Source organism: Homo sapiens, chromosome 11 (assembly GCF_000001405.40).
Source record: "Homo sapiens chromosome 11, GRCh38.p14 Primary Assembly".
In the NCBI taxonomy this organism is placed as follows: Eukaryota; Metazoa; Chordata; class Mammalia; order Primates; family Hominidae; genus Homo; species Homo sapiens.
In genome coordinates this window covers 67,524,516-68,633,031 of record NC_000011.10, presented here as the reverse complement: position 1 = coordinate 68,633,031, position 1,108,516 = coordinate 67,524,516, and the positions used below count along the sequence as shown (strand labels likewise).

The window sequence follows — 1,108,516 nt, the reverse complement described above, 5'->3', positions numbered from 1 at the left end:
GATACCACGTCTGGTGCAACAGCGCCACCAGGGCTATGAGCTAGTTAAGTCGGCTCTAAACTCTAGTTAAATTCAGTGTCATCTGGCTTCTGCAGGCCAGACCGGAGAATTAAATGGAGACGTGATAGGAACCACCCATCCTTTAGATCTTTAAGTGTGGCCATTATTTCTGCCCTCCTTTCTGCCACCCACTCACTCCTCTGTAATGCAATATGTTTTTCAAATGTGGTAAATTTCACGTGCATCCGTGTGAAGAGACTACTAAACAGGCTTTGTGTGAGCAGTAAAGCTTTTAATCACCTGGGTGCAGGCGGGCTGCGTCTGAAAAGAGAGTCAGCGAAGGGAGATAGGGGTGGGGCTGTTTTATAGGATTTGGGTAGGTAAAGGAAAATTACAGTCAAAGGGGGTTTGTTCTCTGGCAGGCAGGAGTGGGGATCTCAAGGCGCTCAGTGGGGGAGATTTTGAGTCAGGATGAGCCAGGAAAAGGACTTTCACAAGGTAATGTCATCACTTAAGGCAAGGACCAGCCATTTTCACTTCTTTTTGGTGGAATGTCATCAGTTAAGGCGGGGCAGGGCATATTCACTTCTTTTGTGATTCTTCAGTTACTTCAGGCCACCTGGGCGTATACGTGCAAGTCACAGGGGATGCGATGGCTTGGCTTGGGCTCAGAGGCCTGACATTCCTGCCTTCTTATATTAACAAGAAAAATAAAACAAAATAGTGTTGGGGCGGCAAAAATTTTTGGGGGGTGGAATGGAGAGAGAGAACGGGCGATGTTTCTCAGGGCTGCTTCAAGCAGGATTAGGGGCGGCGTGGGAACTTAGAGTGGGAGAGATTAAGCTGAAGGGAGATCTCATGGTAAGGGGTGATATTGTGGGGTTGTTAGAAGAAACATTTGTCGCATAGAATGATTGGTGATGGCCTGGATACGGTTTTGGATGAATTGAGAAACTAAACGGAAGATACAAGGTCCGAATAAAAGAAGGAGAAAAATGGGTATTAAAGGACTAAGAATTGGGAGGACTTAGGACATCTAATTAGAGAGTGCCCAAGGGGGTTCAGCGTAATTACTTGCTTGGTTGGCAAGTTTTTGGGCTCGATCCTTGAGTTTTTTTATGTTGTCATACACTAGGCTAGATTGATTTAGGTAAAAACAACACTTTTCATTTAAGAATATACAGAGTCTTCCTTTTCCAGCAGTGAGTAAGTCAAGGCCTCGGTGGTTTTGGAGGACAACTGCAGCTAAAGAGTCATCTTGGGCCTGGAGGACTGATAAAGTTTGTGATATGTCTGATGCTAGCAGAGAAGTCATTAGACAGGCTACGGAAGGTCATGACAGAGGTTGAAATGCCTGCTATTCTAATACTGAGAGCAATAGTGAAGGCAGAAAGTCTTTTTTTTTGTCATGTCGGTGTCATGAGGGGAACAGGGAGCTTTTTGGTGCTATTTACAAATTGAATTTTGGGAGTAAGGAAAACTAGTGTGCATGTGCCTGTCTAATTAGCAGGTAGACACATGTAGGTAGAGGATCTACAGAGGAAGAAGAGACCTTGTGCGAGGCAAAACTGGAGATGTAAAAAGGTGAGAAGGAGTGCTGAGAGGGGTGTGTTGTACTTAGACTCCTAGGGATCCAGCTGGGGCGGCAGCTGTCAGAGGTTGTAATGGGGACTGATGGGGTAACTGCGTAGAGGAGGAGGTTCAATTTTCATGTTGTATGAGAAAACGTTGAGTATCTACGAGAAACCTTTCACTGTTATTTTTGGGGCTGAGTATAAGTAAACAAGAAGAGGGCCTGGGAGGAGAGTCTGATGAGCAAGGGGAAGGTAGCCAAGGATGGAGTGAAATACAGGGTAAGTGTCTTCCTAAGCAATAATTACTGCTAACGTTTTTAAGTTTGTCAGTATTGATAGAGGGCTTGTCTGTAATACAGAGCTGGAAGGCTTTAATTGTTTCAGTGATGTGTGTAGTTGGGCTTCGGAGATGAAGAGTAAAGGAACATCGAGAAGGTGAAAGATTACCTAGGGGAATTCCGGTAGGTCTTTGCCAAGAGATACATAAAGGAGCGGCCACAGGAATAGTAGTTTGTGTTGTAAGAGGTCCAAATATGAGGGGAGTAGAGTTAATATAAGGAGAAATGTTTTTTAAATAAGTGCGGAGGAGGGCGGCATCTTGCTGATGTGAAATGTCTGGGGAAGTTTTGCTGGACTTGTCTAGAAAGTAAATGAGTTCTTCAGGAGGGTAAAGGTGAGGGCTGTTAAAGGAAGTTTGGAGGTGTAAGGAGACAGGAGATGTTGCCTAGTCTGTCTGTAAGGTGGGGACAGCTGTGTAGGCACTGGAAGAAAGGGAAATGCAAAGCCAGCAGTTGTTCACTAAGGAGGGATTAGAGGTGGCTAGGAGGGAATGGGTAAGGTTGATAGTGTGGTGGAGATAGCTGGGGAGAGGTAAAGGGTGGCATAAGAATGAGAATGAGAATAAGAGTGAGTATAAAAGTAAAGAATAGAACTTCATCAGGGTGGAAGTATTGGAGGGTGCCCTGCCAGCAAAGATCATCTACTTACTTTAAGAGGGAATTAAGAGTGGCAGTTTGGGGATAGCACCAAGGGATATCAGCTGTGATGGCTTGAAGAAACAGTGTAAACTGGCAGTGTAAACAAGAGTAGGGCATTTATAAGTAGTTGAAAACGGAGAATAGGAGTATGACTAGACAGAAAATAGTATGGATGACAAGTTTTTTGGGGCTCGGCCTAAGTGGTGGGGGTAACTTCTTTGTTGCAAAAAGTAGGGTAAGGACGAACAGACCTAATAGAATGAAGGGATGTATTAGGCTCATAAGGGTTATTACTGTTCTTCAGAAATAGGAGTGAGTTTAAGGGAAGTAGGGGAGAGTACTTGCAACTTCCAGGAGGAAGAGGAGGGATTAGGCTGGCTGTCCGATGGACACAGCTTTATTCTGGAATGGTGAACCTAGTGGGGAGGATCCTGCAGGCGGACGGCAGTCAGGGTACTATAGATGACTAAGTAGGGTCCGGTCCATCGAGGTTGTAGAGTTTGAGGGGTCAGATTTTTAACAAGAACTGATCGTTTAGCTAGGGTGTCTTCTTATGGCTGGGGATCTGGAGTAGGCAAGAGAGGATTACAGCTTGGTGAATTTCCTGTCTAGCCTGCTGGAGGACTGGAAGATAGTCGCCTAGAGGGCTGGTGTCTGGGATGAGGTTGGGGCTAAGCAAGAAAGTGCGTCTATATAAAAGTTCAAATGGACTGTACCTTGTAGCATCTTGAGGACAGGCTCTAATTCTGAGAAGGGCAAGAGGTAAAAGTACTAACTAATCTTTTTGAAGTTGGTGGCTGAGCTTGGTGAGGTGTGTCTTTAAAAGACTATTAGTCCTTTCTACTTTTCCTGAAGATTGAGGACTGTAAGGGATATGAAGGTTCTACTGAATACCAAGAGCCTGAGAAACTGCTTGGGTGATTTGACTAGTAAAGGCTGGTCTGCTATCAGACTGTATAGAGGTGGGAAGGCCAAACTGAGGAATTATGTCTGACAGAAGGGAAGAAATGACTGCGGTGGCCTTCTCAGACCCTGTGGGGAAGGCCTCTACTTATCTAGTGAAAGTGTCTACCTAGACTAAGATATTTTAGTTTTCTGACTTGAGGCATGTGAGTAAAGTCAATTTGCCAGTCCTGGGCGGGGGCAAATCTTTGAGCTTGATGTGTAGGGAAGGGAGGGGTCTGAACAATCCTTGAGGGGTAGTAGAATAGCAGATGGAACACTGAGAAGTGATCTCCTTGAGGATAGATTTCTATGATGGAAAGGAAATGAGAGGTTCTAAGAGACGGGCTAGTGGCTTGTAACTTACATGGAAGAGGTTATGAAATGACGACAGAATAGAATGGGCTTGTGAGGCTGGAAGGAGATATTTTCCTTGGTCTAAGAACTATTTGCCTTGTGTGGGAAGAGATTGACAGGTGGAAGTTTCAGCGGGGGAGTAGGTGGGAGTGACTGATGTGAAGGAGAAAAACTGGCCGTGAGGGACAGAAGTTGCAGAGCTAGCTGCTTGTCTAGCTACTTTATCAGCATAAGTGTTGCTGTGAGAGACAGAATTTGGAAAGCTAGCTGCTTGTCTAGCTACTTTATCAGCATAAGTGTTGCTTAGAGCAATGGGATCTGACGCCTTTTGATGCCTCTTGCAGTGAATGACTCCAGCTTCCTTTGGAAGTAAAGCGGCCTTGAGTAGAGTTTTTATTAAAGAGGCATTAATGATGGAGGACCCTTGTGTAGTGAGGAAACCTCTTTCAGCCCATATGACCGCATGGTGGTGCAGAATATGAAAGGCATATTTAGAATCAGTATAGATATTGACGTGTAGTCTTTTTGCAAGAGTGAGGGCTTCAGTTAAGGCAACTAGTTCGGCTTGCTGAGAGGTAGTGGAGGCGTGCAGAGCGGTAGCCTTAATGATAGATGTGGAAGATAGTATAGCATAGCCTGCCTTTGCTGGTGAGTGGTGATTAGGCCTGGTGGAACTGCCATCAGTAAACTAAGTGTGATCAGGGTGAGAAATAGGGAAGAAGGCAATGTGGGGAAATGGGGTGAACGTCAGGTGGATCAGAGAGATGCAGTCATGAGGGTCAGGTGTGGTATCTGGAATAATGTGGGAGGCTGGATTGAAGTCTGGGCCAGGAACAATGGTAATTGTGGGACTTAACAAAGAGTGAGTACAGCTGAAGGAGCCAGGGAGCAGAAAGTATATGTGTCAGGTGTGAGGAAGAAAATAGATTTTGGAAATCATGAGAGCTGTAGAGAGTGAGTTGAGCATAGTTTGTGATTTTGAGGGCCTCTAAAAGTATTAGGGCTGCAGCAGCCGCTGCACAGAGACATGATGGCCAGCCTAAAACAGTGAGGTCAAGTTGTTTGGACAAAAAGGCTACAGGATGCGATCCTGGTCCTTGTGTAAGAATTCTGACTGCACAGCGCTGCACTGCGGCTGTGTGTAATGAAAAGAGTGGGGATGAGTCAGGGAGAGCCTGGGTGGGGGCAGTCTCTAAAGCTGTCTTCAAGGAACAGAAAGAGGAGTGGGGAAAGGATTTAGGATCTATGGGGTCAACTAGGGTTTTTTTTGTGAGTTTATATAATGGTTTTGTTAGGATGGCAAAACTAGGTATCTGAAGGCGAAAGTATCCAACCATGCCCAGGAAGGAAAGGAGTTGTTGTTTTGTAGAAGGGGTTGGGGTTTGAGAGATCAGTCGGACACGATCAGCAGGGAGAGCACATGTGTTTTTATGAAGAATTATGCCGAGGTAGGTAACAGGTGGGGAAGAAATTTGAACTTTGAAGGGGGATACCTGATATCTTTTGGAGAATAAATGCTGAAGAAGCAGAAGTGTGTCTTGTTGAGAAGATTCAAAGGAGGGGCTACAAAGAAGAAGATCATCAATATATTGAATAAGGTGAGAAGCGGAGGTGTGGAAAGAAAGTAAATCATGAGAAAGAGCTTGGCTGAAGTAATGAGGGCTGTCCTTGAAACCTTGTGGCAGCACAGCCCAGGTAAGCCGCTGGGACTGATGGGTGTCAGGGTCAGTCCAGGTGAAAGCAAAGAGAGGCTGGGACGAGGGGTGCAGGGGAATAGTGAAAAGGGCATCTTTAAGATCAAGAATGGAAGAGTGAGTTGTGGAGGAAGGTATTGAGGACAAAAGAGTGTACGGGTTGGGCAGCACAGGGTGGATAGGCAAAACAATTTGGTTGATAAGGCACAGATCCTGAACTAATCTGTAAGACTTGTCTGGTTTTTGGACAGGTAAAATGGGGGAATTGTAAGGAGAGTTTATAGGTTTTAGAAGCCCATGCTGTACCAGGCGAGTGATAACAGGCTTTAATCCTTTTAAAGCGTGCTATGGGATGGGATATTGGCGTTGAGCGGGGTAAGGGTGGTTAGGTTTTAATGGGATGGTAATGGGCATGTGATCGGTTGCCAGGGAAGGAGTAGAGATGTCCCATACTTGTGGGTTAAGGTGGGGGGATACGAGAGGAAGACGCGAAGGAGGGTTTGGGTTAGAAGGGCGGCAATGAGATGCGGCTGTAGTCCAGGAATAGTCAGGGAAGCAGATAATTTGGTTAAAATATCTCAGCCTAATAAGGGAACTGGGCAGGTGGGGATAACTAAAAAAGAGTGCATAAAAGAGTGTTGTCTAAGTTGGCACCAGAGTAGGGGAGTTTTCAGGGGTTTTGAAGCTTGGCCGTCAATACTTACAACAGTTATGGGGGCAAAGGAAACAGGCCCTTGGAAAGAAGGTAATGTGGAGTGGGTAGCCCCCGTATCGATTAAACGGGATGGACGTACCCTCCACTGTGAGAGTTACCTGAAGCTTGGCATCCGTGATGGTCCAGGGGGCTTCTGAGGCGATCAGGCAGTGTCAATCTTCAGTCACTAAGCCGAGCAGATCTGGGAAGGAGTCAGTCAGAGAGCCTTGGGCTAGAGCTTTAGGGGCTCTAGGAGTGGCTGCCGGGTGAGCTGGGCAGTCTGCCTTCCAGTGGGTCCCTGCACAGATAGGACATGGCTTGGAAGGAATCCTGGGCTGCGGGCATTCCTTGGCCCAGTGGCCAGATTTCTGGCACTTGAAGCAAGATCGTGATGGAGGAAGTCTTGTAGGAATGCTTGACTGCTGAGCTTAGGTGTGTGCGGCTTAGGCATTCTGAAGTTCTTGAATGCTGGAGGTGTGGCTGGTTTTTTTCTCACAGCAGAGGCAAGTAATTGTAACTTAGAAATGTGTTGCCGTCTGGCTGCTTCCTCTCTATTATTATACACCTTGAAGGCGAGGTCGATTAATTCCTGTTGTGGGGTTTGAGGGCCAGATTCTAATTTTTGAAGTTTTTTCCTAATGTCAGGAGTGGATTGGGTGATAAGATGCATATTAAGAATAAGGCGGCCTTCTGGCCTTCCTGGGTCTAGGGCGGTTTAGCGTCTAAGGGTTGGCTGCTAAGTGGGCCATGAACGGGGCTGGGTTTCCGTCTTTACTTTGGGTAGTTTCTTTCTTTTTTTTTTTTTTTTTGAGGAATATACTTTATTTATTTATTTTTCATTATGATTATTATACTTTAAGTTTTAGGGTACCTGTGCACAACGTGCAGGTTTGTTACATATGTATACATGTGCCATGCTGGTGTGCTGCACCCATTAACTCGTCATTTAGCATTAGGTATATCTCCCAATGCTATCCCTCCCCCCTCCCCTCACCCCACAACAGTCCCCGGTGTGTGATGTTCCCCTTCCTGTGTCCATGTGTTCTCATTGTTCAATTCCCGCCTATAAGTGAGAACACGCGGTGTTTGGTTTTTTGTCCTTGTGATAGTTTGCTGAGAATGATGGTTTCCAGTTTCATCCATGTCCCTACAAAGGACGTGAACTCATCATTTTTTATGGCTGCATAGTATTCCATGGTGTGTATGTGCCACATTTTCTTAATCCAGTCTATGGTTGTTGGACATTCAGGTTGGTTCCAAGTCTTTGCTGTTGTGAATAGTGCCGCAATAAACATACGTGTGCATGTGTCTTTATAGCAGCATGATTTATAATACTTTGGGTATATACCCAGTAATGGGATGGCGGGGTCAAATGGTATTGCTAGTTCTACATCCCTGAGGAATCGCCACACTGTCTTCCACAATGGTTGAACTAGTTTACAGTCCCACCAACAGTGTAAAAGTGTTCCTATTTCTCCACATCCTCTCCAGCACCTGTTGTTTCCTGACTTTCTAATGATCGCCATTCTAACTGGTGTGAGATGCAATCTCATTGTTGTTTTGATTTGCATTTCTCTGATGGCCAGTGATGATGAGCATTTTTTCATGGGTTTTTTGGCTGCATAAATGTCGTCTTTTGAGAAGTGTCTGTTCATATCCTTTGCCCACTTACTTTGGGTAATTTCTTTAAGCTTGTCATAATTAACAGCTTTGTAAGCTGCCTTTTTAAGCCCTTCAACTAGGCAGGAAATCACGTAATCTCGCCTAGCTATACCTGGGGAATTTGCCTGGTAGTTCCATTGGGGATCCTCTCAGGAAACTGCTCTAATGCCTTCCTGGAGGCCTGGCTCGTGAAGCCAGCGGTTATCAGCGTGAGATTGGACTTGAGAAAATCTCTTTCCCGTTCATCTGGGGAGAGGGTAGAAGTCAGGGTGACATTTTAGTCACTTTAGGTTAAATTGTAGGACAGAGTTAAATATTGGAATTCCTGTATATATTTAGTGGGGTCTGATGAGAAAGAGCCTAAACGCTGACTGATCTGAGAGAGGTCTGATAGAGAAAAAGGTAAATGTACTTTGACTATGCCTTCAGCTCCAGCCACCTCTCTAAGAGGAAATTGTTGGGCAGGTGGGGAAGAACTAGTCACAGAACTAAACTGTAAGCCGGACAGGGTGTGAGGAGGGGAGGTGGTAGAAGGATTACAGGGTGGAGGAGAGGAGGCTGAGGAGGAATTGGGACTTGTCTTGGCAACGAGCAGCCTGGGGAGGAGGGGAAAAGTCAGATGGGTCTGTAGAAAAGGAAGACTGGAAAGACTCAGCAACGCTTGGGGTTGGGACTAAGGGGACAGGCGGGAGGGAAAGAAGGAGGATTTGGGAGGAATCGCATTGGGAACAGAGACTAGGGAGGGAACGAAGCGTGAAAAATGCCTGGACGTAAGGCACCTCAGACCATTTGCCTATTTTTCGACAAAAATTATTTAGGTCTTGTAGGATGGAGAAATCGAAAGTGCCGTTTTCTGGCCATTTAGAGCCATTGTCAAGTTTGTATTGGGGCCAAGCGGTGTTGCAGAAGAAGATAAGGCATTTAGGTTTTAGGTCAGGTGTGAGTTGAAGAGGTTTTAGGTTTTTAAGAACACAGGCTAAGGGAGAAGAAGGAGGAATGGAGGGTGGAAGTTTGCCTATAGTGAAGGAGGCAAGTTTAAAGAAAAGGGAGAGTAGAGACACGGAGGGAAGGGGTTCGGGGGTTCTTACCTTCCAGAAAAGCAGGAAAGGGGTCAGGGCATGGAAATAAGGGGTTGGGGCACAGAGATAAGAGGTCAGGGCGCAGAAATAAGGGGTTGGGGTGCAGAGATAAGAGGTCGGGGCATGGAAATAAGGGATCAGGGTGCAGAGATAAGAGGTCGGGGCATGGAAATAAGGGATCAGGGTGCAGAGATAAGAGGTCGGGGCATGGAAGTAAGGGATCAGGGCACAGAAATAAGAGGTCAGGGCACGGAAATAAAGGATTGGGGCACAGAGATAAGAGGTCAGGGCGTGGAAATAAGGGATCGGGGGATTCTTGCCCCCCAAAAAAGCAGAGAAGGGGTAGAGACACAGAAAGGGTTGGGATACTTGCCCCTCCCCCAGAAAAGTGGGACTTGCCGCTAAGGGTGAAGGACTAAGGCAGGCATCCCCGCGTGGTCTGACACCTCTGAAACGTGGGTGAATAATCAGAGAGGCGTCCCTGCAATGATTAAACACCAAGGGAAAGCTGCCTTCCTAGTCCATGACCAGCGCTGGAGTTTTGGGTCCATGGGTAAAACATGTCTCCTTTGTCTCTACTAGAAAATGAAAGGAATTGAAATTAAGAGAAGGGAGAGATTGAAGTGTGGCACCAAGATTGAAAGGAGAAAGAGGTTGAGGGATAGTGAGGGAGGTTGGAGAAGAGAGTAAAAAGAGGCCGCTTACCAGATTTGAAATTGGTGAGATGTTTCTTGGGCTGGTTGGTCTGAGGACCTGAGGTCATAGGTGGATCTTTCTCACGGAGCAAAGAACAGGAGGACAGGGGATTGATCTCCCAAGGGAGGTCCCCCGATCCGAGTCACGGCACCAAATTGCATGCGCGTCCATGTGAAGAGACTACTAAACAGGCTTTGTGTGAGCAATAAAGCTGTTTATTTCACCTGGGTGCAGGCGGGCTGAGTCCAAAAAGAGTCAGCAAAGGGAGATGGGGTGGGGCCATTTTATAAGATTTGTGTAGGTAAAGGAAAATTACAAAGGGGGTTTGTTCTCTGGCGAGCAGGAGTGGGGGTCTCAAGGTGCTCAGTGGGGGAGGCTTTTGAGCCAGGATGAGCCAGGAAAAGGACTTTCACAAGGTAACGTCATCACTTAAGGCAAGGACTGGCCATTTACACTTCTTTTGTGGTGGAATGTCATCAGTTAAAGCAAGGACCAGCCATTTTCATTTCTTTTGTGGTGGAGTGTCATCAGTTAAGGTGGGGCAGGGCATAATCACTTCTTTTGTGATTCTTCAGTTACTTCAGGCCATCTGGGTGTATATGTGCAAGTCACAGGGGATGTGATGGCTTGGCTTGGTCTCAGAGGCCTGACAGTAAAATATACATAACATAAAATATACCATCTTAACCATTTTTTAAAGTTACAGTTCACCTGGGTGCCGTGGCTCACACCTGTAATCCCAATACTTTGGGAGGCCAAGGCAGGCAGATCACCTGAGGTCAAGAGTGCGAGACCAGCCTGGCCAACATGGTGAAACCCGTTTCTACTAAAAATACAAAAATTAGCTGAGCGTGGTGGCTTGTGCCTGTAATTCCAGCTACTCGGGAGGCTGAGGCAAGAGAATTGCTTGAAACTGGGAGGCAGAAGTTGCAGTGAGCCGAGATTGCACCACTGCACTCCAGCCTGGGTGAAAAGAGCAAAACTCCATCTCAAAAAAAAAAAAAAAGTTACAGTTTAATGGTATTAAATTCCCCTAATGATGTTGTATAACCACAACAATCATCCGTCTCCAGCACTCTTTTCACCCGTAAAACTTCATCTCTATATCCATTAAGCATTAAACACTAACTCCTCATCCCCTGGCACCCACCCCTCTATTGTCTGTCTCTATAGATTTGACAACTCTAGGCACCTCAAATAAATGGAATTCTGTGGTATTTGCCTTTCTGTCACTGGCTTATTTCACTGAGCCTAATGTCCTCAAGTTTCATCCATGTTGTAGCATGTTGTACCATTTCCTTCTTTTTTAAGGCTGAATAATATTCCACTTTTTGTATACACAGCATTTTGCTTAGTCATTCATCTGTCAGTGGATACTTGAGTTGTCTCCACTTTGCAGGTATTGAGGATAATGCTGGCATGAACGTGAGTGTCCAAATATCTCTTCAAGACCCCGCTTTTAATTATTTCATATATATACCCAGAAGTGAAATTGTTGCATTATATGGAAATTCTATTTTTAACTTTTTGAAGAACCTCCATACTGTTTTCCACAGCAACTATACCGTTCTACATTCCCAAAGCACACAAGGGTTCTGATTTCTCCACATCCTTGCCAACATTTATTTGTGTGAGTGTGCATGTGTTACAGTAGCCATCCTAACGGATGTGAGGTGGTAGTTTGGATTTGCATTTCTCTAATGATTAGTGATGAGCACCTTTACATGTGTTTGTCCTTTGTATATCTTCTTCAGAGAAATGTCTATTCACGTCCTTTGCCCATTTTTGAATCACGTTGTTTCTTTGTTCTTGAGTTTTAGGAGTTCTAAATATTCTGGATATTAATCACTTATCAGACGTGATTTGTAAATATTTTCTGTTCTGTGAATTGCCTTCTTACTCTGTTGACAGTATTTTTTTTTAATTATTATTTGTAGAGATGGGGTCTCCCTATGTTGCCTAGGCTTGTCTCCATTTCCTGGACTCAAGGGATCTTCCCACTTTGGCCTCCCCAAGTGCTGGGATTACAGGCATGGGCCACTGCACCTGGCTTATTGACAGTATCTTTTGATGAACCACATTTCAAATTTTTCATGAAGTCCAATTTGTCTATTTTTTTCCTTTGTTGCCTGTGCCTTTGGTGTCATATCCAAGTAATCACTGCCACATCCAGTGCTGTGAAGCTCTTGCCCTATGTTTTCTTCTAGGAATTTGTTTTAGGTCTTAGATCCAGTTTGATTTTTGTATATAGTGTTACGTAAGGGTCAAATTCTGTTCTTTTGCATGTGGATATCCAGTTTTCCCAGCACCATTTGTTGAAAACACTGTCCTTTCCCCACTGAACGGTCTTGGCACCCTTGTCAAAAATCATTTGACCATAGGCCAGGCATGGTGGTTCACGCCTGTAATCCCAGTACTTTGGGAGGCCAAGGCAAGTGGCCACTTGAGGTCAGGAGTTCGAGACCAGCCTGGCCAACATGGCAAAACCCCATCTCTACTAAAAATACAAAAAGAATTAGCCAGGTGTTCTGGTGCACACCTGTAATCCCAGCTACTCAGAAGGCTGAGGCAGGAGAATCGCTTGAACCCAGGGAGTGGAGGTTGCGGTGAGCTGCACTGCACTCCAGCCTGGGCAACAGAGGGATATGTCTCAAAAAAAAATCATTTGACCATAAATGCCAGGGTTTATTCCTGGGCTTCTATTCTATTCCACTGGTTTATATGTCTCTCTTTATGCCAGTACCATAATGTTTTGACTACTGTAGCTTTGTAGTAAATTTTGAAATAAGGAAGTATGCGTTCTCTAGCTTTGTTCTTTTTCAAGATTGTTTGTCTATTTACGGTCCCTTGAGGTTCTCTATTAATTTTAGAATAGATTTTTCTATTTCTGCAAGAACATATCATTGGGATTTGGATAGGGATTACATTGAATCTGTAGATGCTTTGTGTAGTATTAACATTTTAGCAATGTTATGTCTTCCAATTCATATACAGGGAATGTGTTTCCATATCTTAATGTTTTCTTTAATTTCTTTCAGCCGTGTCTCGTAGTTTCTATTGTACACACCTTTCACTTCTTTGGTTAATTCCTAAGTATTTTATTCTTTTTATGCTATTGTAAAACGGATTATTTTTATAATTTCCTTTTTTAGATTCTTCATTGGTATCATATAGAAACACCACTGATGTGTGTGCATGTGTGTTCTGAGCAGGGTCTCACAATATTGCCCAGGCTGGAGTGCAGGATGTGATCATAGCTGACTGCAGCCTCAACCTCCCAGGCTCAAGTGACCCTCCTTCCTCAGCTTCCCAAAGTGCTGGGATTAGAGGTGTGAGCCACCGCACTCAGCTGATTTGTGTGTGTTGACTTTGTATCCTGCTACTTTGCTGAATTCATTTATTAGTTCTAATAGTTTGTGTGTGTGTGTGTGTGTGTGTGTGTGTGTGTGTGTGGACACTTTAGGGCTTTCTACATTTTCAAATCATATTATCTGCAAACAGAGATAATTTTACTTCTTCATTTCCAAATTGAATGCCCTGTATTTCTTTTTCTTCTTAATTTCTCTGGCTAGAACTTTTAGTGCTCTGAATAGAAGTGGCGAAAGAGGGCATCCCTGCCCTGTTCTTGCTCTTAGAGGATAATCTTTGTCTTTCACTAATGAGTAAAATGTTTGCTGTGGGTTTTTACGTATGGCTTTTACGTTGACGTAGTTTCCTTCTGTTCCTAGTTCGTTTGTGTGTGTGTTTTTTTTTTTTTTTTTGACAGGGTCTTGCTCTGTCACGCAGGCTGGAGTGCAGTGGCATGATCACAGCTCACTGCTGCCTTGACCTCCCTGGCTCAAGCAATCCTCCCACCTCAGCCTCCCGAGTAGGTGGGACCACAGGTACGCACAACCACGCCTGGCTAATTAAAAAAAAATTGTTTTGGCAGAGACAGGGTCTTGCCACATTCCCCAGGCTGGTCTTGGACTCCTGGGCTCAAGTAATCTAGTTGTAAAAAGTTTAAAGCTGGTTTTTAAAAAGCCCAACTTTCATCATTGGCAGGATGTGCGTTCTGATAAAATTACTCTTACAGCTAGAAACAAGACCCTTTCCTTGCATTTCTAATTGTTTTGTTCCACTGCGGTATTTATAGTTTGATGAAGAGCATCTTACCCCTGCACAGTGCTTTTAAACTCTGCTGTGCCTGATATGAATACTCTTATTTTCTGCTTGTACCCTATTTTTCTATCCACTTATTTTCAGCCTGTCACTTTTATGATTATTACATCAACAGCATATTCCTGGGTTCTAGTTTCAACCCCAATCTGACCACCTGTCTTCTAAAGAGAAAAAACAGATTTAGTGTAACAATGTATTTCTTGGTTTGTTTAGGAAAGGACACCAAGGTTCAGAAACAAGTGAGAATTAGGACTTGAAAGACAAATGGGCGGGGGGAACTTCTTAGTTTGTCTTTTGAATTTTTATTACTTTTTCAGAGATGAGGTCTCACTGTGTTGCCCCGGCTGGTCTCAAACTCCTGGGCTCAAGCAATCCTCCCGTCTTGGCCTCCCAAAGCACTGGGATTACAGGCGTGAGCCACCCTGCCCAGCCTAGAAAGCATTTTTGACTGAACCAAAAATGCAAATCCTCACCAAAATCTCTCAGTGAAGTCACTAAGCTCCCATTAGAGTGGAGTGTGGAGAGGCCAAGGGCACTCACCTAGTGCCAAGATCCCACAGAGAAACATGAGGCCAGGGCATGGGCACCTCCTCCCAACAGGACCCCGTGACTGGGCCTTTGAACCATTAGATGCAGCCCTGGAGCCGCGGTCAGAGCGTGGCTGTCCCCGAGAAGGGAAGCAGCAGCCGGCACGGCCTGTTCTCCCATCTTCACATCACTCCCTCCATACAAACCACTGCTTCCCACCGCCTCCTGTGACAATGCCTGGCGAGGTGGTCATGCCCCCTTCAGCCCTCCTGAAGTGCCCTCTGGGAAATAAGGCACGACGGACAAATGGATTCAACATCCTTTTCTTTTTAAAACTAAACCTTGCTTGAGGGGCATGGTTTGGATGAGTTCTCTGACTTCATCCCTGGATTAGACAAATGTCCCCCCCTGGTCACGGGCAGAGGACTCCATGAGACGTGTCTAACCCAGGGATGCAGACTTCTCCCTTCGGCAGGACAGAGTCTACTGTGTGGAAGAGGACGATCCGGAACGTGTCCTCTCCATGGGCGGGCAAATCCAGGCTGGAGCCCAGAGCATGCCCTGCTCCTCGGTCTCTCCTCCTTGGCGGGGTAGGAAAGGCAGTCCCGGGGCCACGGTGCATGCCATGGGGGGTGTTCTCCCTCACAATGCTTTCTATGCTGCACTTTTAACTTCTCCTTTTCCTTAGTTCTAAAAGATTAAGGTGCAAATCACATACAATCAAATGCATAGGTCTTAAGTGTAGGTTTTGATGAGTTTGGACACATGTATACGTTCACATAACCACCATCACCAACAAGCTGCGGAAGACTTCCCTCACCCCAGAAGGTGTCCCTGTGCTCTTTTCAGCCAATCCTTCTCTCTTCCCTGCCAGGAGAAAACACTATTCGAATTTCTCCCATCAATTCGTTTGGTCGGTTTTAGAGCTTCGTATAGATGCTTACATATCTTACTTCTTTTGCTTAACGCATTTATTTATTTATGAGACAGGTTCTCACTCTTGTCACCCAGGCTGGAGTGCAGTGGCACGATCTCAGCTCACGGCAACCTCCACCTCCCGGATTCAAGTGATTCTCGTGCCTCATCCTCCTGAGTAGCTAGGATTACAGGTGTGCACCGCCACTCTGGGCTAATTTTTGTTAAAATTTTAGTAGGGACGGGTTTTCGCCATGTTGACCAGGCTAGTCTTCAACTCCTGGCCTCAGGTGATCTGCCTGCCTTGACTTCCCAAAGTGCTGGGATTACAGGCGTGAGCCACTGTGTCCAGCCTTCAACGTTTTTGAGACGTATACACATGGCTGCATTCATCACGGTTCACCCCCGTTGGTTACTAAGTAGAAGTCCATCGTATGACTACACCAGAATCTGCTTATCCACCCTCCTGTTGTTAGACATATTACGAATAAAGTGACAATAAATATCCTTGTACAAATCACCTGTGGACATGTATTTGCACTGAGTATCTAGGAGAGTCTGCAGGAGTATGTCTAATTTTTTAAAACCTCCAAACCAAAAAAAGAATTTGCCCACTAGTTTCCTAAACTGGAAGTATTATTTTAGACAGTAATAGGTGAGTTCTAGCAGCTGCACATTCTCCTATCTGGTGATGTCTTTTTCATTTGAACACTAATAGATGGAAAATGGGACCTTTTTGTGATTCTAACTTGCCCTCCCCAGGAAGTGATGATGTTAAACAACTTTTCATGTTCTTATTGGCCACTCATGTATACACAGGTCCCTGACTTAAGACGGTTCAATTTCAGGTTTTTGGACTTTACGATGGCGTTTCGGAAGCATTAAGCTCTCAGCAGAAGCCACACTCTGAATTCCGATCTTTTCCTGGGCTGGTGATGGATGCGCAGCACAGTGCCCTCCTGCAGTACTGAGCGGTGGCAGGGAGCAGCAGTCCCAGCCAGCTGTGCCATCGCGAGGGGAAGTGGCCGGCATGGATCGTTAAGTCAGGGAACATCTGTCCCTTCTTCGTGAATATCTGTGTTCAAGTCTCTTGCTCATTTGTTAAATTGGGCTTTTCATCTTAATTTTGGTTTGCAGTTTTCTCCCCTATATCCGAGGTCTGAGTCCTTTGTCAGGACACACAGTGTGATTTCTTGCCTGGCATTCCGTTCCTTGCTTGTCCATTTTCAAGAGCAGAACATTTTCACGTTGATGGAAGCCCGATGTCTTTCTTCTACGGTATGTGCTCTGCATCCAAAGCAGCCTTCGCCCATCCCACATTTTAGATAATTTTTTCTTCTAAAAACTTCACTGTTTAAGCGCTCATGTTTGGATCTGCAATCTATTTTGGATGAATTCTTGTGTATGACGTGCAGTAGGAATAAAGGCTCATGTCTTTCCATACGGATAGCCAGTTTTATTCACAGACACAGGTGGTGGCCAGACCTGGCACACGGATGCAGCTGACCCTGGAAGCTGAAGGGCAGTGAAACCCATCTGATTAAGATGCTCAACTTTTCTGAAGGTAAAGGTTTTAAATAATAGGTGGGATTGAAGTGGAAATTTAGAAAGGCTAGCAGGTGACATTATGGGGTTAAGTGAGTAAAAGTTAGCTAATGTTTGTTAAACATTTACCGTAAGTAAAAAGCTATTCAAGTCTTTGAACTTGTTCCTATTGTTTCCCCACCCAACAGAAAAAGCTGACACCAAGACCTGCCTAAGGTCACACCATCATGAGTGGCTGAGTTGGGCTGTGATGAGCCACCCGGCTGGAGAGCTTGTGCCCTGGTTACACGATTGCCAGTGAGATGCCTATGGACTCGCATGTAGAGGTGGGTACCCAGACAGCTCAGAGTGAGCTGCCTGCGGGCCCAGCATGCAGAGGTGTGTACTCAGTGCTGTGTGAGATGCCTGTGGGCCCAGGCACGGAGGGATGCATGCGTGCCCAGAAAGCAAAAGGCTGTGCAGAGGACCTGCTAGGAGGTAATGACTAGAGAACATGTTTTTAAGCAAACAGGTGAAGGGAAAATGCAAAATAAGGAGCTACATAAGCATCACATCTTAAGAATCATTATGGAGCACCTAACTGTGACTTGTTGGGCTGGGAGCCAAACAACATAGGTGGGACACGCTGCACATAAAAGTAACAAGCTGGAGGTCCAGAGGAACCCTTGGAGCCGTCCCAAGACTGAGAGCCGGTGTCAGGCACCACCTCTTCTGGGCACCTGGGCTATGGCAGTGGGGAGGATGAGCCCCTGATCCCAGAGGCCACTCTCTCACACAGTGCAGTGCAGTCTTTCTCACACAGGACCTAGTGTAACACGGGACCTAATGGCAGGACACATCAACCCATTAAAAATCCAAGCAAGGTACAAGAGATTTCTAGAAACAAAGAATCAGGCTTTATTTTTGTTATTTTGAATACAGGTATTGTATTGTAGACATCTGTTAGTCTCATAATTCAGTATGGCCAACACACAGAAATTAAAAGTAGAAACAAAATGAGGGCACACTTGCTCCTGTCCTTGGCTTGGCCCCTCCAACCTCCAAAAGAACTGTCCTCCCCATTGTCATATCCTTTCCCTGCTACGAAAGACAAAACAAAATGATGCCCCAAAGAAAAGTCCCAGAGGCTCTCTCCCAGCAGTCAGTGGGATGAAGCAAGACACTGTTACCTTGGGTAGGATGGAGAAGCCACCAGGTCCATACCACAGAGGCCACAGTGGGATGGAGAAGCCACCAGGTCCATACCACGGAGGCCACGTGTGCCACCAGTGGAGCCAAACCCTGGCCATGGCTGGCAAAACTCACCACCAGGCGAGACCAGAGCATATTATCTACCAGTAATCCCCGAGGTCCAACGCCATTCAAGTCAGGCAGCCCTGAGGCAAGCAGGAGGAGCCCTGTCCTCTGGGGGTGCTGCTTCCAGAGGAGGCCCAAGGACAGTCTCTTCAGAGAGGGGCTCACCCGGGAAAGGGGGTTCCTGAGGAGGCGTGCAAAGGTCAAGGGACCCACCCTTGCCACCTGTCCCAGGGCTTACTGCTGACTCCACTGTCCTGGGAGTGCTGGAATCTCCACACCACTTAAAATGAAAAAGGAAATCAGAAATAATAAGGCATTAGACGTTTGATTCTTTTATTTCCATATGCAATGTAATGTTTAGGCACGCTGCTTGGGATGCTACTTCTAAAAAAATTGTTGGCCATTTTTCAGAATATCCTTTTGGTTTTAAATACTGGTCAGGAAAAACAAATGATGTAAAAATACGTGAATAATTTTCTATTACAGAAATGAAAAACTGATTTGCATCTAAAAGTGCAAGAGGTGAAGTAATTTAACCCTTTCACCAGACGATATGGCAATATACAATATATTGCTTGAGCTGTTTGAGAAGGCTGTGATGTATTTTTGTATTGACATAGAAAATTATAAATTACATTGAATTAGTATCCATAATCACTATATATATACACAAACCAGTTCTAAAAAAATACACTGGTTTAAATTTATGAGTGAAAACCTCACAAGGTACAGTAAACAATTAGCATGCTTCGGTGCCAGATTTTGATTTCTACTTTTAAAATACTAGCCTGTAAAATGAACGCACTCTAATTCCATTAGCAGCACGAGCATTTTCAACTGACTTGCCTAATAGGATTTATTTTAGGTCTGTTAAATATGCAGATTGCTCTGAAATGTTCATTGGTGATGCTTGTTAACAAGGTAAATTTTGGTGAATGGGTTAAAAGGCAGATGAACTACCAAATGAAACAAAAAAACAAACAAAAACAAAAGCCAAAAAAAAAAAAAAAAAATCCCAAAACACAAGCCATATACACTCCAAATAGTCTAGTGTTTCACTTGTAGGAATAATCATTTCAAGCAAACAAGACTTGAACAGAACATATGGCTTTACGATAACATCAATTTATCAACTATGATGTAGCAATAAATACTTTACTTAATCTCTACCAATAGACTTACATTTTTGATCCGTTTTAAACAATACAGAAAACAATTACCAATCAAAAACTGGTTATAAAAAGAACACCAAATATTTCTTATTCAAAATCACTTTTGTAAGTTAGAACAACCAAAATAACACTTAGAGGGCATTTTCATTCTACAACTCCTTGTCGGCCTGGAGGAAAAATGAATTCATAATTTTGTACAAGGTGAAAAATGTATGAAAACCGCCTAATACTTTGGTCACACTAATAATTGTCAAAGTTATGTTTCAAATACAATAGATCTGTGTATTCACTTTTATAAAACTATTCTTACAGCCATTTTAACTATAGTATTACTACTATTATTACATGGGTGGCAAGATCTTATTTCACAGGCTACCCATTATTTAGAACAATACAATATAAACATACGCAAAAATTCTTGGTATTTGTCAATGTGCAATATTTTTACACTTCTGAATTTCTCTGTACAATGTCTTAGAATCTAGAATATAAAGGTTGCTGGTCCTGATCCCTTGCAGAGTGAGTGCAGCAGTGACAGCTTGGTGGGCTCCAGCTGACCCCTCCAGAGCCCCTGAGTGGTGGCGGTCTGCAGTCCTCAGTCAGCAGCAGCAGACGTCACCCGTCATACAGGGCCATTCACTGAAGTGTCACCTGGTGCGCTTGGTTGGCCAGTCCTAAGGAGCAACAGACAGGCATCGGAGGCACTTGCAGCAGAAATATGAAAAACAAAACCTACTTAGCTGAGCTCCCCAAGGGCAGGGACAACTTATTTTAACATTGTTTTGAACTTAGTAAGTTTTTAATAAAATGATATGTAAATGAATGGAGCAAAAGCTCTAGAAAAATCTGAGTGAGTGCATCTAAGCTTCATCACCGGGTGAGCAGGCATTCAGCAAGGGCAGCAGCAGAGCAAATGCTCTGGGAGAACCGCCCCACCGCGGCCTCCAAGAAGCACAGGGAGTGACTAGGTCAGTGGGGTATAAACTGTGGCTTCCAGAGCCTTCAGGAGCTATGTGTTCACCGCTCCTTCAAGAAAGCTTTTATGTGACCCACAGATTGGAATCCACATACTATTTCACTTGGAAACAGGATTCTGCTACTAGGAAAGGGGGGAAAAAAGGAAAGGAAAGGAGGTTTGCAAATAAACTACTGGAAAAAAAAAAAAAGGTGTCCACTTGAAGAACATGTCCCACAAAGCAAATGTTAGGCTCAAAACTGGGAGGGAATAACAGGTGGGACAGTATATAACAAAGTGTCCAGGTTTTGCCTTCCTGCCAAAATTACAACCTGAATATATAACCTATTCGGGAAGGCTTGACCAAAATTGTATCAAGCAGACTTGGGAAAGGGTGCTTAGGGCCGTAACTGGGATGCCCACAAGCACTTTTCCACTAGCATTCACAATTTACAGCTAGAATGCTACTCATGCCTTATACCTGCTGGTTATACAGTGAGCCAAAAAGTCAGCTCTGCACACACAATCCACTCTGCTCACTTACTTACATCTGATGGTGGCTCCGTGTATGAGAGACATAGGAATCGAGACTTCTGGAACTAGACATAACTGGTATATAACTAACTTGCCTTCACTTAAACAAGCTGAGTGATCTTATAAGTAGATTTCTTAGCCCCTCTCAGTTCTGTTTTCTCCTCTGTAAAATGGGAAAAGAACCCTCCCCACGCCCCACAGGGCTTCACTAGTATACATATGAAATAAGTACATAATGTGTGCAGCATGCTCAGCACATCAGAAGCACAAAGGACATGCTTGATAAAACAGCTGTGAAAAGTGAGATCATGTGGCAATGCAGATCTTTAAGTGTGACAGGAAACAGCGCGCCTGCCAATCCAAGGAACTGTGGTATCTGGCTGGGACGGGAACCACACAGGAAAGACGGGTGAGCTTCAATATCCCATGCTGTCATACGTCACTTTAGAACACGTGCAATCTAGGACGCACTCTAGGTCTGCCCTAATGCCCACTCCAACGTCACCTCAGAGATCCTCTCCCCCGCACCCCAGCTCACATGGACCCCTGTCCCTTCTTCGTGGCTTCTTGATGAATGTGCCTCTAGTATGCCCCGAGACCACTGGGTGTCCGTGTGCTGCAGCTTTATGACCCGGCCTAGACCAGTGGCCACCACACACAAACGTGTGTCAGAGGAAAGAAGGACAGATGGATAAAGGCATGGACCCAAGTGATGCCCCTCTTCTTCCACTGGCTGACCCCATCTTTTCCTCCATCCCTTGGCCCGGCAGGTTAGGGCAGGGCTCTTCAGAGCAGGCATTCCCAGCCACAGAGGAGAGCAAGTGGCTTCCCCTTATGCAAACAATTCTTCTGTGCTCAGAAAGCCAAGGAAATGACTCCAGAGCCTTGTGCATCCTTATGACAGAGAAACCAAGAATATTCCCCTGAAGCAACTGCCCCAAACTGGGATAGACCTGGACGATCCTGCCTAGGCAGCCCTCAATATAAAGGAAATTTATAGGTAGAAATCAGAGAGCTGAAATAATTGATTGGGAATGAGACCTATAAAGGACCATTAAAAAATACATTGAAACCCCAAGAAAGAGAGTGACTTGCCCAATCCGTAGAAGCAGAGTTGAGGCAGCTTCCCAGTGCTAGAGGGCCACCCTGCCTCTTCCCCCAAAAGCCTTCACTAGAGCCAACATGCTCAAATAGTTCTTAATTTGTTTGTTTTATATGCAAAAAAAATATTTCTAATCACAAAAACAAAGGCTTTATTTTGGCTACAATTTCCACAGGAGGAACACAAACAGCTTGCTACACTGTGAATACAGGATTTTGGACCAACAAAGAGTGCTCCCTGCTGGTTCCCACTGGTTATGCTCTCATACAATGCTGGCAAGATTTGGGGGAGGATGGGGTGGGGGTGGGGGGTTAAAACTTCTCTGAAATAGCTTTAAAGGTCATTTTATTCCTTATGGAAGGAATATACAATCTTAGCTACATTTGTTCACAGAAGTTGATTGTGGGAAGTGCTGAACAAAGCTTCCTGTGGCCCAGGGGTGCAGCCTCATCTTTGGGCCATGCTCAGTCTTGCTAAGGGCCTGGCATGGGCTCCGGGTGGCTGAGACTTAGACTGGCCCATCCCTTCAGACCACTGGCTCAGGCTAAGCAAAAAGTGACTAGAAACAAAACATCACATTCTAAGTCACACAGCTCTGGGAGTGGGCATTTCATACTTAAGATTACAGGGAGTCACTTAAGCACTAAGAATTATTTAGCTACATGTATGAAAGGGCTCCAGCAAGTTCTCCTTGTGTCACACAGGGCAGGAATGTGGGCAAATAGGCACCACGATCTGCTCGTGCCTGGCGGCTGGATGACTTTAGTGGGGCCAATGAGAACTCAAGTCCTGGAGGGGCTCAATGCCACCCTCAGCTCAGTACCTCAACAACAAGGGTGAGGAGACCCCTCTGTTCGGAGCCACTTCTAAAAGAGCGAGTGATGTTAAAGAGTCTCTAAAAACTGGTTTTCAGTTTCTGCGCTAAGGAGAGGAACTGCTGTTTCTAAGTTCTCAGCTCAGTCGGACTCAGCTCATTAAGGACTGAGAAAACCCTGTCCTGCCAGGTCAGCGGCCTAAGACTTGAGCACAGCTGTAAACGATCCCTATAGTCCCCTCCCAACTCCCAGGAAGCAACAGGCAAGGTCAGGGCAGGGCCTGGGTGGGTTTGAGGAGGCGGGTGGTTACCTCTGCTCGGGACTGCTGCTGGGAGGCCTGGGCGCCGCGCACTTCGCCTCTGCAGTCTCGGGACACTCCTCTGCGTCTTTACAAGCAGCATCTTGAGAGGTAGACAGTTTCCCTTCCTCACTGCAGTAAAGAGGATGACAGGCACATCAAACACCCTAGGGACCAGCACCTAGGCACCAGAGGATGAGGTCACATGCAGATGGCTCTGGAGTCATGACTGCCGCGGAGGCAAAGCATCCTGGGACTGAGCATGCGCAGGGTGCACGATCACACAACCACAGACAGTGACTGGGGAATCACAAAAGGAAAGGGTCGCACACAGGTGGGAACCAAAACAGGGACAATGTAATGTGGCTGGCGTCTGATAAAGAACGGTCCCATAACACTGTACATACCGATAGGATTTCAACACTCTGAAGCCCAGTGTGCAAAACAGAAAAAGAAATGTACAAGAGTTTCAGAATACTCCTAGAAATGAGGAATTTGGGGGAATAATATGTCCACGACTGCACGTAAGCAAAACTGCAGACTCGGTGAAGGTGTCAAAGAACCTGTTTGAAGGAATGAGTCTTTAGTTAAAGCACTTTGCTTTTGGGGCCAAGCCCACCATTAAAGCAGCAAGACAGACCCCATCAGCTTGCTGGCTGGAAGCCTCAGTCACATGAGGTCACCGTGTTGACTGCATCGGATTTCACGGCTCCTCGAGTTGCCCTCGAACAATGTGTGAGAAGCACAAACGCCAGAGGGAGAAGAGGGGGCCAAGAGCTGATCCTAAGGACACAGAGGATTTGGGTAAAATGAGACCCAGAAGGACTGTTTTTCCCCCTTAGATGGTTCTTGGTGGAGAAAGACACAAGAGACACTCTCCTCAGCTCTGTGGGCTAGAAATTTAGACTCTGCCTATTCAGTCTGGGATTCCCCTTTTTACATAATCACAATGGCACTAATAAGAGTGAAAGGTCCATCACTCAGAGCTGATTCTGTCCTGGATTTTGCTTATGAAAAATCTCATATTAGGATGCATTCTTGGGTCGTTTCCAGATAGTTCCAAGCAATTTATAAGTAGGAAAATGAGTTAAAATCATATGATTTAGTGATCATCTGAATTACCTGGTTCCTTCTTTGTAAAGTTACTCTTCTTCATCCCCATTCTCCACTCCTTTCCCTTCAAAGCAACTAATGTGTTTCTAATTCTAATTCTTTAAAAAATAGTCATAACACAATGTGTATTCTGAGTCGCTAACTGGGATGGATTCAACTCTACATCTCATTGTATTTACCTCTTAACTCAGCAAGTCGGGGAGACCCACTGTCCCCACTGACTGTGGCACAGCACCCGTGGCGTGCACCTACCACTCTACATGGCTTCTCCCAACCAAAGCTGCCCTCCACCTCACACTTCCATGCAGGGTGCTGTGACGACCATCACTGTCCACGGCCCCTGGCAGACCTGTCTGGGCGTTTCTCAGTACTTGACACCCAGGAGTGAAGAGTTGTAGGCCATTTTTCTACCTACAAAGAAGCCCACGCTACTACCCAGAATGACTGCCCTGGTCTGTATTCCTCACCAGCAGGCCACCAGGGCCCCGCAGGCTGCAGCCCACCGCCACTCAACATCATCCACCTTTAACTGCTGCTCGTGTAAGAAGAGTATCAAGTCCTATATTGTTATCGTTTATAATTCTCTGATGAGTTTTGAGCATTTTTGTTTGTTTGTTTGTTTTAGCTTTTAAGGCTTGTCTATAAACTTATCTTTTGCCAATTTTCTAATTTGGGTTTTCTTCTTCTTACTAGTTTATAGGAAGTCCTTGAATATATAATGTCAGTCTCTTGTTGATTTAGCTACTACAGATGTTTTTTTCAGTTTGCCATCAGCCTCTTAATTTTGTCTGCAGCATTTTATCAACCAGAAATTCTTAACTTTAATATAATCTAACTCAACTCTTTGCATTATAGTTTCTGTTTTTGAAGGCTTTTTTTTTTTTTTTTAAAGAAGTCCTGCCGAGGAAGGAGGCTCACTTGAAGCCAGGAGTTTGAGATCAGCCTGGGCCACAAAAATAAAAAAGTAAACAAACAAAAAAATTAAGCCAGGAGTGGTGGCACACAACTGTAGTTCCAGCTACTTGGGATACTGAGGTGGGAGGACTGCTGGAGCTCAGGAGTTGGAAGTTACAGTGAGCTATGATTGTGCCACTGCATTCCAGCCTGGGCAACAGAGCGAGACCTCGTGTTAAAAAAAAAAAAATCTAGATTAGATATAGACTGACAGATGATAGATTAGATAGGCAGACAGACAGATAGATAGATAGATGACAGACAGATGAGATAGATACAGAAGTCCCTTTCTGCACACAGGTTAAAAAGACATTCTGTATTTCTTTTATTAACCATCATGAGACTCTGGCCTCCGGCCTCATCACTTAACTCTAGTGCCTCAGTTTCCTCACCTGAAAAGCAGGGATAATAATCCCAGTACCTATCTTATAGGGTTCCTAAGAATAATCCATGAGCTACCACACATGGAGAGTGTAGAGAGCAGGGCCTGGTCCACAGAAAGCACTGCACATGTTTTTCTTATTGTCTTTTAATCCAGCTGGAGTTGTTTTAGAATGTAGATTAGGGAGGATCTTGCCTGACTTTTCCTTTTGGTGAACCAGCCCTTCCTCTCCCTTCCCCATTATTAATCCCTCTATTTCATCACACTGACACCTGTACCTGTTTGGACACTAATATCAAAACTGTTCCAATCACTGTGACTTTGCAGCGTGACTATCTGGCAGGGCAAGTCCCTTTTTCAATCTTCCCTTTTGGTTACCTCTAAGCAATTTGGGAACCTTCATTTTTCCATATAAATTTTAGAGTATTAAGTTACTTCTAAAAATCCAACTGAAATTTGGATTGAGACTGCGTTAAACACTAACTTCAGGATGGCAGATGTCTCTGCAGCACTAAGCTATGCCATGGTCTCCACTTGTCCAGATTTCTCTATAGAGACTTGGGTTAAGATCATTCCTGAATAATTTATATTTTGATGTATTTTGGAATAATACCTTGCTTTTTATGTTCTGGTTGCTTACTACTGATGAAGAAAAAGACTACTGATTTTTTAAACTGATTTCTTACTCAATAGCTTTACTGAATTCTTATTAGTTACAAGTTTGCTACTGACTTGGTTGTAGGTAATCATTACCACCTGCAAAGAACAACAGTTTTATCACTTCCTCCTGATCTTTACCTATAACTCTATTTCCTTTTCCTTCCAGGACTGCCTAACACTGGCAATGAAAATGGACATCCTTTAAGGCTTCATCTTAAAGTGAATGCATCTAAACTTTCCTCATTAGGTGTTAGTTTTGCTGTAGCATTTTGGTATTGGTATTTAACTTATACCAAGTTAATGAAATTCATTGCCAGGCGCGGTGGCTCACATCTGTAATCCCAGCACTTTGGGAGGTGGAGGCAGGTGGATTGCTTGAGCTCAGGAGTTTGAGACCAGCCTGGGCAACATGGTGAAACCCCATCACTACAAAAAAAAAAAAAAAAAACTACATAAATTTGCTGAGCATGGTGGCGTGTGCCTGTAGTCCTAGTCCCAGTTACTTGGGAGGTTGAGGTGGGAGGATGGCTTAAGCCCAGGAGACAGAGATTGCAGTGAGCCGAGATCCACATCACTGCACTCATCTTGAAGAAGAAAGAAGAAAGAAGAAGAAAGAAGGAGGAAGGAGGGAGGAGGAAGAGGAGGAAAGAAGAAAAATAAATTCACTTCTGTTACTGGTTTTCTCAGAGTTTTAATCATATATAGCTATGGAACCTTATAAAAAAAATCAAATGACTGACTTTCTGTCTAACACCATATATGGAGATTAAACTGACAGATTTCTCTGACTTTGAGCCATCCTTGCCTTCCAGGATAAACCCTAACTAATCATTATAAATTATTTTTAATACACTGTTGGATCCAGTCAGCAAATACCTTACACAGGATTTTTGCATTCAGTAGCCTGTAAGTGGCATGAACTGATCATTTTCTGTAATTATCTTTATCTGGTTTTGGAATTCAAATTTCACTGCCCTCATAAAAAGAGCTGGGCAGGTTTTGTACTTTTTCTATCTTCTCTAACAACTTAAGATAGGAATTAGTAGACTGGTGAGCACGAAATAGCATTTACTTACTACTGTAACTGACAGGTCCCATTTACTCTGGATTTGGTTTGCTCCTTGTTTTCCTCCACAGACAGTTGCTTGTTTGCATCCTTTGTCCATTTAAAAAAATTAGACTATCTCTCATTGATATAAGGTTATTTCTAATATCCTGGCTACTGGTTCTTTACTGGTTGTGGCTTGTCTTTTCATTTTATGTCTTCTGGGATATTAGAAATTAAAGTCAAACTTACCAAGATTTTCCTTTATGGTTTGGCTTTTTATGGTTAAAAAAATGCCTTACACCCAAACTGTAAAGATACTCTCTTTTGTTGTCTTCTAAAAGCTGTACAGTTCATGCTTTTCATATTTATGTTGAGACAAAATATCTAATTTTATTTTTCTACTATGTGGATAATCACTATTTACTAGTCCACTCTTTCCTCATTGAATTATAATGGCATTCTAACATGTAACAAGTTCATGTAGTGGAGGGGGTCTCTTTGTATAATTCTTTGCCAAAGCCACACCATCTCAGTAGCTTTACTAAGTTTTGTTTTCGCTTTTGTTTGAGACAGGGTCTCATTTTGTCCCCCAGGCTGGAGTGCAGTGGGGGACACAGCTCACTGCAGCCTCGACTTCAGCACCCCCAAGTAGCTGGGACCACAGGCACACACCACCACACTCAGCTAATTTTTGTATTTTTTGCAGAGACAGGATTTTGCCACGTTGCCTAGGCTGGTCTCAAACTCCTGGGCTCAAGCAATCTGTCTGCCTAATCCTCCCAAAGTGCTGGGATTACAGGTGCAAGCCACCACACTCGGCCAGCTTTACTAAGTCTTGATATCTAATATGGTGAAGCCCCTCACTTTTTTCTTTAAAATGTTTTTGGCTATTCCTGGCTCTCTTTGGTCTTATGACTATTACAATCAGTTTCTCAATTTCCATGAAAATCTCTATTGGGATTTTGATGGAAATTTCATTAATTTCATAGACTAACTTGTTCAGAAATGCTAAAAATATCTTCACATTGATAAACATGGCAAATCTTGGTATTTATATTCAGGTCTTCAATATATTCCATGAGATTTTAAACTGTTTTCCCATAAAGGTCATATTCCTAGTTATAGATAAGGTTTTACATTTTTATTAAAAACAGGCACATTTGGAATATCTTATATTGATTTATAGGATGCAAGTGATTTTGTATGTCTCCAGTAAACCTGCTAAACTTTTCTATTAATCCTTATCTACAGATTCCATTGGAATTTTTATGTATAAATCATAGCCTATCAACAGCGACTATTTATTTATTTGGAATGCTGCATTTGCTAAGGCCACCAGCACAGTGCTGAAGACAAATAGCAACTGTAGGTCCCACTTTCTGGTTCTTGTCTTTAAAGGGAATACTTCTAATGCCTCACTGAAGAATCAAGTCTACTCTAGATTTTCTAGAGATACTTACCAGTTTCACCTATTTACTTTCTATTCCTAGGCTGCAAAGAAAATCATGAACAGCTTTAATTTGTAATCAAATGCTTTTCTCCTTTTGTCTGGGAATTACTCTGAATAATTTTTACCATGTACACACTGGTGTTTACATTGTGTCACTGGAGCACATATCCTTGGTCATGACTTTAAAATACATTGCTACATTTGGTTTGCTAGCTTTTAACTTAAGTTTTGAGAATAATTGCTCATGTATGAAATCAGTCTACAGTCAGTTTTCTTCTTTCACTCCTTGTTTTGTAGTGACCTCGCAATAAGCAGGGAGGCATTCCTTCTTGTAATGGCTGGAATGGTCTCTAAGACTAAAGCTCTAAGCACAGGCTTAGCTTCAGTCCTTAAGTTTTGACAGACATTTTTCCCATTATTCTCTCAGTTTTAGGTTTTTAATATCCATTACAATTCCTTTTTTGAGTTTAGAAGTGAATTTCTAAGGGTCACGTTCTTTTAAAGCTATCATTTTGCTACTGAATTTTCATGACTGCATTATGTCCTGAGATAATCATCTGTATGTTACTGAAAATAAGTAAAGGTTTTTGTAAAACCAGTCGACCTGAAACCGGTTTTCATGGGCCATGCTCTGTAGCCTGTTACACAAGCCAATTTCTATTGTGATTAAAGATTTATCAATTCTCATAGTTCTATCAAACTGCTAGATGTAAAATACAGTCTTCTGAACACATTTATGGGGGAAAAGGCACTTAGGGGCCTAAACTCTCCATCTCTTCATTAAGATTTATTGTGTTTAATGGAGACAACAGAAAGACATCAAGCTAGTATCTGAACATTCATTTGAATCAAATTAAAAATTTTAATGTTTGAGGTTTCTGCCCCACCATCCTCCCAATAACCTGAAGCTACCAGCAGGATCTCACCCCTGGTTACCTTTTGAAGACCGCAGTCTCTGTCTTGGCATCTACAGTGAGGCTGAGCGTTTCCTTCATGCCGCCATTCATCACTGTCTCAGTTACCTTGTCTGTACTTTCTGCATCCTCCTCTCCGTCAGAGCTGGCTTCCATGGCCACACTGCCTGCCGCTGAAAAGAACACAGCTGATGGTCACACACAGCAAGCCCGAAAAGGAACTGGCACCCCACCACTGTACAAACCCATCTACCCAACGTGACATCTACTGCTTGAAGAAAAAAAAGAGTGAGATGGCTTCTGCCTGCTGTTGTCTGGGCCACATTCTTGATGGGGAGAGACTTCTTAAAGATGCCCACTAAAGAGGGGTTTCATGGGTTTTCTTTACTAGAGACTAGCAAGTCGCCTACATCCCTCCCAGCTCAGCGTCCACCTCCATACCCAGCTTCTCCCAGCAGACACTTGTGCTCCTAACTGTTCCAGTGTGGGGCAGAGCAGGCAGTTACACACTCTACCCTCTACTCACTTGTTTTCCTCAGTTGGGCTCTATTTGCTTTGCTTTGTTTTAAAAATTACTTTCTTGTGGTGTTGCTGGTGGATCGTTTCTTTGTTCTCTAATGGGAAGCCAACATAGGTGATGAGCCTGGCTGAGGTGAGGCTTCCTGGATTCAAACATCGACATCACCACTTCCTAGCTGTAGACTACTTGGACAAGGAACCTCATCTATAACCTGAGTTTCCTCATCCAGGAAAGGGGATCAGTGCACCCACTTACAGAACCACTGAGGAGTCAAATGCGGGAATCTGTATCAAATGTTCAGGAGGATGATGAAACCAGCATTAGTTATTGGTTTTATTCCTTTCCCTTGCCCCTGGGAAGGAGGGTTCTCACACCCTCTACCAAAACCTCATTTCATTTTCTAAGAACTCACTCCTTAAGCCCACCTCATGATTCGTGCCCTCCACATCCTTTTGGTTCCCATCACACTCCCTTTGCTAGCATCCCCCTCCTCCCAAAGCCCCGTCCATCAAGGTGAAAACAGTTCAGGGCCGTGCAAGGAACACATTTGACTAGGTAGAGTAATAGGAAAACCCACTGGAACTTTAGAGATTCCCAGGACTATTCAATCTGCTTACAATGGCGAAGTGAAAATAACCAGCCCCATAGCTCTAAACAAACCCAGATACACCTACATGCTTGAGCAAAGCAAACTCCAAGGGACAACTACACACAGGCTTGGCTGCACACGTCTAATTCCAGTTTTATTCACCCTGGGTACTATGGGCTTAGGCCTTCTTCCCTCTAGACCTCAGTTTCCTAATCTGCACACTGCATGCCTGGTAACTTAGAGCCCTTACTCTTTCCAGAGTCAGCATGCTGTGGTTCTAGAAGGACAGGCACAATTTCTTTCATCAGCTGCCCTGTGGACATCAGACCCACCATCTCACTCCCGGGCTCCACTAGCCCCTGAGCCTGAGAATCAGGTCTGGTTTGACAAAGCAGCCACGTGACCCTGGCGTGTACCCAGGCCTCTCTGCACGCACCTTCTGGCTGCACTGCCAGGGCAGCCGCACTGGGAGTCAGAGGGTCCATGGGTTCAGTGCTGGTTTCCATTTCCACTGGAGAATTACTCCTTAAAGAATCTTTTGTGCTTTCAAAAAAGAGAAAATTCAGATATTAGCAGCAGGGAATGGTCCTCAGTTACCCCAAGATTCACAATAAGCCTTTACAAGTAAGTTTTTGTTAGGAGACATTAGCATCTGTGTAAGAGTCACTGGGTTACAAACTCCAGTGACACATGGATCTAAGTGCCAGTAGCTGTTTGAAGAAGGACATGAGTGCGGGCAGGCAAATGTTCTGTTAAGCCAGCAAGGCAGTAAGACAGGGACTTTGTAAAGCATTCTAGACAGGCTCATCATGTCCCAACTTCTCATCCCACCATAGTCACTAGGAGGCTCCCAGAGCTTGAACAGCAAAGACGTACATTGTGCAATGGCAACGGTATTTATCAGGTTGACTGGTTTTACAAAAACCTTTACTTATTTTCAGCCACACTGCCTGGGAGAGACTGGCCCTCTTAATGATATTTGTTGTTGGAACTGTGGAAACATAGTAAAAAAACACCAAATGCCTGAGCAGTAAGGGGTAGGGGTGAGGGAGATCATTACACTTCCTCTTTTATCCCTCATTCCCACAAACTCAGAGACGTGCACACAGAGGGTAAAGAGAAGCAAGCTGCTTCAATCACACCCTCAAGTAACCAAAGGCTCTTATCCTCGGGTTATAAACAGACCAAAAAAAGGAGTAGGCGGAAATGTATGTCCTGTACTGAAAAGCGGGGTAGACGAAATAACTCATTATTTTGGAGACATTTTTCACAAATCTCACTTGTACCTCTGAGTAGTAACTTAATGCTATTACTATGGTTACTACAAAGCAACATGGGTTTCAGCCTATTCTTTGGTTTGTCTAAGACACTAACTGTCAGCCCAAAACAGCTTGTCTTCCTATCTTCCGAGTTACCAATGATTGGGAGCCCTTAATTGACAGCACTGGACTAGCTGCAAGTGAACTGTAAGTTCATATTATCTACTGAATTCAAGATCCATTTTGTTTGCCTGCCACACCCCACACAGAGGTGCTGTGCCTGTCAGGATTTCTTGGCTTCACCTCATTCCTCTTCTCCTCAATTCTGTCCTGACAGCTCTATGAAGCCAGAAAAGCTCACGGAGATGCATCTTCTGCTGCGTCCTGCTAACTCCCTGGGACCGCATCCTCACAAGCTACTTTGTTCAAGAACTACTCCCATTTCCAATTAATCCAGGAGGAAAGGAAAGGAAGATGGTGATTGTTCTTCTTACAACACAGAGCTGTGTTAGTATGCTGATGTTTAATCTTTTTCAGGGCAGTATATTCAACTTGGAAGTCAGTCAAGGTGAAGAACACACGTTAACAGCAAACACCTGACCATTCCCAGGTCCCCCGTGGAAGGGTGTAGAGACAGCACATGTTCGCTCACCTCAGGGAAGACGTGAACTCTGAAAAAGAAGCCCAGCCCGTCTCTTTAGTTGGCATCGGCTCCTCTGTGCTCCAGACATCAGATCCCACAGAATCCAATGGAGCACCGTGGGTTGTTTCCATTGGGACATCAAAGTTAGCTGACCAGTTGGGTGCTAAAAAGAGGGGAGAAATTCTATTTGGAAAACACTTCAGTCGTTTCATGTACCACAAGGTATTTATCAAAAACACATTAGCAAAAGAGACTGGAGCTGTGGGAGAAAGACACTCTCACCAATGAGGGCAGGAGCGGACAGGGCACAGCCACCTGGAGGGCACTCTAACAATGATCCCACATTCTCAAACCTCCCATTTCTTTTTATTATTATTTTTTTGAGATGGAGTCTCGCTCTGTCGCCCAGGCTGGAGTGCAGTGGCACGATCTCCGCTCACTGCAAGCTCCGCCTCCCGGGTTCACGCCATTCTCCTGCCTCAGCCTCCTGAGTAGCTGGGATTACTGGCACCCGCCATCACGCCTGGCTAATTTTTTGTATTTTTAGTAGAGACAGGTTTCACTGTGTTAGCCAGGATGGTCTCAATATCCCGACCTCGTGAACCGCCCGCCTTGGCCTCCCAAAGTGCTGGGATTACAGGCGTGAGCCACCGCGCCTGGCCTCAAACCTCCCATTTCTAACAACTGTTCCAAAAGAAATACTACACAGAGATTCAAAGCTACATGCACAAAGAGGGATTAATGTTAATTTCTTAGTTTTGACAAATGTACCATGGCTGTATTCATACTTGGGGAAGCTAAGTGAAGGATATATGGAGACTTACTATCTTGGCAATGTTTCTATAAATCTAAATTATTCAAAAGTAAAAAGGTTATTTTTCTAAAAAAAGAACATGTTGATTATTCAACTCCAATAAACTAGAAATAACCTTAATGCTTCCCAGTCCGGGTCTGACTGCACTTCGCCCATTCTGCGGGCTCCCTGCAGTGCACTGCAGTTAGGCTTCCTAAGTCCTGCAGAACCAGGTCTGGCCTCAGAGGCTGAAGCGGCAGGACTTGCTTGAGCACACTTACGGTCTGTGGGGCTCTTCTTACTATGCTGCCTGCTGGCCAAGTTTGGGTCTAATCTGCAGGTCTCTCCTTAAATGTCACCTCCTCAGACATGTGTCCCTTCTGATGAAGTCAGGTCACTGTGGATCTGCTCTAACTGCACACCATGCTTTTCCTTCACAGAGTGCTGAATCCTCAATTCTTTGCTGGGGACAAGCCAGATGTGGGAACCACTGCATTCCATCAGGGATATTATCATAATTAGGAATCTCTAGGTTGCAGGAAGGAATGCTAGGGAAACTGGTATAAGTTATTTAAGGGCTTAACCCAGACACAAGTGACTAAGATTAAGAAGTACCCGTGTAGAATAGAAATGTTCTGAGTTTAAAGACAGACTTGACTGTGACTTTCCCCAAGATATCTGACTTCATCTGTTTGATTTCATAATGACTATTCACTTAGCAAAGATCACAGGAGGGCCTGCACAGAGTAGGCATTTAATTAGGGTGCGCTCCATGCTTCTTGCCCACCTACCTGTGTGAGTGTCACAGGGCTCCACTGACACCAAGAAGGAATAAATGCTTGAATGTTTGAAAATCTCACCTGAAACCTCCAAAAAGTCAACTTGACAGTTATTTTTGCCTGCCCACTCTATGCAAAGCTCTGGAATCATTCTATCTGAGTTCTACTCTACAACTAAATTATATTACACACAAATGACTTTTCTGTTATCTCTTTGAGATAGTCTTTCCCAGATGAGCTCCTCAGAGTCCGTGTAACATTTTAAATGATTCTGAATGTCCACAAAACCTCCAACAGAAGCCACAGAGACTGGTGGAATGGCAGAGGCTCTCTGGGGCAACCCTGTAGCCCTGAAGCCCTGAGAGAGAATCTTCCCCAACCCTACCCACTTGTGTCTCCAGAGATCTGAAGATGCAAAAGCTGTCTTTCCCAAGGAACAGAGAAGCAGGAGGCCTGGTTCCCTGCCACACTTAACCCCGGGAGGTAGGTAAACGCGAACCTCATCCAGGGTGCTCGCCTCCTCGCTGCTTATCCCTACACCCAGGCCCACAGTCACAGCAGCAGCGGCACGCAGTCCAGCCAAGTGTGTTTCCCTCCCTGTCACTTAACCATACCCAGCCTGCTAAAAGAACCAAAGATTCCAGAATGTCATTCGGCCTTCGAACAAAAGGAAATCCTGTATACACCACAGCAGGGATGAACTCTGAAGACATTATGCTAAGGGAAACAAGCCAGTCACAAAGATAAATACTGTATGATTCCATTTATATGAGATCCCTAGACTAGTCAACCCCAGAGAAACAGAGAGTAGAATGGAGGCTGCTAGGGACTGGGGAAGTAGAAATGAGGAATTGTTTAATGGGTACAGAGTTTTAGTTTAGGATGAAAAAGTTTTAAAGACCTGTTACACAACAGTGTGAATATACTACTGAACTGTACTTTTTTTTTTTCCCCAGATGGAGTCTCACTCTGTCGCCCAGGCTGGAGTGCACAGCATGATCTTGGCTCACTGTAAGCTCCATCTCCCAGGTTCAAGCGATTCTCCTGCTTCAGCCTCCCGAGTAGCTGGGACTATGGGTGTATGCCACCATGCCCAGCTTTTTTTTTTTTTTTTCAGTAGAGACAGGGTTTCACCCTGTTGGCCAGGGTGGTCTCGAACTCCTGGCCTCAAGTGATCCGCCTGACTCGGCCTCCAGAAAGTGCTGGGATTACAGGCCTGAGCCACTGCACCCAACCTTGAACTGTACATTAAAAAAACCAACAACAACAACAACAAACCCTACAGATTCCAGAGCCAACAGATCAGGGCATCTGCCCTGTCTCCTCCTCACACCTCCCTGCTGCCTGGAGCCCATCTTGCAGTTCTCATTATTTCTCATGTGTAACAGTTCAATGTCTTCATGGTTCTCCTGTCTCTACCATGCGTTTTCTCGTCCATTTTTCACTGTTGCCATGAATGTCTTGAAACAGAACCAATAATGATCTTCTTAGTCAAATCCTCAAGGGCTCCCTACAACCTTCAGAATACAACTCCTGATCTGGCCTCTGGCCTTCGCTCCCGCCACCTCATCCCCGAGCCATGCAAAACAGCACGTTCTGGGCATTTGGATTAGCTGTTTTCTCTCTCGCACGGGCAAATCCCTACGGGTCCTTCAGCCTCATACCCACCTGCCTCTACAAAGAGGCCTAATGGAAGGCTCCCCTCTTCTAGCACCCTGTACCCATTCCCCTGCACTGCCCATCTGCTTCCCCAGCCGACCCCAAGCCCCTGGAGGCAGAGTCTGTGGCCCGTTCACAGTTACAGGCCTAACACCTGGCATACAGTAGGAACTTGACAAAGGCATGTTGACTGAAACTGAATTACGGACAGAAAAGTCCACTTCCTCCTCCTGAGGGTGGGCTGGAAAACAGGCAGCAGAAAGAAGATCTCTCTTCTTCTCCCATCCCGTTTCCTTATCTGCAACATGTGGCAGTTTGCTGGATGACTGATCTGGTCCCATCTAGCTCTGAAGTCACCACAAGGTCCACCCTAGCTGGGCTTCAGCCTCTGGGATGAACATAAAAAAGGCCTTGCAGGGCAATCAGAGACTGGCCAGGCTTGGGGCAAGCCTCGCTATCAGCCCATATGGCTCCTTCACATGAACGTTTGTTTCCCAAACCTTTAGAAGTTTTTGAAGTATTTTTAAAAGGCCAGCTAACTCAAGTCTTCCTAGCAAGGAGCAGGGCACAAGCAAGCACTCAGCTGGACAAGTTTCAAGGCTGTGAGCTTCTGAAATCAACTACGAAGAACGCACTGAAATGCTTGTTAAGCTAAGGCTGCGTCCCCTGGCTGATTCCACTCACGAAGCCACACAACACAACCATGTCCTCCTCTTCCCACCAACACAGGGCCTTTTCCTTCTGCAAGAGCACACAGGGTACACAGCCAGAAGACTGACCTAGCAGTGGGCTCTGTCCTCCAGCCAGACCCACACAGCTGACGTTCATTTCCTACCAGGAAGGGGAGGTACCTTATCCACAAATGCATTCTGTGCTCCTTCCCTGAAGCTGTCTCTGAAACTTAAACCTCCAAGAGGAATTCACTTGACAACACGCTTCAACCCAACCTTTCCTTCAGATATCATCTCAGATGCTGTGAACTGCTCCTTTGCCAATTGTTCACAATACCTAATTCCAACACAGGGCAGCTGATCTGAAGAATGAATCCACTTACGTTCACTCAGGTCCACCTCCATTTTATCCTCCGTGTTGGCACTGCTGGGTTCAAACAAGTCTTGCTTTGCTCCATCTTCTTCTTCAGAGTCTGTACTTTCCTCACTGTCTGTACTCCCCGAGCTAAGGAAAAACAAGACCCAAGTATTTAACACTGCTTATCAGCCACCAGCTAAATCCAGAAAATTCTAACAGTCATCCAGCAACAAAAGGTCCTGTGGTGCTTCAGCAGGATCACATCTGTCTGAGCACCACGTGGTCAGGATGCCCGGGAAGACTCAGCTTTGCGTGCGTGCTGCCCAACCTCACACTAAGCCTCCACCACAGGAACACATGGGCTCTGCTTAAAGTGGAGGCCACAATCTAAGAACCACCTTCTCGAAGGGGTGGAGGTGTTCATTTCACTGTGGTGTTCATTTGTACTTTCCTAATGACCAAGGAGGTTGAGCATCTTTTTAAATGCTTATTTGCCATCTTATATCTTAACTGTCTTTTCACACTTTTGTGCTTTTTAAAAACTGAATTGTCTTTTTCTTGAGTAAAGAGATTTCTTAACTCTATACACAAGTCTTTTATCTAATGTGTCATTTGCAAATGTTTTCTCCCAGTGCATGGTTTGTCGTTTCATTCTATTAAAAGTGTCATTTGAAGAGTGAAAATTTTAAATTTTGATGATGTTCGGCTTACTAAAATCATTCTTTTATGGATGGGCATGGTGGCTCACGCCTGTAATCCCAGCACTTTGGGAGGCTGAGGCGGGCAGACCACCTGAGGTCAGGAGTTTGAGACCAGCCTGGCCAACATGGCAAAACCCCATCTCTACTAAAAATACAAAAATTAGCTGGGTGTGGTGGCGGGCACCTGTAATTCCAGCTACTCCAGAGGCTGAGGCAGGAGAATCACCTGAACCTGGGAGGCAGAGGCTGCAGTGAGCTGAGATCACGCCACTGCACTCCAGCCTGGACAAGAAGAACAAAACTCCGTCTCCAAAAAAAAAAAAAAAAAAAAAAAAAAAAAAATTATTTTTATGTATTGTGTTTTTGGTGATACATCTAAGAAATCTTTGTCTAACTCAAGGTCACAATGATTTTCTAAGTTTTCTTGTAGAAGTTTTATAGTTTAATGTTTCACATTTGGGTCTAAGATCCATTTTGAGTTAATGTATTATATAGTAAGAGGTACGAATCAGTTCACTTTTTTGAATATGGATGCCTGATGGTTCCAGCACCATTTGTTGAAAAGACTATCCTTTCTTCACTGAATTGCCTTTCGCCTCTATCAAAAGTCAGTTGTCCATATATGCGTAGGCCTGTATTTATGGGCTCTCTATTCTGTTCCACTGATCTATGCCCTACCTTCTTGCCCATATCATACTGTTTTAACTATTGAATTTTAAAATAAGGTAGTGTTTGTCCTCCAATTTTGTTGTTCTCTATAAGAGTTGCTTTGGCTATTCTAGATCCTTTTCATTTCCATATGAATTTAAGAAGCAGCTTGTTAATAGCTACAAAAAAGGCTGGAAGGATTTTGTTTGTGTTGAATCTATAGATTCAACCTGGGGAGGAGAGCTGGCAGCTTAGTATTATAATACTGAGTCTTCCTACTTATAAACATTTACCAAGTTGTCTTTATCTCAGCTATGCTTTAGGCTTTTCAGCATACAGGTCTTGGACATGTTTTGTGAGATTTGTCCCTACATATTTAAATTTTTTCTTTTTTTAAAAAAATAGAGATGGGGTCTCCCTATGTTCCTCGAGCTGGTCTCGAACTCCTGGGCTCAAGAGAGCCTCCTGCCTTGGCCTCCCAAAGTGCTGGGATTGTAGGCATGAGCCACCATGCCCAGTCATATTTAACTCACTCTCTCTCTCTCTCACTCTCTCTCTCACTCTCTCTCTCTTTTTCTCTCTCTCTCTCTCTCTCCTCTCTCCTCTCTCTCTCTCTCTCTCTCTCTCTCCCCCTTTTTTAAGAGACGGGGGTCTATATCGCTTAGGCTAGAATGCAGTTATTAGGTTGTGTAAACATTTAAAGTTGCTATGTCCTCTTAATGAATTGACCCCTTTATCATTATATCACTTTCTTTATCCCTTTCCTTTGAAATCTTTTGAGATTAATACAGACCTTCTGGCTTTTTCTTAGTGTTAACATATCTTGTTCTTTTTTGTGTTTTCATATATACTTGTTTCTTTGTATTTAAATCATTTCCCATAGGCAGCATTAATTAGGCCTCATTTTTTATCCAAACTGACCATCTTTGTTTTTTGTTTTTTTATCTTGGCTCCCTGTAGCCTCGACTTCCCAGCAATCCTCCTGCTTCGCCTCACAGCAGGCACACGCCACCATGCCCAGCTAATTTTTGTATTTTTTGTAGAGACAGGGTTTTGCCATGTTGCCTAGGCTGGTCTCAAACTCCTGGGCTCAAGCAACCCATCTGCCTTGGCCAACCAAAGTGCTGGGATTCTAGGTGTGAACCACTGTGCCCAGCCAATCTCTGTCTTTTAAATGAGGGTGTCTGCATCGTTTGTTTCACATGGTTATTTAGGACTAACTCTATCATTCTGCTGCTCAGTAGTTTTGTTTGTCCAGGCTGCCCTTTGTTCTTTTTCTGCTTTCTTTTGTATTTTATGATTTGATTTTATTTCCTTTGTTGGCTTATTAACAATAACTTTTCGTTTTGTTATTTTAGTGACTATTTTAGGGTTTACAGTATGCACCTTTAACATCACAATCTATCTTCAAGTGACATTATAGGCCTCAAACCAGAAACAACCAAAACATCCATGAATAGGAAAATGAATAAACAAACTGTAGTGTATCCTCTTAATGGAATACTACCCAGCCCCTGCCCAACCCCACAAAAATAGAAATGGACTACTAATACATTAGACAACATGGACAGCTCTCACATTAATTATGCTGAGTGAAAGAAGCTAGACAAAAAAAGTATAATGTATTGATTTCATTTATATAAAACTCTAGAAAATGCAAACTAATAGAACAAAAAAACAGACGGTTGTGGGGGACGGGACAGGAAAGAGGAAGGTATTACAAAAGATCATGAGAAGACTTTTTGGGGTGATGGTTAAATTCATGATGTTGATTGGGATAATGGTTTCACGGATGTATATACATGTTGAAATTTCCACACTGTACAACTGAAATAAATGCAGTTTACGTCAAGTATGCCTCAATAGAGTTGTTAAATAATAAAAGCTGCCTTCTGTCATCAGTGTTCCCTCTGGGTATCAGGTGCCATCTCCCCCAGGACACAGTCTTCCCTGACACACTAAATTCTCTGTGCCTTCCACACGTGGTGCTCTGTGAAGATATACTGTATTACTGTCCTCATACATATTAGTCATGCTGTGGGCAAGCATCATTTAGTGAATCCATTCAACATAAGAAACAAAATCTCAGTAAATGATGGCAAACAAGTCTGAGTGTGACTTTATCCAAACAAACAAACAAAAATGCCATGAAGGTATTTTTCTTTTGCTGTCTGGCTCTGGAGCTATAGCAGCTATCTTGTGATCATAGGAGATAACTCAACATGCAGAAGACGAGAGCAGGAATAAATAAAAGATGCCCGGTCTAACAGCCTTATTCAACTCCCTTATCAACTCTGGACTGTAGAGACAAACACAGCTTTACTTGCTCAAGCCACCGCTGAGTCTGCTATAACCTGTGGCAACAAGCATTCCCACAAGAGGCAACATAACTGGCAGCGAGAGGTGATGCTGAGGGACTCCCCGGCAAGAGGACTGGACGGCTGGAAGAAGGGATGAGACAGTTTTACTTTTCATTGCATACTCTTTGATTCCCTTTGAATTCTAGGCCACGTGAAAACATTACTTATTATAAGTAAATGAATAAAATGAGTAACAATAAATGAAATAAAAATGAAAGTTCAGCTGTTGTTCAAATATTCCTCTCTTAAGCTGCTGATCAAATATTCCTCTCTCTTAAATATGAAGATTCTGACAATGAATGCTCATATAACAAGATTTGTCTGTGTACAGAAGCATCATTTATTTAGGTTCCTGTGATACGGATGATTTAAAAAAAAAAAGGACTGGATTGACCCAGATATATTAATTGACATGGCCCTATCTTCCCCAAATAGATTAACTTTTAAATACAATTTCCCCTTCCTTTGGGAAGTTTTCCATCTTTTACAAGAAACAACACATAACTGCTGTTGTAATTACTGATGACGGAACATTTATTTAGTAAAAGGCACTATGTGACTACGCTTGTCTGCAACATTTCCCCTTTGGAAGACGCTGGGCCCCAACACCTCACGAACTGTGTCTAAACACCTGCAGCATTTCCCAGCAGATCACTGTCACACTGGAAGCACCAACTCCCGCCAACAAGGGCATTTCTGGCCATGACAAAAAAAAACACTGGTTTCTGGGTTAACATGTATGTTTGGTGATGACACAATGTATGTCTCATGATAATCATTTTCTTTACAGGTTGGCTATAATTACAACTATAACCAACTATCTTTCACCTGGATCGTCTTTGGGATTCTGGTGTGAATGCGATGTGCTTTTCCTCCCATATATCTTCCTCATCAGAGCCACCATCATCAAACTGTTGTATTCTTTCCTTACAACATGCTTCAAACAAGGCAATATTTCCCTAAATAAAAATGAGAGGAAAAAAACAACAAAATAAATTTAAAGTCAAGTTATCTTCTCTTAAGCATTACCAATGTAAATTGCATTTTTTCACTGCTTTACAATATGGTGCCTATCACATACACCAAAATAAAATATAAACACCTAACATTAGTTTCTGTGTCCGTAACAAGAATTCCCCTAAAAAAAGACTGGGTTTCCCTAAAAAGACTAGCAAAAAGAAGCATAGACCATATCCTCTTTCATCTCATCAAAGCATCATTGTAATCCCAGGAGCCTCCCCTGTCCTGGAGATGCGGTCCCAGGTCTGTCCTAGCAAGGAAAAGCAACCGTACTTATTTGCTTTTACTAGTCCAGCTGAGCAGTGATAACCTTCAATGGCTCAAATCAGCAGTTCCTACCTTACTCCATCAGCAAATAAGCCAGTGGTCTCTCATGCTAGTCAACATAAAATCAATAAACTGTCTCCATTCAGGTGACACGACTGTCTCGGTGTTTCCACAGAAATGCCTAGTAACGAGGGGCTTGCCCTGACCCAGTCCACATTTCTCTCCTGGCAATACAAAGGAGTCAAAGGCAGTGGGTTGGTGTCAAACTGCAGCCTTCTCTTTGAAGTCAAGTGTCTACGCTGCAATCACAAGTGACCCTGGTCTTATTAGCTCCACCAAGTCATAAACCAGGGCTGCAAAAATCACATGCCCACGGGTGCCAGGTAGGCCGTGGGACAGAGTGAAGTATGTAACACCAATTTAGGATTAGGGCTCTAGAGCACAGGGGTCCCAGCATGTGGCATCCACACAGGGACTCACCCAATTTTTAACCTCTCATGTGCCACACTGCTCACAACAGAGTTTATACTTACACTTTCATTTGTATTGAGAGTAAAGTTGATGTCTGATACTCGATCAAAAGAAACACTGTAAAAAAACAAAATAAAAGTGTAGGAAGCATTAATTACTATCAGCTCACAGAAACCGTATTTATGAAAGTTTCCAAATTTAAGATATTTACACTATCATCAAAATCTCTATAAATAAAAAACAAACAGAAACAACCTTCTTATATTAAATGATGCCAGCTCCCTTGGTATTAATGAATTTATGTAGGATAGGAGGGCTGCAATAGAAGCCTTCTGAGACATAAAGCCTTTGGGACACCCTTGAATCCTTCCTATAAAAGATTTTTAACATCTATGGTAACAACCATAGTTCCATGGGCCATACTAATATAACCAAGAAAAAGGTTATTTGCAAAGAACCAAGTCAAAACATGAAGTATACAAAAGCTGTCAGACACTTGAGTTTTCTCCAGGGATAGTCAAACTCATACACAAAATACATAGACACCCATGAAATCTTATGCTGTTAACAAGATATCATCTAGAAAAGCAAGGAGGGAGTAAAAGAATTCATTGCTTATTAAACATAAGTTTGAAGAGGAGGGGCTATCTTATGATTCTTAAAATATTTGTTCCACTCAATCACTAGTCCAAGCATGCAATACAGACTGTAAAGAGATTACAGATCCTAACTAGGAAGATGAAGCAAGAGTCCAGGCACGTGAATGTCGAGACACCAAACAGGGACCTGCAGGGTCTGGTGTGAGGTGGTGGATCCTAGCCTGAGTAGAATGCTCCTGGGGTATGGACAGAATATCTTGTGTTCTTGCTCTTTTTGAGTTAAAATGAGCCAATTCTCAAGGCACGTAACAGCCTTCAACTCTTGCTGTTTACAGCGGCACCTCCATTCCACTGTGCCCATACGGCATGTTTATAGCACAATTAAGAGCGTGCTGTAAAAATATTTTAGCTTCTCACATACTGCAAACTGCAACCTGTGACAAACAACAGGCTCCACTGGCTGTGGTTCAACAAATTATTGAGAATTTACTGCTTCCAAAGACCACAGCAGATACTGGGTGTCTGTGGCATAACCGTGTCTCCTGTGAGAATCATCATCCAATATTCAAATACCAGCTGCCTTCATTTTTTTTCTTAAACTCTGTGTCAATGAGCTATAATATCTACCTCAAAATATTTTGTTTATAAATCTCTTCTATCCCAATGTCAGATGCTAGACCACCTGTTTTCATTTCTATTAACTACCTACACATTTTCTACTCGTTAATTCTGTACAGTATCAATAATTCTCATTTCTCTGCTTCTTACCCTGACTGCAAAATGAGTGGTTAGTGTGTCTGGCTCTTGCAAAAAACCCAAATCTACCTTCTGATGAGTCACCTAGAGATGAGAATACATGTAGGGCAGAGCTTTTCCTGCCAACCTGGTCATCTGCTGGAACGTGATGCCCCAGTCAACAACACAGGGATTAATAATTTTATTATTATTATTATTGTTATTGTTATTATTGAGACAGGGTCTCCCTGTGTTGCCCAGGGTGGAGTGCAGTGGTGCAATCCTGGCTCACTGCAACCTCTGCCTCCCAAGTTCAAGTGATTCTCCCACCTCAGCCTCCTCAGAAGTTCGGACTACAGGCACACACCACCCAGCCTGGCTATTGTTTTTGTATTTTTAGTAGAGACAGGGTTTTGCCACGTTGGCCGGGCTGGTCTCGAACCCCTAACCTCAAGTGATCCGCCCGGCTCGGCCTCCCAAAGTGCTGGGATTATAGGTGTGAGCCACTATGCCAGGCCAGGATTAAGGACTTTATAGATAATACTATTTAACGTTAAGAGCTAGAATTAAGAACAGTGACTTGAATTCCTAAAAGTGTAATCTAATAACAATAGGCTTCTGTGAAAGAGGTCAAACCCTATAGGTGAATGCTTCTTTCCTTGCAGTGATTTTTTTTTTTTTTTTAAAGACCGAGTCTTGGCCAGGCGCAGTGACTCACGCCTGTAATCCCAGCACTATGGGAAGCCGAGGCAGGCGGATCACGAGGTCAGGAGATTGAGACCATGGTGAAATCCCGTCTCTACTAAAAATACAACAAATTAGCCAGGTGCGGTGGCGGGTACCTGTAGTCCCAGCTACTAAGGAGGCTGAGGCAGGAGAATGGCGTGAACCCAGGAGGTGGAGCTTGCAGTGAGCCAAGATAGCGCCACTGCACTCCAGCCGGGGCAACAGAATGAGACTCTGTCTCCAAAAAAAAGGGACCACGTCATGCTCTGTCACTGAGGCAGGAGTACAATAGCACATCTCAGCTCACTACAACCTCCGCCTCCTGAGTAGCTGGGATTACAGGTGCCTGCCACCACAACTGGCTAATTTTTTATATTTTTGGTAGAGACGGGGTTTCACCATGTTGGCCAGGCTGGTCTCGAACTCCTGACCTCAAGTGATCCGCCTGCCTCAGCCCCCCAAAGTGCTGGGATTACAGGCATGAGCCACCGCACCCGGCCACTGCAGTGTTATTTTAAGTCCTAATTATCCAGTCCCAGGGCCAATCTGCTGGAACTAGAGGAACACCGTGGAAAGAGCAGGTTCCTCCCACTCACGAATGCTCAAGACTAAGAATCCCGCAGAATCACACATACATCTACCAAGAGCAAGGGTGTGCAAGAGCAACAGCGGAAACAGAAAAACATACTCACTTGCCAATGTCATCTTGATCTGCAAACTTCTCATCGTTGAAGCCAAACTGGTCAATAAAATTGGACGTCATTTGTTGCATCTGATAATCAGAAAAGGCCTGGCAACCCCAGGACCAGTGACAGTGATATAATGATTCTAATGATATTCTACATACTATTTGCCCATTTGTGTTCCAGAAATCATCTTATTTACATAGCCATAGGGCTATAAAAGTTGGTGTGTTTTTCTAAAAGAAAAATCAAATAATTTCAGACACAATTTGCCAAAAAAGGAAACGTTTGAAATTTGGTCTACAAATCATTCTAATGCACATGTCACTGTAAGAAACACTATGTGACCACTCTGTCCTCTATTGTGAATTATCTTTAGAGAGAGGTTTGGATTAAGCCTAGTTTAAAGTGATCACATGACATGGAACAGTCTGAAATTATAAGGTGTATCAGTCACCTCTGGACACAACCAACTTTATCCTAAGATCCAACAAGTGGTGACCACCCCCTCCCTCCTTGCCACCTCCTCCACCCCCAATCTACTACAGCAAAATCACACCAGAGGAAAACCGACTGATGAACACAAGCATAATCCTAGAAACAAAATGTTCAGGGACATTTCATTTCTTTTTTTAAAAAAATTAAGTCTTAGAGGCTGGGAAGAATATAAAACGAAAATAATTTCTACCCTACCTACCTTATGAAGAGAGTAAACGTTTGACTATTTATCCAAAATCACTCTGAAAAGTCTCTAACACTAGAAGACCCACAGAGGAGCCAGTTCTGTTTCCTTAACACCAAATCTAGAGAGTACCAGACTTGTTCGGGTTTTTAGTTGAAAATGTGGGGGGGGGGGGTGTTATAATGGACCCCAGGAAAATGTTGATATTCTAATTTAAAACAAGCAGGCCCAAAGAAGCAAGTGAAATCAGCAAGTATGTTCTTACGTATTAATCAGGAGTAAAGAACATATGAAGACAAACTAGTGCCACCTCCTCATTCTAACCCAAACAATAAATACAGTGACCAGAGCTGCATACAGATGAGACTGCCGTTTTCTGTGGGTGAGCCCATGAGGGGCAGGGAGGCGGCTGTTGGCTCAACTGAAGGCATCACTCCCACTGGCATTTGCTGGGAAGGAGGCAGCTGTAACTGTATTAAACCACCTTCTCCTTGGTTCCACATATGGGCAGAGCCTCCAGATTCCACCTTGCAGATGTACACTGCAGAAATGCCTCTACCATTAATTCCTGATTACTCATTCTGGTGGCAGGGAATTATGGCATGGATAATTATTGCAGATAATTTAAAAATAAACCTTATATTAGGCTTTGGAAGGTATCTATACTGCTTAGGTCTGAAGAAAAGCTCTATATGTCTAGTTTGACTAGACAGAGAGAACCCAAAACCTCCCTTGTCGCTCATGCAAGACAACAGCACACCCACTGCCCCTCTGCTCACTCCCACTTTTGTGCTGCCCCCTTTCTTGCCCCCAGAGGTGATATTAGATGAGCACATGGGGGCAGGGAGCAGGGGGCAGCAAGCGACTGGCTGTGGAATGGCCACTTGGTAAGGCATGGAGTGTAAACCAAGGCTGAGCACGGGGGTCTGGCTGAAAGCAGAAGGGTAGGGACAAGTCCTGGGCTGCTGAGCTGAGTTCTGGACCTATGAATGGACAATGACAGCCAGCATTAATATTAATTACATCAAAAAGAAATCAGTTCTTCTGAACTGCAGCTTTATCTTTTATGAGGCAAAACAGATGCTCAGTACCTCAAAGATCTGGTAAAGAACCATGAAGTGATTCTGTTGAGTAAGCAGCATGAACCACGCTCTGAGTTTATCTACAGATCAGAAATGTGGTCACGTGAGGGAAAAGTTCCCTCCCAATTGTTTTATTTTTCCCCTCCAAAAAAAAATTTTTTTTAAGAGACAGGGTCTTGCCATGTTGTCCAGGCTAGACTCAAACTCCTAGACTCCTACCTCCTAGTAATCCTCCTACCTCAGCCTCCAGAGCAGCCAGACTACAGGTGCATGCCATCGCAGCCAGCTCTCTCAAAACTGTTATACCTCTAGTGATCCTAATGTGATTCTCCTGGGTGTAAAGGGGAAGAAATATTCCCCAAAATGTTGTTATATTTTAAATGCTTCAAAAATAGAATGCAAATACTAAATATGAATGTATACATACATACATGTACATACAGAATACATATACAGATATATATTTATCTATTCATCCATCTGGAGAGATACATAGCAACTGACACAGACACTAGTAACTTCCATGCAATAATGCACAGAAAAAAGGAAAATGATCAGATGTAATCCTCATTAGTTCTAAGTCAATTACAGCTTCTAGCAAAGAACTTCACATTTCAAATCTCATTTTTACTAATAAAGCTACCAAAACTTACAAATATATGTAAGTGAAGACTGTTATTGTATCCTATTTAAAGGTATATAAAAAGTGCTTTGAACTCTGAGAAACCTATATCTGGAAAGCACAATATAGCTGTATAATTATTTTTAAAAAGCACACTTTCCTAGTACTGTCATCCTGGCCAAAGTCAGAAACTGTTCAAGTCACTGAGAAGTGAGCCAACCACTTTAAGCAAATCTCTTAACAGTAATGCCACCCAGGCAACAGAAACTACTGGTCAACTAAATGTGGCCTAATTGCCTACCAGCAAGCCCGTATGTGATGTGAGGTAGTGGGAAATGATGAGTCAGTGTTTCAGAGCCCATATGCGGCAGTCAGTCTGAATTCTCCAGACCTCCATGGGGGCCTCACCCTCCAAACTCTATAAGGCAGAATCAGGGAGGTGGGGAGTCAAACACCAGACTTTAGGAGACCAGACAAGGCTAAAGGGAGAAGCAAATGGGCAGGGCACAAACGCCTGGAGGCACTCCCCACTGGTGACGTGGCTGGGTTACCTGGTTAAATTATCTGCCCTGAGCTCTCTACATTCGGGGACTTTATCAACATGATGCCCAACCTCAAACGTGAATGAGAACTTGAAGTTCAAGTCTACAAACTAATATTCTGATCTTAATGGAGGCTATGATGAAACTCTAATAAATTAACCAAGACCTTTTTTGCATTCTCAAAATTTTAAGAAGTGCTTTGGAGTGTATTTATTTTCAAAATGATCCATGATTGGTTTAAACATGCAAAGAAAAATGTACTGGAAGCTTGTCAATCAGAAAAGAGTAATTATTCTTCCACTTTGAAAAGTTCATATGAAGTGGGTAAATTCTGCAAGCTAAGAGCTTGGCAAGGGCTGTTGTAAGTTAGTTTTGTGAATGAAATGGCTTCGTACGCACGTGAGCTGTCGGTCAAACAAACAAAATAATGTAAGAAAACTCTCCCCAGAACAGGTATGACCCTGGAACCAGATATCATGAGAAATAAAGGAATCCACTTTCCAAATGCCTAAATTTAACCAAATCTAGACTAAATTGACAGCCGAAGTTCCAAGTTTATCATTATTACTAGTAAGGTGTTCTTTTTCTTAAAGCTGTATTTCAACAGGTACAAAATTACCTTGATAATTTACATTTGATATCATCAAGCTTCATTCTAGGGGTGGACCAATGTACAGCACTCAGGTTCATGGCCAACTGGGTGGACTATTTCAGTACTCTACAGGTGCCTCAGTGGAGGGAGAGCCCATTGTCCAGGTGCTTCCTGGGACAATACCAGAGCGCTCTGGGAAAAGGGCTGCTTGCAGGCACGAGGGCTCACAATGAGCCATGGTGGGCCACCGCCACGGCCCGTGCAGCCTAATAGCAAGCCAAGGCAGGAAGCTGTGAGAGCTGCTCAACAGTGCCCCCTAGGGACTGGCTACTTCCTGACCCTAACCTCCGGAAATCTGCTGTCAAAGGCAGAAGTGTCAAGAATCAACAGAGAAGTCAGCCAAATGCTGAAATGCTACTTCAGACCTATTTGGGAAAGGTAAACTCTAAACTGTCTGAGTATTAAAATCAAACAATTGCTTAGCTCAACCAATACTGGAATATGACAGGTGTAAGACTTACAAGCCAAAAGACAGGGCCAGCATAAGCATGTGAAGCTTCATCTAAGACGAAGCTTAGAGACTAAAAAAAAGAAGCCAAGCAACAACATTCTGTGCTGGGTGGGAAGGTGTCCCCGTTAATTCTATTGCTGCACCAAAGCAACATGTAAGCCAAGGCATTCTGGTCCTGGCTAAGGACAACTTCTCCATATGAAAAGCTGATAGCCTGCAAAAGGGCTTCTGTTTTTCACTCCCATACCTAGTAGAGAAGTGAAATCATTTGTCACTTCTCCAAGAACTAACAATGGATGATAAATCAGTACATTTATTATTCATATCGAGGCTTTCCCCCACAAAGATTATAAGCAGGTGGTAAAGGGAGATGATAAATTCAGGGGCAGGCAGAGAGGGGTTGCAATGAATTACTTCAACTAAAAATTTACTTTAGATGTAACTATAATAGAACTTACATCAGGGGTATTCGTGAGAGTTTACTTTTACTTACATTTTAAACGTCTTATTTCTATTATTTTTACCAGCAGATCTCTACTACACAAATCTTTAAGCAACAACTCAACTATTGTAAAGGTCTGTGTAACAAGCATGTGTGAGATGCCTTCTTAACTATTCAGTTCATTCAAATCTTCTGAAAATGTACTTGACTCATCACTGTTATCAGGGATGGAACAATCCCTTGAAACATAACCAATACAAATCTATCTTTCATTTACCCAGCACTTCCTATTTTAAATGCTTTGGTCTAACTAATAAGTAACCCCAAATCACATTCTAATACATAATCTGACTCTGAAGCTGATTCATAAAAGGCAACTAAACTAAGCATTTAAAATAAAAACAAAAAGCAAAGCTTTAGGCGTGACTCACTTGCTGCAAAGAAGAATCCTGTGAGAAACCCGTTTCTTTAAAGTCAATTTCATCATCACTGGATGAATGAATATGGCAGGTTGTAACCTATATGCATAAAAATGTAAAAGACTATTTAACATAGAAAAGTTTTGGACATTTGTATCAGCATTTTTATGGAAAAATCACATTTAGTTTTTTTCTCAACGTGTAACAGAAAAAAATGAAAGTCAGTCACAGTTAAGCTGCCAAACCCGCCCAATGTGTCAAGGGCACCCTTCCTTCCCTCGGGCCAGGCTGCTGCCCTGCCACTCCCTTCTAGTTATTCCACTCCTCACTACTGACATCGCCAGAAAACAGACAAGAAGAAAGGTGAGTTACTCCATTTAAGTGATTTTGATAATCACCTCCAATTAAATGTTTACAAAAAGAAAGACAGAGGTAATGGCACAGATGAAACACAGAAACCCTTTCTATGTACGGGGCCTGCAGGGTCCAACTGCAATCCCCAGGGATTACCAGTGCGCCAGTGCGCCACTCAAAAGGTCAGGTTTAAATATAACCATTTCAAATTCTTGGACTTCCTGCCCACACTAAGAAAACCACTGTCTAGTAGTACTAAATGTGACTTGAGTCGACAGCTTCCCACTCACAAAAGACCCCAAATCATCTACCCTTGAAAATGTGCACCCTGCCCCCAGAACTTACAACCAACTTTCAGTAATTAAGCAAAAACACAAACATGAACTGCTCACCAATTCATCGTTAAGTGATTTTTATTAATTACAAATGTCACACAATATTTGGGGGAAGCATTAACAATTAGAAATCAGATAAACAAATAATTAAGTACAGCACTAATAGTAGTGATTGCTATATGGCAAGGGATAAACATGGACAGTTTGTAAACTTCTAGAAAGAAGTACTATATTTCTGCGGGTAACTTACACTGTATTCTCTGAGCTGTTTATTCTGTACTTTTCACAGAAGTGTTTTGGGCAGGGAATGTCATCTTAGGGAAGACACGGGCTGCTGCTACCTGCCAACTCATGAGGCTGTACCTAACTGGCCTGGTCTGTTTTGCGAAGTTGTTCCAACACTGGTTCAATAAACCCACAGTAGAATTCAAATAGGTCTGTATAGGGTATGTCTTGTAAAATTCTGAGCAAATCACTGCCTGAACAAGATGAATCTCCCTTCCTTTCCCCAACCATCTTTGGTAAAGACACCAAGCCTGGATGAAATTAAGCTGTGATAACCCAGTGTTTCCAGTTATTTCACTCTCCATCCTCTCAAAGGTATAGATAAAGCACTCCCATTCTGTTTGTGAATCTGGCCTGATGAAATCAAAGGTAGATTCCGTGATCAAGGAACGGCACCTGCTTGAGTCAAGAGTGGCTTTAGTGAGTTACTGGGTAAAGATGTGGGCATGGGGATGTTCCAGGAAAGCCTTGCCAGAGTGTAGAGGAGGAGTGGGAATACTGCTTGGTCATGGCAGCTGGCATCTCACAGGACTATGTTAAAGAGCAAGTCAAGTGGTTGTACTGCAGTGCACTCAAGAGGAGCTTCGGGCCACTTGGCTGGCAAGCCAGCACACATATCATGCTGGGCCAGTGTGTTTTAGGGGTGTAACCCCATGGTGGGGCACAGAAATAGAAGGCCATGCAAAGAACTGAGCAAAATAGGACAAAACAGAGTTGGCGACTCTTAGCCAAGTCTTGCTGTCTAAGTTAAAATAGGATTCGATGTATCCTCATTCACACTTTCGCTTTTTCCTACAAAATAAGATTTTAACACTCTTTAATTAAAGATGAGAAAGAAACTAACTTTTATTGAACTACTATGTGCCAGACATTGTGACCTCCCCTTCGCATGTTCTACTTAAACTGGATCCTCAAAGCAATACTAGAAGATATTTAAAAAAGCTTTCTCCAAAATGAAACTAGTTTTAGCAACTTATTAGTAACACAATGCACACACATCTTCATAATTACATTAATGGAAGATGTGAGTCTGATTCTACCTACACCATCTGAGTCTGAAATCATTAACAAAATGAGCTAAAAAGATGATCTACCTAGGCTGGGCGCAGTGGCTCACGCCTGCAATCCCAGCACTTTGGGAGGCCGAGGCGGGCGGATCACGAGGTCAGGAGATCGAGACCATCCTGGCTAACATGGTGAAACCCCGTCTCTACTAAAAATACAAAAAATTAGCCGGGCACGGTGGCGGGTGCCTGTAGTCCCAGCTACTCAGGAGGCTGAGGCAGGAGAATGGTGTGAACCCAGGAGGCGGAGCTTGCAGTGAGCCGAGATCGTGCCACTGCACTCCAGCCTGGGTGACAGAGCAAGACTCTGTCTCAAAAAAAAAAAAAAAAAAAAAAAAAAAAAAAAAAAAAAAAAAAGATTATTTACCCATGGGGGAAACTTGCTAATCAGAATCCCATTGGTTCATTATTCAGATGTATACAAAACTGAATTCCTGATCTACACTTCCAAACACACTCCTTTTGAGGCATCTTCAGCTCAGTCACTGCCACCTTCACTCTTCTTCAACTAGAAACCTCGGTCATCTTGTTTCCTCCAGCCCACCCACCATGTCCACTCTACCTTCAAAATGGAGCCAAAATCCCTCTCCAGACCCATCGCCCTTCACCAAGTCTGTTATCAGCTCCCCAGTGCAAGCCAGCACTCCCCTCACCTGGACTAATGTCACAGCTGGCAGTTCCCCAGTCTCCCTCCTCCTAGCTCTTGCCCCACCTAGCAGTCTGTTCTCAACCCAATAGCCACAGCCATCTTTTAAAAATATACATCAAGGTATGGCACTTTTTAGTTCAAAACCTAACAAATTCTCATTAGATCAAAATTACCATAGACTAAAAAGCTGTAGAAAATCTGGCTGTTTGGCGCCTTTCTGGCCTCAAGTCCTTCTGTTCTCTCCTTTGCTTACTGTTACATCCACACGGGACAACATGCAAGTCCCTGCACACACTAGGAACAACCCAAATTCGAGTCCTCTGCATTTTGCTCTTCCCTCTCCACTCCACAAATGCACCTTCCCAGTGAGATTTTCCTTGACACCAGATTTTAAACTGTACACCTGCCCCAAAGACTCCCTAACTCCCTCCCATGCGTTGGCTCCTTAGCACTTACCATCTGAAACACGCGCAGTCATGCATTGTTTCATGACAAGGATACATTGTGACAAAGGCAATTCTGTCATCATGCGAACATCATAGAGTTCACATGGTAGAGCCTACTGCAGACCTGGGCTATCTGCTACAACCAATTGCTCCTAGGCTACACACCTGCACAGCACAGTACTGCACTGAATACTGAGGCAACTGGAGCATGGTGATAAGTATTTGTGTATCTACAAATAAAAAACGTGCAGTAAAATCGAGTATTCTAATCTTATGGGACTACTGTCATATATGCGGTCTATTGCTGACCGAAACATTATGCAGTGCATGACTGTATATTACACATATTGTGTGTGCACACGTGTCTCTTACTCATTTGTTTATCCATCTCCACTGAAGCAGAAATTTTTGCCAATCTTGTCTAGTACTGTATCTTCAGTGTCTGGCACATTGTAGGCACTCAAATATTTACTGAATTAATGAATACTAATAATCACTGAATATAAACAAATACAGCAAAAAGCAACAAGTATATAACACTCTTGCCAAGCTAGATATACCGTAAGTAAAGTGCACTCTTGTTGTAGTGCACACAGTTTCGGAGATATTATCTTCTTTCGAAATAAAATTTTCGTTTTGTTAACTGTTGTTACAGGAAAAAGCAAATTGGTGTTTACTTTGGATGATTAGGTTCCCAAGGGAAATCAGAAGTGTGAAATGACTGTTAAACTCTGAGGCCCGTATTAGTGACAAGTGAAAGCTAGAGACTTATTCCTTGATCCTCAAAGTATGGTCCCACTGAGGACCCCCAGCATCAACATAACCTAGGATTAGTTAGAAACACCCACTTTCAGGTTTCACCCCAACCTGCGGAAACTCCTGGTGATTAATACAGGCACACATTCAGATCATTCTACATCTCTTCTTCTACACACTGTCTTGTCAATGATGGGAAAGAAGCATCAACAATTTTAAATACATTTTCCCCCTTGGGGAAGAGGGCAAAAAATGAAACAAACTCAAATTTTTCAAAGTCAGTACAAAAACATGTCCTATGTTCTCTAAATTCACTCTACCTAAATCCTTGCCAATTTTTAGTTTGGGGACTTGGTCAAAACACAGAGGTCTTTGGATATAATTAAAACACCAACTTTTGTTCATCATAAACTCCAAACATAAAAACACAGGGAGTATATGAATCTGCTGTGCACGTATTTGGGTATGATGGAGCCAAAAGATTAAAGCACTTCGAGTATCTCAGAGAGAATTTAACTAAAATGTTACAGAAGTGATAGGAGCCTGGGGCTGGGCACAGCTTATCCAAAAGAAGTGAGCAAGTCCTCAGGTACACAGCCAATAGGACAGGAAAGTGTTCAGTGTATAAATGAATGTATCCTTGCTGTAAACAGAAAAATAACATGTCAGGTTAACAATGCACTAACTTAAGCACGTGGTGCTGAACTGGGCTGACTCCACTTCTATGAATATACCTGAAATGACTTCCAGAGAGGTAGCCAAGCTATTCTAAAATCAAGGAAGTCAAGGCAGTGTATCTAATCTTATCTATTTGGGAAAGGGAACAGGGCATAAGCAAGCTATTATTTAACTACCAATTCCAGTGACAAGCATGTTAAGAAGGCAAGTGTAACTACCACATTTCAAACATGGGCACTCTTTTTCTATGTCACTTTTGCAAGGGTAAGGCCCACTGCATTTACCAAGTTGTGTTTATAATAATATTTACAATTGCGTATTTTCCTGAAACATGGTACCCAACCCCACTGAGATACAGCTTGAACACATTCTGGACAGGAAAATGAATGGCCTGGAGGATACGATTAAAATCTCCTTGGTGCCTAGACCTACTATATAAGCATATTAAACACTTGGAATAGCTGTAGCCCTCACAATACTACAAAGCAAAACTCCCTATCAGAAGGACTTAAGACTAAACGGAAGTGGTATTTAAGAAAGGGCTCGGGAATAAAGAATTGAAGAAGTATTTAGATCCACCTGAAAGTCTCAACAGACAGCAAAATTCTGGAGTGGGGCTAACTCAACAGGGGATATAGGTAATGTTAAAGGGCCCTATCAATCTAACCACTTTTGCTTTATAAGCCAACTTATGATTTTGTTTGACTTTAGATTATGCAGTCCGAGTATGATGGCAGAAAAGCAGAGCAAGCAAAGAAGAACCGAGACGCAATCTGAGTGACAGATGGAGCCCAAAATAATTTTTTTCTAACACAGTCTACCAGGGGCTGAACGTTTTATTTTTGCGGGATGACCACACCCTTCTATGGGGATATATGTAGTAACATTTACACACAATCCCAGAGCAGATCTGCTGACAGCATACTATACAGTAAGTGAGCATTATCTGAATTGTAATGAAGTCCTTCTTTATTACAGAACTGCTCACAAAAGAAATATGCTTGAGTTACCTAAGATAAAAACAATTGTTTAAAAGTCTGGTAACAAGCTTAATTGGACATTTTTGACTTCTAACTTTTAAGCCAATCAAAGGATAATTTTAAAAGAAGTTTCCCAAACAAAATCAGATTACTAAATATTCCTTTATAAGACAAGACAATAGTCCCCTTAAAAGAGACTATATTGCCTGCAAAGGAATCAACGTGGGAACCTCCAAAATTAAGCAGTATGATTTAACAGTATGGGAGAGGACAATTCCATTCTACAAAAAAAACCCTGATTATCCAGAACACTCAAGTTAAACGATAGTCCGAGTATCTATCTACAATGGGTAAAATATTCATTAAAAATGACTTAACCCTTCCTTGATGACCCAGGGCTGTCAATACTAATGTCATTTTCTCTGCTGGGCTGTGGTACACAGAGACACTCGGGCTATTAGGCCTTAGGTCTATTTTAATTAAATGGCCCCACATAGCTTCCTTTTAATAGTTACCTCAACTTCATAATTCTTCCAACTCTTAATACTTCCTAATTCTATCATTATTCCCCGCTTAAAAAGTGTGACTCTGTCAGGAGTCTGGAAAAAGATGACCATATTTTTAGGCAATCTACAAAGTAGGGGGCACAGCCCTCCAGGGAGTGACACAGGAGGACCAAGTGGCTGCTCTCTGGCTTTCAGAGCCTGCTTCCCTGTTGCTTCAGGCTGCCAGATCATTGAATTCCTAACAGTCAAGGTGTTACTGCATATTAGAAATTCAAGACTGCCACTGCCAAATTTGAAATATAGAATTAAACGCCAAACATAAACACTTCAATGTCGAGTCACGTGCTGCTTCTGTCTAAGCAAAGGCCACCCCTCGACTATCAGCTGGCATGTACTTGTAAAAGGAAATGCTTTCCCCATCTTTAAAAGCAGAAAAAAGCAATACTTACCTTAAAACTTAAATGTGTTTAAAAACCAAAAAATACATTCCAAAGTCCAATATAATTTTTAAAAAAATTATCAATGCCATTATTCCCTGGCTCAAAGTCCCAATTCTGGTAAAAAAATTTTAAAGCTGGGGTTTCAAAGTCATCTACAAAATATTCCCCCATTGGGAATGATGTAAAACGAGGGTATACTCAACTCAATAATATCAGAAAAATATCCAACTGAATCTTTCGCTTTCCTAAGCACCCAGGGTTATCAGTGGCATGTGGCCACAAACCCAGCAGAATGAAAGGAAGGCAAGAGGCTGTTGAGGTGCTCGGCAGCAGGGCATGGAGGGAAATGGACACTAAGTAGGATGTGGAGCAGAAATCAGTGACTTCTCAATATCCTTCTGTCATCCCAGGCAGGTAATTAGGAGTGGACTAGACAAATGGGCAAGAATATTGTGAATACTGACCTCTCTCCCTGGTAAAGAGATAAGAATTTATCTTTGGCTCACAGTTACTGAGGTAAATGGAAGATCTTTTACATCTTTCTGAATAAATGGGCAAAGGCTAAGAGCACTGAAAGAATAAAAATGTAACCTTGTAAAACCTACTAGATCTACCGTGTTCCTCTTGTTAGTTTCTCCTAAGGAGCTTGTGCAGAACGTCTCCCATCGTTCCCTGACTTCGTCGGGAAGATCTTCAGAGTGAGAAAAGCAAAAAAGCATTATCACCACAATGACCTCCACGGAGACAAATAAAGTAAGCAGGTAATATAAAAGTGGGCCTACTCACCTGGTTCATCAATGGTGAGCAGGCCCTATCAGCTGAGAAACTGGGTGACAGCCAGCCCAGTGCTCTTAGAGAAATGGAATTATTAAACCTTCCATAGGCCCAAATCCCATGGACTTTCAGGAACCAGAATCCCCCTACCCAATGGTATAGGCTTGATGAGGCCAAGAGCCCTAAGGTAGCTTGTGAACTTAACAAGTTTCTGAAAATGCTCTGGTAGAAGCTTAACCTGGAAAGTGTGTTTCCAACAAGCTTTTCTGAGAAAGGTGGTAGGTGTTTAACGTGTCGGGGGTAGGGGGATCTTTTTCCATGGTCAAGTTAAGTCTAGAAAATGCTGCAAATGACAGCTCCTGCACACTTTCTTGAAATGCTCTCATTGGCAGCTGGCCAATGAATGTTCCACAGAACCTAGTATGGCTTTTCAAATTGCTCTAAGATCATGTTTCCTAAATATTTGTGTCATGGGCCAACGTGGATACACAGGTAATAGTGAAATTCTACCTTCTAGAGAAATGTTAAAGAAAAGGATAAACAACTGCTTTTCTGAGAAAATCAAACCATGACGTAATTTTAGAGGCCTAACTAGTCATCTGATAATTCTGGTTTAAAACAGCCATGCATGTGTGCACACTCACAGAAGTGTACACATGTACCACCTGGCAAGCAGCTTCCATAAAGGAAAGTCTGATCTAAAAACTCAGTCATATCACATGGCCATTTCTTCTTAGTTAGGACATAAAGATAAACTGTGTGGTGAAATGGCCCAAGGAAGAGGCTTATACCTCTTATGCCTCTCTCAAGAAGCAAAATTAGAAGTGGGCACACACCACTTTTTCCATCCCTGGTGACAACTGTGGTTTTAGTGCACATTCAACAGGGAATAGCCTCTTGAACAAACAAACATTCTTAAGAAAAAATGGAAGACCCACTGGGAAATGATTTTAACTGAACAAATTCTGTACCATGGATGTTAAAGACTGTTCACATTCAGAATAGGTCTCAGGATTGGTAATCCTGTTGGTACAAAAACCCAGAGTACACAGTTCTCTCATTTTAGAAGAAGGCTCATGGCTTGGGGCCAGTGTAAAAAAGCATCCATATAGTTTCTTCCAAATAAGCTTGGGCTGATTAAACTGAAATGCTATACAGAAAGAGTCCTTTAGAAGCCAATACCCCTCATTTTAGTGACAGCGACATCAAAGAAATGCTGATAAATGCCCTAATATTCCAGTTAAAGAAACTTAATTCAGAGGCTATATAGAGGCCTTCAGAAAATAAAAGGCAAAATTATAGCTGAAGTGGCTCAACTGCTAGCATATGAGTACTTCACACTCACAATACTCAAAAGCATGATTCACCAAGCAATGCTCTTTAAGAATGACAATAGGTGACTCTTATATGCTGAATCCAGCCAAGCCTGCCAATGCTTATGGAATGGTCTGTAACTACATGAACATAAATACAACCAAAAAACAACACTGTTCAAACACATTCTCAAGAACCTCATTCAAATACATAATTTGCCAAATATAAAGAAGTCCCACAAATCACTATTAAAAATGCTACATGCATTTCTACTTGACCCTTAAATCCTTCCTGCAACCCAACAAAAATGTAATTCAAATTTCACAAATAACTTACCTTTGATAAGCTGCTGCACTAATGCACTGTTGGGGCCCTTGTCAGTGCTGTGCACGATACAGTTAGCTATCCTCGTTAGGTGTCCCATGTAACCATGCCGTCTTCCTCCCTCAGCCCTGACAAGAGGTAAAGGACAAATACTCAGATTCCTGATAGGATGAAGTGATGAAACACTCGGTAAATACTGCGGACTTTTAAACAATCATTTTAAACCCTGAAGGCACTGAAGAAAATGACGATGGACAGAAAAGAAAAGAAAAACAAAGGAATGGAAGGTGCCAGAATATGACCATGCAGCATGGTCAGGGAGGGGTGTGAAATTGTAAAAGATTATATGGCAGCCTCAGTCAACAGGCCACAGTTTATTCGAATCTCAAAAATCATCACTCACTGTCAATAACACATTATTTTTTAAAAGATCAAATAAACCTTCTCTGATGCCTAATGTTATTGTGATTTTATTTTACATCTTTTTAATGAAACTTTTTCAAACCTTAATCAGATTATAAGGAACTGAGGTAAGAATTCTGCTGGTTCATTTTCTTAAAAGATAGCAAATTTTTATTATATCAATGAATAGAAATAATTATCTACCAATGACATGTCTCAAGTTAAGATATTAGCTGATGTGAGACTTGGCCAAGATAGGAGACAGTCAACTAGTACTTGACCATACACCATTCTGAACACATGCAAACAAACAGTCTTTGTCCTTTTCCCATTTAAGGTCTCATCTTCCCAACCATGATCAATCTTTACACTTAATTCGTATCAGGCCAGGCACAGTGGCTCACGCCTGTAATCCCAACACTTTGGGAGGCCAACACAGGTGGATCACTTGAGGTCAGGAGTTTGAGACCATCCTGGGCAACATGGCAAAACCCCATCTCTACTAAAAATACAAAAATTAGCCAGGCGTGGTGGTGCACACTTGAAATCCTAGCTACTCAGGAGGCTGAGGCAGGAAAATTTCTTGAACCCGGTAGGCAGAGACTGCAGTGAGCCAGGATTGTGCTACTGCACTCCAACCTGGGTGACAAAATAAGACTCCGTCTCAAAAAAAAAAAAATTATATATATATATATATATATATATATATATATATATATAAAATAAGTAAACTCATATTAATCTGATTTCTCTACCTATTTACAAAGTGCCAAGATTTTAAGCTCTATCAAACGAAAGATTTTTGACTGCAGATAGCAGGGAACAAACACTGCAGAGATTTTTGCTTAGAGAGAGAAAAGCCTTTCAGGAGCAATAAGAAAAAAAAAACATCCTATGCTTGAAGGCTTGCTTGGAAAATAAAGTATCTGCTAGAGAATCTTAGAGGGCTTGGGGGTGCCTAAGGGTAAGAAGTACAGGGTTGATTATTTAGGTAGAGACAAGGTCTTGCTTGTCATCCAGGCTGGAGTGCAGTGGTGCAATCACAGCTCATTGCAGCTTCAAACTCCTGGGCTCAGGCAATTCTCTCACTTCGGCCTCTTGAGTAGCTGGGACTATAGGCAAGTACCACCACATCCGGCTAATTTTTTGTAGAGCCAGGATCTCCCTATGTTGTCCAGACTGGTCTCGAACCCCTGGCCTCAACCAATCCTCCCATCTCAGCCTCCCAAAGCAGTGGGATTACAGGCATCTCCCACCGTGCCTGGCCAGAGTCAATCTTCACTGAGTTGCTCAGAGTCTCTTTTAGTTCTTCAGTAAGATCCAGAGAGCCAGGTGTTACCTACAGGCAACTGAGTCACTCTTCTGCACACCCTCAAGTACACAAGTGAAAGAAAACAAAGGCCCATCTCTAAGGTGACCCACAGCTTCAAACTGCTTCAGGCTGTTGTGCAAGGAAACAAGGAAAGTTCTTTCGGGATCCCCCTAGACAGAGGGAATGGTATTCACCAGGCCTCCAGAAAACGGGACTCACCAGGAGAGCAGGGCACAAAGGATATCTGAGCCCTGGCCAGATGAGGAGGCAGCAAGAAGACTGGAGGTTGGGAAGGACACAGAGAAGCCAAGACGGAGTCAGACATATAACCAGAGATGTCAACTGGGCCACAAACAGCATCTCCAAAGAGCTCCATTTGGAAGAATGTATCTGAGGTCTACCAATACTAGCCCCTTGCCACAAACAAACAAACAAAATGCCAATTTCCCACATGAAGCCAAATCAAAACCCTAGTAGCAGTGCTTATTAAACGATTTAAAAAAAAAAAATCAAACCTCACAAAGTAAGGCTGACTCCCAAGAGTCATCTAGCTTTCCTGGAGACACAGAGACACATAACAAGAATGCTGGGAAATGATCAACTACAAAGGACCATGAGAGAAATTTTGGGGGTGACAGAAATGTCTTGATTGTGGTGATGGTGACTTCAGGCATCAGTCAGAATTCCTAGGAATGTACACCTAAAATGAGCTTTACCATATGAGAATTATATCTCAATAAACCTGTCTTAAAAACAAACACAGAAGCATGCCTTCAGAGTGTTTCCCAAACACGCCCTTATGCCACCATGCTTCAGAATCTACGGGGTGACATAAAGGCTTCCAGGGCACTAGAGAGGAATGCTGTTACAGACAACACCTGTAAGAAAACGTTTTGTGTAACAAAGCTACTTACATGTATCAACTAATACTTCACATAACCTTGCCAATCAGCTAACAAACATTTTCTAAAAAGAAAACACTGAGCAATTTTTTTCCTCTAGGTCCCTGTACAAAGCAACTCTTCTCTACAATGAAAATATGTACGTGATACCTTCTGTTCTGAGCATAAGGTGACCAGGACAAATACACTAAGTCACATCATCAAGGACTTAACTTTAACCTTATAACTCTTAGAACAGTAGCCATTCAAAAAGGACCAGGAAGTTTCAAAGGCAGCACAGAGGTGGGGAACACTCCGAACTCACTTGTTTTGCCCCAAAAACAAGAGGACCTAACAAGAAATTATTAGTATTATAAAAACAACTGTTACAATGAAATAATCTGGGGAAAAGTTTAAATTGTAAAATGGCCAGTATCATGTAATTATTTCCATTTTTTTCTGACTAGGGCAAGGAGGTATTATTTTCCTCATATTACCAACCAAACTGAATTCCTTTCAAAAAAACAATTTACTTACTGTTTCTTCTCATTCATTTCCCAGGCTTCAAGTATTCGTTCTATTAATTGACATTTTTGGAAAAGCTGAAAAAAAAAAAAAGAATATTCCAGTTAATACTTCAAAGCATCAAAACTTTAAAGTGAAACAGAACTCTAGGTTAAAGAGAATAGTAGTATGCATAATCTAGCAAGCTAAATGTTACTAAGCCAAATGCAATGTGATCATCAATCTACTGCAGACACCCACAACACTACAGAGATTCAAATCAGGATCCACACCCTCCACAGAACATCTACAGGAAACTCAGTATTATAGGTAGTGCAGTTAACTACCTATAGTTAACTATAAAGGAAAGCCAGGTTTTATTAGCTGTGAAAATTCAGAACAGAAATATAAAACCTGAGCTAAATTAAAATGGAATAAAGAAAACTATGCCTTGGCAAAAATTTAACTTAGAATCCAAAGTAATGCTTGTACTTTTAAAATGTGAGCACGTCTTACTTCCAGATGAACTAACATTACTGCATTAATATTAAAAACAGGTGGGTTTTGCCCAAAGTCTGCAAGTCAGTGACAACTGCTGTAGGCTGCAATACTGGAATGTGCAGGGCTAGTTCTTCTCAGGTGTCATTTGTCTTTCCCATCAACTTGGCTGTTCCAAGCTAGCCTTTTCTACATTTTAGGTTTGCGAGTAAACCAAGTGTGGGCTAGAAATTTTAAAAGTACCATAGAACTACCAAGCAAGAAAAAATCTGAAGACTGACTTAGTAAAATTATCTCATATTTGACAGAAGAGAAAAAGAGACCCCAGGAAGACTCTCAACATCACAAAGAACTCAGTTCTCCTGACTTTCAGTCACGTATTCAGCAAAGAAACTACACTCTGGTCAGCCAAATAATAGTGCAAATGTTTTCCATAGTATTTAAATTTCTATGATTCTTCAAATCATCAAAGAATTTATATATCTTCAAACCTATTAATTTTACCAAATAAGGAGGCCACTTAGCTTTTTTCTTACAAGACTGTTCATTTAATAGTTATTTGTCCAGTACTTGATTTATATAATGATTTATATGTTAAAAGTGAAACGAACACATGATTGTCAAATATTTAGACTCTGAAATCTAACCTCAAGCCCTTTAAACCTCAATTCACATCACAGTCAAGTGGAAAACTGCTATAACCAGGAGAGAGTGGGAGAAAAACGAGACCAAATAAGCTTACATGTTTTAATAACAAATTATCACCAGTGGAGTCTTGATCGGTAATTGTGGCATTTTCTGTGTTTTCAAAAGGACTTGCAAGAATCAGTGCAATACAAATTTCCACTTGTGTATGCAAAAAGTTATTCCATGTATACTTGAAGAACATGTTCTACAAAAAAGAAAAACCATGTTTTATTCGGTTACCTCAATGTTTAAGCCAATACTTAAATACATTTACAGAACAGTGATTTAATAAAGTAAAAATGATGTGCTCTCAGTCCAAAAGGACCAATTAAAAGGAACCTGAGTTCACATTAGTACTTGCATAACCACAGTTTCATTTTCTGTGGTTTCAGTTACCCACAGTCAACCATGATCTGAAAATAGGTGAGTATAATACAGTAAGACATGCTAATCCAAGAGATGACATTCACATAACATTCATTACAGTATAGATTTATAATTGTTCTACTTTATTATTAGTTATTATTAATCTCTTCCTGTGCTTAATTTATAAATTAAACTTTGTCACAGGTATGTATAGGAAAAACACATAGTATATATAGGGTTCGATAGCTGTGGTTTCAGGCATCCAAAGGAGTCTTGGAAGGTATCCCTCATAAATAACGAGGACTAAATGGGGATGTGAAGTATTGCTTTAGAGCCTAAATGGCGTGCTATCTGCTTATCTGACATGCCAGAACTGGTATGGAATCTAGTAAAAAACCAACAACAAACATACAAAGACAAGAGTACGTTTCTCCAAGAGAAAGGGAGTATCTTTTTTCTCTTCAAAGCAACTAACACAAATAGTTAGCGTGGTAAATTTTCTATAATTTTCAAAAAAATTTATAAGAGGCCAGGCGTGGTGGCTCATGCCTGTAATCTCTGCACTCTGGGAGGCCGAGGCGGGCGGATCACGAGGTCAGGAGATCAAGACCATCCTAACACGGTGAAACCCCGTCTCTACTAAAAATACAAAAAAATCGCTGGGTGTGGTGGCGGGCGCCTGTGGCCCCAGCTACTCAGGAGGCTGAGGCAGGAGAATGGCGTGAACCCAGGAGGCGGAGCTTGCAGTGAGCCAAGATCACTGCACTCCAGCCTGGGCGACTGAGCCAGACTCCATCTCAAAAAAAAAAAAAAATTGTAAGAATTTCATTTTGATGCAACAAATATTTACTGATGGTTTTTGTGCAGGGTATTGTATGAGATGCAACATGGCAGACAGAGATACACAAAAATACGGTCCACAGTCTTGAGGTGCTCATGACTCAACTCCAGCATACAAAAACTAGAGCTATCAGCAAAAACAAATGAGGATACGAGAGGCAGTAACGTGAATCTCCTGGAAGTACAAGGGTTTTCAAATTACTTGAAAAGGTAATAGCATTACAAAAGGGAAAGAATTTCTAAAAGTACAAAATGCCATATTTTGGAAGTCAATTTAGTATGTCATATTTAGGAAATGGTTGGGTCTGGTTATCTAATCTCAAAATGAAGAAGTAATGAGTAACTCCTCCAGTAGTCTCATCAAATTTAGTCTCATCAGAAGTAGTCCTAAAGATTAACAGAATAAATTAACAATAACTGTATATTGTTATTAGTAAAATTAAAGACCAGTGATCAATGACTTAGGAACGTTATATTCCCGGAGTTTTATACACTAGAAGGTAGGACAAAAACTACGTCCCCAGAAGGCAATGACCATGCTAGCTATCAAAGAAACTGTAATTCTTTAAATCTTCATCTCTTTTTCCAAATTGCTCCTGTTTTCTGTGCTCTATACTGATTTAACCCAAAGCTGAAACCTAACAAAAATATCTCGGTGACGCTAGGAAGCACAATGATGTGGTTGATAAAGCACGTATGGGTTTGAAATTGGGTGAATTCAAATCTTGGCTTCACCGCTCACTAGCCATGGAATGTATCCTCTCTCTGGGCATGATCTGAAAAACACATCCTCTCTCTCACTGTAATGTTCACCCGAGGGTCCTGGAGATCACCCAGGATCACATGAATAGTGTACATAAGATGAACATTACAATGCCTGTCATACAGTGAACAAACACCTCCTTTGAAACACCCCCACATCTCCCCCAAATATATGATGTGACCAGATGTCTTGTGAAACCTGCTAAAGTGTTAACCCTCGCGCTTTCTGTGCTGTGGGTGGCAGCACACAGAGAAGAAGCATGGGCTCCAGAGCTGGGCCTATGGATTCTAAGCACAGACTCTGAAACTGGGGAATTCAGGGGTCAGGGAGACCTAAATCATCCCTGGGCTTTTCCTTCTCCTTCCATCAGTAAGCAGGCTAATAACTGTGTCTCAAGGAAGAGTCAATCCAGACTCAAATCAATTAAGACCATATGGCGTCAGGTACGTTATACAGATACCTCCCAGTGGCAAGAAGATAAAGGTTTGTCCCCTCACTAAATATGAACAGAAAACAATGCTGCACCCAGCAGTCATTGTCCACGAGACGGAGCACGAGGGAAAAGCCGATGTCTCTTAATCATCTTCAAAATCCTATGTTACAATTCTTTATATAAAGCAACAGTAGATGCCTAGTGAACAATTATAAGCATTCGAAATTTATAATAAACTCAAGGCAAAAACTACATAAAACACCATTTATGCTCAGACCAAGAAAAGTCACTGACATAATGTAAATTTGTAAGGTTGTAACTTGGTTAAATATCCATGAAATATCAATGGCAAATTAAAATGTCTGTGAGCAGGGAAAATCTCACCAATATGACTCCAATGCTATTCAGCTCCATAAGGTCCCCATTTATACTGCTGGTATTGGTTTGAAGCAGGCTGGATATCAACCTAATGACATTCAACCGGGTATTCCCCACAGGAGGATCCAGCACACCCCATGTGGTCTTCATCACACTTTTCTGAAGAAGAAAAAGCTTTCCAATTAAATTCAGTTAAATGAACAAAGCAAATGGTGTATTTGCTAAGACATGACACTAGTTTAAACCCTGCAAACAACATGGCCTGAATTTTACACCTGAAACAACATCTAAAGCTGCTCTTGATATCTTTAAGATACAATGAAATAACCAAGCAGGAAAAAGGAAAAAAAAGCAAGGAATTTCCCTGGATCATAAATTTTATAAGAAATCAAGTGTCTCCCTGCCTCAACATTCCAAGCTGTTATGAGAAGAAAGCAGAAGGCTACAGAATATCCTAGGAAAAAGTACAATATTTCAAAATCTGACCAGAAATCTAAACTAAAAGAAGTTATGGCCGGGCACAGTAGCTCATGCCTATAATCCCAGCACTTTGAGAGGCCGAGGTGGGTGGATCGCTTGAACCCAGGAGTTTGAGACCAGCCTGGGCAATATGGTGAGACCCTGTCTCTACAAAAAATACAAAAATTAGCCAGGCATGGTGATGCACACCTGTAGTACCAGTTACTCAGGAAGATGAGGTGGGAGAATCACCTGGGCCTGCGGAAGTTGAGGCTGCAGTGAGCTGTGATTGTGCCATTGTACTCCAGCCTGAGCAAGAGTGAGACACTGTCTCAAAAAAACAAAAAAAGGAAGAAGGAAGAAAAAAGGAGGAGGAGGAGGAGGAAAGAGAAGGAGGAAGGAGGAGGAGGAAGGAAGAATAAAGAAGAAGAAGAAGTGGTAGTAGTAGCAACAGCAGCAGCAGCAGCAGCAGCAGCCGTGGTGGTGGTGGTGGTAGTAGTTGCTACAAGTGGTTTTGGAATACAATCCTCAGTCTGAGCCAAATCTGTGATAAAAATGCAAATTCAGACGTTGCCTCTGGATCACAAACCTGAAATGTGATCAATCTAAACCTGTTCTTGTCCATCAACAGGAGTTTCTATAGCCTGAAATCACAAAAGTAGAAGCAGAACATTTCCTAACTTTAGAAGTCTGAGAGGCAAGGGTGGCACGTAACAGCCTAGGGCAGGCTGCCCTTTCTGCCCCTCCCCATCCACATCAGTAGCCTCACTCCCTCTGGCTCCCATCCTCCCGAGGACTCACAGAGCTGTAAGGCCCACAGTTCTGCTCTCTATGGAAAACAGCTCTAATTGGCAGGCTTTGTAAAAAACTTCATGGATCTACTTACAGACACATCATACAGTAAAACCAGGTGCAAACGGTACTCCGAGACAGACATATCATACAGTAAAACCAGGTGCAAACGGAACTCACTCAGTTCTCGGAGTAACAGAGAAGTCCAAACAAGACACTGCCTTACTTTTGAATCGGGGCCCAGAACCAGATGCCACCTGTTTGTCCACCCAGAAAGAAGATGGGTGGGCCACCTAAGACACAGGTCAGGCCCTTCCTCACACACCTTCTTCCCTGTCAGATCCTTCTCCCACCTCCGTCTTCCACTTGTGATGTTCTCTCCTCTTCTAAATCTTTTCTTTTTCTTTCCTTACTCTGTTTTTCTTCCCAGGACTGGCATGAAGGATGCCACTGACCATCATTGTCAAACACCAACAGAGGCACTTTCCCTAAGGGCAAGCACCAACACTATGGTCCACATCCAACACAGGCTGAATGCAGATAAGATGTGGCTGGAATGGAACCAGCAGAGTAACGCAAACTGTGAGCACAGTGATGGAACCACGACCTGCTCACCAATGGCATCAGGTATCTGAAAAGATGATCTGGAGCTGAACTAGACTCCCTTGGTTATATAAGTTATCCTGTGCTCCCCCAACTCCAAATAGTTAAATAAACAGAAAACATCTAATTTACAAGTGAGAAACTAGTATTCTAAATTCCCAATAACTCGCACAGTAGATAACCACCGAGATACACCAGATTCAATGATATAGGGCAGGAAAAAAAAGGAAACTTAAGAACTGTTGCTGGGAACAGAACTCACATGGAACTGAATCTTCCACCCTAGACTCCAAAAGCAAGTGATTATCACCCTAATCTAAATCTGTATCAATCCAAGGGGCGAAAGAACACCATTTATAGACTGCTGACAAAACTCTTGTGGGTCTTCACTGAGGAAACAGTCATTTAAAATTAGCACATGGGAGGCTCTGTACTGAAAAACCCCCAAATCATATTCTCTCCAAATTGTATACTAACTTCAACCTACTCTTTCTTAAATAAGGTCGACTATACATCAGACATACACTGCTCCAACTCTGAGTAAGAAAACATAATTTCAAAGATCCGTTTCTGAAAGATTAGCTTTTCCTGAAACATTCAAAAATAATATGCTACAAGAAGAAAATTCTTTTTTCTTTACTGGCATGTAAGTACCCAAGAATTTACAGAAGAATGAAAAGGTAAACTTCCTAAACTGATGAATATTTTGTTTAATTCTCCATTCTCCACTCAAAAGCAGTAAAAATCACTGGCAGTGTTATCTTTTCACTCATTTTGTACATGCAGACCACAGCCAGTTCTGCCACTCCTAAGGCCCGTACACATTCGAATGACTGTTTCAACCAAATTACTCGCTGGGCAGCCATGCTTAACATAGCTCCCCTACCTTGGGTGGCTCCAGCAGGAGTTCATGAAAAGATCCAAGTCTTCCTCTGATGGCTTCTAGAACACTCTTGTTTACTGAACAAGCTGAATGGCTCATGCCTGGTGGGCAGATCTCTATATGGCCTTCAAATCTTGAAACAAAGCAAGGAATTTTAGTTATTATAATTTCAGAACAAATCATTCAAGGTTATCGACCATGTATGTCTTTACTTAATGATTATATCAACTTTTCTGGCTGCGGGAAAAAAGGCTAGGAAAAAAGCATAATGAGGCAGAAGAGGGTTAATGAAACCTCCATGAGGCTCAGACTCTATAACCTGCAACCCAAACAGCTACAGTATCAGGTAAGAAATTACATGTGATTTCTTCCCATTCTAAACCTTCTAAGTCTTCATAACTATTATACAGTAACAAGTCTCTAAGTGACCAGGAAATTTGGAAAGCGAAAGGGATCCAACCTCTGGATTATAGGGCACCCCAAATTGCCTGCCAGTTTGGGGTGTTATTAATGAACAGGCCTATACTTGTTCCATACAGTTTTTCTTAGATAATCAACATTATTTCCTATTTAAAAGGTTTAAAATTATTCTACATAAAGTTCAATCTATACTCATTATAACCTACTTCTTGCAGGAAAACAATTACAGGTAGAATGAGAACTGGGTAAATACTCAAGGATAAGAATTCTGGGTGACATTATGAATGTTTAACTTTCTAAGAACTGACAAACATTTCTATGAAGTGGCTGTATCACTTTCCATTCCCAACAGTAATGTGTGTGACTTCCAGTTGCCCTGCATACTGCACTGAGTACTGTCTATTCTGTCTGTCTGGTTTAGCTAAGTAGTGGGCTGAATGATGCTCTCCTACCCAAAACATACGTCCACATTCTAATACGTAGGGCCTGCAAATGTCACCTTCTTTGGAAAAAAGATCTCTGAAGATGAAATTAATTAAAGATCTTGAGATGAAAGATTATCCTAGATTACCCAGGGGGGCCTTAAATGCCATCATAACTATGCTTCGAAGAGAGAAGAGGCAAGACAGACACACAGAGGGGAAGGCAATGTAAAGAGGATGCAGAGGGGTCACAAGCCAAGGAATGCCAAGAACTACTAGAAGCTGGAAGAGGAATGCCTTAGTATCTCTGAAAGGAATCTAGCACCACCAACACCTTGATCTTAGACTTCTAGGACTCAGAACTGTGAGAGGATAAATTACTGCTTTGTTTTTGTTGTTTCCTGGGCTCAAGTGATCCTCCTCCCTCAGCGTCCTATGTAGCTGGGACTACAGGCACATGTCACCATGCCTGGCTTTTTTTTTTTTTTTCGGTAGAGATGGGGCCTTCTCAAGTGATCCTCCCCCCTCAGCCTCCCAAAGTGCTAGGCATGAGCCACCATATCCAGCCTAGGTATTCTTCATATACCTGGATGTAAGTCTTTTCTCACACGTTATCAATATTTTCTGGCAGTCTGTGACCTATCTTTTAATTTTCTTAACAGAGTCTCGGAGCAGAATTTTAAAATTTTAGTGTAGTCTGAGTTATCAACTTCTGTTTTATGAATTGGGTTTTGGCAATGTATCTAAACAATCTGTACATGACTCTGAGACAAAGATTTTCTCCTGTTTGCTTCTAGAACTACTAGTTTTATGTCTAGTTCTATCATCCATTTTGAGTTAATTTTTGCATAATCTGCAAAATATATATCAAAGTCCAACGTTCTGCATAGAATACCTAACCATTCAGGACGATTTACTGAAAACGCTGTCCTTTCTCCGCTGAACTGCCCCCATGCCTCTGTTAAAAACCGCCTGATCATGGGGATGGGTCTACTTCTGGACTCTGCTCTGTCCCAGTGATCTGTATGTCTATTCTTTCACCACACTGTCCTGATTGCTGTCGCTTTGTATTAAGTCTCAAAATCAGAGTGTGAGTCCTTTTCTCTTGCAAAATTGTTTTGGCTACTGTACTTTGATTCTTGTGCAAGTTTTAGAATTCACTTGATTTCTAAAAAATCCTGCTTAGATTTTGTTCGGAATTGCATTGAATCTGCAGGTCCATTTGGGGAGAAGTGACATCTTAACAATACTGAGTCTTCTAATCCATGAACAGAGTATTTCTCTCCATTTATGTAGGTCATCTTTGATTTCATCAATATTCTATAGTTTTGGGGCATTAAGCCTTGCACACATTTTGTTAGGTTTGTATCTTAGTATTTTCTTTTCTCTATGCTATAAAAAATAATACTTCGAAAAAATTTCAAATTCCAATTGCTCATTCCTAGTACATAGAAATGCAATTAACTTTTGAGTGCTGACTTCATACTTGCAATCTTGCTAAATGTATTTGTTAGTTCTAGGAGTATGCGTTTTTTTTTTTCTTTAATGTTCTTTAGGATATTCTACAAAGACAATCCTGTCATCTGTAAACAGATGCAGTCTCACATCGCCCCCTCCCCTCTGAATGTAGCAACACAGACTCCATCGCTACAAAACATAAAAAAAATTTGGCTGGACATGATGGCTTGTGCCTGTAGTCCTAGCTACTTCAGGAGGCTAAAGTGGGAAGATCACTTAGGCCCAGGAGATCAAGTCAATAGTAAGCTATGATTGTGCCACTGCACTCCAGTCTGAATGGCAGGCCTTATCTCAAAAAATATAAATAAAATGAAAGAGGGCTTTATCAGTTTTCATCCAAGTTCCCTTCTAATACTAATCTGCTGAGATGTTTTATCATAAAGGAATTTAACAAAATGATGATATGTTTTTTCTTCATTGATCTGATGTGATCAGATCTGCTGTCTGTTGATGTGAAGATTTTGAAGGATGAATGAGCCTTGCATTCCCAAGACAAACCATACTTTGTTATGATATATATTATCCTTACAATATACTGTTAGACTTGATTCACTCATATTTTCTTGAGGAATTTTACATTTCAGCTCTTGTGGCATTTTGTTACTTGCAGTCGGCCCTCTGTATCCACAGGTTCTATGTCCACTGACTCAATTAACTGGAAATCAAAAATATTCAGAGAAAGCTGGGCGAGGTGGTTCACCTAGTCCCAATGACTTAAGAGGCTGAGGCGGAAGGATCATTAGAGCCCAGGTGTTCAAGGCCAGCCTGGGCAACATAGTGAGACTGCATCTCTAAAAAAAGGTGGAAAAAAATGCCAAACAAAAAATAATACTATTTAAAATAATGAAACAGCTTAACATATATCATTTACATTGTATAAGGTATAAGTGGCCGGGCGTGGTGGCTCACGCCTGTAATCCCAGCACTTTGGGAGGCCGAGGGGGGTGGATCACAAGGTCAGGAGATCGAGACCACGGTGAAACCCCGTCTCTACTAAAAAATACAAAAAAAGTTAGCTGGGCGTAGTGGCGGGCGCCTGTAGTCCCAGCTACTCGGGAGACTGAGGCAGGAGAATGGTGTGAACCCAGGAGGCGGAGCTTGCAGTGAGCCGAGATCGCACCACTGCACTCCAGCCTGGGTGACAGAACGAGACTCTGTCTTAAAAAAAAAAAAAAAAAAAAGGTATAAGGAAACCAGAGATGATTTAAAGTACACAGGAGGATATGTGTAGGTTACATGCAAATACTATGCCATTTATACGAGACTTGAGCAACCGCAGATTTTGGTATGCATGGGAGTCCTAGAACCAATCCTCAGCAGATACAGAGGAACAAATATAGCTTTTGTTCCCATGATTTTGTGTAGTTCACTATAGTTTCAAAGTGATGCTGGCTACATAAAATGAGTTGGAAAGAGTTCCCTCTACTGTATTCTGACAGAGTTCTTCCATCTTTGGTAGACTTCACCAATTGAGCCTATCTAGGCCAGGAGTTTTCTTTGTTAAAGGTTTTCAATATAAGTTCAATTTCTTCAACTGATATGGGGCTGCTCATGCTACCTATTTCTTCTTGAGTGATCTTTGGCAATTATTTCCTCTAAGGAAGTTGTCCATCACATATAAACTGCTGAATCTGTTTAATGCATTGTTTGTAGTAGTCTCTTATTATTCATCTGAACTCCACAGGAAACAGTGTTAAAGTCCATAGCACACAGTCATTCCTATTATTTGTAATTTGTCTCTTTTCTACTTTTTTCCTAATTGGGATGGAAGTTTATCAATTTTATTGATTTTTTCAAAGAACGAGCTTTTGGCTTCACTGATATTCTGTATTATTTTTCTCATCTCAAGTCCACTGACTTCTGCTCTGAATTTTATTATTTCTTTCCTTCTGTTTGCCTTGGGTTTAATTTGTCCTGCCTTTACCTTTAATTTGTAAGGTAGGAGCTTAAATCATTGACACACATTCTTTCTTCTTTTCTAATATAACCACTTAATGTTATAAATTTCCTTCTACTGCTTTAACAGCATTCCATAATGCAATGATGGCCTTGTAGCATGAGTAGCAAGAGGGTACTGTACTGCTGGGGTGGGAAGAGGGCACCGTACCGCTGGGGTGGGAAGAGGGCACCGTACCGCTGGGGTGAGAAGAGGGCACCGTACCGCTGGGGTGGGAAGAGGGCACCGTACCGCTGGGGTGGGAAGAGGGCACCGTACCGCTGGGGTGGGAAGAGGGCACCGTACCGCTGGGGTGGGAAGAGGGTACTGTACCGCTGGGGTGGGAAGAGGGTACTGTACCCCTGGGGTGGGAAGAGGGCACTGTATCCCTGGGGTAGGAAGATGGTACTGATTTTCCTAGAAAGAGACAGGTAGGCAAACAACCCCCAAACTACAACATACTTGAAGCAGTGCCATCACACTGCCCTTCCATTAGTATTGACCAAAGATTAGGCAAAGCAGCAACAGAGATCAGGAATTGGGGAAGCAGGGGTTGGTTGGTAAGGTTATCTTCACTATTTTGCTAGAAACCAAAATTACACCGCTAAAAGTAAATCCAGAAACCCTGAATGGCTGAAGTTTCATATGCTAAGGATGCACTCTATCCCTTGCTTAATGAATGAATTTTGGGGTAAAAAATACAAAATTCCAACCTCTACATCACACAATCCCGGAAAACTTATACATACCTCTTCAGATTCTCATGCTCTAAGAGCAGTTAGAAAACTCTGATAATGAGTAAATCTGCACTGGACATAAATTATAAAGAATAACATGACACACATGAAATGGCTGGTCCAGGGGCGAAGGCCACACATGTGAAAAGCAAGACTTTATTTTTGATTATAAAACATGTAGAAGAAATTTGTCCTCAAAGCTCAAGCCACCTGCCCATGCATTTTAAGACAGCCTCTGCTCAAGTGCCCTCAAATGTGAAACCCAGGAAAACACCACCTGAAGGCCTAAGTATCTGCAGAAAGGAATGAAAGGAATCACAAGACAGAGAGACGTTCTGAATGGCCAGGAGAGCTACCCACTGACCAGGAACACCTATTTTTAATTATCATGAGCAAGAAATAAGCTTCTCTGTTTTTCAGCCATTATACATGTTTTTGATTATAGCATTTATTATAGTAAGCATTTTCCTAACTACCACTACCAAAAAAATATATGACTAGAGTCTAAATACTGCCAATAAATAGTGTCACCAAAACATAATTTTCAACTGCATCCCAATATGTGGTATTCATATAAAATTAGGCTATGGTTTATATAGCAGAAGAAGAATCAGCAACTGCAATTCAAAGGTACGCTATTACAGCTTATCCACTAAGAATTTAACTCTTAAATCTGAAAGCAAAACAACATGGTTCATTTTGTAAGATATAAGAAAAGCTTACGTTGGTCGTCGTGTCTCAAGTAAAGTCAGCAATATCTGGATTGCACTGACTATGGCTGACTCATTTTTCTCCTTGTGGAAAATATTTGATAGAAGCTGCTCTATAATTTCTTGCCTAGGGAAACAAATCAATAATCACTAACTGCAGTATCACTTATCACCAACAACCTCAGAAAAAAAGACGACGGTACAAGACAAGCATCACTGAAGAGTTCATACTTGGGCATATTTGTTTTACTATTTTATTTCTATATACTTATTAAAGTAGGCAATTGATCCTATTTATAAATTACACACATGCACCCGCACACAAACACACTCACTCACTCACCCTTCTATCTCTTTCCCTCAGCAAAATAACCTGGGCCATGCTTGTCTTTGCCAATTTTGTCGAGAGCCAACAGAATCTCAAGACCAAGTCACCTCCTACTCAAACCAAGACTCTGATGATGATGATGACTGGGGCTGGGGGTGGCAAGAAGACATAGAACCTTTCACCCTCACTAAAGAAGGGAAAACGTTCAGAAAGGCTAATTAGAACCCATGAATGTTTTCCTACAAAAGCATAAATGTGTAATTAGCAAAGATCTAAAACAGAAAAAAGAAAACATCAGTTGTTGCATTTTACTCTACAAATAAAATTTGAAAAAGCAAAATAAAATGGCAGCAATGAAATAAATGTGACTAAATTAAATGTCCAAAAAGCATTATCTGCAGGCTCTTTCCATTACACTTCTCTCATACATAGTAAGATAACAATTAACATAAACCAGTTCATTGAATTTATATGAACATTCTCAAGGAAAACTTTAGTTTCTTAGCCTCTCAGTAATTTTCGAAATCCATGTGAATTAAGAAATGGACGCCAGGTGCAGTGGCTCACGCCTGTAATCCCCACACTTTGGGAGGCCGAGGCAGGCGGATCACAAGGTCAGGAGTTCGAGACCAGCCTGACCAACATGGTGAAACCCCATTTCTACTAAAAAACACAAAAATTAGCCGGGCCTCGTGGTGCACGCCTGTCATCCCAGCTAATCAGAAGGCTGAGGCAGGAGAATCGCTTGAACCCAGCAGGCAGAGGTTGCGGTAAGCTGAGATCGCGCCACTGCACTCCAGCCTGGGTGACAGAACGAGACTCCACCTCAAAAAAAGAAAAAAGAAAAAAAAGAAAAAGAAAAGAAAAAGAAATGGAATCTCCCTTACAGTGTGACATGCAGCTGGGTTGTCCTTGGTTGCTCACCTGACACCTCATCCCAAGGTATAGCTGTGTTCAGTGTACTGTACACCAGTTCCTTGATCACCTCTTGCCAACGTAGGGCAGGAAATAGGAGAGAATCTCTTTCTATTTTGGGGAAACAAAACTAGTATCTAACCTAACTTGAGAAGGTCCCCTTGCAAGAAGAGGTTTTTCAAGTACTCTCAGACCAGCAATAATTGCTTGTGAGATCTCTCACCAAAAGAGTACTATAAAAGTCACTTAACACACAGCAGTCTATACACTAACTATTAGGTCTGGAACCAAGCTCTGGAAAACAAACTATCTTTTAAAATAAATATGTTTTTCTTTCAACAGCAGCCTCACCCCAGGTGGAGGGGTACTGACAGCATGTGACTGTGGAGGTCCACACTCTCTTCATTCAACCATAGCGCTCTTACTCATCAGAGGGCACTGTCACTTTCGTCAATACAGATGCCTGAAGATGGCTAACAGAGGCCCTAGCCATTTCACCGCTGTGTCAAATTGGAAGTCTACTGTATCCATGAAAGAATTCTACTAATGGACAAGAAAAACATAATAACCAGCGAAAACTTGACAGTCAAAATACAATACCACAATAGCTACGCCATCTTCTGAGTTTTACCTAAACACGCAAGTATCACCAAACCCAGAAGAAATAATAAACCAAAGGACTGAAGCTTATCAAACAAAATAAAAGGAATGCCTTCACATTCTTTCAATAAAAAGATATTTAATTACATGCGAGAAAATATATTCATTTTCACATTTTAAAAAATAGCAGTTTCTGGATAGACATCACTAAAACTCATGATATGAGCTGTTTCCTGCATGAAGCCATCCAGGTTCTTTATCCCTGCCTTTGGGACAATGGCTCATTGTTTTTTTTTTTCGTTTTTTTTTTTTTTAATGAGAAATTCACTTACAAAAAACCAACTGGCTCAAGTGAATGGGATCAAACCCAACTTGTTATAAGGTCATTAGTATCAAGAATTCAGATACAGAGTCTATTCTAACATAACTGTTTTTAAAAAATTTTTGAACTTCAAAAATTTCCAGTCACTAAATAAAATGCATTCAATTTAAGCCCAGATTGCTTCCCAAGCCAAACATTCTTTATTTAACACTTCAGTCCGCTTTCTGAGATTTCTTGGTACCTGCTCTTTAGCATCTTCTTTAACCTTAGCTCATTTCAAATTTTTCCATATGTGCTATCTGTGCTTAACATTTATGCATGTGATGTTCATATATACAGTGGAGTCCACACTGTGGGTTACCTGGCATCATAATATAGAGCTCGGCAAGCTATGTGTACATTATGTATTGCCAGTACAGTGATTTAATATGTAATATCATCATTATTAAATAACTATGATTTATCAAATAGATATTACATATTATCACATAATATATCAAATATATACAGATGCTATTATGATTAATAAGTTTACTAAAATGGAAGTCTTTTCTCACTGTGTATTGTCTGAATCAACAGACACTAAAAAGATGTGCAGTGTGTCAAATATTAGAAGTGGTTGGTTCTTATTCTCAAACAGACTGTGGGAAGCACTATGACAGATTTTCTTTCCACTGTTAAATGCAATGGAGGTTTTACTTGGCAACAGGGCCATTGATTCATCAGGTCCATGTATTTGAACACATTTACTCCAACTAATTTAATGATGTAAATTCTAGGCATTTACCTATCTTCATCCAGAAATTAGCTACCTGATCTAGGACTAAAACACAGCTTGAAATATAAAAGCTAGTGCGCACATGGGCTCTGGTGGCTAGGTTACACATTGGGTCCAAATAAAGCTGTGTGGACGGAAGGCTTGGAGTGGCACGAAGAACTTAGCAATGACTACTAAGCAGTCTGATATTCAGGCAGAACCTGCACTGTCTACTATGGGAGCCATTCACTACATGTGGCTATCAAGCACCCAAAATTTAACTCGTCTGACCGGCATGTTCTAAGTGTAAAATACACATTGGATTTCCAAGACTTTGGGCAAAAACATTTTAAATTACATGTGGCTTTGATTCTATTTCCACTGGGCAGCACTGTAGTGAGCCATATGAAACTGCTGATATTCAACATTTCTAACCTACTGAAATGGCAATTTTACAAGGTTCAACCTAATTAATATCACAATTAGTATTTGAATGTGGGGTGTCTTATATGTTTTAAAGGACTATATATGCCATAGTGCAAGAATTACTAAAATGGGACAGGTAAGATGCCATTTTACTCAGAAGCCGGCAATCTTTTGTAGTTTTGCTACTTCAGAGAACTCAACCCCTTCGTATTCTACATGCTAGGAAAACACAATTCCACTTCGCAAAGACAGGGTTGAAGACACATTAACTTGTCTGTAATGTATTCCCTGCCTGTCTTACATATGTCCAGGAAATAATACATTTTATTTTAATAAAACGGCATTATAGGTAGTTAAGCCAAAGATGCAAAACAGCCTCAATATACAGCAGGAATAAAAAGGATTGACAAAAGCATTAAAAACAACAATAGAAGTAAACCGAAGCAAGATTGCCATTAGTACTTAACAATGCTAGCTGTATGCATACTTCCCAATTATTCTCCCATAGTGAGGAGTGGCCTGATTATTCTCTATTAAAATAACGTTCAGCTGTTTGAATGCAGGTCAAATATACATGCCCATGTTGACAGTAAACATTCTTTTTAAAAACATGTGAATCTAGAAAAAACAGCACCCCATCCCCAAGCTGTCTTCAACCTAAACATGAGATAACTGTCCCTAATCGGCTGCAAAGATACAATGAATCCTTAAACATCATCTGACAAAAGCTGCTGAATAAAATGCACAACATTCGTACTTACACAAGACTATTCTTCATCAAAAGACCCTTGGAAGCTGTGACTACAGTTATTTCTAAATGACTACCACATCTTAGGATGGCTCTACAGAATTCCATTTTACAAATAATTGGAAAACTCAAAGTCTAGATATAAATGTCATTTATCTTCTTACCCTGCCAAACTTCTACTGAGATAAAAGAAGCAGGTTTCCCTACCTTCTCACCCACCCAAGGTTATTTTCAAGGCACATGATTCCCACATAAGGAACACTTACCAATCACTCACAATGGTAACACATGGAACAGCATCAATATGAAAGAAGAACAAGAACAGAGTTTTACACATACTTTTCTAGAGTGGCAAGCAGGGGGTCGGGCTCTGTACTGTTCTGAATTTGTAACATCTGGTCTCTGCTCAGGCGAACAATTTCACAAAGTGATTGTGATGCATTTGAATGTCGCTAAAGGAAAAAAGTACAATTTTAACCATAAAACATGTTAGAAGTTAAATTTATAATTTAAAAATGAAAGGGAAAGTTATTTAAGAAATAACAAATTAACACTGGCCATAAGCTTCAGTGCGCAAAAGGTCAAGGCCAAGAGAGATCACATCACAAGTATTGTATTTTGTCAGGTGAATGAGCTTTATAATAGTGCACAGTACATTACTGCTATGTGCAGGGAGATGTCGTCAAGGTTCTGATGAGGAAAAATTTCTAAAATAGTTGGGAAAAAATACAGATTGAGCATCCCAAATCGAAAATGCTCCAAAATTTAAAACATGACACTCAAAGGAAATACTCACTGGAACATTTCAGATTTCTAGGTCCAGGATGCCCAACCAGTATAATGCAAATACAGGTATTCCAAAATCTGAAAAAAACTGAAATCCAAAATACCTCTGGTTCCAAGCATTTCAGATAAGGGATACTCAACGTGTATCCCCAAAATACACTCTTATCAGCATAGAAGGATGCACATACTTTTTTTGAATTAAAAAAAAGTGAAAGTACAGCTGGGTGCAGTGGCTCACACCTGTAATCCCAGCACTTTGGGAGACTGAGGCAGGCAGATCACCTGAGGTCAGGAGTTCGAGCCCAGTGTGACCAACATGGAGAAACCCCATCTCTACTAAAAACACAAAATTAGCCAGGCGTGGTGGCGCATGCCTGTAATCCCAGCTACTCGGGAGGCTGAGGCAGGAGAATCGCTTGAACCTGGGAGGCAGAGGTGGCGGTGAGCCGAGATGGCACCATTGCACTCCAGCCTGGGCAACAAAAGCGAAACTCCGTCTCAAAAAAAAAAAAAAAAAGTAAAAGCAAATACAGTTTTCTGGAAAATGCCAATGGATAAGAAATATTAAGCCTTCTCTCAGTGTATTGACCTTACAGAAAAGCTCTAAAATCTCAGCACCCAAACACATTTTATTCTCTGGATTAAGAAACTGAGCATAACTCAAAGACTGAGCAATGTGCTCCCAATACAGGCAGAACACTCATATTCTAGAAGAGAGGAGAGCACAGATTAGGATATCCAAACCCACTGACTGGAATCAGGAGCCTAGCATTTCCTTGGTAACTATCAACTGGCCAGTATAATTTTAACATGGAATTCATCACTTAATACAAAACAGAAGTGTCAACAGGACTGTCCAAAAACCAAAATTAACTTTCTTCTAAGTCATGCAGAGAAGGTACTCATGTCCACAATGCAGTGTCCTTCTCAAAAAACTTGTTGCAGAATTGGACTTCTCCATTATCAATTTCTCCTGGGCCCTTCAGACAGCCCCTACTGAGCAATCCTCTTCCTAGCCCATTGAGCAATCAAGTTCCTCTGCTCAAGAACATGAACCTAGCAAGGAGTAAGCCTCATTCATGGAAACTCCTCCCTGTCAACGGGGCAGGCCACACTCCTGTCATGGCTCTCCACGGCCTGCACAGGCCACACTGTCATCACAGGGAAACCTGCTCCTAGAACCACACTCCCCTGCCCACAGGAGGAGGGCTTATCACCCCAGCTAGGTTGAGAGCACCTTCTAAGCAGGGGCTCCCACATTCCCAATCCATGTCTGCACTGGATGTGTCCACAATGTCAACTCTGCTAACAGTAACAACTACTGCAAAGGAGCATACCTTGCATTCTCCCAAAGAGGGATAATGGGGAAGTGACAGTCCCTTTAATAAAGTCCAGGTATGAAAAGTTTCTGAATGGATCAGAGTGAAAGGGTTTCGCTCTACTATCACAGAAAATGTATTTCTGTGAGAGAGAGGAGCCTCCATTGCATGTCTCTTCCTGCACAGCTCCTCTGCTGTGCTCGCTCTCCCATCTAACCTGCAACCTAGAGACACACAAGGAGATTCTCCCAGCTTCAGGACAAACTTTGAATTGCCCTTAAACCAACTCCTTTGTAGATATTAGGCTGAACCATAGAGAACTATCATGTCTGTAGGTAAAAATGGATGACTACTGCCAATTTTATACGGCTTGGCCAAGATACTTAAGGTGGTAACCTTATAGATCTCTTCTAGAGACACACACACCCACTGGTCCCAACAGGCATTCCCTCAGCACAGAGTTCAATCTGCAAACTCCAAATCTAGCTTCAATCCTGTAACCAAGTCAACCTTTAGCACCTAGGACTAAGGCCAAACCTGTCAGAGCTTAACAGCCACGGCTAGGAAGTATAACAAAGTTACTGTAGGGGCTCAATGGTGACCAACATCCCACTTCACTGCCTGCAAAGCTGTAAACAGACTGGATAAAACAAATGCAAATGTGGCCACATCAACTGCTACAGATGGGTATAAAAATAAAAAGGAGGCCGGGCACAGTGGCTCACGGCTGTAATCCCAGCACTTTGGGAGGCCGAGGCTGGTGGATCACAAGGTCAGGAGTTCAAGACCAGCCTGTCCAAGATGGTGAAACCCCGGTCTCTACTAACAATACAAAAATTAGCCAGGGTGGTGGCGGGCACCTGTAATCCCAGCTACTCGGGAAGCTGAGGCAGAGAACTGCTTGAACCTGGGAGGTGGAGGTTGCAGTGAGCTAAGATCGCGCCACTGCATTCCAGCCTAGGCGACAGAGGGAGACTCCGTCTCAAAGGGGAAAAAAAAAGTAAAAAGGAGCATAAACAAAGGAGGTTTGTACAAAAACCAGCTGGTTCAGCATGAAATACCGGCTCTAGAAAGGAGATGGTGCTATAACAAGGGCCTGCTGTTGTACACTTCTGGAAATTTTCTGAGTATTGGCAAAATGTAATATTGTTTAGAAAAGTATCAACTTTAAGAACACTAGATCGCTGCTATTCTCCCTGTATGCTCTGATCATGTTCACATTTAATATAAGTATGCTCTGTGCCCAATAAACAGTTTTTTGTTTTTTTTTTCTAATCAAGTTTACAGTCACACAAGTGAACTTACATCTTCTTCTTGCGATGGATGAACTATTTCCACAAGCCTCTGGATAATTTTCTCCTCATTTAACCACTGTAAAACACATTGTAGAAGTAATCATAGCAATGAGTGGCTCTTGTTCAAGCCCCAATGTAGATTAACATACTTGGAAATATCCATCACATTTTAAGTAGAATGTTACAGGTTTCTCTGGACTTTGAACACTACAGAAAATTAAAAGTCCCCCAAGGAAAATGCCAGTGAATATATTGTTTTAACAATGGCCAACAGTACCAACAACTCCCCAAATTACAATACCCACACACTAAAATTCTATATATCAGCTTCTTAGCCATGAGGTCACCTCCAGACATTTAGGACTAAAAGGGTTTGTAGGTTAGTTCTTAAGAAGAGAGGGCTGGGAGATTAAGAAGGATGGAATTTATACATTTTCTGTAAGAGCACGTTCATTCCAAGCTTCAGAAAGATTGAGAAGAGCAATATTTAGCACCAAGTCTCTGGGTTAAGAAAAACACAGGATGAACAAATGGGACTTTTAGATTACAAAACCAAACCCACTGCAGGAAACGTGGGGGCTGGAGGAAGCACAGAGGCAGAGTTTTTCCGCCCTGTCATGTGCTGGCAAAGAGCTATGGCCATCTCCTTTTAATCCATGTATGAAATGCTACAGTGAATGAAAACATAAAAGGAATCCGAATTCAGAAAAAATAAAGGAAAAATCATCTGGCTTAACATTAATGCCATAAGAAGCCCAAAACACCATCATCAACAAGGCAGCTCACTACCTAGAAAGGACACCACCCCTCCTCTGCTCATAAAAAGCCCGGAAAGCTAAAGGAGACTAGGGCGGGCAGCGGGGGCAGAAATCAAACACAATTTGCTTAAGGAACAGAGAAGAAACCCTGACACTCTCTGGCTGCTCAACGAAAACACCAAACAAAGGAAAATGTGAAGCTATTAGGTAGGCACCACAGAGGTAGAGGCCCAACTTCATATTTTAATATCTGTTTTAAAATGTGCACACAAATTCTCCGAGAATCTTGTTCAAATGTATATTCTGATTCAGTAGGCCAAGGAAGAGACCTGAGATTACAGATCTCTAACAAGCTCACAAGTGATGTCTAGGACCATTCTTTGAGTAATAATGTCCCGAAACAGAGGAGAGTAAACATCTATGTGAGGGGCGGGGCATTCCTGACCACTACAGGAGAAACCAGGAAACTTTCCAGGCGGCGAACTAATCAATCCCAGACTCCTGCTGTCTCCACAGCTATTCACAGGCACCTACATTCCAAGCCCACTTCTGTAGTCATCTCCGACTGTGGATCCACAAAATCAAAAGACATTTAGGGGTTTCTAACTAACCTTTCCCCAACCTACACCTTTATCAACCTCCTATCGCTCTCTCTCTCCAGAAACACACTGATTCCTTTGGAAACCAGACAGGTCCTAAACTTGAACCCAGAAGCAACCAAAGGAATAAACTGGTTCCAGTAAACCATCCTGAATAAATCTCTCCCTATGATAATTCCAATATAAAGGTGATAACCCCCTCCCTGTCCTCAGTCTTCCCCAGAATCCTCAACCTCTTTTGGGAAAAGATACATCTACAAAGACACACCCAAAAGGAAACAGGTGTCCCAATTTAAGGTCCCTGCCAACAGACAAGTCCCAGGACACCCACTAGATACACCCAGCTGTTTACTCACAGTGATCACAGTGCCTGGGTCACCAACAAATCCAGCCCTGACACCATCACATAAATGCACACCTGGCACACCTCCCTACCTCACTGGAACATGCCCTGCCCTGGGCACCACCTGAAAGACCTTCCTCCTCATAGGCCCTCCTAGTCCTTGAGGTCTTAAATAACAATTAGCATTCTCAACAAAACTCATTTCCAAAGAAATGAGTAAGTTCTAAGGTTGCAGGTTAGTATTAAAGACGGATAGACTGAAGCATGGTTCTGCAAAGCTTCTGAGAAAGGGAAGAAAGGGAGGGGGACCGGGAGCAGTGGCTCACGCCTGTAATCCCAGCACTTTGGGAGGCCCAGGCGGGCGGATCACCTGAGGTCAGGAGTTCGAGACCAGCCTGGCCAACATGGTGAAACCCTGTCTCTACTAAAAACACAAAAATTAGCCAGGTGTGGTGGCGGACACCTATAATCCCAGCTACTCAGGAGACTGAGACAAGAGAGTTGCTTGAACCTGGGAGGCAGAGGTTGCAGTGAGCCGAGATCACGCCACTGCACTCCAGCCTGGGCGACAGAGTGAGACTCCCAACTCAAAAAAGAAAGGAAGAGGGAAAGACACAAAAGACAAGAAGAGAAGGCAGAGATGGGAGCCTGGGAGAAACCTTATTTTCAAGTTACTCACACCCTCCCCTCTTCCCACCCAAATTCTACCTGAGACATCTATTCAAGAGGCACACATCCTAAAAATCACCATCTGTCTACATTTTAAAATATGTCCTTCTCAAAGTAAACTCTGTTCTCCTTATCCTTTGCTCCTCTGTACCCATGAGAAGAGAATTACTTCTGAAGCCTGAATCCCTGGATACATCAACACCTCTCCGTTTTGACCTTCAGAGGTGGCCCTGAAGAGCGTGGCCTCATAACATACTCAAATGGGACTTAGAGCTCCCAACCCTCTCATTTCTGCTTTTACCATCAGAACCAGCTTCAAGACAAATGCTCAACCCATAAAGTCTCACCACCCCCATAAAAAGCAAACCAGCAAAAGGAAAAAATACTCACAACAAAACATCCTACATACCTAGGGATGTGCCCATCTGAAATTCTAGTTCTGCAAAATCTGGATCTCTTCCTATCTTGGAACAACCTTTCTTCCCCACCCTGTTACCGGCTCCCCAGACAACCCTCTGCTACCAACCCTAATCCCATGCATTCCTTCCCAGCACACAGCAGCCTGGTGGGCTCACATGCCAGCACCCTAACCCCAGTCAACAGCAGGTCAGAATTCTACTCACATTCAGCACATCTTGCCTGGGCTGTGGAGGTTCGATACACGTCAGGAGCCTGAGCAACAAATCCATGATAGCAGAAGTTCCTATGTGCTTTATAATAAGGTCTACAAAATCATGCTTCTTCTTTAAGAAATCCACAATCTAGAGAAGAACAGATCAGAAACTGAAAGACATGTAACTTGGAAACTATAAACTTTACCTTTTAAGTCCCAACCCCGACTCCTCCAAATTCTACCACTACTTTAGGTTGAGAAATGGCAAATGCTGAATTAGCAACAAGGTATCAAATTGGAAAGCCTGGCTAATAGTTACAATACTCAAAATACCCCTTGGAAAAAAATCCCCTAAATTAGCACGTCCATTAATACAAATACAACTTAACAGAATCTTTTATTTCTATTCACTTTCATTATTCATTCTCAAAGAATGGTGATCAAAAATTTAATATGCCTATAAAGAGCAAGAGAATATACCATTTTACAGTTTATGAACATAAAGCATGTCTGTTAGATTTTGCACTAAAATAAGTAATATTCAAAATCCTAACTGGACTCTAACAAGCATGAGAAAAAAATTTCAAAACAAAGATTTCTACTCTAGTCAAAATAACTAACTCACCTGGCTACACAAACATCGCCTTTGATTTTGACTTCACCAATTTACTCCAATAGCTTAGCACAAGAAGGGCAGCTGGTGGAGAGGCAGAGAGCTACCCTGAAGGAACGTGAGAATGGCCACGGAAATCAGGCCCCTGCTGCTGGTCTCTTCTGCTCTGGGAGACCAGGGAGATGACTCTGTCCCATGCATCCCTGTGTCCCATACAGCCTTGTTGCCTCTGCCTCTGTCCATGCGCACGTGTCATCTATTCCCAAACCCTCTGCGAGTCCCAGGGGGAGTGTCGCAGCTGCTATATAACAGGATCTCACTGAAATTTCTCAAAAGCTCTGGGGCGTGGGGGGTTGGATAACTCACCCCCACCGCCACACCCCATTAGAGATGAGGAAACCAAGGCTCAGAAACTATCTTCCAGAGCTAAAAGGTGGCTGCCTGGGATTTAAAATTGGATATGTATGCCACAAAAGCCACAATCTTTCCATTATGCCACATGAAGTCTAATAGCCAGAAATGACAACTAAAACTGCTTCATACAATTAGGTATAAATACAGGATTAACCAACACACATTGCTTCTCTAGACAATGAGGTCAAGCATTATGATATAAAACTTCAAGAAATGATATGACACATAAATAATTCACTCACAATTGGATCCCACAAGTTTTTAAAAGGACAGTAGAGGAGAAAGGACGAAAAAAGTCACATGTGTCCCAAGTATTCCGTAATTCAGTGCCAGAAACACCAAACCTGGAGCCCAAAGGAATAAATCCCAGCTAGTGTGGTGGACAGTACAGCACTGTCAACAGGGACCTGTGGCACAGATGACCCCGCTGGGGTGCTGACTCATGCAGCACTGAAGATGCCCCACCATCCGACTTCCTGTTCCATGAGCTAACAAATGCCTTTATTGGTTAAGCCAGTTGAGTCTCAATTTTTGTCCTTACAGTTGCATACACCCCTACTAATACTATCACATAACAGAAAACCTTTATTTACACTCCTAATTGGCAAAGGATAAAGAAATGCCAAGTTTGATCTTAACTCACAGCCACTGAATCCTCTTGCTATCATTCATACAGTCCTGACAGGGAAGTGTAACAAGCAAAAGGCCGAAGGGCTCTTGTCTCAGAACATAACTGGCAAGGTTTTAAGTGTATTCTCTCTCTTTATGTGTACACTGAAAATCGGGGCTCGCCAACTTGGATTCCAACAGCACAGAAGTGAGGAGAAAAAGCACAATGAAGCATAATGTCTGGATAATGGCTACAACAACCATCCCTGAGAACTGCCTGGTAATATCAGGGTGATAGGATGGCTTCCACTCTCCTAAAACAGCCAGCAGTTCTTGTATTTCTAACTAGAAGGCAGAAAAAAAGAGACAATCTACATTAATCATGATTTGGGGATTATTACCAAAGTGAAAAGAATCTCATTTCCAATCAACTTAGAAAGCTTATCCTACTCCATTAAGTGAAAGAAAGAAATATCTCTTTCTAAAATAAAGCATGTATCCACTTTGCCTTGGCATAGGACAGGACACACTGGGCCCAAAATAGCTCCAGTCCTTCCACAAGTGCTGATAGCAACAATGGGTCACCCAGAGCCATTTTCTATCATGAAGGATGGCAGGACCAACTGGTTTGACCACTTTTGCCCCGTATCATCACACCTATACTTGCAATTCTGGCAAATCTGCTATAGTTTATACTTGAATATCTGAGGCTCTAGTTGTTCCCTGAGTGCCTATTTCCATAAAATGACTAAAATCTCCAGATAAGCAGATCCTTTTTCACAACAATATCCACTAAAGCGGTGGTTCTCAAATGTTAGCATGCATCAGAGTTAGCTGGAAGGCTTGCTAAAACCCAGACTGCTGGGCCCATCTCTCAGAGTTTCTGATTCAGCAGGTCTGGAATAGGACTCAAGAACTTACATTTCTAACAAATTCTCAGGTAATACTGAGGGGCTGCTGGTTCAGGGACCACACTTAGAGAACCAAGTGAAGTTTCTGTCAAACCACACTGGATAGGAACAGCACAGCTGCAAATGTACACAGCAGTCTATACACTCAGATGTCTCAAGCCTGACACTGGAGAAGTTTTGAGTAGAATCAAAACAGAATCACCATTAGTACAAACCAATCACCAATTACATTTGTGGGAAAGGTTTTTGGTTTAAGCTTCATCTCTGATCATCAATGGGGGAAAAACAAAACAAAGCAATTGTTTGGTGACATATTCAACTGCTTAGTTATTATACTTGCCATCTTAGTTAAGCCCTGTCTTCACAAATGGGTACCCAATATTCTCATCTTCTACCCACTTCTCAAAAGAGGAAACTAAAGTATGCTAACAAATTAAGTGAAATTTGAGATTATGCCATATTAGAAATATTCATTAACATACAAATAGTATGTGAGTGCTTAGAATGTTTAAGGTTTAAAATACATTCTCTTATACAACCTGAACTTAAGGCAAAGTTAGAACTCTTAAAGCAACAAGTACTGGGGGATCACCTCAAGGGGATGATCAGCCCTAATACTTACCTTTTGGAAAATCATATTTACCTGTTCTGGTTTTCTGCTGATAAGAATACTTAGCACCTTGCTGAAGAAACTGGCAAGTAGTGGATTCAAAGGGGAATCGTTTAGGAGGAAGCTATATAATTTCATTAGCAAGGATTCATCTTCTCCCAGTCTATCATTCATCTGGGAGACATCAGAAGTGAGCAACTCACAAGATATATTTGGATACCTAGAAGAACAGGATATTTACATCATCATCTTTATTAACAGTTTAATTACATAAAGATAAACACAAATCAGAAAGGCTTCCCAAGATTTTGTGAAAAAAATAAAATCGTTTACTGGAAATCAGGAAATCATTTCAATCCATTCTGTTCAACCTACCTCCAGACTAAAATAAATTTTCTACTATCTAAAAAATTGTTTTTAAACCAAGCTTTAACAAGAATACATTTTCCCTGAAGAAACTAGAGCGCACCTAGTACTCAGAAGCCCAGAGAGGTCATGCTGCAGGGCCCGGGCCTTCTCCACGATCAGCGAGGAAAGCGGCTGGACGTACGAGCCATCAGGCTACAGCCTCCTCTGGCATGGGAAGCAGCAAAGCTTGCGGACAACTGTGGAGGACACTGGTTTCCAGGAAACTGCACTGCATGCAGCACCTTGTAATGACTTAAGGCACTCTGTAGGGACCTGGACCAGCCTTTATCTTTAGATGGGTTGTAAATGGTACTAAGTCTATATTACATCTTAAGAGAGTAAGCATCCTACTATAATGAAGGGGGGAACAGGACATCAGCCTGGGCTACCAAGGCAGGAAGCAGTATACAAAAAAAATGTTGTCCTAGCTATTTAGGAGGCTGAGATTAGAGGATCACTTGAGCCCACAAGTTTGAGGCTACAAAGAGCTATGACTGTTGCACTCCAGCCTGGGCAAGAGTGAGACCTTGTGTCAAAACCAAAACAAAACAAAACTAGTGCTCTCCACATCAGCCTTCCAGTATCTGGATATCAGCACAGACACAAAGTCAGCCCACCATGAGTCTTCACCATGCTGTCTCTCCTGTAGAAGGCCCACGGCTAAGAACATGACACCTGCTCTATATGGACCCACACAGGCTCTTCTACAGACCCCATGGCTTTAGAAATGCTTGCCTCTGACAACCAGACCACTGACCCTCTGCAAACAGGCAGCAGGTCCATTTCCTCCACTTACTCCTACTATGACAATCTCGTGTCTGTTTTCACTAGCAACAACAGAGACGTTGAGCCTATCCAGACGATACTCTAGCTGACCCAGAATTACTCTGCTCTTACACTCCTCCCTGCTGGACAGCCAGGACCCAGCGCCCCAACAAGTCATCAGGAGTGGCAAGCTCAAAAGCTGAGCAAGACAGAGAGATGGCAAAATAGCCAAACGTGGCTGCATGACAAAAGAAACCAGGGAAGACTGGGGCAGGAGGGACACGTATACGACACACCTGGGGCATCCAAGGCAAGCAAGTGCTGCCTGCAGCAAGACCCTGGCACAAAAAGACCACTGGTGACGAACCAGAAAGCCACGGCACTTGACAGGCTCTGGTGTGAGGCCTAAAGACAGAAGAGTATGAGAAGGTCCCAAAATGAGTCTTTGTATAAAGAAAACAGAAAAGGAAAAAAAAAAAAACAGACCTGGCAGATGTATGGGTCTTTGGGAAGTAAAGTCTCCTCCCTCAATTTACGTAGCATGGGCTTCAAGATGCCAGAATATAAACCCCTGTAAAGTACCCATTATCCCAGGAGTGGGCTGATGCAGCGGTTACAGGTGCAGCTACTAGAGTCACACTAGCTAAGTTCAAAACCGGCCTCTACCACTTACATGCTGTATAACCTTGGACAAGTTACTTAACCTCTCTGGGCCTCAGTTTCCAAGTTAGTAAGATTAAGACAATAGTCCTTATCTTATGGAGGAGGGGAGTAAAAAAGGCTGGGAAGAGGGCCTGGCATAAAGTAAATAAGTGTTTAATAAATGACAGCTGTTTTCATTCCTCTTTATTTTCACTATAAAATGGCAGAATGCTGCTAGAGTGGGTTGGGGAGATGCACTCACTCAACTGTCTTAATGTGGAAACTGCTGACAAACAGAAGATCAGTAAAAGGCAAGCGGACTCCTGGCTGTGAATCAAATGCATGAGTGTTTTCTCCAAACTCTGACAGAGAAAGTCCAGATGAGCAACTTTAAAATTTGTTCACTTTTTCTAGGTGACTGGGTGGTATGACCTAACTCAAGAAGCATGCATAATGTTAGCCATTACACAAAAAGCTCAGAGTTCTGGTTCCAGACAGGCTGGGGCTACTCTCCTTCCCTCCCTCCTTAACATTCAAGAAGCTTCTCAAGGCCGAGCGCGGTGGCGCACACCAATAGTCCCAGCACTTTGGGAGGCCAAGATGGATGGATCACCAGAGGTCAGGAGTTCATGACCAGCCTGGCCAATGTGGCAAAACCCCATCTCTACTAAAAACACAAAAATTAGCCAGGTGTGGTGGCACACACCTGTAGTCTCAGCTATTCAGGAGGCTGAGGCACAGGAATCACTTGAACCTGGGAGGCAGAGGTTGCAGCCAGCTGTGACTGCGCCACTGCACTCCAGCCTGGATGACAGAGCAAGACTCTGTCTTAAAAAAAAAAAAAAAAAAAAAACAGCAGCTTCTCAAGCACCCAAAGATGCCTCCACTCCACCCTCGGCAAGACCCCTCCTCCTCCATAGGCTCTGACCTCGCTTCCTTTGCCTGAGAACACAGAGAAGGCAATCAGAAGGGAACCCAGCCCTATCACATCCCCACCTACAGCTGGGCACTTCCTCCTCGCTCCAGGGGAGTGGCCCTTGCTCCTGAGGTCATCTCCTGCATGTATGCTCTGGACCACATGCCCCCACCCCCGCCCACTCCAGCACAATGCATCACTCGGCGGCCTGCTCCCTCACACTGGCTGTGTTTCCTCTGTGCTGCAACGTTCTCACAGGTCATCACTTCCATTTAGGAAAAAACAAAACCCCACACCACCCCTGACTCCAAATCTGCCTCGACCTACCACTTCCTCTCTGCTCCTGTTACAAGAAATCACTTCAAAGAGTTGTCTCTGCTTGCCTCCAGGCTTTCACCTGGGCCCCTCCAAAGAACCTGTACTGATGGGGCCCATGATCTCCATGTTACAAACTGAGTGGTTTCTTATGAGCAGTACCGCTAACCCACTGTCCCCCCTCCTTCCTGAAGCCAGACTTCCCTTGGTTTCCAGGGTAGCAGCCCCCAGGTTCTCCTCTTGCATCCAATCACTCCTCCATCCCTCAGTGGAACCCAGGCCAGCCCACACTACCCATCTCCAGTTTCAGAAGCTTTCTTCTAGCTCCATCAGCTCTGCAGGCGATCTCATTCAGCCTTGTGGCTTTACATGTCCTCTGTCCACCTACCACTAGGCCTCATCTCCACCTCATGTCTAACAGGCATTTCAAATGTGACAGGGCCAGACCCAAACTCCTGCCCTTTCCCTCTGCAATCTTATTTCACTGCCATAAAGCCACTCCATCCTCTTAACTGCCCAGGCCAAAATCCTCATAGTCACTCTTGACACTTTATCTCCCATTCCATACCTAGAGGAAACCCCTTCAGTTCTAACTTCATCTAGTGCCTCTGGAAATCTGACCGCTTCTCAACAATCAGGTCCACTAAGATCTTGTTTTTCTCTGCTGATCACTGCAGCCAACTGTACTTCCACTTCTGTCCTCCTACAGTCCCTAACCACAGAGCAGGCAGAGCACTCCTAAGGAACAAAGTCAGACTATGGCACAGGTTGCAGGAAGTCAGGGACCCCAAACAGAGGGACCAGCTGAAGCCATGGCAGAAGAACGTAGATTGTGAAGATTTCATAGACATTTATTAGTTCCCCAAATTAATACTTTTGTGATTTCTTATGTCTGTCTTTACTGCAATCTCTAAATATAAATTGTAAAGATTTCATGGACACTTATCACCTCCCCAAATCAATACCCTTGTGCTTTCCTATGCCTGTCTTTACTTTAATCTCTTAATCCTGTCAGTTGAGGAGGATGTATGTCACTTCAGGACCATGTGATAATTGCCTTAACTGCACAAATTGTACAGCATGTGTGTTTGAGCAATATGAAATCTGAGCATCTTAAAAAAAGAACAGGATAGCAGCGATGTTCAGGGAACAAGACAGATAACCTTAAACTCTGACCGCAGGTGAGCCAGGCGGAACAGAGCCATATTTCTCTTCTTTCAAAAGCAAATGGGAGAAATATCGCTCAATTCTTTTTCTCAGCATGGAACATCCCTGAGAAAGAGAATGCGCACCTGGGGGTAGGTCTCTAAACTGGCCCCCCTGGGTGTGGTCATCTCTTATGGTCAGTGCAGAGGTGAGACAGACTCCAGTCTCCCATAATGCTCCCAGGCTTATTAGGAAGAGGAACTTCCCGCCTAACAAATTTTGGTCAGACGGGTTGATCTCAAAACCCTGTCTCCTGATAAGATGTTATCAATGACAATGGTGCCCAAAACTTCATTAGCAATTTTAATTTTGCCCCGGTCCTGTGATCTCGCCCTGCCTCCACTTGCCTTGTGATATTCTATTACCCTGTTAAGTACTTGATGTCTGTCACCCACACCTATTTGCACACTCCCTCCCCTTTTGAAAACTTCTAATAAAAACTTGCTGGTTTTTGTGGCTTGTGGGGCATCACGGAACCTACTGACATGTGATGTCTCCCCCGGACGCCCAGCTTTTAAAATCTCTCTTCTGAACTCTGTCCCTTTATTTCTCAAGCCGACTGACGCTTAGGGAAAACAGAAAAGAACCTATGTGAATATCGGGGCAGATTCCCCAACATGCACACATTTGCTCAAAACCCTCTGGTGGCTTCCCATCTCATCCCAAGTATAGCAAGCATCCTGGCTGAGCCTACCAGGCCTTGCATGGCCTGTCTCCAGAGGTGCTCCACCTTCACTCCAACCCTCCCTCCTTCCATTTTCCCTCATTCACAATGCTGCCCCTTCTCTGGCTGCCCAGATGTTCTTGGGGCACACCAAGCACATGAGCACATTAGTGCTTCCACACTTGCTGTTCCCCCTGCCTGGATGTTCCTGGTTGTAAGTGCCCACCTGGCAACCCCCTTAATTCCTGCATGGCTCTGACCAGATGGCACCATCTTAATTAGGCCTTTCCTGAGCTCCTCTGCCCACCCCACCACCTTCAGCAGTCCCTGTCTCGTCATGCTTCATTTTTCTCCAGAGGTCTTATCTGAAAAATTATTGGGGGACTTTTTAGTCTGGTTTACCCCAATACAGCAATTACTCCATCATCCCAAAACTACACAATCCCAGTCTAAACTTCCTTAAATGACTGTAGTCAACCATAACCCTAAAGCACTTTCAGATCCCAGCTGAAAAACCCCTCTATGCTAATCTAGCTGTGGCATCATCCAAGATATGTTACACACAGGTGGTGACTCTGCTCAGGGCAGAAGCATGGCAGAGTACTGCCCTATCCAACTCAAGTGGTGCTCCTTCAAAATGGTACCATGCAGAAGGCTGTGTCCAGAGGAGGTGCATTTGCTCTTGCAACCTCAAAGGCAAAAACACTGACGAAGCAATATAATACAAGTGCCACACTGTTATAACGGCGGGGGGTGCGCAGTACTTTTGTGGAAAGTAAGCCCTTCATAGAAGGCATGCCTACTCTTCAATGATTAAAACATTACTAGCCTCATTCAGCATATGAGGAAACAGACCCAAGAAGGGTAAGCTCCCTGCCCAAGCTCTCAGAGATTGGAAGAGAAGAGGGTCATACTCTTCTGAGGAGGCTGATCCAAAATCTGTGCTCTCTGATGCATACCACACTCCTCCATCAGGGATAAGCCCCAATTCAAGTAGCACCACCCACATGCTAGTTCACTGTGAAGGGAATTCCAAGTAGCAAAGTGTCTATCATTTGGGGGATGACAGCACACTAGTAGGTCTGTCACGGCCTCCCGGGCTCAAGTGATTCTCCTGCCTCAGCCTCCCGAGTAGCTGGGATTACAGGTGCCTGCCACCAGGCACAGCTAATTTTTGTATTTTTAGTAGACTCGGGGTTTCACCATGTTGGCCAGGTTGGTCTCGAACTACTGACCTCAGGTGATCCACCTGCCTCAGCTTCCCACAGTGCTGGGATTACAGGCATGAGCCACCGCGCCCAGCCTTTCCTCCTCTTTTATTAAGACACTAATCTCTGAGTGAAGGCTTTCACTAAATGCAAAGTGTCAATGTTAATGGTTGGCAGAGAACATGACATCTCTGAAGACCTAAGCCACTAGCAACTTGAAAGCATTAACAAGTATTATTTCCCTAACAGCACATTTCTCCCCAAGACGAAAGGAAAAGATGTCTGAAAAGAAAGGTAAACTGAGGGACAAATGGCAAGAGAGACACTACTAAAAGCCTAATTCTTCCTGTTCCATTAAGTTTATGTAATGCATCAATTTTTGTTTCTGAAGTTGCTCTATTTTCTGGGGGGAAAAGAGCCAAATATTTCAATAGAGTTGGATATGGAGAAATAATTAACTGAAACCCCAATACTTTACATACCTATGGAGAGTTTCCAGGGGTTTGTAGAAAAAGTGTTACAGTGATGGTAATAAAGGATTCTTACTGTACTGTCGTTCTCTTTGTAAGCAGATTAAACTAGCAGACAAAATCCACTGTAGTTACCCATGGTACCCATTCCTTTACTTTCAGTGAATGAAAGGTCAGAATGTATTGTATAAGCAATGCTCTTCACAACCCCAAGCTCTGACTTAGATCTGCTGTGCGATTCTGCATAGTCACATCATGTCCATCTTCCTATTTGCAAAGTAAATATTTTAATCATCTTACTATTTTGAGATATTTATCATCATTGTTTACAAAGCACGCTGCCTTTCCAGAAAACCTTTGAATGAAATTCAGAACGCTCATTTTTAAACTCTTGTGATTCCCTGGACTTACTGCTAGAATGGATTTTGCGCTCCACCGAGCCTGTCATTCTTGACTATCTTACCCTTCTGTAAATGGCAACAGTCACACTGGAGAATCCTTGAACAAGAGCTGTATATTCTACCCCCACTTCACTTTAGTCCCACTCTACAGAGAAGATTGAATTGTCTTACTTGTATCTGATCTTTTCATCCATGTCTTGAGGTGGTTCTTCTATAATGAATGAGACTAAATCTTCGAGACATTCTGCTTTTAACAGAAACTCTATAAGTTTGCGGTTCTGAGCTTTACATTCCTGTAAAACATCTTCCTCATCCATTAACTCCTTCAGTGTTACATCTTCTCTTTCTAGAAGTGTGTCTATGTGGGATGATGAGTGAAGATCAAATTTCCAAAACATGCTGGTCTAAACAAAATGCAGAAAGTATTTCATAAAATTTCAACTTTACAAATTAATTTTCCATAATTCATATTTCAGTTCAGTTTTACAATCTAAAATGCCAACTTGGCTCACATAAGTTAAATAAGCTTCACACTGAACCTATAAAATACTTTTTAATGCGTTACTGGCAGGATTTTTTCCTTCTCAGAAAAGAAAATATTTTAATAGATAAAAAATTTTGACTTGAAAATGCTCAAAGCTAAAACTTGGGATGATTTTAACCTGCAAAAGTAATTCATCCATACTATTAAGAAGTGATGCTGGGAAAGGAGAAAAGTCACCCTTTTCTTAAGGGTGAAAAACAGAATATCTTCAGCAACAAGTGATAAGCAGTGAGGCCTAAATATCTAGAAGGCTTCAGAAGACTAAAGAACTAAATGATCACTGCAAACCAGTACTTTCATAGTCAAAAGCCTGAAGCAATAAACTGGTAAAATCTGTGCCATTCTTAATATACTACTAAAAACTGAAAACTAATTCTTGAGGAGTTAGAGAAACTGATTCTCCTCTGTTTACTAGGAAAACATGACAATGAAACCTAATCACTACGCCACATACATATTCATTCCTCAGCTTCATGCCCATCCTTCCTCAACAAGGAAAACAGAGTTTGTTACTTCAAATTATAGAGCTAAAAAAAGTACTTATTTGTTACAAATGGAAATATAAAACAGAGGGTTCACTACATGATCTACAGGCTGCCATTCATGATGGGATGATCTCAAATGCCACTTTTGAGACACATGACAGGATGATAGCATCACAGGAAAAGACCTCAGTAGAGACCATTCAAAGACCTTTCCTATCTGTCTAAATGCTCACTGCAGAATTCCTAAACCAGAGTTTGTTAATACATACTGACTCTCTGTAACCCCCAAACGAAAACCTACATATAAGCTGGAGCTTCACTACCCACTTAGTGAGGTGTACCATTATCATTATCTCCAAAAAAGCATGAATATCCACATGCTATTTAAAAGAGCCTAGGTAAAAGGAAGGAGGCTGCAAAGGATGGTAATCCATGTATAGCACACATTTTTAGAAGTATGTATTTGGGCCGGGCACACAGTGGCTCACACCTGTAATCCTGGCACTTTGGCAGGCACAAGGCGGGAGCATCACTTGAGGTCAGGAGTTCAAGAACGGCCTACACAACATAGTGAGACCTCATCTCTATAAGACAAAAAAAAATTCAAAAAATTAGCCAGGCATTGTGGCACACTCCTGTAGTACCAGCTACTAAGGAGGCTGAGGCTGTTGTAAGCCATGATTGTTCTCCTACACTCCAGCAGGGCAACAGGGTGAGGACCCTGTTTCCACAAAAAAACAAAAAACAAAGAAAAAAACAAAACAAAAAAAACCCACCCACTTTAGGAGATCAGACAGGAATACATCCTGATTTTATGCTTTTATGAACATCTGCCTCAAAAAAAAAATGTTTTTTAAATAGAGATCATAGAGAGCAAAATCATTTACACTGCTAGTATAAACACTGATCAATCCAGGAATAACAGAAGGAAAACAAACTCTGTACCATGGTTACTCAAGGCTCTGTAAAAAGTAGATCCACTTCACAGGATAGGCAATGAGATCACTGAACATTTTATATGAGCATATAATTTAAAATATAGGCAGAGTTTTTTGTTTGTTTTTTGCGAGACAGAGTCTTGCTCTGTCACCCAGGCTGGAGTGCAGTGGCATGATCTCAGCTCACTGCAACCTCTGCCTCCCAGGTTCAAGTAATCCCTACCTCAGCCTCCCAAGTAGCTAGGATTACACCATGCCATCACACCCGGCTGATTTTTTTTTTTTTTTTTTTTTTTAGTAGAGACGGGGTTTCACAATGTTGGCCAAGCTGGTCTAAACTCCTAACCTCAAGTGATCCACCTGCCTCAGCCTCCCCAAGTGCTGGCATTACAGGCATGAGTTACCGTGCCCGGCCAAGCAGAGTTTTAAAGAAGCTTCCAAAAGCTCCTTAAGGAGCAAGTTTTAAATAGGAATATTATAAAATGTGAAGGGTGTTATAAAAGTCTTCCTTGTTTCTAAAAAAAACTTTAAATGCTTTAAAGGACACATGGCGACAAGCTCACATCAATTAGCAGCAACAGGACCAAGACATATTTAAGGATGGCAGCCACTGTGATGATCCACCTGGACACAACATCTTACAAGAGGAGTCGATGTGGAGGACTGATGTTCAGCACAAAGCTCTGTGGGATGACACAAAGCGGGGGCCCACAGTCGCAGGCAGGGCTGTCTTGTTCCTCTATTCGATTAGTCTAATAATTATGTCCAGATGACATCACAGACCATGCTAGAGAAGCACAACTCCTCGCACTGACAGCAGCCACTATGCTGCTAGGCTAACAGGACTTCTCTGCTCCAGACGAGGGGTGGGTAGGGGCATCCGCAGAAGCCACCCAGTGGGCAATGTAACACATTTGCCGTGAAGGAAACAAGAGCAAGCTAATTCTAATACAAATATTAAAGAAATAAGGGCAAAGATGAAATACAAGTAACAGGAAAATAACTTTGGGGAAAAGGTCAGTGGATATAAATCTTAGAAATAAATGCTTTTTGTGATTTTCAGATGAGTGGGAAATGGCAAACAAAGTAACTTTATTATGCCATTTGATACTAATACAACTAACAAGTAGAAAAAAAGACAAAAGTATACCAAAAGATAACTTCAATGGAAGAGGGAAAAAGTTGGGTTTCCATTCATTCCCCAGAGGAAGAGAAGTGGTTCGCTGTCTGAGGGCACAGAATAACAATGCCAGTGCCACCCACCATGCTTCTGGTGGAATAATACAGCTCATGCACCTCTACGTTCTTAAAAATCACAAAACCTTTTTTTAAAATATATTTTTACTACTCTTCCCCACACTTAGTATTAAAGGCAAAGTATGAAAAATACTAAGAAATAAATCAGAAAAAAAGTGAATCTGGCATCAAGCACTTATTTTTAGCTAATAATAAACAGGGTATACGTTCACCAATCAGGTGAGAAGCTATGCCTAAAACCTAGATAAAATGACACTTCTGAATTATGAATCAAGATACAACTTTTTTGCCTCAAGTAAAAACTGACTTCCCAAATCTCAACCTTATTATAAAGGAAACTCATTAAACACTGGATTTCTAAAGAAGAGTGGTAATTAGTTGTGATGAAATAAGAAGGTGTTGGCAAACCAAATCCAGCTCACAGCCTGCCAGTTATGAATGATTTTGACATTTTTTAAGGGTTGTTTTAAGAAAAAAAAGGAATATATGACAGAGGCCATCTGCGGCCCACAAAGCCTAAAATATTTACTACTTGGTCTTTTGCAGAAAAGTGTAGTGTCCTTTGTTCCACAGGAAATAAAAGTCCCATTAACACCCACTTTGCTTTCTGCAGTCTCCTGAATCCACCCAACGTCTACCCCACAGCCCTTGCGCCCTGCCCAGTGAGGTGCTGACAGTCACCCGTCTCTACTCTCCCCTTCCTGGGGCACTCACCGTGTAGGTGTGGCCACATGACAGAGTTTCCTCCATTGTGCCAGGAACCATCAAACCTCCCATGGTCCTTCACCTGTATCTAGCTAAATGCTGAGGACCAAAAGAACCTGAGGGATGGCAGAACCAAAACATGGAACGTGCCGTGGTCCCCAAATCACTATATGGAAGAAAGCCACCTACTGCTGTAAGTTCCTGCCCATGCTGTTCCAGTGAGCCAGAAGCAACATTCCTGTAGCAGAGCCCGTGTGCTCCAGCAGCGTGGCCTAACTGATGAATGAGGTCCTCCAATTCCCCAGCCATCACTTTGTGGGTTTACTACGCTGATTTTAAACTTGAGATTTAAACACAAGAAAAGGAATTCTTTAGCAATTATCTGTTGTAAAGTGATTAATTCCTTTTTTTTTTTTTTTTTTTTTTTTTGAGACAAGGTCTTGCTCTGTCACCCAGGCTGGTGTGCAGTGGCATGACCCTGGCTCACTACAACCTCTGCCTCCAGGACTCAGGTGATCCTCCCACCTCAGCCTCCAGAGTAGCTGAGACTACAGACCCGTGCCACCACACCTGGCTAATTTTTTTGTACTTCTGTAGAGACAGGTTCTCACTATGTTGCTCAGGATGGTCTCAAACTCAAGCAATCGACCACCTCTGCCTCTCAAAGTGCTGGGATTACAGGTTTGAGCCACCACACTCAGCCAGCTAATTCCTTTTGCTCCCCACTATTCGGAGTTAGAATAGCATTTTTCAAATAAGAACACCTTGAAATACATTTTAATGGTGAGTTTTCTTTGTATTGGACATACTACAAACTCAAAACCAAAATATATCCACAGCTAATTCCTTACACAAAAATTATGTATTTTACCTTTTAGCCAAACAGCAAGCTGACTGGAAACAAATGGCACTGGTAAATTAGTCACCCCTGCTGGGCCTTCGCTTCTATGTGTACTCTTTCAAGTAGAAAGAAACCAGGTATGAAATAACAGTTACAAAGTTCAACTGGCCAGAGCCCTGAGGTAAAATGGAGTCCTTTAAAAAATATAACTACTCTAAACTACACAGAAAAACCAAAAAGTCAGAACTTCAACAACTTGTTTTTAGTAAACATAACTATCCTTTAAAATTCACAACCCAGACTACACAGTCACACAACAAATAATGACAGGGATACAGACTGAGAAATCCTTCGTCAGGTGACTTCGTCGTTGTGCAAACATCATAGAGTGACTTACACAAACCTATACAGTCTAGCCTACTACACACCTAGGCTATCTGGTATAGCCTATTGCTGCTAGGCTACAAACCTGCACAGCATGTTACTGTGTACTGAAATACAGACGCAGTAGTGACAATGCTAAGTACTTGTGTATCTGAACAGACACTACCATGTTAAGATGTTGTTTAGCTGAAGTAGCAAAATCACCTTAAAGAATCCCCCCAAACTAATCATTCATATCAGTCATTAGGTAACAGGAATTTTCATTCGTATCAGTCATTAGGTGACGGGAATTTTTCAGCCCCATTATAATCTTATGGGAGCACTGTAATATATGCAGCATATGACTGTTCTTAAAATTAGGGATAATTTCTTCCAACAAACCAGTCAGTGGAGCAAAGGGTTTAGTAAAGCCAAACTACCCTCTAATCTTTCTTCAAAATCCTAGAGTTTTTTGTAAGTTGGATTAAGTAGTTTGAAAATGGAGTTTCCTCCAAAAGGGCTAAGATTAAGAAAGCAGGTCACTGGGGAGTCATTTGTTACTTGATGTCACAGATGACAATGTCTGCTGTTCCCCACCTTCCTGTAACGTAAGACAAGTGAAAACTGCCATCTTATATACACAAAATAGGATCAAAGGATCCATTTGTTGAGTAAATCTATTCATCGAAGATCAACTGCTTTACTTAATGACCCTCTAAAATTATTTTAAAACCTTCATGATATCAAAGCCTTTCAAAATCTGAGGCCAAGTACCTTGAATTCAAGGCATTCAAGCAGTGACACTCTCTGGAAAAAGGTGCCACCCTGTCTCTGACACAGGAACTAGGAACTGGTAAAGTGGCTAAATTATTTATAAGAGGTAGAACAAGAACATCAGTCTATCTGTAAAATTTGCCAAGGCACTGCTAGTCGAATGCTAGCATATTCAATAGGGGTCCAACTATAATTTATGTGAACCACCTACAACCCTTTGTTTTCATCAAATATACAAATCCTCTCAACCTCTTCTAGGACTACTAAGAATCTTACAGACCTGGATTCTAACACCAGCTCCACTATTGGCTAGCCCTGAGGCCTCAGGAAAGCTACTTCATCTCTAAGCCTCAGGATCCTTAGCAAAACAGGTTGTAGAGAGTCAATAAGAAAGATCCGCAATAGCAGCTAGAACATACAGGCACCAACATACACACACTCAGGCAAACAGAAGCTGCTAAGGCAATGAATATATCCAACAATGAAATCAGTGAGCTTTAAAGCTTCCCAAACTTTCAAAGGCACAGGAATGAATAGTCTAGGGCCTTGTCAAAATGCAGTCTTGGCTGGGCATGGTGGCTCACGTCTGTAATCCCAGCATTTTGGAAGGCCAAAATGGGCAGATCGCTTGAGCCCAGGAGTTTGAGACCAGCCTGGGCAACAGGTGGCACACACCTGTAGTCCCAGCTACTCGGGAGGCTGAGGTGGGAGAATCACCTGAGCCTGGGAGGTTGAGGCTGTAGTGAGCTATGATCATACCACTGCAAACCGGCCTGAACAAGAGTGAGACCCTGTCCTAAAATTTAAATAAATAAATAAATAAATAAATAAATAAATAAATAAATAAAACACAGTCTCAGATTCTGACTCAATAAACAGGGCTCAGGCCTGAGATTCTGCATCTCTAGTTCCCAGATGCTGCTGATGCCTGATTTTAAACCACTGCTGACAGCTTGTAATTCATAAATGGAGGATCATTTTAATCTACATCTTCACAAATTTAAATACATATATTCAAAATAACTATACAGCCATGAAAAACATAGGAAAAGCATACTAGTGCAAACAGTACTGTGTTATTTCAGAAACTACCTCTGAAAAAGTTGATATCAGTGGGTTTTCATTCAACAAGACAGAGGCAGAACATACCATACCATAAACATGACAAAAGATAAACTATTAGAACCCTGAAGAAAGAAACTACTGGTGATCCTACCCACAAACAAGCAGTCAACTGTGGGGATGACAAGATCGTCAATGAATTTCAAATTCAAAATCTCCTATTCATATGAACTCACTATGCTTAAATTTGGCAACTTTATATCTAAGTACAATAAACTGTATACTATCAACTGCGAAATAACTGTACCCAGGACTAGCTGGGCCCAGAGCAAAATGTTCAGAGATTTCAAAGAAGATTCAAAGATTATGATGGCTTTCAAGACAGAACCCAAACAGGAGAGCATTAATCCAAGTGTTTCTGAGCATGCGAGACTGCACAGGTCACACACCCATCAAACCAGCTCTGTCTATACCTTTTAATAACTGGCCCCATTGGAATCCTCAAGATAGCAACACCGAAGTGAATATCTGATATCATATGCCAGACTGGCAATAAACACACATAAGATATTTCTAGTAGAAGTTGCCGCTACCTAAACATACGGAGCACAAACAGAACAAAATAGGAGAAGCAGCTGCTTCCACCCAAGAAAACACACAAGAAAGACTTAAGACAACAAAATGTGTTATTGACTTTTAATACTATATATTTAACAGAACACTACAAAGAAAATATTTGACACACAAATTTCACACAATCTTATACAAAGACATGCAAGCACACGCTGCCCAAGTTCTAATTCCTATACACCCCAAGTCTCCCTTCAGCACTCCCTTCTCTCACCACTATTAAAACTACTAGAACTACACAAGCTCTATCTGTCATCCAAGTCAGACCCGTCTAACAGAAATAAGAAATAAACTTTTGAGCCACACATTAAATGTTCTAGTAGCCACATCAAAAAAGTAAAAAACAACTAATGACATTAAATTTAAAAGTATCTAACAGAATATATCCAACAGGGCTATATTATTTCTTTTGGTACTAAGTCTTCCAAATCTGATGTGTATTTTATGCTCACAGTACCTCTCAATTTCAACCAGCTACATTTCAGATGTTCAAGAGTTACACATGGCCAGTGGTTGCTGTACTAGACAGCCCCACTCTAATGACATTATGATTCAGTCTCTCTCCGCACTGAAATGGCCCCCATCTCCTTCCACAGCTACAATCACTAACGATGTTTTCCACACAAGGGCCAATGTGGGGTAGGTAAGAAGAGGTTATAGGCCATGTTTTTCCTCTTTTTTAAAATAGAAATATACAGGAGATATCATGTATATTCTTGAAATGTAACAACTTGGGCAGATATTCTTCAACTCAAAAAAGTAGATCACAAGAAAACGAGAACTGTTTTGTAGCCTCTAATACCTAGAAACATTTATAGCAATAACAAGAAAGTTTTCAAATCCTTCATCTTGAAATAATGCAAAGAGCTAGATCTTGCATCAAGAGGCACAGGTGGGTCATCACTGGTTTAGACTTAAGGAGCCAAATTTAAAAACAGATGCATGCCGGCTGGGCGCGGTGGCTCACACCTGTAATCCCAGCACTTTGGGCAGCTGAGGTGGGTGGATCATGAGGTCAGGAGTTCAAGACCAGCCTGGCCAAGATGGTGAAACTCCATCTCTACTAAAAATACAAAAATTAGCCGGGCACAATGGCAGTCGCCTGTAATCCCAGCTACTTGGGAGGTTGAGGCAGGAGAATCACTTGAACCCGGTTGGCAGAGGTTGCAGTGAGCCGAGATTGTGCCACTGCACTCCAGCCTGGGAGACAGAGTGAGACTCCATCTGGAAAAACACACACACACACACCCAAAAACAGGTACATATCTCTGAGAATTGATTTCATTTTATAAGCTAATTCAAAATATATTTTCAGAAGAAGGAACAATGCCTAGGCCACTCGAAAATGTTGGGAAACAAAGATACTTGATTAATGTGGACAAAAAACTAGAATTCTCACTCAACCTCTAGAAAACAGACCTCACAGCATCCCTTGATTATTCCATAAGCGGCAGACGTGTTTACACCGAACCTCTGGCCGAGTTTATAAGCAGGCTGGGGAACAGGATGTACTCAACCACCAAGCTGAGGCAAGGCTGTTCATACTGGCTCATCTACTGATGCAGTGTCCAGACACCTGGAGGCTGAGGACTTCCTTCTAGGCTTGGATTCACCCATGCAGGAAGCTTAGTTGAACAGTGCCTGACAAGACCCAAATGTGAAACTATGGGCTCCAGGAGGGTCTGGTGACTGCTTCCAGGCATGCTGAAAGCTGCATGCCACTAAGAAGGGGCCAGGGAGGAAAGTGTCTATTAACAGGAAAAAGCAGAGTCACTCCCACGGAAGTTATCTCTTAGTGTTGTAAGTTAATGAGAAACTCTTCCCCCTGACAGCAAAGCTCAATGCCCAGGGAAATTTTCACAAGAAGGGGCAGAAACATGGAACACAAAGGAGTAAAAGCAGCTGGTCTTTAAAAGCAGCTCTCAATAACTTCTAAGGAAAAAGACCACAAAACACAGAAAGTTCACGCAGTAGCTGTTTCTCCATTCTTAGTGAAGTGTCAATTTCATAAAGGTGCAGCCCCCCCCCCCACACACACAAATTAAATCAAATATCAGGTGCCTACTAGAGTCAATATATTTCTTTAGAGAAGAGGGTAATACAAACTCAAACCCAGTTTTATCGTATCTCTGCAACTGCTTCTTCCAAAGAAGGTGTCAAAAGCAATCAGCTTTCTACCACCCAGGTATTCCAGAATCTTTTCCAGTTTCAACTTGAAACTGCTTTGATATTTCAAGCATTTCTTTGAGAATAAAGGAATCAAATCCATTTAATATGCTATATTAATCAACAGGTATTAAAGTATTAATATGAATTATGCTAAGGAATACAGGAGTAATATGACAGATGGTCCCTAAAGCCTTGAAAAATACAATAAAATTGAGAACAGAGAAAACAGAGACAGGCAGGCATACATTTCAACCTTGTTCCACAGAAAGGTAGCTCAAGGGAGGACAACCTGGCCAAAAATGCCTCATTATATATCAAGCCTAAGTTGAGCCTCAAAATACAGGGAGCATTTAGGAGGTGATGAATGGAGCTGCATAACATATTCCAGGCCAGGCGACGCCTCCCTGAAAGCAGTGGACAGGAAGACCCAGTAGCTTCAGGAGTCACAGCAGTGAGAAGGCCCTGAGGACAACAGGAAGGAGGAGCCTTTGGGTAGGTGGTAGGATTAGGTTGGCAACACAAGGCCAGACCACAAAGGGCTGTGTGTGAATGCACGGCACTGTGCAGGCTTGCTGCAGAAGCAGACAGATCCAGTGAGTTTTAACTGAGGAAAGTATGCATTAAAATATCTACAGCAGAGATTCAACAAAGTATTTTAATAACATAGAACAATTCTGAACAAAAGCAGACATTGGAAGTGACGTGGAGATGACACTGATGCTGTGGTTAGTACACTCTCAACAGAGTTCGTATTTCCTACAAAGGTGAAGGACAGAGGGAAGAGGACAAACCTCTTTTGGGTCTGGCCAGGTGTGAATATGACTTAAATATGGGACAGGAAAGAAGGGGATGAAGGTAAGACGCCTGAGGTGGGGCACTGTAGAGACTGGTCACGGTGCTAAGACAGACACTGGAGTCTGCAAGAGCAGATCTGGAGTGTGAATGCGTTAACTGTCAACAATGTGAAAGACAGATTGGAGAGGGGTGAGCCTAATGAAGAGGGGCCCACCGGAGCAGAAAATGATGCCTTGCAATGGCCTCTACGTTCAAAGCCAAGGTATCCGCTACAAGATTTCACACTAAATGACCATTACTTCTCCAATGTCACCAGCATTCTGCCTCCTCCAAGTCTAATTTCCACTTTTTCTTCATTCTGGAGCTGTACTTTGGTGTCAAATGATACAAATTTATACTTGCCTTTAGAATTCTAAGCTGTCTGGGAAATACACAACCCTCAGAAGGCAAATGTCTATATATACACCCTGTACTAACTCCAAATACACTGCTAAGATGCTAACAGCAAGACAAGATGTACAACCTTATCATTCACTTCACTTTTTTAAAGTCAACCACCAACCAAAAAATCCAGCCTTACTTTTGTCAACTAGTTCAAATTAAAGCAACTACAGTAACGTGTTCCTCTACAAATTCTCATTATGAAACCTTGAATGTACAGGAATTTCTGTGCCTATTTTCCACAATTTCAAAAACTTCAGTCCAAGTATATGCAAAGCATGGGTTATTTCTACTACGAACAAGTTTCATTGAAGTGAGACTGAGGGGTTGTGTGGGGAAAGGCAAGTAATAAGGATGGCACAATGGTAGTCGAGTTTTTGCCAGTTGTCTTCTTAAGAGATGAAGGAAACCGAGGAGAGGCAAGGAACACCCAGCTGGTTCCAGATGCACGTGTGCATGCTGGAGGTGAGGGTGTGTGAATAGAGGTAAGATGGTATGATAAAAGCCAACGTTAGCCAGGCCCAGTGGCTCACATCTGTAATCTCAGCACTTTGGAGGGGACAGTGGTAGGTGGATCACTTTAGTCCAGGAGTTCAAGATCAGCCTAGGCAACAAAGGGAGATCTTGTCTCCACCACAGAAAGTACAAAAAATCAGTCGGGCATGGTGGTGCACACCTGTAGTCCTAGCTACTCAGGAGGCTGAGGTGGGAGGATCACTTGAGCCTGGGAAGCAGAGATCACGCCACTGCACTCCAGCCTGGCTGACAGAGTAAGACCCTGTCTCAAAATTTAAAAAAAAAAAAATGTAAGTCAAAGTAAAATCAGTAAATTCTCATAGGCCCTAGAAAGGTTTCCCATCTGAAGCATCCAAGATTCTTGGAATTTCTGAAACTGGGCAGGATTCCAAGAGCGAACAAATGAGTCAAACATCAGAAAGGAAGCAACAGGTAACTGGAGGAGAGTAGGAAACATGGTTATGACTGGCATGGCTATTTGCAACAACACAAAAAGTTTCTAAGTCTCCAAAACTGAAGAGATACGAGGTGGTCCTCAGCAAATGAAAAATGGTGAAACTGCTTGGCTAGAAAGGGAATTCTATACTAACGTGGTGAAGGCAAAGCTTGGAAAATCCAAGTCAGTGTGGTTTGTATTAAGTGAAACCCAGTTATGTGCCATTTATAACTCACCCAACTTGAGGTAAGTGACAATGGTCATTTATTATTCAAATATCTTACAGACAAGGTACCCAAAGAAAATGGCCTTTCCTAATCAAGTAGAAATTCAGGAGCACACTGAGATGCTTTTGGCAAATGGTCAAAAAGAAGCAGTCTTCAGATTAAGAGCTATCAAATTCTATAATGAAAGACAGATTGGCAACTTAGTCACAAAAAAATCTTTCAAAAGCCCGTTTTTTTAAAGTTTTAGCTATTATCGTCAATCTTCCTTCCCTAGCAAACTTTGATCAGACTGTATATAACCCTGAAGTATTCAGGGCTATCTCAACAGCTTCAGGCTAGCAGCAATAAACTGTTAACCTTCAGGAAGTTCTTTCTTTTGTAAATGTTTTACAGTATGCAACCTAACGTGCAAGAAAAATTAAAGTAGATTCATAGACTACTGAGACTGCTCAGGAATAAAAGCTCAACAGAGAATGGTCTTTATAGCTCCTTATGAAAAACAATCTTCAATCTCTCCTAGCTATTCCACAATCACATTAACTGTCTGGACACTGCAACTTTATATAAAGGTGGAAACATAATTTTTAACAGCAGCTACCAATTATTAGGTGCCTACCATACTGCCAGACTCTGGGCTTCATGCTTTTAGATACAAGATACTTCATACCTTCAAGGTTTTGTTCTCATTTTGCAGATGGAAAAAAACTAAAATTCTGAGAGTTCAAATGACTTACTACTGAAGACCAGAGCTAGTAAACATGCTAGCAGAAATGGGACACAAACCCAGGTCTGACTAGCTCCAAAGTGTGCACTTTTCCTAGTCAAAGAAGCAGTCATCAAGAGCATGACCCCAGCCCAGCCAGCTGTGTGTGGCCTCAGCTTGTAGAAGGCAGCAACGGCAGGTCAGCCTTGCAATCCAATGGCTCTCAGGACAAGTTCAGGAAGAGGAACCATGTGCCTCTGTGCACAGGGTGGAGAATCACTTCCCAGACAAGACAACTGGGCATTCAGCCTGAAGAGCTCTGGACAAGCTCAGCTCTTGTGGCCAGGGGCTCTGATGGCATGGATTCACAGGATGCCACAGGCTTGTCAAAATGCACAGAAAACACAAAGCTAAGAGGAAGAGCTAATAATGGGTAAGTCAGCAGTCACACTGTTTGACACAACGAAACAAGAAAAATTTATTTAACATGAATGAATATAAAGTCCTTTTCAGACAAAAACTGAAAAACAAGATAGGAAGAATGCCAGGGAGAAGAAAACTGCTGAAGTGAAGAAAAGAAACAAAAAAGTCCAAAGATTTCAGTTCATTATAAGTCCAATAGAAAGTTCTAATATTACGATGTAACTAATAAGCAAAGAAATCCCAGAATATAGTAACAGATAAATAATGTCTAGGACCAGAGGAGAAATTAATCCCACTGTGGACTGCCCTGAGCACATCACGTCACACCAGGAAATAGCATATCCTGTTCTGAAGGAAAACAAAGAGTCTGGCAACCACATGGCATCCAAAGAGATGGCCAGGACAGCAGAAAGGCTCACTACCTGGAGGGATAAAGTAACTACCTTTGAATATATTTAAAAGCTTAGAAGAGAAGACCTGTCTTGTACTGTACCCAAGGATGAAATAAGAACCAGTAAGTAAAAAGTGCAAATTATCTACAAGCAATAGAAGCAAAACTTGCTAAAGATGAGGTCTGTGGCTTCATGAGAGGCCCCTCAATTGGAGGCGCCCTGGCAAAGCCTGAATGATTTTCTATAGGAACAGAAGGAGTTCCTGTTCTGGACAGGAAGGTTGTACTAAATGATTAACATGCTGTTTTATAAATCTCAAAATCCATTGGATATAAAAGGTACAATACATGGCTACATTTGGGCTGACATGGAGCTCCAGTAAGAAAATAGAAAAGATTATGTAACCTTCCAGATGCTTAGTGGGTTGAACCCCACGCATTCTCCACTGCTCTGGAAACTCTAGTAACACAACAAAATAAAGGACAAAGGAGAAAAAAGGAAACTACAGCCAAGAACGCCAACAATTCATGAAAAGACAAAAAACTTAAACGATTTAGGAAGTCCAATATTCAAATAAAAGAAGTTTTAGAATAACATATTATAATCTATCACCCACCTCTTGGCCAAGAGAAAAAAAAAAGGGGGGGGGGGGGGCAGGGGGGCATGGGTAGGAAATAGAAGAAAGCAATTCTCCCAGAGCTTAACAAATGTGGCTCTCCTTAGGGCCTGCACAGGCCATCACAATGAGTGGTGCGACAGATCCCCCCAAGGTACTGAGTGTAGTTCCATGGTAGCAGAGATGAAGTATCTAAACCTTCTAGTGGTGGGTGGGGAGGAGGGGGACTCACAAAAACAACACAAAAAAAGGACCATAACTTAGGATCAATTCTTGAAACCAACGTTTTCAGACATGGAAGGTCTGACGGATCTATTCACACATTTTCAGGCAGCTACTGCAGAATGTTCTTCACCAAAACATGACAATACATAAAACCAGAAATACGAGACATCAAGAGATAGACGACTCCCAGAAGAAAGGTGAGGAGAAACACCAGCAGTTACGGAGAAGGTCAAGTGCAACCAGTACAGAGGAAGGCATGAGGCAGAGGGTTTGGAAAAAGTGAGTCCAAGAAAGAGACACAGCTGACTGCCAGATGTATCTGACCACACTGAAGAGAATTTTGCAAATTTTGTTAGGGATTCCGGGAATAATTAACCAAAATATACATACCTTTAATACTGACTTTATCCAAAAGGTGAAGGAGGGAAGGAGCTATCCATGTAAGAACTAAAACCTCCTCTTCATAATTAGAAGCCAAGTAGATTACAAACAGCTACATATAGGCAAATTATTTAGAAATGTGGAAATAAGGGAAAACAGCTATGTGATGAAGGTAGCAGTCCCAAGTGAGTAATTCAGAGATAAGAAAGATGGAACAATTGTTATTTTTTGCTATAAACCTTGTGATATACCTCTGACTTTTTAGCCTCCATGAACAGTCTTCATGAAAGAACTACAGGCAGAATATTTTCAAAGAAGTTGAGAAAAGACAACCTACAGTAGAATCTGATAGGATATGCTACAACTGATTCCGGTGGTGTATAGAACAGAAAAGGGCTTAGTTCAACAAACTTAGAAAACCTATAAAAATGTAAGGTGTTTAAAGCTTACAGTTATTCTTTGATTATTCGCCAGCAGGCATCTGGAGACTTTTGAAATCCATCACCTGTTACTGAACCAGTAGCACCAACAGTAAACTTCATGCACTCATGGACTTAACCATCCCGGTTTGCCCTATCCCACAGCAGCTTGATGTGGTGAAGTTTTATTGTGATCTTCTGAGCACAGGGCAAAGAACGAAATTTTTCTGAACAAGAAGAACAGTTGTAAACGACCATTACTGAACACTGGATAGCTGTAGAAATCTGCCTTTGCTGAAGTCTCAATGGCTGACATGTGAATCATCTACTACATTAATGTCATTTAAACAACTTTCTCTGGTTGATAAGGAAGGTCAAGCTGCTTCATACACTTCCTGTAGGAGATGAGCTCTCCATTCTCATACAGATTGGCAGTGGACATGTTTTCTGAGCTGAAACTACAGTTACATAGCATTTTGCAGATCTTGATGCAAAGGCAAAGGCAATCTCCATATTTCAAAATCCATTCAGTTGTGCAAGTAAGGAGCTATCGCCTAAACTATAATTAGAAATGATTAATTTACTATGTAATGACATGCTAAAAAGCAAGTATCAAGAGAAGAATCCAAGAGAATTCTACATATGCCTTCCAAATAATGAATATACTCAACTGAAGTAATATGCTTGGGGACTGATAGAGAATGTGGGAGTACCTACCTGTGTAAAAAGACATTTCCAAAGATGAAAAATGTAAAACCTTGCTGCAGATCAATATTAATAGATTACATGTACCTTTGCAATAGATTTTGATGGGAGCAACTCTGACTTTAAAGACCAATTAGGTGAAATATTATCCCCCTAGAATAAAGAATTCCAGTCTTCTCACTAGTAAGAGAGAGCTGTATTACAGAAAATTGAACTAAATTATTACATTATGAATCTCACCAATAACAAAGCCTGTAAAAAATTGTTGTGTCTCTTGGTATATAAATACCTTCATAAAATCCTCTTTTTTGCCTCTTGGCCCGCAAAACCTAAAATATTTATTAACTGGCCTTTGCAATAAATGCTTTGTTTGCCAGCCCCTGGTCTAAAGTGCCCTATACCTACAGTGCTGTTCCTCTCCAGGAACCCTCCTAACCACCTGGCATTGATTCTAGGACTCCTGGAGACTTTGAAGGGTTCACTCTAGTGTAGGACAGCATGCTGACGAGCAGAGATGTGTAAAAGGAGGAGGAGGAGGAATAACTAAAGGTAAGAAATTGTTCCACAAGCTGCCAAAGCTAAGAATCTCTATCAGCAAAGAAAAACAAAATAAACAAGGAGAGAGAAGGAAAGTCTCAAATATTATCCTGAGAAATGCCTCTGACATTTTAGCTCCTACCACCAAACAATTAATGATACCTTATTTTGTGAAAAGTACTAAAGATACAAAGAAGTTACAGCTGTTTGCTCACAAAATACTTAAAATGTAGTTAAGAGAAAAAAATAATCCTAAAATAACTTAATGAGATGCTCTGAGAGTTCACAAAGGAGTGATCACAAGGGAACTGGAACAATCCAAGGTGGTTTGACAAAAAAGGCAGGAAGAAAGCTGAGCCCCAGAAGACGTGAATTCAAATACAAAGAACAATAATAAAACTCTGTGAGGCCGGACGCGGTGGCTCACGCCTGTAATACCAGCACTTTGGGAGGCCTAGGCAGGTGGATCACTTGAGGCCAGGAGTTCAAGACCAGCCTGGCCGACATAGTGAGACACCGTCTCTACAAAAAATACAAAAATTAGCCGGGCGTGGTGGTGCACGCCTGTAATCCCAGCTACTCAGGAGGCCAAGACCGGATAATCGCTTGAACCCGGGAGGTGGAGATTGCAGTCAGCCGAGATCGCACCACTACACTCTGGCCTGGGCAACAGAGCAAGACCCTATCTCAGAAAACAAACAAACAAACAAAAAAACTCTATGAGACAAGGGGCCACAAGGGGAATGAATACTTGCAGAGAATTCTCCACATGGGATTCATCCGGAAGAATATTGAGGTAAAGCTGAGGAAATCCTAAGTCGTGTACGAGAATCTGAATATCGGGGGCAAGAATTGGACATCACTGTTTAAGCTCAAGGGGAACCTGCAAGGGTTGAGTAGGACTGTTCTTCAGGAGCTGGGGCTGAGGAGACATCATATGCAAAGTAGTATTTCAGATGCCTAGGAAACATCCACCTGCCAGTTAGAAGCAGAGACCCCTCACAGCAAAACCACCATAGTATCTCTCCAGGCAACAAAGTCTGACCTAGCTTTGCAGCCGTGGTAACAAAAAGAAAAAGACAGTTGCAAGAGTCAACAGTAGAACCAATAGGCCCTGGTAAATCACTGCTCATCAGGATAAAAAGAAAGCCAAGTAAAAAGTGACTAAAATTTCAAGTCTTAGAGCTAGCACCAGTTCAGGAAGGTAGATGATTAAATGATTTTTGTCTACCTTCTAGAGATACAATGGGGACAAGTGAAATTTGATTAACTATGTTTGCATGTCCCCCAAAAGGACCTACTGCGCCACTTCTACCACTTCCTAGTAAATGCCAACTGAGCCAAAAGTCAAATATGCAAATTCAATCTCTAATCTTTAATAAAAACTTCTAAAGTGATGGAGATTAGGACTCAGAAAGACAAAAGTGGCTGACCAGAAGTCAAACGTCCTTTCGCTGGTATAAAACAAAAACAAACACACAGACAGAGTCCCGGTGCCCTGGAAGCAGTGGCCTGGGCGGCGAGTCTTTCTCTGCATGCTACTACTTCAGCTTACTAGGCCTGGCTGGTCATTGGCGCCCCTCTCAATAACCCCCTATAAGCTTAGAATCCCTTGAGTTCTGCAGATTTAAGATATACCAAAGCAGACTGAAGAGGCTGTCATTTAACTTCCTAAAAATACCACAGTACCACAGAATCATATTGTACCTAGCTCAGAGAGACTGGTCTCCACCTGGTTTGCTAAGACTCCAGGGTCTCACAATAGAACCACAGCTTTCCTTGATGTCATTAATGGAAGGAAACTCCTGCTAATCGTAATGGTCTTACCTTTCAAACCAAGTTTAAAAATTAAAAGAAATGTTTTCTTCTTTGTGGCTCCTTGCCCATTACAGGTTATCCTGGTAACAGTTTTCCTCCAATTTACTGCATTAGCAGATTAGCAGGAATACAGTGGGATATGGATATGAAACAAGCTCTCCTGTAAAAGAAAAAAAAAAGCAGATAATCACATATGTTCTCTTTTGGTGTGATGATAGCTGCCATTAAAGCATACTGGGTCAGGGTCTTGGGCCACACAGAACTATACCACAGGGAATTAAAAAGTTCTAGTTAATCACTAAAATTTTTCTATATGAACATAAGAAAAAAAGCACTGTCATCTCTCTACCTTAGCTTTTATCCTACCCTAAACAGTATCTCAGAAGTAAATACAGATGTCATAATAGCACTATCAATGAGTGAAGAAGAAAAATACATATTCTTACCTTTGTCTTCTGAAAACATCAATTCTATTCTTATCCAACATAGGGTCCACTATAAAGGCACCACACTTTTACTAAAAAATACTAAAATTTTACAATTTCCTTCCTTTAAATGCCCCCTGGCAGTCCACTTAATACGTTTTATCAGGAAGCGTGAGTAGAACATTAAGATCACTGAAGTTCTAGCTGTACTCAAATTCAGTCTCTAGTGTCAATTAACCAAACACTGCACATGAAAAGAATAGAAATTATCTTTCAAGGTATGCACTTCATATATAGCTTAATACTGTGGAAAATGACTTAAACTGTGGACATTGAACTAATTAGAATTCCTCTAAGTAGTGAAGCCTGACAGGGCCAAAAAAAAAGAAATCCTCTAAGAATGCAATCTACAAGGCATTTCCAAAACAATGCTGTTCATCTAATGCCTTTCCCCCATAAAACTCATACTACATTGTGATAGCAACATTTTCCCTCAAGTAAGATAATAAATAATGTTAAACATTTGTTAAAATCAATCAACAAAAATAACAGTAACAGGCCTCGGTGCAAATTAAAACGAGTATATTTAATTTTAAAAATAAAATATTTTACCAGTTAGGTGGTTTTTGACTATACACTGCAAAAAGTATAATCATCCAAATTTTTGCTTAAAATGAGAACAGACCATGTGGCTGTGCTGCTGGAGTCCTTAGACAAAACAGAAAGGTCCTGTATGGCAAATCCCTCTTCCCTCCAATTTAGGATCATGTATCACATCTAAAGTCCTATTTCCTTAATTTCCTCTCATCTGAAACAGTTCAACGTTTTTTTCCATTCATTTCACTGACATCTTTGAAGAATATGGGTTATGTGCTTCTGGCAGTAGTACTACATAAATGAAGCTTTGTTTCTCCTGGAGCATCACAGAAAGAGACAAGATGATGTCAATTTGCCCCATTATTGGTGATAATTTCAATCACTTGGTTAAAATTATATTTGCCAGATTTCTTCACTATAAACTGAGGATTTTCCTTTGTAATTAATTCATAATATGTAGAACAATACTTAAGAGACTATGTTCTTACAACGTTCATCCAGTAGTTTTAGTGCCAACTGGCAATTCTTGTCTGAATCAATTGATATTCAGTTATGAAAATGATGAGGTTTTTGAGGCTCTACTGTTCCTCCTGACATTCAAACTTCAGTGAGGGATGCTCCCTTCTCCCCACTTATTCTTTCCTTATGTCATCAGTATGGACTCATAGATTCGTATTTTATTAACTTTTTTTTTTTTTTTGAAGACAGGGTCTTGCTCTCTCGCCCAGGCTGGAGTGCAGTGGTGCAATCTCAGCTCACTGCAACCTCCACCTCCTGGGCTCAAGTGATCCTCCTGCCTCAGCCTCCTGAGTAGCTGGGATTAGAAGCAACCGCCAACATGCCTGCTTAATTTTTATATTTTTTGTAGAGACGGGATTTCACCATGTTGGCCAGGCTGGTCTCAAACTCCTGACCTCAAGTGATCCGTCCGCCTTGGCCTCCCAAAGTTCTGGGATTATAGGTGTGAGCCACTGTGCCTGGCCAATTAACATCATTATTCATTCTGATGTTCAAATTGTCCCACATTTGGCCAGTGGGAGCCCCTTCCTGCATGCTCTTGTGTGCTTTTCATAGTTCTCAAGCACTTCCTTATTTCCTCATGTAACATGTTCTGGATTTGTCTTATGCATTCTCTGTTCGGCTTTGAAATCTGCCATTTCTCCAAGGAGTCTTGGTTCCTTTTAGTGGGGGATGTAATTTAAAATGAAGGTCTTAGAGCAAAGTACGTTCATAGATACTGAGGCTGTCACTTCCTCTGTCCTTTTATAGCAAACAAAGCTGGGAAGGAATGTCAATTTCATATGCTCCAACTCTGTTGTGTATCCCTGACTTTTAAATATGAATGAAAACCAAGGATTACCAGACACCTCCAGAAAGCCTCTACCATAAAAAGCAGCAAAACAAACAGAAAAATGCAAGTTAGAGGAAAAGACCATCAGAAAACAGGAAAGAAAATTGAAAGCCTAAAATGGAACATTTTAGCAACGTTTTCCAACATCCAACCAACAGGGGTTCTAAAAAAAAAAAAAGAAAGAACAAAAAAACAGAAGAGAGGAAATCAGATAAATAATTCTCAAAACCGTTACTTAAAACAGACCCATACCAAGGAACATCACTGTTAAACGGCATGACCCTGGCACAAAGAAGAGCCTAGGTCTTCCATAACCAAAAATCTGAATAGTTTCAGATTTCTCAAGAACAGAAAACAAAAAAGTGAAGTAACACATCACATCCATTAGGATGGCTACTATAGGAAAAGAAGAAAAAAAAACAGGAAATAAGTGTCAATAAGGATGTGGAGAAACTGGAACTCTTGCGCACTATTGGTGGGAATGCAAAATGGTACAGCAGCTGTGGAAAAACCGTTAACATTCATTCCTCAAAAAATTAAAAATAGAATTACTATATGACCCAGCAAGTCCACTTATGGTTCTACACTCAAAAGAACTGAAGGCAGGGTCTTGAAAAGATATTTGTGTACCTGTGTTCATGGCAGCATTACTCACAACAGCTAAAACATGGAAGCAACCCAAGTGTCCATCAACAGATGAATGGGCAAGTGAAGTATGGTAGAGACGGAGTATCCCCTGTCCAAAATGCTTGAGACCAGAAGTATTTCAGATTTCAATTTTTTTGCATTTTTAAATATCTGCATATACATAATGAGATATCTTGGGATAGGGCCCAAATCTAAACATATAATTCAGTTGTGTTTAAAGTATACTTTATACATATATCCTAAAGGTAATTTTACACAATATTTTAAATTAACTGTGTATTGTGTGTCCATATTGTGACTGCAACCAGTCACATGAGGTCACATGTGTTGTATGAGGTCAGGTGTGGAAACTTCCACTTGTGGCATCGTGTTGGCACTCAAAAAGTTTCAGATTTTGAAGCATTTCGAAATTTCCAATTAGGGATGCTTTAACCTGTATATACATACAATGGAATATTATTCAGTCTTGAACAGGAAATTCTGATATACGCTACAATGTAGATGAACCATAAAGACGTGCCAAGTCAAATAAGCCAGTCACAAAAATGACAAAAATGTATTTTGAATAAAGGCAGAAGACTATGTAATTCCAACTTATTGGAGGTACTCAGAATAGTCAAAATCAGAGCCAGAAAGCAGAACAGGAGATGGAGGACGGTGCTGATTGCACAATGTTATGAAGGTATACTATTAACTGTACACTTAAAAAGGCTAAGATGGTAAATTTTTTAATATGTATTTTATTACAATAAAAAAATGATAATGGGGCAATGTCTAAAGAATTCTGAAGAGATCCGTTCTGGCTGAATGTCTGTCCTCCCTCTCTTCCACTCATATGTTGAAGTCCTAACTCCCAGCATGGTTATATTTGGAGAAAGGAAGTAATTACAGTTAAATGGAGTCACAAGGGTGGGACCCTGAATTGACAGGATTAGTGTCCTTATGAGACACCACGTGCACATGAACCCAAGGAAAGGCCATGTTGAGAAAGTCTGGGTCATAATCTCGAAAGACACAATCCTGAATGCCACAATCCCGAATGCTGAATGCTCATGTGCAGTGGATTCTAATTATTGACTGGATAACTTTGTGAACATTAGAATTCTGGGCGTGTTTTGGAACATCGGTTTGCAAGCTCTTCCGAGCTGGTATGACTTTTCTTTCTCTTCTCTATGTTCTCATTGTTTCAGGATTGCTGCCCCCCTACCGCCTCACCCCTCCAGCTCCTGGTTCTTTGTCCCAGCCATCTCCTGTGGTACTGTGCTGTGTCTGCCTTGTGGAGACCCTGAGGATGTTCTGGATGGAGTTACCAAGCCCCCGACAGGCTGGTCCAGTTCCTGGCCTCAACAAAGTATGTGTCCTTTTGCCTCAGGAGACCAGCTGCTCCCTAAAGGCTGCAGCCCCCAGCAGAGTTTGGCCTGTTTTTCTGCCTGTTTCACAAGAGAGTGAGCCCCCCTGGCTCCAGCTGCCCACCTGCACGAAGCTCTGTTAATGGCTGGGACCCCCGAAGCACCTGGGCCCCCAGCCTGTTGCTGGGCCTGGGCTTCAGCTTCTCTCCAACTCCCATCTACTCCACATCTGGTCCTGGGAGATGTTTTCTTTCCTTCTGAGCCTGAAAGATCAAAAGCCCTAAAGTCTAAAATCCTGAAAATTACAATCCCAAAAGATCAAAATCCCAAAAATATAATTCTGGAAAAAAATAATTTAAAAAAACTTTCAGAAGACATGTATTTCTATTTTCAAAGGGGGATTTCAGGCCAGGCATGGTGGCTCACTCCTGTAATCCCAGCACTTTGGGAGGCCAAGGCAGGTGGATCGCCTGAGGTCAGGAGTTCAAGACCAGCCTGGCCAACATGGCGAAACCCCGTCTCTACTAAAAATACAAAAATTAGCTGGGCGTGGCGGTGCACACCTGTAATCCCAGCTACTTGGGAGCCTGAGGCAGGAGAATCACTTGAACCTGGGAGACAGAAGTTGCAGTGAGCCGAGATCACACCACTGTACTCCAGCCTGGGCGTCAGAGCAAGACTCCGTCTCAAAAAATAAAAAATAAAGGGGGATTTGAGAAACATAAAAAAAATGAGAGAATACGTCATAGGTCACTTTACACAATAAAATAGGCAATAATCACATGCATATTTTTGCAAGGATACAAGGTATAATTCAAGTCTAATAATGACAGTCACATGGGTAGACTAACAGTCATGAGCAGACAAACTACATTCATAAAGAAATAGGTTAAAAAAAAAAGCAAAATGCATAAATGCATATAACAGCCAGCATGGTGGCTCAGGCTTGAGATCCCAGAGCTTTGGGAGGCTCTGACGGGTGGAATGCTTAAGGCCAGTTCAAGACCAGCTGGGCAACACAGTGAGATCCCACCCCTACAAAAAAAAAAGTTTTTTTCATTAGCTGGACTTTGGAGCAAGCACCTGCAGTCCTAGCTACTCAACAGGCTAAGGCAGGAGGGTCACTTAAGGCCCAGGAGTTTGAGGTTACAGAGAGATATGATCACGCCACTGCACTCCAGCCTGGGTGACAAAGCAAGACCTTGTTTCATTCATTCATTCGTACATACATTAAAATGCGTATAACTACGGGTGGTAATTGTATGCAATCAGCTTTACAACTGCAGTCATCTACAACCTATGTCTTTTGATGAGATCTACCAAAAACCACGATGGATCAACATCACATATGCAGTTGCTCAGAGAGCTAAGATCTTTAATTTTATCTTTCACAAATGCAGATATACAAAAAAGGACATCTCTTCATTTACTGAGGAAGTTTCAACTGTTTTACACATATGTACAACGCTTACACACAAAGTCAACACTAAAAATGTACTTTTGTGGAGTCAAATGTGCAAAAAACGCATAAAACAAAAACAATATATACAACTTATACCACCAGTATTGAATATGATGTGAAGACTAAATATATAGCATAGCAAACTGGCGCTATGTGTGAATGGGCAGAAGTCTTATAGGACTGAATAATTTGGCAGAAGAGATTTCTTGTAGTTTTTGTCTGTCTTCACTACGTCTATGATCTTCGAAACACCTGTTGCACTTGTATTTGAAGAGTGGTTGTGGTCTTCAAACTCTTTAAGTACATGCTGTCTGTTTCAAAGTCTGTTATGTCCAGCTGTTGCAATTAAGCAATTTTCTGCTTTCATAGCCCCAATAATAATTAACTTTAACATTTTTATCTTTCACCATTACGTAGCCTCATACACTTATCACAGCCTTTTTGCAAGGGAACAATTTCACAGATCTGTTCCATTGTGTTTTAAGAAACACAGTAAGAAGGAATATTTGACTTCCCCAATACCAGATTTGTATTAAGCTTCTCCAGCAAGACAGAACTGGTAAGATATGTATACAGATACATGAGAGGGGATTTATGCGGGGAATGAGCTCACACGATTATGGTGCTGGGAAGTCCCATGACAGGCAAGCTGAAGACCCCCGGGATGCCGGTAACGAGGTTCAATCCAAGTCCAAAGGGCCTGAGAACCAGGGACGCCAGTGGTCTCTAACTCAGTCCACAAAAGCCTCAGGACCCAAGGGGGCTGCTGGTGTATATCGTGGAGTCCAAAGGCTGGCAACCCTGGATTTCTCACATCCAAGGCAGCAGAAGAGTCTGGACCCTGGTTGATTGGATGGTACCTGCCAACACTGAGGGCAGATCTTCCCCGCAGCCCACTCAGACTCACGCATTAGTGAGTGAGGTATTATCAATTACAAAATAGGGATAATAACTAATAACAGGAATGGACAAGCACTTGTACAATGCCAGCACAAAAGGTTTGTAAGGGCAGACATTCATACCTGACGTTTTGTGATTAAGCAAGTGCGTTTAGATGCTGTTTGAGAATTTTTCCATCTCCTCTGAAAACACTCTCACAGACACACCCAAAACCTAATGTTTCACCAGGTTTCTAGGTACTCCTTAGTTAAGGTGTCATCTAAAACTGAGTCCACAAGTCCACCTATTGTCAACCTGGCACCCACACGCATCTCCTTAAACCATACTTAATTTACGAATAAAGACAATAACAAGGTAATAGTTCCGTCTAACGTGATGCAACTATCCTACGCACAACCAAAAACATACTGTCCCTTCCCCGGTAATTGGCTTTCAGGGCTTCAACACTCAGGATTTTAATCTTTTGTGATTTTCAGGATTTTAGAGATTATGATCTTTAAGGATTTTGATCTTCAGGGATTCTGATCTTTAGGTATTCCAACATTTGGGATTATGGTGCTCCAGACTGTGTCATCTGGTATGATGATTGGCACCACATGTGAGAAGAGATGGTGTCTCTAAACCAGAAAGAGGCCACTCTCTAGAAACCAAATTGTCAAGAAGCTTGATCTTGAACTTCTAGCTTACAGAATGTGAGAAAATAAATTTCTGTTGTTTAAGCCACCCAGCCTATGATATTTTGTTATGGCAACCCTGAGCAGACTAATATAGAAGGAAAACTATTTCCAATCCAAAAGCATATACACAGTCAAACTTTATCAACCACGAGTACACAGAAAGACACACAGTCTCAACAGGTCTAGCTCCTATACACCTTTCTCACTGAAAACTACTGGCAACTATGCTCCACTAAAACTAAGGAGAGCAACAAGGTAACACAGAACACAGGAATAGGAGATCCAATGGGGAGAAAGAGGTAAAAAGAACCCCCAAGGTCACAGAATGGGAGAGCCAGCAGTCCAAACTAGAAAGATTCCTTCAAAAGGATAAAGATGAGGGAAGATCTGAATATGTAACTGGCTAAAAGTCTGAGGCTAAATTAGTGATAAGTACATTTAAAAAACACACACACACACACACACACACACGGCTGGGCGCAGTGGCTCATGCCTGTAATCCCAGCACTTTGGGAGGCCGAGGCGGGTGGATCATCTGAAGTCAGGAGTTTAAGACCAGCCTGGCAAACATGGCGAAACCCCGTCTCTGCTAAAAATACAAAAATTAGCCAGGTGTGGTGGCACACACCTGTAATCCCAGCTACTCAGGAAGCTGAGGCAGGGGAATCACTTGAACCCAGGAGGCAGAGGTTGCCATGAGCTGAGATCGCGACACTGCACTCCAGCCTGGGCAACAGGGTGAGACTCCAACTCAAAACACACACACACACACACACACACACACACACTCTAACACAGTAACACATTTCCAGAGGAAACCAAAAGTTGTTTAGGAAAGGAAAGTATTTGTAATTTATACCATTTAACAGCTATAAATAGTATACATGGGCCGGGCGCGGTGGCTCATGCCTGTAATCCCAGCACTTTGGGAGGCCAAGGCGGGCGGATCACAAGGTCAGGAGTTTGAGACCAGCCTTACCAACATGGCGAAACCCCGTCTCTACTAAAAATACAAAAATTAGCCGGACGTGGTGGCGCGTGCCTTAATCCCAGCTACTCAGGAGGCTAAGGCAGGAGATTCGCTTGAACCCGGGAGGCAGAGGTTGCAGTGAGCTGAGATCACACCATTGCACTCCAGCCTGGGCGACAGAGCGAGACTCCGCCTCAAAAAAAAAAAAAAAGTATGCATGGTCGTAATGTAGTATACGTGGTTGTAATGAAAAAACTAAATAGTGATTTAACCAAAATGTTAACAAACCTCTATTGGGTGGATAGGGAAGAGAGAAAACAGGGATGAAGGTGCAGTAAAGGAGAGAAGAGAGAGCCAATCCTTATCTTCCATGTCAGAAAATCAATAGACACTGGTTAGAACTAAAAAAATCAGAAAGTATACACACAAGTATGAACCCTTCAAATACAGTCTTCAGACATATGGAGGTAAATAAGTATTTTTAACTGGTTAAAACAGTCCAAAGTATTACACTATCTCCAGGAAAGGGAAAAAAAGAGAGTGGGATACTTAAGGACTCCTGTTTGTCTTACCCAATCTAGAATAGTTGACTCCAAAATATGGACATATAAAGCTTTAGTTTAAAGAAAAACCTAGAAGTTTTTAAGAAAAAATGCTGGGGCTCATGCCTATAATCACAACATTTTGAGAGACCAAGGCAGGAGGATCACCTGAGCCCAGGAGTTCGAGACCAGCCTGGGTAACATGGCAAGACCCCATTCTCTACAAAAATTTTAAAAATCAGCCAAGCATGGTAGCACACGCCTGTGGTCCCAGCTACTCGAGAGGCTGAGACAGGAAGATCACTTGCCCAGGAGGTTGAGGCTACGGTAAACTGTGTCGCGCCACAGCACTCCAGCCTGGGCTACCTAACAAAACCCTGTTTCAAAAAAAACAAAGAAGAATGTTGGACTGGGAAGAGGTATTAAATGTTGAGAGACCAGAGAGCTGTAATATCAGGTCACACAGGTAATGAGAAGCTAAGACAAATCACTTAACCTGAGTATCGATTTCTTCATCTATAAAATAAAATAGGCCAGGTGTAGTAGGGGCTCATGCCTGTAATCCCAGCACTGTGGGAGGCCAAGGTGGGCCAATCACTTGAGCTCAGGAGTTAGAGGACACCATGAGCAACATGGTGAGACCCCCACCTCTACAAAACTTATCAAAAAAAAAAAAAAAAAAAAAGGCCGAGCACAGTAGCTCACACCTGTAATCCCAGCACTTTGGGAGGTGCCAAATCAGGTGGATCACCTCAGGTCAATAGTTTGAGACCAGCCTGGCCAAGAAGGTGAAAACCTGTCTCTACTTAAAAAAAAAAAAAAATTTGCCGAGTGTGGTGGCAGGCACCTGTAATCCCAGCTACTCGGGAGGCAGAGGCAGGAGAATCGCTTGAACCCAGGTGGCAAGGGTTGCAGTGGGCCGAGATTGTGCCATTGCACTCCAAACTGGGCAACGAGAGCGAAGCTCCGTCTCAAAAAAAAAAAAAAAAAAAAAATTAGCCACATGCAGTGGCTTATGTCTAGTCCCAGCTACTCAAGGGGCGGATGTTTCAATGAGCCAAGATTGTGCCATAGCACTCCAACCTGGGTGATAGGAGTGACACCCTGTCTCAAAAATAAAAATAAGAGAGGTGGGGTAAATTAACTCTAAATTTTCTTGTTGCTTCAACAATTTATGAATCTAATATAAAAATAATCAAAGCTTTAAACATGGTACCAGTGGCTACAGAAAAAATTAAGCAGGACTTGGTAAAAAAAAAAAAAAAAAAATAGAGAAGTAAAATAAAAAAATAAAATCTGCTTTAAGCCCAGAGGGACTGAGAACGTACTGATGGTGAAGGAGAAGTCAGACAAGCACGGTTGAAGAAATCAAGATCCAAGGTTTCCTATCCTCACAGGGAAAGAATTTAACTGACAGTATCCAGACATACTACAGCACAACACCACTAAAAAAAGCTAAGCCACAAAGAGATGCTTTGAAAGTTAAACACAAACAGATGAGGGTGGAATCCATAAGGATGATGAAAGGTTCTCCCTAAAGAACACTAAAGGTGAAAACGGGGGAATTCTCCAAGTATTTAATTTCTATTTACATCATAATCAAAGGACAGGGTGAGAAAAGGACACGGTTAGAGTAAGACTACTCTGAAACACTGGGAGCTGCTGCACAGCATCATGGAAGCTAACGAGGAAGACTATGGTTTTAATCATCAATAATATCAGATGTGGTTCAGTAGTTGACAGCATTAGACTATTCTCTTAGAGGAAATGAATCCAAAGCCCTCTCTCCAAAAAAGAAATCAAGACAGGAAAAGAAAATAGTATACTTTTATTTGCAGCCAATCATTCCTTCAATACACTGCATTTTTCTCAACAGTCATACAACCTAACCCTGTCACACAACCTAACCCTGTCACACAACCTAACCCTGTCACACAACCTAACCCTGTCACACAACCTAACCCTGTCAAAAGATTTCTCTTCTTTTCAGTACTGCTGACTCTGATAACACCAATAAAGAGAATGCAAGTGTAACATAATATAAAAATAACATTTAAGAATGAGGACTGCTTTGGACTAAAACACCAAAACCACAAATTCTCAACTAAACAGCATCTAAGTGAACTTGCTTAATCACAAAATTTGAGAGCAGCAGGAATGAAAACTATCCTTACAAACCTTTTGCGCTGGCACTGTGCAAGTACTTTTCCATCCTATTATTATCATCCCTGTTTTATAGTCTAGGAAAATAAAGGATTTACCCCAAATCACTCTTATATGGACACTAAATTTATTTAAAAACAAAAAGCCGGCCAGGCACGGTGGCTCACGCCTGTAATCCCAGCACTGTGAGAGGTGGAGGTGGGTGGATCACGAGGTCAGGAGTTCCAGACCAGCCTGGCCAACGTGGTGAAACCCCGTCTCTACTAAAAATACAAAAAAAATAAGCCGGGCTTGGTGGCTGGTGCCTGTAATCCCAGATACTCGGGAGACTGAGGCAGGAGAATTGCTTGAACACAGGAGGCAGAGGCTGCAGTGAGCCAAGACTGTGCCACTGCACTCCAGCCTGGGTGATGGATCAAGACTCCATCTCAAAAAAAAAAAAAAAAAAAAAAAAAGGCCAAAAAACTCACTTAGGCCGGGGAAAAAAAGCAGTAGTAATCTGCTCCCTATCCTCTCATATAAATTTTTTTTTTTTTACACATGAGGTGTTGCTATGTTGCCCAGGCTGGTCTCAAACACTTAGGCTCAAGCAATCCTCCCACCTCAGCCTCCCAAAGTGCTAGGATTACAGGTGTTAGCCACCTCACCCAGCCTCATATAAATTTCTAATATAAATACCATGATATTCCTGATGTAAACTCATAAGAGGAAATCATAGCTATTGCATAACATGCAAGAAAGCATTTTCTCCTGAGAGCACATATCATACACAACTAAAGATGCACTCTCCATTAGACAGACAGGTGGTATATCACAAAGCTTGGATACACAAAAGCAAGAAACACTAGTTTTTAACTGGCATCAGGAAGTCCCAGGACAGGCCACCTCAGAATGCCCTCCTAATGCAAATCTCAAAAATCCCATTGCTGCAAGTACCCTCACACGTTTTCTAAAGCACCCAAGTTTGAAGAGATGAAGGTAATGAGATGGGAAGATAATTCATCTCTACAAGGACTTGTTCACCATTTTTACCTTCAATGCCTAGCACACCGTAAATTTAAAAATCATCCACAAAATTTTGAATACAAAAATCATCAAAAATAACTGCATAAATGCCCATAATCAGGCAACAACCAACTTCCATGACTGTTGATAAATAACCTAATTCCCATGTCTTCAGAGGCATCTTCCAACAAAAATAACTATAGACAGGCAACTCAATCAGCCAATTTCAGAAACACCAACCATTTTAGTACAGCCCGAGGTAGGAACACCAAGACTTCTAAGCCGTTAATCAATAATCACTATACCAAAAAAAAAAAAAAAAAAATGCAAAAAGACTACTGTGAAAAGTACAAAACACCCAAAGTAAATCCATACTATCACCTCCTAAAAGCAAAATCATGTATGTAAAGTACTTGAAGTAAAGACTTTGGCACCTAATTGGACTACATCATTGTTTGGCTATGCACCCTAATGGACACTCAAATCACTGCAGGCATATATGAAGCCAACACAATCTAAGCTGCTATTAAAACAGAGCCAAGTCATAAATTAGTACATCAACATCTAGAATAAGGCCCAAAGAACTACCTCTGCCTGTTGTAACAACAGTGGGCAGGGACGCACAGCAAAGGTACAAATGACTACATGATCCCAATCACCGAGCTACATTTAGTGGGCTCAGCCAAGGTATACAATCAAGCTTAATTTGATGTAAAAGCTGAAACTTCCATAATCCATAGTACAAAGGTAAAAAAGACCAAAACTTCTTATATGGAATCTTGGCAATCAAATGGTTATTATCTGAGATAAGTGTACAAAGATTGCTGAAAGGTGAGAGGAATGGGGAAGATGATGGTCAGGGGAGACAAAGCCTTAATTAGGAGGAAAAAGGGTTTTTTTTCTTTGAGATATAGTGCATAGCATGGTGAATGTAGTAAATACTCATCCCACTGTGCATTTCAAAATCACAAAGAGAATTTCCAATTTTCTTCCCACAAAAAAGTGTTTGTGGTGATGAATGTTAATTAACTTGATTTAATTATTCTGCATTGTATACATGAATCATAACATCACTTTGTACCCTATAAATAACAGCTATAATTTATCAATTTACAGTTAGGAATTTTTTTTTTTTTTTTTTTTTTTTTTTTTTTTTTGAGTATAAAGGGCTGGGTGCAGCAGTTCATGCCCATAATCCCAACACCTTGGGGACTGAAACAGGAAGATCACTTGAGGCCAGGACTTAGAGATCAGCCTGTGCAAAATAGCAAGACCCCGTCTCTACTAAAAATATAAAAATTAGCCAGGCGTGGTGGTGCATGCCTATAGTCCCAGCTATTCAGGAAGCCAAGGTAAGAAAATTGCTTGAGCACAGGAGAACTCAAGCCTAAGGGTGGGATTTTTATTAGGTTGGTGCAAAAGTAATTGTGGTTTTTGCAATTAAAAGTAATGGCAAAAACCACAATTACTTTTGCACCAACCTAATAAACTGGCAAAACAAGATACCTACAACGCGGGGGGAAAAAAGGAAACAATCTCATACAGGTTCTTATCAGTGTCCAAAAATAAAGAAAAAAAGGATAAAACATGAATGAAGAAAAGGCTCAGGCCAGGACTAGTTGTAGCACTATCCCAAGCTCCAAGAGTTAAGTCTTTACTCCCAGTTTTGAACCTAAACCTTCTAATGTGTAGCTGGCAATTCTAGTCATACTTGTATGCCTTAGTCTCCACCGTTAGCATTTCTAAAAAAAGATTAACAAGAAAGGGAAACACTCTACGGCTGAGCTGTCCAGTTCCACAGCCACACACAGTTACTGAGCATCTGAAACATGGCTAGGAAGGCAAAGGAGCTGGTTTTTTGTTGTTGTTCCACCCCACTCCCCTGGGAGCTGAATTTTAAATTAATTTTAACTACTTATATTAGGTTGGTGAAAAGTAATCAGGTTTTTGCCATTACTTTTTATTGCAAAAACTGGAATTACTTTTGTACCAACCTAATACAAAGTTCTACTAGACAGCACTGCTCTGACTCACGTTAAAACTAAGCACACACATACCAAGACCCTATCTCTCTAAATAAATAAAAAACAATAATTCAATTTTTAAAAATCTAGGCACAGAATAAATGTTTATGGCCTGTAATCTTAGATGAATAAATTCTCATCTTCTAGGTCTTAACTTTCTCAACCAAAAAATGTAAGAGTTCAACTCGATTGTGTCCACGATTCTAAATGAACTAGTGCAGCATATAAATTAATATTCTTCATTCAAACAGTAGTAATGTAATTAAAGCCACATACCCCTTAAAATTATGGGAGGTACCTCAAACTGAAGACACAAGGGTATTATATGACCCCTCCATATGGCCGAGGAAGTTCTGTCACTATTTGAGCAAGTCACCACATCTCTCTGAGCTTGTTTTCTTATCTGTAAATGAGAGGTTTAGACTAAATGATTACTTAAGACACTTCAAATCCTAAAATTCTTCATTCCTTTAGATCTAAGAAGACATAGAAAAGAACAAATAAGTGAAACCAAGATACTCAAAGAAATAAGGAAAAATTATAAAAACCAGTTTAAACTCTTAAGAAATGAAGTAAATTGAAACCAGACCCCAATGACAGAGGCTGTAAAGTTGTACAATGTCAATGTGCTCTGCTAGGAGGCTGATTTGGTCTACTGGCACGTGCCTAGTTTTTCATTTTTGCTTTAGTCCACACGTAAAAACACACTGCTATCTCCAAAGAAGGCCAAACTGCAAAAAGTTCTATACAGTCAGGTGCGTGTAGCTGGGATGAGAACACACAGCTCACAAAGGTTTGGACTGTTCTTTCCCCCAACAAAAACTTGACCAAGAAAATCTTCCTACACTAGACAGCTATAGTAGAATCCCCATTGCTGCTTTCAGGGCTCTCAAATTGTACCAGGAGCTTGCTTACTTTGTCAATGAGCCAAACCAAGTAAAACGGGATGCTCTCTTGACAGGGGGTACACTTACTTTTAGCTGCAATAAGGTAAACTGAAGTGTGCATTCATCCATAAAGATATTGTAAGATATCCTTTCCTATGGCGTATAACTCAGTACATATATGAAATAGGAAAGAATCCACTCGAAAGAATCCTAACAGGTATCTGGAGAAAGGAATATAGCCTACTGACTTAAGTGAAACGTGAAAAAGTAGAGGGTCAGGGCAGAAGGACAAGCTCTACACAGCTCTTTTCAAAGGCACCTTTCTATATACATTGTGTGGCCTATACCAGACCCACCTGTATATTTCTCAATCTTGAAAAATTTTAATGAAAAAAAGTAACTCTCAAAGAACCTGACTTAGAGCATAGTAAGAAAAAAAAAACAATTTCTACTTTCTTCAAGAATATAATGCTTTACCTGATATAGACATTCCTTTGTTTTACTGCTGATTTAACCAGGCCACCACTGATGACCATTTAGTTTTCACTTTTTGCTATTACAAAATATGCCAGTATTTCCAGAAGTGGATCTGCTGGATCAAAGAATGTGCGCTTCTAATTAGGCACGTGGCCAAGTGGCTCTCCAATGAGGTACATGGCCAAGTGGCTCTCCACGGAGGTCAGCCCTACCCATATTCCCCCAGTGATGTGTGAAAGCCTGTTTCCACACACCTGGTCAACAATGCATTTGCTTTTCTCTTCAGTGAGGATGGGCACTGTTCATATATTGAAGAACCATTTATACTTCACTTTTCTGCCAACTGTCTGTTTATATCCTTTGTCTACTTTTCTACTGGGTTGGTCTTCTCAATGATTTGTAGGGGTTATTTTAAAAAAAGAAAAAGTTATTTGTCTGATAGCATTCCCTCTTCACCTCATTCCAATCTGCGATCTCTCTACCACTCAGCTCAAACTGCTCTTTCAGGTCACTGACAACCTCCAGACAAGGCTAAATCCAAATGAAACTCTTCTGTCCTCACGTACACCTCACTCTCAGCAGCATGCAAGGCAGTCCCCCAGAAGACGCTCCTCATTAGAACATTCTCCTCGCCTGGCTTCTCTGATGTCACACACTCGTTGTTTTCTCACTGGCCATTTCTCAGTCTCCCTAGTTGGAGGGCTGCTCCTCTCCTTCCTTCCTTCCTTCTTCTGTCCCACTGATAACACAGAGGCTCCCACAGAGGTCAGGCTGTGGACCTAGCACACTTCCCTGAGTGCAGCACATTTGCTCGAAGTAAATTCACATTTGTTTTATTTGTGCTGTTTCCCCAGCAACTAAAACAAAGCGCTGGGAGATTCAAGACAAGTTCTGTTGAATAAACGAAGCCGTTTCCGTGGGTTTTTAAAATATTCTTCTCCAGGCCGGGCACGGTGGCTCACGCCTGTAATCCCAGCACTTTGGGAGGCTGAGGCAGGCGGATCACGAGGTCAGGAGTTTGAGACCAGCCTGTCCAATATGGTGAAACCTGTCTCTACTAAAAAATACAAAAATTAGCCAGGCGTGGTGGTGTGCGCCTGTAGTCCCAGGTACTCGGGAGGCTGAGGCAGGAGAATCACTTCAACCTGGGAGGCGGAGGTTGTAGTGAGCCAGTATCACACCACTGCACTCCAGCCTGGGCAACAGAGTGAGACTCCGTCTCAAAAACAAACAAACAAAAATTCCTCTCCATAAACACAACTAAGGTCCAAATTTATAAAACCAAAACAACCATCATGGCATTTCAAACACAGGTAACCCAATGACTAGTAGACATTTCCCTTTGGTTATCTCACAAGCACATGGTATTTAATCTCCAAAATGGAGCTTTTGCTCTCCATCACAAGCTGCCCATCCAACCAAACCTCCTCTTCACCATGCCCTCCCCATCTCAGTAAAAGGCACACCCTAGTTGTGAAAGGCAGCCTGGAAAACAGCCCTGGCTCCTCTTTTCCCTTCCAATCCAATTCACCAAAACATTGTCAGTTCCGCCTTACACTTTCCCTTCTCTGCATCTTTTGCCACAACCTGGAATAAGGTAAACTGGAGTGTGCATTCATCCATAAAGATCTTTTAAGATACCCTTTGGACACAGCTTCCTAATTCATCTCCCAGTCTCCTCTGGCCCCTCCAACCCACTGTTTACTTGGGTTCTTGGTTAGCGCCCCCTGCAACTCCCATGTGAGCATGAACAATAATGATAATAATTCTGATATATGCTCTGTACTATGGTGGCCACATACGGCTTTTGAGCACTTGAAATATGACTAGTTTCATCTAAGAGGTACTAAGAGTATAAAATATGCAATGGATTTCAAAGATTTAGTATAAAAATGTGAAAACATCTCAATTTTCCTACTGATTATATGTTGAAATAATATTTTGGACATAATGGGTTGTATAAAACATATTAAAATTAATTTTATGCGTTTTTTACTTTCTTCATGTGGCTATTAGAAAATTTAAGATTACATACATAGCCTGCATTGTCTTTCGTAGAAACACTGTCCTGAGCATTTCATGAGGGTACCAGCACCATGTCCATCATCTTTAACCATGTACACAGTAAATCCTCACTTAATAGTGTCAACACGTTTTTTCAAACTGCGACTTTAAGCAAAACAACATACAGCAGGTTCTTGAATAACACCATTCCATTATAACACTGATGAGGCAGACAAAACTGGTTCAGTTCTATGTCATTTTGCTTAAGTTTGCAGCTTCCAAGAACCTGTTAATGGTGTTAAGTGAGGACTTACTGTATGACCAAAGCACAGGAAGCGCTAGGACTGGCACCGGGTAGGCACCCAAGGTATCTGCTGAATGAATTAGTGGCCAAAAATTGGTATCATTTACATACATTCACTTATAAACAAAACATGAAAAATTTAATTATTACTTGAAGTTGAATGATACTTTAAAAATACAGTTGGAATTAAGAAAACAACTCTTTCAGTTTAAACTCTGGATACACACGCATTTTAAGAAATAATTTGAAGGCTGGGCACAGTGGCTCACGCCTGTAATCCCAGCACTTTGTGAGGCCAAGGCGGGCAGATCACTTGAGGCCAGGAGTTCAAGACCAGCCTGGCCAACATGGTGAAACCCCATCTCTACTAAAATTACAAAAATCAGCCAGGTGTGGTGGTGCGTGCTTGTAATCTCAGCTACTCAGGGGGCTGAGGCACGAGAATCATTTGAACCTGGGAAGCAGAGGTTGCACTGGCCGAGATCCCGCCACTGCCCTCCAGCTTACATGACAGAGTGAGACCCTGTCTCAAAATAATACTAATAATTTGTCTACTTCTTCAATGTGCAGGGTTAATCACATTGTAATTTATTCTTCTAACTTTTCATCATGAAAGTTTCTGTTAGAAAAGAAAGAGACTGGAGAACACTACAAATTCAATGTTAACCCACAAAGAACTTAAGAATTTTGAGTTATCAACCCTTAACATATTGTTCATCACAACTCCAAAACTGGCAACAAGAGAAGGAAAGCCAGCAGACAGCACGAGGAGAAAACAAGTAGACAATAAACATGAAAAAACTAACAACAGCAAAATCCATGCTAACGATGCCCTGCAACATTCTGAACTGCCAGTGAGGGCGTGATGCACTCAAGATGACCAGACTGCCACTGGCCTCCCGTACACACAGAAAAGGAAGGCGGCGGAAGTGCCTTCCAAAATGAACCCTCACCCTTCAAGTATTGAACAGCTCTGGTCTAAATGAATTTCAATGTGATTTAGGTTAGAAGCCCTTAAAAATTTCAGTTTAGCTCCACATTCAACCTCCAGAGACAGATCACAACCAAAGAAACAGCACCATTTTCAGATAAAAGTTTTAGGCTGAGCACAGTGGCTCACGCCTGTAATCCCAGCACTTTGGGTGGCCAAGGCAGGCAGATCACGAGGTCAGGAGTTCAAGACCAGCCTGGCCAAGATGGTGAAACCCTGTCTCTACTAAAAATACAAAAATTAGCCGGGCGTGGTGGCACGTACCTGCAGTCCCAGCTACTTGGGAGGGTGAGGTAGGAGAATTGCTTGAACCCAGGTGGTGGAGGTTGCAGTGAGCTAAGATCACACCACTGCACTCCGGCTTGGGCAACAGACTGAGACTTCGTCTCAAAAAAATAAAAAAGTTTTAAAGTGAAAGTCCAACAAAGTGTATTCTCCAAGAGAAACTTCCTCAAGATCCAACTACCAGTGCACATAAAACAGAGGCTACACAACACTGTGGGGAATACCACAAAACAAAAGAGCCCAGTCCTCCCACAAATGGAAGGCATGGTGGGAGAAGAGCAAAAAATGAGGAACCCATATACAAAAAAAAAAAGGTAGGTCTTATTTGGATCCTGATTTGCCACTGCCAAAATTAGAAAATCACACAAAAAAGTTATCACATGAAACTAGAACTTTCAAGTCTAAGTATTGAATAATATCAAGCAAATGTGTGTTCATTTTATTTTTAAGATGTGAGGCTTTGTGGTTGTTACGGTTAAGAGTCCTTATTCTCTGAGAACATATACTAACATATTTATAGAAGAAGCAATAATTATTTGAATATCTTCAAAATATAATGGACAAAATTGACAATAAAGAAAAAAAGATTTAATAGAACTCCTTCACCTCAAAAGACAGAATGAGGACCCACAGAATAGGTAAAGATATTCACGATATATACATCTGACAAGAGATGCCTGTCCAAAATACAAAAATCCTACTAACTGTTGTTTTAAAATACATCTCAGCTGGGCACAGTGGCTCTTGCCTATAATCCCTAGCACTTTGGAGGGCCGAGGTGGGAGGAATGCTCAAACCCAGGAGTTTGAGACCAGCCTGGGAAACATGGCAAAACTCCAACTACAAAATATACAAAACTGAGCCGGGTGTGGTGGTGCGCGCAACTGTGGGCCCAGCTAGCTACTCAGGAGGCTGAAGTGGGGGGATCCCTTGAGCCAGGAAGGTCAAGGCTGCAGTGAGCTATGATCGCACCACTGCACTCCAGCCTGGGTGACAGAATAAGACCCTGTCACTTTTTTAGAAGTCCACAATGTGCCTCTCTTCTAACAAACAGAACATGGCAAAGCTAGATGCTACGTGACTTCCAAGACTAGGTCACAAAAATGATAGCTTCCACTTAGGGGCTCTTTCTCTTGAATCACTCTCTCAGTGGGAAGTTATCACCATGTCCTGAGAACAGGAAACTCAGACATCCCTGGCAAAAGCCGATGTGAAAACGACCTGAGGTCTCCCACCAACAGCCAGAACCAGAACCTACTTGCCAGGCATGTAAATGAGCCACCTTAGAACAGATCCTCCAGCGGATCCATGAAGGCTTCAGAGGGCTAATCACACCCAAGCCAGAAGCAGACAACCATGCCACTCCCAAGTTTCTGACTCCCAGAAACTGCAAGATAATGTTTATTGCTGTTTTAATCCACTACGTTTGGGGATAATTTATTATGCAGCAAAAAATAGAAAGGTAATAAAAACAGAAAAAAGATAATAGAAAAAAAAAGGCTTAAACATATGTTTCATAAAAAAGGATATCCAAATGACCAATAAACGTATGACCTCACTACTGTAAATTAAAATTGCCCTAAGTAAGACATCTCTACACAGCTACCAGCATGGCTAAAATGAAAAGGATGAAATACTGGAGAGGATCCAGAGTAAGTGGAACTTTCACACACTGCTGATGGAAGCCTAATTTGGTACAATAGCTTTAGTAGATGCCACTACTATACATATACCTCTATGCCCTAGCAATTTCACCCTTAGGTATACTGAACAACAGAAATGCATACGTATGTTGTTGACCAAAAGATACAAACTGAATGTTCAGAGCAGCAATATCTGTAACAGCCCAAAACTACCATCTATCCAATGTCCATCAACAACAGAACAATTTCATATGACAAAATTTTGTGAAGCAACAGTAACAAATAATCAACTGTATGCAATGACTTCAGTAATTTTACAAACAATGCCAAGAGAAAGACACAAGAGTACCTACTGTAAGACTCTATTTAATAGAAACAAAACTGGGCAAAACTAATCAGTGCTGTTAGCTGTTAGAATACCGGCTGCCCCTAGAGAGGGTGTGACTGGAAGTGGACACAAGGAGACATGTGATGGCTGCTTGCCCAGGTGGATTTCAGCTTATGAAAATCTGCTTATTGTATGTACTTTTCCGTATTTCTATTGTGATTCAATAGAGTTTTTAAATAGTAATAATATAGAAGAGAAGTGGGAAATGGGGAAGTTAAGTGGGACAAGACTGGCCTTGAGTGTATGGTTGTTAGAGCTGGGTAACTGATAGTTTCATTATACTGTTCAATTTCTGCATGTCCAAATTTACCCCTAATAAAACAAGTTTTAAAATGTATTAACATAAAACTGACTGGAACTGCTGGTAAAATAGCAACTGGGGTAATTTTTCTGGCCACTGATAACAAAAAGGTGTTAAAATCTATATACCCCTTGGTCCAATTATTCTTTTATTCTAAGGTGTTTATACTGAGCACAAAGTCATATATAATAATGTCCAAAGAGCTTATAATAGAAAAAGAAATGTCTAAATATAGAGGAAGATGACACTGTGGGGAAAACCACAGAACAAACTATCCAGGTCATCCACAAATACATGGTTCCTAAATATCCAACAATAAACAACAATGATCTCATCTGAACCAAGGTTCTTTTATCTATCCAGTGAAATAGTCATTAAAAATGAGGCAATCAAAACTCAGAAAAAAACACAGGAGTTAATCTTTGTGGCCACGGATTAGGCAAAACTTTCTTAGATATGACACCAAAAACACGAGATAAAAGAAAAATAAGATAAATTGCACTTCAAATTAAAAGTTTTCATCCTTCAGTAATAACACCATCAAGAAGTGAAAAGAAAACCCAAAGAATGGAATATTGACAAATCATATTTCTGATAAAAGATTTATGTACAAGGTTGGGCGCAGTGGCTCATGCCTGTAGTCCCAGCATTTTGGGAGGCCGAGGCAGGCAGACCATTTGAGCCCAGGAGTTTGAGACCAGCATGGGCAACGTGGTAAATCCCCGTTTCTACAAAAAATACAAAAAAATCAGTCAGGCGTGGTAGCATACGTCTGTAGTCCCAGCTACTCAGGAGGCTGAGGTGGGAAGATCACCTGAGCCCACGAAGTCGAGGCTGCAGTGAGCAGTGATCGCAGCACTGCACTCCAGCCAGGTGACAGAGTGAAACCCTGTCTCAAAAGACAGGAATACAGAGGCCGGACGTGGTGGCTCATGCCTGTAATCCCAGCACTTTGGGAGGCCGAGATGGGCGGATCACGAGGTCAGGAGATCGAGACCATCCTGGCTAACACGGTGAAACCCCATCTCTACTAAAAATACAAAAAAAAAAAAAATTAGCCGGGCGTGGTGGCGGGCACCTGTAGTCCCAGCTACTCGGGAGGCTGAGGCAGGAGAATGGCGTGAACCCGGGAGGCGGAGCTTGCAGTGAGCCGAGATCGCACCACTGCACTCCCGCCTGGGTGAAAGAGCGAGACTCCGTCTCAAAAAACAAAACAAAACAAACAAACAAACAAAAAAATTAGCCGGGCGTGGAGGTGGGCACCTGTAGTCCCAGCTACTCGCGAGGTTGAAGCAAGAGAACGGCGTGAACCTGGGAGGCGGAGTTTGCAGTGAGCCGAGATTGCACCACTGCACTCCAGCCTGGGCAACAGAGCAAGACTCTGTCTCAAAAAAAAAAAAAAAAAAAAAAAAAAGACAAGAATATGGAATAATTAAGAAACTCCTACAACTTAGTAATAAAGACAAACAACACAATTTTAAAATGGGCAAGCGAGGCCAGGCACAGTAGACTGCTGTAATTGTAATCCCAGTACTTTAGGAAGCCGAGGTGTGTGAAGTGCTTGAGGCCGAGTTTGAGACCAGCCTGGCCAACATGGCAAAACCCCGACTCTACTAAAAATACAAAAATTAGCCAGATGCGGTGGCACACACCTGTAATCCCAGCTACTCAGGAGGCTGAGGCACAAGAATTGCTTGAACCCAGGTGGCAGAGGTTGCAGCGAGCTGAGATTGCACTACTGCACTCCAGCCTGGGTGACAGAGTAAGACTGTCTCCAAAAAAAAACCAAATGAGGCAAGCGCAGTGGCACACATCTACAGTCCCAGCCACTAGAGAGGCTAAGGCAGGAGGACTGCTTGAATCCATGAGTCCCCGTCCAGCCTGGACAATACAGAGAGACCCCGTCTCAAAAAGGAAGGAGGGATGGGAAGGGATGGGAAAGGCTGGGCATGGTGGCTCACACCTGTAATCCCAACAACTTTGGGAAGCCAAGGCGAGAGGAGAGAATCACTTGAGCCCAGGAGTTCAAGACCAGCCTGGACAACGTAGTGAAACCTTGTCTTAACAACAACAAAAAAAAAAAAAGAAAAGAAAAGAAAAACACAAAAAAATTAGCCAGAGATGGTGGCATATGCCTGTGGTCCCAGCAACTTGGGGGGCGGAGGTGGGAGGATCACTTCAGCCCAGGAGGTCAAGGCTATCATGCAGTGAGCTGTGACTGCACCACTGCACTCCAGCCTGGGCAACAGAGTGAGACGCTGTCTCAAAAAACAAAAGTGCTGGCATGGATATGACAAAATCAGAATCCTTACACATTGCTGGTGGGAATGTAAAATGGTGTAGACACTTTGGAGAATAGTCTCACAGTTTCTCAAAAGGATAAACACAGAGCTCCATATGACCCAACAATTCTACTCCTAGGTATGTATCCAAGAGAATTGAAACATACTTTCACAGAATAATTTGTACATAAATGTCTACAGCAGCATTATTCATAAAAGCCAAAACTCAGAAACATCCAAGTATCTATCAACTGATGAATGAATAAATAAAAGGTAATATTCCCCACATAATGAGTATTATTTGACAAAAGAAAGAAATGAAGTACTCATACATGTTACACAGATAAATCTTGAAAACATGGCTAAGAGGGAAAAAGCTAGTCCCAAAAAAGGACCACGTTTGTATGATTCCATTTATATGCCCAGAATAGGCACATCTATAGGAACAGAAAGTACAGTAGTGGTTGCCTAGGTCTAGCGGGATGAGAGAAAAATGAGAAGTGATTACTAACAGGTATAGGGTTTCCTGTGGAATAATGAAAATATTCTAAGTGATTGTGATGACAGTTGTACAACTCCATGAATATACTAAAAAACATTAACTTGTATGCGTTAAGTGGGTGAGTTATGTCTCAATAAAGCTGTTACAAAACAATAATGCAATCTATATTTGCAAAGGAAGGTGCTAAGAAAAGATTGTTTTTTAAGGGTTTTAGCATCTGTACTTTGCTTTACCAAATGTATTCACACATTTGCATTTGACCCTCACAATCTTGTATTGTAAGTTATATCATCTTTTACAAATAATCTGAGCTGGAGAGACAGTAACTGATCCAGGTAACACAGTAGGGAAGTGGCTAGGGAAGAACACACAAATGCCACCCTATTTCCATCATGCTACTGCCTCCCAAATTATGAAAAGTAAACTTTATGGTACATCACAATGGCTACTACTTTTACAGAGGATCTCATATGTGCCAGGCAGTTCTTAAACATTTTTGAGCCTGGCACTTCACAGGCACTGAAATATTTATTGAACAATTTTCACTTATTTCTCATAACTCCATTTATAGCTGATGACACTAAGAAATTAACTGTATATTGTAAAAACAAACATAAAATTTGTTTTTAAGGGGCTTGCTGTAAATACAGTTCTCAATAATGGGGCTGGGGGGCCGTTAAGATCCAGACAATAGAGGAGCAATGACATGAAGTACAGAGATTAAAACAAAAAGTCCTTTCAAAAGGGGGAGTAAACTCAAAATACCAGAGGATAATTTTTAAGCTTATACAATACCTAGTGGGAACCAAAGAAATAGAAACCCAGTGATCAAGCAATCAGTCAAGAAGAAACCAAAATGCAAGCCAATATTTAATATTTAGCTTTTTATTAATTTTTCATTAATTTTCTTAATGAAAATCCATAAGGTATTCCTTTATATCCAGTGAACCACCAAACAAATCACAAATAATTAAAACTAACACTAGAAGGGGAATATAGGGAAACAGGTCCACTCATCTATTGCTGATACACTTGCGTATAGGTACCAGCTTTTTTTTTTTTTTTTTTTTTTTTTGAGATTACAGGCGTGTCCCACCGCACCTAGCTAATTTTTGTATTTTTAGTAGAGATGGGCTTTCACCATGTGGGACAGGATGGTCTCGATCTCCTGACCTCGTGATCCGCCCGCCTCGGCCTCCCAAAGTGCTGGGATTACAGGCGTGAGCCACCGTGCCCGGCCATGATGTTTTGATACAGGCATGTAATGTATAATAATCACATCAGGGTAAATGATGTAACCATCACATCAAGCATTCATCCTTTCTTCGTGTTACAAAAAAAATCTAATTATCTTTTTTATTTATTCTTTTTTTTTTTTTTTGAGATGGAGTCTCGCTCAGCTGCCCAGGCTGGAGTACAGTGGCGCAATCTCGGCCCACTGCAAGCTCCTCCTCCCGGGTTCACGCCATTCTCCTGCCTCAGCCTCCAGAGTAGCTGGGACTACAGGCTCCCGCCACCACGCCCAGCTAATTTTTTTGTATTTTTAGTAGAGAGGGGGTTATACCGTGTTAGCCAAATTGGTCTTGATCTCCTTACCTTGTGATCCACCCGCCTCAGCCTCCCAAAGTGCTGAGATTACAGGCAGGAGCCACAGTGCCTGGCCGGGTACTAGCGTTTTAAAAGAGTACTATAATGACATACAAGATTAATAAAAATAACAGTACCTTGGCCAGGTGCAGTGGCTCACGCCTGTAATCCAGTACTTTGGGAGGTCTGGAGTTTGAGACCACCCTGGGCATCTCTACTCTGTCTCTGTGTGTGTGTGTATTTTTTTGTATATATATTTTATATATATATATATATATATGGTTTTGTTTTTTTTTTTTACCCCAAGCATGATGGCTCACACCTATTGTCCTAGCTACTGGGAGGCTGTAGCAGGAGGATCACTTTGAACCCAGGGCTGAAAATTGCAACAAGCTATGATCGTACCATTGCACACCAGCCTGGGTGACAAAGCAAGACTCTGTCTCTAAAAAATTAAAAATTAAAAATGGCAGCACCTTTTGATTACATAATCTCATGACAATTTTTAAAAATTTATGAAATAGAGGGAGAAATTATTTATACAAAGAATAATAGTGATAATGGCTAGACATGTTAACTACCACCAATGTATACTGTAATATAAACATTACATGAACTATCATTTAATCCTTAAAATAACTGTTATCCTTCCCATATGTAAGCGAGGAAACTGAAGCTCAGAGAGCAAATAACTAGTCTTTGGAAGTATCAGGATTCAGGCTCATTAGCACTTAGACCCTACATATCCAGGGTCATAACTGCTTTGAGGGCAGAATGAGCACAAGTGGAAATGCCCAGTAAGCACCGGAACTCAACAGAAAATCAGGGTTAGAAGTAGGTATGAGCATCATTAGCACATACCTGGTAAGTTCAGCCATGAAAGTGGAGACCACCCAAGAAACAGTGTGGAAAATAAGAAAGGCTGGAGAACAAAATGTGAAAGTGGCCCAGAAGAAAATTAAGAGAGGCCAAGAATGGTAGGAAGAAAACCAGGAAAATATAGTAACACAGACCTTGTAAATTCTATAAAGAAAACCTCCCTGGATTTTGCTGCCAGAAAGATTTAAGCAACCAACAATGCTTTGAAAACCACTGTACAGCTCATGTCTATAAACACTCAAAAAGAGGTGCTAGCTAATGTGGGCAAAGTGGAACCCTCATGTGCCACTGGGGAAATGTAAAATGGTACAGTCATGGAAAACAGTATGGCAGCTCCTCAAAAAAGTAGAATGAGAACTGCCATATGATCTAGCCATTCCACTTCTTGGTATATACCCTAAAGACCTGAGAGCAGAGACTTGAACAGATATTTATACACCCATGTTCATGGCAGCATCACTCTCAATGGCCAAAAGGCAGAGGCACTGTAGTGTCCATTGATGGATAAATGGATAACCAATGTTGTATATACATAAAATGAAATATAACTCAGCCTTAAAGGAAATTCTAGTCAGGCGCAGTGGCTTACGCCTGAAATCCCAGCATTCTGGGAGGCCAAGGTGGGAGGATCACTTGAAGCCAGGCAAGACCAGCCTGGGCAACATAGCAAGACCTCAAAAAATAAAAATAAAACTTAGCCAGGCATGGTGATGCACACCTATGGTTCCAACTACTAGGGAGGTTGAGGTGGGAAGATCCCTTGAGCCCAGGAGTATGAGGTTGCAGTGAGCTATGATCATGCCACTGTAGTCCAGCAACAGAGCAAGACTCTGCCTCTAAAAAATTTAAAAATAAAAAAAGAAAGGAAATTCGGACACATCCTACAACATGAGTAAACCTTGAAGACACTGTGCTTGAAGCCAGTGATAAAAGGACAAATACTGTATGATGCAATTTACACAAGGTACTTAGAATAGTCGAATTCATGGAGACAGTAGAACGGCAGTTGCCAGGGTCTGGGCGGGAGCAGGAGTTAGTGTTTAATGCAAGCTGGTCCAACCTGTGGCCCAGGACAGCTCTGAATGAGGCTCAACACAAATTCATAAACTTTATTAAAACGTTGAGTTTTTTGTGTGGTTTTTTTTTTAAGCTCATCAGCTATCGTTAGTGTTACTGTAACTTATGTTTGGCCCAAGGCAACTCTTCTTCCAATGTGGCCCAGGGAAGCCAAAAGATGATTTAATGGCTACTGTGTTTCAGTATGGGAAGATGAAAACCATTCAGGAGATGGATGGTGGTGATGATGGTTGATCAACAATGTGGATGTATTTAATGCCACTGAACGGTACACTCCAAACAGTTAAAATGGGCTGGGACTGGTGGCTCACACCTATAATCCCGACACTTTAGGAGGCTGAAGTAGGAGGACTGCTTGAGCCCAGAAGTTCAGGACCAGCCTGGGCAACACAGCAACACCCATCTCTACAAAAAATAAATTTTTAAAAAAATAGCTGGGCACAGTGGTGTCTGACTGTAGTCCTAGCTACTCAGGAGGCTGAGGTGGGAGGATCCTTGCACCTAGAAGATGATTGCACCACTGCACTCCAGCCTGGGCAACAGAGCAAGACTCTGTCTCAAACACACACACACACACACACACACACACACACACACACACACACACACACAGCTGAAGACACTTAACAACCTTCTGGTTTAAACACTGAGACTCTGAAAAAAAAATTTTTAATAAAGACACTGAACAAGCATCAGAACCAGAGTCAAATATGGCTGCAATGGCAGAATTACCAAACCAGCAATTTTTTTTTTGGAGACAGGATCTCGCTTTGTCACCCAGGCTGGAGTGCAGTGACACAAACAAGGCTCACTGCAGCCTCAACTTCCTAGGCTCAAGTGATCCTCCTGCCTCAGCCCCAAAAAGTAGCTGGGACTACAGGTGTGTGCCACCACGCCCAGCTAATTTTTGTACTTTTTGTAGAGATGGGGTTTCATCAAGTTGACCAGGTTGGTCTCAAATTCCTGAGTCAAGCAACCTGCCTGCCTCAGCCTCCCAAAGTGCTAAGATTACAGGCCATGCCCGGCCACTAGCAATTTTGTAAAAAACACGATTAATATGCTAAAGGCTTTAGTGAAAAAGGCAGACAACAAGCAAGAACAGAAAGATAACATAAGCAGAGAGATGGAAATTCTAAGAAATAACCAATTAGAAATGCTAGAGAAAAAGACACTGTAACAGAAATGAAGAATCCCTCTGTGGATCTATCAGTAGGCTAAACACGGCTGAAGAAAGAATCTGAGCATTAGGATATGACAATAGAAACTTCCGTAACTGAAAAGGAAAGAGAAAAAAATACAAAAGAAAAAAAAAACAGAAAATATCCAAGAACTATGGGACAACTACAAAAGGTATAACATATGTGATGGTAATATCTGGAAAAAAGAGGAAAGAAGCAATATTTGAAGTAATAACGACGGAGATTTTTCCAAATTGTTGTCAGGCACCAAACCATAGATCCAGAAAGTTCAGGAAACAATGCCAATAAAAAGCCAAGCAATGACCTCCCCACTTACCCCCCACCAAAAAAAAACACCACTGAGCAATATCATAGTCAAATGTCAGAAAATCAAAAACAAAAAAAAATCTTAAAAGAAATCAAGGTGGGAGGGAACCTTACCTACAGGGTAGCAAAGGCAAGAATTACATCTAACTTCTTAGAAACCATGCAAGCAGGAAAGAGTAGAATGAAATATTTATAGCACTGAGAGGGGGAAAAATAACACCAACCTAGAATTCTGCACCCTGAAAAAGTATCCTTCAAAGTGAAAGAGACAAACAAAATTGAGGGGATTTGTTTCCAGGAAACCTATGTTGCCAAAATTATTTCAGAAAGAAGGAAAATGATCCAGGTAGGAAACACAGATTAGAGGACTGGAGAGGGAATTAAGTGAAGATTCAAAAAAAATTGATTTTTCTTATTCTTAATTAAAAGTAGTTTGTTCAAAATAATAACAATAACAATGTACTCGATTAAGTATGCTTCCTTATGTATTTATGCGTGCTTATAAGTAAAATGAATGGCAACAATGAGACAGGAAGGCGGAATCAGAAATATTTGTTATTACTGGTAAAGGCATACCTTGGAGATATTACAGGTTCAGTTCCAGACTATCGCAAAAAAGCAAATGTCACAATAAAGTAAGTCACACGAATATATTGGTTTCCCATATGCAAACATTATTTTTACACTATTAAGTGTGCAATACCATTATGTCTTAAAAAAAAAAAAGCACAGACTTTAATTATAAGTATTTTACCAATAAAAAAATGCTAATGAAGTGAGCACATGCAACTGGAAAAATGGCGCTGATACCCTGGCAAATACGGGGTTGCCATAAACCTTCAATTTGTTCATTAAAACACACACACACACACACACACACACAAACACACAGTATCTGCAAAGTGAAAGAAAGTGAGCCACAATAAAACGAGGTATAATACCTGTATGTGCACTACCTCTGTAGTGTTATTTGAAAGTGGACATGGATTAACTGCAAATATATGTTGCAAACTCCAGTGTAACCCTTTAAAAGCTAAAAAAAGTTTAACAAATATGCTAAGAAAGAAGATAAAAATGGAAATCATATAAAATGATCAATTAAAACCAAAAAAGGCAGAAAAAGTGTATGTGACAAAAGCACAAACAAAAAAATATTTGGGAGGCCGAGGCGGGCGGATCATGAGGTCAGGAGATCGAGACCATCCTGGCTAACATGGTGAAACCCCGTCTCTACTAAAAATACAAAAAAATTAGCCGGGCGTGGTGGCAGACACCTGTAGTCCCAGCTGCTCTGGAGTCTGAGGCAGGAGAATGGCATGAACCCAGGAGGCAGAGCTTGTAGTGAGCCGAGATCACACCATTGCATTCCAGCCTGTGCAACAGAGGCAGACTCTGCCTCAAAAAAAAAAAAAGGCAAAACCTGGAAAACAGCAATAAATATCACAGATATTAATACAACTATATCAATAATCACATTAAAGGTCAATGGTCTAAATACACCTATTAAAAGAGCAATTTTCAGAATGTATCAAAAAATAAGACCCAACTATATGTTGTCTACAAGGAACCTAGCTGTTGCCACCTTCAAGATCAAGATGGCAGCGAGACTTGTTGCATTCCTCAAGAATGCCTGAGCCAATGTGTCCTTAACCATCACCAGCTTCTGTGATTCTGCCCCTACTCAGCCCCTACACCAAGTAGGCCATCATGATCAATCAGGACACACCCTACAACTACCCAGTGCCCCTTCTACATGATGAGAACATGCCTGATGTGTCCAGCCACCATCAGGACCCCCCAGGTGCTCTAGGGCCCAAGCTTGGAGTGGCTGAGAAAATTGTGAGCACCTCCGTTGACAGGGAAGAAGCCGTTCCCCTGTAGCTCCCAATAAAAATACAAAAACCAAAAATAAGAAAACAAAGCCACTTTAAATATAAAGACACACGTAGATCAAAAGTAAAGGAATGGGGGGCTGGGCTCACACCTATAATCCCAACTCTTTGGGAGGCCGAGATAGGAGGACTGCTTGAGCCCAGGAGCTCAAGACCAGGCTGGGAAACACAGCGAGACACCATCTCTACAAAAAAGAAATTTTTTTTAATTAGCTGGGTGTGGTGGCACACACTTGGAGGTTACACTGAGCTATGACTGTGCCACTGCACTGCAGCCTGGGCTATAGAGCAAGTCCCTGTTTAAAAAAAAAAGAAAGGGATGGAAAAAGATATATCATGTTAACTCTAATCAAAAGTTAACAAGAGTAGCTGTATTAATTGCAGATAGAGCAGGCTTCATAACAAGAAAAGTTATCAAGGCTAAAGAGAGGTATTACATAATGATAAAGGAAGAAATATTCCAAGAAGACATAACAATCCTTAATGTGTATTTGCCTAATAACAGTGTCAAAATACATGAGGCAAAAACTGATAGAACTGCAAGGGAGAATAGATGAATCTACTATTATAGTTGGAAACTTCAACACCCCTCCATCAGAAATGGTGAAATCCAGCAGGTAGAAAATCAGTAAGGACATGATGGAACTCAATAGCACCATCAATCAACTGGGTATAATTGACATCTATACATTATTTCAACAACAGCAGATTACAGTTCTCAAGTTCATACAGAACATTCACCAAGAGAGCCCACACTATGAGCCTTAAAACACATAACAGAAATCATACAATGTACTCTCAGACCACAATGAAATTAAACTAGAAATCAATAACAGAAAGATAACTGAAAAATCCCCAAATACCAGAAGATTAAATAATATACTTCTAAATAACATGGGAGTCAAAAAAGAAATCTCAAGAGAAAGTTGAAAGTATTTTTAACTAAATAAAAAAAAATACAATTTTTTTTTTTTTTGAGGCAGTCTTGCTGTGTTGCCCAGGCTGGAGTGCAGTGGTGCAATCTACATTCACTGCAACCTCTGCCTCCCAGGTTCAGGCAATTCTCATGCCTCAGCCTCCCGAGTAGCTGGGATTACAGGCATGTGCCACCATGCCCCGGCTAATTTTTGTATTTTTAGTGGAGATAGAGTTTTGCCATGTTGGCCAGGCTGATCATAGCTCACTGCAACCTCATACTCCTGGGCTCAAGGGATCCGCCCGCCTCAGCTTCCCAAAGTGCTGGGATTACAGGTATGAGCCATTGCACCTGGCCTTGAAAAATACAATTTATCAAAACTTGTGGGATACAGCAAAAACAGTGTCTAGAAGGAAATTTATAGCATTGAGTAATACACTAAAAAAGAAGATCCAAAACCAATAATCTGATCTTCTATCTTAGGAAACCAGAAAAAGTAGAGCAAATTAATTCCAAAGTAAGCATAAGAAAAGAAGAATTAGAGCAGAAATCAATGAAACTGAAAACAGGAAATCAAGAGAGAAAAAGACAAAAGGTGGTTTTCAGGAAACAACAATAAAATCAGCGCAACTCTAGCCAGGCTGAGGAGAAAGAGAAATGAGAGAAGACACAAATTTCCAATACCAAAAATGAAAAATGACATTACTACAGATACCATGGGCATTAGAAGAATAAGGAAATATTATCAACTATTCTATGCTCAAAATGTTAATAACCTAAATGAAATGGAACAATTCCTTGAAAGAAACAATCTGCCAAAATGTACACAAAAAGAGATAATCTTAAGGGCCTATAAATTTAAAATTTGAATAATAACCTTCTAAAATAGAAAGCACTAGGCGCACATGGGTTCACTGGTGAATTCTACTGAATATTTAAGGAAAAAATAATACCAATTCTCTAAAATTGCTTCCAGAAAATAGAAAGCAGCAGACGGAATTTTTTTTTTTTTTTTTTTTTTTTTAAGACAGAGTCTTGCTCTGTCGCCCAGGCTGGAGTGCAGGGCGTGATCTCAGCTCACTGCAAGCTCCGCCTCCCGGGTTCACGCCATTCTCCTGCCTCAGCCTCCCAAGTAGCTGGGACTACAGGCGCCCGCCACCACACCCAGCTAATTTTTTGTATTTTTAAGAGAGATGGGGTTTCACCGTGTTAGCCAGGATGGTCTTGATCTCCTGAACTTGTGATCCACCCGCCTCGGCCTCCCAAAGTGCTGGGATTACAAGTGTGAGCCACTGCACCCGGCAGTCGCAGACAGAATACTTTCTAATTCATTCTATGAGGTCAGCATAACCATAATACCAAAATCAGACAAGGACACTACAAGGCAAGTACAAATCAGTATCTCTCATGAACACAGATATAAAAATCCTCAACAAAATATGGGAAAACTGAATCAATACATAAAAATAATTATACATAAAAAGCATTATATATAAAAAATTATATACCACAACCAAATATTTATCCCGTATTTAAGGCTGCTTTAATTTTTTTCTTTTTGAGACTCTTTTTGAGTCTCAAAAAATTAGGTGTAGCTTTTTTTTTTTTCTTGTATTTTTAGTTAAGAAAGTGGTTTCACTGTGTCACTCAGGCTGGTCTCAAACTCCTGGCCTCAAGTGATCTGTCTGCCTTGGCCTCCCAAAGTGTTGAGATTACAGGTGTGAGCCACTGTGCCCAGCCAAGGCTGCTTTAATAATCAAAAATCTGTCGCCGGGCATGATGGCACACACCTGTAGTCCCTGCTACTTGGGAGACTAAGACAGGAGGATTGCTTAAGCCCAGGAGGCCAAGGCTGCAGTGAGCCAAGATCATCCCACTGCACTCCAGCCTATGTGACAAAGTGAGACTCTTGTCTCAAAATAAATAATTTTTTAAATCAATTAATTAACATGACCCATCACATCAGTAGGTTCAAGAAGACTCACCTGATCACATCAACAGATGCAGAAAAGGCATTTAATAAAATCCAACACCTGTTCATTTCAAAAAACACTCAGAAAACTAGGAACAGTAAGAAGCTTCCTCAACTTGATAAACAACATATATCAAAAACCTACAACTATCATCATAATTGATGGTCAGAAATTAAAGCTTTCCCACTAAGATCAGGAAGCGGGCAAAGATGTTCCCTCTCATCATCCTTTTCCATCATATCATACTGGAAGTCCTAGCTAATTCAATAAGAAAAGGAAATAAAAAGTATACAGATTGGAAAGCATAAAATAAAACTGTCTTTGTTGACAGACAACATGATGGAGAAAATGTGAAGGAATTGAAAAAAAAAAAAAAAAAAAGTCCCAGAACTTATAAGCCATTATACCAAGGTTACAGGCTACAAGGTTAATATACAAACATCAACTGCTTTCCTATATACCTGCAAGGAACAAGTGGAATTTGAAAATAAAAAAAAAATTATTTATATTAACATATCCAAAAAATGAAATACTTAGGTATAAAACAAAATATGTACAAGATCTATATAAGGAAAACTATAAAACTCTGATGACAGACCCCAAAGAAGAACTAAACAAATGAAGAGATATTCCATGTTCATGGATAAGAAGGTTCAATATTGTCATGATATCAGTTCTGCCTAACTTGATCTACAGATTCAATGCAATCCTGATCAAAATCTGACAACACATTTGATAATCAACTATTATCCAAAAATATATAAAGAAGGCTGGGCGCTGTGGCTCATGCCTGTAATCTCAGCACATTGGGAGGCCGAGGTGGGTGGACCACCTGAGGTCAGGAGTTTGGGACCAGCCTGACCAACATGGTGAAACCCCATCTCTACTAAAACACAAAAATTAGCTGGGCGTGGTGGCGGGCACCTGTAATCTCAGCTACTCCGGAGGCTGAGGCAGGAAAATCACTTGAACTCAGGAGGCAGAGGTTGCAGTGAGCCAAGACTGTGCCATTACACTCCACCCTGGGCAACAAGAGCGAAACTCCGTCTCAAAATATGTATCTTATATTATATATATATAAAAATATATATAGACACTTAAAACTCAAAAAAATGAACAACCTGATTAAAAAATGGACAAAAGACCTGAGCAAACATTACAGACAGCAAGTAAGCATTTGAAAACATGTTCAACATCATACATCATTAGGGAACTGCAAATTAAAGCAACAATGAGATAGCACAACACATCTATTAAAATGGCCAAACTCAAGACACATCACCAAACACTGTCAACAATGTGGGGCAAGAGGAACTCTCATTCATTGCTGGTGCGAATATAAAATGGTACAGCCACTGTGGGCAGTTTCTTCCAAACAGCAAACATACTCTTTCTGTACAATACAGTAATCATACTCCTTGGTATCTGCCGAAGTAAAGTGAAAAAACTTACGTCCACACAAAAACCTGCACACGGATATTTACAGCATCTTTATCCACAATTGCCAAAATTGGGAAGCAACCAAGCTATCTTTCAGTAGGTGAATGAATAAATTTGGGCACATCCAGACAATGGAATATTATTCAGCACTAAAAAGGAATGAGCTATCAAGCCATGAAAAGACATGAAGAAAACTTAATGCATATTATTACGTGAAAGAAGCCAATATGAAAAGGCTACATAAACAATGTATGACATTCTGGAAAAGACAAAGCTATGCAGACAGTAAAAGGATTAGTGGTCGCCAGAGGTTGCAGGGAGGTAAGGATGAATAGATGAGGCACAGAGGATCTGTAGGGCAGTGAAACCATTCTGTATGATACTACAATGGTGGCTACATGTCCTTATACATTTTTCAAAACTTTTAGAATATGACTGGGCACAGTGGCTCACGCCTGTAATCCCAGCACTTTGGGAGACCAAAGAAGGCGGATCACCTGAAGTCAGGAGTTTGAGACCAGCCTGGCCAACATGGTGAAACCCTGTCTCTACTAAAAACACAAAAGTTAGCCAGTCTGGTGGCAAATGCCTGTAATTCCAGCTACTCAGGAGGCTGAGGCAGGGGAATAACTCGAACCTGAGAGGCGGAGGTTACAATGAGCCGAGATCACACCACTGCACTCCAGTCTAAAAAACTTATAGAATGTGTAACACCAAGAGTACACCCTAAAGTATGGACTTTGGATGATAATGTGTTGGTGTAGGTTCATCAACTCTAACAAATGCACCATTCTCCTGAGGGATGTTATCACAGAAGTGTGGGGACAGGAGTATATGGGAACTCTCCTCCATATTTTTTGCTCAATTTTGCTGGGAACTTTTTTAAAAATGGTGAAAATGCAAACTTTATGTTATGTATTTTCCCACAATTTTAAAAGATTTGCTAAATAATTGGTCATTTATAGAATTTAAAAGCAATGTCGTATCTCATTTTGAAAGGAGGTAAACAAAATACTTTTCTAAGAAAAGTTTTCTTCCCTTTGCTTAAACATTTGTACTTTACTTGCAAAGACAAAAAAGCAAAATAACTCAGCTTGTAGTGTTTTATTTCTGCACTAAACAATATAATTCTAAAGGCTTCTAAGAACAAAGAACTTTATTACATTGAACTAAAAGCCAGCTGAATTGTTTGTGATAATAACAACAAAATCTAAAGACCCTTGATATGGGAAATGGCTATAAAGTATACCCTTAGTATGCAGCTATTAAAAAGAAAGAGGTAGACCTATTAGTACTACATGGGACTCAGTGAAAAGAGATGAATGAAAAAAGAACGGCACAATAGTATGGTGCTATTATATTTATATAAAACACACATACCCAGCATATATATGCAAATATACAGAAAAAAAATCAAGAAAGGAGACACAAAACCAGTAACAACAGAAGATGGAAAAGGATTTGGAAAAGGTGATCAGAATGGATTTTAGCCTTCTCTATAATTTTTTTCAAAATAAATATCACATATTAATTTTTTTTAAAAAACTAAGACTTTCTATCCCAAACCAAAAAAACAAAGTCAGTTGAATAAAAAAGTTTACAATATCCTACCTCTACAGTCAAGACTTCAAAACCAAGCCAGAGTCCATAAAATAGGCTACTATTCATTAACATTTAACCACTTATTCTGTGTAAGTTTAGGACTTCTACACTAGAAAACTTGCAAAAACAAAACACTCCACAATTTCAAATTACCCAAAGTCATTTTCTATGGGAAAGAGAGGAAATTTTTTTTTTTTTTTTTTGGCAGTCTCACTTTGTTGCCCAGGCTGGAATGCACTGGCATGATCTTGGCTCACTGCAACCTCTGCCTCCCGGGTTCAAGCGGTTTTCCTGCCTCAGCCTCCTGAGTAGCTGGGATTACAGGCGCCCGCCACCACGTTCAGCTAATTTTTGTTTTTCAGGTTTTTTTGGTTTTTTTTTTTTTTTTTTGGAGAGATGGGGTTTCACCATGTTGGCAAGGCTGGTCTTGAACTCCTGACCTCAGGTGATCTGCTTGCCTCGGCCTCCCAAAGTGATAAATGCTGGGACTACAGGCATGAGCCACTGCACCCGGCCGGGATAATTTTAGTATGATTCTCATTTTACATGTGAAGAAACTGGAGCTTAGAAAGGTGAGATAATTTGCCCAAGGTCAGACAGGTAGTCAGTGGTCAAACCAAGGTTCTATCCCACTTCTGACCACCTTAATGACCCTCTTCCTAACCGCTATGGCCAGACTGCCTCCCTGCTTCCCAGCTGCTTCATCTCAAGATGACTACCTCACACTCATCTAGAAGGAATAAAGAGTTAAAAGTAACACATATAAAGAACCAAGCGCAAGTGACAATTTAATAGCAGGGACTCAGCAAGCAAAATAAAGACACACCTGCCTCCTGCAAGTGGAGGTGAGTAAGCACGGCAGGCTGCTGAAGGTTTACACTAACCATGAGGCACTTTACTAGTAACTGATACCAAAAAGTGAAAAATGTTAGTTAGGCCTGACAATATGGTAAACAGAGAATGGACTCTAGTTTCTTCTAGAGATAGATACAAACATGCCCACCAATATTTATCTTTAATCCTCACAACAATTCTGCTAAACCAGCTCGCTCTCTCTAACCCATGTCCTCTACAATCCTTTCTCATCCTTTTCTCACAACCCTGAAAGATTATCAAGCTTGGCTCTTTGAAGTTTGATGAAGTTACATTGCCTATGCATTTCAAACTCCTTGGCTCCACTGAAAATCACTAAGATCGTATTCAAGGCAGTTAGTTCTTAACCCTATGCTTCTGGGATCAGCAGTGTGCTCCTGCTGCCACCAAATCCCCTAACCCTCCTCAATGAAGGCCATGGCAGAGGCAGAGACAGGACCAGAACTGACAGGATTTGCCACCAGAGTGTCACAAAATGAACTCCAGTACTAGCCCCAGCCTATGTGTCATTATGTCCCTCCACGGCTCTTGTTTCTGATGGCCTCTTTTTAATTTATTGGTCAAAGTAAGGCTTTTAATATTTTTTTATGTATAAAATAGTCCCTCCCCTCTCTTGGGATAGGCCATGTATTATAAATGCTAAACTCTACTCTCTTCCTTCCTCGAGACAGATTTGGCTCATAATCTATTTTGATCCACACCCCTTTTTCCAGATTGTTTTTAATGTTCTGTACTTGGCTGGAGTCAATGTTAACATTTTCTAGCAAGCAAATGATCCCATTTCAAAATGGTAATTATCCTTGAAATCATTCCCATTTCTGGATATAAAAAATGAGCTACCTAATGTAAAAGAGTTGAAAATCTCTAAGAAATTCCTGAAATTGACACATGAACACTCCATATTGAAGGAGGGGGAAAAAATCATATATTTGCTAACTCTTAGCAAAATGAAACTCCCCTATTGTAATTTTTAAAATATTTTGAATACTAGCTGACGCTTATTCAAAACACATATCTGGTACTTGGTTATTTGGACGTATCAAGACACCAAAAGAATAATCCAAAATAGCAGATAATACCAGCAACCTAAAAATAAAACAAAACAAACATTTGCTGGACTGGCCAACATGAGGAGCACTTTAAGCCCAGAATATGTAAAAATCCTGGACACGATATTAAAGCACCTCTTTAAATGCAAAGCTAGGCTGATAAAAACAAGAAAATTCTCACAGCTACCTCCATCCCTACCCTAGAAGTTTGTTTCACTGGATGCTAAGTTCCGCCAAGGTGCAGAATATTATCCATTCTGTTCTTTGGTAAATACCAAGTGCCCAGACAGTGTCTGGTACAGAAGAGCTCAATAAATATTTGCTGAACATTGACTACAAATGTACTGAGGGCATTTGGCCATTCTCATCAAATTAGAGCATGGCAGACAAAGATTGGTTGCCACAAAATCAAAAACAGCAAACACAAGAGGAAATAAGTTTTCAGAAAGAAACATCAAAAGATCAGAGCAGAAAAGCATGCAACCACTGGTATTACCTACAGAATATATGGTCCGTATAGCTGAAACAACACATTATAGAAAATATACTAAATATAAGATCTAAACAGAGTACTAGAAAGAGACAACTGAAAAAGCAGGTGAGAAATATCAAAGCAAAAATGGCTGAGAATTTTTTTTTTTAATTGAAGAAATATACCAGGCCAGGCGCGATAATTCACACCTGTAATCCCAGCACTTTGGGAGGGCAAGGCAGGATAATCACTTGAGCCCAAGAGAACAGCCTGGTCAACATAGCAAAACCCTGTTCATAAAAAAATACAAAAATTAGCCAGGTGTGGTGGCTTGCACCTGTAGTTCCAGCTACTCGGGAGGCTGAGGTGGGAGGATCACATGAGTCCAGGTGTCCGAGGCTACAGTGAGCCAGGATAGCACCACTGCACTCCAGCCTGGGTGACAGAGCAAGGACCTGTCTCAAAAAAAAAGAAAGAAACCAACCCTCAGGCAGAGAAAGGATAAGAAATAAGAACTCTACATAAATAATTCTTAGTGAAATTGAAGAACAAGGAGAAAAAAAGACTTTAAAAAATGAAAGAAAGAGGTTAGAAGCTAGAGATGACCTGCAGAGAAACGACTGACATCTAACTTCTTATCACTCTCAATACCAGCAATGGAAAAAGAAGATGAAAGTGCTGTCAAAGTGCTAAGGGAAAACAATCATCGAGCCAGAACTGGGTATTAGGCAAAACAACCTTTTAAGAATGACAATATAAAAGTATAGGTTGAGCGTCCCTCATCAAACAATCCAAAATCAGAAATGCTCCAAAATCCAAACATTTTTAATACCACAAGTAAAAAATTCCACCTTGACCTCATGTGACAGACCACAGTCAAAATGCAGGCACACAACACAGTTTATTCCGCGTCTCCAAGGGGAAAAAGACCCTCCCAGCCCCCTGCATCTGCTGCTGTTTAATAGCGGTTACAGGTATTCCAGTGATACAACTATGCTGCTTAGTTACCCTCCACGCATTATTTTTTAATTGTATTAATGGTACGCCATATCCCTTACTGTTAAGTACTTACATGTGAATAATCGTAAGAATATGATTGCTTATTGATAGCCTATAAATTCATGTCAGGAACAATAGTGATGTCTAGCAACCGCAGACTGTCAACATGGATGGCTGAGATGGTGACACCTTTGCTTTCTGATGGTTCAATGTATACACACTTCTTTCATATATGAAAATATTGTATAAAATTACGTTCAGACTGGCCGGGCATGGTGGCTCATGCCTGTAATCCCAGCACTCTGGGAGGCTGAGGCAGGTGGATCACGATGTCAGGAGATGGAGACCATCCTGGCCAACATGGTGAAACCCCCTCTCTACTGAAGACATAAAACTTAACTGGGCATGGTGGCGCATGCCTGTAGTCCCAGCTACTCAGGAGGCTGAGGCAGGAGAATCACTTGAACCCGGGAGGCGGAGGTTGCAGTAAGCTGAGGTGACACCACTGCACTACAGCCTGGGCGACAAAGCGAGACTCCATCTTCTCAAAAAAAAAAAAAAAAAAAAAAAAACTTACCAAGTGCACTAACTCATCAGTTGAGAGTCAAATTATAAACTATAATTTAGCTATGTGTGGCTTTCAAAAGGCACGCCTAAAACGTTAAGGCCACAAAAGAGCTTGAAAGTAAAAGGGCAGAAAAAGATATATAAGGCAAATAGTAACCAAAAGTCACTTGTCATAGTTACATAACACCTTGACAAAAGATACTTAAGTTTTCGGCCTATATATATACTTTAGTGGGAAAATATTCACAGAAATGAAGATTTACAGAATGACAAATTGTGCAAGTCACAGGAAGGTTTAAAATTCTTAACTTGCTTGGGCAACGGGGCTCACACCTCTAAATCTCAACACTTTGGGAGGCCAAAGTGGGAGGATTGCTTGAGCCCAGGAGTTAAAAGACCAGCCTGGGCCGGGCGCGGCAGCTCACGCCTGTAATCCCAGAACTTTGGAAGGCTGAGGCAGGTGTATCACGAGATCAGGAGTTCGAGACCAGCCTGGCCAACATGGTAAAACCCCATCTCTACTAAAAGTACAAAAATTAGCCAGGCATGGTGGCGGGTGCCTGTAATCCCAGCTACTTGGGAGGCTGAGGCAGGACAATCGCTTGAAACCGGAAGGCAGAGGTTGCAGTGAGCCAAGATCACGCCACTGCACTCCAGCCTGGGCAAAAGAGCAAAACTGTCTCAAGAAGAAAAAAAAAAGACCAGCCTGGGCAACACAGTGAGCCTGTCTCTACACACACAAAAAAATCTAAACTTTACAGATGAAAAGCAAAAACTGAGTGCTACAGAATCTGACAAATCCCATCATAGAAGGTACAGAACCTCCTCAACTTACCATGGGGTTGGTTATGTCCCAAAAAATCGACTGTAAGTTGGAAATTATATATATATATATATATATATATATATATTTTTTTTTTTTTTAAGAGACAATGTCTCTCTCTGTCTCTCAGGCTGGAGTGCAGTGGCGCAATCACAGCTTACTGCAGCCTCGACCTCTTGGGCTCAAGCAGATCTTCCCACCTCAGTCTCCTGAGTAGCTGGGACTCCAGACACACGCTGCCATACCAACCTAATTTTTTAAATTTTGTGTAGAGATGGGGTCTCCCTATGTTGCACAGGCTGGTCTCAAACTCCTAGACTCAAGCAATTGATCCTCCCACCTCAGACTCCCAAAGTGTCGGGATAACAGGCATAAGTCACTGCACCTGGATGAAAATGAATTTAATACCCTGATAAACTCATCACAGAGCTGAAAAAGCATAAATTGAGCCATCATGAAGTCCAGATGCTCCTCAACTTACAATGGGGTTATGTCCCAATAAGTCTATCATAAAGTGGAAAAATCCTAAGTCAGACTATGGCAAGTCAGGGACATCCGGTGTTGTATTCTAACACCCACCCCCATCCCCCACCAACTAACAGAACAAGCAGAAAAAAATTAAGGATACTAGTTTGAACAGAGATGGAAAAGCCTCACCTTATAATCTGGAAATACACATTCTTTTAAACACACATAGAATAGTGATGAAAATCTGCACAAACTAAAACTAGCCTCAACACATTTCAAAGAATCAAAATCGCATTAGACCACATTTTATTAACACTTTTTTTTTTTTTTAAAGAAACAGGGTCTTACTCTGTCATCTAGGCTGGAGTACAGTGGTGCAATCATAGCTTACTACTGCAGCCTCGAACTCCTGGGCTCAAGCAATCCTGCCACCTCAGCCACCTGAGTAGCTGTGACTACAGGCACAAACCACCACGCCCAGCTAAATAAAAAAATATATATATGTAGAGCTGGGGTCTCACTATGTTGTCCAGGCTGGTCTCAAACTCCTGGGCTCAAGCATCCTCCTGCCTAGGTTTTCCAAAGTGCTGGGAATACAGGTGTGAGCCATCACACCAGCCCTATTAACACAATTTAAGTTTGTCATCAATAACAAAGATTTTAAAAAGATATATATGCCAAGATTTGAAATCATAATGAAAATCTGAATATATTCAGAATTAAAGATAAAAATTATACATAGCAAAACTTATAGCATATAGCTAAAGTGGTGCTTAAAAGGAAATTACTACTTTATTTAGATATGTATGTACATATAAGTATATAAAAAGGTTGAAAATTAATGACCTAAACATACTGTTTAAGAAGTTAAATAGCCCTCCCCCTCCCCCTCCCCCTCCCCCCTCTCCCCACGGTCTCCCTCTGATGCCCAGCCGAAGCTGGACTGTACTGCTGCCATCTCGGCTTACTGCAACCTCCCTGCCTGATTCTCCTGCCTCAGCCTGCCCAGTGCCTGCGATTGCAGGCGTGCGCCGCCACGCCTGACTGGTTTTCGTATTTTTTTGGTGGAGACGGGGTTTCGCTGTGTTGGCCGGGCTGGTCTCCAGCTCCTAACCGCGAGTGATCCGCCAGCCTCGGCCTCCCGAGGTGCCGGAATTGCAGACGGAATCTCGTTCTCTCAGTGCTCAATGTTGCCCAGGCTGGAGTGCAGTGGCGTGATCTCGGCTAGCTACAACCTCCACCTCCCAGCCGCCTGCCTTGGCCTCCCAAAGTGCCGAGATTGCAGCCTCTGCCCGGCCGCCACCCCGTCTGGGAAGTGAGGAGCGTCTCTGCCTGGCCGCCCATCGTCTGGGATGAGAAGAGCCCCTCTGCCCGGCTGCCCAGTCTGGGAAGTGAGGAGCGCCTCTTCCCGGCCGCCATCCCGTCTAGGAAGTGAGGAGCGTCTCTGCCCGGCCGCCCATCGTCTGAGATGTGGAGAGCGCCTCTGCCCGTCCGCGATCCCATCTGGGAGGTGAGGAGCGTCTCTGCCCGGCCACCCCGTCTGAGAAGTGAGGAGCCCCTCCTCCCGGCAGCCACCCCGTCTGAGAAGTGAGGAGCCCCTCCGCCCGGCAGCCGCCCCGTCTGAGAAGTGAGGAGCGTCTCCGCCCGGCAGCCACCCCGTCCGGGAGGGAGGTGGGGGGCAGCCCCCGCCCGGCCAGCCGCCCCGTCCGGGAGGGAGGTGGGGGGCAGCCCCCACCCGGCCAGCCGCCCCGTCCGGGAGGGAGGTGGGGGGCAGCCCCCGCCCGGCCAGCCGCCCCGTCCGGGAGGGAGGTGGGGGGCCAGCCCCCGCCCGGCCGCTGCCCCGTCCGGGAGGTGGCGGGCACCTCTGCTCGGCCGCCCCTTCTGGGAAGTGAGAAGCCCCTCTGCCCAGCCACCACCCCGTCTGGGAGGTGTACCCAACAGCTCATTGAGAATGGGCCATGATGACGATGGCGGTTTTGTGGAATAGAAAAGGGGGAAAGGTGGGGAAAAGACAGAGAAATCAGATTGTTGCTGTCTCTGTGTAGAAAGAAGTAGACATGGGAGACTTCATTTTGTTCTGTACTAAGAAAAATTCTTCTGCCTTGGGATGCTGTTGATCTATGACCTTACCCCCAACCCTGTGCTCTCTGAAACATGTGCTGTGTCCACTCAGGGTTAAATGGATTAAGGGCGGTGCAAGATGTGCTTTGTTAAACAGATACTTGAAGGCAGCATGCTCCTTAAGAGTCATCACCACTCCCTAATCTCAAGTACCCAGGGACACAAACACTGCAGAGGGCCGCAGGGTCCTCTGCCTAGGAAAACCAGAGACCTTTGTTCACTTGTTTGTATGTTGACCTTCCCTCCACTGTTGTCCTGTGACCCTGCCAAATCCCCCTCTGCGAGAAACACCCAAGAATGATCAATGAAAAAAATAAAAATAAAAAAAATAAAAAAAAGGAAGTTAAATATTAGTGATTACAAATATGATAGAGATGCAAAAGATAGTAAGTCAGAATTTTATGCCAATATATTTGAAAATACAGACAAGAATAAACAAACTTTTTAACATAAACTACCAAATGTGACTCAGGAAAAAACAAAGATTTTAATAATCCTATAAATATTAAAACATCCAAATAAGTAATTTAAAAATCTGAGACAGAAAACACTAGGCCCCAATGGTCTTACCAGCAAGGCTTACCAAACCTTCAAGGAACAGATAATTCCCTTTTACATAAACTCTCAAGAGACAAATGAGGAAATACTACAATTTGTTTTATTGGACTAGAATAATCTTGATAATAAAACTCATCAAGGTTGATATAAAAAAAGGAAAATTACAGGCCAATCTCACCATGAACATGGACACATAAATCATAAGGCATTAGGTAAGTTAAAAACAGGAAAAATACAGCATTTCTTTTTTGAAAAAAAAGCAAGGACAAAAGATTTAAGTGAGCTTTCCTCTAAATAAGATATACAAATAGCCAATATGATATTTAAAAGATAATCAGGCTGGACGCAGTGGCACATGCCTGTAATCCCAACACTTTGAGAGGCCAAGGTGGGTGGACTGCTTGAAGCCAGAAGTTCGAGACCAGCCTAGGCAACAAAGCAAGACCCCTGTCTCTACAAAAATTGTAAAAATTAGCCAGGCATGGTGGTGTGTGCTTGTAGTCCCAGCTACTCGGGAGGCTGAAGCGAGAGGATTCCTTGAGCCCAGGAGTTTGAAGCTGTAGTAAGCTATGATCATGCCACAGTGCACTTCAACCTAGGTGACAGAGCAAGACCTTGTCTCAAAAAAAAAAAAAAAAAGGTAATTGCTTTTTAACATGCAAATAGCCAACAAGCTATGTAAAAAGACACTCATCAGCATTAGCCATAAGGAAAAGGCAAATCTTCAAAATGTTAAAGTTACCACATTATCCAACAATTCCACTCCTACGTATACACCAAGAGAAATAAAACCATGTCTACCCAAAGACTTGTATGCAAATATTCACAGAAGTATTACTCACAACAGCCAAAAAGTAGAAATCCAGTAATAAAGAGACAAAAATAACAAAGCAGAGTGTTTTTCCTATTCTTTCCCTTAACAATCAACACAGGATACTTATGTGACCACACATCATGCAATCAGTTCTGCAGCAGACACCAGGTGGGTGTCCTCCAATTCAATTCCAACACCATCTACCTGGAGATAGAGTCAGATCCCACAGGGTGAGGACTCAGTCCCACAAGACTGCCCTCGACTTCTGACGCCAATCACAAGCTCCAGGTTGTTTTACCTGTGCTTCCCCCGCAACAGCTATAAACTGGGGTTCCCATAACCCACTTCTTGGGTTTGATTAATTTGCTAGAGTGGCTTACAGAACTTAGGGAAACAAGTTTACCAGTTTATCATAAACAATATTACAAAGGATACAGATGGAGAGATACGCATGGCAAGGTAAGAGGGGAGGGGCTCAGAGCTTCCATGCCCTCTATGGGCACACCACCCTCCAGGAACCTCCATGTGTTCTAGAAGTTTCTAGAACCCAGTCTTTCCAGATTTTTATGGCAGTGACATTACTTGGGCACAACTGATTATATCATTGGCAGTTGATCAATTCAATGTTCAGCAAATCTCCTCTCACTGAAGGCTGGAGGTGGAGCTGAAAGTCCCAACCCTCTAATCATGGTCTTTCCAGTGACCAGCCCCTAACCTGAAGCTACCTAGGTCAGCTAGCCATCAGTCAACTCATTCGCATACAAAAAGACACTTATCATTTTGGAAAGTCCAAAGATTTTAGGAGCTGTATGCCCGGAAACTATGCCAAGGATGAAAATCAACTATATATTTCAAAGGAAACAAATGTCCATCAACTGATGAATGGATAAATAAAATGTGGTATATCCATACAATTGAACACTATTCAGCAACTAAAAAGAATGAAGGACTGATACTGATACATGCTAAAACATGGATGAAACTTGAAAACATGCTAAGTTGAAAGAAGCTGGTCCCAAAAGACCACCTATTGTATGATTCTATTAATAAGCAATGTCCAGAATAGTCCAATGGGTACAAGGTGGTTTTGTTGTCGTTGAGGGGGTGACAAAAATGTTACAAAGTTAGATTGTGGTGATAACTGCACAGTTCTGTGAATATATTAAAATCCATCAGTTGTACACTTTAAATTGATCAATTGAATAGTCTGTGAATTACTTCTCAATAATGTTGTCATTAAAAAAAAAAAAACCCCGAGATATAAGTTTACATCCACCAAACCTGCAAATATTAAAGTCTGACAATACCAAGGGCTAGCAAGGATGTAGGACGGTGCTGGTAGTGAGGTAAAGAGGTACAATCATTTTGGAAAACAATTTGCACCATCTAGTAAAGTTGAAGATGTACATGTCGCACTACCCTGCAATTCTCTACATGGGTGGTACCCTGGAGAAATGCATCTGCACTTGTTTAAGGCAGCGTTCCTTCTTACTAGAAACACTTATATTCTCCAATGGCAGGACAAAGAAGAAAATGAGACATATTCAGTCTGCAATGTAACAGAGAAGTGAAGAAGGATAAACCACAACCACACGCACCAATGTGGGCAAACCTCTCCGTCTGCACGCCTTCCCTTCCCGGCTTTACCACCACGTCCCACCAACATCATCACTTCCTGGCCTCTCTCTTGCTTTGCTATTTCTGATTAGGGAAACCACAACCCCAGTTAAATGAAGCAATGCCTACTCTCCTTCCAGGAAAAATAACAAATCGTGCTGTCTTCACTGCAACTCAGGACTGCTACCCTCAGGTAGGCCATTCCATTCACACACATTCTTACTTTCCCACAGAGTATGTCATACTTCCTCCTCTCTCCTCACACCCCGCCAGCCCTGACACCCCCTCATTCTCACTGACTGCTGAGAACTCTTCCATTTCACCAAGAAAAAAAAAAGCCAACGTCCACATGCTCCCACTATCCCATCTCCCCTAGTCTGCTCTCCCTCCTCCTACCAGGGAGGAGCCCATGGATGCCAACTCTCCACATGGGCACCCACCCACTTCCTGCTGCCTTCCCAAGAATGTGGCTCCAGCAAGGGTCACCTCTTCTGATTCATCATGTCATTCATCCTCTGGAGAATTACTTCACCAACACTGCAAAAATGGTGTGGTTTCTCCCACCTCAACACCTCAGGATCCCAAATATCCCTTCATCACTGTGGCAAATCCCATGACGGAGCTCTACTTGCCTTTCTCTTCTCTCAATCCTTGTGAATGCTCCCTTCCAGGCTTTTCCTGCACCACCATGTGGGAACAGCTCTCAAGATCGTCGATGAATTCCACGCTGCCAGAGCCATGAGACGAGTCTTGGTCCTTATCTCAGGTGACCTCACGGCAGCAGCACTGGCAGAGGTCCCCGCTCCATCCTCCGTGACAACACTTTCCTAAGGCCTCAAAGCTGCTCCTTCCACCTTCTAGGCTGCCGTAGAGCCTCATTCCTTCAGTGCCTCACTCAACCTCGGGACTGTTAAATGCCACCTAAATATTGAAGACTCCTATTTCTTTTTCTTTTTTTTTTTTTTTTTTGAGACAGAATCTCGCTCTGTCACCCAGGCTGGAGTGCAGGGCGCGATCTCAGCTCACTGCAAACTCCACCTCCCGGGTTCATGCCACTCTCCTGCCTCAGCTTCCAGAGTAGCTGGAACTACAGGCACCCACCACTAAGCCGGCTAATTTTTTTGTATTTTTTTTAGTAGAGACGGGGTTTCACCATGTTAGCCAGGATGGTCTCATCTCCTGACCTTGTGATCCGCCCGTCTCAGCCTCCCAAAGTGCTGGGATTACAGGAGTGAGCCACCGCGCCCGGCCCAAAGACTCCTATTTCTATCTGCAGCCTAGATCTCTCCCTTGAGCAGTGAACACCCCAATCCAGCATATCTCCAATCTGCTCTCCAAAAGCTTCAGAAACTGAACATGCACAAAACCCAACTCCTGATCTTACTTCCACACGCTGTTCTTCCCAAGTCTTCCCTTTCCTTATACATGGCAACGCCCACCAGCTACAAAAATCCCTGGTATCATCCTTTACTCCTCTCTCACACCCACTCCAATCTGCCAGCAAATCCTGTCTGCTCTTCCTTTTCAAGAAGGATCCAGCAGCCAACCTCTTCTCACTCCCACCCCTGCTCCCCTTCAGTCCCAGCTGCCATTACTGCTCTCCTGGATCACTGCCAGAGCGTCCAACCTCCCTCCAGCAGCACAGGACAGTGGGACCTTTAGAAACCACATCATGTGACACCTCTGCTCAAAACACCAAATGACTTACCCATCTCACTCAGAGAAAAAGACAAAATCTTAACAATGGCCAGTGTGACCTACGCCCTCCCCCCATCTCCCCCATCCATCTGGCCTACCCTCCTCCCACTCTCCCTCAGGCTCCTCACTCCAGCCACACTGGCCTCCGCTGCCCCTCCAACACAGCAGACATGCCTCCTTCTTAGCACCTTGTCCTGCTGACCCTCCGCCTATAATGCTGCCCCTACCCCACTGCCACCCACAGCCTTGTGGCTGGGTCCCTCCACTCCTTCTGTTGACTGCTGTATTTCAATCTGCAGACAAGCACTCCCCCACACCCCACCTCTCCTGGTTTACTTTTCTCCCTGTTTGTATTACCATATGGCTACTGTATCTTTCATTTATCTGTTAACTGTCTTTCCCCTACCAAAATGTAAGCTCCATGAAAACAAGGACTTTTCATCTGCTTTGCTTACTGTTAACATGCCCAGCAGTAGAACAGTGTTTAAGACATGGTAAGTACTCAAACATCTGAATAAAAGGATCACAGAAACAATGTTGAGTGGGGGCAAAAAAAGAACAAAGTGACTCCATTTACATTGTCTAAAGGAATGCAAAAATGAAGTCACATTATATAAGGATACATTTATACTTTGCAACACCATAAAGTAAAGCAGAAAAATGATACATACAAGGTATTTGCCTTGGGGAGGTCAGAAAGAGGGAAGTGGTGAGACGAGGACACAGGGAGCCAAAGGTATGGCAACCTTCTATTTCCTAAGCTGGTTAGTGGGTACACAAGTGTCAGTTCTAATGTTTAATATCTGGGCACATGCTGATATATACTCTTTGAATTCATAGTCCAATTACAAGTTAAAATAAAAAAACAGATTAGAGGCCAGGCATGGTAGTTCACACCTGTTATCTCAGCACTTTGGGAAAACAAGGTGGGAGGACTGCTTGAGCCCAGGAGTTCAAGACCAGCCTGGGCAACATCGGAAGATCTTGTCTCTACAAGAAAAAAAAAAAAAAAATTACCTGGGTGTAGTAGCATGTGCCTACAGTCCCAGCTACTCGGGAGGCTGAGGTGAGAGAATCGTTTCAGCCAGGGAGGTCAGTCAAGGCTGCAGTGAGCTATACTGCACTCCAGCCTGGGACTCTATCTCAAAAAAATAAACAAAAACCACTGCACTCTAGCCTGGGATTACACCACTGCACTCCAGATTACACCACTGCACTCTAGCCTGGGACTCTATCTCAAAAAGATAAACAAAGACAAAACAGATTAGAGCAGGCATTGACAAACTACAACCCACAGGCCAAATCCAACTCTCTGTCTGCTTTTATAAGTAAAGTCCTATTGGAAGACAGCCACCTTCATTTGTTTACAGATTGGCTATGGCTGCTTTCACACTACAAAAGCAGAGATGAGTCCTTGCAGAGACCATTTAGCCTCCAATGCCTAAAATATTTACTAACTGGTCCTTTACAGAAAAAATCTGCAAACCCTCAATAGAGCTGTCTGGTTATAATGCAGAATTTGTAAAGAAATTAAGTGCAAAATCAAAAAGATCCAATCATCTGTTAACATATATTGATCCTTCAAGGCGTATGTGATTATCCACACTATGTTGAAAAAATGATTCTATATAAAATGTGAGACTCCACAGCAAAGTTACCCTACAACGTCCTGTGTGCCAGAAAAGAATAAACTTAAAAGATGTTTTAGAAAGCAAACTGCAAACCTCAAATTTATGATCTCTACTCCACCAGCAGAAATTATGTTATATATGTTCTAATGTTATATTCATATTCACAGTTATATACATTAAAACATATATAACATACTCCAAATTTGGAGGAAGAAAATTTGCATATCAACACTAACTCTGTAACCTCCCCAACACTGAAACCACCATCACCCTGACTTCCGCAGAGCAGCTGGTTAGACCTCGAGGCCTCTCTATGATCCTATAATACTCCATTTCTCTCCTTGAGATCATTCACTGCACCTTGGAGGTGTTTCTGTACTTTTGTTACAAAATACCATACCTATGATGGGAGGATCTCATAGCTGCTGAGTCCATCTAAGGGTGTAATAACAAGAAGTCCACAGTGAAAAGGGACAGTCATTCACAGAGTGTTGTTTACTCAGAAGGGGCAGGGTCTCACTTGCAGACAAAAGAGACAGATGAGACCTGTCCATTGTCCAAAGGCAATACAAACCCTGTGTATCTCTATGTCAACAAAAAAGAACTCCTCAACTACTATACAGTGACAAAAAACTGACACATACTACTACCAAAAATAAAATTCCAGACGTTAACCACTTATTCTGAATTCTAAGTAAAATCCAGCTGTGATGTCACTCTTGAAACAAATAGCACTTAAAACTGTGGTCTGGAACATCACAATCCTATGGAATCACCGGGGCTGAGATTTCTCTGCTCCTTCTGGTTCCATTCTTCTGCATGGCCTCCATTTTTCTGTAAGAATAAATGCGCTGGGCGTGGTGGCTCATGCCTGTAATTTCAACACTTTGGGAGGCCAAGACGGGCGGATCACTAGAGGTCAGGAGTTTGAGACCAGCCTGGCCAACATGGTGAAACTCCATCTCTACTAAAAATAAAAAATTAGCTGGGTGTGATGGCACACGCCTGTAGTCCCAGCTACTCGGGAGGCTGAGGCAGGAGAATCGCTTCAACCTGTAAGGCGGAGGTTGCAGTGAGCCGAGATCGCGCCACTACACTCCAGCCTGGGCGACAGACTGAGAGTCCATCTCAAAAAAATAAATAAATAGAAAATAAATGACGTCTAAGTGTTGTTGCAGCCCAAAACCATGATTCTCACGAATGGAAGCCTCAGTCAATTGTCAAGACTAGTCAGTGTTCCTCCCGCTACGCCCATCTGAGGACCAAAGCCCAACCAATCTGACCAGCCAACCATGGAGCAGGCAGTGTGAACTGCCCTGATTAGGGTCTCAGTGTGACATGTGTTCTCAGGCAAGCTCTTTTTTCTCAAAGTGTGTCTCTGCCACCAGAATTTTTGTTCAGATTTACATGTAGGTATAGGAAACCCAAGGCTCCAACTAACAGTCCCACACAGCTTTCTCCAAGTCTGTCTGACTCAACATCAGTCTGCAGCCGTTTTAGTCCTGCTCTCTAATGTTCCTAAAAACAATCTTTCATTCATCTTTTCTTGGGCCATCAGATTTCACGGTAGTCAATCTCTGGGGAATTCAAATCACTTCAAGTCACTATGTATTTCCACTGTAAGAAATTCTGGAACTAATAATCCCGTGGTTTTCCCCAGAGTTACTGTGAAGTACAAAATCAGAGCCTCCTTATATCTGTAAAAAGATGTTCAGAACCTATCGAACTTTAATTGCATAAGTTCAGTCAACTGTATAGTCTTCACTAATGCATCTAAAACAGGTCAACTCTAGCCAGCCGTAAGTGACAATTAGTAAATAGCCTCTACTCAGGGTAAAGCCAGCTCTTTGCCCAGTCTGTGACATGACAATGTCCTAGCTAGGGCCGGGTGCAGCGGCTCACGCCTGTAATCCCAGCACTTTGGGAGGCCAAGGCGGGCGGCTCACTAAGAGATCGAGACCATCCTGGCTAACACGGTGAAACCCCGTCTCTACTAAAAATACAAAAAATGGCCAGGCGCGGTGGCTCACGCCTGTAATCCCAGCACTTTGGGAGGCCAAGGCGGGCGGATCACAAGGTCAGGAGATGGAGACCATCCTGGCTAACACGGAGAAACCCCATCTCTATAAAAATACAAAAAAAATTAGCCGGGCGTGGTGGCAGGCACCTGTAGTCCCAGCTACTCGGGAGGCTGAGGCAGGAGAATGGTGTGAACCTGGGAGGCGGAGCTTGCAGTGAGCCGAGATAGCGCCACTGCACTCCAGCCCGGGCGACAGTGTGAGACTCCGTCTCAAAATAAATAAATAAATACAAAAAATTAGCCGGGCATGGTGGCCGGCCCCTGTAGTCCCAGCTACTGGGGAGGCTGAGGCAGGAGAATGGCGTGAACCCGGGAGGCAGAGCTGGCAGTGAGCCGAGACCACGCCACTGCACTCCAGCCTGGGTGACAGAGCGAGACTCCGTCTCAACAAAAAAAAAAAAAAAAAAAAGAAAATGTCCTAGCTAGGCATAGAGATAAGATACCTTTCCACATACTGTCAAATGCCCTTTTACTTGCTTCTTTACCACGTAGCCAACCTACCTGGTATCCAAATGTCAGTCTGTAATCTTTCAATACCTGAAATAAACTGAGTATTGATCTAACTAGCAACTATCTCCCTCCTCATAAAACTAAAGGGGGTGAGAAGTAGGAAAGGGGGCTTCCATGACAAATAAATCTAAGCCAAAGTCAAAAGGCCAAAACAAAATCTCCAGTCAACCTAGATCCATAATGCAGCAGGAGAAACACCCCCTCCCACTTGAAGTAGCATCTATTTCAAGAATGCCGGAAACATTTTGCAAAAACCTACAGCAAGCTTCGGACGGGTCTGGAACCAGAGAGTCAGTGTCTGAGGTTTGGTCAAAGGATAACTGTTGTGTAGGGAGCTATAAACAGCTATCTGTCATTACAAAACGGCTTCAGTATGGGAAGAATGGCACTGCTTTTTAAGACTCCTCAAACTAAGGAGGCAAGTCGAAGTAATCATTTCTTATAAATGAGTAACAAAGTGTAACTATCTTATTCTTTTGCAAAACTTCTGGCAATCTCAACCACCCAAAGTTTAAACAAATCAACCAACTGACCAGCAAACAGAAGCTCTTTCCTCCCAGGCCCCATTGACACCATGTACAATTCTTAACAGCTTTGTCGTCTCTTGTTTGCCTCTTCCTCTAGACTGCAGGTCCTTAAGGGCCTGTTCATCAGTGAATCCCTAATACAGTTCCTAGCAGAGTAAGGACTCAATTAATGTATTTGCTGATGAAATAAATGGATATTAGAAGTAGATGGTGGTCACTGGTAGTTCTCAACATAGGCACAGGCCGAATTTCAGGATGAAGAATAAGAAAATGCCTCCATGACCTTTTGTAACTTCAGATATTAACATTTAGCTGCTAAAAATTTATAGTTTTCCTAATATTCTTCCATTCCATAAACTAGATAATCTAAATTTTAATATGAGCAAAAAAGATCTACCCTTCTCTCTACCACTGCATCTCATCTCCCCAGGAGAAAAGAACACTTCTCTGCTGGGATCAGAGTCTAGGGCACAGAAGAGTCCAACTTACCAGTGGGCAGGATCACTGTGTTAAAGGCTGAGCATACTGTATGCCTATCTGTGCCCTCAATGGGCAGAACTGGTAAACTGATCCAGGGCTAATTCTCTGGGAATAGGTCTTTATTAAAACAAAAACAAAAACAAAAAACAGGCATGGTGGCTCACGCCTGTAATCCCAGCACTTTGGGAGGCCGAGGCGGGCGGATCACTTGAGGTCAGGAGATCGGGACCAGCCTGGCCCACATGGTGAAACCCCATCTCTACTAAAAATACAAAAATGAGCCAGGTGTGGTGGCACGCACCTGTAATCCTAGCTACTCAGGAGGCTAAGGCAGGAGAATCACTTGAACCCAGGAGGCGGAGGTTGCAGTGAGCCAAGATCATGCCACTGCACTCCAGCCTGGGTGACATAGTGAGACTGTCTCCGAAAAAAAAAAAAAAAAGTTGAAGCTGGCATCTAAAACCAGACCTGACCACTGACTGACAAAAGGAGGGCAAAAGATACTAACTCAAAAATTACAGTAGTGTAAGATTATTCAGCACAGAAGCAAACTCTAAATATCTAAGAATTTTGCTTAGTTTCAGCACAGTATGGTAATGTATTTTCATGAGGTTAAGAAAAAAAAGTCCTAAGATATTTTATAAAATCAATTAACAAATGCTTCTAAAGTTCAGTCTTCAGGCATCTGAAAAATGGTTAAGTATACCATCTAAATAATCCCCACTACTAAATAATCTCCAAGGCAGGATCTAGGTACTGCAAAGACCAAGTTCACAGATCACCGAAAGGAACCCTTAACTCACAAACAGTCCCTAAACCTGTGGTGTAAAACAGTGGTTCCAAAATTCAGCTGCATTTCAGTATTGTCTGAGAAGCTTCTAAAAAATAGATTCTCGTGGCCGGGCATGGTAGCTCACACCTGTAATCCCAGCACTTTGGGAGGCCGAGGCGGGTAGATCACGAGGTCAGGAGTTCAAGACCACCCTGGCCAAGATGTGAAACTCCATCTCTACTAAAAATACAAAAAACAGCCGGGCATGGTGGCGGGTGCCTGTAATCCCCGCCACTAGGGAGGCTGAGGCAGAGAACTGCTTGAACCCAGGAGGCAGAGGTTGCAGTGAGCCGAGATGGCACCACCACACTCCAGCCTGGGCGACAGAGCTAGACTCATCTCAAAAAAAATTAATAAGATTCTCAATCCCACCATTTCCAGAGGTGGAGTCCAACATCCATGGTCTTAAAAAATTTCTAATTATTCTAATGCAGGCTTATTCTAATGTAGGCCAGTCTCACATCTATCTAAGTGCAGGATTTCTCAACCTCAGCAGTGTTGCTATTTGGGACTGGATACTTTTGCTGGCGGGCAGGGAGGAGGCTATGCTGGACACTGTAGGATGTTTAGCAGTATCCTTGGCCTCTACCCTCCAGAAGCACACTGCCCACTCCCAGAGGTGTAACAAGCAAAAATATGTCCAGACACTGCCAAATGTTTCCTGGGGGGTGAGGGGGGAACCACCCCCAACTGAGAACTCTTGAACTAGAGTAAATCAAAAGACAATCATTTGAAGTTAAGAAAGGAAAGAAATATGAAAGCTGTTTAAAGCCAAGAGGCCAGATCTTTTTTTCAGTACATTAGAAAAAGTAGCAGCCAATACTGGGGTGCAGACCATAACTTCTAAGGACCAAGTCAATGCTGAGTTTTAGTTGAGCAGATAGAAGAGCTTTATTTTCACTATCATTTACTCTTATTTAGTAAAATACTGTAAAATTTTAGACCAAAACACACACACACACAAACACACACAGAGGCTGCCTCTCAAATACTGAAAATATAGAACTAGACAATGGAAGTTGTCATAGAAATAAAATACCGATCGTGACACTTGTTTTAAAGAGATGTTTATTTGTAACAAGCACATAATCTACCAAATAGGTGCAAAGCCCTATCTTTTTTTTTTTTTTTTTTTTTTCTGAGACTGAGTCTCGCTCTGTCTCCTAGGCTGGACTTGGCTCACTGCAACCTCCGCCTCCCAGGTTTAAGCGATTCTCCTGCCTCAGCCTCCCAAATAACTGGGATTACAGTCACACGCCACCATGACCGACTAATTTTTGTATTTTTAATAGAGACAAGGTTTCACATGTTGGCCTGGTCTCGAACTCCTGACCTTAAGTGATCCGCCAGCCTCGGCCTCCCAAAGTGCTGGGATTACAGGCGTGAGCCACTGCGCCCGGCCAAAGCTTTATCTTAAAAAGCTAGGCAACCTCATCCTGTCAATGTTACTTCTATTCATTTTCTGCTCAGCTATGGTCTGATTCTCAAATTCTCAATTAGTTCATTGAAACTAACAACTTTTTGCTTGTTGACTTTGCTTTGCTATACTTTACACAAAGGCTAGAGTTCTAAACCGAAAACAATCTTCTTCCTGTCCTTAAGTTCCACCAGCAAGATACTCATCTCTACTTAAGACTGAGTCCATCAAAACACACATCTCCAATACAGCAAACCAAGTCCCAAGTAAACACAACAATACCAGGGGAAGGTGCACGCAAGGTTTCGAGCACCATGGAGGAGAGTATCGGGCAAGCGGTAAAGGATTGTGAGTTTATTTCTGACTGAGTGCAGGCATTTTGTTCAATGTTCTAGACTCCCTGACCAGACATGCTGAAGTGGAGAATACCTTCCAAAGTATCCCTCCAGGACAAAAGCTATTTCCCAAACTATCTTTGCTGAAGAATACTGCAATCCACGGCACCCTTACAGTTTTCAGTAACAAGGAGGACTTACACTAAGAAACCCTAGTTACTGATTCGGGTGGCAGTCACCCAGAAACTAGTATCCAAAAGCACATGAGGAACAAAGCCCGACTTAAGCTTGTGATGGGCTTTTCTGTATTTAACCATCTCTTTAAACATTATGAGGCGCTACTACTCATTAATTACTCCGGTAAATGTTCCTAATTTAAGGAATGGTCAAAAACCCTGTCCTGAAAAAATTAAAATAACTTATAGTTTTACTTTTTCAGCCCAACTGAGTCTTACACAGAGCTTTCTAAAGGCAGTCACCAAGAGTCGGGACTCAAATGCTCATCTGACTTCCCAATAGTACCTAAACATTTAAAAATCAAATTTAAATTAAACAATAATAGCCATTAACTAGCCTAACCACTAATCAGCCACTGAGGTGACTGTATGTGCCAGGCACAGCTCTAGCTGTTTTACATGTATTAGGGCAATTATCCTGACAAACTTATGGCTGGGACACTTATTATTATTCCCATACTACAGAGAAAAAAAAAGAGAAGCTGGGTAACTTGCCCAAGGTCACAGAGCTAAAAAGTGGTCACTGACTCCACTCCACAGTGAGGAAAACCCAACCACCACCATAACTGGGTCTCATACACTTGCTACTTGAGGCACAGTTCGGTGGTTGGAAACCTGGAGTCCCTGTCCCCCTTGAAGCCTATCTGCAACATGACCTTGAGGACAAAATCAAAGTAAACGTCCCACGAATAAAGGACACCACCCCGTCAACAAGTGCTGCGAGGATGAAAGGGAACGCCTGTCAAGCACCCCCTCCCATAAAAGCAAAACAGACCCAAAGCCCCACAGAGAAAACGTGAAGTACCAGGAAAATGACATTAAGTCACGCGGTTGAAACGTCAGGGCACGGAGGTACATCCAAAGACCCATCCCGTTCACCTATAATTAAAAAGTCTAAATTGTGATCACAGCCAGCAGGACCTCAACAGGAAACACCTCCAAGTAAACAGTGAATGGGCTTCTTTAAGAGGGAGGGACTTCAAGCCACAAGAAGGACCACCCACCCCCCCCACCCCCGGCTCAAATACACCAGGGAGGCATTCGAGACAGTTTACATACAAGCCACCTCACAGGAGTTAAAAAGCCACTGGGAAGGGTACTGGGAGCCTCGGAACTGGCTGGTGTGGATCCCGATGACTCTGCGGCGAATTAACAGAAACCCACAAAACTTGTTTCCCGAAGAGCAGAGTCCAACAATGGTCTTCGCGACTCTTGACGGCGAGTTGCTGCCTCAACTTGACGCGCTCCCCGAGGCCCCCGGGAGGCCCAGCGGGAGCGGAGACCGGGCGCGGGCCGGGCGGGGGGCGAGACTGCGGGCCGCGGCCGGCGGGCGGGAAGGCTGGAGCCAGAGCCGGGTCAGGGGCGCGCCTCGCCCGCCCGCCGCGCCAGGCCGCGAACGTCAACGAGGCACAAAGTCGCCGCCCCGACCGCGTCCCGCTCCCGGCGCCCGTCCTGGCGGGGCCCCCGGCTAACAGGAGCGGACGGGGAGCGGCCGGGAAGGACTCGGCGCCGCGCCTCCCGGGCCCGCGGAGCGACGAATTCCGGGGGGGGAGGGGAGAGGGGCCGGGACGTTCCCTCCCTGAGCCGCTGAGGCCAGGTGGAGGGGCCCCGCGCCTGCCCGCGCGCCTCGCACACCCCGCGCCGCGGCCTGCTCCGGCGCCTCCCCTACCCCCATTACCTGGAGGTGCCCACGACCCGCCGCTAGTTGCGCTCAGGCGGGAAACGCGCTCACCGACACCATCAGCGAAGCGCCCAAAATGGCGGACGTATCAAGCAGGCCTTGAGTTCCCCCCCGCCCGCCCTCTGGCCGCCTCTCAGCCAATCGCGGCCCTGCCCCCGCCCCCAGCTCCAGGCTCATTGGCCCCTCTCTCCCGCCCCCTACTACCTATTGGATCGCCTAGCGGCTCCTTTGACTACATTCCGATTGGCCCGCAAGCCTCGTCAGTCAAGCGCGAGGGGCGCATTCTTTTCCCATGGACTTGACGGATCCGGAACCTCTAGGACCCCGGAGCCTGAGAAACAAATCAGAAACGGGGAGAAACCTGGCTGGGACCCCCTACGCCGTAGCAACAGCAGGTCCTCCGCTTGACGGACGCTTCGGACCACCAATCCGAGTGGCCAATGCTTTTTAAAACTAAATTGAGCCAAGCCCATCATGGCCGTGGAGCCGGAGCCGTGAGGGATCCAATAGGGTGGCGAGCTGGCCGGGCGGGGCGGGGGCGGCGGGGGACACCGGTGGTGACGTGAGCCACAATATGCGCCGGCTGCAAAGGTTAGGCCGGGCTAGGGAATCAGCTTAAGTGGAGGAGCGTTCGTTTAGTATGTGAGAGGTAACGGGATCGATGCCTGCATTCTCCACAGGGGAATTTTTATCAGAATGATTTCCCATTGCGATCTCTTTACCTGAAAGAGGTGGCTGTCCTCGTAGCGGGGTCAAGGTGAGGGATCGCGGAATATCCCTACCTGTGACGCACCGCCAAGAGATAAGTGCCCTTGTCCTGGGAGAAGGACTTAGACGAGAACTTTTGGGGTTTGGTTTTGTTTGAGACGGAGTTTCCCTGTTGTCCCCCAGGCTGGAGTGCAGTGGTGCGACCTCAGCTCATTGCAACCTCCGCCTCCCAGGTTCAAGCAGTTCTGTCTCAGCCTCCCGTGTAGCTGGGATTACAAGTGCACGCCACCATGCCCGGCTAATTTTTGTATTTTTAGAAGAGACGGGTGTTTCACCATGTTGGCCAGGCTGGTCTCGAACTCCTGACCTCAGGTGATCCGCCCACCTCAGCCTCCCAAAGTGCAGGGGTTATAGGGGTGAGCCACCGCGCCTGGCCTGGGGTCTTTTTTGAGACAAGGTCTTGCTCTGTTGTCCAGGCTGGAGTGCAGTGGGGTGATCATGACTCACTGCAGCCTCCACCTCCTGGGCTCAAGCAGTCCCCCCACCTCAGCCTCCCGAGTAGCTGGGACCATAGGCACGCACCACTGGGCCCCGCTAATTTAATTTTTTTGTAGAGACAGGGTTTCCCTGTGCACACGAGCTTCTAAATGCTCCCCCGGGCTTCCCGTTCCCCGCCATATCTGTGCCTCCCAGGTAGGACCGAGGTCCCGGACATCAGGACCCCCGCCCCAAGAGCCAGCCCAGGACACCGAGACAGCCCACGGTTAGACCCCATGCTAATAACCTGCCTTATTCCAAAATGGATTTGAGGCGCCTCTCAGAGTCCCATGAAAATCCACAGGAGGTCACGGCGCGGTCACGCCTGTAATCCCAGCACTTTGGGAGGCGGAGGCGGGTGGATCACGAGGTCAGGAGATCGAGACCATCCTGGCTAACACGGTGAAACCCCGTCTCTACTAAAAATACAAAAAGAAAAAAAAAATAGCCGGGCGCAGTGGCGGGCGCCTGTAGTCCCAGCTACTCAGGAGGCTGAGGCAGGAGAATGGCGTGAACCCGGAAGGCGGAGCTTGCAGTGAGCCGAGATTGCACCACTGAACTCTAGACTCGACGACAGAGCGAAACTCTGTCTCAAAAAATAAATAAATAAATAAAAACAAAAAAGACTGGTCTCATAAGATTATGATATTGTAGTTGTACTGGACTTTTTTTTTTTTTTTTTTTGAGATGGAGTCTTGCTCTGTCGCCCAGGCTGGAGTACAATGGGGCGATCTCAGCTCACTGCAACCTCTGCCTCCTGGGTTCAAGCAATTCTCCCTGCCTCAGCCTCCCCAGTAGCTGTAATTACAGGTGCATGCCACCATGTCCCACTAATTTTTGTATTTTTAGTAGAGATGGGGGTTTCACCATGTTGACCAGGCTGGTCTTGAACTCCTGACCTCAGGTGATCCACCCACCTTAGCCTCCCAAAGTGCTGGGATTACAGGCGTAAGCCACCGCGCCCAGCTGTACTGGATCTTTTCTATGTTTAGATACACAAATATTTACCATTGTGTTACAGCTGCTTTCAGTATTCAGCACAGTAACATGCTGTATGGATGTGTAGTCTAGGAGCGATAGGCTATCCCATATAGCCCAGGTGTGTAGTAGGCTAGACCATCTGGGTTTGTGCTAAGTATACCTGTGATGTTTGCAAAGGACAAAATTGCCTAACGATGCATTTCTCAGAACACGTCTCTGTTGTTAACTGTACTAAGCCATTTTATATATGGGACTTGAGAATCCTTGGGGGTCCCAGAAGCAATCTCCCACGGATACAGAGGGACAACTGTATCTACCAGCCCGTGTACGCGCCACGAAAAGTACTGTGCTTCTGGGGAGGCTGCAGACAGGGCAGACCTTTCTCACATTGATCCTGCTACTCAGAGAGGCATGGAGGAACATAGTCAAGCCGGAAGCCAGCCTGGGAGGTGTGCTCTGTGTGGGGGTTAGGGAGGGGATTCACAGGCTGATCACCTGGGCAGGGCGGGAGCGGCCATGCCAGGGAAAGAGGCCGAGGCAGCAAGGTGGAAGGAGCACACCCCGTGGAAGGCAGGGTGGGGCTGATCTCAGGTCTGGGGCAACAGCTCGAGAAGCAGGTGCAGAAGGGACCATGGAGGCTTTGGAAGCCAGGCGGAGGAACCTGGGTTTATGCTCAGACCATGGGAGCCAAGGAAAGCTTCCGGGCAGAAGAAGGGCTGGCCATACTCTAGAGAAGATGGCTGGAAGCGAGAGCAGGGAGCACCAGGTGTAGCACAGGGCCAGAGGGGCAGCTTGGAGCTGGACTAAGGAGCCCAGGAAAGGTTTCAGAGAGTCCTGGGACTGGCTGGTGCCTGAGAGGGAGGCTGGGCCATGGGCAGGAGGGGGCAGCCAGGGCTGGGCTCCCGTCCGTCCTTCCGTGCTGGGGAGCCCAGGGAGGACCCAACACCCCCACCGACCCTTGCATCCCTATACTCACTCATCATCAAAGGATTTGCCAGTATCTGCACCAGGCTCCTCCATCCCTGACTCTGAGGTGGGTCACAGGGCCATATACATTATAATGAAATCATATAGTACCTTGCCCAACGTAAGTGGGCCCCTAAGGTCTCCACTTATGGTTTGCTTCTAACCTAACCAGAAGGTTGAAGTCAGGGAGGACTTCCTGGAGGAGGAGGTATCTGAGCTCAGCCTGGGTCCTGAGAGCCATGGGGAGCTACTGACAGGCTTTAAGCAGAGGAATGACTTAGAAGCTTTGCATTCTACACAGATTGACGTCTCTACCCTAAAACTTCTAGATTTCAGGGATCACCACCTTCTGTCTTTCCTCCTGATCCTTTTGTAGTTTAATGTTTCATATTAATATTAAACTTTTCAATCCATCTAGACTTTAAAAAAAACCCCATAAATATATGTACCTGCTATGTACCCGCAAAAATTAATAACAAATTATTAAAAAAACACACATGTAACTGAATAGTTTCAAACATATTCAAAAGCAGAGAGAAGAGCAGGCTGCATGCTCAAGCACCCATCACCTGGCTATCATGACTTAAATTTTGGGAACAGACTCAGAGCTGCCAAATTTTAATTTTTTTTTTTTTTTTTTTGAGATGGAGTCTTGCTTTGTTGCCCAGGCTGGAGTGCATTGGCACAATCTTGGCTCACTGCAACCTCTGCCTCCCAGGTTCCAGCGACTCTCCTTCCTCTGCCTTCTGAGTAGCTGGGATTACAGGCACACACCACCACGCCCAGCTAATTTTGTGTTTTAAGTAGAGACAGGGTTTCACCACGTTGGCCAGGCTGGTCTTGAACTCCTGACCTCCAGTGATCCGCTTGCCTTGGCCTCCCAAAGTGCTAGGATTACAGGAATGAGCCACCACACCCGGCCCCCAATTTTAATTCTGTAATGATTTTTTTTAAGTATTTACTATTATCATAATTTCATAAAAGAAAGGACATGCTAACACACACATACACTAACACAGGAAAAACTAGCTCTGAATAAAGAAGAGCTTAAATTGAAGAAGTTCAGGCCGGGTGTGTGGCTCACACCTGTAATTCCTGCACTTTGGGAGGCCAAGGTGGGCGGATCACCTGAGGTCTGGAGTTTGAGGCCAACATGGAGAAACCCCATCTCTACTAAAAATACAAATATTAGCTGGGCGTGGTGGCGGGCGCCTGTAATCCCAGCTACTCGGGAGGCTGAGGCAGGACAATCACTTGAACCTGGGGGCGGAGGTTGCAGTGAGCCGAGATTCTGCCACTGTACTCCAGCCTGGGTGGAAGAGCGGAACTCTGTCTGAAAAAAAAAAAAAAAACAAGAAGTTCAACTTGAAGGGAAAAATGCCGTATTGTCTTTCCCTTTGTTATGTCACCAGGGCACAGTCCATCCCAGGCTGGCGCTGATCCACGGGCTGGAGAGGGGCTGCCCCAGAAGAGGACATGCCAGGAAGGGCTTGGCTGGTGTTCAGGAGCCCAGGCCAGGTCAGGTCAAGAGGTGTTGAGGCTGGACGGGAGAGGCCAGCTAGGGGCTCATGTAGGATATGAGGGGTCGGCCCATTTCAACGTGGAAACTGAGCTCTTCTGCTTCTCTTTCTTCTTCACTGCATTAAGATTCAATACCGCTTGGGAAGCAGGTATTTCCCTTCCTATAAAGGATGGTTGGGAGCCTGAGTGTTGGGAGAAAGTGTAGCCGCTGAGTTACTAACAACTAGGGCTGCCGTCAAGCCTATGGGGAAAGAGAGAAGAGGACATTTGGAAGGAGAGAGATCAAGCTGTGGCACCCTGGGAGAGGACCACAGAAAAGAGGCCAGTGAGGGGGTTCCCCGGTGGCATCTGAAGGTGTGGCCCAACCAGGAGGTCCAGAGGCTGCCAGCCGAGTGGCCCAGGAGAGGGAACCTCACAGGGGCTGAGTGGGACCCAAGCCCTAGCCACCGTCCTAACCACCCACATTTCTCGGGAACAAGACCTCCCACAGTGGCCTCCCCGGCAGTGGAAATAGCCAAACTGGCAACATGGACTTTCTTCAACTGCCCGGGCGATGCTGCCTCAGTGCCCCAGGGCAGGCAGGAAGCTCCCACACCCATTCTGGAATGAGGGGTTGGAGGAAGGCTGAGCTGAGCAAAGGACCCATCTCTGCTCTGGTTGGTGGGGAGGGAGCCCATTATACAAGAGACCCCTCAGGGCTCAGTGAGGGGTGACAGAGACTTGGGGAGTAGTGGCTGTCACTGCAGAGGTGAGAGGGTTTGGAGAGAAGGTACATGCCTTTTTGGCCACATTGAGTAGCACCTGGTAGCCAGTTAGTAACGTGTATTGGATAAACAAAAGATTAAACGGATGCAAAAAAAAATGTTGGCTTTGCTTCTTTTTACCCAAACCTCAGTTCCCTCAAGTAGATTCTGGGAACACCCCCTACCTGGCTGGACTGTTGTGAAGTTTAAATAAGCCAGGTTAACTTCACCTCCTCCTTTAAGACACAGCTCAGACACTGCCTCCTCCAAGAAGCCCCCTCTGGCTTCCTGTGTGAATATGACGGCCCTCTGGGCTCTAGGGTATCTTAGAACAATGCTTCCTTATGGCTTTGGAACCCCGCTGTCTCCTGGATTGGGAGCAAATGCAGGGGAGGAGCCACACCTGACTAATCTCTGGGTCTCCCAGCACATAAGTGGCATAAGGGCAGGGCTGTGCCCGCTTCAGGCACTTACTGAAGGATGTACTTGGCAGAGGGTAGGCAGCCGGCGGATGAGCCCCTCACTCTCCCCAGCTGACTGCGTGGGCGGGAAAGGCGGGTTCAGGAGACCCAGCCTCCCTGGGCTGTCACCACCTCTGCACATCCAGCCCCATTGATCAAGGGTTCAATTTTTGGGGTCCTGTTGGGAGGCCAGGAGACTCTCTCCAGGCACTTCTTCCAGGTCTTTGTGTTAGGGTGTGTGTGTGTGTGTGTGTGTGTGTGTGTGTGTTGTTTGTTTTATTTTATTTATTTATTTATTTATTTATTTATTTATTTATTTATTTATTTTGAGACGCAGTCTCGCTCTGTTGCCCAGGCTGGAGGGTGGTGGCATGATCTCGGCTCACTGCAAGCTCCGCCTCCCGGGTTCACGCCATTCTCCTGCCTCAGTCTTCCTGAGTAGCCGGATTACAGGCGCACGCACCATGCCTGGCTAATTATTTTGTTTTTTTAGTAGAGACAGGGTTTCGCCACGTTGCCCAGGCTGGTCTTGAATCCCTGGCCTCAAGCGATCCGCCCGCCTCAGCCTCCCAAAGTGCTGGGATTACAGGCGTGAGCCACCGTGCCCGCCCAGCCTAGGGGTACATGAAACTTTTTTTTTTTTTTTTTTGAGACAGAGTTTCACTCTGTCCTCAGGCTGGAGTGCAGTGGCGTGATCTCGGCGTACTGCAATCTCCGCCTCCCGGTTCAAGCGATTCTCCTGCCTCAGCCTCCCGAGTAGCTGGGATTGCAGGCACGCGCCACCACACCCAGCTAATTTTTGTATTTTTAGTAGAGACGGGCTTTCACCATGTGGGACAGGATGGTCTCGATCTCCTGACCTCGTGATCCGCCCGCCTCAGCCTCCGAAAGTGCTGGGATTACAGGCCTGAGCCACCGTGCCCAGCCATGATGTTTTGATACAGGCATATAACGTATAATAATCACATCAGGGTAAATGATGTAACCATCACATCAAGCATTTATCCTTTGTGTTACAAAAAAAAATCTAATTATACTTTCCTACTTATTCTTTTTTTTTTTTTTTGTTGAGACGGAGTCTCCCTCAGTCGCCCAGGCTGGAGTGCAGTGGCATGATCTCAGTTCACTGCAAGCTCTGCCTCCTAGCTCTGCCTCCTGGGTTCATGCCATTCTCCTGTCTCAGCCTCGCGAGTAGCTGGGACTACAGGCGCCTGCCACCGTGCCCGGCTAATTTTTTTTTTTGTATTTTTGGTAGAGACAGGGTTTCACCGTGTTAGCCAGGATGGTCTCGATCTCCTGACCTCATAATCCGCCCGTCTCGGCCTCCCAAAGTGCTGGGATTACAGGCATGAGCCACCGCCCCCAGCCTATTTATTCTTAAATGTACAATAAATTATTGTTGACTCCAGTCACCCTGCTGTGCTACCAAATACGGATCTTCTTCATTCTATCTAACTGTATTTCTGTACCTGTTAACCATCTCTCCTCCACCTCACCCCCCAAACCCACTACCCTTCTCAGCCTCTGGTAACCATCCTTCTACTCTCTATCTCTATGAGTTCAATTGTATTAATTTTTAGCTCCCCGGCCGGGCATGGTGGCTCACGCCTGTAATCCCAGCACTTCAGGAGGCTGAGGCAGGTGGATCACGAGGTCAGGAGTTTGAGACCAGCCTGGCCAACATGGTGGAACCCCATCTCTACTAAAAACACAAAAATTAGCTGGGCGTGGTGGTGGGCGCTTGTAGTCCCAGCTACTTGGGAGGCTGAGGCAGGAGAATCGCTTGAAACTGGGAGGCAGAGGTTGCAGTGAGCCAAGATTGCGCCACTGCACTCCAGTCTGGGTGACAGAGTAAGATTCCATCCCGAAAAAAAAAAAGTTTAGCTCCCACAAATAAGTGAGAACACGTGAAGTTTCTCTTTCTGTGCCTCGCTTGTTTCACTTAACATAATGACCTCCAGTTCCATCCACGTTGTTGCTTTGTTATAAATGACAGGATCTTGGTCAGGCGCAGTGGCTCATGCCTGTAATCCCAGCACTTTGGGAGGCTGAGGTGGACTGATCATGAGGTCAAGAGATCGAGACCATCCTGGCTAACACAGTGAAACCCCGTCTCTACTAAAAATACAAGAAATTAGCCGGGCGTGGTGGTGGGCACCTGTAGTCCCAGCTACTCAGGAGGCTGAGGCAGGAGAATGACATGAACCCGGGAGGAGGAGCTTGCAGTGAACTGAGATTGCGCCACTGCACTCCAGCCTGGGCGACAGAGCGAGACTCCGTCTCAAAAAAAAAAAAATGTTTGGTAAAATTCAGCAGTGAAGCCATTTGTTCCTGGGCTTTCTTTGTTGGGAAACATTTTATTACAGTTTTCATCGCATTACTTGTTATTGGTCTGTTCAGGTTTTTGTTATTTTAATTTTTTTGAGATGGAGTCTGGCTCTGTCGCCAAGGCTGGAGTGCAGTGGTGCAACCTCGGCTCGCTGCAACCTATGCCTCCCAGGTTCAAGTGATTTTCCTGCCTCAGCCTCCCGAGTGGCTGACATTAGAGGCACCCGCCACCACGCCCGGCTAATTTTTATATTTTTTCAGTAGAGATGGGGTTTCACCATGTTGGCCAGGCTGGTCTCGAACTCCTGATCTCAGGCCTTCCAAAGTGCTGGGATTACAGGCGTAAGCCACCGTGCCCGGCCTGTTCAGGTTTTGGATTTCTTCATGGTTCAATCTTGATAGGTTGTATGTGTCTAGAAATTTACCCAGTTCTTCTAGGTTTTCCAGTTCATTAGCATATAGTTGCACATAGTTGCCTCTAATGATCCTTTGAATTTCTGTGGTATCAGTGGTAATGTCTCCTTTTTAATCTCGGATTTTATTTATTTGGGTCTTCTCTCTTTTTTTCTTAATCTGGCTAAAGGTTTGTTGATTTTGTTTATCTTTTCGAAAAAACTTTTTGTATCATTTTGCATTGTTTCCTTCATTTCCATTTCATTTATTTCTGCTCTGGTCTTTGCTTTTTTGAGACAGAATCTCACTCCAGTTACCCAGCTAGAGTGCAGGGTGCATTCATGACTCGCTGCAGCCTCCACTTCCTGGGCTCAAGTGATTCTCCCACCTCAGCCTCCCAAGTAGCTGGGGCTACAGGCACACACACATCACCACATCCAGCCTATTTTTTTTTTTTCATATTTTTAGGAGAGATGGGGTTTTGCCATGTTGGCCAGACTGGTCTCAAACTCCTGAGCAGGTAGGAGTTGAGCCACTGTGCCCATGAGCCTGGCCTGTTCTGATCTTTATTATTTCTTTTCTTCTACTAATTTTGTGTTTGTTTTTCTCGTTTTTCTTTTCTTTTCTTTTTTTTTTTATGACAGGGTCTCGCTCTGTCACCCAGGCTGGAGTGCAGTGGCACCATCCTGGCTCACTGCAACCTCCACTTCCCGGATTCAAGCAATTCTCCTGCCTCAGCCTCCCAAGTAGCTGGGGCTACAGGCACACATCACTACTTCCAGCCTTTTTCTTTTTTTTGTTTTTTTGTATTTTTAGGAGAGATGGGGTTTTGCCATGTCGGTCAAGCTGGTCTGAAACTCCTGGCCTCAGGTGATCTGCCAGTCAGGCCTCCCAAAGGGCTGGGATTACAGGTGTGAGCCACCACACCTGGCCTAGTGTGTTTTTATAGGTAAAGTGTGTTTCTTGTATGCAAGAGATGGTTGGGTCTTGTTTTTTGATCCATTCATCCACTCTTTTTTTTCTTAAGACAGGATCTCACTCTGTCGCCCAGGTGGGAGTGCAGTGGCTCCATCTTGGCTCACAGCAACCTCCGCTTCCCAGCCTCCAGTGATTCTCCTGCCTCAGCCTCACAAGTAGCTGGGATTACAGGTGCGTGCCACTACCGCCTGGCTAATTTTTGTATTTTTAGTACAGATGGGGTTTCACCTTGTTGGCCAGGCTGGTCTTAAAACTCGTGACATCAAATGATCCATCCGCCTCAGCCTCCCAAAGCGTTGGAATTACAGGCGTGAGCCACCGCTCCTGGCCCACTCTTTTGATTGCAGAGCTTAGCCTATTTACAGTCAATGTTATTATTGATAAGTGGGGACTTACTCCTGCCATTTTGTTGTTTTCTGTTTGTTTTGGGTCTTCCATCCCTTCTTTTAGTGAAAGTGATATTTGTATTTTGTATTGCTTTTTTTTTTTTTTTTTTTGAGACAGAGTCTTGCTCTGTTGCCCAGGCTGGAGTGCAGTGGCACAATCTCGGCTCACTGCAGCCTCCGCCTCCCAGGTTCAAGCAATTCTCCTGCCTCAGCCTCCCAAGTAGCTGGGATTACAGGCGTGCACCACCACGCCCGGCTAGTTTTTGTATTTTAGTAGTTGAGGTTTTGCCATGTTGGCCAGGCCGGTCTCAAACTCCTGGCCTCAAGTGATCCACCTGCCTCAGCCTCCCAAAGTGCTGGGATTACAGGCATGAGCCACCGTACCCAGCCTATATTTTGATTATTAAATGCACTGTCACCCAGCAACAAGCTTGACTGTTTTCTGACCTCCCTCCACCATGCTGAGGGAAGTCAGGCCCTTCTCCACTGATGCGATGTGCATTTTCTCCCTTCCCTCTGAAGACGGCTGTTCCCGCCTGGCCTTCAGGACACGAGAACAGCTCAGCTTCCCCACCGAAAATGCCTAGATTACTGTCTCCTTCCACGGACTGGGGACCCTGCAGAGGCAGTGACCAGGCCTTGTCTGTCTTCTCCAGCACCGCAGGGATGGGCCCACAGCAGGCGTCAGGTGTGGCTTGCTGACTGTTCCTGTGAGGACCCAGGGATTCCCTCCCTGCCAGGGGCACGTGGTGTGGCAGAGTGGGCTCAGCAGCCCCATCCAGCGAGTCAACACGCAGTCATGGGGCTCCTTGCCCTCAGGAAGAGCAGCAGCCTTGGGCTGGCACAGAGAGGTCAGATGGAAGCCAACACAGGTTCAGAAGAGCCCAGAGCCCAGGCATATATTCTGCAGGGCCCAGTGAAAAATGAAGGCACAGTCCCCTTCTTAAAAGTGACTAAGAGTCAGCTGGGTACAGTGGCTCATGCCTATAATCCCAGCACTTTGGGAGGCCGAGGTGGGCGGATCACGAGGTCAAGAGATCGAGATCATCCTGGCCAACATGGTGAAACCCCATCTCTACTAAAAATACAAAAATTAGCTGGGCGGGTGTGGTGGCGCGCACCTGTAGTCCCAGCTACTCGGGAGGCTGAGGCAGGAGACTCACTTGAACCTGGGAGTCGGAGCTTGCAGTGAGCTGAGATTGTACCACTGCACTCCAGCCTGGATGACAGAGAAAGACTCCGTCTCAAAAAAAAAAAAAAAAAAAAAAAGACTAAGAATCTGAGGAAGACGAACAGCAACAGCGTGATGAAGCCCAGGGCCCTTTCTGACGGCACAGGCCACACGCACATAAAGCCGGCCCGGCCTGCAGCTCAGGGATGCATCCCAGGGGAGATATCCACCTCTGCCCAAGGCCCCAGCCCTTCCCTGCAGGAGCCGGACAGAGGGACGCCCGGGTGCAGGAGGACTCTCATGGTGGTCCGGGGGTCGGCATTCCCTCCACGGGGACACACAACTCAAATGCACACAGGGCACGAAAGAATGGCAGTTCTGTTTTACAAAATTAAGTTTATAAATATTTCTCCACTGTACAAAGTTCTCCCAGCCCTGCCCACCCCATCACAGTTCACATTTCTCATGTTTTTAAAATCCCAATTATATTTATTTTTTAAATCATAAAATATATTTTTTTCTTTGTTCATATTTAAAACTATTTACAGGGGCACAGAGAAGCCAGAGTGGCCCGGCCGAGGTCAGGATGAGTCCGTGCAGGGGGACGGAGGGGGCGGGAAGAGATGGAAGTAGCTCCTCTCGGTGGCGGGCGAGGGCGGGCAGCTGTCCTCCGCCGACAGGTACTGGCTGTGGGGCGTGGGTGGGGGTGGATAGGGGTCTGAGTCCGAGTTCAAATCCAGGTAGTACTTGCTGGCCTTCCAGCGGCTGGCGCTGTAGTCGCTGTCACACACGTCGGTGCTGCAGGGCGTCGTCGGGGGCGCCATTCCTCGAATGATGTAGGGCCTGAAAGGGACACACACAGAGGAGTGGGATTCGGTAGGCACATCCGCCCTGGTGGGCACAGCAGCCCCGGGGCTGTGAACGGGAAAGGCCTGTCCACTGGCCAGCTCCAGAAGATGCAGGCCGGACTCTGGACCCACCCCGCTGTGTCGCCAGGGCTCATCACTTACCCTCTCTGAGCCTCAATGGTCCCACCTCTACCATGGGCATGCCCGCACCTGCCCTGCAGCCTGCCAAGCCTGGGCCCTGGCAAGGCTGCCTCTAAGGAGAACGAGGCCTCTAGAGCCTGCTAGCTGACCTTGGCCAGGAACTTACTTGACCTCTTCGAGCTTTAGTTTCTCATTGATAAAAGTGGGGATGAAATAGTACCCATTTCGAAAGTGAAGGATACATGAGATTCTGCCTGGAAGGTGCTAGAAACAGTGTCCGACAAAACAGGAGACTGGACAACTGTTCACCTAACACTGTTACTGTAAATGTTGGCAACCGATAGGGTTTGGCTGTGTCCCCACCCAAATCTCATCTTGAATTGTACTCCCATAATTCCCACGTGCTGTGGGAGGGACCCAGTGGGAGATGATTGAATCATGGGGGTGGTTCCCCCCATACTGTTCTCGTGGTAGTGAATAAATCTCACTAGACTTGATGGTTTTACAAGGGGAAACCCCTTTCGCTTGGTTCTCATGCTGTCTGTTCCCTGAAGCCATGTAAGATGTGACTTGCTCCTCCTTGTCTTCTACCATGATTGTGAGGCCACCCCAGGCAGGTGGAACTGTGAGTCCGTTAAACCTCTTTCCTTTACAATTACCCAGTCTTGGGTATGTCTTTATTAGCAGCGTGAGAACAGGCTAATACAGCAACCAATGGGCCCGGAACACTTCCATCCTGAGTTCAAGCAACCTGACTCGCAAGATGGCTCCTGACCTCCCATCCTCCCAGAGGCTACCTGCACCCAACTGTGGCCCAGAAACGCCGCATCCCACTGTGTGAGTTCAGACTCGGAACTGTGGTGTGTTTAGGAGCCCCCGTCCTGTCACAGAGGGGCCTGCAATGGGTGGGAAGGTGCAGCCAACACCGGGTGTTGAGAAAAGTGCAGCAGGACAGGATACTCCTCTTGGGGCCCAGCTGCTGTGAGGTCAGACGGCGGGCGGGGGGAAGATGTGTCCGCGGTGGGCCCAGAGCAGGACGGGCATGAGCAAAGGCAGGAGGTGGGACGAGGAACTAGCGAGACTGGGCTGCCCAGTGTGGATGTGACCATTCTGGAGACAGTGGTCTGTAAGGCTGTGGGACAGACTGTGACAGTTTGATATAATACTGAGGCATCAGGGAGGTGGCCCGACCCGGAGTGGGGTGGAAATGGAGGCTGCAGTTCCGGCTCCCCAGCCAGGCCTGGGAGTTCGTGGAAATGGCCACTAGGTGGCAGGCGGCACCACACTCGGGAGGCCCTGCTGCTCCAGGGACCCAAGCAATGAGGAATGCGTGGTCCAGAGGTGTCCTGGCCCAGGCCCAGCCTATCCCACCCCTTCACCTGCGGGGGTGGGGCCTGGTGCGGCTGGCGGGTGGGCCACGTTGCCTGACACCACTGGGTTAAAGGTCAGGAGGCTCACCCTGCCCATCCCAGGCTCTGATCCAGCCCCTGCGGAGACCAGCACACCTGGGTCCCACCTCTCCACACTCTCAGTTGCCCCTCCCCAACCAGGGAGGTGGGGCCTGTGACCCCAACATGGGCAGCTCGGGGGGCTGGTGTCCAGCTGAGCAGCCCCGTTGGCTTCCCGGGCTCAAACAGGCCACTGTGGCAAGTGAGCAGCCCGGACCATCCTGGTGACGTCACACGATTAGGGGTCTACGGTGGGTGCTGCAGCAGCCTTCACAGACTTGTCCCATCCTAAGAGGACAGAGCCACCAAGAGGGGGCATCTCAATGGCTAGGTTTCCACAGCCGGACTCAAACACACAGTCAGACTCTGGAGCCCAAGCCCCCGGCCCCTCGACGCCACAGCCATTTCCCAGCTTAAAAGTAACCCCCATAGGAGCAACTTGAAGAGCAGCTCAGAACGTGGAGTTCTGCTGATTTCTGAACCCAACATGCAGTGCCCGCTGAGCTTGTCTGGGGAGGCAGCCTAGTGTGGTTGGCAGAGCAGAGGGAGGCAGGGCTGGGCCCGGCACCTGCCCACTAGCACCCAGAATACCTCCCCTCATCAGTGGCATGGGGATTAGGCCCCTCCACCACGGGCTGGCGGGAACCCAATGGCCATGGAGGGCTGCAGGGGATGTCCTACCTGTACGGTCTCGCAGTGGCCGGAATGTTTGAAGAGTAGAACATGTCCATGTTGTACAGGGAGGGGTCCGTGGCCGGGGAGGGCGGCGGGTTCAGGATCTGAGGAGAGCCAAGCCAGGGTGACTTAGAGCCTCGCCAGCCTGGGCATTCCTTCCTTCCTCCCACACCCCTCGGGCTTTCCTTGCAGAGAGGGCTTCTGGCCCCCCTGCTTCCCAGGACCCCTTCCTCTGGCCAGTTGGCAAAACCTGGGGACAGGAGGGGAGGCAGCAGCCACCTGCCCCGAAGGTCATCTCAGTGAAAGGCAAAGGGAACCCAGGCACTTTTGGCCCAGGTGCCCGCGCCCTTCCAAGTACCTGCCTTGTGACCAGATGCTGGGCTGTGAAGGCGGGGACAGGACTTCGGCCAGTTCCCTTTGTGGCTGGCCCCCAGCAGTAGGAGATGTCCCCACAGGCCCTGAGTGTCCTCCACACCAGTTAGCACCTCACCAGGCTCCTCAGGGACCTTCCCAGGAACTCTCCTTCTGACCTTTCCTCCTGCCCCTCCTCCCTCCATCACACACAGTCTAACTCCTGCAATGACGCCCTTGTTCCGAACACTCAGGGGCTCTGCGTCCCTGCTGAAGCCCTGACACAGAAGTCACCACGCTGAGGGAGGGGCCACAGTCCCACTCCAGACAAAGGCACCCCCTTCACAAGGGCCTGTGCTGGCACCAGCCCCAAAGCGGGGATAGTAAATAGACAAATTCACCACGTGAACGTGCCCCCCAGGTCCAGGCAGCACACAACCAGCCCTACAAAGGGAGGAAGGGACCAGGGGCCCTGGGCCCACACACCCACACAGGTCTGCACCTTCCACAAGTGCCACTGACGGCACCCCAACCCAACATGCAGCTTCCCAAAGGGTGTAGGGCTTATGTGGGTCTCCAAGGCCATCCTGGAAAGCATACAGCCAGATCCGAGCCCCTGCGGAATAATGGGAACAGAACTGTCAGTTATGCCCGAGGGACTCAGTTCTCTCAGGCCCCCTAGGGTGGTACAAGAACACTGCCTTTCACGCCAGACAGACCCGGGTGAAGTCCTGTTTTACCACCTTCTGGCTGCAGCAGGATCCCTGGGGAGGGAATTTACCTCAGCCTCAGTTTCTTCAACTTTAAAATGGGCTTGACCTAGCACTTTGGGAGGCCGAGGCGGGCGGATCACTTGAGGTCAGGAGTTCGAGACCAGCCTGGCCAACATGGTGAAACCTCATCTCTACTAAAAATATGAAAATTAGCCGGGTGTGGTGGCGGGCACCTGTAATCCCAGCTACTTGGGAGGCTGAGGTGGGAGAATCCCTTGAACCCTGGAGGCAGAGGCTGCAGTGGGTTGAGATCGCACCACTGCACTCCAGCCTGGGCAACAGAGTGAGACTCTGTCTCAAAAAATAAATTTAAAATTAAATAAAATAATAAAATAAAGTAATAAAATGGGCTCGAGAAGGCCTGCTTCCTGGGGCTATCCTGATGGCTGGTGAGTAGCCTCTGGGGAGTGGCCAGGCCCTTCCCCTGCCCTTTAGGAAGCCGCACTGGGCCCTGCTCTTTCTGGAGAGGGTCCTCTTTGGCCCAGAGAGCCAGTCTGGGTATTCCTCAGGATTTGACCCCAACGTTGAGAGGGCATGAGACTGGGGGCACTGGGGAAGATGCTTCAAAGCAGAGAGCAGGCAGGGAGGCAGCAGAGAGGGCTTCCTACAGCTGCCCAAGCCCCAGCCTATGGGGTCTGTTTCCACCTCTTCCCATGAACTTGACCAGGCCTGGTTTCTCTCCTACATCCCAAGGCAGTTTGAGATTCTGCCCAAATCTGCACTGGGCAGACTTCTGGCAAGATCCACCAGTGCAGCGCCTCGGCAATGTCTCAGATGTCCCGTGAACCACGGCCAGGCCCTATTCAAAGAGGACTGGATCTCGGCCCAGGGTGGGGGGTGGGGGGTGGGGGCTGGGGAGGCCACTCGGCTCATCTGCTATTCCTGCGTTGTTGTTGTTTTGACTGAGTCTCGCTCTTGTTGCCCAGGCTGGAGTACAATGGCATGATCTCGGCTCACTACAACCTCTGCCTCCCAGGTTCAAGTGATTCTCCAGCCTCAGACTCCCGAGAAGCTGGGATTACAGGCATGCGCCACCACACCCAGCTAATTTTTTTGTATTTTTAGTAGAGATGGGGTTTCACTATGTTGGCCAGGCTGGTCTCGAACTCCTGACCTCAGGTGATCCACCCGCCTTGGTCTCCCAAAGTGCTGGGATGACAGGTGTGAGCCACCATGCCTGGCCTATTCCTGCATTCTTAGAGTTCTCTGTACATCTCACTGTTCAATTTCTGCTATTCCAGTCCCTGGTAATAAGCCTGTAGACGGAACTTTCTCTGTTCAAATTCTCATAGAGTTTCTGCCTCCTGATAGACCCCGACTAATTCACGCCACCCATAAGCCATCAGCCAAGAAACAAGCTGGATGCCCACCTTGCTCATCAAATCTAATTACATCCCAGAAGAATTAAAGATGTGAACGTAAAACGAAAGGAGGAGGACGTTAAGAAAGAGAGTGTGGGCTGGGCATGGTGGCTCACGTCTGTAATCCCAGCACTTTGGGAGGCCGAGGTGGGTGGATCACCTGAGGTCGCGAGTTCGAGACCAGCCTGACCAACATGGAGAAACCCCCGTCTCTACTAAAAGTACAAAATTAGCCAGGCATGGTGGTGCATGCCTATAATCCCAGCTACTCGGGAAGGTAAGGCAGGAGAATCACTCCAACCCGGGAGGCGGAGGTTACAGTGAGCTGAGATTGCGCCACTGCACTCCAGCCTGGGCAACAGGAGCAAAACTCTGTCTCAAAAAAAAAAGAGAGAGAGTGTGAAAATAAGTTGTTTTTTATGATCAGAGCAGGGAAGGCCTTTCTGAACATAACCAAAAAAAAAAAAAATATATATATATATATATATATATATATATATATATATATATGCCATAAAAGAGGAGATTGATAATTTCTTTTCTTTTCTTTTTTTTTTTTTTTTTTGAGACAGAGTCTCGCTCTGTCGCCCAGGCTGGAGTGCAATGGCGCGATCTCGGCTCACTGCAACCTCCGCCTCCCATGTTCAAGCAATTCTCATGCTTCAGACTCCCAAGTAGCTGGGATCACCATACCCGGCTAATTTTTAAATTTTTACTAGAGACGGGGTTTCTCCATGTTGGCCAGGCTGGTCTCAAACTCCCGGCCTCAAGTGATCCGCTCATCTCAGCCTCCTAAAGTGCTGAGATTACAGCTGCAAGCCATCACGCTGGGCCCAAAGGTTCTTAAACACACAAAATGATGCTTACATCATTCATGATAAAATAAATATAAATGAAGATCTTAACATGATACCATTTTTACTCTATATTAGACAGGTGGAGAGAAAGGGTGCCAGGGACCGTTTTGCCAGTGTGGCCCTCTGCTGAGAAAAGATGGACTGTCCCTTTCAGAGGGCCACTTGGCAGGAGTGGTTGAAACAGCCAAGGTTCAACCGCAGCAGGAGAGAGGACCATGATGCCCTCCAGTGGGGGCCCAGCCACGCCTGACAAGGAGTGCTGTTCAGCCACCAAGAATGTGACGGCTGTGTCCTCAAAACAGAACAAACTTCAGGGTGCGGGGGAAGCAGAGTAGAAGGTGGTTGTGAGTTGGATGGCCTGGCCCCACTGCCTACCAACCGAACGACCCAGGCCAGTGGTTCATGCTCAGTTCTTCAGCCTCCTTGTTGCAAAATGAGGAAAACAATAGCACCTCCTCCCGGAGATGGGTTACGGTAGAGCTCTAGGCAGGGTGCACACGGCAGCTGGGAGCCTCCGAAATGCTCAGAACAGCAGCTTTTATACATCGTTAGCAGCAAAAGGCAAGGCTCAATGTTGACTCTTCAGATGCTATCTTTCGGGCTTACGAAAACACATATGTCAGCCCAGGCGCAGTGGCTCATGCCTGTAATCCTACCACTTTGGGAGGCTGAGGCAGGAGGATCACTTTAGCTCAGGAGTTCAAGACTAGCCCAGGAAATTTAGTGAGGCCTCACCTCCACAAAAAATTTAAAAATTAGCCTGGCATGATGGTGCACACCTGCCATCTGAGCTACTTGAGGGGACTGAGGCAGGAGAATCGCTTGAGCCCAGGAGTTTGAGGCTGCAGTGAGCTGTGATTGTGCCACTGCACTCCCACTGGGTGACAGAGGAAGTTTGTCTCAAGAACAAACAAAAAACACTTATGTCAATCTGAATAAGGTGAAAGAATCGTTATCAGTGTCTTGCTTATGATAGGAATGGAAGTCATGCAAGATGGCAGGCAGCACTGGGGGAAACCAGGCAGAGGATAAATGGGTCTGTGCTCTTTCTCACAACTGCACATAAATCTACAATTATCTTCTGGCTTGGAAAACAAAGTCCACGCTCTTGTATGCTTGCATATGTACAGATGACCCCTGGGGGGACATAGAAGAAACACACTGCAGGAGGCCATGCCTCCCAGGGAGTCCTGCTTGGCGTCATGGGGGCGGAGTCTCTTTGGACTGCAGACTCTTCTGTATCTTTTGAATTTTGTACCATGAACATATATTTAAAGGATGCAAAATAACTTTGCTAATTTAAAAACAGCTGGCTTCATGCAGAGTTTCTTTTAGGGGCAGGAAAATGTTCTAAAATTAACTGTGGTGAGGGTTGCACACATCTGTGAATACACTAAAACCCACTGAACTGTACCCTTTTTTAAGTGGGTGAGTCATATGGTTAAACAATAAAGTGATTTAAAAAATTAGCTGGCTGCTCAGTGCCATCTCTTATTGCCTGATTAAGATCCTCCCAGCTCCCAAGGGAGAACAGGAAAAGAGAATTCGTGAGCTGCCTGCTGTGTGCTCGGGGGCCCTGCTTGGGTTCCTAGCACTCCTGGCTGGTTAAGCTGGGTTGCAGCAGCAGGAGCAGGGAAGAAGGGCAGTGGGTGTTTAAACTCTCGGCTTCTGGTTACCAGTTCCCTTTGTCCCTAAACAAAGCCAGGCCCTGGGGCCTCCAGAACACTCAGTTACTGTCCAGGAAACCAAGAAGAACCCTCTTCTGCTACTTCCTTCCCAGGGCCCACCACAGTCAGGTGCCATAAGAAGACAATACCCCAGGCCAGGCACGGTGGCTCACGCCTGTAATCCCAGCACCTGGGGAGGCCGAGGCAGGAGGATCGCTCGAGTCCAGGAGTTGGAGACCAGCCTGGGCAATATAGTGAAACTTCATCTCTACAAAAAATGTAAATATTAGCTGGGCATGGGGATGCATGCGTGCAGTCCTAGCTACTTAGGGGCTGAGATGGGAGGATTGCTTGAGCCTAGAAGGTAGAGGCTGCAGTTAGCCATGATGACACCATTGCACTCCAGCCTGGGTGACAGAGCGAGACCCTGTCTCAGAAAAAAGAAAAGAAAAGAAAAGAAAAAGGCCAGGTGCGGTGGCTCACGCCTGTAATCCCAGCACTTTGGGAGGCCAAGGTGGGCGGATCACCTGAGGTAGGGAGTTCAAGATCAGCCTGACCAACATGGAGAAACCCCATCTCTACTAAAAATACAAAATTAGCTGGGCGTGGTGGCACATGCCTGTAATCCCAGCTACTAGGGAGGCTGAGGCAGGGGAACTGCTTGAACCTGGGAGGCAGAGGTTGCGGTGAGCCTAGAGATCACACCATTGCACTGAAGCCTGGGCAACAAAAGTGAAACTCCGTCTCAAAAAAAAAAGAAAAAGAAAACAAGAAGACAAGACCCCAGATGTGAGGGATACCCAGAAGGGCAGGAGGAACCAGCCCCAGCAAGGTGGGGCTCACTGGCGAGGCCCCAGAGGAAGCAGAAGGGGGCTGGACTCACCTTAGGGGCATACAGCTGCAGGAACAAATGAAAAGCATACAAAGCATGTCAAGTCAGCCCCCGCTGTTTACACTCAGGAGTTCACATCTCGGCACCAAGCTCGCCTTGGCATCCTGGGACTGTGCTCCCAGAAACGGGGGTTCTCCCCAGCCAGCCCCAGTGATCCTGGAGGGCAGCGGCAGTTTATTCTCCTCACAGTCATTTCACTCAAGGCGTGGCTCAGCTGGAGCCAGCCCCTCACCCTGCCAAAAGCTCCAGGGAGTATTTTAGCCACGAAAATCACCCTGTGTTTGTCTGTCATGCACAAAACCATCCAGCTGTTTTCCAGGAAGCAGCCAGCCCTGGGTGGGAGAACAGGGTGTTTGTGGAGGGAACCCTGTGGGGAGGCTCACAGAGGGCAGACAGGCCTGGTGCAGGCGGCTATCGATGGGCTGGGCCGTGCGGAACACAGACGGCCGCCTGGATGCTGACGGAGCCCAACAGCCACTCTAGGAGGTGGATTTGGGTGAGATTTTGGCTCTTTATATTTTTGTGTAGTTTTCAGATTATCCACAATCAACAATGTCATTAAAGAAGGAAGCAGAAGGGTTTGAAAAGGGAAGAAAGCAAGCATGCCTCAGAGGCGGTGGCACAGCCCCCAGGAACCCGGGAAGCCTCCGGTGGCCAGCACTGACGGTGGGAGGGGCCCACAGCCCCATCCCGCCCCGCCCCTCCCCGGCCCCGCCCCTCACCGGCGGGTACAGCGTGGCCTTCGTGCTGGACGAGCTGCTGGACGAGGCCCCTGTGACGTGGTTCCGGTCGTAGAGGGGCACCCCGCCCCGGCCCCCCATCAGGCTCACGGAGCTCATCATGGACTTTCCGCATGCGATGCCTGGCAGGGAAGGGACGGGGGAGGTCAGGTGGCTTCCAGGCTCAGCCAAGCCGCCCCACAGACATAGGGCGCTCTCCTCTGCTCCCACTACCCACGAGACTCAGACCAGGGCGGTGTGTCCTGTTGGAAATGTGCCCCGCTCCCTGAGCCGCAGGCCTCTCTGGCCACTACTAGAGTGAGCTCCCCGGGGCTCATCTGTGAAACGGGAGACACATGGTACCTCCTCCAAGGGGCCTGCGACTGGGGCAGGGAACCCAGGCGGGGCAGCACAGAGCACGCCAGGAACAGACAGGGCCGCGTTCTCTGGGGGCTGCTGCGACTGTGATGGTGCCACCACTGTGGGCTCCTAGGAGCTCTTGAGAAGCCAGATAACCCCGCTCCCCAGAGAGAATCAGGTTACATCTATACCCTGCCATCCAACAGGCTCCCAATGAGGCCGGCTTGGGGTGACAGTGGGACAGGACAGGGGAGAGGGAACTCAGGGCTGGGCAGGCAGAGGCAATCCTCAAGGTGGCCTGGAGCTGTGGGGGCACCTGCAGACCTCACAGGGACTCCACCTTCTTAGACATACCATGGTCACCCATGTGATACAAACCAGCATGGTGCAGCTCTGCGGTGCGGCTGCCCAGCCATCTACAAACACAGCCTGCGTTCCTGGTGCCTGGGCCACGTAGGAATTGTAACTGCTCAGCCACAAATCCCAGCTGCACTCAAGACAAAGCTGCTGTATGGTACAGAGTGATTCCTTCAGCTCTGGAGAGAGCCCAGCCGCCCCCACATTCATTTCTAGGGTACATGAGGATTTGTGGACAACACAGCACATGTCCTACTAGAATATGAAGGTCAAGTCCAAGGAGCTTTCTCCACACCTACAGTGCCAAAGGGTGGGTTGCTACAGCCATGCAGGCCTCTGTGTTGAAGGATTCTGATGCCAAGCACAGGCTCAGTGGGAAAGGCTGAATGCTGTGATCGATTAGCAATGTCTGCCACATGTGCAAGAGGGCCTGGGGTAGCACATCCCTGCTCCACTCCCCAAAGCTGCCCAGACTACTCTCCTGCCTCCTCCAGATCATTCCATATCTCAGGCTCCTTACCTGTGAAGGGGCCATGCTGGGAACCGCCCGGGGCTATGAAATTGAGGGGCACGTGCGGGGTCCCGCTGACATACTCGTGCGGGAAGGGCCCGTTGGCCCCCGCATAGCGCTGGCACACCACGCGCTGGCACACAAAATAGACACCACCCATGACGAAGAGAGAGAGGATGATGCCAATGACGGGCCCGATGGCACTGCTGTGGGCCGGGCTGTCGTCTGAGGGCGGCTTGGTGATTTCTGCCAGAGACAAACAGAAAGAGGTGGCCAACATTAACCCCAACGGAATGGGCCCTCCTTGGGGGCAGACACCGTGCGCCCTGAAGGGGCTGGCTTTGCCACTGGTGGAGGGTGGGGAGAAAGTGGGGGAGCTGGGAGGCTAGGCCTGGGGAGCCTGGCCAACCTCAGGGTAACGTGGCCCTTCAGCCTGCACGGTGCACCCTCCTCCTCCTCTGACCCCCGCCGCTGTCCGACTCCCCACAGCCCTCAACACATCCCTGCCAAGGCAGCCTGGTATTCACTCCTTCGCCCAGGGCCCTCGGTGGTGGCAGAAGTGAGCGCGCCCTGGCCAGCCCAGGTGATGTTGGTGAACGAGCAAAGCCAGGCAGCCCCTGGTGCCGCCCACCAGCCACGGGAGGGGCAGGGTCGGCTGGGTGGGCTCCTTGGGCCACTCCACTATCAAGGCTGCCCATAGGGAAGTTTCCAGGCTCCAGACTCAACTTTGGCAAAAGCCACATTCACTCTCCCACAGGGCCGGCCCAGCGATCCTGAGGGCGTCGATGAAGTCAGCGGAATGGAAGCGTGCGGGCTCTGGCGGCGAGGCCTGGCTGCGCATCAACAGCGCCCCCACAGCTGGGGCCCACGGCACAGGCCCGTCAGACTGGGAACTTGCCCAGCAGAGGAGGCGACCCTTGGTGGCCCCCACCACTGCCTTCAGGCCTCAAGCCTGACCTGGCACGAAGGTGCCAAAGGGCACAGGGAGTCCCTTGAGGAAGCCCCCTTCTCCCCCCAACAGACTTCTCTCCCGACTGCAGCCATAAGAGAGGAGCTCTCAGCCCAGGTCCCTCTGCAGCGAAGGAGTGGCCATGTCCCCAGACACAATGACTCATTGCTACTTCCTATCTGAACTCAGCTCCCTTCCTGCCTGAATCAGACAGCCTTTCAGGAGCCACTGCCTCTGGAAAGTCTTCCCTGACTGTCTTGGCCTCCTATCCCCTAGGCCCTATATCCGTGACTGTACAGGTCATGCTATTTGAGGAGCATGTGGGATGTTGTCATGTACATGTGTGTGCACATGACATGTGTGCATATGTGAACATCACTCCTCCTCAGCCAGACAGTAAGCTGCCAGGGAACAGGACCACTGCAGCCCTCGGGTAATCTTGCTGCCTGACAGACGCTGCTCAGCAAGGTCCCGTGGGTGGGTGCGTGCTGCAGGCACCTGGACACCATCAGCCCCGCCCACTGAGGCAGACTCTGTAGCCGCCGAGCCCACAGCTCACAGTCTGTCCTCCTGGCCGCTGCCCTGGGAAAGGCTTCCCTGCCTCCCGCAAGGAGCCTCCCAGCCGCCTGAGTCTCCCACACAGCCCCCAGCCCCGCTGGAAAGGCACGTCTCCTCCCCTAAACTCCACGTTCCTGGGGGAACCCAGCCCGGACGCCCCTTCCCCGTGCCAGAAGCTGGCTCACCACACATGAGCTCGTCGGAGCCGTCGATACAGTCGGGGAAGGAGTCGCACTGCTGTTTGATGAGGACACACTGGCCGCTCGCACACCGGAACTGGTTGGGCAGGCAGATGGCTGCAAGGAGAGGCCATGCACTCAGAGAGGCTGGAGGGTGCCCCCCAGCCCACCATGCAGGGCACAGCAACCAAGGTCTGGACTCCAAACAGAGAGCAGACAGATGGGACCCTTTCTAGGACCAGCGGGGAGTGGTCTAGTACAGTCTCCACCCACCCTCGATGACCCTGTGGCGAGGCCTATGCCACGCAGGGGAGGGACTGCCAGGGCTGAGACCTCAACGCACCTCCTGCCTGCCCCCCAGGAGGTATGTGTCAGGTGCCTACTGTGGGGAGGTCTACGCCATGCAAGGAGTAACAGACCCCGCCCAAGGCTCTACCAGGTTGGTGGGGGGGTGGGTGCCAAGGACAGGAATGGCCACGAGGAGCCTCGCCTCCCGAGAGTGGGGGCTGTGGAAGGCAGTGGTGCTCAGCAGAGCTTGAGGGGAGGGGAGGGGAGGGAGCACAACCCACTGGAGGTGCAGGCAGCCCACACGGGAGCAGCACAAGGCCACAGTCTCTGGCCAGGGAGGAAGAGCAAGCCAGGGCGCTGACGGCTGCCTCCACCCCTCCCCAGACGCCCACCCAGAGGGAGCCATAGCCACGCCTGCCCCCAGAGAACTTGCTCAGTTCCCCACCTGCCCTGCCCCCGGTGTCCTGCCCTGGGAATGGGAGATAAGGGGACCCTGTCCTTGTAATGGATGGGATGATTTTCTGGTAACCAAGCAGGGAAGAAAGCTTCTGGAACAGAGCATGCAGCCAGAACCGGCGTAAGGGCCTGCCACCAGCACCGCGGGGCACACGGGAGGAGAAGCTAGAGCGGGACGAGGGGGCTCAGATGGCTCCAACGTCTGCCCCTCCAAATCTCAACGGAAATGTGACCCTCACTGGGCGCAGTGACTCACATCTGTAATCATGGCACTTTGGGAGGCCGAGGTAGGTGGATCACTTGAGGCCAGGAGTTTGAGACCAGCCTGGCCAACATGGTGAAACCCCATCTCTATTGAAAATACAAAAATTAGCCGGGTGTGGTGGTGTGTGCCTGTAATCCCAGCTACTCGGGAGGCTGATACAGGAGAATCGCTTGAACCTGGGAGGTGGAGGTTGCAGTGAGCCAAGATCATGCCACTGCACTCCAGCCTGGGCAACAGAGCGAGATTCTGTCTCAAATAATAGAATAGGAATAGCATGGCATGGCATGGCATGGCATAGCATAGCATAGCATAGAACAGAATAAAATATGACCCCAAGGTTGGAGGTAGGGCCTGGTGGGCAGTGTTTGGGTCATGGGAGCAGATGCCTGGTGCCCTCTCCGCAGTAGCAAATGGGCTCTCACTGTGAGTTCACATGGGAGCTGGTTACTTAAAGGAGCCTGGCATCTCCTCTCAAGGTGAGGGCAAGAGGGAGAGGCGCTCTCTCTCTCTCTCCGTTGCTCCCTCTCTCACCATGTGATGCACCTGCTCCCGCTTCGACTTTCACCATGAGTCAAAGCTTCCTGAGACCTCACTAGAAGCTGAGCAGATGCGGGTGCCATACTGGTGCTGCCTACAGAACCATGAGCCAGACAGACCTCTTTCCTTCATAATCTACCCGGCCTCAGGTGCTCCTTCATAGCAATGCAAAATGGACCAACACAGGGACAATTCCTAACCACGGCTCCTGCAAGCTGAAATCACACACACAGCACATGCTGGGCCAGGATGCGCAGCAGGGCTGGGGAAGCTCTGTCTGTCAAGGGCCAGACGTGAGGTCTGGGGCTTTGAAGGCCGTAGGTCTCCAGCATAACCACTCAGTTCTCTTGCTTTTGGCATGAAAGCAGCCACAGACATTGTGCAAATGAATGAATGGGCATGGCTGTGCACCAAGAAAACTTTATTTACAAAAGTAGGTGGCAGGCTGGATTTGGCCCCTGGGCCCTTAGTTTACCAGCCCCTAGTCTACAGCCTCCATAAAATTCTCCAATGGTCAATGAGCTGGAAGGACTTAACCACTATGCCTTTATAGAAAAACATGCAGGGAGGTTACTCCCAGGCCCTCATCTTCTACGAAATGTCTGCTCTTTGTGAATGAGGACGTAGGACAGTGGCCAGACTGCATGTGAATTATCTAACAGAGCCGGTGGCTCTGGGAGAGCGAGGGCATCAACAGCTCCTCAGCAGTCCTGGGCCCATGGTGCTGACAACATGTGGCAGGCAACCAACCAAGCAGGTCCTTCATAAAAGGAAAACTCAGGCCGGGCGCGGTGGCTCATGCCTGTAATCCCAGCACTTTGGGAGGCTGAGGCGGGCGGATCACCTGAGGTCAGGAGTTCGAGACCAGCCTGGCCAACATGGTGAAACCCTGTCTCTACTAAAAATACAAAAATTAGCCAGGCATGGTGGTGCGCACCTGTCATCCCAGCTACTCGGGAGGCTGAGGCAGGAGAATCGATTGAACCCTGGAGGCAGAGGTTGCAGTGAGCCGAGATTACACCAGGGCACTCCAGCCTGGGTGACAGAGCAAGACTCTGTCTCGAATGAATGAATGAATGAATGAATGAATGAATGAATGAATGAATGAAAGAAAACTCACAGGGGGCACAGAAGAGATGTGTTTCACTGTCAAGATCTAAAGGAAGATCCTGCTGGTCAGAGAGGGCCCAGGATGCCTGAGCAAATCTCTTTATACCTCCTGATTCTACATGTTGATAGAAACCACTCAGGCTTAAGCACTATCCCACAGACTGGTCAGTGGAGACAGCACTGTCTTTTGGGGGCGGATTTTCCAGGGTGTGAGCCATGGACCTCTGCAGCCCACCCCTGAATGTGCCTCAGGTTTCTGTGAAACTCCTGACCTAATGCAGGAAGGTGAGATAGACCCTCACAGTCTGCCTTCAAGCCACACTACCTGGTGGGACAGGATGGGTGGAACTGCAGAGTTTTCCTTGTTGGGCCTAAAAGACAGACTTGGCAATCTCCCTGCAAGCAAAGGTTTTCAGAGCCCCTACTCCTGTGAGGCCGGAGGCAGCCCCAAGCTCGTATCCCGGAGGGCAGGGCCAGGGTCTTGGCAGAGCCTTGACGGGGAGGGCCTCACCGTCACAGTCCGCCTCGTCTGAGCGGTCCTGACAGTCTGCCTCGCCGTCGCAGCGCAGGCGCAGGTCCACACACTGACCCCGCGCGCAGGGGAACTGGGCGGCGGAGCACACGGGGCAGCCCTCCTCGTCGCTCTGGTCATCGCACTCGGGAAAGCCGTCACAGCGCCAGGCCCCGGGGATACAGTCGATCTCCCCTGTGGCACATGCAAACTGGTCCGGGGAGCAGGTGGGCGGCTCTGGGGGAGGGACAGAGGAGAACATCACACGCAGCCCCGCCCAGCAAAACCCAGGCAATGGCGTGACTGGGCTTCAAAGCAGAAGTTGAGAGGGACTCAGCGCGGGTTTGGCATCCCTGCTGTACGGGGTGCTGCACCCGCACATCCTCCATCGCTGCGGCTCCTGTGTGCCGCTCCACCTCCAGCCCCAACCCAGAAGAGAGGCTGGGAGAATACACATTCACTGCAAGAAGACATGCATCCGTATGTTTTTCAATGCAGAAGGGAAAGGGTGCCAACTGGGAATCAGAGCTTTAAGCAGCAGGCGCTACACCAAATACAGCAGAAATGCTCCGGGTGGGAAATTCAGCCCTGACTGGAGCAGTCCTTCCTCCTCCCGGCAACACACATCTGCTCAGCCACGCCTGAGTGCCCACTGCGCCCTCCTCAGGACCAGAGGGGCAGAAAGCAGGTGGTCAGCAGCCACACCTGTTGCGGGTGTGGGACTGCTACAGAAGAAGGGCCAGGCCTCTGTGGTGACCAGCGTGCGCATAGCAAGGCAGGAGCCGGCAGAGGACCTGTCAGCACGTCCCAGGCGCCTGCAGAAGACGGGACAAAGCACAGGCAGGAGGGCTGAGGACACCCCCGGGGAGGGCGCTGAAAGGGAGGAGGGAGAGGATCATCGGAGGGTGGAGGCCACTTCCTACGTGTGACCATGGAGGCCATCCTGCCCCTCGGGGCTCCACGTCCTCAGTGCGGGCTGGGCATGCGGCAGCACTCAGGGAATAGCAGAGTCCCATGGGCTGGGGACACAGACACAAAGCGTGGGGGCACTGGCACAGAGAAGCCAGAGGAGGCCTAGGCTTCGAGGTGGCCCCCCATTTCCTAGGACTCCTCCCTCCCACTTTGTGCAGAAAATCACAGGAAACAGAGGCTGGCCTCAGGAGGGGATGCTGGGAAATCGGCCCAGGCCTCACTGAAAGCTGAGCAAAGCCCCCGCCAAGCTGAAATCTGATCAAGGTAAAAAACATCGGTTTCAAGCTGTCATGCTGCACGCAAGCCTTTGGATGTTTGGAACCCGCAGGCCTTCCCCATGACTACTGGGCTCACCCGAGTGACAGGGACTGTGTGGCATAGGGGAGGGGGCCTGATCAAAGACGAGAGTTCTAGGGTAATAAAAGGAAGCAGCTGTCCCCACTGGGCTCAGCCACAGGAGGACGTGCCAGGGTCAGCCCACGACGGCTGAGAGGAGCCAACGACAGATGTCTGCAAGCCGTGCCTGGCCATGGGGGACACGGAGGACCGGTGGCTGGAGGTTGAGGGCGACATGGGGCAGACCTGAGATGGAGCCCAAGTCTCCCTCAGCAGTTGTGAAACCGAGCAGCCTCTCAGCCTCCCAAAGCCTCCGACCTCGACTCTCAATCAGAAGCAGCCGCTGGGCACCACAAGCTCCTGTGAGCTGTAACTGGGACACTGGGGCCAGAGCCAGGGGCGCGCCCGGCTCAGGGAAGGGCTGAATGGCGGTGGTGATGGCACTGCTGAGGTGACTGTGGCCGCCTCTTGCCCAGCCTGGCTCCTGCCACTATCAAAGGGTCCATGTCCGAGACCTCAGTGAGGCCCTGTCCTTCTGTGATCTCCCTGGAGAAGAGGCCACAAGAGAATGACAAGCACCTGTGCGGTAAATACACGTCTCTCGAGCCGTGAGGAAGGGGCCTGGAGTTCCCGAGCCAGGAGGGCCAGGGCCCAGGCCAGGGGGTGGTGGATGGAAGGGCATGGCCTCTGGCATGGAGGCCCAAGGCTGCAGTTAGTGCAGCGTTCTGACGGCCCCGTTTCTTGGCCAGGGCAGTTCGGGCATCAGTGGGAGGTGCACAGACACCGTTGGGTTGCAAATCCACCTGAGCTTTTGGGCTGTAACTTGGAGAAAAGCTGCTGGGAAGCTCAGGAGGGGGACAGTCACAAAATGTCCCCTCTGCTTACGGCCAAACTCGAGGTGTGAGGCAGCACCCCGCGGCCCTACTCCCCGAGCTCCTGGGCAGGAGCCAGTCTCTCCAGGAACAAGACAAACTGCTAAAAACAACCGGCACTCCGGGTGTGGTGGCTCACGCCTGTAATCCCTGCACTTTGGGAGGCTGAGGTGGGCGGATCACCTGAGGTCAGGAGTTCAAGACCATCCTGGCCAACATGGTGAAACACCATCTCTACTGAAAATACAAAAATTAGCCGGGCGTGGTGGTGGGAGCCTGTAATCCCAGCTACTTGGGAGGGTGAGGCAGGAAAATCACTTGAACCCAGGAGGTAGAGGTTGCAGTGAGCCAAGATCACACCACTGCACTTCAGCCTGCGCGAAAAAAGCGAGACTCCATCTCAAAAAAAAAAAAAAAAAAAAAAAAAGGGTGCACAGCCAGTGTGTGCTGCTGTCTGTAGGATGAAGCTGAACCCCCAGGAACTCCCACGGGAGAAAGGTCGCTGAGCAGAGCACAGAACCAACAGGATCCAAGGCCACCTGGAGGCATGGGGGCATAGGAGAGAAAGCCCTGGACAGGCTTCACTGTGGTGAGGATACAGATGGTCACTTTATTACTACTGCCACACCCATGGCATAGCAGCTGGCATTCCTGTGCATCACGTGTCAGGGTCCAGGTGGAGTGCCCTGTTACTTGATGCCCATGACAGCCTGCCAGGTAAGTGCTCTCAATTTCACAGAGGAGGAAGTGGAGGCTCACAGAGATTCAGGCACCAGCCAGGGTCACTCAACTGGGAAGTGACAGAGCCAGGATTTGAACCCTGGCCTCTTTGGCCCTAAAGTCCAGGTTCTTCACTACCCCACTCTCCCACCACTAACACCAGGAAGCCCTAGGGGGAGAAGAGGATCAAGGGTAGAAGGAGAGAAAAAGATAGAACTACTAGGAGAAATAAACAAATCCACCATTAGAGTTGGAGACTCCACACCCCTGTCAATAACTGACAGCTCAAGCAGGCAGTCAGGAAGGAAGGATAGAGACAACCTGATGAGCACTATTAACCAACTGGATCTAATTGATGTTTCTGGAACACTCCACCCAACAACAGCAGAATCCACATTCTTTTCAAGAGTACACAGAACATTCACCAAGATAAACTGCATGATGCTGGGTGATAAAACACACCTAATGGCCAGGCACAGTGGCTCACGCCTATAATCCCAGCACTTTGGGAGGCCGAGGTGGGCGGATCACGAGGTCAGGAGTTCGAGACCAGCCTGACCAACATGGTGAAACCCCGTCTCTACTAAAAATACAAAAATTAGCTGGGTATGGTGGCGTGCACCTGTAATCCCAGCTACTCAGGAGGCTGAGGCAAGAGGATCACTTGAACCCGGGAGGCAGAGGTTGCGGTGAGCTGAGATCGCGCCATTGCACTCCAGCCTGAGTGACAGAGCAAGACACTGTCTCAAAAACAAAACAAACGAAGCAAAACAAAACAAAAAGACACAAAAACAATAACAACAAAAACACCACACCCAACACATTTAAAATAACAGAAATCATATAAAATAAGCTCTCAGACTACAGTAGAATTAAATTAGAAATCAGTTGCAGAGAGACAGCTGGAAAAGCCCCAACTCTTTAGAAACTAAGCAACACTTCTAAATAACACATGAGCCAAAGATGTCATCTCAGGAGAAGTGTAAAAATATTCAAACTACCTGAAAATGAAAATGTAACAAAATTTGTGAGATGCAGGAAACGCAGTACTTAGAGGAAAATTCATAGCACCGAATGCACATAGTAGAAAAGAAAGGAGGGCAAAGGAAGACACAATCAGCTTTGGAAACTGGATGCCACAGGGACTGTGATTTTAAAAGGATGCCAGGCAGCAGCCTAGCAGGCAGAGAATCAGGTACCTGTCCATCACCCCAAAGGAGCACCTAGGTCACACCTACCTCCACAGGTCAGCAGGTTCTGCAGGAGCACGAGGTGGACTGGGCATGAGCACCGTGGTGTCCCATCACCCTTGGCAATACAGATGTGGGAGCAGCCACCATTGTCACGGGCACATGGGTGGGCTGCTGCAAAGACAAAACAAGACAAACAGAGGTCAGGCTCTGTCTCCCACCTCAGAACCACAGCCTGGAGGGTAGGGGCCAAATGAGAACTCATGAGAACTGGCCCTCCTGCAGGCCCGGCCTCTCTGGGAGGATCCTCCCACTTATTCCTCTTGGCAGCCTACAGAGTCTTCCTACTGACACGGAAATTGACACACAAATGGATGCCGGAAACAATTACAGAAGTTGCTTGACATCACAGGCCAGCCTGTCTGCACCAGTCTCTACTGTGCCCATACCATCAGTCTGAACTGCCCACTTGTCTCTCCTCCTATTTACTTACTTTGAGACAGGGTCACACTCTGTCACCCAGGCTGGAGGGCAGTGGTGCGATCATGGCTCACTGTAGCCTTGATCTCCGTGGGTCGAACAACCCTCCTGCCTCAGCCTCTTGAGTAGCTGGGACTACAGGCATGCACCACCATGCCTGGCTTTTTTTTTTGAGACAGAGTCTTGCTCTATCGCCCAGGCTGGAGCGCAGTGGCATGATCTCGGCTCACTGCAAACTCCACCTCCCGGGTTCATGCCATTCTCCTGCCTTAGCCTCCCAAGTAGCTGGGACAATAGGCACCTGCCACTGTGCCTGGCTAATTTTTTTTTTTTTTTTTTTTTTTCACTTTTTGTAGAAATGGGGTCTCATCATGTTGCCTAGCTACTTGTAAACTCCTGGGCTCAAGTGATCCTCCCGCTTCAGCTTCCTAAAGTGCTGAGATTACAGGCGTGAACTACCACACCTGGCCCTCTTCCCGTCTTTCATTGTATAAGGGGTTGGATAGTGCCCCCCAGAAAGATACACCCATGTCTTAAGGCCTAGAATCTGTGAGCATAACCTTTTTTTGGAAAAAGGGTCTTTGCAGGTTAAGGATCTCAAGACGAGGTCATCTCGGATGATTTGGGTGGGCCCTAAACCCAATGACAAACGTCCTTATAAGAGGCAACACAGACAAGAAGAAGAGGTAAAGACGCAGACACAAAGGAGATGGACACATGAAGATGGGCAGAGGTTGAGGCGGCGCATCCACAAGTGTGGAACGCTGGCACCCACAGCACTGGAAGGGCCAACAAATAGATCCTCCCTGGAGCCCCCAGAGGAAGCACAGCCCTCCCAACAGTTTGGTCGCAGGCTTCTGGTCTCCAGCACATTGGGGGAATCCATTTCTGTTGCTTTAAGCCATCCAGTTTGTGGTCATTTGTTACAGCAGCCGTGGGACACTAATACACATGGGAATTAAAATAGCAAATGGTGCCAGGCGTGGTGGCTCATGCCTGTAATCCCAGCACTTTGGGAGGCCGAGGTGCGTGGATCACCTGAGGCTAGGAGTTGAAGACCAGCCTGGGCAAAATGGCGAAAACCCGTCTCTACTAAAAATACAAAAAAATTAGCCTGGTATGGTGGTGGGTGCCTGTAATCCCAGTTACTTGGAAGGCTGAGGTAGGAGAATCACTTGAACCTGGGAGGCAGAGGTTGCAGTGAACCGAGATCGCGCCACTGCACTCCAGCCTGGGCGACAAAAACGAAACTCCATCTCAATAAATAAATAAATAAATAAATAAATAAATAAAAAAAATAAAATAAAATAAAATAAAATAAAATAGCAAATGGACCAAGTCCCTGGGAACTCGCGTTATTCTATCCAGTTAACCAAATGTGTCCAACACCCGGACAATGAGAAGAAGAGGAGGCAGCTTGGAGGGAGAGCTGACCACACCCAGGTGGAAGAAATGACAGAAGACGCTCTGTTCCCTGCCCCACCCAGAAAAATTTCACAGTGTCCTTACTCAGTCTCAAGGATTCAGTGTTCGGTTTTTTTGGGATAGGGTCTCTTTGTCACTACCACCCCTGGCCCTTTTTTTTTTTTGAGACGGAGTCTCACTCTATTGCCTAGGCTGGAGTGCAGTGGCGTAATTTTGGCTCACTGCAACTTCCGCCTCCCAGGTTCAAGTAATTCTCCCACCTCAGCCTCCCCAGTAGCTGGGAATACAGGCGCCTGCCACCACACCCAGCTAATTTTTGTATTTTTAGTAGAGACGGGATTTCACTATGTTGGGCAGGCTGGTCTCGAACTCCCAACCTCAAGTGATCAGCCCACCTTGGTCTCCCAAAGTGCTGGGATTATAGGCATGAGCCACCAAGCCCAGCCTGGTCCCTTTTTGTTTGTATTTTTTGTAGGGATGGGTTCTCACCATGTTGCCCAGGCTGGTCTCAAGTAATCCTCAGATGGTTACCATGGAGGGGAGGAAGGACTGTGGTCCCAGCTGTGGAGGCCCCTCCCCCAAGCCCTGGGACACAGCAAGGCAGTGGCAGGCAGAATCCTAAATGACCCCGTAATTTCCCACCCCAGTCCCCAGCACGGCGTCATGACCTTATGTGGCAGAAGGGATTCTGCAGATGTGATTAAGGTTATTAATCAGCCGACTTGGAGTCTATCAAAGGGGAGGCTAACCTAATCTAAAGGTGGCTGAGCCGAATCACAGGGCCCTTTAGAAGCAAATCAGAGAGACTCAAGGTGTGGGAGGGACTGACGCAGGGAGCCCCCACTGCTGAGGCAGAGAGGGCCACGGGGCAAGGACCTGTGGTGGCCTCTAGGAGCTGAGAGTGGTCCCCGACCAATAACCAGAGAGAAAACAGAACCTCGATCCCACAACTGCTACCTGCTGAGTGAGCAAGGAAGCTAATTTCTCCACAGAGCCTCCGCTGAGGGCCCAGCGTTCCTGACACCTTGATTCTGGCCCCGTGAGACCCTGAGCAGAGAACCCAGGTGAGCCACGCTGTGCCTGGACTTTGCCTTACAGAACTGAGAGACAATCCGTGGGTGTTGTCAGGCCAGTGGCTCACACCTATAATCCTAGCACTTTGGGAGGCCACAGCAGGCAGATAGCTTGTGCCCAGGAGTTGCAGACCAGCCTGGGCAACATGGGGAAACCCCGTCTCTACAAAAAAAAATTAGCCAGGTGTGGTGGTGCCCACCTGTAGTCCCAGCTACCTGGGAGGCTGAGGCAAGGTGTTCACTTAATTAAGCCCAGAGGTCGAGGCTGCAGTGAACTGTGTTTGCACCAGGGCACCCCAGCCTGGGCAACAGAGCAAGATCCTGACTCAAAAAAAAAAAAAAAAAAAGAGTTGGTGTTGTCTTAAAACGCTGTTCGTGGTGATTTGTTCTGCGGCAAAAGAAAACAACCTCAGAGGCCTCGGGACATTCGGACATGTCGCTGAACCCCAGCGGGCAACAGTTGGCATCTGGCAGAGACCACCGCCTGGCTGAGGCCACACAGGATCTTGCACTGGCCTCCAGCCTCCTCCAGGGGTCGGGTTTAGAGGCCACCCTGCCCACCCCACTGCCAGCCCCCACGTACAGAACTCCTCCAGGCTGACTTCCTCCACTGCATGGATGCCAGTGAGGTGGGCGACACGGCCCTGGATGCGAGTCCGCTTGTCCCCGGTGGTCTTCTCCACACGCTCGATCATCTGCTGCTGGCGGTCGATCCAGTAGAGATGCTTGCCAAGGATGGTCAGGCCCAGAGGCTGCACGATGTTGGCGTCCTCCAGGGTCAGGCGGTTGGCCCCTGCAAGCAGCCCGTGGGCCCCCCTGAGCAGTGCTGACCTCCAGAACTTGCCCCACACTCAGCTTGGGAGGACAGAGGTTGACAGGACTGCCAGGGAGCCTGGGGGATTCCATGCTTTGGACAGGGGTGGGAGCTGCAGCAGAGTCCCTGGAAGCAGGCCGACCCAAGACAAGCCCTCGGAAAGCCCTGCTCCCACCTGGGCTGGGCTCGGGATGAAGGCCATCAGTTCCAACGGCGGGCCTCGGTCACTGGCCCCTGCAAGCATGGCCCCTCCCTTCACCCATCTACCTCATCATAAGAGGAAAAGCCATGGGGACCTGCGCCCCCTCTCTAAGCACCAACTCTCATTTCTCTCCAGCCCTCGCAGCCTAACACAGTCCAGAGCAGAGCAGCTTCTTGCGCAGGTGCTGGGGGCAGAGGCTAGGCTGCAGTCCTGCTCCATCTCCTGCTGTGGGGCCCCAAGCAGCTCGCTCACCCTCTCTGAGACTCATTTTCTGCCTCTGCCCTGTGGGGCTCACTCAGAACCCCAGCCTACAGCTGTCAGTGTGAGGACAAAACACGCTACACACAAAGCCCCTGGCGCGGCACTGGGCTCACGGCAGGTCTCGGACAATGTGGCAGCTGCTGCCATTACTGACAATGAAGGCCGGGTGTCTGCGGTTAGGGCAGGCCCCGGGGCGCGTACCTGACAGGTCACAGCTCTCAATGCGCTTCAGGTCCGCGTCCACCCAGAACAGCTTGCCCAGTGTGTTGTCCACCACCAGGGCCACAGGGCGGATGAGGCCGGTGGTGAAGAGGACCTCGCGCTCGGTGCCGTCCAGGGCTGCGCGTTCGATCTTGGCTGCCCGGTCCTGCATGTTGGTGAAGTACAGGTACCTGCGGGAGGGTGGCGGGTGAAGGACGGGTGTGGGGATGGCGTCTCCTCGGACAGCACGGAGCCCAGGGCACCCAGCTGGGCTGTGGAAAGCCCCTGCCTCTCAGGGCTGCCCGAGGCTGACAGGTCACATTCTATACTAGTTGAACAATGCTCTCCAAATTCCCGCTCACCCCAGAACCTCAGAATGTGAGCTTATTTGGAAGCAGGGTCTTTACAAATGTCATGAAGGATCAAGATACGACCACAATGGGTGAGGGTAGGCCCTAAATCCAACTGAAGTGTCCTTCAATGGTACAGAAGAGGCCACGCCATGTGCAGCCAGACAGAGAGACTGGAGTGACAGGACCACAAGTCAAGGGGTGCCTGGAGCCACCAGAAGCCCAAAGGTTCCCTCAGAGCCTTCAGAGGGCGCAGGGCCCTGCCCACACCTCGATCTCGGGCTTCAGCCCTCAGGAACTGTGAGAGAACAAGTGTCCATTACTCTCAGCCACCTGGCTTCTGGTAATTTCTGACAGCAGCCATGGGAAACAGGTGCAGGCCCCCCACAGCTGCTAAGGACCCCGGAGCCCTGGCTGTTGGGAGACCAGCTCGGCTGGCTCCTGCACAGCCGCCTTATAGACCCGGGGCTTCCGCCCACCGAGCCCCCCGTGTGCTGCAGAGGCCGCACCACTGTGGCCGTCACTCCTACCAATGAGGAAACTGAGTCTCCAAGAGGCTATGCCACCCGCCCAAGGTCACGTGGCCAGTAAGTGACAGAGTCAGGGCTCAATCTCTGGGCTCCCGGCCCAGGACCTGTGCTGGCTGTAGCTCCCGTCTTCATGCCAGCCCCCCAGCTATCTGAGGAAGGCCATCGCGCTCCTGTCCCCAAACGTTCCCGTGCTCAGTTTGGAGCCTGAGTTTCATGTCACATGGGTTTCGGTCTCCCTCTTTCCCTGGCTTTTCTCTCTGGAGACCTCAAGGTCCTGGGTGCCTTCCCACCAACCAGAAGCTCTGACGACCAACAGGTGGGAGCGTCGGGGGCCTCTGGGAGGAAGAAGCCCAGGAGCTCCCTGTGGTGGAACAGGAGCGAGTCAACAGGCAGCCCCCATGCCGTGGAAGGGATTTCTGCACAGGGTTCAAGTTTAACAAGGATGATACAAAACCTATCAACTGCAACTCCCGTCGGCCAGCGCTGCCTTGTAACCTCTCAGCAGAGCTCCCCCTTCCCTTCCAGCCCTTGGGGCTTTCTGCTTTCCTGGAGGGGCTGTGAAAGAGCCTGTGTTTGCTTTTGGGACCCTGGAAAGCCACCCATTGGATCCCCAGGGTGGAAAGTCTCCCCAGCCTGTGAGAGGCTGGCATTCGGCAGAAGACACGGCGGGCACGCCTGGACGGGCAGCACCCCCACCCACCCGTTGGCCTCCTACCCTCGCTCCGCGTTGACGACGATGGCCCTGGGCTTGTCGCGGTCCCCACGCAGCACCACCCCCATGGCTTCCCCGCTCAGCCTGTGGACGTTGATGGTATTGGTGGCCTCGCACGTCCAGAACAGTGTCCGGCTGTAGATGTCGATGCTGAGGTCGTGGGGCTGCCTGTCTGGGTTTTGGCCTTGGCTCAGAGAGGTCAAAACAAAGGGCTGTAAGACAAAGAAACCAAGACTCCTGAGCACTGGCGGAGACCCCTGGGCACTGGCGGAGACCCCTGGCACTGGCGGAGACCCCCGGGCACTGGTGGAGACCCCCGGGCACTGGCTGGAGAGCCCTGGGCACTGGCTGGAGAGCTCTGGCAGGACAGCAGAGGCCACACTTCTCAAGTTTAGCCTGAAAGTCAAATCCCAGTATTGGTGTGGGGGTCTCTCCTCTCCAATCAGCTCCTAACTACGTGCCCGCCTGAGTATGCCAGAGCGATTAGGACAACAGCCTCTGGAAGAGCTCTTGCCGCCTCGGACTTTAGGCCTCCTCAGCCACCCGCCGGGCACCCAGCTGTGCATCACTAGACTGGCGCTCCCATGAAGGCCCCATTGACAGTCGAGAAGGGATCCAAGACCATGGGGCCCTTCCCAACACATCCCTGTCTCCTCCACCTTCCAGGACTCAAGCTTTTGGACTGCGGCCCTCACGTACTGTTTTCTCTGCAGGGCACCAGGACAGACAGTTTGGGGGCCGCCCCTTACAACCCCTTCCCCAACGGAAGGAGGCCAGGTGAGGGGAGGGCAGGTGAGGGTGGGGGTTAGGTGAAGGTGGGGGACAGGTGAGGGTGCAGGGGCGGGTGAGTGGGGGAGGTGAAGGTACAGGGGAGGTGAGGGTGGGTAGGGAAGGTGCGGGTAAAGGGATCGGTACAGATGTGGGGGTAGGTGAGGCTGGGGGCCAGGTGAGGGTGGGTAGGGGCAGGTGAGTGTGGGGAATGACTCAGAGCCCCTCTTGGGAAGGCAGGGCAGCCACGTCTCTCAGTGACTCTCAAGGACTCTCCGTCTCCACACTCTCTGGGGTCACCGTCCAGGAGATGCTCGAGCGCTGCCTAAGCCCAGCCCACCCTGTGCATCTCAGGGATGAGCCTGGGCTTTTGGGGCCTCCGACACAGCATCCCTTCGAAGGGCTCTTACTGAGCTGACGTAGGAGGAGAGGACAGCCCAGAAGCCTACTGCCTGCGGGGATCTGGTTCCTTTGGGTTACCCTGAAAGACAGCTGCATCCAAGTTCCCGAGTGATTTGGCCTGGGGCAAATGGGGCCTGGAGCACCTGGGCTCCTGCCACCCAGGCCTGAAGGAAAAGCTCCCCTCCCTCTCCATTGAGTCAGAGGGAATCATCTTAGGATGGTGCTCTGATAGTAAGTCTTTTCAGACTTTCTTTATCTAGGTCTTTCAGCAGTTAATAAAACAGGGAGACAGCAGTGGCTCACACCTGTGATCCCAGAATGTCGGGAAACTGAGGTGGGAGAATCACTTGAGTTCAGGAGTTTGAGACTAGTCTGGGCAACATAGCAAGACTCCATCTGTATCAAAAAAAATTAAACCAACCAAACAAAAAAAACAATAGCTCAGTATGGTGACGCACGCCTACAGTCCCAGCTATTCAGAAGGCTGAGGTGGGAGGATCGCTTCAGCCTGGGAGGCCGAGGCTGCAGTGAGCTATGCTCATATCACCATACCCCAGCCTGGGTGACAGAGTGAGACCCTGTCTCAAAAAAATACAAATAAAACAAAGTCTCTAAGTAGATAAAAAGAAGCGTCTTCCCCAGGCCCAGTCTCTTGGACCCAGATGGAAAGGGTGCCTCCCCCATACACACACACACACCACACACCACACACACGCGCACACACACACACACACCCCACACACACACACCCCCAGATGGAAAGGGTGCCTCCCTCCCCCATACACACACACACACCACACACACACCACACACACACACACACACACACACACACACACACACAGCCTTGCTGGGCAGCTGCAAAGACATCATCACTTTCATCTGGACACGAAGGATCATGTGTCTTTGTAGATAACAACATCCACATCACTACAGAGCTGTGGACCCTAGGGGGCCATGTGTCAAAGCCAACTGAACAAATTCCTTCCTAAAAGCCACTAGCTGTGGACCCTGGACTGGTACAGCTGCCGGGCTGAAAGACAAGCAAGATTCCAGCTACCCTGGCCAAAATCAGGCTCACCGTGGAGGGTGGGTCTGTGGGAACCAGATGCAAAAACAGACTTTGGGACAGCAGTCTGGAGAACCACCATCTGAGAAACGTGTACTGTGTGACGTGACACCCTGGCCACACTCCTCCCGGGCACAAAAACAACACAGCAAACTTTACGCGGCTGGCCAGTTTCATAAACCCTGAACTCTTTTTTTTTTTGAGACGGAGTCTTGCGTGAGACAGAGTTTTGCGTGAGACGGAGTCTTGCTCTGTTGCCCAGGCTCGAGTGCAGTGAAGCGATCTCGGCTCACCGCAAGCTCCGCCTCCCGGGTTCACGCCATTCTCCTGCCTCAGCCTCCCAAGTAGCTGGGACTACAGGTGCCCGCCACCACACCTGGCTAGTTTTTTGGTATTTTTAGTAGAGACGGGGTTTCACCATGTTGGCCAGGATGGTCTTGATCTCCTGACCTCATGATCCGCCCGCCCTGGCCTCCCAAAGTGCTGGGATTACAGGCGTGAGCCACCGCGCCCGGCCCCTGAGCTTTCATTTTAATGTAGTACAAATACTTATGGTTAGTGCAAACTTTCTTACCAGAATCCTATGCAACACCACAAACACGCCTTTTCCTCACTAGTACAAAACCTTCACCACGGAAGGAAATGTTCATAGTGGCCTTATTCACGACAACCAAAGGTGGAAGAAACCTAGCACCCGTGGATGGATAAATAACAAGAAGTGGTCCGTCCATCCATCCGATGATTTTTTTTTTTTTTGAGACAGGAAGTCTCACTCTGTTACCCAGGCTGGACTGCAGAGGCACAATCTTGGTTCACTGCAACCTCTGCCTCCCGGGTACAAGCGATTCTCCTGCCTCAGCCTCCTGAGTAACTGGGATTACAGGTGCGCGCCACCACACCCAGCTAATTTTGTACTTTTAGTAGAGCCAGGGTTTCACTATGTTGGCCAGGCTGGTCTCAAACTCCTGACCTCAAGTGATCTGCCCACCTCGGACTCCCAAAATGCTGGGATTAGAGGGTGTGAGCCACCGCGCCCAGCCTTTACAACGGGTTATTATTCAGGCTTTAAGGAAGGAAATTCTGACACAGGCTATAACACAGATGAACCTTGAGGACACCATGTCACATGAAAGAAGCCAGTCACACAAGGGCAAATATTGGTATAATTCCACTTACATGAGGTACCTAGAGAAGGCAGAGAGAGATACAAAGTAGAATGGTGGCTGTCAGAGGGAGATGAGGAGTGTGTTCAATGCGGACAGTTTCGGACATCTGCCGAGAAGGTGAAGTAGTCTGGAGATGAATGGCAGTGATGGTTACCTCGTGAACTGACTGAATGCCACTGAACTGTCAACTGCAGAATAGGTAAAATGGGCTGGGTGCGGTGGCTCGCGCCTGTAATCTCAGCACTTTGGGAGGCTGAGGTGGGTGGACTGCTTGAGTCCATTTCAAGCCCAGCCTGGGCAACATGGTGAAATCTGTCTCTACATAAAATACAGTTAGCCAGGTGTGGAGGTGCACAACTTGAGCCTGGGAGGCGGAGGCTGCAGTGAGCCAAGAGCCCACCATTGCACTCCAGTCTGGGTGACAGGGCAAGACCCTGTCTCAAAAACAAAAAAAGGCCGGGCACGGTGGCTCACACCTGTAATCTCAGCATTTTGGGAGGCCGAGGCGGGCGGATCACCAGGTTAGGAGTTCAAGACCAGCCTGGCCAACATGGTGAAACCCCGTCTCTGCTAAAAAATACAAAAATTAGCCAGGCATAGTGATGGGCACCTGTAATCCCAGCTACTCGGGAGGAGGCTGAGGCAGGAGAGTCGCTTGAACCTGGGAGGCAGAGGTTGCAGTGAGTTGATACCACGCCACTGCACTCCAGCCTGGGCGATAGAGTGAGACTCCATCTCAAAAAAAAAAAAAAAAATTAAAATGGCTGGGTGTTGTGGCTCATGCCTGTAATCCCAGCACTTTGGGAGGGTGAGGTGGGAGGATGGCTTGAGTCCAGGAGTTGAGACCAGCCTGGGCAACATAGCGGGTCTCTACAATAAAAAAAAAATACAAAAAATCAGCCAGATGTGGTAGTGTATGCCTGTAGTCCCGGCTACTAGAGAGGCTGAGGTGAGAGGATCACTGGAGCCCTGGAGGCTGAGGCTGCAGTGAGCCATGATCGCACCACTGCACTCCAGCCTGGGCACTGGGGTGAGACCCTGTCTCAAAAACAACAATAACAAAACAATTAAAATGGCAAATTTTATGTTATATATATTTACCACAATAAAAAATAAAAACAATTAATAGAAAACAAAACCTCGGCCAATTGGATGATAATTTAGACACCATCTTTTGGGGGAGCAGGGGGACTCCTAATAAAGAATCAAAGCCAGAGTCCACAGAGCGGGGAGGCTGCAGGAGGCTGGACCTTAGCAAAAGACACAGGAGGGGAAAAGCACATTTTCCAAATTAAGTGGAAAACCTTCTGGGTTTTCTTCCAAGTCTTCATCACTTCTGCCTAGCAGACACCATAAAAGAACGCAGCTCCAGTGAAACTCTAAGGCAATGTACGCCCAGGAGCTTTCTCAGCATGGGAGCCACATCCATCAATTAACACGTCCCTCTCTCCAAAGGACTCCACGTGACAGTCACCTGTAGCAAGCAAGATGAAAGGAATCCATTTCCACCACCCACACCACAGCAGAGGCAATGATCACAGCTGCCCAGGAGAGAAGCTCCAGGGAGCCAGGCATGGCTCTGAATTTCAATTCGGCTGACTTTTGCCATCAACCAAGGACACAGACCTCACAGTACAACGTAACTAGAAACTGCTGCGGGAGGAAGGATCTGGTGGAAAGGGGCGTCCAGCCTGTCTGGACGGCACCAGCCTTCAGATGGGGAGCACAACAGCGAAACCGACGGCGGACATGGCGACCCATGTGAAAGTCTCTCCAGGCGCTCAGCCTCTCTCTGCCTCAAGAAAGTACCAAGATTTCACCACAATAACACAAGCTCCCACACCAACACTCGGTGGAGAAAGAGGCCGTGTGGCTCTGTAGGTTTTTTTTTTTTGAGATGGCGTCTCGCTCTGTTGCCCAGGCTGGAGTGCAATGACATGGTCTCAGATCCCTGCAACCTCCACCTCCCAGGTTCAAGCAATTCTGCCTCAGCCTCCCGAGTAGCTGGGACTACAGGCGCGTGCCACCACACCCAGCTAATTTTCGTATATTTAGTAGAGATGGGGTTTCACCATGTTGGCCAGGCTGGTCTTGAACTCCTGACCTCGTGATCCACCCACTTCGGCCTCCCAAAGTGCTAGGATACAAGCGGGCTCTGCAGTTTTTGTAAAAGAAGGCTGCTTAGGAGCCAGGCCTGTCCTGGAATTCTACACTAATGAACCTGTTGTGCCCCATGCTGCAGACTCCAGGTGGGCCTGAGGCCGCCGTGAGCACATCATTTGTGGAACAGGCCACACAAGCCTGACTCCGCAAAGTGCTCACTTCCGCTACAGCACTTGTTTTTCTATTTTTTATTTTTTGAGATGGAGTTTTGCTCTTGTTGCCCAGGCTGGAGTGCAATGGTGTGATCTCGGCTCACCGCAACCTCTGCCTCCTGGGTTCAAGCAATTCTCCTGCCTCAGCCTCCTGAGTAGCTGGGATTACAGGCACCCGCCACCACACCCAGCTGATTTTTGTATATTCAGTAGAGACGGGGTTTCACCATGTTGGCCAGGCTGGTCTCGAACCCCTGACCTCAGGTGATCCACCTGCCTCGGCCTCCCACAGTGCTGGGATTACAGGTGTGAGCCACCGCGCCCAGCCTAGCAGTTGTTTCAAAAATGCAAATCTGGCCGGCCGCGGTGGCTCATGCCTGTAATCCCAGTTACTCAGGAGGCTGAGGCAGGAAAATCACTTGAACATAGGAGGCAAAGGTTGCAGTGAGCCAAGATCATGCCACTGCACTCCAGGCTGGTGACAGAGTGAGACTCCATCTCAAAAAAAAAAAAAAAAAAAAAAAAAAAAAAGCCAATCTGTTCCAATGCAATGATGTATTAGGACAATTTGAGCACAGCACGGTTTCACATTTGCTCATGCACAATTTCCTCCACGAGAAACATTAAGTGAATGCAAAAAACTACAGCCGGCAGGGAACTGCGCAGGGTCACACCCACACACACACCTCCGTCTCTGACCTCCCTGGGCTCACTGCTGGGGCCATGACCCACTCTTCTCCACGCCTGGGGTGAGAACTTTCCATTTGATTTCCCACAATCCTCCTTCCAGTGTTTCACAAAAACTCATGCGCTACACCCTTCCACACTCATAAGCCAACTCCAGATCTTCCCAAGGTGAAGTGCCGTATTTATTGCAGCATTAACGTTTACGAATGCACAGTATTGTGGGATATAGCTAACCATTTAATGTGCAAAAGGCACTTTGCTATTTCCCAGGTTCCTCTCTTTTCTTACATGTCATTGATGGAGATTTTGAGGGCTGTGCCCTGGCCCCGCTTTCCCTATGAGTTGTGTCATTTTTACTGTGCGATTTTGCATAGGTGTCTTTCAGAAGAGCATATACAGCATTGTAGCAGAAATGACTGTACAGTTCCCACAAAATAAAGGATAAACCTGGATTAACCAGTACCAACTACCCCTGCATGACACACGACCATTTTCTTTCTTGAAAAGACAAAAGTCCTGTGGGGTCTGACCCCACCATGACTACTTAAACAACGGGGAAACCCAGTTTCTACATATAATCACAGTCTCGGGGTTCCACGCATCTCAGGGTCATACCCTGTGACTACATAATCGAAGCCCAAGTCATCATTCACCCAGAGCCATCCTCTGTTTCCTCCCTCTGCTAAGGACAGGGGCAGCAGCCTGGAAACCAGCAAGAGGAGCGCCTTGGGAAGCACACCCCGCACCCTTCCCACAGGGCACCTGCCTGGGTCCCGTCGTCCTTGGCTCGCTTGATGTTCTGGCGCCCATCCACCCAGTAGATGAACTTGTCCAGTGGGTCATAGTCGATGGCTTTGACGTTCCTCAGTCCATGCAGGGGCAGGATGAGATCCGGGCTGTGCTGGTCGTCCGGGATCATCCGACTGATGGCAGATTTCTGGCTGAACAGCAAGAAGGTGGTGGGCGCTAGAGGAGGCAAAGACAGGGCTGCAGGTGGGTGTCTGTAAGCCACAGAGGAGCTGGAGGACGGGATAGCACGCCACTCGACAACAGGCGGCTCAGCATCTGCCCCGCTGGAGGTCCACGGGAAAGACGGGGGGACCAGGGCTGTCTCTTGGGGGTGCGCTATGGGGAATTTCATTCTCCGTGTCATATGTGTCTCTGCTGTTTCAAAGTACATGTGTTATTTTTGAAATAGATCATAAATTTATTTTTCTTTTATTTATTTATTTTTTTTTTGAGATGGAGTCTCGCACTGTTGCCCACGCTGGACTGCAGTGGTGCTATCTGGGCTCACTGTAAGCTCTGCCTCTCGGGTTCACGCCATTCTCCTGCCTCAGCCTCCTGAGTAGCTGGGACTACAGGCGCCCGTCACCACGCCTGGCTCATTTTTTGTATTTTTAGTAGAGACGGGTTTCACCGTGTTAGCCAGGATGGTCTCGATCTCCTGACCTTGTCATCCGCCCGCCTTGGCCTCCCAAAGTGCTGGGATTACAGGTGTGAGCCACTACGCCCTGCCATTCATTCATTCATTCATTCATTCATTCGAGATGGAGTTTCGCTCTTGTTGCCCAGGCTGGAGTGCAGTGGCACAAAATGAGCTCACTTGAAACTTCCACCTCCCAAGTTCAAGCGATTCTCCTCTCTCAGCCTCCCAAGTAGCTGGGATTATAGGCATGCCCCACCATGCCCGGCTAATTTTGTATTTTTAGTAGAGATGGAGTTTCACCATATTGGCCAGGCTGGTCTTGAACTCCTGACCTCAGGTGATCTGCCCGCCTCAGCCTCCCAAAGTGCTGGGATAACAGTCATGAGCCACCGTGTCCAGCCCAATAAATTTATTTTTAAATGATGAACACTTAAGACGGAAGGCAGGTAATGGTAGTGAACACTGGTGGTGGAATGTAGTGAAACTCATACCCACGACTGTGTGTGCGGTTTGCTATGTGCCTATGTGTGCACCAGTGAACTGCGGAAAACCGGGCACAGTCAACAAGCCCGAGAGAAGACACTCCTCGAGGGTGTCAGTGAGCAGCACATGCCACCACAAGGCAGCCCCAGAATCAAGCTGGGCCTCCTCTCAGTGCACTGGTACCAGGATCCGAAGAACCAGCTCTCTAGCAGAACCAGAACATCCGTTGGCCTCTCCCTCTCAACAGCTAACAGAGTCTCCTGGCCTGAGTCCTGCCTGGCTTCAGAAGCTGTGGCACTTCGAGCGCACCGTCAGCGGGCTACAGTGGCTGGTCTGAAATCCAAGTCGTTGCACCAGGTACTGCCGGCCACAGGACGGGGACTCTGAGTCATGGCAACCCCTCCTTGCCGTGGGTTACCTGCACCTCCATTTGGCTCTCTAAGGTCATGGCCCCAGGGAGGGATGGTGAGCAACAGGACCAAAGACAGCCCAGGCATGGGAAGTCCCAGACTCTGGCCCAGGCCCATCTCCTGCCAGCCTGGGCCTCGAACAGCCCCTTAACCTTTGCAAGCCTCAAGTTCCCCATCCATGCAGCTGGGACAGGCAAGACCAGCCCCGCCTGCGACCAGGTCTGCGTGAGACTCCAACGGGGCCTGGATGACAAAGAGCTTTATAAACTATCAAGTTCTGCGTAGGGAATCATAACCAGCTCGCTGCTGATGTCATGGGGGAAGAGCCCGCCAACAGGAAACACCTGTACTCCAGAGGGGCCATAGGAAAGTCACTCTTCTCATCACTGACATGAGAACAAAGAGGCCCACCTGCTTCCAAGGGTCAGGGCAAAAATTCCCCGAGCTGATGCCAGGCTGCCTGGCAAGGGTTCAGGAGCAGGGACTCTTGAGCCAGCCTGCCACAGTCAACCCCGGCTCAACCCACCCCAGTTGTATGGCCTTGGATGGGTTGCCACACCTCTCTGTGCATCGGGTTCCTTGTACGTGAAATGGGACCATGCTACTCCCCACCCTCCAGGCTTGAGGAGTAAACGAGCGCTATGGAAAGCACTCAGCACTGTGCTGGCAGTATGAGCAAGCACCCTTCCCCTGTGACTGGTTTTCACACCCAAAGATCCTGCCCAGGACCTTCCAGCTGAGGAGTTTTGGCCATTTATCTATGTCCTGATGAAGCAACAAGTCCATCCAGCCTGGACCTGGACCCCCAGGTAGCATCATGCAGCTTGTGCAGTGCACAACCTACCCAACCATCTATGTACACCCAGGAACCCCAGATGAGAAGCTCCTTTCAGCGTCAGCTCCCAGAACCAGCCTGATCTAACGAGGGAGTGAGGTGCGGGGGACCATGAGGCACTTACGGCTGCAGTTGCGGCTGCTGGGGTCCAGGGTGTAGTGTGAGGCGCAGCCGCAGCGGTGGCCGCCGGGGATGGCAAGGCACAGCTGCCCACACTGCCCGTTGTTGTGCATACAGTCATTGAGGCCATCCTGGCGGGAGGAGTGGAACACCAGGATGTCCATCACGAAGTCCAGGTGGCCCTGGATGAGGGTGCGGTTCCGGCCGCTAGTCTTGTCGGCCCGCTCAATGCTGTGCAGATTCCAGTCTGTCCAGTAGATATAATCGCTGTACTGCGTCAGACCGAACGGGTGCGGGAGATCGTCGGCAATCACGACCCGCTCCTGACCTGCATGAACACACACGGGCACGGTGTCAGCAAAGGCACAGCCAGGCCACAGAGCACACGGCGCCCTGCGGGGTGAGCCAGGGTTCAACCCTGCAGCCTAGCGACCACATGAATGCCTTAAAGTGTTTGGCCACCTTGGAAAACCAGCAAGATCCACTGAAGCGCAGGCAGGATCTAGCAAAATTAAGTGACCTGGCTACAGTCACACAGTTGCTAAGTGGCAGGGCCAGGATTACCACCCAGGCAGCGAGACTCCAGGTTCTTGTTCTCATCATGTCAGGCCTGGCTGTGCATCCTTCACTCCCACAGCAATGAGACCAGGCCTTCCATGTTATTAATCAAGCACTCAGTAAACATCCGGAGCGTTTAAGTCCAAAACACGTACCGAGGAGTGACGGCCAGGCTGCAATGCACATGGCCGCCCTCATTGGCAGGGTCACATGAGTTTCCAGGGCTTTTGCTGGTTTTCATCTGAGTCTGTCCTCACTCCGGGGTGATTAATGAGCTTAATCATTTCAGGCAACCACAGCTGTGCGGTGACTGGTTTCTCGCCTGGCAACAGGTTTGCATGCGGCCTGGATGAGCTGGGTCACGGGATGTGCTGCAGAGCTGGGTGACGGTCACGAAGTCACGTGCAAACCTTGCTACTGGCCTCACAAGTCAGGGTGCAGCCCACCCCCAGCGACAACCAGGACACGGGGTTCAACTGCCAGCTCTGCCTACGCAGTACCTGGGACAAGGCATTCAGCTGGTCGATGCCCCAGCCTCCTCATCTGTAAAATGGGCACAACCACACCCAGTGCAGATGGCGAGTAGGAGAGGCAGAGGTCAGAAGCCAAATTCTTGCTGCCCTTCCTGAGCGGTTCGACATGGCTGACGTGCTCAGAGGCTCTCCTAGGGCCAAGGTCACTGAAGGTCCCTTTGCCAGGGGACAAAAGTCAGGGCTGCCCAGGTGACCCTCTCCTCCCTTGTCTGCCCTCAAGCCAAGGGGTGCCTGGGGACTTGGAGCCTCAGAGCTTCTTTTTCTTCTTCTTTTTTTTTTTTTGGAGACGGTCTCACTCTATTGCCCAGGCTGGAGTGCAGTGGCATGATCACAGCTCACCACAACCTCAACCTCCTGGGCTCAAGCAATCCTCCCACCTGAGCCTCCCAAGTAGCTTGGACTACAGGCATGAACCACCATGCCCAGCTAATTTTTAAAAAATTTTTTTGTAGAGATGGCGTCTCACTACATTACCCAGGCTGATCTTGAACTCCTGGGCTCAAATCATCTGCCCGCCTTGGCCTCACAAAGTGCTGGGATTAGAGGTGTCAGCCACTGCACCTGGCCCTTCAGAGCTTCTGCCCCTGACCTTCTAGTCTCCCAACTTGGCAGGGGGGATGGGGGTTCCTTTGTTAAGCACAGTTGCCCCTGTCACCTGCCATATCACCCAGGACAGCTAACTACTCTAGCAGAACAGAGTGTGCGGTCCCCTTTTCTGGGTTCAAATCCTGCTCCTGTTGCTGTGTGACTTGGGATAGGTTTTTTTCAAACTTCCCTGAGCCTCATTCTCATGATCTGGAAAAAGGAGATGAGAGCACCAGCCCTGGGGTCCCGGGCGTGTGGACACTCCCAGCACAATCCCAGCACATGGTGGGGTTCAGGGCTGGGTGGGGATCGAGTGCTGGCCCTGGTATCTCTGGGGGATCCTGAACTCACCAGCTATGTGACCTAAGGCAAGTCATGTGCTCAGGCCTCAGCTTCCCCAGCAATGAAAACCACCATGTGTGTTAGGGTGAAATTAGAGTCCTGGCACAGGGATTAGCTGGGACCTAGTGCCCAGCAGGTGCACAGGAAACAGCTGTCACCAGAGCCTCTCCCGACATAACTGCAGCAAAGGCACCCAGGGGTGGACGGGGACAACTCCCACAGCAGAGGGTGAGGCTGCTGGGCAGTCGTGGGTGTGGCCACAGCTCCTGCCAGGTTGGGGAACTTGCAGGCCACAGGGTATGTGCGGCGAGGCTGGGAGGTGGCCAACGCCCGGCTGCCCCGCCCTCCATGACCAGAAGGCCCCAGCCCGGCCCTCACCCAGCATGTTGGACGACTCGATCATGTTGGTGTCCAGGTCGGTCCAGTAGAGGCGCTGGTCAGCGTAGTCAATGGTGAGGTCGTTGGCCCGGCCCACCTTGTCCACCAGCGTCATGCAGTTGGTCCCGTCCATGAAGGCCCGCACGATCCTCGGCTTGCCGCCCCACTCGGTCCAGTAGATGTAGCTGGAAGGCACAAGGGAGAAGGGCAGGCTCAGTGAGTCTGCTCTCACCGCAGGACAGTGGGTGGCGGGGGGACGCAACTGTCCCCACCTCTTCAGCTCAGCCCTCCCCGTCCTGGAGAAAGCCACGCGCAGGAAGCAGGGAAGGGCGAGACCCTCGACCCCTGCCACACACATATCCCTCCAGGGGTGGTCACTGCGCCACCTCCCTGAATTCCCACAGTGGCTCACTCGTAAGGCGAGTAAATACCCACTTACGGACACAAAAACAGATGCACAGACAGGGTGAGTGTGTGCTGGAACATCCACCTAAGCTTGGCCGGATGTTGGGGACACGGCAGAAACCAGGATGGACACAAGCACATCACAAAACAAGACCTCAGGGCAGGGGAGGCCTTGCGGGATCCGGATGTAAACTCGGCTCTGGGCTCCTCCCCCAGCAGCCCCTCCTTCCCTCTTCTTTTAGCAGATCCAGAAGAGGAAATGCACATCCTCATTCCAGAATTTTCTAAGTTTGACCTGCCCTTGCTCTAAAACCTGGACCTCTTTCTGTTGTCCTGCCATCCTGAAGTCTTCCTTCCTTCCCTAGCAGAACAGGCGACAGGCAGGGATTGGGCTGCTGCACACATCACAGGTGCTTTAAGGGGTGAGCACTGTGTCCACCACACAGAAAAGAAAACTCAAGTCCAGAAAGACGCCCCACACATCTGGGGCCTGTCTGAACCCCGTGCCCAAGGCAGGGCCCCCAGGACGCCTGGCAGCTCAAAGCACATTTGCCTCTCGAGGTGGGTCCTAAGCTGTGGCTCAGCAGCCTCCAAGAGGCCATTTCGGAGGAGCCTGAGGTCCGGGGACCTCAAAGTCAGTTCTGGATCATGGTTTTGGCAAGAGTGCAAAGCAAGGAGACCTGGTCAGGAGCCTGAGACAGCACTTCCTGGCCCAGCTCTGCTCTAACTGGGTATGTGACCTTAGGGAAGTCACTCGGTTTCTCTGAGCCTGTTTCTGCATCTGTAAAATCGACACAGATACCCACCCTACGCAGGCTCCATGGACACTTCGGTGAGACGGCCCAGGTGAAAGCAGCCAGCACTGTGCCTGATACAGCCTCAGCACCCGCTCCACGAAGGAACTCCATGACCTCTGAGGGCCCTACCAGTCCTGGCCACCATCAAGGCTAATGACGTCAGTACAGCTCTAATCACCGAGGGCCACACGGACAGCCTGCCACCTTGCCCAGTTGGCACCCCCGCACTGTCTCATACGAGGTGAACACAAGGACGCACGGGACAGGCAAACACTTACCCCTTGGTGGGATCCAGGGCCAGCGACCTCGGGTTGTCCAAGTCCCTCCACACGAGGACTTGCCGGAACTGCCCGTCCAGCCGCGCCACTTCGATTCTGTTGGTCCCAGTGTCGGCCCAGTAGAGGTTCTTGCCCATCCAGTCAACGGCCATGCCCTCGGGGTAGTCAAGGCCAAACTCCACCACGTGCTCCACCGAGCTCCCGTTCATGAAGGCGCGGCTGATGGTCTGGCAGCAGGTGAGGAGGAAAAGGGCCACATTTTAGGAACCAGCATCTTTTTTTTTTTTTTTGAGACGGAGTTTCGCTCTTCTTGCCCAGCCTGGAGTGCAATGGTGCGATCTCGGCTCACTGCAACCTCTGCCCCCTGGGTTCAAGCGATTCTCCAGCCTTAGCCTCCCAAGTAGGTGGGGATTACAGGCACATGCCACCACGCCTGGCTAATTTTTTTGTATTCTTAGTAGAGATGGGGTTTCACCAAGCTGGCAAGGCTGGTCTCGAAATCCAGACCTCAGTTGATCCACCTGCCTCAGCCTCCCAAAGTGCTGAGATTACAGGCGTGAGCCACCACGCCAGGCCAGAACCAGCGTGTTTTGTAGACATCTCCCGAGATGCTTGGCCACTGGCAGCAGCTACTGAACACATTCTGGACCAGATCACCAGCATTCAAGTTTTTAAATGAATGTTTGAAATGCAGCAAGACACCTTTTTGGAAAAAGCAACTTGGAGATTTTATATATATTTTATATAAAATAATATAAATGTGTATTTATAAATGTATATTATATATCATACATTAAAAAATATACATTACATATATTTTAAATATATACTTATAAGTATGTATTATATATTATTTATAAATATATATTTTTATATTATATATTTTATTATATATTATATAATATATATTTTATATTATATATTATATATTTACTTATAAATATAATTTATAAATTTTATTTATAAATATATATTTTTATATTATATATTATATATTTATAAATATATATTTTTATATTATGTGTGTGTGCGTGTATGTGTGTGTATATATATATATATATATATATTTTTTTTTTTTTTTTTTTTTTTCCCCAGATAAGTCTTGCTCTGTCGCTCAGGTTGGAGTACAGTGGAGTAATCTCAGGTCACTGCAGCATCAACCTCCTGGGGCTCAAGCAATCCTCCCAACTCAGCCTCCTTGGTGGCTGGGACTACAGCTATGCACCACTACGCCCGACTTATTAAAAAAGTTTTTTGTAGAGATGGGGTCTCACTATGTTGCCCAGGCCGGTCTCAAACTTCTGGGCTCAAGTGATCCTCCTGCCTCACCCTCTCAAAGTGTTGTGATTACAGGCATGAGCCACTGTGCCCGGCTGTAACCAGCACACGCAAAATAAAAGAACAGTTAAGCCTAAAAGCAAACATCTGTGCAGTGGAGTATTTCATACATTTAAAAGATTGTGCCAAAGAGTTTGTCACAGCGCCATCAAATACCTGTTGTAATGTCAAGTGAAAAAATCAGGATACAGAATTCTGCGTAGCATATGACTGTGATGAAGAGAAATGCTATCTTAGAGAAAAAAGACTTAAAGGCAATATGCTGAGGTGTCAGCAACGGTCGTCTCTGGCTGGAGAGGTTATGGACAATTTTTACTTTCTTTTTATACTTTCCTATATATATTTTTTTTTCTACAAAGAACCCTTGTGACTTAAAGTCATAAAAAATCTTTTAAAGCTATGTAATACAAACAGTAGAATAGGCTGGGCATGGTGGCTCACGCCTGTAATCCCAGCACTTTGGGAGGCTGAGGTGGGTGTTTGAGCCTAGGAGTTTGAAACCAGCCTGGGCAACATGCGGAAACCCTGTCTCCCCAAAAAAAAAAAAAAAAAAAAAAAAATCAGCCAGGAGTGGTGGTGTGTGCCTGTAGTCCCAGCTACTAGGGAGGCTGAGATGAGAGGATCACTAGAGCCCAGGAGGTCGAGGCTGCAGTGAGCTGAGATTACACCACTGCACTCCAGCCTGAGTGACAGAGGGAAACCCTATCTCAACAACAACAACAACAACAAAAAGCAGAAAACAAATCATAGAATAATAAATGAGCAAACATTGTAGTTGTCCAATACTTTAGAACAGAGGTCAGCACACTTTTTCTGTAAAGGGGCGGATGGCACATGTTTTAGGCTTTAGAGCCCATACAGATCTGTCACAACTCATCTCGGCAGAACAAAAGCTGCCACAGACAATCCATAAACAGATGCGCTTTGGTTACACCAATCAAACTTTTTTTTTTCTGAGACGGAGTTTCACTTTGGTTGCCCAGGCTGGAGTGCAATGGTGCCATCTCAGCTCACCACAACCTCCGCCTCCCAGGTTCAAGCAATTCTCCTGCTTCAGCCTCCTGAGTAGCTGCGATTACAGGCAGGCGCCGCCATGCCCGGTTAATTTTTTTTTTTGTATTTTTAGTAGAGACGGGGTTTCTCCACGTGGGTGAGGCTGGTCTCGAACTCCCGACCTCAGGTGATCTGCCCACCTCGGCCTCCCAAAGTGCTGGGATTACAGGTGTGAGCCACCGCACCCAGCCACCAATCAAACTTTCTTTACAGAATCAGAAGGCCAGCCCACAGACTAGTTTGCTAAACTCTTCTTTAGAAGGCAAAAAGTTTTCCTAGGCCGGGAACGGTGGCTCACACCTGTTATCTCAGCACTTTGGGAGGCCGAGGCGGGCAGATCACCTGAGGTCAGGAGTTCAAGACCAGCCTGGCCAACATGATGAAACCCTGTCTCTACTAAAAATATAAAAAAAATTAGCTGGGTGTGGTGGTGCATGTCTGTAGTCCCAGCTACTCAGGAGGCTGAGGCAGAAGAATCGCTTGAACCTGGGAGGCGGAGGTTGCAGTGAGCTGAGCTCACGCTACGGTACTCCAGCCTGGGCAACAGAGTAAGACTCTGTCTCAAAAAAAAAAAAAAAAAGTCTTCCTGTATTTGTCCTGGATGTTTACATTTGCACTATAAATGAAGAAAGAGTCTGCTGAGCAAACGGGCACCGACAAGGGAGTGGGTGGGGTGTCTGAAGTCAAGCTCAACGGACAACAAATATTTCACATTCACACAAGCATTTCACAAAAGCCCTTATGTGTGTCTACCGGACTTGCTCATTATAATCATCTTTTTTTTTTTAAATAGGCTTGCTCATATTTGATTAGCTTGAACTGCGTTACAATAAATACGATAGTGCTTTAAGAAAAGTGTCTGAAGCCTTTGAGGCAGGAACAGAGGCAAGGTTTTCCCATAAAGGCTGCCTGTGTGCACGTTCTGGCCCACGCTACCTTCAGGCTGACGTCTGTCCAGTAGATGTGGTTGTTGGACACATCAAAGTCCAGGGCTGAGGCCTCCTTGACGCCCGTGAGCGGGATGGCCACGTCGTTGTTATTGGTCTCGAGGGAGATCCTGTGGATGGCGGCTCTGCTGGTGAAGACCAAGAAGGCCTCAGGCACGATGCAGGTCTTCATGTCACTCAGCAGCTCCAGGCCGATGGGGCAGCCACACCGGGTTGCGTGGGGTGTGAAGAAGCACAGGTGGCTGCACCCCCCGTTCCTGTCCGCACACGGGTTGGTTCCTGGAAGCGAACACAGAGGCTCCAGTCTAAACATCAACAGCCCAGCAGGGAAAGGGGTGCGGCCAAGCCACACAATGAATGCTGCCGTGAGCCACACAGCTCAGGGGTGCCGAGCTCAGGACTCACCCCCGGGTCAGGTCCGACCTCATGGCTGGGTTGGCCAGGCTAAACCCTCAAACACACACGCACCTTTCACCTGAAAGCCAGGATGTGCCAAAAGCTCCAATGTGCACAGCTTTATTCCCGCCACACATCAAACAGGGACAGTAGTGGGGGTGGTGGGAGAACACCTGGCAATGGCAACCAAGTTCTCCCCTGGTACAGCCAAGGGTATCAGTAACAGCAGTGCGGGCTCTGACTGGACCTTGTCAGGCGCCAGGCACTGGTCCCAGGGAGTCACCTGTCCGAACTCACTCCATTCACCTTGGAGGTAGGAGCTATTCTCATCCCCATTTTTCATTCAAGGAAACTAAAGTGCAGCAAGGCTGCTGAAAGGAGCATGGTCAGGAAGTCAGGGAGCAGCTCGGCAAGAGTGCCAGCCCAGTGGTCCAGCCTCCGGGCCTGCGATCTGGCCCAGGAAGAAAGCAGTGAACGCCTCAGGGCAGGGACCAGGCAAGTTGCCCCTCAGGGCCTTGGCTCCTGAGAGTCCCAGCTAGGCCCTTCCTCCGATTCACAGACATTCCCAGCAACCCTGAAAACTCACATTGGCCCAGCATGGCCAAAGCTGCCTCTTTTTCACATAGTACAGACCGTTCGTTTATTTTTGGCCAGTCTGTTAATTTCACTCATCAACCAAAGTGCTGTTAAAATTGGCTTTAATTTAGTGTTAAATATTTCAGCCAAAAAAAGAATCCTTTTTCCCATCTCCTTTAGCAAACCACGGGGTGAGAGGGGAGGGGGAAGAAGCCCAATTTCTCAGCTTTAAATCACACCCCCATGGAGGCACCCTTTTGTCTTATCTCTGGGGTTTATTTTTTGTTCTTTGAACAATCACTCACAGGTCAGTCTCACCTTCCATGGTGGATAGTAAATGCTTTTTTTTTTTTTTTTTTTTGAGACAGGGTCTCTGTCTGTCACCCAGGCTGGAGTGCAGTGGCATGATCTCAGCTCACTTCAACCTCTGCCTCCAGACTCAGGTGATCCTGCCACGTCAGCCCCCTAAGTAGCTGGGACCACAGGGATATGCCACCATGCCGGGCTAATTTTTTTTTTTCTGGTAGAGATGAGGTCTCTCTATGTTGCCCAGGGAAGACACTCTCAAATTTCTGGGCTCAAGTGATCCTCCTGCCTCAGTCTTCCAAAGTTCTGGGATTTCAGGCATGAGCCACCACACCTGGCATAAATGTTCTTTTTTTTTTTTTCTTTTTGAGACAGAGTCTCGCTCTATTGCCCAGGTGGAGGGCAGTGGTACGATACGGGCTCACTACAACCTCTACCTCCTGGGTTCAAGCAATTCTCCGCCTCAGCCTCTCGAGTAGTGAGATTATAGGCGCGTGATACCACACCCAGACTAATTTTTTTTTTTTTGGACTTTTTTTTTTTTTTTTGAGACGGAGTCTCGCTCTGTCGCCCAGGCCGGACTGCGGACTGCAGTGGCGCAATCTCGGCTCACTGCAAGCTCCGCTTCCCGGGTTCACGCCATTCTCCTGCCTCAGCCTCCCGAGTAGCTGGGACTACAGGCGCCTGCCACCGCACCCGGCTAATTTTTTGTATTTTTAGTAGAGACGGGGTTTCACCTTGTTAGCCAGGATGGTCTCGATCTCCTGACCTCATGATCCACCCGCCTCGGCCTCCCAAAGTGGTGGGATTTCAGATGTGAGCCACTGCACTGCCCCGGCCCCAGCATGAACGCGTTTTTAAAGGAGGCTGGGAAAACTAAATTCATGGATTGCATCCCCTACATGAGGACTGCAGGGTGCGATGAAGGCCATGAAGGAAGCACTCACTGCTCCAGGGGTCGCCCACACTGCCTCAGCTCCAGGCTTCCACGGGGCTGTGCTTTCTGCCCCAACCTGCTCCCTCAATTCCCAGCTCCCTCGTATTTTAAAGCCGGGGATCTGACATCACATCCACCCGACGGGCAGCAGAGTCAACCCGGGCATCTCACCCAGGACTGCAGGCAATGCAGCAGCAAGCATCACGTCCTCTGTCCTCTCATCCTTCATCAGCAAAGATTGACTGAGTGCCTCTGACAAGCAGGTGCAGTGTGGGACCCCGGCAGGACACAGAGTCCCTGCCCGCGAGCCCCAGGCCTGTCCCTGCCGCACCTGGATGCTGCTCTCTCCAGTGTAACTCTGTCACCTTTTCAGGAAGAGACAAATCATTGTGCCAGACAACGACCTCCTCGGGGAGCGTCCTGAAGATCCTGGCTTTCAGGTGGAAGGTGCACATGCGTGGGCCACAGGGGCAACAAGCACAGCCCAGCCCAGGCAGACCCAGGAGGGAGTCCTGAGCTTGGCACCTGTGAGTTGCACGGCTCTGCGTCCTGCTCCCCAGTGCGAGTAGGGCAAGGAACTACATTTGCAGACGGGGTCACTGTGGGCACGAAGGCTCCCGGCCAGGGCCGGGCACACAGCAGGTGCTCAACAAATGTTAGTCACTTTCTAACCATTGTTACCGACATTCCTAGTCCATAACCACTCCCTAATCAGCTCCCTTGGTCCCTTCCCATCTGTCCTTGGCCAGATACTGTCACCTTTCCTGTCCTGCCCTTCCCCAGGTCGGGGCACCTGAGCTCAACACTTATGCCCAGGCATGGACCCGTCACTTCCTCCTCATGCAAGTCTGCATGGCTGAGCCATGGCTTGGGACCCCCCGGACTCACCGACGACCTTGGCCACATTCACAGCTTTGAGCCCCATCAGGTCGGGCAGCTGGTCAATGATGACGTCCCGGCTGGCCTTGACCTTGTGCACCCGCTCGATGCTGCGGCGCTGCCAGTCAGTCCAGTAGATGAAGTCCCCCAGCAGCGTGAACCCAAAAATGTGCGGGAGCTTGTCCTCCAGGAGGGTCCGCCTCTTCGTCCCATCAACATTGATCACCTGCAGGACGGCAGAAATATAGGTCTGGATGGGCCAGGGCCACACCAACGAGAGCCAACCCGGACCCTGCCTGGGGCCTGAGCTGCCCCAAACAAGACGGGTTCAATGCCCAAGAGCCGCAACTTTACCTGCACCTTGCCAGGTACCATAAAACACCAGGTAGCATGGTTCCCCAGGGGTGCTGGATAAATGACGCTTTGTTTGTTTGTTTTTTGTTTGTTTGTTTGTTTGAGATTTTGAGACAGCGTCTCACTCTGTTGCCCAGGCTGGAGTGCAGTGGCAAGATCTCGGCTCACTGCAAGCTCCACCTCCCAGGTTCAAGCGATTCTCCTGCCTCAGCCTCCCGAGTAGCTCGGATTACAGGTACCCGCCACCACACCTGGCGAATTTTTGTATTTTTAGTAGAGATGGGTTTCACCATGTTGACCAGGCTGGTCTCGAACTTCTGACCTCAAGTGATCCACCCTCCTCAGCCTCCCAAAGTGCTGGGATTCCAGGCGTGAGCCACCGCGCCCGGCCATGATGTTTTCACTAGGATGCCACGTCCCCAGCTGATAGAGCAGTGACAGGGCCAGCTGAGGATCCCTTTCCCATAGCACCCCCTACCTGTGCTGGGATGAGAAGCAAGATTTGGAACAGACCAGGCAAGCAGGTGTCCTCTCCCGAACCACTGCAGGCTGACAGGCAGCGGCTGCCTGGAGAACCAGGGCGTGCTCCGCAGGAAGGAGTCCTGGGATCAATTAGCAATGCCTGCCCCAGGTGCAGCAATGGGCGGAGGGCTCCAGATCACACCCACCACACAGAGCAACTGCAGGACCTGGGGCAGGACCTGGAGCAAATATAAGGACCTGGGGCAGTTATGAGCAACTGCAGGGCCTGGGGCAGGACCTGGAGCAAATGTAAGGACCTGGGGCAGTTATGAGCAACGGCAGGGCCTGGGGCAAAGTTCTCCCGCTTCTCTGTGAACTCATTTCCCGCTGGGTCAGGGCCGGATGAACTCTGAGGGCACTTCTGGTTCTAAGTCTGAGCCTGCAGGTCTCAGATGCTTTCCACCCTGTCTCCTCTGAGATGTAGCAGCTAAATATTTTTCTTGAAGAGTCAATGCTGATTAAAAGCAACCACCGCAAAAGCCACCGAGGAGAAAATACTGTCAAGGTAAAAACACCTGAACCAACGGAAGCATACAGCCGCGTGAGATAGGACGTGGTTCTGATGATCCATGAGCCTGCAGAACTGTATGTTAACAGGAAGGTTGAGTTAGGCGCAACATCCAAGTTCTCCGGCTCTCAGGACAGGATGAAAGAGACACAAGGCCATTAAAGGCAAGCTTCCACAGGCCTCCTGCTACCAGATTACATTTCCAGCTTACCAGAAAAGCGACAAGTCCTCTGTTTTGCAGGTGGCAAAACTGTAAGGCAGATGGAATGCATGTTAAGAAACAAAGACTTCGGTCATCTGTTGTTGGATGGCACAGGACAAAGCTGCTAGGGCCAGGCACAGTGTGATCCCAGCCTGTAATCCTAGCACTTTGGGAGGCCGAGGCAGGCGGATCATTTGAGGTCAGGAGTTCGAGATCAGCCTGGCCAACATGGTGAAACCCTATCTCTACTAAAAGTACAAAAAAAAACGAGCTGGGCATGGCGGCACACACCTGTAATCCCAGCTGCTCGGGAGGCTGAGGCAGGAGAATCGCTGGAACGCAGCTAGCGAAGATTGCAGTGAGCCGAGATCATGCCATTGCACTCCAGCCTGGGTGACAGGGTGAGATCTTGTCTCAAAAAAAAAAGCTGTTAGGAGAGCGGGAAGGGGACTGGAAGCTCTGGGACCCAAAGCCAGGCCCCGCCTCAGCTCTGCCCCCAAGGGGCTCTGGGTCCTCGGCAAGTCCTTGCACCCCCATGGGTCTCAGTTTCTCCACCTGTAACTGAGGGGCTCAGATTAGCCCAGTGGCTAACGTCACAGAAGAAACAACAAAACAGCAAACAACGGCCTGGCCCCAACCTGGAGCAATTAAGTCAGAATCGGATAGCCCAGGGCCCAGGTATGGTATCATGATAACAGCTCCCAACAGGCGGTTCTGATGAGCAGGCGGGCGGGAACATGGTTAGACCAGCCCCTGCGACCGTGCCTGGAAGTCTGAGCTCTCCACCCATGCCTGGATGCTCCGGTGTGCAATGAACAGCAGGTGATGGAGCCCTGGTCCCAAAATCATCTAGGGTTCTTCACATTTTTGCCTCCACAACAGGAAGACACGCAAAGGCCATGAATGCACACACCTGTGTGTGACACTCAGAAAACATCTGAGGGGTTGGCCCCATCCCAGCAGCACAGAACCACTCCAGGGAGGGACCCAGCCCTGGCGTACAATGAAGAAGTGCAGGCTTCTCCAAGGACACCCAGCGTGAGAGGAGGGGCTCACAGTAGCGGGCGAACCCTTTCCCCTTCTTCCACTCACAATAACAGGGCTGGGGGAGGGACATCGGCACAGAACACAAACACCACAAAGAAAAGAATCAGCATTTAGAAAAAGAAAGCAATCCAGGTTTCGATCTACCAAAAGGTCACTATTACCTCTTAAATTTTATTCTATTTTTGTAGAGATGGGGTTCCACCATGTTGGCCAGGCTGGTCTCAAACTCCTGTGCTAAAGCAATCTGCCCATCTCGGCCTTCCTTCCAAAGTGCTGGGATTACGGGTATGAGCTGCCACACCTGGCCAGAGGTCATTATTTTTATTTTTTATTTATTTATTTTTTTTGAGACGGAGTTTCACTCTTGTTGCCCAGACTAGAGTGCAATGGCGTGATCTTGGCTCACTGCAACCTTTGCCTCCCAGGTTCAAGCGATTCTCCTGCCTTAGCTGGGATTATAGGCAGGCGCCACCATGCCTGGCTAATTTTGTATTTATTTATTTATTTATTTATTTTTAGTAGAGACGGGGTTTCTCCATCTTGGTCAGGCCGGTCACAAACTCCCGACCTCAGGTGATCTGCCCGCCTCAGCCTCCCAAAGTACTGGGATTTACAGGCGTGAGCCACCGCGCCCAGCTCAGAGGTCACTATTATCTCTTGGAGAGATTTTTCTCTTCTTGCTCTATTTCCACACTTTCTTAATTTTAATACCAAACTTCCAGACATGTTGAACTGAAGTGAGGCAAGGAAGTCCATTTCCCTGGCTTCATTGAAGAGCAATAAAAAGGAGCCCACAGAGGGCCCAAGGCAAACAAGGGTGCTGGGCAGCGGCCGGCAGCCACTTCCTCCCTCTCTACCCTTGCTCCACACTCCCAGGTGGCCCCAAAACAAAGTGAGAGGAGGCGACGGGCTGTTCCACCCGGCTGGGGCTGGCTGTAGCCTCGGCAAGCGCAAGACGCTGGCTCTGGGCCGGCAGGGCCTGCGGAATCTCCTGGATGGGCAGAGCCTCCCACAGAGACCCCTATGGTGGCTCAGAAGCCACTCCCTGAACCTCACCACTTGCCACCTGGATTCCAGAACCCAGGACACTCCCCCAAGCCCCCTACTTTCCACCCAGATCGCAGAATCCCAGGGCACCCGGTGGACCCGGCCAACTGGGAAAACATCAGGCTTGCAATGAGCAGCTCTCAGTTGCTCTAATACTGGAGGAAGGAATCCCAAAGTGGCCTTCTGAGGACAACTTTCAGCACATCTTGACCGGCCCAACCCATCGGCAAAAGCCACTCTGCTGGGTCAGGCCTCCCCCAGACCTGGGGCAGGTTCCCTCTGGGCCGACTCAGGAGGCCTCTGCCTTTCCTGGAGCCAGATATTTCCAAGAATGCCTGAGCCGAGCCAAGCCTCTGGGCGTCAGGGGACAAGATGCAGAGAACGTGCCTGTCCTGGCTCCTGGGAGGGAACAGAGCCAAAACAGAGTTCAGAAATAACAGGGGCCAAATTTAGGACACCCAGGAACGCCAGTGCCGGAAGAGAACTTGGGAGATGAATTTTCCAGGACAGAGGTCAGCAAACTTTTTTGTAAAGGATAGAAAATATTTTCAGCTTTCAGGCCATAAGGGTCTCTGGAGCAGAAAGCAGCATGGAGAGCACGTGACTGAACAGGCATGGCTGTGTTCCAATACATGTTTTTTGGTTTTTTTTTTTAAAGAGGCAGGGTCTGGGCTCTGTCACCCAGGCTAGAGTGTAGTGACACGATCTTGGCTCGCTGCAACCTCAAACTCCTGGGCTCAAGCCATCCTCCCACCTCAGATGCCTAAGTAGCTGGGACCACAGGCGTGAGCCACCACACCCAATACTTTTTAAATATATATTTTTAAGAGATAGGTTCTTGCTCTGTCACCCAGGCTGGAATGCAATGACATGATCATAGTTCACCTCCTGATCACTTGAGCCCAGCCTCAAACTCCTGGGCTTAAGCGATCCTCCCACCTCAGCCTCCCAAATCGCTAGAGGCACACACTACCACACCCGGCAAAACTTTATCAGTGAAAAAACAAAAACAGGCTGGGCTCCGTGGCTCGAGCCTGTAATCCCAGCACTTTGGGAGGCCAAGATGGAGTTCCAGAAAAGCCTGGGCAACATAGAAAGACCCTGTCTTTACTAAAATTAAAAAAAAATTAGCCGGGCTTGGTGGCACACACCCGTAGTCCCCGCTACTCAGGAGGCTGAGACAGGAGGATCGCTTGAGCCTGGGAGGTCAAGGGTACAGCGAGCCATGCCATAGCACTGCACTCCAGCCTGGGTGACAGAGCGAGACCCTGTCTCAAGAAATTATTTATGGACACTGAAATTTGAATTCCATATAATTTTTTTTTTTTGAATTCCATATAATTTTCATGGGTCATGAAACCTCCTTTGGCTTTTTTTTTTTCAAGTAATTAAAAAATGTAAAACCCACTCAGCTTGAGCATGGTGTGAAAACAGGTGGCAGGGCTGGATCTGGCCCGGGGGCCGTAGCTCTCGACTCCTGCTCTAGTTCTGTGCACTTGTTTTTCAGGAAATGAAACTAGACCCGAGAGGCTGTGTCTGAGGACAATGAGATGGTCCAGCCAGAGGCCACCCAAGGGTCCAGCCCTGTCCTCTCCGAGCTGCCAGCTTCTGTCCCATTCCCAGGGTGAGCAGAGCAGGCGCACGCCCCCCTGACCAGCACACCAAGGAATGGGCCGGCCGCCGGCTGCCAGCTGGGAGGGAATGACGGGAGATCCCAAAGCAGCCCACCCTAGCTGTGCTCTGAGGGGCAGGGCTGCTGCCGTCCTGCAGGCTGACTCTGGACAGTCGCCTGCTGTGCAGTGTTTTTATGAAGAACCCTGTGTTTCCTCTGACTCGGCTGTGCAAACAGACATGAGCCCAAGACCCACCCTCTGACAGCACGTGTTTAAAGGGGAGAGTTCTGTTGTCTGAGGGAAGAAGTACCCCACTCTGTTGAACACAAAACCCAAAAGGAAACAGCAACAGTTATCTTGCTTCATGTAATAAAAAAAGATCTTATACACATGTGCGCGCACGCAAACACACACACACACACACACACACACACACACACACAAACACACACAGCTCTGCAGTGCCAAAGCCCAGGGATATAGCCTCTCCCCAGATCCCTGGGAGCACAGTGCAGCCAACAGACCCTGTCCCATCACTCCCGCTGTAAGTGATGTCACCTCCACCCACTTAGCAAAAGTCAGGGGTGCCTGTCAAAGGGCACGAGGTTTGGGGGTCACTCCTGACCCAGACCTGGTACGTCCTGAGTCCCCGTCAGGGGTCAGCACGGAGACCCCAACTCAGGCTGGACCTCAGAGGGTCTCTGCTCTGGGAGACCAGGCCGGCTCACAGACAAGCGAAATGACAATGATGATGGTGATGATGACGACGGTGATGGGAACTCGGGCCAACCGAGCGCACAGACCCTGGAGGGGCATACAAGGGCCACAGCTTCCAGCCTCCAGGCAGGGACCAGGTGTCGCCATTTGGAAAGAGGACCTTCCCTGGAAGGCCAAGGAAGCAGGATGTCCCCACCATGGCATACGGCTGGAGTGACCCCGGCTTCCAGGGGAGAGGGCCGGGGGCAGCTGGGCACATGGGGCTGGGGTTCGGGAGAGGGCTGGGCTGTCCCTCCAGCATGAGGGCACGGCCAGCGGGTGGGAAGAGTGGCACTGGAGCGTGGGCCTCAGAGACCCACAGAGATGCCAGACCCTGCCACTTTCACACACAGCCATGTCTTGTGGCACAGGATATAAAAGCCATGGCGGGGCAGAGGAGAGAAGGGCAGGGTAGAGGGGAGAAGGGCAGGGCAGAGGGGAGACGCTCCCAGCCAGGCCTTCCCCTGGCTGAGCCCAGGTGGGCGGGGAGGCAAGAACGTGAGGGCTTGGTCCTGAGGGGACATGCTGGAGGCTCACAGGAGAAGCTGAGTGTGGCTGCAGGTGTCCCAGGGGCCAGAACTTCCAACCCCCGGGGCTCTAGACTCAGGAAGAGGGCTAAGGAGGTGTCCTGGGGCAAAGCCAGCACAACACTGGAATTCCTAGCCCAGGAGGCTGGAAAAACGGTGAGAAGAGGCAGCTATGTGAAGCAGAAGGGAAGTGGGGATGCAATCAGGGGACCTCAGCCCACGACCACTCGGGCTTCACACGTGGTGGGGCAGGACTCGGATGCGGCTCCAAGCAACCTGTAGGTGTCAGGACTGCCCTGGGTGGGCCCCAGCAGGTGGGGAGGGTGCCCAGGGCTGGAACCACCGCCACTCCCAGCTGTCACTGATGATGGCAACAGCTGGTCGCAGGATGGGGCTAAAACCCTGTGTGTGTCAGTCAGGCTGCTGGGGCGGCCTGGAAGCTGATTCCCAGGACAGCTGTCACAGTCAAGGCCAGCAGGAGGGGCCTCCCAGACCCATCCGCCGTCTCCGCTCCACTCTGTAAATCTGTTGTGGGCGTCTCTAATGCCATCTACATGAAACCTCATTTCATAGACCTTTGTTCTTCTCCCAATTCATCAAGGGATCAGCCACAGCTGCCCGTGAAGTCCTCTCATGCACTGGATGCTGAAAACCTGGAGCCTGATTGTGTTCAAAGGCAGAGCCCGGCTAGCCCCGCAGAAAGCACCTTCCTCCTAGCGCCCAGCTCCACACAGCCCAGCTGCGCACACCACCACGTGGAACGGAATCCTCTCTCCCACCACTCCCCAGCAAAGGTGAGCGGCAAAACACGTCCAGGGCTGGTGTGGGCTCCTCAGCACCTGGGTTGGCCACCTTGTTGCCTCCCGACATAGCATCTTAAAAATGTTCCCATTGTTCCAAATGTGTCTCCTCCCTGACCCCATTTATACCTCCCCCAACCATCCCTTCCACCTGGAGTCCAACTGCATCCTCAAGGAGCCGTGGCTCCTTGCACCTCAGCTGTCCCCAGAGTCCCCAGAAGCCACCACAACCCCAGCAGCAGCCACTGTCCCCGCCATTGCCTGGGACACAGCTGGCACACACTGCGTACTCAGCGGGTGTTTCCTGAACGAGCCTGCAGGCCCAAGACCCTCATGTGAGATGGGGGTCCACAGCAGGAACACTGGCGCATCCACCCCTGAACAAAGTGCCAGGAGGGTTTGCTCCTGGCGCTGGGCAAGGACCTGAGAAGCAGCCATGACTCGCAGAAGCCTGAGGACATACCCAAGAGCGGTGGCCACTTGCAGGAGGAAAAGACGCACCAAACTCCAGCAGAAAACACAGAGCCAGCATCTCCACGGGCACATCCGAGGTGTCCCGGGGCAGGAGGTGCCAGCAGCAATCTCGAGGCTAAGTCAGCTCTGGACGTGCAGGTGGATGGCAGGGCGGGTCTGGGCATCCACCTGCACCTTCCCAGAGAGTGCGCCACCAGGGCCACAGAGGGTAAAGAAAGGGACCCATGATGAGGTAGTCTGAAAACGCTTATGCAATGTATCCCCCTCTTAGAAACAGCCTGTGTAAGCATATAAAGGGCGCTGAGAAGGCCTGCAGTGAGGCACCCCAGCAGTCCCCAAGTTCTGGCCACCAAAGACACCCGTGCCCTGCGCCATCACTCCTCATCCTTCAGTATCTATTCTCCTTAGGCCCCCAGTGATGAGCTCCAAATCGTCAGGTAATGAGCTTCCAGTGCATGACCACAGGGTGGCCTGCTCCACGATCCCCCTTCTGCTACTGTGACGCCCCCCCACTTCAATTCCTCGGTTGGTCTTTTTATCTTTTTTTTTTTTTTTTTTGAGATGGAGTCTCACTCTGTGGCCCAGGCTGGAGTGCAGTGGCGGGATCTCGGCTCACTGCAACCTCCGCCTCCCAGGTTTAAGCAATTCTCCTGCCTCAGCCTCCCAAGCAGCTGGGATTACAGGTATGCACCATCACGCCTGGCTAATTTTTGTATATTTAGTAGAGACGGGGTCTCACCATGTTGGCCAGGCTGGTCTTGAACTCCTGGCCTCAAGCAATCCACCCACCTCAGCTTTCCAAAGTGTTGGGATTACAGGCGTAAGCCACCACGCCCAGCCACCTCGGTTGCTCTCAATGTGTTCCAATCTTGCTTTCCTGTCCTACCATGCTCAGAGGGTGTCTCTCCCTGGCCCATTTTGAAAGCCAAGGATGTGACCTCCGCCTGTTCCCTCTCTCCGCCCTTCTACCTCCTGACCTCCGTCCCTTCTGTGTGTCCAGCACCATGGCCTGTAAGCCTCATATTCCCTATAGCAACCCAGCACTGTGTATAGGGCTTTGAGGATGTACAGACAGATTCTTAAAGTGGGAAATCGGGCCGGGCGCGGTGGCTCACGCCTGTAATCCCAGCACTTTGGGAGGCCGAGACGGGCGGATCATGAGGTCAGGAGATCGAGACCATCCTGGCTAATGTAGTGAAATCCCATCTCTACTAAAAATACAAAAATTAGCCGGGCGCGGTGGCAGGCGCCTGTAGTCCCAGCTACGCGGGAGGCTGAGGCAGGAGAATGGCATGAACCCGGGAGGCAGAGCTTGCAGTGAGCCGAGATCGTGCCACTGCACTCCAGACTGGGCAAGAGAGCGAGACTCCACCTCAAAAAAAAAAAAAAAGTGGGTAATCAACACGCAGTGCTCACGTCATTGTGACACGAAGGCCCCAGCAAGTGTAGTTCCTGGGGGTGAGCTCCTGCGACCCCCCTGTTCCTGGACAGCTCCGCTTCCTCCTGACTGCATTTCTCTTGCTTTGTCTGACTTTGCCAGACCCTCTGAGTCTTCTAACTTCCCAAGGACAGTATGGAGAATCTGGAATTCCTTCCTTTCACCTGAGACACCTTCCCCATTCCCCAGAACCCCCTGTCCTACTCCAGTCTGGACCACTGAGATATAAAGTGACTTCAGGACCAAACCACAGACATCGTGTATCCAATGTGGACAAAACGCTCCTGTTTTGAGCTTCGGTGTTCTCATCTGAAAAATGTGGGAGCACCCTGGGCTACATCCACAACACTAGGAGGCGGTAAGGATTGGAGCTTGGTCGGCTGTGGGGTCAGACGGCTCAGAGACCCCCTGCTCGCTGTGTGACATGACACAGCTGCTGTTCCCTAAACCTCATTTCTCGTTCGCAAATGGGGACTGTGCGACGTATCTCAAAGTGCTGAGGTGTGGCAAGCCTGGGACAAGACGCTCAGCATCCTAGTTATCAGGGAAATGCGAGGCAAAGCCACATGGGACACCCACTAGGCTGGCTGTGATGAATGTTTTAATAAATTTTTATTTATTTTTATTTTTGTTTTATTTTAGATGGAGTTTCACTCTTGTCACCCAGGCTGGAGTGTAGTGGCGCGATCTTGGCTCACTGCAACCTCTGCCTCCCGGGTTCAAGTGATTCTCCTGCCTCAGCCTCCCAAGTAGCTGGGATTACAGGCGCCCGCTGCCACACCCGGCTAATTTTTATATTTTTGGTAGAGATGGGGTTACACCATGTTGGCCAGGCTCGTCTCGAACTCCTGACCTCAGGTGATCCGCCCGCCACGGCCTCCCAAAGTGCTGGGATTACAGGCGTGAGCCAGAGCACCTGGCTGAATATTTTTTTAAATGGAAAAGAAGCGTTTGTGAGGAGGTAAAGTCAGAACCCTCACACACTGCCGGTGGGGATGCAGAACGGCGCAGCCACTGTTGAAAACAGTTTAATGGTTCCTCAGTAAGTCAAACCTAACATTACCATAGGACTCAGCAATCCTACCCCTACACATATATCCAAATAATTCACAACAGGTGTTCAAACAAAAACTTGAATTCAAATGTTCACAGCAGCATTATTCACAGGAGACAAAAGGTGGAAACCACTGCCCACCACCCGATAAACAGACAAACAAAATGTGCTGTGGCCATACAATGGGATGTCATCCAGCCACAAAAAGAAAGGAACTTTTTTTTTTGTTTTTTTTTTCAGACAGGGTCTTGCTCTGTTGTCCAGGCTGGAGTGCAGTGGTGCGATCATAGCTCACTGCAGCCTTGACCTCCTGGGCTTAAGCGATCCTCCCACCTCAGCCTCCCAGGTAGCTGGGAACCACAAGTGCCCACCACCACCACGTTCAGTTAACTTTTAAAATTTTTTGGTAGCTGGGGTCTTGCTAGGCTGGCCAGGCTGGTCTCAAACTCCTGCCTCAAGTGATCGTCCCGCCTTGGCCTCCCAGAATGTTAGGATTACAGGCCTAACCCACTGCACCCAGTCAGGAATGAGGTTCTGATAACGTGCGACAATGTGTGGGTGAATCTGGAAAACACAATGCTATGGAAAGAAGCCACACGCAGGGACCACATATTGCAGGATTCCAGTCACACAAAACGTCCAGAAGAAGTGAACCCCCAGAGACAGAAAGTAGATTAGTGGTTGACAGAGGCTGGGAGAGAGGGGAGAATGGGCGTGAGTGCCGGTGGGCATGGGGTTTCCTTCAGGGCAGAAGAAAGTGTTCTAGAAGTAGATAGTAGCAGAGATACCTGCACCACATTGTCCTCATACTAAATGCCCTGAATTGTTCACTTTTTAAAATTTTTTTTATTTATTTATTTTTCAAGACAGAGTCTTGCTCTGTCACACAGATTGGAGTGCAGTGGCATGATCTCAGATCACTGCAACCTCCACCTCCCGGGCTCAAGCGATTCTCCTGCCTCAGCCTCCCGAGTAGCTGGGATTACAGGCACCTGCCACCATGCCCGGCTAATTTTTGTATTTTTAGTAGAGACTGGATTTCATCATGTTGGCCAGGCTGGTCTCAAACTCCTGACCTCAGGTGATCTGCCCACCTCAGCCTCTCAAAGTACTGGGATTACAAGCATAAGCCACCACGCCCAGCCTGAACTGTTCACTTTAAAATGGTTAAAATCATCAATTTTGTGCTATGTTTATTTTACCACAATAAAATCATTGAGCTGCGTGTGACGGCTGATGCCTGTCATCCCAGCACTTTGGGAGGCCGAGGCAGGTGGATCGCTTGTGCCTCAGGAGTTTGAGATCAGCTTGGGCACCACAGCGAAACCCCATCTCCCCCCACAAAAAATACACAAAAACTAGCTGGGTGTGGTGGTATGTGTCTGTAGTCCCAGCTACTCAGAGGGTGAGGCAGGAGGATCACCTGAGCCCAGGGAGATTGAGGCTACAGCGAGCCGTGATTGCGCCACTGCACTCTCGCCTGGGTGAGCGAGCGAGACCCTGTCTCAAGAAAACCACTGCTGAGACAGTACATGGAACAACGCCTGTCACAGGCCTGGTGTGCCACAGACACGCGAGTCCCTGACCTGCTCCCACGGGTAGCGGGGATGCGTGAAGGCAAATCATCCTCAGCGGCCCGCAAACATGGGCCTTGCCAAAAACAAAACATTTACAAGGAGCTCCAGCAGGAAATGGCCACACCTGCAGCTCCTAGGGTTTTCGTGGGAAGGGCGTCCACTCAGCCTCCCCCATCCCTGGGTTCCCCACCCTGAAGGTGCTGAGACTCCTCCCGCTCAGAAGCAGGGTCTGAAATCCTGCAACACAGACACACACTCGTGTTCTCCATCCTGCCCTGCCCTGCAAGCTGCCTGATTCGGGCCTCCCCTGGGAGCCCTGAGGAGAGCAAAGGTGACCCCGATGGTGACGTCAACAAGGACTGATGCAGCTCAGGAAAATCCTTCAGAAGTTGCTGGAAACAGAGGGAGGCATCCACCCCGAGGAGAGGCACCAATGTCACCTCAATGGGTGACGATGGTGCGATGGGGACACATGTAACATATCACTGGCACCAAGAGAACCTCAAAATATGCTCAACAGAGGCTGGGCGCGGTGGCTCACGCCTGTAATCCCAACACTTTGGGAGGCCGAGGCAGGTGGATCATGTGAGACCAGGAGTTCCAGACCAGCCTGACCAACATGGTGAAACCCCCTGTCTACTAAAAATACAAAATTTAGCCAGGCGTGGTGGCGGGCACTTGTAATCCCAGCTATGTGGGAGGCTGAGGCAGGAGAATGGCATGAACCCAAGGAGGCAGAGGTTTCAGTGAGCTGAGATCGCGCCACTGCACTCCAGCCTGGGCAACAACAACGACAACAAAAACAAACAATCAAACAAAATCAAACAAAAACAAACAACAAACAAAAAAGCTCAAGAGAGGCTCCACAGGTGAGCAAAAAGCTGCCAAAGCACGCCCATGGGACGAGGCCACTGAAACCCGACCACAGCGGCAGGGCGAGGCTGCGTCCACAGGACGAGGCCACTGAAACCCGACCACAGCGGCAGGGCGAGGCTGCGTCCACGGGACGAGGCCACTGAAACCCGACCACAGCGGCAGGGCGAGGCTGCGTCCACAGGACGAGGCCACTGAAACCCGACCACAGCGGCAGGGCGAGGCTGCGTCCACGGGACGAGGCCACTGAAACCCGACCACAGCGGCAGGGCGAGGCTGCGTCCACGGGACGAGGCCACTGAAACCCGACCACAGCAGCAGGGCGAGGCTGCACCCAGCAAAGGGAGAACAGACATCTATGGAAAAACAAAACTGCCTTCAACTGCTTAGGAACCAATCACCAAACTCAGGCCAGCAGCTGCCTCTGGCTTCAACAACACCCATGTTTTCTGTCTTAAGCAGGGCAGTGGATATGTGATTAACTTTTTGTCTTAATTTTGTATTGTGAAATAATTTAAATCTCACAGTAAGTGGCAAAAGCAGTGCAGAGGATTCCTGTGTCCCCTTTGCCCGGGCTGGCCTCAAACTCTTGGACTCCAGCGATCCTCCCACCTCAGTCTCCAAGTAGCTGTGTCTACAGGCACCTGGCCGAATGATAACATCTTACGTAACCACAGGACGTTGTATAGCGCTACCCTCTCAAGGCGTTTTTGTCAGAAAGTATTGTAACTATTTTCTCAAGCATTCCATGTGGCCAAATAGCAGAGCACAGGCACCCATCGGTGCCTCGCCAATACGTACATCTGGCTGCAGGGGGTGGCTGGGCCTGGCCTCCTGGATCAAACATGTCCACAGGAGCCTCACCTCGATCTTGTCTGTCTTGGCGTCTCCCCAGTAGAGCTTCCCCTCCTGCAGGTCCAGGGCCAGGCCGTTGGGCCACCCGAGGGAGGCATTGACCAGCACACGCCGCTCCTGCCCATCCAAGTTGGCACACTCGATTTTAGGGTTCTCTCCCCAGTCTGTCCAGTACATGAGGCTGGAGAAGAAGCAGAAGTCCATGACCCCATGAGTCTGTCTGGTCTCTGCAGCATCCCCAGTGCCAAGAGCAAGGCCTGCCCCCAAGCCGGCCCCCATCACATGGCTAAATGTTGATGTCAGTAAATATTGGTGTCAGTAAATGTCGGTGCTCGTAAATGTCGGTGTTGGTAAACATCAGTGTCAGTAGATGCTGGCGTTGGTAAATATCAGTGTCGGTAGATGCCAGTATCAGTAGATGTCAGTGTCAGTAAATGTCAGTGTCGGTAAATGTCGGTGTCGGTAAATGTCAGTGTTGGTAGATGCTGGCGTCGGTAAACGTCGGCGTTGGTAAACATCGGTGTTGGTAAATGCTGGTGTTGGTAAATGTCGGTGTTGGTAGATGCTGGTGTTGGTAAATGTTGGTGTCAGTAGATGCCAGTGTCAGTAGATATCAGTGTCAGTAAATGTCAGTGTTGGTAAATGTCGGTGTTGGTAGATGCTGGTGTTGGTAAATGTCAGTGTCAGTAGATGCTAGTGTCGGTAAACATCAGTGTCAGTAGATGCCAGTGTCAGTAGATGTCAGTGTCAGTAAATGTCAATGTCGGTAAATGTCAGTGTTGGTAAATGTCAGTGTTGGTAAATGTCGGTGTTGGTAGATGCTGGCATCGGTGTCAGTAGATGCCAGCGTCAGTAGATGTCAGTGTTGGTAAATATCAGTGTCGGTAAATGTCGGTGTCGGTAAATTTCAGTGTTGGTAAATGTTGGTGTCGGTAAATGTTGGTGTTGGTAGATGCCAATGTCAGTAGATGTCAGTGTTGGTAAATAGTGTTGGTAAATGTCAGTGTCGGTAAATGTCAGTGTTGGTAGATGCCAGTGTCAGTAGATGTCAGTGTTGGTAAACAGTGTTGGTAAATGTCAGTGTCGGTAAATGTCGGTGTCGGTCAATGTCGGTGTTTGTAAATGTTGGTGTCAGTAGATGCTGGTGTCAGTAAGTGCTGGAGGACTGAGCATGCCAGCGGCAAGCCCAGTGACCAGAGTCCCTGGGGGCTCCCCTGGGACAGGGATGCCCACTTCCACCCTGTGCGGGTTTCACCACACCAGCCCTTGGACTCTCAGGGGCCAAGAGCTCATCTCCCATCCCAAAGGTCAGTGGACAGAAATGACCCTGCCCAGGGTCTGGGGCAGCCTCACATCTGACTAGTGGGCTGGAGGAGCTGAGCACCTAGAGGGAGGAAGGGGCAGAGCAGAACCTTCTGCACATAGCTGAAGGGCTCCCCTATGCAAAGGACAGGTGACTTGTTCCCTGGGGCCCCCCAAGGAGGGAACCCAGATCCTGGGGTGGCAGCTCAGGGGTGAAGGTTCTGAGGCCCCAAGTCACAGCCTCTGCTTCAGCTGTGTCTGACCCAGCCGGCCAGCCCCTCTGCCTCCCGCTTCCAGCTCGGTGCCCCTCCCTGGACCCCACGACCTCACAGGTCAGACTGCCAAGCCCATGTCCCTGGGATCCTCAGACTCATGAAACCAGGGCTAGGAGGGGCCTTGGAGTCAGCTTCCCCATCCCTTCCTTTTTCACAGATGAGGACACCGAGGCCCATGTAGACAGTGACTTGACCAAGCTCCTGACCTCAGGGCCGTGTTCCCTTCACTGTAGCTGGCAACCAGTTCCTGGGCCTCCTCTTGCTAAAGCCCCTGGGGACCCCACTTCTTACCCTCATCCACCCTCCTCGGGGCACAACCCAGCCCTTCAGCCACTGCCATGGAGCAGCCCTCTCCCACATGCCTCCGTGCCCCAGGGTCCACGGATGGCTGCTCGAGCCCCGCCCTCTGCCTGCTGTGCTCCCGCTGCCTGCTGCACTCCCGCTGCCTGCTGCCTGACATGCTGGCTCCTAGACACCAGTCCACTTGCAGGAAAAGCTCCCCGGCCAGCACACTCACAACCCCCAGGGCTGGGCCACGAGCACAGGCTCCACAGCCCACAAATCCTCTGCCCGCCGCTGCCCGACGGGTGCCCTGGGCAAGTTACTTCACCTTCTGAGCTTCAGGTCCCAGGGCCATGAACCTGGAAACACACCTGGTGCCCACTAAGTGCTCCACAGAGGGCAGCACCGCTACTGACCTCCCAGCTCCTCTGGGACTTCCCATCGGCACCCACAGCTCCACTGCGCCTCCTCCATCAGGGTTTTCCCATTCAGTGTTCTGGGTTATGAGCCCCCAGGAAGGCCCCTGGCTACTACCCTCTGAGCCGCTGGGGCGGGTCTCAGAAAGTCTCCCCTACCGACCGACAAACTATCTGCTTTCACAGATTTCTATGCTGGAAAGCTGGAGCCACGCTGCCAGGCCCAGCCCCACACCTGCCACATCCTGCTGTGTGACCCTGGGCAAGTCCCTGAGCCTCTCTGGGCTTCAGTGTCCTCAACTGTACAACTGTACCTACCCCCCTGGATGAAAAGACCCATGGTGTGCAAAGTGTTCAAAAGAGGCCTGGCCTGACCGGGCGTGGTGGCTCATGCCTGTAATCCCAGCACTTTGGGAGGCTGAGGCAGGTGGATCACCTGAGGTCAGGAGTTTGCGACCAGCCTGGCCAAGACGGTGAAACCCCATCTCTACCAAAAATACAAACATTAGCCAAGCACAGTGGCAGGCACCTGTAATCCCAGCTACTCAGGAGGCTGAGGCAGGAGAATCACTTGAGCCCAGGAGGCAGAGGTTGTAGTGAGCTGAGATCACACCACTGCACTCCAGCCTGGGCGACAGAGTGAGACTCCATCTCAAAAAAAAAAAAAGAAAAAAAGAGGCCTGGCCTGTACTGTGGTCAGTGTCACAGAGGCTGCCCTTACTGTCACTACTGTCATCCTGGAAATCACCCAGATGGACCGTTCCATTCTACAGATGAGGAAACTGAAGCCAGGGGAACAAAGGGCTCCCTCCAGGTCTCCAGGGCTTTCTACGCATGGACCCAGCAGCAGCACCGGACCACTGGGGTGCTTGTTAGAAACCCAAGTCTTCAGCCCCGCCCTGGAGCTCCTGAATCACCGCTCTGGGGGTGGGGCCCAGCTGCCGGTGTTTTAACAAGCCCTCCTCCGGGTTCTGATGCAAGACAGTGTCCCAGAATGACAGGTCCAGGTCAATCTCCCTCTCGCCTGTGCTTGGCCTGGCCCTGGCTCCAGGCCCCAGCCCCCGCCCGTCTTACCCCATCACGGGGTGCAGTGCGATGGCTCGGGGCTCGTCCAGGTCCTCCGACACCAGGATCTTGCGGGAGGTGCCGTTGAGGCGCGTCACCTCGATGCGGTCCGTGCCCGTGTCGGTCCAGTAGAGGTTTCGGGCCACCCAGTCGACCGCGATGCCATCGGGGTCGTTGATCTCGGTGTTGACCAGCGTCTGCGCCCCAGACCCGTCCAGGTACGCCCTGCGGATGGCCCGCACCTCGTCATCTGTCCAGTAGACATAGCCCTCTAGCGGGTCGTAGTCGATGGCAATGGCGTGCCGGATGTCGTCCACCTGCAGCACGATGTCGGTGAAGTCCGGCGTGTCCAGCGAGATCCTCCGTAGGTCCGTCCGCCGGGCCAGCAGCAGCACCTCCTCGGCTCCTGTGGAGACAGGTGCAATGGGGTCAGGGGTCAAGGGCCTGCAGCAGGCACAAGTCTAGGCCTGGGGTGGGCCGGGCAAGGGAAATACTCAGCCAGGCCCCCAGGGCTCTCCTTGCAAAGGCTGGTGATGTTAGGTGACACGCACCCAGCCCATGCTACATGGTCACTCGTTCATCCTCATGACACCTCTGGGAGGCTGGCACTGTTTGTTTCCTCATTTTACAAATGAGAGAACTGAAGCACTGAGAGGTTATGCACGCAGCTGAGAGCCACACAGCCAGGCCATTGGGCTTCAGCTGCTGGGTGGGAGCTGCCTCACAGTCCCCCTTGTCTCCTGCCAGCCCCTCTCCTGGCCACAAACCAGCCCCAACCACAAGTCCCGCCGGGTACCAGGCTGCAGACCCAGCTGCTGGCCATGCTGCTCAGCGTCCCCAGCATGCCCACCTTGCAGGGGCTCACCCTTCCTGCCCAGCTCGACGCCACTTCATCGCTCCCTCCTCTCCACCACCCGAGGGCGGCTTCAGGCCCCAGCACCGTGCCGGGGGGCTCCTAGGCAGGGCCAGACACACCCTTCAAGTGAATCGCCCTCTTTGCTCAACTGCCCAGATGCTCCCAGGCCACCGAGATGAAGGGAAACCCTGGTTCTGAGGCCTGAGACCCGGGGGCACTTTCAGGAACACCAAGAGCTAACACAGAGTTTCACGACCACTTGACACACCAGGCAACACAGGTGCGAGATGAGAAACACCTCCGGGGCATGCATTCTGGTCACGGCTAGACCCAGGGCCCTGGCTCCTTGGATGGGGCTGCACCGCGGCCTCCACACAGCTGGGCCATCAGAACACAGTGATGACCCCCAGTAACTCAGACCTCGTTTCTAAATAGGGTCCCACAGAGAACAGGCAAGGCACTGTCCACACACTTCCAACGAAGTTTCAGAACCACGCCACGAAGCACCCACCCCACAGCCACCTGGGTCTCTGCTGCCCCCCAGGGCCAAGCCTGCTGCTGGCTGAGCAGCTTGAGGTCACGCCCCTCCACGGCACAGGTGGACAGGGTTCAGAGTGGCACTTAGGCAGGTGGATGAGGGGAGAGCCTGGTCCTCTCAGGATGTCCCTGCAGACAGGCTGGACACAGCTGGGGACAGGAGGATGCTCAGGTGATTCTGGTCTCAAATAAAAGCCCCCTCTCTAGCTGAGGGCAGGATTTGCCAGCCCCTAAGACTTGCACGTGTTGAATCCCCAAGGAAAGTTCCCTCTGCTCTGGGCATCTGTGCCCTGCCTAACTCACCAGTGTGACCTGACAGCGTACAACCGGCACAAGAGAAGCTTAACTCAGGCTCCCTCCGTGGCCACAGCAACACTCTGAGAGCATCTGAGCAACAGGGCCCAGGGATCCGCTGTGGACGGGGTCCCGCCGCTCAGGCCCAGAGGCGTGCAAACCCAAGGACTCCTCACCACCCACTCCACAGGACGCACGGAGACCCCCCAACCTTTCAGCCATGGCCCTCAAGTGGGCTTCAGTTTGGGGGGTGGGGGGTTACAGGATTCTCTTCTGAACCCCCGTGGCCCACCCTCCACATGCTCCTGACCCCCAGGGCCCGAGGCTCCACACACAACGGTATCAGCATTTCTGACTGTGTCCTAGGACCCCCAGTTTGGATTTATCAGAGCTTCCTACAGAAATTGCAAGTGGAGACCCATGCAGACTTGGGGCCCCCAGGGTGCCCCATAATCCTGACAGATCCTTCCTGAGGTTGCTGGGATCAGGATGTGGCTCCCTCCCCAGGTTAGGGCATCGTCTACTCATTTGTTCCAGACCTTTCTGGTCTCAAGGATGCACAGAGCCAAGAAGGTCAGGGTCAGAGACCCCTCCCAGCATCCTGTGGCCATGCCCCTGCACAGGGGCCCAGGTCACAATCTGCAAAGGGGCCCGGGGCTGAACCAGCCCAGAGCCTCCCTGATGCCCTGGCCCCTAGACCTGGCCCTGCAGCCAACTGCCAGATCTCCTGAGTGCCCTGCCAGGCTGCAGCCTTCAAACAACAGATGGTCCCCTGTGCCCAGGCTCTGGCTCTCGCCAGGAGGAATGCAGAGACTGTTCCAGGATCCCGGCATCCAACGTTTCAAGGAAAGACAGGAGCCCCTCCTGACTCCTGCTCCAAGCCCCGGAGTGCATAATCTGATTCCTCCACTAGAGGGCGCCCACGTGATGGCAACAGCGACACGGGCCCAGGGCTGGGGAAACTGAGGCAGGCAGGCTGGGGAGAGGCAGAGGCAGCACTTAGAAGGTTCCCCAAGTGCCCAGCTACAATGGAAATCTCTGAGAGCCAAATTTAGATCTGGTCAGGGGCATCTGATTTGGTGTGTATTGGTAGGGGGAGGGGAATCTGAATTTCAACAAATTTTCTCCCTCTAGGCTCCACTCCCAAAATGTTCTGTTGACAATGGACCTGTCCTTCAAGGCCCAGGTCACACAGCACCGCCACCTCCTCCTCAGGGAAGCTGTTCCTCCCGCCACCTCCTCCTCAGGAAAGCTGTTCCTCCCCACACCCCAGTGGATGGCCGCCCCATACCAACAGTCGGCCTCATGGCGAGGGCGCCACCCTCACTGGGGTCCTGGCACAAGCCCCCTGCTCTCCACAGCCCCCAGCACAGAACCACATCCACAGCAGCACTACATCCAGGGATGAGCAGGGAGAATCCGAGACCGAAACCTCTGGGGCCTGCTGGGTGACCTCGGGCAGGTTCCTGCCCCTCTCTGGGCCTGTCTCCTCATCCAGTGAATAATCAGCCAGGCTTGGCGATGCCCGAGTCCCTGTCTAGCTATGACTTGGAGGGGACCAGAGACTCCACTTCACGAAAGGTCCCTGCTTAACAGCCACTGTGGGGAGATCACAGTCCTGGAAGGTCCCCAAGGGCTTGGCCGGGAAGAGCCCCATCCACACGATGTCTACAGAACTTTCCAATGAGACTGCCAGGCACAGCGCAAGACGAATCACGCTTGACCTCAGCAGTGTGTCCATCATGGCCCCACAGAGAACGCCAGTGCCAGACAGAAACCGGCACTTGATCCCAAAACACATTCCAAGCCTGTCTTGCCAGCCCGTTCCCTCTGTCCTCCTAAGAAATCACTAAAGTAGGCCGGGCGCGGTGGCTCATGCTTGTAATCCCAGCACTTTGGGAGGCCGAGGCAGGTGGATCACCTGAGGTCAGGAGTTCAAGACCAGCCTAGCCAACATGGTAAAACCCCCTCTCTACTAAAAATAGAAAAATATGCCAGGCCTGGTGGCGCACTCCTGTAATTCCAGCTACTTGGGAGGCTGAGGCAGGAGAATCACTTGAACCCAGGAGGCAGAGGTTGCAATGAGCTGAGATCGCGCCACTGCACTCCAGCCTGCGCGTTGGGGTGAGACTTTGTCTCGAAAAAAAAAAAAATCATTAAAGTAACACAATAGCACAATTTTCACACACCACCCCTTGAGCTATGAGGATGCCCCATTCTACTGACAAGGACCCCAACGCTCAGAGAGGGTAGGCTCCCGGCCCAAGGACACACAGCCGCAAGAGGAAAGCTCACTTCACTTTGCTTCCTCAAACACTTCAATCCCAGGAGCCAGCACATGCAGGAAGTGCGTTTTTCACTTGCCGCCTGGCTGCCTTCATCATCCCACCAGTATCTCTGTGGGAAGCTAGTTCAGGCCAGGCCCTGGACCCGCTGCTAGGGAAGGAGGGGTGGACGAAACAGACTTGGAATCTGCCCTCAGGACGCCCTTGGGGTCACAGGGCAGAGACCTTAGGTGAACGACACCATCCGTGAACACATAGCCACGAACTGTACTGTGAAGGCAGACTAGGGTTATGGGGTCTGTGTGGGGGGCCTGCTGAGATTGAGAGGTCTGCTCTCCAGCTCAAGAGCCTCTGGGATTTAGGTAGCTGTCACCACATGGCAGGTTGTGGCAGGTTCTGGCGGGGTGTCCCAAATGGGCCTAGAACCTTCAGGGGCTGAGCACACCCAGCCCTAGCCCTCTGGTAACTAGGTCAGCAGAGGGCCTCTAGTCCCACCATGAGGAACCTATTCTCGGCATCCCTTCCAATTACTTAGGAGTAAATCAAACCTCTGTGGCGAAGCAGTCCTTTCACTGCTGGGGTGAATCTGTAGGTGTTTACTGACTCGAAGGAGGTGTCTCTGACACCCCTCAGGCTGCAAGGCCTCTGAGGTTTTTGAGTTTTGCAGAGACTGAGACACCTGGGAGAGAGGCAGGATCCAACCCATTTGCCTGAAGGTCTGAGTGAGCTGTGACCAGCACAGAGGTGACCCCAGTGGTGGTGGGGACTCTGTCCAGCCAGGCCAGCAGGGAGCAGCTGCAGAGAGAGTACCAGCAGCCTGGGCTCCGCCACAGCCCTGCCAAGGCTGGTGCCCACAGCTGGCCTCCAGGAGGTTCTGTGTGTAGAGAGGTCCGGGCAGCAGCCATGGCCACGGGGAAGCAGGCCTGGGGTTGGGAGGGGCAGGTGCAGGGGACTGACTGTGCCGGGCTATAAAGAAGAGAGGCCAACTCCTTCCCTGGGACCAGCTACAGAGTCTTGGTAGGAATTTATTTAAACACCAAGGAAGTAAAATGTTTGGAAACTAACAGTTTGGCCAAATGGTTTTCTTTGGGGTTGTTTAAACAGCCCCACAACATTGCCTGAAAGTGAAACCTTCCCCTCGCCCGAGCCTCCTCCAGGCGGGCTGCTGACCTCTCCCCTTCCTCCCTGCACGCATGCAGGAGAGAAGGGCGACATCCCTTCCGCGAGGCCAAGCACAGGCCAGGGGCTTGGGGCAAGGGCCAGGCAGGGCACAGCTTCCTGGCAGGCAGCCTTATCCTCAAAACAAAAAAGCCATCCCAAGGGATGGCCGACGTCATGGACATGTCCAGCTCGACACCGTCCGTCCCTGCCCACCTCTGTCCCCGACCACATGGACACGCAGAACCTGCAGAGGGCTCCCGTGACACATCGCCACCAACCAGGTGGCTTCTAACATCAGAAATGCACCCCCCCACACACCCTAAGACATGCATCCCTGCAATCAAAAGTCAAGACGTCTGCAGGGACAGACTCCCTCCGAAGGCTCCAGGGCAGGATCCTTCCTGGCATCTTCCAGCTTCTGGTGTTGCAGGAAATACTTGGAGTTCCTTGGCTTGTGGCCGCCATCGCACTAAGCCCTGTTCTGACTCCATGCAGCCTTCACCCCTGAGTGTCAGTGTCTGCTCACCTGCTCTCATGAGGACACCAGCACCGTGGATATAGGCCCCCTACTCTAGGGTGACCTCATCCTCGCTTGATTACATCTGCCAAGACCCTGTTTCCAAATTAGATCACATACACAGGTTCCTGGGGTTAGACCTTTAGCATATCTCCTTGAGGGACACAATTCAACGTACCCAGCCGGGAGCAGAGGGTAAGAGGAGCGCTTCAGTGGAAGGACAGAGGCAAGTGTGCCAGGCAGAGCAGACGGCCTGGGCCACTGCACAGAGGCCAGAGAGAGGGTGGCCCAAACCTGTCGCCGGGGCTGATCTGAGCGTGGAGGCCTGGCACCCACCAGCATTGGCACTGCCCCGCCCACCACAGCTCTCTTCTGAGGCCCCACTGCATGCAGGACACGCCCCACTGCGTGCAGCTCCGAGCCCAGCCCTATCCTCCAGGAAGCCTCATGCAAACAGCCCGCCGTGCGTGCAGCAGATCCCGACCACAAAAGCAAACAGACTGCCACTCTCACACAAAAGCCGGGAAGGAAACGCGCTCAAATGTCAACAGTGGTTATCGTCGGACGGGTCCTATCCTTCCTTCTAGCTGTCGGACAGAGGTCGGCAAGCACTCTGGGAAGGGCCAGAGAGCAAATATTTTCGGTGCTGCGGCCTGCACGGTCTCCTTCCCGCCTCCTCAGCTCTGCCGCAGCTGTAGGAAGCCAGCCTGCCTCAGTCAACACAGCTGGGAGCAAACAAAACTTCATTTATGGACACTAAAATGCAAATTCCATGTCATTTTCCCATGTCCCAAAACATTATTCTCCTGATTTTCTTCTCAACCATGTAAATATGTAAAAAGCATTCCGAGCTCATGGCCTGTCCCAACTAGATGGTGAGCCATCTGGCCCCTCGGCCAAATGACCCTCGTACAAGAAGCGTGTGTGACTTTGTTTTTGAGACGAAGCTTCACTCTTATTGCCCAGGCTGGAGTGCAGTGGCGCGATCTCGACTCACTGTAACCTCTGCCTCCCAGGTTCACGCCATTCTCCTGCCTCAGCCTCCTGAGTAGCTGGGATTACAGGTGCCCGCCACCACGCCTGGCTAACTTTTTGTGTTTTTAGTAGAGACGGGGTTTCACCATGTTGGCCAGGCTGGTCTGGAACTCCTGACCTCAGGTGATCTGCCTGCCTCTGCCTCCCAACGTGCTGGGATTACAGGCGTGAGCCACCACGCCCAGCCATGAGTGACTTTTATAATATCAGAAAGAAAGTTACAATAGGGGAAGGAGGGAAGGTGGGGAGGAGGAGAGGAGGACAGCAGGTGGAAGGAACTCTCTGTACTTGTCCCTTAATTTTCCTGTAAACTTAAAACTGCTCTAAAAAAATGAAGTCTATTAATGTTGTTTAAAAAATTAAAAGGCATACAAGTCAATAGGGACAACACCAAAACCCTAGCAATAAATTAGCGAAGACTATAAATACAAATTAACAGGAGAAACAGCAGTCAGTAAACGTGGAAATTGGTAACTTCTCAGTCATCTGCAAATAGAAGGGAGCCGCTCAGAGCTGCCAGTGAGGTGGAAAGGCCTGTCTGACACTTAAGTGGGGGCATCTCCCGCTTCTGGAAGGGCCGTAAAGCACCGCAGGCTTCCTGGTCAGCAGCCCGGGAACCGCGGACCCCAGCATTTCCTCTCTAAGAACACAGGCAGAAGCAGCAGCTGGAACGCATGGAGGTTCCTGCAACCAGACACCACCATGGCTCCACAAGAACAGCAAAACTCAAGACCAAGAACCTGGAGACAACCCAAATGTCCTCAAATATTTTTGAATAAAATGTACTTATTTTACCTAAACGAGGGCATTCAAGGTGACGGGTGATGACACAGGCAGGAAAACAGCACACTCTGGAGAAGAGTGAATGATGTCGGAATTTGCATGAACGATAAATGAAAAACACTCAGACACAACATTACACACATTGTTTGAACCAATCTCCTAAAAGTCAATTTATGTATTTATTTATTTTATTTTTATTTTTTTTTTTGAGACAGAGTCTCGCTCTGTTGCCAGGCTGGAGTGCAGTGGCGTGATCCTGGCTCACTGCAACCTCTGTCTCCTGGGTTCAAGCGATTCTCCTGCCTCAGCCTCCGGAGTAGCTGGGATTAGAGGCACCCACCACCACGCCTGGCTAATCTTTTATTTTTAGTAGAGATGGAGTTTCGCCATGTTGGCCAGGCTGGTCTCAAACTCCTGATCTTCAGTGATCCACCCCCCAACCCCAACTCCAGCCTCCCAAAGTGTTGGGATTACAGGTGTGAGCCACCGCGCCTGACCCTAAAAGTCGATTTTGATCCGTAAACAGAAAAAAGGTGCACAAGATACATGGACACAACTAAGTCTGTGTGGCAAAATTATGGGTAATTTCTATTTTCTTCACTATTTTTTATAATGTTTTCCTTGCTACAGCGAACGTATAAATGTTATTTTATAAGAGGAAAAAAAAGCCTCTGAAACACGGGTGAATGGGTTTATCCTTAGAGGCTCTCGGTCTCTAAGGGAGGTGGGAGGTGGGTCAGGATGCCGGGGACAGGGTCCTCTTCCTGGGGCAACGTGGGGGAACGAGCCACCTACCCCTCCACTGAATTGCCCTGGGGTGTGGGTACCGACGGCTCATTCGGTGTCCAGGGTCTGAGATGTGTTGACAGGAAGAATGAAAGGGGATGGGAGGGATGGGGCGAAAGAAGCCACCTGCAGCCCCAGGAACTATCTGGCCAGCACACCGTCGCCCAGCGGCCTGAGCCACCCCTGCCAGAGCCAGGAGGAGACCCTGCCAATGGGTCACCAGTGTGCAGGAACTCAGAAGGTCATCACAGTTAATACCCTCCATGCCCCAATGTGGGAAAACAGGTTTTTTCACAAACAAACAAGATAATTTTTGTTATTTTGGCAAAAGGAGGCAGGGCAGCCCCGGACACCTCCATCCCACCTCATCACCCAGCCGCAGGGCCCCGGCCATCCCTGCAGACAGAGTGGATGTCACAACCTCCCTGCACCGAACCAAGTGCAGCTCCCAGGCCACAGGCCACCCAGGAAAGGTCCAGTGGCCCCCGGAGGCTCCCACCGCAGGCCTCCCACCACAGCCGGCACCAACCCAGGATAGCTGTGTTCTCCTGGCTTCTTTTCACACGGGTAGCAGAAAGCTGAGATCCGGGGAAAGCTGAGATCCGGGGAAAGCTGAGATCCAGGGAAAGCTGAGAATCGGCCTCTGCTGCCCGGACGCCCACCCCCAGCTCTGCTCCCAGCTCCAGGGCCTCCTTCTCAGGTGCCCTTACAGGAGGCAGAGGGCTTGAGCCACCTCCTGGGCCTGGGGCACGCAGGATGAACGGGGTCACGGTGCAGGCCACTGTCCACTGCGCAGATCCCAAGGCCATAAACAGCCTGGCCACAGTGGCTTCCCAGCTGGCAGGCGGCCAGATTATTTTTGTTGTTTAGCAATTGATTAAGTTTCTCCGCTGCCCCCAGGGGTAAGTGGTGGGGCAAATGCCGCAACCGCAGCATTTGACCCGGGATCCTGTGCCAAGTGACCATAGGGTCACAAAGCACAAGGGAAGTGGCTGGGCCCGATGCTGGCTCTGCTGGAACCTGAGGCCGGCCACTGTCACCTGCACGGTGCCTGGGACCTTCCAGCAAGCACAGAGAGGCTATGGCCCTCCAGGAGCAGCTGGCAGGCACCTTGGCCTGCAGTCAGGGGCTCTGTCTGCTCAGCTCTAAAACAGGAAAGTCGCTGCTCTGCCTGGGGTCAGGGCAGCCAGAGAGTGACCAAGTCAGTGCCGGCCTCAGGAAGGGACCTGCAGGCGGGTCCCTTCCTCTCCCATCCCTCGGTGCCAGCCAGCCCCTCCTGTGGCCCCCCACTGCCTGCCTCTGCCCCCATGCCCCACCACAACCTCAGGCCCATGGCTGCATGGCCACTCCCCAGGCAGGCAGTGGGGATGGGATTTCACCATGTTGGCCAGGCTGGTCTCGAACTCCTGACCTCAGGTGAGGAGTTCCTAAAGTGCTGGGATTACAGGCGTGAGCCACCGCGCCAGCCCTCCCTGTGGTACTAAACACTCACACCCCCTTGCTGGGGACCCTGGTGAGGGAACACAGCCTCACAAGTGAAGTGTGGTTTTGTTGAGCAAATGACGCCTGGGCAGCCCTCTCATCTTTGCCTAAAACTGAAGAATTTAGGGGCGTGGATGTATAAAACAGTTGGTGACTTAAATGAAAAAGAAGGCCACACTCCCCCCTTTAGGCAGGCGGCCTAATTCTTTAAAAGCCAGCACAGGGTGCCTTTCTGAACCCAGGCACACAGTAGGTGTTCAATGGACAGCAGCGGTTACTTGTACTGCTCATGACACCCTGTCTGTGGCCTCTGCAGCTGGCTCCAGCCTGACGCATGGCTGCGCCCCTCCGCAAGGCCACCCCGGTATACATGGAAACTCTGTGGAGAAGGCCTTGGGGGCCGGCCAGGACGCCAGGCCCAGATCCCATCTGCGCCCTTCCTCCATAGACCTCAGCGAGCTCTCGGCACCGTGTGCCTCAGGCCCATTTAAGAAGTAGGGCCGGCCAGGCATGGTGGCTCATGCCTGTAATCCCAGCACTTTGGGAGGCCAAGGTGGGTGGATCACGAGATGGTCAGGAGATCGAGACCATCCTGGCTAACACGGTGAAACCCCATCTCTACTAAAAATACAAAAAATAAGCCGAGTGTGGTGGCGGGTGCCTATAGTCCAAGCTACTCGGGAGGCTGAGGCAGGATAATCGCTTGAGCTCAGCAGGCAGAGGTTGCAGTTAGCGGAGATCGCGCCATTGCACTCCAGCCTAGGTGACAGAGAGAGACTCTGTCTCAATTAAAAAAAAAAAAAAAAAAAAAAAAGAAGCAGGGCCAGCCACGGACGACCCCTCACACAGCTCCCAGGACGCGTGCCTGGGTATAGGGCTCAGGACCATGACCGCTGCAGTGGCCCCCAAGAAACGTTACTTTTGTCACCCACCCCGCCTCAGTGGCAGTAGCCAAAATAACGGATTAGAATGGAACCATGTGACAATGCCACTGCCCCAACTGACAGAAGATGGCTATCAGCAGTTCACGCGGCCCCACCTATCACAAGTGCAGGGCACTCTACAACTTATGCATCCTTCCCCAGACACCGTCCTTTCGACCCTCCCAGGTCAGCAAGGCACACAGGGCCTACATTTCACAGCCACACAGCAGAGGGCTGAGGCTGGAACTCGGATGCTCTGATTTCCGTTCAATCAGATCCCCAGAGGTGGCACAGAGACGGGGGGCTTCTCTTGACAAAGTCAAGAAAGTCACTGCCAGCTCCACTGAAGACCAAAGAACCTCAGCTCTCAAACCCTCTTGAAGGTGTTACCGAACTCTCCCAGCCTGTTTCCTGGGTCCCGATGTTGGTCCCGTGGGACACAGGAAGAGGAAGAAGCTCCCTAGAGCAGAGCCTGGTGCACCTGCCACACTCTCAGAGGGCTGCGCACGGGCGGAGGAGCCGTGTGCAGGAGTGGGGTCTGGATGGAGGGGCGCTGTGGCCGGGGGCAGGGGGCAGGGGAAGGGTGCTCCAGGTGGTGGGCACAGCACGAGCAGGGGCAGGGAGGTCCACACTCAGATGTGCACAGGGAGAAACAAATCGTGCATTTCCATTGGAATAGGCGGTAAAAGGTAGAAAAACAGAGTGGGGGCCAGGAAGGGAGTCGGAGCCTTCTAGTGTCTCTCTGCAGGTGAGCGGCAGCCCGAGGTGTCAGCTCAGCAGACTTGGGGCCCAGGGGCCGTGTCTTCTATCACTGACCCCAGGGCACACGGAACTGGGGAGGGAGAGCAGAGGCACAGGGCACGGTCAGTGAAACGAAACAAGGAGTCATCACCAAATGCGGAAAGGGCAAGGAGTGCCCGCAGCCGCACAAGGGTTCTGTCTGGGCAACGTGGGCGTCCCACCAGGCCCCGCACCCTGCAAGCGCAAAGCTCGCCACTGAAGATAAAGGGAAGCTGTTGGAGCTGCGGAGCTGGTCTGGGGTCCGCATGGAGCTGGGCTTATGCTGCAGTCACAAGGGGGACATGGAAGAGGCTGCAGGGGACAAAACCAGTGACCACAGTCTAACTCTGAGCCTGTGGAAAGGCGCCCACAGCATTCACCCATCCCAGAGATGCCATTCCCCCTGTGCCCCCGCTCCACGGTGACAGCGTTCTCCAGGAATATGATGCGCCCCTCTCCTCTTGCATCAGCCCTGACAGTGAGTATTCAGGCCAAAAAGCAGAAGAGCACAGCTGCGTGGTTCCATTTCCATGTAGTTCTGGAACAGGCAACGCTAATCCAAGGTGATAGAAGTCAGGAGAGTGGTGGAGGGGGCGGGGGTTGAGGATGGCAAAGGGGCACCGGGAACTTTCCCAGTGGTAGAAATGTTCTCTGTCTGGACCGTGTGGTAGTTATGCAGACATATGCAGCTGTCAAAGTTAATCCAAATGTACACGTTAAAATGTGTGCGTTTTATTGCCTGCAAGTTATACCTCAATTAAAAAAATAAAGTTAGCACTCAGGCTTCTTCCACAACTTCCTGAACCGTGTGAGCTGATTTTCTTGCTATTAAAAATTCACGGTCCATGGCTGAGAACAGCAGCTGCCTTCTGTTTGCAAAGTCAACGCCAATCACTGCCCGGCCGCGGCAGACTCGGCCCCACAGGACCTCCTTTCTTTTTTCCCTTTGACCTACTTCCCTGATAAGTGACAAGACAGCCAGACTCTGGGAACAAACGCCCGTTATTCGGCCCCGAGCTGAGCGGGCCCTGCTTCCTGAGCTAATCCGCCCGGACAGACGGAGGGACGTGAGGGGCTTTGCCGTCGGCTCCAGCTGTCAGTCTGCCCGTCAGACTCGACAGTGGCCCCCTCTGTTCCTCCCGCTGCCCCCACTCCATCCCCGACTTCTTTTTGTTTCCTGTCCCTGACAGACGAACATCTGTTAAAACTCTGTCTGGGTGAGCTGTGGCCAGCGGCCCACAAATCCCCAAGCCGCACCCCAGCCTCATCTGGGCGCTGCCGGGAGCACTGCCTGGCCACCCTCTGGACATAGCTCTGAGAGCCACCGGCCAGGGCACGTGTGGCCCGAGTGGCATGGTGCACGCCGCTAAGCCCACTGCCCAAAGGCCCCCAAGCAGGAGGGATGTGCAGGAGACAAAAGTCAAAAGAACAGGGGCACGTTCCACAGAGGATGGGGCTGGAGGGGTGGCAGTGAGGAACAGCAGCTTCCGAGGATGGCGGTGGCAACTCCCAAATAAGGCCTCACTCCTGCTGTTTTTAGCTCATTCCACATAATTGGAAAAACATGGCAGAAACCGAAGCCAGCTGCCGCCTTGGTCCTGGGGCTGTGTGGAGGGGGTGGGGAGGCCGGAGGCCCAGGCTCTGCACTCGACTGCTGGGGATGAGAGTGACTCTGAGCTGCAGAGAGCAGCATCGCAGCCGCCATGGTCCCACTGAGCCCCGGCCACGCTGGGCGGCAGAGGCTCGTGGGATATACCTGCCCTGTCTCATGGGGGTCACTTCAGGAGGGGCGGGGGAGCCAGGACACAGCCCAGGGCTAGCGGTCACCCTGCAGCTCAGGGGCCACGTAAATAGTGCCACCTTGAAGGCACACAGCAGTGCGGGGCCCCCCCCGCCACCAACGCATCCCTACCTCTAGGAGGCCGCCTGTGTGCCCCTGGGAACGCTGCTCCCTGTCCCTTGGGGTCCCGGTGTGACCACCCTCTCAGCCCCTTCCTTGGGGAAGGCACCTGACTCCCTACACCCAGCTGGCTTTCATTTGCTCAAAATCAGGAAAAAGCAGAATTCAAGACATCACAGAAATGTCTTCGCCTGTAACTCCATGAAAGATAAACGGTCAGACACCCAGGAGGGAGTCCCAGGGACCCTTGAGTCTCACCTGAGGCTCTGGCTTCAAACCTCGAGATGTTTCCAGCCATGCTAGCGCCGCCCCCCACAACCTGCCCCACACAGTCCTCCCTTGGGAACTCACAGATTTGGCCCCCACCTGCCCCGTTTCTTCTGGTGGAGTGGGTGCGTTGGGTTGGGGTGGGGCTGGGGACTCTGGATGTGTCTTAAGAGTCTGAGTGATTCTGACACAGCCAGGCCCTGCCCCCCTCCTGACCTTCGCCCCACAGGAAAGGGAGCCACACGCCTGAAGCGCCCAGCACACCCCCCTCCGTCCTCCCCAGGTCACCCGCTGGCCGTGTGAGCCGTGCTCCCCACTGCCCCTTCACCCACCCCAGCTCCTCCTGGCAGCACCCAGCCTTGGAAGCTACTTCTGATTACAACCGCCGAAGGAAGACTCGCTCCCTCGGCACTGACCCAGACAGCCTGCACCATCACGCTGCTCAGCACAACCCACACAGCCTTCCTCCAAACCCCATGGAGCGGGGAGTATAATCACCCCCTTTCTACCAACGGACAAACTGAAGCACAGAGAGGTTAAGTCACTTTCCTAAGCTCCCAACACGATGACAAAAAATAGAAGGTCAGCCCGCAAGTGGAACTAGGTGCTCCAAGTCCCCGGTCTGCCTGACACTGCACCTCCTCGCCGCCACGGTCCCGGGTCCGCCTGACGCTGCACCTCCTCGCCGCCACGGTCCCGGGTCTGCCTGACACTGCACCTCCTCAACACCACCACGGTCCCGGGTCTGCCTGACACTGCACCTCCTCACCACCACCACAGTCCCGGGTCTGCCTGACACTGCATTTCCTCATCACCACAGTCCCGGGTCTGCCTGACACTGCATTTCCTCATCACCACGGTCCCGGGTCTGCCTGACACTGCACCTCCTCACCGCCACGGTCCCGGGTCTGCCTGACACTGCACTTTCTCAACACCACTCCTTGGCCGGCTCCCAACTACAAACCAAGCCATGTCTTCCATCCTGAATCCTCTTGGCCTAAACATCACTCACAATGCCTCCCTCGGGAACAGGCACAAGTCCCACCAGCACAGCCTCCTTCGTTACCTGCGTTTCCGCTAGCCCAGGGCCAGCTCCAGAGCCCTCACCACAGAGCCTCTATCCTTCACCCCCGGACACTGGACCTCACCAACCCATAGCCTGGAGGAGATCCCTGTGTGACCCCAGGGCCTCCTCTGCCCGACTCTGAATTTCACTGCCCAACGTGACACCTCGGAAGGCTCTCTGGGCACTGGCAGCCCTCCATGGGCACCGCTCCTTCTGGCCAGCTCTGACATCCCGGCTGGTGAGGTGCCCTGCACGAGGCCTCTGCCCACTGGGACCTCACAGCCGTGCTGTCAGCTGCAACAAGCGACAGAATTTCACGTTTTCTTCACGTTGCCCCTGGGTGAGCAGCTCCAGGTAGTTTTCAGTCGAGGCGAGGCGTCCCGTCAGCAGCCAGGCGGCACAGCTAATTCATGCCCGCCGGGCGCACGGCCGCAATACCAATGGGCACCTGCAGCCTGGAAAGCCACAGAGGAACCGAGAACAGCGACTGTGCTCAGGTGACAGGACTGTGGTCTTTTAACAAAACATTTTCCTTTAACGTGATATTTTACGGCAAGGAATGAAACCTGGAGGGCAGGACATTTGGATACTAAAGCCCCAGGCTGCCGCGTGGTCTGCTTTGTGAAGTCTGAAGCCCGCGCCCCATTCTGGCCCCGCTCACAGGTCCGGCTCTGACTCACCAGCTTCAATGCTAGGCCGTGCCTGTCCTCCAACCAGAACATGACTTCCTTAAGGACAAAGCCGTTTCTCGCCCATCCCCATCTCCCTCTGGATTAAGAAATATGGGAAGATCTTCTAGAACCACCTCAAATTTGCAGAGAGCCATCCTGGTGACAAACCCTTGAAATGCTTCTAAGAAGAGTTTAGGTTTCTTCTCAACTCTAAAACCTCTAGAAAACTCTATTTCCACACCAGCTGCCCCTGGAACACTTCAGCTTCAAAAGGGCCCAGGGCAGGGAGACGGAGGAGCCAGCATCCACACCGAGCACCAGCCTGTTAATTAACGGGAAGCGGGTGGGGCCCATCTCCAGGCAGCTCTGAGGTCAGACTGGGGAACCATGCTTACAAAAAAAAGTGAACTGAAACGCTCACGTCCTCATGCAAAACCAGACTCCCAGTTGCATCTTTCTGTCTCATTGAGGAGCTTTTTCCTCCCTTTGACAGAACACCCTACACACGGCATCTGGAACCAAAGCAGAAAGATTCAGGCTCAGAGTAAAACAGTCCCCACACTGGCTGCATGTGGACGTTCCCGGCCCAGAGTCTCGCCCAAGCAGGGCCTATAAATGACACAAAATGTTTTTCTCCTGCGTGCCAGTCATGCTCCAACTGAGTTATGTGTAAAAGTGCCTCTCACGGCTGAGGGCAAAAACAGTTCCCACAAGACTAGAGAAAGGTGACCCCTGACGGCTGAGTCTCTAGGGAGCGTGGAGCTGCGTGCTCAGCCCTGCGGCCCTGACGGCTCTGGAATGGAAAAGCTATCCAACTGGAAGGGCAGGGCTCGCTGCTAGTCCAGCGGTCCAACCCCACAGGTGTCTGTGGTGTCAGCTCCATGCCACAGAGCCCAGGGCTGGGGCCAGAGCCACCAGGCCCCCTGCCAGCCTGCAGGGGCCTCCTCCTCTGGGTAGCCTAACCACCCCCTGTGAGCGCAGGCAGCCTCCTCTAATCACCACAGGGCCTGTCCCCCCCTCTCCCCCGCTTGCAGGAAAATGAGCCCTGAGGACTCCCCAGGGCTGCTCTGGGCCTGGACATGGAGACTGGGAATTACATTTGCAGAAGGAGCGCAATGCCCTTGAAGGGCTCAGCCACGAGCAGCCAGTCCCCAGGGCTCAGAAGGCCCAGCTGTTAGAACCCTGGGAGCCAGCAAAGAGCCAGGGGCTCCACCTAAGTCTATAGCCCCTGCCTCTTCTGGTTGGGAAAGAAATCAACGCCCCTTTACTGGCTCCCACTGACAGCCCACTCCCCCAGGTATGGGAGGATTCTGGGACGATGCAGGCAAACCTGGACCCTGAGTGAACCTGCCCCAGCTCTCACGGGCCTGGCACCAGCCACAGCACCTAAGGCGCCGGTCATGGTGACAACATGAAGGTGATAAGGGCATGGACAGTGGACATGGCAGCTGGACACTGGGCACCCACTGGATGCCAGGCACCCAGCACGGCTCCGTCACCCCTGGATGAGCAGTGGCCCTTTGCAAGCCAGGGTAGCCTGGGCAAGTTATTTGGGGGTCTCCAAGCTTGTCCAGCTGTGCGACTTCACTGAGCCATGAGTCTGGGATTTTATCAGGGCCCACACCCGTTCCTGGAACTCTGATACGTGAGGGAGCCACACAGGGACCCTTAACAAAAGCTCCCAGGGCAACATGTTCTCTTGCCTCAGTCTCCCAAATAGCTGGGATTACAGGCGCACGACTACCGCCCGGCTAATTTTTGTATTTTTAGTAGAGACAGGGTTTCACCATGTTGGCCAGGCTGGTCTTGAACCCCTGACCTCAAATGATCCTTCCACTGTTAGGGCAAGGCACCTGACAGGCACGACTGCACGATCTGCTTGTTGGGGGCTGTGTCCATTCCCCACTCCTTCGACAAATGTCCACACCCAGCCTTGCTTTGACACCCCAAGAACAGAGATGGTGACACCTGCTTCCTACATGCCCATTGCTCTCCCAAGGCAGACATCCCCAGCAGATGCAACACAGTGTTTAGGCAGACATCACCAATCGATGGTGGCAACAGACACCAGGCCCTGCTCCCTCTAACTCCAGTGGCCAGGCCCCAAGCCAGCTCTCACCTGCCCACTCCCAACCCACAGCAGCAAGACTCAGAAATGGCAAAAACACAAAGAGAACAGAAACGCCCCATAGCGGGAGGATGACTAAAAGACATGTCTTGATAAGATATTGTTCAGGCATAGGCCAGGCACAGTGGCTCATGCCTGTGATCCTAGAACTTTAGGAGGCTGAGGTAGGTGGATCACCTGAGGTTAGGAGTTCAAGACCAGCCTAGCCAACATGGTGAAACCCCATCTCTACTAAACATACAAAAATTAGCCAGACATAGTAGCGGGCGCCTGTAATCCCAGCTGCTTGGGAGGCTGAGGCAGGAGAATTGCTTGAACCTGGGAGGTGGAAGCTGCTGTGAGCCACTGTACTCCAACCTGGACAACAGAGCAAGACTCTGTCTCAAAAAAAAAAAAAAAAAAAGATATCCTTCACTAAAACTCATGTCTTTGATACATATTTACCTCCTGCAATCGCAAATGCTTCTGCAGTGCATAAAGTGAAATAAATAGCAGGAAGCCTTACGGTTCGATCACCCACACAGACACACAGTCACATACAGGAAAAACGCAGGGAGGGCTGGGGAACAAAAAAACAGAAGATAAAATGTGGAGACAGACACACCAAGAGAGTAAGAGACCACCTCCAGACCTCCCTTCAGCTTCTCAAACACACGAGCCGGGCCCGTTACAGAATTTGCGGGGACCGCTGCAAAATGGAAGTGCAGACAGCCCCTTACTCAAAAGGTAGGAATTTCAGGTCAACAACAGAGCTCACCTCATATGACTACACAGGTCACACAGCCCGTGAAGTCGGTCCCAACACCAGCATGCTCCTGCCTCAAAGCCGCTGCACGTGCTGTTCCTTCTCGCCTTTCCCTCTTTTAGTCCTTCAGATCTCAGGCCTCCTGAGAGAGACCTCTGACCTGCCGGCTCAGGCGGCCACACCCCCAGTACAGGAGTCTCCGGCTCAGCCCCTGCTGTGTTCCGTACCCGATCCAGGTCTGTCCTATGTCCATCTGTGTGCCGGCTTGCTTCCTGACATGGCCCCCACCACACGTGTGCCTCGGGGCAGGGGAACAGGCCCGTCTCATTAACTGCTTTCTTCTCAGATATTTTCTGGAATATTTGTGGATATTGGGCAACATATATGCTCCACCTTTTTCAGACTAGCCAGGACGAGCTGCATTTTTTTTTTTTTTTTTTTGAGACAGGGTCTCACTCTGTTGCCCAGGCTGGAGTATAGCGGCATGATCTTGGCTCAGTGCAACCTCCGCCTCCTAGGCTCAAGCAATTCTCCTGCCTCAGTCTCCCAAGTAGCTGGGATTACAGGCCCGTGCCACTACTGCCCAGCTAATTTTTATATTTTTAGTAGAGATGGAGTTTCACCATGTTGGCCAGGCTGGTCTTGAACTCCTGACCTCAAATGATCCACCTGCCTTGGACTCCCAAATTGTTGGGATTACAGGCGTGAGCCACTGCGCCCGGCCCGAGCTGCCTGTTTTACACCTTTGCCATATTCCGGTGATTCTCTCTCCCCTCCGTCCCCCGGCCCTGACTGTGGTGGCCACTCCCTGCCGTCATGAGCCCGTATGTCCTCACTCTTTCCCTTTCCGCCAGGACTTCAACCAACACTGCAGAGCGCAGGGTCCAGCTCCAGCACTGAGTTCAGCCTCTTCTCACCAACAGACAGGCAGGAAAGAAAACAAACTCTGAGAAGGCCAAGGTTCCCGGGCAGCCAGCAAGCCAAGCATCCTTCTCCGCTGAGGCTTGTGCAGCCGAGGCACCCCCTCCTCCAGGGAGCAGGCAGCGTCCTGGGGCAGTCTGCGAGGGAGACCAGGGCCTTGCTCCACCAGGGCCCAGGTATGGGGCAGCAGCAAACTCATGGCTCTGGGAGCCAGACCCCACCTGCTAGAACCTACTATGCCACCTGCTGTGGGCAACCCCAGGCTGGTGACTTGCCCTGGCCTCCTCTGTAAACAAAGGGCTCATCCAACCTGGTCAAACCACTCCTCCCCTTCAAGGGTCTATAATCCTCCCTTAACCTGCTTGGTCCAAACCCCTGGTGTCGCCAGGTCACTCAGGAGGCAGCTCATCTGGACTCCTTCCCTGGGTCCAGTTTCTCTCTCAACATTGCCTTTGAGGCCGAGGTGAACGGTCAACAGCGAAGGGCCCCAGAGGTGATGGAGGAGCGGGTGTCCAAGACACTCACCCTTTCTAATGCACTGACTCCCTCGTGGACTCACTTGTGCCGTCTCCCCCACCCACCCAGCCCCAGAGCCCAGAGTGCGAGCGCCAGAGGCCCGGGATTCTGTCTGCACCGCGGGGTCCCCAGTGCCTCGGAGCAATGCCAGCACCCGGCAAGTGTTCGACAAATGCCTGCTGAATGAGCAAATGGATGGATGAACGAATGAATGAGCAAGCAGATGAATGAATGGGGTGCTGTCCAGAGCCGTGAGGACTAGGCCGCCCAAGTCCCCATTTCTCAAATTCTCCTTCTCCCGACTTGGGAAACAAGATGCTTGGTCGGGGAGGCTCTCCAACCATCCCCTGCAGCAGCCGGCACAGCGGACAGACCCTTTGATGTAACAGCCATGTCTTCATTAAAGATGCCCTGCTCTCAGAAAGAGAAAGACAAATACAAACCTGGAAAATCCTCACCAAACGCAGGACCCCTGCCAGGGAGCAGAGAAAAGACCCACACGCCACGGGCGCCACGACCACACACACACCCCAGCCGCTGCACACAAACACAGACCCTAGCCAGCAAGAACAGGGGGACCAGGAAACTGTTCCTAAAGTCAGGACCCCCATGTGCTCAGACAGCAGTGAGAGCAAGGACACTTCTCCATCCACCGGATGCCAGGAGAGTCCTTCTAGGGGGCCCCACACCGAGACTCTGCCCTTAGGACTGTTCCTGAGTGTGGAAGCCAGCCCACTTGGAAGCCCCCTGCCCTCCCGAGTGGGACACCGGCACAGGAAGCAGGCCCTGTCCCCCACCACCTTCTGCAAGCTGGGCCCCATCACGCTACAGAAACGGGGAGGACTGGTCCCAGGGATGGCGCTTTCCTGACACCTCTCGTTACCCCCTCGCTTGCCAGGCCCCAGGGTCAGCCCCAGAGGCCAGACTGGCTATCCCAGGCCCGGGAGCATCCCCGAAGGCGAGCTGCATCCTGAACGTGTGTGATTTCCCGAAGGGCCCGCCCCGAACCGACACCTGGAAAGAAAGATCCTCAGCCGGTGCCCCAGAGGAGAAGAGCCATGCCTCACTGCAACACAGTCCCAGGAAGCACCAAGTGCCTGAGGACCAAGGCGGAGAGTAAAAAAGTGGAAAATATCTGGGGCAAAAATAAAACAAAACAAAACAGGATTGACCTCCTGGGCTCAAGCAATCCTCCCAACTCAGCTTCCCGAGTAGCTGGGACCACAGACTTGAATCACCACACCCGCCAAGTGGATCATTTCGAACGGGTTTGCCGAGGTTCCTTCTGGGGCACCCCCGGCGGCCGCAACCCATTCCCGCCAGGCCCCGCCCCGCCCGCCCGCCCCGTCCCGTCCCACCGCCTCACCTGCCTTACACGTCCTGCCGTTGTCCTGCAGCTGCACACCCGTGGGGCAGGCGCATGTGTAGAAAGGCTCGCTTGGGGACAGCAGGCACAGGTGGGAGCAGCCGCCATTGTCCTCCTCACAGCGAGTGTGGACTGAGAAAACCAGGACAGAGTGAGAGAAGGTTCCAGAAGAGGACCGTCACTTGTTTCTGAATGAGTCACATCCTGCCTCGTCCCCCGTGACAGCCTCCAGTGTGTCCCTCTGCCCAAACATCGGCCTCAAGTGGCATCAGGGACCTCCCCGCTGGCACCATTCCACCTGCCTCATCGCTGGCCCGTCCACATGGGGCCCTCAGCCTGGCCAGACGGCCTGCAATTTCCCCAAAACCAGCCGTGACCTTCCTGGCCACCCTCACACCCAGATGTGACCTGCCCATGGAGTGACATCTCCCCATCTGCTTCCTCCCACCAAGCTCCTATGACTAGAACACCCTCCCCAGCTCCTCGGAGCCCCCAAAGGACACCCCTCTGCAAAGGCTGCCCCCCACGCTCCAATGGCCGGGGTCAGGACCTGCCTGTGTGGTAGTGACGGGAACCCCAGAGACAATGGGCTCCTGGGCAAAAGGCTTGTCTTGTCTTTGTGCTATGTGTGGACCCAGCAGCTTCCATAGGAACACTGTCCCTCTTGCTGGGATGGCCAAGCTTGTCACTCTCCCAAGCCCTTCTATGACCAACAGCAATTGAACGGAACTCGATAAATGCTTCCAGCACCTCATTCAAACCAGGGGAAAGCTGGGTGTAGCAGCCCCAAAATACGGATATAACTGGAACAACAAACTCATCAAAATGAACCTCTCCCTCCCTCATGCTGCCCCAAGTGTAGATGGGTTTTGTGACCACGACTTTCTCACCAGGAAACAGCTCCAGAGAGCCCCACCCTCCTGTGTCCTGCTCTGGGAACAGCTGGCACCCCTAGGCCCCACATTTCAATTCAAAGTCCAAACCTTCCATAATGGCCTGGCCAGAAATCTCCATCCCTGGTCCCTGTGGGAGTGGGCCACTGTCCCCAGAGCCGCAGCCCCACTGTCACAGAAGCTGGTGCATTTCCCCATCAGGGACCTCTGTCACAACCCAGCGTGGCCCCCAGGCTGAGAACTGCTGATTCTGGGCAGATTATTCATTGATAAATACGCGACTTGCAGGGCCAAGCATGGTGGCTCATACCTGTGACCCCAGCACTTTGGGAAGTCAAGGTGTGAGGATCACTGGAGCCCAGGAGTTTGAGACAAGCCTGGGCAACGTGGCAAAATCTCTCATCTCTATTAAAAATACATACACACACACACACACACACACACACACACATATATATGTATATATAAATAACCATATATATATATACACACATACGTGTATGTGTATATAAATACATATACACACACACACAGACAACTTCTTCTGGGCCTTGAAAACGAGGCAACCTTCCTTGGAAATCCCCTTGCCACTGCTGAGCCTGAAATAGCCCCCATGAGCTCTGCAGAGGGGTCCTCTGCAGGCCCGTGTCCCCCAGCCAGCCACACACCTCCCTCCATTGCAGCAGGTACCCCTTTAGAGAGGGGGCCCCCCAGAGCATGGGCTTCTGCAGGGAGGGGTCACCTGCCCCCCCACCCCACCCACGCCCGCGCACCCCCACGCCCCCGCATCCTCCCACTCCCCTGCCCCGCGCCCCCGCTCCCCCCAGCCCCCGCACCCTCGCCCCCGCGCCCCAGCCGGCACTCACAGAAAGGCTGCCGCTCCTGGCTCAGCACCTGGATGTCCATGGGTGAGTAGAGGGCACTCAGGATCTCCTTCCTCTTCCCCCCAGTGCGCTTGTTGCAGGCATGGATGGAGCGGGTCTGCCAGTCTGTCCAGTACAGAGTGTCCCCGGAGAGCGTCAGGGCGAAGGGGTGCGTCAGGCTGCCCTCCACCACCTTCTGCCTGCAGTCAGGGAAGCGGGGTGGAGGAGCCATCAGGAGGGTCCCCCGACAGTCATTGCTGCTGACCCAATTAATTTCTTTTTTTTTTTTTGAGATGGAGTCTCGGTCTGTCGCCCAGGCTGGAGTGCAGTGATGTAATCTCAGCTCACTGCAACCTCCGCCTCCCGGGTTCAAGCAATTATCCTGCCTCAGCCTCCCGAGTAGCTGGGATCACTGATGCCCACCACTACGCCCAGATGATTTTTGTATTTTTAGTAGAGACAGGGTTTCATCATGTTGGCAAGGCTGGTCTCGAACTCCTGACCTCAGGTGATCCACCCACCTCAGCCTCTCAAAGCGCTGGGATTACAGGCGTGCGCCACCATGCCAGGCTTCCCATTTGCTTTCAACCAGACAAGTGAGGCCAGGTCAAGAGCCCCAGGAGCTGGCGCCCTCGTACATTTCTCCCGGCGTGCACAGGGCACCTCCCAAACACAGCCTGTGATGGTGACACACGGGCTCCCCCAGGTCAAGTGGCAAAGTCTCCCCCAGGGAAGAAAGGAGGAAGCCATGCCTGGCAAAAAGCACACCTCTCCTGCCCAACGCTTTAACCTCTGTATACAAATCAGGCCATGTGCACTCGCTCCTTCTTACAATGCTCATAATTTATACTTTCAGAGTAAATGAAACTTGGCATCAACCCGAGAAACAGCTATTCTTTTCTAGATGCTTACAGTGCCCAGCAAATGAGGACTCGGGTGTAATGAGATTATGGACACTGGAAACAGGATCATAATGTGACGTGGTCGGTAATGTGCAGTTTTATTTGCTTAATGACCCTCGCCCCGTGACAGGCTCCCTGAGGGTGGGCCTGGGGGCAGAGGGTCCCCGCCACGTCCCCAGCCCTCAGCACAGTTGCCAGGAGAGGGTGACACTCATGAAGTGGCACAGGGAAGATGGGAGCTGTGGGCTCTGCAGATCCACCACCTCTTCTGTTCATTTTTGTTGATGCTGTTTTTTAAGAAAATTATTGAAGTAAAATTCACAGGACATACGTTTACTTTTTTTTTTTTTTTTGGAGATGGGGTCTCACTCTGTCACCCAGGTTGGAGTGCAGTGGTGTGATCTCAGCTCACTGCAACCTCTGCCTCCCAGGTTCAAGCGATTCTCCCACCTCCGCCTCCAGAGTAGCTGGGACCACAGGCGTGCACCACCACACCCAGCTAATTTTTGGGGGGTATCTTTTTGGTAGAGACAGGGTTTCGCCATGTTGCCCAAGGCTGGTCTTGAAGCCCTGAGCTCAGGCGATCCACCCGCCTTGGCCTCTCAAAGTGCTGGGATTACAGGCATAAGCCACTGCACCCAGCCTAAATTTACCACTTTAAAGTGAATAGTGTTACCTAGTGCATTCGCAAGGCGGTGCAGCCTCCACTTCTGTCTAGTTCCAAAGCACTTCCATTGCCCCACAGGCAAACCCCACACCCGGCAGCAGTCACTCCCCAGTCCCCGCCCCCAGCCCCGGCAAACACTTTTGATGGACTTAACTACACACATTCTCAACATCTCATATAAACGGAATCACAATATACAGCCTCTGATGTCTGTCTTCTTTGACTTGGCACCATGTTTTCGAGGTTCATCCAGGCTGTAGCATGTCAGTGCTTCATCCCGTTTTAGGGGTGAACCATATTCCAGTGTGCAGACAGAACCCAATCTGTGCATCCATTCACCCACTGGGGGACCTTTGTGTCATTTCCACCCTCGGCTGTTGTGCACAGTGCTGCTACGGACATTACTGTCCATTCACATTTTGTGTGAAGACCTGTTTTCGATTCTTAAGAGTATACAGCTAGGAGCGGAATTGCTGGGTCATACGTAAATCAATGTTTACGTCTCAAGGAATCAACAAACTGTTTTCCACAATGTTGTCTTTTTTGTTTGTTTTCTGAGACAGGGTCTTGCTCTGTCACCCAGGCTGGAGTGCGGTGGTGTGATCATGGCTCACTGCAGCCTCAATCTCCTAAGCTCAATCCATCCTCCTGCCTCAGCCTCCTGAGTAGCTGGGAACACAGGTATGTACCACCATGGCCAGCTAATTTTCTAATTTTATTTTTTTTTGTTTTTGTTTTTTTGAGACAGAGTCTCGCTCTGTCGCCCAGGCTGGAGTGCAGTGGTGCCATCTCAGCTCACTGCAAGCTCTGCCTCCCGGGTTCACACCATTCTCCTGCCTCAGCCTCCCGAGTGGCTGGGACTATAGTCACCGGCCACCACGCCTGGCTAATTTTTTTGTATTTTTAGTAGAGATGGGGTTTCACCGTGTTACCCAGGATGGTCTCGATCTCCTAACTTCATGATCCACCTGCCTTGGCCTCCCAAAGTTCTGGGATTACAGGCGTGAGCCACCACGCCCGGCCTTACTTTTAATTTTTTAATTTTATTATTTTATTTTATTATTTTTTTTTTTGAGACAGAGTCTCGCTCTGTAGCCCAGGCTGGAGTGCAGTGGCGGGATCTCAGCTCACTGCAAGCTCCACCTCCCAGGTTCACGCCATTCTCCTGCCTCAGCCTCCCGAGTAGCTGGGACTACAGGTGCCCACCACGATGCCCGGCTAATTTTTTGTATTTTTAGTAGAGACAGGGTTTCACTGTGTTAGCCAGGATGATCTCAATCTCCTGACCTCGTGATCCGCCCGTCTCAGCCTCCCAAAGTGCTGGGATTACAGGCGTGAGCCACCGCGCCCAGCCTTTTTTTTTTTTTTTTTTTTTTTTTTTGAGATAGAGTCTTGCTCTGTCGCCCAGGCTGGAGTGCAGTGGCGGGATCTCAGCTCACTGCAAGCTCCGCCTCCCAGGTTCACGCCATTCTCCTGCCTCAGCCTCCCGAGTAGCTGGGACTACAGGCACCCACCACCACACCTGGCTAATGTTTTGTATTTTTAGTAGAGACGAGGTTTCACCGTGTTAGCCAGGATGGTCTCGATCTCCTGACCTCGTAATCCGCCCGCCTCGGCCTCCCAAAGTGCTGGGATTACACGCGTAAGCCATGGCGCCCAGCCCATGTGGCCATTTTTCAGTGAGAGAAGCCAGAGGCCCATCACTCTCGGTTGCTCCCTGGGCCATGCTCTGCCTCAGCCAGAAGCACTGAGGGAAGGTCAGCCTCGGCCCTTGCCCCAGCCACAGTCACAGATAAAGGGGCCTGCACAGGTCTGTGTGGCTCCAGAGCTCGTCACCCAACACACGACGCTTCCATGTGAATAGCCCCAGGTGCATCATGAAGAGCGATGGCCGCTGCAGAGGCAGAAGAATCCCGCGGGGAAGCAGGTGGGAGAGAGGCTGAGAACAGACCAGACCTGGAGCTACAGACCCTATGTTCCAACCCTGGCTGGGACTAGCTGTGTGGCTCTGGGCAAATTCACATGCTTCTCTGTGCACAGGGGATCAAAATAGCAAACACAGGCTAGGCACAGTGGTTCACACCTATAATCCCAGTGCTTTGAGAGGCCGAGGTGGACACATGGCTTAAGCTCAGGAGTTTGAGACCAGCCTGGGCAACATGGTGAAACCTCGTCTCTACAAAAAAAATACCAAATAAATTAGCCAGGCGTGGTGGTACGTGCCTGTGGTCTCAGCTACTTGGAAGGCTGAGGCGGGAGGAACACTTGAGCCCAAGAAGTCAAGGCTGTGGCCGCGTGTGGTGGCTCACGCCTGTAATCCCAGCACTTTGAGAGGCTCAGGTGGGTGGATCACTTGTGATCAGGAGTTCAAGACCAGCCTGGCCAACATGGTGAAACCCCGTCCCTACTAAAAAAATACAACAATTTGCCAGGCGTGGTGGCGGGCACCTGTAATCCCAGCTACTTGGGAGGCTGAGGCAGGAGAATCGCTAGAACCTGGGAGGTGGAGGTTGTAGTTAGCCAAGATGGTGCCGCTGCACTCCAGCCAGGGGGACAGAGCAAGACTCCATCCCAAAAAAAAAAAAAACAAACAAACAAACAAAAAAAGAGGTCAAGGCTGCAGTGAACCATGATTGTGCCAATGCACTCCAGCCTGGGTGACAAAGTGAGACCCTGCCTCAAAACAATAAAAATATAAATAAAAATAAAACATAATAGCAAACGTTTCATAGAGGTGGTATGAGCATTAAATGAACTGATAAACGTCCCTGGAAAACAGTAAGTGCTATGGAAGGATTCGCTGCCGCCACCGCCACCACCATTAGCATGTTTCAACCTCCATCACCCTCACTGTCCCCTGTCACCATCCTTTGACCAGGGCACTCCCAGCTGCAGCCTTTCTATCCTCTTGTCCACCCTTCATAACTGTAAGATCACTCAGCTCCCAAGAACCACAGTCTACAGGGTAACCACATTTCCAAATCTCAAACCAGACCCGCTGGTCTGCACTTCCAGGGACAACAGGATATTTTCAAACCAGCCCAAAAGAGATGTGTGGCTCAGCATAAGAGGAACAGGAGAAACTGAGGCCTCTTGCCCTGAGAATGAGCTTGGAAGTGGATGTCCCGGCCTCACTCAAACCTTCAGATGACTGAGGCCCAGCCAGGAGCTTGAGTGTACCCTCAGGTCATACCCTGAGCCAGAAGCACCCAGCTAATCCACTCCTCATCACTGACTCCCTCCCCATAAAAAACCTGTTTGCTGTTTCAGGCTGTTAAGTTGTGGGCTGTTTTGTTACACAGCAATGGATAACTAACACACGAGGCCTGGCAAGTGTGGAGCAAAGCTGCCCAAGCCCTCAAGTCTGTTCATGTGGGTGTTGGCCTGTGTTTGCAGAAATCCAGCCACTGAGTCCTCCCATGCAGTCACTACTGCCCTCTGCACAGACACCTGCCACATCCCTGCCTGGGCCAGGAGCTCCACTAGTGCAGGAATGGGGTCTGCCGTCCCAGGAGGATCCCTGACACCTAGCACAGGGCTAGCAGCAGGCAGCACTTGGTTAGTGAATAAACTGCCCTTCACCTGTACACAGAAGGGATGTTTCTATAAGGGGTAATTAAGTACAGAGCTGGGAAGCTATGCTGACCAGAAGGCTCTAAAAGCAATTAACCAACGAGGGGAAAACCCTTCCTACTCATTCTCGGCCCATTTTATTGAGCACTGACCATGTGGAAGGCCCCCTGGTGAGACTGGGGAATGCACCAATAACTGAGACAGCTTCCGGCTGTTGCCCTCAGGATGCCTGAGCTGGGATAGGGCCAGGGTGGGGGTGGTGCGTGTGACAGGGTTACTGTTCACAACCCTGCCGGGCCATAAGCCCTCCCCAACAATTCCAAAATCCAAAACGCTCTGAAGATGGAAAGCTTTTGTTGCTCATCTGGTGACAAAACCTCATTTGGTGCATGGGCCGGGTGCGGTGGCTCACGCCTGTAATCCCAGCACTCTGGGAGCCGAGGGGAAGGATCCCTTGAGCTTAGGAGTTTGAGACCAGCCTGAGCAACATGTGAGACCCCGTCTCTACCAAAAATACAAAAATTAGCCAGGTGTGGTGGCGCACTCCTGTAGTCCCAGCTACTCGGGAGGCTGAGGCGGGAGGATCGCTTGAGCCTGGGAGGTGGGGGCTGCAGTGAGCTGAGATTATGACATTGCACTCCAGCCTGGGTGAAAGAGTGAGACTCTGTCTCAAAAAAACAAAGTTAAAAAAAAAAAAACTGTGCATGGGTGTGGGCTACAGATAGTCTTTTCTGCCCTACTTAGAATGAACGTGCCACATTTGCTATAGAAATATTCAAGGGCTGGTGGCAAATGCCACACAGACCCTGACGCTGTTCCAAGTTCTGAGAAGTCCTGCATTCCTCAGGGCCCCAGAGTTTCAGAGAAGAGTCTGTAGGCCTGAGTTAAGAAGGAACGCCTTCAAAAGCCCTGGGGACAAAGGGGAAAGGGGTGCCCCAGGACTGCGTGGGTACCTACCGGAACGAGCCGTCCAGGTTGGCACGGTGGATGAAGCTGAGCTTGGCGTCAGCCCAGTAGAGCTTCTGCTCCTCCAGGTCGATGGTCAGTCCATTGGGCCAGTAAATGTCCGAGTCCACAATGATCTTCCGGGTGCTGCCATCCATCCCTGCCCGCTCAATCCGGGGCGTCTCACCCCAGTCTGTCCAGTACATGTACCTGTGACGGGGGCAGGGCAAGAGAAGCAGCTAACACAGATCTGTTTTTTGTTTTTGTCTGCATAGATGCAGACATGAAACAACAGACAGTGAACTTGCCCTAAAATCTCACCCATCGGAAATAACCAACAGGTATGGTTTCAGGTATTCCTGCCTTAAGCTGGGCAATCAAAATATACTATTTCCAACTTGTTCTCAGTTAACAGTAAATTCTGGGCACCTTCCCTTCTTGTGGATAGAAAGATTCCTTGTTCTTTTGATGATTGCCTAGTGTACTCTGCTGTAAGTTTTTTAAAGAACTTCAGGTTATTTCTGATTTTTTTGCTACCATGAAAATGCTGTAAATGAACCTCTAAAAGGCAATTCAAAACACTCAGGATGGAATATTATTTAGTGGTATAAAGAAATGAGCTATCGGCTGGGCCCAGTGGCTCACACCTCTAATCCCAGCACTTTGGGAGGCCAAGGCGGGTGGATCACGAGGTCGGGAGATCAAGACCATCCTGGCTAACACAGTGAAACCCCGTCCCTACTAAAAATACAAAACATTAGCCAGGCGTGGTAGTGAGCACCTGTAGTCCCAGCTACTTAGGAGGCTGAGGCAGGAGAATCATTTGAACCCGGGAGGGGGAGGTTGCAGTGAGCAGAAATCGCACCATTGCACTCCATCCTGGGCGACAGAGCGAGACTCCATCTCAAAAAAAAAAAAAAGAAAAGAAAAGAAATGATCTATCAAGCCATGAAAAGACATGGAGGAAACTTAAATGCATGTTAGTAGGTGAAAGAGCCAATCTGTATGAGTCCAGTTCTAAACACTCTGGAAAAAGCAAATACACAGAGACAGTAAAGCATCAGTGGTTGCCAGGAGTTGGAGAGGAGAGGGATGAATGAGTGGAGCACAGAAAATCAGGGCAGTGGAACTATCCTGTATGACATGGAATGGTGGGTGCATGTCCTTACTCATCTGTCTAAACCAAGAATGTACAAATCAAGGGCGAACCCTCGTGTAAACGTGGATTTTGGGTGATGGTGCGTCAGCCAGCTTTCATCAGTTGTAACAAATGTACCACCCTGCACAGGATGCTGACAGTTGGGAAGGCTGTGTGGGTGTGAGGACAGGGATGTATAGGAACTCAGTACCTGCTGCTCATCAATTTTGCTGTGAACCTACAACTGTTTGAAAAAATTAAGTCTATTTAAAAACAACAAAACATGGCCAGGCACGATGGCTTGCACCTGTAATTCCAGTACTTCGGGAGGCTGAGGTGGGTGGGTCACTTGAGCCACCCTGGGCAACATGGCAAAATCCCACCTCTACAAAAAATAAAAATTAAAAAAAAGTTAGCTGGGCATGGTGGCACACTCTTGTAGTCCCAGCTACTTGGGAGGCTGACGTGGGAGGATCCCTTCAGCCCTGGGAGGTCGAGGCTGCAGTGAGCTGTGACTGTACCACTGCACTCCAGCCTGGATGACAGAGTGAGACCCTGCCTAAAAAAAAAAAAAAAAAGGCTGGGTGCGGTGGCTCATGCCTGTAATTCCAGCGCTTTGGGAGGCCGAGATGGGCGGATCACGAGGTCAGGAGATCGAGACCATCCTGGCTAACACGGTGAAACCCCGTCTCTACTAAAAGTACAAAAAAAAAAATTAGCCGGGCATGGTGGCGGACACCTGTAGTCACAGCTACTCGGGAGGCTGAGGCAGGAGAATGGCGTGAACCCGGGAGGCGGAGCTTGCAGTGAGCCAAGATCACACCACTGCACTCTCAGCCTGGGAGACAGCAACACTCCGTCTCAAAAAAAAAAGAATAAAACCCATGGCTGGGATGGACCCTGAACCTGCAGCTGCAGCTGTTCCTGGGTAGGTCTGTGGGCGACGTGGCTTTGCTTCTCCATGTTCCCAAGAGACAAGCATCACCCATCCATGAGAAACAAGCACATCCTCAGGGCGCCCTTACGTGATCTCTGGCCAATGAACCAAGACAAAGTGAGCAGACACCAGGTCTGGGATGGCAGGTCCCACCCCCACCAGTGCCCAGTGTGCCCTGTTTGGAGGTGACCACAGGGTGTGTGCCCAGAGGCTGGGCGTGACTCTCAGCGGAGACCAGAGGGGAACCACACCAGCTTGGAGGACTCAGTTCCCATCCCAGCCAGCTGGGATGAGCCACAGGACACAAGGGCTGGCAGACCTATTGTGTTTTGTCCACCCTTCACAGCAGAGAAAGGGGACAGTGCCCAGAATGTCCTCTGAGGAGCCTCCTCCCACTCTTGGTCCTTGTAAAATGGTGCTGACTCCCTTGCTCCCTTCTTCCTGGGGTGGGCGGCAAACCCCATTCCCCTCAGCCTTAGCAAGTGATTTAGAAACAGGCAGCTCGCCCAAGCCAGGCATGAGAGTGATCCCGGGACACAGGGAGAACAAGCCCCGCTTTGCCCTCTGGGGGTCTCCATTCAGCAGAAGAGGCAAATGACAGACACACAGCCGCCTCCTCCCCCACCATGGTGCTCTGCAGCCTCAGGAGCCTCAGGTGCACCAAGGGCCACCCCATCCAGGGGGCCATGCTTCCTTGAGTGGTATCGTTCCTGAGCGAGTACCATCTCCACCTTCCAGAGGGGCTGTGACAAGATCAACAAGAATGAGGGCATAGGAGCCTCGAACCAAACATGCCCTCTTCCCTGCAGAGGCTGACTGCGCCCAGCTGCTATCACCAAGCCCCTGCTCCTCCGGCCCCGTGGGGACAGGGTAAGAGGGGTGTCACATGGAACAGCTCTCCAAACAGTCCCTCTCAAGCTGCTGTCTCCTGTGCATCTAGTGAGAACCCAACCAACAAAGGGAAGGTGGGAATTGCTATTCCCATTAGGCAGATGAGAAAACTGAGGCCCCGAAAGGCTGGCCTGTTCCAGGTTACAGGCGCTGAGCGGCTGCTCTGGGAACACACTTGGTGTCTGCTGAGGGCCCGAGCCCGGCCATCATATGACTCACCCTTCGCCAGCAAAGCCCGGGTGTGGGTGAACTTTTCCTGGCAGCCTGGGACTCCAAGGTGCTGGCAGCCAGCCCAGGGAAGGCTCCCGCGTGCCTGCGGCAGACGCCTTGCTTTACCTGCACGTCCCCACCCCTAGGAGCCTGGACAGAGCCCAGACCCTCCGCCACCTCCTGAGAAGGTATCAGGGGCATCAGTCTGGACTTGGGGGGGAATCCACACAGGCCTTCCCCAAATGCTCCACCGTGGCCCATGGAAAAGGCTGGAAAACGTGCAGGAGCAGGAGCCTCCGCATGGAGCATAATTCACATTCCTTCCCCGAGTTTCATAACAGAGGCCTGCTGGTTTCCTTAAATGGGGAATTTGCGAGCCAGTCGGTGACCAGAGACTGGTTGGCGTGGACGTGCTCTTGCAGAGTCTCAAACGCTACCACAAGCCCAGCCAAATTCCACGGAGGAAAATCGACTTCCGAAGAAAAGAGCTGCAGCATGGCCTTCGTGCAGAGCCAGCTGCGGTTGTGGTTGTGTGTTATTTTAGGGAAGGGCCATTTTGCATTTTAAAGAGGGGGTTGGGTTTCACCCTGGCTTTAATTTGAGACCCGGGGGCCACTGCAGCCCCTTGTCAGGCTGGTACAGGCCGGGGACTCCTCCCATGCTAAGCCAGTGTCTTTCTGGCCCCAGATCCTCAGGGGCCAGAGGGTCATCCCCAGAGCCCGCTCTGCCACCCACATGGGTACCCTGGGCCTGGGAGGGATGTGCCTTCCCTCAACCCTGCCTGGATGTCCGCACGGGGCCACCTGCATTGCTGAAACTGCAACGAAGTCGAGTCTCAGGAGGGGCCCCCCTGGCTGCAGGGCTCTTGATCCTTTTGGCCACGTGCACACTGAGGTGGACGCTCGGACCCAGAGACCCCCTTCCTGATGATGGCCGGGGCAGGAACCCCCTCCTCTGAGGAAGGACCCTGGTGGGGGACAGCACTGCAGGAGGGCACAGGAGATGACGGGGGCTCTAGCAGGGCCGGGAGGAAGGCCAAGATGCTCCTCGCAACCGTGTGCCTGTGGCCAGGACAGAGGACAAACCCACCCTCCACTGTCCCCACTCTCAGGACAGCAGTCCTGCCCCAGGACTCAGCGCCCACACTTATGCCTGAGGACCACTATTCAAGTCAGTATTTGGCGAGCAGGGGTTGCTGCCGCGGGCGCTGTGACAGGCTGGAATCCTCTCCCTCTCCCTCTCCCTCTCCGGAGACATGGAGCCTACAGGGACAGAGTCAGCACCTCAGGGTAGGACCATGGCTGGCGTCATCAGCATCACTGGATCTGATGAGTGGGAGCCGGCATCTCACTGTTTTCACTCTCTCATTCAAATGACTGGAGCAAAGGGAAGGTGTGGGGAGAGGCCCAGGAATCAACACTAAGGTCAACTTTGCCCCAGGGGCAGGGGTGGGAGTGAACAGCCACAGGTGTGATCCTGGGGAGGGCTTCTGGGAGAGAATTCAGAGGCAAGCATGTAAAGGAACCATTTCAAATAGTTAAGAAAAGCCAGAGCCAAACAGGGACAGTTGGCTCGCAGAGATGATGCAGGCAAAGCCAGCTCAGATCTGAGCATGGGAAAGACTACTCCCAACCAAGGGCCCAGCATCTCCCAACCAAGCACCAAGTACCTCCCAACCAAATGCCAAGCACCTCCCAATCAAATACCTCCCAACCAAGCACCTAGCACCTCTCAACTGGACACCAACTACTCCCAACCAGGCACCAAGTACCTCCCAACCAAGTGCCAAGCACCTCCCAACCAAGTACCAATTACCTCCCAACCAAGCGCCTAGCACCTCCCAACTGAGCATCATGCACCTCCCAACAGAGCATCTAGCACCTCCCAACTGATCACCTCCCAACCTAGCACCGAGCACCTCCCAACCAAGTGCAGAGCACCTCCCAACCAAGTGCCAAGCACCTCCCAATCAAATACCTCCCAACCAAGCACCTAGCACCTCTCAACTGGACACCAACAACTCCCAACCAAGCGCCAAGCACCTCCTAACAAAGTACCAATCACCTTCCAACCGAGCACCTAGCACCTCCCAACTGAGCATCATGCACCTCCCAACAAATCACCTAGCACCTCCCGACTGATCACCTCCCAACCTAGCACTGAGCACTTCCCAACCAACATAGCAAAAGCCATAAAGAAGTAAAAAGACAAAACCACGTAGGCATGGAGACTGGACTTCTGGTGGCGAGGAAAGGGCATTTTTATTATAACGACAGCTAACATTTGTTGAACTCACAAACTGTTCTTGGTGTTTTCCTCATGACATGCAGCATGGTCACGCCTCTGTACAGACAAGGATACTGAGGCACAGAGTGGCACCGTGCCAACCTTGTCTCATCTTTTTATCGAACCTACATGCAGAGTGCCAGCAAATCCAGCTGTCTTTTCTCTTCAGAACAGATCCCAAATCTCGCCACTCCTTACCCCCACAAGTGAGGTGTCCCCGCTGCTGCTTTCTGTCGCCAGGATCCCGGTAATAACCGTGGAGAGGGCTCCTGCCCCCACGCCACCCACCCCACAGCTCACTCTCGCTCCAGCCACCAGGGGATGCCTTCCAGCACGAGTCAGAGCTGGCACCTCCTCTGCTCGAGACCTCATGTGTCCTCTCCTCACACCTTGGGCCCTGTTTCCCTACATTCTGCTACAGCCCCTCAAACAGGCCCCGCCCCAAACCAGCCCAGGGCCTTTGCACTGGCTGATCCCTCTGCCTGGACCGCGCTGCCCCCAGACAGCCACACGGTTCTCAGCCTCATCTGCTTCCAGTCTCGACTCAAAAGTCACCAAGAGGCCTTCCCAGCACCTGAGCTCCGACGGAAGCCCCTCGCCACAGCACCCAAGCACTGCTTTATCCCCCTACGCACACGTCCCTTTCAAATACTATTCATTTACCATCTCCTCCCACTCACTGAAAGGGCCAGAGACTGGGCTATACCCGCTGCGTGGGGAGCAGGACCAGGCGCAAGGGCTCACAAATGCAGTGGATGCCTGGTTGGGAGGTGAGGGAGCTGCAGCGACCCACGCTGGGAGGGAACGCAATGACAGGAGGAGCGCAGGTCCTGGCGACACGATGGCCATGGCAGCCGCTGGTGAGCAACCGCAGGCCGGCCCTGGGAGAGGGCTTCTAGCAAGCTGCTATCTTCAGCCTCTCCGACTACTGCAGATGCCCCCTCCTAGCCAGAGACACTGCTACACCAGCCGACCCTTCCAAAAAGAAGGTCAGTAACCCCGCGACTCCTGGAGCCACAGTGCAGGGGGAGAGGGCTGAGAGGGCAACAGTTCACCAAGCGGAACAGAGGCTGCCCCGGAGGTCAGCTGGCTCCCCGGCAGCTGCAGGGGTGGCTAGCCCACTCGGAGGGCAGCGAGGGCATACGAGGGGCTCCAGGGATGAGTGGTTGCCCAGCACAGCACCCCTGGGAGGCCGGGGGCACTTCTCAGGTAGTGGGGGCACGAGGCTGCTCTGGCCTGACCTCAGGGACTCAAAATACTTTGGCGATAAATTCCACCGTGTCCCACCCCTGCTGGTACCCCATACTTACACACAGACTGGTTCAGATGCAGACACTCTCGCGCACATACTCGCTCACACGGGCACATACACGTGCACACACAGTCACATGCGCACACTCATACACACACAAATATCCACTCACACGCATGCATGCACACACACGGACACACACAGGCTCACACGTATGCACGCATATGCGTGCACACGCACACACACACACACACGCTCACATCCTCCCACTCCCACACTCAGTTGCTCAGACACACACACGCCTGGCTCTCACACAAACCTGTTGGGCTCTGAAAGGCTCCAGCCCTTCCCATGCTCGTCAGAAGCCAGTCAATGGCTTCCTAAGTCACCACACAGATCAAAGAGGTGAACTTGGCCACATGGCACTCTGCTTCCTGAGCTCCCAAACACCAGCCTTGGTGAGGACAGACCCTCACCCCACACCCTCATTCCCACTACCCTGGGCAGGCCCAGAGGAGGGGCATCTGCAGGATCTGGCAACCAGCCCCTCCCGCCCGGCTCCTGCAGCCGGCACCATGGGAGTCAGGGGGAGGTCACTGCAAAGGGCAACAGCAAGTTGGTGGCCCCAGGACTAGAGCCCAGGGGTCTTCAGTCCTACTCCAGAGCTTGGACACTGTCCCACAGGGCATGGCCAAGGGAAGGGCTTCCAGAGCCCTGACTTCAGGGAGGAGGGCAGGCGGGCTCCTGTGGCAGGCCTGGATGCATGGCCGCCCACTCCTGGGACTTTCTAACCTAGAAGATCTAGGTCAGGCTGGGTGCAGTGGCTCACGCCTGCAATCCCAACACTTTGGGAGGCCGAGGAGGGTGGATCACTTGAGGTTAGGAGTTTGAGACCAGCCTGGCCAACATGGCGAAACCCTGTGTCTACTAAAAATACAAAACCTAGCCAGGTGTGGTAGTGCACGCCTGTAATCACAGCTACTCAGGAGGCTGAGGCAGGAGAATCACTTGAACTCGGGAGGTGGAGGTTGCAGTGAGCTGAGATCGTGCCATTGCGCAAAGAAGATCTAGGCCGGCCCCTCAACCGGTGAGGTCCAGGCTGGGAGTGCTGAGAGACTGTGGTGACACTGAATGAACTAACAGGCAAAGGGCTTCCAACTGAGCCTGGGGGTGGTGGGAAATGGCTCTTGTGTTCTAGTCAAGACCTCTGCCAACCAGTTCTGACACTGACCCAGCACAGAACCTGACAGGTCAGCAAGGGCCAGGGCTTAGCACAGCCCAGGTAAGGGTGTGTGTACGGCCCCCAGAGTCACTCCCAGGCTGCAAGAAAAGGGACAAAGGAGGGACAAGGGGTGGCCAAGCAAACTGTTCCCTCTGCTCGGGAGTCTGGGGTGACCTGGCCTAGCTGGCCAGTGGAGCTGGGCCACCTCCCCTTAAACTCTCCACCCCGGACTTCGACTCCAAAGCTTTCCTGCCACCCACGCTCTCCCCACCTGGGATCACGGCCAGGCCCTGAGCCTTCAAGGGCCCAGGTGAACTCAGCCAGACTAGGAGCTGAGGAGGACACAGGGCAGCTTCCAGAACGGACCCGAGAACCACTCCCAGCAGGTTCTGCTTCCAGACAAGGAGCTGCACTTTTTCAGCCAATGCAATTAGAAAGCCAGGAGAAGGTGCAAATTCCACCTGCCTGAGCGTCCGCACTTCCCAGGCCGCCCACCATACACACAGCAAAGATGTGTTTAACCATTCAAACCCATGGCCAACCACATCGGTTGCCTCAGACATGCAAGTTTTAAAAAGGAACATAACTATGGGCCAGGCACGGTGGTTCACGTCTGTAATCCCAGCACTTTGGGAGGCCGAGGTGGGTGGATCACCTGAGGTCAGGAGTTCGAGACCAGCCTAGACACCATGGTGAAACCCCATCTGTACCAAAACTACAAAAATTAGCTGGGCGTGGTGGTGGGCGCCTGTAATCCCAGCTACTTGGGAAGCTGAGGCAGGAGAATCACTTGAACCCGGGAGGCGAAGGTTGCAGTGAGCCGAGATTGTGCCACTGCACTCCAGCCTGGGCAACAAGGGAGACTCCATCTCAATTAAAAAAAAAAAAAAAAAAAAGGAACATAACTATGGAATCTCAAGGGGAAGTAATTCCTTCAACAATAACAAATCTTGAAAGCTGAGCTCTTTTTTTTTTTTGAGACAGGATCTCCTCACTTTGTCGCCCAGGCTGGAGTGCAGTGGTGGGATCACAGCTCACTGCAGCCTCGATCTCCCAGGCTCAAATGATCCTCCTACCTCAGCCTCCCAAGAAGCTGGGATTACAGGTGCATACCATCACACCCGATTCATTTTTGTATACTTTGTAGAAATGGGGTCTCACCATGTTGCCCAGTGTGGTCTTGAATTCCTGGACTCAGGTGATCTGCCCGCCTTGGCCTCCCAGAGTGCTGGGATTACAGGCCTGAGCCAACACCCCCACGGGTTCATTTTCAGAGTCGCACCGAGTGCTGGGGTTACAGGCCTGAGCCAACCCCCCCACGGGTTCATTTTAAGAGTGACACCGAGTGCTGGGGTTACAGGCCTGAACCAACCCCCCCACGAGTTCATTTTCAGAGTCGCACCGAGTGCTGGGGTTACAGGCCTGAGCCAACCCCCCCACGGGTTCATTTTAAGAGTGACACCGAGTGCTGGGGTTACAGGCCTGAGCCAACACCCCCACGGGTTCATTTTCAGAGTCACACCGAGTGCTGGGGTTACAGGCCTGAGCCAACCCCCCCACGGGTTCATTTTCAGAGTCACACCCTTTTTCTGAAAAACAACTTGGGCTCATGCAAATTCGAGAGAGAGATGGTGACACTCCCCGCCCCCTGGACCCAGGTGGAGTCGCAGCAGGGTTTACCCGTGAGCGGGGTCCAAGGCGATGGCCCTCGGCTGGTCAAGGTCCTGCCAGAAGAGCACCTTCCGGGATGTGCCATTGAGGTTGGCCACCTCGATGCGGTTGGTCTCTGAGTCCGTCCAGTACAGCTTCTTGCCCACCCAGTCGCAGGCGAGGCCGTCGGGAGAGACCAGGCCGGAGATGACCACGTTCTGCACGGCGGCCCCCGTCTGGTTCAGGTAGGTCTGCTTGATGGCCTCCTCGCTCACGTCTGTCCAGTACACGGCTCCCTTGGAAAACTGGAAGTCCACTGCGGCCGCATCCTCCAGGCCGCTGACCACGATGGTGGACTCCAGCTTGACTCCGCCGGCGTCCACCAGCCGTACGTCCCGGCGGTTGGCAAATAGCAGGAGCGGCGAGGCTGTGGGGCAGAAGCAAACCGTGAGGGCCACTGGCTAAGCCAGCAAGATACACAGCCCTGGGATGGAGCACTATGCCCAGAGCACTCCTGGTACTGCCCTGCCCATGCCCAAGACCTCCAGTTCCTTCCTCCCACCCCTAAGGCGTTGTCAGGAAGTTGCCTGGGCAGCCCCGGCCCGCATCATTCAGAGGCTCCTGCAGCGCAGCAAACAGCCTTCTTCCCACATTCGGTGACAGCACCTGTTTGTTTACCAACTGTTACGTCTGTTCCCCCAGATATGGGTGACCCTTCCTGCCATGCCCAAAACCTCCCACATCGTCCTCCAGAGGCTACAGGGGCCCTGTCCTGTTCTGCAGAGAAGCCACATCCCCTTTGTTGGCCTGACACAGGGGATGGGGACATGCAGGCACAGCACTGGCCATGCTGCTCGCTACAGACCCAGCCACAGGGCCACATTTTTTGAGGGGTTCAGAGCCCAGGCCAGACAGAGCCTCAAGATTCCCTTACAAGTCTTTGACCACTGTCCAAGCTCAGGCCCGTTTCCTTGGCCGTGGCATCAGCTTCCCATCCACCCCTGTATTCCATGTTTCTCCCACCCTGCTTCTGGACATTCCTACATTTAAAGGGTCACTCTGGAATGCCACCCCTTGGCTCAGACACCTTCCACAGCTCCCTGTGCCAGTGCCATGCAGAACAAGGTCAGACCCCCTAGCCTGGCCTCCAAGGCCTTGGCCTCTGGCCTCACCTACACTTCTCTCCACCACCCCACCCCAAGCATTCCTGATCTGCCTGCGGCCAGGCTGGCTCCCTCACCTCCCTCTGCACCGCAGCCCTCAGCCCCTTCTGCCTGTGCAAGAAGCCTCATCTCACAGACAACGGTCTCATTCCCACAACGGGCTCAATGAGAAATCAGGAGAGGCCTTCAGACCATCACCCCACCAGACACCTCAGACGTCGGACCAGGAGGGTCCAGCAACCCCCAACACAGACTCAGAGGGACTAAGAAGCCACATGAGGAGTGAACACAAGATGTGGACAGGAGGAGGTTAAGGGCCTCCAGGGAGCTCCATCAGTCCGTGTCTGCTGTCAGCAGGGCTAGGCTGGGCTGGCCACAAACACCCCCAAAAAACATCTGAAGCCTTGGCTTGAAACAGCTGACATTCCTCATGAAAACTGCAGACCCCTGGGTCCTCCTGCGCAGATGGGGGAGCCCAGCCAACCCCACACTCCCACCTTCACCAAGAAAGAGAAAGCCAAAACAAACTCAACTCAGCCAATGACAATCACAGAACTGAATCCTGTAGTTAGTTCAGTTGGTTTCATTTCAGCAGGGGAAAGATTTGCAGCCTCTATGAGGGTAGCTGGGAACACAAAGGGCCAGAGCATGGCCCAGGAGACCCCAGCGCAGTGGGGTAGATGGTTCCGAGCACAGGCCTCCCTGCCAAGACAAGCACTGGCTCAAATCCTGGCCCCTCCCATTCCCAGGAGACATGCTCCACAGGATGGGAGGACACACAGAGGACCTGAGGCCAGGAAAATGACAGCGGCGCCTCCGCCGCCCCACCCGTGCTGTCATCATCTTAGGTCTACAGTTCTTTGTGGCAACGAGGGACACTGTGAAAGTCAAACAACAGGAAGGCATAGGCCACAAATAAAGACAAACGGGACTTCATGGGAAGCTAAAGATTTTGTGCATCAAAAGACACTATCGAGAGAGTAAAAAGGCAACCCACAGAATGAGAGAAAATATTTCCAAATCATAGATCTACTAAGAGATTAATATCCATGAAATACAGAGAACTCCTAAAACTCAACAATGAGAAAACAACTAAGCCAACTCAAAAATGGGCAAACAACTTGAACAGACATTTCTCCAAAGATGACATATAAATGGCCAATAAACACATCAAAACAGGCTTAATATATCCCTAATCATCAGGGAAATGCAAATCAAAACTACAATAAGATACCATCTTGCACCAATTAGGACGGCTACTATCAAAAAAACAAAATAGCAAGTGTTGGTGAGGATCTGGAGCAACTGGAACCCTTGTGCACCACTGGCAAAAATGTGAAATGGTGCAGCTACTATGGAAAACAGCATGGCAGTTCCCCAAAAACTTAAACACAGAATTACCATATGACCCAGCAATTTCGCTTTGGGTTATATACCCAAAAGAACTGAAAACAGGGACACAATCAGATATGCATACACCTTGGATCACAGCAGCATCCTTCCCAACAGCTAAAACATGGAGGCAGCCAGGCATGGTGGCTCACGCCTGTAATCCCAGCACTTTGGGAGGCTGAGGCGGGTGGATCACCTGAGGTCAGGAGTTCGAGACCAGCCTGGCCAACATGGTGAAACCCCGTCTCTACTAAAATACAAAAATTAGCTGGGCGTAGTGACGGGCACCTGTAATCCCAGCTACTCACAAGTCTGAGGCAGGAGAATCACTTGAACCCTGGAGGTGGAGGTTGCAGTGAGCCAAGATTGCGCCACTGCATTCCAGCCTGGGTGACACAGCGAGACTCTGTCTCAAAAAACAGCAAAACAAAAACAAAAAAACAAACAAACATGGAAGCAACCCAAGCGTCCCTCTACTGAGGGATGAATAGCGGGGCAAAATCTGCTCCATCCACACAATGGAGTACTATTCAGTCTCAAAAAGGAAAAAGATTCTGGTCAGGCACGGTGGCTCATGCCTGTAATCCCAGCACTTGGGGAGGCTGAGGCGGGTGGATCACCTGAAGTCAGGAATTCAAGACCAGCCTGGCCAAGATGGTGAAACCCTGCCTCCACAAAAAATACAAAAATTAGCAAGGCATGGTGGCACGCGCCTGTAGTTCCAGCTGCTAAGGAGGCTGAGGCAGGAGAATTGCTTGGACCCAGGAGGCAGATGTTGCAGTGAACCGAGATCGTGCCACTGAACTCCAGTCTAGATGACAGAGCGAGACTCTGTCTGCAAAAAAAAAAAAAAAAAAAAAAAAAAAAAAGAGAGAGATTCTGACACATGCTACAACATGGATGAAACTTAAGAATGTTATGCTAAGTGAAATAAGCCAGATATAAAAAGACAAATACTTTATGATTCAATTTATATGAGGTACTTACGGTAGGCAAATTCATTGAGACAGAAAGCAGAATGGTGGGACCAGGGACTAGGGGAGGGAGACTGGGGACCTGCTTAAGGCGGCAAGTTTCAGGTGGGAATTAAAGAGTTCTGGGCCGGGCACGGTGGCTCACACCTGTCATCTCAGCACTTTGGGAGGCCGAGGCGGGCAGATCACTTAAGGCCAGGAGTTTGAGACCAGCCTGGCCAACATGACGAAACCTTGCCTCTACTAAAAATACAAAAATTAGCTGGGGCGTGGTGGCTCACGCCTGTAACCCCTGCTAGTCAGGAGGCTGAGGCAGGAGAATCACTTGAACCCGAGAAGTGGAGGTTGCAGTGAGCTGAGGTCACCCCATTGCACTCCAGCCTGGGTGACAGAGCGAGACTCCATCTCAAAAAGAAAAAGGAAAAAATAAAAAGAAATCAAAAAATGGGATGTTATAACTGCAGCGGAACTGGACATTGACCTCTCACAAAAGGAGATGGTCACAGCTAAGGCATTTATCTTCAGATCTCATCCCCTGCCTGCCCCAAACAGGTCCAAACAGATAACGAAGAAAACTCAGGGTCAAAGGCGACAACTATGCAGCTCACAGGCAGGGCCACCCAGGCTCCACCCCTACCCAGCCTGCGGGCGATGCACCCAGGCGCCACCCCTGACTGGGCTGCGGGTGAAGTCCCTCGGGCGGGGGAAGGCAGCTGCTCTGGAACACCAGCTGAGAGGTCTGCATTTCACCTGCACCACCCAGCCTGCAGGCACCCCAACTCCAAGACACTGAGTTCCCTCCACTCAGTGAGGGAGGAGCCCAGGTCCCTGCCCCCAGGCCCCGGCACATTCAGGGGAGTGCAGCACCCGCTACCAGGAGGTCTGGCCAACAGGTGCACCAAAGGATGAGATGGCAGCCGCGAGGGGGTCTGCAGGCACACAGGAATCACGCCCAGGATGCAGGAGCTCCTGGGGCCTTCCGAGACGGAAGCAGCACTGAGGCCTGAGGGCAGGAGGGGCCTTCGCTGGGAAGAGAGTTGTGTGTGAGACCCAGAGGGCACTGGTGGCACAAGCAGGTGGAACCATCACCAACAAGGACACCCGCGGCACACCCAGGCCAGGCAGCCCCCACACGGTGTGTTCCCACTCATCGTCCTGGCCGCCAGAGCAGGGATCACTTATACTCCCATTTTGTGAATGAGGCCAACTGTGCCCCATGCCCTGGCTGCTCCTGTGGCGAGGGCCCCCAGCTTGTCCCACTCACCAGTGAAGGTGTGATCCACCCAGGCTGAAATTCCTTGGTTCTTGGGGTCACAGGCCTTTTGAGAAACTGGTCCACCTCCTCAGACACACACACACACAAACACACACACACACAAATACACAGTGCTGTCGCCCAGGCCCCATGAAGTCCCCCTACCAGGGTGGACCCAGCTCCGGCCCGAGAGTCCCCTGCTAACACACGCACAGAGTGGGACTGGACACGGAACTTTCTACTCTAAATTAGCTTCCTTGGACAACAATGACATAGATTGTCTCGGGAGGCAGCGAGCCCCCACCACCGTGGGTGCTCAAGCAGGTGGGGGACCGGGCCTGCCAGGCCTGCACCTCACCAGGCAGACGCTGGCCCCAGTGTCTCTGATGCTGGAGGATCCCACAGACAACAGGCCTCCCATGGGCTGTATCTTCCAGGCAGGAGGGGAACCCGGGTAAAGGCAGGCATACCTGCCCTTAGGGGCAGTCCACAGTGGCCAGCAACCCAGTAAAACCTTCCCTATTACAGCTGGAGGTCCCAGCGGGGGGCCCTGGCCAGCCCAGCCGAGGGAGGCAGGAGCTCTTGGAAACCCTGGGTACAAAAGCCCCAGCTCTGCCCTGCTTCTCCCCAAACTGGAAAGACCACATTTCACCACGGTTTACACTCTCGGCTGTTCAGATGCATTCTTCAAAGGCCAGAGATGGAGGTGTTTTTTAATTTGCTGTGCTTTTCCCAACCCACACCGGGGGAGGCCAGGAGAGCCGGGCAGGAGCGGCAGGCCCCAGGGACATCTGTGGGCACAGCCAGGGTAAGGCCCGCTGTGGCAGGCAGGCTCTTTCCAGGAGCCGCTCCGGCTTCTAAGGCACTTAGAAGCAACCACACACTCAATTCCTAAGTTTAAGAGGAAGCCACATCACTCTCCCACCACCTGGGGAGCTGGCTTTCCTTTGGAAGGAACTGGCAGTGGCCCCAGGGTCCACAGCAAATGGGAGAGCTCTGTGTGGGTGGCCCCTGCCCTTCCCCAGCAGGCAAAGATGGCACCTCCTCTTCTGCTCCCCCTCCTCCCTACCAGGGCCTGTGGAACTCTGGGTGATGGGGGATCCTGTCACTGGAGGGCCTCGCACCAAGGCCCTACAGCCCCCTCTTCTCCAAAGGGGAAAGGAGCCCTGACAAAGAAAACCCAGCCTTTGGTGGGGAGAGGGGAGAACGTGGCAGGAGCAGAACCCGACGGGAGGGAGAGAGAACAGCAGAGTAGCAGAGTAGAAGGGAAGGGCCGGCTCCGTAGCTCACACCTATAATCCCAGCACTTTCCGAGGAGAGAGGATCATCTCAGGCCAGGAGTTCAAGACCAGCCTGGGCAACACAGCAAGACCGCATCTCTACAAAAACTTCTTTTAAAGCTTAAAAAAAAAAAAAAAAGCAAAGAGGACAGTTCAGGAGAAAAGCCTGTAGAGGCAGCACACTAAGGAGGAGACGCAGCCCAGGCACCAGGAGGGGCTGGCCATGGGCACTCACTCCTCCAGCAGGCGAGTGCCCAGCACCAGCTGGCCCACCCAGACACCCAGGACACGGCCTGAATGGCTCCGTATTCACGTGGGTGGTAATAAACAAGCAATACACATAGCCAATAAGGACACCTTAGTAATGTTACATCATAAACGCTGCAGATCAGGGAAATGGTGCAGGGTGAAGTGGGTCGGGGGGCTGCATGCTACATGAGAAGTGGGTCGGGGGGCTGCATGCTACCTGAGACAGAGCAGGCCTTGCTGGGAAAGAAGGAGCCGGCAGGCCTGGGCAAAGGTCCTGGGGTGGGAGCACACTGGAGCAGAGTGTGGGGGTAGCATGGCGGGTGCTGGTCCTCTGGGCGCCTTCCCACCACGTCATGTGCCCATGTGCCCAAGGTCTCTCGTTTCACAGCCCCCTGAAGCTCAGGGGTCACAGCTACACAGCCCCCAGATACCTTGGCCTGCCCCAGGTCATTCCATCCAGTGATGGACCTGCTGACCTCTAGCCTGACCTCTGGGCAGCGTAATTTGAGAAGGAGGAGAAGGGAGGGCAACAGACCTGGGGCGATGAGGGATGCACAGGGTGGCAGACACCTGAGGCTGCACCTTGGAGCCTCAGTTCTGGGTGTGGGTGGGGGATGGACAGGCTGAGGGCTGAAGCAGCTGGGCCCGGCCACCATCACACCCCAGGACCCACCAGATCACCATGAAAAACCGAATGTCAACTGGCAGCCCAGAGTGCAGAACAAACCTTTCAGAAACACGGTGGTGACTGCCGCATCATGAACATAAAATAATTACGCCCTCTCCCCAGGGATCACCCCTGCAGGAGTCTGTCCCAAGAAACACCAGAAAGAAGGAAAACGTCTGAGTCACAATATTTGCTGAGGCCTTATTTGTAATAGCAAAAAAAAAAAAAAAAAAAGAACAATCTCCAGCGGCAGGGGTAACTAGACTATTGTCTCCGTGGAAAGGTAGCACCAATTAACTAGTAACAAAATGACTGCGGTAACAACAAAACGTTCGACATGTCAACACCAAAAACCACACACCCAGCATAACCGTGAACCATGATTTCTACTAGAATGAATGGCAGTTATGAGAAAGCACCAGCGGAGACAAAGATTGAAAAAGTAAAGGTGGCCTCATTAGGGAGACAAGTCTCTGGGTAATATATTGTAATACTGGTAAATATATAGTTTTTAATATATTTTTTAATTCCAAATTCCATATATGTTCCTATGAAGCTATTTCTGCAAATATTTTTTTCAGGACCGTACATCACAAAGGCAAAAGGGCCAGGTCAGCTCTCCAGCTGAGAGTGACCACTTCAGAGCAGACGGCAGACTCCAGGGTTAGCAAGCCTGGCTGAGACCTGGCCCATGACAATCACTCAACCCCTCTGACCTCAACATCCTGTCTGTGAAATGGGGATAATTACTGCACCTCCACATCACAGAGTGCGAGGCTTAAACAGGATGCTTCATAGAAAAGCGCTCAAGAGGTAACAGCCGGGAGGGGGTAGTGGTTTTCATTAATTAAATGTTGCCTTCATCCAGCCCTGGGCCAGCTCCAACACAAAGCACACACCATCCACTCAGACTCAGTTGCCTGGATTCAAAGCCTGGCCTGGCCTCCAGCTGTGAGATTCCGGGCAGGATTTCCCATCTCCCAGAGCCTCAGTTTCCTCATTCATGAAACAGGAAGTGATCATTCCTTTTATTTTTATTTTTATTTTTATTTTGAGACGGAGTTTCACTCTAGTTGCCCAGGCTGGAGTATGATGGCGCAATCTCAGCTCACTGCAACCTCGGCCTCCCAGTTTCAAGCGATTCTCCCACCTCAGTCTCCTGAGTAGCTGGGATTACAGGCACACGCCACCACGCCCAGCTAATTTTGTATTTTTAGTAGAGACGGGGTTTTGCCATGTTGGTCAGGCTGGTCTCGAACTCCTGACCTCAGGTGATCCGCCCGCCTTGGCATCCCAAAGTGCTGGGATTACAGGTGTGAGCCACCAAGCCCAGTTGACAACTGCTTTTAAAGACACCTCTGGCTGCTGTGGAAAACAGCCTGGTAGTGCCTCAAAAAGTTACACATAGAATGATCCTATGACCAGTAATTCCACTCCTACATATATACCCAAAAGAACTGAACCCCTCTACTCATGTATGTACACATACAGGTACACGCATGTTAACAGCAGTGTTCACAAAGCCAAAACATGGAAACAGCTCAAATGTCCATAACCGATGAACGGATAAATGAAACGTAGTCTATTCACCACCTGACGGAGGTGAGAGGGGCCATAAAAAGGAATGATGCATAAAAACGAATATTATGGCCAGGTATGGTGGCTCACGCCTGTAATCCCAGGACTTTGGGAGGCTGAGGCGGGCGGATCACGAGGTAAGGAGTTCGAGACCAGCCTGGCCAACACGGTGAAACCCCATCTCTACTAAAAATACACAAATTAGCTGGGCATGGTGGAGGGCGCCTGTAATACCAGCTACTCCGGAGGCTGAGGCAAGAGAATCCCTTGAACCTGGGAAACAGAGGTTGCAGTGAGCTGAGATTGCACCACTGCACTCCAGCCTGGGCGACAGACCAAAATTCCGTTTCGGAAAAAAAAGAAAAAATTAGCCAGGTGTGGTGGCGGGTGGGTCCCTGTAATCCCAGCTCTACTTGGGATACTGAGGCAGGAGAACCACTTGAACCCGGGAGGTGGAGGTTGCGGTGAGCTGAGATTGTGCCACTGCGCTCCAGCCTGTGTGACAGAAGGAGACTCTGTCTCAAAAAAACAAAAACAAAAAAGGCCCGACGCGGTGTCTTACACCTGTAATGCCAACACTTTGGGAAGCCAAGGCAGGCAGATCATCTGAGGTCAGGAGTTTGAGAGCAGCCTGGGCAACACGGTGAAACCCCATCTCTACTAAAAATACAGAAATTAGCCAGGTGTGGTGGCACATGCCTGTAATCCCAGCTACTCGGGAGGCTGAGGCAGGAGAATCGCTTGAACCCAGGAAGCGGAGGTTGCAGTGAGCCGACATTGCACCATTATACTCCAGCCTGGGTGACAGAGTGAGATTCTGTCTCAAAAAAAAAAAAAAAAAAAAAAAACTAAACAAAAGCAAAAAAACCAATGAGTAATGTTGTCAAGTGAACTTCATCCCAATGGGAATGCAGATAATTTGTTTAAAAGGCACCATGCACACTGGGCAGGCTGGCTTCCCCTGGGAACGTCTTCTTTTGCCTGGATTCCCAGTTGGTTTAATCGGGCGTAGAACACTTTCTTCAATCCGGGATTCAGGCACCCCTGCTCAGCACAAACTCAGTACACCCCGCACTCTGCTGTGGGTTCTTGGCACTATTAGGAGAATGTGAGGGGGTGATTCAGATCTATCTCTAGTGGGTGCATGTCTGCCACTCCCAGGAACGCCCACTTCTGGCAAGTCAGTGTCAGAGAAAGGCCAGCTCGTGGCCCCTCCTGCCTTGAGTCCCAGGACCCGTGATCAGTCCTACCCGGAGCAGAATCAGGAGTTTGAAAACCCAAGTGCCAACAATCTCATTTTAACCCATGTAAGCATATCCAATATTTATATATAGAATTCATAACAGATGTCTGGGCTTCCATTCCAATAGCCTATATTTTACACTGTTTATTTACATGGTTACACCAAACAAGACTCAATTCAAGGTAACCCAATCCTTTGCTACTATACCAAAATAAGCAACATTTTCAGTCCATGCCTTATATATATTCACCAAGCATTACACTAGGCCTCCAACTGCTCATCGGAGCAAGCTGCAGCCTGGACACAAGCTAGAGATTAATCAGTCAGGAATGATCCTGCGTCCAGTGCCAGCATGATGGAAGAGACAGAGAAACAGAAGACATCAGGGCTCCAGAGTCAAGGAGCCTGCAGGTTAGTTGGGCAGGATATACACACATACACACACACACGCACACACAAAACCACCCAAGAAGAAAAGGTGGGATGAATGCATGGACAGGTAATGCCTGGAGCCTGGGGATGGATAAGCTGACTGCAGGTGGCCCAGGCAGGCTTCCTGGAGGAAGAAGACCTGGCTGTAGGTGGGGTAGGCAGGCTTTCTAGATGGGGAAGATCTGGCTGTGGGTGGAGTTGGCAGGTTTCCGAGAGGAGGAAGAGCTGACTATGGGTACACCTGGCTGTTGGTGGACCAGGCAGGCTTCTTGGAGGAGGAAGATCTGGCTGTGGGTGGATCAGGCAGGCTTCTTGGAGGAGGTAGACCTGACTATGGGTGGACCAGGCAGGCTTCCTAGAGGAAGAAGACACGGCTGTGGGTGAACCAGGCAGGCTTCCTAGACAGAGGAAGATCTGGCTGCGGTTAGAGTGGGCAGGCTTCTAAGAAGAGGAAGGGCTGACTGTGGGTAGACCTGGCTGTGGGTAGACTGGGCAGGCTTCCTGGAGGAGGAAGAGCTGGAGCATTGAAAAACAAACATGACTTGGTGAATGTTGAGCATGCCCAGGCCTGATCCCCAGAGGCAATTACGCACTCAAGTTACTTAATTCTACTCACAATGCCTCACAAACAACTTCTCTGACACCTAACACAGCTCTGGGCACCTTCTAGCTTCAGCTCCTCAAAGCAGTTATTCACGCTACTACCCTGCACACCTCCTCACACCCCAACCCCAGGGACAGGAGTTCTGCCAGATGCCAAAGCTCCTGATGCCAAAGCCTGGGTCTGCTTCCGGGCTCCTCTTGGTCTAACTGTCCACCCCGCATCGGCATGATGTGCAAAAACAAGGCTTTGCAATCTGCCCTGATGCCTGGCGGAGCGAGTCCCTCCCGATTCGTCTCCTTCAGAAACACCTGGGCTGCCCTGGTCCTGTTATACCCCCAACACATTCTACAGTCAGCTCCGCAAGTTCCACAAAGATCAACGCTGGCGTTTTTATGGCATTTTATTTACAGTTTTTACAATATAAAAAAGGAAGGATGCCACAGCTCAGCCAGCAGGACAGACAGAGATCTATGATGCTTCTGCTGCACCATTGTTTGTGGTCAAGAAAGTCTGTTTTCAATGATTTATTAAATTGTGGTGGGAGATGGATGGTGGCAGTGGTTACCAGCAACATGAATGTTCTTAATGCCACTGAACTTCACGCTTACAAATGGTTACGACGATAAGTGTTATATGTATTTTACCACAATTAAAAACAGGTAAATGCAGGCCGGGCACGGTGGCTCACGACTGTAATCTCAGCACTTTGGGAGGCCAAGGCAGGCAGATCACCTGAGGTCAGGGGTTCGAGACCAGTCTCGCCAACACGGTGAAACTCTGTCTCTATTAAAAATACAAAAATTAGCCAGATGTGGTGGTGCATGCCTGTAATCCCAGCTTCTCAGGAGGCTGAGGCAGGAAAATAGCTTGAAACCGGGAGGCAGAGGTTGCCATGAGCTGAGATTGTACCATTGCACTCCAGCCTGGGTGACAAAAGCAAAACTCTGTCTCAAAAAAATAAAATAAAATAAAAATAGGTAAATGCAAACATATGGTATAGTAATATTATGGGCTATTATGAGCTACAAAAAAGAATGACTTGGGACTACAGTTACAGCCCTCATTCAGGAATTTGTTTTAAATGTGGGTTGGTCGCTAAGGCATGTACACAACATTTTGACGTTCAAATATTCCTAGATTTGGACAGTGAGCACCCCTCTAAGCTGGCTCTTCTGTCCCAGAGGTCCCCACCAGTCCTCCAGAACTTCTTTGCTTTCTTACACAATAAGATGCCCCATGCTCGGCTTGTACCTTTCCTTGCCCCAGCCCTAGAACCAGCTTCTTCGTGGACAAGCTCTGACTCCTTTGGGTGGAGAATGGTATTCAGAAACCCAGACCTGGGCTCTGGTGTGCTCACTGCTACTTGGGGTCATTGCTTCTAGGCCTCTCTGCTGATGGAGGTAGGATATACACGTACAGTCTTCCCTCTTCCCAGATTCCGTACTTGAGCTCGCCTACTTGCTAACATTTATTTATATCCCCCAAATTAAACCTCACAGCACTTCTGCAATCACTCACTGACTTGCAGAGTGTGAAAAAACTGAGTCACCATCACACGTTCCAAACTGAGGTCAACTGAGGCCACAACGCCCCATCTTCTTGCTCCGGCTGTCGAGATGTAAGCAAGTGTCCTTCTCTCGGTCTAGCTAGTGCCATGCTTTCCACATCACTGTGCTTTTTGTGGGCAATTTTGCTGTATAAAATGTCCCCTGCACATATGCTGCTGTGTAGTGCTCCTAGGTGCATGAGGCTGCCCCACGCCTTACAGAGAGAATATGCATGAGAGGCTTTATTCAGGTATGAGTTATAGCGTAGTTGGCCATGAATTCAATGTTAATGAATCAACAATATACAGTAAATAAGGTGCTTTTTAGAGACAGGGTCTCACTCTGTCACCCAGGCTTTAGAGTCCAGTGGTGTGACCTTGGCTCACTGCCGCCTCAACCTCCTGGGCTCAAGTGATCCTCCCACCTCAGCCTCCCAAACTGTTGGGATTACAGGCGTGAGCTACTGCACTCAGCCTAAATAAGGTGTCTTAGAAACACACATAAGACAAGGTTATGGGCTGAGTGCGGTGGCTCATGCCTGTAATCCCAACACTTTGGGAGGCCAAGGTGGGAGGTTCACTTGAGGCCAGAAGTTTGAGACTAGCCTGGGCAACATGGCAAGACCTCATCTGTATATTTTTTTAAATCAGACAGGTGTGGTGGTGCATGCCTATAGTCCCAGCTACTGGAGAGGCTGAGGCAGGAAAATGGCCTGAGCCCAGGAGGTCAAGGCTGCAGTGACCCATGATTGTACCACTGCATTCCAGCCTGGGGTGACACAGCAAGACGCTGTCTTAAAAAAAAAAAAAAAAAAAGCCAGGTCAGGTATCGAACAGTTGGCAAAAACGTTGTGACCTGAGGCTCACAGGAACCTAGCCCGATGTTTCCCCTAGGAGCAATGGTTCAGTATTCAATAATTCAGGGTTCCCAGTGACTTTATGGAGCATAACTTTCAAGAATAACAAGAACCAACTGTACGTGTGTATGTATACTCACACTTTTATTTTATTTTATTTTATTTTTTGAGACAGAGTCTCACTCTGTCACCCAGGCTGGAGTAAAATGGCGTGATCTCGACTCACTGCAACCTCCGCCTCCCAGGTTCAAGTGATTCTCAGCCTCCCAAGTAGCTGGGATTACAGGTGTGCCCCCACAACCGGCTAATTTCTGTATTTTTAGTAGAGACGGAGTTTCGCCACATTGGCCACGCTGGTCTCAAACTCCTAACCTCAAGTGATCCACCCACCTCAGCCTCCCAAAGTGCTGGAATTACAGGCATGAGCTGCCGTGCCTAGCCTACATACACTTTTATACACACATGCATCTATGACTATTTCTCTATTTCTGTGCATGTGTGTGTGGCAGTACCTACAGTTTCAGCTATGTGTCTGGGTACTGTCTCGTCCAAGTTTGTAAGCACCTTCTCCAAAGTGCAAAGCCTGGCTTGTGTTACTATCCATATGTTTACTTATTTGCTCAATCAATTTACTTATTAGCTCCATAACCAGCTTCCCATCTGCTCCAGTAGCCTCTGCTGTCAGTCACCTCTGCACCCTACCCCACCTTGCTTCCGGATGCTGGATGCCAATCACCCCCGACACCTCTACATAGCACCACCCTCGACATGCTGCTTCTTTATTTCTTATTTATTTGTTTGAGATGGAGTCTTACTCTGTTGCCCAGGCTGGAGTGCAGTGGCACGATCCAGGCTCACTGCAACGTCCGCCTCCTGGGTTCAAGTGATTCTCCTGCCTCAGCTTCTCAAATAGCTGGGATTACAGGTGCCCACCACCACGCCCAGCTAATTTTTGTATTTTTAGTAGAGATGGGGTTTCACCATGTTGGCCAGGCTGGTCTCGAACTCCTGACCTCAAGTGATCCACCTTGGCCTCTCAAAGTGCTGGGATTACAGGTGTGAGCCACCGCGCCTGGTCTGCTTCTTTAAATGCCAGGCACCAACATTTGTGCAATGGGGTGGGAGGAAAGAACAGGGAGGAGAGCGCACTGCCGGCCCCTGCACTGAATCCACTGATCAATCTGGGGGCAACTGCCATCTCCATCTCCTGTCTTCCTATCCGTGAACATCTACTGCAGTCCTCTCCAATGTCCTTCTGTAAAGTTGTATTATGTTTTGCATACAGGCCTTGCATATTAGTTCTCAGATATAATCCATATACTTTATATAAAATTCAAACCACATTTAAAAAAATAAAACTAGCATGACTATAACGGAGTCTGCAACATTCTCACAGACTTTATGATAAAACATGAAACTTCAAAGATACTTAGGGTGGGGCAGGGACAATGTTTAAGGCTGCCTGGAAGCCTCCCCATCCCTGAGCCAGAAAGTCCTATCTCCCCTTCAAGGGGAAATGCTTGAAAAAGCACTGATCAGGCTAAAATGACAGGGACCAGGGAGAAATCAAAGTACAAGTGAGCTGGTCTCCTCCATTCTGAGCACAGCAAAGTTCAGTCTCTCCAAGTCCAAGAATCATACACCTGTTTGCCAAGAATGAAGTTCAGGTGTCTACAAGTGGCTGAAAATATTCATTGCTGGGCCATTAACAACATTCTTGGCAAAACCATACCTTAGCTTCTCGTGGAAATTTCTTAAGGTAGAAGAAACAGGAAACACCCAGGCTCGCTTTTATGTAGACAGTTCCATGAAGCCAGGGACCTTCCCCACATCCACGTTTCAATTACCTGCACGCAGCTCACAGTGTATTCAACATCTACGCGTCTCTCCTACTGGGGTGGCGGTGGCCACTCAAACCCTCATGCAGCTACGATGACCGCAATTTTGGCAACATAATTTCATGTTTTTCCTTGGGCTTTTACCCAAGTCAGTGACACAATTCTGCAGTTGTCTAAAGATTCAAAATGAGGGACTTGACATTTACAACAATAATAAAATCTTGGGTTTCCTTTAACCAAGCACATGTTCTGCCTTTTAGAGAAAGCTCTGCAAACTCAAGCTGGAGTGGGATACTTGCTGACATCTTCAAGCACCCCAGGAATAGCTCTACTCCCCCATTTCCACCTTGGCTGAACCATCTATATCCCACCAATTCCCCCAACATCCCTCCATCCGTCCATCCATCCACCCAAGGACCTGCTAAGCCAGGAGGTCTCTCCCATCTACCCCACAGCCTGGCCTCAGCCCACAAGGGCTCTCTCTACATGAATCCCACCGCACCAGAGTAGACCAAGTCTCCCGTAGACTCCACCCTGACCACCTCCATGCCTCCAGCCATTCCCACCCCTAAAAACCCTCCCTGGTCTCTACACCCAGCTGATGAATACTTGGCTGAATGTGACCTGGCCTCCTGGACCCAGGTGAAGCCCACGTCCTCCGTAAGCCCGCCAGCTCACCCTGCCTCTGCACCTTCACTGGAGAGAGCCCGCACTTCACCTCCTCAGGGCAGGCATGGCTGATGCCACCCAGTGGAACCTGGTGCAGAGCAGGGCCCGGTGCAGAGCAGGGCTGCCTGCAGAGCAAGGCCCGGGTGCTGGGGCCGAGCACCTCCAATGCTGGCCGTGGACCCATCCCTCCCATTCCAGGTGCTGTCTCCATCAAGAATGAGCGAGCTGCTGACATTTGCATGACAATAATGAATAAATACCATATTTTGCTTCAAATCCAGAATAGATGTGGCCAGGGTTGGCATATGACTGTTGGGAAAGGACAGTTTGCCTCTTCCCAAACCAACTTGGATTATAAAAAGCTTTTCTTAACGACCACAAGAGCGGAGGAGCTCAGGGGCAGACAAAAGGAAGGCTGGCTGCAGAAGGCGGGAGAGTGGGGCCTTCAGGGGCGGGTGGGGAGAGAGAAAGCCTGGAGCTGCACCCCCAAGGTCTGTGTACATCAGGTGCTACAGAATAACACCACCTCTTCCAGCTTGGCCCCCACCTGCCCTCTCCCAGCCCAGTCACCCAGACAGCACCCCACTCCCCACACACACCTCACATCTGCCCGCCTCACACTCACCAGCTTCGGCTCTCAATGCAACCTGGAACCTGCCCTTGGCCTCTCAGCTCAGCCACCCCCATTCCTGTTGGCCCCTGGCCCCCCATCGAATTCTCTCTAATCCTAATGCACACACTTGCACACTCAAACACACACACACACACACACACACACACACAGCCCAGAGGAAAACCATAATTGACTGAGGTCCAGGCAAGTTTCCCGAGCAGGGACCACATTTCAAAGGTCAGGGAAGCAGGCGAACAGGAAACATACAGGGGGCACGTTTGGGGGTGGAGCAGGAAATAAGAAATCACTTGCAAAAGATAAAAAGAAAATGAGGTAGCTGGTTTCAGACACCTCGGAGCACACAGAACAGGACAGGCGCCTCCGGGTCTTCCCTCAACAGGGAGATGGGCCAGGCAGGTCCCTGCTGCTCCACCGCAGAGCTGGGGGCTATGGCCCTGACACCAAGGCCCTGGGGCAGGCGGGGAGGCAGCTGTTCTCCTGCCTGTGCTCCCGGGCAGGGCCTGGCCCCACAAGGGAACTGGCCGAAGGCTCTGCTTGGCTACTCCGGAAAGTCCTGGGAGACAAGCAAAGGACTTGCTAGGTCACTCCAAACGGCCCAGATGTGACAACTGTGAAGAAGCCACACCAAAGCAAGGTGACAGAACAGTGTTGGTGACGTCAGGTTATCAGCTTAGGCACAACTCCACTTACCCGGACTCACCCGTAACCTGCCGTCTCTTCCCAACCAGTAAAGGATGCCTAGGTAGAGGGGCACAAGGCCTGGAGCATAATTACCATTTTAAAGGCTCTGAGAAGTCCTGCGGTGAGGAAGCCTAGTTCACTTTCTCTCCCCTAGGATTTCCCAACTGCGCCTGATCACAGAACATTTTTTCATTTCCACTCAGGAAACATATTTTGAAAAACACTGGCCTAGAGGCAGAAGTGAAATGGAAAACACAAAAGTAAAACTGAACAGGAGGCACTGGGCAGAGAACGGTCAGAGGCGCCCTGAATCCTGGACCGGTGGAGATCCCCAGCTTGGCATGCTCCCCTCCCTGGGCCCAGACCGCCTCCCCCCATTTCCTGGATAAGAAGGCTAATGCGCATCAGGGTGAAGGGCTTGCCTGGGCTACACCCCCAGGCTCGCCCCACACCAATCGCGCTCCTGCGAGAGCCAGTGACTTTCTTGATTTGGCTACTGTGGAATTGTTTGCAACTAACCACCCCAGATACAGATACAAATGACAGGATGATCAGATGTAAAGGACCCACAGGTCTCTGTGATACGGCTTCATGCAGCCAGCATGGCTAGTGCCGTGCAGAATGAGAATGACCCCAGGCAAGTCCTTGCCTCCCAGACCCAGAACCCCATGGAGCCCACCAGGGCTGGTTCACAAGCACTGTCTGGGTCGGGCAGAGATTCCAGCAAGAGGAGGGAACATCCATGCACCGGAGCCAGTTACCAGAAGCAAATCGCCTCTTCCAAAACCCAGGCTATTAATGGAGTCCACTGTTGAGTGGAGCTGGGGTCTAGCTATGGAATACTGCACAGCAGAGATCTTCCTGAGAGAAAGCAGTTTTCCCTGAAAGCCATGTGTCCTCCACTAACTGTGTTTTAATTGGGCGAACGTCTGTATCTCATTGCAGTGGCCGCGCATGTGCTGACAAGGGGCTGGGGGCGGGGTGGGGAGCAGAAGCTCAGGGGCCTGGGAGGGAAGGAAACAGGCCACCAGGGCTCCCCAGAAGGCATGTATCTCTCTCACAAACACACGCATGCACACACACGTGCACACATACTCTGCAAGCCCTGAGTTAGCAACTGTGGAATGTGACCAGCTCAGTGATCCCAGGACAAGCTGCTAGGGAATATGACATTTGATTGATGTCTGCAAATGTGCGTTTTCACTAATTAGAAGGTTTAGGGCAGAGCAGAGAAAAATATGTATTTCAGAGTCCCAGTTTGACCTGCCAGAAACCAGCCCATTACTAACATTCTTATTTTCAACAAAATATAGCATTCTGATTACATACCATCTTGGTTCCACGCCTCCTGCCTTGCCAAGCCCCCGGAAGCGGCCCAAGGCCATGGCAAATAGTGAGAGAAACAGTTCCAGGGTGGAGACTGACTCAGGGGTGTCAGTCAGTGGGGCGCTGATGGCCGGTGGGAGGCCAGCAGTCATCACCCTCTCCTTGGGACAGTTGAGTAGCTCTCCCCCAGGGTCATGTGGCCACTCAGGTTCATATGGGAGGCGAGAGGAGTGGCAGAGTCCAGGAGAGTGGCTCCGAAGTCACTGTTCCCTCCAGGCCTCAGTGTCTTCATCCATTAAATGGGCAGGCTGAGGTCTGGGATGACAAGGAGGGCTTGCACTTACTGAAACCCATGGGAGGCTGTTCGCCGATTTCTTTTATTGATGGAAGAAAACACTCGTATAATTCAAGTACCAATTAAAAGGCAGGCACTGGAACCACCGTCTGCCAATTCCTAGTTTTGCCTATACCAAATTTGAGCAAGTTAATTGACCTCTCCCAGCCTCAGTTTCTTCGTCTGTAAAATGAGGGTAGGGATGGCCCCCAGCCCACAGGGCAGCTGGAAGGATTAAAGAAATCAAACATCTCTTAGAGCCCACCTGGCACACTGTGATACACAACAAATGTTAGCTATTTTTGTCTATGAAGTCTAGATTTTATATCTTGGGTGTTCTAAAGCAGGATACATTTATTTAAAAACAAGGATTTTCATTAAACACGTACCCCACAGACAGCAACCCCATGGAGACTGCTCTTAATTCAGGCCAGTATCGAAACGACTCTAACTACAAGCTTTATACAGGTCTCTTGGCTGTCCTTCAAATCCAACTAAGGTGGTACTTCTGAAGCACTGTGCACATGTGTGTGTGCATGCACACGTGTGGGAAGGGCGGGCTCACGGATCCCTCAGGTACCCCACCCACGCAGTCTCAAGTCACAAAGCGACAGAGCAGCCGAGGAAGGTCTGTGCCCCACTGGACCCTCGTGAAGCCACCAACTCTACCTCTGCGCCGTGTCCTGCAGACTGGGCTACCCTTTGGGTGGGGACCAGCATTTGATGCAAGAAAGGCAGACAGAAAAGGAAAAGGGCAAGTTCGACTCCAGATAACACAGACAGTACCAAGCCCCAGGGTCCATAAATGCCACGCAGATGGAAGCATTTACTGCGAGGCCACACAGCAAACGCACGGATCCAGGGACGGAGGTGCAGACTGCGGTGCCCCTGAGCCATGACCCTGCAAATTACCACCATGGGAAAGGAGGCTGCCAAACCCCCCGACAGTCGGCTGGGCTGGCACAGACTCGTGGTTTCCATCGAGGTGGGAGGAGGTGGGACGTCCCAGCCCCTCCCCCATGCCCACTGCAGAGGGAAGCGGCCGTTTCCCCTGTGTGGTTACAAAGGTCTCATTGTTCTTCCTCACAGGGAGGAAACTGGAGGACCGAGCTCAGAACGCATTTTAGAACTGGCAGAAAAGAACATCTGGGGAAGGAAACACATTTCAGAAACAAACATACCTTTGTACCAGCTTTTATTTTCTTTAAGTGTTGAAAAAATAATAATAATAAAGACATGCCAAATTTATCATCGCTCTACAAAATCCCTTTATTGAGCAAAACGTGGCAGCTCTACTTTCAAATGATCTACTGTTCCTGGAAAATTGCAGCAACGTGGATGCCAAGGCCCGAAGGCCGCCATCAGCAGCCAAACAAAAGATGCCACCTCGGGCTCCGCGACACTGTACCATGCCAGGGAACTGGACAGATTTGGGGAATGCCACGGTTTGCCTTTAACCCCTTGCCTCCTGGTCTCCTGATGCATCTCAGAGGCTAACATTCTTTGAGGAACTGGCATTTCTTAGTTGTAAATATGCATGTGGGTTTGGGAGCTGCCTGCAAAGTCCAGTGTTGACGATCAGCTTTGATTTCCTTGGAATCAAGTTTACGTGTCGAGTCTGGAAGTTAAGAAGAATTTGGAGAAGCTGAGCACTATGGTGTTGCAGGCCCTGGGTGAACTCTTCCACCAAGCATTCATTGTGGACTGACAGCGTGCGAGGGGCTCTGCAGGCAGGTGCACAGGACGAAACACATTCCGTCCGGGGGAAACCTGCAGGAAAGCTCCCTCTTCTTCCTAAGGTGCCGGGCCTAGCTTCATGGGTCCCTACCCTCCACGCCTGTCACACTTTCTGAGTCTCATGTGGGAGCTGCTTCTGGTTCCTGACTTCACTCAGTCCTCATAGGAGGTGGAACTACTGTCACCCCATTTTACAGATGGGGAGACTGGGCACAAGGGGACCAAGAAACCAATGCAAAGTCACACTTGTGGGATCAGTGACAGGGGAGATCAATTCCCAGGTTCTTTCTGCAAGAGTTAAATTGTTTTCATGCTGCCTAAGGGGGGGCAACTGAAAGACCACTGCATATCTTTGCCAAAAGGGTCAAGCACAGGAGCCGCAGCCAGTGGGTCAGATCCGCAGAGGCGCTGGGGTGACCCTCCCCATACCTGGAGGGATGCTTGTCCCCTCCTGGCCTTCACTGGGTCCCCTCATGACCGTGGCCTCCCAGGACCTCAGCACAATCCCGGTCCTGTGCTCCAGGACAAGCCCTCCGTCCCCGAGACTGTGAGGAAATGGAACGAAGAGGGGCTCGCTGCAGCCCAGCACCCACACTGCCCCTTCTCAGGGGCAAGAACCGTCCTGGAGGACTTGGCTTTGGAGGGGGAGCCTGGGAGGCCAGTAAGTCAACAAGCCTCTACTGCTCATGGGTGGGATCCCACCGCAGGCCCCCACCTGCTGGGGCGGGCAGGGACGGGCGGCACAGCTTGGCCAGGGCAGATAACCCCCACCTTGGCCAGGGCGAAGGCAGGACACGTGGGCTCCAGCCTGGCCCCACCATCCCTGCACAACACTGGGCAAAGTCCACGTTCTCCTCAACTGGGTGTTGACATCTGCAGGACAGGGGCATGGAGGTACAGAGCGCTGAAGCCACACAGCAACCTAGGAGCGAGACTCCATGCCTCCCCGGGGACCCCTCCCCACCATGAGGACCATGAAGGCTTCCCATATGCCGCAAGGACTCTGGTGTGGAGACACACGTCTCCTACACAGCCAGGCCTAACGCTCTTGTAACTGGGTGGTCCCACCTGGGCTCACAGCTGGAGGGCCAGGAGCTCAAGGCTTCGCAGGGTCTGCTCTCATCCCAGAGGCGATGGGGAGCCACAGCAGGCTGCAGGAGAGAGGGTGGGCCCCCTCCACTTCAGAGGCCCCATCTGGCCCACAGACTGGAGAGCACATCTCTCAGCAACCACGGAGCGCCAACTGCGCACAGGGCCTGGTCGTCAGAGCGGGGCAAAGGCACTGACCGTCACGGCCAGGGCGAGGGAAGACGGGTGGGCAGGGACCTTGGGCAGAGGGGGAAGAACCTGGTGCCCAGGCTGGCCCTGCCTTCAGCAGTGAAGCTGAGTGGGGAGGCGCTGATGCAGGGGGCCAGAAAGGGCTGCTGGTCAGCCGGGAGGAGCCCCCCACAGAGGAAGCAGCCAGCCCAGACGCAGATGGCAGGGTCCCCTCAACAATGTCCTCTGAAAAGGAGAGGCGGGGACTGCTCTGGTGACACCTACAAATAGATAGTCAGCCCTCAGCCCCCTGCCATACTTCTGACAAAGCAGAGGCCCCCAGGGGAGGCGCACCCGAAGGTACCTGCACCTGTCCCCCAGACTCCTAGAGCCCACCTGACCCCATCCCACCAGGGCTCCAGCTACAAAATAAATGCCGAGGCCAGCTAGGCAAGGACGCACACTCGGTACCGACTGAATAGGCTCCACGTTGTCATGAGCGCAACCCACAGGCCACCAGGCCACACTATGCAGAGCTGAGATGGTTTCGGCCAAGCAGCCTCTCAGCTGAGCTGAACAAGTCCAGAGTCCCCGGGGGGTCGTCACTATGGAGTAACAATTGCGATGCGATGGTAACCCTAACAGCTAACCGTCACTGAGCCAGGCCCTGAGCTAGGTACTTTTCAACGCTGCCTCTCTGCAGCCTCAGGACGAGCCTGTGGGAGCATAAAGATCATTCCCTATCACGGATGGGGAAACTGAGCTCTGAAGCAGTTAACGTGCTTGTCCCAGACCGCAGAGCTAGGAGCAGGACACAACAGCAGGTCAGGCAGGAACGGGTGAGGGGGGCCTGCATGGGCTTCTCTGGAGGCTGCGCATACACGCAACCCCCAGGACCCCGACCCTGCACCTGCAGCTCGCTACTGCCCCCTCAGTGACTCCAGCAAACCTCGGGGTAGGGGAAGGAGGCTGGGAATACCTCGGGTGTCCGAAACAGCAGCTTCTGCTTGGAGGCCACTGCTGCATAATGGTTGCTGCCCAGCACACCCCAAGCCACCTGTGCCACCTGTGGTGACCTTCCAGCATGCCTTGGTGACCAAGCTGGCCTTAGGTGCTGTGGGCAGCCAAGAATAGAACAGGGCCCACCCCTCCTCTTCACACTAACACAAAGCAAGAGGCGGGCACTTCGACTGAGTGCATCCCTCTAGCTCAAGGGCCTCACGGATCACAGGGGTCAGGGCAAGATCCCAATTCTGCATTCCCGTCTGCCTTTCATCCTGCTCTGCCAACAACAGCCAGTGAGGCTGGGGACATCCCTGAACCTGTTTCTCACCTGAAACACATCATACCATTGGACCCCAGCCCTCCGGGAGAGGCCCTAATCCCTGACTGTGGTGAGATCAGATCACTGGTTAAGTACCCAGAAGGGCCTTGGTCAGGGGCTCCAGGGGTGGGGGGTGATGGGCGTGGTGGTATCCCGCTCTGGGCTATAGTCCACCCTGATGGAGGAGGTCTGTGGTCAGAACCGGGCTGTGCAGGGCACAGGAGCCCAGAGGGACCCCCAGAGCTCACCTGGTGGTCTCTGAGCAGGGCTCCCTCAACCCTCAGAGAAAAGCACAGCAAGGAGGCCGCCCAGAGCCCAGCGCCTAGCACCCAGTGGCGTGCCAGACCTGCCTGGATCCTGGAGATCTCTCATCACCCTCCAAGTCAGTCATGCCCAACCCAGGGACCCACAGCCCACGGGGCCGTGAAGGTGTGCTGAGTCCAAGAAGGCCTTCGACACTGGGAAGCCAAGTGGCACCTCCTGGTGTGGAGCAGGCGGAATCCCACCAGCCTCTGCTCTGCCAGTGGGCACAGCTGGACGATGAGCAGAAGGGGCTGTTGCTTAATAAACGTCATTTCCTTAAGAGGATAAAACCTTTCAAAACAGATGGAAATTTTTTTTTAATTAAAACTGGTGGCCAAAGAGATGGAAAGCACCCCTTGTGCCTCCCTCCCATCGTGACCCATCCTCTGCACACCTCAAGCTGTTCGCTGCCCAGGTGTCTCCTGAGGCACTGGGGGCGGGTGAGAATCCGTGAGCCCTCGGCCAGCCATGGCTCTCTGGAGCTCTGCCCCAGGCCATCAGGGCACACGCCGGGCACCCTGGGGGCCACACAGGGCAGAGCCCAGCTGGGTCAGCACACAGGGCCACACTGGGCACACAAGTCTCTGAGCCTCCCCTGTGGACGCAGCTCTCACTATCCCACCCCACTAGGTCCCGGGGATCTGTCCCACAGGGTGATATGCTGTCACAGACCACTACCAGAGCCATGGCCTGCTGTTCCGCCCGCAGCCAGGTAGTCACCTGCTCCACAGGGACAGGCAACGCCGCACTTGGGGGCTGCTCTGCGGCAGGACTAGAGCTCCAGCAGCTCAGCCCTCCTGAGAAGGAGAACTCCATGCTCTAAGAGGCAGACGCAGCGGACGGCACCAAAGCCACCACAAGCCCACGGGGCCCTGCATGGCAGGTCAGGAGTCCCTGACCACTCGCTCTTTGTAACCAGAGCTGCAGTGGAGTCTACGAGGCAAGGACTGTGGGTGGCAGTGGCCACAGCAAATGAATGAGTGTCCCAAGGGAGCAGGCGGCTGCGGGGAGGCACAGCCGGGACCCAGGAGTCCTCCGGCACTGCAGCAAACTCCCTGGGCCCCCTGAGCAGCGACCAGGTGGCAAGTGCATGAACTCCCGGGGGCATAACCTGGGAGGGTGACACTCTCTTCGTGTTCAAATTCTTGAGAACGCATTAAAAATATCACTCAGTCACCTACTCTATAGTTTTAACTCAAAAGTACCAAAGTAGCCAGGCGCGGTGGCTCACGCCTATAATCCCAGTACTTTGGGAAGCTGAGGCAAGAGGATCACTTAAGCCCAGGAGTTCCAAATGAACCTGGGCAACATGGAGGGACCCCATTTCTACAAAAAAAGTGTTTTAAAAAATTACCTGGGCCTGGTGGTGTGTGCCTGTAGTCCCAGCTACTCAGGAGGCTGAGGCGGGAGAACCACATGAACCCAGGGGAGGTAGAGGCTGCAGTAGGCTGTGATGGCACCACTGCACTCCAGCCTGGGTAACAGAGTCAGACTCTATCTCAAAATAAATTTAAAAAGCACCAAGCCAGGCTTGGTGGCTCACGCCTGTAATCCCAGCACTCTGGGAGGCTGAGGCAAGTGGATCACCTGAGTCAGAAGTTCGAGACCAGCCCAGCCAACATGGTGAAACTCCATCTCCACTAAAAATACAAAAATTACCCAGGCATGGTGGCGGGTGCCTGTAATCCCAGCTACTCAGGAAGCTGAGGCAGGAGAACTGCTTGAACCCAGGAGGCAGAGGTTGCAGTGAGCCAAGACTGTGCTACTGCACTCAAGCCTGGGAGACAGAACGAGACTCCATCTCAAAAAATAAATAAATCAATCAAAACCACCAAGACTTTTTAATATAAACATTTATTATTCCATAATTCCTTTTTTGCATGATTAAAAATGTTTATATAAAGTTTCCTGAAAATGGTAAGAATGCCAAGTGAAGGCTGCAAATGCCCAAGCCCCCACCGTGGCATCTCACGGAGTCTGGGCCCTAGGAGGCTGGTGGGTACCACGTGGACCCGGGACTTCACAGTCAAGTCCCTTTGGGGTACACTGGGTTTCCCACACCCCAGAAATATGGGCTCTTACTGCAGGACCATGGGGGTCCTCACACTTGGCCCAGAAGCTGTCACATAGCCAGACAGGTGTTCTACAACCTAGGCTAGAGGGAGCTCATGCTCCAGCAGAATTCGAGCCAGAGGAGGTAAAAGATGGGTAAGATCTGCTCCCTGGACAGATGAGGCCTTGGCCTCAGAACAGTTACTGATCATCTACCAGACATCACACTAGAGGCAGAGGGGCGCAGACGAAGACAGCCCCTGTCCTCAAGGCCCTCCCAGGTTGGGTGGACCATGGAAGGTTCCAGACAGATCTGGCAAGAGAAGTGCCCACACCAGGGGCAGAAGATGGGCAGGTCTGCTCAGGGCGGCACGGCCTGCCAGGCCAAAAAGTTCCAACTTCAGATGCTGGAGAATGGGCACGACTGTCTGAGAAAGGGAAGGATGTGATGAAAACTACTTGGAGAAAAATTAATCTGGCCAGAGCATAAGATAAATGGGCAAAGGGGAGGTTCCAGAAAGCAAGGAGACCAAGTAAAAGCTGATGTCATTGGCTCTGAATCTAGGCTTTCACTGAATATGCACCGCAGGGCCTGTAGGTAAAGCCTCAGAGCCCAGGGAGTCTGAGTGGAGGAGAGGGCAGGGGACAGAGCTGGGGCCTGTGTCTACAGTGCTCAGGAGGAATAGGCATGGACGTCAGCTCGGAGGCTCCAGCTGAAGTGAGGAGGCGGCCAGGGCAGCACGGCCACGCCCGGATCCAGACTCCTTTTGGGAAGCAAGTTCGCTCTGGGGGAAAGTTTGGAGAAATGGCCTTTACCCGCAGAAGCAAGCCCCAGAACATATCTTGCTCCAAAACTATCTCGTACAGTGAGGACGTTAAGCTTCAGGTCCCCTAGAGGAGACAGTCTGCTCCTTCCTGGGGCAGAACCCAAGGTGGCCAGAGCCTGGAAGACACCCAGCACCCAGGCTGGTGTGTTCCAGCCCAGGCCACACGCTCAGATAGCTATTAATGCCCCGTTGAGCAATTTCCTGAGAGCTTTGCCAGGCAGGTACCGCCTCCCCATCTGAACTAATACAGGGGTACATCCCAAGGAAGAAATGAAAGGTGCCCACATTTTGCTCTGGGATTAACTAGGGAGGGGAGTGATAATTAACTCAGTAATTATATTTGCCATCGGGCTAATGCTAAAATTAGTGTGCATTAGAATTTCTTTCCTGAGCAGACACCGGAGTGAGTTGGGCAGCAGGAGTGGCTCGGGCAAGTCGGCACAAAGGGCACCTCCAGAGCCTTCCACAAATGTCAGCAAAACCCACAAATGTCAAGGCCGGCTCCACTGCACCCAGCAGATGAATTCACTTCCACAGCCTGAGACCGCCAGCTCATCGGAGGCCATTTAAAATCCAGCCCTCTGACACCTGCTGGATATCACCATTTACCGTCCCCAGATCAAGAGATCAAAGGGTGGAACCTGATAGGACGGCTCTGAAGTTCACCACAAAAGCATAAACGTGCAAGCAGAGCCAATACGTCTTTTGAAAAGGACAATGAGGTGGGAATTTACATAACTGATCTTAAAATATGTTCTGATGCTTCAGAGATGGAGACAGCAGCATTCCGGTACACAAAGACACTCACAGGCAGTGGAGCACAGTGAAGGGTCTGGAATCAGGACCCAGGTGTCTGTGGACACTACACATAAAAGAGCAGCATTTACAATGAATGGATAGGATGGACCATCCCACCAAGGTGTTGGACAACTCCCTATTCACTGGCCAGACCCCTACCTCATACCATATACAAAAAAAAAAAAAAAAAAAAAACCCAGACAGAATAATGTCTGAATGTAAAACATAAAACAGTAACAGTCCTGGAAGAAAATAATGGAGGATATATTTATAATCTGGAGATGGAGTAACAAGGGATAGGAAAAAAGCCATAGGGAAAAAGTAGAGTTATGATTATATGAAGCTTCTTAATATCTTTATGATAATGTACCACCAGAAACAAGGATGAAGGACTAGCTACAGACCAGCAGTGAAACCTGAAACAAACAGAACAAAGAATTAAAGTCCATACCAAATAAAGACCTCCCACAAATCTATAAGAAAAAGATAAACAGGCTGGCACCGTGGCTTATGTCTGTAATCCCAGCACTTTGGGAGGCGGAGATGGGTAGGTCACTTGAGGTCAGGAGTTCGAGACCAGCCTGGCCAACATGGTGAAACCCTGTCTCTACCAAAAATACAAAAATTAGCCAGGCGTGGTGGCGCATGCCTGTAGTCCCAGCTACTTGGGAGGCTGAGCCAGGAGAACAGCTGGAACCCGGGAGGCAGAGGTTGCAGTGAACCAAGATGGCAATCGCGCCACTGCACTCCAGCCTGGAGGACACAGCGAGACTCTGTCTCAAAAAAAAAAAAAAAAGAAGAAGAAGAAAAAAGAAAAGAAAAAGACAACAGAAAAATGGGCCAAGGATAAGTGTAGGCAATTTGCAGAAAAGTAAATACCAATAAACCAGAAATGAGGGTTGTGCAAATCAAAAGGTGTTATAATTTTTAACCAAACTGGACCAAAGAAAACACCAAAAACCAAAATCTTGTAATTGCCAGCATCAGAGAGGATATAGGAAAGTGTGTGTTCTCGTAGATGCTTGCAGGTATGAACTGCTACAGCCTTTTAGGAGTTATGTATGTATGTATGCTTGTATGTATGTATTTGAGACAGGGTCTCGCTCTGTTGCCCAGGCTAGATCTGTTGCAGTGCTGTGATCATGGCTTACTGCAGCCTTGACCTCCTGAGCTCAATAGATTTTCCCACCTCAGCCTTTCAAGTAGCTGAGACTACAGGAGTGTGCAATCATACTCAGCTAATTTTTTAAATTTTTTGTAGACATGGGGGGTCTCCCAATTTTGCCCAGGCTGGTCTCGAACTCCTGGACTCAAGTGATCCTCCTGCCTCAACCTCCCAAAGTGCTGGGATTACCTGGATGAGCCACTGTGCCCGGCCTCAATATCTTTAAAAACAGAAATGGACACACTCTTTGACTAGGAATGTATCCTATAAAAACACTTATACACATGCAGAGACACACGAGCAAGCATGCTTTGTAATAGCAATGAAGGCTGGAAAAACTCCTCAATCAGGTAAATGCTGTCAAGTGCACCTGTGTACTATGAAATGGCACTTGGCTTTTAACAAGAGCAAAGACAGAAAAGCAAAAGTACAAAGTAGGGTGTGATGGCACATGCCTGCAGTCCCAGCTACTCAGGAGGCTGAGGCAGGAAGATCCTTTGAGCCCAGGAGTTGGAGGCCAGGAGCTGGGCAATAGTGAGAAAAAATAAAATTAAATAATAATAATAATAAAATAGGCTGGGCACAGCGGCTCATGCCTGTAATCCCAACACTTTGGGAGGCTGAGGTGGGAGGATCGCTTGATCCCAGGAGTTCAAGGCCAGCCTGGGCAGCAAAGCAAGACACCCATCTCAACGACAAATTTTAAAAAATCAGCCAGGCAGGCTGGGCATGGTGGCTCACGCCTGTAATCCCAGCACTTTGGGAGGCCGAGGCAGGCAGATCACTTGAGGTCAGGAGTTCGAGACCAGCCTGGCCAACGTGGCAAAACCCTGTCTCTACTAAAAATACAAAAATTAGCTGGGCATGGTGGCAGATGCCTGTAGTCCCAGCTACTGAGGCACAAGAATCGCTTGAACCAGGGTGGCAGAAGTTACAGTGAGCCGAGATCGTGCCACCGCACTCCATCCTGGGCGTGAGTGAGACTCCTGTCTCAAAAAAAAAAAAAAAAAAAAAAACAAGGAGCCAGGCACGGTGGGGTGAGGGAGGGCACAGAAGCAGCGCCTCTTCTGGGGGCACCCCCAATCTCTAGCGATCCAGAGGCCTCAGGATCCTGAAGGGAGAAAAAACGTGAAGCTCCGTGCTAGAAGAGACCATAGAGATTGGAATCAGCTGGTTCTATTTTACAAAAAAAGGAAACTGAGGCCCTCAGAAGGTGAGTGCCTCTCAATGCCCCACAGGGAGGCAGGGAGAGGGCTCTGAGCCCTGCAGGGCCCTGGATTCTTGCAATGGGGTGGAGTGGAGCCTGTGCCGCCCCCACCAGGCACCTTCTCAGGAGAGGAGCCGTTGTCATATCCTTGAAGGGGTCCTTGAGCCCCTCAAAAGGCTAAAAACCACTTTCCTCCTTGAGTGAACCTTCACCTCAGTTTAACCACAAGAAAAACTACATTAAGGCCCAGCGCAGTGGCTCATGTCTGTAATCCCAGCACTTTGGGAGGCTGAGGTGGGTGGATCGCTTGAGCCCAGGAGTTCAAGACCAGCCTGGGCAACATAGTGAAACCCTGTCTCTACAAAAAACAACAAAATCAGCTGGGCGTGGTGGTGCACACCTGAGGTCCCAACTACTTGCGGGCTGAGGTGAGAGGATTGCTTCAGCCCAGGAGGTAGAGGCTGCAGTAAGCGGTGACTGAATCACTGCACTCCAGCCTCAGCAACAGAGCAAGACTCAAAAAAAAAAAAAAAAGCAGGCCGGGTGTGGTGGCTCACGCCTGTAATCCCAGCACCTTGGGAAGCCGAGCGGGAGGATCAGGAGATGGAGACCATCCTGGCTAACACGGTGAAACCCCGTCTCTACTAAAAATGCAAAAAATTAGCCGGGCGTGGTGGCGGGTGCCTGTAGTTCCAGCTACTCAGGAGGCTGAGGCAGGAGAAAGGCGTGACCCTGGGAGGTGGAGCTTGCAGTGAGCTGAGATCACACCGCTGCACTCCAGCCTGGGCGACAGAGCAAGACTCCATCTCAAAAAAAAAAAAATTAAATCTCAAAAAAAATTACATTAAGGCAAACTAAAAGATGTTTAAAATATATATATTAAATTAAATACACTCCAATAGAGCAAATAAGAAAATACCCAGAAAACACAATCCCCGCACCCCCAGGACAACCTCCCAGGGGGTCCACAGCAAGAGACCCCAAGCACGAGAGACAGAGAACAGTGTCCCTGTGGCGGAACCTCTGGCCCATCAGGCTCTATTAGAAAATAAGGCTCTTGCCACTGAGAGAAAGAGGCACAGTCGCCCAGCAGCCACGGGCTCTGGCACACCACGAGTCAGGCCAGCAAAGTGTCAACTGCCCCCTACAAGGTGACAAACTAGGACAAACTGGAAACCAGAGGCTGGACCTGGAGCACAGGGACCACCACATGGGGCTGGGGAATGGGCAGGGACCTCAGAGCGCCACCCACATGCCTAAGAGCAGCGCGTATGCGCATGCCTCTGCATGGCTTAGGGACACAGGGAGCTCCCCCCACCCCCAACCCAGGAAGGCAGCCCCCACTACCCAGGTAGGGAACGGATAGGACCAGCACCCCGTTCTGCTCCTAACTCAGGGCTCCAGGCCCCCTCGGGGGCAACCAGCACAGAGCTCAGACCCCAAATATCTTCACCCACCTCCTGGTCCCCATCTGGACAAGGGTGCTGGGGACTGGCTCTCAGTCACACCCTCGGGGTACTCTTCAAAGGACAGCTGGATGCCCCAGGGCAGGAGCTTTTGGCCCCCAGCTCCCTCACCCCAGACACCAGCTCTTGGGACCCCACCAGCATGGGCAAGGTGGACACCATCGTCCCGATTTTGCAGATGAGGAAACTGAGGCTGAGGGCTGGCACACGGCTCTCCAGAGCTGAAGAGAATGCAGAGAGCAGCCGGAGCCAGCCGGTGGGTCCCTGAGGCCGGCTCGTAGCAAGCCACAGCTGCCTCCGCCCATCACACTTGGACCTCACTGGCCCCAGGACAGCCCTCCAGGGCGGCCTGGCACAGAGCCCACACCCTGCTGCTTCCTGAACAAATAAGTGAACAAGGCCACCAAGCCGAGGACCTGGATGTAGCCCCGGCTCCCGCCAGGGCCTCCCCAACAGACTCCCCATTTGGAGAGCGCATTAAGTGTTTCCAAAGCCTCACAAACCACAGATGTCCGGCTGTCTCACGGCTTCTGTAACCTGAACTTGGCCCTCACTCTGCCCTCCCAGCACTCCTCTCAGGGCCCAGGCCCCTCCTCTGAGATGCCAGCACTGACTCCCCAACTTGTCCCCATCACCTGGCTCGTTCCTGAACCTCGGCAGGAGAGTCTCAGGCCAGATCCTCCCACCAGCCACCTCCACCAGGATGCAGGAGGCATGAGACCTGCTCGTGCCGGCTGGGAGATGCAACCAACCAAGATCAATCCAATCAGCGGATGAACTGACAAATATAATGTGGTCCCTCCACACAATGGAATATTATTCAGCCACAAAAAGGGCTGAAATAGGCCGGGCGTGATGGCTCACACCTGTAATCCCAGCACTTTGGGAGGCCGAGGCCGGCAGCTCACTTGAGGTCAGGAGTTCAAGACCAGCCTGGCCAACATGGTGAAATCCCGTCTCTACTAAAAATACAAAAATTAGCTGGGCGTGGTGGCGGGCACCTGTAATGCAAGCTACTTGGGAGCCTGAGGCAGGAGAATCACTTAAACCCAGGAGGCAGAAGTTGCAGTGAGCCAAGATCGCACCACCGCACTCCAACCTGGGCAACAGAGCAAGACTCCATTTCAAAAAAAAAATAAAAGGCTGAAACACCCATACGTGGTACTACTTGGATGACTCCTGAAAACGTTACAGTAACCAAGGAAGTCAGCCACGAAGACGCATTGTAAGATTCCCTTCATGCAAAATGCCCAGAACAGGCAGAACCACAGAGGCAGAAAGTCGACTGGTGTTCACCAGGGGATCCGGGGAGAGGGAACGGGAAGTCACCGTGTAATGGGTATGGGTTTTATTTTGGGGTGATGGAAATCTCTTATAACTTGATAGAAGAGAGGGTTGTAAACACTGTGAATGTACCAAATGCCTGCCTTCTATACTTTAATATTTTATATTATATAAGTTTCACCTCAATTTAAAAAAAAAACAACTCGACACCTTTCACCTAGGAAAGATCTGGCTTTAGCTTGCATTTCCTGTAACTCCTGCCTAAAGCCTTCCAGAAGCTTCCGCTGCCTTGTGGATCACAACCAGACTCCACAGCATGATCTGGCCTCTAAGGGCCTCTCGCAGGACACCCCGAGGGTGAAGGAGCACCCGTGGGCCCACCTCTGCATAGCTGCAAAGCTTCTTTCCCTGTCCTCCCCTCTACATGGGAAGCTCTGCCCGCAGGGGCGGGGCCTTATCTGCCATTCTATCGCACTCAACCCTAGCACTTCACTCGGTAGCAGACACCAAAGCAAAACAGCAACAGCATTATACCGGGCCAGGTGCACGTTAACTCACTGAATTCATGGTAGGAAGGATTCTATTCCCATTTTACAGGTGAGAAAACTGAGGCACACAAAGGTAGCATCAGCTTCCTAAGCCTCCCAGCACAGGAAGCGGCCAGGCTGGAATCAGACCCTGGGCGCAGGGGCTCTGTCCACAGTGCTAACTAACTACTCCTGCCCCCGAGGGCTGCAGCGGTGAGTGAGTGAGTTTGTCAGTGGACTGGATGTCCAAGGTCATACAGGAAAAATCCAGACTATTGTAATAACAGCCTCTAGACCGGCTGGGGCCAGAAAGATCGAGGACGCTGACACACAACTGCGCTCACTGCAGCTCTGCCAGGGATGGGGCTAAAGGTCTCACACAGGGCAGTTAGGGCTCCCCATAGCCTGGGAGAGGAACGGGGTGAGATAACAGAAACTAGGTATGGTGCCCGAAGTCAAACAGCCACTGAGCATGTAAACCCAGGTGGGTCTGACCCCAAACCCCTCCACCCCCATCAGCCCTGCAACCCGTCGCTGCAAGGGAGAAAGCAACTCAGAGGCCTCACCTGCCTACATCCCCCACCCGTGTGTGTGAGTTCTACTAAATGCCTGAGCAGTGACACAGCACGGCTGAAATTAAACGGGTTCCAAAAACGACAGGAAGCACGAGGTGAATCTCCCCAGGAAAGTGCTGAACAAATGCTGGATCGGGTTCACCGGCGAATTTCTTGGAACTGAAGAGGGGAGCTAAACACACGGGGCCCTGCTTTGGAGGGGACTCTCTCAGGGTGCTCCACACAGCACTTGGTTAACCCCACTCAGCCCTTCTGGGCTCTCCCAGAGGGCCCGGCCTTGGCCTTGGGCATCTACAGGAGGAACCTCCAGGGGGAGAGGGGGTGCCTGGACAGGCCGGCCCTGGAACAAGCACTTGGGCCCCGAGGAGAGAGGACTAGGGCTTGGGAGCTGGGGAAGTTCTCAGCACTGGGACCACTAGAACAAAGCCATTTCCGTGCGTTCACAGCTTCCAATTGCAACAGGAAGCAATCAGGAAAAATAATTAGCGGCCCACTTACTGGCTTCGCTGAGGTCCGAGGCATGTATTTCACACAGTAAAACCAGGGATATAACATCAAAACCGTTCTGCAGAAAGATTCCTCCCTTTCCTTCCATTTTAGGCCTGGATCACCACATTCACTGGGGCTCCCAGGCCTTGCTGCCTAATGTTAAAATAATCAACTCTATTTTTGCCTCACACACAACTGAACTCTACAGCTATAATTCTTTCTCCTCAGGGGCTCGAACCACATGGACGACAGGCATTTGACTCCAGCAACATCACCCCAAAACGTGCACAAAACCCAAAACTGCAATGAGGTGAAAGGCAACGCGGTCGGCCTAGAAACCCCCCCTTTAAAACAAACAGTTTCCCCAAAACCCCTTTTGCCTCCTTGACCCAGGCATTTCCGGAAAAAGGAGCGGCGCTGGCCTGTACTCCCCAGATACTGTCGCTGTTTTGTCTTCACCTTGTTTTGCTAGCTCCAGACAAGGCCCCACAATGTAAACACGCTCCTGAAAGAGGCAGATTTGGGGTGAAACTGTCCATAGAATCTCTAGGCTTGGGTCAGAGGCAGGAGGACGTGAAACAAACTCCAAGCTCCTCCTGTTCCCCGCTGTCCCCCACACCTCCAAGCAGAGGCTGCAGCCTGGGGGATCTGACTACAGGGCCACCCCGCTGCACCATTCACACTGGAAATATTCAGGGAGACAGCTGTTTGCCTTAAGGAGGCCCAGACAAAGGGGCCCGAGGTCCTCCCCGCTAAACTGCCACAAACAGAACAGGAGCCGCGGCGTGCACAGGCACTTGCGGCCGTGCCACTTGGCCAGCCATACTCCAGAAAAACAAAACACGCACATCCGAAGAGAATGATTTAGGTAGCAAGAGGCTTGCTTGAAAAACCACATGGCAATCTCCAAATTAAAAGAACATGTGTAGCGTTTCACGACTGCTTAAGTTTCCTGAGTCCTCCTGACCTCAACTCCACCCCCTGGGAAACACCAAAAGTTGGAGAGAAAGTTCCCCCGCCCTACCTCTCCCCACGGGAGTGTACAACTGAGGCACAAGCCTGCCTCCCCCACTGCCCCGCGATCTGGGACCACGTCACCTCCGCGTAGCCGACCCGGGGATGGACACTATCTGGGGACCCGGCGGCCACACGGGGCATTCGGGTCGCCCGGGCACCTGGCAGGTGTCAGTCCGCTTGGAAACCCACAGCCACGCGGCTCACAGGAGCAGCGCCACCGGCCAGGCCGCCCCGCGCCCGGGCTCAGAACTTTCTCGCTGCAACTTCAGCCCGTCCTCGGAGCACGCGGGGCGGCCGCGCGGCCGCTGGAAACAGGCTTGCGAACCGGCTCCCCGGGCCAGGCCCGCCTCCGCGCCCCAAGTCCCCGCTCGGTGCCCGGCCCGGGCCACACGGGCCCAGCGCGGGCTCGGCTCGGCTCCCGGCTTCCCGCGGGCTCGGGCAGGTGAGGACCCGCCCGCGCCGCACCTGGCGGAGCGGGCGCCCTCCTCGCCAGCCCGGGACGCAGCGTCCCCGGGGAGGGCCCGGGTGGGGAGACAAAGGGCCCGCGCGTGGCGGGGACGCCGGGGACGGCAGGGGGATCCCGGGCGCGCGCCCCAACTCGCTCCCAACTCGCCAAGTCGCTTCCGAGACGGCGGCGGCGCCCGCGCACTTGGCCGCGGGGCCGCCCGGGCCATTGTCCGAGCAACCCGCGGCCCCCGGCCGGCCTGCGCCCACCTACCCGCGGCGGGGGCCGGGCAGCCGCACAGCGCCAGCAGCAGCAGCAGCAGCAGCAGCAGCGGCCACGGCGGCCCGGGCGGCGCTGCCTCCATGTTGTCCGGCGGCCGGACGGGCCCGCGCCGCGCTCACTCGGGCTCCATGGCGCGGCGGCGGCGGCTCCTCGCGCGGCTCCCGGCGCCTCCGCCTCCCCCCTCGGGCGCCGCGGACCAGGACGACGGGGAGGAGGGAGCTGGGCGCGCGGGAGCGGAAGCCGCGCCGCGTCTCCGCCCCCCGCCGCCGCCACCCGCGCCCCCCGCACCGGCCGCGCCCTCCCGCGGGCGCCCCCCGGAGCCGGCCGGCGGCCAGGCGGCCCCAGCGGCGCAGGTCCCCGCGGCCCCTCCCCGCGCTCCCCGCCCTGCCCTGGAGGTGCCTCCGGGAGGCTTGGCGCGGGGTTTCCGCCCCGCGGGGCCCGGCGGCCGATCGGGGCCCGGAGCCAGGTGTGTCACCTGTGGAGCCTCTATGAGTGGGGAAACTGAGGCACGGAGCAGGGCGGGGTTGCCCAAGGGCACACAGCGAGGCAGTTTCAGGGCGGGCAGCCTGGGGCCCCACGGGGCGGCCCCGGACACTTGTTCTCACCTGTGGAGGGCAGAGAAGGGAACAGGGAGAGAAGTGGCCGGCTGGGAGTGGAGGTGGGTTTGAGGTTTTACTGTAAACTAAATGTGTACCCTCTACCTTAGTTATGAATTATGAGACACGAAGACTGCGAAACAGACACACTCCTCTAAAAGTGCCTCTAGGCTGACAGGGAGAAAGTCCCGCCAGGCTCCCAGACGCCACCTTTGAGTCCTTCAACAAGCCCGCCAGGGCCTCTTGCCCACCGGTGTCAGCTCAGCCACTGAACCCTCCAGGAAGAAGACGTGCTGGTAGGAGAAGAATCTCACCCAGGCACAGCCTGGAAGGGGCACAGAAGGGGCTCTGGAACCAGCAAGCCCAAGTTGGAACTCCCAGTCTGCTACTTTCTAGAACGACTGTGCCCTTGGCGGGTCTAAGTAGAACCTCTCCGCGCACTCTTTCCTCCTTTGTAAAGTGGGGACAGCAATGGCCACCTTGCAGGTTCAGAGAGGGCTTGCAGTACCTCACAGAACTGAGTGCCCGTGAACGTGTGTGTTCCTCCAGATTTGTGACAGCTTTGCCAGGCTGGAGTCAGGCTGAACGCCTCTGCCCTCATGGGGTTTATATTCTAGGAAGACCAACAAAAACAAGAAGACGGAAAATTAAAACAACAAAAGCCCCATTGACAGGCCATGAAGAATGCCATGAGAAATGAAGGGCGTTGTGCTGCAGTGTTTGGGGAAACTGGCTTAGGGAAGGAAGGACACTTGAGCTGCTACCAAGGAGCAGCCGTCCGGTGGGAGGGCAGTTCAGGAAGAGCAGACATCCACGGAGGAGGCGCTGGGGCAGAGGGCAGCCTGGTCGCTGGATTCGGGGGAGGAACCACATCAGGCCATGAGCTGGAGCTGGTGGTAGAAGGTACAGGAGAGGCCAGCCAGGGCCAGCACATGTCAGACCTCAGGCGGGGAAGAGGAATCGAGAATGCACCCCACGAGCAATGGGAAGCCAGGCTAGGATTTAAGCAGCAAAAATATTTTCCCTTCTTCCACCCTGCATCCAGCTCTACCAGCACAGCCTGGGGTTCTATTTTCAAGATAGAAGAGACCCAGACTCCCAGCTCTTCTTACACTTCTACTACTGCCACCTGTCACCCACTCATGCGTCCCCACTTGCAGCCTCGACCCCCTTCCACCTGATCTCATGGCAGCCAGGGAAGCTCCAGGGCTCGTGAGGGCTGCCATCTCAGGAAAGAAGCAAAAGCCTTCGGCACCTGCAGGGCCTGCTCCAACCACACTTCTTCCTTGACCTCTCAGCTTCCTTAGCCACTCCCTTCCCACATCTCACCCTGCTCCAGCCACAGTGGTGTCTCTGTGGGTTCTCAAACACACCAGGTGCACTCCTGCCTCAGGGCCTTTGTGCTTGCTGTTCTCTGCTGGGACTCTTTTTTTTTTTTTTTTTTTTGAGACAGGGTCTCACTCTGTGGCCCAGGCTGGAGTGTAGTGGTGTGATCGTAGCTCATTGCAACCTCAAACTCCTGGGCTCAAGCAATCCTCCCACCTCAGCCTCTCAAGTAGTTAGCTTTTGTTGTTTTGTTTTGAGATGGGATCTCACTCTGTTGCCCAGGCTGGAGTGCAGTGGGGCAATCTTGGCTCACCACAACCTCTGCCTCCCAGGCTCAAGCAATTCTCCTGCCTCAGCCTCCCAAGTAGCTGGGATTACAGGCATGTGCCACCACGCCCAGCTTATTTTTGTATTTTTAGTAGAGACAGGGTTTCACCATGTTGGTCTGGCTGGTCTTGAACTCCTGGCCTCAGATGATCCACCTGCCTCGGCCTCCCAAAGTGCTGGGATGACAGGCATGAGCCTGTCTCTAGTAGTTAGGACTACAGAGAGGGGCCATCATGCCTGGTGATCCTCCCACCTTTTCTGCTCCAACTCTTTCACCCCACTTAGCCTCGTGGCTCACTCTCTTACCTCTTCAGCTCCTCAGTCAGGCCTGAGGACCCCTGTTGAAAATTGCAAACCACACCCCCCACCACCACCACCCACTATTGCCAGCACTTTCTACTCCATTTCTCTGCTTTACTTTTCTCCTTTGTACTCATCACCACCTGACTCATTACATGTTTACGTATCTTTCTTCTCTCCACTAGCATGGAAGCTCCAGGAGAGCAGAGAGTGTAGTTTTATTCCCTGATGTGTTTCCTGTGCCCGTACCAGGGCCTAGCACACAGTAGGTGCTCAGTAAATGTGTGTTGGATGAACAAATACAGTGAAAGGATCTGATCTACATTTATAAAGAAGGCACTCTGGCTGCTGAGTGGGGATGAGACTGTCAGGAGGAAAGAGGCCCCTGTGGGGGCCTGGCCAGCAGGTGGGTACAATGGTAGCAGCCAGGAGAGAGGGCCTCTTGGACTCAAGTGGATGGGGCCTGCTCAGGGCTCCAGCCACAGGAACAAAGGGAAGGGGGCCCAGGATGGCCTGTCATAGAGGACACATTACAACTGGCCCAAAGTTCAAGTCAGGTTTCTAAATTTGGGAAGGGATACAGAAAAACTAAAGACTCTACTGGACAGTCAGTTATTGAAATGATTACATAGAAAATGTACCAAGAATTAAAAAAAAAAAAAAAAAAGCATTATGAAGGGGCCACCAGAGACTCCCAGAGAGGAAAGGGACTATGGGCTGGATGCGGTGACTCACACCTATAATCCCAGCACTTTGGGAGGCCGAGGAGGGTGGATCACGAGGTCAGGAGTTCAAGACCAGCCTAGGCAACATGGTAAAACCCCCGTTTCTACTAAAAATACAAAAAATTAGCTGGGCATGGCAGCATGTGCCTGTAATCCCAGCTACTCGGGAGGCTGAGGCAGGAGAGTTGCTAGAACCCAGGAGGCAGAGGTTGCAGTGAGCCGAGATTGAGCCACTATGCTCCAGCTTGGGCGACAGAGCAAGACTCCGTCTCTAAAAAAAAGAAAAAAAAGGCCAGATGAGGTGGCTCATGCCTGTAATCCCAGCACTTTGGGAGGCCGAGGTGGGTGGATCACGAGGTCAGGAGATCGAGACCATCCTGGCTAACATGGTGAAACTCCATCTCTACTTAAAATACAAAAAATTAGCCGGGCGTGGTGGCGGGCACCTGTAGTCCCAGCTACTTGGGAGGCTGAGGCAGGAGAATGGCGTGAACCTGGGAGGCGGAGCTTGCAGTGAGCCGAGATTGCGCCACTGCACTCCATCCAGCCTGGGCGACAGAGTTAGACTCCGTCTCAAAAAAAAAAAAAAAAAAAAAAAATTAGCTGATTAGTTGGGCTTGGTGGCGGGCGCCTGTAATCCCAACTACTCGGGAGGCTGAGGCGGGAGAATCACTTGAACCCGGGAGGCAGAGGTTGCAATGAGCCGATATCACGCCACTACACTCCAGCCTGGGCGACAGAGCAAGACTCCATCTCAAAAAAGAAAAAAAAAAAGAAAGGGGCTGTGCTGTGGCCTGGGACCCAAAGCACACTACTGCAAGGTCCCAGGGTGCCTGACTCCAACCGGAGCCTTGAGAACATTCATTTGCAAAGAATGAATTAAAATTCAGCACTATTTTATTCTGCAGGATTCCAGCACCCCAAGGACAGTCATTTTTAGACCCTTCAGTAACGTAATAAGTAACCGGAGGATGTGCTGAGCTTCCACTTCCCCAGACGGTTGCCTGTCACAGCTCATCAGGCCAACAAACTTTTCTTAGGCCTCAAATTTGGAAATGTTCACTCTCAGTTCGTTCCTTAGATGCAAGTCCATCCCAATGAAGTAACAGGGGCTCAGCACCTGTCCAATCTCATTGCTTCCGGGGACAGGGGCCCATGAGGATGTCGTTTCAGCCCGGTGACACTTGGGCAAAGTGCCTTTTGGTTTCCCTCCCAGGCTGGAACGTGCTGGCTCTGTGAAGTTACGCTGGGCACAAGAGCCCCCCCCAACCCGGCAGGACTGACTGCTGTGGTCAGAGGCGCCCCTGGGGCTTTGGGAGCCACAGAATCTTCCTGAGGGCAGCGCCGGAGGAGGCCCCAGTGAGAGTGCCCACTGCCAGGCTCATTCCTCAGGCTGCCGCAGGCCTCTCCCCAAAACAGGCAATGCTTCTCAGCAACCTGCCCCAGGAGCAGGCCAGGGAAGGCCGCCATCGGCCTACAGTGCTGGGCTCTGGAGGGCTTGGTTGGTAACAGGCCATGGTTTCTATGAGCCAGCTGGGGTGTGAAGGACACAGGCTGGATTCACCTCTCTGGGCCTCAGTTTCTGCATTCAAAAAGTGGGAATCATGATATCTGCTCTATTTCTTATCTCTCAGTGCTGATGTGAACCTCCAATAAGACTTTTAAAAATACTCTTTCTACCTTACTTTTATTTTTCATTTATTTTAAGATAATGTCTAGCTGTCTCACCCAGGCTGGAGTGCAGTGGTGTGATTACGGCTCACTACAGCCTTAACCTCCCAGGCTCAAGTGATCCTCCTACCACAGCCTCCCAAGTAGCTGGAACTACAGGCATGCACCACCGCACCTGGATAATTTTTTCTTTTGAGACAAGGTTTCACTCTGTTGCCCAGGCTGGAGTGCAGTGGTGCACTCTTGGCTCACTGCAGCCTCAACCTCCCTGGGCTTAGGTGATCCTCACACTTCAGTCTCCCAAGTAGCTGGGACTACAGGTATGTGCCAGTACACCCAGCTAATATTTTTGAAGGATGGGGTTTCACTATATTGCCCAGGCTGGTCTTGAACTCCAGGGCTTAAGCAATCTACCTTCCTCAGCCTGCCAAAGTGCTAGGATTATAGGTATGAGCCACCCCCCGGCCTATAATCCTACCACTTTAAAAAAGCCTGTAATTTTAGCACTTTAAAAAATTTTTCTAAATTTTTTATAGAGATGGGGGACAGCTGTGGTCTCACTGTGTTGCCCAGGCTGGTCTTGAACTCCTAGGATCAAGCCATCCTCCTGGCCTGGCCTCCCAAAGTGTTGGGATTATAAGCATAAGCCTTACCTTACCTTTTTTTTTTGAGTTGCAGTTTTGTTCTTGTTGCTCAGGCTGGAGTGCAATGGCAAGATCTTGGCTCACTGCAACCTCCACCTCCCGGGTTCAAGCAATTCTCCTGCCTCAGCCTCCCGAGTAGCTGGGATTACAGGCATGCGCCACCACACCCGGCTAATTTTGTATTTTTAGTAGAGATGGGGTTTCTCTATATACCTTAATTTTAAAGCACTGCATTCATGTAAATTGTGATTAACATGGATTCAAGAGAGGGAGTGAGGATGAATGAGCCAGGCACTCACCTCGGCTGTCACCCTCCACTTCTCTCCTCCTTCTGACAGTCATCGTCCATCCGTTTCTGCAGCTGTTTGTTTGACTCTCCTGATCATTTTGCTTGCCACATAACTTGCCTCCTGGGAAAGAATGCCCTGGGCAGGCCCACATGAGTAGTGAAAAATAATCTGCAGTGAAAAATAAAACTAAGTAGTCTGGTCCACAGAGCAGTCTTATTTTTTCACTGCAGATGAAGGAGTTGACATTCAGGCTTCATTCTCATTTATAAGTGTTTTAAAGACACATACAGTGGATTGAACAGTGGCCTTCAAAAAGATGTATCTACATCCTAATCCCTGGGACCTGTGAATGTTAACCAAGTTAGGAAAAGGGTCTTCCCGGGTGTCATTAAGTTAGAGATCTTGAGATGAGGAGCTCATCGTGGATTATCCAGGTGGACCCTGCATCCAAGGACAAATGGTCCTTAGAAAAGAAAAGCAGAGGCTGGGCACAGTGGCTCAAGCCTGTAATCCCAGCACTTTGAGAGGCCGAGGTGGGTGGATCACCTAAGGTCATGAGTTCGAGAGCAGCCTGGCCAACATGATGAAATCCCATCTCTACTAAAAATACAAAAATTAGCAAGGCATGGTGGCGGGTGCCTATAATCCCAGCTACTCAGGAAGCTGAGGCAGGAGAATGGCTTGCACCTGGGAGGCGGAGGTTGCAGTGAGCCAAGATCGCGCCACTGCACTCCAGCCTGAGGGAGAAAAGTGAAACTCTGTCTCATAAAAGAAAAGAAAAGCAGACAGAGATCTGAGACAGAAGAGGAGAGTGAAGGAAAAAAGGCCATGTGAAGATGAGGCAGAGGTTGGAGCCATGCAGCCACAAGCCAAGGAATACCTGGAGCCCCAGAAGTTGCAAGAGGTAGGAAGAAGCCTCCCCTAGAGCCTCCAGACGGAGCACAGCCCTGCCAACACCTCCACCTCAGACTTCTGGCCTCCAGCACTGTGAGATAATCAACTGCTGTTGTTTTAAGCCACCAGATTTGTGGTAATTTGTTATGGCAGCCACAGGAAACTAATACAGTACCTAATCTTCACAAACCCATCTTACAGAAAAGGAAACTGAAGTCAGAGAGGTAGTGGCTTGTGCAGTGTGTTAGGCCATTCTTGTATTACTATAAAGAAATACCTGAGGCCGGGCATGGTGGCTCACGCCTGTAATCCCAGCACTTTGGGAGGCCAAGGTGAGTGGATCACTTGAGGTCAGGAGTTCAAGACCAGCCTGGACAACATGGTGAAACCCCATTTCTACTGAAAATATGAAAATTAGCCAGGCATGGTGGCGTGCATCTGTAGTCCCAGCTACTCAGGAGGCTGAGGCAGGAGAATCACTTGCGCCCGGGAGGAGGAGGTTGTAGTGAGCCAAGATTGTGCCACTGCACTCCAGCCTGGGAGACAAGAGAGAAACCCTGTCTCAAAATAAATAAAAAACAAATAAACACCTGAGACTGGGTAGTTTATAAAGAAAGGGGTTAACTGGCTCCCGGTTCTGCAGGCTGTACAAGCATGGTGCCGGCATCTGCTTGGTTGCTGGGAAGGCTTCAGGGAGTTTTACTCATCGTGGAAGGCAGAGCCAGAGCAGGTGCATCACACAGCAAAAGCAGGAGCGAGAGAGAGAGAGAGCAGGGAGGTGTGCACACTTTTAAATGAGCAGATCTCACGAGAACTCACCATTGCAAGGACAGCACCAAGCCACGAGGGGTCTGCCCCCATGACCCAAACCTCCCACTAGGCCCCACCCCCAACATTGGGAATTACAGTTCAACATGAGGTTTGGGGGGACAAATATCCAAACTATATCATTCCACCCCTGGCCCCCCAGATCTCATGTTCTTCTCACATTGCAAAATATAGTCATGCCTTCCCAGTAGCCCCCCAAAGTCTTAACTCATCCCAGCATTAACTCAAAAATCCCATTCCCAAGTCCAACGTCTCATCTGAAGATGAGTTCCTTTCACCTACAAGACTGTAAAAATGAAAACAGTTATTTACTGCTGAGATACAATGGGGGCATAGGCATTAGGTAAACATTCCTGTTCCAAAAGGGAGAAATCTGTCAAAAGAAAGGGGCTATAGGCCCCAAGCAAGTCCAAAACCCAGCAGAGCAATCATTCAATCTTAAAGCTCCAAAATAACCTCCTTAAACTCCATGTCCCATAGCCAGGGCACACTGGTGCAAGGGGCAGGCTCCCAAGGCCTTGGGCAGCTCTATTCCTGCGGCTTTGCAGAATTCAGTCCCCATGGCTGCTCTTACAGATTGGAGATGAGGGCCTGCGGCTTTTCCAGGTGCAGGGTGCAAGCTGCTGGTGATCTACCATTCTGGGGTGTGGATGGTGGCGGCCCCGTCCCGCAGCTCCACTAGGCATTGTCCCAGTGGGGACTCTATGTGGGGCCTCCAACCCCACATTTCCCCTCCAATGGGAAGGCTCTGCCCCTGCAGCAGCCTTCTTCCTGGGCTCCCAGGCTTTCTCATACATCCTCTGACATCTAGGTGGATGGTGTCAAGCTTCCTTCACTCTTGCACTCTGCACACCTACAGGCTTAACACCACATGGAAGCTGCCAAGGTGTATGGCTGGAACCCTCTGAAGCAGCAGCCTGAGCTGTGACTATGGCCCTTTGAGCCAAGGCTGGAGCTGGAACAGTCTAGATGCAGGCAGGGAGCAGTGTCCTGAGGCTGTGCAGAGCAGCAGGGCCCTGTGCCTGGACAATGAAACCATTCTTTCCTCCTCATCCTCTGGGCCTGTGATGGGAGGGTTGTGGAAGATCTCTGAAATGCCTTTGAGGCCTTTTTGCCTCTGAGGCCTATTTCCTATTGTCTCAGTTATTGGCAGTCGGCTCCTTTTTAGTTATGCAAATCCTCTAGCAAGAGGTTACTCCACTGCCGGCTTGAACTCCTCTCCTGAAAAAGCTTTTTCTTTCTTTGTCACATGGCCAGGCTGCAAATTTTCCAAACTTTTATGCTCTGTTTTACCTTTAAATATAACTTCTAACTTTAATTCATTTATTTGCTCCTGCATTTGAGCATAGGGAATTCAAAGAAGCTGGGCCACATCTTGAATGCTTTGCTGCTTCAAAATTTATGGCCACGCTTGGTGGCTCACACCTGTAATCCCAGCACTTTGGGAGGCCTAGGTGGGCAGATCACGAGATCAGGAGATCGAGACCATCCTGGTCAACATGGTGAAACCCATCTCTACTAAAAATACAAAAAAATTAGCTTGGTGTGGTGGCGCAGACCTGTAGTCCCAGCTACTGGAGAGGCTGAGGCAGGAGAATTACTTGAACCTGGGAGGCAGAGGTTGCAGTGAGCCCAGATCATGCCACTGCACTCCAGCCTGGTGACAGAATAAGATTTGATCTCGAAAGGAAGGAAGGAAGGAGGAAGGGAAGAAATGTCTTCCCCCAGATGTCCTGGGTCATCCCTCTTATGTTCAAACTTCAACAGATCCCTAGGGCATGAAAATAATACAGCCAAATTATTTGCTAAGGCATAACGAAAGTGACCTTTGCTCCAGTTCCCAATAAGTTCCTCATTTCCATCTGAGACTCATCACCCTGGCCTTGGCTTGTCCATATCACTGTCAGCATTTTGGTCACAATCATTTAACCAGCTAATCGGGAGGCTGAGGCAAGAGGATCACTTGAACCCAGGAGGTTGAGGCTGCAGTGAGCTGTGATCACATCACTGCAGTCCAGCTTGGGCAACAGAGCAAGATCCTGTCTCAATAAATAAATAAATAAATACATAAATAACTTAAGTTTATTTAAAGCTGCATCTTTGCCACCATGGAGAAAGGCCAGGCCAGCTCCTTCTCTCTTTCTGCACGTGTTCCTCCCACCTCAGCTGCCTCCGCTCCTCAAGGAGGAACAGAGGGAGTAGGAAAGGCCATCCCAGGAGGCCCAGCACCCCATGACCTGGCTCTGGGGCCTTGTGGGTTTATGGATTCCCAGTGCTGAGTCATCCCTCACAGGCTCTTGTGGGCACCTTGGACATTGCTCAGAAGCATCTGGTCCCCGGGAACACACCTTTTCCTGATCATCTGGGAAGGGCAGCTTGTGCCAGCGAGGCCACCTGTTCAGCGCCACGGCCCGCCAGACAGCTGCAGCCACAGCCTTGCCTTTGATCAGAGCAAACACCAGACATGTGTGTCATGCCCCCAACCCATCTCCAGGGGACACATGTCCTTTCTTGCCAGGCCTGAGATGAACAAGAGAGGGACAAGTCCCCAAGCCTCTCTCTCCTTCCCGCCTCACCCACTCCGCTGTTAGATTCTCAAGGTGGATGGTGGGCTAACTAGGGCAACCGACCATCCTGGTTTACCTAGAACTGAGGGGGCATTTTCAGGAATAAAACTGCAAAAGTCTGGAGCAAACAGGAGCAAGTTGGTCACTCTGGGGCTGGTGGAGTCAGGTTTCCTTCTGCAGGCCCCCTCCCCGCAAGCATGGGTGGAACCCAGGACAGGAACACAGAGCAGGCCCCAGGACCGGGCTTGTCACTTACAAGTCTTTTTTTTTTTTTTTTTTTTTTGAGATGGAGTCTTGCTCTGTCATCAGGGCTGGAGTACAGTGGTGCCATCTTAGCTCACTGCAACCTCTGCCTTCTGGGTTCAAGTGATCCCCCTGCCTCAGCCTCCTGAGTAGCTGGGACTACAGGTGGCACCACCACGCCCAGCTAATTTTTTGTATTTCTAGTAGAGATGAGATGGCCAGGCTGGTCTTGAACTCCTGACCTCAAGTGATCTGCCCGCCTTGGCCTCCCAAAGTGCTGGGATTACAGGCGTGAGCCACTGTGCCTGGCCCCACTCACAAGTCTTAAACCATGCCTCAGCACATCAATGCCATTTACAAAAAGGTAGAGGGATTTTTCCAGGCAAAAATAGATGAAAGACATAGGCTGATTGATCATGTCCTGCTTAAAAATAGATCTGATGCTATTAAGAATTGTGGGCTGGGAGCGGTGGCTCACGCCTGTAATCCCAGCACTTTGGGAGGCCGAGGCAGGCGGATCACGAGGTCAGGAGATCGAGACCATCCTGGCTAACACAGTGAAGCCCCGTCTCTACTAAAAAATACAAAAAAAATTAGCCAGGCATGGTGGCGGGCGCCTGTAGTCCCAGCTACTCGGGAGGCTGAGGCAGGAGAAGAATGGTGTGAACCTGGGAGGTGGAGCTTGCAGTGAGCCGAGATCACACCACTGCACTCCAGCCTGGGCGACAGAGTGAAACTCCATCTCAAAAAAAAAATAAATAAATAAATAAGAATTGTTAGTATTTTGCAGGTGTGACAAATGATTCTGTTTCTGTGGCAGAATGTTCTCAGGAGATCTCTTTTGAACTCTCATGGAAAGCATCATGCTGTTGGCAACATCACATTTATTTTTATTTATTTATTATTTTTTAGAGACAGGGTCTTGCTCTGTTGCCCAGGCTGGAGTGCAGTGGCACAATCACAGCTCACTGCAGCCTCAACCTCCTGGGCTCAAGCAATCCTCCTGCCTCAGCCTCCCAAAGTAGCTGGGACCACAGGCGTGAGCCACTGCACTCAGCCCAATGTACCTTCAATATTTACATTTCTGGCAAAGGTAGCAAAACCTTAACAAATTTTGAATCTAGATAATAAAATTATGAGGCTGGGTGCAGTGGCCCTGACAGGGATGGCTCACATCTGTAATCTCAACATTTTGGGAGGCCAAGGTAGGCGGATCACCTGAGGCCAGGAGTTTGAGACCAGCCTGGCCAACATGGTGTAACCCTGTCTCTAACAAAAATACAAAAAAATTAGCCAGACGTGGTGGTGCACGTCTGTCATCCCAGCTACTAGGGAGGCTGAGGCAGGAGAATTGCTTGAACCCGAGAGGCAGAGGTTGTGATGAGCCGAGATCGCGTCATTGCACTCCAGCCTGGGCAAAAGCAAGAGCGAAACTCTCTCTCAAAAAAATAAAAAAAAAATAAATTAATGAATTAATTAAAATAAAATAAAATAATGGATAGTCACTGTAAAGAAAAAATAAATGTATATATCAGCCAACAAGTGATGGAATAGAGCACCCCATCTCCCTGGCTGGACAGATACATCCCACAACACCTGGAAGGCGGCTCCATGTAGAACTTTCTGGACTGCTTGAGGTGCTGTGCTGGAGCACGGTGACAGAGGAGCTGGACCATGGACCTCCCCCGGCCCCCACCAAGGGCGAGGTCCCCCTGTGGTGGGTCTGAGGGAGGCATCCGTATGGCCTCTGCGGCTTGGGCAGGGAATTTGGGGTCCAAGTACTTGGTGCAAAGCCTGGAAAGAGGGTTTGGGTGCTGAGGGCATATCCCCTGGGCCACATGGGGGCAGAAGTGGGGCCCCCTGAAGCTTGGAGTCCTGGGCAGGGGCATCTATTTTGCTGTCTGAGGCCTTCAGTACTTGAAGCAAAATGGAGGCAGAATGTCCCACCTTAATGCCCCTGATTCCTCCAAACCAATTCCAGAGACAGCAAGGGCCAGAACAGGGATGGCCCTGCCCAGGGTCATGCAGCGAGGAAGTGGCCAGGCTGGGATCTGAACCCAGGCTAATCCCCTCCCTTGTCCTCCTCCAGGCCCTCACCCCTGCATAGAGCCCTCCAGCTCACTCATCCTCGGCCAGCTCCATCTCCTCAGCTTGTAAACGCCACGGGATTCTCCCTTCTTAAAAACAAAGGCCTGGCCAGGCACGGTGGCTCATGCCTGTACTTTGGGGTGGCTCCCAGCACTTTGGGAGGCCAAGGTGGGCGGATCATGAGGTCAAGAGATTGAGACCATCCTGGCCAGCATGGTGAAACCCTGTATCTACTGAAAAAAAAAAAATTAACTGGGCATGGTGGCTAGCTACTTAGGAGGCTGAGGCAGGAGAATCGCTTGAACCTGGGAGAAAGAGGTTGCAGTGAGCCAAGATCGCGCCACTCCACTCTAACCTGGCAACAGAACAAGACTCCGTCTCAAAAAACAAACAAACAAACAAATAAACAAAAAAAGGCGGAGCGCGATGGCTCGCGCCTGCAATCCCAGCACTTTGGGAGGCTGAGGCGGGCGGATCACTTGAGGTTAGGAGTTTGAGACCAGCTTGGCCAACATGGTGAAACCCCATCTCCACTAAAAGTACAAAAATCAGCCAGGTGTGGTGGTGGGTGCCTGTAATCCCAGCTACTCAGGAGGCTGAGGCAGGAGAATCGCTTGAACCCATGACCTGGAGGCTACAGTGAGCTGAGATTGCGCCACTGTACTCCAGCCTGGGCAACAAGACTCTGTCTCAAAAAAAAAAAAAAAAAAAAGACTGGCCCTTCCCCTTCAGCTCTTCCTCAGGGTCCCTGAGCACTCTACACCCCCGTCTACACTGAGCACTCCACCCTGCTGTCTACACTGAGCACTCCACCCTGCCATCTACACTGAGGACTCCACCCCACTGTCTACACTGGCTGCCTCCCGCCCTCACCTCCTGCTAAGGCCATTCCCCGCTGCATCTGTCTTCTAGATTCTGCAGCCTTCAGCACGCTGGGCCCCTCCTTTGTCCCCTTGAGCCACCTCCAGCCTCCCCCTGAGCTGCTACTCCTCTCCCAGCAGCCTCCACCCAAGCCCCTCCAGTCCCCAAGCTGTCCCTTGCATCCAGCACTGCCCTTCCACGTGCCCCTTCCCTCCAGCTTCACAGCAGGGTGGGGCCTCCAGGCCCTGCCCACTGTGCCCATCCACAAGTTGTGGTGGGAGCTCCGAGGGGAGGCAGGGGTGTGCATGGACTTGGGACGTCCAAGTCTGGGACCAGGGGCAGCTGGTTGGTGGAGTGTGGAGGGGGATAGGGACTTTCAGGTAGAGAGGCTGTAGGGGCAAGATCGGGACGGCGGATGTCCCTAAGGAGGGCTCTGACCTGGGAAATATTGTGCAGCTTCCTCTTTGCCATTCCTGGAGCTCAGACACTGGCCGGCTCTCACCCCGCCCTTCCTGCAGGACACAGCTCCATCCCAGTGAGTTCCTAGTGTAGACATCTCCAGCAGCACGGATGGGAAAGGAAGTCATCAAAGGTGCCCAGGACCGGAGGCTTTTTCTGGAGGTGGCAGAGGAGGGTGTGGGTCTCAGGGCTCTGGCTGAGGGCAAGCGTGGGAGGTCTTAGGTCTGCACCAGCCCCGTGAAGGCCCCTCCTGCTCCCTGGTGGAGTCCTAGAGGGAACAGCAGCCCCTAGGCTCTAGCAGGAGTGGGTAGGGGCTTTTCTGGCTTCCTACTGTGCCAGCAGGATAGCTGGGCCTGGCACTGAGCCCAAAGATCACATGCCGGGGCATTGGCGCAGTGAGGAACAGACCCTCGCCAAAGCTGGCAAAGAAGACCCCATGGGGTGCAGCTGGTGAAGCTGAGAGCTCAATGTTTGGGGGAGCCTGGCAAAAGGGGTCCTCCCCTCCCTCTGCAGGCCAGGATCGCAGGTTTTCCCTACATGTTGGTAATTCTCAAACAATCCCATGGCCACTGGAGCAAAGATCACAGTGGGCGGCGGCCTCGGGAGCAGTGGACAGGGCACGCAGTGCCTTTGATGCCAGAGCCCTCGCCCCAAAGTCAACAAACTCTGCAGCGGACTTTGCACCCGGACTTTGTTTTCACCATACAAGGAAAGGGACAGATCACAGGCCCTCTCGCTGCCCTCGCTGAGCCGGAAGCTGCAGCGTGAGCTCTCTCAAGCCCCATTTCTAGGTTCCCCAGGCGCACCCCTGAGCCCCTACTCGCCTATTAAGTTCTCCTAATAGCCCTTCAAGGTCTTAATGTATGTCCATTAGACAGAGGGGAAAACTGAGGCGAGGGCAAGTGACTTGACCGAGGTTCCTCGGCGAGCAGGGCGTGGAGCTGAGAACCTCGTTATTACTGCTCCCCACACAACCCTCTGGCCGTTCTTGGAAGAGGCTGAGCCCGGGAGGGCCAGAGTGACCCAGACACCATGGGCCGCCTGCGGTAACACGTGCGGCCACGAGGGGGCAGCAGCGTCCCGCCCGGCCGGGCTCTCTCCGGCGCTCAGTATCCGTCCCAGGCCAAGAAGAAGAAACTCGGGGAGGAGGGCGGAGGGGGCTGCGTGGGAGGACGTGGAAGATGGACGTGGCCAGGGGAGTGGCAGCTGCACACACTGGATGCTGTTAAGATGAAGGGAAAGAACGTGGGCTCCGAGATCACTGGACACGGTTCCACCCTTCTTCCCGCTCACTGCATGGCCCTGGGCGGGTTGTTGAACCCTTGGAAACCTGTTTTTCCTTTTTTCCTTTTTTTTTGAGACAGGGTCTTGCTCTGTGGCCCAGACTGGAGTGCCGTGGCACGATCTTGGCTCACTGCTGCCTCCCAGGTTCAAGTGATCCTCCCAGCTCAGCCTCCTGCGTAGCTGGGACCCCAGGTATGTGTCACCACAGCCGGCTAATTTTTGTATTTTTTTGTAGAGACGGGATTTCGCCGTATTGCCCAGGCTGGTCTCAAACTCCTGAGTTCACCGGATCTTCCTGCCTCAGCCTCCCAAAGTGCTGGGATTACTGGCATGAGCCACCGCACCCAGCAGAGACCTCAGTTTTCTAACCTGTGCCAGCAGGAATAATGATAGCTGCCTAGCTTGGCTGTGCTGGGAATTAAGTAAGATGACCGGGTAGCAAATATGAAGTATTACTGGACACAGAGGGCCCCAGGCTGGGTTAGCAGCGGTGGTCAGGGCTGCTGCTTCCTGGCCTGAGCTCGAAGGAGGGCCCTCATTACCACCTGGGTGAGTCCTCGTCCAAGCCTGGCACTGCTGCGTGGGAATAACTTCTGCCACCCAAGTTGGCAGATTGTGTGCAAAGTTAAGTCCTGACTCTGTGGGGTGGACTTCGAGGCCTCTTCATCGGACCTGCTTCCGGTGACTGCATTCGCACCTCCTCCTGTTCCTGGTTTAACACAGCCCAGCTTTCCTCCTGCTGAGCCCTCCCTGGGCCTGCTGTCACCCTCGTGCCGCTGTGCCTCGCAGTGCCACTCCCTGTACCCTGAATACTTTGCCCTGCCTCTCCACCCAGCTGAGAGTCAGGGCCCCTGTGAGGCTCTGCCCAGCCCGTCCTCCGGGTTTCTGCCTCTGCTGAGCACTTCCCTGCATGATTGCTTCTGAGAGTCCCCCCAGCCTGTGAGCTTCTCAGGACTGGGACAGCTTCTCAGGACCGAGGCTTCCTGGTCTGCTTGCAATTTTACAGGCGGGCACATTTTCCCTTGGCCAACATCAGAGACTGGACATCTGCAGATCTGTGCTAGCCACTGAGCACCCAGGCACCCCAGCAGGTAGCTCTGTAACCAACCCATTCTGTAAAGCTGAGGCTCAGAGAGGTGAAGCGCCTGGCCTGGGGCCACAGCCTGCGTCAGCTGCAGAGCCAGGAGCTGAGATATGCACCTGCGGCTCTGCTCACAGGGTCCTGCACAGACTGCTGCTGGAGCCACCTATGTAGAGTCAAGAGAGTTCATGTTAACTCCCTCTCACATCCCTCAGCCAGGGTGGGGGCTGACGATAGACACTCAGGGATGGCCTACCCTCCCCAACAACCCCCGTCAGGTTTGCCGGATCTCCTTGGAAGAAAAGTTCTGGGCAGAATTCCACCGTTGGCCTGGCCTACACTCTCCTTAGTGGCTTAGGACCCTCAGCGGTGGATAAGTTGTGGGCAGAAGAGATGCAATCAGGATTCTCACCCACTCACCCCTTGCCAGCCCCAATAAGCTCAATAAGCTGGGCTCGGTCTGAGGAAGTGTCCAGGAAATGTGCAAATGGCCTGGGACAGCCCTGTGTTCCTTTCAGTAAGGTTGCTGAAGGTGAGGCTGAAAGTTGGAGAAACAGAAGCCAGTGCTTATGGTTTTAATTAAGATAATGGAATGTATGTATGTATGTATGTATGTATTTATGTATTTATCTTTAGAGATAGAGTCTCACTCTGTTGCCCAGGCTGGAATGCGGTGACACAATCATAGCTCCTTGCAGCCTCGACTTCCTATGCCCAAATGATCCTCCTACCTCAGCCTCCTGAGTAGCTGGGACTACAGACACACGCCAACTATACCTAGCTAATTTTTATTTCTATTTTTTGTGGAGACTGGGTTCTCACTTTGTTGCCCAGGCTGGTCTTGAACCCCTAGCTTCAAGCAATCCTCCTGCCTCAGCCTCCCAAAGTGGAGGGATTACAGGTGTGAGCCACCACACCTGGCCTGGAATTTATTTGTATTCTGCTTATAAAATTAATACATTCTTATTGCAGAAAAGTTTGAAAATAAAAGAAAGGACAAAGAACAAAAAGCGTATATAATTTCACAGCTCAGATCTCACTGCTATTAACATTTTTATTTACTTTCAGGCTTTTTTCTTTCTAGGTACATATGCAGAGATTATTTTATTTTATTTATTTTATTTTATATTTTATTTTATATTTTTTATTTCATTATTTTATTTTATTTTATTTTATTATTTTTAGAGACAGGGCCTCACTCTGTCACCCAGGCTGGAGTACAATGGAGTGATCATAGCTCACTGCAGCCTCAAACACCTGGGCTCAAGCAATCCCCCCACTCAGCCTTCTGAGTAGTTGGGACTAAAGTGTGAGTCTGGCTAATTTTTTTTACTTTTTGTATTGACAGAGGTCTCACTATGTTGCCCAGGCTGATCTCAAACTCCTGGGTTCAAGCGATCCTCCCACCTTGGACTCCCAAAGTGCTGGGATTACAGGCATGAGCCACCATGCCTGGCCTAAAATGCCACTTTTTGTCATTTACTAAAATCCCATGGACACTTTGACATGTCTGTATTCTATGCTATTGATCTGACTGTTGGCATCTACATCATTATGGCCATCTATCATCTATCATAATCCATTTTAACATTAAAATTGTGCTGCTGCTTAGAATTTTTCTGGCCTGTCTCCTATTTGTATTCTTCCAGATAAATTTTAGAATCATTTTATCAAATTCCCCTTGCAGAAAAAGCCCTATTGGATTTTGGTTGAAAAATACTGAATTTTTACATTAACTTAGGAAAGGGCTGGGCACGGTGGCTCACGCCTGTAATCCCTACACTTTTCGAGGCCAAGGCAGGTGGATCACTTGAGGTTGGGAGTTTGAGACCAGCCTGGCCAACATGGTGAAACTCGGTCTTTACTAAAAATACAAGAATTGCCAGGCGCAGTGGCTCACCTGTAATCCCAGCACTTTGGGAGGCCGAGGTGGGTGGATCACGAGGTCAGGAGATAGAGACCATCCTGGCTAACACGGTGCAACCCCGTCTCTCCTAAAAATACAAAAAATTAGCCAGGCGTGGTGGTGGGCGCCTGTGGTCTCAGCTACTTAGGAGGCTGAGGCAGGAGAATGGTGTGAACCCAGGAGGCGGAGCTTGCAGTGAGCCAAGATCGCGCCACTGCACTCCAGCCTGGGCGACAGAGTGAGACTCCATCTCAAAAAAAAATAATAATAATAATACAAAAATTAGCCGGGGGTCGTGGCGTGCACCTATAATCCCAGTTACTTGGGAGGCTGAGGCAGGAGAATCGCTTGAATCCAGGAGGTGGAGGTTGCAATGAGCAGAGATCGTGCCACTGTACTCCAGCCTGGGTGACAGAGTGACACTCTGTGAAAAAAAAAAAAAAATTCTGAAGGATTGAGACTCTTAGACTCTTAGGTCTTCCTATCCAAGAGCACAATATAGCTTTTCATGTATTCAAGCCTTTTTCAATGCATCAACAGAATTTTACAGTTTTTTTCATGATATCCTGCTATTTCTTATAAAATGTATTCCTAGATATTCTGCATGTTTTCCGGTTGTTTGTTAATAAATATTTTTCATTTGTCATTATTTCCTAATTGGCTGTTATTTGTATATATGACATCTGTTGAATTTTTTGATTACTTTGAAAATGGCCATTCTTTTGTGTTTTTTTTTAACTTTCTATTTTGAGATAATTTTGACTTACAGAAGATTTGCAAAAATAGTACAGAGAGTTCCTGTTTCCCCCTTATGTTAACCCAGTTTCTCCTTATGTTAACATCTTACATAACTACAGAACAATTGTCAAATCTAAGAATCAACCTGGGCACAATGCTATTAACTAAACTGCAGAAGCTGTTCAGATCTCACCAGTTCTTCTACTGCTCCCCTTTTCTCTTCCAGTGTTCAATCCGGAATCCTACATTATATTTAGTTGTCATTTCTCTTTGGTGTCTTCCAATCTGTGACAGTTCCTCAGTCTTTCTTTGTCTTTCATGACTTTCATTTTTTTATACTTTTGAAAAATACTGGCCGGTTGTTTTGTAGAACGCCCTCAGTTTGGGTTTGCCTGAAGTTTTTTGTGATTAGATCGAGGTCATGCATTATTGGAGAGGGTGCCACCGCCTCGATGTGCAAGCTCAATGCATCATATCAGAGGGTTTGTAATGTCAGTTTATACCGCCGGAGACCCTAACCTGGAGCATTTCGTGAAGGTGCTGTCTGCCAGGATTCTCCACTAGAAAGTTACTATTTTTCCCTTTTTAATTACTGAATGTCTGAGGGGAAATACTTTGAGACTATGCAAATATCCTGTTTCTGCTTTAACTTCGGCTCACTAAGTTTAGCATTCATCTATGGATCTCGCTTATAGCAAGTATTACTGTGGAGTTCTAATGGTAATTTTCTGTTTCTCTCATTCCTTCAACCTTTATTAATATGCTTCTTCCTCACTTATTCATTTTGTTTCAGTTGTTTATACCAACATGGATTTGTGGATATTGGTTTTATTCTTTGGGTTGCAATTGAATCCTATCATTATTTTGTTAGTCAGTTGTTCCATCCGACCTTGGTCATTAGGAGCCCTTGAAATTTGGCTCCCATGCCTTTTTTTTTTTTTTTGAGACCGAGTCTCACTCTGTCACCCAGGTTTGAGTGCAGTGGCATGATCTTGGCTTCCTGCAACCTCCGCCTCCCAGGTTCAAGCAATTCTCCTGCCTCAGCCTCCTGAGTAGCTGGTATTATAGGCGCTCCACCACCTTGCCCGGCTAATTTTTTGTATTTTTAGTAGAGATGGGGTTTTATTATGTTGGCCAGGCTGGTCTCAAACTCCTGACCTCAGGTGATCTGCCCGCCTCGGCCTCCCAAAGTGCTGGGACTACAGGCGTGAGCCACCACACCTGGCCTCCTATGCCATTTTAACATGCCCGTCTTTTCTTTTTCTTTCCTACTTTCTGTGACTGTAAGAAGCTCCAGGATACATTTTTGCTGCCCTAGACTTAGCCTCAATCAGTTCTCAGAAAAGCTCTGGTTCTTTTTATGGGATACTTAGAAAACTAGCTCTGTATGGCCTGGCGCGGTGGCTCACGCCTGTAATCCCAGTACTTTGGGAGGCCGAGGTGGGCAGATCACAGATCACGAAGTCAGGAGATCAAGACCATCCTGGCTAACATGGTGAAACTCTGTCTCTACTAAAAATACAAAAAATTAGCCAGGCGTGGTGGCGGGCGCCTGTAGTCCCAGCTACTCAGGAGGCTGAGGCAGGAGAACGGCATGAACCCGGGAGGCGGAGCTTGCAGTGAGCGGAGATCGGCAGCCACTGCACTCCAGCCTGGGCCACAGAGCGAGACTCCGTCTCAAAAAAAAAAAAAGGAAAAAGAAAAAAGAAAACTAGCTCTGTATGCTAGTTTTTTTTTTAAGACAGGGTCTCTCTTGCCCCAGCTGGAGTGTAGCAGCACGATCACAGCTCACTGTAGCCTCAACCTTCTGGGCTCAAGCAATCCTCCTGCCTCAGTCTCCTAAGTAGCTGGGTCTACAGGCATGCACCACCGTACGTGGCAATTTTTAAAAACTGTTTGTAGAGATGGAGTCTCCCTATGTTGCCTGGTCTGGAACTCCTGGCCTCAAGTGATCCTCCTGCCTCGGCCTCCCAAAGTGCTGAGATTACAGGCATGAGCCACTGTACCTGGCCTGGCCAAGGTCTGTCTTTTTTTAAAAGAAGTTGTTGTATAGTTGTTTTTTTTTTTTTTTTTTTTTTGAGACGGAGTCTCGCTCTGTCGCCCAGGCTGGAGTGCAGTGGCGCGATCTCGGCTCACTGCAAGCTCCGCCTCCCAGGTTCACGCCATTCTCCTGCCTCAGCCTCCCGAGTAGCTGGGACTACAGGCGCCCGCTACCACGCCCGGCTAATTTTTTGTATTTTTAGTAGAGACGGGGTTTCACCGTGTTAGCCAGGATGGTCTCGATCTCCTGACCTCGTGATCCGCCCGCCTCGGCCTCCCAAAGTGCTGGGATTACAGGCGTGAGCCACCGCGCCCGGCCTGTTGTATAGTTTTTATCTCGAGTTTTCTAGCGATTTAATCATATTGGTTACAAAAAAGGATGATTTTACTACCTCCTTTCCAATGTTTCTACATATTTTTTCATTTTATCTAACTGCATTTTAAAATAAACTTTTAATTTTAGAATGGTTTCATATTTACAGAAAATGTGCAAAGATAGTACAGAGAGTTCCTGTGTACTCCACACCCGGTTTCCTTATTATTATCTTAACGTGATACACAATTAATAAACCAGTAACATTATTATTCACTGAAGTCCACACTTTCTTTTTTTTTTTTTCTGAGACGGAGTCTACTTCTGTCACCCACGCTGGAGTGCAGTGGCGCAATCTCGGCTCACTGCAACCTCCACCTCCTGGGTTCAGGCAATTCTGTGGCTCAGCATCCCAAGTAGCTGGGAATACAGGTGCCCGCCACCACGCCCGGCTAATTTTTTGTATTTTTAGTAGAGATGGGGTTTCACCATGTTAGCCAGGATGGTCTTGAACTCCTGACCTCGTGATCTGCCTGCCTCAGCCTCCCAAAGTGCTGGGATTACAGGCGTGAGCCACCGCGCCCAGCGTCCATACTTTCTTTAGATATCCTTCCTTTTTACCTAACGTCCTTCTTCTGGTTCAGGATCCCATCCAGAAAGCAACATTACCCCTCGCCATCAGGTCTTCACAGGCTCCCCTTGACGGGAAGAGTTCCTCAGACTTTCCTTGTTTTTGTTGACCTTGACAGTTTTGAGGAGGACTGGTATCTTAGTCTGTTTTGTGCTGCTATCACAGACTAGCTGAGACCGATACATGATACATGAAAAAAAATGTATTCTTACAGTTGTGGAGGCTGGGAAGTTCAAGACGAAGTTGCTGGTTGGTTTGGTCTCTGGTTTCAAGATGGCGCCTTGCTGCTGCATCCTCTGGAGAAGAAGAATGCGGTGTCCTCTCACTGCAGAAGATGGAAGCGCTAAAAGGAATGAACTCCCTTTGCCAAGCCATTTTATAATGGGCATTAATCCACAAAGGATGAAACCCTGAGAAACATCAAGCTTTAAAGCACTGGTTCTCAACCTTTTTGGTCTCAGGAGCCCTTTATACTCTTAAAACGTTTTGAGGATCCCAAAAAAAGGCTTCTACAGGTTCCATCTTTTAATATTTACCATATCAAAAATTAAACTGAAAAAATTTTAAATTATTTATTCATTTAAAATAACAAGGATAAACCCATTACATGCTAACATAAATCATGTATTTTATGAAAAATAGCTATATTTATCAAAACAAAAATTAGTGAGAAGAGTGGCATGTATAATTTTTTTTGTTTATTTTTTGTTTTTAGATGGAATCTTATTCTGTCGCCCAGGCTGGAGTGCAGTGGTGTGATCTCGGCTCACTGCAAGCTCTGCCTCCCAGGTTCACACCATTCTCCTGCCTCAGCCTCCTGAGTAGCTGGGACTGCAGGTGCCTGCCACCACGCCCGGCTAATTTTTTGTATTTTTAGTAGAGATGGAGTTTCACCGTGTTAGCCAGAATGGTCTTGATCTCCTGACCTTGTGATCCACCCGCCTCAGCCTCCCAAAGTGCTGGGATTACAGGCTTGAGCCACTGCGTCTGGCCTAAATTTTTGTGAATGTCTTTAATGCCTGCCTTCTCATATTTGTTTCTGCATTCAAGTTATTGCAAAATGTTGTGTTGGTTGAAGTTTGTAAAGAAAATGTGGCCTCATACAGTTGTATAGTTGGAAAGGCAAGAGTATTTTGATTCTCTCTTCAAACAACTATGGACAACCTGCTGTTACAAAACCAGAATGCAAAAAGTTGTAGTAAATACAGGTTAGGTGTAGTGTGGAATCTGAAAGCATGTGAATGAACTTTCTGAGTTTTGTAACATTAAAGTCCAGTTGCGTTAAGCTACTGTGATAGCATATAGCATTGTCCTAATACTGGAATTAGTATCAGAAGTGGGGTGCTACTGTTAATAAATAAAAAGAAATAAATAAATCATGTGATACTGGCTCAGAAGTCAGGCAGTAGGCTGTGTGGAACCTGACATCACGCCATGTAATACATTGGCAACCATTTGATCCAGCTGTCTGTCATGATGACTTGGAAAGTCAACCACATACTTACAGAGCCTGTAGACATAGGGGAAAATAGTATAAAACAGAATACTAACAGTGGACCTTGGTTCTTGCCAGTTGCATTTAGCCAAATATTAAACAAAAGAGATATTCTTGGGCAGCAACTGGACCATCTTCAAGTAAAAGTGAAAGGTAATAAACAGAGTCCAGACATTTGTGCCCATGCGGGTTAAGAAAAATCCAGTTGCTTCTAGACACCGTATATGAAAACAACGCTGAAAACAAGCCTTTGAGTGGTAAAGGCCGATTAACACTCAGCGCGGTAACAAAGACCAGGTGGGCTAACCCGAAATGAAATGAGAAGCCTGTGGTGATGAGGAGGCAGAGAAGTAAAATCAAGTTTGAGCATTTCGTTTAGGAGAGTTTGGGCTCTGATTACTTGCACATGCAAACGAACTGGAAACAAACAGATCAGATGTCTACCACTTCTTCGAGGGAATTGCATTGCCAAAGAAGTCATGAAAGCAGACTCTATACTGATTAGGCATTAAAACAAAAACAATCTTTAGGCCCCTAAACTTGCATGGGCAGGAAGTGGGCTGTCAAAGCTGTTCATCCTCTAAGGTGGACCTAGTTCCTAGTCCCCAGTATACACTTCAGATGTGGCCCTGGAGGACACTGGACATGGAGGACCTCCCAGAGGATGAGGCTAGGGCTTCATTTCTCCAATGACCTCAGCTGCCTCTATTTCCCCTTCTTCCTCTGGAAGTCCTATCATCGTTATTATTATTATTATCATCATTTTTATTTTGAGATAAGGTCTCGCTCTGTTGCCCAGGCTGGAGTGCAGTGACATGATCATGGCTCACTGCAGCCCTCCCAGGCTCAAGTGATCCTCCTGCCTCAGCCTCCTGAGTAGCTGGGAGTACAGGCACATGCCACCATGCTTGGCTATTTTTTTTTTCAGTAGAGATAGGGCTCTCACTATGTTGCCAGGGCTGATCTCAACCTCCTGGGTTCAAGAGATCCTCCTACCTCAGCTCCTGAGTAGCTGGGATTCGGGTGCACACCACCATGCCAACTAATTTTTAATTTTTTTTTGTATGGACAGGATGTACAGTGTTAGAAATGGATTGCTTGCAGAGGCAGGAGGATCACTTGAGCCCAGGAGTTTGATCACACTGTGAACCATGATCGCACCCCTGCACTCCAATCTGGGCAACAGAGTGAGACCTTGTCTCAAAAAAAAAAAAAAAGAGAGAGAGAGAGAGACTCAAAGATAGGCAAAAAAGTGGGAAAGCTTTATAGTGGACAAAAAGGAACGCTCTAAGTCTGCCCTATTGGCATGGTGCTGAAGGTGGGCTAACTAGAGATAGGGGGTACTATGTGGTTGACTATGGGTGCATCTTTGGCTTTCCCTGGGTGATCCTAAGTTGGAAGCAGGGACAAAAATTAGGGAAGCTGTTAGTTATTCATCACGTTCTGGCAGTAGTGGACTGGTTGTGATAGAAGTTATTGTTTTGACCAGGTGCGGTGGCTCATGCCTGTAATCCTAGCACTTTCAGAGTTCAACGTGGGTGGATCAGGAAGGAGGGAGGATTTGGGAGGTCAGGAGTTAGCCTGGCTAACCTGGCGAAATCCCATCTCTACTAAAAATACAAAAATTAGCTGGGCGTGGTGGTGCATGCCTATAATCCCAGCTACTCGGGACGCTGAGGCAGGAGAATCAGTTGAACCTGGGGAGGCGGAGGTTGCAGTGAGCCAAGATCGTGCCCAATTTCATCTCAAAAAAAAAAAAAAAGTTATTGTTTAGCTTCCTCGATTGTTACTGGACGTAGTAATCTGGCTTCCTGCAAGTCTAACTTTCAGCAGACTGGCTACATGGGCTGTGTACTGTAGATAAGGCAGTAAGTAAAGCAAAAATTGATAGAGCATCAAGGATAAATAGAAAATCCGTAATCAAGCAGAAGATTTGAACACTTCACTTTCAGTAACTGATAAAACAAGTAGACAAAAAAAATCAGTAAGGATGTAGAAGATTTGAACAACGTAATTAACAAACTTGACTTGATTTACACGTCTAGAACCCTGCAGAACACACACTTTTTCAAGCATACTCAGAACATTTATATAAAGTGACCATATGGTGGACCATAAAGCAGTTTCAACAAATCTCACAGGAGTAAAATAACAGACCGTGTTTTCTGACCGTAAGTACAGTTAACCTAGAAATTGAAAACAAAAAGCTAGAAAAACCCCATGTATCTGGAAATTTTAATATACACTTTGAAATAACAAATGGATCAGAGATTAATTCAAATAGGAATTTAGAAATACCTTGAACTGAAAAATAATGAGAATACTATACCCCAAAACTGTGGGGTGCAGCTGAACAGTATATAGACGAAAAGTATACTCATATGTGCATACCTTAAGGAGCGGGGAGGATTGAAAGTTAATGGGAGGCCAAAGCAGGTGGATCACTTGAGGTTAGGAGTTCAAGATCAGCCTGGCTAACAGGGTGAAACCCCATCTCTACTAAAAATACAAAAAATTATCCAGGCGTAGTGAGGCTGAGGCAAGAGAATCGTTGGAACCCAGGAGGCAGAGGTTGCAGTGAGCCGCGATTGCGCCACTGCACCCCAGCCTGGGAGACAGAGCGAGACTCCATCTCAAGAAAGAAAAAAAAAAAAGAAAAGGCCAGGCGCGGTGGCTCATGCCTGTAATCCCAGCATTTTGGGAGGCCGAGGTGGGCGGATCACGAGGTCAGGAGATCGAGACTATCCTGGCTAGCACGGTGAAACCCCGCCTCTACTAAAAATACAAAAAAATTAGCCAGGCGTGGTGGCGGGTGCCTGTAGTCCCAGCTACTCAGGAGGCTGAGGCAGGAGAATGTCATGAACCCAGGAGGCAGAGCTTGCAGTGAGCCGAGATCGCGCCACTGTACTCCAGCCTGGGCAACAGAGAGAGACTCTGTCTCAAAAAAAAAAAAAAGTTAATGGGATAAACATCCATCTCAAGAAGTTAGAAAGGAATGACAAATAAACCAAAAAAAAAAAAATCAAAAGAAGAAAATCATAAGGTCAAGACTATAAAGAGAGTGGCTGGGTGCAGTGGCTCAGGCCTGTAATCTCAGCATTTTGGGAAGCAGAGGTGGGCAGATCACTTGAGCCCAGGAGTTCAAGACCAGCCTGAGTAACTTAGAGAGACCTCATCTTTGCTGAAAATAAAAATAAAAAATTAGCCAGGCATGGTGGTACTGAGGTGGGAGGATCACTTGAGCCTAGGAGGTTGAGGCTGCAGTAAGCCATGATTGTGCCACTGCACTTCAGCCTGGGTGACAGAGTGGGACCCTGTCTCTAAAAAACTAAAATAAGGCTGGGCGCGGTGGCTCAAATCTGTAATCCCACCACTTTGGGAGGCCAAGGCTGAGGTCAGCAGTTTGAGAACAGCTTGGCCAACAAGATGAAACCTCATCTCTACTAAAAATACAAAAAATTAGTTGGGTGTGGTGGCATGTGCCTGTAATCCCAGCGACTTAGGAGGCTGAGGCAGGAGAATCGCTTGAACCCAGAAGGCAGAGGTTGCGGTGAGCCAAGATCTCGCCACTGCATTCCAGCCTGGGTGACAGAATGAGACTCTGTCTCAAATAAATAAATAAATAAATAAATAAACCTTTTTTTTTTTTTTTTTTTTTTTTTTTTTGAGACAGAGTCTCACTCTGTTGCTCAGGCTGGAGTGCAGTGGCTCAATCTCGGCTCATGGCAACCTCTACCTCCCGGGTTCAAGCTGTTCTCCTGCCTCAGCCTCCCAGATAGCTGGGATTACAGGCATGTACCACCAGGCCCAACTAATTTTTATATTTTTAGTAGAGATGGGGTTTCATCATGTTGGCCAGGCTGGTCTCGAACTCTTAGCTTCAAGTGATCTGCTGACCTCGGCTTCCCAAAGTGCTGGAATTACAGGTGTGAACCACAACACCAGGCCAATCTTTTTTTATCAGTGTAGATAGACTCAAAAGATTCTGATTTTAGTCAATGGGCTACAGTCCATTACAACCATTACTTAAGAGTTTGTGTTCCATTCTCGTTTATCAATTTATTATTTATCTTTTAAAAATCTCTACCAAAAAAAAAAGATATATAAAGAGAGCAAAAAGACTGGCCATAGAGTAGGAAAAGATATTTACAACAAATGTAACTGACAACCCTCATGTCCAGAATATATAATCCACAAAGGACCCCTGCAAGTCTGTGAGAAAAATCCAGAAGACTCAGTAGAAAAATTAAAACTCTTGAACGGGTATTTTGTAAGAGAGAAATCCAAATGGTTAACAGATACAAGAAATGGTGCCCATCCTCATTAGGAATTTTAAAAATGCAAATTAAAACCACAACAAAATTCTATTACGTATCAACCAGAGAAGCAAACATTTAAAAGTCTGACAATACCAAGAATAGGGTAGATGTAGCATAATGGGGCTTTCATACACTCCGTTGGCATTATCTTATAAGGTTGAAGCATCTTATATCCTACAGCCTGACAGTGTCACTCCTAGTACCTACCAGAAAGAAATGGGTTCCAGAAGATGTGTATAAATTGGTATGTTCTCATGCGGCTAATAAAGACAGACCCAAGACTGGGTAATTTACAAAGGAAAGAGGTTTAATGGACTCACAGTTCCACATGGTTGGGGAGTCCTCACAATCATGGTGGAAGGCAGAGGAGAAGCAAAGGCACATCTTACATGGCGGCAGACAAGAGGGCTTGTGCAGGGGAACTCCCATGTATAAAACCATCAGATCTCATGAGACTTATTCACTATCATAAGGACAGCAGGGGAAAGACCTGCCCCTATGATTCAATTACCTCCCATTGGGTCCCTCCCACGACACATAGGAATTATGGGAGCTACAATTCAAGATGAGATTTGGGTGGGGACACAGCCAAACCATATAAGTGTACAAGAATGTTCAGCACAGCAGTGTTCATAATATCCAAATTCTAGAAGCAATCCACATGTTGACCTACAGGGAAACAGATAAACAAATCGTGATCATTCACATAATAACATGCCAAACAGCAATAAATATAAACAAGTTACAGCTACATATAACAACCAAAGCATGATGAAGAGCATGGGAAGCCAGGCACAGAAGGATGCATGCAGCACGATTCATTCATACGCTGCTCAAAATGAAACAAGTTTGACTAGGAATGCATGCAAAGGTGTCAAACTATAACAAAAAGCAAGGAGATGGTGCTCACAAAAACCAAGAGTTTGTTACCCACAGGGAAGGAGAAAAGGGATGTGTGCAAGGAACAAGCAACACACAGCTTTCAGAGAGCTGGAAAAGCTCTATTTCTCTTTTCTTCTTTTTTCCTTTCTTTTCTGAGTCGAGGTTTTGCTCTGTTGCCCAGGCTGGAGTGCAGTGGCATGATCATAGCTCACTGCAATCTTGAACTCCTGGGCTCAAGCACTCCACTCACCTCAGCCTCCCAAGTAGCTGGGACTACAGAGGCATGCCACCTCACCTGGCTAATTTTTTAGATTTTTATAGAGAAAAATGGTCCCCCTTTGTTGCCTAGGCTGGTCTTGAACTCCTGGGTCCAAGCAGTCCTCCTGCCTAGGCCTCCCAAAGTGCTGGGATTACAGGCTGAGCCACTGTGCCCTGCCATGTGTCACTGTTAAAGGGAAGATGCCAGGCCGGGCGCGGTGGCTCACACCTGTAATCCCAGCACTTTGGGAGGCCAAGGCGGGTGGATCATGAGGTCAGGAGATCGAGACCATCCTGGCTAACATGGTGAAACCCCATCTCTACTAAAAATACAAAAAAAATTAGCCAGGTGTGGTGGCAGGCGCCTGTGGTCCCAGCTACTCAGGAGGCTGAGGCAGAATAACGTGAACTTGGGAGGCAGAGCTTGCAGCGAGCCGAGATCGCGCCACTACACTCCAGCCTGGGCAACAGAGCAAGACTCCATCTCAAAAAAAAAAAAAAAAAAAAAAAAGGTAAGATTCCAGTAGAGACAGGTGGGACGTCCCGGAGAGGCAGTAGTTAATCAGTGGGATAAAGTTCCCCAGGAGATTGTGGGGGATAGAACCCACATCTCAGGTGAGAAGATACTTCACTGGTGAGAACACCTCTTCCAATGCTACTGGAAGGGAGGAGAAAAGGATGGACGTGTGTTTCTTCAGGCCTCGTGCAGGCAGGGAGGAAGGGAGTTAAGGGAGTTCCCATGACAGGGCTGCTATTTTCTCGTTGAAGAAAGAGGCAAGACCTGCTGAAAGAGAATGAGGTGGGTTCGAAAATGGTGGAGGGGGCTGGGTGCGAGCGCCATGCCAGGTGAGCATGGGGTTTCTGGCAGCGCAGAAGGCCTGGTTGCGGGAAAAAGCCACGGGTCTCCCTCAGCACCCACCCAGGGGCAGGCATGAAGGTGGGCATCTGGATTCATCCGGCGGGGTGGGGTTGCCAAGGGGAGTGTGGGAAGGACAAGGACGTGGAAGACACTCTATTGGCAAGAGAATGACTTACTTGTTGGGTGCAGCTGCAGCCCAGGAGCAGGTGCGGTGGGAGTCTCGAGGCGGGATAGCTGGAAGATGGCTCAGGAGCGGGGAGCTGGGTGGATCCTCTCTAAGATGGGGCCTGTCCCCGGGGATGATGACAGGGTCCCGAGCTTGGCCTTGGAGCAGGAGAAGCCACGAGGGTCAGAAGGACTAGGATGAAAGAAGTCACAGGGTGCACATGGAGGCTGGAGCACCCCGTTGACAACCTCAGGGCTGGAGGCATGGAGGGAAGACAGTGGTCCGATGCAATCAGAGCTGGATGGGGAAGTTGGTAGAAGGCAGTGCCCGGGAGTGGTCTTTTGAATGCAGAGTCTCCTTGAAGCTCAGGAAGAGAAATACTTGTGTGTATTTTTCAAGGCATGAAAAGGCTTTCCCTAGCACTTCACACAGGCTGCCGTCCTGGAAACACTGGGTGGAAATTCAACACCAGCTCTTGGGAAAGTCAGACATCTCCAAAACATACGTGACCCACGGAAGACAAAATTGTGAAAGAGATGGGGGGTGGGGAGGGGTGATCAATGACACCATAAGTGCTACCGGGAAACTGAAGTGAAATCAGAAATCTAAAGGGGAGGCACATTTCCCACTGGGGTCCTGGTTAGGATTCATTGTGACTCACCTCGTGACGGGTTACACTTGGGTGCTGGAGTAACGTTTAGCGTTTAGAATTGGTCAAATGTGCCTGGGCATGCCGGAACACAGATGACAAGATAGGGTTTGTGGTTGCTGTGAAGATCTCAAAGGACAGGAAGCAGCCCTTTCTCTATTTCCCAAATACACTATTGTTCAAATCGGTGACACTTGTTATTTGCTACTCTACACAGAAAGTTGATCAACATAATTCTTGAAAAACCATTCAGGTTCTGCAACACTCTAATGGGTTTGTTTCTTTTTCTTCTCTAGGCAAAACAATATCAAATCATATACCTTCTTCTCAAAGAACGATTTTCCCACTTATGTGAAGTCCTTTTGAGTGGAGTGACTTGAACTTCCGGCAATAATTTAATAAGGAATGGATAGGAAGGTTTATACCTCAGCTATTGCATGCTATATACTACTTTAAAATGTGTATTGGGATTAAGTTGGGTTTTTTTTTTGTTGTTGTTGTTGCTAAAGAGCATTTCTCCTAAAAAACAGTTTTCTATTTTAAAACACTCTTTTTCAGCAGGGCGCGGGGGCTCACGCCTGTAATCCTAGCACTTTGGGAGGCCAAGGCGGGCAGATCATGAGGTCAGGAGTTCGAGACCAGCCTGGCTAACATGATGAAACCCTGTCTCTACTAAAATTGCAAAAAATTAGCCAGGCATGGTGGCACACGCCTGTAGTCCCAGCTACTCGGGAGGCTGAGGCAGGAGAATTGCTTCAATCAGGGAGGTGGAGGTTGTGGTGAGCCGAGATTGTGCCACTGGACTCCAGCCTGGGCAACAGAGCAAGACTCTGTCTTAAAAAACAAAAAACAAAACAAAAACACTCTTTTTCTATTATAAAAGTAATAAATATTTTGTAGCCATTTTGAGAAATAAAGGCATGCTAACTTCTTTGCTATTTTTGACCATTTAGTGTTACAGATGAATGCTAGAATTATTTTCTCAAGTTCCAAAAGAATACAAAACGAGTTTTGAGGTCTTGTTATCGGTACATTCTGATTTAGAATATTTAGAATTGTTACGTCTTCCTGGTGAGTTGAATTTTTTATCATTTATCATAAAGTGACCCTCTTTATTTCTTTTCTTTTCTTTCTTTTTTGAGACAGAGTCTCGCTCTGTCACCAGGATGGAATGCAGTGGCGCGATCTTGGCTCACTGCAACCTCTGCCTCCTGGGTTCAAGCGATTCTCCCACCTCAGCCTCTGAAGTAGCAGGGACTACAGGTGCATGCCACCAGGCCCAGCTAATTTTTGTATTTTTAGTAGAGATGGGGTCTCACCATGTTGGCCAGGATGGTCTCGATCGCCTGACCTCGTGATGCCCCCACCTTGACCTCCCAAAGTGCTGGGATTACAGGTGTGAGCCACCGCGCCTGGCCAACCTTCTTTATTTTTAATATTGCTTTCTAAAGAATGAACTTTGGCCAGGCCTGGAGGCTCACACCTGTAATCCCAGCACTTTGGGAGGCCGAAGCGAGTGGATCAGCTGAGGTCAGGAGTTCGAGACCAGCCTGGCCAACATGGCAAAACCCTGTCTCTACTAAAAATACAAAAAATTACCTGGGCATGGCCGGGTGTGGTGGCTCACGCCTCACGCCTGTAATCCCAGCACTTTGGGAGGCCAAGGTGGGTGGATCACGAGGTCCCCAGATCGAGACCATCCTGGCTAACACAGTGAAACCCCGTCTCTACTAAAAATACAAAAAATTAGCCGGGCGTGGTGGCAGGCGCCTGTAGCCCCAGCTACACGGGAGGCTGAGGCAGGAGAATGGCGTGAACCCGGGAGGCGGAGCTTGCAGTGAGCCGAGATCATGCCACTGCATTCCAGCCTGGGTGACAGAGAGAGACTCCGTCTCAAAAAAAAAAAAAAAATTTACCTGGGCATGGTGGCAGGCACCTGTAATCCCAGCGACTTGGGAGGCTGAGGCAGGAGAATTGCTTGAATCTGGGAGGCAGAGGTTGCAGTGAGCCAAGATCGCACCACTGCACTCCAGCCTGGGCCACCAGAGCAAAATTCCGCCTCAAAAAAAAAAAAAAAAGAATCAACTTTATTGGGGGTATAATTAACATAGAATAAAATGCACCTATTTTAAGTGTTCAATTCTACGTGCGCGCACGCACACACACACACACACATTAACTACCATCATAATCCATAATCCATTTTTCCATTTTTGACTTTTACCTTTCTTTACAGCTGTTTTGTTTTTAGCTACATTTATTGAGGTATAATTTAGATGTAGTAAAATTTACATCTCCATGACTCCATGACAAATGCACACAGGCAAGTAACCATCACCACAATCAAAATATAGAATATTTCCATCATCCCCAAAACTTCCTTTATCCCCCTCTGTAGACAATCTAGGGTTGCCAGATTTAGTAAGTTTACCTGGGCGACCTGTATTTTCTCTGGCAACGCTAAGTCATTTCCTGTCTTCCCACTCCCATCCCTGGCAGCTACTGTTTTCTGTCTCTATACTTTTTTGTTTTCATGAATGTCATATAAATGGAATCCTACTGTATGTCATCTCTTACAGCTGGTCTCTTTCTCTTAGCATAATGGCTTTTGAGATTCATCGGTGGTGTTGCATATATCGGTAATTGGTAACTTTTTTTTTTTTTTTTTGAAACAGTCTCGTTCTGTTGCCCAGGCTGGAGTGCAGTGGCACCATCTCGGCTCCCTGCAACCCCCGCCCCCCAGATTCAAGCGATTCTCCTAAGTCATCCTCCCGAGTAGCTGGGACTACAGGTGCATACCACCATGCTGGCTAATTTTTGTACTTTTAGTAGAGACAGTTTTTCACTATATTTGCCAGGCTTGTCTCGAACTCCTGACCTCATGTGATCCATCTGCCTCGGCCTCCCAAAGTGCTGGGATTACAGGCGTGAGCCACCGTGCCTGGCCGGTAATTCGTGACTTTTTATGGCTGGGTAGTGTCCATTTTAAAGGCGTACCACAATTTGTATATCCATTCATTCACCCATTGATTGGCATTTGGGTGTTTCCAGTTGTGACATAAAAAGAAATATATAAGTGGTCTCTGCCCCTGTTCCTGGCACACAGCTTCTAAAGCTCTTGGAGTCTCAGGAGTGATCATGGTGTCTTTTTCTATGCTAATGAGACAACTGGCATGGCTGGGGACCCCTATATAGCTTAGGAGGGGTCTGGTCACCACAAAGACCAAGGCATGATTACAAGATTGGAACTTTCAGCCCCACTCCACCTTCCCACTTCTTTGGAGGGAAGAGAGGCTGAGATTGAGCTAATGACCAATGGCCAATTACTTAATCGATCACACCGATATAATAAAACCTCCATAAAAGTCTAAAGGCCTGGGCCAGGCGAAGTGGCTCATGCCCGTAATCCCAGCACTTTGGGAGGCCAAGGCGGGTGAATCACCTGAGGTGGGGAGTTTGAGACCAGCCTGACCAACATGGAGAAACCCCGTCTCTACTAAAAATACAAAAATTAGCCAAGTGTGGTGGCATATGCCTATAATCCCAGCTACTCGGGAGGCTGAGGCAGCAGGATCACTTGAACCCGGGAGGTGGAGGTTGCAGTGAGCTGAGATCACGCTGTTGCACTCCAGCCTGGGCAAGAACAGCAGAACTCCATCTCGAAAAAAAAAAAAAAAATTATAAAGGCCAGGGTACAGAGAACTTTGTGGTTCATGAACACATACATGTGCCAGGAGCGTGGTGCACCCCCAGCTCCACGGGAACAAAAGCTCTTGGGTTTGGGACCCTTCCAGACCTTGCCCTATGCTTCTCTTCATCTGCTGTTCATTTGTATCCTTTATAATAAATCGGCAACTGGAAGTAAGGTGTTTCCCTGAGCTCTGTGAGCTCTAGCAAATGACAAAACTAAGGAGGAGCTCGTGGGCCCCTCTGATTTGTAGCCAGTGTGGTAACCTGGGGACCCACTACCTGGGGTTGATGCCTGAAGCAGGGGCAGTCTTCTGGGACTGAGCTCTTAACCTATGGGGTCTGTGCTAACTCCACAGAGTTAGTGTCAAAATTGAATTAAATTGTAGGATACCCAGTTGGCGTCTGCAGAGAATTGCTTGGTGTGGAAAACCCACATGTTGGGCTGGGCACAGTGGCCCACACCTGTAATCCTAGCACTTTGGGAGGCCGAGGAGGGAAGATTGCTTAAGGCCAGGAGTTCGAGACCAGCATGGGCAATGTAGTGACACCCCTGTCTCTAACAAAAATTAAAAAAAAAAAATTATCTGAGGATAGTGCACACCCATAGTCCCAGCTACTTGGGAGGCTGAGGTTGGAGGACGGTGTGAGCCTTGGAGATCAAGGCTGCAATGAGCCATAATTGTGCCACCACAGTCCAGCCTGGGTGATAAGAGAAAGATCCTGTCTTGAAAAAAAAAGAAAAGAAAAGAAAACCTACACATGGATGTCAGACGTGTTGTGAGTAGAACAAGCTTTTCCTTTACCAGTTTTGGCAATTACAAATACAGCTGCTATAAACACTTCCTACAGATATTTGTGTGGATGTATGTTTTCATTTCCCTAGAGTAAATACCTACGAGTGGGACTGCTGGGTCACGTATGTGTATGTTTAACTGCCAAACTGTTTTCCAAAGTGGTTGTACCATTTTCCATTCCCACCAGCAACTCTATGGGAGTTCAGGTTGCTCTGAGTCTTCACAGATACTTGGCATTTTCATTTTGGGCCTGGAAGGGGGGTTGAAGGGAGCCCCCAGGACGCTGGTGCCACTGTTACTGAGTGTTCATTCCACAGGGTGGTTCAGTTTGTGAAAATTCATCAAGCTGTAAACGTTTATGTGCACTTTTCTGGACGTATACTAATCCTCAATAAAAATTATTTAAACCATATCAAATACATGTGAACTAAATTAAGTAACAATTTATTGAAATTAATATGCTTTAAAAAAATTGAAATAAAAAAACTCAGAGTAAGTCCGTAGTAGCCTTAAGAATTTTCCCCTGGCCATCCATGGTGAATACCCGAAAACCAAATTAATACTTCTGAACATTATAAGAGACATGTCAGGAGGCTCAGACCAATAATGCATATTTAATTTTACTCCTATCCCCATCAATTATTCACTTTTATTCTCAAAATTCTCATAATTGTAATATTCTTAGTTTTGTGTTCAGAACATAAAAATAAACCTTCTATTTTCAAATAATGACAATAAAGGGTGGAGCATGAAGGGGAGTATTGGCTTCCTCCTGAAAGGGAACTCCCTTTAATGACAGAGAACAGCTCCTTCCAGAGGGAGTTTCCGGTGACAAGGGAAGGGCTTCTGCCTGGTGTGACGAAGGTGGCACCGTGGAGGGGTTCGGAATGGTTTGGGACTCAGGGACTTCAAGTTGTTCCAAACTCTAGAGAATCCTCTTCCAAATACCAGAGTCCTGCTCTTTTGTAATCAATAATAGTAACAACGGGCCCAGGGGTGGTGGCTCACGCCTGTAATCCCAGCACTTTGGGAGGCCAAGGCAGGCAGATCACCTGAGGTCAGGAGTTTGAGACCAGCTTGGCCAACATGGCGAAACCCCGTCTCTACTAAAAATACAAAAATTAGCTGGGTGTGGTAGCACACGCCTGTAATCCCAGCTACTAGGGAGGCTGAGGCAAGAGAATCGCTTGAACTCAGGGGGTGGAGGTTGCAGTGAGCCAAGATCGCGCCACTGCACACCAGCCTGGGCAACAGGACAAGACTCCATCTCAAAAGCAAAACAAAAACAAACAAAAAAACACACAAAAAAAGTGGCTAATACTCAGTCCTCTCTGTGTAATGCCCCATTATAAGCAATTTACATGCACTCATATATCATTGAATTCCCATAGCCATCTGATGAGGCAGGTCCTATTACTCCTCTGTTTTAGCATACAGTTGATTCTCATGATTCATAGATTCCACATTTGCAAATTCACTTAGTAGGTAAAAAATTTATGTGTAACCTCCCCCCCTCCCCCCACAAATCAATACTTGCAGCGTTTCTGAGGCCATGAGCCTGTACATGCCATGTGCCTGGAGTGGGGAAAATCCGAGTCGCCGCGTGTTGGAGTCCCTGGCTGAGACCCAGCAAGCACTCTCTCTCTGCCCTCATTTCTGCTCACCTACTGCCAACAACTGTCCTTTTCTTGGTCTGTTTAGCGCCACATTTTTGTCATTTTTTGCTTTTTTTTGGGTGGCGGTTTTGCATTTTTAAATGGCCCCCACACGTAGGGTTGAAGTGTTATCTAGTGTTCCTCAGTGCAAAAGGTGTGTCTTAGGGAGAAAATACATGTTAGATGTACTTCATTCAGGCATGAGTTACATGCCATTGTCTGTGGGTTTGATACCAGTGGGCTGGGGAGGTGCCCAAACGCAGGTGGGACCTTGACCCCGGGCTCTTGACGTCATTACGAAAAGGAATTCAAGGATGAGTCAGAAAATAGTGAAAGTACAAAGACTTATTACCAGGTGAAAATTACATACTCAAGAAAGAGGAATGCAGGCCTACTCAAGAGAAAGTCGAGCAATGGTTCGGGGTTTCTACCTTTATGGGTTTCTTCAACCAAGAGGTGGAATATTCATGAAAATTCCTGGGAAAAGGTAGAGATTTCTTGGAGCGGTGGTGTCACCCATTTATGCGCCAAATCTGAGTGTTCCTGAAATTGTCATGGTACTGGTGGTTGTGTGTTTAGTATGTTAATGAGCACATAATGAGGTCCTAGGGGAAGCCTGGGTCAAGCCCAGCACCATGTTGGGTCCAGTTGGTCTTAGCCAGCTTGGTTCATACCTTGGCTTTTCAGGGTCTTAGAAGACGATAGTCTCTAGTTATGTAAAACTGCTGCCTGGAATTTAATTCTCCTGTGACCACCCTATATTATTCCCATCTCATTTTCAATGTTAATTAATGAGTCAATAATAGACATTAAATAAGGCTTCTTTTTGTTTGTTTCTGTTTTGTTTTGTTTGAGATGAAGTCTCGCTCTGTTGCCCAGGCTGGAGTACAATGGCGTGATCTTGGCTCACCGTAGCCTCCACCTCCCGGGTTCAAGTGATTCTCCTGCCTCAGCCTCCCCAGTAGCTGGGACTATAGGCATGGGCCACCACACTTGGCTAATTTTTGTGATTTTAGTGGAGATAGGGTTCCACCATGTTGGCCAGGCTGGTCTTGAACTCCTGACCTCAGGTGATCCATCTGCCTCGGCCTCCCGAAGTGCTGGGATTATAGGCATGAGCCACTGTGTCTGGCCTAAATAAAGCATCTTTAATAGAAACACACACACAAAAACAAAGTTATGTATATTGATCTGTTGATAAAAATGTTGTGATCAGAGGTTCACAGGAACCTAACCCTGTATCTTCCCTAGGAGCTGTGGTTTCCAAGGAGCAGTATTTGCTAAGTCCGTGTACTGGGTGACTTTATTCAACATAACTACTGCAAATACCAGAATTGACTATGATGAAACGGAGGCACAGAGCCTAAGCCTCTTGTTTGTTGTCATTTAGCAAAAAAATGAAGGATCTGAAGCCAGGCAGTGCCATTCCAGAGCCCTAACTTTCAAATGTCATATCTACAAGGTCTTACATTCAAATAACATTGTAAATTCAACAACAAAGAGACCAAGCTCCAAGTTTATTCAGCTATTTCTGCACAGAAGGCACCTGAAATGATCTGTGCCTGGAAACAAAAGGTAGAGGATGTAAGTGTATCATTCTCTATTTTATCCACAGCCCTCAGAAGCAGCTGGTCTGCCTGGCTTTACTCTCCATAACACTCCACAGAACAGTTTTGCAGTTCCCAGAGCTGTGCCTTCAATGGACACTAGGTTTCAGGTGACCAAAGATGCTATCAGAGAATATGACTTTCTCATAGGAGAGAATGAGTTTCCCGGTATGTTGGACCATCTCAGCCAGATATTTCTGTGTCAGAAACCCATCAGTAACACTCTAGACTGGAGATCAGCAAATAGATTCTGTAAAGGGCCAGAGAGTAAATATTTTAGGACTTGTGAGCCATATAGTCTCTACAACTAGTCGACTGTGCCCTTTTATCATCAGATAATACCTAATGAAGAGGCATGACTCTGTTCCAATAGAAATTTAAGAAAGCAGATGGGCTGGGCGCGGTGGCTCACGCCTGTAATCCCAACACTTTGGGAGTCCAAGGCGGGCGGATCACTAGGTCAGGAGATCAAGACCATCCTGGCTAACATGGTGAAACCCCGTCTCTACTAAAAATACAAAAAATTAGCTGGGCGTGGTGGCGGGCGCCTGTAGTCCCAGCTACTCGGGAGGCTGAGGCAGAAGAACGGCGTGAACCCGTGAGGCGGGGCTTACAGTGAGCCGAGATGGCGCCACTGCACTCCAGCCTGGGCGACAGAGCAAGACTCCGTGTCTAAAAAAAAAAAAAAAAAGCAAGCAGATGGAGGTCTAGCTGCCCAGCTGCTCTAGAGGAGAGGCTGTGTCTTATGTTTGTAATTTCAGCCCCAGCAGTAAAAATTGTCCCTATGTTGCCAAAGAGGAAATGAAAACAGAGTCACAGTCATTGATTTTTTTTTTTTTTTTTTTTTTTTTTTTTAGAAGGAGTCTCGCTCTGTCGCCCAGGCTGGAGTGCAGTGGTGAGATCTCGGCTCACTGAAGCCTCCCCCTCCCAAGTTCAAGCAATTTTCCTGTCTCAGACTCCCGAGTAGCTGGGAATACAGGCACACGCCACCACGCCTGGCTAATTTTTATATTTTTAGTAGAGACGGGTTTCACCATATCGGTCAGGCTGGTCTCAAACTCCTGACCTCAGGTGATCCGCCCGCCTTGGCCTCCCAAAATGTTGGGATTACAGGCGTGAGCCACCGCGCCCAGCCCAGTCATTGATTTTTGAAAAGGGCAGGCAAAGAACTAAAATCTGCCTGCCGATTGTATATTTTCACTTCTGGAGTGAGCCTCAATACTGTACTTCATGTTAGATCCGAACTAGTTGGAAAAATTAAAGCAAATACATAGTGAAAGGATCTGATCTTCACATGATCCAACCGGCGTTGGGTCTCAGCAAACCCAACTTTGCAGGTTAAATTCCACACATGAACTGTGGTTGAACTGGGGATGGTGGTGGTGACATCAAATCGCATTTCAGGTGCTCCCAGAGCTCGGAGTGGATGGTAGATCCTGTCTTTGCCCAATCTCAGCTTTCTGTGTCTCTTAGCTTCCTAGCCGAAGACCCCAAGGCAGGTTATAAAACTGGAAATAAAGTCTTGGTTTGCTCCTGTGAAATCATCCTTCGCAGACAGGTTTTGGTTTGGACCGGGGGATGCCTGAGGGTCTTATACAGACTGGGATTCAGTCACAGAACTACTAACTTGCAAAGCCTATTTCTTTCTTTCTTTTTTTTTTTTGGAGACAGAGTCTCGCTCTGTCGCCCAGGCTGGAGTGCAGTGGCACGATCTCTGCTCACTTCAACCTCCACCTCCCAGGTTCAAGCAATTCTCCTGCCTCAGCCTCCCGAGTAGCTGGGACTACAGGCGCACGCCACCACGCCCGGCTAATTTTTTGTATTTTAGTAGACACAGGGTTTCACCATGTTGCCCAGGCTGGTCTCGAACTCCTGAGCTCAGATAATCCGCCCGTCTCGGCCTCCCAAAGTGCTAGGATTACAGGCAAGAGCCACCGCGCCTGGCCTGCAAAGCCTATTTCTAACCAAAGTCAAGTCCCACACACTTGCCTCTAAATTGCGTTTTGCTCCTTTGTTATCCCAGGTTTTACAATTACAGAGCACTTGATGAGCCTGTTTCCACGTCTGTAAAATGAGGCGAAGTTCTTCACTGTGCTATTGCAGAATTAAGCCACTGGCTCTATAGGCAAAGTGCTTAGCACGGGCGTGGCACGCTGCGGGTGCACAGAAACGCTCGCTGCCACCCCACCCTTAACTACCGGGCACCCCAGCGCCCCGCCAGGGGCTGAAGAAACGTGGGAGGAAGCGGAGGAACGCGAAGGGCGTGTGCCCGCGAAAGGTCTCACGAGGCGTTTCGAGGTCGCCTCTTCAGGCTCGGCTGCCGACAAGGTGCCTCTGAGCTCACCCAGCCCAACCCGCGCACCCCGGGACCCCAAGACGGCAGCGGGCACAGCTGGGCAGCAGAGACCCGGGAACACCCACTTCCGCCACAGACCTGCTCAAAATAGCTCCTTCTGGCAGCGCGCAAGAAGTGGCCCGAGCCGGCCCCGGGGAGGCGGGGCCTGAGAGCAGACAACCCCCCCACTTCCGGCTCGCCTCCGTTCGCCACAGGCCCCGCCGCAGCCGCTCTTCGCCCCGGCCAGCAGGCCCGCCCCGCCCTCCGTGACGTCATTTCCGGCGTTTGGGCGGGGCCCGGGCAGGGCGCGCTGCCCGGAGCTGCCTGGGTTGCGCTGCCGGCCACGTCCCCGCGCCGGGCCTCAGGCTCCTTCCTACTGTCCGAGGGCCACCAGGCCGCCGGGGGCCTGCTGCGCCCGGGTAAGGGGCTCGCACTGCCGTCCGGGTAGCTGCTGTCAGGGCTCCCTGACTGGCTTGGGACTGAGAGACAGAGGTTGGGGGGCAGGAGGAGGGTTGGATGGGGGCACGAGGGGCAGTGGGAGAGTGAGTGGGGCTGAGAGAGGCAGGAGGAACGGGACAGGAGGAGCGGCGGATGGGGCACGCACAGAGTGCAAGACGCTGAGCAATGCAGGTACTGAAGAAGTCAACTGGGGGCCGAGCATGGCTGGGGGCCCAAGAGACAGGAGGAGGGAGGAGGGCCGAAGGGGGCCCAGACTGGAGAAGAGGCCGGCTTGTCCCATTGTGGGAGCAGAATGGGGACACTCTGGAAGGGGGCCGAATTTGTCCTGGGGTCTTTCCCGGGCAAGCCCAGGACGGGACTGGACCCCAAGAAGTGTCGCTCTTACTTGAGTGACACAGACCTATCCCCCAGACCCTCTCTCTACCTGGGTGGAGGTTGTGCATTGCCCCAGATTCCCTCCCCTGCCCATCTGTCTCCCTGCCTGCTTCCCCCGTGCGAGTCACTTAGTAGCCCCCGTGTGGCTGCTTAGCATGTTGACTTAATCGTTAGGCTGATAGGAGGAATCGGCCTCCACACGCATGGTTTGCCACCAGAAATAATCATCGTGCTTAGAAATCTGACTGTAATAACTTGCAGCTATCCCTCGCCCCAGGAAAATCTCTAACATTTCGATAAAATCAGCTAGGAAAATCTTTAAAATACAGATGTTTCCATTTATACAGTGGATCTGCCTAATGGACAAAGGAATGTCAGAGCTACCCACGTTCTTAGCAAAAACTAGGCCCTAGTATTTAGCTGTGTTACCAAAACTTCCAGAAACCTGGAAGCAAGCAAGGTAGTTAATGTAATATAATAAATGTCCAATGTTCTAGGTTCCCGTCTGCCACAGAGTCACATCCTTTGGACTACAGGACAATGTCTATATACACAAAGCCATAAGTCTGTGTTCCTTGGGCTTCTGCTACCAAAGTTCAGCCAGGTGACGTGTCAGGATTAGGTACCTGCAGTTTGCCCTGTATTTGTGTTTGCAGTTCCTACTCCTTGGTATCTGTAGCTTGCCTAACTTGGTGTGGGGGCCTGGCCATGTTGCGGCTGAGTGAGTCTTAATAGCCTGATAGAATGTGGGGGTAACAGCTGTAGTCCTTTACCAAGCTTCAGGATTGGTCTTTGGAACCTCTCTATGCCAGAAAAAAAGAATTAAGTTATTTCTTTCCCTTTTTTTTTTTTTTTAAGAGATGGGGTCTCACTATGTTGCCCAGGCTGAACTCAAACTTCTGGGCTTGTAATCCTCCCACCTCAGCCTCCTGAGTGTCTGGGATTACAGGCATGCAGCACCACGCCTGGAGTCCAGTTTTGTGTAACTTGCATAAAGTGCGCCACATATAACAAGCCAAGGTTCGGAACACAAGAATTCAGACAAGATGCCTTGGGAGGCATCTCGAGGTCATGAACCAGAAAAGGATAGGGAGGTTGACACCCAGGGGCATAGTTGGGGGTGCCTTTGTCATGGAGTGTCACATGGCTCAAGGGAGTATCCTGTTGCACCTTCCTTGCAGATCCTATGGGGAGCTGACCCCTGAAGAAGGGAGCTCCCAGTGCCAGCCTAACCTTCCGTCTTTCCATCTGCCCTGGTCTCCAACTTAATACAAACTTAATTCTCTCTCGCTCATTCCCCTCCTGCCCCTGGGGTCTCTTTTTTCCCATCTATTATGGTCTGAGACCCTGATCTACCCAGTCTCCCTGTACCACATAATAATGAGAATAACTGGTGGGGTCCCGAGACCCACATCCTAATTTTGGCTTGAAGCCTTTGCAGGGGAAACTGTTATTTTAAATGTTGTTAATGGTTTGTCCATCATGAGTCAACTTACATAGATGACCACAGGTTCCCGCATGGGATCTTGACATTTAGAATATTCTGTTGGAAAGTGGAGGCAGGACCATAGCAGAGGGATGAAGTCATAGGACAATGAAGGCCTGTTCTCGACTACACAGTGGCCAATTCCTGTTTCTGTGGGAGTGACCACCAGCCCCACCGGCTGGGAGGGAGTAAGTGGTGATGGTATCCAGCAGAAGTTTCCTGAGAAACCCGTGGAGTGTCCTGATATAGCCTTGTGGACCTGCTCCGTGTGTGTGCCCTCACCTTTGTGTGTGTGATTTTGCATGTGTATGTGTGTGCCTGTGTGAGTGCACATGTGTGGTGGCATGTGTGCATGTGCAGATGGACATATGTGCAGCTGTGCGCACACAAGCGTGTGTGACTAAGTGCATGTATGTGTGGCTGTGTGTGCACACGTGGGCATCTGTGTTGGGAGCAGGCCCATGGTGGTCCTTGATATCACCACCTACTGATAACCTTCCCATGATAAGAGGTGACGAGCTGTTTCTGTAATCTCCTGAGTACGCGTTAAATATTCATCAATGAGAGAAGCATTTGTGCCGGTTGACATCTTTGCATTATGGCTTTGCTCCTGGATTCCTCCGAAGTTTTGGTTGGCTCCTAGGAAAATGTCTCTCCTGATATATAGATCGTGTAGTCTCTCTAAATTATGGAAATCAGCATGTGAAACTGTATCAGGTGGGATAACTCTGTGCCTTTCTGCTTAGTGGCTTGAAGTACTTGAAGAAAATATGCTGTTTTCTTTCCTTGGAGCCTTTCAGAAATGTTTTCCAAAAGTGATACATGCTTGTTAAAAAAAAAAAAAGAAGGAAAGATATGAAGTAGAGAATGAAAATCACAGGTGAATCCATTCCCCAGGGATATTCATTAACATTCTAGTGCAAATCTTTCCAGACCCTTGAATAAATGTCCCTTTTAACAAAAATAGGATCATGGTCCACACGTTGCTGTGTAACCTGCCGTGTTCATTTACTGATGCATGCTATATATCTTCCCATGTCAATAAGTAGAGAGTTGTGTATTTTTAACAGTTGCCATAGTATTTTATATATGAATGGGGCCATACTTGACAGAACTATTCCAGTTTTTTACTCTTTCTAAATAATGCTGTGAGAAATATCTTTGTAGATCATCTTTGGACCTCTGTCTGAGTGCTTCCTTAAAAGAAACTGCAGTAGAAGTTGCTGCATTGGAAGTCGTTGTTGTTTTTTGTTTTGTTTTTTTGAGACGCAGTTTTGCTCTTATTGCCCAGGCTAGAGTGCAGTGGCTCAATCTCGGCTCACTGCAACCTCCACCTTCTGGTTTCAAGCGATTCTCCTGCCTCAGCCTCCCAAGTCGCTGGGATTACAGGTGCCCACCACCACGCCCAGCTAATTTTTTTGTATTTTTAGTGGAGATGGGGTTTCACCATGTTGGTCAGGCTGGTCTCGAACTGCTGACCTCGTGATCCACTAGCCTCGGCCTCCCAAAGTGTTGGGATTACAGGCGTGAGCCACCGCACCCAGCCTGCATTGGAAGTTTTGACATTGAAAGCTTTGATCCATGTTGTCGTTTTCCCAGTGGAATGAATGATCTATTGAATTCTGCTCTTTTTGTGCCTCCCTCCTCACTGGAATTTTCCTTCATGCCTTTCATAAGGAATGTGGACTTTTTTTCAAACTCTAGATGCGTCTGTTACTAGAGTGGAGAGTCTACCTTCGTCTCACATGTGCCACAAAGGATGGCATGGCCCGGGAGTGCCCCACCACGTGGCTTTCACCCCCTGCAAAGCCAGACTTCGCCCAGCGACACAGTGTCAAGCCCACAGCTCTCCAAGGAGGAAGATGGTCCAGGCTGGGAGCATCCCCTTAGCAGCAGCCTCTGGTAAGTGTCCTGGCCCTGCAGGCTGGGCCTGCTTGTTGGGTGATGGGACGGTGAGCCCAGAGGGAGCTTTGCAAGATCATCAGAGGGTCAAGGGAAAAGGAAAGACAGCCAGGCCTTATAGTAACCAAGGAAGGCCCAGGCCCAGTCTGTGGCCCTTAACTGTCAGAGGCCCTGCCTCCATTTTTTTTTGTTTGTTTGTTTGAGACAATGTCTGGTTCTGTGGTCCAGGCTGGAGTGCAGAGGTGCAATCTTGGCTTACTGCAACCTCTGCCTCCCAGGTTCAAGCCATCCTCCCACCTCAGCCTCTCAAGTAGCTGGGACTACAGATGCATACCTGTAGTCCTGGCCAATTTCTGTATTTTTTGTAGAGATGGGGTTCCGCCATGTTGCCCAGGCTGGTCTCTAACTCATGAGCTCAGTCCATCCGCCTACCTCAGCCTCTCAAAGTGCGGGGATTACATGCATGAGTCATTGCATCTGATCAGGAGGCCTTATCTTCTGAGTGGACTGGGGTGGTGGCCCATGAACAGGATGGGGATCACGCAATCCCCTGCAACCCTCTTCGGCTTCGTGACACAAATGCAAGTTACCTCAAGAGGTTCTCCCTGACCTTGGTGATGCCGTGGGCACTCACAGAAGCCTCCTCTGTGCTGCAGGGAGGCTGTGTCTTACTCATGCAGGGTGGTGGAGGGGCGCCTCTTAGCAGAAGATGATGAAAGGCTGTCCCCTCTCAGGAAGGAGAAGGTCCTTGTCTGTTCCAAGGCAAAGAACTGGACAAGAAGGAGGAGGTTCATTCAGTACATTGAGTCTGATCCTCCCTGCTGTAGCTGGAGCACGGTCCCTGAAGCTGGCTGAAGTGCTAAAGCAGGGGCTAGCAAACTGTGGCCGAATCCCACCTGCTGCCTGTTTGTATAAATAAAGTTTTATTGGGACACAACCATGCCCACCATTCACTTCTATTCCAGGGCTGCCTCTGTACCGTAGCGGCAGAATGGAGTAGCTAAGACACAGACCAAATGGCCCACAGAATCCCAAATATTTGCCATCCTGTCCTCTATAGAGAAAGTGTGCTGACCCCTGCCCTAGAGATTTGTAGTGAGGGGGCAGCAGAAGGCCTGGGGCTGGGGTACATTCAGGAGCCGAGACCCTCTTCACCCATAAGAAGCCCCTGCCACATCATCTCACCTTTAACTCACCCAGAGGACCTCAAATCCCGGGCTCGGGCCTGGGGAACATACCAGGGGTGGTAGCATTTTAAAAACATTCGGTAGATGTTACTGGCCCAAGAGAGAGCCATTTAAATACTCATATTTATCAAAAGCCCAGCTGCACTGCCTTGACCCGTGGAGGATTGTGAGTTCTTTGTGCCCGAAACCTTCCAGTTTCAGTTCTGCCTTGCATGATATTGGTTAGTTTCTTCTCTCCCCATCCCCCCCGCCACACTTTTTTCTGTCAGAACAAAGAATGCTTTTTGCACTCTAGATCTGTGGTTTGTAAGGCCAAGTAATTTTTCTAAGCCCCTAACACATTAGGAGCCCTTACAGACCATTTTGAAGAGAAAGCACCATTTGAAGCTAGAGAAAAGTTAGTGACTCTTGGAAAGAGACCGGAAGTCTCGTGGAACACACCAGCCTTCCAGAGGAGTGTGTGCTCTAAGGGCTTTCTCCAGCCCCGGGGCAGCTTGACAACAGTCCACATGGATTACAGGAGGCAGGAAGCCACCCAGGGGCTTCTTGTTGCGCAGTGGCTGCTTTTGCGTAGCTGGAAGTGCTTCTCGGGTGGGCTGCTGGCTAAGCCAGGCGCCATGCTGGGTCCTTGCCCGTGTGATCCCATGTCCCATGTCACTCCCATGCAGCTCAGCGGGGCTCAGAGGTCCTGTGGCTGCACATGTCACTTGGTTAGTGAGCATGGGAGCTGGAGTTGGAACGCAGGCAGTGCTGTTGGCCTCTGTGTGTCCTGCTGGTCTCCCACTCCCCTTGCATGGTCTCTTGACCCTATTACAGTAGCTTCCTCAAGGGAATGACAGTGAATGCTGAAAGAGCTAAAAGGCTGCTTCTGCCACTCATGCATTCAATGGCCCCTTCGTCCCTGAGTGACCAATGGGCAGCTCACCCAGCACCCCAAAGCCCCAGTCTGCCTACAGCTATGCAGCTGGGGCCACACTTTGCTGTGGGCTGCTAAGTGCTGGTTACCTTGTGACTGTTTTCATTATTTTATCTAACAAAACAAATAAACCAAACCAAATAATTTTTTTATAATACATTAAGGGCCGGGCACAATAGCTCATGCCTGTAATCCCAATACTTTGGAGGCCAAGGTGGGAAGATTGCTTCAGCCGAGGAGCTGGAGACCACCCTGGGCAACATAGCAAGAATCCTCTCTCCACACACACAAAAAAAATAGCCAGGTGTGGTGGCATGCGCCTGTGATCCCAGCTGAGGTGGGAGGATCATTTGAGCCTGGGAGGTCAAAACTGTAGTGAGGTACGATCATGCCACTGCAGTCCAGCCTGGGCAGCAGAGCGAGACCCATCTCAAAAAAATAAAAATGTGTTAAGGCGTCCACATCACTTCTGTGGAGCATTAGAATGAAGGAGAGGGCTTTGCTTTACAGCAACTTGGGCCGGCTGTGGGGACCACTGCAGTCTCTGAAGTGGGTCAGTCACTCATTCACTCATGCCTTCATTCATTGAGAGAGCCTCTGTATCAGGTGCCTGGATCGCTGCCCCTCACTGGCTGCCCCTGCCTCCCCTCTTGCTAAAAGCACCTTTCTGTTCTTGTCTAAGGCCCCGGAGGGACTCGCATCCCCCTACTGTGAAATCTAAACTGCCACATGGCTCATGGGGCCTCCTCACGCTCTCCAGACTAATTCCCGCCTCACCACGCTCTTCCTTGCCTCTGACCCTGCTGTTGTCATCTGCTGCTCCCTCTCCACCTGCCTGCCCACCCCCACCCAGCTTTCAGAATGCGGCCCAGGCATCGCTTTCCCAGGAAGCCTTCCTTGGCATGCCGACCACACCACCACTGGCTGAACTGTGTCCTCTGGGCCCCTGTGGCACCCTGTCCTCTGGGGCCCAGCCACCCTTGGGGCTTCTGCCCAGAGTATCAGCCTACCTCACTCTTCAAGGCCTGCCCGCATACTGTCTCCTCCTTGCTTCCCAGCACTGAGTCACACCCTGCACAATGCTTGTGCCAGCCTGCAATGACCTCTTTTCTGTGTCTCCCATGGACTGCAGGTCCCTGAAGAGCTTGTGTGTTTTTCACCTTTTTGTCCTAAGTGTACTGCCTGGCACATGAGAAAGCACTAAGTAAATATTGGATGAAAGGATGGCTGGGTGCATGGATGGGTGGGTGGGTGGATGGATGGATAGATGAACAGATGGATAGGATATGGTGGGTGGATGGATGGATGAGTGGGTGGATGGATGGGTGGATGGATGGATGGATGGATGGATGGACTTATGGATGGACAGGTGAGTAGATGGATAGAATAGTGGGTGGATGGATGGATGGATGGATGGATGGATGGATGAGTGGGTGGATGGATGAGTGGGTGGATGGATGGGTGGGTGGATGGATGGATGGATGGATAGATGGGTAAGTGGGTAAGTGGATGGATGGATGGGTGAGTGGATGGATGGATGGACAGATGAGTAGATGGATAGAATAGTGGGTGGATGGATGGGTGGGCGGGCAGGTGGATGGATGAATGGGTGGATTGATGGATGAATGGTTAAGTAGTATCTCCCATGTGAAAGGCACAGTCACCTGTCACAGGGTGCACATGGGGTGCATTAGGCTTGATTTGTACTCTGCAGACTATGGGGGAAGCTGAGGAGGAAGACTTGACCAGTCTTGGTGATGAGAAGGCCTTCACCCTATGAACACAACCAAGTCTTAGCCCTCTCTCCTGCTCCTTTAAACTCTGAACTCTAGGATGGGAGAATGGGAACTTTTGCAGGTTGAGATTCATAGTGAAATCGGGTCAAGAAGTGATCAGATGCAAAGCACAGGGCAGTTCATTACTATACCATGGCTGAGGTCTTCCTGGGCACCAGGCCCTGGTCTCAGCACTTGGCTCAGTCTGCACCTTGGACCCTGCCAGAGCCCTCCACAGCAGGTGCTCTCAGGCAAGGCTGTGTGTTGCTGGCCAGACGCCTTCTGACCAGCGTGCTTTCTTGACCACAGATCCCTTGGCCAAGCAGGAGGGAACCATTAGCAGCCTGAGGAGCTGGCTGGCTGGGAGCCTCGGGGACCGCCCAGCCTTGCTCCCAGCTCACCCACAAGATGTGGACAGCTCTTGTGCTCATTTGGATTTTCTCCTTGTCCTTATCTGAAAGCCATGCGGCATCCAACGATCCACGTAAGTGAGAAAGCTGTGTGACTGCTGGATGGGCCCACGGTGGCCACAAAGCATGCTGAGCCCTTGAAAGCAGCATCTGCAAACCCAGGCCAACGCGTCAGGAACCGCAGCCCTCCCAGGTGCCGCACAGGGAAGGGTTGTCAGGCCAACCTTCCTTCTCCAGGGCCATGGTGGGCAAAGAGCCCCTAGCAGGACCAGGCAGCTGAGCCCTGAAAGGTTTGCTCGCTTGGCCTGCAAGATTTGATGTCATCTCTAAATTGAATCTTCACTGGGGAATTGATTCCTTCATACATCAGATCTTTAACTGCGTTCCCACTCTGTGCCATTCATTTCCAAGAATTCCTGCAGTGAATCCTTTCACAAAGCCAAGCGTTCTTTTATGATGTGAATACCTGTGCAGTTTATCTGCTTTGTAAACCTGGGTGTGCGTTCAGTGGGCTTTTAATGGTGAATCACACCTGTTGTGTGAGACTTTTACTCTGATGTTTTGGGAATTGGATCAAATAGTGAAGGTCTGAAGCCTTCAATGGGCAGGGGGTTCATAGAGGGCAAAGGAGTTTTAAAATCAAATTGACAAGGGCTTTTTCAATGAGCTGCATGCCAACAGTGGGAAGAGAGATGGGGAGGAAGCATGTTCGCACATCACCTCCCCCGACTCTGGCTGGGCTGAGGAGGGGGCCCCACAGGCCTGGGTGGAAGCCGATCCCTGAGCAATCCCCCTGTGCAGGATTGAACATGATTGTCTCTCTTTTTCTCCTTTTTCTGACTTTAAGGCAACTTTGTCCCTAACAAAATGTGGAAGGGATTAGTCAAGAGGAATGCATCTGTGGAAACAGTTGATAATAAAACGTCTGAGGATGTAACCATGGCAGCAGCTTCTCCTGTCACATTGACCAAAGGGACTTCGGCAGCCCACCTCAACTCTATGGAAGTCACAACAGAGGACACAAGCAGGACAGATGTGAGTGAACCAGCAACTTCAGGAGGTGCAGCTGATGGTGTGACCTCCATTGCTCCCACGGCTGTGGCCTCCAGTACGACTGCGGCCTCCATTACGACTGCGGCCTCCAGTATGACTGTGGCCTCCAGTGCTCCCACGACTGCAGCCTCCAGTACAACTGTGGCCTCCATTGCTCCCACGACTGCAGCCTCCAGTATGACTGCGGCCTCCAGCACTCCCATGACACTTGCACTCCCCGCGCCCACGTCCACTTCCACAGGGCGGACCCCGTCCACTACCGCCACTGGGCATCCATCTCTCAGCACAGCCCTCGCACAAGTGCCAAAGAGCAGCGCGTTGCCAAGAACAGCAACCCTGGCCACATTGGCCACACGTGCTCAGACTGTAGCGACCACAGCAAACACAAGCAGCCCCATGAGCACTCGTCCAAGTCCTTCCAAGCACATGCCCAGTGACACCGCGGCAAGCCCTGTACCCCCTATGCGTCCCCAAGCACAAGGTCCCATTAGCCAGGTGTCAGTGGACCAGCCTGTGGTTAACACAACAAATAAATCCACACCCATGCCCTCAAACACAACCCCAGAGCCCGCCCCCACCCCCACAGTGGTGACCACCACCAAGGCACAAGCCAGGGAGCCAACTGCCAGCCCAGTGCCAGTACCTCACACCAGCCCAATCCCTGAGATGGAGGCCATGTCCCCCACGACACAGCCAAGCCCCATGCCATATACCCAGAGGGCCGCTGGGCCAGGCACATCCCAGGCACCGGAGCAGGTAGAGACTGAAGCCACACCAGGTACTGATTCCACTGGGCCAACACCCAGGAGCTCAGGGGGCACTAAGATGCCAGCCACGGACTCGTGCCAGCCCAGCACCCAAGGCCAGTACATGGTGGTCACCACTGAGCCCCTCACCCAGGCCGTGGTAGACAAAACTCTCCTTCTGGTGGTGCTGTTACTCGGGGTGACCCTTTTCATCACAGTCTTGGTTTTGTTTGCCCTGCAGGCCTATGAGAGCTACAAGAAGAAGGACTACACCCAGGTGGACTACTTAATCAACGGGATGTATGCGGACTCAGAAATGTGAGGGGGGCGGGGGCCTGGCGGGAGGCCTGGCCCCTTCCTCGTCCTTTCCTTTTGCCTTTGAGACCAAACCAAGTGCTTCCAAATTCTTTTGGTGCAATTGAGGAGATATGCCAGATGCTTAAACACATTTAATTGCTGTCAGATTAATTCCATGATCACTAAAGAGTTGCTGCTTTTTTCATATTTATTTTTGTAAATGATTCTGTGCCCAGGAGCAGCTGGGGGTTCCACCTCAGGGTGGGGCGGGCAGGACCCCGTCTCCCCAGGTGTCGGAGCCTGACCTGAATTAAAGTACTGACTGCTCGCCACAATCGTGTGGGTGCATCCTGCTCCTTGGGGAGCCTTGCTTTCTGCCGTGCACGTGGCAGGGTTTTGTTCTGTGAATGTGCACCATCACTCCGCACCCTGGAGGTTGACTGTGTCGTTGCCACTGACTTGGGTTTCTCCCTGGTACCCACGCCCGCCCTGGTGCTTGCTGGGAGGCTCCTGGGCCCCAGAGGAGGCCACAGCCAGCATCTTTAATCCTTTTTCTGACCTGTTCGATGAACCTCCTGGAGCCAGCCTTAGGGGTGAAGGAGCTAAATTCAACACATCACCCCCGTGGTGTGGCCAGCTCGGCCTGAACCTGCGCAGAACAGAATCTGATCCTGCCCTGCTCATGAGGTGGGGTCACTATTGCTAGTCCTGAATAGTGCAAGTCCCTTGCTCCAGGTAACCCAGGACCCCAGGGCCAGTCCTGGGATTCGACCCCGGAGCCTGCTCCTTAGGCCAGTTCCCCTGGATTCCAGGCTCCCATCCTGAACATCCAGCCAGCACTTGCTCTGTGCTTGTTACATGCCTGCCCTGTCCCTGTGCTGTGTGAATGTGACTTGCTGTGTGAGTGTAACCTGCTGTGTATGACCTGCTGTGTGAGTGTAACCTACTGTGTGTAACCTGTGTGTGACCCGCTGCGTGTGTGTGATCTGTGCGTGTGTAATGTGCTGTGCGTGTGTAACTTGCTGCGTGAGTGCAACCCACTGTGTGTGTGTAACCTGCTGCACATGTGTGACCTGCTGCATTGCCTCAGCCCCAGGAGATCAGCATCACAATCTCCATTTTGAAGACGGGACCACTGAGGCACAGAGCAAAGTCACTCCTGGAGGCCCAGAGTCAGGATTGAGCCCTGGTCCTAGAGTCCCAGCTGTTTGTTTAACTAGGTTCCTTTGCCACCTGCCCAGCCTGAGCTTGGCCTTTGGTCCTTCATCTGCCCACCTGCCCAAGGCAGCAAGAGCTGATGGGCCACACGTGGCCAGGGCATCTTGTAAGGCCATGTTCTCAGGCCAGGTCTGCGGCTGCTGAGACCTGGAGCAAGCTATAGAGTGTTCTGGAGCTCGGCTTCTTCCTCTGGGAAATGGGGAGAGACAGAGCAGCATCTGCTGTAAACATGGCAGCATGGGGCCCCACCCAAAAGTGGTTGTGGAGTTGGCTGTGGCTTCTCAACCACCTGGCGCTGAGGCAGAGCTGATCTTTGTCCGGAATCTCCTGTCTCCCACTCACCAAGATCTCCCTGGGCTAGGTTTGGGTGGCCAGCTTCTTATTTAAGTTCATCTCCAAAAAGGATGTCAAAGGGCCTGGGATAAAAGGCTAAGACGGTAACTCCCAAACCATTTGAAGTAACTTCAAAGCCGAGGCTGGGAAAATATGGAGTGGGGAGAATGGGTCAGAAGCTGCCCCCCAGTCCTCTCCTCCTGTCTTCTCCCTCACTGCACCCCGGCTTCCCCAGCCTTTTCTTTCTCATTGTCACGTCCTGCTGGCCCCTTCCCCTCTCCCAGCCTTCACTGCCTGAGTCAGGCCTTCTGGACTGACAGCCACACTCCACAGAGCTTGTGCCTGACTGTCTCCTTTCCTGGCCATCACACATCGGAGTCGCATCTGCATGCTTAACTACAGGCACTGGCGCTGGCTGGGAAGGTGGTTGGTTCCAGCCCCTGGCTTGTCTCCCTTGCCATCTTGAGCTCTAGGCCAGCTCGCAGCATTGTCCTTGAATCTGACAAGACACCGTCTGCCCGGAATGGGCAGCTCTGCCCACCATGGGTAGACAATCGGAGCTGTGGAGGATGCCCTTTCCTCTGCCTGACTTCACCCCAGTGGCCCAGGCGAGGACCAGCCTGCTAAGGGTCAGCTCTCCACCCTGGCTCATTGAGCCTCCCCTGGGAGAGCCAGAACCCTGGGCCTGTGTGAGCTGTGGCTTGGGGGGTGTTCTCATAGACTGTGGGCACCTCGTTCCTTTCTGGGGAGGTAGGATGAAGAGTAACCTGCAGTGCTGGCCTTCAGCTTGTGACTAACGGCCTCTGCCTGGCACCCCTACATCCAGGGAGTGGGCCACAGGGATCTGCAGAGTCAGCCAGTCAGTCCCCCTGCCCCAGCCAGGGCCCCCAATTTTTTTTTGACAGAATCTCACTCTGTCACCCAGGCTGGAGTGCAGTGACACGATCTCGGCTGAGTGCAGCCTCTACCTCCTGGGTTCAAACGATTCTCCTGCTTCAGCCTCCCGAGTAGCTGGGATTACAGGTGCATGCCACCATGCCTGGCTAATTTTTGTATTTTTAGTAGAGATGGGATTTTGCCATGTTGGCCAGGCTGCTCTCAAACTCCTGATCTCAAGTGAACCACCCTCCTCGGCCTCCACTGGGATTCCAGGCATGAGCCATCGCACCCAGTCTCCGAATTCTTTTATCCTCTGAGAGCATTGGTCACACTCTCCCCCTCCATCCTTGGGGGTCCTATTCCAAACCCCCTGCCATTGTTCTCTCTTGGATGGCGTTCCTCCTGGACCACAGGTGCCTCAAACTCAGCATCCAAGGCCAACCTCAGCATCGGCCCCCAGGAGTGTGTTTGGCCCCAGGGGTCCTCCCTGTACCTAATGGCATCCCCACGTGGGCTAACAGATTTAGAAACCTGTGCTTCCCCCTGAGTCCAACTGGCCATCCTAAAGGTTTCAGTACTCCGGCCGCTTCCCCTGTCCTGACCCCAGCTGCTGCCCGGCCTTGGGCCCACCACCAACTGCCTGCCCACTCTGCTCCCAGACAGCCTGGCTCATCCGTTCTCCACCCTGCGGCAAGGGACCCGTCAAAACACAAATCTAACCACACCCGTCCCTGCCGAAAGCCCCAAGCTCCTCTGCCCAGCACTACAGGCCCAATGCAGCCCCCTGTGGTGAGTCCCAGCCAAACAGAGCTCAAGGCGCCCCCGTCGCAGACCTGTCCAAATCCAGGGGCTCCGGGCTTTCTTCTCCCTGCCTTGGAGGACACGAGACTGCAAGATAAGCCAGGTGCCATCCTGGCCTACACAAAGTCCCATTCAACTCACTTTATCAGGTGCCTAGTGAGCACCTACTGTTTGCCAGCCCAATGGGGATTCAGAGATGACGTGGCCCAGGAGCCCCCGGTGCGGTGGGTGAGACCTGCCTTGTGAGGAACACAATGAAGGTGAGGGGTGGGCTCAGAGAAGGTGCCTCCTCCACCCTGGGGAGCTCAGAGAGCTCAGAGCCCCCCTCAGGCTTTCTGTTCCTGCGGCAGGGGCAGTGGCTCATCCGGGGCCTAGCACAGCACTGACACACAGGAGGTACAAAGTCCCTAACTGATGGGTGAGAGTCCACACAGAAGGTGCCAGAAGGCCAAACAGAAGTGAGAGTCCAATTCGGGGCTTGGCCCCAAAAGGAGCTCTCGTCCCTTCACAGTGAGGAAACCAAGGCACAGAAAGGCCAGGTTGCTTGGCCGAGGTCATCCACCAAGCAAATGGCAGCACAGCATTCACACTGGATCTGTCTGCAAATGTTGGGCGTGGCTCAGGAGCACACGATGGCCACAGGGAGCAGAGGCTCCTCCAAAGCCGTGAGAGCTGAGCATTCACACCGGATCTGTCTGCAAATGTTGGGCGTGGCTGAGCACACCACGGCCGTAGGGAGCAGAGGCTCCTCCAAAGCCTTGAGAGCCCCGGCAGGGCATGGCCTCGAGCTCGACAGGGCATGGCCTCGAGCCAGCCAGTTTCTCTAGGAGCAGGGCCGCATCTCTTGGTAGAGGAAGTCCAAGGGCTCCCCCTGGCGGGCAAGGCTCCCTCCTAGCCTTCTTGTTTTTTGTTTTTTTGAGACAGAGTTTCATTCTTGTTGCCCAGGCTGGAGTGCATCTTGGCTCACTGCAGCCTCTGCCTCCCGGGTTTAAGCGATTCTCAGCCTCCTGAGTAGCTGGCATTATAGGCGCCTGCCACTACGCCCAGCTAAGTTTTTGTATTTTACTAGAGACGGGGTTTCACCATGTTGGCCGGACCGGTCTGGAACTCCTGACCTCAAGGTGATCCTCCTGCCTCGGCCTCCCAAAGTGCTGGGATTACAGGTGTGAGCCACCACGTCCTGCCCCTCCCAGCCTATTTCACCAGCCCTGGTGCTGGCCTTGGCTAGAGACACCATCCCACCCTCCGGCCCCCTGCGCCTACCATTCCATGTTTGCAGGTGGAAACCCCTTAGCCCGCTCCCCTGACAGCAGGGAGTCTTGCCGTTACCCCACACCAGAGAACTCTGGCCCTCTTCGATTGTTCCAGGCCAGGGGGGCTCGGCTTCCACTATGGGATGGATTGTTCTAGGTGGTATTAGGTCATTTGCGCCTGTAACTGTCTCCCACCAGAAGGAATCCACGAGTTCAGGGAGAATGCAATGAACTCACAGGCAGCCCCCCGGGCCTCGGTCCCAAAACCCACCAGCTGGGTCAGTTGGGACAAACCACGACCATACTCAGCCACAATTTCCGTATCTACAGCTTTGCTTCAAGATCCAGCGCAGTGGCTGACACAAGCCGATACTTTTTAGAATATGGACTACGTTCGACTACGTTGAATTCTCTGTGATGGTCTTCCTGCTCCCCGCCCCAGCCCTACTCATCCTCCACACAGCAGCCGGAGGATATTTTAAAAACACAACTCAGCTCCTAATACTCCCCTGCACAGCAATCCCCGATGGCCTCCTGCTGTGAGCAGGAAACAAAATCCAAACATTTGCAGTAAAAACACAGATGAAAAATCAGGGAGATGCGGGATCCAGGCAGAGAGGCCAGCAATGCGGAGCCCCCAGGACAGATCCAAGGCCACAAGTGTGAGGAGAGAAGGGCCCTGGGGAGAGTGAAAGAGACAGGCCGGTCCCAGGGGACAGCGGCGGGGGAGGAGCGGGAGAGCCCAGGAATGCACAGGGAGTCACGTTATCCAGTTCAGAGTTTAAAAGATGACTCTGTTGCTTGAGGCTGAAGTCATAGGCTGTCTGAGGTGTGCTTTAAAATGCTTCCACATCAGGAGAAGGGGGCAAGAGAATCGTGCCACAAGACACATGTGGCTGCCATCCATCCAGCATGGCTGATGGCTTCATGGAAGTGGGGGGTCTGTTTCCCACTCTCTCCATGTTTGTGTGTGTTTAGAAATTTCCATCATCAAAAGTTAAAAGAGGCCAGGCTTGGTGGCTCATGCCTGTCATCCCAGCACTTTGGGAGGCCGAGTTGAGTGGATCATTTGAGGTCAGGAGTTTGAGACCAGCCTGGCCAACATGGCAAAACCCCATCTCTACTAAAAATCCAAAAATTAGCTGGGTGTGGTGGCAGGTAGGTGCCTGTAATCCCAGCTACTCAGGAGGCTGAGGCAGGAGAATTTCTTGAACCCAGGAGGTGGAGGTTGCAGTGAGCCGAGATTGCGCCACCGCACTCCAGCCTGGGTGATAGAGTGAGACTCCGTCTCAAAAAACCCAAAAGTTAAAAGAAAAAGTGAATGGAAGGGAGGGAGGAGGGGAGGAAGAGTTTCAACTTCTATCTCATAAGTACACGATCACTTTGGCTGCAGATAGAGAGGCCTGGCTGGCTCGGTCATCCGCGGAGTGAGGAGGCTGGCTTGGACCAGGGTGTGTTCACACAGATGGACAGAAACCGAGGACCCTAGGGGCCACTTTGGAGGCTGAGTCAGCAGAACGTGCACTGCTTCCTTATGTACGATCCACGTGCCCACGGCAGGAGCCGGGGTGACCCCTGCATTTTTGGTTTGAGAAGGTGGAATGGTGGAGGGATCGTTTCTCGGGGGGAGGGAAAGGGTGAACCTTTATTCCCAGTGCTTCACACGTGAATTCATTTCATCCTCACCACAGCCCTGCGAGATAGTATGTCATCATCATCAGCCCCCCGTTTAGAGGGGAAACTAAGGCCTGGGGAATTCATGAACCTGCCCACCGTTACACATGTCACATTGCTGGTAGGTGACCCCAGCTTCTATGCTTTTACCACTAGACCATACTGCCTCTTTTTTTTGTTTGTTTGAGACAGAGTCTCACTTTGTCACCCAGGCTAGAATGCAGTGTCATAATCTTGGCTCACTGCAACCTCTGCCTCCTGGGATCAAGCAATTCTCCTGCCTCAGCCTCCAGAGTAGCTGAGACCACAGGCGCCTGCCACCATGCCCCCTTAATTTTTGTATTTTTAGTAGAGACAGGGTTTCACCATGTTGGCCAGGCTGGCCTCAAACTCCCGACCACAAGTGATCTGCCCGCCTCAGCCTCCCAAAGTGCTGGGATTACAGGTGTGAGCCACTGTGCCCGGCCTATACTGTCTCTTGATAAGGGGGTACAGAAGGATTTGGAGAGAAGGTGGCCCAGAAATCAAGAGTCCTGCTGTGGGTTGTGAAGGCAGAGATGCCTATTGGATGCCAGGCAGACACTGGCCGTGAGTCTGAAGCACAGGGAAGGTCCCCACAGGACTGGTAGAGTGCTTCACCGCCTCCCCACGTGGCGGGAACCATTTCTAAGCCCACTTTCAGATGAGGAAATAGACAACAGGGGAGGTAGGTGACTTGCCCAAGGTCACACACAAGGTAAGGGGTGGGCCCAGTCCACCTGACTCCTGAACCCCAACTTCACCAGTGCTGCGTGCTCCGGGCACACGCTGAATGTACTTGAAGCACAAGATGAGCCCCGCTGGGCAATCTGGACTTCAGAGTGAAAAACTCACTGTCTTTTATGAGCCAGGGCCCACGGCAGGGGCCTGGTCCCGCTTTGCTGACTGTAGAGATGCCCGCTTGGACAGGACACAGCAGGAGGGCAGCAGGCACGAAGACGTCAGGTGAGCAGAGAGAACCACGGAGTGGCGCCAGGCGGGTAGGCCCAGCACATGAGATTCCGGGGGCCCTATACGTGGAAATGCATGAAGAAGGAAGACTCCACCCCAGCCTCTGGCCTTTCTCCTGAATCTCTGGGAGACCCCCCAACTCAGCATCTGAAAGATCCAGAGAACAGGTCCACGAACACGGAGCAGCTCTTTGTCTTGGGGAGCCTGTGGCTACAAGGAACAGAAACCTCAGGCCGTCCCAAGACGGGGATTTGCTGCAAAGACAGAATGAGAGCCGGGCCTCCTGGGGGCCGTGCGTCTGCTCCTCTCCTTCCCTCTGCTCTCTGCCCATCTCTGCTCCTCTCTGCAGAGGACCTACCTCCCGAAGCTGTTAGGCTCTGCTTTCCCCAAGGGGCTCTGATTGTAACCTTGGCTCCAACAGCAGCCCATTTAAGCTGCCTGTCCAACGCCCAGGTCCTCTGTGATCCAGTCCACTGTAGCCACAAGGCTGTCCCTAGTGGGCTGTCACAGCCCAGCTGTTCAGAAAGGGTTGTGGGCCAGGCGCAGTGGCTCAGCCTGTAATCCTAGCACTTTGGAGGCGAGGCAGAGGTTAGTTCAAGCCCAGGAATTCAAGACCAGCCTGGGCAACATAGCAAGACCCCATCCCTACAAAAAATAAAAACTAGCCAGGCATGGTGGCACATGCCTGTACTCCCAGTTCCTCGGGAGGATAAGGCAGGAGGATGGCTTGAGCCCAGCAGGTTGAGGCTGCAGTGAGCTATGATCCCACCACTGCACTCTAGCCTGGGTGACAGAGAAGACCCTGTCTCAAAAAAAAGGGGAGGATGTGGACAGAGAAGGAAGGATGTGCATAGCTTGGGATCTGTGCCAGGCCCTGGGCTGAGCTCTGGGACACAAAGATGCAAAGGAAATGCTTCCTGCCTTCCAGGAGTTACAGTGGGGAAATCAGATGGTGACAGTGACAGGCAGTCAACAGGGACAGGAAAAATGGCGCTCTAAGGCCCCACTCGGGAGCTTCACTCTGCAGGGCAATTGGCAGTGGCATTAAAGCTAAAGATGCAGCCGGGTGCGGTGGCTCACACCTGTAATCCCAGCACTTTGGGAGGCCGAGGTGGGCGGATCACCTGAGGTCAGTAGTTTGAGACCAGCCTGGCCAACATGGTGAAACCCCATCTCTACTAAAAACACAAAAAAATTTAGCCGTGCATGGTAGCAGGCATCTATAGTCCCAGCTACTCTGGAGGGTGAGGCACAAGCATCACTTGAATCCGGGAGGTGGAGCTTGTAGTGAGCCGAGATCACACCACTGCACTCCAGCCTGGGTGACAGAACAAGACTCCGTCTCAATTAAAAACAAAACAAAACAAAAAGACTAAAGATGCAATCACACATCTTGGTTTCTTCCTTATGAAAGCACACATGGAGGCACTAAGGAGAACATCATGGGCCACATTATTTGTGATGGCAAAACATTTTAAAGCTCCAAATCATCTTCAATGGTGCTTATACAAAGTACTGAACAACAGTTCAGAGGAATGAGCTAGAGCTCCATGTAACAGAATTAGTAGTTTTCAGCCAGGCACGGTGGCTCACGCCTATAATCCCAGCACTTTGGGAGGCCGAGGTGGGTGGATCACCTGAGGTCGGGAGTTGAAGACCAGCCTAGCTAACATGGCAAAACTTCGTCTCTACTAAAAATACAAAAATTAGCCGGGCATGGTTGTGGGCACCTGTAGTCCCAGCTACTTGGGAGGCTGAGGCAGGAGAATGGCATGAACCCGGGAGGCAGAGCTTGCAGTGAGCTGGGATCACGCCACTGCACTCCAGCCTGGGTGACAGAGCAAGACTCCATCTCCAAAAAAAAAAAATTAGTAGTTTTCCAAGACATACTATTGAGCAAAGAAAAAGAAAAGTTGCTGATAGTACCGTACAATACTGCTTGCATTAGTTACCTATTGCAGTACAATATTACCACAAATTTAGCCATTCAAAAAACAGCCCACAGCTGGGCGTGGTGGCTCACACCTGTAGTCCCAGCACTTTGGGAGGCCGAGGCAGGCGGATCACAAGGTCAGGAGATTGAGACCATCCTGGCTAACACAGTGAAACCCTGTCTCTACTAAAAATACAAAAAACATTAGCCAGGCATGGTGGCACGGGCCTGTAGCCCCAGCTGCTAGGGAGGCTGAGGCAGGAGAATTGCTTGATCCCAGGAGGTGGAGGTTGCGGTGAACCAAGATTGTGCCCCTGCACTCCAGCCTGGGCAACAGAGCGAGACTCCATATCAAAAACAAAACAAAAAAACCAGCCCACATTTATCACCTCAGTTTCTGTGAGCCAGGAATCTGAGCGAGGCTTAGCTGGGTCTTCCAATTCAGGGTCTCACAGAGCTTTAATCAAGGTGTCAGCAAGGGCTGCAGTCTCATCTGAGGCTCACCTGGGGAAGGATCTGCTTCTACGCTCACATGGTTGTTGGTAGCATTCAGTTCCTTGCAGGACTGCAGACTGAGGGCTTCAGCTTCTCACTGGCTTTTGGAGGCTGGAGGCTGCACCCACTTCCTTGTCATGTGGCTCACTCCATAGGCCGCTCGTGACAGGGCAGCTTGCTTCTTCAAAGCCAGCAAGGCAGAGAGTCACTAAGCAAGACAGACTTTATAATCTTTTAAAATTATTAGTGTGATAAAATATACATCAGATAAAATTTACCATTTTTACCATTTTAAGTGTACAATTCAGTGGCATTAAATACATTCACAGTATTTAATTGTATAACCAGTACTTTTTCCACCATCCCAAACAGAAGCTCTCTACCCATTAAGCAATAACTCTCTGCTTCCTCCACCCCCAGCTCCTGGTAATCTTTATTCTACTTTCTGTCTTCATAAATTTGCCTATTCTAGATAGAGTGGAGTGATAGAAGTGGAATCATCCAATGTTTGTCCTTTCACTTCTGATTTTAGTAATCTGAGCTTTTTTTTTGGTTAGTTTAGCTAAAGATTTGTCCATTCTGTTGATTTTTTTTTCAACTTTGATTTCATTATTTAATGGTTAATTTTAGCTGTCAACTTGACTGAGTTAAGGGATATCCAGATAGCTGGGAAAGTGTTATTTCTCGGTGTGTCTGTGAGGGTGCTTCTGGAGGTTGGCATCTGAATCACCGGACTGAATGAGGAAGATCTGTCCACATCCAATGTGGGCAGGCACTGTATTAGTCCGTTCTCACACTGCTAATAAAGACATACCTGAGACTGGGTAATTTATAAAGGAAAGAGGCTTAATTGACTCACAGTTCAGCATTGCTGGGGAAGCCTCAGGAAACTTACCATTATGGGTCAGGGGAAGCAAATACATCCTTCTTCACTTGGCAGCAGCAGGAGAAGAATGAGAGTCCAGCGAAGGGAGAAGCCCCTTATAAAACCATCAGATCTCATAAGAACTAACTCACTATGATGAGAACAGGATGGGGGTACCACCCCCATGATCCAATTATCTCCATATGGTCCCTCCCATGACATGTGGGTATTATGGGAACTACAGTTCAAGATGAGATTTGGGTGGGGACACAGCCAAACCATATCAGACACCATGCAACTTGTTTAGGCCCATATAGAACAAAAAGGCAGAGGAATGGTGAATTCACTCTTCTGGAGCTGGGACATCTGTCTTCTCTTGCTTTGGACATCAGAATTCCAGGTTCTCAGGCCTTCAGACTCTGGGACTTATACCAGTTTCCCAATTTCTCAGGCCTTTGGCCTTAGTGAGTTACGCTATTGGCTTCCCTGATTCAGGCCTTTGAACTCAGAATGAATTAGATCACAACTTCCCTCATTCCCCAGTTTGCAGACAGCACATTGTGGAACTTCTCGTCTTCCATAATCATGTCAGTGAATTCCCATAGTCAATCTATTATCTATCTATCTATCTATCTATCTATCTATCTATCTATCTACCTATCATGTGTCTGCGTATGTATCTATCTGTATATATGTATGTATGTAGCCATCTATCTATCTTTGTATCTATCTGTATGTATGTATGTTTCTATCTATCTTTGCTTCTGTTTTTTGGAGAACCCTAATACACATTGATTTTTTTCTTTTTCTTCTTTTTCTAGTCCAAGTGAAGCAGTGGGAGTAAAGAAGGAACAAAGAGGCCGAGCGTGGTGGCTCACACCTGTAATCCCAGCACTTTGGGAGGCCAAGGCGGGTGGATCACCTGAGGTCGGGAGTTCGAGACTGGCCTGACCAACATGGAGAAACCCCGTCTCTACTAAAAATACAAAATTAGCCTGGCATGGTGGCGCATGCCTGTAATCCCAGCTACTTGGGAGGCTGAGGCAGGAGAATCACTTGAACCTGGGAGGCAGAGGTTGCAATGAACTGAGATCACGCCACTGCACTCCAGCCTGGGCAACAAGAGCGAAATTCCATCTCAAAAAAAAAAAAAAAAAAGAAGGAACAAAGAAATCCATAACTGCATGTTATCAGTTAGTCGTAAACACCCCTGCACTCAAACGAACCTAATACGCACTGATTTTATCTGTCATTTTTCTATTCTCTATCTTGTGTATCTCAGCTCTAATTTTTATTATTCTTCCTTCTGCTAGCTTTGGGTTTTGTTTGCTCTTCTTTTTCTAGTTCTTTAAGACGTACAGTTAGGTTATTGATTTGAGATCTTTCTTCTTTTTTAATATAGACATTTACAACTATAAATTTCTTTTCTAGCAGTGCCTTTTTTGTATCTTTTAAGTTTTGATATGCTGTGGTTTTTTGGGTTTGTTTTTGTTTTTGTTTTTGTTTTCATCTTATAGTCTGTTCTCATGCTGCTGTAAAGAACTGCCTGAGACTGGATAATTTATAAAGGAACAAAATTTAATTGACTCACAGTTCTGCATGGCTGGGGATATCTCAGGAAACTTATGATCATGGGGGAAGGGGAAGCAAACACATCCTTCTTCACATGGCAGCAGGAGAGAGAAGTGCAAGCAGGGGAAATGCTAGATGCTTATAAAACTATCAGATCTCATGAGACTCACTCACTGTCATAAGAACAGCATGGGGGAAACTGCCCCCATGATCTCATTACCTCCACCTGATCCCCCACCCTTGACACGTGGGGATTCTTATAATTCAAGGTGAGATTTGGGTGGGGACACGGAGCCAATCACAACGTTTGAGTTGTGATTTATTCTTCAATCCATTGATTAAGAGTGTACTGTTTTGGTAGGGTGTGTTGGCTCACACCTGTAATCCCAGCACTTTGGGAGGCTGAGGCAGGCAAATCACCTGAGGTCAGGAGTTTGAGACCAGCCTGGCCAACATGGTGAAACTCCATCTCTACTGAAAAAATACAAAAATTAGCTAGATGTGGTGGCAGTCACCTGTAATTTCAGCTACTTGGGAAGCTGAGGCAGGAAAATCGATCTGGGAGGTGAAGGTTGTAGTGAGCCGAGATCCCACCACCACACTACAGCCTGGGCAACACAGTGAAACTCTGTCTCAAAAATAAAATAAAATAAAATAAAAGAGTATATTGTTTAATTTCCATATATTTGTGAATTTTCTAGTTTTCCTTCTGTTATTGCATTCTAGTTTCATTCCACTGTGGTTGTAAAAGATATTTTATATTATTTCAGTCTTTTAAAATTTAGTAAGACCTGTTTTTTGGCTTAATGTATGATTTGTCTTGTAGAATGTTGCATGTCTACTTGAGAAGAATGTATATTCCACTTTTGTTGATTGAGTATATATCTGTTAGGTCTAATTGCTTGAGAATATAATTTAAGTCCTCTCTTCTTTTTTTTTTTTTTTTTTTTTTGAGACAGACACTCAGGCTGGAGTGCAGTGGTGCCATCTCGGCTCACTGCAACCTCTGCCTCCCGGGTTCAAACAATTATCCTGCCTCAGACTCCTGAGTAGCTGGAATTACAGGCATGCGCCACCATGCCCAGCTAATTTTTGTATTTTTAGTAGAGACGGGCTTTCAACATGTTGGTCAGGCTGGTCTCAAACTCCTGACCTCATGATCCACCTGCTTCAGCCTCCCAAAGTTCTGGGATTACAGGCATGAGCCACCCCACCCGGCTTTTTTTTTTAGATGGAGTTTTGCTCTATTTCCTAGGCTGGAGTGCAGTGGCACGATCTCAGCTCACTGCAACCTCCACCTCCTGGGTTCAAGTGATTCTCCTACCTTACCCTCCTGAGTAGCTGGGATTACAGGTGCATGCCACCACATCCAGCTAATTTTTGTATTTTTAGTAGAGATGTGATTTCGCCATGTTGGCCAGACTGGTCTTGAACTCCTGACTTCAGGTGATCCACCTGCCTCGGCCTCCCAAAGTGCTGGGATTACAGGCATGAGCCACCACACCCAGCCAGTCCTCCATTTCTTTATTGATCTTCTGTCTGGCCATTCTATCCATTATTAAAAGTGAGATACTAAAATTTCTATTATTGCAGACATATCTATTTTCCCCTTCAATTCTGTCCATTTTTGCTTCATATTTTGGGACTTTTTTTGTTAGGTTCATATATGTTTATAATTGTTGTATCTTCTTGCTGGGTTGAAATTTTTATGACTATATAATGTTATTCTTTTCTCTGATAGCCTTTTTCTTTTTTTACTTATAGTTTAATAACCACCCTTGCTCTCCTTTGCTTACTATTTCACGGTATATCTTTTTTCACCCTTTTACTTTCAATCTCTTTGTGTCTTTGTTTCTAAAGTGAATCTCCTTAGAAACTGAGAAGGCAGTAGTAAAAAAGAAAAAAAAAAGATAAAGTGAATCTTTTAAAGATGGCATTAGGCCAAGCACAGTGGCTTATACCTGTAATCCCAGCACTTTGGGAGACCAAGGCAGGTGGATCACTTGAGGTCAGGAGTTCGAGACCAGCCTGGCTATCATGGTGAAACCTTGTCTCTACTAAAAATATAGTAGTGGTGGTGGGAGCCTGTAATCCCAGCTACTTGGGAGGCTAAGGCAGAATTGCTTGAACCTGGGAGGCTGAGATAGCAGTGAGCTGAGATGACACCACTGCACTCCAGCCTGGACACAGAGTGAGACTCTGTCTCAAAATAAATACATAAATAAATAAAGACAGCATTAGATCAAGCTTGTCCAACCCACGGCCTGTGGGCCACATGTGGCCCAGGACATCCTTGAATGTGGCCCAATACAAATTTGTAAACTTTCTTAAAACATTATGAGGTTTTTTTGTGATTTTTTTGTTTTAGCTCATCGGCTTAGTGTTAGTGTATTTTCTGTGTGGCCCAAGTCAATTCTTCTTCTTCCAATGTGGCTCAGGGAAGCCAAAACATTGAACACCCCTGATATAGATGGATCATGATTTTTAAAATCCAACCTGCCAATTTCTACCTTTTAATTGGAGAGTTTATTACATTTATATTTAAAGTAAATATTGATAAGGAAGGATTTACTTCTCCATGAAGCTATTTGTTTTCTGTGTCATATATTTTTTGTTCTTCAGTTCCTCCATTAGTGCCTTTTTTGCATTTATTAATTTTTTTGTAGAAAACAATTTTGATTCCCTTCTTTCCTTTTCTGAATTTTTTAAAAGTTATTTTGTTGGTGGTTACCTTGAGAATTACAATTAATATCTTAAACTTATAACAACTTAGTTTAAAAAATACCAACTTAGTTTCAAAAGTATACACACACTCTGCTCCCACACATTCCTATTCTTCCTTCCCTTTAAATTGTTATTATCACAAATTACATCTTTATCCATAGATTTGTAATTATGTTTTATGTACTTGCTTTTCTTTTCTTTTCCTTTTTTTTTTTTTTGAGATGGAATCTCGTTCTGTCACCCAGGTTGGAGTGCAGTGGCACGATCTCAGCTCACTGCAAACTCCACCTCCTGGGTTCACACCATTCTCTTGCCTCAGCCTCCCAAGTAGCTGGGACTACAGGCACGTGCCACCACGCCCAGCTAATTTTTTGTGTTTTTCGTAGAGATGGGGTTTCACCGTGTTAGCCAGGATGGTCTCGAGCTCCTGACCTTGTGATCCGCCCACCTCAGCCTCCCAAAGTGCTGGGATTACAGGTGTGAGCCACCACGACTGACTGTACATGCTTTTCTTAAATCATATAAGAAAAAAAAGGCCAGGTATGGTGGCTCACACCTGTAATCCCAGCACGTTGGGAGGCCGATGCCGGCCGATCACAAGGTCAGGAGATCGAGACCATCCTGGCCAACATAGTGAAACCTTTTCTCTACTAAAAATACAAAAGTTAGTTGGGCGTGGTGGTGCATGCCTGTAATCCCAGCTACTTGGGAGGCTGAGGCAGGAGAATCCCTTGAACCTGGGAGGTGGAGGTTGCAGTGAGCCAAGATCGCTCCACTGCACTCCAGCCTGGGTGACAGAGTGAGACTCCATCTCAAAAAAAAAAAAAAAAGAGAGAAAAAAAAAAGGAGTCACAAATAAAAAATGCACTAATCCTAGCTGTTATACCTACCTAAGTAGTTACCTTTACCAGCGTTCTTTGTTTATTCTTATGGCTTTGACTTACTGCCTAATGCCTTCGTCTCAGACTGAATGCCTGTAACTCCCTTTAGCATTTTTGATATGGCAGGTCTGCTAGTCATGACCTCCCTCAGCTTTTGTTTAACTGGAAATATCTTAAGTTCTCCTTCACTCTTCAAGGATAATTTTGCCAGATATAAAATTTTTGGTCAACAGGAGTTCAAGACCAGCCCAGGAGTTCAAGACCAGCCTGGACAACAAAGCAAGATTCTATCTCTATGAAAAAAAAAAAAAGAAAAGAAAAAAGGAAAAATTAGCTGGGAGTCGTGACATGTGCCTGTAGTCCCACAAGAGACTAAGGAAGCAGGATTGCTTGAGCCCAGGAGTTTGAGGCTGCAGTGAGCTGTGAATGGGTCACTGCACTCCAGCCTGCACAACAGAGTAAGATCCTATGTAAAAATAACAAAAAGTGTAGCACATACAATTATATACAGTATATAATACTTAATGATAATAAATGACTATGGTACTGGTTTATGTATTTACTGTACTATAGCATTAATCATTATGTTAGAATGTTCTTCTTCACATACATATATGTGTGTGTGTGTGTGTGTGTGTACATAGAAGACCTGTTTTGTGGTCTAATGTATGATTAATCATATATATATATATATATATATATATATATATATATGTATAATGTTGTATTAGTCCATTTTCACACTGCTATAAAGATACTACCAGAGACTGGGTAATTTATAAAGAAAAGAGGTTTAATTGATTCACAGTTCTGCATGGCGGGGGAGGCCTCAGCAAATCTACAATCATGGCGGAAGGCAAAGGGGAAGCAAGGCATGTTTTACATATCAGCAGGAGAGAGAGAGAGAGAGCACAGGGGAAACTGCCACTTTTAAACCATCAGACCTCGTGAGAACTCACTCACTATCGTGCGAACAGCATGGGGGAAACTGCCCCTATGATCCAATCACCTTCCACCAGGTCCCTCCCTCAACATGTGGAGAGTGGAGATTACAATTTGAGATGAGATTTGGGTGGGGACACAGAGCCAAACCATATCATAAGTTACTTGTAAAACAGCTTCAGGCAGATCCTTCAAGAGGTATTCCAGAAGAAGAAGGCATTGTTTACAGGAGATGACAACTCCATGCATGTTATTGTCTCTGAAGACCTCCCAGCAGGACAAGACATGGAGGTGGACAATAGTGATTTTGATGATCCTGACCCTGTGTAGGCCTAGGCTAATGTGTGTTTGTGTCTAAATGTTTGAAAAAAAAATTTTACAAAGTAAATAAAAATGTTAAAGACCAGTCACAGTGGCTTATTACTGTAGTTCTAGTACTTTGGAAGGCTAAGGCAGAAGGATCACTCAGGCCAGGAGTTTGAGAACAGCCTGGGCAACACAGTGAGATCCCATTTCTTAAAAAAAAAAAAAAAAAAAAAAAAAAACTAGCTGAGCAAGTTGGTGCACTCCTGTAGTCTCAGCTACTTGGGAGTTTGGGGTGAGAGGACTGCCTGAACCCAGCAGTTTGTGGTTACAGTGAGCTATGATTGCACTGCTGCATTCCAGTCTGGGACAGAGAAAGACCCTGTCTCAAATTTTAAAAAATAAATAAAATTAGGCCAGGCAGGGTGGCTCACGTCTGTAATCCCAGCACTTTGGGAGGCCGAGACGGGTGGATCACCTGAGGTCAGGAGTTCGAGACCAGCCTGACCAATGTGGTGGAACTCCGTCTCTACTAAAAATACAAAAATTAGCCGGGCATGGTGGCATACGCCTGTAGTCCCAGCTACTCAGGAGGCTGAGACAGGAGAATTGCTTGAACCTGGGAGGCAGAGGTTGCAGTGAGCAGAGATTGTGCCACTATACTCCAGCAGCCTGCCTGGGTGACAGAGCAAGACTCTGTCTCAAAAATATATATATATTTAATTATTTAATTATTTTTAATAATTATATAATTATTTTTAATAATTAAATAATTATTTAATTTTTTAATACTTTTTTAAATTATTTGGAGATGGGGGTGGGGGTATCTCCCTATGTTGCCCAGGCTGGTCTTGAACTCCTGGCCTCAAAGTGATCCTCCCACCTCAGCTTCCCAAAGTGCTGGGATTACAGGTGTAAGCCACCACACCCAGCCACTGAGTGTTTTTGTAATGAATACTGCCAACTGTCAACTGTTTCTTGTGCATCTATTGAGATGATATAATTTTTCTTTTTTAGGTTTGTTATTATGGTAAATTACATTAATTTTGTAATGTTAAACCAATCCTGCATTCCTAGAATAATAAAACCTAGTGATGATATGTTATCCTTCAAATATATTATTGGGTTTGATTTGCTAAATAAATTAAGGATGTTTGCATCAATGTTCATGAGGGATGTTAGTTGGAAGTTGTGGGTTTTTTCTCCCTGTTATGTTGTCATCTGGTTTCAGTATCAGGGTAATTAAGACCTCAGAAAATAAGTTGGAAAGATTTTGTATAGAAATGGTGTTTTTATTTCTCAATATTTGATAGAATTCACTAGTGAAGCCATCTGGGCCTAGTTTTTATTTGTGGGAAATTTAACTACAAGTTCAATTTATCTAATTGACATATGGCTACTTAAGCTATCTATTTCTTCTTGTGTGAGTTTTTGTGTTTTTCAAGGAATTTGTCCACTTCATCTAAGTTGTCAAATTTATTGGTAAATTATTTACGGTTTCCCCTTACCACTCTTTTATTGTCTGTGGATGCTATAGTGAGTCACCTCTTTTATGCCTGAAGTTGGTAATTTGTGTCTTCTTTTTCTCCTGATCAGTGTGGCTAGAGATTTAGAAATTTTATTGATCTTAAATAATAATAATTATTTTTTCTTTTGAGACGGAGTCTCACTCTGTCGCCCAGGCTGGAGTGCAGTGGCCCAATCTTGGCTCACTGCAGCCTCTCTCTGCCTTTCGGGTTCAAACAATTCTCCTGCCTCAGCCTCTCAAGTAGCTGGGATTACAGGTGCCTGCCACCACAGCTGGCTACTTTTTATATTTTTAGTGGAGATGGGGTTTCGCCATGTTGGTCAGGCTGGTCTCGAACTCCTGACCTCAAGTGGTCCACCTGCCTCCAAAAGTGCTGGAATTATAAGCATGAGCCACCATGCCTGGCCTGATTTTTAATAATTATTTTTTGATTAATCAATTATTTTTGATTAATTTTCTTGATCTTAAATAATTATTTTTGATTAATTAATTGATTAGCTTGATTTTCTGCTACTTGTTCTATCAGTTATTGACTAAGGGTTTTTAAATCTCTAGCTAAAATTGTGGATTGTTAATTTCTTCTGCTAATTCTTTCTCTTCTTGCTTTATGTATTTTGAAGCTCTGTTTTTGGATGCATAAACATTTAGGATTGCTATGTCTCCTCAATGAATTGACCTGTTTTTCATTATAAAATAATCTTTTTGTATCTGGTAATTTTTTTTACCCTGAAACTTATTATGTCTGATATTAATATAGCCACTTCAGATTTTTTTTGGCTAGTGTTAACATAGTGTATCTTTTTCATCTTTTTGCTTTTAATCTATGCGTGTCTTTATATTTGAAGTGGATTTCAGGCCAGGTGCAATGCTGGCTCATGCCTATAATCCCAGCACTTTGGGAGGTTGAGGCAGGAGAGTTGCTTGAGCCCAGGATTTCGAGATGAGTCTGGACAATATAACAAGACACCACCTTCGTGAAAGACAAAAAAAGTAAAGTTGAGGCTAGGTTCAGTGGCTGACGCCTGTAATCCCAGCAGTTTGGGAGGCCGAGGCAGGCAGATCACTTGAGGTCAGGAGTTCGAGATCAACCTGATCAACATGGTGGAACCCTGTCTCCACTAAAAATACAAAAATTAGCCAGGCATGGTAGTGCATACCTGTAATCTTAGCTACTCAGGAGGCTGAGGCAGGAGAATTGCTTGAGCCCAGGTGGTGAAGTTTGCAGTGAGCCAAGATGGAGCCACTGTACTCCAGCCTGGGCAACAGAGGGAGACTCCGTCTTAAAAAAAAAAAAAAAAAAAGGTAAAGTTAATTTTTTATATAGTATACAGCTTGGCCACTTTTAAAATACAATTTAAAAATTTTTACCTTTTAATTGGGAGTGTTCAGACCATTTAAATTTAATGTGATTATTATACGGTTATGTTTAAGTCTTAACATATTACTATTTGTGCCGTATTTGTCCCATCTCTTCTTTGTTCCATTTTTACTTTTTTCTGCCTTTTTTGGCATTAATTCTTTCTTTTTTTTTTTTTTTCATGAGTCAGGATTTTGCTCTGTCACCTAGGCTGGAGTGCAGTGACACAATCATGGCTCACTGCAGCCTCAACCTTTCAGGGTCAAGAGATCCTCCCACCTCAGCCTCCTGAGTAGGTGGGACCGCAGGCACACACCAACATGCCATGCTATTTTTAGTACAGACAGGGTTTCGCCATGTTGCCCAGGCTGGTCTCAAACTCCTGAGCTCAAGTGATCTGCCTGCCTCAACCTCCCAAAGTGCTGGGATTACAGGCATCAGCCACTGTGCCCAGCCAGCTTTTCTGGCATTAATTATTTCTTAGAATTCCATTTAATCTCCTTTGTTGGCTTTTTAGCTAAAACTCTTTGGATTTGTGTTTCAGTGGTTGCTTTATAGCATACATCTTTAACTTATCAAAGTCTACCTTTAAGTGCTATGATACCACTTCATGTATAGTATAAAAAACTTACAATAGGCTGGGCGTGGTGGTTCATGCCTTGATATACTTTGGCTCTGTGTCCCCACCCAAATCTCATGTTGAATAGTAATCCCCATTGTTGAGGGAGGGACCTGGTGGGAGGTGATTGGATCATGGGGGCAGATTTCTCCCTTGCTGTACTCATGATAGTGAGCTCTCACAAGATCTGGTTGTTTGAAAGCATGTAGCATTTCCCTTTGATTACTATCCTGCCAGGTGAAGACATGCTTGCTTCCCATTTGCCCTTCTGCCATTATTGTAAATTTCCTGAGGCCTCCCCAGCCATGCTTCTGGTACAACCTGTGGAAGAGTGAGTCAATTAAACCTCTTTTCTTTATAAATTACACAGTCTCAGGTAGATCTTGATAGCAGTGTGAGAACAGACTAATATGTGCCTGTAATCCCAGTGCTTTGGGAGGCCAAAGCAAAGGGATTGCTTGATCCCAGAAGTTCAAGACTGGCCTGGGCAATGTGGCAAAACCCCATCTCTACAAAAAATACAAAAATAGCTGGGCATGGTGGTGCACACCAGTAGTCCCAGCTACTTCAGAGGCTGAGGAAGGAAGATTGCTTGAGCCCAGGAGTCAAAGCTGCAGTGAGCTGTGATTGTGCCACTGCACTCCAGCCTGGGCAACAAGTGAGACCCTGTCTCAAAACAAAACAAAACTTACAATAGTATATTTCCATTTTTTCCTTTCCAGTCTTTAGGCTATTGTCATGCATTTACTTTTATATGAACTCCACAGCAAATTCTTATTATTTTTGCTTAAACAATCACTTACCTGATCTAGCAATGGCTTCTGGGTATTTACCCAGAAGATTTGAAATCAGTTTATTGAAGGGATGTCTGCACCTACATGTTCATTGCAGCACTATTCACAGTAGTTTATGAAATCACCCTGGCCTGGTGTGGTGGCTCACACCTGTAATCCCAGCACTCTGAGAGGCCAGGGTGGGTGGATTGCCTGAGTTCAGGAGTTCGAGACCAGCCTGAGCAACATGCTGAAACCCCGTCTCTACTAAAATACAAAAAAATTAGCTGGGTATGGTGGTGCACACCTGTAATCCCAGCTACTGGGAAGCTAAAGCATGAGAATTGCTTGAACCCAGGAGGCAAAGGTTGCAGTGAGCCGAGACTGCACCACTGCACTCCAGCCTGGGTGACAGAGCAAAACTCTGTCTCCAAAAAAAAAAAAGAAAGAAAGAAAGAAAGAAATTACCCTAACTGTCCATCAACAAATGAACAAAGAAAATGTGGTGTATATATACTGTGGAATACTATTCAGTCATTCAAAAGAAGGAAATTCTGTTATTTGTAACAATATGAATGGAACTGGACAACATTATGCTAAGTGAAATAAGCCAGACATGGAAAGACAAATGCCACATGTTCTCACTTATGTATGGAATCTAAAACAATTGAACTCATAGAAGCGGAGAGGCTGGTTACAGAGACTGGGACTGTGGAGAATGGGGAGATGAAGTGTACAAAATCTCAGTTAGAGGAAAAATATGGGGTTTTCTTAGTTCTATTACACAGCATGGTGAATATATTTAATAATAGAATATTTTATATTTCAAAATTGCTAAGAGAATAAAACGTAAATGTTCTTACCACAAAAAAAATGTTAAGTATTTGAGGTGATGCATACGCTAACTAGCTTGATTTAATTTTTCCACATTGCATTCATAAATCATAACATCACTTTGTACTTCACAAATGTATACAATTATAAATTGCCAATTTACAAAGTCAAAAAATTACTTGATAAATAAGTGTAATGAATAAGAAAAAAATACATGTATATTTATCCATGTAGTTTCCATTTCCAGTGCTCTGCATTCCTTTGTGTATTTCCAGCTTTTCTCTGGCCTCATTTTCCTTCTGCCTGAAGCACTTTCTTTGACATCTTAGTTCCCTAACTTTTTCTTCTGCCATGTCTTTTTTTTTTTTTTTTTTTTGAGACAGAGTCTTGCTCTGTTGCCCAGGTTGGAGTGCAGTGGCACGATCTAGGCTCACTGCAAGCTCCACCTCCTGGGTTCACGCCATTCTCCTGCCTCAGCCTCCTGAGTAGCTGGGGCTACAGGCATCTGCCACCATGCCTGGCTAATTTTTTGTATTTTTTTTTAGTAGAGACGGGGTTTCACTGTGTTAGCCAGGATGGTCTTGATCTCCTGACCTCATGATCCGCTCGCCTTGGCCTCCCAAAGTGCTGGGATTACAGGCGTGAGCCACCACGCCCAGCCTTCTTCTGCCATGTCTTATCTGCTGTTAATCCTATTCAATATATGTTTCATCTCAAACATTGTAATTTTAATATCTTGAAGTTCACGTTGGGTATTTAAAATATATTTCTGTGTCTTTACTTAACATTCTTAATTTTTCCTTTACTTTCCTTAGCATATGGAATACAGTTATAATAACTTTTTTTTTTTTTTGAGACAGTCTCGCTCTGTTGCCAGGCTGGAGTGCAGTGGCATGATCTCGGCTCACTGCAACCTCTGCCTCCCAGGTTCAAGCAATTCTCCTGCCTCAGCCTCCCGAGTAGCTGGGACTATAAGCAGGCACCACCACACCCAGCTAATTTTTGTATTTTTAGTAGAAACGGGGTTTCACCATGTTGGCCAGGATGGTCTCAATCTCTTGACCTTGTGATCCACCTACCTTGGTCTCCCAAAGTGCTGGGATTACAGGCGTGAGCCACCGCGCCCAGCCTATAATAACTATTTTAATGTCCTTGTCTACTAACACTGTCATCTGTGTCATTTCTGGCTCATTTCTAGTTTCAATTGATTTAACATTTTCTTTTCATGATGGCTCCCAGTTTCTTGCTTCTTTGCATGCCTGGCAACTTTTTACTGGCTGCAATACATCATTTGTGCTAGTTTTGAAAATTATTTTGTTGTATGATATTTTTGTATTCATATAAATTATCTTGAATTTTGTTCTGGGACACAGTTAAATTCTTTGAAAAGAGTTTGAGTCTTTCTGGTCGTGTTGTGTTAGGTAGAACCAGAGCGACATTTAGTCTAGGGCTCATTTTCCCCACTACTGAGGTAGAACCCTTCTGAGTACTTTACTCAATGCCCCACAAGGTTTCCACTCTGAAGTTGGGAAAGGAAAAATATTCCTGGCCCTACGTGAGCTGCCATGATTGTTTCCACTGATCCTTTTGGGAGGTTCCTTCCCCAGCCTCAGCATTTTCCTCACATGTATGCACTGATTGGCACTCAGATTAATTACGACTCTAAATCTTCAGGGTACAATCTCAATTTCTCTCCTTCCCCTGCACTCTTTTCTTTCTAGAACTTTGCCCTGTGAACTCCAGTCTGGGCCTCCCAGACCTCCAGCTCCATCTCCTCACTTCAGGAAAGCTTCCGGGCTGCTCCTCAGCTCTTCCTTCTTTGCGCTGCAGGCTGCAAACTCTTCAGACAGTAAGATGGGGCCATCATTAGGGCTCATCTCATTTGCTTCCTCTCCCTCAGGGATCACTAGTAATGGAAAACAATGACAAAACCAGTCCCAGAGCTCCCAAAAGTCTTACTACTTAGGTTTGAATCTAACAACGTATATATAGGATTGAAAGCTGCAAACTACAAAATGCTGATGAAATAAATCAAACAAGACCCAAGTAACAGATAGACATACTGTGTTCATGGTTTGGAATACTTGAGATACACACACACACACACACACACACACACACACACACACACACACACACATAGTTAAGATGACAATTCTCGGCCGGGCGTGGTGGCTCCCGCCTGTAATCTCAGCACTTTGGGAGGCCGAGGTGGGCGGATCACGAGGTCAGGAGATCGAGACCATCCTGGCTAACACGGTGAAACCCTGTCTCTACTAAAAATACAAAAAATTAGCCGGGCGTGGTGGCGGGCACCTGTAGTCTCAGCTACTCGGGAGGCTGAGTCAAGAGAATGGTGTGAACCTGGGAGGCGGAGCTCGCAGTGAGCCGAGATTGCACCACTGCACTCCAGCCTGGGCAGCAGAGACTCTGTCTCAAAAAAAAAAAAAAAATTCTCTGCAAATTGATCTACAGATTTCATTCAATTCCAATCAAAATCTCAGCAGAATATTTTTGTAGATATTAACAAGCTAATTTTAAATCTTATATGGAAAGACAGAGGATATGGAATAGTTAAATTTGAAAAAGAAAAAGAAGATTGGAGAACTCACAGACACTACTTGGGCTTTTAAAAAAAACATGAAAAGGTAAGTCAATTAAGAAAGAATAGTCCGGGCATGGTGGCTCATGCCTGTAATCTCAGCACTTTGGGAGGCCGAGGCGGGCGGATCATGAGATCAGGAGATCGAGACCATCCTGGCTAACACAGTGAAACCCTGTCTCTGCTAAAAAAAAAAAGAAAAACAAACAAACAAACAAAAAAACACACACAAAAAATTAGCCGGGCGTGGTGGCAGGCACCTGTAGTCCCAGCTACTCAGGAGGCTGAGGCAGGAGAATGGCGTGAACCCAGGAGGCCGTGCTTGCAGTGAGCCGAGATCGCGCCACTGCACTACAGCCTGGGCGACAGAGCGAGACTCCGTCTCCAAAAAAAAAAAAAAAAAAAGATAACCTTTCAACAGATGGTGCAACTAGACATCAGTATGCAAAAAAAGGAAGAAGAAGACAAAGATCCTCAATCTATACCTTAAGCTTTATATAAATATTAACGAAATATGGAGCACAGACTTAAATACAAAACAAAACAATGAAACTCTTAGAAGAAAAAGTAAGAGGCCAGGCACGGTGGCTCATGCCTGTAATCTTAGCACTTTGGGAGGCCAAGGTGGGCAGATCACTTGAGGTCAGGAGTTCGAGACCAGCCTGGTCAATAAGGTGAAACCCCATCTCTACTAAGAATACAAAAATTAGCCATGCATGGTGATGCACGCCTGTAATCCCAGGTACTCAGAGGCTGAGGCAGGAGAATAGCTTGAACTCGGGAGGTGGAGGCTTTTAGGAAAAGAATACAACTATGACACCAGAATCATGGTCTCTAAAGGAAAAAATTGATGAAATAGACCTCATCAAAATGTTTTCACCAAAATTTTTGCTCTGTAAAAGACACTGTTAAGAAAATGAAATGATAAGACACTGACTGGAAAAAAAAATTTATAAGTCACCTATTCAGAGAGGAATCTGGGAAGATAGCATGGTAGGAAGCACCAGGAATCTGTCTCCCCACCTAGACAACAATTGCATGGCAGAATCTGTCTGGTGTAACTATTTTAGAACTCTGCAGTGTATTGAAGACTTGTGGCTTCCAGGGGGAAGGCTTGGACTGGTAAATTACAGTAAATTTCAGTCCATTTTAGCTCTTCCCACAATGGCTACTACCCATCCCTGACCCCCAGCCCTATGGCACGCAGCTGTGCATGTGTTCCTGGAGCAACCTGCACACAGCTTGCAGGAGCCGGCGTGGGCAAAAAGAGTCCTGTCCTCCAAATACCAGGGATCTGTGCTCTCACTGCTGAGTGCTGCTTCTGATCTCAGAGGTGCTTCCTTTTTTTTCTTTTTGAGAGGGAGTCTTACTCTGTCGCCCAGGCTGGAGTGCAGTGGTGTGATCTCGGCTCACTGCAACCTCCACCTCCCGGGTTCAAGCGATTCTCCTGCCTCAGCCTCCTGAGTAGCTGGGACTACCGGCGTGCACCACCACGCCCAGCTAGTTTTTGTATTTTTAGTAGAGATGGGATTTCGCCATGTTGGCCAGGCTAGTCTCAAACTCCGGACCTCAAGTGATCCACCCACCTCAGCCTTCCGTAGTGCTGGGATTACAGGCGTGAGCCACCGTGCCTGGCCCACAGCGGTGCTCCTAATCACAGAGGCGCAGGTGGCCACTGTTGCTGCATCTCCTCCAGTTGTTGCAAGCTCCTCCCCCTCTGGCTGAAGTCACTTCTGGGGCATTTAAAGGGCTGATGCACTTTCCTTCCACCTTCATTTTTCTTTTTATTTCCCTTTGGGAGCCAGACATTAAACACTAGAACTTTTAAAACTTTATTTATTTATTTTTTACTTTTTAGATGGAGTCTCACTCTATCGCCAGGCTGGAGTGCATTGGTGCGATCTCGGCTCACTGCAACCTCCACCTCCCAGGTTCAAGCAATTCTCCTGCCTCAGGCTCTGGAGTAGCTGGGACTACAGGCGCGCGCCACCATGCCCAGCAAATTTTATTTTTGTATTTTTAGTAGAGACAGGGTTTCACCATGTTGGCCAGGATGGTCTCGATCTCCTGACCTCATGATCCGCCCGCCTCGGCCTCCCAAAGTGCTGGGTTTACAGGCGTGAGCCACTGCGCCTGGCCTGGAACATTTTTTTAAAACTGCATATATGAGGAAAATGAGTAAGTGACCACACGTACCCAAGGCTCAGAAAATACCTGAGAAGACCTTAAGTTTACATTCCAGGCTGATTCTTGACACAGAGATAGGCTACAACAATCAATCAAATAAACAAAAAACAAAAATAGTAACAAAAACCAGTAAACCCTGGATAAGGGGGAGAATATGATTTCCAGTTACAATTATGAAATTCAATTGTCCAATGCTCAACAAAACATCAAAAGGCATACAAAGAAACAGAAAAATATAGCCTATTCGAAGGTTAAAGAAAACCACAAATAAACAGAAACTGTCCCTGAAAAAGAGCTTATGGCAGGTGTACTAGAAAAAGGCTTTAAAGCAACTGTCTTAAAGATGCTCAGAAAACTACAGGAGGGTATGGAGTAAGTCAAGAGAATGATGTGTGAACGAAATGGAAATATCAGTAAAAATAAAATCTAAAAGAAACCAAAAAAATTTCCAGAGCTGAAAAGTACAACTGAAATGAAAAATAAGTAGAGGGCAGATTCAAAGGCAGGTTTAAGCAGGCAGAAGAAAGAATCAGTGAACTTGAAGATAGGGTAATGGAAATGATCAAGTCTAAAGAACAGAAAGAAAGAAAAAAAAAAGACTGAAGAAAAATGAACAGAGCTTAAGGGACCTTGGGATACCATCAAGTAGACCAACATAGGCACTGTGGGAGTCACAGAAAGAGAAGAGAAAGAAGCAGGGAGAATATTTGAAAAATTAATGTCCATAAATATCCGAAATTTGATGAAAGAGATGAAAAGAAACATGCAAGAAGCTTAATGAACTTCATGTAAGATGAATTCAAAGAGATCCAACCAAATGCAGTGGCTCATGCCTATAATCCCAGTGCTCTGGGAGGACGAAGCAGGAGGTTGGCTTGAGCCCAGGAGTTTGAGACAAGCCTGGGCAATATGGCAAAACCCTGTCTCTAACAAACAAACATATAAACAAACAAACAAACAAACAAACAAACAAATTAACTGTGCATTGTGGTGCATACCTGTAGTCCTAGCTAGCTACTTGGGAGGCTGAGGTGGGAGGATCACTTGAGCCCAGGAGTTCAAGGCTACAGTGAGCTATGATCACACCACTGCACCCCAGCCTGGGTGATAAAGTGAGACTCTGTTTCCAAAGAGAGAGAGAGAGAGAGAGAATCAGTGGCTCATGCCTTTGGGAGGGTGAGGCAGAAGAAGAATCACTTGAGCTGAAGAGTTTGAGACCAGCTTGGGCAACATAGTGAGACCTTGTTTCTACAAAAAATAAAATAATTAGTCAGATGTAGATGGCACACACCTATAGTCCCAGCTACTTGGGAAGCTGAGGTGAGAGGATTGCTTGAGCCCAGGAGGTCAAAGCTACAGTGAGCTATGATTGTGCCACTGCACTCCAGCCTAGGTGACAGAGTAAGACCCTGTCTCAAAAATTAAATTCAATTGGCTGGGCACAGTGGCTCACACCTGTAATCCCAGCACTCTGGGACGCCGAGGCGGGTGGATCACCTGAGGTCAGGAGTTCGCGACCAGCTTGGACAACATGGCGAAACCCCATCTTTACTAAAAGTACAAAAATTAGCCAGGTGTGGTGGCACGCGCCCACAGTCCCAGCTACTCAGGAGACTGAGGTAGGAGAATCGCTTGAACCCAGTAGGTGGAGGTTGCAGTGAGCCAAGATCACGCCACTGCACTCCAGCCTGGGTGACACAAAAAGACTCTGTCTCAAAAATAAATAAATAAATAAATAAAATTAAATTAAATATTAAAATTAAGAGAGAGAAGGAGTCACACCAAGACACGTTACAATTAAACTTTTGAGGCCAGGTGCGGCGGCTCATGCCTGTAATCCCAGCATTTTGGGAGGCCAAGGCAGGTGGATCACCTGAGGTCAGGAGTTTGAGACTAGCCTGACCAACATGGAGAAACTCTGTCTCTACTAAAAATAAAAAATTAGCCGGGCATGGTGGAGCATGCCTGTAATTCCAGCTACTCAGGAGGCAGAGGCAGGAGAATTGCTTGAACCTGGGAGGTGGAGGTTGCAGTGAGTCGAGATTCCACCATTGCACTCCAGCCTGGGCAACAAGAGCAAAACTCCTTCTCAAAATAATAATAATAATAATAATTAATAATAATTAAACTTTTGAAAGACAAAGAGAGAATGCTGAAAGTAGCAAGAGAGAAGAGACATGTGACATACCAAGATCTTAAATAAGATTTTCAACAGATTTCTCATTAGAAATTTTTCAGGCCAGAAGACAGTGGGCTGACATTTTCTTTTTTGTTCTTTCTTTTTTTTTGAGACAGAGTCTCGCTCTGTCGCCCAGGCTGGAGTGCAATGGCTTGATCTCGGCTCACTGCAAGCTCCACCTCCCAGGTTCATGCCATTCTCCTGCCTCAGCCTTCTGAGTAGCTGGGAATACAGGCGCCCATTACCACGCCTGGCTAAATTTTTGTATCTTTAGTAGAGATGGGGTTTCACCATGTTAGCCAGGATGGTCTCAATCTCCTGACCTTGTGATCTGCCTGCCTCGGCCTCCCAAGACATTTTCAAACTATTAAAAGAAAAAAAAAAACAGCCGGGCATGGTGACTCACGCCTGTAATCCCAGCACTTTGGGAGGCTGAGGAGGGCAGATCACGAGGTCAAGAGATTGAGACCATCCCGGCCAACATGGCAAAATGCCATCTACTAAAAATACAAAAATTAGCAGGGCTTGGTGGTGTGCACCTGTAATCCCAGCTACCCAGGAGGCTGAGGCAGGAGAATCGCTTGAACCCAGGAGGCAGAGGTTGCAGTGAGCTGAGATCATGTCATTGCACTCCAGCCTGGAGACAGAGTGAGACTCGGTCTCAAAAAAATAAAAAATAAACAAACAAAAACAAAAACAAAAAACCTGTCAACCAAGAATCCTATATTGGATAAAACTGTCTTTCAAAAGTGAAGAATATGTGCTTGGCTGAAAAGCCAATGCAGCAAAGCTTCCATCCGTGAGATTATGACTGAATGCCTCTAAATCAAAACTCCGCCCAGGCAGAAGGCAGAATGATATGATAGCACTGCAGAGCCTTGGTTGGCCTCAGATAGCTGGTCCTTTACCGTGCTGCCAGTGCCTCATCTGGTGCCAGGACCGGAGTCCAGTACAGAGAACTCCTCAACCCGTGAAATGGGGTATGGCCAGAAATGGGCTGTCCCCGCTGGCCCATCATGGAGTGCACATTCACGGAGAACCTGGTACTAAACCATTCATAGACAACCTGCTTCTGGGTCAGGATTTTGTACATAGCAGAGTATCTCCCTCACTGTGATCTATTTAAAGTCAGCCCTCAAGATAAGGGTTTGTAAAAGAAAGGAATCAATAATATAAAATTTTTTGAGACAAGGTCTTGCTGTGTCGCCCAGGTTGTAGTGGAGCGGCATGATCACAGCTCACTACAGCCTCAGCCTCCTGGGCTCAAGTGATCCTCCCATCTCAGCCTCCTGAGGACTACAGCTGGGACTACAGACATGCACCAAGCCCAGCTAATTTTTTTTTTCTTTTTTGTAGAGTGGGGTTTCTCCATGTTGTCCAGGGTGGTCTCCAACTCCTGGGCTCAAGCAATCTGCCCACTTTGGCCTCTCAGAGTGTTAGGATTACAGGCATGAGCCACCATACCCAACCCATAAATAATATTTTTAAGAAGATAAAAGAAAAATATAAGAAAAGCCAAAGGGGCCAGGTACAATAGCTCATACCTATAATCCCAATACTTTGGAGGACAAGGCAGGAAGATCACTTGAGTCCAGGATTTTGAGACCAGCCTGGGCAACATAGTGAGACCCTATCTCTACAAAATCAAAGGTCAGGCGTTGTGATGCATGTTTGTAATCCTAGCTACTCAGGAGGCTGAGGGAGGAGGATTGCTTGAGCCCAGGAGGTTGAGGTTGCAGTGAACTGTGATCATGCTACTGTACTCCATCCTGGGTGACAGAGTGAGGCCCTGTCTCTGAACAAAAAGAAGAAAGAAAAAGAAAAAAAAAGCGAAGAAGAAAACTCAAGAAGTTCATAACCAGTAAACCTGCTCTGCAAGATATGCTTAAGGGAGTCCTGAAGGTGAAACGAAAGGACACTAGATAGTAACATGAAACTGTATGAAGAAGTAAAGATCTCAATAGAGGCAAATATATGTGCAATTATAAAAGCTAGTACTATTGTAACAGTAGGTTGTAAAACTACTTTTGGTTTTCTGCAGAATTTAAGAGACTATTACACTTTAAAAAACAATCAGTATCGGCCGGGTGCAGTGGCTCACATCTGTAATCTCAGCACTTTTGGAGGCCGAGGCAGGCAGATCATCTGAGGTCAGGAGTTCAAGACCAGCCTGGCCAACATGGTAAAATCCTGTCTCTACTAAAAATACAAAAATTAGCCAGGCATGGTGGTGGGTGCCTGTAATCCCAGCTACTTGGGAGGCTAAGGCAGGAAAATCGCTTGAACCTGGGAGGCGGAGGTTTCTGTGAGCCAAGATCGGGCCACTGCACTCCAGCCTGGGTGACAAGAGTGAGACAGACTCCATCTCAAAATAAATAAATAAGTAAATAAAATAAATTAAAAGTCAGTATAATAATAAATTAATTAATTGATTAGTTAAACCAAGAACTAATCCAACGCTAGTATTACTGTAACTGGTTTGTAACTACACATTTTGTTTGCTGTATAATTTAAGACACTAACTTTTTAAAAATCATTGTCAGTTTATGTTTTGGGGCATAGAATGTTTAAAGATATAATTTTATGACATCAACAACCATAAGAAAAAGAGATGGAGCTGTAAAAAGAGCAGAGTTTTTATACGATACTGAAGTTGACCTGGTATAAATTCAAACCAGAGTGTTATAACTTTAGGATGTTGATATGGTTTGGCTGTGTCCCCACCCAAATATCATCTTGAATTGTAGTTCCTACAATCCCCATTTGTCATGGGAGGGGCCTGGTGGAAAGTAATTGAATCATGGGGGTCATTACCTCAAAGTTGCTGTTCTCATGATAGTGAGTGAGTTCTCATGAGATCTGATGGTTTTATAAGGGGACTTTCCCCCTTTTGCTCAGCACTTCTCCTTACTGTTGGCATGTGAAGAAGGACATGTTTGCTTCCCCTTCCACCCATGACTGTAAGTTTCCTGAGGCCTCCCCAGCCATGGTGAAGTGTGAGTCAATTAAGCCTCTTTCCTTTATAAATTACCCAGTCTCGGGTATGTCTTTGTTAGCAGCATGAGAATGGACTAATACAGATGTTAAATGTAATACCCATTGTAATAACAAAGAAAATAGCTGTAGAATATACACAGAAGAAAATGAGAAGAAATTCAAACATTTTTCTATTAAAAAAAAAAACCAAACACACCAAAAAGCTTGTAATGCAGGAAATGAGGTCCAGAAAAGCTAGGAAGCAAACAGAGGACAAATAGCAAAATAACAGCAGTACATCTCTCCTTATGCACTGAGAAGACATCACCCCTGGATATTCTTGCCACAAACGCACAACTTGAATCTACTCACAAGGAAACATCAGATAACACACACAGAAGGACATTCTGCAAGTCAAGACCACAAAAAGCAAAGCAAGACTGAGGCACCAAAAGACAGGACAACTAAACACATCCTGTGATCTTGGACTGGCTGCTGGACTGGGGGAAAAGCATGTATCAAATTATAGTATTGTATTGCTGGTGAGTTTCCAGATTCTGACAACTACAAAAGTGATTATGTAAGAGAACAACCATTTTGGAAATATACACTGAAGTACTCAGGGGTGCAGAGGTGGGGTGTTTCTAACATAACCTCACGATTCAAATCATCTTCATTATTCTTGGATTCTGTATTTGTGGGTTCACCTCTAGCTAAATTTATTTGTAACCCCAAAATCAATACTTGGGCCTTTCTGTGGGTATTTGAAAGCCGGTGCATACACAGAGTGGTGAAAAATTGATGTCTCCAGAGACTAAAGTCACCCGCTGAGGTGAAGCAGTCAGCACTCATCTCCCTGTTTCAGCTCTCCGACCCGTAAACAAGTGTCCTTTTCACAGTCTATTTAGTGTCATGTTTTTCACAGTTTTGTGCTTCTTGTTGGTGATTTCACCATTCAAAATGGCCCCCGTGCAGTGCTGAGGCTGTCTAGTGTTCCCATGATCGAGAAGGCTATGCGTGCCTTTGGGAGAAAATGCCCGAGTTAGATAAGCTTCATTCAGGCAGAGTTTTAGCGCTCATTGACCCCCACGGCCACGTGGGGTCAATGTCAATGGATCAACAATATGTATTAAATAAGGTGTATTTAGGCCGGGCACAGGGGCTCACACCTGTAATCTCAGCACTTTGGGAGGCCGAGGCATGTGGATCACCTGAGGTCGGGAGTTCGAGACCAGCCTGGCCAACATAGCGAAACCCTGTCTCTACTAAAAATACAAAAATTAGCTGGTGTTGTGGCACACACCTGTAATCCCACCTACTCAGGAGGCTGAGGCAAGAGAATCACTTGAATCCAGGAGATGGGGGTTGCAGTGAGTCAAGATGGTGACACTGCACTCCAGCCTGGGCGACAGAGTGAGACTCTGTCTCAAATAATAATAATAATAAATAAATAAGGTGTCTTTTTTTTTTTTTTTTTGAGACGGAGTCTCGCTCTGTCGCCCAGGCTGGAGTGCAATGGCTCTATCTCGGCTCACTGCAAGCTCCGCCGCCTGGGTTCACGCCATTCTCCTGCCTCAGCCTCCCGAATAGCTGGGACTACAGGCACGCCCCACCACGCCCGGCCAATTTTTTTGTATTTTTAGTAGAGACAGGGTTTCACCGTGTTAGCCAGGATGGTCTCGATCTCCTGACCTCGTGATCCGCCCGCCTCGGCCTCCCAAAGTGCTGGGATTACAGGCGTGAGCCACCGCGCCCGGCCTATAAATAAGGTGTCTTTAAACAAAAGCACACTTTTTTTTTGAAAAGGTCATGTATTGATCAGTCGATGAAAATGTTGTAGCCGGAGGCTCACAGGAACCTGACCCTGTCTTCCCCTAAAAGCAATGATCCAGTATTTGCAGCAACTGTGTAACTACTGTGAAGAGGGAGAGTGTAAATAGTTGGCGAATTTGAATAATGTATATATGGGAGTTTCTTATACTAGTCTTTTTTTCTGTAAGTTTGGAATTATACAAAAATAAAACATTACCCCAAAAACAGGACTGTGTCACTCCTGGCTTCTTGTTATACTTGGAATAAAATCCAAAGTCTTTAGCAAAAACTGAGAGGCTCCCACGTGTTCCAGCTTCTGCCTTTTCTCCAACTTCATTTCTTGCTCACCATGCTCCAGCACCCGCGGTCTCCTGGCACTCCCCAGGAGAACACACCAATCTCTTTCTCACCTCTGCATTTACTCGTCCTTCTGCTTGGGATACTTTGACTCAAGTCCTTGGCATGCCTCGGTCTTTCTCACCTGTTAGGTCTCAGCTTGCGTGTCATCTGCTTGGAGAGTTTGACATCAGCCACTCCATCTAATGGAGGTGCCATTCACCGTCTCGGCAGCCAGCTTACTTCTCTCATCCTCCTTGTCACAGTCCCTAATTCTTTTGTTATTTTGTTTTTGTTTTTGTTTGTTTTTGAGACAGAGTCTCGCTCTGTCACCCAGGCTGGAGTGCAGTGGTGTGATCTCAGCTCACTGCAAGCTCTGCCTCCCGGATTCAAGTGATTCTCCTGCCTCAGCCTCCCGAGTAGCTGGGATTACAGGTGCACACCACCATGCCCGGCTAATTTTTGTGTTTTTAGTAGAGATGGGATTTCATCATGTTGGCCAGACTGGTCTTGAACTCCTGACCTCAGGTGATCTGCCCACTTCAGCCTCCCAAAGTGCTGGGATTACAGGTGTGACCCACCATGCTCGACCCCTAATTCTTTGGACTCTTTGTTTATTTGGTTATTGTGCATCACCCCTCTTGGGCTGTATGCTCCATGAGGACAGGGGTCTTGTCTGTTATCCACCGCTGTTTTCCCAGGGCCCAGCTCACCACAGGGGCATAGTAATGTTGGTTGAAATTGAGAACAAGACTCTCCCTGGGACAGGGATTAGCTAAACTTGGATCCAATGACCACCCCTGGGCTTGGGAGCAGAGTTGTACCAGAAATAACCCCTGTGGAGGCTGAGGGCATGGTTGGTAGAGATGAAAAGGTAGTGAATCGGGCAGACCCCATGAAAGGTGTCTAGTCCAACCCTCTCTGCATGCAGCCCCTCCACAGGGATGCTGAGTGTTGACGGAGACGGTCTCACGGTGGTGCAGCTGGTTCCAGAAGCTCACGGTCCCCCAGGCCCCTGACTCCCAACCCTTTGGGAAGGGCGTCTCCATTTTCCTAGGCTGCTCTCTCCTTCTCCGTCGGGGCCTTCTCCACTCTCCTCAAGTTGTTTATCTCCTCCTCAGCCACCCTCACTCTCACCTCGCCTCCTTCCTCACAGAGAAACCAGATGCAATCAGAAAGCAACTTCCTCATCCACCTGCGGCCCACCCCCAGAAGTGTCCATGTTTACCCCGCAAGTGACACCCTTGCCCCTCCTGCCTAACGCAGCTCTCCCTCTGAACGCCCAACGCCGTCAGCCTCCTAGGCCTCCTGGGGACCCTGCTCCTCCCTGCACACTCTCCTTTATTTTCAGCCTCTTCGTCTGCATTGGGCCCATCTTGGTTGGAGTTCCCTCAAAAGCAGACCCTGCAACAAGGGTTCGAGGGCAAGCAGGTATTCCAGGAAGTGAGGAACTAGGCAGGGGAGGAGAAAGTTCCAGAAAGTGCTTTAACAAGTAGGTCTCGCCACTGGGGGTGAGTAGGGCTCTCTCCTGCCAGTGACTGCCTGAGGAACCACATGGAACTCACCCAGGAGTCATCCCACAGAGGTGAAGCTGATGGGTTATCTGTCGGCTGCCCACAGCATCACCTCCTGGGCAAGGCTGGGTTGTGCCTGCTCCCTTGTGGCCAGAGAAGGTCCCCGGGCAGAAAAGGGAGCGGCCATCCTGGACGTGGAGAAGCAGATCCAAGCAGTAAAGGGGAGGACTGTGGCGGATGCTCTCCTGCACTGCTCACATTCACCCTTAGGAGTGGGAGGCCCATTGGCCAGCTGCTGCAATGCTTTTGGCAGGTGGCCCCCTTCAGGGACGGCCTCAGCTGATGCAGGCTGCCCACCCCATGACATGCTCCCTTCCCAGGACAGCCTGGCATGGAAGTGCAAGGGCTACCTCATCTTCAGAGCTCCCCACGGGGGCTGGCATCCCAGGCCAGCTTCTCCCTCAGCCCAGTCCTGCTTGCCTCCATTCCATTCTCTTCCAAAGGCGTTGATCCCAAGAGCAGCCTCTAACCAACTTCCTGCATGTCCTCTGCCTCAGAGTCAGCCTCCTGGGAACCCAGCCTGGAACAATCACTCTTGAGAAATGCTGTACCATCAACATTCATGATGGCAGAAAGAGTGTGGATTGAAAAATTATGGATGTCGATGACTGAGTTGAGAAGGGTTCAGAAGAGTAGGGCTCTAAATGTAAAGAAGTTTAACAGTAGTTTTTCTGCTTTATTGCAGACATTGACAATGCCCATCCACTTCCCTTCAGCCCCCACTATTCCATGCCCCCAACCCTTCCAGCTGTAAGCATCTGTGCCTTAACTCGAGGGCACTCCCTGGCTGCACAAGCCTGCAATCCCAGGGAGCTTCCCTAATCCCATGACTGGCAGAAGTGGTGGATCAATACCCCAGCTCTCTTGCCTCAGTTGGAGAACACTGAAGCACATCCTCACAGTTGCCTGGAGGATCCCAGCAGAATTGAGCCTGCAGCAGTAACCGGATTATGAATGCACCATCTCTTCTGGCTTCTTCCCCATCCCCGTCTCACCTGCTCCCCAACTGGTGCTTCCTGGGATCACTTCTCAAATAAAGGACTCATTGTCAAATCATATTCTCGGGGTCTGCTTCTAGAGGACCCAGCCTGAGACAGCTGGTATCAGAGGTGGGCCTAGGAAGCAGTCCCTTAAGAAGGGCTCATTTGCCAGCCAGAGGGTCACCGGGTGCCTGCTGCTGAGGAGCAAAGTGGCGATCGCTGCAGCCCGCTGTAGCGTCACAATGCTAAGATGCTCACGTGTTGAGGTGGCACATAGGTGGGAAAGGTGCACGGGCCTGAGCTGCTCCTGCACCTGAGTGGCATGGAGGCAACAGTAGCCACCAGGATGGTGGAGAGCATGGCAGTAGTGAGCTGACGCCAAAGACTGGACGGCAGACTCAGCAGCCGACTCTTAACTCACAAAAGAATGCAATGGCCAGAAAGCCCCCAGGACAGCATTTAAAAGGACCCCATCTGGCAGGGCTCGGCGGCTCACGCCTATAATCTCAGCACTTTGGGAGGCCGAGATGGGCGGATTGCCTGAGGTTAGGAGTTCGAGACCAGCCTGGCCAACGTGGCGGAACCCCATCTCCACTAAAAATACAAAAATTGCTTGAATCTGCGGGGGTGGAGGTTGCAGTGAGCTGAGGTGGTACCACTGCACTCCAGCCTGGCCAACAGAGTGAGACTCCGTCCCTCAAAAAAGTAAAATAAAATAAAAGGACCCCATCTTCTGCAACAAGAGGACAGAATATGCTAAAAATTGAGGTCCCAGATGAGATTCTAAGAGTGTCCTCCTTCAAAGGAGGTTGGAGTCATAGCCCTGGCGGCTCATGCAGCGCCGGGGGGCACTCTCACACCTCAGCCGCACAACAGAGGGGTCAGCGCACTAGCTCTGCCACTAAGGCTGTGTGGCCCTGGGTAAGCCACTCCGAGCCTCAGTTTCCCCATCTATAAATGCAGATCACAATGTTCTCTATCAGAGCCTTACCCAGTCATGGCACATGGTGGAAATTCAGTGAACTGGCTGCTGTTTTGTTTTTTTAAAAAAAAAAAACTATGCGAAAATGCACATAATGTAAAATTTGTCATCTCAGTCTTTTTTTTTTTTTTTTTTTGAGATGGAGTCTCACTTTATCACCCAGGCTGGCATGCAGTGGTGTGATCTCGGCTCACTGCAACCTCCACCCGCCCCAGGTTCAAGTGATTCTCCCACTTCAGTCTCTCGAGTAGCTGAGACTACAGGTGCCCGCCACCACGCCCAGCTAATTTTTGTATTTTTAGTAGAGATGGGGTTTCATCATGTTGGCCAGGCTGGTCTGGAACTCCTAACCTCAAGTGATCTGCCTGTCTCTGCCTCCCAAAGTGCTGGCATTACAGGCATGAGCCACCGTGCCTGGCCTCAATCATTTTTAAGTGTATAGTTCAGTGGTATTAAGCACATTCACATAGTTGAGCTACAGTCATCATTACTTTATCCACACAACTCTTTTCATCTTACAAAATTGAAACTGTCCCCATTAAACAACTCTCCATTTCCTCCTCCCCAGCCCCTGGCACCCACCATTCTACTTTCTGTTTCTGTGAATACGACTACCCTACATACCTCACATAAGAGCAATCACACGGTTTCGTGCTCTATGTCTGGCTCATTTCACTCAGCCTAATGTCCTCAAGATGCTTCCACGTTGTAGCACATGTTGGAATTCCCTTCCTTTTTAAGGCTGAATACTCTTCCATGCTTTGGGTGTATTGTATTTTGTTTACGCCTCATCCACTGATGGGCACTTGGGTTGTGTACACCTTTTGGCTGTTGTGAAAAACAATACGAACATGTGTGTGTGTGGCGTTATTATTTTTCTTTTTTCTTTTTTTTTGAGACAGAGTTTTGCTCCTGTTGCCCAGGCTGGAGTGCAATGGCGTGATCTCGGCTCACCACAACCTCCGCCTCCCGGGTTCAAGTGATTCTCCTGCCTCAGCCTCCCGAGTATCTGGGATTACAGGCATGCATCACCACGCCTGGCTAATTTTTGTATTTTTAGTAGAGATGAGGTTTCACCATATTAGTCAGGCTGGTCACCAACTCCTGACCTCAGGTGATCCACCCGCCTTGGCCTCCCAAAGTGCTGGGATTACAGGTGTGAGCCACCTCGCCTGGCCTGTTATTTTTATTAAGAAAGCAATTGTTTGCAGAATGCAGGCCTGAACCAAGCCCTGGTCCCTCTCCTACCGGAGTACCTTTGCCTTTAAGATATATTTTATTATTAGAAACTCTGTTCCCAGAAGGAATAAGAAGGAAACACAGGAGGCAGAAGGTGTAACAGGGGCCAGAGGCCAGGGGCCAGGGACTTCTGCCTCTCCTGCCCCCAGCAGCAACTGGTCCCCATGGAAAGGGCCTGGTTTTGAGAGTCAGAGAACCCCTGATGGGGTGGCCACAATAACTGTGCTTTTCTGTTTTGTTTTGTTTTTTTCTTGCACTGTTGGCCAGGCTAGAGTGCAGGGGCGTGATCTTGGCTCACTGCAACCTCCGCCTCCGCCTCCGCCTCCCAGGTTCATGCCATTCTCCTGACTCAGCCTCCCGAGTAGCTGGGACTACAGGTGCCCGCCACCACACCCAGCTAATTTTTTGTATTTTTAGTAGAGATGGGATTTCACCGTTTTAGCCAGGATGGTCTCGATCTCCTGACCTCGTGATCCACCCTCCTCGGCTTCCCAAAGTGCTGGGATTACAGGCGTGAGCCACCGTGCCCGGCCAATAACTGTGCTTTTCTAGCACGGGCCCTGTGTCCAGCACTTCCCCTGCCTAACCCCTGGCAGCCTGTTTAGATTTGGAATTTTAACTCTTGGCTTTCTCTTCTTTGCTGTAATTAATTTTTCTCACTTCCAGGGAGGGTTTAAAAATTAAACTCTACTCTTTCTCTCCCCTTTCCCTTTCTGCTATAGACTGAATGTTTGTGCCCTCCCCTCCCCAAATTCATATGTTGAAGTCCTAGTGTTCTATTTGAGCCCCCAGTGGGTTGGATGAGGCCCCCCACACTGGGGGGGACGGGCATCTGCTTGACTCAGTCCACCCGATTCAAAGGCTAATCTCTTCCGGAGACACCCTCACAGACATGCCCAGAAATCTTGTTTACGCAGCTATCTGGGTGTCCCATGGCCCAGTCAAGTTGACACCCATTGACCACCATATGGAGAGACAGCCTAAGTCCCTCAGTCCCCATGGTGAGGGAGCTTCTAGGTCTCTAATGGCCCCCGCCTGGGAAGCCCTGTGCACTGAGCATGCAGGGCTGAGGCCCCCAGTCACCCTCTCTGCATGGCCACCCAGAATGCCCTAGAGGAAAACCATCTGGACTTTTGGCTCAGGAAATGCCACCCCTTGGAATTTATCAAGGGACAAGCCAATACCCCAAAGTGTGTCTATGAGGCGTAATGTAAGGGAATGATTATGAGACAGAGCAAAATTGGCTGATTCCACATAAACCACACATACCCCGGCCAGAGAAGACCCAGGTCAACTCAGCATTGGCTGGAGGCTTCCAGATCAGCACAGACCAGGCAGCAGCTGGGAGGTGACTGGAGGGGCCTGCAGCAGGGAGGCTCGCATGCTGGTAGAAGGTTCCAGCACGTCTATTAGAAGCAGGGACAGTTTCTCTTCCTCCCTTTTTTATTTATTTATTTATTTATTGAGACTGAGTCTCACTCTGTCACCCAGACTGGAGTCCAATGGTGCGATCTCGGCTCGCTGCAACCACCGCCTCCCAGATTCAAGCAATTCTCCTGCATCAGCCTCCTGAGTAGCTGGGATTACAGGTGTACACCACCATGCCTAGCTAGTTTGTGTGTGTGTGTGTGTGTGTGTGTGTGTGTGTGTGTGTGTGTGTGTGTATTTTTTAGTAGAGTCGGGGTTTCGCCATGTTGGCCAGGCTGGTCTCAAACTCCTCGCCTCATGCGATCCACCTGCCTCGGCCTCCCAAAGTGCTGGGATTACAGGCGTGAGCCACCACGACTAGCTCGCCTCCTCCCTTTAAATATCTGCAGCAATAATTGGCACCAACAGTGCTTCGGCTGAAGGAACAAGATTCTTCAGGTTCCTCATCTGCACCTTAAACCTGGAACCTGTACCATGAACCTGGGTCTTCTCAGAAGCAATGTCTGGGAAACACCCGAGAAAAAACTATTTTATAGAATTTGCTTGTCAAGATAAGTCATAGAAAAACTGAAGTTTTCATTGAGCAGTAGCATTTCTCCAGATTATTTCCCTCTTTTTTGAGTGCATAATTTGCAGCAGTGATTTGCACAGATTTTAGATTTGGCTCACGCCTGTAATCACAGAGCTTTGGGAGGCCGAGGCGGGGGGATTGCTTGAGCTCAGGAGTTCAAGACCAGCCTGGACAACATGGTGAAACCCCATCTCTACAAAAAAATTTCAAAAAAATTAGCTGGGTGTTGCTGGGCACAGTGGCTCACGCCTGTAATCCCAGCACTTTGGAAGGCTGAGGCAGGTGGATCATCTGAGGTCAGGAGTTTGAGACCAGGCTGGACAACATGGCGAAACCCCGTCTCTACTAAAAATATAAAAATTAGCCGGGCATGGTGGCACGTACCTGTAATCCCAGCTACTAGGGGGGCTGAGGCAGAAGGATCACTTGAACCTGGGAGGCAGAGGTCGCAGTGAGCTGAGATTGTGCCACTGCACTCCAGCTTGGGCAACAGAGCAAGACACCATCTCCAAAAAAAAAAAAAATTAGCTGGGTGTGGTGGTGAGTGCCTGCAGTCCCAGCTACTGAGGTGGCTGAAATGGGAGGATCACCTAAGCCCAGAGAGGTCGAGGCTGCAGGGAGTGAGATCACACCACTGTATTCCAGCCTGGGTGGAAGAGTGAGACTCTATCTCAAAGAAAAGAAAAAAAAAGAACTTAGATTTACAGTTTGAGAATTTTCACAACATACACACCCTGGCAATCAGCCCTCAGAAACAGAGATTTCCATCTCACCACAGTTTCTCATGTCCCCTCATGGGCAATCCCAGCTGCCAGAAGCTAATGACCCCTTGGACTTCTATCACCATAGATTAGGGGATTTTTCTCTTCCACGACCTCATTGTTGGAACCCAGCAATTTTTACTCTATGGTTTCTGACGTCTTTGTCTCAATGTAATGTTTCTGAAATTCATCTATGGTGTTTGTAACAGTGGTCCGTTCCTTTTTATTTCTGAACAGGATTCTATCACATGGAGAGACCACAATTTGTCTACCCATTCTTTTGGTGGTTGGCATTTGGGTTGTTTCCAGTTTACAGCTACTATAAATAAAGCTACCACAAATAACTGTAAAGGAGGAAATAAAGAGAGTGGGAGGGAAAGAGAGAAATAAATAGAGAAAGAGAAGAGGAAGAAAGAAAGGGTGGAAGAAGAAGAGGAGAGAGGAAGGAACAGACACCAAATGAACAAAACTAGGAACCCAAAAATCCATTCTGATATATATATATACACATATATATATACATATATACATATATATACACATATATATACACATATACACATATATACATATATACACACACATATATATATACATATATACATATATACACATATATATATACATATATATACATATATATACACATATATATATACCAGAATATATATATACCAGAATATATATATATACCAGAATATATATATATAAACCAGAATATATATATATATACCAGAATATATATATATATATGTGTGTGTGTGTGTGTGTGTGTGTGTGTGTGTGTGTATATATATATAAAATGTGGTGAGGAATGATGTTCACATCCCCTCAGTGAACCTCTCCACAGAAAACTTATTTATGACAATGGGCAAGCAAGTGACCTGACGATGGGGAAGCCTGGACACCCCTAAACCACATGACGGGTAACCCAAGTGGACATCACCCATAATGGGTTAAATCAAAACTGCTTCAGTTGTAACATCTCATTTTTTTGATTTTGTTTCTTTTTTTTTTTTTTGAGATGGAGTCTCGCTCTGTCACCCAGGCTGGAGTGCAGTGGCATGATCTCGGTTCACCGCAACCTCTGCCTCCTGAGTTCAAGCGATTCTTGTGCCTCAGCCTCCCAAGTAGCTGGAACTACAGGCACATGCCACCACACCTAGCTAGTTTTTGTATTTTTGGTAGAGAGGGGGTTTCTCCATGTTGGCCAAGCTGGTCTCAAACTCCTGACCTCAAGTGATCCGCCCACCTCGGCCTCTCAAAGTGCTGGGATTACAAGTGTGAACCACCACACCTGGCCAGAAATTATTAAAAAATAATAGTAATAATAAAAAAACAAAGCTCCCCGTGCCCATGAGGAAACCTTTGCCAGCTGCTGTCAGTCCTCTCTGTGTTTGCTTCTAGAGAGGGCTGGTTAGGGCTGAGTTTTATTTGGGGGAGGGGAGATGAAAAGGTGTGTGATGGGATCCCAAAGGAACAACATCCTCAGTGACAGGGAAATTTTCTTGGTGCCTGTCCCACTGCCCCAGGTGGGTGCTGAGCACACAACCCCCAGGGCACCCGTGAGCTGGAACGCTACACATCTTGTGGGGTGGGTGGTGGAGAAGCCTTGTCAACAAAGCAAGATTGAGCCCCCAGAATTTGGGGAGTGATTACAGAGCCCCTTGCACCTCCCTTTATCCTTGTAGCAACCCTGGAAAGTTAGTATTATCTTTCCCTCTTCCTCCCTCCCTCCCTTCAGCAAAAGCATAGAAGCCTCAACACTCTGTCCCCAGGGGTGGTTCCAGATGCTGAAGACACAGCAATGAATGAGACAGACAAAGCTCCCTGCCCTTGAGAAGCTGATAGTCTAAAAGGAGAGTCAGCCCTAGGATGAATACTGAAAGATACAGAATGCTAGAGCTGTCGTATGTGCTAAGGAGAAAGAACCCTGAAGCCACAAAGGAAGAATGAAAACTAGGTCTTGGCCGGGCATGGAGGCTCACGCCTGTAATCCCAGCACTTTGGGAGGCCAAGGCAGGCGGATCACCTGAGATCAGGAGTTCGAGACTGGCCTAGCTAACATGGCAAAACTCCATCTCTACTAAAAATACAAACGTTAGCCGGGCGCGGTGGCACACGCCTGTAATCCCAGCTACTCAGGAGGCTGAGGCAGGAGAACTGCTTGAACCTGGGAGGTGGAGGTGGCAGTGAGCCGACAGTGCACCACTGTACTCCAGCCTGGGCGACAAGAGTGAAACTCCGTCTCAAAAAAAAAAAAAAAAAAAAAAAGAAAAAAAAAGAAAGAAAGAAAAAAAAAAAGAAAACTATGTCCTGGACCTGGACCTGAGTGGTGGAACGGTACCTGTTTGAAGAGGTGGAAGGGTGTGTGAGGAGAGGGTTTTGCTTTCGTGTGTCCCCCAGGTTAGCCGTGTTATATTTGAAATGCCTATTAAGCATCGAAGTAGTGTTGTCTGAAGTTCAGAGAAGTCCAGGCTGGAGAGAGAATTTGAGCATCTGAAGCACATAAACAATTGTAAAGCTATAGAGGAACTTACTAAGACAGGTCCAAGGAATGGACATTTTCACAGGTAAAGGAATGGTGGGCTGACAGGCTACATCATTTGTCCCAAATCCCATGGCTGGTAAACTGCAGAGCTAGGATTCAAACCCAGGTCAGACTCGTGCCAACCTCTGTTGGCAGCTGCTGTACAGTCTTGCTGCTGTTGACCAGGGGTCTCGTGTGTGTCACTTGACCTTTCAGTGGCTGTTTCTTTTTCTTTTTTCTTTTTTTTGAGACAGAGTCTCAAAAAACAGGCTGGAGTGTACTGGCATGATCTCGGCTCACTGCAACTTCTACCTTCCGGGTTCAAGCCATTCTCCTGCCTCAGCCTCCTGAGTAGCTGGGATTACAGGCATGCGCCACCACGTCCAGTTATTTTTGTATTTTTAGTAGAGACGGGGTTTCACCATGTTGGCCAGATTGTTCTCAAACTCCTGAGCTCAGGTGATATGCCCACCTTGGCCTCCCAAAGCGCTGGGATTACAGGCGTGAGCCACCACGCCCGGCTTCAGTGGCTGTTTCTTCTTCTATTCAAGGACAGTGGCAGTGGAGGGGCAGGTGGAAAGCAAGAATGGTGCCGGGGGTAGTGGTGCTCAGGAATGTGACCAGGAAACCCGCCAGCCGCCCAGAGGGGCCACTGGGAAAGCCGGGTACGCCCCACTCTCCCTCCGGTTTCAGACACCTGCTCCCATCAGAGGAGTCCTAGCTTCCGGGCGGGGTGGGGACTGGGGCAGACGCATGTGCGGAGCACGAAAGCCAACATATCGCTTTACAATGAAAAGCAACCTGCCTCCAGCCTGGAATTCTGGGGTCAACGTGACCTGTGGGCCATCCCAGTAAGCACAGGATCAAAGCAAGTGAATCCCTGCCATCCTGTCACTGAGTGAACCTGGCACTCGAGGAAAGGGAGCGAGAGAGCATAGCAGGGTGGGTGGCACTAGGCTGGAGTGCCCCTGGACACACCAGAGCCAGACCTGCTAGAGAGACCAAAATAGACTCCATGGCCTCAGTCAGTGCCCTGGCAAGCGTGCCACTCCTAGGCCAGCTCCGGGCTAGGCTGGCACTCCTGGCCAGCCTCACGGTGCTTCCGGGGCCAGCCGGGCCCCTTCCGCTGACTCGGTCTTTCTTTAGAGCTGTTAATCCCTTTTGGTCCGGCCAGGCTGGGGAGGCCCCCCAGCCTCTGTGGCTCAGCTCTTCCACTTTGGGGTGCCTAGAGCTCTCCCAGTGTAAATGCCAAAGGCTCCTGACACACAGGACTGGGCAGGTGCCTGGCTGCCTACTTCCTGCTCTCCCTCCCCTGCCAGCTGGCAGGAGGAGCCTCCAACTGGCCTCTCCTGTGGGAGTCTCCCTAGGAAGGGCTCTCCTGGGCTGTGCTCTCAGCCCAGCCTAGCCCTGGCTTCCCTGAGTGGGGACCCCCAAAGGCCTCAAGCCCCCTGCATGGCTCCACCAAGGTCCTGAACCCCAATTCAGCTCTGCCAGGAGCCCTGGCCCACCCTGGGCCTCTCAGCTGAGGCTGGAAGAGCAGCTGGCAACGTAGGGGGATTGAGGGAGGAATGCACACAGAACTGGGGGCCTGGGAGCAGGCTGGGCTTGGGTTTGCTCATCTGTATCCCTGCCAGGCTGTGGGCCCAGCCTTGCAAGGAAATGTCCAGAACACTTGACTTGGCATCAGGCAGTGAACACATGGAAGTGTCTGCATCTTGGAAGTATGGGGGCTTCACAGGACTCAGGATTTGGCGTTCACCCTGAAGGGCACATGGAGAGCACCTCTATGCTGGGGTGGGCTCTGGAAAGCTGGGAGTGGGCAGGACATCGGCTTTGGGGGCTCTGGAGGGCTGCTCAGGCATAGCTGGACTTGGGACCTGAGACCAAGGTCGACTTAGAGGCAGATGGTATTCCCCTAGTGAGCTCGCCTCCCATAGGCATTCGGTGGTGGTGGGTGGCAAAGGCAGGCTCAGTGTTTCTGGGGTGCAAGTTGAGTATTTGGAGCCAGGCACTACGAAAATCTTGGAAAGTTTCTGATAAACCAGAAACCAAGAACACCAAAGCAATCATTTGTTAGTTGCGTCTGCAAAGACGAACGTGGCAGAGTGGATTCTGCTGCCACAGATGACGCTGCTTTTAGTGAAAGGGCAGACAGGAGAAGTGCTTGGGCTGTGCCCACCGCCCACACCCGAATCGGCCTCCAAAAGGAGGAAGCTGCTGATAGGGCAGGTGAAGGCAGTGGGAGGAGCTCTGTTTTGAAGATGAGACCCGCTTCTGCCTCCGTCAGCCATGTGCCCTCAGCGAGTCACCGTGCCTCAGTTTCCCTCTGTGGAAGGCGGTAATGAGCATCATGTCTACCAGCCAAAGTCAAGGTCGAGAATGAGGGCAAACGAGGGAGGCGCTGTGCGTCAGTGTTACTTGGACTTAGTCCAGTTCTTGTGTTGGGTGGTCGTCCACAGCCTCGATTCATCATCCTTTGTGGAGGATGATGGCCCTGGAGCCGCAGGGGAAAACTAAGGCAGGCTGCGGCTCTTCCTGGCATCTGACTGAGCTGCCTGCCCTGCCCGCCTCCTCTCTGTGGCAAGGGCAGCCTCTCTCCCCTCCCAGGGCTTTGACACTGGCTGGTCCCACTACCCGCCCATATCCTAGGCACCCCCTTTCCCCAACACGCTCCAATTCACACTCCAGGTCTGCGCTTCCTTGGGCACCTGCCGGCACCAAGTTCCAGGCATGTGCACGCCTATGCCAACCTCAACTTCTTGGAGGTCCTCCGCACCCGCTTCCTGATTTATTCTGCATTTTTCACCCGAATGCTGAAAGAGGGCTCTGGCTCAAGCCCTGACTAGTTGTCATAGAGGTCACGGAACTCCCTGTGCCTCAGTTTCCCTAGGTGTAAAGTGGCACCCACATGGCCCCCACCTCCGGGGGTCGTCCTGACGCGTGAGAGGGAGGATGCGCGGAGACCCTGGGCAGCCCCGCAGGGGCCGGGAGCGCGCTCATCGTTCTGTTGTCTGGACTACAAGATCGATGCCCAGGCAAGCTTCGCAGCTCCCCGGCTCGCAGGCGGCCCGGTCCCTCAGGATCTCCCCGCCAGCCCGGGATCCCCGAGGAGGGATCGCACGGCCAGCGCGCAGGGCACACCCGGAGTGGAGCGGAGCACGGCGCGGGGCACATAGTGGGTGCTGGGGGCGGCGGGGCCCGCGGGGGGCCAGGCCAAGGCGCGCCCGCTCTCCTCCTCCCTCGCATGCTCCGCGCAGGAACGCTCAGCCTGCCCACACGGTCTTAGGGTGCATCTGCTGCCAGTGACCCCCATTCCCACAACAAAAACGCTCGTCTGCCCGGGGCCACCTCCCTCGGAGCAACTGGGACGCGCGGCGGGAGGGGGGGGGGTCCCCTTCCCCAGGGCTGCAGTCCGAGAGGCTGGCTCTAGAGCCGTCCCTGGTAGGGGCAGGTGTGCAAAGACCCAGGGCCCGGGACAGCTGCCGCGGTCCCGCGGGGACCGGGACCGGAATGCGGTCGCGTAAGGGCCGCAGGGGACCCTAACGTGGCGCCCGCGGGGCGCGGGCGACGCCGCCTCAGCCGCGATTTAAAGGGCAGCGAGGGCGGAGGGATCCCAGCCGCCTACCGGCCGGCCGCGAATCCCTCCGCCACGAGGGGAGGCGACGGCTCGCTCTGAATCGCCCTTTGTCCCTCCGCCGTCGGGAGCGCCCGGCACAGAACTCGCTCCCCGCGCGTGCCCGCGTCCCGCACAGAGCCCCGTGGAAGCGCCGCGGCGGCTGGGCCTGGCGGGAGGCGCGCGCACACTGTGGCAGCTGCGCCGCACGGTGTCCCTCCGCCGTCGAGGCCGCGGCCTTCTTTTCGTATCCTTCCACCGTGCCCGGGCGGGGTCCAGGCGGCTCACCGGGGGCGGCGACGCGGCGGCGGTGCGGGCGGCAGGGCAGCGGGGCGATGAGGTGAGGACGCCCGGGAACCGGAGGCGGCACCGCGCGGCGCACGGACCTGGGACGCGGAGTCCTGAAGCCGGCGGACGGTTTTCGTACGGGCGGCCGTGCGCGAGGCGAGGTGAGGCCCCGGGTGGCGGGGCGCGGGGGCGGGCGCCGGGGGCGCAGCGAGCCGAGGCCGGGGGCGCGGGGGGCGCGACGGCGGCGGCGGCGGCCGGTTGGGGGCGGGGGGCTCGGACGCTGCGGGGACTCATTTTTCCCGTCAGCGGAGGGAGCGAGCGGTGCTGCGGCCCGCGCCGCCATCTTGGATTTTACTCTCCATTTTTCTCTGGAATTATTTTTGGTGATTAATTTTCTGGGGGGGACTGGGACGCGGGGCCCGGCGGCGCGGCCCCGCATCGCAGCGGCCGGGCAGCGGGGCCTGGGACGCGCCCCGAGGAGGAGCGGGGCGGCGCAGGCGGTGAGTCGGGGGAGGGGCGGGCGCCGGCGAGGGTGTGCGGGGGGCGGCCTCGGTGACGGGGCGGGCAGGGACGTGGGGGACCGCGGGCCCAGGCCGGTCGCAGGGCTCCGGGGCCAGGGCGGGTGGGGCCGGGGCCGGGCGCAAGCGGCCGGGCGCGGGGGGCGGGGCTGCGGCCGGGCCGGTGCGGGGCCGGCGCGGGGCCTGCAGTGGTGGCCGCGGCCGGAAGGGAGCGGTAGCGGCCGCCGGGCAGCGTCGGGGCCGGGCCCGCGGCCGCACGAGGGGAGCAGCCCCGCCGCTCGCGATTGGGGGACTCTGTTTTCCCTTTTCTCCAATGGGCAGCCGTGAACCGTCTCGCCCAATCTGCTCCCACTGCCGCGCTGAACTTTTTGTTTTTGTTTTGGCCCGAGCGCATTTCGGAGCCCTCCCGAGCTCGTCCTGCAGCCCACCCTCCTCCCCGACGGCGCCCCTGGCCGTGGCCCGGCGACCCCGCGGCCGCTGCGTCCCCTTTGTGCTTTATCCGCTCTCCCTGCGTCCCCTGGTGTGTGTCTGTCCTTCCACGTATTCGCGGATGATGTGCACCGTTGTCACCTCCGCCTTGGAAGGAGGAACAATGACAACTCGATGCAACTTGCTGGATTAAGATAGAAACAAGTTGGGTGCTGAGAAATTCAGTCTATTTGGGTTTATTGGACCCGGGTCTGGAACAGTAACTTAACGATTTATTAAGTGGTGGAACTTTCGGAATACTGGGGAGGTGAACATGTGTTCTTTGAAGTTAATTTTTAAGAATTTGCCAAATGAAATTTACCTGGAGTGGGGGGAGTTTTCCTTAGAATAGAGGGCAGGTGAATTAATTTGATTGATTGTGGTTCTTTGTGATGTGGACCTTTTTCGATTTAAACCAGTTTGATATAAAGTGTAGTTGAGGATGGCCATACAGGTCTGAACTTTGCTGTGTAGGATCTTTAGAGGAAGCAGTTGCCAGCTATAACTTTTTTCCTTTAGTCTTTAATATTGAGAACACGCCTATAATATTGATAATTAGTAGTAAAAAGAAGTATTTTCAAAAGAGGAGGAAACCATTTTTACCTGAAATAATTACAGATAATGTGTGCATGTTGAAATACATAAATTGCCGCTTGCTGTAAATACAGATTTATTGTGTATCTGAAGGTTTAGCAATTTGAACCAGAGGTGTGGCCCTGTCCCTCTTGGAGCGCCTTATATTCCCAGGTTAGAGTCCACAAACGCTCTAATCCCGGCTTGTGTGGGAACTCCAGCCCATTTTTCACTTTGTAATCTCTAAACATTCGACATTCTGGTCCCTCTCCCAAGCTCTGGCTCCAATAGCTTCCCATACCTGGTCCCTGTCGGCCGTGCCCTGCCCGGCATTCCTCCACCCCTTTTCTCCACCCCGTACACTCTTGTCCTTCAGAAAGGCCCCGTGAGAATGTTGCTTCCTGGTGAAACCTTCACACACACAGCCGTTGGGGTGGTTACTCGTGAGTTTTTGAGTCTCTTGTTATCTCGTCCGCCCACGGGCAGGTACAGAGTAGGTGCTCATAGACCCTTAATGAATGGGTTAATTTATTAATCTCCAAGTTGTCAAGCTTAATAGTTTGTATTAGTTTTTCAAAATAAATCCACTTTAATGTTGTTTACAAACATAATTATATTTTAAAAACTGAGCTGGAGAGTGAAGGGAATATGGTAGATATTTCTTCAATAAGAGAGTAGGGTAGGGCTTGATTCTTTATCCATGATCATTTCCAAGTGCTCTCGCGCCTTTATTTTCATCTGCTTTCCCAAACACCCTGAACTGCTCATGCAGTGAACTTTTTATTCTCGCAGCAAATGCCAGGGGACAGTAGTGGGGAAGGTGGAGGTGGATGGAGGGTAGCGGACTCTGACAGGGAGAGACGCGTGTGAAGGAAGTGTCCCGGTGTCTGCGTGTCTTTCAGCAGAGAATTTAGTGGGTGGGGGATGTTGGTGATTTTTCTCTTGGGTTATTTAAAAAGGAGGTTGAATCTGATTTTCCTTTACCTGATTATCAGTTTGTGGGTTTATAGGGCCTGGGTTCGTGGCCAGGTTGTGTGATAAAGAGATTTGTGTGTGTGGCATCTAAGCAGCTCCCTGTCCACAGGAATGCCCTTCCCATGGCTTACAGAGCAAATCCTTTCAGATAAATCGCCGTGGTCCCATTATTTCGTGTTTCTGTGTACCATGTATGAGCTTTACATTGGCAAATCTCTCCATTGGCAAAATCCTTCTCCGTGGTCAGGAGTTCCCCGACTATGTCAGCCTTAGAACGCTCTGATGGTTAAGAATCTTCCTCACACTTTTGACGATAGGGACCATGTGTCCTCCCTCCGCTCCATCACCCTGTTAGCTACAATACTGCATGTTAAGTAAATGCAGGGGGTGATCCATTATGTGTCTGGATGGGGTTGATTTGGGGCTAGCCGGTCTCCGAATGAGACAGACTTGAACACCAGGCCATCTTCTAGGGCCGTATGTCAAATGATGACTGCTGTATAGAAGTGTAATTTTAGGAATAGTTGAAGGACCATGGAATAAGAATCAATTCTTATTCCATTCTCTGCTCTATCACTGTTTGTATAAGTCATTGATAGGGCCTAGACTCCGTCTACAAAACGACTCTGAGGTCACTTCCAATCCAAAATTGTATTAATGCTTCATCTTTTACACTTCACTGCCATCCTATTTTCTCCTAATAATTATTTTAATCATATTTTGACATCTCTCTAATCACCTTAGTTCATCTGCATGTTTCATGTAGTTTTACCTCCTTTTTTTGAAATGTCATTATGAGATAGTTAATCAGTTGGGTTTTAGAATTGAGAGACTAGGGTATCAGTGTCCCCCCCCCCAAAGCTTGATTGGGGGCCTGTATGACTCCTACAATGCCAGTTGCATTTCTATAAGCTGTCTTAGTTTGTCTGTTGTAATAGCACACTAAAGAAAACAGTACCGGCCGGGTACGGTGGCTCACGCCTGTAATCCCAGCACTTTGGGAGGCCGAGGCGGGTGGATCACGAGGTCAGGAATTGAGATCATCTTGGCTAACACGGTGAAACCCCGTCTCTACTAAAAATACAAAAATTAGCCTGTAGTCCCAGCTACTCCGGAGGTTGAGGCAGGAGAATGGTGTGAACCCGGGAGTTGGAGGTTGCAGTGAGCAGAGATGGCTCCACTGCACTCCAGCCTGGGCGACAGAGCAAGACTCCGTCTCTTAAAAAAAAAAAAAAAGGGGGAAAGAAAACAGTACCTAGATCCGGGGATCATTTGCTGGTGATAAACCTCTAGGTGGTACACGTGGCTCAAGCACTGGAGTAAACCCCAGACTGCAGTTTAAAGATGAAGGTTTTAGACCCACCCTTACCACTTAGTAGCACTTTGAGTTTAGGAAAGCAATTTGTTTCTGAGCTTTAGCCTCCTTGTTGTAGTGCTAATACCTGTTTCACCTGATAGGGTTGCTGAGCTAGCGAATCCCGAGTCCTGCATGTTAGGGGAACCAGTAGAAACCGAATGTGTGTGTTGTGACACCTGTGTTTCTACCTTGTGCCACCTTTATAGGAATGCCTGGTCAGCACATCTCTAATGGCACTCGGCTTGCTTCTCAGGCCTTACGCAAAAGGCCCATTCAGTGAAGGGTCATTCTGCTTCCTAGTCTGTACTTTTCTACCCTGTTAACTTTTTTTCCCCTTATGCATCTGTTTGGTTTTCTTCCCTGACTCAACGACTGATTTTCCTGAAAGTAGAAGCTCTCATACGCCCTCTAGTGTTCCCTGGACATGACCAGTATTCCAGCACCACGAACAGTGCCTGGCAGCTCTGGGAGGTTCTTCATAAGTTTGTTGAACTGAGTGGATTCTAGGTCGGCCCGATGAATTGTTTTGCCTGTCTGATTTGTATAACACGGTTGAAATGTATGATACATTTTAATGGTCTCTGAGGAGTATTTTTATTTTCGAGGCAATGTTTATGTTGCATCATATGGAGAAATAGATATTTTTAGTAAGAAAACCAATCTGATTTTAGGAAGCTGCAGCTTTCCTCACTGAGAAGTAAAAGGGGGCTTGATCCTTCAGCCAGTGAGCCAGTGGCACCATAGGAAACCCCCCTTCACTTTCCCCCTTGGAAAGGAAACAAAACCAGACGTCATTCAGGGTCCTGGAGGGTTTAAAGCAAATATTTGTTTGGTGCATATAAATAAGTACCAGGAGGGCTTTTGACCCAAAAAAGGTATTTTTTGTTTGTTTGTTTTTGAGACAGGGTCTTGTAGCCTCCCAGGCTGGAGAGCAGTGGCATAATCCCAGTTCACTGCAGCCTTAGTCTCCTGGGCCCAAGCAATCATCTCGCCTTGGCCTCCCAAAGTGCTGGGATTATAGGATGAGCTGCCATGTCTGGTCTTGTTTTTATATTTACAATTTTGATTTATATTTCCCTGATCATCCCATCTCAAGTCCATTCTTACATTAGTCTCTCTCCTAACATCCTGTTTGTTTTTCTTACAGCTCGCATCAGATTGATAACCACATACTTACTTACATCTCTTCCCATAGTATGCTCTGACCTCTATGCAGTCAGGAACGATGTCTATTTTGCTCTAGAGTTTTACTCTTCAAATATGGGGCACAGTGGTTTTTTTGTTTGTTTGTTTGGAGACAGAGTCTCACTCTGTTGCCCAGGCTGGAGTGCAGTGGCGCGATCTTGGCTCATTGCAACCTCCACCTCCCAGGTCCCGGTTCATGCAATTCTCCTGCCTCAGCCTCCCGAGTAGCTGGGATTACAGCCACATGCCACCACGCCTAGCTAACTTTTGTATTTTTAGTAGAGACGGGGTTTCACCATGTTGGCCAGGCTGGTCTTGAACTCCTGACCTCGTGACCCTCCCGCCTCGGCCTCCTAAAGTGCTGGGATTACAGGCGTGAGCCACCGTGCCTGGCTTGGGCGAAGTGTGTTTAAAAATTTGTTTGGGGCCAGGCGTGATGGCTCACGCCTGTAACCTCAGCACTTTGGGAGGCCGAGACAGGTGAATCACGTGGTCAGGAGTTCAAGACCATCCTGGCCAACATGGTGAAACGCTGTCTCTACTGAAAATACAAAAATTAGCTGGGCGTGGTGGTGGGCACCTGTAATTCCTGCTACTCGGGAGGCTGAGACAGAGAATTCCTTGAACCTGGGAGGCAGAGGTTGCAGTGAGCAGAGATCGTGCCACTGCACTCCAGCCTGGGCAATAGAGCGAGACAGCGTCTAAAAAAATAAAAAATTTGTTTGGGTCATTATTCTGTGTTGTTTTTTGGTTTGTTTTTTTTTTTTTTTTGAGATGGAGTCTCACTCTGTTGCCCAAGCTGGAGTGCAGTGGCACGATCTTGGTTCACCACAACCTCTGCCTCCTGGGTTCAAGCGATTCTCCTGCCTCAGCCTCCCGAGTAGCTGGGACTACGGGCAGGTGCCACCATGCCTGGCTAATTTTTGTATTTTTAGTAGAAATGGATTTTCACTATGTTCGCCAGGCTGGTCTCGAATTCTTGACCTCGTGATCCGCCCACCTCGGCCTCCCAAAGTGCTGGGATTACAGGCGTGAGCCACCGTGCCTGGCCTGTGTTGCTTTTTTGTGTGATATTAACAGTACACAGTCTCTCAGCCTGGACTTCACTTCAGTTTTTTTTCTAATTCTCTGAGTTTTGTTCTCATTTGTAAAATGGGGATGATAGTATTGAGTGTGTGTTAAAGGGCAGTGATGTTTGTATCTTCTTTTATAGGGTGTGAAAATAATCTGTTTGACCAGGTACACCACAAACTAAACTGTGTTGTAAGAAGCTCTGTAGTCCAGTCTGTGGTCCCTCTGAATGTTTAGGATGGGAGATGTAGCTTGGCATGATTTTTTTTTTTTTTTTGAAACGGAGTCTCGCTCTGTCGCCGAGGCTGGAGTGCAGTGGCGCAATCTTGGCTCACTGCAAGCTCCGCCTCCCAGGTTCACACCATTCTCCTGCCTCAGCCGCCACCATGCCCGGCTAATTTTTTGTATTTTTAGTGGAGACGGGGTTTCACCGTGTTAGCCAGGATGGTCTCGATCTCCTGACCTCGTGATCCGCCCGCCTCAGCCTCCCAAAGTGCTGGGATTACAGACGTGAGCCACTGTGCCCTGCTGCTTGGCATGATTTTTAATCATGCGTGTTGCAGCCAGAAGTTACATTCCTTCTCTTTGGGAACTGTAGGGAAAGCAGAACTGGTGCTCAGCCTTGTGTCATAATTATTCTTTTGCACATTTGTTCTTTTTTAAATGGGTGAGGTGATGAGATTTTTTTTTTCATGTGTGAGTTATGGTGGGGAATAGAAGGGAAATTTCTACTTGATTAAAGTTTTGTGAAGAATGTTTCTGGCCTGCTTTACTTTTGCCTTAGTTACTTGGAAGGGGAGACCTTAATTTGTTAGCAGTTTGTGCTCATTTAAAATATCTTGTGCCAAACCTAGGGAGGCCTTCTTTTCATTGTACTGGTGGGGCATCGGTGAAGTTAAATAACTCGTCTGCTCACACTGCTGGGGTAAGGATGAAGCTAGGGTGGGACAGGTGCTTTGACTGCAGAGCCACATCCTTAATCCCTGTGCGGGCTGCCTCTGCAAAGCCCACCAGCTGGCAAACTCAAAGTGGCCTCTAACGTCCAGCCCAAGAACCACCTTTTGGAAGCTTTTCCTCACACTTGTCCTTGCCCAGTAAAAATCTTTGATGTACTTCTTGTAACTTCTGACAGAAACTGTGGGCTGTAAAGGCTGTACTTACAGTCATTTGACACTAGGTGGCATCTGTTTCTAGAACCGTGAATGGCTGTTTGAGTCCTAGAGAAAACAGTAACAAAGAAAGCATCCTTGATTTTATTTCTAGGCACTGCTAGGTAAGCAGATGGATCAAATGTGGAGAGATGGGGGAAGCAGGCATTTTTTGTTTTCTTCTGGAAGTTTTTTTGAGGACTTTCCCTCAACAACCCCATCAGTGAAAACCTTTGTTTTAAAATAACTACTGAGATGAAGACATGAAGTCTTTCTTACATGACATCCCTCGTCGTAAATACGTATTGAATGTGATATTTAAGAATGAAGCAGTATTTTCTGTGATAAGGCAATTAGGAGTTTCTTACATGTCTGGCTGTAGATCAGTAGCCAAATAAGTAAGTCTAAGAATTGCGAACGTCTGGCCGGGCGCGGTGGCTCACGCCTGTAATCCCAGCACTTTGGGAGGCCGAGGTGGGTGGATCTCGAGGTCAGGAGATTGAGACCATCCTGCCTAACACGGTGAAACCCTGTCTGTACTAAAAATACAAAAAGTTAGCTAATTGTGGTGGCGGGTGTCTGTAGTCCCAGGTACTCAGGAGGCTGAGGCAGGAGAATGGCTTGAACCCGGGAGGTGGAGCTTGCAGTGAGCTGAGATCATGCCACTGCACTCCAGCCTGGTGGACAGAGTGAGACTCCGTCTGAAAAAAAAAAAAAAAGAATTGCGAATGTCTGATCATAAACTTACCAGTAGTGGATAGTTTGCTCCTTAAAATGTTTTGCTCAATGAGAAATTCTAATAGTTTCAGTTTTTATTGTAAGTTTTAATATAAATAGAAAAATGTTCAATTACAATGCTATTCAGGAAGATCATGGTTATCTGGCCTAGCAAGTGTGTGAGTAATCAGAGGTGTAATTAAGAGGCTGGCTCTATTTTCAAAATCTATATAACTCAGTAGCTGCATTTTATACCTTCAGTTGAAGGATAGTGTATGATTTAAACTTTTTATTTATTTATGTTTTTAAAGGTGAGGTCTCACTCTGTCACCCAGGCTGGAGTGCAGTGGCATGATCATAGCTCACTGCAGCCTCTACCTCCTGGACTCCCATGATCCTTCAGCCTCAGCCTCCTGAGTAGCAGGGACTGAAGTTGCGCAGCAGCACAACTGGCTACTTGTTTTTTTTGTTTTTTTTTTTGGTAGAGATGAGGGTCTCACTTTGTTGCCCAGTCTTTTAAAACTTGTTTTAAATACACTGTTTTAAAAGTTGTTTAAAATCTTTTTTCCTGTGACATGTTGGAATTTTATGTATTTTTGGAGTGTGGTAACTGTAAAGCGTTTCTACTTTGGTTTAGTTTTTCATAATCTCTGTTATGTGGTCACTGTAACAAATTCCATAAACTTAGCGGCTTAAAACAACAGAAATGGGCTGGGCACGGTGGCTCACACCTGTAATCCCAGCACTTTGGGAGGCCAAGGTGGGCGGATCACTTGAGGTCAAGAGTTCGAGACCATCCTGGCCAACATGGCGAAACCCCATCTCTACTAAAAATACAAAAATTAGCCTGGCGTGGCAGCAGGTGCCTATAATCCCAGCTACTCAGGAGGCTGAGGCAGGAGAAATTGCTGGAATCTGGGAGGTGGAGGTTACAGTGAGCTGAGATCGCACCACTGCCTCCAGCCTAGGCAACATGTGAGACTCTGTGTCAAAAAAAAAAAAAAAAAAAAAAAACCGGAAATTTATTCTCTCACGGTTTTCGAGGCCAGAAGTTCAACATCAGTTTCACTGGGCCAAAGTCAAGGCGTTGGCAGGGCTGTGGAGGGAAGCTGCTCTTTGCTTCTTCCAGCCTCTGGTGGGCTGCAGCATTCCCTCACCTGTGGCCACATCACTCCAGTCTGCTTCACCTTCTGTACTTTGTGAGGTGTCAAATCTCCCTCTGCCTCTTATAAAGTCATTTGAGTGGCATTTAAGGCTTACCCAGATAATCTAGGATAATCTCTTTTATCTCAAAATTTTTTATAACATCTTCAAAGACCATTTTCCTTATAAGGTAGCATTCACAGGCTCCAGAGATTAGGAGCCGATGTCTTTGGGGGCCGTTTTCCACCATACTACAGTCTGCTTTAGAGCTGTTAGCTCAACAAGTTTAGTCTTTTTCAAAACTTAGTGATGGTGTCTGTGGCCATCGTTTTATTCTGAAAGGGCAGTGGGTGAAGCATTCTACCTTGGTGGTAGGTAAACTGCTCAGCTTCAGACGCTATTCTCTTGGTGGCCTGAGTGAGGGCATTACCACCTGAGGGTACTTGGGAAAGCTGTTGAATTGGGTGAAGCAAAATGCATCCAAGCTTGACCCTATGAAAGCTAGAGAAGGAAAGTAGGAATGATAATATCATGGACATTTGTAATTATTTTAGGAGTATAGAGACGTATTCTTTGCTATGGAGTTGATGGTTCTAGATACCTGATTACCATTTGAATTAGCGTGACAGCTCTAATTTTAAAGTAAAGGCTCTGCCTTAGGTAGAAGCATAATTGTGAATTCAGGGAAATGAAAACCCTGAGGCCTTTCTCTTTTCATAATACTAACACCCCGTTGAACTACTCTGACAAGTCACCTAGCTTCTCAGGTGAGACAACAATGTTTATAGGAGCAAGTTTTAAGGTTACAGGTATGAACGTGAATTCGTGGTAGTTTTCTAACAAATTAGCAACTGAGAAATTGCCCTGTCAAGCAGTGTTAATGGTGTTATGATGGAATATTGGTCACAAATGCTTCTGATAGCTTTGCAGGGCTTCTTTTATTGGCCTCATCGCTGGGATTGATACCATAGGATTCCGTGGAGCCTTAGTTATTGCAATATTGATTGCAGACGGCTTTGGAATAGCCATTGATAAAGACCGATTTGGAATTCTTTGATGTCAAGTCCTTTTGTGATTTCACATTTAGGAGAAAACTAAAAACCGATTCTGCTTATGTGTAGCAGTTGGTTTGAGAATAGAAAGGGAAGGTGATATGAATGGACCTATGTCTGGTCTTGTGCTGGATTCTAATGATATGAAAGTGTATGGGGCCGGGTGCGGTGCCTCACGCCTGTAATCCCAGCACTTTGGGAGGCCGAGGCAGGCAGATCACGAGGTCAGGAGTTCGAGACCAGCCTGACCAACATGGTGAAACCTCGTCTCTCCTAAAAATACAAAAATTAGCTGGGTGTGATGGCACACACCTGTAATCCCAGCTACTCAGGAGGCTGAGGCAGGAGAATCCCTGGAACCCAGGAGGCGGAGGTTGCAGTGAGCTGAGATCGTGCCACTGCACTACAGCCTGGGTGACAGAGCAAGACTCCATCTAAAAAGAAAAAGTTTAGCATAGAATTACCATATGACCCGGCAATTCTACTTCTGGGTATATCGTCAAAAGAATTAAAGCGGGTACTCAAACAGGTATTTTGTACACCCACGTTCACAGCAGGATTATTCGGCCAAAACATGGAAATAAAGCCAGGTGCAGTGGCTTACGCCTGTAATCCCAGTACTTTGGGAGGCCGAGGTGGGCAAATCACGAGGTCAAGAGTTCAAGACCAGCCCAACCAACATGGTGAAACCCCGTGTCTACTAAAAATACAAAAATTAGCCGGGCATAGTGGTGCGCGCCTGTAATCCCAGCTACTCAGGAGGCTGAGGCAGGAGAATCGCTTGAACCCGGGAGGCAGGGGTTGCAGTGAGCTGAGATTGAGCCACTGCACTCCAGCCTGGGCAACAGAGTGAGAGTTTGTCTCAAAAAAAAAAAAAAAAAAAAGTGTGTCTTAGCTAGTAGGGAAGGCAGGTGTTACCAGATAATTACACAGAGTAGTGAGTATGGTTGTAATAAGCACCATGCTGAGAAACGTTAAGGGTTAAAATGTATAACAAGGAAATCTATATAGCTGGAGAAGTGGGGTTGGGCAGGGACTGAGGAGCAGTGTGGCGGCACCCCAAGTGCAAAGGCCCTGTGGTGGGAAGCTGCCAAGCTGTTTCCCTTTCCTTTGTGTAAGTATCTTTAATATTTTGTTACAAAAGTCACAGATGTTTATTTTGAAAAGTTGAACATGTAGCAGGTAAATATTGCTTGTGATGTCATTCTCCATTGTAATCTCACTCACTGTTAACCAGTGGTGTACTGGATTGTTTTCTTACCAAATTATAACTAAATCACTTGAAAAATGTTTTCTTTGCCTTTCTAAATAAAGATTTATGAAAGTCCTCTAACAGGCTAGAACCTGCTTTTTATTATTTCTTTGAGACAGAGTCTTGCTCTATCACCTAGGCTAGAGTGCAGTGGTGCAATCTCCTGGACTCAAGCCATCCTCCCACCTCAGCCTCCTGAGTACCTGGGACTACAAGCACGCACCACCACACCCGACTAATTTTTTTTTTTTTTTTTTTTTGGTAGAGACTGGGGTCTGACCATGTTGCCCAGGCTGGTCTTGAACTCCTGGGCTCAAGGAATCCACCTGCTTCGGCCTCCCTAAGTGTTGGGATTACAGGCGTGAGCCACCACACCCAGCCAGAACCTACTTTTTAAAAATGTGTATTGACTTTTCTTTTTCAACCACTTGGGGATTGTTTCCCTGCCACTGGATAATTTCTCTAAGATAAACTGTTTGCAGACAAGTTCAGCATGTCAACTGGCTAGAGGGTTCTCGGTAATGTCACAGGAATTACGTTAACATTCTTTCTAGTCATTCAGAATCAGTGTTTTAACTTTTTTGACAGATTTTTTTTTTAATCTTAGTTTGTTTTTAGGATATTAAGCAAAAAATGCCTGTGTTTAAGTAAAAATGGATTGGAATCAGAGTTCTCAAATTGGACACAATTTCTCAAAAGTCACTCAACAATTTATAATCTCATAAAGAGCCTGGAAAGAGAAGGGCATTGACATTTGTTGAGGGGCCATCACTGGCATAGAACAGGCATGGTTATGTGAACGTAGCCCATTTTCTATGAATCAATGCTGCTTTCTTTTGAAATGTGTTAAAGTATTAAGGTTTTCAGTTTTTTTCTGATTATAAGTAAATAGGTTCACTGTAAACGTTTGGGGAAAAAATACTTTTGAAAGTTATCCTTCCCCCCAGCAACGGTAGCACTGGTGATTTGGAATGCATTGTGGTGGTGCTGGTGGTGGTGGGTGTCGCGCTTCTCACCTTAGTGGCATCGTGTTATGATTAGGAGTTTCCGCTTTAAATACAACTGGAAATCATTCTTGAAATCTTTTCCCCTTTAAATACATTTCTTATTTTAGCAGTTTTCCAGTATGTTTTATCTTGATCATAAATTGTCCCCTCACCCCCCACCTCCTTATTTATGTTTGGTACCAGAATCTGTAGTAAGTGCTTCTTTTCCCATGTGTTGATCCAGTGAAACCACATAAGGTGACTCTTCCTGTTGATTTCAGTGCTGGGTAAATCCCTTGGGGAAGTGATGCTGCCCATCTTGGAGCAGAATCCCAATTCCATTTTCTCAGAGCCTGATTGCATCATTTCTGTGAATACTCACGAAAGTAGAAGGCACAAAGCCTTGCACAGTAGTCCTCAGGAATTCCACTTCGTTTTCCTACTCAGATCATCTGTATTACTCCCATCCAGAGATTTAACCAATCTATTAGTTTAAAAAAATTTTTTTAACACAGATCCTATAAGCGCTCTGAAGGCTTGCCTTCTCAAATTAACTAACCTATTCCCATCACCTCCCACTCCATAATTTTAACTTACATTTGTCTTTTCTGGCCTGCGAGTCAGTCTCTCTCTCTCTCGTTCCTGATATTGCCCTCTGCCATCTGTTTCTTAAAGCAAAGCCCCGTCTTCCTCACAAGTGCGTGTTTTAAGACATTGTGTCCATTTAGAAGTTCTCTGTTGTTTCTGAGCAAGGCTCACAGATCAGCAATAGCCCATCCTTTCCACGAGTTTAGACTCATAAAATAAAAGTATTTGCTTACTGGGCACCTATAGTCCTTGCCTGAGTTGGTAACTCCCTCCACAGAGTGGTCCCTGTCATGCCTGGCTCTGCTTCTCACTTGTTGCTCCTTTTGTGATCCTGTGCTGCTTCTCCTCCTCTTGACCTATACATGTTAAAGTGCCCCCGACACCCAGTCCTTGGACTTCATTGATCTGCACTGAGTCCTAGATTTCATCTGATTCCATGGCTTGAAATGCCATTAATACTTTGATTTTATTTGAAGATAAAAATACCAGATTTTTATCTTCAGCTTGGAGCTGGACTCCAGACCCTGGTATCCAGCTGCCAACTCCAGTTGGATCTGTAGTGGGCATCTCAAAAGTGACTAAAACCAAAAAAGACCCCCAAAAAGGAAGAAAAAATGACCAAAACCAAATTCCCACACCGCAGTCCTTGCGGAAGCCAATCTTCCTATAGTCTTTGTCACATCCCTAAATATTAATTCCATTCTTCATTTGCAGGTATTTTTGAGTCCTCTTTCTCCTACACCTGCATTCAATCTGTCAGCAGTTCCCGACTATCAGCGGAACCTTCAGAAAAGATCTCGAAGCCAACCACTTCTTGCCACCTCTGCTGCTGCAGCCACTAGTTCTCCTCTGGCTAGCAGTAGTCAGTTAGTAAATAGACTACTACTACTAATAACGTCTCCCTGCATTCTCTTGTCCTAGAAATTATTAGTAGCTTCATTAGAACTGCTTTTTTAAAGTACCATGTAGCAAGCTGCCAGCATGGTCCTTTAAAACTGTGGGTTGGATCGTGTCACTCCTCTGCTTTCCCTCTCACTGGGAGTAAAGGCCCAAGTCTCAGCAGTGGCTTTGAAGCCCTTCTTCCCTGTGGCAGCCTCTCTGACCTCATCCTCCCACTCTTCCTCCATATTTGCCCCAGCCACGCCAGCCTCTGGGCCTTGTGTTTGCCCTTCCCTTTGTCTACTGCATGCTTCTTGCCTGATGCCTGGCTGTCCCTTCACATCCCTTGCTGTCTTAGAAAACAGCCACTATCACCCTCCTTCTCCACCTGAAACACTCCCTGCCACCATAAATGGCTTATTCCCCCCAAAAGGTGCCGACATTCATTCGTTAATTTATTATTTCCTAGTGCTTTTTTCCATTAGAATATAAGCACAGATGAGGGCAGAAGCCTTATTTTGTTCCATGCTGTATTCTCAGTGCCTGCAACAGTGTCTGGAATATAGTGGATGTCTAATTTTCCTGACATTTTTATATTGGGAAATCAGAACAGGATTTGTAACTAAAAAAAAAACAACGCAATTACTTTATTACTTTTGCACCAAGCTAATACACCATTTAAGAAGTGGTCAGTAATGGCCGGGCGTGGTGGCTCACGCCTGTAATCCCAGCACTATGGGAGGCCAAGGCGGGCAGATCACAAGGTCAGGAGATTGAGACCAGCCTGGCTAACACGGTGAAACCCCATCTTTACTAGAAATACAAAAAATCAGCCGGGTGTGATGGCGTGCATCTGCAGTTCCAGCTACTCAGGAGGTTGAGGCAGGAGAATGGCTTGAACCCGGGAAGCGGAGGTTGCAGTGAGCCAAGATCGTGCCACTGCACTCCAGCCTGGGCAACAGAGCGAGACTCCGTCTCAAAAAAAAAAGAAGCAGTCAGTACTTTCTTGAAATGTTTTTCCTAACAATTTGGGACAAAATTGAGGCAATTTTTACTTCTAAATGTAGTCAGTGGCTAATTAGCTCAGAGTGTGTCAGCCAAACCGTGACCATGGGGACATTTCCACGTGAGCCAGCTATGTCCCATGGGAGTCTGCACCCTTGTGTGTTTGTTGGGAGGGGGCACCTCTGTGGTAGCTATGAAGCATTTAGGCTTTGCTAGCCGCCCTGTCTTGTCTTGTCTTGTCTTGTCTTGTCTTGTCTTGTCTTGTCTTGTCTTGTCTTGTCTTTTTTCCTTTCCTTTCCTTCATCTTCTTTCCTCTTCTTTTCTCTTCTTTTCTTTTCACAGTCTTGCTGTGTCGCCCAGGCTGGATGGAGTGCAGTGGCACAATCTTGGCTCAGTGCAACCTCTGCCTCCTGGGTTGAAGCTATTCTCCTGCCTCAGCCTCCCAAGTAGCTGGGATTACAGGCATGTGACACCACGCCTGGCTAATTTTTGTATTTTTAGCAGGGATGGGGTTTCACCTTGTTGTCCAGGCTGGTCTCGAACTCCTGACCTCAGGTGATCTGCCCGCCTTGGCCTCCCAAAGTGCTGGGATGTTTTCAACCCCTATTTGTCTATACTCTACTACAGTATCGACTTGTGTTAGCTTTTTAAAATCCCATCGCTACCTTTAATGTGTAAACGTGTGGTCTTAGAGGAAAGATCATGCCAGCAAGAACAGATTCCACACTTAGGAGGGCAGAACAAATGATGACCTGATCATTAGTACAATATATATTCATTTTGAGCTGAAAATTTTTTTAAATAGCCCCCAAATTATTGATAGCTTCATTAGAATTGTTTTTACAAATGTTTCATTTATCAGTTTAAGAAAGATCTTTTGATAGCTTTTATCATATGGACCTGTGGAGAATCTCTCTCTGCTAGGCTACATCCAGACATGTGCAGTGCATTCATACTAGTGAAATTTAGCCATGTTCTGTGATTGACAGAAGTACCTGTTAGATTAAATTACCTTGAGTTCAAATAATATCAGTTGATCACAATATAAATGAGATCTGAGGGCACAGATTTTTTCCAGTTTGGATCATTAACCCACATTTAATTTAAATTATGTGCACATTAGAGTGGATCTCAGTCTGTGTTCCATGAATTGAACCAAAGTTTGCTATTACTAAAGTGATTTGTTGGTGAATTTTCCTAATTCTCAGAAAAATGTTTGGTTGATATTATAATTTCCTTAATTTTTTATTCCATAATTTTTCTTAAAATTTTGTATCTATTCTTTGCCCTAACATGATAAAATGAATAAGTAAATTAGAGCGATTGCTCTTACACTGGAGCTTGCATCACCTGGAGGTCTTACTACAACACAGATTGCTGGGCCTCATCCCCAAATTTTCTGCTTTCTCTCAAGTAGACATCTTGGTTGGGACTTAAAGACTTTCCATGGCCGGGCGTGGTGGCTCACGCCTGTAATTCCAGCACTTTGGGAGGCCGAGACAGGCAGATCATGAGGTCAGGAGATCGAGACTATCCTGGCCAACATGGTGAAACCCCGTGTCTACTAAAATAGCAAAAAAAAATTAGCCAGGTGTGGTGGTGCGCACCTGTAGTCCTAGCTACTCGGGAGGCTGAGTCAGGAGAATCGCTTGAACCCAGGAAGCAGAGGTTGTAGTGAGCCGAGTTTGGGCCACTGCACTCTAACTTGGGGACAGTGCGAGACTCCGTCTCAAAAAAAGAAAAAAAAAAAGACTCTCCATGGATAACCTTTCTATTCCATATATTTTATTTCTATTTCATATAATTATGCTTTATGTCTTATTTTTGAGGTATATTAGGACTCCTGAGAAGCCTAAAAGTACATTGTTCCATGATTATCCATAAGTTGTGTGTTAAACACAGGCATTCTACAGATGATTTCCTAAAGGACCAAAAGCACTTTTCCTGGTCCTGGTTCTTTTTCTCTGGAGGGTCAAGGACTAGGGAGTAAACCAGAAAGTATAATGGCAAGCAGTAGGGAAGTTAGTGGTGGTAGCAGCTGTGATTCCTGCCTTGTTTCTGTCTGTGCAGGAGCTTCTCTCACCCCCTTACACACCATGGACATTTTGAGAAAGGAGAGGATTTGAAGAGGTCAGGAAGTATCTTTAATTTACAGTTTTTTTTAATGCAGAAATATAGTTTCTATGATGCAGTTTAGAATACAACCTATTTATTTCATCAGTTGAGTGCCTCTAGGATGTACTGTGTGCTATACTAGATACACAAGGGCCAGAGATAAGAAAAATAGATTCTCAACCTTAGGAACTCTCAATTAAGGAAGCAGACACTTAAACAATATAGTCACATAAGGGCTTTCACTTAAGTTTTATAGCATAAGTATATAACTAGATTTGGCAGTGAATGTCAAGGAACACTTCCTAGAGGATGTGAACACTGAACTGGGACTTAAGGAATTAGGCAAAGAGATGGTGTTATAACATTCCAGGCAGACAGAGGAGAAAGGCATGGTGCATTGCCCTTCCCCACACCCCCAGGAAAAAAATGCATTTTATTTTATTTTATTTTAGACAGGGTCTTGCTCTGTCACTCAGGCTGGAGTCCAGTGGTGCAGTCTTGGCTCACTTCACCCTCCATCTCCTGGGCTCAAGTGATCCTCCTGCTTCAGCCTCCTGAGTAGCTGGGATTACAGGCGCATACCACCACACCTAGCTAATTTTTGTATTTTTGGTAGAGACGGGGTTTCACCATGTTGGCGAGGCTGGTCTCAAACTCCTGGATTCAAGTGATCTGCCCACCTGGGCCTCCCAAAGTGTTGGGATTACAGGCATGAGCCACCACACCTGGCCAAAAATTCATTTTATTTAATGACCAAGTATACACACATTTACACATATATAACTAAAACAAAACTTACTATGTGGGATGCATTGTGAAATATTCTGCTCTGTGTTCTTTCATTTAAAAAAAATTACTGGTCACAACATAGTAAAAAAAATGTTGCAAACCATTAATATGTTACAACCCATAATTGCCCTAGAGCACTATGAATGCTGAGCTATAATTTTAGGGAAAGTTACAGTCTTGCTCCTTAGAATTAGCCCATGGTAGTATTCTGTGTATTCAGAGGAAAATAACATAATCTTGTTACCATGTATGTGCCCTGGACATGGTAGGTGCTTTCTGTGTGCTTAAATCACCTACCTTCCCAGGCCCTGGAGATAAGAGTGTGACTTGCAACTATGTAACAGGACCCTGGATCTATCTGTGTTGTACCTTTTATAGAAACAACTTTTTTAGGTACATTATTTCATGTGATCCTCACAACAGCCCTGTGAGGTGGATGGGGAAAATATGATCAGCTTCACTTTCTGGATAATGGAAGTTAAGGTTCAGAGAGGTTAAGTGACTTTGTTGGTTACCAACTGCCTAGTAAGAGACAGAGGTGGGATAGGAGAGGGCTATTTTCTGTAAACCACATAGCTTCTGAGAGTATAATCTAACTTGAAATATAAAATACATTTATATAAATTTACCACTTCATCATTTTCTTTTTTTTCACTCTGTCACCCAGGCTGCAGTGTAATGGCATGGTCATGGCTCACTGTGTCCGCAATTTCCTGGGCTGCAGCCATCCTCCCACTTCAGCCTCCTGAGTGTAACTACAGGTGCATACCACCATCCTTGGCTAATTTTTTAATTTTTATTTTTAGTAGCAATGAGGTCTTGCCGTGTTGCCCAGGCTGGTCTCGAACTCCTGGCCTCAAGCAGTCCTCTTGCCTTGGTCTCCCAGAGGGCTAGGATTATAGGCATAAGCCACCACCTGGCCCATTTGCTTGTTGTTAATGCAGCTTTTTATAGGATACAACAAAAAACCTAATTCTAAATTTATCATGCCAAGTTTATGCATCTGTACCAATGAAAGCTTATAGCCACAGAACATCTGTTTTTCAGAAAGTGCTGTTTCTTTGGCTCTTGTCTTAAAGGAACATAAGTAATATGAAAGACCCTAGGGGTCAAGGAAATTGAAGAAAACTGAGGAAGGGATATAAAATGGAATGTAGTCACGGATTTTAGTCCCTTTAAGCTTTTACTTTTGTGAGATGGCTCAATGATGGAGAGCTTTAATGCAGATGAACCTTGAAGCTTTTAAAGATCTAAGTCTTGACGAGGTTATTGAAATTCAAATCTTCAATGCATTGTGATAGTAGGCTATAATTTTTGAACACTTGGCCGGGCACAATGGCTCATGCCTGTAATCGTAGCACTTTGGGAGGCCGAGGTGGGAGGATCGCTTGTGGCCAGGAGTTCAAGACTAGCCTGGCCAACATGGTGAAACTCTGTCTCTACTAAAAAATACAAAAATTAGGCGGGCATGGTGGTGCACACCTGTAATTCCAGCTACTTAGGAGGCTGAGGCATGAGAATAGCTTGAACCTGGGAGGTGGAGGTTGCAGTGAGCCAAGATCGTGGACACTGCACTCCAGCCTGGGTGAGGGAGCGATACTCTGTCTCAAAAAAAAAAAAAAAAAAACTTGGTACTTGATGCTCTCCCGAAGTGCTAGGATTTGAATGCCACAATTCATATTGTTTTATGTTTTTATCTATTACTGTTCCATGGGTTTCTTTAAATGAAGTCCATTTTAGAGTCCATAGGCAAAACTGCTGGGGATCCAAGATCCAAGGCTCCCAATGGACCACCCATTGCTCTTTTTCTCAAGCTTTCTTTGTACTTTATACCTCAAAAGTACACTGCTCTTACTGAGTGTGGTGGCTCATGCTGGTAATCCTAACACTTTGGGAGGCTGAGGTGGAGGATTGCTTGAGCCTAGGACTTTGAGGCCACAGTGAGCCATCATCACACCACTGCACTCCAACCTGGGTGACAGAGCAAGACCCTGTCTCTTAAAAAAAAAAAAAAAAGTATACTGCTGTTCAATTCTATGCCTTTTCTCCTAAGTGTAAGATATATGATCATTAATGAGAGGTTTTAATGTTAAATTTGGTAAAATTTAATAATTGAAAAATCCTTAGCTTATAACTGATGTAGAATAGATAGAAGACTGTTTAGTGAAACCTATGAGAAAAATCAAAAGGCACGTTAAAAGTTAAATACTATAATCGAATTTAAATAGTAAGGGAACCAGAAAAAAAATTCATGTTAGAAAACAATTGTAAAGTTGTCTTTAGCATTGATCAGATTTTTTTTTTTTGCCATTCCCCTAAGCATACTGCTCACATGCACATCTTACCCTCCAGTGAACTCACACAGATACTCCTGTAACATGAAAGAGACCTGAGATCAAGTAAAAATTCATGTTTTGTGTTTGTGTTGAGTATCATTAAAGGTATGTCCAGGCATGTATTTTTGTGAATACTTCGAAGTAATTTATCATTTGTACTTTTCTATGTGTTTGTGGAAAGGAAATTGACCTGCGTCTGGTGTAGTTGAGAATTTGTTGGGCAGCAGTGCTGGGTTCTACTCGTGAGACTGCTGCAGGTGGATCATGTGGTTTTAGGCATGTGGCCTCAGTTTCATTTGCAAATTGAAGGAGTTGCACTGATGATCTTAAGGCATCTTTGGCTCTGAAGTTCTGTATTTTTGCCCTTTATCGTAGGGCCTTTTTAGTCTGACTTGTACTAATGCATAATTCGATAATGAGGTGGTATCATGGACATCCTTTTTCTCATTCCATTAGTAGTGAGTGTGATGTATAATATCCTCATTTCCAAAGGTCATTATAAATTACAAGCATCCCCCACTATTCAGATCAATCGGTTCCCAAATTCAGATAGTAAGAGATACATTTACATTACCGAATACAGTAGCTTCTCAGTTTTGTTGCCATTGTGAAGGAATGATAAGGTAGACATTTCCAGATGGGCACTACTTTGATATCTGAATATTGGTTTCTTAAATATCTAGAACAGTGAATTGAAACTAACAACAACAAAGAGATATGAAGTCCTTTACTTTCCTTACTCTTGTCCCTCTGCTAAATTTTGTTTGTGGTGATGAGTAGCCAGCACAACAGTTAGGAGTCTCTTACTGTGATGGACAAAGCTTAGTATAGATGCCTTTTCCTAAGCTTGCCTTGGAACAAAGAGATAAATAACTTCCTTGTAGTTTACTCACCCAGTTCAGAGCATTACCAAAACATGTAGTTTGAGCAGATAGATGAGAAAGCTCTACTAGATATCAGTATAACAAGGAGCAAAGATGGTTCTTACTGTTTACTGAGAGAAATATTTGTTGAGCACCTGCTGTTTGTCAGTACTGTTCTAAACACAAGCAAGGAACAAGTCAGAATGAGTCCCTGCCTTCTGTAGTTTACATTCTGGCCAGTCTGGGGGCACTGTATTCCTGAGCAGGCATCATATGATTGGGGAGAGCCAAGATTGTCTTTAAAGAGTGGAGACATCAGTTATTAAAGTATAGTCATGCATTGCTTAATGACAGGGATACCACACATTCTGAGAAATGTGAGTTTAGGTGATTTTGTTATCGTGCAGATATCATAGAGTGCACTCATAGAGTGTGTCTCGGACACATTCTAGAAATGTGAGGTTAGGTGGTTTTGTTGTCATGCAGTTGTCATAGAGTGTACTTACACAAACCTAGGTAGTCTAGCCTACTACACACCTGGGCCATTGCTCCTAGGCCACTAACCTGTACAGCTTGTTACTGTACTGACTACTGTAGTCACTGGTAACACAATATTATTTGTTATCTAAACATATATAAACATAAAGATACAGTAAAAATACAGAATAAAAGATTTTAAAATGGTACACCTGTGAAGGGCACTTCCCATGAATGGAACTTGCAGGATTTGAAGTTGCTCTGGATGAGTCAGTGAGTGAGTGGTGAGTAATTGCGTAGACCTAGTACATGTATACTATTGTAGACTTTATTAACACCGTACACTTAGGCTACGCTAAATTTATTTTGAAATGTTTCTTCAATAATTAACCTTAGCTTGTAACTGTTTTACTTTATAAAGTTTTTTTTTCTAAAAACTTTTTGACTCTTTTATGGTAATACTTGGCTTAAAATACAAACACATATAGCTATACAAAAATACATTCTGGCCACATACAGTGGCTCACGCCTATAATCCCAGCACTTTCGGAGGCCAAGGCAGGTGGATCACTTGAGGTTGGGAGTTCGAGACCAGCCTAGCCAACATGGTAAAACCCTGTCTCTACTAAAAATACAAAAATTAGCTGGGTGTGGTGGTGCACGCCTGTAATCCCACCTACTCAGGAGACTGAGGCAGGAGAATCATTTGAACCTGGGAGGTGGAGGTTGCAATGAGAAGAGATGGCACCACTGCACTCTAGCCGGGGCGACAGAGCAAGGCCCTGTCTCAAATAAATGAATGTATATTCTTTCTTAGCCAGGCACAGTGGCTCATGCCTGTAATCCCAGCACTTTTGGAGGCCAAGGTGGAGGGATTGCTTGAGGCCAGGAGTTTGAGACCAGTCTGGGCAACATAGTGAGACCTCGTCTCTACACACACACACACACACACACACACACACACACAAAGTTTTAAAATTAACTGGATGTGGTGGCTCCTGCCTCTAGTCCCAGCTACTTGGGAGGCTGAGTGGGAGGATTGGTTGAGCCCTGGAATTTGAGGTTGCAGTGAGCCATAATCACACCACTGCACTCCAGCCTGGGCCATAGAGTGAGACTGTCTCAAAACACAGACAAAAAGACACAAAAATATATTATTATTTTCTTTTCTTTTTTGGAAGACAGGGTTGCTCTGTCACCCAGGCTGGAGTACAGTGTTGCAATCATAGCTTCACTGCAGGCTTGACCTCCCATCTCAGCCTCTCAAGTAGCTGGAACCACAGGCTCATGCCACTATGCCTGGCTCACTTTTTTATTTTCTGTAGAGGCAGGGTCTTGCCATGTTGCCCAGGCTGGTCTCAACTTCTGGGCTCAAGCAGTCCGCCTGCCATGGCCCCCCAAAGTGCTGGGATTACAGGCATGAGCCACTGTGCTCAGCTATATTCTTTTTAAAATATCTTTATTCTATAACCTTTTCCTACTTTTATTTTTTTAACTTTTTTATTAAAAACTGAGACACAGGTCACAAACATTAGCTTCAGCCCACACAGGGTCGGGATTATCCATATCACTGTCTTCTCCCTCTGCATCTTGTCCCACTGGAGCGTCTTCAGGGGCAGTAGCATGCATGGAGCTGTCATCTCCTGTGATAACAGTGCCTTCCTCTGGAATATCTCTTGAATAACCTGCCTGGGGCTGTTTTATAGTTAACTTAAAAAAAAGTAGAAGGAATATACTCTAAAATAACAGTAAAAAGTATAATATAGTAAATACTAGGCAATACGAATTTTATGAAGTGTATGTCCAGCTCTGTTATAATCTTATGGAACCACCGTTGTTTATGTGGTCTGTCATTGACCAAAACATCATTATACTGTGAATGACTGTCCTTTTAATATTATATATCTTTCTCAAGGGTCTGTTTAGCATGATCTTTCATGTATTTATCTCCCCATTTTGTTTTGTTTTTCATATTTTGTTTCTGTTAGGAGAGAACATTGAAAGTATTCTCTAAGCTATTTGAAGAGAGTGACTAAATGCACCTGGGTCAGGCTGTCTGTGGGTATGAAGTGGTTGGGAGAATCCAAGAACATGGTGGTGAATGGCAGGAGAAATGGAGGCAAGTTGTCTAATGACCATCAGCAGAATCAATCAAAATTACAGCACACGGGGAAGGACACCCTGAAGGCTGGCAAAAATGCAGTCGAGAGGAGGTCGAACAGATGTATGTACACACTTAAACCTTCAATGTTCTGATTGTGATATGGGGTAGTAATTCTTTCCAGTTTGTAATGTGTATTCTGTTTTCTTTTGTCTTAAATAATTTTTTGCATTTTCATAATTAACAATATAGTCTTTTTACTCTCAAAGTTGTGTCAATTTTTATTCTCATCAAACTATATAAAACTCAAGTTTAATGCTTCATATAATTATTTTAATCATGCTTTTCTGTCTGTTACTTTATATTTTGTAGAATTTACCTGAATGGTTGATATGTCTTACTAAATTTTTAAAATTTTAATTGAACTTCTTACAGGTTAACCTGTATTTTTTTAATAGATGTAAGTATAGGTATGTACTTCTTTGCTAATTTCCACAAATGTTTCATGGAATAATATGAATAATGACGCCAACTGTAATTTACATAAGTAGAATGAGGATAGATAGAACTGACTGCTTTAGGGCAGCCTCACAAATCATAGCAATTTATTCTATTTATACAGGGTAGACAGTTGTTCATCCTGACAGTGAAACACTGCTGATAAGTTACTTTATTTCCTCTATACCTCTTGATAGGAAAGAGGCTGCTTTTTGAGAGTTCAGGAAGTTGTAGATTTGGTGCGTATTTCATAGTTCCTCTAAAAGTAGTAAAATGACTGAGGACAAGTGTATACCTAACTAGGCAGCTATATGTCCAAACGTATGTCATGTTAAAGAGGACAGCTTTTCTTCTTTTTCTAACGTGAATCTAGCCACCTTTGAATATCCTTAATTCAGATTGGCATTGGCCTGTTTCCAGGGATTTGGATTAGCCTGGGATTTTCTGTAGTTTCAGATTGTACAAGTTCTGATAGATTTCCTTCTTACCTTTTAGGGTTTATGCGATTCATTGGGCCCAGGCTACCCTTAACCTTTCCATTTCAGATCAGGTCACTGTTGCTATAGAAAACCAGACAGAATTCCTGCTTGGGACAAGAGTAGGAAGAGGCAAGACTGAATGAGTGGTCCTCTGCATGGACACCACTCACTCCTGAGGCTGCTGGCAGCATGTACCCTCATCCTGCCTCACTCCTTAGCAGCTAGTGTGAACGTGAAGAATTGAGAAATATAGTGATCACATCAGTGTGTATTCATTCTGGTCAGCAAACTAGGCATATCTTAAGTTTTTTAGGAAATCACTGTTGGCCTCCTTTTGTGTATCATAGTGCAAAACAGTTTTAATTAGTTGAATTATTATAGATACACAAGAATTTAGAAAATGCGTCTGGGCGTGGTAGCTCACACCTGTAGTCCCGGCACTTTGGGAGTCCAAGGCGAATGGATCTGCTTAAGTCCAGGAGTTTGAGACCAGCCTGGGCAACATGGTGAAACCCTGTGTCTACAAAAACTACCGTGTCTACAAAAAAATTAGCCAATCATGGTGTTGCATGTCTATGGTTCCAACTACTTTGAGAGGCTGTGGTTGGAAAGATCACTTGAGCCCAGGAGTTAGAGGTTGCAGTGAGCCGAGATCACACCACTGCACTCCAGCATGGGCAAAAAAAAATGAGACTCTTGTTTAAAGAAAAAAAAAAAGAGTTTAGAAATGGCCATTACGGGCCGGGCGTGGTGGCTCACGCCTGTAATCCCAGCACTTTGGGAGGCTGAGGTGGGTGGATCATGAGGTCAGGAGATCGAGACCATCCTGGCTAATACGGTCAAACCCCGCCTCTACTAAAAATACAAAAAATCAGCTGGGCGTGGTGGCAGGTGCCTGTAGTCCCAACTACTCGTGAGGCTGAGGCGGGAGAATGGTGTGAACCCGGGAGGCAGAGCTTGCAGTGAGCCGAGATTGCGTCACTGCACTCCAGCCTGGGCGACAGAGCGAGACTCCATCTCAAAAAAAAAAAAAAAAGAAAAAGGAAAATGGCCATTACTTTGGTTACACTTTACCAAGCATAGATAAATATAGAGGGCTAGGTTGGGAAAACCCAGTGTGTGAAGATGACATAGCCTTACATTGAATGTTATTGGGCCAGAATGGTGCAGAAAGAGAGCCAGCAATGAGAAATGGGAGAGCACAGAGCAGTGCCCCATCTCAGATACAATCAGTGACTTTCCCAGCAGCAGAGCCTTAAGATACAGGAAAGAAAAACTGACAAAATTGAAGGGAAAAATCAACAATTCAGCAATAATTTGGAGACTTTGATACGCCACTTTTAATAATGGATAGAACAGCTTAAGACTATAAACCAATGAGGCCTAACAGACATCTATAGAACCTCATCAGAATACGCATTCATCTCAAGTGCAAGTGCAGCATTCCAGGATAGAACATATGCTAGACCGTATAACAAGCTTCCATAAACTTCAAAGGATTGAAATCATAAAAGGTATGTTCTGTGACCCCAATGGAGGAAAATTAGAAATTAACAAGGAAATTTGGGAATTTCACAAATACATAGAAATGAAATAACACACTTCTAAATAATCAGTGGGTCAAAGAAGAAATCAAAAAGGAAATCAGAAAACATTTTGAAGTGAATTAAAAGAAAGATAAAACATACTAAAACTTACAGGATGCAGCCAAAGCGGTGGTTTAGAGGGAAATTTATACTTGTAAATGCCTGCGTGAAAAAAAGAAGACTGGGCGTGGTGGCTCACGCCTGTAATCCCAGCAGTTTGGGAGGCTGAGGCAGGAGGATGGCTTGAGCTCAGGAGTTCAAGACCAGCCTGGACAATATGGCGAGACCCCACTTTTACAAAAAAATACAAAAATTAACCAGGTTTGATGATGCATGCCTGTGGTCCCAGCTACTAGGGAGGCTGAGGCAGGATGATTCCTTGAGCCCAGGAATTCGAGGCTGCGGTGAGCTGTGATCATGCCACTGCACTCCAGGCTGGGTGGCAAAGCAAGACCCTGTCTTCAAAAAAAAAAAAAGTGAGTTGTGTCGTATGTGAATTGTATTTCAATAAAGCTATTATGCTGTTACCAAAAATTTAACAATGTTGATAGCTTTTCACATACCTACATGCAACTAATTTGATTGCAAAATCATATGTCTACCCTTGGCAGGAACTTACATTTAAGTATTTGTTCTGTGAAAGAGTGGATGAAAAGGTTAAACTTTACTCTGTGTTTCATTCTTCCCCATTTTGGTTTTGAGAGCCTGAAAGTTACATTGCTGTTGTCCTCCATAAATGATGTGCTGATTCCATGGAAGGACTGTCAGTGGCATATACATCAAACTTAATCAGCTCTGATGAAACTTCTTACAAACTTGGCCTTCATTTCCTTCTTTACATTGCTTTTCTTCCACAGTTAAACCCAGTTATTTCAGTTATATATTTCAGTCTGTATTTTTATCCATTCGTTCATAATTGCTTCAAACAGAGGTCAGTAGAAATAGGTCTGTCATTCTCTCTCCACTTCTTTCCCCACTTCTACTGCCCAGCTCTGGAATTGTGGGCAAGTTTCTTTTTGTCTGGGCCTCAGTTGCCTGCAAAGTGGGGATAATAATCATTCACCTGCCCTAAAGCAGGAAGCTGAACTTCATGAGATTCCTTTTGATACTTGAGATCTGGAGTTCTGGCGCTTCTTGCAGAAACTATCTTGTGTTCCTCTTTCCTTTTCAGTCGAGTCCTATCTGTAATGGCCCTGTGTATTGTCTTGTTAAAATAGTGAACATGCTCCCGTCCCGTTTCTCAGTGTTCCTTGGAGAGAAGGGGGTGGGGGAGAGTCAAGCATTTGAACCAAATTCTCACGACTACCCAGACCCCATTCTTGGGAACCTGCTATTACTACCTGCTAACGATAATACTCTCAGTAATGGAGATAGTTTACTGCATTTGGTTTTCTGTCTTATGCAAAGGTTATTAAATTCTTAATTACTAAAATGATTGATTTTTCAGTTCTTTATTACCAGCTTGAATGGGCAATGCCGCTAAAGATTTTAAGGCAGATTTAAGTAGTTTTCAATTTGAGTAATTTTTCTTGCTTTTGCTTTTCACAGGTAATGGTAACTCGGGATTTGAAGGACAGAGTCGCTATGTACCATCCTCTGGAATGTCCGCCAAGGAACTCTGTGAAAATGATGACCTAGCAACCAGTTTGGTTCTTGATCCCTATTTAGGTTTTCAAACACACAAAATGAATACTAGGTAATTTTCAGTCTTTATCCTGAATGGAACAGATGATTATGTTGAATTCAAGAACATAGATGGCTAATTTTACTTTTGCTCAAAATTTAAAATGACATTAAAGGAAAGTTCTTTGCAGTGGAAGGGTTTTCTGTCTGTGAGCCAAGAGAAGCAGAGAAAAGACTCCAGGAATCTTGTCAGTTCTAACTCTGTGTTCTTATTTTACCTCAGAACATTTCTATTAACGTATAAAGCTGGAGGAGCATCCTCATGTTCTATTTTAAAAGTTGATGATGCCAGGCATGGTGGCTCACGCCTGTAATCCCCACACTTTGGGAGGCCAAGGTGGGTGGATCACCTGAGGTCAGGAGTTTGAGACCAGCCTGACCAACATGGTGAAACCCTGTCTCTACTAAAAGTACAAAAAAAATTAGCCAGGCAGGTGGCACATGCCTGTAATCCCAGCTACTTGGGAGGCTGAGGCAGGAGAATCACTTGAACCCGGGAGGCGGAGGTTGCAGTGAGCCGAGATCGTGCCATTGCACTCCAGTCTGGGCAACAAGAGCGAAACTCCATCTCAAAAAAAAAAAGGTGATGACAATTATCTTAGCGAAAAGAAAAATCTGACAAGCATCCTGTAACACCTTGAAAGTGTATGATTATTTCCAACCTAAAGTAGGGTACATCCCTTTTTTTCATGATTTTATTATAGACTTTTCTCTTACACGTTGTCTCTGTATAGATGGGGAATTTTGTCATCATGTTTAATCTTTGGGATTCAGCTAATTATTTAAGAGCGAATAGTTTTAAAGACATGTTTATATTCAGTATGCAGGTAAGAAAGTGGATGTGTAAGTGTTTTGAGTACCAAATGCTGTATATAAAAAACATTATTACATTAATCTTGAAATCTGTCATCTTTTAACAGCTGAGGTCTCTCTTTAATTCTCTTAAATACCATTTCTCCCTCAAAAAAGACCATTAGATCATTTCACAAATGTATCTGCCACCAAACAGGTCAGAGCTTTGCAACTTTGCTTTGTCTCTTAACCTCTATGGCAAAGGGTTTTTTAGCCTGGTGGAAAAGCATAACAGCAGGGATTTAGAAGATAGAGCTAGTTCTGGCCCATCACTTTCATCTCCATCACACCCGGACTGGGGTTATATAGTTCTGATTTTAGTGGCAACCCTGGGGGAACTTGATACCCAGGTAGGTGGTCACTGATCAGTAGTTGGGAGAGGTAGGAATTGGTGAGTACAGGTAATTAGAGGAAAGTCTTGTGTCCTGTTTCCCCCCTTTTAATTTTATCCCTTGCTAGAATTAAGATACTATATGCCTCACTTATCAATTACAGTCTAAATCCAAAAGAAGTAATTCAGGTAAAAATATGCTTTTGTTTTTTTCATAAATTTTTTTTTCTTTTCTTTTTTAGATGGAGTCTCACTCTGTCGCCCAGACTGGAGTGCAGTGGCATGATCTCAGCTCACTGCAACCTCCACCTTCTGGGTTCAAGTGATTCTTCTGCCTCAGTTTCCCAAGTAGCTGGGATTACAGGCGTGCACCACTGCACCCAGCTAATTTTTGTATTTTTAGTGTAGATGAGGTTTCACCATGTTGACCAGGCTGGTCTTGAAACTCCTGACCTCAGGTGATCCACCTGCCTCAGCCTCCCAAAGTGCTGGGATTATAGACGTGAGCCACCATGTCTGACCATAAAATTTTCTGTCATATATCTTTACCTACTAAAATGAAGTGTGAAATATTGGAATGGAGTTGGGGGATTATTTAAACAGTTCCCTGCCAAATGACTGCCATTGGATGCCCTGATTGATTAAGATCCAGGCTGGGCGCAGTGGCTCATGCCTGTAATCTCAGCACTTTGGGAGGCCAAGCTGGGTGGATCACCAGAGGTCAGGAGTTCGAGACCAGCCTGGCCAACATGATGAAATCCCATCTCTACTAAAAATACAAAAATTAGCTGGGTGTGGTGGTGCACACCTGTAGTCCTGGCTACTCAGGAGGCTGAGGCAGGAGAATCACGTGAACCCGGGAGACAGAGGTTGCAGTGAACCAAGATCACATCACTGCACTCCAGCCTGGGTAACAAAGTGAGACTGCCTCAAAAAAAAAAAAAAGATACAGGACTGGGCATGGTAGCTCATGCCTGTAATCCCAGCACTTTGGGAGGCCGAGGTGGGTGGATCACCTGAGCTCAGGAGTTCGAGACCAGCCTGGCCAACATGCTGAAACCCCGTCTCTACTAAAAATACAAAAAATTAGCTGGGCCTGGCCACATGCGCCTGTAGTCCCAGCTACTCGGAAGGCTGAGGCAGGAGAATCCCTCGAACCTGGGAGGTGGAAGTTGCAGTGAGCTGGGATCGCGCCACTGCACTCCAGCCTGGGCAACAGAGCGTGACTCCGGCTAAAAACAAAAAACTAATTTGCATTATTTTAAGTCCATTTTCTTTTCTTTTCTTTTTTTTTGCCCATTGAACATGAGACCAGTGCTCATTCTCCTAGAAGATGCTGATAATATTTGTCACCCTGTAGCACCCCCAGTGTTTTTCTTTGTTTTTTTTTTTTTTGAGTTAAGAAATGTGAATGTGTGAATGAATCACTCTTTGACACAGTAGTCTAGTGGCATTCAGAATGTCACCACAAAGGCCCAGAATCTTGACCTGGGGTCATCAAGAAAGTTATATTGATTATGCCTTATTACCAAGATATGGAAGCATATAAAACAGCGTTACATCAGAATTACAATGGGCCAGGTGCGGTGGCTCACGCCTGTAATCCCAGCACTTTGGGAGGCTGAGGTGGGCGGATCACCTGAGGTCGGGAGTTCAAGACCAGCCTGACCAACATGGAAAACCCCGTCTCTACTAAAAATACAAAATTTAGCCAGGCGTGGTGGCACATGCCTGTACTCCCAGCTACTCAGGAGGCCGAGGCAGGAGAATCGCTTGAACCTGGGAGGCAGAGGTTGTGGTGAGCCGAGATTGCGCCACTGCACTCCAGCCTGGGCAACAAGAGCGAAACTCAGTCTCAAAAAAAAAAAAAAAAAATTACAATGAAAGTTTTAGTGGCTTATGACAGAACTTCATGTACTCTAAAATCCCCGTGCCGTATTCCAGAAGGCTGCCTGTTACTGGCATCTTCAATAGTAAATACTCCAGTTTTCTGCTGCAGTGGCTCATGCCTGTAATCCCAGCACTTTGGGAGGGCAAGGTGGGAGGATCACTGGAGCCCAGGAGCTCGAGGCTGCAATGAGCTGTATTCATACCACTGCACTCCAGCCTGGGCCACAGAGTGAAACCCTATATTAAAAAACAAAAGGAAGCACTCCAGTTTTCTGTAAAAGTCCTCCTATACCATTGCTTCTTATAATTAGTTTACATGAGAGTCACCTGGGAGTTTGTTGAAATGCAGGCTCTGATTCAGTAGCTTTGGGGTGGGGCCTGAGATTGTGCCTTTCTAACAAGCTCCCAGACTACACTTGGAATAGCTAGGTCCTAAAACATCTGGCCTCTCAGTTTCATTGTGACGTGCTAAGTGGATAAAAATACCTTACTAGGAGTTTCCTAGGGCTCACGTAAAACTATGTAGTCATAAATGTAAACTTCAGGATTACCACACAAATATTTTTGGAACTCAAGACATTAACTGAGGACTCCTAAGTTAAAATGCACCCAGTGCCTAAGATTTTTCCCCATAGAATTGAAGCATCTAAAATTAAAGCTGGTTAAACTTGCAGAAGAAATCATTTTTTAAGTATTTTTTAGTCCAACATTTAATTATACAGTTCCTAAAATAACCTGTGGAAGTACAGACGATTCTGTTGCCCTGGTTAGAGCAGCCTGGGTTCCTAGCAATGCCAGCACTTCAGGCCGGTGTGGGAGTGCAGGGGACGGCCTGCCTACTTCCCACCAGAGTGTTCCGTTTACGTGTGCTTTTACACTCTTGTGTACACTGATATTTGGGAACAGAAACTTTATTAATGACCTTTACAATAATCTTGGTGAAAGGTATATGTTTTCAATTAACCTTAGTGAATTTACTTGAAAATAAAACTATCCCTTCTAGCTCTTCATCTTTTGAGCAAGAATTTACCAGAATGTGACTTTAGAAAATAAGGAAAACTGATAATGCTTAATTAAGGTAGTAAATAGCCAATAAATACTTCTTAAATTGTTAGTTTATGGACTTCTCTCTCTTTGGGGTGCAAAAGAAGTGACCAGAAGATGTACTGCTCTTGGATTTTAATTTTCTAAGCTCTCTGCCTGTTCCTTGTATAGTGCGCTCTTTGTTCATATGTTTATGCACCTGTAATTTGTCACTTTTTAGTTTCTCTTTTTTATACTCTTTTCCCTTCCTTTTACTTCTTTCAGTCTACCAACAGGAAGAATGTTTAGAAACAGTAGATGTTTAGCCCGGGCGTGATGGCTCACGCCTGTAATTCCAGCACTTTGGGAGGCCGAGGCGGGTGGATCACGAGGTCAGGTGTTCGACACCAGCCTGACCAACATGGTGAAACCCCGTCTCTACTAAAAATACAAAAATTAGCCAGGCATGGTGGTGCGTGCCCGTAATCCCAGCTACTCAAGAGTTTGAGGCAGGCGAATAACTTGAACCTGGGAGGCAGAGGTTGCAGTGAGCCTAGATCACACCACTGCACTCCAGCCTGGGCAACAGAGTGAGACTCTATCTCCAAAAAAAAAAAAAAAAGAAAAAAGAAAGAGTAGATGTTTAATGATTGGAGAATTTTCAAAACTGGCTATGTTTTGAGTGCACAGGTTTTAATCTTAATATATCCTTACATTTACTAACAAGCAAGAGTTGTAGCATGAATACTTAGAAATAGTACGAACAAAATGCTAATTTCAATTTATTGGGAGAAATTTGAACTTAATTGACTTTTGTCAATTATGAAACCTAAAGTTTTCTTTTTAACAAGAAAAAAAGAGTTGTTGTTTATACCTCTGGTTTTTAAATGGAGTGGGAGCGGGATATTTTAAGAAAGGGATCGATGCTTTCAGTAATGCCCCCTTTTTGAGGCTGCATGACCCTGAGATGTCACAGTATCCTGAGGCGCGAAGGCGACTCAGGCCAGCAGTGAGCTGAGCAGGAGACAGCATTTAAACATCAGGGGAGTCACTTCAGGGCACTGAGTTTCTCTTTTCAACTTTTCTTGGTTTTCTAATCAGAATGTCAGCCTGTACAGTCCTTACTCATTTTTCTACTGTTATAACCATCTAATTTTTATTTCACTTTTATATGTATTTGATTATTCATATCCACTATTGGATATGAATATGAATCACTTTAAATATCATTTTAAAATTAAGTGCTTGACTAGAATCCGTAAAGAATGTTTTCAAAGCTTCTAACTTCATGGTAAGGTGTGTTCTATGGGAAGCAGAGAATTTCAGCAGCATGGCTTCTATCCTGCCGCGCCCACCTGTGGTATCTTAAAGTTCTTGATTATCACAGAGTTTTAAAGATTTTTGCAACAACGAATATTGTAAGTCTGTTTAGAAATTACAAGTACAGATTATACAAATAGCTTTTTATTTTTGTTGTTTGTTTTTGCATTTATATAGCGCCTTTCCTTCGAGGAGCTCAAGGCATTTTTCAAAATCTGACAGTTTTTCTCACAACAACCCTGTGAGGTAGGTAGTGTGTGTTAAAAACAATGAGATACTGACTAACCCATTCTAGCCTTTTAAAATGTTCTTTTATGTTAAGTAATTTGAAGTGTCAGCATAAATTAGAGTTTTAGAACATTTTACAAACCTTTTAAAGTAGTTTGATAATAGTTGTATTTTTTAAAAAACCACTTGTACTTCATAACAGGGTGATTTTAAGAGAAACAAATCATTCTTCAAAAGATCAGGAGTCACTCCATGTGATTAGCTGAGCACTGATTGCAGGACTCAGCCAGGTATGTTTTTGGTTCTCGTTTATTTTCAGGTCAAGAAGGACTGAAGAGCTGATCTGCGACTCCTCACTCAGCGTCTACAAACTGTGGATTTGCAGCTAAACTTTCTTCAGAGGGGGAAATGTGTTCACTATGTTGCCTCATGGTTTTATTTTATATCTTAAATATTTGAGCATTTTTCTCTCTTCCTCTCTCCTTCCCTGTCTCCCTTTTTTCTGTTCCCCTTCCTGTTCCCCACCCCTCCAGTCAGCTCTTGATTGTGCATGCTAATGAAGGGCACAGTAGCACAGCTAATACAGTCTACAACTTTTCTTCACTGCCACAGTGGGGAGACAGAAAAACCAAATAGCAAGAAAACCTGGGAAGTGAGTCTCTGGAAAGAGTGGGGAACAGGTGTGTGGGAGTGTGAATTCATATGTTTTTTTCCTGCCCCTTTAATAATAATCAATTGTAAATGACATTTTTATTTTTCTTATACCAGCCATTGATTGGAAGTGTAAAAAGAGAAAAAATAGATATGTTTGGTTGATTTAAAGTAGCAAATTTTCTATTAAGGGAGGGAGGACGGGGCATATTGGTTTGGAAATGCCAAATAACTGTTTTTCTTGCCTCCCTTGTCACCCACCCCCCCACCCAAATACGAAATTTTAAAATTCACATTTGCGTCCATCCCTTCCACTGTATTGTCAGTATACAAGCTAGAGCTGTCTCTGGCTGGGCCCAGTGCTGATGTTCAATGGCAAACGCAAGTCAAATCCTCTTCTAACCATGAAACAATGTGAGGAAGGCTCTCCTGAGCCAGGTGATATAACAGGAACCAGAAAGGCCAGGGTAAATCCCAGGTCTTCCATTCATTAACCCTAAGTCATTGGCAATCTACTCAGCCTTGTTGGGCCTTATTTTCCTCATTTGTGGAACAAAAGGGCTGTTCTAAATTATCTGGCCTTTAAGTGTCAGAGTAAAAGGATAGTTTTATGCAGTTTGTATGGGAGATTTAGAGTGATTATAGTTAAGGAGAGAGGGTATTTTTCTGTTCAATAATAGGAAAAAAAAAAATTTCCCTAAGGTTTTCAGTGCATTTGCACCAGCCCTAATAGGTATAACAGTCTTAACTTTTATTTTCCACAGTATTTGTTACAATGGGATTTGATTTGGACTATCAGCCAGCTGACTTTTACATACTTCTGTAGGATTATTGAAAACAACTGTCTCATCTCCTGCCTGTCTGCACCCTTAACCATTTTCTTCCCCCTTTTCCTTACTGTCATTTCATGCCCATAGCAGCCAACTGTGACAGTAAGTTTTAACAGGTTTGGGACAGCAACTTATATTTTTAGTGAAATAGAGGTTCTTGCTATTGGTAGCAAGGGATAGTTTCAGGGGTTTTATTTATGTTTGAGGCAATAAAGTCAGGAAAGCAGAAACAGAAGTCAACACAGGGAAGGTAGGCAGAATACTACTAAATCAAGAGTTGACTATTTTGTGTTGGTTTTAGCATGTAAATTGTTTGGCATTATGAATAAAAAGTAAACAAAACCAAGGTTACCTGAAGGCATTTTTAGATAGGAATGAACTTGTTTCAGAAAGCATAGAACACACATAAAGCCTATTAAAAATAGCCAAGTTTCATTCCAGGTCTATAACTTACTTTTGTATAATGTTCCCATTGGTCACTTTCACATTGAACGTGTAAAGATAGCTTGGCCCTTTCTGTCGTTTGTAGCCCTGTCATTTAACGGCATGGATAATTTATTGCATTTGCTTAAAGTGAACTATTGCTTTTCTGATTGCCACACAAAGCACGGGTTATCTGTTTCCCACCATTTCATATTTCATATTTCATATTGCTCGACAGGTCATGCCTTAGCTGAGAGCTGCTTTGTTGTCTTATCTGTCCTTCATGTGCAAATAACCATGTAGTGTAGGATTGCAGCAAGAATGGTTTCCATTGGATTTCTTGGAGATGGTATCTTGACACAATCAATTGTGATGGCTACAAGTAGTTGAGTATGGATATTTGGATGCTTTCCCAATTCTACAGCTCTTTATTTTCATGGTGGTTCTCTGACACCATATGTCGACAGACTAGTAAGACGTTCTGAATTGTTTAAAGGACTTGCATTTATCTGTCTGTAAAGGCTTGTATACCAATTGATTGAAAATGGAAAATAGGGCCCTGTTCATTTCTTCAGTATTATCTCTAGGATATGTTTGAACTTTCAGATGGTTCAGCTAATAGTTGTGAGAATTCAGGATTACTGAATTAAAAAAAAAATGACTAGAGTGTGTAGCTAGTAAGTTCCTGGTAGTATCAGTATGCATTAATACACCTGAAGTCTTCCAGTGATCCTGTCCAGTAAACAGTATTATACCTGTTCAGGACCTCATGTCTTTCCTCTTCCTGATTCTGGTACTTTACTTTATTATTGCTACCTAGCTGACCCTGGTCAACTCTTTGAATCCAGCTTGATTAAGATCTTCTGCTTAGACTTCCCCTCATTCTTCCTTCCTTTTGATTCTTACCTGCTTATAATGTGCTTTTCTTAAACCTTTCCCATGTACATTTTGCACCCTAGTTATAATTTCTATACTTTTAGGTGCTATAGCAATGCAGTTTTTAGCATATTAACATGCATTTGCATATTGATCACTTGCTTAACTGTTTGATGCATATATATGTCTTTTAGTCCCAATTAAATTTTCCATTCAAGAACAGTGGCCATGTCTTCTCTTGTATTTTTCACCATAGCACTTCATATGCCACTGTATACACAACACAGCACCTAATAATCCTTGATGAAATACTGTGGCTTGAAATCTTACTGAAATACTATGAATACATATATGATAGCTTCTCTAGGAAAAAAAATTCTGCTGAATGCTTCCTTTGCTGGAGTTTGTGCTAGATCTTACCTCAATTTTAGCATATTCAGGTTTATGAAATGTACAATTTTAAATGTCAGAGTAAGACACATAAAGATTTTTTTCTCCTGAACCACTAATATTTTTTCTTAATGTATTTTATTTGAATGGCAATCGGTGATTCCTTTTTTCTGTTGGACGTTTTGTTTTGTTTTTTTGATACAGAGTCTTGCTCTGTCACCAGGCTGAAGTGCAGTGACGCGATCTTGGCTCACTCCAACTTCAACTCTCGAGTTCAAGCAATTCCCCTGCCTCAGCCTCCTGAGTACCTAGGACTACAGGCGTGTACCACTACGTGGGCCTGGCTAATTTTTTGCATTTTAGAGACGGGGTTTCACCAGGTTGGCCAGGATGGTCTCGATCTCCTGACCTCGTGATCCATCCGCCTCGACCTCCCAAAGTGCTGGGATTATAGGTGAGAGCCACCATACCGGGCCATAATCCGGTTAGAATTAGCTTTATGAAAATAAAATAAAACTTTTTTTTAAAATAAAAACTTTATTTGGGAGAATTAGCTTTATGAAATTGACATGAAAAGAAAATTTGAAATTAAGATGCTAGTAACTTTATAGTACACGTTTTACTGAAAACACAGCTTTAGAATGAGGGGTTCACAAATTTGTCTTGCTTGGGCCATGACTGCATCATGCATAAATACAGACCTAATGGGATAATATTCTGAAGACATCAGTGTGGCTGATTCTACAATGGAAGCCTTTTCAATTCTACCCCTGCAGGCCAGGCGCAGTGGCTCACACCTATAATCCCAGCACTTTGGGAGGCCAAGGTGGGCAGACCACTTGAGGTTAGGAGTTCAAGACCAGCCTGGCCAACATGGTCTCTACTAAAAATACAAAAATTAGCTGGGCATGGTGGCGCACGCCTGTCATCCCAGCTACATGGGAGGCTGAGGCAAGAGAATCACTTGAACCCGGGAGGCAGAGGTTGCAGTGAGCCAAGATCACACCACTGCACTCCAGCCTGGGCCACAGAGTGAGACTCCATCTCAAAAAAAAAAAAAAAAAACAACTCTACCCCATCAGTTTTCCTACATTACCAGTATAGCAATTTCACCACTAGAGTTAACACTGCTTGTACTCGTTTTGTTCTCTGAATGCAGTCATCAAAGATGACTTTGACATGGGTGGTTAGAACATCAAGGTGTGTTTCGAAGCCTGTTGGAATACTTAGTTTGGGGTTTTTTCTGACTGTGTACATAAAGAATGTTTTTGTGTATGGCATGGTTTTGTTTACATCATCATACTTCTGAAATTCATTGCCTGGCACTCTTCCAGCTTGATTTTGCATGTTTTAAAAAGATTCTTGTCATTCTAACTCTAAATTAGGTGTGCTGTATTCTAGAGCTTTGATTTTGTGTCTCCCAAAGTTGACGACTAGTGTAAGTCTGAATCAGACAGCTTTTGTTTGAATCGTCTGCTCACCTCACAGTTAATGAGATAACAGTGAAATAAAAATAATTAAAATAACAGATTGAAAAAAGAGAAGTTACTGAGATAACAGTGAAATAAAAATATTAAAATAACAGATTGAAAAAAGAGAACTTGCGTATCCAGGTGATCAGTATTACTTGAATAGTAGTAATCAAGACTATTGATTGTTGTTCTCTTCTCTTAGATCTTTGCTCTGATAACCATGGCTGTTTTTAGGGTATTAGCTCTTTCTCAAGATCTGTTAAGATGGATCAGTGGCGCAAGGATTGTGGCAGATAACCCATTCATTCTTTTGATTTCTTTCAGATTTAGGCCTATTAAAGGAAGGCAGGAAGAACTAAAGGAAGTAATTGAACGTTTTAAGAAAGATGAACACTTGGAGAAAGCCTTCAAATGTTTGACTTCAGGCGAATGGGCACGGCACTATTTTCTCAACAAGAATAAAATGCAGGAGAAATTATTCAAAGAACATGTAAGTTTATTAAGACTGATGCTGTTAACCTATTTGGATAAGAATAGTGAAGTAAATTAAAACCCTAAATGTTAGTTAATACTGAAATTTTAAATTTATTTTTCATAAAACTAATCAGTCTGAAGATCTTGTAACACATACAGTCATTTGGATGACAGTCCAGAGAAAAAACTGGGCCAGGCTCAGTGGCTCATGCTTGTAATCCCAGCACTTTGTGGGGGCTAAGATGGGAGTATTGCTTGAGGCCAGGACTTCGAGACCAGCCTGGGCAACATAGCAAGACTCCATCTCTAAAAAAATAAGAATAAAAAAATTAGCTAGGCATAGTAGTGTGTACCTTTGTAGTTTGTAGTTCCGGCTACTCAGGAAGCAGAGCCAGAAGCATTGCTTGTGCCCAAGAGTTAGAGGCTGCTCTGAGCTATGATCATGCCACTGCGCTCCAGCCCTGGGAGACAGAGCAAGACCCTGTCTCTAAAACCAAAAAAGGAGAGAAAACTTTGTCATATAGAGGTGAAATTCATTATGAGCCTTAAGGGAAACAAGCCATTAGGTACTCATACAGAGTGAGTACCCTTAACCCCAAAATTTGAAATGCTCCAAAATCTGAAACTTTTTGAACACCGACCTGACACTCAAAGGAAATGCTCATGGGAGGATTTTGAATTTTTTGTTTAGAGGTGTTCAGCTAGTTACTGTAATGCAAATATTGCAAAATGAGAAAAATTGTGACATTCAAAACTCTTGAGTAACAATAAAGTTTGTTACCTAATGATCTTACTTTTTTTGTTTATTTTATTGTTTTTTTAGAGGCAGAATCTTGCTCTGTCACCCAGGCTGGAGTGCAGTGGCCTGATTATGGCTCACTGCAGCTTCCATCTCTTGGGCTCAAGTGATTCTTCCTCTCAGCCTCCCACGTAGCTGGCACTAAAGGTACATGCCATCATGCTTGGCTAATGTTTTTCGTAGAGACAGGGTCTCGCTATGTTGCTCAGGCTAGATCTTACATTTTTTTCATCATTGCGGGTGGTTTGCTTTTATAATTGTAAGAAAGTCTAGCAGGGTATACCATTTAAAGTCATTATCAATTTTTTTTTCCTGTTTTAGGTATTTATTTATTTGCGAATGTTTGCAACTGACAGTGGATTTGAAATATTGCCATGTAATAGATACTCATCAGAACAAAATGGAGCCAAAATAGTTGCAACAAAAGAGTGGTAACTATTCTACTAGTATAAGCCTTTAATTTAATTTAAAGTTCTCTTCTAAATTATTGTTGAAGTGCTGAGAAATTCATGGTAAGGAATGAAGCCAGAGTTTACCCTGAAGTAGCCAATGCATCGCCGTTGCCTTGGCCCATCAGCTGGAGTCAGAGTGGGGAAATCGGAAGTCTCAGTTGAACCAGATCCCATCTCTAGGCCAAATTGCTTTTCATTTTCCTTTATTGACTCTGGATGCCTGTTCAGTGATATGATTGCTGAAGAGTTGTGGATACCGTGATTAGATAACCTGGCTTCCACAGTCAGTCTTCTACTGGCCTAGAAGAAAGGTTGGGGCTAAAGTTTTAATGATCCTAGTTTTATGGGTGGAAACCTCCCTAAAGCATTAGTTGCTTAAAAATACATACATACAGATATATATATATGTATATATGCCAGCTTCAATAAAAATAGTAGAGTTGGTGGGGGGCATTGGCTCACGCCTATAATCCCAGCACTTTGGGAGGCCGAGGCAGGCAGATCACTTGAGGTCAGGAGTTCAAGACCAGCCTGGCCAACATGGTGAAACCCCATCTCTACTAAAAATACAAAAATTAGCTGGGCGTGGTAGCACACACCTGTAGTCCTAGCTACTCGGGTGGCTGAGGCAGGAGAATCACTTGAACCCAGGAGACAGAGGCTATAGTGAGCTGAGATCGCGCCACTGCACTCCAGCCTGGGCAATAGAGTGAGACTCTATCTCAAAATTAAGTCAGAGTTGAGCCCAGCTAAAAGGGATAAAAGTTACAGATGAAAGAGAATATACTACTGTATCTTCTTTCCTATCATGCCTGTTCCCTATGTTATCTCCCAGGAAAAACATGTAGCTCCTCATGTACCCACCCTCTGATATTTCTACCACAAAAATTTGGGGGGTCAGATATCTGAAAATGGATAGGTAAAAGAACTTTATTGCCAGGCCTCTGGGGTGAGTGTGTGTACATGAAATGTGCTTCATTTACCTCAGGATGTATTGAGCCTGCTAGTTGGATTATGTGGCTCCCTGTGTTGCAGATGGGTGTGTAGGTTTGAGATCTAGAGTCCTAGAGCTGTACCGTCCGGTACAGTAGCCACCAGCCCTTGAGTCCTTGAAATGTAGCTAGTCTGAATTGAGAAGCGCTGTAAGTGTGCTATACACACCAGATTTCATATTAAATTTTATTCCCATTCATAGTTCTTATATTACCTACTGAAATCGTATTTTGGATATTGGGTTAAAATATATTGTTGGCTGGGCATGGTGGCTCATCTGTAATCCCAGCACTTTGGGAGGCTGAGGTGGGCGGATCATGACGTCAAGAAATCGAGACCATCCTGGCCAACACGGTGAAACTCCATCTCTAGTAAAAATACAAAAAAAAAAAATGAGCTAGGTGTGGTGGCACACACCTGTAGTCCCAGCTACTTAGGCTGAGGCAGGAGAATCACTTGAACTCAGGAGGCAGAGGTTGCAGTGAGCTGAGATCACGCCACTGCACTCCAGCCTGGGCAACAGAGCGAGATTCCGTCTCAAATAAAATAAAATAAAATAAATTGTTAAAGTAATTTCACCTATATTCACTTAACTTTCTCAATGTGGCTGCTAAAAAATTTAAGATTGAAAATTTGGCTTGCATTATATTCCTAGCAGATGGTGTGCTCTAAAGAGTGGCACCATGATTCCGGATCCTCATAACCCTTACTGCCACTGGTCCCTGCCTGCTTCATCCAGCAGTCAGAAAGTTTAATTCATTGCCGCAAGTATTTGAGTACTTTCTGCTTGCAAAACACCACACCAGGGCATTCAGAGACATAGGTGGCATAGTCCCTGTCCTGGTTGAGTTTCCATTCTCTTGCAGGAATAAGATAGGTACACAAGTAACCATGGCACAAGGCTGTGGAGCTCCAGGGTAGGAGAGAAGATAGCCAGGTGGGGATCCCAGTGAGCTAACTAAAGTATAGACAGCTAGGCCTTTTCAGTTTCTGATATTTATTGTCAGGATTATTTTATTAAAAGAAGCCTTACTATATTTAATTACTAGTAATTTTTAACACATCACATATTTTAAATAGGAAACGAAATGACAAAATAGAATTACTGGTGGGTTGTATTGCCGAACTTTCAGAAATTGAGGAGAACATGCTACTTAGACATGGAGAAAACGACTTCAGTGTCATGTACTCCACAAGGAAAAACTGTGCTCAACTCTGGCTGGGTCCTGCTGCGTTTATAAACCATGGTAAGCTGTGTTTCCAAGGTGTTGGCGCTAGTGTTGGCCATTCCTGCTAACTGCTAGAATGGCCTTGTCAACCTCAGTCAAACCTTTATCTTCCTTTAAAGGAGAATTTGAAATAGAAATGTTTCCACAAACTTATTAAAATAAATGTATATTCCTTTAGTTGAACTTGAGACCTAAACTCCTATCAAAAGTTGTAAAGTTATATGGAAAGCTTATTTCAGATTTCTATAATTGTTCGTGTTTCAGATCTTATCAACAGTTAATTGACTTTATCTTTTGGACATTTTTCAGATTGCAGACCTAATTGTAAGGTAAGCATTAAAAAAATTTTCTTCAAGTATTTTGTTTTTGCTTCAGGTGTGAGTTTCTTACTGAGTTACTTTTATTTTAGTTTGTGTCAACTGGTCGAGATACAGCATGTGTGAAGGCTCTAAGAGACATTGAACCTGGAGAAGAAATTTCTTGTTATTATGGAGATGGGTTCTTTGGAGAAAATAATGAGTTCTGCGAGTGTTACACTTGCGAAAGGTAAGGTATTAAGTAAAATGTTCAGCCTAAACATTTTTTGTTAACAACCTGATTATGGGGATTAAACTCACATTATCTCTTTGTTGTTTAAATGCAGAGATAGTCTTTATGTTCTTTAGCATAGCGGCTGGTGCAGTGTGTATGAACAAAGTCAAATGCTGCACAGCTATTTAGGGACATTGGAATGTCCCTCAATAAATTTAAAATTTCCCTTTAAAATCTTAATATTACCAGCTAAGAGTGGGCCAGAATACAGATGTGCTTAAGGAGAGAATGGTTAATAGCTCACACACATGCACACACGCAATGCCAGAATGGGGTTGCCGCTACTCAAAATGTCAAGTGGAGTTCACCACTGATAGTCGTCTTGCATATTATCAAGCTGTGTCTTCTGGAATTTTGGTTTCACAGTTCTTAAGAGTTGTTCCCTGATATCAGTCATTCAATAAGGAACCTCTTCTTATGTCTCATCAAGAGTCCTGGAGTCTTTACAGAAATCCCCCAGATCTTCATTGGCAGGACCACCAGTTCATATTGCTCATTATAGTGACTTCTGTGTGTGAGAGCACCATGAAGGGAGCGTCACAGGCTCAGGCAGGCAAGGGCTGCAGGAAGAGTCCCCTCAAAGGCAGTACAGACCACACAGGCCACAGAGAAGGAAACCTGGAGTCCATTTTGCACATCTTGCACTGTGCCAGGCACTTTACTCACACCACCTTGTTCAGTTCTCACAGATATTCATGAGAGAGCTAGGAGGTGCCCACATTGCGAGTACCAGAACATAAGTATCAGACCCCAGTCAGCCTAACTTCAGAGTCCTCATTCTTTCCACTTCATATTGCTTTTGGAGTTATGATCAGAGTTATTAGTGTCACTTCTCCCACTTTAAAACACCTACAAATAGCCAGCCTAGAGGTTGCAGTGGGCAGATACCCCAGTTGCCATTTCCCTCCTTTCTGGATAGCCAGGGATTTCCAACTGTGTGGTGAGAGAGGACGGAGTCATCAAGTCACAGTGCTACCGTAGCCATCCCTCTCCCAGCACTGAGTGGGCTCCTTGCCATAAAGATGTGGCAGAAAACCAGTTCCTAGTGCTGCTGAATTTTTACCAGGGCAGAGGGACATAAAATTTATCTTTTTCTACATAAAAATTATTCACATGTTGGTTAGATCTTGGACCAGTCCAGAGAATACCCTTTAAAGTAGTTTAATTATAGTTCAATAATTCTTCAAAATCATTTTGTAGAGGAAACAGTATAACAGTTAAGTGCCTATCATCTGAAATCAGACTGCCTGGGTTGGAATCCTGCAACTCTGCATTTCATTAGCTATGTGATGTGTAGGGTAAGTCACTTAGCTGCTTTGTGCCTTAATTTCCCCATCTGTAAAATGGGGATAACATCAGAACCTATTTTGTAGGGTTGATGTGAAGGCTAAATTTGTTATTTCCTGTAAAGCATGTAGAATAGCACACAGTTAATACACAAATGTTAACTACAATAATTGGTTTCTGGTTATTTTCCCATTAGAATATGAGCTCCATGAAGGCAGGGGCTTGTATCTGTTTCATTTTCCGCTATATCCCCAGAATACAGAACAGTACCCTGGTGCATAGTAAGTCCTTGATAAATATTTGGTAAATGAATGAATAGAGTAAATATATATAATGAAGTTTTTGGAGGCGGTCCTGAAAACACCTAACCACATACTGAGGATTCCAAACCAACACCGAAACAGCTCTTTCCCTGGTTTAGAACTGCAGGTATAGTCATTTTCCTTGAGCAGATTAGTTCTCTTTCATGAGCCTCTGTTTTCTCACTGGTGAAAATGAGGATAATCCCACCTACTCCACAAGGTTAGTGTGAGAAGTAGATAGAAACGTGTGTAAGTCCTTTTTAAATGGAACAGCATGATGGAGAATAGTGGCCATGGCTATTGTCAGACTGTTTGAGCAGTTTGATTTCAAGATTGGCTGCATATATTCTTGAAGTTCTCATAAACACCAAATTGTTTCTGCCTTTACAGAAATTAGCTGGGAAGATGCATCTAGGAGCTCATTCCATTATTCATTACATATTAACTGAACAGTTACTTAATGTTAGGCCAAGTGCATGCAGGATAAACAAGACCAGCACAGTGCCAGCTGTCAGGGCAGTTCAGTGAAGGGGACACACACACTGTGCTGAGAGCCAGAGGGTAAAAGGAAGAGGCTCCGTGAAGAAGTGAGAATGGACGGAATCACGTGTGCAGAGACACTGAGTCGCGCTAGACACTCCAGGATACATTTGAAGCATGTTTCTCTGCTACACTGTACTGACAGTAGTAATTGTAATATGTTCATAAGTACTGCACATTTTACTCTAGAAAATTTAAAGCAAAGGCCACGCACGTGTGACTCACGCCTATAATCCCAGCACTTTGGGAGGCTGAGGCAGGTGGATCACCTGAGGTCAGGAGTTCGAGACCAGCCTGGCCAACATGGCAAAACCCCGTCTCTACTAAAAATACAAAAATTAGCCAGATGTGGTGGTGCGCGCCTATAATTCCAGCTACTCAGGAGGCTGAAGCAGGAGAATCGCTTGCACCCAGGAGGCAGGGGTTGCAGTGAGCCAAGATCGCACCACTGCACTCCAGCTTGGGTGACACAGCAAGACTGTGTCTCAAAAAAAAAAAAAAAATTCTAATAACAAAAAGCTCCTATAAGCTTATAGGGAAAAGACATAGTCAAATAGGAAAAAAGGTAAAGGAAAAAGAGATGCAGAGATGCTTCACAGGAAAAAAATGGCCATAAATGAGATTAAAACAAGATTAGGTATTCATTTTCACTCATCACTTTGGCAAAAAGTAAAATTTTTTTAGACGGAGTCTTGCTCTGTGTAAGTTTCGATCTCAACTCACTGCAACCTTCACCTTCCAGGTTCACGCAATTCTTCTGCCTCAGCCTCCCGAGTAGCTGGGACTACAGGCGCCTGCCATCACGCCGGGCTAATTTTTTTTTGTATTTTTAGTAGAGACAGGGTTTCACCATGTTCACCAGGATGGTCTCTTTATCTCTTGACCTCGTGATCTGCCCACCTCAGCCTCCCAACGTGCTGGGATTACAGGTGTGAGCCACCATGCCTGGCCCACTTTGGTAAAATTTAAGGAGTACAATGTACCGTTGATGAGGATGTGGAGAAGCAGGAACTCACACCATGCTAGTGGGACCATGATTTGCTCTATCCCTTTGGCAAAGTAATCTGGCAATGTTTATTAAAGGGCTGGACTTTGTGGCTCACGCCTGTAAATCCAGCACTTTGGGAGACCCAGCTGGGAAGATCCCTTGAGCCCAGCAGTTGGAGACCAGCCTGGGCAACATAGTGAGACCCCATCTCTACAAAAAAAAATTTAAAAATTAGCTGGTGGTGGTGCTACACGCTTATGGTCCCAGATACTCAGGATGCTGAGGTGGGACGACTTCTTGAGCCTAAGAGGTTGAGGCTGCAGTGAGCCATGATCGTGCCACTGCATTCCAGCCTGGGCGGTAGAGTGAGACCCTGTCTCAAAAAAAAAAAAAAAAGGAAAAAATTTTACAAGGTCCAGTAGTTTCTCATAGGCAATTAATGATTGATAATAGTCATAACAAGTTGTTTTATTATTTTAAATATAGATTTAAAGTTAATTTTATAATATAGATACTTAATTTCCTTTGTGAGTTCTAGTCTTCGGTTTCCAGTGGTGATTAAGGCCTCAGCAGCTCATCACATCTGTTAACCTGTAGCCAAGTACCCTCAGCAGTTAAGCTTATTATAAGAAAGTGTGTTCTATTTGTTTAACCTGTGCTATTTTCTCTTTCAGACGGGGCACTGGTGCTTTTAAATCCAGAGTGGGACTGCCTGCGCCTGCTCCTGTTATCAATAGCAAATATGGACTCAGAGAAACAGATAAACGTTTAAATAGGCTTAAAAAGTTAGGTGACAGCAGCAAAAATTCAGACAGTCAATCTGTCAGCTCTAACACTGATGCAGATACCACTCAGGAAAAAAACAATGCAAGTAAGTAAGGGAGATTTGATAAGCATATCTTTTAAAAGTATTTTCACACAATTTGCTTTATAAAGTGTGCTTCAGTAGTTTTAAACTTTTAAATACTCAGAGAGACTGGGACTTGTGAGCTTTGGCTGCACTTCAAGGCTCTAGACGTGATTTGAGTAGAGGCACAGTCTGTATCCCATCTCTAACTTCAGTACCGTCCTCTAGACTATTTTTCTTGAATACCTTGGTAACTGGATATGAGTTCTTCATCATATGTTCCAAGGTCATCATATGTTTTAAACATTTTCAAGGTGTTAGAGACTGTGATGATGTCGCTAAGTCCTGCAAGAAGACAAAAGGACTGAGTAGAATTAAATTAGACTCTATACATTCCAGTGCCTAGCCAGTTTGTTAGAAAAGATGATGGACTTGGGGAATTCATAGCTTCTGGCCTTAAGGCTTCCACCTTTTCATTGCTTGCTGACCTTTTTCAAAACGAACTGACTCAGTTCAGCAGACCACCAGTACCAGACTCAGAATTGTGATAGAGGAGCATTTTGAACAGTGCCGTATTGTGACATGCTGTATTGGCTACTCCAGAAAGTAGGAGTAAAGATGGAAAGGAGAAAGAAGCAACCTCTGAGATTCCAGTGGTGTGTGGGGGCAAGATCTGATGGAAACTGAAAAAGAGAACGAAGACTAAACAAAGAGAAAGGAAAGAGAAGAAACCCTAAATGGGCAAAGGAAAGCACATCCTGTTTGCGGAGCTTTGAAATATTGGAACCATTTCTAATTGCTCCTGTTTTTCTGGGTAACACCAGTTTTCTGTAGTTGCCACTAAAGCAGTAGACTCTTGAGTCTCACTTGTCTCTGAGAGAGACAGAAGTTAGAAAGTTTTGACTTGGCGATTCCGAAAGTATGCCTTTGTTGGCACTTAAATGTCCAGTGAGACTTCTTGGCACCTTAGAGCCCTCTGAGATACTGATTATTTTAGGTTCTTCTCCCTACTTTCAGATGTTTTCAGCCCAACACTGGGTGCTCTCTTCCACTACAGAGAATCCTGAAGAAAAGGGAAGGTGTTTCCCATGATGGTGAATGTCACTGCCATGAATTCCTGAATCTACCTGCTGCTGGGAGTCAGAGTCCAAGCATAACCCGTGTAGCATAAAAGCAGCGCTGTAGCCCTATTCCAGTCTTTTTCGTTAATGTCCAGAGTGAACAACAAGAGTTAGTCAATCATTAACTGTTGACTGTTGATTCTCATAATAAATGCAGCATAACGACCATTTGTTTTCTGAGTCTGGTTCCTTGGTGAAACTGGAGACTTGTGAAGCCCATTTTATAAATGCAGACATAAAAACACTTAAAAGCCAGGCATGGTGGCACACCTGTAGCCCCAGCTACATGGGAGGCTGAGGTGGGAGGGTCACTTGAGCCTAGGAGTTTTGAGACCTGCCTGGGCAACATAGTAAGACCTGTGTCTTTTTTTTTTTTTCTTTTGAGACGGAGTCTCGCTCTGTCCCCAGGCTGGAGTGCAGTGGCACACTCTCAGCTCACTGCAGCCTCTGCCTCCCAAGTTCAAGCGATTCTCCTGCCTCAGCCTCCCAAGTAGCTGGGATTACAGGCACGTGCCACCGCATCCAGCTAATTTTTGTATTTTTAGTAGAGACGGGGTTTCACCATGTTGTCCAGGATGGTCTCAATCTCCTGACCTCAGGTGATCCGCCTTGCCTTGGCCTCCCAAAGTGCTGGGATTATAGGTGTGAGCCACTGCACCCGGCCAGAGACCTGTGATTTTTAAACAAAAACACTTAGGTTCGTGCTGCCATCTGTATATGGAGACAGCCACAGAGTTGCCTATGTTGAATGGCTATGTGATGTAGGTGTTTTATGCTTAAGTAGTAACTTTATTACTGGTGTATAGCTACTGAACTCAATATACTACTTAGTTTAAAAGATAAGAATACAAATAATTTTTGGAAGATGTTGGGTGTACTAATATTTAACTATTAATATTTATTAAACCAAATATTTGGGAATATATATTAACAAACTAAATACTTACTGAAATCCTGCTAGTTCTTGAAGACATACAAAGATGTTTGAGACTTGGGCCCTTTCCTCAGGGAGCTTATGCCTTACTTAGCTCCAGGATAAGACAGGTGCACAAGTAAGCAGAACAAACTGGAGGCACAGGCTTTCAAGTTCAGAGGGACTGAATAATCGCTTTAAGCTGAAGTCTCAGCATTACAGAAGAAAGGTGTACATTTTGCAGGGACTGCTGATATTGGGGTGCTTGGCTTATTCAAATTCCCTTTCTGCAGCATGATTGGAGCAATCCAAGGATCAGTATGACTAACTCTGAGGTCATGGGCAGAGTGGATAGGCATGGCTCAGTGCTCTCTCTGAAGGAGCTCAAGGCTTTAGTTGTCTCTGAGACCATTGTATGTTAAGTCATGTTCACATAAGGATTTCTTGAGTTCTTACATGCGTTCTCTTAGGCTGTATTTCTTTTGGTGTTTGTCTCAGCCATCCCCTCCACCTGTCTGAAAGAAAGGTTCTGGAAGCCACATCCTGCAGGAAAGCCAGCACTGCCAGTCCCTCCTCCCAGGGTGGTGGGTGCATGTGCTGTGTATGTGTTTGCGGAGTGCTTTTTCTGTGTGGCTGCTCATCTTTATCATGTGGTTCGTTTAGAATTTAGCAGCTGACAGAGGAACTGCTTTCTTTGAACACATGTATAAAAAAATGTTCTGAGTAGTTGGAAGAAAAATTTCCATACAGGTGCTTTTTCGGAAAGTACCTTGAGAGCTATGGTGTGACTTTGCTTTAGCATCCAGAAGTAGAGACAACAAGGAATCCGTTTTCACAAATCCAGTCCACAGGTCTGAATTAGAATGCCAGGACTGGAGGATTCTGGTTTTTCAGGCCTCTTATGCCTCGCTGACTGGGCTGCCCCCTCTGAAGTTAGTGCTGTGATAGGGAAGGTGAGACCAGAGAGAGGCTCGCGAGCGGTCTGTGAAGATGCGGACACGGGTCTCTGCAGGTGCCACAAGTCAGGACAAGCCCCAGAAGAATCGGCCAGAGGGAGAAGTTGATCTTAACTATGGAGCACCTGTCCTAGATGCAGAGGCTGGGGCGCTGCTCCTCACTCCTGCCCTGTCACTCATGTCAAGAGTTGATCTGAACACTTTTCTGCTGAGCCTTCGGGCTGCTTCCAAATTCTAACACCCCGTTCCAGGTAGCCATTGGCAGTCTGTGCTAGTCATGTCAGATGAAAGCTGCTTGTGCCAAGTAAACTCCTTGAGACCGAGGTCTTTAAAGTCCTGTCAGAGGCCTTCTGGATCCTCCAGCTCTGGAGATGCTCAGCTGTGGCCCTTGTATTATCTTAGTTCACGCTGATTGTGCATTTCCAGTGCGGCCTGAGTGCTCAGGAAGGCTTTGGTGTCGGTCACAGCTCTTTTGTCTGACTGGAAGTCTTGTGCCACCCTGCCTTATGATTTTGAGGACACCCTGAAATGACCATAATAGCCATGCAGTGGGGCCTTTACCCGTAAGTTGAGGCCAACACCATAATTCTTCTGTATATGCCTTATAGGCAGCATAAGCGTGATTTTAATGCTCAGGAAGGCCTAACAAGTCCCATCTCTGCCATTCACCAGCTGGATGACCTTAGGCATGCTAGTTCGTGTAAGCTTGGTTTTCACATAGCTTTAATCGCTTTCCCTTCCAACGGCGTTCATTAGGATGAATGTGGCCATTTTGCACAGCACCTAGCATGTAGTAATTGCTGAGAAGAATGTGTACCCCCACCTAAAATTACAGTCCAGGTCCATGTATTTGAGATTTGTCCCAGCCCCTAGGGGAAGAGTCATACGAGGCATATAAGTGCCACAGCAAGCTCAAACACAGGTGCATCTGACCCCACTTAGGTCATAGTCCTTGGTTTCTTGATGGACTTTAAAATCATTGACTTTTAGTTTGTCATTGTGGCCACTGTCTTCCTCCTTTAGCCTTCACTGTCTGAAATTCTCAACCCCTGCCAGGACAGTGCAGCTTCTTTGGACAGTGAAGGACTCTTGTCACTCTACTGGGTCCTCATCTTTGTCACATTTCTCAAATTCTTTGCCTGTCTTTTTTTTCCTTTGATTTGATGAGCATACCTTTTGACAGGGCTTTTGATGAGATAATGCTTTTCAAACAAAATTAGAATACATTGGTAACATGTAAGTGAAATCTCTGTGTTGATGTAATACATAGCATCAAATACATACCCATTTTGTGCTCAAAAATGGAGCGTTTATGTTAGTTTAGAGACAAACACATAAAAGTGCTTTGGTTTTCTGTTGTCAACAGTGAATGTTTTGGAAGGAGGGATGGGATGGGGAGAGCCGAATTCAGAATCACCATAAAATGGGAGTCATCCAACGGGTGAAAATAAGAAGTACCAAGGAAGGAGCTTCTTGGGTGCTGTGAGAAGACATAGGAAAGGCATTGCAGAGAAAGTCCCGAGAGGCTCCCTCAGGGAGGTGTTGCCTAAGCTGAGTCTTACAGGGGGATGAGAAGTTGGCCAAGTGAAGCCTATTCAAAGCAGAGGGCCTTTCAGACAGCTCTATAGACAGAGGGGAGTTTGAGTCAAAGCTTTTCTTCATGGCGAGTACAGGCTAAGAAGAAGAGATGTGAGCACAGGTTAAAATTCTAGACTTCATTCTTAGGGCATTAGGTTGCTGAAAGGTTTAAAGCCCAGAAGCTGCATGATACACTAGGAAAGTCATCCTGGCTATGTGGTGGTAAACGGATTGTTGGGAAAACAATAGGAAAAACAAAACTGCCATAGTTCATGCAGGAGGCTGTGGCTTTCGAGACAGGGAAGAGTAGACAGGTTGCAGTGACATTGCAGGGGTGGACTCCACGGCACATGGTGATTGGCTTGGTGAGGCAGTTCAGGAGAGCAGGAGTCAAGGAGGACCTCCAGCTTTCTGCTTTGGCAGCTGGGCATGTGGTGGTGATATTGACCAAGATGGAGACCTCGAAAGGGGACGTCGTCAGGAGACTTGATGGTGAGTTCCATTTAGGGGCTTAGAGACAGTCAGTATTTGGTGACCTGGTTCTGTAAGTTAGGAGCGGGTCTGGCCAGAGTTCGGGAACTGTCAGCCTGTAAGTGGTAATAGCCGTGCGAGAATGGGTGCTTGTCACCTGGGGCCTAGGACTACACAGACCTGAAGAAGAACAGTCTAAGGGGCCGATGAAGGAGGGTGCCAGGGATGGAGAAGGGAACCAGGAGAGTGCGCTCTCTTTGACAGCCAAGAGAAGAAAGGTTTTCTCAAGAAAAAGTGGTTATCAGTGTCACATTCAGAGAAATGAAGAAAGGGAAGGGCTGAGGAGTGTGTGCTGGGTTTGACGACAAGAAGTTGTCAGATCACCAAAGGCTGTCTCATTGGAGGAGCAGGCTGGATCCAGATGGCGGGGATTGCTGTTGAGAATATGACATAGATGTGAGTGTTGTGTAAGGGTGCTTGCAGGTACGTCATGAGAGTGGAATGGAAAGAGGAGAAATCAAAGGTTGGAAACCACTAAGTTTGGTCATAAATTAGTCCTTGAGGAGGCATAGAATGAGCAAAGGATCATCGTAGCCACATCTGAGAGAGCCAAGCAAAGGGAAGCCAAGCAGTGCAGTCCTTTCTTCACTAGTGTCTTTATATTGGCAGCACGTCCATTCAGTCCACCTTGTAGGCAAGCATAAAGAAACCCTTTAGCCGAAGAGTTCCCTATTTTTTCTTATTTTCTAAATTTCTTATTAAAAAAAAATTTGCTATCACATAGTTCTGTATAGTTCCAGTGGATAATAAATCACTCGTTCTCAAATTGAATCACATTCAAAGTTCACTACTCCTACTATTCTAAAAAGAGGCGCCACCTTGGTAGCAGCCCACATGTGTAAGTATGTTCTTGTTTCAAACTGTGAATCCCTTTGCTGTGAATTCTGCTGGTTTATGTACCCTGAAGCCATTTATGAGCCAGTCTGTGCGTGCAGGACCTTCTTTGTTTTTGTTTTTCTGAGAGGAAGTTTCACTCTTGTCACCCAGGCTGGAGTACAATCGTGCGATTTTGGCTCACTGCAAACTCTGCCTCCCAGGTTCAAGTGATTCTCCTGCCTCAGCCTCCCCAGTAGCTGGGATTACAGGCACGTACCACCGTGCCCGACTAATTTTTGTATTTTTAGTAGAGACAGGGTTTCACCATATTGGCCAGGTTGGTCTCGAACTCCTGACCTCAGGTGCAGAGCCTTCTATTCTTGGTGGTTTGATATTTTTGGAATGTTGTGATGCATTCTTGCTCCTCTCTCAATAAAAACTGAACTTATGGTAACTTACTTGCTTAGCTGGGCGGAAGGAATGGCAGTTGCCCTGGCAACCTGAGGCATGTAGAAAGCGACAGATTTCTCTGCAGGATCCTGGTCCTCACTTGGTTGGGCAGTGTGCTGAGCTTACCCATGTTTTATTGTTTTTATCCTCCCTGTTCTGATGAGAGGTGGTGATGATTCGTTTTGTTATCGTGGCTTCTCTAGTGAATCTGTAAATGGAGTGTTTTGATTAGGAAGAAGTTTTTCAACTGGACCTGCAAGAACTAAGTAATTGAGAAACTGACTTGTGTAACAACTTCTATAAATAATAGTCTGGAATGTCAATACAGAGGAAAAATTAACATAGCAGAAAGTCAGTGGCAAGGTCAGAGACACTACAGGAGCAGCTTAAGCTTGAGTCACAAATGAAGCCTTTTGAGAAGCCATTCAACTTTATTCTTTATATTGACAGCACGTCTATTCGATCCACCTTGTAGGCAAGCCTCGTAAGCATAAAGAAATTCTGTAGCAAAAGAATTATCTAAATATCCTTATATTTTAAAAAATATTTTCTACCTAGTAGTTCTGTATAATTCCAGTGGATAAGAATACGCTCATTCTCAAATGGAATCATATTCATCACTACTCAGGTTGTCATTACCATTAGGGTCATTGTAACCCTTTTCTATCCTGGCCTTGGAGGAAAGAAGTTGGATCTCCCTTTGTCCTGAGAGTGTACAATTCTAGCAGCGTGCATCTTCCTTCACTGTGATTGTTGGCATCTGGCCGTCACTGAAGGGATGGGGCTGAGTAAGCTTTGCAGCTCTTCTAAGTTGACAGCCCACTGGTTGCCTCTTCTGTTCCTCACGGAGTTGAAGGGGACAACTTAGAATAGTGCATTTCTTTTTCGGTAGTGACTGTACTTTTCAGAGTGATAATATATGGTTCTTAGCATCTGTTTTTCTTGTTTGAAACCATTGCGATAGAATTTGTTCCTTAGAGCCCATGAGTATTCTATTTCTACTCTATGTTAATGGCCAAGTGCTGTACTTCCTTTAGGTTAATGAGCAATGGATTTTAGAAACATTTTAAATGACTAAGGAGAATCTGTGAAAGGAAAAAACCATGTTAACTTTCTTTGAAATCTTTTATGTGGGAAACTACTAAATCAGGAGAAGAAAGCGTTCGTTTGGGCCAGTGTCACGACAGATTAAGAAGCTTAGAGTGGAATCTAGGTCCCTGCTGTGAAAAGCTCCTTAACCGTGCAACTACTTACCTCAAAAATGAATAGATGCCCCATAAATTAGAAAAGAACTTCAAAGAGAAGCAGTGTAGGGAATGCAGGTGCGCTGGCAGAATCTGCAGCAGGAGCCGTGGTGTTGGCGTTTGTGTAATCTAAACGTGCTGTAGCTAATAGCCTGGGTTTGGGCATTCTTTTCTTGAACTCTGCTGTTACCAAGGCTTTTCACCTTTTTCTCTTTAACCTTACAGCTTCTAACCGAAAATCTTCAGTTGGCGTAAAAAAGAATAGCAAGAGCAGAACGTTAACGAGGCAATCTATGTCAAGAATTCCAGCTTCTTCCAACTCTACCTCATCTAAGCTAACTCATATAAATAATTCCAGGGTACCAAAGAAACTGAAGAAGCCTGCAAAGCCTTTACTTTCAAAGATAAAATTGAGAAATCATTGCAAGCGGCTGGAGCAAAAGAATGCTTCAAGAAAACTCGAAATGGGAAACTTAGTACTGAAAGAGCCTAAAGTAGTTCTGTATAAAAATTTGCCCATTAAAAAAGATAAGGAGCCAGAGGGACCAGCCCAAGCCGCAGTTGCCAGCGGGTGCTTGACTAGACACGCGGCGAGAGAACACAGACAGAATCCTGTGAGAGGTGCTCATTCGCAGGGGGAGAGCTCGCCCTGCACCTACATAACTCGGCGGTCAGTGAGGACAAGAACAAATCTGAAGGAGGCCTCTGACATCAAGCTTGAACCAAATACGTTGAATGGCTATAAAAGCAGTGTGACGGAACCTTGCCCCGACAGTGGTGAACAGCTGCAGCCAGCTCCTGTGCTGCAGGAGGAAGAACTGGCTCATGAGACTGCACAAAAAGGGGAGGCAAAGTGTCATAAGAGTGACACAGGCATGTCCAAAAAGAAGTCACGACAAGGAAAACTTGTGAAACAGTTTGCAAAAATAGAGGAATCTACTCCAGTGCACGATTCTCCTGGAAAAGACGACGCGGTACCAGATTTGATGGGTCCCCATTCTGACCAGGGTGAGCACAGTGGCACTGTGGGCGTGCCTGTGAGCTACACAGACTGTGCTCCTTCACCCGTCGGTTGTTCAGTTGTGACATCAGATAGCTTCAAAACAAAAGACAGCTTTAGAACTGCAAAAAGTAAAAAGAAGAGGCGAATCACAAGGTATGATGCACAGTTAATCCTAGAAAATAACTCTGGGATTCCCAAATTGACTCTTCGTAGGCGTCATGATAGCAGCAGCAAAACAAATGACCAAGAGAATGATGGAATGAACTCTTCCAAAATAAGCATCAAGTTAAGCAAAGACCATGACAACGATAACAATCTCTATGTAGCAAAGCTTAATAATGGATTTAACTCAGGATCAGGCAGTAGTTCTACAAAATTAAAAATCCAGCTAAAACGAGATGAGGAAAATAGGGGGTCTTATACAGAGGGGCTTCATGAAAATGGGGTGTGCTGCAGTGATCCTCTTTCTCTCTTGGAGTCTCGAATGGAGGTGGATGACTATAGTCAGTATGAGGAAGAAAGTACAGATGATTCCTCCTCTTCTGAGGGCGATGAAGAGGAGGATGACTATGATGATGACTTTGAAGACGATTTTATTCCTCTTCCTCCAGCTAAGCGCTTGAGGTTAATAGTTGGAAAAGACTCTATAGATATTGACATTTCTTCAAGGAGAAGAGAAGATCAGTCTTTAAGGCTTAATGCCTAAGCTCTTGGTCTTAACTTGACCTGGGATAACTACTTTAAAGAAATAAAAAATTCCAGTCAATTATTCCTCAACTGAAAGTTTAGTGGCAGCACTTCTATTGTCCCTTCACTTATCAGCATACTATTGTAGAAAGTGTACAGCATACTGACTCAATTCTTAAGTCTGATTTGTGCAAATTTTTATCGTACTTTTTAAATAGCCTTCTTACGTGCAATTCTGAGTTAGAGGTAAAGCCCTGTTGTAAAATAAAGGCTCAAGCAAAATTGTACAGTGATAGCAACTTTCCACACAGGACGTTGAAAACAGTAATGTGGCTACACAGTTTTTTTAACTGTAAGAGCATCAGCTGGCTCTTTAATATATGACTAAACAATAATTTAAAACAAATCATAGTAGCAGCATATTAAGGGTTTCTAGTATGCTAATATCACCAGCAATGATCTTTGGCTTTTTGATTTATTTGCTAGATGTTTCCCCCTTGGAGTTTTGTCAGTTTCACACTGTTTGCTGGCCCAGGTGTACTGTTTGTGGCCTTTGTTAATATCGCAAACCATTGGTTGGGAGTCAGATTGGTTTCTTAAAAAAAAAAAAAAAATGACATACGTGACAGCTCACTTTTCAGTTCATTATATGTACGAGGGTAGCAGTGTGTGGGATGAGGTTCGATACAGCGTATTTATTGCTTGTCATGTAAATTAAAAACCTTGTATTTAACTCTTTTCAATCCTTTTAGATAAAATTGTTCTTTGCAAGAATGATTGGTGCTTATTTTTTCAAAAATTTGCTGTGAACAACGTGATGACAACAAGCAACATTTATCTAATGAACTACAGCTATCTTAATTTGGTTCTTCAAGTTTTCTGTTGCACTTGTAAAATGCTACAAGGAATATTAAAAAAATCTATTCACTTTAACTTATAATAGTTTATGAAATAAAAACATGAGTCACAGCTTTTGTTCTGTGGTAACCTATAAAAAAAGTTTGTCTTTGAGATTCAATGTAAAGAACTGAAAACAATGTATATGTTGTAAATATTTGTGTGTTGTGAGAAATTTTTGTCATAAGAAATTAAAAGAACTTACCAGGAAGGTTTTTAAGTTTAGAAATATTCATGCCAATAAAATAGGAAATTATAAATATATAGTTTTAAGCACTGCATCAGTGGGAGTTCTTGGCTTATGTTAGTTTATGTTAGTTTATTATGAAAACATCAAAGATTTTTTTGACTATATTATCAGTTAAACAAAAAGGAGTCAGATTTAATTTGTTTTTTGAAGCACTTTGAGAAATTAATTTTAATTAACTTAATGAGCAAATTTTTATTACTACTTTATGTTCAATACCAGGTTCTTTTCATTTCTCTGGATTATTTTGCAAATCATTGGACAGAGAATTTGGGAATATAAATCTGTAACAGGTGTTTGACACCAGTAGGTCTCTTTATTTCTGGGAAATGTGTACCTGTACTTTCTGATATACAGTGTTCCTAAGTAAAAATCAATTCAGGGGATTTGTATAGTGTCTATAGGAAAGTAGCCCATGTCTTGAAATATGAAAAGGAATCTGAAGGTCATGAAAAGTCCAGTGGAGAAAATCTCAATGCTTACTGTTACTACTAATTGATTCCTACTAGTTTCCAGGTTTGGGGGGATATTGTTTCAATGACGCTCCTTAAGACTGTTGATTGCCCATAGGTTCCAAATAGAAATTAAGACTCATGAACATTTTTAGAAAGTAGATTGTTTTCTCCTGGTTCTCTAAGGAACTACTTCTGCAGTCTTACATAGTCTCATCCTTGTTTGTTGTGGTGCAGTCGAACTCCTCAGGCGTTTGGAAAGCATGTGGTAGACCTTCTTCCACACCCACCCATACCCCCGTTCACTGCGTCTGGAGGTCTTCAACAGTGAAGTAGGGCAGCCCACACAGCCTCTCAGGAGCACCTGTCCGAGGCACCCGGAGCACTTTGCAGAGCACGTCCAGCCCTCATGGGGTCCCTGCATAGAAATGTGAACCCCTGCCACTGAGGAAGATGAAGGTAGACCCTGTGTCTGGAGGTGCTGGAGGGCAGCGGGTCACCTCTTGTATTCCCACCTTAGTTTGGGGTGTTTTGAAGAGGTTCAGAGACTAAATCTTAAACCTTATTTGAATACCAACGATAGCTATTTTGGGAATTTCGATCTTAAAAAGTGACAAAACACATTTCCCATTTTCATTTTTCAGCTGAATTTTAGTAACTTATTTTTGATGTTTTAATTTTATCATGGCCTCCTCTTTGGAGGCCAACCTTCCCATGGGTCTCAAAGCAGTGACATTTGGTAGTAAATCACTGCCTCTCAGGAGTCGGTATGCACAAGCACTCAGCAGCCACTGTTGATGCCTTCTAGGGAAACCTAATTTCCGTTGGTAAAGGTAGGGGCCTCGGAACTGTTCCGGATCTGCTGTAGAACTTCACCGTGTGGAATGGTGACAGCCACACACCGTTGACCAGTTTAGAAGAGGTTGCATTCAATAAAACTCTTAGCTTGAGCTTATGCAATGATTGGTTAAGATTTTGGCATTGTAAGAATTAGGAGATGATCATAGAAATATATGTAAAGTATTCAATTTTCAATCATTTTCAAATTACTGTTATAAATTGTTTTTGCTGAGTTGTAATACTTTTGAGATACAATGTATTCCTTGTACTGAAAGAATGAAAAAGGACTTTTTCAGCATTTGAGGTAAGTTCTTTAACGTTTCATTAAAAACATTTTTTACAAATATTTTGTACATGCACTTGCAGTATTGAGGTTAATCATTTTAATAAATTCGGAAATTAAAACAATTTGGCCGGTGTTCACTGTATCTGAAAAGAAAAAAAAAAGATCAAAGTGGTGACTTTCTCCACAAAATTTTCATGTAAAACAATTTGTAAAATCAATTTCTAAAGCTTTTCAATACCTGTGAGTGTTGAGTTCTCTGGGCCCTGGTCTCTTGTGTCTGGTGCCACTCATTTTTAAGAGAAGAGAGGGTAAACATACATTCTTCTTTTAGTAGGGAGACTAAACTACATACCTTCCTAGTCCTTGAACCCAAGAAATGTTTGCCCTCAACATGGAGCACAATAACATCGAAGGCTTTTGCAACCCAAATGCATTAATAGTTCCTGATTACTTGGAGTTGTTTTTTTCCCCCCTCTCCGTATTGGTCAAAGTTAGCATACTCATGACTGGCCTGGGTCCTTTTTTCACCCATTTACTGTTGAAATATGACTGTACAGGAGAGAGGAAACCTGCAACATCTGAGTATCCCTGAGCAAGCTGCTTAATCTCCACATCTCTTTCCTGGCACCCAGCATCATTCTGTGCCGGAGATCAGTGTGGACGCCTGGTCCCGTCATCAGTTAAGTTTCTGGTTGAGCTGCATTCACTCATGAGGATAATCTGGGTGAGTGCTGCACACACGGGACTAGTCAAGTATTGATTATTGATTTTTCCTAATTGATTGAAGTATCCACCCAAACTTGGGTTCCCAGTATAGAAAAAGGCTAAGCGTGGCATGTCTGTTAAGTACTTAGGAGTCTTGTTCAGCATCTCAGGTTTTCTCTCTACTCTTCCAATAGCCAATGGTAGCTAACTTGCCGGGAGCCCTTGTGTGACTCGTTTCTCAAATGTCAACTTTCTGTCACTGACCTGCTGCACCGTTGCGTACTCTGCTGCAGAACCCAGTCGCACCCAGAGCAGAGTACAAGCAAGTTGCCAGCTCCAGGGCACTCCCTGTGACTATGGCACGTGTGACCCTCGCATGCAAAGGAAGGTGAGGTTTACTCCCTCCCTGATGTCCTAGAGCACATGGGCATTACTTGTGTTTGCTAATGATAGAGCCCAGGGGAAAAGGAAATTTATTGATTTAGAGACGGAGTCTCACTCTGTTGCCCAGGCTGAAGTGCAGTGGCACAATCTTGACTCACTGCAACCTCCACCTCCCAGGTTCAAGCGGTTCTCCTGCATCAGCCTCCCAAGTAGCTGGGACTACAGGCGCCCGCCACCATGCTGGGTTAATTTTTGTATTTTTGGTAGAGATGGAGTTTAACCATGTTGGCCAGGCTGGTCTTGAACTCCTGACCTCAAGTGATCTGCCCATCTCAGCCTCCCAAAGTGCTGGGATTACAGGCATGAGCCACCATGCCCGGCTGAAAAGTAAATTTGGATTCTTCCAAAAGGGTACCAGGGATTGCTAGGGGCAGTGTGTGTGAATGGCCAAGACTGGGAAAGGGGGTCGCTCACTAACACTGCCTCCACCATCTGCCACTTATTTTCTCCCAGGCCGTTAAGCTTAACACATATTCATGGAAACTGTTGTAAAGCTGCTAATCTGGAGGACAGAAGACAGACGCAGGCCCGTAGAGATTGCTTTGGTAATGTTCTGAAAAAGCCAGATCTGTTGCCAGATCCCGCGTCCTCCTTGCCAGGTTTGTGGGGTTTTCAGCTGACTTGCAGTAAACAGTGACTTAGGTCTTTTTGGGGCAGCCCACCTTGTTGAGTCTACTCTGGCTGAAGGGAGGCAGAGCGCTGCTGGGCCTGCTCAGGCACACCAGACCGCTGGAACCAGTGTGAGGCCCTGAGCAGCTGGGGCCCAGTGTGGCAGGAGTGAAGGTGCACTTCCGTGTTGTTTGAGCACCTAGTACGTTCTTGGGGTTTGGAGCAGGGAACAAGATTTGAATCTTCAATGTGGGGTAAAATCAAAGCCATGAGAGTGGGTGTCTTGGTCTCTTTGTACTGCTATCACAATATCACAGACTGGGCAATTTAGAACCAATAGACGTTTGTTTGGTTCATGGTTCTGGAGGCTGGGAAGTTCAAGATGGAGGGGCCGATTCTGGCGAGGAAGACCTTTCTGCTGCATCGTCCCGTGCTGCAGAGAGGGGAAGGGGCTTGACTTCTATTGGGAGCCCACTCCCACGATAATGGCATTAATCCATTCATTCATGAGGCAGGGCCTTCATGACCGAATTGCCTCTTAGACCCCACTTCTCAACACACTGTTGCACTGGGGGCTGAGTTTCCAGCATGAACCTGGGGCCATGCTCAGACCACAGCAGTGAGCTAGCCTAGGGAGCTGGCTGAGGGCAGCCCCTGCACCCACCCTCACTGAGGCCTGGGGGCGGCAGGAAAGGCTGCTCCCCCGCTGTTGGTCCTCGACTTCGGAGAGCTGAGCTTAGGTCAGTGCTTCAAGGAAGAGCCGGATGGGTTGAGAGGGTGGAGGCAAAGTTTGTGAAGGAGGAACGAGAGAGGATGACCACTGGGAAGGGAGGAGGTTCATTTCATTAATAGGAGACCCAAGTTGAATCTTGGAGGCGGGGAGCTTGCATAGTAAGTGTGTTCTGAGAAAGAAAGTGAAGGAGTTACTTGGAGTAGGGCCTCAGGGGGGTCTTCAGAGAGTAGATCCGTCTTCCTTCCAGGAGGAAAAGAGGATTTGGGATGTGGTGAGGGAGCCAGTCCAGAGTGAGGTTTTCTCTTGTCTGGTAAGTAGGAGGCAGATGAGAGTGAAGACAGGAGGGCCAGGAGGTTTGAGGAGTAAGAAGGAGGTTTGAAATTGAGAATGGGAAAGCATGCTGACTGTAGAAACCTAGTTATCATTCATTAAAGAAATATCTACTCATCACTTTCAAGGTACCAGGTCAGTGTCCTGAGCCCAGGCTGGTGGCCAGCACTTCCCTGCACAGGTGTGAGCCTCTCAGGCACACGTGGGCCTTTACCCAGGTGGAGACCACAGAAGACAGCAGGGCTGGGGGCCCTAGGGTTCAGGTTGGCAGGAGAAGGGGTTGCATGAGAAGCCGTGCATACCTGCAGGTTAGGGAAGAAAAGGCAAGTCTGTGAGCTGAGTGGGTCACTAGACAGGTGAAGGTGGAGGTGTTTGAATCCTGGAGGCTCCCTGTGGGCAGAGGACTGCCAAGCATTGGAGCAGTAAGCAAGTGTGGAGGGCAGGCGGAGAACAGGCGCTCAGAGCTCTGGAGGGGCCACACTTTCCTGTGAGAACAAGGTCCTAGTCGGGACCCTGGTAGTGGAGTGGTCACAGTTGTGAGAAATCATGGCATGGGTCACCCAAGAGGATGGCAGACAACCTTCATGGTGGGCCTCCAGTGGACTTCCAGTGAGTGCAGGCTTCTGGGGCTCAGGGAACAAAGCAACATGCCTTGGGGGGCTACCACACTCCATACAGGGAGCCATACAGAAACTGGGCCTGTGGGGAAACGAACGGGGAATACCCCACTCAGGGTGGTGGTGCTCTGGGGCCTTAATAAACAAGGAAATCGGCCTGCCTGAGATTGTGCAGCTGGTGGCAAGTGACAGAGGCAGACATTAACCCCAGGCTCCAAGGCACCAGCTTGTTTTTTGTTTTTGTTTTGTTTTTTTGAGACAGGGTTTCACTCTGTCACCCGGGCTGGAGTACGGTGGTGTGACCATGCCTCACTGTAGCCTTGACCTCCCAGACCTGAGCAATCCTCCTGCCTCAGCCTCCTGCTGAGTAGCTGGAACAACAGGTGCGCACCACCATGCCCCACTAATTTTTTTACTTTTTGTAGAAACGGGCTTCTCCCTATATTGCCCAGGCTCATCTCAAATATCTAGAGAGCACAGGTAAGGACCACAGAGCTGCCAGTGTTCCAGAGACCCCCAGCCCCAGCTGCGCAGCCCCACCTTTGCCAGGGTGATTCTGAAAGTCTCTGTCTCCTCGGCATTCCTGTGGGTCTACTTGGGAGGCTGAGGCTGGAGGATCACTTGAGCCCAGGAGTCCAGCCTGGGCAACATAGCAAGACCGATCCATCTCTTTAAAAGAAAAAAAAGGCCGGGCACGGTGGCTCACGCCTGTAATCCCAGCACTTTGGGAGGCCGAGGCAGGCAGATCATGAGGTCAGGAGATCGAGACCAAACTGGCTAACACGGTGAAACCCTGTCTCTACTAAAAATACAAAAAATTAGCCAGGTGTGGTGGCACACGCCTGCAGTCCCAGCTACTTGGGAGGCTGAGGCAGGAGAATCGCTTGAACTTGGGAGGCGGAGGTTCCAGTGAGCCGAGATCACGCCACTGCACTCCAGCCTGGTGACAGAGCGAGACTCTGTCTCAAAAAAAAAAAAAAAAAAAAAAGAATCCCTATGGGCGAAAAATAGGAATCATTGCTTTCTACCCACTTTCCATGCAGTTATGTGGGGCCAGGAGAAGTCTGTCTAAAGATTATGCCCCAGATAAGTGGGGTGATCCACGCCCACTGTCAAATATGCTTAGGGAGCTTGAAAAGTGGGAGAGGTGCCACTGCCCAAAGCACGGGCTCCTAGGAAGCCACAGGTGTTTGCTGGCCCTCAGGCACTCCATGGGGGCAGGCCTCTTGTTATCTGAAAGGGTGAGTCAAACTGGAGGGGAGCGGAGCATGCCTAGAGACAGCAAAGGAAGTCCGAGGTTTCCTCCAGCCAGGCAGGCTGCTGGACTTGACGATTAGTGTTTTTTTCGTTTTGTTTTGTTTTTCCTGTCTTTCTTTCTTTTTTTTTTTTTTTTGAGACAAGGTCTTGCTTTGTTGCCCAAGATTGGAGTGCAGTGGTGAAATCTTGGCTCACTGCAGCCTCGACCTCCTGGGTTCAGGCGATCCTCCCACCTCAGTCTCCCAAGTAGCTGGGACCACAGGCACAGACCACCACACCCAGCTAATTTTCTGTATTTTTAGTAGAGATGGGGGTGGGGGCCGGGGTCTCACCATGTTCCCTAGGCTGGTCTTGAACTCGTGACCTCAAGTGATCCACCCACCTCGGCCTCTCAAACTTCTGGGATTACAGGTGTGAGCCAGCATGCCCAGCCTGGACTTGGTGATTTTAATAGCGACTTGACAGAAATGTCATCCGGGGCAAAGGAATAACTGCATTTGATGAGGAGAAGGTTTCTTGTGTTATTCTCTAAATTATTACTGTGATTCCCCTCAGGACAAGTGTTTTCTCTCATGGGGCAGAGGCTGGAAGCTATAATTACATGAATGGGAAGCAGGGTTCTATTTACCGAAAGGCAATTTACATCTCATAAGCACGTCTGCAAAGCACGTTACACTTTTGCCACTCTTCATGAGTGTGGTTACTCCCTGAGCAGCAGGCCGGGGTCAGGTAATTTTGATTTCATCACACCAGCCTCAGTGGGGATGGCAAGTTGAGCACTGATAGAACGTGACTGGAAGCTACAGGCCAGGAGTCTTGGACTTAGCTGTTCTCCAGAGTGACTCTTCTTTTTCCTTTTTTTTTTTTTTTTTTTTTTTGAGACAGAGTCTCACTCTGTCGCCCAGGCTGGAGTGCAGTGGCACGATCTTGGCTCATTGCAACCTCCACCTCCTGGGTTCAAGCGATTCTCATGCCTCAACCTCCCGAGTAGCTGGAATTACAGGCGCCTGCCACTACACCCGGCTAATTTTTATGCTTTTAGTAGAGAAAGGGTTTCACCGTGTTGGCCAGGCTGGTCTCAAACTCCTGACCTCAAGTGATCCACCCACCTTGGCCTCTCAAAGTGCTGGGATTACAGGTGTGAGCCACTGCGCCCGGCCCAGAGTGACTCTTCTATACACAAAACTCTAATTTCCTCCTCTTGCTAGTCAAACCATGTTTTTCTTCTGCGGTAAGCGGCAAGCTGGGGAGGCTGAGCTAGGTGTGGTGGCACATGACTGTCATCCAAGTGGACCAGAGTTGACTCAGGCACCCACTTGGCCTGGGGCAAGGTTGGGGGGCACCTGCCCTGCCTCACTTGTTCCCAAACCTCAGATTTGTAACTTGTAAAGCAGAGGGAGTGAAAGCGCTCTGGGTTTGTTGAGGATTCAGCAGGAGAGTGCCCATCGTGCCCTTCACATGGGTCTGGCACCCAAGTCAGTTGGTACCCGTGTCCTGCCTCAACAGTCTGTGGGTGCACCCCAGACACCTCATGCGCCCTGCTCTGCCCCTAACCTCTGCCCTCCTCAGCTGACACCTGCTCAAACTGCCTTCATTACAACCTTCTCCAGCTCAGCTGCGTACTCAGACGATCCTGGATCCCGGTTCTATTTTCCCCTGGCTGATGCCCCTCTGTCAGTCAGGCCGCCTCTGTTTACCCGAAACCTCCGCTCCACCCCCGGGCCTCTCCTCCTTCCAAGGCAGTCTCTCTGCAGTCAGCTGCTCCCCTGACAGCCTTCCCTATTTGAGTGCCGAATAACGGCTGGTCACTCAAAAGGCACAGGGGATATGGGGGTGATTGAAACCCACTCCTTTCCCTCCAGGGAAACACACACGAACATCAGTAAAATGTGGTAATTGCCAGGATGCATGTGTGGAAGAAGCGTGGCAGGAGGACCAAGGAGAGTGCCCCCTGTTTCTGCTGGGGAACCAAGCAAAGCAGGCTTCATGGAGGAGGTAAAATTAAGAAGGGTCCTGAGAGATGAATAGGAGTTCATAAGCCCAAAGGGCAGAGGCGGTGGACACCTGCAAAGTCCTGGAGACATGGAAGGACAGGGTGTCTTATGGAAAGGAGGGTGAGAAGTTCAGCGTGGCCAGTCCAGAAAGTTTAAAAGGGGATGATAGCTGGCCGGACGTGGTGGCTCATGCCTATAATCCCAGCACTTTGGGAGGCTGAGGCGGGTAGGAGATCGAGACCATCCTGGCTAACATGGTGAAACCCTGTCTCTACTAAAAATACAAAAAATTTGCCAGGCGTGGTGGCGGCCGCCTGTAGTCCCAGCTCCTCAGGAGGCTGAGGCAAGAGAATGGTGTGAACCCGGCAGGCGGAGCTTACAGTGAGCCCAGATCGTGTACTCCAGCCTGGGCGACAAAGCGAGACTCCACCTCAAAAAACAAAAAAAAGGGATGATAGCTGAGGACCATTGACCTTAGGAGATGGGGGCATCTGCCTCTAGGTGAGGGCCCTGATCAGCACCCTAGGGGCACATTCTGTCTTCACCACCTCCTGATTTTGCAGCGTCTCCTATCTGAGCCTTAGTTTCTGCTCTGTAAAATGGAGATGATAATAGTACCCAACTCACTAAGGATGAAATAAAACAGCAAAAGATGCGTGAGCACCACGTCGGGTGCGTGGTAAGCATTCGGTAACTGTTAGCAGCTTTTGTTATTTCCTGGAATCTAATAGCAAAGCCTGTACTTTTCTACTGGCTTCAACTAATCAGCCCCAGCCCCAGCCCAGCCCTCCAACTTCCTCCTGGCCCCCAGCCCCAAGTGTGGCCCAACCATTCCAGGGCTGGGTGTCTTCCCAGAGCAGAGAGATCCAGGCCTCCCACTGTACAGAGAGGCAGGGACAGTGACTTGCTTGGGGACACACAGTGAGCAGGAGCAGGGGTAGCCCGGGCTTGAACCCAGGGCAGTAGCTGCCCTTCCCTGACTGTTGGCTGTGGCAGGCAGTGCCCCGGAAGGGCTGCTCTGGGCTTTGAGCCAGCAGCAGCCCAGCCAGCAAGGAGGTGGCCGCTATTGACAGATGATAACACGTGTTTGTTTAGCTAGAGCCACTCACCAAAGGGGCGTTCAACTCCCTGCAGCAGGGAGCTGAGCTTGAGGCCAGAGTCTTTCTGCCCTTCCTCACTGACACCCACAAGGGCTGCTCTGGCCTTAGAGATCGCCTGGCTGGAAACTCACAACTGTGTGTCTCCTGGATGTTTGGGAACATGAAAATCCAACAAGGTTCCACATCGCTGCTCCTGGGCGGAGTAGCCCGAGGCTCCAAGTGGGACAGCAGTCCCCAGTGTCCCCCAGCCTACCAGCTCTACCACATGGGGTGCTCCAGGCTGGGGACCCCTGGGAGGCCCTGAGGAGTGGTGGCTTGAAGAAGTGGGGGTGCTGCTGGTCGGTGGTCTCAGCGCTCCCCTGGGTTATGAAGGTCTTTGCACTTGCTTCTCCCTCTGCCTGGGACCCCCTCTTTGCCCCACCCGCTCAGGTCTCTTTGTAGATGTCACCTCCCAAATCTTCCCTCACCCCTCACTGCCATCCCGGGGCTTCCCTCCCCTTAGCCCTGAGCCCTCCAGCCACATGGAGTCCTTGGAGCCAATGTCAGGCTGATGGGGAAGGAGCTTCTTCTCTGGGAAAGCAGCCCCCAGAGACTCCAGCCTCCATAATGCGGCAGGATTCAGGTCACCCTGAAGTCAAAACCTCAGGTTGCCAGCCGCTGTCAGAGCCCCTGGGCCAGTCCAGACCCCTCCCACCTGCGGAAGCATGGAGCCCAGGAGGCCATGTTGGGCAAACAGGCTGTGCCCAGACAGTGCCCCAAGACCAACTCATCACACCCAGTGAGTCCTGGCAGAGAAGGAGCCAGAAGCCGGGGACAGAGCTTTCTCTGGGTTGGGCAAACGACGTGGTGTGAGGTCTGAGCAGCGTCTGGCTTCAACCTGCTGCTGCCACAGGCTGTGTGCCAAGAGAGGTCAGGGGACTGGCAAGAAACGAACTGTCCTCGGGCTGGCCCTCTGCCTACTTCCTGGTATAGAACACCCCGCCCCGGGGGTTCCCACGCGGCCCTGAGGGCTGGGCCCCAACAGCACAAAGCTCAAAAACCCAGCCTCCCAAGGCGGGCGGATCACCTGAGGTCAGGAGTTCAAGACCAGCCTGCCCAACATGGCAAAACCCCGTCTCTACTAAAAATACAAAAAATTTGCTGAGTGTGGTGGTGGGCACCTGTAATCCCAGCTACTTGGGAGGCTGAGGCAGGAGAATCACTTGAACCCAGGAGGCGGAGGTTGCAGTGAGCCAAGATCGCGCCATTGCACTCCAGCCTGGGTGACAGAGTGAGACTTCGTCTCAAAAAAAAACACAAAATACCAGCCTCATCCAGCTTAAAGGGCCAGCCTCCCCCGACTGCCTTTGCACAGCCAAGAAATACAGAGAGGGAAACTGAGGCTCAGTGACGGGCCAAGCGTGTGTGTCAGGCAGGGGCAGAGCTGGCACGAGGCCCCATCTCTCCTCCAGACGAGAAGGGAAAGTGTGCTTTGGTCGGGGAGTAGTGCTGCAGGCTCAAAAGAAGGAATGAGAGAGAGAGGCTCAGGGTGCCCACTGACGGGCCTGGTAGGGAGATGGGGCCTGATGCGGCCCCATCCTGAAGCTGCCCCTCCCACCCCCAGTGGGGCAGCCAGGTTAGCACGTGACCCCTTGGCTGGCAGACACGCAGAACAGGGCTGTCCTGGAGATGAGCCAGGTGTGACCCATACCCCCATACCAGACAGCATTCTGGGCATTGAGTCACAGACCTGAGGTTCCCAGTCATTAGGTCAGGTGAACAGACTGCAGTAAGGGTGACAGCGTGTTACTGACCACATGGCTTCCAAAGGCCGTGGTGTCAGCCGGGTTCAGAGGGGTCCTGTTGAGAGAAGCTGACCTTGGACTCTGGCCTCCAGAAGCTGCAAAGGACTGGCCTCTTTCCCTCCTCCAGCTTCAGCCACCCCCAGACCAAGGCACTAGACGGTCCAGCTCCTACAGCCACAGCACCCTGGGGCTGTCTTCAGGGAAACTCACCCCAAGATTCCATGCATTCATTCACTCACTCATTCATTTATGCTCTGTTTGCTGAGCCTCCACTCTGTACCATGATCTACACGGGGCACACCTTGGGCATCAGGGAATTCCCTCTCCTTGCCCTCAGGTTGTCCCAGTCTGACCGAGGAGACAGACAGACAGACACACACACACACACACACACACACACACACACCATACACACCATACACACCATACACACCACACACACACACTATGGTTGGGGCTTTGATGAGTACAACGTAGGGGATGGAGTACACAGAGAAGTTGTGTGTGTGTGTGTGTGTGTGTGTGTGTCTTCCTGGGGTCAGGGGAGGGTTATAGGCACAGCAGAGAAGACTTCTGGGAGGAAGTGTCCTTCGAGCTGGGTTTTGAGGGAGAAAGAAGAGTTGGGCCACAGTGGTGAGGAAGTGTCCTGCGGCCTTCAACACTGCCTCAGCAACTTTGGAAGTAGAGCCCCCCTCCCACATCCTTCACCCCCACCTTACTCACTCACAACAGCCTTATTTCCTGGGCTGAGAGCTGAGGCCTCAGACATGGCCCACAACCTCACACTAACTCGTTTACAACTAGAACAGCACTACTTTAACAAGACACTGATGATGTTTTATGTGTTTTTATTTTATTTTATTTTATTTTATTTTTTTTTTTTTTGAGACGGAGTCTTTCTCTGTCGCCCAGGCTGGAGTGCAGTGGTACAATCTTGGCTCACTGCAAGCTCTGCCTCCCGGGTTCACGCCATTCTCCTGCCTCAGCCTCCCAAATGGCTGGGACTACAGGCGCCCGTCACCACGCCTGGCTAATTTTTTTGTATTTTTAGTAGAGACGGGGTTTCACCGTGTTAGCCAGGGTGGTCTCGATCTCCTGACCTCGTGATCTGCCTGCCTCGGCCTCCCAGAGTGCTGGGATTACAGGCATGAGCCACCGCGCCCAGCCCGCCTGGCTATTTTTAGTTATTTATGTATCGTGAGTCAGGGTCTCATTCTGTTGCCTAGGCTGGGGTGCAGTGGCATGACCATGGCTCATTGGAGCCTCAACCTCCAGGGCTCAGGTGATCGTCCCACCTCAGCTTCCCAAGAAGCTGGGACCACAGGCATGTGCCACCATGCCTGGGTAATTTTTGTATTTTCTGTAGAGATGGGATTTTGCCATATTACCCAGGGTGGACTGATGATGTTTTTAAAAGAAGATAGGCTGGTGCGGTGGCTCACGCCTGTATTCCCAACACTTTGAGAGGCCGAGGTGGGTGGATCACGAGGTCAGGAGAGTGAGACCTCCTGGCCAACATGGTGAAACCCCGTCTCTACTAAAAATACAAAAATTAGCGGGGTGTGGTGGCGTGCGTCTTTAGTCCCAGCTACTAGGGAGGCTGAGGCAAGAGAATCACTTGAACCCATGGGGCGGAGAGGAGCCGAGATCGCGCCACTGCACTCCAGCCTGAGCGACAGAGTGAGACTCTGTCTAAAAATAAATAAATACATAAAAAATAAAAGAAGATAAAGAGGAGTTTTTGGTGGACTTGTAGAATTCAGGGTCTGGGATCACACAGACCTAGGTTTGAGCATAGATTCAGCCACTTATTGGCTGAAACGTTTGTCTTTCTGAGCCTCCGTTTCTTCATCTGTGAAATGGGTGCTCATGAAGCTTTGGCAAGGCTGAAGTGAAGTGACTCATCAGATGTGTCCAACATAGTGCCTGGCCTTGGGTCAGCTCTCCATAAGGCCCTGATCTTGGCTGTTAGAGAGTTTCCTGAGACAGAGGCTGGGCCGGGCACTTGCTGTTTGGAGAAGGGGAGGAGACATTATTCTCGCTTCTCCAAGAGAACATTCCATCCTCAACTGTCTCTCACACTCTGAGCTCCAGCCTGTACCTGCCACCTCCCCAGACTCCATCCAGCTCCTGCTGCCAAGGTGAGGAAGAAAGGATGGCCACCATCAGCAGGGCTGGCGACAGTGGGGCCTGCGTTTCCCCGTCCGGGTCATTCACTACTTCTGACTCCTAGAGTCCATTACCCCCTCTTTGGAAAGGTCACCTCCCCATTCTCAGTTCATGTGGCTCAGGGAGGAGAGGCCTTTTCTGACCCCAGCCTACTCCATGGCTGGCCTATGAGAGGGCGCACCCCCCGGGCACTGCGACTGGTCAGGGATGAACATATCACCAAGCCTGGCCAATGAGATGCAGCCTGGGGACTTCAGCTGGGACCCTGAGGCAAGGTGACCTCTCTCCACTGGGGTAGCCTCATGGGCAGCAATGGAGCTGGCCTGAAGCTGCAGACCACCATATTGCTGTCGCAGGAGAGAGGCTGCCAGGGAGGAAGCTGGACCGCCAGACGTGCGTCTGCAAGCCCAGGTGCCTCAACCTGCAGCCCAGAGAAAACCTCCAGGCCTCTGCCAACCTGCCCCGGTGCAGCAAGAGTCCAGCCTGGGCAAGGGGATTCGGAGGCTTGAGCTCGGGCCCCAGGCCAGCCCCAGCACTGATCTGCGCAGGACCCAGGGCCAAGCACTGCCTTGTTCTGAACTTCTGTCAACAGCAGGCCCTGTCCCTGCCCTGTGGAGTGCACAGGGCTGACAAGGCCCAGGCAAGGAGACAAGGTGGACAGGTGAGGGCCATGGCAGTCCCCTACTCCACAGGGCAGCAGCCCCAGGAGAGGGAGGGGAGGCAGGCTGGCCCACCCTGCTCCCCTCACCCTGCCATGCCAGTCCCTGACCGGCATCCTGGCCTCCCACAGGGCACTGACCCACAGCCAGGGAGAAACAGACGAGCTGGAAGCTTCACACTCCTGGGTTTGAATTCGCACCCCACCACCTCCCAACTGTGTGATTTGGGGCAAATGACATCACCTCTTTGAGCCTCACTTTCCTCATCTGCTACCAGGAAATGGAAAGAGCGCCTCATCGGCCATCGCCGCAGGCACTGGGCTTGTGTGTCCCCGATGTCGCCCTGGTTTATCTCCACGTCCCCATGAGAGACGCCACCACTGCCTGTTCCAAATGAGGAAACAGGAAAATGAGACTCAGGCACATGAAGCGACCAAAAAACCACAAACCCACAGAACTGGCAGAGCCGGGCTCGCACCCCCAGCTTTCCTGTTCTAAAGCCAGTCCTGCCTCAGCCTCCTGGGGCCTGGCACCCGGTGAGTGCTTGGCACAGGGGCTTGGCACCGGTGAGTGCTTGGCAAATGCTGGCTATTATCCTAGAAGGACATTTCTTGGGGTAGGAGGCCCTGGCTGCTTGTTGAGCTGCCCCACACCTGGTGTCCCTTCTGCAATGTGGAATTCCCCATTGAGGGGGTCTTGTTGAGCGCGGGGACCAGAGCCTTGTTCCTCCATTCCCCAGCCTCTAGAGCTCAGGCCTATAGGCCCAGCTGCTTTGCCTTAACACCTCTGCCTCATCAAGGTTCAGTTGGGAAAATGGCATTTCAAGCAGGAAAGGACTGAACACGGGGAATTTGAGGCTTGCAAAACCTTCCAAAGAGCTGAGGGGCAGCCACACCTGGTCCAGAAGTTAGGATTTGTAGCCTGGCATGGTGGTGCACGCCTGTGGTCCCAGCTACTCAAGAGGCTGGGGCAGGAGGACTGCTTGAGCCTGGGAGGTCAAGGCTGCAATGAGCCATGATTGCACCACTGCACTCCAGCCTGGGTGACAGAAAGAGACCCTGTCTTAAGAAAAAGAAAGAAAAGAAACTAGGACTGGAGGAATTGCAGGAGCATGCACCACTCGGAGGGGGGCTGGTCAGCCCCAGGAGACCCCCAGAAGTCACTGGCAAAGTGTCACATCTGGCAAAGCCCACCCCTGCCTGCCACTGCACCTCCCCACAGCCTTCCAGGTGTCAGGCAAATGCCCGTGACTGACAGGCTGTAACCCAGAACCCTGCTGCAGGGGCTTCAAGGAAACGTGGCTGTCAGGCTTCCAGCCCCTGCAGCCCCCTGCAGCCACAGAGCAGGGAAAATGGTGCTGAGTGTCCAAGGCCCTCAGCCCTAAGAGGACTGCAAAGTGCCCTGCACTGACCTGGCACACAGGTGCCCCCAATGCAATGCCGCCTCCTGCTCCTCATGCGTGTGGTCCTGGGCAGGTTGCCAAATTGCTCTGTGCCTGCCTCCTTGTCTGCAAAATCAAGATAATAATAACCCCCACCCCACAGGGCTAATGTGAGTATTCTTTGTGATAATCCATGTAGGAAGTTTGGCACAGGGGCCTGGCACCCAGTGAGAGCTCAACAAATACTGGCTGTTATTGTCTTAGAGGACATTTCTCGGGGTAGGAATCCCTGGCTGCTTGTTTAGCTGCCCTGCATCTGGTGCCCCTTCTGCAATGAGGAATTCCCCACTGAGGGGGTCTTGTTGAGCATGGGGACCAGAGACTTGCCCCTCCATTTCCCAGCCTCTAGAGCTCAGGCCTATAGATTCCTCCACAAAGAATCCGGGCCCACTGGGACCTCTTCCCAGTGGCTATGGCTGCAGCGTCCCAGAGTGGCACTGTCCCTGATGGTGACATCCACAGTGTCAGCAGTGGTTACAGCGGCCCCTAGACCAGCCTATTCCTGGGGTAACCCAGGCTGTGGGGCAGCTTCCTGCCTCCTTGAGCTCCTCCTTCTTTCCAAGCCAGGTTTCCTAGCCTTCCCAGGGGTCTAAGAAAAACCTTCCAATAAATTATTTTGCGTCTTAACGTGGGTCGGGACCTTGTCTGCAACCTTGGGGCTGTGACATGGGGCTGTGGTTCTCACAATTCTGGGGAAAGATTTGAGAGTGAATGAAGGTACCAGGACACATCCGTGGATGGGAAAATATGTGGCCACTGAAGGTGGTATTTTCTTTTTTTTTTTTTTTTTTCAGATGGAGTCTTGCTTTGTCATCCAGGCTGCGGGTGCAATCTCGGCTCACTGCAACCTCCACCTCCCGGGTTCAAGCAATTCTCCTGCTTCAGCCTCCTGAATAGCTGGGACTACAGGCATGCACCACCATGCCCAGCCCATTTTTGTATTTTTAGTAGAGACAGGATTTCACCGTGTTGGCCAGGCTGGTCTTGAACTCCTGACCTCAAGTTATCTGCCTGCCTTGGCCTCCCAAAGTGCTGGGATTAAAGGCGTGAGCAACTGCGCCTGGCCTGAAGGTGGTATTTTCAAAGAACATTTGCAATGACTTGGGGGGACGGGCGCAGTAGCTTATTATGCCTGACATCCCAGCTACTTGGGAGGCTGATGTGGGAATATCACTTGAGCCCAGGAGTTCGAGGCTGCAGTGAGCTATGATTGTGCCACTGCACTCCAGCCTGGGCGACAGAGCGAGACCTCATGTCTGAAAAATGAAAAAAATTACTCAGGAGCCAGGGGCAACGATCGTGCTAAATGTTTCAGTTGAAGTGCAACTGACATGTAATAAAGTCCACAAACCTTAAGGTATAACTCAATTTTTTTGTATGGTGGTAAAATAGATATAACATAAAATCTAACATCTTCACCATTTTTAAGTGTACGGCTCAGTGGTGTTAAATACATTCACAACATGACTCAACTTTTTTTTTTTTTTTTTTTGAGACAGAGTTTCGCTCTTGTCGCTTAGGCTGGAGTGCAGTGGCGCAATCATAGTTCACTGCAACCTTCACTTCCCAGGTTCAAGCGATTCTCCTGCCTCAGCCTCCTGAGTAGCTGGGATTAGCGCCTGCCATCATTCCTGGCTAATTTTTATACTTTTAGTAGGGTTTCACCATGCTGGCCAGGCTGGTCTTGAACTCCTGACCTCAAGTGATCTAGCCACCTCAGCTTCCCAAAGTGCTGGAATTAAAGCCATGAGCCACCGTGCCCAGCCCCAAGTATCTTTTATGTCTTTATTTCTTTTTTTTTTTCTTTTGAGATGGAGTTTCGCTCGTCACCCAGGCTGGAGTGCAATTGCGCGATCTTGGCTCACCGCAAACTCTGCCTCCCGGGTTCAAGCGATTCTCCTACCTCAGCCTCCCGAGTAGCTGGGATTACAGGCATGTGCCACCATGCCCGGCTAATTTTGTATTTTTAGTAGAGACAGGGTTTCTCCATGTTGGTCAGGCTGGTCTCTAACTCCCAACCTCTGGTGATCCACCTACCTTGGCCTCCCAAAGTGCTGGGATTACAGGTGTGAGCCACCACTCCTGGCCTTCTTTTTTTTTTTTTTTAAGATGGAATCTTGCTCTGTCCTCCAGGCTAGAGTGCAGTTGCGTGATCTTGGCTCTCTGCAAACTCTGCCTCCCGTGTTCAAGCGATTCTCCTGCCTCAGACTCCCGAGTAGCTGGGATTACGGGTGCCCACCACCATGCTCAGCTAATCTTATGTATTTTTTTTAGTAGAGACAGGGGTTTCACCATGTTGGCCAGGCTGGTCTTAAACTCCTGACCTCAGGTGATCCACCCACCTTGGCCTCCCAAAATGCTAGGATTACAGGCATGAGCTACTGTGCCCGGCTAACTCAATTATTTTTGACAAGCCATATGCCTGTGTACCCACCACCTAGCTCAAGATACAGAACATTTCCAGCCCCCAGAAGGCTCCCAAGTGCCTCTTCTCAGACAACACTTGCCAAAAGTAAACCATTATCCTGAACATTATCCTCAAACTCCCATAGATTAGTTTTGCCTCTTCTAGAGCCCCAAATAGGCAGTATCACACAAGCACACTCTTTTGCCTGCCTTCCTTCGCTTCATGTATGTCTGGAAGATTCCCCTTCATTGTCAAGTACATGGGCACTCACTGTTCTTCACTGCTTTGTGGTATCCAATCGCATGATGGGAAAGGCAAATAAAATCTTGGAATCCCAATTCACTCTGCCAAAAGAAAAAAATTAAGCTGAAAGCTGAGTCAGGCAAGAAGCTGCTTCTCCTTTTGTTCCTAAGCAGAGAGCCACGGATAAAAGGTTAAATATCTACACTCTGCATTCACCTTATCTTGTGTAAAATGCCGATGTAGAAGCACTAGATGAATATGTCACTATTCCCCTCCCTGCTCCTTTTCTCTTCCAACATACGGATTTAATAATGTGACCATCCCCTCCCTCCTTCCCCTCCAGCCTGCTTTTCCCCTTTAAATACTGAAGCCCTCAAAATCATCTTTGATGATTGGGGCTCAGACTGGGAGAGCTCTTGGCTTTGCAGAGAAAAGAATTCAAGGGTGAGCAAACAAGACAGAGCAAAGCAAACACAAGTTTATTAGAGCAACAGTGCAGGAAAATGGCTGCTCCGTAGAGCAGTAGCGGCAGCCCTCGTGGATTGCTGGCCAGCTATATTTATGTCTATTCCTTCATTATATGCTAAATAAAGGACAGGCTATTCACGAGTTTTCTGCAAAAGGAGTGGGGAGTTTCTGGAAGCAAGGGTTTCTACCTTTTTTTAATTTTTATTTTATTTATTTATTCATTCATTCATTCTTTCTTTCTTTCTTTTGAGATGGAGTTTCGCTCTTGTTGCCCAGGCTGGAGTACAGTGGCATGATCTTGGCTCATGGAAACCTCCGCCTCCCGGGTTCAAGTGATTCTCCTGCCTCAGCCTCCCGAGTAGCTGGGATCACAGGCGATGAGCCACCAAGCCTGGCTAATTTTGTATTTTAGTAGAGACGGAGTTTCACCATGTTGGTCAGGGTGACCTCAGGTGATCTGTCCCACCTCGGCCTCCCAAAGTGCTGGGATTACAGGCGTGAGCCAGCCTGGCTTTTTTTTTTTTTTTTTTAATTTGAGACAGAGTCTTGCTCTGTCTCCCAGGCTGGAGTGCAGTGGCGCCATCTCGGCTCACGGAAACCTCCGCCTCCCGGGTTCAAGCGATTCTCCTGCCTCAGCCTCCTAAGTAACTGGGACTACAGGTGCCTGCCACCACGCCCGGCTAATTTTTGTATTTTTCGTAGAGACGGGGTTTCACCACGTTAGCCAGGATGGTCTCGATCTCCTGACCTCGTGATCCACCCGCCTCCCAAAGTGCTGGGATTACAGGCGTGAAACACCACACTGGGCCTCTACCCTTTTTAAACTGTATAAGGTAGCTTCTGGGAGTGGCCACAGTATTTGTAAACTGTCACGGTGCTGGCGGGAGTGTCTTTCAGCATGCGAAGGCATTATAATTAGTGCACAATGAACAATGAGGGCATCTAGAGGTTGCTTTGGTCACCGTGTTGGTTTTAGCTAGTTTTGGCCAATGTCTTTCCTGCATCCTCTTTTGATCAGATCATGTTTTGTTCAGCAAGGTCTTGTGACTGGTGCTCAGAAAACAAGTCCTGCTGATCTCTAACCTTATTCCTTCCCGGAGAGACTGTAGAGTCCTCTTCAATCTTTGTTTTGTTTTGTTTTGTTTTGAGCCCGAGTCTCGCTCTGTCGCCCAGGCTGGAGTGCAGTGGCGTGATCTCAGCTCACTGCAAGCTCCGCCTCCCAGGTTCATGCCTTTGTCCTGCCTCAGCCTCCCAAGTAGCTGGGACTACAGGCGCCCACCACCATGCCTGGCTAATTTTTTTTGTATTTTTAGTAGAGATGGGGTTTTACCGTGTTAGCCAGGATGGTCTGTATCTCCTGACCTCGTGATCCACCCGTCTCGGCCTCCCAAAGTGCTGGGATTACAGGCGTGAGCCATCGCACCAGACCTTTTTTTTTTTTTTTTGGACAGAGTCTTGCTCTCTCACCCAGGCTGGAGTGCAGTGGCACCATGTTGGCTCACTGCAACCTCTGCCTCAGCCTCCTGAGTAGCTGGGATTAAAGGCGCACGCCACTACTGCATGGATAATTTTTTGTACTTTGAGTAGAGACGGGGCTTCACCATGTTGGCCAGGCTACTCTCCAACTCCTGACCTCAGGTGATCCGCCTGCTTCGGCCTCCCAAAGTGCTGGGATGACAGGCGTCAGACTCCTCCTTAATCTTAAAAAGTGGTAGAAGGGCAGAGGTCCACCCTCTACAACTGCTTCCTGCTGATCTTATGGGCATAGGCTCTGCCTGGTGTTGGAGGAGTGAAAATCTCTGGTTGCCTGATCTAAGGACCCCAAAGGCAGGAGATCTTTATTTTCCAGGCTAGAAGACAGGATGGGTCAGAAACCTAGTGCAAGCATCATTTCCACATGGAATTGTTATAATCTAGAAGACACGAACTTTACTAAGAGGTTAAATAAGTAAAGGCCAAACAAAGATCAATAGTAACAAGAGAGCTATTAAAGGTCCTAGGTAAAAACCAAGTCACTGCCGGTAGAAACCCCTTATGGAATTCCGCATAGTAGTCTGGGTATTGGGGTTGTGAACACCATGTAGCCACTTGGCTTGTTCTTTTTTTTTTTTTTTTTTTTTTTTTTTTTTGAGACGCAGTCTTGCTCTGTTGCCAGGCTGGAGTACAATGGCGCAATCTTGGCTCACTGCAACCTCTACCTCCTGGCTTCAAGCGATTCTCCTGCCTCAGCCTCCTGAGTAGCTGAGACTACAGGTGTGCACCACCACACCCAGCTAATTTTTGTATTTTTAGTAGAGGCAGGGTTTCACCATGTTGGCCAGGATGATTTCGATCTCTTGACCTTGTGATCCACCCGCCTCAGCCTCCCAAAGTGCTGGGATTACAGGCGTGAGCCAACATGCCTGGCCCTTTTTTTTTTTTCTTTTTCTTTTTTTTTTTGGAGACAGGGTCCCACTCTGTCTCCCAGGCTGGAATGCAGTGGCATAATCTTGGCCTACTGCAGCCTCTGCCTCCCAGGTTCACACAATTCTCCTCCCTCAGCCTCCGGAGTAGCTGGGATTACAGACATGTGCCTCCATGCCTGGCTAATTTTTGTATTTTTCCTAGAGATGGGGTTTCACCATGTTGGCCAGGCTGGTCTCCAACTCCTGACCTCAAGTGATTCACCCTCCTTGGCCTCCAAAAGCACTGGACGTGAGCCACTGTGCCCAGCCTTGTTCATATATTTTGTCGGTATCTTCCTCTACTTGACCTGAGTTGTTTACATAGGTACAGCAGGTTTTATTAATCACAGCATATACCTGTCATTGTTCAGCCAACAAATAGTCTAATGCCAATCTATTATCCATAACTATATCTGCTATAGAATCGAGAGAGTCTCAATTTATCTAAAGTATCTCCCATTTTATAAGAAGGTATGTAGAGTGAAAAGTAAAGTTTTGAAGAGTTGCCTCATGTTAGGCAAATCCTCCCCATGGGGCCAACAAGCCCACAGCAGCCCTGACCCCAGACAACAGAAGGCCAATTGCTCACTTAGTGCTTGGGCAAGTGATGTTGTATAATTGTATATTAGAAGGCTTCGCCTGTCTTTTTTTTGTTTTGTTTTGTTTTTGTTTTTGTTTTTGTTTTGAGACAGAGTCTTGCTGTGTCGCCCAGGCTGGAGTGCAGTGGCACGATCTCGGCTCACTGCAAGCTCCGCCTCCTGGGTTCACGCCATTCTCCTGTCTCAACCTCCCGAGTAGCTGGGACTACAGGCGCCTGCCACCACGCCCGACTCTATTTTTGTATTTTTAGTAGAGACAGGGTTTCACCATGTTAGCCAGGATGGTCTTGATCTCCTGACCTCGTGATCCGCCCGCCTAGGCCTCTCAAAGTGCTGGGATTACAGGCGTGAGCCACCGCGCCCGGCCGGCTTCACCTGTCTTACTATATGTTGACCTTTGAGCCAAATGTTATCAACACATTGGTACCCGTGGTCTCAAATGAGGAATGAGTTGTTTATAGGCTGATTGATTTAGTGGGCATCCATATAGCCACAGATATCCACTGTGGGTCACAGACTGGAATGGGATGGGAGCTGTTAAGGTTAAGTACCGCTGGGCGCAGTGGCTCACGCCTGTAATCCCAGCACTTTGGGAGGCCAAGGCAGGCGGATCACTGGAGGTCAGGAGTTTTGAGACCAGCCTGGCCAACATGGCAAAACCCTGTCTCTACTAAAAATACAAAATTAGCCAGGTGTGGTGGCACATGCCTGTAATCCCAGCTACTTGGGAGGCTGAGGATCACGCCACTGTACTCCAGCCTGGGAGACAGAGCAAGACTGTGTCTCAAAAAAAAAAAAAAAGGTTAAGTACCTGTGTTATTCAAGGGGTGCTTTGGTTTAAGCATGAATGGGATGGGGGGAAAGTAGTAATTTAATGTGATACCAGTATTATGGGGAGCAGTTATGGGAATTGAGAAAGACACTGTTGTTTGTAGAGGGACTAAGGCCCTCCAAGGGGGACAAGAAGAATTATAATTGGTGGTACCATCAGGGAAAATATGTGTGGAATTCCAAGGCGAGGAAATATAGTGAGGCCTGGCTGACTCTCCCTCCCCCTACCCACTTCCTGTCATGGCCTCAACTAGATTTTCAGGTGCATGTGTTTTTTTTTTTTTTTTTTTTTTTTTTTCTGGTCATGGTATGCCAGAGGCAGTATCATGGCCAAGCTTTTATTGTGCCCCATATCGATGCCAGGGTGGTGTGCTACCTGCCCTGGCTATATTATGTCCCTAAGTGGGACCGCTGTGGCCAAGAGACTTAGAATCAAAAGACGTGTAGACAGTTAAATATGCTAGGCCAGATGAAATGGAGGTGGACAGGCACTCATTCATCCCTTTTTTTTTTTTTTTTTAGACAGAGTCTCGCTCTGTTGCCCAGGCTGGAGTGACCCTGGGAGGTGGAGCTTGCGGTGAGCTGAGATCACGCCACCGCACTCCAGTCTGGGCGACAGAGCGAGACTCCATCTCAAAACTAACAAACAAAAAATTGAAAAGCAAAATTTCTTATAATTTCATTAAGAGCAAATCAATACCTTAAGCAGACCTTCTTTTAACATAGGGGACCATTCCTTAGAAAGGAGAAATAATCTCCTTTTAATCGCAGCTAACTTAATCACAAACAAAATTCCTGTTTTTGTAAATTCCCCTTTACAAATCTTTTTTTTTTTTTTTTTTTTTTTGAGACGGAGTCTCGCTCTGTCGCCCAGGCTGGAGTGCAGTGGCGGGATCTCGGCTCACTGCAAGCTCCGCCTCCCGGGTTCACGCCATTCTCCTGCCTCAGCCTCCCAAGTAGCTGGGACTACAGGCGCCCGCCACTACGCCCGGCTAATTTTTTGTATTTTTAGTAGAGACAGGGTTTCACCGTTTTAGCCGGGATGGTCTCCATCTCCTGACCTCGTGATCCGCCCGCCTCGGCCTCCCAAAGTGCTGGGATTACAGGCCTGAGCCACCGCGCCCGGCCTCCCCTTTACAAATCTTATCACAACTTACACAAACCATCTATGTCCTGCTTGGACTTTCTGACTTGTCCTAGACTATTTCTCTCTTTCTTCATTTTCTCTTTCTTTTTTTTTTTTTGAGATGGAGTTTTGCTCTTGTTGCCCAGGATGGAGTGCAATGGTGTGATCTCAGCTCACCACAACCTCCGCCTCCCAGGTTCAAGCAATTCTCCTGCCTCAGCCTCTCTAGTAGCTGGGATTACAGGTCTGTGCCACCATGCCCAGCTAATTTTGAATTTTTAGTAGAGACGGGGTTTCTCCATGTTGGTCAGGCTGGTCTCGAACTCCCGACCTCAGGTGATCCACCCGCCTCAGCCTCCCAAAGTGCTGGGATTACAGGCATGAGCCACCACACCCAGCTTCTCTCTGTCTTCCTTCCTTCCTTTCCTTCCTTCCTTCTCTCTCTCTCCCTCCCTCCCTCCATCCCTCCCTCCCTCCCTCCTTCCTTCCTTCCTTCCTCTCTCTCTCCCTCTCTCTCCTTCCTTCCTTCCTTCTTTCCTTCCTTCTTTCTTTCCTTTTTTAAAGACAGGGTCTTGTTCTGTTGCTCAGGATGAAATGCAGTGGCACAATCTTGGCTCACTGCAGCCTGAATCTCCTCGGCTTAAGCAATCTTCCCACCTTAGCCTCCCGAGTACCTGGGACTACAGGCACATGCTGCCATGCCCAGCTAAGTTTTATATTTTTGGGGAGACAGTGTTTCACCATGTTCCCCAGGCTGGTCTCAAACTCCTGAGCTCAAATGATCCCCCTGCCTCAGCCTCCCAAAGTTTTGGGATTACAGGTGTGAGCCACCACATCTGGCCTTCCTCTTTCTTAAATAACCAGTCATTCTACTCTAGGACAATAATTTTCCATACAAGATCCTTTCTCATATAAAGGTATTGTCTTTTCTTTATAAGCTTCTTTGCCAAAAATACATCTTTGTATCCATAATTTTTTTCACATCTCTCTCTCCCCTACTTAATGGTTTCTTTCAACCTTGTTTAAGGACCTTTTTTTTTTTTTTTTTTTGAGATGGAGTTTCACTCTTGTCGCCCAGGCTGGAGTGCAATGGCATGATCTCAGCTCACTGCAACCTCTGCCTCCCCAGTTCAAGAGATTCTCCTGCCTCAGCCTCCTGAGTAGCTGGAATTACAGGCGCCCACCACCACACCCAGCTAATTTTTGTATTTTTAGTAGAGATGGGGTTTCACCATGTTGCTCAGGCTGGTCTCAAACTCCTGACCTCAGGTGATCCACCTGCCTTGGCCTCCCAAAGTGCTGGGATTACAGGTGTGAGCCACTGCGTCTGGCCAAGAACCACTTTTAACTCCATAATTTGAATTGACTTTTAGATAACTTTTTTTTTTTGGTATTTTTAGTAGAGATGTGTTTCACCATGTTGGCCAGGCTGGTCTTGAACTCCTGACCTGAAGTAATCCACCCAACTTGGCCTCCCAAAGTGCTGGGTTTACAGGCATGAGCCACTGCGTCTGGGCAGATAACTTCTGAATTAGACAAAATTCTTCTTTTTCTCAATAAGAACACATCTTTGGCACATTTTATATAAATCTAGAAAGCAAGAAATCCTGAAATGCCCATTAGATATTAGCATTTTATGGATGAGCAGCATTCCACAATTCTTTTTGTTCGTTTGTTTGTTGTTTTTGACATGGAGTCTCGCTGTGTTGCCCAGGCTGGAGTGCAGTGGTGCAAACTTGGCTCACTGCAACTTCCACCTCCCAGGTTCAAGCAATTCTCATGCCTCAGCCTCCCGAGTAGCTGGGATTACAGGTGTCTGCCACCATGCCTGGCTAATTTTTTGTGTGCTTTGGGTAGAGATGAGGTTTTACCATGTTGGCCAGGCTGGTCTCAAATTCCTGATCTCAAGTGATCCACCTGCGTTGGCCTCCCAAAGTGTGGGATTACAGGCATGAGTCACCATGCCCAGCAGGATTCCACAATTCTTTTTTTTTTTTTTTTTTTTTGAGATGGAGTCTCACTCTGTCACCCAGGCTGGAGTGCAGTGGCAAGATCTCGGCTCAATGTAACCTCCACCTCCGAGGTTCAAGTGATTCCCCTGCCTCAGCCTCCCGAGTAGCTGGGACTACAGGCACGTGCCACCACGCCTGGCTAATTTTTTGTTTTTTTAGTAGAGATGGAGTTTCACCATGTTGGCCAGGATGGTCTCCATCTCCTGACCTCATGAGCCACCCACCTTGGCCTTCCAAAGTTCTGGGATTACAGGCATGAGCCATCGTGCCCGGCCCAGGATTACTTATAAAAACTATGATACTAGGCTGGTCAAAGTTATATCCTGGTTAATCATTTTTAAAGTCTGAATATTAAGTGAACACCTATCTAAGAATCTTAAACACATGAGCATTTTGCCGACAACTCAGAAGATTCAGTTATTTTCATTGAACCAATGATCTTAAATTAGTCTTACTTGCACAAGGCTATTTTATCAATAATTTCAGACATTTCTATATTTATCAATAATTTTACAACCAGTTTTATTTACCAAAGATTCATGTGAATTTGAAAAGCATTTGTACTTAATTTATAAGTACTAATTTACTTAAAATTCAATTTGGTAGCATGTTAGACACATGGTGGGGAAAGGAATGATGTGATGTGTCAGTCAGGATAGGTCAACTGCTGTAACAAACAGCCCTCAAATCTCAGTGGCTGAACACCATACAGCTCTGCTTCTGGCTCACACAAAATCCTTGCAGACGGTCTTGGTTAGGCATCTCTCCTCCTTGTGGTAACACAGGGATCCTGGCTTCCTCCTTGTGATGCTGTTGTCTTCATCCTGCAGCTTCCTAGGTCACCAGGAAAGCAGAGGAGAGTGTGAGGAAGGCATACCAGCTGTTTCACCTCCTTGGCCCTAAAGGGGTGTGTATTACTTCTGTTCATACCTTAGTCCATTCAGGTGGTGGGCGCGTAGACTTCCATGTGGTGATTCAGGGACCCAGGCTTCTTGGGACTAGTAACTCTGCCAGGTTTCTTCCCTTAGATCCTTTGCCACTAGTTAGACTTAGAGAGGGCAGAGAGGGCCTCCCAGGAGAGAGAAGTGACCTAATTAAGGAGTCACATGGTCCCAGACACTGCAAGGGGGTGGGGGGCTAGGAAATGTAGTCTTCTGGTGTGCCTAGGAAGAAGAAATGCATTCAGAGAGTGGAAGTACTGAGTCTCTGCCAGGACGGGTGGCAGCGTTCACAAGGGGATGGAATCCACACTAGGGATGGGGAGAGGTGCAGACAAGAGGCAAGAAAGTGGCAAGGTCAGTGAATGGAAGGTCGAGAGGGGTTGGGAAATCGTAGCCAGGGAGGGTCCTGGAGGAGAGGCCTAAGCTCAAAGGCTAGGAACTGGTGGACCCAAAGTGGGATGATTAAAACACATTTCAGAGCCAGGGCTATTTCTAGTGGGGAGAAAGTACAGGGCATGGTGGAAGGCCTATGCAGAGAAGATGTCAGTGAGGGTGGCAAGGTAACAGCGGCCAGGTGCTGCATAGGTCATGCAGGTAGAATGTTGAAGTCACACAGAGTGATGGCAGAAGCCTGGAGAGAAATGGGTTTTTAATTTTTTTAATACTGTGGCTGTGTGTTTCTTTGAACACTCTGTTCCAGGCTCTTTGTAACTATTCACTCATTTAATCCTTTAACAACCTTATGCAGTAGGTACTGGTATTCTCCTCATTTTACGGGCAAGGTACAGAGGCAAAGAGAGAATAATCACCTGCCCAGGGCCAAATAGCCAACAACTGGTGGGGCTGGGATTAGAACTCAAGCAGCAGGGCCCCATTAGGCTACCTCTGGAATCTTCAGACCATTTGTTCACAATTCATTTATTCATTCCTCCAAACAGTCATTGAGAATTTGCGACGTGCATGCTCTGAAGGAGGAGGGGGCCTCAGGGGTCTGTAGATGCAGGAGGCAAGGACAGGAGAGGACAGCGTGAGCCCAAGGACATAGACTTTGGGAGAGGACTGGGAAGGGGTTCTTGGCCCAGCCTGGAGGCCTTGCTTGGTCGGATTAGTCAATCCTGCCTCCCGGGCGGGGGTAGGGACCACAGGCATCCTAGGCAGCAATCCAGCCAGGGAACCTTGGCCTTATCACAGGCTGCTGGTGGCCAAGGGTTTCCCTTTCCATCCACCACCCCCGTCCACGTGGCGCGGTAGCCTGGGTAGTTTATTGTTATCAGCATTGTAAATATAAATTCTAATCGCAAAAGCAGCTTCAGCACACTAAGTCCTAGGAAAATTGTAATCCCCTTAACCCCGCACCAGCCCCAACTTTGCGGGGCAACTCCTCGCCAGGTCCCAAGGGGGGGCGGGGGTGGGGGCTTGTAGGGCAGGGAGGCCCGCAGTCGGTGGCAGTCAAGCTGCGCCGCTCCCCAGAAGCCCCGGGGCGGAGGGAGGAATGGGGGTCCTGGGACGCCTCGCCGCCAACCCCGCCCCTCGCGCGAGGCCCCGCCCGCTGTTTTCCTGGGAGCTCCGCCTACCCCGCGGGCCCCGCCCCTGCCCGCCCCTTCTGAGGCCCCCTCCTCCCGGCGCCGCTCTCGCCAGGAGGGGCCAGAGGGAAGCCAGAATCCCGTTGGTCCGGATTCCTTCTCAGCGGGCAGCCGCTGGCCTTGGAATTCGGCCCGGGCAGTAGCGCTGGGGGAGGAGGGTCCGCCTTCGCTTCCCTGTGACCCAGTGGATCTTCCCAAGGCCTGCCCCTCCTCCCCGCCGCCGCTCATCCCCCTCTGCCTTCTTAGATGGCATTCTAAGAAGCTTGGGGGCCCGGCCAAGGCTACACGGACGGGCTGCCAGTGGGGCCCCACCGATCGCTGGTAGCTTCCACAAGCTGGTGTGGGGATGGGGGCTGCCAGCTCCCCTGCCTCCCTGTCAGTCACTCAAAGGGGGTGCCGACAGGACTGGGGGCCCCTTAGGGGCCTCTTGCCATTCAGGCCTGGATGGCAAGTGCCCTTGGGAGGGGAGGATCAAGGATGGAGTAGGCCCACGACTGGCCATGGCATCCTGCGTGAGCAGAGCCGCTGTCCTGCCTGTGCCCCTGTGCCTCTGCTTACCCATCTGTACAAGGGGTCCCCTGCAGAAGGGAGGGCCAGCCCAAAGCTACCAGGCAAAAGTCCAGCCTGCAGGGCCCAGGGCTGACTGAGGGGAGAGGGGCCCTGTGCAGCCGGCAGAGGGGGTGCGGTGCCTGAACCCAGGTTGCCCAACTCCTAGCCCAGAAGTGTTATCCCCACAGTGTAACCTGCATGATGACTGGGGTCTTTTTAAAAATTGTATTTATTTTCTATTTTGTTTGTTTGTTTTTTGGAGACAGAGTTTGGCTCTTTTGCCCAGGCTGGAGTAAAGTGGCGCAATCTTGGCTCACTGCAACCTCTGCCCTCCAGGTTCAAGTGATTCTCCTGCCTCAGCCTGTTAAATAGCTGGGATTATAGACACCTGCCACGATGCCCAGCTAATTTTTGTATTTTTAGTAGAGACAGGGTTTCGCCCTGTTGGCCAGGCTTGTCTTGAACTCCTGACCTCAGGTGATCCACCTGCCTCGGCCTCCCAAAGTGCTAGGATTACACGTATGAGTCACTGCGCCACAATTTTGCATTTATTGTGCCAAAAATTGCATTTATTGTGTTACAAATGTAATGCAAGCTTAAAGCACAAAACCTCAAATCAGGTTTTCAACAAACTTGGAAAGGGAGCTTAGATTGCCTGACTTAAGACTGGCGACGGTGGCTCATGCCTGTAATTCCAGCACTTTGGGAAGCTGAGGTGGGCAGATATCGAGACTAGCCTGGCCAACATGGCAAAACCCCATCTCTACTAAAAATACCAAAATTAGCCGGGCGTTGTGGTGCACACCTGTAATCCCAGCTACTTGGGAGACTGAGGCAGGCCAGTCACTTGAACCCATGAGGAAGAAGTTTCAGTGAGCCGAGATTGCACCACTGCATTCCAGCCTGGGCAACGAGAGAGGCCTCGTCTCAAAAAAAAAAAAAAAAAAAAAAAGATCACCTGACTTAAAACACCGGCTATGTGGACACAGGAAATGCATTCTGAGGGGCCCAGGGGATCATCTCCAGTAGAGGAACGGTCACTAGGTCATTGCCAGGGTCTACTATGGCAGCCCCAGGAGGCAATCATGTGCCCCAAGGGCCTCAGATTTAGATACATCTGAATAAGGATAATCAGATTAGTACAGAGATCTGTTGTCAGGCCTGAAAGATGTTTGTCACACCATACCACTTAAGGTGCTCTACAAACCATTATTATTATTATTATTGACAGTATCTCACTCTGTCACCCAGGCTGGAGTCAGTGGCTCAATCATGTCTCTACAGCCTCAATCCCCTGGGCTCAAGTGATCCTCCTGCCTCAGCTTCCCCAGTAGCTTGGACCACAGGCAGGTGTCACTATGCTTGGTTGGCTCCATTATTATTTTAAAGTAATCCCTCTATTACCTTGAGAATTGCAAAATTATCTTGAATGGGACTTTTGCATGTGTGTTAAAAGCACTGATTTGTTCAATTTAAGTATTTCAAACATGCCCCAGTTTTGGTAACCCTGTCGAGATGTTTCTTTTTTTTTTTTTAGAGATGGAGTCTTGCTCCTGACCTCAGGTGATCTGCCCACCTCAGCCTCCCAAAGTGCTGGGATTACAGGCGTGAGCCACCGTGTCCCGCCTAGATTTTTCTTAATTTTTGAATGTGCCAGGAGCTTCAAAGAATGGAAAACTCTCCAGGCCCTGTTAGACCTGCCAGAGCTCCTGCAGGCTTTGCGCTTCCACTGGCACTTAGGATGAATGGGTATTTGCTGCTCTCTGCCAGGCTCTGGGAATCCAGCTAACAATAAGCTGAAAAGCATAGATACCCTTTGTGGGGCTTTGGCTCTACACCCAGCTCTTTCCTTGCTGGTTTCGGTGAATCTCCCCAACAGCCCTGTAGAGTAGGACTCCATTTGGGGATGAGGAAAGTGGCTTAGAAAGGTAGATGTTCTGTCCAAGGTCACACAGTGGGTGGCAGCATGACCTCTAAAGATTGTGTGTGTGTGTGTGTGTGTGTGTGTGTGTGTGTGTGTGCGCGCGCGCGTTATGGAGTCTTGCTTTTATTGCCCAGACTGGAGTGCAGTGGCATGATCTCGGCTCACTGCAACCTCCACCTCCTAGGTTCAAGTGATTCTCCTTCCTCAGCCTCCCGAGTAGCTGGAACTATAGACATGTGCCACCATGCCTGGCTAATTTTTGTATTTTTAGTAGAGACGGGGTTTCACCGTGTTGGCCAGGCTGGTCTCGAACTCCTGACCCAGGTGATCCACCTTGGCCTCTCAAAGTGTTGGGATTACAGGCGTGAGCCACTGCACCTGGCCAGAATTTTTACCCATAATATTATACTCAAAATCCCTGCAAATGAGGACAGGAGGAATGCCTGCCCCACCCACCAGACAGATGGATATTCTAGTCACCTGCTTCCTCTGAGCCCTGTGGGCCCTAGACTCTGGCTGCGGGTGCTGAGCCAAATGTATGGTAGAAGGGTCAGTCCAAGTCAGACCACACTTGTGCTCAGAGACCTCCAGAAAGCTGCTGGACCTACACAGCCTTTCGCTGACAGAGCTGGGCTGGGGCCACGCTCAGCACTCAGGGAAAGCCCAGCTCCATGTCACTCTGCTAGCTGGCACTGCAACCCAATCTTCAACATGGAGGATTGCAGCCAGGTGGCCTCTGTGCTCTCATCAATATTTTAAGGCTCAGAACTGGAGCAGGGGTGCTTGGTCCTGGGTGTGACCTGGGAGGAGGTGTGAGCACAGCCTTGCCAGGGCTCTGCTTCTCCAGCCCGTGAGGGAACCCCCACTGTGCCAAATGTCTAGTGCTTCCTGGGCCAAAGGTGCTTATGGTGCAGAAGGACAGAAGGACAAGGCTCCCCTGGATGGGGTCCTGGGTGGAGTCCCAGGTCCTGCTGGCCTTTAACGAATGGTTTTATCCCCTGGGAAGCTCCCTTGCCACCTGGGAGATGAAGTGCTAATGACACTCACCTCACTGCTGCTTAGGGAACTTGCTGTATGCAGCATCTTTGAAAGGGCTCAAAGCCTGCTCCTACCAGGTGCTTGACAGTGGGTTCCCCCATCTTGGGGGGAGTCAGACTCACAAAGCCCTTTCTCAGAACAGGCCTTGGAGTTGGTGGCAGGGCTGAGGCCCGTGGGTGGACCCCGAGGAACCCATCAGCAGGAAATTCAGAGTGGACGGGAACTTCCCAATCTTTCCTCTATCCCTCCTAAGGCCCATCACCCACCCTCTGAGTCTGCTCTCAGAATTCAGCATCAATCACAGAGCTTTTGGATAATTTTTTTATCTTATCCTAGAGGAAAAGGTTTGGTAATTGGAACAACCTCCAATTACCTGCCATAGCAAGTTTCTCTCAAACTCGTCTACTTGTGCACAGACATTGACATTTTGGTTATCAGAGTGTTTGAATTATTTTTGTTTAAAATGTATTTTTATTTTCCTAGCCTCTGTTGCCCAGGCTGGAGAGCAGTGGCGTGATCATGGCTCACTGCAGCCTTGAACTCCTGGGTTCAAGGGATCCTCCCACCTCCGGCTTCTAAGTAACTGAGATTACAGGCACATGTCACTGTGCCTGGCCAATTATTTTATTTTTTGTAGAGACAGGGTCTCACTTGTTGCCCAGGCTCATCTTGAACTCCTGGCCTCAAGCAAACCTCCCACCTTGGCCTCCCACAGTGCTGGGATTACAGGCATAAGCTACTACACCCGGCCCAAATTCTTTTCTTATACGACACTGTCTTCCCAAGCTGTGAAATGCTACAAGTGCATGCATTATTCATCTCCGAAAACCAACCACTGGCAGAGGCAACGCCATGCAATGCACTGCACGCAACCAAACGGTTACTTCTTGCATGCTATGCATTTTGCATACATTCTCTCAATCCTGGATGCTCGGGGTATTATAATCCCCATTTTATAGTTGAGGAAACCGAGGCTCAGCCCAAAGTCATAAGTTAATAATTGCTGAGCCAGGAGCTCACTGATTCATTCATTCAGCAAATACGGTCTCACTCTGTCACTCAGGCTGGAGTGCAGTGGGTGCCTTGACCTCCCAGGCTCAAGTGATGCTCCTGGCTGAGCCTCCCAAGTAGTCGGACAAGTGTAAGACACAATGCTCTGTTAATTTTTTTTTTCATTTTTAATTTTTGAGACAGTCTTTTTTTTTTTTTGAGACGGAGTCTCGCTCTGTCTCCCAGTCTGTAGTGCAGTGGCGCGATCTCGGCTCACTGCAACCTCCGCTTCCTGGGTTTTATGCCATTCTCCTGCCTCAGCCTCCCGAGTAGCTGGGACTACAGGCATGCACCACCTACGCCCGGCTAATTTTTTTTGTATTTTTAGTAGAGATGGGGTTTCACCGTGTTAGCCGGAATGGTCTCGAACTCCTGACCTTGTGATCCGCCCACCTCGGCCTCCCAAAGTGCTGGGGTTACAGGCATGAGCCACCTCGCCCGGCGAGACAGAGTCTTGTTATGTTGGCCAGGCTGGTCTCAAACTCCTGGCTCAAGTGATCCTCCTGCCTTGGCCTCCCAAAGTGCTGGGATTACAGCCATAAGCCACCATGCCTGGCCTTGAGGCAACCTCTTCCTCCCACAGGGAACTGTGATCCCATAAAAATGTCTGAGGCTTTTCCTAACAAAAGCCAGCAGATGCCAGAAAGAGTTATTTCAAATTATAGAGGGCCACTCCTTACTTTAGTGTCCCTTCCTCCTGGCCAGATTTCTGGCATTCCTTTGAGATTACCAGACTGGTGCCAGGGGACAGTGGGACAAAGGGCTTGTCACCTGGGCAGGCCATTGGCATGGCCCCACCTCCCTGTGAGCCGGTATTTTTAGAGAAAGTCCTTGGCTCCTTTATCCAAACGGCCTCCCCAGATTGAAGCCCTTGGCTTCTCAGCCTTTCAAACATCCAGTGGCCGGCCTCCGTCCCAGGGGCCTTGGTCTCTCCTACCTCCCTGCAGGTCAACTTCCAGGCCTGTCGCCACAGCAGCCTTACAAAAGTCCCCTTTCATTTTTATCCTTAAATAAGACCATTTTGCGTGGAGCAAGTTCAGCCAAGTACACACTCTAAAAGATTTTTGCGGCCGGGCGCGGTGGCTCACTCCTGTAATCCCAGCACTTTGGGAGGCCGAGGCGGGCGGATCACGAGGTCAGGAGATCGAGACCATCCTGGCTAACACGATGAAACCCCGTCTCTACTAAAAATACAAAAAAAAAAAAAAAAAAAAAAAAAAAATTAGCCAGGCGTCGTGGCGGGCGTCTGTAGTCCTAGCTACTCGGGAGGCTGAGGCAGCAGAATGGCGTGAACCCGGGAGGCGGAGGTTGCAGTGAGCCGAGATCGTGCCACTGCACTCCAGCCTGGGCGACTGAGCAAGACTCCGTCTCAAAAAAAAAACCAAAAAACATTTTTGCTTCTGGAAGACTGTGAACTCCCCACATAGAAGCATTTCCTGTGTATCAGGCACTGGATTTCCTAAGCCCCTGGCAGCCCAGGAAACCTCCTGTTTCAGCTCATGTCCCATAAAATGGGATCCATAATTTTTATATGTATCAGCACCTCACTTCTAGGAAGGACGGGAGCAGTGAGGGACATGGGGCAGTGTGTGGCAAACGGTAGCAGGGGCCCTTGCCCCTCTACCCCGGCAAAGGTGCGTTAGTCACGGTCACAAGGCTGTTTCCTGCGGGGGATGGGGAGGCAGGGGCAGCGTCCACAACGCCAGTAGCCCCGTGGCACGCACCTTTGGCCTGTGCTCTGGGCAGTTGCGGCGGCCCCATGGCGGGGATGATGCCCCTCCCTCGACGGTCCCTGGGCCTCCAGCCCTGAACTTCTAGGCCCGAGCATCCTCAGTACCACGGACAGGGAAACTGAGGCTGCGGGAGGCGTGCAGAGGGCTGGGCCCCGGTAGCCGGCGTGCAGCCGGGCCCAGCCTGGCCCACCGTGTGGCCTCGAGCCCGTCACCTCTTCCCTCCTTCAGACCTCGGTTTCTTAGTAATTCTTCGGGCTCCGCGTTGGACAGGGCGAGACGCGCCTGTGGCAGCGCTGGGAAATGTTACAAAATCACACCCACTGAGCCCCAGGAGGAGGCTGCTCGCCCAAGGTCACGCGGAGAGGGCAGTAGCCTCCAGACACGTTTCCTGCCTGCCCCTGCCAGGCCCGGCCTCTGATGTCACGGGGCTTCCGAGGGGTCCAAGGAAACTTTCAGCTCCCAAAGCCAACCCCGGGGTCCTCCGAGGCTCAGGAGCCTCCCTCGCTCGGCCCAGTCCGGCTCCGTCCCACCGCGGAGGCGCTCTCCCGGCGCCCCCCGCGCCTCGCTCCCCTCTCCCCCTTCCCTGCGACCGCCGGGGCGCCCCCTCGACGCCCCGCCCCCTTCGCCCAGGCCCCGCTCACGGAGGCCGCAGCGCTCTGGGTTGGGGGCGGCGCCGCAGCCAATGGGGAGGCGGTGTGGCGAGGGCGGCGGCGGTTATGATGCGCCGGGCCGGCGGACGGCGGCCAATCAGTGGCGAGCGCGAGGGCGGGCTGTGACGCGGCCGGCGCTCCTCGTGCGGCGGCGGCAGAGGAGCGAGTGCAGCGGCCAGCAGCACATCCCCGCTCCACAGTCGCCGCAGTCGCCGCAGCCGCCGCCGCCGCCCCGCGCGCCCAACCGCCGCGGCCCCCTGCCCCGCCGGCCTGCCAGTGAGAGAGCGGCGAGGGGGCGCCCGGCCGGACTCTGAGCCTAGTCCTCTCGCGCTGCGGCCGCCCGCGCCTCCTCGGCCGCCTGTCGGGCATGAAAACCAAATTCTGCACCGGGGGCGAGGCGGAGCCCTCGCCGCTCGGGCTGCTGCTGAGCTGCGGTAGCGGCAGCGCGGCCCCGGCGCCCGGCGTGGGGCAGCAGCGCGACGCCGCCAGCGACCTCGAGTCCAAGCAGCTGGGCGGCCAACAGCCGCCGCTCGCGCTGCCCCCTCCGCCGCCGCTGCCGCTGCCGCTGCCGCTGCCCCAGCCCCCGCCGCCGCAGCCGCCCGCAGACGAGCAGCCGGAGCCCCGGACGCGGCGCAGGGCCTATCTGTGGTGCAAGGAGTTCCTGCCCGGCGCCTGGCGGGGCCTCCGCGAGGACGAGTTCCACATCAGTGTCATCAGGTCGGTGGCGCCGGGTCTGGGGGCCGCGGGACAGTCAGGTGACGCGGGGCGGGGCCGGGGCGGGGTCCGGGCAGGGGGCGTGGGCCGGGGGGGTCGGGGGCCGGGGGAGCCGGGGCCGGGGCGGAGGCCGGGGACCGGGGACCGCAGCCGGCGAAAGCCCTCCTTCTCCCAGCCCTGGGTAATCCAAGGGAAGCGGGTTCGCGGCCGCCGCAGGCCGTCCACAAACAGGCTTTTGTAAAAACGTCGGTTTCATGAGAAAACGGGTCTGTTCTAGGAGAACAATACCGTTCCATCACGAAGTGCGTGTGGTACTGACGCTTAAGATAGGTCTAGAAAGTCTCTGCGGTTTAGGGCCTTGAATGAAGGTGTTGTGGCTGGCTTTAAAAACACAAACCACTTTTTAACTTTTTTCTGTTAGTTTTTCGAGTTCGCGATTTGATGTCTTGTTCCCTCTCCAAGAGTCATTGTTAGTGGAGGAGTAGCATTTTCTCATCCCCTAAGAGACATCACTATAGCTGTGTTACTAGACAAAGGTGGGAGGCGTGGCTCCTAAAATAAGAGTAAGGTAGAAATGTTTTTTCCTTTTTTTTTTTTTTTTGAGACGGAGTTTCGCTCTTGGTCCCCAGGCTGGAGTGCAGTGGCGCGACCTCGGCTCACTGCAACCACGGCCTCCCGTGTTCAAGCGATTCTCCTTGCCTCAGCCTCCCGAGTAGCTGGGATTACAGACACACGCCACCACGCCCGGCTAATTTTGTATTTTTAGTAGAGACAAGGTTTCTCCATGTTCGTTAGGCTGATCTTGAACTCCCGACCTCAGGTGATCCACCCGCTTCGACCTCCCAAAATGTTGGGATTACAGGCATGAGCCACCGCGCTCGGCCATTTTTTCCTTTTTTTAAACTTGAAAATATTTAATCTTAAATTTGAATTACAGAAGTACGCGTGTAGGTATTCAGACTTAACAGAAGTCTGACCTTCTTTCACCACTCTGCTCCGAAGACATAACCATTCAACGTAGTGTGTGCATCCTTCTATTGAGACCTTTAAAGATGTGTTCCCGGGCCGGGCGCAGTGGCTCACGCCTGTAATCCCAGCACTTTGGGAGGCCAAGGTGGGCGGGTCACGAGGTCGGGAGATCGAGACCAGCCTGGCCAACATGGTGAAACCCCATATCTACTAAAAATACAAAAATTAGCTGGGCATGGTGGCGCACACCTGTAGTCCCAGCTACTTGGGAGGCTGAGGCAGGAGAATCGCTTGAACCTGGGAGGCGGCGGTTGCAGTGAGCCGAGATCACGCCACTGCACTCCAGCCTTTGACAGAGAGAGACTGTCTCAAAAAAACAAAAACAAAGAACGTGTTCCGTCATTTTCTGCCAATTTTCTTTTAATTGGCTGACAGGTTGTGTGCAGTATCTAGAAATTTGCTGGCTGGCTGCCACCAGTAATCCCCAAGTCCAGTTTTGGTCATTTGATTCCTTTTCTGTGCCCACTGTCTTTCACCAGAGCCGCTAATGCAGCAAAATTAACTCTTTGAGCTTCACTTCCTCTTTGTGCTTCAGCCCCTCTGACTGCTTATGAGCTAAGAGTGAGAGTTAATAGGCAGTTGGTAAGGAAGCAGAGAAAAGAAAACCGAGGCTGTTTAGATAATCCCTGAATTGCTTAATGGCACTTAAAAAAAATTCAGCTCTCTCCAAGGTTTACTTTAATCTACTTTTAGTTAGGCCTGAAAATTCTCAACTAGAAGGGCGATCATTTTAGGCCATGTACTCATCAGTCTGTGAAATGGAAAACCTAAAGGAGAAGTGACTTGCCTGAGGTCAGTGGCTGTTTACTGCCTTCAAAGCCTGAACTGCCAGGTCTCTGGTGTCCCCTTCTCCTGCACCAGTGCTCTAGCCTGCGGCCTGTGAAAATGTTTGGACACCCTAGATCCAGCCTTAAGATATTTTCATGGCTTTCTCCAGGGAGAGTCACTCAGCAGTTAAACTTTTGCATTTTGCTCAAACCAGTTATTAGGAAAGCATTGAGGATGTCTTGTTTCTTTTCTCCAGGAGTTAGCAGTCTTGGAAAACACAGCTTTCCTTTTGGATTGGATGACCTTTTTACATAATGTTGCAAGAGTACACTCTCTCAGTCCTGTGTTCTGAAAGAGAACGTAGTTATGGAATAAGTTTAATAAGGAGAAAAAAAGGTGATTTAGGACATGGGAAAGTGGGTGATGTCTAGCTTTTAAAAAAGACACAAGGGCATTTGGAGGTGCGGAGAAGGAGAGGAATTCGTCTGGTTGAAATTCAGTGATTCTCCATAGGCAGTTGCAGTTATTATGGCTCCAGCTATCAAATTTTACTGACATTTCCCAATCTGATTCTGGTTTTTGGTTTTTTTTTGGAGACAGGGTTTCACTCTGTCGCGCAGGCTGGAGTGCAGTGGTGTGATCACAGCTCACTGTAGCCTCGACTTCCCAGGCTCTGGTGATCCTCCCACCTCAGCCTCTCAAGTAGCTGGGACTACAGGCACGCACCACCATTACTGGCTAATTTTTGTATTTTTGTAGAGATGGGGTTTCGCCATGTTGCCCAGGCTGGTCTTGAACTCCTGAGCTCAAGCAGTCCTTCCGCTTCAGCCTCCCAAAGTGCCAGGATTTTAGACCTGAGCCACCATACCTGGCCCCGATCCGTTTCTGGAGCTCCGTGTTTCACTGAGTGCCAGTGCATCTGCAGTAGTTGATGAGACTTCACCACCTCAACTCAGTGCATTCCTATTCCAAATTTAACCCTTTGGCTCCTCCCCACCCAGGAATGTGCTTCTGCTTTCGCTCTGCGTTTGTAGCAGCAGCCTGGCCAGAGCCCCAGGATCATTTCTAACTCTGCATTCCCCCAGAAATCCCTCCTCTGCACACAGTTGTAACTCAAACCTGATGAGCTACTTTTGTATCCCCACCTTCTGTCTGGTCCCTTTGCTGTCCTTGCTTAGACACTAGAACAGGAGGTGCCTTAGGATCTTCTTGCATTTTGTGTGTTCCTTCTAATCCATTCTGTATCTTGTTGCTATGGATTTCTCAAATATTGGAAAATAAAATCCAAACTTGTTTGCATGGTCTAAACTTGAGCCTTGGCCTACCTTTTTATTTTTTATTTTTAAATTTATTTTTTGAGATGGAGTCTTGCTCTGTCACCCAGGCTGGTGTGATCTCGGCTAGCTGCAACTTCTGCCTCCTGGGTTCGAGCGATTCTTGTGCCTCAGCCTCCCGAGTAGCTGGGACTACAGATGCACCACCACATCCGGCTAATTTTTGTATTTTTGGTAGAGATAGGGTTTCACCATATTGACCAGGCTGGTCTCGAACTCCTGACCTCAGGTGTTCCACCCTCCTTGGCCTCCCAAAGTGCTGGGATTACAGGCGTTAGCCACTGCACCCTGCCCGGCCTAACTTTTTAGACTGGTTCTTTTTGTTATTACTGTTTTAAAATCACTCCTTCTCCAGAACCACAGCAACTAACATTGAGCTAGTTACACTGGAGCCTGCATTTTCTGAATGAGCTTTGTGTTTTCAGTTTCCAGGCCTTTCTTTGCCCCTACCCTCTGCTTGGCAGCCTTTCCCTTGGTGTGTTTCCTTTAAAATTCCTCTTTCAAGGCTTAACTCAGAGAGAACCAGACATACTGAATTTCTTTCCCCTCTGTGTCTCATCCTTAGCACTTTGTACATGCAGGCCTTGTTATCACAACCCTTAACACGTTTGTGTGTGTGTTTATTCATTCCATTCTCTTGTTAGATTGAATTCCTAGAGGGCATTTCACGTTCATCTTTGTATCTCCAGCACTAGGATAGTGCCTGGCACACCGGAACTGGATAAGTGTAGAAATTGTCATTTTTAGCTTAAGTTGGCCTCTTTGCTGTGTGATGAACGGAGATCCTTGTCTGAGTCTCTTCAACTATGAGTGGTATAGGGAAAAATAAAAATTGTCCTAACATGAGAGTTGTTGTTAATGAGCTGACCACTTAGAAAATTTGTTCATTTCCAGACATCACAACTTAATACTAACTTCTGTCCCTGCCTATCAAATCAATAGTATGTTATTAGCATTTTCTTTCTTTCTTTCTTTTTTTTTTTTTAAGACAGTCTTGCTCTGTTGCCCAGGCGGGAGCACAATGGCGCGATCTCGGCTCACTGCAACCTCTGCCTCCCAGGTTCAAGCGATTCTCCTGCCTCGGCCTCCCGAGTAGCTGGGATTACAGTCACATGCCATGTCCAGCTAAATTTTTTTTTTTTGGTATCTTTAGTAGATACAAGGTTTCACATGTTGGCCAGGCTGGTCTTGAACTCCTGACCTCATGATCCGCCTGCTTTGGCCTCCCATAGTGCTGGGATTACAGGCATGAGCCACCACGCCTGGCTACCTGGCTAATTTTTGTATTTTTTGGTAGCCACGGGGTTTTACCATGGTGCCCAGGCTGGTATAGAACTCCTGGGCTCAGGTGATCCGCCTGCCTCCGCCCAAAGAGCAGGGATTACAGGCGTAAACCACCACACCCAGCTTAGAGTTTGTTATTTTCATTGCTGATTGATAAGGTCACAGCAGTTGTGAAATGAAGTTTAAAATCTTGTGAAGGATACAAGATTTCATGAAGTTCAATGAATGAAATGTTGGAGACTAAGTTTCACACACATCTTTTGACATTACGTTCCACAGACCCACTAACAGTGAAAAGAAAACCATTGAGGAGGATGCTACCTTGGGCCCTGCAAAATAGAATCATATCAAAAGATGGAGAGAGTCCCATGAAAAGACTGGCCAAGTCCTCAGATACTGTAAAATTAATGCAGTAAAACTCACATAGGAAGTTAATTGTGTCTTATGGTGCCATCATAATTTTTTTGGAAAAATTGTGCCCAAACTCCCTACTTTTCATTTTAAACGTTTGCTTTTCAAATTAAACATAAATATGTAGTTGTATTATAACCTAAATTATGTTACATATAAGAACAGAAACAATTTTCAATTTCATTTTTCAAGATACAATTTTATTTACACTTTGTTTTTACTGGAAAGTTTTGTTCCTTGGGTGGCTGGCTTGCTGGCTTTCTTTTTCTTTCTTCCTTTTTAAACTAATACACTATATTTTTTAGAGCAACTTGTATTTGTTTGTTTAGAAATGGGGGATTTCACTGTGTTACCCAGGCTGGTCTTGAACTCCTGGGCTCAAGTGGTCCCTCCTGCCTCAGCCACCTTAGTAGCTGGGATTACAAGTGTGTGCCACTGTGCCCAGTTTTAGAGCAGTTTTAGGTTCACAGCAAAATTGAGCAGATAGTACAGAGAGTTCCCATATAACCCCCTGCCTGCACACAGGCACTGCCTTCCCCTTTCTCAACTTCCCCCACCAGAATGGGACATTTGTTACAACTGAGGAACCTACATTGACATATTATCACTCAGAGTCCATAACACACTACATCCTATTCTTGCTGTTGTACATTCTGTGGTTTTTGGCCACCGTATAATGACATGTATCCACCATTGTATTGATGCTGCTTTACATGATGAGCTTACTTCAACAGGGTTATGCCCTGATAAACCATCATAAATTGAAATGCATTTAATACATTGAATCTACTGAACAGCATATCTTAGCCTAGCCTACCTTTAATTTGCCAGAACACTTACACATTAGCTTACAGTTGGGCAAAGTAATCTAACAGAAAGTCTGTTTTTATAATAAAGTGTTAAATATTTCATGTAATTTATTGATTACTGAAAATGAAAAATAAAATGGTTGTATGTTTACTTGAAGTATGGTTTCTTCCGAATACATATCACCTTTGTACCATTGTATAGTCGAAAAATCATAAGTTGAACCATCATAAGTTGGAGACCATCTGTAGTGTCATACAGAATAGTTTCACTGCCCTAGAAATCCTCTACTTAATGTCTGTTTATCCCTCTTTCCCTCCTAAGCCCAGCCAATCACTGGTCTTTTTACAGTCTCCATAGGTTTTCCTTTTCCAGAATGTCATAGAATTGGAATCACACAGTATGTAAGTCTTTTCAGTTTGGCTTTTTTCACTTGATAATATGCACTGAGTTTCCCTGGGTCTTGTCTTGTCTTTTCTTCTTCTTTTTTTTTTTTTTCCCGAGACAGAGTCTCGCTCTGTCGCCGAGGCTGGAGTGCAATGGTGCGATCTTGGCTCACTGCAACCTCCGCCTTCCGGGTTCAGGCAATTCTCCTTCCTCAGCCTCCCAAGTAGCTGGAATTACAGGCATGTGCCACCCCGCCTGGCTAATTTTTTGTATTTTTAGTAGAGACAGGGTTTCACCATATTGACCAGGCTGGTCTCGAACTCCTGACCTTGTCATCTGCCTGCCTTGGCCTCCCAAGGTGTTGGAATTACAGGGGTGAGCCCCTGTGCCCAGCCTCCCTGTGTCTTTTCATGGCTTGATAACTCACTTCTTTTTAATACTCAGTAGTATTCTGTCATCTGGATATACCACAGTTTATTTATCCATTCATCTACTGAAGGACATCTGGGTTACTTCACGGTTTTGGCAATTATGAATAAAGTTGCTCTAAACATTTGTGTGTAGGTTTTCAATTCATTTGGGTAAATACTTAGGAGCATGATTGCTGGTCATATGGTGAGAGTTACGTTTAGTTTTGTAAGGAACTGCCAAACTGTCTTCCAGAGTAGCTGTAACATTTTGCATTCCTACCAGCAGTGAATGAGATTTCCTGTTATTCTATGTCCTTACTAGCATTTGGTGGTGTCAGCATTCTGGTGTTTGGTCATTCTGGTAGGCGTATAATGGTCTCTCATTTTCTTTTTCTTTCCTTTTTTTTTTGAGACAGAGTTTCACTCTTGTTGCCCAGGCTGGAGTGCAATGGCGCGATCTCGGCTTGCTGCAACCTCCGCTTCCTGGGTTCAAGCGATTCTCCTGTCTCTGCCTCCTGAGTTCTTGAGATTACAGGCACCTGCCACTACGCCTAGCTAATTTTTGGTATTTAGAGATGGGGTTTCACCATGTTGGCCAGGCTGGTCTTGAACTCCTAACCTCAGGTGATCCACCTGCCTCGGCCTCCCAAAGTGCTGGGATTACAGGCATGAGCCATCGCGCCTGGCTGTTTTTTGTTTTTGTTTTGAGACAGAGTCTTGCTCTTTTGCCCAGGCTGGAGCGCAGTGGTGTGATCTTGGCTCACTGCAACCTCCGCCTCCCGGGTTCAAGCAGTTCTCTGCCTCAGCCTCCTGAGTAGCTGGGATTACAGGCGCCTGCCACCATGCCCGGCTAATTTTTTGTATTTTTAGTAGAGGTGGGTTTCACTGTGTTGGACAGGCTGGTCTGGAACTCCTGACCCACGTGATCTGCCCACCTCGGCCTCCCAAAGTGCTGGGATTACAGGCGTGAACCACCGCGCCCAGTCAGGTATCTTATTTTAATTTGCAACTTTCTAATGACATATGATGAAAATCTTTTCAGATGCTTATTTGCTATCTGTATATCTTCTTTGATGAGATGTCAGTTTGTGTCTTTTTCTTTTTCCTTTTTATTTTTTTAAGAAACTGGGTCTTGCTACATTGCTCAGGCTTGAGTGTAGTGGGTATTCACAGATGTGGTCCTCCTGCCTCAGTCTCCCAAGTATCTGGGACTATAGGGGCATGCCACAGAGCTTCTTGCCCATTTTAAAATTTTAATTTAATTGTTTTTTTTTTTCCTGCCACAGCTTCTTTTTTTTTTTTTTTTTTTTTTTTTTTTTGAGACGGAGTCTTGCTCTGTTGCCCAGGCTAGAGTGCAGTGGTGCGATCTTGGCTCACTGCAAGCTCCGTCTCCCGGTTTCACGCCATTTTCCTGCCTCAGCCTCCCGAGTAGCTGGGACTACAGGCGGCTGCCACCACGCCCGGCTAATTTTTTGTATTTTTAGTAGAGATGGGGTTTCACTGTGTTAGCCAGGATGGTCTTGATCTCCTGACCTCGTGATCCTCCTGCCTCGGCCTCCCGAAGTGCTGGGATTACAGGCATGAACCACCGTGCCAGGCACCTGCCACACCTTCTTGAGTGGGAAAGTGTTTTCCTATTCTTGAGTTTTAAGAGTTCTTTATATATTTTTGTTAACAGTCCTTTATCAAATGTGTCTTTTGCAAATATTTTTTCCTTGTTTGTGACTTTTCATTCTCTTGACAGTATCTTTTGCAAAGCAGTTTTTAATTTTAATGAAGTCTGGCCTATCAATTATTTCTTTCATGGATCATGCTTTTGATGCTGTATCTAAAAGTAATCTGGCTGGGCGCAGTGGCTTATGCCTGTAATTCCAGCACTTGGGGAGGACAAGATGGGTGGATCACCTGAGGTCAGGAGTTTGAGACCAGCCTGGCCAACATGGTGAAACTCTGTCTCTTCTAGAAATACAAAAAAATTAGTCTGGTGTAGTCGTGGGCACCTGTAATGCCAGCTACTCAGGAGGCTAAGGCAGGAAGAATCGCTTGAACCCGGGAGGCGGAGGTTGCAGTGAGCCTGGATTGCGGCACTGCACTCCAGACTGTTGCGACAAGAGTGAGACTCCGTCTCAAAAAAAGTAAATAAATAAATAAAAGCAATCACCATACCTAAGGTCATCTAGATTTTCTTCTATGTTACCATCAAGAAATTATCTAGTTTTGCATTTTATATTTAGCTTTATGATCCATTTTGATTTAATTTTTGGGAAGTGTAACGTCTGTCTAGATTTTTTTTTGCATGTGGACGTCCCGTTGTTCCAGGACTTTTTTTTTTTTTTTTTTTTTTTTTGAGACGGAGTTTTGCTGTTGTTGCCCAGGCTGGAATGCAATGGCGTGATCTCGGCTCACCGCAACCTCCACCTCCCAGGTTCAAGCGATTCTCCTGCCTCAGCCTCCTGAGTAGCTGGGATTACAGGCATGCGTCACCACGCCTGGCTAATTTTGTATTTTTAGTAGAGACGGGGTTTCTTCATGTTGGTCAGGCTGGTCTCAAACTCCTGACCTCAAGTGATCCACCCGCCTCAGCCTCCCAAAGTGCTGGGATTACAGGTGTGAGCTACCGCTCCGGGCATGTTCCAGGACCATTTGTTGAAACAACAAATGGTTTGTTGTAAAAGACATTTGTTACATTGTATTGCCTTTGCTCCTTTGTGAAAGATCTGTTGACTATGTGAGTGTATTTCTGTACTCTCTAGTCTGTTCCATTGATCCATTTGTCCTTTCTTTTGCCAATACCACACTGTTTTAATTAATGTAGCTTTTTTATTTTTATTTTTTGAGATAGTGTCTTGGCTGGAGTACAATGGCATGATCTTGGCTCACTGCAACCTCTGTCTCCCGGGTTCAAGTGATTCTCATGCCTCAGCCTCCTGAGTAGCTGGGATTACAGGTGTGTACCACCATACCTGGCTCATTTTTTTTTTTTTTCTTGAGATGGAGTTTGGCTTTTGTTGCCCAGGCTGGAGTGCAATGGCACGATCTCGGCTCACTGCAACCTCTGCCTCCCAGGTTCAAGCAATTTTCCTGCCTCAACTTCCCCAGTAGCTGGGGTTACAGGCGCCCACCACCACGCCCAGCTAATTTTTGTATTTTTAGTAGAGACAGGGTTTCACCATGTTGGCCAGGCTGGTCTCGAACTCCTGACCTCAGGTAATCTGCCCAGCTCGGCCTCCCAAAGTGCTGGGATTAGAGGCATGAGCCACCGCGCCTGGCCTAATTAATGTAGCTTCATAATGATTCTTGAGGTTGAGTATTGTCGGTCCTCTGACTTTATTCTTCATTGGCTATTCTAGGTTTTTTGCCTCTCCTGATAAACTTTATTATTATTATCATTTTTTTTTTTTTTGAGATGGAGTCTCATTCTGTTGCCCAGGCTGGAGTGCAGTGGCGTGATCCCAGCTCACTGCAACCTCCGCCTCCTGGATTCAAGCGATTCTCCTGCCTCAGCCTCCCGAGTAGCTGGGATTATAGGTGCATGCCACCACGCCCAGCTAATTTTGTATTTTTAGTAGAGACAGGGTTTCACCATGTTTGCCAGGCTGGTCTCGGAACTCCTGACCATAAGTGATCTGCCCACCTTGGCCTCCCAAATTGCTGGGATTACAAGCATGAGCCACTGTGCCTGGCTTCCCTGTAAATTTTAGAATCAGTTCGTTGGTATTCACAAAATAACTTGCTGGGGTTTTCATTGGGATTGCATTAAATCTACAGATCAAGTTGGGAAGAACCGACATCTTGATAATATTGAGTCTTCCTACCCATGACTCAATACACATTGAGTGACATAACAAAATACACATTTTGTTAGATTTATATATAAGTATTTCATTTTTGGGGGTGCTCATATAAATGGTAATGTGCTTTTAATTTCAAATTCCACTTATTTGTCACTGGTATGTAGGAAACTGGTTGACTTTTATGTATTAACCTTGTATCTTGCAGTCCTGCTATATAATCTCTTATTCCAGAAATTTTTTTTCACTTCTTTCTGATTTTCTACATAGATAATCATATCATCTACAAAGTTTTATTTCTCTCTTCCTAATCTGTATACTTTTAATTTCCTTTTCTTATTAGTTAGGACTTCCTATGATGTTGGAAAAAAGTGGTGAGGGGGAACATTGTTACCTTGTTCCTGTTCTTCGTAGAAAAGCTGTGACTTTCTCATCAAGTATAATGTTAGCTGTAGGTTTTTTATAGATGTTCTTTATCAAGTTGAGGAAGTTCCTCTCTATTCCTCATTTTCTGAGAGTTTATTATTTACCATGAGTGGGTGTTGGATTTTGTCAGATAGTTTTTCTCCATCTATTGATATGATCATGTGATTTTTCTTCTTTAGCCTGTTGATGTGATAGATTATATTAATTGATTTTATTTTTTATTTTTTATTTTGAGACAGAGTCTCGCTCTGTCACCCACACTGGAGTGCAGTGGCGTGACCTCGGCTCACTGCAACCTCTACTCCCTGGATTCAAGCAATTCTCATGCCTCAGTCACCCGAGTAGCTGGGATTACAGGTGTGCACCATCACATTCAGCTAATTTTTGTATTTTCAGTACAGACAGGGTTTCACCATGTTGGCCAGGCTGGTCTTGAACTCCTGACCTCAAGTGGTCCACCTGCCTTGGCCTCCCCAGGTGCTGGACTACAGGCACGAGCCACCACATCCAGCCTATTGTTGATTTTTGAATGTTTAACCTATAGTCCTATGGTGAGGTCTCAGTCTTTTGGTGAGCCTGTGCACCTAGACTGTGAACTTTACCCATTTTTCTTAGTTCTCCTCCCCGCTTAGGTGGGACAGAATGGCCAGAGGGGGCTGGAATTGTGTATTTGCCCTCTCTCAGGAAGTTTAGGCTCTGAGAAAATCCCAACAGGTTAGACACTGGCAAAATAATTTCTCCTGAGGGCAGACCTTGTTAAGAACAGAATGTTCTGTCGTATTTAAAAATATAAGAGGCCGGGCTCGGTGGCTCACGCCTGTAATCCCAGCACTTTGGGAGCCTGAGGCGGGAGGATCACGAGGTCAGGAGATCGAGACCATCCTGGCTAACACGGTGAAACTCCGTCTCTACTAAAAATACAAAAAATTAGCCCAGTGTGGTGGCGGGCGCCTGTAGTCCCAGCTACTCGGGAGGCTGAGGCAGGAGAATGGTGTGAACCCGGGAGGTGGAGCTTGCTGTGAGCCGAGATCGCGCCACTGCACTCCTGCCTGGGGGACAGAGCGAGACTCTGTCTCAAAAAAAAAAAAAAAAAAAAAGGAAAAGAAAAAAGGAAAGGTTTCTTTGCCCCTCCCTCTGCTGGAAGCATGAAGGGATTTTTTCCCCCCCTCAGTTTTCACTGTAAGGAACTCGTAGAGCTCCTGGAGGTAAAACTCGTCAAAGAATGGGGCTCCCCAGTAATTGGGTCTCCTGGAGTTTTAAACTCTCACAGTTGTCCACACTGAGCCTCCGGCAATTTGTTAGTTATAGTTAAGGTTTTCCTACCCTAGTGCTGATTTGGTGGAGGATTTTGCTCCAGTAAACTGTGATTCTCTGTATCTGCCGGTCTGTCTGTCCAATTTGGGAGGCAGCAGTTTCCCCCTTAACCTCATTTCTTTTTTTTTGAGACAGAGCCTTGCGGTCACCCAGGCTGGAGTGCAGTGGCATGATCTTGGCTCACTGCAAGCTCCGCCTCCCAGGTTCACGCCATTCTCTTGCCTCAGCCTCCCAAGTGGCTGGGACTACAGGCGCCCGCCACCACGCCAGGCTAATTTTTTGTATTTTTAGTAGAGACGGAGTTTCACCGTGTTAGCCAGGATGGTCTCGATCTCCTGACCTCGTGATCCTCCCGCCTTGGCCTCCCAAAGTGCTGGGATTACAGGCGTGAGCCTCTGCGCCCAGCCACCTTATTTCTTTAAGAGTTGATTTTTCAGTTGATTTAGCTTTTTACATGTTGTTAGGATCAGGTGGCGACTTCTAAGCTTCTTACACATACTGGACTGGAAACCAGAAGGTTGAGTGGTATTTCTTTTCTTTCTTTCTTTTTGAGACAGGGTCTTGCTCTTGTTGCCCAGTCTGGAGTGCATTTGTGGGATCATAGCTCAACTGCAGCCTGGAATTCCTGGGCTCAAGCGATCATCCCACCTCACCCTCCTCATTAGCTGGGACTACAGGTGTGTGCCACTGCACCCAGCTAGGAGTAGAATTTAGATAATAATAATAATAAAAGCACTTCTTCTGTTATCTGTCATATATTGCTTTCAGTGATGCCCACGTTCTCCTTCCTGTTTTCCCCTCCAGTGGAGCCCCGTCAGCCTGTCTAGCGTCCTTCCAGGATCTCTCCATTCTCTGTCAGTGGCAGGGAATCTCCTCGTTCTGCTGCGTGGTGGGGCACAACCCTTATCTTTAGTTTTCCACAATGAGATCGTAATTTCCGTGTCTTTCGTAATGTATTTACACATCTTAATGTGCCTAGTACTCTTTTTGTCGAGTATTGACTGGGAGTCAGCGTGGGCTAGAAGGGATGCAAGCACTTTATGAGAAAGTGGGAGGGAGTACTTCTGACCATGCCTGGTGGAAGGACCTCCTAGGTGGGAAGGGTAGGCAGAGGCATGCTGTGTTCCAAGGACTGTGCTAAGGACAGTGGCGGCTTGAAATTTGTATTTTAGAAACACTTTCTAAGGTGGCCTAGGGGATAGCATAGAGGAGAGAGGGATCAAGAAGCTGGGAGACCAGAGAGGAGGCTGCTGTAGTGGGGGTTGGGGGAGGATATACATTTGGGCAGGAGCATTGAGAATGGAAAGGAGGAGAGAATTTGGGAGATAGGGAGAGGACCAGGCCATTGGAAACGAGGAAGATTTTGAGCCTGGGTGAGTGGGAAAAAGGCACTACTGTTAACTGAAATAGGCAAATCAGGAGGAAGAAATTATTTTGAATAGAGGAAGGAAAAGATTATAAGTTGGGAATCAAGTTAGAGAACAAATTGGTTTTCAAATTTTGGGGAAGGAAAAATAGGTAAAAACTGCAGAAAGAATGATAAAAAAAGTAGAGGAATAGTGGGGTGATTTTGTACCCGCATCTCGCCATTTGGTAATGTTTGAACATTTTTTTTTTTGAGACAGAGTCTCACTCTGTCACCCAGGTTGGAGTGCAGTGGCTCAATCTTGACTCATTGAAATCACTGCTGCTCAGGTTCAAGCGATTCTCCTGCCTAAGCCTCCCAAGTAGCTGGGATTACAGGTGCCTGCCACTGCGCCCGGCTAATTTTTGTATTTTTAGTAGAGACGGGGTTTCACCATATTGGCCAGGCTGGTCTTGAACTCCTGATCTCGTGATCCACCCACCTCGGCCTCCCAAAGTGCTGGGATTACAGGTATGATCCACCATGCCCGGCCGAACATGTTTTTTATTGTTACCATGTTGGTGGTAGTACAGCTGGCATCTAGTGAATAGAGGGCAGTGTTGCTGCTAAACATTCCTGCAGTACACAGGGCAGCTTTGCCCCTCAGCAAAGAATGACCTGGCCCCAGATACAAAGCGTCAAGGCTGAGCCGTGCTGGAGTAGAATTCTTAAGACTGAGCTTTATCCTTTCTTCCTTCTGGCATCCTCTTAAACATTAACCTTTGCTTTGCAATTGGTGCTGATAAGTGAACAGCTCATATGATCTCATGTAATTTTCGCAGAAACTTCTGTTAGATACTGCTACATTGTTTTATGGTGTGAAAACAGACTTGGAGGCCTGCCCAAGGTCTGCACAGCTATTTTGTGCAGAGCCAGCACTCCACCTGGGCTGGACTGGTCTTTTTTTTTTTTTGGAGGCAGGGTTTTTGTGTTGCCCAGGCTGGAGTGCAGTGACGTGATCACGGCTCACTGCAGCCCCAACCTTCCAGGCTCAAGCAGTCATCCCACCTCAACTTCCCAAGTACCTGGGACCACAGGCTCAATGCCACCATGCCTGGCCAATTAAAAAAAAAAATTGTAGAGATCGAGTCTTGTTATGTTGCCTAGGCTGGTCTCCAGCTCTTGGGCTGAAGCAATCCTTTCACCTTGACCTCCTGAAGTGTTGAGATTGATTATAGGTGTTAGCCACTGTGCTTGGCCTAGCCTGTTCTTTTAATGGTACCTCCTGGCTTTTCTTGTTTTCAGAGAGGTGGGGGTTAATACCGTCCTGATTACTCCGTAGAGGTGCTGATGTTTTACTGCAGCACTGTTTTTTTCACCTGAGCCATAGCTGCAATTTGAATTTTAGATGGTTAGAAGAAATTTTTCAAAAATCTGCTTTTTTTTCTTATTTTCCTTGTGCTCTAAATTCAGTAGCTGTTTTGATATTACGCTGTATTCTCTTTTCCATGTAGCCAGCCCTATGGCTTAAAGATCATTTCTCTGTTGAGACACTGGTTATGTCGTGATTTTTTTTTCTTTCTAGTCATTTTGACTTTTAGATGATAGTCATGGAACTGCCTGCTCTATTTTCTCCTAGGTCCAGGCCCTCAGCCTTGGGGACTAAGCCCTGTATGTGCTAGACTGGGTACCCTGTGACTTGTAGACAGTTTGCGGAGCTTTCAGTGGCTTTTTTGCTTTTCAGCAAAATATAGTTGGTTAGGTAACTTCTTATCTTAATTTATCAGGTGGAAATCTTTGTGTTACAGGTTGGAGCAGACAGTTCCTCAGGTTTGTCATCTGCCTAAGCATTCATTCAGCGGATTCACATACATGAATCCCAAAATATCCCCGTTGCTAAAAATGACAGGGGAAAAAACCCAAATAATTAAAAATAGGTAGATGTTTGACATTAGAGATGGCATATTTCTTTCTTTTTCTTTTCTTTTTTTTTTTTTTTTTTTTTTTTTTGAGATGGAGTCTCACTCTGCTGCCCAGGCTGGAGTACAGTGGCCCGATTTCGGCTCACTGCAACCTCCTCCTCCCGTGTTTAAGCGATTCTCTTGCCTCAGCCTCCTGAGTAGTTGGGACTATAGGTGTCTGCCACCATGCCCAGCTAATTTTTGTATTTTTAGTAGAGATGGGGTTTCACCGTGTTTGCCAGGCTGGTCTTGAATTCCTGACCTCATGATCCACCCGCCTCAGCCTCCCAAAGTGCTGGGATTACAGGCGTGAGCCACCATGTCCGGCCTAGAGATGACATATTTCAAGACCTTGGGCAGCCTACTAAGTTGTTGTATCACTGTAGCATGTAGCATGGGTTTTTCTTGTTTTATAGTGCTATAGAATGTAACAGGCATTAAATAATCTCTTTTTTTTTTTGAGATGGAGTTTCACTCTGTTGCCGAGGCTGGAGTGCAATGGTACGATCTCAACTCACTGCAGCCTCCATCTCCCGGGTTCAAGCGATTCTCCTGCCTCAGCCTCCTGAGTAGCTGAGATTACAGACATGTGCCACCACGCCTGGCTAATTTTGTATTTTTAGTAGAGACAGGGTTTCACCATGTTGATCAGGCTGGTCTTGAACTCCTGACCTCAGATGATCTGCCCGTCTTTGCCTCCCAAAGTGCTGGGATTCCAGGCGTGAGCCACTGTGCCCGGCCAGAATTTTATAATTTTATAACCTGTGTATTTGATGTAAGTGCTGAGGCAATGGAGCATTATTCATAATGTTTATAATTGACATGTAATAATTGTACATATTGGTCGGGTGCGGTGGCTCACGCCTGTTATCCCAGCAATTTGGGAGGCCGAGGCGGTTGGATCACTTGAGGTCAGGAGTTCGAGACCAGCTGACCAACATGGTGCAACCCTATCTGTACTAAAAATACAAAAATTATTAGCTGGGCATGGTAGTGGGAGCCTGAATCCTAGCTACTCAGGAGACTAATGCATGAGAACCGCTTAAACCTGAGAGGCGGAGGTTGCGGTGAGCCGAGATTGCACCATTGCACTCCAGCCTGGATGATAGAGCAAAACTCAGTCTCAAAAAATAATAATAATAATAATTGTCCTATTTATGAGGTATAAGGTGAATTTATTCCTTCCATCTGACTATAATATTGTACCAGTTGGCCAACCTCTCCCTGTCTCCCCTCCCCTCGCCTCTGGTAAGCACTATTCTCAACTTCTATGAGATCAACTTTTTTAGATTCTACACAAGTGAGATCACATTGTTACTGTCTTTCTGTGCCTGACTTACTTTGCTTAATATAAGTACTGTCCTCCAGGTTCATCCATATTGTCACAAATGACAGAATTTCCTGCTTTTATAAGGCTTAATAGGATTCTACTGTGTATATATACCACATTTTCTTTATTCATCTGTTGATGGACACTTACATTTATTCTATAATCAATTGATGGCTTTTGTGACTAGTGCTGCAATATACATGAGAGTGTAGATGTCTGATGTACTGATTTCATTTCCTCTGGATGTATTACCAGTAATGGGATTGCTGGATTTTTAATTTTTTATTTTATTTAATTAATTTATTTATTTTTTATTTTTTTGAGACTGAGCCTTGCTCTGTCTCCCAGGCTGGAGTGCAGTGGTGTGATCTCGGCTCACTGCAACACTGCCTCCCGGGTTCAAGTGATTCTCGTGCTTCCTCCTCACAAATAGCTGGGATTACAGATGTACACCACCATGCGTGGCTAATTTTTTTGTTTTTTTAATAGAGACAGAGTTTCACCATGTTGGCCAGGCTGATCTCGAATTCCCGACCTCAGGTGATCTGCCCGCCTCAGCCTTCCAAAGTGCGGGGATTACACGCATGAGCCACTGCACCAAGCCTGGATTTTTTTTTTTTAAACTTGCTTTGATGAGCAGGAGCTGGATCTTAATGGTAATTCTATTTTTAATTTTCTGAGGACCCTGCATACTGTTTTTCATATCTGTACTAACTTACATTGCCATCAACAGTGTGTAAGGGTTCCCTTTTCTCCACATCCTTGTCAACGTTTGTTATCTTTTATCATTGAAAATAGACAGTCTAATAATGACTAGTGGTGGTCAGCATTTTTTCATATACCTGTTGGCCATTTATTTTATTTTTTTTAAATTTACTGAGACAGGGTCTTGCTCCGTCACCCAGGCTGGAGTGCAGTAGCACAATCACAGCTCATTTGCAGCCTCAACCTCCCAGGCTCAAGTGATCCTCCCATCTCAACCTCCCGAGTAGTTGGGACTGCAGGCACGTGCTACCTACCACATGTGGCTTTCTGGCCATTTATTTGTCATCTTTTGATAAATGTCTGTTGGGTCTTTTGCCTTGTTTTTGTTATTGAGGGATGGAATCTTGCTCTGTCATCCAGGCTGGAGTACAGTGGTGCATTCATAGCTTACTTCAGCCTCAAACTCTTAGGCTCAAACAATCCTCCTATGTCAGCCTCCCAAGCTGGGAATATAGGCACACGCCACCATTTAGGGCAAATATATTTTTTTTTTTTTAAACAGGGTCTTGCTCTGTCACCCAGGCTAAAGTACAGTGCAGCCTTGACTTCCTGGGCTCTAGTGATCCTCTTGCCTCAGCCTCTTGAGTAGCTGGTGTCCATTTTTTAATTGGTTTCCTTTCCTTTCTTTGCTGTGAGTTCCTTGTATATTTTCTATATTATCCCCTTAACTGATGTATAGTTTGCAAATAGATTCTTCCATTCTGTAGGTTGTTTCTTCACTCTTGTTTCCTTTGCTGTGCAGAAGCTTTTTAGTCTGCTATAATCCTATTTGTTTATTTTTGTTTGTGTTGCCTGTGCTTTTGAGGTCTTTTAAAAAAAATTCCTGGCTCAGACCAAGGTCATGAAGCTTTTTCCCTATGTTTTCTTATGGCAGTTTCATAGTTTCAGGTCTTACTTTAAGTTTTCGATCCATTTTGGAGTTTATTTTTGTATATGGTGTGAGATAAGGATCTAATTTCATTCTTGTGCGTGCGATATCCAGTTTTCCCAACACTGTTTATTGAAGAGACTGTCTTTTTCCCTATTGTGTTCTTGACACTTGTTGAAAATCAGGTAGCTGTAAGTGTGGATTAATTTGTGGGCTTTTATTCTGTTATATTGGTCTCTGTCTGTTTTTATGCCAACACCATGCTGTTTTGGTTACTATGACTTTGTAGTATATGTTGAAGTTAGGTAGTGTGATTCCTCTAGCTTTGTTCTTTTTGCTCCAGATTGCTTTGGCTACTGGGGTCTTTTGTGATTTCATATAAATTTTAGGATTGGTTTTCCTATTTCTATGAAGAATGTCATTGGTATTTTGATAGGGATTGCATTGAATGTATAGATTGCTTTGGGTAGTATGGACTTTTTTTTTTCTTTTTTTTTTTTTGAGACAGAGTCTTGCTCTGTCACCCAGGCTGGAGTGCAGTGGCGTGATCTTGGCTCACTGCCACCTCCGCCTCCTGAGTTCAAGAGATTCTCCTGCCTCAGCCTCCCGAGTAGCTGGGATTACAGGCGCCCACCACCATGCCCAGCTAATTTTTGTATTTTTAGTAGAGGCAGGATTTTATCATGTTGGCGAGGCTGGTCTTGAACTCCTGGCCTCAGGTGATCAGCCCACCTCAGCCTCCCAAAGTGTTGGGATTACAGGCGTCAGCCACGCGCTTGGCCAGTATGGACATTTTAACAATATTAATTCTTCTAATACATGAACATGGGATATTGTTCCATTTATTTGTGTCTTCAGTTTCTCTGATCAATATTTTAAAGTTTTCATTGCAGAGCTCTTTCACCTCCTTGGTTAAATTTCTTTCTTTTTCTTTTCTTTTTTTTTTTGTTAGCTATTGTAAACAGGATTGTTTTCTTGATTTCCATTCCAGATAATTTGCTATTAGCTGGCATGCAGTGGCGTGATCACAGCTCACTCCAGCCTTGACCTCCTGGGCTCAAGTGATCTTCCCACCTGAGCCTCCCGTTTAGAAATAATACTGCTACTGATTTTTGTATGTTGATTTTGTATCCTGCAATCTTACTGAACTTATTAGTTCTCATAGTTTTTTGGTGGGGTCTTTAGGGTTTTCTATATGTAAGATCATGTTGTCTGCAAACAGGGATAATTTAACTTCATTTCCAATTTGGATGCCTTTTATTTCTTTCTCTTGCCTTGTTTTTCTGGCTATCAAGAGAAGCTGAAATGATTCATTTCATTTTTGCTCAACAATTTATGTAAAATAACCTCTTTGGACCAGCGTGGTGGCTCACGCCTGTAATCCCAGCACTTTGGGGGGCTGAGACAGGTAGATCATGAGGTCAGGAGATCGAGACCATCCTGGCTAACACGGTGAAACCCCGTCTCTACTAAAAATACAAAAAAATTAGCCCGGTGTGGTGGTGGGCGCCTGTAGTCCCAGCTACTTGGGAGGCTGAGGCAGGAGAATGGTGTGAACCTGGGAGGTGGAGCTTGCAGTGAGCCGAGATCGCGCTGTTGCACTCCAGCCTGGGTGACAGAGTGAGACTCCGTCTCAAAAAAAAAAAAAAAAAAAAAAAAAAAAGAACCTCTTTATACTGCTTGTTATTCCCTTAGTATTCTGTTTTAAGGAATCATGGGTTGACAGTTAGTGATGCGTGCACCACTGGGTCTGGAGGGCAGGGGTGAGAATTCCTGCCAGCAGGTACTTCCTGCTTTTTTCTGTTTCCTTCCTGTCATTGTGTTGAGTGTGGAATAAGTGTGTTATTGTCACTGTATTTGAGATTTTGCTTGAGTATCTTGTGCCTCTCATATATATGTGTGTGTGTGTGCATATATATATTTAAATTTATTTATTTATTTATTGGAGATGATGTTTCGCTCTTGTATTTATTTATTTATTTATTTATTTATTTATGTATTTATTTATTGGAGATGATGTTTCGTTCTTGTCCCCCAGGCTGGAGTGCAATGGCACAATCTCGGCTCACTGCAATCTCTGCCTCTCGGGTTCAAGTAGTTCTCCTGCCTCAGCCTCCTGAGTAGCTGGGATTACAGGCACGTGCCACCATGCCCGGCTAATTTTTGTATTTTTAGTAGAGACAGGGTTTCACCATGTTGGCCAGGCTGGTCTTGAACTCCTGACCTCAAGTGATCTGCCCGCCTCAGCCTCCCAAAGTGCTAGGATTACAGGCGTGAGCCGCCACATCCAGCCCATGCCTCTCATATCTAATTATGACTTATAAAGCTATTATGCCAGGTGATAAAGTTTGTGGTTTCAAAACTTCTTGCAAATCCTTGAGAGCTCCTGGGGTTTTACTTGGGAGGATATTTTTGACAAATTATATGATAAATTGAACTGTTACATTTTTGCTACCATTTCTGGCATTTCTTCCTACCACATTTTATTGTTCCTGGTCATATTATTATTTGACTCATTGGTAGTTGGCTTTTTTTCTAGGTAAATTTCTCACAGTTTGGGTTATTGGTGCCAGTCACCTTGCTTCATTTATTTTGACTGTCACTAAAAAATAATTGACAATTTATTCACTAAAACCTATTGAACAATAGAGGCTACAGGTAATAAAAAGCAGTTGAAGGGTTTCCAGGTTGTGAGCTTGTTTCTGGCCAAGCTAGTCTGCCTTCCTTCTTTAGCAGTACGGGGGTAAACTTTGAATCAGGTTACACAATTTAGAACAGTACTTCATCTGTTTGCCTTTGCATTTGACTGAGATTTCCAGAGTATGTGACCGGAAGAAAAACTAGGGCTTTTAACTCTGTTTTAATGCCCGTTCTGTTGCTTGGTAGCCAGAAACCCATGTTGGCTGTGACCAGACGCGGCAGGGGGATTCTGATAAGCCACACAGTTGAGGCGCCACGCCAAGTTTAACAGAAAGGTTAAGGCTGCTTTTGGTTCCTTTGATCTACACGCTGTCGGCCTGCTTCACAGCTTGCTTTGGGAAAACAAGAACTTTGGGTTCCCTTTTATTTTTGTTCTTTTTAACTAAGGTAGACAACCTTCTGGGAAAATAGATCCTGACTCTTGCTGTCTTGTTCCTAGAGACTCATGATGGTTTTTCATTTTAAGTAACCTTTGAAAAAACCTCTTAAATATGTCTTACTTAAATCTGGGAAAAAATTGTTTGTGCTAGAAGCACATTCAAATTTTTTATTTGGTAAGAAAATGAGATATAGTTCACAAACCATACAATTCACCCATTTAAATTGTACAGTCCAGTGGCTTTTAGTGTAATCACAGATACTTGCAGCTGTTACCACAGTCAGTTTTAGAACATTTTCATCTTTCAAAAAGAAACTTTTAGCTATCATCCCCTACCCCTAAGTACCCCTTCCCACCCCAGCTCCTGGCAACCACTAATGGACTTTATAGATTTCCTTGTTCTGGACAGTTCATATGAATGGAATCATATAACATGTGGTCTTTTGTGACTGTCTTCTTTCACTTAGCATAATGTTTTTAAGTTTCATGTTGTAGTATATATCAGTACTTCATACTTTTTTATTAAAACTGTGGTAAAATAAGGTCAGGCATGGTGTGCCTGTAATTCTAGCACTTTGGGAGGCCGAGATGGGTGGATCACCTGAGGTCAGGAGTTCCAGAGCAGCCTGGCAAAACTCCGTTTCTACCAAAAATACAAAAATTAGCTAAGCATGCTGGCATACACCTGTAATCCCAGCTACTTGGGGGGCTGAGGCAGGAGAATCGCTTGAACCTGGGTGGTGGAGGTTGCAGTGAGCCGAGATTGTGCCACTGTACTCTAGCCTGGATGACAGAGCAAAACCCTCTCTGAAAAAAATAAATAAATAAATAAAATCAAGTAAAATTGTGGTAAAATAAGCAGCATTAAAAATACAATTTTAACAATTTAAAAATATATAGTTTAGTGGCATTAAGTACATTCATTGTTGTGCTGCCATCACCACCATCCGTCTCCAGAATGTTGTCGTCTTCCCAAACTGAAACTCTGTACCCATTAAACTTAAACCAACTCCCCATTTCCACCTAGTTACCCTTATTTTTAAAAATTAATGAGCTCGATCAGAATCTGTTTTCAGTTTTAAGCCACTAAATTTGTAGTAATTTGTTATAGCAGTAATAGGACATGGAGATGTTTGTGTCATAGAGGTTTATAGAGAGTAGTCCTGATGGAAGGTGATTTTGCAGCTCACGCAGCTCCTATGACATTTTTCTTTTATCTTTTCTTTTTCTTTTTTTTTTTTTTTTTTTTTGAGATAGGAGTCTCACTCTGTCGCCCAGGCTGGAGTACAGTGGCGCGATAACGGCTCACTGCAACCTCTGCCTCCTGGGTTCAAGCGATTCTTCTGCCTCAGCCTCTCAAGTAGCTGGTATTACAAGGTGTGTGCCACCACACCCGGCTAATTTATATTTTTAGTAGAGACAGGCTTTCACCATGTTGGCCAGGCTGGTGTCAAACTCTTGACCTCAGGTGATCCACCTGCCTTGGCCTCCCAAAGTGCTGGGATTACAGGCATGAGCCACTGCGCCCGACCTCCTGTAATGTCTTTAATGTGGCACATGGTGCTCTCCAGCTTTGCCTCCTATCTCTTTGACAACTCTTCATGGTTAGTTACAAGCAGGGACTCGAGCCATATGCCTGGGTTTGATTCCTTGCTTAGCTACTTACTTGGTGTGTGATTAGAGTATTGAGGTCTCCTGTTTCATCTGAAGGCCGTGGTAACCAGTTAATGTTGGGAGTTTTTTGAACAAGCTCCTAGTCAAAATCAGTTGACAGATTTTTAGTAACACTAGCGTAGAAGATCTTGGAACTATTAATACATATCAAATGGAAAGCCCTAGAGAAGAAGGTTTAAATATTGCCTCAAGATTTTTTTTTTTTTTTTTTTGAGACGGAGTCTTGCTCTGTCGCCCAGGCTGGAGTGCAGTGGTGCCATCTCGGCTCACTGCAAGCTTCGCCTCCCGGGTTCATGCCATTCTCCTGCCTCAGCCTCCTGAGTTGCTGGGACTACAGGCACCTGCCACCACGCCTGGCTAATTTTTTGTATTTTTTTAGTAGAGACGGGGTTTCACCGTGTTAGCCAGGATGGTCTAGATTCCTTGACCTTGTGATCCACCCGCCTCGGCCTCCCAAAGTGCTGGGATTACAGGCGTGAGCCACCGTGCCCGGCCCACACGGGCAATTTCAAAAACGCTTCCCCACCTCTACTGCAGAAAAACAGAAAGGGAATTTGTCTGTTTTTAATGTGACTCATGGAGTTAAATTGAGAGAATAAATCGAGATAAGATGAGAACAGTTCTTGTGTAACCCTGACTTTTCATCCATATTTATCCAAGAAGAGTGATTTAGCTCACCTGCAATAAAGATACTTACTGTCCTCTTATTTCTGACAGAGGCGGCCTTAGCAACATGCTGTTCCAGTGCTCCCTACCTGACACCACAGCCACCCTTGGTGATGAGCCTCGGAAAGTGCTCCTGCGGCTGTATGGAGCGATTTTGCAGATGGTGAGTTGGTAGGCTACTTTGGGAGGGGGGGATCCTGTTAACATTTTAAATCCTCTTTGCTGAGATACCTTGGAAAGAGATTTTAAATACTTTAATGGTGTTACTAAAGATATTTGAGTATATTGCTTTTACTTTTACTTTAATTGGGCTGCACAGCTTGGTTTGCATTCTAAGTTAATTCGTGTTTTTTTTAGTTATTATTTATTAGTAAACTAGTGCAAGTATTCCCAGTTTTACATCCAGAGAAGGTACAATGTTGGTTAAATCTTCAATAGTGCTTGATGATTCTTGGTTCTACATATTGATTAAAATTTTCAGCTCAGATTTAGATTATAAAGTTCTAATGTGGAGAAGGTATTGTTTTTATAACATTATCCAAAAGATTTTAGAGGATAGTCCCAGTTAACAAAGTATGATCTCAACGAAGCTGAATTTAATAACTGTTTCTCTGAGATTTCTTTAAAACTTTGAGTTGTTTGTTACAGTCATAATCTTTCTAAAGTTTTATATTAGATAATCTAATTCTTAAAGTACCTATTGAATTATCCAGTTATAGGATATCCCAACTTGTCTGGGTTTATTATTATTATTATTAATGTCATGAATTTACTATTTCATTGAGCACGGTAGAAATATTAGGTTGATATATATATTTTTGAGATGGAGTTTCACTCTTGTTGCCCAGGCTGGAGTGCAATGGCGTGATCTCAGCTCACTGCAACCTCTGCCTCCCGGGTTCAAGTGATTCTCCTGCCTAAGCCTCCCAAGTAGCTGACGTTATGCATGCCACCACGCCTGGCTAATTTTGTACTTTTTTAGTAGAGACGGGGTTTCACCATGTTGGTCAGGCTGGTCTCAAACTCCTGACCTCAAGTGATCCACCCGCCGTGGTCCCCCAAAGTGCTGGGATTACAGGCATGAGCCACCGCACCCGGCCAGGTTGAGGTATTTCTGTGGTAGAATTTTTTTTTTTTTTCCTGAGATGGAGTCTGGCTGTGTAGCTCAGGCTGGAATGCAGTGGCACGATCTCGGCTCACTGCAGCCTCTGCCTCCCGGGTTCAAGCCATTCTCCTGCCTCAGCTTTCCGAGTAGCTGGGATTATGGGTGTGCCACTACACCCGCCTAATTTTTGTATTTTTAGTAGAGACAGGGTTTCACCATGTTGGCCAGGCTGGTCTCAAACTTGTGACCTCAGGTGATCTGCCCGCCTCACCCTCTCGCGGTGCTGGGATTACAGGTGTGAGCCACCACGCCTGGCCTGTGGTAGGATTTTGATACCTGTTGTTTTTTTTTTTTTTTTTTTTTTTTTTGCGACGGAGTCTTGCTCTGTCACCCAGGCTGGTGTGCAGTGGTGCAATCTCGGCTTACTGCAAACTCTGCCTCCCGGGTTCACGCCATTCTCCTGCCTCAGCCTCCTGAGTAGCTGGGACTACAGGTGCCTGCCACCACGCCTGGCTCACTTTTTGTATTTTTAGTAGAGACGGGGTTTCACCGTGTTAGCCAGGATGGTCTCGATCTCCTGACCTCGTGATCCGTCCACCTTGGCCTCCAAAGTGCTGGGATTATAGGTGTGAGCCACCGTGCCTGGCTTTTTTTTTTTTTTTTTTTTTTTTTTTGAGATGGAGTCTTGCTCTGTTGCCCAGGCTGGAGTGCAGTGGTGCAATCTCAGCTCACTGCAAGCTGCGCCTCCTGGGTTCACGCCATTCTCCTGCCTCAGCCTTTCAAGTAGCTGGGACTACAGGTGTCCGCCACCACGCCTGGCTAATTTTTGTATTTTTAGTAGAGATGAGGTTTCACCATGTTAGCCAGGATGGTTTCGATCTCCTGACCTTGTGACCTGCCCGCCTTGGCCTCACAAAGTACTGGGATTACAGGCATGAGCCACCGCGCCTGGCCCTGATATCCATTTTAATCTTCTTTGGAAGGGCCCATTTTTATCTTAATGAAATAGAGCAGAGTAGTTTTCAAACTAAATTTTTTAAAAGACCGGCCTATTTCAGCTCAATCTAAAAAGTAGATCATATCCATATGATATTTGATTATATGTTTAGAAATATTAAAGTTCAAATTGGCAGTCTAGATGTTAATTCATTAAAAAAATTGTCATAATGTGAAGAAACCCTTTAATTGGATAGCTTTTCCTTGACTCTGTCAAGCTGTGGAAATGGTTAAGATCTAAAAATGCTGGGAACAAGTTAGTATGTTTGAAGGTACGTAGCTATTCCACACACGTGTGCACTTGCTGAGGATATCTGAGGTCACTTTGTCATTAGGTGCAGATAGCTGGCATCCAGCTAGGACAACAGTTGATGCCAGCTGAAAACACAGACCCCTTGCTGTTAATACACAAGCAGAAAAGATTCTTGTGTTCACCATGCAGCTTGGGTTTTAAATTTAATCAGGTTGCAGTTTCAAAGTATAGTTTTTGAAATCTTTCATCATTATTTTGGCACTTTTACTGGTGTGCCTTTATTTTTTGAGACAGGATCTCACTTTGCCACCCAGGCTGTAGTGTAGTGGCACAACCATGGCTCACTGCAGCCTCGACCTCCTGGGCTCAGGTGATCCTCCCACCTCAGCCTCCTGAGTAGCTGGGACTACAGGAGTGAGCCACCACGCCCAGCTAATTTTGTATTTTTTGTAGAGGCAGGGTTTCACCATGTTTCCCAGGATGGTCTCAAACTCCTGGCCTTAAGTGATGCACCCGTCTAGTCCTCTCAAAATGCTAGGATTACAGGCATGAACCACTGCACTTGGCCTGCTATGTCTTGATAGTCATTTTTTCTTTGAGGACTGTTTACGTTCTGCAACGATTAAGTCCCATTTCTGCTGTTTTTTGTGTTTTGCATTTATACAACACTTTTACAATAATAAGTAGATGCTGAAATTACATGTGATTTAAAACTATTGTTTAAATCTGATTTATGAGGCTTTCATTTCTAACTTAAGAAGCATTTTAAATGTGTTACAAGGTGCTCCTCTGTGGGCTAGACTAACCTGGGAGTTTAATCCTGTGCTCTAGAACAGTGCTATAGTGATGGGAGTAATGGAGGGTTCTGCATCTGTGCTGTCTGATACACTCGTCATCAGCCACATGTCACTAACGAATATGTGGAATGTGGCAAGTGTGGCTGTTGAACTGAGTTTTAAATTGTTTTTAATTTTAATTAATTTAAATTAAAATAGTCACATGTAGCTCGTGGCCACTGTATTGGACAGCCCAACTCTAGAATGTTCTGGTTTATTATATGAGTCACTTAGTAAAAGCCAGCTGCAGCATAGCCTACTACTTGGCAATTAGCCTTCCTCTAATAAAGATTCATTGTCAATTGTTAGTCTTTCTTCCATTTTGAAATTTTAGCAGTCTGGAAGTAGTACCTGACAGTAGTTAAATACAGTAGAAATGTCTGGAAATAAAATTTGTTTGAACAGAATTCTATGTCCCGATTTATTTCTAAGAAAAAAGACTATTAAGTAACTAAGAAAAATAAAAAGAATAATTTAAGCCACTTAAAATGTAATTAGCTCTTACCAAACTAATAGAATGGAGTATGTTTTACATATAATTCCAATTTGGGGGGAGGAGGTACCCTACATTTAGCTTCTCAGTTATATTTTTATTAGGCAAATGTTAAATGAGTTTCCATTCCTGAAGCTATATCTACTGATGTAAGGTAGAAACCATACTTGAAAGCACCTTGGATAGAAAGGGAAATTAGGGCTGGTCATGGTGGCTCACTCCTGTAATTCCAACACTTTGGGAGGCCAAGGCAGGTGGATTGCTTGAGTCCAGGAGTTTGAAACCAGCCTGGGCAACATGGCCAAACCCTATCTCTATAAAAAAATAGCTGGGCGTGGTGGCATGTGCCTGTGGTCCCAGCAACTTTGGAGGCTGAGGTGAGAAGATCTCTTAAGCCCAGGAGGTGGAGATTGCAGTGAGCCAAGATCATGCCACTGCACTGCAGCCTGGGGGACAGAGAGAGACCCCGTCTCAAAAAAAAAAAAAAAAAACCCAAAAAAAACTGGATGGGAAATTAGTAGTTTTCTATACGGATAATAAGCATACCTCTAACAATCTGACAGTTGACATAGACAACAAACTGATTTTTGTTAGAAAAAAACTATTTCTTTGCTTCTTAGGTGGGAATCTATATTTTCAATATAATTATTCAGTTGGTCGAGTCCTTAGTTCAAACACACTTTTTTGGTTGTAGTTTAAACTTAGGAAACCATGAAGCCTAGAGTCTCAGAGTTAAGTATATTTGGTTTCCTAGCTCTGCAGAGTTTAGCAGTCATACTTGTTGCCAGTTAAGAGTTTCAGATATTAATGGCCATTGGAGACTGTTGGTCATTGGGAGTACTGTGACAACATGAGGAGGGGAACCAAAATCAAGAACTCCAAAAGATGGCTATGGTACAAAAGAAGCAAAGTAGAGAACAGGCTTAGAAGCTTCTAAGATGCGAGCCAGGCAACAGCTGCTGTGTGCTTTAGAAGCTGAGCTGCCACACACTGTGCCGAGGATTTTAAATTCCTTTCCAAATATTTTCAAATCAGCTTTAAAGTTTCTATTATTTATTTTTGCTGTGATCTAGCTGTGATGAAATTGCTAATGTATAGCCAGCTCTTTAGAATGAATCTGGCCTATAATGGAAGGAGATATTTATGGTCTACAATGAGGGTTTTGTTCCTATCACAACAAAAAAAGCCAGAATTTATGATAAATTGTCAGGATTGATAAAAAATTGTCAAGATTTGCATTAATTGAGAGATGTGGCTGAGCAAATACAGAGCCCCCAATAATAAATCACATCATGGTTAAAGAGAGAATTAAATATAGTATGACTCAAGTCTTCTGCTTTCCTTCTTTTTGCTCTACCTTATGGGAAAGCATACACATATCCTATACATGTATGTGTACTTATACAATATAACTGGTATCTCCCAAGCCAACTTTATAAATGCAGCTATAATGTCCTTTAAGATGGGTTAGAATTCACTCCTTCTTTGAAAAATGTTAATTGAAGTCTACTGCACAAATAATAGGTCTATGTATTTTTTCAGAGTATTTTGCATTTTTCCTTAATTATATGACAGATTTAGTTTAGTATGTCCCTTCTTTCCATTTCTCTTCCTTGTTTTTAGCTTTTGAACATTTTACCTCTGTGAGAATCAGAGGTGGTAACATTTTACACGTTCTTTGATCAGCAAATGATTTACAGGTGACTTGGTTTAAAATAACTAGATGATTCTCAACTTTCTCATTTTTCTTCATCTTGGCATTATAAGATGTCTGATTTCCTTTATTTCCATAGTGACACTGAAATGACTGCTCTTTGGTACAGTTCTCTAAGGGTTAAGTGCCAGAAAGCCAAGGTAAAACTTTCTGATTGGGTTCAGCTCCACAGCTTCTGTCCCACAAACATCTGTCTCTTCTAGCCCCTATTTCTATCTAAGATGAGACGGAAACAAACTTCCTGACTGTATCCTGGAGTTTTTGTTTAGTATTTGTGTTAGTTTTAGGGTGCTTATGAAAATTCCTGTGTTTGGCAAGGTCAAGAATGGGTCCTTTTGAAAATATGAACAAGATAAGACACACACAACTATACAATATTATTTGTAGGAAATTATTAAACATAAAAATATTGGTCTGATCTTAATGCATGTGAGTATAATTTAGCGTCTGTTTTACATAGACTGTCTTTAATTTTAATGGAAATGAGATTATTTTCATTAGCTACATAGATTATGAAAACCAAACTCAACTGTAAAACTACCCTGAACTAAAGGAGGATAATTTAATAGAAGTTTTGAGAAGTAATAGTTCAGCCTTTGCATTGTGGAAAGAGATAGAATTGCTAGAAGAGAGCGTAAATGTATAAAATTAGCTATAAATGTAACTTGATTTTTTTCCTTTCTGATACTGGGAAGGAACATGAGCTCTGCAACGTCCAGTAGCAGCCTTTTCAGAGAAGCAAGTTTGGCTGATTACAAATAACCAGTTTGCTTATTTATCATGAATTGTGGAAGACACAAATGTCAGTACGTATTGTTCATTCAATGTAACCTGTGCCAGTTGGCGGAAGTCTCAGAGGATTGCTTTGTCCCTTCCTCTGTCAGAACAGTGACTCTGTGTTAAGCCACTTCCTTCTGTGCATGAGTGGAGAGATTTGGCCTCACCGTTATGAGCGGTCTCACAGGCATGAACGTTTATAATACACATCAAAGATCTCTCTTGAATGTTGTCTGGAAAATTGTTTTTGTTTGTTTTTTGAGTAATAGAAGGCTAATATTAGTGCTTGTTTGAGTACTAACCATAATAAAGGCATCAAGGCACAACGCAGATATGTATTAGCAACTTAAAAGAGTCAAATTTGAGACACTGTCCTTTTTAAATCTAGAAAACAAATGTCTTCCTCCCTATTTTCTCTTAGCCCCAGTTTAATTAAAAATTAAGCCACAATAAAATATGGAATAACTCATAAATAGTTAATATTAAACTACCAGCTACTGAGAAATCAGCTGCTAAAACCTATTTCTTTATGTTACTAAGGTCACACCATGCAAAGACCAGCATTGCTGGTACTCCTTGAAGGAGTCATGTCCCTGGTAACTGAATTCTATGAATTGCCACTGTTTTCCTCATTGTGTTAGGATCATTAGGAATTTAAGTTGTTCTGTTCACTCTGCTTTAAAAAAATTCCCTTATACTTTTGAGTATGGTTTAATTCTGTGTTCCTAAGGCAGTCAAAACTTCCTTCTCAGAAGTAAAACATTTTTCTAGTGTTGTGCGTTCCCATTTGGTCTAACCTAATATTTCTTTAGCTGATACTCTCCCAAGATAGTTGCCAAATTACTACCAATAGTCCTTCCATACCTGCTTTGGTGCCTTCTTTTGATAACCAAATAAACCACAGACTACTATGTCTAATTTTTACATATTCAGAGTGTCTTTGTCTTGCTGGTATTAAATGTTTGGGATTTATAGCATGAAGCCAATGCGGATTTCTGGTCCATGGAACGATGGTTTGACCGCAGCCCACCCCTCTTTGGGAAGGAATGTCTTTATGTTGGGTGGAGTGAAGGGCGTTGGGGGTAATGTACCACTTTAGCTGTATGTGCATGTGTTCTCTGCTGCAGGCTTGTCCATGCGATCGTGCCTGGAGCACTCTGGTTTCCAGGTGACAGACACGATTCACGGTATAGTATGAGACCTCTGAAGTTGGAGCATTCTCTACAGCTTTAATTTCTTTCTTTTAGTTCTTGGATTCAAGAATTGCTTTTAAAAAAGAAAGTTGTAATGCTTGTTAAGTAGCACCAGCTACAGTTTGTGCTGTGCTTAAAGAGGTACAGTGATTAAGATTTCAGAATGTTGTGTAATAAATATATCACTTATTTTTTTTGTCCAAAGCAAATCAGATTCCTTTCTTCTGTTTCCTCAGTAGAAAATGACAAACATTTAGGAATTTTAGAAATTTATGGGCCTCAACTTGATAACTTAATTGAAGTAATCAAGTTCTTCCTTCATATCACTTCCAGCATTAAGGAGACACCATATATATTTTGATATTTTGGTCAGAATTAGAAACAAACCTTCTTCTTTGTCCTTACCAGTCAGTATACTTTCATATGTCTTAGCTGGGTACCTGAGACCTTAGGGAGCTCTGCAGTGCTGACTTGATGTAGTGAAGGCACACTTCCCGTAAAAGTGTTGCTTGCAAGTCAACCTTTGGGATACTTAGAGGGAGGGTATTTTATTTAGTCTTGGAAGTCTGAGGAGTGTTGGGTCAGCAGGTTGCCCTAGATCAGACATAGATTTTGAGAAGGTCCTGAAATAGGCCTTTTTAAAACCTGGGCTTCCACTCACCTGTCTTTCTGCTGGCTTGTGTTGCCTAAAGTGTTTTAGAAGTTCTAGTTTCCTACGGATATTCATCAAGTCATCCAATTTTGAAATTATTAATGTCCAAAAAGATCAAGGTGTTTTAGGCTGGTCCTTGGGATAATTGAAGACACTCTAGAGACTACCATAAAATGTTAGAAATCACTTATCTGTTTAAATTCTTGTAATTCATATGTGCTTATTAAATAATCACATAAGCTATACTTTAAATCATTGCATTGAGATCTCACATTTTAATGTGTTCTGTAAAATGTTTTCAGAAAGTGCTAAAAGTGGCCGGGCATAGTGGCTCACACCTGTAATCCCAGCACTTTGGGAGGCTGAGGCGAGTTGGATCACTGAGGTCAGGAGTTCGAGAAAGAATGCTGTAAGAAACCATAAAAGCAAGAAATACGGGATGATTTCATTTTTTTTCATAGAAATCAGGAAGAAGTAAGGTTAGGGTCCATGATAACTCTGAGAAGAAAACATATTGCCAAGAAAATATACTGCAAAATGTTAATTGAAAGAGTCACATAACTCTTTCAATTCTATAGAATTGAACACATTCTATAGAGTCATGGTTCTCATGCTTTTTCCTGCCCCACCTCTCCTGAGATGGAACATAGCTTCATCATCAACAGGGACTTGGCAGGCCAGGGATTATAACAGATGCCACCCCTGTATTAAAAATTATTTCTCTCCTAGAGGGTTGAGTGTGGTGAGATAACCAGGGTGGGTATTAAGGGTCTCCGAAGCCACAGGCTACACAGTAAAGAAGTTCATGCCACTCCAAGACCAAATGGGCATCACAGCTACTGAATTGAATCCGAATGATGCACCATATCCTCCTATTCTCAGGGTGAATACGATGACCTGGGAGTTGTTTCAGTACTCAGCTCAGGAAGATAATACCAGATTAGTAGAAAGATGGATTATTTTCCGAGACCAAAATTTACATATCCTAGAAACTGAGGAAACTGAGTCTAGCTAACAGTAGGAATTTTTTTTTTTTTTTTTTTTTTTTTTTTGAGACAGCCTCCCACTGTCGCCCAAGCTAGAGTGCAATGGCGTGATCTTAGCTCGCGGCAACCTCTGCCTCTCAGGTTCAAGCGATTCTTATGCCTCAGTCCCCTGAGTAGCTGGGATTACAGGCATGTGCCACTATACCTGACTAATTTTTGTATTTTAAGTAGAGACAGGGTTTCACCATGTTGGTCAGGCTGGTCTCAAATTCCCAACCTCAGGTGATCCACCCACCTCGGCCTCCCAACGTGCTGGGATTACAGGCGTGAGCCACTGCACCCAGACAGGATTATTCTTACTTATTTATTTATAGGTCTCAAAGCATTTTTAAAAGGTCACAATCAATCTACCGTTTTATGTAAAGCCTTTAAAAGAGACAGTAAGCTGAATGATCCATTTAGTTATTTTTTGGTGAGGAAGGGGTGGTAGGAAGAAGAGAATGTCATCCATGTTTCTTAATTTTCTTTTTTTGTGTGTATTTTTCTTTTTTTCTATTAAAAAATGGATGGCACAATTTTTTTTCTATAAAAAACCTGTACTCTTATTTATATATCATTTTAGTTCAGCAGCCACCATTATATTTAACATAGTACCTATTTCTATTCTATATTATGATTTTTTTGTGTGTGTGTGTGAGATGAAGTCTCACTCTATTGCCCAGGCTGGAGTGCAGTGGTGTGATCTTGGCTCACTACAATCTCTGCCTCCCAGGTTCAAGCGATTCTCCCGCCTCAGCCTTCCAAGTAGCTGAGATTACAGGCACTTGCCACCAGACCCGGCTAATTTTTTTGTATTTTTAGTAGAGATTGGGTTTCACCATGTTGGCCAGGATGGTTTTGAACTCCTGACCTCAAATGATCCGCCCCCCTCAACCTCCCAAAGTGCTAAGGTTACCAATGTGAGCCACCATGCCTGGCTCATATTATATTATCCATAATTGATAATGATTTCGTTTCTTAAATAGCATTTCCAATTTATTTTGCTATTGATGACATGCTATTCTTTGTAGCTGATTCATCACTTTTTAAAATCTGTCTCACAGCAGCTCATGTAGTATTGGACGTTTAAAGATACTTTGAAGATAAATGTTTTGGGTGTTAAAGATGTTTTAAATGACATTTTTTTTTTTTGAGACGGAGTCTCGCTCTGTCGCCCAGGCTGGAGTGAAGTGGCACGATCTCTGCTCACTGCAAGCTCCGCCTCCCGGGTTCACGCCATTCTCCTGCCTCAGCCTCCCGAGTAGCTGGGACAACAGGCGCCCGCCACCGCGCCAGGCAATTTTTTGTATTTTTAGTAGAGACGGTGTTTCACTGTGTCAGCCAGGATGGTCTCAATCCCCTGACCTCGTGATCCGCCCATCTTGGCCTCCCAAAGTGTTGGGATTACAGGCGTGAGCCACCACGCCCAGCCAAATGACATTTAAATGATAACTATATGTGACTTAATGACACTTTCTTTATGCCGCTTTCACCCATTCTTACTATACACAGACTCTAGGGAAAACTGAGGTGCTGCTTTGTTTTCATCTCCCAAATGGGGCTTTATTCATTTAGTCATAAACCTACTTCCCTCAGTATTAGAGAAGTCTTTCATTAAGTACTGGCCAAATAAGTTTATTCTGTCTGATGGCTTAAATAGGTTAAAAGAAATATACCTGCTATATTGTGGAACATTAGGTAACTTAAAGTAGGTTTTTGAATCCTAAAATCATATAACACAAAATACAATAAAGGGACATCTCTTCCTCCTTGGTCCTGGAGTTGTCTTACCACTTATTGATTTTTTTTATTGTATTTTTATTTTATGAGACAGAGTCTCGCTGTCGCCAGGCTGGGGTGCAGTGGCGCGATCTTGGCTCACTGCAACCTCGGCCTCCTGGGTTCAAGTGATTCTCCTGCCTCAGCTTCCCGAGTAGCTGAGACTTACAGGCGCACATCACCACACCCAGCTAATTTTTGTATTTTTAGTAGAGAAGGGGTTTCACCATGTTGGCAAGGATGGTGTCGATCTCTTGACCTCGTGATCCGCCTGCCTCGGCCTCCCAAAGTGTTGGGATTACAGGCGTGAGCCACCGTGCCTGGCCCATTTTATTTTTAAAGCATGAAGTAGAACATTTTGAAAACCTGTGCTCTGTAATATGAATATTTACTGCTTTTCATAGTCTCATTTAAAATACAAAGCCTAAATAGCCGGGCGTGGTGGCACACACCTGTAATCCCAACTATTCCGGAGGCTGAGGTGGGAGAATCGCTTGAACCCAGGAGGTGGAGGTTGCAGTGAGCTGAGATTGCACCACTGCACTCTAGCCTGGGTGACAGAGTGAGACGCTGTCTCAAAAACAAAAAACAAAACAAACAAAAAAACCCCAAAGCCTTAAATTGCAATTTTGTTAGAAAAGTAACATTTGAAACCTTGTATCAAATGTATTTATTATAAAAATAATACACGCTTTTAAGCACTTTTTAAAGTATAGAAATAAAGTAAAAATGAAAGTCCTCTATTTTCTCATTTTACTCCATAGCTAATATAATTCAGACTTTCAGGAATTTAGTTTTTAAATTTAAAAGTTCTTGGCCAATCAAAAAATCTTTTTCAGGCTGGTCATGGTGGCTCATGCCTGTAATCTCAGCCCTTTGGGAGACTGTGGCAGGAGGATCACTTGAGCTCAGGAATTCAAGAGCAGCCTGGGTAACATAGTGAGATCTTGTCTCTACAAGAAAAAAAAAAAGGCTAGGTATGGTGGCACATGCCTGTGGTCCTGCTACTTGGGAGGCTAATACAGGAGGATTGCTCGACCTGGGGAGGTTGAGGCTGCAGTGAGCCCTATTCCTGCCACTGCACTCCAACCTGAGAGACAGAGCGAGACCCAGTCTCCAAATTTTTTTTTTAAAGTTTCACCTCTTAAAAGCTAACTTTAAAATAGTAAGTATGCCTCCTTTATTAATGCTGTCACTGTAGCCTCATTTGTTTCCTACATCACAGGCTAATGAATATATGACTCTAACTTAAGATTCTCTTGAAAACTAAGCCCAAAATAGGAAGGAAAGAAAGAAGGTGGGAGGAAGCCAGTGGCAATATATTTTTCATTATTGTGTGCCTTTTAAGTGTAGAATTCAGTGGTTTTCAGTGTATTTATGGAGTTGGGTGTCTTAGGCATAATTGAGACATTCTGATTTCTTAGGTCTTGAAATTTCAATGTTTATTTTTTAAAAGTTTTTATTATGGGGAATTTCAGATATACCCTAAAGTAGAAGAGTATAATGAACCCCAGTGTCCATTCCTCATCTTCCCCTCACAGCCAGTCTTCTTCCATCTTTTCCCTCATTTACTCCACCAGGGTTATTTTGAAGCAAATTCCAGATGTTATATTATTCTGTAAATATTTCAGTCTGTATCTATATAAGATGATTTTTTAAAAATGACCACAGTAATGTTCACATTAAAAAAATTTAATAATTACTTAATATTAAATAACCAGTGTTCAAATTTCTAATAAATGTAAAAAGCTTAGTTTTGTTTTATAACTTATAGAGGATAATTTTTATTAACTTGTTAGAGAAAAGTTGGATGTCATACTAAATATTTATACAATGTATTTTAATATCTACTTCAAATGAATTTATGTCACTGAAGTAAAATCCCACGGATTCCTATATATATATACACACATATATATACGTATATATATGTGTATATATATATACACATATATACGTATATGTGTGTATATATATACACATATACGTATATATGTGTATATATATATACACATATATATACGTATATGTGTATATATATACACATGTATATACACATATACGTATATATATGTGTATATATACGTATATATGTATTTTTTTTTTTTTTTGAGTCAGAGTTTTGCTCTTGTCACCCAGGCTGGAGTGCAGTGGCGTGATCTTGGCTCACTACAACCTCTTCTTCCCGGATTCAAGCGATTCTCCTGCCTCAGCCTCCTGAGTAGCTGGGATTACAGGCATGCGCCACTATGCCCGGCTAATTTTTTTGTATTTTTAGTAGAGTTGGAGTTTCACCATGTTGGCCAGGCTGATCTCAAGCTCCTGACCTGAGATGATCCACCTGCCTCAGCCTCCCAAAGTGCTGGGATTACAGGCATGGGCCACCCCCGCCGGCCCCAAAATATATTTAACTTCCTGTCTTCCTGGACGAAAAAGTTATTCTCTTACCTTTCCATGAATATACACTTGGTTTGAGATTTCCTCGTCTTACACTTCTTATTTACAGGACTTAGGGAGCCTGAACATTCTGTACTGAGGAAACAGAACAGAGGGCTGGATATTGCAGAAGTCCATCTTGCCTTCATAATGGTGCTCTTATGGTATAAGTGATGAATTCATCTGGGGGTGGAGTGAGGGAGTGGGCAGGGGAGATTATCATGGATTTACTACCACTTATAGTGCCAATATGTTTAAAAAAAGGAAAGACTTTGGGGCCTCAGCCAATTTTTAACTTTGGATGAAGTAACTTGCTTTTGCGAGCGCCATTAGATAAGGGAAAGGGACTTCTGAAGGCTAAATAACCCATTAACTGTATCTCCCTAAGAAGATACAGTTAGAGTAACAACAGCATAGGAATAACCATAGTCATTTAGAATTGTGTACAGGTCAAATCCCGTTACAACAATTTCAGAAGAGTATCTAACTTATTTGTCTTAAAGCTTATACTGCAAAGTATTAATATGTAATATATCAGATTATAGAACTTTTTTGTTCTTAAGTTTCTTTGGAGAAAAAAACACAAGGACTTTTGAAGGGGCATTTCTAATTAACCCCACAGCCAGCTTCCTTGTTACCAAGACCCTGGATGGGAATTTGCTATCACTGGTTGGCTGCGTGGCACCAGGCAGCTCGTTGGGCTCACTTGCCTCGTGCTATACCACTCCGGAGTGTTCATTTATTCATGCAGCCTAAAAAGTGTAGTGGGCATCGAGATTTGCTTGGTGCTCTGGGAGAAGACTAACATCAATAAAAGACGCAGTCCCTATTCATTAGGAATTTACAGACTGCTTGGAAGAGGCGACCCGCAAAGCAGAGTCTAAGGAACGATGCGGCCACGAGAGTGTTTGGAATTAGGGTGAAGGGAAGCTTTCCAGCGCCTACCACATCGCACATCAAACCATCTGCAAAGATCTGAAAGCATTTTTGTAGTATTTTGATTTTTATAGCTTTCATTGTAACGGGATTTAACCTGTAACATCTTTTCATCAGAGAACTGCAGATTACACAAATGAAAATATCATAAATCCCCATTTGTACTTTCTGTACTTTGTACCAAATGTACTTAACTGTATGCTAAATATAGTATTGAATATGTATCAGTGCAAACGTTAAGAGCCTTTTGCAAATAGATTTATGAACATGGATACTTATTTTGTTTACTTTTATATTACATGTACTGTTTATACAAAACATGCATTAAAACGTCTGTAATGTTATTTCAGTGTGTGATGGATGAGTGGTTGCTTTAAATCACTAGGTTTTTGATTGGTGCTAGAGTAGCTGGTGTTGCTTAACGTGGCATTTTTTTTCCTGTCCACACTTTCCACCCTTGGTACAGGTATTTTTGATAAAGCTGTGGAATGGAAAGGTATGTTTTTCATGGGGTGTTCAAGAATCTGTTACCTTAAATTTTTTTAAAGAGGTTTCCTTTCTGGGATTCCTTTTGTGTCTGGCTTAAGCAGACTTAGTTTAATTTAACAAGTAACATTTTTAGAGGCAGTATTTGAGTATAAAAGTTTGACGTGACACAAGTTTCTGACTTTACTTTTCCCCATTCCCTTATTAAAGATAGTACGAAGGATTTTAAAGCATTTGGGGTGGGGGGTTGCTCTTAAAATATATGATCTGTACCATGAGAAAGAATGTAGCCCAAGGGTTGTTTATGGTAGTTAATGATCTAGTGTGTTGTTATTGCTAGAATCCTGGTTATCATAAATTTGCAATTTCATTGAGGAAAGTGATATAAGTATTTCTTAATATATTAATATATGAAATAATTTTAGAGACTTTATTAAATACACACAGTCCTCTTTATGGTAGAGGAACAGTTCAGCTTGAGCTGGTGACCGGCTGAACTAGAGGGGTTACTCTGGGAAAGTGGCGAGTCGGCAGGGCATGTCTGCACAGATTTTGTGCCAGGTTTCCTGCCTGCACAGCGCTTTCTTCTCTGTCCAAGTTCTGTGCTGACCACAGCTGTCCACAGGCATGTTTACACTCCCTGTTCTTGCAGGTTGACTTGAGAGAACCACGTAGCTAAATTGGTGAGAGACTCAGCCTGACCGCTTGTCTTTAGAAGGCCTGATTGGAAGAGTGCACTCTATTGACTTTCCTCTAACAATGAAATTGTGAAAGGTACATGGGGCGGCTGTGAGACGTGCAGCTATCGGGTCTCACCGGCACATCCCTTTTCTCGTAAAGCAATGAAGCACTTTCTAAGGTGTTGGTACTAGTGCTGGAGGCTGCTGGTGCATTAGATGCTGCCCGTCACATCGGTGGGCTGAGAAACCTTCCTTAAAGACCTGTGATGTTTTGTAAACCCTGACTGTTCTGGTGGTTGCAAAGTTAGTGTCTGTTTAGTGTTCCCCATCTCACCAGAAGTGTTTCCTTTTTCTCATTCATAGAGGTCCTGTAATAAAGAGGGATCCGAACAAGCTCAGAAAGAAAATGAATTTCAAGTAAGTAATTCAGTCTTTCTGCATCTGTGTGAGATGTGAACTAGTGTTAGCCACCCTTCGCTACTCCAGGGCTTGGCAGTGCCTCTTATCTACCCTTGGAAAATCCTGATCTATCTTTCTACGAGGAGGGGCTCTTGGTATATCTATCAGAAGCCACCTTACGGAGACTGAGTGAGCGGTGGGTATTCCTCATTCCTCCTGAGAGTGTAGACTGTGGAAGTTTGGTGTCTTTATGGCAATCGAAACAGCATTCGGATGTTGGCAGATGGCAGCCAGGGGAGCATTCGTGTGTGGTACCTGATGAGGAGGCCCTGGCTGCCGCTGCTGTGATGCCTCTCTCACCCCCTTTCTGGTCGTTCCCACACTTCCCATCAGGAAGCGGGTCACTGCCCAGTGGTTTTGGTGGCCACCCATTTTCCATGGGCTAACAGCAATGTTTTTTCCTATGGATGATACCCAAGTTGGAAAAGCTTCTTCCTAGACTTAGAGAATGTGACCCCACTCTCTGAAACACACATGTGCAGATGGCTTGAGGCCAAGAGCACTGACCGATGGAGCCTCAGAGGCAGGGGTCTGGGGTGTTGGTCTGCATGCCCCAGCGTAAGCACCTTTTGAGCATCTCTGCCATTATGTGCAGGCTCACAGAGAAGGGTGCATGTGCACACATGCCCAACATACGTGGGTCTAAGATGTAGATACACACATCGCCACATCACTTTTACCAATTGTATATTGATTATTAAAATGGTCAAGAAATAGGCTGAATGCGGTGGCTCACACCTGTAATCCCAGCATTTTGGGAGGCTGAGGCAGGTGGATCATGAGGTCAGGAGTTTGAGACCAGCCTGGCCAACAAGGTGAAACCCCGTCTCTACTGAAAATAGAAAAATTAGCCAGGCATAGTGGTGGGCACCTGTAATTCCAGCTACTTGGGAGGCTGAGGCAGGAGAATTACTTGAACCTGGGAGGCGGAGGTTGCAGTAGACCGAGATTGTGCCACTGCACTCCAGCCTGGGCGACAGGAGTCGTCCCCACCAAATGCAAAAAAAAAAGAAAAAAATCAAGAAATAGACATTAAAACGGTTGAGATAAAAAAGGAATGAAAGTGATGATATTTTTTCCACACTTTTCAGCGGCTTGTTTTACATGTGTCTTGCTCTGGGTGCCCTGCTAGAGGATCTAGAACTTGTGCTCTCTGGAGTGACAGTGACTGGGAAGTCCTTGGGTGGGAAGTGATTGACAATCTGTTGTGAACCATTCCAAGCCCTTTGTGCAGAGGCCTTTGGACATCCTGTTAGCTGAAAATGGTGGATCACCAGGACCTGCGTGATGCTAAATCCAAAGTACTTTTCAGTTCTCATTTTATTTTGACTTCTCAGTAGCATTTGACATGACCCCCACCCTTTTGAAATGTTTCCTCTCCTGAGGGCAGCCATGACACAGAGACACAAAGTACAGATCTGGCTGTCTACATGCTAGGGCGCCCCATGATTTGACCATAGGCCCTCTTCTCATGTTGTCCTGTCTCCCTCGGTCACCTGATCTATAGGCCAAAGGGCCGCTACATTCTTCCTCCAGCCCTGACCTCGACTTGGAACTAATGCCATTGGCTAGCAGTCTCTCCTCGGATGTCTCACATGCCCCTCAAACTCGCCATGAAATCGCCCGGCCGATTTCAGTCTTTTTTATGTGAATTTTATATGAATTTATTTTTAACCTTTTATTTCATACCAATTTTAGACTTACAGAAAAAATTTCAAGAATAGTACAGAGAGGCCGGGCATGGTGGCTCACGCCGTAATCCTAGCACTTTGGGAGGCCAAGGTGGGTGGATCACGAGGTCAGGAGATCGAGACCATCCTGGCTAACATGGTGAAACCCCGTCTCTACTAAAAATACAAAAAAAATTAGCCAGGCGTGGTGGCGGGCGCCTGTAGTCCTAGCTACTTGGGAGGCTGAGGCAGGAGAATGGCGTGAACCTAGGAGGCAGAGCTTGCAGTGAGCCGAGATCGTGCCAGTGCACTCCAGCCTGGGCGACAGTGCGAAACTCCGACTCAAAAGAAAAAAAAAATAGTACAGAGATTTCCCATGCACCCCTCACCCAGCTTCCCTAATGCGAACATCTCACATAACCACAGTGCAATGGTCAAAACCAGGACATTAACGTTGATGCAATAGTGATAACTAAACGTCTGTAATCCCAGCACTTTGGGAGGCTGAGGTGAGCTGATCACTTGGGGTCACAAGTTTGAGACCAGCTTGGCCAACAGGGTGAAACCCTGTTTTTACTAAAAATACAAAAATAAGCTGGGCTTGGTAGTGAATGCCTATAGTCCTAGCTACTCGGGAGGCTGAGGCAGGAGAATCGCATGAACCCAGGAGGCGGAGGCTTCAGTGAGCCGAGATCTTGCCACTGCACTCCAGCCTGGGCTATCCATCTCCAAAAAAAAAATAATAATAATAATATCTCCAAAAAAAAAATAATAACTGAACTATGACCTGAATTGAATTTCAGAAGTTTTCCTATGCATATTTTCTTTTGTTCTGTCTCGAGATTTAGCTAGATCTCAAGATTGCATTGGCTATTTCTCTTTAGTCTTTTTCAGCCTGTAACAATTCTTTTGTTATTTGTAATCTTTATACTTGTGAAGAGTACTGATCCGTTATTTTGGAAATGTCTCCTCAATTTCAGCTTGTCTAGTGTTTTCTCACAATTGAGGTTATGCATTTTTGGCTGAAATACCACAGAAATGCTGTTATGTCTTCTCAAGAAGTTCATAACATCAATACTCTTCTTCCTGGGTTTTAAATAAATGAAACTTCATAGATAAAGTGAAAAGTCAGTTTAAACCCCTTGTTCCATTCTCAACCACTTCTCTCTCCCGTTTCTGTTCACTCTTCACATGCTCCAATCTGACATCTGTCCACCCATCACTCTGAAGCTGTTCTTTTTTTTGTCACCAACAGGTTCCATATTGCCAAATCTAATGGCCACTTAGCAGCACCATTAGGGAATACCACTCTCCTTCCTGGCAGTGGCGCCTGCCTCACCTTGCCTTCTGCCCTGGCCCCTCTTTTTGCTGCCTGAACTTAAACCAGTTTTTCAAGTTGTGGCTTGTGAACCTCTAGTGGGGCATGAAATGTTAGCATGTTGATTGCTTTTTAAAATGAAATAGAGTAGAAAATATTAATAAGTGTTGCCCAGTTGTGAGAGTGAGTATTGCTGTGGGGATAGTGTTTGTTTTGGGGGTGTATGCGAGGGTGCCCTGTAGAAAGCTTTCTTACTGTGGTGACAGTCACATAAGAAAGGGCATTTTAAGGCCTGTGCTGGTTCCTCCTCTTCTGTCCCCAGGGGATCGAACCCAGTTTGTGAGCTGTAAACATCAACAACATGTTGAGGACTTGTGAATTGGTATCTGTAAGCCCCAGTCCACCCGGCAATCTCATGCTCTGCTCTTCCTTTTCCTTGATTGTCCTGTTCCAGTGAGACAGGCCTCTCAGTTCCTTGAAGGCGTCACACTTGTTCCTTCCTCATGGCCCTGTGCTCCCATGGGGCTGCTGTGGCTTTTCACACCTCAGATCTCAGGTCAGTTCAGTGTGGCCTCCTTAGAAATACCCACACCACCACACCAGTCACCCTTGTTTCCCTCATGGCAGTGAGCCCAGTCCATAGCTGCGTGTACTTGCTTACTGTCCATTTCTCTCTCTCTCCCCATCCCTCCTTCTCTGTCATGTAAGCCCCGTTGTGGGCAGGGGCCTTATGTATCTTGTTCTTTGTTGGTTCCCTGGCGCTTAGCACAGTGCCAGGACATAGTAGACATTGAGTAAGTGTGTTTTAGGCAAATGTATTAATGAGTCTTTATTTCTGAAGCCCAAGTAAATTGTTCCAAGTTGAGATATCTGAAAAAGTAGGACCAATTTTCCCTCCACTGTCACCAGCTGTGGCTAAACCAGTGCGTGGTACAGGAGAGAACCCAGCCATGTCTGTCCAGCCCCCTTTTTACCATGCTCACTTTCAGGAGCAATCAGGAAGGTGCCTGGAGACATAGTGATGACAAGAAGACCACCAGTAGTTGGTACACTTATTCTAGGATTCTCTGCTGTCCTTAACCTGTCATTTTTCTTGCTTGTGCCTGGGTGTTCTCTTTCATTTTCTTTTCTTTTGAGACAGAGTCTTGCTCTGTCACCCAGGCTGGAGTGCAGTGGTGTGATCTCGGCTCACTGCAACCTCTGCCTCCCATGTTCAGGCGATTCTCCTGCCTCAGCCTCCTGAGTAGCTGGGATTACAGGTGCCCGCCACCATGCCCAGATAGTTTTTATACTTTTTTGGTAGAGACAGGGTTTCACCCTGTTGGCCACGCTGGTCTCAAACTCCTGACCTCAGGTGATCTGCCCTCCTCAGCCTCCCGAAATGCTGGGATTACAGGCGTGAGCCACCGCACCCGGCCTCATTTTCTTCCTCTCCAAATCCTTCTCTCCATACACCATCTCCCCCTTTCTTCCTACTGTGAATAAATATTGAACTACAGTATTACGTAAGAATAAGTGTGTTTTTGTTTACAATGTTTAGGGCAGTGCTAAAGAGAATTGGAAAGTTCTTACATCTCTTTCCCTCTTCTCTATGTCCTTTCTGGGTTGACTCAGCTCTGGAGAGGATTCTGGCTAGTGCTGGTGACATGTGTTGACGATGCCACACGTAAATAAAGTCACCTCCGAGAATCCTTCCCAGTGGACATGATGTGCAAAATGCTGAACTTCCGAGTCCAGCACCCCCTTGTCCTGCCATGCCCAGCCCCTGTTTACTTTTGTGTTTTACACAGCATGAGGGTGGTGGTGGGGACCACAGTCTTCAGAGCACCAGGACCGTGCTGCCCCCTGGGGAGCAGGGGAGCATAATGTCTAAGCAGAGACTTGGAGGAGGCTTTGCAGACCCTTGCTTAAATGCCCCGGATACTTTCTGTGATGTTGGGCTTGGAGTAAGATGGGGACTGCATCTCTGGACAACACTACCATAGGACTAAAAAGTTCTTGGAAACCTTTTGACAACTAAATAGAGATACTAGATCTTTGTTTTCATTCTCTAAGGTTTTAAGAAATAAAACCTGTCTGATATCAAATCCCACCCTAAAATTCATTAGCTTGATAGATAGATGTTATCAGTTTATTGTCATATACACAAAACCACAAATTAGGAAAGATTGAGCCTCACAAGATCACAGGCCATAATTGTGAGGATTATACGAATGATGGTTGTAGACGATAATTGTGGGGGGATTACCGGCAAATCCATTTACCCCCACAAAATGTAAAAGTGACCAAAATACTTTTTGCTTTAATGTGGTCTGATATCCTTTGGAAGTAGCTTTTCTTTTTTGTTTTCTTCTTACTATAGTACTGTATCATTTCCTAATAAGTTTGTCCTCTTGGTTTCTCAGTTTTTGGTAACGTGAATGTGTTTTAGAGGTTTCTCTGGGATCATGTTCCTCCACAGCACATTGCTTCACAGGGGGTGAATTAGAATCATCTGAAAGCTTTTTCAAAACAGCCCTGCTGGTGCCTCTCTTTTAATACTTGGAGTAAGACCTAGGAATCTCTTTGCAAAAGCTCTTTTTTTTAAAAAGAGACTTCGGTGGTGGTGGGGCATCTCACTATGTTGCCCAGGCTGGTCTCTAACTCCTGGCCTCAAGTGATCCTCCCACCTCAGCCTCCCAAAGTGTTGGGATTACAGGCATGAGCCACCGCCTGGCCTGTAAAAGCTCTTTAAGAGATTCAGGTGGACCTCTGGGTAAGCGTGACTCCTTCACTCCAACAGATGGAAACCATTATGCTGTAATGTGCTGTTTAAGGGGGAAAGACCAAGGACTGAATTTGCTTTGAGATCAAAGCATGGATTTTGAAGGCAAAATGATGATAGATCCCACGTTAATTATTAGGACGAAGATAGAACAGACAGCATCATAGAGATTTCAGCAAGACAACAAACATTCAATAACAGGAAAAGGTCGGGTGTGCCAACTGAAAATAGCAATCTAGGATGCTCCATGCTAGGGTGCTCTTTGGACTAGAAAGCCGTAGACCCTGGACCTAAATCAGTAATTTTCAAGCTTGTTGGACCCATGAGCCCAATTTAGTAGGCAGAAGGTCCTTTGGATCCTTTGCTTTAACTAGACACACTCAACCAAAAGCAAATCAACCCTTACCAGAATGGATGGTGTTGTGGCCTTTGGTGAGATACCAAGGGTGAGACTCCTATATAGGTTGCGAAATAAATAGAAGCAATAAAAGCACTGATGGATATTTTTCTATTTTTGGATCTAGTGACCTAAATTAAACTCATATTTTAAATCTTATCAATATAGCATAGTGCTTGCAAGCATGAATCCTGCAAATGACACGATGTGTGACTTTGGAACCTCTGTTTCTTCATATTTAAAATGGGGATGATGATAACAGTAGTGCCCACGTGAAAGAATACTCATGAGGATCAGATGAAACACTCCTGTGAGAGTGCTTCTGATGCCTGGCGCTTAGCAAACACTCAGTAAACACCTGATTTGTTGCCATCTGTTTTAGGGGGCTGAGGCCATGGTTCTGGAGAGCGTTATGTTTGCCATTCTCGCAGAGAGGTCACTTGGGCCAAAACTCTATGGCATCTTTCCCCAAGGCCGACTGGAGCAGTTCATCCCGGTAAGATTTGTTCATAAACGCTTAGTTGACATATGCCACAGACAGAAGATGGCTTCTTTGTCTCATTGCTGCAAGAACCTGCAATGCTGTGTTTTCACTGTTAACCTCACCTATGTCATTAAACTGTATCAGAAATCATGAAAAGCAACATTTATTTTGTACTTACATCCGAACCTCTTTCTTTTCTGTAAAGGTGTATTCATCCAAATTTGAAATATATATGAAACTTACCATTTTATTGTCCCCTGAGGCTGTGTACCCTGAGACTTTGCCCTTTTCACCGTGTTCCTCTCAACTTCTAGGGCCCTGCTTTATAGAACTTGCTGCTAGAACACCTTGGCCCTGCTCAGTCTCTGACTGTAGCCCTGTGGGGGCCATGCCTGTTCTTTCCCATCACCCTTCCTTGGTTTGTTTTGTGCATTCCTACTGAGTCTCCCTACCTCCCATCTTCCTGTCCCCATATGCTGGTCAAATTCTTAGATTTCAAGGCCTTGCTCCAAGACCTTGCAGTCTTATTTCTAAGCAGTCAGGATTATTTTCCCTTTCTTATTGTCCCAAGGCAGTTTTAATGTTGCTGTAACATTTACCAGTATACCATGTCTTAGAGTTACATGTACATATCTAAAGCATAGGTCCTGTTCCTCTACCCACCCACCCCTGACTCCATGCCCTGCACAATGCTTCATGCCCAGAGGTTCTCATGAACCCTAAGTGTTGAAGTGTGGCTCTGAGCCCTGGCAATACTTCTTTGATTGGCAATGCTCGTCTTTGTCAGCCTGCACTCTCTTCCTAGATAGATCAGATATTCCCCATTTTCATTGAGCGTAAGTTCCTTGAGGACTAGAATCATAAGCTGCTAGCTTTTCCTGCCCTGCTGCATGAGATATCTTATCCATGAGAGGCCTGGGCATGTCCAGGGCTGCCCTGTACATCTGTGCAGATGGAGCCCAGCACTAGGATGCCTGGCAGAGGGGTGCTCTGCTGCGTCTGGCTGGGGACCAGGGGCAGGGGTTTCTTTGTCTAATCCCACAGCCCAGAAACAGAGAGGCTAGTTGTGCTCTGTCTCCCCAGAAGAGGTATCCTCTTCTAGTTGACAGTGGCACTGTCCGTCTGTGCTAGTGTTGTGCTAGCTGCCAGTGCTGAGGATGTGTTTAGATGAGTGGATGGTGCCTTCACTGCGCTGGCTTTTTCCTTTAGTTTGCTCCCTGGCACCTGGCTATGTTTTAGTAGAGACAGGGTTTCTCCATGTTGGCTAGGCTGGTCTCGAACTCCCGACCTCAGGTGATCCACCCGCCTTGGCCTCCCAAAGTGCTGGGATTACAGGTGTGAACCACCGCGCCCGGCCGAGATGATAAGTTTTTGAAAGAATTTTGTAAATAATAGAACCTCATATGGTTATAAGTGGCAATATAGGTGAATCTTACAAACATAATGTTGAATGATCAAACTGCAGGAGACTGTAAGTAGTATCATACCATTCTATAAAGCCTGATAAATTTTAAAAATTGTTTAAGAATATGTGCACATGTAGTAAAAGTTCTCTTTTTGGAAAAGGTAAGGGAATTGTGTTAACACAATTCAGAATAATAAAAATATCTTGGGGACAAAAAGGGCAGGCATCAGGACACATAGATTATAGTATCTGTGGAACTGATTTTGTTCTAGTTCTTAAGTTCTATCTATGCTCTTGTATGTATTGTTTATTATATATTAAATTTTTTGAGATGGGAGTCTCACTCTCTTGCCCAGGCTGGAGTGCAATAGCATGATCATAGCTCACTGCAGCCTCGAACTCCTGGACTCAAGTGATCTTTCTGCCTTAGCCTTTCAGGTAGCTGGGAGTACAGGTGCACACCAGCACACCCAGCTTATTAAAAATTTTTTTTTGTAGAGATGGGTCTTGCTGTGTTACCCTGGCTGGTCTTGAACTCTCCTGGCTTCAAGCTCTTCTCCTGTCTCAGCCTCCTAAGTCACCAGGATTACAGGTGTGAACCACTGCACCCAGCCATAGTGAAGATTTTTTTAAAATTCTGTTATATACTAGGTTTGAACCATATGACGCCGCCGGTGTTTGACTGTTTTTGACCAACAAGAATGGCAGTTTCATTTGATTCAACCTAATACCGTATGTTATTTCTAGATTTGCTTTTTTTTTTTTTTTTTTTTAAGATAGGGTCTCACTCTATTGCCCAGTATAGTGAAGTATAAGTGGCCTGATCTCAGCTCACTGCAGCTTCAACCTCCCAGGCTCAAGTGATCCTCTCACCTCAGCCTCCCGAGTAGCTGGGACTACAGGCACGTGCCACCATGTTTGACTAATTTTGTTTATTTTTTTGTAGAGACGGGGTCTCCCTGTGTTGCCCAGGCTGGTCTCAAACTCCTGGGCTCAAGCAGTCCTCCCGCCTTGGCCTCCCAAAGTGCTGGGATTACAGGCATGAGCCACCACGCCTGGCTTAGGTTTACTCTTCACTGCTTGGGATCAGGTGATTTAGTTTCATGATTCCTGTAGCCATCTTTCAAAGGGCATGTGAGAATAGCCGGGCCACTAGGGATAGTAGGTAGTCTGTTTCTCTTTCTCTACTGGGGAAGGAATTTGGAATACTGAGATTTGTTCATATCTGAGCATGTTAGCTTCAGATTTTCCTTGTTGCCAAATTAATGGCAGTTTTGAAAGCTGAGTGAGCTACCTTAATAAGTCCTGTGTGTCCTGCTGCTGGAAGTGGAGGCCCTGTTCTTATTGCAGCATGGTAATTTGTTGACAGTGCTGTGGTGACAGTGCTTTCTGGAGGGAGTTGAATAGAAGGTTGAGTCCAATGCTTACAGTGAGCTCTTAGCTCTCAGTAGCAGACATCTGCCACTTGCTGAGCTGCACCCTGGGCTAGGTGCTGTCCCAGAGACCTCATCTGCATTCTCTCCTCCAGCTCTCCTGGCAACTCTGTGAGAGAATTCATGTCCTGATTCCCATTTGATAGAAATGGGAACACACAGATGTATGAGGTAACTTGGATGGCCATGTAGCTTTGAAATGAGAATTAAAGCCACAATTTCAACTGAGGTTTCCCTGAGTTGGGAGCATTCACTCTTACCCCTGTGCTGTACTTCTTTGCATTTTCACAGAAACCTCTCTTTAGATTTCTGCAGGGTGGCAGGTTGCATGAGGAAGCTCTGGAGGTCTCAGTTGATTGTGAGCTCCCATGGGCCTCCTGTAAAAGGGCAGCCAAACAAGCATGGCCTCGGGCTGATTTAGGGGAAGTGCAGGATGCAGAGGCCAGGAGGAAGTCCTCTAGACACTGTTTCTTTGCCCAACTTTGCCCTGGACACCTGCTCTGTGCCAGGCCAGGTGCTGACACCACCACTGGGAGCAGCTGGAGACGGCCCCCCTGTCTCTGTGACGCATCTCCTGGTTAGGACCTATTCTGGACCCCACATCTCACCTGCAACACATCAGAGTAGAATGTCCCAGCTGATGGAGGAGCTGGAAGTGGGGCCATGTGATAAACTGCTGAAGACATGGACTTCAGCATTGGGTAGTGAATAGACATTCAGTGTGGTTTTAGAGGCCAGAATAATAGATGATAGTGTAGTAGTTCAATAAAATTTAAGGAAGGAGTTCTCATAGTTAAAAAGGGTTCAAAATGAAATAGATCTTTGGAGGTGGCCGGCTCCTCACTGTAGAAATGCCATAGCAATTGCTGGGTCACTGTCTGTAGGGACACAGTGTCCATTCTTAAGGGAATTTGGGGCATTGGGTGAGACTTAAATGCACTACAAAAACACTTCTCGTTCCTAAGACTGTGTGATCTCACTCTTTTTAGTTTACTTGGTAAATGTCAGTTTTTAACTCCCTTTTCTTTTTCAGAGCCGGCGATTAGATACTGAAGAATTAAGTTTGCCAGATATTTCTGCAGAAATCGCCGAGAAAATGGCTACATTTCATGGTATGAAAATGCCATTCAATAAGGAACCAAAATGGCTTTTTGGCACAATGGAAAAGTAAGTGGTCAAATCACTTGGTCCTAACATAGTTTTACAGTGGTGGCTCCCAGAAGTACCATAAGTGAGCATTTGTTTGCCACAGTAGTCAGAGGTCTTCCTAGTTCACTGAAGTGCAGGGTGTCAGCTGGTGATACTTGTCTCATAAGTAAGTCTTTCTTGTGTGTAAAAGTCAATTCCTAAACCAGGAAAGAAGGCTTATGCAAAAATGCTATTGAACGGGTGAAGGGACAGAAGAAAGTCACCTTCCTAGAATGCCACGAACCCCCAAGGCCACTCCTCTTCCCCTCAGTCATGGCAGTCAGAGGGGTCCCACTGGCATTGTGACTGCGCTGGGATTGAATGTTTAACCAAAGCCCCAAGAACAGCAAGCCTTGGTGAATTGATCGGTGATTCTTTGTTCTGTTCTTTTTTGAAAATTTTTTAATAGGTATCTAAAGGAAGTGCTGAGAATTAAATTTACTGAGGAATCCAGAATTAAAAAGCTCCACAAATTGCTCAGTTACAATCTGCCCTTGGAACTGGAAAACCTGAGGTGAGTTTTCCTTCTATTTCCTGACTTTAAATATTCTTAGTCACTAAAACTGTTGTCAGTAAACATTGATTGAGCTTGCCTTATGTCTGGCATTTTACATTGGTTTTACAGGATGAATTTAAACCATAAGTTTTGTCATCTGGAATTATGGTTCTCTAGAGGACTAGAGATTATGGACTCTATGGACTAGAAGCCCACACGTGGCCTCTGGTCAGTTTGTGAAGGTTCCATTGAGAAGGAAAATGTCAAAGGAGTGGCTTGGTGGCCAGGGCAGTAGAGTGTCTGGTGGGGTGGATTTTCTCTGGTGGGGAGAAGGGAGTAAGGGCAGGCTGGGGAGTGTGAGGAAGATCCTTCTTCCTTACAGTTCAACCTTGGCTTTTGCGAGAAACAGAGTCTTCATACTGATCTCTGAAGCAAGGCCGTCATTGTCCTCAGAGTGATGCTTGGCGCAGGCCACTCACATCTGTACACTAACAAGTATTTACACCTTTTTTTTTTTTTTTTATAAGACGGAGTCTCGCTTTGTTGCCAGGCTGGAGTGCAGTGGCGCGATCTTGACTCACTGCAGCTTCACCCTCCTGGGTTCAAGTGATTCTCCTGCCTCAGCCTCCCGAGTAGCTGGAACTACAGGCATGCGCCCCCACACCCAGCTAATTTTTGTATTTTTGTGGAGATGGGGTTACACCATGTTGGCCAGAGTGGTCTTGATCTCTTGACCTCGTGATCGGCCCACCTCGGCCTCCCAAAGTGCTAGGATTACAGGCGCGAGCCACCACACCCAGCCACAAGTATTTACACCTTTAATTACTCAGGTTTGTGCCTCCTCTGCTAGGCTTGATGATCGCTGCTGAGGGAAAACAAGTAAACAAATAAAATAATGTCAAATTGTGATAAGTGCTGTGACAGAAACAGATCAAAGTAGGCCCTTAGTCTGCATAGGAGGACCTGCTTGGGTCACTGGTAAGAGAAGGGCTGTCTAAGGGGGTGCTATACAAGCCGAGACCAGCAGAGAAAGGGGCTCCAGGAGGGAGCGGCACATGCAGAGGTCCTCCGGGGGAAGAGCTGAGTGCAGAGGGCCTGTGGAGTTGTTGCCACGTAATGACGCAGTTGTCAGAATTCACATCACAGATACTACTCTGAAACTGTGTGTTGCTTTGGAGCACGAATTTGGTGCTGGCCATGTGGAGAAAGCAAGACTGTGTGCAGCTGACTGAGAAGCGTGATGGGTAACAGTGAAACCTTTCTTTTCAGATCATTGCTTGAATCTACTCCATCTCCAGTTGTATTTTGTCATAATGACTGTCAAGAAGGTAAGAATTGCTATGTTCTGTTACAGATGAGGTTTGTGTGCATACTTAGAAAATTACTGGCAGTGTGTCTGAAAAATGTAAGGTAGCATCAAGAGTATTAGGTACATTAAAGTATGATACAACCAGACAATGAGGTTTTGTATTATTTTTATAGAGTATGAGGCCAGTCACAATGTCTCATGTCTGTAATCCCAGCACTTTGGGAGGCCAAGGTGGGAGGATTGCTTGAGCCCAGGAGTTCTAGACCAGCCTGGGCAACATAGCAAGACCCCATCTCTACAAAAAATAAAAACATTAGCCAGGTATAGTAGTGTGCACCTGTAGTCCCAGCTACTTGGTAAGCTGAGGCAGGAGGATGGCTTGAGCCTAGGAGTTCAAGGCTATAGTATGCTGTGATCGCACCACTGTACTGTAGCCTGGATGACAGAGCAAGATCCTGTTAAAAAAAAAAAAAAAATTACATGGAAGAAATCCGAAAGAATATTCACTAAACTTGGGAACTGGGATGAAGAACTTAAACTTTCTAAGTCACATATTACTTTTTCAGTGTTTAACTCCTTACAGTAAACATGTATGATTTTTTTTTAACCTGAAAAAGCAATAAAAGAACAAGATCCACTGCCTACCCCATTGAGTCCCGGGCCCTTCCCCCTTCTGCACCACACAGCGTAGTGTTGCTTATCGCAACACGTGTAATCCTAACACCTCCTCTCCTAGTATCAGTGCACTGTGCTATTAATTATTTCGGGCTTCTCTGCTTTGAAAACATGACAGTGATATGTTCCTTACTGTAACAAAACTTCATCCCATGCAATTGCACATTGAACAGTCTCATCAGAGGCCCCCCACTATGCAGCTCCCACTGGTGCTGCTGACATGGCCTCTCTCTGCCTTGACCTTGCCTCCCCTAGTCACAGTAGTTCAGGTCCCACCTTGAGCCCTTGTTTGCCAGGCTCAGCAGTTTGCTTTTAATCCTGAGAACAGTTTCTCATGAAGACTCGTCATCCATAAGCCATTCATTTGAGCCAAATTACCTTTTACTAATTAGCTGCTCATCGCTGGCTAACTCAAGGAGGGTGTAGACATTACAGCTACAGCTTTGTGTATTACCCTTGCCCTTCTGGTGGTGAGGGGGTGATAAATGGCACAGACATCACTAGAGAGAGGGGACTGGAGGAGATCGGCTGTGTTGATGATGGCAAAGTGTAGGAAGGATCGAAGAGGTAACAGTTGTACATTAATTTTGTTGTGCTACTTTGGGCGTCTGCCTCCAATTTGCCTTTTTTTTGAGACTGTTACTGTGTCACCCAGGCTGGTGTGCAGTAGTGCAGTCTAGGCTCCACGTAACCTTAGCCTGTTGGGCTTAAGTGATCCTCCTGCCTTAGCCTCCTGAGTAGTTGGGATCACAGGCGCACACCACTACACCTGGCTAATTATTTGTGGAGATGGAGTTTCTCTGTGTTGCCCAGGCTGGTCTTAAACTCCTGGACTTAAGTGATCCTCCCACCTCCACCTCCCAAAGTGCTGTGATTACAAGTGTGAGCCAATACACGTTTTCTGGTCTCCAGTTTACATTGTAATTGCTACTCTAAATGGAAAAAGTATGCTGAAGAGCCTAGACACTATACCTCCACTAGAAATCCTAAGGAGAGAGAGCTGCTGAAAACCTAGCGAAGGTTGGCTCACTGGTGCCAGCAGCAGGATGTCGGAGATGCTGAACATCATGTCGAGTGTGGGGATCTCAGGAACGCAGGCCTGCAGAGCCAGGCTGATGGCTGACCAACTCCTGACCCAGAATCCAATACTAAAGCAAATAGTCTTGTAGGAATGCTGCCTGTGGTCTCCTTGGGAAGGAAAAGCAGGCAAGAACAAAGCAGGGGATCCCCTGTGGCAGCTGAGCTCTCCCTTGCCTTTCTTACCAGGAGGGCACTCCCACAGCTTCCCAGCTGGAGTGCTGCAGCCAGCTGGCCTGCAGACAGCAAACCAAGTCCCAGGGCTGCTGAGGGTGGTGTTTGGCTAGCACGAGCTCCTGCATGCCACCATGCAGAACATTTGGGAAGTACTGTCCTGACAGCAGAGCAAGAGGCCAGGCTTTGTTCCACAGTGATCCTGGGGGTCTGGCGAGGACTAGGGCTGTGAGCAGGGGTTCTCATGGCCAGGTGGGTCAGGAGCCACCCTGCATAGGGTTATGCCTCCCGTGAGCACTTCTACGCTCTGTCTAGGCCCTGGTGATGTCCACAGACCAAAAGCCACATTCAGTTAGGATTCCCTAAGGGATCAAATCCATTCTCTCGGCTCTGCTGTTCAAGGACTTGAGCCTTCTATTGTAAAACATAAACCATGTTATCCAAACCTTTTGCAGGTAATATCTTGTTGCTGGAAGGCCGAGAGAATTCTGAAAAACAGAAACTGATGCTCATTGATTTCGAATACAGCAGTTACAATTACAGGTACTGTGTTACAGTCCAGTGTTTCCATCTCAATATTGATTTATCATTACGATATGCTTAATTAACAGTTATTAGAGAAAATAAGTCAAAATGCCGCTCTGAGTTGCAAGCTGCTTCACCTGGAATCAGTGGCTTCTCGTCCAGTGGCCGGTGATGGTTGTGGTGAAGCAGCACAGCCTTCTTTGTTCCTAGCAGACAGCGCTAGTTGGGGACAGCCATGCCATTCAGTCCAGACTTTGGCATTTTCTTTTGGCTTCAGAGGTCATTTTCTTCTCATAAATCCTGGTCTAGGAGACACAATGTTCTGGAGTAGTGGTTCAGGTGCACCTGTATAGCTTTAGTCAGCTGTGATGCTGATCAACCACCTGTTGTCTCTCTCTGTCATTAAAGCAGCTACAGTCCTGCTCCCTCAGCAAGTCCAGATGGCAACAGGAGTGGCGTGCTCGGAACTCAGCCTTTCTTTCTTCTGCAGTCAGGGAGCCTCCAGGCATACGGTTTGCCTCATTGTGTGCACTGTCTTATGTCTTATTTCAGGGGATTCGACATTGGAAATCACTTCTGTGAGTGGATGTATGATTATAGCTATGAAAAATACCCTTTTTTCAGAGCAAACATCCGGAAGTATCCCACCAAGAAACAACAGGTAGGAGATGAGTTTTTGTATACTTGATAGGAAAATTACATGTCAATTTCATGCAGTTAGAATTACATCTTCTTTTTTATTTTTTGAGGCAGGGTCTCACTCTGTTTCCCAGGCTGGAGTGCAGTAGTGCGATCATGGCTCACTGTACCCTTGACCTTCTGTGCTCAGGTGATCCTCTCGCCTCAGCCCCCCAAGTAGCTGGGACCACAGACGCATGCCACCACGCCCAGCTAATTGTTTGTATTTTTTGTAGAGATGGGATTTCACCAAGTTGCCCAGGCTGGTCTCAAACTCCTGGGCTCAAGTGATCCTCCTGCCTCAGCCTCCCAAACTGCTGGGATTACAGTTGTGAGCCACCATGCCTGGCCTACATCTTCATTTTTAAAGATAACCTTTTAAAATTTGGTTTATGTTAAAAAATGTTATTTTGTTCCTGTTAAATGTAGACACAAACTTGACCTTTTAGTCCAGCTTATTAAAAATCTCTGTGCCAGAGATACTTGTATTCAGAGAAGAGCTTTGTCATCCTTTGTAGTTCCTTGTAGTATTTTTTTGAAAAGCCCAGCCTTGATTCTGCTTTCTGGCCATCTTTTTGGTGATCACTGACCTTTTTCTATTCATTTCACACTATGGAGAGAGAAGTAATCTTTCGGGCACCAGGGTTTAGTAGTGGGAGGAAATATCTTTGGTGTTAACAGTTCCCTTTCCTGTCCTGAATGATGGGAGGAGGCTGGTGATTGTGTGGAGAATCAGTTCTCATGGGAATTTCCTCCTGAGATCTTTCTCTCCCATTCCTCAGCCCAGCACTGAAACCTTGGTAGCGGTGCTGAAGCTGAGTAGGATTGGGAGGGTGCACCAAGCCTGCCTCCAAAATAGTGGTCTCCAGTTTATGTTTTAAGTGCTACTCTAAATGGAAAAAGTATGCTGAAGAGCCTAGACACTGTATCTCCACTAGAAATCCTGGGGAGAGAGAGCGGCTGAAAACCTAGCAAAGGTTGGCTCACTGGTGCCAGCCCCAGGATGTCGGAGATGCTGAACATCATGTTGAGTGTGTGTCTCCCAGTGTGTCACAGTAGATGCATATGCTTAGTGACAGCTATTGACATTGTCTATTTTAACCATCATTGATCCTAACACAATTACTTTTTTTTAAGCTCCATTTTATTTCCAGTTACTTGCCTGCATTCCAAAATGACTTTGAAAACCTCAGTACTGAAGAAAAATCCATTATAAAAGAAGAAATGTTGCTTGAAGTTAATAGGTAACATTTTTCCTTTTTTGATTTGTAAAGATAGCTTTCCTCTTTATAGACTATATTTGGGAGATGCTGACTTGCAATTAGGAGTATTTTAGAGCTTCTTCTTCTTTTTTTTTTTTTGAGACAGAGTCTTGCTCTGTCACCCAGGCTGGAGTGCAGTGGCGCAATCTCGGCTCACTGCAACCTCCGCCTCCCGGGTTCAAGCAATTCTCCTGTCTCAGCTTCCCAAGTAGCTGGGATTACAGGTGCCTGCCACCATGTCCAGCTAATTTTTGTATTTTTTAGTAGAGATGGGTTTTTGCCATGTTGGCCAGGCTAGTCTTGAACTCCTGACCTCCAGTGATCCACCCAGCTCGGCCTTCCCATGCTGGGATTACAGATGTGAGCCACTGCGCCTGGCCTAGGAGCTTCTTTTTAATCGTACATCTTTAGGACTTGCACTTTGTCAAAAATAGAATCTGCTACTTCTCCATTGTGGCCGAGACTATGCAGAGCTTTCAGATCTGAGCATACAGCAGGCAAAGTATATTAGTCTGTTCTCACATGGCTACAAAGATATTACCTGAGACTGGGTAATTTATAAAGAAAGGAGTTTTAATTGACTCACAGTTCTGCATGGCCAGGGAGGCCTCAGGAAACTTAACAATCATAGCAGAAGGCAAAGGGGAAGCAAGGCACATCTTACATGGCGCCAGGAGAGAGAGGGGCAGAGAGATAGAGAAGAAGGTAGGACTACCAAATACTTGTAAAACCATCAGATCTTGTGAGAACTCCCTCACTATTGTGAGGACAGCATGGGGGAAACTACCCCCATGATCTAATCACCTCCTGCCAGGTCCCTCCCTCCACACATGGGGATTACAATTAAAGATGAGATTTGGGTGGGGAGACAGAGCCAAACCATATCACAAGAAGAGTTCCCATGTCCAAGAAGGGTCAGGACACTTTGTGGCATTCTGAACTGTCATCCAGACACAACAACCCAGCCATACAGGGCTGCTGCCACCCAGAGCCTATAGAATTTTTTTTTTTTTTGAGATGGAGTCTTGATCTGTCACCCAAGCTGGAGTGCAGCTATGCGATCATGGCTCACTGCAGCCTCTAACTCTTAGCAAGCCTCTTGCCTCAGCCTCCCAAGTAACTGGGACTACAGGCACGTACCACCATGCCTGGCTAATTTTTGTATTTTTTTGTAGACACGAGGTCTTGCTCTGTTGCCCAGGCTGGTCATGAACTCCTGGGCTCAAGTGGTTCTCCTGCCTTGGCCCCCCAAAGTGCTAGGATTACAGATGTGGGCTACTGCATCTGTCCCTGCAAACTTGTCACTGATGCTTCTGGAGTGGCGGCCACCATATGCTGTGTTTTAACTCTTAAGTTTCTCCTAGAAAATGATTAAACTTATGTTTATCGGTTTTAAGTCTTGCTTTTAACTGTTTTCTCAACAGTTTTCAAAGCAGGGCCCTGAAACTTCCAGATTGTGCAAAGGTCTAGACCACTATTTGTCCATCTCTTTAGTCAAGAGGCCTGTGGGTTGTTCCTATTATTTGGGGTCTCCTGTGACATTTTTTGGTAGAATGGCTGTTTAAGTCACTGTGGCCCCTCATCTTTCCACGCACTTAGCACAGTCATCTCCTCGTGGCCTCCAGAGTGCTCACCCCCAACACTAAGTGTGATGTCACACCTGCCTACCTGCTGGGCTTCACCGCAGCATACATCATCTCTTTCTGTTTCTTGAACTGGTGGAAATAGAAAAAAACAGATGGAGGAGAACCCAGACAGAAAGGGTAGCACACGGGACTCTTGTGGGCCGGGGACCACAGGATGAACAGAGAGTAGGGTTGGAGGATACTAGAGCAGGCACTCCTAAATTTGAGCTTTATCTTCATGTGGATGAGCCCTCAGGGTATTGTTTGAGGAGGAACTTGGATTCACAGTGACTTGGGGGCTTGGTACAGCTTAGAGATGGTGACGTGGCTCACGCTCTCTGATCTGCTCTTTTCACTTCTGTGTGACAGGAGGGGATGGGACAAGGATGGGATTTGAGAATTCTCTTGCTCAAGGAGTGAGAGCTTCATCCCGCCTCCAGCAAAGGGCTGCCTCTTGGTTGCTATGGTGTGCACCCTCCCTTGTAGCAAGCTTGCTTTCTTTTCTGCCAGCATGGCCACCCAGGCCTTCACCTGCACCCTGTGAATGTGAATATATTCACCTTGTGAATATATTATGGCCAAGTGGCATTTACGTGTGCCATGGCCAGGCCAGCTGTGTGTGTTCACACTCACCAGTGCACCTGTCACTAGCAGATGAGGGAAGGGTGTGGGAGTGGTATTCCCATTGTTCTTAGTTAGTCCCGTGGAATATAGACCCATGATTTGCCAACACTAACTAGGTTTGCATCCACACAAGTTAAAATGTCCATCTGGCATGAAATCATTTCATCAGTCCTGTAACTGATACTGTATGTCTCTTATATGTTTCTTGCTTTTATCATTCCAGGTTTGCCCTTGCATCTCATTTCCTCTGGGGACTGTGGTCCATTGTACAAGCCAAGATTTCATCTATTGAATTTGGGTACATGGTATGTTTTAGCAGCGTTTTTGTTTTTTTTTTTCTTCCTACTCCCAGGTAAAAATGCTATAGTATTTGTGAATGTTGGCAGCAAATGACTGTTCCTTACAGAGGGTTCTCTGTCTCCCCAAGTACCCGAATGTGGTGACCTGGTGGCATCAGGACAGTGTGGCTCAGCCCAGGAAGCCGGGGGAGAAGCCGCTGTCACTGATGCTGTGGTTGCCTTTGGAGGTTGCCCTCACTTCCAGGCCAGCTGACCTTGCCTCCCCTGCTTCAGAGAAGTGCCTGCAATCCTGATGGGGAATGTAGGCATCTGCACCCTCGAAGTCCAGCTCTGACCTCAGTCCCTTCTGACACGGGACAGTAAGTGAAGAAGAGTGGGTGGCTCCTGCCTGTGCTGTGGAAGGTTTTATTTATCGGTTACCACTTCATTCTCCAGCCTGTAGTGCCCGACTTTGGGTTGGAAGCTGGTAATTATTGAATTAGACCTCCTGTTTTTCATAGGCATGTTTGTAACCAAGCTAGGCTGTCATTTAATTTTAACCTTAAGAATTGTCAGCCGGGTACGGTGGCTCACGCCTGTAATCCCAGCACTTCGGGAGGCTGAGGTGGGCAGATCACCTGAGGTCAGGAGTTCGAGACCATCCTGGCCAACGTGGGGAAACCCCATCTCTACTAAAAATACCAAAATTAGCATGCATGGTGGCGGGCGCCTGTAATCCCAGCTACTCAAGAGGCTGAGGCAGGAGAACCGCTTGAACCCAGGAGGTGGAGGTTGCAGTGAGCTGAAATCATGCCACTGCACTCCAGCCTGGGTGACAGAACAAGATTCTGTCTCAAAAAAAAAAAAAAAAAAAAAAAAAAAAACTGTCACTGACATAGAAATAGAAAGTATTTTTAACCTTCAGACAAACCTTTCTGTTGTTCCATAGTGAATGAATGTTGGTGAGTTGTCTTGGGGTGGGGGATAACACAAATGTCCACAGTCTGGTGAGCTGCCTTCCTTTGGGACAGGGATGGGACTAGTTCATTTTGACCTCCTCAGTCTTATACTACAATGATTTCTACTTCTAGGCAGAAGGTTTGGTAATGCAAGGATGATATTAGGTAAAAGAAGGGGACATTGGATTTTTAAAGCAGATTTGAGTCATGGTCAAATGATACTGTACGACAAAGCACACTTCGTAACAAGGAATATTACTAGAGATAAAGAAGGGCATTTTGTGATAATAAAGGCATCAGTACATCCAGAGGACATTAAAAACCCTTGTCTTGCTTCAAAAGACATGATATTAAAACTGACAAAAGTGAAAGAAGAAAATGGCAGATTCACGATTAAAGTTGGTGATCTCGGCCGGTTGCAGTGGCTCACGCCTGTAATCCCAGCACTTTGGGAGGCCGAGGTGGTTGGATCACTTGAGGTCAGGAGTTTGAGACCAGCCTAACCAATATGGTGAAACTCTATCTCTACTAAAAATACAAAAATTAGCTGGGCATGGTGGCACATGCCTGTAATCCCAGGTACTTAGGGAGGCTGAGGCAGGAGAATCGCTTGAACCTGGGAGGCAGAGTTTGCAGTGAGCCGAGATGGCGCCATTGCACTCCAGCCTGGACAATAAGAATGAAACTCTGGCCGGGTGCGGTGGCCCATGCCTGTAATCCCAGAACTTTGGGAGGCCGAGGCGGGCGGATCACGAGGTCAGGAGATCGAGACCATCCTGGCAAACACGGTGAAACCCCGTCTCTACTAAAAATACAAAAAAAAAAATTAGCTGGGCCTGTTGGTGGGTGCCTGTAGTCCCAGCTAACTCGGGAGGCTGAGGCAGGAGAATGGCATGAACCCAGGAGGCGGAGCTTGCAGTGAGCCGAGATCACGCCACTGCACTCCAGCCTGGGCGACAGAGCGAGACTCTGGGTCTCAAAAAAAAAAGAGTGAAACTCTATCTCAGAAACAAAAACAAAACAAAACAAAAAACATGGGAGATCTCACCACTCCTCTTCTGTGGTTAGAACAAAGGAGGAACACACGCAGAAGGAGGGATAGGGCCTTACAACTCTCCCTGCCAGCCTGGCCTCATGCATGTTCATTAAACCCCCCAGCAACTGCAGGGTGCACATTCTTTTCAAATGAATATGGAATATTCCTCAAGATAGACCATATGCTGGCCCATCAGACAGGTCTTGATAAATTCAAAGGGATTGAAATAATACTGGATATGTTCTCAGTGAAATTTAAGTGGAAATCAACAACAAAAGATAGCTAGAAAATTCTCAATTATTTGGAAATTAAACAGTACACTTCTAAATAAACCCTGGGTCAAAGAAATTAAAAAGAAAATGAGAAAATATTTTAAACTGAATTATAATGAAAACATAGCATGTCAGTATTTGTGGGATATACATAAAGCAGTATCTAGAAACTTACGGCTTTGTAGCTTAAATGTTTATATTCCATAAGAAGAAACATTACACAAAATCCCTATCAAAACATTGGCAAAAATTAAATCCACTAACATATGTAAAAGGATAATATATTATGGTCAAGTGGCATTTATCCCTGGAATGCAAGGCTGGTTTATATTTGAAAAAATCAGTTCATATAATTCTTCATATTAACAGAATGAAGGTGAAAAACCGTATGATTATCTCAGGGACCACAGGAAAAAGCATTTGACAAGATCCAATGTGATAAAAAAAAATCTCAGCAAACTAGGACTAGAGGGGATCTTCCTCAGCCAGATAAAGGCATGTATGAAAAACCCTCAGCCAGCCAGGCGCGGTGGCTCATGCCTGTAATCCCAACACTTTGGGAGGCCAGGGCAGGTGGATCACCTGAGGTCGGGAGTTCGAGACCAGCCTGACTAACACGGAGAAACCCCGTCTCTACTAAAATACAGAATTAGCCAGGGGTGGTGGCACATGCCTGTAATCCCAGCTACTCAGGAAACTGAGGCAGGAGAATCGCTTGAACCCAGGAGGTGGAGGTTGCAGTGAGCCGAGATCACGCCACTGCACTCCAGCCTGGGCAACAAGAGCAAAACTCTGTCTCAATAAAAAAAAAGGAAAACCCACAGCCAACATTATCACTAGTGGTAACAGGGAAAATGTCCCCTTTGACCCCCACCCCAAGTACAGAACATGCAAGGACGCCTGTTCTCACTGCATGTCTTCTGTGTTGTACTGAAGCTCCTAGCTGGTGCAGTGAGGCAAGACAAAGAAAGGAAATATAGGTGCACTGGGAAGGAAGAAGAAACACTGCCTTTATTCTTTAGGTGACATGATTGTGTGCTTTTAAAATAATAAAGGAATCAACAGAAAAGTTGCTTAACCTAATGAATGAGTTTATCAAAGTCACAAGATACAAGGTCAGTATACAAAAATCAGTTGGATTTCTACATGGTAGAAACAACTGTACATGGAAAAATGTTTAATAGTGTAAGATATGTACATTGGAAACTATGAAAGAGTGTAAAAAATAAAGAAGTGAAATAAATGGAGAAGATACCACCTTGATGGATGGAAGCCTTAAGGTAAAGATGCTCATTCTCCCCACACTGACCTGTACATTCCCCACAGGCCTAATCAAAACCCCCACAGGCTTCTGTGTAGAAATTGACATGCTGATCCTGAAATTTATATGAAAATGCAAAGAGTCTGGAATAACCAAAATAATTTTGTAAAAGAACAAAGAAGACTTCTACTACCTGGTTATAAGACTTCTCTGAAGCACAGAAGTCAAGGCAGTGTGGTGGTGGCATAAGTAATGTAAATCATCCAGGTGTGGTGGCTCAAGCCAGTCATCCAGCACTTTGGGAGGCTGAGGCAGGAGAATCGCTAGAGCCCAGGAGTTGGAAACCAGCCTGGGCAGCATAGCAAGACTCATCTCTACAAAAAATACGAAACAATTAGCTGGGTGTCTGTAGCACATGCCTGTAGTCCCAGCTGCGCGGGAGGCTGAGCTGGGAAGATCACTTTAGCCTGGGAAGTCAGGGGAGCTGTGATCACACCACTGCACTCCAGCCTGGGCAACAGAGCAAGACCCCATCTCAAAAACAAAACAAAACAAAAAACAAATCAGATGGAACAGAATACAGTGTCCAGAAATTGATCCATGTGTATATAATCACCTGGTACTCAACAGAAAGGCCAAGGTAATTTAAGAGGGAAAGGATTGTATTTTCAAAAAATGATGCAAGAACATTTGAAGAGTCATGTGGAGAAAAAACTGAACCTGATTCTGTGCCATAAACAACAGTCAACTTGAAACAGATAATAGACCTAAATGTGAAGGCTAAAACTATTAAGTTTCTATGAGAAAACACAAGAGAAAAGCTTAGTGACCTAGACTGGTCGCGGTGGCTCACGCCTGTAATCCCAGCACTTTGGGAGGCCGAGGCTGGTGGATCACGAGGTCAGGAGATTGAGACCATCCTGGCTAACACGGTGAAACCTTGTCTCTACTAAAAATACAAAAAATTAGCCGGGCCTGGTGGCAGGTGCCTGTAGTCCCAGCTACTGGAGAGGCTGAGGCAGGAGAATGGTGTGAACTCGGGAGGTGGAGCTTGCATTGAGCCGAGATCATGCCACTGCACTCTGGCCTGGGCGACAGAATGAGACTCCGTCTCAAAAAAGAAAAAAAGAAAAGCTTACTGACCTAAGCACAGATTTCTTGGGTTACATAAAGCACTAGCCATAAAAGAGGAAAAAATAGAGTAAGTTGCTGTGAGCAGGAAACACATAAAAACCAAAGTGCTTTTTCCCATTCCTTTCATCAGCAACAATCATCACCACAGAAGACTAAAGTGACCACGTCAGGGGTGGTTCTCCCCGCCAACAAACAAGTAATCAGTTCTGGAGTGGACACCAGATGGGTGCCCTCCAATTCCATTACGACACTGTCTACGTGGGGACAGAGTCAGACCCCACAGGTTGAGGGTTGAGACCTTAAGACTGCCCCCCACTTCCAACACCAGTTGCAAGTCCAGGCCTCTGGAATTTCTGACCAACTAGCCATATATTGGAGTTCCCACGTTCCCCTCGGGTTCAATTAATTTGCTAGAGCAGCTCACAGAACTCAGGGAAACACGTAAGTTTACCAGTGTATTACTTTTTTTTTTTTAAGACAGGGTCTCACTGTGTTGCCCAGGCTGGTCTCCAACTTCTGGGCTCAAGCGATCCTCTTGTCTCAACCTTCCAAGTAGCTGGGACTACAGACATTCCGCCACCATGCCTAGCTAACAAAGGGTATTTTAAGGGTGAAGAGATAAATAGGTGGGGTGAGGTCTGAAAGGATTCCCAGCACAGGAGCTTCTGTCCCTGTGGGTGGGTTGGGGAACTCATTCTTGTTCACCTTCCTGTCAGCCTCCACATTCAGTTCTCTAGAAACTCCCCAAACCCTGTCCTCTTGGGCATTTTATGGAGATGTCATTGGATAGGCATGATTGAAATGTGGACAACCGTGTTGAAATGTGATTGGACAAAAAAGGTGTGATCTAAACCTAGCAAGACCTGACCAGGTTCTTCGGGCTTCTCTGTACAGCATTCCTTATCCCAGGGTATGGTGCAGGACCCCCTCTGGAATAAGAGTCTTATGACCCACAGTCAGATTAGAGTCTAGCTTTGGGCAGGTGAAAGGACGGCAGAAGGTCAGAGAGAGAGATTCTGTTTACTGTAGTAAGGGCTATGGGAGTTATGAGCCAGGGACCCTGGACAAAAACACACATATATGTCATCACAGTTGGACTTTATCAAAATGAGTAACTCTGAACGATATCATGGAGAAAATGAAAAGGCAAGCCACAGACTGGGAGGAAATACTACAAATGTATATTTAATAAAGGACTCATATTTAGGATATATAAAGAACTCATAACTCAGCCAGAAACCAAACAGCCTGCTTCATTATTATTATTTTGAGATGGAGTTTCGCTCTTGTTGCGCAGGCTGGAGTTCAATGGTGCGATCTCGGCTCACCACAACCTCTGCCTTCTGGGTTCAAACGACTCTCCTGCCTCAGCCTCCCAAGTAGCTGGGATTACAGGAGCCCACCACCATGCCTGGCTAATTTTTTTTTTTTTTTAAGTAGAGACGGGGTTTCTTTGTGTTGGTCAGGCTGGTCTCGAACTCCTGACCTCAGGTGATCCACCCGCCTTGGCCTCCCAAAGTGCTAGGATTACAGGCATGAGCCACCGCGCCCGGCCTCAGCCTGCTTTATAAATGGATGGAAGATTTGGACACTTAAGAGAAACACATGGCCAGTAAGAATCTTTTCATGTGTTTTGTATAATTAGTCATTAAAGAAATGTGAATCAAAGCCTCATTGCGATACCCTACACACCCACAGTGATGGCTAAAACTTGAAAGAACTGACGGTCCCAAATGGCGAGCACATGGAGCAATGGGAATGCGCATGCGCTGCTGCTGGGAATGCAGTCGCGACAGCCAGTGTGAAGATGGGTTAGACCACCCAGCAGCCCTCCTGGGGAATTTTTCCAGAACAAATGAAAACAAATTCCACACCAAGACTTGCACTCAAACACTCATAGCAGCTTCATTTGTTTGTCTGTTTTTGAGACAGAGTCTCACTCTGTTGCCCAGGCAGGAGGAGTACAGTGGCCCGATCTTGGCTCACTGCAACCTCCGCCTCCCGGGTTCAAGCAATTCTCCTGCCTCAGCCTCTTGAGTAGCTGGGATTACAGGCGCCCGCCACCGCACCCAGCTAATTTTTTATTTTTAGTAGAGGGGGTTTCGCCGTGTTGACCAGTCTGGTCTCAAACTCCTGACCTCAAGTGATCCGTCTGCCTTGGCCTTCCAAAGTGTTGGGATTACAGGTGTGAGCCACCTCGCCCGGTCTGCACCTTCATTTATAATCGTCCCAAACTGGAAGCAGCCTAAATGCCAGTCAGCAGGTGTGTGGATACGACAGTGCCAGATCCGTGTACTGAGAACACTCGGCAGTGCAAAAGGAAGGTGGCACCAGTGCATGACAGCACAGGCCACTCAGAGACAGCACGCTGAGTGAGAAGCCAGACACGAGGCTGCATATTGTATAGTGGCATTTATGTGCTACTCTAGGAAAGAAAAGTCCAGTCCATAGTGACAGATATTGAGTCGGTGGCTGCCTGTGGCCAACTGCAAGAGGCCCATGGGAGCTTGTAGGGATGCTGGAAACACAGGTCTCCTGACTGCGGTGGTGGAGAACTGGCTGGATGCATCTGTGAAGGCCCTCAACTGGACACTTAAAATGGGCTCATGCTTGTAGAGTAGAAATTACAGCTCAGTTAATTTTTCAAAAAAGTTAATTGTAATCTTCCTGGCTTCTAGAATTGCAGACTTTTAGATTAGGAGTGGGTCTTTGAGATTGTGTTGTCCTCACACAACACAATCCCAGAAAAATAGTGGCAGAAACAGAACACCAAGCCGGGTTTTCTCCCTTGCCTCTCAGTGTCCTTCTTAAAAGTCATGCTGCAGGAGATCCCGGGAAATAGGCGATGGGCATCCTCTTCTCCCCTTCTGTTCTAGACTCGCCTGTGTCCCAGGGGTCTTTTGCTCTAAAAGGTGTGTTATGTCGGTCAGTCAGTGCCCACAGCACCCAGGGTTAGCAAGGTGATGAATGGTAGCAGTGCTAAGCATGTGGATGAGACGTTCATCCTGAGAGGCAGGGCTGGGCTGGCCCATGCCTATAAACCAGGCCTCCTGAGAATGAAGGTGTGTGGGGTGGGCTGGGAGCTTGAGGAGCCTGCACCTGTAGAGCAGCGAGGCCCCCGAGCAGCCCTGCTGCACAGGCCAGTCCTGTGCTTTTGGTCTCATGGGTCCGTGCCCTCAGCTCTTGCCTGGGGTGGGGATTGGGGGACACATGGGCAGGGTTCAGGCCAGCAGGATTCCTTGCTGAGGCCTTCTCTTTGCTGTCTCCTAGGACTACGCCCAAGCAAGGTTTGATGCCTATTTCCACCAGAAGAGGAAGCTTGGGGTGTGACTGTGGGGAGGACTCCATCCACCTCATCACTGGACTGCATGGGGAGGCAGCAGAGCGGGGTCCCCTCTGTGCTTCGACTACTGCTCCTGTGGCAGGAGGCTTTGGGTGGCTCACTACTGAACACATGTGTATGATACTAAAGACGGTATTAAAATGGAGCGACGTTTATTTCATCTCTTGTTTACGATTTCACTAGGACTCAGAAACGAGATCGGGAAGCAGAAATATAGTGCAATAGTGCAACATCTCTGAATCCTTTTAATCTAGAGAAGGCATTTCATATTTGGGGGCTAAGGTTTCCAGTCAGATGAGGCAAACAGCAAGAGTAAGCAGTGTTACTTGCAGGTACTTTGGTTAATGTTGATTTAAATTTTCATGAATGTGCTGGTGAACACTGTGACCAGGCTTTTGTAGATGGCGATGTGTTATAGACGGTGCTCACTCCCAAGGGACAGCAAGTGAGCAGAGATGTACTGCAAAGTCGCCAGTCACTGCTGCAAGGTGGCCTCTGCCTGGGGCCTCCAGAAGCTGCTCCTTTACCCTCTTGGTCCCATGGCTGAAGCTGGAGCAGCGGATTGCTCTGGAGCAGCCAAGGCCGCCAGCGTGTGGAGCAGAGCTCTCCCCTCCTGCTGGGCGTGTGTGACACTGATGAGTTTCACTGTACTGCATGTGACTTCTCCCCTGCCCTTCCTCCTGATGGAGTGTGCAGACAGCCATGCGTGGCCACGGGGGCAGTGTGAGGACCTCCCTGTCTCCCGGCTCCCCTCCCAGGGGAGCCAGCTGCTTGACCTAGCTCTTTGGGCCTCTCCTGCCCTCTGCTCTGCCTGGAGTGTCGGATCCTGTGAGTAGGCTGGGCCTCCCCTGGGCAGGGTTCTCCAAGGGCCCGGTTTCCCGGCCCTTACCTTTCCTGATGCCCCTGACATCATCATTCTTGTGGGAGACAGCAGCCTGTATGTGGTGTGGGGCGTGGATCGAGTGTAGCTGTGAAATCCATATATATGAAATGTCCTGCGGGATACAGTCTTAGCTGACTTTTTTTTACTCTGAACTCTTATTTGAATTGTTTTTTGTGCATATATTTCTGCTACCACAGAGATTGTACTATACAAATAAAAAAATAAAAACCCAACCTCAAGCTGTCACCCTTGGATGTGTCCTGAATCTCAGGCAGGGCTCCTGGTACCTGAAGGAGCCCACGGAGGGCTCCATCTGCACCCACTCAGCCCCTTAGCTTAGCAGTGCTCCGCTGCTCTCAGCTGGCATCCCAGCAGCATGTGGCCCCATCATCAGCCCTCCTCCACCTCCTCCTCTTCTTCCCCAGCACACTCTGGTTTCCCTGCTTCTAGCCCAGAAGCGAAGAGCCCTGGAGGACGTTGGAGACTGGGAGCAGTGCTGGTGCCTGGGGATGCTGAGCGGCTGGGCAGGAGGGAGGCTTTTGCTGTTCAGCCTTCTAGAGAGTTACAGTTTTAAGCAGGTGAAGCCAAACTGAATGAAGCAGTAAAGGTGTTGCGCTCCTGCACAGGAGCTCCAGTGGCTTCTCACTCACCGTCTTCCTGTGCCCAGGCCACTGCTGGCCTCACTCAGCCCTCGCCTCTGCCTGGTCCACACGAGCTCGCTTGCAGTCTCCTCGCAGAGATACATGTGGAGCCGATCTTCCAATACTGGGCTCCTTCACTTTGCCCCACTGTCAGCTCAGTCACAGTCTCAGGCCTTCCTATTCTACCCAGGACACTGCCATTCCCTAAACCACCCTGGGCCCGGCCCTGGCCCATCGTTTCTCTCCATGCAGCTTAACTTTCCTGGAGCCCCTGGTGGTCTCTACATCAGGCCATAAGCTCACGTGGACAAGGATGGGCTCGGGCCTGTGCTGTTCAGTGCCCAGTCCTCCACGCAGGTGACCCACCCCATCCCTATGTCTCCCTATGTCCATGCCCCAGAGGTGCCCACCCCAGTGCCTTATGTGCCATTCTCTTGGCAAACTGGACTTCTCTAGCCACCACTGCCAGGCACCCCCATGTCAAAGCCAGGGCGGGGCTGACTGGTCATGTCCCTGGGATCCCACACTGCACCCCTCCTAAATCACACTGGGGCCACTCACCACGAGTGCTGCTCACCTATCCCCACCTCACTGCCCGCCCCAAGTCTCTGCCCAGCTCTCTCCCCAGGAGGGAGTAAGGCGTTGGGTTCTGGATTTGGTCCAGATCCACCTGCAGCTCTCCGGAGTCCTTCATTTAGCCTTCTCTGCTCCTACCCCAGCACTGTGAGCACCGTTTCTCTAAGCTGAATCTGCTGGGCATGTGGAATTACCTTAGAGCCCCTGATACGACCCCTGGCATCCAGAGGTCCTGAGCAAAGCAGTCCAGGAGCCAATGGACAGGCTCCTCCCAGCAGCTGGCCTCAGCCACAGCTGTGGGAAGAACCACTTTGCAGCTTGTTGGCTTCTGGGAAGCACTTCCTCTGCCTCCCAGTGGGGGTGGGACCCAGGCCAGAGGGAACTGCAGAAAGCCACCCCCATTCTGCCAGCAACGCAGGAAGGACCACCTGGGAGGGATCAGGAAGACTGTAGTCTCAGGTGAGGGGAGGCTGGGCCTGGAGTCAGGCTCAGCCCCTGTTCTGAACCCCGGGGTCCTGGGTAATGTCTGCTGCTGGGGACAGCCTCTACCCTTCCTGGCAGGTGTGTGGCCTTGGGCGTGTGACACCATGGCCCTGCATGGAGCACTGGCCGGGGCTCAGGTGCCCCACACTGCTCTGTACTTCCAGACCCCTGAGGCCCGGCACCAGGGCATGGATATTGGCACCACTCCCAACAGAGAGTAACCCAGACACCCGCTCACAGCCAGGTGCACACCTCCAAGGATGGGGAGCTCACTCCCCTGACCCGGCCTGGGAAGACATTTGCTCACTCCAAGTTAGAATGTGCTGGAAACATCTCTCCTTGGCCCTTTTCTGCCCCTTTTCACCCCAAGAGTCTGACATTATTGCAGATCTGCTCAGGTCCAGGCCTTGACTTTTGAGGTCCCAGATCCTACACCATGCCTTCTACCCTGCCACCTGCCTCAGCTAAAAAGGAGGGAAGAGAGACGAGACATCACTGCCAGGGCGGACCGTCTTTATTCCTCTCCTGCCTCAGAGGTCAGGAAGGAGGTCTGGCAGGACCTGCAGTGGGCCCTAGTCATCTGTGGCAGCGAAGGTGAAGGGACTCAGCTTGTAGCCCGTGCCTGAGTAGAACTTGTTCTGGAATTCCACCCTGGGGGTGAGAAGCAGAGGGGTTGGTGAGGGGAACTCACGCCTTGAGCAGCCCAGGCCAGTGGGTGGTCGCTCACCAGTGCAGCCGCAGGGCGTGCAGGAAGGCTGAGAGTCCCTCCATCACCAGCAGGATAGCCACGGTCATCACGGCAAAGGCGGCAAAGATGGGGACCAGCACCACAGCCGCCACGCCCACCTCCCGGCCCAGGCCCAGGCCTATGCGCATCACCATGGCCCACAGAACCTCGGACAGCTCTGCAAGCAAAGGAGACAGTGGGGGCCAACGGCAAGTGGGTGCCTGCCAGCCCCCTACCTACCTGCCGCAGCCTGAAGCCCTCCCTGCACGGGGGGCCAGCGAGGGACCTCCTTGGACAGTCCCACTTTACAGAGGGGAAACTGAGGCCCAGAGAGAAGCAACCCGCCCAGCCAGCAGCGGTATGTGAGAAGCCAGGAGCTGGGGCCAGCCGTCGGTGGCCAGGTCACTCACGGGCGTGGGCCAGGCTCAGGGCCCACAGGCGCAGGTAGGAGGCGGTGTTGGAGACGCAGCCCAGGCAGAACTCGATGGTGTGGATGGCCTGGTGCATGAGCACCTCGGAGGGGACGAGCTGCGGGGCGGGTGCAGTGAGGGCCGGCAGGGCCTCAGCCGTCCCACCCCCAGGAAGGCACTGCACCCACCTCGGCCTCCTCTTCATCATCCAGGCCCCCTGCCTTTTCCTCATCGGAGCTCCAGCCATTCACAGATGCGTCAGGCAGGTCCAGCAACCCGGCCTTGTTTTCCTCCTGGGGCATGAGCAGGCAGTGTTGGCAGCACTCCAGCCCCAGGAGGTCCCCCACCACCCGCCAGGCCTGCTCCTGGCCACTCAGGAGTCTGTCAGGAAGCGAGGAGTCAGGGACACACCGGACAGTGGCCTCTCCCCGCAAGCAGCCCCCCACACCTTAGGCCCCGGTCCCACCTGTCGGTCAGCGGGCCTCCTCCGCAGGCGGCGGCGGTGGCGGTGCAGCAGGTGCAGGGGTGTGCCAAGCAGCAGGATGGGCACCATGGCCAAGGCCAGGACCACCAGCGTGGCCTGGACCACCTCCTGCCAGGGAGAGGGCGAGAGTCAGGGCGTCCCTGCTGTGCACACCTGCAAAGGAACCTGAGTCACAGCAGTCACGGGGCCCAGAGAGCCTGCGGTCGCTCCTCCCTCCAGGGCCCCCGGGGGCTCCGTGCCCTCACTGGGTGAGGGTCTGCCTCCATAAGGACTCCTGAGGGAAGGGACCCCCGGTTCCCAGTGCCAGTTGTGCCACCTGCTAAAGATGCACACCATCACCTCTGACGGCCCTGTCTGCACGGCCCGGGGCCTGCATCCCCGTTTCTCGGACGAGGATCTTGCAGCTCCCAGTGGCCCTGTGACCGCGGGGTCCCCATGAGGCCGTGTGAGCCCGGCCCCCACCAGCCGCAGCCCACCTGCCGGGGGTAGAGCAGCCTGTTGCTGGGGCTGTGGGAGAAGAGGAACATGTTGATGAAGTGGATGAGGATGCTGGGGGCCGAGGCGGCCCTGGCAGCCCAGACACACAGCCACTTGTAGATGACTAGGAACACGAGGTAACCGAAGAGTCCCAGCAGGAAGGTGAGCTCCGGCAGCGTCTCCAGCAGCAGCCGGTGCCTCTGGCCAAAGTGCCTGGCGGGCAAGAGGGAGGTGTGCTCACTGGGGCCCACTCTGGCCTGCCAGCCTCCCGTCCCCCGGGCAGCCTTGGCCCTCACACGTGGTTGAAGACTCCGAGGACCACCCCAAAGGCCATGTGCACGACGCCCAGGATGACGGACATCTTCATCTTGAAGGAGTTGAGGAAGCTCAAGTGGTTGGCAGCCAGGCTCCAAATCTAGGGTGGCAGCAGGGGTGGGCTGGACTCAGGGGCTCCCTCGCCATCACTGCCAGGAAGTCCCCGGCCCGAGTCACTCTCTCACCACCCTGTTTTCCCCCTCGGAGCCTGCAGCCTCATCCATCACCCACCCACCGAGGGGCAACAGAGCGCAGATGGGCCAGCTGCCACGGTGCCAGCCTGGGTGACCTTGGGCATGACCTCTGTGCCTCAGTCTCTTCTTTAGGTGAGGACACTACTAATGTGAGGCCCACGGGGTTGTTACGAGGTTCAAATAGAAAATCAGGCTGGGCGCGGTGACTCACGCCTGTAATCCCAGCACTTCGAGAGGCTGAAGCAGGTGGATCACATGAGGTCAGGAGTTCGAGACCAGCCTAGCCAACATGGTGAAACCCTGTCTCTACTAAAAATACAGAAATTAGCCAGGCATGGTGGCGGGCGCCTGTAATCCCAGCTACTCAGGAGGCTGAAGCAGGGGAATCGCTTGAACCCGGGAGATGGAGGTTGCAGTGAGCCAAGATCACACCACTGCACTCCAGCCTGGGCAACAGAATGAGACTCTATATCCAAAAATAAAAAAAAGAAAAAAGAAAATCACTTCCACAGAGGGTTGGGAACAGTGCTTGGCACAGTGCAAGCTGCAGGCTGGTTCCTGTCCAGTCTCGCTTTGCCTCTGCACACTCAGGAGACTGGTTCCTGGCTGGTCTCGCTTTGCCTCCGCACACTCAGGGGACTGTGATGCAGGCTCCGCAGGGCAGGAGGCTTGTCTGCCTCTTGTGCTGAGGAAAGGGCCTGGCACACAGGAGTGCTCAGCGACAGCGCTGCAGGACGGCTGAACCGAGGGGAGCCCCAGCCCCCACTCCCAGCTGCCTTCACCACCCACGGACACTCCATCCCAGGACTCACAGGATCGATGCCAAAGGGGTAGGGTCCCAGGAAGACACCGGTGACGTTGGGATCCAGGGTAAGCATCGTGTGCTGGGCCAGGAATGCATCACTGCGGCAACGCAGGGGAGGGCGGTCAGGGCTGCGGGTGCTGCGGGGCCCCCAGCCGGGCTGGGGCCCGGGCCTCACCTCCAGCCAGACTGGTTGGCCATGGCGGCCACACTCCAGCCCGAGGGGAAGATGCTGGTGGCGCGACTGAAGCACTCGTTGTAGATGAAGCCGGTGTAGATGGAGAACAGGCCCATAAGCAGGAGCAGGTAGCGGCCCCTGAAGAAAGTCTGCCAGATCTGGGGGGGCAGTGGTGTGGTGAGGGGCTGCCTGGCCCTGCTACCCTCATCAGGACCCCAGCCCCGCCCCTCACCTCGTTCTGCGCGGCCTTCACAGCCGGTCGGTTCTCCGCAAGGACCATGGCCAGGGCGAACAGGAACATGAGCAGCCCGTGGCCCACATCCCCGAACATCACAGCAAACAGGAAGGGGAAGGTGATGATGGTGTAGGGAGCTGTGGGCAGAGGTGGGTGAGCTGGGAACCCCCGAACACACCAGCATCTGCCTCCCGGCCCAAGACGCCACGGAGGCCCTGCTGGCCTGCAGTCAAGAACCCATCACTTAGCAGCCAGGCACAGTGGCTCATGCCTGTAATCCCAGCACTCTGGGAGGCCGAGACGGGGGGGGGGGGGGGCATCACCCGAGGTCAGGAGTTCGAGACCAGCCTGGCCCACACGGTGAAACCCTGCCTGTACTAAAAACAGAAAAATTAGCTGGGCATGGTGGCAGGTGCCTGTAATCCCAGCTACTCAGGAGGCTGAGGCAGGAGAATCATTTGAACCCGGGAGGCGGAGGTTGCAGTGAGCCGAGCTCGCGCCACTGCACTCCAGCCTGCGCGACAGAGCGAAGATTCTGTCTCCGAAAAAAAAAAAAAAAAAAAGAACCCACCACTTAGGAGCTGTGTGACCTTGGCCCAGCCACTTCACCTCTCTGAGCCTCCATTTCCCCATCTGTAAAATGCAGGTAACACCAGACCACTTCATAAGTTCTCCACGGGCAGCACGGGCCAGCTGCTGGAGCCACAGGAAGTTAGCAGCTTCAGCTGTTGCTGTTCCCAGAGCTCCACACAGAAGCCAGAGAGGACAGGGAGCCACAGGCAGCCCCAGCTGGCACATGGCAAGTTCCGGGAGGCCGAGCTGGTCACTTCAGCTCTGAAGTCTCGACTTCCCATCAGTAAAATGGGAACAAGTCCTCATGGGAGGCAGGAGGACCCCAACATACACACTGTCAGGGGCTGTGTTGTGACCCCAAAAAAGATACACTGGAGTCGCAACCCCCAGGAACTCCAGATGTGACCTTCTTTGGAGACAGGGTCCTTACAGAGGTCACTGGGTTAAGATAAGGCCATTACAGTGGGCCCCAATCCAGTGTGCCCGATGTCCTTATGAAAAGGAACATTTGGACCCACATAGAAGGAGAACAGTGTGTGAAGATGAGGACGGCCGCTCCAAGCCCAGGAGAGAGGCCGGGAACAGATCTTCCTGGACAGCCTCAGAAGGAGCCACTCCTGCTGACAACACCTCATCATCTTTTATTTTTTTAAGATACAAGGGCTTGCTATGTTGCCCAGGCTGGTCTCGAACTCCTGGACTCCAGAGATCCTCCTCCCACCACAGCCTCCCAAAGTGCTGAGATCACAGGCATCAGCCAGTGCCCCCGGCCCCTGCTGACACCTTGGTCTTGGACTTCCAGCCTCCAGGACTGTGGGACCGTGTCTGCCCCTTAAGCCAGTAGCCGGTGGCACTTTGTTACAGCTTCCCTGGCAAACACGCTGCCCCGACGGCTGGTGCTTTGAGCTGGCAGCATTCTATCTGCCACGGGCCTCCAGGTGATGCTCTAGCTGCACCAGCCTCTGCCCACGTGCAGGGGAATCCTGTTGGGGCCCAGATCCAGCCCCAGGACACTGGCCCTGCAGAAGCAGCAAACCCCCCAGTGCCCCCAGTGACACTGAGTGGGGGCCCGGCCCATAGCATGGGTGTGATGTGGTGGAGCCCATGTCGGGAGGGGACTTGGTCACAGGACAGGGAGGGGCCCTGCCTCATCCAGTGGGCAAGAGTCAGGGTGCTTGGGCCCCCAACGGCCTGTGTGGGTGGATCACGTGAGGTCGGGGGTTCAAGACCAGCCTGACCAACATGGTGAAACCCCATCTCTACTAAAAATATGAAATTAGCCAGGCGTGGTGGTGCGTGCCTGTAATCCCAGCTACTTGGGAGGCTGAGGCAGGAGAATCGCTTGAACCTGGGAGGCGGAGGTTTCAGTGAGCCGAGATCATGCCATTGCACTCCAGCCTGGGCAACTGAGCAAGACTCTATCTCAAAAAAAAAAAAAAAGCTGTGCAACCAAAGCAACCACACCAAAGGCTGCCCCTGGCTCCAGCTTGCAGTCTCCAACAGTCACTAAGCTTCCCAACATTCCTCTGAGGTTTGCGCTATTATTTCCATTTTGCAGGTGAGGCAGCTGAGGCTCAGAGAAGCTAAGAAATGTCTCAAAGTAGGCGAGATGGGCTTCCAACCTGGGCCATGCCCACCGCACAGCCTCTGTTCTTTGCACAAGCCCGTGCCGGCTCCCTTGTAAACTCAACAAGGGGGAGTTGGCTGGGGGCCGACATAAAGCCTCACACTGGCTGCAGAGCCCAACAGCCCCTTGAGAGTGATGGGATGTGTGCCCCTCATCCCAGGAGGGCAGGCCAGGCCCAGGATGGAGATACCTCCCCCTCAGGCTCACACCCACCCAGTGGGGCAGCTGAGCCTCCCAGGACACGGGTAAGGATGCCGTGGCTCTCACCGGGGTTGACCTCCTGGTAGCGGCCCACGCCGTAGGCATCCACGATGCCCTGGAAGCTGGCCGTGAAGCGGTTGGTGCGGATGAGTGTGGGGGGCATGTCCCGGCAGGGGATGCGGTGAGCCACGGCACTCACTCCCTCCTCCATCTGGGTGCCAGGGCAGAGACAGACCAGAACGGTGGCGGGGGCCTTCAGGGACCCTGGGATCTCCAGCCAGGCCCAGCTGGAGATGTAGAGCCCTGTGGGGGCTCACTGGGCAGCCCCTTCCCCTCTCTCTGACGTGAGATGATCAGCCCTGCTCTGCCCTGGTGGGGGCCCAAAGACACCACATGGATTGGCAATTGCTTGGGAAAGGCAAGCATGCTGCCTCCTAGGGACGGCCCAGGAGAAGGAGCCCAGCCTCACCCGCAAGCACCTGCTGTGCGCGGCGGGTGACCCCCGGAGGCAGGGGCATCACACCGGTTCCACAGACCATGAGCAGGCCTAAGGTCACAGGGGGGCCTGGATTGGAATGAGGCTTCTGACTTTAAAACTATCCTGTGCAGCCTCCAGGGACTTAGGAAAGTCAGGGTAGGGCTTGCTGGGCCAGGGCCATCAGGGCAGACTCCCTGGAAGCGGTGGGCCATGGAGGAGGCTGGGAGGAGAAGGAGCCCCTAGGCAAAGCCCAGGTGCAGGGAGCCAGAGGCTGGAAGTGAGGCAGAAACGCCCCGGCCTGGTAGGAGGGGCGGGCGGAGAGGGGGCGAGGCCTCAGGCTGCTCACCGAGCTGTCCCGCAGGGCCTCCTGCAGGGCGGGCAGGTCTCGCACAGAGCACCAGGCCTCGGCAATGAGGCACTTGTGCGTGGTGCTCACGCTGCACTGGTTCAGGGCCAGGTACACGGCCTTCATCTTGTGGACCTGCACCTGCCCTGGCGGCAGCAGCTGCAGCACCCGGCCTAGCACCTGGCTCAGGAACCGCTCTGTCTCCCCGAGGACCTGCGCCAGAGTGGGCAGTCAGCGGGGGCTGGGCAGGCAGGTGGGGTGGCTGGGCCGGGGGCACCCACCTCCTGCACCCACCTCCTGGAGGCCAGGCCAGGGCACCCACCTCCTGCACCCACCTCCTGGAGGCCAGGCCAGGGCACCCACCTCCTGCACCCACCTCCGGGAGGCCGGGGGCACCCACCTCCTACACCCGCCTCCGGAAGGCCGGGGGCACCCACCTCCTGCAGCTCCTGGCTCTGCTGTTGCAGCTGCTGCAGGGCCCCGAGGCGGGCCTCCTCCTGCTGCAGAAACGGGAAGACGTGGCAGTGGAAGCTGGAGGGAGGATGCGCTGCGTGAGGGGCCAGAAGGACACAGCTACGAGACTCTGAGTCTGAAGGGAGCTCATGGGGAGGAGTCACGATAGGGCGGGCTGGGAGGTGACAGCAGGGGCCTGGGGAGCAGGGCGGTGGGGCGGGTGTTCCCAGTGACTCACCAGTCCGTGATCTTGCGGATCTTCTGTCCGATCTGCTCACCCCAGTAGGAGATGAGGAAGGTCATCCACGTGGCTGGCTCGCCCTGCAGAGCAGGCTCAGCTGACTCTGGGGTCCCGCTCTGCCCAGGACCCCCCAGCCCAGCGCCAGCTGCTCACCGTCACGGGGTGCTCCAGCGGCTGCTCCAGCTCCCTGAAGCTGGCAATGAGGAAGCCGCGGCAGGCCCTCCAGAGCAGGCGCTCTAGGGCAGGGGCCTTGTGGGGCTCCACGGCACCTGCCACAAAGCTGGCGGCCACGGGGCTGGGCAGGGCTGCTCCAACCTCCTGCCCTGCCTCCCCCACCAGGCCCCCCGGGCAGGACCCTGCCCAGCACGGGCAATCGGGCAATTGGGCACACTGGCCCTGCCCACAGGGGAAGGCAGGAGGCCTCCCGGGCAGGACCAGAAGAGGAGAACCCCCTAGGGCTAGGGCTTGGGACTGTGGGAAGTTCCGGGCCTGAAGGAGGAGGCGGGGCCAGCCTGGGGAGAGCACTGGACAAGGAGTCGGAGCTCAGCCTGGCCCAGCCCAGCGACTGGCCAGGGGTTCTGGGCTGGCCAGAAAGGGCATGAGGTCATCCCTCACTCACTTGACCCTCAGGTCCTGGTGCGGCCCCCCGGGGGCCTGGAGCAGGGGCGTCCTCTCTGAGGCCCCATCTGTGTGGGCGGCTGCCAGCTAGGAACCCAGAAGCACCATGAGCCCTAGGCTGGACAGCCCCTCCCCAGCCCCCCAGTCTCCTGCCTGGGTGGGAGCTGACCTGAGGTTCATGGCCCTGGCGTAGCACGGCGGCGTGGAGCTGCAGCTGGTGCAGCTGGGCCCGCAGGGCCTGCTGGTTGCCCCGCACATCCCGCAGCTCCTGGGCCAGGCGCTCCGTCTCCTCCTGGATGCGCAGCAGGTCCCGGGGTGGGGGTGCCGGCAGCCTCCCCTTTGGCGGGGGCAGGACCAGCCCAGCCCGCCGCACCTCCTCCTGCAGGAAGGCTGGGCGCAGAGGAACGGGAGTGGGGTGCAGTTGAGGTTGTCTCAACAGTTGAGGGCCCCACCTGCTGCCCCAAACTCCATCGGCCACCAGCTGCTGGATTCACCAGGTGGAGGTGGCCAGAAAATCCCGGCCAAACTTTCATCCAGAAGCTGTGCTCCCCTCCCTGAGCTCAGGTCTGGGCTCACTCTCCCTCCCCAGTCCCTTGGCCACCACTCAGAAGAGGGCCTGAGGTCTCCCCACAGGCCGGCCCTTGCGCTGCAGGGCTTGGGACCGGAGCTGGCGTGAGTCCTGTGTCTGCCTGATCATTGAAAAGCTGTAAACTGCACCAGCAAACACAAAACCCTGCCTGCCCCATGCCCCTGCCTTGGTGCCCCCACAGGCTCCTCCTGAGAGGGGTTGCCCAGGGCAGGGGTCCCTTTTGCCTGCTCCTTAGGGGTACCCTACCCTAGATCCTGGGCCCCACCCACCCCAGCCCAGCTGTAGAGGAGAAAGCTGTCTGTGCCTCTTCCCTGCTTAGAAACCCCTGTGGCTTCCTGGCGCCCACAGGACGAAGTCCTGGGCTCTTATGCTGTATTCGAGGCCTCCCCAGCCAGCCCTGCCCTAGGCCCTCTGCTCAGCCCACACAAGGCAGCCACCTTCGCAAGCACACTTCACAGATCCCAGCTGCTCTGTCTTGGCCCTGCAGGGCCCTGCATATACCTCCCTTCTCTGCCTTCCACCTGGCAAACCCAGACTCTTCCTTTCAGATCAAACTTGGCCCATGCCTCCTCCAGGAAGCCTGCCTGGAATGTAGGCCTGGGACCAACTCACTGAAGGTCTTCTCCAGCTCCTCACAGCGCCGAACATCAACCACAAAGCGTCTCTGGAAGGCGCTCACCGAGGCGTTGAGCTGTGGGTGCCACACGGAGGGGTGAGTGTCCCGGGAAGGGGGTCAGGGAGCTCCTCACCCTAGAGCCCAGGCCTGACTCTCCCCAGGCCTTAGCTGCCTCCTCCAGAAAGGTGTGGAGTGCCCTGGGAGCCACAAGACGCAGATCAGAGCACAGACCAGACCCCATGCCCCAGGAGGGTATGGGGAGGAGCCAGCTCAGGGGCCTCAGCTGCGGGCTTCCCATGAGCAGTGCCCATGGCAGGGGCCGCTGGGGTTCAAATGGGGCCAGGGCCCTATGGCGGAGGGGGGGCAGTCCCCATCCTGGACCGGCCTCCGGGCTAACCTTGGCAGTAGCCCCCTTCCCACGCCTGCCCACCCAACTCACGTCTCTGAACTCCACGAGGCCCAGCTCGCCCAGCCGACTCACGCAGGTGTAGGCAGCCGCTGTGGGCAGAAAGAGCTGGACCAGGGCCACCTCCTCGCTCCGGAACATGGAGCCCATGGTCCTGTGGGTGGACACGGATGGGGGCCAGTCAGGGGCAGACCACAGACAGTTCCCAACCACGGGCACCTGTGCACCTTCACTCACTGAATCCTGGAAGCTGCTGTTACCACCCCCATCTGACAGAGGTGGAAACTGAGGCCTGGGCAGGCTTGATGCGGTGCTGAGGTCACGCAGAAAGTAAGCAGTGGGACTGGGAGACCCCGAAGCCCACCCTCAGGCCGACCTCAAGCTCTCTCCTGGCTTGCTCTGCCCATGGGGACCCCCGCCCCTACCTCCAGCGTCTCCCAGTGACACCGGCTCCACCCCCACCTTCACTCTGGCCTCCCTCCTCTCGGGCTGCCGTCACCCTAGACAGGACCCCACTGGCCCAGGCACTTAGGCCCAGGGCTGCCCCGGGGGTGGCTGGAGCCCTCGCTGCTCCCTGTGGAGCTGCATGTGCTGAGTGGTAGGAGCGGGCATCTCCACCGGGTACCCTGGGGCTAGCCAGGGAGCACTGCTGTGGGGGGGCTGTCCCCTGAGGCCCGGGCCGCCCGGCAGCAGCCGCAGCCTTCCAGGTGTTGAAACCAACAAAAGTGAAACTACAGAATGGCGGGGAAGGGCCCGGGGCCTTGCTCAAGGCCGATGTGGGGTGGGGGCAGGTGCCAGGCCACCTCCAACCCGCCCTGGATGCTGGGGCCCCTCCAGCTCCAAAGCCACTGCTCTCAGGGCCCAGGGCCCCTCTGTGGGAATCAGTTGCTTAGCTCGAAAATTAGGGGGAGGGGACAGGCCTGGTCAGGGCCCCGCCTGCCCAGCCAGTCACTTCCTCCCCTGGGTCTGGTTTACTTAACTCTAAACAGGGAAACGCAGCCCCAGCCCCAGCCTGGGAAAGGAGAGAAGGAGGGAACGAGGGAACACTGAGCAGATGGCCCAAGGCTGCAGGTGGGCAGGGCAGGGGGCAGCGGGGCTGGGTTCCATCCCTAAGGACCAGGCCCGGCCACAGGGCAGAGGGACTTGGAGCCCAGGCTGAGATTGGGTGTGTGACCTTGGGCAAGTCTCTCACCCTCTCTGTGCCTCTACTTCCTCTTTGGGTGAATGGGACGTGGCACCCCTGACAGAGACAGGATCTAGGGAGGTGACAAAAATAACCAGAGCCTCAACTGAATCCCTTCATCCACACGACCTCACACTAATCCCTGGGGGGAGAAACCCTTGGGGAGGGGGTACGGTGCTTTTGTTTCATACAGGACTCCACTGACACTTGGAGAGGTAAAGTCCAATGTTATGTGCCCAGCACAAAGGGTGAGCTCAGAGGAGGGTTGTGTCTGACCTGGCTCCCTTTGGGGCTGTGCTGGCCAAATAAGGAGGTGTGGGGAATCAGCTCTGGGGATCTGGGGAGGGGTCACCCCTGGCTCAGGGCCATCAGGGCTCCCACAGCCACTATGCCGAGGGCTCGAGGGCCGGGCTCCTTCCAGCACTTCCCAGGGGGTGGGGGAACAACCTGTAATGGGCGGGGGGAAAGGTGTGGGGACGTGATCAGCCCCCGTGCCTGGCATGTGAGGCTCCACTGGCTCACCCCCTACCCCTGTCCCCCTTGGTCCCCGCTCTAGCCAGGGTCACCCAGCCACTTTTATGGTGTAAATGAATACGCCTCCATCCTGCGGCCCTGGGGTCCAGGCTCCAGCCCACTCCTCACCCTGTGCCCCTTTCCTGGCCCCTCCAGGAACCCAGCAGGTCTCTCTGCACCTCTGCCCTCCCCTCCAGATGATGGGAAGGCAGTAGGAGAGGGTCTGGCGCCCCCTCCATTCCAAATGGGGTGGGCTCTGGAGTCAAATGACCCAGCTGGTCTCCAGCTCTGACACTTCCTAGTTGTGTGGTCTCAGCTTCCCCATCTGTAGAATGGGTCCCTCCCTCCAAGGAAGCAGCAGCGGGGAAAGCTCCGCGCACACCAGGCCCGGGAACGCTGGGCTGTGTTGGTAAACACCCCATCCTTCTCCTCCTCCCTTGGGGATCCTCCGTGGCCCCCCGCAAGGCCTGACACCCTGCGGGGTGGCGGGCTGAGCTGCATTCACGGAGCCAACTGGGTGGGGCGCCAGGATCTCCTCCCCGGGGCAGGGGGAAGAGGGTGGGCAGGAAATTCTGGGGCTCCGCAGACCCCGGCAGGGGCACTCACCCCGGGTGTGCTGCGCGCCGCGCCTCCGCTGCTGGCTGCCCCGCTCCGCGCACGCCGGGCGGGACTCAGAACTGCACTCCCGCCAGCCCGGGACTAGGCGCCGCTCACTCCTTTCCGGGCAGGCGGGACGACGGGGAGGGGCCAGGGACGCCCCGCCCCCGGCCCAAGGCTCCACTGGAGTCCAGGAAGTCTGGGAGAGGTTGAGCCCAGGCTGTGGCCTGGCGGACGGGTCCTGAGGCGCTTAATCCCGGAGAGGAGGCCTGGAGAAAGGAGCGGATAACAGACCACTGCCAACCGCGCGCGTCTATGCTGGCCCCGATGCAGGGGCAGCTCCGCTCAGGCCCAGCTCAGGATAGGAGATGAGACCCTGCTCTCCTCTCACTTCGAGGCTTGTGCGCCTCTGGCTGATGGGACCCCAACATTCGCAGGCTCATGGGCTTGGGGTCCCCAGGATGCTCCCCCACCTCCGGGACCCCTCCCTTGGGCGGCAGTGAAACCCGCCGGTGCTTACACCTTCCTGCTCTTGACCACCCTGGAGAGGCCCCGCTCTGGCCCTTGGGTGGGTGGCTGCCCCACTCTGGGCCTGCTTCACTGGCAGCAGGACACAGGGCCAGGCCATGCTGCCTTGTTCTGCCCAGCGCCCCGCACCCAGCAGGCCCTGGGAGATACCCTGGGGCCAGAGGCCAGCTGTCAGCTCCACCTGCAGCTGCAGCCGCGGGGGGTAGAGGGGGGTGTCACTGTGACCTTGCTCCAGGTCAGCACCATGGGCGTCATCAGGTCCTAGTGCCTGGAAGCTGGGACTCACGACCGTCCAGCTGCCTGCACTTTGGACAGGCCTGGGGCATTCCCACTGGAGGCCAGGGGCCCTTCAGCTCTGGTGATCCCTAAGCCCCACACAGCGAGCACAGGCCTGTGGGGCTGCGGCAGGGGTGGACAAGTGGAGCCCCAGAGCCGGGCCTGGAAACTGAGTCACAGCCAAGCTCAGCTGTGGTTCCTCAGAAAATTGGGGGACTTGTGGTTGGGCGCCATAGGCCTGTTCTGACAGGGTCGGGGCCTGATACAACCAGACAGCCTGAGTGGGGTCTCAGCAGTAAGTGCCTGGGAGACCACGGTAAGGGAAAGAACCCAGCGGTGAGCTGGAAAGACTGACCCGCTTGGAATAGAAGTATTCAGTGCACAGCTACAGGCTCCATGCCACGCTCTGACGGCGGTTACGTCTGGGAAAAGCTAAACCGGCGGTGCTTCAGGAGTCCTGCGCCTGCCTTGTTTTTGGAAAGAACACCTGTTTTCATCAGTGGCCAAGATGAGCTGCGGGCCAGACCTGTGGACACTTCCCGGGCTCCAGGCTTCCCCTCGCCTCCTGCAGTTACTTCTCACCCCAGTGCCACAGGCTGTGGGGCCCAAGCGGGAGCCTGGCCACTTTGGCATTAGATGGCAATGCCTGGTCTAGGAAGGAGGCCCAGGTGTTAGACCTGAGAAAAGCTCCCTGGGAATGGGCTGGGAGAGGCTGGTGTTTTTGCTGCAGGCCTTCTCAGAGCCTTGAATGTCTACCATGCAGTACCTGCCAGCAGGCACACAGCAGCTGGAGCATTTCCAACACTCACTGGGCCAGGAAACTTGTTCTTTCGAAGAAGTAGCTTTTTACAAAGTAGTGCTTTGTAAAAAGCACTTTTGGAAATGATGGTAGATGGGGGGGGTCAAGGTCTCTGAACTGAGTTTTATTATGGGATGTGCCCTGCATGGCCCTGAGCAAGCCCTTTCACCTCTCGGAGCTGGTTTCCTCACTGCAAATGAAGTGAAATCCTTCCACAGTACTTAGCACAAGTTCAGGGGGGCTGCTTTTGGCCATTATATGGGCAAGGGGCTTGTGTGTGGCCCTAGGGAAACCCCACCGTGTCGCTGGGCCAGCAAAGCAGGAAGTGGTGAGCAGTGGCCGGGCCAGCACCCTGGCGTAGGGAACACAGGAAAGAGGATGTGGCTGGACGCAGGCCAGCTCAGGGCCAGCAGGGCCTGTGTCACCCTCGTGTGACTGTCACCCCAAGCAGGCTTCCTCCTACCCCCAGCAAGGATGCCCCGGCCTGAGTTTCTGCCACTTGCTGTTCTTCAGCCTGAGGTCTTGGGAGGCTCCAAGTCCTAAGCGTCTTACAAGTGGATGGCTCTTGGGAGACAGGAGGCCCAGGCCCCAGCCAGGACACCCGGGAGAGTGGGAACGGCAGGTCTGTGGTGACCTCTGGCATCGCTGGGCCTTGGGGAAGACGCCCAGGAAGAGGCAGGGTGACAGGGATGCTGCGGCCTGTGGTCTAGCCATGAGAGCCTGGTGGGGCCCTGGAGTCTACAGGAAGGCAGGGCTGGGGCAGCAGGACTCCAGAGAGCATAAAGACTAGGTGGCGACCTAGTCCAGTTGGAGGCACCACAGGCCTCAGGCAGGCCGGGAACGGCCCCACCCTGGACCACCAGAGTCAAGACAAGAGGCCGTGGGGTCGGAGTGGTTTTATTGGGCAGCAGGGGCTGCGGGCCGGTGGGGCGTCACCGATACAAGTAGTCAGCCTGGATGTTGGCGGCGATCTCGGCCTCCCACTTGTCCCCGTTGTTGAGCAACTTCTCCTTGTTGTACAGCAGCTCCTCATGGGTCTCCGTGGAGAACTCAAAGTTGGGGCCCTGCAGGTTGAGGTGCAGGGACGGTGGTTAGGCCCTGCTGAGGAGCCTCAGGCCCCCTCCCACCCGGGGGCCTCACGTGCCTCGACGATGGCATCCACGGGACAGGCCTCCTGGCAGAAGCCGCAGTAGATGCACTTGGTCATGTCGATGTCATAGCGGGTGGTCCGGCGGCTGCCATCAGCTCTTGGCTCAGCCTCGATGGTGATGGCCTGCGGGAGGGGCCACCAGACACTGCCACGCTGCCCTGTCACATCCCAGCCCCCAGGGCCCCTGTCACTGCTCATCCCCACCCCTGGGGTCTGCCAGAAGCCCTCTCCCCTCAAAGGCCTCCTGGACTCCGGCTAAGAGGCCGCCCTGCACCTCTGGTGCTCGCGCCTGTCTCCTCAGCACGTGCCCTGCTGGCGTCCCTGCCTTGCTGGTTTTTTTTTTTTTTTTTTTTTTTTTGAGATAGAGTCTCGCTCTGTCGCCAGGCTGGAGTGCAGCAGCACAATCTCGGCTCACTGCAACCTCGGCCTTCCCGGTTCAAGTGATTCTCCTGCCTCAGCCCCCTGAGTAGCTGGGACTACAAGTGTGCATCACCACGCCCAGCTAATTTTTGTATTTTTTAGTAGAGATGGGGTTTCACCATGTAGACCAGGATGGTCTCGATCTCTTGACCTTGTGATCCGCTTACCTTGGACTCCCAAAGTGCTGGGATTACAAGCGTGAGCCACCGTGCCCGGCCTGCCTTGCCTGTTTGTCAGCTGCTGGCGTCATCTGCCAAGAACCCCCTCTCACGAGGGGGCTGTTCACCGCTTTGTTCAGTGTAGCACCCGCTGCCCTAAGGGTCTCACCCTGCGGTGAGTGCTGAGTTACAGTCCCGCCTCGCCTCACCAAGCTTTCCAGATATTTTGAGTTTTACAAATTGAAGGTTTGGGGCAACCCTGCATAAAGCAAGCTCACTGATGTCATTTTACCAACCATGTGCTTGCTTCTTATCTCTGGGTCAGCACTTTTTAGGAATAAAGTTTTTGTTGTTGTTTTTGTTTTTTGAGACAGAGTCTTGCCCTGTCACCCAGGCTGGAGTACAGTGGTGCAGCTCATAGCTCACTGCAGCCTCAACCTCCCAGGCTCAAGCGATCCTCCCACCTCAACCTCCCAAGTAACTGGGCCTACAGGGGCTAATTTTTTGTATTTTTTGTTGTTGTTGTAGAGTCGGGGTTTTGCCATGTTGCCCAGGCTGGTCTCAAACTCCTGGGCTCAAGTAATCCCCTCACCTTGACCTCCCAAAGCACTTGGACTACAGGTGTGAGCCACTGTGCCTGGCCCCTAAAGTATTTTTAATTAAGGTATATACATTGTGTTTTAGACACTTCGCAGCCTACAGTACAGTGTAAATCCTTTTTTTTTTTTTGAGACGAAGTCTTGCTCTGTGGCCCAGGATGGAGTATGGTGGTGCAATCATAGTTCACTGCAACCTCCGCCTCCCAGGTTCAAGCAATTCTCCTGCCTCAGCCTCTTGAGTAGCTGGGACTACAGGTGTGCAACCCCACACCCGGCTAATTTTTGTATTTTTACTAGAGACGGGGTTTCAACATGTTGGCCAGGCTGGTCTTGAATTCCTGACCTTGTGATCCGCCCACCTTGGCCTCCCAAAGTGCTGGGATTACAGGCGTGAGCCACCGCAACCGGCCCTAATTTTTTTTTTTTTTTTCAATTTTGGCTCACTGCAACCCCCACCTCCCGGTTCAAGTGATTATCGTGCCTCAGCCTAGCAAGTAGCTGAGATTACAGGGACCTGCCAACGTGCCCGGCTAAGTTTTGTTATTTTTAGTAGAGACGGGGTTTCACTATGTTGGCCAGGCTGGTCTCGAACTCTTGACCTCAAGTGATCCGCCCACCTCGGCTTCTCAAAGTGCTGGAATTACAGGCATGAGCCACTGTGCCCGGTCTAAATCTAACTTTTAAATGCACTGGAAAACCAAAACAGCTGTGTGACTCAGTTTACCCCGATGGTCTGGAGCCGAACCTGCAACATCGCCAAGAATGCCTACACTGTTGGGTGCAATCCTGTGCCTTAAATCTACTTCTCTCCATTTGATGGATGAGAAAAACAAGGTTCCGAGAGGTTGAGGGGCTCCCCAAAGCTACACAGCAAGTGGGGGCACAGCCCAAACTCAAGGGCACGTCCTAACTCTCAGTTCCTGGGTAGCCCGCTGGGGGAGGGGCTGGCTGGGAAAACCTTCAAATGTGCTTGGCAAGGACTCTCATATGCCCCCATCCCAGAAATGTAGTGTCCACAACTCACAGTGGGACCTGTGGCTGGCAGGCTCATCCTTTAGTGCTTATAAAGATGGAGACAATAACCTCGACCTCCTCGAGGGGTTGTGGAGATTACAGGAGAGGCTGTGAGTCACACACATGGCACAGCACCGGGTCTGTCTGTGGACAGCACTCACTGTCTGGAAGCCAAGGTTGTGACCATCGTGACTGCTGTTTGGGGACACTCCTATGCACTCTCAGTCCGTGGCTGGAGTAGAGACATCAGGGCCGCAGCTCATGGCCTGGAGGACCTGGGAGTGCTCCAGAGGACAAACTAGGATCTGGACAGGAGCCACCCGAGTCACAGAACACTGGGAGGGGTTGCTGTGCACACAGAAAGTAGCGGCGGCGGCTGCCGGGGCTCCTGCCAGGCACACACAGGGGTCTGACCAGAGCTCTGACCGAGTCATATTGTTCCCGTGCTGGCAGGCCTGGCCCCCACGGGTAAGCACGAGACCCACTAAGAGAACGGAAAGCCGGGCCTCAGGGGAGCAGCCACTGGGGAAGGGAAGCTGCAACAGGCACACAAGCAGGACTCCGGAAACGGTGGCTACATCCAGGGAGGCGTGGATGGCCTCAGGTGTCACCCCATGGCTCAGAGGCCCAGGGGTCACACCCTTGGCCAGACCCCAAGGGGGAACCTCTGTGTGTCAGGCGCCTGCCCAGGGCTGGAAGCTTCACTCTGCCAACTCACTGACTCTGTGCTCTGGTAACAAGCCCTCATCATTCCCATTCACGAGGGAAGTGGCTCAGAGGGGGAAAGGGACTTCCTGGGGACGCACATCAAGCAGGGGCTAGGGTTTGGGCCTAGGGCTGCCTGGCCTCCCTCTCCCAGTGGCAGGGGCTGGCGTGGTGGCCGGTTGGGGCAGGGGCTCACCTGGGCGGGGCAGATGGCCTCGCAGAGCTTGCAGGCAATGCAACGCTCCTCCCCGGATGGGTACCGGCGCAGCGCATGCTCCCCACGGAAGCGAGGGCTCAGCGGGCCCTTCTCGAACGGGTAGTTGATGGTGGCCGGTTCCCGGAACAGGTAGCTCAGGGTCATGCCCAGGCCTGTGGGCAGCACGGGTGTGGTGGGCAGGGGCACCCTCCTCCCCCATGCATCCGTGCCCACCCGGCACCTTCCCTGTCCCCTCATGCCCAGGACGCACCTCGGAAGAGCTCAGTCCACAGCAGGGTGCGGGCTGCCCGGTCAGTCACTGACTTCATGTCCATCTCGGGATCCTGCATGTTCACATACTCTGCAGAGAGGCGGGCAGGGAGGCCATGGCAAGAGGCCTCACACACTGTCTCCCTGGAGCCTCAGGGAGAGCAGCCTGGCCCTCACTTCCAGGTGCAACTGCTGGGCTACAAAGGGGCTGTACACTCACCACACCTCTCCCCAGCCTCAGCAAGGACCCTGGAGGCCGCCTCTGGCCTGAGCCCGTCCGTGCCTACCTCTCCCTGTGCTTGGGTGGCCATTGGAGCCCAGACGCACTTCCCTGCCCAACAGGGCTTGAAAGAGGAATCAAGGGGGGTAGGTGGGGGGCTTGAGCCTTTGCCTTCACCAGGGACTGGCAATAGGCACAGGTACCCATGGCTCACACCTGGCAACCCCCTCCCCATCACACCCAGGGAGCTCTGAGATCACACATGCTAACCTCGGCAATGATGGACCCTGCCCCTGTGAATCAGAGTCAGTCTCCATCACCATAATCATTTTAAAAGTGGAAACAGGCTCAGAGAAGAACGCCCCTGACAAAGCCAGGACTGGAACTCAGGTCTCTTCCCCTACTCCAGCAGGACCAGTCAGGAACACCTGAGGCTAGAGGCCACCCAGGTACTCACTGTAGGTGGCTGCCACTGCACTGCTGTGGAGGCTCCGGCCACCAGGAGGTCCTGCAAAAAGAAGGGCGTGACGTCATACCAGGAGACTGGACTCCCCTACCCCCAGCAAAGGCTTCTTTGGTCCTACCTGCACGTGCAGCCTGGGCCAGGGCCCGCAGCAGCATAGGCGTGGTCAGGCAGCGCATCTGGTGGCATAAAAAGGGATGGAGGGTGGGGTGTGCCCAAGAACCATCCTCTTCTGAGACTGGCACCGCAAGGATCCCAAGTCTCCACTGACATGTGTCACTTTGCCCTCTACTCGCACCCCATTGCTGTCAGAGGCACAGATGGCTTTCCTGTTCCCAGCGCCTCCCAGCTTTCCATCTGATTCAGCTTGGCTGAGCTACAATTCAGTTTCTGTGGACCCCAAGTTCTGCCTCACCTAAGAAACCTTTTAAATCCATCCTTCCTTTCTCCCTCCCAGAGATCCTGTTTCCCACCTTTCTGCTCCTCCCTTCATCCTCCCCAAATCTAACCAAAAACAACATTACCAGCCCCCGCCAGCATGCACTGAGAGCGAACTTTGTTAGCTCTCCTCCCCCAGGAACCGTGCCCAGGGGTGGAAAGCGCTGCCATCCTATCCTTACAAGGACTCCACGAGGGAGGCACAAATAAGGCGCTGGGACTCAGTTTGTTGAGTGACTCGCTAGGGCTGGGTGTGGTGGCTCACGCCTGTAATCCCAGCACTTTGGGAGGCTGAGGCAGGTGGATCACCTGAGGTCAGGAGTTTGAGACCAGCCTGGCTAACATGGTGGAACCCCGTCCCTACCAAAAAATACAGAAATTAGCCAGGTGTGGTGGTGGGCACTTATAATCCCAGCTACTCGGGAGGTTGAGGTAGGAGAATCGCTTGAACCCAGGAGGCAGAAGTTGCAGTGAGCCCAGACTGCACCACTGCCCTCCAACCTGGGCGACAGAGTGAGACCTTGTCTCAAAAAAAAGATAAAAAAGTGACTTGTCGGAAGTCACACGATAAGGAGGTGGGCCGAGGATCGGAACCCAGCCCTGCCCTGCTGGAAACTCTTCAAGGCCTGAACAGTCCTCGGTACCACATTCCTTTCCCCAGCTTCAAGGCCCTCCTGGAACTGTCCCCCAGCCTGCCGCGTGACCTTGGGCAGATGATGTGACCTGACCTCCGTCTTCTCACCTATGAAGTGGGTTGGGGGCGGTTGGTCTTGGGAATTAGGGGAGCCCGTACATGCCAAGGGCACCCCAGAGCCCGGCACTTAGCCGGCGCTCATAAGAGCTCATCCCACGACCTGTGAACCCCCTAACAGGCCCACTCCTTTGGATCACTGACTGCAGTTCCAGGGACCCAACCCAGCACCTTCCCCACCTTCCCAGTGATCTCCGACCCTAACTAGGCCGGTGGCGCAGAGCGGGCGGCGCATGCGCCCTGAGAGCCGGCTCCCCGCTGCACCTGAAGGACACGGAGGCCGCGGATCCTGAGTGAGCCGAGGGGAAGCCCAGGCGCAGAGCTGGCGGCGCCAACGGGGACACCACACTCGCCCCCGACGCCACGCTGCCCAAGCCCGACTTTCACGGCCAAAACGTGAACACCCACCTTGAAGCGCCGCCGCTACTTGCCTTGCCAAGCAGGCCAGTCAATCGGGAGGCGGAGGCTACACTGTAGGACGCTGCCATTGGGCCAGCGGGTTCCCCCTTTTCTGTATTGATGCTTCATGGTGTGGTCTGATTGGCCAGCAAGGCTGCTGAAAGAGGCGGGATTCAGAAATATCTTTCTTTTGATTGGCTAGGAGAGACCGGCGCTTGAAGTTTGTAGGGGGCCGCCATGTTGGTTTGGGGAGGCCAATAAGTGAAGACCTCCGAGCCGCTGGAGGCGGGACATCCGGGGCGTGGTTTAGAAAGAGTGCTTTCGCCGTGGGTGCAGAGGGTGGGCCCGCCGGGTTGGGTGGGGGGCGTGTGATGACGGTAATGGCGACGAGATGCTCAACTCACGCGGCCTCTTTTAATCCTCACAGCAGCTCTGCGTGGAGAAACTACAGTAACGTGTTACCACGTTAAGGCGGGAAGCTGAGGCATGGGAGTATTTAGTAACGTTCCCGGGCCGTAGAGCTGCGGTGTGCGGCCGCCTGATCCACCTGATCTGTATGACTCCCGTACTCAACCAGCCTATGTTTCCTACCAGCGAATTTTTTTTTTTTTTTTTTTTTTTTTCTTTTTTTGAGACAATCTGGCTCTGTGGCTCAGGCTGGAATGCAGTGGTGCGATCTCGGCTCACTGCAGCCTCGACCTCCCAGGCTCGGGTGATCCTCACTTCTCAGCCTCCCGAGCAGCTGGAACCACAGTCGCCTGCCACCACCAGGCTCGGCTAATTTTTGTATTTTTTGTAGAGACGGGGTCTCGCCATGTTGCCCAGGCTGGTCTGGAACTCCTGGACTCAGGCGATCCTCCTGCCTCGGCCTGCCAAAGTGCTGGGATTACAGGCGTGAGCCACCACGCCGGGCCTTTCCCCGGGAATGCTGTGGTAGAGGGACCCGCAGAGGCCCCGAGGCTGCCTGCATGTGTGTGTTGGGAGGATCTGCGCTGAGGGTAGGTAGGAGTTGGGCAGGCCAGGACAGGAAGGAGGCAGAGGGCATGTCCCATGCCCGTGCAGAGGGAGGACACGCATGGTAGACCAGGACGAGGACAAGGGCAGGCTCAGTGTGTGCAAAGGGGACAGTGGTTTGGGATTTGCATGCAGATGCCCGAGCCTCCAAAGGACCTGTGGGCCACAGGGAGACCCTGGGGGAGTTCAAGCTGAGGAGTGGAGAGGGCTTTGGGCTGGTCAGCAGGTGCTCAGAGGAGAGGGGCTGGCCCTAGAGAGAAGGGAGGTCTTGGGATGGTGGCCCACACCTGACCCTGGCCCTTCATCAGGTGATTCCTGCGTGGATGCCTGCGGGGATTCCTGCGTGGATTGGGGAAGTCCTGCAGCATTACAGAATTGTTACCCAACGCCAGGGCCTTGGTCCAGAGTCCTGTTGCTAGATGCACAGAAAGCAAATCACTGAGATGTAAGTATTGCCAGGGAAGAAGGCTTTATTCAGGTGACATCAGCCAGAGAGACAGGAGACGAAACTCAGGTCCACCCCTGTCCCTCTTCCCGACTAAAGTTGTAGGTTGATATAGTCTAAAAAGAAAGCAGGAGCCAAGGAAGAGGAGGTGGCCCGCAGGCCGCAGGAGCAGCCTCTCATTGTCCAAATGTAGGTTTCTCAAGCATCCGGCTTGTTAGGAAATTGGGCCAGTTTCAGAATCATCAGCTTGTTCAAAAGTGGGACTTGGGAGGTGAGAAGGGTTGTCAGGCAGGAAACCCTGCATTCTGCTTTGGCTGAGTGGATGGGGCCCAGGAGGATGAGCAGCATGGGGAAGAGTATGACTCGTAGTGGGCACCATGAGGATAAAGAGTTACAAGCTCCTCTGGCATGGGCTGGAGGGAAGGGAGACCCTATCGCATAACCACAGCCCCACCTGCCTGGAGAGAAGAGGGAGGCGGCCCCGCTCCGTGCCACCCCACTGAGAAAGATAGGACACCTGGAGCTCCAGCTCAGCAATCCCTCAATCCCTCAATCCTTCATTTCATCCTTGCAACAGTCCCAGGAGGTTTTTTTTTTTTTTTTTTTTAAGGCAGAGCCTCCTTCTGTCACCCAGGCCGGAGTTCAGTGACGCAATCTCAGCTCACGGCAACCTCCACCTCCCGGGTTCAAGCGATTCTCCTGCCTTAGCCTCCTGAGTAGCTGGGATTACAGGCATGCGCCACCACGCCAGGCTAATTTTTGTATTTTTAGTAGAGACGGGGTTTCGCCATGTTAGCCAGGCTGATCTTGAACTCCTGATTTCAGGTGATCCGCCTGCCTCGGCCTCCCAAAGTGCTGGGATTACAGGTGTGAGCCGCCTCACCCAGCCAGGAGGTATCAATGGTTAATTCTCTCCACTGAACAAATGGAAAAACTGAGACTCAGAGAGGGCAGGAATGGCCTTGGATGCAGTGATTCCATGGTGTGGCCTGAGTCAGATGCCAGGGCCCCTCGGACGCCCGCTCCACAGGAGAGGGGTGACTCAGAGGTGCCGTGTCTGTCCTCTTCTCCTGAATATGGGTGGTTGGTGCGGGGGCAGGGGGTGAGTCACTGCACTGTTTCCCATGCCTCCCACCTCGGCTCTCATGGTTGGGAGCGGCTGAGGGAGGAGGCTGAGGCAGGGAGAGGGAAGACCCAGGAGGGAGGAGGCAGGCGCTGCTTTGAGGGGTGCCCTGGAGCCTTGGCAATCCTTTTCCTCCTCGGGCCCGGGAGCCCAGGCCCCGTCTCCACCAGCCGCAGGCGACAGCTGTCATGGTGGTCTACAGCCTGGGCCTGGGGAAGGGCTCAGAGCAGTGTGCAGCTGCAGCCTTGGGCCTCCATGGCCACCAGCAGCATCCTCAGGCGGCGCGGCGATTGCGGCGGGTAGCGGAGGGCGTTGAGCTTCTCCATCCCCGGGCTGCGCAGGAGGCAGGCGCGATGGTGGGAGAAGGTGTCGAAGGAGAACTTGCCATGGTACCGGCCCATCCCACTGGCACCTGTACAGTGGCACAGAACACAGGTGGTCAGGCGCTGGGGGTCTCCTAGTCACAGACAGTGGGGCCTAGGCGGGCTACTTCTCCCCTCTGAGCCTCAGTTTCCCCATCTGTCCAGTGGGCTGATCATGAGGCACTGTGTGTAAAGGGCTTGGCCCCGAGCTTGGCACCAGCTCAGTAAGCCCTGGGGATGCCAGATGCCAGGGCAAGATAGGCGGGTGGTGGTCAAGGGCATGGATTCCAGAGTCAGACTGCCGGGGGTTAAACTCTGGCCCTGCTGCAAACAATCCATGTCACCTTGGACTGTGCCTCAGTCTCCTCTGTCGTGGGGTGACAAGGGTACCTCCCTCCTAAGGTTGTGGTGGGGATTGAGGGGATGTTGAGACCCCTGGACCCAGTAGGTGCTATGTGCAGTGAACTCTCCTCAGCGTCTAGGTTGGGAGGCAGACGAGGCCCCAGGCCAGGGCGTTCAGAGCACAGCCTGGGTGGAGTGGGGTTGGCTGGGGGGCTTCCTGCAGTGAGTGAGCTCCAAGGATATGCAGTTAATAAGACGAAGAGAGTGGGTGGGGGCAAGAGGGACCCAGGCTTGGGGAGCCTTAGAGGTGGGTGCCATGCGGTGTGTTAGGGACCTGGGCAGAGCTCAGGCTGTGGGAGCAGCAGGTGGGGAAGCCGGGGTGGGGCCACGGCCACCAAGAAGGGTCAGCTCGGGGGCCTGGGAGCTGGGGGAGGCTTTCTTGAGGGAGCAGCAGGGTCAGATGTGCCCACAGACAGCCCCGACTCTCCTCCAGGGCAGGGAGGCGGGTTGAGGAGGCTGGGGCTGGGGCTGGGGAGGCAGCTAGGTGGGGTCGGGGGCAGCCGCCCAAACTCGAGCCGAGCCAGGACAGCAGCACAGGCACTGTTGTGCCCCTGGCTGCCCTCCAGGAAGGGCATGGACCCACCTGAGGCAGCTTGCCTGGCCCTGCCATCGTTCACTGTGGTGCTGAGTGTGGACAGGTGGCGGGACTGCCTGTCACCTGCTCGGGGCCTACTGTTCTCTGAGGAGGAAGTGGGCTCAGAAAGGGGAGATGTCACCTGGGCCACAGGGCCTTCAGCGTGTTGCTAGGACCATCTCTGAGGCTTCCTGACTCAGAGGCCAGGACTCTGCAGTGGCATCGGGGCTGCTCTGGGGGGTGGAGGATTGGCACTCATCCGGGCCTCTCAGGGTGGGGAGGTGTTGTACTGAGAGCTGGAGGGGGGATGGGGTTAGAGGAGCAGCTGCCCTGGAGTAAAGGACACCGGCGGCATTGCTGCTGAGGGGCAGACACCAGGTCATGCTGTTGGGGAGAAGAGCAAATAGCATCGCAGTGGGCAGTGTGATCATAGTTGTGTGGTATTTTTAAAAATTCACTAAATTGTGTGTCTGTGCAGAGATGGTCTAGAAGGTTCCACCACAGACTTTTTTTTGAGATGGGGTCTTACTGTGTTGCCCAGATTGGACTCAGACCCTCTGGGGTGGGGAGCAGGATGCGGGTTCTGGGGTGAGGCCTCCTTGCCTGTCCCTCTACATTGAGGTGGGGCTGGGGTGCTTTGGCAGAAATGTATGCAGGTAACACTATTGCAATTTGACCAAATGGTAACAGAAGGGCAGGGTAGCAGGCACCTACCCACTCCTCCAAAAGGCAGGCTGGCCAGGGTCATGTGCATGAAGCCGTCGTTCCCACAGAAGCCCCCGCTGCTGGTCTGGGTCAGCACCCGCTTGACCACCTGGGAGAGAACAGGATGTGCGTGAGGCTGCCTTGAGCCCCATCAGGATCCTCAGGACCCAGAGCCTGTTCCATGCTGGACTCTGTGACACTGATCTTGCCTCAGAAAGGGTCTGAGGCCACCATGTCAGCTGAAGGGCCTGTGATGGTACAGGTGGGGCAGGGGGTTGTGTAGCAGCTCCTCATGAAGCTTCCAACTTGGGACATGTTTCCTGGACATCTGCTCATGTGTGGTCCATGCTGATGGCACAGACTCTTAGGGCTGGGGGTAGGGGCAGGAAACCTAGTGTTGCTTGGGGACATGGAGGGTGTAGTGGCAGCAGGGCAGTACTGGACAGTAGGGAGGCATCCCAGGAGAGGGGTGTCATGTGCCTGCTGAGTGGAGGGACTGGGAGGGACAGAAGTTGTTCAGGCAAAGAGGGCACTGCAGACAGAGTGGAGGCTGAAGAGCTGTGTGGTGTGAACACAGGGACATGAAAACATAATGATGTGGTCAGATTTGCACTTTAGAAACAGAAGCTTGGCCCTTGCTTGAAGGTCCTTGAGAAGGACCTTCTTCCTCAATCTGTAGACTTATTTGAAGACTGAAAGGAAAAAAAGATTGGTAGACACTAAATAGTTGCTGCACAAAAACTTCAGTATATTTAGTTGCAATCACCGTGAACCTCTGATCACAGCTGGGTCAGGGCTTGTCTGATGTGGGGAAAGCGGACTGCCCCCAGTGGATTCAGACGTCACTTCATGGCATGAGACCAGCATTACCCACAATGGCAGTGGCAGCAGATGGAGGAGATGGAGCAGAAGGCAGCAGAGGGCGTCCCAGGTAGTACGGGCAAGCCACCTTGTGCATGACTTGTGTCTTAGGTGTGACTGTGTGTCCTGGGATCAGTTCTGGGTGGTCAGAAAAGTTTGAAGCCAGATGACTCCACTGTCAAAAAACCTCTGTAGAGTTTTCTAAAGGTGAAAGTATCCAGATGAAGCAGGGCTCCTTGAAGGAATGGCTGCTTCTGGAGTTGGAGCAGGGGAGATACAAGATGAGCCTGGAGCTGCTTGTAGCACCAGAGGGGAAGGAGGTGGTCACAACCCAAGAGGCTGGGACATCTTACATGGGCTTCTGAGCCCGAGCCTCAGACAAACCACACGACCTTGGATTACAGCCCCTGGAGTCAAATAAATATACCTGAGTCCGTAGTGACCTAAATAAACAATTCAAGAGATGAATCTTTCTTACAGAATTCCAGGAAATAGATGTAGATACTGCTGTTAGCCAAGAATACGGTATCCAGCTAAGACTATGCTTCGTAGATGAAGAAATAAAGCCTTTCCCAGACAAGCAAAGGCTGGGGGAATTTATCACTACTAGATCAGTCCTGCAAGAAATGCTCAAAGGAGTCTTAACATAAAAACAAGTTGGTATTTGCCATAATACACACAAAAGTACAAAACTCACAGGCCCTATAAAACAATCATACAAAGGAGGAAGAGAAAGGTATCAAATGGCAATACAACAAAATTCCACCAAACCACAAATGGAATAAGAAAAGAATGTATAAAATAACTAGATAATAACTAACAATATGATAGAGCAGCATACAGCTTAATTACCTCCACCTGGTGAGGGTGGGGTAGGCTTAGAGACTTGCTTCCAAATAATAAAGAAACAAACAATAGTAGCTTCCCAGGGAAACCCTGGCAGATACCGTCCTGACCCGGTAGTGAAGGTTCCACTCACTAGCCACGTGTGCATCTCAGGTGCCCCAGATGTGGTGTGAGAGGCAGGCTCACCTCTGTGGGATTCTCTCCTAAAACCAGTAACCTTTCTTTAATCATGAGAAATACACCAGATGACCTGAGGCTGGGGATGTTCTACAGGAGACCTGTCCAGCACTCCTTAAGCTGAGAGGGTTATTAATGCAAGGTGGGACCCTGGCTTGGATCCTGGGGCCGAAAGAGGATGTCAGTGGAAAAACAGCAAAATCCAAATAAAGTCTAGAGTGTAGTTAATAGTAAAGCACTGCTGTCACTTTTTTTTTTTTTTTATGGGTCAGGAGATCCTTCCACCTCAGCCTCCCGAGCAGCTGGCATTACAGGTGTGCGCCACTATGCGCAACTAATCTTAAAAAAATGTTTCATAGAGACGGGGTTTTGCTATATTGCCAGCGCTGGTCTCAAACTCATGAGCTCAAGCAATCCTCCCACCTTGGCCTCCCAAAGTGCTGAGATTACAGGTGTGAGCCACCGCGCCCAGCCCTGCCATCACTTTTTTAGTTTTGACCCATCTAAGCACCATTAAATGGGGGAAATTAGGTGTGGGGTACATGGGAACTCTCTGTACCATTTTGGCAACTTTTCTGTAAATCTAAAAGTATTTCCCAATACAAAGTTTATTTAAAAAAAGTTCAAGTGGCCGGGCACGGTGGCTCATCCCTGTAATCCCAGCACTTTGGGAGGCCGAGGCAGGTGGATCACCTGAGGTCAGCAGTTCAAGACTAGCCTGACCAATGTGGCAAAACCCCATCTCTACTAAAAATACAAAGAATTAGCCGGGCATAGTGGCACACGCCTGTAATCCCAGCTACACAGGAGGTTGAGGCAGGAGAATCGCTTGAACCCGGGAGGCAGAGGTTGCAGTGAGCCAAGACTGTGCTACTGCACTCCAGCCTGGGTGACAGAGTGAGACTCTGTCTCAAAAAAAAAAAAAAAAAAGTTCAAGTGGAGGGAATCGAGGAACTGGCTGAGGGCCGGGGAAGGGGGCGGGGTGGGTAGGGACTGCTGGTACCTCTTGGTGTTTTTTAATCTGAGGACTCTGGCCTTGGGCCTCCCAGGCTGCCTCTGCAGCTTAAGCAGGGGTAGGGGATCAGGGCTCATTCTTGGACCTGCACCTTTGGGTCATCCCCGACACGTTGCCTGTGCCTTCAGAGCCAGGCTTGAGGGGTCATGTGGCCACCAGGCCCCGATGTGTAAGAAGGACAAAGGCAGGGGCTGACCTAGAGGAAACACTGGACCCTAGAGAAGGCCCATACCCCAGGAAGCTGCCCACTGAAGGCCTAGGAGAGTGGGGCCCAGACTGGGGACAGGGTTGGGGTGGGTGAGGCTCAGCTGCTTCCAGGAGAGTGGGCAGAGACAGAGCCAAGAGGTCCACCATCCCAAAGTCCTGAAGCCACTGGATTTTGGTGCCCCCCCTGCTGCCACCACTTGTGCTGCCCACTGCGGGCTCCTGACCCTGCCCAGCCCGGCCGCACCCCCACCTGGCTGCTGTTGGAGAAGGCGTACAGGGCCAGGGGCTTCTCCCGCCGGTTGATGAACTCGATGGCCTCGTCCAAGCTCTGCACGTTCACGATGGGCAGGATGGGCCCGAAGATCTCCTCCTGCATCACAGGCTCCATCTCCTGCACATCCACCAGCACCGTGGGGGCTGCAGGCACCAGAGACAGCTCAGCCCTGGGGCCACAGTCAGGACCGCCCCCAGGGTGGGGGTAGAGGTGGGGACAGGGCCACAGGCCAGGGCTCTAGGCCAGGATCCCAAGGTCTGACTTCCCAAGGCTTCAGGCTTTGGAGTGTTTAGGGAAGAAAGTCTCCCCACAGCCCCCCAGAAGGGACTCTAGAGCTTCCCCAGCCTGCTCAGGGCCTGTGGGACACAGAGAATCCCCCGACCTTGGTCTCACAGTCAGGGGTGATGGGATCTTAGAACCCTTGGAGTTCATGAGGCAACAGCGTCCCAGAATGTTGGCGCCGCAGTGTCCCATGAGCTGCTGAGCCGTACGGCCCAGGAGACTGGGGGCTCAGGACGGGACTCTCGGAGTTTAGAACCTGGGGATTGTGGGCTCGGAGAATCTGAGGTTACAGCCTTTCAGGATAGCCAGTGGTGGGATGGGAGTTCATCTTAGCACGCTGAGCCCTGGAGCCCTGGGATCTGAGCTCAGCGAATCCAAGGTGAGGGACCAGAGTTTGGCCTCATAGGGCCACAGACTTAGAAGCACAGAGACGGAATCATGGCACTGGAGCTGTGGCTCAAGGCCGGGCTCTGGCAGTGGGGCCAGGTTTCAGGCGCGGGTCCAGAGTTGTGGCCCAGCCTTGGGCCCTCCAGTGAGGAGGGGTCTTGGCCCAGGTGGGCTGTGGTAGGGGCAGCAGGACTCACCGATGTAGCGATCGCTCTCATCGCTCTGGCCCCCAATGGCCACACGGCCGCAGCCCAGCAATGCCCGCAGCCGCTGGAACTGTTTCTGGTTGATGATGCGGCCCAGGTTTGGGGAGCTCTGGGGGTCGTCGCCATAGAAACGGGTGATGGTGCTCTGCAGGGCAGGCAGCAGCCTCTCCTGCATCTCAGGGCTGCATAGGACGTAGTCGGGGGCCACGCAGGTCTGGCCGGCGTTGAAGTAGCGGAACCAGGCCACGCGGTTGGCCACGGTCTGGGGGTCGCAGTTGTCGTCCACGTAGCAAGGGTTCTTGCCCCCCAGCTCCAGGGTGACAGGTGTCAGGTGCTTGGCGGCAGCAGTCATAACAATCTTGCCCACACGAGGGCTCCCTGGGCATGGAAGGAAACCAGAGTGGCCGTTCAGTGACCTGGACCAGGCGGGATGGCCCAGCCCACGGCCCCGCTCCTCCCTGGAGAGGTGGTGGAGTCAGCGGGCAGCAGCCCTCGCCTGGCCTTTCCTTGTTCCTCACTGCCACCCTGCAGCCCAGGGCCCTGCTCATCCTTCATCAGGACCAGCCCCTAAGCACAGAGTCTCAGGAGGGAATGGTGCACGGCTGCTATCGGCCCCCAGGGTCCCCCTGCTGAGCCAAACCCCTTGGCTCCTCCCGCCTCTGCTTGTGACCCTGGCTGACCCTGCAGGGGACTCTTTGCAAAATGCTGCATGGAACCCCTCCCCACCCATCTCCTTTGGAAACTTCGGGGATCCCTTATCACCCAAGGATGGAGTCCAGCTCTGTCTACGGCATTCAGGTCTCTCTTCTCTAAACCTAAACCTGGAAGTTCTGCCACCTGCCCAGCCCTTTTTTTCTGACCCTTGAGGTGGACTGTCCCAGGCTGATGCAGGCGTCCCCATGTCCTGCCTGGCTTGGCCTCACCTCTCCTCTGTGCTGGCCTCCAGGGGCCCAGCAGTCTCCGCATGCACACAGCCTTCTCTGCCCTAGCCCTGTCTGGGCCTCAAGGCCTCCTCTCCAGACCTGACTCGGGGACCACGCTGCTGCGTCTGTGGGGATGGCCCTGGCATTTCTCCCCCTTGTGGTCAAGGATTAAAGCCGGCAGGAGCCACTGTGCCTTCTCTACTCTCACCCCTGCCCCATCCTGGCACAGTGCTTCCTGGGCTCTGTGGTTCCTTCCAGGGCTCCTTTGCCTTTGCTGGGAGGCGGCCAGGTCAATCCTGCCAGGCCCTTCCCCACGACTGCCTCGACCTGTAAGGCGCAGACTCGCCTGCCAGCACCACTGTCTTCCTCTCGCTCCCTCTGCCCCTCCCTAGCTCAAAAACTCGAAGCCGGGTGTGGTGGCTCATGCCTGTGATCCCTGCACTTTAGGAGACCAAGGCAGGAGGACTGGTTGAGGCCAAGAGTTCGAGACCAGCCTGAGCAACAGAGTGAGACCCTGTCTTTACTAAAAATACAAAAAATTAGCCGGGCGTGGTGGTACATGCCTGTCACCCCAGCTACTTGGGAAGCTGAGGCATGAGCATCACTTGAACCCAGGAGGCGCAGAGGTTGCAGTGAGCCAAGATTGTGCCAAGATTGTGCCACTGCCTGGGTGACAGAGCAAGACTCTGTCTCAAAAAAAAAGAAAAAAAAAGTGACCTCTGGCGTGGATTTCTCCAAGGGCTTGTGTGCACATTCCAGCCTGTCCCCATCCTGGCCAGCAGGGTGACCCTGGGCAGGACACTGAGGCCCAGTCCCTCATCTGCCTGCAGAGAGGGCTGTGGGCACCAGTAGGGTGGTGTCTAAGAGCCTGGGGGGCAGCAGGGTCACGTATGAGGGTCTGGGGACAGTGGGGGCAGAGGCTATGGTTCCTGACGCTGTGGTTGGCACAGTGGGCTGGCCCTGGACATGGGACTCCATCCCTTCCTAAGGGGTCCTGGGGGTCCAGGACTGCTCCCAGCCTGGTCCAGAGAGAGAGAGAGAGGAGAATTCAGTCTCCCTGTGGACTCCCAGAGTTAGGGACAGGACCCCTGAGCAGCTGTCCTCCCCGACCCCAGCCTGTCCCGACCCTCGTCCCGGCCTCACCTGTGAAGAAGATGTAGTCGAACCTGTGCTCTAGCAGCTGCCCCGTCTCCTGGGGCCCGCCCAGCACCACAGCAAAGCAGCTCTGCAAGGCGGGATGGGTGAGGCTCCTTCTGGGACCCCAGCTCCGAGAACACAAGGGAGCAGCCCGCCCTGCCTGGACCCTGCCCTGCCTCCACCCCGCCTGGCCTGACCCAGCCAGGGCTCTAGGAGGGTTGGGTGGAGGCAAAGTGGGGAGAAGGGAGCTCCCCAAGGTTGGCTGGCATTGGCAGGCCCAGCTTGGAGTCCAGCTGGCGCTGGAGGGGCTGATGCCAGGGCCAGGTGGAGGCAGACACGGAACCCCTGGGCAACAGGCTGCCCTCGCTGCTCCTCAGAGGGAAACTGAGGCTGACAGGGGCGGTGACTTGGTCAAGTTTACACAACTCAGAAGAGGCAGGATTGAGGTGGGGACTCGGGTCTGACTGACAGGCCCTTCCATGCCAGGGGCTGCCCAGCCCTTGAGCCTTGCCTGTTCCCGCTCTACCTGCCCGGCAGCCCTGCTCACCTGGTCCACGTATTGGGGCAGCACCTCGGCCAGGATCTTCTCGACGTTCTTGCTAATCTCCGATGGCTTCAGCACCACACAGTTCCCTGCAGGGCAGTGCAGGGAGAGAGCTGGAGGAGGCGTAGCCAGCTCCTGGTCTCCACACACCTGCAGGGCAGGCATCAGCCTCACCCACTTTCAGATGCAGAACCTGGTTCAGAGAGGTAACATGACGGGCCCAGGGCCACACAGCCCGGGGACGGTGGACCAGACAGTCCTCTTTGCCACCTGGGCCAGTTCTCCCATGTCCTCCTGGGATCCATGGGTGGCCCTGAGGCCTCGAGCGGAGAAGGGTGACCGGAAGGGGCAGGCCCAGCTCTCACCTGCAGCGAGGGCTCCCACGAGGGGCACCAGCGTCAGGTTCAGCGGATAGTTCCAGGGCGCAATGATGAGGACCAGGCCAAAGGGCTCCTTCCGGATGAAGGCGGAGTCCAGCTGCGTGGCCTGGGCCGGGAGCCGGGGATGAAATTAAGTGCTCAGCACCCCGGCCCCTCAGCAGCCAGCTCCCACCCAGAGGGGCCACCCTGTGGGAGCAAATATCCCCTGAGCCCCCTGCCCGCCTCAGCCCGGCCGGCTCACCAGGTTCTTGGGCACACGCTCGTCCTTCATCCAGGCCCGGAGGTTCCTGAGGGCCAGGGTGACCTCGCCCTGGCTGATGGCAACCTCAGACACCTCCGACTCGAAGGCTGACTGCAGGAAGTGGGTGGGGTCAGGGTGGGCCAGGATTCCCAGAGTTGGCAGGAGGGCACAGCCTCCTCCAGGCAGGGCCTGCTTCCACAACTCATTCATTCATTTTCATTCATTCGTTCACTCACTCACTCCATGTTCAGTGCGTGCTTCCTGTGTGAGGTGCTGTCTCTGTGCCAAACAGAGGGACCGGCCCTGAGGCCGACCTTGCAGGGGGCAGTCGTTCCATGTGAAAGTGAGAACGCTGACGGCTCCATTAGGACGTGGCTGTGCTAGGGAAATCATGGAGCAGGGTGGGGGTGGAGACTGCTGGAGCGTGTGGCTGTGGGCGTGCACAGGTGTGCACATGTATACATCCACATGAGCATGTGTGTGTGTGCTGTTTTTACAAAGCGGTCAGTGCAGGTCTCCAGGCGGCGGTCACATTGGAGCAGTGACCTGAAGTCAAGGAACAAGCAAGTCGTGGGTACTGGGAGGCGGCATACTTTGGGCAGAGGCCCTGGCGGCTGCAAAGGCCCCGAGGTGGCTGTGCGCTTGCTCTGCTCCTGTTTAGCAAGAAGCAGAGTGGGCAAGGTGAGGGGGCCAGGCAGCCAGGCAAGGACTCCTGAGAAGAGCAGGGATGGGATCTGACTTAGGGTTTTGTTTTTTTTTAATTTCAAAAAAAGTTTGTTTTGATTTTTTGCAGAGTGCCTTGCTGTGTTGCCTAGGTAGGTCTTGAACTCCTGGCCTCAAACAATCCTCCCACCTCAGTCTCCCAAAGAGCAGGGTGGAGATTGGTCCACAGGAGACACAGGCACAGCCACCCCTAGGTAAATGCTGTCAGTTCCCACAGCCCAGGGGCCAGGGCCACTGTCAGGCTTCTAAGCAGGAGTGAGGAGACCCGAATCAATAGGGACATTGTCCTGCTCTCGGCTAGCCAGTGCTCCCTGCCCTCTGCGCCCCAAGGGAGGAGAGACCAGCCAGGCAGCAGGCTGCAGGCCGCTGGAGAACAGGTCAGGGACACTGGGGCCAGGCTGGCTCCCTGGCTGAGGCAGCGCCTGAGGTTATGGGGTGCAGGCTCTCCCGGGTCAGGGCAGAGGGGGACGGGCCAGTGGGGTGCTGGATGGGCCAGAGGACCAGCGAAGCCCAGAGAAGGAGATGCCCTGCCTGAGGTCACTCAGCGAACCAGGGGCAAGGCCAGGGCTACAGCTGAGCCCCAAGAGGGAGGAAGACGCCACGCCCACTGGCACCTCCTAGCCACTGAGGCTGGGGGAAGGTGCCTTCCACACGGACTTTCCCACAGCCTGTGCTCTGGCCCCATGAGCCTGGTGGCCTGCCCGCCACACCTCCTAGGTCACCTGGGACCTGACTTTGGGAGACTGGGCTATTTTGAGCCAGGTTCAAACTCTGGCTCTGCTCTTCCTGGCTGCATGCCCTTGGGCAAGAACACACTCTCTCTGAGCCTCTTCTGGGGGCCACTGGGTGTGGTTGCCCAACCAGATTCACCAAAGGGTTAACTGAGAGGGTGCACGTGACGCTGGGCAGATGCTGCCTGCTGAGGGTGGGGACAGGGGGGTGACCAGGTCCAGAGGGAGGGACCAGGTTGAATGTTCTGGGCTACTGCTGCCTTTGTAGGGCCCCGCTCCTGCAGCTGGGATGGGAAGGCAGGAGGTGGAATCAGAGCCGAAGGGAGAAAAGGGACCAGACAGACGTCAGGTCAAGTCTCATGAAGGCCGGCAGGCGGCCGGTGGCAGAAGCTCAGTGGTGGCGGGGGAGTCAGTCCCCAGGGAGCCCAATGGGCTGGGGGAAGGTCTGAACACTACAGCCTTCAAGGCAAAGGGAGGAGATATTTTGTCCAGAGAATAGGAGCCGGGGGCAGCCCCTGGGGCAGATGTGCTGAGGCAGGGGCAGGTGGTGTCCTGAGGCAGGGGCAGGTGTCCTGAGGCAGGGGCAGGCAGGTGCATGGGCCCTGATGGGTGAGGGGTTGGGGGAAGTGTGTTTCTTGGGGTTCTGCCTTGGCTGCCACTGGGATTGGGAGGGGCTGAGGCCCCAAGCCTTCAGGGTCTAGACAGAGGCCATGATGCCTGCTGTACCCAGAGAGAAGGCCAAGGCCTCACGGCCTCCGAGGCCCTACATAGTGTGGCCCATACCCCAGACCTCATCTTTGCTGTTTCTTCCTCTCCCACCCCCGACAGCTATGCTGGCCTCCTTGCTGCTCCTCAAGCAGAAACACCCAGCACCTCCTGCCTCAGGGCCTTTGCACGTGCTGTGCCCGCTGCCATCTCCCCAGCATCCATGGGGAGCCTCCCCTCCATCTTCACGTCTCTGCTCTAAAGCCCCCTTCTCAGAGAAACCTTCCCTGACCCCCACATATACAACAGCACCCTGATCCTGGCCCCCTCTCTCCCCTTCACCCTGGGTGTGTCTCCAGGGCACATATTTCAACCCAATATGCTGTGTAATTATTATCTTTATTATTATTTTTGAGATGGAGTCTCACTGTGTTGCCCAAGCTGGAGTGCAGTGGTGTGACCTTGGCTCACTGCAACCTCCACCTCCCAGGTTCAAGCGATTCTCATGCCTCAGCCTCCTGAGTAGCTGGGATTACAGGTGCCCACCACCACATCCAGCTAATTTTTGTATTGTTAGTAGAGACGGGGTTTCGCCATGTTGGCCAGGATGGTCTTGAACTCCTGGCCTCAAGCGATCCGCCCACCTCGGCCTCCCAAAGTGCTGGGACTACAGGTGTGAGCCACCATGCCCGGCCTTGCTGTGCAATTATTTATTTGCTGTTTTATTGTCTCCGATAGAAGGTCATCTTCGTAGGCATGGGAACTGTGTTTTATTCTCTGCTATATCCCCAGAGCCTAGAACAGTACCTGGCACATAGTAGGTGCTCAGCAAATAGTTGCTGCATGAATACAGAAATAAGTGACTGGATGAATGTGCAAGGGTGGCTCTGGCCTAGGGGAGGAGCTGCTTTTAGCCCCGCTTCATGGAGGGCGCAGGTGTCTTCATCCCCTGCTGTCCCAGCTGCCCTCCATGCCCCCCTGCCCCAGTGCACCCTCTCATACCCCCAACCCCAGCCCACCTTGTGCAGGTCCTGGGCCAGTGCGTCGTGCAGAAGCTGCTTGTTTTCTTGCAGGAAGCGGCCCAGGCCTTGGAGCTGCGCAGCCCGGAACTCAGCTGGCCGCGTGCGCCCCGCGTGGAAGGCCTCCCGCAGTCGCCGCAGCGTGTCCCCAAGGGGGTCCATCCTGCCAGATGGGGTGGCATGAACTGGGTGGCCAGGGCTGCCCCTCCTTCATGGGCACCACCCAGCCGCCCCAGGGTCTGGGCACCCCTGACCTGCCTGCACCCACAGGGGCTTGCAGACACCTCTACCTTATACACACACAGGGACCCACTCAGATGACCCCACAGGGACTGAGGCTGCCTGCAACCCCTTTCACCCAACAGTGAGCACTCCCAGACACACATGAAGACCCTCGCACCACTCCCCTCTGCCATGGACCTGGAGGCGGCTGCAGGACTGGGTGTGGGCTTGGGGACAGCTGCTCCACCACAGCCCCCGAGGGTGAGCAGGCAGGCAGAGCGCCATGCTTCTTCCTGCCGCACAGAAATTAACCCCAAGCCATGGCCTCTGCCCTGCCCTGATGCCCCTCCTGGAGGCGGGGCAGCCTCACCCCTGCCAGTCTGAATGGTGTAAGCAGGAGCTTGATGAGTAGAGGGGGTGACTCACTGCCACCATGGCCACCACCTTGGAGCACTCCAGACACAGAATTCTCCGTCTTCCTCTGTCCCCAGCCTGGGGGCACTGCCCAGGGAGGCCAGGCCAGTGGGCAATAGCCTCTTCTCCCTGTGCCTCAGCTTCCTCAGGAAGAGGGGGAGAACACCTCGGGCCTCCTGGAGGCCCTGCTGCCCACCCTGCCGGGGCTGTGGTGCTGGGAGGCAGAAACAGCTGTGGGGGAGAGGATCAGGGCGGGGGAGAGGGCGTTCCTGCCTCCGTGCTGGTGCCAGCCAGAGCTGGCAGGCAGGGTAGGGGCCTAGACATTCCCCCGAGCCCTGCCTGTTTACTTGAAGTTCATCGGAGGAGCACTCTGACGCACTCGTTCCTCGGCCTGGTGCCAAGGACCCGTGGTGACCCTTTCCTCCTTCCCTCTCCGAGTCCCTTTCCTCCAGATCTCAGCTTGGCTGATGCTTCCTCCAGGCAGCCCACCCAGATTATGCCCTCATCCACTGTCACAGTGGCCCCTTGACTCTGCTCCCCAGCGTTCTGAGTTGTGCCATGTGATAAATGTCTGGTTACACTCTACCCACCTCCCAACCCTGTCCACATCTCCCTTATTTCCCCCTCATTAGACTGGGAGGCAGGCCCCTCTGTGCCTACTTATTTGAGACCTAGTGCTTGAAGCCTCTCATGTTACCGGTGTAATGATGGCACCTGCCAGCTAATGATGAGACCACACAGTCGGTTCTGAGCCCAGGGCCCAGCATCGGTGAGCGCAAGGCTGTGGGTGATTGTTAAGTGGCCACCTTGAGGGCGGGACCTGCTCCGGTCTGCAGGATGGCCCTGCTGGACCAGTGTGCTACTGAGAGCCTGGTCAGGAGCCCCAGGCCAGCCCTCAGCTGGAGTGATTGTGGGGCCAGGCTGAACCCACCATCTTCCTGCTCTGATTGGGAGAAGCTGGGCAGTGGCCCGCACACAGGACAGGCACCATGGTCCCCATAGGGGATGGCTCGTCACGGGAGCAGGACTGAGACCCAGGAGCCAAGAACGAGCCTCTCGAGCCACCATCAGGCCTGTCTCCGGGCTCTGCCTCTTACTGGTTGTGGGACCTTGGGCAAATCACTCACCTTCTCTGCCTCGGTTTCCTCATCTGTGAAATGGGGATGCTAATGGCACCTGGTGTCATTGTGAGGATTAAATGACATCACGCTGCATAAAACATTTGCTGTTGTGCCCACAGAAAGTACTCGACAAAGGTCAGCTCTGGGTGTTTTGCTAAGTAGCCTGCAAATATTTATCTCCCTCAACTCCGCACTCTCCTGGGTCCTTCTCCATTCTACTCTCACCTTCAGACTTCTGCCAGTGGTCAAAGGCAAACCACGCCTGTGCCTCTCTCACCCTTTGTAAGAATCTCTGCAGAAACCACAAAAATGCAAGGCACGTAACGTGAATGGTGGACTGTGGGCCGGGAGCTCTGTGGGGGATGGAGTTCTGCAGGGAACATTCCAGCAACCCTCCTAGCAACGCTGAAACCAACTCACCAGGGCCACAGGACACATCTCTCCCACAGGGCAACCAGCCCTGGCATTGCCCCTACGGGTCACTCACTCTGGACTGAGGCCCCCAGGGAGTGCCCAGGGCAGGACCCTGGCAAGCGGAGAAGCCAAGGCCGCCTTCTGCCTGAGATTGGGGGGATCCTGGGCCTGTTATCTCCCGAGGGTGCTGGGCAGCCATTGTGGACACACAGAATAGGGAACTCCTGAATCAGGCACTGGGCTGGGGTCCCCCAAGCCCACCCCCGCGGCACTCATCCCACAGTGTGAGGTTGTAAGGAGTGTGATCCCCATGCCTGCCCTCGCTCATTTCACCACCACGGCCGCCCACTGAGGGACCACTATTCACCCCACTGAAGGAGATGGAGGCTGAGGCTCAGAGAGGGCCAGAGCTTGCCTGATACCACCCAGCTCCTCACATTGGAAAACCCAAATCCAGAAGAGCAGAAGGCTATCCACCTCAGCTCCCACCTCCCTCACAGTCCCCTGGGGATGGGCAGCCAAGTCCTTGGGGGAAGGGACACTGGGCTGGGGCCTGGACGGCAGACCCAAGGCTGGGTGGACTCCGGTAGGCCAGCTGTGGGAGGGGTGACCGGTGAGGGGAGGTCTCTTGCTGTTTGGATTCCATTTCCTCGGCCTCCCTCCTCACTATTGCTGCCACTCCCCACACTGCTTAGGTTGTGGGGTCTGAGACTGCCTCTTGCCTCCTGCGGCTGAGCCACTGAGGTCCAGGGGCTGATGGGCCCAAGGGTCTCTGGGGCGTGGCCCCCCATCACAGGTTGAGGTGCATTTGGCCCAGACCTGCAGCTTCTGGGGTGGGGGGGAGTTGCCACATCATTTGGTGATGAAGATAGCGGCTGTTTCCTCTGGCCTGGGGGCCAGGGCAGGACCAGCCACTTCCTCTCAAGGCCACGGGCCTCTAAAAACAATACTCAGGTGCCCATGTGCTGGGCACTATGCCAGCCTGGGTGCTCGCTGTGGGTGCCCACAGGCTCCGGGAACAGAGTGGGGAGGAACGGGGCTGACATATCACAGGGAGTGAATGGCTGGCCGAGCCGCTGCCCCCAACCTCACAGCAGGGACCGTCCCTGGGCAGGGACTCCCTGCTCGTTCACACCCTGGCCTATCAAGTGGGTTGGATTCCAGGGAAACGGAGGCTCTGCCCGTTCTCTCATTCTTCCTGCCTCAGTTTCCTCATCTACACCATGGGCCTTCTAAGAGCATCCTCCCAGCATGGCATGGTCTGGGGGCCCAATGACCTGGGTTTAAACTGCAGCAACCACATGTGTGAGTGGGGAGACCTTGGGCAGGTTGCTTGACCTCTTTGTATTCACGTTTCCCATCTGTAAAATTGGGCACTGCCTGTGGCACCCATACCACTGTCGGGAGAATTCAAGCACTGGGACCCCGGGAAGTGCTCAGTATCCATGGAGGACGGATGTACCAGAGGAGGGCTCAGGGAGGAGACCCCTGGGGCAGGGGCCTGAAGGGGCCTTGATCCAAGGTGGGTGTTGGGGAGACAAGGACATCACCCTGAGACCCAACTGAGGACAGGGATGTGGTGACAGAGGGACTGAACATGGTGGGTAGAGGGCCTGGGGGACCCCCATCAGGGCAGCCAGAAGGCGGGGATCACTAGGCCAACTTCAGGGGACCCACAGGCCCAATACCGCAGGGTCTCCGATTCTGATCTCCTGCAGTGTAGCTTCATTAAACAAACATGATGAGAGGCTGTGATTTTGAACTGAGCTCCTGTACTAGGCCCCAACAGACCAGACCAAACCAAAATGGAGGCACTCATGCCAAATGCCACATCATCAAACCGAAGCTTTAAGGAAGCAGACAGAGCCCAAAACCACAGACCAGTTTCTCCGGGAAGCAGGAGATTCCAGTCCACCTGAGCCGGCATCATCAGGTCCCCTCTGCCTTACCCCTTAGAAAAAAGCAGTCCGCTTAGAAAAAAGCAGTCTGCAGCGATCCGGTATTAGGCGGTTTGGTGTTTCCTATTTTTCTGTTTCCTCCTTTCTGCCTTATGAACCCCCTGCTCTGCCACTGCCTGGTGGGAGCTCTCACTCCATTTTGTAGAATGGAGGCTGTCCGGATTCACGAATCATGAATAGAAGCCAATTTGATCTATAACTAAATGTGTTGTCATTTTGTCTTTTGATGGCCTTAAGCTGGATTTTCATGAGGCCTCCCAAAGCTCAGCAGCCCCTCCCTTGGGGAGCCAGGGACCAGCGTATCCCCTCATTGGTGGCTCGGGCCAACCCAGCCCCGGGTCACAAAGAGGCTGAACAGCCTCGGCTCCCTGATGGGGCACAGTTCCCGGGATGAGAAGTGCCTCCTGCAGGCGGGGCGGGGCTGGCTGGCCACTCCTTTCTTGGACCCTGACAAAGTCCATTGCTAAGAATGATTCTTTCCCAGAGTCATTCATGGCCACATCCCTGCATCAGCACTGGGCATGCAGGCTGGTGCCCAGGAAACGGCTGTTGCTGGAAGGGATACTTGACCCCTGTGGGGAAGGGGCGCACAGTCCTTCCTGGGGCAGCTGGACCCAGAGCTGTTCCCTTGGTTCCCTTGGAGGGTGTCCGGGAATCCCAGGAAAAGGAGGCGGTGGCAACCCAGCTCGGACAACGGAAGGGTGCCTGCTGGCCAGGGGGGTGCCCGGGACCTCGCTGCCACTCCCCAGATCTGCCTCTCCTCCTTCCGCTTTCTCCCCCAGCAGGCAGGCAGATGAGCTCAGCCAGGACACAGTGGCCTCTGAGTGCAGCTGCCGGTGGCTAGGCCCGCCTGGGCTGCCTGTAACCCGGAGTTGCTGAGCTGGACTCTGGCCCGACTGCTGGCCCACTACAGCCCCAGCCTCCCCGGGATACTCTACCTGAGGCTCTGCCAAGCTGCCCTTCCTCCTGGCTGTCCCGCTCTGCCTGGTGGCCCTGCTGTTAAGAAATGTCCAACGCAGGGCCAGTCCCCGGGGGAGGGGTGGGGCGGAGTTGCCCTAGCCTCGTGCCTGACTCTGGCTCTGGGCGGGCTGGAGGCTGCAAGCCAAGATTTCACCACCGCCTCCCTCGGGGGCCTCGACATCTCCTCCCAGACCACAGAGAAGAAGTCAACGCCCAGAGGGCGCCAGGCTAGAGCCACACAGCAGGGCTGAGCTCCGAGCTGAGGGGCAGCCTGAGGAGGAGGAGGAGAGGCTGTGCAGCAGGGCTGAGCACTGAGCTGAGGGCCAGCCTGAGGAGGAGGAGTGGGGCAGTGGGCCCTGGGAATCCCGGTGTGGGGTGGGGAACTATTATTGTATTAATTATATTCTATTATAATATTATGTGGAATGTTATGGCCCAGAATAGCAAGGAAGTCTCGACCCCCCACTCCCAGCCTTCCCTCAATGCCTCCCCTAAGGAATAAGACCACTACTACTCCTGCTGCCCTCCTCCTACCACCTTGCCTGGTTTACAAGACAGGAGGAAAGAGAGAAGGCAAAAAGTTAGAAAAAAACAGAAGTAAGAGAAATAGCCAGAAGACCTTGGCGCCACCACCTGGCCCTGGTAGTTAAAAAAAAGTGATAATAATATCAACCCCTGACCTAAACTACTTGTGTTATCTGTAAATTCCAGACATTGTATGAGAAAGCACTGCAAAACTTTCTGTTCTGTTAGCTGACGCATGCAGCCCCCGGTCACGTTCCCCGAGCTTGCTCGATTTATCACGACCCTTTCACGTGGACCCCTTAAAGTTGTAAGCCTTTAAAAAGGCCAAGAATGTCTTTTTCAGGGAGCTCGGCTCTTGACGCAAGTCTGCTGATGCTCCCAGCTGAATAAACCTCTTCCTTCTTTAATCCAGTGTCTGAGGTGTTTTGTCTGTGGCTTGTCTTGCTACACCCTACCCAAGACTCAGTTTCCCCTTCTGCAAAACAAAGAGGTCAGACCCAAAGGTGGCTGGAGTCTAGAAATACCATCTTAGGGACCATACCTCATGCCTGCTCCTCTCCCAGCGCCCTGTGCTTCCGTGTTCCTCCACACCACCCCATGGGCCGCCCCATTCATAGAGCCTGTCTTTCTGCAGATCTAACATTTTACAAACGAGGAAGTGGGGGCAGAGAGGGGGTGGGATGTGAACATGGGGCGTGTGTGTGGCAGAGCTTCTTGCTCCAGAGCTGGGGCTGCACCCGTTTCGGATGTCCCCTCTGCCTCCCAGGAGGAGTGCCTGCCTCTCTGCTTAGGACCGTGGTCATGATGCCACGTGTCGCCTTGGTGGTTCCTGTAGTCCCGATCTTCCTCAAGTTCGGCACAGGCAGCTGTGCCTAAGCCTGTCCCTGCCTGCCCCCAGCCCGCCCCGGATACACCTGTCAGAGCCAGCGTGCTGTGGGGATGATGTGCAAGCTGCTGTGGGTGTGGACAGGCAGGGGACAGGGTGACAGGTGTGGAGGAAGAGCCTCCTCTATGCCCCTTCCTGGGCCTGCCGCTGCTACCATCTCCCTGGTGCCCTGGGCCTCCGTAGCTCCCGGCCCCGGGGCCTCTGGGCCAACGTGGCACCTGGGAGGTGCTCATCATGGCCCCCCCCACCCGCCAGCTCCCTGCCTACCTGGGAGGGCGGTGAGGTCTTCTGGACCATGCCCACACCGGTGGCCCGTGATTAGATAGTTAGGGTGGGGGTGAAGGACTGCAGAGCCCCTGTCCTCTGTGTGGGATGGAGCCCCCAGCCACTGCCAGTCACGTGGCTCAGCATGTGACAGCCCAGCCCTGCCATTCTCTGGAGCTCAGCCAGATTGAGCGGGTGCCAGGCAGGGCTGGGCAGGGGCTGAGCCTGTAGGTCTCAGCTGGGAGTGAGGCCCAGAGAGGGCAGCCACTGGTCTAAGGCCACACAGCAAATCAGGGACCCATCTTGGCGGGTACTGGCAGGTGGGAGGGGTGTTTCAGGATCCCGAGGGTCCCCTCCCTGGCCAGGGAGCTGTTGAAGAATTTCCCCCAACTCACAGGGGCCGAACTTGTCATGAATGCAGGAGCAACCTGGGAGGAGGCCCCCGAAGAGGCCTGTCCTCCCGGGACAGAACTCCTAGCCTTCCCTGGGAGTGAGGCTCCCCCCAAGGGAGGCCACACACCTCCCAGGAGGGCTGGGCCCTCCCCACTCTGGGTTGGGTGCCCCTCACTACTCCTCAAAGCTCCAGAGGCTCAGTAGGGCCTGGGAGTCCCATCTTTGTTGAGGAGCCCAGGGTAAATGGGGAGCCCTCTGGGTAGGGCACCAGGAGGACTCACTTTTGGAGCCAGCTCTGGGGTGAGGTCTGCCAAGGCCCAGGCCAGCCAGGGGGAGTGGGTGGAGGGGTTGCTCAGGGCTCCGGGCCAGACAGCTGCGGCCCCGCCTGCCCTGCCTCCTCCTTGCTGGGCTGACGCTTCGCCTCTTTGGGCCTCAGTGTTCCCATGTGAGAATGGGGCTGACTACAGTCCCGGGGGCATCTGTGGGTGAATGAGAGGGTTCGGCAGGCATGGATCTCAGCACCTGGCATGGAGGGCGTTAAGTGTGAGGTCTGGGCTCAAATCCTGGTCCTGTCACTTACCTGTGTGACCTAGGTTAGTGTCTTAACCCCCCGTGCCTCTGCCTTCCCATCTGTAAAATGGGACATAAGTGATTGTGAGGCTGAAACAAGTTATTCCATGCACGTGGGCCCGGAACTGTGACCATTCCAAGTGCCCGGCCCCCTCTGGAAGGGTCTGAGAGCTACCTTCCAGACTCTAGGACAGGAGTGTGGGCAGGGCATGAGCATGGCATCAGGTGGAATCATTCATCCATTCATAATTCATTCATTCATTCCCTCACTTCTCAGAAACACGCCCCTGAGCCTGGCTCACAGGGCCTCAGACCTGCCCAAGAGCATCTCACTGCCTCATCTGCCCACGAGTGACCTTGAAAAGAAACGTCCCCTCACTGGGCCTCAGTTTCCCCAGCTGTAAAATGGGGGCTGACTCTGCCTGCCTCACATGGCTACTGCGAGGGTGAAACGAGAGCCGACCTGAAGGCACCGACAGGGCACCTGGTTCTCAGTAGGCGCTCAGAGCATGTGAATGTCCTCCTGCCCCTCTCCTTGCCCTCCTGAGGAAGTGGCTGCCCCAGGCCTTGGCCCTGAGGCCCTGGCCCTGCCTCCCACCCCCTCCCTGGCAGTCTTGAAGGCTGGACCCACCCTGGCTCCTTGAAGAGGCAAAGTTAGAGGCTGTAGGGGCCCAGGGCCCAGGACACAGTCAGAACTCACGGGCAACGGTGAATGCGGGTCACTTGTTCATTTACGCACTCAACAAACCTTTACTGAGCACCTACTGTGTGCAGACACTTCACACAATTTTCACAATTCCCAGACATTATTGACCATGCTTTCCAGCTGGGCCACACAGTGACAAGGACTCATGGGGATCCACAACCAGCCTGGCCTGGCTCCCCGGCCCACGGTGCTTCCAAGGTGCCTGGAGCCCTCGCACAGGAATGGGCTGGAGTCTTCAGCTCTGGGTGAGCCCTTTGCCACCAACTCTCAGGAGCCTCAAGTCTCAGTGGAAAGCAGCAGCCACCTGGGCATTTGCTGTGCCAGGCACTGGGCAGAGCCTTTGGCACACCCCAACCTGGGGACCTCCCACCATCCTGTGAGCCAGACTCAGTGATCATCATCCCCATTGGCTTTAATGTTTAAAATATTGTGGAATCACATCCATGCCAGGGAAGTGGTGTGAAGGGAATCACGTGGGCTGCCCAGCACGCTCCTGTGTCAGTGCAATGCGGGGCAACAATATTCCAAGAGGTTGTTTCAGGGAGTTCCAGTTGAGAGCAATATTTATTCTCTTCTGCTTGCTTTTCTGCAAGGAACATCGATTATTTTCATAATGAGAACTGAAAGTAAAGGCTTATTATAGAGAAAAGCATTGGCAAACAGTGAGCACGGGGGGATCTGGCCACCCCTTCCTGGGGATGTGACTGTGCACTGTTGCAACCTGGATGGGTTGGTGGAGGTGCTGGCCCTGCTCAGATCTCTGTCCCGCAGGTCACCCTGGTGTGTTTATCTGGGCCACCCTATCAGCCTCTTAGATAGTCTCCAGGCTCCCCAAGAGCAGCTCCATAAACCACCTAAAAAAAAAAATCCTTTCTGGAGAGAGGAGGTGTATCAGTCAGGGTTTAGTGCCTCCAGGGCTGTTTTTTGTTTTTTTTGTTTTTTGTTTGTTTGTTTGTTTGAGAGGTCTCACTCTGTCACCCACGCTGGAATGCAGTGGCACAATCTCAGCTCACTGCAGCCTCATCCTCCTGGGCTCAAGCAATTCTCCCACCTCAGCCTCCTGAGTAGCTGGGGCTACAGGTGTCCACCATCACACCAGGCTAGTTTTTGTATTTTTTGTAGAGATGGGTTGGGGGGGGGGGTTTGTCTCACTTTGTTGAGGCTGGTCTTGAACTCCTGAGCTCAAGTGATCCTCCTTGGCCAGCCAAAGTGCTGGGATTGCAGGCGTGAGCCACAGCGCCCGACCCTCTCCAGGTGTTTTGAGTAGGAGACATTGAGTGCAGGGAATTGGTGGTACAGCACAGGTGATGGAAGAGCCCAGGATGGGCAACCATAGCAACCGCCACAACCCCCAGGCCCAGAGGAACAAGGGGAGGAAGAGATTGCACCAGGCCCCAGAAGTTTGGGGTCCCTCAGGGAAATTGAGAAGCTCGGGGGGCCCACTCCCAGCACTTTGGGGGCTAAGGCGGGTACATCACTTGAGGTCAGGAGTTCGAGACCAGCCTGGGCCAATATGGTGAAACCCCATCTCTACTAAAAATACAAAAATCAGCTGGGTGTAGGGGCACACGCCTGTAATTCCAGCTACTCACAAGGCTGAGTCAGGAGAATTGCACTTTCTCATCATACTGTGTAATGATGCTGGTGTCTGCCATCTGAGAACGGCCCCCGCCATAGCCATACTCTCCCACCTCCTCCCTGCCCCTGCGCCTCGGGCCCTGCCCTCTCTTCGGCTCCTTTCCTGTCTCCCACTTCCAGCCACCCACCTGCATGAATCCACCTGTCTGTTCCCCACATCTGCACTTGGGCATCGTCACCTGGAGAAAGTTCTACCTCCTGGAAGCCTGAAGCCACTGCAGATTCACGCCTCCCCCCACCTTCCCAGCAATCCTTGCGGGGTGGGAGGTGTTTGTCATCCAGTCACTCATGCACCCATCCAGTCACAAGTATTGATCACTCAGTAGGTGCCCAATGCCATCCTCTGCATTTGGGAGAGGATGTACCTAAAGAGCAGTGGGTGGAGGGGGGTGCACAGGGAGGGCATGGAAAACCAGAAGGGAAGTGAAGGGACTGCATTCTCTGCAGGGATGGTCTCTTGTTCTGAGAGCTGAGTGGGAAGGAAGCCACCTGGGAGGCGCAGCAGGAAGAGCATTCAAACCAGAAGGAACCCAGGGGAGAGAATCTGGATATTTTCAAAAGTGGCCCCGTGGCTCCAGCCAGGTCGGTGGTAGCCAGTGCTTTGGAGTGTCGGCCCCACCACAGGCTCCCGCTGCAGCCCGGGATCCAGTGCCCAGCAGGATGGGGGCAGGTGGCTCTGGGCCCCACTACATGGTTGTGGCAGGGTCCCCCATGTAGTTCAGTGGGGATCACAATCTCCACCTCCCAGGACCCACTCAAGCTCCCATTTGCACAGCCCAAACTGGAGCAGGATGGGGACATGGGAGGTGGGCTCTGGCTGTAGCGTCCGGTGGTGGGAGGTGGGGTCCAGGTGGTGACGCTACTGTCCCTGCAGTGCTCTTTGATGAGCTGTAACAGCAGGCTTGGAGGTGGGGCTGGGGACGACCCAGGCAACCCTGAGGGGAGCTTAAGGGAGCCAGGCAACCCTGGCACTTTTCCAAGGCTTTGCATTAACTCAATAGTTCCGCCATGGCCCCGGGGGTAGTGCCATGTATTTCTGTTTTACCGTCGAGGAAACGGAGGAAACCGAGGCACAAAGAAATGGAGTTAATTCCTAAAGTCACAGGGCCAGGAGGTGGCTGAGTGGGGATTCGAACTCACACCCCAGAGGGCACACACAGGCAGGCCCCTGCACACACGCGCGCGCGCGCGCGCACACACACATACACACACACGTGTCCTGGAGGAGGCGGCCCGCAGGGCGGGACAGGGCGGGGCGGGGGCAGGTCCCGGCCGCCGGGAGGAAGTGGCCGGGCGGTCGCAGGGACTCCGGGGCGACCGCCGCGAGTCCGCAGTAGTTCGGGCCATGGAGGCGGAGCCGCCGCTCTACCCGATGGCGGGGGCTGCGGGGCCGCAGGGCGACGAGGACCTGCTCGGGGTCCCGGACGGGCCCGAGGCCCCGGTGAGCGGGGACCCGGAGTGCGAGGCGCGGGCGTCCCCTGTGGGCCAGGGTCCCCCCGGCGGGGGCGGGGCGGGCCGGGGGGCGGCGGGCACCGGGGGACACGGGTTCGGGGCGCGATCGCGGGTGCGAGCGGCGTGCGTGGCTCGCAGCTGGACGAGCTGGTGGGCGCGTACCCCAACTACAACGAGGAGGAGGAGGAGCGCCGCTACTACCGCCGCAAGCGCCTGGGCGTGCTCAAGAACGTGCTGGCTGCCAGCGCCGGGGGCATGCTCACCTACGGCGTCTACCTGGGTAGGTGCCGCTCGGGGACCCGGGGCCGCCCCGCCCGCTCCCAGCCCGGCCCGGGAAACAGAAACCGCGGGCCGCCGCCTCCCGCCCGCTCTCACTTCCCCTCCGCTGCCCTCGCAGCTGCAGCCACGGCCCCCCGCGGCGGGGGTGGGGTTGGGGGGTCAAGTAGCGCAGCGTCCCCGGGTCCCAGCCAGAGCCTCGGTGTGGGTGGGGGACGGGGGTCCGGGCTCCCGGACAGACCTGCCACCGTCAGAATTGGAGGCCGGCGGAGCAAGGCGGGTGGGGGTCTGGGCTTAGCTGGCCAAGTGGCCGCGGGCTGGCAGAAGGCGTGGCGCAGCCCGGGAACCCCGCTGTCCTGAGGGGCGCTGTCAGCGGGAATGCCTTCGGTGATTGGAGCTCCCTGCGAGGCCTGCATGCCGTCTTCTGCTCGGTGGCGCCCAAAGCTAGGCTGCTCCCTGCACGCCGCTCTCTGTCCTGTCCCCAGGCCTCCTGCAGATGCAGCTGATCCTGCACTACGACGAGACCTACCGCGAGGTGAAGTATGGCAACATGGGGCTGCCCGACATCGACAGCAAAATGCTGATGGGCATCAACGTGACTCCCATCGCCGCCCTGCTCTACACACCTGTGCTCATCAGGTGGGCGCGGCTGCTCCTGTGGGATGCTGCGGTACTCCCATTTCGGAGGGGTACAGAGGCCGGCGGGCCAGGAGGTGTCCATCTGCCGGGGTGTTTGTGGGGCGAGGGAACAAGGGAGAGGTTTTTTTCTACCCGGAAGCCTGAGAGTGAAGGGGGTGAAACTCGGATTTGGGGAAGGAAACAGGAACTTTGCCTCAGGGCACATTTGGTTTCCAGCAACAGATTCACACGGGCTGAGCTCCCTCCCAGCTTGCCTGGGCCTCACGTGGCACCCTCCTCGTGGCCTCCTTGGAGGCCTCCCAGAGCCACTGTGGCCTTCAGGGTTGGGGCTGTAGAGTTAGGGGTTTCTGATCGGTCAGCAAAGTCCAGGCACCCATGCCTGGCCCAGTCGCTGTGACTGGTGCTGAGGGGGTGTTTCTCACAGACAGGCATGGCTGGGCAGGTGCCCCAGAGCTCTCCCCCAGATCTGAGCCCTGGAGGTATGTGGTTCAGCCTCCCCATCACCGGTCCACAGTGCCCTCCCTGATGGGACCTGGAGACCAGTGGACAAATTAGGTGAATTTGAGCTCCCTCATCTTTAAAACAAACAAACAAACAAAACAACAAGAGAAAACTCCATTTAAACAAAAATTTGAAAATTTAAAACATCTCCCGTTGCACAGGCAGGATTAGAATAACTGAAATCATAAAAAAGAAACCCCATCTAAGCCCTCCAGGAAATCGGCTACCCATGCTGTCCCACCAGCATGCATGGATTACATTCACATCCTTGTCCCCAGAGCACGTGTGTGGACGTGCCCGTGTGTGTGTGTGTGTGTGTGTGTGTGTGTGTGTGTATGCAAGCGGGCTATGTTTGCTTTTGCTTGCTTACTTTTTTTTTTTTGAGACAGATACTTGCTCTGTCACCTAGACTGCAGTGCAGTGGTGTGATCTCGGCTCACTGCAACCTCTGCCTCCCAGGCTCAAGCGATTCTCCTACTTCAGCACCCTGAGTAGCTGGGATTACAGGCGCCTGCCACCCGGTTAATTTTTGTACTTTTAGTAGAGATGGGGTTTCACTATGTTGACCAGGCTGGTCTTAAACTCCTGACCTCAAGTGATTCTCCTGCCTTGGCCTCCCAAAGTGCTGGGATTACAGGCATGAGCCACAGTGCCCAGAGCTTGCTTCCTTCTTTTCACTGAGCATATCTTAGCCTACTCTACAGCCTTCACAGTTACGACTTTGCAATGGTAGCATCTTCTGCAGATACGGTGGCACTGAACAGTGGCTTGGAATTGGACACTGCAGTTCCTTCTGTGCTTACATCTGTTTCCTTGTTTTTTTTTTTTAAATTATGTGTTTATTTATTTTATTATTATTATTATTTGAGACAGAGTCTCACTCTGTCACCCAGGTTAGAGTGCAGTGGCACGAACACAGCTCACTGCCTCCTCAACCCCCACACACTGGGCTCAAGCAATCCTCCCACCTCAGCCTCCCGAGTAGCTGGGCCTACAGGCGCACGCCATCACATCTGGCTGATTTTTAAAGTATTTGTAGCGATGGGGAGTTGCTATGTTGCTCAGGCCAGTCTCAAATTCACCCGCCCCAGCCCCACAAAGTGTTGGGATTACAGGTGTGAGCCACCACATCCAGCACTCCCCCAATTTTTTAAACAATTATTTTTCCTAGGATACATTTTCAACAATGTCTTTACTAGGTCCAAGCCATACAAAAGGCTTTATGGCTTTTGAAACCTATCACTTCTACTAATAGCAGTGAACTCTTGTCTCCTGTCTGCCCGACACTCTATTTTATTTATTTATTTTTATTTTTACTTTTTTTTTGAAATGGAGTCTCACTCTATCACCAGGCTGGAGTGCAATGGCACAATCTCGGCTCACTCCAACCTCTGCCTCCCAGGTTCAAGCGATTTTCCTGCCTCAGCCTCCTGAGTAGCTGGGATTACAGGCGCCCGCCACCACGCTCAGCTAATTTTTTGTATTTTTAGTAAAGACGGGGTTTCACCATGTTGGCCAGGCTGGTCTCAAACTTCTGACCTCAGGTGATCTGCCCACCTCCACCTCCTAAAGTGCTGGGATTACAGGCACGAGCCACCACGCCCGGCCGTGCTGGGCACTTTATAAGCGCAATTTCATTCCCAATAATTTGAGGAAGCTGCTCCAGTCTTAGACATGAAGAAACCATGGTGTTAAACAACTTGCCCAGGTCCCACAGGCAGTAACTGGCAGACTGAAGGCTTGAACCCCAGTAGAGGGACTCAAATCCACATGTTCACCCCCTGCCAAAACTACCAGGCTGCTTTCCCAAAGGGTTATGCCAGTGTGTGTGACCACTGGCTATATGTGCCACTTTTTTTTTGAGCAATCTTGCTGTTGCCCAGGCTGGAGTGCGGTGACGCGATCTCAGCTCACGGCAACCTCCACCTCCTGGGTTCAAGCGATTCTCCTGCCTCAGCCTCCCAAGTAGATGGGATTACAGGTGTGCACCACCACACCCGGCTAATTTTTGTATTTTTAGTAGAGGTGGGGTTTCACCATGTTGGCCAGGCTGGTCTCAAACTTCTGACCTCAGGTGATCTGCCCACCTCCACCTCCTAAAGTGCTGGAATTACAGATGTGAGCCACTGTGCCTGGCCTATATGTGCCACTTTCAAACCACATCCTCACCAGCAGTGAATGCACATTTTTACTGGCATTTTTACTTAAGGAGCATAAATACAGAAAACTTGAAGATACCAGTAGTGGTTTTTGGCCTGATCAGCCTCCATGGGTGGTTGAGCCCTCATCCTGTCACTCACCAAGCCCCTTCTATTGTCACTGTGTGACCTTTTCCCAGACCCAGAGAGGTGGAAACTTCCTGACTGACCACCATGGTTCATAAAAGCAATGGACTGGAGGCAGGGGTGCCGGGACTCTGGCTCTGCTGCTCCCAGCAGTGGGGCCTCTTCCTTTCTCTTCTCCCAGCCTGAGTCAAGCCCCTGGGCCCTACAGACACAGTGCATGAGCTTGGGAGGAGAAGGGGGAATGGGAGAATCAGAGAGCCCAGAACACGCATGAGGGCTGGTTACACCCATGGGTCACTCTCCATCCTCACAGTGGTGATGAGAGGCCTGTGGTTTGGGCTCCGTGCCCATATTACAGCTGGGAAAACTGAGGCACAGTAGCTTGCCTGAGGCCACTCAGCAAGTCTGTGTATCTGATATTCCATCTCAGTGCCCTCGACTCTCTCTACCTCACAAAGCCCTGTGAGCTGGGACCTGCGGTTGTGGCCCCGTTTGGCTTCAGGCCACAGTGGTCCAGCAGGCCTGTGGTGCCAGCATCTCTCCCACTGTCCGCAGGTTTTTTGGAACGAAGTGGATGATGTTCCTCGCTGTGGGCATCTACGCCCTCTTTGTCTCCACCAACTACTGGGAGCGCTACTACACGCTTGTGCCCTCGGCTGTGGCCCTGGGCATGGCCATCGTGCCTCTTTGGGCTTCCATGGGCAACTACATCACCAGGTGAGCCTGGTGGGCAGCAGGGCAGGAGGCTGGAGACCTGGCCAAGCCTCCACTTTATTGCCAACTTTGGCTGGGGGACCACAGGAAGCCCCTTCCGCCCTCTGGGCCTCAGTTTCCCCACACCGGGGCTGGTCTGCTCCTAGCTCTGGGTGCAGGACACACAGGAGTGGCACAGGTCGGGCTGGGGAGAGCCTTCTCTCCTTTGTGGTCCAGGATGGCGCAGAAGTACCATGAGTACTCCCACTACAAGGAGCAGGATGGGCAGGGGATGAAGCAGCGGCCTCCGCGGGGCTCCCACGCGCCCTATCTCCTGGTCTTCCAAGCCATCTTCTACAGCTTCTTCCATGTGAGTGCCACGTGGGCCATTGTTGGGTGGCAGGGGCAGACCCACGCATTGGAGCCCATCCACAGTCTCAACCCTCTAGTCCCACTTTCTTTCTTTTATTATTGTTATTTTTAAGAGGCCTGGTCTCACTATGTTGCCCAGATGGCTTTGAACTCCTGGGCTCCAGTGATCCTCCCACCTTGGCCTCCCAAGTAGCTGGGACTACATGCGCACACCACTGTATCTGCCCCACCTTCATTTCTTTTTCTTTCTTTCTTTTTTTTTTGGTGGGGGTTGGGGGCAGGGTCTTGCACTGTTGCCCAGGCTGGAGTGCAGTAGTGCAGTCACAGCTCACTGCAACCTTGAACTGCTGGGCTCAAGTGATCCTCCTACCTCAGCCTTCTGAGTAGCTGGCATCATATGCGTGTGCTACCACACCCAGCTAATTTTTTATTTTTTGTAGAGATAGGATCTTACTATGTTGCCCAGGCTGCCCATCTTCCTTTCTTGAGCCCACCCCAGCTTGCTCATCCATAGAGATAGAGATCTCATCTGCCCTTTTCCACAATGCTGGCCAGGAGGAGGTCTTCCTCATTGGGCGGCCCTGTAACCACACTACTCCCAGAACTGGGAAGGCCCCTGTTCCCCCAAGGCTGTGCCTGGACCCCTCCCCAGACCATGCCTGTGTCCCTTGCCTGGCTCTGTGCCTGAGTCTGGTCCCAACTGCCCTTGTTTCTGCAGCTGAGCTTCGCCTGCGCCCAGCTGCCCATGATTTATTTCCTGAACCACTACCTGTATGACCTGAACCACACGCTGTACAATGTGCAGAGCTGCGGTTAGTCCTTGTTGGGGGTTGGGGAGGAGTCCACAAAGCCTGCTTACTTCCCCAGCAGACACTGGGCCCTCACTCACAGGATTCAGGGCTGGCAGCCCAGTGCCCCACGGCTCTGGTGGGCAAGACACAGGGCCCTGTAGGAGTAAGTAGTTAGGACATCTGACCCAGCCAGGAGAGTGGGTGGGCGGGGAAGACTGCCTGGAGAAGGCACCATCTGGGCTGAGGCTGCCAGTGGGATCTTTCTTGGGGCCAGGCAAACAGTCAGAGCTCAATCAGTGCAGGGGGTGTGCATGGAAATGTGAGGTCCACTGAGCCTTGGGGAAATAGGGTGGGAAGCAGGGGAAAGATGCCCCTTTCCCGGGGAACACCCAGCCCCAGTGGTCCAAACCCAGCCCCAGTGGTCCAAACCTCCAAACTGCTCTCTGAAGGAACTCTGCCCTTGCTCTCACTCTCCCGCCCTCCACCGCTCCTCCGCGGCCTGCGTGGCTCCACCCTGGTGGCTGGATTGACTGTGTGCCCTACTCTCTGCTCACGGTGCCCTCACCCCCACCCTTCCCAGGCACCAACAGCCACGGGATCCTCAGCGGCTTCAACAAGACGGTTCTGCGGACGCTCCCGCGGAGCGGAAACCTCATTGTGGTGGAGAGCGTGCTCATGGCAGTGGCCTTCCTGGCCATGCTGCTGGTGCGGCCCGGGATGGGGGCAGGACAGTCAGTGAAGCAGAGTGTGGTTCTGGGGACCGAGTCTGCGAGAAAGGGTCTGGATCGGATGGCATGGCCTGGGTCGGGTTGTGGCCTCGGGGCAGGCCGTAGGCCTGGGAGCGCGATCTGAGTTGGGGAGCTAGGGCCGAGTGCTGCAGAGCGGGCATGAGGCTCGGAGGCGGGGCTGAGGCCTGTGGTCCGAGGCAGGCGTGGGCATCCAGAGGCCAGGGGAAGGAGGGAACAGGCTTGGTCCACAGTTTCGAGCTGGAGACAAGATCTTAGAAGACTGACTGAGACCTGTGAGGGGGTTGGGGACAGGACCAAGGGTGAGGGCTGGAAGGTGTGGCTCAAACTGGAAGTGATACTGGACGGCAGAACTAAGGCGTTGGCATGCTGCAGCCTGGCGATGGAGCTGGGAGGCAAGGCCCAGTCCGTGGCTGTGTCAGGCGGGGCCTAGTGCTGGGACGCGGGGCCGAAGTCTGTGGGTGTGTCCGAGGGGCGGGGACTAGCCTGGAAGGCGGGGCTGAGGTCTGGCGCGGGGCTGAGAAGGAAGGTTGAAGTCTATGGATTTGTCTGAATGTGAGTTGTGAAGTGTGTGTATGTGAGAGAGAGGGGATGGGGCCTTGGGCTGGGAGGCAAGACCACCGTCTTTCGGAGTGTGGTGGCGTGGCTTTGTGCTGAGAGGCGGGGCCTTGAGCTGGGATAAGGCAAGACCTGGGTCTGTGGGAGTGTCTCAGGGGCGGGGCCCTGGTTTGGGAGGCGGGGCCGAGCTGGGGCAAGGCCCAGGCACGTGGTGCATCTGAAGGGCGGGGCTGAAGCCTGGAGGCCAGGCCTGGGCCTGGCTGGCCGCCCCTTCAAGTAATGGGTTCGCAGGTGCTGGGTTTGTGCGGAGCCGCTTACCGGCCCACGGAGGAGATCGATCTGCGCAGCGTGGGCTGGGGCAACATCTTCCAGCTGCCCTTCAAGCACGTGCGTGACTACCGCCTGCGCCACCTCGTGCCTTTCTTTATCTACAGCGGCTTCGAGGTGCTCTTTGCCTGCACTGGTATCGCCTTGGTAAGTACAGCCTGCAAAGGATTGCCCGACAAAAGACAAGATAGCCAGGTAAATTTGAATTCAAGTAAACAAAGAATAATTTTTAATTACATATGTAAGTGTGTACATGTATATCCCAAATATCCCCCTCCTGCTTTCTCTTCCCTCTCTTACCCCCGTCCCCCCTTTACCTTGGGCAAGTTATTTTAACTTCTCTGAATCGAAATGGGATAGCACCCACAGAGTGTTTAGTTCCTTGTGGGGTACAGCCCACGGTGTCTAGGGACATTCCAAGCATTTTCACACCTGCCCTCAGAACCTTCCCCTGAGCCTTGGAGCGAGGTCAGGCAGTCCAGGGAGGGCAGGGTGTGGCCTAAGGAACACCTCTTGTGGGGAGTAAGAGCCAGCCCTTCTCCCCACCTGGCTCTTACTCCCCGTATCGCGGGGGGCCCCTCTCCCCACCCTGGCTCTTAGGACCCCCATCGCAGGGGGGTAAGGCACCCCCCCGCGATGCGGGGAGTAAGAGCCAACCCCTCTTTTCCCCCCGACTCTTAGGACCCCCATCGCAGGGGGGTGAGGCACCCCCCACGATGCGGGGAGTAAGAGCCAGACCCTCTTCCCCCCTGGCTCTTAGGACCCCCATCGCAGGGGGGTGAGGCACCCCCGCGATGCGGGGAGGGCTGAGACTGTGGTCTGGGCTGTTCCAGACTTCAACACTCACCCCTTGTCCCCCCGCAGGGCTATGGCGTGTGCTCGGTGGGGCTGGAGCGGCTGGCTTACCTCCTCGTGGCTTACAGCCTGGGCGCCTCAGCCGCCTCACTCCTGGGCCTGCTGGGCCTGTGGCTGCCACGCCCGGTGCCCCTGGTGGCCGGAGCAGGGGTGCACCTGCTGCTCACCTTCATCCTCTTTTTCTGGGCCCCTGTGCCTCGGGTCCTGCAACACAGCTGGATCCTCTATGTGGCAGCTGCCCTTTGGGGTGTGGGCAGTGCCCTGAACAAGACTGGACTCAGCAGTGAGTATAGCTGTGGGCACTGGGGGGGGGGGGGCGGGGCAGGGGGCTTTATGGCTATCTGTGGGTGGTTGGCGAGACATAGACATCCCAGGGACAGATATGGGGTCCCATGGTCACATAGGGTCCTGTGGACATGGCAGAGGCAGGTGGGGCTTCCTGTGGACACTCCGGGGGTGGAAGGGAAGTCTTATGGACACACTGGGGACAGATGGGTAGGGTGTGGACACCCTGGAGACAGGTATGGGGGTTCCATGCCATGGACATTCTGTTAATACCCCAGAGCGGGCACAGGGCCCCATCAACACTGGAGGGTCAGTGTGAAGTCTCGTGGCTACATGGGGCAGGTGTGGGGCTCTGTGGACACCCCTTAGGGACAGTGTGAAAAACACATCAGGGATTCTCCCTTTTCATACCAGGGGACAGGGCTTACCCTGGCATAGTTTTCATGACACTTGGAGCAGATGTTTTGGTCTCTGCTTCACGGAGCATGTGGTAGGAGCAAGTGGCCTGTTGTACACCCATGGCATAGATACAGACATGGGCCTTTGTATAGAGAGGAGCAGGCCTGCAGCCCCAACCCAGTCTGCTCAGTACCAGAGTCCAGGCCCCAGGTCTGGGCTGCTGGGGAACAGGGCCCTGTTTGCAGAAGGCAGCGGGTGGGCCCATGTTCAGCTCCAGGATGCTCCCTGACCACAGATGGGCACACGCAGTGAAACACAGCTAGCACACATGGGCAGTCCTGCCGGGCATCCATGTCAGTGTCTGTTCTGATGGGCCGAAGCTGTGAACAGTTTTGAACGTCATCCTTGGGGGTGTGGAGTAGCCGAGGTCATGCCTGCTGCTGGCAGGGCGGAGGCTGGCTCTGTGTCTCTGTCTGTAGCAGGGGCTGGAGCCTCATACTGCACCACAGTCTCTTGGCCGTTTTGCCCAAGGATAGCCAATTCTGGGCAGAGTCCAGCCTGGGTATCTTGAACCCATGTTGTGCCCTGTCTGGTCCTGGCATCCCCTCTGCCCAGCTCCATATCCCATCTCCTCCGGTGAACCCCGGGGGGTCCTTGTCTCTTCATAGCAGCACTGTGGGGGTAAAGTCACCCTGCAGGGCCCCAAAACAGGAGTGTTCATATCCTGAGTGCCTGGTGAAGGTGTTAATAGTGGCCCCTATGATTTGGCAGGTGCCATGCCCACTTTCTCACTTTAGAACTTCAGAACACAGCACACAATAGGCATAAGCTCATCTCACCATTGGGAAAAGCAGCTCTGGGGAGTTAAGTACCCAAATCACCCACAGAGCCAACATTACAGCCCTGAGAACGAGCGTGCATCTTCTGACTCCCAATCCATTACTCTTGTTGCCCACCCTGGGAGGACTCACTGGAAAGGAATCCCCCCTCTCCATGCTTAGCTTCAGGTTTGATTTGCAGAGTTGGCAGCTGCAAACAGTTCGATCTCTCTAGTCCTGGCTGAGGAGGAGAAACAGCGCCTGCAAGCTTGGCACTGCACACCTGGGTTGGGGACAGGACATGACTAAGCACAGAGCTTTCTTCTTTTGAGGCCACGCATGTGGTGCGGAGCGGGAACACCTGCATCCACACAGCCCGAGGCACCTGCTCCTACTTCTGCTTAGCGTGTGAGCAGTGTGGTGACCAGGGTCTCCACCAGGGGGCAGGCCAGGACCGCCTCACAGCACTTTCTAGGCGCTCTCTGGTCCGGGGCTGGGACCCATACAGGGCTTAGTAAAGTTCGTAGATGGTAGCTCGGTAGCCCCAGGCCCCAGGTGACACCTCTCCCCTGCCTGCCCTGTACTGCCTGCCTGCAGCACTCCTGGGAATCTTGTACGAAGACAAGGAGAGACAGGACTTCATCTTCACCATCTACCACTGGTGGCAGGCTGTGGCCATCTTCACCGTGTACCTGGGCTCGAGCCTGCACATGAAGGTGAGACTGGGCAGGGTTGGGGGCCCCATGCCCAATGACAGGTACTTCCTTAGCCCCTGCCCTGGCTTCACAGCTTCCTAAATGCCACCCCTTCCCAAGCCAGTCTCTGGGCCAAGGCCCCATTCCTGCAGCCCACTGGGTGGCCCCCAACTCAGCACCCCACTTACTGGCCCACCTCCAGCCAGTCTCAGTTTGCCCATCTCTGAGGGGATTTGTGGGTGCATCACAGCCATCCTGTGGGCTGTTTGGTACCTTGTTCTCCAGATGTTGGGTCTGTCTCTCTTCATGGCCTGAAGGGGAGCAGGCTCCTCATGCTCTGCTCACAAAAAATGGTGGCTCGGTCTAGCAAGTCCCAGTTGCTAAACATTTTTTAAAAATAGAACTAAAGGCCGGGCGCGGTGGCTCACGCCTGTAATCCCAGCACTTTGGGAGGCCGAGGCGAGTGGATTGCCTGAGGTAGGGAGTTTGAGACCAGCCTGACCGACATGGTGAAACCTCGTCTCTACTAAAAATACAAAAATTAGCCGGGCGTGGTGGCAGGTGCCTGTAATCACAGCTACTCAGGAGGCTGAGGCAGGAGAATCACTTGAACTGGGAGGCGGAGGTTGCAGTTAGCCGAGACGGGGCGTTGGCACTCCATCCAGCCTAAGCAACAAGAGCGAAACTCCGTCTCAAAATAAAAATAAAAATAGAACTAAAAATAGCAGGGAGTGGGCTGGCAGTAGTGGCTCACGCCTGTAATCCCAGCATTTTGAGACGCTGAGGTGGGGGTTCTGAGATCTGGAGTTCGAGACCAGCCTGGGTAACAGGCTGTGAAACTCTGTCTCTACTAAAAACACAAAAATTAGCTGGGCATGGTGGCACGTCCCTGTGATCCCAGCTACTCTGGAGGCTGAGGCACAAGAATGGCTTGAACCTGGGAGATGGAGGTTGCAGTGAGCCAAGATCGCGCCACCGCACTTCAGCCTGGAGGACAGAGCGAGACTCTGTCTTCCAAAAAAAAAAAAAAGGAAAAAAAAAAAAGAAAAGCAGTGAGTGGGCTGGGCATGGTGGCTCACGCCTGTAATCCCAACACTTTGGGAGGCTGAGGCAGGAGGATTGCTTGAGGCCAGGAGTTCAAGACCAGCCTGGGCAACATAGGAGACCCTGTCTCTACAAAAAATTTAAAAAATAGCTGGGCGTAGTGGCGTGTGCCTGTAGTTCCAGCTACTTGGGAGACTGAAGTGGGAGGATGGCTTGAGCCTGGAAGATTGAGGCTGAAGTGAGCGTGCCACTGCGCTCCAGCAGTGGGTGGGGGAAGGGAGGGAGGGGGCGCGGTGGGGAAACGGAGCGACCGTGTCTGGAAAAAAGAAAAGAGCAGGAAGTATGCATACAGATATGTGTGTATGTACTGGGCTATGGTGTGAAATCATTCCTGACTGCGGGTTATAGTCAAAACCCCATGAAAAGCATCACTACAGCCCACGGGTGTGTCAGGGACACAGTGTTGTGAGCCCTGGGAAGGCAGGGCCTGTGGCCAGCACTTTATCAACACTGGCGCATGCACCCTATGAGGCAAAGGGATTTGCATTGTCCCCTTACAGTGTGGGACACTGAGGTCGCCAGGGGCGTGGCGACTGTAAGGGACAGTGCTGGATGTGAGCCTCGCCTGCAGGAGGCGGTCCAGGAAGCATGGGTGGAGGGGCTGGAGAAGTTGAGGGCCGCGTGGCCCGGGAGGCTCCCGGAGGAGGGAAGGGCCTATCTCAGCGAGGGGCATAGGCGGGGAAGGTGCGGGGCGAGGCGGCCGCGGGTCCCTGGCATCCCTCTCCTTACGCCCAGGCTAAGCTGGCGGTGCTGCTGGTGACGCTGGTGGCGGCCGCGGTCTCCTACCTGCGGATGGAGCAGAAGCTGCGCCGGGGCGTGGCCCCGCGCCAGCCCCGCATCCCGCGGCCCCAGCACAAGGTGCGCGGTTACCGCTACTTGGAGGAGGACAACTCGGACGAGAGCGACGCGGAGGGCGAGCATGGGGACGGCGCGGAGGAGGAGGCGCCGCCCGCAGGGCCCAGGCCTGGCCCCGAGCCCGCTGGACTCGGCCGCCGGCCCTGCCCGTACGAACAGGCGCAGGGGGGAGACGGGCCGGAGGAGCAGTGAGGGGCCGCCTGGTCCCCGGACTCAGCCTCCCTCCTCGCCGGCCTCAGTTTACCACGTCTGAGGTCGGGGGGACCCCCTCCGAGTCCCGCGCTGTCTTCAAAGGCCCCTGTCTCCCCTCCCCCACGTTGGGGACGCCCCTCCCAGAGCCCAGGTCACCTCCGGGCTTCCGCAGCCCCCTCCAAGGCGGAGTGGAGCCTTGGGAACCCCTCGGCCAAGCACAGGGGTTCGAAAATACAGCTGAAACCCCGCGGGCCCTTAGCACGCGCCCCAGCGCCGGAGCACGGTCAGGGTCTTCTTGCGACCCGGCCCGCTCCAGATCCCCACAGCTCTCGGCCGCGGACCCGGGCCGCGTGTGAGCGCACTTTGCACCTCCTATCCCCAGGGTCCGCCGAGAGCCACGATTTTTTACAGAAAATGAGCAATAAAGAGATTTTGTACTGTCCTGACTGGGGAGTCCCAGGCCGCGGGGGACGGATGCACGGATGCCCTGGGATGCACGCACGGCTGGCCCGGCCTCTGGGCGCAGTGGTGACAGGCCCTGACCTAGGGGGACCGCGTGGTGTGGGGAGTGCCGCGCCCTACTGGGGGCGGGGCGAGGTGTCCGTAGGCCCCGCCCACCAGCCCTTCCTCCCTCCTGAGGCCCCGCCCCCCCATACCTGCCTGCCTTTGCCAGCCCCAGCCAGGAGAAGGGAGCGGCGGAGCGGCTGGCAGAGACAGAGGAGGGTGTGACGGCGTTGCTGGTCCCCCATGGGTCCAGAGGGCGAGACAGACTCCCGAGACACACCCTCCAGAGGCCTGTGTAGGCATCCTCCGCCCTCCAGCGACCACCCCCGCGTCGGACAGGGTCCACTTCCGAGCCACGGTGGGGTCACCCTGTGCCCAGTAGGGGCCTTGGAAGTGGTGGTTGGAGGCCAGGTACGCTCGGTGACTACCCTTTCCCGGCTACAGCCTCAGCTGCGATGCCCACGAGAAACAGGCTGGTGGAGGGGCAGACCCCCTACAAGGCCTGAAGGTGCCGTTCCTCCACCCGCTCCTCTTGTGGCCAGAGGAGAGGACACCCCCGCCATGAAGAGCTCTGAACGGTTGGGTGAGGACAAGTGGGGGCCGTGGGAGGGCCATGGAGCCCCCAGCTGCACCCCAGCAGGCCCGGGGCTGGCCCACACCATTCCTCACTCCCCACAGCCTCTTTACCCCTGACTTTGGCGAGACCCTCGTCCGTACCTCCAGGCTCCATGCCTGCCTCAGCATCGCTCTATGGATTCTCCCAGCCCTAAACTGGCCCCATCTCTCCTCTCTGCCCTCATGTGAGTTTGGTTCTTGAAGCCTCTAGTGGTCCCTGGGGCCAGACTCTGTGGCCTTGGACAGGGAGTCTGCCATCTGAGCCACAGGTTCCTTCTCTGTTGAGTGTGTGAGGGAACATGTTGGAGCCCTTAGTGTGGCGGCAGCAAGCGCACCAGGCCCTGTAAGAAACACAAAAGGGTGCGGCGGGAGACTTGACATTTTCTAAATCTGGGAGGGAACGCTGCCTGCCTCACGCCGACCTTCAGTGACAAGCAGACTCAGAAGCGGTCCCGAGGTGCCACCATAACCTGGGTGAAGGCCAGCACTGTGTGCTTCCAGTTCCCCCTCGGCATCTGTAGACTGAGTGTTCTCTGGAGGTGGCTGGCGACATCCTCTAGGCAGGCTCCAGCAAAACCAGTCGGAGTTGGGCAACCTGACGCTCAGATGATTCACCTCTGAATGGAGGGCAAGGTGATATTTGGAAGGGTGTGGGCCCCTGGGATGCTGGGCAAACGGGGAGCAGGTGCCTGGATAGTGGGCCTACAGCTCTTCCCAGTTCCGAGTCAATTCCAATGTCCATGGTGCCAAGGAACAGAGGCTGTGATGTTGAGCAGACTTGAAGGTGATCCAGGCACATGGAGTGGCCACTCAGGGGCTTGGCTCCTGGCTGTGCTCTTCCTATCTGGGCATTTCCCATGAGAAGGCTTCACAGGCCACCTGGCTGCTCCTGGCACACGGAGAATGCCCAGATGCTGACATGTGCCAGACAACACATATTTACACCTGATAGGCCACACACATGCAACATGCAAACACACGTGACGGGTAACACCTGTGACAGACACTACATGACAACACACATGCACACATGATGGGAAACACATATCACAGGCTGTGCGACGGGCAACACAGCGCAGGCAGTGCGACGGGCCCTGGCAGCAAGCTCAGCAGGCTGGCTCTTTTCGAGCAGGAGAAGAGCTCATTGTAAGAGATGACACTGGCGTAGGTGGCACCTCCCCTGTCTCCATCACCCCCGGATAAGGTGACTGGGTGGAGGTTCTGGACCCCTGAGTGGATAAGCAGGTTGTGTCATGGCCTCCGTGTCTGATTGCCACCCTCGCTCCCAAAGCAACTCTGTGATTTTGTCGATCTGCACTGTGGGGATTTTTCTTTTTCTTTCTCTTTTCTTTTCTTTTCTTTTTTTTTTTTTTTTTGCAACGGAGTTTCACTCTTGTTGCCCAGGCTGGAGTGCAATGGCATGATCTCAGCTCACTGCAACCTCCATCTCCTGGGTTCCAGCGATTCTCCTACCTCAGCTTCCCGAGTAGCGGGGATTACAGGCGCCCACCACCAAGCCAGGCAATTTTTTTTTTGTATTTTTAGTAGAGACGAAGTTTCACCATGTTGGCCAACCTGGTCTCAAACTCCTGACCTCAGGTGATCCACCTGCCTCGGCATCCCAAAGTGCTGGGATTATAGACGTGAGCCATCACGCCCAGCTGGGATTTTTCAATTATGTGATTCCAAGAATCTCCAGTCCAAGATTTTCCCTATCTTTAAGTTCTCAGTAGCAGGTTAGATAACCTGAGAAGTCTCCCTCTTCAAAACACCTAGAAATGCTGGGTAAGAAACAAATGTCCTTTTAACTATAGAGCTGAGGCCGGGCGTGGTGGCTCACGCCTGTAATTCCAGCACTTTGGGAGGCTGAGGCAGGCGGATCACCTGAGGCCAGGAGTTCAAGACCAGCCTGGCCAATGGTGAAACCCCATCTCTACTAAAAATACAAAAATCAGCCAGGAGTGGTGGCAGGCGCTTGTAATCTCAGCTACTTAGGAGGCTGAAGCAGGAGAATCGCTTAAACCCGGAAGGCAGAAGTTGCAGTGAGCCAAGATCACGCCATTACACTCTAGCCTGGGCAAAAGAGTGAAACTCCATCTCAAAAAATATATAAATAAAATAAAATAAATATATAGCTGAGTTCTTCAGAAAATAAGTTAAGTCCCCTAAGGCCAGAAGTGAAGAGGAGAGTGAGAACCAAGGTGGGGACAGAGGAGCTGGTGCTGCAACTGCCTGAGGGCAGGGCTGGGTTGAGCGTTGGTATCCCTTACAAGGCAGGGGGTTAGGGTTACAGTCAAGCATGATGAAGTTGGGGCCACAGAAATGCAACACCTTTAGAGAAAGGGACAGAAACATTTCCACCCAGGGGAACAGAGAGAGGTGAGAAATTTTGAGCTTTAGGTGGTGAACAAGTTTCCCATGAGATCGTTGCGTTTTCAGGCCTCTCTTATGTAAATGTGGAACTCCTACAATAAAGTCATGCCACCTGTGTGGTCTAGGAATGCCAGAGTTGAGAAATTAACACTAAAAAGTTGCTTTGGGCCGGGAGTGGTGGCTCACGCCTGTAATCCCAGCACTTCAGGAGGCTGAGGCAGGTGAATCACCTGAGGTCAGGAGTTCGAGACCAGCCTGGCCAACATGGTGAAACCCCGTCTCCACTAAAAATACAAAAAATTAGCCAAGCCTCGTGTGCCTGTAATCCCAGCTACTCTGGAGGCTGAGGCAGGAGAATAGCTTGAACCTGGGAGGCAGAGGTTGCAGTGAGCTGAGACTGCGCCACTGCACTCCAGCCTGGGCAACAAGAGGGAAACTCTGTCTCAAAAATAAAAGTTGCCTTGGCTTAGTGGTACCCTGGGACCACTAAAGCCCCTCTGAAGCTCAGCTCACGATCCAAAATTACAGAACACACAGGAAACACATCACCGCGAGAAAAGGCAACAGACATAAAAAAGAGCAGGATTCGACACCCGCTCCAAATACCCCCAGCTAGGAGAGAGAAGCTGTCCAACAGGTATGTGAGATAGGCAGCATCTATAAGGGCTGCCAGCGATCTCCCACCCTTGACTCTTCACAACTTTGTGTAATTTCCATCCCTTGATTGTGGGCTGGACCTAGTGAGTTTCTTTTAACCAACTGAATTCTTATTTTACTATTTTATTTTATTTTATTTTATTTTATTTTATTTTATTTTATTTTATTTTATTTTATTTTACTTAGAGATAGAGTGGCACTGTGTTGTCCATGCTAGGCTGAAACTCCTGGCCTCAAGCAGTCTTCCTGCCTCGGCCTCCCAAAGTGCCAGGATTATAAAGCATGAGCCACTGTGCTCAGCAGCCTTCGCATTTATTTATTTTTGAGACTCGCTGTATCGCCTAGGCTGGAGTGCAAAGGCACAATCTCGGCTCACTGCAACCTCCACCTCCCAGGTTCAAGCGATTCTCCTGCCTCAGGCTTCCAAGTAGCTGAGATTACAGGCGCCTACCACCACGCCTGGCTAATTTTTGTATTTTTAGTAGAGACTGGGTTTCACCATGTTGGCCAGGCTGGTCTCGAACTCCTGGCCTCAGGTGATCTGCCCGCCTTGGCCTCCCAAAGTGCTGGGATTACAGGCGTGAGCCACTGAACCTGGCTAACCAACTGAATGCTAAACTGGCCTGAGAGATTCTCACTCCCTGGTGTCCACACCCCGCTAATGCCCTCCTGTGAGTGAATGTGATGGGCTACAGTACTTTTGAGCTAATCAAATGGGACGCTACCTAATGGACCTGAACCAGTCAGGCAAGTCTTTTAAAAGAAAGGGACATGGCAGAGAGGCGCTCTTCTGCAGGCTTGGAGTAGGGCAAGTGGCCATGGTGCCACCTACAAGGGGGCCCCTGGAAGCCGAGAGTGGTCCCCAATGGCAGCTTACAAGAAAACAGGGACCTCAGTGCCCCAACGTAGGGAACAGCCCCTCTCCCCCCCTGGCTCTTAGGACCCCCATCACAGGGGGGTGAGGCACCCCCTGCGATGCGGGGAGTAAGAGCTAGCCCCTCTTCCCCCCCTGGGTTTTAGGATCCGCGGTGGACTCACAGCCTGTTTACCTTATTTTGAGCAACACCATCTCCCCCTCTGGAGATTATGAACTGTTTCACAGATGGGTGTATACCCTCAGTGTACAGAGGGTGTACACCTTTCTGTATTGGGAGTAATATCATCCTCTTCCTCCATGAATATTAAGAAGAGTATCACAGGGGTGTTTCCACTCCCTCGGATATCGCGTGTCATATCCTCCTGTCCCACGTTGCAATTAGAAACAATATCAGTGGGGGCGTGTCCACCTTCTGTGATATTGAAAGTAATATCATCCTCTTCCCTCCAGGATCATGGGAACAATATCCCTGGGGGGTGTTCACTTTCTGCCATATATGTAGTCATATCACCCCCTCCGCCTTGGAATATTATGAAGGACCATCTCACACAGGGGTGTATACTTCCTGCGATATTGGGAGTAATATCAACCTCTCGGCCTCTGAATATTAGGAAGAATATCACAGGGTGGGTGTACACCTCCTGCTCTATTATGGGGAGTAATATCATCCTCTCCCTTTCAGGATATTAATAACAATTTCACAGGCTGGGTGAACACAGCCTGCGTTGCTGGAATTATTATCACCCTCTCCCCCTCGGGATACTAGGAACAATATCACAGAAGAGGTGTACACTCCCTGCGATATTGGGAGTAATATCATACGCTTCTTCCGTGAATATTAGGAGCAATATCACCGGGTGGCTGTACATTGATTGCTATGTTGGCAGTCATGTCATACTCTACAAGCTGGGTATTAGGATCGGTGTCACAGGGTGAGTGTACACCTACTGTGATATGAAAACTAATATCATGCTCTCCATCCCTGGATATTAGGAACATTATCACAAGTAGATGTACACCCCCTGCGGTATTAGCAGTAATAATATTCTGAATTATTAAACATCAGTCTTATTAATAATTATCAATGGTAATATTAATTAACAGTATAACGTTATTAATCATTAATGATTATTTTTGAGATATGATTATGCATGATTAAAATTAATTATTAATATTAATGTCACTTTTAATATTAGTTATTAATCTTAATATTAATTATTGTTTTATTACCAACATCACTTATGATTGAAGTAACATTAATTAGTGATATCATTATTTTATTATTAATACTGAAATTGCTATTAATTATAAATAGTAACCGTTAATATTTTTCATCCGTACTGTTTTACTGTCTCTACAGTAATTATTAATATTGATGATTACTATTAATTGTTATTATATTTGTAATATTAATAATCAATAGAACTGTTCCCGATATCCGTGGGGGGAGGATATTACTCCCAATATCGCAGAAAGTGTACACCCCTCTATGATGTGACTCCTAATAGCCAGGGGGTAGAGGATGACATTATTGAAAATAGCGCAGTGGGCGTACATCCCTTCGGTCATCTTGTTCCTAATATCCTGGGTGGGAGCGGATGATATGACTCCCAATATCGCAGGGGGCGGAGACCTCCCCCGAGATACTGTCCCTAACATCCAAAGGTGGAGATGATGATATTTCTTCCAATTTCGCCGGGGGTGCACACCACCCTTGTGATATTGATCCTAATATCCAGGCGGCGAGAGGATGATATTAGTCTGAATATTGCAGGATGTGTACACTCCCTAGGGATATTGTTCCTAATATCCAGGGACGGAGAGGATGATATCACTCCCAATATAGCCGCGGGTGTACACCCCTTGTGTGACATTGCTCCTAAAAGGCAGCGGGGGAGAGGAAGATATTATAGCCAATATCGCAGGGGGTGTACACCCCCTTGTAACATTCTTCCTTCTATCCTGGGAGGGAGAGGAAGATACTAGCGGCAATGTCGCAGGAGCTGTACACACCCACTGTGATACTGTTCCGAATATCCGGAGGGGGAGAAAATGATGTTACTTCCAATATCGCAGGGGGTGTACATCCTCCTGTGATATTGTTTCTTATATTCAGGGGGAGAGGATGATATTACTCCCAATATCGCAGGGGTTGTACACACCTCCTGGGATACGGGGAGTAAGAGCCAGCCACTCTCTCCCCCGGCTCTTAGGAGACCCATCGCAGGGGGGTGAGGCCCCCCACCCGGGGTACGGGGAGTAAGAGCCAGCCCCTATCCCCCGCTGGCTCTTAGGACCCCCATCGCAAGGGGGTGAGGCCCCCGTGATGCGGGGAGTCATATCACCCCCCTCTGGATATGACGATTCACTTCGCAGCGGGGCGGGCGCCCCCCGCGATGCGGGGAGTCACATCACCCCCCCCTCCCCGCCTGGATATGACGATCCACATCGCAGGGGGGCGGGCGCCCCCCGCGATGCGGGGAGTCATATCACCCCCCTCTCCCCCCCGGATATGACGATCCACGGTGGTCACACAGTGTGTTCACGTTATTGTCAGTAATATCTTCTCCGCCTCTGGAAATTACTAACTATGTCACAGACGGGTGCACATCCTCTGCGCTCTTTGGAGTAATAGCATCCTCTTTCCCCTTGATATTAAGAACAATATCACAGGAGTGTTTTTACCCCAGGGGCATTCCGTGTAGTATCATCCTCTCCCACGTTGAAATTAGGAACAATATCACTGGGGGCGTGTCCACCCTGTGCGATATTGAAAGTAACATCATCCTCTTCTGTCCTGGATCATGGGCACCATATCACTGGGGTCGTGTACACTTTCTGCAGTATTGGGAGTAAGATCATCCTCTCCGCTTGGAATATTAAGGACCATATTACAGCGGGGCTGTACACACCGTGTGCTATGAAGAAGAGTATTATCCTCCCCTGCCCTGCACATTGGAAAAAATATCACAGAGTGGGTGTGCACCTCCTGCGATGGGGGGGTGATATCATCTTCTCTTCTTCTGGATAATAGCAACAATAGTACACGGGTTTGTACACTTTCTGTGATATTGGGAGTAATATCAACCTCTCCACCTTTGAATATTAAGAACAATATCACAGACAGGATGTACACCCCCTGCGATACTGGGAGTCATATCAGCCTCTCCTCTCCGTGGATATTAGGAATAATATCCCAGGATGGGTGTACGCCTCCTGCTGTATGGGGAGTCATATCGTCCTCTCACTTCCTGGCTGCTAGGAACAATATCAGAGGGTGGGTGTACACAGCCTGCGATATTGCGAGTAATATCACCCTCTCCCCTCCGGATATTAGGAACAATGTCACAGAAGGGGTGTACACTTCCTGAGATACTGGGAGTAATAGCATTCTCTTCTTCCGGGAATATTAGGAGGAATATCACCGGGTGGATGCACACCCACTGCTATCTTGGGAGTAACGTCATACGCCACCCCCTGGAGATGATATTCGGATAAATATCACCGGGTGGGTGTACTCCTACTGCGATATTGAAAGTCATATCATGCTCTCTCCCTCCCTGGACATTAGGAACAATATCACAGGTGGGTGTACACCCACTGAGGTATTAGGGATAATATTCGTATTAATTCTTCCTCATTTATTATTAACATGAATATGTATTACTAATATTAATATTAAGAAATCATTGCTAAAAAAGTGTTCAGATTATTAAAATTAATGTTAATTATTAGGAGTTAATATGACAGTTTTCTAATGAATAAGATCAATATCACTAAGACCAGGCGTCATTAATCATTAACATTCATCATTTGTTGTTATTGTGAGTATAGCTCTTTAATATGAATTATCATTATTATAGGTATTGATTTTAAGAATTATATGATCAGTTATTAATATTGATAATTATCAGTATCAATTAATAATTGATATTATTAATTGCGGTAAGTAACATTGCGCCATTCCACCCCTCCCTTGGCAGCTCGTTTACGACCCAAAACGGGGATCCAAATGCCCCTGAGAGAGCAGCGGTATACTGGGAGAGAGGAGGATGGTCACGTGGTGGAGAGGCGTGTTTTTGTGTAAAAGCCCTTCACCTCTGCCGACCTTCTCAACTGGGAAAACAATACCCCGTCCTAGAGCGAAAAGCCGCAAGCCCTAATAGATTTGCTCCAAACTGTTATCCAGACCCACAACCCCACCTGGGCTGATCGCCACCGGTTGCTCATGTTCCTCTTTAAGAGAGGTGAAAGGCGAAAGGCGGAGAGGGCTCCACGCAGCAACTAAGTGGCTAGAGGAACATGCACCAGCTGATTATCAAAACCCCCAAGAGTATGGAAGGACCTAGTTACCAGGAACCCACCCCCAGTTGGACCCACATGAAAGAGAGGATATGCAAAGGCTAAACCGAGACAGGGAAGCTCTCTTGGAAGGATTCAAGAGGGGAGCTCAGAAGGCCACAAATATTAATAAGGTCTCTGAAGTCATTCAGGGAAAAGAAGAAAGTCCAGCACAATTCTACCAGAGACTGTGTGAGGCCTATGGTATGTATACTCCCCTTGATCCCGATAACCCTGAAAATCAGCGCATGATTCAAATGGCTTTAGTCCGTCAAAGTGCGGAAGACGTTAGAAGAAAACTGCAGAAGCAGGCTGGGCTTGCAGGGAGGAATACATCACATTGATGAGAAATAGCTAAGCAGGTGTTTGTAAACAGGGATACAGTAAGCCACGAGGGAAAGCGCAAAGAGAATGGAGATCAGGCCCGGCAAAACGCCGACCTGTTTGTTAGCTGCAGCAATCAGAGCTGTCCCCCCAAAGAAGCAAGGGAAGGGGAGCCCTGGGAAAGAAACTCAGCTTGGCTGTCAGAGTTTGCAGCGTAACCAGAGTGCTTATTGTAAAGAAATAAGACATTGGAAGAACAAATGCCCTGAGCTCAAAAGAAAACAAGGTGACTCAGAGCAGGAGGCCCCGGACAAGGAGGAAGGGGCCCGGCTCAACCTGGCAAAAGGATTATTGGACTGAGGGAGACCAGGCTCAAGTGTCTCCAAAGAGCCTCTGGTTAGAATGAGAGTCGGGGGTAGAGACATTGACTTTCTTGTGGATAGCGGTGCTGAACATTCGCTAGTAACCGCTCCGGTCGCCCGTTATCCAGAAAGACCCTTGACATCACCGGAGCCATGGGGGTTTCAGCAAAGCAAGCTTTCTGCTTGCCTGGGACTTGCACTGTAGGAGGACATCAAGTGATTCATCAGTTTTTGTACATGCCTGACTGTCCCTTGCCCTTGTTGGGAAGGGACTTGCTTAGCAAGCTGAGAGCTGCTCTCTCTTTGACAGAACACAGCTCTTTGCTGCTAAAGTTACCCGCCACGGGAGTCATTATGACCTTATGGTCCCCCGAGAGGAGGAATGGAGACTTTTGTGAACTGAACCGGGCCAAGAGAGAAGACCAGCTCTGGCTAAGCAGAGGCCAAGAGTACGGGCAGAAGACAACCCTCCAGGGTTGGCTAGTTAAGACTGGGGCCCAGCCACTTAGGCAAAAACAGGACCTGGTCCCCAGAGAAGCTCTTCAAGGTATCCAGGTCCATCTTAAGCACCTAAGAACTTTTGGTATGATAGTTCCTTGTCAGTCTCCACAGAACACTCCCCTCCTGCCTGTTCCCAAGCCATGGACCAAGGATTACAGGCTGGGACAGGATTTGCGCTTGTTTAGTCAAGCTACCCTGACTTTACATCCAACAGTACCTAGCCCGTCCATGTTGTTGGGGTTGCTGCCAGCTGAGGACAGCTGGTTCACCTGCTTGGACCTGAGAGACGCTTTCTTTTCTATCAGATTAGCCCCTGAGAGGCAGAAGCTGTTTGCCTTTCAGTGGGAAGATCCGGAGTCAGGTGTCACTACTCAGTACACTTGGACCGGGCTTCCCCAAGGGTTCAAGAACTCCCCCACCATCTTTGGGGAGGCGTTGGCTTGAGACCTCCAGAAGTTTCCCACCAGAGACCTAGGCTGCGCATTGCTCCAGTAGGTTGATGAGCTTTTGCTGGGACACCTCATGGCAGTCGGGTGCACCAAGGGAACAGATTGCCCTACGCCGACACCTGGAGGACTGTGGGTGTAAGGTGTCCAAGAAAAAAGCTCAGATCTGCTGACAGCAGGTATGTTCCTTGGGATTTAGTATCCGACAGGGGGAACGCAGCCCGGGATCAGAAAGAAAGCCGGTCATTTGCAATCTAGCAGAGCCTAAGAGCAGAAGGCAGGTGAGAGAATTCTTAGGAGCTGTGGGGTTTTGTAGACTGCGGATCCCAAACTTTGCAGTATTAGCCAAGACTTTGTATAAGGTCACAAAGGGGGCGGGGATGGGAAATTTTTGAATGGGGATCCCAACAACAGCAAGCCTTTCGTGAGTTAAAGGAGAAACTTATGTCAGCCCCAGCCCTGGGGCTACCTGATCTGACAAAGTCTTTTACATCCTATGTGTCAGAGAGAGAGAAAAGATGGCAGCCGGACTTTGAACCCAAACTGTGGGGCCTTGGCCGAGGCCGGTGGCCTACCTCTCTAAACAACTAGATGGGGTCTCTAAAGGATGGCCCCTGTGTTGGAGGGCCTTGGCAGCAACTGCCCTGCTAGTACAAGAAGCAAAGAAGCTGACTCTTGGGCAGAACCTGAACAGAAAGGCCCCCCATGCTGTGGTGACTTTAATGAATATTAAAGGACATCATTGGCTAATGAATGCCAGACTCACCAAGTACCAAAGTTTGCTCTGTGAAAATCCCCGTGTAACCATTGAAGTTTGTAACACCCTGCCACCTTGCTCCCGCTATCAGAGAGCCCCGTCGAGCATGATTGTGTAGAAGTGTTGGACTCAGTTGACTCTAGCAGACCTGACTTCTGGGACCAGCCTTGGGCATCAGTAGACTGGGAACTATACGTGGATGGGAGCAGCTTCTTCAACCCCCAAGGAGAGAGAGGTGCAGGGTATGCAGTGATAACCCTGGACACTGTTGTTGAAGCCAGATCGTTGCCCCAGGCCACTTCAGCCCAGAAAGCTGAACTCATTGCTTTCATTTGGGCCTTAGAGCTCAGTGAGGGTGAGACTGTCAACATTTACACTGATTCTCGGTATGTCTTTTGAACCCTTCACATGCATGGAGCGTGATAGAAAGAAAAGGGCCTATTAAACTCTGGGGTAAAAGACAGAAAATATCAACCAGAAATCTTCTATGTATTAGAAGTAGTATGGAAACCCCACAAGGTGGCAGTTATGCATTGCAGGGGACACCAGCGAGCTTCCACCTTGGTGGGCTTGGGGAATTCCCGCGCTGACTCATAGGCTGGAAAAGCAGCATCTGCCCGTTTCCAGGCATCAGTCACAGCTCCTCTGCTCCCTCAAGCACCTGATCTTGGACCTGCTTATTCTAAAGAAGAAAAGGACTTTGTCCAGGTAGAGGGAAGGACAAGTGATGGAGGAAGGATGGAGAGTAGCTGCGCCACAGCTGCTAGGAGCTGCAGTTGTACTGGCTGTGCAAGAAACCACCTATCGAGGTCAGGAGTCACTGGAAAAGTTGTTAGGCCGGTATTTCTACATCTCGCGTTTCTCAGCCCTTGCCAAAACGGTGAGGCAGCGGTGTGTTACCTGCCGACAGCATAAAGCGAGGCAAGGTCCAGCCGTTCCACCCGGCATACAAGCTTATGGAGCAGCCCCCTTAGAAGATCTCCAGGTAGACTTCACAGAGATGCCAAAGTGTGGAGGTAACAAGTATTTACTAGTTCTTGGCCGTACCTACTCTGGGTGGGTGGAGGCTTATCCAACACAACTGAGAAAGCTCGTGAAGTAACCCGTGTGCTTCTTCGAGATCTGATTCGTAGATTGGGACTGCCCTTCCGGATCGGCTCAGATAACGGGCCTGCGTTTGTGGCTGACTTGCTACAGAAGACGGCAAAGGAATTGGGGATCACACGGAAATTGCCTGCTGCCTCCCGGCCTCAGAGTTCCGGAAAGGTGGAGGGGATGAATCGGACTATCAAAATAGTATTATTGTCTTCCGCGATGGATATGTAAAACAACACCACGAGGGGCGTCAAACCACCTGCTACATTTGAGGGAATGTTATCCTCTCCCCCCCTCCCCCGGCCCCGGATATTAGAGGCAATAACACAGGGGTAGTGTACACCCACTGCTTTATTGGGAGTAATGCCATCCTCTGCCTTCTTGGATATTAGGAACAATATCACAGTGTGCGTGTACGCCTGTCGTGAAATTCAATGGTATGTCATCTTGTGCCTCCCTGGATATGACGAACAGTATCACAGGGGATGTACAACTTCTGAGATATCGGGAGTGATCTCATCCTCTTCCCTCTGGAAGTTAGGGACAATATCACAGGGGTAGTGTACACCTTCTGGGACTTTGGGACTAATATCCTCCCACCCCCTGGATATTAAAAACCATGTCACAAGGGGCGTGTACACACACTTCGATATTGGTATGAATACCATCCTCTCTCTCTTTGGATATTCGGTGCCATATTTCAGGTGGGGTTTACACCACCTGCAATATTAGAAGTCATGTTATTTTCTCCCCCTCCTGGATATTAGAAAGAGTATCACAGGGGGGTGTGAACAACCCTTGCGATATTTGGAGTCATATCATCGTCTCCCCTCAAGAATATTGAGAACAGTATCTTAGGGGTGGGGGTTGTATACCCCCTTTCATATTCGATATCATCCTCTTCCCCCCTGGATATTAGGAACAATATCAAGAAGGGATGTACAGACCCTGCGACATTTGCTGTCATGTAATTGTCTCTCCCCTAGATATTAGGAAAAATGTCACTGGGGATGTGAACACCCCTGCGATATTGGGAGTAGTATCATCCTCTCTCCCCTTGCATGTTGGGAACAATACCACAGGTGGGGTGTACTGCCTCTGCGATATTGGGAGTACAATTATCCTCTCTTCCCCTGGATACTAGGAAGGGTATCAGAGGGGGAGGGTGTACATTCCCTGTGATATTCAATGTCACCTTATCTTCTCCCTCCCAGGGTATTCAGAACAATAGGACAGGAGGGGTGTACACCCCCTGCGATATTGGGAGTCATATCATCCTCTCTCCCTGTGGATATTAGGAAGAGTATCACAGGGCTGTGGAAACACCCTGCGGTACTGGGAGTAATATCATCCTCTCTCCCTCTGGATATAAGGAAGATTTTCACAGGGGTGTGTACACCCCCTGCGATATTGGGAGTAATATCATCCTCTCCACCAAGGAAATGACAAACAAGGTCATGGGGGGTGAACTCCCCCTGAGATATTGGGAGTCATGTCATCCTCCCCAAACCTGGATGTTAGCAACGAGATCACAGAGGGGGTGTACACACCCTGCGATATTGGAAGTAATATGATCCTCTCCCCACCTGGATATGGGGAAAGATATCACAGAGCGGGTATACATTTCCTACGCTGTTGGGAGTAATATCATTCTTTTCCTTTCTGGATATTAGGAAGAATATCACAAGGGTGCTGTACAATTATTTCAATATTGGGAGTACTATCATCTTCTATTTTCCTGGATATTGGGCCCAATAACACAAAAAGGTGTACAACCCCTGCTATATTGGGAATAATAGCATACTCTCCTTCCCTGGATGTTAGAAAACAATATCATCAGGTCTGAACACCCCTGCGATAATGGGAGTAATATTGACTCTTTCACAGGCCATTTGGTACAATATCACAGGGGGTGTTTACAGACAGGGGTGGTGTACACCCCCTGTGATATTGGGAGTAACATCATTCTCTCCACCTACTGACAATAAGAACAATATCCCGGAGGGAGGTGGTACACCCCCAGTGATATTGGGAATAATGTCATCCTCTCCTTCCCTGGATATTAGGAACAATATCACAACGGGGTGTACACCTTCCGTGATATTGGAAGCAATATCATCCTCTCCCCCGCTGGATATTAGAAAAAAAATCACTCACGGTGTACACCCACTGTGATATGAGGAATAATATCTTCCTAGAGTATTATGAATAATTTCACAGTCTGCACACACATGGTGTACACTCACTGTGATATTAGGAGTAATATCTACCTAGTAGAAAACAAATAACATCGCAGGGTGCACACCCATTTTGATATTAGCTGTAATATTTTTCTAAGTTGTTACAAATAAGATCACAGGGTGTACAAACATGGTGTACACTCACTGTGATATCAGGAGTCGTATCTCTGTAATATATTATGAATAATATCACAGGGTGTACACCCACTGTATTATTGGGAGTAATATCTCTGTAGGATATTACAATTAAGATCACAGGGTGTACAGCCACTGTGATATTAGGAGAAATATCTTTCTAGGATATTACAAATAATATCACAGGGTGTACGCCGACTCTGCTGTCAGGTGCAATATCTCCCTAGGCTGTCAAAAATCCTATCACAGGGTTTCCAATCTCTGCCTTCCAGGTTCTAAGGGATTCTCCTGCTTCAGCCTCCCGAGTAGCTAGGGTTACCCGCCACCACACCCGGCTAATGTTTTTTTATTTTCACTGGAGACGGGGTTTCACCACGTTGGCCAGGCTGGTCTGGAACTCCTGACCTCAGGTGATCCATCAGCCTCGGCTACCCAAAGTGCTGGGATTACAGGTGTGAGCCATGGTGCTGGGCCAAGAGTTATAGATTCAATTCATTTGGAAACACAGCTCCCATCTTTGAGCGTGCATGTACTTTTATGAAGAAGTGATGTCAGAAAACCGAAGGATGATAATAAATATGAAAAGTAACAGGCATGTGAAAATCTTTCGATTGAGAACTATAAGGTTCGATGTCGTTTTCAGATAATGGGGTCCTAGCTCTTGTGTCGTCCTTTTACATATTCTACATCAATGGAAGTTGTAGCACGGGGTCAGAATAAAGTAGAGTGCATTTCACGGCTTCTTAATTTCTTTCAATTAGACTGAGATCTTTTTCTTCAAGAGAAAGGACATTGTCATTGCATTGTATTTTTTCTGAAAAGAGTAGGCCGTATTTTACTGAGATCACGGATTTGTTATATATAACGTTTTGGTCTCTGATATTCTTCAGTGGATTTTCTCTAAAGTAGTATGTACAGAAAGCCTTGTATAGCAAAAAAGTAAATCACGTAATAATTCTGAGATTTTTTGGAATTGTCACAACTGAGAAACATTGCTGGCGGTGTATGGTCCGCAAGTGTGAAGATGTTCCTTGTGAATTGCTTGCATCCAGCATTAAGGGCTGGTTTTTATCTGCTATTTTTCCAATCCTCTTTCCTTCTCAAGGTGTCCAAGACACACAGAGCCACGGAATCTCACAGGTGTCTGAGAATTCCTCCTCCTGGGACTCTCAGAGGACCCAGAACTGCAGCCTATCCTCGCTTTGCTGTCCCTGTCCCTGTCCATGTATCTGGTCACGGTGCTGAGGAACCTGCTCAGCATCCTGGCTGTCTGCTCTGACTCCCCCCTCCACACCCCCAGGTACTTCTTCCTCTCCAACCTGTGCTGGGCTGACATCGGTTTCACCTCCGCCACGGTTCCCAAGATGATTGTGGACATGCAGTCGCATAGCAGAGTCACGTCTCATGCGGGCTGTCTGACGCAGATGTCTTTCTTGGTCCTTTTTGCATGTATAGAAGGCATGCTCCTGACTGTGATGGCCTATGACTGCTTTGTAGCCATCTGTCGCCCTCTGCACTACCCAGTCATCGTGAATCCTCACCTCTGTGTCTTCGTTTTGGTGTCCTTTTTCCTTAGCCTGTTGGATTCCCAGCTGCACAGTTGGATTGTGTTACAATTCACCATCGTCTAGAATTTGGAAATCTCTAATTTTGTCTGTGACCCCTCTCAACTTCTCAAACTTGCCTGTTCTGACAGCGTCATCAATAGCATATTCATATATTTCGATAGTACTATGTTTGGTTTTCTTCCCATTTCAGGGATCCTATGGTCTTACTATAAAATCATCCCCTCCATTCTAAGGATTTCATCGTCAGATGGGAAGTATAAAGCCTTCTCCACCTGTGGCTCTCACCTAGCCGTTGTTTGCTGATTTTATGGAACAGGCATTGGCATGTACCTGACTTCAGCTGTGTCACAACCCCCCAGGAATGGTGTGGTGGCATCAGTGATGTATGCTGTGGTCACCCCCATGCTGAACCTTTTCATCTACAGCCTGAGAAACAGGAACATACAAAGTGCCCTGTGGAGGCTGCACAGCACAACAGTCGAATCTCATGATTTGTTCCATCCTTTCTCTTGTGTGGGTGAGAAAGGGCAACCACATTAAATCTCTACATCTGCAAATCCTGCCCCTTAGTCACATTCTTTCTGTGGCTTGATGGCTTTTATTCCTTTCCACATTTCCTTTGTGAATATTGCTTTCTTCGCTATGCCTTTCACTGGAATGGGTGAGGATTCTGGGACCCTTTGTTTAGCAGAAACCTCATGACAGAATCCTCTATACCTAGGTGGCCTCTTTTAGTTTCTGAGCAATAACCCTGTCATCCAGGTGGAATCACAACCATCTTTTTATATACACGAAGTCCTCACTTCCTTTTGGAATTCCCTGAAAACTGACTTTATGGAAACAATGTACAGGAGGTCCTCCAACACCATCAGTTGTTCAAAGATGTGTAGTTATACTGTTGATGAAAAATAAGTGGTTTCACTATACATAATTTTGCTTAAAGGTGAAGTTTCCAAGAGACTTTCAAAGATGTTAAGTGAGGACATGCTGTACATCAAATTCATATCCTCTTCCACAGTCCACGTGGAATATCTTTATAAACTGCTTCTAGAGAATCTATTTAGGCAGGTTCTGTGTAGAGATCCATGTCGCCATTCCTCAATCTTGGCTTTGAGTCAAATCACCTGGGGAGCTTACAAATGATGAGGCCTGGGTCTCAATACCTGAGATTCTGATTTCCTTGCACCTGTGTGAGTATGTGGATTTTTTTTTTTTTCTTTTAAAGCACCAGAGGTGGTTCCAATGACGAAGTTTTTAGAGGCATCAAGCTCCAATGAGTAAGAACAGAAATTAATTGTAATATGATTTCTTCAAATATTATCTTCAAATGCATTGTCCATCAACACCATACAAATGTTTATTATGTTGTTGTTTCTTACCATTTCGCATTTTCTATTTCTTTCTTTTCCTTATTTTTTGAGTCAGATTTTCACTCTTGTTGCCCAGGCTGGAGTTCAATGGCACGGTCTCGGCTCACTGCAGCCTCTGCCTCCCGTATTCGAGCAATTCTCCTGTCTCAGCCTTCCAAGTACCTGGGATTACAGGCATGCGCTACCATGCCTGGCTAATTTTTTTTTTTTTTTATATTGTTAATAGAGACAGTGTTTCTCCATTTTGGTCAGGCTGGTCTTGAACTCCCGACCTCAGGTGATCCGCCCGCTTCCGCCTCCCAAAGTGCTGGGATTACAGGCATGAGCGACTGCGCCCAGCCACCACTTAGCATTTACATTTTACATTTGTTGAAGTTGTAGATTTATACACACATTGATTGCTGCTTTGTTATACACTTGCATATACATAAGATAGGAAATAGAAAAGAATAAAATGGACACAGTATCCCTGAGGTTTCACATTCTGAGACATTTTAAAAATATTTGCTCTTCAGAAATTTGTTTCAATGAAGAAACTGTGGTATACACACCCAGTGAAGTATTATTCAGCCGAAAAAGGAAGAAACTCCTCTCCGCTGCAGACAAAATGGATGAGATTGCAGGTCTGTATATTAAATGAAAGAAGCCAGGCACAGAATGACAAATATTTCATGTCCTCACTTCTATGTAAGAAGAAAAAAGGAAACCTTGGCCAGGTGTTGTGGCTCAGGCCTGTAATCCCAGCACTCTAGGAGGCCGAGTCGCACGGATCACTTGAGTCCAGGAGTTCGAGATCAGCTTGGCCAACATGGTGAAACCCTGTCTCTACGGAAAACACAAACAATGAGCCGGGCGTGGTGACGCGTGCCTGTAGTCTCAGCTACTCAGAGGGCTGAGGCCCAAGAAGCGCTTGAACTTGGGAGGTGGAGCTTGCAGTGAGCCCTGATTGTGCCTGTGTACTCCAACCTGGGTAACAGAAAGAGACTCCATCACACACCTACACACAAAAGGAATCTCAGGAAGGTGGAAAGTATAAAGGTGATCAGCAGACGCTAGGAAGAAAAGGGGTGCGATAGGGAATGAAGACAAGTGGATAATTGGGTCCCAAAATACAGAAAGATGGAATAAGTGAGTTCCAGTGTTTCATAGCACAGTATGAAAATTTTACTTCACAAGAATTGCTTGCATATTTCCAGATGCTTTGGTAAGAAACTTCCTAACTTTCTCATTATGCTGGTTTTTAAGCTCTTCTCTTTCTGCTCTTGAAATCATGCTGGTTTTTTGTTTTTGTTTTGAGATGGAGTTTCGCTCTTGTTGCCCAGGCTGTAGTGTCATGGTGCAATGTTGGCTCACCGCAACCTCTGCCTCCTGGGTTCAAGCGATTCTCCTGCCTCCACCTCCCGAGTAGCTGGGATTACAGGCATGCGCCAGCACGCCCAGCTAATGTTGTATTTCTAGTAGAGACGGGGGTTTCTCCCTGTCGGTCAGGCTGGTCTTCAACTCCTGACCTCAGGTGATCCGCCCACCTCGGCCTCCCAGAGGTCTGGGATTACAGGCGTGAGCGACAGCGCCTGGCCCATGCTGTATCCTTATCTTTTGTCTGTTGTTGTTTGTTTGTTTTGGAGCCCAGAAATAACTTCTCATCTATATGTTCAAATGATTTTTCACATGAGTGCTAAGAAAGCTCATTGGTGGAAAAGAAGCCTTTTCAAGAAATGGTGTTGGAGAAACTTGATTTCCACATGCAGAAGAATGAAGGTGGACCCTATGTCACACCAGGTGCAAAAATTAACACAAACTGGATCAAAGACCTCACCCCAAGTGCTAAAAGTATCATACGCCTAAAAGAAAACATTGGCCATGCTTTCATGACATCAGATTGGGCAATGTTCTCTGGGATATGACACCAAAAGCATAGGCAACAAAAGAAAATTAGATTCCTTGGATTACATCTAAATGACAGACACTTTTGTGCAGCAAAAAACACTGTGAACTGAGTGAAAAGATAACCCATGGATTAGGAAAAATATTTGCAAAGCATATATCTGAAAAGAGGCTGATATCCATCATATATAAAGAACAGCTAGAACTAAACAACAAGAAACCCAAAGCATCCCATCAACAATGGTCAGAAGACTCGAGTAGACGTGTTCCTAAAGAAGATATAGCAATGGCCAATAAGCATCTAAAATGATATTCAAAGTCACTCATCATAGGGAAGCACAAATCAAACCAAGAATGTGATACCACACATTAGGATGGATATGATAAAAAAAAAACAAGCATTGGTGAGACTAGAGGGAAGTAGGAATGCTCGAATATGATTGGAGGGAATGTAAAACCGTGAAGGAACAGGGAAAATAGTATGGCGTCTACTGGAAAAATTAGAAACAGAATGATCAGATGTTCCCGCAGTTGCATTTGTGGGTACCTACCAAAAAGAATTAGAAGCCAGGAGTGGAAGACAGATTTGTGTACACCCATATTCATAGCAGCATTATTCACAACAGCCAAAATGTGGAAGCAACCCAAGGGTTCGTGGACAGATGAATGAAAAAGCACACTGCAGTTCCTTCATACAATGGAGGACTATTCAGCCTTAAAAATGCAGGCACTTCTGGCCGGTGCGGTGGCTCACGCCTGTAATCGCAGCGTCTTGGAAGACCGAGGTGGGCGGATCACCTGAGGTCAGGAATTCAAGACCAGCCTGGCCATCTTGGTGAAACCCCGTCTCTACTGAAAATGCAAAAAATGAGACAAGCATGGTGGCGTTGTACCTATAGTCCCAACTACTCGGGAGGCTGAGGCACAAGAATCGCTGGAACCCGGGAAGCGGAGGTTGCAGTGAGCCCAGATTGTGCCACTGCACTCCAGCCTGTGCGACAGAGTGAGACTCCATGGAAACATAAAACAAAACAAAACAAAGTCAAACGAACAAACAAAAAACAAACAAACAAACAAAAAAACAGAGAGGCACTTCTGAGGCAGGCCGCAACATGGATGAACCTTGCAAACATTATCCTCAGTGAAATAAATGAATCCCAAAAGGATAAACACGCCCAGGCTCAGTGACTTGCACCTGTAACCCCAGCACTTTGGGAGGCTGAGCCAGGCGGATCACTTCAGGTCAGGAGTTCAACACCAGCCTGGCCAATATGGTCTCTATTTAAAATACAACAATTAGCTGGGCGTGGTGGTGCACGCCTGTAATCCCAGCTACTCTGGAGACTGAGACAGAAGAATCGCTTGAACCCACGATGTGGAGGTTGCAGTGAGCCGAGATCACGCCACTGCACTCCAGCCTGGGTGACAGAGAAAGACTCTGTCTCCAAAACAAGAAAATTAAACACGGTTTGATTCCACTTATCTATCAAGTGTCTAGAGTAGTTAAAATCATAGAGTTGCAAACTAGAAAGGGGGCCCCCAGGGGTGGGCAAGAGAGAGGAGTGGAGAGCTTGGTGAATGGGTGCAATTTCCATTTTGAAAGATAAAACTGTTCCGGAGACGATGACGGTGATGGTTGCTAAACAATGTGAACGTACTTAATGTCATGAAACTGTAAACTGAAAAAGAGTGGAAACTGTAAATGTTTATACTGGCCATTCTATATGAACTAATATATATTTATAATTTTTCATATTTATACGTGGTATATTTTCCCATAATAAAAGATGAAAATTAAAGCAGTTGGATGTTTAAAAAGAAAAGAAAGAAGTGAAGAATACACACCAGCTTTCTCCTGATTAGAGGAAGAGCCCCAAAGCTTCTATGGACACTCACTTTTCTCTTCTTCTTGCATTATTATGAGGAAATCCTTAGTGGTTGGGGAACTTGGGTGACTTTGGCTAATGAGGAGCTCTGTGCCTTGAGCCCCCAGGCCACAGAATAGTAAATAGTCAGTCTGTGCCTCCAGCCCTGCAGTGTGAGGTTGCAGTCCTGTGGGCTCCAGAGACATCACCTGTATCAGGAGGCTCATGTCTTACCCTGTCATCTTGCCAGCCTTGAGGACGGAGTCTGAGCCTCCATGGTGCACCACACAGGGAGGACAGTGGACCTGTTCTCCGTGGTCATGGCCCAGCAGAGGGGAAGGGCAGTTCAGTGAGTGTAGGCAAAAGAAAGAGCGATCAGACTGTTACTGTGTCTATGTAGAAAGGAAAGACATAAGAGACTCCATTTTGAAAAAGGCCTGTACTTTCAACAATTTCTTTGCTGAGATGTTGTTAATCTGTAGCTTTGCCCCAGTCACTTTGAACAAACCATTTTGACCCAACCTGAATTTCACAAAAGCATGTGTTGTATGAAATCAAGGTTTAAGGGATCTAGGGCTGTGCAGGACGTGCCTTGTTAACAAGATGTTTGCAAGCAGTATACTTGGTAAAAGTCATCGCCATTCTCTAGTCTCAATAAACCAGGGGCACAATACACTGTGGAAAGCCACAGGTAGCTCTGCCCTTGAAAGCGCCGTATTGTCCAAGGTTTCTCCCCATGTGATAGTCTGAAAAGTGGCCTCGTGGGAGGAGAAAGACCTGACCGTCCACGAGCCTGACCCCCGTAAAGGGTCTGTGCTGAGGTGGATTAGTCAAAGAGGAAAGCCTCTTGCAGTTGAGAGAGAGGAAGGCCGCTGTCTCCTGCCTGCCCCTGGGAACTGAATGTCTCGGTATAAAACCCGATTGTACATTTGTTCAATTCTGAGATGGGGGAAAAACCGCCCTATGATGGGAGGCGAGACATGTTTGCAGCAATGCTGCCTTGTTATTCTTTACTCCACTGAGATGTTTGGGTGGAGAGAAACATCAATCTGGCTTAGAGACACGTCCAGTCATAGTACCTTCCCTTGAACTTCCTTATGACATAGATTCTATTGCTCACATGTTTGTTGCTGACCTTCTCCTTATTATCACCCTGCCCTCCTACTACATTCCTTTTTGCTAAAATAATAAAAATAATAATCAATAAAAACTGAGGGAACTTGGAGGCCTGTGCCGGTTCAGATCCTTGGTATGCTGAGCGCCGGTCCCCTAGGCCCACTGTTTTTTCTCCATGCTTTGTCTCTGTGTCTTATTTCTTTTCTCAGTCTCTCGTCCCACCCGACTAGAAATACTCACAGGTGTGGAGGGGCAGGCCACCCCTTCAAGTGAGTGCTGAGGGACGGTTGGGAGCCTTGTTTGTTTCCTCCTCCTCAGAACAAACAGGAGAATGCGCTGGGCAGATGGGAGGAGACCAATATGCAAACTCTGCGCTCAGCAGACTGTGGAGTTTCTGCTCTTGGTTGTGCTGGGGGTCTCAGAAATCTTATTCAAAATTTTGCTTTCCTCCCCCACTGGTTGTCCTTTTCATAGACATCTCACCCATGATAGCAGGGAATCAGTCCCTCTAAACTATTCCCTAAGAACAACAAAGAGATTATGAAGGTGATGATGAGGATAAAGAGGATGATGACAGACACCATGGCATCATGAACCCTTACTGAGGGCTTCCTAAAGGACAGGCTCTGAGCTCTGTGCTCTATGCAGCTTGTTTCTTTTCATCTGCATAGTCTCCACGTTATTAGTGCACATTTCATGATGATTTTACAGACTAGAAAAGGTGCAACGGATTTTCATGTAGCTTGTACCAGATCACGAAGTCAAAAAGGGTGACGTCCAATTTGAACCAGGCAGTCTAAGTCCAGACACATGGCATTTGGCCAGTCCTCTCCCTGCATCCAACCTGCCCTCTCAAATCCTCGTCACTGAGGCCGATGCCCCTGCTCACTGTGCCCTTCCCTTTGGGGGTTCCTTGTAGACCACAGCTAGACCAGTGGGTGCCACAATCACTGTGTCATGTATAGAAAGGGCAGCTGAGATCACATCAAGGATTCCAGAAAGAATTGGCACAGGATCATTTGGGATGCATCTCTCCCTTGCCCCTGTTCCTGGCTTTCCTTACAGCTCTCGACTTCCTCAAAGGAGTCATCAGTTCGGAGTTTGGCTTCCATTCCTATTGAGGAAGCTGGAAAGCGTTTCAAAAATGCTCCTCCAATGTGCCTGTGGTTAAGACCTCTGAGCTCTGCTTAAAACTTTTGGAAGCTGGGCGCGGTGGCTCATGTATGTAATCCCATCCCTTTGGGAGGCTGAGGCAGGTGAATCACAAGGTCAGGAGTTCGAGACCAGCCTGGCCAACATGGTGAAACCCTGTCTCTACTAAAAAAAAAAAAAAAAAAAAATTAGCCAGGCATGGTGGCGTATGCCTGTAATCCCAGCTACTGGGGAGGCTGAGGCAGGAGACTCCTTTGAAGCTGGGAGACAGAGGTTGCAGTAAACCGAGATCACACCACTGCACTCCAGCCTGGGCAACAGAGCAAGACTCTGTCTTAAAAAAATAAATAAATAAAAATTACGAAAAAATGTGCTTGGATGGGCTTGACAAACTTTAGCCATTAGCTCACGTACTACTTTGGAAGGGCATACCTTCAGTCACTTCACCCTTTAATCCCTTTGCTCAAGACTAAAGTTCTGAGAGGAAGTCTAATCGGCTGAGTTGTGTCCATGTGGGCAGTGCAGCAAAGGGTGCAGCGGGAGGCGGCTCCAGGGACGTCTTTGGCTTCCATCATGGGGGAGCAGGTGCCTGGATTATCCACCCTAACAAATCTGGACAAAGGAAAACGAGGTTCTCTGAGGAAGGAGACATAGAGCCCAAGGAGCTAACCAAGAGACAAAGAGTCACCCTGTCTTGTCATTTTCTTTTACACATGTGTGTACATTATCTTACACTTATCACTTTGTTTTCTTTCTCTCCTTTAATTGCACCCTGTTGCCAAAAGTTAAAATAAAATGAAAGTATTGAGATAGCTCAGTAACTGACTTTTGGTCAATTGCCTTTTCATGTAGTGAACAGCTGCCCAAACGATTGTCTCTGTCACTGTGCAAATTTGCAAGCGTTTGCATGATCACTCCCAATCCCCCAACACAGGGCTGTGTTATAGCACAATTCAGTTCAGTGTTTTGCTCTCTGCAACAGGGAGGCTCTCATCCATTACAGGTTGCAGTAAAAACAGGGATACCATAAGCAACCACCTCTTTCCTCAACGATGTGATGAAAGCAAAAGCCAAGTAGCTCCATATATCCAACTTAAAAATATAAAAAGTTACGCCCGTGGGCTGCAGTTGGAGCTATGGCGGCAGCAGCTGTCACTGGGCCTAGCCTGGGGTGTGGACCTGGGGACTCCCCAGAAGGCCCCGATGTGGAGGCTCACGGAGCGTCGGCGGAAGGCGCACAGGATGCTAAAGCTTTACAACGGCCTCTCAGAAGGGGAAGCGGTGGGACTCCCTGCAGGGCCCGACCCCCTGGACCCCACTGATCTGAACGGGGCACACTTTGACCCGGAAGTTTACCTAGACAAGCTGCCTAGAGAGTCCCCTCTGGCCCAGCTGATGGACAGTGAGACGGACATGGTGCAGCAGATCCGGGCTCTAGACAGCGACATGCAAACCCTGGTCTATGAGAACTACGATAAGTTCATCCCAGCCACAGAAATGACAAACAGCATAAAACTGTATGAGGAATTGCAGGAGACCCGGAATTTCTCAAATAAACTTGTAAAAGAGGAACAAAGTTGGAAGACTCACAAAAAAAAAATACATACATACATACATATATATATATATATATATATATATATATATATATATATATATATATGAAAAGTTGTGTTTTCGTTCGGTTGTAAATGTTTAGTAATTTCTATTGAGATTTTTCATTTAACTCATGAAAGGATATTTTTAATTTTCCTAATGCATGCTTGTGTTTAGCTATCTTCTTGCTGTTGACTTCTAATTTTGTTGCATTATGGTCAGGAAAATGTGGTCTGGACAATGTCAATCGTATAGTGGATTTTGTTGAGACTTCTTTATGGCCTAATATGTGGCCAGTTGGTTTTTTTTGTTTGTTTGTTTTTTTGCTTTTTTTTTGGTTTTTTTTGCAAATTTGCCACATGTTGTTAAAAGGAATGTGGATTATTTGTTTTTTTTAGGAGAGTTTTTATTTTTAAATAGATAAGTTTCTCAGTGCAATTGAAATCTAGCTTCAATTAACAATATGCTAGATCTCTCAAACCTTAGGATGTTAGTCAGTGTTAACAATAGACTGCTGCTGAGATGAATAAACCCTGAACTCTCAGTGGGTTAGCACCCATAGCATAGTCTGGTGCAGGGCAGGGGTTCTCCTTGGGGGCCGTTGTCCAACAGTGATTCAGAGATTCTGGAGGTTTCCATCTTTTAATTCTGCCATCTCAGAGTTTTTCACTTGTAGCCATATGGATAGGAAGAGAGGGAACATAGCTCACACTTGCCTTTGATAACCTTGGCCTGAAGGGATTTCTTACATTCCTATTGGTGGAAATGCAGTCACATGGTTCCAAACTAACTGCAAGTAAGGCTGGGAAATGTAGTCTTTCTGCATGTCCAGGAAGAGGAATGGTGTGAACACAGCATTGTCTTTGACACACTAAGCATGTGCTAAAGAGTTCTTCCTCTTATAGGAGGTATGTCTGTCCTGTGCAACTTTCTCAGTTTTTGCTTAGATAGTTTCAGGCAATGTTGTTTGGTGCATTCAGCTTGATGATTGTTATGTCCTCTTGGCAAAGTAGTCAAGATTCCCATCAGTTTGAATGAAAGCGTTTTACAGATAGGTCAGGAAATGTTAATACTTTAAAAGGCCCTTCTATTCCTCCACTCTACAGATAAGAACAACAGAGTCCTAGAGAGAGGAGGTCATGGGTCTCACTCATGAGTGGCAGAATTGAAACCAACATGGCAGTAACTTTGCCTTTCCCCCATCATGTTGTTCTCCCTCTATCTTCACTCTGCTGATTTCTTCACTTGCTCCATGCAGACCTCCCAGTGCCAAGTCTATAAACGTGTCTGGAATTGGTGGGTTCTTGGTCTCACTGACTTCAAGAATGGAGCCGCAGACCCTCCTGGTGAGTGTTACAGTTCTTAAAGGTGGCGTGTCTGGAGTTTGTTCCTTCTGATGTTCAGATATGTTCGAAGCTTCTTCCTTCTGGTGGGGTTCGTGGTCTCGCTGGCTCAGGAGTGAAGCTGCAGACCTTCACGGTGAGTGTTACAGCTCTTAAGGCTGCATGTCTGGAGTTGTTCACTTCTCCCGGTGGGTTTATGGTCTTGCTGGCTTCAGAAGTGAAGCTGCAGACCTTCTCGGTGAGTGTTACAGCTCATAAAGGCAGTGTGGACCCAAACAGTGAGCAGCAACAAGATTTATTGCAAAGATCAAAAGAACAAAGCTTCCACAGTGTGGAAGGGGACCCCAGCCGGTTGCCACTGCTGGCTCGGGCAGCCTGCTTTTGTTCTCTTACCTGGCCCCATCCACATCCTGCTGATTGGTCCATTTTACAGAGAGCCTGAGTGGTCTGTTTGGACAGGGCACTGATTCGTGTCTTTACAATCCCTGAGCTCCCCACACAAAGGCTCCCCACGTCCCCACTAGATTAGCTAGATACAGAGTGTCCACACAAAGGTTCTCCAAGTCCCCACCATAGTAGCTAGATACAGAGTGTCGATTGGTGCATTCACAAACCCTGAGCTAGACACAGGGTGCTGATTGGTGTGTTTACAAACCTTGAGCTAGATACAGAGTGCAGATTGGTGTATTTACAATCCCTTAGCTAGACATAAATTTTCTCCAAGTCCCCAACAGACTCAGGAGCCCAGCTGGCTTCACCCAGTGGATTCTGCACAGGAGCTGCAGGTGGAGCTGCCTGCCAGTTCCTCTCTGTGCACCCACACTCCTCAGCCCTTGGGTGGTCGATGGGACTGGGCGCCGTGGAGCAGGGGGCGGTGCTCGTCGGGGAGGCTCGGGCCGCACAGGAGCCCATGGAGGGGGGAGGCTCAGGAATGGCAGGCTGCAGGTCCCAAGCCCTGCCCCACATGGAGGCAGCTAAGGCCCAGCGAGAAGCCGAGCACAGCAGCTGCTGGCCCAGTTGCTAAGCTCCTCACTGCCCGGGGCTGGCAGGGCCATCCGGCAGCTCCTAGTGCGGGGCCACCAAGCCCACCCCCACCCAGAACTCCAGCCGGCAGGCAAGTGCTGGGGTCAGCCCCCGTTTTAGCTCATGCCTCTCCCTCCACACCTCCCTGCAAGCTGAGGGAGCCAGCTCCGACCTTGGCCAGCCCAGAAAGGGGCTCCCACCATGCAGCCATGGGCTGAAGGGCTCCTCCAGTGCCACCAAAGTGGGAGCCCAGGCAGAGGAGGCACTGAGAGTGAGCGAGGGCTGTGAGGGCTGCCAGCACACTGTCACCTCTCATAAGGAGTGATTAATCTGAGCTTCTCCAGAAAGTCCATTCCTGGTAGGCACTGGGAATAAGAAATCTCAGAGTATAAAATAGCATCAAGTGGTAGCACTTTTGTGAATGGCTCCCAAATTAGATCCCTTACCTTTTTTTTTTTCATGAAGCACAGTTGCACAAAACACGCTTAACCTGAGATGAAGCACATATTAGAGAAAGGTTCTCTCTATAGAATTATGTATTACTCGAATGAGCATTAAAAAGAGGAGATGGGACATGCTCTCTCTAGCTATTATTACCTCCACTATAGAGTTGACATACACAAGCTCATTATTGCATTATGTTTTATTCAACAAAATAACTTTAATGTTGAAGCTTAAATTGAATTTGTTAAAACATCTTTGTCTCCAGCATAATGTGCCTCAAGTGTCTTCTTGGTGCCTGAATTTTCTCCAGAATTATAGTGCTGAAGCTATGGAAATGGTGAAATTATATGCAATCTGCAAAACAATGTGGCTATAATGTGGTAATTGGCCTTCCGCATAATTAAAGGAACATTTCCTCATCAGAGCTGTTCCATCAGAGACCCAAAGGCTATCGTTGTACAAATCACCCACTTAGGAAAACCTTTATTCCCAGTAGCCTATAAAAATCTGGTTATGCAAACAGATTTGCTTATTCAGTAACATTAATGGCTTCTCATAGTTAAAAAGTCATCAATGTGATTGACCTATACCCTGTTTCCTCTGTGACCAAGTGTCATTTTTATTTTGACAGTTAGGAGCCTTTTGACTCTTTCACAGCTGGCATGAAGGCACAGGGAGGGAAATCTCAAAAACCAACAACCTGCGTATTCCCAGCCTATTAATCAATAGAAAATCACTCAACTGGATTAGGGTCTTGTACCTGGCAGAAAGGCTCTTATGGACATTGGAATTGGATTTTTACACTTGATATGACACCTCCTTGAGTCAGATCAGATTCGTGTTTGATAGACTCTTGCCGAAAAATTGCTCCAGGGTCTGTGCAGTAGCTAAAGCCTTTTTGTTGTTGTTGTTGTTTTAAAAGCAGCATTAAATGTTTTCATGAAGACCTTCCCAGCAGTGATTTTATTGGGAATATGGTCTTTAGCTCTGGTCCTGAATAACTCACACTGAGGAAACCTCCAACAAGTGTTGTATCGGAAGATATCTGATGGATGGTTGGTTTTAATAACAAATCTCTTCCCTTTTTCTGTCCCCTGTGTTCTATTCTCCTTTCTCTACACATTATTCTGGGAGGATTCACCTATTCCCAAAGTCCTTTCCTCTTTATTTCCATTCCAGAGCTCTCTGTATAACTCCAGGCTGATGAATCCAACTGCCCAGTTGTTATCTCCACTTGGCTGTCTGTCTTGCATTGACCTCATCTTACCTTTCCTCTCCTGATTTCCTCTTCTGCCTGGGCTCACCCCGTCAGATTCACACCACCATCCACCCAGCTTCCAAAACACCTGGGCCTCATCCTTCATTCCTCCCTCTTTCTCAGTCAAGTTAGTCTACTGTCTCCTCTCCATCCTCACTGCCACAGCCTTGGTCCAGCCAACCATCTTGTCTCACTTGGTGTATTGCAACCTCCTACCTGGTCTACTCACCTCCCACTCTCCTCCAGCCAGACTGCTCTTTTTATAGCACAAAGTGGATCATTACTCCCCTGCCTAAAAACATCTACTGTCTCCTTTTGTCTACAGGATAAACCTGACAAAGAGCCTTTAAGATTTGGCTCCAACTTACCTCTATATTAGTCACTTTTTACAATTATATGAACATCTCTCAGCTTCTCACCCTCTCACGTCTCGATTTTTGCACATGCTCTTCCCTCTGCTGGGAATGATCTTCCCCACCTCTCCTATCAACCTGGCTAATTCCTACCATTTTCTAGTCTTCAACTGAGGAGTCCTGTGGTGGAGAAGGACTTCCGACCACCTGATAGAAATTGCATGCCCAACCATCTCCTGGCTTTTTTTTTTTTTGATGGAGTCTCGCTCTGGCCATCCAGCCTGGAGTGCAGTGGCACGATCTTGGCTCACTGCAATCTCTGCCTCCCGGGTTCAAGCAATTCTCCCACCTCAGCCTTCTGAGTATCTGGAATTACAGGTGCCCACCACCACACCCGGCTAATTTTTTTGTATTTTTAGTAAAGACAGGATTTCACCATGTTGGCCAGGCTGTTTTCGAACTCCTGACCTCAAGTGATCCACCCACCTTGGCCTCCCAAAGTGCTGGGATTACAGGCATGAACAACTGCACCTGGCCGATTGGGTGCCCCTTCTTTGTGCTCCCATTGCCCCAGGCATACTGTCACCATAACTCCTACCATTGTGAGTTGAAAATGATTTCTTTTTTTGCTTTTTATTTCTCTCATTAAATGCAAAGCTCATTGAAAAGAGGATGTTGGTTGTTCACTGTTGTACTCCTAACCTTTGACTCGGTGTCCTGAGGTCGGCTCTAGAGCTGTGCACACATGTTCAGACATTGGAGCACATCTTGTCTAGCACCTCTTTTGAGGTGGCTTGGAGAAAATTCAGTAGGTACTTCCCCTAGGATGAAACAGAAGCTTCACCTAAATCAGGAGTTCTTCAACTTCAGCCTGCATTAGAATCCTCTGAGAGCTTGTTAAAAATACAGTCTCCTAGAGCCCACTCTTCAAGAGTCAGTGAGTTGCTTCATCATCAAAATATATACAGAATCCAGAGGGTCTTCAGCGCCAGCCTGGTCTGAGCCACTGTGGACTCCCGCCTGCAGAATCTCACTGCTGGTCTCCTTGCTTCTGCTCTTACCTTCTTATCATCCATTCAAGTAGCCATAGTGATCCTTTTTTAAAAATTTTTAAAATTTTTTTGAGATGAAGTCTCACTCTATTGCCCAGGCTGGAGTGCAGTGGTGCTATCTCGGTTCATTGCAGCCTCTACCTCCTGGGCTCAAGCCATCCTCCCACCTCAGCCTCCTAGGTAGCTGGGACCACAGGCATGCACCACCACACCTGGCTGATTTTTGTATTTTTTTGTAAAGACAGGGTCTTTCTATGTTGCTCAGGCTAGTCTTGAACTTCTGTGTGCGCCCACCTCAGCCTCCTGCATTTTTAGGAAGCCCCTCTTGTAGGGATTTTGATGCAGAGGCCTGGGTGCCTCATGTCTCCTCCCATCTCTCTCTGTCTTTCTGTCTCTGTCTCTGTCTCTGTCTATCTCTCTCTCTTTCTCTTTGCCTTATAGCTGCCCTGGGGACTAGACTCTGCCTTAGGCATCCCTCTGACTCCTGTTTCCTTTTACACTGAGGCAGCTTTAAGTCGCACCTTGATCTGAAGACTTGGGCTTCTGTTCCTATTGCTTGCTTTTGTTGGAAGGGCCGTGCAGCTTCTTGACAAATTGCAAAGGTGCCCACGAGTTTCCAAGTCCCCAACAACCAACCAGATGACAAACAAGGATGCAGCCCACGGCTGGGGAGACAGATTTCATGTCCACACAGAGACTCCAAGATGCTGAACTGAAATCCACCCCGAAACCTGTTTTCTCTCTCATTTAAGTTCAATGTCACCTGGGGGCTTGCAGGGCAGGGCTGGTGACCATTCACAGGGCAAAGATGCTTTGAAATGTCAACTGAGAATGGTGTGGTGGTTGACAGATGGCACATCAGGGCATAGATTAACATGGAAAGAGAAACTCACCCCTTGGGGGTAGTGTGTGAGGCTGGCAGCCACACAGATGGTTTTTCCTGCGAGCTCTTGCATAGATGCAAACAGCCAGGAGGTTTTGCTTTCTGAGCCTGAGTGGAACAATGTTCCTCCCTGCACATTGCCGCTCTGCAGCAAATGTTTATTCCTGTTGCATTGATTAAAAGTGCTTACCAGGCCGGGGGCGGTGGCTCAAGCCTGTAATCCCAGCACTTTGGGAGGCCGAGGCGGGTGGATCACGAGGTCAGGAAATTGAGGCCATCATGGCTAACACGGTGAAACCCCGTCTCTACTAAAAATACAAAAAATTAGCCTGGCATGGTGGCGGGTGCCTGTAGTCCCAGCTACTTGGGAGGCTGAGGCAGGAGAACGGCATGAACCTGGGAGGCAGAGCTTGCAGTGAGCCGAGATTGCGCCACTGCACTCCAGCCTTGATGACAGAGCAAGACTCCGTCTCAAAAAAAAAAAGTGCTTACTAAAAGGGTTTGAGGGGAGTGGTGACAGTGTGAGTTATGTCTCTGCCGGCTGCCAGTGGAGCCAGCCGCTCTGCACAGCTGTGCAAGGGTGTTTTGAAAAGTGGCTCAGCCAGCCAGGAGTGACTGGGTGTAAGTGTTGCTGCCACAACATCTTGTAGCCTGATTGGGGCCGTATTTGCAGAACCCCTAAACCACTACATTTGTTCAGGCTTAAAAATAAGCTTGCTTTTTTGTTTGTTTGTTTGTTTTGGTTTGTTTTATGAGATGGAGTCTTGTTCTGTCGCCGGGTTGGAATGCACTGGCATGATCTCGGTCCACTGCAACCTCTGCCTCCTGGGTTCAAGTGATTCTCTTGCCTCAGGCTCCCGAGTAGCTGGGACTACAGGCATGTGCCATCATGGCCAGCTAATTTTTGAATTTTTAGCAGATATGGGGCTTCACCATGTTGACCAGGATGGTCCGATCTCTTGACCTCGTGATCTGCCCACCTCGGCCTCCCAAAGTCCTGGGATTACAGGTGTGAGCCACCGTGCCTGGCCAAACATAAACTTACTTTCTTACCTCTTCTGCTGAACTCTATTTGCTTCTTTTCCCAAAAGTCTTTATCCAAAAGAGTTTTAGCAACAAAGTTACCCAATGCCCTTCCCTAGTCTCTCCTTGCAACTGGCTCTCAGCAGGTGGTAGGAGGAAATCCTTGACAGAACCAATTTACATGACTGTTTGGAGGACTCTGGCTAGCCCCAGAAGGTGTTTGCATTTTTAAATTGGTTACTAGTGTCAGAATGTTTCATGAGTAAGAGCACAGCCTCTCTGTTGGATGCCCTGAATTTGAATCTCAGCAAGGCCACTTTGTATATAACCAGAGGATGGATTTGGGGACCCAATGGATTTACCATGACATGAACTTGCACCAACATTCACCTGACCTCCAAAATGCCTATTCTGACTGGTAGACCCTAGTCTCGCCCTAGTGCCAGTTCAGAGCCTGTGTCCAGTGATCCTGCACAGATCTCATTAGTTCCTTTTCCCCTGTTCAGTCATCCTGGTAAAAGGCTGTGTATTCCTTTGGGGGCAGGCTGGGAGAAAAATTGACAGTATAAATTTTTGGCAGTGGAGCAGAGTCCTTTCTGGAGGGGACCTGGCTTCCCATTCAGACAAGGGACTCCGGGTCTGTGAACTGGCTTATGTCTGGGAATTGACTGGGGACTGTGACTCTGTTGTTATGATTCAGATTAGACTTCTACTCACCTGACCTAGAACTCTTCTGCAAACACAGATCAAGTAAAAATGTGGCAGGCTTCTTACCTATTTCACTTCTAGGAATGCCACGATCAGCTGGCACCATAGGTCTCTGTGAGTCAGGCTGTTCTGGTTGCAGCTTTGACTCTGCTGTCTTTTATGGTAACTGCGTCCACCTTGCCTTTGGGGATTGAGTGCTGCAATCACTTGGCCCCGGCCCCTGTAGTGTGCCTATGTCACTTACCCTCTTTATACCTCAGTCTCCTCCTCTGTAAAATGGGCATCCTAATAGCACCCACCCCCAGGGCTGCTGTGAGGTATAGATGGATTAGCATATTGAAAGTAATAGAAGAGAGTCCAAAGCCCATGTGTCGTTATCAGAATTATTTCATGACAGGGGAGAGCTGGAGGAGAGAGGAAGGTGCTGAGCAGACCCATGTGCTCTCCCACCAGTGTTTCCTGAGCACCTACTATGTGCTGCCCACTGTGAGAGCTGTTAGGGTTGAAATAGGGAGCACAGCAGGGTAGGGTCCGCCATCAGGAGCTTAGTGGAGAGACCATTGTGCAACATGGTTCCAGTGCTTGGGGTGGAGAAGCTCAGGGAGTTCAGGGGCCTAGGATCCTGGGCAGAATCATGGAAAGGACACAGCCTCCCCAGCCTCTCCTGCCTCCACTGCCTCCCTGGCCTCCTCTGCTTCCCTGGCCTCTCCTGCCTTCCTGGCTTCCCCTTCCACCCCAGCATCCCCAGTCTCCCCTGTCTCTCCTGCTTTTGAGGTGGGCCAGGAGCTGCTGGTGCTCAGCCTGTCCTGGACTCTTGGTGTAGCACCTCAATGTCCAGAAAATACCCCCGAGTTCAGCTCATCACACAGCCAAGGAAGGAGCTCCACACTGACACTAAGAGTGCATCCTGGGCTCATTCATCAGGGCGTGCCTCCAGAATATTTCTCCACGTCTCCTCCCTTTGCCCACCTGCATTGTCTCTGTGCCTCAGCCCCGGCTAGGGGCCTGCAAGGATCCCCTATCTCCTCTGCCCCTGCACGGCTGGGTCCCAGGCAATCTGTCTGCCCACCACACCTTTCTCCTCTTGCCCACCACGCTCCAGCCCCACAGTCCTCTTTCTGCTTCTTTCCCAGCCTCTGGGCTTTTGCACACGCTGTTCCCTCTGCCTGAACAACCTCCACTGGGCTGAGAACAACTCTCTGAGACGTCTCTCAGCTGTTGCTTCCTTTGGAACAGCCGCTGTTGCTGTCAATCTCCCAGCGCCAAGACATGCTGAGCCTCCTGTCTTTTTCAGTTCCCATGCCCCCAGCACTTCTTCTTGGCCTCCTTTTGCCCAATTGACAATGTCCATTCTCAATGCCTTCTCACCCAGGGCTGAGCCCTACTGTGTGAAGGCCATGCCTGTCATGTTCACCACAATATCCCCTCCCCCATCACCACGCCTGGTCCACAGAGATGCTCAAAAAAGATCTGTTGGTAGGCAACGCGAAGGTGCATTCATGTCATCCTGCAGGCGGAATTCTCCACGAATTTTGAGCAGCCTCGGTTTTCCCACCACCTCCAAATCATGCAAGACACAGGGTAAGAGCAAAGACAAGGTGGCTGTGGCTGATGTCCACCCTCTCGGGGCGTCCCTTCTCTCCTCCTTGGGCAGGGAGACCATCGGGGTGCAACCTGGTTGGGGCGGGGAGGAGGTGCAGGGCCTGGCCAGAGCGGGCATGGCCGCAGGCAGGGGACAGCGACTGCTTGGGCCAGGGCAGGCGAGCTCAGCGCAGGCCAGGGCCCGGCGTGTCCGCGGTGGGCGCGAGCGGCCAGCAGAGGGCGCCAGAGAGCAACGAGCGGCCCGCGGAGGAGCCCACGCCCGCCCCGATGCCTAGCTCCGCGCCGCGCGGACCCACCGAGCCCGCGCTCAGACGCCCCAGCTCCGCCGACAGGCCGCTCGCGCCGGGTCCTTCCTCTTCCCCAGGTGCAGGCAGAGCCCCCGGAGCCATGGCCAGCCCTTCCGGCAGCTCCAAAGCCACTGGCAAGCCCCGAGGCAGGGATGGCCGGCCCAGGAGAGAGGAGGACGACGTCACTCCCGAAGAGAAGAGGCTGCGGCTGTTGCTGGAGGAGGGAAGCGCACAGCCCGATGACGGGGAGGACGCACCGCGGCCAGGCAGGAAGGAGACCGGCACCCAGACAGGTGGCGACGGCAGAGGAGTAAGTGACGCGGGCGCGGGGGTCCGGGGGTGCCGGGGGTGCCGGGGACGCGGGGTAGGGGCGGCGGGAGGCTCCGTGGCCGGCCCCGGGTTGAAGTTGGTAACTGAGCGACAACTCCGGCGGGCGCGGAGTGACAGCTCGCGACGGCCTCCGAGACGCCAGCTGCCCCTTCTCGGCTGTGTGGCTTCGACTTCCTGATTCTCCCACGACGTCCCTGGACTAGAGACCCGCTGGACTCTGCGGCTAGCCAAAAGGGGAGGGGGAGCCCCGCGTCCTGGGGGCCCCTAGCAGGGGAAGGGGCGGGGGTTGCGCTGAGCGTCCTGTCTGGGGCATCTGTCTGGGACTCTGTCAGTGCCTCTCACCTGGCGAGGGGCTTGTGGCGGGGGTAGGGGGGAAGTCCCTGGCGCCAGGCTTGGCCAAGCCCTGCTCTGCTGGGCTGCGGGCTGGCGGTGCTCACCCAGCTCCTCACCTGCCCCGCATCTTCCTGTTTTTCTTCCCTTTCTGGTTGGGCAGCGAGAGTTGAGAGGAGGCAGATGGCTTACATCCCAGAAATCGCTCTCCTCTTTCCATCCCTACAGAGAGGGACAGAGAGGGAAAGTTCCTTGCATCCCCCGGGACGCTGTCCCTGTGAGCTCCCGGTGTCCTGCACACGTGAGCCCCTGAGTTACCGGGCCTGTGTGTGTGGGATGGGGCTCCGTGGCCAGCCTGGCCTCCTGGAGTTCACTTTCTGCTTTCCTACACCAACTCTTCCTGTGTGGCTTTGCTGGCCTTCCACTGAGGAGGCACATGGGTTTGGAGGGCAGATGAGGGCCCACTGGAGAGCTGTACCCCTCAGTGAGGGCCGCCACCTTGATGGTTTTTGATGGATAATGGGGTTGACCTCTTTGTTCTTTCCACATGTTTTTATGTTTGACCATTTGCTCAGCTGAGCTTGTCTTAATAATTGGATTCGTGGTTAATGAGCCCCACATGGGCGAGAGGGCGGCCTTCATTCGGAACCCATTTAGGCAGCACGGGCAGCCCTCCTCGCCGTGGGCGGCATCAGAGCCCCCCTGCCCAGTCTTGGGGTTGCTCCTGGATGCCGTCTGGGAGGCTTGCTCATGGTGACATCCTTATCTCCCCGTGCACGTTACCGCATTCAGAGCTTGGGTCACCTGGACACTGAACTCAGGCGAATTTTCTCTGAGATCCTGGGAGAAGGAGGACAGTTCTCTGGAAGGTTTTCCAGGGCCGATCACGGAAAGGATGAGAAGGGAGAGGTCCTGGTCGGGGACACAATTACGATGGCAGTGTAACGCCGGGAAACTTTATTGCATGAAGTCCCTCTCACTCCCTCTACCTCCTTCTTTTACGTGGACTCTGCCAAAGACCAGGATACCAGAATGCAGTGGAGTGACCAAGTGTAGTGGGACCTTGGGAACCTGAGTCTGGAGCCAGGCGGCTGGGGTTTGCATCCTGGTTCTGCCCCTCCTTAGCTGGCTGACATGGCACAAGCCACTTACCCTCTCTGAGCCTTACTGTCTTCAGTGGCAAATGGATCTGTCAACAGGCCTCGTTGCCTGGGGTTGTTACTGCTGAGATTAAGGGAAGCTCGTCCATAGAAGCACTTAGCGTTGTGCCTGGCACATAGTGTATGGTGGATAAATGGGACTTAGGACTAAAACTCATGCCTTGGTGTGTTTTTGCAGTGATGTTTTGTTCTGGGGTGCATCACAAGAGACAAGGTTCTTGGCTGGGCGTGGTGGCTCAAGCCAATAATCCCAGCACTTTGAGAGGCTGAAAGGGGAGGATTGCTTGAGCCCAGGAGTTTAAGACCAGCTGGGCAACATGGTGAAGCCTCATATCTACCAAAAAAAAAAAAAGCCAGTTATGGTGGTGTGTGCCTGTAGTCCCAAGTACTTGGGAGGCTGAGGTGGGAGGATTGCTAGAGTCTGGAAGGTCCGGCTGCAGTGAGCTGTGATCATGCCACTGCACTCCAGCCTAGTTGACAAAGTGAGACCGTTTCAAGGAAAAGAGAGAGAGACAGACAGACCCACAAGAGTCTTAAGCCAGAATCTCCATGTTAAAATGCTTTCTGGAGGCTAAAATGATGATATGTTGATAATGAAATATTTAAAAGGCAGAAACCCCACTGAATTGTTTGGTCCACGGAGGGAAATGGGAATCGCATGACCTGAAGGATGATGGAGGAACTGAACAGAAACCATCCTTGTTTCCTGAATCTGAACATGGCACCCTCTTTTCACGGTGTCTGTATCTGCTCAGTCTGGTGGCCCCTTGAAAAGAGGGAATCTTGATTTTCAAACTTAAAATTTGGCCCAAAGCCCACTGCTGCCCACAATGCCCGCCAGACCCATTCCTCTTCCCTTTTAGTTTCTATGGGAATACTCTCTTTGAAGAACCCATGAGGCAGTGTCAGGCTGGTGTGAGAATCAGCAGTGATTTATTTGAGGAGGAGAGTCCATTTCTTCACTCACAGGCCATGTCTGAGTGGATCAAGAAGAACAGAGTGCCCTTTTATGAGATTTTGTCTGCGTAGACCATTAGCTTGGTAAAAACCATCCTCGTTCTTTAATAGCAGATTATTTTGGACTTTGCAAGAAGCAGCATGGGCATTCAGATGCTTTTAAGGATAAAATGTTCTTTCTCATCACCAGGCCTGGTGCTCTGGATGGCTGAGGTTTTAATGTGACTGGATGTCCCTTGGAGTGGCTCCCAGGCTGAGATCTCGCGGTTGGGTGGCAAGGGGTTGCTTTATTCGGTGGTGGCTAGAGGATGTTTTAGCAGGTAAATCGGGACCCCAGGAGCCCCTGAGTGCCAAGTCCTGCTGCAGGGCATGTGTTTATGGTGGGGAGGTGGGGGGGTGGAGGGTGGGGGGCATTGATTTCCTGCCAATATCAGAAGTTTCTCAGGCTTCTTGTGTATCCATAAACACCCACCCCATTGAGAAGGCCTAGAAAACCTGGCCCTCCCCAAGCCTTTATTGACCGCTTGTGAATGATCCCAGGGTGTGTCTGACCAACAGCTCTTCCTGGAGGGAGAGAAAAGTCTCTCCTAGGTATTTGGTTATCACCCTCAACCACTTGCTGAGCCTTCCTCAAGACCAGGCACCTCAGCAGAGATTTCAGGGTTGTCAGGCGGAACCAAGCATTCAAGGGTAATAACTCATTGGAGTCCCTGAAATCCCTGATGGACGCACCAGGTGAAAGCATCCAGGGTTGAAACCAGATGAGGAAGGTTATTGTCAGCCTGGGGCTCCTGTAGAGGTGCATCCGTGTTGCAGGGATTTTCCTTCTTGCTGAGGAGAAACCTGGGTTTCTCAGCTTTGGCACAGTCACAACACTTGGGGTTAGACCATTCGTGGTGCTGGTCGTGGGGCCGTCCTGTGTATTGTAGGATGGTTAGTAGCATCTGTGGCCTCCATCCTCTAGGTACCATTCTACCCTCCCAGCTATGGCTACCCTAGATGTCTCCAGACGGTTTCAAATATCATGGAGCAAGGGAGTAGTACTTGAGCAAAACCACCCCAGTTGACAGCCATTGGTCTACACTTGTGGAAATGTTTGAGGGTGAGAGTGTCAAGCTTGGGTCCCTGCTGTACCCTTTATGAGCAATGCGGTCTTGGAAAATTAATACTACTCCAGGGGCCTCAGTTTTCTCATCTATAAAATGGAGATAAATGAGATACACTTTCATAGGAAGGTTATATGGGATTTACTGAGATAATAAGACAGTACATGGAAAATGCTGGGCATAGAATTTATTTATTTTATTTTTTTTAAGACAGAGTCTTACTCTGTTGCCCAGGCTGGAGTGCAGTGGCATGATCTCTGCTCACTGCAACCTCCACCTCCTGGGCTCAAGTGATTCTCCTGCCTCAGCCTCCCGAGTAGGTGGGATTACAGGTGCCCACCACCACACCTGGCTAATTTTTGTATTTTTAGTAGAGATGGGGTTTCACCACATTGGCCAGGCTGGTCTCAAACTCCTGACCTAAGGTGATCCGCCTGCCTCGGCCTCCCAATGTGCTGAGATCACAGGTGTGAGCCACCACGCTGGGCTGGGCATAGCATTGTAACACAGACAAAGCACAAAATACTTGGGCAATATCTTTTTACATTTGGCTTGTCTAGACTCCATCCTCCATCCCCTCATGCGCTGGTACGGTGCAGACCAGAATATCACCCACCTAGACTGCAGAGTGGATTTGGGTGGCATCTTGGCTTTCTGCACAAGACTTGCCTGTTCCCCACCACATCCCTCTGGTTCTCAGGGTCCAGGATTCCAGGAGGCAGGGATGTGGGCAGGCAGGGCAGGTGGCCCACCCAGTTCACTCCCACGCTGGGGACCTGCAGAGCCGGCTCTCCAAGACAGGGTGTTTGGACCAACATCTGGGTTTCTGGATTTCCATTTGAGCACAGCTGGACTACACAGGCTGAAGCTCTCTCTGCTGAGATATAGATATTTCCCTGGTGATGATCTTTCAAGCTGACATGAAGACATGGCCACCCGCTGGAATGTGGTGTGTCTGCTGTGGCGCTCTTGTAATTTGTGAGGCAGGCTCCTGAGGAATGCAGTGCGTAAGTGGGAAATGGTGGGAAGTCCTCTCGTCCCTCCCGGCCGAAAGTGCTGCCTGCGCAGGTTGGTGGACAGTCCTTTGAGCAGGAAGAAGACACGGAGCACATTCCTGTTAGCTATGACAGAGAGGGGCAAGGTACACACTGGACATTTCAAGCCCCTGCAGAGAAGCAAGTCTTATTGTGCTGGGAGTACTTGTGGAGTGGGGGCTGTGTCACCCTGGGCTTTAATTATTTCAGGAACATTTAACCGCAGGGCTGGCAGGCTGGATCTTGATATGTGTTTCTCAGTTGGAAAGACTTTGGACCATAGGGAAATGTCTTCTCAATTCTTTTAATTTCATTAAGGTGGTCATTTTTCTTCTTGTGGCCTCTGGAATGTGACACAGAACTCAAGGGACAGGAAGGAGATGAGTTGGAGGCTGGGACAGGGGTCCCTGCCAGGGATGCTGGTGACTCACATGACGGTGTTGATGTGTGGAGTCTGGTGCCTGGTTTGGGGAATGTTTGTGAGATATGTTCCAAAGCACTGATGGACCTATCAGGTACTGGAGGTGAATGGTCAAGTCTGATCTCAGGGCTGGCAGTGTCAGGCAAGGACAGGAAGTTGACGTTGGACTCACTGGCTGAGGTTGCTTGGGACCCAGGGGGCAATGTGTGCCAGGACTGATGGGTCTGGGGCTAGGAAGGCAGGTTTGGGCTGGAGACTCAGGCTTGGGAGGCATCCCAGGTAGACAGTGGTTGAGGCTGTGGAAATGACTGTGATTGCCTGGGATGAGAGTGGAGACAGACAAGATGGGGGTTTTGCTCTAAGCCTGGGGAACCCACCTCCCAGGTTCAAGGGATTCTCCTGCCTCAGCCTCCCAAGTAGCTGGGAATGCAGGTACATGCCACCATACCTGACTAATTTTTGTACTTTTAGTAGAGATGAGGTTTGGCCAGGCTGGTCTCAAACTCCTGACCTCAAGTGATCGGCCCACCTTGGCCTCCAAAGTGCGGGATTATAGGCATAAGCCACCGTGCCTGACCATTTTTAAATATTAATTTTTATGAAATATTTTCACGCACATTTTACTGTACATTGGAAAAGTCAATCATGATTTGAAAACTTTATCAATATCCAATCAAATGTCAATTAACCATTTAATTGTGGATGGGTAAGGAGACTATTTTGACCAAAACATGTTAGAACAATTACCACTTATAGAAATAATCTATGTTTTAATGTTTTAGTTGAATTAAAGAATCTTTTATATTCTGTCCAGGTGCAGTGGCTCACACCTGTAATCCCAGCACTTTGGGAGGCCGAGGCTGGTGGATCACCTAAGGTCAGGAGTTCGAGACCAGCCTGGCCAACATGGCAAAACTGTCTCTACCAAAAATACAGAAATTAGCCAGGTGTGATTGCACACACCTGTAATCCCAGCTACTTGGGAGACTGAGGCAGGAGAATCGTTTGAACCTGGGAGACAGAGGTTGCAGTCAGCCGAGATCGCACCACTGCACTTCAGCCGGCCTGGGTGACAGAGCGAGACTCTGTTTCAAAAATAAATAAATAAATAAAATAGAATTCTGAATTTTATTTTTAATAATTATTTTTGTAAAGAGAATGTCTTGTTTTTTGGAGTTGTTGAATTGACAAAAATTACGTACAAGAGGGTATACAACATGATGTGATTGAAGTATGTATACATTATGAAATGGCTAAATCAAGCTAAATAACATATCACCTCCCAGACTTATTTTTTTGTGGTGAGAACATTTAAAAATCTGCTCTCTTAGTGATTTCCAAGTGTATGATATGTCGTTATTAACTATAGGTACCATGTTGTCCCATGGATATCCTGAACTTATTCTTCTTCTCTAAAAATGACATTCTGTGTCCTTTGGCATCTGCCCACTTCCCCACCCTGGCAACCATCATTCTACTCTGCTTCTGTGAATTCAACTTTTTTCTTTTCTTCTTCTTTCTTTTTTTTTGAGACAATCTCATTCTATTGCCCAGGCTGTAGTGCAGGGTTGTGATCTTGGCTTACCGCAGCCTTGACCTCCCAAGCTCAATCAATCCTCCCAACTCGGACTCCTGAGTATCTGGAAGTACAGGCATGCACCACCACGCTCCACTAATTTTTGTATTTTTTTGTAGAGTTGGGGTCTTGCTATGTTATACAGGCTGGTCTCGAACTCCTGGGCTCAAGCAATCTGCCAGCCTCAGCCTCCCAAAATGCTGGGATTACAGGCATGAGCCACCATGCCTGGCTGAGTTTAACTTTTTTAGATTCCACATATAAGTGAGATCATGTGGTATATGTCGTTCTGTGCTTGGCTTATGTCACTTAACATAATATCCTCCAGGCTCATCTATGTTGTCTCAAATGGCAGCATTTCCTTCTTTTTGAAGGCTGAATAGTATTCCATCATGTACATACACCACATTGTTGCTGGAAGTGTAATGGAGGCCAGTTGGGGGAGGAGGGACAAAAGATTCACTCTAAGTCTAGATGCTCCAGCACCCACCCAGGGTGTGTGCAGGGAAGTGCAGGTTGCTCCTGGTCTTGCAAACTGTGGTTTGTGGGACTCCAAAGCCCCTATCCTCCCACGATGCTTTCTGTCCTGTTATCACATTTCCTTGGAGGAGAACCCAGCCTTGGTGGAGAGACCTGCTCTGGCTTTGTCCCTCCGCATGAGATGGCAAAGGATGGTGCTGCTGGGAGACCCTCACGTCTGCGCACTGGGGGCTGCTTGCCTTCTCCATTCCTCCTTCAAGTATCTGAGCAGCTCCTGTGTGCCAGCTGCTGGTCTACGAGATGGATGGGTCCTTGGAGATCACGCTGTAGCAGAGGAGGCAGGCTGTAGCCCACAGGCCAGAACCAGCCCCCTGCCTGTTCATACAAATAAAGTTTTATTGGAACACAGCCACACCCATTTCAGTGCATATTGTCTTGTGGCTGCTTTCCTGCTACAATGGAGAGTTGAATAGTTGGGACAGAGACCTATGGCCTGCAAAGCTGAGCTATTTACCATCTGGCCCTCAAGAAAAAGGAAAAAAAATTTGCTGATCCTTGTACCCCGACAGTCTTAGGTTAAGAGGACTTTGTACCACCCTGACGTCCCAGGCGGCCATGAGTCCAGCCACCCTTGAAATGTACACAAGTCTGGGCTAGCGTGCTTTCTGATTTTTGTATGGGGAAGAGAAAGGAGGGAGGAAATGGCAACTTGTTGCCCTGTTCTAACATTTTCCTAAGATGGGTCTCCAGGCAAGGGCTTGGGATCTCACCTTGCACAGCTTACAAAACCCAGTGAGGCCAGCTGTCTTGGCGCTGCCACTCTGAGGGATGGAGCCCCCAGATTACTAGGAAGAGAGATAAAAGAATAGTTTCGGCGAGTACAAGAACTGGCGTTATTGAAATTAACATTTCCCCCAAGTTTTATAATGTCTAGGCATGCATATTTCAGTGTCTGCCTCAAAAGCTCATCCTAATAACCAGATGGTGCATTTAATTTCCTTTTTTTGTTCTCTGAGCAACATGCAGCTTCCTGCACAGCCCTCCTTGCAGGCAAGTGCGCTGAGGTGACAGTCCTCCTGACTGCCAGCACAGATCCCCAGGGCCTCTGAGAGCCCTGTATTCTGGGGGGCAGCTTTTCCCCCTTCTATTCAGCCCCAGCTGGAAGGGGGCAGGTTACCCACAGGGCTCCCGCCTTAGCTTAGCTCCTGCCTAAGCACGGGGCTCCTGCCTTAGCTTCTCTAGGGAGTCTGGCTCCCTGTGACCCTCTAGACCTCACCAGCTGAGGATCAGAGCCCCGGGGCAGGAGCCAGGGCCAGGGGGCATTGGGGGGTGGTTTGAGAGTGCAGATCTGGAGGGTGGAAGGGCAGGCCCAGGAAAAGCTGCTCGGGGGAGACTGCAAAGAGATGGCACAGTTAGAACAAGAGGGCCGGGCATGGTGGCTCACACCTGTAATCCCAGCACTTTGGGAGGCCGAGGTGGGCGGATCACCTGAGGCCAGGAGTTTGAGACCAGACTGGCCAACATGGTGAAAACCTGTCTCTACAAAAAATACAATAATTAGCCAGACGTGGTGACACTTATAATCCCAGCTACTCGGGAAGCTGAGCCACGAGAATTGCTTGAACCCGGAAGGTGGTGGTTGCAGTGAGCTGAGATTGTGCCACTGTACTCCAGCCTGGGCAACAGAGCCATATTCCATCTCAAAAAAAAAAAAAAAAAAAGAGGACAGGAGGAGGAGGGAAGAGAGGGGGCTGTGGGGCAGCAGCCAGGGCCTTAAAGGCACAGGAGAGGAAGCTTGGATTTCCAATTCCAAAGGACATGAAGACAAAGTCACACACCTTTATTTAACCTGCTCCAGGTGAGGCGGGGCTTTGTGTATTTTCCTTGTTTTCCTTTTCCTTGTGTTCAGGCTGTTGTAGAAACAGGTACACAGGGGCTCTGTGTAGCGCCCTGTCCTGGTGGCCTTCAGGAAGCATGGGTTGCCCTGGTTTCCTTGGCTTCGTGTCCCCCTTTCCTCCCGCCACCCCTGACTCTGCTCCCCACCTTGTCCCTCAGACCATCCTCCTGGAGGGGCCTGGCCAGGGCTTGTGTCCTTGCTAGTCTCTGGGGAGGAAGACTCTGTGGCTTGAAAGCCTGTCGGCTTAAGTTGCAAGGTGTAGGTGCCTGGGAGGGCACATGCACAGCCCTCTTGACTGATCCATTCATGTTTTTCTTTTTTGACTCTGTTCTATGTTGTCCTGATGGAGGGGTAAGCCCCTGCCTTCTGCCTTTCCTGCCTTGGACTCTTGCAATTGGGCCAGATGAGAGGGTCCATGTGGTCTGAGAATTCAAGCAATGCAGGCCAGGTGTGGTGGCTCACACCTGTAATCCCAGCACTTTTGGAGGCCAAGGTAGGCAGGCCAGGATTTCGAGACCAGGTGGCCAAAATAGTGAAACCCTGTCTCTACAAAAAATACAAAAGTTAGCCAGGCTTGGTGGTGCGTGCCTGCAATCCTAGTTATTTGGGAGGCTGAGCCAAGAGAATCACTTGAACCCAGAAGGAGCAGGTTGCAGTGAGGAGGAGGTTGCACTGAGGAGGAGGTTGCAGTGAGGAGGAGGTTGCAGTGAGCTGAGAATGTGTCCCTGGACTCCAGCCTGTGCAATAAAGCGAGACTATGTTTCCAAAAAAAATAAAAAAAATAAAAAAAAATAAAAAATTTATAGAGAAAACAAAACATAAAACTTCCTCTTGATTTGATTTTCTTGATCTTGCTTCTCAGAGGTAACACTGGGAAGGGTTGGGGTATACCTCTCCACACCTTTTTCTTTGGTTTCTTTTTATTTTTTATTCTATGTTCTGAGATACATGTGCTGAACGTGCAGGTTTGTTACATAGGTATACATGTGCCATAGAGGTTTACTGCACCTATCAACCCGTCATCTAGGTTTTAAGCCCCGCATGCATTAGGTATTTGTCCTAACACTCTCCCTCCCCTTGTCCCCCACCCCCGATGGGCCCTGGTGTGTGATATTCCCCTCCCTGTGTCCATGTGTTCTCATTGTTCAACTCCCACTTATGAGTGAGACCACGCAGAGTTTGGTTTTCTGTTCCTGTCCACACCTTTTCCCTCTCTGCACGCAAGCACATGTATTTGCACATAAGTGTTTATTGTAACCTTTAAAAAAAAATGGAATAATGCTATATTTATTCTTTGGAAAGCCTGCTTTTCAGGCAGCATGTCTTTGACATTGTCTCACGTTGGAACCTGGGTACCACCTTCTTCTCCCAGCAGTTATTCTGACGTGTGGATGCACCACGCTTCGTTTAACCAGCCCTGCACCGATACGTCTTTGGATGGTTTCCGCCCTTTCCCAATCACAGACGGTGTTCTGATGAATTTCCTCGCACACATCACTTGGTGCTCTGTGCGTGCATTTCTGTGAGATGTTCCTGGAGGTGGGCTGTCTAGGTCAGAGGGGGATCTGTGCTTAATTTGCATCCTGTGCAAAATTCCATCCAGTCATCCGGCTCCCCAAGGGCTCACATGGTACTGTCCTCTGTAGACATCATCTTCTGCAGATGATGGCACGACCGCCTCTCTTTCTTTTACTCACACCAGTCTGCACCCTGGTGTCCTGGGGTGTCCAGCCCCTACCTGCTTGTCTGCCCCCACCCCACAGTCCCCCCAGCCCCTGCTAACAGGGACTCTGGCTTCTGAGCTCTGGCAGACTGCCTCACTCTGGAGAAGTTTGCTTTCTCAAACAGTCCTGGCAATGTTACTGCAAATCTCGAGGCCTGCATTTGCCTTCTTCAGGCCTCAGTTTCCTCAAAAGTAAAATGGGGATAATGTGATGCTACTGTCTGCATCCTAGAGCTGCCATGAGGGTTCAGTGAGATCACTGTTGAGAGCACGTTCACAGCGCCGGCCTTGTGCGCAGTCAGCACGTGTGGGGCAGGGCCGTTGCTGATACGTGGTTGACTGTCATTGCTAGACTGTGGCTTTACCAGGGGCATTGTCTTTAGTGCAGAGCCCAGAGCCACCCCTAGTACCTGCTGTGTTTATAGAGTGATTGAGTGTCAGGGTCAGAGACTGGGGCAATGGCAGCAGAAACACAGGAAAGAAGTGGGGCTTCTAATAGGTCCTGGACCAGTGGCCCTTGAGATCAAGCCTTCTTGCCAAGGTCTGGGGCTGTGCTGTGTGTTCTAGGCCCGAGACTGGAAGCTAGGCCTGGCTGCAGCCCCGACTGAGCTGGGGAAGTGCAGGTCAGCATCCTGCTTCATTAGGACACCTCCAAGCCCAGCTTAGACGTGGATGCCAGGTGACCCTCTGTTTACTCTGAGCCCAGACAGAGGACAGGGAAGTGTGCAAGGGTGGGGACATTCATCACAGCCCTTGACTCTGTAAGGCATATGGGTTTGTGCACGTGTGTGATCATGGCCGTGGCTTCTCTGTGAGTTTCAAGCTTGGGGTTGTGTTTATGCAAGGTTAGGCTCGCCAGGTAAAATGCAGGAAGTCCAATTAAACCTGAATTTCTCATTAACCATTTTTTTTTTTGGTGCAAATATATCCCATGCAATATTTGGGACCTGCTTACCCTAAAAAATGATATGTTGTTTATCTGAAATTCAAGTTTAACTGGCATCCTGTCTTTTCACTTGCTACATATGACAGTTCCATGTGGGGGTTATCAGTGTGCATTTGTGAGTTCCCATGTGAAGGACTCTCTCCAAGTGTCTGTAGGTGCCAGGATGGAGATGGACAGAGAAGATCCTCTCGGGCTGCTTTAGTGACACCTAGAGGCTGTGGGGTTGGACACTTCAGCCCAGGGGCCTAGGCAGCACTGCCTAGCACCTGTGTGCTCCTGTCTTCTTCACGGGGGCTGACTTCCCTGCCATCTCTCTCCAAATACGGTGGCAAGAGCTATCCCATCCGCCCCCATCTGGAGCTCGGCTGCCCAGCCAGACAAGATGGCAAACAGTGTGCAGATGGCTGCAAAGCTTTCCCCAGCTCCTTCTGCAAGGGGCCTGCAGATGAAATGGAAGCCCTCATCCTCACCGCCTCCCCCTTCCAGAAAACCCAGGCAACAGCCACCTCTGAATGCTGCTTTAGAAGCTTCTCCCTCCTGGTGATTAAACCACCCCAAACAAAGCACTGCATTTCCACCATAGGCTTGTTCACATGCGCGCAGCCAATTGTCTTGGATCCGCCTGTGTGCCTGATTCATCAGGGTGAGGGGTTCTCCTCTGAGGTGCTTGCAAAGAGCTGCTTGCAAAGAGCTGCTTAATTTTCATCTGAAAGACTCTCTGTAGAAACCAGGCCCAGCTTTGGAAGAAAGCCTTTTCTCCCCCTTTAGCAAATTCTGTGTCATTCTTTTTTTCTTTCTTTCTTTTTTGAGACGGAGTTTCACTTTTGCTGCCCAGGCTGGAGTGCAGTGGTGCAATCTCGGTTCACTGCAGTCTCTGCCTCCCAGGTTCAAGCGATTCTCCTGCCTCAGCCTCCTGAGTAGCTGGGACTACAGGTACCCACAACCATACCCGGCTAATTTTTTTGTATTTTTAGTAGAGAGGGAGTTTCACCATGTTGGCCAGGCTGGTCTCAAACTCCTGACCTCAGGTGATCCACCTCGGCCTCCCAAAGTGCTGGGATTACAGGTGTAAGCCACCATGCCTGGCTGGAATTCTGTGTCATTCTGGATACTTATCATGACTTCAAGCATCCAGGACTCTGTCCTGGGTATCCTGAGCCTGAGGGTGTATGTGTGTCCAGCTGGCTTGGAGGTTGTCTACAGGCAGGTTGAACTTGGCCTCTGAGTCCATGGCAGCCTCACATGGGAAATACCACCAAGGAGCTTCATCCTGTGCTTTTAGGAGATAGTTTCTATTTAGTCATTGCTGAATCTGTTACAGACAGTGTCTCAATTTCTTGCAACTCCTGTATGAGGTGGGTGCTGTGATTATCCACATGTTCACTTGTTCTCCCTGGCCTCTTTCAGGCTCTTGCACTTCCTTTGCTCTTTTCCTGCCACGGGGCCTTTGCACATCCTGCTCTTTCTGCCTGGAAAGATTTTCCCTCTCCTTACCTGTTCACCTGGTCATAGTCTCATCTGACAGTGGAGTCACTACATCCTCAGGGACGCCTGGCCACACTGACTCAGTCACAGCAACCCCCTCTTGTCTGCTTTCATGACACCAGGTGTCATGAGCTCAGCTACGGCTTCCTATTTCTGTGCATGTCATCCTTCCCCTTCAAGACTGTGGTCACCGTGAGGACCAGGGCCATGCCTGTTCCTGATTCTCATTTGTGTCTCTGGTGTTTAGTATATGCTTACCTAGAATTTGATTAATGAATGACGACATACCCATTTTACAGATGAGAAAGTTGAGGCTCAGGAACATTATGTAACTTGCTCAGTATTAGATGGTGATGGTTTGAAGCCATCTGGCTGGTCACTGGGTGCACACTCTTAACCACTTCACTATGGTTCTTCTCTCATGGTAGTTCTCCAACAGCAGGAGTGAGAGGCAACTTTAGGACAGGCGTAACCAGAATCCCAGGGGTTATCCTAGAAGGTGGTGTCAGGAACATGCTTGCCTATGGGCCTTCTTACTGTATTGCATAAAATACCCTGTTTTTCTGAGTCGCCTTTAGTAAAGACCTTAGCAATATTTGAAGCACAGTTGTCAGTAGGAAAGGGTGGGTGTTTATACTTTTTTAAAAAGGAGTCTATATCATATTTATCTTGTGGTCTGCCATGCCCCCTGATCTTCTTCAGCTTCAGTTATGCAAAATTCACACTTCTTCTCTTGACTGCCTCTCTCTTACCTGTTCAGTTTCTTTTCTGTGTTCGAGATTGCTTAGAATTTTTCCCATTACTACAGCCTGCTTCCCACCTGTATCCCCCAGCCAGCTTGTTCTGGATTTTGTCAACAAGAGTTTCAGCGTTTAGTGAGGGCTGGACTGAAGGAAAGCCTTGGAAAAGGCTGTGTGATGAAAGGTGAGATACCTAATGGGCAGGCAGTCATCAGGGTTAATTCAAAGGCTGGAAGAAGGGCTGACCTGGATGACTGGAAATGTCTTTGAGCTGAAGGTCATGTGCAGGTGGAACGAAGAGGGTGAGCCTTTTGGGGTGAACTGCAAGTATTTGATAAGATCCTTGTCCCCATGGTTGGGGAAGTCTTGATAAGCATCCTCAATGTGATGGAGGGATTAGGGAACCCATGGCTCTACCTGTCCAGCATGGCAGCAACATGACACAGCCAAGTTATTGATTATTGGTTGCCCAGCTGTCATCACTCAACATCTTCTGTTAGTTATAGCTGTAATTTGCATTAGTTGCCAATGCCAGTTTTGACTTTCCTAGTCAATAAAGTGTTCTGAGAGTGGTGACTAAGGCTGAGCACTACCCATAATCATGAGTATTACAGAGGCAAGCCCCCTTGCCCACCCACATGCAGGTGATGACACACCCTAGGAAATCACTCAATTCTTTAGAGGACCCTGAATAAATGCTCAAGTCCATCTGTTCATCTGTCCGTCCATCCATCCATCATTCCTTCCATCCATCCATCCATCCATCCATCCATCCATCCAGACATGCATACATCCATCCACCCACCTACCCACCTATCCACCCGCCCACCCACCCATCTATACATCCAATGCACTCTCTTATGCACCCAGCTATCATCCACCTACCCACCCACCAACCCATCTATCCATCCACTCATCCATGCATCTATCCACCCATTCACTCATCTACCCATCTATCCACCCACCCGTCCACCCATTTATCTATCCCTCCACCCCCTCAACCACTCATCCATTTCTCCACCCACTCAGCCATCCCTTCACCAACTCAACCACCCATTCATTCATCCACCTGCCCACCCACCTATCTTTCCATCCACCCATCTATCCACCCACCCACCTATGTATCCATCCACTGCTTGTCCTTCTGTTCATTTATTCCACAAAGACTCATTAACCACCTACTAGATTCTGGGGAGGTATCTGCTGTAGTAATTGAGAACATGGTTTCTGGAATCTGATTCCCTGAGCTCAAATTGAGCTGCCTCCTAGCTAGCTGCTTGGGTAAGTTATAGAAACTGTGCTTTGATTTTCTTATCTGAAAATTGGCTATTAATAGCTTCTACTCTTGCAGATATAGTGAGGGTTAAATAAGATGTCACGTTAAAAGTGCATCATCGACACTCAATAGAGATTAGGTTTTACCATTCATTATTATTCTTGGCAGATGCTGCAGATAACGTGGAGAGCATACGAAAGGCACATGTTTGAACCAATAGTGACATACAGGTGCTAAGTTCTGCAGTAGGGGAAGGGCAGAGAGCCATGAGGAGGGCCTGGCCCAATCCTGGAGCCTCAGAAAAAAGTTCCCCGTTGAATTGCTGTTTTAGCTGAGACTTGTGGGATGTGTAGTAGTTGGAGATCCCAGACAGGAGGTGACCGAGTTAGCCAGGGAAAAATTGGGTCCTGGCACCCATGGCAGAGTTAAATGATCCAGTCCTTCTGTCTCCTCTGGCTGGAAGTCCACCAGATCTGGGAATGTCCAGTTGGGGGAGGGGGCTGACAATGTTCATGACCTTCACCTGTCCTCACATGTCCTCTGTGTATCTGCAAAGCCTCTGCCTCAGTCTCCTCTTCTGGAAAGTGGGATTGGAAACCACATCTGCTTCTCTCCCAGGACTGCTAGGAAGACAAGATTAGATGGCAGGTGAGAGCTCTTTGAAAATGAAAACATTCTGCTATTTGAATGCAAAGTATTCTTCTTTGCCTGTGATGTTTCCTAATCTGTGAAATCATACTGGACCTCGAAGCTGTCTATTAAAAAAAAATATCAAAGTGGCTGGGCATGGTGGCTCATGACTGTAATCCTAGCACTTTGAGAGGCTGAGGGGGGTGGATCACTTGAGGCCAGGAGTTCGATACCAGCCTGGCCAATATGTGAAACCCCATCTCTACTAAAAATACAAAAATTAGCCAGGTGTGGTGGCATCTGCCTGTAGTCCCAGCTACTCAGGAGGCTGAGGCACAAGAATCATTTGAGCTCAGGAGGCAGAGGTTGCAGTGAGCCGAGATGGCACCACTGCACTCCAGCCTGGGCGACAGAGCGAGGCTCTGTCTGAAAACAGAAAAAAAAAAAAAAAAAAAAAAAAGCAAAGTTAACACTTCCTCCATCTCTCCCCTAGGGGAGGCAATTTGTCAAAGATTGTTGTTGGATTTTACACACAGGGAAATCTAAGGAAGGTTTGGAAACCAGACCATGACTCCAGACTCTCGTCTCCCTGTTTACAGGGTCTTAAATGGGGGAGCCACTTTGGGTTCTTTCCACAAGATTGCTTTGTAAAAAAAAAAAAAGAAACAAACAAACAAAAAACTCAAAAAAACAGCCCTAACCTAAATATTCACAAGGGACCTTAGGCAATATCTGCAAACAAAAGTGAGTGATGAGTGGAATCTGTTGTCTTTACAACTTAGACAGCTCCAGAGTTGAAGCAAGTGGAAATATCTCTAGAGACAGAGATTTGGGCAGGTTTTGCCAGTTACAAACTATGAGAACCTGGGCAGGTTTACCTCTCTGAGCTTCTGTGACCTTGTAAAATAGGCTGCATTGCGCTAAACGTGCAGGAGGAATCCCAGCATCCTCCTGTGCACAAGGCTGGTTTCTTCCCATCCTTTTCCTTGTTCTGCCTCTCTCCTCCTCTCCAAGAGATGAATACCTTTGGACCCAGTAGGGGCCTATGTTTGCAAAAGCTCGCAGGTGATTCTCATGCAGCCAGCCTGGCTGTGGCGCTGAGTTCTTGGACACTTCTGGAGGCACATTTACTAGTGAGGAAGGTCACTGTGTGTGAAAGGCACGATTCATCTTCCATTCCTTTCTTCCATGAAGCAAGGTGCATGGGTCAACTGAGCTGGGAGAGTCCACAGTGTCAGCCTCCCCCACACTTCCCTCCCTCCTTAATCCTTGTGTGCTGTACTTTGTCTTGATTTCCTGTACTCTGCACCAAGCCAGGAGATGGTAAGATCTCGAAAAAATCATTTTTTTGGGAAATGGGACCAAGAGGGTTTTGATTTGCTTGTTTGTTTGTTTGAGACAGGGTCTGTCGCCCAGACTGGAGTGCAGTGGCATGATCTTGGCTCACTGCAGCCTTGACCTTCTGGGCTCAGGTGATCCTCCCACCTCAGCCTCCTGAGTAGCTGGGACTGCAGGTGCACACCACCGTGCCTGACTAATTTGTCTATTTTTTGTAGAGATGAGGATTCACCATGTTGCCTAGGCTGGTCTCAAACTCCTGGGCTCAAGCAGTCCTCCATCCACCTCGGCCTCCCAAAATGCCGGAATTACAGGCATGAGCTGCTGTGCCTGGCCAAGGTTTTTTTTTTTGTTATTATTATGAAAAATTTTCAATATACATAAAAGTAGAGAGACTAGTTTAATGAGCTATCATATGCCCATCACATAGGTTTAAAAACTATTAACGTTTGCAATATTTACTCCATTTGTTTTTCTGAAGTATTTAAAAAATAGTTTACAGTAGTTATGTAATTGCATCCTGATATTCACCCCTACGTAATTTACTTTCCCTCTAAAAACATGAGGGCATTTTTTATATGATCATTATCATTCCTAATCAAATTACCAGTAATTCCTTAATATCCTCTAAGATCAAGTTTACATTCAGATGTCTTCTCCTCAAAATGTCAATTGTGATTATTTTTTTCTTTGAGCAAAGATAATAAGATCTCAAGATTTAATGACAGAGATTCCATGTTAGCCCTGATGTCTAAGCTCTGTGGTCCATTGTGGCTTTACTTGAAAGTCTCAGGCTAGGCGTGGTGGCTCACACCTGTAATCCCAGCACTTTGGGAAACCAAGGTAGGTGGATCATGAGGTCAAGAGATCAAGACCATCCTGACAAACATGGTGAAACCCTGTCTCTATTAAAAATACAAAAATTAGCCAAGCATGGTGGTGGGTGCCTATAGTCGCAGCTACTCAGGAGGCTGAGGCAGGAGAATCACTTGAACCTGGGAGGTGGAGGTTGCAGTGAGCTGAGGTTGCACCACTGCACTGTACTCCAGCCTGGGTGACAGAGCGTAACTCTGTCTCAAAAAAAAAAAAAAGTGTATGTGAGGAAACTGGGATAGAGCTTGGGGATATTGGGGGATGGAGATACTTCATCTACTGAACAAAAACCATGGGATACCAATGCTGGAGGAAGAAGCATCATCCTCAGTTTCTACTAATTCAACCACACATGAGATGGGGACTTGGTGTCCAAGAGAAGAGCCTCTTTTTAGGTCTTCGGCCTTGATCAAACCATTTCTGAATTCCTCATACATATATAATCAGGTGTTATGAGTGGTACTGATTGGATAATCTTTCTGTCGTTTCCTGTGCTAGGAAGGAAAATACATGTACAGCCAACTTCCTTGAGGATTCGTTCTTTTGCATCAGGGTGTCTCAAACTCCTGCCCTTAAAACACCTGCAAGAGAATCATCCAGGTGGCTTGCTCACTCTGCATGCAGACCCTTTAGAATCAGAGTCAGAATCCCTGGGGCTGGAGCCACAAAATGAAATGACATTTCAACAAGTTTGTCATCACGTAAGAGAGAATAGGTGAGTATTTGGATACCTATAATACAAAGTAGATTCAAAAAGAATGACGATTATTTTAAATGTTGCGTTTTTAAAAATTTAATACAGAAAAGGCTGGGCACGGTGGCTCATGCCTGTAATCCTAGCACTTTGGGAGGCCAAGGCGGGTGGATCATTTGAGGTCAGGAGTTCAAGACCAGCCTGGCCAACAAGGTGAAACCCCACCTCTACTAAAAATATAAAAATTAGCCAGGCGGTAGTGGTGCACGCCCGTAATGCCAGCTACAGGGGAAGCTGAGGCAGGAGAATCGCTTAAGCCTGGGAGGCAGAGGTTTGGTGAGCTGAGATCGTACCACTGCACTGCAGTGTGGGTGACAATTGTTTAACCACCACCAAAATGGGTTCTGAGCCCAAATATTAATATGAAGGACATTGGTGACATTGTCTCAAAAAAATTAATGAATACAGAAAAGTACAAAAAGGGAGAGAAATCACCCCAAATCTCATGACCCCAAGAAATAAACCACCTAATATTAAGTGAACAGCATTCCTTGCTATGCACAAAGATGGCTAGAGACATGAACAGACACTTCTGATCACACAAAATGAGATTTTAAAAACAAGAAATAGCAAATTGAATGCTGTGTAAATTTATCAGAAGAAAAAGAAATAGAAGTGAAACTGAAGGAACTGGTCAACTCAGATAAATGTAGTTTTTCCTCACTAAAAATCAGTTTCTAGAACATCTAAGAAATCAAGATGATGAAAAATATTAAGATGTTTTATATATATGTAGAAGTCTTTACAGTTGACTGATCATCTCAGGAAAAATTTGTACAGTCACTGCATATAAAGTCATTACAAAATCTTTACTCCTTTTGCTTTTTGCCAGCACTGACATTGGCCTTTGCAGTCTCTGGACTTCATTCTGCACTTGCATTCCTTTTGCTGTTTTCTTGAGGTCATCTTCTTCTCATGCCATCTGTGTCTTGCAAGTCTATGTTTGAGTTCATTTTTCTTTGCATAATTCAAAGAAACAGATAGCATGCCAAAGCTCATTGTTTAACCACCACCAACATGGGTTCTGAGTCCAACGATTAATATGAAGATGACACCTATTGTGGTCTTGTACATTTTGTTGCCTTTCCGGGGTGAAGGACATTGGTGACCATGTGTTTCCCCTGGAGTGGTCGATTGGTCATGAACTTCCTGGTCCAGATAGTTACTGTGTCGTTCATCATGGTGGTTGATCCTCAGGTAGTTAGGGAGGAAAATAAACAAGAAGTTATATATTTAAAACCACATTTCAATTTTAGACCTGATTAATTGACTTAATAAAGGGCATCAGCACTTCTACTTCCTACAGTCCCTCCCTTTACCTCTGGAAACTAGTTATTTCTAGGTTGTTTTATGTTGTTAAGGTTGACCACCTTCTCTTTCTGTTCTGCAATAATAGTCCTATTTTTAAATGGATTCACCTCTCATAATTAGCCTTTTGTCATGGTCATTCAATTCACGAGTTGCTTATTTTTTAATTTCTTGGCTGACTAAATTTTATTATGAAGACTTTTTTTAAAAGAGCTCAGAAATACTGTGTTCTTTAAGTTCTTCAACATGTGATCATGTCTTTTGCCTATTTTGATTGGGCAATAATTTAGCTGGCTATAAAATTCTTGGATTATATTCTATTTCCCTTAGAAATTATAGGCACCCATCCACTGACATTTCATTGTGCTTTCTTTTTTTTTTTTTTTTTTTGAGATGGAGTCTTGCACTGTCACCCAGGCTTGAGTGCAGTGGTGCGATCTCGGCTCACTGCAAGCTCTGCCTCACGGGTTCACACCATTCTCCTTCCTCAGCCTCTTGAGTAGCTGGGACTACAGGTGCCCGCCTCTATGCCTAGCTAACATTTTTGTATTTTTTGTAGGGACGGGGTTTCACCGTGTTAGCCAGGATGGTCTCGACCTCCTGACCTCATGATCCATTGGGCTTGGCCTCCCAAAGTGCTGGGATTACAGGTGTGAGCCACTGTATGAGCCCAGCCTCATTGTGCTTTGTACTAACCCCCTTTCCCTGGTCTCTTCCAGCTTGTCTTCTTCTCTCCCAGTAGATTCTTCATGAAGAGGCCATGTGCTATATTCCATGAGATATTTCACACTCAAAGAAGACTTCTTTTATACTCTTTTGATAATTTGTCTGGGAATCACTGTCTTGATTTATAAGGGAGTTTGTAATAAATACAGTAAAAGAGAAACACACAACGTATTTTGAGACATCAGAGAAGGGAGACACCAATTCTATTAATATTTGGGGTTAGCAGGGAAGGCTTAGTTAAGAGGTAACATTTGAACTAAGCCTTGAAATAAGGGAAGGATTTGGCCATGCAGTAATGGGGAGAGAGTAGAAGCAAGACCTGATAGTTAGTGTTATGTATCAATTTGACTGGGCTGTGGGGTGCCCAAATATTTGGCTACACATTATTCTGGGTGTGTCTCTGAGGTATTCTGGATGAGGATAACATTTAATTGGTAGACTGAATAAAGCAGATTGTCCTCCCCAATGTGGGTGAGCCTCATCCAATCCACTGAAGGCCTGAACAAAACAAAAAGGTAAAGTCACAGAGAATTTGCTCTTTTTACCTGATTATATTTGAGCTGGGACATCAATCTTCTCCTGACTTTAGATGTGGACTCGAGTTGGAACTATATCATTGGCTGTCCTGGGTCCCCAGCTTGCTGGCTGCAGACTCCAGGACTCCTTATCCTCCATAACCATGTGAGCCATCCCTTACAACTAATCAATCTGTCTCTCTCTATGTGTATAGCTCTACCTCTATCTCTCTGCTCTTTCTCTGGAGAACCTAGAGTAATACACAAGGTTATATTAGAGAAGAGGATGACCCAAGGGAAAGCATGGAGACAGAAAAGTGCAAAGAGCATTTGGGAAGACTGGGGTCCTGATGGGGAGCTTGAATTTCACTGTGTGTAGCATGGAGAATTATTGAAAATATTCAAGAGGTGAAAATTGTATTCATGGAAGAACACCAGGAGTATGTGAAAAGAAAAACACTCACTCCATTTTAACTCCACTGAAGGGGGCATCAAAGGAATGCACTGGGGACATGGGTTGGAGGGTAGTTGAGGCCATATCTGGAGGAACTTTACTTCTAGGCTGAGTCTGAAGTTATCTTTCTGGGGAGTGGGAGATTACAAATCTTTGAGCTCCACTCAAGAGATGGTTTTGCTAACAATGGCAGGGCGACGGTGGTGGTGGTGGTGGTGGTGGTGGTGGTGGTGGTGGTGGTGGTGGGAAACTGGTATCATGAATTCTAATTGGGCTTCTGTTATCCTAGCCGAGAAAGTTGGGGAACGGACTTTCAGTAGAATAATAGAGATCTGGGAATCAACTGCATGGAGGAGGTAGTTATAGGTGATGAGATGGCTCAGGGACAAAGTTTGGTAGAAGGAGAAAATTTACTAGGCTGGTACAAAAATAATTGCTATTTTTGCCATTACTTTTAATGGCAAAATCCGCAATTACTTTTGCACCAACCTAATAGGGTGCAAACTTCGGAGCCATCTGCATCAGAGGGATTGATGAAGATCAACAAAGTTTGGGAACACAGGAAAGGAGCGGGGAAGGTAATGACTTGAGGGCATAGCAGGGATAATCAAGGTTTTTCTTGTTAGCATGTAGAGACTTAAGCATGATTCTATGTTAAACGCCTGGCACATACATGGTGCAAAATATTTATGAGTGAAATGACAAGTGAAGGTGGTGAGTCATGGGAGTTCCAAGGGAACGGGTGATAAAGGGAGGTCTCAAATGAGGCACAAGTGGAGAAGGTAGCTTGGGAAAGGAGAAGGATGCTTCTCCTTATAACATGGGAAAGGCAGAGGAAGAGGGTCAAGGTACAGTGATCTAGGGGTGAGATGGAAGTGAGTTGAGAGAACTCAACTCTGGGCTCTGAAATCCCTAGGGATGGGTTTGGGGGGCTTTGAGATATGTAAGAGGTTTAAAGTCAGTTGTTCTAGCAAATATGGTTTGGAATTTATTTGTGATGCTTAAAAATATTGCTGAACAGAAGTGAAGTCTATCCTAGAGTTGGATGGTGAGATTATTTAGTGGAACTACCAGATCCATGTTGTGATTCTTTCCAGTATCATTCAGCAGCCCTTGGGCAGTTGCGAGGCAAGTCATCAATGGGGTATGGAGATTTTCCAGGTGGGTGTGGTTGAAGGCAGGGAAGAACGAGTTCAGGAGCACATTACAAGAAGAAGGTGACTGTAAGGTCCAGGCTGAGCAGGAAGGTAAAGCAAGAAGGAAACATGAGGTTGTGAAGAGAAGTTTAGAGGGATGAGGAGGCAGGAGAGATGAACAGTTGCAGGATGTAGCTAGAGTGGCGATGTTAGATCTTGGGGCCAGAGAACTTTACAATGATTATGAAGATCAAAGGGCATTAGAATCAAGCTATAAAGAGCCACTGTTTGATGTTGGGATGTGAGGATGCTGCAGGTGGATGTCTGCACGTTGATGGTGAGAACATGGTCACCCTGGCCCTGCTGGGTCTTTGCTAAAGAGACTGTGCTCTGTTCTTGGGGCCGTTTTCATCACCTGATTAGAGCAGTGGTCCCCACATGGTGTTCTTTGGACCATCTGTATAAAATGTTCATAGGTCAAGGATAAAATGGAAAAACAGAGAAAATGTCACAGAAATGTGCCCATTGGTGAAAGACCACCAGCTGTCCTTTTTGGAGGATTGTTCTTTATTCCAAAAATGTATATATTCTATTCTATTAAAACATTTTTGTATTTGCATTTTTTTCTCTTTTATGAAATGCCATGGGGTAGAAATTTGTAATGTATCAAATTCTCCTGTCTTCATGCATTGCCCTGTGGTGGGGAAGGGGATGTTGCTAGTACTGGCCAAGAGGCTGGGGGCAGAGGTGCAGTGTGAGACTTCTAGCCTGGAGCATTTAATTCTTAGTACAAGGCTCTCTAGCATTCTTGTCCCGCTGTTCCCTGCTTGGTGATACTCGAGGTAATGCAGCCCCCATTAGCCTTAGTCTTAGGGCAAGTTTGATGGAAAACAGAGCACCCCACACCTCCCTGCAGATGTAGCATGAGTGAGAAAAACAACTACTGATGTTTGAAGTTACCAAGATTTAGGAGTTGTTTGTTATTGCAGCAAAACCTCACCTATTCTGACCAATCATGGTGGAATTTCTGTGTGTATGTGTGTGTGTGTGTGTGTGTGTGTGTGTGTGTGTGTGTGTGAAACTGGTAGTTTAAAAAAGTTCCTTCTTACCAAAAAGAAAATAAAGTAGCAACCTTATGTTGGTTCTCAAATTAATAAAATATTTTTACTGGTTTATAAAATAGAAAAATCTGAGAATCTGTAGCTTACAGAACTACAGTGTGGGATGTCTATAAAGACCAGGTTATTTTATCAGCTCCTAACACCCCTTAATAGAAGCTTAGCCAAGACTTGGACTATTTCAGTCTTTCCCATTCCACATTCCATGGACTCTTGAAGAGACATTGATGAAACGGTGCAGCCATGAATCACCCTCACTCAATCCTAGTGGCAGAATCCCCCTTTTACTGCAGAATGAGCTTCTTGCTACAGTGATACTTGAACCCCTTAGATATATCCTGTACTAATTATATTAAAACATGACCAATGCTTTTGCTTTGTTGTCCCCCAAATTAAACACCTTAACCATGAGAACCCAGAGAATTGGATTTAGTGTGACTGATTCCAAACTGTCAGTAAGAACACAATTAGGTTATATTTTTATCCAGTTCAAATAAAAGAAAATTGACAATAAAATGCTGATCAATATGTGTAGCTCAGGAGGTAGAGCCTGCTTTGAGATGCAGAAGTGTTTGTTTTTTTTAGATCTATATTCTTGAGTAAAGAAAAAATCCATCTCTTTTCCTAGAGGGGAAGACTTTCAGAGCTGGGCTTGGCAACAGCCTATCACAGGCTGAATTAAACAAATAGGTACCTCCCTTGAGTGAATGGTGCGTTTCTCCTGTTCGGGGAACCGTGCTTTTATGGTGGAGTTTGCTTTCTGTCTTGGTCTCCGGATGTGTGTATCTGTGGGTGGATGTCTGCATGTAAATGGCAGTGTATAGCTGTGTGGGTGTATACAAAATTCCCATGTGAATCTCAGCTTTGTGGGGATCTCCGGGTCTTGAGCCCAGCAGATGCCAGTTGAAGAAAAATCACTTGAAAATGAGACAGAAAGAATGGAAACTAAATCCTAGCTCTAAAGGCACCAGGCTGATTAAAAACAAAACTCTGAATCTTCTTTGTTTTGGACTCTACCTACCTCCAAATGACATTTCTGTTTCCTATGAAATGATTAGAATGACAGAAATCCTGAGCACGAAAGAGCAGATACTGTGTGATTGTGTGTATGTCAGGGTGTCAGCTGTGACGCTGCTGACATTTCGGCTCAGCAATTTCTCTGTTGTATGTGTGGGGGTTCCCTATGCATTTTAGGATGTTGAGCGACATCCCTGGATCCCTGGACTCACTGGATGCAGTAACACAACTCCCCCCAAGTAGAGACAACCCCCAGTGTCTCCAGATATTGCCTAATGTCCCCAGGAGGCAAAATAGCCCCATCTGAGAACTGCTGCTTTCATAAAGTACAATGTCAGGTGAAATAGGTGGAGGCTGTTTGTAGTCAGGGGTTAGTAGAGATGGAAGAGACCCCAGGAATATCCTGGAAGGGGCTGTAATGTTCTGTTTCTTGAATTGGGTGTCGGTAATATGGAGATGTTCAGTTTTTTGTTTTTTTTTTTTTGGCAGGATCTTACTCTGTCACCCAGGCTGGAGCACAGTGGCACCGTCATGGCTCACAGCAGCCTCTGCCTACTGGGCTCAAGCAGCCCTCCCACCTCAGCCCTCCTGAGTAGCTGGAACTACAGGCATGTGCCATCACTGTTGCCTAATTTTTGTATTTATTTATTTTTTGTAGAGTGGGGGGTCTCACTATGTTGCCCAGGCTGGTCTCGAGCTCCTGGGCTCAAGCAATCTGCTCACCTCGGCCTCCCAAAGTGCTGGGATGGCAGGCATGAGCCACTGAGCCTGGCCAGTATGTTCAGTTTGTAAGAAAAGTAGTGTTGACCTCTTCTACGTGCACATTTCTTTAAGTAATAATTCAATAAAGCATTTAGAAAAATTGGTCATAATAGGAGTGATTTGTAGAGTGATTGGCATGAAAGCTGATCACCTTAATTTGAACTACTCTGAAATGAGCACCAGGGGCCACCAAGAGGAACCTTTCAAGGTGTTATAGCCAAGGATAGGAGTGTGTTGTGTACATCTCTGCATAAAGGATTTGCTGGTTACATGGAAGGATGAAGCCTCCTTCTGAGGACACAGGCAGCAAGGCAAGTGGAAGCCCAAAGCATTGAGCTTTCTAAATGGACTTTGCTAAAATCTTGTGGATGACTCATGCTCTTAACATACACCCATGTACATATTGTCCATATAAACATTAATTCTGTAACAAGGCCCACATATAAGGGTATTTTTTTCTTTTGAGACAGTCTTGCTTTATTGCCCAGGCTAGAGTACAGTGCCATAATCGTGACTTACTGCAAACTCCACCTCCTGGGTTCAAGCAATGCTGTGCCTCAGCCCCGTGAGTAGCTGGGACTACAGGTGCACACCACCATGCCTGGCTAATTTTTGTATTTTTAGTAGAGACAAGGTTTCACCATGTTGGCCAGGCTGGTATCAAACTCCTGGCCTCTAGTGATCTGCCCACCTCAGCCTCCTAAAGTGTTGGGATTACAGGTGTGAGCCACTGTGTCTGGGCCCACACGTAAGGTTTGAGTTGAGATAGAGAAACTCTGGCAGGACTGAGGAATTTGGCCAGTCTCTGGGAAATATGCACAATTTCTGGAATCTTCTCTACTTCCAGAGTTCCCACTTTCTATCTGTCTCCTATTTATTCAAAAAACTTGTATGGAACCGCAGTGGGTCTAGAACTTGCCAGGTGTGGAGGATAAAAGATGACTGAGGTCGAGCATGGTGGCTCATGCCTGTAATCCCAGCACTTTGGGAGGCCAAGGCAGGTGGATCACTTGAGGTCAGGAGTTAGAGCACAGCCTGGCCAACATGATGAAACGTCTCTACTAAAAATACAAAAATTAGCCAGGCATGGTGGCACGCACATGTAGCCCCAGCTACTTGGGAAGCTGAGGCAGGGGAATCGCTTGAACCCAGGAGGCAGATGTTGCAGAGAGCTGAGATCACCCCGCTGCATTCCAGCCTGGGAGACAGAGCGAGATTCCATGTCAAAAAAAAGATGACTGAGATACAGACTCCATCAGAGTTGACTCTAACACAAATTTGGTAAGAGCCCAAGGTCTGGCTGGGCAAGCACCTTGATCGGCTTCATCCTGCAGCCTCTACTAGAATGAACAGCACTTTTTTCTTTACTCATGAAAATGTTTTGTGCTTCGTACCTACAAGTACAGTTTGTGTAAATTCTGCAAAATTTGCCGCATAACTCTTCCTGTATTAGCATTTTTCCTTTGAGAGATTTCTCAAAACATCATCTTTGGACTATGAGGAATTGGAAATTTACTTAGAGTCAAAAGCAAGTACAGGAAAGTCAGTTCTTAGTCAAGAGTTAGGTTTTCAAAGACAGTGGATAAAATAAAAAATCTAGTACAGTCAAGATTATACGTGCAAATCCCCTCATCATTCATAAAGTTTAGCAGTCAGTCTTACCGTGGCTCACCAGGTCCAATCCATACTTCTTCCTCCACGATTGGAGCAGAGGGTGATTTTTTTTATGAGCAACTGATGAAGTCATTTAGAGACCATTTGCAGTAGGAGCCATGTGTACTAGAGACCAATCAATGTGCCCTCATGGCACCATTTCTTCCTCTCTCCCTCTTTGTTCTTGCCAAGTACCCATAGTTCATTTTCCATAGATTAAAAGAGCCCATGTTGGGCTCTATGTAGAATTGTTTGGGAAGTTGTTAAACTGTTTCTCACAGTGGCTAAAGCATTCTAATTCCTACCAGCAGTGTATGAAAGTTCCAGTTTCTCTGCATCCTCACCAACACTTGTTATTTTCTGTATTTTTTTTTTTTGAGACAAAGTCTTGTTCTGTCACCCAGGCAGGAGTGCAGTGGCACAATCTCAGCTCACTGCAACCTCTGCCTCCCAGATTCAAGTTACTCTCCTGCCTCAGCCTCCAGAGTAGCTGGTATTATAGTCACCTGCCACATGCTTGGCTAATTTTTGTATTTTTTAGTAGAGACAGGGTTCCACCATGTTGGCCAGGCTGGTCTCAAACTCCTGGCCTCAGGTGATCCACCTGCCTCGGTCTCCCAAAGTGCTGGGATTACAGGCATTAGCCACCACACCAGGCCAATTTTCTGTATCTTCAATTCTAGCCATCCTTATGGCTATGAAGTGGTATCACATTGTGGTTTTGATTTCTGTTTCCCTGATGATGAATTTCATTGAGCATCTTTTCATGTGCTTATTGGCCACTTGTATGTCTTCCTTGGAGATGTGCCATATTTTCATATTCAAAAATGAAAGCACAGGTCCACACAAAAATTTGTGCATGAATAATTACAATAGCATCACTCCTAATAACCCACAGAGGGAATTAATCCAAATGCCCATCACCAGATGAAGAGATACACCGGTTGTTGTCTACCCACATGGTGGAATATTATTTGATCACAAAAGGAAGGAAAGTACATACGCTACAGCGTGGATGAACCTTCAAAACAGATGAAAGATCACATTCTACATGATTTCATTCAGATGGAAATCTATAGAAATAGGAAGTCGATTAGTGGTTGCTTAGGGCTGCTAGGGGCATGAGAGGATAGGGGGTGTTAGCTAAAGGGTATGAGGTTTCTTTTTGAGGTCATGAAATGTTCTAAAATTGACTGGTAATGTTTGCGTATATCTCTGAATATATTAAAAACCATTGAAATGTAAAAAATGCGAAGAAAAAACAGCCCAAGTTGCAATTTTATTCAACACTTGATTGGCTTTAAAAATAGATTCCAGGCTGGGCACGGTGGCTCACACCTGAAATCCCAGTGCTTTGGGAGGCTGCGGTGGGAGGATTGCTTGAGGCCAGGAGTTCCAGGCCAGCCTTGGCAACATGGCAAGACCCTGTCTCTACAAAAAAATAAAAAATAAATATCAGCTGGGTGCAGTGGCTCACACCTGTAATCCCAGCACTTTGGGAGGCTGAGGCGGGCAGATCACCTGATATCAGTTCAAGACCAGCTTGGCCAACATGGTGAAACCCCTTCTCTACCAAAAATATAAAATTTAGCCTTTTGGTACTCTGAGCAGCACCATGGCGGTTGTTAAGAACAAGTGCCTTATGAAAGGTGGCAAAAAGGGAGTTAAGAAGAAAGTAATTGGTCCATTCTCTAAGAAAGATCAGTATGATGTGAAAGCACCTGCTATGTTCAATATAAGAAATATTGGAAAGACTTGGTCACCAGGACCCAAGGAACCCAAATTGCATCTGATGGTCTCAAGGGTCTTGTGTTTGAAATGAGTCTTGCAGATTTGCAGAATGATGAAGTTGCATTTAGAAAATTCAAGCTGATTACTGAAGATGTTCAGGGCAAAAATTGCCTGACTAACTTCTATGGCATGGGTCTTACCTGTGACAAAATATGTTCCAAGGTTGAAAAATGTTCAACAATGATCGAAGCTCATGTTGATGTCAAGACTACCGATGGTTACTTCTTTCTTATGTTTTGTGTTGGTTTTACTAAAAAACACAACAATCTGATACTGAAGACCTCTTATGCTTAGCACCAACAGTCTGCCAAATCCAGAAGAAGATGATGGAAATCATGACCTGAGAGGTGCAGACAAATGACTTGAAAGAAGTGGTTAATAAATTGATTCCAGACAACATTGGAAAAGATGTAGAAAAGGCTTGCCAATTTATCCTCTCCATGATGTCTTCATTAGAAAAATAAAAATGCTGGAGAACCCTGGGTTTGAAAGGCATGGAGCTTCGTGGTGATGGTAGTAGTTCTGGAAAACCCACTAGGGACGAGACACATGCTAAAGTTGAATGAGCTGATGGATATGAACCACCAGTCCAAGAATCTGTTTAAAGTTCAGGCTTAAAACAGTAGCAAATAAGAAGTCCTATTTGTGAAAAACAATCAAGAAACAACAATGAAAGAGCAAAATTAGCCTGGTGTGGTGGTGCATGCCTGTAATCCTAGCTACTCCGGAGGCTGAGGCATGAGAATTACTTGAACCCGAGAACAGATGTTGCAGTGAGCCAAGATTACACCATTGCACTCCAGCCTGGGCAACAGAGTGAGACTCTCTCCAAAAAGAAGGAAAAAAAAAGTATCTGGGCTGGTGGCATGCGCCTTTAGTCTCAGCTACTCTGAAGGCTGAGATGGGAGGATGGCTTGAGGCCAGGAGTAATTTGAGGCTGCAGTGAGCTATGATTGTGACACTGCACTCTAGCCTGGACTACAGAGCAAGACCCTGTCTCTTATACATACATACATGCATACATACATACATACATGCATACATACATACACACACACGCGCACATACATACATACCCAGGCTCTACCTCCGGTGATTCTGACTCAGTAGGGTGGAGTATCCCCTAGGGATCCTGCTATTCAGCCTGGTCTGGGATCCACTTTTCACTGGGAACTGAGACACTGGCTGTGAGCCTTTCTGTCCTGTGATGTAGAGGTCATGGCGATGCAGGTTCAAGCTTAAGAAGACCTGACTGTGCATTAGGTATTGTGCTGAACATCATCTCTTACTCTCACAGCAACATCCTTAGAAGGTTAATGATGTGTCCCCGCTCTACAGATGAGGAACTGAGCTTTCAGAGGAGTTTAGCTTGTTCAAAACTTATTCTTCGTATTGGAAACTTTGTACCCTTTGAGCAGTGTCTCCTATCCCCTACCTTTCCTCCACCCCAGCCCCTGATAACCACTGTCCTACTCTCTATTTCTGTGAGTTCAACTTCTTTAGATTCCACATATAATAAAATCATGCAGTATCTGTCTTTCTGTGCCTGGCTTATTTCACTTAACACAATGTCTTTCAAGTTCATCTATGTTGTTGAAAATGACAGGATTTCTTTCTTTTTTAAGAGTTAATAGTATTCCGTTGTGTGTATATAGTACATTTTCTTTATCCTTTCATCCACTGATGGACACTTAGGTTGATTCTATATCTTGGGTATTGTGAATAGTGCTGCAGTGAACATAGGAATGTAGGGATCCCTTCGACATATTGATTTCGATTTTTTTTTGTCTATACCCAGAAGTTGGGTTGCTGGATTATGTGTTTTGAAATCTATAGCACAGCAGCGTGACTATAGTCAATAATAATGTATCTTTCAAAATAACTAAGAGACTACATTTCAAATGTCTCATCATAAAAATTGTCAGTAAATTAGTGGATGGACATGTTAATTAGTTTGATCTAATCATCCCACATTGTATACACATATCAAAACATCACATAAATGTGTACAATTATGATTTGTCAATTAAAATAACGTTAGTTAAAAAAATAAGTAACTTGTTCAAAGCCCCAGTTGGGATTGATGGAGCCGGGACATGCACCAAGGCTTTTGCTCTCAGGCACACAGAGTCCTTGGGCCACGAATGTTGAAGCCCTACCTGAGATTTCTACTGAGATCAGTGTAGGGATTCAATGTCTCAGAATCATCCCATCCTCCAGGGCCCACAAGTCCATGACCTTTGCCTCTACCCCCGACCCTGCTGACCTGAAATGTGGCCCCTGCTTTCATTTCCGGGAGCATACAACACTTACACCAAGCATTGATGGGTTTTATTGACTTCATTTGAGACGTGGAGCCATGGAGAGGGTCCCATGATCCTTGCTTGGTGTTGGCCAATTCACTGAATTCTCTCTTTGACTTCACCCTTCCCTTTTCTACTCACCTCCTCTGTCATGGATTGCTCGGGGAATTCTGAGCCCTAGTTCCTTTGTTTTGCAGATAACCTTCACTCGTCTCTGCAACGAATCCCAAAAGTATGTAGTTGAGGTGACTGCAAGGTGCTTGACACGCAAGAGACTCCACAAATGGGATTCGGCCTCTGGAAAGTGGTGGTACTTCCAGATTTATGTGGATGTTACTTTGTTTTTCCCTATAAAATATATTCTTTAAACTATCAAGCTCTTGGCTCCTGGCTGCAGTCCTTTGCTGGTGGCAGTGGGCTGGGTACTGTCACCGGGGAGAAATGCTGCCCACTTAGAGAAAGAGAAACTGGTTCTCTTTAAGAGGCAGACGGAGGTTTCCAGTGCCAGTTTGTTTGGAGGCAAAATGGCTGTTGTATTAAAATTGCCCAAACTTGGGCTGGTGCCTTGTGTGTTTAGAGCTCAAAGCCATGATTGTTTTCATTTTTTTTTTTTTTTTTTTTTTTTTTTGGTGGTCGGTTTTCCATCCTTTTGCTTGGTAGGTTTCTGCTAATAGCTTCGACCTCAAGAGTCCCATTATACAGACACTAATAGCACCTACTATGTGTCAGTCTGTAGTGCCTACTATGTGCCAGGCATTGGAGATAATATAATGATGAACAAGATAAACATGGCACTTGGAAAAGAGAGTCTAGTTCCCACTCTCAGCCCACCCCAAAGAGAGGCCAGAATTGGGCTTCCAAAGATCTCAGATGCCCTTGCATCATCTCCATGAAGAGGGTGGGTGAAGCTTTGGTGTCTGAAGAGAATTTGGCTGGACAATCCCCAAGGGTTGGAATGATGGGAAGGAGCTGCCATCTGTGTTTAAGGTGAGAAGAGGGGAGTGGCTGGATATCAGAGGAAGCCAAGATGAAGAGAAGGTTTTTGTGAGTTCCTATGCATAGTGGAGACCTGTTACAGTGAGGGTCCCTGGGGCTGAGCCTGTGGGTCAGTGGAATGATGCTGTGAGGAGGGTCTTGTTATAGCAGATGGCCCAAAAAAGGCTGATGGATCATGAGCAGCTGGAAGAATGGAGAGTTCGGGGGAAGTAGTTCCTACCTGGCTTTCCAACAGTGTGTAAGCCCAGAATTCTTACATAAGCCCATGGAGAAGGGAAAGCAATGCTGGTAACGACAAGATTGAATTCTCCACCTGCCAGGCATCCAGGGACTCAGAGCAGATTTAAGTGAAGTTACAGAAATAGGAATGTGACATTTCCTACATCCGGATGTGCTGGAGCAAAATGTATTCCCTCTCTGGTTTGTGGGGAAGGAGAATGCTAACAGACAAGACTCCAGGTTTTCGCTCTTAAACCTGATGCCTAGAAATGCATTTTCTACTGGATGCAGACAGAAGCTCCATATAGACATATCCATTGCTGCATCGCTCATGCCTTGTGTTCTCCCTAATTTTCCCTTTTTAAACCACAGAGGAAGAAAATTCCAGCATCACTTCTGGCCTCTCAAGAGTGAGTTAGGTGGCCAGGTGGGGTTATTCTTGCCTGTAATCTCATAATGAAGGGGTGGCCTGCCCCTCCACACCTGTGGGTATTTCTAGTCAGGTGGGATGAGAGACAAAAAAGAAATAAGACACAAAGTATAGAGAAACAACAGTGAGCCCAGGGGACCGGCGCTCAGCATACCAAGGACCTGCACTGGCACCAGTCTCTGATTTCCCTCAGTTTTTATTGATTATTATCTTCATTATTTCAGCAAAAAGGAATGTAGTAGGAGGGCAGGGTGATAATAAGGAGAAGGTCAGCAACAAACATGTGAGCAATAGAATCTATGTCATAATGAAGTTCAAGGGAAGGTACTATGACTGGACGTGCGCGTAAGCCAGATTGATGTTTCTCTCCACCCAAACATCTCAGTGGAGTAAAGAATAACAAGGCAGCATTGCTGCAAACATGTCTCACCTCCCACCATAGGGCGGTTTTTCCCCCATCTCAGAATTGAACAAATGTACAATCGGGTTTTATACCGAGACATTCAGTTCCCAGGGGCAGGCAGGAGACAGTGGCCTTCCTCTATCTCAACTGCAAGAGGCTTTCCGCTTTGACTAGCCCATCTCAGCACAGACCCTTTATGGGTGTCGGGCTGGGGGACCGTCAGGTCTTTCTCATCCCACGAGGCCACTTTTCAGACTATCACATGGGGAGAAACCTTGGACAATACCCAGCTTTCAAGGGCAGGGCTCCTTGCGGCTTTCCATAGTGCATTGTGCCCCTGGTTTATTGAGACTAGAGAATGGCGATGACTTTTACCAAGTATACTGCTTGGAAACATCTTGTTAACAAGGCACGTCCTGCACAGCCCTACATCCCTTAAACCTTGATTTCATACGACACATGTTTTTTCAGCTCCAGGTTGGGTCAAAGTGGTTGGGGCAAAGTGGCTGGGGCAAAGCTACAGATTAACAACATCTCAGCAAAGCAATTGCTTAAAGTACAGATCTTTTTCAAAATGGAGTCTCTTATGTCTTCCCTTTCTATGTAGACACAGTAACAGTCTGATCTCTCTTTCTTTCCCCTACATATCCCCCTTTTCGTTTTGACAAAACCACCACCATCATCATGGCCCCTTCTCCCTGGTCGCTGTCTCTCTGGAGCTGCTGGATACACCTGTAGACTAACAATAGAAAAGTCAGACATACAAGGATTAATATAAAATTTGCAATAGTGGAATTTCCGGTGGTTTTAACCCAAGTGACAGGGGGCAAGAGGACGGTGTGGGTGCTGCGGCACCCGGGCAGTCTCCCACCTCCTTTGTGTCTTAGTTGCTGTTTCTCATAGTTTTCAGTCTTTCTCCTCACCTACTGACTCGCACCTTTTATCTCTTTGTCTCCCTTCTCTTATGGTCTCTCTCTCTCTCTCTTTTACACTATCTCTCTCCCCAATCTCACTTTCTGTGTCTGTCTCTGATCTCTGTCTCTTTTTCTTTCTATTCTTCTCCCTGGCTCTCCACATGTGCTGTTTTCTTGGTGGATGGTAACTTTATCTGTTCTTCTGATATCACCATTTTGTTCACCCTGCGGGTCGATGATGCTCGATTGTGGGTTTTCTGTCTCTGCGGAGGCACTTTCATTTGCATCTCTGATGGGTTCATTGTAGAACTTCAAACGTCTAGTGGGTATCCAAACAGGAAGCTGATTTTCTCCTGGTGAAACACGAGCAAAACCTCTCCCCCATGTTATCACCTTACCTATTTCCCATGTTTTGTTTTTGTTGTCTTTCCACCAAATCAGTTTTCCCTCATGTGGGCTGTTCTTTTTACCAGTAAAATGTTCTGCAGAAGTAGTGGTCTGATTTCTATGTATGTTTAGAAAATTTAAAGTATAGAGTGTTAGATTAAGTTGCATCTGGGGAGTGTTATACTCCTTACTGTCTTTTTCCTTTTTTTGTTTAACCAATTGAGCTTTGAATGTTCTAAGCAGGACAGGTAAGATCTGCATCTGGCACAGCCAGCCAGGTCTCCTTACCCTCTGCTTCCCTTTCTGCCTGTGACTGAATGGGTATGTCAGGGTCTAGTAGGGGTTCCAGGAGGAAGAAGCCTCATTAACTTCTATTGTGCAGCAATTGATGGCCACCCAACTTGAACAGTGGGGCTTATCACCTCATGTACTAAGACCGGAGATAGCTGATGCCAAGGTTGGCTAAATTAGTAGCTTGAGATGTTAGGTTTTTCATTTGAGGTTTCTATGCTGCTATTGTCTTCTGCTCTTGGTCACAGAGGCTGCCACAATCCGCATGTCAAGTCCTCATGTGACAATATCCAGAGACAGCAAGGAAGAGGTACAGTGTATTCCTGCATGTTTCTTAAAAAAATGTTTTTGATAGAGAATAATTGTACACATTTGTGGGGTCCATGTGAGATTCTGGCACATGCATGCAATGTGTAATGATCAAATCAGGGTCTTTAGGATATTAATCACCTCAAACATTGATCATTTCTTTGTGTTGGGAATATTTCAAATCTTATTGCTATTTAGAAATATACAATAAATCCATTTATCAGGATACAAAATCTATGTACACAAATCAGTAGCAGTGCTATACACCAACATCTACCAGGCTGAGAATCAAATCAAACCCTTTTATAATAGCTGTAAAAATAATATACTTAGGAATATACCTAACCAAGGAGGTGAAAGACCCCTACAAGGAAAACTACAAAACACTGTTGAAAGAAATCATAGATGACACAAAGAAATGGAAACACATTCCATGCTCATGGATGGGTAGACTCAATATTGTGAAAACGACCATACTGCCAAAAGCAGTCTACAAATTCAATGCAATTCCTATCAATATACCATCATCATTCTTTATAGAACTGGAAAAAAAAATGCCAAAATTCAATTGGATCTAAAAAAGAGTCTGCACAGCCAAAGCAAAACTAAGCAAAAAGAACCAATCTAGAGGCATCACATTACCCAACTTCAAACTATATTACAAGGCTATAGTCACCAAAACAGCATGGTGCTGGTATAAAAATAGGCACATGACCAATGGGACCGAGTAGAGAAGCTAGAAATAAAGCCAAATACTTAACACCCAACTGATCTTCAACAAAGTAAACAAAAACAAAGTAGGGAAAGTACACCCTATACAACAAATAGTGCTGGGATAATTGGCAAGCCACATGTAAAAGAATAAAACTGGATCCTCATCTCTCACCTTATACAGAAATCAACATAAGATGGATCAAAGACTTAAATCTAAGGTCTGAAACCATAAACATTCTAGAAGATAACATTGGAAAACGCTTCTACACGTTTGCTTAGGCAAACAGTTCATGACCAAGAACCCAAAAGCAAATGCAATAGAAACAAAGATAAATAGATGGGACTTAATTAAACTAAAAGCCTCCTGCACAGCATAGGAAATAATCAGCAGAGTAAGCAGATCACCCACAGAGTGGGAGAAAATTTTCACAAACTGCATCTGACAAAGGACTAATGTCCAGAATCTACAGGGAACTCTAATCAGCAAGAAAAAAATAATCCCATCAAAAAGCGTGCCAAGGACATGAATAGACAATTCTCAAAAGAAGATATACAAATGGCCAACAAACACATGAAAAAGTGCTCAACATCACTAATTACCAGGGAAATGCAAATCAAAATCACAATGCAATACCACGTGTAAAATAAACAAAAATAGGGCCAGGTGCGGTGGCTCACGCCTGTAGTCCCAGCACTTTGGGAGGCTGAGGTGGGTGGATCAGGAGGTCAGGAGTTTGAGACCAGCCTGACCAACATGGTGAAACCGAGTCTCTACTGAAAATACAAAAATTAGCCAGGCATGGTGGCAGTTGCCTGTAATCCCAGCTACTCAGGAGACTGAGGCAGGAGAATTGCTTGAACCCGGGAGGCAGAGGTTGCAGTGAGCTGATATCGCACCACTGTACTCCAGCCTGGGTGACAGAGCGAGACTCCATCTCAAAACCAAAACAAAAACAAAAACAAAAAAAGCAAAAATTGATGTTGGCACGGACGTGGTGAAAGAAAGCTTTTACACTGATGGTGGGAATGTAAGCTAGTACCACCACTATGGAAAGCAGTATGGAGATTCCTTAAAGAACTAAAAGTAGATCTACCATTTGATCCAGCAATCCCACTGCAAGGTATCTACCCAGAGGAAAAGAAGTCATTATATGAAAAAGATACTTTTGCACACGTTTACAGCAGCAAAATTCACAGTTGCAAAACTATAGAATCAGCCCAAATGCCCATCAACAATTAGTGGATAAAGAAAATGTGTATATATATATGTGTGTGTGTATATATATATATATATGTGTATATATATGTGTGTATATATATATATGTATATATACCATAGAATACTACTTAGCCTTATAAAGGAATGAAATAATGGCATTCATAGGAACCTGGATGGAGTTGGAGACCATTATTCTAAATGAAGTAACTCAGGAATGGAAAACCAAACATTGCATGTTCTCACTCGTAAGTGGGAGCTAAGCTATGATGATGCGAAGGCACAAGAATGAAACAGTGGACTTTGGGGGCTCAGGGGGAAGGTGGGAGGGGGTGAGAGATAAAAGACTATACATTGGGTAAACTGCTTTGGTGATGGGTACGCCAAAATTTCAGAGATCACCACTAAGGATCTTATCCATGTAACAAAATACCACCTGTTCCCTAAAAACTATTGAAATTTAAAAAATATATACATACAACAAATTGTTGTAGTCACTTTCTGTGATAATGAACACTAGATCTTATTCCTTCTATTATATATTTTTATACCCATTAATCAACTTCTTTTCAAACCCCTCCTATTCCCGGCCTCTGGTAACTATCATTCTACTCTTTATCTCCATGATATCAATTTTATATAGCTCCAGGGCACACAAGTCCATAACTGCGGTCTCTATCCCTGACCCTGCTGACCTGAAACATGGCCCCCACTTTGATTTCCAGGAGCATAAACTGCTCATATAAGTGAGAACATGCAATAGTTTTCTTTCTGTGCATGGCCTAGTTCACCTAACTTTATGACCTTTAATTCCATCCATTTAGCTGAAAATGACAGGATTTCATTCTTCTTTATGGCTGAATACTATTCTATTGTGCGTATATTCCCATTTTCTTTATCCATTCATCCATTGATTGACACTTAGATTGATTCCATATCTTGGCTATTGTAAATAGTGCTGCAGTATATATGGGGGTACAGATATCCCGTTGATAGACTGATATCCTTTTTTTTGGATATATACCCAGGAGTGGGATTGCTGGATCATATGGTAGATCTGTTCTTAGTTTTTTGAGAAATCTCTGTACTTTTTTTCATAATGGCTGTACTAATTTACATTCCCACCAACAATATACGATAATTTTCTTCTCTTCACATGCTTGCCAGCATTTGTTGTGCTTTGTCTTTTTAATAATAGCCATTCTAACAAGTGTGAGATGATATCTCACTGTGGTTTTGATTTGCATTTCCGTGATGATTAGTGATGTTGAATATTTTTTCATAAACTTGGTGATTTGTATATCCTCTTTTGAGAAATGTCTGTTTATTTTTTGATAGTTTCTTTTGCTGTGCAGAAGCTCTTTCATTTAATTAGATCCCATTTGTCAATTTTTGCTTTTGTGGCAAATGCGTTTGGCATCTTCACCATGAACTCTTAGCCAATCACTATGTACCGGATGGTATTGCCTAGGTTGTCTTCCAGGGTTTTTATAGTTATGGGTTTTACATTTAAGTCTGTAGGCCGTCTTGAGTTAATTTTTGTATATGGTGTAAGGGAGGGGTGTTGTCTTTTCACTCTGTTGATTGTTTTCTTTGATATGCAGAAGGTATTTAATATAATCCCATTTGTCTGTTTTTGTTGCTTGTACTTTTTTAGTGTTAGCCATACAATCTTTGTTCTGAAGCGTTTCTCCTGTGTTTACTTCTAGTAGTTTTATAGTGGCTGTTACATTTAAGTCTTTAATCGATTTTGAGTTTATTTTTGTAAGTGATGAGAGATAAGGGTCTAGTTTTATTCTTCTGTGTTTGGATATCTAGTTTTCCTGGCACCATTTAATGAAGAGGGTGTCTTTTATTCAATGTATGTTCTTGACACCTTTCTTGAAAACCAGCTGTAAATATGTGGATTCATTTCTGGGTTCTTTAGTCTGTTTCCTTTGTTTTTGTGTCTGTTTTAATACCAATACACGCTGTTTTGGTTACTATAGCTTTGCAGTATGTGTGTGTGTGTGTGTGTGTGTGTGTGTGTGTGTGTGTGTGTGTGTGTGTATATTTTTTTTTTTTTTTTTTTTTGAGACAGAGTCTTGCCTTGTCACTCAGGCTGGAGTGCAGTGATGCAATCTCGGCTCATTGCAAGCTCCGCCTCCCTGGTTCACGCCATTCTCCTGCCTCAGCCTCGGCTAATTTTTTTTTTTTTTTTTTTTTTTAATAGAGACGGGGTTTCACCGTGTTAGCCAGGATGGTCTCGATCTCCTGACCTCATGATCCACCCGCGTTGGCCTCCCCAAGAGCTGGGATTACAGGCGTGAGCCACCACGCCCAGCTGCTTTCCAGTATACTTTTAAATCAGGAAGTGTGAGGCTTTTAGCTTTGTTCTTTTTGCTCAGTATTGCTTTGGCTATTTGGGGTCTTCTGTGGTTCCATATGAATTTCAGGGTTGTTTTTTTCTTCCTGTTTCTGTGAAGAATATAATTGATAGGGATTATACTGAATCTCTAGATTGCTTTGGGTAGTATGGTCATTTTAACAGTATTAGTAATTCCAACCCACGAGCATAAGATGCTTTTCCATTTGTTTGTGTCTTCTCAATTTATTTTATCAGTGTTTTGTGGTTTTCATTGTAGAGGTTTTTTTTTTTTCCCCATCCTTGGTTAAGTTTATTCCTAGGTATTTTATTTTTGTAGCTATTGTAAATAGAATTTCTTCCTTGGTTTCTTTTTTAGTTAGTTTGTTACTGGTATATAGAAACATCACTGATTTTTGTATGTTGACTTTGTGTCCTGAAGCTTTACTGAATTATACATCTGTTTTTTTAAAATTTTTTTATTTTTTATTTTTTGAGACAGAGTCTCGCTCTGTTGCCCAGGCTGGAGTGCAGTGATGCAATCTTGGCTCACTGCAACCTCCGCCTCTGGGTTTCAAGCGATTCTCCTGCTTCAGCCTCCCAAGTAGCTGGGATTACAGGCACCTACCACCATGCCTGTTAATTGTATTTTTAATAGAGACAGGATTTCACCATGTTGGCCAGGCTGGTCTCAAACTCCCAACCTCAGGTGATCCGCCCACCTTGGCCTCCCAAAGTGCTGGGATAACAGGCATGAGCTACCATGCCCAGCCTAACTTATCCATTTAAAGAGTTTTTTGGTGGAGTCTTTAGGTTTTTCTGTTTACAAGTATAAGATTATGTCATCTGCAAAGTGAGACAATTTGACTCCCTCTTGTCTAGTTTGGATGCCTTTTATTTCTTTATCTTGTCTGATCACTCTGGCTTGGATGTCCCATGCTGTGTTGAATAAGAGTGGTGAAAGTGGGCATCCTTGTCTTCTTCCAGTTCTTAGAGGAAAAGCTTTTCAATTTTTCCCAGTGAGTAGGTTGTTAGCTGTAGATTAGTCATATATGCCTTTTCTTATGTTGAAGTGTTCCTTCTATGCCTAATTTGTTGAGAGTTTTCATCATGAAGGAATGGTAAGTTTTATCGAGTGATTTTTCTGCATCTGCTGAGATGATCAGATAGTTTTTGCCTCTCATCTTGTTGATGTGATGTATCACATGCATTGATTTTGTGTATGTTGAGCCATCTTTGCATTCCTGGGATAAATCCCACTTGATCATGGTATATTATCTTTTTCATTCATCATTAGATTTGGCTTGGTAGTATTATGCTGAGAATTTTTCCATCTGTATTCATTAGGAATATTGGCCTGTAGTTTTCTCTTTCTGTTGTGTCCTTGTCTTGATTGGATATCAGGGTAATGCTGGCCTTATACAATGAGTTAGGAAGAATTCCCTCCTCTTCAATTTTTGGGAATAGTTTGAGAAGAATTGGTGTTTGTTTTTCTTTATAAACTGGGTAGAAATCAGCATAAAAGCCTAGTCTAGGGCTTTTCTCTTTGGGGAGACTTTTTGTTACTGATTCAAACCTGCTATTCATTTTGGGTCAGTTCAGGTTTTCTGTTTCTTCCTAGTTCAATCTTGGTAGGCTGTGTATGTCTGGGAATTTATCCCTTTCCTCTAAGTTTTCCAATTTGTTAGGATATGGTTGTTCATAATAGCCTTTAATCATCCTTTTTATTTCTTTGGTAACAGTTGTAATGTCTCCTTTTTCATTTCTGATTGTATTTATTTGGGTCTCCTTTCTTTCTTTCTTTCTTTTTTTTGTTAGCCTCACTAGTGGTTTATCAATTTTGTTTAACTTTTCAAAAAAAACAACTTTTATCTTGTTGATTCTTTGCATTTCTTTTTTGTCTCTGTTGCATTTGGTTCTGCTGTTTTTTTTTTTCTTTCTATTAATTGTGTGTTTGGTTTGTTCTTGCTTTTTGAGTTCCTTGAGGTGTATCATTAGGTTGTTTATTTGAGATCTTTCTACGTTTTTGGTGTAGGCATTTATTGCTATAAACCTTCCTCCTAGTACTGCTTTTGCTGTATCCCATAGGTTTTGCATGATGTGTTTCCATTTTCTGTTTAAAAAATTTTTTTGATCTCCATCTTAATTGCTTCATTGACCCAATGATCATTCAATAGCACATTTAATGTCCATGTATTTGTACAGTTTCCAAATTTCTTCTTGTTATTGATTTCAAGTTTTATTCCATTGTGGTCTGAGAAGATACTTGATATGATTTTAATGTTTAAAATTTTGTTGAGCCTAGTTTTGTGTCCTAACATATGGTCTATCCTGGAGAATGTTCCATGTGTTGATGAGATGATTGTGTTTTCTGCTGCTGCTGGATGAAATATTCTGAAAATATCTGTTAGGTCCATTTGGTCTAAAGTGCAGCTTAAATCTAATGTTTCTTTGTTGATTTTATGTCTAGATGAACTGTCCAATGCTGACAGTAGGATATTGAAGTTCTCAACTATCATTGTATTGGACTCTATCTCTCCCTGTAGATTTAATAATATTTGCTATGTGTGTCTGGATGCACTTGTGTTGGTTGCATGCATATTTAGAATTGTTATATTTTGTTGCTGAATTTATCCCTTTATTACGATATAATGACCTTCTTTGTCCTTTTTACAGTTTTTGACTTAAAGTCTGTTTTATCTGATGCAAGTTTAGCTACTCCTGATTACTTTTGATTTCTGTTTGCGTGGCATATCTTTTTCAGTCCCTTCACTTTCAGTCTGTGTGTGTCTTTACAAGTGAAGTGAGTTTCTTGTAGACATTGTTGGGTCATTTTTTATCCATTAAGCCTGTCTCTATCTTTTAGGTAGGTAATTTAACACATATTCAAAGTTATTATTGATAGGTGAGGACTTATTCCTGTCATTTTGTTCATTGTTTTCTGGTTATTTTGTATATCCTTTTGATTTGATTTGCCTGTGTCCCCACTCAGATCTCATCTTGAATTCCCATGTGTTGTGGGAGGGACCCAGTGGGAAGTAGTTGAATCATGGGGGCAGGTATTTTCCATGCTATTCTTTTGATAGTGAGTAAGTCTCATGAGATCTGATGGTTTTGAAAGGAGGAGTTTCCCTGCTCAAGCTCTATTTGCCTGCTGCCATCCCTATAAGATGTGACTTGTCTCTCCTTGACTTCCGCAATGATTTTGGAGCCTCCCCAGCAACGTAGAACTGTAAGTCCATTAAACCTCTTTCTTTTGTAAATTTCCCAGTCTTGTATGTGTCCTTATCAGCTGTGTGAGAATGGACTAATACAGTAAATTTGTACCAGAAGTGGGGTGTTCCTAAAAGATACCTGAATATGTGGAAGTGACTTTGGAACTGGGAAACAGGCAGAGGTTGGAGGGCTCAGAAGGAGACAGGAAAATGTGGGAAACTTTGGAAGAGATTTCCTAGAGACTTGCCCAAAATGCTGATGGTTATGTGGACAATAAAGTCTAGGCTGAGGTGGTCTCAGATGGAAATGAGGAACTTGCCGGGAACTGGCACAAAAGTGACTCCTGTTATGTTTTAGCAAAGAGACTGGTGGCATTTTGCCCCTGCTGTAGAGATTTGTGGAATTTTGGACTTGAGAGAGATGATTTAGGGTATCTGGTAGAAGAAATTTCTAAGCAGCAAAGCATTCAAGAGATGACTTGGGTGCTGTTAAAGGCCCTCAGTTTTATAAGGGAAGCAGAGCATAAAAGTTTGGAAGATTTGCAGCCTGACAATGCAATAGAAAAGAAAATCCCATTTTCTCAAGAAAAATTCGATCTGGCTGCAGAAGTTTGTTTAAGTAACGAGGAGTCAAATGTGAATCTCCAAGACAATGGGGAAAATGTCTCCAGGGCATGTCACAGAGCTTCATGGCAGCCCCTCCCATCAAAGGCCCAGAGGGCTAGGAAGAAAGATGGTTTTGTGGACTGGACCCAGAGCCCCCCTGCTGTGAGCAGCCTCGGGCGCCTGTGTCTTAGCCACTCCAGCTGCAGCTAAAAGGAGCCAAGGTACAACGTGGGCTGTGGCTTCAGAGGGTGCAAGCCCCAAACCTTAGCAGCTTCCACATAGTGTTGAGTCTATGGGTGCACAGAAGTAAAAAATCGAGGTTTGGGAACTGCTGCCTAGACTTCAGAAGATGTATGGAAATGCCTAGTTGTCCAGGCAGGAGTTTGCTGCAGGGGCAGGGCACTCATGGAGAACCTCTACTAGGGCATTGCAGAAGGGAAATGTGGGGTCGGAGCCCCCACATAGAGTTCCTACTGCAGCACCACCTAGTGGAGCTGTGAGCAGAGGGCCACCATCCTCCAGACCCCAGAATGGTGGATTCACTGACAGCTTGCACTGTGTGCCTGGGAAAGCTGCAGACACTCAATGCCAACCCATGAAAGGAGCCAGGAGGGGGTTTATACCCTACAAAGCCACAGGAGTGGAGCTGTGGCCTTTTTTCACCCAAGGCCATGGGAGCCCACCTCTTACATCAGAATGACCTGCATGTGAGACATGGAGTTAAAGGAGATCATTTTGGAGCTTTGAGATTTGACTGCCCCACTGGATTTTGGGCTTGCATGGGGCCTGTAGCCCCTTTGTTTTGGCAATTTTTCCCATTTGGAATGACTGTGTTTACCCAATGCCTATACCCCCATTGTATCTAGGAAGTAACTAACTTGTTTTTGATTTTACATGCTCATAGGCGGAAGGGATTTGCCTTGTCTCATGTGAGACTTTGGACTGTGGACTTTTGAGTTAATGCTGAACTTAGTTAAGACTTTGGGGGACTGTTGGGAAGGCATAATTTGTTTTGAAATGAGATTTGGCAAGGGCCAGGGGCAGAATGATATGCTTTGGTTGTGTTCCCACCCAAATCTCATCTTGAATTCCCACATGTTGTGGGAGGGACCTGGTGGGAAGTAATTGAGTCATGGGGGTAGGTCTTTCCCATGTTGTTCTTGTGAAAGTGAATACGTCTCACAAGGTCTGATGGTTTTAAAAAGGGTAGTTTCCCTGCAGAAGCTCTCTCTTTGCCTGCTGCCATCCAGGTGAGACATGACTTGCTTTTTCTTGCCTTCCAACGTGATTGTGAGGCTTCCTCAGCTACGTGGAAATGTAAGTCCATTAAACCTCTTTCTTTTGTAAATTGCCCAGTCTCAGTCAGGTATGTCTTTATCAGCAGTGTGAAAACAGACTAATACACCTTTGTTCCTTTTTTCTCTCATTATTTATTGTTGCAGTTTGGTGGTTTTCTTTAATGGTGACGTTTGAATCCTTTCTCCTTTGTGTGTCTGCGCTACCATGAGTTTTATACTTTCATGTATTTTAATGATGGTAGATATTGTTCTTTTTCTTCCCAGTGTAGGACTCCCTTAAGCATTTTTTGTAGGACCACAACAAACAAGACACAAACAGTGTTTTGTTTATCTGGGAAATATTTTTTCTCTTTTTTAAGCAATGGAGTCTCACTCTGTCACCCAGGCTGGAGTACAGTGGCATGATCATAGCTCACTGCAGCCTTGAACTCCTGGGTTCAAATGATCCTCCTGCCTCAGCCTTCTGAGTCTCTGGAATTGCAGATGTGAGCCACTGTGCCAGTCTTCTTCATTTGTGAAGGATAGCTTTGCTGGGTATAGCATTTTTGCCTTACTTTTTTTTTTTTTTTAACTTGTAGTATACATCCCCTTTTCTCCTAGACTGAAAGGTTTCTGCTGAGAAATCCCCTGTTAGCCTGATGAAGATTCTCTTATAAGTGACTTGATGCTTTTCTCTTGCTGTTTTTAGCATTTTCTCTTTGTCTTTTGACAATTTTACCATAATGTGCCTTGGAGAAGACCTTTTTGAGTTGTATTTATTTGGTAATCTTTGAGCTTCCTGCATTTGGAAGCTTTCAGGAAGTTTTCAGTTATTATTTTATTAAATAGGTTTTCTATGCCTTTACCCATCTCATCTCCATCCAGAACTCCCAGAATTTCAGTTTTTGGTCACATATGTGTCCCATATGTCACATAGCCTTGCTTCATTCTTTTTTCTTTCTTTTTGTCTGACTGGATTATTTTAAAAGACTAGTCTTCAGGTTCAGAAATTCTTTGTTTTGCTTGATCTAGTCTATTGTTAAAGCTGTCAATTATCTTTTGTATTTCTTTCAATGATTTCATCTCTTCCAGGATTTGTGTTTGGTTCTTTGTTATGCTGTCTATCCCTGTTGAATTTCTCATTCAGATCATTAATTATTTTCCTGATTTTTTTGTATTCATTATCTGTGCTCTCTTATATCTCCCTGAGTTTCTTTAATATTATTATTCTGAATTTTTTTCAGGCATTTCATAGATTTTCTTTTCTTTCGAATCTGTGGCTGGAGAATTATTGTGCTTCTTCGGAGATGTTATGTTTCCTTTTTCATATTTCTTGCGTCCTTATGTGACTATCTGTGCCTCTGACATAGCAGTCACTTCTTCCAATCTTCTGGGTTGGCTTTTATATGGGAAAGACCTTTTCTTATAGCTGTATCTACAGTGTTCATTGGATATCACACTTTGGCTTTGATTCTGGGTGGGTACAGTGGTATAGTCTGCATATGATTTCTTCAGCTGTAATTGGCATGAGTGGTGTCTGTGAGTTATTCAGTGGCTTAGACTGCAGGTTTTTTTGTTTGTGTGTTTGTGGTTGAGATGGAGTCTAGCTCTGTCACCAGGCTGGAGTGCAGTGACACAATCTAAGCTCACTGCAACCTCTGCCTCCCAGGTTCAAGCGATTCTCCTGCCTCAGCCTCCTGAGTAGCTGGGACCACAGGCACGTGCCACCACACCCAGCTAATTTTTGTATTTTTAGTAGAGACGGGGTTTCACCACGTTGGCCAGGCTGGTCTTGAACTCCTGACCTCGTGATCTACCTGCCTCAGGCTCTCAAAGTGCTGGGATTACAGGTGTGAGCCACCGCGCCCAGCCAGACTGCAGTTGTTATTGGAGGCTGTGGTGAGGCTTTGCTGAGGATGGGGATGCCTGGAAGTCTTGTCCTTCAGCATCAGTGGTAGTGGTGGTAGACCAGGTGTGTCAATACTAGGGACCATGGGCAGTGTATGTGGGCACTGATGATAGCCTGTCTGCATGGGCCAATCCCTGGGCCTCCAGGTGGCTTCTTTGGTTGCTGGCAGTGGCAGCACTGGGCCAGGTGGGCAGGTGTGCCACTGGGCTCCTGGGTGGTGTGTGTGGCAGGCTGATCTCTAGTTCTCCAGGTGACGTGTGCAGGTTCTGGTGGTGGGTAGGCAGGTGTTTCCTCAGGCCTCTCAGTAGTAAGTGTGAGCGCTAGCTCTGGAGGCAGGTGAGTCAATCTCCAGGCCCCCAGATGGTACATTCAGGCACCAGCATATTCCTATGCATTTCTAGATAAAAGTATTTTTCAGAAAACCTGAGCATATGTCCTATTAATACAACTTACCCTCATCAGCTCTGCATGAGAAGAAGGGGGATTTCCCTCAGTAGAACAGTCAGAATGGAATCACATACTTGTTTTGAGCCAGTCACTGGTAAGTGGGGTTAGGATAAAATGATACGCTCAGAATCTAAACCTTAGACTAGGGAATGGCAAACTTTTTCCATAAAGAAGCAAACGGTAATATTTTAGGCTTTTGGTCTAGATAACCTCTGTTGCAGTGACACAGTGGTGCCATCGTAGTCTAAAGCATATGTAGACAAGGCATAAATGAATGGACCTGGTTTTATTCCAGTAAAACTTAATTTATACAAACAGTCAGAGGGCCAGATTTGGCCCTTGGTCTATAGTTTGCCAACCCTGTTTAGACCAGTCACAATTTATTCCCTGGGGCTGGGCCAATTTTTTCAAAAAAAAAAAAAAAAGTAAGCAACCCGCTGTCAGAATAAAATAGGGTTTCTATTTAAAAAGAAGAAGAGGCTGGGTGTGGTGGCTCATGCCTATAATCCTAGCACTTTGGGAGGATGAGGCAGGAGGACTGCTTGAGGCCAGGAGTTTGAAACCAACTTGGGCAATATAGTGAGACCCTGTCTCTGCAAAGAATAAAAAAATTAGCCAGACATGGTGGCACATGTCTGTAGTCTTAGCTACGTAGGAGTTTGAAGGGGAAGATCAGGGGAGCCCAGGATTTTGAGGGTACAGTGAGCTCTGACTGTGCCACTTGTACTCTAGCCTAGGCAAAGAGTAAGACTCCGTTTCAAAAAAAAAAAAATGGTAATGGTTGGTTGGGGTGGGTTGGAGAAGAAAGTATTTCTGAATTTCTGGGTAGGTAACTGGTAGTGTCAGGCCAAACTAGCTCTACAGTCTTATTCATTATAAATAAAGGCAACTAGAAGATCTCCATCTAGCTATTAAAAATTGGTTAAAATCTACAGAGATAAAGGATGGTGACCCTTGTATCAGTTACTTATTGTCACAAAATGCTGCATAACAAGTCACTCCAAATCTCAGTGGCTTAATACAACAGTCATTTATTTTCATGGATCTATGGGTCAGCTGAGGTTGGTTAATCTAGCATGAGCATGTCTGGGAAGCTCTACTTTGCTCTTGGTGTCTCTTATCTTCTGCTGGAAGCAGCAGGCTGGCCTGGGCTTGTTCTCAGGGTGATAGCAGGAGTGAGTGAGCACAAATGAATGCATACTTTCCATGTTTTTGGTCATACAGATTAATATTCCAGTGGCCAAAGCTAGACACATGACTAAACCCAACATTAGGGGCTGGAGAAATATACTCCGATTCTTCAGTGGGAGGAACTGCAGAGACAAATGGCAGAGTCTTGGATACAGGGAGACATGGATCCATTAATGTACCTTAATCAACAACAGCCCTCTAACCACCAATACAATTAAATAAGTATTTGTTGAATGCACTTGTGCCTGAATGCTTCTGGCTGCAGCCCAGGCAATGGGGGTCTGACTGGGGAGGGACCATAGCAGGGACTCGATGTCCTGCAGGTCTGCATGTAATTGTGTACGGCCGACTCCACATTGGTCATGGCTGATTTGCTTTGTCCTGCATCCCCAAGGGGCAACGATTGGCTGATTTTATTTCTGAACAGTTTTGACAAAGTTGTTTTCAGGAGCCCAGGAAGCAAATCAATTGTAGATTTGAATTTTGCAGGGGGTCAGAATTGTTGAATATATATATAGTCTTTTACATGCTGATAATTATTTCCATACCACAAAGAAGGCTAGCTATTAGGAGGCTGCTGTTCAATTTCTTTGCCCCGTGAGCTCATGAGCTGTGTCTATGTGGGGGGCACTCACTTGTTAGAGATATTTCCCTTCAGAATAATATTAGCCAATATTCTAAATAAATGCAGGAAATTAAATAGTCTTCCCCAGACAGGTACTTTGCCCTTCTAAAGTGAATTACACAGTGTAAAATAAAACACAGTCACATTAAAAAACCAAAAGTTCTTTGTGTTAGGTTGGTCTGGCATCAGCAAAGATATTTTCCTCCAGAGTAGAACATCCTTTTAATGCACGATATTGCGTGCGGCGGCCCCACATCTCGTTTCCTTTTTTGTTGTTGTTGTTTTTAACTAAAAGAGTTGACAATTTTTTTTTCACATTTCCCAATAGAAATGAAAACTGCATCTTTTTTGGTCCCACTTCGGCCCTCCAAAACTATTCTCTTTGATAGGGCAAGGGGCAAGTCTTCCTTATGCTGTTAAGAAAACCCGGCATCACAGCAGCATGATCTCCTGGTGAAGGGAACAGGTAAATATAAAACTCATATAGGCCGGGCGCAGTGGCTCACACCTGTAATCCCAGCACTTTGGGAGGCTGAGGCGGGCGGGTCACGAGGTCAGGAGATTGAGACCATCCTGGCCAACATGGTGAAACCCTGTCTCTACTAAAATAAAAAAAATTAGTCGGGCATGGTGCGCACGCCTGTAGTCCCAGCTACTCAGGAGGCTGAGGCAGGGGAATCGCTTGAACCCGGGAGGTGGAGGTTTCAGTGAGCTGAGATCATGCCACTGCCCTCCAGCCTGGGTGGCAGAGGAAGACTGTGTCTCAAAAACAAAACAAAAACATTACAAACAAAGAAAACACAACAATAACAACAACAAAACAACACTGATGCAGTGAGGCCTCCCCCCTATCCTTATCTGTCTGGTCGAGTCATTCTGGGCTGACTGGGCACCATCATGAGATGGCAGGAGGTCTCATCATTGGGCACCCAGGCATCATGGGCACGTGGCCTCCCATGGGCGGCCTCATTCCAGGAGCAGGTCCCACTGGCATCATCCCAGGAGGAGGAGGGCCCATCATTGACATCATGGGAGGGCCCCCCATATGGGGTGCTGCCATCATTCTGAGATGTGCGAGAAGTGTCAAATACACATTAGATTGTGAAGACTTAATATAAAAAGAAAGCAAAGTATTTTGTTAATGTTAAAATATTTTATACTTGTAGACCTGGTATTTTGGATAGATTTGTTTAAATCTGTGATATTATTCCAATTACCTTCACTTCTTTTGTTTTACTTTTTAAAATGTGGTTACTACAAAATGCAAAAGTAAGTATGTGGCTTCCATCATATTTCATCACATTTAGTGTGGACCCTGAGGATCTAGGGGAGTTATGAGCCTTAAGTTGAGGGTGACCCAGGTCAACGTGAATTGCTCTGAAAGAGAAGCAAAGGGCATAAAGAGAACGTATAAATGGAGAGAGGGAGCTCAGTCTCACAGGGTGAAGAAAGGCTTTCTTTCTTACACAGTCTGGCACTTCTTCAAAAGCTTAAACACAGAGTTCTATGACCCACCACTTCCACTCCAGTTTATGAAAGAAATGAAAATATATGTCCGTGCAGAAACTTGTACACAAATGTTCATAGCAGCATTATTCATAATAGCGCCAAAGTGAAAACAACACAAATGCTTGTCTACTGATGAGTGGAGAAATAGAACATGGTTTGACTATGCAATGGAATATTATTCAGTCATCAAAAGGAATGAAGTACTAACACGTGCTACAACACGGATGAACCATGAGAATATTATGCCAAGTGGAAGAAACCAGTCACAAAAGGTCACATATTATAAGATTTCATTTATATAAAATGTCCAGAACACGCAAATCTATGAAGACAGAAACCCTGTCTCTACTAAAAATACAAAATTAGATGGGCGTGGTGGCATATCCTTGTAATCCCAGCTACTCGGGAGGCAGGAGAATTGCTTTAACCCAGGAGGCAGAGGTTGCAGTGAGCCGAGATTGTGCCACTGCACTCCAGCCTGTGACACAGACTCTATCTCAAAAAAAGTAGATTGTCAGGGCTTAGTGGGAGGAGGAAATGGCAGGTACCTGCTCATGGATACAGGGTTTCTTTTGGGGTGATGAAAATGTTTTAAAATTGATCATGGTGGTGGTTGCCGAGCTCTGTGAATGCACTGAAACCATTGATTTGTTTACTTTAAATGGGCAAATGATATGGTACCGAATTATATTTTAATAGTTATATTAAAAAAGTAAAATCTTCCTTGAAGAGATGACACTTAAGGAGAGGCCTAGGGGTGGGATGAGTTCACTATGTGGAGAAATGAGGAACAGCATTTCAGGGTGAGGAACAGTATAGTGAAGTCCCTGAGGTTGATAGGCATAGAGCAGATTTAAGGGACTGTTTTTTTTGAGACGGACTTTCACTCTTGACGCCCAGGCTTGGGTGGAGTGGTGCGATCCTGGCTCACTGCAACCTCTGCCTCCCGAGTTCAAGCGATTTTCCTGCCTCAGTCTCCCGAAGTAGCTAGGATTACAGGTGCCGTCCACCACACGTGCTAATTTTGGGATATTTAGTAGAGATGGGGTTCCACCATGTTGACCAGGCTGGTCTCGAACTCCTGATCTCAGGTGATCCACCCGCCTCAGCTTCCCAAAGTGCTGGGATTACAGGAGCGAGCCACTGCGCTCAGCCAGATTTAAGGGACTTTCAAGAAGTTTGTGTGGCTGAAGCCTGCAGGGCAAGCGAGAGAATCAGGAAATGAGGCTGGAGAAAGAGAGGGGCTAGGTCATGAAGGGTCTCACGTTAGGGTGTGGAAACTTCACACGAGTGATCCCACCTTGAGCATCCCACGTAACTACTCTCTGTCCCAGCTTCCCCACTGGTGAAATAAAGGGCTGATGTAGGGATGGACTGAGATAGTGTGTGCTCAGAAAAGGTGACCTTTTATCATTGTTTTTTTTTTTTTTTTCGAGATGGAATCTCATTCTGTCGCCCAGGCCGGAGTGCAGTGGCGCGATCTGGGCTCACTGCAAGCTCCACCTCCCGGGTTCACGCCATTCTCCTGCCTTAGCCTCCGGAGTAGCTGGGACTACCGGCGCCCGCCACCACGCGCGGCTAATTTTTTTGTATTTTTAGTAGAGACGGGGTTTCACCGTGTTAGGGAGAATGGTCTGGATCTCCTAACGTCGTGATCCGACCTCCTCGGCCTCCCAAAGTGCTGGGATTACAGGCGTGAGCCCCCGCGCCCGGCCGAGCTTTTATCATTGTTAACCCACACAGCAGAGGGAGCCATTGAAATTTGAGTGATCTGTTTGGATGCACCTTCTGAAGTGATTGCTTTGGTCCCTGTGAGGAGTGCAGATTGTCACAGGACCAGGGAAAAGCAGAGGCCAGTCTGGAGGCATTTGCAGTCAAACAGCTGGAGGTGATGGTGGCTTGGTTTATGGTGGTGTCAGGAGAGTGGCTGAGCAGTGAAGGATCTGAGAAAGATTTAGGAGGTAAAACCCACGTGACTTGGCCACTGAATGTGAGTTGTGTGGGCTGGAGGGAAGGTAAGAAAGAATGAGAAGAAAAACATACGCAGGTGGGCCCTCCAGCCTAAGGTTACTTGAGGTCCTTTTGTGAAGAGGAATGTTTGTGTTGATGATGAAGATGTCTAGACTTTGAAAGGCCATTTGCAGGACTTTTTTTTTTTTTTAACAGCCAACAACTCCTCCTTCCCTATGCCCTAAATATATGAGTGTTTTTTGACCTAATTTATCACAGAGGGATGGAGGTTCATTTGCTTTAATGAGCAATGCAGAATGCCATTAAGAAAGCATATTAAATTAATCTGGATTGCTGGGAGGGAGTTAAATCTGTTTACATGTGCACCAGTGTGACTATAATAGTTTGGTCTCAACCCATTTCTGGCCTGCGGCTGCAGGAGATTGACTCCCAGCTTGCTTTCATTTGAAAGATCCCAGCAACAAGCACATTTGGCATTTCCAGCCAAACCCACTTTGTGCAGCGAAGGAAAAGTTGAGGAGTGCCTCTGTTGTTTTCCCCCAAATCATTTGGCAGAAATGTGGCTGGGAGCTTCATTGCTGATTTTTTCAGTTTTAATATTGCTGTGGAAAGCCTGTACCAACACTCAGCCATGTTATTCATCCACAGCTCCAGTCTGGGCTGTGATTTGTTTTTCCTTTGAGTGACACAATCTTATTTTCCATTAAGACTCAATGCAAATAGGCACTCATGCACCATCACCATCACCCCTCCTGATTGGTGGAGGGAAGTCAATGCAGTGATTCTAGTTTGGTGTTCATATCGGAGGGTTTTATGTATTTATTTATTTATTTTGAGACAGAATCTCTCTCTGTCACCAGGCTGGAGTGCAGTGGTGCGATCTCAACTCACTGCAACCTCTGACTCCCTGGTTCACGCGATTCTCCTGCCTCAGCCTCCCGAGTAGCTGGGCTTACAGGCATGTGCCACCACACCTGGCTAATTTTTTGTATTTTTAGTAGAGACGGGGTTTCACCGTGTTAGCCAGGATGGTCTTGATCTCCTGACCTCGTGATCCGTCTGCCTCGGCCTCCCAAAGTGCTAAGATTATAGGCGTGAGCCACTGCGCCTGGCCTGGAGTTGTTTTTAAAAGCACATTTCTCTCAAATTAACTCCGGGGTGTCCCACTGTGACTAGGGCAAAGGTTTGGATTTTCTGGAGGTGGAAAGTCAAACTTCAAATAGAATTTGGAGGCTGCCACTGTGGTTCATGCCTGCAATACCAGTACTTTGGGAGGCTGAGGTGGGTGGATCATGTGAGGCCAGAAGTTTGAGACCAACCTGGGCAACATGATGAGGCCTCGTTTCTACTAAAAATACAAAAATTAGCTAGGTGTGGTGGTACATGCCTGTAATCCCAGCTACTTAGGAGGCTGAGGCAGGAGTTTGCTTGAACCTGGGAGGCAGAGATGTCCTGTGTCCAAATCCCATGAGGCGTATCAGCCGGCTGAAGATAAAATCGGTCACGCTGTGTTGAGATTGGGGTTGCTGTTATCATCCCTCATCTCCACCCCTGCTAGGCATCCACAAACAGTCATCTTCAATGAGACATCCCTCCTGCCCCTGGCTGCCTTATTTCATCTGCACCCAACCATATCCATTGCTTGTCAGTGGGTCTCAACCTTGGCTGCACCTTGGAATCTCCTGGGGAGATGAGACGATACCAAGGCTCTCTCTCACTCAGCATGTTGTTTCCAAGGTCCATCCACATGCAGTAGGCACCAATACTTCCACTGTATGGATACAGCACATTTTGTTTATTCATTCATCAGCCAAATGGTCAGCTTGGTTGTTGCTACCTTTTGGTTATTATATATATTACATGATTCCATTTATGTGAAAGGTCCAGAATAGGCAAATCTGTAGAGGCAGAAAGCAGGTAAGTGGTTGCCAGGAACTGGGGGAAAGGGGGGGGGGATGGAGAGTGCTTGATTGGATACAGGGTTATTTTTTGGGGGGGCGGGGGGTGTTAATGAAAATGTTTTGGAACTAGACAGAGATGATGATTGCTTAACATTGTGAATGTATTTAATGATACTGAAGTGTATGGTTTCATACAGGGACTTACGTGTTATGTGAATTTTGCCTCATTAAAAAAATACTGCTAGGAGCAATGGCTCATGCCTGTAATCCCAGCACTTTGGGAGGCCAAAGCGGGTGGATCACCTGAGGCTGAGAGTAGGAGATCTGCCTGGCCAACATGGTGAAACCCTATCTCTATTAAAAATACATAAATTATCCTTTCCAATCTTTGGGGGGTAATTTTTACAATGCAGTCTAACAACCAGCTGCCTCAAAATGAACTGGGATCCCTCGTAACCAGGTAGCTCCCCCATCTCCAACTCTCACCTGCCAAGTCAGAATCTTGTGGGTGGGGCCGAGGACTGTACATATTGAAACAGGCAGTAACCTGGGAACTATTTCTGAACACCCCTATGTTTCCCCTGTGTTTGCTCTTTCCTTTCACATTTGGACCCCTTTGTGTGCTGACCATTGGGCTGTTTCACATAGACATAACATAAATAAGACAGGCCTGGTGCAGTGGCTCATGCCTGTAATCCCAGCACTTTGGGATGCCGAGGTAAGTGAATCACTTGAGGCCAGGAGTTCAAGATCTGTCTGGCCAACATGACGAAACCCCATCTCTACCAAAAATATGAAATTAGCTGGGTGTGGTGATGTACACCTTTGATCCCAGCTACTCAGGAGGCTGAGGCTGGAGAATCCCTTGAGCCCAGGAGGCAGAGACTGCAGTGAGCCGAGATCGCACCATTGCACTCCAGCTTGGGTGACAGTGAGACTCTTAAAAAAAAAAAAAAGACAAAGATAGTCCTTCCTTTATGGAGCTCTCAGTAAAACAAGAAAGCTCAAGATGTCCTGGCATTTGTCAGAAATACATTTGGTATATAGCTGGGGTCACATGCTTGACATGCCTATTGAAAGCTTCTGGGTAGGAAGAGAACAATCATCACAGCATCACAGCCTGGCATAACTGTCTCCCAGGACAGGTCTCCCTGGGGAGACTGAGACCACACCTCTGAAATCAGAGCTCAAATCCAGGTTCTACATTTCGCTCAGTAATGTACATGATATAGGACAGTTTTTATATTAGTTATCTATTGCTGTGCAACAATATTACTGCAAACTTTGTGGCTTGAGACAGCAGACAGTTATCACTGCATGGTTTCTGTGGGTCAGGAATCCAGGCGTGACTCAGCTGGGTTCAGTGCAAGGCTGCAGCCATAGTGTCAGCCAGTGCTCAGTTCTCATCTGGAGGCTTGACTGGTGATTGGTCTGCTTCCAGGCTCATCTGGTTGTTGGCAGCATTCAGTTCCTTGCAGGCTGCTGGACTCAGCGCCCCAGTTTCTTGCTGCCCTCAGCTTCTTGCCACATGGGCCTCTCCATCTGGCCACTCATGACATGGCAGCTCACATCCTCAAAGCCAGCAAGACAGACAGCCTCCTAGCAAGACAACTTAACACCCTATCTAACATAATCACTACATCCCATCACCTCTGCCATATTCTCTTGGTTATAAGAAAGTCATAGGTCCCTTTGTCAGATGACTAGATTGCAAAAATTTTCTCCCATTCTGTAGGTTACCTGTTCACTCTGATGGTAGTTTCTTTTGCTGTGCAGAAGCTCTTTAGTTTAATTAGATCCCATTTTTCAACTTTGGCTTTTGTTGCCATTGCTTTTGGTGTTTTAGACATGAAGTCCTTGCCCATGCCTATGTCCTGAATGGCATTGCTGAGGTTTTCTTCTAGGGTTTTTATGGTTTTAGGTCTAACATTTAAGTCTTTAATCCATCTTGAATTAATTTTTGTATAAGGTGTAAGGAAGGGATCCAATTTCAGCTTTCTCCATATGGCTAGCCAGTTTTCCCAGCACCATTTATTAAATAGGGAATCTTTTCCCCATTTCTTGTTTTTGTCAGGTTTGTCAAAGATCAGATAGTTGTAGATGTGTGGCATTATTTCTGAGGGCTCTGTTCTGTTCCATTAGTCTGTATCTCTGTTTTTGTACCAGTACCATGCTGTTTTGGTTACTGTAGCCTTGTAGTTTGAAGTCAGGTAGTGTGATGCCTCTAGCTTTGTTCTTTTGGCTTAGGATTGACTTGGAAATGTGGGCTCTTTTTTGGTTCCATATGAACTGTAAAGTAGTTTTTTCCAATTCTGTGAAGAAAGTCATTGGTAACTTGTTGGGGATGGCATTGAATCTATAAATTACCTTGGGCAGTATGTCCATTTTCATGATATTGATTCCTCCTAGCCATGAGCATGGAATATTCTTCCATTTGTTTGTATCCTCTTTTATTTCTTTGAGCGGTTGTTTGTAGTTCTCCTTGAAGAGGTCCTTCATGTCCCTTGTAAGTTAGATTCCTCAGTATTTTATTCTCTTTGAAGCAATTGCGAATGGGAGTTCACTCATGATTTGGCTGTTTGTCTGTTATTGGTGTATAAGAATGCTTGTGATTTTTGCACATTGATTTTGTATCCTGAAACTTTGCTGAATTTTGGTATTTTTAGTAGAGATGGGGTTTGCTGAATGCAGCCCCCAGTCACGTACTCCCTGCTTGGTCAATAGATCAAGACCCTCTCATGTGGACACCCTTAGAGTTGTGAGCTCTTAAAAAGGACAGGAATTGCTCACTTGGGGAGCTTGGTTGTTAGAGACATGCACCACCATGCCCAGCTAATTTTTTATTTTTAGTAGAGACGGGGTTTCACCATGTTGGTTGGCCAGGATAGTCTCGATCTCTTGACCTCGTGATCCACCCACCTCGGCCTCCCAAAGTGCTGCGATTACAGGCGTGAGCCACTGCACCCAGCCCAGAGAAGGCTTTTCATACTTGCTTCACAGCCTCCTGCATCCTAACCCAGCACCAGGCACTCACCACCTGTGGGCTGCGCTCATCTGTGATCATCTCTCCCCAGGCCTGCTATTCCTCGAGAAAGGAAGTTGTAATGGGCAGAGTTCTAGGACAGCCCCTAAGAGACCCACTCCCTTATATCTGCTCCCTGTATCATCTCCTCTTCTTGAGTGTGTGCAGAGCTTGTGATTTGGCCAAGAGGAAGGAATTTTGCAAATGTGATTATGGTCACACTTGCTTTGTTAAGCACATTTGCTCAGCTGACTTTGAGTTCATCCAAAGCAGGATGATCTCAGGTGGGCCAGACCTAATCAGGTGAATCTTTTAAAGGTGAAGTTTCAGAGATTGAACCCTTAGCCTCCAAGGAGACACAAATGGCCATGCTGTGAGCTGTCTTTGGAGGTGGCAGCTCTAGGAGTTGAGGACCTTCATTCAACAATTGTAAGTAATTGAATTCAGTTCACAGACTGAATAAGCTTGGAAGAAGACTCTGAGCATCCGATGAGACCCCAGCTCCAACTGACACTCTGGTTGCCATATTGTGACCCTGAATAGAAGACCCAGTTAAACCCTGCCCAGACCCTTGGCTCATGAAAACAGATAATAACTGGGTGGAGTTTTAAGCTGCTCATTTTGCACTGGTAAATCCACCAACAGGAAAGTAATATAGAAGTTAAATGGGCCGGATGTGATGGCTCATGCCTGTAATCCCAACACTTTGGGAGGCTAAGGTGGGTGGATCACAAGGTCAAGAGATGGAGACCATCCTGGCCAACATGGTGAAACCCCGTCTCTACTAAAAATATAAAAATTAACCAGGCGTGGTGACATGCACCTGAAGTCCCAGCTACTCAGGAGTCTGAGGCAGAAGAATCACTTGAACCCAGGAGGTGGAGGTTGCAGTGACCCGGGACCATGCCACTGCACTCCAATCTGGGCAACAGAGAAAGACTCCATCTCAAAAAAAAAAAAGAAAAATTAAATGAATACTTTTGACCGTTGATGGAAGTTACTTTCATTCCCTCTTACTTAATCATCTTTATCTTAGCCCTGAAAGAGGGATGCTTTAACCCCATTTGTAACAAGTGAGTCTGAGGCCCAGGAAAGTGACAGAATTTAGCAAAGTCCACCTTGCCACCTGGTGGCCCCAGCTAGAACTCAGCCCCAGGTCCATATACCTAAAGTCATTACAACATCCACTGAAAATTTGCCCCTCTCTCCATGCCTTCCTCTTTAGAAGCCTGTTCCTTCAGGGATAGATCCCAACCCAGTGTTACAAGGTACTGAACTCTGATTTTCACAAAATATAGTAACTACCCCCCAAAATTAATAATAGTATTTTTGAGCCGGGCACTGTGGTTCATGCCTGTAATCCCAACACTTTGGGAGGCTGAGGTGGGCGGATCATGAGGTCAAGAGATCGAGAGCATCCTGGACAACATGGTGAAACCCCATCTCTACTAAAAATACAAAAATTAGCTGGGAGTGGTGGCAGGCATCTGTAATCCCAGCTACTCAGGAGGCTGAGGCAGGAGAATCGCTTGAACCCAGGAGGCAGAGTTTGCAGTGAGCTGAGATTGCACCACTGCACTCCAGCCTGGCAACAGAGCAAGACTCTGTTTCAAAAAATATATATATATTTTTGAGTCCTTATGTGTCAACCACTGGGCTATCCCAACACCAATAGATATTATGATTATGATTAGTTTTTCCATTTTATTTTTTTATTTATTTATTTTTATTCTTTCTTTCTTTTTTTTTATTATACTTTAAGTTTTAGGGTACATGTGCACATTGTGCAGGTTAGTTACATATGTATACATGTGCCATGCTGGTGCGCTGCACCTACTAACTCGTCATCTAGCATTAGGTATATCTCCCGATGTTCTCCCTCCCCGCTACCCCCACCCCACAACAGTCCCCAGAGTGTGATATTCCCCTTCCTGTGTCCATGTGATCTCATTGTTCAATTCCCACCTATGAGTGAGAATATGCGGTGTTTGGTTTTTTGTTCTTGCGATAGTTTACTGAGAATGATGATTTCCAATTTCATCCATGTCCCTACAAAGGACATGAACTCATCATTTTTTATGGCTGCATAGTATTCCATGGTGTATATGTGCCACATTTTCTTAATCCAGTCTATCATTGTTGGACATTTGGGTTGGTTCCAAGTCTTTGCTATTGTGAATAATGCCGCAATAAACATACGCGTGCATGTGTCTTTATAGCAGCATGATTTAGAGTCCTTTGGGTATATATCCAGTAATGGGATGGCTGGGTCAAATGGTATTTCCAGTTCTAGATCCCTGAGGAATCACCACACTGACTAAAAATATGGAACGCTTCACGAATTTGCGTGTCATCCTTGTGCAGGGGCCATGCTAATCTTCTCTGTATCATTCTAATTTTAGTATATGTGCAGCCGAAGCAAGCACTAGTTTTTCCATTTTATTGATGAGGAAACCAACACATAGAAACGTAAAGGAACTTGCCAAAGGTGACGATCACACAGCCAAAGAACTGTAGAAGCAGCACAGGCATCCCAGCAAACTCACAGCCAAGCTCTGCTTTTCACCTTCACATCATACTGTCCTCAGACTAAAACCCTAACTCTGACCTTCCCAATCAAAAATCATACTCAAGGATGGGTGTGGCAGCTCCCGCCTATCATCTCAGCACTTTGGGAGGCCGAGGCAGGTGGGTCACCTGAGGTCAGGAGTTCCAGACCAGCCAGGCCAACATGGTGAAACCCTATCTCTATTAAAAATACAAAACTTAGCCAGGCGCAGTGGTGGGTGTCTGTAGTCACAGCATTTTGGGAGGCTGAGGCACGAAAATCACTTGAACCCAGGAGGCATAAGTTGCAGTGATCCATGATCATGCCACTGCACTCCAGCCTGGGCAAGAGAGTGAGACTCTGCCTCAAAAAAAAAAAAAAAAAATTGTGCTTAATAATAACTTGGAAGTGCACATATCTTCTGTGAAGTTTGATGGACAACAATTGGCTTCAAAACACAAATAAGTAACTGTGTTTAAATGAGGCCTTCTGTGTAAAAGCTAAGGAAAATCAATGTAGCTATTCATATTTTGATTCCCCTTCCAGGCACAGAGAAGTTGCCCATGTCTCTGTGATCTGCTTTGTCCAATGAACCATGAGCAAGAGCAACTTGAGTCACCTCCAGGTGGAAGTGTTAAAAGGCTGTGTGATCCACCACATTCCCTTTCCCCTGAAGTGGTGATCAAGGACACATTCAGAGATGGGGCTTTTGTCAGCCTGGATCCCTGAGTGAACACAATGAACAGACCACCCCACAATGCCCTAACACAGCCCAGACATGCAACGTGACCAAGAATAAGCCTCACTGTGGCCAGGCATGGTGGCTCATGCCTGTCATCCCAGCACTTTGGGAGGCCAAGGCGGGTGGATCATTTCAGGTCAGGAGTTCAAGATCAGCCTGGCTAACATGGTGATATCCTGTCTCTACTAAAGTACAAAAATTAGTGAGACAGTAGTGGCACAGGCCTGTAATCCCAGCTACTCAGGAGGCAGGAGAATCGCTTGAGTCTGGGAGGCAGAGGTTGCAGTGAGCTGAGGTTGCACCATTGCACTCTAGTCTGGGTGACAGAGTGAGACCCTGTCTGAAAAAACAAACAAACAAACAAATACCTCACTATATGAATCCACTGAGATTTGGGGATTGTTGTTACTGCACCAGAACCCAAATCATCCTGACTGCTAGACTGTCCTAACTAGGGTTTCTTACCAAAAGCAAAGGCATTTTTAAAGTTCATGACATTTAAACAAAAGAGCAAATACTAATGTCTGCCACTTTGTCAGGCTAACAAACCCAAACAAAGCCAACAGCCAGAAGTTAAAAGAAACAGATCATTAGGTTGAAAACAGAACTGTCAAAACAGGCACAATTGACTTCATTTAGTGATTGCAAAGAACATCAGGCAACACACAGGTGTGGTCATCATATCATTTATCACATGCTTAATTGCACATGTTTGACTAAGAAAAACACAAAGTATTTAAACTCATCTGTAGCTCAAAGTGCCTATCCATGTATTTATCCATTCATCCTGATTTATTTATTGAGCAACTCTTTTGTGCCAGGCACTGTGCTTGGTGGTGGTAATGCAATGATGAAGATGGCAGACACAGCTCTGCCCTCCAGGAGTTTCTAGGGTATGGAGGGAGACAAAAAATAAGTAAATCCATGTAAGAACTATTGATGGAACCTGCCCCCAATATTTCAACATAGGTTCTTTCCATTTTCCATAAGTGTCAGCCAGCTGAGAAATAAAGAGAGACACTACAAAGAGAGGAATTTTACAGCTGGGCCGCTGGAGGTGACAGTACATATCAGTAAGTCTGTGCTGCCTGCTGAGTCTCAGACCAGCAAGTTTTTATTAAGGGTTTCAAAATGGGAGGGGCTGTAAGAACAGGGAGTAGGTACAAAGATCACATGCTTCAAAGGGCAAAAAGCAGAACTACTACTAAGGGTCTAAGAAAGATCACATGCTTCTGAGGGAACAGGACAAAGGGCAAAAGCAGAACTACTGATAAAGGTCCAGCAAAGATCACAAAGCAAAGGGCAAAAGCAGAACCACTGATAAGGGTCTATGTTCAGTGGTGCACGTATTGTCTTAATAAACATCTTAAACAACAGAAAACAGGGTTCGAGAGCAGAGAACCAGTATGACCACAAATTTACCAGGGCAGAGTTTTTCGCCCTAGTAAGCCTTTGGGTACTGCAGGAGACCAGGGCATATCTCAGTCCTTATCTCAACTGCATAAGACAGACATTCCCAGAGCGGCCATTTATAGACCTCCCCCCAGGAATGCGTTCCTTTCCCAGGGTATTAATATTAATATTCCTTGCTAGGAAAAGAATTTAGTAATATCTGTCCTACTTGCACGTCCATTTATAGACTCCGTGCAAGAAACATATGGCTCCTTTTGCCCAACCCTGCAGTAAGTCAGACTTTATGGTTGTTTTCCCTTGTTCCCTAAAAATTGCTGTTATTCTCTTCTTTTTCAAGGTGCACTGATTTCATATTGTTGAAACACACATGTTTTACAATCAATTTGTACAGTTAACACAATTATCACAGTGGTCCTGAGGTGATGTACATCCTCAGCTTATGAATATAACAGGATTAAGAGATTAAAATAAAGACAGGCATAAGAAAGTATAAAAGTATTATTTGGGAACTGATAAATATCCATGAAATCTTCACAATTTATGTTCCTCTGCCATGGCTTCAGCCAGTCCCTCCATTTGGGGTCCCTGACTTCCCGCAACAAGAAATAATGAGGTTAAGGTGGAGAAGAGCAGGGAAGTCCACTTTATAAAGGGGTCAGGAAAGAGCTGTCTGGAAGCACCATTTTAGCTGAGACCTAAAGGATGGTCTAATTTGGGGAGGTGCAGAGGAAAATCATTCCAGGCTGAAGCAGCAAGTGCAAAGGCCCTGTTGTGGAGAAAGGTTTGAAAGTCAAAGAAAACAGAAGGAGGCCAGAGTGGCTGAAATAGAGTAGGCCAAGGGGAGGAGATAGGAGAGAGCTGGAGAGGTGGCAGGAACAGGCAGAAGACTCGGGGTCTCGATTTTATTCTATGTGCCATGGGCAGGAAAGGCAGGGATGAGACTCAATGGACACCTTAAGATCACTGAAGCTGCTAGGTAGGAAATGGATTGCTGAGCATGGAGAGCAGGTGCAGAGGACCAGTTAAGACCAGTTAGGAGGCTGCTGCTGTAGCCCAGCTGGGATAGCGGTGTCCTAGGCAAAGATAATGACAGTGAAGATAGAGAGAGTGGACAAGTTGGATAAAGTTTAGAATCACAGGACTTCTGACTGGAGAAGAGGGCAAAAGCAGAGTTAGCACAACACATGAGTTATGACCACCTTGAGCAGCTCAGCAGGGGGTGGTGCCATTTACAGAACAGAGATGGCACGGACAGAGCCCATGGAGAAGGAGGAGGAAAAAGAGTTTTGCTTTTGTTTTTTTTTTAAGACAGGGACTTTGGCTCTGTCACCCAGGCTGGAGTGCATTGGTGCAATCATAGCTCTTTGCAGCCTCAAACTCCTGGGCTCAAGTGATCCTCCTGCCTCAGCCTGCCATGTAACAGGACTACAGATCCTACAGATGCACTTCACCATGCCTAGCTTTTTTTTTTTTTTTTTTTTTTTTTTTTGTAGATAGGGAGTCTCACTGTGTTTTCCAGGCTGGCTTCAAACTCCTGACCTCAAGTAATCCTCCCACCTCAGCCTCCCATAGCACTGGGATTACAGCCATCACCTACCACTCCAAGCCATGAGTTTGGCTTTGGATTTAACAAGGTTGAGGTGTTCATGAGTTGACAAGTGGAAAAAACAAGAAAGAAGTTGAGTGTTTAAGACTGCTGTTTGAAGGAGAAGTCTAACCTCAAGACAAAAGTTCAGGACTCATCAGCTGAGAAATGGCACTGAAAATTATGCAAATGGATGAGTTCAGCTAGCAAACAAGTCCAGAGAGAGCAGCACTGGGCTACGCACCTGGCCTAATGCCACCCCACTCCTCCCAATCCGTGTGTTATGCTGGAGAGGGTTCAGCCTCTGGTGAGTTTCACCAAACCGCCACATCTCTTTCTTCTGAGACCTTCTCTAAAATCCCCTCTTTTATACTTAGTGAAATGGGATTCTCTTTTTCCCATCCAGCTTAGGCAAATACTTTTGACTATGAGAAGAATGAGGATGCATTTAATATCTGTTCTGCATGGCTAATTCCATCAAAGATTTCTCATTATTCATGCCTGGCAGTCTCATTTTCTTCTTTTGCCTCTAAGAGCACAGTTGTAGCCTTAATTACTGACCTTTTCACTCTTCTAATACCAGTGATTTTCCCCATCTTAGTTCTCAGGAAGTTCTTTTCGCAGAATTATCTCCTGAATCCTCACCTGGAGATAGAAATTGTTCTCTGGCTATTTCTTCCCCCTCTAATTCTTATCAAAAAACTCAGTGATCTCTGTGCATCAAATATTAAACTCAAGCTTAACAGATCGTGATTCTGACTTCTCTCTCTCTCCGGCCTGTGGGTTAACAGGTTTGCAACCTTTGCAGGGAAGACACCAAATTCTCAGGAGGCCAGAGTTTCCAAGGGTACTGGTCACTCTTGCTCTCTTTCTCCTGCTCAAAATTCAGCACTAGAGTGTGTTACACCATTGCACCTGCAGAGGAGTTCATCTGACTCTAGGGACTACAGAGGAGAGAGATGGACAAACTAACAGGCGTTCAGAAAATGACTACCACAATGGGGGAAAAAATGAAAGTCAAACCAAATAAGCAACGATCAAAAAAAAAAAAATCTAGAGGCCAGCTGCAGTGGCTCACACCTGTAATCCCAGCACTTTGGGAGGCCGAGGCAGGTGGATCACTTGAGATCAGGAGTTCGAGACCAGCCTAGGCAACATAGTGAAATCACATCTCTACTAAAAATACAAAAATTAGCCAGGTGTGGTGGTGGGCAGCTGTAATCCCAGCATTTTGGGAGGCTGAGGTGGTTGGATCACCTGATGTCAGGAGTTTGAGACCAGCCTGGCCAACAAGGTGAAACCCTATTTCTATTAAAAAATACAAAAATTAACCAGGTGTGGTGGCAGGTGCCTGTAATCCCAGCTACTTGGGAGGCTGAGGCAGGAGAATTGCTTGAACCCAGGAGGCAGAGGTTGCTGAAGAGAATACTCCAGAGCAGAGGTTGGGACACTAATGCCCATGGGCCAAATCTGACCTGCTTGTGCATGTGTTTGTCAATAAAGTTTTATTGAAACACAGTCATGTCCATTTGCTACATATTGTCTATGGCTGCTGGATTTGGCTGTTCTCTCATGCTATAAAGAAATACCTGAGACTGGGCAATATATAAAGAGCTTTAATTGGCTCACAGTTTTGTAGGCTATACAGGGAGCATGACACTGACATCTGCTGAGCTTCTGTGGAGGCCTCAGGAAACTTACTTACAATGATGGCAGAAGGTGAAGTGGGAGCAAGAGAGTAAGGAGGGAGGTGCTACACACTCGTAAACAACCAGATCTTGCAAGAACTCACTCACTATTGCAAGGACAGGACCAAAGGGATGAGGCTAAATCATTCATGAGAAATCCACCCCCATGATCCAATCTCTTCCCACCAGACCCCACCTCTAACACTGGGGATTGCAACATGAGTTTTGGGTGGGGACTCATATTCAACTATATCAGCTGCTTTCATGCTATGGGTGGCAGAGTTGAGCAACTACTATAAGAGACTGTATGGCCCACGAATTCGAAAATATTTACTATCTGATGCTTTCAAGAAAAAGTTTGCAAACCCTGCTCTTGAAAAGGAAGGGAAGGAAGAGGAGAGGAGGAAGGCAGGAAGGAGCAGAAAGGGTCACGGGGCTGTATTCAAACATCTGTTGTTAAGAAAGAGAAATTCAATTTATTTGGCATGGTCCAAGTTATCAAACTAGGAGCACTCCATTGAAGTTTCAGGACAAACGCTGTGCTGAATATAAGGATGACCCCATCTGTAATGCCTAACCTTGTTTTTATTAACTTTGTTCTTAGACTTTCCTTTTCTTTTAATCACTTAGCCTTGTTTCTACCTGAATTGACTTTCTTTTAGCTAAGAGAGCTAGATAGATTTTATCTTGGCCTTTTCACTGACAGCCCCTTCCTCAAGGACTTAACTTGTGCAAGCTGACTCTTAGCACATCTAAGAATGCAATTAACTCATAAGATACTGTGGCGAGCAATATCCGCAGTTCCTAGGAATTTGTCCGATTGATAATGCCTAAAGCCCCACGTCTATCACTTTGTAATAGTCTTAAAGCCCTTACACCTAGAACTGTTTACTTTCCTGTAACAATTTATCCTTTTAACTTTTTTGCCTACTTTACTTCTGTAAAATTCTTTTAACTAGACCCGTTTCCCCTGTCTAAACTGAAGTATAAAAGAAAATCTAGCCCTTTCTTCGGGGCCAAGAGAACTTTAAGAGTTAGCCATTTCTTGGCCGTCAGCTAAATAAACAGACTCTTAATTCATGTCAAAGTGTGACATTTTCTCTAACTCGCTCAAGTACAACATTCGGAGGCCCCAGCAAGAAACGCCACCAGGCAAGAGCCGGGCTCGCTCTGGGCTCCCCCAGAAGGCCGGCCGGCTTGTAGGGGGGGTGCCACCTGAAAAAAAATTTTTAGGTCCCCGAAAGGTGACCGTCTTTCAGAGGAGAGCGGATCGACTACCGTGTGGGTGTCCATAAAAATTCCACATCTGAGTCCTCGACTTCTGACCCTGAGGTCAGGTAGGTCAGATTTGACTTCAGTTCTAGTAAGAGGGAAGCGGCCCTGATGAGGGTGTCCCTCTTTTGACTCTGCCTGTTTCTCTAGGACGCTAGAAGGTAGAGCCCTGGTTTTCTGTTAGGCACCTCTGTGTCTCTTTCTAGGAGGGAAGTGGCTCTGACAGCGGCCCTCCCTTGACTCAGTCCACATCCCAGGATGCTGGAGGACTGAGTCCTGGTTTCTGGCAGACCGGTCACTCTCTCTCTCTTTCTATCTCTCATCTTTCTCTTGTTCAAGTTTCTTGAAGAATCTCCAAGAAAGAAAAAAAAAAAAACTGTTATATACTCTGTGTGAATAATGAATGAGTGAGGACAAGGGCTTGCGCTTGTCCTCCAGTTTGTAGCTCCACGGCTAAAGCTACGGAGTTCAAGTAGACCCTCACCTGCGGTTCCGTGGCGACCTCATAAGGCTTAAGGCAGCATCAGGCATAGCTTGATCTGAGCCGGAAGTTTATACCAGCCTGCCAATGTTAAGAGGAGCCCAAGTCCCCTCAGGGGGAGCGGCCAGGCAGGCATCTGACTGATCCCATCACAGGAGCCCCTCCCCTTGTCTGTCTGAAAAAAAAAAAAAAAAGGAAGAAACTGTCATAACTGTTTACATGCCCTAAAGTCAATTGTTTGTTTTATGTTGATTGTTCTGTTCAGTGTCTATTGTCTTGTTAGTAGTTGTCAAAGTTTTGCATGTTAAGACGTTGATATTGCCCAAGACGTCTAAGTAAAAACTTCTTCAAAGTCCTTAGTGCTGATTTTTTGTCACAGGAGGTTAAATTTCTCATCAATCATTTAGGCTGGTCACCACAGTCCTGTCTTTTCTGCCAGAAGCAAATCAAGTGTTGTTACAAGAACAAGTGTGAAAAACATTTCCCTAATTAAGATTTCTAGCACCATGAAAGTTGTAAGTATTTAGATCATCATATTCCACGTACAAGTGATTAGACGTCCTCTAAACTAAACCAGTAGTGAATTCAAAACAGCCACCCTGTAGATTTCCTTGCTCACCTCTCTTGTCATTCTGTAACTTTTCCTGTGCCCTTCAGTAGAACACCGTGTAAAGAAATGTACGCCCGTACTGCTTTACCTCGTTTAGATTCTTACTCTGCTCCTCTGTGGCTACTCTCCCATCTTAAAAATGATCCGAGTAGTCCTTTTCCGCCTTGTCCCTGCCCCCTATCCTGCACATCTCGTTTTCTGGTGCGACAGCAAGTTCACCGTCTCCAGGACTTGGCTCTGTTCTCACTCCTTAAACCCTTAAAAGAAAAAGCTAAGTTTAAGCTATTTGCCTTTAAGTCATAAAGACACCAAAAGTATTTAAAGCGCAGATCTAGAAGAAGAAGAAGAACGCCTAGATCAAACTGACCCAGAAGATCTCAGGCTGGCTCTAGTCCTCCTCCCTCAATCTTAAAGCTACAGCAATGTAGCAAGTAGTATTAGCTGTTTTAAGTTTTTCTGCTCTTTCTAGTCATATTGATTCTGTTCTTTCACTATGCCAGTCCCCCAAGAAATAAGTTTCTCTGTCCATGCTAAGTTTAATATCTATGCTCAAATCTTATTAAATTGCCTTAAAAAAAAAAATAAGAAACACTTCCTCCCAGCCTTGTAAAGTTAAAGCCCTCTCCAATGTATGCTGCAGAATTTTTCTCTCAGTTCAGAGGATTATAAAGTCCGCCTTAAAAAAGGTAAGCTCCAGACACTCTGCAAAATAAAATGGCCAAAGTTTAAAGTCAAGTGGCCCCCTGAAGGGTCATTGAACCTCACAACTGTTCAAGCTGTGTGGCAGGTTGTTACTGAAACTCCTAGCCACCCTGATCAGTTTCTCTACATTGATCAATAGCTAAGTTTAGTCAGGATCCACTCTCCATGGCTCCGTTCATGAGCCATTCATAATTCTACCTCCAAGGTCCTCCTAAGCCAGACCGAGTTTTCGCCTCGACCCTCAGCCAGTTCAGCTCCCCCTGTACTGCCTCCCTCTGAAGAAGAGGAGAGTCTCCCTCACCCAGTCCCACCGCCTTACAACCAACCTTCTCCCTTAAAGTTATCCCATGTCTGCTCGACGACGTCCCCTGTAGACTCGCCACCCGTTGCCTCTCAATCATGACCGTGGCAGGAAGAAGTAGCCCCTCTACTACCACTGAGAGAGGCACAAGTCCCTCCAGGTGACGAGCGCTCAGCACCCTTCTTAGTTTGTGTCCCTTTTTCTACTTCTGACTTATGTAATTAGAAAACCCATAATCCTCCCTTCTCTGAAAAGCCCCAGGCTTTGACCTCTCTGACAGAGTCTGTACTCTGGACTCACCCGCCCACCTAAGATGATTGCCAACAGCTCCTTTTAACCCTTTTCACCTCTGAAAAGAAAGAACGTATCCAAAAAGAAGCCAAAAAGTACTTCCTCACATCAGCCAATAGACCGGAAGAAGAAGCTAGAAACCTCCTTGAGGAGGTCTTTCCCTCTACCCGGCCTAACTGGGACCCAAATTCCTCAAGTAGAAAGAGAGCTTTAGACGATTTTCACCGGTATCTCCTCGCAAGTATTAAAAGAGCCGCTCAGAAACCCATAAACTTGTCTAAGACGACCGACGTTGTCCAAAGGCCCGATAAGTCACCAAGAACGTTTTTAGAGCGCCTCCAGGAGGCTTATCGGATTTACACCCCTTTTGACCCGGCAGCTCCCGAAAATAGCCGTGCTCTTAATTTAGCATTTGTGGCTCAGACAGCCCCGGATATTAAAAAGAAACTCCAAAAACTAGAAAGATTTGCTAGAATAAATATCAGTCAGCTTTTAGAAATAGTCCAAAAAGCTTTTGACCATCAAAAGGTTAAAAAACAAAAACAACACAGGCAGCTGAAAAGGCCGCTGATAAATCATTCAAAAGACAAACAAAAATCTTAGTGGCGGCTATCCAAGAAGTGCAGAATGAAATAGCCCATTAATTTAGCATTAACTGAAGCCCCTGCTTTAGCCCTCCCTAATATCTCCATAAAAGCCAAGGAGTTGCTAAAGAGGTGCTGACTCAGGCTCTAAGACCCTAAAGATGCCCAGTGGCCTATTTATCTAAGAGGCTAGATCCTGTGGCCTCTAGATGGCCAAGTTGTCTGCGAGCCATAGAGGCTACAGCAAGCCTAGTCCAAGAAGATGATAAGTTAACTCTAAGCCAAAATTTAACCCTTACAGCTCCTCATGCTGTAAAGACCTTACTACGAAGTGCTTCTGGCAAATAGATGTCAAATGCTCGCATCTTGCAGTTTCGAAGTTTACTGTTAGATCAGCCTGGTTTGACTTTCTCTCCCACAAAGTGTTTCAATCCAGCTTCGCTACATCCTGACCCAGACTGCACTATTCCTGCTCATGACTGTCAAGAACTGTTAGAAACTATCGAAACTGGCCCATCTGATCTTCAAGATGTGCCCCTGGAAAAGGCAGATGCCGCCGTGTTCACAGACAGGAGCAGCTTCCTCAAGCAGGAAGTATTAAAAGCCAGTGCAGCTGTTACCACGGAGACAGATGTGTTGTAAGCTCAAGCTTTACCAGCGAACACCTCAGCACAAAAGGCTGAATTGATCGCCCTCACTCAGGCTCTCCGATAAAGTAGAATAAACGTATTAACATTTACAGTGACAGCAAGTACGCCTTTGCTACTGTGCATGTACATAAAGCCATCTACCAGGAAAGCAGGCTACTCACCTCAGCAGATAGCTGTGATCCACTGCAAAGGACATCAAAAAGAAAACACGGCTTTGCCCATAGTAACTAGAAAGCTGATTCAGCAGCTCAGGTCGCAGCGCAACTTTCAGTCACGCCTCTAAACTTGCTGCCCACAGTCTCCTTTCCTCAGCCAGATCTGCCTGACAATCCCGTATACTCAACAACAACAACAACAAAAAAACTGGCTTCAGATCTCAGAGCCAATAAAAATCAGGAAAGTTAGTAGATTCTTCCTGACTCTAGAATCTTCATATCCTGAACTCTTAAAGAAACTTTAATCAGTCACCTGCAGTCTACCACCCACTTAAAAAGAGCAAAGCTACCTCAGCTCCTCCGGAGCCATTTTAAGATCCCCCGTCTTCAAAGCCTATCAGATTAAGCCGCTCTCCAGTGCACAACCTGCACCCAAGTAAATGCCAAACAAAGTCCTAAACCCAGCCCAGGCCACTGTCTCTGAAAAAACTCGCCGAGAAAAAAGTAAGAAATTGACTTTACAGAAGTCAAACCACACCAGGCTAAGTACAAATACCTTCTAGTACTAGTAGACACCTTCTCCAGATAGACTAAGGCATTTGCTACCGAAAACGAAACCACCAACACAGTAGTTAAGTTTTTACGCAATGAAATCATCCCTCAATATAGGCTGCCTGCTGCCATAAAGTCTGATAATAGAGCAGCCTTCACCTCGCCTATAGCTCAGTCAGTCAGTAAGGCGTTAAACGTTCAATAGAAGCTCCATTGTGCCTCTATTGCCTGGAGCTCTATCAGCCCCAGAGTTCCAGGCAAGTAGAAAGCGTGAACCACACCCTAAAAAACACTCCTACAAAATTAATCTTAAAAACCGGTGTAAATTAAGTAAGTCTCCTTCCTTTAGCCCTACTTAAAGTAAGGTGCACCCCTTACCAGGCTAAGTTCTCACCCTTTGAAATCATGTATAAGAAGGCGCTGCCTATCTTGCCTAAGCTAAGGGATGCCAAATTAGCAGAAATATCACAAACTAATTTATTACAGTACCTATAGTCTCTCCAACTGGTACAAGAGATCATCCTGCCACTTGTTCGAGGAGCCCATCCCAATCCAGTTCCTGACCAGAAAAAGTCCTGCCATTCATTCCAGCCAGGAGACCTAGCGTTTGTTAAAAAGTTCCAAAAAGAAAGACTCACTCCTGCTTAGAAAAGACCTCACACCGTCATCCTCACGACGCCAGCTGCTCTGAAAGTAGATGGCATTCCTGCCTAGATTCATCACTCCCGCATCAAAAAGGCCAACAGAGCCCAACTAAAAACATAAGTCCCCAGGCCTAAGTCAGGCCCCTTAAAACTGCGCCTAAGTCAGGTGAAGCCATTAGATACATTCTTTTTACTACCTCACTTATTTGTTTTTGCCAGTTACGTCCTCTGTACCTTCCTACTCCTTTCTCCTCACCTCTTTCACAACAGGACGTGTATTTGCAAACACCACTTAGAAGGCCAGTACCTCCAAGGAAGTCTCCTTTGCAGTTGATTTATTTGTACTATTCCCAAAGCCAGTCCATACCCACGAAAAACAACACAATCTGCCAGTCCCAGGAGCAGGAAGTGTCAACCTTGCAGCAAGATTCAGACACTCCAAGAGCCAAACTAAGTGTAGAAGCTCCAAAAGTGCAGAAAAAAGACTCCAAAATATTGACTTTTACCTCTGTCCTAGAAATCACCCTGATGCTAGCTGTCAAGATACTTATCAGTTTTTCTGCCCTGATTAGACACGTGTAACTTTAGCCACCTACTCTAAAAGATCAACCAGATCTTCAACTCTTTCCATAAGTCGTGCTTCTCATCCTAAATTATGTACTAGAAAAATTGTAATCCTCTTACTATAGCTGTCCATGACCTTAATTCAACTCAATAGTATCATGGCATGTCATGAAGATTAAGATTCTATATCCCAGGATTTAATGTTAAGTCTATGTTCACTATCCAAAAAAACCCTAGTCTCATAAAGCCCACCCAAGCCAATCAGGCCTTTAACTGATCTAAGTAACCCTATGTTCCAGAAACACCCTGACAAAGTTGATTTAACTGTTCCTCCACCATTCTTAGTCATAAAAGATACACTCCAGAAAGTGCAAGAAAATCTAGATAAGCGCCAACAAGAACAAGAAAATAACATCCCCTAGTATCAAAGCATGTTCAACTAGAACCCAGAGCTAACTATTCTAATTACTAAGTTAGCCAGACCCCCTCCCCATCCTAGTATTAAGTCTAATTTTTGGACCTTGTATATTAAATTAGTTTATTAATTTTGTAAAACAACACATAGCTTCTGTCAAACTTATGTATCTTAAAACTCAATATAAACCCCTTGTTATAACTAAAGAATCAACGATTTGATTCCCCAAAAACACAATGAGGAATGTAATGCCCAACCTTGTTTTTACTAACCCTGTTTTTAGACTCTCCCTTTCTTTTAATCACCTAGCCTTGTTTCCACCTGAATTGACTCTCCCTTAGCTACGAGAGCCAGACATACTCCATCTTGGCTCTTTCACTGGCAGCCCCTTCCTCAAGGACTTAACTTGTGCAAGCTGACTCCCAGCACATCGAAGAATGCAATTAACTGATAAGAAACTGTGGCGAGCAATATCCGCAGTTCCCAGGAATTCGTCCAATTGATAACGCCCAAAGCCCCGCGTCTATCACCTTGTAATAGTCTTAAAGCCCCTAGACCTAGAACTGTTTACTTTCCTTAACAATTTATCCTTTTAACTTTTTTGCCTACTTCTGTAAAATTGTTTTAACTAGACCCCCTCCCCTTTCTAAACCAAAGTATAAAAGAAAATCTAGCCTCTACTTCGAGGTCGAGAGAACTTTAAACGTTAGCCATTTCTTAGCCGCTGGCTAAATAAACAGACTCTTAATTCGTCTCAAAGTGTAGCGTTTTCTCTAACTCGCTCGAGTACAACAAATCCAGCAGGCACGTCATCCACTCTAAAATGCCATCCTGGGGTAGTGAAGATGATGTTGCTGGAAATATCCTTAAATGGCATGTGGATGAGTTCCCCCAGAGGCATACCTGTTGAGCTAAGTACTTTGCTGATGAAGGGTACAAGTTGAAGGGGTTTTGAACGGCAGAGTGAGGTTCCTCAGAAGGCTGTTGCTACAGAAAGCCAGGAGGAGAAATTACATGGCCAGATAGAGTGGCATGACTATCGGATAAGGACTTTTTGTTTGTTTTTGAGATGGAGTTTTACTCTTGTTGCCCAGGCAGGAGTGCAATAGCACGATCTCAGCTCACCGCAACCTACGCCTCCCAGGTTCAAGAGATTCTCCTGCCTCAGCCTCCCTAGTAGCTGGGATTACAGGCATGTGCCACCACGCCCAGCTAATTGTGTATTTTTTGTAGAGATGGGGTTTCTCCATGTTGGTCAGGCTGGTCTTGAACTCCCGACCTCAGGTGATCCGTCCACCTCGGCCTCCCAAATTGCTGGGATTACAGGCGTGAGTCACCGTGCCCAGCCTGGATGAGGGTCTTTAGCAAAGATGGAAGTTTTTGTACCTTGCAGTTCAGTCTCTTCATTTATGTCCTCCTGAAATCTTCAGGAATAGCACTATTTTGTCAATACTTCTGGGGTCGTACTTAGGGGGACTTAAAGGAGATGTGATGTGGCAGCCTTTGACTCAAGGGAGTGTCATACTAGCTCAAAGAGATCTGGGTACATGCCAGTTGAACCAACTCTTCTGAGGATGTGATAGATCCTGGGAGGCCACTCTGATCCTGCCAACCTTGAGGCCAGATGAGTCTTTGAAAAACATGGTTTGGCTTAACACCAGCACTTTGTCTAACACCCACCATGAATCTTGCTGAAGTGAAGCTACACAAATACCTTTTCAAAAGATTGTTTTTCATCCCAGATCCTTCTTAGAAATTCCTAAGGCTCAATGCTGTGTGGACGATTCTGAGAAAAAAAATAGTTTCCGATCTTTGGGATTTCCGAGATGGTCCAATCTGCAAAAAGTTCATTGCCGTTTCCATCAAGGACACTGAGAACAAGAGTCTTATCTGGATTGGATCCTGGGAATTGAGAAGCTTCAGCAGGTGGGAAATGCACCCTCCACAGGCTCACACCCTTGTGGGCTGTTTCAGTTACCTATTGCACCTAAAATTAGAAACTTTAAACCACCACAAGCCATTATTGCTCATGACCCTGTGAGTTGCGTGGGGACTTCCTGGCTGGTTTAACCTGGGCTCATTTGTGTGGCTACCTGCAGCTGGAGGGCCAGCTGGGCAGAACATCCAGGACGACCTCATGCATGTGCCTGGCAGTTGGTGCTGGTTGTCAGCCGGGGAACCTTGTTTTCCTCCATGTGGCCCCTCGCCCTCCAGAGCCCCTCTCCAAATGGCCCTTTAAGCAGGATAGCCAAGGTTTTCTTGGTGCCAGCATGCATGAGGGCAAAAATATGGAAACTACGAGAGGGCTCTCAAGGCCTAAGACTATTTGCACCCCAAAAATCTGAGGTCTCAGTTAATTCAGAAAGTTTGTTTTGCCAAGGTTGAGGACGCATGCCTGTGACACAGCCTCAGGAGGTCCTGACAACATGTGCTTAAGGTGGTAGGGACACAGCTTGGTTTGATACATTTTAGAGAGACATGAGACATCAATCAATATGTGTAAGTTGTACATTGGTTCAGTCTGGAAAGGCGGGACAACTCCAGGTGAAGGTGAGACAAGGGGAAGGGGCTTCCAGGTCATAGGTAAAGAGACAAATGGTTGCATTCTTTTGAGTTCCTGATTAGCCTCTCCAAATGAGGCAATCAGATATACATTTATCTCAGTGAGCAAAGGGGTGACTGAATAGAATGGGAGGCAGGTTTCCCCTAAACAGTTCCCAGCTTGACTTTTCTCTTTAGCTTAGTAACTTTTTTTTGGGTGGGGGGACAGAGTCTCGCTCTGTTGCCCAGGCTGGAGTGCAGTGGTGCGATCTCGGCTCACTGCAACCTCCAACTCCAGGGTTCAAGCAATTTCCCTGCCTCAGCCTCCCAAGTAGCTGGGATTACAGGCGCCTGCCACCACGCCTGGCTAATTTTCATATTTTTTAGTAGAGACGGGGTTTTGTCATGTTGGCCAGGCTGGTCTTGAACTCCTAACCTCAGGTGATCTGCCTGCATCAGCTTCCCAAAGTGCTGGGATTACAGGCGTGAGCCACCGAGCCCAGCCTAGCTTAGTGATCTTGGGGCCCCAAGGTTTATTTTCCTTTCACGGCTAGAAGTTGGTCACCATCACTTTGGCAGCATTTCACTGGACAAAGCAAGTCATAGGCAGCCCAGATTCATGTAGAGGAGTATAAACTCTACCTCTTAAAGGAAAGATTGGTTCAATTATACTGCACGAGCATTTGCAGAAAGTTGTACCCATTTTTGGAAACTACCACACACACACACACACACGCACGCACGCACACACCTTTACATGCAACCCTCCCTTGAGGTGCATCTACTTCCAGGCAGAACCAAAACTTGACAGTACTCGACAGAAGAAAAGTAGTGTCCTAAATGCCAGTTCTCTTCTTACTCAACTTCAGCCTCATTATAAGCAGATTCTAACAGTTTATGTGTCTTGAGAAACATTTTAATTAATCTTTGGAATTTAAGAATTTGAATTCATAGCAGTAGCCTGTGCATAGGAAATACACATATTGTAAGTTTTTCCTTTCTGATAAATCATGCTGGGGGAACCACAATGTAACTTTTTTTTTTTTTGAGAAGGAGTCTCACTCTGTTGCCCAGGCTGGAGGGCAGTGGCATGATCTCAGCTCACTGCAAACTCCACCTCCCTGGTTCAAGCGATTCTCCTGCCTCAGCCTCCTGAGTAGCTGTGATTACAGGCGCACAAGACGGGGTTTCACCATGTTGGTCAGGTTGGTCTCGAACTCCTGACCTCTGATCTGCCCACCTCAGCCTCTCAAATTGCTGGGATTACAGGCGTGAGCCACCGGCTCACGTATACTGTGACTGTATATTGAAAGTTTCTCTTTTTTTCAAATAATTAACAGGTTTAACAGAATGTATCTCCTGATCTATTCCTTTCACTGCAGACATCTATTGCCTTTTCAGCCTAGCAGCCCTCCCCTCTGTAGAGACTCACACTTCCTACTCCAGTCATGTGGCTCCCATGGGGGCTGCCATGTTCTCAAATGACTCCACCCCTCTGGCCTCAGTTGATTGGTCCAGGGATGAGCATCTGGCCTAAATTGGCCAATCAGAATTCTTCCCTTGAATATTTTTCCAAACTGGAACTAGACCTAGTTAATCATTCTCTGTGATGACAGGAATTGTGTGTAGTGAGAAATACAGAAGCTTTTGTGGCCACGTTTCTCGCCTTATGGAGAAAAGGCTTGAGTAAGAAGAAATTAAGCCAGGATGCAGACAAAGCTAGAGACAGAGACAGAGAGAGAGATCTTGTGGTAAGCCCCTTGGTTTTTATCATTCTAGTACATGCTTGCTACTGCATACTACCAAGACTTTCACATGAGGGCTTTCTCAAAGTCAGGCATGGAGTATGTCAGAAAAGCCACAGAAGCCGGGCGCAGTGGCTCACTCCTGTAATCCCAACACTGGGAGGCTGAGGCAGGTGGATCACGAGGTCAGGAGTTCGAGAGCAGCCTGACCAACATGGCAAAACCCCTTCTCTACAAAAAATAAAAATTTAGCGGGGCATGGTGGCAGGTGCCTGTAATCCCAGCTACTCAGGAAGCCGAGGCAAGAGAATCATTTGAACGTGGGAGGCAGATGTTGCAGTGAGCCGAGATCATGCCATTGCAGTCCAGCCTGGGTGACAGAGCAAGACTGTGTCTCAAAAAAAAAAAAAAAGAAAGAAAAAAGAAAAGCCAGAGAGTTGATGCCCTGGGACCAGTCCTCAGCCAGTGACGGATGGGAGCCAGGCTATAAATGCTTCAATATCTTTGCCCCCTGGATGGAACAACTTTGAAATATATTCCACATCACCTCCCAGAGGTCCCCAGTGGGGTCAAATCCTAGTTGCCTGGAGTGGTAAGCTGCTCATTGAAGCCCCCTGTGTGGCCTCCTGCCTTTCCATGAATCAATTCCTCACTCCCCTATTGGTGTTCCCTGGAATCATCTCCTAAATAATCCACTTGCAATCCTGTCCCTCTTTCAGGATCTGCTTGGGGTTGGGGTTGGGGAGTGCAGAGAAAAACATAATCCCTTTTCCACTCCACACTAGTAAGATGAGTTTCTGTCACTGGCAACAAAGAGTTCTGACTATTACCTCCTTCTGAGATAATTCCTAAAATGTATTTGGGAATTTCCCCACCTCCACCCCACTGCCTATGTCATCAATATGTAGATTTCTTAACAAAGTTTAATGGTATTCTTTGATCAACCTCAAGTTTCACGAAACACACTGCACTTTCATAAGGGCTCCCCATGGCTGACAGATCAGCCGCTCAAAAGAAGGGAAGTGTCAGAGATGGCTCTGCTAGACTCACGTATTTTTCAGTAGAATCTGGGTCAGGATGTTGTGGTCAGGAGATGCTTCTGGAGCTCTGGGACCCACAAGCCTGCATGTCATGGTGGAGTATTAGGACAACTTGAAAACATAGTGGCAAGAGGAGGCTTCCTCTCTCCCCTGCAGTTCATCCTCCACCACACCCAAAGTGCTAAATAGATATTGGTTAAATGGATAATGGGGCCGGGCATGGTGGCTCACGCCTGTAATCCCAGCACTTTGGGAGGCTGAGGCAGGTGGATCACCTGAGGTCAGGAGTTCAAGACCAGCCTGGCCATAGAGGCAGGAGAAGCACTTGAACCTGGGAGGCAGAGTTTACAGCACGCTGAGATGGCACCACTGCACTGCAGCCTGGGTGACAGAGCAAGACTCAAAAAAAAAAAAAAAAATGGATTTATTCCTTCCAAATTGCAACTCACCAAAAGACCAACACGCATCATGTGGTGGCCATAATCACCACAGTGACAATAATAAATATAATCAACTGTCAAGCCAGCCACCTCCACTAAACCTAGTGGATCACATCTAGTGTTTCACTTTGGGGATATTTTAGTGGTCATGGTAGATTGTCGCCTGACTGCTGGCTGTTTCTACCATGTTTCAGGAATATACAGATGTGTACAGATGACCCCTAAAATTAATAATTATGCAATTCTCAAAGAGCCAAACTGTACCCCAAAAACTACTGGAATGAAAAAAAAAAGTTTTAATTCTCAAAGAGACAAACTAGATAGTAGAAGCATTTATGTTCCCTTGGAGAATCTTCCCACCAAGGACTCAAAGTTGTCTCCAGACCAGGAAATGCCTGGGGCCTTGGACTTTCCCAATTCTGGTATCACCTCCCATTCTCCTTTAGGTCCAGTTTTCTCAGAGGGGCATGCATTGTTCATTGCCACCAAGGGTATCCAAGGACAGAAACTGAAGATAATAGTGCCTTATTGTCTCTCAGTCATCTTTCTCTCCCACATGCTGGAAGGAGAGCCAAGTCCAATTTATCCAATTACTAAATAGCAACATTGGCATCATGAGATCAGCTAACACAACTTTCAGAGGCAATCTATCTCCCTACCAAAAGTAACCAACATCTGTGGAGCACTTACCATGACTAAGGGTCAACATAAGTGGTTTGCATGCTGCATGCATCAGGATGGACTAGGTTATGCTGCAGTAACAAATTAACCCCAGAGTCTCAGCAGCTTAGCAACCAAGGTTGATTTCTTACATTCCATGTCCACAATGGGTTGGCTGGGTATGGTGTGCTCCATATGGCCACTCAAAGACCTAGAATGATGGAAATTCTACCATCTTAATGCAAGGATTCTCCCATAGTTACTGCACCAGGAGATGAGAGAATGAGATAGTTATTCCCAAGCCCTCAAAAGCTGTAGACTAGAGGTGATGTCAGTGACTTCCACTTATAGAGCATTGGACCCTGGCATGGATCCATCTAACTACAGGGGGTCTGGGGAATACGGGGAGCAGATGGAAATCCCATGAGCAGTAACCATTCCTGCCAGAATGCATTATTTCATCTGAACCTCACAACCCTATGGAATACATAACAGAGGCTTGGAGAGTTATGGGACCTGCCCCAAGGCATCATAGATAACGAGTTGCAGAGCTGAGATATGGCCCTCGGCCTTGCAGGATTCAAACCACTATGCTGCATACTCATCACAAAATTCTACGAAATTCCTCAGACAGCAAAACACGCTAAGTGAAAAGAAAGCCAAGTTGTGCAAATACAAAATAGAACTCACCTGACACTTCGCCTCCTCACCCACCCCACCCCCACCGAAAGAATCAACCTACGCAAATAACTGGAATGAAATTCTCAGGCAATTTCAGCAGGGGAAATGAGATTATCTCATCTGGGTCTCACATCCGACCTCGTCAAGACAAGACCTTCCCTAAACTTCACCTGAACACCTGGACACACCGTCATGTCTTGCCGCTTCTTGTTACTGGAAATCCAATGATGATGTCTTTATACAATTTATAGGTCTTTCTATAAGTGCCAAGATATATGTCATCTCTGTACCTGCATATCATTCAGAGGTAGGCAAGCTTCTATGTAAAGTGCTAGACAGTAAATATTATAAACTTTGCAGGACTCATCTGATCTCCATCCTATATATTTTTTTTGTTTTTGTTTTACAATTTTTTTTTTCTTTTTAGATAGGGTCTAAAAAGAAAATAAAACTTATCCATGTTGTGATATGGATGAATGTTAAAAACATGCTGAGTGAAAGAAGCAGACATGAAAGGTCATATATTGTAGAATTCCATTTATATGCAATGTTCAGACTAAGCCAATTGACAGAGATAGAAAGTAGATGAGAGGTTTCCAAGGGCTGCAGGAGGGGGTATGCAGAGTGACTGCTGAATGGATATGAGGCTTCCAATTGAGGTGTTGAAAAAGCCCTGAAACTAGGTAGTGGTGATAATTGCACAACATGATAAATGTACAAAATATCACTGAATTGTACACTTTCAGATACACAAAATGGTAAATGTTGCATATATTATACCACAATTTTATTCATTTATTTTAGAGATAGAGTTTCACTCCATCACCCAGGCTGCAGTGCAATGGCAAAATCATAGCTCACTGCTGCCTTTACCGCCTGGGCTCAAGCAATCCTCCCACCTAGTCTTCCAAGTAGCTGGGACTACAGGTGAACCCTACCACACCCAGCTTTTTAAATTTTTTTAGAGTTGCATTCTCGCTATATTGCCCAGACTGGCCCAAATTCCTGGCTTCAAGTGATTCTCTCATCTCAGCCTCCCAAAGTGCTGGGATAACAGGTGTAAGCCATCAGGCCAGGCAATTTTTAATTCTTATGCAAAATTTTCAACTAATTCCTAGGATTAAAAAAAATGTCGATCAACATGGGGATTAGAGGAAAGAATAATTTTAAACAAGAGAAAAAATTAGATGATGTATATGTATACAGTGCCTGGCCTCATGATCACTGAGTCCACTGCAGCTTTTTATTTTTTTTTCCATACAGGGTCTCACTCTGTCACCCAGGCTGAGTACAGTGGCATAATCGTGGCTTACTGCAGCCTCAACCTCCTGGGCACAAGTGATCCTCCCACCTCAGCCTCTCAAGTAGCTGGGACTACAGATGCACGCAACCACAGCTAGCTATTTTTGTTGTTGTTGTTGTATTTTTGGTAGTGACAGGGTCTCACCATGTTGCCCAGGCTGGCATCTTGAACTCCTGGGCTCAAGCGATCCTCCCACCTCAGCTTCCCAAAGTGCTGGGATTACAGGTGTGAGCCCCCATGCCCATCCTGTTGTAGCTATTTTAATAGTGCTGGTGAACAATAATTTGCTCTCCCTATAAAAACAGAACATACTAAGCCAAGGAAAGCACCAATCTAGTTTGTTCTCCCCAGATCTTCAAAATGTTGGAATTAGTATAAGTGTCCAAAATATTTCATGTGGTTTGATTTTTTTTTTTTTTTTTTGGAGATGCAGTCTCTTTCCATCGTCCAGGTTGGAATGCAGTGGCACAATCTCGGCTCACTGCAACCTCCGCCTCCCGGGTTCAAGCAATTCTCCTGCCTCAGCCTCCCGAGTAGCTGGGATTACAGACATGTACCGCCACGCCTGGCTAATTTTTGCATTTTTAGTAGAGGTGGGGTTTCTCCATGTTGGCCAGGCTGGTCTTGAACTCCTGACCTCAAATGATCTACCCGCCTTGGCCTCCCAAAGTGCTGGGATTACAGGTGTAAGCCACCATGCCCGGCCAGTTTGATTTTTTATTGTGGTAAAATACATACAAAATCTATTATTTTAGCCATTTTCAAAGGAAAAATTCAATGGTGTTAAGTGCATCCACCATGTTGTACGGCCATGTCCTCCATCCATCTCCAGAACGCTTTCATACTGTCCTGCAAATATGTAGCACCTTGCTACACTCCAGGTTGTTTATCCCACAACAGAGCTGGGCTGCATTATTAATGTGGACTTTGTTCAACAACGGACTAAAGAGGGCGAAGCCCATGAACTCTGTGAGGAGTGCATGACAGGTGCTCGTGGGATGACATGGTTCGGTGCCCTCCAGCTGCTGCTGCCATCGCCTGTCCTGCTGGGCGGCCACCCCCTCCCAGGGAAGAAGAGCACTCACAACTGCTGCTGATCTCCTTCCAGGGCTTCCGCTGGGACTAGGATCAGGATGTGGACACCCCCAACATGGACCATCTGGCCGGGGAGGGCGTCAAGGCCAAGTACCTCATGCCGCCCCTTGTCACAATGACCTCCCCGTTCCACTTCACTGCCATGCCAGGTAAGCGTCACTCTGCCTGTTTCACCCGATACCCATCAAAGCCCCAGCGTCTGTCATTCCCTGTGATAAGAAGCAAAAACTCTTTCAGCTCTAGGGAGGCTGAGGTGGCTCCGGGGTCTCACTCTGTTGCCCAGGCTGTAGCTCAGTGGCATAATCACAGCTCAGTGGAGCCTCAAACTCCTGGTGTCAAGCAGTCCTGCCTAGCTCAGGCTCGCCAGTAGCTGGGGATACAGACAAGCTACCATGCCTAATTTTCTCATTTTCTTAGAAATTGGGGCAGGGGGTGTCTCACTATGTTGCCTGGGCTGGTTTTGAACTCCTGGCCTCAAGTGATCATCCCACCTCACCCTCTCAAAGTGCTGAGATTGGAGACATGAGCTACCGTGACTGGCCTGATCTTTTTTAAAAAAGTAAATAAGGCCAAGCATGGTGACTCACCCCTGTAATCCCAGCACTTTGGGTGGCTGAGGCAGGTGGATCACCTGAGGTCAGGAGTTCAAGACCAGCTTGGCCAACATGGTGAAACATCATCTATCCTAAAAATACAAAAATAAGCTGGGCGTGGTGGCAGATGCCTACAATGACAGCTACTCGGGAGTCTGATACAGGAGAATCACTTGAACCCAGGAGGTGGAAGTTGAAGTGAGCTGAGATCATGACATTGCACTCCAGTTTGGGCAACAGAGCAAGATTTTGTCTCAAAAAAAATAAAAGTAATAAAAATAAAAAGGTAAATAACTAAAATCACTTTTAAATAATTGTATAAAAATAATAAAACATTGACATTTACAGAGCTCAGTTAGATGAGGTGACTCATACCTTCCAATGGTGTCCTGGTTCTCTTACATAAGAATTCAAATGTCTTTCTGTGGCCCAAAAGATTCCACACAGCCTGGCCCCTGGCCCATCTTCTGCCAGCCTCTCTCATCTCTCTCCCTCTCCTTCACTTCCTTCTGGATCACAAAGGCCTTTTGCCTGTGCCTTCTGCCCTGCTCCATCCAGCCCCAGGGCCTTGGCCTGTGCTAGTCCAGTCCCTCCAGCTCACCAGGAGCATGCAGTCCAGTTGGGGAGACAGACACCAGACACCCAAACAGGCACATACATCCTGTGACAATTCAGGAGGCATCAAGGAGGAAAAGGAGTTTTCCAGGCACAGACTACAGGGGTAAACTGGCTTCAAACTAGAGAGGGAGAAAGGGGGTCTCTGAGCATGGGGCAGTTGAGCTGAAAGAGATCTCAGGGGACCAGAGCAAGGAAAAGTGTTCCAGGCAGAGGGAAGAGCATGTGTGAGGTCTCTGAGACAAAGACCTGGTCATATCAGAATCCCAGTGGCCACTAAAATAGAGGGATTCCAACCTAAAAAGGAGGAAGAGGAGGCTGCTGGAAAGCAAAGGACTCTGTGTAAGAATCATAATAGTGGGGGTGGAGCCAAGATGGCCGAATAGGAACAGCTCCAGTCTACAACTCCTGGCATGAGCGATGCAGAAGACAGGTGATTTCTGCATTTCCAACTGAGGTACTGGGTTCATCTCACTGGGGAATGTCAGAAAGTGGGTGCAGGACACTTGGTGCAGTGCACTGAGCATGAGCCCAAGCAGGGCGAGGCATTGCCTCACCAGGGAAGTGCAAGGGGTCAGAGAATTCCCTTCCCTAGTTAAAGAAATGGGTGACAGATGTCACCTGGAAAATCGGGTCACTCCCACCCTAATACTGCACTTTTCCAATGGTCTTAGCAAACGGCACACCAGGAGATTATATCCTGCGCCTGCCTTGGAGGGTCCTAAACCCATGGAGCCTCACTCATTGCTAGCACAGCAGTCTGAGATCAAACTGCAAGGTGGCAGCAAGACTGGGGGAGGGGCGTCCGCCATTGCCTAGGCTTCAGTAGGTAAACAAAGCAGCTGGGAAGCTCCAACTGGGTGGAGCCCACCACAGCTCAAGGAGGCCTGCCTGCCTCTGTAGACTCCACCTCTGGGGGCAGGGCATTGGCAAACAAAAGGCAGCAGAATCCTCTGCAGACTTAAATATCCCTGTCTGACAGCTTTGAAGAGAGTAGTGGTTCTCCCAGCATGCAGCTGGAGATCTGAGAATGGACAGACTGCCTCCTCAAGTGGGTCCCTGATCCCAGAGTTGCCTAACTGGAGGCACCCCCCCGTAGGGGCAGACTGACACCTCACATGGCCGGGTACTCCTCTGAGACAAAACTTCCAGAGGAACAATCAGGCAGCAACATTTGCTGCTCACCAATATCCACTGTTCTGCAGCCTCCACTGCTGACACCCAGGCAAACTCCAACAGACCTGCAGCTGAGGGTCCTGATTCTTAGAAGGAAAACTAACAAACAGAAAAGGCATCCACACTAAAACCCCATCTGTACGTCACCATTATCAAAGACCAAAGGTAGATAAAACCAGAAAGATGGGGAAAAAAACAGAGCAGAAAAACTAGAAACTCTAAAAATCAGAGTGCCTCTCCTCCAAAGGAATGCAGCTCCTCACCAGCAATGGAACAAAGCTGGACAGAAAATGACTTTGACGAGTTGAGAGAAGAAGGCTTCAGACGATTAAATTACTCTGAGCTAAAGGAGGAAGTTCGAACCCATGGCAAAGAAGTTAAAACCTTGAAAAAAAATTAGACGAATGGCTAACTAGAATAACCAATGCAGAGAAGTCCTTAAAGGACCTGATGGAGCTGAAAACCAAGGCACGAGAACTACGTGACAAATGCACAAGCCTCAGTAGCCGATTCGATCAACTGGAAGAAAGGGTATCAGTGATGGAAGATGAAATCAATGAAATGAAGCAAGAAGAGAAGTTTAGAGAAAAAGGAATAAAAAGAAATGAACAAAGCCTCCAAGAAATATGGGACTATGTGAAAAGACCAAATCTATGTCTAATTGGTGTACCTCAAAGTGACAGAGAGAATGGAACCAAGTTGGAAAACACTCTGCAGGATATTATGCAGGAGAACTTCCCCAATCTAGCAAGGCAGGCCAACATTCAAATTCAGGAAATACAGAGAACACCACAAAGATACTCCTCAAGAAGAGCAACTCCAAGACACATAATTGTCAGATTCACCAAAGTTAAAATGAAGGAAAAAATGTTAAGGGCAGCCAGAGAGAAAGTTCAGGTTACCCACAAAGGGAAGCCCATCAGACTAACAGCTGATCTCTTGGCAGAAACTCTACAAGCCAGAAGAGAGTGGGGGCCAATATTCAACATTCTTAAAGAAAAAAATTGTCAACTCAGAATTTCAAATCCAGCCAAACTAAGCTTCATAAGTGAAGGAGAAATAAAATACTTTACAGACAAGCAAATGCTGAGAGATTTTGTCACCACCAGGCGTGCCCTACAAGAGCTCCTGAAGGAAGCACTAAACATGGAAAGGAACAATCAGTACCAGCCACTGCAAGAACATGCCAAATTGTAAAGACCATAAAGGCTAGGAAGAAACTGCATCAACTAATGTGCAAAATAACCAGCTAACATAATGACAGGATCAAATTCACACATAACTATATGAACCTTAAATGTCAATGGGCTAAATTCTCTGATTAAAAGACAGACTGGCAAATTGGATAAAGAGTCAAGACCCATCAGTGTGCTGTATTCAGGAAACCCACCTCATGTGCAGAGACACACATAGGCTCAAAATAAAGGGATGGAGGAAGATCTACCAAGCAAATGGAAAACAAAAAAAAAGGCAGGTGTTGCAATCCTAGTCTCTGATAAAACAGACTTTAAACCAACAAAGATCAAAAGAGACAAAGAAGGCCATTACATAATGGTAAAGGGATCAATTCAACAAGAAGATCTAACTATACTAAATATATATGCACCCAATACAGGAGCACCCAGATTCAAAAAGCAAGTCCTTAGAGACCTACAAAGAGACTTAGACTCCCACACAATAATAATGGGAGACTTTAACACCCCACTGTCAACATTAGACAGATCAACAAGACAGAAAGTTAACAAGGATATTCAGCAATTGAACTCAGCTCTGCACCAAGCGGACCTAATAGACATCTACAGAACTCTCCACCCCAAATCAACAGAATATACATTCTTCTCAGCACCACAACACACTTATTCCAAAATTGACCACATATTTGGAAGTGAAGCACTCTTCAGCAAATGTAAAACAACAGAAATTATAACAAACTGTCTCTCAGACCACAGTGCAATCAAACTAGAACTCAGGATTAAGAAACTCACTCAAAACTTTACTCAACTACATGAAAACTGAACAACCTGCTCCTGAATGACTACTGGGTACATGTGGGGAAAAGCAAGAGAGATCAGATTGTCACTGTGTCTGTGTAGAAAGAAGTAGACATAGGAGACTCCATTTTGTTATGTACTAAGAAAAATTCTTCTGCCTTGAGATTCTGTGACCTTACCCCCAACCCCGTGCTCTCTGAAACATGTGCTGTGTCAACTCAGAGTTAAATGGATTAAGGGCGGTGCAAGATGTGCTTTGTTAAACAGATGCTTGAAGGCAGCATGCTCGTTAAGAGTCATCACCACTCCCTAATCTCAAGTACCCAGGGACACAAAAACTGCGGAAGGCCGCAGGGACCTCTGCCTAGGAAAGCCAGGTATTGTCCAAGGTTTCTCCCCATGTGATAGTCTGAAATATGGCCTCGTGGGAAGGGAAAGACCTGACCGTCCCCCAGCCCGACACCCGTAAAGGGTCTGTGCTGAGGAGGATTAGTATAAGAGGAAGGCATGCCTCTTGCAGTTGAGACAAGAGGAAGGCATCTGTCTCCTGCCCGTCCCTGGGCAATGGAATGTCTCGGTATAAAACCCGATTGTATGCTCCATCTACTGAGATAGGGAAAAACCGCCTTAGGGCTGGAGGTGGGACCTGCGGGCAGCAATACTGCTTTGTAAAGCATTGAGATGTTTATGTGTATGCATATCTAAAAGCACAGCACTTAATCCTTTACATTGTCTATGATGCAAAGACCTTTGTTCACGTGTTTGTCTGCTGACCCTCTCCCCACAATTGTCTTGTGACCCTGACACATCCCCCTCTTCGAGAAACACCCACAGATGATCAATAAATACTAAGGGAACTCAGAGGCTGGCGGGATCCTCCATATGCTGAACGCTGGTTCCCCGGGTCCCCTTATTTCTTTCTCTATACTTTGTCTCTGTGTCTTTTTCTTTCCTAAGTCTCTCGTTCCACCTTACGAGAAACACCCACAGGTGTGGAGGGGCAACCCACCCCTACAGGTACATAATGAAATGAAGGCAGAAATAAAGGTGTTCTTTGAAACCAACGAGAACAAACACACAACATACCAGAATCTCTCGGACACATTCAAAGCAGTGTGTAGAGGGAAATTTATAGCACTAAATGCCCACAAGAGAAAACAGGAAAGATCTAAATTTGATACCCTAACATCACAATTAAAAGAACTAGAGAAGCAAAGAGCAAACACATTCAAAAGCTAGCAGAAGGCAAGAAATAACTAAGATCAGAGCAGAACTGAAGGAAATAGAGACACAAAAATCCCTTCAAAAAATCCATGAATCCAGGAGCTGGTTTTTTGAAAAGATCAACAAAATTGATAGACCACTAGCAAGACTAATAAAGAAGAAAAGAGAGAAGAATCAAATAGACACAATAAAAATTGATAAAGGGGATATCACCACCAAACCCAGAAAAATACAAACTACCATCAGAGAATAGTATAAACACCTCTATGCAAATAAACTAGAAAATCTAGAAGAAATGGATAAATTCCTCGACACGTACACCCTCCCAAGGCTAAACCAGGAAGACGTTGAATCTCTGAATAGACCAATAACAGGCTCTGAAATTGAGGCAATAATTAATAGCTTACCAACCAAAAAAAGTCCAGGACCAGACGGATTCACAGCCGAATTCTACCAGAGGTACAAGGAGGAGCTGGTACCATTCCTTCTGAAACTATTCCAAATAATAGAAAAAGAGGGAATCCTACCTAACTCATTTTATGAGGCCAGCATCATCTTGATACCAAAGCCCGGCAGAGACACAACCAAAAAATAGAATTTTAGACAAATATCCTTGATGAACATCGATGCAAAAATCCTCTATAAAATACTGGCAAACTGAATCCAGCAGCACATCAAAAACTTATCCACCATGATCAAGTGGGCTTCCTCCCTGGAATGCAAGATTGGTTCAACATATTCAAATCAGTAAACATAATCCAGCATATAAACAGAACCAATGACAAAAACCATACGATTATCTCATTAGATGCAGAAAAGGCCTGTGACAAAATTCAACAACCTTCATGTTAAAATCTCTCAATAAATTAAGTATTGATGGGACGTATCTCAAAATAATAAGAGCTATGTATGACAAACCCACAGCCAATATCATACTGAATGGGCAAAAACTGGAAGCATTCCCTTTGAAAACTGGCACAAGACAGGGATGCCCTCTCTCACCACTCCTATTCAACATAGTGTTGGAAGTTCTGGCCAGGGCAATCAGGCAGGAGAAGGAAATAAAGGGTATTCAATTAAGAAAAGAGGAAGTCAAATTGTCTCTGTTTGCAGATGACATGATTGTATATCTAGAAAACCCCATTGTCTCAGCCCAAAATCTCCTTAAGCTGATAGGCAACTTCAGCAAAGTCTCAGGATACAAAATCAATGTGCAAAAATCACAAGCATTCTTATACACCAATACAGACAGAGAGGCAAATCATGAGTGAACTCCCATTCACAATTGCTTCAAAGAGAATAAAATACCTAGGAATCCAACTTACAAGGGATGTGAAGGACCTCTTCAAGGAGAACTATAAACCACTGCTCAATGAAATAAAAGAGGATACAAACAAATGGAAGAACATTCCATGCTCATGGGTAGGAAGAATCAATATCGTGAAAATGGCCATACTGCCCAAGGTAATTTATAGATTCAATGCCATCCCCATCAAGTTACAAATGACTTTCTTCACAGAATTGGAAAAAACTGCTTTAAAGTTCATATGGAACCAAAAAAGAGCCCACATTTCCAAGTCAGTCCTAAGCCAAAAGAACAAAGCTAGCGGCATCACGCTACCTGACTTCAAACTATACTGCAAGGCTACAGTAATCAAAATATCATGGTACTGGTACAATAACAGAGATATAGACCAATGGAACAGAACAGAGCCCTCAGAAATAATGCCACATATCTACAACCATCTGATCTTTGACAAACCTGAGAAAAACAAGCAATGGGGAAAGGATTCCATATTTAATAAATGGTGCTGGGAAAACTGGCTAGCCGTATGTAGAAAGCTGAAACTGGATCCCTTCCTTACACCTTATACAAAAATTAATCCAAGATGGATTAAAGACTTAAATGTTAGACCTAAAACCATAAAAACCCTAGAAGAAAACCTCAGCAATACCATTCAGGACATAGGCATGGGCAAGGACTTCAAGTCTAAAACACCAAAAGCAATGGCAAGAAAAGCCAAAATTAACAAATGGGATCTAATTAAACTCAAGAGCTTCTGCACAGCAAAAGAAACTACCATCAGAGTGAACAGACAACCTACAGAATGGGAGAAAATTTTTGCAATCTACTCATCTGCCAAAGGGCTAATATCAAGAATCTACAATGAGCTCCAATAAATTTACAAGAAAAAACCAAACAATCCCATCAAAAAGTGGGCAAAGGATATGAACAGACACTTCTAAAAAGAAGACATTTATGCAGCCAAGAGACACGTGAAAAAAATGCTCATCATCCCTGGCCAGAGAAATGCAAGTCAAAACAACAATGAGATACCATCTCACACCAGTTAGAATGGCGATCATTAACAAATCAGGAAAAAACAGGTGCTGGAGAGGATGTGGAGAAATAGGAACATTTTTACACTGTTGGTGGGACTGTAAACTAGTTCAACCATTGTGGAATTCAGTGTGGCAATTCCTCAGGGATCTAGAACTAGAAATACCATTTGACCCAGCCATCCCATTACTGGCTATATACCCAAAGGATTATAAATCATGCTGCTATAAAGACACATGTACACGTATGTTTATAATGGCACTATTCACAATAGCAAAGGCTTGGAACCAAGCCAAATGTCCAACAACGATAGGCTGGATTAAGAAAATGTGGCACATATACACCATGGAATACTATGCAACCATAAAAAATGATGAGTTTACGTCCTTTGTAGGGACATGGATGAAGCTGGAAACCATCATTCTCAGTAAACTATTGCAAGAACAAAAAACCAAACACCGCATGTTCTCACTCATAGGTAGGAATTAAACAATGAGAACACATGGACACAGGAAGGGGAACATCATACACTGGGGTCTGTTGTGGGGTTGGGGGAGGGGGGAGGAATAGCATTAAGAGATATACCTAATGTTAAATGACGAGTTAATGGGTACAGCACACCAACATGGCACATGTATACATATGTAACAAACCTGCACGTTGTGAACATGTACCCTAAAACTTAAAGTATAATAAAAAATAAAAAATAAAATAAAAACCTTGGCTGTTGACTCCAAATATCCTGCTTCATCATCTCTCCACTCCAGAAACTTTTCACATTCTTACAAAGGGTGTTCGTTTCTCCTCTAAGTATTTGCTCGCCAGCCCCACCTGCAAGAAGGTGGAAGTAGGGCCTCTGCCTGGGATGGTAACTCTCAAATGTAAGGCAAGACCTGTCTCTCCACCAATATCCCCAGGACTGAAGGACTGTGAAAGTCTGCATATTGATCAAGCTTCTCCCTCCCTTATCTGAAGGGACTTACTTCCTTCAAGACACTTTTCCTCTTCCCACCTAGCTCCATGCCCCCATCCAGTCATCTTCCAACCCATCTCTCCCCACCTGCATGCCACACAAGAGGGGCGTGACCACAGCACCTGGAAGTTCCTTAAAGTTGAATGGTGTGTCAGGCCGGGTGCGGTGGCTCATGTCAGTAACCCCAGCACTTTGGGAGGCTGAGGCAGGCAGGTCACTTGAGGTCAGGAGTTCGAGACCAGCCTGGCCAAAATGGTGAAACTCCATCTCTACTAAAAATATAAAAATTAGCTGGGTGTGGTTGTGCTTGCCTGTAGTCCCAGCTACTTGGGGGGCTGAGGCAAGGGAATCACTTGAACCTGGGAGGCAGAGGTTACAGTGAGCCAAGATTGCACCATTGCACTCCAGCCTGGGTGATAGGGTAGACTCTGTCTCAAAAAAAAAAAAAAAAAAGAAAGAAATCGAATGGTGTGATTAGCTTATGATTTTTTAAAAATGGAATGATGTATTCATTTTCTAAGCTGCATAACAAATCAACACAAATTTAGCAGCTTAAAACATCCATCTATTACCTCTCCTTTCCTGTGGGTCATGAGTCTGGGGGTGCAGCTTTAGCTGGGTCCTCTGCTCAGGTTCTTACAAGGTTGTGATCAAGGTGCCGGCTGGAATTAGTGTGTCATATGAGGCTTGGGGTCTTCTCCCAACCTCACATGGTTGTTGGCAGAATTTATTTCCATGCAACTGTGAAACTCATGTGGCTGGCTTCTTCAAAACCAGCCAGGCATGGTGGCTCACGCCTGTAATCCCAGCACTTTCGGAGGCCGAGGCAGGGGATCACCTGATGTCAGGAGTTCGAGACCAGCCTGGCCAATATGGTGAAACCCCGTCTCTACATAACTTAGCCGGGCATGATGGCGCACACCTGTAATCCCAGCTACTTGGGAGGCTGAGGCAGTAGAATCACTTGAACCCAGGAGGCAGAGGTTGCAGTAAGCCGAGATCGTGCCACTGCACTCCAGCCTGGGCAACAGAGTGAGACTCCATGTCAAAAACAAACAAACAAACAAAAAACAAAAACCAGGAGGAAGGAGTCTCTCTCTTCCAGACCTTCATTGAAGATCTCACCTGAAGATGTCAGGCCCACCCTGAATAATCTCCCTTTTGATTAACTCAAAGTGAATGGATTAGGGGCTTAGTTACATCTGCAAAATCCCTTCAACTTTTCCATAGATATAGATTAGAAGCAAGCCACGGGTCCTGCCTACACTCCAGGGGAGAGGAGATTACACCTGGCATTTATCCAGGGCAAGAACCTAAGGGGTCATCTCAGAATTCTGTCCTCCAAATAGATCCTCGGTGGAGCTTACATGCCTGGGCGAGCACCAGCCTTTGTTTAAAGGCAACAGAGAATGGTGTCCTGGCTCAGATCTCCAGCAAGCCTCCACAATGATGGTCCAGTATCTGAAGCCATGGCCAAGGCAGCAGGAGCTTTGGGTGCACATGGGGGCTTCCCCCACTTTGAAGTGAGTCATCACATCTGTATTAGACCCTAGCTGTTGCTTAGGCAAAAATGATGATTTAGAAGAAGATGGAGAGAAGAGGAAAGTTAATTTAAAAGTACTTATATTCGGCCGGGTGTCGTGGCTCATGCCTGTAATCCCAGCACTTTGGGAGGCTGAGGCAGGCGGATCATGAGGTCAGGAGATGGAGACCATCCTGGCTAACACGGTGAAATCTTGTCTCTATTAAAAATACAAAAAATTAGCTGGGCGTGGTGGCGGGCGCCTGTAGTCCCAGCTACTCAGGAGGCTGAGGCAGGAGAATGGCGTGAACCCAAGAGGTGGAGCCTGCAGTGAGCTGAGATCTCGCCACTGCACTCCAGCCTGGGTAACAGAGCGAGACTCCATCTCAAAAAAAGAAAAAAAAAAAGAGAAAGTGCTTATATTCATTCCCTAGGGCTGCCACAACCAAGTACCAAAAGCTGGGTGACTTGAAACCAGAGAAATTGATTGTCTTGTGGCTCTGGTAGCCAGCAGTCTGAAACGGAGGTGCCAGCAGGGCCACGCTCCCTCCTGCACTTGTCGGGGAGTCCTGCCTTGCCTCTTCGTAGCTTCCTGTGGTCTCCTGGCAGTCTTCAGTGTTTCTTGGTTTGCATACGCATCAGTCCAATCTTCCGTCCAATCCATGGCCTTCTTCCCTGTGTCTCTGTGACTCGGCGTGTCCTCTCCTCTTTTATAAGGACACCAGTCATTGACTTAGGCCCTCCTTACTCCAGGATGACTTCATCCTAATCAATAGCATCTGCAATAACCCTATTTCTTTCTTTTCTTTCTTTCTGTCTTTCTTTCTTTTTTTTGAGACGGAGTTTCACTCTTGTTGCCCAGGCTGGAGTGCAATAGCGCGATCTCAGCTCAATGCAACCTCCGTCTCCTGAGTTCAAGCAATTCTCCTGCCTCAGCCTCCCGAGTAGCTGGAATTACAGGTATGTGCCACCACACCCAGGTAATTTTGAATTTTTAGTAGAGAAGGGGTTTCTCCATGTTGGTCAGGCTGGTCTCAAACTCCTGACCTCAGGTGATCCGCCCGCCTTGGCCTCCCAAAGTGCTGGGATTGCAGGCATGAGCCACCACGCCTGGCCTGCAATAACTCTATTTCTAAATAAGGTCACATTCTGAGCTGTTAGAATTTAGGATTTCAACATGTTTTGAGGAGAACTCAATTTAACCCATAACAATACTATGTGGGCCACACATGCTGCTTCACATCTGTTATCCCAGCACTTTGGGAGGTTGAAGCAGGAGGATCATTGCTCAGGGCATAGGGGGACACCAGGTGCATAAAACCACAGCGTTGACTGGTGTGGGGGCTCACACCTGTATGTTTGGGAAGCTAAGGCAGGGCGATCACTTGAGCCCAGGAGTTTGAGGCCAGCCTGGGTGACATAGTGAGATCTCACTTCTAAAAAAAAAAAAAAATTTAATTAGCTGGGCATGTTGGTACCCACCTACAGTCCCAGCTACTCAGGAGGCTGAAGCAGGAGGGTCGCTTGAGTCCAGAAGATCAAGGCTGTGGCGAGCTGTGATTGCACCACTGCACTCCAGCCTGGGCAACAGAGCAAGCCCTGTCTCAAAAAAAAAAAAAAAAAAAAAAAAATCATCTCCCTTGTCTTCTGATTCCCTGAGCTGTCATAGAAAGGAAGTGAAGCAGTGAAAGCATCCCCCCAAAAGGGACTTTTCAAAACCAGCCTAAGCAACATAGCAAGACCTTGCCTTTAGAAAGTATTTAAATTTGAAGGAAAAAAAAAAAAAAGCAGTATTATGGCACAGAGTTGACAGCTACAGGTGTGGCTACATCCAGGTCCTAAAACTATATCATCAGAATGACCCCTGACCCTCCCCCCGCTTTCCATTTTACTTTCTTAAGCATGAACATGAAATTTCCAAGACTGTTTCTCCTTTGGCTAATCTGCTTCTCAGACCCAATCACTGTGGCCAGGGTGGTGGAAGGATACTGACATCCAGGCTGGGACCACATGCCCCAGCTCCAGATCAAGGTGGGGAATGGCCAGTCGCACACATGTCGTGGGGAACTAGTGACTCCTCGGTGGAAAATCGGGGACTGTCATTGGAGAGGAGCGATAGAAGAAAGGCTGAAGCAGTGCAATGTATCTCCTGCACCAGCCTGGGCCTCGATGTCTTGAGTACTGATGACCCAGTACTCAGTCTAGGGCAATCCCAACTCCATCTGCGGGGCTGCCCACAGTACATGGACCCCCTCACTGGATTTGCTGACCACACGTGCAAATAGCCACTTCCCAGCCCCACTCCCCGCAGTCCCCCTGAACCCTGTCAAAATTCCCCTCAGTTCTCGCCAAGATTAAAAGCAACTCTGAGGGTGAGCGGCTCATTCTGCTAGTTTAAATCTCTCGGTTCCTTCCCTCTCCAGAACTCTGTACTTACTGCTCCGTCACTGGTAATGACAATGAACATCTTCACAATCTCAGGTTTTATTGCAAAGTGATTGAGGACCAGTTAGAATAAGTTATGCTACAGAAACTAAAGAAATTCCGTCAAACAAATGGTATGTAATAGAAAGTCTTAGGGCAGCCGTGTATATTTTCTCCCCCCAGTGAATCAATTGAAAATGAGAAGTTGTTACCGCCATGTTCCAGGCAGAAGCTATCAAAAGTATAAGCCATGATATTATAATTTGATGATTTTTCATCCGTCAAATGGATATGGCCCAGGGGTGAAAAGTGGATGCTCCGTAACTAGATGATGGTCAAGAGTTATAAAAATGAGGTCCTCTCTGTTCAACATTTCTCCTTTCTTGAAAGGGTACTCAATGTCATGCTCAGGGCCTCTAATGGCCAGAAATAAAGTTCCTCCCAGTTCCAGAGCACCTCAGGGCAACCCCAAAACCAGAGCAACTGCTTATTGCCATGTAGACTATGTACTGTGCAATTTCTGGGGTGGCATTTTCATAAATATGTGGGTGGCGCCCCCTGGAGGTATGCAATGCACAACTTGCACAAATGGTAAGTCATCGTATCCCAAGGTCCACAAAGAAGAGGTAAACAAAATTCCCATCGATGTTGCCATCAGTCATGAGTCTGCCTTTTCTTCATGGGACAGTAGCAAAAACAATTTGGCCAAGTGTGCTTGGATGATCTCTAAGATGGAATCAGGGTCTCTCACTTTCAGCACTATTGACCTTTGGGGCTGGATCATTATTTTGTCTTAGTGGGAGTTGTCCGCGGAATTGTAGGATGTTTAGCAGCATCACTGGCCTCTACCCATTAGCTGCCAGTAGCACCACCTCCTCCAGCTGCAACAACCAAAATTGTCTCCAGACATGGCCACATGTTCTCTGGGGGGCAAAATCACCCCCTGGTTGAGAAACCCTGAAGTAAAGACATAATACGCAGATCACATGTAAGTAAGAGAGCCTAAGGGCCACACAGGTGATGCTGTACCCATGACAAAGACAGAGTCTTAAAGAGGTTAGAGAGGTGGAGAAAGAGAAAAGAAATGAAGTCCCAGCTGCTGAGAGCAACAGATGCTGACTAGATGTTGTTGATAGTCATCTTTAAACTGAGTTAAAAGATGCTGAGGAGCCATCAGCTCCCATCCTGCTCTCCAGGGTCAACACTGCTGAAAAAGGCCTGGAGAGCAACAAAACCCCAAACACAGGTGCACTGAGCAAAGAAACCAGAGATTGAGACAAAAAAGACATTCCCTCAAAGACTACTCATTTTCAAGAGGGGAGAAAAAGTGGAGTCATGAAAAACAGTTGAGGCTGGGTAGAGTGACTCGCACCTGTAATCCCAGCACTTTGGGATTACTCCCAGGCTGAGATGGGAAAATTGCTTGAACTCAGGAGTTCAAGACCAGCCTGGGCAAAACAGCAAGACCTTGCCTCTAGAAAAAGGGAAAAAATTAGCCAGGTGTGGTGATACATGCCTGTGGTCTCAGCTACTCGGGAGGCTGAGGTGGGAGGATCGCTTGAACCCAGGAGGTAGAGGCTGCAGTGAGCAGGGATCGCACCACTGCACTCCAGCCTGGGCTACAGATCCTGTCTCAAAAAAGAAAAAAATTAAACAAAATTAAGGCCGGGCAAGATGGCTCATTCCTGTAATCCCAGCACTTTGGGAGGCCAAGGTGGGCAGATCACGAGGTGAGGAGATGGAGACCATCCTGGCTAACACGGTGAAACCCCATCTCTACTAAAAATACAAACAATTAGCCGGACATGGTGCTGGGTGCCTATAGTCCCAGCTACTCTGGAGGCTGAGGCAGAAGAATGGAGTGACCTCGGGAGGTGGAGCTTGCAGTGAGCCAAGATCACACCACTACCCTCCAGCCTGGGCAAAAGGGCAAGACCCCATCTCAAAAAAAATAGAAAATTAAAATTTTTTTTGAGACCAAGTCTCACTCTGTCACCCAGGCTGGAGTGAAATGGTGCGATCTTGGCTCACTGCAACCTCCGCCTCCTGGGTTCAAGTGATTCTCATGTCTCAACCTTGTGCCTCAACATGACTACAGGCATGTTGTCACCATGCCTAATTTTTGCATTTTTAGTAGAGATGGGGTTTCACCATGTTGTCCAGGATGGTCTTGAACTCCTAGGTTCAAGCAGTCTACCCACCTCAGCCTCCCAAAATGCTGAGATTACAGGCATGAGCCACCGTGCCCAACCTCTAACGTTTCATTATGGAAATTTCCCATATACACAAAAAGCAGGGAGAGAATTATACCATGAACCCCCATGCATCCATCATCCCACTGGAAGAACTTGTCAACATTTCTCCAATCTCATTCCAGTTCCCACTTTTCTTTTCCTTCTTGCTATTTTAGGACATTTTAAAGCAAATTCCAGACATTTCATTTCACCCATATCCATAACACACCAGGGTGCATTCTTGATGTAAGGATTTTGTTTTGTTTTATAACACCCATGACATTGCCACAGTTAATAGATTTAACATGAAGAAACTAAGATTCTTGCAGGTGGAGAAAAGATCTAATTACCACCTTAAAGCCTCTCCTACTAGCGCTTCTCAGATCTGGACGTGTATGCAAATCACCTGGGCATCTTGTTAAAATGCAGATTCTGGCCCAGGAGGTCCTTCCGGGTGAGCCCTGAGAGTCTTCAATTCCAAAAGCTCCCTGGTAATGCAATGCTAAGGGTCCACGAATCACACAAGAGGAAGGGTCGGCCAAACACGCACAACAACTGGGTGCAAAGTCCTGACTGTTCCTGACTGCAGGGTCTTCAGTGAACGGGGAAGCTGGGGACCATTTGGGAAAGAAGGGAGGTTTTTCGTATCAGCTCCAGGCCTTGTAGAACTGCCAGGGAATAACAGACACAAGGTCAGCAAAGTCTAACCAACAGCATGAGTGCATTCATATTCCACAACCACTGCAGCAAAGAACCATGAAATGGGTGGCTTCAAACAATGTCTGGGCTGGGTGCTGTGGCTCACACCTAAATAATCTCAGCACTTTGGGAGGCCGAGGTGGGTGGATGACTTGAGGTCAGGAATTCGAGACCAGCCTGGCCAATATGGCAAAACCTCGTCTCTACTAAAAATGCAAAAATTAGCCATGCATGGTGGCAGGCACCTGTAGTCCCCACTTCTTGGGAGGCTGAAGCAAGAGAATGGCTTGAGCCCAGGAGGTGGAGGTTGCAGTGAACCGAGATCATGCCACTGCACTCCAGACTGGGCAACAAAGCAAGCCTCTGTCTAAAAAAAAAAAAAAAAAAAAAAATTGTCTGGAGGCCAGAAGTCCAAAATCAATCAAAGGTTAGCAGGAGCATGCTCCTTTCAGAGGTTCTAGGGGAGAATCCATTCCTTGCATCTTCCAGCTTATAGAGGCTACTAGAATTCCTCAACTTGTGGCTGCATGATCCAATCTCTGCCTCTGTGATCACCTTGCCTCCTCCTCTTCTGTCTGGGTCTCCTCCTGTGGAGGAAGAGTGTCAGGCCTCTGAGCCCAAGCTAAGCCATCATATCCCCTGTGACCTTCATGTACACATCCAGATGGCCGGTTCCTGCCTTAACTGATGACATTATCTTGTGAAATTCCTTCTCCTTGCTCATCCTGGCTCAAAAGCTCCCCTACTGAGCACCTTGTGACCCCCACTCCTGCCTGCCAGAGAACAACCCCCCTTTTTCCTTTACCTACCCAAATCCTATAAAATGGCCCCACCCCATCTCCCTTCACTGACTCTCTTTTTGGACTCAGCCCACCTGAACCCAGGTGAAATAAACAGCTTTATTGCTCACACAAAGCCTGTTTGGTGGTCTCTTCACATGGATGCATGTGAAATTTGGTGCTGTGACTCGGATTGGGGGACCTCCCTTGGGAGATCAATCCCCTGTCCTCCTGCTCTTTGCTCTGTGAGAAAGATCCACCTACGACCTCAGGTCCTCAGACTGACCAGCCCAAGAAACATCTCACCAATTTCAAATCTGGGAAGCAGCTTCTTTTTACTCTCTTCTCCAACTTCCCTCACTATCCTTCAACCTCTTTCTCCTTTCAATCTTGGCACCACACTTCAATTTCTCCCTTCTCTTAATTTCAATTCCTTTCATTTTCCGGTAGAGACCAAGGAGACACGTTTTATCTGTGGACCCAAAACTCCGGTGCCGGTCGCGGACTAGGGAAGGCAGCCTTCCCTTGGTGTTTAATCATTGCAGGGACGCCTCTCTGATTATTCACCCAGGTTTCAGAGGTGTCATACCACGCAGGGACACCTGCCTTGGTCCTTCACCCTTAGCAGCAAGTCCTGCTTTTCTGGGGGAGGCACAGGAAACCCACCCTCTTATCTCTGCACCCCGATCCCTTATTTCCATGCCCCGCCCTCTTATCTCTGTGCCCTGATCCCTTATTTCCACAACCTGACCTCCTATCTCTGCACCCCAACCCTTTATTTCTGTGCCCCAACCCATTTCCTGCTTTTCTGGAAGGCAAGACCACCCCACCCCTTCTCTTTGTGTCTCTACTCTCTCTTTTCTCTAGGCTTGCCTCCTTCACTATGGGCAAGCTTCCACTCTCCATTCCCCTTTCTTCTCCATTAGCCTGTGTTCTTCAAAACCTAAAACCTCTTCAACTCACACCTGACCTAAAACCTAAATGCCTTATTTTCTTCTACAATGCCGCTTGACCCCAATACAAACTCAACAGTGGTTCCAAATAGCCAGAAAATGGCACTTTCAATTTTTCCATCCTACAAGATCTAGATAATTCTTGTCATAAATGGGCAAATGGTCTGAGGCGCCTCACGTCCAGGCATTCTTTTACACATCGGTCCCTCCCTAGTCTCTGTTCCCAAAGCAACTCATCCCAAATCTTCTTTCTTTCCCTCCCACCTCTCCCCTCAGTCCCAACCCCAAGTGTCTCTGAGTCTTTCTAATCTTCCTTTTCTACAGACCCATCTGACCTCTCCCCTTCTTGCCAGGCTGAGCTAGGTCCCAATTCTTCCTCAGCCTCTGCTCCTCCACCCTATAATCCTTTTATCACCTCCTCTCCTTACACTGGGTCTGGCTTACAGTTTCATTCCATGACTAGCCCTCCCCAACCTGCCCAGCAATTTACTCTTAAAAAGGTGGCTGGAGCTAAAGGCATAGTCAAGGTTAATGCTCCTTTTTCTTTATCCCAAATCAGATAAGGTTTAGGCTCTTTTGCATCAAATATAAAAATCCGCCCCAGTTCATGGCTCGTTTGGCAGCAACCCTGAGACGCTTTACAGCCCTAGACCCTAAAAGGTCAAAAGGCCGTCTTATTCTCAATATACATTTTATTACCCAATCTGCTCCCGACATTAAATAAAATTCCAAAAATTAAATTCCGGCCCTCAAACCCCATAACAGGACTTAATTAACCTCGCCTTCAAGGTGTACAATAATAGAGTACAGGCAGCCAAGTAGCAACATATTTCTCAGTTGCAATTCCTTGCCTCCACTGTGAGACAAACCCCAGCCACATCTCCAGCACACAAGAGCTTCCAAACGCCTAAAGCGCAGTGGCCAGGCGTTCCTCCAGAATCGCCTCTCCCAGGAGCTTGCTACAAGTGCCAGAAATCTGACCACCAGGCCAAGGAATGCCTGCAGCCCGGGATTCCTCCTAAGCCATGTCCCATCTGTGCGGGACCCCACTAGAAATCGGACTGTTCAGCTCACCTGGCAGCCACTCCCAGAGCCCCTGGAACTCCAGCCCAAGGCTCTCTGACTGACTCCTTCCCAGATCTTCTTGGCTTAGCAGCTGCAGACCGACACTGCCCAATCGATCGCCTCGGAAGCCTACAGGACCATCACAGACGCTCTAGGTTACTCTCACAGTGGAGTGTAAGTCCATCCCCTTCTTAATCAATACAGAGGCTACCCACTCCACATTACCTTCTTTTCAAGGGCCTCTTTCCCTTGCCTCCATAACTGTTGTGGGTATTGACAGCCAGTCTTCTAAACCTCTTAAAGCTCCCCAACTCTGGTGCCAACTTAGACAATACTCTTTTAAGCACTCCTTTTTAGTTATCCCCACCTGCCCAGTTCCCTTATTAGGCCGAGACACTTCAACTAAATTATCTGCTTCCCTGACTATTCCCGGACTACAGATACATCTCATTGCCACCCACCTTAACCCAGAAGTAGAAGATACCTCTACTCCCTCCTTGGCGACCTATCATGCACCCCTTACCATCTCAGTAAAACCTAATCATCCTTACCCCGCTCAATGCCAATATCTCATCCCACAGCATGCTTTGAAAGGATTAAAGCCTGTTACCACTCACCTGCTACAGCATGGCCTTTTAAAGCCTATAAACTCTCCTTACAATTCCCCCATCTTACCTGTCCTAAAACCAGACAAGCCTTACAAGTTAGTTCAGGATCTATGACTTATCAATCAAATTGTTTTGCCTATCCACCCCAAGGTGCCAAACACATATACTCTCATATCCTCAATTCCTCCCTCCACAACCCATTATTCTGTTCTGGATCTCAAACATGCTTTCTTTACTATTCCTTTACACCCTTCATCCCAGCCACTCTTCGCTTTCACTTGGACTGACCCTGACACCCATCAGGCTCAGCAAATTACCTGGGCTGTACTGCTGCAAAGCTTCACAGACAGCCCCCATTACTTCAGTCAAGCCCAAATTTCTTCCTTATCTGTTACCTATCTCCGCATAATTCTCATAAAAACACACGTGCTCTCCCTGCCGATCGTGTGTGACTAATCTCTCAAACCCCAACCCCTTCTACAAAACAACAACTCCTTTCCTTCCTGGGCATGGTTGGATACTTTCATCTTTAGATATCTGGTTTTGCCATCCTAACAAAACCATTATATAAACTCACAAAAGGAAACCTAGCTGACCCCATAGATCCTAAATCCTTTCCTCACTCCTCTTTCTGTTCCTTGAAGACAGCTTTAAAGACTGCCCCCATCCTAGTCTTGGTTCCCTGACCGGGAAGCGAGGTAATTGACAGAATGTCGAGGCAGCCCGTTAGGTGGCTTAGGCCTGCCCTGTGGAGCATCCCTGCAGGGGACTCTGGCCAGCTTGAGCGACGCGGATCCTGAGAGCTCTCCCGGGTAGGCAATTGCCCCGGAGGAATGCCTCCTCAGAGCAGTGTGTTGTAGGCCCCCATGGAGGATCAACACAGTGGCTGAACACAGGGAAGGAAGAGGCACTTGGAGTCCGGACATTTGAAACTTGGTAAGACTGGTCTTTGGAACTTGCCCACTCCATTTGAGTGGAAGCGTGGCCTGATCACCCATGGCGTGCCTGTACTGGCACTTTGGTTCTTGTTTTTGACTTGACTTGAATTGCTTGATACTTTGGTTTTAGTTTGACCTGGCTTGGATTTCTGGATACTCTGATTTTGGTTTTGATTCTGGTTTGGTGAAAACTGAAAAAGTGTGTGTGTGCCCTTTTTACCCATTCTTTGTTCTGTGGTGTGCGTGTGGTGTGAGCTTGGTGTTTTGTCTCGAGGAAACATGGGTCAGATACAAAGTAAGCCCACTCCGCTGGGAACTATGTTGAAAAATTTTAAGAAAGGATGTAATGGAGACTTTGGGGAACTTAGAACTTTGTATGAAATAGATTGGCTAACATTAGAAGTAGGGTGGCCATCAGAAGGAAGCCTGGACAGGTCCCTTGTTTCTAAGGTATGGCACAAGGTAACTGGTAAGTCAGGACACTCAGACCAGTTTCCATACATAGACACTTGGTTACAGCTGATGCTAAACCCCCCACAGTGGCTAAGAGGGCAGGCAGCAGCAGTGCTAGTAGCAAAGGGACAGATAGCCAAGGAAGAATCCCGCTCCACCCGCCAAGGGAAATCAACTCCTGAAGTTCTGTTCGACCCAACATCAGAAGATCCATTGCAGGAGATGGCACCAGTGATCCCAGTGGTGCCCTCTCTTTACCAGGGAGGCAGGCTCCCCACTTTTGAGTCCACAGTGCTTGCGCCTCCACAAGACAAACATATTCCTAAGCCACCCAGAGTAGACAAGAGAGGAGGTGAGGACTCGGGAGAAACCCCTCCCTTGGCAGCTCGTTTAAGACCCAAAACGGGGACACAAATGCCCCTGAGAGAGCAGCGGTAGACTGGGATAGATGAGGATGGTCACGTAGTGGGGAGGCGTGTTTTGGGTACCAGCCCTTCACCTCTGCCCACCTTCTCAACTGGAAAAACAATACCCCGTCCTGTACCGAAAAGCCACAAGCTCTGATTGATTTGCTCCAAACTATTATCCAGACCCATAACCCCACCTGGGCTGATTGCCACCAGTTACTCATGTTCCTCTTTAACACGGATGAAAGGGGGAGAGTGCTCCAAGCAGCAACTGAGTGGCTAGAGGAACATGCACCAGCTGATTACCAAAACCCCCAAGAGTATGTAAGGACCCAGTTACCAAGAACTGACCCCCAGTGGGACCCACATGAAAGAGAGGATATGCAAAGGCTAAACAGAGACTGGGAAGCTCTCTTGGAAGGATTAAAGAGGGGAGCCCAGAAGGCCACAAATGTTAACAAAGTCTCTGAGGTCATTCAGAGAAAAGAAGAAAGTCCAGCACAATTGTAGGAGAGACTGTGTAAGGCCTATGGTATGTATACTCCCTTTGATCCCGATAGCCCTGAAAATCAACGCATGATTAACACGGCTTTAGTTACTCAAAGTGCAGAAGACATTAGAAGAAAACTGCAGCAACAGGCTGAGTTTGCAGGGATGAACACATCAGAGTTATTACAAATAGCTAACCAGGCGTTTGTAAACAGGGATGCAGTAAGCCGTAAGGAAAACCACAGAGACAATGAACGTCAGGCCCAGCGAAACACCGACCTGTTAGCGGCAGCAATCAGAGGGGTCCCCCCAAAGAGGCAAGGGAAAGGGGGCCCCGGGAAGGAAACTCAGCCTGGCTGTCAGAGCTTGCAGCGTAATCAGTGTGCTTATTGTAAAGAAATAGGACATTGGAAAAACAAATGCCCTCAGCTAAAAAGAAAACCAGGTGACTCAGAGCAGGAGGCCCCAGACAAGGATGAAGGGGCCCTGCTCAACCTGGCAGAAGGGTTATTGGACTGAGGGGGACTGGGCTCAAGGACCCCCAAAGAGCCTATGGTCAGGATGACAGTTTGGGGTAAAGACATTGATTTTCTTGTAGATAGCGGTGCTGGACATTCGGTAGTAACCACCCCGGTCGCCCCCTTATCCAAAAAGATTATTAACATCATCAGAGCCATGGGAGTTTCAGCAAAGCAAGCTTTCTGCTTGCCTCGGACTTGTGCTGTAGGAGGACATAAAGTGATTCATCAGTGTTTGTACACACCTGACTGTCCCTTGCGCTTGTTGGGAAGGGACTTGCTTAGCAAACTGAGAGCCACTATCTCTTTTACAGAGCATGGCTCTTTGCTGCTAAAGTCACCCAGAACAGGAGTCATTATGACCCTTACGGTCCCCCGAGAGGAAGAATGGAGACTTTTCTTAACTGAGTGGGGCCAAGAGATAAGACCGGCTCTGGCTAAGCGGTGGCCAAGAGTGTGGGTGGAAGACAACCCTCCAGGGTTTGCAGTCAACCAAGCCCCCGTACTTATAGAAGTTAAGCCTAGGGCCCAGCCAGTTAGGCAAAAACAGGATCCGGTCCCCAGAGAAGCTCTTGAAGGTATCCAGGTCCATCTCAAGCACCTAAGAAGTTTTGGAATTAGAGTTTCTTGTCAGTCTTCATGGAACACTCCCCTCTTGCCTGTTCCCAAGCCTAAGATCAAGGACTACTGGCCGGTACAGGATTTGCGCTTGGTTAATCAGGCTGCAGTGACTTTACATCCAGCAGTACCTAACCCGTACACATTGCTGGGGTTGCTGCCAGCTGAGGACAGCTGCTTCACCTGCTTGGACCTGAAAGATGCTTTCTTTAGCATCAGATTAGCCCCTGAGAGACAGAAGCTGTTTGCCTTTCTCTGTTTGACTTCCGGATCTGGGAAGATCCGGAGTCAGGTGTCACTACTCAGTACACTTGGACCGGGCTTCCCCAAGGGTTCAAGAACTCCCCCACCATCTTTGGGGAGGCATTGCCTCGAGACCTCCAGAGGTTTCCCACCAGAGACCTAGACTGCATTTTGCTCCAGTACGTTGATGATCTTTTGCTGGGACACCCCACGGCAGTCGGGTGCACCAAAGAAACAGATGCCCTACTCCGGCATCTGGAGGACTGTGGGTATAAGATGTCCAAGAAAAAAGCTTAGATCTGCTGACAGCAGGTACATTACTTAGGATTTACTATCCGAAAGGGGGAGAGCAGCCTAGGATCAGAAAGAAAGCAGGTCATTTGAAATCTACTGGAGCCTAAGACCAGAAGGCAGGTGAGAGAATTCCTATGGGCTGTGGGGTTTTGCAGACTGTAGATCCCAAACTTTGCAGTATAAGCCAAGCCTTTGTATGAGGTCACAAAGGGGTGGGGCGGGAACGTTTTGAATGGGGATCCCAGCAACAGCAAGCCTTTCATGAGTTAAAGGAAAAACTTATGTCAGCCCCAGCCCTGAAGCTACCCGATCTAACAAAGCCTTTTCCATTGTATGTGTCAGAGAGAGAAAAGATGGCAGTTGGAGTTTTAACCCAAACTGTGGGGCCCTGGCCGAGGCCGGTGGCCTACCTCTCTAAACAACTAGACGGGGTTTCTAAAGGATGGCCCCCATGTTTGAGGGCCTTGGCAGCAACTGCCCTGCTAGTACAAGAAGCAGATAAGCTGACTCTTGGACAAAACCTGAACATAAAGGCCTCCCATGCTGTGGTGACTTTAATGAATACTAAAGGACATCATTGGCTAATGAATGCTAGACTCACTAAGTACTAAAGTTTGCTCTGTGAAAATCCCCATATAACCATTGAAGTTTGTAACACCCTGAACCCCGCTACCTTGCTCCCAGTATCAGAGAGCCCTGTCGAGCATGACTGTGTAGAAGTGTTGGACTCAGTTGACTCTAGCAGACCTAACCTCCAGGACCAGCCTTAGGCATCAGTAGACTGGGAACTATACGTGGCTGGGAGCAGCTTCATCAACCCACAAGGAGAGAGATGTGCAAGATATGCGGTGGTAACTCTAGACACTGTTGCTGAAGCCAGATCGTTTCCCCAGGGCACTTCAGCTCAGAAAGCTGAACTCATTGCTTTAATTCGGGCCTTAGAACTCAATGAAGCTAAGAATGTCAACATTTACACTGACTCTCATTAAGCCTTTTCAACCCTTCAAGTGCGTGGAGCATTATATAAAGAAAAGGGCCTATTGAACTCTGGGGGAAAAGACATAAAATATCAACAAGAAATCTTGCAATTATTAAAAGCCATATGGAGACCCCACAAGGTGGCAGTTATGCGTTGCAGAGGATACCAGCGAGCTTCCACCTTGGTGGGTTTAGGGAATTCCCGCGCTGACTTAGAGGCTCGAAAAGCAGCATCTGCCCCCTTCCGGGCATCAGTCACAGCCCCCATGCTCCCTCAAGTACCTGATCTTGTACCTACTTATTCTAAAGAAGAAAAGGACTTTCTCCAGGCAGAGAGAGGACAAGTGATGGAGGAAGGATGAATTCGGTTACCGGATGGGAGAGTAGCTGTGCCACAGCTGCTAGGAGCTGCAGTTGTACTGGCTGTGCAAGAAGCCACCCATCTAGGCCAGGAATCACTTGAAAAGTTGTTAGGCTGGTATTTCTACATCTCGCATTTGTCAGCTCTTGCCAAAACGGTGACGCAGTGGTGTGTTACCTGCCGACAGCATAAAGCGAGGCAAGGTCCAGCTATTCCACCCGGCATACAAGCTTATGGAGCAGCCCCCTTTGAAGATCTCCAGGTGGACTTCACAGAGATGTCAAAGTGTAGAGGTAACAAGTATTTACTAGTTCTTGGGCGTACCTACTCTGGGTAGGTGGAGGCTTATCCAACACGAACTGAGAAAGTTCGTGAAGTAACCCGTGTGCTTCTTCGAGATCTTATTCCTAGATTTGAACTGTCCTTAGGGATCGGCTCAGATAACAGGCCAGCATTTGTGGCTGACTTAGTACAGAAGGCGGCAAAGATATTAGGGATCACATGGAAACTGCATGCTGCCTAGTGGCCTCAGAGTTCCGGAAAGGTGGAGCGAATGCATCAAACTATCAAAAATAGTTTAGGGAAAGTATGTCAGGAAACAGGATTAAAATGGCTACAGGCTCTCCCTATGGTATTATTTAAAATTAGATGTACCGCTTCTAAAAGAACAGGATATTTCCCTTATGAAATATTATATCGTAGGCCCCCTCCTATATTGCGGGGACTTCCAGGCACTCCCTGAGAGTTAGGTGAAATTGAGTTACAGCGACAGCTACAGGCCTTAGGAAAAGTTACACAAAAAATCTCAGCCTGGGTAAATGAGAGATGCCCTGTTAGCTTATTCTCCCCAGTTCACCCATTCTCCCCAGATGATCGAGTGTGGATCAAGGACTGGAAAGTTGCCTGTTTGTGTCCACGGTGGAAAGGACCCCAGATTGTCGTCCTGAGCACTCCCACCGCTGTGAAGGTGGAAGGAATCCCAGCCTGGATCCAACACAGCCATATAAAACCTGCAGCGCCTGAAACCTGGGAGGCAAGACCAAGCCCAGATAACCCTTGCAGAGTGACCCTGAAGAAGATGACAAGCCCTGCTCCAGTCACCCGGAAGCTGACTAGTCCAAGCACGGCCGAAGCCTGAGGAAGCTCATCATGAGATTCATTTTTCTTAAATTTTGGACTTATACAGTAAGGGCTTCAACTGACCTTACTCAAACTGGGGACTGTTCCCAGTGTATTCATCAGGTCACCGAAGCAGGACAGCAAATTAAAACAATCTTTCTGTTCTATAGTTATTATGAATGTATGGAAACAATAAGAGAAACTTGTTTGTATAATGCCACTCAGTACAAGGTATGTAGCCCGAGAAATGACCGACCTGATGTGTGTTATAACCCATCTGAGCCCCCTGCACCACCGTTTTTGAAATAAGAATAAGAACTGGCCTTTTCCTAGGTGATACAAGTAAAATAATAACTAGAACAGAAGAAAAAGAAATCCCCAAGCAAATAACTTTAAGATTTGATGCTTGTGCAGCCATTAATAGTAAAAAGCTAGAAATAGGATGTGGTTCTCTTAACTGAGAAAGGAGCTAAAGAGTAGAAATAAATGTTTGTCATGAGTCAGGGGTTTGTAAAAATTGTGCCTATTGGCCATGTGTTATTTAGGCTACTTTAAAAAAGAACAAAAAGGACCCGGTTTATCTTCAGAAGGGGGAAGCCAACCCCTCCTGTGCTGCCGGTCACTGTAACCCACTAGAACTAATAATTACCAATCCCCTAGATCCCCATTGGAAAAAGGGAGAACGTGTAACCCTGGGGATCAATAGGACAGGGTTAAACCCTCAAGTTGTCATTTTAATTAGAGGGGAGGTCCACAAGTGCTCTCCCAAACCAGTATTTCAAACCTTTTATGAGGAGCTGAATCTGCCAGCACCAGAACTTCTGAAAAAGACAAAAAATTTGTTTCTCCAATTAGCAGAAAATGTAATTTTCTTACTTAATGTTACTTCTTGTTATGTACGCGGAGGAACCACTATCGGAGACAGATGGCCTTGGGAAGCCCGAGAGTTGGTGCCTACTGATCCAGCTCCTGATATAATTCCAGTTTAGAAGGCCGAAGCTAGCAACTTCTAGGTCCTAAAAACCTCAATTATTAGACAATACTGTATAGCTAGAGAAGGGAAAGACTTTATCATCCCTGTAGGAAAGCCTAATTGTATAGGACAGAAGTTGTATAACAGCACAACAAAGACAATTACTTAGTAGGACCTAAACCACACTGAAAAGAATCCATTTAGTAAATTTTCTAAATTAAAAACTGCTTAGGCTCATCCAGAATCTCATCAGGACTGGACAGTTCCCTCTGGACTATACTAGATATGTAGGCACAGAGCCTACTTTCGGTTACCTAATAAATGGGCAGACAGTTGTGTTATTGGCACTATTAAGCCATCCTTTTTCTTATTACCCATAAAAATGGGTGAGCTGCTAGGTTTCTCTGTCTACGCCTCCCGAGAAAAGAAAGGCATAGTTATAGGAAACTGGAAAGATAATGAGTGGCCCCGTGAAAGGATCATTCAGTATTATGGGCCTGCCACATGGGCACAAGATGGCTCATGGGGATACCGAACCCATCTACATGCTCAATTGGATCATACGGTTGCAGGTCATCTTAGAAATAATTTCTAATGAAACTGGCAGAGCTTTGACTGTTTTAGCTTGGCAAGAAACCCAAATGAGGAATGCTATCTATCAGAATAGACTGGCCTTAGACTACTTGCTAGTAGCTGAAGGAGGAGTTTGTAGAAAATTTAACTTAACCAATTGCTGCCTACAAATAAATGATCAAGGACAGGTGGTTAAAAACATAGTCAGGGACATGACAAAGGTGGCACATGTGCCTGTACAGGTTTGGCACGAGTTTAATCCTGAGTCTTTATTTGAAAAATGGTTTCCAGCTATAAGAGGATTTAAAACCCTCATTGTAGGTGTATTGCTAGTGATAGGAACTTGCTTGCTGCTCCCCTGTGTATTACCCTTGCTTTTTCAAATGATCAAAGGTTTTGTAGCTACTTTGGTTCATCAGAAAACTTCAGCACACGTGTGTTATATAAATCACTATCGCTCTATCTCACAAATAGACTCAAAAAGTAAAGATGAGAGTGAGAACTCCCACTAAAAAGTGAAAATGCTCAAAGGGGGGAAATATGGTATGAGACCACCACTTCTCCTGTTGTCCTTCCCAGTTTCTCCCCAACCTCCCCTTTTCCCTAGTTTGTAAGACAGCAAAAAAGGGAGAAAGCAAAAAGTTGGAAAAAACAGAAGTAAAATAAATAGCTAGACGACCTTGGCGCCACCACCTGGCCCCGGTGGTTAAAACAACAATAATATTAACCCCTGACCAAAACTACCTGTGTTATCTGTAAATCCCAGACATTGTATGAGAAAGCACTGTAAAAACTTTTTGTTCTGTTAGCTGATGTTTGTAGCCCCCAGTCACGTTCCTCAGGCTTACTTGATCTATTATGACTTTTTCACGTAGACCCTTTAGAGTTGTAAGCCCTTAAAAGGGCTAGGAATTTCTTTTTCCGGGAGCTCGGCTCTTAAGACACCAGTCTGCCAACGCTCCTGGCTGAATAAAAAAACCTCTTCCTTCTTTAATCTGGTGTCTGAGGAGTTTTGTCTGCAACTCGTCCTGCTACACTAGCTCTCCGTGACTCATCCCAACCCTTTTCATTACACACAGCTGAAGTGCAGCGCTGTGCAGTTGAAATTCTTACACAAGGACCAGGATGGCATCCTGTAGCCTTTTTGTCCAAACAACTTGACCTTATTGTTTTAGGTTGGCTGTTATGTCTCTGTGCAGCAGCTGCTGCCATCCTAATACTTTAAAGGCCCTTAAAATCACAAACTATGCTCAACTCACTCTCTACAGCTCTCATAATTTCCAAAATGTATTTTCTTCCTCACACCTGCCACATATACATTCTGCTCCCCGGCTCCTTCTGCTGTACTCTTTGTTGAGTCTCCCACAATTACCATTGTTCCTGGCCCGGACTTCAATCCAGCCTCCCACATTATTCCTGATACCACACCTGACCCTCATGACTGCATCTCTCTGATCCACCTGACATTCACCCCATGTCCCCACATTTCCTTCTTCCCAGTTTCTCACCCTGACCACACTTAGTTTATTGATGGCAGTTCCACCAGGCCTAATTGCCACACACCAGCAAAAGCAGGCTATGCTATAGTACAAGCCACTAGCCTGCCTCTTAGAACCTCTCATTTCCTTTCCATCGTGGAAATCTATCCTCAAGGAAATAACTTCTCAGTGTTCCATCTGCTATTCTACTACTCCTCAGGGATTCTTCAGGCCCCCTCCCTTCCCTACACATCAAGCTCAGGGATTTGCCCCCACCCAGGACTGGCAAATTAGCTTTACTCAACGTGCCCCGAGTCAGGAAACTAAAATAACTCTTGGTCTAGGTAGACACTTTCACTGGATAGGTAGAGGCCTTTCCCACAGGGTCTAAGAAGGCCACCACGGTCATTTCTTCCCTTCTGTCAGACGTAATTCCTCAGTTTGGCTTTCCCACGTCTATACAGTCCCATAGCAGACCGGCCTTTATTAATCAAGTCAGCCAAGCATTTTTTCAGGCTCTTAGTATTCAGTGAAACCTTTATATTTCTTACAGTCCTTAGTCTTCAGGAAAGGTAGAACAGACTAATGGTCTTTTAAAACACACCTTACCAAGCTCAGCCACCAACTTAAAAAGGACTGGACAATACTTTTACCACTTTCCCTTCTCAGAATTCAGGCCTGTCTTCGGAATGCTACAAGGTACAGCCCATTTGTTGCGGGAAGTCAGGGACCCCAAACGGAGGGACCGGCTGAAGCCATGGCAGAAGAACGTGGATTGTGAAGATTTTATGGACATTTATTAGTTCCCCAAATTAATACTTTTGTAATTTCTTATGCCTGCCTTTACTGCAGTCTCTAAACATAAATTGTAAAGATTCCATGGACACTTATCACTTCCCCAATCAATATCCTTGTGATTTCCTATGCTTGTCTTTGCTTTAATCTCTTAATCCTGTCAGCCGAGAAGAATTTATATCATCTCAGGACCCTGTAATAATTGTATTAACTACACAAATTGTACAGCATGTGTGTTTGAGCAATATGAAATGTGGGCACCCTGAAAAAAGAACAGGATAACAGCAATTGTTCAGGGAATAAGAGAGATAACCTTAAACTCTGACCGCCGGTGAGCCGGGCAGAACAGCCATATTTCTCTTCTTTCAAAAGCAAATGGGAGAAATATCGCTGAATTCCTTTTCTCAGCATGGAACGTCCCTGAGAAAGAGAATGCACACCTAGGGGTAGGTCTCTGAACTGGCTCCCCGCCGGGCGTACCTGTCTCTTATGGTCGAGATTGCAGAGGTGAAATAAACTCCAGTCTCCCATAGTGCTCCCAGGCTTATTAGGAAGAGGAAATTCCCGCCTAATAAACTTTGGTCAGACCGGTTGATCTCAAAACCCTGTCTCCTGATAAGATGTTATCAATGACAATGGTGCCAAAACTTCATCAACAATTTTAACTTCACTTCGGTCCTGTGGTCCTATGATCTTGCCCTGTCTCCACTTGCCTTGTGATATTCTATTACCTTGTTAAGTACTTGATGTCTGTCACCCACACCTATTCGTATACTCCCTCCCCTTTTGAAACTCCCTAATAAAAACTTGCTGGTTTTTGTGGCTTGTGGGGCATCACGGATCCTACCAATATGTGATGTCTCCCCCGGATGCCCAGCTTTAAAATTTCTCTTTTTTGTACTCTGTCCTTTTATTTCTCAAGCCAGTTGACACTTAGGAAAATAGAAAAGAAACTACGTGATTATCGGGGCAGGTCCCCCGATACCCATTGGATCTCCTGTATAGACGCTCCTTTTTATTAGGCCCAAGTCTCATTCCAGACACAAGACCAACTTGGACTGTGCCCCAAAAAACTTGTCATCCCTACTATCTTCTGTCTAGTCATACTCCTATTCACCGTTCTCAACTACTCATATATGCCCTGCTCTTGTTTACACTGGTGGTTTACACTGTTTCTCCAAGCCATCACAGGTGATATCTCCTGGTGCTATCCCCAAACCACCACTCTTAACTCTTAAATAAATAATCTTTGCTGGCAAGGCTATGCTGAACCTCCTTAGGCACTCTCTAATTAGAGGTCCTAGGTCCTCCCAATTCTTCGTCCTTTAATACCTGTTTTTCTCCTTCTCTTATTCCGTTTAGTTTTTCAATTCATACAAAACTGTATCCAGGCCATCACCAATAATTCTAAATAACAACCCCACAATATCACCCCTTACCACAAAATCTTCCTTCAGCTTCATCTCTCCCACTCGAGGTTCCCACGCTGCCCCTAATCAAAGCAGCCCTGAGAAACATCGCCCATTATCTCTCCATACCACCCCCAGAAATTTTTCACCATCCCAACACTTTACCACTATTTCATTTTATTTTTCTTATTAATGTACGAAGACAGGAACGTCAGGCCTCTGAGCCCAAGCTAAGCCATCATATCCCCTGTGACCTGCATGTACACATCCAGATGGCCGATTTCTGCCTTAACTGATGACATTCCACCACAAAAGAAATGAAAATGGCCTGTTCCTGCCTTAACTGATGACATTATCTTGTGAAATTCCTTCTCCTTGCTCATCCTGGCTCAAAAGCTCCCCTACTGAGCACCTTGTGACCCCCACTCCTGCCTGCCAGACAACACCCCTTTTTCCTTTACCTACCCAAATCTGATAAAACGGCCCCACCCCTATCTCCCTTCGCTGACTCTTTTTGGACTCAGCCCACCTGCACCCAGGTGAAATAAACAGCTTTATTGCTCACACAAAGCCTGTTTTGTGGTCTCTTCACACGGATGCGCATGAAAAGGAGTGTCCTTTTTTTTTTTTTTTTTTGAGACGGAGTTTCACTCTTGTTGCCCAGGCTGGAGTGCAATGACATGATCTCAGCTCACTGCCACTTCCTCCTCTTGGGTTCAAGCAACTCTCTTGCCTCAGCCTCCCCAGTAGCTGGGATTGCAGGCATGTGCCACCATGCCCGGCTAATTTTGTATTTTTAGTAGAGATGGGGTTTCTCCATGTTGGTCAGGCTGGTCTCGAACTCCTGACCTGAGGTGATCCACCCGCCTCGGCCTCCCAAAGTGCTGGGATTACAGGCATGAGCCACTGTGCCTGGACAAAAGTGTCCTCTTATAAGGACACTTGTCTTCAGATGTACAGCCTACCTAAAATCCTCCAGGATAATCTCAAGATCCTTAATTACATCTGCAAAGACCCTTTTTCCAAATAATGCCACCTCCACAGATTCTAGGCACAAGGATCTGGATATATCTTGTGCAAAGCCACAATTCAGCTCACTACATTAGAAAGAGGAAAAACAACGAAATAATAAAAGGCGCAGAAGAAAGAACAGATGCAGCTTGTGTGGCAGTGGCCATCAAGGCAGGCTGGGGTAAAACTGTGTTAACAGAACCCCCAGATGGAACTCAAGTGTGGCCGTCTACTCCCAGCTACTCACAGAGAACGTTTCTGTTTCTGACAGCAGAGTAAGAGAAGAGGTGGGAAGAGAGAGAGCCCATTCTCTGTTGGCCTAATTCCTAAGGAATTGTGCCTCTGCCTTCGGGTCATTCTCAAGTCTTGTTCAAGGATAAAATGATTTATTGATGGCCGTAATTAAAAAGCAATGCCAACAGAAGCAGCCTCAGCATTTTTCATTTGTACTTACACATGAGCGAGAGCAGTTTAGGGAAACGGGTGCCTTCAGGTTCTGTTTTCTCCATCTAGAGAAGGGCTGCCTTCGTGGAATGCTGGTCCTGGGGAGAAGCCTCATTTCTATAGCAGGAATTGATACAGTTTTAAATTCCGATTGGTACACGGAGCTATCCGTCCTCACTTCAAACACTTCTGGTTGTTCTGGGTTCAGTGGGTGAGCAATGAGTAGAACTCTGGGGAGGAGGATTTGGAGTGAGCGTGGTTTTGATCCCCAGAGGGAGCTGTTTTTCCATCAATGTCTTGACTGTGATTCAGAATGGGCTTCTCCGCTCAAGATGGGAGTACTGGGCTGATTTAAGGCAAGTGATTGACTTGATTTGGTGGCTACTTTTATACTAGCTGGTTAACGAGATATTTTCTTCATTAGTTTCAGGCATGTGAGCTTAATGAAGCATTGGACCTTCCAACTTACAAGGAAAATAAAGATATAGCTTACGTGGTAGGTTCAAAGGAGTTAGTGAACAAACACAGTAGGGCCACAAATTATTGTTAAAGACATGAATGCATGAAAGTGTATCTATGTCCAAATGGACTCTCTGCAACCATACTGTTCCACCTGAAAATTAGTAGAAATTCAGCAAATGCTTGGACACGGGATACTCTCAGAAGTATTCTGACTAAATAGCATGGTTCTTTTCATATCACTAAAGTAATTTCTTCTCAAATTGACTCTGGACTAAATCTTATGATACCTACTTGTTCCGATTGTACTTAGCCACCTGCAAATAAGGTGGGGGCAGTGGTAAGAGGAGCTGTTGAATGAAATTAAACATTTGCTGGATGCCTACTGAAGATAAAGCCCTGTGCTTTGTGCCAGGGAGATTCCAGAATAAATGAGGCACAGACCTACTCTCAGGAAGCTTTTGCAAACTAATGGAGAAAACACATCTGCAGGCAATGACTTATGGTATAAGAGGAAATGTGGCCAGGTACAGTGACTCACACCTGTAATCCCAGCACTTTGGGAGGCCGAGGTAGGTGGATCACTTGAGGTCAGGAGTTCAAGACCAGCCTGGCCAACGTGGCGAAACACTGTCTCTACTAAAAATGCAAAAAAAAAAAAAAAAATTAGCCAGGCTTGATGGTGTGCACCTGCAATCCCAGCTACTTGGGAGGCTGAGGCACAAGAATCACTTAAATCTGGGAGGTGGAGACTGTAGTGAGCCGAGATCCCACTACTGCACTCCAGCCTAGAAGACAGAGCGAGACTCTGTCAAAAAAAAAAAAAGGAAATAAGATTGGTGTTGAATGGGAAATCTAAGCAGGATGGAATGGCAGGAGACCGCCCACTTGCCCAGCTCCAATAACACTTTTGACAGCCATGACAATATTGCAGGGACACCCATTCCTCATGGTATCTGAACTCCCATGAAGGCTTGAGTCTGGAGGCTGGTTCAGTCTTGACTTTAAGATAAGGGGATACAAGGAATGATTTTCATCTATCCCAAGCCAATAGTCCAGCCAAAAATCTAGGTCTGAGATGATGAGAGAAAGCAAGTCATCAGCCATGTCAGCCATTTCATCATCATCATCATCATCATCATCATCATCATCAAAAACAAAAGACGGACCTGTAACCATCTTGTGTGCCTGGTTCTCATCTTATTTCAAAATATAGAAGTAAATTCTATGGCCAGTGAACAATGACCAAAATAGCTCTCATCACTCTTGTCTGCCACCATGTAAGACGTGCCTTTTTCCTTCCACCATGATTTTGAGACTTCTTCAGCCACATGGAACTGTGAGCCCATTAAACCTCTTTTTTCTTTATAAATTACCCAGTCTTGAGTAATAAAATAGTGGTTGGTCCACAACATCAAGGAACAATGCTGTTACTTGTTCCAAACACGTATCATTTAGGAGGTTTGGATAAACAACAACCTAAAATAAATAAGCACTAAGCAAACTCAGGGCTACATAATCCCTGTGGTGAGATAACTAACAATGGGTACAACTGGGACAGTTTACTGTTAAATCACCTCTATCTACATGTGCCCAAGCAGTGAGATACTTGGTTTTAATCCTAAAAAATCATGGTGCACATTTACTCCTGCCTCCCAACTGGGCTCTAACGTCACCCCCTCAGAGAAGCTTGCTTTTCTGTGCTTCCACTCTACTTTTTTTCAGCATTTAGTAGAGCATCAGTAACCATCCATATCTGGGAACAAAGATTGTAAGCAACAGAAGCCCATTTGCATGAGCTTGAGGACAAGGAGAACACCTTGTCTCTAACAGGCAAACTCATGGGCACAAGAAACAAATGAGAGGCCATGAGAGAATGGAAACTGCAGTTACAGAAACCAAAATTCCTCTTTCTTGCTCTCAGAAGCCCATGGTCTCTTTTTTTTTTTTTTTTGTGAGATGCAGTCTCACTCTGTCGCCCAGGCTGGAGTGCAGTGGTGCAATCTCAGCTCACTGTAAGCTCCACCTGTTGGGGTTCACGCCATTCTCCTGCCTCAGCCTCCCAATTAGCTGAGGCTACAGACACCCACCACCACACCCAGCTAATTTTTGTATTTTTAGTAGAGATGGGGTTTCACTGTGTGAGCCAGGATGGTCTCGATCTCCTGACCTCGTGATCCGACCATCCTAGCCTCTCAAAGTGCTGGGATTACAGGCGTGAACCACCGCACCCGGAAGCCCATGGTCTTTCTTACCAGCCCTGTGGACTTTCTTATCTCTGCTTCTCTCACTCACAACCAATTTTCCCTTTTTGCTGGTGGCCCATCATGGCAGCCAGCAGAGCCCACCACCAGCTGATCAGTCAGTTACTGGATATCTTGGAGAGGGAGGGAGGGAGGGAGGGAAGAGAGGGAGAGGGAGAGAGAGAGAATGACAATTGGGCTTCTGGCCAACCAATTGAGTATAGGGAGGGGAGTACCACGGTACAAATATGGCACCAAGACCTGTTTTCCAGCATGGCCAGTGAGTAGGGAAATTGAGGGAAGGTACCTGCAAACACAGCAGACATCTCAGAACACGCTCTCTGTTCTTAGTTCTCTCTCCTGCCTTCTCCTAGATTGTAAATATCACAAGACAATCTAGGATAGTACCTGGCTCAAAATATTTGAGAAAGAGAAAAAGGAAGGCATTGGATCAAACTGTGGACTTCATGGTTTCCTAAATTCACTCTGCAAGTTTTTGTTTTTTGAGACAGAGTCTCACTCTGCTGCCCAAGCTGGAGTGCAATGGCATAATCTTGGCTCACTGCAACCTCCACCTCCCAGGTTCAAGCAAATCCCCTGCCTCAGCCTCCTGAGTAGCTGGGATTAAAGGCACGCACAGCTACACAAGTTAATTTTTGTATTTTTAGTAGAGACAGGGTTGGCCAGGCTGGTCTCGAACTCTTGACCTCGTGATCCACCCACCTCGGGTGCCCAAAGTGCTGGCATTACAGGCATGAGCCACTGTGCCCGGCCGCACCCAGGTACTTTTTGTATTTTTTGTACAGATGGTGTTTCACCATGTTGATCTAGGCTGGTCTCAAACTCCTGACCTCAGGTGATCCGCCCGCCTTGGCATCCCAAAATACAAGGATTACAGGCATGAGCCACCACACCCTGCCTATTTTCCTTACGTTTCAGAGAACCTTTGTGTCCCCTGGGTGTTCTAGCCCAGTATATGTCAAACTTTGCTGCACCAAGGACCTTGTTGAAATGCAGGTTCTCATCTGGGAGGCTCAGTGGGCCAGCAAATCTGCATTGGTTTAGGAAGCTCACCCTGAGTATCAAGCTTCAGTAAGGACCAGGCAGACCCCTGCCTGCCAACCCCCTCTCAGGTGGGCTTAACTCTGGCTCTCTCCTGCCAGCGTTCCTCCCCTCGAAATAGGAGATATTTTCAAAAATTCTCTTGGAAAAAAAGCCCTGTTTTAAGATTGGGGTGTTCAGGATTGGCCATCTGCTCACCATGGGGTTTTAAGACCTTTGCCCATACCTCTGCAACCAACTTAGAACTGACATCTTTATTTTGAAGGCCCCACTCCACACCATATTAAATTCATTAAAATCAATCCCCATTACAGGCATATCTCAGGCATCATGCCCTCAGAATGGAGTTGCAGCTGATCACTTGACAATGTTGTAAAGCATTAAACATGCATTCAGTTCAGCCTTGCAGTTTACACATTTGGGAGCCAATTGTCTTAGGTCTAAAGCATTCATGCCGAAGCATTTTTATGGGCCCCACACACTATGCTTCCCAGCCTTCATGGCCTCTGCAATGCTGGTTCCTACTGCCCCACCCCTGGGTTCTGGCCGGCTAGCCCATGCCACCTCACTGCTCCCCCATTCAAGTGTGCCTTCGATGTGTGGTTTCCAAACTCATCTACACTTTAGGGTCACCTGGGATTTTTTTAAATCTTCCAAAACCCAGGCCACACCCAAGAACAATTAAACCTCAACCTCTGGAATGGGAAATGGCATCCGTTTTTTGTTTTGTTTTTGAGACAGGTCCTCGCTCTGTTACCCAGGCTGGAGTACAGTGGCACAATCATAGCTCACGACAGCCTCCAACTCCTGGGCTCAAGAAACCCTCCCACTTCAACCTCCACGGTAGCTGGGATCACAGGTGGGCACCACAACGCCTGGTTAATTTTTAAATTTTTTGTAGAGACATTATCTCCCTATGTTCTCCAGGCAGGTCTCAAACTCCTGGGCTCAAGCGATACTGCCGCCTCAGCCTGCCAAACTGCTGGTATTATAGGCATGAGCCACCATGCCTGGACATCAGCATCTGTATTTTTTGAAGCACAAACGAGTTTGGGAACTACCGCGCTAGACTGAGCTCGGTTTCCTAGCCCTGTCTGACCGTAGGATTTGGCTGGGCTGCTTCTGAAAACAGAGCTCCCCAGGCTCCTTCCCAGGTAATTCTGATTCATTAGGTCTGGGGTGGGCCCCGGAATGTGCATTTTTTATGAGATCCCTCTGGGTGAATCAGGCTAAAGCCAATTTGGGATCTGAGACCTTGGAGATCATTCCCCAGCTTCTCTCCTAACCCAGTTCCCAGCTTGGCCCACCTCACCCAGGCTGTGTCACGTCTGACTTCGCAGATTACACCTGAGAGGGAAGCCCCAGCCATCATGATGTGAGAACATTTTACAATGACGAGGATATGCCAAATACATTTTAAAACTCATTCAGGATTAGCGTTCACCTTAAACTTGACAGACTCTGAGAACGGGCTGGCCACGTGCTGTGCACAACCCTTAGTGCTCTTCTGAGAGTAATATTTGGTTGGAAGCTCAGGAAGCCTCTCTCAGAGGGTTGAAGTTAACTTCTTTATTTCTGAGGTAGGGAAGAAAATGAGGATGTTCTGCCTTTTGCTAGACTGAATACTGTCCTCCAAAAATTCACATTCACCAGGAATCCCAGAATGTGACCTTATTAGAAAATAGGGGCAGGGCACGGTGGCTCATGCTTGTAATCTTAGCACTTTGGGAGGCTGAGGCAGGAGGATCACTTGAGGTCAGGAGTTCGAGACCAGCCTGGCAAGCATGACAAAACGCTGTCTCTACTAAAAACACAAAAATTAGCTAGGCATGGGGGCGTGCACATGTAATCCCAGCTACTTCGGAGGCTGAGGCTGAAGAATCACTTGAACCCAGGAGGCAGAGTTGCAGCGAGCTGAGACTGTGTCACTGAACTCCAGCCTGGGCAACAGAGCAAGACTCCATCTCAAAAAAAAGAAAATAGGGTCACTGCAGATCTAATTACAAAGAGGTCATATTGGAATAGCGTGGACCTTAAATCGAGTAATAATGGCATTCCTGATGGGGAGAGGAGACAGAGACACACAGGGGAGAAGGTCACATGAGAATGAAGGAAGAGAATGGAATGATGTGGCCACAAGCCAAGGATTGCCAGCAACAACCAGAAGCCAGAAGAGGCAAGGAAGGACTCATCCCTAGAGCCTTCAGAGGGAGCACGGCCCTGCCGTTTCAGACATCAAGCTTCTGGAACTGGAGAGAATGACTTTCTGTTGTCCTGAGCCACCCATTTGGGGAACTTTGTTAGAACAGTCACAGCCAGGTCATGTGCTCCTGAATGCATCTCAGGCATTAATAAGCACTGTCTTGGCCAGTCAGGGTGGCTCACCTCTGTAATTCCAGCACTTTGGGAGGCTGAGGTGGGTAGATCACCTGAGGTCAGGAGTTCGAGACCAGCCTGACCAACATGGAGAAACCCCATCTCTACTAAAAATACAAAAATTAGCTGGGCGTGGTGTTGTGCACCTGTAATCCCAGCTACTTGGGAGGCTGAGGCAAGAGAATCACTTGAACCCTGGAGGCAGAGGTTGCAGTGAGCCGAGATTGTGCCATTGTACTCCAGCCTGGGCAACAAGAGCGAAACTCCGTCTCAAAAAAAATAATAAGTACTGTCTTCACTGTGGTCATCAAAAATATTTGATTAAGGGTTAGCTAGAAAGCCTGACCCTTTCACAGATGGACGGAAGGGCCAAAAGAAAATAGATTGTTTGCAGTGGGGCAAGAAGGATAAGAATCCTATGGAAAAAAAAGAGGGATTTGTTTAGTGAGTGCTGGGGAAAGGCATTTGTTTTCTTGCTTAAAAAAGAAACACAGGTTGGGTGCGGTGGCTCAAGCCTTAATCCCAGCACTGTGGGAGGCCAATGTGGGTGGGTCACCTAAGGTCAGGAGTTCGAGACCAGCCTGGCCAACACCATGAAACCCCATCTCTACTAAAAAGACAAAAACAAAAGAAAGAAAGAAATTAGCCAGGCATGGTGGTGAGCGCCTGTAATCCCAGCTACTTGGGTGGCTGAGACAGAGAATCACTTGAACCTGGGAGGCAGAGGTTGCAGTAAGCCAAGATGGCATCATTGCGCTCCAGCCTAGGCAACAAGAGTGAAACTCTGTCTCAACCCAAAAAAAGAAAGAAGGAAAAAAATCATAGTTTTAAGTCCACTCAGTGGAGTTTAAAAATACATTCTCGTTGCACAGTGCTTTTGGAATCTTTTCTAAACTTCTGTTGCACATGATCTAATTTGATCTTCATAGCAACTCCCTGAGGTGGATAGGGCAGGCCTTTCTGAACACCTATTTTCTAGTTTGCATTAAAAGAACGGAATTGGCTGGGACCAGTGGCTCATGCCTATAATCCCAACACTTTGTGATACAGAAGGGAAGTGCTCAGAAGGGAAGAATGTGGTCCCTTTAAATGATATGGAAGTGAGGAAAGGAAGCAATGGGTAGAGGAGGGTGTGGTCCCTGGCTAGGGCTCCACTCCAGGGCCTGTGCCCACGGACCTAGGTGAGGACAGGCATTTTTGTTTTCCTGCCCAAATGTTGCATTTCCCAAGACCACCCTGGCTGCCACACCCCCATTCTATGCCTATAAAAACCCTGAGACCCTAGCAGGCAGACACATAGGCGGCTGGATTTCGAGAGGAGCACATCAGCGGAGGAACACAAGGGTGCTGGACGTCAAGAGGAACGCACCAATGGGCACCGACACACCGCAGGCCACTGACTGGCAGAACAACGCAGAGTTTGGCTGGGACAGTCAGAGAAGAGTCAGGCCACTCACCCGACTCCAGGGGTAAACCATCTCCCTTCTGGCTCCCCCATCTGCTGAGAGATACTTCCACTCAATAAAACCTTACACTCTCACGCCAGTAATCCCAGCACTTTGGGAGGCTGAGGCGAGCAGATCACGAGGTCAGGAGATCCAGACCATACTGGCTAACACAGTGAAACCCTATCTCTACTAAAAATACAAAAAAATTAGCCAGGCGTGGTGGTGGGTGCCTGTAGTCCCAGCTACTTGGGAGGCTGAGGCAGGAGAATGGCGTCAACCCAGGAGGCGGAGCTTGCAGTGAGCTGAGATCGCACCACGTCCGGTATACCAAGGCAAGAACCCCGGGACAAAGAGAGCCTTCTGTCCTTGCAATAAGGCGGGGGTCTAATTGAGCTGACTAACACAAGCTACCTACAGACGGCTAAACTAAAAGAGCACCCTGTAACACATGCCCACTGGGGCTTCAACTATAAACATTCACCCCTGGACACTGCCGTGGGGCTCCCTGCCTGTCTGCATGCTCCCCTAGAGGTTTGAACAGTGGGGCACTGAATAAATGAACCACACCCGCATCGCATGCCCTTCGAGGGGGACAACGGAACTTTTTCCATTTCATCTGAGAGGCCAAGGCAGGAGGATCGCTTGAGCCCATGAGTTTGAGACCAGCCTACACAACATAGCAAGACCCCATCTCTACAAAAAAAAAAATAAGTAAACAAAAAAAAAGCATTAAAAATTAGCCAGCTGTGGTGGCACACACCTGTAGTCTCAGCTACTCAGGAGGCTGATGTGGAAGGATTGATTGAGCCCAGGAGATTGAGGCTGCAGTGAGCCAAGATTGAACCACTGCACTCCAGCCTGGGCGACAGAGTGACACCCTGTTTCGACAACAACAAAAAGAATGGAACAAAATAACTTCTCAAATAGCTAGCAGAGGCAGATCTGGTTCTCAAATGCAGCTTTTCCAGGTTTCAATTCTTGTTTCTAGCAGTAATATGGAGAAACATGATCACTAATACATGAAGGAGAGGAGGTTTCAAGTTCTGATGAAAAGATGGTAAAGAGAGGAGTTAGTTGACTAGGAGTGACTAGGAATAGGAAGAAAACGCATGACACTACTTAGAGGAAAGAAGAAAAATAAGCATAGAGGTGACTGAGCGGACAGAAAGGACTTGGAAGAAGCGTGTTTGGCCCTGTCTCTAAATTTTTTCCCTTGCATTAGTAACTTCCCTGATGACTTGGATGAATCTTCTCTTCCAGAGTACCCAGTGTTCCCTTTCTGTCCACTTCTCCTTTCCCAGGGCCCATACAGTCTGGGAAAGCATGCTCTGCAGGCTTCTCATATCTTTCCTTCCTTAATCATACCCTAGCATCTCTACATAACCCATATACACCTGGAGTTCCACATGTCCCATCTTTGCACTGCAGTGAATTCAAAGAATAGTAGACTCTAGCTGGGCGCAGGGGCTCACACCTGTAATCCCAGCAATTTGGGAGGCTGAGGCAGGTGGATCACTTGAGCCTAGGAGTTCAAGAGCAGGCCTGGCCAACATGGTGAAACCCCATCTCTACTAAAAATACAAAAATTAGCTGGGCTTGGTGGTACATGCCCTGTAGTCCCAGCTTCTGGGGAGGCTGAGGCAGAAGAATTGCTGGAACCCAGGAGGCAGAGGTTGCAGTGAGCTGAGATCATGCCACTGCACTCCAGCAGCCTGGGCAACAGAGCAAGGCCCAGTCTGAAAAAAAAACAAAGACAAAACTAAACCAAAAAAAAACCAAAAAACAAAAAACGCACACACACACAAAAACAAAGGTAGACTCCAATAGGAAAAATTCACTCAAAAGCAATTCAAATAATTATTCAGTCAACCCAGTTCTATCTCAGTTCTTTATTATATATATAAACTTATTCTGTCCAGATGCCCTAGTTTTCTTTTTCTTATCTTTTTTGTTTTCTTTTGAGACAGGACCTCACTCTGTCACCCAGGCTGGAGTATAGTGGCACAATCATGGCTCACTGCAGCCTCAACCTCCTGGGCTGAAGTAGTTCTCCCACCTCAGCCTCCCAAGTAACTGGGACTACAGGTGCATGCCACCATGCTCAGCAACTTTTTGTATTTTTTGTAGAAACGGGGTCTCACTATGTGGGCCAGGCTGGTCTTGAACTCCTGGACTCAAGAAGTCCACCTGCCTCAACCTCCCAAAGTGCCAAGATTACAAGCATGAGCCACTGCATCTGGTTGATTCCATAGTTTTCTTTTTCTCTTTGCCCATTGCCTGGATTCCATAAGCAGAAGGAAAACCCAGGGGCTGACTTTGTAGGCAAGACTCTTTCCTCTTCAAAACGTAAATTGGCTCAAGTGGTACCAAAACTGAAACATGTTTATAACTTAACATCTTTTCTTCCTACCCCTTCAATCTCTTGAGCAATGAGAAAAGGCACTGGGCTCTTTATTTGTGTAGGGAAAAGAAAGAGAGATCAGACTGTCACTGTGTCTATGTAGAAAGGGAAGACATAAGAGAATCCATTTTGAAAAAGACCTGTACTCTAACAATTGCTTTGCTGAGATGTTGTTCATTTGTAGCTTTGCCCCAGCCACTTTGCCCCAACCACTTTGACCCAACTTGGAGTTCACAAAAACATGTGTTGTATAAAATCAAGGTTTAAGGGATCTAGGGCTGTGCAGGACGTGCCTTGTTAACCAAATGTTTACAAGCAGTATACTTCGTAAAAGTCATTGCCATTCTCTAGTCACAATAAACCAGGGGCACAATGCACCGTGGAAAGCCACAGGGAGCCCTGCCCTTGAAAGAAGGGTATTTTCCAAGGTTTCCCCCCATGTGATAGTCTGAGATATGGCCTCGTGGGATGAGAAAGACCTGACTGTCCCCCAGCCTGACACCTGTAAAGGGTCTGTGCTGAGGCGGATTAGTAAAAGAGGAAAGCCTCTTGCAGTTGAGATGGAGGAAGGCCACTGTCTCCTGCTTGCCCCTGGGAATTGAATGTCTCGGTGTAAACCCGATTGTACATTTGTTCAAGTCTGAGCTAGGAGAAAAGCTGCCCTGTGGCGGGAGGTGAGACATGTTGCAGCAATGCTGCCTCGTTATTCTTTACTCCACTGCGATGTTTGGGTGGAGAGAAACATAAATCTGGCCTACGTGCAAGTCCAGTCATAGTACCTTCCCTTGAACTTAAGTATGATACAGATTCTTTTGCTCACATGTTTTTTATTGACCTTCTCCTTATTATCACCCTGCTCTCCTATTACATTCCTTTTTGCTGAAATAATGAAAATCATAATCAATAAAAACTGAGGGAACTCAGAGGCCAGTGCCCGTGCAAGTCCTGGTCTGCTGAGTGCCGGTCCCCTGGACCCACTGTTGTTTCCCTGTACTTTGTCTCTGTGTCTTATTTCTTTTCTCCATCTCTCATCCCACCCGACTAGAAATACCCACAGGTGTGGAGGGGCAGGCCACCCCTTCAATTTGGTGACAAATAGCCTGTGGCCTCAAGGAACACTGACACCCCGGTAACATCCATTCGAAGAGCTTCTCCATACCTCCCCTCCTTTATCCCCAAGTTCTCTGGGTCAGAGATCACTGAGTCATTCACAACATGATGTTTAACACCGAGATGCTCTGGAATTGCTCCTTCAAGACGACTCAGAAGAAGACCCAGTGCTGAGACAATCGTGTTCTCTCTCTCTCTGGATCACCGCCCAGAGACAAGGACTGCCAGAGACCCTGGCTTCCCCAGCTGCTGCCTCCCATTCCTGCACCTGTGGGATGAGAGTTCGAAGCTGTGTGACTTTGACCAAGTTACTTACCCTCTCTAAGCATATGTTTCCCTAAATGTGAAATAGGGATGATGGTGATGTGTTTATTTCACAGATTTGATAGAAGGATTAAATGAGAGATGCATCAAAAGCAGTGGGCACAGGGTCAATGCTCAGTGAGCTTTCTCTTTTCTTATCAATAGACAGGTCTCCATGAGGACAGAGACTGGCTTCATCTAGACTGTAGCCTCAGGGCTGGCCACAGTGTCTGTACCCAGCAGGACTTCAGTAAATATCTGTTTATACACTAACCACAGACTTAGGCATAAAAGCCCTTTGGAAGAAAGTTGACCATTTCATGCACCTTCAGACTATGAAGAGCAGTGATGACAACTTTAGCTCGAGAGGGTCTCAGTGCCCATTCATCACCACTGTGAAAAGGCAGAAACCAGAGCTGTGTGTTTAACTCCCAGCCCCAAAACCTGTTGGCTTTGCTTTATCACTATGAACTTCCAATGCCATCCCTTTAGAATGGGACCTCTCTCTTCTTCCCCAAGGCACCAGCCTTCACCCCAGACCTCTCCTTATTAGCTGGTTCCTCCTGTCTGTACTCTGAGCCCATGCTGTGCTCATCAGATAGCAACATGGGAGAAAACAGCAGCCCAGAATGCAGGCTGCAGAGTTAGATCCCCAGAACAGGATCTCAGCCAGCTCCATCCTTCCTCAGCTGGGTGACCATGGCCATTGACCTCCTTTCTGTGCCTCAGTTGCTCCATCTGTGAAATGACGATTGTCATAGTCCCTGCTTCAAAGAGTCACTGGGAGGATTAACTGAGAAAATGCAGGGAAGGTGCTTGGAACTAAATGCTCAAAAAAAGTGCATCTGGCCAGGCACGGTGTCTCACGCCTGTAATCCCAGCACTTCGGGAGACCGAGCCAGGTGGATCACTTGAGGTCAGGAATTCAAGAGCAGCCTGGTCAACATGGCAAAACCCCGACTCTACTAAAAATACAAAAATTAGCCAGGCATGGTGGCAGGCACCTGTAATCCCAACTACTTGAGAGGCTGAGGCATGAGAATCTCTTGAACCTGGGAGGCAGAGGTTGCAGTGAGCCGAGATGGTGCCACTGCACTCCAGCCTGGGCAACAAGAGCAAAACTCTGTCTCAAAAAAAAAAAAAAAAAAGTCCATCATTCTTATTAATGGAGGACAAATCATCTCAGTGCTTCTTTGGCTGATCAGTACCCTCAAAGCTAGTGTTATCCAATAGACCAGAGGTTCCCAACCCCCAGACCACAGACCAGTAGTGGTCTGTGGCCTGTTAGGAACTGGGCTGCACAGAAGGAGGTGAGCAGTGAGCTAATGAGTGAAGCTTCATCTGTATTTACAGCTGATCCCCCTGGCTGAGCTCTGTCTCCTATCAGATCAGCAGTGGCATTAGATTCTGATAGGAGCACCAACCCTATTGTAAACTGCATGTGGAAGGGATCTAGGTTGTGTGCTCCTTATGAGAATCTAATGCCTGATGATCTGTCACCGTCTCCCACCACCCGGAGATGGGATTATCTAGTTGCAGGAAAACAAGCTCAGGGCTCCCACTGATTCTACATTATGGTGAGTTGTATAAGGATTTCATTATATATTATAATGTTCATAACAATAGAAATAAAGTACACAGTAAATGTAACACACTTGAATCATACTGAAACTTCCCCCCACAAATACATGGAAACTGGTCTTTGGTGCTAAAAAAAAAATTGGGGGTCACTGCAATAGACTATTCAGTCATGGTCCAATCAAACATTCTGCAATGGCGGGCTTGCTCTACTCTGCACTGTCCAACATGGGAGCTGCTAGCCACCCACATGGGCTGTTGAGCCCTTGAAATGTGGCTGGTGAGAATGAAGAACTGAATTTTCAATTTTCTCTTAACTATTTTTTTTTTTTTTCAGACAGAGTCTCACTCTATCCTCCAGGCTGGAGTGCAGTGGTGCAATCTCGTCTCACTGCAACCTCCATCTCCGGGGTTCAAGCAATTCTCCTGCCTCAGCCTCCTGAGTAGCCAGGATTACAGGAACCCGCCATCATGCCCGGCTAATTTTTGTATTTTTGTAGAGACGAGATTTCACCATGTTGGCCAGGCTGATCTTGAACGCCTGACCTCAGGTGATCTGCCCAACTTGGCCTCCCAAAATGCTGGGATTACAGGTGTGTCACCATGCCCGGCCTTAATTCATTTCTAAATCACAAAATCTAAACAAGTGGATAGGAGCTACCATAGTGTACAAGGCAGCTGTAGAATCACAGGAAATTGTCAATGACCCTGTCCTGCTTCAAGTTGACTTTTCCCCCTCATGGTGACACTCTAGATTCTTTCCTCTTCTCTCACATTTTTTAGGTTTTCAGGCTTAAACCATGAAAAGAAGTTCTGTCCTTCCAAGAAAATAACGTTCATAATACCTACTGTATACCAGGCTGATTTCAGTGCTTTACATGTATTAATTTACAACAACTCTGAGGCAGGAGCTGTGATTATGCCCGTTTAACAGATGACAAAACTGAGGCACAAAGTGGTGCTGGAACTTCTCAAAGTCACACAGGTTGCAGGAGGCAGAACTCGGATTTGAACTCACTTTGGGTTCAGCAACTCACAGCTCTCACCTATGACATAATATTACTTCGGTGGTCAAAACACTTAGACCTGGATTTCACAGGAATCTTGTGCTTGCCTGGCTGCTAGGGAGGTTTTCATCATCTTCCTTATCTCACAGTTCAAAACCCAGGGCCTCTCCATGCTCTTGCTGTGGTGGCCGTTCACTGGCAGGAGGCTTCTGGGAAGGTTCTCCTTTTCTGTCATTTTTCTTGTTCGTGTTTTTTTGTCTCATTGGTGTTTATCTGCAGAATTTTGTTTCCTTCTGCTCAATTCATAATCAGAGTGCTTTTCCTCTTGGCTGAATTCATAAGTGTTTATGCAAAAAGAGGTTGGGCACAGAGCCAGGCGACTGACGACACCCGGCTCGTCTGGCAAGTGGATATCAAATTGTTGTATCTCGTTCTGCCATTCACAGCTCCTGCTGTGGGGCTGGGCCATCTGCCAGCTCTGCAAGGAGCTGGCGGGAAACCGCTGCAATCAGAGCGAACCCACGGCCCGGGTCAGCCCGCCTCGGCACAGCACTCCAGCTGGCCCCCAGTGCCTTATGGGGACACATCTGCATAGCCAGACAGGGCTGTGGGAGGGCCGCCTGCCTCCTGTCCATCACAAGAAAACCTACCCTTGTCCTGCGTCCCTTCCAGGCAGCCTATGTGGAGATTGCTGCATTCACCTTTAATATGGCTAAAATTTTTCCTTCAATGACAGTAATGCTGCTAGAACCCATCAAGATACCCAGGGACTGATGTCCCTTGGCAGATGACGCTGGAAAGAAGGGATTCCCGGCAGCCTTTGCATCCCTTGCTTACAGCCCACGAGCGCCTCCACCGTCCAGCAAGGCTTCTCTCACGGTCAGGGCAGAAAGAGAGAGAGTCTATCTGGAACAGGCTCCGATTTTAAATGAGTGTCCCCGATAATTCAACATGATCGATGGCTGAGGTATTTCACCAAGTTCAGGAGTCCCAGTTCTCAGAGAGAGGCAGCCAGCCATGACTGTAAGACCTGGGCAAACCATACAAACGAGAGGGCAGGTCTCACCCCTCCCCAGAGAGCTCCAGAGAGTATCAAAGAGTGAACCAGCAGAGGGATGGTCTGGGTGGGGTCATCGTGGCAGGCAAGGGTCTGTGACAGCACCTTGTTAGGCTACCCCCAAGAGGAAATTTGGAGAGAGGGTGGGAGGGCAGCTCTCAGTGCAAGCCAAGTCTCCTGGAAAATCACTTTCAAACTTTGGAGGATTGTGAGCAAGATGGGACCAGCAACTTCTACCTAAAAGATTGTTAATAGCAAGATAACTCATCCTAATGTTGGTCCAAGCTAGGTCTTTATTATGCATCATAAAGGCTCTGAGAATAACAATGTAACCTCCAAAAGGGCTGCTGGCTTTGAGGAATCTCAGGCAACTCGCTTCCTTCTGCTCAGTGACTCCCCTGGAGCACAGCAAAGCAAGGAAACACTTAGAGCGAAGCTTGAGTTCTGAATTTCAAACATCTCTTTCTACCCAATTGTTCCCTAGAATCAGTAACTAACTCCTTCCCCTTAACGGCACGTACTTCCTACCAAAGCACAAGCGCGATGGGCTGTCCATGAGCCTCCCCCAAACATGTGTACCTTGTGACATAAATTCTGTCAGCCAAAGAGACCAGACAAAATGCAAAACCAAAGTGGAGCCTTTCCTTGAATTATAGGTTCTAAAGAGTTTTGGACTCTCTGCAAAACCCAACAGTTAGGAATTGCCTGTAAGAAGCACCAGCCCTTGTTTTAAGGAGGCAATTTAAGAATAATAGCCATGCTGATGCCACACTACGCTAAGGGAGAATAATGAACCTAATAAAACTAGCGCTTTTCCAATTGCTTTTGCTGCTGGAAACACTGATTATGCTAATTAAAGGGTAGAATAGTAAATACCCACTCTTTTGCATCCAATTAAGTGTTCAGATTATTTCTCAGAAGTGTTTGTTGAAAATAGCACTTCTGATAATCATGGGTCCCACATAAACAGTCAATTGTGGTGTGGTACATGTGTGAGAGTGTGTGTGTGTGTGTGTGTGTGTGTATGTGCACACATGTGTCTTTCTGGAGCTCATTTTATGGAGATCCCGCATAGCTCCCCAAATTCCTATGAGACCAAATAAGAAAAATCACAGTTTCCTAAGACTACAGCTTGGGATATCTTTGGAAAAGGTGTGTATTGAGAACACAGCATACGGAAACTATTTCACATTGGCAATATCTGTGATTTAACATTGCAAACATCAGAAATACAACTGGTTCTTCAGAACCACCTAAGTCCCTCATAATGGCAATATTAGCTTCTTCTAAATAATAAATTAGCCAGTCAAACTATGTTCTACAGCATGTTAGAAGTTTCATCCTTCTAGTCAAAGTCACATTTCAAGGCAAAGTCGATTTATATGTAAGTTAACAGAAGTGCTGTCACTAAAAATTGAGAATTATGACTAATGCCAATCAGAAATGGAATAAATCAGTATTAGAGGATTTGCAAGTGAAAGCAACCAAAGAAATGCTATTATCAGGAAGGAAAATGTATTACCTGCAGAGGTTACAGATAAGACGCTAGAACCCAGAAGAGAAAGAATCTCTGTAAATATTTCCATTAAGTTAATCAAGAGTGGCTGGTTACGGTGGCTCATGCCTGTAATCCCAGGACTTTGGGAGGCCAAAGCGGGCAGATCACGAGGTCAGGAGTTCGAGACCAGCCTGGCCAACATGGTGAAACCCTGTCTGTATTAAAAATACAAAAAATTAGCTGGTCGTGGTGGTGTGCACCTGTAATCCCAGCTACCCGGGAGGCTGAGGCAGGAGAATTGCTTTAATCCAAAAGGCAGAGGTTGCATCGAGCCGAGATCGCACCATTGTACTCCAGCCTGGGTGACAGATCATGGCTCCATTTTGAAAAAAAAAAAAAAAGAAAGAAAGAAAGTTAATCAGGAGTGAGAATAGGATGAGCTTTTCACCCACAAAAGGAGATGAGATTCACGCATTCTTTCAACATGCATTCCATCAATAGTGAGCAACTGCTCTGAGCTAGGCCCGTTCTAGGTCCCAGGAAATGGGTAACCAACCAGACATGGCCCCTGATTTGGAGTTCACATTTTAAAGCAGCTAAATGGGCAGTAAAGAAGTAAGCAAATTAAGATCATCTTAAATTGGGGGAAGTTCTTTAGAGAAGCACTTCCACAAAGCTGAATCGCATCATTGACTATGACTGCCAGGTGGTAGGGAAGGTAATATCTCACCTGCCTGTGGATAGCAGAGCTTCTGAGGCCTTGCAAAGTATCTAGTACTAAGATATCTGTCTTAGGTCAAGTTCCCTAAAAACAGAGCCTGAGGCAGGGATTGAGTGCATGTAATTTATTCAGGACTCTCAGGAGATAGGAGTAAGGAAAACAAGATATGGCAGGGAAGGAGCTAAGTGAGATGTGGTCTCAGCTGGAGACTGGCTCCAGTCTGATCTCACAGGGAGCTCCAGAGGATGAACTGCACCACCATGTTATCCCAGCCTGAGATCTTTTGTTCTCCTGTGTCAGCCGGTCCCTGGCCAAGGGCTGCAGACTCTCTTGGGGACCCAGCAGACTGGAGGAGAAGGAGCATGGTCTGTGGTCTACTCTTTTGTGCATACCCACCCACCTCTTCCCCAGCTGACACTGCTGGAGGAGGAGAGGGAGAGATGTCATCTCCTCTTATGGCAACCTGTGGGATAGCAATGGCCCTTTTCCTGTTGGGTGTAATCTGCTGCCATCTCTTGCTGTCTGCAGCCTGACACAGAAGGGTGAAGGTCACCAGGTTGCACTGACAGTGGTCTTTGTCTCAAGCAGCAACCCTAGGACCGCGGCTCCCTTGCAAGATTCAGCCATATCTCATGACTCTCTGCAACACACCCCATGCCTCTGATGGAAGGAACACAATGCCCCATGCTGCACCCATTTCTGCCAGGCTGGGGTCCCTGATCTCAATTTTCCTCTGCAGTCCCCAACTCTGGGTTCTGCAGACACATTTCACATCCATCCTTAGTACCTCCCAGGAGGCAGAAGCCGGAGGAAATAATCCTTGCCCCAATGCACCTGACCGTGCCACTTCACTGTATGCTCTTTCTCCCTCTCCAGGAAAAATCAAGCTTGTTGAATACGTACCAATGTGCCCACATGCATTTAGTCCCCACAACCACTTCATGGGGCAACATTATCATCCCCAAGTTACAGATGAGGAAACTGAGGACAGCATTTATATAACATGCATCTAAGTGGTGGAGAAAGGATCTAACCAGGCAGTGCGGCACCAGAGCACACTTTTTTGTTCTTTAGGGAGATGGGGTCTCTCTCTGTCCCTCAAACTGGAGTGCAGTGGCCTGATCATAGCTCACTGCAGCCTTGAACTCCCGGGCTCCAGCAATCTTCCTGCCTCAGCCTCCCGAGTAGCTGAGACTACAGGCATTCACCACCAACGCAGCTAATTTTTAAAAAGCATTTTTCTAGAGATAGGGTCTGATCCCAAACTCCTGACTTCAAGCGATCTTCCTGCCTCAGCCTCCCAAAGTGCTGGGATTACAGTCATAAGCCTCCGCGCCCAGCCCAGAGCACACTTTTTTTTTTTTTTATACGGAGTCTCACTCTGTCACCCAGGCTGGAGTTCGGTGGCAAGATCTCGGCCCAGAGCACACTTTTAACCACCATATCATTATGCCTCTGGGTAGGTCAGTCAAGCTCTGTAGCTGATCAGATGTCTGTAGAGAGAAGGAGACATCGGTCTCCCCTTCTTCCAAACACCCCCGAATTTTACAAGTGATTTTCTCAGATCCCTCAGCATCAGGAATGGGGATGAGCAGGGCAGCCTGTCCCCTTCCCAACAGCCCAGCAGATATCCGAAGATTACATCTCATTGGCTCTGACTAGGACATGAGCCCAAAGCTGAACCAGTTGCTGTAGCCATGGCATGCAGCATCCTCTGTCCTCTGGCCAGGCCAGAGCCACATCCCACCTCTGGATCCTCGAGTTGAGTGAATACATCTTGAACCAGGCACGGACTGAAGCTCAAGGGGGAGTCAGAGTAATGTGACCCAGCCCAGCATGTAGTGGGTGCTGAGCAGGCAAGCATTCATCACCCACTGCACACACCAGGGAAGGCTTGTGGTGGCTTAGTCCCACCTGGGGGCAAAGGAAAGAGTGCCTGCTCCGTGCCAAAATGTGATGCCCCACACTGTATCTTAAAGCTAGCTGGCTTTGTAATCCCAGCTACTTGGGAGGCTGAGGCAGGAGAATCACTTGAATCCAGGAGGCAGAGGTTGCAGTGAGCCAAGATCACGCCATTGCACTCCAGCCTGGGTGACAAGAAAGAAATTCTCTCTCAAAAAAAAAAAAAAAAAAAGCTAGTCGACTTAATCCTCGCAAAGATGCCATCTACTTTTTGGCATTCTACAGGTAGAAACACTGAGACACTGGAAAATTTAAAAACTCACAACCAGCCGGGTGCAGTGTCTCTTGCGTGTAATCCCAGCAGTTTGAGAGGCTGAGGCAGGAGAATCACTTAAACCCAGGAGTTCAGGACAAGCCTGGGCAAATTAGCGAGACCTCATCTCTACAAAGACTAAAAAAAAAAAAAAAAAAAAAAAAATTAGGGCTAGGCGCGGTGGCTCACACATGTAATCCCAGCACTTTGGGAGGTCAAGGCAGGTGGATCACTTCAGCCCAGGGGTTCGAAACCAGCCTGGCCATCACGACAAAACTCTATCTCAATTAAAAATGCAAAACTTAGCTGAGCATAGTGGCACGTGTCTATAATCCCAGCTACTTGGGAGGCTGAGGCAAAAGAATTGCTTGAACCCAGGAGTCAGAAGTTGCAGTGAGCTGAGATCGTGCCACTGCACTCCAGCCTAGGTGAGAGAGTGACACCGTGTCTCAAAAAAATATATATATATAGGTATGGTGGTACATGCCTGTGGCCCCAGCTACTCAAGAGGCTGAGGTAGGAGGATCGCTTAAGCCCAGGAGTTCAAGGGTGCAATGAGCTATGATTGTACCACTGCACCACTATATATACACATATATATATGTATATGTATATAGGTATGTCTATATATACACATATATATACATGTATATGTATGTATATATATGTGTATATATATAAAAAACACACATGCACAGATTCACCACCAACAACTCAGAAATTACCGTCTCCCTCTATTCTAAGGAATTATTTTTCATTTTGCCATCTCTGAAGTTGTAATACACCTTACAATCACTGGAATGTCACAGTCTCGTTGGCGGCATTTTTCTGCTTAGTAGCCCATAAAATAATAGTACATCTTGTAACTAACAGTGTTGTAGATGCTATGAGATCCTGGGGAATCCCAGAATCTAACTCCACCCTGTCTGACTCCAAAGACCACATATTTTCTATGTCTTTGGACTGGGGCACAGATGTAGACAACTCGAGCTTTGCTGATTGTGAGAAAGGTATGAGAAATGGCCCTGATGGAATTTTCTTATTGTACGTGAAGGGGAAGAAAGCAGCATCATCCCACTATTCCAGGGGAGGTGCTAAATACGAGGGTGAGGCTGTCAAGCGGTCCCTGGTGGAGTCCTACACTCACCAAAATAACAACGAGACAGAGCAGAGGGAGAACATCGATACCGTCATGAACTGCTTCACCAAGGAAGACTTTGACTTTGTGACTCTGTACTACAGACAGCCAGATAACGTAGGACATCGATTCAAGCCAGAGGCAGAGAATAGGAAGTTGATGATTCAGCAACTCGACAGGACCATCTGGTATCTGGTGGGAGCCACTGAGAAGCACAGCCTGCAGAGCACCTCAGGTCATCATCACATGAGACCATGGGATGATGACCGTGAAGAAGAGACCCAATGTCAACAAGATCCCTTGTCCAACTACATCAAGTTCAGGGACTGGGTCAAGTTTGATATTGTGGGCTATGGTGGCTTTGGGCTGCCCCTACCCAAACTGGGGCAAGAAGAAGCCCTTTACCAGGCACTGAAGAATGCGCACCCTCACCTCCACATCTACAAGAAGGAGGAGTTTCCAGAACACTTCCATCTCGCTAAACATGACCGGGTTCTGCCAATCGTGATGTATGCCAACTCTAGTTACAGTATCAATGGGATAAGTTCATTCTAAAATGAATAAAGTCACCTTGGATCTAGGAGACAACCATTAGGGAAGGGTGGTTCTGCAAAAATCAAACATGAGTGCACAGCCAGGCACAGTGGCTCACGCCTATAATCCCAGCACTTTGGGAGGCTGAGGCAGGTATATCACCTGAGGTCAGGAGTTTGAGACCAGCCTGGCCAACATGGTGAAACCCCATCTGTACTAAAAATACAAAACTTAGCCGGGCGTGGTGGCGTGCATCTGTAGTTCCAGCTACTCTGGAGGCTGAGGCAGGAGAATAGCTTGAACCTGGGAGGCAGAGGTTGCAGTGAGCCAAGATCATGCTACTGCACTCCAGTCTGGGCAACAGAGTGAGACCCTGTCTCAAAAAAATATAACATAATATAATAAAACAAAATAAAATAAGTGCACACACTACGAGTTGTAGCCCACAGGGTCCTAAATGTTCCCCACCCCCCGCCCAACCAATGCTGCCCCAAATTACCATTATACAAGATTAATGACCAATTCAACTGGACAAGGCTGATTTAAAAATAAAAATAAGGCTGGCCATGGTGGTTCACACCTGTAATCTCAGTGCTTTGGGAGGCCAAGACAGGAGGACTGCTTAAGGCCAGGAGTTCAAGACCAGCCCGGGCAACATAGGGAGACCCCATCTCTACAAAAAACAAACAAATAAATAAATAGCCAGACATGGCAATGCATGCCTGCAGTCCCAGCTACTCAGGAGGCTGAGGTGGCAGGATTTCTTGAGCCCAGGAGGTCAAGGCTGCAGTAAGCTGTGATTGCACCACTGCACTCCAGCTTGAGCAACAGAGCAAGACCCAGTCTCTAAAAAATAAATAAACAATAAAAATAAACAGCAACTTCATTATTCAAAATTGTGCATAGCGCTTCACTAAACATTGAATAGCCGTTCTTTCATTTTGCCTTCCCAACAACCCTATAAAATAGATGCTCTTAGTTCCAACATTTTAAAGAAGAAATCAAAACCTAGAGAAGTGACTTGAGATTAAAAATGTAAGCTTGGGCTGGGTGCAGCGGCTCACACCTGTAATCCCAGCACTTTAGAAGGCTAAGGTAGATAGATTGCTTGAGCCCAGGAGTTTGAGACCAGCCTAGGCAACACAGTGAAACACCATCTCTACAAAAAATGCAAAAAACTGTAGCTGGGCGTAATGGCACGTGCCTGTGGTCCCAGCAACTCAGGAGGCTGAGGTGGGAGAATTGCTTGAGCCCGGGGGTGTTGAGGCTGCAGTGAGCCATGATCACGCCACTGTGAGATAGGAGGCAGGACTTGACTCCACAGGCAGGGCTTGGACAGCAGACCAAATTGAGGACTAGCTAAAACAGGGCTGGGGCAGAAGCAGCTTTCCATCAGACATGCCCACCAGTGTGCCATGTGAGTTTACTATTGCCATGGCAACACCCAGGAGTTCCTGCCCCTTTCCATGACAATGACCCAATGACTCAAAAGTTACTACCAATTTTCTAGAAATTCCTGCATAGACTGCCCTTTAATCTGCATGCAATTAAAAGTGGGTATAAATGTGATTGCAAGCTCTCTACCGCTACTCTCTGCCTCCAGGGTAGCCCTGCCCTACAGGAGCAGTCACAGGGCTGTAACGCTGCCTCTTCAATAAAGCTGTCTTCTTCTATACCTCCAGCTTGCCCTTGAATTCTTTCCTGAGCAAAGGCAAGAACCCTCATGTGCTATTGAGAGGTGACAGCGTTCTGGCAGCCCTGGAGCTCACTCTTGGTGCCTCCTCTGCCTGGGCTCCCAGTTTGGCAGCACTTGAGGAGCCCTTCAGCCCACCACTGTACTGTGGGAGCCCCTTCCTGGGATGGCCGAGGCTGGAGGCATCTCCCTCAGCTTGCGGGGAGGTGTAGAGGGAGAGGCGCAGGAGGGAACAGGGGCTGGGCACCGCACTTGCGGGCCAGCGCGAGTGCCGGGTGGGCATGGGCTCGGCAGGCCCCGCACTCGGAGCGGCCAGCCAGCCCCGCCGGCCCTGGGCAGTGAGGGGCTTAGCACCTGGGCCAGCAGCTGCTGTGCTGGATTTCTCACCGGGCCTTAGCTGCCTCTCCGCAGGGCAGGGCTTGGGACTTGCAGCCCACCATGCCTGAGCCTCCCCGCTACCGGCCGCGGGATCCTGCATGGCCCGAGCCTCCCCAGTGAGCACCACCCCCTGCTCCACAGCGCCCAGTCCCATCAACCACCCAAGGGCTGAGCAGTGCCGGCGCTGGACGCGGGACTGGCAGGTAGCTCCACCTGTGGCCCCAGTGCAGGATCCACTTGGTGAAGCCAGCTGGGCTCCTGAGTCTGGTGGGGACTTGAAGAACCTTTATGTCTAGCTGAGGGATTGTAAATACACCAATCGGCACTCTGTATCTAGCTCAAGGTTTGTAAACACACCAATCAGCACCCTGTGTCTAGCTCAGGGTTTGTGAATGCACCAATGGACACTCTCTATCTAGCTAACCTAGTAGGGACTTGGAGAACTTTTGTGTCTATCTCAGGGATTGTAAATGCACCAATCAGCACCCTGTCAAAACGGACTAATCAGCTCTCTGTAAAACAGACCAATCAGCTCTCTGTAAAATGGACCAATCAGCAGGATGTGGGTGGGGCCAGATAAGAGAATAAAAGCAAGTTGCCCCAGCCAGCAGTGGTAACCCGCTGGGGTCCCTTTCCACACTGTGGAAGCTTTGTTCTTTTGCTCTTTGCAATAAATCTTGCTGCTGCTGACTCTTTGGGTCCACACTGCCTTTATGAGCTGTAACACTCACCTTGAAGGTCTGCAGCTTCACTCCTGAAGCCAGTGAGACTATGAACCCACTGGGAGGAACAAACAACTCCAGACACGCAGCCTTAAGAGCTGTGACGCTCACCGCGAGGGTCCGTGGCTTCATTCTTGAAGTCAGTGAGACCAAGAACCCACCAGTTCTGGATACACTATGCTCCACTTGGGGGCTCCCCTGCCCTGCCCTGCATCAACTGCGCTCTGGCCTGGGTGGCAGAGAGAGAAACCCTATCTTAAGAAAAAGAAAGAAATGTAAGGTTAAGTGCTGCCCCCAAGCCTGCGTGGCTGATCATTATACAGAGTACACAAAGATCACCAAAAAATTCACCACAAAGGCCTCCCGCCACTAGTTCTCATTTGCCCATATCAAAAAATATGCAAGCCTGTTCATACAAAGACACACACAGATGCTCGTAGCAAAATTATTCATAATTGTCAAAAGGTGGCAACAACACAAATGCCTATCAACAACAGATGAATGGGCAAACCAGTAGAGTCTACCCGTGTGATGGAACATTAATCAGCCAAAATGTGGAATGACGGGCTGATTCATGCTACAACCTGGATACACTTTGAAACCATTAGGCTAAGTGAAAGAAGCCAGACAAATAGTAGATGATTCTATTATATATATATATATACACACACACACACACACACACACACACACACACACACATATATATGCCCAGAATATGAAAATCCAAAGAAACAAAGTAGATTAATGGTTGCCAGGAGCCAGGGGTGTGGATAGTCAGGGGGAAATAAGGGGTGACTGCTAATGGCTACAGGGTCTCTTCTGGGGTAATTAAAATTTCTAAAACTGATGGTGGTGATGGCTGCACAACTCTGTGAATATATTAAAAACCACTGAATTATACACTTTATTTATTTATTTAGAGACAGGGTCTGGCTCTGTTGCCGAGGATGGAGGGCAGTGGTGCAGTCTCAACTCACTGCACCCTCCACCTCCCGGGCTCAAACCATCCTCCCACTTCAGCCTCCTGAGTAGCTGGGACTACAGACACACCCACCATGCCCAGCTAATTTTTTGTAATTTTGGTTGAGACAGGGTTTTGCCATGTTGCTCGGGCTCATCTCAAACTCTTGGGTTCAAGCGATCCTCCCACCTCAGCCTCCCAAAGTGCTGGGATTACAAGTGTGAGCCACCATGCCCAGCCAAATTGTACACTTCAAATGGGTAACTTGTATGGTATGTGAATTATCTTTCAGTAAGGCTGTTATTAAAAAGCAGCTTTAAGGGCCAGGCATAAGGGCCATGCCTGTAATCCCAGCACTTTGAGAGGCCAAAGCAGGAGGATCACTTGAGCCCAGGATTTCAAGACCAGCCTAGACAATATGGCAAAACCTGGTCTCTACAAAAAATTTAAAAATTAGGCTTGGCATGGTGGCTCACGCCTGTAATCCCAGCACTTTGGGAGGCCGAGGTAGGTGGATCACTTGAGGTCAGGAGTTCAAGACCAGCCTGGCCAACATGGTGAAACCCTGTCGCTACTAAAAATATTTTTTAAAAATTAGCCAGGCATGGTGGTGGGTGCCGAGGCTGAGGCAGGAGAGTCGCTTGAACCTGAGAGGTGGAGGTTGCAGTGAGCCGAGATTACCCCTCTGCACTCCAACCTGCTGGGCGACAGAGCGAAACTCCATTTCAAAAAAAAAAAAAAATTAAAAATTAGCCAGCAGTGGTGGCTCGTGTTTGTAGTCCCAGCTACTCAGGAGGCTAAAGTGGGAGGATTGCTTGAGCCCAGGTGGTTGAGGCTGCAGTGAGCCAAGATTGTATCACTGCACTCTGGCGTCAGCAACAGAACAAGACCCTGTTTCACAATTTTAAAAACAATTAAAAGACAAGCCTAAAGAAAACACAAAAACCAATGCTAACTGTGAGACATAAATGAGGTGGTCTATTTTTTGTTAACTACCAACTAACAATTCATGCCAGAAACAAAGTTGAAATGATGCTATAGCCGGGCACCATGGCTCATGCCAGTAATCCCAACACTTTGGGAGGCTGAGGGGGGTGGATCACCTGAGGTCAGGAGTTTGAGACCAGCCCGGTCAACATGGTGAAACGCCGTCTCTACTAAAAATACAAAAATTAGCCAGGCGTGGTAGCGGGTGCCTATAATCCCAGCTACTCAGGAGGCTGAGGCAGGAGAATCGCTTGAACCCCGGGGGGACGGAGGTTGCAGTGAGCCAAGATCGTACCATTGCACTCCAGCCTGGGCGACAGAGCAAAACTCCATCTCAAAAAATAAATAAATAATTACATAAATGATGCTATAAACCTCATGTGAGGGAAGACTGCCCCAGGTAGAGCTTGAAGAACCCTTGCTGTGAATAGGAGCCAAATGTGATAATTATGTTTGCAACTTGCTTCATGTTAGCTTGTTGCAATTCCAGGGTGTAACAGGTATGAGAAAACTCTTGGGGTTACTGTTTAGTGTTGGTGGAAATATTCACATTAAAATACAACAGTTTATCACCTTAGGTATATTTTATCCCTCAAGTGGCCCGGAACACTGTGATTACTGCACACCAATCGCGCGCCCATAGCTAAGGCCTTGCCAGGGAGAAATTCCACAGTCACCTGGCCTATTTGTAAACCTGGTTTATGATGTTTTGTAACAGGATATCTTGACAGTAGCATGAGGACATTTAACGAGACAAGAACATTCCCCACTGACCAACCAGATAGTTTGAGGGAACAGGATGCTGTGCTCAGTTTAATCTTCTGCTGAACCGACCATTAGGCAGAAAAATCCTTTGGGTCAATGCCTCTCACTGAATCCACTTCTCATCATGTCCACCTGCCTGCTTTGCAGTGCAGAGTAAAGTGGGCCTTCCTTGACTCTCTTCAGGGACCAAAGTGCTTGAGGCCATCATGAGGACATTCATTCTTTTTTTTTTTTTTTTTTTTGAGAGAGTCTCGCTCTGTCTCCCAGGCTGGAATGCAGTGGTGTGATCTCAGCTCCCCACCGCAACCTCTGCCTCCCAGGTTTAAGTGATTCTCCTGCCTCAGCCTCCTGAGTAGTTGGGATTACAGGCATGCATCACCAGGCCCAGCTAATTTTTCTATTTTCTGTAGAGACAGGGTTTCACCATGTTGGCCATGCTGGTGTTGAACTCGTGACTTCATGTGATCCACCTGCCTCGGCCTCCCAAAGCGCTGGTATTACAGGTGTGAGCCAACGTGCCTGGCCGAGGGCTTTCATTCTTGATGGACTGCTCCATAGCCTCAGAGACAGTTGGACTGGTTTCTTCAACCAGAGCGGAGCAGACAGGCAATTTCTGTATCCACCAGGCCAAATATTAGACCAACTCTTCAATGTACAGAGAACATCACATTTCTTATATGCTAGAATATCTGTTGGTCTAAAATATAAATAAATAGTATTGCAGCCAGCCACAGTGGCTCATGCCTATAATTTCAGAGCTTTGTGGGGTTGAGGCAGGAGGTTCACTTGAGGTCAAGTGTTTGAGACCAGCCTGGGCAACATAGCAAAACCGCCCACCCCTCACCACCACCTGCCATCTCTACAAAAATTAAAATAATTAGCTTGGCATGGTAGTGTGGGCCTGTTGTCCCAATTACTTGGGAAGCTGATGTGGATGGATTGCTTGAGCCCAGGAATTTGAGGCTGCAGTGGGCTGTGACTGCATCACTGTACTCCAGCTAGACCTTGTCTCAAAAAAAAAAAAAAAAGTGTTGCAATTGACATTACTTTATCATTTGAAAAGAGGGACAGACAAGAAAGGTATTTGGCATTTACCAAGCAATTACCCAGAATCCTCATCCCATCCTACCCCCACCCTTCCCCTAAAAATGTATGTATGTGTATTTATACCATAAAAAATACATCTATTTGGCTCTGGAACCAGATTGCTTGGGTTCCGTTACCTGATCTAGCATTTGCTCCTGTTGACTCAGTGCAGACAATCTCTGTAACTCAGTTTCCCCAGCTGTAAAATGGGGAATGGCGCCTTTACTGGGCTGCCATGAGGGTAAAGGAGGGAACGTATATTTATGAAGCATTCAGGACAATTCATGATACATAGTAAGCTCTATATATTTGAGCTTATTATTACTGTCAGTACGATTATCATCATCTCGCTGTTTCCAATGGGTACGCTTTCTACATTCTCTTTCTTAAAGACCTTTAAATCCTTGGTATTCTCTCCACCACCACAGAGAGCAGTGTCCTTGTAGTTTAAATTCTCAAAGACTTCATGGATCCAACAAGCATGACATTAACTAACGGACAGTTTTCTTTCAGCGGATTGGAATCTAAAATGGCTTTTTTATTTTTATTATTTTTCAGAGAATTATAATGTGTTTCAACAAAGGCAGCCATGGCTTTGATAATGTCCTCATGGATATGAAGACCATATTCAGAGATTTCGGGCCAGATTTCAAGAGGAATGGCCTGGCCGAGACTTTTAACAGCATCCACATCTACCCCTTCGTGTGTAAGCTCCTGGGAGTCACCCCCAAACCCACAACGGCTCCCTGGCAGTCACCCAGGAAATGCTCGTGAACTCTTATGACCAGCAGCCAGGTGAGACACAAAAGCAGCTGCCAGAAAACTGCCAGCAGAGTCTGCTCTGTCCTGAGATAGAAAAGAATCAAAAAGGGGTCTCATGGTGGGGAGGAGGGAATTCAAGCAGAACACTCCTGTTTCCCAGCAGCTTCGGAGCCCCAGGAACATGATGCCAACAGCTCCAAACAGATAGCACGGGAGGTAGGGAATCCCTCGACCTGCTGGTAACATTTGACATAGTGCCTTTTAGGCAAAGGGAAGGTGCTCTATAGAGAAAGTCGGGCTGTAATCCTTCCGGTCCTAAGGAAATCACTGTGTACACTCTGCCCCCAAGATGCCCCTTCCAGATACGGAAATCAGCCCTGCTTCAATAGCACAAAAAACTCTTCATAGGGGAGGAGCAAAACCCTGTTCACTCGATGCTGAAAAAAGGAGACGGGAGAGTCTGAAACGAGACTGCAAATTCTCAAGACTTCAAACCCCTTCGGTCTGGGTAATACAAAGGAAGAATAAAATCATCTCAGAATTTGCTGTTGCCTTCTTTTGTGGGTTGTTTACAAACACTGGCTATCTTTCCTTTCGCCAGGAGAGACTTGGATATTGTCCAGTGATCTAACGAGCGTTTAAAGCAATTACATGCAAAAAGGAGTAATGGGCTGGGCACAGTGGCTCATACTTGGGATTTTGGGAGGACGAGGTAGGAGGATCACTTGGGGCCAGGAACTTGAGACCAGCCTGGGCAACATACTGAGACCCTGTCTCCACAATAAATTAGCTGGATGTAGTGTCACATGCCTGTAGTCCCAGCTACTGGGGAGGCTGAGGCGGGAGGATCGCTGGAACCCAAGAGTTGGAGGCTGCAGTGAGCTGTGATTGTACTATGGCACCCTGATTCCTGCCTTAAAAAAAAAGAAAAGAGGGGAGGGCAGGGGTGATATACATCCTTTCTCTTCTTGTAAGTCACTGCCCATGATCTCCTTGTGAACATACAGAAAGCAGTCCCTTTTGTAGAAAACTAATTAAATGAATGACCAATTCGCCAAATAATGGAGGATTTTTCTTCTTTTCAAGTTTTGGAGTTTTGCTACAACTATTTTGTAGCCCCTCCCCTATCCCATATCCCACTGGGAGCCTGGGATAAGCTGCGTCTGACTGTCAGTTACTGATAAGCAGGACATCCCACAAACAGATTTTCAGCGAATTGGCTTTCAGCAAATTGATCCTTTGGCAAAGTGGTCATTAGGCAAATGGGTCATTTGGCGAAGAGGTCATTTAGTAAATTGGCTTTCAACGACTTGCCCTCTGAGATTTCTCTAGAGTGAGTGTTTTCTTGGGTTCAATGTGCACTTCATTTCCATAATGAATACTCACTGGCGGCTAGATGGGAAACTTCCCGGGGAACCAGGAGCTGCCAGAACAGCCTCTTAATAATCAGGCAATTAAAAACCCTCTGGTTTCTTAACAGGAGGGAGGTACACAGGGCATCTGCTCTGCAAGGCACAGTGATCAGGCTCAGCATTGTCACAGGAGCTCTTGCGGTTCTGTTTGTTGCTTGTGTGACATACACAGCCATTCGTTGGAAAAAGGACTGAGTGGTCTTTGGGTCTCCCGTAGGTGATCATCATATGTCGTGATAACCCATGACAACTCCTTGCCACATGCCACGGGAGGTCCAGCACCCGAAGAACCCAGCAGCCAGGGCCGGCTTCATGGGCTTGCAACCTGGACAGTCCCACAGGGACACAGAAGAGTCCCCACTGTGGTTTAATAATCTGCCATCACCATCTTGGAATTCTTTATTTTTTAACAAGGGTGGCCAGGGATAGTGGCTCATACCTGTAATCCTAACACTTTGGGAGGCCAAGGCAGGCAGATGGCTTGAGCCCAAGGAGTTTGAAACCAGCCTGGGCCACATAGCAAGACCCCATCTCTACAGAAAATACAAAAATTAGCCAAGCATGTAGTCCCAGCTACTTGGAGGCTGAGATGGGAAAATTACCTGAGCCCCGGGAGGTCAAGGCTGCAGGAGCTGAGATTGTACCACTACACTCCAGCCAGGATGACACAGCGGGATCTTGTCTAAAAAAATAACCACAAGACCGGGCACGGTGGCTCATGCCTGTAATCCCAGCACTTTGGGAGGCTGAGGCAGGCGGATCACTTGAGATCAGGATTTTGAGACCAGCCCGGCCAACATGGTGAAACCCCATCTCTACTAAAAATATAAAAATTAGCTGGACAAGGTGGCGCATGCCTGTAATCCCAGCTACTCAGGAAGCTGAGGCAGGAGAATAGCTTGAACCTGGGAGGAGGAGGTTGCAGAGAGCCCAGGTCGCGCCATTGTACTCCGGCCTGGGGCACAAGAGTGAAACTCCATCTCCAAAAAAAAAAAAAAAAAACCACAACAACAACGAGGGCCCCGCATGTGGCTGAAAACAACAGAAATGTATTGTCTCACAGGCCTGGATGCTAGAAGCCCAAAATCAAGGTGCCGCCCGGGCTTCGCTTCCTCTGAAACATGTAAGAGAGAATACTTCCTTGCCTATTCTGGCTTCTGGTGGCCGCTGGCAATGCTTGGTGTTCCTTGTAGATGCATCGCTCCAATCTCTCCTCCCTCATCACATGGCTGCCTTCTCCTTGTGTCTCTGTCTTCACCTGACATTCTCCTCTATTATTTTATTTTTTTGAGATGGAGTTTCCCTCTGTCACCCAGGCTGAAGTGCAGTGGCACAATCTTGGCTCACTGCAACCTCCGCCTCCTAGGTTCCGGTGATTCTTCCACCTCAGCCTCCTGAGTAGCTGGGATTACAGGCACCCGCCACCACTCAGTGCTAATTTTGTGTTGTTAGTAGAGATGGAGTTTCACCATGTTGGCCAGGCTGGTCTCAAACTCCTGACCTCAAGTGATCCGCCCACCTCACCCTCCCAAGGTGTGCTGAGATTACAGGCATGAGCCACCATGCCTGGCCCTCATTCTCTCCTTTTATAAGGACACCAATCATTGCATCTGCCTCCTCACCAGCAGCCCCCAATCCAGTATGACTCATCATTACTTAATTACATCTACAAATACCCTATTTCCAAATAAGGTCACATTCCTGGGTACGGAGGATTAAGATTTCCAATTTTTTCCCTGACTCAATTTTTTTTAAGTCAGAGCCTCATCCTATCACCCAGGCTGGAGTACAGTTATGTGATTATAACTCACAGCCTCAAACTCCTGGGCTCAAGGGATACCCTGACCTCAGCCTTCCAAGTGGCTGAGACTACAGGCGCACACCACCATGCCCAACTAATTTTTTTTTTTTTGTACAGATTAGGTCTCACTCTGTTGACCAGGCTGGTCTCCTGACCTCAAGTGATCCTCTTGCCTTGGCCTTCCAAAGCACTGAGATTACAGGCATTATCCCGTGCCTGGCCCTCTTTCTACACCTCAATCATTGTATCATTAGCCTGAGCTGCCCATATTCCTTATTCTGCCCATCCATGACCAATCTCCTCCTTTAACATAACTTCCATCTCGATATCATGGGGCCTGCTGGGCACTGCAAACAGCCTAAGGAAAGTGGAAATTTTACTTAACCTTAAATTCTATTACAATGTCCACATTGAACATAATTTATATTTGAACTATAAAATTTTCTGTAAGTTGAAACATGACTTATAAAGGTCTCTACACCCTGAAGCAACGTTTTAGAAAGATATCAATTGGTGCTTTTCTGCAGAAACCATTAACCATAGGAGAGATAAAGGAAAAACTTCAATGTACTGATTGAACTTCCATGCCCATAGCTTAATTTCTAAAAGGCAACCATTCCATACTGTTAAACTGACTTAGGTTGTTATTGCTGTTATTAAAGAGACCCTCAAAGCTAGAAGTTGAACCTTGACTGTAGTTCTTGCACGTACACGCACACTCTTGCAACTGAAACCACTCAGATTGTCCTAATGCTGTTCCCCATAGCAACACCACCTGGAATTTTACGTTTGATTTTAAGCATCAGTCCTAATCTTCACTTGCACCCGAACACACTGCACCTGTGAGAGCCACGTGACATTAAAAAAATCCCTTCAGTGAGGCCGGGCATGGTGGCTCACGCCTGTAATCCCAGCCCTTTGGGAGGCCAAGGCAGATGGATCGTGAGGTCAAGAGATTGAGACACTCCTGGCCAACATGGTGAAACCCTGTCTCTACTAAAAATACAAAAATTAGCTGGGCGTGGTGATGCGTGCCTGTAGTTCCAGCTACTCGGGAGGTTGAGGCAGGAGAATCGCTTGAGCCCGGGAGGCAGAAGTTGCAGGAGCCGAGATCACACCACTGCACTCCAGCCTGGCAACAGAGGGAGACTGTCTGAAACAAATAAATCCCTTCAGTGCCTTGATCCTTCCAGATTCAGATCCAAGATAGATGACATTTGTCCCTCATCCGAGTTCAAACACCAAGATAAAGATTTCTTCTGGCCGGGCGCGGTGGTTCACGCCTGTAATCCCAGCACTTTGGGAGGCAGAGGCGGGCGGATCACCTGAGGTCAGGAATTTGAGACCAGCCTGGCCAACGTGTTCAAACCCTGTCTCCACTAAAAATAACAAAAATGGCTCGGCATGGTGGCTCACACCTGTAATCCCAGCTACTCGGGAGGCTGAGGCAGGAGAATCGCTTGAACCTGGGAGGTGGAGGTTGCAGTGAGCCGAGATCGCGCCATTGCACTCCAGCCTGGGCAACAAGAGAGCAAAACTCCGTCTCAAAAAGAAAACAAAAGAAAAGATTTCTTCTGCATGCATGGCTCAGCTCTGTGGTCCGCTAGGGTCCTTCCTCAATCCGCTTGCAACCTATGGAATTAGGAAAGACTGAACCAACCTAGATTTATTAATATTTTAGTATAACATAATACAGTGTTACTTATCATAGCATTGACCGTATATGCCCTTTTGCTCCTTGGAGGAAAGGTAATTAATAGCTATTATGTGAGTTAATAAAATAAGCCCAGGATTTATGAGTGTAACTAACCTGTTCCCGTTGGTTTTCCTTGTCTCCTGCAGGCAGAGAGCTGATCAAAACCACAAAAGCAAAGCAGTGCCCCTGGCCCAGTTCTGAAGCCAAGCTTCCTTAACCACCCAGACCCATCTCTGGTTACGACTTGCTGTGGATTCTCAGGTGACTCCATCTCAGGATACAGGGACTGAGAGGGTGTATGCAATATCTCAGACCCAGAAACTGTTGATTCTGTCTAAAAACACAGCAATAACCACATCCCACCCTCTTGATTTAAATGAAAGTGTTTGGGGGAATAAAAGATGAACCTTTTTTTTTTCTTTGTCAGATCTTGCGCTCATTTGGTTCTGGTGGGGAACAACAGCTGTGAGAGAACACGTGTATTCAATTAGAATTAATCCCCCTCTCTTATTCTCACAGCTGAGCAGGACTCAAGTGCCTCTCATCTGAAAGAGGTAATAAGATTTAATCTGTCTCCTCATCTACCTTCTGCAAGTATACTGAACAAATTAGCTCTCGGGACTCTTCCAAATGGAGTTTTATGAGGGATTTGCTAAGGTAAACGTTTTAGACTTTGAACACAGTTCAGATTTCAGGGGCAGTACTGAAATCTCAACACACAATAACTTTGAACTAAAGACACGTTCAACTCAAGACACAATAACTTTGAACTAAAATAATTATATTTTTGTTGTTTTCCACTCTGTCCCCACGTCTATATCACCACCACCCCCAATTCCGCCCCCCAGGAGCTAACTCCTCCTTCCTGTCCCTGCAAGATTAAAACTCCTCCTGGAAGCCCCGCTAGCTCTGTCTGCTCGCCTTCGTGGCAGATATCGCTATTGTACTTTTATACTCATTTGTGTGATAAGTACTTCAATGTCCACTTCTTCCACGACCCCCTGAGCCCCTGGAGGGCCTGGACCACACCTAGTTTTTCTCACTGTTACATCTCCCTTGCCAGACACATGGTAGGAGCTTCATAAGTATTTGGTGAACGGATGGCTTGTTTGGTGACAGTCCAAAGGCTGGGGGACAGAGGGAAAGCTCCTTCCTATCGGGCTCCAGATGTGTGGCGCTGATGGAGAGGAGGCTAGGATAACGCCTCCAGGACAGAAGCGCGCACCCCTAAGGCCCCTGCCAAAAAGACCTTCCTGAAGGCGGAGGAACTGCGAGAGTGCCTACGTTGGCCCAAGGCCTGACCCGACGATCCCGGGGACCCTCGCCCTAACCGGCCCCGCCTCCCGGGCCCCTAACCCGGACTCGGCCCCGCCCAAAGCTCCGGATCCTGGGGCCCGCCCCTGGCCCCGCTTCGGCAGACCGTGGGCTCGCTCCTGGGCCTGCCTCAAACCCTCCGCAGGTAACGCCTCCCGAACTTGAGCCACACTCCAAACCCCTCCTCAAACCCCTCCCCGTTTCTCACACCCTGGACCCCTCGCTCCGTCTCGGCCCCACCCCAAGCCCAGCTCCCTCTCGGCCCCTGAGCCCAGCCCCGACCCGCCTCCCAGTCCCTTGGTCCCTACCGACACCTGCCCCTCCCTAAGCTCCGCCTCCCAGGGCCCGCCTCCTGAGCGCAGCCCGCAGCCCGGACTCTGCCCCGCCTCCCGGACCCTGGGCCCCTCCCCATGTCGGCCCGTCCTAAGCTCCGCCTCCCAGAGTCCGAGCAGCGCCTGGCCACGTGCTACGACATAGTCAACGCCCCGCCCTGGCCCCGCCTCCTGAGCCCTTCTCCGGGTCTGCCCTTAGCCCCGCCCTAAGACCTGTCTCCTGGGCTCTGCTCCGAGTCTCGCCTCCTGAACCCAATCATCGTTTACCCCCACCCTAACGCCCCGCCTCCAGGACCCTTATCCTGCCCCCACGCAAGGCCCCGACTCCAGGACGCCTCCAACCTGGACGCTTCCGAAGCCCCGCTTCCAGGATCGCCCTGTCCTGGCCCCGCCCCAGGACCCGCCAACCAGAACTCTCCCCAGGACCTGCCCCAACGACGCTTATCCTGGCCCTACCCCAGGCCTCGCCCTCATGACGCTCATCCTGGCCCCACCCCAGGTCCCGCCTCATAACGCTCATCCTGGCCCCGCCCTAGAGCCGCCCCCACGACTCTCCTCCTCACCCTACCCCCAGGCCCCGCCCCCTCTCTGCCCCCGCCCACTGCCCTGGGCCCGCCCCCTCTTCAGTCCAGGCCTGGCTTCCGCCCGGTCTCCGGGCAACGCTGCGGCCCCGCCCACGTCATGGCGCCCGAGGAGAACGCGGGGACCGAACTCTTGCTGCAGAGTTTGGAGCGCCGCTTCCTGGCGGCGCGTGCACTGCGCTCCTTCCCCTGGCAGGTGGGCGGCGGGGCGAGCGGAGAGGCCCGCGGGGCTCGCGGGAGTCCAGGGGCAGATGGGATGGGTCTCTGTGCTGAAGCCCCCGGCGCTCACGCCACGTGAGTGCCTGGGCTCCCGCCGGTCAGGTCCGCGCGACCCGTTTCCCGTCCCTGGGGCCTGGCCAGAGTCGCTCGCACCCCTCCTGCCCCGCGTGCTGGCGGCGTAAGCTGGGGGCCTCTCCACCATCTTGGGGGGCAGAGGCGCACTCGTTGTGGGGTACAGTTCACTATCATTTTCACGACTTTTTAAAGGCAGTAACCGTTCTGGTCACTGGGACAGAGCTGCCCTCGCCCATTCTAAAAAGTCAGCGCCCTCAGGACCGCGGGTAACCACGTCCTCCTGAGCGTGGTGACCAGGTCACAGGCTGTCCCTCGTGCCTCAGTGTTCTCATCTGTATGTCGAGCACTGCACAGAATTGGCTCATGCTCTGAGGCTCTCACGCCTGTGATGGAAGAGACAGAGAAGGGGGTGGCCTCTCGTCTCCCTGGGGACCTGCCATTCTCAGCACAGGCGCATGGCAGGCAGCAGCCTCCCTTCTGCCAGTAGAGGGGCTTAATGCACCCGGCCCCATTTGTAATCCATGTGCGGTGAGCTCACTGGGATGAGTCAGTTTGGATATATATTCCTCCCTGGGTCTGCCCCATTTTATGGGGTGTTGCTTAATCATTTGCGCTATTCCATTGACATGAAATATTTAGCACTCAGAGATCATTTCTGGTCAGGAGAAATTTGTGCATTTTTAACCCAAAATAGAAACCTTCATAAAAGCATCATAGGTCTCCATTCAATATTGACTATAATTGTTCACATGCCACGCTGAAAGCTAACTTGGGCTCACCCTCAACACCCACGAGGTGGGTACTATTATCATCACTCACATTTGACCAGAGGGATTGTTTGATTAGGTGCAGTAGTTGAGAGTTCAGACCCAGGAGACAGCCTGCCTGCTTCGAATCCTGGCCCAACCCCTGGCCCTGTGTGACCTTGGGCAAGTGCATCTCTCTGTGCTGTTGTTTTCTTATTAATAAAATGGGGGATATAATGATACCTACCTCTTAGGGTTGTTGTCAGGGTTGAGTACAAAAGCCTGTGGATCAGTGCCTGGCTCATGGTAAATGCATGTTGGTGTTAGCTAGTGTTTTTATTCAGTCTCAAAATGTTTAATAAATGCCTTCCGTGAGCCAGGCACCATGGATCAGCAGTACCTATGACAGATGAGGCTCTGCTTGCATGGGAGAGCCAGAGAATAAACAAATAAATGAAGAAACAAGAAAAGACCAGATGAGAGTGGCTTTAAAGCCAATAAAACAGGGAAATGGTGAATGGAGCAACTGGGGAGAAGAGTCACCAAAGTCGGGGAATCAGGGAAGCCTTCCCCAAAGAGGTGGCATTTGAAATGGGGCCTGAGTGGTGAAGCAGCCAGCCATGGGAAGGGCTTGGGGAACAGGATATGCAAACGTCCTGTGGTGGAAACAAGCCAGCTGTTGTTGAGGAACAACAGCAAGGCAGCCAGTGTGGCTGGAGTGGAGTGAGCAGGGTGGGCCAGGGGCGAGGGAGAACAGGCCAGAGAGAGGGATTAGGACCAGGTCTTGTAGGACCTTTTACGGCATGGAAGGAGCTCTGAAGCAATGAAGTGCCTTGCCCTGTGTCACATACCAGCCGAGACAGTCTACCTAATTCGGGAGCCAAAGTTCGCTGCTGGGCTTGAGGCCCCTGTAAGAGGACAATGTAACCCAGGCTGGTATGGGAACATTCTGCATTTCCACTTAAACTCAGATGGCAAGCCCATCAAACCTTGGTGCCATGGCTGCCCTGGTAACCAGTGCAATCCTGGCTGACAAGTGCAACCAGGGAGCTGGCCCATGACCCGGGTGGCCGCTAAGTAGCCAGGACTAATGCGGCCAAGAGTCAGTCTTCTAGCCTTCTTCCTGTGACTCATCCAGGTGCACCCTGCAACATCTGAAGGTCAGGCTTTCAGCTGCTGTGGCTTCCACTTCCAACTGGCTCCACGTCCCCGGGGAGAGATCACACAGCGCTTTGCCAACACATTCTATTGCGTGCTTAATGTTCCTGTGAATGCACCCTTGAGATTTCTCTCTCTCCCCTCCACACAGAGCTTAGAAGCAAAGTTAAGAGACTCATCAGATTCTGAGCTGCTGCGGGATATTTTGCAGAAGGTAAGAATTCCAGAGTCCCTGGGACTCATGACCCTGCCTCCTGAATCTCTCCGGAAGACCTGAGAGAAGAAGCACAGGTGTGCTTGTACCCTTTAAAAACACCCCTGTTCAAAGAACAAAACCATTGAGTCAGCACTGCAGGTGGGTGTCGTCACCTCCGACAGCTCCAGCTCTTTCATTTTCTAAGACTTAGACAAAGACATCAGAATATACAAAAATCTGCATGAGAGGGGGGAATCTAGGGAAAGTTTTTAAACCATCCACAGCAAAAACAGAGATGACAGGTGCAAAACAGCTTCTAGAATTTGGTAGATGTTCAGAGACTTTCTTTTTTGCATTCATGAGGCCTGTCCTGCCCACTCCTGTCTCTTCTAGACCTAAATGGGCCCTTACTTTGCCCAGGGTGGGGTTTGGACTCAAGAGCATCTGCATGCAGGTGAGAGGCAGGATCACCACCCGGCCCAGCCACAGCCTGACCTTGGCCTTGAGGGCCAAGTGCAGATCACCCTGCATCCTGGGTCTTCACCTTCGAAGGGCCATGAGTCCTTCTGAAAAGAGAAAGCAATAGACTCCCTCCCAGAAAGAAGTGCACCAGAAGAATACATTTTCCATACAAACTCGAGGCAGACATCCTCCACCCCCACCCACCCAGCCCATCCTAGGATCCCCAGTGAAGAATTCCTGTGCTAGAGGTGAACCAAGATTATCCATGTGGAAAAGATGCAGCCACAGCAGGGAAGACTTTTGGGGCAATGCAGTAGGTCAGGGCTTCGAGCATGGAGATACCTGAAGTTATCTCGCACCCTGCTCTGAGTTTCACCCTGAGCCTCACTCTCGTAGGTGGTGAAGCATGAAATGTAGGGATAGCTGCTTTAAAACCCAGCAGAAGGCTGGGCGCACTGGCTCACACCTGTAATCCCAGGACTTTGGGAAGCTGAGGTGGATGGATCACCTAAGGTCAGGAGTTCAAGACCGGCCTAGCCAACATGGCAAAAACCCATCTCTACTAAAAATACAAAAATTAGCTGGGCGTAGTGGTGCACGCCTATAGTACCAGCTACTCAGGAGGCTGAGGCAGGAGAATCGCTTGAACCCAGGAGGCAGAGGCTGTGGTGAGCCAAGATCGGGCCACTGCACTCCAGCCTGGGCAACAGAGCGAGACTGTGTCAGAAAAAATGAAAAACCAGCACGAGCATGAAGAGCCTGTGTATTGCGTGGGGTACTTTGCTGCCCTTGGGCAGAATCTGCATCCCTCCCAGCCAGCAGGCACTGCAGACTGTCTCCTCCCTCTCCCTCCAGGCTCCTGTTTTCCCACCATCCCCACTCCTGCTGCACCAGTCCCTCTGCCCTCCTTTCCAAGTGCCAGGACATGGCCACCTCAGAGCTTGCATCACCTGTTGCCACTGTCTGGAACTTGCTCGTCCTGCACTTGGTTTCTCTCGGCTTTAGCTGGAGTGTCACCCAGAGCGTCCCCTCCCCTCCATCCCATCCCCAGGAACACACGCTGCAAGAGAGCAGTTGCCAAGTGGGCCTTCCCTCCTCTTCCATAGAGCCAGACAGTTGGCGACTGTCTTTACTGCAAACCCTGGTTCACACTGGCTCCCCTGGGAGGGAGGTGGTTTGGGCCCACGTGCCCTGCGTTCTTGCTCAGAATGGGCATTAGAAATGCTGCCATAGCCTGTGACACTGCAGTGGAAGCATTTTTAGGAAATGGCTTATATCATAAGACAAACTTCAGATGCATGGGGCCAGAACGCTGTGTCCATCTACATCTTTGCTGAGGGATCGGGTAGCCTGGAGTTTGCCCTCTGCCGTGTTGGCTTGAAGCTCATAGGAGACTTAAGACAGGCTCTTGAGCAACCAAAGTTCTGTCCTTTGCGGTAGACTGTGAAGCATCCTGTGTGTGTGAAGCACCGGCCATCAGTCAAGTATGCCTGGTGCTTTCTCTCAGAACTCATCAAAAAGGTCAGTTATGGGCAGTGTCCGCCCAGTAGCTGGACAGCATAGCCACCTGCGTGCTGGAGCCCCCATCCTTCCCAGGCCCTGGGCCTGCTTTGCAAACCCCAGCATGGCAGGGGCCTAACCAGGCAACTGGCTGCAGCCGCGTGTGACCCATGGGAGACAATGCAGGGCGGGAAGAAGGGGAGGCCAGCGTCTCTCCCTCACTCTGCCTCCTGGGGTTTCCGCCGCAGCTGCTTCTCTGGGGCCCCAGCTCCTAGCATATGGATTCTCATTCCTACCAGGCTAGCCCAGCCCACAGCACTGGAACCTGCACCCACACCCTCTGTCCTGCCTGCCGAAGGGTTTGGAGTTTCCTGCTCTTGTCCGTCTCTGGGTTGCCCCACGGGCCCCTGTTGGAAGGTTTAGCTCTTGCCATAACTTTGGAACTAGTTCCTCTGGTGAATTCTCGGCATTGATCCTGCTGGAATGTGCTCTTTCCTGACTGATACAGGATGGATTTTATTTTTTACTTATTTATTTTTTTGAGACAGGGTCTCACTGTGTTGCCCAGGCTGGATTACCGTGGCACAGTCTCGGCTCCCTGAAACCTCTGCCTCCTGGGTTCAAGCAACTCTCATGCCTAGCCTCCTAAGAAGCTGGGACTACAGGCACACGCCACCATGCCTGGCTAATTTTTGTATTTTTAGTAGAGACAGAGTTTCACCATGTTGGCCAGGCTGGTCTCGAACTCCTGACCTCAGGTGATCCACCTGCCTCGGCCTCCCAATGTGCTGGGATTAGAGGCATGAGCCACCGCACCTGGCCTAGGATGGATTTTAAAGATGGGCCCGAACATGCAGGGTTTGACATAAGGATGTCGAGAGGCTGTTGCTCAGTAGGCAGTAGCAGACCTGCTGAGTGAAAGGGCCACAATTTTAGCAAGTAAACAATCCCCTGCTTCTCCAATACCTGCTTTCTCCCTAATCCTCCCCAAAAGGGTGCATCTGTGGTCACCAGCAGGTCTGCCCTGTGCCACCAGGAGAGGGCAGCAGTCACCCAGTGTATCTTGCTGCTGCCCTGTGAATCTTAGGATGGGGCCAGCCGTGGAGAAGCAGCCTGCTGACAGCCACAGCCTGCAGCATGGGCCGCCCTCACAGTTGTGCCTGGGCTCACTTAAAAGCACCTTTGGTTTTCCTCCTCTCTGTCATGGTCATGTGGCAGCTCTCACGGAATCCTTGTCTCCTGCCTTAGACTACACCTAACACTACCCTCTCAACACCTCTCGTTGAAGGCCCTCCCATCCAGGTTTCCCTACCAAGTGAATTTTTTTTTTTAGAGACAAGGTCTCTTGCCCAGGCTGTCCTCGAACTCCTGGGCTCAAGCAGTCCTCCCATGTCAGCCTCTAGAGTAGCTGGGACTATTCGGCACACACCACCAAGCCCAATGAAGTGAATGTTTTATATGCCAGCTGGCCGGTATTACACCATTCCATCCCAAATCTCCCCTCCAAACTTGGTGAAAATCATCTGACCATTTTTACAGATTAGAACGAAAGCAAACAAGCTCTCACTCTGTCTGCCCCCAGCACGAGGCTGTCCACACAGAGCCTTTGGACGAGCTGTACGAGGTGCTGGCGGAGACCCTGATGGCCAAGGAGTCCACCCAGGGCCACCGGAGCTATTTGCTGGTATGAGAAGGACACCCTCCTCCCCCTCACAGCCCAGATACCCTTCCTGCACAGACAAAGTGAAAACGTGGGTGTGGGTTCAAATCCTGACTCACCCAGTCTGCAGTCTTAGACATGAGGTCCATCAACCTTCTTTAGCCTCAGTTTCCCTGTCTGTAAATCAAGCACTTCAACAACAACAGCATGTCTCATGGGGTTGTTGGGCATTTGTCCAATAGGTGACACACTCTACCTGCTTCACAAGGACCTGGTGTCCAGTCCTCAAAGAATACTTGACAGGTCCGGGTGTGGTGGCTCACACCTGTAATCCCAGCACTTTGGGAGGCTGAGGCGGGTGGATCCGAGGTCAGGAGTTCAAGACCAGCCTGGCCAATATGGTGAAACCCTGTCTCTACTAAAAATACAAAAATTAGGCCGGGCGTGGTGGCTCATGCCTGTAATCCCAGCACTTTGGGAGGCTGAGGCAGGTGGATCACCGGAGGTCAGGAGTTTGAGACCAGCCTGGCCAACATGGTGAAACTCTGTCTTTACTAAACATACAAAAATTAGCGGGTGTGGTAGTGGGTGCCTCTAATCCCAGCTACTCGGGAGGCTGAGGCAGGAGAATCTCTTGAACCCAGGAGGTGGAGGTTGTGGTGAGCCAAGATCACGCCAATGCACTCCTGCCTGGGCAACAAGAGTGAAACTCTGTCTCAAAAAAAAGTAGAAAAATTAGCCAGACATGGTGGCACATGCCTGTAGTTGCACCTAATTAGGCGGCTGAGGCAGGACAATTGCTTGAACCCAGGAGGCAGAGGTTGCAGTGAGCCAAGATTGTGCCACTGACTCCAGCCTGGGGAACAGAGCTCAAAAAAAAAATAAGATAAAACATAGATACAGAAAACCACAAAGGAAAAACATAGCATATTGAATCATCACAAGGCAGCCACCCCTTCATAGCCACACCCGGCCCCTGGCCACAACTGACCTGTGCTCCATCACCAGAATTCCATTGTTTCAGGAATGTTCAATGAATGAAATCCTGTGTGGCCTGAGATGAGTGTCTTTCATGCCATGTGACACCCTTGAGGCCTGTGCAAGCTGTTGGCATGTCAACAGTTAGCTGCTTCTCTTTGCTGAGTGGCGATTGGTCCTGTCATGGTTTATTCAGCCATGTGGTGGATGGCTACTTGTCTTCTAAGCCACTTGCCTTCTGATCGCTGGACTGACTCTCTCTCCCTCTCTTGGTGCAGCCCTCAGGAGGCTCAGTCACACTCTTCAAGAACACAGCCATCATCTCCCACGGCATCACAGGCCTGGTCACATGAGATGCTGCCCTCTACCTTGCAGAATGGGCCATCGAGAACCCGGCAGCCTTCTCTCATAGGTGACCTCGGGGTGCACGGCAGGGCACCGAGGCAGGCTTACCCTGGTGCAGTCGCAGACATGGTCCCCTTTCCTCCCACCAGGATGGTCCTAGAGCTTGGCAGTGGCGCCGGCCTCACAGGCCTGGCCATCTGCAAGATGTGCCGCCCCTGGGCATACATCTTCAGCGACTGTCACAGCCGGGTCCTTGAGAAGCTCTGAGGGAATGTCCTTCTCAGTGGCCTCTCATTAGAGGCAGATATCTCTGCCAACTTAGACAGCCCCAGGGTGACAGTGGCCCAGCTGGACTGGGACGTCGCGACGGTCCGTCAGCAATCTGCAATCCAGCCAGATGTTGTCATTGCAGCAGGTAATGCCCAGCCCCGGGCACTCTGTGCAGGCGGTGTCCTTGAAGCTCTACCCAGCTCTTGGCTCTGGGAAAAGGGAACAATGGACACTGTCGGGCATGGACATGATGGGGCTTCCAGAAGAGTTACTCTGGGCCTCCAGGGTGACGTCAAAGGACAGGGGTGTCTCTTAAGGTGACCTTCCAGCCACAGCCCTTTTGTTGGAGACAGGCATACTCCCGTTACAGTCATCACCACATGGCTCTGTCCCAGAGTCATGACTGTGTCTTTCAGAGACCACAGGAGGAAAACAACCACTTCTGGGATGAGGACAGGGCCCTTGAGAGAAGGTGGTGTTTGGCTGGGCCACCGAAAACCCCTCGCCCCTGCCAGCACACTCAGTCTCCTCTCTGGTCGAACAGAGCTCTGCCTGTGGTCCTGGGTCCCAGCCCTGAAAACCACAGGTCCAGCGGTGGCCAGGGACACAGGCCCACCCCTGCAAGCCAGCAGACAAATTGGCAGACGCCTGAAACACGAAGTTCATGGCAGGATCAGGCTTTGTGTCATTCACAGCCCTCTAGATAGGCCGAGAACCAGAACTCATTTTTTAAGGAACACCAGTGAGTCTGGAGATTTTTTTCTTTTGCTTCGGTCTTTTGCAGCTTTCTCTACTAAGGGTTCTCCTTTTTCACCCAAGTAATTGCCTTTCCATCTAATGGCCCAAATGGTCAAATGGCATCTACTAGTCTCATATGACCGCTGCCTCTCTGGCCTCGCCCTGCTGCTGAGGTCAGCATGACCTGGAACTGTCCGCTGGTCCCTTTCAGTAACCTGAAGCTTTCACCGTAGACGTGCTGTATAGCCCAGAAGCCATCGTGTCGCTGGTCGGGGTCCTGCGGAGGCTGGCTGCCTGCCGGGAGCACCAGCGGGCTCCTCAAGTCTATGTGGCCCTTACCATCTGCAACCCAGAGACGTGCCAGCTGTTCACCACTGAGCTATGTGAGCCCCCACGCCCACCCGGGCCTGCATGGTCCCCAAGCTGTCCCTGCGGGACTCCAGTGGAAGTGAAAGAACTGGGGGCCGGGGAAAAGCTAGGAAGCCCCACACTCCCACACCATGTGGGGAACTAGGGCAGAGGCCGGTGAGAAATGTGGGCTCGGGGTGTGGGGGCCTTGTGGCAGGAGGAGGGCAGCTCAGCACAGGGAGGGAGGATCTGAGCCCAGCAGCCCTACTGTGTGCTTCAGAGCAAGGTTCCCTAAGCCCTTGGGCCTCGGTTTCCTCATCTATAAAATGGAGGTGGCAGGAGGGGCAGTCGGGGTCAGGGCTGGACACAGCTGTGGCCTGCAGGACACTGGAGCACAGGCTGTACAGGCGGATCCACCACGCCACTGTCCTGAGCACCCAGTTGATGGAAGACGAGCAGGGTGACTATAGAGAAGGGGAACTGGCCCCGTAGTGGGCCAGCCACTGTCCTCAGACCTGACATTTGTCAGCCCCCAGCACCTGTGAGAGTGTGCTATCATTGTCCCATCCCACCGACAAAGACACTGGGACACACAGAGGCCAAGCAACCCCCGAGCTCCCACAGGCTGCAGCCCGGCCACCAGGCTCTCGTGCCTCCACACTACACCCAAGCCCCTCATTGCCACCAGCCTTTGCCCCAGCTCCCCCTGAGCACAGCCCCTCCTGGCAGCCATGTGCACAGATGCACGTGCAGCAGCCTCTGCCTGCACACAGAGACACGGGTCCAATGCCTGTCCACGTGGAGCAGCCCGTTAACTACAGAGCCAACAAACAAGCCAGCACACAAAGACACACTGGGTTCCACGACAGAGTCCCGCACAACCTAGCACAGGAGGCTGGCCGGGCGCGAGGCTCAGGCCTGTCATCCCAGCACTTTAGGAGGCTAAGGCAGGAGGACTTCTTGACACCAGGAGTTCAAGACTTACCTGGGCAATATAGTGGGACCCCATCTCCACAAAACATACAGAAACTAGTCAGGCATGGTTGTGCGCACCTGTAGTCCCAGCTACTCGGGAGGCTGAGGTGGGAGGATGGCTTGAGCCCAGGAGGTGGAGGCTGCAGTGAGCCCTGATCTCACCACTGCACTCTAGCCTGGGCAACAGAGCAAGACCCTGTCTTAAAAAGGCAAAAAAAAAAAAAAAAAAAAAAAAGGAAGTCTTTCTTCAGATACTTATGTGAAAAAATACCTGCAATATCTTTGAAGTGAAAAAAACAGTGCCAAGCAGCACACATAGTATAAGCCCCCACCCACCTTTTTTTTTTTTTTTTTTTTTTGAGACAGAGTCTGGCTTTGTATAGCCCAGGCTGGAGTGCAGTGGTGCCATCTCGGCCCACTGCAACCTCCCACCTCCCAGGTTCAAGCTATCCTCCCATCTCAGCCTCCTGAGTAGCTGGGAATACAGGTGCGTGCTACCATGCCTGGCTAATTTTTGTATTTTTTGTAGAGTCGAGGTTTCGCCATGTTGGCCAGGCTGGTCTTGAACTCCTGACCTCAAGCGATCTGCTGCCTCAGGCTCCCAAAGTGTTAGGATTACAGGCGTGAGCTACTGCACCCAGCCCCATTTTTGTTTAAAAAATAATAATAATCACCCACACATAGTTATGAGTACCTATATTCCCAACTACTCAGGAGGCTGAGGTGGGAGGATGGCTTAAGCCCAGGAGTTTGTGGCCCCCTTGAGCAACATAGCAAGACTTCATCTCAAAAACAAATTATCACAATAATCATTTTCACATAAGTATACCTATAGGGGATAACCTAGAATATATATATAGCAGGCTCGTCCAAGCTGCGGCCCAACACAAATCTGTAAACTTTCTTAAAAACAGTACGAGGTTTTTTTGTGATTTTTTTTTCTTTTAGCTCATCAGCTATTGCTAGCATTAGTGTATTTTATGTGTGGCCCAAGGAGATTCTTCTCCTTCCAATGTGGTGCAGGGAGGCCAAAAGATTGGACATCCCTGATATACACGTTAACAGGTGCCATCCTTGGATGGCAGGATTATAGAGACTTCTACACGTTCATGTCTGTACTACTTCATTTTTATAAATATGCATTTTCCACTCGTAACAAAAAGCTGTGATTGAAAATCATCCCGGGTCACAGTGTTTCACACCTGTAATCCAACACTGTAAGAGTCTGAGGCTTTGGGAGGCTGAGGTGAGCGGATCACTTGAGGTCAAGAGTTCAAGACCAGCCTGGCCAACACGGTGAAACCCCATCTCTACTAGAAACACAAAAATTAGCCAGGAGTGGCGGTGCACGCCTATAATCCCAGCTGCTCGGGAGACTGAGGCAGGAGAATCATTTGAACCTGGGATGCATTGCAGTGAGCTGAGATTGCACCACTGCACTCCAGCCTTGGGAACAGAGTAAATCTCTGTTTAAAAAAAAATAATAAATGAGGCTGAGGCAGGACCATCACTTGAGGCCATGCATTCAGGACCCCATCTCTACAAAATAAAAAAATTACTAGCATGGTGGCACGCACCTGTCATCCCAGCTACTCAGGAAGTGGGAGGATTGCTAGAGCCCAGGAGTCGAGGCTGTAGTGAGCAATGACTGTGCCACTGCACTCCAGCCTGGGTGACAGAACAAGATCGTATCTCAAAAAAAAAAAAAAAAAGAATCATTCTGGCTAACGGCTCTTCAGACATCTGTGCTTATGAGAACACCAGCCCCTTCTAAGCTGTGTGTGTGCGTGTGTGTGTGTGTGTAATTTTTTTTTTTTTTTTTTTTTTGAGATGGAGTCTCACTCTGTCACTCAGGCTCAAGTGCAGTGGCACAATCTCGGCTCACTGCAACCTCCGCCTCCTGGGTTCAAGCAATTCTCCCGCCTCAGCCTCCCAAGTAGCTGGGATTACAGGCACCCACCATCGTGCCTGCCTAATTTTTGTATTTTTGTAGAGATGAGGTTTTACCATGTTGGCCAGGCTGGTTTCGAACTCCTGATCTCAAGTGATCCACCCGCCTTGGCCTCCCAAAGTGTTGGGATTACAGGCGTGAGCCACTGTGCCTGGACGCTTTCTAAGCTTTGTGAATAGTGGGTTGACTGAGCAGCCAGGTAGATGTGGGTTCAGATCTCTGCATCTGTCCCGCTGTGCCAAGTGCTGGGGCAGATGCGGGCAGAGAGTGGACAGCGGCACGGTGCCTGCTGCTAGCCATTTCTATGCAAAACCAGATTTCTTGTCCCATCCTGGAGGCCAATTCTAGGCACCTGGGTGGGCCTGGGAACCTGTGAACCAAGTAAACTGACTTGGACACACCCCCCACCCCGCCAGGCCTGTCCTAGCAGCCCCACACAATACGCTCATGTCCTGTCCCCAAACACTGCCATCCTGAAACACATGTCCTCTGTTTCCAGGCCGGGCTGGGATCAGATGGGAAGTGGAACCTCGTCATGACCAGAAACTGTTTCCCTACGAAGAGCACTTGGAGATGGCAATGCTGAACCTCACACTGTAGGACTCACATACGACTCCAACGGGATTGTGAGAATCAAGTCACTCTAGTGGGAAGAGTTTTTATATGGGAAAGCGGATAAAACTTTCATTGGACTGGAATGTTTGGAGAATGTTAATTTCCAAATCAGGAACCACAAACTGCCCTCTAATAAGACATCAGCTATCTAAGCATGTGGGTGCTCCCTTTCTGCCAGCAGTTCTGGTTCTTAAGAAAATCGCCATCAATCAGACATGAAATCTCTGGCTCCAAAAATAGCATTTTCTTTGTGCAAATAAAAACGTGTGTATCAAGTATGATGTTCCCCCAATGTGGACACACTCGGTTCCCCACAAAGCCAAGCCCGCTGCAGCTGCCACATCCCTGGACACATTCGGTTCCTCACAAAGCCAAGCCCGCTGCAGCTGCCACATCCGTGGACACACTCGGTTCTTCACAAAGCCAAGCCCACTGCAGCTGCCACATCCCTGGGCTTACAGTGCAGCAGGTGCTTTTTTCAAGACAGGAATCAAAATGTTAGGAACACGGCGGAAAGATGACACCTGGAGAGCAAACGCAGGATGAGGAGTACTGCAGAGGTCACACGGAAGTCGCAGAACAGTAATCCGCTAGCAGGGGCATGGGGCGTGAAGAACAGAAGAAGATAGGAAGTGTTTCCGAGCCTCCAGAAAAGAAATCAGAGCCAAGCACAGCTTCCCGGGTCACAGAACCAATTCATTTACCAGGCGGCACCACTGCCGTCATTTCACCTTCTGGCCACTGGGAGGCGCTGCTCGAAAGGGTTTGCCCTGAGACTCCGAGAAGAAGCTGCGGGAAGGACAGCAGGGGTCCCGGGGTTTTAGCCTCTGGCCCAGGAGTTATGTGTCCATAACCAAATGGAGCACACTCTGCACCCAGCTCTCATCCCATCGGAGCTGCTGCGATTCCCGCAGGTTCTTCCAGAACTGGTTTAGCTTGCCCGCAGGATCAGGAAAGTTTGAGAAAAGCATCTGCAAAAAAATAAAGAGCAGAGCTTAACTCATTTCCTGTCCCCACCCCATCCCAGGTCACCACCTGGCTGACCCCAGGTCCCCGACCCAACAACAAACCCTCCCAAGTTCCTAACTCCCTCACTTGGACTCGAGACTCTTCACGCCCCAGCAGCGCTCCGCCTCCAACTTGACATCACGCTTTCTGTCCCACTTTCCCACACTTCGTGCCCTGGAGCACCTCCCGGCCTCTACACGCTGTATGTTCCCCTGCGAGCACCCTCCTCTTGGCCTCTGGCCAAGTCCCACCCATCTGTGGGTAACAAGGGGGTGTTGGTGTTCTTTTCAGCCTTGCTAAACTGTCTGAATCAAGGATCACAAACTACAGCCTGCAGGCCAAATCCAGCCCACAGCCTGTGTTTGTAAATAAAGTTTTATTGGAACAAAGCCACACCCCTTAATCGAAGATGATCTGTGGCTACTTTCACACCACAACAGAGTACCATGGTTCTGACAGAGACTAGGAGACACAGTCTAAATGACTTCTGACCTGGACCTTTACTGAAAATCCTGCCAATCATTCTGTTGGCAAGAATGATGTATTACTTTTAGCAATAAGAAACAAGTAACCTTTGCAGAATTCCACCCATCTTTCAAGGCTGGTCCCAGAAGTTCCCTTTGCCCATGCACCTACCTGATCCTGATCACTTCCGAAACTGCAGCCCGGCCCACCCGGCTCCAGCATCATTTGTGGAGTGTCAGCTCCATAAATCCAGAGGGCAGGTGGGGGTGTGTCCTAACTTTCCCGAGCCTACTGTACCGAAACGGGACAGCAGAGTAGGCCAGCCTCTGTGACTTCTGCTCTCTCCCTAGCTTTTCCGCCAGACCCCACATGGTCCCACCCTGGCTGTGGGAAGCAGGGATCAGGGAGCATGGCTCAGTGCCAGTCTCCAGAACCCTCTCCACCCTCGCGTGGTGGCAGATGTGGCTACCTGCAGCTGAGCTGCCAGTTCCTCTGAGTCCTCAAAGACCAGGCCATTTTCTTCATGTTTCACCAGCTCATGTAAACTGCAGAGAGAACCAAGGGAGCCTGAGAGCTGCCTGGAGAAGACACCAGACCCCTGGGGTGCCCACCTGGGCTTCAGCCTCCCACCCCATGCTCAAGCCAGGCTGAGAGTTGGAACAGGGGGTGTGTTTTCCGGGGGGTGGTTCTTAGATTTGGCATCTGAAGGGTATAAAGGGGGGTACACATCTAAATGGCCAAACCGATTTGAAGAGGGAGCCTTAAGGGGGGTTTGTACCTTCTGTGCTGGATGCTCTTCAAGGACTGAAGAATTATTTTTGCATGTTTTTCTTAACTCCATGGCCATGGAACAAGTAAAGGGAACACCCGGGGGACTGGCTCAGCACATAAAAGATGACTTTTCTAGGGCACCAGGTTTGATCCCGACATTCCCTGAGCTCAGCTCACAGGAGGGGCTCACATCCCTGGATCCCATCCAGGAGCCGGCTCCTGAGCAGGGGCCAAGGGCTCAGCTTGTGCTGGGGCTACTGCTTCTAGAATCTCCTCTAACGCCGCCCTTCCAAACACACGTCTGTGCTGGGTAGAGTGGGGCCACAGCATGACACTCATTTAACTGATTCAAACCCACCACGTGAGCTTGGCCAAAAGGGACATGGTGGGAGAGAAAGAAACAAAGAAAACCATGTAAGCCTGCAGGCAATTCCCGCCAATTCTACTCTAGGAGCAAAAGCCCCGAGTGGAGTTCTAGTATTTAACATGCTTTTTTTCCATATTAGGTTGGTGCAAAAGTAATTGCCATCTTTAATGGCAAAAACGGTGATTACTTTTGTACCAACCTAAATATAACATGAGCTCTAAATGGAAGCAACTACTTCAGTGAGGCTCAGCCCAGCCACAGTAACCGCAGGGCTCCTCCTCATGGCCTCCAGTGTGTGCTGGACTGACCGAGGGGCAGGGCCTCACTGTGGGCAGCTCACTCTACACTGCTTCCCCCTCAGCGGTGGATCTGTGAAGCTATCCCCAGAAAGATTCGGGTTCTGCTCCTACCACTTGAAGTTCACAGCACACGCAGGCAAACAGCACCCGAACATGTCCACCACCTTCATGGGCAGGTCCAGGCCACTGGAGGATGTGTGCAGACAGACACCCAGGTCCACCGACCCTGCTAGGCAAGAGGGGTGGGTCAGAGCACTGGTCTCTGCCCTGGGAACACAAATCCTCCCAGCACAGTGAGACAACATCCCCCGAGGGGAGTGAAAATCGGATAAGGCCCCCGACAGCCCCAAGCACAAGTGGCTTAAGCCGGCCAAGCAGCCACACGGCCTGGCTGGGACATCTGAAAATGTAAGTTGACACTTTTTCTACTAAATCACAATTTGGTTTTTTTGTTGTTATTTTGTTTTGTTTTGTTTTGTTTTGTTTTGAGACAGTCTCACTCTGTCACCCAGGCTGGAGTGCAGTGGCACAATCTCAGCTCACTGCAACCTCCACCTCCCAGGTTCACCTCCCGCATGTAATCCCAACATTTTGGGAGCCCAAGGCGGGCGGATCACCTGAGGTCAGGAGTTCAAGACCAGCCTGGCCAACATGGTGAAACCCCATCTCTACTAAAAAAAATACAAAATTAGCGAAGCATCGTGGCAGGTGCCTGTAATCCCAGCTACTCAGGAGGCTGAGGCAGGAGAATCGCTTGAACCCGGGAAGGCGGAGGTTGCAGTGAGCCAAGATCATGCCATTGCACTCCAGCCTGGGCTACAAGAGCGAAACTCCGTCTCAAAATAATAATAATAATAATAATAATAATAATAATAATAATAATAATAAACCACAGCACACCCACCACAAACCAGCTGTCAGTGTGAAAATAAAGCGAAACAGCTTAATATTTCTAAAGACTAGCTGGGGCCAGGCATGATGGGTCACTCCTGGAATCCCAGCATTTAGGGGGGCCAAGGCGGGAGGATCACTTGAGGTCAGGAGTTCAAGACCAGCCTGACCAACATGGTGAAACCCTGTTTCTACTAAAAATACAAAAATAAGCCAGGTGTTGTGGCGGGCTCCTGTAATCCTGTAATCTACTCGGGAGGCTGAGGTGGGAGAATCGCTTGAACCCAGGAGGCGGAGGTTGCATGAACTGAGATCGTGCACTCCAGCCTAGGCAATGGAGCGAGACTGTCTAAAACAAAGACTACCTGGAGAGTCCTGCCAGGAAAAGGCCCTCAGCCTTCAACTGCTCTGCTCACTCGAAGCTGGAAGATGCAGCTCTAGAGATGCATCAGGACCAAGCCACGACTCCCCATTTGGAAAAATCAATCGGGGAAAGAGACGGAGGCAAAGGAGAACCATCTCACTGGGAGAGGCAACGCTGTTTGACACCTCGTCCCTGTACCTCCCAAAGCCACTGCCCTCCCACACCTGGGCAACAGTGCCCCAACCCCAGGCCCAGCCCTCCTGCAGGAAGGAAGAGGACTGAATGGAGGGCGTGGCAGGCTGAAAGGACATGGCCTCCTCAAACCCCTTGGTAAAGGGCCTCTGGGGCCACCTGGCAGGGAGGGGCTGGCACACCAGGAAGTAGCCTCCTCCCGGGAGTTAGCCAGAGCCCAGGTCCTGTCCCCAAGTGGCCTCCAGAGCCACCTTTTCAGAAAAAGTACATCCTGCCCACATCTGTTCCCCCTGCTTAAGGCCCCGCCTCCTCCCTGAGCCTCCTGCTGGCCTCTCACCTAGAAGCAGGGGGTAGTCCTCGGCCTCCAGCCAAGGGTTGCAGACCTGGATGTGCTGGAAATGCTTCTGGTGGATGGGGCGGCTGTAATACTCCGTCAGAGGCCCTTGGCCTTCACAGAGAAGAGCAGATACTGCCATGGACCCGTCTCTGACCCTGCCAAGTGGCCCCAGGCCCAAGACACTCCCCACTAGGAGGGATCCCTTTCCCAGAAGATCCACCCCTCGGCAGCTCCAGTCAGGCCCCATCTGGGCCCTTCCAGAAGCAACCCAGGAGCCCCGAGACCTGCAGTGGTGTGTGCACACTGACCCCTGACGCACAGCCCTGCTCTTGCAGCCAGCTGGCCTCGGGCTGCAAACATGGCGGGGTAAGCACCGGCCTGGCACGCGACCGCCCACTGGGTGGACCCAGCCTTTTGTCTGTGTTGTGCACAGGGGACACGAGGACTCCCCCTGCCCTGCCACAGCCCCCAGAGCACATGGCGCAGGTTCCAAACCGCCCCTGCCCAGCCACAGCCTCCAGAGCACATGGAGCGGGTTCCAAACCACTCCTGGGAGCCTAGAGGCCAGAGGAGGGAGGAGAGCAGGACCAGCAGCTGGCCCAGATCCCGCCTCTTCCCACACCACTTCCGCTTTTCTCCCTCCTCACTGAGTCACCTTGAAAGGGCTCAGCAGCAGTAACTGTGGGACAGGGGCTCTTCCGTTTGAAAACTTAAAAGAGGCTTGGTTAAGGCACCAATGACATGGTCAGGCACAGTGGTTCGTGCCTATAATTCGAGCATATTGGGAGGCCAAGGTGGGTGGATCACCTGAGGTCAGGAGTTCAAGACCAGCCTGGCCAACATGGTGAAATCCTGTTTCTACTAAAAATACAAAAATTAGCTGGGTGTGGTGGGCCCCTGTAGTCCCAGCTACTCGGGAGGCTAAGGCATGAGAATTGCTTGAATGTGAGAGGCGGAGGTTGCAGTGAGCCAAGATCACACCACTGCACCCCAGCCTGGGTGACAGAGACTGTCTCAAAAAAAAAAAAAAAGAAAAAAAGACACTAATGATGTAACAACAACAACAAAAAGATGCTTGGAAACTACTGAAAAAGTAGAAAGCTTTGTATCTACAGATTCAAATCTGGGCTCCCTGCCCTGCTGTGAAACCCTCTGAGCCTCAGTTTCCCCCATGTCAAGCAGTATAAGACCCTATGCAGAGAGCTGCAGTGAAGATTAAGGAGACAAGATCGTGGGAAGCACAGGGTAAAGGCTGCGTGCCCCTCCCCCTCCGCCATCCCCCAACCAAACAGACACCTAGGGTCCCAGGCGGTACCTGTTATCACACAGACGAGAGAAGGAAGGTTGTGTCCATCAACAGTCAGTTGCTCAAACTCTGTGTTTAAAAAAAGAAACAATTCTACATGGAATTTCTGATAGAATTTCTTCTTTTTTGTTTTTCTGACAGACTCTTGCTCTGTCACCCAGGCTGGAATGCAGTGGCATGATCTCAGCTCACTGCAACCTCTGCCTCCCAGGTTCAAGTAATTCTCATGCATCAGCCTCCCAAGTAGCTGGGATTACAGGCGCCCACCACCATACCCAGCTAATTTTTGTATTTTTAGTAGAGACAGGTTTTGCCATGTTGGCCTCAAACTCCTGACCTCAGGTGATCTGCCTGCCTTGGCCTCCCAGAGTTCTAGGATTACAGGTGTGAGCCACCATGCCCATTCAGAAAAAAAGTTTTAAATATACAATAGCCAGAGTCACCTGGTCAGTTGGAGAAACAGCACTGCTCTTGTGGGGAGGCCACCAGCCTCTGTGAGATACTCTCCTGGAGGAGGCATTTCAGCCTGAGGGCCTGGTCACTCAATGACCCAACTGGGGATTCAGGGCGGCCCACCTCCACCATCTCCACTGTCCCCAGGCTTCCCCGCCCAGTGGCCCGGGACAGGAACATGCTGCAGGCCAGACAAGCAGCTCACAGCTCAGTGGCCCCCAACAAGCCCAGAGATCCTCACCACAGCTACACACCTACTTTCTAAAGCTGCCAGCAGGATGGAGAAGTCTTCATCCTCTATGAGAAGAGAATTGAATGTCAGGGGCTTGTTTCTAGACACCCCTCTTCCAGCTCATACACCCTCCCCTTCTCATTGAGACCGTGGCGGGGTGGGGGCATGCAGGACTGGCAGGGGTGAGAACACAGATTGGCCAGGTGCCCGTCACACCAAGCCCAAGTGTTTCAGGGGTCGTGCAGACCTGTCCAGCCTGTGCTGCTGACCAGCAGGGCTGGCTGCTCGCGGAGAAGCATCACCAGCCCGCTCCCAGCATCCCACTCCATGAAGGCCGACGGCTCTGTGGCTGGTTCCTCAGGTTCTGAACTGAAAGAGCAGGAAAAAAGCCTGTGAGAGGCCACAGAGCAGGCCCAGGACCCAGGACGGGCATCTCCTGCCGTGGCAAGGCCTGCAGGCTCCCAAAGGTTGGGGTGCCCGGCCACATCAGCAGCACCAGGCCACCCCTGCCATCCGAGGCCTGGGCTTGCTTTCTCTAATATTGTTGCTGGGTGCTAAGGTTACAACAGCAAACAAGACTGACTCATTCCTTTTCTCCATGGGACTTACTGTCTTATCATCCCCTGGACTCAATATGAGGGTGCAGGGACTCCCTCCCACACCACCCCAACTTACCCAGGGGCACAGCTTAGGGTGTGTGGATCTGCACAAAGGTCCCCTCCTTAACCACGTGAGACACCCCAGGGGACACACAGGTCCACAGATCCTGCCACAGGCCTGGGAACCCACTGGCAGGAGAGTAAGATAGCGCAGGGGTCCACAAACATTTCTTAAAGGGCCAGAGAGTAAATACTTCAGGCTTTGCAGGCCACGGGTTCTCTGTTGCAAAACGCGATTCTGCTATTGTAGCTCAAAGGCGGCTGTAGACAACTCAGAAGGCAATGAGTGTGTTGTGTCCCAATGAAACTTGACTTACAAAAGCAGGAGACTGGCCTGTAGCCTTAGTGTGCCAACCCCTGGATGAGTGGGTTCCCAGGTCTGCAGTGAGAACGGGAGAGGCCAGGACAGTGGTGAGCAGGAGAGAAGGCAGCTGAGGATGGGAGGCCTACCGGGCCCTGAACGGAGAGTGCGTGCCGCCCAGCTTCATGAAGAGCCGGTGCTGCAGGTCCAGAGGTGTCTCTTTAAAGAAAGATGCCGGCTTGTCATAGATGGTCACAGCCCTGCAATGAAATCATGGCAGGACTATTGGGAGGGCTGAAGAAAGGCCTCAGGAATAGAGGACTCAGAGGCTCCAGGAAAAGAAGGACGCTTGGGGAATCCAAGTCTCAGACGATGACAAGAAGAAGCCTTGCAATCACTTGGGAATGCACAGAGAGACATCCTAGGACCAAAACTGCCTGGACCCCCTGGCTGGCTGGGAAAGAAACTCTGCCCCCTCCTCTCCAGGCTTCCCCAAATTTTCCCATAATGTTGCCAAGCATTAGTCCAGTGTGGAGGCTACTTTCTGCTCAAACCACTCATTTGGGTCCTGCACCCAATGTCACCCATCCTCAGTAAAACAACCTTTATTTCCTTCTTCCTGGTTTCCAGAAAGTTCCCCTAAAGCCCTGAGGAATCACCGAATAAAAGGGGCTTTTTACAAACAGGAAACTTAAGTGGAGTGCCTATATGCATCATCGATTGCACCAGGCTAGGTCTAAGATAAAACCAGACTGTGGACAAAAGGACAGATAAGACCCACATGGCTCTGCACTGCCTGGGTCTGTTATTGTGTGGAGGAATGTCTTAGTCTGTTGCTCCTGTGGATGTTGCTAAAGCACGAACCAGGAGTTTTCATCCTTTTTTTTTTTTTTTTTTTTTGAGACGGAGTCCCACTCTGTCGCCCAGGCTGGAGTGCAGTGGAGCGATCTCGGCTCACTGCAAGCCCCGCCTCTCGGGTTCATACCATTCTCCTTCCTCAGCCTCTGGAGTAGCTGGGACTACAGGCGCCCACCACCATGCCAGCTAATTTTTTGTATTTTTAGTAGAGACGAGGTTTCACCGTGTTAACAAGGATGGTCTCGATCTCCTGACCTCGTGATCCGCCCGTCTTGGCCTCCCAAAGTGCTGGGATTATAAGAGTAAGCCACCGCGCCCGGCAGTCTTCATCCTTAGAAAGCAGTTAGACAGACACCTGAGAACCAATCCCAAACTGCAGCCTTCCACAGAACCTTCTAGAACCTTCTGGAATGCAACTCATTACTGCCAGAGGGTCTTGGATGAGAGTCTACTCTCCACCATTTGTCTTCAAAGAGAATACCCACATATTCTCTTTCCATGGAAAGGTAAGTTATTAGAGTTTATGCAGTCTGGTATATTAATTGACAGCTTTAAAGAATGTCACGTTTACGATTCAGTCTCACAGACTGAGTTAAAAAGGCAGTGTTGACTATTAAGTTGTAAATTACTATAATGATCATTGTTATTATTCAAGCAAGCTGTGAGAAATGGGCATTATCTCACAATATCTGCATTTTAGTGAAGCTGAGGGAAGAGTGTATTTGCTGGAATGACAGAAGCCTGAGAACCACAGGGGAATTCTCACTGCAGGGTATTCAGGGTCAAAGGCTGATTCTATTTTGCATGCTCAATCCTTCCTCAGTTTATTTTTATTTCTTTCTTTATTTTTTGAGACAGGTTCTCACTCTGTCGCCCAGGCTTCGTGCAATCTCAGCTCACTGCAACCTCGCCTCCTAGGTTCAAGTGATTCTCCTGCCTCAGCCTCCAGAGTAGCTGGAATTTCAGGCACCCACCACAAAGCCCAGCTAATTTTTATATTTTTAGTAGAGATGGGATTTCACCATGTTGGCGAGGCTGGTCTCGAACTCCTGACCTCTAGTCACCCTCCTGCCTCGGCTTCCCAAAGTGCTGGGATTATAGGCATGAGCCACTGTGCCTGGCCCTCAATTTTATTTTTCTATTTATTTATTTATTTAGAGTTGGATTTTTGCTCTTGTCCCCCAGGCTGGAGTGCAGTGGCATGATCTTGGCTCACTGCTACTTCTGCCTCCAGGATTCAAGCGATTCTCCTACCTCAGCCTCCCACGTAGCTGGGATTATAGTAACGCACCCGTACGCCCGGCTAATTTTTGTATTTTTATGTAGAGACAGGGTTTCACCATGTTGGCCAGGCTGGTCTCGAACTCCTGACCTTAGGTGATCCACCTGCCTCGGCCTCCCAAAATGATGAGATTACAGGTGTGAGTCACTGCACCTGGCCCCTCAATTTAATTTTAATAAAAGTATCAAGGAAATAAGCCACAAAAGGACAATGCGCAGACTTTAGAACAGAGCTGTCCAATAGAAATATAATGTAATCCACACGTGTAATATTAAATAATTTACTCACCACATTAGAAAAAGTAAAAGGGGTGAAATGAATTCTCCTAGTAAACTTTATTTAACCAATATATTCAAAATATTTTTATTTCAACATTAATGAATACTTAAAAATTCTTAATGAGATATTCTATGTTCTTTTTTTTTTTTTTTTTGCTCATGACACCTTGGAAATCTAGTGTATGTTTTATACTAACAGCATATCTCAATTGAGATGGCCACATCTCAAATGACCAGTAGCCACGTGTGGCCTGAGGCCATGACTCTGGGCAGTACAGCTTTAGGTGAGTCTAGGGCAGGGCAGAGGGGGGCACCTGGGATCCGGTGTGGAGCCTGGGGCCTTGTTTAGCACCCTTTGGTGAGGGCACATTCTTTCCATGAAACCCAGGTCAAGCGTGCCTCACAAAGGGGCCAGTGGAGGTGCCTCAGTTTACTTGGGAGCTTGGCTCCTCCAGCTTGCCTTCCTACTGCCTGGAAGAAGATTGGTGTCCTCTTGCTTTCTCTAGTCCCTTTCCCAAGAACACTCCCAGATTTCAGTCCTATGAAGGGTCAGGGGTGCAAGGAGTCACCCACACAATGACAGGACCCACCAGCAATACCAGAAGTTGGCCAGCCCTACTCATCCAAATTCCTTTCTGCCAGCTGGACATCACAAGGATTTCAGACTGCCATCCTGTGGCAACTCCATTTTGGGGTCCGGGGCTTTAAGGATTACTGTATTAGTCCATTCTCACTCTGCTAATAAAGACATACCTGAGACTGGGTAATTTATTAAGAAAAAGAGGTTTAATGGACTCACAGATCCACATGACTGGGGAGGCCTCATGATTATGGCAGAAGGTGGAGGAGGAGCAAAGTCACATCTTACATGGCAGCAGGCAAGAGAGTTGTGCAGGGGAGCTCCCCTTTATAAAACCATTAGATCAGGCTGGGCACAGTGACTCATATCTCTAATCACAGCACTTTGGGAAGCCAAGGTGGGTGGATCACCCAAGATCAGGAGTTTGAGACCAGCCTGGCCAACATGTTGAAACCGCATCTCTGATAAAAATACAAAAATTAGCCAGGCGTGATGGCTCATGCCTGTTGTCCCAGATTCTTGGGAGGCTGAGGCACAAAAATTGCTTAAATCCAGGAGGCAGAGGTTGCAGTGAGCTGAGATGACGCCACTGCACTCCAGCCTGGGCAACAGTGTGAGACTCGGTCTCAAAAAAAGAAAAAAAGAATTAGATCTTGTGAGACTTATTCAATGTCATGACGACAGCAGGGGAAAGACCCACCCCATGATTTAGTTACCTCCCACTAGGTCCCTCACACAACATGTGGTGATTATGGGAACTATAATTAGAGATTTGTGTGGGGACACAGCCACACCATATCAGTTACTGAGCTGGGCATCTTCTTCCCTGAATGCACATTGGCCTCTGAGGCACTTCCTGGTTAACCTCATTACACAGCTGAGAAAACCCAGGCTTGGCACAGGCAAGGGATCTGACGCAAAGTCTCCCATCTTATTAGTGGAAGGACCAAGACTGGACCCACAACTGTGCTCCTGTTTTGAGTCACCATGCTGCCCCCAAGATCAGATCTCAAAACAAGCAGACATGGGGGGCTCAGAAAGTCCCCAGCCTAGAACTTTCCTGTCACCCAATGACACTAAAGGCTAAGCTGGCTGCTTATTATTCTGGATTCACACTAGAATGACCTTGGGGTGTGTTTCACACATGCCGATGTCTGGAGTTTCACCCTCAGCTAACTGACTATGAATCTCTGGGTTGGAGCCTGGGCACTGATATTCATGCAGAGCTTCTGAGATGATCCTATTGCATTGCCAAGGTTGACATCTGCAGAAACATTGCACACTTTTTCATTCATTTAGTTATTAAATATATAATATTTATTATTATTTTTCCAGACACAGAAGCGTTGCAAGAATAGTACAAAGACATCCTTTATACCCTTCGCTGAGATTCCCCAGTGCTACCATTTTACCCCATTTGCTTTATTATTTTCTAAGTGGCAGATGAGTTATCCTTTACCCCTAAATATTCCTGTGTATTCCTTAATAACAAGGATTTTCTCTTATATAACCAAGGCAATGATCAAAATCAGGAAACTAACCCTGCTACAACACGGTTTTCTAATATATGGACCTCATTCAGATTTTGCCAGTTAACCCAGTGATGTACATTGGAGCAAATGATCATCCCAGATCATGCATTATTTTCAGTTGTTGTGTCTCTGTAGGTCCCTTTTAGCCTGGAACACCTCCTCAGTTTTTCTTTATCTTTCATGGTATTGGCATTCTTGAAGAACGCAAGACGGTTATTTGATAGAATGTCCCTTACTTTGGATTTGGCTGATGTTTCTTGGCGGTGATATTCTTATGCATTTGGGGTGGGACTATCACAGCAATGGTGTCATGTTCTCTGTTCGTTGCATCAGGAGGGACATGCTGATGGTTTACCCCATTACACCAAAGTGAATGTTGATCGTTCAGTGAAGGTGGGCGCAGGTTCATTGCATTATATTGTAGAAGGCATCATCAGCCATACTCGCTCTGATTAACTGATCATCTTACTCAGCCATTTATCTAACAAGGATGTAAGGGTCTTGAACTCAGGGTAAGCAAGCCTTAATGCAGTCGAGAAGGAAGAAGGGAAGGCTCTGGAACCTGGGGCTTTGGCAAAGAGGGCAGATGTGGGGAACGCACCACCAAAGTTGCTCCTGGCATTAGGATGAAGAGGAAGGAAAACATTCTATCTAGAAGGGGTTTGGGGTTAGTGAGAGGGGCGTGGGAGAGTCAGAGTCTGCCCACTTGTGGTTTTGCTGAGGGCTACACTGTGGTAGACAGGTCTTTCATTGCTGCTGTTGAAAATTTTGTTTCGCAATCCTTCATCTAAAACAGAGCAATTCCCTTTATCTAAGTTTTGGCCCACTTTGCTTCATCTGTCTTCTCTTCTCTTATTTTTAGAGACAGGTTCTTGCTCTGTTGCCCAGGCTGGAGTGCAGTGACGTGATCATAGGTCACTGTAGCCTTGACCTCCTGGGCTCAAGCAATCCTCCTGCCTTAGCCTCCTGGGTAGCTGGGACTACAGGTGTGCACCACTGCACCTGGCTAATTTATTTTATTGTAGTTTTTGTAGAGACGAGGTCTCACTCTGTTGCCCAGGCTGATCTTGAACTCTTGGCTTCAAGGGATCCTCCCGCTTCAGCCTCCCAAAGTGTTGAGCTGACAGGCATGAGCCACCACGCCCACCTCTGTCTTTTCTCTTGGGATTAATGACTTCCACATTAGCTCCAGGAATAATTTCTGTTAAGGTGATGCCTGGCTTGACACTTCTGGTAACTCCGGTTGTTTATCTATTGCTTATCTCCAGAACCCATGTGATGCTTCCTACTTCAAGGCGCACTAGTGCCTGTCAGCTTGAAGGCATCCCGTGAGCTGCTGGCAAACAAGGCCTTTTTACCCACAGATTAACCTCTTATTTGTTTTAATAAATGATCAAAAGTTGGTTTGCCTCCTGTGTGTATGTTGGTTGGGGCCAAGAGGGGATCATGGTGATTTCTGTCCACCTGGGACCTCAGGCTTCCTGGTAGCCCCTGAACAAAAGTGAGGCAGGCAGAGCAATGAGCAGTGTTCCCCGTCTGCCTCTCTGTCATCAGTATTTCTGCCTGTGGTTGTCTTTGGTGTGTTATCAGGATGCGTCACTCCCTCATCTTTGTTCCCTCTTCTTCTTATATTTACCTTCACTTGGGCTGCTAAGTGCTGCAGGAGAAACATCGGGTTGTTGTGGAGATTGTGGCCACAACAAATTTATGTTCCCCACCCTCAGGTTGTCCCTCACTGGTCTCTGCCTCATACCTTGGAAGAAAACAACTCATGGAGGTTGTCTTATTCATAAAGGTGAACATTTAACAGAGCAGGGCACTGTTGTGGATTGAATTGCATCCCCTCTCCCACAAAAGACTTCTTGGAGTCCTGACCCCCAGTACCTGAAAATGTGGCATATTTGGAGATAGTCATTACAAAGGTAGTCAAGTTAAAATGAGGTTGATAGAGTGGGCTTTATCCAGTATAATGGGTGTCCTTATGGAAAGGGGAAATTGGCCAGGTGCGGTGGCTCATGCTTGTAATCCTAGCACTTTGGGAGACTGAGGCAAGAGGATCACTTGAAGCCAAGGTTCAAGACCAACCTGGCCAATATAGGGAGGCTCCCATCTCTATTAAAAAGATAATAAATAAAATAGGCCGGGCACAGTGGCTCATGCCTGTAATCCTAGCATTTTGGGAGGCTGAGGTGGGAGGATCACTTGAGGCCAAGGTCCAAGACCAACCTGGCCAAAATAGCAAGACCCCCATCTTTAAAAAATAATAAATAGGCCAGGCGCGGTGGCTCACACCTGTAATCTTAGCAGTTTGCAAGGCCGAGGCTGGTGGATCACTTGAGATCAAGAATTCAAGACCAGCCTGGCCAACATGGTGAAACCTGTCTCTACTAAAAATACAAAAAAATTAGCAGGGCATAGTGGCAGGCACCTGTAATCCCAGCTACTCAGGAGGCTGAGGGAGGATAATTGCTTGAACCTGGGAGGCGGAAGTGTCAGTGAGCCAAGATTGCACCACTGCACTCCAGCCCGGGTGACAGAGCAGGATTCTGTCTTAAAATTAAATAAATAAATAAATAAATAAATAAATAAATAAATAAATAAATAAAATTTTATATATCTCTATATACACACACTACATATATATGTATGTGTGTGTGTAGATATAGATATAGATATGGAAAGGGGAAATTTTGGACACAGATGCACACAGGGAGAAGGCCACGTGAAGATTGGACTTCTGCTGCCACAAGCTAAGGAGCTGGCAGAAGCTGGGAGGGAGATCCTTCCCTAGCATCTTCAGAGTAAGCACGGCCCTGAGAACGCCTTCATCTCAGCCTTCTGGCCTGCAGGTGTGAGACGATGCATTTCTGTAGTTCTAAGCCACCCAGCTTGTGGTACCTTGTTATAGCAACCCGAGTCATTTAATACAGCAGCATTCTGAGCCCTTCCCATATAAACTCTTCATTTAATCTTCACCACAACTGCCCCACCCATAAGTGCTGCTGTTATTGTCTTCATTTCATCTTCGCTTTATCCATGATGTCTGCAGCACAGACAGGTTAAATAGTTTACTCATGGTCACTTGAGATAATAAAACCCCACTCTAGGGAACCTCTCATGCCTGCTTCTGGCTGTCACCTTCCCTCTCCCCTTTCCTCCTGTCCCCTTCCTCTCCATCTCCTTTATGAGGCCTTCTTTGTTGTCCCATCTCTTTTTTGTATTTTTACTTCGTATTAATTTTTTTGGTGGGGGGAAATGGGGTCTCGCTATGTTGTGCAGGCTGATCTTGAACTCCTGGCCTCTAGCTATCCTCCTGTCTCAGCCTCCTGAGTAGCTGGGATTACAGATGTGAGCCACTGTACCAAGCTGTTGTCCCATCTCCTAAATGTCTGCCTTGCCCTGCATCCCTGCCCACAGTTTCTGCCTCAGTAGCCCCTCCTGAGCCTCAGTCACCACCTGTGCTGATGAATTGCTGCTCGCCCCCCTCCCAGGCAGGATGCCCCATGGCCACTGCAGGCTCAGCCCATCCACAACAGATTCACAATGCCTGTCCTTCAATGCTGGATTTCCTAGATTTCCCAGCCAATAGTACCATCAGCTTAAAACCCTGCAGCCATGCCTAAATTCTCTATCTTCCTGTAACCCACAACCCCACGACCAACCCCTGCTGATTTTATGGCTAAATCCCTGTCTTGACAGTCAGGACCAGCTGCAGAATTTGCAAGGCCCAGTGCAAGATGCAAACATGGGCCCCCTTATTCAAAAATCAGACGAAAACCACTACTGAAGTATTAACATATATTTTCTTTCTTCTGTGGTCTCTGTGTCTCAATTTATCATGATGCTTTCATTTGTTATTTAATGTCCTTCTAAGTAAAAAAAAAATTAACATTTTAAATTACTAGCATGGATTATAATGTTCCTCTTTACATTGTGCAATGCCAGATTTCAACAGGAGGATTGGACTCAAATGTGGAATCACAGAAATTACATAATTTGTACTTTGCATGTGTGGTTTTTTTTGCCTCACACAAACAGTGAGACGTTGCAGGAAACTAATTCGATGTTTTTGTTTGTTTGTCTGTTTGTTTTTGTTTTTTTCCCTGAGACAGAGTCTTGCTCTCTTGCCCAGGCTGGAGTGCAGTGGTGAGACCTCGGCTCACTGCAACTTCTGCCTCCCGGGTTCAGGCCATTCTCCTGCCTTCAGCCTCCTGAGTAGCTGGGATTACAGGAGCCCGCCACCATACCCGCCTAAGTTTTGTATTTTTAATAGAGATGGGGTTTCGCCACGTTGGCCAGGCTGGTCTCGAACTCCTGACCTTGTGATCCACCCGCCTCAGCCTCCCAAAATGCTGGGATTACAGACATAAGCCACCACACCCGCCATTCAGCTGTTTTTATTTCACTTTTTCACACCTATACAATCTACCACCACTCTACCTTTGGCTTACTGATGTGTAAGGAAGAATTGAAAGGAAAAATAACTATGACTCCGCTATCTTTGCCTCTCCTATGTCATCATTTCCAGTGGAAGTGGTTGGCTACTACAGGGAATCAGATGGGTAGAAAAGGCTGGGAGAGGGTTCCTTGTTTGTTTCTGTTTCTTAGAATGCCATTGACTTGGTTTTCAATTCTGATTCTATAATAAGAGAAAGTGCGACCTCTTGGTGCTGTCAGCATCTCTCGCGGACTCCGTTGTGGACATAGTAGGCTTCCCTTATGCTCACTTGGAGCCTTGCTGGGCTCCCATGCACTGCGGACCCCCTAAGATTCTATGCTCAGGGCAGGGCAGACACTCCATGGGGAGTGCGGTGGCAAGGGACGGGGTAACTCTTATTGTTGGTGTCTCATCTGCCCATGCACATGTTCTATTGCCCCGTTGGATTTCACTGATAAAACATAGATTCAGACTGGGTGCAGTGGCTCACACGTGTAATCCCAGCACTTTGGGAGGCTGAGGTGGGCAGATCACTTGAGGTCAGGAGTTCAAGACCAGCCTGGCCAATATGGTGAAACCCACTCTCTACTAAAAATACAAAAATTAGCCAGGCGTGGTGGCAGGTGGCTGTAGTCCCAGCTACTTGGGAGGCTGAGGCAGGAGAATCACTTGAGCCTGGGAGGTGGAGGTCGCAGTGAGCTGAGATGGCGCCAGTGCACTCCAGCCTGGATGTCAGAGCGAGACTCTTTCTCAAAACAAAACAAAACATAGATTCAAACATAAAATGAGGAGGAATTTTAAGACAGTAAGAGCAGAGCATTAAGCCACGCTGGGGGTCCCTCTCAGCATGGGGCACTGTGTGACTGCACAGGCCAAACACCCATGAATTCATCTCAATTTCCATCCCTCTCACACTCTTCCCCACTGCTGTGGTCTCAGCACCTTCCTCATTTCTACTCTGGAGGACTGTCTGTACTCTGATTTCTTCAAGGGTCTCTCCAGTCCATCAGACGCAGGCCAACCCAGGGTTTCTCTGCATTGCAATCCAACCAGCACCACCCCCCTGCTTACCAGCCTGCAGTAGCTCCCATGTCGCTTCAGGTTAAAATTCAGACTTCTTAGCAAGGCACTGCTTATTTCTCCAGCCTCTGTGACAGGCTCACACCCTACAATTGAGCCCTGCTGATCCTGGAGAAGCTCCCTCTGAGCCTTTGCACACCTGTCCCTGCTACTTGAGGGTGATTTCCACCTGGTTACCTCCTGGCATCACCTCCCACCTGGAAGCCTTCCTCATCTCTGGGGTGGGTCAGATGTAGCCAATTTTGCCCTCTTCCTACACACCCTGCGTTTCCTCTCTCCCAGCGTTCATCCCGTGATATACAATAAGCAATTGACTAACTTGTCCTTAAGACCAGGGCCATACCATGTCTTCTTGGTGACAAACGAGGGAGCAGCGAGCACTTTTGCCCTCTAATGGCATCTCTGGATCACCAGCTGGAGGCCTTGGGACTCTAAGAGCCAAGCTATTCAAGTGCTACAAATAACACTGCATGGCCCCCGGTCTTTCCTGTTTCCTCTCTGCATCTATCAAGAAGGAGCAGCTATTTTTTGAAGCCCGGCTTTCCTTCTCACGGGTTTGCACACCCCCACCCTGCTTGGCCTCCAAACTCAGAGCCTTAACTTTCCTATAAATTCAGTTTCTCTCCAACTCAACTTGATTCATTCATGCAGGCTCCTAGTTCTCTCTCTCTCTGCCATTCCAATTCTCCTCTTTCCATTACATTTAAGAGAACCCTGGCTGGGCATGGTGGCTCACACCTGTAATCCCAACACTTTGGGAGGCCAAGGCAGGTGGATCACCTGAGGTCAGGAGATTGAGATCAGCCTGGCCAATATGGCGAAACCCCATCTCTACTGAAAAACAAAAATTGGCTGGGTGTGGTGGTACATGCCTGTAGTCCCAGCTAATCGGGATGCTGAGGCAGGAGAATCGCTTAAACCTGAGAGGCAGAGGTTGCAATCACACCACTGCACTCCAGCTTGGGTGACAGAGTGAGACTCTGTCTCAAAAAAAAACCCTAAAACGACCAAGAAAAGGACATTCATTTATGGTATAAGAGCGGAAACCAAAAGGCAGAGGTTCCTCGATGGAGCTCTGCTGGGACCGTGCTTATCAGCCATTCAACCTCTTCAGCACTTGGCGCACATCCAGGAAAGCTCTGCTGGGATTGATTTAGGGGCTATAAATAAACATTATCAAGTAGGTGAATTTGCAGCTACAGAATCTGCAGGTAATGAGGATTGATTGTAGATGCACCAATGAACTGGAGGTCAGATTTTCAACTTAACCGTCCAGGAGATGGCCAGCGACCAAGAGCTAGAAAAAAGGATTCCTGGAAGGTGGTGAAGAAAATAGAAGTCTTAGAGGCTCAGAGACAGACGAAGGTAATCCCTCAGCTGTCACCTGAGCTGTGGCTATAAAATGAGGCAACAGATTTAAGAATAGTAAGCATAAGATTGAGGCCAGGCTCAGTAGCTTGTGCCTGTAATCCCAGCACTTTGGGAGGCCAAGGCAGGTGGATCACTTGAAGTTGGGAGTTAGAGACCAGCCTAGCCAACATGGTGAAACTCTATCTGTACTAAAAATACAAAAAAAAATAGCCAGGCATGGTGGCACACGCCTGTAATCCCAGCTTCTTGGGAGGCTAAGGCAGGAGAATCGCTTGAACTGGGGAGGTGGAGGTTGCAGTGAGCTGAGATCTCGCCACAGCACTCCATCCTGGGCAACAGAGCAAGACTACATCTCAAAAAAAAGAAAAAGAAAAAGAAAAAAAAGATTGAGGCAGTCAGAAGCAAACACCCTCAGCAAAGGAAGGATGAGGGGGAGTGAATAAAGGGTCCACAGGAGAATTAAGAAAGTGTAGGCCCTTGGGGCCATTCGGTGAAGCAAAGCCCGGTCACTGGCGAGTGTGCCTGGAAATCAATTAAGGATGAATATGAAGCTTGAGACCAGGCCAGCATAATCACCATGTAGGCGCCCGTATTTCTTTACATTTGCTGACTGTGTTTCTGTGAAATACAAAGGAAGAAATGCTGTGACTTCCCCTCATTCTACGGTGAAACCAAAGAAGGAGAAACTGAGAGACCTGTGCGAAGTCCTCCACCAAGCCAATGGGGAGGCTGGAATAGACACAGCCGGTCACCCGACCTGTTCTCTAGGCACGGCTTTTTGGATTTGCCACTTACATCTGCTTCAAGTTTTAGAAACTTCCAGGCTCTGGCTTTTTTGCTGCTTTGGGGAACAAAGCATGTTCGGTCAAGTGTACGGCAAACCTGTCTTGCTCCTAAATCCAATCATCTTCAAAATAGATGTTTGAGGTTTATAGTGCTACTCTCCAAATGTCATTATCATCCCTAAAGTGAAAAAAAAAAAGGTTTAATTATTATGAGCAGTGAAATTACCATATAATCTTCCAATTAACTGAATAAGGCACCAAATAAGTGCCCTCAAGCCTTAATTTCTACCTTGAAGTTAAGGTAGGTATCATGATTACCTGGATCATCCTACACATCCTCAAAGTGGGCAGAGTTGAAAGGCTGTCTAAGCGGGTGGGGTGGAAGGCGGTGCCCTTCTCCTTCTTGTCTGTTTGTCAAGCTCTGTTGGTCCTTCTGATTGGTTAGCGACCCTGAGTGTTTCTGAGAGCCTTTTGTTGAATGTGGGGGCAGAACCACTAATCTGGCCAATTCCAAGCAGAAAAGATCAAGTACAGATTTCATATCTGAGTATTAAGTGCTAGTAAAAAGTTGCATGAAGTTATCAAATGCACTGTGATCCTGGCTTCATCGCCAAGTGGCTCTGCAGTTTGAGGATTATGATGCATCCCGAAGAAAAGAAAATTGTTCCGTTTAGATGTTTGGGGTAAAGGGGGATTGATCCAGTTACTTTTCAAATAATCTAAGTCAGATGGTGTTCGCTGCATAACTTTCTAAGGTTGGTACTTGGTCAAAGAACAAGGTGATCATTTTTATAGGATTGAAGGCCTTTGGTTGAAAAGGCATGAAGAAGTTTCTACCAGTCCTGTTTGAAATAAAATAGTAGTGTAATCTAAAGATTGTAATACAAGACCAACACAGCACATTTAGAGTAACTTTTGAAAATTGCTTGACTGATGTGCTTCTCTCTCTCTCTCTTTCCGTAGACGTGTGTGTAGCATATTACACAGAGAAATCTATAAGCCCTGGGTTATGTTGGTTGCTGATGAGGATTAATCAGAAGCTACTACTCACTTATTCACCTTTGATCTGCTCTTGTTCTGGTAGTCTTCTTCACTGTCTCATTCATTCAAGAACTGTTCATTGGGCTGGGTGCGGTGGTTCACACCTGTAATCCCAGCACTTTGGGAGGCTGAGATGGGTGGATCATGATGTCAGGAGTTTGAGACCAACCTGGCCAACATGGTGAAACCCCATCTCTACTAAAAATACAAAAATTAGCTGGGCCTGGTGGCATGCGCCTGTAATCCCAGCTACTCGGGAGGCTGAGACAGGAGAATTGCTTGAACCTGGGAGGCAGAGGTTGCAGTGAGCTGAGATTGCACCACTGCACTCCAGCCTGGGTGACATAGCAAGACTCCATCTCAGGAAAAAAAAAAAAATTCATGGTCATGTCAGCATCCTCCCCATCCCCCCTTCCCCAGATCAACCCAAAAAATGGAGAAAAATCTGGAAGTCCACTCCTTTAGACCACTCATGCTAAGTATTTAGCATTGCACACTTTGTGAGTGTGCAAGCCAGTTATATTAGTTCATTCTTGCATTGCTATAAAGAAATACCTGAGACTGGGTAATTTATACTTGATCTTAGCCAAAAGGCTGAGAAGCAATGGGATTGGGTAATTTACAAGGAAAGAGGTTGAATTGGCTCACTGTTCTGCAGACCGTACGGGAAGCATAGCAGCTTCTGCTTCTGGTGAGGCCTCAGGAAGCTTCCAATCATGGCAGAAGATGAAGGAGGAGCAGTTCTCTTACATGGCAGGAGCAGGAGCCAGAGAAAATGACTGGTGGAGGTGCTGTGCACTTTTTTTGTTTTTTTTTTTGAGATAGAGTCTTGCTCTGTCATCCAAGCTGGAGTGCAGTGGTGTGATCTTGGCTCACTGCAACCTCTGCCTCCTGAGCTCAAGTGATTCTCCTGCCTCAGCCTCCCAAGTAGCTGGGATTACAGGGGCCAACAAACACGCTGGCTACTTTTTGTATTTTTACTAGAGACAGGGTTTTGCCATGTTGGCCAGGCTGGTCTTGAACTCCTGACCTCAGGTGATCCACCCACCTCAGCCTTTCAAAATGCTGGGATTACAGGCATGAGCCACCACGCCCGGCCCCACACACTTTTAAATGACCAGATCTCACGAGAACTCACTCACTATTGTGAGTACAATATCAAAGAGAATAGTGCTAAACCATCCATGGGAAACCTGCCCCCATGATCCAGTTGCCTCCCACCAGGCCCCAGCTCCAACACTGGGGATTACAATTCAACACACAATTTGGTGGAGATAGAGATCCAAACTCTATCACCAGCCCTTCTGCTTTCACCTCCCCCGTTTTAAACAACCAGGGTTTGAATTGCCTGTTCTACTTCTGTGCCAAATTATGACTCTGAAGAGGATGCCTCTCTGCCCATTGTTGGACATTATGGGCTGTACAGAGTGCTCCTTTTTCTGAAGCAATGACGTTGGCCATCAAGATTCATGCACTATCTCCTGTTCTGTTTTTTTTTTCTTTTTTTTTTTTTTGTGTGAGACAGAGTCTCCCTCTGTCTCCCAGGCTGTAGTGCAATGGCATGATCTCGGCTCACTGCAACCTCCGCCTCCTGGGTTCAGGTGATTCTTCCACCTCAGCCTCCCGAGTAGCTGGGATTGGCTAATTTTTTTTTTGTATTTTTGTAGTGACGGGGTGTCACCATGTTTGCCAGGCTGGTCTTGAACTCCTGACCTCAGGTCATCTGTCTGCCTCAGCCTCCCAAAGTGCTGGGATTACAGGCATGCGCCACCATGCTTGGCCTTTTTTCTTTTTTTTAATTGCACTCTGCTGTTTGCATCTTCTAAAAACAAACAAAACCCAGTCCAGAGACAGTGTCTATTCCTGTCAAGACCTAGATGCAGCCCCCCAGGGCTGCCAGCATCCATCTCACTTGCCAGTTATGTTAAGAGCTTTCCCACCAGTGAATGTGCCTCGCAGCAGTGGGCAGTCTCTGTTTCTCTTGCTGGCAGACAGAATAGTTCTTTTTTTTTTTTGAGACGTTGTCCCACTCTTGTTGCCCAGGCTGGAGTCCAATGGCATCATCTCGGCTCACCGCAACCTCCGCCTCCTGGGTACAAGCAAGTCTCCTGCCTCAGCTGGGATTATAGGCAAACACCACCACGCCCCGGTAATTTTGTATATTTAGTAGAGATGGGGTTTCTCCATGTTGGTCAGGCTGGTCTCAAACTCCCAACCTCAGGTGATCCACCCGCCTCAGCCTCCCAAAGTGCTGGAACTACAGGCTTGAGCCACCGCACCCAGTGACAGAACAGTTCTTATTGGCATTTTGAGCCCAAGGGGCATGGCTAGATTCAGCCCATCTCTACACTGCTGCAGAACGGCCTTGTTCACTCATTTCATGGGCCCAGGTGACCACCTCACAGGAGCACACACAAAAAATCCACTTGGTGACTCCAGCCACCTCCTGAGCCTGGAAGGGAGTTTTTCTGATGGGCGTGAACCTGTTCTACTTCAAGGCATCTTTCACCTCTCCACAGGGCTGTGCCCCATATGGACATCCGTTAATAAGCCAGGTGGCGATTGCCCTCTTGCCTGAGTGTACAGCCAAGACACTGGTCACTGCCCAGGAGTCAGTAAAAACCCAAACAGGGGGCTTCTACCACTGTTCAACTGATCAAATATATATTTCACAATATCACACTCCTGTGGAACACTTTGGGACACATACCATGATTCTTTGAAAATCAGTTACTGGCATCATTCTAGTATAAATCAGTGGCTAGGAAAACAGCATGCAATTCAGCTCACTGAGCTGACTGATTTTTACCGTCCTTAGCCAGAGTAGCAGCCCTCCAAACAGGATGTTGTTTGTTCACCTCGAAATTGTCATTCATAGACACCAAACAGCTGGGGGTGAGTGAGTTGAGAGCTGGTTATATAGGGCACTCTCGAACTGTTGATAGAATCCAGCAGCTCCTCACCGTTCCAGAGTCAATCGTAGGAGAAAAGACACTCCCTGCTTGGGAATATCCCCTCTCTGCATTCCCCAGGTAGCATGATCCAGTATAAACCATTTCCATTTTATTATGTTTCTTTCTTTCTTTCTTTCTTTTTCTGAGATGGAGTCTTGCTCTTGTTGCCCAGGCTGGAGTGCAATGATGTGATCTCGGCTCACTGCAACCTCCGCCTCCCAGGTTCAAGCTATTCTCCTGCATCAGCCTACTGAGTAGCTGGGATTACAGGCATCCGCCACCATGCCCGGCTAATTTTTTGTATTTTTAGTAGAGACAGAGTTTCACCATGTTGGCCAGGCTGGTCTTAAACTCCTGATCTCAGGTGATACACCCACCTCGGTCTCCCAAAGTGCTGGGATTACAGGTGTGAGCCACTGCACTCAGCCACCTTCCTCCTTTTAAGGACTCTTGTGATTATATAAACCCCTTCCAGATAATCCAGGATAATCTCCCCCACTCAAAATCCTGAACTTAATCACATCTGCCAAGTCCCTTTTACCATCAATCTCTGGTAACATAATCAGTGGTCCTGGGGATTAAGGTCTGTGGACATCTTTGGGGGCCGTTATTCTGCCTACCACATGGACCATCTTTGACTTTCTTAACTTCCACCCACTTTTCATTTTTTTTTTTTTTTTTTTTGAGATGGAGTTTTGCTCTTGCTGCCCAGGCAGGCGTGTAATGGCGCAATCTCAGCTCACTGCAACCTCTGCCTCCCAGATTCAAGTGATTCACCTGCCTCAGCCTCCCACGTAACTGGGATTACAAGCACCTGCCACCATGCCTGGCTAATTTTGTATTTTTAGCAGAGATGGGGTTTTTCCATGTTAGTCAGCCTGGTCTTGAACTCTCAATCTCAGGTGATCCACCTGCCTCAGCCTCTCGAAGTGCTGGGATTACAAGCATGAGCCACCGCACCAGGCCCCTCCACTCATTTTTCAACCTTTTCCAAACAAGCTTCTGTCCCCACCACCCATTCCATATGGTTTCAAAATGGATCTTGATGGCCTCCGTGTTGCTGAAACTATGGGGTTGTCCTAGCTGTCCTTCTTCCTGAGCTTTTGGCACTGTAGACCAAACAGCTTGAGCCATCGGCAGGTAGCCAGGAGGACCAGAGCATTTGGGTGATGGCTGGTCCTCATGAGCCTGTCCTGCTGTCACCTAGCAGCCCATCCTGGTGGGACTGAGGCTGGCTATGGAAAGCGTTCCGCACCCCCTTGCTCCATGAGTTACCCAGGGCTCCACGTGCCTAGGATTTCTTTATTGTTTAAAAGTGTAGGTCAGATAACTGCAGGTGAAGTTTTCTTAAAAATTTTTGTTCACATATCCAAAGTGGATAACTGGGTGAGCTTTCACAAAGTAAAGCACATGCACGCCATGCAGATCAAGGAACAGGGCATGGCCAGCTTGCCTGAGCGCCTCATTCTCCCCTCCCTAACGCTAGCTCCTCTCCTCCCAAAGGTAATGCTATCCTGGGGATAGGGATTTTTTTTTTCCTTTTAAATAGACTTAATGTGTTAGAGAAGTTCTAGGTTCATAGAAAAATGGAGCAGAGGCCAGGTGCCATGGCTCACACCTGTAATCCCAGCACTCTGAGAGGCTGAGGTGGGCAGATCACGAGGTCAGGAGTTTGAGACCAGACTGACCAACATGATGAAACCCTGTCTCTACTAAAAATACAAAAAATTAGCTGGGCCTGGTGGTGCATGCCTGTAATCCTAGCTACTTGGGAGGCTGAGGCAGGAGAACTGCTTGAACCTGGGAGGTGGAGGTTGCAGTGGGCTGAGATCTTACCTCTGTATTCCAGCCTGGGTGACAAAGAAAGAAGAAAAGAAAGGAGAAAGAAACAGAGAGAGAGATAGAAAGGAGGGAGGGAAGGAAGGAAGGGAAGGAAAAGGAAAGAAAGAGATAAGAAAAGAAAGAAAGAAAAATGGAACAGAAAGTGCAGTTTTCATCAACCTCTACTCCCACCTGCCACACATACACACGTGCAGCTTCCCCCACTAGCAATATCAAACCTGAGTGGGATATTTTTCATAATCAATAAACCTACATTGACACATCACTATCACCTACAGTCCATAGTTTACATGAGGGCTCACTCTTGGTGTTGTACATTGCGTGGGTTTGGACATATGGACAATGACGTGGATCCACCATTGTAGTATCACACAGAGTAGTTTCACTGCCTAAAAATCTTCTGTGTTTCACCAATTCATTCCTCCTTTGTCCTGACCTCTGGAAACCATGGATATTTTCACTGTCTCCATAGTTTTGCTTTATCCAGAATGTCAAATAGTTGGAACTATACAGTGTGCAGCCTTTTCGGATGGGCTTCTTTCACTTAGGAATATGCATTTAAGATTTCTCCATGTCTTTTTGTGGTTTGATAGCTCATTTCATTTTAGTGCTAAATAACATTCCATTGTCTGGATGTGGGCCTAGGCTTGTTTTTTTTGTTTGTTTGTTTGTTTTTGTTTTTGTTTTTCTTTTTTGAGATGGGGTTTTGCTCTGTTTCCCCGGCTGGAGTGCAGTGGCACAATCTCGGCTCACTGCAGCCTCCGCCTCCAGGGTTCAAGCAATTTCCCCACCTCAGCCTCCAGCGTAGCTGGGATTAAAGTGGGGCACCACCACACCCATCTAATTTTTTGCATTTTTAGTAGAGACTGGATTTCACCATGTTGGCCAAGCTGGTCTCAAACTCCTGACCTCAGGTGATCCACCCACCTCAGCCTCCCAAAGTGTTGGGATCACAGATGTGAGCCACCACACCTGGCTGGGCCTAGGTTTTTGAAGAAGGAATTGAACTGAGTGTAGGCCAGATTGTACTGCTGAAGTGTCTTCTTTGTACTTGGAATGTGCTAGGACAGATAGACTTCAAAGTGCAAAGCGCCTGAAGGATCTGGCATTAGTCAATTCTATGCGCTGAGCTTCGGCCCCCAGAAAACCACTCTCAGAGTAAGAATATGGTAAGGCCGGCTGGATAGGTGGGGCATGGATTGGAGGCTCAGGCCACTGCACTACACATACAGGTCTTGATGTAAACGGTCTGGCGGAGGTCAAGTTCTGTTTAGCGGGGATAGACTATGTGACAGAGTGAAGAAAGGTAATGGTCTAAACACAGCAAAAGTTTCATTCCCACTCATGTGACAGTCTGTGGAGCAGGAAGCTCCTCTCCTCATGAACCTGGGACCCAGGTATCTTCCATCTTGTGGCTCTGCTTCTCCAGAGCCTTGTCATTTTTTTCATCTAGCTATGGTGACAAGATCTTTTGGATAAGCCATGAATATTAAACCAAATTCAAACTCTGAAAATTGATCTGACGTGTGGTCAGCTGCTCATTTGGCACAGTCCAGGGAATGCTGGGGTGATGGACAAGAAGGTTTTCATGAGGAGGCTGAAGAGATCTAAGTATAGGGGTGCCAGCCTGGGGCACTGCAGAAGGGGCACTGGCCTAGGGGTAGCATCAGGGTGACCCTGATTTCCCTGTGGCAGGGTGTGGCTCATGACGGGGTGCTGAGAACCCACCCAGAAGGCTGGAACTTTCAGTACTCATTGTTTTATGAGAGACTGCCTGTGTGCCAGGAGGGAAGACACGAACCAGAGGCCCAGGGCCACTGAAGGGTCTCAGCCTGGTCTCTTGGTGCCTGGGGGGTACACTGTACAAGCGATAATGTACTTCCAAGGGGCAGGACTCCGACCCACACTCTTGGTGCCAATGTCCGTTTTGCCACTCATGTTAGATTTTGCTTCTTTAAGTGAACTTACTCAGGATAGCTGGGTTCTGGGCCATTCTTCCAGTGGTTTTCAAGGGTGAAAAAAGGAGTTTCAGCAAGACAGCTAACGTCTGGATGAGTGAACCAGGAAGTGTCTGTAGCCTTCCTCCAGAGAGCACTCTGGGCTGGTGGGCGTGAGGACACCTGTTTAATGCACATCCACGTGAAGAGACCACCAAACAGGCTTTATGTGAGCAGCATGGCTGTTTATTTCACCTGGGTGCAGGCAGGCTGAGTCTGAGAAGAGAGTCAGTGCAGGGAGATAGGGGTGGGGCCATTTTATAGGATTTGGATAGGTAAAGGAAAATTACAGTCAAAGGGGGGTTGTTCTCTGGCGGGCAGAGTGGGGGTCACAAGGTACTCAGTGGGGGAGGTTTTGAGCCAGGATGAGCCAGGAGAAGGAATTTCACAAGATAAATGTCATCAGTTAAGGTGGGAATAGGCCATTTTCACTTCTTTTGTGGTGGAATATCATCAGTTAAGGCAGGAACCGGCCATCTGGATGTATATGTGCAGGTCACAGGGGATATGATGGCTTAGCTTGGGCTCAGAGGCCTGACGTTCCTGTCTTCTTATATTAATAAGAAAAATAAAATGAAATAGTGGTAAAGTGTTGGGACAGCGAAAATTTTGGGGGATGGTATGGAGAGATAATGGGCGATGTTTCTCAGGGCTGCTTCGAGCAGGATTAGGGACCGTGTGGGAACCTAGAGTGGGAGAGATTAAGCTGAAGGAAGATTTTGTGGTAAGGGGTGATATTGTGGGGTTGTTAGAAGGAACATTTGTCATTTAGAATTATTGGTGATGGCCTGGATACAGTTTTGTATGAATTGAAAAACTAAATGGAATAAGAGAAGGAGAAAAACAGGTATTAAAGGTCTAAGAATTGGGAGGATCTAGGACATCTGATTAGAGAGTGCCTAAGGAGATTCAGCATAGTCCTGCCAGCAAAGATTCTTTATTTACTTCAAGAGTTAAGAGTGGCAGTTTGGGGATAGCACCAGGAGATATCAGCTGTGATGGCTTGGAGAAACAGTGTAAACTGGCAGTGTAAACAAGAGCAGGGCATGTATGAGTAGTTGAGAACGGTGAATAGGAGTATGACAGACAGCAGATAGTAGGGATGACAAGTTTTTTGGGGGCACAGTCTAACTTGGTCTGGTGTCTGGAATGAGACTGGGGCCTAATAAAAAGGAGCATCTGTACAGGAGCTCAAATGGGCTGTATTTTGTAGCATTCTGAGGACAGGTCTGACTTCTGAGAAGGGAAAGTGGTAAAAGTATTGTCCAGTGCTTTTGAAGTTGGTGGCTGAGCTTGGTGAGGTGTGTTTTTAAAATACCTTTAGTCCATTCTACTTTTCCTGAAGACTGAGGACTGTAAGGGATATAAAGGTTTCACTGAATACTAAGAGCCTGAAAAACTGCTTGGCTGATTTGACTAATAAAGACTGGTCTGTTATCAGACTGTATAGAGGTGGGAAGGCTAAACTGAGGAATTATGTCTGACAGAAGGGAAGAAATGACTGCGGTGGCCTTCTCAGACCCTGTAGGAAAGGCCTGTACCTATCCAGTGAAAGTGTCTACCTAGACCAAGAGGTATTTTAGTTATCTGACTCGGGGCATGTTGAGTAAAGCTAATTTGCCAGTCCTGGATGGGGGCAAATCCTCGAGCTTGATGTGTAGGGAAGGGCCTGAATAATCCCTGAGGAGTAGTAGAATAGCAGATGGAACACTGAGAAGTTATTTCCTTGAGGATAGATTTCCACGATGGAAAGAAAATGAGAGGTTCTAAGAGGTGGGCTAGTGGGTTGTACTATAGCATAGCCTGCCTTTGCTGGTGTGTGGCGATTAGGCCTGGTGGAACTGCCATCAATAAATCAAGCTTGATCAGGTGAGGAACAGGAAAGAAGGAAATATGGGGAAATGGGGTGAATGTCAGGTGGATCAGAGAGATACTGTCATGGGGGTCAGGTGCGGTATCAGGAATAATGTGGGAGGCCGGACTGAAGTCTGGGCCAGGAACAATGGTAATTGTGGGACTTAACAAAGAGTGAGTACAGCTGAAGGAGCCGGGGAGCAGAAAGTATATGCATCAGCTGTGAGGAAGAAAATAGATTTTGGAAGTTATGAGAAATGTAGAGAGTAAGTTGAGCATAGTTTGTGATTTTGAGGGCCTCTAAAAGTATTAGGGCATCAGCAGCCGCTGCACGGAGATATGATGTCTTGGCTAAAACAATAAGGTCAAGTTGTTTGGACAGAAAGGCTACAGGGTGCAGTCCTGGCTCTTGTGTAAGAATTCTGACCGCCCTAACCATGCCTAGGAAGGAAAGGGTTGTTGTTTTGTAAGGGATTGAGGTTTGGGAGATTAATCGGACATGATCAGCAGGGAGAGCACGTGTGTTTTTATGAGAATTATGCTGAGGTAGGTAACAGATGAGGAAGAAATTTGGGCTTGACTGAAGTAATGGGGGCTGTCTGTGAAGCCTTGCAGCAGTACAGCCCAGGTAATTTGCTGAGCCTGATGGGTGTCAGGGTCAGTCCAAGTGAAAGCGAAGAGAGGCTGGGATGATGGGTGCAAAGGAATAGTAAAGAAAGCATGTTTGAGATCCAGAACAAAATAATGGATTGTGGAGGGAGGTATCGAGGATAGGAGAGTATATGTGTTTGGCACCACAGGGTGGATAGGCAAAACAATTTGGTTGATAGAGTGCAGATCCTGAACTAACTTGTAAGGCTTGTCTGGTTTTAGGACAGGTAAAATGGGGCAACTGTAAGGAGCTTTAAAAGGCCATGCTGTAGCAGGTGAGTGATAACAGGCTTTAATCCTTTCAAAGCATGCTGTGGGATGGGATATTGGCGTTGAGTGGAGTAAGGGTGATTAGGTTTTAATGAGATGGTAAGAGGTGCATGATCGGTCACCAAGGAGGGAGTAGAGGTATCCTATACTTGTGGGTTAAGGTGGGGAGATACAAGAGGAGGATGTGAAGGAGGCTTTGAACTGGGGGAAAAGTCAGCAATGAGGTTTGGCTGTAGCCCAGGAATAGTCAGGGAAGCAGATAATTTAGTTAAAGTGTCTCAGCCTAATAAGGGAACTGGGCAGGTGGGGATAACTAAAAGGAGTGCTTAAAAGAGTATTGTCTAAGTTGGCACCAGAGTTCGGGAGTTTTAAGAGGTTTAGAAGCCTGGCCGTGAATACCCACAACAGTTATGGAGGCAAGGGAAACAGGCCTTTGAAAAGAAGGTAATGTGGAGTGGGTAGCCTCCGTATTGATTAAGAAGGGGACGGACTTACCCTCCACTGTGAGAGTTACCTAAAGCTCGGGGTCCATGATGGTCTACAGGGCTTCCGAGGCAATCGGGCAGCATCTGTCTTCAGCCGCTAAGCTGAGAAGGAGTCAGTCAGAGAGGCTTGGGCCAGAGTTCCAGGGGCTCTGGGAGTGGCTGCCAGGTGAGTTGAACAGTCCGATTTCCAGTGGGGTCCCGCACAGATGGGACGCAGCTTAGGAGGAATCCTGGGGTGCAGGCATTCCTTGGCCTGGTGGCCAGATTTCTGGCACTTGTGGCAAGCTCCTGGGGGAGGAGGTTCTGGAGGAACACCTGGCCGCTGCGGTTCAGGTGTTTGGAAGTTCTTCTGTGCTGGAGATGTGGCTGGGGTTTGTCTCACAGTGGAGGTAAGGAATTACAACTTTTTTCTATTATGGTACACCTTGAAGGTAAGGTTAATTAAATCTTTTGTGGGGTTTGAGGGCCAGAATTTAATTTTTGGAGTTTTATTTAATGTAGGGAGCAGATTGGGAAATAAAATGTATATTGAGAATAAGACGGCCTTTTGACTTTTTAGGGTCTAGGGCTGTAAAGCCTCTCAGGGTTGCTGCCGAACAAGCCATGAACTGGGCTGGATTTTTATATTTGATGAAAAAGAGGCTAAACGCTATCTGATTTGGGATAAAGAAAAAGGAGCATTAACCTTGACTATGTCTTTAGCTCCAGCCACCCTTTTAAGAGTAAATTGCTGGGCAGGTTGGGGAGGGCTAGTCACGGAATGAAACTGTAAGCGGGACCGGGTGTGAGGAGGGGAGGTGATAAGAAGATTACAGGGTGGAGGAGCGGGGGCTGCGGAAGAATTGGGACTTAGCTCAGCCTGGCGAGGAGCAGCCTGGGAAGGAGGGGAGAGGTCAGATGGGTCTGTAGAACAGGAAGATTAGAAAGACTCAGCAATGCTTGGGTTTGGGACTGAGGGGACAGGCAGGAGGGAAAGGAGGAAGATTTGGGATGAGTTGCTTTGGGCACAGAGACTAGGGAGGGGCCAATGTGGAAAAGAATGCCTGGATGTCAGGCACCTCAGACCGTTTGCCTATTTTATGACAAGAATTATTTAGATCTTGCAGGATGGAAAAATTGAAAGTGCCATTTTCTGGCTATTTGGAACTATTGTTGAGTTTGTATTGGGGTCAAGCGGCATTGCAGAAGAAAATAAGATGCTTAGATTTTAGGTCAGGTGAGAGTTGAAGAGGTTTTAAGTTCTTAAAAACACAGGCTAAGGGAGAAGAAGGAGGAAAGGAGGGTGGAAGGTTGCCCATAGTGTAGGAAGCAAGCCCAGAGAGAAGAGAGAGTAGAGACATGGAGGGAAGGGGTTTGGGGGTTCTTCCCCTCCAGAAAAGTGGGAAAGGGGTCAGGGCACAGAGATACGAGGTCCAGGCATGGAAATAAGGGATTGGGGTGCAGAGATATAAGAGGTCAGGTTGTAGAAATAAGGGATTGGGGCACAGAGATAAGAGGTCAGGGCATGGATATAAGGGATTCGGGTGCAGAGATAAGATGTGGTACTTGCCCCTCCCCAAGAAAAGTGGGTCTTGCCACTAAGGGTGAAGGAAAAGGGGTTGGGGGTTTCTTGTCCCCCAGAAAGGTGGAGAAGGGGTAGAGACATGGAGAAAAGTGGTTGGGGTACTTTCCCCTCCCACAGAAAAGCAGGACTTGCCGCTAAGGGTGAAGGACCAAGGCAGGTGTCCCTGCATGGTCTGACACCTTTGAAACGTGGGTGAATAATCAGAGAGGCTTCCCTGCAATGATTAAACACCAAGGGAAGGCTGCCTTCCCAGTCCGTGACCTGCACTGGAGTTTTGGGTCCACAGATAAAATGTGTCTCCTTTGTCTCTACCAGAAAATGAAAGGAATTGAAATTAAGAGAAGGGAGAGATTGAAGAGTGGAAAGGAGAAAGTGGTTGAGGGACAGTGAGAGAGGTTGGAGAAGAGAGTAAGAAGAGGCTGCTTGCCCAATTTAAAATTGGTGAGATGTTCCTTGAGCTGGTGGGTCTGAGGACCTGAGGTTGTAGGTGGATCTTTTTCACAGAGCAAAGAACTGGAGGACATGGGATTGATCTCCCAAGGGAGGTCCCCCGATCCCAGTCACTGCACCAAATTTCATGCGCATCCGTGTGAAGAGACCACCAAACAGGCTTTATGTGAGCAACATGGCTGTTTATTTCACCTGGGTGCAGGGGGGCTGAGTCTGAAAAGAGAGTCAGTGAAGGGAGATGGGGTGGGGCTGTTTTATAGGATTTGGGTAGGTAAAGGAAAATTACAGTCAAAGGGGGAGTTGTTCTCTGGTGGGCAGAGTGGGGGTCACAAGGTACTCAGTGGGGGAGGTTTTGAGCCAGGATGAGCCAGGAGAAGGAATTTCACAAGACAATGTCATCAGTTAAGGCAGGAACAGGCCATTTTCACTTCTTTTGTGGTGGAATGTCATCACTTAAGGCAGGAACCAGCCATCTGGATGTGTATGTGCGGGTCACAGGGGATATGATGGCTTAGCTTGGGCTCAGAGGCCTGACACCCAGGGCAGGCTGGCTCAGCCCCTTTGACTTCAGATTTCAGGAAGGCCAGGGAGCTGGATTGGGTGCCTGGATTTTCTGAGAATTATATTTCTGAGAGGATTTTGAGACCTAAACAGGAATACTTTACACACAGGTCATCAAGCAGGAACTGGGAATTTCAGAAGCTGCCCTTCTTCATGCCACCTCCTCCCTTCAGAGGCCAAGGGCTACCAAGCTGTCTCCCACACATCTCAGTGAAAAGTCCCTGGCTGTCCTCCCAGCCACCTCGCTGTGACCTTGTGAGGTGTGAGAAGGAGGAAGGGGATCTACGTTCTGGATGAACCTTCCTTCCTCCTTGCAGAGAAATAGTTTAGGCCCCTGCGCCTGCTGGGCCTCAGACCTTCTCAGAGCCCAGGGCCCACTGTGGCTCCTGCAAGCTGCCTGGGAATTCCACGGAGGCTGACTGGCTGCCTGTCTTATTCCGAGTCTGCTGCAACCCATTTCCTAAGCTTGGGTGGCTGAAAACGACAGAAATTCATCCTCTCACAGTTCTGGAGGCCAGAGTCTGAATGCAGTTGTTGGCAGGGCTGTGCTGCCTTTGAAGGTTCTAGGGAAGAATCCTTCCTGGCCTTTTCCAGTTTTGGGTGGTGGCTGGCAATGCGCAGCATCCCTTGGCTTCAGGTGCATCATTCCAGCTGCACGCAGCTGTCTTCCCTCTGTGTCTCTTCTTTTCTTCTTATAAGGATTCCAGTCATAGGGTGTTAAGGGCCCACCTTACTCCAGTATGTCGCCAAGTTAATTCGTTACATCTGCAACCACGCTATTTCCAAATGTCACATTCTGAGGTTCCTGATTGAAGGGGTGGGTTGCCACTCCACACCTGTGGGCATTTTTCGTCAGGTGGAACGAGAGACTTGGAAAAGAAAGAGACACAGAGACAAAGTATACAGAAAGAAAATAGGGCCCAGGGGACCACCGTTCAGCATACGGAGGACCTGTGCCAGCACCAGCCTCTGAGTTCCCTTAGTATTTCTTGATCATTATCGGATGTTTCCCAGAGAGGGGGACTTGGCAGGACAATAGGGTAATAGTGGAGAGAAGGTCAGTAGGAAAACACGTGAACAAAGGACTCTGCATCATAAACAAGGTAAAGAATTAAGTGCTGTGCTTTTGATGTGCATACACATAAACATCTTAATCCATTAAAGAGCAGTATTGCTGCCAGCATGTCCCACCTCCAGCCCTAAGGTGGTTTTCCCTTATCTCAGTAGATGGAATATACAATCGGGCTTGACACCGAGACATTCCATTGCCCAGGGACAAGCAGGAGACAGATGCCTTCCTCTTATCTCAACTGCAAAGAGGCCTTCCTCTTTCACTAATCCTCAGCACAGACCGTTTACGGGTGTCGGGCTGGGGGACAGTCAGGTCTTTCCCTTCCCAGGAGGCCATATCTCAGGCTATCACATGGGGAGAAATCTTGGACAATACCCGGCTTTCCTAGGCAGAGGTTCCTGCAGCCTTCAGCAGTTTTGTGTCTCTGGGTACTTGAGAGTAGGGAGTGGTGATGACTCTGAACAAGCTGCTGCCTTCAAGCATTTGTTTAACAAAGCACACCCTGCACAGCCCTTAATCCATTTAACCCTGAGTTGACACAGCACATGTCTCAGGGAGCACAGGGTTGGGGGTAGGGTTACAGATTAACAGCATTTCAAGGCAGAAGAATTTTTCTTAGTACAGAACTAAACGGAGTCTCTTATTTCTACTTTCTACACAGACACAGTAACAATCTGATCTCTCTTTCTTTTCCCCACATTGATGAATGTGAATTTGAAAGGACACCATTCAACCCACAGCAGAGCCCCACCATCACCTCTCTGCACAGGGCACCCTGCCTGTCTTTCCTCTCCAGCACCAAGACAGAGCCACGAGTGATTTCTTGAAATGAAACTGCACCCTCTCATCCCAATAAGACATGGCCTCACTAGTGGGAGATGAGCAAATGAAAGCCTCCCTCAGGATGGGCATCCACACGTCCAGGGGATACTCACCCCAATTTTTTTTTCCTGGTTTATAAAGGTGCTTCAGGACTTCTTGGCTCCTGGCCAATACCTTAGTGCTTCCTGAAGAGGAAAGAGCTCTCCAAACCATTCAGTGGGCCATCCCAGACCAAGGTTTCTGACCCAGACATTGAAACAGTAGCCAGACTCTCCACCGACCACCCCCAACTGAATTCCACATCTCCCCACTGTCAAAAGCCTGCCAGCATCTGCTGATGTCTGTCGGTGTGCTCTTCTGCTTCTCTGCTCCTCTCGACGTCCAGCCACTTGTGTCTGTGCCCACTAGGGTCTTGGGTTTTTTATGGACACAGAATGGGGCTCACAGCAGGCCAGAGTAGTCTTGGAAAATGCAACATTTGGACATGAAAACAGGAGTGCCTGTTCTCACTAAGGTCCAAGGGCACAAGCCCGAGGGCAGAGCCCTCGCTAGGGTCCCCACCCTTCTCTACCCAGCACTCCCCTGCCCCCTTTCCATATCAACATGAAAGCTGACATTGGCTCCTGTGCCCCACCTCTGGGCCTGGTTTTGTGACCTCTGCACCAGAGCTGCTAGGGAGGCCCTACCCCACATGTTGTTAACTCAACAGTCCTTCCCCAGGGGAACCAACGTCCTCCTGTCCCCAAACCCAAGGAGGAATGGTGGGTTCCTGGGCCTCTTGTAACCCGACTGAATATTTTCTAGGTTACCTAACCAAACTCCTGCAAAACCACACCATCTATGCCTGTGATGGGGACTATCTGAATCTACAGTGCCCTTGGCATTCTACAGTAAGTGTCCAATTGGCATTTTATGGGCAAGATTACCAAATGTGTAGTTCCCAGAAGCCTGCCTCCCAGAGGGAAGACAGCTTAACCTGTGTGGCATCCACCACCTTCCAGGTATTGCCTTTTATAGACACGTTAAGATGATACAGTTTCAACAGACACTCTTTCTGTCTCTCTAGGTATAAATATATTTGTGATTATATAGTTCAATCCAAGCAAAACTGATCCATGAAAAATCCCAACTTATACAGATCACCAGTTTTGTAGGTGAGCTATTATTTGCTTCTCAAAGGATTTGTTACCCAACAAAACTAAATAGAATTCCTACCTATTGTAGAGCCCCCTTTGTACACTTCAATATGAATGTATTTGTAGGTTTACTCCTTACTTCAGTAGAGCAAAGTACAACCAGGATAGATTCCAACCTCCAGGCCCATATCTCCCATAAATACTCCTGTAGAAAGGGAAGGTGGGTTCTTTAATGGAAACCACAAGTATCTCTTTGAGGCAGACATCTGAACTCATGACCAACTTCTTAGAAAATGTACTCAAAGGGCCAGGAACAGTGGCTCATGCCTGTAATCCCAGCACTTTGGGAGGCCAAGGCAGGTGGATCATGAGGTCAGGAGATTGAGACCATCCTGGCTCACACGGTGAAACCCTGTCTCTACTAAAAATACAAAAAATTATCCGGGTGTTGTGGTGGGCACCTGTAGTCCCAGCTACTCTGGAGGCTGAGGCAGGAGAATGGCATGAACCTGGGAGGTGGAGCTTGCAGTAAGCAGAGATCAGGCCACTGCACTCCAGCCTGGGCAACAGAGCAAGACTCCGTCTCAAAAAAAAAAAAAAAAAAAATCATTATTAAACATTTTTACTAATTAAATGGTTTTGGAGTACATTCTTTAAAAAAAAATTAACTATGTTTTCTTCAACAGTGCATATGTAATGCCAACTTTGTATGATATTGCAAAGAAAGATTTTACTATGTTAAGCAGATTAAACAAACAAACAAAGTTTTCCTTGAATTCTTTGGGAACAAAGTACAACCTGGTCCAAATCATCCTTACCTAGAATGCACCATCAGCTTGACAGTCAGTTGTTCCTGGATTTACCAGATTTGGGGCAGACTTTTCATGCTTCTCTAAGGAGGGATCCTTAACTGACACCATGCCTTGTTTTTGCCCTTTTCCTAGTAAAGGAAATGATTTGATTTGGTATCATATCATCTTTCTTGCTTTTTTTTTTTTTTAAATTAGAGATGAGGCCTTGCTATGTTTCCCAGGCTGGTCTCCAAATTCTGGGCTCAAGCGATCCTCCTCCCTCAGCCTCCCTCCCAAAATGCTGGGATTACGGGTGTGAGCCACAGTGCCTGGCCTCTTTCTTGTCTTTTAAACAAATAAATGTAAGCTGGGCATGGTGTGCATTCATATATTCCCAGGTACTTGAGAAGCTGAGGCGAGAGGATCCCTTGAGCCTAGGTTTGAGCCCAAGAGTTCAAGGCTGCAGTGAGCTATGATTGCACCACTGCACTCCAGCCTGGGTAACAGAGTGAAACCCTGTCTCTGAAAAACTAAACTAATGCTGGGCATTGTGGTTCACGCCTGTAATCCCAGCACTTTGGGAGGCTGAGGCAGGCGGATCACGAGGTCAGGAGATGGAGACCATCCTGGCTAACAGGTTGAAACCCTGTCTCTACTAAAAATACAAAATTATCTGGGCATGGTGAAGTATGCCTGTAATCCCAGCTACTTGGGAGGCTGTGACAAGGAGAATCACTTGAACCTGGTAGGCGGAATTGGCAGTGAGCTGAGATCTCACCACTGCACTCAGCTTGGGTGATGGCAGTGAGCTGAAATCTCACCACTGCACTCAGCTTGGGTGAGAAGGGTGAAACTCTGTCTCAAAAAAAAAAAAAAAAAAAAAAAGACACCATCCTGTTTTCATGGGGTGAACAGTTGAGGGAGAAAGGCAAGCATTAACCAAATAGCCAGACACATCATCATGCCCTATTGTGACAAATGCTATTTTAGAAAAGGGAAGAAGACTATAGCAGTGGAGGGGGCCTAATTTAGCTTGGGTTGGTGGTTTAAGTCTTCCAAAGAGAACCATCCTGTACGGTGAACACTAGGGTATGTGCACTAGCTGCACACTAGGGGCTGAGACGCTGAGGCTGCTGAGTGGGAGAGGAAAGGTATTGATAAGGAGGAAGATGGCCCTGGTTTAAACTGCTGAGAACAGGGTCCTGCACACAGTAGGAGCTCCATGAAGAGTGGTCCCTAGTGTTTTCACCAACATATCTGAAGTGGAGCAGGACGGTGATCAATCACACCCCAGTCCCCGACCTCATTCTAAAACAGTATGAAACAAGGAGATGCAAAAATCTGACAAGTGTGTTGACAACGGTGATTTTAAAGGTCCTAAAAGATTCTCTGGATATCGGAGCCAATTTCACATAGTAGAGGGGCACATTCCCTGCAGTGGCCTGTGTCATACACAGCCAATTTCACCTTTTCACTGCCTGGTGATTCTGCAAAGTGCATCCTAGAATGACCTTCCTCTCTGAGCTCCTCTTCAAAATTCTGATTCTTTCTCAAACTGTAAAGCCTCTGGCATTTGCCAAGAGCCAAGGCCCTCCTGAAGCCACAGTTTGAGAACAAGCCAAGAGGCAGACATGAGAAAGAAGTCCCACCCCTGGCAGGGAGAGCTGACACTTCCCGGGCTACTGCATCCTTCTCAGGGCCCAGAAATGAATGAGAGGCAATTAAAGCAGAAAGCATTTTGCAGCAGCTCAGCTCAGCTCAGCTCTCCGAAGCTGTCATGGTCCCAGGATCAGTGGTGTGCCCTGAGGACAGCCAAGGGACATTCCTTGAGGCCCTGGAAATCATCAGCCAACTCCAGCAGCTTCACCGGGCCTCCCTGGGAAGTCTCCCTTGCTGCTGATGGGCACGAAGGCACCAGGGCCTCCTGTACCTGGAAAACTCACAATCTAGGAATGTCCTGTGGTTGTTGATCCTGGGACATCCCCAGAAGAATTTAGTTAAGCCCTCCAAGAAAGGAAACAAGGTTTTCTTGCTGCTGAAGATGTCTCACTTGTTCTTTTTTTAAAAAGCAGTGCAATTGAATTTGCAGTTTGTTTTTGCTTTCTTTCCATTTCCTGTTGCTACTTCTCCAAGATCTCAGCTGGGCTGAGGAACAAACAAAAATAAGCAATTTTATGCAGGAGGAATATTTGGTTTCCACTCCCTTCTCCCAGCCTGCGGCAGTGTGCTTGGCCTGCAGAATTCTTGCTCTGCCCTCTGTTTCAGCGGGTGTTGTCATCTGCCAGCTGCTTTGCCTGGGGGTTCTGACATCCCAGGGCTTACTCTTAGCGTCAGTTCAGCAGAGTCTTCAACCACCTTCAAAGGAGTCGGTCACGCTGCCATCCTCTCTGCATCTTTCTGTCTTCCTTTCTGATAATATTTAGCAAATCACTTTAGCACAGAGTCTTCGAATTCTTTCCAGATTTACGATGGAAACACAGAGGCAAAGAGCTTGGGGTAGAAAGCAGAAGAGCAGGTGCTGGGAGAGTTTAATGGTGGATTTTGAGTTGGTCACAGTCATTTTGCTTTACTAAGTCCAGGGAAGCTCATCTTCAGAGTTAACCACTGTGTGTGTGTGCATATATATATATATATATATATGTATATATGTATATATACATATGTGTATATATGTATATATACATATGTGTATATATGTATATATACATATGTGTATATATGTATATATACATATGTGTATATATGTGTATATATATGTATATATATGTATATATATACATATGTGTATATATATATATGTATATATATATTTTTTTTTTTTTTGAGATGGAGTCTTGCTCTGTCACCCAGGCTGGAGTGCAGTGGCACACTCTCAGCTCACTGCAACCTCCACTTCCTGGGTTGAAGTGAGCACGTCCGGCTAATTTTTGTATTTTTTAGTAGAGATGGGGTTTCACCATGTTGGCCAGGCTGGTCTTGAACTCCTGACTCAAGTGTTCCACCTGCCTCAGACTCCCAAAGTGCCAGGATTACAGGCGTGAGCCACCATGCCCGGCCCAGAGTTAACCACTCTATTGAGGTGTTGTTTATTTTTCTTAAAATTCTATTACACATGAATAAAATTCAATGATTTTTAATAAATTTAGAGTTGTGCAACCATCACTACCCTCCAGTTTTAAAACATTTTCACAATCCCCCGAAGCTCCCTTGTGCCCATTTGCCATCACTGCCCCATTTCCAACCCCCCAGTCCCAGGACACCACGCATCTACTTTCTCTCTAGATTTGCCTTTTCTGAATATTTCATACAAATGGAATTATGCAATGGATGTTTTGTGTGTGTGTGCATGGCTGACGTCTTTAACTGAATGTAATGTTTCAGAGGTTCATCCATGTTGTAGCATGTATCATATCAGTACTTCACTTTTTTTTTTTGGAGTTGAAGTCTCACGCTGTCACCCAGGCTGGGATGCAGTGGTGTGATCTTCGCTCACTGCAACCTCTGCCTCCCGGGTTCAAGCAATTCTCCCTGCCTCAGCCTCCCAAGTAGCTGGGATTACAGCCTTGTGCCACCAAGCCCAGCTAACTTTGTATTTTTAGTACAGATGGGGTTTCAAATATGTTGGCCAGGCTGGTCTCGAACTCCTGACCTCAAGTAATCTGTCCACCTCTACCTCCCAAAGTGCTGGGATTACAGGTGTAAGCCACCATGCCGAGCTTTTCATTCCTTTTTATTACTGAGGTGTATTCTGCTGGATGGATATATCATATCTTGTTTTTATTCTCCATTTTTTAAATATTGCAAATTGGGCCTAAACCCACCTCTCTGGAGCATTTGATGATCACGTGGATGCCATTGGGTTGTGTGTATGTATGTGTATGTAACAGGGAGAGGGAGTGACTCCTGCACCAATTTGGAAAGTGATTTTAAAATCTTATCTACATTGCATTTAAAAATATATTAAGAGTCCACATTTTAAAAATATACCACATATTTAAAATATTTCTTCTTGGCTTTTAGTTCCCAAGAACATACTCACAGTGATTGATCCAGCCATTGCTAATCTAAAACCTTCTTTGAAGCAGAAAGATGGTGAATATGGTAATTTTTATGGCTTACTACCAGCATTTCTCTTTAAGTAAAGGTAAACAGCCCCTGGGTGACCACAGTTGGGCATACCTTGATTAGAATGGAAGGGGCTGTCAGGAGGTGTGTTTGAGGTACAGGTCCTGGTGATGATAGTGCTTTGGCCAATAGTTGCAATGAACACCAATTTATTTTGTTTTGACTTTTTTAACATCAGAAGTAGGAAAAACCTCCCCTTCATTCTCCTCTCACTTCCTAAAAGGAAAATCACTTTGAAAAGACATCTGCTCAGAAATATATTTGGGCTTCCTGGGTTACACAATGAACTTTTGCAAAGCTCAGCCCATTGGAACCTGCATAGGTGCCAGTGCCGGCTAGGACCTGAGGTCCTCTGTACATGCCACCTTCCTCTTTAGTTTACTTCTTTCCTTCCTTCCTTCCTTCCTTCCTTCCTTCCTTCCTTCCTTCCTTCCTTTTGCTTCGGAGTTTCACTCTTGTCACCCAGGGCCAGCTAGGACCTGAGGGCCTCTGTACCTCTGTACACGCCACCTTCCTCCTTAGTTTCCTTCCTCCCTTCCTTCCTCCCTCCCTCCCTCTCTCTCTTTTCTTCCTTCCTTCCTTCTTCTCCTTCCTCCTCTTCTTTCTTTCTCTCTCTCTCTCTTTCTTTCTCTTTCTCTCTCTTTCTTTCTTTCCCTCCCTCCCTCCCTCTCTCCCTCTCTCTCTCTCTTTCTCTCTTTCTCTCTCTCTTTCTTTCTTTCTTCCTTTCTTTCTTCTTTTTCTTTGGAGTTTCACTTTTTCTCACCCAGGCTGGAGTGCAGTGGCACAATCTCCACTCACTGCAACCTCTGCCCCCGGGTTCAAGTGATTCTCCTGCCTCAGCCTCCCAAGTAGCTGGGATTATAGGTGTCCACCACCACACCTTGCTAATTTTTGTGTTTTCAGTAGAGACGGGGTTTTACCATATTAGTCAGGCTGGTCTCGAACTCCTGACCTCAGGTGTTCCCCTCACCTCAGCCTCCCAAAGTGGTGGGATTACAGGTGTGAACCACTGCACCCGGCCCCTCCTTAGTTTTCACTTGGCTTTTGTAAATGGGGTGGACGGGTGGGGGGGGGGTTGACGGGGTTGAGCATTTGGATTTTCTTATCAAATCTAGAATGGAATTCAAACCCATGGGGCCCCTAATAGAAATTGCAGAGACCCAGTAGAGCATCTAAGATGTGAGGCTTTGGTGAGAGTTTTGTCTCGTGTTACCTTTATTGTATGTATTAGGTCTTTCCCCCCTAAGTATAAAAATAAAGTATGTTTGATATGAAAACCACATGAAAGCACCCCTAGTCCAAATGCTCAGAGAGAACTATGGTAATGTTCTTCTGTGTCCTTCTAGCTGGCCACCTTGGCTTTCTGGCAGGCTCTGTGTTCCTTAGCTCCACTTCTGTTTCTTTTTTTAAAAAAAAATTAACTAATTAATTAACTATTATTATTATTTTTCTAAAGACAGGGCTTTGCCAAGTTGCCCTGGCTGGTCTCGAACACCCAGGCTCAAGCAATCCACCCACTTCATCCTCCAAAGGTGCTGGGATTACAGGTGTGGGCCACCACACCCAGCCTCCACTTATTTTTCTAACAGGGTTCCCACCCGATCCATAAACAGCCTGGTCCCCCTGCAATGGGGGCCTGAGAGCCAGCGCTGTGCCATCTCTCCTCAAAGGCATCTGTCCTGTGTGACATGGCTAGGAATCCCCCAAGCCACCACCAGGCTACCCTATCACAGGCTTGCTAAGCTCCATCCAGCAGTGTAACCAGGATCTAAAAGCGGATTTGCCTCACATTTTGCTGTTGTTTCCAAAAAAAAAGTAGCCCAATACCACCTCCCTCTGTAATGGCAGTTTGTTTTCTCTCTGGCCACACAGTGGACAGCAACTCCATGCTTAACGTGAGATATTATTGGCCGGGGGCGGTGGCTCATGCCTGTTCTCCCAGCACTTTGGGAGGCCGAGGCAGGCAGATCGCCTGAGGTCAGGAGTTCAAGACCCACCTGGCCAACGTGGTGAAGCCCCATCTCTAATAAAAATACAAAAATTTGCTGGGCATGGTGGCACGTGCCTGTAATCCCAGCTACTCAGGAGGCTGAGGCAGGAGAATCGCTTGAACCCAGGAGATAGAGGTTACAGTGAGCGGAGATCGTGCCATTGCACTCCAGCCTGGGCAACAAGAGTGAAACTCCATCTCAAAAATAAATAAATAATTAATTAATTAAAATAAAATAAAGTGAGATGTTATTAAGCCTCCAAGGGGCGTGATCAATGTCACTGGCTTTAGGACAGGAAAATCCATTTGTTCCCTTCCACAGTGGAGTGGAAGACCAGCACCTGAAGTTGGAACCAATGCTTAAAACAATTTCTAATCCTTTTTGTACTTTAATATTTTTGGGGACTGCTTACTATTTAATAAGTGCTCTTCCTGGGTTAATCTTCTATAATTTAGCCAGAGGCCCATTTGTTTGATTTCTGTGACTTTTAATTATTCTGGCAGTCCCTGGGGTAGGAACAGCAGAGGTCTCTTAGAAGAGGCATACTATGAACAGCTGTAATTAATTGGGTTTGCATTTTTCATGAAACAGGTATCAACTTCGACCCAAGAGAACTGAAGGTTCTGAGGAAAGATGGAATTCTTGTTAGCAACTCTCTGGCAGCCTTTGCTTACATTAGAGATAGGTCAATGAATCAAAGATTCCTAGAATGCTGATGGATTTACTAAAGTCTTGTTAATAAATGTGCTGTTCAATTATAACACTCAGATAACTAAAGGACAATGACTTCAAGTTTGACATGCCAACCACCGCTTCTAAGATTCAGAAACACAGAGGCCTGAGTTCAGGCACAGTCGCAACCAGGCAGTCAGCAAGAGAACCACATAAACAGACAAAGTCACACTATTTAGGAGTTGAGCTCCACAGATATTCTTCGCTTTTGAAAAGTAGAAACCTGAGGAATGCATTTCCCAGCTCTAAAATTTGGGAAGGAACTAGGATTATTGAATTCCAACCCTGGCTGGAAGAAAAATGAGCCAGAAGGTCACTCAGTAAACAAGACAGATGATGCCCCATGAAGACAGAACCGCTTTCTGGGTCATGAGTGTTATTCCTAATGGTTGCAAGGATTCCTTTGTTAGTCTTCCCCATGAGGATCAATCAGACTCAGCCCTCATGAATTAACAGAGCCAAAAAGCTTATACCAAGGCCGGCCACACCTCGGGGACCTCTTCATTGAGGGGAAGGTATGTACAATTTTTCCTCACCACCCTCTCTGCTTATCTTAAGATAGAATGCATTTTGGAATGTCATCTGCAAGTTTCAGCAAGGCCTGCCTGTGTTCAGAGAGACAAAAACCAGAGACTTTCAATAAAATACATGTTAATATAACACATAACAGTATTACTATTTAAGGCCTGCAAAGATGGGGCTATTCAGTTTAAGCCTGTCTCAGAGGAAAATAGAGGCTTAGGGAATATATTTGTCCATTCTCATGCTACTAATAAAGACATACCTGAGGCTGGGTAATTTATAAAGGAAAGAGGTTTAATGGACTCCAGTTCCACATGGTTAAGGAGGCCTCACAATCTCGGTGGAAGGTGAATGAGGAGCAAAGTCACGTCTTACTTGGTAGCAGGCAAGAGAGCTTGTGCAGGGGAACTCCCCTTTATAAAACCATCAGATTTCATGAGACATATTCACTATCATGAGAACAGCATGGGAAAGACCCACCCAATGATTCAATTACCTCCCACCACGTCCCTCCCATGACACATGTGGATTAGGAGAGCTACAATTCAAGATGAAATTTGGGTGGGGACACAGCCAAACCGTATCAGGGAATGATCTCAATACATGAGATGCAGAGTTCAGTCTCGGGGTCCCCTGATGTTCTATTCTCCTCCTGCATTAGGATTCCTCCTGTGTGTGTGTGTGTTGTGTGGTTGTTGGTTTCTTCTGTGGGTCCTCTCTTTTCTAGCCACCTTCTCATTTTCATGTCTTGCTGTTCCTGGTCATTGTCAATGTTAAGAACCGTAAGGATTTTTCTTGTCAGAAATATCCCCATATTTACAAAGACCCCAGGGAGCTTCTTGGAGAAAAGCCATCATGAAAATCCTCCAGACAGAGAATAACAATTGAAGGGAAATGAGACTGACATTGTGCTCAGTGAGCTGTGGCCGTGCTGTGTGCTTTACCCCAACTACCTTGTCGGTTCCTCTCAACAACTGCCTCAGCCAGCCTAGCTGCCATAACAAAGTACCCGAGACCGGATGGCCTAAATAACAGACATTGATTTTCTGTCACTGATCTGGAGGCCAGAAGTTCGTGATCAAAGTATCCACCAATCCCTTTCTGGTAAGGGCTGTCTTCCTGGCTGGCAGACAGCAGCCTTCTTGCTTGTCCTCACATGGCAGAGAGGGAGAGAGACAGAGACATCTCTTCTTTTTATAAATCCACCAATCCTATCAGATTAGGATTCCACTCTTATGACCTCCTTTAACGTTAATTAGCTCCTAATGAGTGAAATGGAGGGAACACAATTCAGTCCACAGCAACAACCCTGAGAGATGGGACTCTGGTCTCCTGTTCTGCACTTGAAGCCGGTGGTCAGAGAAGTTGAGCCATTTGCCTGAGGACACCATGGACAACGGCAGGGCCAGGATTCAGGCTCAGCTAATACAAGGCTTGCACTCCAGCTACTCTGAATTTTGAGGGATGCAACCACCTCCCGATTCTGATCCTGAGTTGTCTAAATTAGCTTTCCTCCATCCCTTTCTATCCTTTTATGTGACTGTCATTCCCAGAAACCACAGGATAGAGATATTCATTTAGTGACTGTCTCTCCTGCTAGTGGCTCAGCTCCACAGGGGCAGGTGCTTTGTCATCTTATTTCGTGTGGTATCCCTGTATCTAGGATGCGGTGCTGGTACTGAACAGGTGCACAGTCAGTAGTTAAGGAACAATTGAATGATGACTGCTGTTCTGGGCTTATGAGCTTTTTCCTGTGCCTTATTGTCATCCAATATTTGCTATTTATAAGATGTCAATTTTTTTTTAAATGTAAGGGGTTGATGAGCTGTTATTTGGTTTTATTGAGGGGTGTTTTGGGACATTTATCTCAGCAAACCATGGCCACGCCTCCATATAATGTCCAAGAGAAAGAGCCTCTAAATGCAATGTGTTGGATGTTAGCTAAGTGAAATCACCACAAGAAGCTCATGACTCAAATCACAGAGGCTCACAAGGCCCTAGTAGAACGGGCACCTCTGGGCTTGCCTGTGGGTTTTCTTGGTATGTCTGTATCGCTGTCTGGGTGGCCACTCTAGAGGTGAGAAGCATGCAGCATATGCTCGGGGGTCTGCAGGCCAGTGTGCCGCAGAGGTGCATGCGGACATCAGGCTGGGCCATTTCGACCTAAACAGGCAGTGGCCACCAGCCAACGTCACACAGTGCTGAGCGCCATCCTCAATGCTGCTGGAGAGAGGTGCCCAGACAACTCTCAGTCACATCCCCGGCCCCACTGTGGGGATATGACCCACGGGATGAGCTGGGGTCTCTAGGCACCCCCAAAGCAGGAGCAGCTGGGAGCCAAGAGTGTGAGCAGGGCAATTTCCAGCCCAAACCACCCAAATAGGTGGCAAATCGAGTGAATCCAAAAGTACATTTGCCAGGTCAGGCTGCAAGTAGCTTTGACACAGTAGTGCAGTCCAGTGTACATGGGGACACAGAGATGAGAAACCAAAATCGAGAGGTTTGTCCCCTGATATTAAAGCACAGAGGTTGGCAGAAGGGACAGGGAGATGTCCAAGGGTCCCTGGTGAAGTGTCTGCTCGGGTCATTTGAATGATCTGTGAGGTGGTTTCCCCAACATTCAAAAAGGTTCTTAGGCATGTTTGAATTTACTGTTATTTCAATAATACACACTTACTCCCTGAATTCATTCTAGAATCAAGATCATGAGTCTGAGGAAGCTCATAGAAAAAAATTGGAAATTAGAGAAATGGAAAAGGAGTGGTGTGTGTGTATGTGTGCATGTGTGTGCGTGTGTATGCGTGTGAGCACGTGTGCAAGTGTGCATGTGTGTGCATGTGTGTGCATGTGTGCATGTGTGTGCGCATGTGTGCGAGTGTGCATGTGCATGTGTGTGCTTCTGTGTGTGCATGTGTGTCTGTATCTGTGCATGTGTCTGTGTGCATGTGTGTGCATGTGTGTGTACGTGTTTTTCTGTGCATGTGTATGGGTGTGCATGTGTGTACATGTGTGTACATGCATATCTGTGTGCATGTGTTTGCATGTGTATGCCTGTATGTGCATGCATGTGTATCTGTGTGTGTGCATGTGTGTGCATATGTGTGTCTGTGTGCATACGTGTGCATGCATGCGTGTCTCCGTGTGCATATGTATATCTGTGTGTGCCTGTGTGTATGTATGTGTGTGCGTGTGTGTTGCCTGTGTGTGCATGTGTCTGTATGCATGTGCATTTGTGTGCATGTGTCTGTGCCTTCGTGTGTTTGTGTGCATGTGTGTATCTGTGTGCATGTGTGTGTATCTGTGTGTGTGCATGTGTGTGCCTATATGTATGTGTATCTGTATGTGTGTTTGTGCGTGTGTATCTGTATGTGCTTGCATGTGTGTGTGTGGGTGCATGTGTGTATGCATGTGTGTGTGCTTGTATATGTGCGTGTGTATGTGTGTGTGTAAGTGTGTGTTGGAAGTTCTTAGCAAGGCGGTGTAATAGCTGTCTCGGCATGAACCATTGTCCCCTGGCAGATTGTGCCCAAGGAGACTTATGTATTTAGACAGTCTTGCATGAGAATATGACCTCTCCTATTCCACCGAATTACTGTTTCATTGACGTCTGGCTTTGGGTGTTTCCCTCATATGTGCCTGCAGGCATGCCTTTTGTGGCCTAATACTCCGTCGCTGCCCCTGCCCCCTTGGGACAGTGACAGATATGTCATCAGCCTCTGGCAGGCCCTGCTGTGGGCTTTGGGGGCACAGGGGTAAGGAAGCTGGGCAGAAGGGACAGGCTTGCAGCCTGGGATATCCTGTGTTGGGAGGCATCATTATTTCATAAGGGAGGAACTCTAGGGCCACAGACAAGCTCATACTGAAAGAGAAACACAACAACACGCTCCAGAGTCAGAGCTACGTGATTTCCCCACCAGGGAGGACCACTGGAAATCAGCACCACCTTGTCACGGAGATGTGGGTTCGGATGTGTTCCCACGGTCTCCAATCTCTGGTCCCATGACAGAAGGTTTCTGTCACACTCCTAAGTGCTGTCAGACCAGCGCTCGGTATGCTTTGTGCTTTCTTCTGGACAACCCTCAGGCCCTGACTGCTGCCTTGATCCTCTCAACAGCAATAGAGCCCCTACAGAGGGAACCCTCGCCATGGCCTCTGGGTGTCTTATCTGGACATGAACGAGCTGGAGTGTGTGTTTGCCCCAGGTCAGGATCTAAGGGTGGAAAGGGGCCTTAAAGGCCACAGGTCGCCCTTCGGAGGCTCCCAAGCACATACAGCAGCTGATCAAATTAAAGTCATTCACTCCAGCTGGGGATGAACCGAGGCTAAATTTAGAACAATGCCAGCAACAACACAGTGTGAAGATTCTGTTCAATCACAAGGAAAAGTTTGTTTTTCCAGAATACAGAATAGGAAAAGGAGACACAAAAGTATAAAGTAGTCCAAGTGATTCTACAGAACAGTTGACATTCCCTTAGTGTAAAGCCTGGGACCAAGGAGAGAGTCCAGGCCTGAGCTTGGGGTCCCAGCCAAGTGGTGGCTTTGCACAAGTGACTTGACTACAACAGGAGGGGTCGGAGCAGCTCATCACTAAGATTCCAGCTGACCAACATCTGGTGAGTTTGTAACTTCAAACTAGTTGATCCAGATGACTCGGAAGCCTCGTTCCCAGGGACCTTCCAAGGGTTGCGCACGTTACCCATCTGGTGGCTGCATCTCAGCAGAGTCGATGCAGACTAGCCCTAAAGAGTCTCACTTAGCAGGAGGCAGGCCTAGGCCAAGAGGCACCTGCAGTCTTTTGAGAGAGAAGCTCTCCTGGCAGGAGAACCCAGACACCCACCTCCCAGGAGAAGAGGAGAGAGAAAAATGGGAACTGATTTTATGGAGCCACATCCCCAGGGCACCAAGCCGAGGGCTCAAATCCATGATTCCCTCCTTTTATGCACTCAGCAAATATTTTCATAATGCCCACTTTGTGCCAGAGATGGCACTGGGGATTTGGCAAAGAACAAGATGGTTCCAGCCCCTGCCCTCAGGAAGCTTGCATTCTAGGTGGAGAGAAAGGATGGCACCCACTCAGCGAGTGAGTGAGGATTGTAAGTTGGGCTGTGAAGAAGACATTCAAGATACTCTGAGACTAAATGACAGGGGACCTGGCTAGGCTAAGGCAGGGGGAGGTATCTAGTAGTGCTGGATGAAGAGGGAGGAAAGAACTTTCCAGGCTAACAGAAGAGGACATGCGGAAACACCAGGGTGCGCAGGCATCTGATGCAACACGAGTGAGGAATGGGAGGCCGGAGCGGGGAGCAGAGAGGAAACGGAAGTTCTCGGGAGTTGAACTTGGAGAGGGTGACAAGGGCCAGGTCATAGCTGGCTTCCTAGGCTGTGGTCAGGACTTGACTTTTATTAGGTTGGTGCAAAAGTAATTGTGATTTCCGCCATTACTTTTTTTTTTTATCAGAGTCTGTCTCTGTCACCCAGGTTGGAGTGCAGAGGTGTGATCTTCATCACTGCAACCTCCGCCTCCCAGGTTCAAGCCAATTTCCTGCCTCATCCCCCCAAGTAGCTGGGACTACAGGCACATGCCACCACCCCCAGCTAATTTTAATTTTTGTATTTTTACTAGAGATGGGGTTTCACCATGTTGCCCAGGTTGATCTCAAACTGCTGACCTCAAGTGATCCACCTGCCTCGGTCTCCCAAACTGCTGGAATTACAGGTGTGAGCCACCATGCCCAGCCAATTTCTGCCATTACTTTTAATGGAAACAGCAATTACTTTTGCACCAACCTAATAGCTTAGGAGACAGAAGAGGTCATCTATACGTTTTAAGTCAGGCAGTGGTGTGACCCAACGGGTATTTCTAAAAGATTACAGAGGCCATGCAGGAAAGATGGTTTCCATATGGGCTGTGGTTGCTTTTGCACTACAACAGCAGAGCTGTTATATTTGCAACAGAGACCACATGGCCCATAAACCTGCAATAGTTCCTATCTGGCCATTCACTAGAAGAGGGGGGCAAGAGAGCAGGATGGGGCCCAAGTGCCTGCAGGGAAGATGGAGCAGAACAGTGTTTCATCCCTGTTTTTCAGATAATTTCATGAGGTCGAAAGACATCTTAATGAAAGTGAAAGTACAAGGTATTTACCAGGCGATATTCACACCAGATGCCATGTCTCACACCTGCAATCCCAGCTTCACACCAGTTGCAATGGCTCACACCTGTAATCCCAGCACTTGGGGAGGCCAAGGCAGGAGGATCACTTTTAGCCAGGAGTTTAAGACCAGCCCGGGCAAAACAGTCAGACCTCATCTCTACAAAAAAAAATAATAAAAAGTTAGCTGGGCATGGTAGTACATGCCTGTAGTCCCAGCTACTCAGGAGGCTGAGGTGACAGGATTGTTTGAGCCCAGAAATTTAAGGCCGCAGCACGCTATGATTGTGCCACTGCACTCCAGTTTGGGTGAAAAAGGGAGACTCTCTCTCTTTCTTGCTCTCTCCCTCTCACGCTCTCTCTCTCTCTCTCTCTCTCTCTCTCTATATATATATATATATATATATATGTATGATATATAGATAGTCACAATATATTTGCTGTCAAAGTATTATCATCAAAAGTCTATAGAAAATATACACATCCTTGGGCTGGGCACAGTGGCTCATGTCTGTAATCCTAACACTTTGGGAAGTTGAGGCGGGTGGATCACCTGAGCTCAGGAGTTCAAGACCAGCTTGGCCAACATGGCAAACCCCATCTCTACTAAAAATACAGAAATTAGCTGGTGTGGTGGCACGCACCTGTAATCTCAGCTACTAAGGAGGCTGAGGCGCAAGAATCGCTCAAACCCGGGAGGTGGAGGTTGCAGTGAGCCCAGATTGTGCCACTGCACTCCAGCCTGTGCGACAGAGTGAGACTCCATGAAAACGCAAAACAAAACAAAATAAAACCAAATTAAAAAAAAAACAACAAAAACAAACAGGCACTTCTGATGCAGGCCGCAACATGGATGAACATTGAAGACATTATCGTCAGTGAAATAAATAAATCAAAAAAGGATAAACATGCCCAGGCTCAGTGGCTCGCACCTGTAACCCCAGCATTTGCGGAGGCTGAGGCAGGCGGATCACTTAAGCTCAGGAGTTCGAGACCAGCCTGGCCAATATGGTGAAAGCTCATCTCTATTAAAAATACAAAAATTAGCTGGGCGTGATAGCGCACGTCTGCAATCCCAGCTACTCAGGAGACTGACACATAAGAATTGCTTGAACCCCGATGTGGAGGTTGCAGTGAGCCGAAATCATGCCACTGCACTCCAGCCTGGGCGACAGAGAAAGACTCTGTATCTAAAAAAAAAAAATTAAACACGGTATGATTCCACTTATCTATCAAGTGTCTAGAGTAGTTAGACTCCTAGAGTTGCAAACCAGAAAGGTGGCCCCCAGGGGTGGGCGAGAGAGAGGAGTGGAGAGCTTGGTGAATGGGTGCAATTTCCATTTTGAAAAATAAAACTGTTCCGGAGATGATGACGGTGATGGTTGCTAAACAATGTGAACGTACTTAATGTCATGAAACTGTAAACTGAAAAAGGGTGGAAATTGTAAATGTTTATACTGGCTATTCTATATGAACTAATATATATTTATAATTTTTAATATTTATACGTGGTATATTTTCCCATAATAAAAGATGAAAATTAAAGCAGTTGGATCTTTAAAAAGAAAAGAAAGAAGCGAATAATACACACCAGCTTTCTCCTGATTAGAAGAAGAGCCTCAAAGCTTCTATGGACAATCATTTTCTCTTCTTCTTCTTACATGATGATGAGGAAATCCTTAGAGGTTGGGGAATTTGGGTGACTTTGGCTAATGAGGAGCTCTGTGCCTTGAGCCCCCAGGCCACAGAACAGTAAATACTCAGTCTGTGCCTCCAGCCCTGCAGTGTGAGGTTGCAGTCCTGTGGGCTCCAGAGACATCACCTGTATCAGGAGGCTCATGTCTCACTCTGTCTTCTTGCCAGCCATGAGGATGGAGTCTGAGCATCCATCGTGCACCATGCAGGGAGGACAGTGGACCTATTCTCCGTGGTCATGGCCCAGCAGAGGGGAAGGGCAGTTCAGTGAGTGTAGGCAAAAGAAAGAGCGATCAGACTCTTACTGTGTCTATGTAGAAAGGAAAGACATAACAGACTCCATTTTGAGAAAGACCTGTACTTTCAACAATTGTTTTGCTGAGATGTTGTTAATGTGTAGTTTTGCCCCAGCCACTTTGACCCAACCTGAAGCTCACAAAAACATGTGTTGTATGAAATCAAGGTTTAAGGGATCTAGGGCTGTGCAGGACGTGCCTTGTTAAGATGTTTCCAAGCAGTATACTTGGTAAAAGTCATCGCCATTCTCTAGTCTCAATAAACCAGGGGCACAATACACTGTGGAAAGCCTCAGGGAGCTCTGCCCTTGAAAGCGGCGTATTGTCCAAGGTTTCTCCCCATGTGATAGTCTGAAAAGTGGCCTCGTGGGAGGAGAAAGACCTGACCGTCCACGAGCCTGACACCTGTAAAGGGTCTGTGCTGAGGTGGACTAGTCAAAGAGGAAAGCCTCTTGCAGTTGAGGGAGAGGAAGGCCGCTGTCTCCTGCCTGCCCCTGGGAACTGAATGTCTCGGTATAAAACCCGATTATACATTTGTTCAATTCTGAGATGGGGGAAAAACCGCCCTATGGTGGGAGGTGAGACATGTTTGCAGCAATGCTGCCTTGTTATTCTTTACTCCATTGAGATGTTTGGGTGGAGAGAAACATCAATCTGGCTTACATGCACGTCCAGTCATAGTACCTTCCCGTGAACTTCATTATGACATAGATTCTATTGCTCACATCTTCGTTGCTGACCTTCTCCTTATTATCACCCTGCCCTCCTACTACATTCCTTTTTGCTAAAATAATAAAAATAATCATCAATAAAAACTGAGGGAACTCAGAGGCCGGTGCCGGTGCAGATCCTTGGTATGCTGAGCGCTGGTCCCCTGGGCTCAATGTCGTTTCTCTATACTTTGTCTCTGTGTCTTATTTCTTTCCTCAGTCTCCCATCCCACCCGACTAGAAATACCCACAGGTGTGGAGGGCCAGGCCACCCCTTCAAGTGAGTGTTGAGGGACGGTCGGGAGCCTTGTTTGGTTTCCTCCTCCTCAGGACAAACAGGAGAATGTGGTGGGCAGATGGGAGGAGACCAATGTGCAAACTGTCCGCTCAGCAGACTGTGCAGTTTCTGTTCTTGGTTGTGCTGGGGGTCTCAGAAATCTTATTCAAAATTTTGCTTTCCTCCCCCACTGGTTGTCCTTTTCATAGACATCTCACCCATGATAGCAGGGAATCAGTCCATCTAAACTATTCCCTAAGAACAACAAAAAGATTATGAAGGTGATGATGAGGATAAAGAGGATGACAACAGACACCATGGCATCATGAACCCTTACTGAGGGCTTCCTAAAGGCCAGGCTCTGAGCTCTGTGCTCTATGCAGCTTGTTTCATTTCATCTGTGTAGTCTCCACCTTATTAGTGCACATTTCAGGATGATTTTACAGACTAGAAAAGGAGCAACGTCTTTTCATATAACTCGTACTCGATCGTGAAGTCAAAAAGGGTGAAGTCCAATTTGAACCAGGCAGCCTAAGTCCAGACACATGGCATTTGGCCAGTCCTCTCCCTGCAACCAACCTGCCCTCTCAAATCCTCGTCACTCAGGCGGATGCCCCTGCTCACTGTGCCCCTCCCTTTGGGGGTTCCTTGTAGACCACAGCTAGACCAGTTGGTGCCACAATCACTGTGTCAAGTATGGAAAGGGCAGCTGAGATCACATCGAGGATTCCAGAATGAATTGGCACAGCAATCATTCGGGATGCATCTCTCCCTTGCCCCTGTTCCTGGCTTTCCTTACAGCTCTCGGCTTCCTCAAAGGAGTCATCAATTCGGAGTTTGGTTTCCATTCCTATTGAGGAAGCTGGAAAGCGTTTCAAAAATGCTCCTCCAATGTGCCCGTGGTTAAGATCTCTGAGCTCTGCTTAAAACTTTTGGAAGCTGGGAGCGGCGGCTCACGCCTGTAATCCCAGCCCTTTGGGAGGCTGAGGCAGGCGAATCACAAGGTCAGGAATTCAGGACCAGCCTGGCCAACATGGTGAAACCACGTCTCTACTCAAAATAGAAAAAAATGAGCCAGGCGTAGTGGCGGGCGCCTGTCATCTCAGCTAATTGGCAGGCTGAGGCAGGAGAATAGCTTGAACCTGGGATGCAGAGGTTGCGGTGAGCCGAGATCACTCCATTGCACTCCAGCCTGGGCAACGGAACGAGACTCCGTCTCAAAACACCAAAAACAAAAACAAAAACCAAAAAAACCCACAACTTTTTGAGAGTTGGAAGACCAGGAAGTATAGTACCCGGGACTTCGAGTCTGGCCATGAATTTTGAATACCACCCTTTCTACTTCTCTGTATGGCAAGGGGTGAAATGTCCATCCTCTGAGACTCAGCACTCTCATCTGACTTGATTTCCAGTTCATCCGATGGAAGTGAGTGATGATTAAGCTGATCGTGGGCGCCCGCTGCGTGATCTCTAGGTGACGGATGCATAAATTAAAGGCAAAGGGAATTTTTGATACATTCCTTAAGATTTTCAGCTTCAACTCCACACAATTCAACGGAAATATCCCCTGACCTGAAGTTCTGGTTTCCCTGCATTCCAGACAGGACATTTTGTTTTGTCCTTCTATCAGTAAGTGCTGAGTACTGTGAGAGGAACAAGTGAGTCTCTTTGGTTTCTGATTCCCCAGAGCCTATATCTTTCTTGGCACATAGGAGACAGCAAAAGTCAAAATCTATGTTAATGGTTGAATTGACTCTTCCTTGCTTCATCAAAATTGGCTGTCATCAGCGTGACTTTGACTTACTTGATTCTTTTTGTGTTTTGAGACGGAGTTTTGCTCTCATTGCCCAGGCTGGCGTGCAGTGGTGTGATTTCAGCTCACTGTAGTCTCTGCCTCCCAGGTTCAAGCTATTCTCCTGCCACAGCCTCCCAAGTAGCTGGGACTACAGGCGCGCGCCGCCATACCGGGCGAAGTGTTTGTATTTTTAGTAGAGGCGGGGTTTCACCATGTTGGCCAGGATGGTCTTGATCTCCTGACCCCATGATCCGCCCTCCTCGGCCTCCCAAAGTGCTGGGATTACAGGCGTGAGCCACCGTGTCCGGCCAAACTTTCTGATGAAAACTCTAAGTCCACCTAAGCTAAGGACAGGAGTTAGAGCTTCCATGAATTTTAAAACAAGACCCACCGATTTGAGTAAGCAATTACTCTCTCGAAGGAGAAAAGTCCGAAAACACAATGATGAAATCACTAGGACCTAACTGGCATGTGGAACTATTTTCTTCTTAGGAACTATCAACTTTCATTTCATTTCCAGATGGCATGGTCTCAGCTGTTATACAGTGTTTACAAATGTTCTAAATCAAGGGAATTTGTATCCATCTAGTAGAATAAATAAAATATTTGAGTTCTTAATTTCCTTTAATTAGGATAACCTTTTTCTTAAAGTGAAGACAATGGTTTTATTACATCTTGTTCTTCGGAAAAGATAGGCTGTATTTCCTAGCAATTACGAATTTGTTATATGATGAGCTGGTTCTTGGAACGTTCTTGAAGCTAGTGTCTCTAAGGCAAGTGTGTACAGCAAGACGTGAATAACACAGCAATCGATGTTGAAAGCATTAAAAGGCAATTGAGCTTGTCAGAACTACAAAATATTGCTGAGTGTGGATTGCTCTGAAATCTGAAAACATTACTTGTGAATTGCTTATATCCAAAATGCAGACACAATGCTGGGTATTGGTTTACTTGTTTCTGATTTTTCAACCCTCTTTTCCAGGCAAAAGGTGTCCAAACTATACAGATCCACATAGTCTAACAGATGTCTCTATATTCCTCCTCCTCAAACTCTCAGAGGATCCAGAACTGCAGCCGGTCGTCGCTGGGCTGTTCCTGTCCATGTGCCTGGTCACAGTGCTGGGGAACCTGCTCATCATCCTGGCCGTCAGCCCTGACTCCCACCTCCACACCCCCATGTACTTCATCCTTTCCAACCTGCCCTTGCCTGACATCGGTTTCACCTCCACCACGGTCCCCAAGATGATTGTGGACATCCAGTCTCACAGCAGAGTCATCTCCTATGCAGGCTGCCTGACTCAGATGTCTCTCTTTGCCATTTTTGGAGGCATGGAAGAGAGACATGCTCCTGAGTGTGATGGCCTATGGCCGGTTTGTAGCCATCTGTCACCCTCTATATCGTTCAGCAATCTTGAACCCATGTTTCTGTGGCTTCCTAGATTTGTTGTCTTCGTTTTGTTTTGTTTTGTTTTTCTCAGTCTTTTAGACTCCCAGCTGCACAACTTGATTGCCTTACAAATGACCGGCTTCAAGGATGTGGAATTCCTAATTTCTTCTGGGAACCTTCTCAACTCCCCCATCTTGCATGTTGTGACACCTTCACCAGGAACATCAACCTGTATTTCCCTGCTGCCGTATTTGGTTTTCTTCCCATCTTGGGGACCTTTTCTCTTACTGTAAAATTGTTTCCTCCATTCTGAGGGTTTCATCATCAGGTGGGAAGTATAAACCTTCTCCACCTGTGGGTCTCACCTGCCAGTTGTTTGCTGATTTTGTGGAACAGGTGTTGGAGGGTACCTCGGTTCAGATGTGTCATCTTCCCCAAGAAAGAGTGCAGTGGCCTCAGTGATGTACACGGTGGTCACCCCCATGCTGAACCCCTTCATGTACAGCCTGAGAAACAGGGATATTAAAAGTGTCCTGCGGCGGCCGCACGGCAGCACAGTCTAATCTCAATATCTTCTTATCTGTTCCATTCCTTTTGTAGGGTGGGTTCAAAAAGGCAGCGAGGTCAAATAAGAATGATATCACAGGGTGAACACCCACTGTGACATTACGAGTAATACCTCCCTAGGATATAGAATATATTGTCACAGAGTAAACACACATGGGGTACACCCACTGTGATATTAGAAGCAATATCTCCCTATAAGTATGATGAAAAATATCACAGGGTGTGCACACTGTGTGATATGAGGAGTCATATTTACCCTGGATATCACGACTCATATCAAGGGTGTACACACACTGGGTACACGCACTGTGATATCAGGAGTTGCATCTCCCTAGGATATTATGAATAATATCACAGGGTATACACTATGTGTGAACATCCACCATGATATTTGAAGTCATATCTCTCTATGAGATTACAAATAATATCAAAGTGTGTACACCCCTGTGACATATTAGGAGTAACATCCTTCTAGGGTATTGCAGATAACATCACAAGGTGCACACCTTCTGTGACCTTTTGCGCACACTTTGTGCCATTCAAGGAAACATCCCCCTAGGATATTACGAATAATGACACAGGTGGTTGACACACATGGTGTACATCTCCTGTGCCATCAGGAGAATATTCCCCTAGGATATTACGAATAATATCACAGCAGGTGTACACATATGGGGTTCACCCCATGTGACATTAGGAGGAACATGCCCCTAGGATATTAGGAATAGTATCACAGGCGTTGAATACGCATGATATACGCCCCAGGTGACATTGAAAGTAACATCCCCCTAGGATATTACGAATAATATCACAGGGAGTACACCCCGTGTGACATTAGGAGTAACATCCGCCAAGGATATAACGAATAATATCAGGGGGCGTACATACATTGTGACCTTAGTGGTAACATCTCTTTAGGATATTACCAATCATATCACAGGGTGTCCACTGACCGTGATATTAGGAGTCCCATTTTCCTAGGATATTATGGATAATATCACAGGAGGTGTTCACACACAATGTGTACACCATGTGTGTATACCCAATGTGATATCTGAAGTCATATGTCCCTAGGATCTTACGAATATTATCAAAGGGTGTACACCCCATGTGACATTAAAAGTAACATCCCTTTTGGATATTCCGAATGTTATCACAGGGTGTGATATTAGGAGTGTGATATTAGGAGTAAGCTCTTCCTAGGATAACCCATGTGATATTAGGAGTAGCCCCTTCCTAGGATATTACGAATAACATCACAGGGTCTACACCCCTGTGACTTAAAAAGTAACACCCCCCTAGAATATTACAATAATATAACAGGGTGTACAACCCCTGTGACATTACGAGTAACATCTCCCTAGGATATTTCAAATGATGTCACTGGGGGCACACCCTCTGTGATATTAGCAGCAATATCTTTCTAGGAGATTACGTATGATGTCACAGGGTTTACACTCACTGTGAGATTAGAAGGAATATCTCCCTAGGATATAAGCTATCACATCACAGAGTGTACACACATGGTGTACACCCACTGTTTTATTAGAAACAGTATCTCCCTATGATATTATGAAAAATATCACAGGGTGTACCCTCTGTGGGATACTAGAAGTAATGTTTACAATGGATATTACAAATAATATCACAGGATGTACACACATGGGGTACACCCACTGTGATATTAGGAGTTATATCTCCCTAAGATATTACAAATAATATCCCAGTGGGTGTAGCCCATGTGTGTACACCCACTGTGATCATTAAAGTAATATCTCTCTATAAGATTACAAATAATATCGAAGGCTGTACACCCCCTGTGACATTAGGAGTAACATCCCCCTACAATATTGGGAGGAATATCACACGGTGTACACCCCTGTAACTTTAGGGGTATCTTCCCCCCAGAATATTACTAATAATATCACAAGGTGTACACACATTGTGACACCAGTAGTAATATCCAGCTAGCATATTTTCAATAATATCACAGAAGGAAGACACCTGTGACATTACGAGTGACATCCCCCTAGAATAGTAAGAATACTATCACAGGGTATACACCTCCTGTGATATTAGGAGAATCATCTCACCAGAATATTACAAATAATGTCACAGTGTGTTATCTTCTGTGACATTAGGAGTATAGACCCCTGGGAAATTATGAATACTATCACAGGGTGTACACCCCTGTGACATTAGGAGTAACATCCTTCTACAATATCATGAATAATATCACAATGTGTACACCCCCTGTGTCATTAACAGTACAATTGCCCTGGGATATTATGAAATAGAACACAGGGACTACACGCCGTGTGACATTAGAAGTCACATCCCCCGAGGATATAAGGAATAATATCAGAGAATGTACATGCATTGGGACATCAGTAGTCACATCTCTTTAGGATAATACGAACAATATCAAAGGGTGTACACGCATTGTGAAATTAGTAGTGAACTCCCGCTGGGATATTACGAATTTTATGACAGGGTCTACACGCCCTGTGACATTAGTAGTCACGTTTTCCTAGAATAAGATGAAGAATATTAAAGGGGGTACAGGACCTGTGATTTACGAGTAACATTTCTATAGAAGATTACACGTAATATCACTATGTGTACACCCCGTGTGACGTTAGCAGTCACATCAAACAAAATTATAACGAATAATTTCACAAGGTGTGCAACATCTGTGACATTAAAAGAAACATTTCCCTAGAATATGACGATAATATCACAGAGTGTACACCCTCACTGATATGAGGAGTGACATCTTATAAGGGTAATACGAGTAATTTGAAAAGGTGTACAAACCCTGTGACATAAGGAGTGACATGCCTCCAGGATATTCCGAATCATACCAAAGGGAAAATACTCCGTGTGACAATAAAATCAACTTCCCCTTAGGAGATTAAGAATAATAGCACAAGCTGTACACATATTGTGGCATTATTATCAACGTACCGCTAGGGTATTGCGAATAATATCAGAGTGTGTAGAGACTTGTGAAATAAGGACTCACATTTCGCGCCAATACCACGAATAATATCACAGGGTGTATAACCCCTGGGACTTAAACAGTGACACCATCCTAGAATATGGAAAATAATGTCCCAGGGTGTTAAGTAAGTGTGACAGTAGAGAAAACAAAATAGGAGAAAGGGAGTAATATCAGCCCCTCTCCCCACTGGATGTTACCAGCCACATCGCAGGTGGGTGAGAGCGCCCCCCGCGATGCGGGGAGTAACAGCAACCGCCTCTCCCCACTGGATATTACGATCCAAATCACAGGGGGGTGAGGGCGCCCCGCGCGATGCGGGAACTAATAGCACCCGCCTCTCCTCCCCGGATGTTACGATCCAAATCGAAGGGGGGCGAGGCGCCCCCCGCGATGCTGGGACTAATAGCACCCGCCTCTCCTCCCCGGATATTACGATCCAAATCGCAGTGGGGCGAGGCGCCCCCCGCGATGCGGGGACTAATAGCACCCACCTCTCCTCCCCGGATATTACGATCCAAATCGCAGGGGGGCGAGGCGCCCCCCGCGATGCGGGGACTAATAGCACCCGCCTCTCCAGCCCCTCTTGCCCCCCTGGCTCTTAGGACCCCCATCGCAGGGGGGCGCCGCGCCCCCCCACACGATGCGGGGACTAAAGAGCCAGCCCCTCTTGCCCCCCTGGCTCTTAGGACCCGCGGTGGACTCACAGCATTTTTATCATATTGTGAGTAATATCATCTCCGCCTCTGAAGATTATGAACTGTTTCACAGACCGGTGTACACCCTGGGTGTACAGAGGTTGTACCCCCGTCTGTATTGGGAGTAATATCATCCTCTTCCTCTCTGAATATTTGGAACAGTATCACAGGGGTATTTCTACGCCCTGGGATATCGGGTGTCAGGTCCTCCTCTCCCAGATTGCAATTACAAACAATATCAGTTGGGGGCGTGTCCACCTTCTGTAATATTGAAAGTAGTATTATCCTCTTCCCTCCAGGATCATGGGAACAATATCCTTGGTGGTTTCCTCTTTCTGCCATATATGTAGTCATATCACCCCCTCCGCCTTGGAATATTTTTAAGGACCATCTCACACGGGGGTGTACACTTCCTGCGATGTTGGGAGTAATAGCATTCTCTTCTTCCGTGAATATTAGGAGCAAAATCACCAGGTGGATGCACACCCAGTGCTATATTGGGAGTAACGTCATACTCCACCCCCTGGAGATTATATTCGGATCAATATCACCGGCTGGGTGTACACCTACTGCGATATTGAACGTAATATCATGCTCTCTCCCTCCCTGGACATTAGGAGCAATATCACATGTTGGTGTACACCCACTGAGGTGTTAGGGCGTAATATTAGTATGAATTATTCCTCATTTATTATTAACATGAATATGAATGACCGATATTAATATTCATATTAAGAAATAATTGCTAATAAAATGTTTTCCCATTATTAATATTAATATTACTTATTAGGAGCTAATATGACTGTTTTCTAATTAATAAGGTCAGTATCAGTTATTAATATCAGGTGTCATTAATCATTAATATTAATCATGTATTGTTATCATTAGTATAACTATTTAATATTAATTATCATTATTATCGGTATTGATTTTTAAAATTATATTATGGGTTATTAATATTGATAATTACTAGTGTCAATTAATAATGGAGATTATTAATTGCAGTAAGTCACATTGTGTCATTCCACTCCTCCCTCGGCAGCTCGTTTACCAACCAAAACGGGGACACAAATGCCCCTGAGAGAGCAGCGGTATACTGGGATAGATGAGGATGGTCACGTGGTGGAGAAGCGTGTTTTTGGGTACAAGCCCTTCACCTGCGTCGACCTTCTCAACTGGAAAAACAGTACACCGCCCTATACTGAAAAGCCACAAGCCCTAATTGATTTGCTCCAAGCTCTTATCCAGACCCACAACCCCACCTGTGCTGATTGGCACCAGTTGCTCCTGTTCCTCTTTAACAGCGAAGAAAGGCGGAGAGTCCGCCAAGCAGCAGCTAAGTGGCTAGAGGAACATGCACCAGCTGATTATCAAAACCCCCAAGAGTATGGAAGGACCCAGTTGCCAGGAACCGACCCCCAGTTGGACCCACATGAAAGAGAGGATATGCAAAGGCTAAAGCGAGACAGGGAAGCTCTCCTGGAAGGATTAATGAGGGGAGCTCAGAAGGCCACAAATGTTAACAAGCTCTCTGAGGTCATTCAGGGAAAAGAAGAAAGTCCAGCACAATTCTACCAGAGACTGTGTGAGGCCTATCGTATGTATACTCCCTTTGATCCCGATAGCCCTGAAAATCAGTGCATGATTCACATGGCTTTAGTCCATCAAAGCGCAGAAGACATGAGAAGAAAACTGCAGAAACAGGCTGGGCTTGCAGGGATGAATCCATCACAATTACTAGAAATAGCTAGCCAGGTGTTTGTAAACAGGGATGCAGTAAGCCCTAAGGAAAACGGCAAAGAGAATGGAGGTCAGGCCCGGTGACACGCCAACCTGTTTGTCAGCTGCAGCAATCAGAGGGGCCCCCGCAAAGAGGCAAGGGAAGGGGGGCCCTGGGAAAGAAACTCAGCTTGGCTGTCAGAGTTTGCAGCGTAACCAGTGTGCTGATTGTAAAGAAATAGGACAGTGGAAGAACAAATGCCCTGAGCTCAAAAGAAAACAAGGTGACTCAGAGCAGGAGGCCCTGGACAAGGAGGAAGGGGCCCTGCTCAACCTGGCAGAAGGGTTCTTGGACTGAGGGAGACCCGGCTCAAGCGTCCCCAAAGAGCCTCTGCTCAGAATGACAGTCGGGGGTGGAGACATTGACTTTCTTGTAGATAGCGGTGCTGAACATTCGCTAGTAACTGCCCCGGTCGCCCCCTTATTCAAAAAGACTATTGACGTCATCGGAGCCACGGGGGTTTCAGCAAAGCTAGCTTTCTGCTTGTCTCGGACTTGTACTGTAGGAGGACATAAAGTCATTCATCAGTTTTGGTACATACCTGACTGTCCCTTGACCTTTTTGGGAAGGGACTTGCTCAGCAAGCTGAGAGCCACTAACTCTTTGACAGAGCATGGATCTTTGCTGCTAAAGTTACCCAGAACTGGAGTCATTATGACCCTTATGGTCCCTCGAGAGGAGGAATGGAGACTTTTCTTAACTGAGCCGGGCCAAGAGAGAAGACCAGCTCTGGCTAAGCGGTGGCCAAGAGTAGGGGCAGAAGACAACCCTCCAGGATTGGCCAGTTAAGACTGGGGCCCAGCCGGTGAGGCAAAAACAGGACCTGGTCCCCAGAGAAGCCCTTCAAGGTATCCAGGTCCATCTCAAGCACCTAAGAACTTTGGGAATTATTGTTCCTTGTCAGTCTCCATGGAACACTCCCCTCCTGCCTGTTCCAAAGCCACGGACCAAGGACTACCGGCAGGTAAAGGATTTGCACTTGCTTCATCAAGCTACACTGACTTTACATCCAGCAGTACCTAAGCCGTCCACATTGTTGGGGTTGCTGCCAGCTGAGGACAGCAGGTTCACCTGCTTGGACCTGAAAGACGCTTTCTTTCCTATCAGATTAGCCCCTGAGAGGCAGAAGCTGTTTGCCTTTCAGTGGGAAGATCCGGAGTCAGGTTTCACTACTCAGTACACTTGGACTGGTCTTCCCCAAGGGTTCAAGAACTCCCCCACCATCTTCGGGGAGGCGTGGGCTCGAGACCTCCAGAAGTTTCCCAGGAGAGACCTAGGCTGCGTGTTGCTCCAGTAGGTTGATGACCTTCTGCTGGGACACCCCACGGCAGTCGGGTGTACCAAGGGAACCGATTCCCTACACTGGCACCTGGAGGACTGTGGGTAGAAGGTATCCAAGAAGAAAGCTCAGATCTGCCGACAGCAGGTACATTTCTTGGGATTTACTATCAGACAGGGGTCGGAACGCAGCCCGGGATCAGAAAGAAAGCAGGTCATTTGCAATCTAGCGGAGCCTAAGAGCAGAAGGCAGGAGAGAATTCTTAGGAGCTGTGGGGTTTTGTAGACTGTGGATCCCAAACTTTGCAGTATTAGCCAAGCCTTTGTGTGAGGTCACCAAGGGGGCGGGGACCAGGAACCTTTGGAATGTGGATCCCAACAACAGCAAGTCTTTCATGAGTTAAAGGAAAAACTTCTGGCAGCCCCAGCCCTGGGGCTACCCGATATGACAAAGCCTTTTCCATTGTATGCATCAGAGAGAGAAAAGATGGCAGCTGGACTTTGAACCCAAACTGTGGGGCCCTGGCTGAGGCCAGTGGCCTACCTCTCTCAACAACTAGACGGGGTTTCTAAAGGATGGCTCCCCTGTTGGAGGGCCTTGGCAGCAACTGCCCTGCTAGTACAAGAAGCAAATAAGCTGACTCTTGGGCAAAACCTGAACATAAAGGCCTCCCATGCTGTGGTGACTTTAATGAATACTAAAGGACATCATTGGCTAATGAATGCCACACTCACCAAGTACCAAGCTTTATTCTGTGAAAATCCCCGTATAACCATTGAAGTTTGTAACAGCCTACACCCCGCCACCTTGCTCCCAGTATCAGAGAGCCCTGTCGAGCCTGATGGTGTAGAAGTGTTGGACGCAATTGACTCTAGCAGACCTGACCTCTGGGGCCAGCCTTGGGCATCAGTAGACTGGGAACTATACGTGGATGGGAGCAGCTTCTTCAACTCCCAAGGAGAGAGAGGTGCAGGGTATGCAGTGATAACCCTGGACACTGTTGCTGAAGCCAGATCGTTGCCCCAGGCCACCTCAGCCCAGAAAGCTGAACTCATTGCTTTCATTCGGGCCTTAGAACTCAGTGAGGGTGAGACTGTCAACATTTACACTGATTCTCAGTATGTCTTTAACCCTTCAAGTGCATGGACCATGATAGAAAGAAAAGGGCCTATTGAACTCCGGGGGAAAAGACAGAAAATATCAACAGGAAATCTTGCAATGATTAGAAGCAGTATGGAAACCCCGCAAGGTGGCAGTTATGCATTGCAGAGGACACCAGCGAGCTTCCACCTTGCTGGGTTTGGGGAATTCCCGCACTGACTCAGAGGCTCCAAAAGCAGCATCTTCCCCCTTCTGGGCATCAGGGCTCCCTCAGGCACCTGATCTTGGACCTACTTCTTCTAAAGAAGAAAAGGACTTTCTCCAGGTAGAGGGAGGACAAGTGATGGAGGAAGGATGGATTCGGTTACCAGATGGGAGAGTAGCTGTGCCACAGCTGCCAGGAGCTGCAGTTGTACTGGCTGTGCAAGAAACCACCCATCGAGGTCAGGAGTCACTGGAAAAGTTGTTAGGCCGGTATTTCTACATCTCACCTTTGTCAGCCCTTGCCAAAACGGTGAGGCAGCGGTGTGTTACCTGCCGACAGCATGATGCGAGGCTAGGTCCAGCTGTTCCGCCCGGCATATGAGCTTATGGAGCAGCCCCCTTTGAAGATCTCCAGGTGGACTTCACAGAGATGCCAAAGTGTGGAGGTAACAAGTATTTACTAGTTCTTGTGTGTACCCACTCTGGGTGGGTGGAGGCCTATCCAACATGAACTGAGAAAGCTCGTGAAGTAACCCCTGTGCTTCTTCGAGATCTGATTCCTAGATTTCGACCGCCCTTACGGACCGGCTCAGAAAATGGGCCTGGGTTTTTGGCTGCCTTGGTAGAGAAGACGGCAAAGGTATTGGGGATCACACGGAAACTGCATGCCGCCTCCCGGCCTCAGAGTTCCGGAAAGGTGGAGCGGATGAATCGGACTATCAAAAATAGTACTATTGTCTTCCCCACTGGATATTTAAAACAACACCACAAGGGGGATCAAGACACCTGCTAAATTTGAGGGAATATTATCCTCTCCCCTCCTCCCCCAGCCCCGGATATTAGAGACAATAACACAGGGGTGATGTACACCCACTGCTTTATTGGGAGTAATATCATCCTCTCCCTTCCTGAATATTAGGAACAATATCACACTGTGCGTGTACGCCTGTGGTGAAATTCAATGGAATGTCATCCTGTGCCTCCCTGGATATGACGAACAATATCACGGGGAATGTACAACTTCTGAGATATTGGGAGTGATATCATCCTCTCCCCTCTGGAAGTTAGGGACAATATCACAGGGGTAGTGTACACCCTCTGGGATGTTGGGACTAATATCATCCTCCCGCCCACTGGATATTAAAAACCATATCACAAGGGGCGTGTACACACACTTCGATATTGGTATGATATCCATCCTCTCCCTCTTTGGATATTCGGTGCCATATTTCAGGTGGGGAATACACCACCTGCAATATTGGAAGTAACATGATTTTCTCCCCCCCTGGATATCAGAAACAATATCACAGGGGGTTGTGAACAACCCCTGCAATATTTGGAGTAATATCATCATCTCCCCTCACGATTATTAAGAACAATATCGTAGGGGTGGGGGATGTACACCCCCTTTCATATTTTATATCATCCTCTTTCCCCCTGGATATTAGGAACAATATAAGGAACAGATGTACAGACCCTGCAACCGTTGCTGTCATATAATGGTCTCTCCCCTAGATATTAGGAAAAAAATGTCACTGGGGATGTGAACAGCCCTGCGATATTGAGAGTAGTATCATCCTCTCCCCCTTGCATATTGGGAACAACATCACAGGTGGGGTGTACTGCCTGTGTGATATTGGGAGTGAAATTTTCCTCTCTTCCCCTGGATATTAAGAAGGGCATCAGAGGGGGAGGGTGCACATTCCCTGCGATATTCAACGTAACCTTATCCTCTCCCTCCCAGGGTATTCAGAACAATATTACAGGAGGGGTGTGCACCCCCTGCGATATTGAGAGTTATATCATCCTCTTTCGCTCTGGATGTTAGGAACAATATCACAGGGTTGTGTACCCCCCCTGCGATATTGGTAGTCATATCATCCTCTCTCCCTGTGGATATTAGGAAGAGGATCACAGGGCTGTGTAAACCCCCTGCGGTACTGGGAGTAATATCATCCTCTCTCCCTCTGAAAATAGGAAGATTTTCACAGGGGTGTGTACACCCCCTGCGATATTGGGAGTAAGATCATCCTCTCCACCCAGGAAATGACTAACGAGGTCACAGGGGGTGTACTCCCCCTGCGATATTGGGAGTAATGTCGTCCTCCCCAAACCTGGATGTTAGCAACGAGATCACAGAGGGGGTGTAGACACCCTGCGAGATTGGAAGTAATATGATCCTCTCCCCACCTGGACACTGGGAAAGATACCACAGTGCGGGTATACGTTTGCTACGCTGTTGGGAGAAATATCATTCTTTTCCTTTCTGGATATTAGGAAGAATATCACAGGGGTGCTGTACAATTACTTCGACATTGGGAGTAATATCATCCTCTATTTTCCTGGATATTGGGCACAAAAACACAAAAGGGTGTACAACCCCTGCGATATTGGGAGTAATAGCATACTCTCCTTCCCTGGATGTTAGAAAACAATATCATCAGGGCTGAACACCCCCCGCGATAATGGGAGTCATGTTTACTCTTTCACAGGCCATTTGGAACAATATCACAGGGGGTGTCTACAAACAGGGGTGGTGTACACCCCCTGTGATATTGGGAGTAACATCATTCTCTCCACCTCCGGATATTAAGAAAAATATACCGGCGGGAGGTAGTACACCCCCAGTGATATTGCGAATAATGTCATCCTCTCCTTCCCTGGATATTAGGAACAATATCACAGGGGGTGTACACCTTCTGTGATATTGGAAGCAATATCATCCTCTCCCCCACTAGATATTAGAAAAAAATATCACTCACGGTGTACAGCCACTGTGATATGAGGAGTAATATCTTCCTAGGGTATTATGAGTAATTTTACAGTCTGTACACACATGGTGTACACTCACTGTGATATTAGGAGGAATATCTACCTAGTAGATAACAAATAACATCGCAGGGTGTACACCCAGTTTGATATTAGCTGTAATATTTTTCTAAGTTGTTACAAATAAGATCACAGGGTGTACAAACATGGTGTACACTCACTGTGATATCAGGAGTCGTATCTCTGTAATATATTATGAATAATATCACAGGGTGTACACCCACTGTATTATTAGGAGTAATATCTCTGTAGGATATTACAATTAAGATCACAGGGTGTAGAGCCACCATGATATTAGGAGCAATATCTTTCTAGGATATTACAAATAACATCACAGGGTGTATGCCCACTCTGCTGTCAGGAGCAATATCCCCCCAGGATATCAAAAATCCTATCACAGGGTGTCTAATCTCTGCCTTCCAGGTTCTAAGGGATTCTCCTGATTCAGCCTCCCGAGTAGCTAGGGTTAGCCGCCACCACACCCGGCTAATTTTTTTTAATTTTCACTGGAGATGGGGTTTCACCACGTTGGCCAGGCTGGTCTGGAACTCCTGACCTCAGGTGATGCATCAGCCTCGGCCGCCCAAAGTGCTGGGATTACAGGTGTGAGCCATGGTGCTGGGCCAAGAGTTATAGATTCAATTCATTTGGAAACACAGCTCCCATCTTTGAGTGTGCATGTACTTTTATGAAGAAATGATGTCAGAAAACCGAAGGATGATAATAAATATGAAAAGTAACAGGCATGGGAAAAGGTCTTCCGATTGAGAACTATAAGGTTCGATGTCGTTTTCAGATAATGGGGTCCTAGCTCTTGTGTCGTCCTTTTACATATTCTACATCAATGGAAGTTGTAGCACGGGTCCGAATAAAGTAGAGAGTATTTCATGGCTTCTTAATTCCTTTCAATTAGACTGAGATGTTTCTCTTAAAGAGAGAAGGACATTGTCATTGCATTGTATTTTTTCTGAAAAGAGTAGGCCGTATTTTACTGAGATCACTGATTTGTTATATATGATGTTTTGGTCTTCTAATATTCTTCAGTGGATTTTCTCTAAAGTAGTATGTACAGAAAGCTTTGTATAGCAAAAAAGTAAATCACATAATAATTCTGAGATTTTTGGAATTGTCACAACTGAGAAACATTGCTAGCGGTGTATGTCCGCAAGTGTGAAGATGTTCCTTGTGAATTGCTTGCATCCAGCATTAAGGGCTGGTTTTTATCTGTTATTTTTCCAATCCTCTTTCCTTCTCAAGGTGTCCAAGACACACAGGGCCACGGAATCTCACAGGTGTCCGAGAATTCCTCCTCCTGGGACTCTCAGAGGACCCAGAACTGCAGCTTATCCTCACTTTGCTGTCCCTGTCCCTGTCCATGTATCTGGTCACGGTGCTGAGGAACCTGCTCAGCATCCTGGCTGTCAGCTCTGACTCCCCCCTCCACACCCCCATGTACTTCTTCCTCTCCAAGCTGTGCTGGGCTGACATCGGTTTCACCTCGGCCACGGTTCCCAAGATGATTGTGGACATGCAGTCACATAGCAGAGTCATCTCTCATGCGGGCTGCCTGACGCAGATATCTTTCTTGGTCCTTTTTGCATGTATAGAAGGCATGCTCCTGACTGTGATGGCCTATGACTACTTTGTAGCCATCTGTCGTCCTCTGCACTACCCAGTCATTGTGAATCCTCAGCTCTGTGTCTTCTTCTTTTTGGTGTCCTTTTTCCTTAGCTTGTTGGATTCCCAGCTGCACAGTTGGATTGTGTTACAATTCACCATCATCAAGAATGTGGAAATCTCTAATTTTGTCTGTGACCCCTCTCAACTTCTCAAACTTGCCTGTTCTGACAGCGTCATCAATAGCATATTCATATATTTCGATAGTACTATGTTTGGTTTTCTTCCCATTCCAGGGATCCTTTTGTCTTACTATAAAATCATCCCCTCCATTCTAAGGATTTCATCATCAGATGGGAAGTATAAAGCCTTCTTCACCTGTGGCTCTCACCTAGCAGCTGTTTGCTGATTTTATGGAACAGGCATTGGTGTGTACCTGACTTCAGCTGTGTCAGCACCCCCCAGGAATGGTGTGATGGTGTCAGTGATGTACGCTGTGGTCACCCCCATGCTGAACCTTTTCATCTACAGCCTGAGAAACAGGGACATACAAAGTGCCCTGCGGAGGCTGCACAGCAGAGCAGTCAAATCTCATGATCTGTTCCATCCTTTTTCTTGTGTGGGTGAGAAAGGGCAACCACATTAAATCTCTACATCTGCAAATCCTGCCCCTTAGTCACATTATTTTTGTGGCTTGATGGCTTTTATTCCTTTCCGCATTTCCTTTGTGAATATTGCTTTCTTTGTTATGCCTTTCACTGGAATGGGTGAGGATTCTGGGACCCTTTGTTTAGCAGAAACCTCATGACTGAATCCTCTATACCTAGGCGGCCTCTTTTAGTTTCTGAGCAATAACCCTGTCATCCAGGTGGAATCACAACCATCTTTTTATATACATGAAGTCCTCACTTCGTTTTGGAATTCCCTGAAAACTGACTTTATGGAAACAATGTACAGGAGGTCCTCCAACACCATTGGTTGTTCAAAGTTGTGTAGTTATACTGTTGATGAAAAATAAGTGGTTTCACTATACATAATTTTGCTTCAAGGTGAAGTTTCCAAGAGACTTTCAAAGATGTTAAGTGAGGACATACCGTACATCAAATTCATATCCTCTTCCGCAGTTCTTGCGGAATTTCTTTATAAACTGCTTCTAGAGAATCTATTTAGGCAGGTTATGTAGAGAGATCCATGTCGCCGTTCCTCAATCTTGGCTTTGAGTCAAATCACCTGGGGAGCTTACAAATGATGAGGCCTGGGTCTCAATACCTGAGATTCTGATTTCCTTGCACCTGTGTGAGTATGTGGATTTTTTTTTTTTTTTTCTTTTAAAGCACCAGAGGTGGTTCCAATGACGAAGTTTTTAGGGGCATCAAGCTCCAATGAGTAAGAACAGAAATTTATTGTAATATAATATCTTCAAATATTATCTTCAAATGCATTGTCCATCAACACCATACAAATGTTTATTATGCTGTTTTTTCTTACCATTTCGCATTTTCTATTTCTTTCTTTTCCTTTTTGTTTGAGTCAGAGTTTCACTCTTGTTGCCCAGGCTGGAGTTCAATGGCATGGTCTCGGCTCACTGCAACCTCTCCCTCCCGTATTCAAGCAATTCTCCTGTCTCAGCCTTCCAAGTACCTGGGATTACAGGCATGCGCTACCATGCCTGGCTAATTTTTTTTTTTTTTTTTGTATTGTTAATAGGGACAGTGTTTCTCCATTTTGGTCAGGCTGGTCTTGAACTCCCGACCTCAGGTGATCCGCCCACTTCCGCCCCCCAAAGTGCTGGGATTACAGGCATGAGCGACCGCACCCAGCCACCACTTAGCATTTACATTTTACATCTGTTGAAGTTATAGATTTATACACACATTGATTGCTGCTTTGTTATACACTTGCATATACATAAGATGGGAAATAGTAAAGAATAAAATGGGCACAGTATCCCTGAAGTTTCACATCCCGAGACATTTTAAAAATATTTGCTCTTCAGAAATTTGTTTCAATGAAGAAACTGTGGTATACACACCCAGTGAAGTATTATTCATCCAAAAAAGGAAGAAACTCCTCTCCGCTGCAGACAAAATGGATGAGATTGCAGGTCTGTATATTAAATGAAAGAAGCCAGGCACAGAATGACAAATATTTCATGTCCTCACTTCTATGTAGGAAGAAAAAAGGAAACCTTGGCCAGGTGCGGTGGCTCAGGCCTGTAATCCCAGCACTCTGGGAGGCCAAGTCGCACGGATCACTTGAGTCCAGGAGTTCGAGATCCACCTGGCCAACATGGTGAAACCCCGTCTCTACGGAAAACACAAACAATGAGCCGGGCGTGGTGACGCGTGCCTGTAGTCTCAGCTACTCAGAGGGCTGAGGCCCAAGAAGCGCTTGAACTCGGGAGGCGGAGCTTGCAGTGAGCCCGGATTGTGTCTGCGTACTCCAACCTGGGCAACAGTAAGAGACTCCATCACACACCTACACACAAAAGGAATCTCAAGAAGGTGGAAAGTATAAAGGTGGTTAGCAGACACTAGGAAGAAAAGGGGTGGGATAGGGAATGAAGACAAGTGGATAATTGGGTCCCAAAATACAGAAAGATGGAATAAGTGTGTTCTAGTGTTTGATAGTACAGTATGAAAATTTTAGTTCACAAGAATTGCTTGCATATTTCCAGATGCTTTGGTAAGAAACTTCCTAACTTTCTCATTGTACTGGTTTTTAAGCTCTTCTCTTTCTGCTCTTGAAATTATGCTGGGTTTTTTTGTTTGTTTGTTTTGAGATGGAGTTTCACTCTTGTTGCCCAGGCTAGAGTGTCATGGTGCAATCTTGGCTCACCGCAACCTCTGCCTCCTGGGTTCAAACGATTCTCCTGCCTCCATCTCCTGAGTAGCTGGGATTACAGGCATGTGCCAGCACGCCCAGCTAATGTTGTATTTCTAGTAGAGATGGGGGTTTCTCCCTGTCGGTCAGGCTGGTCTTCAACTCCTGACCTCAGGTGATCTGCCCGCCTTGGCCTCCCAAAGTGCTGGGATTACAGGTGTGAGTGACAGCGCCCGGCCCATGCTGTATCCTTATCTGTTGTCTGTTGTCGTTTGTTTGTTTTGGAGCCCAGAAAAAACTTCTCACCTATATGTTCAAATGATTTTTCACATGAGTGCTAAGAAAGCTCATTGGTGGAAAAGAAGCCTTTTCAAGAAATGGTGTTGGAGAAACTTGATTTCCACATGCAGAAGAATGAAGGTGGACCCTATGTCACACCAGGTGCAAAAATTAACACAAACTGGATCAAAGACCTCACCCCAAGCACTAAAAGTATCATACACCTAAAAGAAAACATTGGTCACGCTTTCATGACATCAGATTGGGCAATGTTCTCTGGGATATGACACCAAAAGCATAGGCAACAAAAGAAAATTAGATTCCTTGGATGACATCTAAATGACAGACACTTTTGTGCAGCAAAAAACACTGTGAACTGAGTGAAAAGATAACCCATGGATTAGGAAAAATATTTGCAAAGCATATATCTGAAAAGAGGCTGATATCCATCATATATAAAGAACAGCTAGAACTAAACAACAAGAAACCCAAAGCATCCCATCAACAATGGTCAGAAGACTCGAGTAGACGTGTTCCTAAAGAAGATATAGCAATGGCCAATAAGCATCGAAAATGATGTTCAAAATCACTCATCATAGGGAAGTGCAAATCAAACCAAGAATGTGATACCACACATTAGGATGGATATGATAAACAAACAAGCATTGGTGAGACTAGAGGGAAGTAGGAATGCTCGAATATGATCGGAGGGAATGTAAAACCGTGAAGGAACGGGGAAAATAGTATGGCGTCTACTGGAAAAATTAGAAACAGAATGATCAGATGTTCCCACAGTTGCATTTGTGGGTAGCTACCAAAAAGAATTAGAAGCCAGGAGTGGAAGACAGATTTGTGTACACCCATATTCATAGCAGCAGTATTCACAACAGCCAAAATGTGGAAGCAACCCAAGGGTTCGTGGACAGATGAATGAAAAAGCACACTGCAGTTCCTTCATACAATGGAAGACTATTCAGCCTTAATAGTCTTCCAGAAGGCAGGCACTTCTGGCAGGTGCGGTGGCTCACACCTGTAATCGCAGCGTCTTGGAAGACCGAGGTGGGCAGATCACCTGAGGTCAGGAATTCAAGACCAGCCTGGCCATCTTGGTGAAACCCTGTCTCTACTGAAAATGCAAAAAATGAGACGAGCGTGGTGGCATGTGCCTGTAGTCCCAACTACTCGGGAGGCTGAGGAACATGAATGGTTGGAACCAGGGAGGCGGAGGTTGCAGTGAGCCCAGATTGTGCCACTGCACTCCAGCCTGTGCGACAGAGTGAGACTCCATGGAAACACAAAACAAAACAAAGTCAAACGAACAAACAAACAAAAAAAACAAAAAACAGAGACGCACTTCTGAGGCAGGCCGCAACATGGATGAACCTTGAAAACATTATCGTCAGTGAAATAAATAAATCCCAAAAGGATAAACACGCCCAGGCTCAGTGGCTCACACCTGTAACCCCAGCACTTTGGGAGGCTGAGCCAGGTGGATCACTTAAGGTCAGGAGTTCGAGACCAGCCTGGCCAATATGGTCCCTATTAAAAATACAAAAATTAGCTGGGCGTGGTGGCGCACGCCTGTAATCCCAGCTACTCCAGAGACTGAGACACAAGAATCGCTTGAACCCACGATGTGGAGGTTGCAGTGAGGCGACATCACGCCACTGCACTCCAGCCGGGGTGACAGAAAAAGACTCTGTTTCCAAAACAATAAAACACAGTTTGATTCCACTTATCTATCAAGTGTCTAGAGTAGTTAAATTCATAGAGTTGCAAACTAGAAAGGTGGCCTCCAGGGGTGGGCGAGAGAGAGGAGTGGAGAGCTTGGTGAATGGGTGCAATTTACATTTTGAAAGATAAAACTGTGTTGGAGACGATGGCAGTGATGGTTGGTAAACAATGTGAACGTACTTAATGTCATGAAACTGTAAACTGAAAAAGCATGGAAATTATAAATGTTTATACCGGCCATTCTATATGAACTAATATATATTTATAATTTTAAATATTTATGCGTGGTATATTTTCCCTTAATAAAAGATGAAAATTAAAGCAGTTGGATGTTTAAAAAGAAAAGAAAGAAGCAAAGAATACACACCAGCTTTCTCCTGATTAGAGGAAGAGCCCCAAAGCTTCTATGGACACTCACTTTTCTCTTCTTCTTGCATTATTATGAGGAAATCCTTAGAGGTTGGGGAACTTGGGTGACTTTGTCTAATAAGGAGCTCTGTGCCTTGAGCCCCCCAGGCCACAGAATAGTAAATAGTCAGTCTGTGCCTCCAGCCCTACAGTGTGAGGTTCCAGTCCTGTGGGCTCCACTTCCGTCACCTGTATCAGGAGGCTCACATCTCACCCTGTCTTCTTGCCAGCCTTGAGGATGGAGTCTGAGCCTCCATGGTGCACCACAGAAGGAGGACACTGGACCTGTTCTCCGTGGTCATGGCCCAGCAGAGGGGAAGGGCAGTTCAGTGAGTGTAGGGAAAAGAAAGAGAGATCAGACTCTTACTGTGTCTATGTAGAAAGGAAAGACATAAGAGACTCCATTTTGAGAAAGACCTGTACTTTCAACAATTTCTTTGCTGAGATGTTGTTAATGTGTAGCTTTGCCCCAGCCACTTCGACCCAACCTGAAGCTCACAAAAACATGTGTTGTATGAAATCAAGGTTTAAGGGATCTAGGGCTGTGCAGGACGTGCCTTGTTAACAAGATGTTTCCAAGCAGTATACTTGGTAAAAGTCATTGCCATTCTCTAGTCTCAATAAACCAGGGGCACAATACACTGTGGAAAGCCGCAGGGAGCCCTGCCCTTGAAAGCGGCGTATTGTCCAAGGTTTCTCCCCATAGTTAGTCTGAAAAGTGGCCTCGTGGGAGGAGAAAGACCTGACCGTCCACGAGCCTGACACCAGTAAAGGGTCTGTGCTGAGGTGGATTAGTCAAAGAGGAAATCCTCTTGCAGTTGAGAGAGAGGAAGGCCGCTGTCTCCTGCCTGCCCCTGGGAACTGAATGTCTCGGTATAAAACCCGATTGTACATTTGCTCAATTCTGAGATGGGGGAAAAACCGCCCTATGGTGGGAGGCGAGACATGTTTGCAGCAATGCTGCCTTGTTATTCTTTACTTCACTGAGATGTTTGGGTGGAGAGAAACATCAATCTGGCTTACGCACACGTCCAGTCATAGTACCTTCCCGTGAACTTCATTATGACATAGATTCTATTGCTCACATCTTCGTTGCTGACCTTCTCCTTATTATCACCCTGCCCTCCTACTACATTCCTTTTTGCTAAAATAATAAAAATAATCATCAATAAAAACTGAGGGAACTCAGAGGCCTGTGCCAGTGCAGGTCCTTGGTATGCTGAGCGCCGGTCCCCTGGGCTCACTGTTGTTTCTCCATACTTTGTCTCTGTGTCTTATTTCTTTTCTCAGTCTCTTCCCACCCAACTAGAAATACCCACAGGTGTGGAGGGACGGACCACCCCTTCAAGTGAGTGCTGAGGGACGGTCGGGAGCCTTGTTTGGTTTCCTCCTCTTCAGGACAAACAGGAGAGTGCGCTGGGCAGATGGGAGGAGACCAATGTGCAAACTATCCGCTCAGCAGAGTGTGGAGTTTCTGTTCCTGGTTGTGCTGGGGGGTCTCAGAAATCTACTTCAAAATTTTGCTACCCTCCCCCACTGGTTGTCCTTTTCATAGACATCTCACCCACCATAGCAGGGAATGAGTCCCTCTAAACTATTCCCTCAGGAATAGTAAGAGCCAGCCCCTCTTCCCCCCCTGGCTCTTAGGACCCCCATCGCAGGGGGGTGAGGCACCCCCCGCGATGCGGGGAGTACGAGTCAGCCCTTCTCCTCCCCTGGCTCTTAGGGCACCTATCGCAGGGGGGTGAGGCACCCCCCGCAATGCGGGGAGGGCTGAGACTGGGGTCTGGGCTGTTCCGGACTTCAACACTCACCCCTTGTCCCCCCGCAGGGCTATGGCGTGTGCTTGGTGGGGCTGGAGCGGCTGGCTTACCTCCTCGTGGCTTACAGCCTGGGCACCTCAGCCGCCTCACTCCTGGGCCTGCTGGGCCTGTGGCTGCCACGCCCGGTGCCCCTCATGGCTGGAGCAGGGGTGCACCTGCTCCTCACCTTCATCCTCTTTTTCTGGGCCCCTGTGCCTCGGGTCCTGCAACACATCTGGATCCTCTGTGTGGCAGCTGCCCTTTGGGGTGTGGGCAGCGCCCTGAACAATACTGGACTCAGCAGTGAGTATAGCTGTGGGCACTGGAGGGGGCGGGGCAGGGGGCTTTATGGCTATCTGTGGGTGGTTGGCTAGGCATAGACATCCCAGAGACAGATATGGGGTCCCATGGTCACATAGGGTCCTGTGGACATGGCAGAGGCAGGTGGGGCTTCCTGTGGACACTCCGGGGGTGGGAGGAAAGTCTCATGGACACACTGGGGACAGATGGGTAGGGTGTGGACACCCTGGAGACAGTTGTGGGGGTTCCACGCCATGGACATTCCGTTAATACCCCAGGGCGGGCACAGGGCCGCATCAACACTGGAGGGTCAGTGTGAAATCTCGTGGCTACACGGGGCAGGTGTGGGGCTCTGTGGACACCCCTTAGGGACAGTGTGAAAAACACATCAGGGATTCTCCCTTTTCATACCAGGGGACAGGGCTTACCCTGGCATTGTTTTCGTGACATTTGGAGCAGATATTTTGGTCTCTGCCTCACGGAGCATATGGTAGGAGCAAGTGGCCTGTTGTACATCCACGGCATAGATACAGACATGGGCCTTTGTATAGAGAGGAGCAGGCCTGCAGCCCCAGCCCAGTCTGCTCAGTACCAGAGTCCAGGCCCCAGGTCTGGGCTGCTGGGGAACAGGGCCCTGTTTGCAGAAGGCAGCGGGTGGGCCCATGTTCAGCTCCAGGATGCTCCCTGACCACAGATGGGCACACACAGTGACACACAGCTAGCACACATGGGCAGTCCTGCCGGGCATCCATGTCAGTGTCTGTTCTGATGGGCCGAAGCTGTGAACAGTTTTGAACGTCATCCTTGGGGGTGTGGAGTGGCCGAGGTCATGCCTGCTGCTGGCAGGGCAGAGGCTGGCTCGGTGTCTCTGTCTGTAGCAGGGGCTGGAGCCTCATACTGCACCACAGTCTCTTGGCCGTTTTGCTCAAGGATAGCCAATTCTGGGCAGAGTCCAACCTGGGCATCTTGAACCCATGTTGTGCCCTGTCTGGTCATGGCATCTCCTCTGCCCAGCTGGTGAACCCCGGGGGATCCTTGTCTCTTCATAGCAGCACTGTGGGGGTAAAGTCACCCTGCAGGGCCCCAAGACAGGAGTGTTCATGTCCTGAGTGCCTGGTGAAGGTGTTAATAGTGGCCCCTATGATTTGGCAGGTGCCATGCCCTCTTTCTCACTTTAGAACTTCAGAACACAGCACACAATAGGCATAAGCTCATCTCACCATTGGGAAAAGCAGCTCTGGGGAGTTAAGTACCCAAATCACCCACAGAGCCAACATTACAGTCCTGAGAACGAGTGTGCATCTTCTGACTCCCAATCCATTACTCTTGTTGTCCACCCTGGGAGGACTCACTGGAAAGGAAGCCCCCCTCTCCATGCTTAGCTTCAGGTTTGATTTGCAGAGTTGGCAGCTGCAAACAGTTCGATCCCTCTAGTCCCGGCTGAGAAGGAGAAACAGCGCCTGCAAGCTTGGCACTGCACACCTGGGGTTGGGGACAGGACATGACTAAGCACAGAGCTTTCTTCTTTTGAGGCCACGCATGTGGTGCGGAGCGGGACCACCTGCATCCACACAGCCCGGCGCACCTGCTCCTACTTCTGCTTAGCGTGTGAGCAGTGTGGTGACCAGGGTCTCCACCAGGGGGCAGGCCAGGACCGCCTCACAGCACTTTCTAGGCGTTCTCTGGTCCCGGGCTGGGACACATACAGGGCTTAGTAAAGTTCATAGATGGTAGCTAGGCAGCCCCAGGCCCCAGGTGACACCTCTCCCCTGCCTGCCCTGTACTGCCTGCCTGCAGCACTCCTGGGAATCTTGTACGAAGACAAGGAGAGACAGGACTTCATCTTCACCATCTACCACTGGTGGCAGGCTGTGGCCATCTTCACCGTGTACCTGGGCTCGAGCCTGCACATGAAGGTGAGACTGGGCAGGGTTGGGGGTCCCATGCCCAATGACAGGTACTTCCTTAGCTCCTGCCCTGGCTTCACAGCCTCCTAAACACCACCCCTTCTCAAGCCAGTCTCTGGGCCAAGGCCCCATTCCTGGAGCCCACTGGGTGGCCCCCAACTCAGCACCCCACTTACTGGCCCACCTCCAGCCAGTCTCAGTTTGCCCATCTCTGAGGGGATTTGTGGATGCATCACAGCCATCCTGTGGGCTGTTTGGTACCCTGTTCTCCAGATGTTGGGTCTGTCTCCCTTCATGGCCTGAAGGGGAGCAGGCTCCTCATGCTCTGCTCACAAAAGATGGTGGCTCGGTCTAGCAAGTCCCAGTTGCTAAATATTTTTAAAAAATAGAACTAAAGGCCGGGCGCGGTGGCTCACGCCTGTAATCCCATCACTTTGGGGGGCCGAGGCGAGTGGATTCCCTGAGGTAGGGAGTTTGAGACCAGCCTGACCGACATGGTGAAACCTCGTCTCTACTAAAAATATAAAAATCAGCCGGGCATGATGGCAGGTGCCTGTAATCACAGCTACTCGGGAGGCTGAGGCAGGAGAATCACTTGAACTGGGAGGCGGAGGTTGCAGTTAGCCGAGACGGGGCCTTGACACTCCATCCAGCCTAAGCAACAAGAGCGAAACACCGTCTCAAAAATAAATAAATAAATAAAAATAAAAATAGAACTAAAAATAGCAGGGAGTGGGCCGGGAGCAGTGGCTCATGCCTGTAATCCCAGCATTTTGAGACGCTGAGGTTGGGGTATTACCTGTGATCTGGAGTTCGAGACCGGCCTGGGTAACAGGCTGTGAAACCCTGTCTCTACTAAAAACACAAAAATTAGCTGGGCATGGTGGCACGTCCCTGTGATCCCAGCTACTCTGGAGGCTGAGGCACAAGAATGGCTTGAACCTGGGAGATGGAGGTTGCAGTGAGCCAAGATCGCGCCACCGCACTTCAGCCTGGAGGACAGAGCGAGATTCTGTCTCCCAAAAAAAAAAAAGAAAAAAGAAAAGCAGTGAGTGGGTTGGGCATGGTGGCTCGCGCCTATAATCCCAACACTTTGGGAGGCTGAGGCAGGAGGATTGCTTGAGGCCAGGAGTTCAAGACCAGCCTGGGCAACATAGGAGACCCTGTCTCTACAAAAAATTTAAAAATTAGCTGGGCGTGGTGGCGCGTGCCTGTAGTTCCAGCTGCTTGGGAGACTGAGGTGGGAGGATGGCTTGAGCCTGGAAGATTGAGGCTGAAGTGAGCGTGCCACTGCACTCCAGCAGTGGGTGGGGGGGCTGTGGGGAAACGGAGCGACCGTGTCTGGAAAAAAGAAAAGAGCAGGAAGTATGCATACAGATATGTGTGTATGTACTGGGCTATGGTGTGAAATCATTCCTGACTGCGGGTTATAGTCAAAACCCCATGAAGAGCATCACTACAGCCCACGGGTGTGTCAGGGACACAGTGTTGTGAGCCCTGGGAAGGCAGGGCCTGTGGCCAGCACTTTATCAACACTGGCGCATGCACCCTATGAGGCAAAGGGATTTGCATTGTCCCCTTACAGTGTGGGACACTGAGGTCGCCAGGGGCGTGGCGACTGTAAGGGACAGTGCTGGATGTGAGCCTCACCTGCAAGAGGCGGTCCAGGAAGCGTGGGTGGAGGGGCTGGAGAAGTTGAGGGCCGCGTGGCCCGGGAGGCTCCCGGAGGAGGGAAGGGCCTATCTCAGCGAGGGGCATAGGCGGGGAAGGTGCGAAGCGAGGCGGCCGCGGGTCCCTGGCATCCCTCTCCTTACGCCCAGGCTAAGCTGGCGATGCTGCTGGTGACGCTGGTGGCGGCCGCGGTCTCCTACCTGCGGATGGAGCAGAAGCTGCGGCGGGGCGTGGCCCCGCCTCAGCCCCGCATCCCGCGGCCCCAGCACAAGGTGCGCGGTTACCGCTACTTGGAGGACAACTCGGAGGAGAGCGACGCTGAGGACGAGCATGGGGACGGCGCGGAGGAGGAGGCGCCGCCCGCGGGGCCCAGGCCTGGCCCCGAGCCCGCTGGACTCGGCCGCCGGCCCTGCCCGTACGAACAGGCGCAGAGGGGAGACGGACCGGAGGAGCAGTGAGGGGCCGCCTGGTCCCCGGACTCAGCCTCCCTCCTCGCCGGCCTCAGTTTACCACGTCTTAGGTCGGGGGGACCCCCTCTGAGTCCCGCGCTGTATTCAAAGGCCCCTGTCTCCCCTCCCCCACATTGGGGACGCCCCTCCCAGAGCCCGGGTCACCTCCGGGCTTCCGCAGCCCCCTCCAAGGCGGAGTGGAGCCTTGGGAACCCCTCGGCCAAGCACAGGGGTTCGAAAATACAGCTGAAACCCTGCGGGCCCTTAGCACGCGCCCCAGCGCGGGAGCAGGGTCAGGGTCTTCTTGCGACCCGGCCCCGCTCCAGATCCTCCCAGCTGTCGGCCGCGGACCCGGGCCGCGTGTGACCGCGCTTTGCACCTCCTATCCCCAGGGTCCGCCGAGAGCCACGATTTTTTTACAGAAAATGAGCAATAAAGAGATTTTGTACTGTCCTTACTGGGGAGTCCCAGGCCGCGGGGGACGGAGCGCCCCTGGGATGCACGCCCGGCTGGCCCGGCCTCTGGGCGCGGTGGTGACAGGCCCTGACCTAGGGGGACCGCAGGGTGTGGGGAGTGCGGCGCCCTACTGGGGGCGGGGCGAGGTGTCCGTAGGCCCCGCCCACCAGCCCTTCCTCCCTCCTGAGGCCCCGCCCCCCATACCTGCCTGCCTTTGCCAGCCCCAGCCAGGAGAAGGGAGCGGCGGAGCGGCTGGCAGAGACAGAGGAGGGTGTGACGGCGTTGCTGGTCCCCCATGGGTCCAGAGGGCGAGACAGACTCCCGAGGCACACCCTCCAGGGGCCTGTGTAGGCATCCTCGGCCCTCCAGCGACCATCCCCGCGTCGGACAGGGTCTACTTCCGAGCCACGGTGGGGTCACCCTGTGCCCAGTAGGGGCCTTGGAAGTGGTGGTTGGAGGCCAGGTACGCTCGGTGACTACCCTTTCCCGGCTACAGCCTCAGCTGCGATGCCCACGAGAAACAGGCTGGTGGAGGGGCAGACCCCCTACAAGGCCTGAAGGTGCCGTTCCTCCACCCGCTCCTCTTGTGGCCAGAGGAGAGGGACACCCCCGCCATGAAGAGCTCTGAACGGTTGGGTGAGGACAAGTGGGGGCCGTGGGAGGGCCATGGAGCCCCCAGCTGCACGCCAGCAGGCCCGGGGCTGGCCCACACCATTCCTCACTCCCCACAGCCTCTTTACCCCTGAGTTTGGCGAGACCCTCGTCCGTACCTCCAGGCTCCATGCCTGCCTCAGCATCGCTCTATGGATTCTCCCAGCCCTAAACTGGCCCCATCTCTCCTCTCTGCCCTCATGTGAGTTTGGTTCTTGAAGCCTCTAGTGGTCCCTGGGGCCAGACTCTGTGGCCTTGGACAGGGAGTCTGCCATCTGAGCCACAGTTTCCTTCTCTGTTGAGTGTGTGAGGGAACATGTTGGAGCCCTTAGTGTGGCGGCAGCAAGCTCCCCAGGCCCTGTAAGAAACACAAAAGGGTGCGGCGGGAGACTTGACATTTTCTAAATCTGGGAGGGAACGCTGCCTGCCTCACGCCGACCTTCAGTGACAAGCAGACTCAGAAGCGGTCCCAAGGTGCCACCATAACCTGGGTGAAGGCCAGCACTGTGTGCTTCCAGTTCCCCCTCGGCATCTGTAGACTGAGTGTTCTCTGGAGGTGTCTGGTGACATCCTCCATGGAGGCTCCAGCAAAACCAGTCGGAGTTGGGCAACCTGACGCTCGGATGATTCACCTCTGAATGGAGGGCAAGATGATATTTGGAAGGGTGTGGGCCCCTGGGATGCTGGGCAAACGGAGAGCGGGTGCCTGGATAGTGGGTCTACAGCTCTTCCCAGTTCCGAGTCAATTCCAATGTCCATGGTGCCAAGGAACAGAGGCTCTGGTGTTGAGCAGACTTGAAGGTGATCCAGGCACATGGAGTGGCCACTCAGGGGCTTGGCTCCTGGCTGTGCTCTTCCTATCTGGGCATTTCCCATGAGAAGGCTTCACAGGCCACCTGGCTGCTCCTGGCACACGGAGAATGCCCAGATGCTGACATGTGCCAGACAACACATATTTACACCTGATAGGCCACACACATGCAACATGCAAACACACATGACGGGTAACACCTGTGACAGACACTACATGACAACACACATGCACACATGATGGGAAACATATATCACAGGCCGTGTGACGGGAAACACATATCACAGGCTGTGCGACGGGCAACACAGCGCAGGCAGTGCGACGGGCCCTGGCAGCAAGCTCAGCAGGCTGGCTCTTTTCGAGCAGGAGAAGAGCTCATTGTAAGAGATGACACTGGCGTAGGTGGCACCTCCCTTGTCTCCATCACCCCCGGATAAGGTGACTGGGTGGAGGTTCTGGACCCCTGAGTGGACGAGCAGGTTGTGTCATGGCCTCCGTGTCTGATTGCCACCCTCGCTCCCAAAGCAACTCTGTGATTTTGTCCATGTGCACTGTGGGGATTTTTCTTTTTCTTTTCTTTTCTTTTCTTTTTTTTTTTTTTTTTTTGCAACGGAGTTTCACTCTTGTTGCCCAAGCTGGAGTGCGATGGCGTGATCTCAGCTCACTGCAACCTCCATCTCCTGGGTTCAAGCGATTCTCCTACCTCAGCCTCCCGAGTAGCGGGGATTACAGGTGTCCAACACCATGCCAGGCTAATTTTTTTGTATTTTTAATAGAGACGAAGTTTCACCATGTTGGCCAAGCTGGTCTCAAACTCCTGACCTCAGGTGATCCACCTGCCTCGGCATCCCAAAGTGCTGGGATTACAGATGTGAGCCATCATGCCTGGCTGGGATTTTTCAATTATGTGATTCCAAGAATCTCCAGTCCAAGATTTTCCCTATCTTTAAGTTCTCAGTAGCAGGTTAGATAACCTGAGAAGTCTCCCTCTTCAAAACACCTAGAAATGCTGGGTAAGAAACAAATGTCCTTTTAACTATAGAGCTGAGGCCGGGCGTGGTGGCTCATGCCTATAATTCCAGCACTTTGGGAGGCTGAGGTGGGCGGATCACCTGAGGCCAGGAGTTCAAGACCAGCCTGGCCAATGGTGAAACCCGATCTCTACTAAAAATACAAAAATCAGCCAGGAGTAGTGGCAGGTGCTTGTAATCTCAGCTACTTAGGAGGCTGAAGCAGGAGAATCACTTGAACCCGGAAGGCAGAAGTTGCAGTGAGCCAAGATCACGCCACTGCACTCCAGCCTGGGCAAAAGAGTGAAACTCCATCTCAAAAAATATATAAATAAAATAAAATAAAATAAATATATAGCTGAGTTCTTCAGAAAATAAGTTAAGTCCCCTAAGGCCAGAAGTGAAGAGGGGAGTGAGAACCAAGGTGGGGACAGAGGAGCTGGTGCTGCAACTGCCTGAGGGCAGGGCTGGGTTGAGCGTTGGAAGCCCTTACAAGGCAGGGGGTCAGGGTTACAGTCAAGCATGATGAAGTTGGGGTCACAGAAATGCAACACCTTTAGAGAAAGGGACAGAAACATTTCCACCCAGGGGAACAGAGAGAGGTGAGAAATTTTGAGCTTTAGGTGGTGAACAACTTTCCCATGAGATCGTTGTGTTTTCAGGCCTCTCTTATATAAATGTGGAACTCCTACAATAAAGTCATGCCACCTGTGTGGTCTAGGAATGCCAGAGTTGAGAAATTAACACTAAAAAGTTGCTTTGGGCCGGGCATGGTGGCTCACGCCTGTAATCCCAGCACTTCAGGAGGCTGAGGCAGGTGAATCACCTGAGGTCAGGAGTTCGAGACCAGCCTGGCCAACATGGTGAAACCCCGTCTCTACTAAAAATACAAAAAATTAGCCAAGCCTCGTGTGCCTGTAATCCCAGCTACTCAGGAGGCTGAGGCAGGAGAATAGCTTGAACCTGGGAGGCAGAGGTTGCAGTGAGCTGAGATTGCACCACTGCACTCCAGCCTGGGCAACAAGAGTGAAACTCCGTCTCAAAAAAAAAAGTTGCCTTGGCTTAGTGGTACCCTGGGGCCCCTGGAAAAGCCAAATAGAAAACCTCTCTAGGTGGCTCCCTCAAACCTGGCCACCCAGGATTCCCCACATAAAGCCCCTCTGAAGCTCAGCTCACGATCCAAAATTACAGAACACACAGGAAACACATCACCGCGAGAAAAGGCAACAGACATAAAAAAGAGCAGGATTTGACACCCGCTCCAAATACCCCCAGCTAGGAGAGAGAAGCTGTCCAACAGGTATGTGAGATAGGCAGCTTCTATAAGGGGCTGCCAGCGATCTCCCACCCTTGACTCTTCACAACTTTGTGTAATTTCCATCCCTTGATTGTGGGCTGGACCTAGTGAGTTTCTTTTAACCAACTGAATTCTTATTTTACTTATTTTATTTTATTTTATTTTATTTTATTTTATTTTATTTTACTTAGAGATAGAGTGGCACTGTGTTGTCCATGCTAGGCTGAAACTCCTGGCCTCAAGCAGTCTTCCTACCTCGGCCTCCCAAAGTGCCAGGATTATAAGCATGAGCCACTGCGCTCAGCAGCCTTCGCATTTATTTATTTTTGAGACTCGCTGTATCGCCCAGGCTGGAGTGCAAAGGCACGATCTCGGCTCACTGCAACCTCCACCTCCCAGGTTCAAGCGATTCTCCTGCCTCAGGCTTCCAAGTAGCTGAGATTAAAGGTACCTACCACCACGCCTGGCTAATTTTTGTATTTTTAGTAGAGACTGGGTTTCACCATGTTGGCCAGGCTGGTCTCGAACTCCTGGCCTCAGGTGATCTGCCCGCCTCAGCCTCCCAAAGTGCTGGGATTACAGGCATGAGCCACCAAACCTGGCTAACCAAATGAATGCTAAACTGGCCTGAGAGAGTCTCACTCCCTGGTGTCCACACCCCGCTAATGCCCTCCTGTGAGTGAATGTGATGGGCTACAGTACTTTTGAGCTAATCAAATGGGACGCTACCTAATGGACCTGAACCAGTCAGGCAAGTCTTTTAAAAGAAAGGGACATGGCAGAGAGGCGCTCTTCTGCAGGCTTGGAGTAGGGCAAGTGGCCATGGTGCCACCTACAAGGGGGCCCCTGGAAGCCGAGAGTGGTCCCTGATGGCAGCTTGCAAGAAAACAGGGACCTCAGTGCCCCAACGTAGGGAACTGAAGTCCGGCAACAACCAGAAGGGGTGTGAAGAGGACACCAAATCCCAGCTGAGAACGTGGCTGGCCCACACCTTGATTGCAGCCTTGTGAGGCCCTGGGCAGAGTCCCCGGCTGCACCATGCCAGACTCCTCACCCACATCACCCACATCCACAGTGCGACAGTGCATGGGTGTTGCTTAGAGCTTTGGAATTTATGGTAATCTGTTACAGAGCAATAAAGAACTGATACAAGGCCGGGATTGGTGGCTCACACCTGTAATCCCAGAACTTTGGGATGCCAAGGCAGGAGGATTGCTTGAGCCCAGGAGTTTGAGATCAGTGTGGGCAACCTACGGAGACCCGTCTCTACAAAAATAAAAGTAAAAATTAGCTGGGTGTGGTGGTGCATGTCTTGTAGTCCCAGTTCTGAGGGAGGCTGAGGTGGGGAGGATCACTTGAGCCAGGGAGGTTGAGGCTACAGTGAGCTGTGATTGCACCACTGCACTCCAGCCTGAGTGATGGGGCAAGACCCTGTCTCAATTTAAAAAGAAAAAGAGGCCGGGCACGGTGGCTCACACCTGTAATCCCAGCACTTTGGGAGGCTGAGGTGGGTGGATCACCTGAGGTGAGGAGTTCGAGACCAGCCTGGCCAACATAGTGAAACACCGTCTCTACTAAAAATACAAAAATTAGCCAGGCGTGGTGGCAGGAGCCTGTAATCCCAGCTACTCAGGGAGCTGAGGCATGAGAATCACTTGAACCCGGGAGGCAGAAGTTGCAGTGAGCAGAGATTGTACCTTTGCACTCCAGCCTGGGTGACAAGAGTGAAATTCCGTCTCAAAAAAAAAAAAAAAGTAAAAAGAAAAAGAAAACTAATACAATGGCAAAAAGTAACAGGCTGTCCCTTCGGAAGGCAGGTTATGAAGACGGATTCTGTCTTGGTCACACTTTCTGGTGTTCTTTTTGAGGCCTACCTTTAAAGGAACTGAAAGCAGCCTCTGGACAACAGCCTGGGAGGAACTGAGGTCCATATTCTAACAAGCCAGGAGAAACTGAATCTTGTCAGCAACCAGGGCATGAACTTGGAAGCAGGCAGCATCCAGGCCAGCCTTGAGGTGACTGCTGCCCAGCGACAGCTTGGCTGCAGCATTTGGTAACTGATGCTGGTGTGTTATAAAAGTATTATTTGTGAACTGATAAATGTCTATATTAAAATGAAATCTTCACAATTTATGTTCTTCTGGCATGGCTCCAGCTGGTCCCTCCATTCGGAGTCCCTGACTTCCCTCAACATCTCTCCCTTTCTTTTTATATAAATGTGCCATGGTGGTGAAGGCTTGTTCGTTCTCTCGGTTTTGATGCAGGATTTTTTGACTGGTCTGGCACACTAAAAACAAGCCAATTAAACAGAGAAACATGATTCCAAAATTCACTACAGTGGAGCCCCCAATAGACTTAATCCAAGTCATGGGGTTTAGTCCAGAAAGACTTTCTGCCACTTGATCTAACACCTCAGCTCCAGGCACAATGGATAAATGAGCTTGAGAGGCTTCAAAAATTTGTTTCTTTAATTATGTCCAAGGATAAATTATCTTCCCTACCTAGGTGTCCTTTGATCATTTCCCATGAATGATCAGTCTCATTGTAGGAATATGGTGTGATACAGAAATCAGAAGTATTCCAGTCGCACTGCATGTGCATGCAATATTCAAGACTTTTAGCCGATCTCCAAGCCAAATAACAGACTGTCTTAAATCATTAATTTGATTAGCTAATTTTTGATAACTGCCCTGTTGAGAATTCCACATTTGGGTAGAATTGGCTTGCCAATCATTAACAAAATGAGCCGTTTGAATAGATTGGTGTGATGCCACTCCAGCAGTGGTGGCCAGTGCAGTGACTGTAATTAGGTCCATGATCCAGTGATTAAAATGAAAACAAATTTCTTAGATCTTTTGAGAATTCGTTGTAACACTTCATTAATTAAATGTACAGAGGGGGAGGATTCCCAAGGTCTGCGTAAAGTTACCAGTATCCAGATTCCTTCTCGAGCTCGAACCAACATTACACTTTTCCTGGAGTCAAAACGGGAGTTAACACAAGTGTATAAATGACAGTTAATGCATTGGACAGTTTGATTTTTCGTCCAAATTTTGATATTTCCCACTAATAGCATGTAAGGAGGCTTAAGACAACTCTGTATAGGAATAGTCAGGCTGGAGGTAAACAAAGCGGAATGTTTGAATCTATGTTGATACTGAGGGAGAGGAGCGGCGGTGGCAAAACCCAATGTTCTCCATCGTACAGAAGCAATCCGAGATGCCTGGGGATGCCGAAGAGGTAGAGGGGCATACCGGGGTCGAGAAGAATTATCATAATGCCAATCGCAGTCCCATAAAGGAGGATCGGCATCAAAAAGAGGAAAAGGTTCAAAGGGGATTTATCATGGGGTTCAGAATCACGGATGCAGGGGGCGGTAGTGGGGACAACAGACAGAAAAGTTTCCCCTTCCCATACCCACAGTCCGGACATGGCAATAGCCAATTTCCAAAGTTCTGGGTGTTCTGGGCTTAGAATGGGGAGTATCATACAAGGCCTCGGGGGTGGGGGGTGTAAAGCCCTTATCTTCCCATTTTAAGGGAAAGAACGAGCTGAACCTCCTATGCAAAGTAGGATGATGATCCTCATCCTCCCAACAAGAAATAAAATAAACAGCCTCCAGGCATTCCCTTCCGCCAGAGGAGCAATTGTTTTTTAAATAGCCCTTTGGTGCCCAGTCTATTACTAAACCATATGAGTCATTTTTTAATACTACTGCATGTGAATTAACCCAATATTCCCAAATTAAAGTTTTAGATGGACCCTCAAAATTTTTAGGGCATAGTTTTCCTACAGGTTTATATTGAAAGTATGGGGTATCTCCTATTACTCCCCTTTTCATTTGTCTTAAAGGAGAAAGGGAGGGGCCGGAGACCAAATGTCCCTGTTCCCCTGTGGCTAATCTCTCCAGAAGATAAGCAGCCCAGACTTGAGTTTCTAGATGGATACAACCTGGTGCATGTCCGAGGCACAGAGGAAGGAATTTATAACCCATAGTAACATTAAATGCAGTGGCTTCTTCTCCTGGTTGAGCGGGCCAATGGTTATCTGTAGCTCCACGCCTCCACACACTATCATTAGTGTAGATTTCCACAGGAGCATCCATCCAGGTGAGAGGTCGAATAAGTGGAGGAAAAGGCATATAAGCCCAATAAGAATAATTTTGTGTAGCAGGTAAATCAGTTTGAGGAAAAACTGGTGAGACAGAAAGTATAAGTAGAAAAATTATTAAATAAAACCTATTGTAAGCAAGATCCGGTACTGAAGGAGGAAGAGAAGAACAGAGGGATGTTATTTTCAGGCTAATAGAAATGGTGAGATTTTTAGGTTTGTAAGGAGAAAAAGAAAGGTAATTAGGAGAAGTGGAATTAGTTAGAGGGGTTTATGTTGTCATTAGGGAGGATTGACCCAGACCCTTTTTGATTTGGTGTGCCAGTTTTTGAGGAATCAGCACAGATTTCACCAGGTATGAGGGCGGCCTCTGACGCGGACGTCTTTTCCCTGTGGTTTTCATTGTCAGTATTCACACGAAATTTAAGTCTCCTAGTGGGAACCCAGACAGGGGATTGATGATCTCCTTGTGAAACACAAACATACTCTCTTCCCCATGTTATAATTGTTCCAGGTTCCCAGGTATTGGTCTGGGAGTTTTTCCATAACACTGGCTTGCCTTCATTTAGGGAGAATTTTTTGCCTCCATTCAGCTGCAGTCAGAGTATTGTCTTTAGGAACATTTAGAAAGTTTAAAGTAAACAATGCTAAATGTAATTGGGAGTGGGAGTGGTTAAATTATGCTTTTGTTGCTCAGACTGTTTGGACAATTGAGTTTTTAAAGTGTGATTGACCCGTTCCACCACAGCCTGTCCATGAGGATTGTAAGGGATTCCAGTAATATTGGAAATTCCCCATTGTTGCACAAATAAATCAAAAGCCTTACTAACATATCCAGGGGTGTTGTCTGTCTTTATCTGATATGGAAGCCCCATAACTGCAAAGCAAGAATACAGATGTCTTCTTTTTTTTTTTTTTTTTTGAGACGAAGTCATGCTCTGTTGCCCAGGCTGGAGTGCAGTGGCACCATCTCGGCTCACTGCAAGCTCCGCCTCCCGGGTTCACGCCATTCTCCTTCCTCAGCCTCCCAAGTAGCTGGGACTACAGGCACCCGCCACCACATCCGGCTAATTTTTTGTGTTTTTAGTAGAGACGGGGTTTCACTGTGTTAGCCAGGATGATCTTGATCTCCTGACCTCGTGATCCACCTGCCTCGGCCTCCCAAAGTGCTAGGATTACAGGTGTGAGCCACCACGCCCGGCCCAGATGTCTTTTAACATAGGCTCTGCCTTCCCCTGTTTGGCAAATAGCCCAAATAAAACCTGAGAAGGTGTCTACAGAAACATGTACATATGAAAGTCTGCCAAAGGAGCTAACATGAGTCACATCCATTTGCCGTGAATCATTAGGAGTTAGGCCTCTGGGATTAACGTCAGGTTCCTGATTTGGAAGTACAAAAACTTGGCACTGAGGGCAGCCATGGACAATAAGCTTAACCTCCTTCCAGGTGAGAACAAATTTATCTTTTAATCCAGCAGCATTGACCTGAGTGAGATTATGGAACTCCTGAGCCTCATGGATTGCAAAAGAGACCAAACAGTCGACCTTCTGGTTACCAGCAGACATGGGTCCTGGTAAAGTGGCATGAGATCTAATATGTGTTAATATAGAAAGGGTGTCTATGTTGGCGAACCACCTGTTGTAACCTTGAAAATAAAGGAGACAATTCAGAATTATCGTTATGTTCGATAGTAGCGATTTCTATATTTTTTGTGGCATGTACAACATAAACAGAATCAGAGACAATAACGTTTTGGGGAGATCTTGTAAGGCAATAATTTCAGAATTAACTCTGCCTTTTGATCAGTGGTATAAGGGGTAGAAATAAGCTTGTCTGTAGGACTCACATAACCAGCATTTCTGTTACTGGAGCCATCAGTGAACACTGTAACGGCCTCAGGAATGGGCTGATCTTTGGTCAATCGAGGGACCACCCAAGAAGTCATTTTTATAAAATCAAACAATTTGTTTTTTGGATAATGATCATCAATAACACCGATAAAATCAGCCAAGTGAATTTGCCACAGTATGCAATGTTGAAAAGCGGCTTGAACTTCGAGCTGATTTAAAGGAACCATAGTTAAATTTGGATCAAATCCAGAAATTTTAAGTATTTGACACCGAGCTTGTCCAATTACAGATTTTTCAACAGCATCTTGTAATTTAGCCAAAAAATTAGGATATAATTTATTGTGACCCTGTTTAACAGTAGTAAAAGAAACAGGAGCTTGGCAGGAGTGTGTAATTTATCCCAAGCTCTTACACACACCTTTGTTACTTGATCCGTGGTGACAGCATCAAAGCCTAATTGGGTGGTATTGTCAGAGTAATTATTGGAGCCTGTGAGCTGAGCCTGAGTAATTGGAATGCCATCAGCCTGATTTAGCTGAGCCTGCAGATGGGCCTCCTCTGACCACCAAGTACAGAATTTTAATGCTGAGATGGAGTTAGAACAGCTTTTGCCAAAAGGTCCCAGTCTAAAGGAAGCAAAATGACCTCAGTACAAAGAGTCTGTAATACCTTTTAACATAAGGAGAAGCAGGATCATACTGAGTACAAGCATCCTTGAATTTTTTTAAAAAGGTAAGATTGAGCAGCGCATATTGACGCACTTGTACCCCTTGAGCATTGGCAGGTTCCAGCGCGACCGGATAAGCCCACGCCTCTAATCCACTTGTTTCTTTGTTCTGGCATAATAAGTGTTGCATGGAAGTTTCAAGAACAGGCACATGAGACGGAGTCAGCATAGAAGTGACAGGAAAAGTATGTGTAGATAAGGGAAACTGAGGTTGAGGAGGTCGGGCCAGTATGAGAGCACGAGAAAGGGGCATTGGGGGAGCAGAAGGGGCAGAAGCTGGTGATTATTGCCCAATCCTGTGCAACCAGAGTGGCAGGGGTGTCCATGCTTGAAGAAGGGTACAGAGAAGCAGTTTGAGTGGATGGCAAAGTGACCGGTTGAGGGACCGAAATGACAGGAGGGTGAGGGGCTGTGGTGGACGGGGGAGGGTCTGCAGAATTACAGATAAATTGTAGTTTGGTCCCAGAGCCATTAGATGGCTCCGGAGGCAAAGGCTGCAAAGGTTTGAAGAGGGAAGATAGCATAGATATGGTCTCGGGCTGTCCAAGTCGGGGCCGCGGGAGCTACAAGTACCAGCAATTCGTGAAAAGAAATAAAATCATCAGGGGGTGACATTAAGCCAAAGTCACCGGAGTTAGATATTGAATCCTCAACATTCTCAGGTTGGGGAGGAGTAGGTGAAGGGAGAAGCTGAGCAGATAACAAAGGCCGAGTGGGAGAGGAAAGCTGAGGAAGAGGTAGAGGGTCTCCAGATTCAGAAAACTGTGGTAACTGCAGGGGGTCACAGGATTGGTATGTCATTAGGATGGCACGTACCAAGGCCCAATCACCCCAAACAGTGACGGGAGCATAATTTCCTGTTGGGACCGGTTCCCGGAATTTTGCACCAACACAATCCCAAAGTTCCACATCTAACGTTCCCTTTTGAGGAAACCAAGGACAGTGTTCTTCCACCGCCCTGAAATGGGTGACCATATTTTCCATGGGTACCCAAACTCCTCCCTGTTTTAACAGGAGTTTAATATAGCAGAGATAAGCATAATGTTTAGATTCTGCATGACTCATAGTTACCCCGGACAATACACAGACAACTCACCAGTTGTCAGGGAGCCGAACAAGGGTTTCTGTGGACCGGACCGATGAACGTTTCTACATACCTACCAAAGGGAATCGGGTTCCCACATGCACTTAGGAAAAAGAAAACCACGTTGGTGTGCCAGATATTGGGGGAACCCACCCCCAATATTTCAATGTAGGTTCTTTCTATTTTCCATAAGTGTCGGCTGGCTGAGAAATAGAGAGACAGTATAAAGAGAGGAATTTTACAGCTAGGCTGCCGGGGTGACATCACATATCAGTAGGACCATGAGGCCTGCCTGATCCTCAAAACCAGCAAGTTTTTCTTAAGGGTTTCAAAAGGGGAGGGGGTGTGAGAACAGGGAGTAAGTACAAAGATCACATGCTTCAAAGGGCAAAAAGCAGAACCACTAATAAGGGTCTAACAAAGATCACAAGGCAAAGGGCAAAAGCAGAACTACTGATAAGGGTCTATGTTCAGCAGTGCATATATTGTCTTGATAGACATCTTAAACAACAGAAAAGAGGGTTCAAGAGCAGAGAACCAGTCTGACCACAAATTTACCAGGGCAGAGTTTTTCCCCACCCTGGTAAGCCTGAGGGTACTGCAGGAGACCAGAGCATATCTCAGTCCTTATCTCAACTGCACAAGACAGACATTCCCAGAGCGGTTATTATAGACCTCCCCCAAGGAATGCATTCCTTTCCCAGGATATTAATCTTAATATTCCTTGCTAGGAAAAGAATTTAGCAATATGTTTCCTACTTGCATGTCCGTTTATAGGCTCTCTGCAAGAAGAAAATATGGCTCTTTTTGCCTGACCCCACAGGCAGTCAGACCTTATGGTTGTCTTCCCTTGTTCCCTAAAAATCACTGTTATTCTGTTCTTTTTCAAGGTGCACTGATTTCATATTGTTCAAACACACATGTTTTACAATCAATTTGTACAGTTAACACAATTATCACAGTGGTCCTGAGGTGATGTACATCCTAGCTTATGAAGATAACAGGATTAAGAGATTAAAGTAAAGACAGGCATAAGAAATTATAAAAGTATTATTTGGGAACTGATAAATGTCCATATTAAAATGAAATCTTCACAATTTATGTTCCTATGGCACGGCTCCAGCTGGTCACTCCGTTCAGGGTCCCTGATTTCCTGCAACAGCAACTCTGTTCAGAAGAGGGCAGGACAGACAGTGGCAGGCCTCATCAGAACCCGAAGGCCATGCAGAACCTTCTCATGACAGCCTCCTGGGGGAGACAGGGAGCCAACGGGAGTGGTAGCAGCTCCTACAGGCCTCCCACTCTCTGGAGGATCACAAAGTGTCCTGTCATGACTCAGATGAGCCTCAGTTTGAGCTTTCGCCTCTGTAGCCTGTGTGGATATGTTCAGGGCCACCAGGGTGCCATGGTGGAGCCGTTCCCTACACAGCCTGGAGGGCTTGTGTGAAGTGGCTGTTTATAATGAGCAGACTTAGGAGAAATTGAATAAAGAGGTTTTCATGAAATGTGTAAGTGGGAATATGTTGCCTCAAAAATCCAAGTAGCCCCAACAAACGTTATTAGAAAGCCTGTCTTAGTCTGCAAATTAACACCACAAATTGGACAACTGATAAAAGAAATTTATTTCTCCCAGTTTTGGAGGCTGGGAAGTCCAAGAGCATGGTGCTGGCTTTGGGCAAGGGTCATCTTGTGGCAGAAGGGTGTAAGGCAGAAGCAAGCATGTGAGACAGGGAGGAAATCAGGCCGACCTCACTTTTATAACACACCCAGTCTCGTGATCACTAACCTACTCCTGCCATAACAGGATTAATTAATTCATGGGGGCAGAGCCTTCATGACCTAATCGCCTATGGAGGGTCCCCTCCACGACATTGTTACAATGGCAATTACATTTCCTTTTTTGTTTGTTTGAGATGAGTCTCTCCTCCCAGTTTGCCAGTAAAGCTCCTCTTTCGACTGTGTAGCCGTCCTGGTGGTCTTTTGGATGACAGTTAGGACAATTTTTTTCCTTGACCTGAGTCATTTTATCTTCACCTTTTGTAATTAGGGATATTTTAGGGGGGGGGTTTATTTAATTTTTTTCTCCAGGGAGTCTCAGTGTGCATGACCATGTCACGGCAGTGAGGACAGCAGCAGTAATGTACCTGCTTGCCGAGCCCTGAGGAACCTCTGCCATGGGAATCCTGGGGCTCTGAACACCACATAAATTCTTGTTCAAACAGTGGCCCCCGCGGGGAGTTCTTGCCTTTTTACGTGCAGCGTTTGGGAAATGTGGGGCCAGCTTCTGGCTGAGACATATAACCATTCCCTCCAATGAATGATGCTACCAACTACTAGGGTCCAGTCTGGGGTCAGGATTCACTTTATGTCTGGCTCCTCAGCCCCCTTTCCCCATCATTACCTCTGGCTTAAGCTGCTACTTTTAAAGCAGATGCTTGGAAAATCCCAGGAGAACCACCCTAAAGTGATGTGGCCCAGAGCACAGGCGTGCCAGCAATCGGCCAAGACGGTCCAGGCCAGTCTGAGCCCACTACCTGTGGTATGGACCTGGTGAGTAAGCCAAGAGTGAGAGAAGAAACACATGCTATGTAGGATCGGCATCCAGCCCTCCGGTTCCCAGCATAAATTGTGTGATTTGGGTGCCTGGCATCCCTGCCGGACACTGGGCGGCCCCCACCCAGGGATTTGTGGATACTGGGATGAAAGACATTGGCACCAATGGACATGACATCAAATTTATCACTCACATAATAAACAGCAAGAGGAGAAACAGCCCTTCCTCCCACAGGAGGGCTCAAGGTTGGTCTGGAGCAGAATAAGCTGTGTGGGGAGGGAAGAAGTGGCCTCAGGTTTCTGCCGTGCAGAAGGATGACCCGGGTGGAGGTGCCCAGGTGCAGCCTGGGGCTGATGTGGTTTGAAATTCCCACTCATGCCAAGAGACAGAGGGCACCCTTGGGCTCTCTGATTGGGCCACCCAGATATGGGGCAAAGTGGAGGGATGGGGACATAGAAGCTGTCGGTGATCAAACAACAAAAATAGAGTCTCTCTGTCTATGACACCTAAGATGCCTGCTGTGGCTATTTCTGTTCAAAGCCAGGAAGGGGTTGGTGGGAAGCCTGAAGCAGGCACTGGTCCACAGCAATTCCCACATCAAGTACGATGCCTGGGTTGCAGCCTGGGAGGGACTGTGAGCCAGAGGGCCCAGCTAAGCTGCAGCCAGATTCCTGACCTGGAGAAGCCGTGGAATCATAACTGAGAACTGTTTTAAGCCTCTCAGTTTTGGGGTAATTTGTTATACTGCAGCAGATAACTTGTCTGGATTTTTGTATTGCAGGTGGGTTGCTGCCATAACAAATAGCTAAAAACAAGAGGGCAGTATTCAAACCGGGCTTCCAAAAGGAAGGGCCAGGCACAGTGGCTCATGCCTGCAATCCCAGACTTTAGGAGGCCACAGCGGGCAGATCAAGACCAGCCTGGGCAACTTAGTGAGACCTTGACTGTAGAAAGCAAAGGTTCCTCTTCAAAGCTTCCCCTTTAAATCATAAATGTTATTGATATCTTTTCTCAGAACTAACTTTCTTCAAGTTTCTTATTTTATAGTAATACCTCTCTGTTATGCCTTATGTAGCAAATGTAACAGAATAAGCATACTCTGACTTCAATATCTATGTTAAACATGCTCACAGGCACGTAGTACATTCTACGTCCTTGTACCTTAGTCAAAATATTCGTGCTGGACGTGTCCAGGCATTTCCCAGATTGCAGCGTACACTCCTCCCTTATTTGGGAATATTATTACTTTTCTAAGTCCTTTCCTAAGCAACTTCCTTTTTTTCCTTCGTTCCTCCCTGCCTTTACCTATTTAAAAAAGTTTAAACTGTTAGCCAATCGGGTTTTAGTTTAGGTGGTAAGGTCTGGCTCCAGCCAGTGACATGGCAATAGGGACCTCATGCGTAAGGGATAAATATTCTAGTGCCTTTTTTATTTTGTATGCGATCGTGGCAGGATTGCGGACGGGCAGCACTCTTTCTGCAGAAGGTAAAAATCACCTTGCTGAGGAAGCTTTTCGTCTGCTGATTCTTCTTTGTGACATCGGGGAATAAGGATTTATTTCTAACAGTCTTGGGGGCTCGTCTGGGATCACCCAGTCTCCTTCGGGTCGGGGTCTCTGATTCCCGCCCCCCCACCAAGGGGAGGCGCCCCACTGCCTTACTGCGGTGGCCTCAGGGACTGGGAATCCGGACTTACCTGTTGTGATGAATAAACCCGGACCCTCAGCAACGTGGAAAACGGCGAATAGGCTTGCATTGCACTGCCTCGGGGACCAGATAAACTCTGTTCACAGAGCAAAGTAAAGAAACGTCGCAAGGGTGCGACAAAGTACTTGCTTGGTGGTCGGGATATTCTGGAGGTTAAAAGTGTGTGTGAATAGTCACAAGCCTCACTGCAGCTGGTGTTGCTTGTGTAAATCATGATAAGTCCTACTGCTGGACCGAGCGAGTGAGTCTTGCCTGCGGTTCCGTGGCTACCTCATACGGCTTAAGGCGGATCTTGCCTTGGGGTTTATACCGGCACGCCAATGCTAAGAGGGGCCTAAATTCCCGTGAGGAAAGTGGCCAGGTAGGACAAAGCGAGTGAAGAGTGTAAAAAGCCTCCAGAAAGAAAAAGAGGAGTTAAATCCTCCTCAGGGAAAACGAAACCTCAAGCACGTTAAGGTTAAAAATATAAGCAAGCCAGGAAAAAACAGGATAGACAAGAAATCTCTAGGATTAAGAGGTTAAGTCTACCTGATATTCAATATGGGAAAGGTTTCTAGTAAATCGGGGGCAAAAAAAGATGCAAGTTATCAAATCCCTCCCGATAGTCCTTTAAGGCTCATGTTAAAGTATTGGAAAGATAATAAAAAAACTAAATTTAAAAAAAGCAGCAGATAATTAAGTATTGTTGCTTTATTTGGACTAAAAAGCCAATTCTCAAGCCAGCGGTTTTTTGGTCAAAATTTAGGTCAGATAAAGATTAAATCTGTCAACTTTTAATAATATATGTTTATAGCAAAAGTCCTGTGTCACAAGAAAAATTGATTATGCTTTATGCTAGCGGCAAGGGCCTATATTATTCTTTATCCTTTAAAAACGATCAAAGGGGGACTAGAAAATAAAAAACAGTCAAAAATGGCCTTATCTAATAAGAGATAGGACCCTCTAGACCACCTTCCCCCGTTTCTTAATAACCTGCTGACACCTCCCCAGGTAGCTGCTGCTGTCCTAGATCCCCTTCTGGACCTGATCCCTGACCCAGCTGCCACTCCAGGCCCCCCTGCCACTCCAGGCCCCCCTGCCACTCCAGGCCTCCCCCATATAACCCAGATTCTTGTGAATCCCAGGAGCCTAAAAATTCTAAATATCCTTCTTTAAAGAAAAGACTCCAACAAAAATTAAAACAATGTAAGAAGGATATTCAGAATTTCCCTTTTCCTGCCCCCCAAAAAAGTTAACTTCAACATTCTTTCCTTTAAGGAAAGTTCCCCAAGGAGGAGAAGCTATTGGTTTTGTGGATGCTCCCCTTACTGGGTCTGAAGTTTGGAGTATAAAAAGAGAACTAAAGCCACTGTTAAATAATCCTAACAGGGTGGCAGATCAAATTGATCAGTTTTTAGGCCCACAGTTATATACTTGGGCTGAATCAGTGTGCATCCTAGGTATTATTTTTTCAAGGAAAAAAAGAAATACGATCTGGGAACGTAAACATCCTCCAGGTCAAAATGTTCTGGCAGCAAATCATAAATTCCCTGCTCAGGACCCGCAGTGGGATAAAATAATGCTGCCCACCGAAATAATATAAGGAATTTTTTAAAAAATAATAATCAGGGGGATTCAAAAGTCAGCACCCAGACCCCAAAACCTTTCCAAAGCATTTAATGTCCAACAAAAGAAAGATGAAGGACCTATGAGGTTCATAGATAAATTAAAAGAACAAATAAAAAAAATGCTAACTTAGACCCAGAAAGCCCTCTTGGGCAAGGAATGTTAAAACTGCACTTTGTTACTCACAGTTGGCCAGACATTACTAAAAAGTTACAAAAATTAGAAAATTTAAAAAATCAATAAAAAAGTTATTTAAAAAGGCTCAAAAACTATATGTAAAAAAATAAGGAAAGACAAAGGCAAAAAGCAAAAATCTTTTGGCAAAATTCACTAGTCTCTGGCAGACGATGCCAGAGACCAGATCTAGACCTGGGCCTATAAAATTCTCTAGGGGAGGCAAAAGGAAAAAGTTTAGGAATTCAAAAATGCAAAACAAAAAAAGAAGGCAAGGTCAGTATTTATTTTTTTAAACTAATTTATTAATTTATTAATTTATTTATTTATTTTGAGATGGAGTCTCACTCTGTCACCCAGGCTGGAGTGCAGTGGTGCGATCTCGGCTAGCTCCGCCTCCCAGGTTCACGCCATTCTCCTGCCTCAGCCTCCTGAGTAGCTGGGACCACAGGCCCACGCCACCACACCCAGCTAATTTTTTGTATTTTTAGTAGAGACGGGGTTTCACGTGTTAGCCAGGACGGTCTGGATCTCCTGACCTCGTGATCTGCCCGCCTCGGCCTCCCAAAGTGCTGGGATTACAGGTGTGAGCCATCGCGCCCGGCCAGGTCAGTATTTTAGAAAAAAATGTCAAAGTAAGTGTCATAGGAGCTGTGGATGTGAAAATAAAGAGGAGAAGCAAAGAAGCTTTGGGCTTGGTAGGGAGGAAGGAAAAGACAGATGTTACAGATGCGGGAGACCAGGTCGTTTTAAAAGGGAATGTCCCAAGTTAGAAAAGGCAGAAAAAGCTCCCCCACTTGTGACCACTTTTAAAGAAGAATAGGGGGGTCAGGGGCTCTGACTTTTCTATTTTGAGTCCCACCAAGAGCCCTTGATAAATTTAGAGGTGGGACCCAGACATAAATTAATCACCTTTTTAGTCGACTCAGGAGAAGCCCATTCACCTGTCTGTTTTCCTTCAGCTCATTTAGTTTGTTCCCCAAAGGAATTAACAGTTTCTGGGGTTAAAGGGGAAGGATTCAAGGCAAAAGTTTTAGAAAATACAGAAGTTAAATATATAAATTGATTAGTTTATATACAATTTTTATTAATTCCTAAAGCAAAAGCCAATTTGTTAGAAAGAGATTTAACGTTAAAGTTAGGTATAGGTTTACAAGTTAGTCCAAAAGGTTTCCTAACCTCTTTAAATTTGTTAGCTATAGCAGATAAAAAATACATTCATCCAGCTGTCTGGTCAAGGGAAGGTAATCAGGGAAATTTACAGATTCCTCCAACACATGTTCAGTTAAAGACTCCAGGGGAAATAGTAAAAAGAAAGCAATACCCTATTCCTTTAGAAGGAAGAATAGGGTTAAAGCCTGTAATCAAAAGACTTATTAAAGATGGGCTATTGAACCTTCTATGTCTCCATACAATACTCCAATGTTACCAGTCAAAAAAATCAGATGAATCATACCAATTAGTGCAAAATCTTAGAGCTATCAATCAAATAGTTCAAACCACTCATCCTGTTGGGCCTAACCCCTACACTATTCTTAGTAAAATTCCATATAGTCATCAGTGGTTCACAGTAATAGACTTAAAAGATACATTTTAGGCATGTCCTTTGGCTAAAGACAGCCAAAATATATTTGCCTTTGAGTGGGAGGACCCCTATTTAGGCAAAAGCAACAATACAGGTGGACAGTTTTTACCCCAAGGATTTACAGATTTTCCCAATCTTTTTTGTCAAGTATTTAAAAAAAATTATTGTCCCAAAACAGTTATGCTTTCTTCAATATGTAGATAATATTCTTACATCTAAGGAAGAGATAGAAAAGGTAGCTGGACTTTCTACAAAAGTTCTTAACCACCTACAAGATAAAGGGTTATGGGTTTCAAAAGAAAAGCTTCAATATGTAGAACCTAAAGTTAAATATCTAGGCCATTTAATAAGTGCAGATAAAAGAAAAATAAGACCCCCCAAAATTGAGAAAATCATGTCTCTACCCTTGCCCCGAACCAAACAAGAACTTAAAAAATTCCTGGGATTAGTTGGGTACTGTCGTTTATGGATGGACTCATATGCATTAAAAAGTAAGCTCTTATATAAGAAATTAACTAAAGAGGAAACGCATCCCCTTATATGGACTTCTAAAGAAGTTAATCAAGTGGAGAAATTAAAAGAAAGACTCATCACTGCTCCCATCCTAGCCTTACCCTCTTCAGAAAATCATGTCATCTTTTTGTGAATGTAGACAATAGAGTAGGGTGGTCACTAAAGAACATGGAGGCGGTCAACAACCAGTAGCCTTTCTATCAAAAGCATTAGATCCAGTTGCCAGTAGATGGCCTCCGTGTATTCAGTCTCTAGCAGCCACAGCAATACTAGTTGAAGAAAGTAAGAAATTAACTTTTGAAGGGTACCTAACAGTGAGCACCCCTCACCAAGTTAAGGTGATCCTAAACCAAAAAGCTGGGAGATGGCTTACTGATTCTAGAATCTTAAAATATGAGGCTATTCTATTAAAAAAAAAGATGATTTAACAGATAATTCCTGAAATCCAGCAAGCTTCTTAACAGGAAACCTACTGCTCAAAAAAAGAACATTTGTGGTTAGATTTAATTGACTATCATACAAAAGTTAGGCCAGATTTAGTAGAGACCCCTTTTAAAACAGAGCGACATCTATTTATAGATGTCTCCTCCCGGGTAATTGAAGGGACATGACATAATGGATATGCTATAATTATAGGAAGATCTTAAAAGAAGTAAAATCAGGAAGATTATCAAATAGTTAGTCTGCCCAACCTTGCGAGTTATTCACAGTCACGCCCTAAAATATTTACAGAACCAGGTAAAAACCATCTATACTGACTCTAAATATGCCTTTGGGGTATCTCATACATTTGGGAAAATTGGGGCTAAGCAAGGACTAATTAACAGTAAAGGTAAAGAACTTCCTCGTGAAACACTAATTGTTCATGTTTTTAATAATCTTCAGTTACCTGAAGAAATAGCCATTGTCCATGTTCCAGGACACCAACCTAACTTTTCTTTTAAAAGTCGAGGAAACAATCTTGCAGACCAAATAGCAAAGCAGGCTGCTGTTTCTGAGACGTGCATTTTTCATTTAACCCCTTGTCTCCCTTCTCCTATTGTAGTTCCTATTTTCTCTCAAGACGAAAAAGTTAGAAAAGATTAGAGCTCAAAAAAAATTCAAAAGGAAGATGGATACTTCCAGATCAAAGAGAAATGTTATCCAAGCATCTTATAAGAGAAATTTTGTCCCAACTACATCAGGGAAGTAATTAGGATCCCCAAGCTATGTGTGATGCAGTTCTGTTTATGGATGCATTAAAGTTTATACTTTAGCCAAACAAGTTACAGTTATTTAATTTGCAAAAAAAAAAAAAAAAAAAAAAAACACAAATAAACAAGCCTTAAAAAAAGTTACCCCTTAGAGGAAAAAATCCAGGACGATGGCCATTTCAAAGTGTTCCAATTAACTATAGTAAAATGCCCCCAATTGGTGGCCTAAAATATTTATTAGTAATAGTAGATCATTTTACCCACTGGGTAAAAGCCATTGTTTTTTCAAGTGTAACTGCCAGTAATGCAGTCAAAGCCTTAATTAAACATATTGTACCTAGGTTTAGCTTAATAAAAAATATTAATTCACACAATGAAACCCATTTTACTGCACGTGTTATTATCTAGTACTGCCCTAAGTACTAGACATAAAGTGGGAATATCACATTCCTTGGCATCCATCCTCTTCGGGAGGAGTAAAAAGGATAAATCAAACTCTTAAAAATCATGTAACTAAATCAGTCCTAATGACTTGCTTGCCATGAACTAAACGTCTTCCTATTGCTTTATTAAAAATTAAAACTGCCCCTAGGAAAGATGTTGGATTGTCCCCTTATAAAATGTATAGATTACCCTACTTACATTCTTCTGCTGATGTCCCTATGTTTTTATTGTTATTTGTGGGAGGAGGGATTTGAACCCCGTGGCTATTTGATCTCTAGCTTTGAATTTATTTGGTATACCTTGTGGAATGCTAGTTCCATCTAAATAAACATGGGGGTCAAAGGACCCAAGACTGGCTTCTCTTGTTTTACGATGTCGTGTTTTTTGTTGTTGTTGTTGTTTTTCTGGTTGATGAATTGCCAGGGTAAAAGGGATAGCCAGTTCAACTAGAGTACAAGTAAGGTCCAATTATTTGGCAGAGTGTCCAGCAAAGGCCCTCCACAATACCACTATACCTCTGCTTGGGGATGAGTAAGGGCTGACTGATGGGTCAGCTCTTGGAAGTGCCTGACCTTACCGCATCCTGTTAAGTTTCTAAGAAACACTAAATTTTCCCCTTGTCTTGAGAGCCACGAAGCAAAAGTGGTGTCAGAAGATGGAGGCTGGATGGCCCTTGGGGGCTTTTTCAACACTCCAACACTCCAACACTCTAGAACACTGTGTGCCCATAAGCAATCACTCCCCATTCCCCACACCTCCATCCCCTGGCAACTGCCAATCTGCTTTCTACCTCCGGGGATTTGCCCATGCTGGCCATTTCATACAAATAGGACCGTACAGTATGTGCCTGGCTTCTTTCACTTAGCACAGTGTTCTCCAGGTTAAGCCAGGTTGCAGCATGTGTCCATACTTCATCCTTTTTTCAAACATAGACTTCGTTTTTCAGAGCAGTTTTGGGTTCACAGTCAAACTCCATTTGTTTTGTTTTGTTTTGAGATGGAGTCTCGCTCTGTCACCCAGACTGGAGTGCAGTGGTGTGATCTCAGCTCCCTGCAACCTCTGCCTCCCAGGTTCAAGTGATTCTCCTGCCTCAGCCTCCCAAGTAGCTGGAACTATAGGCATGTGCCACCACACCCGGCTAATTTTTGTATTTTTAGTAGAGACAGGGTTTCACCATGTTGGTCAGGCTGGTCTCAAACTCCTGACCTCAGGTGATCCACCTGCCTTGGCCTCTCAAAGTGCTGGGATTACAGGTGTGAGCCACCGTGCTCCACCTCCATTTGTTTTTATGGCTAATATTGCGTTGTCTGGATGGGCCACATTTTGTTTATCTGTGATGGACCCTTGGATTGTTTTCACATTTGGGCCATTGTGAATGGCACTGCTGTAAACATTTGTGTACAAGTATTTGTTTGAATGCTTATTTTCAATTCTTTTGGGTATATACCTGGGAACACAATTGCTAGGTCACATGGCAATTCAATGTTTAACTTTTGAGGAGCCACCGCGCTGTTTTCCATAGCAGGCACACGATTCCCCATCTCCACCAGCAGCGTCTGAGGATTCCAATTGCTCCACATCCTTGCCAACACTTAGAAAAAATCAGAGCCCTCACAAATACTGTATTAGTCAGTTCAGGCTGCTGTACTAAAATACTACAGACTAGGTGGCTTAAACAGAAATTTATTTTTCATAGTCTGAAGGCTGGGAAGTCCAAGATCAAGGTGCTGACTGATTTGGTTCCTGGTGAGGGCCCTCCTCCTGGCTTTCCAAAGGCTGCCTTCTTGCTGTCTCCTTATATGGTACAGAGAGAGAGAGAGAGAGTGAGTGAGAGAGAGAGAGAGAGACAGAGAGATATCTGGTGTCTCTTCCTTTTCTTTCTTTTTTTTTTTTTTTTTTTTCTGAGACAGAGTCTCACTCTGTTGCCCAGGCTGGAGTGCAGGGGCCCGATCTCGGCTCACAGCAACCTCTACCTCCTGGGTTCAAGGGATTCTCCTGCCTCAGCCTCCCAAGTAGCTAGGATTACAGGCACCCACCACCATGCCTGGCTAATTTTTGTATTTTTAGTAGAGATAGGGTTTCACTATGTTGGCCAAGCTGGTCTCAAACACCCGACCTCAGGTGATCTGCCCGCCTTGGCCTCCCAAAGTGCTGGGATTACAGGTGTGAGCCACCGCACCTGGTCTCTTCCTTTTCTTATAAGGAAGAAAACTCCATCCGGGACCCCACCTTCAGGACCTCATCTCAACCTGATTACCTCCCTAAGGTCCAACCTCTTAATACCATCATATTGGGGGTTAGGGTTGCAACATGGGAATTTAAAGGAGATAAAAACATTCAGTCTATAGCACTACCTAACAGCATGTCCTCAAAATATAGAAATAAAACATGGACAGAATTAGGAGGAAAATTTGCCCAATCCACGCTTCCTTCAGAAACAAATAGGTCAAACTGGCAAAATAGTAATATGATAAAAGATTTGAACAACAGAATTAGCAAAATTGAGCTAATGGAAATACATACATACATATATATATATATATATATATATATATATATATATATATATATATGTGGCAGAAGGAGGCATGTGCTTTTGAGCACACATGAAACAGTCATAAAATTGATCACATACCATGCACCAAAGCAAGTCTTAAGAAATTTCAGGCCAGGCACAGTGGCTTATGCCTATAATCCCTGCACATTGAGAGGCTGAGTCACGTGGATCACCTGAGATCAGGAGTTTGAGACCAGCCTGGCCAACATGGTGAAACCCCATCTCTACTAAAAATACAAAACTTAGCCAGACGTGGTGGCACGTGCCTGTAGTTCTAGCTACTCGGGAGGCTGAGGCAGGAGAATCACTTGAACCCGGGAGGCAGAGGTTGAAGTGACCTGAGATCATGCCACTGCACTCCAGCCTGGGCGAGAGAGTGAGACTCTGTCTCAAAAAAGATAAAAAATAAAAAAAGGAAATTTCAAGAATCTGGCTATATATATGAGATTCTTTGACTATAAGGTAATCAAGTTAAAATGGATAATAAAACAATATCAGCAGCCATACATTTGAAAGGCAAAAAATATGCTGCTACATAATGTATAGATTAACTAAGAAATTATAAAGGAAATTAGCAAATGTTAATATTAAACAATAATGAAAATATCAAAAACTTGTGGAGTGGAGTGATATGATGCCTAGAGGAAAATATATCTCTCTAAATATTTATATAAGAAAATCAGTTCGAGACTAGCCTGACCAGTATTAGAAAACAGGAAAGATAATAAATGGCCTCCTGAAAGAATCATTAAATATTATGGGCCAGCTACCTGGGCGCATGGGGTAACATACCCCCATCTATATGCTCAACCACATCATAAGGTTGCAGGCAGTCCTAGAAATTACAAAGAAATTATAACCAATGAAACGTCAAGGGCACTAGATTTACTAGCAATACAAGCAACACAAATGAGAAATGCTATATATCAAAATAGATTGGCTTTAGGTTACCTCTTAGTCTCAGAAGGAGGAGTATGTGGAAAATTTAGTTTAACCAACCTTTGCCTAGAAATCGATAATAATGGCCGAGCTGTCATGGAAATCACAGCTGAAATGCGCAAGCTGGCCCATGTTCAAGTTCAGACATGGTCCGGGTGGTCCCCGGATTCCTTGTTTGGAGGATGGTTCTCAACTTTTGGAAAATTCAAAACCCTCATTGGTGGGTTCTTACTTATTCTTGGCATCTGCCTCATCCTCTCTTGCCTTTTACCGCTGCTTATTAAGAGTATTCAGTCAACTATAGAGGCAATAGTAACCTGACTCACTACCGTGCAGTTGATGGCATTAACCAAATATCAGCCACTGCCAGTAGAAGAAGCAGCTCAGCTCCACGAAGAGGTGGCAAATAGTGGTGCTTTCTATTAACACCTTTGTTATAAAAAGCACCAAAGATGGGAAAATGAAACAGGAATTAAAAGAAATTAAAGAACGTGTAAGCAAAAACTCAGTTACATATAAGAAAACACAGTTCCCCCTGAGAAAGAGAAAGAGCTGGAGTCCTTTAAAAATTAACTGCCTGTTTTTCTGTGGCTAGGGAGCCTCATCTCTTCCCCTTTCCCAGGCATTGTGAAGACCGTTTCTCTAGCTGTGCAGCTGCAAGGTCACTAGACAGATAAACTCAAGTTGTAAAACATGTTTTTCCTTGAAAAGTAAGAAATGATATAATGCATGTCTCAATTAATTAAATAACTGTCTTTTTTTCTCACTTCTGTAATATGCTTCCCCCTGCACAGATCTACCTTAAAAGGTAACTTAACTCTTTGTTCAGGGCTCAGTCCTTTGGATATTAATCTGACTGGGCCAGTACACCTAAATAATAAATATCCTTCTCAACCCCGTTGGTCTCTCTGATTCCTTATCAATCCCGCTACAGTATGGTGAAATCACGCCTCTACTAAAAATACAAAAATTAGCTGGGCATGGTGGAACACATCTGTAATCCCAGCTACTTGGGAGGCTGAGGCAGGAGAATCACTTGAACCTGGGAGGCGGAGGTTGCAGTGAGCCAAGATTGTGCCACTGCATTCCAGCCTGGGTGATAGAGTGAAACTCCGTCTCAAAAAAAAAAAAATTAGCCAGGCATGGTGCTGTGTGCCTGTAATCCCAGCTACTTGGGAGGCTGAGACCAGAGAATTGCCTGAATCTGGGAGGTGGAGGTTGCAGTGAGCTGAGATCATGCCACTGCACTCCCGCCTGGGTGACAAAGCAAGACTGTCTCAAAAAAAAAAAAAAAAAAAAAAGAGAGAGAGAAAAAGAAAAAGAAAAATTACAGGCTCATGCCTGTAATTCCAGCACTTCAGGAGGCCAAGGCAGGCAGATCACCTGAGGTCAGGAATTCGAGACCAGCCTGGCCAACATGATGAAACCCTGCCTCTACGGAAAATACAAAAATTATCCTGCCATGGTGGCAGGTACCTGTAATCCCAGCTACTTGGGAGGCTGTGGCAGGAGAATCGCTTGAATCTGGGAGGCTGAGGTTGCAGTGAACTGAGACTGTGCCACTGCACTCCAGCCTGAGTGACAAGAGTGAGATTCTGTCTCAGAAAAAAAAAAAGAAAAGAAAGAAAACATCAAAGAACTACAATTAATTGTAAACAATAAGATGATTTTAAAAAGCTACAGAGTAAATCTAAGAAAATAAAGGAATAATTAGAGCAAAAATATATGAAATAGAGAACAAAGCATAAGAGACAAGATCAACAAAATAGATGGTTCTTTTTTTTTTTTTTTTCCAGAGACAAAGTCTTGCTCTGTTGCCTAGGCTGGATTGCAGTGGCTCAGTCTCAGCTCACTGCAACCTCCACCTCCTGGGCTCAAGTGATTCTCCTGCCTCAGCCTCCCGAGTAGCTGGGATTACAGGCACCGCCACCATGCTCGGCTAATTTTTGTATTTTTTTTTTAGTAGAAATGCGGTTTCACCATGTTAGCCAGGCTGGTCTCAAACTCCTGACCTCAGGTGATCACCCGCCTCTGCCTCTCACAGTGCTGAGACCAATATTGGCCAACATCTGACGAGGCTGAGTAGGAAAAAAAATAACTATACACCATGTATATGTATCAAATCATTGCATGGCACATCTTGACTATATTCAATCTTTATTTGTAAACCCAGTTTTTAAAAATGAAAAATAGTAAAAAAAAAACCACAAAACCAAAATAACTAATTGATACTAGGACATCATAATGGCTACAGTCAAAATGTTTAAAGGGAAAGCGAATTCTGTAAATAACTATAAATACATTTGAAAACTTAGAACACATTGGTAAATTTCCCAGGGAAGTGTATATCTTACAAAATTTAACACAGGAAGAAACAGAGTGCCTGAATTGACATCTGGCCTTTTAAAAAATTGCACCAAAGCCATGCACAGTGGCTCATGCCTGTAATCCCAGCACTTTGGGAGGCTGAGGCAGGAGGATCGCTTGAGCTCAAGAGTTTGGAACCAGCCTGGGTAACATAGCGAGACCTTGCCTCCAGAAAAAAAGCAAATGAGCTGTGCGTGGTGGTGCATGGCTGTAGTCCCAGGTACTTGGGAGACTGAGGCAAGAGAATCACTTGGACCTGGGAGATGGAGCTTGCAGTGAGCCAAGGTCATGCCACTGCACTCCAGCGAGGTTGTGGAGACCAAGATTTTATCATGCAGATGAATCCTCCAGGTAGCAGGCTTGAAAGATAATAGATCGTGAATGTTTCTTACCAGACTTAAGAGTGTGTTCTATCAGTAAGTCCAAAAGGGAGGAGGGTATAACGAGGCATGTCTGGCCCCTGCTTCCCATCTTGGCCTGAAATAGTTTTTCAGGTTAAGGTTAGAATGCCCTTGGCTGAGAGGAGGGGTCAATTTAGATGGTTGGGTGTTTTAGAATTTTATTTCTGGTTTATTGTCTTCCCCTTCTGGCCAAGATTTGCCAGAGGCAAGATCAATGGCCACCAAAACTTTTATTTTATTCCCTGGCATTGCCAGGGCAGCAAGGCTGCCTGCCCCAGGTCCATCCTGTCCCTTGGTGGGACTACATATGGCCAAGAGACATAGAGTCAAAGATTTATAGCCAATTTAAATGTTCTAGGAAAGATGGATGTGAACAGGCATTCATTAACTTTTTTTGTTTTGGTTTGGTTTTTTGAGACGAGGTCTCACTCTGCCACCCAGGCTGGAGTGCAGTGGCATGATCTCGGCTCACTGCAACTTCTGCCTCCCGGGCTCAAGAAATCCTCCCACTTCAGCCTCCCAAGTACCTGGGACCATAGGTGTGCACCACCGTGCCTGGAAAATTTTTGTGTACAAACAAAAAGCCACTTTCTGGTCTCGGCCGCAGAAGCGAGATGACGAAGGGAGCATCATCGTTTGGAAAGCATCGCAATAAGACACACACGTTGTGCCGCTGCTGTGGCTCTGAGGCCTACCACCTTCAGAAGTCGACCTGTGGCAAATGTGGCTACTCTGCCAAGCGCAAGAGAAAGTATAACTGGAGTGCCAAGGCTAAAAGATGAAAAACCACCAGAACTGGTCGAATGAGGCACCTAAAAATTGTATAACACAGATTCAGGCATGGATTCCGTGAAGGAACAACACCTAAACCCAAGAGGGCAGCTGTTGCAGCATCCAGTTCATCTTAAGAATGTCAACAATTAGTCATGCAATAAATGTTCTGGTTTTAAAAAATAAAAAAATAAAATAAAATAAAATAAAAGCCAAAGGTGAGGTTATAAAATTGACTTTATGTAAGGAGACCCCTTGAAACTATTGCTACAGAATAAAAGATGAAATGCTCCTGATTATTGTAAACACAAAGTTGCATGCAGGATTGTGTAAAGACAATGCCAGGTTGGACTGCCAGAATGAGCCAACAGCGCGTGATGTGCTTCCCCCGGCAGAGAGCCTATGAATGGATATGCAGTCAGGGAGGTTTCACATCACCAAGATTCCTATCCCAGAAAAGCAGATGTTCATAGCTCTGGGAATGGAATGCGACCCTTGTAGAGAGCCTATAAATGGACACATGAGGGGCCCCTGTCCATATGGATAAGATAGGGCTAAAAATGCCCTCATCTTGCCATGGCTCTTCTAGGCCTCTTTAGGGTTAAGGCACACTCCCTTCTGAGAATTTCTGGTCTAACCGGTTGTCTAGCTTCACGTCCTGTTTCTACAGATTGTTTGTAACCAGCTTTTGCTGCAACTGTTACCGCTGATTAATATCTTGCTAATCATAGGTTATGGAAAGCCTGTGTTTCTGTTTTTAGGCTCTGTTAGAAATTACTGATGCACACGCTATATTATAAATTCTTATCCCTGTATACTGTACTTCTGCATACAGATGTTATGTTAAAGAATTACTTCATCCCCATGTGACCATCTCACCTCATAATCAAATGACCCTAAATCCCGCACTAACCTACCCCCGCCCTCACTAAACTTAATAATAAATGCTGGTATATCCAGTGCATTGTTGGCACTGCAGGACCAGAAGGCAGTGACCCCCCCGGACCCAGCTTTCACTATCTTGTGTGTGTTTATTATTTTTCGACCTGCCAATCTGCCTGGGAACAAAGAGAGAGCCCCATTGCATTGCGGGCTGCTGGCCAGATCCCGCAATAACTTTATCTATCTTTAATTTCTATGTGTTGAGCTACTGTAATCTTGGTTTTAGTTATAGACTTATAGCAATTAACTTATAGCAAAACATAAGCATTACTATAACCTTTTAAGCTAAGGAATTTAGATACTTTTGTGGTGCTGCAGTGCTTTTTGTGGCCTTCTAGTAATTTGTTCTAAGATGGCTGGTAAAACTTTTAAAAATATATATCTATCTGCATAAATCTCCTAACTAGGAGTATTATGCCCAGGAGGCTTTGTCTAGGAGGATCTTTGTATCCTCTCCGTAAAAATTGTCTTTTAATTCTACAGGAAGCAGAAAATTCTTTGTGGTTGGGAATGGATAAAAAAGTGCCTGTATGGTTTGGCTGTGTCCCCACCCAAATCTCATCTTGAACTGTGGTTCCCATAATCCCCATGTGTGGTGGGAGTGACCTGGTGGGAGGTAATAGAATTATGGGGGCAGTTTGCCCCATGCTAATCTCGTGATAGTGAGTAAGTTCTCACAAGTTCTGATGGTTTGATAAGGGGCTTCCCTCTGCTCAGCTCTCATTTTTCCCCTTCCTGCCACCATGTGAAGAAGGATGTGGTTGCTTCCCCTTCCACCATAACTGTAAGTTTCCTGAGACCTCCCTAGCCATGCTAAACTGTGAGTCAATTAAACCTCTTTCCTTTATAAATTACCCAGTCTCAGGTATGTCTTTATTAGCAGTGTGAGAACAGACTAATACAGTGCCACACATTGGCTCAGAAGTCAAAAGTCCCTTTGTCCTTTGCCCAGCTGTTTAGGCATTTGTGTACCCATCCTTGATTTGGAGGATCTGAGCTAACAATATCCCTCAAACCCTGCCCTTACAATGTCACGTGCCCACCTCTTCCACAACAGTCCCTGGGCCCAGAGGGAGGGTGCTTGTATAGTTTCAACAGCAGGGCATTTGCAGTAAAAAGCAAATTGGGCCCAGTGGGGTGCCAAATGAGAGAGGTTAGCATCTCTAGTCTTCAGAATGCCATGATTCTGCTTTCCTTGGAGGTAAAACAAGGAGAGATAAATAACATTAACAATTTGACAATTGGCCAGGTGCGGTGGCTCACATCTGTAATCCTAGAACTTTGGGAAGCCGAGGCAGGTGGATCACTTGAGCCCAGGAGTTTGAGACCAGCCTTGGCAACATGGCAAAACCCTGTCTCTAAAAAATATACAAAAATTAGCAGAGCCTGGTGGTGTGTGCCTGTAGTCCCAGCTACTCAGGAGGCCGAGGCTGGAGGATTTCTTGAGCCCAGGAGGCAGAGGTGGCAGTGAGCCAAGATCTTGCCACTGCACTCCAGCCTGGGTGATAGATACTCTGTCTCAATCATAATGATAATAATTTGACAATTAAGAGTATTTGTGTGTCAGAACAGACAAAGGAATCTATTCCATCAGGGCACCAACTGAAAATATGAAGAAAAATTATAATCTGGTACTCTTTTTTCTTGAGATGGAGTCTCACTCTGTCACCCAGGCTGGAGTGTGGTAGTGCAATCTCGGCTTACTGCAAGCTCCACCTCCCTGGTTCAAGTGATTCTCCTGCCTCAGCCTCCTGAGTAGCTGGGATTACAGGTGCGCATCACCACGCCCGGCTAATTTTTGTATCTTTAGTAGAGATGGGGTTTCATCATGTTGGTCAGGCTGGTCTCAAACTCCTGACCTCGTGACCCACCCACCTCGGCCTCCCAGAGTGCTGGGATTACAGGCATGAGACACCATGCCTGGCCTCTAATCTGGTTCTTTAGAGGCTTATTGTAGCCAAGAGATAATTCATGATTCAATCTGCACTCAAAAACAAAAGTCAGGGCTGGAATCTAGTAATAAGTGTTATAATTTTCCTTTGAAAGAATTTCTCTTTCTAGCCCTCCTTTTGTACCAGAGAGAAATTATAGTAAGACCAATTTATGTGCAAAATAAGTTTTAGGCTTATTATACTTGGCCTGATTTTTTCGCACAAAATGCAGCAAGATTTGATTGGTCATATAGGCTCTTATTAATTTGGTTTGATGGGAATGGTGTGCCTTCTGAAATGTAACTTAAAGGTTCTTACTTTTTTTTTTTTCACGCCATTCTCCTGCCTCAGCTTCCCAAGTAGCTGGGACTACAGGTGCCTGCTACCATGCCCAGCTAATTTTTTGTATTTTTAGTAGAGACAGGGTTTCACTGTGTTAGCTAGGATGGTCTTGATCTCCTGACCTAGTGATCTTCCCACTTCCACCTCCCAAACTGCTGGGATTACAGGCATGAGCCACTGTGCCTGGCTTTGTTTTTTTTCTTTTTTTTTTCTTTTGAGATGGAGTCTCGCTCTTTCACCCAGGCTGGAGTGCTACGGTGAGATCTCAGCTCACTGCAACCTCCACCTCCCAGATTTAAGTAATTCTCCTGCCTCAGCCTCCCAAGTAACTGGGATTACAGGTGCACGCCACAATGCATGGCTAATTTTTTTTGTATTTTTAGTAGAGACGGGGTTTCATCATGTTGGTCAGGCTGGTCTTGAACTCCTGACCTCAAGTGATCCGTCCACCTCAGCCTCCCGAAGTGCTGGAATTACAGATGTGAGCCACTGCACCTGGCCCCTGATTTTTTTTCCATAAGTTATTGGGATACAGGTGGTATTTGGTTACATGAGTAAATTCTTTAGTGGTGATTTGTGAGATCCTGGTGCAGCCATCACCTGAGCAGTATACACTGCACCATACTTGTTGTCTTTTATCCCTCACCCCCTTCCCACTCTTCCCTCCAAGTCCCCAAAGTCCATTGTATCATTCTTATGCTTTGCGTCCTCATAGCTTAGCTCCCACATATCAGTGAAAACATACGATGTTTGGCTTTCCATTCCTGAGTTACTTCACTTAGAATAATAGCCTCCAATCTCATCCAGATCATTGCAAATGCTGTTAATTCATTTCTTTTTATAGCTGAGTAGTATTCAAACATATATATATATATACCATTAGTGTATATATATACCATAGTATGTATATATATACCATAGCGTGTATATATATCATAGTATGTATATATATGCCATAGCGTGTATATATATATATATAGACACCATAGTGTGTATATATACACCATAGTGTGTGTGTATATATATATCATAGTGTATATATATATATATGTACCATAGTATATATATACACAGTACTGTGTGTGTGTATATATATATCATAGTTTCTTTGGTCATGAAATCCTTGCCTAAGCCAATGTCTAGAAGGGTTTTTCCAATGTCATCTCCTAGAATTTGTATAGTTTCAGCTCTTGGGTTTAAGTCCTTAATCCATCCTGAGTTGATTTTTGTGTAAGGTGAGAGATGAGGATCCAGTTGCATTCTCCTACATGTGGCTAGCCAATTATCCCAGGACCATTTGTTGAAAAGGGTGTCCTTTCCCCACTTTATGTTTTTGTTTATTTGTTGAAGATCAGCTGCCTGTAAGTATTTGGGTTTATTTCTGGGTTCTCTATTCTGTTCCATTGGTCTGTGTGCCTAGTTTTACACCGATATGTCACTGTTTTGGTGACTATGGCCTTAGAGTATAGTTTGAAATCAGGTAGGTAGTATGATGCCTCCAGATTTGTTCTTTTGGCTTAGTCTTGCTTTTGCTGTGCGGGCTCTTTTTTGGTTCCATATGAAGTTTAGAATTGTTTTTTCTAACTCTGTGAAGAAAGATGGTGGTGTTTTGATGGAGATTGTGTTGAATTTGTAGATTGCTTTTGGCAGTATGGCCATCTTCACAATACTGATTCTACCCATCCATGAGCATGGGATGTGTTTCCATTTGTTTGTGTCATCTATGATTTCTTTTAGCAGTGTTTTGTAGTTTTCCTTTAGAGGTCTTTCGACTTCTTTTTTAGGTATATTCTAAAGTTGTTTTGTTTTGTTTTTTTGTTTGTTTTTTTGCTATCGTCAAAGGGATTGAATTCTTGATTTGATTCTCTGCTTGGTCGCTGTTGGTGGATAGAAGAGCTACTGATTTGTGTACATTAATTTTGTATCCAGAAACTTTGCTGAATTCTTTTATCAGTTTTAGGATCTTTCTGGAGGAGTCCTCAGGGTTTTCAAGGTAAACAATTATATCATCAGCAAACAGGGACAGTTTGACTTCCTCTTTATCGATTCAGATGCCCCTATTTCTTTTTCTCATCTGATTGCTCTGGCTAGGACTGCCAGTAATATGTTGAAGAGGAGTGGTGAGAGTGGGCATCCTTGTCTTGTTCCGGTTCTCTGCGGGAAGCCTTTCAACTTTTTCCCGTTCAGTATTATGTTGGCTGTGGTTTTGTCATAGATGGCTTTTATTACATTAAGATATGTCCCTTGTATACTGATTTTGCTGAGGGTTTTAATCATAAAAGGATGCTGGATTTTGTCAAATGCTTTTTCTGCATCTATTGAGATGATCATGTGATTTTCATTTTTAATTCTGGTTATGTGATGCATCACATTTATTGACCCTCCTACGTTAAACCACCCCTGCATCTCTGGTATGAAACCCACTTGATCATGGAGGATTATCTTTTTGATATGGTGTTGAATTCGGTTAGCTAGTATATTGTTAAGGATTTTAGCATCTATGTTCATCAAGGATATCAGTCTGTCATTTCCTTTTTTGGTTGTGTCCTTTCCCGGTTTTGGTATTAGGATGATGCTGGCTTCATAGAATGAATTAGGGAGGGCTCCTTCTTTCTCTATCTTGTGGAATAGTGTCAAAAGGATTGGTACCAATTCTTCTTTGACTGTCTGGTAAAATTCTGCTGTGAATCCTTCTGGTCCTGGACTTTTTTTTTGTTGGTAATTTTAAAATTACCACTTCCATCCCGCTGCTTGTTATTGGCCTGTTCAGGGTATCTAATTCTTCCTGATTTAAACTAGGGGGGTTGTATTTTTCCAGGAATGTAACCATTGCTTCTAGGTTTTCTAGTTTATGTGTGTAAAGGTGTTCACCATAGCCTTGAATGCTCTTTTATATTTCAGTGGTGTCAGTTGTAATATCTCCTGTTTCATTTCTCAGTGAGTTTATTAGGATTTTCTCTCTTCTTTTCTTGGTTAATCTTGCAAATGATCTATCAATTTTATTTATCTTTTCAAAGAACAAGTTTTTGTTTCATTTACCTTTTGTATATTTTTTCTGTTTCAATTTCATTTAGTTCTGCTCTAATCTTGGTTATTTCCTTTCTTCTGCTTGGTTTGGGTTTGGATTGTTCTCGTTCCTCTGTTCCTTGAGGTGTGATCTTAGATTGTCTGTGCTCTTTCAGACTTTTTGATGTAGGCATTTAGGGCTATGAACTTTCCTCTTAGCACAGCCTTAGCTGTATCCCAGAGGTTTTGATAGGTTGTGTCACTGTTGTCATTCAGTTTGAAGAATTTTTTAATTTCCATCTTGATTTTGTTTTTGACCCAATGCTCATTCAAGAGCAGGTTATTTAATTTCCAGTTATTTGCATGGTTTTGAAGGTTCTTTTTGGAGTTGATTTCCAGTTTTATTCCACCGTGGTCTAAGAACATGCCTGATATAATTTCATTTTTCTCTTGTTGCCCAGGCTGGAGTGCAATGGTGTGCTCTCAGCTCACTGCAACCTCTGCTTCCTAGGTTCCAGCAATTCTCCTGCCTCAGCCTCCCGAGTAGCTGGGATTACAGGCACATGCCACCACGCCTGGCTAATTTTTTGTATTTTTAGTAGAGACAGGGTTTCACCATGTTGGCCAGGCTGTTCTGGAACTCCTAACCTCAAGTGATCCACCAGCTTCGGCCTCCCAAAGTGCTGGGATTACAGGCATGAGCCACCGCACCCGACCTATTTTACATTTTAACAATTGCTACTGAGGTTGAGCATATTTTAATTTATTTACGTCTATTCAGGCTTCTTGTCAGTTCAGTTTAACAAAACAAAACAAAACAGCTTATTGAGATAGCATTCACATCCCATACAACTCACCCATTTACAGTGTACAATTCAGTGGTTTGGAGGCAGTGGGCCTCCCCAGTGGCCATAACCCATCTGCTGCTCTTAGATGGGCCTTAGCATTCTGCCCTGTATTCCCTTCCCCATCCCGAGGTCCCTTCCTGGTGTCACATTGGCATTTACATCTTTAGCTACCGAAGATTCCAGGGCCAGGGCTTGGTCTCAGGCTGTGGCCTCCGCTGGGCTGTCTCCAGTCACAACCAAGGGTTATCTCAGATGTCCCTCCTGCCCACAGGGCTGCACACTCTGCCAAGAGACTCTCTACAGCCCTCAGCAGGGCGTGTCCTTGGTCTCAGGCTTGGGGGAAGGTGGGGTGGGGACAGAGTCAGGCCATCCATGAAGGACAGTGGCAGGACCTGAGCTCATTCTGCTCCCTGGAACCTAGAAGGTGCTCAGCAAATACTTGTGGAAACATTAGCGGGCAACATTGAGGGGCACTGATTTTGTGCCAGGAGCTGTGATCTGCCTTTTCCATTCTCACGTCTCCCTCTGTGACCCTCTCAAGAACCATGGCAATTAGGTGTTATTGTTACTTCCGAAAGGCTCAGAGACGTTAAGTAACCTACCCACGGTTGCACAGTAAATAAATAAACCAATGAACAATGCGCCATCCTAGAGCTACAGGTGCCGTCGCCCATCAAGGGTCTCTCTGCAAAGATCTGAGCCCCTTCCTCTGCCCTGAGTATGCCAGCTGGGCACACTGAGAGTGGAAATAGAGCCACAGTTGCTCATCTTGACCTGTGAAGCCTGAAGAGTGAGGACAGGAGAGGAGGGAGATGAAGATTTAGCATAGAGACCCTAGGAGGGGCCATGGGGGGCATGGGACCACTGTGGCTGGGGCCTGGGAGGACTTCCTGGCGAAGGCAGCATTTGCCACCAGGATCCTGCTGATATTTTCATCCTGTGACCTTCCCCTGGGGTTCTTTTTTCCTGATCAGGTAACTCCCTGCTAGCCCATTCCAGGAAACACAGAGCAAAGCCTCAGACAGCCTTGACTTGTCTAACCTGTTCCCAAGCCGGCTGTGCAGTGTGGTCCCTGGGGGCAGGGCCCTGGAAGAACAGGGCAGACACCGAGCAGCTATAGGTCCTGGCAGTGAGACAAGGGTAGGCATGGGAATTGGGAGGTGCAGCCCTGCCCCACGCCTGTTGGGTAACACTGAGCATCACCCCATTGATTACCCCATTGCCAGGCGTGGGCACGGGAGTTGGTTTGGGAGCTGCCAGTCTCCTGGGAGGATCGCAGTCAGCAGAGCAGGGCTGAGGCCTGGGGGTAGGAGCAGAGCCTGCGCATCTGGAGGCAGCATGTCCAAGAAAGGGAGTGGAGGTGCAGCGAAGGACCCAGGGGCAGAGCCCACGCTGGGTTATGTGGGGCCACAGGGGTGAGGGGCGGGCAGAGGGAGCTCAGGGTAAAGGACACTGGTGGGAACCAGGGGCATGGAGGGAAGGGGATGTGTGCCCATGGCCCGTGGGTCAGGGGGCAAGCCCACCAAGGGGCCTATGGCTGCAGGGGCCATGGGTACGGGGCTTGCTCAGGAGAGGGAGGTGGGTGCTGGTGTCTTCTGAGCCTCACTTTGCCCTTTGGCAGGCTCCTGGGAAGCAGCCACAGAAATGAAGCCTGTTCCCCAGGAGCCCCAGGGATGGGGACAGACCCCGTCCTCCCTTTGAGGAGCTCCCAGGTTAGAGGAGAAGGCAGCTCTGTGGACAGACAAGGATTGGGTCGGGGGCACCAGGGCTGTGATCAGGAGGTGCCGGAGAATCGGGGATTGGAAGCAGAGAGATTCTTGGCAGTTGAAGCGAAAGTCGGATCTTTGGTTTCAGATGTTAAAAGCAACATGCATTGCTTGTTTCTGGTTCTAGAAATACTACATTCGCATTTAGAAAGTCTGGAAGCTGCAGGAAGATGTTGAGAAGACAGTGAAAGGCACGAGGCACACATTGGCACATGGTGTCACAAGGCTGGTGTGAGGAGAGGGGCTGGGGGGCCTCCCTCCTCGCACTGAGGCTGTGAGGAGGGCAAATCAAGTCGTCTCTGGGAGCCTCGGTTTCCCTGTCCTTCCAACTGGGTAATAATAATAGCTGTGAGGCTCAGATGAGATGTGCATGCCAGCTACCTGGCCCCAGATGCCAGCTCTGACTTCTTTCTGGGCCCTGCACCAGGCATGGCCACTGCCAAGGGAATGAGTCCCCTCTCCATATGACAGGTCCCATCAGGCCTCCACCTTCCTGTGTGTCTTATTTCTCAGCATCTGCCCCCACAGGGCTTTTGCACACGTTGGTCCCTCTGTCCAGATCACCTGCCCTCCAAGAGGCCCTCCCCTACGGCTTCCCCGCAGCAGTCAGAGCCAGGGGTGGGTCTCTGGCCACCTCTGGAAGAAGCCCTGGCCCACCGATCATGTTTGTAATGATATTGTTTCCGGTGTCATTGTTCCGTGTGTAGACTGTGAGCTCCATGGGGGCTGGCCAAGTCTGGGGTGGTCACCTATGGGACCCAGGTCCAGTCAGGAACTGCCTGGTGAGCAGCCAGAGGTCCCCAGTGTAAACCCAGAAAATCTGAGACGGGTCTCAGTTAATTTATAAAGTTTATTTTGCCTGTAATCCCAGCACTTTGGGAGGCCGAGGCGGGCGGATCACGATGTCAGGAGATCGAGACCATCCTGGCTAGCACGGTGAAACCCCGTCTCTACTAAAAACACAAAAAATAAGCTGGGTGTGGTGGCGGGCACCTGTAGTCCCAGCTACTCGGGAGGCTGAGGCAGGAGAATGACGTGAACCCGGGAGGCGGAGTTTGCAGTGAGCTGAGATCGCACCACTGCACTCCAGCCTGGGCAACAGAGTGAGACTCCGTCTCAAAAAAAAAAAAAAAGAAAAGAAAAGAAAAGAAAAGAAAGAAAGAAAGTTCATTTTGTGGCCAGGCGTGGTGACTCATGCCTGTAATCCCAGCACTTTAGGAGGCTGAGGCAGGTGCATCACTTGAGGACAGGAGTTTGAAACCAGCCTGGCCAACATGGTGAAATCCTGTCCCTACTAAAAATTATAAAAATTAGCTGGGCATGGGGGCGCATGCCTATAATACCAGCTACTCGGGAGGCTGAGGCAGGAGAATCATTTGAACCTGGGAGGCAGAGGTTGCAGTGAGCCGAGATCATGCCAGTTGCACTCCAGCCTGGGTGACAGAATGAGACTCCATCTTAAAAAAAAAAAAAAGTTAATTTTGCCAAGGTTGAGGACGTGCACCTGTGACACAGCCTGGGGATGTCCTGACAGCATGTGCCCAAGGTGGTCGGGACACAGCTTGGTTTACACACTTTAGGGAGACAGGAGACAGCAATCAATATATGTAAGAAGGCCAGGCACGGTGGCTCACGCCTGTAATCCTAGCACTTTGGGAGGCCAAGGCAGGGATCACCTGAGGTCGGGAGTTTGAGACCAGCCTGACCAACATGGTGAAACCCCGTCTCTACTACAAATATAAAATTAGCCGGGCATGGTGGCAGGCACCTATAATCCCAGCTATTCAGCTATTCGGGAGGCTGAGGCAGGAGAATCGCTTGAATCCGGGAGATGGAGATTGCAGTGAGCTGAGATCCCACCACTGCACTCTGGCCTGGGCAACAAGAGAGAAAGTCTGTCTCAAAAAAAAAAAAAAAATACATATATATATACACACACACACACACACACACACACACACACAAAATACATACATACATATATATATATATATATATATATATATATATATATATATATATATGAAGTACATCGGTTCCATCCAGAAAGGCAGGGACAGCTTGAAGCAGGGGGTGGGGGTGAGGGTTGGGGCAGCTTCCAGGTCACAGGTAGGTGAGAGACTGCATTCTTTTGAGTTTCTGATGAGCCTTTCCAAAGGAGGCAATCAGAATGTGCATCTATCTCGGTGGGCAGAGGGGTGGCTGTGAATAAAATGAGAGGCAGGGGCCCGCACGGTGGCTCATGCCTGTAATCCCAGCACTTTGGGAGGCCAAGGTGGGCGGATCACCTGCGGTCAGGAGTTCAAGACCAGCCTCAACATGGAGAAACCCCATCTCTACTAAAAATACAAAATTATTTGGGCGTGGTGGTGCATGCCTGTAATCCCAGCTACTCGGGAGGTTGAGGCAGAAGAATTACTTGAACCTGGGAGGCAGAGGTTGCGGTGAGCTGAGATCGCAGCATTGCACTCCAGCCTGGGCAACAAGAGCGAAACTCCGTTCCAAAAAAAAAAAAAAAGGGGGGGGAGGCAGGTTGGCCCTGATCAGTTTCCAGCTTGAATTTTCCTTTTAGCTTACTGATTTTGGGGGTCCAAGATATTTTCCTTTCACACCAGTCAGCCCTGCCCCAGCAAGCGCCCGGACCCCTGCCCTGCAGCAGGTGGGCGAGACAAGAAAGCACCTTGCATGAGAGGCAGGGCTTGGGTCCAGCTCCAGCCCCCATCTGTTTCCTCATCCGTCAGGCAGATGCTGCTGGCTCCGTGATTATTTCACCGAGCACCAGATGTGCACATGTGAGGACAGGCGACGACTGCCCAGAAAGGGCAGGGGTTCCTCTGCCCCACCTGCCTCACCTGGGAAAGCTGTGACCACGCTGAGGCCAGGTTCCTGGGATGAACATCAGGACACCTGTGTGCCATAGCTCATCCCAGACTCCTCCAATCCGGGTCTTGATTCAGGCCGGAGGCGGTCATCCCTCCAAAGGCACCAGGGAGCCATGGAAGAGGTTAGAGCTGAGCTGATGTGGCCAGGAGCTGCTTGAGCGCCGGGTGGAGGCTGCTGACGCTCGCATGCCAGGCAAAGCTTTGGGTCAGGGCCCTGGAACCTGGGACCTGGAAGCGCTCCAGGCCAATACCGCCCGCTACCAGAGAAGGGCCCAGGCCCCACCCAGGTTCTAGCCCAAGGGCTTGAGCAAAGACAGTAGATGAATATTTGCAGAGCCCTGTATGCTGCGTCCTCCTCCAGGCCCTCATGCAGGGGGGCCGCACACTGAGTGTGGGGGTCCTGTGCCAGGAATGTGATCACGCTGCCCAGGGGAGGGAGGCGGCATCTGCAGGTGTGGCCAGGAAGGTGCCCAGCATGGCTTCCTGTCTCCTCACATTCTTCAGCTGGGACCTGAGCCGGGCAGGGGCTGCTCTCCTCATCTTGTCATTCACAAGACACGGACTTCTGCCATTGGTTCAGCTGGCTCTGTCCATGGGCGAGCACTGTCCCTGCATCACATATGACAAGAATGCCTGGTGCGGTGCAAGTGCAGATGGGGCCACTGGCCTCCAGGACACTCACTGGGGATGCCAAGGCCCTGCTCACCACCCACCCCCACTGCCCTCAGCAATGCGGGTCTGAGGCAGCAGCCCTGGGCACGGCCCTGTGACCTGCAGCTGAGGGCTGAGATTACTCAAGTCCACACGCAGACACACACACGACACACATGGACACAGACACCCATACACACACAGACACACATGGACACACACACCCATACGCATACAGACACCCATACACACACAGACACACGTGGACACACACACCCATACACACACAGACACCCATACACACACAGACACACGTGGACACACACACCCATACACACACAGACACCCATACACACACAGACACACGTGGACACAGACACCCATACACACACAGACACCCATACACACACACAGACACCCATACACACACAGACACCCATACACACACAGACACATGTGGACACACACACCCATACACATAGAGACACCCATACACACACAGACACCCATACACACACAGACACACGTGGACACACACACCCATACACATACAGACACCCATACACACACAGACACACGTGGACACACACACCCATACGCAGACACCCATACACACACAGACACACGTGGACACACACACCCATACGCAGACACCCATACACACACAGACACACGTGGACACACACACCCATACACACACAGACACCCATACACACACAGACACACGTGGACACACACACCCATACACACACAGACACCCATACACACACAGACACACGTGGACACAGACACCCATACACACACAGACACCCATACGCACACAGACACCCATACACACACAGACACCCATACACATACAGACACACCCATACACACATAGACACACATGGACACACACACCCATACACATATAACACCCATACACAGATACACATGGACACAGCACCCATACACACACAGACACACAGACACACAGACACCCATAGACACACAGGCACTGATACATACACAGACACCCATACACACGCAGACACACAGACATCCATACACAAACACCCATACACACACAGACATCCATACACACACAGACACACATGGACACACACACCCACACACATACAGCACCCATACACAGACACACATGGACACAGCACCCATACACACACAGACACACAGACACCCATAGACACACAGACACTGATACATACACAGACACCCATACAGACACAGACACACAGACATCCATACACAAACACCCATACACACACACAGACATCCATACACACACAGACACACACACACAGACACCCATACACAGAAAGGCACACAAAGACACAGACACACACATAGCCATACACATGAAGATGCACAGAACACAAAGACACACAGACACACAAAGAAACACAGACACCCACACAAAGACACACAGACACACAAAGACACACGGACACACGAAGACACACAGACACCCATACACGCAGAGACACAGACATCCATACACACAAAGAGACACAGACACCCATATACACATACACACACAGACACCCATACACACAAAGAGACACAGACACCCATACACACATACACACACCCATACACACAGACTCCCATACACATACAGACACACAGCACCCATACACACACAGACACCCATACACACAAAGACACACAGCACCCATACATACACAGACACACACAGACACCCATACACACAAAGACACACAGCACCCATACATACACAGACACACACAGACACCCATACACACAAAGACACACAGCACCCATACATACACAGACACACACAGACACCCATACACACAAAGACACACAGTACCCATACATACACAGACACACACAGACACCCATACACACACAAAGACAGACAGCCATACACACACACACACATAGACACACAAAGACACAAAGCTATACAAAGACACACAGACACAAAGAAACACACAGACACACGGATACACAAAGACACACACAGACACACGGATACACAAAGACACAGGATTTGCGCACCATTCTTGAGCCCCTGGGCTGGGATGCTCAGAATCCCGTTGCTAGGTGCCTGGCAATCCTCTTGAGTGTCCCCCTGAGCCCCTTCCCCCACCCCCAGGGTCCTGATCCTTCCTCCTCTCCAGACCCCACTGGGGTTCCCTTGGGCCCTCAGGCTAAAGCCCAGAGGGGTTCATGCCCTGGGGCAGTCTCAGCTCTGCCAACCTACCCCCACCTGCACCTGTGCCCACCCATACCAGCCCCGGAGCTCTCTCCTCTGCTTCTGCTTCCTTCTACGACCAGCAGAGTGCCACCCCCTCCCCAGAGCAGGTGCCAAACCCTCCTCAGGGCTAGGGCATGCCTATGGCTTCAGTTTCCCCATCTGCGACCTCAAAGCTCTGTGATCTCTGAAGCAAAGAACCCTCCGAGTCCCTCGTTTAGTCCCAGAAGGGAGGGAGGCCCAGGGGAGAGCTCTGTTCCATCTGAGTGGTCTGGGTGTAGGGGTGGCAAGGTGCCAGCGTGGGTGGGTGTGTGTCTGCGCAAGGAGGGGAGGTGCAGGGAAGAGCTGGGATGGTGGGCAGCAGGGTCACCCGAGGTGTGTGTGTTGGGCTTCCAGGGTGGGCGTCCAGGAGGGGGATCCCCTCCCTGGAGTAGGGGAGGTCAAGCCCAGGGCCCTCCCTCATGGGCACACCTGGGAGGCAGGTGAGTTGGGGGTGGTGCAGGCAGCCCCAGCCCCGTGGGGTCATTCGAGTGGGTCTGTGTGTGTATGAGGTGGGGTGTCTGTGAGCCCCCATGGGTGCAGGTGGGGCAAGGGTGTGCAGACCCTGGGGTGGCTGGAGGGTGCCCGTGAAGGAGGGGCAGCCCTGGCCACCCAGTTCAAGCCACCCCATCCGGCAGGATGGACCCCTTCGAGGACACGCTGCGGCGGCTGCGTGAGGCCTTCAACTGAGGGCGCACGCGGCCGGCCGAGTTCCGGGCTGCGCAGCTCCAGGGCCTGGGCCACTTCCTTCAAGAAAACAAGCAGCTTCTGCGCGACGTGCTGGCCCAGGACCTGCATAAGGTGGGCCGTGGAGAGTGGGCCCCGGCAGGGGCTGGAGCAGCGTCCCTGTCCTCTTTCAGGAGGGCCCGTGCCCCCTAGTGACTGGCTATGTCCCTAGTTTTATTCCTGTTTGTTTAACAGACCCCCTCCCTGGCATGTGGAGTGTGGCAGGCACCTGACCTTCACTCCTGAACACTCACAGCCACCCTGTGATGCAGGCTCCATGGCTGTCCCCATGTTGCAGATGAGGAAACTGAGGCACTCAGGGGTTAACATCGCTTGCCCAAGGCCACACAGCCAGGAAGTCACAGATCAGAATTGCAGCCATGCGCAGTTCCCAGGGGACGGCAGTGCCTCCCATAGGAGCTGTATTTATATGTCCAGTGGTGGTGGTGCCTGCGTGTGCCCTCCTCAAATTCTAGACCCCTCCTGGCCCAGGTCTGGGCCTGACCACTCTGAATTCCACCTCCACCACAGCCAGCTTTCGAGGCAGACATATCTGAGCTCATCCTTTGCCAGAACGAGGTTGACTACGCTCTCAAGAACCTGCAGGCCTGGATGAAGGATGAACCACGGTCCACGAACCTGGTGAGCCCTGCTGGCAGGCGGCAGGAGGGCAGGGCAGGGCACCGGGTAGCTCTGGCCCAGGCCCCCTTCTGCCCCTGAGGCCCCGGGCGAGTCACTGATTTTCTCGTCTCTCCTGGGATTCCATCGCACAGGGAGCTGAGGCCCCAAGTGTGCAGTGGGTGGGCTTTGGGGTGGCCCTTGGCAGGGCCTCACTGTCTACCCTGTGCCTCAGTTCATGAAGCTGGACTCGGTCTTCATCTGGAAGGAACCCTTTGGCCTGGTCCTCATCATCGCACCCTGGAACTACCCACTGAACCTGACCCTGGTGCTCCTGGTGGGCGCCCTCGCCGCAGGTGAGGAGGGCGTTCCGAACCCCATGCTCTCCCCGCCCAGTAGCCCCTCCCAAAGAGGCCCCTGGAATCTTGCTCTGAGGTACCCTGGGCCTCACATGCCCTCTGAGCCCAGCCCCTGGTTGGGCATGGGGACCCTGGGCTCCCCCAACGACGTCCCCATCTGCCCCTGCAGGGAGTTGCGTGGTGCTGAAGCCGTCAGAAATCAGCCAGGGCACAGAGAAGGTCCTGGCTGAGGTGCTGCCCCAGTACCTGGACCAGGTGAGGGTGGCCCTGCCCCAGCAGTGCCCGACGTCCCCATATATCACCCCTGTGGGCTGAGGAGGCCCGGCTGGCCCCGAGCCCGCCCCGAGCCTCTCATTCCACCTTGCAGAGCTGCTTTGCCGTGGTGCTGGGCGGACCCCAGGAGACAGGGCAGCTGCTAGAGCACAAGTTGGACTACATCTTCTTCACAGGTGAGGGGGCCAGGCCAGGGTCCCAGAGTAGGTGGAGGGGATCATCAGGAGAGAGGGTGGGAGGGTTGTGGAGGGAGGAGGCTGGGGCCAGCAGTGGGGGCACGTGGGGAGCTGGAGCTGGCACAGAGTCCGTCTGCCTGCATAGGCCACGCCCTGGGCACATTGCAGCAACTGGATCCAGGAGTGGCCAGGCTGGAGGCAGGTCCCAGTGGGTGAGCCAGACCGGCCAGGAGAAGGGTGAGGCGGGCCAGGACTTTCTATGAAGAAAGCGGGCAAGAGTCAGGTGCCTGGAGTGTGTGGTCAAGGCCAGTTGAGGATGGGGTCTCCTCACCATGTCCCTAGGAAGCCCGCCGACTCCAACACCTCTCCAGGGAGGAGCAGGCTCTGGGCTGGGCCATCCTGCCTGGTCCAGGTCACTGACTGGCCACTCTGGTTTCCTTCCACGCCCAGGGAGCCCTCGTGTGGGCAAGATTGTCATGACTGCTGCCACCAAGCACCTGACGCCTGTCACCCTGGAGCTGGGGGGCAAGAACCCCTGCTACGTGGACGACAACTGCGACCCCCAGACCGTGGCCAACCGCGTGGCCTGGTTCTGCTACTTCAATGCCGGCCAGACCTGCGTGGCCCCTGACTACGTCCTGTGCAGCCCCGAGATGCAGGAGAGGCTGCTGCCCGCCCTGCAGAGCACCATCACCCGTTTCTATGGCGACGACCCCCAGAGCTCCCCAAACCTGGGCCACATCATCAACCAGAAACAGTTCCAGCGGCTGCGGGCATTGCTGGGCTGCAGCCGCGTGGCCATTGGGGGCCAGAGCAACGAGAGCGATCGCTACATCGGTGAGTCCTGCTGCCCTACCGCAGCCCACCTGGGCCAAGACCCTTTCTCAATGGAGGGCCCACGGCTGGGCCACGAGTCTGGACTCGCACCTGAAACCCGGCCCCACTATCAGAGCCCGGCCTTGAGCCATGGCTCTGGTGCCACGATTCCGTCTCTGTGCTTCTGAGCCTGTGGCCCCATGAGGCCATACTCTGGTCCCTCAGCCCTGGATTCACTGAGCTCAGATTCCAGGGCTCCAGGGCCCAGCGTGCTAAGGTGAATTCCCATCCCACCACCGGCTGTCCTGAAAGGCCGTAACCTCTGATTCTCCGAGCCCATGATCCCCAGGTTCTAAACTCTGACGGCCCCATCCTGAGCCCCCAGTCTCCTGGGCCGTATGACTCAGCAGCTCATGGGACACTGCAGCTCCAACATTCTGGGACGCTGCTGCCTCATGAACTCCAAGGTTCTAAGATCCCATCACCCCTGACTGTGAGACCAAGGTCGGGGGATTCTCTGCGCCCCACAGGCCCTGAGCAGGCTGGGGAAGCCCTAGGGTCCCTTCTGGGGGGCTGTGGGGAAACTTTCTTCCCTAAACACTCCAAAGCCTGAAGCGCTGGGAAGTCAGACCTTGGGATCCTGGCCTGGAGCCCTGGCCCATGCCCCTGTCCCCACCTCTACCCTACCCCTGGGGGCAGTCCTGACTGTGGCCCCAGGGCTGAGCCGTCTCTGGTGCCCGCAGCCCCCACGGTGCTGGTGGACGTGCAGGAGACGGAGCCTGTGATGCAGGAGGAGATCTTCGGGCCCATCCTGCCCATCGTGAACGTGCAGAGCGTGGACGAGGCCATCAAGTTCATCAACCGGCAGGAGAAGCCCCTGGCCCTGTACGCCTTCTCCAACAGCAGCCAGGTGGGGGTGCGGCCGGGTTGGGGGCAATGGAGGGGCTGAAAGGGGCACAGACTGGCACCTTTCCTTTCACAGCCCTTCCCAGCAAGGCTTTAGAGCAGCAGATGCCTCAAGGGTGACTATATCTAGGCCACCTGGTACCACTGCATCCGGCGCAAGGATGCCTGGCAGAGAGGACAGGGTCCAAACCCACCAGACACTTAGCGGGTCCATCCTCTGTCCTGGCCAGAGCAGCCTGCACTTGGACTGTGCAAAGGTTCTGCACAGGCAAGCAGAGGCCCGGAATGGAGGTCAGGGACAGAGCAGAGCAGGGGCCTGATAGAGCCCAGCGGGTCGCGGTGGGGCCCGCATACCACACTGCAGCATCCTAACCTCACCGTCGCGACTCAAGGCTGCCGGCTCCCCATGATCCTGCAGGGCTTCCTGGTCTTTGCGCCATGGTGGTAATCACCCCCATGGCACCCCGACCGTCACTGAGAGGGTGCTGTCCCCAGAAGATGCTTAGAGCGGAGATTATTGCCCGTTAGAGGGTGGAGGGGCAGGTGAGGATGAGGCTCACCTCCGCTGTGGAATGTGCGGGGCTCAAGCCCTCTTCTCATGACTAGAGCCCAACACCCACCTTCTCACTCCCTGGCAGGTTGTGAACCAGATGCTGGAGCGGACCAGCAGCGGCAGCTTTGGAGGCAATGAGGGCTTCACCTACATATCTCTGCTGTCCGTGCCATTCGGGGGAGTCGGTGGGTCCCTGCCCATTTCCACCCCTAGGGAAGCTTGGCTTTGGTACCCCAGACCCAGGAAGTCCCTTCACTCACTGTTCAACCTTGATCCACACCCTGGGCCTCTCAAGGCCTCAGTTTCCCTATCTGTAAAATGGCTCTGTGAGTGGCCTGGCTCTCTCTGAGCTCCCTGCCAGCTGTGTGCCCTGGCCGGGGCAGTGGGCTGCTGCTGGGGCTCCATGGGCTGCCTGGTCTCAGGCCCTTGTTCTCTGTGCCCACACAGGCCACAGTGGGATGGGCCGGTACCACGGCAAGTTCACCTTCGACACCTTCTCCCACCACCGCACCTGCCTGCTCGCCCCCTCCGGCCTGGAGAAATTAAAGGAGATCCACTACCCACCCTATACCGACTGGAACCAGCAGCTGTTACGCTGGGGCATGGGCTCCCAGAGCTGCACCCTCCTGTGAGCGTCCCACCCGCCTCCAACGGGTCACACAGAGAAACCTGAGTCTAGCCATGAGGGGCTTATGCTCCCAACTCACATTGTTCCTCCAGACCGCAGGTTCCCCCAGCCTCAGGTTGCTGGAGCTGTCACATGACTGCATCCTGCCTGCCAGGGCTGCAAAGCAAGGTCTTGCTTCTATCTGGGGGACGCTGCTCGAGAGAGGCCAAGAGGCCGCAGAACATGCCAGGTGTCCTCACTCACCCCACCCTCCCCAATTCCAGCCCTTTGCCCTCTCGGTCAGGGTTGGCCAGACCCAGTCACAGGGGCAGTGTCACCCTGGAAAATACAGTGCCCTGCCTTCTTAGGGGCATCAGCCCTGAACGGTTGAGAGCGTGGAGCCCTCCAGGCCTTTGCTCTCCCCTCTAGGCACACGCGCACTTCCATCTCTGCCCCATCCCAACTGCACCAGCACTGCCTCCCCCAGGGATCCTCTCACATCCCACACTGGTCTCTGCACCACCCCTCTGGTTCACACCGCACCCTGCACTCACCCACAGCAGCTCCATCCACTGGGAAAACTGGGGTTTGCATCACTCCACTGCACAGTGTTAGTGGGACCTGGGGGCAAGTCCCTTGACTTCTCTGAGCCTCAGTTTCCTTATGTGAAAGTTGCTGGAACCAAAATGGAGTCACTTATGCCAAACTCTAATAAAATGGAGTCGGGGGGCCACATAGAAGCCCTCACACACACATGCCCGTAACAGGATTTATCACAAGACACGCCTGCATGTAGACCAGACACAGGGCGTATGGAAAGCACGTCCTCAAGACTGTAGTATTCCAGATGAGCTGCAGATGCTTACCTACCACGGCCGTCTCCACCAGAAAACCATCGCCAACTCCTGCGATCAGCTTGTGACTTACAAACCTTGTTTAAAAGCTGCTTACATGGACTTCTGTCCTTTAAAAGCTTCCCCTTGGCTGTGGCCCTCTGTGTATGCCTGGGATCCTTCCAAGCACTCATAGCCCAGATAGGAATCCTCTGCTCCTCCCAAATAAATTCATCTGTTCTGGAGAGCCTATCTTTCTGAGGTTGACACTTATCTTGCAGAATGGGGTTCCCACCCATCTTTGATCATGAAGGAAATCTCAGATTTAGAACTATGTTGCCCAGGCTGCTCTTGAACTCCTGGGGTCAAGCAGTCTACCTCGGCCTCCCAGAATGCTGGGATTACAGGCGTGAGCCACCATTCCCAGCCCACATTTCTTAAAAATGGTATTTCAGTCCAAACCTTAGTAATACAATCGATGTTTCTAATTGTGTCCTGCTTACAGGGACCAGGGTTTGTTTTTCGTTTTTGTTTTTTGTTTTTTTATTTTTTGAGGTGGCATCTCCCTCTGTAGCCCAGGCTGAAGTACAGAGGCACAATCTCGGCTCACTGCAACCTCTGCCTCCCGGGTTCAAGTGATTCTCCTGCCTCAGTCTCCCTAGTAGCTGGGATTACAGGTGCCCGCCACCATGCCCAGCTAATTTGTTCTATTTTAGTAGAGATGAGGTTTCACCATGTTGGCCAGGCTGGTCTTGAAATTCTGACTTCAGGTGATCCTCCCACCTTGGCCTCTGAAAGTGCTGGGATTACAGGCGTGAGCCACTGTGCCCAGCCCTGAGAGCAGGGTTTTTGTTTGTTTGTTTTTGTTTGTTTGTTTTACTATATATAAATAAGAATGTTCATGAATAGTTTCTGAATTTTGTAGGAATCAAGTAGGGAGAAAAAATGAATAAGTTCCACCTTTGTTCACAAAGGACCCTTGATCGAGTTATTGCAAATGTCGATCAAAAGAGTCAAACTCTGTACAATATTTAAGAGACTTATTCTGAGCCAAAGATGAATGACCACGGCCCGTGACACAGCCCTTAGGAGATCCTGAGAACATGTACCCAAGACTGTCAGGTCACAGCTTGGATTTATACATTTTAGGGAGACGTGACGCATCAATCAATACGTGCAAGATATATGTTGGTTTGGTCCAGAAAGATGGGACAACTCAAAGCAGGGGCTTCCAGGCTATAGGTACATTTAAAATTTTCCTGGTTGACAATTGGTTGAGTTTATCTGAAGACCTGGGATCAACACAAAGGAAATGTTCATGTTAAGATAAAGGATTGTGGAGACCAAGTTTTATTGTGCAGAGGAAGCTCTCAGATAGTAGGCTGTAAAATCTTTCTTTTTCTTTTTTTTTTTTTTTTTTGAGATGGGGTCTTGCTGTGTTGCCCAGGCTGGAGTGCAGTGGAGTGATCTCAGCTCACTGCAACCTCTCCCTCCTGCGTTCAAGTGATTCTCCTGCCTCAGCCTCCTGAGCAGCTGGGATTACAGGCGTGCACCACCACGCCTGGCAAATTTTTGTATTTTTGTAGAGACAGGGTTTCATCACGTTGGCCAGTCTGGTCTTGAACTCCTGACCTCAAGTGATCCACATGCCTCGGCCACCCAAAGAGCTGGGATTACAGGTGTGAGCCACTGCACTGGCCTGAAGTGTTTCTTATCTAACATAAAAGGGTGCCTGGTTCTTAGTTGATTATCTCCTGGATCTGGAAAGAAGTTAGAAAAAAGGGAAAATGGGATTCTCTACAGAATGTAGATTTTTTCCACAGGAGACAACTTTGCAGGGCAGTTTCAAGATATGGCAAGCAAATATATTTGGGGTTAAAATATTTTGATTTCTTCTCTTATTTGTTATGTGAGGTTATGCCAGAGTCAGGTCAGAAAGCAGACCACGCTATAGGGTTAAAATTAAAGCCTCTCTGATGAGACTTTATGGTTTGTAGGGTGTGACTCCCCAGGCCCCTTAGGGAGGAATTTGAGCAAAATAAGAACAAAAAAAATCAGAGTTTAGTCCTCACAAACTATAGGCAGGTTATGACAGAAAATTTCCTTGAATCTGCAAAACAAAATGAGGTGATAGTCTCACATTTAAGTCATAAAAACATTATTCATATCAATTACTTAATTTCATGTAATTATTTTTGTTTTGCTCAATCTTTTTATTTATTTATTTTTAAGACAGAGTCTCGCTCCATCACCCAGGCTGGAGGGCAGTGGTGCAATCTTGGGTCACTGCAACCTCCACCTCCCATGTTCAAGCGATTCTCCTGCCTCAGCCTCCTGAGTAGCTGGGATTACAGTTGCCCGCCACCACACCAGGCTAATTTTTTTGTATTTTTAGTAGAGGCAGGGTTTCACCTTGTTGGCCAGGCTGTTCTCAAACTCCTGGCCTCAAGTGATCCATCCACCTTGGCCTCCCCAAGTGCTGAGATTACAGGTGTGGGCGACAAGCCACCCAGGTGCCAAGGCAAGAGACTGAGGGCACAAGCTGTCCCAGTATAATAAAGAAAATATATAGAATAAGAATAGTTATACTAGAAATAGATTATAGATATGATTGTATATGAGTATCATTAATCATTAGTTTGTAGCATCACTCTTTATTCCAATATTATAATAATCTTTGTTCTATAATTATAACCCAGGAAAAACCAGGCCATACAGAGATAGGAGCTGAAGGGGCACGGTGAGAAGTGACCAGATGAGTGTGAGCCCTCTGTTACGCCTGGACAGGGCCACTAGAGGGCTCCCTGGTCTAGTGGTAACACCAGCACCTGGGAAGGCATCCATTACCTAGCGGACCTTGGTCTAGGCGTAGCATCAGTGCCTGGGGAAGGCACCCGTTACTTAGCAGACTGGGAAAGGGAGTCTCCCTTTTCCTGGGGGAGTTAGAGAAGACTCTGCTCCACCACCTCTTGTGGAAGGCCTGACATCAGTCAGGCCCACCTACAGCCATCTGGTGGCCTGTCTCCCTGTGATGCTGTGCTTCAGCGGTCACGCTCCTGTTTCACATTCATGTTATGCTCCGTACACCTGGCTCTGCCTTCTAGATAGCAGTAGCAGTATTAGTGAAAGTATTAAAGTCTTTGATCTTTCTGAGAAGAGCATAGAAGAAATAATGATGTAAGCTGTCCTCTGTCTCTCCGCCTTGGCTACCTAAAGGGAAAGGCCCCCTGTCTGGTGGACACTTCACTCGCGTGACTTTATCAATCATTGGAGATGACTCACACTCCTTACCCTGCCCCTTTTACCTTGTATCCAATAAATAACAGTGCGGTCAGGCATTTGGGGCCACTACCGGTCTCCACACCTTGGTGGTAGTGGTCCCCTGGGCCCAGCTGTGTTTTCTTCTATCTCTTTGTCTTGTGTATTTATTTCTACCATCTCTCATCTCCACACATGAAGAGAAAAAACCCACATATCCTGTAGGGCTGGACCCTACAACAAGCGTGAGCCACTGCACCTGGCCAGTTTTGCTCAATCTTAATTAGCAATTTTGGACCATAGCCAATTGTGAATGCTTCCAGAGAAGAATTTAAAACAACTGTGGGTGGCAGGGCATGGTGGCTCACGCCTATAATCCCAGCATTTTGGGAAGCCAAGACGGGAGAATCACTTGAGCTCAGGAGTTTGAGACCAGCCTGGGAAACATGAGACCTTGTCCTTATAAAAAAATAAAGACAATTAGCTGGGCACAGTGGAGCACCCCTGTAGTCCCAGCTACTCAGGAAGCTGAGGTGGGAGGATCACTTGAGCCTGGGAGGTTAAGGCTGAAGTGAGCTGTGATCACGCCACTGTACTCCAGCCTGGGCAATAGAGTGAGACCCTGACTGAAAAATAAGAATTAACTGTGGGTGACAAAAGCCCAGAGCAGCCAGTCAGAGATCTGATGACAATTTACAATTGACAGGAAATTTCAGCATTTCTTTTTTTTTCCTTTTTCTTTTTGAGACGGAGTCTCACTCTGTCACCCAGGCTGGAGTGCAGTGGCGCATTCTCAGCTCACTGCAAGCTCCGCCTCCCAGGTTCACACCATTCTCCTGTCTCAGCCTACCGAGTAGCTGGGACTACAGGTGCCCACCACCATGCCCGGCTAATTTTTTATATTTTTAGTAAAGACAGGGTTTCACCATGTTAGCCAGGATGGTCTCAATCTCCTAACCTCGTGATCCACCCGCCTCGGCCTCCCAAAGTGCTGGGATTACAGATGTGAGCCACCGTGCCCGGCCAGAAATTTCAGCATTTCTCTGGCATACAACCATGTGACACAACCATCACAGTCATGACACATATCTTGGCATATCAGAGTTTTAGGAATCTCAAACCTTTTCCCCTGTGTTAGTGACACACTTACACAAACATTACTTAAAGGAAGTTAAACACCGTTTCTATTTGACAATGCTTCCCATATTATTTACCAAGTAAGCCTGATCATTTAATATCTCCAAAAGATCAGAGACAAAACCTTTGAGGCTTGTTCCAGGAGGCCCTTTTGGTAGAATCTCAAAGTTGATTTTAGGCCAGATGGCTTAATTTAGGATTTGGATCCTGGGGAATTCTGCCAAAGAGGATGTCAAAAAGTTCAAATGGCTTCCTTCAACAGAATCAGAGATCACTGCCGAATAATAGTTACTCGTTTAACCACAGTGACAATCAAAAGAATTCAAAAGCAACACGAAAAGTTACATGCATGGAAAAACCTTAACACTTTAAAGCTCAGTCTCCCTAAGCAATCTGTGTTTCCTAGGCTGGTGAGCAGGGGAATACATTAGTAATACCATGGGAAGTCCTGGTTACATGAAACAACTCAGACACATTAAGAAAAACCAAGAACACAGAATCAGTTTATACTGGCGTAAAGCTGCTTTTCTAGACCTTTGAGATAAACCTGAAACCAAAGAAATTAGACTGATCTTAAGAAGGAATATGACAGAAACAGAAACTAATTTGTAATTCAGAGAATGGCTATTAACGAAGCAGGTTTTAGAAATAAATATCAAAACCTCTTGGAACTTTACTAAGAGTGAATTAATGTCTTAAGAAACTGCTGTTTTTTGTTTGTTTGTTTTTAAGACGGAGTCTCGTTCTGTCACCCAAGCTGAAGTGCAGTGGTGTGATCTCGGCTCACTGCAAGCTCCGTCTCCTGGGTTCACGCCATTCTCCTGCCTCAGCCTCCTGAGTAGCTGGGACTGCAGGTGCACGCCCCCAAGCCTGGGTAATATTTTGTATTTTTAGTAGAGACGGGGTTTCACCATGTTAGCCAGGTTGGTCTCAAATCTCCTGACCTCATGATCCACCTGCCTCGGCCTCCCAAAGTGCCTGGATTACAGGCATGAGCCACTGCGCTCAGCCGAAACCACTGTTGTTTTAACACAGGGGACCAAAATTGTAAGTTATGTATCATGTGTTTTAACATTCAAATTCATTCTCTAGAAAAACTGTTACAGGCCAGGCATGGTGGCTCATGCCTGTAATCCCAGCACGTTGGGAGGCCAGGATCACCTGAAGTCAGGAGTTCAAGACCAGCCTGGCCAACATGGTGAAACCCCATCTCTACTGAATATACGAAAATTAGCCAGGCATGGTAGTGCACGCCTGTAATCCCAGCTACTCAGGAGGCTGAGGCAGGAGACTCACTTGAACCCAGGAGATGCAAGTTGCAGTGTGGCAAGATCGAACCACTGCACTCCAGCCTTGGCAAATGAGCAAGACAGCCAGACTCCATCTCAAAAAAAAAAAAAACTATTACAAATCATTTCATTTAATTACAGCCAATTTAATCACACCCAACATTTCCATCATAAGTTCCCATTCACAAGCCTTATCATGACTTACTCAGACAGCTGTGGCATGCTTGGACTTGCCCTGTACTTCCTCTTTCTTAAATGTCTAGTCATTTTAGTCCAAGACAGAGATTGAACACACAAGTTTCTTTCCTATACAAAATTACTCTCATTGCTTCACATCTGTAATTTTCTTTACATCTCTGTCTCATCTACTTACTGGTTCCTTTTAATCTTTTTTCTATTTCTTTCCTAAATCCATATTTTAAAACTCCCTTTAAATAACAGCTAAATTAGACAAATTACTTTTTTTCTCAATAAAGAATATATTGTATACCTTTCTTACTGTTTTCTTATTAAGTGCTCCTTACTTTTGGCACACTTCCTATATAGAATTGTATATTAGGATTTTTAAAAACCCTTAGTACTCTTAAATTTTTGTTTTTAATTATCTTTTTTCTTTTTTTGAAACAAGGTCGTGCTCCATCACCCAGGCTGGAGTGCAGTGGCATTGATTTTGGCTTACTGGAGCCTTGACCTCCCTGGCTCAAGTGATCCTCCCACCTCAGCCTCCTGAGTAGCTGGGACTACAGTAGGCATGTGCCACCACCCCTGGCTAATTTTTTCTTTTTTGTTTTTCAGTAGAGACAGAGTTTCACTATGTTGCCCAGGCTGGTCTGAACCTCCTGATCTCAAACGATCCTCCTGCTTCAGCTTCCCAAAGTGCTGGAATTACAGGCATGAGCCACAGTGCCCATCCAGTTCCCTTAAATTTTGTTGAAAACATAGGAAGCACAAAATCTTGAACTTCCTATCACATATTGGTATTTTATGGGGAAGAGCCATTTTGTAATTGTTAGAAAAACATGTTTTCCTATAGCATAATTTTTATACGTATTTATAGGCCCAAACATATTTAGTCTTTATATTAAATTTAAGAGACCCAGGGCAAACATATTTATGGTCAGCAATTTGTTCCAGTTTTTGTCTTATTTGGAAATAACTCACATAGTTAATGAGTATCCATTACCTAATAGAGGATTTCAAATTACATTAAAAAGCCGATAGATACTTATCCCATTTACCTTTACATACTTTATTTATTTTTAGCAGTTTACCAGGATTACTTATGAGAACTGATATATTAGACAAAGCTAGTCATCATTTCAAATTATTTATCTGTTAATTACCTTTATATAGCTGGATGTCAGGCAACTATCATAAAAGTAAGAACCTTTAAGGCCGGATGCTGTGGCTCACGCCTGTAATCCCAGCACTTTAGGAGGCCGAGGTGGGCAGATCACGAGGTCAGGAGATCAAGACCATCCTGGCTAACACAGTGAAACCCCATCTCTACTAAAAAAAAAAAAAAAATACAAAAAATTAGCCGGGCGTGGTGGCAGGCGCCTGTAGTCCCAGCTACTCGGGAGGCTGAGGAAGGAGAATGGCGTGAACCCGGGAGGCAGAGCTTGCAGTGAGCCGAGATCACGCCACTGCACTCCAGCCTGGGCGACAGAGCGAGACTCCGTCTCAAAAAAAAAAAAAAAAAAGTAAGAACCTTTAAGTTACATTTCAGAAGGCACACCATTCCCATCAAACCAACAATTTTAGACTAGTTCCATTCACCAAAAGATTACTGTCATGTGAACTTGAAAAGCACTTGGTCTTATTTGCTTAGTTTATGAGTACTCATTTCTTTATAAGCCAATTCGGTACCATAGCCAAATATAACCGGACGTGTACATACTACCAGATACAAATAACGATCCTATAGCTTTAACTTTTAAAGGTTTAGCCATGGGTCAGGTAAAATTCACTACTTAAAAGACAGTTCCAACTCTGTCTCCGTCCAACTAACAATTTTAGCTAAAATTTATCTCTCCCATACAGCAGAAGCCCTTTCCTAAATTTTAGGAAGAACACGGTAGAAAGGAGACAGGCAAAAATTTGGCTCTAGTGTCGGAAAACCCGTGAGTCTCTCCCACAGCAATTGTTACCCGATCTAGGGGTTCCCAGATCATAGAGGAGTCCCCAAGTCCCATCACTTCTGGTCACTATTAGCAAACTGTAGCATCTGGTGGGCTGATTGACGGGGAAGTTTCTTTCCCTACCCACTGGGGACAGTTAGGACACTCTAGTACCCAATGGCCCTCTTGTTTACAATATGCACACTGTTGTGTTCTCAAGGGCGGGAGGCCCTTTGGCCGGGCAGTGGGGTCCCTAGGGATCTTACTTATGGCTGATCATCTCCAGTGAACTGTTTTGTTTTTTTGTTTTTTGTTTTTTTCAAGAAAGAGTTTTGCTCTTGTCGCACAGGCTAGAGTGCAATGGCGCGATATCAGCTTACAACCTTCGCTTCCTGGGTTGAAGCGATTCTCCTGCTTCAGCCTCCCGAGTAGTTGGGATTACAAGTGCCCACCACCATGCCTGGCTAATTTTTTATATTTTTAGTAGAGACAGGGTTAGCCATGTTGGCCACGCTGGTCTTGAACTCCTGACCTCAGGTGATCCTCCCGCCTCAGCCTCCCAAAGTGCTGGGATTACGGACATGAGCCACCACGCCTGGCCGCAGTGAACTGTTTCTTGTGTACTGGCTGGTTGTAGCCAAGAGACTCGATGGCTTCTTGTCTTGTGTTGCCTTTTTGTTTTTTGTTTTTTGTTTTTTTTTTGCCCTTCCTGGACCTGGCCACAGTTGCTCAATACCTTAAGGGTAATCTCAACCAATGGAGATGTCAGCATCCCCAGTGTCCCTTCTGCTTTTTGTAGTTTATCCGCATGGCTTCTGCCACTGGAGTCCTGCTACAATTACTGTTTTCCCATATTACCCACCCAGCAGCTTAGAGGCGGGATTGGTGGTGACACAGATCCCACAACTCTTGGCCCACACTCAACTAGTTTTAAAAATATATTGGTGGGGAGGGGCGGGCATGGTGGCTCATGCCTATAATCACCACGCTTTGGGAGGCCGAGGTGGGTGGATCACTTGAGCTTAGGAGTTCGAGACCAACCTAGGTAAGATGGTGAAACCCTGTCTCTATAATATTAGGTTGGTTCAAAAGTAACCGCTGTTTTTGCCATTGAAAGTAATGGCAAAAACTGCAATTACTTTTGTACCAATCTAATTTTTTAAAAATTAATTAATTAAAAAAAATTGGAAGGCATAGATTTCACTCGGCAAGGCAGGAAATCTTGTAACTGCTCTATACTGTGGCTCTGCCGACCGCCCGGCACTGCTCCAGCAGATGCAAACTGCCCGAGATTTTGATGAATTCACTGAAGGAAATAAAGACATTGTGTTTAAAAACACAGCAGAAAGGTTGGGTGTGGTGGCTTATGCCTGTAATCTCAGCACTTTAGGAGGCTGAAGGGGGTGGATCACTTGAGCTCAGGAGTTTGAGACCAGACTGGACAACATAGCAAGACCCCATCTCAAAAAAAAAATTAGCTGGGTGCGTGCCTGTAGTTTCAGCTACTTGGGAGGCTGAGATGGGAGGACTGCTTGAACCTGGAAGTTGGAGGTTGCAGTGAGCCACAGTCGAGCCACTGCACTCCAGCCTGGGTGACAGAGCCGGACCTTGTCTCAAAATTAAAAAAAAAAAAAACCCACTGCAGAAGACCTTCAGAATTGCTTGCCTCTAGAAACCATGCTTTCCTCAGAACATCTAACCCTTCAAAAACTACAGCAGCAGCCAGAACCCACCATTCACGCTGACGCATTCCTTTGTGATAAAGACTTCATTGATTCATTATGTGACAAAGGGAAAATGAGCAGAAACTACTGGGTGGTTCACACCAAACAGAACCTTTAGACCGATTGCTCGTTCCTTCTCCCTCATGGAATTGAAGTTCATTTATCTTCATGCACTCCCTGATCAATCAGGAAAGGCTGTGGCTGACGTCAGCTCCAGGCTCAGCACAGTCTTTATGGGGTGATCTTATAGCTTAGCAGTGCAACCCTGTGGAGTAGAACTGAACGGAGACTTTTGCCAGTTGCAGGAAATGGTCATTAAAAAATACCAGTTTATTCACAGAATAAAGGTGCTTCATGCAGACATCTGTCCCCAGGGTTTCTTCTGCAAAATGCTGATGCTGCTATCATGAATAATGTCTTCAAATATTCTCTTAATGAGGCAGAACAAGCCGGAGCTGGGAATACATTTGTCATAATGTAAGGAAGCAGATCATCATCAGTGACAGTGCCAAGTCTTGAAGATTCTCTCCTGGGTCTTCAGACTAATACACATTTATCTCCCTGGGTTGAAGAAGTACTGTGGGACTATGATGTATACCCACAAAAGGATATTGACAAAGAAGCTCTTTATTTATTTATTTATTTATTTATTTATTTATTTATTTATTTATTTTCTTTTGAGACAAGGTCTCACTGTGTTGTCTAGCCTGGAATGCAGCCATACGATAACGGCTCACTGTACTCACGGTACGATTACCTCCAACTCCCCGTGCTCAAGTGATTCTCCCGCCTCAGCCTCCTGAGTAGCTGGGGCCACAGCTGTGTGTGCCACCACCTGGCTAATTTTTTTTTTTTTTTTTTTTTGAGACAGAGTTTCGCTCTTGTCGCCCAGGCTGTAGTGCAATGGCATGATCTCGGCTCACTGCAACCTCTGCCTCATGCCTCAGCCTCCCAAGTAGCTGGGATTACAGGCACCCACCACCATGCCTGGATAAATTTTGTATTTTTAGTACAGACGGGGTTTTGCCATGTTGCCCAGGCTGGTCTTACACTCCTGACATCAGGTGATCCACTCGCCTCAGCCTCCCAAAGTGCTGGGATTATAGGTGTGAGCCACCGCGCCCACCCTAATTTTTTTTTTTTTTTTGGTAGAGACAGGGTCTCCCTATGTTGCCCAGGCTGGTCTTGAACACCTAGGCTCAAGCAATCTGCCCCCCTTGGCCTCCCAAAGTGTTGGGGTTACAGGTGTGAGCCACTGCACCCAGCTGACAAAGAAGCTCTTGAACAAATTCATTTAATGAGATTCTCTAGCACTAAAATAGTCCTACCTCATTGTAATGTTTTGTAGAGTATCTTATAAAACAATGAAAAAAAACCAGTATTTTAATACATATTTTTCTGTATATTTCCTTCTAGCCTTTGTACATATGATCACATATTTGTAAAAAGTTGTATGTATATATATACAACTTTACCCGCTTTGTGTGATGATATGACAAAAACATTTATCTGAAAAAAGTATTTTTTTCATCAAATGGCAGAGCTCCTGTTTCTGGTAACCCGGGGTATGGCAAGTAGGGGCTCTGGGAGATGGAGCAGCTCAGCCTCCTGTGAAAAATTCTGTTTCTCTAAAAAAGAACAAATTCTCATGCTGGGCGCGGTGGCTCACGCCTGTAATCTCAGCACTTTGGGAGGCCGAGGCGGGCGGATCACGAGGTCAAGAGATCGAGACCATCCTGGCTAACACGGTGAAACCCCGTCTCTACTAAAAATGCAAAAAATTAGCCGGGCGTGGTGGCGGGCGCCTGTGGTCCCAGCTACTCAGGAAGCTGAGGCAGGAGAATGGCGTGAACCCGGGAGGTGGAGCTTGCAGTGAGCCGAGATCGCGCCACTGCACCCCAGCTTGGGTGACAGAGCCAGACTCTGTCTCAAAAAAAAAAAAACGAATTCCCAAAACTAGTCCCACTGTTGTCTACCCAGATCCGGGATCCGGGTTGCCCTTGGCCTGGCCAGAGATGCCTCTCAATCCCCCACGGCACGTAGAGCCAGACAGAAACCGAAAGCAGAGGTGCCCTGCGCTGAAGTCTAGAGATCCCACTGCTAGGTCCAAAGAATTTACCCTTTCAGTCAACCCACGGGGCAAAGTCCACTTTCTTCCCTGAAGGAGCAGCACAGAACAAAAGCTCCAGGCAGCTGCTTCCGCTGTTTCGGGGGTAGGGCGGAGTGACAGCCCCACGGGCCACGCAGCAAGCAGAAGATCCCCGGGAGTCACCCTCAACCCTCTGGGGCCACGTGGGTGAGTTCGCCCGGGGAAGGTGCCGCGGCCCACTGCTTTACCTTAGTGAGCCTCAAGAAGTTAGGATCAGAATCCCAGTCGGCCCCATCTGGGTCGCCAGAGTTTTGTTACCCACACAACGGGTGGGCTCAGTTGCTTGGCGGGTGTTAACTAAAGAGGATTTAATAGGGGATTTTATTTCTTGCAACAAGTAAGGAGAACACCTAGACAGCTCCCAAAGCAGTGTCTCCCCGAGCTGAGGGCTGGGGCAGGTTTTATAAGCATAGGGTAATGAGGCGTGATCTGATTGCATCTTGCAATGAGGTGATGCTGGGAGGCATGATCTAATTGGATGCTGACACAGGGGGGAACCACAGCTCTGACCCCTCTCTGGGTCTCAGTTTCCCCAACTGCAGTGAGGAAATTGGCCCCCGTGATGATGCCCATGACATCACCATCCTCTGCCCTCACTCATGCTGGGGTCTCCATGTGCCCATTTTCAAGCTTGTGCCCGCCCTTTGTTCCTCACTCCCCACAGCTGCCCTTGGCCAGGACTTTCACAGGGTGGAGCCAAGGCCCAGAGAGGGCACTGAATCTCTCCAGGTCACACAGCCTGTCAGGGAGGTGGGGCCAGAGCCAGGTCACACGTGTGCACACAACACACACACACGCACACATGCTCACGCACATGCACGCACACACGCTCTCAAGCACATGCACACATGCACACACATGCACACACACTCTCATGCACACACGCACACATGTACACACACATGCATGCACACATGCACACAATACTCTCATGCACATGCACACACGTACACACGCACACATGCATGCTGTCACACATGCGCACACACGCACACATGCTCTCATGCACACACGCACACATGTACACATACATGCACACATGCACACAATACTCATGCACATGCACACACATGTACACACGCACGCACACACGCATGCTGTCACGTACACATGTGAGTGCACACACGCACACACATGCTCTCATGCACACGCACACATGTACAGATGCACACATGCATGCACACACATGCACACACGCGCACACACTGCCAGGACTGGGGGCTGCTGTTTCTGAGGGTTCCTGGACCCCGTTCTGTTCCATAAACACTCACTGAAATGCAGAAGCTGGACCCCAGCCAAGGGAAGTGAAACTTTCCAGCACCCCTACTGCTGTTCTCCCTAAACTTGGGGGCCCAGCACCTTGTGGCAGGAAGCACCCTGGCCCCCAGCAGCCCCCAAAATAGCTAGGTCTGCCACGGAGGCCCTTCCTTCCTGAGAGGTACCACACCGAGTCAGCAGGATCCCAGCCTCTGTGGGGGTTGGGGGGGCCTTCCAACAAAGACCATGGCCTGGGACTCATAAAGCAGCATGGGGGTCCCTGAGACCCCTACCCCAAGCAAGGAAGGAACAGACCCAGGCCGACAGGCTCCTCTGCTGACTCCCTCTCCCACCACCTGCCAAGGACTCAGTCAAGTCACCCAACCCCTAGAGCTTCAGTCCACACCTGCAAAATGGAGCCGGTGACAGCTGCCCCCAGGGCTGGGCCGGATACAGGAGTTGATGGCATGGCATGGCCCCCTAATGGCAGTCTCTGCCCTCCCTTTGCTGAGGCTCCAGGTGCCAGGAGGAGTGGCCCCTGGAGGGGGCTCATAGGGAGCCCCGGCCCACTGGGGGCTCAGCCTCACACTCCATCCACCCCTCTTGACACCCTGTCAAGATCCCAGCTGCCCTGATGGGAGCCAGGATGACAAATCCCCTGTCCCCACAATCGCCATGCTCTGAGCTCACGAAGCCTTGGGTGTGGAGGGCAGGAGAGCCCAGGCCACACAGAGCTGAGTGTGATCTGGGGCAGCTTCCGAGAGGGTGTAACTTAGAGGGTCCTGGCCACCCAGAGCCCCCCAGGCTGGTGGGCCTGGCATCTGGAGCAGGGCTGGACTGGCCCGGGGAGACCCAGTGTGGTGGTAAAGAAGGCCCAGGATCGATGCCTGGGGGAGGCTCCAGCTCAGGGTCCCAGCACCTGGCATCCAGCAGGCCCTGGCGGAGCAGCTTGCCTCACTCCCCAGTGACTTCGGAACTGGCCTCAGCTCCTCCCAGCAGACAGCTGAGCCTGGTGGGAGGTAGAGGCCCCAGGGCTGAGTGCAGGGGACCTCACCTTCATCCTTCCCCACTTTGCTCTTGAGAGGCAGCAGGAGGGGATGGAGCCACATTGGACGCACTGAGTGCCACCTACAGCCCGCCTCTAGGGCTCTGTGCGCCACCTGCAGCCCGCCTCTAGGGCTCTGTGTGCCGCTGAACAGTCTGCCCCTAGGGTTCTGTGGGCCACCTGCAGCCTGCCTCTAGGGCTTGTGTGCCTGCAGACAATTTTCTGAGCCTCAGTTTTCACATCTATAAAATGAGCCTGAGGGTTGTTCCCAAAACAGGGCAAACCGAGTCATCTGAGTTACACTGTCCTTGAAAATGACTGAAATCCCGGATCAAACATTTTAAAATTTTGCTTAAAGCAACAAAGAGCTGTAAAACTGGGGCTCCACATGGCACCTTTGGGTAAGGGCGACTCAGGAGTGACCACAGCCCTCTCCGGGCTGCAAGGACAGAGGCATGTTGCCGAGGTGGTGAAGGAGGGGCAGCTTGTCATCTTGGTGGCCATCAAGGTGACACCTCTATAGTAACTTTCAATAGCCTGCTCTGGTGGTGACCAAAACCAAGTCACCACCCCACTGCGGGTGTACCTCTTAGTAGTGTTAAGGAAGGTGGCCCCTCTGGGGCCCAGCAGAAGGACGAAGGGCAGGGGCAGGAACTTGCCCGCAGGACCTGGACTCGTTGGGCCGTGGCAGCACAAGTAGCAGCGTGGGGCGGGCGGGGCAGGAGCAGTGGAGCAGACCCCAGCACTCCGACCTTTGGCTGCATGAACCTCAGCCCGTCCCACCCACCCCCTGCTGTCTGCCAGCTTGCCACAAAACTTCCCATCTGTGGATCTCCAGGCCCATGAATACCAGCCTGTCTGCGAGTTAGACGCCAGTCCTGGTGGCCCGGGAAGCCCAGATCCGCATCAGCGGTAAGTACCCCCTGACCTGAGACCCCTGCACCAGCTGGGAGGAGCAAGCAGGAGGGGCAGGAAGGCGAGGCTGTTGCCTAGAACCCAGACACTCCACAGCTAACTCTGGTGACACTTTCCACTCCCCACGCTGTGCCTCAGTTTCCCTGTCTATAAAAAGGAGCGCAGTCCTCTTCCTATAGGGAGTGTGCCTTGGTGAACCCATCTTCCTGAACAGTTGGGCCCCTCTTCTCAATTTAGGAAAAAGAAACTTCTTTTCTCCAAAGGAGCAGGAAAATTGTCTCCTCAGAGAAAGGGCCACTGGGGGTGCAGGTGGGACACAGCTGAGACACTCCCAGCTGTCCACACCTCTTGACAGGTGGCTGCCCTGTGGAGCCTCCCACCGCCATCCTTGCCCTGAGCCCAGATCCCTTGCATCGGGGCCAGGGTCTCCTAAGTATGCCCACCCCCAGGTTCTGCACCCCACACCAGCATGTGCTCACTGCCTGTGCCCCGGGAGCCCCTGCGTCGCGTGGCTGTGACTGGGGGCACGCATGGCAACGAGATGTCGGGCGTCTACCTGGCCCGGCACTGGCTGCATGCCCCCGCAGAGCTGCAGAGAGCCAGCTTCTCCGCTGTGCCTGTGCTGGCCAACCCGGCAGCCACATCCGGCTGCCGCCGCTACGTGGACCATGACCTCAACCGCACCTTCACCAGCAGCTTCCTCAAGTGAGTGCTTTTGCCGCCAGGTTGGCCCAGGCAGTTGGGCACCGAGTCCCCACCACAAAACTTCCCTCCCGCCACCAGCAGGGCCCTCCCTGCCTTCACTCCTGCTTCCCCTCTGCCTATGTGGCCCATTCCTCCACGGGACAAACCGAACATTTAGAGAAACCAAGATTGATGTCACCTCCTCCAGGAAGGCCTTCCTGACTGCAAGTTGGTTCAGGACCTCTTCTGGGGATCCCAGACCTAATTCTTCCCTCAGATTAGCCCCACAGGCCATGTTTACTTGTCGTGTGCCCTGATCACTGTTCATGCCTCCTTCCAATGAATAGTCACTGCATCCTATCTCCAGGCCAGGCTCTGGCCAGCTCAGGTGAGAGAATGGGGAATAGGACCAAGGTGTTGGCTTCAAGCTTAATGGGGAGACAGAGGAAGAACCGGGCAACCATAACCCAGGGGGCTAAAGGCAGGGCCGGAGGCTACACAAAGCAGCTAACCTGGCTGAGAGCAGTCAGGGAAGGCTTCCTGGAGGCAATGGTGTCTCAGCCAAGCCCCAAAGGCTGACTAAAAGCTAGCCAGGGGAAGAGAGGTGAGAGGGAGTTTCCACTGGAGGGCCAAGCACAGCACAGGCCTGGGGGTGAGACCAGCATGGTGCTCAGGCAGTGTGGCTGGAATGAGGGCATGAGAGGCAGGCAAGTGGGCAGGCAGGTGGGAGGGCGGGCCAGGCTGAGAGCTTGGATTTTACCGGGAAGTGCAGAGCCAAGAGGGCCACGGGCAGGGGTGGACACAGCCACAACGTCTGAAGGGAAAGCCCTCGCTCGAGCTGCTCAGAGTGGCTCCTGCAGGGCCCCTGCCCCTTTCCCCTTAAACCACTGAAGACTGACTGAGACTGTGAAGATCGGTGTCCCCCATTCCCGTCTCCACAGTTCCAGGCCCACCCCGGACGACCCATATGAGGTGACAAGAGCCCGAGAGCTGAACCAGCTGCTGGGGCCCAAGGCCTCGGGCCAGGCCTTTGACTTTGTCCTTGACCTGCACAACACCACGGCCAACATGGGCACCTGCTTAATCGCGAAGTCCTCCCACGAAGTCTTTGCCATGCACCTGTGCCGCCATCTGCAGGTGGCCCCGGCCCCAAGCACACAGCTCCCCAGAGGGGAGTGGGAGGGAGGGAGGGCAGGCGGGACAATGCTGGAACCTCCTTTGCTTAGCCCCTCTTCCCCGGGCCTAGTTTCCCCTGGGCTCCAGTCCCTGGGGTCTGCCACTCGCCAGCACTCCAGGCCCCCGGTACCCCCTCCCCTACCCTGCCAGAGGGTAGAGGGAGACCTGGCCAAGGAGGGTGGTGCCCTGTGTTTCCTCCATGCAACACCTTCCCACCTCAGTTTCCCTTCCCAAGTAGGCCTGGGCCCCTAACCTGCCTCTCTCGCCCCCAGCTGCAGTACCCCGAGCTGTCCTGCCAGGTCTTCCTGTACCAGCGGTCTGGGGAGGAGAGCTACAACCTGGACTCTGTGGCCAAAAATGGACTGGGTGGGCCGCAGCCTTCTGAGAAGTGGGCGGGGCCAGGAGGGCTGGAGGGGCGGGTCCAGTCACCAAGGGGCAGGGCCTCTTCAAGGAGTATATGGGTCCTGCACCTGCCTAACCCCTTGCTTCCTGGTCCCCAGGTCTGGAGCTGGGCCCCCAGCCACAGGGTGTGCTGCGGGCTGACATTTTCTCAAGGATGAGGACCCTGGTGGCCACAGTTCTGGACTTCATCGAACTCTTCAACCAGGGTGAGACCCCAGGGGACTTTCGGGAAACAGGTCCGGGGAAGAGCAGGTCTGGCTCAGGGGTTGGGGAGCCAGGCTCACAGGCAGGCTGGGATCTAGCCCTGACGTACCCCCACGGCCCAGTCTGTCCCCTAGCCTGGAGGGAGGGATGGGCTCACACACCCAGCCTCCCACACAGGTACGGCCTTTCCTGCCTTTGAGATGGAAGCCTATAGACCCGTGGGCGTCGTGGACTTCCCCCGCACCGAGGCCGGGCACCTGGCAGGCACTGTGCATCCTCAGCTGCAGGTGTGTGTGTGTGTGTGTGTGTGTGTGGTGGGGGGTGATTTCTGGGGCCACAGCCTTGGGGAGGAGGATTGTCAAGGAAAACTGAGCCCCAGGGGGTGCAGCCAAGCCTCCCACGAGCTCACCAGCATCTCGGGTTGAGGAGCAGGATGGGAGGCTGGGCTCCGCCATCCCACTTCCCCTGGCCCTGCTGCCTTCCCTGGAACCCCACACTCAGGCCTAGCACAAGAGGCCACAGTGATCCCCATAGCTCCTGTGGAGGGCATGATGGAGACAACCCTACCCTGGCTGTAAAAGGCAGAGGGAGGGGACATGGAGCAGGCATGACTCAATTCACCTGCTTGGAGGTGCAAATACAAAACTCTCTTCTGATTTTCAATTGGTTCCTCGAGCATCCCCATGCATGTTGGCAGTATGTCTCTCTGCAGGCCTTCCCTTCCTGAATGTTCCAGGATTAGGCAATCCTGCTTCCACACCTTTCCCTTGGGTGCCTGAGAAGAACGTACTGGCTGCTGCTCTGCTTGCTGCCACAGGGGGTCATTGTTGAATAGGGTCTGGTGCAATCTTGTGGCCTTTTGTGCCCTGAAGTTTCATTTTGAGGAGTTACCTTCTTACAAATGGAGGCAGCACCATCCCGTCCATGTTTAGGGCTAGACAGTCTTAATCCAGCCGTGCCCAGCTACCTTGCAGACGTTCAGTCATAACAGTCAATTTGGGTGGCTCCTCCTACAATTTTAAAATTTATTTTATTTTTTATTATTATTTTTTGAGACAGAATCTTGCTTCATTGCCCAGGCTAGAGTGCAGTGGTGCGATCTCAACTCACTGTGACATCTGCCTCCTGGGTTCAAGCGATTCTCCTGACTCAGCCTCCCCAGTAGCTGGGATTATAGGCACTCACCACCACACCCAGCCAATTTTTGTCTTTTTAGTACAGACAGGGTTTCACCACGTTGGCCAGGCTGGTCTCGAACTCCTGACCTCAAGTGATCTGCCCACCTCAGCCTCCCAAAGTGCTGAGATTACAGGCCACTGAGATTATGAGCCACTGTGCCCAGGCTTAAAATTTATTTATTTATTTATTTGAGACAGAGTCTCGCTCTGTTGCCCAGGCTGGAGTGCAGTGGCATAATATTGGCTTACTGCAACCTCCGCCTCCTGAGTTCAAGCGATTCTCCTGCCTCAGCCTCCCGAATAGCTGGGATTACAGGCGCTCACCACCACACCTGGCTAATTTTTGTATTTTTAGTAGAGATGAAATTTCACCATGTTGGCCAGGCTGGTCTTGAACTCCTGACCTCATGATCCACCCGCCTTGGCCTCCCAAAGTGCTGGGATTACAGGCGTGAGCCACTGCGCCCAGCCAAAATTTATTTAATAAAGAATCATATTGTACTTACCGTGTGCCAGACACTGCTGTAAGCACTATTAACCTGTTTAGTCTAAACTTCAGAATGATAGGAGGAGATATTGTAATCCTTATTTTACAGACAAGAAAGCTGAGAAACAGAGGTTAAGTGACTTGCTCACAGTTACACAGCTAGCAAGAATTTGAACTCCAGCTTCAATACCTGTGCCCGTATCCATGAGGGTCCACTTCCACATGGGCACATGCCACCCCAAGGTGACCTGTGTCTTCATTTCTAGACACAGAGCAGACTGGTATCTCACCAGACCTGCTGTCATATGGATTAAGGAAGTGAAGCATGGGTGGGAAAAGCCATGAATGAGGGGCATCTTTTGGGTGTCAAGCTGGGGTCACCCCCCTCTGGGGCCAGGGCAGAGGTGGCCCCAGCAATCTTGGCCTTTGGCTCTCCTCCCAGGACCGAGACTTCCAGCCACTGCAGCCTGGTGCTCCCATCTTCCAGATGTTCAGTGGGGAGGACCTGCTCTATGAGGGAGAGTCCACGGTGTACCCCGTGTTCATTAACGAGGCTGCCTACTATGAGAAGGGCGTTGCCTTTGTCCAGACTGAGAAGTTCACATTCACCGTGCCTGCCATGCCCGCGCTGACCCCTGCCCCGAGCCCAGCTTCCTAACCCAAGACACACCTCCCCAACCTCAGTCTTCCCATCTGAACGATGGGTCCTGAGGCACAGCTCTGAGCACAGAGGTCCCTTCTGCCACCTACCATGCACCATGTTCCTTGCCAGGCCTCCCCAACCCCTGGCCTCAATTTCCCTTTCTATAAAATGGAAGATGTCCAGAGGTCCATGGTTTGTGTCCTCTGTCCTGCACGGCTCCTCTCTGGCTGGGGAAGTGGATGGAGGAAGGGAGGTTGACCACAGGATCTGGGGGAGGTCTGGCCAGTGCAGCCTTGGACCTGCAAGTGTCTTGGGGCCAGTGGTGGCTGCCTCTGTGCCCACAGCTGTCCATCCATGCCTGGGGGAGGATTCCAGAGTGTGGGAGGAGAACCTGAAGAAGGATTGCTCTGGATCCAGCGGAGGGGCTTCCAGAGGAGGCTACAACCCAGAGGGGGACCCCCCAACCCTCCTATAGTCCTGGGGCCAGACAGTGAGTGTGGGGAGCGCAGAGACAGGCCCATGTCTGTGCACACATGTGTGTTTGTCCGTGCATGGCGCCTGCCCTGGATGCTCTTTGGCGTGCGTGTCTGTGCGTTTCCCACACACACGTGTTTCCAAGAGCCTCAGTTCCTTGGGCGTTCTAAGGGGATCTCTATGTGGCCAGATGTGCATTTTTAAGTGTGTAATGAGCCCGGTGCCCATAGTGGCTCAAGCAGGGAGTCAGGGCTGGGGGAAGGGCCACAGCAGGACAAGGCTGTCCCCATGCAGGACAGCCTGTCCAACTGCAGAGATGCAGGGAGGAGGTGGCTTGGGTTGGGGCACAGGGACTTCCCAGCTCTAATTGGGAAGCCACCATTTCCGCCATCCCCAGGACACCGCGCACTGATGTCAGGCGAGCCGGCATGAGGCCCACTGCTGAGGGCCCCTCTGTCCTGATGCTGGCACCCTTCAGGGTGTCATGGCAGGACAAATAGGCAGGGCTATATGCGACCTGGCTGCAGCCTCACTGCCCGCACCTGCCTGAGCCTAATGGACTCTTGTTGGACATCTGGGGCTGCTGGAGTCCAGAGTCCCCTCGCAGTGCCACTCCCCCAGCCCTCTACACCCCCACCCTGCCCATCCATTTCCCTGCGGCCACGGCTGCCACGCCACCTCCTGGTATTGAGCAGTGATATGAGAAGGTGTGAAGGATACGGGGGCACCAGGGACAGGCTGGCAGGCAAGATGGATGAGGGGGCAGGGGGCCAGCAGGCGCCTCGGGCAGGCAGGGCGGGCGGGCCAGCCGGGGAGGGGTGTGCAGGGAGGCCTGCCTGTGTCTGTGCGCGTGCTGTGTGGTAAGTCCATGTGCACAGAAGCTGTACGTGTGTGCGCCATGTGGCGAGTCAGCAGGCTCTGAGTTCATCCGTGTGTCTGCGTGCATGTGGGTTAGCATGTCAGTGTGCTCGTGTGTGTGTGTGGGAGGGGGGTTGTTTCCCATCACACAGATCAAAATCGCACACACACACGTATCAGGGGCCACTACAATCCCAGCCTGGCCCTCCCCTGGGTGTCTCGGTGAAGGGGAGCCACCAGTACTGGAATGGATCCCCCAACTCCCTCCATCATCTCCCCACTTCCCACCCACCATGCCATGGCCAGGGCAGATGACTACACCTTGTTGTATAGCCTCAAGGGGCTGCTGGGACCCTCCAACTCACACAGAGCACTCCCATCTTGCCTGGCAGCAACTCCAAAGTGCTGGCAGCCTTTTCTCACACAGCCGGGCATGGGGTTGGGCCAGGGGCCGGCCCTCCTCCTTTTACATCCCCCAGAGCCAGCCCACCGTCTTTGTGTGGGGTCCCATCCAGCTCTGCAGGCTGAGATGTGAGACACAAGGGATTGAGCCACAGGCATCCCTGAGCTGCAGCTGCGCCCAGAACATAGCGCTCAGGGAGAAGCAGCCCTGCCGCCCCCCAGCCCCTCCATGCCCCCTCTTAGGAATCAAGGCCACTGCCAACCCAGCATCCCCAAGACAGGATTCTGGAGGAGGTATGGGGGGCTCCAGCCAGACGACCCACTCTGTGCCATTCAGCAAGAGTCAAAAGGCCAGCGAGCACTCTCAACCAAGGAACTGGCAGCCTCTCAGGGGGACCTCCAGGTTCTGCCTCCCTGCAGAGTGATCCATGTGTCCCCTGAATGCCCAGCACAGGCTGTAGACAACCTGGAGAGGGTGCCCGGTCAGGCCAGAGAGAACAGACAGACCCACAGGCAGAGCGGACGCCCACTTCTCACCTGGGCCAGCCTCACCGTTTCCACTCATGTCCAGATGGGGATTCCGTGGACACCATCAGCCAGGGCAGTGCCCCCAGTTCCAGGCGGGATGGGCTTACCGCTCTCCAGGCTGGGCTAGACCATCACAGGCGGAAGAGATTATGTGCTTAGGTTAACTGGGGAGGCTGAGGCACGGAGACTGTGGGACCTGCCAGCGTTGCGCAGCTCCCTGAGTTCATCCATGTGTCTGTGCGTGTGGGTTCACGTGCCACAGGACCTGGGCTTCCCGCCATCCAGTCTGGGGCTCTATGCTGACTGCACTCGTTGCTGCTGCCCCCTTGCGTTTCCTGCTCACACTGCTCCTGACAATTGCGCATCTGCCGGCCGGCTGGGGCCAGCCTCAGGTCAGGGGTCTGGGTCTTGGTGGGAGGGCACCTCCTCCGCCATTCAGCCCGCAATCTGCTGCTCCCACTGTGCCTCCCAACCCCCGGGGCCCCAGCCCCTCCAGTCAGCCAGGCCTGGACCCCTGCAGATGCCCAGCCGTCCTCAAGAACCACTCTCCCACCCCCTCACCCCTGCCACGCCTGGGCCCATCGATCAGGAATGGCTGGGGGGCTCTTAGCTGGGGAAGGGAGGAACTTGAAGAGGGAGGACAAGGAGGGAGGAAGGGGGGCTCTGCAACGTCAGAACCTTCCCACCTGCCCTCCTCCCGCACAGCCTTGGACAGCACAGCCCGAGAGTGGCTTGGAGAAGGGCCGCTGCACGCCCCAGAGCCTGCATCTCACCTTCGGAGACCAGGGGTCCAGCTCGAGTAGGAAGACCACGACCTCAGGACGTGGACGAAGGGCGATCGAGGAGGCAAGGACCGTCCTGCCGAGAGACTACAGCTTGTGTGAGCACCTGAGGGCTGAGCTGAGGTGCCGAGTGGACGAGTGGTGACCACCCCTTCCAGCAGGCAGGTTCCCAGCCCCAGCCAAGCAGTGTTTCTCCAGGAGCCGGACAGCCTCTCTGTCTCCATGGCAGGTAGGCTACGTTCTGAAGCAGAGGTGGCCTCATGGGTCAGGCTCAGGTTCCAGGGTGGGTGGGCAGGGTGGGAACCAAGACAGCCCCGCTGAACCCAGGTCCTTCACAAGAGGGTGGGGCAGGGGCACCCCAGGCTAAGGTCTGAGATCCCAACGGGACAGGGCTCACGGCTGCCCAAGTGCAATTATGGGAGATGCCAGGGACCAGGCTGTTCCGGGAGATGAGCGCCTCACTGGGCACGTGTGACCTCGGGCCTCTCCCTGAGCCCCAGCTCCTTGAGCATCAAAGTTGGGGCTGGACAAGAAGCCCTTAGCTTCCCTTCCAGACTTGACACTCGATGCTTCTGGCAAGCTGTCATCTCTGGGCCCTGAGGAATGCTGGCTTCTAGAGGGACTGAGCAAAGGACAGGCTCCCCCCACCAGAGTCCCTGAAAGTGTTGAGGGGCAGCACATTGGCTGCGACGGGCAGCGGGTGAGCCCCTAGAGGACTTGGGAGCCAGTGACCACCGGCAAAGCCTCCAGGCCCAGTGAAATCATGAGCCCCCCCACCTTGGGACCCATTGCCATGGACCCAGGGGGGCTGGCATCACCTGGATGACGTACCCGCCCCAGCAGGGCAGCCGGGCGACAACCAGCTACCCTTCTGATGGACTGGCCACAGGGGCAGGGGGACATCAGCCCATCTATCCATCCTGCCCAGGGTCCTCAAACCTGATGTGACCCATCCCTGTCACAAAGACGCCCCCTCCCCCGCGAGGCTGCAGAAATCCCAGGGCCTTTGCACGCAGCTCTCAGGGCTGCTGAGGACGTGGCCATGGCCCTGGGCTCCACATTCTCCCCAGGCACCTACTAAGAGCTCACCCTGGCCAGGTGCCGTCCACCTGGTACCTCAGCAGATGCTATGCCACCTGGGGGCCTCCGTCACCCGCCTGTCTGCCAGTTCATCCATCTCTCCAACACCCAGCACCCCCCTCTGCTCCAGGCATCCCATAGTCTTACAGTCGTGTAAATATCCCAAAGCCACTCGGGTGGGGACACAGCTGGGAATAAAACCTTGTCCCCTGACTCCCAGCCACTGTGGCTTCCATGGCCCTTCCAGCTTCTCAGCCCCTTATGGGGCTGCTATAAAATAATAGTTCTGTTTCTCAGGATTTTTTTCCATTTAAAACATTTTAATTGTAAAATATACATAACACAATTTACCATCTTAACCTTTTTATTTATTTATATTTATTTATTTATTTATTTATTTATTTTTTGAGACAGAGTCTCACTCTGTCACCCAGGCTGGAGTGCAGTGGTGTGAACATGTCTCACTGCAACCTCCACCCCCTTGGGTTCAAGCGACACTTGTGTCTCAGCCTCCCGAATAGCTGGGATTACAGGTGCCCGCCAGCACTTCTGGCTAATTTTTGTATTTTTAGTAGAGATAGGGTTTGCCGTGATGGCCAGGCTGGTCTCAAACTCCTGACCTCAAGTGACCTACCCGCCTCGGCCTCCCAAAGTGCTGGGATTACAGGCATGAGCCACCGCGCCCGGCCCACCTTAACCATTTTTAAATACACAGTTTTGTGTCATTAATTACATTCACATTGTAAAAAGTAAAGTAGAGGTTCCTCTTCATAGACTTTCCTGCCATCTAATTAGAATAAATAATAACTTCTCTTAGAAGCAAAATTTATTCAAAGACCTGTACTAACATTCTTAAATATCTGCTAACAATAATAAAAAAAAATCAATATATTTTATGTTCTTAGCTCCCACAATTTAGCCTAAATATTTGCCCTAGCATGCTTATATTGGTCCAAGCAAACATTAGGTCATAGCCTGTTCCTCTTCCTTATTTGAAGGTGTTTTTACCTTTCTCAGCATTCTATAAGTTACTTCCTCCTTCCTTTGTTCTCCTCTGCCTTTGCCAGTTTTAAAAGTTCTAAGTTACTAGCCAATCAGGACAAATACAGAATGTGAGGTCCCGTTCCGGCCAATGGGAACCAGACACAGCAGTAGGGTGGACACGTCAGGTTATAAATGACCCTGTCTCCTTTGTTCGGTGTACTCTCATGGCAAAGCTGCTGGCGAGTGTACCCTTTCTGCAAAAAGTAAAAAAAAATGGCCTTGCTGAGGAAATTAAATTTATGTTCAAGTGCTATTTCTTTACGGCACCGGAAAACAAGCATTTCTAACAACACTGTTGTGCAACCATCATTAGCATCCATCTCTAGAACATTTTGCATCTTGCAGAACTGATATTCTGTCCTTATGAAACAACAACTCTCCATCTCCTCCTCCCCAGCCCCTGGCAACCACCATTCTACTTTCTGTTTCTATGATTTGGCCTCACCACGTACGGCCTATGAGTAGAATCATATGGTATTTGTCCTTTGGTGTCTGGCTCATTTCGTGTAACAGCATCTTCAGGACTCATCCATGTTGCAGCATGTGTCAGAATGTTCTTCCCTGTTAAGGCTGGATACTATTACCTTGCACGGATGGACCCCATTTTGTTCATCCATTCATTTTCCAATGGACACTGGGTTGCTTCCACTTCTCAGCTATTGTGAATAATGCTCATAAGAACATGGGTGTGCAAATATCTGTTTGAGTTCCTTCTTTCAATTCTTTCTGGTATAGACCCAGAAGTGGAATTGCTGGATCATATGGTAATTCTAGGCTGGGCATGATGGCTCACGCCTGTAACCCCAGCACTTTGGGAGGCTGAGGTGGGCAAATCACCTGAGGTCAGGAGTTCGAGACAAGCCTAGACAACATGGTGAAATCCCGTCTCTAATAAAAATACAAAAATTAGCCAGGCATGATGATGCACGCCTGTAATCCCAGCTACTCGGGAGGCTGAGGCAGGAGAATCTTTTGAACCAGGGAGGCAGAGGTTGCAGTGAGCCGAGATCCATCCGGCCTGGGTGACAGAGCAAGACTCTGGAAAAAAATAAATAAATAAATAAATAAATAATATATACATATATAGTAATTCTAGTTTTAATTTTTTGAGGAGCTACCATGCTGTTTCCCCAGCAGCTGCACCTTTTACATTCCCACCAGCAGTGCACAAGAGTTCCAATTTCTTGAGGCCAGGCATAGTGGCTCACACCTGTAATCCCAACACTTTAGGAGGCCGAGGTGGGAGGATCACTTGAGCTCAGGAATTCAAGACCAGCCTGGGCAACATAGGGAGATCCCATCTCTACAAAAAAAAAAAAAAAGTAGCCGTGTGTGGTGGTGTGCACCTATAGTCCCAGCTACTTGTAAGGCTGATATGGGAGGATCACTTGAGGCCAGGAGGTCGAGGCTGCAGTGAGCTATGACAGAGCTCCCGCTGCACTCCAGCCTGGGAAACAGAGTGAGACCCTGCCTCAAAAAAAAAAAAAAAAAAAAAAAGGAGTTCTAATTTTTCCATCTCCTTACCAACACTTTTTATTTTCTGGTTTCTTTTCTTTTCTAATAGCCATCTTAATGGGTATAAAATGGTATCTTATTTAGCTAAGATTTTTTTTAATTGGAGGGGTGAAGGGTGACAAAGCATTTGGCCAAGACTTGTGCCGGGATTGCAGATCAAAAGACAAGATGCTTAGAAAAGAGTGCAGAGACCAGAGAAAAAGACGGTAGGATGGGTTTCTGGAGGCAGGCTCTGGGCGGGTTGTCAAGGTCAGGGATGGGTAATTGGTGCTGAATGGGGGGCTCTTCTTGGCTCAGCTCTCCTTCAGCAGCACCGGGAGGCAGGGTCCCACAGAGCTGGGGAAGACCCCTGCCCCCTCCCCCGCCCCACACACATATCATCTAGAACAGGTGCTGTTTGTGAAGGGCCCCCTGTGCACCAGCCCCTGTGCATGGTCACTAATCCTCACATCGGCCTTGTGAGGCAGGTATTAAGAGCCCCTTCTGACAGATGTGGAAACTGAGGCTCCAGGAGGTGAAACAATTTGCTTGAGGCCACATAGACACAAGATGGCCCAAACATTCTCTGGGGAGCAAGACAGGCCCTGACACTACCGTCAAGGAGCTTGCTGGCAAAATAAACTTTAAGTGAGCATTTACCTCACAGAGTGATGCTGAGTGGGGGATCCTGTGAGAACACAGCCCTGGCAGTCAGGGAGGGCTTCCTGGAGGAAGAGGCATATAGGTGCAGCCTGAAGGATAAGAGCTGGCTGGGTGATGCGTGGGGCCCACACTTCCGTCCTCTCTCCACAGCCTTCCTATCTGCTGGCCTCGGCATACTTGCACCCTCAGAGACCTACCCCCTACCTACAACCAGCTCTGGCTGGGAGCCCCGGCTGGGGTCACCATTCCCATCAGGCCCTTGCACCAGCTCTACTGGGGCCCAAGCTGTGGCCGAGCCCACTGGGCAGGGCCCCAAGAACCCACGTGTGTCCAGAGTGACAGTTCAGCTGGAGATGAAGCCTCTGTGGGAGGAATTCAACCAGCTGGGCACTGAGATGATCGTCACCAAGGCAGGCAGGTGTGAGCAGCGGGGGCGGGGTGAGGCAGGGGCCAGGGTTGGAGCCGCATCCGGCTGCTGAGCACCTCCCTCCCGCAGGAGGATGTTCCCCCCCTTCCAGGTGAAGATCCTGGGCATGGACTCCCTGGCCGACTACGCCCTGCTCATGGACTTCATCCCCCTGGACGACAAGAGATACAGGTGCGGGGACCGGCCTGGGGCAAAGGCTCAGGTCTCAGGTGCTGAGACCAGGAATTAGACCCTTCCTGCACCCCAAGGTGAGGCAGGGGCCTGTCCAAACAATGCCAGGGAGGTCCAGCCTAAGGGCAGGACGACAGACACGCAACAACAGCCTGAGGGCAGGAGGCAGCCCAGCTCAGGGTACCCAGCAGACTTCCATGGGTAGTGGGCTAGCCTTGGGCAGGCAGAGAGGTCTAGCCCAGGGCAGCAGGGGTTATCCTGTCATCCACCAGCCAGGTGCAGCCACAGGGAACTCAGGTCTCAACAGGATTCTCTTGAGCCTTGGGTTCCTTAGCAAGGTGCCCACCAGGTGGGGTGAGCAGTGTTGGAGTCGGCAGCAGCCCCTTCACCCCGCCTGTATTGTTCAGGCGTGACTCTGGTTGGGGAAGCCCTCACCACCTCGCTGTGCTCCCCAGGTATGCCTTCCACAGCTCGGCCTGGCTGGTGGCGGGCAAGGCAGACCCAGCCACACCTGGCCGCGTGCACTTCCACCCCGACTCGCCAGCCAAGGGTGCCCAGTGGATGCGCCAGATTGTGTCCTTTGACAAGCTCAAGCTGACCAACAACCTGCTGGATGACAATGGCCACGTGAGGCCGGGGCCACGGTGGGGACGGAAGGGCCTGGGGTCAGGGCTGGTAGGGACTTTGGTGTCCAATGGCCTTGGTGCCCAGCACCTCTGCCTGCTGCTGATGGTCAAGGCAGGGCGGGGAGCCGGGGTGGCGAGCTCACCTGGCTGGGGGTGGCACAGCAGGAAGGGCTGTCCAGGCAGGTGGAAAAGGGGGTGGGGGCGGGGGAATGTTCCAGCATACGTTGTCCCCCGCAAGGAGAGGGAGGACAAGGTATGGAACGCCCAGCCTAGGCCGGGCCCGCTTTATGTGTGGACACAGCATCATTAACACTTGGTCAAACAGCCAACGATCCCTGCCCTCACAGAGGTCACTTCCTGGGGCAAAGGCAGGGTCCAGAAGACACTGTCCCCAGCGTCTCAGATAGGGACAAATGCCAAAGAGGAAGCAGAGGTACGGAAGGGGGGCGGAGAAAGGGTGCTGCTGCTCTCAGGGGGCGCAGGGAGCTGAAGACCTGAAGGAGGTGGAGGATGCAGCGGCCCATGCCCGTCAGAGGGGACAGTAGGTGCAAAGGCCCTGAGGCCAGAGAATCCTGGGCCGGCAGAATTGCAAGACGCATCCATGGGGCCGGAGTGGAGCCAGGAGGGGAAGCCAAGGAGGCGAATGCCTGAGGGGTCGGGCTGACTTCGGGGGGCTCTGGCTTTTACCGTGTGGGGTGGAAGTCGCTGGACGGTTAGGAGCAGGGGGCATATGATGTGGCTTCCCGGGCAGCTGTGTGGAGAAGGAACAGAGGGGTAAGGCGGGGACAGGGGACAGGCCAGGAGGCAACCGAGGAAACTGGTGAACGCGACAGTGACGGGCCAGCACACAGGCAGTGGGTGGCAGCTGGGATGTGGGGTGTGAGAGGACATGGAGGCAAGGATCCATGATCCAAAGGGGCCTTTGACACGGAACTGCAGCCTCTCCAGCTCAGACCCTGTGCTGCCATGAAAGGAACAGGGTGGCAGGCCCAGGGCAGTCTCCCGGCTTGGAGGGAAGGACTCCAGCCTCAGGGAGTCCGCTGTACTCCGCCTCACCCCTGTACCCCTGCTCTGTCCCTTCCACAGATCATTCTCAACTCTATGCACCGCTACCAGCCCCGTTTCCACGTGGTCTTCGTGGACCCACGCAAGGACAGTGAGCGCTATGCCCAGGAGAACTTCAAGTCCTTCATCTTCACAGAGACCCAGTTCACAGCAGTGACAGCCTATCAGAACCACAGGGTGGGTGAACCAGCTCGGGAGCACCCGCTGCAGGCCCATTTCACAGGGGTGGAGACTGAGCCCTGAGGCTTGCAGCCCTCACTGGCACAGACTACTGCCCTCCCAACTTGCCCTGAGTATCTGCCATCAGTCAAGGCCCTGCCCGCACTCCTATCAGCTCAGAGTTCCTGGGCCAAGAGGCCCAGGTGCCAGGGCCTCCTGACTGCCGGTTCCCGGGAGGACAAGGTGGCTGAGCCTGGCTCATGGCCAGCCCACAACTGCACTTTGTCTCCTGCAGATCACCCAGCTGAAAATCGCCAGCAACCCTTTTGCCAAAGGCTTTAGAGAGAGTGACCTGGACTCCTGGTACTGTCTGACCCTGACCCTAGCCCCTCACCCCCACCCCAGGCATATCCTAAGGCCTCAGTTCCTGACCCTTGTTTCAGGGTCACACCCTCTGACCCATCCTGGGGCCCCACCATCTGAAGCTGGCCATGATCCCTGGCCTGGGTTCTTCCCCTTGATCCCCTCCCCCCATTCTCGCTTGCTCTTTCAGGCCTGTGGCCCCACGGCCCCTGCTCAGTGTCCCAGCCCGGAGTCACAGCAGCCTCAGTCCCTGTGTGCTGAAGGGTGCCACAGACAGGGAGAAAGGTAAGGCCCCAGGCCTGCAGACATAGTGGGACTAAGGTGTACACAGTGGGCGGAAGGCAAAGGGACAGGACCTCCAGGAAGGGGCTTCAGCAGCTCAGCGAACCCACAGGGCCCCTGTGTGGACACACGGAGGGGGAAGCAGACATGCCTAAGACAATATGGGGCTCAGGGCAAAGAGCACAGGCAGGGGGTGCCAGGCAGGCTTCCTGCAGGAGGTGGCTCTCAAGCTGGGCCTTGGAGGACTGGGAAGGGTTTGGACAGAGGGAGAAGGTGAAGAAGAAATTCCAGGCAGAGGGAAAAGCAAAGGCGAAGGCTGAGAGGTAGGTAACTTGGGAAGGAGGAGCAGGAAGGGACCAGGGCAGGCCTGGGATGAGGGATGAGGATGCGATGGGAGGCCCAGAGTCCACTCATTTCCTCCCTCAGACCCCAACAAAGCTTCAGCTTCCACCTCCAAGACCCCTGCTTGGCTCCATCATCAGCTGCTGCCCCCACCTGAGGTCCTGCTGGCCCCGGCCACCTACAGGCCTGTCACGTATCAGAGCCTGTACTCTGGAGCCCCGAGCCACCTAGGGATCCCAAGGACCCGACCAGCACCATACCCCCTCCCCAACATCCGGGCTGATAGGGATCAAGGAGGCCTGCCTCTCCCAGCTGGGCTGGGGCTCCTGTCCCCCACTGTGGTGTGCCTGGGGCCTGGCCAGGACTCCCAGTGATGCCAGAAGCCCTGGGGGGAAGCCCTGCTACCCTGGACCTTACACCGGGTGTGGGAATCAGCCTCTGCCCCGCCCCCTCCAGCCCCATCTCTGTCTCAAGGAGAGCAGGGTAGGTGAAAGTCTAGAGAAAGAGGCTACCTGCCCAGGGTCACAGCAAGGCTGGGACCATGGCAAGCTTGGAACCAGGACTTCTATCTCCCAACCCCAGCAGCCTGAATACTGTGCCCTCTTGCTTTGGGGGTAACTCCCGAAAACCCTGCCTTACCTCTCCCTTCCCCCTAACATTAAACTATTTGGCATGAGTGGTCAGAGCACTTCTGTCGTCGTGGTCAGGGTGGGTGGGGGCCTCAGGAACTCCCAGACCCATCATAGTCCCCACATCAGCCCTGTAGGCATCCCGAAGCTCTGCCCAGTGCCGTCCGCATCCCTGGGAGCACACAGTAATATTAAAAGTGGTGACTCCAGCCCAGTGGCAGGGCTGCACTTGCCCAGATGAGGATCGAAACTGGCGCTCAGAGAGGCGCGGGACCTGCTCAACGTCACACAGCAGAGCATGGCGGACACCCGCCACCCCACGTTTAAATGCTGTGCGCAAGGCTGGGGTCATCTGGTCCCCAAGCCCAGGGTCTGGTGGAAGGGCGCAGAACCACGGTGGTCAGTGACCACAGGGGCCGAGGTAGGAAAGGGGGAGGGATTTGGGAATCCGGTCAAGACTCAAGGCAGGAAGGGAGAAGAGCTCTGGACGCTGGGACAAGGAGGTCAAAGGCCTGGGGCTGGAGTCCGACGGAGCCAGAGGGGAAGACAAGACTGGGGGCGGCGCGCGCCACCCAGCGGTATCGGGAGGGAGGACCGGAGGGAGGGCTGGGCCGGACGCTCCTCTCGCGCACCGATCGACCTCGGGTTCCTGGAGGGGCGTCCCCGTGGGATCCCGGCTCCGTACATCCTGGAGCCCCTAGGGGAGGGACGGACCAGTGGGGGCCGGCGGGGCCTCATCAGACACCCCAACGCCAGGACCCAACGGGACCGAGGACGGTCGCCGGGCGCTTCACGGTTCGCGTGGTTTCAGGATCTCGGAGAACACAACCGGCAGGTCCTGCAGCTCCGCGCCCATCTCCCTCCCCGCGGCCACACCCCCGGCCACGGCCCGGCCCTGCCGGAAGCACAGTCCTCCTGGCCACGCCCCCCAGTCCTTCGTAGCAAAAGCTCCGGTCCAGGCCCCGCCCCCAGCCCGCCCCAACCTCGATTGCCTACTAGGCCCCGCCGCCCTTTGGCAGTAACGTCCGAGTCCGGCTCCCGCGCAGGCCCCGCCCCGCCCCGCCCCGCCGCCCTCCGTCCCTCCCATCCGGGGGACTCAACGCGTCCCACCGAGGCCCCGCCTTCAAACAGGCCCCGCCCCCTAACGGACCCCGTCCCACCGAGGACCCGCCTTCAAACAGGCCCCGCCCCCGAACAGACCCAGTCCCACCGAGGCCCCGTCTCCGGGAAGGCCCCGCCCACGAACAGACCCACCCCACTGAGGCCCCCCGACGCCGCTGCCGCTCTGCAGCCCCCCAGGCGGGACGCGTCGCGCGGGCTGCCCCTTCTCCCTCTCAGCTTTCGGAGGGACCCGGGCTGAGCGCCCCGCCCCGCCTCGCCCCGCCTCTTCCCTCGCCCGATCCCGCGCCCTCAGTGTCCCGGCCGCGCAGGACTTGACATGCTGCCCGACTGCCTGTCGGCCGAGGGCGAGCTGCGCTGCCGCCGGCTGCTGGCAGGGGCCACGGCCCGGCTCCGCGCGCGGCCCGCGTCGGCCGCGGTGCTCGTGCCGCTCTGCTCAGTGCGTGGGGTCCCGGCGCTGCTGTACACGCTGCGGTCCAGCCGCCTGACCGGGAGGCACAAGGGCGACGTCAGGTACAGCGGCCGGGAACTCCTCGCCCTTTGCCGGAGGCTACAGGAGCCCGGGGCTGGCAGGGACCTCTGGCAGGGCACTTAGCCCCTTCGAGCCTCGGTTTCCGCCTCCGTAAAATGGGTCTGGGGAGAGTCCCTCCGCCCAAGGGCTGCAGCGAGAGGTCAGCGATCCGTGTCCGTCGGCCCCGGTGCACCTGCCGGGGCGCCACGTCCTCGCCGCGTGGGCCCCTCGTACGCGTCCTTGCGCGCACGCCTGGGCCGGGACACCCCTTTGAGCTGTTTCCCGCTTAGAGGGCGGACGCCGCCCCCTGCCGGCGACTACGGAGAGGTTCGGGCCCCGCCCGGCGGGAATTAAGAACATCCTGAGGACAATGTCAGTGTTGCTGGGGCCACCATAGGCCGAATTTGGGTATCTGAGCCCCAGGATCTTCTTGCCCCTGCTGCAGACCCTCTTATCCTGCGCTGTCCCGGGCCTCTCTTCCTTATCCCCATTGCTCAGGGAGGTAAACTGGCCTCCAGAGGTCGCATGGCTTGCCTGGGGCCTCCCAGTAAACTAGGGGCAGAGGCAGGCGACACTTCGGTGGGCCAGTGGCCCCCCCCGCACTGCCGATACCCCGACCTCTCCGTGGCCCCAAGAGTCCAAGGACCAGACTCCTTGTGTCTGTTTAGTTTCCCAGGCGGCAAGTGCGACCCGGCTGACCAAGATGTGGTGCACACGGCCCTGCGGGAAACCCGGGAGGAGCTGGGCCTGGCAGTGCCCGAGGAGCACGTGTGGGGCCTGCTGCGGCCTGTGTATGATCCGGTAAGCCACTTGGCTGAGGCCACCCCACCCCATTCACTCACTCTGTGCCTGCCCTGGAGCTGGGCTACCAGGGACCAGGAGAGTGGTCATGGACCCCCACGGGCACAAAGTGTGGAAGGGTGCCCCTAACCTGCCTGGTCACATGCACCACCCCACACACCCCCTCGGGAAGGGATTGGGGAGGCTCTGGTGTCCTGAGTAGAGGTGGCCCAGGGCGATGGGGTGGGCCAGCTCCACTCAGTTTGGTGGATTAGGGTCAGGGAAGCTTCATGGGGTAGGCAGGGATTGAACCCAGGCTTGAATGCCAAGTGGGAGATTGTCCTAAGCAGAGGGAACAGGTCTAGTGCATTTGAGGGGACCTGAGTCAGTCAGCATGGCTGGAGGACACAGGCAGGTGGACCCGAACATGACTACCAAAGGCCTATGCATGGCAAAGGGGTCTTCCTCTCACACTCCCCTCCCCAGCCTTCAAACCCAGCGAAGGCCATGCTTCCCTGACCACCTGCCCTCTTCCCCAGCAAAAGGCCACCGTGGTGCCAGTGCTTGCTGGTGTAGGCCCACTGGATCCCCAGAGCCTCAGGCCCAACTCGGAGGAGGTGAGCTGGGGGATATGAGGGGGTTGGGCTGTTCCAGTCCTCTGTCTACCCTCTCTGCCTCCTGCCTGCAGGTAGATGAGGTGTTTGCACTGCCGCTGGCCCACCTGCTGCAGACGCAGAATCAGGGCTATACCCACTTCTGCCGGGGTGGCCACTTCCGCTACACACTACCCGTCTTCCTGCATGGACCACACCGGGTCTGGGGCCTCACAGCTGTCATCACTGAGTTTGCCCTGCAGCTGCTGGCACCTGGTACCTACCAGCCCCGCCTGGCCGGCCTGACCTGCTCAGGGGCTGAGGGTCTGGCCCGCCCTAAGCAGCCCCTGGCTTCACCCTGTCAGGCCAGCTCCACTCCAGGACTGAATAAAGGTCTTTGACAGCTCTAGAGCTCTTGCTTCTGCTGTACTGGGGCCTTGACCTTGGGCAGACCACTCCAGGTCGCTGGCTGGGGCTCCTCCTTCCAGTCACGCCATGCCCCACAGCAATGGACACTTCCTGGGTGCCAAGTACTTGGAGTCAATTCATCTCACCCTCACAACAGCCCATAAGGCAGGGCCAACACTGTCTCTGGCTGGTGAGACTGCTTTCAGGGAGGAGAGACACCTTGCCTAAGGGCCCCACGCTGGGATTGGAACCAGAGCTCTCAGACTCCACAGCCCAGACTCTTAGGCACTGCACTGCCCTGTCTCAGCCTGCACCTCCTGTTCTCTCTGCTGTGCCTGGCTGACGCTGTGCTGGGCTCCGGGATCCCAGAGAGGAGTAAGGCGCACCCATGCCCCTGGGTGTTACTGCAGGAGTCTAACATGCAGAGCCCCTGTGTGTGCCAGCTGCTGTGTGGGGGCCACAGCTGTGGACCGGTCAGATGCTCACCTGCCGTCCAGAGGGGGTGCTCAGTCTAGGGGAGACCTCAGACCAGGTCACACAGATAATCATGTGGTTCCACATTAATTAATCACAGATAATAGTGGAATTATATAAGACATCAACTAGGTAGACCAGGGTTCTGTGAAAGAGCTGAGGGAGCGGGTGGTCTGAGCTTGCCGTGGAGGATGGCTGGATCCAGGGGCTCGGGCTCCCCTCTTGCTGTGCTTTGCGCTGTGCTGGCCTCAGCCCCAAGGAGGTTGTCTGTAGTGCAGAGCGTGAGAGGTTGAGGAGAGGGCAGCAGCATCCATCAACAGAAAACACGGCCGCTCCTTCCCGGCCAGTCTAACCTAGAATTGCACTTCACTGGCCTGCCTTGAGTCACATGTCCTTCCCTGAGCCTGTCACATGGCCGGTTGTGTGTCCGGAATTGGTGGGTTCTTGGTCTCACTGACTTCAAGAATGAAGCCATGGACCCTCACAGTGAGTGTTACAGCTCTTAAGGTGGTGCGTCTGGAGTTTGTTTCTTCTGATGTTCGGATGTGTTTGGAGTTTCTTCCTTCTGGTGAGTTCGTGGTCTCGCTGGCTCAGGAGTGAAGCTACAGACCTTTGTGGTGAGTGTTACAGCTCATAAAAGCAGTGTGGACCCAAAGAGTGAGCAGTAGCAAGATGTATTGCAAAGAGCGAAAGAACAAAGCTTCCACAGTGTGGAAGGGGACCTGAGCGGGTTGCCACTGCTGGCTCGGGCAGCCTGCTTTTATTCTCTTATCTGGCCCCACCCACATCCTGCTGATTGGTAGAGCCGAGTGGTTTGACAGGGCACTGATTGGTGCGTTTACAATCCCTGAGCTAGACACAAAGGTTCTCCACATCCCCACCAGGTTAGTTAGATACAGAGTGTTGACACAAAGGTTCTCCAAGGCCCCACCAGAGTAGCTAGATACAGAGTGTCCATTGGTGCATTCACAAACCCTGAGCTAGACACAGGGTGCTGATTGGTGTATTTACAATCCCTGAGCTAGACATAAAGGTTCTCCAAGGACCCATCAGAGTAGCTAGATACAGAGCTGAAGGGCTCCTCAAGTGCTGCCAAAGTGGGAGCCCAGGCAGAGGAGGTGCCGAGAGTGAGCGAGCGAGTGAGGGCTGTGAGGACTGCCAGCATGCTGTCTCCCCTCAATCAACAGGACACCCCAACTGCTGTTGGGAATTTGGCCGATGACTGCTCTAGCTACTTCCTGCTGGATAGGGGCGAAGAAGGGGCTTTGCAGTTGTAGTGTCCTTCAGAGGGGAACTCTCTAGGCCAGGGGAAGTGCCAGCTGGTCAGTCCAGGGGTCCTCGGTAGAAGTTGTTAGTTGAACTCATTTGGGGTTCCATTTGTAAGACCATCTGTAGCTTGATGGCCTCGATTCTAGAGGAAACAAATTTGACAAGAAGGTTAAAAATACAGGGCCCAAAGGCGAGTAACAGCAAGATGGCTGCCACGGGACCTAGAAAGGGGAGAAGCCATGTTGCCCAACTCCAGAGGTTGGTATAAGAATTTGAAAGGCGTCTGATTTCAGAAGCCTTTTCCTGTAAACGCTGGGTGGCATCTCATGCTATCCCTGACTGGTTAGTGTAAAAACAACACTCTTCCCCTAAGAAGGTGCAGAGTCCTCCTTTTTCAGCAGTGAGGAGATCTAGGCCTCAGCGGTTTTGGAGAGTCACTGCTGCCAAAGAGTCTATTTGGGATTGTAAAGTAAGGATAGATTTCATTATTTCTTCCAACTTTGAGAGGCAGATATGGGTTGAAGATCCACATAAGAGAATATGCCTTGGCTGGGTAGAGAGAAATTTACCCTGGCTTTTAAAGGAATAGGTACACTGTTTTTTCTTTACTACTTCCATCTCTCTCTTTGACTTCTTCTTTGTCTCTTCCTCTCTTTTTTACCCTCTCTTTGACTTTCTGTGTCTGTCCCTCTTTCTCTCTAACTTCTTGTCTCTTCCTCTCTGTCTCTTTCTTTGACTTCCTGTCTCTTTCCTTTCTGCTGCCTCTGCCAGCTGCTTATGCTGCTGTTCTCCCCTCTCCTTCCTATTCTGATGGCTTTGTCAGTGTAAGATTCCCACCTCTTTGTGTTTTTGCATTGCGTGCAATAACTCTATAATTTCCTTGTGGTATTTAATGGGGGTTCCTACAGAGGTTAGGAACTCCCTCTCTTTCCATATTGCAGCATGGGCATGTAGGATTAGATAAGCATACTTGCTATCTGTATACACATTTATTCTTTTTCCCTTTCCCAGTTCTAAGGCCCGGGTAAGTGCCACTAGTTCCGCTAACTGGGCACTGGTCCCTGGGGGAAGAGGCTTGCTTTCAAGTATGGTTACATCACTAACCTTCGTATCCCATTCTCCACAAATGAACTTCCATCAGTATATAGGTTAAGGTCAGGATTAGTTAAGGGGACTTCTAAGAGATCATCTCGGGCGGCATAAGTCTGGACTATAATTTGTTGGCAGTCATGCTTGATTGGTTCCCCATCCTCTGGGAGAAAAGTGGCAGGGTTGAGGGCCATGCATGTGCATATTTGAAGCACTGGTCCCTCAAGGAGTAGTGCCTGGTATCTAAGTAGGCAGTTGTCTGATAGCCATAAACTTCCTTTGGCACCTAGTATGCCATTTACATCATAAGTAGTCTAGACAGTGAGATCCTTTCCTTGTATTATTTTGATAGCCTCTGATGCTAAGACGGCCACTGCTGCAACTACCCTTAAACAGTGAGGCCAGCCTTTTGCTACTACATCAATTTCCTTACTTAGGTATGCCACTGGTTGTGGGGTTGTCCCATGAGTTTGAGTGAGGACTCCAAGAGCTATCCCGGCTCTCTCTCTGACATATAAAGAGAAATTCTGTCCTGTGGGAAGGCTTAAAGCTGGAGCTTGTACTAGAGCCTGCTTTAAGGTTTTGAAGGCTGTTTCTGCCTCTGGTTCCCACTCAACTAGATGAGTATTTGCCCTCTGGGTTTCCTTGATTAGAGGGGCCTGGCTGTCTCGCTGTATCCAGGGATCCATAGTCGGCAAAAGCTGGTAATTCCAAGGAACTCCCTCAACTGTTTTAATGTCTTAGGGCGAGGATAAGCCAGTATAGGCTGTATTCACTCCTTGCTGAGGGCCCTGGTCCCTTTGGCTAAGATTAGGCCTAGATATTTAACCTGCTGTAGGCAAAGCTGGGCCTTCGACATAGACACCTTGTACCCTTGATTAGCTAGAAAGTTCAAGAGATCTAGAGTAGCCTGCTGGCACAAGGCTTCCTAACTGGTAGCCAAAAGTAAATCATCCACATATTGAAGGACCAGAGTGCCTGGACTTGAGAAGTGGCCTAGATCTTTGGCTAGGGCCTGACCAAACAGATGAGGGCTATCCCTAAACCCTTGGGGCAAGACCATCCATGTAAGTTGGGATGTGTGGTTTGTGGGATCCTCAAAAGCAAAGAGGAACTGTGAATCAGAGTGCAGGGGAACACAGAAGAAGGCATCCTTGAGGTCCAGAACTGTGAACCATTCTGCTTCCTCTGGTATTTGAGAGAGCAGGGTATAGGGTTTGGGTACAACTGGATATAGTGAAATTACTGCCTCATTAATGAGTCTAAGATCTTGCACTAGTCTCGGTCTTTGTACTTCCAGAATTGGGGTGTTGCAGGGACTGCTGCATTTCCTTACTAAGCCTTGAGCTTTCAAATGTTTAACAATATTCTGTAATCCTTTATGAGCTTCAGGCCTTAAGGGATATTGCCTTTGATAAGGAAAAGTGGTGGGATCTTTTAACCTGATTTGGACTGGGTGGGCATTTTTTGCCCTTCCAAATTGTCCTTCCAATGCCCAGACTTCAGGGTTGATTCCCTCCTCAAGTAGGGGACAACAAATGGGTAACTTGTTCCCCATATTCATGTAGATAATAGCTCCAGCCTTGGCTAATATATCCCTCCCTAATAAGGGTGTGGGACTTTCAGGCATAACAAGAAAGGCATGTGAAAAGAGCAAAGTCTCCCAATTACAACTGAGGAGGTGGGAGAAATACCTGGTTACAGGCTGTCCCAGGATTCCTTGGATGGTAATGGACCTTGAGGAGAGTCGTCCAGGACAGGAGATTAACACTGAGAAGGCCGCGCCAGTGTCCAGGAGGAAGTCAATTTCCTGGCCCTCAATAGTTAAACATACCCGGGGCTCAGTGAGGGTGATGACATGAGCTGGCGCTTGCCCCAGGCACCCTCAGTCCTGTTGTTGGATCGTCTGGCTGGGGGCTTCTGACCCAGGGAACCTTCATCCTCTGGGGCAGTGCACCTTCCAGTGATTGCCTCAGCATAGTGGACACGGACGAGGGGGCAGCTTGTTTCTCATTGGACAATCTTTTTTAAAGTGTCCCAGTAAACCACACTGATAACAAGCCTTACCAGGTGATTGGCCTGCTTCATGTTCTGTCCTCTCTGAACCACCAAGGTTTGTTTGTCTGAGGGCCATGACTAAGGCTGCGGCCTTTCTCTGATCTCGCTTTTCCTTTTGGACCTGTTCCTCTTGGTCCCTATTATAGAACACCGAGGTTGCCAGGTTTAATAATGTCTCTAGATTTTGTTCAGGGCCCAGGGCTTGCTTTTGGAGCTTTCTCCTGATATCTGCAGCTGATTGGGTAATAAACTTATCTTTTAGAATCAATTGACCCTCAAGTGATTTGGGTGACAGGGGAGTATATTTTCTTAAGGCCTCTCATAGCCGCTCGAGGAAGGCAGAAGGATTTTCTTCCTTTCCCTGAGTTATGGTGGACATCACTGAATAATTCATGGGCTTTTTTCTAATTCTCCTTAGTCCTTCTAGAACACAGGTCAACAGATGTTTACAACTCCAGTCCCCATGATCTGAGTCAAGGTCCCAGTTGGGATCCATACTGGGGATGGCTTGCTGACCGGTAGGGAATTTGTCCCTTTCTACGGCTGTCATTCTATCATTTACTTGACTAAGATACCAGGTATCTCCAAACTCTCGGGCTGCAGCTAAAGCCGCATTCTTTTCATTAAAGGCCAGGGTTTGATCTAACAGTAGCATGACATCTCTCCAAGTGAGGTCAAAGGTTTGCCCTAGACCCTGTAGGACATCTATGTACCTATCAGGATCATCTGAAAACTTCCCCAGGTCTGCCTTGATCTGCTTTAAATCAGAGAGGGAGAAGGGGACATGTACCCGGGTTGGGCCAAATTCCCCTCCCCCTACAACTTGAAGGGGACACAACTGACAGCCCGGGGGGGTTTGTGGTCCTTTGGAGACCTCTTTGCTTATTTCCTTCTGGGCAGGGGAGATTAGAGGAGGATTATCATTAATAGGAAGGGGAGCTATAGGGAGGCTGGGATATGGGGGTAAGCCGAGAGGTCCTCCTTTGGGATGTAAATGGCAAGCTTTGCATAGTTGTGTATTCTCCCTCAATGAAAAGAAAGCTTGGGCATAAGGTATTTCACTCCATTTGCCTTCCCTCTTACAGAAAAGATCAAGCTGCAGGATGGTATTGTAATTTGTACTTCCCGCAGGTGGCCATTTTTCCCCATCAGAAAGAGAATATTGGGGCCAAGCCGCAGTGCAGAAAAAAATGAGCCGCCTCTTTTTCAGGGTTTGTGGGTCAAATTGGTCCCAATGGCTTAGGATGCATTTCAAGGGTGAGCCTGTTGATGCCTGAGTGTTTCCCATCTGAAAGACAAAACCACCCACGGTTTTGGTTTGTTTTGTTTCTCCCCCTGCCCAAGAACCCGCAACAGTCCCTGGACCCTGTTGATCGGAATAGTTGCGCTCACTGACGCAGCAGCAGAAACAACCCCTGCCCAAGAACCCGCAACGGTCCCTGGACCCTGCTGATCGGAATAGTTGCGCTTACCGACGCGGCAGCAGAAACACTAGTTTTCCTCCCAGACCACATGGAGGACCGAGGAAGGTCGGATTTAGTGGTCCTTGCCGACGCATTCTCGAAAACCTGCACCCTTGCCTGTCCTCCTAGACCACAAGGAGGACCGACCGAGAAAAATCGGATTTAGTGGCCCTTACCGACGCATTCTCAAAAACCTGTTAGAGTCCTAAGCATTCTCCTGTTAGTATTGGGACTTTACCCCTGTCCTATAAAGATGTTATGCCCCAAAAATGAAGTGGAGGGCCATACCCTGAAGGAGGGAAGGGGTCTCCAGGGTTGGAAGAGTGACATCTTTTGTCCTAACTTATATGAATAGGAAGGATACAATTTCTGAGGCTCCCCATATCCTAGCTTCAGGAATAGCTTTTGTTAGGCCTGTCAGTGTGAGGAGGGATCCTAAAATTCCAGGTAGTCCCCACTACGATGGGGCTTTGGGCAAAAATTATGTCTTTCTGATTGGTGAGCCCAGGTGCCTAAAGAAGGTAACAGAGTCCTGGAGTTTATACTAGAAATCATTCTTATCGGAGAAACTAGAAAAGCACCAGAGACAGGTAGCAATTTTTAGAAGTGGGTCTAACCTCAGAGAAGGGAGGCAAGAGGAAGTTTGTCTGGCAGGCATTAGGACCCAGGGGGCTAGGGTCAGGATAGATAGGATAGATGGGCGGGTCTCGCTTGGGCGACATGCTTTTGAGAGTTCTGCTCATGGCCGCGGGGTCAACCATCATGTTGTCAGGACCCCAGAGCTGCATGGCCTTCCTCTCTGTCGACCCTCGGCTCAGCCCAGAAGTACAGGAAAAGCGGAAGCTGGTTCTAGGCAAACCAACGGTCCCAACTCCGAAGAGTCGGGGGTTGTTAGAGAGCTCTTTCCCAGAAAGTCTGACACCCATGTCTTTAGTCCAGCGGCCACGCTAGTCACTTTTAACTGGCCGACAGGTGCCTGGTATTTAGCCCCCGAATTCTAAGGAAAGATAGGACAGAATAGCAAGCGAAAGGGGTCCAATGGTACTCACTGCTTGGCGATAGGCAATGGTCTCACCGCTCGGCAATAGGTGATGGTCTCACTGCTCAGCGATTGTCTCACCGCTTGGCAATAGGCGAAAGTCCCTTCATGGTCGCCAAAATGTGTCCGGAATTGGTGGGTTCTTGGTCTCTCACTGACTTCAAGAATGAAGCCGTGGACCCTCGCGGTGAGTGTTACAGCTCTTAAGGTGGCGCATCTGGAGTTTGTTCCTTCTAATGTTCAGATGTGTTTGGAGTTTCTTCCTTCTGGTGGGTTCGTGGTCTCGCTGGCTTAGGAGTGAAACTGCAGACCTTCGCGGTGAGTGTTACAGCTCTTAAGGCGGCGCGCCTGGAGTTGTTCATTGCGCGCCTGGAGTTGTTCGTTCCTCCCAGTGGGCTTGTGGTCTCGCTGGCTTCAGGAGTGAAGCTGCAGACCTTTGCGGTGAGTGTTATAGCTCATAAAAGCAGTGTGGACCCAAAGAGTGAACAGTAGCAAGATTTATTGCAAAGAGTGAAAGAACAAAGCTTCCACAGTGTGGAAGGGGACCCAAGCGGGTTGCCACTGCTGGCTTGGGCAGCCTGCTTTTATTCTCTTATCTGGCCCCACCCACGTCCTGCTGATTGGTAGAGACAAGTGGTTTGTTTTGACAGGGCGCTGATTGGTGCGTTTACAATCCCTGAGCTAGACACAAAGGTTCTCCAAGTCCCCACCAGATTAGTTAGATACAGAGTGTCGACACAACGGTTCTCCAAGTCCCCACCAGGGTAGCTAGATACAGAGTGTCCGTTGGTGCATTCACAAACCCTGAGCTAGACACAGGGTGCTGATTGGTGTATTTACAAACCTTGAGTTAGATACAGAGTGCCGATTGGTGTATTTACAATCCCTGAGCTAGACATAAAGGTTCTCCAAGGCCCCACCAGAGTAGCTAGATACAGATTGTCCACTGGTGCATTCACAAACCCTGAGCTAGACACAGGGTGCTGATTGGTGTATTTACAATCCCTGAGCTAGATACAAAGGTTCCCCATATCCTCACCAGACTCAGGAGCTCAGCTGGCTTCACCCAGTGGATCCTGCACCGGTGCTGCAGATGGAGCTGCCTGCCAGTCCCGCGCCATGCACCCGCACTCCTCACCCCTTGGGTGGTCGATGGGACTGGGCGCCATGGAGCAGGGGGCGGCGCTCATCGGGGAGGCTCGGGCCACACAGGAGCCCACGGAGGGGGTGGGAGGCTCAGGCATGGCGGGCTGCAGGTCCTGAGCCCTGCCCCGCAGGAAGGCAGCTAAGGCCCGGCGAGAAATCAAGCGCAGCACCGGTGGGCTGGCACTGCTGGGGGACCCAGTACACCCTCCACAGCCGCTGGCCCGGGTGCTAAGCCCCTCATTGCCCGGGGCCGGCAGGGCCGGCTGGCTGCGGCGAGTGCGGGGCCCGCCAAGCCCACGCCCACCCGGAACTCCAGCTGGCCCGCAAGCGCCACGCGCAGCCCCGGTTCCCGGCGCCTCTCCCTCCACACCTCCCTGCAAGCTGAGGGAGCCGGCTCCGGCCTTGGCCAGCCTAGAAAGGGGCTCCCACAGTGCAGCGGTGGGCTGAAGCACTCCTCAAGTGCTGCCAAAGTGGGAGCCCAGGCAGAGGAGGCGCCGAGAGCGAGCGAGCGAGGGCTATGAGGACTGCCCGCACGCTGTCACCTCTCAGTTGGATTTACAGTACATTGATGGATAGAATCTGGGATGCTTGCCTGGGTAGGAGGGAACTCCCTGGACTGAGAAGCAGTGGTTCCCAAAGAACAATTGAGGTTCCCACTTTAGACAAAAATCAACTCAAAATGGCCTGTAAAAACCTGAAGTGAGCCAGACGTCATGGCTCATGCCTGTAATCCCAGCACTTTGGTTGGCCAAGGCGGGCCACCGTGACTTCAGGAGTTCAAGACCGGCCTGGCCAATGTAGTGAAACCCCATCTGTACAGAAATACAAAAAAATTAGCCAGGCATGGTGGTGCACGCTGTAGTCCCAACTACTCAAGAAGCTGAGGGGGGAAGATCGCTAGAGCCCAGGGGGCAGAGGCTGCAGTGAACTGAGATTGTGCCACTGCACTCCAGCCTGGGCGACAGAGTGAGATCCTATCTTAAAGGAAAAAAAAAAAAAAAAAAAACCTGCAATGGTAACACTACTTGAAGGAAACATATGGGGAAAGTTCTAGACATTGGTCTGGGCAATGATTTCTTGGATAGGACCCCAAAAGCAAAGGCATCAAAAGCAAAAACAGACAAATGGGATAGCACCCGACTAAAAAGCTTCTGCACAGCAAAAGAAACAACAAAGTGAAGAGAGAGACTACAGGATAGGAGAAAATCTTTGCAAACCATACACCTGATAAGGGGGCTAATATCCAAAAGAAACAAGGAACTCAAGAAACAAATATCCCCATTTAAACATGGGCAAAGGACCTGAACATACATTTCTCAAAAGACACGTGAAAAAATGCTCAACATCGCTAATCGTGAAGGAAATAGAAGTTAAAATCTCAATGAGATACCATCTCACACCTGTTAGAAAAGCTACTACCAAACCATGGGAGACAACAAATGCTCGTGAGGATGTGGAGGAAAGGGAAGCCTTATGTGCTGTTTGTGGGAAGGTAAATGAGCACAGCCATTTTGGAAAATCATATGGCAGTCCCTTAGAACACTAAAAATAGAGCTACCGTGTGATCCAGCAACCTCACTTGTGGGTAGTATCCACAGGAATTGAAGTCAGCATGCTGAAGAGGTGTCTGCCTCCGTGTTCACTGCAGTGCCATTCACAACAGCTAAGACACGGCAGCAACCTGACTGCCCAGCATCAGACGGATGGATAGGATGGTCTGTCTATACTGTTCAGCCTTAACAAAGATGGACATTCTATCATTTGTGACAACATGGATGAACCTGGAGGACGATATGCTAAGTGAAATAAGCTAGGCACAGAAAGACAAATACTATACGGTCTGATTTTTATGGGGAATCTGAAAAAGTTGAACTCCTAGAAGCAGAGAGAATGGTGGTCACCAGGGGCTGGAGAGTGGGGGACTAGGGATGGGGAGAGGGGAGACATTGCTCTTAGGGTACAAAGTTCCAGTCAGGAAGAGTAAGCTGAAGGCCCTGTTGCACAGCATGACAAACATCCCTAACAATAGCGCCTTGTGTATTTCACAGTTGCCTGAAGAGCACATTTTAAGTGTTCTTTTTTTCATTAGCCTGACTGACTCTTTCTACAATGCATATTGTAGAAATTGCATTTCTACACATATCACATCAGAACACCATATTGTACCCCATACACACCTACGGTTATGTTGATTAAAAATTAAAAGAATAACTGGGGAGAAGAGAGGAGAGGGAATGCTGGATGGTTAAAACCAGCCAAGATCCCCTGCAGGGGGTGACCCAGAAACCAAAGGTGAGTAGGAGTGGTCAGGTCAAAGGGCAGGGAGGGTGGCCCAGTTTGGGAGGGGAGCAGGCCGTTACTGTGAGATGCCAAGGGGACACTCCTTGGTGAGGTGAAAAGGGGCCGTGCCTCACCAAAGGATTCAGATTTTATTCCAAGCAGGGGTGGAGGCGGGATGATCTGGTTCATGTTTCAGAGTGTAAACTGGCCACCCCCACAGGGCTCCATCACAGGAGCCCCCTCCTGTGGCTCCCCTCCTCTCCTCCCCAGACCTCCCTCCCCTCCCACCTTCCCATGCACCCCCTCCCCTCCTCCTATGCGCTCCCTCCTTCCCACAAACCACTTATCACCTCCACAGCCCTCTGTCACCTCCGGCCCACCAGCCTCCTCACCTGGGAGCAGGGCCACATGATGGTGGCAAAAATAACTCCCTTTGACAAAGTGTGAAGGGGGCAGAGGGAGGAGGGAAGCTGAGCCCCAGCGCTAGGAAGGAGCTCTGAGAGGGTTCTGAGCTCTGGGTCACCCTCACTCACTGGGGACACAGCAGTCACGGGCTCTGCCCTCATGAGTGCGTACCCACTGCCAGCAGCAGCAACTCACACTGGGTGAAGTAGCTCCCAGAGCGGTAAGGGCCGGGAGCTGGACTGACTCCCAACACACCCAGTCCCCTCCAAAGCCTGCCACAACCCTCCAGGCTGAGGACTCCCCCAGCCCCTCCCTCAACCCTGCGCTCTGTCCTCAGGTCCCTGCATGGTATCAGCGATGCTTCTTCACCCCATTTCCGAGGCCGGGTGCGTTCCCGCCAGCCCCAGTCCTCAGGCATTTCTCTGAGTCTCCGCCCACCGCCCCCCGTCTGGGTCCCCATGGCGGGCACTGCGGCAGCAGGTGGGCAGCCTCCCCGGGTTAGCATGCAGGAGCACATGGCCATCGATGTGAGCCCGGGCCCCATCCGGCCCATCCGCCTCATTTCCCACTACTTCCCGCACTTTTACCCTTTTGCGGAGCCTGCCCTGCACCCTCCGAACCTGCGCCCCGCAGCGGCGTCCGCCGTCCGCTCTGCACCCCAGCTGCAGCCCGACCCAGAGCCAGAAGGAGACTCAGACGACAGCAGTGAGTAGGGGCGGGAAGAGGGGGACACCCTGAGCTCAGCCCAGCCAGGAGGGGGAGTGGGGTGTCCCTACCATCTGGCCATGGAGGGGCAAGGCAGGAAGCACGTGCCATGGGTGGGGGCAGACTGAGCTGAGGTAGGAGGTGACGCTGCCTTCCACCTGCCTCTAGCTGCCCTGGGCACCCTGGAGTTCACACTTCTTTTTGAAGCGGACAACAGTGCCCTGCATTGCACGGCTCATCGTGCCAAGGTGAGGATGGGGGTGGGTGTTCCTGGGACAGAGGGCTGGGGCACGGGCCTGTCTCATACCCACTGTCTGTTCCCAGGGCCTCAAGCCATTGGCCTCAGGCTCCGCGGATGCCTATGTCAAAGCCAATCTGCTGCCAGGGGCCAGCAAGGTGAGGGCAAGCCCCAGGCCCCCACTGCTGCCCTCTGGTGGAACACCCAGCCTGGGGCACCCACTTGGCTCTGCTTGGCTCCTCCCCATCCTGCAAGGCCTAGGTCTCAGTTGCTGGGATGTGCAAATAGTGGGGGGTCCTACCAGGGAGGTAGGGTTGGGGGTTACAGGACGGTCTTAGCCCTAGGAGGCCCTGACCCACCCGGCTTGGGCCCTAGGCCAGCCAGCTTCGGACACACACCGTTCGGGGCACGAGGGTACCTGTCTGGGAGGAGACACTCACCTATCACGGCTTCACCCGCCAGGATGCTGAGTGCAAGACCCTTAGGTGAGGATCTGGCCTGGGCCACCTGGGGGTGGAGCAGAGGGATGGGGCTGGCCTGGCCAGGTCTGACCTGGGCGGCCACCAGGCTGTGTGTGTGCGAGGACCCATGGTACAGCGACAGTGGCAGGCACCTTCCCTGGGGGAGCTGCGGGTGCCCCTGAGGAAGCTGGTGCCAAACCGAGCCAGGAGCTTTGACATCTGTCTGGAGAAGCGGAGGCTGGTGAGTGGGGCTGGAGCACAGGTGGGACTGCAGAGGCCAGGAACCTGTGATGGGGGGAGCTGGAGGGGAGGAACAGGGAGGGGGATCTGGGCAGCATCTGGCCAGGATGACCGGGCTCTCTGCCCTTTCAGGCCAAGAGGCCCAAGAGCCTGGACACAGCCTGTGGCATGTCCCTCTATGAGGTGGGTAGGACAACTGGGCTGAGCAGAGATGAGGGGGCAGGCCTGGTGGCAGGGGCGTAGGGGACTTGGAGGAACCTGAGGCCAGCTCTCATAGGCCCTGTGAGCCCTCATTGTCACAGGGGACAGCCAGGTGACAAAGTGAGGGTGACTCCCTTGCCAGGGCAGCCCAGAGGAGCTGTGGGGCACTGGGACAAGCAGAGTCCCTGGGGGCGCAGCTGGGCAGAGACCTGCCTTGAGGCAGAGGCTGAAACTGGCGGCATTTGTCCACGGCCCGAGATGGGAGGCTGGGCGAGGTGGAAGAGAGGACAGATGGGTGGGGCTCCCTGGCTGGGGTCTGGCCTGAGGGGAGTGTGGGGGCCACTCCTGGGGCAGGCTGTCCTAGACAGGCCCTTGTCCGGAGGCAGTGAGGGTGACTGGCAGGGGTTTGACGCCACTAGAGACCAAAGACCTAGTTAGAACCCCTGTGGTCGGTGGGGGAGGCAGCTGGGAGGCTGAGAGCGGGGCCCTCTACCAGCTCCTCCCCAAAGTGCCGGGTGCCCCGCCCCCTGGTGGAGCCACAAGTTGCTGCAGCTGTCGATTAGCTAAGCCCAAGTGGCTGAAGCCCACCAAGGTGGCATGGACAGGCCACTTCACCCAGCGCCAGCCCCGTGTACCCTCCGCCCCAGATCCCAAGCACAACAGCGCCCGGAGCATGGTGGGTGCCCACAGAGCACTTCCGCATTCCTGAGAACCGCCTGTGAGCAAGGTGGTGGGGCTTTCCGCAAATGGAAACCTACCCTGCGGGTGAGAGCAGTGCATCCTCCCCGGGCTTCCTCCCTGAGCCTGTTCAGAAGCACCAGGGCCCAGAGTGTGACAAACGACACTCAGCATCTGGTCCCCAGGGAAATAGGGGGTGAAGAGGGTGGGGTTTTGAAGAGATCTGCTTCTCCTTGGGAAGTGAACATCCTCTCAGAGCCGCTTGCCTACAGGGGTGGCTACACACACTGGATGGGAGGCCACTTAGGGAGCTACTGGCATGTCAGCCAGTTCGCTTCCCCTCCATGACAGACGTATCTGACTGGTCATGTGGTCAGCAAGCCTCGCCTTTGGTCAGGCCCTGGAGGGTACAGCTGACCCATAGGGCCACTTCCATGGCACTGGGCAAGTGGCTGTATTGGAAATGAAGTCGTTGCCCCCGATTTCTTTGGGGCCAGGTTGAGCTTTCCTGCCCAGAGCACGGAGGCTAAAGGGGGTGGGCTTTGGACTGGATTGGGGCTGACCTCAGCCTACACCTGCAGGAGGAGGTGGAGACAGAGGTGGCCTGGGAGGAATGTGGGCACGTCCTACTGTCACTGTGCTACAGCTCTCAGCAGGGTGGCTTGCTGGTAGGTGTGCTGCGCTGCGCCCACCTGGCCCCCATGGATGCCAATGGTTACTCGGACCCCTTCGTGCGCCTGTGAGTGAACTGGGGTAGGCAGGCGGGAGGTGAGGATAAGGCGGTGACTCCTCACCTCTCCAGGGCCACACCTAACCCGCCAATCTTCCCCGATCAGTTTCCTGCATCCAAATGCAGGGAAGAAATCTAAATTCAAAACCAGTGTTCACAGGAAGACCCTGAACCCCGAGTTCAATGAGGTGAGCCAGGGCCAGGCAGGTCCCAGCCAACCCTGGCCTTGACATGCTGAGCCACTACCCTACCGTGGCCTGCTTCTTAAGCTGTGGGAGAGCCGAGGCTGCCTCCTTCCCGCCTCTCTGCCCTTCTCCCTGCAGGAATTCTTTTACTCAGGCCCACGGGAGGAGCTGGCCCAGAAGACGCTGCTGGTGTCTGTGTGGGACTATGACCTAGGCACGGCTGATGACTTCATTGGTGAGTGGGAACATGAGGAGCTGGGGTGGGGGCCCAGTAGGCTCCTGGCGGTTCCTGACCCATCCCCCATGGCAGGCGGGGTGCAGCTGGGCAGCCATGCCAGTGGGGAGCGCCTGCGGCACTGGCTTGAGTGCCTGGGCCACAGTGACCACCGCCTGAAGCTGTGGCACCCGCTGGACAGCAAGCCTGTCCAGCTCAGCGACTAGCCCATGGGCCCTGCCTGCCGCCCCTCCACTACAGCTGCCTGAAACGTCCCCACAAAAATGATGGCGGCTGGGGCTGCCTTACCCTCATGCCCAGCCCCAAGTCAGAGAGGTGTTTCCTCTCTCCCCGCTTTCACATTCACCCCACCCCAAATCATGGAGCCGAAATAAACATCTCCTTCAAGCCAGATGAGACCCTGTCCTTTCTCTGGCCATGGGCCAGACTGGACCCTGTTCTCCCCTCCCACCCTTGAGGATCGTGTGCTGGGTAAAGGGTAAAGAGCACAGTCACAGCAGCGGCAGCTGGAGGGTGGGCAGCACTCGCTTTATTGTCCAGCATTCCACATGGATAGACGCAGGACAGCAGGCCAGGGTGGTGGGCTAAGAGGCAGCCTGCCGGGCCTGATGCTGCTGGGCAAACCGCTGCATCCGCTCCTCGAGCTCCGGCCGAAAGTGGCGGATCAGACCCTGGGGTCGGTGGGGGGACCATGTGAAACAGAGTCCAAAAATCCCCCAACACCCTGGGCCCTTGATGCCACCCACCCTCCGTGCTACGCAGAAGGGTGGTGAATACCTGCACAGGCCAGGCGGCCCCGTCACCCAGAGCACAAATCGTATGGCCTTCTATCTGCTTGCTGATCTCCCACAGGGAGTCGATCTCGGCCGGCCGGGCATCCCCCCTCACGAAACGTGCCATCACCTTGTTCATCCAGTCCACACCTGCAGCCACAGCCACAAGAGAGGGCCTGATGATCTCCCCAGCCAGGATGTGGGGCGGCGCTTGAGGGCTGCAGGCCACGTGGTGGGGAGGAGGTTAAATGAAGCCACAGCAAGCAAGCCCCCAACCTGCCCGATGCTCACCCTCACGGCATGGGGTACACTGGCCACAGCTCTCGTGCTTATAGAACTCAATGAGGCGGGCGATGGCTTTCACGATGTCCGTCTGGGTGACGAGGGGCAATTAGCAGGCACCCACGGCCAGACAGAAGCCTGGGCCTCAGCCCCCTAGCAGCAGCCCCTCCCCCAGTTCCAGAAGCTCTTCCCAGCCCACCCAGCGTTCTGGCCTCCTCCAGCCTCCCTGGGCCCCCTGTGCTGCCCAGACTCCGGGGTATTCTCCTCAGAGCAGCCTTCCTCCCTCCTCTTCCACCTTGCTTTATCTCAGGCTGCAGGAACTGAGACCTGAGTGCTGGCAAGAGGGTTTTCTGGGAGGCCCAGGGAGGGAGACAGCAACCAGGAGGGCAGGGACCAGGGCTGGTGTGTGAACCCTTACCGAGCGGTCCATGACGATCACCGCAGCTGTGCCCAGGCCTGTCTGTGCCTGCACCAGCGCATCGAAGTCCATCAGCACCGTCTCACACACAGACTTGGGGATCAGTGGGGTAGACGAGCCGCCAGGGATCACAGCAAGGAGGTTGTCCCAGCCGCCCGTGACACCCCCTGGGGCCCCAAGTCGGTCCCCAAAGGGATGCATGGTCAGGGCTGGGGCCGGCACACCTGCCTAGTCCTGAGCCCAGGCCCTTAGTCAGCCCCTAGACCCAGCCCCGTCTCCTGAGCCCTCCCGCCCAGGCTCTCTTTGTGGACACCTGCCCCCACTGCGCACCCCCCCACCACCTGGCTGGCCCCAGGCCTTACCAGCATGCTTCTCAATCAGTTCTTTCAAGGGCACAGACATCTCCTCCTCCACAGTGCAAGGGTGGTTGACATGGCCAGAGATGTTGAATAGTTTGGTGCCTGAGTTGCGTTCTCTGCCAAAGCCAGCAAACCAGGTACCTCCACGGCGGCAGATTGTGGGGGACACTGCCACTGTCTCCACGTTGGCCACAGTTGTGGGGCAGCCAAACACTCCTTCAGGGAAATGGGAAGAGAACTGGTGGCTGCTAGGGGGTGGGGCAAGTTTCCTGGCAGGGAGGTGTGTCCCAGGGTCCTGCACCCATGGCAGAGCCCCTGCTCTAATATCCCCTTATCATTCTTATCCCTGCTGGACCCCAAACTCCAGAGATGCCCATTGCCTTGTTCACCCCATGCCCTTAGCCTCAGAACAGGCACTGTGAAGGTGGAGCCACAGAGCAGCACTGGTGCGGAGGGGACCGAGGCAGGAGGAGGGACAGCAGGCGGCCCTGGGGGAGCCTGTGTGTTGTTGCCAGCCTACTCTCTATCTGGCCCCAGCCGGGAAGCCACTCAGAAATCCCTAAGAACAATCCAAAGGGAGCCTAGCCAGATCCCGGGTGTCACAGGACACAGTCTGACCCAGGGTTACGCCAGGCCTTACCCACGTCTGCGGGGAAGGGGGGCTTCAGGCGGGGCTTGCCCTGCTTGCCCTCAATGGACTCGATGAGCGCTGTCTCCTCTCCACAGATGTAGGCCCCAGCCCCGCGCACCACAAACACGTCAAAATCATAGCCAGAGCCACAAGCATTCTTGCCAATCAGACCTGCCTCATAGGCCTCTCGGATGGCCACCTGCAGGACAAAGGTGTGAGTTTCCCAGCCCACCCCCAGCCCAGGAGTCAGCCTATAACTTCAGGAGTCATGAAGCCCTTGAAGGCCTCCCACGGTGAAGCTCCTAATGCTCCTGGTATAAAAAATTTTGCTAGCTTAGTAAAACGAATTGGAAAACTTGACTATGATCTGGAACAGATAAGCAAGAAGGAACACATAAGTAAGCTGCTTTGCTGCCAGGAAAATAAAAACGAAGTAGCTACTATCAGGTCTCCTAACTACCCTAGTCTGTAAAGGAAAAATAAAAGTCCTTATAAAATTAAAATAAAAATGTAATTGCCTATATCCTTATTGCCTTAACCTATTTTATTTTTCTATATTTCCTACAGATATAAGTATTATTCATAGTTCCAAGCAATGAACATAATGTATTTTCTCCAAATAGGAATTGTTTATATTCATAATTATTCCGCTCTCTTGCTAAACACATAGTTCCACTTAGGTTTTTTCTTCTTGCTACTTGTTTTATAAAAAATACTATATTTTTGAAGCAAAAAAAAAAAATTTACACCAGCAGCATTAGGAGCCCTGGAAGGAGGCTTTGGGAGCCAAGTCCCATTTGGGATGCATGCAGGACTGGCCACCACTCCCCCAGTTCAACCACTGACAGACCAGGTACTAACACCTCAGAACAACTGTGCTGGGTGAGGGGTGTGTGAGTGCACACTGAACACCTTCTCATCTGTCTACATCTCTCCCTACCCACCTGCAGATTGGAGGCCTCATTGTAGAATTCCCCTCGGATGTAGATATAGGCAGCGCGGGCGCCCATGGCCCGGCCCCCCACCAGGCAGCCTTCCAGCAGCTTGTGAGGATCATGGCGTAAGATCTCCCGGTCCTTGCAGGTGCCCGGCTCCCCCTCGTCTGCGTTCACCACCAGATACTTGGGCCTGCAGGGGCCCACAGGTCAGACAGGCTACAGGGCCATCAGGACTGGGTCTTCAACTCCATGCCACCCCACTCCACCCAGGGAGGCCTCAAAGATGTCTCCTCTGACAGCCAATCCTTTACTGCCCTCCCAACATGTCCCAGGGGCTCTGCTTGCTCACCACCAATGACAGGGAGCTCACTGCCTATTCTGTCTTTGGGTGGCTATGACCACAAGAAAGGTCTTCATTCAGCTCATCCAAACATCTCTCCTTGTGTCTGCCCCTGAGAGCCAGATTCTACTCTTGGTGACAAAGAGCATTCCTCAAGCTCTACCATCAAAAGGAGGTAAAGCAGGTGACATTTATCATTTGCTTTATGTGCCAACCAGCATACAGGCCAAAAGCTGTATGAACATTATCTCTTTAATCCTTGCATGATATCACTGTACCTATTTACAAAAAGGAAGCTAAGGTTCACAAAGGCTGGGAAATTGCCCAAACCTCTATGATTAGGAGGCAGAGCTAGGATTTGAACTAAGTCTGCCTGAGTCAAAATCATGTGTTGATTCTGCTACATAAGTCTCCCCTGTGGAAGTCCACAGAGTAAGTCCCATCCATTTAAGGCCTGGGAACATGTGCCCACCTCATTCATGCTAAGTTTCTAAGGAAAGAGCCCAAAGGCCCAGGGAAACCCCAGCCACCCCCAAGGTCTCTCCCACAGCCACATCTGCCCCGCCCCCACACACACACCTGCCATCTGAGGGCTTATTCATGAAGCTCCACTTGAGGCCAGTGGGGAAGCCAGCGCCTCCACGGCCCCTCAAACCCGATGTCTTGATCTCGCCCAGGATCCAGTCGGGCCCCTTCAGCAGGATCTCCTTTGTCTTGTACCAGTCACCTCGACTCAGGGAACCTTTCAGCCTGGACAGAATAGGGAAGGCAATGAAGGGGACACCTTGCTCCGGGACCCAACACACTAAGGGCACTGTCTCACCTCCAGTCATGGCGGCCGTACAGGTTGGTGAAAATCCGGTCTTCATCCTTCAGCGAGCCAAATGAGGTTTTCTTGGGTGCTGTCTAGGGAGACAAAGGGTCAGGAGGCCCAGAGTGCTCTGGGGCCATGAGGGATTGGGCCAGAAGCTACAGAATCTTGGGTCTCCCTATTTAGGAGGGGCTGGGCTAGGGCTAGGGAAGCATCTATAGCATCATAGATACCACTGCCACTTAGTAAGCATTTTTTTTTTTTTGAGACAGACTCTTGCTCTTTTGCCTAGGCTGGAGTGCAGTGGCGTAATCTCAGCTCACTGCAAACTCCACCTCCCAGGTTCAAATAATTCTTGTGCCTCAGCCTCTGGATAGCTGGGATTACAGGCACTCACCACCACGCCCGGGTAATTTTTGCACTTTTAGTAGAGACAGGGTTTCACCATATTGGCCAGGCTGGTCTCGAACTCCTGACCTCAAGCGATCCGCCCGCCTCAGCCTCCCAAAGTGCTGGGATTACAGGCGTGAGCCACCGCGCCCGGCCATTAGTAAGCATTTTGTTTAGCAGGTACTGGATGGAAGCATTTTACATCCAAAATCCCATTTCATCCTCATAAGAACTCTGATAGGAACGATTTTCTCTGTTTCACAGAGGAGAAAACTGAGGCTTGGAGCAAAAGGAGCTTATGGAAGGTCTCACAGTCAAAAGCAGCAGGTCCAATTTGAGCCCAGGTCTGTCGGTGGCCAAACCCACAGCTGCATCACGGCACCACACAGCCCCACAAGCCGAGTGTGGCAGCTTGGCCCTTTCCCGGCCTGGCTCCCCTGCTGGACCAAAACTTGGGTAGGCCAGGGGCCTTTTATATTCCTACCTCGGCCGAAGAGGCGAAATGTGTTTACTGATGGGAAAGAAATGCCTCCTTAACACACAGGTGATGGAGGGGCTCACTTAGGATGAAATGAGGAGCCCCACGACCCAGTGGAGAGCGCACCAGCTGAGGGCGACGGGATTCCCATCCTTTTAAGAGCACTTTTCAGCCACTTCAGGGCGCAGAGCAGTGGACGGGAAATCAGGAGGTGCGCATCCCTAAATGGGGCAATGACCCCTTCACGCCCTACAAGGCTGTGACAAGGAGAGAATGAAAGACTAGGGGTCTTCACAACCTGCAAAACTTCCGCCAGGCCGAGGACTGTAAAACAAGGGAAGCCAGCAAGTCAGAGGGTCAAGGGAGTCGGCCCCGCGTTGGGACCCGTTCCCCTACTTCAACCAGGCCGGAGCGGGGGCCTTCCCGCCTGGCCTGGGGAGAAGGGCTCTCCAGAGGCCACTACAGACCCCAGGGACTGCTCGTGCACGGGCGCGGCCGCGACACCCGGCCCCAAACACCCGTGGCCCCAGCCAGGCTGGGCCTCACCGTGTCGCCGCTGAAACGCACAGATACCCGCGCGGGAAGCGACCAGCCGAGCAGCCGCCGTGTTGCCAGCATCGCGGCGGGCCAGATGGGTCACCTCACGCTGTCACCTTCATAGCACTGAGGCTGAGGAACTGGCGCGATAGAGACGCTAGGTGGCGCGCAGGAAAGACGTCACGCGCCCGACGCCAGCGCCGCGCACCGGTATCGCTGCGCCCCTTCAACTTCGCCAGCGGCCCCGCCTCCTCGGGGGAGGACTGAGAGGCCAGTGCCTTGGCGCCGGGGCTTCTGGGAGATGTGGTCCCACCGGCCTGGGGTCCGCCTTCCTCCCTCCACCGGGCTGGCATTTAGCGGTGGCTGTCCCCACCGCTCGCTCTTTCGCTCCCTCCTTAGCTCGCCGGCTCCCAGCCTTTGATGCCACAAGTAAACAAACCTCGCATGTCGCCTTCTGCTGGGTCCTGGTGTGTTCCACTTTCTATAGATTCGGCGTTTAGTGTGCACCTGCGGTATGCATCGGTGTATCATGGGAGGAGTGAAAAGTCAGGCAGGTCATAGCCCGATCCTCATGACTACGTTGCAATTATTCTGCCCAGTGCGAGCCCTGCCAGACTGTGGGCTTCCCCACCCCGGGCGTCCGTGTGCTCGAGGAAGGATTGCAGACTCCAAGGCAGGGGGTTGTTCGCGGAGTTCTTCCCAGAGGGCCTGTCACGGAATCCTAGGCTGGGGTGAGGCAGAGAGGATGCAGATGGTCAGTGCACGGCACAAACTCTTGCTGGCGCCGCTGAGTTCTCTCAGCTCTTGTCAGGAGAGTCCAGCACTTTCTGCTTCTGCCCAAAATCCTGGCATGGTCCCTGCTGCTTTTGGAATCAGCCACTGGTCCAGGATTTAAGGGCTCTGCGACCCCGTCCTTCGCCAGGGTCATCACGCCCAGGCCACTGCTGTGAACCCCACCCCCGTCCCCCAAGACCCCTTTCTGCCGTCATTAGACTTTAGGGCGTTTGTGTGGCTGTCCCCCTCCCTCGGTTTTCCCCTGACCTGAGGAGGTCCCTCTGTCCTTTGCCTTCCCAGGAGGTCTTGGAAGCCTGATGAACTCGTCTTTTTCAGTTTCCTGGAACCCTCTGCTGTGGTCCTCGTGATAAGAGTGACCTTTTTGGCCTGCTCTCCCCAGCTCTTTTCCAGTCCTCATGGTGAGGAACCATCTCTGTTCTTTTGTGCTGTAATCATCCTTCCTGATCTCTCTAAAACGTGCTGTTTACAAAACTCCTTTGCAGCTATTTTCTCACATACCCCACAGCAGCCCCACAAGGTGTTCACTCCATTTTGTCCACGAAAAAACTGAGGCTCAGGGGGATTTTGTCCTTTGTCTGTGGGCATGAAGCTGCTGAGTGGTGGAGCTGGACTGGAATCTAGGCCTTTCTTCCTTTCCACAGTGCCCCGCACACAGCAAACCCACAGAACAACTGACACGCATGTGACAGTCACTGTGGACGTCAGTGACATTCCCAAGAGAGGCACCAAGAAATCTCTTCCCTGTCTGAGGTTTCCCAGACAGATAGAGTAGTATCAGGCCCAGAGCCCAGGAGTCCTGGCTGCCAGCCGCAGGCCCCCTCTCTTGGTCAGGGAAAGAGGTTGCCTAGGCAAAGCTGGGGATTACACAGCTAATCCGGGCTCAGACCTGAGTCCTCGGATCCCTCCCTTTGGGGCAGAAGAAGGGGGGCAGGTCAGAGCCAGCCCAGCGGGTGGATTCCTTCCTCATCTGTCTCTAACTGGGTCAAAGGAATACAGGCTGAGGGAGATGCAGGTTGGGGATGCTGGGGACAGGAGATGCTGGGCATGAGGGGGGATGGAAAACGGAGAGTGAGGGAAGGATCCTCTGTTCATTCAGTGCCAGGCTCTGGGCCAAGCACTTGCCATGTGTTACCTCCTTAATCCTCCAAAACTCCAGCCTCAGGAATGATGAGCCCTGTTTTCAGAAGCAGGGTATCAGCATTGCTGAGTGGCCTGCCCAGGATGACACAACTGCCAGAACTCGGCCTGAGGTCTCCTAACAACAAATCCCCCACTGGTCCCCACCCACTGGAGCACCTACTTGCCAGGCTTCTCAAGCGAAGAAGGAGATCCACTCTGATGTCATCTCCCAGGAGCCTTCTCTGCAGCATCTCAGGTCCTGGCTCTCACCTCCTCAGCACCCATCCCATCCTGTGTCACTCTGTATATCAGCCTCCCCAGCCAGCCTCCAGGCCACAAGCCAAGAGGTATCAAGGGCTCCTCCCTGTCCCACTGGCCCCACATCCACTGTGTCTATCTGGTCAACTTTACCTTCCAAACATTCCCTGCACAGTGATAGATGGCTGTGGCCCTGTCATCTCTCACCTGAAATTAACAATGTATCCTTGGGGCCTCCCACCCTCACATCTTGGCTCCTCCAGCCCCTTCTCTGCAAACATGGAACAGTGGGATTATTATAAATCTCAGACCCGTTTTGCCCCTTTCCTGCCTGAGAGTTTTTGTGGTTCCCCACTGCCCTCAGAACAAAGCTCAAGACCCTTTGGCCTGGCATTCAAGGTCCTTTGTGCTGCCACCTGTCAACCTCCCCAGTTCCAGCTCCTTTGGCTTTGCCCATACAAGCTGGATCTGCACCAGAGGATCTGTCTTCCTCCCAACTTGGCCCTAGTCCTCCTAGGAGCCCTTTGGACGTCACCTCCCCCAGGAAGCTTTCTGCAACCACCCTACAACCGTCCCTATAAACTTTATAAAACCAATTAGTGTGGGGAAAAGCAAGAGAGATCAGATTGTTACTGTGTCTGTGTAGAAAGAAGTAGACATAGGAGACTCCATTTTGTTATGTACTAAGAAAAATTCTTCTGCCTTGAGATTCTGTGACCTTACCCCCAACCCCGTGCTCTCTGAAACATGTGCTGTGTCAACTCAGAGTTGAATGGATTAAGGGCGGTGCAAGATGTGCTTTGTTAAACAGATGCTTGAAGGCAGCATGCTCGTTAAGAGTCATCACCACTCCCTAATCTCAAGTACCCAGGGACACAAAAACTGCGGAAGGCCGCAGGGACCTCTGCCTAGGAAAGCCAGGTATTGTCCAAGGTTTCTCCCCATGTGATAGTCTGAAATATGGCCTCGTGGGAAGGGAAAGACCTGACCGTCCCCCAGCCCGACACCCGTAAAGGGTCTGTGCTGAGGAGGATTAGTAAAAGAGGAAGGAATGCCTCTTGCAGTTGAGACAAGAGGAAGGCATCTGTCTCCTGCCTGTCCCTGGGCAATGGAATGTCTCGGTATAAAACCCGATTGTATGCTCCATCTACTGAGATAGGGAAAAACCGCCTTAGGGCTGGAGGTGGGACCTGCGGGCAGCAATACTGCTTTGTAAAGCATTGAGATGTTTATGTGTATGCATATCTAAAAGCACAGCACTTAATCCTTTACATTGTCTATGATGCAAAGACCTTTGTTCACGTGTTTGTCTGCTGACCCTCTTCCCACAATTGTCTTGTGACCCTGACACATCCCCCTCTTCGAGAAACACCCACAGATGATCAATAAATACTAAGGGAACTCAGAGGCTGGCGGGATCCTCCATATGCTGAACGCTGGTTCCCCGGGTCCCCTTATTTCTTTCTCTATACTTTGTCTCTGTGTCTTTTTCTTTTCCAAATCTCTCGTCCCACCTTACGAGAAACACCCACAGGTGTGTAGGGGCAACCCACCCCTACAAATTAGGGAAGAAGTAGGGGGAAAAGATGAAAATAAACCAAGCCTGCAGCATACTCAGTATTCATCATGAGGTCAGCTGCTCTCTGACCTGCTTCCTCATGGCTGGTTGGTGCCTGTTGTCCCGGAGTGACAAAGACCCTAGATTATAGCTGCCCTTAACTGCTGTATAAATAACAACTTGAACATGAAATGCTAAATTTTCCTTTTGAAGTATTCCTTCAGATCCTGCATGCTGATAAAACTACTGACTCAACTGGTCCCCATGAGGAGCTGGCTCACCAAAGAATGCGGTTTCCAATCCCAATTATTTCATGCCCCTTGCTTAGGCAATCAACAATCCCAAATTTCCAGCCCCTTGCCCTCCACAATCTCCTTAAAAAATTCAGTCCAAAACTCCTTGGGGAGATGGATTTGAAGGTCTCCTCCCATCTCCAAACTTGGTGCCCTGCAATCATTAAACTCTTTCTCTGCTGCAAACCCTGCTATCTCAGTGTAATTGGTCTGTTACTGCATACATATGGGCATACAAACCTGTTGGTCCTACAACAACCCCATACAACTATCTTGAGCACCTATTGTCAGGCCCAGTGTGAGTAAGGCACGATCAGATCTTCCCCAACCCCCAGCATAGAGCTTCTCAAGGGAGGGACTTACTCAATATTGTAATCAAATATTATATTTGAAAAATGAAAAACATCAATTTTTTTCCTGTGTTTGAAATTGAAGAAATACCAAAAAAGCAAGAAGAAAGTAATAACATTTTATGACCATCCTGACAATACCTGTTACTGTTTCTAGGTGATTTTTTTTTTAATATTTATTTATTGAGATGGAGTCTCGCTCTTTCCACCCAGGCCAGAGTGCAGTGGTGCAATCAGCTCGCTGCAACCTCTGCCTCCTGGGTTCAAGCGATTCTCCTGCCTCAGCCTCCCAAGTAGCTGGGATTACAGGTGCACACCACCACACTTGGCTAATTTTTGTATTTTTAGTAGAGACAGGGTTTCACCATGTTGACCAGGCTGGTCTCGAACTCCTGACCTCAGGTGATCCACCCACCTCAGCCTCCCAAAGTGCTGGGATAACAGGCGTAAGCCACCGAATCTGGCCAAATTGTTACTTTTTCTCGAACTCGTGAACTCTCGGCTCACTCATGCGCCACCGTGCCCGGCTATTTATTTTTTTTTTTTAGTAGAGACAGGGTTTCTCCATGTTGGCCAGGCTGGTCTCGAACTCCTGACCTCAGGTGATCCGCCCACCTCGGCCTCCCAAAGTGTTGGGATTACAGGCATGAGCCACTGCGCCTGGACATATACTCTGTTTTTGTTTTCACTTCATATTCAGGAAGGGGGATAGAGATATTAGCTTTTGCTTGGACATGAAATTTAGGTATGATCTAAAAATTTAAGAGTAATCACTAAAAATAAAAGTAAAATGTGTAACTTCCAATAGTAGGGGAGAAGGGACTAGCACAAAAACCTCAATTCAACTGAAGACAAGAAAACAAAGTAAAGAAGAAATACAGGGAAAGAATGCTAAATAGGAAATACAGGCCAGGTGCGGTGGCTCACGCCTATAATCCCGACACTTTGGGAGGCCGAGGCGGGTGGATCACTTGAGGCCAGGAATTCGAGACCATCCTGGCTAACATGGTGAAACCCCGTCTCTGCTAAAAATACAAAACATTAACCGGGCATGGTGGCAGGTGCCTGTAATCCCAGCTACTCGGGAGGCTGAGGCAGGAGAATTCCTTGAACCCGGGAGGCAGAGATTGCAGTGGGCCGAGATCGTGCCATTGCACTCCAGCCTGGGTGGCAGAGCGACTCCGTCTTAAAAAAAAAAAAAAAAAGTTTTTCTAGTTTTTCTTCTCTGGTCTTGATGTGTTTGAGAAAGACATAGTGGGTTTCAGGTTGTATCCTGCTGTCTTGAACTGGAAATCTTTTTTTTCCATGAATTTAAACTGGAAAGAGTAAAGTCTATCAGTCACGGCTGGTGGGGCACGCAAAGGACAAGGTGAAAGTATTTAAGGCAAGCAGCACAATGAATGACGCATCAGGCCCAGGCCTCTCTCCCTGCTGGCCCAGCTCAGGGGCCATGGAATACCCTCCGCGCCGCCATCCTGGTGTGGCCACTCTCCATCACTCTGCCAGGGTCTCAGGGTCCCTCTTTGGCATATACCATCCTGATGCATTAGACATGGTCTGCAGTTTCCATCACGGAGGACCAGGGAGGTCTTGGGCATACACAGACCCCAGGTACCGGTATCAGTCCCCTGGGTCCGGTCCTGCTGGCGCCTCCCTGCAGCAAACTCACATCCGGAAACCCAGAAGATCAGGTCTAGGTAACGATTGTTTCTGCATTGGTCCTTTGCCCATCCCCCTGTTGTCACCTGAAGTCTTGCCTATACCCCCTTTGTCCCTTAACACAAAAGCTCTTGTCCCTTAACACGAAAGCTCTAGTCTCTTCTTTTTCACTCCTCATAGTCCTTGATGGCTATCTGGGATGACAGACACCAGGAAAAGCTTACACACCCCTTCAACGCCCCTTCTAAGCTGTGAGAAATGTGAAACTCGTCTTCCCCATTCCTCAATGGTTCAGGTTTTAGAAATGTCAGGCCTCATCTTATAAATCAGCAAAAAGAAAAAGAAAAAGACTGTTGAGTTTTTATGATCAGAAACAGGTTGAGCAGTTGTCTTCTATTACATTTTCTTCCTCCTGGGGCCACTTTGCACCTTGCAAAGACAATTTCCTCCCACTATGCAAAACTCAAAGCCACAAAGGACATTGAAGGGGACCTCTGTGGCTGCAGCCGGTCATGAGGCCATGGCCAGTATTTATGGCTTCCTTCCTTTATCGTGCACCCACAGTCCCCGCCAGTTGGCCCCTCAGCTGCTGGGAGGATGGGGGAGCCAGGCTGGTTCACAGGGCTTTCACCAGGTGGATGACTTAATATCATAAAAGTGTCACATCTTCAAATTAATCTGTAAATTCACTGCAAATTCCCATCAAAATCCCACCAGGGCTTTTCATGGAAGTGGGAAAGCTGACACCAAAATGTATATAGAACAACAAAGGGCCAAGAATAGCCAAGACAATTTTGAAGAAGAAGATGGGGTGGGTGGTGGGTTTCGCCCTGGCAGATAGCAAGACTGATTCTAAAGCCATAGCAATCCAGTCAAGTAGACCAATAGTTCTTACATATAGTGCATCTTTATCATCATTCGCTAGATGTTCTGCAATTTTGGTTTTGATTTCTTCTTTGACGGGAGTCATTTTAAGAAAGATTTATAAATGTACAGGGGTTAGGGGGATTTTGTTTCCCGGTTTTGTTATTTTTCATTTTATTGCCTCATAATGAAAGACTGTCATCTGTACTATTTCTCTCCCTCTCCCCACCCCTCTTAATCCCTGGAATGTTCTAAAATTTCCTTTAAGGCATAATACATAATTATTATAGTAAATGTCCCAAGAGCAATTGAAGGGTGGTGCCTCTCTGCTTTCCTATGGCAGAGTTTGAAATCTTATTTAAAACTGCCAGAGTCCTTGTCTATCTGTGAGCTTTTGTTGTATAGGTGCCCAGATATGTTACTTGGTGCACAGATGCTCTTAACTGTAGTCACTTGAGATGTGTCCTACTTTCTTTCTTTCTTCTTCTTCTTTTTTTTTTTTTTTGAAACAGAGTCTCGCTTTGTCGCCGCCCAGGCTGGAGTACAGTGGCACGATCTCGGCTCACTGCAACCTTCACCTCCCAGGTTCAAGTGATTCTCGTGCCTCTGCCTCCCGAGTAGCTGGGATTACAGGTACATGCCACTGGGACCGGCTAATTTTTGTATTTTTAGTAGAGACAGGATTTCACCATGTTGGCCAGGCTGGTCTCTATCTCCTGACCTCAGGTTACCTGCCTGTCTCAGCCTCCCAAAGTGCTGGGAGTCTCCTACTTTCATAAGAGATAAAGTGTGTATTTAGATGGAATGTGTGTTTTGGTTTTCATGGTCTTTGTGGCTTTTGGGGTATTCTGAAGGATTAGTGGGAATCCCAGCTCCACCATTAAAAACCACAGGTCCTCCCTCTTCCTGTCAAATGTTGCAAATATTTCCTTTATCATCTATCTGATAATCTAATAAACAATAATGATCATTGTACAAGAGAAAACTTCAGATAAATGCATGAGGTGATGGTCACACTAAATATCCTAATTTGTTTGTTTTTGAGACAGGATCTCCCTCTATTACCCAGGCTGGAGTGCAGTGATGGGAATATAGCTCACTACAGCCTTGACCTCTTGGGCTCAAGCAATCCTCCCACCTCAGCTCCAAAGTAGTTGGGACCACAGGCATGAACCACCACACCCCACTAATTTTTTAATTTTTTATAGAGATGGGGTCTCATAATGTTGCCCAGGGGGACCTTGAACTCCTGGGCTCAAACAATTCTTCCGCCTGGGCCTCCCAAAGTTCTGGGATGCTAGATGTGAGCCATTATGCCCAGCCTACCTAATTTGATCATTATAAAACACATATATGTATATGGAACCACCAAATTGTACTCCATAAATATGTACAAGTACAATGTATCCATTAAAAATTTAAAAAGAGAAATCTTTTGTTTTGATATAGTTAAATTCATTCATTTAGGGGCCTTATTTAAGAAATCTATCTCGGTTTTTTTGGTGGAGACGGGGTTTCGCTGTGTTGGCTGGGCTGGTCTCTAGCTCCTAACTGCGAGTGATCCACCAGCCTTGGCCTCCCGAGGTGCCGGGATTGCAGACGGAGTCTCGTTCACTCAGTGCTCAATGTTGCCCAGGCTGGAGTGCAGTGGTGTGATCTCGGCCAGCTACAACCTCCACCTCCCAGCCGCCTGCCTTGGCCTCCCAAAGTGCCAAGATTGCAGCCTCTGCCCGGCCGCCACCCCGTCTGGGAGGTGAGGAGCGTCTCTGCCTGGCCGCCCATCGTCTGGGATGTGAGGAGCCCCTCTGCCCGGCTGCCCAGTCTGGGAAGTGAGGAGCGCCTCTTCCCGGCCGCCATCCTGTCTAGGAGGTGAGGAGCATCTCTGCCCGGCCGCCCATCGTCCGGGATGTGGGGAGCACCTCTGCCCGGCCGCGACCCCATCTGGGAGGTGAGGAGCGTCTCTGCCCGGCTGCCCCATCTGAGAAGTGAGGAGCCCCTCCACCCAGCAGCCGCCCCATCTGAGAAGTGAGGAGCCCCTCCGCCCGGCAGCTGCCCGGTCTGAGAAGTGAGGAGCGCCTCCGCCCGGCAGCCACCCCATCTGGGACGTGAGGAGCGTCTCCACCCGGCAGCCACCCCGTCCGGGAGGGAGGTGGGGGCCAGCCCCTCTGCCCGGCCACCACCCCGTCTGGGAGGTGTACCCAACAGCTCATTGAGAAGGGGCCATGATGACGATGGCGGTTTTGTGGAATAGAAAAGGGGGAAAGGCAGGGAAAAGATAGAGAAATCAGATTGTTGCTGTGTCTGTGTAGAAAGAAGTAGACATGGGAGACTTCATTTTGTTCTGTAGTAAGAAAAATTCTTCTGCCTTGGGATGCTGTTGATCTATGACCTTACCCCCAACCCTGTGCTCTCTGAAACATGTGCTGTGTCCACTCAGGGTTAAATGGATTAAGGGCGGTGCAAGATGTGCTTTGTTAAACAGATGCTTGAAGGCAGCATGCTCTTTAAGAGTCATCACCACTCCCTAATCTCAAGTACCCAGGGACACAAACACTGCGGAAGGCCGCAGGGTCCTCTGCCTAGGAAAGCCAGAGACCTTTGTTCACTTGTTTATCTGCTGACCTTCCCTCCACTATTGTCCTATGACCCTGCCAAATCCCCCTCTGCCAGAAACACCCAAGAATGATCAATAAAAAAAAAAAAGAGAGAGAGAGAGAAAATAATGAAGTGAATGGTATAAAATGTTGAATAGGTAAATCTGGGTAAACGGTAAATATGGCTGTTTTTGGTAGTTTAAAAAATTTTTTTGCAACATTTTATAACTTTGAAATTATTTCCAAATAAAAAGTTTTAAACTCCAAAAAGAAAAAAAAGAAAAAAAAAAGAAATCTATTCCTAGCCCAAGGTCATAAGAAACTTTCTTTAATTATTTTTTTCTGTTAGTATTTTATTTTTCTCTCTCAAGTGTAGGTGAACCCTAGTGCAGGGCTTCTCAACCTTGACACTATGGCCATTTGGGGCTTTGCTGTGAGCTTCTCAACCTTGACACTGTGGCCACTGGGGCTTTATTTGCTAGCTGCCCTGTGCATTGGAGGATGTTGAGCAGCATCCCTAGGTGTCAATAGCACCCCACAAGTTGGGACAACAAAAATGTCTCCAGATATTACCAAATATCCTCTGGGTGACAACATTGCCTCCTCTCGAGAACCACTGATCTGTTTAGATTTTATTGTATATGGTGTGAGGTAAGGATCCAGTAATTTTTCTTAATAGGTGGAATCAGTTTCACTAATGCTATCTAAATAACTCTTCTTTTCAAACTTATTTATGATACCACTGCTAGTACATACTGAGTTCCAAGATAGGCATGGATTTGTTTTATATTTTTATTTTATTTTATTTTTCATTTTTAAAGCATGGGTTGGTTGTATGTGATAGAGACTGGCTAGATATCACAAACTCATTTCCTCTTCTCAGACACAGAGCTAAACTGTTTCTCAGTCTTCTTGCATCCAAATGGGGCAGAAATGAAGTGTGTCACTTCCAGGCCTGGGCAGCCGGGAACAAGTGTGTCTTCACCTTGTTCTCTCTCTCTCTCTCTCTCTCCTTTTCAAAGACACCTTGCAAACATATGAATCTGGGTTGAATGGGCTCAGTTCTCACTCAGGGAGATAACCAGAACAAACTATAAATATAGTCTCTGAGTCCAGGGGTCAGTTAATCAAGATTCCTAGATTGAAGCTTGAAGCATATTTTCCTGATTTGTGGTTTTAATATCTCTGTTTATGGCAGAAGGCATTTCAGCAAACTCCTCAAGTGCTCCCTACATCAGGCATGAGGGGTTTTCTCTGAAGTTTAATCCAGTTGTCCATATCCTGCTTGTAGGGCTTTAGGAACAAAGCAATCCTTGTTCTTAATGATTACAAGTCAGAAAAGTGGGAGACACTTAAATTGGAGAAACCAAAAAGAATTCGGGCTCAAGCAATCCTCCCATCTCAGCCCCCTAACTAGCTAGGACTACAGGCCTGTGCCACCACACCTGGCTAACTTTTGTATTTTTTGTAGAAACGAGGTTTCGGCATGTTGCTCAGGCTGGTCTCAAACTCCTGAGCTCAAGTGATCCACCTGCCTCAGCCTCCTGAAGTGCTGGGATTACAGGCATGAGCCACCATGCCTGGCCTGATAAATTTTTTTAAATTAGCTGGGCATGGTGGTTCATGCCTGTAGTCTCAGCTATTCAGGAGGCTGAGGCAGGAGGATTGCTTGAGCCCAGGAGCTCTGATTTTGCCACTGCACTCCAGCCTGGACAATAGAGCAATACCCCATCTGTAAAATTATATATATATATCCCATTAAGAAATATATATGATTATATACGTTCGTGTATGTGTGTGTATATATACGCATACGTATATATATGCATCTGTGTGTGTATCATATCATATCATATATATGAGATAGATAAAGCCAAATGAATAAACAAAGCTGGAGAAAGAAAGACAATGAAAAACATTGTGGCCGGACACGGTGGCTCACACTTGTAATCCCAGCACTTTGGGAGGCCGAGGTGGGCAGATCACAAGGTCAGGAGTTCGAAACCAGCCTGGCCAATATGGTGAAACCCTGTCTCTGCTAAAAATACAAAAATTAGCCGAGCATGGTGGTGGGTGCCTGTAGTCCCAGCTTCTTCAGAGGCTGAGGCAGGAGAATCGCTTGAACCCGGGAGGCAGAGGTTGCAGTGAGCAGAGATCGTGCCACTGCACTCTAGCCTGGGTGACAGAGCGAGACTCCATCTCAAAAAAAAAAAAAAAAAAGAAAAGAAAAGAGAAAAGAAAAAGGAAAACATTGTAAGAGTATAAAAGGTATATAGAAACTTTATCTTGAGTAGTGGTCAAAAGTGATTGAGATTAGATGGATCTGTTTGCAAGATTTTATTATAACTATATTTTTAGCTGTAGCATTAATAATACACTAATGTAAAGGTAGAATTTAGTTTTCTCTTTTAAACGAGATTTTCATGTAGTAGTAATAAGAGATTGTAAAAGATTTTTGTTTGCCTTTTGAGCAAACTGCAAAGTGAAAAAAATAAAAAAAGAGGAGCGAGTTTGCCTTATGCTTCCTTCATTAGGTCTTTGGATTGTTTAGAAAACTGAGTCTCCTCTCTATCAAACAATAAAGGTTTTTGCTTTCGGAAATCTTTTTTTTTTTTAGATGGAGTTTCGCTCTTTTTGCCCAGGCTACAGTGCAATGGTGCGAACTTGGCTCAATGCAACCTTCCCCCCACCCCCCGTGTTCAAGCGATTCTCCTGCCTTAGCCTCTTGAGTAGCGGGGATTACAGGCACCTGCCACCATGCCCAACTAATTTTGTATTTTTAGGGGAGACAGGGTTTCACCATGTTGGCCAGACTGGTCTCGAACTCCTGACTTCAGGTGATCCTCCCACCTTGGCTTCCCAAAGTGCTGGGATTACAGATGTGAGTCACCACACCCAGCTTTTCTGAAATCTTTCAGTTATCACTTTGGCTAAATGAATGACTATTATTTTGAAGTTCCCCATGATTCTATTTTGAACAAGTCTTTTAAACCTTTTCTATTTTAATATCAAGTGTTTTAAAGCTTTGGTATTTGACAAACTTCCAAAAATGAAAATTCAAATTCTAAATTAAGCCATTTTGACCTCAAACTAACGTTTCAACATTTGAAAAAGAAAAAAAAAACCCATGTAAGTTCAAGAGAACTTGGTATTATTTGGCATGTAAAAATTACACAGCAAGCATTGTCAAAAAAGAAATGACATTTAACTTTCTTTGAGTTATATTTGTGAAATGTGTTATTAATATGTGTTCCAAAATTATATGAGATTCCTAAAAATCTGATATGTGTTGGTATATATTATCAGTCATTATTGTAAGTATTGTGTTGAATTATAGTGATACGGAAGGGGGGCAGGGAAGTGCTGGGTAGAGGAATGTGTAGTCCCTGGCTAGGGCTCCACCCCCAGGCCTGTGCCCATGGACCTGGGTGAAGACAGGCATTTTTGTTTTCCTGCCCAAATATTGCATTTCCAAAGAGCACCCTGGCCCACCACACCCATATCCTGTGCCTATAAAAACCCTGAGACCCTAGCAAGCAGACACACAAGCAGCTGGACGTGGAGAGGAACACATTGGCAGAAGAAGACACAAGTGGCTGGACGTTGAGAGGTCATTGAGGGGTGCCAGCTCTGTCCCACAGACCCTGGCCAACAGAGGAAATGAGTACCCAGACACAGGTATGCAGTGTTAAGAGCAGCTAGGTGACTGCCTGGCTCTAGTGGAAGAAGCTGGAGCTGCTTTGCTTTTATTCAGTGCAGGCACAATGTCGAAAACCTGGAGCCGACACAATCTGTAAGTCATTAATATTTATTATTCCCCTTTCAGGGAACCTCATGTTCCCTGAAACATGATCATAGGTGATCATAGATGATCTAAGGTCAGTTCCTGGTCGACATAAGTAAACATGCCTATTTAAGATAAAATCCCCCATACTCCCTTGTACCTACTCCTTGCCCTCTGCCTCAGGGTTATAGAAGAGCTGCCTTCAGTTCTTCTCCCCCAGGGCTCTGCAGAACCTTCCCACCTTTCAGAAGGTTTGCGTCCTTTCCCTATAGTTCTTCCCACCTCTCTGACCAATCTGCCACAGAAGGGAGCAGGCTGGTGGAAGAGCACACGACAGACGCCAGCATGCCGGCAGGCCATCCACCTGCAGAACGAGGCGGAGTTTGGCCGGGCAGTCAAAGGCAAGCCCAGGCCGCTGAGCAGCCTGACTCCAGGGCAAAACCTTCCCACTCCATGCCCTTCTGGCTTCCTCCAACTGCTGAGAGTTACCTCCACTCAATAAAACCTTGCACTCATTCTCCAAGCCCAGGTGTGATCCTATTCTTCCAGTACACCAAGGCAAGAACCTGGGATACAGAAATCCCTCTGTCCTTGTAACAAAGCAGAGGGTCTAATTGAGCTGCTGGTTAACACAAGCTGCCTATAGATGGCAAAACTAAAAGAGCACCCTGTAACACATGCCCACTAGGGCTTCAGGAGCTGTAAACATCCACCCCTAGATGCTGCCGTGGGTTGGAGCCCCACAACCTGCCCATCTGTATGCTCCCCTGCAGGTCTGAGCAGCGGGGCACTGAAGAAGCGAGCCACTCCCCCATCACATGCCCTGCAAGGGGGACAAGGGAACCCTTCCCGTTTCAGTAGGCCACAAAAAAATAAAATGACCAAATTTCTTTGTTGATTGCATCTTTGACCATGACTACTTTAAATCTTGCCCTATTCCTTCTTGGAGAGCTCCCTCCAATCTTCATGGAAACTAATGAACCCATTTCACTGGTCAAATAATTCAGTTTATTTGTAACGTATGGCTGATTTTTCAACATTTCCATTGTCCATACCACCCTCAGTCTTCCAGACTTGTGAAATGCACAAATAATAAAAATCAAATTGGCAAAGCTTATAGAAACTTTTTTTTTTTTTGAGACAGTCTCCCTCTTGTCGCTCAGGCTAGAGGGCAGTGGCGCGATCTCAGCTCACTGCAACCTCCGCCTCCCAGGTTCAAGCAATTCTCCTGCCTCAGCCTCCTGAGTAGCTGGGATTACAGGCACCCACCACCATGCCCAGCTAATTTTTGTACTTTTTAGTAGAGACGGGTTTCGCCATGTTGGCCAGGCTGGTATCGAACTCCCGGCCTCAGGTGATCCGTCTGCCTCGGCCTCCCAAAGTGCTGGGATTACAGGTGTGAGCCACCGTGCCTGGCCAAGCTTATAGAAACTTGAAACTTCTCTGGCCTAAGAGTCTCCCATTGGTATTGCTTAATTCACACTCTACCCCATTTCAACAACATCGGCTTTCTTTCTTTGAAATAACAGGAAGGCCATGTGCCTGAATGCAGAAGTCTATGAGCTAGCTCTTCTTAAAAATGCTATACTTCATGATTGCCAGGGCCTTTATAAAGCTTCTCAATTAAAAAAAAATTTAATTAATGAAGAATTCTTTTAAAAAGCAATCTCCCTGGAGACAGACATCAAAGATCACAGCTTCCAACCTGGAGATTTTGTTTATTGGAAACATCATCAAATAAAATACTCCCTCCAACCATGTTGGAAGGGATCATGTCACGTACTGTTAACCAGTCTTTGTGCAGCTAACATCAGGGGCATTGACTCATGGATTCTCATTTTTTTTTTCACTTTAAAAAGGCAGCCCACCTGAGTGGACATCTTTCATCACCAGAGATCTCCCACCGAAGCTGACCACAACCAGTCACCTTGTTCTTCAAACCTGGATGAGAAGTGGAAACTCGGTTTGGAAGGATCACTCAAAAGGCTAAATGGCTGCAAGCTGTCAAAAAGCCAACCCCATTACATGATCTATTTGATTTGTTACCTTCACAAATAAGAACACTTTTCAGATCTGGATTTCAACTTGTTTTGTTAATAACTGTCTTTATTTGCATCATATTTTTTTTTTGATACAGTTTCACTCTTGTCGCCTAGGCTGGAGTGCAGTGGCGCCATCTCAGCTCACTGCAAGCTCCGCCTCCAGGGTTCAAGCGAATCTCCTGCCTCGGCCTCCTGAGTAGCTGGGATTACAGGTGTCTGCCACCACACCTGGCTAATTTTTGTGTTTTTAGTAGAGACAGGTTTCACCATGTTGGCCAGGCTGGTCTCGAACTCCTAACCTCAAGTGATCTGCCCAACTCAGCCTCCCACCTCAGCCTCCCAAAGTGCTGGGATTACAGGTGTGAGCAACTGTGCCCGGCCAGTAGTTTTTATTCTTAAATTGATTATGCTTTGCATTTCTAGATGTCTTAAGTCAACAACAAAAAATAAAATCATGATAGCTAGATGCTTAGAAATGCTCTCACATGTCACGGCTCCTTTGTAAGCGGATGGCTCGACTGAGTTCCCATTGCTTTGTCCCTCTGTGGTTCTAATCAATTTGACCTTGAGACTTCACTAAATTCTTTTTTTTTTTTTTTTTTTTTGAAATGAAGTCTTGCTCTTGTTGCCCAGGCTGGAGTGCAATGGTGCGATCTTGGCTCACTGCAACCTCTGCTTCCCAGGTTCAAGCGATTCTCCTGCCTCAGCCTCCTGAGTAGCTGGGATTATAAGCGTGCACCACCACGCCCGGGTAATGTTTGTATTTTTAGTAGAGACGGGTTTCACCATGTTGGCCAGGCTGGTCTCGAACTCCCGACCTCAGGTGATCCACCCGCCTCGGCCTCCCAAAGTGCTGGGATTACAGGCGTGAGCCACCGTGCCCGGCACCTTCACTAAATTCTTTAACCATAGGTACCTCTCCTCTTTCTCTCTGAAGTAGGACAGATGGCCTGGGAATAAGCCTTCCCAGTGACATGGGACAAACTTGCATCTAACACATTGATTCCTGAATCTTACGTGACAGTGAACAAAAATCATATGCATAAAAAAAATGTCGATCATCAATGCTTTCAGAAGAGAAAAATATCTATCAAAAGAGGGAAATGAGAAAGAAAAGTAGCTTAGAGCAGTGTGAAGAATGCGAGCTATGCAAAACGTATCAGGCCAGGAGAGACAGGAAAATGAGTCTCCCTGCCGGGGGTAGTTGTTTAAGGGTATTTTGTTCTTTCTTCTCGTGTAGTTTCCAGACTAACTGATAAATTAAAATGCTATCAGGCATCGATTTTTTTTTTGAGACGGAGTCTCGCTTTGTCACCCAGGCTGGAGTGCAGTGGTGCAATCTCGGCTCACTGTAAGCTCCACCTCCCAGGTTCACGCCATTCTCCTGCCTCAGCCTCCCAAGCAGCTGGGACTACAGGTGCCTGCCACCACACCCGGCTAATTTTTTTGTATTTTTAGTAGAGACAGGGTTTCACCATGTTAGCCAGGATGGTCTTGACCTCCTGACCTCGTGATCCACCCTCCTCGGCCTCCCAAAGTGCTGGGATTACAGGCGTGAGCCACTGCACCCGGTCAAAAGTTTGGGTTTCTTCTGGCCTATATATGGACCAAGTAGGGGCTTGTGGACCTTGGATATTGTCCTCAGAGCAATACCATTCTGCCTCTTGCATCCAATTTTGAGCTTCCTCAGGTCCTGTCAACATATGTGTAACTAGATTACTGAGGTCAGGGTGGAGCCCATTAACAAATAGGGCAGACAAAGCATTTTCTATGCCGGACAGGGATACCTTTTATTATTGCTCTGAGCTTAAGATTTTAACTATGGCATAAGGGTAAAGAAGCAGACATGGTTGATTTGACAGCCTAACTTGTATAACTTATCTAGCTGGGTTTTTTTTCATTGCATCGTCAAGGTGGGAAGGTAACCAAGCAAAGAAGTCAGCAGATTCAGAGGAGGCTAGTGAGAAAGATGGAGAACTTAGAACCCTCTGCTTGCCAACCAAAAATACAACCCATTATTTCTGGGGTGTTTGGGATCCCCCCTCTTTTTTTTCAATGCATTCTGGAGATGAGCAGTTTTATTTAGGTTAAAACTTCCCCACTGTGGCCACCAAAATTCTAAATTATTTTTGGTAAGATTCAATCATCTCTCTAGAAGAGCACAAGTCCTGCGATGGAGTCCCAGACCCCCTGGATTTAAATGAGCCCAGAATTGTTTGTTTTCCTGGAACCTTACCTATTAGAGGTCTTTCACTAAAACCATTTCAGTTTCTGTCTGACCCAGTCAGATACCTGAAGCCTCCCTACAGGATGCGTTAAACTTCTACCACAACTTCCAAACCCAGTCCAGATCGGCTCAACTCAGAGAACTCGATTTAAGTTCTGGAGTTTGTATGTGATATGGTTTGGCTGTGTCCCCACCCAAATCTCATCTTGAATTGTAATCTCCACGTGGTGAGGGAGGGACTTAGTGGGAGGTGATAGGATCATGGGGGCGAATTTCCCCCTTGCTATTCTCGTGACAGTGAGTTGTCACGTGCTCTGTTGGTATAAAAGGATGTGGAACTTCCCCCCTTACCTCCCCTGCCACCATGTAAGATGTGCCTTGCTTCCCATTCGCCTTCTGCCACGATTGTAGGTTTCCTGAGGCCTCCCCAGCCATGCAGAACTGTGAGTCAATCAATCTTCTGTCACCCAGGCTGGAGTGCAGAGGCGTCATCTCAGCTCACTGCAGCCTCTGCCTCCCGGGTTCAAGGGATTCTCCTACCTCAGCCTCCCGAGTAGCTGTGATTACAGGCACGTGCCACCATGCCCAGCTGATTTTTTAAATATTTTTAGTAGAAATGGGGTTTTCACCATGTTGGCCAGGCTGGTCTCCAACTCCTGACCTCAAGTGATCTGCTCGCCTCAGCCTCCTGAAGTGCTGGGATTGGCTGGGTGCAGTGGCTTACGCCTGTAATCCCAGCACTTTGAGAGGCCGAGGCGAGTGGATCACCTGAGATCAGGAGTTTTGACACCAGCCTGGCCAACATGGTGAAACCCTGTCTCTACTAAAAATACAAAAATTAGCCAGGCATGGTGGCATGTGCCTGTAATCCTAGCTACTTGGGAGGCAGAGGCAGGAGAATCACTTGAACCCAGAAAGTGGAGGTTGCAGTGAGCTGAGATTGTGCCACTGCACTCCAGCCTGGGCGACAGAGTGAGACTCTGACTCAAAAAACAACAACAACAACAACCAGAAAAAAAACCAAAGTGTTGGGATTACAGGTATGAGCCACCACACCTGGCTTAGCCTCTTTTCTTTATAAATTACCCAGTCTCAGGTAGTTCTTTATAGCAGTGTGAGAAGGGACTAATACAGTATCTGAGTGGGACTTACCAGTGATGACCTTCAAATATGCTGCAGGAAGCAGCGTGCAGGGGGCTCAGTGAAATGCCTACACCTGTTTGCTCATTGCTCCTGGAGACCATCACTGGGCCCAGGATGGGGAGAAATCCTTCAGATCCTTCTGATGTCCTTCTGAAGGATCCTACCTCTGACATCAGATCTGCTAGAAGATAAACTTAAGCCCATTTACATTCTAAAGAGTTTATTTGAGCATTCAGTGACACATAAATTAAGATAGCACAAGACCAAAGCAGCTAGTGCTTCTATTAGAGGGGAAGTGAAACTTAATCATTTTGCAGAAGCCAGACAAAGAAAACAATTTTGACTGGTTAGAGTGAAAAGTCCCAAGTTAGAGGTTAGTTGGCAGTTTCTGATTAATATAGCGTATTAGGCTGGGTGCGGTGGCTCACGCCTGTAATCCCAGCACTTTGGGAGCCCAAGGCGAGTGGATCACGTGAGGTTAAAAGTCCGAAACCAGCCTGGCCAACATGATGAAAGCCCATCTCTACTAAAAATACAAAAATTAGCCAGGCGCGGTGGTGGGCACCTGTAATCCCAGCTACTCAGGAGGCTGAGGCAGGAGAATTGCTTGAGTCTGAGAGGCAGAGGTTACAGTGAGCAGAGATTACACCACTATACTCCAGCCTAGGCACCAGAGTGAGACTCCATCTCAAAAACAAAACAAAACAAAACAAAACAAAAACAGTGTATTAGTCCATTCTCACACTGCTACAAAGACCTATCAGAGACTGAGTAATTTATGAAGAAAAGAGGTTTAATTGACTCACAGTTTTGCAGGCTTAACAGGAAGCATGACTGGGAAGCCTCAGGAAACTTACAATCAGGGTGGAAGGTGAAGGGGAAGCAGGCACATCTTTACAAGGTGGCAGGAGAGAGAGAGCGATTCTCATGCCTCAGCCTCCCAAGTAGCAGGGACTACAGGTAACCGCCACCACACCTGGCTAATTTTTGTATTTTTAGTAGAGACGGGGTTTCACCATGTTGGTCAGGCTGGTCTTGAACTCCTGACCTCAAGTGATTCACCTGCCTCAGCCTCCCAAAGTGCTGGGATTACAGGCATGAGCCACTATGCCCAGCCTAGATAAATTTGAATGCTTTTCTCTTGCTCATGTCTTTAGTTCTCAGGCCCAGCCAAAAAACCCTAAAAGGACAGAGATAAAATTTTGCCTGCCCTACAGCATCTTACTGGCTTAGCTTCTCTGGAGAATCCTAATACAGTAGTGTCATTGCTTGCCTAGGATGCACCAAAACTCACAAGTCAGCAGGAAGCCAGGAAAGCCCCCATCCAAGCAGAATGACCCTCCCACCAACCTGGGCTGCTCAGAGCTACTCAGCTAATCCCCCAGGACAGGGAACTCCTCACATCCCTCCTTCCCAGAATCCCTCATTTCCCTCCATCCTGGAGTCTGTCCATCTGACAGGCACGTGCTGTGCCTAGAAAGCATGTTTCTATGAGACTTTTCTCCTTCTATATACACTGTGTGGTGCTCCAGGACAGTGACCATGGTTATTTCTCTTTGTTTCTCTCTCTCTTTTTTTTTCTTCCTCTTCTAGTTTGTGAGGTTCAGTAAACACAGCCAGGCTGAGGGCTCCAGGAAGCCACTGACTGTGCTGGAGGAGCTGTTTTCTAGTCCTCTGCTCTGCCCTCCCACCGACCTCGAGGCTGAGAACCCCTAAGCCCCGTCCCAGGAAACACAGTGCTCATAGTAGCTCTCTTAGAAATTTTATTGGTCCTGGAGAAAGGAAGGCAAACTCTGCCTCCCGCTCAGAGTCCCCCCAACCCTCACTGTTTCCCGTTGCCATTGATGGGGAGGTTCACGTACTCAGGGGAGGCCAGGAAGGCCTTGAGCTTGGGCCGGGCACTGAGGCGCCCCACATATGCTGAGAGCAGGGGGAACGCATCCAGGCAGCCAGGGGCTAGGACCTCATGGATCAGCAGCAAGTCCAGCAGGTTGTAGTCAGCGAAGGAGATCTGCAGGGCAGGGGGGCCAGGGACTCAGCCAGCGGGAGCAGGCTGGAGGAATTGGGGGCAGAGGGCCTAAGCCCATCCCCTAGGTCTGCTCTGCTTTGCTAAACAAATGGCTCACACCTGTGTCCATCTGGAAGCAGAGGGTGGCGAGGAAGGAACAGCATGGGGCCAGATGCTCACCTGGTCTCCCACAATGAAGGTCTTGCCTCCCTGGTTCTGGGACAGCAGGGTCTCAAAAGGCTTCAGTTGCCCGGGCAGTGCCTTCACATAGTCATCCTTGCCCGCCTCCTGCCAGACACCACCATGTATCATCCTACTCTCATCCCTCCCAGCCCCTGAGACACCCCCGTCTGCCCCAGGCCAGACACCAGAGTCCCAGATTCTCCTCTGCTTGCTCCCCACAACCAGGCTAGTACCAAATCCTGTCCACTTCAGCTGCCAACTCATCTCTATTCCATTCTGCCTGTCCATCCTTGCTGGGTTCTCTCACCAGATGATTGCAAAAGCTTTAGAGCTGGCTTCTCTGGAGGATCCTTCTAGACCTCACATTCAGACACAGCCCTGTTCAGACTTCTCAATGGCCCCCATTGCCCTTAGGAGACTCCAAACCAGTGGGTTCAAGGCCTTCGGGACCTGGGCCTACTGCCCGCCCATCTCTATCTCCTTACCCACCCGACACAAATGCAAGCGTACACACACACACGCACACACATGCACACGCACGCGCACACACGCTGCCTCTGCTGAACTGGTCCCAGGTCCCCAAATGTGCTCTGTGTCTGCATATTTTCCTCAGCTAAAAGTGCCAGCACCTCCATCCAGAAACTGGCGACAAATCCTCCTCCACCTCTGGCTACTCCAGGAAGCCCTCGCCACCCCAGGAGATCAGAAACCACCAGTTGCTGGAGGTCTCTGTCCTTGCACTCGCCCCCATGACCCGTTACTTGGCTGGTTGATGTCCCAGGCAATAAGGGTGCAGGTTGTGTCTTGTCCCAGGCCCCTGGGCCCCTGGCCCAGAGCTGACCCAGCCCCTGCACCCTGACCCAAGAAGGGGTCAGCCCAAGCCACCTGAGGGGTAAGGGGGGTGAGGGCACAAGAAGCCCCTTTCTTTGTTCAGCCCCCAGTGCCCAACCCTGGTGCAGATGCTCACATAGTTGGTGTAGATGAGGGAGATGTATTTGCAGCGGAGGTCCTCCACGCCGTCATTCACCATGTCCACCAGGGCTGCCTCCTGCTGGTCCTTCCCATAGAGCCCTGGGGTTGGGTGGAGGGGAGCAGGCCGCGTGACTGGGCGCCTGATCAACACACAGTCACTGGGGATGGGCCAACCAGGGGGCTGTCTGTGAGCCCCAGCCTGGGAGGAGGGGAAGAGGATGTGCGTGGAAGGATGAGAGACTGCCACACAGCAGGTGCTCAGAGCTCACCTGACACCTGGGAGGCAGCCTGGCACAGGGCAAGGATTGCAGGCACCCAGGCTTGACCTTGGGCAAACTACGTAACCTCAGTGGGTCTCAGTTTCCTCCACTCCAGAGGGCTGCGGGGCAGCTGATTTAAACAAAAGGGCTCCGGGGGCAGAGGCTTGCCCATGCCTGCCCTGGACTTGGAGGTTCAAGACTCACCAAGGGTGCGGCCCAGGTGACGCAGGATGGTATTGGACTGGTACAGGGTGAGGTCTCCGTCCTGGAACTTGGGGAGCTGCCCGTATAGCTGTTGGGGGAGGCATGGCTCAGGGAGGGGCACTGAGCTTGGGCGTCCCCCGATCCTAGTCACAGCCCCCTAAGGCCCAGCACCCCCTCCCCTTGCCCGGGCATGGTCACTTACGCAGGAGGCTTTGAGTGAGCCCTCCTGCCACGTCTCCACGGTCACCACCTCCTCCTTCCAGCTCTGGCCCTGATCTGCCAGCAGCATGCGCAGGGCCGCGCAGCGGCCTGCGGGGAGGGAGAAGTACGAGATGTGGGGACCGGGCCGACTCCGCCTCGCAGCAACCCGGGGAGGGGTCAGGAGTGCAGGGAGGGAACAGGGAAACAGGTTCCTCCGAAGATTTCACACAACACTGGGGCGGGGAGCAGGCATGGCGGGAGAGGCGGGGAACAGGAAGGAGGCCCGGGGTAAAAGCCACACGACGGAGGGATAAGGGGGTTCGGATCTCTCCGGGTGGGCGAGGGGCTGTGGGCTGCAGCCCCAGCCCCTGCCTCCCTTCCCTGCCAGACACATGCTCCTACCTCGAACTGGGAAATAGACCACGGTGTAGGGCGGCACTGCAGCGAACAAAGAAAAGTTTGCTGGAGCCCGGGGGAGGATGCCAAGGCGCGGTGAGCGCAGTCTGCCCCCCCTCCCCGCCCCCGGGGTCCCATCCCTCCCCGAGGCGCTCCGGGCCCCCTGAAAGCCGCTAACGGCACTGGGGACGTCCTGGGTCCCCTAGGCCCCCGTCCCGGGTCTCGAGGTGGGCGAGGAGCCCTGCCGGGAGCCCGGGCCTGATGCTGCGGGTTGGCCCCATGCTGGGAGCTCTGAGCCCCATCCCCGGGGACGCGGGCCGCGCGTACTCACTGGTGGCGAAGACTGCGGCGGCGAAACTCCAGCGAAGGCCTCGCGGCCTCCGAGCCTTATAAGGGTGGTCCCGCCCCGCTCCGCCCCAGTGCTGAGTCACGGCGCCGGCCGCTCTTCTGGAGGGTCCCGCGGACTCCCGCCGGCCCCAGCCCCGGCGGCCGCTGCACCCCGGGCGTCGGCCGCAGAGGGGCGCCCTGGAGTCCCCGGAGTCGCCGCGCAGCTGGCCGGGGAAGCCTTTCCCTCTTTCCCAGGTCCCCAGCGGGGCCTAGGGAGTAAACAGACAGCAGGAAGAGGACCGCAGCGAAGTGTGCGCAGCGAACTGGCGCGCCGGGACATCGCGGGGGGAAATTCCCTAAGACCGCTGCGATCCCGGAGCTTGCACACCCGCTTCACAGGGCAGGGGAGAGGGGTGGAGGCCGCTTAGAGGAAAGGAAATTGCTTTATTTTATTTTATTTTATTTTATTTTTTTATTTTATTTTATTTTATTTTATTTTATTTTATTTTATTTTATTTTATTTTATTTTGTGTTATTTTATTTTATTTTATGACGTAGTCTCACGCTGTGGCCCAGGCTGGAGTGCAGTGGCGCGATCTCGGCGGCTCACTGCAACCTCCGCCTCTCGGGTTCAAGCAATTCTGCTTCAGCCTCCCGAGTAGGTGGAATTATAGGTGCGTGCCACATCTGGCTGATTTTTGTATTTTTAGTAGAGACGGGGTTTCACCATGTTGGCCGGGCTGGTCTCGAACTCCTGACCTTAGGTGATCTGCACGCCTCGGCTTCCCAAAGTGCTGGGATTACAGGCGTGAGCCACCACGCCTGGCCGTCCAACTTTTATTTGAAGTTCTGGGGTACATGTAGAGGATGTGCAGGTTTGTTACATAGGTGTGTGCGCCATGATGGTTTGCTGTACAGATCATCCCATCACCCAGGTATTAAGCCCAGTATCCCTTAGCTATTCTTCCTGGTACTCTCCCTCCCCAGCACCCCGCTCAACAGGCACCAGTGTGTGTTGATCGCCGCCATGTGACCATGTGTTCTCATTGTTCAGCTCCCACTTATAAGTGAGACCATGCGGTCTCGCTGGTTTTCTGTTCCTGTGTGAGTTTGCTGAGGCTAACGGCTTCCAGCTCCACCCATGTCCCTGCAAAGGACATGATCACGTTCCTTTTAGTGGCTGTGCCTTAGGCTATTTTCTTTGGCTTTGCTGCCTACTTTCTGTTGATTTGCAGATCTCCATTTATTCTAGATATTGATCTCTTGTTGGCTTTAGACATGACAGACAGCTTCTCCTATTCCATCAACTGTCAAGTTTGTCCAAGGAGTCTTTCATGAAACAAAACTCGTTAATTTAAGTGTAATCAAATTCAGCAAGGGATTTTTGTGGTGGGGAAGAGGTTGGTGTTTATGTTGTATCTTTAAAACTTCATTTAATGCAGCCATTAAAAAGAACTAGATCATGTCTTTTGTGGGAACATGGATGGAGCTAGAGGCTATTATCCTTAGCAAACTAATGCAGGAACAGAAATCCAAATACTGGATGTTCTCACTTGTAAGTGGGAGCTAAATGATGAGAACTTATAACACAAACAAGGAAACAACAGACACTGTGGTTGACTCCAGGGTGCAGGATGGGAGGAAGGAGAGGAGCAGAAAAGAGAACTATTGGGTACTCGGCATAATACCTGGGTGATGAAATATTCTGTACAACAAACACCGAAGACACGAGTTTACTTATGTAACAAACCTTCACATGTACCCCCAAAACAGAAATAAAAGTTAAAAAACAAAGAAATTTCATTTAAAAGTCTTTTTTAAGAGACTTATTATCGGGGGAAATTCAGCCCCCAATATTTCACGTGGGTCCTTTCCTATTTTCCCTAAGTGTCGGCTGGCCTGAGAAATAAAGGGAAAGAGTACAAAAGAGAGACATTTTAAAGCCGGGTGTCCAGGGGAGACATCACATGTCCGCAGGTTCCGTGATGCCCCCTGAGCCGTAAAACCAGCGAGTTTTTATTAGCAATTTTCAAAGAGGAGGGAGTGCACGAACAGGGTGTGGGTCACAGAGATCACATACTTCAAGGGCGACAAAAGATCACAGGGCAGAAGGTCACGGCGAAACTAGAATCACTAATGAACTTCCAGGTCCCACTGTGCACGCACTGTCAGGGTTCAAGAGCAGAGAACCGGTCTGACTAGAATTTGCCAGGCTGGAATTTCCTAATCCTATCAAGTCTGGGGGTGCTGCAGGAGACTAGGGCGTGTTTCATCCCTTTCTACTTCTGAATAAAGGCAGGCACTCTCAGGGAGGCCATTTCAGTGGCCCGGCCCTGGGAATGCATTCTTTTCTCAGGGCTGTTAATTATTAATATTCCTTACTGGGGAAAGAATTCAGCGATATTTCTCTTACCTGTTTGCGGTAATAAGAGAAGTATGGCTCTGTCCTGCCCAGCCCACAGGCAGCCAGACTTTAAGGTTATCTCCCTTGTTCCCTGAAAATTGCTGTTATCCTGTTCTTAAGATGCCCAGATTTCACATTGCTCAAACACACAACAATTGTCCTCTACAAACAATTTGTGCAGTTAACGCAGTCATCACAGGGTCCTAAGGCGACATACATCCTCAGTTTACGAAGATGACAGGATTAAGAGATTAAAGACAGGCATAGGAAATCACAAGAGTATTGATTGGGGAAGTGATAAATGTCCATGAAATCTTCACAATTTATGTTCTTCTGCCATGGCTTCAGCCAGTCCCTCCGTTCGGGGTGCCTGACTTCCCACAACATGTATGTTGCCGCAGCTGGTCTGGAACTCTTGGCCCCAAGTGATCCTCCTGCCTTACTTAGCCTCTCGAATAGCTGGGACTACAGGCATGTGCCACCACACCCAGCTAATTTTTGTATTTTTTGTAGAGATGGGGTTTCACCATGTTGCCCAGGCTGTCCTTTTTTTTTTTTTTTTTTTTTTAAATTTTCACCAATGGACTGAGGTCACAAGGAAGCTTTTTAAATTTTTGTCACCTTGGGTTTTCTTTAATTTCACTCTAATTGTCTAGCTTTGGTGCTCTTCCTGGCTTGCCAAGCTGTCTCTCTGGTTTGGCCTCTTGGCCCTTCGGTCTGAGGTTGGTCATCTTTCTTCAGTTTTGAGAAATGTATCTCCATTGTTTCTTCTGAGATGCCCTCTTCTCCGTCTTCTTCCTCTTCCTCCTCCTCCTCCTCTTCTTCTTCTTCTTTCTTCCTTGCACTATCTGGAAAATGGCCCTTCTAATCTATCCTCCTATCACTTTACTGCCTTTTTTTTTTTTTAGACAGGCTGTCACTCTACTGCCCAGGCTGGAGTGCACTGGCACCATCTCAGCTCACTGCAATCTCTGCTTCCTGGTTCAAGTGATTCTCCTGCCTCAGCCTCCTGAGTAGCTGGGATCACAGGTGCCTGCCACCACACCTGGCTAATTTTTGTATTTTTAGTAGAGACAGGGTTTCATCATGTTGGCCAGGCTGGTCTCAAACTCCTGACCTCAAGTGATCCACCTGCCTCGGGCTCCCAAAGTGCTGGGATTACAGGCGTGAGCCACTGCGCCTGGCCACTTCGATGTCATTTGTGTTTCTTCTGGTTTGTCTTTCCTGGGAGAGAGTTCCCCAGCTGATCTCATCACTCACCTCTTCATCCATGAGTCGCATACCTCGTATGATTCATCCCATCTGTTGTTGGCTTTCTTCGATTATTGTTTTTATATCTACTCTTTCTTTTTGTTGCTTTTTGTAACTTCCTATTGCCAGTGCCTTCTCTCATGTCCTCATGATTTCTCTTGTGTGTATTCTCCGTCTGTGTGCTGCACTCATTCAGCGTCAGGGGATGTTCCTGTCCCCTGAGATGTCTCCCCTGGAACCAGTGAGCTTGTGCCCTTCCCTTGGTGGCACTGGTCATTCTCTCGGGTAGTATGCCAGCCTGTGGTTTCAAAGCAAAGGAAGGAGATAAGCACCACCAAACCACAGCCAACCTCTCCCCTTTGCTATCGCTCTTCAAACAGAGCTTGAGGTCAGAGTTTCCCCTTCCGAACCTTGGGAAGCAGCGCTGGGGAAGGTGGCTCCCCATGTTCTAATGTGCTGGTGCTGGGTGTTTCCAGGGGAAGTGTGGGAGGGAGAAAGCCCGCCCCATTCAGTCCCACTGTTCTCCCCAGTGCCTCACCCAGCAGAGGGTAGCAGAGGCTAACTTCGGTTTAGCCTGCACCAGGGTCAGTGTTCAGCAGTGACATCCCCTCAACAACTCCAGAGAGTACTAATAAAGGAACTGAATGCAAACTCCTTCCTTCTGGCATCCTACCACAGCCACCTCCAGCCACGCTCAGTCTCCACCCACACACACATCTCCACGCGCATCTACTCACATCCCTGTACACCCAGACACACACAGGTTCAACACAGCCTGCAGCCTCCAGGAGGGGCGACGTCTCACTTTATTTGTTTAATTTTACTGTTTTCCTGAAATCTCTGTTTCTCTCTGTGGTTTCTCCCATATTTCTACCGGAGAGGGCAACGAAAGCTCATGATAGTTCACCATCTAAATCAAGGATTGGGACACTATGGACCGTGGTTCATCACCTGCTTGTGTAAATAAAGTTTTATTGGGCCCCAGCCATGCTCACTCATGTGTGTGTTATCTATGTTTGTTTTTGTGCTACAGTGGCCCAAATGAGTGATTGCAACAGAGACTATGTGGTCCTCAAAGCTTAAGATATTTTCTTTTTTCTTTTTTTTTTTTTGAGATGGAGTCTGGCTCTGTCGCCCAGGCTGGAGTGCAGTGGCACGATCTTGGCTCACTGCAAGCTCCACCTCCCGGGTTCACGCCATTCTCCTTCCTCAGCCTCCAGAGTAGCTGGGACTACAGGCGCCCGCCACCACACCCGGCTAATTTTTTGTATTTTTAGTAGAGACGGGGTTTCACTGTGTTAGCCAGGATGGTCTCGATCTCCTGACCTTGTGATCCGCCTGCCTCAGCCTCCCAAAGTGCTGGGATTACAGGTGTGAGCCACCGTGCCCGGCCAGCTTAAGATATTTTCTGTCTACATTTTCAAGAAAAATTTGCTGACCCCTGATCTAGACCAAGGTCCAGACCCCAGCCTCAGGAAAAGCTAGACTTCCAATGTCACCCATTCGACCTTCACCAAGAGTGGCTCCATAGCAATGCCATCTTCCCCTTGCAGTACCCAGCGCCTCCCTGATATCTCGGCAGCACAGGAGGGTTCCAGGCCAGGGTGGGAGCCATTGAGATGCTCCTGAAATGTACTGTGAGGATGAGCAGATCTGGTCCAGCTTAATCTTCAAAGTTCTGAACTCTTATCCAAGGTGAAGGTGCCCCAGTGGCCTCACTGAGCCCAGGCGCAGGGATGGGTGGGCCACAGGCATGGGTTCATGCTTCCCTGAAAGGAGTTGAGGACGCTCATCTCAGGGCTGGGAGCTCTACTTGGTGCTTGGAGCACCAGTTGTCCCGAGCAGGTGGACTGAAGCTGGGAAAGCCCTTGGCCTCTGTCCCTTTCTTGGTCTTGATCCACGGCTACCCTGTGCCCACCAAGCTGCCATGTGCAGCCTGACCAAGGGCTGGGGCTCCGTCAGGGCAGCAAAAGCTAAGCCGGGGTTGACTGCCCAGCTCAGCAGGGCACGGAAGCAGGCTTGGGCTTCAGTCCAACACTTTTCCAGAGACAGCTACCGGCGTGGGGGCTGGATGGCCAGTGCTCCAGGCCTTTGCCCACATCATTTGTGGTGTCCCAGCCAAACCTGACTAACTGGGGCTGCATTTAGTGGCTTAGCACTCAGAGTCATCCTCCCTAAACCCCCCAGAGTAACTGGAAGCCCAGTTCATCTTCTGTCCTTGCTAGAGCAGGGCCCATGGGTGGCAGTGAGCCTTTTCCAGGGTGTGTCCACTCGGTGCCAGGATGCCAGTGTTGACGGTGCTTCGGGGATGGTGGGGACAGCCTCGGACCCCGCTGACAGTCACATTCCTTCAGACTGCATCTGAAAGTCACCTTGTCATCCAGATAGACAAACCCTCACCTCTGCACTGACTCTCCAGGGCTGGCGGCCAGTGTCCTGCCTGCTTTCCTGAAAGCCCGGAAAGATGCAGTTAGCAGAACAGCTCTTCAACGAATCAAGCGATAAAGAAGATAAGCGCCCTGCCCTCGCGGCACTTACAATATCATCTTCCATCCATGGCCTCAGGGGCGAGAGCGCAGCCTCTAGGCCGGGCAGTCTGGGATCAATTCCTGGCTCCTCCCTCACCCTCTGCAACCTTGGCCATGCTACTTGCAACCTCATGCTCCCTTTCCTCACTTGCAGTGAGGACAAGCTGAAGGGTTCAACGAGACGATGCTTCACGCACAGCGAGTGCATGGTAAGTGCCAGCAGCAGTCACTCATACTCTGCCTGCCTGATCCCCTGGGGCTGCATGGCCCCATCCTGCTGAACCTTCCCGAAGGAGACCCTCGGCTTCCCCTCCTCCTGCCTGAGGGGACTCTGCAGAGGGTGGGGGCTCAGAGTCCCCTGGGCTGAGCTCAGGCCCCATACCTCTGGTCCTCTCCCGGATATTTCCAAATGCCAGTTCTGCTGCCAGGATCTCCGCCCCCGCCAAGACTGGCTCCAGGGACTGAGGGCGCTGACATGCTCTGGGTTCAATCCCAAAGCACCCCCGAGAGCCTTCCCACACCTACCAGGGGCCAATGAGCTTCATCCCAGAGTGGGAGAAGCACCCGGCCTCAGGAGTCAGGCCCAGAGGAGGCTTTTTCCTCCCTGCTCCCAACACGTGTCTTAGGATACCCACCAGGGGACCCACCCACCTTGCCCCTCCCCTCCAGGCTAAGCCCCAGGCATCATCCATCTCAGACCCAGTCCTGCCTGTCCCAGACCCAGTCTCCAAGGTTCTAGCACCCTCCTGAGGCAACACCAAAGAGTGCAGAAGCGAGGACAGCTCCCCTAAAGAAAGAGACATGCAGCTTCAGCCTGGAGGGGACCCAGAGCAGCAGAGCTGCACCGCCCCCCACCTTCCTCCTTGAACACATGTTTCCTGGGCACCTACTATGTGCCAGGCATGGCTGAAGGCACTGGGGACGCAGAGGGAAGAAGACAAAGTCCCCGCGCTTTGGAGCTTGCGTTTTATCTACTTCTCCATGTGGAGGAAGACTGTCAATAAGTGTTCACAGGAAAAAGGGTGTCAGTCCCTCTCTCTGTGTTGGAAAAACTACCCAGAATTATTTCTATAATCACCCCCTGCTGTCTTAGGCTGGGTCTCTCAAAAGGCAGAGCCCAAGACGAGGCTTGTATGCAGTGGCTTGTTTTGGGGAGTGGTTCCAGGGCACGGGAGTGGAGGATGATGGAGAGTGGGACAGGGCAGGAGGACGAGCCCCTCCGAGGTGCGTCATCGGGCTGGCATCTAGGGACTTCTGAGGAGCCAGGTGGGACAGAGGAGAGGGGACTGTATGTCCTGCCTCCCACCCCATCACTCAAGGGCTCATGACTGCTGACGCCCTGCACTCCAGGTCTCATCTGAGACCACCAGGGAGGTTCCAGCAGGTGATCTGTGCTAGAGAGGCCTCAGGGCAGAAACTGATAGCCACAGGTGTTCTGAGGCAGGGGCTGTCAAGTGTCACCAGTGGGAAGCTGATTGTGGCAGCCGTGGCTGGAGACCAGGCGGGCAGAGAGCGTGGGGTGTATCAAGGGGCGGCAGGCCCGGGGTCTCCACACGCCCCATCTTCCTGATGTTCCTCTTTCCTTTTTTTTTTTTTTTTGGGGGGGACGGAGTCTCTGCCACCCAGGCTGGAGTGCAGTGGCACAATCTCAGCTCGCTGCAACCTCCACCTCCTGGGTTCAAAGCGATTCTCCTACCTGAGCCTCCTGAGTAGCTAACACTCGCCACCACGCCCAGCTAACTTTTGTATTTTTAGTAGAGATGGGGTTTCACCATGCTGGCCAGGCTAGTCTCGAACTCCGGACCTTAAGTGATCCACACACCTCAGCCTCCCAAAATGCTGAGATTACAGGCATGAGCCACCATGTCCAGCCTGTTTGTTTATTTCTTTTCAGAGACAAAATCTTGCTCTGTTGCCTAGGATGGGGTGCAGTGGCACAATCACGGCTCACTGCAGCTTCTACCTCTCGGGCTCAAGCGATCTTCCCACCTCAGCCTCCTGAGTTGTTGGGACCACAGGCACGCACAGCCACATACGGCTAATTTTTAAAACTTTTTGTCCTGGTGGGGTGGCTCACGCCTGTAATCCCAGCACTTTGGGAGGCCAAGGCAGTCGGATCACCTGAGGTCAGGAGTTTAAGACCAGCCAGGCCAACATGGTGAAACCCCGTCTCTACAAAAATACAAAAAAAATTAGCCAGGCATGATCGCGGGTGCCTGTAATCCCAGCTACTCCGGAGGATGAGGCGGGAGAATCACTTGAACCCAGGAGGTCTCAAAAAAAAAATAAACAAATAAAAAGAACTTTTTCATAGAGACCGGGTCTTGCTGTGTTGCCCAGGCTAGGAGGCCCAGGTTTTTAAGTTAAAAAGACAGAGGCAGTTCCTAAGTTGTTTACCAAGAATTTACAATAAAATAACATAAGTTATCAACTGGCTGTACATTGTTCTTTGTATCACAAATCCCAGGAACATGAACATAATGAGTGAGGCAGGAAACAGGAATGAAATGCCTTTAAACAATTGCGCGGGTGGGGTGTGGCTGCAGGTGTGAGGGTCGCTGGAGTTTCATGATCACATCTCCCTGAGCCTGATGAATTTTTCAGACTTTGCACAGCTAAGACTTCTCTGAGCTACTTTTCTTTGCTCATTTCCCTCCTTTTCATCAAGATCTTTCAAAAAAAGCAGCATCTCAAGTGAACTCATTTTCACTCCTTAGTCTTAGCCTTGTATCTCTAGGAAGGCTCCTCCCTGGCTGGTCCCGTCTGATGCTGTGGGATGCCGGGGGAGAATACATCTCAAAGAGGAATTTTAAGAGCACCAAAAGCCAAATTAGGATGGCATTGCAGGGTGGCAAAAATGAGACCTCCGTCTGATTTATATACCTGCTGTCACTTCGTCTCTAGTGTTCAGAATACAATGAGCGTAGTTTTCTCGGGAGTAAAACAGGCCAGGTGTGGTGGTTCACACCTGTAATCCCAGGACTTAGGGAGGCCAAGGTGGATGGATTGTTTGAGCTCAGGAGTTTGAGACCAGCCTGGGCAACATAGTAAAACCCTGTCTTTACAAAAAAGTACAATAATTAGCCGGGAGTTGTGATGTGTGCCTGTAGTCTCAGCTACTCGGGAGGCTGAGGTAGGAGGATCCCTTGAGCTCAGGAGGCGGAGGCTACCGTAAGCCAAGATCACACCACTGCACTCCAGCCTGGGTGACAGAGCCAGACTCTGTCTCTTAAAAAAAAAAAAAATGGAGGGGTGTATATAAAAATCACAACCGGCCAGACGCGGTGGCTCATGTCTGTAATCCCAGCACTTTGGGAGGCTGAGGCAGGCAGATCACCTGAGGTCAGGAATTCGAGATCAGCCTGGCCAACATGGTGAAACCCCATCTCTACTAAAAGTGCAAAAATTAGCCAGGTGTCGTGGTGGACACCTGTAGTCCCCGCTACTCAGGAGGCTGAGGCAGGAGAATCGCTTGAACCAGGGAAGCAGAGGTGGCAGTGAGCTGAGATCGTACCACTGCACTGCACTCCAGCCTGGGCGACAGAGCAAAACTCTACCTCAAAAACAAAAAAAGAATCACAACCAAAGAATTTGTATGTCAGAATGACAACAAAAACCTATTCTATCAGGGAATCAACTAAAAACATCAGGAAGAAAATTAAAACCCAGTCCTTCTTTAGAGACTTGTGGCCAGGAAATAATTCAAGATTTAGTCAAAATTGTAGGAAAACAATAAAATCTCAAAAACAATGGTCAGGGCTGGAATCTAATAACAGATGTGCCACAGTTTGCTTTTTAAAGATTGATTCTCTCTCACTCTCCAGTTCTGCATTTCTATCAAAAGAAATCTTAGTAGGGCTGATTTTGTTGCCAAATAAGTTTTAGTATTATACTTGGCCTGATTATTTGTAAAAAGTGCAATGAGAATAGTGAATGGCCATACAGGCTCTTTTAAATTGGCTTTGCTGGAGCTTTTTCATGAAGAATCTCAGGTTGGACTTTTGAAAGCCTCCCCAGGCTTTGAAGCCAACCCATGGATTCATGATCAGCCTGTGCCTGTAGTACCTGTATGAATTGGGTGAATTCCTCTCTTCTCAAGGTCCCAAATATCTTGAGGTTCCTGGGCTTGTCAGAAAGTGACATTCTTTCCTTACCACAATGTAGGGTCCAGCCCTACAGGGCCTATGGGTTTTTCTCTTCGTGTGCGGAGACGAGAGATTGTAGAAATAAAGACACAAGACAAGGAGATAGAAGAAAAGACAGCTGGGCCTGGGGGACCACTACCACCAAGACGCGAAGGCCCAAATGCCTGGCCGCGCTGATAATTATTGTATACAAGGCAAGAGGGCAGGGTAAGGAGCGTGAGTCATCTCCAATGTAAAGTCCAATGTAAGGGTAAGGTCACGCGAGTCATGTGTCCACCGAACGGGGCCATTCCCTGTTTGGTAGCCGAGGCGGAGAGAGAGAGGGGACAGCTTACGTCATTATTTCTTCTATGCATTTCTCGGAAAGATCAAAGACTTTAATACTTTCACTAATTCTGCTACTGCTATCTAGAAGGCGGGGCCAGGTGCACAGAGCGGAACATGAAAGTGGACCAGGATCGTGACCACTGAAGCACAGCATCACAGGGAGACATTTAGGCCTCCGGATGGCTGCGGGCAGGCCTGGCTGATGGCAGGCCTTCCACAGGAGGTGGTGAAGCAGAGTGTTCTCTAACTCCCTGGGGGAAAGGGAGACTCCCTTTCCCAGTCTGCTAAGTAACAGGTGCCTTCCCAGGCACTGGCGTTACTGCTAGACCAAGGAGCCCTCTAGTGGCCCTTGTGCGGGCTTGACAGAGGGCTCACATTCTTGCCTTCTGGTCACTTCTCACCGTGTCCCTTCAGCTCCTAATTCTGTATGGCCTGGTTTTCCTTAGGTAATAAGTATAGAACAGGTAATAATTATAGAACAGAGATTAATATAATAAAGAGTAATGCTACAAACTAATGATTGATAATATTCATATATAATCATGTCTATATTCTATTTCTAGTATAACTATTCTTATTCTAATTATTTTCTTTATTATGCTGGAAGAGCTCATGCCTTCCGTCTCTTGCCTCGGCACGTGGGTGGCTTGCCGCCCACACCACAAGGTCAGGAAGCTTGTAAGGGAACCATAAAAACCAGGTACCAGACCAATCTCTCCAAGGGACTTTTTACTGGCTCTATAAAATCAGCCTCAACTCCTCAAAACAGTCTGGCTGTATCTGAAAATATGCCAGTACAGTCAAAGCCTTGGTAAAATTACGAGTGTCTTCAGTGTGCCCAGTTACAAAAGAAAACATAGTCTTACTGAACTTATGCAAATAACTGTATTGCAATAAAATAAGAATCGTCACAAATAGTGTCCAAATTTTGGAGAAATCAGGTAGAGAGAAAGGTAAATATTTCAATTTTGCTCACAAAAGTATACTTTGCCCAATGGCTGTGAGTTATAAATAGCTCAAAAGAAAAAGTTTTCTTGTTTCTAGAAAACAAAATATAAAAAGAATCAGCAACGTTTCAAACAAACAAAAGTCATAAAAATCATTTTAGTCCCCTATCGGTTCTGTCCTACGTAATTAATTCTCGTTCTGCTTGATGTTGTGTTCACAATCTTCATGAATGCATCAGTTCTTTATTAGGGTTCTGGAAGTTTTTACTTAGTTCAGTGGTATGATCTCTAAAGTTACCAGAGCAGGGTGCGGTAGCTCGTGACTGTGGTCCCAGTGTTACCAGATGGAAAGTCTTGACTGTGAGTTGTCCAGGTTCTTGGCGTGTTGAACAAAGAACTGAACAAAATGCACAAAGCAACAGAAGATGAAAGCATAGATGTATTAAAGCAAAAGTACGCTCCACAGAGTGGGAGCAGGCTCAAGCAGCCCCAATTACAATATGCTTCAGGGTTTTTATTAAGCCAAAAGAATTTGGTAACACCATAGGTGCCCTGCAGAGGCTTCCAATTGGTTACACCCTGTAAGCGATTGGCCCGTGACCAATCAGAGGCTGAAGTGCAGACCCTGCCTGTGGTCAATCGGAGGCAGAAGTGGAGACTCCTGTCTTGTTATCACAGGAGTGAGGACGTGGCCTGCGTGCTGCCTAATCTTGCCTAGAACTGGCTGCCCCTGCTGTTTTTTGCTTATGCCTTAACCCTTTGTTACCCTAATTCCCTGTTCTCCTATCTTACCAGCACTTTGGAAGGACAAGGCAAAAGGATCACCTGAGGTCAGGAGTTTGAGACCAGCCTGAGTGACACAGAAAGACTGTACAAAAAATTTAAAAATTAGCCAAGCGTGATGGTGCATGCCTGTAGTCCCAGCTACTCGGGAGGCTAGGGTAGGAGGATTGCTGGAGCCCAGGAGGTTGAGGCTGCAGTGAGACATGTTCACACCACTGCAGTCCAGCCTGGGTGACAGAGTGAGACCCTGTCTCAAAAAACATACACAAGCAAACAAATATTTAATTAATAAATAAATTTACTGGAAACCTATACTCAAGAGTACTTTTCAGCATCGTTTTCTGTGAATTTCCTTAAGAAGCAAATTTTGGACTGTAGCTGATTATAAACTAATTTTTGAGAATCAAAGTAAAACAATAATTGTCTGTGGATGACAAAAAACTTAGACTAGCCATGGTTAAAGATGCAACTGACAAGGAAACTTGGTTATTTCTGTGACATACAAAAATTTAACAACATTATCACTGAAAACATATACCGAGACATGTCATTTTAAGAATCTCATACAATTTTGGAACACATATTAATAACACATTTATAGAAATATAACTCAAAGAAAGTTAAACACCAGCTGGGCGTGGTGGCTTATGCCTGTAATCCCAGCACTTTGGGAGGCCAAGGCGAGTGGATCACGAGGTCTGGTGTTCGAGACCAGCCTGATTAACATGGCAAAACCCCATCTCTACTAAAAATACAAAAATTAGCTGGGTGTGATGGGGTGCGCCTGTAATCCAGCTACTCAGAAGGCTGAGGCAGGAGAATTGCTTGAACCTGGGAGGTGGAGGTTGCAGTGAGCCGAGATTGTGCCACTGCACTCCAGTCTGGGCGACAGAACGAGACTCCATCTCAAAAAAAAGAAAGTTAAACACCATTTCTTATTTGACAATGCTCCGTATATGATTTTAACATACCAAATAAGCCCAGTATTTCTCTCTTGGACTTCCAAGGGCTCCTATTTCTTGTGTCCAAGATAGTTCAGATAAAAAAAGACTTAATTAACTTTGGGAAATATGTCAAAAATTTTTCTAAATTTGAAATTTAAATTAGGTGCCCAGGTGTGGTGGCTCACCCCTGTAATCCCTGCACCTTGGGAGGCTGAGGCGGGTGGATCACTTGAGGTCAGGAGTTCAAAACCAGCCTGGCCAACATGGTGAAACCCCGCCTCTACCAAAAATACAAAAATTAGCCAGCCATGTTGGTGTGCACCTGTAGTCCCAGCTACCAAGAGGCTGAAACAGGAGAATCATTTGAACCCAGGAGGCAGAAGTAGCAGTGAGCTGAGATCACGCCACTGCACTCCAGCCTGGGCAACAGAGTGAAACAACTGTCTCAAAAAAAACAAAAATTTTGAAATTTAATTTTTGGAAGTATGTCAAATATTAAAGGTTCAAAACACTTGATATTAAAATAAGTAAGGTTTGGCCGGGCACAGTGGCTCACGCCTGTAATCCCAGCATTTTGGGAGGCCGAGGCGGGCGGATCACGACGTCTGGAGATCGAGACCATCCTGGCTAACACGGTGAAACCCCATCTCTACTAAAAATACAAAAAAATTAGCCGGGCGTGGTGGCGGGCGCCTGTAGTCCCAGCTACTCAGGAGGCTGAGGCAGGAGAATGGCGTGAATCTGGGAGGTGGAGCTTGTGGTGAGCCGAGATCGCGCCACTGCACTCCAGCCTGGGCAACAAGAGCAAGACTCCATCTCAAAAAAAAATTAAATAAATAAATAAAATAAGTAAGGTTTAAAACACATAATCAAAATAGGATACAGGTTACTATAAAATAAAAGTCATTAATTTAGGCCAGGTGCAGTAGCTCATGCCTGTGATTCTAGCACTTTGGGAGGCAAGGCAGAAGGATCACTTGAGCCTAGGAGTTTGAGAACAGCCTGGGCAACATAGTGTGACTCTGATTCTATAAAAACAAAAAAGTCAAATATTAGCCAGCCTTGCTAATATTTAAAATTTTTTTTAAATAGAGACAGGGTCACACTATGTTGCCCAGGCTAATATTATTAGCTAATCGGGAGGCTGAGGCAGAAGGATCCCTGGAGCCCAGGAGCTTGAGGCTGCAGTGAGCTATGATCTTGCCACTGCACTCCAGCCTGGTGACAAAGTGAGCCCCCATCTCTAAGAAAAAATATTTTTTTTTTTGAGACGGAGTCTTACTCTGTCACCCAGGATAGAGTGCAGTGGTGCGATCTTGGCTCACTGCAACCTCCACCTCCCGGGTTCAAGTGATTCTCCTGCCTCAGCTTGCCTGTAATTCCTGAGTAGCTGGGATTACAGGCATGCACCACCATGCCCAGCTAATTTTTGTGGAGACCAGGTTTCACCATGTTGGTCAGGCTGGTCTTGAACTCCTGACCTCAAGTGATCCACCTGCCTCGTCCTCCCAAAGTTCTGGGATTACAGGCGTGAGCCACTATGCCTGGCCTCTAAGAAAATTTTTTTAAAAAGTTATTAATTTAGCCAAAATGATAACTCAAAGATTTCAAAAAGCAAAAAACTTTACTCTTGGATTAGAGAGGAGACTCAGTTTCCTAAACAATTTAAATACCCAATAAAGATAGCCTGAGGCAAACTCTCCCACTCATTTTTTTTTTTTTTTGCAGTTTATTCAAAAGGTAAACAAATCTTTCACTATCTCTTTTTTTTTTTTTTTGAGATGGATTCTTGCTCTGTCAGCCAAGATAGAGTGCAGTGGTGTGATCCCGGCTCACTGCAACATCCGCCTCCCAGGTTCAAGAGATTCTCCTGCCTCAGCCTCCCGAGTAACTGGGATTACAGGTACCCGCCACCACGCCCGGCTAATTTTTGTATTTTTAGTAGAGATGGGGTTTCACCATGTTAGTCATGCTGGTCTCGAGCTCCTGACCTCGTGATCCGCCAGCCTCGGCCTCCCTAAGTGCTGGGATTATAGGCATGAGCCACCGCGCCCGGCCTAGTATCTCTTATTAATACAACGCTAAATTCTTGTTCAAAGGAGAAAACCAAATTTTACCTTATACTAATGTATTATCAATATGAAAGCCAATTTTAATAAAATATTACAAACAAATTCAACCAATCTCAGTCAGCTTTGACCACACAAGGTAAGATTTCCATAAATCTTTCTTTACCTCTTGGGATTTTCTATTAAAGAGCAGGTCACTGCTGAGCGAAAACCCTGTTGTTCCGACACAGGCTCAGCCTCTGGCCTTGCATCAGTGCTTTTGATATTAATGCTCGCTTTTTAGAAAAACTTATAAATAATTCCCTTCCAATTTTAACCAACTTGATCACACACAAAATTTCTCTCATGAGATTAATCTCCTGTAAATCTACGACTTGCTTAAACCTTCAGTTTTATCCTATACTCCCTTTTTTATGTTAGCATTCAATCTTAGAACAAAAATTTACCTTACTTTCCCCCTTGTCAGTTTTTGGTTTTTCTGTTTGAGATGGAGTCTCGCTGTGTCTCCCAGGCTGGAGTGCAGTGGCACAATCTCGGCTCACGGCAACCTCCACCTCCTGGGTTCAAGCGATTCTCATGCCTCCACCTCCTGAGTAGCTGGGATTACAGGTGTGTGCCACCATGCCCAGCTCATTTTTGTATTTTTAGTAGAGACAGTGTTTCACCATGTTTGCCAGGCTGGTCTCGAACTCCTGACCTCAAGTGACCCACTCGCTTTGGCCTCCCAAAGTGCTGGGATTACAAGCGTGAGCCACCATGCTCGACCTATTTTCCCCCTTGTCAGTTTAACCACACAGAGTTTTCTCATGCAAAAGAAAAGCATATTCCCTCTTTTCAACTTATTTACCAAAAACACATTTTTTTTTCTAGACCAGTTCTCACTCTGTCACCCAGGCTGGAGTGCAGTGACATGATCATAGCTCACTGCAGCCTCAAACTCCTGGGCTCAAGCAATCCTCCTGCCTCAGCCTTCCAACCAAAAACATGTCTTACTTTCTGTATACACTCTATAGATAGAATTGTTTCTGTTATAGTTAGTATTTTTACTTACATATATTAACTAAAATTTTAAGTCTTTTTTTTTTAATGGAGTCTCGCTTTGTCACCAGACTGGAGTGCAGTGGTGCAACCTCCATTCACTGCAACCTCTGCCTCCCAGGTTCAAGCAATTCCCCTGCCTCAGCCTCCCAAGTAGCTGGGACTACAGGCATGCGCCACCATGCCCGGCTAATTTTTTTGCGTATTTTAGTAGAGATGGGGTTTCACCATGTTGGCCAGGATGGTCTCGATCTCCTGACCTCGTGATCCACCCACCTCGGCCTCCCAAAGTGCTGGGATTACAGACGTGAGCCACTGCACCCTGCCAAATTTTAACTCTTAGTAATCCTAATTTGCAGTGAAAAACCTAGGAAGTATGTCATTTTAAACTGTTTCTTTCTGTTTGTTTGTTTTTGAGACGGAGTCTTGCTCTGTCGCCCAGGCTGGAGTGCAATGGCGTGATCTCAGCTCACCACAACCTCTGCCTCCCAGGTTCAAGCGATTCTCCTGACTCAGCCTCCTGACTAGCTGGGATTACAGGCGCCCACCACCATGCCTGGCTAATTTTTGTATGTTTTTAGTAGAGACGGGGTTTCACCATGTTGGCCAGGCTGGTCTCGAACTCCTGATCCGAGTGATCCACCCGCCTCGGCCTCCCAAAATGCTAGGATTACAGGTGTGAGCCACCGTGCCCGGCCTTAAACTGTTTTATACCGGTATTTGTAGATGAAAACCATTTCATAATATTTTTAGAAAAATGTTTTATTGGTTTTTTGTTTATTAACAGATCTAAATATATTTAGTTTTTCTATACCATATAAACAACTCAGACATTTTATGATGATGAATTACTTAATATGTCGTTAACATAACGGCATTAAGTTTCTGCAAAAGATGTTTGAAACTATGAAAAGTTCCTTTTTAAACTTTTACCCCATTGACATTTATTTAATTTATTCATTCTCAACAATTATGCTTGAATATTTCAATAAACAAAGCTCACCATCCTCCTAAGTTCTTTCTTTCTTAATCATTTTTATAGCCTTCAAATGTTAGGCAGTCATCACCTAAGAGCTCTGTTGAATGTTGGCATTCAACTTTCGAACATAAATTTACTTTACTTTCCCCCTTGTCAGTTTTTGGTTTTTTGTTTGAGAAGGAGTCTCGCTCCATCTCCCAGGCTGGAGTGCAGTGGCGCAATCTCAGCTTACATACATGGGTATTTTGCTGATCAGAAGACAGAGCTGGTTTTTTGGTTTGTTTTGTTTTTTGTTTTCTTATTCTCTCTGAGAGCTGTTTTTATTAAGCCAACTATCTTATTATAGCTGCAAATGGGTTCCAATCCACATTTCTGTCCAGCCACATTCCAGGATCTCACCTTTTTGAGACAGGATCTTTTTGTGTCATCCAGGCTGGAGTGCAGTGGCATGATCATGGCTCACTGAAGCCTCAGTCTCCTGGGCTCAAGCTATCCTCCTACCTCAGCCTCCTGAGTAACTGGAATTACAGGTGCACACCACTGTGCCTGGCTAATTTTTTTTTTTTTTTTTTGGTAGGGACACAATCTCGCTATGTTGCCCAGACTGGTCTTAAACTCCTGGGTTCAAGTGATCCTCTAGCCTCGGCCCCCTAAAGTCCTGGGTTTATAGGCATGAGCCACCATGCCCAGCCAAGCCAACAATATTGAACTAGTCTTATTTACCAAAAATGTACCCAAGTCATGTGAACTAAAAGATTTTTGAGTTAGTTTCTGTTTTCCTGATGAAACATTTGATTAAAACACTTTCTTTTACCGTAAGCTAATTAATTGGAGCTCTTTCATATATTTTGGCGGTGAAATATCACAAACACATGACATATAAAAATATATAGACGTGGTCGGGTGCGGTGGCTCATGCCTGTAATTCCAGCACTTTGCGAGGCCGAGGCGGGCTGATCACAAGGTCAGGAGTTCGAGACCAGCCTGGCCAATATGGTGAAACACCATCTCTACTAAAAATACAAAAATTAGCCAGGCGTGGTGGCACACATATGTAGTCCCAGCTACTCAGGAGGCTGAGGCAGAAGAATCAATTCAACCCGGGAGGCAGAGGTTGCAGTGAGCCGAGATCGCTCCAGCCTGGACGACAGAGTGAGACTCTGTCTCAAAAAGAAAAATCTATATATCTATATATAGATATAGAGGTGTAAAGACACACAGAAGAAGCAGAGTTTTTGATTTTGGTTTTGGGGTTTTTTGTTTTTTGTTTTCGGTTTTTTGTTTGTTTGTTTGTTTGTTTGTTTGTTTGTTTTTGAGATAGAGTCTTGCTCTGTCACCCAGGCTAGAGTGTAGTGGTGCAATCTTGGCTCACTGCAACCTCTGCCTCCCCAGGGTTCAAGTAATTCTCCTGCCTCAGCCTCCTGAGTAACTGGGATTACAGGCGTGCACCACCGTGCCTGGCTAATTGTTTTTTTTTGTTGTTGTTGTTGTTGTTTTGAGATGGAGGTTTGCTCTTATTGCCCAGGCTGGAGTGCAATGGCATGATCTTGCCTCACCGCAACCTCCACATCCCAGGTTCAAGTGATTCTCCTGCCTCAGCCTCCCAAGTATCTGGGATTACAGGCACCCACCATCATGCCTGGATAATTTTTGTATTTTTAGTAGAGACGGGGTTTCACCATGTTGGCCAGGCTGGTTTCGAACTCCTGACCTCAGATGATCCATCTGCCTTGGCCTCCCAAAATGCTGGGATCACAGGCATGAGCCACCGTGCCCGGTCTTAGCTTGTTTCTTGATCACATAACTGACTTCAGGGTGAAGCTTATTAAAGAGCTTCACCCTGAAGCAAAGAAAGCATTCTCCATGCCTGGACTCAGCATGGATAGCTCTGAAAAAGAAGAAAGGCTACTTTACCTGAAGGCCTATCATTTATGAACATTTAATTCACCTTAAAAAAAAAAAGTTCCTTTTCAAGTGACTCACCAAAACCAGTAACCCTTAACCAAGGTTATGACTTAGCCAAGAACACACAAGACATCTCCAAAGAAGTGCAAAGTGATCCTCACGAGATCCAGAACCACCCTAAAGACAGCTCAAAGAAGGAAAAGTCTCACTGTTACTGGAAAGGGGTCCCGATCGAGACCCAGGAGAGGGTTCTTGGATCTCACGCAGGAAATAATTCAGGGTGAGTCCATAGAGTAAAGTGAAAGCAAATTTGTTAAAAAAGTAAAGGAATAAAAGAATGGCTACTCCATAGACAGAGCAGCCCCGAGAGCTGCTAGTTGCCCATTTTTATGGTTATTTCTTGATGATATGCTAAACAAGGGGTGGATTATTCATGCCTCCTCTTTTTAGACCATATGGGGTAACTTCCTGACGTTGCCATGGCATTTATAAACTGTCACGGTGCTGATGGGAGTGTAGCAGTGAGGACGACCAGAGGTCACTCTCGCCGCCATCTTCGTTTTGGTGGGGTTTGGCCGGCTTCTTTACTGCAAACTGTTTTATCAGCAAGGTCTTTATGACCTGTATCTTGTGCCAACCTCCTATCTCATCCTGTGACTCAGAATTCCGTAACCGTCTGGGAATGCAGCCCAGTAGGTCATTCAAGATGGAATTGCTCTGGTTCAAATGCCTCTGACATCACAAGCTGCAAATGGAGCGTGACCCACATTTCTGTCCAGCCATATTCCAGGATGTCACCTTCTCAGCCGACCACCTATGCATAAAGGCTCAAAATCCCCATATGCCCCACAGATGGGAAAAAACAGGAAATCGGAAGCTGCCCATGGGAAGGACGAGGACCAATAACAAATGGCTACCCAAAAGGTGAAGAGTCACTCCAATAATTTAAAACAAACAAGACTGGTTCCCTGACCAGGAGTCCAACCCGGGCTGCCGCTGTGAATGCCCGGAATCATAGCCACCAGATCCCATTGCTTTGTGAGGCCTGCAGCAGAAGCAAAGCAGGCAGTTTGAACATGTAAAGGATTTTAACTTGTTTCAGATCTGATCTCAACTAGAACATGGCTTAGCCAATTCCCTGGAAGTTAACATTTCAAATACCTGGTAAGATTTACATCTCCAAGGGACTGTGAAGTCCAGCAGGGCTTTTAAAGGGTATTGTCCGATATTGGGTCAATAAATCATCAGTGTCATTCATTCATCCTTGTTTAGAGAAAAAAAAATGTTGGATCTGTATTTTATAATGTTAGTAAGTCATTCTCATTGTGAAGTGGTTCCATTTGTTTCCTTTGTTCCAAATTTAGACACATTCCCCCCTTTGGAGAGAAGGAAATGTGTGTATTGTGGAATTCCAAAAATCTCTGCCTGAGAGATGTATGGGAGCCGAGGGAACTAGCAGAGAGAGGTGAGTTCAGATCGCAGGGGAGAGGACGAAGGGGCAGCTGGAGGAGAAAGAGAAAAAGCCTCCGAAGTCTTTCTTAATTTAGAACTAGTTTCAAATATCCTTTTGTTTACCTCTTGAATGGAGGCAATTTTTTCTCTCAGAATGTCTTTTAGAAGCTTCTAGGTGCTATTGGAAGTAAGTCGCTCATTCCATTTGTTTAGTTCTTTTTTTTGGAGACAGAGTCTCGTGCTGGAGTACAGTGGTGTGATCTTGGCTCACTGCAACCTCTGCCTCGCGGGTTCAAGCAATTCTCCTGCCTCAGCTTCCTAAGTAGCTGGGATTACAGGCGACTGCCACCACGCCCGGCTAATTTTTGTATTTTTAGTAGAGATGGGGTTTTGCCATGTTGGCCAGGCTGGCCTCAAACTCCTGACCTTAAGTGATCCGCCCGCCTCTGCCTCCCAAAGTGCTGGGATTACAGGCGTGAGCCACCACGCCCGGCCCCATTTGTCTGCTCCTAAAACCAGCTTTTTCCAGTTGTGCATGCAGATGAACTCATGTAGGCATTTCAAAGTCCTCCATTTTGGCCATTATAAGCTGGGTCATCACAAGTTATGCATGACCAGTTTTCTAAATATTTGCATGAAGAGGCGCGCCACAGTGTTAAACACAAATCCAGCCTATGTTTTCATGTGGATCTTGCCTTCAGGAGGAACACTCAGTTTTAGACCATTGAACCGAGCCTCAGAACCTGGCCAGTTTGAAAGATTACAGATTTGACACTGAAGCCACAAAGATTTCACTTTCTCTTTTCGGAGAGAAACTATTTTCTCCCTGATCAAAATTTGAAATGAGAAAAAAGGTTGCAAATTCTAATGAGTAAGACAAACAAAATCTTAACCTCGGAGAAAACTGAAAATTATGAATATGTGATCAGCAGAGTCTCTAGAGAATAACAGATGAAACTCCCACCTCTCAGTAGAGTTTTGACTCCAACCCCACCGAGTAAAGAATATGTGTAGCTTGAAGCAAGTCTGAATTCACAACCAAACCTGGGAGGAATTCGGCCCTGAGAGGGGCCTTATTAGAAATCCTTGCTGGCTTGGGCAAAGTAAAGTGAGTAAGTTGCTCATGCTGGTACCAAGGCTCTGGTTGCTGGGGAAGCGGTGGGATCGCTGGAGGCTCCCTTCAGGTTCCATCTGGGGTGCAAAATGTCGACTTTAAATAACAAGATTCAGGCCAGCACAATGGCTCACGCCTGTAATCCCAGCACTTTGGGAGGCCAGGGCAGGTGGATCACAAGGTCAGAAGTTCAAGACCAGCCTGGCCAAGATGATGAAACCCCGTTTCTACTAAAAGTACAAAAATTAGCTAGGTGAGGTGGCAGGAGCCTGTAATCCCAGCTACTCGGGAGGCTGAGGCAGGAGAATCGCTTGAACCTGGGAGGCAGAGGTTGCAGTGAGCCGAGATTGCGCCATTGTACTCCAACGTGGGCAACAGAGTGAGACTGTCTCAAAAAAACAAACAAACAACAACAACAACAACAAAAACAAGATTCAGAAAATATTATTAAGTATAGAGTCTAAAGCCTGAGGGTGGCCGCCTGGGAGCACAGACTCAAGTTGCCCTAAATGTACACTCTGATTAGCAGCAGTTAGAAGCTGGTTTTTAAGGAAAAAGAAAAGAGGCAATCCCTAAGTTGTTTACCAGAATTTTTTTTTTTTAGAGGAGGTTTTCACTCTATTGCCCAGGCTGAAGTGCAGTAGCATTACATCGGCTCACTGCAACCTTCACCTCCCAAGCTCAAGCAATCCTTCCACTTCAGCCTCCCCAGTAGCTGGGACTACAGGCGTACAACACCACGCCTGGCTAATTTGTGTATTTTTTGTAGAGATGGGTTTTGCCATATTGGCCACGCTGGTCTTGAACTCCTGGACTCAAGTGATCCACCTGCCTCGGCCTCCCAAAGTGCTGGGATTACAGGCATGAGCCACCATACCCAGCCCCTTTACCAGGAATTGACATTAAAATAATAGGAGTTATTGCAAGCTACTTGGGAGGCTGAGGTGGGAGGATCACTTGAGGATCACAGGAGTTTGAGGCCAGCCTGGGCAACATAGTGAGACCCTATCTCAGTAAAATAACATAAGCTATTGATTGGCTATACATTGTGCTTTGTATCACAAATTCCAGGAGCATGAAGATAATGGGTGAGGCAGCTAGTCAGTCAAAATGCCTTTATATGATTACCTCCAGGCAGGGGGTATGCAACTGAAGTCCACATCCATGTCTCTCCCGGCCTGATTCATTCGTGCACCTCACGTAGGTCAGACTGCTCTGAGGGATTTTTCTTTTCTCAAACACTAAGCTGGTATCTGGAGAGTCAGAGAAGTGGTTGCTGGTATTGGAAAACACCCCAGTTTATCTTTGATTTTCTTTTTCTCTTTTTTCTTTTTTTTTTTTTTTTTTGAGACAGAGTCTTACTCTGTCGCCCAGGCTGGAGTGCAGTGGCATGATCTCGGCTCACTGCAAGCTCTGCCTCCCAGGTTCACACCATTCTCCTGCCTCAGCCTCCTGAGTAGCGGGGACTACAGGCGCCCATCACCATGGCTGGCTAATGTTTTGTATTTTTAGTAGAGACGGGGTTTCACCATGTTAGCCAGGATGGTCTCGATCTCCTGACCTCGTGATCCGCCCACCTCAGCCTCCCAAAGTGCTGGAATTACAGGCGTCAGCCACCGCGCCCGGCCTGCATCTTTGATTTTCAGAAAACATATGATCCCTTAGGCCTCCTGCCCATTGCAGATTTACTTAGAGCTCAGTCTGAACCCCAATTCCCAGGCCTAGGCAGCTCAAGGCCACTTCCCTCCTCTGCAACAGAGCAAACCAAGCCTGTAGCTTTCTCCCCTCCTCAGTCTCCATCATGGAGAGCCCACTTTCTCACTCCAGTCCTCCTGGGCATTGCAGGGAATCGGCCCGTGATGGAGAATCAGGGTGGGGCATGGACAGGAGGCGGCACCTGGCATAGCCCAGTCCTCCATCTCCTCCTGCTGGTGCCCTCCACCCCTGCCTGCCTGACCCCAGGAAAAGCTGTTCATGGGACATCCAGGCCCTGGGCATAGAGATGGCCCCTCTCTGTCCAAATCACCCACCAGCCTATCTCCAGTCTTCCCTTAGGATTTGTTTTTTTAATATACATATTTTAAATGGAGATGGGATCTCAGTGTGTTGCCCAGGCTCGTCTCAAACTCCTGGCCTCCCACCTCAGCTTCCCAAGGCACTGAAATTATAGGCGTGAGCCACAGTGCCTGTCCAGGAATTTTTGAGAAATAAGTTTTCTCCACTTCATTACATATTGTTTTTATAATGAGCAGTACAGGAAAAAGCTGGCCAAAGGCATCATCTGGGCACAGCAAAGAAGGCACAGAGGGCACCTGAGGTCTTCGTCAGCTAAGCATCCTTTGCCTCTTCCTTTGGTAACAGAACCTCTCTTTCTTGGAGGAACCAAATCCATGTGATTGAACTGAAAGTGACCACTTCTGCCAAGGGGATAGGAACTGCATTCTCCTAGCCAAAGTGATTATTCAGGGAGGGGCAGGACCCAGTGAGCCACGCCAATGAAAGGCAACCCCAGAACTCATCAAAGAAAGCCTTAAAGTGACTTGGCCATATTTGCCACCCTGCAGGTACAGGCTGCCTGAGAATGAAGCCACAGAGAAGTAAGCAGTGTAGAGAAAAAGAATGCTGGCTGGGTGCAGTGGCTCATACCTGTAATCCCAACATTTTGGGAGGCTGAGGCGGACAGACCACTTGAGGTCAGAAGTTCGACACCAGCCTGGCCAACGCGGTGAAACCCCGTCTCCACTAAAAATTCAAAAATTAGCCGGGCACCTGTAGTCCCAGCCACTCGGGAGGCTGAGGCACGAGAATTGCTCGAACCCGGGAGGCGGAGGTTTCAGTGAGCCGAGATCGCACCACTGCACTCCAGCCTGGACGACAGAGCAAGACTCTGTCTCAAAAAAAAAAAAAAAAAGAGAGACAGAGGGAGAAAAACAATGTTTCATGGGGAGGAAGAGTGAGAAATGATGAAGAATTTGATGGAGCTCCTGGATCCAACGTGCGTAAAGCAGAAGCATCCGTTATCTTCCAGTTAACTGAGTCAGCAAATTCGCCTTTGATTGGGTTTCTGCTGCTTTCAATCAAAATCAGCCCAATACAAGTCGAAGAGTGAGAATGAGGAGTGAGCCCCGCCCCTGCTGCTGTGTGTGGCACATTTGCAGGCTCTGGGAGACGCTGGTTAGAGTCAGGGACAGTCGACGCTGTGGACCCCGTAGCGTGGCCTCAGCAAGCTGGAGCTGGGCCCAGGCTTCCCAGAATGAACCAGTAATACAGCAGTCAGTGTGCCTCCCCGCCCTCCTTGATTCCTGAAATAACTGGTTAAATATAAATTGGCCCCACCCCACTGAAGTACTCAAGAAGGAGAAAAAACAACTTAGTGATAGCAGTGTAGTCTCCGTCGAGTGTTTCTGGGCGGCACATTCACTAGAAGTCACGCCAGTTGCAAGTCAGAAACCCGGTGCTGCATGGGGTATGCTGCGTGTTGCCAACAAGTGACTTATTTTATCATCTACATTGCAAACCTAGAAGATGCCTCTTCAAAAGGTGTTGTTCAGAGAACCCCTGATCCCGCGGGGCTGGAACATGGACGTGACAGGGATGGCATCCTTGGCATGGCAGAGAGAGCAGGGGGAGCCTGGGTCCCTAACACCACGGAGTGCCCATTGCTTCGTGCAGAGGACACCGGACTTGTTGCAGAGTGAAAACATACTTCTAGCTTGTTTCAGCTGCTGCGGTTGGGGGACTTTGTAACCTCAGTGGGACTTGTATCTGATTAATATACAACCTGAAGTGAGAACAAGAACCAAAGAGAAGTAGGAAATGGTTAGGATTTTTTTAGCCCCGGAAGGTGAATTTATTTCTGAAAACAATCTTTTGTTTTTCTTTAAATAAAAAGCGGCTTTTTAAAATAAAGAAACAGCCAAACTAAATACATGTTGGGCAAATATGTAAAGACTTTGGGCTGGGCGCAGTGGCTCATGCCTATAATCCCAGCATTTTGGGAGGCCAAGGCGGGCAGATCATTTGCGGTCAGGAGTTTGAGACCAGCCTGGCCAACATGGTGAAACGCTGTCTCTACTAAAAACACACAAAAAAGAGCCGGGTGTGGTGGCACACACCTGTAGTCTCAGCTACTCGGGAGGCTGAGGCAGGAGAATCACTTGAACCCAGGAGGCAGAGGTTGCAGTGAGCCGAGATCGCACCACTGCTCTCCAGCCTGGGTGACAGAGTGAGACCCCTCTCAAAAAAAAAAAAAAAAAAGACTTTGAAAGGGGCCAGTTGTGGTGGTTCACGCCTGTAATCCCAGCACTTTGGGAGGCCAAGGCAGGTGGATCACTTGAGCCCAGGAGTTCGAGACCAGCTTGGGCAACATGGCAAGACCCCATCTCTACCAAAAAAAAAAAAAAAAAAAAAAAAGACTTCAAAGGGACAATAAATTACTAGCCTATCTGTGTCCATATTTCATAGTCTAGTCCCTAATATTTAAAACAAATAGCCTTAAGACGATTTGTGTGCCATTATTATACACCCCTTAAGCATATAAAAAGGTAAAAACATGTTCAGTGTCATTAGGAAATGCAATTTTTTTTTTCAAGATGGAGTTTCACTCTGTCGCCCAGGCCAGAGTGCAGTGGTGTGATCTCTGCTTACTGCAACCTCCACCTCCCAGATTCAAGTGATTCTCCTGCCTCAGCCTCCCGGGTAGCTGGGATTACAGACATGTGCCACTATGCTCGGCTAATTTGTGTATTTTTAGTAAGGACGCGGTTTCACCATGTTGGCCAGGCTGGTCTCCAACTCCTGACCTCAGGTGATCTGCCTGCCTCAGCCTTCCAAAGTGCTGGGATTACAGGCATGAGCCACCATGCCCGGCCAGAAATGTAAATTAAAGCCACAGTGAAATATCACTGCACGCAGGGCACTAACAATTCCAACTGTTGGGCCAGGCGTGGTGGCTCACGCCTGTAATCCCAGCACTTTGGGAGGCTGAGACGGGTGGATCACGAGGTCAGGTGTTCAAGACCACCCTGGCCAAGATGATGAAACCCCGTCTCTACTAAAAATACAAAAATTAGCCGGGCGTGGTGGTGGGCACCTGTAGTCCCAGCTACTCAGGAGGCTGAGGCAGAGAATTGCTTGAACCCAGGAGGTGGAGGTTGCAGTGAGCTGAGATCGCACCACTGCACTCCAGCCTGGGCAACAGAATGAGGCTCCGTCTCAAAACAAAACAAAACAAAACAAAACAAAAAACAACAACAATTCCAACTGTCAACAGGAGGGAGAGCAACTGGAACTTCCATGCACTGCAGATGGGAGGGATTGTTAAACTGTTCAGCCACACTGAAAAACTGTATCAGCTGTAAAACTTCCAAGGTATATACTAGTGATAGGTGATTTTATGGGTTAAATTGGTCAGGCCCCAACACCCAAGTATCTGGTCAAACATTATTCTAGATGTTTCTGTGAAGGCATTTTTTAGATGAGATTGACAATTAGATCAGTAGATTTTGAGTGAAGCAGATGACCCTCCATAATGGGGGTGGGCCTCATCTAATCAGCTGAAGGCCTTAAGAGAGACAACTGAGGTTCCCTGAAGAGGAAGGAATTCTGCCAGAGACGGCCTTCAGCCTCGAGCCACGGCATCACCTCTTCCTGGGGTCTCCAGCCTGCCAACCTATCCTGCAGAATTGGACTTTTTTGAACATACCCAGCCTCCACCAAGCACATAAGCCAATTCCTTGGAGCCTTTCTCTGTCTCTGCCTCTCCCTCTCTCTGTCTCTGCCTCTCCCTCTCTGTCTCTGCCTCTCCCTCTCTCTTTCTCTCCACACACATCCCATTGGTTCCGTTTCTCTGAAGGAAACTAATACAAAGCTCAAAGGAAAGAGCGTATGCGTCCACCAGAAGACCTTTACAAGCACGCTCAGAAACCGAGCTCCCATGTTTATTGCAGCATTGTTCACAACAGAACAATTTATTTTGTATTTTTAAAAAAATTTGGCCGGGCGTGGTGGCTCATGCCTGTAATCCCAGCCCTTTGGGAGGTCGAGGCGGGTGGATCACCTAAGGTCAGGAGCTCAAGACCACCCTGGCCAGCATGGTGAAACTCCATCTCTACTAAAAATACAAAAGTAGCCAGGCATGGCGGCACACGCCTGTAGTCCCAGCTGATCGGGAGGCTAAGGCAGGAGAATCGCTTGAACCTGGGAGATGGAGGTTGTGGTGAGCCGAGATTGTGCCACTGCACTCCAGCCTAGTAGACAAAGCAAGACTCCGTCTCAAAAAAAAAAAAAAAAAAAAAAAATTGGGGGCTGGGCAAGGTAGCTCACGCCTGTAATCCCAGCACTTTGGGAGGCCAAGGTAGGAGGATTCCTTGAGCCCAGGAGTTCGAGACTGGCCTGGGCAACATAAGGAGACTCCGTCTCTACAAAATTAAAAATTAAAAAATTAGCCAGATGTGGCGGTGCATGCCTGTAGTCCCAGCTACTTAGGAGGCTGAGCCAAGAGGATTGCTTGTGTCCAGGAGGTTGAGGCTGCAGTGAGCCATGATCACACCACTGCACTCCAGACTGGAGGACAGAGCAAGACCCTGCCTCAAAAAAAAAAAAAAAAAAGAAGAAGTCAGAATGAAAAACAAAAGAAAATCAAATTATATTCTATTTACAAGGAGCACATTTATAGCATAAGACTATAGGAAGGTTGAAAATAAAAGGATTAAAAAAGATAGGCCACATAGGAACAAACTGAAGAAAAGCTGTCATATATCTATACTGACGTCAGGTCAATAGCACTTTTTTCTTTTTTTCTTTTTTTTTTTTTTTGAGACAGAGTCTTGCTCTGTCCTCAGGCTGCAGTGCAGTGGTGCGATCTCGGCTCACTGCAACTTCTGCCTCCCGGGTTCAAGCCATTCTCCTGCCTTAGCCTCCCAAGTAGCTGGGACTACAGGCGCCCGGCACTACACCCAGCTAAATTTTGTAGTTTTAGTAGAGAGGGGTTTCACCATGTTGGCCAGGCTGGCCTCAAACTCCTGACCTCAAGTGATTCACCCACCTCAGCCTTCCAAAGTTCTGGGATTACAGGCATAAGCCACTATGCTTGGCCTACCAATAGCACCTTAAGGGAAGAAAAATAAATAAATAAATAAATAATGAATTTTAAAACAAAATCTTTACTACTTGGAAGGCTGAAACTGGAAGATGGCTTGGGGCTAGGAGTTCAAGGCTGTAATGTACCACGATACAGCCTGTGAATAGCCACGGCACTCCAGCCTGGGCAACACAGCGAGACCATCTCAAAACAAAGAAAACAAAACCTTTACATATGAGATGGGAATTTGCTAATGTGAAAAGATTCAGTATTTATTAAGACGTTGCAAAAATTCTAAATTTGTATGCCCTTAATAACATGGCCACAAACTATATACAGTAAAGTATGATGGAATTATGATGAGAAATACACAAAACAGCTGTGTGTGTGTGTGTGTGTGTGTGTGTGTGTGTGTATGTGTGTGTGTGTGTGTGTATTTGCCAATCTCAATCTTAATTCATTTCTATTTCCTTCCAGCCTAGAGTGGGATATTTTGAAATAGTGCTTCAGTAATTGATAGAAGAGACTGAGAAAACGATCAGAATAATATTGAATATTTGAATGACTGAAAATACGCTTTGTTTTCAAGCACACAAGGAGTACCTATCAGATCCTATACAGCCAGAAACACCCACACTCTTCAACAGATTGAAATCTTAGAGCATGTTTTCTGTACGCAATACAACTGAGCTAGAAACCAACTATAAAAAGATAACTTGAGTCTTTGATGAGGGCTATTTATTTTCTTTCTTTTTTTTTTTTTGAGGTGGAGTCTCACTCTGTCACCCAGGCTGGGGTGCAGTGGCGCAATCTCAGCTCACTGCAACATCTGCCTCCCAGGTTCAAGTGATTCTCCTGCCTCAACCTCCCAGGTAGCTGGGATTACAGGCATGCACTACCATGCCCAGCTAATTTTTATATTTTTAGTAGAGATGGGGTTTCACCATGTTGCCCAGGCTGGTCCCAAACTCCTGACCTCATGATCTGCCCACCTCGGCCTCCCGTAGTGCTGGGATTACAGGCATGAGCCACTGTGCCTGGCCTCTCCCACTTCTAACTTTACTTTTTAACCTCTTAACAGAGTGTTCTGCAAAGCAAACATTTCCTTTTTTTTTTTTTTTTGAGATGGAGTCTCGCTCTGTCACCCAGGCTGGAGTGCAGTAGCGCAATCTCGGCTCACTGCAACCTCCACCTCCCAGGTTCACACCATTCTCTTTCCTCAGCCTCCCAAGTAGCTGGGACTACAGACGCCTGCTACCACGCCTGGCTAATTTTTTTGTATTTTTAGTAGAGACAGGGTTTCACTGTGTTAGCCAGGATGGTCTCAATCTCCTGAGCTCATGATCCACCTGCCTCAGCCTCCCAAAGTGCTGGGACTACAGATGTGAGCCACCGCCTCTGCTGCCCAAGCTGCCTCTGTTGCCCAAGCTGGAGTGCAGTGGCGCAATCATGGTCCACTGCAGCCTTGACCTCCCAGGCTCAAGTGATCCTCCCACCTTAACCTCCTGAGTAGCTGGGACTACAGGCATGTACCACCATACCTGGTTAATTTTTTTTATGGTTTGTAGAGATGGAGTCCCACTGTGTTGCCCAGGCTAGTCTTGAACCCCTGGATTCAAGTGATCCTACTGACTTAGCCTACCAAAGTGCTGGGATTAGAGGTGTGAGCCATAGTGCCCAGCCAAACATTTTTATTTTTATGAGGTGCAATTTATCCATTTTTCCTCTTATGGATCATGCTTTTAGTATTAAGTCTAAGAATTCTTTGCCTAGCTCTAGATCCTGAACATTTTCTCACATTTTTTCCCTTAAAGTTATATAATTTTTCATTTTGTAATTAAGTCCATAATCCATTTCAGTTAATTTTCTATAAGTTGTGAGGTTTAGATTAACATTTCTTTTTTTGCCTATGAAATTCTAATTGCTCCATTACCTTCTGTTGAAAGGTATATTCGTCCGTTTTCACACTGCTATGAAGATACTACCCAAGGCTGAGTAATTTATAAAGCAAAAAGGTTTAATTGACTGACTGTTCTGCATGACTAGGGAGGCCTCAGGAAACTTACAATCACAGCAGAAGGGGAAGCAGGCACATCTTACATGGCAACATGCAAGAGAGAGCAAGCAAAAAGCCCAGGGAAACTGACTTTTATAAAACCATCAGATCTCATGAGAACTCCCCAACTATCATGAGAACAGCATGGAGGCAACATGCTGATTCACGATCCAATCACCTCCCACCAGGTCTCACCCTCAACACCTGGGGATTACAATTCAAGATCAGATTTGGGTGGGGACACAAAGCCTAACCAAATCATTCCACCCCTGACCCATCCCAAATCTCATGTCCCTTTCACATTTCAAAACACAATCATGCCAAAGTCTTAACTCATTCCAGCATTGACTCAAAAGTCCACGGTCTAAAATCTCATCTGAGACAAGGCAAGTCCCTTCTGCCTATGAGCCTGTAAAATCAAAAGCAAGCTAGTTATTTCCTAGATACAATGAGGGTACAAGCATTAGGTAAATATTCCCATTCTAAATGGGAAAAACTGCCCAAAAAAAAAGGTGCTACAGGCCCCATGCAAGTCTGAAATCCATTGGGGCAGTCATTAAATCTTAAAGCTCTAAAATGATCTCCTTTGGCTATATGTCCCACATCCAGGGCATGCTGATGCAAGGGGCAGGATTTTTCACAGGCTGGCATTCAGTGCCTGTGTCTTTCCCAGGCACATGGTGCAAGCTGTCAGGGGACCTACCATTCTGGGGTCTGGAGGACAGTGGCCCTCTTCTTACATCTCCACCAGGCAGTGCCCCAGTGGGGACTCTGTGTGGAGGCTCCAACCCCACATATCCCTTCCACATTGCCCTAGCAGAGGTTCTCCATGAGGGCTTTGCCCCTGCAGCAGACTTTTGCCTGGACATCCAAGCACTTCCATACATCTTCTGAAATCTAGGCAGAGGTTCCCAAACCTCAGTTCTTGACTTCTGTGCACCTGCAAGCCCAACACCACAAGGAAGCTGCCAAGGCTTGAGGCTTGCACCTTCTGAACTAATGCCCCAAGCTTACCTTGGCCCCTTTTAGACATGACTGGGGCCCATGAAACCATTTTTTTCTCCTAGGCCTCTGGGCCTGTGGTGGGAGATGTTGCCAACAAGATCTCTGACATGCCCTGGAGACATTTTCCTCATTGATGGAAATGACTCACAGTTCTACATGGCTGGGGAGTTAAATAGTGATTAACATTCAGCCCCTCATTACTTATGCAAATTTCTGCAGTGGGCTTGAATTTCTCCCCAGAAATTTTTTTTTTCTGTTGCATCATCAGGCTTGCAAATTTTCTAAACTTTTATGCTCTGCTTCTCTTTTAAATGTAAGTTCCAATTTCAAATCATCTCTTTGTGAATGCATAAAACTGAATGCTTTCAGAATAATCTGGGTCATGTCTTGAATGCTTTGCTGCTTAGAAATTTCTTTTGCCAGTTACCCTAAATCATCTCTCTCCAGTTCAAAGTTCCACAGATCTCTAGGGCAGGGGCAAAATGTCACCCAGTCTCTTGGCTAAAAAGCATAGCATGAGTGACCTTTACTCCAGTTCCCAATAAGCTCTTCAACTCCATCTGAGACCACCTCAGCCTGGACTTCATTGTACACATCCTTATCAGCATTTTGCTCAAAAGCATTCAACAATTCTCTAGGAAGCTACAAACTTTTCCATATCTTCCTGTACTCTTCTGAGCCCTCCAAACTGTTCCAACCTCTGCCCATTACCCAATTCCAAAGTCGCTTCCACATTTTCAAGTTTCTTTATAGCAATACCCCACTCTCTGCAGTACCAATTTACTATAATAGTCCATTTTCACACTGCTATAAAAATACCACCTGAGACTGGGTAATTTATAAAGGAAAGGGGTTTAATTGATTCACAGTTCCACATGGCTGAGGAGGCCTCAGGAAACTTACAATCACAACAGAAGGGGAAGCAGGCAGGTCTTACATGGTGGCAGGCAAGAGAGAGAGAGAGAGAGAGAGCAAAAGCCCAGGGAAAACTGCTTTTTTCTTTTATTATTTTTTTTTATTTTTGAAACAGAGTCTCTCTATTGCCCAAGCTGGAGATCTCGGCTCACTGCAACCTCTGCCTCCTGGGTTCAAGTGATTCTCCTGCCTCAGCCTCCTGAGTAGCTGGGATCACAGGCATGCACCACCACGCCCAGCTAATTTTTGTCATTTTAGTAGAGATGGTGTTTCACCATGTTGGCCAGGCTGGTCTCAAACTCCTGACCTCAAGTGATCTGTCTGCCTCAGCCTCCCAAAGTGTTGGAATTACAGGTGTAAGCCACCATGCCTGGTGGGGAAACTGCCATTTATAAAACCATCAGACCTCGTGAAAACTCCTTCACTATCTCAAGAACAGCATGGGGGAACCATCCCCGTGATCCAATCACCTCCCACTAGGTCTCTCCATCAGCTCTGGGGGATTACAATTCAAGATGAGATTTGGGTGGGGACACAAAGCCTAGCCATATGAAAAGGGCTATCTTTTCTCCACTGAACTGGTTTTGCATCTTTGTAAAAAATCACTTGGAAGGAAATTCTGATACATGCCACCACATAGATGGACCTTGAGGACATTATGCTAAGTGAAATAAACCAGTCATGAAAGACAAATACTGTATGATTCCACTTATATGAGATACTTCAGAGTAGTCAAAATCATAGAAACAGAAAATAGAATGTGGTTGCCAGGGACTGGGAAGAGGAGAATGGGAAGTTAGTGTTTAATGGGTAGAGTTCTGATTTTATAAGATAAAGAGAGTTCTGGAAATGGATAGTAGTAGTGGTTGCACAACATGAATGTATTTAATACCACTAAACCTTACACTTAAAAATGGTTTGGGCACAGTGGCTCACGCCTGTAATCCCAGCACTTTGGGAGGCCGAGGCGGTGGATCACAAGGTCAGGAGTTCAAGACCAGCCTGGCCAAGATGGTGAAACCCCATCTCTACTAAAAATACAAAAATTAGCTGGGCATGGTGGCAGGTGCCTGTAATCTCAGCTACTCAGGAGGCTGAGGAAGAGAATTGCTTGAACTCAGGAGGCAGAGGTTGCAGTGAGCCGAGATCACTCCACTGCACTCCAGCCTGGGTGACACAGCAAGACTCTGTCTCAAAAAAAAAAAAAAGAAAAGAAAAAGAAAAAAAAATTGGTTAAGATGGTAAATTTTATGCTATGTGTATTTTACTACAATTAAAAAAAAAAGTTGGAAAAAAAATCAGCTGGGGCAGACACGGTGGCTCACGCCTGTAATCCCAGCATTTTGGGAGGCCAAGGTGGGCAGATCACTTGAGCCCAGGAGTCTGAGACCAGCCTGGACAACATAGTGAAACCCCATCTCTACAAATAATTTTTAAAAATTAGCCGGGTGTAGTGGTGCCCGCCTGTAGTCCCAGCTACCTGGAAGGCGGCTGTGGGAGAATCACCTGACCCCAGGAGGTCAAGGCAGCAGTGAGCCGTGATCTCACCATGCACTCCAGCCTGGGCAACAGAATGAGGCCATCTCAATTTAATTGCTAATTTGTGTTTCAGTCTGTCTTTTTTTTATTTTTGAGATGGAGTCTCGCTCTGTCGCCCAGGCTGGAGTGCAGTGGTGCAATCTCAGCTCACTGCAACTTCCGCCTCCCGGGTTCAAGCAATTCTCCTGTGTCAGCCTCCCAAGTAGCTGGGACTACAGGCGCCTGCCACCACACCCGGCTAATTTTGTAGTTTTAGTAGAGACGGGGTTTCGCCATGTTGGTCAGGCTGATCTCGAACTCCTGGCCTCATGTGATCCTGCCACCTTGGCCTCCCAAAATGCTGGAATTACAGAAGTGAGCCACCGTGCCCAGCTGGAGTTTCCACTATTTGAGCTGAGGTCCCATGTCACAGTGAGGGCAACCAGACCAGCGAGACTCAGCCAAGCTGGCCCAGCTCAGAAGGGACACTCAGTCCAGTCACAGAGCTGGGAGGGATAAGTGTGTTGTTTTAAGCCAATAAACGTCAGAGTGGTTTGTTAAGTAGCAAATAACAAATACAGTTACATCAATTTTAGGCTTTCTTGCAACCCATGACACTAGCAAACAGAGAGCAACTCTTTGCTTTGGGGGCGGGGAATGTTCAACACCTTGATTTGTTTGTGGTTACACAGGTACACAGGTATACGTATGTAAACATTTACTGAACTATATGCTTAAGATAAGTGCGTCTACTGTGTATAAGTAATAGCTCAATTCAAAAGCTGGAAAAGAAAAGAAAAAATAATCCAGTCCCTTCTCTCAAGAGATTTCTAGTCATAATACGGAAGCAGACATGTAGATGAGCATTTTATTTTATTTATTTATTTATTTATTTTAGACTGAATCTCACTCTGTTGCCCAGGCTGGAGTGCAGTGGCGCAATCTTGGTCCACTGCAACCTCTACCTCCTGCAATCAAGCTATTCTCCCATCTCAGCCTCCTGAGTAGCTGGGATTACAGGCTCATGGCACCACTCCCAGCTAATTTTTTTTGTATTTTTAGTAGAGATGCGATTTCATCATGTTGGCCAGGCTGGTCTCCAACTCCTGAACTCAGGTGATCTGCCTGCCTTGGCCTCCCAAAGTGCTGGGATTACAGGCGTCAGCCACCATGCCTGGCCAGGTTTCCATTCTTAAATAATATGTTGATTTTGAATATTGAGCAATTAAAAATTTGGTTTCAAAGAACTTTACTTGGAGGCCGGGTATGGTGGCTCACGCCTGTAATCCCAGCACTTTGGGAGGCCAAGGCAAGCAGATCACTTGAGGTCAGGAGCTCGAGACCAGCCTGGCCAACATGGCGAAACCCCATCTCAACTAAAAATACAAAAATTAGCCAGGTGTGGTGGCAGGTGCCTATAATCCCAGCTACTCAGAAGGCTGAGGCAGGAGAATAGCTTGAATGTGGGAGGTAGAGGTTGCAGTGAGCCGAGATCTCGCCACTGCACTCCAGCCTGGGCGACAGAGCGAGACTCCATCTGCAAAACAAACAAACAAAAAAAAAACAAAAAACAACAACAAAAAAAGAATTGTACTTGGAGAGAAAATTGCAATGTAATAATATTTCTTTGTTTCATACTAGACTCGAGTGCCCAACTCATGGCTTGGCTGAAATTTTCAAAAGTCAAGTTTTGCCAGAGGTCAATTCACTACCTATTTTTTTTTTTCTCTTGCTGTTAGTTGAGATGAACATATGAAAGCAGGAGATTGTGCTCAGTTGCTTGTTTGTACAAAATACATAGCAAAAGAAGAGATGCTGATTTCTGAAGACGTTGAGACAGCACCAAAGCTAATGGTAGTGAGAAACTTTGAAGCTGTTTCTGTTGTTGTTGTTTTCTTTTGTTTTTTGAGACGGAGTCTCGCTCTGTAGCCCAGGCTGGAGTGCAGTGGCACGATCTTGGCTCACCGCAACCTCCGCCTCCTGGGTTCAAGCAATTCTCCTGCCTCAGCCTCCCGAGTATGTGGGACTACAGGCGTGTGCCACTATGCCAAGCTAATTTTTGTATTTTTAGTAGAGACAGGGTTTCACCGTGTTGGCCAGGCTGATCTCAAACTCCTGACCTCAAGTGATCCACCTGCCTCAGCCTCCCAAAGTGCTGGGATTACAGGCATGAGTCACCACACCCGGCTGAAGCTGGTTTTTTACAAAAGTTGTTTTCAGCCATTTATTGAGCACTTACTGTGTTCCAGACACTGCGCTAAATGTTTTAGATGCATTATCTCATTTGGGCATCTAGCTCAAGGTCACATGGCAGAGTTGGGACCTGAAGCCAAGCCCAGCACCTGCTCTCTTACACACTGCTCCTTCCTTCCTCTCCAGCGTGAATGAGCTGCAGCCACACAGACTCACAATCAGGAATCAGAGACCATCAAAGGAAAGACTCCTGTCTGAAGGATGTGCCTTTATCCCAGACACTGACAAACACCTTTGCCAAGAGAGTTCAGAAACGACTGCAAACCCCAACCCAAGCAACTGGACTCTGGAAAACAGCTCATGAAATCTCAGCATCTGCCTTGTCTGGTGAGCCTCGTAGGGCACTCACCTCTATTACGGAGGCTTGATGGCAGCGGCTTGGTTTGAACTCTGTATTACTTATCTATTGCTGCATAGCGAATTACCCCAAAGCTTAGCCGCTTAAAACAACACGCATTTATTATATTCGTTTCTGAGTCACAAATTTGGGAGTGCTTTAGCTAGGGGTTTCTGCTGGGGTCTCTCATGAGGTGGCCATTAAGATGGTCTCTGGGGCTTAAGTGGGGCTGCAGGATTCACTTTCATACTGGTGCACTCACATGGAGAGTGATGAAGTGCTGGCTTTGTCAGAACGCCTCAGTTCCTCACCACCTGGACCACCACAGGGCTGCTTAAGTGTCCTCATGACATGGCAGCTGGCTTCCTCAGAGCATGTGATTCAGGAGAGCAAGATGGAAGCCACAGCGTCTTTTCCGACCTAGTCTTGGAAGTCGTGCACTATCACTTCCACGCACTAAATCCAGCCTGTGCTCAAGGGGTAGGGAGTTGGGTTTATTTTTCATATTTTGAGGTGGGAGACATGGTCTCCCTCTGTAACCCAGGCTGGAGTGCAGTGGTATGATCACAGCTCACTGAAGCCTCAACCTCCCAGACATGCTCAAGTGATCCTCCTGCCTCAGCCTCCAGAGCAGCTGGGACTACAGGTGCATGCCACCACATCCGACTAATTTTGTTGTTTAATTGTTTCTAGAGATGGGGCCTCATTATGTTGTCCAGGCTGGTCTTGAACCCCTGAGCTCAAAAGATCCTCCTGCTTTGGCCTCCCAAAGTGCTAGGTTTACAGGTATGAGCCACCGCCCTCGCCAGGTTCCAAATTTTGAGGGAGAAATTGTCAAAGGATTTCTGAACACATTTTGAACCTGTCGCAATCTCTTTCAGCTGAAAGTACAGAAACTCAACTCCAAGAGAGAGGCATTTATGGACCCAAACAGGGAAAGTGGAGCTGGACTCTCACAGAATGGAACCAGGCACCTAAAAACTGCACCGCCACCTCTCTCTCTTTCTCTCTCTCTCTCTCTCTCTCTCTCTCACACACACACACACACACACACACACCTGCTCCACTCTCTCAGCCATAACCTACATCACAGTCCACTTCAGATTCACCTTCTACCAGCCTCTTGGCCTGAATAGAAGCTCCCATCTCAGAGGGAGCTCCTGGCCCCTGGCCAGCTGTGTTTGGGATGGGCCAGGGAGGACTCTGATAAGCTCGACTCTGCTCACGTGCTCTCCCCGCTGGACCAATTGCTGTTGCTGAAGCTGAGGCTCTTTGATTGGCAGGGTTTGGGTCAATCCCTGCATCTAGGGAGCAGGGCCTGGTACCAGCAGGGGACGCTGGGCCAGGGTGGGTAGAGGAAGAGAGCTGAGCGGCCACCCCAGTTGTGTGTGCAACTGTTGCCTTAGCTGAATTTATAAGCCAAAGGTCGCAGTTGTCCTATTTTTGGAATAGCAGGAAAAAGCAACTGCTTCAAACTCTGGCAATGGCAATCCTCCACAGGAGTGGCCTAGTCGCTCGTTCTACCTGAAGACTTAAACCTACTGAGCCTGAACCTCTGAGAGGTCACCACCTTCTCATTTTAAGGTGGGACACACTTTAAGCCAGGAGACTGTGGCAGGCACAGCGGGCAGGTGGGCCAAGGCTTTTATCGTATTTTCTGCCCTGGATGCTGCTTCTAAGTAAGGACAAGGCTTATGACGTTCAGTTTAAGGGGAAGCAAGCATCGCTCACGTCTGCATCATCCAGGGCCATGTTCCTGACCTTGTTTGCAGCAGAAAATCCCATCTGGAAATGCAAAGTTCCCACCCTGACCCTGTTCAAAGTCTTCCGGTGGAGAGGTCTGGAGTTCAAGTGTGGTTTCATTGCCAAAAACAACTCCCAGAAAAACACCCAGAAGTTCCCAGGAGTAACTGTCTCTGCAGGTGCAGGGAGAGGAGACTTCCGGCTGTATCTGAGCACTCCGACCACACCCCACATATTTCAGAGCTGGCTTTCCACTGTGCTGGCTGTGAAGGCAAACTGCAAAATGGGCCAGAAGAGTGCATGAGTGCTTTTGCTTCTGAAATTCCTGGGGCTTCAACTTAATTTCAGTCAGGATAGTTAACATTCAACTAACATTAACCTTTTAAATAACTACTTCCGGCCACTTCATTCGTCCAGAGTTTTTTTTTTTTTGAGACAGAGCCTTGCTCTGTCACCCAGGCTAGATTACAATGCAGTGATGTGATCTCGGCTCACTGCAACCTCCACCTCCCGGGTTCAAGTGATTCTCCTGCCTCAGCCTCCTGAGTAGCTGGGATTACAGGCAACCGCCACTACACCCCGCTAATTTTTGTATTTTTTTTAGTAGAGACAAGGATTCACCATGTTGGCCAGGCTGGTCTTGAACTCCTGACCTCTGGTGATCCACCGCCTCAGCCTCCCAAAGTGCTGGGATTACAGGCGTGAGCCACTGCGCCCAGTCAGAGCACTTTTGAGAGTATTTTCTGAGGCTGTTTGGGACAGGATGAAGGCTTGGTAATCAGCCTCCTGGGTACAAATTCCAGTTCTGACCTCAGTTTTTTCATCAGTAAAATGGGGGTCTGAAGACCCGCCAAGTGTCTGGCATGGAGGAGGTATTTGGTAACAGGATGGTACTTTGTGATGGGTTGGGCTATTGGAGGAAGAAATAGGCCCACATGCACAGATACTCACAGCTATAATCCCAGTACTTTGAAAAGGTGAGGTAGGAGGATCACTTGAGCCCAGGAGTTCGAGACCAGCCTGAGCAACACGGGGAGACCCCCACCCCGCTTTCTACAAAAAATTTTAAAAATAGCCAAGCATGGTGGTGCACACCTGTAGTTCCAGTTCCTCCAGAGGCTAAGGCAGGAGGATCACTTAAGTCCAGGAGGTCCAAGCTGTAGTGAGCCATGATTGCACCACCACATTTCAGCCTGGGCGGCAGAGCAAGACCTTGTCTCAAAACAAACAAACAAAAAGAAACAGGCCCAGAGAGGGCTGACCACTTTTCCAAGGTCACACAGCTGGGTAAAGGCAGCCATGAGCCCCAATATCTAGTTGCAGGGTCCCCAAGCAGGGCTAGGAAGGGTTCTCAGGCCACTTATGAGGGTGGAGAGAAATGGAGCCCGAGCCTGAGCCACAGCCAACTGGGACCTTGGCCAAGCAGGGAACAAGCAGGGGAGGCAGGAGGAGAGGCAGGGAGGGATGGAGCCAAATTCCTGCAGCTGCCCTGCCCGGATGGTGCAGCTGGGGACCAGATCTGTGGGCTGAGACCTGATGCCAAGGCCTGCAAGCATCCTCAGGTTTTGCCCTTGAGGTCTGGGGTCACTCTCTACACCCCTTAGCCCTCCCTCCCCATGCTGGTACCCCAGACCTCTCAGTCCCAGGGCTACTACCAAAGGGCAAACCCCTGGGTGAACAGATGCCAGCCCCCTGGATCTGCCCCTTCTGCCTGCTCCTGAACAGCAGCTGGCCGGGGCCAGAGGCTCCTCCTGAGAACAGCAGCTTTTTATCTGTAACCTGCATGGCCGCCCTCCCCAGCCGGGGAGCAAATCCAGCCACTAGTTCCAAATGTTCCAACCTTCAAACCAAAGCCGCTCCCACTCCCACCCCCATCCTGATTGGCTGAAGCCGAGCCTTTCTCTTGGGCTTCCTGTCCCCCGTATAATGAAGGGGAGTAAACAGAGTTACTGGCCTCCTGCAGTCACTCTGTGCCAGAATTTAAGGACAAAACAAAAAACAAACAAACAACAACAACAACAAACAGTAGCTTGAGCCACCACCTGTGGCAGAGGTGATTCAAGCACAGGCGTGGAGCCAGAAAGCTTTAATTCAATTCCTGGGTCAGCCTCTTACCAGCTATGTGAACTTTGGCAGTTACTTTACCTCTCTGTGTCTCTGTTTCCTCATCTCTAAAATGGAGATAATGGGTCGGGCACGGTAACTCACCCCTGTAATCCAAGTACTTTGGGAGGCCAAAGCAGGCGGATCACTTGAGGTCATGAGTTGGAGACCAGCCTGGCCAAAATAGTGAAACCCCATCTCTACTAAAAATACAAAACTTAGCCGGGTGTGGTGGTGGGCACCTGTAATTCCAGCTGCTCTGGAGGCCTAGGCAGGAGAATCGCTTGAATTCAGGAGGAGGTTGCAGTGAGCCAAGATCACGCCACTGCACTCCAGCCTGGGTGACAGAGCAAGACTCCGTCTCAAAAAATATAAAATTAAAAAAATAAAATGGAGATAATAATAGCATCCACGGGGTGGATTTTTTCTGCCAATTAAATGAGTTGATAGATGTCAAGTGCTTGGGGCACTGCCTGGAGGAAGCTTACCCTCCTCCCTCCCATATGCTGCTAGGGAGTCCCGACCACATGCCCTGGGTGTCATCTGTCAACTTTACAGCTAGAGGGGCTCCCAGCCTCTCACCAATGACCATCTGATCACTCCCACGCCTTGCAGCACCAGCTCACACATGTGGCTTCATGCCAGTCCTGAGGTACCCAGACAGGGGCCCAGTCCCTTTTCCTGGCCACAGGGAGCCTCTCCATCCACCTTCTTGCAGTCTCAGAGCTACACAGCCAAAATGTCCAGCCCAGTCACCCTGAAGAGTGTGAAAGTGATTGTCTGAAGGAAGCTTTCTTTTAAAAATATTTTTATACAGTCACAGTGGCTCACACCTGTAATTCCAGCATTTTGGGAGGCCAAGGCGGGTGGATCACTTGAGGTCAGGAGTTCGAGGTCAGCCTGGCCACCATGGCCAAACCCCGTCTCTTCTAAAAATGCAAAAATTAGCCAGGTGTGGTGGCGTGCGCCTGTAATCCCAGCTACTTGGGAGGCTGAGGCATGAGGATCACTTGAATCCAGGAGGTGGAGGTTGCAGTGAGCTGAGATCATGCCACTGCACTCCAGCCTGGGTGATAGAGTAAGACTGTCTCAAAAAATAAAATAAAAAATGTTTTTAGAGATGGGGTCTCGCTCTTTTGCCCAGGCTGGAGTTTAGCGGTGCAATCATAGTTCACTGCAGTCTTTAACTCCTGGGCTCAAGCAATCCTCCCACCTCAGCCTCTGAGTAGCTGGGACTGCAAGTGTGAGCCGGTGCATCCAACTCCTGCGGGAAGCTTTGAAAAGAGCAACTCCTCTCCTCCTGCTGCTCTGGAACCTGCGGGATGCTCGAATGTCCCCTAGGCCTGCTCTGTGGCCTACCACGGCCACTGTCTTCCCTGCCTACACAGTGAACCACTGTGGTCCAAGGAGTCCAGCCCTTCCCATGCCAAGCCACTGGTAAGGCTGCCTGCCCTCAGGCACCAGGGCATCCCAAGCATACTCCAAGGCCTGGCCCAGGCGAGGCTGGAACCTGAACACGCCCTCCTGAATGCTCGGGGCACTGAGGAGGCTCACAGGCCACAGGCTGCAGGCCCTGGGCCCTGCCTGGCAGGCTCCTTGGGGCAGGGTTACAAGACCCACTGGAACAGCTCCCCCCTCAGGCAACAGTCTGTCTTCTGGGCTGTGGAAGCTTCGGGATTTCACTGAGATGATGGGTGTGCAGCACTTTCCTCTTGGGGACTGGGGGGGTCGTTCCTGGACCATGCCTCCCAAAAGGGGTCAGCTCTCCTTCACCAGAAACAGAACTGCCAGTCAGCCCCTCAAACCCAAGGTGCATAAGACCCCTCCCCATGGAGCCTCTGCTAAGCATCTCAGTCAGGCAAACGCTCCTTTGAGGGGCAGCCAGGCCTCCAACCTGGGAGCTTAGCACCCAGGACACCAACTCGACCCATCTACCCACTTGCTTAGTGAACCTAGGCAGTCCAGTCCTCTCTCTGGGCCTCAGTTTCCCTGTCTATTAGGTGTTGAGTTAGGTGGTGCCCAAGGCTTCCTGAGCTATCACAGGCTCTGATTCCTAAAAGTCACCATCCCTGTTCAAAAGCCTGCAGTGGCTCCCTAGTGCCCTGGGAGTCAACTCCCACTCCTTCATCCAGCAGACAAGGCCTCTGCCAAGGTCACCAGCGCCCCTGTCCACTCAACCCCTGGGAGGGTCATCTGTAGCCTCTGGTCCTGCCTATGCCTGGGTCATTCCCAGCAGCCTGGGATGGGGTAGAAGGTCCCTTATGCCCACCCAGCCCCTCAATGACCTCAGCACAGCTTTCCTCTCATTGCTTTTATTGATTCCCAAGGGCAACCCTGCTCCCATGGGGAGGCCAAGTGGGCTCACATCTTGTAGCCTCCAAAGATGGGGTCGTTCCCATACTCAGGGGAAGCCAGGGAGGCCTCGAGCTTAGGCTGGGCGCTGAGGCGTGCCACGTAGGCTGAGAGCAGGAGGAGGGCACCCAGATAGCCGGGCACCAGTGTCCCTGGTAGAGGGTTGTGACTGCAAGTTGTCCAGGTTCATGGTGTTTTGAACCAAGAATTGGACAAAACACCCAGCAAAGCAAAGAAAGAATGAAGCAACAAAAGAATGAAAGCAGTTTTTTGTTTTTTGTTTTTTTTGAGACGGAGTCTTGCTCTGTCACCCAGGCTGGAGTGCAGTGGTGTGATCTCTGCTAACTGCAACCTCTGCCTCCCAAGTTCAAGTGATTCTTGTGCTTCAGCCTCCCAAGTAGCTGGGATCATAGGCGTGTGCCACCACACTCAGCTAATTTTTTTTTTTTTTTTTTTTTTTTGTATTTTCAGTAGAGACAGGGTTTCACCATGTTGGCCAGGCTGGTCTTGAACTCCTGACCTCAGGTGATCCACCCACCTCGGCCTCCCAGAGTGCTGGGATTACAGGTGTGAGCCACCACACCCGGCCTAAAAGCAGGGATTTATCGAAAACGAAAGTACACTCCACAGTGTGGGAGTGGGCCCAGCAGCAGCTCAAGGGCCTGGATACAGAATCTTCTTGGGTCCAAATACCCCCTAGAAGTTTCCCATTGGTCACTTCATGCTCACCTCATGTAAATGAAGTGGTAGCCTGCAATCTGATTGGTTGCGGAAAACAGCCAATCAGAGGCTGAAGTGAACTTACAAAGGTCACACTCCTGTGCCAACATCTGATTGGATCAGATGTTTGCTAGGGTGAAGTTACAAAGTTATGCTTCTATGCAAACGAAGACTCCACCCACAATCAGTCTGATTGTTTGTGGACAGCAACCATTCATAGGCTGGAGTGAAATTACCAAGTTGCAAACGAAGACTCCACCCACAACTAGTCTGATTTGTTGGGGACAGCCAATTTCGCATCTGCTGTGCAGAAAAGGTCAAATGGAGTAGCCTCTGGTCCTTTTGTTACTTAGGTGTGGAAAGTTAGGGTTTTCCTTTCAATTTAGTTCTAGGAAGTTGGCATGAAACAGCCTTAGGTTCCCTGCCTCCACACCCTATTCTCCTGCCTCACCAGGACCTGGTGGGCCAGCAGCAAGTCCAGCAGGTTGTGGTCGGTGAAGGAGACCTGCAGGGCAGGGAGTGTGAGGGAGCTTGAGCTGGGTCAGGAGAGAGCAGCTTCAGGAGCCAGAACCCTGGCTGTCTCTGCTGCAGTGAACTGGCCCACCCTGGGCCTCAGTTTGCCCTTCTAAGAAATGGACCTACAATGATCTGGGAGAGGCTGGAGCCAGCGCTCACCTTGTTGCCCACAATGAAGGCCTGTCATCCCTGGTTCTGGGTCAGAGGGTCTCAAAAGGCTCCAGGTGCCTGGCAGCTCCTGAACACACTGGGCTTTGCCCACCTCCTGTGAACAGGACTGATTCCAGTTGGAGGTGTGTGGTGAGACTGACCAGGGTGACCTCCTGTCCCTGACCACATTGTCCCAGAGCACCAGCCGGCACCCAGGCTCACTCAGAGCCCTGGTGGATAAGGCAGCTGCAGCGCCTGCCCACGATGGTCCTCCGCCCCGTCATTCACTGTGTCCACCAGTGGTCTTTGCTGCCTAAAAATACAAAAAAATTAGCCGGGCGTAGTGGCAGGCTCCTGTAGTCCCAGCTACTCGGGAGGCTGAGGCAAGAGAATGGTGTGAACCCAGGAGGTGGAGCTTGCAGTGAGCCGAGATTGCACCACTGCACTCCAGCCTGGGCAACAGAGCAGACTCCGTCTCAAAAAAAAAAAAAAAAAAAAAACAGGTTTAGATGAACAAGGGTTTTATTACTTGGTATAAGTAAGGAGAACACTGAGAGGATTCTGGAAAGCAGCATCTCCCCACAGGAAAGTGACAGGAGGGTTTTATGGGGTGATGGAGAGGGGAGAGGGGGCATGATGGCATGCAGAGGAGAGGTCCCAGTTGCGCAGACGCAGTGAGTCATTAATCCAGTGTTCCCAGAAAAAGCGATCCAGATCCAGATCCCAAGAGAGGGTTCTTGGACCTCGTGCAGAGAGGAATTCAAGGCGAGTCACAGGGTGCAGTGAGAAGAGAGAGCTTATTGAAAGCCACTCCATTACAGAGTAGGGCGTCCTCAGAAAGCAAGAGGAGGGATGCACCATATTTGTTTTAAGTTCTTCTTATACAGGATTCTTATCTATGCAAAGACTAAACTAAGTTGTGCCTATGTGTGAGTGGGCTGACAGCATGACAAAATTTATTATTTTATTGATTTAAAGAAAACTATCCTGGACATTTTAGTGTGTGAGTGCATCAAAGCATAACTGTAATTATCTTGAAAGCATATGTTGTTACGGGTATTGGGACGTCGAACTTTCTGTGGCTGCAGGAATGTGTCCTTGCAGGCAGTACCAAGCCGATTCCTTAGCTGTAAGCATCTTAGAACCGTGGGTCGTGACTAGTGTGGAAAGTGCCTTGCTAGGTTTTTTTTGTTTTGTTTTGTTTGTTTTTTGTTTGTTTGTTTGTTTTGTTTTTTTTAGATGGAGTCTTGCTCTGTCACCCAGGCTGGAGTGCAGTGGTGCAATCTCGGCTCACTGCAAGCTCCACCTCCTGGGTTCACGCCATTCTCCTGCCTCAGCCTGCCGAGTAGCTGGGACTACAGGCACCCACCACCACACCCAGCTTATTTTGTTTTTGTATTTTTAGTAGAGATGGGGTTTCACCGTGTTAGCCAGGATGGTCTCAATCTCCTGACCTTGTGATCCGCCTGCCTCGGCCTCTCAAAGTGCTGGGATTACAGGCGCGAGCCACCACACCTGGCCATTTTTACATTTTTAAAGGTTTCTTTTAATTCCCTTTGACCAAGAGAGGGGTCCATTCTGTTGAGAGGTTTAGGGTTTTATTTATTTCTTTAGTGGATATATCCCCTTTTTTGTCAAGGTATGCCAGAGGCAGTATCAATAGCCAAGCTTTTATTATTTATTATTTATTTATTTTTAAGACAGAGTCATGCTCTGTCACCAAGGCTGGAGTGCAATGGTGCGATCTTGGCTCACTGCAACCTCCACCTCCCGGGTTCAAGCAATTCTCCTGCCTCAGCCTTCCTAGTAGCTGGGATTACAGGTGCACGCCACCATGTCTGGCCAATTTTTGTATTTTTAGTGCAGACATGGTTTCACCATGTTGGCCAGGCTGATCTTGAACTCCTGACCTCAGGTGATCTGCCTGCCTCGGCCTCCCAAAGTGCTGGGATTACAGGTGTGAGCTACCACACCCGGCCTGGCCTAGCTTTTATTTTGTCCCATATTGATGCCAGGGTGGTGTGCTACCTGTCCTGGGTCCATTATGTCCCTTGGTGGGACTTTATGGCCAAGGGACTTAGAGTCAAAAGTTGTATAGTCAATTAAACATTCTAGGTCAGGTGGGAATGGAGGTAGGCAGGCATTCATCAGCTTTAGGACCCCCTTTAAGCAACATAAGAGCCAAAACTCAAAAGCCAAAATGCAAGGTTATAAAATTAACTTATCTATAAATTCTATGCATTGAGCCATTGTAATCTTGGCTTGTAGCAATTAGTTATACAAAACACAAGCGTTTTATTAGCTGCTTAGGCATCTGTGTGCCCATCTTTACAGGTGGTACACACCTGTAATCCCAGCTACTCAGGAGGCTGAGGCAGGAGAATCACTTGAACACAGGAGGCAGAGGTTGCAGTGAGCCAAGATTGTGCCATTGCACTCCAGCCTGGGCAACAAAAGCGAAACTCCATCACCAGGATAAAAAAAAAAACAAAAGAAAAATAACAGGTTTAATCTTGGACAGGTGTACCCAGCTAGTGATTCCCTGAAGTTTAATCTTTGATTAACTTCAGTGAGCCAAGAACTAGTTCCTGATTAGCTTCACGTTGCAGTGAGATGAGATTATGCCATTGCACTCCAGCCTGGGCAACAAAAGCAAAACTCCAGAAAAACAAACAAACAAACAACAAAAAAATCAAGTTTAATCTTGGACAGGTATACCCAGCTAGTGATTCCCTGAAGGTTCCATCTTTGATTTGGAGGGTCTGAGCTAATTTTATCCCTCAAAATCAGCTCTTACAATCTCATATGATAGTCTCTGGGCCTGGAGGGATTGAATCATTTCAAATTCTGGAGGTAAAACAAAATATAAGTAATTAGCAACATTTTAAACAAAAGGTCATAAGCCATACCTAGTTGTTTTTTGTTTTTTAATGAGATGGGGGTCTCACAGTATTGACCAGGCTGGTCTCGAACTCCTGGCCTCAAGTGATCTTCCCATCTCGGCCTCCCAAAGTGCTGGGATTACAGGCGTGAGCCACCACACCCAGCCAGCTCTACCTAGTTTTGAGCAGGGCAGGAAAGGAAGTTCACAAGTAGCCAAACATTTAAATTATTTAGCATCAAGGCATAGAATAAATTAGATTATTTCAGATAGAGGAAAAATTATTAAATGGATCTTAATGTTTTTGAATACAGGCCTGTTCCTGTGTCTCATGAGAACAGTTTACTTTGTCACTTTTGCCCAGTTCTAAAGACAAGGCTTTGGTTAACTTGAGTTTGGCATCAGATACTGGCAGGAGTTGATGCCTTTTTCAGATGAGATGTGGATACCCAGAAGTCAAAGCCCTGTAATTTAACAGTACGAGGATTAGTCAATAGCACCTGATAAGGACCTTCTCCAAGGGGCTGAAGGTGGTGATACTGGTCTTCATGGTCTAACTAGAAGGTGTAAAAAAAATTCTACAACCTTGCAGCAATTAACTTTTATAGCTTTAGTAAGCCCCAGCAATAAAACTAAGTTAGAGACTTAACAGGATTTTGATTTTGAGGATGTTTGTTAAAGATGTTAAAAGATTAAAACATTTGATCAAAACAGAAGCACAGGTCATTGCAAAATAGTTACTCATTTAACCAAAGTGATAATTAAAAACCATGTAACTGGCTGGGCATGGTGGCTCATGCCTATAATCCCAGCACTTTGGGAGGCCAAGGTGGGCAGATCACCTGAGGTCAGGAGTTTGAGACCAGCCTGACCAACATGGAGAAACCCTGTCTCTACTAAAAATACAAAAAATTAGCCAGGCATGGTGGTGCATGCCTGTAATCCCAGCTACTTGGGAAGCTGAGGCAGGAGAATTGCTGGAACCTGGGAGGCAGAGGTCGTGGTGAGCCGAGATCGCACCCTTGCACTCCAGCCTGGGCAACAAGAGCAAAACTCTGTCTAAAAAAAAAAAAAAAAAAAAAAAACTACCATGTAACCACTCCATTACAGAGTGGATAAAACCTAAAACCTTTTAAATCTTAGGGGTTTTTTTAGCAATCCAAAACCTAATAAAGACAGCATAGCAATTATAAAATCTTGGGTTTTTTTTGTTTTTTTTTTGTTTGTTTTTTTTGAGATGGAGTCTCACTCTGTTACCCAGGCTACAGTGCGGTGGTGCAATCTCAGCTCACTGCAACTTCTGCCTCCCAAGTTCAAGTGATTCTTCTGCCTCAGCCTCCCAAGTAGCTGGAACTACAGGTATGCACCACAATGCCCAACTAATTTTTTGTATTTTTAGTAGAGACAGGGGTTCACCATATTGGCTAGGCTGGCCTCAAACCCCTGACCTCATGATCCACCCATCTCAGCCTCCCAAAGTGCTGGGTTACAGGTGTGAGCCACCGTGCCCAGCCAAAATCTTGTTTCTTAAGCCAGCTACAAAAAAGCAAAGAAAACCCTTCTGCAGTGACTGCTTCTCCTTCTGGGAAGCCCATTTACATAACTTGGAATTCAAACTCAATGAAAAAAGTGTTTGAATTTAACCAAACACAAGAAGAGTGTGTTCAAAGCTATGCATATAGCAAGGGAATACCTGACTCTTAGAAACAGTGTGAGAAGTTTTCTGATTACATTAGAAACTTAGATATATCAAGAAAAGCCAAGAGTACAGAATCAAGTTATCCTTCTCAAGGAGAGAAAAACAAGACATAGCAAAAGTTGAACTTCTGAGATATGATTCTGAGAAGTTTTCAAAAGAAATAGATTATAAAATACAAGTAAAATATCTTGCAATTTTATTAAGAGCTAAGCAATAGTTTTTTTAAAAAAAAAAACCTTGTTGTAACGTAGGGGACCAATCTTGGACTATTATAAATGATTTCCTTTTAATTATAATCGACTTAGTGACATCCAAAATACTTTCATAAATTCCCCTTCCCAAAGCTTATCATGACTTACACAGACCATCTACAACATGCTTCGACTTTCTGCCTTGTCCTAAACCTCCTAAATAATCAGTCATTTTACTTTAGGACAAAAATTTACCACACAAGATCCTTTTTCATACAAAATTATTCTCTTTTCTTTATAACCTTCCTTACCAAAAATACGTCTGCATGTCCATAACTTTCTTCACACCTCTCTCTCCCCTACTTACTGTTCCTTTCTACCTTGTTTAACAAGTAATTTTCAAGGCCATAATTGACTTTTAGATAACTTCTGAATTGGAAAAAATTACTCTTTTCTCAATAAGACTAGTTCCTGGGAGGCTTTTGCCCTCCAATGCCACCCAGAGATATGCCAAATTAAACAACCCAAAGAACGAAAATCATCAAGACCAGAAGGGAAATGCTAGGTGTAAGCTTCAGGGCATGGAAGTGCAGGGCAACATGTGTCACTAGTGAGGCACAGACAGCAAACATGTGGCCAAAAAAGGGGACAAGGGGGATGGAGAATCAGTAGGTGCTGGCACACATCCCTCTGAGCCTCGGTTTATCTGACAGGGCAACATGGCAGCCCTGGACCCATAAAAGCCAAAAAGCCCCATGCAACAGGGTGGCACCCAAGCCAGAGGACCCCACAACTCCAGGCTCCCTGGCAGGCATAGCCCACAGGATCCAACAGCTCTGAGTGGGGGCCTGTAACCCCCAGTCCCAAGGGAATATAAAGGAACATGAGCATCCCTGTGTACCCTGGGGCTCAGCAGACTGAGCATGAAAAAAGACAACAAAGGAAAGGGAAGGGACAACAAAGACACTCACCCATACATGACTCCGAGAACTTAGGAAGCAAGAAACCCTGAACTGTTTGTCATATGTTAGCATTTTACAGAGAAAACCATTCTACAACTGTGAAACATATTTTCCCATATCATAAACTTTTCTTAACTGAGAATGACCCAGACATCTGACAAGCCATCCAAAGAAAGCTGTGAACCAACGTTTTGGGTAAAGAAGACTTCATGGAAGTTTGGTTTTCAAAAAGCCCCTTTCGCCTTTTTTTTTTCTTCAGATTCAAAGGCATTTCTCATGTTTACATTTTAGCCAGAACAAAATCTCCACGTAACCTTGAACAGCAAGTTTTATCTCAACACCAGTAGCCTAATAATAGCAGATTCAAAGCAAGCAGAAAATAAAAGAGAGAAATAGCTTTGGAAGTGGTAATCAGAGGTGAGTGAACCTGTGGGCCAGCCATACAGGGCTGCCATAAGGCCACAGTAAAGTAAAGGTGACAACTGGGAAATGACAAGAACTGTAGCTTTCCCACACCCAGCAAAGGGGACAAGGTAGATTAGTTCACAGCACACACTGGCAAATGTCTTGCAGGGCTCCTTCTATTTTTATTATGCCCCAGGAACTCTAACCCCTTAAGCAGGGACTCCCACCCCATGGGCCAGAACTCTAACCCAAATATTAGCCTTGCCTAATATGACACCAAGACAGATCCCACTTTCCAGAGGTGGCCAATTAGTGCTGCACAGACTGAATTTCCTTGGCATAGGGTCTTGTCTGTTCTCACACTGCTAATAAAGACATACCTGAGACTGGGTAATTAATAAAGGAAAGAGGTTTAATTGACTCACAGTTCTGCATGGCTTGAGAGGCCTCAGGAGACCTACAATCATGGTGGAAGGGGAGGCAAACATGTCCTTCTTCACGTGGTGGCAGCAAGGAGAAGTGCCAAGCAAAAAGGGGAAAAGTCCCTTATAAAACCATCAGACTTGTGAGAACTCACTCACAATCATGAGAACAACATGAAGATAACTGCCCCCATGATTCAATTACCTCCCACCGGGAACCTCCCATGACATATGGGGATTATAGGAACTACAATTCAAGATGAGATTTGGGTAGGGACACAGCCAAACCATATCAGTCCCTTAGTGGTGGTCACCAGAAGATGCTACCAGAAAAAGGGGTCCCAATCCAGATCCCAAGAGAGGGTTCTTGGATCTCACACAGGAAGGAATTCAAGATGAGTCAAAGAGTGCAGTGAGAAGAGAGAGTTTATTGAAAGCTACTCCATTACAGGGTAGGGTGTCCTCAGAAAGCAACAGGAAGAGTGCACCGTCTTTGTTTTAAGTTTTATATATATATATATATATATATATATATATATATATGTCTTGTCTATGCAAAGACTAAACTAAGCTGTCCCTACGTGCAGATGGGCTGACAGAATGACAAAAATTATTATTTTCTTGATTTAAAGAAAACTATCCTTGACATTTTATTAAAGTGTTATTTTATCAAAGCACGTTTATCCCAAAGTGCTGGGATTATAGGTGTGAGCCACTGTGCTCAGCCAATGTCTTGATAGTCTTGATTTCACTTTGGAAGGCTAAGGCAGGAGAATTGCTTGAGCCCAGAAGTTGGAGACCAGCCTGGGCAACACAGTGAGACCCCGTCTGTATTTAAAAACAAAAACGGCCAGCACAGTCGCTCATGCCAGTAATCCCAGCACTTTGGGAGGCCAAGGCAGGCAGATCACTTCAGGTCAAGAGTTCGAGACCAGCCTTGCCATGGTGAAACCCCATCTCTACTAAAAATACAAAAATTAGTCAGGCATGGTGGCGGGCACCTGTAATCCCAGCTACTCGGGAGGCTGAGGCAGAAGAATCTCTTGAACCTGGGAGGCAGAGGTTGCAGTGAGCCAAGATCATGCCACTGCACTCCAGCCTGGGCAACAGAGCAAGACTCCGTCTCTAAATAAATAAATAAAATACCAAAATGGACATGATTTAAAAATGGTGTCACCCTGGCTTTCCTAGGCTCCCTAACATCAGCACATGGGCCGCATGTTATGGTCATGAAGCTATAGCTCCTGGGCTGGAGACTTTAGCATGGTAATGAAGAAAGTTCACTTTCTGTAAGTTGCTGGGGTCTGTCAGAAGCTGTTTCCTACCAACAACACCTTGTGGTCACCACCACTTTCCACACAGGGTTTGGGGAAAAACAGGCTGCAGGACAGCAGGCTATAAAACAGGCAATTATGTAAGTTGATAAAATTCCTATAATTCCTATAATCCCTGGAGACCCTCCTTGTCTGCTTTCAGAACCTGCAAATAAACCTCCCTCCATTAGTTTCTTGCCATAGATTTACCTTCCCACAGTAGTCGCTCTTGTAAGCCTAAAGCTGCTTTTTTTTTCCTGTCATTTCTCTAAAATGTATTGCTCTTTGTTGAAGACACCATGTGAGTGAAATCTCATCACTGCTTGGAGTTACTTTTCATTGAGGTTTCTCCTGCGTGATTGTAGGTTTTTCTTTTGTTCTACTGTTACAGGGGTCCATTCCAACTAACAACTCATGAATGTTGAGGAAAAGATTATTTTTTCTCCCCCACATAGTCTGCAAACCATTTCTTGACTGAGTATGAAGGCAAATGCAGCCTTCAAATGCGGCTGGCCAGGGGCTGGGATGGGCAGAGCTTCCTGGACCCCAGAGGGCTGCGTCTCACCAGGCCGAGCCCAGTGCTGCCTCCTTGCAAGCTCACCTGGCCCCCAGTCCGGGTCTCCTCCTGGCTGCCCCTCCCCCGGAAGGCTCAGAGCCATAAGGAGGGAGGAAGGTGTCCTTCCCAGGTGCAGAACCGCCCACCCAAAGCCTGGGCAAAAATTAAAAACATCGCACTGATCAGGGGCACCCCCTGCACCGAGCGCTCAGGGTTGGATGCGCTTCCCCTCCTCCTCATTTGAGCTCACAGCTGCCTAGGCCTAGGGGGAGGAGGAGGAGGTGGCACCAGGATTGGGATCTCATCCCTGACTCACAGCTGGAGGAACATCTGCCCAGCATGTAGCAGCTTACAAAGAGCTTTCATAGAAATGATCTCATTTCATCTCCACGCAATCTGGGAGGGAGGGAGTCCTGTTCCCATTATACAGATGAGGACACCAAGGCTCAGAGGAACCTGCTCTGGCCTGGAGCACCCGCTCCTGCTTTGTGCAGAAGCATCACAGATCTGAGAGGGTGAGAGGACCCCTTGTTGTCCAGCAGACTGCCTGTCTCCCGCCACCGGACGGGCTGAACCTCCAGATGACTTGCCGCCACGGTGCTGTGGTGTTCCGGTTGGCTGCTTTTACCCACAGCCCTCTGGCTCCATGGGCCTTCCCTGTGGTCTAGCTCCGTGGCTACCCTGGGGCCACGGCTCCCAGCAGCACAGCTTTTCCCGGCCCATCCCCCACCTCCATTGCATGTGCACATCACGCCTTTTTGGTGGGTTTTAAAGTGTACATAAACAGTTTGTTTTGTTTTGAGACCAGGTCTTGCACTGTCACCCAAGCTGGGGTTCAGTGGCATGATCTTGGCTCACTGCAGCCTTGATCTCCTGGGCTCAAGCGATCCTCCCACCTCAGCCACCCGAGTAGCTGGGGCTACAGGCACATGCTACCATGCCCAGCTAATTTTTGTATTTTTAGTAGAGACGGGGTTTCGCCAGCCATGTTGCCCACGATGGTCTTGAACTCCTGAGCTCAAACCATCCGCCCACCCTGGCCTTCCAAAGTGCTGGGATTACAGCCGTAAACCACTGCGTCCAGCCTAAACAGCTTTATTGTTACATAAGATTCACCCTTGCAAAGCCTGCATTCTGTGGTTTTTCATATATTCGGTGTTGCGCAATCATTACCCTATCTAATTCCAGAACATGTTCATCATGCCGAAAGGACACCCCATGCCCATTAGCAGTCACTCCTCTTTCTTCCTCCCCCCAGCGCATGGCAACCACTAATCTACTTTCTGTCACTATGGATTTGCCTATGCTGGACATTTCACATAAGTGGAATCATACAGTATTTGTCCTTTTGTATCTGTCACTTAGCATAATATTTTCAAGGTTCATCTATGCTGTAGAATGTGTTAGCACTTCATTTCTTTTTATGGCCAAGTAATATTCCATTGTAGTAATAGACCACCCTTGTTTACTCATTCATAGTTTGTTTTTTGGTTTTTGTTTTGTTTTGTTTTTTGTTTTTGAAACAGAGTCTCACTCTGTCTCCTAGGCTGGAGTGTAGTGGCGCGATCTCGGCTCACTGCAACCTCCGCCTCCTGGGTTCAAGCTATTCTCCTGCCTCAGCCTCCCAAGTAGCTGGGACTACAGGTGCATGCCACCATGCCCGGCTAATTTTTGTATTTTTAGTAGAGATGGGGTTTCACGATATTGGTCAGGCTGGTCTGGAACCCCTGACCTCAGGCTATCCACCCTCCGTCTCCCAAAGTGCTGGGATTACAGACGTGAGCCACCATGCCCAGACTTTACTCATTCATAGTTGATGGACATTTAGGTTGTTTCACTTTTTGGTCTACTATGAATAATGCTTTTAGGAACATTTATGTAGAAGTTTTTGTGCGGACTTATAGGAGTTTCTTTGTTTTGTTTTGTTTTTTTAGGGACAGTGTCTTGCTCTATCACTCAGGCTGGAGTACAGCTCCTGAGTAGCTGGGACTATAAGCAATCATCACTGTGCCCGGCTAATTTTTATATTTATTGTAAAGACGGGGTCTCACTTTATTGCCCAAGCTGGCATTGAACTCCTGGCCTCAAGTGATCCTCCTGCCTTGGCCTCCCAAAGTGCTGGGATCACAGGCAAGAGCCAAACTTATGTTTGCCTGGCCCCAAACTTATGTTTTTGGTTCCCTTGACTATATACCTGGGAGTGGAATTGCTGAGTCATGTGATAACCCATTTTGAGGAATTGCCAAATTCCTTTCCAAAGTGGCTGCACCATTTTACAATCCCATCAGCAGAGTCTGAGGGTTCCAATTTCTCCACATCCTTACCCACAGTGGTCAGTGTCCGTCTTTTTTACCTTATCCTGGTGGTTACGAAGTAGATTCTCAACATGGTTCTATTTGGGGTGCTTACCAGGTACCAAGTTCTAGATTCAACTTGTGGGGAAAACAGGGGAGAGGGAGCCATCGTCTTTGCCATTAGAGGAATCACAGTAAAGTGTGGAGGGAGATAGACAGACACAAGTCTTCATTCATGCATTGATTAGTATGTACCAGGCAATGAATGGGCTAGACACCATGGGAGACACCAAAATAGGCAGGATATAGTCTGTACCCTAACGAAGTCTTTCAATGAAGAATATAGGACCTTTGTTGGGAGCCATGGCTCATGCCTGTAATCTCAACACTTTGGGAGGCCAAGGCAGGAGGATTGCTTGAGGCCAGGAATTCAAGACTAGCCTGGGAAGCATAACAAGATGTCATCTCTGCAATAAATAAATAAAATGGCTGGGCATGGTGCCACATGCCTATAGTGCCAGCTACTCAGAAGTCTGAGAGAAAGATTGCTTGAGCCCAGGAGGTCAAGGCTGTAGTAAGCCATGAGCCACGATTGTACCACTGCACTCCAGCCTGGGTGACAGAGTGAGATCCTGTCTCAAAACACACATACACACACACACACACACACACACGACCTTCACCAGCAGTCCATCCTCCCAGCCATCTATCCACTTCCATCTATCTCTCTATCCATCTAAACCCTCATCTACCCAATCATCCATCAATCCATCAATCAAATATTCAATAGCCAGTCCATCAAGACATTCATCTATCCATTTGTCCACCTATTCATCCAACTACCCATTTACCCATATGATCGTCGGCCACCTGTCTATACATCCATCTTCCATTCACCCATCCATCTATCCAACCCTCTACCCAACCAACTATCTATGCAATCATCCATCCATCCATTTACCAATCATTGCACCACCAGCCCATCAAATCACCTACCCATCCTTCCAGCCAGCCAGCCATTCACCTGTCCATCCATCCAACTTCTCATCTACTAACCCAACTATCCATCCTCCGGTCCATCCATTCATCTATCCATCCATCTGTCCATTTAAACACCAGTTCATCAAATTATCCACCCATCCATCCAACCACCCATTTTACCCAACCAACCATCCTTCTACCCATCCTTCCCTCTGTCTACCCATTAGTCAAACCCCTGATCCACCCATCCTGGACACTGGAGCCAGGACCCCAGCTTGGCTAAGTCAGGCTGGGCAAGTTGAGGGCACCAAGATGAGAGCTCCAGGATGCTGCTGATTGAACACAAGCAGGGGGATCTCCAAGCCAGGCTTTCTCCTCCACTTAGACACAAGGCCTTTGCTCCCTGACTGAAAACTTTTTTACCCCCTATACTCTGAGTGGTTACAGACCCCACTGTTTTGGATTATACTTTGGGACATACATTTCTCACCATTTTCCACTTTCAAAGATGGTTCTTTAGACCATTCATCACGTGTGGTGCCCACCACGTTCTGCACCTTCCTATGTGCCAGGAACCTGCCAGGTCCTGTCATCTAATTTCCACAATGGCACTGGGAGGCAGATGCTAGGTCAACCTCCACTTTTCAGATGACGAAACTGAGGCTCAAAGAGGTGACATACCTTTCCCAGGGTGACACGGTGTGTGCATGGGGGAACCTAGGCCTGCCGGCCCTTTCTGTGGTCTTGCAGAGGAGAATTTCTGTCTCCGATGAATGTTTTCAGAGACGTTACCGCCTGGGAAACCAGGCCGCTCCTGCTCTCCATGTGCAGAGGTGGGACTGAAGGACACTGAAGGCTGAAGCAATGGGAATGATCACAACCAGCCTTTCCACTCACTTCTCAACCCCGGCCTGTCCTCAGATGTGGAGGCTTTCCTCTGTCTGTGAGGCCACCCCCTCCCTTTGCTCAGCCATTCCCATCATCCTCTGCTCTTGGCTAGCATGTCAGTTCCTCAACCCCATCAAGCAAGGCCCTCCCTCTTTTTTTTTTTTTTCTTTCTTTCTTTCAAGACAGAGTCTCAGTCTGTCACCCAGGCTGGAGTGCAGTGGGGCGATCTCGGCTCACTGCAACCTCCACCTCCCAGGTTCAAGTGATTCTCATACCCCAGCCTCCCGAGTAGCTGGTATTACAGGCATGCGCCACCACGCCAGCTAATTTTTGTATTTTTAGTAGAGATGGGGTTTTGCCATGTTGGCCAGGATGATCTCAAATTCCTGACCTCAAATGATGCGCCTGCCTTGGCCTCCCATGGTGTTGGGATTACAGGCGTGAGCCACCACGCCCGGCCAAGTCCTCCCTCCTGAGAACCTTGGCCCTTCCTGCACTTCCCTGGCCACTGTCATTCTGGTTTGCTGAATAGGCATCTCCCAGCAGGTGAAAGGTTCCAGGATGTAGGGACTAGTTCCAGCACCCAGGAAGGTACAGAGCAGGGGCCGGACAAACGTTTGCTGCAGATTCAGCCTCTCAAAAATTTTCTCTGACCTCCTGCCACCTATACCCTCTCCAGAGGCCACTAGCCCCTTCCTCCCTCCCAAGGGCCTCCATCCAACCCACCTGCCAGGTTCCAGCTCCTGGGGCACTCCAAGTTCAAGGCTGATCCGTGCCAGGGACCCTGGCTCTCTCCCAGGGCCAGGCACAGGTTAAACATTGATAGGCAATGCCTGCAGCATTGCCTTATCCCCTCACCTCCTCCATGAAGCCTCCCTGATGCCTGGGCCAAGGACCCCAAGTACTTGGAGACTGTCTGGTGGCTCTTTTCCTGGTTAGACATGCCTGAGAGTGGGCTTCTCTGGACAGATGGGGTCTGTCACATAGCCCCAGAAGCTGGCCCAGCCAGCCTCAGCTGTTTGCTGAGGGAATACATGAATAGATGGCCGCATGTGGCTGAGAGAGGCCAGAGCCACCAGCTCAGGTGGCAGCACCTAGTGGGATCTGGTTCCCTTAGACAAAGGCCAGTGTGGGGGACAGATGAATAAATCATGAGGGGCCTGGAATGGAGCCGGGGCAGGATGATGACCTCATTCTGGGAGTTGAAGAGCGGGCAGCTGGGTGGGGAGTGGGCTGGGGTCATGGCAAGGAAGCCTGAGAGGCCAGCAGGGGCTGCCCGGCCCACCTCCACCCCTTTTCCTTGAGAAGCAAGAGGTTGAAGGTCAGCAGGACCAGGTGGAGGTCCTGGCAGAACGCAGGGAGGTGGGCAATGCAGAGGGACCCTGGGGAGGAGAGGGGGCTAGCACAGAGGGACCCTGGGGAGGAGGGAGGGAAGGAGGGGGCTAGCACAGAGGGACCCTGGGGAGGAGGGAGGGAAGGAGGGGGCAGCACAGAGGGACCCTGGGGAGGAGGGAGGGAGGCAGGGAGGTGGGCAGCACAGACGGACCCTAGGGCTCTGGGCTGGGGAGATGGGGAAGGCCTTTCCAGAATTCTGGAGCTCTCCTGGGAGCGGGATGGTGGGGAGAATAGGAAGAGCAAGGAAGGACAGACAGAAAGACCAATGCAAGAAAGGACCTTGCAGCAACAGAGGGAAGGAGCCAGCAGAGAGATGGGCTGAGTGGGTCAGAGACGGCAGAGACACCACTGGATCCAGACTGACAGAGATGGCGGCGAGTCAGAGGGGATGGAGACGGGGCTGCAGGCAAAACAGACACAGAGGCAGAGGGGGCACAGAGGGGCAGGCGGTGAGATGGAAACTGAGCAAGGAGGTGTGTGGGGCATCAGGTGCGCGTGAGCCAGAGAGATGCAGGCAGAACACTGCGGGGGAGGAGGCCAAAGGCAGGCAGGAGGGCCGACCACTGGGGCCACAAGGATGATCAGGTGGAGCCCCGGGCACAGTCTGTGACCAGCATGAGGGGCTTCACCAGGCTGACAGGGCCACACGAGGGGCCACGGGGAGCTAGGGAGGATACAAGACTCTGGGGACACGGGGCTCTCCCAGTTTAT

At 48.2% G+C, this 1,108,516-nt stretch overlaps 16 protein-coding genes, 11 long non-coding RNA genes, 3 other non-coding genes and 15 pseudogenes across 223 annotated transcripts, besides 178 other annotated features; 26 read left to right on the top strand and 19 right to left on the bottom strand.

The window, feature by feature from the left end:
* Positions 1-213: part of an enhancer, noted in NCBI's record as "NANOG-H3K27ac hESC enhancer chr11:68400287-68400875 (GRCh37/hg19 assembly coordinates)", that runs on past the window's edge. NCBI's record gives its function as "activates a minimal SCP1, AML or CMV promoter by ChIP-STARR-seq in naive and primed H9 embryonic stem cells {active_cell/tissue: H9 hESC(naive and primed)}" and the evidence as "EXISTENCE:reporter gene assay evidence [ECO:0000049][PMID:30033119]".
* Positions 214-803: an enhancer, noted in NCBI's record as "OCT4-NANOG-H3K27ac hESC enhancer chr11:68399697-68400286 (GRCh37/hg19 assembly coordinates)". NCBI's record gives its function as "activates a minimal SCP1, AML or CMV promoter by ChIP-STARR-seq in naive and primed H9 embryonic stem cells {active_cell/tissue: H9 hESC(naive and primed)}" and the evidence as "EXISTENCE:reporter gene assay evidence [ECO:0000049][PMID:30033119]".
* Positions 9,897-10,427: an enhancer, noted in NCBI's record as "NANOG hESC enhancer chr11:68390073-68390603 (GRCh37/hg19 assembly coordinates)". NCBI's record gives its function as "activates a minimal SCP1, AML or CMV promoter by ChIP-STARR-seq in naive and primed H9 embryonic stem cells {active_cell/tissue: H9 hESC(naive and primed)}" and the evidence as "EXISTENCE:reporter gene assay evidence [ECO:0000049][PMID:30033119]".
* On the bottom strand, positions 17,698-172,280 carry PPP6R3 (protein phosphatase 6 regulatory subunit 3). Of its 84 annotated transcripts, NM_001352379.2 has the most exons (27): positions 172,205-172,280; positions 127,761-127,887; positions 117,866-118,004; positions 113,381-113,531; positions 95,141-95,373; positions 88,008-88,194; positions 84,828-84,965; positions 81,846-81,911; positions 78,775-78,887; positions 74,353-74,466; positions 68,600-68,729; positions 65,866-66,018; positions 63,135-63,284; positions 61,928-61,992; positions 58,808-58,923; positions 56,989-57,074; positions 49,903-49,989; positions 45,008-45,105; positions 42,318-42,372; positions 41,326-41,456; positions 36,814-36,935; positions 32,538-32,691; positions 31,063-31,169; positions 29,540-29,690; positions 23,404-23,421; positions 23,009-23,128; positions 17,698-19,966 (listed from the first exon to the last, which is right to left on the bottom strand). In NM_001352379.2, the coding sequence occupies exons 5-27, from the start codon at positions 95,365-95,367 to the stop codon at positions 19,915-19,917; spliced, it is 2,640 nt and encodes an 879-aa protein (NP_001339308.1). In that variant the 5' UTR covers positions 95,368-95,373; positions 113,381-113,531; positions 117,866-118,004; positions 127,761-127,887; positions 172,205-172,280; the 3' UTR covers positions 17,698-19,914. The 84 variants fall into 84 exon arrangements, 77 of the variants coding, with proteins under 77 accessions (NP_001339308.1, XP_047283160.1, XP_047283162.1 ...); NR_147966.2 differs by lacking the exon at positions 127,761-127,887 and having other exon boundaries at positions 45,008-45,234; NR_147967.2 differs by lacking the exon at positions 127,761-127,887 and having other exon boundaries at positions 23,404-23,559.
* Positions 22,538-23,037: an enhancer, noted in NCBI's record as "H3K4me1 hESC enhancer chr11:68377463-68377962 (GRCh37/hg19 assembly coordinates)". NCBI's record gives its function as "activates a minimal SCP1, AML or CMV promoter by ChIP-STARR-seq in primed H9 embryonic stem cells {active_cell/tissue: H9 hESC(primed)}" and the evidence as "EXISTENCE:reporter gene assay evidence [ECO:0000049][PMID:30033119]".
* Positions 23,038-23,539: an enhancer, noted in NCBI's record as "H3K4me1 hESC enhancer chr11:68376961-68377462 (GRCh37/hg19 assembly coordinates)". NCBI's record gives its function as "activates a minimal SCP1, AML or CMV promoter by ChIP-STARR-seq in primed H9 embryonic stem cells {active_cell/tissue: H9 hESC(primed)}" and the evidence as "EXISTENCE:reporter gene assay evidence [ECO:0000049][PMID:30033119]".
* Positions 29,647-29,851: a silencer, noted in NCBI's record as "fragment chr11:68370649-68370853 (GRCh37/hg19 assembly coordinates)". NCBI's record gives its function as "represses an EF-1alpha promoter that drives an FKBP-Casp9 reporter gene in an ReSE screen in K562 erythroleukemia cells {active_cell/tissue: K562}" and the evidence as "EXISTENCE:reporter gene assay evidence [ECO:0000049][PMID:32094911]".
* Positions 48,750-49,250: an enhancer, noted in NCBI's record as "H3K4me1 hESC enhancer chr11:68351250-68351750 (GRCh37/hg19 assembly coordinates)". NCBI's record gives its function as "activates a minimal SCP1, AML or CMV promoter by ChIP-STARR-seq in primed H9 embryonic stem cells {active_cell/tissue: H9 hESC(primed)}" and the evidence as "EXISTENCE:reporter gene assay evidence [ECO:0000049][PMID:30033119]".
* Positions 88,781-89,281: an enhancer, noted in NCBI's record as "H3K27ac hESC enhancer chr11:68311219-68311719 (GRCh37/hg19 assembly coordinates)". NCBI's record gives its function as "activates a minimal SCP1, AML or CMV promoter by ChIP-STARR-seq in naive H9 embryonic stem cells {active_cell/tissue: H9 hESC(naive)}" and the evidence as "EXISTENCE:reporter gene assay evidence [ECO:0000049][PMID:30033119]".
* Positions 89,282-89,782: an enhancer, noted in NCBI's record as "H3K27ac hESC enhancer chr11:68310718-68311218 (GRCh37/hg19 assembly coordinates)". NCBI's record gives its function as "activates a minimal SCP1, AML or CMV promoter by ChIP-STARR-seq in naive H9 embryonic stem cells {active_cell/tissue: H9 hESC(naive)}" and the evidence as "EXISTENCE:reporter gene assay evidence [ECO:0000049][PMID:30033119]".
* Positions 92,043-92,748: an enhancer, noted in NCBI's record as "OCT4-NANOG-H3K4me1 hESC enhancer chr11:68307752-68308457 (GRCh37/hg19 assembly coordinates)". NCBI's record gives its function as "activates a minimal SCP1, AML or CMV promoter by ChIP-STARR-seq in naive and primed H9 embryonic stem cells {active_cell/tissue: H9 hESC(naive and primed)}" and the evidence as "EXISTENCE:reporter gene assay evidence [ECO:0000049][PMID:30033119]".
* Positions 121,015-121,592: an enhancer, noted in NCBI's record as "H3K27ac-H3K4me1 hESC enhancer chr11:68278908-68279485 (GRCh37/hg19 assembly coordinates)". NCBI's record gives its function as "activates a minimal SCP1, AML or CMV promoter by ChIP-STARR-seq in primed H9 embryonic stem cells {active_cell/tissue: H9 hESC(primed)}" and the evidence as "EXISTENCE:reporter gene assay evidence [ECO:0000049][PMID:30033119]".
* Positions 121,593-122,171: an enhancer, noted in NCBI's record as "H3K27ac-H3K4me1 hESC enhancer chr11:68278329-68278907 (GRCh37/hg19 assembly coordinates)". NCBI's record gives its function as "activates a minimal SCP1, AML or CMV promoter by ChIP-STARR-seq in primed H9 embryonic stem cells {active_cell/tissue: H9 hESC(primed)}" and the evidence as "EXISTENCE:reporter gene assay evidence [ECO:0000049][PMID:30033119]".
* On the top strand, positions 144,192-144,423 carry NDUFA3P2 (NADH:ubiquinone oxidoreductase subunit A3 pseudogene 2; annotated as a pseudogene).
* Positions 162,600-163,100: an enhancer, noted in NCBI's record as "H3K4me1 hESC enhancer chr11:68237400-68237900 (GRCh37/hg19 assembly coordinates)". NCBI's record gives its function as "activates a minimal SCP1, AML or CMV promoter by ChIP-STARR-seq in primed H9 embryonic stem cells {active_cell/tissue: H9 hESC(primed)}" and the evidence as "EXISTENCE:reporter gene assay evidence [ECO:0000049][PMID:30033119]".
* Positions 171,820-171,929: a silencer, noted in NCBI's record as "silent region_3676". NCBI's record gives its function as "represses an Ori minimal core promoter by ATAC-STARR-seq in GM12878 lymphoblastoid cells {active_cell/tissue: GM12878}" and the evidence as "EXISTENCE:reporter gene assay evidence [ECO:0000049][PMID:35858748]".
* Positions 171,980-172,029: a silencer, noted in NCBI's record as "silent region_3675". NCBI's record gives its function as "represses an Ori minimal core promoter by ATAC-STARR-seq in GM12878 lymphoblastoid cells {active_cell/tissue: GM12878}" and the evidence as "EXISTENCE:reporter gene assay evidence [ECO:0000049][PMID:35858748]".
* Positions 172,040-172,409: a silencer, noted in NCBI's record as "silent region_3674". NCBI's record gives its function as "represses an Ori minimal core promoter by ATAC-STARR-seq in GM12878 lymphoblastoid cells {active_cell/tissue: GM12878}" and the evidence as "EXISTENCE:reporter gene assay evidence [ECO:0000049][PMID:35858748]".
* Positions 172,550-172,609: an enhancer, noted in NCBI's record as "active region_5140". NCBI's record gives its function as "activates an Ori minimal core promoter by ATAC-STARR-seq in GM12878 lymphoblastoid cells {active_cell/tissue: GM12878}" and the evidence as "EXISTENCE:reporter gene assay evidence [ECO:0000049][PMID:35858748]".
* Positions 172,720-172,869: a silencer, noted in NCBI's record as "silent region_3673". NCBI's record gives its function as "represses an Ori minimal core promoter by ATAC-STARR-seq in GM12878 lymphoblastoid cells {active_cell/tissue: GM12878}" and the evidence as "EXISTENCE:reporter gene assay evidence [ECO:0000049][PMID:35858748]".
* On the bottom strand, positions 183,757-334,620 carry LRP5 (LDL receptor related protein 5). Of its 12 annotated transcripts, none has more exons than XM_011545031.2 (24): positions 334,034-334,620; positions 284,789-285,185; positions 275,185-275,382; positions 269,089-269,285; positions 267,330-267,461; positions 246,320-246,716; positions 242,980-243,151; positions 229,333-229,549; positions 226,219-226,508; positions 222,892-223,118; positions 221,412-221,596; positions 219,020-219,343; positions 216,505-216,704; positions 209,335-209,543; positions 207,740-207,930; positions 206,845-207,054; positions 203,332-203,457; positions 199,194-199,430; positions 196,033-196,143; positions 194,350-194,586; positions 193,116-193,255; positions 187,330-187,459; positions 186,499-186,596; positions 183,757-184,223 (listed from the first exon to the last, which is right to left on the bottom strand). In XM_011545031.2, the coding sequence occupies exons 1-24, from the start codon at positions 334,149-334,151 to the stop codon at positions 184,164-184,166; spliced, it is 4,803 nt and encodes a 1,600-aa protein (XP_011543333.1). In that variant the 5' UTR covers positions 334,152-334,620; the 3' UTR covers positions 183,757-184,163. The 12 variants fall into 12 exon arrangements, 11 of the variants coding, with proteins under 11 accessions (XP_011543333.1, XP_011543331.1, XP_005274051.1 ...); XM_011545029.2 differs by having other exon boundaries at positions 187,346-187,459; XM_005273994.3 differs by lacking the exon at positions 334,034-334,620 and adding an exon at positions 320,227-320,441 and having other exon boundaries at positions 187,346-187,459.
* Positions 184,845-185,448: an enhancer, noted in NCBI's record as "H3K4me1 hESC enhancer chr11:68215052-68215655 (GRCh37/hg19 assembly coordinates)". NCBI's record gives its function as "activates a minimal SCP1, AML or CMV promoter by ChIP-STARR-seq in primed H9 embryonic stem cells {active_cell/tissue: H9 hESC(primed)}" and the evidence as "EXISTENCE:reporter gene assay evidence [ECO:0000049][PMID:30033119]".
* Positions 185,449-186,053: an enhancer, noted in NCBI's record as "H3K4me1 hESC enhancer chr11:68214447-68215051 (GRCh37/hg19 assembly coordinates)". NCBI's record gives its function as "activates a minimal SCP1, AML or CMV promoter by ChIP-STARR-seq in primed H9 embryonic stem cells {active_cell/tissue: H9 hESC(primed)}" and the evidence as "EXISTENCE:reporter gene assay evidence [ECO:0000049][PMID:30033119]".
* Positions 185,712-185,781: a silencer, noted in NCBI's record as "silent region_3672". NCBI's record gives its function as "represses an Ori minimal core promoter by ATAC-STARR-seq in GM12878 lymphoblastoid cells {active_cell/tissue: GM12878}" and the evidence as "EXISTENCE:reporter gene assay evidence [ECO:0000049][PMID:35858748]".
* Positions 186,054-186,657: an enhancer, noted in NCBI's record as "H3K4me1 hESC enhancer chr11:68213843-68214446 (GRCh37/hg19 assembly coordinates)". NCBI's record gives its function as "activates a minimal SCP1, AML or CMV promoter by ChIP-STARR-seq in primed H9 embryonic stem cells {active_cell/tissue: H9 hESC(primed)}" and the evidence as "EXISTENCE:reporter gene assay evidence [ECO:0000049][PMID:30033119]".
* Positions 213,910-214,833: an enhancer, noted in NCBI's record as "NANOG-H3K4me1 hESC enhancer chr11:68185667-68186590 (GRCh37/hg19 assembly coordinates)". NCBI's record gives its function as "activates a minimal SCP1, AML or CMV promoter by ChIP-STARR-seq in naive H9 embryonic stem cells {active_cell/tissue: H9 hESC(naive)}" and the evidence as "EXISTENCE:reporter gene assay evidence [ECO:0000049][PMID:30033119]".
* Positions 215,398-215,467: a silencer, noted in NCBI's record as "silent region_3671". NCBI's record gives its function as "represses an Ori minimal core promoter by ATAC-STARR-seq in GM12878 lymphoblastoid cells {active_cell/tissue: GM12878}" and the evidence as "EXISTENCE:reporter gene assay evidence [ECO:0000049][PMID:35858748]".
* Positions 219,776-219,935: an enhancer, noted in NCBI's record as "active region_5139". NCBI's record gives its function as "activates an Ori minimal core promoter by ATAC-STARR-seq in GM12878 lymphoblastoid cells {active_cell/tissue: GM12878}" and the evidence as "EXISTENCE:reporter gene assay evidence [ECO:0000049][PMID:35858748]".
* Positions 235,500-235,999: an enhancer, noted in NCBI's record as "H3K4me1 hESC enhancer chr11:68164501-68165000 (GRCh37/hg19 assembly coordinates)". NCBI's record gives its function as "activates a minimal SCP1, AML or CMV promoter by ChIP-STARR-seq in primed H9 embryonic stem cells {active_cell/tissue: H9 hESC(primed)}" and the evidence as "EXISTENCE:reporter gene assay evidence [ECO:0000049][PMID:30033119]".
* Positions 246,098-246,321: a silencer, noted in NCBI's record as "fragment chr11:68154179-68154402 (GRCh37/hg19 assembly coordinates)". NCBI's record gives its function as "represses an EF-1alpha promoter that drives an FKBP-Casp9 reporter gene in an ReSE screen in K562 erythroleukemia cells {active_cell/tissue: K562}" and the evidence as "EXISTENCE:reporter gene assay evidence [ECO:0000049][PMID:32094911]".
* Positions 252,095-252,144: an enhancer, noted in NCBI's record as "active region_5138". NCBI's record gives its function as "activates an Ori minimal core promoter by ATAC-STARR-seq in GM12878 lymphoblastoid cells {active_cell/tissue: GM12878}" and the evidence as "EXISTENCE:reporter gene assay evidence [ECO:0000049][PMID:35858748]".
* Positions 252,445-252,494: an enhancer, noted in NCBI's record as "active region_5137". NCBI's record gives its function as "activates an Ori minimal core promoter by ATAC-STARR-seq in GM12878 lymphoblastoid cells {active_cell/tissue: GM12878}" and the evidence as "EXISTENCE:reporter gene assay evidence [ECO:0000049][PMID:35858748]".
* Positions 252,525-252,614: an enhancer, noted in NCBI's record as "active region_5136". NCBI's record gives its function as "activates an Ori minimal core promoter by ATAC-STARR-seq in GM12878 lymphoblastoid cells {active_cell/tissue: GM12878}" and the evidence as "EXISTENCE:reporter gene assay evidence [ECO:0000049][PMID:35858748]".
* Positions 258,565-259,288: an enhancer, noted in NCBI's record as "H3K4me1 hESC enhancer chr11:68141212-68141935 (GRCh37/hg19 assembly coordinates)". NCBI's record gives its function as "activates a minimal SCP1, AML or CMV promoter by ChIP-STARR-seq in primed H9 embryonic stem cells {active_cell/tissue: H9 hESC(primed)}" and the evidence as "EXISTENCE:reporter gene assay evidence [ECO:0000049][PMID:30033119]".
* Positions 261,748-261,797: an enhancer, noted in NCBI's record as "active region_5135". NCBI's record gives its function as "activates an Ori minimal core promoter by ATAC-STARR-seq in GM12878 lymphoblastoid cells {active_cell/tissue: GM12878}" and the evidence as "EXISTENCE:reporter gene assay evidence [ECO:0000049][PMID:35858748]".
* Positions 277,999-278,631: an enhancer, noted in NCBI's record as "H3K4me1 hESC enhancer chr11:68121869-68122501 (GRCh37/hg19 assembly coordinates)". NCBI's record gives its function as "activates a minimal SCP1, AML or CMV promoter by ChIP-STARR-seq in primed H9 embryonic stem cells {active_cell/tissue: H9 hESC(primed)}" and the evidence as "EXISTENCE:reporter gene assay evidence [ECO:0000049][PMID:30033119]".
* Positions 279,265-279,898: an enhancer, noted in NCBI's record as "H3K27ac-H3K4me1 hESC enhancer chr11:68120602-68121235 (GRCh37/hg19 assembly coordinates)". NCBI's record gives its function as "activates a minimal SCP1, AML or CMV promoter by ChIP-STARR-seq in primed H9 embryonic stem cells {active_cell/tissue: H9 hESC(primed)}" and the evidence as "EXISTENCE:reporter gene assay evidence [ECO:0000049][PMID:30033119]".
* Positions 289,445-290,296: an enhancer, noted in NCBI's record as "H3K27ac-H3K4me1 hESC enhancer chr11:68110204-68111055 (GRCh37/hg19 assembly coordinates)". NCBI's record gives its function as "activates a minimal SCP1, AML or CMV promoter by ChIP-STARR-seq in naive H9 embryonic stem cells {active_cell/tissue: H9 hESC(naive)}" and the evidence as "EXISTENCE:reporter gene assay evidence [ECO:0000049][PMID:30033119]".
* LOC124902698 (uncharacterized) lies at positions 294,827-304,676 on the top strand. 3 transcript variants are annotated; one of them, XR_007062746.1, is made up of 4 exons: positions 294,827-294,970; positions 296,862-296,995; positions 297,095-297,213; positions 300,097-300,327. It is a non-coding gene; the product is annotated as an uncharacterized LOC124902698 (long non-coding RNA). The 3 variants fall into 3 exon arrangements; XR_007062748.1 differs by lacking the exons at positions 297,095-297,213; positions 300,097-300,327 and adding an exon at positions 304,570-304,676; XR_007062747.1 differs by lacking the exon at positions 297,095-297,213.
* Positions 300,066-300,641: an enhancer, noted in NCBI's record as "H3K4me1 hESC enhancer chr11:68099859-68100434 (GRCh37/hg19 assembly coordinates)". NCBI's record gives its function as "activates a minimal SCP1, AML or CMV promoter by ChIP-STARR-seq in primed H9 embryonic stem cells {active_cell/tissue: H9 hESC(primed)}" and the evidence as "EXISTENCE:reporter gene assay evidence [ECO:0000049][PMID:30033119]".
* Positions 304,100-304,677: an enhancer, noted in NCBI's record as "H3K27ac-H3K4me1 hESC enhancer chr11:68095823-68096400 (GRCh37/hg19 assembly coordinates)". NCBI's record gives its function as "activates a minimal SCP1, AML or CMV promoter by ChIP-STARR-seq in naive and primed H9 embryonic stem cells {active_cell/tissue: H9 hESC(naive and primed)}" and the evidence as "EXISTENCE:reporter gene assay evidence [ECO:0000049][PMID:30033119]".
* Positions 304,357-304,651: an enhancer, noted in NCBI's record as "tiled region #8382; HepG2 Activating DNase unmatched - State 1:Tss". NCBI's record gives its function as "activates a minimal TATA promoter and a strong SV40 promoter by Sharpr-MPRA in HepG2 cells {active_cell/tissue: HepG2}" and the evidence as "EXISTENCE:reporter gene assay evidence [ECO:0000049][PMID:27701403]".
* On the bottom strand, positions 304,725-319,583 carry LOC124900302 (uncharacterized). Its single transcript, XR_007062749.1, has 2 exons — positions 306,937-319,583; positions 304,725-306,473 (listed from the first exon to the last, which is right to left on the bottom strand). It is a non-coding gene; the product is annotated as an uncharacterized LOC124900302 (long non-coding RNA).
* Positions 315,758-316,425: an enhancer, noted in NCBI's record as "H3K4me1 hESC enhancer chr11:68084075-68084742 (GRCh37/hg19 assembly coordinates)". NCBI's record gives its function as "activates a minimal SCP1, AML or CMV promoter by ChIP-STARR-seq in naive and primed H9 embryonic stem cells {active_cell/tissue: H9 hESC(naive and primed)}" and the evidence as "EXISTENCE:reporter gene assay evidence [ECO:0000049][PMID:30033119]".
* Positions 317,494-317,993: an enhancer, noted in NCBI's record as "H3K4me1 hESC enhancer chr11:68082507-68083006 (GRCh37/hg19 assembly coordinates)". NCBI's record gives its function as "activates a minimal SCP1, AML or CMV promoter by ChIP-STARR-seq in primed H9 embryonic stem cells {active_cell/tissue: H9 hESC(primed)}" and the evidence as "EXISTENCE:reporter gene assay evidence [ECO:0000049][PMID:30033119]".
* Positions 318,705-319,579: an enhancer, noted in NCBI's record as "H3K4me1 hESC enhancer chr11:68080921-68081795 (GRCh37/hg19 assembly coordinates)". NCBI's record gives its function as "activates a minimal SCP1, AML or CMV promoter by ChIP-STARR-seq in primed H9 embryonic stem cells {active_cell/tissue: H9 hESC(primed)}" and the evidence as "EXISTENCE:reporter gene assay evidence [ECO:0000049][PMID:30033119]".
* Positions 319,580-320,455: an enhancer, noted in NCBI's record as "H3K27ac-H3K4me1 hESC enhancer chr11:68080045-68080920 (GRCh37/hg19 assembly coordinates)". NCBI's record gives its function as "activates a minimal SCP1, AML or CMV promoter by ChIP-STARR-seq in primed H9 embryonic stem cells {active_cell/tissue: H9 hESC(primed)}" and the evidence as "EXISTENCE:reporter gene assay evidence [ECO:0000049][PMID:30033119]".
* Positions 319,580-320,506: a biological region, named in NCBI's record as "H3K27ac-H3K4me1 hESC enhancer GRCh37_chr11:68080045-68080920".
* Positions 319,877-319,946: a silencer, noted in NCBI's record as "silent region_3670". NCBI's record gives its function as "represses an Ori minimal core promoter by ATAC-STARR-seq in GM12878 lymphoblastoid cells {active_cell/tissue: GM12878}" and the evidence as "EXISTENCE:reporter gene assay evidence [ECO:0000049][PMID:35858748]".
* Positions 319,957-320,116: a silencer, noted in NCBI's record as "silent region_3669". NCBI's record gives its function as "represses an Ori minimal core promoter by ATAC-STARR-seq in GM12878 lymphoblastoid cells {active_cell/tissue: GM12878}" and the evidence as "EXISTENCE:reporter gene assay evidence [ECO:0000049][PMID:35858748]".
* Positions 320,307-320,506: a silencer, noted in NCBI's record as "silent region_3668". NCBI's record gives its function as "represses an Ori minimal core promoter by ATAC-STARR-seq in GM12878 lymphoblastoid cells {active_cell/tissue: GM12878}" and the evidence as "EXISTENCE:reporter gene assay evidence [ECO:0000049][PMID:35858748]".
* Positions 320,527-320,816: a silencer, noted in NCBI's record as "silent region_3667". NCBI's record gives its function as "represses an Ori minimal core promoter by ATAC-STARR-seq in GM12878 lymphoblastoid cells {active_cell/tissue: GM12878}" and the evidence as "EXISTENCE:reporter gene assay evidence [ECO:0000049][PMID:35858748]".
* Positions 332,047-332,794: an enhancer, noted in NCBI's record as "H3K27ac-H3K4me1 hESC enhancer chr11:68067706-68068453 (GRCh37/hg19 assembly coordinates)". NCBI's record gives its function as "activates a minimal SCP1, AML or CMV promoter by ChIP-STARR-seq in naive and primed H9 embryonic stem cells {active_cell/tissue: H9 hESC(naive and primed)}" and the evidence as "EXISTENCE:reporter gene assay evidence [ECO:0000049][PMID:30033119]".
* Positions 333,544-334,291: an enhancer, noted in NCBI's record as "H3K4me1 hESC enhancer chr11:68066209-68066956 (GRCh37/hg19 assembly coordinates)". NCBI's record gives its function as "activates a minimal SCP1, AML or CMV promoter by ChIP-STARR-seq in naive and primed H9 embryonic stem cells {active_cell/tissue: H9 hESC(naive and primed)}" and the evidence as "EXISTENCE:reporter gene assay evidence [ECO:0000049][PMID:30033119]".
* On the bottom strand, positions 348,148-360,930 carry LOC105369363 (uncharacterized). Of its 4 annotated transcripts, XR_001748279.2 has the most exons (4): positions 360,856-360,930; positions 352,592-352,734; positions 350,037-350,390; positions 348,148-348,530 (listed from the first exon to the last, which is right to left on the bottom strand). It is a non-coding gene; the product is annotated as an uncharacterized LOC105369363 (long non-coding RNA). The 4 variants fall into 4 exon arrangements; XR_950248.3 differs by lacking the exon at positions 352,592-352,734 and having other exon boundaries at positions 350,037-350,218; XR_950249.3 differs by lacking the exon at positions 360,856-360,930 and having other exon boundaries at positions 350,037-350,218; positions 352,592-352,636.
* Positions 350,392-350,491: an enhancer, noted in NCBI's record as "active region_5134". NCBI's record gives its function as "activates an Ori minimal core promoter by ATAC-STARR-seq in GM12878 lymphoblastoid cells {active_cell/tissue: GM12878}" and the evidence as "EXISTENCE:reporter gene assay evidence [ECO:0000049][PMID:35858748]".
* Positions 350,702-350,861: an enhancer, noted in NCBI's record as "active region_5133". NCBI's record gives its function as "activates an Ori minimal core promoter by ATAC-STARR-seq in GM12878 lymphoblastoid cells {active_cell/tissue: GM12878}" and the evidence as "EXISTENCE:reporter gene assay evidence [ECO:0000049][PMID:35858748]".
* Positions 358,923-358,982: a silencer, noted in NCBI's record as "silent region_3666". NCBI's record gives its function as "represses an Ori minimal core promoter by ATAC-STARR-seq in GM12878 lymphoblastoid cells {active_cell/tissue: GM12878}" and the evidence as "EXISTENCE:reporter gene assay evidence [ECO:0000049][PMID:35858748]".
* Positions 360,096-360,950: an enhancer, noted in NCBI's record as "H3K27ac hESC enhancer chr11:68039550-68040404 (GRCh37/hg19 assembly coordinates)". NCBI's record gives its function as "activates a minimal SCP1, AML or CMV promoter by ChIP-STARR-seq in naive H9 embryonic stem cells {active_cell/tissue: H9 hESC(naive)}" and the evidence as "EXISTENCE:reporter gene assay evidence [ECO:0000049][PMID:30033119]".
* Positions 360,096-361,261: a biological region, named in NCBI's record as "H3K27ac hESC enhancer GRCh37_chr11:68039550-68040404".
* Positions 360,862-361,261: a silencer, noted in NCBI's record as "silent region_3665". NCBI's record gives its function as "represses an Ori minimal core promoter by ATAC-STARR-seq in GM12878 lymphoblastoid cells {active_cell/tissue: GM12878}" and the evidence as "EXISTENCE:reporter gene assay evidence [ECO:0000049][PMID:35858748]".
* Positions 361,059-371,694, top strand: C11orf24 (chromosome 11 open reading frame 24). 5 transcript variants are annotated; one of them, NM_001300913.2, is made up of 5 exons: positions 361,059-361,175; positions 364,781-364,978; positions 369,166-369,340; positions 370,114-370,301; positions 371,307-371,694. In NM_001300913.2, exons 3-5 carry the CDS (start codon positions 369,265-369,267, stop codon positions 371,385-371,387), a joined length of 345 nt encoding a protein of 114 aa, NP_001287842.1. In that variant the 5' UTR covers positions 361,059-361,175; positions 364,781-364,978; positions 369,166-369,264; the 3' UTR covers positions 371,388-371,694. The 5 variants fall into 5 exon arrangements, with proteins under 5 accessions (NP_001287842.1, NP_001425381.1, NP_071733.1 ...); NM_001438452.1 differs by having other exon boundaries at positions 361,059-361,386; NM_022338.4 differs by having other exon boundaries at positions 370,114-371,694.
* Positions 364,555-365,754: an enhancer, noted in NCBI's record as "P300/CBP strongly-dependent group 1 enhancer chr11:68034746-68035945 (GRCh37/hg19 assembly coordinates)". NCBI's record gives its function as "activates an origin of replication core promoter dependent on BRD2, BRD4, P300/CBP, MED14 and CDK7 cofactors, with strong dependence on P300/CBP, by STARR-seq in HCT116 cells {active_cell/tissue: HCT116}" and the evidence as "EXISTENCE:reporter gene assay evidence [ECO:0000049][PMID:35650434]".
* Positions 370,064-370,264: a silencer, noted in NCBI's record as "peak1319 fragment used in MPRA reporter construct". NCBI's record gives its function as "represses an SCP1 promoter by STARR-seq MPRAs in K562 erythroleukemia cells {active_cell/tissue: K562}" and the evidence as "EXISTENCE:reporter gene assay evidence [ECO:0000049][PMID:32103011]".
* Positions 417,276-417,570: a silencer, noted in NCBI's record as "tiled region #2086; K562 Repressive non-DNase unmatched - State 20:ReprD". NCBI's record gives its function as "represses a minimal TATA promoter and a strong SV40 promoter by Sharpr-MPRA in K562 cells {active_cell/tissue: K562}" and the evidence as "EXISTENCE:reporter gene assay evidence [ECO:0000049][PMID:27701403]".
* Positions 418,356-419,058: an enhancer, noted in NCBI's record as "H3K27ac-H3K4me1 hESC enhancer chr11:67981441-67982143 (GRCh37/hg19 assembly coordinates)". NCBI's record gives its function as "activates a minimal SCP1, AML or CMV promoter by ChIP-STARR-seq in primed H9 embryonic stem cells {active_cell/tissue: H9 hESC(primed)}" and the evidence as "EXISTENCE:reporter gene assay evidence [ECO:0000049][PMID:30033119]".
* Positions 418,356-419,444: a biological region, named in NCBI's record as "H3K27ac-H3K4me1 hESC enhancer GRCh37_chr11:67981441-67982143".
* Positions 418,755-418,894: a silencer, noted in NCBI's record as "silent region_3664". NCBI's record gives its function as "represses an Ori minimal core promoter by ATAC-STARR-seq in GM12878 lymphoblastoid cells {active_cell/tissue: GM12878}" and the evidence as "EXISTENCE:reporter gene assay evidence [ECO:0000049][PMID:35858748]".
* Positions 419,005-419,444: a silencer, noted in NCBI's record as "silent region_3663". NCBI's record gives its function as "represses an Ori minimal core promoter by ATAC-STARR-seq in GM12878 lymphoblastoid cells {active_cell/tissue: GM12878}" and the evidence as "EXISTENCE:reporter gene assay evidence [ECO:0000049][PMID:35858748]".
* On the top strand, positions 419,384-478,169 carry KMT5B (lysine methyltransferase 5B). Of its 27 annotated transcripts, none has more exons than NM_001369432.1 (12): positions 419,384-419,555; positions 442,880-443,115; positions 447,104-447,251; positions 452,832-452,900; positions 453,416-453,562; positions 457,849-458,014; positions 459,119-459,228; positions 461,323-461,489; positions 461,781-461,800; positions 461,881-462,017; positions 465,854-466,050; positions 473,861-478,169. In NM_001369432.1, exons 6-12 carry the CDS (start codon positions 457,988-457,990, stop codon positions 475,342-475,344), a joined length of 2,142 nt encoding a protein of 713 aa, NP_001356361.1. In that variant the 5' UTR covers positions 419,384-419,555; positions 442,880-443,115; positions 447,104-447,251; positions 452,832-452,900; positions 453,416-453,562; positions 457,849-457,987; the 3' UTR covers positions 475,345-478,169. The 27 variants fall into 27 exon arrangements, 24 of the variants coding, with proteins under 24 accessions (NP_001356361.1, NP_001356357.1, NP_001287837.1 ...); NM_001369428.1 differs by having other exon boundaries at positions 453,202-453,562; NM_001300907.1 differs by lacking the exon at positions 419,384-419,555 and adding an exon at positions 419,687-419,894 and having other exon boundaries at positions 453,495-453,562.
* Positions 420,030-420,499: a silencer, noted in NCBI's record as "silent region_3662". NCBI's record gives its function as "represses an Ori minimal core promoter by ATAC-STARR-seq in GM12878 lymphoblastoid cells {active_cell/tissue: GM12878}" and the evidence as "EXISTENCE:reporter gene assay evidence [ECO:0000049][PMID:35858748]".
* Positions 426,635-426,724: a silencer, noted in NCBI's record as "silent region_3661". NCBI's record gives its function as "represses an Ori minimal core promoter by ATAC-STARR-seq in GM12878 lymphoblastoid cells {active_cell/tissue: GM12878}" and the evidence as "EXISTENCE:reporter gene assay evidence [ECO:0000049][PMID:35858748]".
* Positions 492,720-492,920: a silencer, noted in NCBI's record as "fragment chr11:67907579-67907779 (GRCh37/hg19 assembly coordinates)". NCBI's record gives its function as "represses an EF-1alpha promoter that drives an FKBP-Casp9 reporter gene in an ReSE screen in K562 erythroleukemia cells {active_cell/tissue: K562}" and the evidence as "EXISTENCE:reporter gene assay evidence [ECO:0000049][PMID:32094911]".
* On the bottom strand, positions 502,517-511,144 carry CHKA-DT (CHKA divergent transcript). Its single transcript, NR_183630.1, has 4 exons — positions 510,829-511,144; positions 503,844-503,951; positions 502,950-503,591; positions 502,517-502,853 (listed from the first exon to the last, which is right to left on the bottom strand). It is a non-coding gene; the product is annotated as a CHKA divergent transcript (long non-coding RNA).
* Positions 510,139-510,905: an enhancer, noted in NCBI's record as "NANOG-H3K27ac-H3K4me1 hESC enhancer chr11:67889594-67890360 (GRCh37/hg19 assembly coordinates)". NCBI's record gives its function as "activates a minimal SCP1, AML or CMV promoter by ChIP-STARR-seq in naive and primed H9 embryonic stem cells {active_cell/tissue: H9 hESC(naive and primed)}" and the evidence as "EXISTENCE:reporter gene assay evidence [ECO:0000049][PMID:30033119]".
* Positions 510,790-510,889: a silencer, noted in NCBI's record as "silent region_3660". NCBI's record gives its function as "represses an Ori minimal core promoter by ATAC-STARR-seq in GM12878 lymphoblastoid cells {active_cell/tissue: GM12878}" and the evidence as "EXISTENCE:reporter gene assay evidence [ECO:0000049][PMID:35858748]".
* Positions 510,906-511,671: an enhancer, noted in NCBI's record as "NANOG-H3K27ac-H3K4me1 hESC enhancer chr11:67888828-67889593 (GRCh37/hg19 assembly coordinates)". NCBI's record gives its function as "activates a minimal SCP1, AML or CMV promoter by ChIP-STARR-seq in naive H9 embryonic stem cells {active_cell/tissue: H9 hESC(naive)}" and the evidence as "EXISTENCE:reporter gene assay evidence [ECO:0000049][PMID:30033119]".
* Positions 511,240-511,669: a silencer, noted in NCBI's record as "silent region_3659". NCBI's record gives its function as "represses an Ori minimal core promoter by ATAC-STARR-seq in GM12878 lymphoblastoid cells {active_cell/tissue: GM12878}" and the evidence as "EXISTENCE:reporter gene assay evidence [ECO:0000049][PMID:35858748]".
* CHKA (choline kinase alpha) lies at positions 511,644-580,173 on the top strand. Of its 16 annotated transcripts, none has more exons than NR_164782.1 (13): positions 511,644-512,204; positions 535,902-536,013; positions 551,575-551,628; positions 558,202-558,315; positions 562,175-562,308; positions 562,739-562,843; positions 564,095-564,153; positions 566,516-566,603; positions 567,138-567,246; positions 568,401-568,507; positions 570,998-571,079; positions 571,202-571,432; positions 578,985-580,173. NR_164782.1 is itself a non-coding variant. In NM_001376219.1 (13 exons), exons 1-13 carry the CDS (start codon positions 511,855-511,857, stop codon positions 579,042-579,044), a joined length of 1,404 nt encoding a protein of 467 aa, NP_001363148.1. In that variant the 5' UTR covers positions 511,644-511,854; the 3' UTR covers positions 579,045-580,173. The 16 variants fall into 16 exon arrangements, 14 of the variants coding, with proteins under 14 accessions (NP_001363148.1, NP_001363150.1, NP_001268.2 ...); NM_001376219.1 differs by lacking the exon at positions 571,202-571,432 and adding an exon at positions 550,512-550,541; NM_001376221.1 differs by lacking the exon at positions 571,202-571,432 and having other exon boundaries at positions 535,904-536,013.
* Positions 512,240-512,369: a silencer, noted in NCBI's record as "silent region_3658". NCBI's record gives its function as "represses an Ori minimal core promoter by ATAC-STARR-seq in GM12878 lymphoblastoid cells {active_cell/tissue: GM12878}" and the evidence as "EXISTENCE:reporter gene assay evidence [ECO:0000049][PMID:35858748]".
* Positions 512,520-512,649: an enhancer, noted in NCBI's record as "active region_5132". NCBI's record gives its function as "activates an Ori minimal core promoter by ATAC-STARR-seq in GM12878 lymphoblastoid cells {active_cell/tissue: GM12878}" and the evidence as "EXISTENCE:reporter gene assay evidence [ECO:0000049][PMID:35858748]".
* Positions 512,790-512,919: an enhancer, noted in NCBI's record as "active region_5131". NCBI's record gives its function as "activates an Ori minimal core promoter by ATAC-STARR-seq in GM12878 lymphoblastoid cells {active_cell/tissue: GM12878}" and the evidence as "EXISTENCE:reporter gene assay evidence [ECO:0000049][PMID:35858748]".
* Positions 513,345-513,861: an enhancer, noted in NCBI's record as "H3K4me1 hESC enhancer chr11:67886638-67887154 (GRCh37/hg19 assembly coordinates)". NCBI's record gives its function as "activates a minimal SCP1, AML or CMV promoter by ChIP-STARR-seq in naive H9 embryonic stem cells {active_cell/tissue: H9 hESC(naive)}" and the evidence as "EXISTENCE:reporter gene assay evidence [ECO:0000049][PMID:30033119]".
* Positions 513,947-514,136: an enhancer, noted in NCBI's record as "active region_5130". NCBI's record gives its function as "activates an Ori minimal core promoter by ATAC-STARR-seq in GM12878 lymphoblastoid cells {active_cell/tissue: GM12878}" and the evidence as "EXISTENCE:reporter gene assay evidence [ECO:0000049][PMID:35858748]".
* Positions 529,311-529,511: a silencer, noted in NCBI's record as "fragment chr11:67870988-67871188 (GRCh37/hg19 assembly coordinates)". NCBI's record gives its function as "represses an EF-1alpha promoter that drives an FKBP-Casp9 reporter gene in an ReSE screen in K562 erythroleukemia cells {active_cell/tissue: K562}" and the evidence as "EXISTENCE:reporter gene assay evidence [ECO:0000049][PMID:32094911]".
* Positions 538,770-538,899: a silencer, noted in NCBI's record as "fragment chr11:67861600-67861729 (GRCh37/hg19 assembly coordinates)". NCBI's record gives its function as "represses an EF-1alpha promoter that drives an FKBP-Casp9 reporter gene in an ReSE screen in phorbol 12-myristate 13-acetate-treated (for megakaryocytic differentiation) K562 erythroleukemia cells {active_cell/tissue: K562(+PMA)}" and the evidence as "EXISTENCE:reporter gene assay evidence [ECO:0000049][PMID:32094911]".
* Positions 549,750-549,927: a silencer, noted in NCBI's record as "fragment chr11:67850572-67850749 (GRCh37/hg19 assembly coordinates)". NCBI's record gives its function as "represses an EF-1alpha promoter that drives an FKBP-Casp9 reporter gene in an ReSE screen in K562 erythroleukemia cells {active_cell/tissue: K562}" and the evidence as "EXISTENCE:reporter gene assay evidence [ECO:0000049][PMID:32094911]".
* Positions 565,979-566,479: an enhancer, noted in NCBI's record as "H3K27ac hESC enhancer chr11:67834020-67834520 (GRCh37/hg19 assembly coordinates)". NCBI's record gives its function as "activates a minimal SCP1, AML or CMV promoter by ChIP-STARR-seq in naive H9 embryonic stem cells {active_cell/tissue: H9 hESC(naive)}" and the evidence as "EXISTENCE:reporter gene assay evidence [ECO:0000049][PMID:30033119]".
* Positions 579,270-594,007, bottom strand: TCIRG1 (T cell immune regulator 1, ATPase H+ transporting V0 subunit a3). Of its 25 annotated transcripts, none has more exons than NM_001440552.1 (21): positions 593,913-594,007; positions 593,070-593,240; positions 591,644-591,764; positions 591,201-591,279; positions 590,169-590,389; positions 590,001-590,086; positions 589,535-589,661; positions 589,379-589,461; positions 589,125-589,218; positions 588,688-588,900; positions 587,930-588,074; positions 585,460-585,599; positions 585,228-585,385; positions 585,060-585,150; positions 584,035-584,153; positions 583,738-583,951; positions 583,244-583,369; positions 582,966-583,070; positions 582,778-582,895; positions 582,368-582,545; positions 582,137-582,291 (listed from the first exon to the last, which is right to left on the bottom strand). In NM_001440552.1, exons 3-21 carry the CDS (start codon positions 591,758-591,760, stop codon positions 582,213-582,215), a joined length of 2,493 nt encoding a protein of 830 aa, NP_001427481.1. In that variant the 5' UTR covers positions 591,761-591,764; positions 593,070-593,240; positions 593,913-594,007; the 3' UTR covers positions 582,137-582,212. The 25 variants fall into 25 exon arrangements, with proteins under 25 accessions (XP_047282196.1, NP_001427481.1, NP_001427484.1 ...); NM_001440555.1 differs by having other exon boundaries at positions 591,686-591,764; NM_001440557.1 differs by lacking the exon at positions 582,368-582,545.
* Positions 582,111-583,103: an enhancer, noted in NCBI's record as "H3K4me1 hESC enhancer chr11:67817396-67818388 (GRCh37/hg19 assembly coordinates)". NCBI's record gives its function as "activates a minimal SCP1, AML or CMV promoter by ChIP-STARR-seq in primed H9 embryonic stem cells {active_cell/tissue: H9 hESC(primed)}" and the evidence as "EXISTENCE:reporter gene assay evidence [ECO:0000049][PMID:30033119]".
* MIR6753 (microRNA 6753) lies at positions 588,075-588,238 on the bottom strand. Its single transcript, NR_106811.1, has one exon. It is a non-coding gene; the product is annotated as a microRNA 6753 (primary transcript).
* Positions 592,006-592,135: a silencer, noted in NCBI's record as "silent region_3657". NCBI's record gives its function as "represses an Ori minimal core promoter by ATAC-STARR-seq in GM12878 lymphoblastoid cells {active_cell/tissue: GM12878}" and the evidence as "EXISTENCE:reporter gene assay evidence [ECO:0000049][PMID:35858748]".
* Positions 593,816-593,895: a silencer, noted in NCBI's record as "silent region_3656". NCBI's record gives its function as "represses an Ori minimal core promoter by ATAC-STARR-seq in GM12878 lymphoblastoid cells {active_cell/tissue: GM12878}" and the evidence as "EXISTENCE:reporter gene assay evidence [ECO:0000049][PMID:35858748]".
* Positions 593,956-594,135: a silencer, noted in NCBI's record as "silent region_3655". NCBI's record gives its function as "represses an Ori minimal core promoter by ATAC-STARR-seq in GM12878 lymphoblastoid cells {active_cell/tissue: GM12878}" and the evidence as "EXISTENCE:reporter gene assay evidence [ECO:0000049][PMID:35858748]".
* Positions 593,956-594,648: a biological region, named in NCBI's record as "H3K27ac-H3K4me1 hESC enhancer GRCh37_chr11:67805851-67806472".
* Positions 594,027-594,648: an enhancer, noted in NCBI's record as "H3K27ac-H3K4me1 hESC enhancer chr11:67805851-67806472 (GRCh37/hg19 assembly coordinates)". NCBI's record gives its function as "activates a minimal SCP1, AML or CMV promoter by ChIP-STARR-seq in naive H9 embryonic stem cells {active_cell/tissue: H9 hESC(naive)}" and the evidence as "EXISTENCE:reporter gene assay evidence [ECO:0000049][PMID:30033119]".
* On the bottom strand, positions 596,388-602,351 carry NDUFS8 (NADH:ubiquinone oxidoreductase core subunit S8). Its single transcript, NM_002496.4, has 7 exons — positions 602,299-602,351; positions 600,823-600,880; positions 600,696-600,746; positions 600,020-600,109; positions 599,749-599,921; positions 596,651-596,779; positions 596,388-596,570 (listed from the first exon to the last, which is right to left on the bottom strand). Exons 2-7 carry the CDS (start codon positions 600,878-600,880, stop codon positions 596,439-596,441), a joined length of 633 nt encoding a protein of 210 aa, NP_002487.1. The 5' UTR covers positions 602,299-602,351; the 3' UTR covers positions 596,388-596,438.
* Positions 599,051-599,135, bottom strand: MIR4691 (microRNA 4691). Its single transcript, NR_039840.1, has one exon. It is a non-coding gene; the product is annotated as a microRNA 4691 (primary transcript).
* Positions 600,110-600,168, bottom strand: MIR7113 (microRNA 7113). Its single transcript, NR_106963.1, has one exon. It is a non-coding gene; the product is annotated as a microRNA 7113 (primary transcript).
* Positions 602,145-602,324: an enhancer, noted in NCBI's record as "active region_5129". NCBI's record gives its function as "activates an Ori minimal core promoter by ATAC-STARR-seq in GM12878 lymphoblastoid cells {active_cell/tissue: GM12878}" and the evidence as "EXISTENCE:reporter gene assay evidence [ECO:0000049][PMID:35858748]".
* Positions 602,316-602,610: an enhancer, noted in NCBI's record as "tiled region #5992; HepG2 Activating DNase unmatched - State 1:Tss, and K562 Activating DNase unmatched - State 1:Tss". NCBI's record gives its function as "activates a minimal TATA promoter and a strong SV40 promoter by Sharpr-MPRA in HepG2 and K562 cells {active_cell/tissue: HepG2 | K562}" and the evidence as "EXISTENCE:reporter gene assay evidence [ECO:0000049][PMID:27701403]".
* On the top strand, positions 602,598-608,230 carry GLTC1 (glycolysis associated regulator of LDHA post-transcriptional modification 1). The gene is made up of 4 exons (NR_197583.1): positions 602,598-602,739; positions 603,612-603,748; positions 607,700-607,845; positions 607,971-608,230. It is a non-coding gene; the product is annotated as a glycolysis associated regulator of LDHA post-transcriptional modification 1 (long non-coding RNA).
* On the bottom strand, positions 603,756-624,485 carry ALDH3B1 (aldehyde dehydrogenase 3 family member B1). 5 transcript variants are annotated; one of them, NM_001161473.3, is made up of 10 exons: positions 624,340-624,485; positions 617,573-617,735; positions 614,395-614,505; positions 614,139-614,259; positions 613,777-613,862; positions 613,236-613,317; positions 611,161-611,547; positions 610,271-610,437; positions 606,924-607,023; positions 603,756-605,283 (listed from the first exon to the last, which is right to left on the bottom strand). In NM_001161473.3, the coding sequence occupies exons 2-10, from the start codon at positions 617,732-617,734 to the stop codon at positions 605,093-605,095; spliced, it is 1,407 nt and encodes a 468-aa protein (NP_001154945.1). In that variant the 5' UTR covers position 617,735; positions 624,340-624,485; the 3' UTR covers positions 603,756-605,092. The 5 variants fall into 5 exon arrangements, with proteins under 5 accessions (NP_001154945.1, NP_000685.1, NP_001276988.1 ...); NM_000694.4 differs by lacking the exon at positions 624,340-624,485 and adding an exon at positions 622,640-622,705; NM_001290059.2 differs by lacking the exons at positions 613,236-613,317; positions 624,340-624,485 and adding an exon at positions 622,640-622,705.
* Positions 604,696-604,990: an enhancer, noted in NCBI's record as "tiled region #3798; K562 Activating DNase unmatched - State 8:EnhW". NCBI's record gives its function as "activates a minimal TATA promoter and a strong SV40 promoter by Sharpr-MPRA in K562 cells {active_cell/tissue: K562}" and the evidence as "EXISTENCE:reporter gene assay evidence [ECO:0000049][PMID:27701403]".
* Positions 605,421-606,286: an enhancer, noted in NCBI's record as "H3K27ac-H3K4me1 hESC enhancer chr11:67794214-67795079 (GRCh37/hg19 assembly coordinates)". NCBI's record gives its function as "activates a minimal SCP1, AML or CMV promoter by ChIP-STARR-seq in naive H9 embryonic stem cells {active_cell/tissue: H9 hESC(naive)}" and the evidence as "EXISTENCE:reporter gene assay evidence [ECO:0000049][PMID:30033119]".
* Positions 617,831-618,725: an enhancer, noted in NCBI's record as "H3K4me1 hESC enhancer chr11:67781777-67782671 (GRCh37/hg19 assembly coordinates)". NCBI's record gives its function as "activates a minimal SCP1, AML or CMV promoter by ChIP-STARR-seq in naive H9 embryonic stem cells {active_cell/tissue: H9 hESC(naive)}" and the evidence as "EXISTENCE:reporter gene assay evidence [ECO:0000049][PMID:30033119]".
* Positions 622,358-623,186: an enhancer, noted in NCBI's record as "H3K27ac-H3K4me1 hESC enhancer chr11:67777316-67778144 (GRCh37/hg19 assembly coordinates)". NCBI's record gives its function as "activates a minimal SCP1, AML or CMV promoter by ChIP-STARR-seq in primed H9 embryonic stem cells {active_cell/tissue: H9 hESC(primed)}" and the evidence as "EXISTENCE:reporter gene assay evidence [ECO:0000049][PMID:30033119]".
* Positions 627,892-628,434: an enhancer, noted in NCBI's record as "H3K4me1 hESC enhancer chr11:67772068-67772610 (GRCh37/hg19 assembly coordinates)". NCBI's record gives its function as "activates a minimal SCP1, AML or CMV promoter by ChIP-STARR-seq in naive H9 embryonic stem cells {active_cell/tissue: H9 hESC(naive)}" and the evidence as "EXISTENCE:reporter gene assay evidence [ECO:0000049][PMID:30033119]".
* Positions 628,435-628,978: an enhancer, noted in NCBI's record as "H3K4me1 hESC enhancer chr11:67771524-67772067 (GRCh37/hg19 assembly coordinates)". NCBI's record gives its function as "activates a minimal SCP1, AML or CMV promoter by ChIP-STARR-seq in naive H9 embryonic stem cells {active_cell/tissue: H9 hESC(naive)}" and the evidence as "EXISTENCE:reporter gene assay evidence [ECO:0000049][PMID:30033119]".
* Positions 628,435-629,112: a biological region, named in NCBI's record as "H3K4me1 hESC enhancer GRCh37_chr11:67771524-67772067".
* Positions 628,813-629,112: a silencer, noted in NCBI's record as "silent region_3654". NCBI's record gives its function as "represses an Ori minimal core promoter by ATAC-STARR-seq in GM12878 lymphoblastoid cells {active_cell/tissue: GM12878}" and the evidence as "EXISTENCE:reporter gene assay evidence [ECO:0000049][PMID:35858748]".
* On the top strand, positions 628,935-641,932 carry UNC93B1 (unc-93B1 regulator of TLR signaling). 3 transcript variants are annotated; one of them, NM_030930.4, is made up of 11 exons: positions 628,935-629,084; positions 629,234-629,375; positions 629,857-630,010; positions 633,352-633,513; positions 633,727-633,859; positions 634,580-634,673; positions 635,233-635,357; positions 636,248-636,430; positions 637,148-637,421; positions 639,238-639,356; positions 641,175-641,932. In NM_030930.4, the coding sequence occupies exons 1-11, from the start codon at positions 628,989-628,991 to the stop codon at positions 641,484-641,486; spliced, it is 1,794 nt and encodes a 597-aa protein (NP_112192.2). In that variant the 5' UTR covers positions 628,935-628,988; the 3' UTR covers positions 641,487-641,932. The 3 variants fall into 3 exon arrangements, with proteins under 3 accessions (NP_112192.2, XP_011543592.1, XP_011543593.1); XM_011545290.1 differs by lacking the exons at positions 628,935-629,084; positions 629,234-629,375 and having other exon boundaries at positions 629,928-630,012; positions 633,353-633,513; XM_011545291.3 differs by lacking the exons at positions 628,935-629,084; positions 629,234-629,375; positions 629,857-630,010 and having other exon boundaries at positions 633,440-633,513; positions 633,657-633,859.
* Positions 629,173-629,582: a silencer, noted in NCBI's record as "silent region_3653". NCBI's record gives its function as "represses an Ori minimal core promoter by ATAC-STARR-seq in GM12878 lymphoblastoid cells {active_cell/tissue: GM12878}" and the evidence as "EXISTENCE:reporter gene assay evidence [ECO:0000049][PMID:35858748]".
* Positions 629,883-629,932: an enhancer, noted in NCBI's record as "active region_5128". NCBI's record gives its function as "activates an Ori minimal core promoter by ATAC-STARR-seq in GM12878 lymphoblastoid cells {active_cell/tissue: GM12878}" and the evidence as "EXISTENCE:reporter gene assay evidence [ECO:0000049][PMID:35858748]".
* Positions 630,033-630,082: an enhancer, noted in NCBI's record as "active region_5127". NCBI's record gives its function as "activates an Ori minimal core promoter by ATAC-STARR-seq in GM12878 lymphoblastoid cells {active_cell/tissue: GM12878}" and the evidence as "EXISTENCE:reporter gene assay evidence [ECO:0000049][PMID:35858748]".
* Positions 630,183-630,382: an enhancer, noted in NCBI's record as "active region_5126". NCBI's record gives its function as "activates an Ori minimal core promoter by ATAC-STARR-seq in GM12878 lymphoblastoid cells {active_cell/tissue: GM12878}" and the evidence as "EXISTENCE:reporter gene assay evidence [ECO:0000049][PMID:35858748]".
* Positions 634,738-635,412: an enhancer, noted in NCBI's record as "H3K27ac-H3K4me1 hESC enhancer chr11:67765091-67765764 (GRCh37/hg19 assembly coordinates)". NCBI's record gives its function as "activates a minimal SCP1, AML or CMV promoter by ChIP-STARR-seq in naive H9 embryonic stem cells {active_cell/tissue: H9 hESC(naive)}" and the evidence as "EXISTENCE:reporter gene assay evidence [ECO:0000049][PMID:30033119]".
* Positions 635,413-636,087: an enhancer, noted in NCBI's record as "H3K27ac-H3K4me1 hESC enhancer chr11:67764416-67765090 (GRCh37/hg19 assembly coordinates)". NCBI's record gives its function as "activates a minimal SCP1, AML or CMV promoter by ChIP-STARR-seq in naive H9 embryonic stem cells {active_cell/tissue: H9 hESC(naive)}" and the evidence as "EXISTENCE:reporter gene assay evidence [ECO:0000049][PMID:30033119]".
* Positions 635,780-636,074: a silencer, noted in NCBI's record as "tiled region #11646; HepG2 Repressive DNase matched - State 18:Pol2". NCBI's record gives its function as "represses a minimal TATA promoter and a strong SV40 promoter by Sharpr-MPRA in HepG2 cells {active_cell/tissue: HepG2}" and the evidence as "EXISTENCE:reporter gene assay evidence [ECO:0000049][PMID:27701403]".
* Positions 635,780-636,074: an enhancer, noted in NCBI's record as "tiled region #11646; K562 Activating non-DNase unmatched - State 5:Enh". NCBI's record gives its function as "activates a minimal TATA promoter and a strong SV40 promoter by Sharpr-MPRA in K562 cells {active_cell/tissue: K562}" and the evidence as "EXISTENCE:reporter gene assay evidence [ECO:0000049][PMID:27701403]".
* Positions 639,018-639,117: a silencer, noted in NCBI's record as "silent region_3652". NCBI's record gives its function as "represses an Ori minimal core promoter by ATAC-STARR-seq in GM12878 lymphoblastoid cells {active_cell/tissue: GM12878}" and the evidence as "EXISTENCE:reporter gene assay evidence [ECO:0000049][PMID:35858748]".
* Positions 641,195-641,800: an enhancer, noted in NCBI's record as "H3K4me1 hESC enhancer chr11:67758703-67759308 (GRCh37/hg19 assembly coordinates)". NCBI's record gives its function as "activates a minimal SCP1, AML or CMV promoter by ChIP-STARR-seq in naive and primed H9 embryonic stem cells {active_cell/tissue: H9 hESC(naive and primed)}" and the evidence as "EXISTENCE:reporter gene assay evidence [ECO:0000049][PMID:30033119]".
* LOC124902697 (uncharacterized) lies at positions 653,975-654,966 on the top strand. The gene is made up of 2 exons (XR_007062743.1): positions 653,975-654,259; positions 654,364-654,966. It is a non-coding gene; the product is annotated as an uncharacterized LOC124902697 (long non-coding RNA).
* OR7E1P (olfactory receptor family 7 subfamily E member 1 pseudogene) lies at positions 657,776-658,798 on the top strand (annotated as a pseudogene).
* Positions 660,467-660,967: an enhancer, noted in NCBI's record as "H3K4me1 hESC enhancer chr11:67739536-67740036 (GRCh37/hg19 assembly coordinates)". NCBI's record gives its function as "activates a minimal SCP1, AML or CMV promoter by ChIP-STARR-seq in naive H9 embryonic stem cells {active_cell/tissue: H9 hESC(naive)}" and the evidence as "EXISTENCE:reporter gene assay evidence [ECO:0000049][PMID:30033119]".
* On the top strand, positions 666,872-821,023 carry LOC112268076 (translation initiation factor IF-2-like). Its single transcript, XM_047427952.1, has 4 exons — positions 666,872-667,185; positions 668,523-668,560; positions 677,006-677,550; positions 820,279-821,023. Exons 1-4 carry the CDS (start codon positions 666,872-666,874, stop codon positions 820,492-820,494), a joined length of 1,113 nt encoding a protein of 370 aa, XP_047283908.1. The 3' UTR covers positions 820,495-821,023.
* Positions 693,258-701,054, top strand: LOC124900601 (uncharacterized). Its single transcript, XR_002957254.2, has 3 exons — positions 693,258-693,349; positions 696,041-696,257; positions 698,324-701,054. It is a non-coding gene; the product is annotated as an uncharacterized LOC124900601 (long non-coding RNA).
* LOC105369359 (40S ribosomal protein S24-like) lies at positions 697,106-697,681 on the bottom strand (annotated as a pseudogene).
* RPS3AP40 (RPS3A pseudogene 40) lies at positions 706,577-707,425 on the top strand (annotated as a pseudogene).
* On the bottom strand, positions 726,855-727,635 carry SNRPCP12 (small nuclear ribonucleoprotein polypeptide C pseudogene 12; annotated as a pseudogene).
* Positions 737,296-737,401, bottom strand: RNU6-46P (RNA, U6 small nuclear 46, pseudogene; annotated as a pseudogene).
* Positions 738,936-748,604, bottom strand: LINC02754 (long intergenic non-protein coding RNA 2754). 2 transcript variants are annotated; one of them, NR_183627.1, is made up of 3 exons: positions 748,004-748,604; positions 744,708-744,879; positions 738,936-739,153 (listed from the first exon to the last, which is right to left on the bottom strand). It is a non-coding gene; the product is annotated as a long intergenic non-protein coding RNA 2754 (long non-coding RNA). The 2 variants fall into 2 exon arrangements; NR_183626.1 differs by having other exon boundaries at positions 748,554-748,604.
* Positions 759,251-759,750: an enhancer, noted in NCBI's record as "H3K4me1 hESC enhancer chr11:67640753-67641252 (GRCh37/hg19 assembly coordinates)". NCBI's record gives its function as "activates a minimal SCP1, AML or CMV promoter by ChIP-STARR-seq in primed H9 embryonic stem cells {active_cell/tissue: H9 hESC(primed)}" and the evidence as "EXISTENCE:reporter gene assay evidence [ECO:0000049][PMID:30033119]".
* Positions 759,661-820,490, top strand: ENPP7P7 (ectonucleotide pyrophosphatase/phosphodiesterase 7 pseudogene 7; annotated as a pseudogene).
* Positions 759,751-760,252: an enhancer, noted in NCBI's record as "H3K4me1 hESC enhancer chr11:67640251-67640752 (GRCh37/hg19 assembly coordinates)". NCBI's record gives its function as "activates a minimal SCP1, AML or CMV promoter by ChIP-STARR-seq in primed H9 embryonic stem cells {active_cell/tissue: H9 hESC(primed)}" and the evidence as "EXISTENCE:reporter gene assay evidence [ECO:0000049][PMID:30033119]".
* Positions 775,759-776,431: an enhancer, noted in NCBI's record as "NANOG-H3K27ac hESC enhancer chr11:67624072-67624744 (GRCh37/hg19 assembly coordinates)". NCBI's record gives its function as "activates a minimal SCP1, AML or CMV promoter by ChIP-STARR-seq in primed H9 embryonic stem cells {active_cell/tissue: H9 hESC(primed)}" and the evidence as "EXISTENCE:reporter gene assay evidence [ECO:0000049][PMID:30033119]".
* Positions 789,460-790,045: an enhancer, noted in NCBI's record as "NANOG hESC enhancer chr11:67610458-67611043 (GRCh37/hg19 assembly coordinates)". NCBI's record gives its function as "activates a minimal SCP1, AML or CMV promoter by ChIP-STARR-seq in primed H9 embryonic stem cells {active_cell/tissue: H9 hESC(primed)}" and the evidence as "EXISTENCE:reporter gene assay evidence [ECO:0000049][PMID:30033119]".
* Positions 806,028-806,536: an enhancer, noted in NCBI's record as "H3K4me1 hESC enhancer chr11:67593967-67594475 (GRCh37/hg19 assembly coordinates)". NCBI's record gives its function as "activates a minimal SCP1, AML or CMV promoter by ChIP-STARR-seq in naive H9 embryonic stem cells {active_cell/tissue: H9 hESC(naive)}" and the evidence as "EXISTENCE:reporter gene assay evidence [ECO:0000049][PMID:30033119]".
* Positions 806,537-807,045: an enhancer, noted in NCBI's record as "H3K4me1 hESC enhancer chr11:67593458-67593966 (GRCh37/hg19 assembly coordinates)". NCBI's record gives its function as "activates a minimal SCP1, AML or CMV promoter by ChIP-STARR-seq in primed H9 embryonic stem cells {active_cell/tissue: H9 hESC(primed)}" and the evidence as "EXISTENCE:reporter gene assay evidence [ECO:0000049][PMID:30033119]".
* Positions 826,237-826,736: an enhancer, noted in NCBI's record as "H3K4me1 hESC enhancer chr11:67573767-67574266 (GRCh37/hg19 assembly coordinates)". NCBI's record gives its function as "activates a minimal SCP1, AML or CMV promoter by ChIP-STARR-seq in naive H9 embryonic stem cells {active_cell/tissue: H9 hESC(naive)}" and the evidence as "EXISTENCE:reporter gene assay evidence [ECO:0000049][PMID:30033119]".
* Positions 826,737-827,238: an enhancer, noted in NCBI's record as "H3K4me1 hESC enhancer chr11:67573265-67573766 (GRCh37/hg19 assembly coordinates)". NCBI's record gives its function as "activates a minimal SCP1, AML or CMV promoter by ChIP-STARR-seq in naive H9 embryonic stem cells {active_cell/tissue: H9 hESC(naive)}" and the evidence as "EXISTENCE:reporter gene assay evidence [ECO:0000049][PMID:30033119]".
* Positions 826,737-827,291: a biological region, named in NCBI's record as "H3K4me1 hESC enhancer GRCh37_chr11:67573265-67573766".
* Positions 826,982-827,291: a silencer, noted in NCBI's record as "silent region_3651". NCBI's record gives its function as "represses an Ori minimal core promoter by ATAC-STARR-seq in GM12878 lymphoblastoid cells {active_cell/tissue: GM12878}" and the evidence as "EXISTENCE:reporter gene assay evidence [ECO:0000049][PMID:35858748]".
* Positions 827,602-827,651: a silencer, noted in NCBI's record as "silent region_3650". NCBI's record gives its function as "represses an Ori minimal core promoter by ATAC-STARR-seq in GM12878 lymphoblastoid cells {active_cell/tissue: GM12878}" and the evidence as "EXISTENCE:reporter gene assay evidence [ECO:0000049][PMID:35858748]".
* FAM86C2P (family with sequence similarity 86 member C2, pseudogene) lies at positions 827,696-841,265 on the top strand (annotated as a pseudogene). The gene is made up of 4 exons (NR_024249.1): positions 827,696-827,814; positions 829,968-830,030; positions 836,199-836,348; positions 839,739-841,265. The product of NR_024249.1 is annotated as a family with sequence similarity 86 member C2, pseudogene (transcript).
* Positions 829,037-829,536: an enhancer, noted in NCBI's record as "H3K4me1 hESC enhancer chr11:67570967-67571466 (GRCh37/hg19 assembly coordinates)". NCBI's record gives its function as "activates a minimal SCP1, AML or CMV promoter by ChIP-STARR-seq in naive H9 embryonic stem cells {active_cell/tissue: H9 hESC(naive)}" and the evidence as "EXISTENCE:reporter gene assay evidence [ECO:0000049][PMID:30033119]".
* Positions 829,537-830,038: an enhancer, noted in NCBI's record as "H3K4me1 hESC enhancer chr11:67570465-67570966 (GRCh37/hg19 assembly coordinates)". NCBI's record gives its function as "activates a minimal SCP1, AML or CMV promoter by ChIP-STARR-seq in naive H9 embryonic stem cells {active_cell/tissue: H9 hESC(naive)}" and the evidence as "EXISTENCE:reporter gene assay evidence [ECO:0000049][PMID:30033119]".
* Positions 838,984-839,795: an enhancer, noted in NCBI's record as "H3K4me1 hESC enhancer chr11:67560708-67561519 (GRCh37/hg19 assembly coordinates)". NCBI's record gives its function as "activates a minimal SCP1, AML or CMV promoter by ChIP-STARR-seq in naive H9 embryonic stem cells {active_cell/tissue: H9 hESC(naive)}" and the evidence as "EXISTENCE:reporter gene assay evidence [ECO:0000049][PMID:30033119]".
* ALG1L8P (ALG1 like 8, pseudogene) lies at positions 839,687-847,762 on the bottom strand (annotated as a pseudogene).
* Positions 840,609-841,421: an enhancer, noted in NCBI's record as "H3K27ac-H3K4me1 hESC enhancer chr11:67559082-67559894 (GRCh37/hg19 assembly coordinates)". NCBI's record gives its function as "activates a minimal SCP1, AML or CMV promoter by ChIP-STARR-seq in primed H9 embryonic stem cells {active_cell/tissue: H9 hESC(primed)}" and the evidence as "EXISTENCE:reporter gene assay evidence [ECO:0000049][PMID:30033119]".
* Positions 844,063-844,770: an enhancer, noted in NCBI's record as "H3K27ac-H3K4me1 hESC enhancer chr11:67555733-67556440 (GRCh37/hg19 assembly coordinates)". NCBI's record gives its function as "activates a minimal SCP1, AML or CMV promoter by ChIP-STARR-seq in naive H9 embryonic stem cells {active_cell/tissue: H9 hESC(naive)}" and the evidence as "EXISTENCE:reporter gene assay evidence [ECO:0000049][PMID:30033119]".
* Positions 869,896-874,469, top strand: LOC105369358 (uncharacterized). Its single transcript, XR_001748277.1, has 3 exons — positions 869,896-869,937; positions 870,857-870,963; positions 873,483-874,469. It is a non-coding gene; the product is annotated as an uncharacterized LOC105369358 (long non-coding RNA).
* Positions 873,061-873,586: an enhancer, noted in NCBI's record as "OCT4-NANOG-H3K27ac-H3K4me1 hESC enhancer chr11:67526917-67527442 (GRCh37/hg19 assembly coordinates)". NCBI's record gives its function as "activates a minimal SCP1, AML or CMV promoter by ChIP-STARR-seq in primed H9 embryonic stem cells {active_cell/tissue: H9 hESC(primed)}" and the evidence as "EXISTENCE:reporter gene assay evidence [ECO:0000049][PMID:30033119]".
* Positions 874,115-874,640: an enhancer, noted in NCBI's record as "OCT4-NANOG-H3K27ac-H3K4me1 hESC enhancer chr11:67525863-67526388 (GRCh37/hg19 assembly coordinates)". NCBI's record gives its function as "activates a minimal SCP1, AML or CMV promoter by ChIP-STARR-seq in naive H9 embryonic stem cells {active_cell/tissue: H9 hESC(naive)}" and the evidence as "EXISTENCE:reporter gene assay evidence [ECO:0000049][PMID:30033119]".
* Positions 874,641-875,168: an enhancer, noted in NCBI's record as "OCT4-NANOG-H3K27ac hESC enhancer chr11:67525335-67525862 (GRCh37/hg19 assembly coordinates)". NCBI's record gives its function as "activates a minimal SCP1, AML or CMV promoter by ChIP-STARR-seq in naive H9 embryonic stem cells {active_cell/tissue: H9 hESC(naive)}" and the evidence as "EXISTENCE:reporter gene assay evidence [ECO:0000049][PMID:30033119]".
* EVA1CP4 (EVA1C pseudogene 4) lies at positions 876,063-881,297 on the top strand (annotated as a pseudogene).
* Positions 896,691-897,354, top strand: OR7E11P (olfactory receptor family 7 subfamily E member 11 pseudogene; annotated as a pseudogene).
* Positions 903,740-904,370: an enhancer, noted in NCBI's record as "H3K27ac hESC enhancer chr11:67496133-67496763 (GRCh37/hg19 assembly coordinates)". NCBI's record gives its function as "activates a minimal SCP1, AML or CMV promoter by ChIP-STARR-seq in primed H9 embryonic stem cells {active_cell/tissue: H9 hESC(primed)}" and the evidence as "EXISTENCE:reporter gene assay evidence [ECO:0000049][PMID:30033119]".
* On the top strand, positions 909,548-910,573 carry OR7E145P (olfactory receptor family 7 subfamily E member 145 pseudogene; annotated as a pseudogene).
* Positions 914,589-915,120: an enhancer, noted in NCBI's record as "NANOG hESC enhancer chr11:67485383-67485914 (GRCh37/hg19 assembly coordinates)". NCBI's record gives its function as "activates a minimal SCP1, AML or CMV promoter by ChIP-STARR-seq in naive H9 embryonic stem cells {active_cell/tissue: H9 hESC(naive)}" and the evidence as "EXISTENCE:reporter gene assay evidence [ECO:0000049][PMID:30033119]".
* Positions 917,026-921,779, top strand: UNC93B5 (unc-93 homolog B5 (pseudogene); annotated as a pseudogene).
* Positions 921,723-922,306: an enhancer, noted in NCBI's record as "H3K4me1 hESC enhancer chr11:67478197-67478780 (GRCh37/hg19 assembly coordinates)". NCBI's record gives its function as "activates a minimal SCP1, AML or CMV promoter by ChIP-STARR-seq in naive H9 embryonic stem cells {active_cell/tissue: H9 hESC(naive)}" and the evidence as "EXISTENCE:reporter gene assay evidence [ECO:0000049][PMID:30033119]".
* Positions 922,307-922,891: an enhancer, noted in NCBI's record as "H3K4me1 hESC enhancer chr11:67477612-67478196 (GRCh37/hg19 assembly coordinates)". NCBI's record gives its function as "activates a minimal SCP1, AML or CMV promoter by ChIP-STARR-seq in naive H9 embryonic stem cells {active_cell/tissue: H9 hESC(naive)}" and the evidence as "EXISTENCE:reporter gene assay evidence [ECO:0000049][PMID:30033119]".
* RPL37P2 (ribosomal protein L37 pseudogene 2) lies at positions 949,947-950,315 on the top strand (annotated as a pseudogene).
* ALDH3B2 (aldehyde dehydrogenase 3 family member B2) lies at positions 951,780-970,877 on the top strand. Of its 10 annotated transcripts, none has more exons than NM_001354345.3 (11): positions 958,301-958,339; positions 958,426-958,595; positions 965,397-965,559; positions 966,016-966,126; positions 966,338-966,458; positions 966,631-966,716; positions 966,829-966,910; positions 967,361-967,747; positions 968,470-968,636; positions 969,271-969,370; positions 969,633-970,877. In NM_001354345.3, the coding sequence occupies exons 4-11, from the start codon at positions 966,097-966,099 to the stop codon at positions 969,815-969,817; spliced, it is 1,158 nt and encodes a 385-aa protein (NP_001341274.2). In that variant the 5' UTR covers positions 958,301-958,339; positions 958,426-958,595; positions 965,397-965,559; positions 966,016-966,096; the 3' UTR covers positions 969,818-970,877. The 10 variants fall into 10 exon arrangements, with proteins under 10 accessions (NP_001026786.3, NP_001380330.1, NP_001341274.2 ...); XM_047426561.1 differs by having other exon boundaries at positions 958,426-958,596; NM_001031615.3 differs by lacking the exons at positions 958,301-958,339; positions 958,426-958,595 and adding an exon at positions 951,780-951,856.
* Positions 964,651-964,840: an enhancer, noted in NCBI's record as "active region_5125". NCBI's record gives its function as "activates an Ori minimal core promoter by ATAC-STARR-seq in GM12878 lymphoblastoid cells {active_cell/tissue: GM12878}" and the evidence as "EXISTENCE:reporter gene assay evidence [ECO:0000049][PMID:35858748]".
* Positions 973,501-973,730: an enhancer, noted in NCBI's record as "active region_5124". NCBI's record gives its function as "activates an Ori minimal core promoter by ATAC-STARR-seq in GM12878 lymphoblastoid cells {active_cell/tissue: GM12878}" and the evidence as "EXISTENCE:reporter gene assay evidence [ECO:0000049][PMID:35858748]".
* Positions 982,021-982,080: an enhancer, noted in NCBI's record as "active region_5123". NCBI's record gives its function as "activates an Ori minimal core promoter by ATAC-STARR-seq in GM12878 lymphoblastoid cells {active_cell/tissue: GM12878}" and the evidence as "EXISTENCE:reporter gene assay evidence [ECO:0000049][PMID:35858748]".
* Positions 982,151-982,230: an enhancer, noted in NCBI's record as "active region_5122". NCBI's record gives its function as "activates an Ori minimal core promoter by ATAC-STARR-seq in GM12878 lymphoblastoid cells {active_cell/tissue: GM12878}" and the evidence as "EXISTENCE:reporter gene assay evidence [ECO:0000049][PMID:35858748]".
* Positions 982,302-990,477, top strand: ACY3 (aminoacylase 3). 5 transcript variants are annotated; one of them, XM_017018551.2, is made up of 9 exons: positions 982,302-982,449; positions 985,443-985,516; positions 986,013-986,224; positions 986,571-986,591; positions 987,145-987,340; positions 987,652-987,745; positions 987,880-987,987; positions 988,163-988,272; positions 990,093-990,477. In XM_017018551.2, exons 3-9 carry the CDS (start codon positions 986,061-986,063, stop codon positions 990,306-990,308), a joined length of 909 nt encoding a protein of 302 aa, XP_016874040.1. In that variant the 5' UTR covers positions 982,302-982,449; positions 985,443-985,516; positions 986,013-986,060; the 3' UTR covers positions 990,309-990,477. The 5 variants fall into 5 exon arrangements, with proteins under 5 accessions (XP_016874040.1, XP_016874038.1, XP_016874039.1 ...); XM_017018549.2 differs by having other exon boundaries at positions 985,969-986,224; XM_017018550.2 differs by having other exon boundaries at positions 985,409-985,516; positions 985,969-986,224.
* Positions 983,908-984,430: an enhancer, noted in NCBI's record as "H3K4me1 hESC enhancer chr11:67416073-67416595 (GRCh37/hg19 assembly coordinates)". NCBI's record gives its function as "activates a minimal SCP1, AML or CMV promoter by ChIP-STARR-seq in naive H9 embryonic stem cells {active_cell/tissue: H9 hESC(naive)}" and the evidence as "EXISTENCE:reporter gene assay evidence [ECO:0000049][PMID:30033119]".
* Positions 983,961-984,380: an enhancer, noted in NCBI's record as "active region_5121". NCBI's record gives its function as "activates an Ori minimal core promoter by ATAC-STARR-seq in GM12878 lymphoblastoid cells {active_cell/tissue: GM12878}" and the evidence as "EXISTENCE:reporter gene assay evidence [ECO:0000049][PMID:35858748]".
* Positions 984,841-984,920: an enhancer, noted in NCBI's record as "active region_5120". NCBI's record gives its function as "activates an Ori minimal core promoter by ATAC-STARR-seq in GM12878 lymphoblastoid cells {active_cell/tissue: GM12878}" and the evidence as "EXISTENCE:reporter gene assay evidence [ECO:0000049][PMID:35858748]".
* Positions 986,899-987,098: an enhancer, noted in NCBI's record as "active region_5119". NCBI's record gives its function as "activates an Ori minimal core promoter by ATAC-STARR-seq in GM12878 lymphoblastoid cells {active_cell/tissue: GM12878}" and the evidence as "EXISTENCE:reporter gene assay evidence [ECO:0000049][PMID:35858748]".
* Positions 987,119-987,178: an enhancer, noted in NCBI's record as "active region_5118". NCBI's record gives its function as "activates an Ori minimal core promoter by ATAC-STARR-seq in GM12878 lymphoblastoid cells {active_cell/tissue: GM12878}" and the evidence as "EXISTENCE:reporter gene assay evidence [ECO:0000049][PMID:35858748]".
* Positions 987,669-988,236: an enhancer, noted in NCBI's record as "H3K4me1 hESC enhancer chr11:67412267-67412834 (GRCh37/hg19 assembly coordinates)". NCBI's record gives its function as "activates a minimal SCP1, AML or CMV promoter by ChIP-STARR-seq in primed H9 embryonic stem cells {active_cell/tissue: H9 hESC(primed)}" and the evidence as "EXISTENCE:reporter gene assay evidence [ECO:0000049][PMID:30033119]".
* Positions 988,237-988,806: an enhancer, noted in NCBI's record as "H3K4me1 hESC enhancer chr11:67411697-67412266 (GRCh37/hg19 assembly coordinates)". NCBI's record gives its function as "activates a minimal SCP1, AML or CMV promoter by ChIP-STARR-seq in primed H9 embryonic stem cells {active_cell/tissue: H9 hESC(primed)}" and the evidence as "EXISTENCE:reporter gene assay evidence [ECO:0000049][PMID:30033119]".
* An 800-nt stretch (positions 990,478-991,277) lies between the features above and the next one.
* TBX10 (T-box transcription factor 10) lies at positions 991,278-1,001,729 on the top strand. Of its 2 annotated transcripts, XM_047426879.1 has the most exons (11): positions 991,278-991,627; positions 992,271-992,430; positions 993,261-993,435; positions 993,892-994,037; positions 997,720-998,036; positions 998,115-998,216; positions 998,672-998,843; positions 999,929-1,000,084; positions 1,000,362-1,000,429; positions 1,000,620-1,000,714; positions 1,001,138-1,001,729. In XM_047426879.1, exons 1-11 carry the CDS (start codon positions 991,278-991,280, stop codon positions 1,001,425-1,001,427), a joined length of 2,031 nt encoding a protein of 676 aa, XP_047282835.1. In that variant the 3' UTR covers positions 1,001,428-1,001,729. The 2 variants fall into 2 exon arrangements, with proteins under 2 accessions (XP_047282835.1, NP_005986.2); NM_005995.5 differs by lacking the exons at positions 991,278-991,627; positions 992,271-992,430; positions 993,892-994,037 and having other exon boundaries at positions 993,269-993,566; positions 997,769-998,036.
* Positions 997,538-998,096: an enhancer, noted in NCBI's record as "H3K4me1 hESC enhancer chr11:67402407-67402965 (GRCh37/hg19 assembly coordinates)". NCBI's record gives its function as "activates a minimal SCP1, AML or CMV promoter by ChIP-STARR-seq in primed H9 embryonic stem cells {active_cell/tissue: H9 hESC(primed)}" and the evidence as "EXISTENCE:reporter gene assay evidence [ECO:0000049][PMID:30033119]".
* Positions 998,097-998,655: an enhancer, noted in NCBI's record as "H3K4me1 hESC enhancer chr11:67401848-67402406 (GRCh37/hg19 assembly coordinates)". NCBI's record gives its function as "activates a minimal SCP1, AML or CMV promoter by ChIP-STARR-seq in primed H9 embryonic stem cells {active_cell/tissue: H9 hESC(primed)}" and the evidence as "EXISTENCE:reporter gene assay evidence [ECO:0000049][PMID:30033119]".
* Positions 998,951-999,478: an enhancer, noted in NCBI's record as "H3K4me1 hESC enhancer chr11:67401025-67401552 (GRCh37/hg19 assembly coordinates)". NCBI's record gives its function as "activates a minimal SCP1, AML or CMV promoter by ChIP-STARR-seq in naive and primed H9 embryonic stem cells {active_cell/tissue: H9 hESC(naive and primed)}" and the evidence as "EXISTENCE:reporter gene assay evidence [ECO:0000049][PMID:30033119]".
* Positions 999,479-1,000,008: an enhancer, noted in NCBI's record as "H3K4me1 hESC enhancer chr11:67400495-67401024 (GRCh37/hg19 assembly coordinates)". NCBI's record gives its function as "activates a minimal SCP1, AML or CMV promoter by ChIP-STARR-seq in naive H9 embryonic stem cells {active_cell/tissue: H9 hESC(naive)}" and the evidence as "EXISTENCE:reporter gene assay evidence [ECO:0000049][PMID:30033119]".
* Positions 1,000,537-1,001,066: an enhancer, noted in NCBI's record as "H3K4me1 hESC enhancer chr11:67399437-67399966 (GRCh37/hg19 assembly coordinates)". NCBI's record gives its function as "activates a minimal SCP1, AML or CMV promoter by ChIP-STARR-seq in naive H9 embryonic stem cells {active_cell/tissue: H9 hESC(naive)}" and the evidence as "EXISTENCE:reporter gene assay evidence [ECO:0000049][PMID:30033119]".
* Positions 1,002,173-1,002,342: a silencer, noted in NCBI's record as "silent region_3649". NCBI's record gives its function as "represses an Ori minimal core promoter by ATAC-STARR-seq in GM12878 lymphoblastoid cells {active_cell/tissue: GM12878}" and the evidence as "EXISTENCE:reporter gene assay evidence [ECO:0000049][PMID:35858748]".
* Positions 1,002,463-1,003,252: a silencer, noted in NCBI's record as "silent region_3648". NCBI's record gives its function as "represses an Ori minimal core promoter by ATAC-STARR-seq in GM12878 lymphoblastoid cells {active_cell/tissue: GM12878}" and the evidence as "EXISTENCE:reporter gene assay evidence [ECO:0000049][PMID:35858748]".
* Positions 1,003,095-1,005,094, top strand: NUDT8 (nudix hydrolase 8). Of its 2 annotated transcripts, NM_001243750.2 has the most exons (4): positions 1,003,095-1,003,314; positions 1,003,981-1,004,113; positions 1,004,632-1,004,709; positions 1,004,781-1,005,094. In NM_001243750.2, the coding sequence occupies exons 1-4, from the start codon at positions 1,003,121-1,003,123 to the stop codon at positions 1,005,084-1,005,086; spliced, it is 711 nt and encodes a 236-aa protein (NP_001230679.1). In that variant the 5' UTR covers positions 1,003,095-1,003,120; the 3' UTR covers positions 1,005,087-1,005,094. The 2 variants fall into 2 exon arrangements, with proteins under 2 accessions (NP_001230679.1, NP_862826.1); NM_181843.3 differs by having other exon boundaries at positions 1,004,632-1,005,094.
* Positions 1,003,543-1,003,692: a silencer, noted in NCBI's record as "silent region_3647". NCBI's record gives its function as "represses an Ori minimal core promoter by ATAC-STARR-seq in GM12878 lymphoblastoid cells {active_cell/tissue: GM12878}" and the evidence as "EXISTENCE:reporter gene assay evidence [ECO:0000049][PMID:35858748]".
* Positions 1,004,260-1,004,554: a silencer, noted in NCBI's record as "tiled region #370; K562 Repressive non-DNase unmatched - State 14:Gen5'". NCBI's record gives its function as "represses a minimal TATA promoter and a strong SV40 promoter by Sharpr-MPRA in K562 cells {active_cell/tissue: K562}" and the evidence as "EXISTENCE:reporter gene assay evidence [ECO:0000049][PMID:27701403]".
* Positions 1,005,095-1,005,638: 544 nt separating the features above from the next.
* Positions 1,005,639-1,013,093, bottom strand: LOC124902696 (uncharacterized). The gene is made up of 2 exons (XR_007062741.1): positions 1,012,496-1,013,093; positions 1,005,639-1,006,978 (listed from the first exon to the last, which is right to left on the bottom strand). It is a non-coding gene; the product is annotated as an uncharacterized LOC124902696 (long non-coding RNA).
* Positions 1,006,890-1,007,419: an enhancer, noted in NCBI's record as "H3K27ac hESC enhancer chr11:67393084-67393613 (GRCh37/hg19 assembly coordinates)". NCBI's record gives its function as "activates a minimal SCP1, AML or CMV promoter by ChIP-STARR-seq in naive H9 embryonic stem cells {active_cell/tissue: H9 hESC(naive)}" and the evidence as "EXISTENCE:reporter gene assay evidence [ECO:0000049][PMID:30033119]".
* Positions 1,010,676-1,011,257: an enhancer, noted in NCBI's record as "OCT4-NANOG-H3K27ac hESC enhancer chr11:67389246-67389827 (GRCh37/hg19 assembly coordinates)". NCBI's record gives its function as "activates a minimal SCP1, AML or CMV promoter by ChIP-STARR-seq in naive H9 embryonic stem cells {active_cell/tissue: H9 hESC(naive)}" and the evidence as "EXISTENCE:reporter gene assay evidence [ECO:0000049][PMID:30033119]".
* Positions 1,011,258-1,011,840: an enhancer, noted in NCBI's record as "OCT4-NANOG-H3K27ac hESC enhancer chr11:67388663-67389245 (GRCh37/hg19 assembly coordinates)". NCBI's record gives its function as "activates a minimal SCP1, AML or CMV promoter by ChIP-STARR-seq in naive H9 embryonic stem cells {active_cell/tissue: H9 hESC(naive)}" and the evidence as "EXISTENCE:reporter gene assay evidence [ECO:0000049][PMID:30033119]".
* Positions 1,013,138-1,014,011: an enhancer, noted in NCBI's record as "H3K27ac hESC enhancer chr11:67386492-67387365 (GRCh37/hg19 assembly coordinates)". NCBI's record gives its function as "activates a minimal SCP1, AML or CMV promoter by ChIP-STARR-seq in naive H9 embryonic stem cells {active_cell/tissue: H9 hESC(naive)}" and the evidence as "EXISTENCE:reporter gene assay evidence [ECO:0000049][PMID:30033119]".
* Positions 1,015,380-1,015,994: an enhancer, noted in NCBI's record as "OCT4-NANOG hESC enhancer chr11:67384509-67385123 (GRCh37/hg19 assembly coordinates)". NCBI's record gives its function as "activates a minimal SCP1, AML or CMV promoter by ChIP-STARR-seq in primed H9 embryonic stem cells {active_cell/tissue: H9 hESC(primed)}" and the evidence as "EXISTENCE:reporter gene assay evidence [ECO:0000049][PMID:30033119]".
* Positions 1,016,007-1,016,520: an enhancer, noted in NCBI's record as "H3K27ac-H3K4me1 hESC enhancer chr11:67383983-67384496 (GRCh37/hg19 assembly coordinates)". NCBI's record gives its function as "activates a minimal SCP1, AML or CMV promoter by ChIP-STARR-seq in primed H9 embryonic stem cells {active_cell/tissue: H9 hESC(primed)}" and the evidence as "EXISTENCE:reporter gene assay evidence [ECO:0000049][PMID:30033119]".
* Positions 1,017,037-1,017,552: an enhancer, noted in NCBI's record as "H3K27ac-H3K4me1 hESC enhancer chr11:67382951-67383466 (GRCh37/hg19 assembly coordinates)". NCBI's record gives its function as "activates a minimal SCP1, AML or CMV promoter by ChIP-STARR-seq in naive H9 embryonic stem cells {active_cell/tissue: H9 hESC(naive)}" and the evidence as "EXISTENCE:reporter gene assay evidence [ECO:0000049][PMID:30033119]".
* DOC2GP (double C2 domain gamma, pseudogene) lies at positions 1,017,368-1,019,508 on the top strand (annotated as a pseudogene). The gene is made up of 5 exons (NR_033791.1): positions 1,017,368-1,017,417; positions 1,017,635-1,017,744; positions 1,017,827-1,017,961; positions 1,018,093-1,018,143; positions 1,019,421-1,019,508. The product of NR_033791.1 is annotated as a double C2 domain gamma, pseudogene (transcript).
* Positions 1,017,553-1,018,068: an enhancer, noted in NCBI's record as "H3K27ac-H3K4me1 hESC enhancer chr11:67382435-67382950 (GRCh37/hg19 assembly coordinates)". NCBI's record gives its function as "activates a minimal SCP1, AML or CMV promoter by ChIP-STARR-seq in naive and primed H9 embryonic stem cells {active_cell/tissue: H9 hESC(naive and primed)}" and the evidence as "EXISTENCE:reporter gene assay evidence [ECO:0000049][PMID:30033119]".
* Positions 1,018,069-1,018,582: an enhancer, noted in NCBI's record as "H3K27ac-H3K4me1 hESC enhancer chr11:67381921-67382434 (GRCh37/hg19 assembly coordinates)". NCBI's record gives its function as "activates a minimal SCP1, AML or CMV promoter by ChIP-STARR-seq in naive and primed H9 embryonic stem cells {active_cell/tissue: H9 hESC(naive and primed)}" and the evidence as "EXISTENCE:reporter gene assay evidence [ECO:0000049][PMID:30033119]".
* Positions 1,018,242-1,018,311: an enhancer, noted in NCBI's record as "active region_5117". NCBI's record gives its function as "activates an Ori minimal core promoter by ATAC-STARR-seq in GM12878 lymphoblastoid cells {active_cell/tissue: GM12878}" and the evidence as "EXISTENCE:reporter gene assay evidence [ECO:0000049][PMID:35858748]".
* Positions 1,018,742-1,019,191: an enhancer, noted in NCBI's record as "active region_5116". NCBI's record gives its function as "activates an Ori minimal core promoter by ATAC-STARR-seq in GM12878 lymphoblastoid cells {active_cell/tissue: GM12878}" and the evidence as "EXISTENCE:reporter gene assay evidence [ECO:0000049][PMID:35858748]".
* Positions 1,019,282-1,019,331: an enhancer, noted in NCBI's record as "active region_5115". NCBI's record gives its function as "activates an Ori minimal core promoter by ATAC-STARR-seq in GM12878 lymphoblastoid cells {active_cell/tissue: GM12878}" and the evidence as "EXISTENCE:reporter gene assay evidence [ECO:0000049][PMID:35858748]".
* Positions 1,019,615-1,020,130: an enhancer, noted in NCBI's record as "H3K4me1 hESC enhancer chr11:67380373-67380888 (GRCh37/hg19 assembly coordinates)". NCBI's record gives its function as "activates a minimal SCP1, AML or CMV promoter by ChIP-STARR-seq in naive H9 embryonic stem cells {active_cell/tissue: H9 hESC(naive)}" and the evidence as "EXISTENCE:reporter gene assay evidence [ECO:0000049][PMID:30033119]".
* Positions 1,020,100-1,021,299: an enhancer, noted in NCBI's record as "CDK7 strongly-dependent group 2 enhancer chr11:67379204-67380403 (GRCh37/hg19 assembly coordinates)". NCBI's record gives its function as "activates an origin of replication core promoter dependent on BRD2, BRD4, P300/CBP, MED14 and CDK7 cofactors, with strong dependence on CDK7, by STARR-seq in HCT116 cells {active_cell/tissue: HCT116}" and the evidence as "EXISTENCE:reporter gene assay evidence [ECO:0000049][PMID:35650434]".
* Positions 1,020,478-1,026,096, bottom strand: NDUFV1 (NADH:ubiquinone oxidoreductase core subunit V1). Of its 2 annotated transcripts, none has more exons than NM_007103.4 (10): positions 1,025,956-1,026,096; positions 1,024,554-1,024,636; positions 1,024,310-1,024,480; positions 1,023,397-1,023,580; positions 1,022,462-1,022,651; positions 1,021,825-1,022,037; positions 1,021,463-1,021,629; positions 1,021,054-1,021,135; positions 1,020,767-1,020,912; positions 1,020,478-1,020,660 (listed from the first exon to the last, which is right to left on the bottom strand). In NM_007103.4, exons 1-10 carry the CDS (start codon positions 1,026,025-1,026,027, stop codon positions 1,020,574-1,020,576), a joined length of 1,395 nt encoding a protein of 464 aa, NP_009034.2. In that variant the 5' UTR covers positions 1,026,028-1,026,096; the 3' UTR covers positions 1,020,478-1,020,573. The 2 variants fall into 2 exon arrangements, with proteins under 2 accessions (NP_009034.2, NP_001159574.1); NM_001166102.2 differs by having other exon boundaries at positions 1,025,983-1,026,096.
* Positions 1,026,018-1,026,147: an enhancer, noted in NCBI's record as "active region_5114". NCBI's record gives its function as "activates an Ori minimal core promoter by ATAC-STARR-seq in GM12878 lymphoblastoid cells {active_cell/tissue: GM12878}" and the evidence as "EXISTENCE:reporter gene assay evidence [ECO:0000049][PMID:35858748]".
* NDUFV1-DT (NDUFV1 divergent transcript) lies at positions 1,026,326-1,030,152 on the top strand. The gene is made up of 3 exons (NR_130935.1): positions 1,026,326-1,026,413; positions 1,027,021-1,027,139; positions 1,027,929-1,030,152. It is a non-coding gene; the product is annotated as an NDUFV1 divergent transcript (long non-coding RNA).
* Positions 1,026,528-1,026,587: an enhancer, noted in NCBI's record as "active region_5113". NCBI's record gives its function as "activates an Ori minimal core promoter by ATAC-STARR-seq in GM12878 lymphoblastoid cells {active_cell/tissue: GM12878}" and the evidence as "EXISTENCE:reporter gene assay evidence [ECO:0000049][PMID:35858748]".
* Positions 1,027,487-1,028,172: an enhancer, noted in NCBI's record as "H3K27ac-H3K4me1 hESC enhancer chr11:67372331-67373016 (GRCh37/hg19 assembly coordinates)". NCBI's record gives its function as "activates a minimal SCP1, AML or CMV promoter by ChIP-STARR-seq in primed H9 embryonic stem cells {active_cell/tissue: H9 hESC(primed)}" and the evidence as "EXISTENCE:reporter gene assay evidence [ECO:0000049][PMID:30033119]".
* Positions 1,028,859-1,029,544: an enhancer, noted in NCBI's record as "OCT4-NANOG-H3K27ac hESC enhancer chr11:67370959-67371644 (GRCh37/hg19 assembly coordinates)". NCBI's record gives its function as "activates a minimal SCP1, AML or CMV promoter by ChIP-STARR-seq in naive H9 embryonic stem cells {active_cell/tissue: H9 hESC(naive)}" and the evidence as "EXISTENCE:reporter gene assay evidence [ECO:0000049][PMID:30033119]".
* Positions 1,032,326-1,032,375: an enhancer, noted in NCBI's record as "active region_5112". NCBI's record gives its function as "activates an Ori minimal core promoter by ATAC-STARR-seq in GM12878 lymphoblastoid cells {active_cell/tissue: GM12878}" and the evidence as "EXISTENCE:reporter gene assay evidence [ECO:0000049][PMID:35858748]".
* Positions 1,044,619-1,044,908: an enhancer, noted in NCBI's record as "active region_5111". NCBI's record gives its function as "activates an Ori minimal core promoter by ATAC-STARR-seq in GM12878 lymphoblastoid cells {active_cell/tissue: GM12878}" and the evidence as "EXISTENCE:reporter gene assay evidence [ECO:0000049][PMID:35858748]".
* Positions 1,044,619-1,044,977: a biological region, named in NCBI's record as "MPRA-validated peak1312 silencer".
* Positions 1,044,777-1,044,977: a silencer, noted in NCBI's record as "peak1312 fragment used in MPRA reporter construct". NCBI's record gives its function as "represses an SCP1 promoter by STARR-seq MPRAs in K562 erythroleukemia cells {active_cell/tissue: K562}" and the evidence as "EXISTENCE:reporter gene assay evidence [ECO:0000049][PMID:32103011]".
* Positions 1,046,272-1,046,341: an enhancer, noted in NCBI's record as "active region_5110". NCBI's record gives its function as "activates an Ori minimal core promoter by ATAC-STARR-seq in GM12878 lymphoblastoid cells {active_cell/tissue: GM12878}" and the evidence as "EXISTENCE:reporter gene assay evidence [ECO:0000049][PMID:35858748]".
* Positions 1,046,379-1,049,220, bottom strand: GSTP1 (glutathione S-transferase pi 1). The gene is made up of 7 exons (NM_000852.4): positions 1,049,188-1,049,220; positions 1,048,863-1,048,898; positions 1,048,462-1,048,568; positions 1,048,260-1,048,347; positions 1,047,791-1,047,894; positions 1,046,821-1,046,928; positions 1,046,379-1,046,643 (listed from the first exon to the last, which is right to left on the bottom strand). Coding segments are annotated over exons 1-7 (633 nt in total). The 5' UTR covers positions 1,049,189-1,049,220; the 3' UTR covers positions 1,046,379-1,046,454.
* Positions 1,048,841-1,048,990: a silencer, noted in NCBI's record as "silent region_3646". NCBI's record gives its function as "represses an Ori minimal core promoter by ATAC-STARR-seq in GM12878 lymphoblastoid cells {active_cell/tissue: GM12878}" and the evidence as "EXISTENCE:reporter gene assay evidence [ECO:0000049][PMID:35858748]".
* Positions 1,049,001-1,049,620: a silencer, noted in NCBI's record as "silent region_3645". NCBI's record gives its function as "represses an Ori minimal core promoter by ATAC-STARR-seq in GM12878 lymphoblastoid cells {active_cell/tissue: GM12878}" and the evidence as "EXISTENCE:reporter gene assay evidence [ECO:0000049][PMID:35858748]".
* Positions 1,049,308-1,049,450: a silencer, noted in NCBI's record as "fragment chr11:67351053-67351195 (GRCh37/hg19 assembly coordinates)". NCBI's record gives its function as "represses an EF-1alpha promoter that drives an FKBP-Casp9 reporter gene in an ReSE screen in K562 erythroleukemia cells {active_cell/tissue: K562}" and the evidence as "EXISTENCE:reporter gene assay evidence [ECO:0000049][PMID:32094911]".
* Positions 1,053,560-1,053,659: an enhancer, noted in NCBI's record as "active region_5109". NCBI's record gives its function as "activates an Ori minimal core promoter by ATAC-STARR-seq in GM12878 lymphoblastoid cells {active_cell/tissue: GM12878}" and the evidence as "EXISTENCE:reporter gene assay evidence [ECO:0000049][PMID:35858748]".
* Positions 1,068,849-1,070,048: an enhancer, noted in NCBI's record as "BRD4-independent group 4 enhancer chr11:67330455-67331654 (GRCh37/hg19 assembly coordinates)". NCBI's record gives its function as "activates an origin of replication core promoter dependent on BRD2, P300/CBP, MED14 and CDK7 cofactors, and independent of BRD4, by STARR-seq in HCT116 cells {active_cell/tissue: HCT116}" and the evidence as "EXISTENCE:reporter gene assay evidence [ECO:0000049][PMID:35650434]".
* Positions 1,101,830-1,102,607: an enhancer, noted in NCBI's record as "H3K4me1 hESC enhancer chr11:67297896-67298673 (GRCh37/hg19 assembly coordinates)". NCBI's record gives its function as "activates a minimal SCP1, AML or CMV promoter by ChIP-STARR-seq in primed H9 embryonic stem cells {active_cell/tissue: H9 hESC(primed)}" and the evidence as "EXISTENCE:reporter gene assay evidence [ECO:0000049][PMID:30033119]".
* Positions 1,102,608-1,103,386: an enhancer, noted in NCBI's record as "H3K4me1 hESC enhancer chr11:67297117-67297895 (GRCh37/hg19 assembly coordinates)". NCBI's record gives its function as "activates a minimal SCP1, AML or CMV promoter by ChIP-STARR-seq in primed H9 embryonic stem cells {active_cell/tissue: H9 hESC(primed)}" and the evidence as "EXISTENCE:reporter gene assay evidence [ECO:0000049][PMID:30033119]".

Bases quoted from the DNA above. Each gene is read 5' to 3' on its own strand.
- ALDH3B2 (NM_001031615.3), top strand. From the start codon at position 966,097: ATGAAGGATGAACCACGGTCCACGAACCTG. The intron at 966,127-966,337 runs GTGAGCCCTGCT...CCTGTGCCTCAG, and splicing joins AACCACGGTCCACGAACCTG to TTCATGAAGCTGGACTCGGT. The intron at 966,911-967,360 runs GTGAGGGGGCCA...TTCCACGCCCAG, and splicing joins GGACTACATCTTCTTCACAG to GGAGCCCTCGTGTGGGCAAG.
- CHKA (XM_047426315.1), top strand. From the start codon at position 511,855: ATGAAAACCAAATTCTGCACCGGGGGCGAGGCGGAGCCCTCGCCGCTC. The intron at 564,154-566,515 runs GTAAGAATTGCT...AACCTTTTGCAG, and splicing joins TCATAATGACTGTCAAGAAG to GTAATATCTTGTTGCTGGAA. The intron at 567,247-568,400 runs GTAGGAGATGAG...CTTTTTTTTAAG, and splicing joins ATCCCACCAAGAAACAACAG to CTCCATTTTATTTCCAGTTA.
- UNC93B1 (NM_030930.4), top strand. From the start codon at position 628,989: ATGGAGGCGGAGCCGCCGCTCTACCCGATGGCGGGGGCTGCGGGGCCG. The intron at 630,011-633,351 runs GTGGGCGCGGCT...CACTGTCCGCAG, and splicing joins TACACACCTGTGCTCATCAG to GTTTTTTGGAACGAAGTGGA. The intron at 636,431-637,147 runs GTAAGTACAGCC...GTCCCCCCGCAG, and splicing joins CCTGCACTGGTATCGCCTTG to GGCTATGGCGTGTGCTCGGT.
- PPP6R3 (NM_001352354.2), bottom strand. From the start codon at position 95,367: ATGTTTTGGAAATTTGATCTTCACTCATCATCCCACATAGACACACTT. The intron at 63,285-65,865 runs GTGAGATTTTCC...TCTTTTTTGTAG, and splicing joins ATAGCATTGGAGTCATATTG to AACATGTTCTTCAAGTATAC. The intron at 36,936-41,325 runs GTGAAAGATAGT...GTTTTTCCTTAG, and splicing joins GAATCCCAAAGACGATCCAG to CTCGGGGAGTACAGACAGTG.
- LOC112268076 (XM_047427952.1), top strand. From the start codon at position 666,872: ATGTGGAGGCTCACGGAGCGTCGGCGGAAGGCGCACAGGATGCTAAAG. The intron at 667,186-668,522 runs GTATGAGGAATT...TGCTCCATGCAG, and splicing joins ATGACAAACAGCATAAAACT to ACCTCCCAGTGCCAAGTCTA. The intron at 668,561-677,005 runs GTGGGTTCTTGG...CTCCTTGGGCAG, and splicing joins TATAAACGTGTCTGGAATTG to GGAGACCATCGGGGTGCAAC.
- ACY3 (XM_017018549.2), top strand. From the start codon at position 985,989: ATGTGCTCACTGCCTGTGCCCCGGGAGCCCCTGCGTCGCGTGGCTGTG. The intron at 986,225-986,570 runs GTGAGTGCTTTT...TCCTATCTCCAG, and splicing joins TTCACCAGCAGCTTCCTCAA to GCCAGGCTCTGGCCAGCTCA. The intron at 987,746-987,879 runs GTGGGCCGCAGC...CCTGGTCCCCAG, and splicing joins TGTGGCCAAAAATGGACTGG to GTCTGGAGCTGGGCCCCCAG.
- NUDT8 (NM_001243750.2), top strand. From the start codon at position 1,003,121: ATGCTGCCCGACTGCCTGTCGGCCGAGGGCGAGCTGCGCTGCCGCCGG. The intron at 1,003,315-1,003,980 runs GTACAGCGGCCG...GTGTCTGTTTAG, and splicing joins AGGCACAAGGGCGACGTCAG to TTTCCCAGGCGGCAAGTGCG. The intron at 1,004,710-1,004,780 runs GTGAGCTGGGGG...TCCTGCCTGCAG, and splicing joins TCAGGCCCAACTCGGAGGAG to GTAGATGAGGTGTTTGCACT.
- ALDH3B1 (NM_001161473.3), bottom strand. From the start codon at position 617,734: ATGGACCCCCTTGGGGACACGCTGCGGCGACTGCGGGAGGCCTTCCAC. The intron at 614,260-614,394 runs GTGAGCCGGCCG...CTCCCGGCCCAG, and splicing joins AGCGTGTGCCCAAGAACCTG to GCCACGCAGCTGGACTCCGC. The intron at 610,438-611,160 runs GTGAGTCCTGCT...TGGTGCCTGCAG, and splicing joins TGAGAGCGATCGCTACATCG to CCCCCACGGTGCTGGTGGAT.
- TCIRG1 (NM_001440552.1), bottom strand. From the start codon at position 591,760: ATGGGCTCCATGTTCCGGAGCGAGGAGGTGGCCCTGGTCCAGCTCTTT. The intron at 589,219-589,378 runs GTGAGTCACTGG...TCCTCCCTCCAG, and splicing joins ATCCGCAAGATCACGGACTG to CTTCCACTGCCACGTCTTCC. The intron at 588,075-588,687 runs GTGAGCAGCCTG...CCTGGCACCCAG, and splicing joins AGGCCCTGCGGGACAGCTCG to ATGGAGGAGGGAGTGAGTGC.
- NDUFV1 (NM_007103.4), bottom strand. From the start codon at position 1,026,027: ATGCTGGCAACACGGCGGCTGCTCGGCTGGTCGCTTCCCGCGCGGGTA. The intron at 1,022,038-1,022,461 runs GTAAGGCCTGGC...ATTTCCCTGAAG, and splicing joins CCCCTTCCCCGCAGACGTGG to GAGTGTTTGGCTGCCCCACA. The intron at 1,020,661-1,020,766 runs GTATTCACCACC...CACCGACCCCAG, and splicing joins GGGCCGCCTGGCCTGTGCAG to GGTCTGATCCGCCACTTTCG.
- NDUFS8 (NM_002496.4), bottom strand. From the start codon at position 600,880: ATGCGCTGCCTGACCACGCCTATGCTGCTGCGGGCCCTGGCCCAGGCT. The intron at 600,747-600,822 runs GTAGGACCAAAG...TTCTTTTTGCAG, and splicing joins GGCCCAGGCTGCACGTGCAG to GACCTCCTGGTGGCCGGAGC. The intron at 596,571-596,650 runs GCACGTGAGGCC...CTCAACCTGCAG, and splicing joins CCGTGGATGCCATCGTCGAG to GGCCCCAACTTTGAGTTCTC.
- KMT5B (XM_005274035.5), top strand. From the start codon at position 442,956: ATGAAGTGGTTGGGAGAATCCAAGAACATGGTGGTGAATGGCAGGAGA. The intron at 447,252-452,831 runs GTAATTTTCAGT...GCATTTATATAG, and splicing joins ACACACAAAATGAATACTAG to CGCCTTTCCTTCGAGGAGCT. The intron at 461,801-461,880 runs GTAAGCATTAAA...CTTTTATTTTAG, and splicing joins ATTGCAGACCTAATTGTAAG to TTTGTGTCAACTGGTCGAGA.
- C11orf24 (NM_022338.4), top strand. From the start codon at position 369,265: ATGTGGACAGCTCTTGTGCTCATTTGGATTTTCTCCTTGTCCTTATCT. The intron at 369,341-370,113 runs GTAAGTGAGAAA...TCTGACTTTAAG, and splicing joins TGCGGCATCCAACGATCCAC to GCAACTTTGTCCCTAACAAA.
- GSTP1 (NM_000852.4), bottom strand. The intron at 1,048,569-1,048,862 runs GTAGGAGCATGT...CCCTCCCCGCAG, and splicing joins GGTCTATTTCCCAGTTCGAG to GCCGCTGCGCGGCCCTGCGC. The intron at 1,047,895-1,048,259 runs GTGAGTCTTGAA...ACCCAACCCCAG, and splicing joins TCACCTGGGCCGCACCCTTG to GGCTCTATGGGAAGGACCAG.
- LRP5 (XM_011545029.2), bottom strand. From the start codon at position 334,151: ATGTCTACACTAGGAACTCACTGGGATGGAGCTGTGTCCTGCAGGAAG. The intron at 285,186-334,033 runs GTCAGAGCCCTC...TCTGCCCCACAG, and splicing joins AGCTGCACAATATTTCCCAG to CCTCGCCGCTCCTGCTATTT. The intron at 187,460-193,115 runs GTGAGGGGCGGG...ATTATTCCGCAG, and splicing joins AGGCCACGCTGTACCCGCCG to GGGCTCGGATCTGGCTGTAT.
- TBX10 (XM_047426879.1), top strand. From the start codon at position 991,278: ATGCGACCTGGCTGCAGCCTCACTGCCCGCACCTGCCTGAGCCTAATG. The intron at 1,000,085-1,000,361 runs GTGGGTGAACCA...TGTCTCCTGCAG, and splicing joins CAGCCTATCAGAACCACAGG to ATCACCCAGCTGAAAATCGC. The intron at 1,000,430-1,000,619 runs GTACTGTCTGAC...TTGCTCTTTCAG, and splicing joins GAGAGTGACCTGGACTCCTG to GCCTGTGGCCCCACGGCCCC.